Source organism: Lissotriton vulgaris, chromosome 1_1 (genome assembly GCF_964263255.1).
Source record: "Lissotriton vulgaris chromosome 1_1, aLisVul1.2, whole genome shotgun sequence".
Classification (NCBI taxonomy): Eukaryota; Metazoa; Chordata; class Amphibia; order Caudata; family Salamandridae; genus Lissotriton; species Lissotriton vulgaris.
The window spans coordinates 801,956,260-803,109,692 of NC_141685.1; the positions used below are offsets into that span (position 1 = coordinate 801,956,260).

The 1,153,433-nt window shown below is 44.6% G+C and overlaps 1 protein-coding gene across 2 annotated transcripts; it reads left to right on the forward strand.

Annotated features, from left to right (window-relative positions):
- Window positions 1-179,357: 179,357 nt before the first annotated feature.
- Window positions 179,358-940,832, forward strand: TNR (tenascin R). Of its 2 annotated transcripts, none has more exons than XM_086956605.1 (23): window positions 179,358-179,467; window positions 444,288-444,397; window positions 582,390-582,949; window positions 586,249-586,725; window positions 645,355-645,618; window positions 648,416-648,531; window positions 649,517-649,667; window positions 743,682-743,951; window positions 776,640-776,825; window positions 829,120-829,209; window positions 831,783-832,046; window positions 848,540-848,806; window positions 850,368-850,487; window positions 885,559-885,702; window positions 887,314-887,433; window positions 897,245-897,388; window positions 905,845-905,975; window positions 916,178-916,316; window positions 923,041-923,192; window positions 930,043-930,139; window positions 933,589-933,750; window positions 936,071-936,234; window positions 939,807-940,832. In XM_086956605.1, the coding sequence occupies exons 3-23, from the start codon at window positions 582,451-582,453 to the stop codon at window positions 939,924-939,926; spliced, it is 4,077 nt and encodes a 1,358-aa protein (XP_086812731.1). In that variant the 5' UTR covers window positions 179,358-179,467; window positions 444,288-444,397; window positions 582,390-582,450; the 3' UTR covers window positions 939,927-940,832. The 2 variants fall into 2 exon arrangements, with proteins under 2 accessions (XP_086812731.1, XP_086812739.1); XM_086956613.1 differs by having other exon boundaries at window positions 916,184-916,316.
- The last annotated feature ends 212,601 nt before the right edge of the window (window positions 940,833-1,153,433 follow it).

Genomic DNA, 1,153,433 nt, shown 5'->3' on the forward strand with positions numbered 1-1,153,433 from the left:
TGTGGATTTGGACACACCAGATTTGAGTCCACATGTTATTTTCAGGGGCAAATACTTGTAACAGCTGGATTTATATGTGGGGACACTTCCCGCAAAAGTTGTTTCTGGCCACATGTTATCCTTTCACATAAATCTGGCCACCATGAAGTCTGGGGTTAGGAGTTTTGTGCAAATTTTGGGCAGCAGAAAAAGTGTGATTAGGAAAATTATAGATTCATTTCTGTTCATAATGGAAGCTATTGCATTTATGATTTTTAAGAACTGATTAAGGATTGTGTTCTGCCAACAAAAGGAATACGGACAATTGCTAGACAAACTGTAATATAATTACCCTGTTCCTTTAATGACGTTAGTGTCTCATGCTGTTTCCACACCCCTACAGTACTTGCAGATGAGGGAAAAAGGGCACAATAAGACAAAATAATTAGCCCTTGATCCGAGGAATGCAATGTGTGATCGAAACCAAGGCTTAGTGATTTTTCCTTTGACATCAGAGTGAGTTTAGATTCACTGGGGAAGTGTTTACTGCTCCCTCTATGCTGCAATATTTGGGCAAGTCCCAGTCACAACATTTGCCAACAGACCCCACAGCTTATGCAGCTGGGCTGATGAGTCTTCTGGGCCCGATGCCTCTGTGGACAGAACTATCAAATCCAAAATTTGTGGGCCCAATAATTCAGGGCCAGAGACACCGGGAAACTCATAGTTTCGTAGAGTGGTATCTCTCTTGGGCTTGATGGTCCGGCAGAGTCATAATAAAAGCCTCATTGGCTATGGAAACAGATTTTGAAGGAGCTGTAGATCTTAAAATAGGTACCATTATAGGAATTAATCATTTTTGGTGCAACAGATGTTATCGCCCAATAATTTGATGGAGTGGTCTGTATGGTCCTGATTATCGCTTGCTTTTGGATTGTGAATGCATGGCTCGAGAAAAACTAATTTGAGATATTTGTGGTCCGCAAATATGGACCAGTATGATAAGGAAGTAGCGATACTAGACGAAGGAGTTAAAAGAAGGAAAACTATGAGAGTTTGGAAACCAATTAGGGAATGATGAGATGTGGTGGTGGCCATTTTGGGGACGTTGTACTTTATTCAGGTCAAAATACTGTGCTTAAGGAACTCTATATTATTGGACATTTTGTGGTAATTGTTAATGTCTGTGCGATATCTAAGCTGCTTTTTCCAGTCTAAAAGGGAAAAATACATTTGTGTCGAAGACAAAATGGAGTAATGTGGCTTTTTGTGATAGCATTGGTGTTACTTATGACTTCTCAGAATTAAATATTTGGAGATGTATGCGGGCATGCATTTGTCCTACTCATGTTTCCAATGACCCTGTACCTCTGTGTGAAGGCATGGCACTTCTAAGAGTAATACCACAGTCAAGAAACATAGGATTGATTCAAGTTTATATCAATGAGAGCAACCAGTCTTGTATGTATGTACTGCGCAACCCTTAGTGGGGCTTAGGAGCACTGTTCACCAAGCAGGATTGGGAGATGATTTGAGATAATTTGTCTCAAGTCAGAAAGGGGAAAGTGGAGTTTGTTTTATATGGTGTTATTTTACATCTCATTTTCTAGATTATTAGAACATTGGAATGTTGAGTGCTCCATTGAAGACAATGGAGTGCTCCGGGCTTCTAATGGCTGGTAGAATTCCGGAGCATCAACATTCCAATGTTTATTCACAACTGTTGCTGTGAACAAAGGCCTCACAGAGGCCGAAGGATTTTGAACCCTCTTGGGCTCTGTGAGGCCTTTGTTTTACAGATTACAACATTTTGCCCTCCAGGGCGGAATGTTCTAGTAGCCTTAGAGCCCTCCATAGTGGACTCTACAGGTCATTAAAGGCCAGCTTCCTTGTTAAAGGCCCTCGCCTTCGGCTTGAGCATTTACCGCTGGAGCAGGCTTTTAATGACTCATAGAGCCTGCTATGTCGGGCTCTAAGGCTGTAATAAGGTGCAGTGTCCTGTCCACCCAGTTTGGGCACCCCTGGCCCGGTTTAGAACTGAGAGGCCCCTTTACGACATAGGTTGGGGGGGCTGTTTGAAATATCAACTGAAGACATCAGGCTTTCCCACTATTTGGTGGTGGATGTTACCTGTTTTGGGTGTATAGCTGGGGAAACCTGCCTACCTTTACATTTTTGTTGCTTCTCCTGTGTTCGACTCCGGTAAAGTCCTGGCACTTGGTGTTGTGTTCACTTTTAGAGAAGTTTGTGTGCATGCTTGCTCCTTCCAGATTGTAAAAGCGAATATGGTTTGAAATGTACTGCATTTGATGCTTTGGGGCGCCAACGGAACATACTTGATGGTGTCCTAGTGCTGCTACCAGGGAGCATTGGAAGGCTTTAGCCATCCAAGAATATTGATGAGGGTGTAGACCGGCTAATCTAGGCCATATTTTCAGGATATCCATAGACCATCTAAATGAGTTCCTTTAGATGCCTTGGGGCTTATTTACCAGCCCATTGCACCGCTGGTGCGTCACGTTTATTTACGCACTGGCAGCGCAAGGGCCTCCCCATATTTACAAGGCTATGTAAAGTCACCAAGCGTGACTTTTTATGGTCTTGCAAATATGTTTCCTTTTCACGCATAACTCTGCGTGAAAGGGGCGTTCCATGGGTGCCACTTTGGGTGTTCCCGCGCAACATTCATGGAACTCTATGCGTTCCCAGATTTACAATATTTTGTCAACTTGGGAATGCGCAAGAGTCCTTCGCCTCCCCAGGGGAGGCGTAAGGAAGTGCAACGAGGAGAAATACTTATATTTCTCCTAGTTTTTCCTCTTTCTATGCATGATGTATTCTGTTGCACGCATAGAACGAGGAAAATGCTTCTAAATATTGTGTTTGTGCAGGTAGGTGTCCCTTCATGCACATAAAACAATCATCCCCTCAGCGCAGGCACCCTTGCAAAATGAAGCAAGGGTGTCTGCGCTGGAGCACTGGCCGGCTAATGTTTGTGTGCCGGCACAGGGGAGAAGGACAGGAATGCCCTGTATCTTGTAGATGCGGCTCATTCCAAACCATTTTATTTTGACGCAGGGCAGCGCAGCACAGCAGGAAGGCTTGCTGTGCTGCTGTGCGTCAAAATATTGAAAATGAGGTCCCTTGTATTTACATTTTTGTTGAGTGGATATCCTGAAAATGTGGCACGGATCCAGCCCTTCTGGACGTATATTGCTCTGTATAGGACAGGCGTGACTCACACATGTTGCTTAAACACATGCGCTTTCATTCTCCTAGAATAAGTCTTCGGTATTTAGAGAGAGTTTAAATATACTACGGAGCATATTTCATTTTCTGGTCTGTGAGCGGGCTCGGCGGTCCAGCGCTTGGAAACACTGCGTAGCGCCGCCTTACCTTCCCTTTCGTAACTGCGTGCGTGCAGTGCTCGTGCCAGGGCCGGCGGCCACCTGTCTCACACCGGGAGGGCGCGCGCTGCTCTCGGCTGTTCAAATTCCGTGGTCTCGCGGAGGAGATGACAGCTGAATTACTGCCAGTGCATTAAAGGAGCTGGAGCCCCGAGAGGCGCGTGCTTGCCAGAGTGCCAGGACTCAATCTGAGATGAAGCCGGGGGCGGATGAGGTTGTGATGGTGGGGGAGTGCCGGTAAGCGTACCTGGGTATCGCTTCTGCCACCTGAAACCCCACATCCCTTCCAGTGGAGAAGCCCCCATCATCATTCTCAGTAGGGCGAACCTTGGCAACGGAATCCGGAAGAGGCTGCCAGAAAGTAATGTAGACGGCCTCCAACACTCTTACCAATAATTGTATTTATATTGCACTTATTACCCCTGACGAGGCCTTAAAAGTACGCATGCATATCTATCCAACCCAAGCACAAACTGAACTATACACAGAATGCTGGAATCTTTATTACAAGCTGAAATATTCAAAGAAATATGGACGGCTCATACAAGAAATGAAATATAATTTCTGAGGCAGGTGTATATTTACAGGAACTCTAATTATACCCTAAACATACATATTACATTCACAACAACTGAAATTCGCTTACAGGACTTGATGTTTATTCACAGAACTGAAATATACACTTTACATATAATTGCTCTCACGGATCTGGAAATGCACTCACAGGATATGAAAATATAGTAACATAAGTCAAATATACCCTTTTTTATATAAATGACATTTGTAGATCTGAATATGTGCTCACAGGAACTGATATATAGTAACAGAATCTGAAATATACACTTAACATTTAAATTACACTCATAGATCTGGAAATGCACTCATGGACTGGTATATAGTCAAAGAGTATGAAATATATTTAACGAATATATTTACACTCACAGGAAATGAAATATACTCTTAACATATAAATTGCACTCGTACTCATGGATTTAAAAATGAACTCACAGAGACGAGAAGATAGTCAAATAATATGAAAAATACACGTAACGTGCTTATTTACCCTCACAGGAACTGAAATATACTCTTAACATATAAACCACACTCAGAGATACGAAAATACACTCCATGATCTGATTTATATTCACATGCATTGTATAAACATACTTAACATAAGTAACATTCACAAGAGTTGAAATGCACTCACAGGAACCAAACTATAGTCACCACAATTAAAAAACAGAAAGGGAATCTAAAATACATTTTCAGCAATTAATTGAAACATGAACGCACATTCAATACCCGAAATATCCTCAAAGAAAACTCAGGGGCAGATTTACGTTTCCTGGCGCATCCCTGCAAATCAGCAGGGATGCGCCAGGAAACCTGTGACACGCATCTTAGTCCTTGCGCCACCCCAGATGCGCTGCATTTTGCGGCGCATCATGGCGCAAGGAAATGCAGATGCATGTCGCATCTGCTGCCGTAAAGTTGGCGCAGTGCTGGAGTTGTGTCGCGGGCGCAACGTAACTCTAGCACTGTGTCAACCCGGCCTATCTGGAACATGGTGCGTCACACCTTACGCCTACTTCAAGCAGGCGCAAGGTTTTGAGGCAGCGGGGTCGGAAAAGTGACTCAGCAACTTTTCCAAGGCGTTCCTGCACCGGAACACCCCCCCCCCCCCGCACCAGTACGCCCACATGAAACCTGACTCAGGTTTTATGTGGTGCAGGGCTTTACAACGTGAACCATCTCCCTAGATGCGTCACATAAATACACTGCAGCATAGCGCAGGCTTTACGCCACCGCTGCGTCAAAGAAGTGATGCAATGGCGGCGCAAAAGTGGCGTACGGGACTTGTAAATATGCCCCTCAATGTTTCCGCAGAAACACATATTGAAAACTAAAGCACAATAATACAAACACATATTTGTCCACTGAAACAGAAGAACACAGGTAGGAGTTCATAATCACAAAAAGCAGCTGAAAAGCATTCACAGAAGCGCATGCACACACACAGAAACGCAGCATAAATACACCCTGAATTATGTGCCCTGAGCCATTAAATGTAACCTCAGAAACTTAAAGGCACAACAATGAACTAAAATTATTATTGTGTAACCAAAATGACCTTATAAATATTTAAATGCACCCACAAAAAAGCTGAAATTGTACTACATAAACAACACTAAACACAGTTGTAAATATGCTCACATGTGCAGGCAATAGAAGGCTAGCCTCAAAATAAAGGGAAAGATACTGAGCCCTGCCCAGATTGCAGAATAATTTAACCATGATGCATGACCCCCTAGTTACAGCTCTTTCATAAGCTTTTACAGGGCGCAAACACCAAGCGGGGCCCCTCTATACAGGTGAGGGCCCACATCCAGACCAGTCAGGTTTCCAGAACCCCCTACCCTCAATCAAATCGACCCCAGCATTGTACAATCCATCGCTGAAAACAAAACTATGAACACCATGATGTAGTTGTGTTAAAGAAATCATGTTCTCAGGCTATTTATTTTACATCATAAACAAGACATAGAACTGATCAACATAGCATTAAAAAGAGCATGAAGGGAAGATATTTACATGATTTCACACTGCAGCCGTATTGCAAAGAACGAGCATAATGAAGCCTACATCACATTGGCAGAGTCGGGCTTGACTACCCCACATGTCCTGTTCCCTATGGAATCATCCGTATTCCGTTGTACTCAACCAGGGGAAAATATCCCTTTTGGGCTCTTTCCATTCGTTGTCCTTACAAGGCAGATCCCCGTGTCCCCTCAGTATAGAGGAAAGCTGGGCCAGCATCGAACTGGTCCCTAAGCAGCATAATTCACCATGCCAGGGTCACCCATTAAGGTACCCCCCTGGCCACCCTTCAAGGATGGGCTGGGCCATACAGGACCTCCCAATCCTGCAAACACCCATCGGGGCAGCGTAAGGTAAGGCTATAGACACTTGCTGGAGCAGACGACAGTAGCCCTTCTCTAAAGACTGTGTATCCGCGCCCGAGTTGGGACATTGGATTCGCCTGCACTTATAACTGATGCCAAGGTTGTCCACCTGTTTTGTAGCCAAACACGGCTTGGCTGCTGCTGGCAAGGTGGGAGTGTTGGCGTCTGACAGGTGCATCCAGGCTGCAAAGTGACAACAGGCAAAGTTGTCCCCGCATTTACGTTCCTCTACCCACCTGCGCCAGATGTCAGGTGACCCCTCCCCTCAGGCAACCAATGGCAGTGCGGGCTAAGCCCGTGAAAATTCAGAGTTGCAGCCACTGCTGGCCGCTAGTTTGGACCAACCTGTCCCGCGGGCCTGTCAGTCTGCGGCATGAGCCCCCGTTTGCCAACAGCATGAGAACCTTGTTCAAAATAAAAAACTTCCTCAGCATATTTTGAGGTTGCTCTAGCGTGGGGAGAAGCCACACAGTGGTGGCTAATGTTACCTACCACATAATGAATAAGCAACAACACCTGGCCAAGCCTGCTTCTGTGAGGTATAAGTACATTTAGAAGTGGCAGTGTGGCGCCCTGAGAAGAGCAGTGTCTCTTGCAAACAGCCCTGGCGGCTTCCTCTGGTGACTGAATTCGGCTCTAGAGTTTTCTTAAAATAATATGTTTACAGGCATCCCACACAGCGCATATCTCTTTTGATAAAACCTAAACGCCTTTCGTTTGAGCAGTTTGGAGAGTTCATGAGATCTGGAAGGATACTTCCTCTCATTCCAGCAGCCTAGAATTTACTATAATGCACCCCTGGAACACTATGACCGGATTGTTTTATTTTCCCTCATTTATGCAAGACTGCACAGGCTCTACATAGAAACAATAGGTGATTTATGGGATGGGGCAATTATAACGGGAATCAATAAAGAAACCTTTTGTCTACAAAGGAATATTTTATATAAATCACCCCAGATTCTAAGTTATTTATTTCCCTGAAATTGGACATAGCGAGTATTTAGAAATAATGATGTTGTTCACAGACTTTTCACTGGCAGTATAGCCAGGCATTTTATTAGTCATGTTGTTAAGGGGAAGGGTTGTCTAAATGTGTGCTTTTTGAAGTGTTCCCCATTGACAATGATGATCATAGTAGCAAGCATTTGCTGCCATACGTCTCTGGTCTTAATATGTCACACGGTGGCCTGGTGTTTGTGGGCCACATCAATGCTGTAATCAATGCTGTAGGCAGGATGAAAAAACGCAGGGTGTCTCTATGATGGGCATGGCTGAAGAATTGTAACAAGGACTCTTTTCCAAGAGATGTAGATTATGTAATTAGGGAAGTGACTTAAAGCATGTGAACTAAAATCCCCTGTTTTCACAGCATAACCACCGACCAGTATTTGGGTGCATTCGTGTGAGTTTTCTGTTATTCATACAACAATGTACATACACCTAAAACAAGCCAGATCTATTGTCAATGCTTGTTAGCAGTAACAGATAAACGAGTAACAATGATTTTGTAGTGAATAATTAAAATGTAACGTTTCAATTCTGAAACTATGAGGGTGGCAATTAAATATTTCGAAGGTGTGTGGAATAGGGTAGGGTTCTCATGCACTCCTGTTCTCACCTCCGCACCACTTTTCTCTGCAGTCTTTCTCTGTTAGACACCTGCACCCTGTTAGACCTGTCAGACCTTTGGGTGTTCCCTCCTAAATTTTTTCCCTTTTTGCCTCCCAATTTCTTTTTGTCCACTACATTTTTTTTGGTGTTGTCCATAGATCTCTGGGCGCTCCATGATGACTAACTATCCATGAAGCGCAGGAACTCCTCTGAAATGGAGGAAGAGTAGGTGCTCCATCACAAAATGGTGGCCTGCTAACTGTCAGAATTTACCACACAGCTGGGGACCATAGGGATGTTAGGAGGGGTTCCAGAACCTTCTGGTCCACTCTAGACACTCTGGGCCCAGGATATATAAGATAGAATGTTGGGCGGCCATTTTGGTGTGATGTGTGGAGGTGAATGGAGAAGGATCAACTGGGAGTCCAGGCTGTGGAATAAGGAGGCTGGCACATTGTGGAAGGATTGACTGCCTTCAGGGGCTGCTATTCCCTCATCTGATGCTACCACTGGTCCATTGACCTGACCCGTGTGAACATTTCCATTCGAAACGGCGTAACAACTGGAAGGAGGCCCGGTTATGGAAAAGAAAACTTGACTGGTCCGGTGAGGGTGAGTGGGCCCCGCCCCCGTGATAGCCTGAGACTTGGCGTACTAGCCCTTTCCCTGTCACAATATCACCCTGCGCCTGGACTAGCCCGTACCCTAGCTGCCTGATGTATAACGCTAGAGCCTGTTAATTAATGCCCCAGACTGACCTGAGCGGTTTGCGCTCGATTGGTGACACTGCTGTGGCCCAAGCGGAACTTTTGTGGAGGTGACCGGGGTCTCGGTGGATTGGGGGCCAACGGAGCACTGGTCGATAGGCTCAAAAGGTCTGTCAGGAGAGAGAGGCTCGGGCTGACGGGGTGTGAGCGGCATCGGACCAGGCCGTCAGCTGTTAGCTGACGCCGTTCTGAGACCCGTCCTGCCATTATTGCCGAGGAGGTGCGCCTGCTTTCCAGCGAGTCCTGCCATTGCTGCGGAGGAGGGAGCGGGGCGGGGCTAGAGGAGGCGCGCCCGTCTGGAAGGAGGAGTTGGTGAGGGGGCGCGCTTGCTCTCCGGCAAGTCCCCCCATTGCTGCAGAAAAGGGAGCCCTGCGGGCCTGGAAGAGGTGCACCCGCCCTGAGGAAGAGGAGTTATCAAGGAGGCGTGTTAACTCCCGTCACTGCGAGGGTGAAGCCAGGGGGTAACGTGAAGAGAAGGAGGAATCCTAGGGGAGACACACATTGCTCTGGAGAAAGGGGAGTGGGGAATCTCTTACCAGGGGCCTGCCCTGGGGTATTGGGAGAAAAGATCGAGAACAAGAGAGGAATCCCTAACTCCTCCCTACCTCCATACTAAGAACAGCGTCCACAACTTCCACTACAGAAGTAAGCAGGGAATAAAGAAAAGGGGGGAAGGAAGGGAAACGTATGACTCAAATGATAACTGCTGATCTACAGTAAGAACGTGCTTTCCTCATGTGAAACAGGGCATAGTCTGGTACACTATAGGTGGCAGTTCACTGTTTAAGACTCCAGTGTTTTTGCCATGTAAAGACTTAAAGAATTCTGCTCTGTTGAAACTAATGGAAGTTAACTCTGAATAAAACAAAGGTCTTGTGTTATTAACCTTATGCCTGAATAGCTTGATGAACATTCCTACCTTGTCCAAATTTTAAATATTGCACAGTTTGATGAACAATTCAGCTACCTGTGTGAAATAGGTTGTGAGGTGTCCTGTTAAATTGCCTGTAGGCCTGATTAATAGCCCCTGGAGCTGAAATAAGGTTTTGCATCAAATGAAGTATTCTATAACCTACTAATAGTGAGACAAATGAGAAGGGTTCACTAGCATGTTTTGAATTGTTGTGATAACCTGTAATCCAGTAACCAGGATCTCTAATGTGATAAGACAATATTGCTGATGAAACTGAAAACTAATCTTAAAGGAAACATAAAGCTTTTTTACTTTTTCTAAAGAAGGTGTGGTGTCATTTTTGAGTGGAAGTACGCTGTGCTACTGTGTTTAGTGTGACGCAAGTACAACACAATTGCCTTGGAGTTAGGCCTTACCACTTTGTGCCAGGCTACCCTAGGTGGACCGGAGACCCCGGGTCCAACACACCCTATTTCAATCCACTTTTTTGTGGAATTCTCCATCTGCCTATCTGATTTATCATCTTCTTCCTCGTCATCACTGTCTTGTTACTCTGTCCTTCTGTATGCACTTGCTTACGTTGACTCCATGTTATCATTCTCTCTCACATGCACACACAAGCCCACTCTCATTTTCAACTTGTAAACACAGCACTTTCTTTTGGCGATGCCAATATTTGAAACACATGTGTATGCCTCCTTTCCACAATTTCAGATAACATGGTAAGTTCAGTTGGCATAAATGTGATCAGCACTCTTTATTCTTCAGAGGGGCCAAGGTTTGAATGATCATGTAGTCTGAAAACCTTTGTGACCTGATGACACGAACTGCAGGAAACTGACACTGCCTTTGGACTCAACTCCAGGGCTCTCAAACGTGTCCTGCTATGAACACCCACTCACAATCTCCACTCAACCAGACACCTAGAAATGGCTCTGTGAATGAACAAACATGCCACAGCCCCCACCCCCCAAAAGAGACCACCATACACGAGCACTAAACACTTGCCACACCTCCCCCCCCCCAAAGCAACCCCCAGGCCCGGCCCCAGCCCCACTTACCTGTCCGTGTCCGCTTCCCGTTCCGATGCTCCTGTTTCGAGTCCCTGCCCATCACGAACACTAGAGTGCATTTTTCTTAACCACGCATATGAGTGGTTTAGGTAAATGTGTTGTTCAGGCAAGCGTGGTTACGCTTGCGGTCCTCAGGAACGCGTGGCTCAGGCTGCGTAGTTCCGGATTTACAATCATTGTTGAGAAATTGATTGCTGTTTTTACCTGCAAAGTTAAAGGCATGAATACAGGGCCTGCCAGGGACCCATTTCAAATACCCAGCTGGACACATTACACTTAAAGCCCTGGTCCGAATCCAATTTGAGTAATATGCTATTATCTTGCTGAGAGGGGACTCCATAATACCAATTGTTTTTCTAGAAATGAGTTCTGTCATAGGCAAGAATATAAATATTGTGCTTCTGGGAGAATCATGTGGAATGAATTCCCTTTGACTCTCGCACTATGAAGATCATGATGTCTCTATTGCTTTTAAAATTGCACTCTCAGTAGCATAACAAGGACGCCATGGGCCCTGGTGCAAGCAAGGGAAATAGCTTCTTTGACTGCTGCTGGGATAATAAAATACAAAAATCATCAGGGGTCAATGGGCCCCGCAGGGCTCTGGACCCCAGTGCCACTGCACCTGCTGCACCAATGGTAGCTACACCCCTGTGTCCACTCATGATTAGCACAAGTGTGTAAATCAGAACCAGTTCGTGTAATGGAGTGAAACAGATTGGCGGGATGATTCAAATTTGAATGCAGTGATAATCTAAAGCAGTGATCAATTGGATATGAGTACTATTTCAGAAACAGCCTAGTGAGACCAAGAGAGAAGCTCGCAGACAACACGGAGGTGCTGTATTGTAGTAGTATGGCTGGGGGACTATTGACAAAGTATACATTCACTTTTCTTTTTGTGTTGTTCCTCCTTACCGAGGAAGTGCTGCTTAGTAAGAAATTAAACCTACACAGACAGTGACTGAAATTCACCACTGAAAAGAAAAATACGTAGAAACTGAAAAGGAGTTGTGGAAACTGATACACAGCCACTGCCACACTACTGTACACAAACTGAATTATGACTCAAGAAACTGAAAAAGGACTCACTGAAAGTGAAACATGGATACTCTTATAACCCGAACACCACTTGATGCACAAGTGGGAAGTGTGGCACTTTGTTGCGTATCTGTGGGCATCATGAAGAGAGTAATAAGTTTGAAACTAAACAAAACATGTTCCTGAGAAATTTTATGAGGTTTGTTCCTAGCACTCCTGCATCTGCCAATAACATTATTAAAAGTCGCACTCTACTTGAAGGTGCAGCTGAGAAATGGATCAGGAAGACATGAGTGCACCACCTTAAGGCTACAGCTACAATGACCGTGGACAGGACAAGAATAAGGTTTCACCTACAAAGTATTTGGACTTGAAAAGTGCGTCCTCTGTGTTTGCCTTCCTCAGGGGATGGGGTGGGGCCACCATGTCATTGCATAGGGAAAGATGGCTCTGGTGCTTTCAGGAATGGTGTCAGGTGGTGACCACCATTTCATGTTTCGATAAAGCGCAAGACTATCAGAGATATCAGTCTTGAAATGAATACATTAAAATATTATGTGTGTAGTACACCGGCTGCCTCAAACAGCCATCCAAGTGCTTCAGTAAGGAACATAGCATGCAAGCTTTCACAAGCGGACTTTGGTTTTTCCTATTTCTCACAAAAATATTCTTTTAATTTACCTGTCTAAGTTTTGGTTGCCGTCTACTGTATCACACTATTGTTCCACTGTTTCTTATTGAAATCTCTTATGGTTTCAAACTTATCAACTTTTGATCAGATTGTTAGCAGTCCCTTCTGATATAATAAATGGATTAAGAAAAATGGTAAAATCATATTGTGGAAAAACTGGACAGATAAGGGCATTTTCACCATTTCACAATTATTATAGGACATCTCTTTGGTCCTTTTTTGGGTCTATTGAGCACATATAATCTGTTTACACAATATAATGATTACTTTGCAATTAAGTTACTCACCTTCTCTAGCCTTTCGTATCCTCTTGTGCAGAAAAGTTCTATTTCTAATAATTTGATCTCAAACGCTGCTGCCATGTATAAATTGCTCCAACCAGTGCTTATTTTTAGCCAGTGGTTTCAGGTGCTTGGCACCAGCACTTAATAGTCAACATTGGCCCTTATGGCAGTCTGTCTCATGGTGGCGCTGTTTGACTAATTTAGAGACAAGCACAACAACAAGTGCTTATTAATTTAATATACCTTAAAATGGTTAATACTTGTCTACCAAAGCCATTCTTATAGCTTTTGGGGCCTGGAATAATCTTTGTGTGATTCTTAATAGTTGTGTTGGCACTGGCATTGGCGACAGGGGCAATGGATGGTGCATGCTGCAGTGGCCTCCAGATGAGGGTCCAGGCACTCATCTCATTTTTTCACAATTTAAGCACTAGCTTCGACTACCCAGTATGGACAGACCCAAGTTTCCAAAAGGAGTTTAGTGGGAATTGGAGTTACATTGTACTTGGCCGGTTTCCACCTGGGATAAACTCTGTGCCAAATTGCATACTATAGGTCACTCGGAACTTTAAGAAAACCTTTTTTTTTATAATCAATTATTTTACACTCCCGTTTTTTTTAAAGCTAAACTTATTCAACAAGACACTTGTTAGCACTGTGATATGCATGCTGGTTCACACTTGTAAATGTTTTTTCAATGCCCTGTTGTTTCTGAAATTTTTACATGTGTTTAGCAACAGGTCGAAGATATTACCAGTGTTCTCTCATCTTTTTCATTGGATATATTGTTATTGGGAGGGGTACTCTCTTTTTAGTCTCATAATATAATGTTAGGAAAACTTGTAGACCACTTAATAGCAATGGCTTTACTTGTCAGTACTTGTATCTTGAAGCCCAACCTTAGTATTTCTATTAACTTTTGGTGGAATTTAGTTTGTGACAATCACAGATTGGACAGATTTAATCTGAACTAAAATTATCAGATAAACATGACAGATTGTGGTTATCAATTGCCAATTATTTATCTCGTACTACTATTTTTAATGCTACTCTGTCCTCAAAAAACTAATTACCTTGTTTGATGAATTTAGTCTATGCTATGAGTTATTATTCATGGTATATTTCACTCAGATTTTAATACTTTTTTTATCATTCCTCACTATATTATAATTTTGAGTCAACTTGTACTCAGTATCCTGCTTGTTTACTTTCTTCTTTTCACTCTCTTCCTTCCCTTCTCTTTTTTCGCCTTCTAGCTTTCTTCCTTCTTTTCTATTATAATATTATTCTGCATATTACCTTTTTGGTGACCTAGTCATTTTGATGTTTTAAAATTTTTCTTAATTTCGATACATTGCTTACATTCTAATATATTTTTTAATATATGACGCACGGGCTTATGTTCAGGGGTGGGCTGAATTTTTTATTCCGCTGGCGGAACTGGAGGAATTTCGTTATTCCGCGTTACTCTTGTAACTCAGAATTACTAATAAATTCTGCTGCTCCACTCCACTAGCAGAATTAATCAGCACTGATTAAATCAGGGATGGTAAAGTACGTTCTAAGTCTTCTAAGCCGAGCAAAGCAAGGCTCTTTTTCTGTCTTTACCAATTTTAGGGACCGTGGAGCTGTGCGATATATCAACGATTGGTACACCGTGGAAGGCAAGGTTGAAATTGCAACGCGTGACCTAAGCTATTTTTACCCACAATCATTGTTGGATTATTGCCCTAGTTCCCGTACCCCCTGCGGCCCTAGTACTACCCATTTTGGCTTCAGTATCCCCACCCTTAACCTTTTTTCTATGCTGAGCGGGATGGAAGGAGACGATTGACATCCCACACAGACTAGCGGGGTTACTCCTAGTGATAAACAGCCATCTATTCTAGAACACACTACAGTAGTTAGTCCAATTAATCACCTGGGTTTAACGGATTTCCATAGAAATCAAGGCATACGTGGTAAGGGAAGGGTGAGGGTTACATTTTGGAATATATCGGGGCTTCGCTCTAAGTTACACAATCCAATCTGGGTAGATTTCATTAAAAATATAGACATTTTATGGCTGCAAGAGACATGGTCTTTGGAGGAAATTCATATGGATGGTGTTAAAACATATCATGTTCCAGCAGGTTATTCTAGCCATGGGAGGCATAAAGGGGGGCTCTGTGTCTATGTTACAAATCTTATGGGGACAGTAACGACTAAAATGGTGAGAACGTGTAGTCAATATCAAATTATTGTCATGAAAGTATCATCTAAGGTTGAGTTAATAATTATTAATATGTATAACAATTTAGAGAAGGCCCAAGTAAATGATATGGCGCGTGCTCTAAACAAGGACTTTAAGAGCATGATTGATAATTCAGGGAGGGACTCCATTGTTATATGGGGCGGTGACTTTAATCATAACCTCTGCCAACAGTTCCTGAGCAGATGTGGCGACTGTGAGGTAGATGATACCGACCACCAGCCCCATTTCGCTCATCATAATGGGGGAGACTCCTTTAATGAGGTGATGGCTACTCATAACTTGGGTTTTTGTCAACATGTTATGCTCACCTACTGTAGATTTTAGTCCCACTTTTGTGGGGAGAGGTCACAGCACCCTGATTGACTTTATTGCTATCTCTAATAGCCATGCAACCTGGACAGCGGACTTCGAAACTCACACGATAGGAATTAGCAACCATCTTCCACTTAGCTTTTGTATTTTATTCCCCCAGGATGAGGAATGCTCACTGATAGAGAGATTAGCCTGGACCAAAGGATGTGTATTGGGTAGGCAAAATGGTTACACCATTAGATGGGCGCAGAGCGACCCGGAGGTCACCAACATAAAAATAATTAAGGAGGCGATTATACCGATTACTAAGGGCCTGCAGGAGGAGGTTCCACACTCAGACATATTAGACTCCTTTGTGGATATTACCAGGATAATACAAGAAAACTTACAGCGCCCTAATAGAGATTTTAAAATTTGTAAAAATAGCTGGTTTGATTCGACCTGTACAAAGGCTCACTCACAACTGAAAAGGGCCCTGCAAAACACCACGAGAAATCATGAAGAAGTGAAAAAATGCAGGAAGGAATATAATATAGCAAGAAAGATCTGTAAGCGTAAAATTTAAAACAAGGCTTGGACTAATTTATATGAGGCCTCGTTAAAAAGGGACAGTTCCTCTTTTTGGGGAGCAGTCAACGCACCTTTTTTTAGCCCAGTGGGTAATGCGAGAATTGAGGTGGCGATAACAGAAGACTCATGATAGACTTCTTTGCAGAAGTCTATAATCCAGGAGGGGTTAATAAAATCGTAGACATGGGGATGTTAACCCAGGAGGGCCCTAAAAAATGTGTGCAAATTAATATAATTATTAGTAATAAGGAAATTACAGAAGCCATCAAACAAAGCAAGGGAGGTAAAGCTCCGGGTCCTGATGGCATCCCAATTGATTTATTCAAGCACTCGATTGAACTATGGACCCCATTACTTATGCGAGTGCTTGAGGCAAGTTGTAAATCGGGTTTCATTAATACCTGGCCTGACTCAGTAATTATCCCTATATTTAAAAAAGGGGATCGCGAAAACCCCTCCTGCTATCGCCCTATATCCCTCTTAGACTCCTTTATGAAAGTCACGGGTAGGGTTTTATTGAACCGTTTGCAGCAATGGGCGGAAGATGAAAATATACTATCTTCGGTACAATATGGGTTTAGGGAGGGTCGGGGCACATTAGAGCAGGTCATTTTTCCATGCTATTAGGAAAATACACGCTGGCAAAGGACGGCAAATTGTATGCAGCGTTTGTCGATCTCAGCGCTGCTTTTGATTGTGTAATCCATAGCCGATTATGGCAGATTTTAGCAGACATGAAGGTGGATGAGGTGTTAATATCCTTTTTTAAGACAACTTTATGCAGGTGCCAGGGCAAAAGTGAGATACGGTGTCCATGGAGAATGCACTAAGCTGTTTCATGTGAAGCGAGGAGTAAGGCAAGGCTGTGTACTCGCCCCTTTTCTTTTTACCTTATATACTAATGATTTGGAAAAAGAACTGGTGGCTAAGGTCAGAGATTCTCCGCAGGTAAATCATAAACAGATTGTGTCGCTCCTGTATGCAGATGATGCCGTGATAATGGCTAGAACCCAAATAGGCCTACAAACGGCACTAGATACATATATACATTTTATGGATGACAGGGACCTGAAACTCAATGTAACTAAAACTTTTGTTATGACCTGCGGAAGACGAAAGAACAGAGATTGTCCTCTGTTCGCTGGGAAAGAGAAAATTGCATCAACCAAAACTTTCTCTTACCTGGGTATTGTATTAGAAGAAACAGGTTCCTGGGGTCCAGCCATCAGAAGTAGGTCCCTGATGTTTAAAAGAGCAACGGCTGCGCTCATGATATTCGCAAAAAAAAATGGGGAAAAGACCACCTGAAATCCTGTTAAAGATTTATCAGGCTAAGTGCGTAAGCACAGCCATCTATGGGGCAGGCGTCTGGGGAATCCACGACTCTTCACCTATTCAAAAGGTAGAAAATGCTTTCTTAAGATTTTTAGCTATTCCTCAAAGTTCATTTGTTTTTAATTGTCACTCAGAGCTGGGCATGCGGTATGTCAGTGATCTGATTAGTATGCAACCTATATTGCTATGGCATAGAACCTGGACATCGCCCGACCTTGTATTAAACAGAGACATCATTTATGACTCCTTGGGTATGGATAAGGCCACTAGGATACCATGGCTGTCTTACATCTGTAAGTTTACTAATGGCCTGGGGAGACCAGAGTTTTTTCGCCATCCTGAATCCTTGAGTAACATAACGAGGAAGGATTTAAAGCTGCTCTGTTGGAACCACTTAGAAACACTAAGGCTAGGTCTAGAAATAAATAAAAAAAACTGTACTGCAACATCAACTCACCCTAGCCCCGTTTACTATACAACCTTATTTAATTTGGTTTCTAGAGGGCTTTGATAGATATTTATTGACAAGATTTAGATTTGACGTCTTTTTTCGTTTAATTACATTTCCTACTGTGAACGATTGGTCCAGAGCGCTTTGTAAGTGTCCGTGCGATAACACGTCAGATCAATCTACGCTGCATGTGATATGTTTCTGTAAATTTTACGCTGCAGAAAGGTCTAGATGGATCAAACCACTCCTTAAAAAACAAGGTACCTGGAGACAATGCCGCCCGGCATTATTGTTCTTACTATCTTTAAATGATGTATATTATGTTGCTACAATGATAGGTTTTTTAAAAAGCATTTTGAGGAAAAGGAAAAGTTTAATTTGCTTTTAAAACTCATGTATTTGGTGTTTTTAAAGTAGCTTTTTGGATACTTGAATGTTTGAGAAATGAATTTGTCGCTTTTATGAATTTATATTCTGTGAAATCGAATAAAGCTTTTCAACAACTGTCTTTACCACCATGACAACCTAACCCAGCTTATGCGTCTCTTTTATGCTCACCTTTAGCCTACTATCCATCAGCTCCAAATGCTGTTGGCTCCTGTGCAAATCCATGCCCTTTCCACCCCCCTTGTGTAGTCATAAACATCATCTCTAAACACTAGACCGAGAGTAAGAAAATATGGCACCATAGAGATCGGTTAGGTAAATTACCCAATTTCAAAATGGCGCCTCCTTGCTTTTGTGTCCCATGTCCTCTTTCTGTGTTTACGACGGGTTGATCGGCCGTGGACTGACAGTGCAGAAGTGACAGCACAGAGACCAGGCCGTTCCCAGTCTCACAAAGTCTTGCAGGGACAAGTCAGTGAGATGATGAGGATGATGATAACATATGAAGTCACGAAGAGGTGTTCAATCTTCTTGTTGACATTTTTTGTAAAAATTACAATTACCCCATAAACATTCCGGATTCAGTTCACTTCCATCACCCTCGGCTTTGGGTCAATATAATGCATGTATCTTTCAGGGGGCTCCCTCAAGTTTCGTTACGCCACTGTTTGAGCCCCAACATTCTGAAATACATCACTAGTGTAAACGCAAAAACTTTGAGAATGTTCATGCTTTAATCGTTTTCAGATCTTTTGTGGGTATGTTTTCCTTTCAACAATACCACTGATCTGACTGCTGTTGCCCAAGGGGGTCTTGAGCGCAGCTTCCATAGAAGCGAGCCACAGCAGCCACAGTGCATTGCTTGAAAACATTCTGTCAGGTCTATTAAGCATACCTAAAACAAGTTAAGTCCTTGTACAATCACATCACCCTCACAGACACAATTTACGCCCTGCGCCCACAAAACAATAGGGCTTATTTATGAGCCCTTTGTGCCACTGTAGTGTCACTTTTTGGGGCGCTGCAGTGGCATAAAAAATACGCCACATTGCGCTATATTTACAAAGTGACTCACCTGAGCTGATGGTTCACTTTGTAAAGCCATGCGCTACATTATACCTGCGACAGGTATAATGTATGTAGGGTGAGCGTTCCCCCGCACAAAAGGGTCGTATAAGTGGTGCAGTGAAATCTATGAGATTTCACTATGTCACTTCTAGGACGGCCATGCGTCATAATCTTACGCCAGCCTCACAGCAGTCGTAAGACTGACGCAGGGACCTTTAACATGCGACTTGCCCATGTGTAATGAAGCATTGCTGGAGTAGCTTCACGTTTGTGACACTCCCCAGCAAGGCGTCATTACTGCGCCTACAGATACATCAGAAATACTGACGTATCTGTAAATCCTTGTGACATGGAGCGCTGTACAGTAAATATTGCACATCCATGGTGTCACAAGGAGGGCGCACTGAAAAATGGTACATCGCTGTTTTCCCACAGCGATGCTAGCTTTCATAAATCAAGCTCAATGCATTTTGTGTGACCAGTTAAGAGAAGAACTGAGATGCACTTATGGGGCTGTACCATGAACAGCTGCGCAGCTCAGAGCTGAGTGCCTTTTTTTATGCGCTTGCACTGTCTAAAGTACATTAAAGTGGACATTTTCGAGTGGCGGCTCCTTCGCTAAGGCGGAAGAGCGTCGCCTCACTGCTTTTTATCAGTGATAATAAAGGGAAAATAAAATGATAGTAACTCGCGTTATCGTCATTTTATTTTGTCCTGCTTCCAGCAGCTGTGAGGGGTTACTCTGCTCACAGAGCAGGGGTGGGGAAGGGAGGAGTGGTAGCACCCTCCTAAGTGCGCAATAACTGTTTTACCCTCCCTCTTGGGTCGGCTAGTCATGCGCACTTTGCATGTTCTCCATCCTGGCTGCATTACAGCCTTCGTGGAGAACATGCCTAGGCCCCCATTCAGCGTTTGAGTGCTGAACCACAGTGCTTAGAGCAATCACAACACTGCTAAACCAGTGTTGTGATTGGCTGACTGGGAGCCTGGGTGTGCTTCCTGTTCAGGCCCAGCCGCGGCCCATGGAGGAAGTTCCGTGGAGCAGACAGGCGGGCGGGGGAGGGGCAGGGTGGGGGGGGTGGTAAACACCGGAATATGGATGATTGCAGGTAAGTAAACAATGAAATTAATAAAACAAATTTCTTAGCGCGCCCTGCATCGCATTTTGCGATGCAGGGCATGCAACGAAATTAATTTTTTTAAATTAAGTTGTTTACTTACCTGCAATCATCCATATTCCGGTGTTTACCACCCCCCACTCTGCCCCTCCCCCGCCCCGCCTGTCTGCCCCACGGAACTCCCTCCACGGGCCACGGCTGTTCAGGCCGAGCGAGGGACTACAGAGCAGAGAGGCGCGGCAAGGAAGAGGCAAGAGGGTAAGATTTTTCTTTTATTTTTTAATACCCACTTCCCCTGTGTCCTCCTCACTCCTGCCACCCCTGCCTCCGATCCGTGCCGGCCGCCCCTGATATTTTCCTGACTTAGTGCAGAACTTGAAGACAGCATAGTTCGAAAACTGAAAAAAGAAAACCCTGGTTAGTATTTTCAAGTTGTGCTGTTTGCACATCAAACTCAAACTTGGAGAACTAAAGGGTTAATTTGGATGCACTTCAGACAGCGCATGCACATACAACATGTGCTCAGGTACACCGCAGAGACAGCGCAGTTGTTCATGATACAGTCAACTGCATTTTGGTATGCATTGTATTGGACTGATTTTAACTGTTCCGTTTACATTATATGTGTTCAGAGGTCTTTATAGAGGAAGAGGATTGACTGACATTTGTGGGGTTGCAAATAATACCTTTCTTGAGTAAAGTTGCAGTTGCAAATTTAATGCTAAAGCCTTCTTTCGATACTGTAAAATAAGTCTCACGTGCGCATAATCATTCTGTAAATACCTAGATAGCAACGAACTGTTCATCAGTGCTGCCCTAGTATGCATTAGAATTGTTTTTTCTGCCACCGTCTCCTCTACTTATATTATGATTTATTGTTTTTATTCCTCAGTTAAAAAACAAACAAAACAGAAGAAATATAGTATTATAAACAGTTGATAATATAGAAATAAGATGATATTCAAAACTTTTTCAGCAGACTTTAGGACTTTGCAATAAGTAAAGGTTGGCAGAGTGCAGTTGTCTAATAGATTGACACCGAGTGAGCCTATATGTGAGATACTGAGGGCCCTTCTGAGAAAAGGCCCTGTGGGTAATAACTAAGGTCTTAACGTTGATACATCTTTTCCCTAGCAGCCAGCGTAGTCTTCCCAGATATGGAGAGATTGATTGATGACAAGGAATACTGAGAATCAGTCCAGCTGTGGTGTTTTGAACCCAATGCAGTTTATGTATCATGCATGCTGGCAGACCCAAGTACAAAACATTGATGTAGTCCAGCCTGGCCCTCAGTAATGAGTGAGTAATTGTTTTACCAGCAAAGCAAGTGGACATGACCATTTGAATTTATGAGGGAAAAATATATTTTTTCAAATTTAAAGCCTAAGTCTCTTGTCATGGAGGTGGTGCGAGGAGACTCGCTCAATTTTGATGCCCGCCAACTGTGAAACTTTGGGGATGCATTGCCTGCTCACGCATGCCAACAAAGCCCCACACAAAGCCAAACCAGCCATACCTCAACCACCGCCTCTCCTTCTACAAACATCTCCACTCCACCCAACCGGCCCTGGCCACCATCCCACGGATCCGCAAGACCATGGCTGGAGGAAGATCCTTCTCCTACCTCACTGTGAAGACCTGGAACTCCCTGCCTCTACATCTCAGGCAATCCCGATCATTCCCTCAATTCAGGAAATATCTCAAGATTTAGTTCTTCCACTGAACCGTGCTCCCTGTCTCAATGCCTTGAGACCCTAACAGGTAGTAGTCACGCTTTACAAGAAACCTGATTGAATAATTGAGAAAAACAGCATCTCTGATCCATCAGAGCAGTTTTAGAAAAGCCTTTTTCTTCCAATTTGCTACAGCTATAAAACACCCTTTAAATGTTTCTGGAATTTCTCCATTCATCTCATGGAAGCAGAGCATCAATTGAGTATTGGCAGCATACAAAACCATCTTGAGATCCAAGACTCCAATGTATGGGCCAAGGGTGCCATATAGATATTAAATCGTGTAGAGCTCAGGATAAAAGCCCTGAGGGACATCCTGTCTCAATGGCTTAGAGGCTGAAGGGACAGGAGGCAGAGGGAAAGCTTGGGTTTTGTATGATAGACGAGACTGAAGACATTATTGTGCTAGGCCTTGCACTACTATACTCCTTAAACATTCTAGCAAAATAGAATGAGAGATGGTGTCAAAGGCTGCTGAAAAGTCCAATAGATCACTACTACGGAAGATTCATGTTGATTTTAAGAAGGGCAGTTTCAGTGCTGAATCCCAGACAGAAGACTTGTTAAGTCTGACGGAGCAGGTTGTTAGCTTTCAGAAGCTGTAATAGCTGCTTTTTTATCAGATACTCCAATATTTTAGAGGCAGCTGGGAAGAGAGGTAGGCATGACGTTGCTCAACCCAGTTGTGTCTGCATTGTTTTTTTTAGTAATATGAATTGAACTTATTTCCAACTTTGTGGTCTACCACTGATTTAGGATACATGTTGACGTGAGGTCATGGGTAGATAACTTAAAATGCATTTTTTTGTATCTGTAGAAGGCAGGTGGTCCAGACGAGAGCCTGACCTACAATTGAGTATATTTGGGGCCAATTCTTCTAAAGAGATCATATTAAATGCTGTTAAATAGTGTCCTGAAAACGGATCTGTTCACTTGGTATCTATGTCTGCAATTCAGGTGACCTTCCTCTGGCAAATTCAGAAAAAATTATCTCAATTTTGTTATGAAAAAATCAGAGAGATTGTTACATAGCTCTGCAGTGGCAGAACATCTTTCTGACAGGCAACAGGTGAGAGAAAATAATGAACAATTTAAAATATTTATTTCAGAGAATCAGCTGGCAAAGCAATTCAGGATGAATCAAATTCCATTTGTGCATTCACAAATGATTTTTGAATTTCTTTAGAGCTTCCTTATAAAGTTTTTTGCTGAATCATCACAATGATTTCACCAACTTTTCTCCAAATGTTAAGAATGGATATTCTCCTCTTTGAGATTTGAGGTAAAACATGAAGCCGTAGGTCTAGTTATCTTTTTAGTGGGGCAATTTCAGTGATTGCCCTGGAGACATATTCATTAATGGCGTTTGTAGGAAAGTGGAGTATTATGTGGTTTTAGGGTTAGACCTCACAATGTAATACTGTCACGATACTCCAAAGATGGTCCTTGTATTCACACTAATAAGTCCTTAGCTCAGTCCTGGTAAAGTGGCAAAGAGTAGTCAAGCTTTACTAAAGGAAAATGTGTTAAGCATTTCAGAGTACCAACATGGACGATAAGTAATTAACTTGACTCAAGAGAAACCCAACATCAATTTATAAAAGTAGAATGTATTTTAATCTTAATTTAGACACCATAATTAACAGAATATCATACAAATAACCCGAGTTATAGATTTTTTATAGCAATTTAAAATAGAGTGCAAAATAATACAGTGAAAATTGAGCATTGGGTCAATGGGAAAAACCACTAGTGAGAATCGGTCACTTGCAGGCCGAGTTGCGTTGTACCCTTGCATGGTAAAGGTGATGCAGGTCCCAAAACCAAACCAAAACAGTCAATTCAATTTTATCTGGCCTTTGGAGCCCAGGTGCAGTGTGTCCTGCCTGTCCCTGGTGCTGAACGGGAGTCACGGGAAAGCTGCTTTTACCACTTAAACAGTGTTGCAGGGTCAGTGGAGCCACTGGATTTCTCCCCTATATCTACAATAATAATATCGTCTGACAGCACACACTTAGTATCCCAACTGTATCGCCTTTCCCAGACGCTTCATCCGGAAGTGGGCGGGGGAGCGCGGGTGGCTTGGGCGGGAGATTTGGGACACCCTCTGACAGATAAGATGTGGGCATACTGTTGTGAACAAACCCGCTACATCTCCAGCAACTACAAGCACAAACTACTTCACCTTAAATATATACATAGAGCTTATGTTGCCCCCAAACGTATTGCAAAAATTGACCCTGCTTGGCCTGACAATTGCCTGAGGTGTGCGACCATGCACGCTGATTTTATTCATTTGGCATGGAATTTCCCCCGTCCTTGCATTCTGGGAGATGGTCTTTGACCATCTGGCATTGATGGTTGAATCGGGCTTACCCCCTCCCTGCTGGATGCACTGCTGGATATATTCGTCCTCTAGGGGCTGGGATTCGGCGCTTTACTGCTATCGCCCTACTGTTAGCCAAAAGACTGATCTCCTTGCTTTGGGGTGGGCCTGCACCGCCGACAGTGAAAGACTGAACGAGAGATGTTGTATACTGTGACAATACTAGCCATATCTATGCAACGTTGCTGCCCCTGGCTTCCTGGCCAAAGAACCATAGGCAGGCGCTCCGCTCCTACTTGCTACTCCACCCTGAATTTACTGACTGAAAAACTCACAGCAAGGATAGATGTTCAGTTAGCTAGATCTGCTTGTACCTCTCATCGTGCTTACCTGCATTGTTATTTGACTGTTGGTATTATATTTGCCATGGCCGTACTTTATGCCACTCCTTACTCAACATACTATCTACTGTTCTTGTTATGGCAATCATTTTTGATTTTTATAAAAAAAAACTATTAAAAATAAATACAGTGCTGCAGGAAAAAAAGATGCAAAAACACAACATCGGGGTCACTGCTGATATTGGATGAACATTGGATGGAGTTCCCTCTAGATGCAGCATAAAAGGCAGGGGTTAGTTGTTGAATTGGCGACCAACAAGCCTTGGGAACTGTAAGTGGAGGAGAAAGTAACTTTGACGTTGGGTGGTCCTGGGGAATTTGGTATCTGCCTGTAACCTTGTGGAAGGTAGGACTACAGTTCCCACAATGCACTAGACCATCTGGATTTGGGCGATCCCTCATAGGACCCGATGGCCAGCGATTCTTCTTATCTGGAGCATTGTTTTACCTGTAGTTTGCAGGGCACTGGTGTTACTATTGCAGGGGAGTCTCAGGAGGCTTCAGGCTTCCACAGTGGTCCATCCATCTGTCCAAGAGATAGCCTAGGACGAGTATCAGTTAGGCAGTTCCACGAGTGTTGCCATGGGTGCAGGATATGCACTTTTGCTTTGAGAAATTCTTGTTGTCGCAGACACAGGTCTGTTCTTCTGTCTTCTTTGGTGCAGGTTGTTCAGAACCGAGGTTCTGGTGTCAAGGGTGTCCAATGTGCTGATAGTCCCTGCAGCTAATCTGCCCCTGAGGTGACCACATCCGGGTGTGTGGGTCAATGTTTCTTTCCAGAACCCTCTATTCTGCCACTCCGAAGGATGTCAGAAATCTAATTTTAGTGTACAGACCAGACTGCTCACCCTGGAGTTGTGGATAGCCTTCTGGGGGTGTACAGCAACCTGACTAATTTCACGCCTTTCTGGGTGTAAAAGTGCTTGGGGCAGAGAAGGGCTGTTTCTCCCTCTGGGGGTCAGCCCTGGCTTATATCAGAGACCGTGCAGCCTTTAAAGCTCACCGCCTTGATGTGCCACTTCACTAGCCTGCTTGGGAGGAGGGACGAGTCTGCTTAGGAGGAGGGAGGTGTGATCTCCTTCCTGCCCAAGCCTTTGTTCCTGTCTCCCGGGAGTGATCACACTGGCTGGTAGAAGTTGAGTATCCTGTCTTGGCAGCAGTAAACATGGGAAATGAGGGCTTGCCTGCCAGAGCACAGAGAAGCGGGGCAACCAGGTTGGCACCCTCTAAGGTAGCCACCTAGGTACATTCCACATCGCACTTGACACGCGATTCATGTCAAGGTTGAGAAGGCACATTGTTGTTTGATACAAAACATGACATACAAAGGTGGGTCCATAATGGAAGTTGCCAACCTCTGGTTTTCCCGGGGGCCGGCTCATGTTATCCTATTGACCGTCAATCACTTATAGTGCCCTTTAATGGTAAAGGGCACTATAGGGTTATTTAAGCTTACACTTAGGACAACACTATCTGTATGCCTCCTACATTTTAAATGGTGGCTTTGGTAGAATACAAACATAGGAATGCATTCCTACTGCCCACAATTTTTGGAATTAGAATAGCAAATGTGATTCCCTAAATCAATGTATGCACTTTACTCAGAGCTGGAGACTGGAGCTAGAAAAGTACTCCCAATTCCCCATGCCCCTAAAGTATGCACTTTCCCCAATACTATTTGGATTGGCGGTAGAATGGTGAATATAACGCCCCTCTCTCCCCAAGGTATGCTCTTCAGTTAGTGCTTGTTAATCTGGAGATAAAATAGTATATGGTAACCTTTGTTAGAATGCAATTATAATAAAGAATTTGATTTAGTTCCCCAAATGTAAATATTTTCCCCAGTGTTTGTCCAATTGGACTTGTATTGGAATAGTTTCTTATCTTTCATAGTTTTTGTAGTAGGGTTTGGCTACTATTTTTTAATTCTTTAAATATGTTTTCATTAATGTTTTTTGTGTATTGAATTTACAAGTATATATTTTTAAAGTTATGTTTGTTTTTTAAATTGTATTTGGGTTTTTAACATTTTTTGTTTGTATTTTAGTCTTTGACATTTATTAGTTTTAGTAACTTATTTTTAAGAGGTATCATGTGTTTAAGAACTATATAGATTGTTTTAAAATTAATAATAATTATGCATGTTTATGTTATCTTTATTTTATATGAATTATTAATGATATTGTTTATCAAAATATAGTCATATTTCAAAACATGCATTTTATTGTATAATTTAATTGTAACATTTATTTATATAATTTTGAAAATGTACTTTGGAGTTGAAAGTATTTCTATTCATTCAAATATTTTGAATATCTCCACTGGGTAATTATAGTTAAAACTACATTTCCATAGAAAAAAGTTTTTTTGGTTTGATTATAACCTTATCGTCGTTTTACAAATCTTCATGAAACTTTCCAAACAACATGTGTTTCCATGTCAGCTCCTTCCTGGAAAGTTTCAGGGTGATCCATCAAGCAGGGGCTGAGAAAGAGGGGGGTTCCAAAACGTGTTTTCCCCATTCACTTTTTTATGGGAATTTAGACACGTACAGCCAAAACTGCTGAACGGATTTATACTAAACTTGACATAAAGCTAAATCTTGGTCCAGAAACTGCTTTTCGTGATTTGGTGTAAATTCATTCACTAGTTTTTGGAGAGATGAAGGGTCAACATGTATGTATAGATCATGCTGACAGATCTCAAGGTGAGATCTGATTGGATGCCATATTAGGACATCCCGGGACTGAGTACCCTGTCCTTGAAATAAATGGGAAATATAGTTGTAATGGGGCAAGGTAGGCATACCCTGCTGCCTTACCCTGGGCAAAGAAAATTGCAATTTATTTATCTGTCCTGCGGATCAGCGGATCCCTGCAATGATAAAAAAAAATGGCAGTCTCCCAGCTTCTATTAAATACCCATGGATTACCCAGGGCTGGTGGTGGAAACACATTTATATTTTAAGGTTACGGGGTGTGCAGTGCCCCTCCCTGGTCCTTATTGAGGCTCAGGGACTTCATTCACTGACAATGTAAATAATATAATCTCTTATGCACAGCAGGGGTTGGCTTTACATAACGTAATAAAATATTATTTTACGTTTAAAACAATCTAGAAATTCACTGACAAAAAACAATGGGGCATTTTTACAAGTCCCTTATGCTGCCAGTACGTCACTTTTTGTGACGCACGGGCAGCGCATTTCTCTGCCCCATATTTTCAAGGACAGGAAAAGCCACCCTGCAATGGCTTTTCATGTCCTTGTAAATACGGCCCCTTTTCACGCAGCACTTTGTGTGAAAAGGGCGTTCCATGTGACTTGCTGTGGGTGTACCCACGCAACACCCATGGAACCAGACACATTTCCAGATTTACGAGGATTCGTAAACTTGGAAATGCGCCAGTATGCTACGCCACCCTGGGGGTGGCGTAGCGAGGCACAATGAGGAGAAATGTGTTCATTTCTCCTCATTGTTTTCCTCTTTCAATGCATGCTGCATTCTACAGCCCGCATTGAAAGAGGAAAATGCCTGTAGTGATTGTTTTTGTGCAAGAAGATGCCCCTTCCTGCACAAAAACAATCTCCCCATGACGCAGGGATCCTTGCACCATGGTGCAAGGGTGCCTGCGCCGGCTCATGGCAGCTGTTTGTGCACCAGCGCAGGTGAGAGCACAGGAATGCGACATATCATTGTAAATATGTCGCATTCCTGTGCTCTGAAAGTGCTAAAGCGTGGCGAAGCCAAAGTGCTTGAAGTGCCACGCTGCGGCACCTTCTTGTAAATTTGCCCCAAAGGTAATCGTAATGTTATAGTTAGATAAATATGTCAATGACAACTTTAACATTTTGAACTAAAAAAAACAGAAAATCCCCAGTTAAAGTTACCAGAGCTAACTATAACGTGCGCCTTTGCCGTGCACTGCTTCTGACCTCACATATTATATCCCTTATGACATGTTCAATTACATCATTTATGACATCACTGATAACATCTCAAATGACATCATGACATGACTGACCACGAGCATGTATGTTTACTGGTGCTTAAAATGCATGGTTTATATATTTTCGCGAATGGAGTCTCATTTACCTTAGTGTCTTTCTGTCACATTTATTCTCAACAAAGGTTTATTATACAGGGGTCTCATCCAGAGCCCAGTGGTGCAGCAGGGCCCCAACCCTTCAGGGTGCCCTCCTTCAGCCCAAGGCCAATCCATACCTATGAGATATTACATTCTGCAGAGGCATTCCATCATTTTGAGTTATGCCACTGCTACTACCCCCCACGGTTTTGTATGTGCCATATAAATAGGCAAAATACGGTGCCCCGCTGCCTTCACTTAGGGCTATAGAGCTCTCACGGCCAAGAGACTCCCAATGAAGTCTTTCAGGCATCCCTGGCCTGCACCACCCCCACCCCTGGAGCTTGCTCAGCTACTTCACTTTCATTAGGCAAAGAGCAGAGGCAGTGCGGGTGGAGTCCGAGTGCAGCTAATCTCCTAAGTGAGTAACAGCTCTCTCTGGCAGAGGCCTGAGCAGGACATGCTAATGAGCATGGATGACAGGGAGCTGGGGGAATGGAGGAGGAGGGAGTGGAGAGGGTAGAGTGAAGGCTCTGATTAAGCGGAGAGGGTAGGAGGCTGGAGTGTGTGAGGGGTGTACACGGGAGCAGGAGGAATGCAACGGGAGAGAGTGAGAGGACAGAGGTCTGGAGAGAAAGAGAAATGATACATAGAAGTGAAAGAGGGCACAAGAACAGCAAAGATGGCCTGGGGCTGAGAGAGAAGAGGCTCAGAAACAGGGGCGAGTGCATAGGGTCTGGAGTCAGAGAGGGGGGGGGTGAACACAAAGCAGAGAGGACAGATTGCTGGGGGCGGGGAGTGGGAGAGAGAGAGAGCTAGAGAGAGAAAAAGAGAGATATCAGGAGGCTGACAGTGTAAAAAGTGCAGACAGAGCAGTCAGAATAGGTGCATGGGAAAGGTGGGGGGAGCAATAGAACAGTGAATCAGGTGAATATAGGAATTGAGTTCAGCAGATGGTGCATAACCTCTCCAGCGTAAGCCCTTTCTACCCAGCACCCGGAATGCTCTTCATTAGTCAGGAAACGCAGATCTTGGCAGCCTCAAAGCAGCCCATATTTTGGTCCAGGAGAGATAGGCTAGGACGGCTGGTCTGGCGGTGTGATGTCACTCTGGGTTGCTTACTGTAGGCAGGACTGCCTTTTTGAAACACTGGGGCACATTTACAACGGGATATTGCCACCAGAAAGTCACTTTTTCGTGTCATTGTGGTGGCGTTATCCCCTTCTCCTAATTTACAAAGCAGCGTTAACCCACTTAACATGGCTTAATGTTGCAGTGTAAATAAGGCCCCTTTTCACGCTTAACGTAGCGTGAGAGGGGATGCAAGGGTGTTGCAGTGGGCATTCTGCCTCAATACCCATTGCTTTTTAACACTGTCCCATATTTACAAGGCTGTGCCAGTGTCAAAAATTAAGGCCAGGTAAAACCTGGGGCCTCATTTATGAAAAGTGACGCATCGCTGCGTGAAAACAGCAATGCGTCACTTTTCACTGCACACTCCTTGCGACACCAATGATGCGTCATATTTAATGTATGACGCATCATGTCACAAGGACTTACAGATACGTCAGTATTTCTGACGTATCTGTAAGCGCAAAAGTGACGCATTGCTGGAGAGTGTCACAAAAGTGACGCAACTCCAGCAATGCGTCCTTTCACAGGGGGAAAGCCCCATGTGAAAGGGCTTGCGTCAGTCTTACGCCTGATGTGAGGCAGGCGCAAGATTTTGACGCAACAGCATCCTAAAAGTGACGCAGTGAAATCTCATAGATTTCACTGCGTCACTATTACGAGGCTTTTTGCGGGGGAACGCCCCCTCTGCATACATTATACCTGACGCAGGTATAATGTGGCGCAGGGGTTTAAAAAGTGACGCATCTACCTAGATGCGTCACTTTTTAAATATGGCGCAACAAGGCGCTTATTTTACGCCGCTGGTGCGTCACAATAAGTGACGCACCGGCGGCGCAAAACTGACGCAAGGCCTCATAAATAAGGGCCCCAGTATTTTGCTCTTTCATTCTGCAGCACACATTGAAACAGCATATCACATTTAAAGATTGTTTATGTGCAGGATGGTGTCCCTTCCTGCACATAAACAATCACTCCTGCAGCGCAGGCACCCTTGCAACATGGCGCAGGGGTGCCTGCGAATGCGCAAGCCAGCTTTTTTAGCACCAGCACTAGAGGAATACTTTGCATTCCTGCGTTTACAAATGGAGGAGCGCTGCGTTACCAATCTTGGAGGGACACCGCTCTCTGACATTTTATTGTAAACATCCCCCACTGTTTCTTCTGTACACAGAGTCTGAGATGAAAGTTTTCCTGGTCACTTCTTTTAGTGAGTCTAAAGGCTCTGCGGGTAACAGGGTTCCTGGACCCCATAGTAGGAGTACAAAACCCACAGAAAGGCTCTGAGGTTTACAAACCCTGCCTGAGGGTTTGTAAACTGTGTGGCACAAGCGCTTGGACACTAGTTAGACCCTGTGTGAGATTGTCAGACCAGGTATTGGGTTTAAAAACTCCACGGAGGAGCAGCAAGGGCTTATGACTGAAGGCAGAACTCAGCATTGAAGGGAATAAATTCAACAAAGTTGAATGTAGTATACTCTAAGAAGTTGAGTAGTTGGTTGACTGGGGTGTGATCCCTGATGAAGAAGCAATCACAATCCTTGTCAGAGTAAGGCACAAGCCAACCCCAAATTAACCTGACCTCAACCCTCTGGTAGTTTGGTACAGAGCAGTGAGGCTTAATGTATACGCAATGCAACACTTCAAACAATATTAAAGTGGAAACACCGCTAAAAAGGATTCTACACCAAGTTAGTAAATAAATAACTTAGTTTAATAAATAAAACAACACCAAAATGACAAAAATCCAATTAATGGAACAGGAGATATACAATTTTAAAGATGTTGGTGAAAATAGCACCTAAAAGCATAAACCACCAACTCTGGATATCTGGTCGCACCAGACCGGTACAAAGTCACAAGTTTAGGCAGTCTGTGATGGAGCAGCGGCCAGTTGAGTATGCTGAACAAAGTACCTTAAATCCTGGTTAATGGAGCATTGTGACGATTCACTTCGAAGGTGCATTGTGCCTCCAAAGCAATGTATCTGTTCCAAGATGCTGCAAGGCTGCAGTGTGAGGTCCTGTGTTGTCGTTGAGGGTCCCATCAAAGAGGGCTCGCAATCCAAAGCCCGGCATCAAGAATGTGTCACACAGTCAAGGTGATGCGTTAGTTCCGAGGAGCTGTGAAGCTGCAATGCTGATTTCATTGTTGTCGAGGCTGCTGTTGATGAGGGATGCGAGTACCTGTGCCATTGTTGCATTGCTCATCGGAGGTTCCAAAGGGCTGGGATGCAATGTGGATCTTCTTGATGTGTCCAATCAAAGCAGCAAGAATGATGTGGCAGCTCTGCTCATGTTTGCACTGTGGAGCAGAGTAGGTGCGTTGGTTCCGCTGGATTACAGAGGTTGACAGAGCACCTTTAGCCAATTCCAAAGGTCCAACACTCGGCTCCAACTGCAAATGCCAGGTTATTGGAAGCCTGTTGTGGTCCTGAAGCTTCCAATCAGGAGGGCTGCCAACTAGCCCATGCAATCACTCTGGGTTCAAGAGATGGAGGCCCAGTTCTTCTCACCCAGGCAAGAGGGTAGCAGGCAACAGGTCAGCACAGAAGGGCAGCAGCCCTTCATAGCAGAAGTCCTTCATCCTGATAGTATCTATAGGTTACGACGTGTACTGAAAAATTGAGTTCCAGTATTTATACTTAGTTGAACCTTCGAAGTGGGGAGAAACTTACAGGGGCATGCCTTTGAAGTGCAAAGGTTCCCCGCCATCCTGACCCTGGCTTCAACCTAACTACAGAGGGTATGCAGCCCTTTGTGCAGAGACAGGAACCAGCCTACTTAACTGTAAGTTAGGCTGGCTCAGCTAATCACTCCCATACTGCAAGTGATGTCCCATCCAGTCACAACATTAGCTGCACATTGTATGTGGCTGTCTAGGAGGAATACACAAAGCCCAACTGTCTACTACACCCAGTCATGTAACCCAGAGACAGGCTGCAGGTACTAAATGGTTAAGTCAAGAAAATGGCAACTTTCTAAAAGTAGTATTTTCAAAATTGTAATTTAAAATCCAAGTTCCCCATAAATTAGGATTTTCCATTACAATTCCAGGGACGCCAAACATGAAATGGCCACCACTTCCCATTTGAACATTGCACTTGTAAAATGTAATAAGGTAACTCCAGTGTTATCCTATGGGTGAGGTGGGCCTTACAGTGGTAAAAAAAAAAAGTAAAAGTTTTTCCCTACCTGGACATGCAAGCCGTGAAAGCCCATGTCTTGATTTTTAAATACATTGCGCCCTGCCCGATGTGCTGATCAAGACTTACCCTAGGGGTGACATATGCATTAAGAAGAAAGTTTTGGGCCTGGCAAAAGGCTTACTTTGCTAAGTAGAGTTGGCAGTTTAAAACTGCACACACACACAGTCTGCAATGGCAGGCCGGAGACATGTTTAAAGTGCTACTTAATTGGGTGGCGCAATCAGTGCTACAAGCCCACTTGTAGCTTTCATTTTACAGCCCCTGGGCACAGGAAATTCCAGTTTAGTCGGGACTTACAAGTAAACAAGATATGTTAATTGGGTCTAGGCCAATCTAACATGTTTTAAGGAGAGAGCCCATGCACTTTAGCACTCATTAGCAGTGGTCCAGTGTGTATAGTCTTATGGTCAGCAAAAACAAAGAAAAACCGGAGGTCGGAAGGCAAAACGTTTGGGAGAAAATCACACCAAGGATGCCAGGTCTAACATAGATCAATACAAAATCACTAAAAACTATATATTATTATTATATATATATACTAGCAGCCAGTCCCGACGTTGTCCGGGTATGAATTGCTGCCGGCCAGTAGTATATTGTTTTGTAGGATTTCGTTTTGATAGCATTTCTTATCTGTGACAGGCCTGTGAAACGCTCCGATTCACAGTGCACTGCTGATGCACTTAGGAGTGCGCGTTCAGTAGTGTGTGAACTCGAGTTTCCTTACTTTATTTTTCCTTGCAATATTATATAGTGCGAACTCAACATGGCATGAGCACAATTTACGTTACAAAAGAACACATTCATTTGTGGTAGGCACGGGGAGACAAAGCGGTTTGCCTGGAATCACAGGATGTTGAGCTGATGCCGAGATTCGAACGTAGCTCCCCAGCTCTAAAGTTCGCAATTCTAGAACTTGTGGCGGGAGGTGTGTCTAAAAGTGTATGTCGGTGCTGGCAAACAATGAGAAAGACCTGTGCATTTTTCAAATGGGTGGTGAAAAAATATGAGTATGTTGCTGGAGATGTGGGCCGTCGTGCCACCAATGTACTTACTGGGGGAGGGTAAACACCCATTATTCCGCAACTTTCTTTCCGCATACCATCACTCCGCATACTTTCAATACGAAAGTACCATGACTCCGCAATGCCATTATAATGCATGGCATTACATTTTATATGCTTTTACCACGCATACATTTACAACGAAATTCATTGTAAATGCATGAATGGTAAAAGCATGTTTTTTTAATGTTTGGATAATGTAAGTATGGGTATAGGGGTATATGTTTTGGGGTACTGAGGTATATGTTTTGGGGTGTTTGGATATTTTAAGGGTTCAGATATAGTTTTGGGTTGTGGGTTACAGGGGTAGTTTTAGGGTTTAGGGATAGGTATGGGTTTTGGAGTACAGGGGTATTTTATAGGGTTCAGGGCTAGGTTTGTGTTTTGGGGTATAGGGGTATTTTTAGGGTTCAGGGGTAGGTGTGGGTTTTGGGCTACAGGGGTATTTTAAGGGTTCAGGACTAGGTTTGGGTTTTGGGATACAGGGGTATTTTTAGGGTTCAGGGCTAGGTTTGGGTTTTGGGGTACAGGGGTATTTTAGGGTTCTGGGGTAGGTTTTGGTTTTGGGGTACATGGTTATTTTTAGGGTTCACGGCTAGGTTTGGGTTTTGGGGTACAGGGGTATTTTTAGGGTTCAGGGGTAGGTTTGGGATTTGGGGTACAGGGGTATTTTAAGGGTTCAGGGCTAGGTTTGGGTTTTGGGGTACAGGGGTATTTTAGGGTGCAGGGGTAGGTTTGGGTTTTGGAGTACAGGGGTATTTTATAGGGTTCAGGGCTAGGTTTGGGTTTTGGGGTATAGGGGTATTTTTAGGGTTCAGGGGTAGGTGTGGGTTTTGGGCTACAGGGGTATTTTAAGGGTTCAGGGCTAGGTTTGGGTTTTGAGGTACAGGGGTATTTTTAGGGTTCCGGGCTAGGTTTGGGTTTTGGGGTACAGGGGTATTTTAGGGTTCAGGGGTAGGTTTGGGTTTTGGGGTACATGGTTATTTTTAGGGTTCACGGTTAGGTGTGGGTTTTGGGGTACAGGGGTATTTATAGGGTTCAGGGCTAGGTTTGGGTTTTGGGGTACAGGGGTATTTTTAGGGTTTAGAGATAGGTTTGGGTTTTGGGGTACAGGGTATATTTATAGGGTTAAGATGGGTTAGTGTTTAAGGGTGTTGGGGTATTTGAAGGAGTAAGGGTGGGTTATGATTATGGGATGCAGAGGTATTTAAAGGGAGCAGGGTGGGATTAGCACACGATATGAGACATGGCATGAAGGGCGGAACGTACCACACGCCCCCAGCATTTGTCACGCCCCCAGCACACGCCCACAGCACAACGCAGACACACCCACAAGGGACTACTTTGCTGGCACGGGTCTTTTACCTTTTAAATGTATATGGTGGGCATCTGCATAGCCTATGTCCTTCTGCTGCAACTGCCCTTTCCAACGCTGTATTGGGTGTTGTGATTGGTGCTGTGGTTCCTGAGATTACCCACCTCAAAGGTTTGGGCTTTCTCTTTATTATATTAGTACTAGCAGCCCGTCCCGACCTTGTCCGGGAGCAACAGGCTGCCCCGACCCCCACCTGCCCCGACATTGTCCAGCAGCCCGGGACCCCGCCCGGCCCATCCCCCGCCTGCCCCGACCCCCACCTGCCCCGACATGGGTCCCCTTACCTCAGTCGCCGCTCCCCCCGCCTGTCCGCTGCTGATATACTGCTTTAAATATGTCCTGTTCTTCTTTGCAGAGGTGTACAGCTGACCAATCCGTTCTACAGAGTGTTCATTGGCTGGGAAAGCTTACATCATAGCTAATCTTTTTGGCCTAGAGGTGTGTTAATGATTGCTGTTTCACCATAAAAACACTGGATTCATCTCTTTTCTCCTGCAGCCCGGACCCCCGCCCAGCCTGTCCCCCGCCTGCCCCGACATGGCTCCCCTTACCTCAGCCGCCGCTCCTCCCGCCTGTCCGCTGCTCACACCGCCGCTGGCCTGTCTGCTGCTCCTCACGTCACCGCTCCTCCCCCGCACCATGTCCGCCGCTTCCTTACCTCAGCCGCCGTTCCTCCAGCCTGTCCGCTGCTCGCACCGCCGCTGGCCTGTCCGCTGCTCCTCACGTCACCGCTCCTCCCCCGCACAATGTCCCTGCTCCTCGTCGCGCTCCTGGACGCCGCTCCTTCCCCGCGCTCCTGACGTGAGCACGCATGTCGCGGCCGGCTCTACTTCAGAGGGACTACTTTTTTTTTACTGTAAATTTTTTTTAATAACGTTTTTTTTAATTTATATAGCCTATAACCATCTACACACCCTGATGATTCAAACTGTGTATCCGGTGTGTGGATTGGCGCTGTGGTTCCCGAGTTTACCCGCCTCAAAGGCTGAAAGTTCTTCCTTTATTATAGTAGTATATGTATATATGTATATATATATATATATATATATATATATATATATATATATATATATATATATATATATATATATACCACAAAAGCTTGCCCGGAACCTGGAATGAGGAAGCCACAATCAGGAAAATATAATTATGCCGCTTTAATGATGATGCAAACAGCGAAAGAACAGCTTGCTGCCTCACAAGAATAATGTCCAGATCTGACGCGTTTCATGCTATCTGCAGCACTTCTTCAAAGGGGTGAGGACTTACTGCGAATGAAACCAGTCTTTCATCCCTGCACTCCTTTGCACTTCCTAACCCCCGCCTCAGTGGGCGTGGCCATGAACATGGCCCGATGGTTCTTGTAGTGCAGGGGTTTTCCTCCAGTGAGTTGCCTGTTTCATTCTCTGTGCAAATGAAATAAAATCCCGGGTTGTGGGTTCTGCATACTGAGGTGTCTTCATCATTGCTGCTGGTTTTCTGGTCCACACAAGACCTGCTAGTACCGTTCATTTTTATAGGTAACTCCTGAGAATATAGCATGTTACATCGCATGCTATAACATCGCGTTCTATTCCAACACGGTTGTTACAATGACCGCGTTGTTAGATAGAACGCGATACCTTTACATCGCAAGTCATTAGATCAACTTGCTGTAGGGGGCGCGCTGGAATTAGGAATAGTATAATTTACTATTCCAACTCCAGCCTGCACATCAGTAGGGAAGGTGTTGGAATAGTAAATTATACTATTCCTTAGGTTAGAGCGCCCCCTATAGCAAGTCGATCAAATGCCTTGCGATGTAAAGGCGTCGCGTTCCAACAACGCGGTCGTTGTTACGACTGCGTTGTAATAGTTACGCAATGTGATGACAGCATTGTAAATGCTATTTCCCAACTCCTGAGCCTCCGACTCTCACGGTATAATAATGATATCTGGCTTTATCATATCATCCTTCTGTTGATTCCGACCCAATTTCTTGAACCTTTATTCTTAAGACATGTGGTTCACGTAGGCACCCTTGTGGTTACAAATCTCTTGTGTTCAATCACAGTTTCTACATCTGGAATTGTTACCTTCAGGATCAAATGCAATACTGCATATATGACTAGCAGAACATTTCCAGTAGGGGTCTCCAACCTTTTCTGTAAGAAGAGCTACTTATGTTTAATGAAAATGATCCTGAGCCTCGAATGTCACTGGAATAAATCACATTTGAGGCCATCACATACAAGATCCAGCAGTGAATGCCTCAATGCATCAGGCACAGTTGCCAGCAGTAATGTAAAAAAGGCTTTGTCAATGTGCAGCGCTTTTACATTGGTAATGAGTAACAGCTATAGTTGGAATGTCTCAGACATCAAGATAATAATATTAGGAAAAAGCCTCCCCAAAGCTGCATGATTTATAATCGAGATATTAGCTTGAAATATATTTTGGAAATTCAAATTCAATCTTTCTCATGATCACATTTTCATCTCTAATATACAATTTCCAATTTTGGTAGACATATAATAATTCAACCGAGCAGAAGCTTTTAGTTTATTAATGGGCGCTGCACACAGGAAAGCTGCTTATAGGTAGCTGGGGAGCTGCCAGGAGCTCCATGGCTCCTTGTTGGAGAAGCTTTGTTTACACAATATTCTAGCTGTGGTTTCCAAACCTGGACAAGTTACTCCAGATAAGACTTGAAGACCCTTTACACAATTCTCTGAATGAGGCCTTCAGAGGTGAACACAATATTGCATTCAAGACCTGCAGAATTACATGATATTCCAGATGCAGCCTCTAGAACTGGAAAAAAAGCAGCACATGTGAACTGCAGAATTAGACTCACTACTGCATAATCTGTTGTAAATGTGGTGCCTGAAGTTACGTTTCTTATATGGCACCATGAAGCAACTGCATACATACATTATAGAAAATAACATAACATAAGTTTGCAGATGTGATCTCCAGAACTTGCCACAGAACTGCAGATCAGAATTTCAATACCTTTACACATCATTCCGGGGGGTTTATTTACAAGAAACTGATGCATGTGCATGGATGTGTCAGTTTCCATGCGCCGGGGTCCGAAACGCTTGCACCACCAGGGATGCGCCGTATTTACAATACAGCGCACCGTGGCGCAAGGATTGACAGATGTGTCAGAAATATTTATGCATCTGTTGGCGCAAAAGTCACAAAATGCTTTAGTTTTGTCGCAAGCACGATGCAACTCCAGCAATGCATGGGAGGCCTATTCCTAATACACTGCGTCACTCCTTACGTCTGCTCCAAGCAGGCGAAGGGTTTTGACACAGTGGCGTCCTAGAAGTGGTGCAGTGAAATCTTGTAGATTTCACTGCGTCACTTCTACAAGGCTTTCCCACGTGGGAACACACACCCTGCATTAATTATGCCTGACGCAGGTATAATGTGGCGCAGGGCTTTACAAGGTGAGGCATTTCCCTAGATGCGTCATGTTGTAAATGGGCCGCAATGGGCATTTTTCACACCGCCACTGCGTCACAAAAAGTGACTTAATGGTGGCACAAAAGTGTCGCAAGGGGCTTGTAAATCTGTCCCCAGATTAATACTCTAGAACTAGGCACAATACTGCACAGGTGAAGGGCAGAACATTACATAATATTTCAGGCCTGTATATAGTGGTGCTCCTGTGCACAATATTGTACATAGAAGCTGAAGACGCAGATACAAATGTCCTGATGACACCCACAAAAATAGGCACTGGACTCCAGATGCGACCCTCTTGAACCGTACTCAATATTCTATATTGACCTCTACAATAAGGAACCACTCTGGACGTCACCCCCTGAACTGAATATAGTGTTCCAGACATGTCATCCAGTCAGACTCAATACTTTGGCTGTGTCATCAGAACTGGGATCAGAAGGGTTGACAAGGCTCCCTACACTGGGTATAATTCTCCGAACCTGGCTTGAAGAATGCATAAGATGTGTCCACCAGAACTATACACAATTCCTTGGCAGAAGCTTCAACAGTGATGTGTAGACCGGAACACAAGTTCACTTAGTTGGATATTGTCAATGGCTCGATCAGGGCTTTAAGTGGGCCGGGTCTCACCAGATCTGAGCACCGGCAGTTTTTTTACGGATGCCTCGAAACGTGTCTCTATTGGGCTCTGTTTTGTGCCCTGGCACAGGAGGTCCGTTTTTTTCAAGCGTTTCTCTCTGGATTTCTCTTCTCTTTCGGAACTAAGGAGCAGCAACATCGTCGTGGTGTCACCTGGGCTTTATGTAGAAGCTTTTTCAATATTATATACAAGCCACAGTTGCTGCCTATTTATCTTATGCAACTAACAACCATTGACAAAAGCCAATAGTCCTGACTTGTTGTAAGTATGATGTTTCTTGTTGTATCATATATCTGGATGCAATGACAGAAACAACAAAATACCAGTCGGGCGGCACACTATGCTAAGCACAAACTTTTAGCTAACGTTTTTTAAGCCGCGCCCTTAATTACAATGGACATTCCCCCTTGAACGACCCCCCCAGTTTTTTCATCCCACTTAAAGCCCTGGGCTCGATAAAACAAATGTTCTCTTGCGCGTTTTGGGATCGCGGCAACCCGTTTCGGAAGCTGCAATATGGCACACACCAGAAGAAAATGGCCGGAGGGTGTATGGATGTTGCAAAGAGCCACTAAAAAGAGGACAACACCTTGCCGCACAATAATCTTCCAGAATGAATTGTAGAGGTAGGCACAACACTGCTGTGAAAGCATAGCCGAAAGGCAAAGATTTGATGAAAAATGGGACACAGGGAGCAACAAAAACTGCAGCAGGAACTGAAGAAGAGCTGACACAGGAAAAAAGGGCAACGTCGCCAGGAATAAATAAGGAAACCAATATATGCAGAAGTCTCCATTCAATATTTGGATAGCCAGATGATCTACCGATTTGCATATCCTTTGCATGATCATCCAGTTTAAAGTGAAAGGAAAGCCAAAACCACAATAACGGAATGAGTGATCAGAAGCTGCCATCTTGGAATGGGAAAAGCCTGTGGAAAAGCCCTCCCCGCCCCCCCCCCCCCCCATTGAACTGGTTACCTGCTCCCAGAAGCCAGACTGTGAGCAGACACCAACATTCAAAGAACTGCACACCCTGCTACCCAATTAGGGACCATGCAGCTGAGTATCAAGGTACCACCATCAGCAAATGCTGACATCAGGGAAAGCCAGCAAAACTAGGAGCCAACATACACGTGGGCCACGCGGCCAGCTGATGTCAGAGCTGCAAGCAAGCCCACTGTATCAAAGAAGGCCCAACATTGGGAATGATGACACACTCGGTGCCAACAGTTGCTACTGTGTGAAGGCACCACGCTTTGCACCCCTTCCATGCTCATGACAAGGTCAACTCGCCATGGGTTTTACCTGCCCTGTGCTTATGACGAGTTGACCTTGTCATGAATAATGGAGCTTTCAAAAAGTCAGCACCGGAGGGGAAAACCCCCTAGCAGCCAAGGTGTTTTAAAGGATGCTAAGGGGTTTTCCCGTCCCATGCTGCATTTTTCAAATTCCCATTGTTCATGACAAGGTCAACTCGTCATAAGCACAGGGCAGGTAAAACCCATGACGAGTTGACCTTGTCATGAGCATGGAAGTGGGTTAAGTACTTGCAGGTAAAACAGCTATAACTATCACTATGCACTCAAAGTTCCTCTTGTTTTCTCTAGCAACCTTACTCACTTTTGGCTGACTTGGAGGTCAGCAGTTTTGGTGAGCCATGAGATACCTTGCATATTCACATGGTGGAACCAAAGAAAGCTGTGCAGCTGTGGACTTGCCTAGCAGGCATTCTGCCACTGCCCCCTGGGCCAGCTTGGAAGGACCATTGAGTGGGCCAGTATTTTTCCTCTATCACTGTAGCTGGGTGATGAAACTTGGCTTATTAATTTTGGATTAAAGGGAGTCCTGTCTAGAAGAGCTCCCTAGGTCATCACGACACGCTTCCTAGACCATGTTGGATTACCCTGACAGGTAAAGGCGCAAAAGACTTTGCCCTAGGGGGTAGTGGATGAATGACAGCCTTGAAGCTCAGTTTGTGGGACCATCCTCCTCCTCTGACCGGTACGCTTCTTACTCTCAAAAAGCTGCAGTGAGTCCTCCAAGTAGCAGTTATGAGAGGGCACTCACTCCTCCTTGACAAAGGCTTAAAAGATGCCCGTGGGTATGGAACTACACGTGCCAGGACCTTAAGTAAGCTGGTAAAGACCGCTTTTTTCTTGTCACTGGACACATCGTTTCCTTTTTTACCACCAGCCTGGAACACAGCTAATCGGATGGAAACTTATTCTGGATTCTGTGATGACTGGAGATCTATATGGAAGTCCACAGAGGGCTGTGGGAGGGTGGTTCATGTGGATGTGTCTGCATCACGAATGGCTGTGGCATCTGCCACTCCCCTGGCAAGATCTGGGTCTGAAAAAGCACTTCTTACAACAAACAGTCAGTTACCTAGGCTGCTGAGAGAGATTGTCCCTGAAGCAGTGAAAATATTTCAGGTGTCATAAGAAACGGATTCTTCTGTTTACGCCCCCCTCTGTTGGTGTGTGTTGGTGTGGAGAGGTCATCAAACAAATCAAGCAACACTTATCTAGTCAGCTGAGGCACAGCTTGGTGCGCACAAGACAAATGTTTGGGTCTGTTAAAAAGTGAAGTCCTTGCACCGATTTCCTTGCACCAGGGCCACTTTCTTGTTGCATGAGAGAAATTGTCAAGCACCAGTGCCACATTCATAGTTTGCCAATTGACATATTCTCACGCACAGGGCCACAGTCATGGTTTGATAATTGGTAGATTCACACACACCAGGGCCACATTCAAGGTTTGCATATTGACAGATTCTCACTCACCATGGGGAACATTCATGGTTTGTCTATAGTCAGATTCTCACTCACCAGGGCCACATTCATGGTTTGTTTATAGTCAGATTCTCACTCACCAGGGCCACATTCATGGTTTGTTTATAGTCAGATTCTCACTCACCAGGGCCACATTTATGGTTTGTTTATAGTCAGATTCTCACTCACCTGGGGCACATTCATGGTTTGTTTATAGTTGGATTCTCACTCCCCTGGGGCACATTCATGGTTTGTTTATAGCCAGATTCTCACTCACCTGGGGCACATTCATGGTTTGTTTATAGTCAGAATCTCACTCACTTGGGGCACATTCATGGTTTGTTTATAGTCAGATTCTCACTCACCTGGGGCACATTCATGGTTTGTTTATAGTCAGATTCTCACTCACCATGGGGAACATTCATGGTTTGCTTTTTGACAGATTCTCACTCAACAGGGCCACATTCATGGTTTGCATATTGACAGATTCTTACTCACCATGGGGAACATTCATGGTTTGCTTTTTGACAGATTATCACTCACCAGGGCCACATTCATGGTTTGCATAATGACAGAATCTCACTCACCATGGGGAACATTCATGGTTTGCTTTTTGACAGATTCTCACTCACCAGGGGAACTTTCATGGTTTCTTTATAGTTAGATTCTCACTTACCAGGGGCACGTTCCTGGTTTTCTTATTGACAGATTCTCACTCACCAGAGGAACATTCATGTTTGCTTATTGACAAGATTCTCACTCACCAGGGGAACATTCATGGTTTGCTTATTGACAGATTCTCACGCACTAGGGTCACATTCGTGGTTTGTTAAGTGATAGATTCTCACTCACCAGGGGAACATTCATTGGTTGCTTATTGACAGATTCTCACTCACCAGGGAAACATTCATGGTTTGCTTTTTGACAGATTCTCACTCACCAGGGGAACGTTCATGGTTTGTTTATAGTCAGATTTGCACTCACCAGAGGCACGTTCATGGTTTACTTACTGACAGATTCTCACACACTAGGGTCACATTCGTGGTTTGTTAATTGACAGATTCTAATGCACCAGGGGCATCATGGTTTGATGAGTGACAGATTATCATGCACCGGTGACGATTTTGTGGTTCACGAGAAAGTGATATTCATGCAGCAAGGTCACTGTCTTGATTCATGAGAGAGATATTATAATACACCAGGGCCAGTTTGTGGCTTGCAGAGGGAGAGATTGTCATGCAGAAGGGAAACGTTTAAGGTTTTCTGAGTATTCTATTGAACCAAGGTCACCTTCCTGGTTCATGAGAAAGAGATCCCCGATATCCAGGTCCGCTTTCTTGGTTCATGAGGGAAAGAGAGTTTATTATGCACCAGGGCTCATTAGAAAGAGATTCTCGTGCACCAGATCCACTATCCTGGTTTGCAGACAGAGATATTCTCATACAGCAGGGCCACTTTTTGGTTTCATGAGAGAGAAGGAGATTTGCATGCACAGGTGCCACTTTCTTGATTCACAAGAATGAGCTTCTCGTGCACCAGGGCCGCTTTCCTGGTTTGTGGAAGGAGAGATTCTCATGAAGCAGGTCTACTTTCTTGTTTCAAGAGAGTGAGAAAGATGCTCATGCTTCAGGGCCACTCTCTTGTTTCACGAGAAAGAGATTCTGGTGCACCAACGCCACTTTCCAGGGGTGCAGAGGCAGACATTCTCATGCATCAGGGCCACTTTCTTGTATCACGAGAAAGAGATTCTGGTGCACCAGGGATGCTTTCCTGGTTTGCGGAGGGAGAGATTCTCATGAAGCAGGGCCACTTTTGTGTTTCAAGATAGAGAGAGAGATGCTCATGCATCAGGGCCACTTTCTTGTTTCACGAGAAAGAGATTCAGGTGCACTATGCCCACTTTCCAGGTTTATGGAGGGAGTGACTCTCATACTTCAGGGCCATTTTCTTGTTTCACGAGAAAGAGATTCTGGTGCACCAGGGCCACTTTCCAGGTTTGCGGAGGGAGAGATTCTCATACATCAGGGCAACTTTCTTGTTTCACGAAAAAGAGATTCTGGTGCACCAGGTCCACTTCCCAGGTTTGAGGAAAGAGAGATTCTCATGAACCAGGGCCTCTTTTCTGGTTCTGTGTCAGATTTTTCAAGCGCAACAGCCACTTTCCTCTGTTGCTAATGGAGAGATTGACAAACATCAGGGTCACAACCTGGGCTCGTGAATGAGAGAGATTCTCACGAATCAGGACTAAGTTCCTGGTCTGCTGAGAGCCAAGTTCTCATACACCAAGGATCCATTTGGTGGTTTATTGACAGGGATTCCAGGAGGAATAGAGGGAGTCCCAGAGCCAGAGGTCCATGCCCCAGCAGGTACTTCTTCCTGTGTACCCATTGAGGCACCAGCCAAACTCTGCTCAATGGTAATGGAACTGTGTTTGCATTTCTGTATGCTTACAGTGAATCCAGATTGCCCAAAACTAGCAGTGTGGCTTGTAAGCACTCTGGAAAATAACTAAACAGACAAACATTAATGCACACGCACAAGCACACTGTTGTGCATGTAAACATGTGCACCTCTCCCCATGTCTCTACATCTTGAATCCTGGATTCATTAGAGACGGAGTGATGTTTGTTGTCGGAAGGGGGCCCAGTTGGTCTGGAAATAGAGTCCCATTCATCGCTTGAGCTAGTTTTGAGATCAACTGACCAAAAACAAAGCACAGTTCTACAGCAACAGGTGTTCAGCCACCAATACCCCAATGAAGAAAATACACTCAGAAGGAAAGAGCCATGGACCTCGGAGCTATCTAAATTACGTTTGTTTTGTTTCTTTAGTACGCACTAAACAAATCAATCGCATCTAAGCAGTAGTGGCCAGTACTAAGCACGGGTGGTGGGGCGTGGGGGCGGGAGTGAATATGTGAATGAAAAAAATAAATTTAAACTCACTTACCTGAATGCCTCCGGGTGCTGCCGCCTCTGCTCCGTCTCCTACACGCCGCAACAATAAGCTCCGAGCTTTCCAGAAGCCGCTGTCCAATCAGAACGCTGCCTTAAGCAGTGTTGTGATTGGTCTGAGTGCCATGGTTCGGCGCTCAGACAGGGACTTGGAGGCTTTGCATGTTCCTCACCTGGTTGTGTAATGCAGCCGGTGGGGAAGATGCGAAGTGTGCCTGATGGTTTGACCGGCTCTCTTGGGCTGGTCAAACCGTCATGCGCACGTTAGAGTGTGCTTTACACTCGTCCCCTTCCCCCTGCACTGCCCAGCTCGTTCCACCCGCCCTGACCCGCACCCGAGCAGGAAGGAAAATGATAATAACGTTAGTTATTATAGTTTTCATGTTCATTTTTACACTGCTCACAGAGCAGCGTGCCGACGCTCCACCTTAGCCTTAGCGGAGGAGATGCCACTGCATTTAACCTCATGCGCGCTAGCCTAAGTCTCCTCGCACGCTAAAATTCGCGAAAACGCATATTACGTGACGAGCTGGGCTCGTCATCAGCGTGCGAGGAGGCTACGCCATGACAAGCCCAGCTCGTCATCAGCGTGGAAGGGGTTAAGCACTTCTCAAGAAGAGTCAGTGGTGCATGTAATTACAGCAAAATGTATGAATCGAATAAATAATTCTGTTTGTGAAGCATTGTCAAATTCTGATCTGTTTACAAGTTTTCAGCAGTTTCTCCTATTAGAATGCATGTCTGCTCCTAGTGGAGGCTTAGCTCTCAAAACAACATCATCAAAAATCTCTTCGCTTAACACATAACTGGGTTTAATTGACTAAGCCCACTAGAATTCAAATGTAATTAAGCTGTCCATGTTCTTGCCTGAAGTACCCAAATTCTTTGCTAAATATAAGCGAGTCACTAATACTAGACTGCAGTACCACATGGTAGGTATCTGCCTACATGCCCACTAGCATAGCTGCTTGCATGACTAGTCTGTTTGACCGCTTGCATGACCATATTTTTCATCCTTAAGCATCCTTCCTTTCTGTTCCCCTCACATGCATGCATAGGTGTAGCACCACATATAGTATAAGAACAAAATTCGGGTCCTCACACACAAAATCAACACCACTCATAGACATCACATGACAGGCACAACTTTTCATTCATTGAAGTTCTGCTGAGTAGCATGCTTCCTGTCTAAAGAGCAGGGGCAGCTTCTCCGTTTGAGCAGAGGGGCGTAGCCCCACCTGCTAGGAGTGCAGCAGGCACCCATGAATAAGTAAAATGGCATTCATTAAACATTGCAGTGCAAGGGCGGGGGACGGGGCTGAATCCTGCAATTGCAGTATTACAGCTGCCCCTTCAGTGCGCATGTCAGGTTGGCCAACTCTATTGCTATGGCCAGCCCAACATGCGCACTGTAAGCCCAGCAATTCCCTGGCTGTGAAACGCCGTGGGGATTGCTGGCACAGATCCCCAGCCTCAAAATAAGTCCTGGGTTAGCCTGCCCCCACCAATCCGGTAGCTGTTCTCAGCATGAAAGCAGCTCTGGGATTGGTTGTATTGGTGTCCACTAAGCAGGAAGGAAGTCCTTCCCTTTCCTGCTCATGGACACCGATCAGGGAGAGAGGTACACACCCAGGGAGCAGTATATGGTGAGTTTGTTGCCATAGTGCCTCACCATATTTTTATATTTGTAGCCACCACTGCTTCAGAGCACTTCAGCACCTCTCCAGCGGAAAGAAGCAGTGGGTTTACATAAATCACTATACAATACAATGCACTTTGACATAGTGGCTTAAGCATATTGAGCTACACAGTACTTTGTAGTAGAATTTACAGTATTACAAAACCTACGACAAATTACAATTCACAACTTGGTGCTTAATTTTCTGCCTCTACATTACCTATACCTATGTGTGTGGAGTTCTTCGCCCTGACTGTGGAGTCTCTGCATGCCTAATTATAGGTTTTAGTAGTAAATGTGATCGGGATGTAGGATAGTCGCTGAAAGAAGGGCCAGTCTTACCACAAAAGGGGATGGATTAGAGAGGCTTAAAGAGATTCAGGAAGGAGTTTAGGAAAGGACGTCACCCACCAACACGAAAGGAAGTCAATTGCTGTACTCAGGGTGGAGGAATGAACTTTCTCCAAAGTGTAAACTTACTCAAAAGGCCAGAAATGTCCAAAATGTACAACAGCATAAATTCTCACTTCTAAATTCTGGGCCATGAATTGACATTTAAATATTTGCTTGGTGATGGGCATCAGAGGGTGCCTGCGAAATGATCTCAAAGCCACAAAACACCCAGAGGAGGCCAATTCCTATTTATTTACATTCACAGTTCTGTACAATTTAAGCAGGAGCAGTATCATGTTAGCACCACCTATGTGTATGTATCCAGTGGTGCTTGTGTAGTACAAACCTAGCTGGGAAGCAATAGGATGCTGAACAAAGAGTAAACGAAAAGGGTTTACCAGATAATTTACTCTAAATTGGGTTAAAGTACGTTGTATTGTGGAGGCGGTATTGCTCCTAGAGGAAATATATGTTCATTTTTTTTCTCAATTGTAGGTGGATCCGGTCAGCTGGCCAGTTTATTTTTATTTTTTATTGATTTTCAATACAACAAGTATGGCTCTCACAGAACAAGCACAATGTACGTAGAATATCACACTGATACCCACCTCCCCGTTCAAACTAACAGGTGTAAAATGCACAACTTCCTCTAACACCCAGTTCAGCCATGCCCCTTCAAACCATAAAAAGCCCACCATTTGTCCCTGACCTTGCCATACTTGTGGGGACACCCATGTACATTATATATAGCATTTTCCAGTTTCACGCACCAGTCCATGCCTTTCTCCCTGGCCGCAATGGGAGGAGCGCTGGAGGAGTTCCAATGTTTGGCTGTGTCCCTCTTAGTCAGCAGTATACCCAACCCACCAGTGCCCTATCCCCAGCAGCTGGGCAGTTTTGATGTCTATGGGGATGGTGTTTCAGGTCCTGGGACCTTAGATGGAGAAGGCCTTATTTATTTCCTTCTCAAATGCCTTTGTCTCTAAGTCAAGTGATGTCCTGGCTTCTGTGCACCACTCTGCACCTGAGGCAGCCACTGCCCGTGCAGGTAAGAGCGGTGGGGTCGGGTGGGGGGGATTTCGACAGACAATGATGAGGGAAAATTAAATCAATAATTAATTGTTCTCCGTCTGTTGAAATACCCCCCACCAGGCCCCACCGCTCTTAACTGCAGGGGCCGCGGCTGACCTGAGACAGGTAATTGTTTGGTCAGATACATTGAAGAGTTGCTGCTGATGGCCTTGTAGGTGACAAGGGTGATGTAGAAGGTTATACTCACCTGGAGTTTGAACCAATGAAATTCCTTTAGTGATGATTTTCTGAGATGTTCCAGAGCCTGGTCGTGCTCTGCCAGAGGTGGTGCACACTGTGACCAGCAGCCACTGATGACGTAATCAGGTGGTGGACTGGGTGTGCTTCGCTTGAAGAACTGCCCATGGGCTGCAGGCCAGTGAGTAGATTTCTGGACTGGAAGCGTCCAAGGATTCTGTGCCAAGCGATCACTCAAAGAATACCTGAGGGTGCAGTGCATCATTTTCTCTTATATGCAGAAGCACAATTTGATGCTGCTGAGAAGTAAGGCAGTAGCACTGGGATAGTTCACAAGTTCCTCTTCAGAACTGTCTGTAAAATAAATGACATTTTAGCCAATATATTGGGAAAACGGAGCTATAAAAATAATGTGATGCCTATATAGTTCTTGTGTGCACTGTGGGTCAAAGAAAACATTCCTGTGGTTTAGTAATTATTTTGGGAGATCCATTTCTAAACACATATCGAGTGAAAAAACTGCCTGCAGAACCTGGAGAAACTGCCCTCGATGCCTGGTCCCCCAATACTGCTGGTCACCACAGCTCCGAGGATGTTGTAAACCCAGGTTATACGGCTTTAGACTTTGTAACTGTAAGCACCTCAATGGCAGAAGTCTAAAATCTAGATACTTGGCTTCTTCCATCTTTACTCTCTTCATCTTGTCTTTAATTTTCCTGCTATTCAATATTATTTTAAGTGAGTCTAGACTCTGTGGACCTCACATTTGTGTCATGTTGCCAGTCCTAGCACAGAGTTCTTAAATTAGAGAGAAGTAACGAATTTGCGCCGTGTGGTGCAAATCGATATTCAGAGCACCCGCGGTGTGTTTGAAGAGAATCATGCTCAGCGAAGTGCCCACAATTCCCCCTGTTGTGTACTTTTGCGCTCACACCTTCGTAGTAATCACAAATATGAGGTTTATCAAGTCATTTTGTCTATAGCCCTGTTGTCCCCTGGTAGCAGGAATTGTGACCAGTCAAGCATCAGAAGCAGAGACATTTTAAGGCACGGGCAAAGTGGGCTCTGGCCCAGGGACCCAGCCTTTCAGGCCCCTCCCCCCCAGATAGAGCCAGCTTTGTTCTGCAGAGTCTTGCCCTGATGACCTTAAATAATTCTTAAACAGATTATTTCAAATGCCATTTGTCTTTAGTTTTAATCAGCCGCACCCATGCAGGTAAGAGCAGTGTGGCGGTAGGGCCGGTTGGTGGGGATTTCGACAGATGATGAGGAGGGAAAATTAAATAAATAATTAATTTTCCCTCATTGTCGTCCACCCCTCACCCGGCCCTATTGCCCCACTGCTCTTACCTGCATGGACCACAGCTGGTTTTAATGTGGGTGATGTGTGAGAGACTTTTACAGACATTTGGCAGAGAAACGTGTTTATTTTTAATGCAACATCCATAAAAAAGTTTCTTTCAGATCAAAACAGGACCTCACATGTGGGAAATGCGAGTGTGTCACAGGGATTATTTGGAGTAATATTAGTAAGCTGCTGCTGTTATACAATAGTGAAAACACACCTCACTATCCCTCAATATTAGATGTAAACACATTTAGAAATTGGACCTGTGTGCTTGTGCACAGTCAGTGAGTGACCTGGCCAAACAGGGCATGAATGAGCTGAAATTGGTTCATAAATTCAAAGTTGTTCCGAATATTGGCCCCCCAAAATACATTTGGTCCAGGACCCCAAAAATTCTTAAAATGTCCCTGTTCAGAAGTACCTAACATGGACACGGATACGCTTATAGGCCTGAGATAGCTGGAGTGATGTTATCCTACATGCCAACATTTGGAAGAAAGAGGGACATTTTAGAAGACTAGCAGGAGATGTATTTTCCCCTTTAGCGTGTATTGAAATAGGGTCATCTTCAGGTGGTAGAAAGCTAAATTAAAGGCATTTTTGCGTTTATAAATCTGACTGGAGTATCCCTCCTGAATTGCGTCTGCGTTGCATTTATGTGTGATGCAGCCTTTGACTTGGCTTTAGCCCAGCTGTGATATCTACTGCTGCCTGGGGCCCTGGGAAAGTTAGGGCAGTATAAACAACAGAGCTCTGTTTACTTTCTGTAAACAGGACTCTATGGGCCTCATTTATGAAAACTGTTGCATCCCTGCGAAAAAAACAGAGATACAACAGTTTTTACTGCACCATCCTTGCAACACAATGGATGCGCCGTATTTACTGTACAGTGCTTCATGTCGCAAGGAATGACAGATGCGTATTTGTCGGCACAAAAGTCACGCATTAATGGAATTGTGTCGTAAGCGTGATGCAACTTCCTCAATACATGGGTAGGTCTGCGCCTAAGGCACTGCATCACCATTAAGCCTGTCATGAGGCAGGCGTAAGGTTTTGACGCAGTAGCTTCCTAGAAGTGTCGCAGTGAAATCTCATAGATTTCACTGCAACACTTCTGCGACCCTTTTTTACATGGTAATGCCCACCCTGCATACATTATACCTGACACAAGTATAATGTGATGCAGGGCTTTTCAAGGTGACGCATCTGCCTTGATGCGCCACGTTGTAAATATGGCGCAACATTGCGCATTGTTTACCCCACCGCTGCTTCATGACAAGTGACACAACAGCGGTGCAAAAGTGTTGCAAGACTTTAATAAATAAGGCCCTATAGTTTCTCTGTTCATGACCCCTCCGTTCAGGGGTAGCAAGGTCATCAGCCTCTTCCTCTGCCTGCATCGAGTCGGAGAGTGCTGGGCAGGTGTTCATCTGGGCTATTGCAGCCTCCCATGGACTATTATATTAATTGTCAGAAATCCTCCAGTAGTGAAATTTTCACCGAACTTCACCGCTGCTTCCTGTAAAAAAATTATATTTTTGTTTTCATTTTCCAAATCTTGCATTTTAATTCGCCACACACATAAAATAGGGGTTTGCAGGGTTGCAAAGTGTTTTTCTTAAAAATTAACATTTCAATGTAAAAGTCTGCAATTTTGTAAAGTTGATCGGCCTCATTATGCTTTCCCAACTGGCATAGAAGGTATAACTTTTGTGACTATGTATGTCGAACAGGTAGACATCTTACAATGTGCATGGAAAAAACTTGCAAAAGGTGAACTTGATGTGTAAAATGTAACATTCATTTTCCCTTGTGACTGGGTTTGATATGAATGAAATTTATCTTGCAAGGCACAGAAAAACTTTGTATTGTAAAGGGGAGCATAAATCAGCAAACTTTGGGAATAGGGGAGATTAGGAACGTCGCAAAACGTCTGTGGTGTAACAAAGCATTTACACACCTGTAGATTAAAACCACAGATTTTTTTACCTTGTATGTATTTTTACAATGTGTACATTTTTGACCGGCATTGATTTCTAGTGTATAGGCCTTGTGAGTTTAATATAGCGCTTCTTCCTCAGCACTTATAAATCAGAAAAGGCGAGGTAATAACTGACATATGGCTTGATTTAGGTGTTTGGCAGACAGGTTACTCCATTACAAATGTGATGATATCTTGTCTCCCTTAATACAAATTCCTCCTCATCTGTCTTCCTCGTCTTAGTCCTTACTAATGAGCTTATGACTATCACTTGGAGTAATAAAGATTACTGGTAAGTAATCTGAGCATTATCATATCACTCTTGTAATAAGGCGCCAAGGTATCTGTTATGATTGTGATGAAGTACCTATCTGCCAGATTCTAAAGCAGGTCTGTACTCCAGAATTTTATCAAACAGCTTGCCAAGTATTCAGCTAAAGTCAAAAACGCAGAGAACAAATAATTGTTTTTACAACTAGTACTCTGTCCAATAAGCGCACTTTACTAAAGTAACACATTAATTCAATTTGTCTTTTCTGTTTCTTACATCGGGCTTATTGTCTTCGGCACAACCCGTGTAATAGTTTAATTAAAGCTAGAAAGAACAATTTACGAGCAAAAAGCCAGTTCATTTACATTTATGAAATATTAATATCTGAAATAATTGGTCTTGTAACTTGTATCCCACTGGAGGATTGCCTGCTTAAGCTACTTGTCTTTGGACATTGTCTGATGAAATTGAATACCTGAATTTTAGGCAATATCTTGTTTAAAGATGACGTATGGTACACCCCTGCTGCAAATATAGTTGCATTCCACAATGTCATCAATGCGGATCTACAATAATATTATTTTTTGTATATTGGCTACCACTTTATCGCTAACAATATATAAGGAAGGATAGATTTACTATTCTTAACACCATGTCTTGTTACCTTCATGATATAGTGGTAGTTAATAGTGTGGTTTGGAAGTAGCGACAGGACAATATTTCAACAACAATATGGCGCCCCCACCTCCACCCTGACTTGATATGCCATTCCTTTCCTCTACTGATGTGTCCTACATGTCAGGCACTCAGGAAAATTGCTCTGACTCTTTTAGACACTGCCACTCTGACGGATACGACCTCCAAGCCATGTCTATATGGTGGACATGTATCCTTGTGCTGTACAGATTGCTGTCTGAACCTGTGTATTAAAGCATTATGCTGCATGCATATTTAACTGAGTACAAAGCAGCCCTCCTTCACTGGTTTGAAGAGCATTAACCAAAGAGGAATATGCATTAGGTTTTTTTTAACTATATATTTTTATTTTTTTACAAATAACAGGGTAAATGTAGCGCTAATCACATGTACATACTATCCAAACACAAAACCCTGATTTTATTTGAAAAAAGATGGTCAATCAAGTGATACATTGCACACAGAAATCAATAACTCATAGGCTAGAGAAAAATATAATGTAACAACAGTATTTTCAGAATGGACCAAGGGAAAAATTCAGTTCATGAAGAAGACTCAATCCAGGAGGAGAGGGGCCAAAATCCTATTCCCTTCAATCCTACCTTTTCTGCCTCTCCTTTCCTAAAGTGCCTTTTCTAAATTATATATATGTAAAAATTGTCCCTTCCACTGCTGGAAGGTTGGGGGCTGTGAATCAAGCCAGGCTGAGGCGACACAGAGCCTGAGAACTGCCATTGCTATAAAAGTGTGTTCTACCCCTTTTGTTGCTGACTGGATCATTTACCCCTAATAACATCAGCTGAGGTGTCAGAGGAACTTCTTCATTTAGCACCTGTTGTAAAAAGCCTGAAATTTCACTACCTATAGATTCTATGTGAGGACAAATAGAAAAAACATGCACTAAATCTGCACCAAAAGTTGCACATCTAAAACAAAGAGCCCCATCTGTTCCACCCCATTTGACAATTTTTGCAGGTGTAATATAGAGATCAAATAAGGTCTTAAATGTGTGGCTCACAAATTGGCAGAGCACAATACTGTGTCTGAAAGTTCTAATGATCTCATAAAACAGGAATACTCAACCCCCAGCCTATCTTGCCATTTCAACCTATATTTATCTAAGTCATCTGGTACTCCTTCCAGCAGGCATCTATATATTTGTGTAATTAAGGATCCCGAACTACTAATCAACAATTCCATCAAAGGTACTTGTCCAAACCCTGCAACGACACCAGCTTTTTTCGACAGGAAATCTCTCAACTGTTGAAATTTAAAAAAATCCCCGGGGGCCTACACCAAACCTTTCTCTAACTACTTTGAATGAAGTTATGTGATCACCAGTTAACAGGTCCCCTATCCTGTATAAACGACCTTTTCCCCACCTTGCCAGGCACGCATCTAGTAGTGCCCTTGGCAGTTGGTCATTCCCGATCATGGGAGAATATCGGCTGAGCCTACCTACCCTAGGTTGCTTCCTTATGCCTGCCCAATTGCGAAAAGCAGTGATTGGAACCTTGAATCTCGTTTTCTTAAAGTAGCTTGCTTCATAGAATTTCAAGAGACAGCCGTTAGCCCAGGCGCCTATCAGTAACTCATATATTGTCGGCACATGACCGGGATCCTCCCAATCCTTTTCCTTAACTCCAAAGAGAGGGCGGTAATATTGAAGTGAAGCCGCTAAATAATATACCTTAAAATGTGGGAGTCCCCATCCTCCTCTAACCCTGGGAAAAGATAGGAATACATTAGCTCTCCTAGTCCTTTGATAACTCCAGATAAACCTAGCTACCTCCTTCTCTATTTGTTCAAACCAATCATTATGAATTTACAAAGGAATCGCGCAAAAAATTTACAAAAGTTTAGGCAAAATCCTCATTTTAATGAGATTACATCTCCCTACTGTTGTCAATTTCAGATTATCACATTGTTGGAGTTCGTTCTTAATTTTCCCCATTATAGGGGTGAGATTTAACTCCACTATAGCTTCCACGTTTACCATGATGACAATGCCTAGGTAAACAGCTTTTTGTACAATCCTATTATCCATACCTGTAACAAATCTATTTGTCACGATCTGCCTTTTAGCTTTATTGAATAAAAACCCCTATTGCGTCCTTAAATTTTCAGTAATACTTTCAACCACAGACATTGCACGATTAGGGTCCGTTGTAATAATAGCCACGTCATTGGTGTAAGCCAATAGCTTGGTGTCCCTGCCCTGTAAACTGACTGGAATAATTTCTGCGGGGGCCTCCAGATGCCTAAGAAGGGGGTCTAAATATAGGACGAACAGTATGGGAGAGGCAGGACAGCACTGTCTTGTTCTCCTACCAATTGAGAATGGTGCCTTCTCTTCTCCCATAATTCGTAATCTTGCCTTAGGGTTGACATACAAGACCTGTATTGCTTTCACAAATTAATTCTCCTAGGCCATAAGCCTCGAGGGTCTGCCATAAATATCTCCATGACACCCTATTGAAGGCCTTCTCCACTTCTAAAAAAGCCACTCCCATTGGTTTGGTGGAGGTCTCGGTAGAGTCAATAAGGGTAATTAACCTCCTGATGTGTTCTACAGTCCCTCTTCCTTGTATAAACCTGTGCTGCCAAACAGAAACAAGATGATGCATCACCGAGTTCAAGCGTGAAGCAAAAATCTTGGAAAAAAGCTTAGCTTCACTGTTTAGCAGCGTAATAGGCCTATATGAGCCTACATTCATAGGATCTTTGCCCTTTTTAAGAAAGATAATAATATTCAATATTAGGATTTTTATTGGAGTAAAATTGTAATTGTATTTATATAGCGCTTACTACCCCTGATGAGGCAGTAAAGTGCTTTTCGGCGAGCCTGCCACTCCGGTACCCAGAAAGGATTAGTGGTGGATTAGTATAGAGAAATGTAAGTTAATTTGAGCATTGGACATGCAAGTCTGTTAGTTGGATTGAATTGGATAATGAATGGTTAGCAGAGGGAAGAGAGTAGTAGTAAGATGAGGTTTGGGATGAGTGAATGTAGAGATGGAGGAGGAAAGAGATTCTAGACAGTCATTAAGGTGATAGCAATAGTTAAATAAGGTTTGGGATTAGTCAAAGGAGGGATACATGAGGGAAGAGTTTGGAAAGGGTTGTTTTTCGAAATTGTAGTAGTAAAATAAGGTTTGGGTGAGCCAAGGAAGGATAGAGGAGGGAAGAGTCTAGAAAGAACTGTTTTGGAGATCATAGTTTTACAATGAGGTTTGGGGTGAGTCAGAGAGTGGAATTAACCCCTTCCACGCTGATGACGAGCTGGGCTCGTCATGGCGTAGCCTCCTCGCACGCTGATGACGAGCCCAGCTCGTCACGTAACATGCGTTTTAAAAAATCTCAGCGCAGGAGCGGAATTCCGCTAGCGCGCATGAGGTTAAGGATATTTTGAGAGAGATATATGGTGAGACATATAGTAGTGCATTGGAATGAGTCGAAGGTTTTCTTTCTTCTACAGTAGGAGTAAAGTAATAAATATATCGATACATAGCTATCTAGAAAGTTTATACATGTATAAGGAAGATAATATATTGAGATTTAAAGTTGTATGTTAGAAACTCAGGCTTTCAGTGTTGCTGTACATGAAACTAATGTATTTGTGTATTTTTATGACTTTTGTTATTTTATACTATTTTAATTTTATATTTCCCTCAATATTTCAACAGTGAAGCACTTGTAGATAAACTAGTTGTGATAATATTTACATATTGTGATATATAAATAAAACTGAGACCCATAAGAATCTAATCAAATAATTTATATGAAAATTAAGAATTGACCTATATACACGTTAAGCGTATAATTATATAAATGTTTGGGAGTAATACATTTCATAGCTTGGCTGCTTGAACAGAGAAAGATGTACCAGCTATGTTTTTTTCTTGTATAGTTGGGTTTTGAGGCCAAGTGCCAATCTGGAGAGAAGGTTCCTTTGTTGAATGTGTGTTGTGATTTTTCTCTTGAAGTAAAGCGGTCCTGTTCCAAGTATTGCTTTCTGGGTGATACAAAGAAGCTTGAAGGTGGATCTTCAGGCAACTGGTAACCAATGTAGGGCCTTCAAGGTTGGGGAGATGCGGGCTTTTGGTTTTACACATAGGAGTAATCTGGCAGCAGAGTCCTGAATCCATCTTTTCATAGTTGATAAAGATGAACTGTGGTAGAGTCCATTGGCATAATCAAGTTTAGACTGTACAAGAGTGATAATAGCCTGGGCCTTGTTTGGAAATCCCAGGTGGGTGAAGATATGTTGCAGAGACTACATAGTAATGAAGCTTGATCTTGCTAATTTGTCCCCTTGGGCATTCATTGATAACTTGTAGTCCATGATAGTTTCAAGGTTTCTTGCTTCCTTAAATACTTTAGCAGGTAGCCCCAGATTGTTTGGCCATGCTTAGAGTGGGCCATCATTTTTCCAGTCACCACATGTGAGCATTTCAGTTTTGGAAACATTCAATGTGAGGTGGCTCCATGTCATTCATTGATCCACGGCTCTGAGGCAACTGAAGATGTTTGAAATTACTATGTCTTTAGGGCTTTCCAGTTTAAGCAGTTTTTGTGTGCCATCCGCATAGTTATAGCATGTACACTGCAATTCATTGGTCATTGCCGGTAATGCCTTCATGTAGTTACTGAACAGCAAAGTTGAGGTGAAAGAGCTGTTGCGGGACCCCTGCTTTTATGAAGCGCGGTTTGGTTGAAAAAGTAGAGTATGGATGACATTTGTGCTGTTTTGAAGATAGGATGTGATCCAGGATTGGATTCAAATATGAAGGAACATTGATTATTTGAACAACTGCAGTGACTATAATAAATTCACTCATGAGAATTTTGATTATTTAAGCCTGGGATCGTGAAAACCTGGGAAGTATGGAGATGCAATTTCCACAGTGCAATGGCAGACCCAAAAAAATGTTATATGGAAGTCAGGGTACCCACTGCATAGAAATTGATGGAGGTTTGGAGTAGTGTGACTGTAGCAGGTGTTTTCGGAACCCTGTCTCTGAAAATCTGTGTCAGGGGGAATCTCACAAACTGACAAGTGGCTCAGAGCTACAAACATGTTTTAATGCCAGCCCAAGAAAGCAACAAGGGAGGGTTTGTTTTTCAAATCTAACTAAAATATTAATTTACAATCTTCAAATTATATTGGCTAAAAATGGCAGTTTTAAAGAAAAACTAATGACTTACTGTGATACTTCAGGACAGGCAGAGCAACCAGGAACATAATTTATCTGCAACAGCAAATCAAGTATGTACCTATATGAAAATTGTGCTTTGCTCCCACTAGGCACTTTCAGCTCTAGATACCCCTTCAGCCCTGAAATCATGACACTATACTTCACTCTGCGATTTACAAATCATACTTTTGAAATATCTTTTTGCAAATGGCTTCATGAAGTCAAGCAAGACTACTTATTCCAGAATACATTAGATTGTTAAATCAAAGCTGAGGGGAAGGACATGTCTCACTGGTGACATTGATCAAGGGCTAAAGCTTAGTCAAAGCCATTGGAATTGTTTGATGCTGCTGCCATTGTGTTTTTAATATAATTATTATAGATTTTCTGTCTTTGTCAATTAATGCATCACCATCTGTTTAATCTACAGATTTCAAGAAAAAATTTCCCTTTCAAAATGGACGAAAGTTATCATGAGTTCTGCAATGAACTTTAATGTAGCGTCACTTTTTTAATGTGTCAAGAGCTGCATTACTTTGCATAATTCTGCTGTTGAGTTCTGTTTTCAAGCATCAAAGCAGAAAAAATATCACTCATAAGTTGTTAATATCCCTGAATTGGGAAAGCAACTGATATCTCCAACTGGAAACAAAACCCCTATGCACTTAAATACATTTCAAACATGGTGGAAATAATGCTTCCCAATGTCTTAAAATGTTTTGTTTCACAGCCTATTCAAAGCTCCACCAAAGTGCTGTCAAATGACAGCTAGTATAAAAAATTGGGGGCAGATTTACAAGCCCCTTGTGTCAACTTTACGCCGCCGTTGCGTCACTTCTGTGACCAAGCGGCATCGTAAACAATGCACCACGATGCAACATATTTACAACATGACGCATCTAGGGAGATGCGTCACGTTGTAAAGCCCTGCACTACACTAGACCTGCGTCAGATATAATGTATGCCGTCGCAAGGAAGCCTCGTAAAAGTGACTCTATGAAATCTACAAGATTTCACGGAGTGACTTTTACGACCCCACTATATCAAAACCTTGCGCCTGCTTGATGCAGGCGTAAGGAGTGATGCAGCATGGTCGGAATAGGCATTCCTGACCATTGCTTAAGTTATGTCGTGCTTACAACACGACTCCAGCAATGCTTTGCCTCTCCGACAAAAGATGTGTCAAGCATCTGTCTGTCCTTGCGCCACGGTGCACCGCAAGGCTATTTTTCCGTCACGCAAATGAACTGCAAATATGCAGAGATGCGGCAGTTCTTGGATTTTATTTAAGAGTTTGTGTGACAGATTTACCATCTCTATCCACTATAAATAACCATGGCTACTATTATACAAATGAATGGTACACTTTTTACCTTCCTCAGAAGTTGAAAAGCAGCATTGGCCTTGCTGGGAATCAAATTCAAAACCCGTAAGGCAGAGCAGAATCCTGCACAGAGCTGTTAACTCACTGAGCCACCTCGCCTCTTTCATAAACGAAGTCCTGTCGAGTAGCAGTCATTTCAGAAGAGTTCCAAGCGGTTTGCGTCACTGCCTTGGGGCTGGTGTCTTGAATCTTACAGTGCCTCCTACCGAGACACGGTACATAATAAATAAGTAATGTGTAGTACTGTTCCCTGGGCTGTTTCTTGTTCGAGAAACGGGCCTTTTGAAGTCTTACCTTGTAAAAGGAACTGATTTTGAGCCCCGGGCGACAGGTTTCAATACATAGCTGAGATGCACAGAATAAAATGCCTCTTATGGGAATGTTTTCTTATTCCGGAAAGAACAGCAAATAGATGACAAAAATCCTGTTCTTGCTATTTCACGCAGGATAAATCATTAATTGGTGGTGAAATTCTGCGGTATCAGTATCCATTTTTATCTATACCTACGTGTGATAAAATTCTGAAATACACTAATTGTGACCATAATGGTTATATAATGCCGCAGAAAGCACATGTTGCACCTTCAAACACAAAAAGTGACACATAATTTAGTTTTGTTGCCCTATTATTCTGATAACGACCCAATTTGGCTTTGCATTGACATATCATTCCAGTAAACATGGCATTGGTCTTGTAAGGACAGTGTAAAGAAGAAAGGGGTTAGAAATTACCTTGTTTTAGTATCGCCTTCCACTGTGCTGGGTTGACCAGGGTGCAGGGGAGTTTGTTGTAACACCCTAAGTGGCAAGGGTATGCCAAGAACTGAGTCCTGTGCCCACTGCACCAATGGAACCGAGCTACTCCTGACTGAAGAGCCCCAATTATGGCGAAACTGGTCTTTGGTTGCTTGTGTTCTGGTTCAGGGAGGACCTAGCGTTGTAGTTCGGGCTGGACTGTTCCTACTGAAGCAGGGTCTAGACTGATTTGCATATGACTGGGTCCAAATTGAGGTGGCAAGGTGTGCAAAAGGTCAATGGGTTGGAATGCTTAGGGCCTTATTATGAGTTTGGCTGTGCGGGAGGGCACCGCCCGCTCCCGCTCTGCTAAACCCATGTTTTAGCCGCCCACCAGATCAGGAGTTTTCTACTGTCTGGCGGGCTGTTCTTTGGTGTTCTCACGGCGGTGCCTATAAAATAGGCATCGCAATGGGAGCATCAGAGGCAGTACCTGCATGCCATGGACTGCTGCAGTCAATGCTGTGCAGGTACTGGTGTGCATGATGCACCCAGGAGGGTACCGCCATGAAAAGTGTGGGGGTGAGGAAACCGCAGAGAACCCAGTGCATGCTCAGTGCGTAAAGTGCTATTTATAACATGGTTTACGGAGGTGTATTATGATTCACTTGAGGCTACACCTCTTGTTGAGCCGTGGCTGCTTACTATTTTAGGTCTTGCTTAAGGCAGCGCACACGTTACATCCTTTGATTTCTATACAGTGGGCTTTTAAGCTACCTGTTGCTTAGCATTGGTTAGGTTTATTGTCACTCTTATTTCCTTGTGTCTTATTGGTCAGATATCATAGGCTTCCTTCCTCTTTGTGCGTTTGTCTCCCCCCTGTAACAAGGATGTATTACTTGTGTCCTTCCACTTCCTTTGGGCACACCCAACAATGGTACTAAATAGTGTATAAAACTCTGCACATCTGCATATCTATGTTTGTCGAAGTAACTAGATAAAGTAATGAGAGTGGTAAATCTATAATTAGAATTGCAAACTTACCTTGATGATAAAGTGGTAGTCGAGATTCTGTTTATCAGAATCAGTGAAGTTCTCAAATATGATTTACCTACCCACCCACAGTGCCTCCACATGTGAAAATGTGTATTCCCTGCAAGAGGGGCACGTGTGAGATGGTGCCATCTGTAGCACACGCATAAGAATATGAGAGGGTTCTCATTATCTTGGATGCTTCAAGTGAACCAGACTCAAGCTTTTGTAGAACTGACCTGTGTCCTCATGTCATCTGTGAAGAGCTCACCAGAGATTACCCAGTAACTCCGTGGCACCATGGACATACTGCATCTGTCCTGGCCCTTCCCTCGACAATCTAAGGTGTTGATTTCCCTTATTATGAACCAGATGGTCTGCCAAAGCAGATTGCATTTTTTTTTGTCAAATGATAGTGCAGGACTGGAACATTGTGTCCTTGGTACCATGGCAGGGGCAGTCTGGCTTTATGGTGCACATGGAAACAGTACTTTCTCTGCTACTAAGCATCGTTCCTCCTACAAGTTTGACAATTCAGATTATTCCAGGCTACACAAAGATATAAGAATGGCGTGGATGACATGTATTATTCATTTTTATTGCACATTGAATTGTTGATCAATGATGTTGTGCTCATCTCAAAATTAGACAAAGAACACCACCATGTGGTAGACTATCATTAGTGCTGATGTAAAAAAATTTAAGTGCCAGTGCTGAGCACCAGAACACACTGGCTCAAAGTAAGCACTGCAGGGAAAGCTTCTATTAGGCTGAGATGTAGGAAGCTGTTTTTAGGGAAGGATAGAGAAATCATCAGCCCTCTAGCCTTGAAAAGAGCCATAAGGGAATACATTTTCTTGTAGGCACATGCATACGTTTCTCCCAAAATCCTTGCGGAGCTGATAAGTCTTGATCGCTACACTTACTCCCTGCATTAAGGGGCTAATACGAAGCCTTTTCCGTGGCTGTATCTTTAACCCTCAATCCAGCCCAGTGCCATTGGGCCATTTGGTAGCCTTATTATGACAGTATTAATGCATGCAGAGTGAAAGATGAATATGGAGAGCAGGTGGGGCAAAGAGATAACAGTATTTAGTTATATAAAGAGATTGTGAAGTACAATTACCAGATAATTGTATGCAACCTTGGGAGCAATGTTCCACAGCTGGATTTTGTTTTACAAATTGTTTTTCTCAGGTGTGTTAGTTTGATTGAATTAATTGATTGTGATTTTCAATACAATTCCCAGAATGCATTGAGTTGATAAACAAAAGTTAAGGCTGGGGAACTGTGTCTTTGGTAACCATACCTGGAAGGATCTGAAGGTAAGTTTACAAAAGATTGTATTAGCAGTCTCTGGTTGAAAAGACTTTAACCTTCATTGAACTATGTGGGAACTGATGGAGTGGAAAGACAGGGAGAGGATGACCAAATATTTTTGCAATGGGGTGGAGAGCAGACAACGAAGGTTAAACGGAAGCCATAATATGTGTGTGGGGCAAGTGAGTTAGGGAGGAAGATGTGCTGGAAAAATAGACAGTAAGACTGTGCGTGTGATTAAATTTACCACCTCAATCCATGTAATTAGGATTCGACCTGACATAAGGCATTGTTGTGTTTTTTTTTATAAAAGAAAAGTTTGCACGTTCTTCTTACAGGAAACCTAGCAAAGTTTTCTTTTTATAAATAGAAAAAAATCAAAACAAATTGGGACCTATGCTAGAGGGGAAAGCTTTACCTTGGCAATACAGGCCGAGAACAGCTGCTTACTATTTTAGGTCTTGCTGAAGGCAGCGCACACGTTACATCCTTTGATTTCTATACAGTGGGCTTTTAAGCTACCTGTTGCTTAGCAGTGGTTAGGTTTATTGTCACTCTTATTTCATTGTGTCTTATTGGTCAGATATCATAGGCTTCCTTCCTCTTTGTGCGTTTGTCTCCCCCCTGGAACAAGGATGTATTACGTGTGTCCTACCACTGCTCTTTTTTTAGGTGTCACTTTTTGGTTCTGTTTAAGCACTCTAACAAATTGTGTCTATCTCAGCTGACTTCCCTGCATACTTTTCCCGACTTCATTTTCCTCCCACCATCTCTTGAACATGCTGCTTGCCCCCACTGTCCTTTCCTCCCTCCATCCCTAGTGTTGCTGCTTGTCCCCAACCATTTCTCCCTCCCTCCTCTGTATCGCAGCTTGGCGTTCACCCTCACTCCCTCCTCCCTCCCTCCCTCCTCTATGGTGCTGCTTACCTTGCCATCCACCTCCATCCCGCCTCCGTGTTGCTGATTGTCCCCCACCTCCCCTCCATAACAAAAAAATTGCTATGACGCAGACACCACTGGCTGTCTCATAGTGTTGAGTCCTCACGGCATCAGAATAAAACACGCAATGACGTGGCTAGTGCAGGCTGCTACACTACAGCTGCTGTACAACATGGCTAAACATTGACATACCAATAGCTCTCGTTTACTAGGAGGCGCATATTGGCTTTGCCAATGCTTCTTTATGGCACCAGGACTGTACCTATGAAAAGGAAATGTGATCACGGACTAGTGACCAACAACCATTATATTTCCCCGATGCTTCTTAGGTGACAGAGGGAAAACACAAATCTGCTGCCCGGGTTACAGCTGTCCTGTGGGCTGGTGAATGTTGGTGAAACATTTTCACTGAAAACCAAAACGATGAACTTTGCCAACATGTTTTGTTAAGATTCATCTTGCTTCCCCACAGGCTTATTTAATGCTGGGATTGGGCTGCAAAATATTAATTTGCCTGCTATATCAAATATCCACCCACCTGTGAGATCTTTTGGAATTATTAGGAGGATTAGGAAGGGTGTGTTACTTTTCTTAAATTCCAGGCTGGTTGAAGTGTTCAGTCTCACTTTGGCCCGTCCCAGGAACCTCCCTTTTTTTTGGCTGTTGTGACAGTGGAGATATATATATATTACCTACTGGCGACAGTTAGGACCTATTATCCGTAGGAAAATCACAACATTCTATTGGCAATAACTTTGGCGTCGATTGATGAATCTTCATGAAATTGTTCAAACTTTTGGACAGCTCAGTTCCGCTCCTTCCCTCAAAGTTTGGGGGTGATTTGTCAAGTGGGGGCCAAGAAAAAAGGGGGTCCCAAAACGTGTTTTCCCCATGCAATTTACCATAGGACCTTTAGCCATGGCTACAGCCCGAACGGCTGAACGGAATTACTCCAAATTCGAGGTAGTCCTCAGTTCCGACTTGTGCCTTTTGCTTACATGGTGTCAATCTGGTCAGTAGTTACTGAGAAAATTATGGTTAAAGTCATTTATATATCTATGGGCGCGATGAATCCGCGTACCCAAAGCGCAGCCTGCACGCACCCTGCCTTGCACGAGCTGCTGGCTGATTGGCTGTCAACAGTCAAAATCAGAAAGTGTTGGCAGCCATCTTGTGCCTCGGTAGAACCGAGGCACAAAAAACCCAAAACAAACGCCGAAAAACGCAAAAAGGGGGCAGGGTAGACACAACCTGACCCCCTAGGCCTGCTCAGGGGGTCCCACAAGGACTCCCAGGGCCCCCCCAAAACATTTTTTTGAAAAATCACGGGATGCGCGTAGGATCCTCACATCTCAGCAATATGAAAAAGAAAAAGAAACGCGTTCTCCCGCGTTAATATGTTAATTTGCCCCCGGGGTGCCAAATCCCTGGAGCATTGTTGAAAGATTAGTGTGAGGGGTGTCCCAATCCCCACACACTGACCCAGGGACCGCCACACCCGGGGCTATAATTTAATATATGCGGGGGCTCACGGGCCCCTCCACAGCTCCGGGGTCCGCCATCCCCCAGGGCTTCTTCAAAATGGGTGGGGGGGCTCTCAGGCCCCCCACCCCCAGGGACCGCCACCCACAGGGCACAATTATAAGCTAGGCGGGGGCTCACGGGGCCCCCCGCACCCCCCATGGACCACCACACCGGGGCTATTTTGAAATTGGTGGGGGGGCAAGGTTTGGATATTTAACGGCTTTCCAGGTCGTGGAATGAAGCTCACTGCTTTTTCAGCAAGTCCGTCACAGCACCACTGTGAGCTGTGAACAACGAACAGAGACAAGCTGTGACCTCGAGCAGGGGGGTGCCAGTCTGAGGCTCATTGGCGGCTATAAAGCAAGGCAGGTGCCTTTTAGAACCCTGGGCATCATTTGATAGAGTTGATTGAACTCTAAGAAGCGCACCCACTGGGGGAGACAGAATATGGACTACAGCGCCCTGAATGCCGTTAGGCCACGCCCACTGAGGCAGGTGCGAGAACTGTATTTAAAACCTGAGACGTTTCTTCCTGTTTTTCCATATGCCACTGAAGAAAGGATTTGTTTCCTGAAACGCATCTGGCAAGGCTTATTCTGATGCAAGTTGGTTTTAAAAAGTGCTCCCGCTGGCAAGCTGTCAATAAAGGAACGAGCATACTTCATCTCTGTGTGGCCTCATTCCGAATTTGGGGCCCGATGTAGGTAAATGCCATTTACCGATTTTAAAATACCGAATCCTACCGATTCGGTATTTCAAAATCGGTAAATGGTATGTAGGTCACAACATCTGGATTCGTTACCGAATCCTTAACAATTCTTTAATTACCGATTCGGTAAATACCGAATCGGTAATGGCCATTCATTCCTATGGGCTTTGAAGCCCATAGGAATGATTAGGCATTACCGATTCGGTATTTACCGAATCGGTAATTAAAGAATTCACAAGGGTGCAGGGGGTGTCACTTTGACACCCTCTGGCACCCCCAAAACAGGCACAGGTGCCATGTGGCAGGCATACCTGCCCTAAGGGCAGGTCTGCCTGTCACATGACATAGGTGTGCATGCACACATGTGCATGCACACCGGAATCGGTATTTTACCATGGATTTGTATTCCATGGTAAAATACCGATTCTGTAAGCCATGTGCAGAAGGTACATTGCCTACCTACATTGTATTTTCGGAAATTTTTCCGAATCGGTAAATATTACCGAATCGGTAATTATTTTACCGATTCGGTACATATTACCGAATCGGTAAATTTACCGATTCGGTAATGATACCGATTCGGTAAAATTTCCGAAAATGTGCCCCTACATCTCAATAGCCCTTTACCGATCGGAAACGGCCAAAAATCGGTATTTTCGGCCGTTTCCGACCGGTAAAGGGCTACCTACATCTGGCCTTTGGTTCCTGCAAGGTTTGGATACATATATATATTTATATTCCTTTTTGGCAGTTTTATATAGAGCAGACTTGACCCGAAGGTATTGGAATGCTTTACATGAGCACCAGTTACATTGTATTGTATTGTATTGTAATTTCATTTTTTGAAGTGCTTACTACCCCTGACGAGGCGTCAAAGCGCTTCTTCGCCGAGTAGCACGTACTCCAGAACCCACACACAGGCACATTCACTTTTATTAGGAATGGTGAGATTAAATGATTGGCCCAGAATCGCAGGATGGTGAGTGGTTTGCAAACTGTCAACGTTTTGAAGCATCTGTGAGATAGCCCAAGGACTGGGGTGAGAATGGGGCAGAAAATAGACTGGGGGAGAATGTAAAAATAGGCCCCATTAGTGAATCAAGCAGCAGAAAAATAGTACCTCATTCGCAAATCAGGGAAGTTTTGAACTTGCACGGACACGCTGTAAAGGTGTTATCCGAGGTATAGGAGACTGCATGCATTTGTGCTTGCTGTAGGCACTGTTTGTGGTAATATTATGAAAATGAACAGTAAAAACCGTCCCACAAGACAATAAAGCAGGTCCCCCAAACAAACAAAAAGCACAACCCACACACTGACCTGTCAGACCAGCCCTTCTGGGACTGCTTGGGTGCTCTACAGGCCAGTCTGACTTTGGCTAGGACTCCTAAACTCCTTCGAATTAGTCTCACCTTGTCCCTGACCAGAGCCAAGGCTATCATGATTAAGGGCAGAGAGCTACCTTAAGGGACCACCACAAGCAGCAACAGGAAGGTGCAAGGTCGCAAAAAAAGCCCTTAAAACGGATCCTATTACTTCGGGAGGGGAGAGCATAAATGAAAAACGGTCATTTTGCTTGGTCTGGAGCTACAGATGACACAGGGTGGTCAGCAAAATCCAAATGGCATGAGGTGAAGGCATTATAAATAATACAGATGGCAGCAAAGAACCAGGCTGCTCAAAAGTCTGCGACTCATATAGGGCACAATGTTCACTGTGGCTAGCCACATTTCATGAATTTAGTCATTTTCTTTTACATCTCTGGAGACTCGGAGCATCGTAAAACAGCCAAAAGGTGCAATGCTTTCATAAAACACCTAAATAATGAATAAATAAATAATTTATGCGTTTCCCTGAGCCTCGGAAACCGCTGAAAAAAAGTAGATTTAATACACTCTCAACAGGAAAACTGTTATTACTAGAAAGAGCCAGAAGGAAGAGAAGTTTGTAACTGTGCCTTGCAGTATATAGGAATAAAAGGGCGTTATTTATGATTGTACCAAAAGTTAGTGCCAAAACAAAAGGACAAATGTGAACAGTACATTGGCATCTCCACTTAGTTTATGACACTTGCGCTTGAATCTAAGGGGGAAATGCTAATTTTTCCATTAGAATAAGTTAAAAGTATACATTTTATATCGCACCTAAGGACTTTAGGACCAGTCGTGCTTTTGGAGACAACCTGATAAAAGCAATGAGGTCTGATGGGCAGGTTCATTCATTTATTTGGTAGATGTGTAAAGCGCAGGCGTGGCCTTAAGACGTTAGATCACTTTGCGTGTTGAAGTACGAGTTACAAGTGTGAGGTTACATATCCATGCTCAGGAGTGAGCGACAAAAAGTGCCAAAAGAGACTTCTTTGGAGCGAATGACTGCGATTAACCCATAACCAGAATAATTAAATAAATAGATATTTACTATATATTTATAGGGTAGGAATGAAAAGAACAAAAAATAGTATGTATTAATTTTTTGTGATGGAAATCCGGTTTCAAAACATTGATATTTTACAGTAGCGGCTTTCCCCTGCCAAAGTGGGGAGGCGGGCCGGACCGGAGGAGGGAGGTGGGGAGGGTTTGAGTTCAAAGTGAAAATATAAAAAATAAACTTAACCTTGCTTGGATGCTGAAGCCGTCGTCTCCAGTGCATTGGCTCGGCTTGCTTCTAGCCCTGGGCACAGGCTCCCAGCCTGCCCTGCGGCCAATCCTGAAGCTGCTCTTGCACGAGAGCAGATTCAGGATTGGCCTGAGCATCGGTAATTTGCGCTCCCAGGCATACTGGTAGATTGTGCCTGCTCGCTCCAGCCAGTGCAAAGCAGCTGAGGCTGAAGTGAGCTTTACCGCGCATGATGGGTTTGGCCGGCCTGAGACGGCCAGTCAAACACCTAAAATGCAGTGAAGGGAGTGCCCACCACTGTAAAAGTTGCTGCATTTAAAGAAAAATTGTTTTATTTAAAAGCATTCACAGACATAGTGGGCTGCTGACCCTAGCAAGCTACCATACCAGTGACTATAACCAATCATAGACGGTCTCAATTTACGACCGGCCTCTTGCATATCAATGAGGAAGGTCACATTGATGCCCATCATGAATCAGTATTTTGTGAATCAACCTTTTAATACATAGATTGGTTCACAAAATACTGATGCATTTCTTAGAAGTGGGTATGCAAATTGCACCCACTATTACTGAATCCATATTTTGTATATTCCTAATCACACATTGCAAATCATTATTCGATGCTATTTACCATTGTTTCATAGAAATCCATATATGGACCTAGGTGAGGTACACAGGCAAGACATTTGCAGTGTTTCTTTGGAGCAATTTTGCAATTCATACTTAAAGTGATGGCGTTGCAGCTTCTTGGAATAGCTAACGGGAAATGTCCTCAGCTGATGCCATTGTCAGGACCGTAAATTCTCTGGAAAGATAGTGTACACTTTGTCTTTTATGCAGTGGAACTGGAATGTAACATTGATTTTACTTGTCGGCTTTAACTGCCCTTGGCCAACATAATTGATTGGGTCGTCGATTACTAATTTTGTTTGGGTAATCTCATCAGGAATCAATTAGAGCATGCAAAGTAATCAGCAGAAATGAAGACAGCTGAGGGCACCAGGTCCCGCACGGGTTATATGGCAAAGTGACAGGGAAGTCACCCAGCCAGAATCATGGCCGGCATAGAGAGGGGAGAAAAGGGACCAGTAAACGACATGCATCAGCAACAGGCACTGGCAAAGCCAACAGGTCTCGCCCATGCAAGAGCTATTGGCTTAGTCAATGACTTTTAGCCATGTTGCAGAGCAGCACATCCGCAGCACTGCATGGCTAAAAATTATTTTAAAAAGCACTGACATGGCCAGCGCTTTCCTTGTCATAGCACTTTGTTTTCTTATGGTGGGTGGGGGTGAGCAACAGGGACAATGGGATAAGGAATGGGATCATGACACACTGACTACGAGAGGAAGGGTGTCAGGGAAAGCTCAACAGGGCAAAAAAATAGCAATATGATGTGGCCAGTGCTGGCTGCATCCTAACACCTTTTTTTCTATGGTGGGGGGTAAGAAGGACTATGGGACGGTGCGGGTGGGAGTGGAAGAAGCAAAAAGGACAAGAGGGAAGAGGGGGGAAGAAACAACACTGAAAATGGAGGTGCTGTAAGAAGCAACATTAGCAAAAGGGGCGGGAGGGGAATAAGCAAAATGGACAACGGAGCTAGGACGGGCAACAAGCAACATGGACAGTGAGGGTTGGGAGGAAAAAGCACCACGGACAAGGACAGCAGGAAGAGAAAAAAAAAGTACCGCAATCGCAATGTATTCAGCGTAAGTACATCAATCAAGTTGAAGCAATCAGTGGTTGGTCCATGCTCCAGCCAAAAAGAACTTGGCCTGCACTGGCCAATTGGAAGGCATCAAATAAGAGTGACAATGAAGTCAACAAACGATAAGTAATGGGCGGGCTGCAAGCCCCTTGTTGTATACAATATCTCTCACTAGCAAAAGCGAGTGCAGTGCTTGCACTGCCGCAGGTGAGACAGAAAAAAACCCTGCTCACAAAGGACTTGCATGTACAGAGTTCTGCTTGAGAAAACATTGTGGTGTATGTAGCCTTCACAGTGATATAATGTTTCTTTGCCTCACTCCACTAAAATTATGGTCCGTATTTTTTTTTTTTTTTACTCTTTTGTTTAGTTTGCTCCCCACTAAGGTTTTTGTTGTGTCTGTGTGCAGAATTGGCTTACTTTTAACATAATTCATAGAATCTATAGTCAAAATTCAGAGTACATTTGTGGGTCAGAGTTGCAACAGTTTATTTTCAACATCTGTGAACAACTTCTGTCAGTTGAGCAGTGGTTTGGGACTCACCCAGGGAATATGCCACCCATTTCCCAAAATTGGTTTGTCGGTTCAGCTCATTGTAAGTGATCTATCCAAGTTAAATCTGCAGATGTCTAACTCTGCCAATGTCACAGTTCCTCTGCCGCATTTAGAGGTGGAGGAGTCTGGAGAATTTTTCCAGTGGCGAAGCCTCAGATGGCTCTCCCAATGGAAACTCTTTGGCAGTGGTGGTTCATGCCAAACAGGGCTGTTTTTTCATATTTGCAAGTGCCCTGGTTTATAATTGTTAACAGGTAAATAAGGAGTTAGAAGGCTCACCATGCATAGGGTGGACCTTTCAACAGCTGCTTTTCCTGAACGCCCATCAGTGTGGTCTAGTGATAGCACAGTGCCTTGTGATCTGGGCTGCAACCATCGCTTACAACGCATGCGATACAACACATGCCATTACAAAGCAGTCATTGCAACAACCGCTATGTTACATCGCACACCATTACAATGCAAGTCCTAACAACGACTTGCTATTGGGAGCAAAAGGTGTTGGATTTTGAATCCAACACCTTCCCTACAGTTGCACAGACTGGATTTGGAATAGTAAATTATACTATTCCAAACTCCAGCGCACCCCTACAGCAAGTTGTTGCAATGACTTGCGTTGTAATAGTATGCTTAGTAACAACGCGCTCGATGTAATGACCACGTTGTAATGACATGTGTGGTAAACGTGTGCGTTGTAACGTGTCTTATTCGATCTGGACACATATGTCTAGTGGAGCCGCGTGACAGAAGATACAGAGTGCCCCTAAAACACCCACCTGGTTCAGACAATTTAGGAAATTTCCTTGCTGTTTATTATGGGATTATATTTCTAATGGATTTATCCTGCAGGAAACCCTAAACCCTATTTATATTATTCTTCCAGTTGCCAGTCTGAGGAACTGCAGAGGTCTAAGCTACATCATATCACTCCTCAGCTGCAAATATCACTTCTCAGCTGCACCTAAAGTAACAGTAACATGCAGAGAAATATAGGTGGGTAACAGAAAAGTACAGGGGTTCTCAATACTGTTAAATAAACAAGAGCAAAGCTCATTTTTTCTATGATAATCCAGTGAATAATAGCATTTTGAAAAGTCTGTTCGAAATAGACGATGGGCATAGGACCCATATGTAGCACATTTTTCATGGGACTGTATTGTGCTTTCCTTCTCTCCAGACTGATGTAAACACTGGCTCCCTAGTCCAGAATGAGGGTCCTTTTGACATGTAGCTATGTTTCGATTGCTTTTCCAATTCAGGTGGATATGACTGCTCCCAAAGTGTGGAAGGCAGAGGCTTGGAGTTTGGATGGTCAAGGCTGTTGGACTATGAGTGGGCGTAACTCGCAGAGTTTCACTCTGCGGAATTCAATGGAGTTACAGAAAAACTCCACGAGATTCCGCAGAATTATGGCAGCAGGAGGGAAATATGCTTCTCACAAGCAATTTAGCACTGGTATCGCAAGCAGTGCCGAAAATCAGTGCAAACGGCACCATGCATTGTGCAGGAGCGCACAGCCATTCACGCTCATTTGGCTGCCGTCAAGTAGAAAATCTACTCGAGCTGCAGCAAATTTTCTCGAGCTGCAGCAAATCTACTCAAACTGCAGGTCTCTCTGACCACTCGCATCAGCGGTCATTATAAATTTGGCGCCGGAAGGCTCCGTGGCTGCTGGAAATTGCTCCGGGTCCAGCAAATCTCGATTGTGCTTGCAATTGCACAGTGTGGAGCCTCGCATTGTTCCTGCGAGCTGCGAAATGCAGAATAATTCTGCCAAGCCCCGATTTGCAAAATTTGGCAGGAACTCTGCAGTACATGTATAACACAGGGTTACCCAAAATATGCCTATTCCGCAACCGGAATTATAATTCCGCCCGAGCCTAGTATGGACTTGAAGGCATGGAACAAGCCTGCAAGAGCCCAAGATAGATTCAGAAATGAGCAGCTGCCCTTTTTGCCAGGTGCCGACGGAGCTTGAATGTACACCTGAACCTATTATCCAGGAGCAGTCAGCTAAGGAAGCGGCTTTGACATCCAGCGTCATTGGAGTGGATGAGACAAAGATAGCCTTCATCAGTTAGGAAGCATGGTGCCTCCATCAAAGAACTTGAACTTTGTGAATGCCACAGGACTATGAGAGCTGGACTACTTGGGCATGGTTGGTCAGTGCCAAGCCGGGCAAATCTTATGGGATGAGTACGGTCTAGTAACTAAATTGCTGACTTGCCAACCTGAGACCTGGGACTTAATACCCATTTTCACACTTGACCAACTTATGTGTAGTTCTACATGTATATGCAATGCAGGAATGTATAAGTAATTTAGAAATGCAAGTAGCCTGCAAAGTACTGTTACACCTAATATTCTGTCAACGTAGAATCACATTCCTAACCATTCGCCTTCTCCACCTCTCTAAGTATCAATATCTTTTGTCTATGAGCTAATGTACCACTGGTCTCTTGCTTTCAAAATAACACAACCTCAACCCACGATGTCCCACTACTGGATACTTCCAACCCTTAATCAAAGCAACCTATTCGTGTCTGCCACTGACACTAAAGCTTGAAAGAAGATTTTTAACCACCTGAATGGACATCGTCTTTCTGAATTCTCCACACACCCACTCTGGCGAGCAAAATGCACTTTGAGGCAGTTGCAGCCGGCATTCAACCAGGGAATGGGGGCCTGGACATGTTCTCCATGCAGGCTGTAATGCAGACCAGGGAAAGTCCACATGACTGTTTTGGGTGGCCCGAGAGGGCCGACCAAACAGTCATTGTGCACTTAGGAGTGGGCAAACCTCTTGTCCCAAAAGCAGAGCAGCCCCATCCACCCACCCGCCCACAAAGCTGCACGCAGCATAAAATCATAATAACTCAAAGTTATTATCATGTGTCAGTTTACCTGGAACAGAAATATCTTCTCACACAAATATAGCACCCTAAATATGTTTCCAGAAATATTGTTCCATTGAAATATCTTCTTACACAGATATAATCTCTGAAATCTGATTACAGAAATACATTTCCTCGGTTGTATATGTTTTGACATTGACTGTAATAGGATGATATTTTGTTAAATGGACACATTTTATTTCATAGGTTATTCTTAAGACAATATTCTGGTACTAAACCATGTTGGCTGCCTATAGAACATACATGTTGGTCAGGAACTTTCCTCAAAGCCCTGGAAAGTTAACTGCAAAGGAGGATCAAGGGAGTGGAAGTGAAGCAGGAGCCACAGAATAGATTGATTATTCCCAAAATGCACTTACAACTCCTACTGTGGAAGACATAATGTAACCGTAGGCATCCACCCAGTTTGTTGGACAGTAAGAGGGGAATAGACTGAGAAGACAGGGACACAAGAGGCTGAAAAAGAGCCAAAGAACTAAACGGTGGAAGAGAGCAGGAGATAGAAATTAGGGTGGGGACTTTGTTTGGGATTAAAAACCTGGCCTGGCAATATGGGTGTGCAAAGGTATGAGGACAAGAGGACTACAACATAGTGTTTTGTTTTATTGGTGCTGGATTTGAGAAATGCAGAGAATGGGACCCTATACATGCTAGTAGGGGAAACTAGCCCAACTAGGTAGCCAATGTGAGTTGTTCCATACATGAAAACACACTAACCCAGGGAAAATCCTAGGGGAGGGAACTAGAGGCACAGGGTACTAGGAGCAAGCCAGCCTCCCATCTAATATGAATACACAAAAGAGGCTGCTCCTAAGAAAATAACCGATTTGACTGGTTTAAATATTAAGTGAGGATGCTGGCATCTCACAAAAAGTGAAGGACTGTCCTCACACTCCACCTGGTGTCATGCTTCATCTTTGGCAGTCCTCGCCCTCTGGAAACTCGTTTTGATAGAGGGCGGGCCTTCACCTGGAGACAGGGAGGCACTTCTAAACTAAGTGGAGTGGGGGGCCGTGAGAGTGAGTGGAATTAAAAACCAGTATAGCAACCAAGTTACATTTAATAGTGAAAGGTTGCTAAATGGTATTAAAAGGTTGCAAGGGCGGTGAGAATGGGGATATTATTGCCCCCTCACTGAAGTGATTATTGTAGTTGACATGTTTCTGCCTACTTGGCCCAAAGGGTCACAGCATTCAAGAGGACTAAACAAGAAAAGGGCTCTGTTCTTACCAATTTACTGGTAGGAAATTACCACTTGGTGGAATGGCATTTGTCATACTCAACCAGGGGAGGGCTCTCAACAAACCTGTGAAAATGGAAGTGGAGAGAGACACAAAAACATAAAGAAAAACATAAAGAGTAATCGGTCAGCAAGGAAAATTTGTAACCACATGCACTTAAAAATTACAAGGTGGCTATATTGTGTGTAATAAGTGTCCCTGCAACTGTGAACACACAAATGAAAATGTACAATGTGAGTGTTGCCTCTCATTCTTACTCTTAGGGAGTGTCCTACATGCCCCATGGGAGGAGAGTGGAGGAGAGACCCCTGTGGCCAAACTCTGGAGAAGAAAGTCTAGAGCATGTTTAGGGCTCTACTACTAATGAAAAAAACAAAAAAACATAATTACACTTTCAAACACTCATGCATTCCCCTACTACATCGAGGTGCGTTTCTCGTGGTTGCACCTAGTAGTGTTCTGTCATACTGGTCTCTCAGTCGTGTGTTGTGAGTAATATCCGGAGTCCATCCTGCACTGATGGAGAAAGGGCAGGTGGATTGCCTGATCGGTGCGTAAGCTCTGAGGGAGCTTGCGGTGTCAGGCTCAGAGCGAGGCCCACGTGGTGTGAGGTTTTCTAAGCCATCTGTTACATAAAGTTAAATTGACGACGTTTTGCAAGTGTGGTTGCAGCGAACAGTGAAATGGTACCCCTACTGTTGCTCCATACAGACAGAAGTCCCACCCTTCTTGACTGGGGCATCATACTCTGGGTATTGCATCAAGAAATTCCACTCTTCTCCAACTTGACAGGTGAAGTTTAACAGCTTTGGCCGCCCATAGTTCAAAGCTGTAGTAGTTCAAGTCCTGATTACAAGTTGGATAGAGAGGTATCCACAGGTGGAACACCACCCCACCCATTACAAGTGGCCAGTTGGGTCGATATCTGGATTTCCTGGGTGCCATAACAAAGGCCCTAATTTTACTGGCTGCAGGTAAATTGCTGCGGGATTGAGCTTTAACTGCAGTCCAGCCCCATCCCACGGCCTACACACAGCCCCTCCTATGGCACGGAGGGAGTATGCAATGCTACCCACGAGGCCACCTCATCCCCTTACCTCTGACCCGCTCCTTGGCTCCCTTCCACCATCACCATCCATCACCACCCTCTTGCTCACATTTAACACATGCGCCAAGCAGGTGGCAATTGCGAGCACTTGTCCTCATGTAATTGCGAACTCCATGTGGAATTCCACCTGGAAAACCGAGGTCTACACAGTTACTTTACATTCCGTAGGGATTAACTTGTAACATGCTTAGTTTGTTACCAACCGGACTCATTAATTTTAGCCACATTTTATCTCTCCACCTAGCTACACTTAACTTGTAATAAGGGCTGCTGTGGTGAGAGAGACTATGACAAAGAATATGAATAGAAATCATGTGTGTTTCTATGGTTAAGTATGTGAGTTGCGGCATAGCGAGGGTGCCATGTGCCGCAATGCAAGCAATGCAAATGGTCCTCTAACTGTTGGTTAGGTAGTGAAATACAACAGGATGTTGTATAATACAAGAGTATCTGCGATAAGGCCTGAGCTGCCATATTTGGAACTGGGGACCCAGGTTTGAGTCTCAGTGTCAGCTCAACATCCTGTGATTCTGGGCAAATCACTTAAGCTCCAGGGGCCTCATTTATGAGGCCCCTTGCGCCATCGGAACTTCACTTTTCATGAAGTTCCGTGGCGCAGAAGCCTGCGTGGTATTTATCAGGCAGCAGTACGCCAGTTTTTGTGGCGTACTGCTGCCTGATAAATATCAGTCCCTTTAACGCAGTGTACTGCGTTAAAGGGGCGTGCAATGGGTGTTGCTGGGGGCGTTCCCAGCAACATCCATGGCCTTTTGACACTGCCCCAGATTTACGAGAAATCGTAACTCAGAAGCAGTGCCAAAAGCTTACGCCTCTCCAGGGGAGGCGTAAGGGAGGCGCAACAGGGAGAAATGTCTTTATTTCTCCTCGTATTTCCTTTTTCTATGTGTGCTGCATTCTACAGCACACATAGAAAGAGGAAAAGCCTCTTGTGATTATTTTTGTACAGAAAGGTTTCCCTTCCTGTACAAAAATAATCTTCCCCGCAACGCAGGCACCCTTGCACCATTGTGCAAGGGTGCCTGCGCTGGCGCAGGCAGCCCATTGTGCGCAGGGGAAAAGGACAGGAATGCGCCGTATCTTATAGATACGGCGCATTTCTGCCCTTTTCTTTTGCCGTAGGGAGGCGCAGCAGGATGGCCTGCTGCGCTTCCCTACGGCAAAAAGTCATAAATGAGGCCCCCTGTGCCTACCAAAAATGAATGTGTCCTTGTGAAATGGAACTGGTGCTCATGTAAAGCTCTCTGGTACCTTCGGATCGAGTTAATACTATATAAATCTGCAAAAAAAGGAACGTTAATGGGGCCCCCTGGTGTATTTCTGTGGTTCGCCGAAGCTGCACCATTTCAGAGTATAGATTCAATTAGTGCAAGGGTTATGGGGTTCTGCGGTAGTCGCCTTGTCCTCGGTTTCTTATGCAGCTGAAATGCAGATTTTCGTAACCCGCTCCTCCTGTCACCACAAGCGCTGACGGATATGAGAGGAGCACGCGGGCGGATTAACGAGCTCCGGGCACGGAGGGATACGTTACTCGCTCCTGTCCCGCGCGCACAATGCGGGCCGCGCGCCTTTGTTCGAGTATAATGCCTCGGCGCGGTTTACTCGCGCTGTCTGCGCCTGCAACGCGAAAGAAAGGCCTCACGCCTCCAGGGTCTGCCACAAAGTGAGGGAATTGGCTCCGCGCTAGGCCCTCTGCCATTGATTTGTGTGTCAGCAATTTAAACTGGGATGTTATTTATGCCACCGCTGGGCTGATAATACAAATTTAAATTATGGGGAAAGAAAGAAAATATGAGCGAGAGAGAGAAACACGTTCTCTAGAGGTGACGGTACAGGCAGGCGCAGCAAAGAAAATATGTGTTGGAAAATGACACTGAGAGAGATTGAGGTCTTCGCTGGTGGAGCGGGAGGTACAGGGAAAGCGCCGCAGTCCCCTGGCATAGGTATCATTGGTGCAACAGGTGCAGTGGCACTGGGGTCAAGGGCTTTGCAAGGCCTATACCCTTTTCACCCTACTTAGGACTTTTCGTACCTGCCCATTGTTCTTGCTTGCATAGGGGCCCATGGCACTCTTGACAGATCACAGCACAGACAAGCGTCCACACATTTTAAACAGGGGTGGGTATCGCTTTGTGCTCAGCTCCCTAAGCATGAAAGCTCGGCGCACCAAAGTATAGGTGGGGCCTAGTCCCAAGGCATAGTATCACACCAAGCGAGATACGAATTACCCCTGGATTTCCTCCCTCATGCTCCCGACGTTCATAGAAAAGATCTGAATGAATTTCCCAGGCTTCAAACCCCTGATAAACCATAATTGATTAATTTTCTAAAGTGCAAAAACACCTGCACTAGACACACAAGCTACACTTTCTCTCATCTGGAAATAAGGAAGCAAGTTCTAAAAAAGAGATAGGGTGAAATAGAAGAAGTCATTATGTGACTTCATCATCGGAAGGGCTGATAGGATGCAATAGTACAAGTAATTATGTTACTTCATCATTGGAAGGGCTGATACAACCAGAGCTGGTCTGATGCACATTCTTCAGTTTTGACACACCGGCATCGACCTACAAAGGGAAAAAAGGTAAACTGTTAGTGGACATTTTTCAACAGTTGACAAACCGTGGTGAAATGTCTGGTTCCTGGTAGTTCGAGGTTTTAGGTCAGCTTTAGAATATCAGGCCTTTGTGACACATTAAAGCAAGCGTCTAAAGGGACATGAACGCAGCTTTACATGCAGTGATCTCAGAGGTTTGTGAGTGTGTTATTTTTTAATCAGGACTGTGTGAGCACTCTACAGAAACAATAATGTGTCATTATCTCCAATGTCAATGTGAACATAATATTTAGAATACATTATACTTGTAAATTACGTGCACATGTTCCAAATAATAACAAGAGGTATGCAAAATGTGCGTAATTTGCTTTTGGGTAGCTGTGCAATATTTTGGAAATTACACATAATTATGTGAAATGCAAATTGGGCCATTGGCGCAGTCATAGTGTCCATTTTGGAGGCGAGCATTTGTATCCTTGGAATCCAATAATGATTAAGTGGGTGTCCACAGTAGTCAAAATGTTTAGAGCCGCTGATATGAGAGGACTTTAGGGGACAGTACAACCTTTCTGACGCTGCAGCTATCTATTTGCATTTTGTTAGCTCCCTTTTTTGTATAGTGCATCCTTGGATGGCATGTTGCCAAGAGGAAAACCAGTGGTTTGGATTGATTCAAACATTTAAAAATATCTGGTTTTACTAACATTATGTGTATAACATATTTACTTCTAGGGGCTTACAGCAAGCCCCCTTTGTCCAATGATATATTAACTTTGTCTTTCACATTTTTCTTCAACTTACTTCAGCACACTGCATGGCATAGTGAGCCAGTCCACTTTCGGCATTGGCTAACTTCACAGTGAGTGCCAGTGCCAGCATTCTGCCCTTTCACAAAGAGCACATCTACACATAATATAGTTTCTTTCCGGGGGCAGGAACTACTATGACAATGTGTTTCTTTTGAGACCTAATAAATATTTTTTATTTTAGCCACTGTTTTTTAGAATGATGGGGGGGGACCATCAGTTTCCCCAGCAATAAAGGTGCACTGATACAATGAGAAAACAAAACACTGGGTCACTCTCATGGACTTCTTTACTTTTGTCCTGCCCGCCATTTTGCTGCTGTTCTCGGCCTCTTTTCTCTGGACCCTGACCCGCCATCTTGTCCATTCCCTTGTCCTTTACCCTTTTCCCTCTTTCCCCCTTGACGATCCTCTGATTTGCCTTTTTTCCATACCCTTGTATCCCTCCCACCCTCCCTTGGCGCTGTGACTGCGTGCCCCCTCCGACCCCACTTAATGGAACTCTGCTCTCCTAGTTTTTTGGGTCTTGACCTGAGAAAATCTACTATTTATATATATATGTATATAGAGATAACTCTAATCGCTAGTATATGCAGTAGACCTTTGTACTCTCTACCATTTCTATGTAACTCTTAGAGTATATCCATTCGAATCCCTTCCTTGAGTGACTTTACTACTTGTACATTTGCAATTTTTTCAGTTATATCTCTTCATTGTGTGACTTTTTAACTTGTACGTTTTCATTTTTTTTCTGTTTGTATCTTTTATGTAATGCATGTAATCCTAAATCCTTATATATCCCAACTGGTTCTTATATAAAGCGCTCTGACACCTTTGGGCAATGTTCGCGCTATATAAAATCGCATGAAATAAAATAAAAATAAAATAAAAAACACCGGACCTATTGGCTTTCGAACTACTTACTAAGTGAGCCCACCTCTATTAATGTTCTTTTCCTCTTGCTCCTGTCATCCTGCCTCCACCTTTCCTGTTCCAATTTGCCATTTCTAAATCTGTTTTTCTTTTTCCATTCCGCATTTATTCTTTCCATTTTCATAAACTTTCCTTTTCAGACTAAGGTGGAGGGAAATAGCAAAAACGGTGCTTAGCATTTAAATTTCCTTGTAAGAAAATGCTAAAAAATGCCTTAAACACGCCTAGACAGAATGCCAACTTTGACTGAAAGCAAGGTAAATGTTTTCTGTTAGTGTCCGTTACTCTCTTCAGAACTCTCTCCACTCTCCACCCCGCCTCACACACCAACACTACTCACAAGTTAAACAAGTAACTGAAAAGCCAATAGGTTTGGGCTTTTTTCTTTCTTTGCAGGTATACAATATGCAAAAAAAGAGCAAATAAAAATAAAAAGGAGTCAACTAGCAGCCCAGGCACACAGGCCCTGGCACTGAAGTGCACTCCTTTTTAGCAGCTGTGCACATATGATCAGAAAAAATGGCATATTTCACTTATCATACTTGTAGTCTTTGGGAAGGGGGACTGGAAGCAAAGTGTGAACAGCACTTGAATAGAACATTGGATAAAGATGGCTGTATGTATGATTGTCCTTTTATTATTGTTATTATTTTGGAAAACATGAACCTGGAGAGAGACAGCCAAAGCTATCTACAGGCCAGACCCAATAAAAGGAAGCAGGAGTATTGGGCCTGCATGAATTGATGGCAGGAACTAGGTACAGAATACTACAGAAAACCAAAACTCACATGCAGTTTTTCCTGGGAGGTGGGGACATGCAGGAATGGCCATGGCCAGTGAGCACTGGGGCAAAGAGATTCGCTGCAGCTGAAGCTTCTGGAAATATGGGTGTTGGATACAAATGACTCCCAACCTTCTCATCCCACCAAATAAACACTAACAAAAAGCATTCACATGCTCCTTCACAGGCAATGCACCCCAAATCTGGAACTCACTCCCACTAACCCCTCCTTTGTATACTTCAAAAGACAAAATATTTCCTCATCAACTGACACTTCAACCCCTATACTCCAATCCCTAGCCATCCACTGGACAGACTTGTTCTCTTCTGCACTGGACTCACCTCCTTGAACTACTGCCATTCTGTTCCTCAATTGAGCCTGCATTTTACAATCGATTCACTCCAGATTTGTCTTGCCTATTCTTTGTTTTGTCTGTCATGGAAAGCACTCTGATACTCCCAGGCCTTGTCAGTGATATATAAAACTCTTTAAATAAATAAGTATACAACTAAGTAAAGCAAAGCACTGTCTTAGACATGCCTGAGGGCCCGAGGGTTTGAGGGACTAGACACAGAGAATAGCTAAACACCACATCTTTGACCACAGTATGCATGTCTTGGATGGTATGCTCTGTGGGGTCTGGTGGCAGTGGACGCACTCACTGAACTCTGGCACAGGAGGGATGTCTGCTTAACACCGGCAGGTGTAATGGAACCTGGGTAAGAAGTCTATTCACAATTTGTGGCCAAAAGACATGCGCTAAGCCCAGAGCCAAAAATGAAGGCTATTTATTGCGTGTTCTTGGAGCAGGGAGACATGCTGCACATTACAGCCAAAGGCTATATCAAAAAATCAGAACTCAACAGCAATGGCCGAAGGACAGGCCCTGTGAACTATGGGGATTTGAGGAAGGGGGCGACAAGCATGCTTTTAGCACAGTAGATACTTTGGGTTACAGTATATCACAATAAAACCAAGTCAATTCACTGAACATTCTTTATTAAGGGGATAGGAATGTTTACTCAGATCACAAAATATATATGTTGTAAAAAAAAGAACTAAAATCATTATTTGGAAGCATGGAATAGCTATGATTGGAAGTCCCCCAAAAACGGATATTTGTCAGTTATGCTGTGCTGCTCAACCATAACCATCTCTGGTGCAGTTCTTATAACCTCCAGTATGATGCTGCGGAAAACCACCAAAAGCTAAATTGATGAAATCATTGGTACCATCATATATTTTTTTACGAATTAGATTATCGATTACACCCCTGAACCCACATATGATTGTTCTTTTCCACTTTTGTTTTGCTGGCAGTAGAAATGCGCCAGTGTTTCTATATCTATGCATTACTGGCACATGTAAATATTTGATTTGATATATATGAGGATATGTAGTGTATGCAGATATCTAATGCTATTGAGTTGAACTGCAGCAGCCTTTATTTTGTACGTAAATCAATGACATGAGAAATGACCTCTGCGATGACATGAATGAATGAATGAATGATTATAGCCTTGTATAGCGAAACTTTGCCCGAAGGCGTCAAGGCGCTGAAGATGGAAAGAAAAGCTGAGTGTGATAAGAGGAGGAATGCCGGATAAAGGTAGGCTTCCCTGAAGAGTCAGGTCTTCAAGGCCTTCCAGAAATGAGAATGAGAGGATTGATCCCTAAGTTCCGCAGGAAGGGCGTTCCACATCCTAGGGACAAGGGAGAAGAAAGCCCTCCCGCCCCATCTTGCCTTCAGAATTTTGGGAACCGCAAGAAGGTTTTTGTTCGCTGAGCGAAGGACCCTACCGGGGACATAGAGGGACACAAGGGAACTGATGTTTTCTGCCCCAAGCCCATAAAGGGCACGATGAGTGAGGCACAAGGCCTTGAAGTCAATCCTGGCTTGCATGGGGAGCCAGTGCAGATCTTTCCTAATGGCTGAGCCTGATGAACGTCTAGGAGCGTCAACAACGAACCTTTCGGCCGCGTTTTGCACAATTTGGAGACGCTGGACAAGTTGTTTGGTAATTTCCAAATAAAGTACATTACAATAGTCCAGACGGGAGGCTATGAGGGCTACCGTGACCTGTTTACGGGCTTCGATTGACAGTAATGTGCGATTTTCCTCAGGATTCGCAGAACCCCGCAGCAGGTTGAGGCCGTCCTGCTGACCTGCTTGTCGAAGGAAAGCGAGGAGTGAAAGATAACGCCTAGATTCCGAGTGGACTGAGTGGGTGTGGGGCAGGCACCGAGAGCAGAGGGCCACCAGTCCGTAGACCATGTCTCCTGCTTTCCTCCAAAAATGATCACCTCAGTTTTTTTCCCTGTTAAGTTTGAGGTAGTTTTTTACCATCCACTCCGCGACTGCCGTCATACAGGCTTTAAAATTAAGGGCAGTGATGTCAGCGGTATGTGAGATGGAAACCATGATCTGGGTGTCGTCAGCGTAGGATACGACTTCCAGACCAAAGGATCTGACAAGCCTGGCCAAAGGTGTTACATATATATTGAAGACCGTGGGGCTCAGGGACGAGCCCTGAGGAACCCCACACTGCACAGGCTTGACAGGGGAGAGGTGGTCGCCCAACTTGACCCTTTGTTCGCGTTGAGTTAGAAAAGATGTTAAAAGGCAAAGCGCCGGTCCGTCCACTCCTATTTCCCGCAGACTTCCAGCCAGAATGGCAGGGGACAGAGTGTCGAATGCGGCGGTGAGGTCGAGCAGGACCAGCAAGGTAGTCTGGCCACTGTCAACCTTCACACGAATGTTATTAGCGACGACTGTCAGAGCGGACTCGGTGCTATGGGCTTTGCGAAAATCGTGTTGAGACGGGTCAAGAAGGCTGGCGTGATCTAAAAAGGCACTCAGATGGATATTTAGGTGGGTTTCCAGTATTTTCGCGGGGGCAGGGGGCAGGGAGCAGGGGGATGGGGCGAAAGTTCTTAAGAATGCCAGGGTCAAATGTGGGTTTCTTAAGGAGGGGCTTAACGATGGCGAGTTTCCAGGGCTTCGGGTAGACTCCCTCAAGGATTGCCTGATTGATCACCTCTAGAAAAGGGGGAAGTAGGACATCCCTGCATCCCTTAAAATTGTTTAGAGGGCAGGGGTCAAGAGGAGATCCTGACTTCAGGTTGTCCAGAAGCAGATTAATTTGTTCTGAGGAAAGCAAGGGGAAGTTAGTAAAATAACCACCCTGCGGTGTAACGGAGGTTGCAGCTGGTGAAAAAGTCTCCATGTCAGAGGGGGGCCCTAAATCATGATTAAGGGCTTCTAGGCCCGAGTAAATGTTCGAGATTTTCTCATGGAAATAGGTGGAGATTTGATCACAAAGGTCCTGTGAGGTCTCAATAGGGTCAGGAGATTGAAGGGCACACAGAGAATCCACAATTTTAAATAGCTCCCGAGGGGAGCTAAGGGAGGTGGTGATCTTAGTGAAATGGGATTTCTTTCCTGCCAACACCGCAGCTTTGTACTCCTTGAGCAGTCTCTTGTGGATGTCTTTTTCAAGGGGGTCAAGATGGAGTGCCAGAGCCTCTCCTGCTTTCTGCAGCCCTGCCTAAGCACTCTAAGAGCGTCTGAGAACCAGGGTGCTGTGGGGCGTTTCCTTGCAGTATAGTGCTGTTTCAACGGGGCCAGAGTATCAACGGCTTTAGAAATAGCATTGTGGAGGGCAAGGGCCGAGGTGTCAGTTCCCCTGGTAGGAAGGGGCATAGGACTGGACAGAAAAAGGGCCAGAGTTTCATTATTTATCCCCCGAAAGTTTCTCTTTAATTCCCATCTGCTAGAGTCTCCCTGCGCAGCATTGGGAAGGGGGAAGGAGAAGGCAAAAGGGACAGCTAAATGATCTGACCAAGACAGGGGAAGGGGGGTCCCTATCCTTATTCTAGGATCATTGGAAAAAACCCCATCCAACGTGTGTCCAGCGGAGTGAGTAGGCCCTATCACAGTTTGTGTTAGTCCACAGGAAGTCATGGAGTCCAGCAAGTGGATGGTATCTCTGGAGGTGTCCTCTTCCAGATGGAAATTGAAATCCCCTAGGATAGTTAAATTAGGCCTATTCATATAGGGTTCCAGAACTTGCGATAGGTCATGGCTGAAGCTAGACCTGGGGCCTGGTGGCCTGTAGATCAGGATGCCCGCAAACGAGATAGTAGGAATGGGGCTAAGGACAAAGTACATGGCCTGGAAAGACACTACAGGGAGATGTTCGATATGGCATTTTATCGAAGTTCTGTGAAGTATTCCTAGCCACCCCCCCTCTCCGGACCTGCCTATCCATTCTGGCCAGGGAGTATCCCTCGGGAATGGCATTTAACAATTCAGGCCCAGAGCACTCGGAGGCCCAGGTCTCAGTGACAAAAGCCCATGCGGGGTTTCTTTCTGAGATAAAGTCCCTAAAAGCAAAGTTGTTTTTGACTAGGGACCTAGCATTAATGAGGAACCCAGCCTCGGTAATCGGCAGGACGGGCTCAGATTTCTCAGCCCTAAAGCGTTTATGGGGCGGCGTAAGGCGGGGCAAGGTAGAATTTCTCTCAAAGCAGTGGCACGAAGGAGTATTAAGAAGCAATTCAGGGGTGAGCGTGTGGTGGCAGCTCTTAAAGGGGGGTTTGAGTGTAGTTAGCATCTGTGAGTCATAATAGAAGCTAGCCTGGCCGTGGCTGACTGTTCGAGCAGCCGACCCGGCCTCCTGTGCCTCCTTGGCGCTGACAGGCGCAGACGGGCAGGACTCTGGCACGACTCCGGCACAGGTCCGGCACGTCCGCTGCACGGAGACATGTCCGTCCCCTTTTATGCGCAGCTAGAGCGCGTCAGAGCACTTGCACCCACCCAATATGGCCGCTATGATTCTTCGCCTACCTGGGACCAAACTACTCAACGTCAACACTCGGCTGAGAGTGGCCCAGGTAGCGAGGAGATGGGGGGAGGTGGTAGCAGGTTAAAAGCTTTTTAAATCAAGCCGAAATAATAAATGTTAAAAAACAAGCAAGAGAATAGCGAAACAGCAACCTCCCGGCTTCCGCCTCAGGAGGGAAATAATCACACAGCCCAATCGAGCGCAGAGCTCAGAAATGCCCCTTTTATGTGCAGCTAGAGCGCGTCAGAGAGCTTGCACCGACCCAATATGACCTTATTCATCTCACCTCCACTGACTTCAATGACGACAACACTGAACCATAAAGGATTGCTCTTTTCTACCTCTGTTTGCTGACATTGGAAATGCAGGATTTGTCCACACCATTGCTTAATTTGGAACAAAATGAGCGCCAGTGCTCTCGTCAGGAAGCCCCCTCAGCTTTCACCACCCATTACCACTGCCAATGACAGTACCTACACAACTAATAAACATCACATTGCTACCAGTGTGACAATTCAGACTATTTAAGGCCCCAAAGCTAGAAGAATGTTTAGTTAAAAAAAATCTATATTGATTTAATGAACAATTGTTGTTCAGCACATCTCTAAGTTACACAATCAGCGCCCCCATATGGCAGCAGTCATGAGTGCCCATGTTGACAATTGAGTGCTGGTGCTAAACACTGGAAACCACTGGCTCAAATTAAGCACTGGTCCTCACCCAATGCCCTAATCCTGCTGGATTGGTTCAAGGCTGTGTCTCACAGGCTGTTGGAGGGGCTGTACCCAAGCTAGGTCAGTTTTCTCTTTGTTATTATACAAAGATATCTAATTGCTGACAGAAATGCACCACTGTTACAACTGCATTTGAATTAGTGAAATCATCAATGACGTGACGTCACCAGCAGCATCATTGAAGCTGTCATTTCTGATGCCAGGAGCAGTGCATTTGGGATCCTATGGTCAAGTGCGGCTCCTTCGCTGAGAGCAGAAAAAAGAAAACAATAATAACTTTGTTATTATCATTTTATTTTTCTTTGCTACGGGGCAGGGCTGGGTTCGGAGCCTTTGGAGGAGTGGTTAATGCACACTCTCAAACGGGTTATGACTGCTTTGCCGGCCATCTTGGCCTGGCCAAAGCGTCATGTGCACTTAGCATGTTCCCTACCAGGTTGCATTACACAGCTTGGTGGGGAACATGTCTGAGCACTGTGATTCGGCGCTCAGGCCAACCACAACGCTGCATTGCAGCATTGTGATTGGCTTAGAGGAACCAATCCAACACTGCATTGCAGTGTTGTGATTGGCTTAGGGGAGCTGGGTGCTTCCTGGTTCCGGTCTTGAAAGAAGATAAGGAACACAGAGAGACGGCGGCTGCGAAAAGGTAAGTACTTATTTTTCTTTCAAACCCCCTCCAACCTCCACCCCTATCCCCCTGCCCCACCACCCGATCACTGCTAACCGCCACTCCCTGTGGTTCATTCTAGGTTTTGCAGCCCCCTTGTGTCTCCCCTTGCAAGATGCAAGGGAAACACAAAATCATGATAAATATCCTCCTGGGTGTGAAGAGAAACAGGCACAAAACATTAACAAAGTTAAAGCATTGTTCCTAGTAGCCACTCAACACAATTGAAGACTGTGTCAAATAAGTTCTGAGTCCACTGGGACTAAGCACAGTGCATAGCTGATGGTTACACCCTGTAGCTAGTACTGTTGGTCATAGTCAAATATCATTACCCAGTGGGTTCTCAAGGGTGGCTACTGGGCACATTGTCGGGTGGAAAGTAATGTCTTGTGGCAAGTACTTGCTCAGCACAACCAAGGGTACAAAGCCTCTTTGGGTGGGGAAAGAATGGGCACAGAGCATCATTGAAGGCAACATTCTTGTACAGTGATTAGTGGGGGTGGGTCACCAGGCAGAGAGCACTGCAGACATCCGTGCCCTGCTCCAAGTAAGTGTTGGGCATAGTCAAAGACAACAGGGGTACTGATGGTGGGAGCACTAGGCACAGTATGTGACCAAAGGACATGACCAACGCAGTCTCCTCATCATGCTTCTATACGCATCTCCTGCTTTGAAAGACCTTCAGATGGATCCCCACCAAATCCAAAAAGACAGTCATGCATTCATCAGCAGCAGACTTGACTACAGCAATGCACTCTACGCTGGCATCACCCAGAAACTCCTTAGGAAACTACAGAACATTCAAAGCGCCGCAGCCAGACTAGTCCTCAACATCCCCCGCTGCAGCCACATCACCGAACATCTTTGAGAGCTCCACTGGCTTCCAGTCAACAAAAGATTCACTTTCAAGCTCCTCACACACACCTACAAAGCCCTCCACAATGTAGTACCAGCATATCTGAACCACAGCCTCTCATTCCACGTACCCATCAGACACCTCTGCTCCGACCAACTGACCCTGGCCACCATCTCACAGATCTGCAAGACCGGAACCGGAGGAAGATCCTTCTCCTTCCTCGCTGTTAAGACCTGACGAAGGCCTCTTCACCTCAGGCAATCCCCATCACTGACCCAATTCTAGAAGGATCTCAAGACCTGGCTCTTCGACTGACCCCCAGCGCCCAAATGGATCAGCTGCCACCCTCCTCCCAATTCCCCCAGCACCTCGAGACCCTCACAGGTGAGTAGCTGTGCTTTACAAACCATGATTGCTTGATTTATTGATCTGCACCCAATACCAACTGGCCATGGCTGGCCATGGTTTAGGTCCTGAGTAGACAACAAGAGCAAAGACTTCAGCCCTGCTCCCACTACTTGTTGGGCATGCTCAAATGTTGTGTCCAGAGCATATCGGGCAGGTGGGGCTAAACCCCATTCTTTGCAGCCAACTCAATGGGCATTGTCGAAGGCCTTGCCCAGTGCAAACTAAGGTGTTTTGAGTGAGAACAGCACACCTTATTGTCATGGCCCATGTGCTGCAGGGGGGGCTGGTCTTCAGAAAATACATTGTTGCAGAATAAAAATAAATCATTGAGACATCATATGTTAACCTATACACTGCCAAAGTCTCTTTGCATTTCATGGTGTATATATAATTCATAAGGACAGGGGATTTAAATAATGCTCGATAAAAATTATGTGGCATTTGCCAGTTATGCTGAGCTTTGCAACCATATTACTCTATGTACCTTTCATGAGCTCACACTTGAAGTTGCATTTAAAATCACGGATGGGTTAATCAATGACATCGCTGGTGGAATCACATATGACGTGGCATATTTCATCTTTATCAGCAGAGTTACATGAACCTTACTCTCTGCAGGCCAAGATAGGTGTTTTACAGATATCACATATAAGTATGGGCGCAAACTCCGTTCCGCTCGCGGATTTTGCGGATTTTCGGCAAATTCGCAATCCGCGAATTCCCGCAAATTTGCCGAAAATTCACAAATCCGTGAGCGGAACGGATCCGGGGGGCAAAAGTTCAAGCTTCAAGCTTGTAAATATTTTAGAATGGTGCCGGCAAGCTGCCAGCGCCATTCTAAAATAGTTACTAAATTAGCTTCAACAGGAAGCACTAATAGAAGCAGGTGCTCGAGTTTAACTGAATTCGAGCACCTGCTTTATTTTATCTATTAGTGCTTCCTGATGAAGCTAACTTAGTAACTATTTTAGAATGGTGCTGGCAGCTTGCCGGCGCCATTCTAAAATAAAACAGGAGAGGGGCAGAGGGCAGAAGGGCATAACAACGAGTGTGGCAGAGGGCAGAAGGGCACAACAACGAGTGGGGCAGAGGGCAGAAGGGCACAACAACAAGTGGGGCAGAGGGCAGAATGGCACAAAAACGAGTGGGGCAGAGGGCAGACGGGCACAAAAACGAGTGGGGCAGAGGGCAGAAGGGCACAACAACGAGTGGTCTCGCACAAAAAAAAAACAGCGAACACGCAAAGCGCCCCGCGAACACACAAATCGCCCCGCGAACACACAAAAAAAATCGGCAAATTCGTACAAATTCGCGAATTTTACAGATTGCGGATTCGCAAATCCGCAAATTCGTGAATCGCGAATTCGCAAAATTTGCCCATGCTTAATCACATATATTAAAATGCTGGAGTAAAATTGACCATGAATCGTCAGTGTGTGACATAAATGGTATGATACATACCAGAAATTCTGTCTTGTTTGTAAATACAAAAAACAATGCATAGGAACAAATAATCAAATAAAAATTAAATGGACAGGAAAATATCAATTAATCCTCTCACTGAGACACATTCTCAAAATTATTCAATATAAATAAATGTTGCAACACAAAATGCAGTTCTCAAAAAGATTTTCTTATATGTATATATATTCATATCAAACGTTCTTTTAAATGACATATATAGAAACATACACACAAGTTACAGTAAATATATACAAAATACACAAAAGTATAACACACTATACAAAAATAGTGGAGTGGGTAAAAATGATCCTATGCACGTATTTATCCTTTATTACCCTATTCATTAGTACAGATGCTAATCCAATGTATCATATGCATTCTGTTTAATAGAGATCACCCTGCATAATTAAAGGAAAGTACATCATGAGGAAGTATACATATGTCCTCTTTAATTAATAGTACTCTCTCTATTCTTTTTACTGTTTCAATTTATCTAGGGCATCTCCAATTCAAGAAGTTGATGCGTTTCAGCTATGTCCTGTTGTACAAATACTACCTTTTAATAATCTCTCGTATCAGTCATTTTTCACTTTGCTCATATATATCAAGTTGAAGCGAAGACCTCTAATAAAAACCCGTGCTATTGCTGCCTTTCAGTTCCAGGCTATGTCATAAAAGCGTTATCTATGATGGCAGCCATGACATCACCTGCAATTGCTGACATCATATGCAAAGTTACAAGCTGTGCTTTGGTGAGTTATGTTTGTGTAGCTCAGCTTAAGTTGTGAATTTGAGTGTTTTTTCAGTTAAGGTTTTTTTTGGGGGTATATCTATTCATTTCTAACCCTCCGTTTCCCTCTTTCATATCTCTCATACTGCTTGTTTCATTCTCCCTCATGACCTCTCTCTTCTCCTTTTCCTCCATTCCTATCAGTCCCTTCTCAAACCCCTTCCAGGCAGCGAGTTCGCACCCTTCTTCTTGGTGCCCTGTCCTCCTGGCAAACAACCTTTACAACGCAGTCATTAAATCGCACTACCTTTACATAGCAGTCATTACATCGCAACATCCTTTACATCGCATGTCATTACAACACAGCGATTACATTGCATGTCACTACAATGCATGTAATTACAATGCATGTCACTACAACACAGGCATTACATCGCAAGTCATTACAACACTTACCGTTACAATGCATAGTACCCTTACACTATCCGACAATTACCCTACTGTTGCACTCGCTGGAGTTAGAATAGGAATTTTTACACCTACACTATCCCACACTTACCCTACTGTTGCACCCCCTGGAGTTATAATAGTAATTTTCACCCCTACACTATCCAACACTTACCCTACTGTTGCACTCACTGGAGTTAGAATAGTAATTATTATCCCTATACTATCCAAAACTTACCTTAAATGCAATGTAATGGTATACATTGTAATGGTATGCATTGTAAAGGTATAATGCGATGTAATGGAATGCATTGTAAAGGTAGTTTCTGAAAATGTGATGTAATGGCATGCAATGTAAAAGAATGCGTTGTAAAGGATGTTCTATGTAAAAACTGCATTGTAAATGTATGCGTTGTAACATCATACATTCGTCCTCCTGCATTCCTACCCCCCATAAACCATTCCAGGGACAACATATTATGGTGCATAGAAAGGCTGCAGTTTATTTAGAACATGGATTAAAACATCTTGCAACTTACTGGTTGGTCGTTTACCATCATTCATGTTACTGTACATCACACATAGTCCACCCAATGCTTGCGTACCCTGTTCGAGGGGCCCTTTTTTTGCAAATGTTTCAGTGTTTGCAAGTCTAGGCTTCCCTTGCTACCAACTTGGTGGGCGTCCGTTAGGTCTGGCATGGGCTGCAAATGCCATCCTACTTTCCCTGGACCCTTGCAGGCCACTCGCCTGCTTCTCAGTGCCCCTGCCATGTGGCATCCCAAGGATACTGTGCGAGCAGCTCTTCTACTCTACCTGTGGTTGTGTGCTGTCATTTGCTCACCCTGTGTCCCTACCGTGAGTCATCTCAAGGACACTGGGTAAGCAGCTCTTCTACCTATGATACTTTCCGCTTCGGATCTTTCTCTGGGTTGCATCCGCCCTTACCTCCTTCCCATCGACTCTGCGGCTGCGACAACCTCTTCTTTAGGCATGGGTGGGGGGATTCCAATGCGATGGGTCTTCGTATGTCCCAAAGGGGTCCCATGTCCCCTTTTAACCCCCTTGACTGCTTGCCTCCTTCTGCTTTGATTGGGTGGTTAGCGATCTGAATGGGGGCGACCAATCCGATGCGCCCACCTTTTCGCAGGCTTTTTACGGGCTCATATGAGGTCTGACTTCGCCTTCCCGGCCCGTGTTCAGTCTCTTTCAACACTCTCTTCTCACCCTTCGACTTCCCCTTCTCAATTCTTTTTCTCCAAATGATTTCTCTCTTGTTCCTCTCCTTCTCCTTGGTTCACTCTTCCCTTCTCCCTCCCACCTCCATGTGGTTTCCTATTCCCTTTTCCCACTCTTGCTTCTCTCTGTTTTTCTGCTCTCTCGCCTCATCTCCCACTTCCTTCTGGTCCTGTGTCTCTTCTTCATTTATCTCCTCCTTCGCTCCCTCCCCAGCTTCCTTCTCTTCTTGTTTATCTTTCCCATCTCATTCCCTCTTCCCCTTGCCACTTACTTTTGCTCCCGCCTCTTTTCCATTTCTCTCCTTCAGTCTACCCTGTCGCTCCAGCTTCCAATTTTCTTTTCCATGTTTTTCCTTCTTTCCTCTTCTCCCTCACCAGATTCTTCCATTTCCTGTTTCCCTTTCCCATTTCTCTCCTCCTGTCTTCCTTTTCCCCCTCCCCGCTTCCCTTTTCCTGTTTCTCTTTCACATTATTCTTCTTTTTCTCTCCCTCTCCAGCTTTCTTTGGTTCCTGTTTCTCTTTCCCAGTTCTCTCATTTCCTTCCTATCTAGCTTCCTTCTTTTCCCCTTTCTCTTTCACATTTATCTTCTCTCCCTCTCCAGCTTCCTTTGGTTCCTTTTTCTCTTTCCTAATTCTCTCATTCTTTCCCACTCCAGCTTCCTTCTCTTCCCAATTCTCTTTTCCTTTTCTCTCCCTTTCCCTCCGCTCACTCCTCCTTCTTTCTGTCTCTTTTTTCTATTACCCTACTTTTCTCTTCCCCTTTTTAGCCTCCTTCTCTTTCTCATTTCTCTCCTCCTCTCTTCCTTCTCTCCCTCACCACTTCCTTCTGTTACTGTGTCTCTTTCACATTCTTCTCCCCATTCTCTCCCTCTCCAGCTTCCTGATTTCCCGTTTCTCTATCCCATGTTTCTCCTTCGTTCTTTATTCTTTCCTTCTTCAGCTTCCATCTCTTCCCGTTTCTCTTTCCCATTTCTCGCTTTCGTTCTTTCCTTCTTAAGCTTCCGCCTCACCCCGTTTCGCTCATTTTCTCCCTGCTGTTTCCTTCTCCCCATTTCTCTCTTTCTCTTCCACCTCTCCCATTTCACCTCCCGCGTCTCTCTGTATTTCTGTCTGTTTTGCAATTATAGAGATGTCGGCCGCCTGCTCGCAGGGATTTATATTTAACCTCAATCATGAGCCGGCCTCCTGCTATTACAGCTGTAAGTGATTTTAGATGTATAGATGGAGTGCTGGCTTATAGAAGCCAGGACAGCCGCGCTGCTCTGCTGGGCCAGGTGTGAGCAGCCAGCGTCCATGGACACAGCCGCCTCTCCTCTGTCACTATCTCTCTCAACCCTGTTTCTCTCTCTCTCTTTCTCCTTTGTCCTGAGGCTCCCCTTTTGTTGCTCTTTGTACCTCTCCTCTCGTAGCCTACTTCATTTCTGTCCCTCTCTCTCCTACTCCTCTCTTGCCATGGTCCCCTTTATATTTCTCCCTGTACCCTCTCCTCTGTCACTATCTCTAGTTCTCATCTCTGACTGTCTCTTTCCTGCTCCTCGGTCTTAGAGACCCTCTTTCTGTCTCCATAGTCCTTTTCCTTTTCCCTGTCATTTTCTATGCCTCTACATGCACCTCTGCGCTGTCTTTCTTCCTCTCTCTTATTTACCCTTCTCTCTCCCTCTCTCTCTCTCGCCTTAGTCTGCTCGCTGTCTTTCCTTCTACCTCTCCTCTGTCTCTTCTCTGTCGTATTCAATCATTCTCTTTCTGAATAGTTCCCTCTCTGCCTTTTCCTGTCCACTGTCTCTCTCCCTCTCATTTATTTACCCTTCCCTCTCTCTTACTGTGGTCTACTTTCTGACTTTCCATCTCCCCCTCCTCTGTCTCTTCACTGTCGCTTCCTATAATTCTCTCTCTGTGCAAAGTTCCCTCTCTGCTTCTACATGTATCTATCAACTGTCTCTCTACCTTTCACTTCTTTACCCTTCCCTCTCTCTCTCTCACTGTGGTCGGCTCTTGATCTCTCTATCCTCTGTCTCTTCTCTGTCGCTCTCTATCCTTCTCTCTCTCAGACTAGTTCCCTCTCTACCTCTACATTTACCTTTCCACTCTGTCCATCTCGTTTCTTTCCCCTTTCCTTCCTATCACTGCGGTCTGTTCTCTGTCTTTCCTTCGATCTCTCTTCTGTCTATGTCACTTTCTATTATTCCCTCTCGGAATAATTCCCTCTCTGCCTCTACACATAGCTCTCCACTGCCTCTCTCCCTTTCTCTTTTTGACCCTTCTCTCTCGTTCTCACCATGGTCTGCTCTCTGTCTTTTCTTTTACCTCTCTTCTGTCTCTTCTCTATAATTCTCTCTCAGCATAGTTCCCTCTGTGTCTCAACATGTACCTGTCAACTGTCTCTCTCCCTCTGCTTTACCCTTCCCTCCCTCTCACTGTAGTCTCCTTTCTGTCTTTCCTTCTACCTCTCCTCTGTCTCTTCTCTTTCACTTTCTATCATTCTCTCTCTGAATAGTCCCTCTCTGCCTCTACATGAACCTCTCTTCTCGCTCCGACCATGGTCTGCTCTCTGCCTTTCCTTCTACATCTCCTCTGTCTCTTCTCTGTCACTTTCTACCATTCTCTCTCAGAATAGTTCCCTCTCTGCCTCTACATTTACCTTTCCACTGTCTCTCTCCATCTCACTTTTTTACCCGTTCCTCCCTCTCACTGTGGTCTGTTCTCTGTCTTTCCTTCCACCTCTCCTCTGTCTCTTCTCTGTCGCTTTCTATCATTCGCTCCAAGAATAGTGCCCTCTCTGGCTCTACATGTACCTTTCCGCTGTCTCTTTCCCTCTCGTTTCTTTACCCTTTTCTCCCTCTCACTGTGGACTGTTCTCTGTCTTTCCTTCCATTTCTCTACTGCTACTTTCTATTATTCCTTCTCGGAATAGTTACCTCTCTGCCTTTATATGTAGCTACCCACTGTCTCTCTCCCTCTCTCTTAGTGGTTCGCTCTCTGTCTTTCCATCTACCTCTCCTCTCTCTGCATAGTTCCTTCTCTGCCTCTATATGTACTGTCCACTATCTCTCTCCCTCTCTATTCTTTACCATTCTCTCTCTTTCTGTGTTGTGCTTTGTGCTTCCATCTACCTCTCATCTGTCTCTTTCCCCTCTGTTTCTTCATCTCCTCCTCTGTCTCCAGCTCCTTTTTGGCAGTCCTTCCTTCCCTCTTTCTCTCAGGCTTCACTCTGCATTGGCTGTACCCTTTCCATCTCTACTCTCCCAGTCACTTTCTCCCTTCTAACTCTGTCCATGTTCTAACCATGTTTGCCTTTCCATGCTTCCTTTTCTCAACTCTGCCACATTTGTTTAAGAGCTTTATATAGCGCGAACTAGACCCGAGACATCAGATATCAGAGCACTTTACATGAGTACCAGTATTGTTGCAGATTGACACATTCATTTTTGTTAGGCACGGGGAGATTAAGTGATTTGCCCAGAATCGCAGGATGTTGAGCGTCGTTGCCGAGACTGGAACCCGCTTCCCCAGCATTGAGGTCGACAGCTCTAACCGCAAGGCTACATCCTCTCCAATCATGGTCCTCTTTCTAACTCTCTTACTCTTTTCCACTCTTCTCTGCCCCCTTTTCCTTGCCCCTATTTCACCTTAGTTCACATCTCCACTGTCTCTCCTTCTCTCCTACTTGTCTCTTGCCACCGACCATTCAATTTCTGTCTCTTTGTTTGTTCCTTTCTATCCTTTCCTTGTTACATCTCACTCGCTTCTCTTCTCACTGTGCATGAACTATCACTGCATCTATCTTTTAACCCTTTCCCTTTCTGTGGTCAAACTTGCACTATACCTTTCTTCTGCATCTACCTACCTTTCTCCCTCTTTCCTCTACCTTTCTATCTCTTACCCTGTATTCCCCCATATCTCGTCTCTCACTCACGCTCTCTTCTCCCTTCTCCTCTCTACCACAATATCCAACAGAATATCTTGAATTTAATATTGACCCGCTAATTTATGTGTGGTTTCACACACTATATATTTATGTATATATATATATATATATATATATATATATATATATATATATATATATATATATATATATATATATATATATATATATATATATATATATATATATATATATATATATATATATATTGATCCAGTAATAAACGCGCCTTCTTTTATCACGAAGTATGGAATAAGGCAATATATATATATATATATATATATATATAAATATGATACCTAGATGTGTGAATTAAAGAGTAGTAACATGTGTATGCTTACTTTCATGATATGGTAGTAGTCAATATTTTCGGCGCAATGTTTGGCCGGTCCATATTATTTCCCTCTGACATATTCTTGTTCATTTGAAGCCTGGCTTCCTCAGTTGACCAAACAGTGAGATCTTGGAAACGCAGCTCACCTCCTTGTGCCTTTGTTTCCCTTATCAGCAACAACAATGACGTTTTCTACAGTGCACAGACTCGCCCTGCGGGCCCTTCCAAGCGCCTTGGAAGGCAAACAACGCTCCAGGGGTTACTCGGTCGTAAATCAACTGCAGAACATGCACGGATGCTAGTGCTGGCAGGAAGCAGAGCCGATAGCATGCGTTTTAGTTTTTTTTGTGCTTATCGCACACGTTTTTATTGACGTTCCATATTAAAATAGGAGCAGCTTACATGTTGAGATAAAAGTAAACCCCCGCGGAATAATACACTTTCTGAAACTCATCCCTGGTTCTGGTGTAATCGGCTTTGTCCTTGTGACACCCTCTGCCAATGAGTTCCAGCCCTCTCCCAGTGTATTATCTTGTCTCATATGTCTTCTAAGCGCTACATCAGATTGGTTTTATGTTTCCCAGTATAATTATTAGAGGTGAGCGTAACTCGCGAAATTCAGTGTAGCGTAATCATGTGGAATTACCCGAAAAATCTGTAAGATTATGATTAATTGTGCTATGCGAGAGAGTACTCCGGCGTTTATCACTATTTCTTAGTGCAAAAATGCCTCACTGCGTTCAAAATGGGCACAAGATTTCACTATGTGCTAAAAAAAATAGCACTAAAATACCACTAAATGCAAGAGAACACGAATAGCGGATAAAAGCAGCTGCTCCTGCTCGCCAAATGTGTTTTTGGGGTTGGATTTTTCTTCAACTTACTCCTGGCACTTAGCCCTTTTTTCTTAGCGCAAAATGCCACCTCGGATCCAAAATGGGTGTGAGAATGCATTTTACACTAAGAAATAGTTCTAAATGTGCTTATGGGATAGGATTTTCCCCAGGGTTACTCTCTGTACAGTAGAATGAGAATAGCAAGCGAGAGCGCACACTAAATGGGCTACCACAGTAGGATTTCTTCCCCCAAATTACTCATAATTTGGCGAGAATGAATAATTGCGTAATTATCTGTAATTCCGTGTCAAAGAGCAAAGCAAAATTGCTGAAATTACTTCGCCATTATTGAAATTACGCCAAGGCCTAATGATTATCACTCACAGATCTCGTTAACCGCTATCCACGTGGTAGCATAGCTTGGCTACATTGTCTGCACTTTCATGCCTTTCAAATGTCAACGCCTCTTTGGGGAAGTAAGCGCTATATAAATGCAAATGCGGTACAGTGCAATGTATTGGACTGTAATGCATTCATTTAATGTACAAAATTAACTATGATCAAATTATAGGAATGCAGGACTTTGTGGGTAGAAACAGTAAATGAAGGGAATAGTTTAGTGCAATGGCTGGAAATGTGAAAAGTGTCGAAAGCTAGAGGTGGTTGTGATAGGTCAGTGATACTCAGAGTACGGCCTGGGGGGCACTTGTGGTCCTCCTGACCTTTACATGCGGCAACCCTGGTGAACAGCAGCACAAGCTGATGTTTGGTTGCTGAGCACAAATATTCAGAAAAAAATTATAAATAAACGGAGAAGCATTTATTAACCCGCTTTCCTGTTTATATAACCCCTTCCATGCTGATGACGGGCTGGAGCGGAGCCGTCATGGCACACAGTGCTCGTGTGCTGATGACGTCGCCCGGCCGTCATGACCGCACTCGCGATCGGAATGTGCCGCACAGGAGCAGAATCACAGCAGCGCCCAAGAGGTTAAACAAAATTTAGACCTCTTTACATAATCATTGACCCACAGAGACCCCCTGCCGCCAACCTACTGGCATCAGTCCGGCCCTCAGTCACACCTCAGACTGTACTTTGTGGCCCTTGGACAAATGTTTGTGAGTACCCATGTTCTAGGTAGTCAAAAAGCCCAGATGTACTATTAATTGGTACTGCTGCACATGCAAAACGAAGTATTGCCTAGCAGTGCAAATGATACCGTGGATCACAGCAAAAAGTTACACGAGCGCCTCACAAAATAGAATGCTTTGAGGAGTGTTATCCCCAATATAACCTTATCAACGAGGGGACAGAACAGGGTGAGGAAAGCACAAACACACATAGGTTTTCAATTAAAGCCAGAGCTATACAAAAAGCATGACCAGCAATGCATGAAATTCTAGTGCCACATAAAAACAGGCACAAGCATGCTTAAGAGGTGCAATTTCTGAGAAATGTGGCTTACTCTTGGATGGTTGTCCTCGCAGAGTGGTGCGAGAATATTGTGGCCGGAATATGGTGTGATGTAAAAATTGTGACCTAAATATTATTTACTGAAACGTTGCCACTTCGGACTTAAAATTTGAAATTCTACCCCCAAAGGGTGAAATCTTTGAAAAGGATATTTTATGACACTATATTTATGTAAAGTGACATTTCTGACTAGCATATTATCTCATACAGCCTGTCCTCACATTGAAATGTGCACTGAAGTGTGTAATCAATCTTGTTTTCACACCCTAGTGCAAAAATTAGCTTTAACACAAGCATGGCCTATGCAGACCTGCCAACCCATGCGCTGCTGAACGGTATTGGATACCTTCACACAGTCACCTGGTGAGAAGCTGATATCACACTGTGTACACACAGTGAGGTGAAACCCCTTGCAGAGAGCGTGTTTCCAGTTTATTGTCTGGAATCTCTTCACAGCTACCTACTAGTAGGGATTTTACAATCTCACCAGGACATTGGCAGCAGCCTGAGTAGCAGTGCTTGAAAAGCATACATAGAAGTGGAGGTACTCTGTACCAGAGTTCCTGCTTGTTTCTGAGAAGTGCTGGTACTCTCCTATTAAAAGTATTACATTTTCATTAAGAAGTGCAGTTACTCTCCCTCTCAAAATAAAAAAGTGCTGGTACTCTGTACCAGACAGTACCGGCCCATTTAAAGCACTGCTTAGTAGCAATTCATATTTGTTTTTTTGAGGGGTTCGGGGGCCACATTGACAGTGATGGGCTCTAGGCCCCTCCCTCTGATTGTGGTCCCCCCCACCATCTCCAAGATTGGCCTGGGTGACAACTCAAGGTCAAAGCCCTATCCCAAGAACCAGTCCCCTCCCTTTCGAAGCTCCATCCCATTCAACATGGGAAAATGAATGTTAAAGTTGGCAGGTCTGCCTATGGCATTGTTATTGCACAACTCATACTAAATATGTCTTTGCACTATTTTTCTATGTTCACACCGAGCATCACTGCAGATTTCATGCACTGCAAACCTGCGCCTTAGAACATCAAGCAAAGATTTTTAGGGTGTACCAACTGCTTGTAAGAGATGGCTACCATCTTGAAAGTCAATTCTTTCTTTAAAAAGTTTTCTGTATAAATGCAGGGTGACAACACGACTGCCAGTTCAGCACAGGAGGTTGGGCACATGGCCTTCCATGTGTTCAATCTGGAAACTTGGGTCAATGTTTGCATGAATATAGACTGGGCCCCAGCAAACATTCCATGCTGTGTTGCTGGGCTAGCTTACTTATGGAGTCAATCAATCAATAAAATCTTTATTTGCAAGCATGAAAAGCAAAAGTACACTATATATACAATAAAAATGAGCAATTCATGAAAATTCCATAATATTAAAAACATACAGGGGCTTATTTACAAGCCCCTTGCGCCACGGATGCGTCACTTTTTGTGAAGCACCCCTGGCGCAACCTCCTGCCCCATATTTACAAGGACACGTAAAGCCACACAGAGTGGCTTTTCCTGTCCTTGTAAATATGGCCCCTTCTCACTCGGCATTTTGCGTTGAAGGGGCGTGACATGGGTGTTGCTGTGGGTGTTCCCACGCAACACCCCTGTATTTTGTAGCATTTCCAGATTTGCAAGAATTTCTTAAACCTGGAAATGTGTCAGAATGCTACGCCACCCCTAGTGAGGCACAACAAGGAGAAATGCTCATATTTCTCCTAGTTTTTCCTCTTTCTAGTGGTGCTGCATTCTGCAGCACCCATCGGAAGAAGAATTCACCTGTTTTTATTGTTTTTGTGAAGGAAGGTATCGCTTCATTCACAGAAACAATCTCCCTACAACGCAGACACCCTTGCACCATGATGCAAGGGTGACTGCATGGCTCATGGCAGGCTGATTGTGCGCCAGCGCAGGGGAACGTACAGGGATGCTTCATATTTTTGTAAATATGATGTATCCCTGTGTTTTTTCAAGTGCTTCAGCCTGGCACTGCAAAAGGGCTTGCATTGTTGAGCTGCTGCACTTTTTTTGGGTTTCGCCTGCCGAAGGCTGCGCTCTGCGCAGATTTTCGGCGCAGGCGAAATCCTTTGCTTACAATAAGGACTTCAGGAACGTCCCCCGGCTCCCATTGGCTAGCTCCATAAATGGAGGCTAGCCATTGGGTGCCGGATCTGTCCGTCAAGGCCGGACCAGATTCGGGGGCGTTCCCGAGAATTTTTCTCTTTTGCCCACGTTATGCGGCGGTGGGTGGGGCTTTTTTTTGGCTGGTTGAGGTTTGTTTGGGCCATTTGGCGGCCGACCGCCTGCTGAGGAAGTCCAGGCTTGATTGACCCCTATGGCCCCACTGCTCTGCACCAGGATGACACTCCTGACCATTAACACACTGTAAGACACTCTCTACTTCTCCTATGGAGTATACCCATCTTGTGGGGTTATGTGTTCAGTCAGATACCTTCTTTATTAAGGCACATTAGTCCGGCGTTTTTCCTTCACCCGGTATAGAGGCAGGCAGTCAGTCATTCTTTATTTTTTTCATTTGATGGAACGATACTGCGCATGCGCAGCGTCTCCTTCACGACTTGCGTTGCATGCAGACACTAAACACTGCTCACCACTTACTAACGCATGCGCAGACTCTCCAGCGCGATCCCGGAAATGGAGCACACCACACCCGGCGCCACGAGATTTGCGGCATACTTATAGAAGGCCGAACACCGTCAATGTAAGGCAGCCACTGGAAGGGGTAGGTGCAGAAGCAGGAGCATCCTGCTAGAACCATGAGTAAAACTCCCCCATTAGGGGGACGAATGCGTGGTATCACTGACTCTAGTACACACATGGGGCTGCAAATGTATTAGATAATGATTCCTCTTTTTCCCAGTATTCCTGGATGCTTGCACGACCAGCGCCGCATAGCCTCCGGAATCTGGACTTTGACAGAGGGTAAGCGTGTGAGAGCTGGTGAACGGGTTATGGTATGCCAATGACATTCCAGCTAACGTGTAATTGCGCTACCTGCACATGTATCCTCGGCACTAAGCATACCGTGGGTTGCGACGCTCATCCAGACACAACGCCCCATGTGGGCTGGCGACCACCGTGTCTGGAGGGGGTCGCGGTCCCACTGTGCTATGTTGTACCCTTTTGCTCTTGTGCGCACGACACGGCACTCTCGTTATAACTATGTGCCCACCATTGCAATTAGCCGGGGTTGTGAGTGTATACTGAAGAGTGTTAGACAGCATGGGCGTCGTCAAGCGTGGGTGCATGAGGAAATGCTTCACTCGCTGTCGTGGTCCCGTGCTCCCTGCCTTGACCAATGCTACATGCCTGTACTTCTACTCTTTGGACACGACTCGGGACCCCCTATACCCCTTCCCTGAGGTCACGGGAATGTCACTATGTGTCTGTGTGTCTATATGTGAACCCGGCAGAGGGTTAGCGTTCCTGGTCACCGATACTAGGAACCTTTTAAGACTAGACCTTTACCATTTTTCTTCTCTCTTTTCCCCTTTTGTCTCCATATTTACAGGCACATATTTCAGTATCTACCTACAGAGATGCTTGTATGTACCCTTAGAATTGGAGTAGGGCACCCCCCCTTTTTGGCTTTCGCCTGCCGAAGACAAGCGAAGGCGCAAATAAAAATTATTCGGCTCCTCAGACTGGAGACAACCGTTTTTTAACAAGGTTAGACGGAGGCTAATGGGACGTGCTAATTCCTCCTGCTTCTCCAGACCTCTCTGCCGCCTCTCCCCCTCCCTCCCCCAACCCCCCTCTCTCTTCGAGAAGACTGATTGGGAAGTGGTGTAATGGGTCTTAAAGCTAGCTCTACATTTTTTCGCTGCTTTCTGAGAGCTCATTTTCCTAAAGTGTGTTTTTGGGTTTCGCCTGCGTGAACCCTGCCAGCATTATCACCTGCACCATACAAATGACCTGAAATGCGAAGAAAAAAATAATAATAAAATAAATAACACAACAGAGCCATGATGCAGAAACTGAACGCTGTGCGGCAACGAAGGGCATGGGGTGCTTCTCGTCACCGCCACCCGGGCCAATAGCAGGCAAAGCAGCAGGCGGTGTCAACATACTGTATAGCTCTATGGATGTATATATGTGTGTATTCATGACGTAGACGCCGGGGGCGTGGGCGGGAAAGACGAGAGGGCGGGGGTCTGTCATGTATTTACTTTGGCAATACTTGTCTGACTTGTCGTGCCAATAAAGTAGATTGTATCATGTTGTGAAGGATGGGCGGGCAGAGGAGAAAAAAAGGGGAGGAGGCAGGGAGGGTAGAGGAGTAGAGAGGGCAGAAAGGGGGCGGCAGGGCAGTGCAGGGGAGGAAAAGAGGGAAGGAGGAGGGCAGAAAGGAGGGGAGAGGAGAAGGCCACGAGAGGGAGACAGACAGGGGAGGTTGGAATGAATTGCTCGTCTTGCCAGCTGGAAGGCTCGGCTCCCTGAAAGTTTTCTCGGTGTCCTTTCGCTTGTCTTCTATCGGAGGCGGGCCCTCAAGGTGACATCTGGCCCGCCCCACCGGCTCTGCGGCAGTGCACACGCCCCTTAGCCCCGGCACCGGCCTGCCAGTCGGGCTCCCTGGATGTGGCTCGAGCGCTGTGCCCGGCTTCCCACCTGCTCTCCCGGGCCCGAAGGCGCCTCGAAGCCTTGTTCATCTAGGCTGCATCACATTGTTGCCAGGCTTCAAACCTCCGATTGGCACAAGTCTTACTGTGTTTAACCAGCTTGTCTTGCTTTTGCCCAGTTCTTCTCTTGGATACTTTATTCTCTGCGTGGGTTTATTTCGGGTGACGCGCGCTGCTGCGTATCTCCCCTCGTAGCTTGGACCAGCCCGTGGGTTGCAGGTTATATATTTTTTTAATAGAATTTCTGTTCTGACTGCCACCGACCCTCCGTTTTCTTTAAACTGGATTTATTTCAAAGATTTCCGGTGGAATGCACGTTCGCTAATCGCCACCCTCAGCCCCTGGCACGGAGCGTCCCAGGGAGTGCCCGGACCTCCTCGTCGCTTCAGTGGATATCAGTCTGGGGCGGGAAGGCTGGCTGCAGTGCTATGGAGTGCTAGAGAGTGCCTAGGGAGTGCTAGAGAGTGCAGAGTGACTAGGGAGTGCTAGGGAGTGCTAGAGAGTGCAGAGTGACTAGTGAGTGCTAGGGAGTGCTAGAGAGTGCAGAGTGACTAGTGAGTGCTAGAGAGTGCAGAGTGCTAGGGAGTGATAGAGAGTGCAGAGTGACTAGTGAGTGCTAGGGAGTGCTAGAGAGTGCAGAGTGACTAGGGAGTGCTAGAGAGTGCAGAGTGACTAGGGAGTGCTAGGGAGTGCTAGAGAATGCAGAGTGACTAGTGAGTGCTAGGGAGTGCTAGGGACTGCAGAGAGACTGCTAGGGAGTGCTAGGGAGTGCAGAGTGACTGCAGAATGCTAGGGAGTGCAGAGTGGCTGCCGAGATTAACCTAATGGCAATGTAAATGACAATGCCATTTATTTATCTGTTTTCAAAACCAACTCATAAATACAAATTTTGTCATTTACAATGCCAATAGCTCTAACTTTTCCAAAGGCGAAACCATTGCATTGTAAATGCTTGTTTATTAAATGAGGCCCATAGTACGTAAAAATACAGTGCAAAGCAAGCCAACAGCAATGGCAAAAAGTAATATTTTGTTTGTTTATAAAGTTTTATATAGTGTGAACATGACCCATGAGGGTATCAGAGTGCTTTACAAATGATCAAGAAAGGAGAAGTAGGTTGGGAAAACAACAACATATTCGAGAACGGTACAAGATGCATTAATTCTCCAGGTCAGGTTACCACAAGGGCTAGGACGGTCGAATAATGAGCTAGAAAATAAAAAGTCTGTAATAGATGTAGGTGAAGATACTGCATCATATCAAGGCCGAGTGATTAGAGTTAGTGGGTTCTAGGTCAGGAATTTTGTTCATCAGTAAAGCTTTTTTTGACCGATGCAGTTTAGGGATTCAGTCTAATTTCAGGGAGTTCCAAATTCTTGGGGCAATACCAGATAAGCGATGGTACAATATTACCGCAACACTTTTTAAAAAGAGGTGTAAGCACAGTTTTATGTATCGTGCATAAAATTTATTAAAAAAACTTAAATTAGTCATAGATTGATCACAGATTGACTGGATATGGAGTCTAAAAGTTTATCTAACATTTTTCACAGGTGAAGGTTTTTTTTCCTTAGCTACTTACTTTTGATGTACAAACTACAGATTTCAAAGCAATCGCAGTGTTTGCACATCCACTAGTGATCATGGCATACTTCGTGCTATTATGACAGATTTTCTGATCTCTTACAGCATAAAATTTAGGTTTAGTAGAAATCAGAGAAATTATCTCCATTAATGTTAATACAGCAGGATTATGTTTGACAACCTAAAGGGCTTGGCATGCAGGGATGAAGGCCTTTGGGAGACATCTGACCTCCATTCTTGCATTCTAAATCGCAAAATATAAATTTTGTTATAGTCCTGTCCCTTAAATGGACAGTGACTGCAGTTCAAAATGGCATGATGAAGAGAAGGAGGGTAGCATGCATCTGCCTCATGGATCGCAATGTGCTCAGAATATGACAACATGCTATGGAACACAAGTTACTATATTGTCAACATTGAGTGATTGCCTATATGTTTTCAACCTGACATCGTCTCTGATGTTGAAACATAGGGGCATATTATCAACAACTAGCGATATTTATCTCTAAATAAGCTTGGCGAAATTTTTTCTATCGCCGTGCATACCGGATTTTATCGCAGAGATAATGTGCTATTAGTAACGTTTATCTCAAATGCGATAAAATATCCGGCGATAGAGGCGAAATGCGTGAATATTGCTGGAAATCCAGCGATATTCAAGCATTATCGCTAATAGGGTCTTAACCTGAATATCCACCTCCCATTGGATATACAGGTTAAGAAGTGGTCTGAGCAGGCGTTAGGTTTTGGCGAAATTCGAGCTTAGCGTGAATTTTTTTATTGCTAGGCCTGCGTTGATAATAGGCGATAGCGATGTAAGCAACTGCGTTCAGTCGCTAACAAAGCGGGCCCCAAACCTCTCGCTATCACCTAAAAGCTGTCGCTAACTCATGTCAGCGACAGCTTGCTAATAGGGCAATTAAATTATTGCCTCTTTGCAGCCAAAAAAGGCTGCAAAAGCGGCGATAATCTCATATCGCCCGCCTAGATAATATGCCCCCTAGTTATTGGGACCAATTCTGCTACTTTCTGTGTATTATTGTTCCCTGCAAAGATAACAAGCCCAGGGCCACATTCAACTAACATCCCAGTCCTGATGTGAGAAATGAATGGAGGCAGGACAGTTTATTTGATTACTGTCTTCTGCCTTTCATGCTAAATAGCTGCTAAAATTGCAACTGTAGGACCCCATGTCTGTTAAAATATAATCGACAGACGTGAACATCGCCAGCGCCATCTTGCCTAACAAGAGCCATCGTATGCACGTAAGCGGCACACATTTTAGATACCGCGGCCATTTCGTTCATTGCTGATCACCAGCGCGTCACCCTGACCTCGCTATCATTCCCCGCGCTCTGATAACCCCCAAGCACCCATGCTAGAGTCATAAAGCATCCTCAGCGTGACCCAGCCACGGAGCCACTTCCCGTGCCAAACACCCATGCTCTTTCATCCCCCACGCACGAACAGGCCCATCGATAAACTCCTCCCCTGCACCTGGCTTTCAATCCGGTCCCAGGCAATAACCAGCCCCTGCGGATACAGTTTATTGCCCCCGTACAGTAGTAACTTGCTCCCCATCAAAAGGGGTTGGAATTAATCAATGCCACAACCCTCTTAGATCTGACCAATTACGCATATTTCAGACCCTGCCGGAATGCTCAGCTGGGCGATAACACTCACCTGCTGAGATCGGGGTGGGGGACATTTGCTGTTGGGTATGTGTGGGAACTAGCAGGAAGGGGGGATTTCGGGGAGGTAATAAACTACTGTCAGGAATGTGTTACCCTGCAATAAAGAGTTGAGATTGTGAATAAAAGGCTATGCTACAGAGATGCAGTTAGAGCACCTCGAGAAGACATTTCATTTGTCCGAACTGACGTGTTCTCCTCCGGAGAAATAAACCTGTTCATCGTTTTCCAGTTGCCAGCGCCTGCCTCTTTATTTGACTAGCTAATAACAAAGTGAATTAGAGGCGACTAACTCCAAGCAATGTTCGATGATATCCAGAGAAAAACTGCTTTTCTACATGTCCATTTTCTTCTGTCTCTTTAGTAGTGCACTATTTACTTACATTTTTTCCCAAAATGCACACATCAATTTTGCCTCATAAAATACACATTACACAATGTCAAACTTTGCAATGTCTAACACAAGATATGCACTGTAAAACCAATCTTTAGACTGTCCTCCTATATTGCTCAAAATCTTGTAAACATTTATTTTTAATTCTGAACTGCAAAACAGATTTATCATATTGAGTTGCTTGTGCATCCATCTATTATACATTTACTTTTTCTATATATGTTTGGATAAAACCTGATCCTCTTCCATTCATTAATACCCAGGTCCTTATTGTAAAAATGGTACCTTTCTCTTCTACCATGCTCATTAAAGAAGGGTGTCCCTGGTGTTGCACCCAATTTTGTATTGAATTGTTCAGATAATTGGCAGTTTCTTATGCTGTTTAATAGATACACATTCCTGAAGGCGTCATTTCCTTTGGGCATTCAGTGAAGATTATCAATAAGCACTCGTTAGAGGTATCTGACCATAAATTAGAGTTTTGTCGAAAAAATGCTAACTTCTTAGTGGTACTTTATAATAGTGTATCTAGGCCTAGGTTATGCAACCTGGACTGTGGATCCTGGCTTTTTTAGGATAATAGCTAACTATGCAAACTATTTCTTTTTAGAATAATTGGGTGCACATTTCGCTTATGTGGATATCCTGAAAATCTGGCATAGATCAACCCTACTGGATCTACGATGCACACCACCGATCGGCCAATACATTTCAGTTGAGCTTGCACTGAAATAAATGTGTTAGTTCTTGTGACAGTTTGCTGTAGGATTAACAGGCAGAGGGAACACTTTTTAAAGTACGAGGTGTATCCTGGGCATTTCCATCATGCACAATACTTACTGTTGAGTGAGGGGTGGCACTTTGAAATATTCTATACAAACACCATAAATAAAGTTCCACAAATTTTAGAGGGAGAAAAAATAAGATGGGTGAACATGTGGCAGAAAGAAAGTCCCCCTTGGAATTTAGTCACAAAGGTTTGATGGACAGAATGCTCTGTGAGCAAATAGCCTGCACATATCACATATATAATGAAAGGAACAACGCGGAATTAAAGAGTAACCCAGCATAATTTTAATATGCAAAACACGAGTATCAAGAATATATTGAGCACCTTACTTTGAGCACGACAAACATTGGTGCATACAACTGACATGAATCCTGTGTGGTAAGCAGAGATAAAAAAGGCCTGCTGGGGTTTATCCTGGCTTATGAACCTCAAACATTGACTATGACCGGTCAACTGGGTGTGCACAAGAGAGGAAACCCCTTTCCTCTCCAGAAATTTGAAAGATGCCCGTTTCATTAACAGATTTGCACAAATTCGGAAGTTAAGAGGAGTGAACTTATCCATACTCTGTTAAGCCAGGGCAGCAGAAGCATGTACTCCGCTGCCCTGGTGGTCAACAGTCTGCTATATTAAGAACTCTTGGCTGAGATCTTTGTACCTTTGATAGAACCATCACCATGGCTTATTCTCCCAAAACAATGCAAGTGTGCTTAGTGGCTGCCAAGCTTCATGCAACCGCTCATTAAACTTTTTTTCTTGTTAAAAAATGAACTCCCTAAGAGGAAGTTTGTTTTCAAATTTCTTTTTTAATGAATGACCCAGGTACCCAGGGAGTTTTCTCCCACGGCTTGAATTTTGTTTTTGTTTTATATAAAGCGTGAGCTAGACCTGAGACATCGGGTATCAGGGTGCTTTACCTGAGCACCAGTTTGTTACAGAAGGACACAATCGTTTCTGTGATTTGCACAGAATCACAGGATGTTGAGCATGGTTGCTGAGACTCGAACCTGGTTTCCCAGCTTCGAGGTCGACCACTCTAGCCGTAAGGCTACATCCTCTCCCAGGTAATTTTTATTATTTTTTGTTTGGGACTCCTAGGCTTTTCCTTGAAGTATAGAGCAAGGCAAATTTACATTGGATGGTCTGCTCTAAATAGCATAGATGGTCTGAGGTACATAGACTGATGGACCTAAAGCTATTGCTTGTTGGTCTAAGGATTACACCTATGCAGCCAGCATATGGAAACCAGCAAGACTGATGTGTGGGAATAAATCAAAGCGAATTTCTGTAGGAAAAACAATAAATGAATCCCTATTTATGGGTAGCTAGCCCCAAAACGAATTGCTTTTCTATTTGTAAGCACTCACGAACCGAACCCAAATGAATTTTCAAAAAGGATTCTTTAACTTTTCTTAAGGATACATACCAAAAAACAACACATATAACATCAAAAAATCAGGGTTCCTTCCTACGTATACATTCATATATCGGTTGCAGAAAGCATAACAATACGTAAGCAATCTGTATGGGAGGTAGTACAGTACATAAAAGAGAGGATTACTTTCAACCTCGGCAAAGTCCCAAAAGTGTGTATCCAGGTGTCTTGCATATAGCTTTCAATTGGTCGGACTCCTCCAATTCATGAAGTCGACACGTTTCGGCCCACTGAGTGAGGACTCATCAGGACATGGGCAAAAGCGAAGCACAACTGTGCACAGGAGCACTGATAAACAGAAACTTAAGGGATCAAAAAGTCTATCTCAGTGAGGGAACAGCCTCTGAAACTGCGCCGGATTTGACGTTCCCCAAACTGACTTTTTAATGTAAGTAAAATATCTCCCTTCATAGACACACGCTCAACACGGGGGGTTCCAGGAGGTGAATCGAGAGAAGCGCGCTTGACGCTTCGGCTCCAAAGAGTGACGGGATCACGTGGGGAATCCACTGGTGGAGACAAGAAAGTATGTCGGGCTCTAAATAAGCGGGCCGACCAATATTCTTCCACATTTATGGTGAAGTGCCCCGTCCACGAACATCTAAATAAATTCCTTATTCCTAGTCTGTGTCACTGCAGGTGCATAGTCTACACACCACGCACATCAAGATAGTGAGAATTCCAGTGGCGTGGCTAGGGGGGTGGGTTGGTCTACCCCAGTCAGCACTTTTTTGGGGGGCAGTGGGTGAGGTGAGCAATTTCGGCAAGCACAAGGTAAGGGGTTTTCTTTTTATTTTATTTTCCCTTGTTGTCATCTGTCAACCCCTCCCCAAATCCCCTCTCTTACCTGCACCGGCCGTCACTGGGCAGCAAACTCAGAGACCGCCTCGGGCAGCAAAAACTCTAGCTACGCCACTGGGAAATGCTGGATTATGAAAGTGGATTAAACCCAGATCTGTGACTGGGGGGTGAATGTTTTGCCATTGTGCAACATTCTGTCCATCAACTTGTGTGTTTTGTGGTTCACCCTATGTCGGAAGGGTATGCCCAGACGTGGGTCCCGTGCTCACTAAGCCACTGGAGCCAAGCTATCCTGGCTGAAGACAGCTGATAGCCAGAAACCAGTCCTAGGATGCTTGATTCCGGTCCAGGGAAGGCATAGTTTGTCAGTTCAGGCTGTACTGTTCCAATGAGGCACAGGGCCAAGACTGATTTGCACATGGCCTTGTCTGAACTGGGGTGGCTTGGTGAGCAAAATAACGATGGATTGAACCAGATCTGTGACTGGGGGTGAATGCTTTGCCATTGTGCAACATTCCGTCCATGTAAATGTCATTTGTACTTGTAAAGCGCACTAATACCCCAACTGGGGTGTCCTGGCGCTGTAACACATACCACTGTGGAACCCTTCCTGGCTTTTCCCTGTGAAATGTTCACTCCTGGGCACCCCCAAGGTGAAGCCAAGCATCCCAGCACTGTTGGGGCCGTTGTGGAGATTAAGCAAGCTATTGCCCAGAGTTGCAGAGTGGGACCCATGATTAGAATAGGAACCGAGGCGAGAATTATTAGGTCCGAGGAAATTGAGCCCAAGACCCGCCGAGGTGGGAATTGAATCCTGGTCCCAGGCCAGACCTCTGCATCAGGGTCTGCCGCTCTAACCATTGAGCCACACTTCTCCACCATCATCTTGTGTGTTTTGCGGATTATGAAAGTGGACACATAATTTCAACTACAAAACACTAATCTGATTATTATTGGAAAACTGTCTGGCTTAACTTGAGCACATCAAACGTAGGTGTACACAATTGACTCATGAAAAATAAACATCATATAAAGTGTGATAGTAATTATTTACACTCCGCATTATCCAGTAATTTACACACTGATGACAAAAAACGTGACCCCGTCTCATTTCTCCAAGCAAATGAAGGCACTACAGTGTGAGCAAACTGAGGTGCACCTAGAAGTTAAAAACCACCAGCAAGCTAACATTCACCTCAAGCCAGCCCCAATCCCAAAAGTCATTTTAATCGAATTTTAAATTCTTATGCTTATCCATCATCTTTTGTTTTCAGCCTTTCGTGCTTCAGTGCATGTTGGTTACTGGCATGCATGCACTCCCTTACCCTACACTGTAAATGACCATTCGGTTTTAAGGCACCCTATGCATATCCGAGAAAAATATCTATGTTCATACCCGAGAGAAGTATCCAATTTGAGACAAGTGTAGGGTGTTCAAAGCAGCAACCCTGAATATTAATCAGAAGGAGCTATTTCATTTCTTGATTGGACAGTTGAATTTCTTCGGATATGCTGAATTTTCCCACCCGGAGTAACAGACCATGGGAGTATAATACTTGAATGACCAGAAAACTTTTGACCCCCCCCCTCCACCAATGGCATCAGGCTTTGGTGATGACAACTTTCCTACCATTAGGACCTTTAATCTTATGCTGCCCTGTACATTTGGGGTGATCACTGTACTGAACCTTTATTACAGCACCTGCATCAACAACTGTTGATCCCAGGGCAAAGGAGGCGAAAAATGATTTAAGGTGACTCATGAACTTCATCAAAGCCTACTCTATCCTTGACTTCTCCCAATCCGGATTCCGCAGCAACCACAGCACGGAGACCGCCCTCCTCGCCGCCACAGACGACATCCGCACCCTCTTCAACCAGGGCCACACAGCGGCCCTCATCTTACTTGACCTCTCTGCAGCCTTCAACGCTGTCTCCCACTGCAGTCTCACCTCAAGATTCCACGATGACGGCATACAGAGAACTGCGCTTACTCGATCCGCTCTTTCCTCAGTGTCCGAACCCAAAGAATCAGGCTCCTGCCTTTCCTCTCCTAACCCACGGAGATCAACTGCGGAGTACCCCAGGGATCATCGCTCAGCCCCACACGCTTGAACATCTACATGGCCCCTCTCGCCACCATTGTCAGAAAACATGGGACGACACCCAGCTCATCCTCACACTCATGAGGCAACCCGACATCATCAAACTCAGCTTCCATGAAGGAATGAAAGACGTTGCATCCTGGATGAGCAGCAGCTGTGTGACGCTCAACTCAGAGAAGACAGAAGCCCTCGTCCTCAGGCCCACCCCCTTAGCCTGGGAAAACATCTGGTGGCACTCTGCCCTCGGTAGCCTCCCTATTCCCACGGACCACTCCTGCAACCTCGACATCATACTCAACTCCTCCCTCTCTATGACCCGACAGTTCAATGCTGTATCCTCCTCGTGTTACAACACCCTCTGCATCCTTCGCAAGACTTTCAAGCAGATCGCGGCTGAATCCAGAAAGACCATCACTCACTCACTCATAACCAGCAGACTAGACTGCTGAAACACCCTCTACACTGGAATCAACAAATCCCTGCTCGAGAAACTCCAGACCATCCAGAACAACGCTGCCAGGCTCGTCCTCGGCATCCCACAACATGCGCACATCATCCAACACCTACAACACCTCCACTGGCTCCCCGTCAATAAGAGAGTAACCTTCAAACTACTCACTCATGCCTACAAATCACTCCACAACACCGGACCCCAATACCTCAACGAGTCTCCTTCCACGCACCCAAGAGAAAACTCTGCTCCGCCAACCTCGTCCTCTACGTAACTCTGCGCATACGCAGAGCCAGAACAGGTGGTAGAACCTACTCCTACATCGCAGCAAAGACCTGGAACGAAGACCCACTCAACATCAGATGATCCCAACTCTGCAGACTTTCAGGAAGAACCTCAAGGCCTGGCTCTTTGGATGAGACAGCTGCACGAAGCCCCCAGCGCCTTGAGACCCTCACGGGTGAATGGTGCACTTCACAAATCCTGATTGATTGATTGATTGAAGGCGCCTGCACCGACAACTGCTTTTAGGGAATGTCGAAGGCGCCTTTCCTTCTCTCTCTTCCTCTGCGTCTCCTCTCCTGTCTGCCTCCAGCACTGTCAGTGCGTCCTCCCTGTTCCACTCTTCCCCCACGTTTCAGTACCCCTCTGTCTACATTGGCCCCTCTAACCCTCGTTGCTTCTCTCCGCCTCTCTTCTTCCCAAATCTCTCTCCCTCCTGCTTTGTCTTTTTCCCTTTTCCGTTTCTCGTTATCTTTCTGCCAGACACACCCTTTCTATTTGCTCATCTTTTTTGCTTAGCCCCCATCTCCCCTCTCTCTATTTAGACTCGTTATTTCTCTCTTCCCATCCTCCCCTCAGTTTTCTACTCTCTCCTTTCCTCCCCGTCACGCCAGTCATTCTTTCTCCTTGGCCCTCTCTTTTTCCACATCCCTCGTTCCCTCCTATTTTGTTCGTCCCTTCTCCCTCTCTCCGTTTCTTCCTACTCCTCTCTTCTTTGCACGCCCCTTCTTGCTTATCTCTTTCAGCCTTTTCCTTACTACCCATCTCTTCTTTTGCCTATCTCCTCCCCTCCTTTCTTCCCTACCTATCACAAATCTCTTTCCCTCACACCCTCCCATTCATTTCCTGTCTTCTCCTCAGCTCTCCTCCCTGTCACCCTCACAACCGTCTCCCTCTACTATCCCCTCCCCCCACACCTCTCTCCGTACCCGCTCCCCTGCCAGCGCCTTGGCTGTGACTGAGTTCACCGCATGGAGCTTCACACTTCCCACACTGCACGTGACACTCCCGGGCCCCCGTTACAATGAATTATTCATGTCCGCTGCAATACCAGCCTGGACACTAATACCGCGCTCATATCGTCTATTCAACTTTTCTAGAAAACAGATTTCACTTTTCTTGTTAATTTCTCGTGAAGTTTTTGCCGCACGTGCCTGTGAATTAATTGCATCCGGTCTGGCGAGGAGGCCGATGGAGAGAGAGAAACCCATTCTGAATTCCACGACGTCACTCGCCGCTCAGCTATGCTAGAAATGCCGCTAGGCTTTTCAGACAACGTACCTCGCGCCTAAACTGCAACATCTACTGTCTATTGGCCGGGACCTGCACCATGGCAGACTGTCTATTCAAACTGAAGAAGCACAGAGGCAGCTCGCGGCCAACTAATGGGTGAGGGAGCACAGAGAGCAGATTGAAAAAGAGTACAGAGGAAGACCAAACCTGCCGTACAAGAGAACCGAGTGTTATGGAAACTAGAGGTCCTTCCACATATACTAAAACAGAAAGGTCGGGAAACAAAGAATTAGGATCAGTGTCTTGAACAAGCTCGAAGACAGACCCAGATTGCATATCCTGTCATGGAGAACAATAGTATCCAGAAAAAGAAGGAGGGCATTGACCAACATCTGACCCCATCATGGACCCAACATCTCATATTTAGCCATAGATACAGTGCCTTACATTCTTCAAGCTTTGGAACACGCGTAAACCCATGCATCGTGCCAATTATGAACTCCTGAAATGAGCTGACACCTCATAGAGAACATTCAGCCCCAGCAGAGTCTCAAAGGTACAATCCCATAGGAGCTCAAAGGTGCACATTCCCACTTGGTGAACAAGTGAGCATAGTACCAGAACTATGAGAGAGGCACACTCTCACACCCAGAGCGTCATCATCACTGGTACAAACCCACAGGCGCTCAGGCCACATATCGTCCCCTCCAGGATCAGTGTGTCACTGGTGCAAACCCGTAAGAGCCCACAAAGCCATTCTCACCTCTAGAACCGCAGCATCACTGGTGCCAATCTGCAAGAGCTCAGAGAACAACTTATCACCGCCAGTATCAGAATTTAACTTGGGCACATCCATAAGAGCTCACAGAAATATTCTCTCTTCCAGAACATGGGTGCCACTGATGCAAAACTATCAACGGTATAAGAGCTCAGTGAACAGATTCTCACCTCAAGATCCAGAGTGTCACTGGTGCAAACCTAGAAGCACAGAGGGAATATATTCTGACCTGCAGAGTGAGTGTTTAAATGGTGCAAACCCATAGAGGCTCTAAGAAATATTCTCATCCCCAGAACAAATATGCTGCTGATGCAACCCTATAACGCATATAGGAGCTCAGATAACATCTTATAGCCTCCAGATCTACAGTGCCAAACCTTGAATACATTTTCACCTGTAGAACCACAACGTCACTTGTGCAAACCTGTAGGAGCTCATAGAACTTATCCTCACACCCTGAACCAAAGTGTCACTGGTAGAAATCCATAGGCCAGATTCTCATTTCTGAAACTAGATGTCACTCCAGCAAGCCCATAAAAGCTCAGAGGAGAAAATGTATGCTCCCAGACCAGAATGACTGTGGTGCATGCCTACTTGAGCTCAAGATACATATTTTCCCATCCAAACCCAGACTGTCAATGATGCATATTTATAAGTGCCCGCGTAATAACCTCATAATACGTATCACTGGTTCCAAACCATAAAACTTTTGATAAATAAAATAAATAAATAAATAAGAAGATATTCTCAACTCCAGAACCTGAGTCTCACTGATGGAAAATACGTCAGAGCACAGAGACGAGCATTCTAAACTCCTAGTACTAGAATATCACTGGTGCAAACCTGTAAGGGCTCCAGGAGCAATATTTTTCACCTCCAGAATCTCAATGTTATTGATACGGTTAGAGCCGCGCTGGGAAGGGTATTGTTGTGTGGGTGTAGATTCAAAATATCGAGGACGGAATACTGAGTGGTCACAATATCATGACCAGAATATTGAGAACCAAAATATGGACAGGTAAGTTTGTTTTCGCTTAACTCCACTCATTTGTACCATGATGATATATATGGTTAAGGATGGTGAATCCATACTGCCGCTCTGCATTTACTTCCTTGATTTTTTTGTTTCAGATTTTTTGCTTGTAATATTGCGACCACTTGAGGGTATATAGTATATGCAGTCCAGCTGTATAGTTGCTTACATTATGTAGGGATCAAGTGTTCTCACTTTGTGTAGTTGCCTGGTTCACTAGTATTGTAATTATATTTTTGGATTATTTGCTTATTTTGTGGAATTGAAATAACAAGGTCCACTGGCTTCACCTTTCTTTTCATTCCAACAAGGACTGGCAAAGCGAAAATGGCTGGCCTTGGTAACCTAGTTCAAAGATTATTTTTTATTTTAAATTGCAAGCAAATGACACCAAAAAAATGATGCTACCACCTAAATGTACGCAATAAAAAATAGAAATTTAGAAAAACATTCAATGTTGTGGTCGTTTTACCAGTGGTGCTTTTAAATATTATTCCCTTCAGTTGTGTACTCATTGTTATTGTTAATAGTTGTATTATTTGTAAAAGAGACATAAACCAACACCTAATCAAGCATTCAAATCACAGGCAGCTAAACTGTTACACAGTCAATCAAAACTCTTAAGCGTAAACTATAAAAAGGTGAACAGGCAAAATGAATAGCTAGTATTACAAGTTAATATAAAAAAATACACTGTGAACCAGTTTTGCAACTAAAGAGAATGGAATTCTTTTTAGGTGAATGCAAACAATGCGTGCGGACTCCGTGCAGTCACTTTAGGTGAATTGAGCCTATAGATAAAGTGGGCTCACCTGGTACTGTGTGCTGTAGTGGGTGAAAGCAAAATGTGAATGACAGATTAATAGACCAATGAATGAAGCCTACTCAGGTGTATAAAGCAGAATAATGCTCCCCCTGCAAAATTGTGATGAGGGCCCTGTGAACCTCCCATATTTCACAGATATCCATTGGCTTTGGGCTTAACAGACCACCCCCCCCCCTAAACGTCTGGGGACCCTCTGAAATGTTGGTCGCCGCCTGCACCCAAAGGGCTGCAGGAGCCCGCGTTAAGCCTCTGAGCCTACGTACCAAAACTCCCTCAATATATGTAGGTTGCAAATGATTTTGTTCGTATAAACAATAGTCTGGCGACACAGCGAAAGCTCTTTCAAAGGCTAGACCTAAAAATTAAGGCGAAAATTACATACTATCCACATATGCTTTTATCAGACCAATTACCCTTTCCCAAACGTACAGCACTGAATTCACAAAAGCAACATTCTGATAATGGCGAGCATAAGCTGCTCAGCATGCAGTCTCTCTTAATATTTAATCCCCCGGCCTTTCTGCTTCAGTTGGCGGGGCAGGGCTGAACATCCAAAGCAGCTTTAACAGTTTTACAGTGTGTGGTCTCTAGCTGTCAGAGCCAGCTTGATCATGTAGCAAGTTAGGTTGAGACAGAAATACATTACAAGCTACTGACCCACTCCAATTACCTCTCTCACTAGACGTGTAACAGAGCATGTACAAATGTGTTCTTTTGTTTGGAAACCAATCTCACAATAAATTGATAAGTGGACACGTGCCATAATATTAGAACAACATTTAGTGTAGGCCTCTGTGGCTTTATGTGAGAGACTATAGGGCAGGTTTACAGGTGTGCTTGATGTCTAACACAGAATTCGTACTGGAAACTTAACATCCAGTATACAATCGCATGCCTAGACACATTTTAAAACATTGTACTTATTGGATGTGTGCTGTACAGTTTAGCATCCTTGTTAAGTTGTCATGTTAATTTAATTTATAATGCACACAAATGACCCCGCGATAGTGATGGATTAAACCCTGTGGATGCTCTTAGGCAGTCGAAATTTCGGAGCCCCCCTTGCAAATTATAACCTAATACCCAATGCATCTGATTTTTTATTACAAACTGACAGCTGCCAGAATATGAGCTTTTAGAAACAAATCGGACTTTATGGCTTATGTACTTTTAATTGTTAATGGGTACATTACATTAATTCAGTATTTTCTCTATAGTCTTTAATAAAGTTTTGGGTTTTTTAAGTTGATTCATTTTTTTAATCTTTTGGAAACAATATTTAAGCAAGCTTGGTTGTAATGTTCTTTCAAGTTCAAATCAATATTATTTTGATCTGTTATCGCAGGGTTTCTAAATGGAGTGGACCCATAGGCCGGTGCCTACTTTGCCAGTTTGATAATCCGGCACTGCCCTGAGAGGGGTATCTTGGTGCAAAACAGGTTATAGGTAACAGACCTGTAAAGTGATTAAAACAGGGCTGTTTTCAATAGCATGCAATGTGTGGAATGTTCGAGAAAATTCAAACATTTCTCCAAGGTGGCTGCTGCTTCAAGGAGGAGTTGCTTTCTGATACATCATTGCAGATCGGGTCTTTGCATCAAAACTATACATACTCAAGCTAATCTGCCCAAGCTAACACCCCTGTAACGGCCCCATTGACTCAAAGTAACACAGTGCAGTGTGGTAAATACCCTTCCAAGACTTTGCACTGCTTTGCGTCTCACACACAGGGGAATCTTGCAGTCTTACCCATGCAGTATTTGCTGTGTGTGTGTGAAGCCTGAAATGGCACTACAGCAGTGCTTAATTTGAGCTGGTGGTGTCCGGTGCTCTGCACCAGCATTTAATTGTCAACACAGGAGCTTGACAGTCTACCGCATGGTGGCGCTGTCTTGTTAATTTAGAGATTACGACAACAGTTCATTATTAATTCAATAGACATTACAAAATGACTATCACATGCCTCCCAAGCCACTCTTATAGCTTTGGGCGCCTGAAATAGTCCCACCTGTCACACTTGTAAGAGTGTGATAGTTAGCAGTTGTGCTGTTACTATCATTGGCAGCATACCAGGGGCAATGTGTGGTGCAAGCTGCAGTGGCCTTCCTAATGAGACGCCTTGCCCTTATTTCTTTACAAATTAAGCACTGCAGTTCAGATACCGTGCCAGTGTCATGTGTGAGAGTGTCTTGCACCGTACTGCCTCTGCTAGATCACTTCTCTATGTGAGGGAATATTGCATTTCTATGTATTCTACACATATTGTTTTTTGTGCTTAGAGCTTACAGTTCCACTACCTTTGCTAATCCTGCTCCTTAAGAGAAAATATAAATGTTTTGCTACTTTTGCTATGGCTTTCTGTTTTATATGTTAAAGCGAATCCTATGCCTCTCAGCTTTAATCTCAGTACTCTGGCTGGGGATCATTATTAAGCCAAGGGAAGTTACTGACCTGATTGATACAGTGCCAAAGACAGACAAAGAAATAAGAGAGAATCTGAGAATGAAGCCGAGATACAGAGAAGGAGCTGGCACAAAAGAATGGGAAAGGATAAAAGGAGAGTAAAAAAAATAGGAATGAAAAAAAATAAGGACTTAAGGGGAAGGGGCAGAAAATAATAACATAAGAGGGAGGGAATGAAAGGAGTCAGAAAAACTAAAAGGATAGTTAAAGTGGAAGTTTGAAAATAAAGCAGATGTAATGGCAAGAGTAAACAAGCATTGGCAAATAGGTCTCACCTAAACTAGAGTTATTGGCTTTGGAATTGTGTTTTTGCCACGTTGTACACCAGTGTGGCTGCTGTTCAGCATGGTTAAAAGATAGTGGCGTGGACTGTCCAAGAGTGGAGTAGGGGGGGTCAAGTGTTGTAGACTGAGTTTGTTAGAGTAGAGTGGAGTAGGGGGAGTAGAGTGGAGTAGAGTTAAGTAGAGGGGAGTAGAGTTCAGTGGTTTAGTGGCAAAGATTGTCATAGAGCGCAGTGTCGCAGAATGGAGCGGCATAGAGTGGAGTGACGTAGAGTGGATTTGCGTAGGGTGGAGTGGGGTGAAGTGAGTTGGAGTGGATTGAAATATTTAGGTGGATTGGAGTTGATTAGGGTAGAGTGGGTTGGATTGAGTAGAGTGGGTGGGTTGGAGTGGGTGGACTGGATGTGGTGGATTAGATTGAATTAGGGTGGTTGGGGTGCATTAGATTGGTTTGGGGTGGGGTGGATTGGATTGGGTGTGATGGATTGGAATAGAGTAGGGTGAGTTGGAGTGGGGCAAATTAGAGTGAAGTGAAGGAGGTGGATTGGACTGGATTGGAGAGGAGTGAATTGGGGTTGGGTGAATTAGCTTGGAGTAGGGTGGATTGGATTGGAGTGGGGAGGATTGGAGTGTGGTGGGATGGATAGATTGCATTGAGTGGGATGGACTGAACTGGGGTGGGGTGGATTGGATTGGGGTAGAGTGGGGTGGAAGGGAGTAGAGTAGGGTGGATTGGACTAGAGTGGAGTGGATTGGAGTAGGGTGGACTGGATGGGGTGAATTCGATTGGAGTGGGATGGATTATAATGGTGTGGGGTGGATTTTATTAGAGTGAGGTGGACTCTAATGTGTTGGATTAGAGAGTGGTGGAATGGAGTGAGGTGAATTTGAGAGGGTTGGATTGGATTGGTGTGGGTGGATTGGAGTGGGATAGATTGTATTGCAGTGAGGTGGGTTGGATTGAATGGGGTGGATTGGATTGAAGTGGATTGGATTGGGGTGGGGTGAACTGGATTAGGTTGGGGTGGGGAGGAGTGGATTGGAGTGGGGTAGATTGGATTTGGCTGGATTTGATTGGTGTGGGGTAGATTACATAGGGGTGAGATGGACTGGAGTGGGGTGGGGTGGATTATTTTGGATTGGAGTGGGACAGCTTGGTTTGGATTGGAATGGGCCATACTGTTTTGGATTCGAATGGGGCAGAGGCAGATTGGAGTTGGGCAGATTGTTTGGGATTGGAGTGGGACAGATTGATTTGGATTGAATGGAGTAGGTTGTTTTGGAATGAGTGGAGCAGATTGTTTTGGATTGATGTGGGGGCAGATTGGTATGGGGCAGATTGGAGTGGGCAGATTAGAGTGGGGCAGCTCGTTTTGGATTGGAGTGGGGCGGATTGTGGTGGAGTGGATTGGAGTGTGGTGCTTTGGGGGGGAAGTGGGGTAGACTGGGGCAGTTGGGTGGATTGTTTTGGGGGTGAGGTGGATTGGAGTGGGTAGACTGAATTGCAGTGGGTAGATTGGCGTGGAGTGGGATGGATTGTGGTGGATTGGAGTGGGATAGAATCTGTTAATTGGGGTGAGGTGGATTGGATTGGAGTGGGATGAATTGCAGTGGGGCGGATTGAGGTGGGGCAGATTGGAGTGGGGCAGATTGTTTTTGATTGGAGTGGGGCAGATTGTTTTGGATTGGTGTGGGATGGATTGGAGTGGGGCTGATTGGTTTGGATTGGAGAGGGGCAGATTGGAGTGGGCAGACTGGAGTGGGGCAGATTGGAGTGGAGCAGATTGTTGTGGATTGGAGTGGGGAGGATTGAAGGGGGCAGATTGTTTTGGATTGGGGTGGGGCAGATTGGAGCTGGGTGGATTAGACTGGGGCAGATTGGAATGGGGCGGATTGGAGTGGGGTAGATTGGAGTGGGGCAGATTGAAGTGCAACAGTTTGGAGTGGGGCAGATAGGAGTGGGCAGATTGTTTTGGATTGGAATGGGGCAGACTGTTTTAGAGTGAGGCAAATTGATTTAGATTGAAGTGGACCAGAGTACAGTGGGGTAGATTGTTTTGGATTGGAGTGGGACAGAATGGAGTGGGGTGGTTTGGGAGGATTGGAGCATGGTGGATTGTAGTGGATTGGGGTGAGTGGTTTGGATTGGAGTGGGGTGGATTGGATTGGTCGGGTGGATTGGATTGAGTGGGGCGGATTGCTGTGGGTTGAGGTAGAGTGGATTGGCGTGAATTGGAGTGAGACGGATTGGAGTGCGTTGGGGTGTACTGTACAATTATGTGTTAAAGCATCATCTCAGAAATTACACATAAAACGGAAACAATGTTGCTTTGTAATAAAATAATCCTTATCTTTTGAGAACAGCTTTCATGAGTAAAAACAAAAGAAAACATGAGTGGAAAGTGAGAAAAGAAGAATTGGCAAAATTAAACAAAGTTAACTATAGAAATGTAATCTTTGTAATTGTGTTTGTCCTGCTGGGCATGTTTTTGCAGTCACAAGCCTTCTGTTTGCAGGACACTAAAAGCTGAAAAGAACAAAATAGTACCTCAATCACATTGGGGCAGCGGATGAGCACTGATAACGTTGAATCAATCAGTGCTTGGTCTCTGCTCCACAGAGGGGAATGGAAATTATGCTCGGTCTGCCTTGATTAATTAGAGGATAAAAGAATAGTGGCTCACAAGTCAACAAATGGTAAGCAACCAGAGGGCTTCAAGCCATTCTTGCTAACAACAGTGTCTCGCAAGCGAGATAGGCTCGACCCTAAAAAGAAGTAGGAGTAACCTTGAAATGCAAAATGGTAAAGAAACAATTTAAATACAAAGAAAATAACAAAGGGAAAGAAGAAAGAAATTGGAAAAAGCAAATGAGAGATGGAAAGGATTGAGAGAGTAAGAGAAAAAAGTAAAAAAAATGGCTAATGAAGCATCAAATGGAGACCAGGACAGTGAGAGCAAGAGAGAGCAAGAGGAAGACAGACAAAAGAGGAGTGGGTCGCTATCCTGAGTACAGTGGAAAAGCAGGCAAGACAGAACAGACAGGATGAGTGGAGAGATGAGATGACAATGAGAACTGGCAGGTGACTGGTGTGAAACATGGATATATAAGAGGACCTGAGTATACTGAAAGGGAAACTGTTATCGATACAGGTAAAGTAAAATGAGGAGAGATAGACAAACCTGGATGATGCCCAAGAGACAATTAGAGCAATAGAACTAAGCTAAACTAAACTGAAAGAGATCAGAAAATATGAGAAGTAAAGGCTATGAATAACTGAGGGAATACAAAATTGAGAAGTGTACAGAGGTAAAAAATATGGAGGTGCAATGGACACTGTTCAATGATGGTGAAAGTCTAAGAGGAATAAAACAGGAAAGGAGAGCCTAATTGGTGAAAACTTATAAAAATGAAGGAGCATGGGAGAGCTGAACATACAGAGATGACAGTATTTAAGATATGCAGATGAGAGAAAATGAAAGAATGGAGATGGACTGAGTGGTGGAAGTGGAAAGAAAATGTTGAGCGGGGGAAAAAGCCTTAACCACGAAGTCTAAACTATGTGTGGCTAAACAAGGCAGGCAGAACCATGCTCACCTAAACCACGCATATGCCTTTACAACGCATATGTGTGGTTTAGATGTAAGTGGTAGTTAGCACTCTAGACTCAGAGCGAATAGGCAGAGGGTAGGAGGTGACTCCCGCCAGGATGAGGAAGGGCTTGGCGAGTACGATTTTTTTAATTTGGAAGTTTAAGGGTCAGGAAACTTTTTAGGGTTTTAGGGCTCATGGTGGGTGGTCAGGGTGCTTCATAGGGTGAAGAGGCTGGTTTTAGGGCTCAGGTTAGGGGCTGGGTAGTTTTCAGGGCTGTGTTTTAGGGCTCCGGGATGGGGATAGGGTACTTTTAGGGCTGGGGTCTGCTTTTAGGAGTCATGGCAGAGGGCTTGGACGTTTTTAGGACTGGGGTTGTCCTCAGGGTAGGTGGGCGTGTTTTAGGACTCGGGGGGGGGGGATGGGACTAGGGCAGAACCTTAACCACGCATATGTCTTTACCAATTATGCCATTACAGCTACATTTGTAAAAAAGGCATCCAGGGTTAAGATGCAGTCATTGTTAAGACTGCATTGTTCAGGCACAGCATCGTTGGGGATTACATGATTGTGACATACAACCGTGGAGAGGTAGAGATAACCAAGGCATAAGTGGAGATAGTGGTGAGACAAAATGATTGGTAGACCTGGAGGTAAGAGGCGAACGGGTAAGCATAAGGTGAACTAAATAAAGATATGTGGGGTGTAAGAAAACCCAAGAGAAATAAAGACACAGCTAAGACTGAGAAAGAGAGACGTGAGGGAATAAAAGGTGACATTTTGAAGAATGATGCTAAACAAGTGAGAGAGTTGCATACATTTGAGTGTGAATGGATGTCTGGGAAGAGGTGGATTTAGGAGGAGAACATAGGTGAAGTTCAAAGTGAAACTGGAATGGACAGGAGAGAAGGACAGTGTAAGAAGGAAAAGTGGGAAAGAAAGAACGAGAATGCCAGGAAGAGGTGAAGGTGAGAGAAAGACTGGCAAATGAGGTCAGGGAACAACAATGAAGATGAAGATGAGAGGTGTGCCTAAACACAGATTTTGGTAAGAGAGATAGCGATAGTGAATGAGAAACCAGGTGATATGAAAGTGTACAAATGGTGGTGAAATAATGATAGCCATCGCTATAGATGAAAACTAGAAATGGAAGGATGATACTAGAAATAAAAGTGATATAGATGATATGACATAAGATGTATTGCTGCATTGCAAATGAACGTTTGGACATGCCTGTGCCCTGGGATCCCAAAAAGTCACCATTGAGTGATCAGTTTGAGCACTTTTAAGCATGCTCATCAAGTCCTACCATAATGCTGACACTGGTTCTGCCCCTGTAGGGTAAATATAATAAAGACAGTTCAGACTTACTTTTAGAGACAGGAAGATCATTGAATATGGTAAGGTTCCTATATACTGATAAAGTGTACCTCTTTTTACCTGTGTTGTATGTGTAGCTGCATCTGTTCCTGTGCCATTGCTTTGAGGAGCATTGTGCACTTTATGGTAATGCACATGACAACGTTTGCTATATTGGGATGAAGTGCAAAAAAACATAAAGATAATTGGGTATATTATCTAGATGTGCGTTATATAATGCACATCGCACATTTCCATATCGCCGGCTATCGCCAGATTTTTTCGCTGTGTTAGCGCGTAATTATCAATGCGCAACACGTAGGCGAAATTAAATCCGGCGATAGTCGGCGATATGGAACATTAGTGCATGAAAACAAACGTTGTTTTCACGCGCTAATGTGTACCTTGATAATATGGGGGGTGGATTCATCGTTATGATCCACACCCCCATGTTATCAATGCCTTAACACCTGGTCAGAGCAGGCGTTGGGAGACCTGTGATAAAAGAGTTTATCGCAGGTCTTCTTCTCCCAACGCCTGCCTTGGTAATAGAGTGTTCCCACCTCCAACCACATTTTACATGTGGTTGGACGTGGGAACGCCCACTTTGCATGTCATTAGCGATGTTTCTCGCTGACATGCAATGTGGGCTTGAGGCAGGCGTTAGCATGCCCTTGTTAATAGGGCGCTGGAAGTATCGCCGCTTTCTCGGCACAATTCGGCGAAAAAACGGCGATACTTCAGCTTGCTAATATGCCCCAATGTTTGCTATACTGAGGTAACATATATTGAGGTCTTTATCGCATTTGTAACTCAGGTGTTAAATCTTAATCACTACCCTTGGCATTCTGGAAAGCCCGAGTCAAATTAAGCAGAGCAGGCATATTTCTGTAAACCATGGGCCCACTGATGATCACTTTCTTATGCACACAGAACCTCTGAGGGGGTCTATGGCAGACTGGTCTTGAGATGGAATTAGGAGCTCTTCCAAATAGTCAGCCACACCCAGGTATAACTGAACAGCCCACACATATATTGGGTGTGTTTTGGCATATAATGGGAATACCCTTGCATGTACTCCTGTGTATAAGAAAATAAAATAACTTCGGATTTGATGGTATTATACAGTATAACTGGATGGAACAATACATAATGGCCGCATATTCTCAAGCACTGGAAGTACACTGCATATACTGCAAACAATGCACAGACTGTGGCACGACCAGAGTTGGTGAATTCTATCAATTACCCTTCACAGTATTCTGTAAAAAAATTATACATTTCTTGCTAATTTAATTTGGAAATGTCAGTTGAAAAGAGCACTGGACACCAGTTCTAACCCACACCTCCTGAAAATCTGTGTCGGTGGTATTTATGCATCAGTTGTAAACTTAATTTACTCCAGGCACTCCCAGTTATATACAAGAAAATGCATTGAATTGCTCAGGATCACGCACTTTGCTGACCTGGTGAGCTAGGATTTGGACTCAGGTCTTCTACGTATTTTACTTACTATCTAATACCCAACCAGACAGCGTATTTTTTAACTAGTGGTACAGGGGTAGCACGACAGCACGTGGACTGTTCTTTAACATCTAAAAACAAAGATTGAGTAAACTGCACATGGAATTTAAGAAATCCCAGTTTATTAATCCAGGGGTGAAGGTAGTGAGGATGCCAGTTTAATCTCCACTTCCTGTGGAATACATTTCATTTAGATCTGCACATTCCAAACGTTTTTCTGCGCTGATTTGTTAGAAGTTAATTGTATCACTGAAACTCCTGCTTATATCCAAGATGGCGGCGTTCAGGGGTGAGGTGCTTGAACATGGCAGGTGGCAGCGCTTTAACTTGGGGGACATTCACAATACTTTGCAGGGGCCCTCTAAGGTTTCATTACACTACTGAGTTGTAAAGTTTAACGGTCACTAGGTGTGGCCTAAAAACAGCTCTAGATGTAAATGTAAATGTACATGTATTTATATAGCGCAAATCACCGACCCGGTTTCTAAGCGCTTGCTTAGGGAACCCGTCCTGGTATTCCCCTGTGAGATAACCCCGGCAGGGTATCCACAAGGTGAAAGCCAGGCATCCCACCGCGAGGGGCCGTTGTCTCACCACCCATATAATGACAAATAAATCATAAAAAGATAAATATATAAATATACAAATAGGATCTTTTTTTGGCCATCTCTATTCACCCATTGGTCTGTTCACATTTTGCTTCCACCCACTACAGCTTACAGCGTGGGGCAGTGGGTCAGCCCACTTCTTCCATTGGCTGCTTTGCACTTTGATTGCCAGCATTTTGCCTAATCACAAATGTACACCCACTTAAAAAGAAGTGCATTTCAGTGCCTGCTAAGTAGGATGATACTTTATTTTTTCATTGTTTTTTCTTTCCATTATTTATACTTGGTTAGCTTTTAGATACCTCTGTGTGTTTAAACTACGGGCCTCATTTACAATATTTTAATGCACGGCAGCACACCAAGCCTTCTTGCTCCACTACTGTGTGTCAAAAGAAAAGTGCAGGAATGCGCCATATCTACAAGATAAGTAAGGCACATTCCTTTTCTTTTCCCTGCGCTAGAGCACAATGATCTGCCTTGCGCCAACACAGGCACCCTTGCGCCAGTGCAAGGGTCTCTGCATTGTAGGTGTTAATGTGTTTGTGCAGGAAGGGAAAGCTTCCTACAAAAAAATTATCACAAGAGGTGTTTTCCTCTTTCTATGTGTGCTGCAGAAAGGAAAAAAAGAAGAAATAATGGTATGGCTCCTCATTGCACCTCCCTTATGCCACCCATGGGGAGGCATAGGAATCTGACTCATTCCCAGGTTTACAAAACCTTGTAAATCTGGTAATGAATCATGTTCCATGGATGTTGCCTGGGAACACTCACTGCAACACCCATGTAATGCTCCTTTCACAAAGAGTAATGTATGAAAGGGGGCCATATTTACAAGGCCATAAAAAGTCACGAAGGGTGGCTTTACATGGCCTTGTAAATATTGGCAGGCACACTGAGCTGCATCAAAAAAAGTGACGCACTGGCGGTGCTTCCTCAGTAGTTGAAAGCCAATACTACCTTTTCTTTGCATCATTTTGAAATCATATTTTACTGTGATGTGCATTAAAACTAAAAAGGGGTTCTATACACATGCCAAGTTTTCACTTGCCAACTAAGAAGGGCCAATACTATTGTATGAAATGTTTATGCTTTTTTAAATTTAAAGTTGTTATTGCAAGCATATGGTGCACATTTAGGCCCATGTGTTTTTCTTTCTTTTTTGTCCTTGCAGTAATAAAAAATGAAATAGTGCTCATCAGGGAATGGTCTGCCTTCTGTTCTTAACACTGCTTTTGCCACCTCTGAGGCCAGATTGCCCATAGGCAATCTTAGAGGCTGCAAGGGGCAAGCCAGGTGTCACAGCTGGCAAGGCCCAAATGACGGCCATTCTGTTCAGGCCGGTGGCAGTAGTTCCACTGTTCCAAGCAAAGATCTAGGTAGGTGCAGCCTTCGTAAATGCGATGCAGCCCGCGCTACGAAATTCGTTTTATTAATTACATTGTTTACTTACCTCCAATTATCCATACTCCGGTTTTTAGCATCTCCCACCCTGCCCCTCCCCCGCCCCACCTTTCGCCCCATCGCAACTCCCTCCACGGGCCGCGGCTGCATAGGAAGCAAACAAAGACACAATGATAAAAGGATCCTAGACTACAGCCATGCTGGAAAGATAGGTTCTAGGTGACATATTCCATAGAAAATCTCTAATGTTGGTTCACAGCCTTCCATTTCCAACATGCCAGGTGGCTACTCTTTGGAAATGTGCAGAATAATAGCAACTGCTATTTTATGATAAGTGCCAGCGCTTCCCTGTTGATATTCAAGTTCTGTAAAACACACCGTGGTCCCTGAAATGGCAGATGCTCAATAGCTCCCCAAAGAAATTGCCATACCTAAAATAATAACCTCTCTTAGTATAGCGCTTGCTCCAGCAGCCGAGTTTCTATTCTATTATTCATATTTCATCAGTAAATTTTGGTTGTACGACGAAACAAATCATGCAATTATTTTTCATGCCTCAAAATCGCAGTCGCAACCACGACTGAGTCTTTGCCATGCATGCCTTTACCATGCATGCAACAAATTTCATTGTAAAGGCATGATTGATAAAGGCACATGCATTGTAAGGATCTCAACCCCGCCCCTCTGCCCTAAGCTCTAAAATAAGACCCCCATTCCTGCAAACCACCGCACCATCAGCATTAAAAACTACCCGACCCCCCACCCTGAGACATAAAACATGGCCTCCAGTCCTAATAACTACTCAGACCCACAGCCCCCCTGCCCTGAGTCCTAAAACCGTTCTCTAGCCCTAAAAACTGCCCCTCCCCCCTGAGCCCTGAAAACCGGCCTGGCCCTAAAAAATACTCAAATCCAGCCCTCAGTCCTGAGCACTAAAACAGCCCTAAAAACTACCCCGACTCTAACCCTAAAAAAATAAAACGACCCCCCACCCTTTGGTCTAAAACCTGGCCCCCAGCCCTTAAAAACTGACCCCAACACACTAAAACCTAAATCTAAACCTAACCTAATCTAAACCTAAATCTGAAAAACAAACTACTCACCAAGCTGCAGTTCCTTCCAAAGCTGTCCGCTGGAAGTCGCCAACACCTCCCACCCCCTGCCCACTCGCTCCAATGCTAGATCGCTGACTCCTTTAACATGCATATACCTTTACCATGTGCGTGGTAATGGCATATGTGTGGTTACGGCAAGCGCTGTTCCGCTTGCCTTGGAACAGCACGCGTGGTTTAGCCCACAATGTTGTTGCCGTTTCCTGTAAATTTTCACCTAAGAGGGATATTTTTTTGTTTCTTAGTAAGTGTTCTTGTTGGATGAAAATTCAATGTATTTCAATTTACATCTATTCCTTGGTGTATTTTACTTGCTAATGGCTTACCAATGTGTTTTTCTGTCTGATGTACATTTTCTGCCATCTACAGCTTGTTTTATCTAGCATTGTAAGTAGATAACTTCATGATAACCAGAGAAACAGCCATTATTCAGAGAAGTGGAATTCAGCACAGAAAGTCTCTCAAGTCATTTAAGTAAATTGTTGTGTGAATCATTCAAACAGAATGCTGAGGGACTGAATGTTTTTCAAAAAGTAAAAATAGTGCCTTTCATCAAGATAACAGCACATCAAATGGAAATGTCACACTTACTTTGCAGGAGTTTCTGTGAACACATTATCAGACCCCTGTTTTTAGAGTTGTTTTAAACATATTGCAAGCAGTTTATGCCATGTTTCGCAAGGTTGGAGGCCATTGCCACTTTGTTTACCCTGCTCTCACAATTCTCCAAACTTTAAATATTGCTAGGGACTGGGCCACAAGGGTCAATACAAATGGCTGACTATGGGACTGATGACGAGTTTGGTGAAATGGACCCGTCGTCGCTTTTTCATCGTTCTGCCGCAGTCCCACCGCCAAGACTCCTGCTCCTGTGTCGTTGGGAGATAGCCAGAGGCAGGTCTTGGAGGCAGTTCCGCCAAGCTTCCCACTTTTCAGATTACGCTCTACCTTTCCATGGAGCTTTTCCTGGCGGGGACTCTGTCATGCGTGACTCAGCAGAAAGGTAGGAAAGGAGGATCCTTTTCGGGATCCCACTTTGAAATCCATGTCGGACACCATTGTCCAGGTCCTTCCTGTGCTGCTGCCTACAGACCATAAAGCTCACCAACCCTACTGTCACCAGCATCCAAGGCAGGCTTCTCTGTCACTCCTCCTACGTGGTGTATGGTAACAGTGGCTTTCGGCTCCTGCTTTTTTACATGCAACAAAACAGACAGTACATATAACCTACATATACATTATGACACATTCACAACATGCATATGAATTTTCTGATATTATCACATAGTACTTAACTATCTGTACAGCAGCGACACGTCACTCAATCAGGACACCGTCACAATGAGACTGCCAGCTTGCCGGCTGTGGAATATTCCAGCTGCAACCACCTAATATGGCGGGCAGGAATGTCTAGCTCAGCTGAGTACTCAGCTCCGCTGCGAGGGCGAGATGGCGGTAAGAACGCCAAATCCATAATAAGGCCCAATGTCTGCTCCTAAATGTATACTTGACTGTTTATCAGTGATTTTCAATGAACAATCCCTGTTGACTAGATGAGTGTAAATGGTGCTTAATTTGTGCTGGGGCACAAAGGTTTCTACAGAAGCCAGCTGCAGTGTTGTTGAAGGTTGGGTTGTTAAATACCAAGGTTGAGTAGTCTTGATTTCACCTCATGCCTTTTTTATTCCACCACCAGTCACTCCCTGGACCTTTATCCCACTCTTGCAGGTACTTTTCTTCCATGCTTTCTCCCTTTCTCATTGTGTTTCCGTCTTTCTCTTCCTCCTTCCTTCCCCTTGTGTGTTTTTCTCTCTGTTGTTTAGGGTCAAAGTCTGAAGAGGAAAAATACATGCTTGTCATGTCACACAAAATAAGTTCTGGTGATCCCTACCTGCAACCACCGGCTCAAATTAGGCACTGAGTGTAAGGGATGTCCGTAATTACTATGTGCTGGCATAACATTTATTTATTTTGTGTTTAGAAAAAGGTACGGCAGGCAGCCTTCCGTGCCCGTTGTTAAACGTACAATCTTGGGAGGATACACATTGGACTATAAATGTATTATTCCTCTATACTTTTCTGTGTAATGATAACATTCAATAACAATAACTTTCTCCAAACATAATTCCTAACCTTCACGGGTTAACGGAGGATCAGGACAAAAAACTTTAAACAAAATATCAAGTCAGATAACCCAGTGTAATAACCAGCTAAGTAGATTATGATTTTTTTAAACCAGATTTTATTGATTTTCAAAAACAGTCATAATACATATATCATTCCTAGTGCATTTTACATACATCTTTAAGGATTTCTGACAAACCATGCACAACTATTCAACTTGGATCCCATTCCTCCCCCCACCCTCCCTCCCTATTGAGTTGCTTCTGCTTCTACTTATTGTCCTCTTCCTACAAGCATTGACGCTTAGAATCATCCTATGGTAGGATCTCTTTAACGCATATGTCAGAGGGGGAATTATGGGATTAGTCCTGTTCTCTCCCTATTTAGTCTGTTCCTCCTTTACTGTCTGAACACGTGGTGGAGAGCCATCTTATTGTCTACTAGTTGCCCCTATGCCCTGGCTCTATCTAGAGTGCCTATACCTCGTCCTGCCTCCGCAAGAATGGTCCTCCCTTCCGCGCTTACCCGTTTTTCAAGCTTGCGTCTCCAAGTTTCTGCCCTCGGTCCCCCTGTCGATTTCCAGTTTCCAGTGATCTCCTGCTTGGCTAGTACGAACAACAGATCCTGGAATTTTCCAGTTGTTTTGGTCTTAGCTGTATGTGGAAACCAGCCCAATAAGAAGTGTCCTGGAGTGTGCGGGATCTCTTTGTCTATAATAGTTCCTTTGATGCGAAGGACCTCTTCCCAGAATGTGATCAACTTGGCCAGTCCCAAAACATGTGCATCTTGTGTGCCTCTGTGACCCCACACCTAGGACAGGCCACCTCCTCAACATGAAAGTGCCTCCTAATGCTTGACGGTGTAAGGCAAGATCTTTGTGGGACATAGTAGTTAATTAATTTAAACCTTGCTTTTCGGGTTGATTTTAGTATTCTCTCTACTATACCCTCCCAGGCCACCTCCAGGATCGGGATTCCCAGGTCCTCCTCCCACTGCAACCCCAATCCCTCCCTCGCCCCCTGAATGTCTTGGCTCATTGCCCTGTACAGGCGAGAGACCGTTTTTATCCATCCCTCCGACATAGCAACATATCGATAGCCATCCAAGGCCTGGGGCTCCGCAGTTCCCACCCCCCACTGCTTCCTCATGCTCATAGTGATTGGCCTATGCAATAGGAAGTGGCCTAGAGGCAGGTTGTATTCTGCCTGAAAGTCCTCGAAGGAGAGCAGTTCGGAATCACAGAAAACGTCTCCTACCCCCCTACTCCAGCTTCCTCCTTAGTCCTCTAGGCCTGCCCAACTCCCTCTATGCGGAAGGCAACGAAGCAGAACCACCGGCAGTTCAGGTGAGATGGGGATTTTATTATTCCCGAGCTGGAGGTATCTGGACCAGCACTTACTGATCACCTTGGTTTCTGCTGTGTCCTGCACTGTCTGTCTTCGTACCCGCAATAACAGTTTGACCTGTTCTATCTCTGTTGGTGCAAAGGCATATTGAATCCTTTCTGAGTTCCGCCCCGTTGTCAGCCACTGGATCAGCCAACTGAGTTGTGCCACCAGGTAGTATAGATCTAGGTCTCGTACCACCAGTCCGCCTGTTGCCGTTGAGCACTTCAGCACATTTAGCCACTCGCCTGCAACCCGCTCCCCATAAAAGCGACGTAATCATGGAGTCCAGTTCCTTTAAATGTTGCCCTGGTGATCCAGACTAGGAGGGTCCCAAAGAAGTACAGCAATCGAGGCAGGGCCACCATCTTCAGTAGGGTGACTCTGCCAGCCATCGACAGCGGCAGGGATCCCCAAAAGCCCATAATCGATCTCAGAGAGCTTAATGCGCTGCCCACAGTGCCCTATAGTTGGTCCGCTGCCTCATGGTAAATTCTCACCCCAGGTAGGACAGGCACCTGGGTTCCCATTGGAGGTTGTCTGATGCTGGGGGTGGGAGCGTGTTCTGCATCATGGGGAATAGCGTTGACTTCTGCCAATTGACTTTAAGTCCCGACAGGTTGCCAAACACCAGCAGCATGTTGTGCGCTCCCCGCAAGTCCCTCCCCAGATCTCGTAGGATGATCAGGAGATCATCCTCGTACACGGCTATATGATGTTGCACGCCTCTCACCAGCAGGCCTCCAATGCCTGCCCCTGTCTCGCCCGGCTAGCCAAGGGCTCCATTGCCAGGGAGAAACAACAGCCGGGAGAGGGGCAACCCTGCCACGTTCCCCGCTGTACTGCTTGTCCTCTGGATATCACTTTACCTGTGTGCACCCTTGCCGTTGGATTAGTGTATAATAATCTCGCCCATGCTGAGAAACCACCTCACAGTCCCATTGTGGTCAATACCACAAAAAGGAAGGACCACTCAAGGCTATCAAAGGTCTTTTCGATGTCCACTTGTGAACACCGCTGCTTCTGGCTTATTGTAGTTCTGTAAATCCTTGATGGCCAGGAGTCGTTGTATGTTAATCACTGTATTTTGCCCCGGAATGAACCCGGCCTGATCCGGGTGGACCAGTTTTGTCATGTAGGGCAGCAATCGGGTTGCTAGGATCTTACTTAGTATTTTTTAGCCCAGGTTCAACATGGAAAGAGGCCTGTAGGCTGTGCTGGCATGGGCCGATTTCCACGCTTTAGGATTGGCACAGTGAGTGCTTCACTGGAGCTCTCTGGTAGAGATCCGGCCTTGCGAGCAGCAATGTATAGTGCAACCAGCCTAGGTGCCAGTTCCTCTGTATACACCCCGTAAAACTCCCCAGGCAAGCTGTCTGTGTCGGGGGGTCTTGTTGCATGCCATGTGTTTTATGGCCCCTCGTATCTCCTGCTCTGTGATGGGGTCTTCTAGTTCTTTAGTCTCTTCCAACTCTAGGCTAGGCAGCTGTATCCCCTCCAGTTATTCCCGTGCTGTAGACCCATTGCGACCCGCGGGGCTGTGATATAGTTTGGCATAGTATTGCACAAAGATGTCATTGATTTCATCTTGGGAGAAACATCTATTGCCTGATTGATCCTCCAGGTCAACTATTGGGGAGTTCCTGTTAGTGGGGTTAGCTAGCCATGCTAGGAGGGAGCCAGATTTATCTCTCTCCGTGCACTCTGCTCAGGTACTGCTTGTAATTGAAGCTTTTAAGGCACTCCGTCTGCTGCACTACTTCCTTCCTAGCGTCCTGCACCTCTGCCTGTGTCTCTGGTTTATCTGGGTGCTCCTTCTCTAGTTCTCTGAGGGCCTGCTCCGTCCCCTCTGTCACCAATAGCAGGGTACGCCTAATCCCATTGTTCTCCGCTATGCAGTGACCTCATAAAACTGCCTTAAAGGCGTCCCAATCCCTCACTGGGAAGGTAGCTGTCCCTGCATTGTCCTCAAAGTACTGTATGATTTTTGCCATGATCCCTTCTCTAAAAACCTGATCATCCAGTGCCTCCGGGTGGAGCCTCCATGTAGGGATTACAGGCCGGGGATGCGCCCATGTAAGTCCTAGTATAACTGGGTTATGGTCCGATATTCTGTACAAAAAGTTGTCTAGGCGAACATGGAGGTCGGGCATTGGTGAAAAATAAGATTAGTATTGGTTGTAGGGATAGAGCCTACTCTAGGAAACCAGCAGCCCCAAGTGACCCTGCCAGGCAGTGAATGCTCGTGCAGCGCATGCTGTTGCAGAGCTGCTCAATGGAGGATGAGATCTGTCCTGTCCTACATCAGTCACAATATTAAAGTCCCCTACTATTAGCGTAGGGCCAGTCATTTATGGGGCCAGTCGCCGAGATATGTGCTCAAAGAAGGTAGGATGCTCAGTGTTGGGGGCATATATACTTTTTATACTTAGGTCTCGTCCTTCCAGACGCCCCTTTACTACGACATATCGGCCCTCAGGGTCCACTAAGGAGTTCACCACCTGGAAAGAGATCCCTGCTTGTATCTAGCTAAAGGTCCCCCTAGCGTATGATAAAAACATGGTGTAGTATGTCTGGCCTCTCCATCGCCTCTGTAGGGCCCTCCCCTCTTTCTGTGTGAGGTGTGTCTCCTGGAGGGGAGCTATTTGTAATCCCCATCTTCTGTGGTAAGATAACACTTTATATCTTTTTGCCATAGACTGCATTCTCCGGATATTCCCTGACATGCATTTATATGTGTGTGCCCTGGTCGCCATTCCTGTCCGTAAACGAGGTATTCCCCACTTACTCCTCAGTCCCCCCATTATGCTTGTAGGAGATTCCCTGTCATCCTGACTCAGCTATAGGAAGCGGTGCAACTCTCAACCCCCCAAACTATGTAACTGTAATAACCTCCCCACCTCCCACTCCACAGTATAAGTAGGTGTGTGCCTCCCATCCAAACTATGAGAACGAAAATATCAGCAGCTCCTTAGCTGCTCAACAAATCAGGTAGGTATGGCCCATTGCTCGTCCAGGCCTAGATCCACCACCAGGTGTCCCCTGTCTCCTCGGTTCTTAAGGAGGGGCTTTGCCTCGACTGTGCTCCAACCAGTCCCAGGCTTCTTGCGGGGGCTGGAAGAACTCCACTCCACTCTCTATAACCACTTGTAACCTGGCTGGATAGAGCATTGTGTATTTGTGATTCAGTTGGTAGAGATTTTGTTTCACACTGTGATGTGCTCCTCCCTGTTTCTGGACTTCCCTAGAGAAGTCCGGGAAGACGCGCACTACTGCGTTATTCAAAGGCTGGTCTCCATTGCGTTTGGCCCTTGCCAGGATATGGTCTCTGTCACTGTAGTGTAGGAGCCTTGCCACCACTGCTCTCGGGGGGAACTGGGCGCAGGTGGTTGTGCCGGCACTTGGTGTGCTCTTTCAAAGACGTAGAATGCTGATAGTCCCTCCGGCGCCACCTCCTTGTTTATCCAGCATCCACTTTCTCAGGGAGCCCCACAATTCTGATATTATTTCTCTGGGATCTGTTTTCATGGTCCTCAGCTCTGAGTTCTAGTGTGGATACCTATAGGAGGGGACCCCCTCTAATGTAACTTTGAGGTCAGGGAAGAGAGGGCAAAGAGAAGTAAACAATACTAAAGAAGGTCCCTCAAGACCTATGTACTTTTCATTATAAACATAGTTTACATAAATTTACTTTATTCATGCACAACAATAACAAATAGAACTAATGAATTTCATTTGCATTTCAGTATTTTATTTCATCATTCTTTTGTTTGTCATTTGTACTTCTTATAAATTCATAATTTTTTATTTATTCATTTTCATTTCTTAAATATATTTTCATCTTCTTTTTGGTATATATTATTTTGTGAAAAATACATATTACAACAAATACACAAAATTGGAGGAAGAAACAAACCCTGGATTATACAAACACAAAAAATACAATACCAATCATGCACTCACATTCATTCAAACTCTATTACCATCCACACATTTCATATAAAAAATGCAGTATCTGAACAAATTTTGACGTAAACAGGCAGAGTTAGAATTTCTACTGCCTGGATTAATGACCATAAGATGTAAAAAATGGATTCCACGCAAAGTCGACGCGCGTTTCGAAGGGTTCTGTATCACCTTCTTCAGGACCTATGCAGATACAAACATTTCTTAACACAACAAAAGCTAGGGAATTATTCTTTCGCAAGGCGCATGCCTTACAAACCTCTTTAAAATTCAGTTGGCAATAATTATCTTTTCAATGGTCTGAGTATACATCAAGGAATATTGATTCCTCTTATGTTATTGCTTGTTGCCACACAGGGGTATCCTTATTTTATTAATGTCCTTTCGTTGTTTAAAAAAGTATGTCTACTCCTAGTAAAAACTAGTGAAGAGATGTATCACTGTTGTTGTTCCTTATTATTCAGGCGCAAACTTGTAGGCCATTCTAATTTAGTCACAAACTGGAAACTCCTCTTTTTACACATGGATTGTAATTTTCATCGATATCACACCTCCAATCTTATGATGTGGCCATTTACTTCCACGTATTGGTTCTAATCCCGAGTTACTGCATGGCAAGGACTGAGTTCTAGTGTGTGCACTTTGCTTTCTAATGTGGTCAACTATTTTCCTTGGTTGAGATGTCAGGGGACATTTCCGATAGCTGGCGCTCATTTACCGTCACTTGCTCCGCTAAGCGCTTAAGGTCATCCTGTGGGATGCTCAAGTCTGCACCTATTGAGTCTATCTTTGCCTCTAGGCACTCACTGGAGGTTGTTATCCCTTGCAGAAGGTCCTGCAGGGTTGGGGTTTGTGAGCAGTCCGTCTGGGATTGGGGGGTCTTGCCCCCATCTATCACGACCTCTAGCGGGATCCTTCAGTGCCCTTCTTCTTACTGGCTTTCCCCTATTCCTGGGGGGGTGAAGGGGGTGGCCATGCCCAATCCTTCATGGGAGCCCCATGTTGCCTGGGGTCCTGCGTCTTTGTGCCTCACAGGATTACCACCCTCTTTCAGGGGGGGGGGAGGGGGCTACGCTCCCCAGTGCGGTATTCCAGGCATTGGGCTTCTAGTTTGTGGTCCAGGTCACTTACGGGGGCAGTTCGGCTTATCTCTTGTCTTGTTTTGTGTGGTCTGTATTTTGTGTGCAGTCTGCGTTATTTCCAGCATCTGGTGCTCGCTCCACCAGCTCTTGTTTTGCGAGCTGCCGTCCACCTTTGCCCTCCCACCGTTCTTCTATGTACCCCTACGTTGCAGGGGTATTCCCTTCCTTTCTAGCTGTTGCTGCAATAGGACTCCGCGACCCCCCAGGCAAACAATTTCCCTTCAGAGGGGCAAGCAGGAGTTGCACTCTTTCCAGGAGCCGACCTCGCCCCTGCACTCGCTATGGACCGCGTCTGCTAAGTCCCACTCGTCGATTGCGCAGATAGGGCCTGGTTTTCCACCTCATGCGTAGTCTCCTAACGCGCTCTGCCTTGTTCTCAGCAGCAAGCTCCTAGTTGGGGATTTCCCAGCTACCACAGTCCACCTCAGGGGCTTCACTTCTCTTCAGCGGTTAGGTAGCGGTAGCTTAACAGGCCCGGGCCTCGTCATTCGACCCTGGTGCCCGCTGTCGCTGGTCGTCCCCTTCCAATGCACTATAGGGGGGTCGCAAGTGTTCCTTACCAGTGAGGGCTCTCTGTGCTCCCGACAGCTCACAGGGAGTTACGGCATGCCCCTCACCCCTGGGAACAGCTCCGCCGGTCACTCCTCTGTGCTGGGGGTCTGCCATCTTTAGTGAGCTGCTTGCTTCTCTCTGGCCCCTGGCCTCACTGACTTCAGCTCTCCGAGGCCCCTCCAAGGTTGTTCCTCATCCCCCTTGGAAGGGGCTCTTGGTGCAGGGTCCGTGTCTCCTCTTGCTTCTGTTTTGCCTCGCACTCTACAGGGCCCGGGCCGGTGTGCTCTCATCTGCTGCTCCGGTCTCAGCCTGCCGGCTACCACGAGCTCGAGATGCTGCTGGTCGCCTGTCTCCCTTCTCTCCACTTCAGGTTGCAGTGAGACCCTCAGCTCCTCCCACTCTTCAATTCGCCAGGTATAGCCTCCAGTCTTAGGGTCATCCCTCTGTCAGGCGCTCATTGATCAGTTCCGATGGACGCTGCCATTTTGTAAAGGCTGCATTACTTCTTGCAGCCGCTCTCGTTCAACTGCCTGTTGTAAAGTAGCATCATACAGCTGAAGGCTTTCCCCTCACCTCAGGGGTGGATTCAGGGGGATTTTTGGATCTAGTTTGACACTTGAAGGGTTCAAGATGGACTTTGATGGCGATCGGCTGGACGGAGCTCCGGAGTTTCGCTGCTCACTCCATCACTGCAAGGTCACGCCCCCCAGCTAAGTAGACTATAATAATAAGGAATAACATGAAGGAACCATCAGAAATGCTCAAAGCTGCCTGATTACTGAAACCCATAAACTGAGTGTCTCTTTCTCAGACCTTTGCATCCATCACACTCATGTATAACACAATAATTCAATGCTTAATTAAAAAAGAAAATAAGAGCCACTGCTCGCGTCAGGAGGCCCCTGCAGCTTGCACCACACTTTGCCCCTGACATGGTGCCAATGATAGGAACAGTAGAACTACTAACCATTTTAAATGTATTTTGAATGAATACTTACATTTTGTTGTGCTCATTTCTAAATTAGCCTGAGAGGGCCACATTGTGGCAGACTGTCACAAGCCCTGGTGTTGACAATTAAGTGCCAGTGCCGAGCACCGGCTCAAATTAAGCATTGCAGTAACTGCATCGTGTGGTCATCACGCACGACATCGAAGCACTTGCAATAGGATAGAAAAACAGACAACAGACTTCCAACCATACTCCCTACGCGGTGTAGCAAGGCATCCATGGTGGCCAGCACTTCAGCGACCCACATGTAGATAATAAGCACTATATAAATGCTGCAATACCATAGACTTTCCTTCCATCGCTACTCAAGTCTACCTACTCGGCCAGTGTCCTTAGGAGGGAGCGGCAGTATTTCATGGCAGATAGCTTCTGGTGGCGGACGTGTTCACCAGAGGAAATGTTTCATTTTCTCCTCCACCTGCTGGGCCTGACCACGAGCCAACATTGTCTCGCGAGAGGTGCGCGCGCTGCCTTCACACGGTCTGCTCACAAAAGCCAGGAACAGCCCACACTGACAGAGATGATTGGGCATTTAATGAGAGCTTTTCACAATCTCTGGGGACTGGTGTCAGGACTGAGAACTTGAAAATTAAATGCTCTGGACCGCAGAGAGTCTCTCCTGTGTGAGAATGAAACGCGCGTGCTCCCCCTCTCCGGTAAAATGAGATGTTCTTGTTCCCTGTGTTTGCATCTGGGGTGCGATAATTGGACGCAGCGGTTCGCTGTGTGCCTGGATGAAACCCTTTGTGCGTCTGCCCTGCTACCAGGGATTTAAGTGGGCCGGGTCCTGCTGTGCCTGAGGACCGGCAGTTTAAAAAAAATCTGTTTGAAACGTTTCCCTACAGAGTCCACTCCCACGGCTGCCCTTCAGGATAAAAAAACATGAAGGCGGATTAAAAAATACAAAATATGATTCACGTGCTTGAAAGCAGTGTAAAGTGGCCATTAACACAATATGGCTAATGCCGCGCTGGTATGAGTCCCTTGCCCTGCGGGCTTTTGGTGTTCGAATCCCACTTTAACAATACTTTTGATGGTGAACACGTTTTCAATGCTGAGCTTAGCAGCCCATATTCTGTTCTGTAGCTCCTGACTCTGACTCAGTGTCGCTACCCCTACCTCCCCACGCGCTCCTCAACTTCACATTGTGCTGGACTGATAAACGGCTTCCCACCCCGCCACTTATAAAAATAAATTCGTAATCCAATTACCAACTTTAAAATACACTTGCCAGTATAAAACCAAAAGACAATACATAGTTAAGCAAATGGAACTTGTAGGAATAAATTGTTAATTGGAATTATCACACATGTTCAACCAAAAGAATTTGAGAATCTTTTAGCAAGGACTTTACGCTTATTGATTAAAACATTTTTACAACGCGTGCTAAACCCGTGTTTGCAAGGAAGCCCTATGCAATCATGAAACAAAGCACACTCACACAAAGCTTGCTGTTGGCATATACTAAACAAATGTGTTGTGTTTCCAAAATGTTTGGAATAATCCCAGTTCAGTGTTTTTTATGCTGTTGAAATTAAAGCTATTTCATCTAGAGCAGAGTGTGACTAAAGGCATTCTTGTTCAAAATGGTTGTTAATATGTCTTAGCAAGTCTGTTTCACTTTTGTTGCTAGGGGAACCTAGGAAGCTGTCCCTTCCTGCACATAAACAATCATTAAAAAACATGATGTTTGGCAACTTCCATGTGTGCGGCCTTAAGCAGCACACATAGACGGTACAAAACACCATTTCAATATTGTTTATGTGCAGGAAGGGAAACCTTCTGGCACATAAACAATCATCCCCCACAACGCAGACACCCTTGCACAATGCTGCAAGGGTGCTTGCATTGGCGCTAGTCAGCTGAAATCAGCACCAGCGCATGGGGAACCGCAGGGGTGCACAGTTTTGTTGTAAATACGGTACAGCCCTGCATTTCTAAAGTGACGAAGTGTGGCGTTAGCCTTCTTGGCCTAACTCCACACTTCGCCACTTTAGTAGTAAAAATGCCCCATTGTGCGCCAAGCGAGTAGTGAACCAAGTTATATTGCTGACAGTGAAAGGTAGACAACAGTTTGACGTGGATCTACACAAATGAAAGGTCGGCCACTTTCAGAAATGCCCCCTGGTGGTGTCCATTTCTTTTCACAGGTTTCTCTGAGGTGTTCCCTACTCCGAGGTCACAACTGGCTGACTTCAGTTGGGTAGAAGAGGGGGCGGAATGGGGAGAAGAAGAAGAAGCAGGACGAAGTGCTGAAGTGGAGGACAGAGAGGAGATGGGGTACTAGGGGTATACAGCAGCAGACCAGGCAAAGGTGGAGGACCAGAAAGACAAACAGGGGTGTTTAGACAAAAATGCGGTGGGACAAAATATTGTGTCAAGAATATTGACTGCAAAAATATTGTGAAGGTATATATCTATCTTCAAGGTATGTAAATGTGGATTTAAGAATAGTTATTCTATACTTACCTATTTGCACCTACCTTCTCGATATTTTGGAACTTGATTTATTTGACATGATATTCTGTTCACACAGTATTCTTGTTTACGATATTCTGTCAGTGATTCAATATAAGAAGGGGGACCAGGTCAAACAGGATAGCTAAGAACAACAAGACAACTTCACCATTAAAATCACAACCAGGAATAACTGAAGGAGGATCAGGAAGACTACCAAGATTGGGACCAACAAGAGGAACAGGGTGACATGGTTTAAGGCCAGCTCCGCAGTCTGGAGGATTAGACATGATTTAGGCTACATGTGTTAGGACACCCCCGTTTTTAGAGTACACACTGATAGATACTTTCCCGTCCATGCCCATATTAGAGACACCTACGTTCCCTGTCGTTTGTTCTGTTAGAGTGGGCCACTCTGGACCCCTAGCTGTCTCTGTGAGAATAACACTCCCTAATTCCACAATGGTGGTTTTTTTTTCTGTGAGAAGGAGGTGAACAGCATGCTACCATGCACTGTAAAAATGAGACACTCCTGTGTTTCTCAGTTTGTTCTGTTAGAACGAGACGTTCTGATACCATGTGAATTTGTGGTCTGTGAGAATGAGACTTTGCATAATAACATCCTTCTTAGGACCGGCCTTAGTGCTGATGGTGCCAGGTGCAACAATGTTTGTTAGCGCCCCCCAGTAGCCTAATTCTCCATGGTTTCCCTCACAACAGCACTTTAACATTGCCCCTCAAGTCTCCCTAACCACTCTCTCTCGTGCTTTTCTTTTGTTATATAGTGCCACTCTTACTAGTGTCAGGTGTCAAAGCACTTTACTTTGTGTACACACTACAAAGAGACAATGAGCCGTAAGCTTGTACATAGAGTGTATAGAAAATGTTACATCAGACAGAGGACGACAAGGTGTAGGAGTCACAAGTCATCCATACTGGTATACAGTATAGGTTAAGGGTGCTTGGTCTGGAGAAGTACAAACTCAGGGGCTTATTTACAAGCCCATTGCACCGTTTGCCTGCCCATATGTACAAGTCCACATAAAGCCACCCTGCGTGGCTTTTAATGGCCTTGTAAACATGGCCCCCTTTCATGCATTACTCTGCGTGAAAGGGGCGTTCCATGGGTGTTGCCACGTAACATCCATATAACCTGGCACAATCCCAGATTTAAAGGGTTTGGTAAACCTGGGGAAGCGGAAGATTCCTATGCCTCCCCAGGGGGGGTGCAAGGGAGGCGCAACGAGGAGAAATACCTTTATTTATCCTGGAATCTCCCTTTTCTATGCGTGCTGCATTTTGCAGCACACATAGAAAGAGAAAAACACCTTTCATGATTGTTTTTGTGCAGGAAGCTGTCCCTTCCTGCACAAAAACAATTACCCCTACACCTCAGACACACTTGCAAAATGGAGCAAGGGTGTCTGCATTGACCCATGGTAGCACATTGTGTACCAGCGCAGGGGGAAAGGACAGGAATGCACCCCTTTTATAACATTAGGATAATGACAGACTGAGGCAAAATCATAATGCTTTAATCTGTACCTTGCAGTTTGCATGCACCTCTGATGATCGTTAATAGCTCACTGTCCCTAGATTAGGATTGAAACTTATAAACTGCAAATAACAAAAGGCCCTCTCTGATAGAACCAGTAACCTGATAACCTATGTATGTGTGTCCAGGGTTACCCTAGATGAGTCAAAACTTCCATTAGATAAAACACCAATCTATCTGCAGCAGGTCCTTTAATCACCAGAGTTATCTTGATATTTTTATGGTTGTCTGGAAGTTGCTGGAGACAAGGAACGCAGGTGCTTGTAAAACCATATTGTACTTGAAAACATGGTGCCTCCCAAAGTCAGCACCTGGTGCGGTGGCACCAATCGCACCGCCCTTGAGCAGTCCTGATCCTTCTCTTCCCCTCCTTAAAAACGCCATGCTTCTCCTGCTGGCACACCAAGTGACACACCATCAAGCTGGCCAATTAAGTCCACTCCTACGAACTGGCAATCGGTACATCTGCAGTGACTGAAGGCTAGGCCTGTTCGTAGCCTGCATTGCGCGTGTGTAATCCTGAATAGTTCCAGAATTTCGCGGATACGCAAAAAGCATATTCATGCTTGTGTCGGCAGGACATAGTTCAAAGCCACAAATATTTTCTGTTCCAACTGGTATTAGGCTGTATCACGAGTAAATTCTCGAGGAGAAGTATGTTTCCAAGATCAACTAGGTTTTTTTCTATAACAGGTCAAAAGATGCATATAAATTCGAGCAACTGCATGCAGAAGAAACCATTTGTATGTGATTAGCTCCATTGGTTTGTCAGGGGACTGGGATTCGCCTTTCAGCAGGTGCATCATCTATAAGATCCCTGACTGCTTGATCTAATGTGTGATTGTTTCCGTGAGGAAGTTTAGTCTACTGTGCATTCATGTCACGTAGGCTGGCTTCTTTCCTTCCTTTTTTAAGTTTCATAGTAGTATTTAGTCCCAAAAGACTAGTGGCGGTTACTCTGCTAATGCGGAGGAGCTTCGCCCTACTGCTTTGCTGCAGTGAAATACAGGAAAACAAAAATAATAATAATTCAAGCTTATTATCATTTTTTTTTCCTGCTGCGGCATCTTTGTGGGTGAGGCTACTCTGGTGACAGAGGAGCAGGGGGAGGAGTGGTGGCACACACTGCAAGTGACCATGACTGTGTGGCCGGTCGTTGTAAGCCGGCCAAACAGTCATGCGCACTTTGCATGTTCTCCACTCAGGCTGCTTTACAGCCGGGGTGGAGAACATGCCCAGGCTCGCATTCCCCGGCATGAGCGCTGAACCACAGCGCTCAGACCAATCACAACGCTGCATTGCAGCACTGAGATTGATTCAAGGGAGCCTGGGTGATTCCTGTTCTATCTGGCTGGGAGACACGATGGAGGGACGATGGAGGAGAGATGCCACAAAGAGGTACTTTTTTCCCATTTTTACTCCCCCTTGCCTCCCCACCCCTCGATCTGTGCCGGCCACCACTGCAAATGGCAGAAAACGTTTCAGTGTCAGAACGAAACTGGTGTAAAGAACAGGACGTGATAAAAGTGCTTATTACTGTGTTCTACAATGCAAAGTTTGTCCTTTGATGTATATCTTGCCGCAGTGCACACTCCTGTAAAAGAGCACACTGTTCCTGGGTTCACAATATTGTGACTTAAAATGTTGCACAAAAAAAGATAGTGTAAAAATATTGTTTACCAAAATATTCTGCTCCTATACCTATAAAGGTAGGTATCAAAATGTCAGAAAAGCATATAGTTGACACTAATATTAGCTAAAAATATACAAAAGTATACATTTAAAAATATAAATAGAGTTTAAAGTAGTACATGTTAAATATTTTAATATATACATTTAATAGAATGTAAATTAAATAAATGCCACTACTATTTAATATTATATTTGAACAAATCTATACTACTAATATAAAGAGAGAACTGTGTCCTTTGAGCCAGGTAAACTCGAAAACTACACCACCAATCGCAACACCCAATACAGCGTTGGAAAGGAGGGGTCCAGTAGATGGACATAGGCTATAAAAAAAAACTAAAAATAAACGTTATTTAAAAAATAAACAATAAATAAAAAGTAGTCCCTAAGAAGTAGCGCCGGCCGTGTGCGCTAACAACGTGTGTGCTGACATCATCGGAGGATAGGAACGCGAGGAGGAGCGGACAACAGCGCGGGGAGGAGCGGAAAACTTAGCCAGACTGGAGGGAATGAGGTACGTGAACCGCGGGGAAGAGCAATGAAGTAAGGCGGACTGGAGCGGAATGGAGGACTACAGCGCATGGAGGAGCGGAGAACGTAGCAAGACTGCAGCGCCATGAGGTATGTGAAACGCGGGGAGGAGCGGTGAGTACGCGGGGAGGAGCGGTAAGTGAGGCTAAATGGAGTGGGATAGGACTGCAGCGGGGCGTGTAGACTGGTTTGGTGTAGTGGGGGGCGGTGAAGTGAGGCAGACTGGAGCGGGATAGCAAAATAAATGATAGGTTTTAAAACGGCTTTCACATTTAGTGCAGACATTTAAGTGTGAGTAGTGGGGGGCGGTGAAGTGAGGCAGACTGGAGCGGGGGCCTGGGTTTGTGCGACTGGGAGCAAGCGCTGAGGTAAGGTGCACGCAAGCCTGAAATGCTGCCCGCAGCCCCCTTCTGCCCCTGGCAACGCTGGGGCGGGCTGCTAGTGCTTATATAAACATGCATGTGTTTGTGTTTATATAAATTATGATATATTTAATACAAATATTATTTTACATCATATTATTATTGTTAATCTTTTAAATGTGTTACTATGAATGTATATAAATATATATTTTAAAAATAACATAATTTAAAATATATGTTTGTATTAATTATATTATACTATATATATATATATATATACATACATATAGATATATATTTTGGTATGCACAATCAAACAATAAAATATTTAAAAATACAATTCATGCTATAAAATCTATTTAACTAATACTATGAAAACTATTGGAGACTTAGGGGCCTATTAGGATGATGGGCGGACTCTGTCCGCCCGTCATCCTAGCGGGGAATGGGACCGCTCGCCATAAGGGCGGGGGTCCCGGGGGTGGCATTAGGATGTGCCCGCCACTGTGGCGGGCACATCCTGCATTTCTAGCATTGTGGCGGGCGGAGCGTTCAGCACCGCCCGCCACAATGCTAGAAATGCTTGTCAGCATTTGCATATACAAAGCGGCAGGCACCGCGCGGTGCCTGCCGCTTTGTATATGCAAATGAAGGGGGGTACCATAGGTACCTCCCCATGTGCACCCCCCCTGTACTTCTAGGTAGATGCGTCACTTTGTAAACCCCTGCGCCACATTATACCTGCGCCAGGTATAATGTATGCAAGGGGGGCGTATTGACGCAAGGAAGGGTCGTAGAAGTGACGCAGTGAAATCTATGAGATTTCACTGCGTCACTTTTAGGACGCCGTTGCATCAAAATCTTGCGCCTGCCTCACAGCAGGTGTAAGACTGACGCAGGCCCTTTCACATGAGGCTTTCCCCATGTGAAAGGACGCATTGCTGGAGTTCCGTCACTTTTGTGACACACTCCTACAACGTGTCACTTTTTTTTGCGCTTACAGATACGTCAGAAATACTGACGTATCTGTAACTCCTTGCGACATGATGCGTCATACATTAAATATGACGCATCAGGAATGTCGCAAGGAGTGCACACTGAGAAGTGACGCATCGCTGCTTTCACGCAGTGATGCGTCATTTCTCATAAATGAGGCCCCTAGTTCTGAGGAGTTAACTTCACTATTCCTACTGCAGTCTAAGCAAGAATAGTGAACGTACTTCACTCAAACACATTACATATAAGAGTAATCCCATGAATCTAGAAAAACATTAAACTCTTAATACAAAACGTATTAATTACTATGAACACATATATCAATTATTAAATAATTGTTATTAAATTATTACTTAATTAACTTCCTACACTAGAATCCCTACAAACCTAGCAGCCTGCTTCTAAAATATGACACACATTTTCCCCTATAATTTACATATTTAAAATCAATTAAACAATGAACAATGAGTAATAATTAGTTTATTAATTATTACCTAATTAACTTTCCACCCTAGACCCCTACAGTCATAGCAGCCCGCAGCTAAAATATAAGTAAAATAAATAAGTATTCAGTACATTATATAATTAAAAAATCAATGAAATAATGAATTAACAAGTAAGAACTAATTGTTAATTAATTAGTGCTTAATTAACTTTCCCCATACCCCTACATACCTAAGAGCCTGCAAATAACATAACAAAAAGAAATTAGCATTACATTATTTACTTTGAAATATAAATCATATAATTAAATAAAAAGTATCACAAATTCATATTTAATTACATTGTAAATAACTTTCCACCATATACCCCTACACACAGAACAATACGCTGCAACACTATAAATTTCTATTAAAAATTAAATAAAAATTCAAAATCACTTAAAATGTCATGCTACATTAAAAACAATATATAAAATTTATGTAAACAAAAGCAATAAATAAAATTAATATATCATCTAAACACATGAAAATATTTTTCAATGATTTTTGTAACCACTATATTGCTGAAAAAAATATTAAAATCACCAATAATATTTAAAACGATATTACTTATCTCAAAGAATTATATTCTTGTCAGCGATATTCTTGCATCACAATATTTATGTATCATAATATGCAGTTCCGATATATTTCTGTCTCCCAATATTTACAACTCAATATTTTGTCCAAACACCATGCTACTGTTTTATGGAAATCAGTGGTTTACCACGTGGGCACAGGAGACACTTGTTCCCCGAAACAACAATTGCCCCATTGTTGTCTTTTTTTTGGTTCCCTTGACACCAGCTCTTCAGTATCTGAGCCAACCTGTTGATGATTGGATTTGATGTTGGCCAGTAGCAAGGGCAGCTCATGCTGCGCGCCTGGCTCCAGCATCGGACATTACACTGCAAATCTATTTTATTTTCATCAGACTTTCACGACTCTGTAGATCATTAGCCACAGATGAACAGCATGGCACATTTCCAACTAATCAATTATATCGAGGCACACAAGTAGGTCAACAGAACAGAAATTGGAAAGATCCCAGGCACGAAGGTCATTTTAGTCAATTCTGAATTCAAAGTAAATTTGTTTGTTTGGATTCACTAGTGCAGTAAATGAAAATGAAAAGCACAAATTACAACAACTGGCCATGTGGAAATATGAATTCACAAAATCTTTGTTAGCAGCTCAAAAGTCGTTTACACAGAGCCGTGATCGTATTGAAAGAGTATTGCACGTATTCAGTCACTCAGAAATCTACGGCATTGTTTAAAGGTAGTTGGACAGTAATAGGACACCTGCCGAAAATTGGCAGATGTCCTGACTGCCCACCTGTTGCATCCCTCACCTAATTTAGAGCTTGGAAAATAGAGGTTTTCCTGCCAGCGCGACAGTTGTCAGCTCCATTGTTGGGAACATGTCATGGATAACTGAATCCGTCACTGCAGGACTATAAGAAACTCCTGAAGAGTATTCACACCTCACCCACCAATTCTCACTGCCCCCAAAATATGCCCAAATCAGAGAGACCACAGGAAAAAAGAGGAGGGAGGAGATCAAACATCTTTCGGGCAATAGTCAGAGTATGTATTATACAGACCGAGAGAAGCAAAGAACAACTTGATGTCAAGTAGCCAGGCGTCATTTATGCATATTCTTATTTTAGTAAACTTACATAACAATTGTACTGCGAATATTGATCATAGGAATATTGTGGTATGAAAATTATTGTGGACAGAACATTGAGGGACAAAATGTTGAAAGGTAAGTCCACTCAGAGGCAGTAGAGATTTAGTATTCTTAACTCCACACCTAAGTACTTTTTCCTTTTTTACTGAGTTTTATATAGCACGAATTTGACCCAAAGGTATCAGGTATCAGAGCGCTTTACATGAGCACCAGTTACGTTACGTGAGGACATATTCATATCCTTGAGGATATATAACTCATTAAGGTACATGTTTGTATTGTATTTTATTGTAATTGCATTTATACAGTGCTTACTACCCTATATGAGGTGTTGAAGTGCTCTTTTGGCGAGCAGCACGCTACTCCAGAACCCATCATGGATTAGTGGTGAATTAGTATAGTAAAATATGAAAGTAAATTGAGTGGTGGATATGTTACTCAGTTATTTGAATTGAGAAGGATAGTGGAGGCATAGGAGAGGGAAAAAGGTTTGCATTTATATAGTGCTTGCTACTCCTGATGAGGTGTTGAAGCTCTTACTCAATAAGTAGCACACTACTCCAGAACCCATAAAGGATTAGTGGTGAATTAGTATAGTGAAATATGAAAGTAAATTGAGTGGTAGATATGTTAGTCAGTTATTTGGATTGAGAAGGATAGTGGAGGGATAGAAGAGGGAGAAAGGTTTGCATTTATATAGTGCCTGCTACTCCTGATGAGGTGTTGAAGCTCTTACTCAATAAGTAGCACACTACTCCAGAACCCATAAAGGATTAGTGGTGAATTAGTATAGTGAAATATGAAAGTAAATTGAGTGGTAGATATGTTAGTCAGTTATTTGGATTGAGAAGGATAGTGGAGGGATAGAAGAGGGAGAAAGGTTTGCATTTATATAGTGCTTGCTACTCCTGATGAGGTGTTGAAGCTCTTACTCAATAAGTAGCACACTACTCCAGAACCCATAAAGGATTAGTGGTGAATTAGTATAGTGAAATATGAAAGTAATTTGAGTGGTAGATATGTTAGTCAGTTATTTGGATTGAGAAGGATAGTGGAGGGATAGAAGAGGGAGAAAGGTTTTTGAAGGTAGGACTACAACTCTACTTAAATTTTAATATCATGGCCTCGATATTCTGGTTACAATATTTCATGACATTGGGATGCCCATCTCGATATTCCAGGAGCACACTCTACATACCATATATAGATTATATAGGTCTTTACCATGTCCCTCTGTCTTCTGGCTCTCCTTAAAATGGTAACAATATTGATAGTAATTGATCTGTGCAATACACTTGCATATGTTTGCAACTTTTCAATTCTAATAAATACCTAAAATGGGTTATCAGAAATATAAACTATAAAAATGAACTCTTGAAATCAAAAAGTGTGTAAAAGGGAACCTGTTGTTGTCATCCAAATATATGCTTTAGCAAGTTTTCCTGAGTTACTTCACCCAAGAATACTTAAAGCTCCGGATTTCTATTTTTAAATACATGTTCCGTCAGTTCACCTTACAAATCTTTGTTTCAAAATTATCTTGAAGTATGACTTACAAGAACAATTCAACAGAAACATTTTTGAGTCATTTTCCTCTAGAAATGCATTTAAGTATAATACCTCTTTGTCAACACAATATTAGTTCTGAAAGGAAATGTCTATTGCTGTCATACATCGCTGTATCCAAAATGATGAAGTTTAAACAAATATAAAAGACTTGTTGAAGGAAAATTCTCTACTGTAAGCAAGGAATCAAAGACACAGGACCAAACGATGCCGACTGAGAGCTAACAACTGCAGTTGGGAAGTGTTCAAGGTTCCTTATTTGTTTTACCAATTTGCTTTGCAATCACATGACCGCAAACATAATGTGCATCTGTTTTTCCATAATGGCGGATGCCATACAATATTTCCTATCCTTTGATGCTGTTCTCAGATTATTGGCAGCACACTTCTTTCTCTTCCTTCTCCTGAGCATTCTTCTTGCCATGAGTCACAGAAGTATTAGATCTTTGATTCCATAAGTAGTCACATTTTATAGCACCCAATGTTTCCTTCCCTCAATGACCCAGTGAAATTACTTCTCCTGTTCCTGACAGAAAACCCTGTCACTGGAAATGAAGTTGAAGGAGCGGCCCTGTTTAGGGTGGGACAGGGAGGTCTATCCATTGCCTAGCCTGCTGGCTTCTTTTCCTGACCGAGTCAGCCATGCAAACCATGGAAATCCGTCACAGAAAAGCCAGGTGAATGTCCATCATGCGCTAGAAAGAACCCACATGCCAAAGCTATTGATGTGTATTAATTCATTTCTTTTTTTATACATAAATATAAAACATCTTGGTGTCAACATATATAGTTTTATCACAATTTCTTCAATCTCTCTGTTTACATGAACATTACAGACAATCGCTGGAAAATGCTAGTCAAAAATTCCACGTCCAATGCTTAGTTCCAAAGAACAACACCTCTCCCCAAATTTATATTTGAAGACAGGTCCTTCCGTCTTTGAGGTTGAACTTGAGGTGAAAGAAATATAAGCCATAGTATTTTTTAACATGATCCAGGCCTGAACCAGCATGTGTTTCACGGCTCCGCACCGCTTCTTCTGGGCTCTTGAAAATAGACTTGTCTCATATTTCTCTTCAATCTCTCTGATCTGGGAATGTTGGAGCTCTTTTCTCTGGTGTTGGTCTCCAGATATTGTTAGTTTGTTAGGTGGGTAAAGAGGAGTCATTTTGGAGAGTGCATTGTAATTGACACAGCTGATCTTGATGATGATCCGGGCTTGGAGAGGTAGCCAGTGTAGATCCTTTAGTGCAAGGGTGATGTATATGGATTTCTTAAGCCCTATGATGAACGTTGCTGCTGTGTGAAGGATGCCTTTCAATGTATTGAGAGAGGTCTTCGGGTGCCGTTGACCTGGGCATTGCCTCCGGCTAGGTGGAATGCAGGAGGCCCTAATATATACTCTTATTACATCCACCAGCCTTTTTAAATGCTACCAGAGGCCCAGTTATTGAAGTTAAATTAACCCTCTGGTACTGGGACCACTGTATATCTTTTTAACTTTCACTATTCAAGTCACTAAATGTACATTCAGCTACATACCTGCTCCGCTGTATCCAGGCATAGAAGCACACCCGGGACACACTCGGTGTCACTGGGTGGGCCTGATGATGAAGCATGGCACCAACCAGGTTGGTGGGTGAGGGCTTCATGAAAAAACCTAATGGTTTACACCTTGTCATACAGATTTGAGTCCTGCTAAAATACTTCACAAATAGGCTAGTCCTTATTGGTTAAACATGTTTGTTAAATTAACATCACACCCAGAAGCAAATGAAAATACACATGCAAAAGAGTTACTTTTAGGCTAGTAGTAGTGCAACATTTCTTCCCTTTCACAAACAACTTAGATGGAGCATGGGCAAGAAAATGACGCCCTCCTTCAGATAATACACATGTGCAACATCGAAGGCTTCCTGTCCTTCCTCTCTTTCTCCTCCCACCCCACCCCTCCTACCATGCCAGTAGACAGCACTCAATCCTTTTGGGGGATGCTTTTCAGCAGTGGCAGAGGATAGTTTTTGTGCACAAATTGCTTTTGTATGGACAACTCTCATTACCTGCTATCAGCCGACAGCACCTGCTGTGCATCGTTATTCCTTAGATCCCTTTATTGTTCATATGATGTGGTTACTAAGCGTGCATTGGATGTCTATTTGCAGGCAATTAACTAGTGACCCTGCAATGAGTGCATGCAACAGTCACCATATGCGAGTCAATCATACTGTATTTAATGTAAATAGTGAAAATAGTGAAATAAATGTTAAAATTTTTACTGTGGGCTCTTTTAAAAGCTTTGTCACATGTTACCAAAAAGATATATATATATATATATATATATATATATATATATATGTATGTGTATATATATCTCTATGTATGTGTATATATATATATATATATACACACAAACACAACACATATACACACACACACACACACACACACACACACACACACACACACACACACACACACGAGTACGGAACCCCCCCAGGCTGCCTAGTTTTGATTCCAAATCCTGCCTCTTCCTTCCACCACCCAAAAAGTCCTGTCTCTTTAGCCCAGAATTGTATGTTCTTTTTCATCTCTCATTTCTCTCTTTGTCACTGGTTTTCTATATTACTCACCCCCTTCTTAGAGGGGAGGAGCTGAAGGAGGAATAAGAAGGGGTTTAGGATGGGGTGATGAGGTTCAGGAAGGGATATGCACCCATCCAGGGCTATAAGTGGGATGAAAAAAACAGAGAGGGGAGGATCCGTGAAAGGGCGGGGCCTATATAATTAAAGGCGTGGTTTAAACATATACACTAAAATTCGCATAGAGTGCCACCCTTCCCATATATTTGCATAGAATCACAACTGCAACTTGCACATGTGACCATTGCTCTGCATGCACACTACAGAGAGGTCAAGGATTGGATAATAACATATTTTCAACACCCTTTTGCCCCTGACAGGCACTGACAGAAACTCGCACTGCCATCAGCCACAACTCAATTGTGCCCTGTTATAAACACCTGGCTGTGACTCAATTCCAGTTATGCACTGGACAAGAGTAATATGCTGCCTGGAAAAAAAAGTAATACTACATCCTGGAAAAAACAAACACTTATAGTCAATGCAAGATTAAGTAAACCATGTGAAATATAAGCAGGATTGACATGGATTACTTTAATGTTTTTTACACTGACTGTTCAAAAACTGGTCAACGTTTTTGCTTGAAATGTTAAGGACGTGAATGCAAGGCCGGAAAGGGACCTGTTTCATTGTCCGCTTTAAATTCCAACCAGGTCTAAGACCCGGAGGGACACAACCCACTTTAAGCCCTAAAACCCACCTACAAAAGAGTAAACTCATTGCTATTCACAAACTGCCCTTCTATAGCTGCTATAGCCAAAACAAACCCAAAACAGTTCTAAATGTTCGCCAGCTCAGAGGTGAATTAAGTCCAGCACCACACTTGGCAACCATGGGTACTGCAACACTCTTTACTAGAAATTACATAGTAAAATGCTATAGGAATAAATGTTGAAATAAAATATATTATTTAAACTATAATAAAAACATAAACTTTTATTATTTTTGCTAAAAATGTCTATATGTAAAACGTAATTATTATTTTATTTCAACATATTTTATTATTACAACACACTACATAGCACTTACCTTGCATACCTTAGCAATTGCATCTGCTTTAAGAAACCTTCCAGACACACCCGCTTGTACGTACTTCAACTTGCTTGGCATACAAAAAACTAGATCTGGTGGTTGTGCCCTATCTTACATTGCTCCTATAGTGCTGAATGACCCGCTGCTACACATAAGAGCCTCCTACTCACTTCTTGAAATTCACAGGAAGCAAAAGACCTGGCTTTTCGGGTAGTCCCACGAGGCCCTAGGTGTGGCTAGACTCACACCTGCTCAACACCAGCATATTCTCCCAGGTGATAGTGCCTTCTACAAATCTGCGTAACATAACTTAAGAAATGTAATAATTAATGTAAGATTACTATTTATTGAAAAAAAATCAAATCACTTAACTAATTCTGTACATCACAGTTAATCATTTTTACAGCATTGTAAAAATATACTTTTTCTATTTTAGGTGGATTTTTTTTAAATTTTAAATTCAGAAAAAAAAATTAAGTTTATTTAACATATACAGAATAATTAAAATGAATTTAAAATGAAGTTATTAATGATTTAACTTTTAATTTTGTTTTACATTAAAATGAATAGCTAGAATTAATATATTACACTATTTAACTTTGAAATATTTGTTCACATTTATTTAACTAGGATTAACTTTACAGTCATATTAGACTCTTTTGCCAACTCCATCCCCTCTTTCAGTGGGTGGAGACATTTAGATCAACATTTTTGAGACTAGCAAAAGTAGTAAAGGTACTTAACAAGCTAAGAGTAAATGTACTTGTAGTAAATCTACACATGCAGATTTCCCTTTGTAAGTAGGGCCCATTGTGTCTTTATAATGACCAGATGTGATTTCCATTGCTTCCCATGCCTAAGGATTAATACTGAACCTCACTAATGAGATTCATTCTGTACCTCACTTGTGAGGCCCAGCAAGGCTGAACTGGAAGGTCATACAGGACTTTTGCCTTTGTAGCAGTACCAAGTCTGATTATCTCCGTATCTTGAGTGGTTTGATGGGCAAATAGACAATGGACTGTAATGCAGCCCAAAGATTGCCTTTCGCTGAGATTTCTGTAAGCTTTCCACACAACGCATTTGTAAGTATGATGCTCAAAAAACGATGGGCATGCTCAAAAGTGCTTTCCATGCTTTATGTACCAAAAGACTCAAGATCACTGTATTGATTAAGCCTAATAAGGCTAAAAATGGTCTGTTTGCTTGTGTCCCTGTTCGGATATAACCTGTTTTTACAGTTCAAGTAAGACTGTTCCTATTGGAGCAGGATTGTGCGTGATTGACATAAGGCTGGTCAGTGTCTGCAGTGATGTAGGGGTCAAAAATTATGATGGAATGGAATAAATGCATGAAAAATTTCCGTTGTGATACATTCAATTCAAGAATGACATTGTTTATAGACATTTAATATTATTGACCCAGTTATAATGCCTCAATCAAGTAGTTGTAGTGCATTTAATAAATCGAACGACATAATGTTCCTACAGGCTTCTTTGCCAGTAGACTCGATGCTGGTGAATAGGTGAAATGCTGCTGTGGGAAAGGCAAGATTTTTATTGCTGTATGAATTCAAAAATTATCTGGTTACCTGCAGATAGATTCATGTAATGATGTTTGGAGGGTAAGCCTCCCTTGGGGGTGCTTGACATATATTACAAACAGTGTATTGACTTGCCCCATATGGCGAGGGCACAGCCAAGTTCGAGCAGTTTGCACTGCTCCAGCAGTCTGCAATGACAGGCCTCATGTCAGTAGTTTGCTTGAGTCACTCAGGGTGGCACAAAACCATGATGCAGTCCTGGGGACCCCTTTACCATCAATGCCCTAGGTACCCTTGGTACCATATACTAAGGACTTATAAGGGGATGAAGCCTTTGCGAATTTGGAATTACCAAGTTGAACATAACTGTTTTGGGAGAAAGCACAGGCACTGGGGTCTGGGCAACAGGCTCCAGTACATTATCAGAGTCATCACTATCAGTATTTAGTGCAAAAAGTGTGTGGTGGGGGTCACCATACAAAATAGCACTTTCCTACACTTACTGTTAATGATGCCAAAGATCGCAGACTGATTTAACAGGGCTAGGGCGGTGACATAGCAGCCATCAACATACATTTGCTAGCGGGACCACCCCCTCACTCTCTATATGTGAATGAAAACCATATTTTAGAGTTGCAGTTGATCATTACTTCCGATGCAGTCCTGATTCTGAGCAAGTCCATGGGATACAAACAGAAAGCTTTGAGAGAAACTTATCAAAGCTGTTTTCTTTTCTCATTGTTGTATTGCTTTGGTCTAATGGCCTCTAGCTTCTAGAGTGAATTTCCCGCCAATAACGTCTCCTTTTCATTATCTACCTGGGACACAATTCTCAACTGTGTTGGCAATCTTACTCAATTCCCCCGTTTATCCAACCTATAACACTATAGCTGTATATCAACTGTATATCTTCCTTAATGGGATATATTTATTTGTGATGCTTTCAGCAAGTCTCCATAAATGCTTTACTATGAGAAAAGAATCCATCACTTGCCACTTTCTGCCTGCTTTATAAAAAAATACTTTTGTGTGAATATTTTTTATATTCTGGTGGTGCTCCTACAGAGGAGAAAGCGAGCTCTTCATTTCTCTTGGGTTCACGGGCGAGAGATATATAGCTCATGTGGTTGTTGCCAGATTTCCAACAAGGGTTTTCTTTAGGAACTAGGCCAGATTTATCAAAGGTTTTTTGTCACCCCATGCACTACACAACAGGGACGCAGGATGATGAAAAACCTCTGCCCTAGGGAGGTGTTCTATGCATGGAGCGTGGATGTTCCCAACCATCAATCCATGAGTTTTGGTGCATTCTCTGGTTCACCATGAGTGGTAGACCTGTGAATTCATCAAAATGCTATGCCTTACCAGGGGAGGCGTAATGAGGAGAAATATCTTTATTTCTCCACATGTTTTAACTATTTCTTAAGTGCTGAATTCTGCAGCACACACAGAAACAAGAAAAAGCCTCAAAGGATTGTTTTTGTGCAGGAAGATGTCCCTTCCTGCACAAAAACCTCTCCTGCCTGCAATGCAGGCACCCTTGCACCATGATGCATGGGTGCATGCATTGGCACTAGGCAGCCAAAAGTGCGCCAGTGCAAGGAGGGAGCAGAATTGCGTCATATCTTGATTAAGATAGTGGGTTCCTGCCCTCTCACGCAGGGCAGTGCAGCAAAGTGTCTTGCTGCATAGCGTTGTGTGACAAAATTATAAATAAGGCCCAAAGTGTGCCCATACAGATGCATACCTTTTAGACCCACCATCTGAATCGTCTGTTCTTTGCTATATGTAACAAACATACTTGAACATTGTTATGGTTGCTCCCAAACACTATACCTCCAACCTTATGTAGGATGTTGGTTTTATTCATACACTAATAAAATGAGAATCCATACATACAGAATGTCAATCTGATGCTCTTCTGTTTATCCTAACAAGGCAGAGTAACAGGGGTAGTGGTTTATGTGTCTTCCTGTGAGTTTGTGAAAAAGGGAATACATGTATCAGTACATGTATCAGAACAACCTCCTCCTCCTCCCCCTCAACTACCCATACGCTTCATTCCAATAAAAAGACCTGTAAAACAACAAAGTGCCAGGATACCCTCCTGGGTGAGTTACAAATACACATAACATAACATAAAATAACATAACCTACTTTGTCTGTGTAGCTATAGTCCAAATAGAAGGGGCATATCTTGCATAAATGCACAGGGGATCTAATCTCATAGCTCATTGTTCCCAAGAAGTGGACAGCAGATGTCCCCCAAAACTCTTATTTAACCTGATGGTTTCCAAGCACAAGACTCAGGGCCAGATGTAGGACCAATTTAAGCATGAGCAAATGGGTTAGAGACCCGTTTGCGCATGCTAAAATTGTATTCTCCATGTACTAACACAATTTTGTGAGTCACAAATGAATTGCAACTCGCAAAAATGTGTTTAGAGACTCGCTGTTTGGAAGGGGCATTCCCTTCCAAATAGCGACTCTCTAACCCATGTACAAATGTTTTGCGACCGCAATTGCGGTCGCGAAAAGCTTGCAAATGACCACCATCTTCGAGAGGGAGGTAATGCAGTTGCAATTTGGGAGGGGTCCCCAGGGGACCCCTTCCACTTCGTGACTGTCTCCAAAAATATTTTTTAAGGGCAGGCAGTGGTCCCAGGGATCACTATCTGCCCTTAAAAAATGAAACGAACAAATTTAATTTTTTAATAACTAAATGCATCCTATTTTCCATTAAGGAAAACAGGCTACATTAGAAAAAAAAGAACTGCTTTATTTAAAAGCAGTCCTAGGCATGGTGGTCTGCTGATCCCAGCTGGCCACCATGCCTGGGAGGGTCTGTCATTCCCAATGGGCTCGCGAATTGCGAGGCTCATTAATATTAATGAGCCACACAATTTGCGACCTCATTGGGAATCGCAAACAGTGTTAAACACAATGTAATACATGGCAAATTGCGACTCGCAAATTGTGACTCGCAAAAGAGTTGCAATTTGTGAGGTGCAATTTTGTTAACCGTTCATCTGACCCTCAGTATTCTAAATCATGTAAGAAGACTTGTGCAGGATTCCGCCAGAAAGATTCTGCAGTGGGGATTACAGCGCCACCCAGAAGTACTTATGGGACAGACAAGACCCGCACAGCATCATTAACTACGGAGACCAGCTGGGAAGAGTGAGGTCATACAACCGAAATCTGCACCTTGACTTGATATGCAGGAATGCTGTTGGCTGACAGTTCCCACCTAGGAGCTGGGCAATGGCACATCTTTAGGTCGTTAAAAGAGGGAGAGAAAAAGAGAGAGAGAGGAAAGAGAGAGAGAGAGAGAGAGAAGAGAGAATAGAGACTCAAACCAACCTCAAGCAAAGAGAGAATAGGCGTATTGTGTACATTGTAGTCAGCCATGCTAGACCTGTTAGAAGGCTTCATCCAGGATATATTTGTGATTCCCTATCACACTGAACTTTTTCAAAGAAGTCTTTTGCTTTAATTTGTGGTTTTATTTGTCCTTATTCTCCATTCCTAACGTTTCCTCTATCTCCACTTTTTCCAACTCACAAGCCATTCCTCTATTGAATTTTTTCTCTTAAACATTTTTTACTATCCCATAATAAGTGCGGTCCTCATCTTTTCAGAAGCCCCAGTGTGCAGCTGAAGAAGACCTACACTTTCACTTCATTTTCAAGATTTCATTTAAGTTTGCTTTATACCTTGTTGTGTCTGTCAACAGACTGCTTTTGTGTGGTTTCACAGACAGAAGACAAAACACAGAGTTCCGCTCAGTGTGTTTCATGGGGGAAGAGGTCAGGAATCCTCTTGAGTGCAAGGACAGTGCTGCTGGGCAATTCTGTGGAATATGAAACAATTACATTGTTGTTTCAGAACTCTGTTGACTTTGATGGGCGAAGTTATTCTCCAAAAAGAGGCTATAAATACCTCTTCAAGAGGATACTATTATGGAGGTTTGGGGAGGAGGGACAAATAGAAAAAGGGAGCACAAAAGGGAAGGAGGGAGGGATGGAGAGATGATTGGGTGGAGAGATGGGTGGATGAATGAATCGATGGCTAGAAGGATGCAGAATTAGCTGAAAGCAAAGGTGAATGATTGATGGATGGAGACGTAGAAAGAAAGATGGATTAATGAATTATGTATGGAAAGATGGAGAGAAGAGTAGATGAATCGAGAGAAGGGCGGATGAATCGAGAGAAGAATTGCTGGATGGAAGGATGAAAAAAGAAGAATGGACAGATGGATGGAGGTACGAGAAGGATGGGTGGAAAATACAGGAATAAATAAAGAAGGAAAGATGGATGGATAGTGATGAAAGGTGAATGGAGAAACAGAGAAATAGAAGGAGGTAGATATATATTATGATTGAAGCTTTTACTCAATATATATTTATATTCACTGAAAAAACAAAGTTTCCACAGGGATGTTTTAGTTAGGCTCAGTATTCAAACTAACAAAACTAGAGAAAATCAGCAGTTATAGTTACCTGATCTAACTATAATGTAGGACCCGCAATGCACTGCTTATGACCTCACATATTACATTACTTATATCATGGTCAGTGACATCACTGAAGACATCACTGATGACATCTCAAATTACATCACTGAAGACATCCCTGATGACATCATCCAATGATTGTGAGTGTTTTCTAAGCGTCGTTGAGTGTTAAACATTTATACAAAGGTACTACAAAAGTTAAATAAGTGTACTTGCGTACTGCTAATGAGTGATAATGTCTCTAATATATATTATGAGAGTGATTGTGTGACTTAATGTATCTGTGTGGGAGTGGGTGTGTGACTCGCTGTATGGGTGTGTGAGCAGGTGTGTGAGTGATTTTATGGGTGAATATGTGGGTGTGTGGTAGACTGTATGGGTGAATAAGTGGGTGTGTGAGTAGCTGTATGGGTGAATGAATGGCTGCATGAGTAGCTCTATTCGTGAGTGAGTAGGTGTGAGTGGCTATATAGATGAGAGACTGTGCGTGCAAGTGGCTGTATGGGAGACTGAGTGACTGTTTCCTTGAGTGTTTTGTTAACTAAGTGGGTGCATGAGTGGCTGTACTGGAGAATGTGTGTCTGTGTGAGTGGCTGTATTGGTGTGTGAGTTGATGTTTGAGTGCTTTAAAGGGTACGTGAGTGGGTGTGAGTGGTTGTATGGGTGAGTTAGTGGCTCTGCATGGCTGAGTGAGTAGGTGTATGAGTGTATGTATGGGTGAATAAGTGGGAGTACCTGTATGGGTGAGTGAGTGGATGTATAAGTGGCTGTATGGGTGAGTGAGTGGGTGTGTGAGTGGTTCTATGGATGAGTGACTGAAGTGAGAGCAGTTGTATGTGTGTGTGTGTGTGTGAGTGGATGTGTGAGTGGCTCTGTGGATGATGTCATTTGAGATGTCATCAATGATGTAATCAGTGATGTCACTGACCATGTCATGAGTGATCTAATATGTGAGGTCATAAGCAGTGTATTGCGGGGTGTAAGTTATAGTACGTAAGTTATAGTATAATAAATTACTACGTGGATTTTGTAAGCAATGTAGTTTCAGGAAAACTAATCCTGCATTATCACGAGCGCAAATGTGTATTAAAAGTCATTGTGTGAAAGGAAAGGCAACTTAGGAAATGTGTGTATGTTTAAAATGGCAGCGTTTCTCCCCGGGCCTAACTAAGATACATGGCAGTCTTTGGTGTGTTCGAGTCTCAGGTTAGCCGCATTGTCAGCACCTGCTCCTACATTCTGAAGGCTCTCAGAAAGGTGCTCCCGTATATTCCAACAGCACTGCATCGGCCCACAATCATTGCATTAGTCACCTCTCGGCTTGACTTCTGCAATGCATTATATCAGAATATCAGCACGGTCTCCCTGAACAGGCGTCAGGGTGTACAAAATGCAGCTGCCAGGCTGAACCTTAATATCCCCAAATGGCAGTCAGCAAAGGAGGGGCTTTGTACTCTCTGCATTGGCTCTCTATTAGGAAGCGAAACTCTGTCAAATCCCTATGTACGGTTCACAAGGCCTTGCATAACAAAGGCTTGCTGCAGCGGAAGACCATGTTTAAATGGTACATGCCTGGGAGAGTCTTGAGATCTTCCTCCCAGAGAAAACTGATCACCCCTAGAGTATACAAAGCCAGATGGCGCGGCCTCTCCTTCTCTGTGGTGGCCGCAAAACTCTGGAATACCCTACCTTCTTCAATCTCCCATGAAGAATCGCTCCCGGTGTTCAAAAAGCTGCTGGAGACTTGGCTTTTTTCAGTTTAGTCAGCAATTCTGCAATGCCCTCTCTTCTTCTCTACCGCCCAGCACCTTGGCATGTGCGGGTATTAGTGAACTTTATAAATCTTCATCCTAGCATATCTTATCCCAATTAGGTTGTACTCTGTGTGGAGCTGATGAAGGGATATTTTTAAAGGTCTCCTATAAATGTGAGATGTGCTACTGAGGAAAGTAACCACTGCCAGCCTTGCTTAGGACCAAGTGTTTGTACTGCCTGAAGCCCTGTAAGAAAACAGTGATCTGAGGCTGTAATTAAAACCTAGGGAGTAGCAACACATGCAGCAGGGGGTGTCCTCATGGGAGGTTACAAGAAGAGACAAGGAGGTACTAAGGAGGGACTACTAAGCCTATTGACCAATGAAAAGCCACCATTTACAAAGGACAGGGACATGAGGCAATTAAAATGATGGATGGAAAGTGGGCGGAGCTTTAAACCCATATCCTGAATACAGCATGTCTTGAAGAGACAGCGCAAGTGCTGACTAGGTGAGACCTAAAAAGGACTTGTCAGGATTGCAGGGCCATGTGGCAGACCATCGAACCTTGAATACATGTTCACAGTGTTGTTTGATTTGCCAGGGATAGGATTGTTTGTTTTGCTGAGACAGTCTGGAGTTTAATCTCTGCTCAATTTAAAGTTATGTGTCACTTTGTAGCAACCTTCTTGATGTTGAAAATGGGTAAATATGTAGATACATACCTTGCTTTACCTGTGTTTCTACCTACCACCTACCATAGTTGTCTGGTTTGACTTTAGTAGCAATGTTAGTGGGAGTTATGAGCACCCAACTCAATGGTGCTTATTTTATTCACTATAGATGATGATGAAACAAGATTTGAAAAGTGCACAGCTACTACTGGGAGTGTCCCAGCGTTTACCTAGCAGGTAATACTACTTAGTTTTGAAAAATGCGTGTCTTCAAACTCCTTTTGAAAGATAGAGATCGATTTGACTTGGCGAAGATCTTGAGGGAGCCTATTCCAGTCTGGCGGACCCAGATAGGAGGAGCGCCCACTCACTCTGGCTTGCCATATCTTGGGAATCGTCGCAACAGACCTGTTTGAGAAATGCCAAATCCTAGCTGGAAGATAAAACCTTATTCTGGATGCCACATAGCCAGGCCCAGTTTGTGAAAGCGCTTAGTGGGTAAGTACCAGAGCTTTGAACAAAATGTGCTTCCTTATCAGGAGTAGAGACTGTAGGTGAGGAGACCCACACGCTCTCAGTGGGAGATTGAGGAGTAGGCGGGCTGCCTCAGATTGTACCACCTGAAGTCTATTAATCAGATAGTCAGGCAGACCAAGGTACAGGGCCTTTGCATAGTCCAACCTTGATGGAATGAGTGACTGGTTTACTGTTTTTCTAACTGGGAGAGTGTAGAAATGTTTTCAGTATGTGAAGAAGGCCAAAACAGGATCTCACCACAGAATTGACTTGTTGCTGGAAGGACAAGAGGTTGTCAAACTTGTCCTCCAAGTTCTTAACAATACCTGATTGCGGGCCAAGAGGGGGAGGCCCATATGGTCAGAAGGTCTGCCATATTGTAGGTGTATTGTGGCCGAAGAACAAAACTTCAACTTTATCTACCTTACACTTCAATTGGTTAAGGGCCATCCAATGGAAAACAGCAGCTAGGCAAAATCCAATCAGGTTAGCCGCATTAGGAATATTGACCACAGATGTACTTTGCCACCTGTATCAGGTCAGTGTTTTACCACTCAACCTGTAAAATGGAGTCCACTTTTATTTTTGTGCCTTGGCTGAATTTCTACCACAGTCAGATCTTGGCTCTAGAAGGGCCTCGGGTGAGATGCGTGCTTGGGCTCTGATATCACTGGGAGTCAAAGGAAGCCTTTCGTCATTTCTTCTACCCTCGGACCTGTGGTAATTGACGTCCATGTCAGTTCCGTTGAGTAGGGAGTTAGGTTACCTCTGGTTCTGTAGGCTTTGTGGACCCTGCAGTTTAGTGTTTTTTGAGAAGGGCAGATACTTTCTTACTGAATACCCATGATCCATTTAGCACAGGTGCTCTTACTCTGTTTAAATGATAAATCCTGCTTGTGCATTTATTCCACTGCCTTCCCATTTCTTTCGATGCTAAATGCAATTATTTGCTGATTATTGGTCCCTGGGTTTCTCATCGCGTCTAAAACTGTGACAGGTACTTCTTTTAACCAGTAATGAAGCCTGGTGTGGTGCTCCCTCGGCCGCATTCAACAGCACTTGATTGTAAGACACATTGCACTCTATGCACCCAAGAGGCTTAATAAAAATAAAAAACTATTAGCTTTAATTTCTGAGCATGACTATTTGTCAAATAGAAAACAGGGGTAAAATAAATTAATGTAATGTTGATCGACTAAAAGTACTAACACCACTGAGCAATCCATCAAATTCAAGAGCTTATTTTTTTCTATTTTCCAACAGCTCTAGTATGTTTTACTCTTTTACCTAATTTATAAAATATATGGGCTAAACAAAAGCAAACAAAAATTTTCACAATTTTAAGTTTCACTCTGTGTGGCTTTTTATGTGAAGAGATCGGCAAACTTGCTAAACCCAAAATATACTTTCTTCATTAAAATGAGAAAGTTATCCAGATGACAGTGACGTCACCTAAAGTTTTTTCATAGGAAATTACATCACATGAAATTACGTCACGGCCTTACAGATCTATCTTATCCGCCACTTTAAAGGAAATAAACCTATTTTACAGTAAGAAACGAGATTCAATCAGGGATCTCTGATTTATAGAAGATATGACTGCAGATATATATATATATATATATATATATATATATATATATATATATATATATATATATATATATATATATATATATATATATATATATAACGCATAAAATCATATCCAACCCATATATGCATGTTCATCTACCTATTTGTGATTGTAAAGGTGTAAATGAGTATTAATATTACATACAAATATTTAATGAATAATGCCCGCATTTATAATCATTAATTTGCATAATATGGAGTAAGAAGCATATATACACACTTCCCTTCCAATAAAATATTATTCAAGGAATGCAGAGATTGCTTAAGAAGATGTGTACTCTTTGAGGCGTCATTTATATTTGAAATGTAAAAAGTATTATCAGGAGTTAAGAAAAAGGCTTTTATTTGTGATACATTTAAAGTCTGGTTTTGTGAGACAGGATCCCAATGCAAATCAGAGTTCTTTACAGCCTCGTCACGGATATGAAGTGCTACATAAATCTGACAACGAAATATGGTCCCTCTGAAATGTCATTTTGACAATAAGGCAGCTTTAGAAATACTGAAAATGTGAAAGGTGCAATTTAAATTCCATTTGTTTTGTCAATCCCTAATATGTTTTCCACATTTGAAGGTGTGATTGAACTTAAAAATGACTGAAAGTGATAAGTTTAAAGCAACACATTTGCTCTTTGCAGTTACATTTCAAATCTGCATCGTTCACTCGGTAAATAAAGGGTGCCTGGTGTATATTTTTCTTTAAAATAGCTATTTAGTGTTGTCTTCCTTATTACCTGGTGATGTTGTTTAACCAGCATCACATAAACAACATGTTCCCTAATACTCAAGGGATGAAGGGCTCAAAGTTCAGGTCCATGCTGAACTAAAGCTCCAAAGGTGACCCCTTCGTGGCGATTCTCAAGGAGAAGAAGAGAGCCAGAGGAGTGAAAAACAAGACATACAGGGCCTGATTCACAGCGGTAAATTTGGACTTTCGTGTAAGTTTACTATTTTTTTGTTATTCACAAAATACAATTTAATATCAAGTTTACGGCTGTGGATAGTCCGCAGTCAGGGCGGAGAACTCCGCATATAAAAAGTTAGAACAGGCCTATCTTTTTATGAGCGGAGTTCTCCACCCTGACTGTGGACTCCCTGCAGTAGTAAACTTAGTATTAACTAGTAGCTTATGAATGCCCAAAACAAGTGTAAACTTACACTAAAGTGTACGTTTAAGTGTCCCTTTGTGAATCAGGCCTACAATGTTTGCATACAGGAACAGCTGTGGTGGTGGTGGTTGTGGGGCGACAGGAAGGTGAGACCATGAGCATTTGGTTCACAATAAAAAGCACCCCCTAATTCTCACTCAGATTTTGTCTAGGGGGGTAATACGACCCTTTCTAAAACGAGGGCAGGGTCCCCAGAAACCCAAGTCTACAAATTAATTGTGCCATTTCCACTACTAATTGCAAAGCTTAATTTGTAAAACCATACAAAAGTGCATGGGTTCAAAGATTTCCTAATAAGTCCAGTGCAAAAGCTGAGAAGGCAGTGTAGTCCTGATCCCACCGTAATTCTACCGCCCTAGCTTTAACTCACTCTTGCGGTTCCTATTGTATCCCTGCTTACTTTCATGTACAATGTTTTCCTATCTTTATTTTACTCTTTCTTCCTCCCTTTTCTTCCTTTCTTTATTTGCTGTGGTCAAAGTCTGATGATGAAAAATAAGTTTAGTACCCAAAAAATCGGTGCTGATGTCAACAATTTATGTGATAGGATCAATTCTTCAGGTGTTGATGCACAGATGCAGGCATCCAAATACCCCTTCACACACACACCCACACAAGAACAAGTACCACTACCACCAACACACAGACACACACAGACACACACTTTTATGAATGTTCACTAAATATTAGGGTTGCAAATTTCTAAACTTCACTTGATAGAGGGTTCCTCCAAAAAAGAAAAAGAAAAGAAATAAATAACATGCAAGTTTGCACAAAATGTGTGTTTTTCCGGCAGAATTCTACTACTTAAAGAAGGTATTCTGCCTAATTTTTCATGCATCTTCTCACTCACCACAGATAGACCACAAAAGACAAACATTGTGACCACAAATTAACAGAACCCATCTTTGCTTAATAATTAACCAGATCAAATAAGGTGAAATGCGTCACACACTGGAACTTTAACAAGGGAGGTGAAGACTGCTTTTTAAACTCATGTAAATATTAAATTAAAATGTGAAGAAGCACTAGAAGCAAGCCAGCGGGCTTTTAATTTTAAAAGAAAATATTTTTGACGGTTGCCTGGTTCGTGTACACGTTTTTTCGTGACTATTGTAGGCCTCAACACAGCAGTCCTAAATGGGCCACATCTCAATAAATGTGGTCAATATCATCAAAAACAAGCACCATGCTCGGTTCCTGGACATCCCTTTTACAAACCATTGTTTTCATGTGTGTTAGTACAATTTGTTCAGTTGAACTGAACCAAGACTACACATCCCAGAATGCATTAGATTGCGTAAGAAATGCCCAGGGGTAAGGAAAAAGTAGTGTTCCTAAGAACATGTAGTAATCTGGTAACCTTAAGAAACAGAGATGCACGTTTAAATGGTACAATTCACTGTAGCAGCCGGAGGGCTTTAGCACAGAAACTACTGTAAAACAGTAGGTAAATCGTTTTAATAGTCCCTTCCCAGAGGAACAATTCTCATTCTTCTTAAACAAAGCAGCATAATGTCACGTAGGCGTATCAGAAACTGTCTCGGCGGGAAAAAAAAACTATTTACATTAAATATGACACTTAAATGTTTTCCAACTCGCCGTTGCCACATTGCAGCGTTTAGAGACTAGTGCAATGCATACTGTGATAAAAAGAATGAAAACTGATCCTGGCGGCAGATATCACAAGCAGCGCAGCCGAGCACAAAGAGGAAGGCGTGAGCAGAGGAGGCAACGTGCATAGGTTTTCTTTTCTGTTTTAGCAGCAGATTGGGCCTGTAGGCCTGGCCACCCAAAAGCTTCTCCTGCTTGGTGACAGAAATCATCTGGATGTTGCAACACCGCAGGCAGATAAAAAGTAGGCCATGCTTCTGTGTCATTACTTCTGCAATCCTTCCGACCGTCCGGGCCCGCGGTTAAGAAAACTGAAGGGCTGATTTATGAGCCCTTGTGTCACTTTTGCGCCACCGGTGCGTCCCTTTTTGAGACGCACCAGCGGAGTAAAATATGCGCCATGATGCGTCATATTTACAAAGTGACGCATCTAGGTAGATGAGTCACTTTGTAAACCCCTGCGCCGCATTATACCTGCTCCAGGTATAATGTATCCAGGGTGGGCGTTCTGATGCAAGTAAGCTTCGAAGGAGTGAAGCAGTGATATCTATGAGATTGCAGTGCGTCACTTCTAGGACGCAAATGCGTCAATATCTTACACCTGCCTCACAGCAGGCGTAAGACTGATGCAGGTATATTCACATGGGGCTTGTCCCATGTGAAAAGACACATTCCTGGAGTTGCGTCACTTTTGTGACACACTCCAGCAGTGCATCACTTTTGCGCCTACAGATACGTCAGAAATATTGATGTATCTGTAATTTCTTGCGACATGATGCATTATACAATAAATATGACGCATCCAACATGTTGCAAGGATGGCGCACTGAGATGTGATGCATCGCTGCTTTCACGCAGCGATGCCTCACTTCCAATAAATGAGACCCTAAATATGGCTGCCCACAACAAAAATAACGACCTACTGGGCTCAAAGGCACAGAGTCTTTCCTTGGACAGCTACCACTGCCACTGTGGAACTAAAGCGCGCACACATACACACGCAAACAAACACAAACATTTATCTAATATTACTGTGTATCTTATGGTCTCCGTGTTTTTGTACAAAACTGAGACTGTTTAGGAATATGTAAGCTATAATAGTTAACAAAATAGGCCTGATTGGCAAAGGTTTTGAAAGACCAAGGCACTCATTTTGATGTTGGGCAAACCGCCACCAACAGGCCATCAGTGGCGGTCCTCCTGACATCCAGTGCATTGGTCTGACCACCGGAGTACAATACCGGCCATCAGAGGGATTATATCGGGTGGAAGACAGCTGCTGCCAACATGCTCAAGGAGCCCATCGGGGTGATAGTGGGACACTAATACCTACAGTAGAGGCGGTGCTTGCGCAGGCACCACGGTACTGGTTAGGATGTCCCTTTCCGACTGCCTATTCATGGTGGTCCCACCACCAAGAAAAGGCAGCCAGAAAGGAACTTTGGGGGCCCTAAGCAAGACCCCCATCCACCATGGGCCACTGCTAAGTGGCCAGGATGGTACATGTGTTGCCCCCACAAACATTCATGTACCGTGTGCCAGGCACCACATGGTGCATGGCACACAGTGCATGGATGTTTGAAAAATGCCTTTTTCTACTGCGGCTAGTGCTACGGCCACTTTCTGGGCCACAGCACAAGCCACAGTAGGGAAAAGGCTGTTTCCGAAAGAGAAAGAGTGCATTCTAGATACTCACGATATCCTGATCCTAGGTTCTAGGTGAATTTGCTGCATTGCCTATTTTTTTATAACACTATTTTACTGATTTTTGCATACATCTTGATGAATGCAAAAAGTCAAAAACAATAGAGGTAAGACACCATGTCCCTCTTTCCCACTGGCTGTTATAACCTCCATCAATTATCCATGATAAACACAGAATATTACATGGCCATACACAAAGTCGTACACCATAAAATGCATGACCCTCTCTGCTCTTGTACCCAGGTATTTCAGAATCTAGCATTCCAATAGGTGATTGCATTGGGTCAAGAACAATCCCTCAGTAGCGAGCATAGGCGTATCATTATTTTTGTGTTTTAGAGACCAATCTCTGGCAATGTAGATTGGCTTTTCAATATTCATAAAGAATCAACATCAAGCCCTTTTCGCAAGGACAGGGTTTTTGTCTTTCAATCGATGAGCCAGAATTCGCTGCACTGTTGTTCATAAAAAATGGCCTTTACTTTTAGACATGTGTTTGCGAAGAGCTGTCCCTACACCTGTATTCCTAAAAAATGGAAGTGAATCAATTTTTTTGGAGCCTACAAATTTTCATGGAAACTTTTTGGAAGTTAATGACTTTCATTGGCAAAGAATATGGAAGATGATAGGTAGATGTACCTGTTTAAGGTCAGAGAAGACAAGGGAGGCCTTAAACCAATGGTTGTTGTAGATGTACCAGTCTAGGAAAGGGGAGCAGACAAAGTTAAGTTTTGAAGTAAAACAGTCAAGGACATTGCAACCCGGAAGTAATACTTTTAACACCCCGCAATCTATGTAAGCCTTTGTCTTCCTCATTGCAATTTTTGCGTATTTCAGTACTTAAAAGATTCAAAATGGATTTTCTGGAATTCTGACAGGGCTTAAGTAATGATGCCTTATATGGAGATAATTACTCATTGGTGCTTGTCACGATGACTGCTATACCTTCATACATCTCTAACTCAGCGTTGCTCTAATAGGAGACAAGCATGTGATATTCCCTTGCCCCAACTACAGCACAGTCAGAGGGGGAGTTTATCATCTTCACACCTTCCCTTCAGCGCAGTGCTTTTCAGATGGGCCATGAGTTTGTGTTGCAGTCCACTATCTGAGCTGAAGAGGAGCATGTGATCTCACCATTGTTGGGAAAGCCTTAGTGTAACATGATGCTCCTAACAGCAGGTTGCAGTGAGGCTATCCCCAATCAAGAGTACACCCAACATCAGGACAGTGAAGCCGGACATCTCTGCTTTGGGCTCTTATCAGCCTTGCTGAAGCAGTGATCAGGGACAGACAAGAGGGCAAGCATGGCTTGGAAACTTCCTCACCTTCAACGACAGAAACTTCAGCCCTGCCCCTAATCCCCATAATTCTCCAAATGGCAGTGCTCAGGAAGAACTAATTGCAAAACACACAAGGTGATGGACGGAATGTTGCACATTGGCAAAACATTCAACCCCAGTCACAGATCTGGGTTTAATCCATCGTTATTGTGCTCACCAAGCCACCCCAGTTCAGACATGGCCATATGCAAATCAGCCTTGACCCTGTGCCTCATAGGAACAGTCCAGCCCGAACAACCAAGCCATGTCTTCCCTGGACCAGAATCAAGCATCCGACGATCAGTTTCTGGCTATCAGCCGTTATCAGCCAGGATAGCTTGACTCCAGTGGCACAGTGAGCACGGGAACTAATCAACAGCCCTTTGCCCAAATGGAATTTCAAAAGGTAGCCATGTCCCCATCCTTTTCACTTCAGTGTCTAGATTTCCATGTCTCTATCTTCTTCACTTCAGTGTATGCTTCTCCACACTCCAGCCACAAGAACACAGGCAATACACTTCTGTGTATCTGTGGAAGCTGTGGAAGCTGTCTGCTCCCTCCATCTTGTGCCATGCTAAACCAGATGCATCCAAAATGGATCTCACTGGCTTCATTATTCAGACTCACATACTTAAGAGTTTAGCTATCATACACGTGTCACACACTTACTGTACACACACACACTCAAAATGGACACAGTATGTCAGTGAAAAGTTCTGTTTTTTTTACATAATAGCAGAATTTTACATCAGAGTAGTTGGGAGACCATAATCTCACTTAAATAGAGACAAAGGTCTGATCAAACTGTGTGTACATTTCATGATACACAAAGGCTGTGTCTGGAATGCAGCCTCACATGGACATTTGAAAGAGAACTACCTCAACCTGGTTCAATCAATCAATCAATCATTACATTTCTAAAGCGTGCTACATACCCATGAGGGTCTCAAGGCGCTGGGGGGGCGCTACTGATTGAACAGTCAGGTCTTGAGGAGTCTTCTGAAGGCCAGTAGGTCCTGAGTTTGTCGTGGGTTGGTTGGGAGAGTGTTCCAGGTCTTGGCAGCGAGGTAGGAGAAGGATCTTCTGCCGGCTGTGGTTTTCCGGATACGAGGGACTGTGGCTAGGGCGAGTTTGGCTGAGCGGAGGCTTCGGGTGTGGGTGTGGTAGCTGAGTCGGTTGTTGAGATAGGTAGGTCCGGTGTTGTGAAGTGCTTTGTGTGCGTGGATGAGGAGCTTGAAGGTAATCCTCTTGTTGACGGGGAGCCAGTGCAGACCTCTCAGGTGGGTGTGATGTGGCTGCGGCGGGGAACGTCGAGGATCAGTCGAGTCGAGGTGTTCTGGACTCGTTGTAGTCGTCTCAGGAGCTTGTTTGTTGTTCCTGAGTAGAGGGCGAGCCGGCTGGTGACGAGGGCCTGGGTGACAGTCTTTCTCGTGTCGATAGGGATCCATTTGAAGATTCTGCGGAGCATTCGGAGGGTGTTGAAGCAGGACGTGGAGATGGCGTTGGCTTGCCTGGTCATGGAGTGGGAGGAGTCAAAGATGACCCCCAGGTTGTGTGCATGGTCCGTGGGTTCCAGGGCTGTGCCTAGTGATGTGGGCCACCAGGAGTCGTCCTAGGCTGATGTGGCGGGTCCGATAATGAGGACCTCCGTCTTGTCTGAGTTCAGCATCAGTCTGCTGTCCTTCATCCAGTCGGCTACGGCCCTCATTCCTCTGTGGAAGTTGGCTTTGGTGGTGTGGGGGTCTTCGGTGAGGGATATGATCAGCTGGGTGTCGTCGGCATAGGAGATGATGTTGAGGTTATGTTGTCATGCAACGCGGGAGAGGGGAGCCATGTAGATATTGAACAGCGTCGGGCTGAAGGAGGATCCCTGTGGAACACCGCAGATGATCTCAGTGGTTTTTGAGCGAAAGGGTGGGAGGCGGACGCTCTGGGTTCTGCCAGAGAGGAAGGATGTGGTCCAGGCCAGGGACTTCTCTTGAATGCCAGTGTCCTGGAGACGTGTTGATATGGTGCGGTGACAGACCTTGTCAAAGGCTGCTGATAGGTCCAGGAGGATGGTGGCGGCTGTTTCTCTTCTGTCCATCAGGGTCCTGATGTCATCAGTAGCGGCGATGAGGGTGGTCTCGGTGCTGTGGTTGCTGCGAAAAACAGATTGGGAGGGGTCTAGGATATTGTTGTCTTCAAGGTAGCGGGTTAGCTGTTTGTTGACGATCTTCTCTGTTACTTTTGCCGGGAACGGGAGCAGGGAGATTGGCCAGAAGTTCTTGAGGTCCTTGGGGTCCGCCTTGGGCTTCTCCAGAAGGGTGTTGATCTCGGCATGCTTCCAGATTTCCGGGAAGGTGGCTGTCTCGAAGGAGCAGTTGATGGTTTTCTGGAGGGTGGGCGCGATGGCAGTGCTGGTCTTGTTGAAGACGTGGTGAGGGCAGGGGTCCGATGGGGATCCGGAGTGGATGGAGTTCATGGTTTTGATGGTGTCTTCGTCGCTGATGCTGGACCAAGTGGTCAGGCGGCTGGTGCGGGTGGTGGTCGCAGGGGCGGTGGACTCGGTGGTGGGTGCTGGGGGGGTCGGAGTTGAAGCTGTCGTGGATGTCGGTGATCTTGCGGTGAAAGAAGGTGGCCAGGGAATTTTAGACATTGGATCCACATCCCTTGTCTGAAAAACATAGATAAAAGTGGGATCCAAATCACCCCAGTTGCCTCCAGTTCCACATTTGTCTTAATCAAGAAAGGGAGTGCTCTGCAGTGTACAGTTGCTGTGTAACCAGGCCTGGTGCCTGTCTGACAGCCAGTCACCCAGTGGTGAGGGGACATCACCTAAATCTACTCTTTTTGCCAGAAGTCTACCTCCCTGCTGAGAAGGGGAAGGAAGATGCCTGGCCCTGTAGGAGGATACACCAGCCTGGTAAGAAACTCAGACTGTTCTAGCACGAGGAACATCTAGTGAAAGCAGACTGCATTAGAGGACAAAATCAAAAGCAATCTGTAACATGAGTGGGTCTCACGGTCTCTCAGCATTGTTCCTGTTGAGAACTGCCTTTAAAGACTTCATCAAATAAAGTGTGGCCAAGACAACTGGCAGTCTTTGCCAGCTATGAGCTGGTGGTGGTGCTGCCAACACCAGAAGGAAAGAAGATGCATTGCCAATAAATGGAGTCCGTCTGGCTTGGGAGGCCACAACTACACATCACCACAGAGCGGAGCCTGGTCAGCCTGGAGGTTGGAACTGCCCATGATGTCCAGAGTTTTTTGCTGTAATTGTCCGCAGACACTGATGCTGAGGAAAGGCTGCTGGAAGGACAGAAAGCATGGACTGTGCCAGGCACAACATTCGATCAGCAAGGCCATTGTACAGGTACAGCACGACTTCACCTGTAACCGAAATAAAGGACTGAGATGCACTTGAGGGAATTGAGACTTTCTGACAAACTGAACCTTGGGTGAAAACTATTGAGCTGAATAGTGCATGAAAATATGTGGCCGAAACAGTGACATAATCTACACCTGTGCATAATTCATGTCTACTACAGGATACGATAGACTGGAGTTACTAGGGTCACCTGTATAGGATGAGAACTGAAACGGGGCTAGGGGTGTAGCAATAACTGAGATCGCAATCAGGAATGCAACCCTGCATTTGCTACTCCCACTGAATTGTGTAGTATTTAGTTCTGTTATATGAATAAGTACTTGACATTAACCCCTTCGCTGCTTCTGAAGTCCAACGGCCGTCACGCGCTCTACCTCCGTAGTGCTGCGCACGTCTGTTGACTGTCGCGGCCCCGCCCACTGCGCTATACCGCCTCTGAATTACCGCTGTGGTTAAGTGGTTAAAAGCAATGGGCTCGGCATTAAGTTATTGTGACTGTTAGTTCAGTGTTACGTTCAGAACTTTTGCTCCCCTGAGAAGTCTGGGACTGCTCACCCTCTCTACCCTGTGAGTCAAGTGTGGAAAAGGGTTGTACTTGGCCCAGATTGCAGAGTCATAGGATGACTGACCCCAGGACACTAATGGCAAAGGACCTCATCCCCCAAGGTTGTAGCACAATAGCCCCTGTCTGCCATTTGATACCCCCGAATGGAGCCTGACATCGGTCTTCAAATCCCTCCACAGCATGGCTGGAAGATCATCTGAGTGTGCTGTATATCCCAACTCATACTTCATCGTCCCAGGATTTGGTTGTCTCACCCTAATCGTGGTCTGGTTATGATAACCTGATTTGTGGCTATACTCAACACAGCTCTATCACAGGGTTCTGGGGACATTTACACATGATTTTGGCTTCGGACTTGTTGTTTGTCATCATGCAACCACAACTTTTTAATGTTATGTTCTTTGATGTCCCCAGCTTAGTACAGTATGCTTCTACAGTTTGCTTGGTGCTTTTGGAGAATAGACAACTTTCACATTTGGTTTCTGTCATTTTTATTGGTTGATTGTGTGTTGTTAGGGAAGATATTCTTGTCCATTGTATTACCTAATAATGGTTCATCCTGGTTACTGTGAAAAATAAAGCGTGCCTGAGCCTCTCTGGGATGTATGTAGTGTACAATGTGTGTGGATGCTTGTGACCATGAAAGACCCTTGTCACAGAGTGTTTTATCCACCTAACTGACCATCTGCACCAGCCACTTTGCCATCAGCAAAGCTGCTTTACCACAAGATTCAGTTTTAAATATCGTCCTGCCATGATATTGGATCCAGGTTATCGACTACCACAATACCACAAAGCTAAATATGTACATGTCAGTACAGTTGCAAAAATCTTAACACCACATCAACATTCCAATGGTGAAAAAGTCTGCCTCACAGATTGTATGTAACAATTACTTTACACAACTCTAATACAACTCATGAGGTCTGTTTAATGTGTTTGTGCTCATACTGCACAAATGTAACCCAATGCATCCTTGTTTTGGTTCAATAGCTATTATGATAACAATTACACATAAAATAATGCCATGGCATAAACTATGTATGCAGATGCACTGAATGAAATATGCTATCTATTACCATTTGAATAGGAGAGAAGGAGCATCATAACTAGGGATGTGCTAAATTCTAATTATTTGCATTTGCATAATTATGCGAAAGTATGGCAAAATTACGCATAGTTAAACAAAAATACAATTGTGTCAATTTTTGGCATGCAGACGCATTTAAACAAAGCACCATAAACAACAGCCACTCCCGTTTTTCTGCTCCTTTCTGTTCGCTGTCAAATTTTACAGTGAATGGTACCATTTGTGGTAAATGTTTACCACAGTGGCATGTAATTAGGCAAAGTAGCATTATGGATTTATTTCAGGAATTTCACATAACGACCAAAATGCAAATTTCCTAAAATTATGTGAATTATGCTGGCATAATTTGAAATTTTGCTGAGGCCTAATTGTAACTCACTCAAGACTTCTTTTGTGAATCATGGCTCCCACATTCAACAAAAATGCTAATAAGTAACATATTACCCTATGTACAACCGATTACGTAGTTGTAGTCAATATACATACATTACATAGATGTGAAACTTTATTTAACCTCAAGGAATGTAGATATGGAGTTAATAGTAAATCTACACTTACCTACATACCTTTATCTTAACAATATTGTGGATAATTGATATTCTAGACATAATAATATGGCAGTGTTCTGTATAGTCATTCAAAGTTGTGACATATAGCCTTTGTGTAATGAAGCTGTGTCTGCAGCATGCTGCATGTCTCAAAATAATTAAAATGTGGCATTGAAAAAATATATGATCCCAACAGCTAACACTTTGCAGCGCTTCAAAAAACTATCTGGCATAATCTGCATGCTTAATAAAAAATATAAGTAAAATTATTCAATGAAACTTGGAGTATGCCAGTGGGTGTATTTTCCTTCATATGCCTGGCTGTACTAACTTGCTCCCCGCTTGCCACCAACGAAGACATTGCGCGTGATCGCACCCCCGCACCCCCCTTCATTTCTCATCCTGTCGCTGACGCAATGTGAGTGGCTTGGGTTGTGTAATTACAGCTCGGGCAACTGATGAGTTCTTGGGCTAGCAATTAAAGGACTTATCGATTCCCGCCTCTGGAAGCCCCGCTAGGTAGGAAAAATCAGCGAACGGAAAGGCGAGCGCGAAAGAAGGACGGTGAAGATGGAGCGGTGGTGTGGGGGGGAGTGTTAGATGGGTGATGAGGAATGAGGCACCCGAGAAAACTGCGAAGATAGGGAAGACGAATAGAGGCGTGCATTACTGTGAGGAGACTTCACACACTGGGCATGGAAGGGTTAAGTCAGAGTGAGATCTTGGGAGGGAAAAACATCTTACAGTCACACTGGACCTGTTGATGTTAGTTTATTTCTGGAGAGGAATAAAATTCCTGATTCTCGCCTCCAACAGCCTAACCTCAGATCACTAAAGGCAGGGTTATAACGCAAGATGGTGGGCCCCCTGCTAAATTTGAGGAGGGCCCCTTGAATCTCCCATATATACATGAACCTTGGGATGAATGTGGGCCCTCTGAAGAGTTGCGCCCAGCGACGGCTCGTGGAGGGAGTTACGGTGGGGCAGGAGGGTGGGGAGGGGGAGGGGCAGGGTGGAGGTTGCTAAAAACCGGCATATGGATAATTGCAGGTAAGTAAACAATTTAATTAATAAAACGAATTTTGTAGTGCGCCTTGCATCGCAAAATGCAATGCAGTGCGAGCTACGAAATTCGTTTTATTAATTAAATTGTTTACTTACCTGCAATTATCCATATGCCGGTTTTTAGCAACCTCCACCCTGCCCCTCCCCCTCCCCACCCTCCTGCCCCACCGTAACTCCCTCCACGAGCCGTCGCTGGTTGCGCCCCCCCCCCCCCCCCGTGCCTCAGGGTTAGCAGGGGTCTGTGTTACGCCCCTGACCAAAATAGCAAAGTTTGTACAGTTTCTGGACTGAATGATGAAGGGTCAATCTATGTCTATGTAGTCTGGCACATTTGAGATACTTTGTTTCAATTCTCTTAATCAGAGATTTGTGACAGCATTGAACTTCACCAAAGGAGTACCAAAAACAAACAACTCTGTTTTAGCACTTGGGGCATATTATCAAGGACCACTGTTGAAATTATCGCCATTTTATCGACAGGAAACTGATGATAAAACGGCGATAATAGGCTTGATAATACGCCCTTGTTAATTCCCATTGAAGCCCATGTTCTGGTGTTAACCTGGGCTTCTATGGGAATTAACAAGGGCATATTATCAAGTCCATTATCGCCGTTTTATTGGCAGTTTCCTGCTGATAAAACGGCGATAATTTTAACACCGGTCCTTGTTAATATGTCCCCTGATTCCTTGTTACAGGATGTTCCAAGCGTGCAGGATCTCCTATAGGCGGGATTTCCTGTGCAAGGAAGGCTGCCCCTCCAGTTTCCCAGAAGAGTTGGTGAGATGGGGAAGTAGTCAGGTTGGAGACTGGACAATGGGGCCAGATGGGATGGGGAAGATACGCTGCACTCTGCTTGGATGGGTCCAGGAACAAGAGATGGGGGATTCTACTAGGCAATGGCAGTCCACCCATTTTCCATGTGTGGTGCCTTATAGCAGCAGGAATCAGTTTCATGCTGCTGCAGAGGATACAGAAACTGTCAATCTATTTTTTTTTGTTTAAATATCGAGATTTGGGGAATTTGAGATTTTACAAATTCGCACTTGCCGACTTCTTGGTTAGGAGAAGATTTTGTGCAACACGGAGCATTCTGGTCTTCCCCATTGGAGTAACATTCGTTTGTAAATGAGTGGAGACTCTAATTTGTATGCACATAAATATAATTAGAATGAGATAAAACTGAATTGAATTAAGACTGGCGAGAGAGGTGGGTTAAAATTGTGTAGGTGGAGCCTGGGGAAGGCAACAGAAGTGAAAGAGTAGGTTGGATCTAGATCAGGGTTCTCCAAAGTCGGTCCTGGAGGTCCGGATCAATGCCAGATTTTTAGCATATCCCCATTTAGATAAATGCAGTTATCATAAAAATCCGGCATGAATCGGCCCTCCAGGACCGACTTTGGAGAACCCTAATGTAAATTTTTGGGCGGTAGAGAGGCTAGCACTAAAGTGACACACGTTTTAATTAGTACAAGGCTATTGGTTCCGATTCGTTAGATATTGCCTGCTCTAATTAGGGCTTCTTCTGTAGACAGCGTTGTGTGTTTCTGGGCACACTTCTATTGACATCTACATCTGATTCTTTTTGTGACAAAAGTTGTGATGTGAACTAACCTCACTATTTTAATGGAATCTCCTCTCTCTGTTTTACAGGTAACATCTGCCTCACCTGCCCTGGTTGGTTTCAGAGCCCCATTGAAGGAGGGACCGACACGAGGTGGTTGAGACTACTGATTCCCCATCAGACGCATTGCAGTGTATGTAAGTGCAGTGAAATGCCTCTGAATATTTGTCAAAAAATCAATTACGTGATCTGGAACCCATAGAGTTCTACTGTGAAGATGACTCAGCCTCTGCTATATACAGCCGTGATTCTGAGGTTTACATGATACTTGCAGTTAGTGCAGCAGGGAGCAGTTGTCTCAGGAGCGAATGATAAATACTTGGATATCCATCCATCTACCCACCCATCCATCCATCCATCCATCCATCCATCCATCCATCCATCCATCCATCCATCCATCCATCCATCCATCCATCCATCCATCCATCCATCCATCCATCCATCCATCCATCCATCCATCCATCCATCCATCCATCCATCCATCCATCCATCCATCCATCCATCCATCTATCCACCCATCCATCCATCCATCCATCCACCCCTCCATCCATCCACCAATCCATCCATCCATCCACCCATCCACCCATCCACCCATCCATTCATCCATCGTTTCTGACTGTTTGATCTGAGTGCTCACATGAGAGTGTTCTGGTTATTTTCTTGTTACCTCTTCAGAAACTTCTGCTGTCAAGGAAAGTTCAAATAACCATCAGTTAACATTGAAAGCAAAAGTATATGAGCAGGCTGGTGCCACTGAGGCAACGAACAACACCCCACTTCCCACCCAATATCACCGTTGTGAAACAGGAGGCTAGTTTTTTTAATCCATGCTCTCGGATTGACATGGTTGGTCTATGGTCTGAATTTCTCGACAACATATTTTATTATTTTATAATTGATAAACCTTTTTTTTTCTTCTGGAAAAACACTTTCACTTAGTTTATGTTTTCCACAGTCATGCCAGTGTTATGGCTTCGTAGCACTGTTGGAAGGGCAAGGCGAGTTTCTTATGCTTCTTAAGGCGTTCAATGCTGCTATTTGCAGTGGTTAAACGTTTCTCCATTAATTGCTTTTTTGTGACCTGATACTTATTGTCCTTAGAGAGTTTTTCTTGATTGTCCCACCTTGTATTTATTTTTTATGCGTGTTAGTCAATCTTGGTTCTTGTTCCCTGCTTCCTTCGCTTTGGTTTTGATTATGAATTAAAGCGTGGCTGCAGGCATGCTCTTTAAGGTGAATTCCTTAAGGAAGCACACATGCCTGGGGGACATTTTGCTACCATAACATGCATATGTGTCCTCACAGAAATTTACATACACTGAATGTTCTCTCTGAGAGCCTGAAAGTGCCAAATCATTTCATGTCTATCATTATTACTTTTTAATTATCAATGAATGTATGTGATATAGGTGGTCAAACTGGACACCATGGCATCATAGTTGTATGCTGCGCTTAATTTGTAAAAAAAAAAAAAGTGCAGGGTTCCAATTTTTCTAAGAAGCTCACCCACGCTGCTGCTGAATGTTTGGGCTGCCAAATACCAAGGCTGTGTAATCTTTATTTCAGTCTTTATTTCACCTCATGTCACTTTCATCAACAGATATTCTCTCCCTGCCCCTATATCACACTCTTGTAAGTTCAGTTTCAACCCTGCTTTCTCCATTTGCCAATGTTTGTTCTCTTTCTTTTCCTCCTTCTTTCTCATTTTGCTACTTTTCTCTCTCTTGTCCTGAGTCACAGGCTGATGATTAAAAATAATCTCGGGGCTCCAATTCAAAGAGTGCCAGTGTGTCCCACCTGCACCCCCAGGTCAAATGAAGCGCTGAATTTGTTTGACCCAATGAGTGCCATCCACGCATGTAATTAAGTTTACTCCAGGTTTCTATGAGATGAAGAGACAGGCTGGGGGGGTGGGGGGGCACACTTCATGGACAGCCCTCTCTCGCTTCCTCTTTTTCTAAATCTTTCCATCAGCCTTTTGTCTCTCTGCCTCTTTTTCCGCCTCTCCTGCTCTCTTGCTGTTGGCATCACCTTCTATATATTAGATTTGTTATGTTGGATACCTGGTTAGAAAATAGATTGGCTAGAACAATAGGAATCCCTTTGAATCCCAACATCACTCCATGAAACTTGTTCATTAATAGCACAACTCAACAGCAATGCAACAAAACATGCCAACCAGATAGGAATAACCATACTCCAAAAGGTGGTCACTGAGGGTCCAAAGTTGGTGAAATGTAGGAAGGGGGAAACAAGCCATCTGACATCTCAACAAATTATTAAACTATTACAGCCACCTACTTCCCCATGGCATCTGGCCGAATCTTTGAACCATGGCCCATGGCCCACATTCAGCTCTTCTCCACATCCATCATCGATCTCTCAAGATCACAGTCTGATTTAATAGTCTCTCGCTGCCTGGGCATCCATAAAAGCTTAAGGGCCCATTAGGATGTCGGGCGGATTGCCCCCGCCAGGCTGGCGGTAGGCACCGCCGGCCTGGCGTGGGCAATCCGCCCGACATCCGCAACTGAATTCCCCCCGCCATATTAGTATGGCGGGGGGGACCACGGTGGACGGAAAGATGGCCCCGGTCGCCTTGCGGCCAGGGCGGAAAAGGATTAATATGGTGGCGGTGTCTAATAGACACGCCACCCATATTAATATGGGCCAAGAGAGATGCTGGAAAGGCATGCGGTCATCACTCTGTGGGCCCCCTGTGGGCCCCCAGAGTGAAGGAGGGGTGGGGGTGCACACGGGGGCTACCTGTGGTACCCTCCAGCATTTGCATACAGGAAGCAGCAGGCACGGCGCGGTGCCTGCCGCTTCGTGTATGCAAAAGCATGCATACATTTTTAACATTGTGGCGGGCGGTGCAGTGAGCACCACCCGCCACAATGTTAAAAAGGAGGGATGCACCCGCCACTGTGGCGGGGGCATCTTAATGCATACATCGGGACCCCCACCCTTAAGGCGGGCAGTCCCTTTTACCGATGGGATGGCGGGCGGACAAAGTCCGCCTGCCATCCTAATGGGGGCCTTAGTTCCTACCATTATTCTGCGGATCACTGAAAGAATATCGACGGACAGAATACCGACCTACAGAAATATTGACGCTGGAATATCGAAGGCAAGTATATCGACACCCTATCTACAACATTGTAAGTACAAAAATATCGGAAAAAAATATTGATGTTAAAAATATCGTTTTATTTGTAAGAAAAAAAGTAAAATAAAGTAAATAATACTTATAAATAAAATAAACATATTTAAACATATTTAATAATATTTAAAATTAATAAATAATACATATTTAATAATAAAAACGTTAATTGAAAATATACATACAATATATAATATATACTTACTTAATAATAATTTTTAATAATTATTTTAATTACTTATAAATTATTAAAAACTACTATAAATTACAAATACATCTACACACATAAAATAAAACATAAATAAAAATAAATAATTATATTTAATAAATTAAAACCATTAAATATATTTTCAAAATGTTTTAAGTTAATTAAATACATTATCTAAAAAAATACAAAAAATATTAAATACATAAATAAATAAAACTACTATTTAAAGTCCAAAAAAAACTACAGAATGAAAACATTGGATAGCGTAGAGCATAAAATTACTACTAACAGTAGGGAAAGCGTTAAATAGCATAGGGGTAAAAATTACTATTCCCACTCCAAAGAGTGCAACAGTAGGAAAAACTTTGGATAGCGTAGTGGTAAAAATTACTATTCCGACTCCAGAGAGTGCAACAGTAGGGAAAGCGTTGGATAGCGTAAGGGTAAAAAATACTATTCCCACTCCTGAGAGTGCAACAGTAGGTAAAGCGTTGGATAGCGTAGGGGTAAAAATTACTATTTCCACTCCAGAGAGTGCAAGAGTATGGAAAGCGTTGGATAGCGGGTGGGTAAAAAGTACTATTCCCACTCTAGTGAGTGGAACAGTAGAGAAAGCATTGGATAGTGTAGGGGTAAAAGTTACTATTCCCACTCCAGTGAGTGCAACAGTAGGGAAAGCATTGGATAGCGGGTAGGTAAAAATTACTATTCCAACTCCAGAGAGTGAAACAGTAGGGAAAACGTTGGATAGCGTAGGGGTATAAATTACTATTCCCACTCCAGACAGTGCAACAGTAGAGAAAGCGCTGGATAGCGTTGGGGGAAAATTACTATTTCCACTCCAGAGAGTGTAACAGTAGGGAAAGCGTTGGATAGCGTAGGGGTAAAATTACTATTCCCACTCCAGTGAGAGCAACAGTAGGGAAAGCGTTGGATAGCAGGTGGGTAAAAATTACTATTCCCACTCCATTGAGTGCAACAGTAGGGAAAACGTTGGATAGCGTAGGGGTAAAAATTACTTTTCCCACACCAGTGAGTGCAACAGTTGGGATAAGCATTGGGTAGCATAGAAATTAAATATAACATACTTTTAAATAATTTTTGTATTTAAAATAAATATTAATTTAAATTTTAAGCAACTCAACATCATTTACAAATACCCATTAATAATTATAAAAAACATAATCACAATTGAATAATTAATTAACAATAAATTAACAATAAATACCAATACATATTAATTAATAAATATTAGTTACCAAATAATAAATATTAAAAAATAAGATTTTTCTTAAAAAACAACATTGATTAGCAATTAAAAAAAATTAAACAATAAAATTATTTTTTATACCAAATATACTTTTTATAAAACCTTAATTACCAATTAATAAAAAATAATTTCCAAATAAAAAGAATAATTACAAATTAAAAAATTAATCACCAATTACCAATTAAAAAAATTAATTACCAATTACAAACATTAATTACCAGTTACAAACATTAATTACCTATTAACAAAATGAATTACCAATTACAAACATTAATCACCAATTAAAAAAGTTAATTAGCAATTAAAAAATGTAATTGCCAATTATTAATTAATTAATTAATTGAAAATATTGTAATTATGAATAACAAAAAATAAAAACAAATCATTACTTAATTACAATTAAAATACTTCCCACCCAATTCCCCTATAAACCCACTACCCGCTACAGAACTTACATCCAAAAAATAATAAAAATTAATTAATAACTCCTAAAAATTAATAATTAATTTACTATTATTAAATTACTTCCCACCCTATTCCCCTATAAACCCACAACCCGCTTCGGTACTAAAACATAAAATTTACTTAAAAATAACATTATTAATATATAAAAATAGTACACATATAATTTAAAACAAGTAAAATACTTAAAAAACATATAACACATACATATTAAATACATAATAAAATACACAACACAAGTACAAAAATCGATATTAGTAACATCGAGATTAGTAACATCGATATATTTGATATCGATATTACTGACTTCGATATTACTTACATCGATATAAAAAAATCGATATTACTTACCTTAGGGTCGACATTCTGTCCAACGATATTCTTGACCTCGATATTCTGTACCTTCGATATTAAAAACTCAATATTTCAGTAGGTCGATATAAAAAACTCGATATTTAGACTGTGCACCATTATTCTGCATCTGAGGTCTCGCTGGATACCTCAGTGAGCCACCACAGTCCATCACCACCAACTCCTTTACAATTTGGAGTTCTACCTGCATGGTTGTGTGAGACTGCCTAGGCCTGGTAAAATAAGACTAGAGGCCACTCACATGACTTCCTCCCTCTGCAGCTAAAATCCAATGTCCAAACTTTTCCCCTTGGGTCCTCTTGTTGGCAGGCAGAATAACCTGAGAATCTCTGTTGCCACCTTTCCCCACATCTGCCTGAAGGAAGTGTTGGACCACCTCTTTAATATCTTCTCCAGCCAGATGAGCTTCAGACGTCTCAAGCATGAGGCCCACAGAGAGTTGCTCAAAACTTTGACTTTCCTCTACAGTTGCACCAACACAGATATGGCACACTTGTTGAATCTCTCCTGACTCTTAGGGGTCCATTAGGATGACGGGCGGACTTTGCCCGCCCGTCATCCCATCGTAAATTGGGACCACCCGCCATAAGGGCGGGGGTCCCGGGGGTGCCATTAGGATGTGCCTGCCACAGTGGCGGGCACATCCTGTATTTTCAGCATTGTGGCGGGCGGTGCTCTCTGCACCGCCCGCCACAATGCTGAAAATGCACTTTAACATTGTCATTTGCAAAGCGGCAGGCACCGCGCGGTGCCTGCCGCTTTGCAAATGACAATGAAGGGGGGTACCACAGGTACCCCCCACGTGCACCCCCCACCTGTACTTCACTCTGGGGGCCCGCAGGGGGCTCCAGAGGGAAGACCGCATGCCTTTCCGTGGCGGCATCACCGCCGCGGAAAGGCACTGCATACCACACATCATAATATGTCTGGCGGTGTCTATTAGACACCGCCACCATAATATTCCTTTTCCGCCCCGGCCGCAAGGCGACCGGGGCGGAAAAGTGGCTGGCGGTGTTTCCCTCCGTTGCGGTCCCCCCCACCATTGTAATGTGGCGGGAGGAAAAAGGGTGGCGGGCGGGCATTTCTGTCGGGCGGTCTCGCCCACAACAGTCTTCTTCATTAAGCACCGCTCTATCCCCCCAAGTTATACCTCATAGCTTTTGGGCTCGGGTCAGCACTGCCATATGCCAACTGCTCTGCGGAAGGACACAGAAACTCTGGCACACCATTAATACCTCATCACCAGTGCTGTGCCAAGATACAGCTGGAGATTATCTGGTAGACATTCATGGAGCTGCGGTCACTTTGGCTTGATTGTGCCCTTGAGATGTAGAGCATTGCTGTTCTTCCTGAAGGAGTTTGCTAGTTGAGGCCACAGAAGTGACACAACAGCGGCGTAAATGTGGTGCATGGGGCTTGTAAATCTTCCCCAAAGAGAGTAAGTGATTTCATTTGCCCAGACTCACAGAATGTTGAGCCGACGCGGGGGCTCAAACCTGTTTCCACAACTCCAAAGTCAGCAGCTCTGGTTGTTATGCCACATCCTGTCCTGTTCCATGCCATACTCTACAGGGCGGATTACAACAATAATCACACACCTTGGGATGAGTTGCTTAGTTTCTGTTAACTACAAATACATTTCAGTGATACGTGTTTTCTTTAGAAAAACAAAGAGTCCCTGAACGGACCTTAAAGAGCAGTTTAATGTGTGTTTTGTGTCAGGAAAGACATTTCCATAAAATACCTTTACGTTTCCTCCTTAAAACTATTCACTCCTTGGAAAAAACTAGAAAATAGATAAAGAGGTGCCTATGATTTTTTAACAAAAATAAAGCAATTTGGGGCATATTATCAAGGGGGGGCGATAGTCAATTATCGCCGATTTAGAGGCCGTTTTCGGCCGCTAAGCAGCAATAATTCTATCGCCCTATTAGCAAGCTGTCGCTAACTGATGTTAGTGACAGCTTTTAGGCGATAGCGAGCGGTTTGGGGCCCGCTTTGTATGTCAGCGATGTTTATCGCTAATGACATGCAAAGTGGGCGTACCCAACCAGTTAGCGTCTGAAAGCAGTCTCTAACGTCGCTATCGCCTATTAGCAAGGCAGGCGTAGCGTTGGAAATATTCGCGCTAAGCACAAATATCTCCAAATGCTAACACCTGCCAGACCAGTTCTTAGCCATGTTATCCAATGGGAGGTCATGGCTAAGAGCATTTCATCGCTAATGCGTGAATATCGCTGTATTCTCAGCGATATTCCCGCATTTCGCTGCTATTGCTGGATATTTTAGCACAATGGAGAAAAACGTTGCTAATAGCATGTTTTCCCTGCTAACATATCCTGCGATAGGCAGCAATAAAAAAATCGTTGTTAAGCCTATTTAGCGATAAATATCGCTAATTGTTGGTAATATGCCCCTTTATTTCTTTTACACCGAATCTGAAAATACCAAATGGTTCCCTGTCCCTCTCAATGTCTCCGAAGCCATCTCCATCCCTCCTCCTCAGCCTACGGCCAGGCGGTCTCCCCAGGCAGAAGCTGATAGTGAGGACATCCTGACACAAACCATCCAACCCTGACACCGTGCTTATTCTTCTGGGCAGTGGCTGGGCTGCCCGAGGCTCCCCATCATTCTCCAGCCAGACGTGCTGGGAGCGGATTGAACGATTTATGTGCATTGGAGCTGACAGCAAATGGCTGCCCCAGCTTTATTGGAGGCTCCTTCCTTGGCATTCTATTGGCCGCCGCTGCCCACACACTGTGCCTGTCTCCCGTGAGCACGAAAAACATCCTTGTGAACTGTCCTGACACAGCTAACATAACTTCTTTGTTACAGCAAACAAGCTGAGCAAGGAAATATTTCCGAGACTTGACTTTGTTCCATCAGGGTCAGGCCGCTGAAGATTTCTTTTTGGGTCACACATTAATGTTTTATTATATTACATGCATTTCTGCTATTTGTATGGCCTTGAAACTCTTTTTAGGTCTTGCCTACAGACTGCTGGAAGTGCATGTGTTTTCTTGCTCGCACCTATGTGCGTTGCTTACCAGTTCAGATCCCCCGTGCTGTCTGTGTTGCTCACCCCCACTATTCCATTGTTTCCCAGACAAGTTTTTTTTAGGTCGAGTCTGGGCAGCACATTCACTGCTCTGCAGCATGCAGTATTGGAGTATGGAATAGAAGCCCTGCCCACTCTCCGCCTCATATTTGTCATGGGCTTGTGTCATTGTCCTTCGTAAATGCTGGATTCTGTTCCGTTAATAGGCTTGTTAGTCCCTCCTTGTCTTCATTTGTAACCTCCCATGAGGACTAGCCCTTTTACTTCGGTTGTTACACGGTATGTCTTTTTTAGTCTGTAAGCATCATTTTCTTTAACAAGTTTCTCCTAATGCAGGCACGACCTGCTTTCCAGCAACATTCAGCGTGTCATGTGTGCTTTCACTTTCAAGCAGCTGGGACATTGGCGGCAGCTTCGTTGAATAGGTCTCACATTTACAAGAGTTTGAGCTATTGGCATTGTAAATGACAATGCCTTTTATTTATGTGTTAGTTAGCAAAACATATAAATAAAAGGCATTGTCATTTCTAATGTCAATAGCTTAAACTCTTGCAAATTCGAGACCAATTTCATTGCAAATGCTTGTTTACTTTGTAACTGTTACCTGCTCCTCTGCCTCTACTGCTGCTCTGTGATATCGACTTCCTCCTCTTCATCTACATCCAAAACTATGTTGCTCCCCTGTCCCTCCAGATTGCTTTATTCTTAAACCCAACAATTATATTTATCTGGTTTAGAGTGGGCAGAACCTGGAATTTACCTACCAGGCTGTTCCTTTATATTTCATATTTTATTAATTTACTGATTTACGATTAGTGTCCATCATCTTGGTATATAAACTTTTAAAAATTGCTGACGCATGTGCATGTATGCAGTGTCAGGCAGCAGCTTCTGTACCCTCATAACGCATATGCACTTGTCACTGCACCTATTTTTTGTGCTGATGCTGTTCAGTATCAGCGATCACAATTTTTCTCCTCTGGAAAAGCTGAACAATATCGGCAAAAGCATTGACAAAGCCAATAGCTGTACATTGGCAAAGCCAAAGCGGAGCCCAACTGACAAAAATCATTGTAAAAGCCAATAGGTTTGAATTGGCAAAGCCAAGACTGATAGCCTTTGCCAATGCTTATTGAATCTGGGCACTCTTTACAGCTATAGGACCTGTGTGAATACGTCAATGGACATTGTTTTCAGGTGTATGTCACAGTGTTTAGAGTTGAAACGTATAGTAGAACAAGAAGCCCATTAAGATGGAAAAAGTTATTCCTGAAATAATTTTTGCTTTTTGCTATACATTTACAAACTAGACATGAAGCAAGGACCTGCAGCCATACCAGCCTCTGACAAACTTCCCCAATGAAATCCCATCATATTTTGGGCTCAAGCATAATTGAAGTAATCTGTATTGGGCATTTATAAAGTGAGCACCATGAAATGAAGCATATTTAGTCACAGGGACACCTTAAGCTCAAACTTTTAGGCTAAAGTTGAGTTTGTTGAGAAAGTAATTTCTCAGTGCATGACCAAAGATAGATTTTTTCCTCCTGGGATGGGGCTCTTGAGTCCTTCTGTCCTGTGGTGGAGAGATGTCTTTGTCTAGTTCTCGCGTAGTGGGTCATTGGAAGAGGGAGTAGGTGGGAGTTGCTGGAATGGAGGTGGCGTTGTCCATCGTATAGGTGCTATGGTACGCCGTGGTGCGAGATTTAAAGGCTATATTTTTAGGAAGCCAATGGAGGGACTTTTGTATAAACATCCTTTATTCAGATTTAGAGAGGATAAGAAAACAACACATGGCATTACATTGTATTATCAACATTATGAAGGAACATTTGCTACAGCTAATAGCCTGTGTTGTCATTCACAGTCCATTATCTTGTTGTATAACCAGGGCTTTATGTGGGCCGGGTCCTGCAGGTGCTCAGCACCGGCAGTTCTTAAAAGCAGGTTCTGAGGCGATTCCCTATTGGGCTCTCCATTTTTTCCCTCATCTTCGCGGTGAAAAAAAAATCCTAACTCTGCAGCAATACCACTGTTTGAAGCCGTTGATGTAACTTAAAAGAGAATTTTTTGGGTTCTTTCACAGTCTGATCATTTCAGAACTGAAGCATTTTCAATATTATATACAACTAAGCGAAAGGTGTTGCTTATTTAATTAATGGAACAAACCACCATTGACAAAGTCAATAGTCCTGGCTTGTTTTAGGTGTAAAGTTACTTGTTGTATTATATGTCTGGATGGATTGACAGAACCAGCAGAATACCAGTCAGCTGGCACACTGTACTAAGCATAGATTTTTAGCTTACATGTTTTTAAGCCACGCTCTTAATTACATTGGCCACGTCCCTTTGAAAGACCCTCCACTTTTATCATCCCACTTAAAGCCCTGTGTATAATATTGTGTTCCCTTATCACTAGTCCGATTGAGCAAAATTTAAGAAAATTGCAGCAAAAGAAGAAGCAAACAGAAAAGAAAGCAAAATGTGAAGTCGCCATGCTAACTCACCATGTCCACATCGCCTTACCTAAACTTCCCCTAGCCCAGATTTTCAGTGACCTCGAACATACAGGGCCCGATTTACAGAACTAACTTAAGACAAAATCCTAAACATACTACTTTTGGTATTCACAGAAGGCATTTAGTAGTAGTAAAGTTAGGATTTTGTCTTAAGTTTGACTTAAGACAGACTTAAGACAGACTTAAGTTAGGATTTTGTCTTAAGTCTGTCTTAAGTCTGTCTTAAGTTTGTCTTAAGTCTGTCTTAAGCCTGTCTTAAGTCTGTCTTAAGTTTATCTTAAGTTTGTCTTAAGTCAAACTTAAAACAGAATCCTAACTTTACTACTACTAAATGCCTTCTGTGAATACCAAAAGTAGTAAGTTTAGGATTTTGTCTTAAGTTAGTTCCGTGAATCGGCCCCATACTTCGCATAGTATCCAAAAACTTTGCAATATTTTTTTCCTGTGAATAGTTGTTATTTGGATAGAAACCAGTAACAGATATCCTCAAATGTTGGCATCTGGTCATACAATTTATGGATAATTTTCTCAAAAGATGCCATGTTAAGCATGGCTTGCACCCCAATCTCTTATGAAAAAATTCTGATTGTTTTCCATAGTCTCAGTAACCTAGTTTGGCCGCTGTCATTGAAGAAGAGAACCTCTCTTGTACTGGAGCATGATGTCTGTTTTATTTTTTGACACATTGTATAGGATTACCATTTGGCTAGTTAGCCCTCCAAATCTGTGTTATCTTTCAGGGTACCCCGAATCTGCCCAAATATTTTTGAAGTTGGTGGCACTCCCGTAATGAACGTGCAAAGTTGCTGTCAGGGTTTTCCCAATCAACAAGCTGCCGAGGGACACAGCACTGCTGTTCTCAATGTCATGGCAGACCAGTGTCACCAATGTCTTATACTCAAATAACCCAATTCCAATCTTGTGTTGTATATTTATTTTGTTGTGTGCTAGTCAAAGTTCTTCCTCATCCTCCTCCAAGCATTCTGTTTGCAGTCCACTGACTACCAGCTTTTTAATTTATATGTTATAGGGCTTAAAAAGCTATGATTTCTTTTAGTACTATATAATCATGATGATATTCATTTGTATAGCCCCACATTTGCATGGTTATTTTGTGACCACAGCACCAGCTTCAGACAGTGTGATATTTGACAGTGTTTCCAAAAGTTGGAGGGTGTCAGTTCAAATTCTTGCCGTAGTTCTCCGAAGGACTTAAGGTGTCCGTCTACAACTAGTTGGTGTATGAAGAGTATTCCCTTATTTCTCCAATTTCTTCTCAGTATTTTCGACCTATCTATTTGATTGCCTCTGTTACACCAGATTGCCGCTCCAATACGTGTTCTGCTATTTACTTCCAGCTTCTTGTGTACTTTCTGTTATGCATATTTGAAGGAATGTACAATAGAGTTTGAGCTTTCTGATCCTCATGTATTTTTCATATATAGTAATCTCCTACCCCTTGCTTTATGTCGGATAGCTTTTTTCTGTATTATTTTGTGTGCGATCGGGTGATTAGCCATGCTCTATAACTCATGATTGATTGATTGACTATCCAGTTGTCTGTGTTTTACCAGTTTCCATGGTTTGGAGCATTCTTATACGTCTGATATTTTAACCATGTGGGTGTTGGCCATTATGATTGCCTAGTCTAATGTCACGCCAACTGAACCAGAGATTACTTAAAATGTCTGAGGTTTGCATGATTGAGAGGTGTTAGTACAGTCTCATGCTGTGATGAGTGGCACTCAAGAGTTAGTTGATCATGCAATTCAGCCAGCTCTACGCCATCAAGCTTTCTACCATTTCTAATGCATGAAGCTATCAATTTAATTCTTAAAGCTTTATTCGGTACATGTAAAAAATGACCATAAAAGCAAATGAGAAAAACACTGTAAAAGAGATATCGCAGAATCAGACAGAATATACATACATACAGGTTAAAACATCATACTTTTCCTGGCATTAATTGATTGGTATAAAAATGTAGCAGTAAAAAAGCAAACATCGGGAGATTGCATATTAAAAATTAATTTCATAGCATCAATAATAGGACGGAGTACATATTTGATAAACAAAGGTTTTAGATAGGCAATACAAAAACTCATATAAAGTTTACATATCATAAGAAAGTGCAAGGTGCTCTGCTTAGATAGACCATCACATGGGCAAGGTCCGCTGGGATATTTTTTGAGGTTAGGAAATGCCACCAAATGGTGTACCAATCCGAATCTTAGTCTAATGAGTACAAATCTTTGGGATGGACGGGTCACATGTGATAGATATAATGGAAGGCCTTCGTTAACAAGGTAATTGTTATAAAACAAAGTAGAAGACATGAATCCATTCCTAATTACCCGCCTCCTGGTTCTGTACAATAGAAAAATTGACTTCAGCTCACTGTTGGGTATTGCGGCAGCATCACGCGGATCAACAGTTATATTTATGTGAAAAATTTCCATGAAACTGTGAACTATGTATTTTAACCAGGGAATTTTTTTAATAATTGTCTAATGTGATACAGTCCTCTATAACAGATCTATTAAAAGCTGTCTCCTCCTTTAGCCAAATTGATCGCCAGATCATGAGAGGCCTTAGGGATAACAAATCTGTCAAGTAGTCAATCCCCAGTTCTCTGTGTACCAGCTCAGTTGAGGCAGAGGTAGGCAAACATAAAAGCTTTTTGAGGAAAGAATTTTCCTCCGTCTGCAAACTACTATCAAGATGGTAGCCCCATACTCCAGCCCCGTATAGGGCAATAGAAACACATCTTGCTTGATAGATCTGTAACATATCCCTGATACGTCTGTCACCGATCTTAGCCGTAAATCTAAAAACCCCATGGGCACTTTTAGCCATTTTATTACGAACATTAGTAAATTCATTGGACCATGATCTATCTTTGGTAAAAGTTATTCCCAAATAGCAGAATTTATCTACCTGAAGCACTTTTTGGCCGTCTATAAAGAATGTATTTGACAACTTTCTTATTGCCCCACAGGTCATGGTATGTGTTTTTCCTCTATTGACAACCAATTTTCTGTCCTTAAATAAAAACAGAAAATCTATCAATCAGCCGTTGTAGACCAATAGGAATTCTGGATAGTAGCACGGCATCGTCCGCGTATAATAATACCGGCACTTCAACCCCATTAACCTTGGGCGCATCAGCATTAATAGTTTTTAAAACTACATCAATTTCATTAATAAACAAAGTAAAAAGCAAGGGGGCACGGATGCACCCTTGTCTGATTCCCCTTTTTACACTAAATTTAGGGGTACACTCTCCTTTAACGCCGTAGCGCATGCTAGTGTGTAGTTTTTCGTAAAGCCGGGCCAAAAAGAAAATTACACCCTCCGGCGCCCCAAGCTGTAACAGGGTTGACCATAGGATGGAATGGTCCACCAGATCGAAAGCACTACATGAAGCTGTCAACGCTGTCAAAGCTGTCAGTGTGACAGGAAATGAATCTGTTTTCAGCATTGGAGTGCACATCAACACTTTTGTTGTTCCAAAGTGAGTTAATTACACCATACATGGCAAATGAATTTGCATGATGCTCTGAAGAGAATATCCTTTTTGATGGATTTGGTGAATTAGCAGACTTGACATGACACTATGCTGCAAGCCGTTGACCGCTTTGGCTATAAGTTCAATCCTAACCGCTGTCAGTGATGTGTAAGTACATTAATTTAGTTTGGTGGTGTGAGCCCGGCTCTCAGCGAGTGTGCTGCGGCTATTCAATTATTATTAAGACAACCTCTATTCACAAAGTCATCCCAATAACTTTAGCAAATGATCCAGCTTCTGACTCAATTCAGATGATAAGAAATATTGTGGAAAGAAGAAGTGCTGCCTGTGAGATTCCCTTGTGAAGCAACGGAACCAAATATGGCGAGAAAAAGATTGCGATTACCATTGATATGGAGGAAAACAAGTTCCAGGTTTCATTTGTAGAAGGTGCAATTATTTCCAGTACTATCTCGTTCCTCTTCAGTGTGTAGCAACCTGTCAAAAGCATTGTTTGAGGAGATCCATTGCTTGAGTCACATTTCTGTCCCAAAAAATATTTTGATACCTAGACCACTTTCAATATCTTTAGGGTAATAATACCATTGCCTGATATGGATACTGGGTAAAGGATGTTCAAGTCAACTGCACTGCATGAAATGCCCCTTTTATGGTCTGGCTTGACAGTATAGCTGTCGTCACACAATTATGTGAACAACACTAGAGAGGGGCTTTACCTCCGCCCACATGTTTTTTTTCTTTCTTCTGAAGTTTTATATAGCGCAAACTTGACCAAAAATCAGGTATCGGAGCGCTTTACATGAGCACCAGTTGCGTTACATGAGGACATATTCATTTTTGTTCGGCACAGGGAGATTAAGTGATTTGCCCAGAATCACAGGATGTTGAGCGTCATTGCCGAGACTCGAACCCAGTTCCCCAGATTTGAGGTCGACCGCCCTAGCTGTTGGGTTACATCCTCTCCCCAATGCTGGGAGCCAGGAGCATATATTTTGATTGGGCAGAAGTTATGTGCTTCCACAAAAAGTGCTTGCCTTCCTTGCAGCTGTGATCATTTAGTTTATTTATCTAGCTTCCTAATCTTGAACGTTCAGGGGCACACACACATGACATTGGAATGCTATTAGATATCTAGATCATATATGTTGTTTTTCTCTGGCAGCAGCACAGATGGGAGCAGGTCCGTCATTAACATACATGGATTTTTAGGTCTGGCATCTAATCCTTCACATGACTGTACAACATTTCTTTAAAGCCAGACCTATTGGCATTGCCAATGCTTGCAGTTTTCAGTGATGCCCAATGTCCTGTTCCTGCTGTTATAGACTAGGTCTGAACCTCCTGCAGTGGAGGAGGTACAGTTAGTTCTTTGAGATGGCCCATTCAAGGCAGAATTCTCAGAAAGGTTTATTGTATTATGCAGCAACTTTAATGTGCTCATGAACCGAGGGAAGCCAGCACTAATTTGCAAGGCCGGACTGGTAACCTAAAGCAGCCCTGGGAATTTCGGTGGACCTACCCCATCGCGGGAGGGGTGCAAGCAGGAAGTACTGCTGCATGACAGAACCCGCCCCCTAGCACTACTACTTTTGTTACTGGGGGCCTAAATTGCTGCATTGTTGCAAAACCATACTCCAGTCACAAAACCAGCCCCGACCGTTCCAAACCCCCCAGCCTTTCAGCCTCTCGGGCAAACGCCTGATGCCTGCTATGGCCAGACCAGCCCTGCTCATTTGACCTTCAATATGGTGACAAATAGTACTCGTCGGGCAGACAATAATTTTTAATCTGATTGGAGGCCCCACTGTCGAAAGCAAACTGCATTACAGATGCAAATGTCACTGGAATGAGGAATGAGAAATAGGAGTGTGGAGAATGTCTTGCATGAACTGCATGCAGATCTCGTCCTGAGAGTAGAACATTGGTGACATGCTTTTATTTAATAAACACTTCGGGTTCACTGACTTGTTCTTGACTGGTACAGCACCACTAAACGCGACGAGGAACCTGGGATTGTGGGACATTCTTCCTTCTTGTTTTGGGTTGGTGCCAGTTCTGCTTGGTCCGCCAAACTGTTTATATTAGCAATGCTTGTTTCAGTGTATAAAAGGATTCATTCTGAGTGGAAATTGGAGGGAAGAGACCTATTGTGTCAAGTTAGCCTGAGCGGTTTCTTTGCTCAATCCAATCGATTGATTCACTGGGAGTCGCATGGACCTTCACTCCTAAAATGGGCCGGTCTCAGGGATTGGCACGTGAGTGAAGAGCCTCTCACTTCGAGGATCAGTGGCTTAGGTGATTGACTCAAGGATGCAGTGAGTATCCCAGTTAAGACTGAATGATTCAAAGAACTGGTAGAGCGAGCCAGAGCGGAGCCTCTCTAGGCTTCGATGGGCTCAAGGGATTGGAACACGGAAAACCGCCTCATACAAAATTTGAGGACTTAGTTCCTTAATGGTCATTGTGGCAGCGACAGTACCTCCACCATATTAAACAGCAAGCAAATTAAATGTTTCTCTCAAAACACCTCCGACACTCATCGTGGGAGCAATTACAGAGCCAGAAGACTGGGCTCCACGTTGAAATTCTTGCCGCTCAGGTAGATCCTGGTGATAGACTCTCATAACGTGAGATGATATCCTGGGCCCTTATATTAAATGTCTACCACACACTGGGAGCATTCCCCTAGGTTGATTGGGAAATTTTAAAATGTTTTCTGACTTAAATTCAATGGCACTCTCTGATACAAGGGACACTGGTCAGAAATATTTAGGATGGGAAACCTTATAGGGCAGGCCCTCTGGCGCCATTGCTGTTGGAATGAGTCTGCTGGAATGGTGGTCCTGATGGAGCAGTTGGTAGCTGCACCATCAGTGGGTACACAGCAAGCCATCACCCTCTAAATAGAGGCGTTGTTCAATGCGGAGGGCAGCAAGGACGCCTTCCTTGTTTTTGGCAGATGTCCCGTTAGCACCCACCTCAATACGAGGCCCAAAGCCTATCCCCTTGAGGACTGGATGACTGGAGGGATACGTTCACCAGCATCAAGCCTGTGACTTCAAGAACTAGGTGACGCAAGTGACTAGCACAAAGGGAATGCCTAATTGATGCCCCCCCCCAAAAAAAGCAAACTAGTGCAGCAACCCAAACGTTTTTCGTGGGAGCCTGCTGCTGGTGCTACCAAATGCTGGTGTCAAATGCCATATCCACTTAATCTGAAGTCTATATCATGCCTCTTTCTTTCAAAACCTCCCCCTTCTTCCTCGCTTATTTAGCTTTCTCTCATCTAAGTGTGACAATTGACAGTACTCCCTATTCTCCACCAATGAGTACCGGAGGTCACCACCAGTACCCACCTGCACAAATAAAGCACTGCAGAGTCACTGTTTGGCGCCCACGCGCCCCACACTCGGCCCCCTCAAAGCACCAGTCATTTTACAATTGCTCTCTCTCCACAGCAACAACGCGTTTTTTCAGCTCAATTCGCAAGAACTGAGAGCCGGGAGAAGATCCAGCCACCACTTCAGCGTTTTTCTTTTCTTTCCTTTCTTTTTAATCAGAGAAGGAGTGCGCTTTCAAAGCCCACGAGATAAAAGTGAGATTTTCATTTGAAAGTCGCAGACGCAGCGCCGTGAGTGAAAGCTTACAAATGGATTGTTCATCGTTTGAAGCGTCGGCCTAGCTGAGAGCATCTGCGGCCTTTCCCGCCTTTATCCTTTGGATGGATGCCACGGCGCTGAAAGAAGGATGCTGGCGAAGGTTCACACCCAGGCCTCTTGCCTCAGGGGGTGCTCTTTCTACTACTTAATGTTAGTGACATGTCAACTCCCTCACCCTTCGCTTCCTCCTGTAAGGTATCTGTTTCTGCTCCAGTCTGTAATCACATTTCTAAATCGAATGCACTACTCTATGTCTCATCCTACACGTCTCTCAATATATCCTCTACCTCCACTCTCAGACTTATCCCAAACCTCATTCTGCTACTCTCCCTAAGACCCTTTCTTGACTCTTCCCTCCTCTATCCCTCCCTCCTTCACTCACCCAAAACCTCATTCTACTACTGTGCTCTCACATATAACCCTACCTCGACTCTTCCCTCCTCTGTCCCTCCTCGACTCACCCCTAAACCTCATTTTCCACTATGATCTCCAAAACAACACTTCATCAACTCTTACCTCCTGTATCCCTCGTTTCACTCATCCCAAACCTCACCTAAGTAATATGATCTCCTTAATAGCACTATCTAGAATCTTCCCCCCTCTAACCCTCCTTTATTCTATTTTATCTAACAGAATAACATGTCTACCACTCAAGTTAACAACTTACATTTCCATATACTAATTCACCACTAATCCTATAGGTTCCCGAGTAGTGTGCTACTCGCAGAGAAGCACTTCAACGCCTCGTCAGGGGCAGTAAGCGCTTTAGAAATACAATTACAATTGCCATCAAAACAACTTAACTTTGACAAAAATGCAATCTTTATATATTCTCACTCTTAGCAGATTTCCACCTTCCTACATCTGTGCCTGAGCTACTTTGGTGCCATGCTTCAGTGCAAGGTAGCTGGATCCATTCCAGATTTTCAGCATAGCCGCTGGCTATGTAAATCCCTCCCCTTTAGGCTCTGAGGGAGCCATGAAAGTCTGATCCCCATGTAAACTCCTGTTTGCACAGGTACTGGAAGTATGAAATATGCTTCAGTCACAACAACCCCCGCCTTTTTTCCCAGGCAACACTCGGCAGGGCAAGTTTAAATATCGAGATGAGTTTTTTTTAATATGTACGTTTTATTATTGAATCATGCACAGAAAGAGCAAATACAAGGCCACAGTTACCCTTTTATTCAAATTTGAGATGTGGAATTTACTGCATCAAGCACCAGTTCTGCATTTAATTTTTATTTTCCCAAGGAATCAGTGGTACTTACCACACCCGGTATTTACTGCATCCCAGAGTACCAGTGTTCAGGAAGTGCTGCAAACGCCCGCCTTCTATTCCTGCCCACTTGTAAACAGAGCCTTAGAATCATTCAATTCAAATTTAGCACATACGACGTGGATCCTGTCCTGCTGGGCTTATGTTCCATGCCCCTGAGCAGCAGCAATATGTTTCTGACAGTTTCAAGCTGTCCTATGCCAAGCTTGAGAAATTCACACGCTCCATTCCTTGCCTTTGCTATTCGGGATTTGTAGTGATACATTCATGATGGGAAACATAACTCCATCTATCTATAAGGAAAAAATTGAAAACAGAACTGGAGAGGCATAGATCTACAAGAATTGGTACCTGCTATAACATACTGCCGGCTTTTCAAAGTTTTCCATGAAAGTTCCCTTCCATTAGAGTCCTTGGGTATTGTTGGGAGATACGTCAGTATTTCTGACGTATCTGTAAGCGCAAAAGTGACGCATTGCTGGAGTGTGTCACAAAAGTGACGCAACTCCAGCAATGCGTCTTTTCACATGGGGAAACCCCCATGTGAAAGGGCTTGCGTCAGTCTTACGCCTGCTGTGAGGCAGGCGCAAGATTTTGACGCAACCGCATGCTAAAATTGACGCAGTAAAATCTCATAGATTTCACTGCGTCACTATTACGAGGCTTTTTGCGGGGGAACGCCCCCTCTGCATACATTATACCTGACGCAGGTATAATGTGGCGCAGGGGTTTAAAAAGTGACGCATCTAGCTAGATGCGTCACTTTTTAAATATGGCGCAAAAAGGCGCATTTTTTACGCCGCTGGTGCGTCACAAAAAGTGACGCACCGGCGGCGCAAAACTGACGCAAGGCCTCATAAATAAGGGCCACTATTTCCAATGGTTTTCAGCTTATTTTCCCTGCCATGATGTGATATCGGCTCCTCACCGGGAGACCGTGTGATGGGAGCCCATGTCGTATGGAGCAGCCCGTGTAGGTAAGAGTGGTGGGGCAGTGAGGCCGGGTTGGGGGGGAGGGATTCGACAGACGACCACAAGGGAAAATTAAATAATTAATTTATTTTCAGAGTGTGAGTTGGCAGGCATGAGATTTACAGCTGTGCTCCGGATGTAACAGTTGAGCTTAGCAAAGAGCGGCTTCACTGTGATTAGCATGTGGTGCCTTTTAAAGACATTAATGGGGGATGAACTTTCGAAATAATCAGAAACCGTTTGGGAGTTCACGGGCCTCAGAGCAGAATCCGAGGTTATCCATCTGGAAATTGTTTCTATCTACTAATTCTGCAGGCGAATTTTAGAACCGCTAATTACTTTCTATTGTATAGTCTCCGCCAGGAGCCTCTGCGTCACATCCTCCATCCTAAATGGCGGTTCTTATGTTTAATGATTCCTAGGCACATAACTGTACCCAAAGACAAGATTTATCATTATATGCCGTCTTTGATGTCCCTCGGTGAGCCTGTGAATTAAAGCTCGCATGAAAGGAAGTGAATTATAATCGTGTGGTGAGCAAAGAGAGATTCCTTTGCATGTGGAAACCAGACGTCAACAGAAAGACAAATTACTTTAAGCAGTAAACAAGTTATTGTTTAATATCTAAACCTCCCAGCGGGAGGCAAAATGCATAGTATAGAAGGGAAGCAGAAGAGAACAATAGCAATAAAAATATGTGTGATGAATTGGAGGTGCTGAAAGGAAAGCAATATCCTATTTTATCCAAGTTACTGCATGCTATTGAGTGTAAAAAGTATATTTAACCCCTCCCCTGCTGGTGACGGAACCACTCCGTCATCAGCCGCGGCCGCGCTGTGCTGATGACGGAGCCGTTCCGTCGCGGCTCGCTCGGAACGCCTGCGCGGCGCGGATTTCGCGCCTGCGCTGAACGTTCTATTGAGCGGGCGGGGGCGTGTCTGAACCGCTCCGTCATGAGCACAGCGCAACCGCGGCTGGTGACGGAGCGGTTCCGTCACCAGCATGCGCCCGCCGGGCGGCCGCCCCACCCCCTTAGCACTGCGGCGGAATAGCCGCCGCAGTGAAGGGGTTAAAAGGAGTGTCCAATGTTAATCCGGGCTGGACCAACGTTGCCCCAATGATTCTAAGTAGAGAGACAGATAACGAAAGGACATTCCAATTGGATGTTCCCCTTGGGTTCTGATACCTTAGACAGACGGGAGCCATAGAGAACAGAGGGAGAAGACTTTCCAATTGGATGTGCCCCTTGGGCTCTGATACCTTGGACAGAAGAGAGACATAGAACACATAGAGAAGGGACATTCCAGTTGGATGTGCCTCATGGAGTCTGATACCTTAGACAGAAGCGAGCCTCAGAGCACATTGACAGAGGACATTCCAATTAGAGGTGCCCCATAGGTTTTGATACCTTGGACAGAAGCAAGCCATAGAGCACACAGAGAGAGGGCATTCCAATTGGATGTGACCCATGGATCTCATATCTTGGACAGAAGCGAGCCATTGAGCACATAGGAAGAGGACATTCTAATTGGATGTGCCCCTTGTTATCTGATACTGTTGGCAGAATGGAACCATAGAGCACATAGAGAGAGGACATTCCAATTAGATGTGCTCCCTGGGTTCTGATACCTTGGATAGATGAGAGTCATAGAACGCATAGCGGGAGATGACATTCCAATTGGACGTGCCCCTTGGGTTCTGATACCTTGGACAAAAGGGAGCCATAGAGCACATAGCGAAAGGACATTTCAATTGGATGCGCTCCATGGATTTGATACCTTGGACAGAAGGGAGCCATAGAGCACATAGAGAGGAAACATTCCAATTGGATGTGCCCCTTGGGTTCTGATACCTCGGATAGAAGCGAGCCATAGAGCACATAGAGAGAGGGTATTCCAATTGGATGTGCCTCGTGGGTTCTGAAACCTCGGACAGAAGCGAGCCATAGAGCACATAGAGAGGGAACATTCCAATTGGATGTGCCCCTTGGGTTCTGATACCTCGGATAGAAGCGAGCCATAGAGCACATAGAGAGAGAGCGTTCCAATTGGATGTTGCTTGTGGGTTCTGAAACCTCGGACAGAAGCGAGCCATAGAGCACATAGAGAGGGAACATTCCAATTGGATGTGCTCCTTGGGTTCTGATACCTCAGATAGAAGCGAGCCATAGAGCACATAGAGAGAGGGCATTCCAATTGGATGTGCCTCGTGGGTTCTGAAACCTCGGACAGAAGCGAGCCATAAAGCACATAGAGAGAGGGCATTCCAATTGGATGTTCCCCGTGGGTTCTGATACCTCGGACAGAAGCGAGCCATAGAGCACATGGAGAAAGGGCATTCCAATTGGATGTGCCCCGTGGGTTCTGATAGCTTGGACAGAAGTAAGCCATAGAGCATATAGAGAGAGTGAAGTAGTGTGGCTCACTGGTTAGAGGCGGCAGACCCGAGAGCAGAGGACGGCCCGGGACCAGGGTTCGATTCCCGGCGCGGCAGGTTTCTGGACCAGGGTCAGCGGACTCGATAATTCTCTCGCCTCGGTGCCCACTCTGATCAGCGATCACACTCGGCAACTCTGGGCATTAGCTTGCCTCATCTTCACTAACGGCCCCACCAGACCGCCGGGGATGCCTGGTCTCACCCTGGAGATACCCATTAAGGGACCATCTCTCAGGGAAGCCAGGAAGGGTTTCGCAGCGGTCGAAGCGCCTTGGCACCCTCCGGGTAAGTAGTGCGCTATATAAATGCCTATACATTTACATTTACATTTACATTCCAATTGGATGTGCCCCGTGGGTTCTTATACCTCGGAGAGAAGCGAGCCATAGAGCACATAGAGAGAGGACATTCCAATCAGAGGTGCCCCGTGGGATCTGATAGCTAGAACAGAAGCGAGCCATAGAGCACATAGCAGAGGACATTCCAATTAGAGGTTCCCCGTGGGTTCTGATAGCTTGGACAGAAGCGAACCAAAGAGCACATGGAGAAAGGGCATTCCAATTGGATGTGCCCCGTGGGTTCTGATAGCTTGGACAGAAGTAAGCCATAGAGCATATAGAGAGAGGGTATTCCAATTGGATGTGCCCCGTGGGTTCGTATACCTCGGAGAGAAGCGAGCCATAGAGCACATAGAGAGAGGACATTCCAATCAGAGGTGCCCCGTGGGATCTGATAGCTTGGACAGAAGCGAGCCATAGAGCACATAGCAGAGGACATTCCAATTAGAGGTTCCCTGTGGGTTCTGATAGCTTGGACAGAAGCGAGCCATAGAGCACATAGAGAGAGGACATTCCAATCAGAGGTGCCCCGTGGGATCTGATAGCTAGAACAGAAGCGAGCCATAGAGCACATAGCAGAGGACATTCCAATTAGAGGTTCCCCGTGGGTTCTGATAGCTTGGACAGAAGCGAGCCAAAGAGCACATAGAGAGAGGACATTCCAATCAGAGGTGCCCCGTGAGTTCTGATAGCTAGGACAGAAGCGAGCCATAGAGCACATAGCAGAGGACATTCCAATTGGAGGTGCGCCGTGGGTTCTGATATCTCGGACAGAAGCGAGCCATAGATCACATAGAGAGAGGGCATTCCAATTGGATGTGCCCCGTGGGTTCTGATAGCTAGGACAGAAGCGAGCCACAGAGAACAAAGGGAGAGGCCATCCAATTGAATGTGCCCCGTGGATTCTGATGCCCTGGAGAACAGAGACCATCAGTTGCAGAGAGGACTTTCCATTAGGAAGTGCCCCATGGAGGGGGGGGCTGTGGATTCTAATACGTGAGAGTAGAAACGCCATGAAACAGACAGAGCACATCACATTAACACTTTACGTGAGAGTAGAAACGCCATGAAACAGACAGAGCACATCACATTAACACTTAAGGATTCTGCTCCCTTGGAGAGTATGGAACCCCAGCCAGAGAGAACATTTTACTACGAAGTGCTCAACCAGTGAGCCCTATGTATTCTTCTAACTGGGAGAGGAGAAAAAAAGTGAAACACAGGCAGGGTACAAGTCCTAAAAAAAGAAGTGGGGGGGACTCTGATGTCACGAAAGGAAGTGACGTCACAAAAGGTGGCTTGCACCATCAGACTCATTGCCTCCCCTCGCTCACCCCTTAGATGCGATTGCATCAGAGAAGCCAGCACGTGAGCAGCTTTCTAAATGGGCTCCGATCTCGCCCCAGAGAGGCCAAAGAGTGAATGTGTGGCTCCATTTGCTCCAGTTATCGAGCTCCTGTAAAATAAGTGGGGGGACGCCGTCCACTCACGTGGTACCACGACTCGAACCCTGAACACACGGATAGAGGAAAGGCCGCTAGGGGGTGTCTTGTGGACAAACGTGCCAACAGACCCAATTCAGCCGGGAGATTTCCAATTGTTAAAGCTAAAAATGTCTTTCATTTGGCTACCTCCTGCCTGAAATCGTCCCCATTTCATGCAAGTCCCCCGAAACAAGTCACCGGATTGTGTTTTTATTACCAAATGTGGGCTTGTATGCTCATGGATTCTGGAAAAGTGGACATCCAGTGAACCCAGAGGAAAAGACCATGGAACTGAGATGTGCCTTAGGGATGCTGATATGTAGGAGACCAGAGACCCGCAGCCACTGAGAGCACATTCCACTGCACCGGCCCCTTGGGTTTTGGTAACCTGACCACAGAGACGGGAAGGAAATGCGCTAGGGCTTGTCCCATGTCCCATGGTTTGTGATGCCCCATGGAGAGCAGAGACCCTTTGCTGCGAGACAGCTTTCCGCCAGGAATTGCCCTGTGAGTTTTGGCACCACCTGGAGAGCAGAGCTCCCCACCCCTACACACACAAGAGAAGATCTGCCCATGGACTGTGTTACTCTCATAATAAATAATTCCAGATTTGTAAAGCGCGACTTAGCACCGCTAAGGGTATTCAGGCGTTGGGGGCTATTGGGGAGATTAAGTGAGCTATTGCCCAGAGTCACATGATGCTGAGCTGAGCTGCCGCTGGTGCCGGGGATCGATCCACGAGCCCCACGCTCTGGAGTCAGCTGCTCTGGCTGCTGCGCCACACCTCCCCCTATGGCACCACAGATTCCCTCCCACAGTGGAAGGATTGAGAGTTCACAGTGTATTCTTAGAGGGGTGAAAAGTGGGGTGTATTCAAACAAGATCAAACACAGCGACCATTAGGCTGCACTAATATCTCTGCAGCGGGCATTCAACCCACTGAGCTGACCATATTTGATTGCTTTCATACACCACAAATCAGGCTAAATGGTGCATTAGAGCTCTATACTATGACGTCATTGAGCTTAGATAGCTACAATGCAACCAGTAATGCCTTTAATATAGAGACCTACAACATATACTAATCAAAAACTCACATAATCCTACTACAGACCCAATGACCAAAAAATAGAATGATCGACAACCAAACACACAGACCAAGTAATCGGCAACGCCACAGAGCGCAATGCACACAATGCAGAACGACTGATCAGTGACAATGCACAGACCAACTGATCGACCGAGCACAGACCCACCGATCAACCAGAGACGCACAAACCAAACGCATAGACTGACTGATCAATTACAACAGATATATAGACCCGCTGATTAACTAAACACACATAAACCGATCACGCACACAGGCACATTGATCAACCAAAGACATGGACACGCACATCAACGAAGCACGGAGACCCCCGTTGATCGACCACCAAGCACACAGACGCCTCCTCGCCACGCGTCCTCCATTGGAATAACTCAGTGAGTGGACTCTCTCACGGGGCTGAGTGGAAAGGTCACAAGGCACCACGAGCTTTTCGGAGCCCCATTCAAAATACTGACATCGGGTTTGCCAGTGAGAACTGATAGCGCCAAGAGGCCGATGAATGATCGAAAGCATTACACCCAAAGCGCATGTATCTGAACATCACGCGAGGTGCTGGCTCCCCAGACAGGGCGCGGCGCTGCCCTCCCCGTCCCAGCGCGCTGCGCCGAGGCTTGGCTGCTGCTGACTTTGCCTGGCACGGGGAGTCTATTTTCTCTCACAGTATTAATCACCGCTGGAGGCTATCTCCCCCAGGACTCCCCTCAGCTCCTCCTGACGCTCCTCTAGCCTGCCCTGCGCTCCCTGGCTATTTTAGTAACACGGGGGCATATTATCAAGGGGGTTTATCTCCGCTTTTTTGGCTTTCAAAGCCAAGAAAGCGGAGATAAAATTATCTCCCTATTACCAAGCTGTCGCTAACACCAGTTAGTGACAGCTAATAGGAGATAGCGACCATCTTGGGCCTTGCTTTGCATGTCAGTGATATTTATCACTAATGACATGCAAAGTGGGCGTGCCAAGATGTTAGCGACTGGAAACAGTCCCTAACATCGCTATCTCCTATTACCAACTTTTGGAGATATTCGCGCTAAGCGCAAATATCTCCAAAAGCTAACACCTGCCCTGAGCAGTTCTTAGCCATGTTATCCAATGGGAGGTGGATAACATGGCTAAGAGCATTTGCTCGATAATGCATGAATATCGCTGACTTTTCAGCGATATTCATGCATTTCGGCCGTTTTTTATCGCATTTGCGATAAACCTTGTTAATAGCAAGGTTTATCTGCGATAAAAATCGCCGATGTGCGGCGATAATTTTTGTCTCTAAACAAGTTAGAGACAAAAATTATCGCTAGTTGTTGGTAATATGCCCCACGCTTCTTCCACCTTACCTCTCTTGAGTGCTACTTTTTTCGGGCATATCATCAAGGACGGCGTTAAAAATTATCGCCGGTTTAGCGGCAGAAAACTGCCTCTAAAGCGGCGATAATGGGCTTGATAATATGCCCTTGAGAATTCCAATAGAAGCCCATGTTCTGGTGTGAATATGGGCTTCTTTGGAATGCTCCAGGGCATATCATCAAGCCCATTATCTCCGCTTTAGCGGCAGTTTTCTGCCGCTAAACCGGCGATAATTTTAACGCTGTTCTTGATAATATGCCTCTTCTTTCTTTGCGTTGGTGTCCTTTCTTCTTTTCTCTCTGTTTTCGTTTTTTTTCTTTCCTTCTCTGGTTTATCTGTATTGCTTTCTTTTTCGCAGTTCCTCCATAATTTCCTTCGCACTTTACATCCTTTGTTCACCACTTTCCCATTTGTTTCCTTTCTTCCTTTCTCGCTTCCCCTTTTTCTCTTTCTTTTTTCCTCCTTTTCTTCCTTTTTACTTCTATCTTTGTCCCTTCCTCTTTTTTGCTTCCCCGTCTCTGTTCCTCCCTTTCACTTTTCCTTTCTTTCCTTCCACATTCCTTATTCTTTCCCTTCCATCTCCCTTCATCCAATATCCATTCCTTCCTTGCATTCATCATTTTCTCCCTTTTTCTCTTCATTCGTTCTTTCCTTTCTCCCCGTCCTCTCTCCTTCATTTATTTGCGCTTTCTTCTTCTCTGTATTTTAGTCTTCCAAAATCTAACTGTCAATCTTTTCTTTCTTATTGCTTACTTTTTATTTTCATATTTCTTTTCGCTCAACTGGGTATCTTCCATTTCTCAATTCCTTCGTTTGTCACTCCCCCGCCCCACTGCGCTTACCTGCACGGGCCGTGACTTCATATGGCATGGATCCCCTTTGTAGAGATGCATTTAAACATGTCAACCCACGCAGTGCTGCCACACACGATATCCGCTCCCTTCACACTGTCAGCCGGTGAGGAGACAATATCAACATGGTGGTAGCGAAAACAAGCTGAAGACCACTGCATTGGATATCCATCTTGTCTTTGGAGGCTTTGAACGACTGATGTCTGTCAAGGGATTTAAAACACACCAGAACATCGGCGCCAGCCTCTGGAAGTATTTCTTTTTTGGGAGGAGAGGAGTTGGGCGGAGTTAGTGGGCAGAAGTGGCTCTCGGCTAGTTCTCTGCACAAGGCCCCGCCCTTTCAAAGGCCCCGCCACTTCTTCACAGGGTGAAATATTTTTTAATTTAGCAGGTCTGCAGATTGTCTATAACCAGTGTTGCTTTAAACACGACTCTGTCACCCAAAGACATACATATCTCTAGACCTTCATCATTCTGGATTCAGAGAATGAGCAAAAAATTGTTTTGGGAAATCTAGTGGTCCAGAATTGCCAGATGGTCAAGCTTGAAGCTTGTTTGGCCATTTTTTTGGGGCCAAGCCACTGCCCATGGGAGCACAAAATAACGGCCCACACGGTGGCCCTTCAAGCTGGCCCGTCTGGCAGCGCCAGGTAGCCAGACTGCCCGACACACATTGGCCCCATTTTATGTATGACACCATCTGCCGGTCTACGCTCCTTAGGTAAGAGCTTTTTGCGTGCTTAGATTTTTGAGCTAATCTAGTGCTCAAAATGAAACTACAAGCTCCAGAATGCAACCTGCTGCTGATCAATAAGAGAACATACAGCACCCCTTGGCATGGGTGTATTAGGTGCAATGAAGAACATGGGTGATTAACACACTACCTGGAAATTCTGGGACGCGACTAGATGAGCCGACAGCAGCTCGCATTGAGAGCTGCACTGTGGTGCTGAACACCCTGCCCCAAGCTGAGTTAAGAGCATCCTGATGGTTGCCCAGCAACGCCTGTAAATTGACTGTAAGGAAGGCAGGTGAGTCCCAATCTCTATTAGTTTGTCTAGAGGTGTTTGTCTCTCATCTCTCCATGATCTATGTTCAGCATAGACCATATTACTGTGCCAGTATTTTAAGATGAGGTCTGTGACGTGCGCTTCCTTGTCTTGATATGCACGAATGGACGGAGGAACACTATATTCATTCTCGTAGCTGCTTTGTGGAGGGAATATTTGGAACCCTCGCCTCTCTCTTACAGTTATAATGATGAATTTGTTACTGCTTTTCCCACTGGTGCCTTTAAAAGAGTTTATTGAGGTTGCTAGCGGTGTCTAGTTTAAGAAGGAGGAGTTTGTGTCCACTGTTGGAGAGAGGTCATAACACTCGGAAGTATCTCTGATTGGTTCCTAAATATTCACAAGGTCTGAACTTTTTTAAAAAGAAACCCCGCCCTTTACTGGTGAGTGCCATCCAACACTTCACGTAGAGACAGTACAATTCAATTGAAATGAAATGTATTGACATGAGCAGTTAAATCAATGTTGCCACATTTAGCCAATGGACAAAAGCCCACGGCTGCGACATTGTTCTCTTTCCACTGTCATACTAAGGTATAAATATAAAAATAGCAGGTTAGACATGCTGAGAGTATATTTTATTAGAGGGCAGAGGGCGGTTCAGACGTGACAGCTGTTTCTATCTCTTTTTAATATGATGGTGCAGTGATACCAGAACACGTTTACCTGTGCAGCCATGTTCCTTCTTAGGCATCTTCAGGGAATATGGTCTCTGATTTCAGCATACCTTGTACATTGTGTGCGACAAACCTCTTGGGGGCTTATTTACAAGCCCATTCCACTGCCAGTTCATCACTTTTTTGACGTACCGGCGGCGCAATGGGCTTCTCCATATTTACAAGGCCACATAAAGCCACCCTGTTGACGTTTCATGCTTGTAAATATGAGCCCCTTTTGCGCATTATCCTACAGGAAAGGGGCATTCCACGGTTATTGCTGTGGGTGTTCCCATGCAAAATCCATTGAACTAGGCTCTTTTCCGAGTTAACAATTTTTTTTAAAACTGGGAATGCATCCGAATCCTCTGCCTCCCCAGAGGAGGGCTAGGAATGGCGCAATGAAGAGAAACACTTTGATTTCTCCTCGTTTTTTCCTCTTTCTATGCGTGCTGAAACTGCAATTAATAATTGCTTTTGCGCAGGAAGGTATCCCTTCCTGCACAAAAAAAATAGTCCCCGCAGTGCAGGCACCCTAGCAAAATGACGCAAGGGTGCCTGCGCTGGCGCATGGCAGCTAATTGCATGCCAGCGCAGGGGAAAGCACAAGGATACTTCATATTGTTAATATGCTCATCCCTGAGCTTAGAAAATGATGCAGCATGGCGCAGCTAAATGGCTTGCGGCGCCGTGCTGCATCACTTTCTCGTAGATGATGCTCTAGTTTCTATTTCTTTCTTGCAACACTGGGTGTGAAGTCTGTTCTCTCTGTGTTAGCACTTCTATTTGTATCAACCCATTTCTATTGACAGTTTGCTGTCATTAAGATTTACCCTGGTGAGTTTCTCTCTGTGCTCTCTATTATGCGGTTTTCTACTGGGCAGTAGGTCTACTGCAAATATCTGTAGCAGCATACTTCGGTGTTTTCCTGTGATCGCTCTTTCTAGAGAGTATTGTGTTGGCTTTAGGGTTTTTGCTTTAGGTTTTGCTTTAGGTTTTGCACCCGGACTCCCTTTTTTGTGCCTGGCCTCTTCTATGCAAGGGGTACTTGTTTAATGGTGATGGCGATGTTGTCACAAACAACCGGGTAAGGTATGTAGGACTCTATAATGCTTTTGTGGGGTTTTGATTATGATTTTGTACACCCGGTGGGGTACTACATTTGTATCACTGTAATTCAGACGAAGTCACAATATTCTGTTTCTGGATAATTGATAGCATTAGATCCTGTTTTGCAACCGTTGTTTGGTGACTTTATTTTCACTTGGCATATGTTTGGAGAAATACTAAGTTTGCATTGTCTTGATTCCAACTTATGACTCTTTAATACACCACCAGAACCTCCCTGCCTGTTTATTTCACTCCTGCAGGTTCCTGCTTTCTCCCTTTGTCACTGTTTTTTCAACTTCCTCTCCCACCTTCTTTCCCCCTTTTGTGTTTTTCTGTCTCTTGCTCAAAGTCTATTGAGGAAAAATAAGCATTGGTCTCCAAAAATTGGGTGTTATGGGACCAACCTACAACCGCCGACTCAAATTAAGCACTGCTCTAGCTCAATTGGAACAATAATTTTCTATGTAAGTTTCAGTGCTTCATCTAGGAGAAGGTAGAGAGCTGGTTATGCCCCAGCTCCATCTCCAGCCACTTTGTAACTTTTGACCCTTCTCCTTTAGGAGGTGAAAGTAAAATAGCTCCGGGATTCATGTTTGCCATGAAGTTGCTTTAAAGACATAGGGCCCGATTATGAGTGTGGCAGTCCATAGGACGCCAAACTCAAGGTGGAGGTGTGTTGGCGGTCGTTGATTGCCGCACCAGTGGTTCTACTGCCGTAACGAGTATGGCAGTCGGATCGAAATAAGATCGTGGAGGTCTGAGGGCTGCAGTATGCTGGGTGTGCTGCTGCGGCACCACCAAGCATATTAAGAGTTTCCTCTTAGCCACCCTTTTCATGGTGGTAAGGAAACTTAGGGGGCCCTACAGAGTCCCCTGTTCCCTCAGGGCCATGGGATGCATGCAGGGGGCACATGGTGTACCCCCCTCTCAGCTCACACCCCCCTTTCCTGCACAGCATGGACTTTACCATCCAGGCTGTGCCGGAACGGGTTTTGGCACTCCCATTGCAGTGCCTTTTTAATAGGCACAGCAGTTTTCTGCTTTTCTAACTCACTCTGTTAACTCTCATCTACTTTTTCTTGTTCCCTCACTTCCTTCTATGCTTTCCTAACCTGTGTAATCCTCTCTTCATCCTTCCTAAATGGCCATCATAATATAATGAAGAGTAAAATAAAAGTGAGTTAGAGTGGATAGCACTCACTGTGTAAGAAAACACTATTTAAAAGCACTGTGTCATAAGCAAGCCTGATACTACTAAAAAAAAAGAAAGTGCTTCCAGTGAACCTGTTAATGTGTTATACTCTCTGATCAGTCGTGTTGCTTCAAGTAGAGTACATTAGGTCTGGGCGTGAAATTCCTCTCTGCTTGTTGAGTTTTTTCCTCGCTCGCATCCACCATCATTAAGTTGGCGAATGAGGAAAATCTTAATCCAGCCCACCTCCCAGAGAGGTTTCTCAACGGGGGGCGGTCAAGGATGGCCGCTAACGCTCGCTTTGAGAATCCTTCTGTTCGCGTTGAGAAAGCTGTCGCTCGAGTAAAACATCTACATGAGCAGCAGAAAGAAGCAGCGCCCTCTTGCGCTGTATGTGGTGCCGTGTGCGCTTATTTTTCGGTCAAACATCGGCACTAAAAATCAGCGCAAACGGCACGACCTAACGCACTCCGCCGTTTGCGGAACGCCGCATAGTGCGGCAGGATTTTTGGTCTCTTGAACTCCACCCAGTCCTAGAGTCCATCACATCGCATTGACTTATAACGCCATTCCTTCGCATTTCAACCAAAGTGGGAATGAAAGGGTACAGCTTACATTAGGTGGATATAGATTCTGGATCTGCAGCACAGGCTTTGGGAATTTTCAAACGAGTCAATGTGCAAAGTTCCAAACAAACGAAATATATGTATAGGGTGAGTCTCATTTATTGCTTGTTTAAAATGTTTTATTAAATATGTAGATCATACGAGTTGTCCATTTGGAGGCAACTGTTAATATAAATAGGATAAACATTAACTATATTACTTTAGCCATAAAGAGCAATAACTTACGAGTTTAGTGCCAGAAAAGGCTCCGTGTGGTATTATCCCATGGCACAGCGTTTAATTATTACAACTATAAACATTCCAGTTAAACATACAGCTGTCGTTAGGGGGCTGCACTCAGGGCCTTTTAAAGGTAATGGACTTGCGCCCCCTCCCGGATATATCTGGAACACATTCCAATCGCAACATGACCTATGCAAACGCCAATAAAAAGATAGATCAATTTAAAAAAGGGAAAGAAAACATGGATTACTAGGATCGCCTTGGGTGGGATCAAAGTATAACATGGATGCTCTAAGTCTGCCTTTAGCTGAAGTTGCTAAGCCCTTGCTCGTGGCAGAGGGGCCCACTGGAAGGAGGTACCCCTTTCAATTAAAAGTGATGAGATGTACCTGAAGATGGCAATGATTGCGCTTCATGGGCGTCATCCCACCCAGCCCCTGCAGTTTTACCCTTGCTGAGTTTGACTCTGAGCAGGTGCCCACGGCAGGGGCAGAGCTGCCGTTGGTGCTTCAAGTGCAGTGGCACCGGGGCCCATTGAACCCTGATAGTAGCAGTATTTACTTCCCTGGCAGAAGGGAAAGGGGCCATTTGTGTTGCTTCCACCATGGGCCATCGCATTCTCGCTACACTATTGGCCCAGGGATGCGGAAGTTTGTAGCGCGAGTGATATAAAAATTGTAAATAAACGCACATGCACCACTTACGCGCATAATGTAGGTCATACAAGCAAAGGCACTGGCACCGGATGAGGCGTGCCACACACAAGGCCTGCTTTTAAAGAAAGACATTGAGACTGACGCTGACTTTTACATTTCGGAGACTGATAGAGGGAAAGATATTTTGAAATCATATGAAGTTCTGTGACTGAAAGTGGTGCACTGGCAAGAAAAGAAAGGCCACTTTGTAGATTGTACTGCATTGTGGTGCATGCAGCACGTCGTGGGGTACCACATCCTGCAATTCTTGGACATTGTGGGGCTTATTTACAAGCCCCCTGCACCTCCCATACGTCATTCTTTCCCTTATTACCCCCCCCTGCTGGTGACGGAACCGCTTCATCATCAGCCGCGGTCGCGCTGTGCTGATGACGGACCGGTTCCGTCACGACCCGCTCGGCACGCCTGCGCGGCGCGGATTCCGTGCCTGCGCTGGGCGTTCCATTAAGCGGCCGGGGCCGTGACAGAACCGCTCCGTCATGAGCACAGCACGACGACGGCTGGTGACGGAGCGGTTCCGTAAACAGCATGGGCGCGCCGCGCGGCCCCCCCCCCCCTCCCCCTTAGCACTGCGGCGGAATAGCCGCAGCAGCGAAGGGGTTAAATGTGATGTGCTGGCGGCGCTAGGGGCTTGTAAATAAGCCCCTATGTATTTTCACTAGTGTGAGTCATATAGCACAAAGACTTGGTAGCTCTGCAGCTTTTGCTCAGCCAATCAGAGCAGGTGCTTGAAGGGGGGAAGAGAAGATATGAACCACAGGAGCTGCCTGAGGTGGGGGGAGTGGGGGGTGGTTTAGGGGGACTCGACAGACGAGGAGGAGGGAAAATGTATTATTTATTTAATTTTCCCTCGTCATCATCTGTCGAGTCTCCCCCACGCCCCACCACTCTTACCTGCATGGGCCGCTCCTTTATGAACATAGAGGAGTGGAGGAAAGAGGAGGAGATTTGAAAACAAAGGGAAGCGACGAATGAGAGTGGAGGGGTAAACAGGAGAAGGACAGAAGGAGCAAAAATGTGAAGAAGAGGGCGGAGAAGGTTGAGAGGGGAAACATGAGGGAGGGAATAGAAATGGGAAAAAGTTGCAGGAACAACAGTGAGACATGACCAAGAAGGTTGAATGAGGATTGAGGCGGAAGGGATAAAAGGGAGGGGAAGTAGGAGCGTGCATGGAAGAGGCAGATCAAAGAGAATAAAGGGAAAGGGGAGAGGATTTTTCTGGTCTCAAGCTCAGCGCTGCTACCTATTATCGCCAAACTTGGTAATAGGTGGCAGTGTCGACTTCAATGAGTGTTGCGGTGGAACGCCCACCGCAACACCCACTGCACGCCCCTTTCACACTGAGTTTAGCTTGAAAGGAGCCCATTATCAAGGTAGCGTTAAGCCACTTAACGTGGCTTTAAGCCACATTAAGTCGCTTAACGCTGCTTATATAATAGGGCGCAGAGCCTATCGCCACCACGTCACAAAAAGTGATGTTGTGTTGGGGATAGGGGCTTGATTATATGCCCCTAAATGTTATAAGTTTCAGAAAGCAGCGTTGCCATGGGGATATGTGTAGTTAAAGTCGCTGAAGGTTCTTGTCGTTAACAGCTTCCTTCCTGCCAGTGCAACTCTCTGACCTTCTGGACTTATTTAATCAGGGGCTGGCCTTCCGGTCTGCAGTTCTCTTCCCTGTCCTACCTGCCCACTCCTGCGCTGACCCTGTAAAGGTGGGCAGTTGGGAACCGCAGCACTGCTTTTACTTCCGCGTATCAGTATGGGCGCAGGGAATACCAGCAGCTGTCGTGAAATCCAGCAGGAAGCAGCAAACGTGTAAAATGCTGTTTTAGTAACTGCTTAGGACCTGATGCATCAAAGGGTATTGCCCATTTTGTGTCTATGGGAAAATGTGTTCATGCATGTGGCCATTAGTTTTCTGTGAGCCTACGAGCTGAACTGGTCCCTGGGACTGCAACCAGCCTCTGGAGGGGCTTGACCACTTGGCAGAAGGGCCACAAATTAACCACACTGACCTTGCAACCGAGTGAAGGAGATTTTAAGCTGGCGAAAGTTAAAATAACTTTATTTCTAGCTCAAAAAGACACCAATCTCGTGACTAACTTCGGCAGTGTTGACATGAACGTAAGTAAAAGATTTAACATACACACAGAAGACGAACGTGTTAGCTGATCGGGTAAGAGCGCTGAAACCCTGTCCATGGTGCTGGAGAGGAACACGCAAACACATACGAATGTAGGATACCGGGGCCCTTCAGCGAACACTTACAGAGGTATGGGGTAAGGGCGCCTGTGCATGAATGTGTATGTACTTGTGCACATGCATTTGTGTGCGTGAGAGTAGTCTTTAGAAGTGTTTGTGTTCCTGGTAGTTTGTGTATTTGTATTAGTGTGCATCCAAACCATAATGCTGAAAAGGGAACTCAGATGCATGAACACACACAGGTAGTTAGCCAAGTTTTAGGTCTCGTCTATACAACAGATGTTGGGTTAGAGACCGCGCATTGCTTAATATTGTTTGACTGCATTTGCTCGCTTCTTATTGGTCGGTTACCATAGGCTTCCTATTTGTGTGTTTGTCCATCCCGTTGGGCATGAATGCATTTCTTATGATCTTCCACTTGCTCATTTGTTTTTATTTTTTGTAAGTTTTATTAAAGAAAAAGGCATGATAGATACATAGCAAATGTGCGGTCAGGTCGACACATAGTGGACATTACCACTTTCTCATTTTTAAGTGCTACTTTTCGTTGTTGTGTTTAAGCACTCTACCAGAGTGTATCTTTTTCATCTGGCTCCCTTGTGCACCTCTCCCCCATCGCATTCCTCTCCCTCTCTTTCCCTTCACTGTGTTGCTACCCACCACCCGCTCATCTGTGTTGCTTGCCTTCATCCCTCAACTGTTGTTTACCCCTATCACCTGTGTTGCTTGCCCCCTCCCGCCCTTCCTCATTATGTTGTCTGTGTCATTACTTGCCTCAATCTTCCCACCCCGTCTGTTGTCTGTGTTGGAGCTTGCCCCCAAACCCATCCCTCCCTTCGTTGTCTGTGTTGTTGCTTGCATCCACACCCTCATTCCTTACACCCCAGCTCCATCCATTGTCTGGGCTGTTGCTTGCCCCCACCCACCTTTTCACCTTCCATTGTCTGTGTCGTTGCTTGCACCCACACCCTCATTCCTTACACCCTAGCTCCGTCCATTGTCTGGGCTGTTGCTTGCCCCCACCCACCTTTTCACCTTCCATTGTCTGTGTCGTTGCTTGCATCCCCACCCTCATTCCTTACACCCCAGCTCCATCCATTGTCTGGGCTGTTGCTTGCCCCCACCCACCTTTTCACCTTCCATTGTCTGTGTCGTTGCTTGCATCCACACCCTCATTCCTTACACCCTAGCTCCGTCCATTGTCTGGGCTGTTGCTTGCCCCCACCCACCTTTTCACCTTCCATTGTCTGTGTCGTTGCTTGCATCCCCACCCTCATTCCTTACACCCTAGCTCCGTCCATTGTCTGGGCTGTTGCTTGCCCCCACCCACCTTTTCACCTTCCATTGTCTGTGTCGTTGCTTGCATCCACACCCTCATTCCTTACACCCTAGCTCCTTCCATTGTCTGTGTTGTTGCTTGCCCCCACCCACCTTTTCTACTTTCATTGTCTGTGTCGTTGCTTGCATCCACACCCTCATTCCTTACACCCTAGCTCCTTCCATTGTCTGTGTTGTTGCTTGCCCCCACCCACCTTTTCTACTTTCATTGTCTGTGTCGTTGCTTGCATCCACACCCTCATTCCTTACACCCTAGCTCCTTCCATTGTCTGTGTTGTTGCTTGCCCCCACCCACCTTTTCTACTTTCATTGTCTGTGTCGTTGCTTGCATCCACACCCTCATTCCTTACACCCTAGCTCCGTCCATTGTCTGGGCTGTTGCTTGCCCCCACCCACCTTTTCACCTTCCATTGTCTGTGTCGTTGCTTGCATCCCCACCCTCATTCCTTACACCCTAGCTCCTTCCATTGCCTGGGCTGTTGCTTGCCCCCACCCACCTTTTCACCTTCCATTGTCTGTGTCGTTGCTTGCACCCACACCCTCATTCCTTACACCCTAGCTCCGTCCATTGTCTGGGCTGTTGCTTGTCCCCACCCACCTTTTCTACTTCCATTGTCTCTGTCATGGCTTGCCCCCCCCCACCCACCATCGAAAAAAAGTGCACTATGATGCAGACACTGATGACTGGTTCATAGTACCTTTTACACCACAGCCTCCGCTGTCTATGTTCAATTCCCACCTGCCCTCCATGTTACAACTATTCCTCCATGTTGTCTCCCACCCCATCCCCCCTCCCACTAGCAATAGAAAATGTGCTATGACGCAGCCTGTGCTGGTTGCATCATAGCATTTTTTTTAACTTTCAGCAAACATGACTAAAAAACATTGAAAAAGCCAAAAGCTCTCATGGACGACACCTATTGCCTATGCCAATGCTTGTTTAGATCTGAGGTTAGCAAAGACCTTTTAATTTTAGCAACATTATGTGCATAATACACTTATGAGACTTTCATCCAGAACTCTTCATGCATTGGTCTGTTATTGTGTCTTTCACATTTTTCGCCACCCATTACAACAAGAAGGCAATGGGTCAGCCCACCCCAGCCACTGTCTAACTTCACTGTGAGGGCCAGCATTCTCTCCTTCCAGAAGGAGCACATCCTCACACTAACTCGTTCCCTTAAGTCTCTTAAGTCCCAAGGATTACTTTTAGCCAACAATATTTTTTAGATTTATGAAGGCTCGGTAGCTTCTAGAACAATAAACTTTTGCAAAAACCATTATAAAACAAAACAAGCAATGTAAACGCCAAAAGTTTCTGACCAATGGCAGGCCTATGGGCTTTGACCTATTGGCTTTGCCAATGCTTATCATTAAATAGTAATACAGCTTGGATGGCATAAGCGCTGCATGGAGCGGCACACATATTGGAAGAGGCAAGAGCACCGTTTCCCACATTCTAAGGACTCCAAATGTCAGTATTCAGCCTTAAACAAATTACAAAGGTGGGGCTAATACCTCATTGGGAGGAGGTAGGAGGGTTAGTTGGGCCAGAGAGTGTGAGACTTTTCAAGATTGTCCCTGGCCTGACAGTCGTGGGGGTGAAAGCTTGCTTGAAGAGGTAGATTTCTGCATTTACCTTCTTTCACATGCCAAAGAGTTGTTTGTGTTGTGAGTCCACAAGCATAATGCAGTGATGTCACTAGAACTCATTTTCTCATACCTTTTGACGGGCAGAAACACAGCTGTGTCATCCATATGTGAGAAGCAACCTTGGGCATGTCCTCTAAATGGTGAGTAGGGTATCCATGCAAATTCCCAAACAAACCTCCCTAGCATGATCTTATTGGAAGCTATTCTTTCTTGTGGAAATTGAAATTGACCAGTACCAGAGAGTACCTCCCTTGAACTCCCAGGGAAAAAAATCCCACGAGATTCCAGCTGTATTTTGAAATTGACTATTGTTATCTAATAACTTGATTTTTTTTGTTTGTTTGTTTCTTTTGCTTATTTAACTAGTTGACTCCATTTGTGTGTTTTTGTGCTGGGCGTATGTGTTCTGGAGTCTAATCCTTATGGCACAATTGGATCCAACAGAAACCTTTCATAACTTGTGAAATAACATTTTCACTGGGACTGTCTGCATTCTAAGAGATTTTGTAGTTCTGGGCACATGGTTTAGTAGAGTGGTGACCAGCATAGGTGACGGGGGCTGGATCTATGCTGGATTTTCAACATAGCACATAAGAAATGGAACGTGTTCACATAATTAGTGCTATTCTTAATAACCTGGCCTGGACCTGGCTCTGCTCAGCATACATTTGGAAACCCTTGCATAGAAGGTACAAAGAATATGTAAAGTAGGGAACGTTCTAAGCTGTGTCTGATTGTACGTGGTGACACTTCTACAGTGGGCAAACCTAAAAGCAAACTCAGACGACCCTTCTGTTCTTACAACAGTCGCTTTGGGACACTAGTGAGGATTTGTTTGTATGCTGCAATAAACAAGTAGCCCACTCTGGTGGCCAATGAGCAGGGCTACTGGAATCATGTGATGCTGCAGATGTGGCATTTTACAGCTTATTATGGATTTGCTGTATTTACCACCCAAATGATCATCTGCTGCATAATCTTTAGATTAAAAAAAATGATAGCTCAAATGGATCAAAAGTTATGAAGTTTACTAAAATCGCAGTGACGCTTTGCCACACAGTGGAAGTCCAGATGAACAGATTGACTGGTCTCCTATCAGTTTCTTACTACTGTATTTGGTTGTTGAGCAGTACCAAGGAGGAGAAACCTTTGCGTAATGTCAGCATTTGTAAAATGACAAAAAAATGAATAATATCACAATATATCTGCAGCAATATGTTGCATAATATTACTTTTCTTGCAGCATAATTTAGTCAACCCAGCCACATAATTTGGTCCTCCTCTACCACATAATTCCAGTGGTCCCACCAATGAGTAGTTGATTGCCCTAGCCATTAAACTGCAGCGGCTGCCAGGAGAGATGTTCCATGGCTGTCAGCTTACGCGTTTAGATGTCTTAATTTCGCGCCCAAAGTGTTGCGGCACGGTGGGAATAAATGTCAGACAGGGAGCTGACAAAGCAGAAGCTGAGAAGAGCACATCCCCACTGCACAAAAAGCCTCCTTCAGAGCTCTGGAAGTTCGCGCCATAAGACGCACGTCGCGCGGCTGACGCAGTGGTGCGAGGGAGCCAGGTGGCACGCAGCACCTTTAAGAGGTTTCAAATACAGGCCTTGAAATGTCAGGCTGTATTTTTAGAGCTATTTATTTTAGAGTGTTAACCACTTTTATTCGTACTTTTATGCCTCTGTGACTATATAATGTGAGCATAATTCTGTGCCTGTCTTTCATTTTTGTTAGATTTGTGTCACCCCTGCCCCCGGCCCCCCTCTCTATCTCCCATCTTTCTATCTTATTTCTTCCTGTATCTCATCATCTGCCTCACTGTTCTTTGTGTATCCCATAGAGATGGGCGAGCATAGAAATTAACAGGGAGAGCAGAGGAAGAGGTCAATTTAGGGGGTCATTATAATGGCGGACGGTGTTCAGGCCGCCCGCCTCCATCCCGGGATAAAGCAGTGGTCCTGCAAATGTAATTAGGATGTGACTGCCACCTCAGCAGCCGCAAACAGCATGTTTAACATTGCGGCGGGTGCTGCTGGCTAATGTTAAAAAAGAACTGTTTACATTTGCCTGCACTACATGGCAGGCATCATGCGGTGTCTGCCACATGGTGCAGAGAAATGTAGGGGGCAGCATAGGTGCCCCCCAAGTGCACACACCAACTGCCCCTGCACAAGGGGGCCCAAACTGCCCCAAAGTACATCCCCACCAGCCTTTCCATGGCGGTTCAACTACGATGGAAAGGCTAGTGGGGATCCAGCATCCTGATATGGTGGTGGTGGCTGCTAGGCACCGCCACCATTGTGTCGATGCGGTGTGGTGCGACAGGCAATCGTAACGAGTGCCTCAGTCGGACCCGTGGTGGACGGACTTTCTACCCGCCAGGCACACCACCCGTGATCCTAGTCTGGCGTGCAGTAATTGGCCTTGTGATGGCGGTGAACCTATCACCGGCAGCCTGCCGGTGGTGGGGTCACCTGCCATCGTAATCAGCCCCTAAGGGTCTGGCATGGGTCTAAGAGTCTGCACATGAGCCGAGCTCTGAAAATGTTTTCACGTAAATCATGCAACAAGCCGCCTCACATACAAATATGATAAAATCTCTGCAAATTTTTTAAAAAAATATGTATTTACCATGATGTGGAAGCCGTAACATTAATAAGTCACACTGTATCACTACACCGAGAGGTACTTACTAAAAGTGAGCGTTTAAACTTGAACTTTAAATCAGTCTCATCCCGCCCTGGCAACAATGCCATTAGTGAACCAAGGGGCAAGTCAGTTGTCACGTGTACCCTCTATGTATCCCTCATTCTTACAGATGGAGCAACATTATAGCCTAATAAATCAAACAGTATTCTGAACTTACTTATTAGAAGGCACTTTCATTTGCAAAAATGAAGAAAAAGGAGGATTGGGAAAATACAATATTTGCCTAAGGTCACACAATTTTGTTAACCAGGGAAGCCAGGACTATTCCAATGTTTTCAGGTTTCACTTCCTACAAATCAGCCACCATAGTATTTATTAGCCTCTCCTTTTTACCTCTGTTACTGATTTGCTTAGTGAATGAGGGTAAAGCACGGGAGGAAGGCAGAAGCCATATGAAAGCTCGACTCGTTTTGGCCTTGAGGTTCTAGGAGGGCCTCGACCTGAGCCAGAGCCATGCATCTAGGTCTAGCCCGGCTCAAGCTTTCAGTGGCTCATCTGCCCACAGTCTCTCCCAATGCACTGTTATCGACATCCGTACAATCTCTCTCAAGACACTGGTGTTTGCATCTCTCTCTCTCAGCGCTCGTGCTTCATGTGTCCCTCTCTCAGGACACTTGTGCTTGCCTCTCTTCCAAGACACTCATTTTTTGCCTTTGTTTCTTACCTCTCTCCTGCTGTCTCTCTTCTACTGTGGCTCTCATCTCTCGCTCTTCCACTTAGCGGTGACTCCTCAGCTAAGGCGGAGGAGCGTCGTCTCACTGCTCTGCGAGCAGGTCAAAAAGTACAAATAAAATGATCATAATGCATTGTTATTATCATTTTATTTTTTGGTCGTGGCAAGTGGGCTCAGCTGTCACAGAGGAGCAGGGGAGGAGTGGTGGGCACTCTGTGAGTGTGCATGATGGTTTGCACGGCCATTTTGGGCTGGCCAAACAGTAACGCGCACTTAGCGTGTTCTCCATCAGGCTGTATTGCACAGGCTGGGTGGAGAACATGGACAGGATCCTACTCCCTGCCTGGGCGCTGAACCACGGCGCTCAGAGTGACCAATCATAAAGTTGCTGTAGGGCAGCATCAAGATTTGCTGGGGGAGTCTGGGAGCCTGTGTGCTTCCTGCTTCATGTCCCAGGAGTCCTGGCATCGACTGAATAGGACCTCAGCGGGTGGCCTGCAAATAAATAAATTTAAAAAAAAAACATTTCCTCTCCTGTTACCCTGCCCTGCAAGCTGCCCCCGCCACCGTTAAGTAGCACCCACTATTGTTCAATTTCACTTTCTCTATTCGTCTCAATCTGTGTCTCTTTTGCCTTCTCTTTCTCTCTTCTATTTCTATATCTCTCTTAGTTTCTCTCCGTCTTGCTGGTGGTCTCTTTCTTTCTCTCTCACAGTCTATCTCTGTTGATCTGTCTCTGTCATCTCTTTCCTTCACTTTTTGTCTCCCTCTTTCTCTCTCTTTCCTCTCGCTTTCTCTCTCCTTACTCGAAACTCCTAACTGGTGCGGTAGCAGAATATGGTCTTCAGAGTGACCCCTGACTTAAATTAAATTTCAAATCCCAAATATAGTTTACTCACTGAGGCCACTATATTATTGTTAGGTGATATTTCTGACCACAGCAGTCTGACATACAATCCTGTGACCAGCACTGGTCCCACTGCCAGTGCCGCCTGAATGCATGGCACACTGGGCAGTTGCCCGGGGGCTCAAAGAGCATAGGGGCCCCATGCAGACCAGAATTTAACACTCATTTTCCGTTAAACATTTTTACTCCAGTGAGTGGTTATGTAGGCAGGACCCAGTGCACTGCTTTGCCCGGGAGCCTTTAATGCTGTTACAACAGCCCTGTCCACTGCTCAGAACTGAGGCCATGGCCCGGATTAGGAGTTGAGCAGAACTCCATACAGAGCTTCCCAGCAGCTGAAATTACCATTACTGGCCAGTATCTCCACATGGAATTTCACCTATTTTGAGTTAAACCCCTTTGAATGGGGAATAACTGTGCAGACACTGAATTACCTTGCAGTGTCTCCCACAGAATTTTCCATTCTGAGGGGTTAAATTCACACCTGTGTAGAGGATTTTATGTATGGGGTGGAGGTAGAGGGAAGGTAGGAGAACGAAGGGGGCTATTAGTTGTAGTAGTTGTACCAAAGAAAAAAATGAGGGAACAGCAGTCTTTTCATCCTTAGGCATTACCAGCCGGTAAAAACAGGTCCAGTGTTCCCACACCTGGAAAAACTGTGGATGGGAGCCCTGTGCCAGTCGTGATAAGTTGGGTAAGAACTCAATACAGTGATTCTGCTCCCTCTGCCTCAAAATCAATCTTCTCGTGTCTTATTCAAGTGCACATCACTACGAACTGTCTTAAATTAAATCCTTTTATTGTCCATCCTCATCTCTAAAAAACTACAAATGCAGAGTTCACACCTCAACATGCAGCCAGAGTGTCCTTCCTTTAGTCACCCACTGTGGGTTGCAGCAGTGCTTACTTTGTAATAACATTAAGGGCCTCATTTACAAGAAAGTGCTGCAGCGCAGCGCCAGAAGCCCTTTGGCTGCGTCACGTTGCAGGACTTTTAAAGCACAGGGCTGCAACATATTTACAATAATATGTTTTATCGCGATACTTTTCCCTGCGCTGGGGGACCATGGGCTGCTATGCGCGGATGCAGGCCCCCTTGCACCATGGTGAAAAGATGCCTACATCATGGGGATGATTGTTAGTGTGCACAAAGGTGTCCCTTCCTGCACATAAAAAATCTGAAATGGCGTTTTTCAACTTATATGTGTGCTGCATTAGTGCACATGGAACTTGCAAAGCGTAATTTTTTTTTAATGATTGTTTATGTGCAGGAAGGGCCACCTTCCTGCACATGAGCAATCACCAAAGGTGCTTTCCTCATTCTATTTGTGCTGCAGAATGCAGCACACATAGAAAGAGAAAAAAACTTTGAGAAATTAATACATTTCTCCTCCTTGCGCCTCCCTACGCCTCCCCTGGGTAAGCCAAACACTCAGACGTATTTCCGGGTTTACGATTTCTCGTAAATGTGGAAATGTGTCAGGTTACATGGGTGTTGCACTGGAATACCCACAGCAACACCCATGCAGAGTGCTTCGTGTAAACAAGCCATATTTACAAGGACAGGAAAAGCCAAGCAGGATGGCTTTTCCTGGCCTTGAAATTTGGAGCAGCAAAATGTGCCACCGGTGCGTCACAAAAAGTGATGCACAGGTGGCACAAGGGGGTGGTAAATAAACCCCATTAAGTCTTTCTCGGATGGTCCTTGCAGCCTGCACCACCCATACCCTGCCAGCGCTGCCAATGACAGTACCAACATAACACCTATCCATCGCACTCCTACAAGTGTGGACTTGCAGGCCAGACAAAGCTATAATAATGTCGTGAGAGACTGGTGTTATTCTTTTACAATGTATATTGACTTAATAAACACAGTTGTTGTTCTCATCTCAAAATGAAAAGGCCTCCCACCATGTGGTTGACTCTCACTAGAGCTGGTGCTGACAAGTGCAGGCACAAATTAAGCAGATAACACGGCCACCAAGACTGAAAGAATGCCCCCAGCTCTTCTCAAGCTTAAGCCAGGGTGGCCATGTTTTCGGAGGGAATATGAACATACAAACCTGAAATAAAATAAAGGCCATGCAAGCAATAACCGTCGTTATGAAGTCCCCATAGGTAGGTAGATAGGTGTGTGTGTGTGTGTGTGTGTGTGTGTGTGGGTGTGTGTGTGTGTGTGTGTGTGGGTGCGTGCGTGCGTGCTTGTATGCATGCATGTGAGTGGGTGTGTGTGTCGTGGTGGGTGCATTGCAAGAGGAACCTGAGGTTCAGTTGAAAAATGAGGGATTGCTAGGGAAATCAGTATTGCCAGGTCTGACTGCCCTAGTAAAGTCCTGATCCACCTATAGTCTCGCCTGTAGATTTTAGGTTCTGTTAGCAGCCGGCGCTCCTGGGGGCAATAGATCAAATTTGTGGATTTAGCGCAGAACTTGGAATTCCTGATAGGGCCAGTAATTTGGTTACCGATTCTTCTAGGATTCTTGTAACCAGGGCCTGAGCAGCTCTTAGAAGAGAGGGTGCCAATACAAACATTACCGCAATGACCCCTAAGGAAACGAAGCTACACGTTTAAACCGAGTTTTACTGTTTCCCATAAAGACTTTACAAAGGTAACTGATCGATAGGCTAACAATGGTTATGTTCCCGAGTCACTTGAACTTGGTGCTAACACGGGAGAGCACTTAGTCATCCCTGGAACCAGCACTTTGGCATCACCAATACACAAATGGTGGACAGCACTGGCAAAAAGCAGAGGCATTACTGACACCAGGATCTTGACATTAGGGGCAGACGAATGTAGACATTGCCTACTAGACATCAATAAGTTCAAAAATCACTGAATTGAGGCTCTACGACTGCAAGCAAAAGACACCGGCGCTACTTTGGAGCAGCTGAACTAAACGCCAAAGATGTTGCAAAGTACTTTCTTCAAAGCCCTATTACACTGAATGAGGACTGGCCGCACTTTGCAGCCACTTTCATTTGTGTAAAACGTTGCACTCTCATCTTGGCTTGGCTTGGGCTTTTTACTTTAGGTTCTTACTTTATAGCAGCCATCTTGGATTGGTCTGGTACCATTTATGGGTATACATGTAGATCCATTTCACATTTTCAAAATATCCACATACATGTACCCGTGATTAAAATGCATGCAAAACACGTTTATCATATATGATAGTTCTGAACATGTAGACTGGATCTGGCCCTCTTGGACCAATGTTGGACACCCCTGACGTATTATTGCAGCATACACTATTTTGTGTTTGGAAAAGGCACCTAAAGGCTGTAAACAAGCATACAATAGCCATATGTTGTATCTACATGCCCTGTGAATCATAGCACAGTGTCACGATCACCTTTGCAGCTGGCTGAACCCCTGGATGAAATAGAGCTTTATTTTTACAGAGTATCACAAATGATCACAGATTTTATGATTTCCATAGATCTGTTCCATAAATTTGCCATCCGCCTGGAAGCTTGTCAAGAGGCCTCCAGAACAAGCCTTGACAAAAGCGTTGTGTGGCTTTTGTGCAGTGCATGAAGGCAAAGGCACACACATATAGAGCACACATACATATACACGCAGACCAACGCACCTGAACACACCCATTTTCACAAAGGCAGTCATGTACACCAGGCAACAAACACACAGGTATCAAGATACACAGACAAACAGCCAATCATAGACAAGGTGCTGCAGGTGGCAAAGGGTGAAGTACAATGGGGAAAAGGTAGTCCAGTAAACTCTGGGGCACACTTCAATGCACAGTAGAGTGGCAGCGGGGAATGACAGTTGCCAGTTTATCAGAAATATTAGATCTGTGGGAACACTTCTGATGTGTTGTGTTTTACCCAGTGATTCCAGCTGCTGAAAGCCACTGAAGTCTCCAAGCAAAACTTTGGGTAAAAAAAAGGAAATATTGGGGGGAGTTAGATTTAGAATCACATGTCCTGACTGCCCATATTTCCACTGGGCATTTCCTTGGGGGGCTGGAGCATTTAGAAGCAGGAGATTAGGGCAGGGGGCTGCTGATGGCATCTCTGTCACTTTCACCAGGTTGCACAGGTAACTAGAGCAGGCACGGGGGAGGGGCTTCTGGATAAAGAGAGAGAAGAGGGAGATACGAAATCGATGAGTAAGGGTGCAGGGCTGGTTATGGTCTGGCTGCACAGCTGTTGCCAGACAATTATGTGAGCATCACTAGAGAGGGGCTTTGGCTAAGCCCACATGTTGGCAACCAGGAGTTGTTTTGTGCGGCCACAAAAAAAGTGCTTGTCCGCCATACAGTTGTGATTATTATGTTCATTTACCAAGCTGAGCTTGACCTTTCTGGAGCCCACATATGACATTGTAGTGCTGTAAAAGTGTCTTTGATAACTAGATAATTTATGGTGTTTTTCTCAGGCCTCAGGGCAGATGGGAGTAGGGCACTCTTTAACCCACATGGATGTTTAGCTACGGCTTGACAGTGCAAATGTCACCTGATCTTTTTCCTACAGCAATATTATTCTACAGTTCTTATTGTTCACACACATACATATCCAGTCCCATGCTATTTACTTGTAATGTTTCTCATTATCATACACCCTGGCTTAACAGCCAAACCTATTGATATTGCCAATGTTTGTTTAGATATTTTTGCCAGGGCTGCTTCTGGTCCCCAGTCTGGCCCTGATTTCCACATTACAAAAAGGAGACCCCATTCACACTTTAAAACCCATAGAATCTCTGCTACCCCAGTAATAACGGTACACACAAGATGGGTACCTTCAGGAGGGAAGAGTTACTGGAGGAGTTCCTGGGGCACTCAAGAGTGACCAAGAAGGCCATTTTTGCCCTTTCCTTCTAATGCCTGTGAGTGATTTTATTGCTGAGAGCTCTTTGTGGGTATATGCAGTAGTTAACACCATCAGTTCAGAATTGAGACCCAAGAACAAGAACACAGCTAATTAATTCTGACACATATGCATATGGCCTGGCTGATGAGGATTATGAATCCGAAACCGGTCCCAGGATGCTTGTTTCTGGTCCAGGGAAGACAAGGCTTGGCAGTTCGGGCTGGACTGTTCCCATGAGGCACAGGGTCAGACTGATTTGCATATGGCCATGTCTGAACTGGGGTGGCTGAGTGAGCTAAAGAATGGTGATGGATTAATCCCAGATCAGTTGACTGGGGGTGAGTGTTTGATTTGCTCAAACGCTCCGTCCATCACCCCCTTTTGTTTCACATATGCAAACAGACCCAACGCATAAACGGCCAACATGAACCCATGCTTACTTACAAGAGACTTCACATCATGTGAAACAGCTATAGACAGTTCTGTGTTTTGCCCTCAACCATATTTTTGCGATAGACTTAATTCTATCATGGATTATGTTATAATAAACATATTAGGGAGTGGATGCACAGTGCCAGTATTTTGAGTTTTAAATAGAGTGCTGTAATAATATCGTAGCCAGAATGTGACTCCCAAAATATTGTGAAAGATTTACTCCACATCTCTGTACCTTGATGACATATCTATCTTCGAGGCATGTCGATTTGGAGTTCAGATAACTACTTCTGTAATTACCTGTATATATACTTACCTTCCCATTATTTTGATAGATTGATATTATAAATGTGGTATTTTTATAGCAAAATAGGTTTGTAGCACAATATTCTTGCCCTTGATATCCTGAGAAACAGCTGTGAGCGAATTCTGCACTGTTGTCATGTGATATTGTTGCTGCCGCTGAAAGAACTGCTGTGGTTTGCGAGCGACAGGCGGCAAGCTGTGTGTGTTCTGCTCTTAGGGCCACATGTTCAAAAGAATTTGGCAGTCGCAAATGGAGAATTGGGTAGCTTGTGACTGCTAAATAGTCTTTTGACATGTACTAACCCTGTTCTGCAAGTTGGTAACCTATTACTGACTTGCAAAATAGGGTTGCGAGTAGGTAGTAGGTATAAGGATGGGACGTGTCAAGAGCTTCACTTCCCAATAGCGAGTCGCCGGTGGATGTATGAATGTTTTGCGACCAGAATGCAGTCGCAAAATATTTGAAGTTTACCACCTACTTCAAATAGGTGGTAAGTCAGTCTCAAACGATAAGGGATCCCCAGGAGACCCCTTCCTTCTTCCTCTTTGTGAATGGTTGCAAAAACATTTTCCTTTGAGGAAAATGGGCTGCATTTAAAAAAAGTGTTCCTTTATTTAAAAGCAAACAGAGACGTGGTAGTCTGGTGTCCCCCGCAGGCCACTATCCCTGTGATTTTGGCCATTCGTAATGCATTGCAAATTGCGACCTGCCTCATGAATATTGATGAGGCAGGTCCATTTATGACCCACTGGGAGGCACAAACAGTGTCAGCACACTGTTGTACACCACATTTTGCGACTTCTTAATTGCGAGTCGCAAAAAAATCACAATTAGGAACTCTCAAAATGTAGTGGTCGTACATGTGGCCTAAGTCACATTGTTTCTTTGGATACATTACAGGTAGACCTGGGCAAAATGTTAATAATGCAGGAGTAATTTTGGTAATTTTGTGTTACTCTTTTGACATGAAATTACCGAATATTATGCTATGACACCCATTTGTATAATTATGAGCAATCTGGTACACAAAAACAGACCCCAGGAGCACAGGAACAGCAAGCATAGCAAGCGCAAACGGCTGCAGACTGCTGTTGTTCGTGTTCTGTTGCATTTAGACTATTTTCTTAGCACAAAATGCATCCTCTGGACCATTTCAGACACAGGGGAGCATTTGGAGCTATGAAAATATTACTAAATACTGGGTCACACTCTTCGCTTAATTTTGCGTAATCTTGCATAAATTTGCATTATTGCACTGCTGTAAATTACGTTTTTTTACACCCACGCCTAATAAAGAGTTTGCAGAGTGATATTCCCAACGGAGGGATGCTGCCTCACCTGATTCTGAGTTTTACCGGTTACAGGGTCGCACACGGTAATAGCAAAAACGATTCCACCTGCTGGAGGAAGTCAGGGCTAGTACGGAACAATGTCTGTGGAACCGCCCAAGAAGCAAGAACTTAATATGTTAAAGGATTTCCAGTTCCACAATGTTTTTTTTTCTTCTGTTTCATATAGTGCGAACTCTACATTAGCATCAGTTACGTTTCACAAGGACACATTCATTTTTGATAGGGAGTGATTTGTCCAGAATCAGAGGATATCAACGCCGAGACTCGAACATGGGGCCTCATTTAGGAAAAGTGACGCATCGCTGCGTGAAAACAGCGATGCGTCTCTTTTCATTGCGCCCTCCTTGTGACACCAATGATGCGTCATATTTACAGTATGACGCATCATGTCGCAAGGAGTTACAGATACGTCAGTATTTCTGACGTATCTGTAGGCACAAAAGTGACGCATTGCTGGAGTGTGTCACAAAAGTGACGAAACTCCAGCAATGTGTCCTTTCACATGGGGCAAGCCCCATGTGAAAGGGCTTGCGTCAGTCTTACGCCTGCTGTGAGGCAGGTGTAAGATTTTGACGCATTTGAGTCCTAAAAGTGGTGCAGTGAAATCTCATAGATTTCACTGTGTCACTTCCATGACCCTTTCTTGCATCAATACGCCCCCCTTGCATACATTATACCTGGCGCAGGTATAATGTGGCACAGCGGTTTACAAAGTGACGCATCTACGTAGATGCGTCACTTTGTAAATATGGCACAACAAGTCGCATTTTGTACGCCACTGGTGCGTCACAAAAAGTGATGCACCGGCGACGTAAAAGTGACGCACAGCCTCATAAATGAGGCCCTTGGTTTCCCATCTCCAAAGTCGGCAGCTCTGGCCTTTACGCCACACTGTCTCAATCCCCCCCCCCTGCAAAGGTGGAGATGCGGCAGGATCGTTAATGCCGGCCCTAGTATCTCACCCTATAATCACCTGGCATCTCGCAATGAGGGCCTCTGTGTTGCGTTCTAAGCGCATCTATTTTATTTTATTGCACTTGGTGTCCTCTCTCTTTTGTCTTTTATATATTCCTTCCCTCTCCTCATCACTTCTTGCAGCCCTCTCTCTCTCCTGCACACACTCGTTACTTTTCACTCTCTCTCCATCTCTCTCCCACCGGGGCACAGATTAGTCACATCCTTAATTAACTGCGCTGGTGCGAGCTCTATTAGGTATTAAATATTTGTCATAATCCAATTAAAAAATCCATCGCAACAGAGTAGATTTCTCAAGATGGGGCAGATTGATACAATGTGCTACCTGCTTAGACTTCCTAATGGGAAGAGTGGCGGGAGGGTGATCGCCTGGGGTGGAAGGGAAGGAATAATAGAGAAATGGAGAATAAGGAAGGTGGTGGAAAATTAGGGAACAGGAAACAGAAGGGGGAGAAGAGGGAATACAGTGAAAAAGTGGATAAACTAGGGTAGTGGAGAGGGAAGATAAAAAAAGAGTGAGGAGCTGGAGGAAGAAGAGAGAAGGAGAGAGTGGGGTGGAAGAGAGGACAGAAAGGAGTGGGGAGAACTGAAAGAAGGAGAGGAGCAGAGAAAGCTAGAAGAGAAGAAAATGAAGGAAGAGCAGAGTAAGAAAGAGGAGCGATGAGGAAGGAAAGGGGCAGGAAAGGAGTGAAAGAGAGGATAGAACGGGGAGGAGAAAACTAAAAGTAGGAAAATAGGAACAAAAGCAAGAGGAAAGAAAAATAAAGGAAGGGCAGAATAAGGAAGAGGAATGAAGAGGGAGGAAAGTGAAAGAAAATAATTGAAAGAGAGGAAAGGAGGGAAAAATGAACAGAAATGGATAGGAGGGGAGAGAATTTGAGGAAGGAAAGAGCATGGACAGGAAAGGAGAGGAATGATTGGTAAAAGTGCAGAGAAAGTAGGACATAAGAAGAACATGGTGGAATTATATGGAACGAAAATAAGTAATTCCCGTAATAGCGACAAAGAGCGTGACAAAACTACCTTCACAGTGGCTCTCTACTACTTGTCTGTAGGCTTCCTACTGTAATCAAGCTGTGGGTCTCAGCTGGACTTACTGTTGGGACTGAAACCTGATTTTACCACAGTTTTCAGACTGACTACCATGCATGCAGCTGTATGTCTTAACCAGGGCCACTGGAGTTACGCGACAGAAAAGAACAATATTTGTGACAGGGTTGACTAAATTGTGCAGCAAGGAAAGGCAACTTATGAGTCGTAATGGCGCACATTTTGTGGCAGTTTTACTACATTATTTAGTCCTTTTTACACCTTTGGGCAAATATTCCACCCTATTATTAACAGTTTAACACTCAAATGCAGCACTATGACCTTGAAAGTTGACCACTTAATTAAGTTGCGCAGCGTTTTTAGTAACTTTTGATCAATTTGAGCTATAAACAAAAACATTTTGGTAAAATCTACACATTTTGCAGCGGATAATGGATCATGCAGCAAGTCCACAAATATACAGAAATTGCCACGGACGGAGATACACATAATTCAAGTGGCCTTTGTCTTAAATGAACACAAAAGTTCCCTTTTTAAAAGGAATCAATTAGTGTTTTCCCATAATTGGGTGAGGAAGTAGCACAAAGCTGTTGAGACTGGGACAGAAAATACAGATTGGGAGCAAGAGTCACCATGAACGTTACTTTACTCTGCTCCTATTTCCCATTCTTATCAATTGTAGGTTCAACAGCACCAAGGAAATCTTGTGAGGGCGTGGGGGAGTGAAAGCAAAACTGAGTTGCCCTGGTTAGAAAAACAAGTTACATAGAGCTTTCTGGCCATACCAGGGAAGTCTAAAGTGCCTAAGCCTGCAAAGTTTAAGAGGAAGCCCATGTAGCCGCAGCACATATTTCTCTGAGAGGCACATACCTGGATAATACCTCTGAATTTACCCACATACTGAGAATGGGCGAAATCCAGGAACAAGATAAAGTTTTCTTTTTGTTGACTGTGCTACTGCCAATCTATGGGTTTTCTCATTTATTAATGCACCTCGGTAACCCCTCAGGGACCAGTTCAAAGCGAAACACCGAGTGGCTGCTTTTTAAGATGTGATTGGCGAGGGTGTGCACACATATGAAGAAAGGGACAGGTCCAGGTATAAAATCCTCCGGCATACAGGTGTGGATCAGGAATATCGAAGACAGAATAGTGAAGGGTCACAATACTGTGACCACAATATCGAGGGACAAAATATTGAAAGATATGTTTGTATAGATTTTCTATACTCGGCTCCATGTACAAGTACTTTGATGATATACTGTATCTTCAAGTTGCGTAGATGTGGAGTTAGGAATAGTAAACACATACCTCCCTCTGTGCACAGATCTGTTCGATATTCTGTCCCCTTATATTCTGGTCACAATATTAAGATCCTTTGATATTCAGCCTTCGATATTTTCGACCACAATCCGGCATACGTGGGAATATGTGGAAAAGCTCCTTCGAGCAGCAATAGACAGTCTCTGGCCCTGCTAGCTTGGTGTTGGTCAGTGGCAGCTGGCTTACACCAAGGGTGGCGAGGTGGGGGGGCACAAAAAAAAAGAAATTCACTTATCTCTGCAGCGCAATGTCCTCCTCCCTCGGATGTCTTTCAGGAAGTTCCAGATGCAGGAAACTGCACTACACAATCCTCACGCTGCTTTCACAGCATAAAAGCAGCACCAAGATTGGATAGAGCAGGATCTCCCAGCACTCCTGAGAGCACTGGAGGACTGCGCATCCTCTAAACCAGCTGTGTAATACAGCTAGGTTAGAGAACTTTAAAACGTGCATGTCTGGCTAGCTGTTCCAAGACAGCTGGCCAAACAGACATCCGCATTTTAAAGCACACACCTCCTTGTTGCTGCCACTCAGTAGCGCTGGCCCTTCCCAGTCCTGACTCTTATTTCAAGGCGGGTTGCTGAAAAATAAAATGGTAATAAATACACTTTATTACAGTTTAAATTTCAGCTCTGGGGCTTGTGGGATGACGCTCCTCCGCTCAAATGGAGGAGCCGCCCCTGGTGTTGGTGACATCCCACAGGACAGACCCTACAGGGTCACTATAAAAGTAACTTTATTCCTTTTCTTTTAAACATTTGGTCAGACTGAATAATCATACCAATTAATACAATACATGTAGCAAATCAAACCACCTCTCAATAGAATAGACCTGATTCTCAAAAGCAATTGCAAATCTTTCACATAGGTTACCTCCTGGCATCGAAGCAGACTTGACAAAGGTTTCCTGATGTAATCTTGGAATTTTAGACAATCACATGCTTGCAGGAGTACTTTAAGAGTACTTCAGGAAGTGTTTCGTCTATTCCCTGTTCTCCGCATCCTAAGGCAGTTTTTCGTGTATTACCGTACACTGAGGGCCTCATTGAGAAGCCCCCATGCTCCGCCTGACCATCACTTTTATTGACGTTTCGCGGAATGCAGTGCCATATTTACAAGGCCACATAAAGCCCCCCAATGTGGTATTTCATGGCCTTCTAGATTTGGTGGGTTGCCTTACGCTGCGATGGGGTGGCTTGCCACGGGTGTTCCCACATAAGACCCAAGGCATTTGATACACTCCCACATTTACAACGTTCTGTACACATGGGAATGCGTCAAAAGCCTACGCCTCCCCAGGGGAGGCGCCATGAGGAGAAATAACTTAATTTCTCCTTGTTTCTTCGCTTTCTATCTGTGCTGCATTTACACACATAAAAGGAGTAAATTACCTCCATTGATTGTGTGCAGGACGGTGTCCCTTCCTGCACAAAACAATTATTACCACAACGCAGACACCCTCGCACCATAGTGCAACGGTACTTGTGTTGGCTCATGGCAGCCAGTTGTGCCCCTGTGCTGGGGAAGAGGACAGAACTGTGCCGTATCTCATAGATACAGTGCATTCCTGCTCTTTTCTGTTGGTGTAGGGCAGCACCGCAAGAAGTCTTGTGGCACTGCCCTACCCCAAAAGGTTGTAAATGAGGCCCTATATGTGTGTAACATCTCTTGACTGCAATTGCAGTTTTTTAATTCTCTGGAGGAAAAATGATTTTCCCTGAGGAGAAACCCCTTACCCTCTACCACTACCAATTGTAGGGTTGTAATATTCCTATTAACACCATGATAACAAATGTACTCTTGCCCGTGGTGAATTTCTGACTTTTGTTAGGGGGGGAATGAATGTTTGAGAGGTTTGTGTGTATTCCCAATCTTATAAAGGATTTAACTGTTTGGAAAACGTTCTCCACTCCCCAGGGAAATCATCCACTCAATGATAATTTACTCTCTACGGGGGTAATATTATGCATGAGTAAACCATTGAACAAGCACATACAATTGTTTTGTAAATTACAAAAGCGATTTGCACCCATAAATCAAGACACAGCATTGTTAGACCTATGCATTGCAGCAGCAACTATTAGAAAGCGGGCACAATATATAGTTAATTTCTAATTTCCTTAATGGGATATCTAGGGTCTCTACCTGGTGGCTTGATTGGTCTTTCTTATATGTCAAGCATGACAGTCAGGGCCGGCTTTAGGGCAGTGCGACTCATGCGGCTGCAGTGGGTGCTGACCTGTGGAGGGGGTGCTGACATCGAGGGGGAGGGGGGGCACAGTGTTGAGCAATAGCTTATGAGTGGAGAGATGAGGGGCACTTTTGCCCAGTGGCAGTGAGAGAATCCGAGGAGGCGGTCATGGGGTGTGGGGGTACCAAAAGTGATTGTCGCACGGAGCATCACCAGTGCTAAAGCCGGCCCTGGTGACAGTTCAGCTAGTTAAGCTTCACTGTAGATATCTGCGTGACCTACATGTCAGAGTTTCAAATCATGGCAGAGCCAACTCTGTCCATAATTCGGCTATCATATCCTTCGAAAAGTATTAACAATATTTGCAATATGTGCTAATTTCAGCAATAGAAACTCTATTTTACCTGATATTGCAGCATTTTGGTGTATTTTGGATATTTTTGACTGTCATATCATATATGAGCTAAATATGGCACAATTTAAAACTTTTTTGGGGGGGCTATTATCCTTAGTTAGGTACTCCTTAGACTAAGTCAGATATTAAGGTTCTACCAGAAAATACAAGCAAAGCTTTGGTCATCGTTGAGGTTCTAATTGGAACTGAACATCGTGGAGGTTCACAGCCCAATAACATGTTTAAAATGTATTCATGATATTCATTGCCTCTTCAATCTCAACATATAAAACATATAAAACTATCTATTCATGATTCTAAGCTCTTAATAATTTAACAAGTAGGTGTGTTGTCAACTGTTGACACAATAGAGACAACTTTAGCTACGTGAACCCGTCGGAAACGGAGCGGAATTCCGCTGCGGGTTTCCCTCGGTCCATCAGTATCATACTACACCTGTCGGATGGAAACCTATGTTAGGCTGGAAGCCTCCGATGAGCTGGTGGGTGGCTTTCCGCCCGACATCAAAATGAGGCCATAAGATTTGATTGATGTCTAATATTTGGTTTCTACCTAAGGTGGTTAAGGTAGTTAATTGGGTAGATTTCATCTTCTTTTGGTTCTGAATTTCTAGATACCTATTGTTAGGCTTTTTATATCTGATATACCCAGCCAGTGTTTTTATGCAACAGGAGAGGATCGAATTATGCGACCGGGTTTTCTAAATTGTGCTGCAAGAAAAGGCAAAATATGTGGCATAATGCTGCATATTTTGAGATTTAATTGCCTCATTATTGTGTGCCTTTTACACGTTGGCACTTTTAGTGCAAAGCTTTCACCTGAATAGTTGCAGTCTGACACCCAAATACAGCAATAAACAAGAGAAAGATGACCAGTTAACCTTTTCGAAGGATCTTCCACTGCTCAGTAACACACATTGCCATGTTTCGATCAGTTTGAACTAGAAACAATGTGTTTGTTAAAAGCTGTAAATTATGCAGTAGATGATGGATTTTGTGCAACTGAGCCAAATCCATAATTATGTGTGAAATACCGCGTCAGATCATATAATTCCAGTGGTCCTGCTGATATGTACCTTCGCCAACCTGAACAACCTTGCATTATGTACAGAAACAAAGCAATTGTCTCCTTGCTTCATCCAGGGGTTTATAAATCCTATTTAATGAGTCACTTTGTAGTTTATCAAATCGAGTCTTTCATTCAAGGACTGTCTCTCAAGATAAACTATAATAATCCATAGTCAGTGGGAGGATTATTTCCTGTATTGTCTCTTTCCTTATTCTGCAGGATTATGGCTAGTAAGTCAATTCCCATTATCAGGTATCTGCTTCCTGTAGCATCACTACAATAGGAACTGAGTAAATAACAGAAGTTTGCTCACAGCTGTGGCAGTTTAACGCGCAATTGATTTAAATTGTATTCATAATGTTCAGTTATTGGTGAACTGTAAATATACAGGAAAAAGCCCATTGGGCCCGAATAGGATGGCAGTCGGATGAGGGTTTGACCGCCAGCAACATGGGCAGGTGTCCAACTGTGGTCCCACCTGCCCGATTACAATGCAACCTCCATGCAGGCGTTCAAAAAATGCTATTTTCCATCGTTGCATGTGCTGCGGCACTAGAAAAGGTCCGCTGCACAAGCAGCAGTGGATAAAGGCAGTTCACGAACATCCATGTACCATGTGCCAGGCACCATAGCGGAGGTCCACTGCGGACGGGGACCCTGTTAGGGGCCCCCAAAGTCAAAATCCGTCTGCCTTTAAATGGCGGTCAGTGGTGCCATGTAAAGGCAGAGGAAAAAGGGTCATCATAATCTCTACAGCGGTGCCTCCGCAGGCACTGCCCCCATCGTAGCGATTATGCTTCAACCAATGCTCCAATGGGCTTCTTGAGCCTGACGGAGGTGTCGGTCGGTCCCTCCACCCGGTGCACTCTGACCTACCACATCATTTTGCGGCGGTCGGACCGCAGCATCGGTGAACAACCTTTACAACAAAACTTTTACAACGCACTACCATTACAACGCGGTCATTACAACGCAAACCATTACAACGCATTTCGCTGGGGGGCGCTCTAGGATAGGGAATAAGTTTAATTATCTATCCAACACCTTCCCTAGTGTCCACGGGGACTGGAGTTGGAATAGAAAATTTAACTTTTCACAATCCAGCACCTCTAAACACTATGCGTTGTAAAGGTATGCGATGTAAAAACCGCGTTGTAAAGGCAGGCGTTGTAATAGCCTGTGTTGTAACGTCATACATCCGCAGCATCAGATGTCAGATGGACCACCACTGATGGCCTGTCAGTGGCTATCCACCTGACATCATAATAGGGTCCATTGTTTCTGTATAGATCATAGATTTCAGTAAAAGAGAAGTTCTTAGGCATTACGGAGGTTGCAATGTTCTGGAACAAACTCCATAACAGGCATAAAATGGTGCAAACGAAATGACAAATCAGACACAAAAATGTTAACCTACAGTTGCTTACAAAACGGTAAAGAAGAAAGAGACAATTTAAAACCAGGTGAAGAGTTCTCTTTTTCTTTTGGGTTATAGATGTACTCCTCCCCACACTAGTTCAACAAACATTTGTAAAGCCAATAGGTCTCGCCCGCAAGAGATATTGGCTTTGTCAATGCTTTTTGCATCCATGTATACATCGGCACAGTTGATGTACAGCATGGCTGAAAGTAGAACAAAAAAGCGCTATGACTTGACCAGTGCTGTTTTAGGTGAGACATAAAAACAGCCACTTACTTAAGGATAAGTGTTAATTTTATACAGGATGAAGTCACCATCCTTTTCTCAGACATCACCTAAAAGCTGCAACAGAGGGTGGAGGTGCCACAAAACGTTGCTGTGGAGAAAGGACCACATTTATGTAGCCAGGGAGGGCATTCATCAACTGAAAGTGGTGTATCATGCCAAATTCTAGTGCCTCCATGTTTTACATACTGGCTAATTGCAGCGGCGGCACCTCTGCTATGGCGGAGGAGCGTTGCCCCACCTGCCGGCAGCCAAAATAATGAAAAATAAAACAATAATAAAGTTATGTTTATCATCACTTTATTTTTGCTCTCGGAGCCGAGGCGTGGGGGCGGGGCCAGGGGAATGACAGGCTGGTGGAGGAGGGCTTGCACTGCTATTCAGTGCTCATGATGGTCTGGCCCGCTGTCTCAGGATGGCCAAATAGTCATGCGCACTGAAGCTCTCTCAAAACCGAGCTGCATTGCCAGGTTGGAGGCAGCAGGCACAGGTTCCTAGTCTAACTCGGCGCACAAATCATCGGCACTCAGGCCAATCCTGCTGCTGCTTTCAGCAGGATGAAAGCAGCGCCAGGATTGGCTGCAGTGGACTCTGGGAGCCTGTGTCTGCAGTGGAAAGGAGCAATGCAAAAGGTATTTTTTTTAATGTTATTATTTGTCTCATCATCTGTCCATCCCCACCTCCCCTGCCCCATCACTCTATCTACACACCAGCCGCTACTGGCTAAATGGCCGAATTGGATCAATCTCACCCTTGCTCATTACAAACTCAGATCTGCTGGTCAACCTTTACTTTCACCCAACCATTCAGGAACACTAAAGTGGGTGATCAATGCCTGCCCACCTCTGTGCCAAGCATTGATACTCAACCTCCTTCTTCAACAGCCTACTGTCACCATTCCTTTCCCCTTAGATGCCGCACTCTGTTCTTTCGAGTTGATATGTCAAGGGTTATCTATCTGGCAGTGATCTTCTGTATAAAGACGTACCAATGGCCACAGGAACTCTGACATTTTTTGGCCACAGCGGTTTTTGAATAATTATTAATTTGATGCTTTTGCCACATAATCTTTCATCTCCTGCATAATCTGCAAATTAAAAAAAAACCTATATTGTTTCTGGCTCAAATGGATCAACATTTATCAAAAATGCAGCAACATGTGTTGCTGTATAGTGGAAGGCCCTTTATAAAGGTTGACGGGTCACCTTTCTATTGTTTATTGCTGTATTTGGGTGTTAAACTGGCACTAAAAAGGTGAAACTTTTGTCCAGAAAGTGTTAAAATGCGTACAAATTGCATAATAAATAAACAATACTATCACCAAACGTGCAGCATCATGCCGCATAATTTTCCTTTTGTTGCAGCATAATTTAGTCAACCCTGCCACATAATTTGGTCCTCCCCTGTAGTATATTTCCATTGGCCCTATAGCGGACAGCTTCAGTCATTTGTGCTGGAAGCCTGCCTAATATCTTCTCACTCAAGATTCTAAACAAGGTCCCAGTGTTTTCTCCTTCTCAGCTTCAGGCTGCTAGCGTTAACCTTCCCATCATACCCTCTGAGGGGCTTGCAGGCAATAAGGTGCACAGCGGGGGCGAGAGGTGTTTGCAAAGAGAACAGATGGATGAGGCCAGTCAGAGAAAGAAACACATAGAGATCAGAAAAGAGATAAATATAGAGGGGGGTAAAGAGACATCAGGTGAGAATGGGAAAACGAGAGAACAGCTATGTAAAGAGTGATAGAGCCACGGAGGATAGGGGCAGGGAAGAGTGAGAAAATGAAGGGAGGGCAGAAACTGAAATTGTAAGGAAAGGGAGAAACGAAAAGAAAAAGAGAGCGACACGGCGGGGAGGGGTGGGGGGGGGGGGGGATAAATAGCGAAAATCCAGAGAGAAAATAAATGAACGAAAAAAGGGAGGAGGAAGGAGATGAAAGGGCGAGACAAGGGAGGGAGGAACGGGAGAGAGAAAACCACAAAGAAGGATCTGAGAGAGAGGGAGGGAGAGAGAGCGCAGGCTCGGCAGAGAGAGGCTGGGAGCGCTCAGAGCCCCTCTGATGGGCATTGATTGCAAATCTACGGCTGGGATTCGGACTTTAAACAATCGATGACGGTGTGTTTGCCAGCCAATGATGTCTGACCCGACAAGTGTTTTAGCAAAATGTCAACAAACAGATGAGAGAGCCGGAGGAAGAGGGGTTCAGGAACTAGGGGGAGGGGGTGGGGGTGATCCGTGAGGTAAAGCGAGAAGAGGGGGAGTCGTAGGTGGGACAAGCAGAGACGACTAGAGGATGGACAGGGAGGGAGCACAGAAGATGAAACGGGGAAGAGGGCTGGAGAACAGGCATGGAAGGGAATCCACTGACTGACAGGCAGGAAGAGCAGACTAGACAGAAGGGAGAACAGAGGCAAGTGGGGGGTAGCCAGGATCGAGAGGCGTGGAGGAGGAGAACAGAAGGTGGAACGAAGGGAATCAACTGGAGATTGGGCAGAGGAGGGAGAAAGAAGGCGGAGGGTGGATGGGGTGAGAGCAGAACGTAGAACACGGAAAGAGGGCTGGATTATTCCAAGTAGGAGAGGAGAAGCTGGGTCAAGAAGACAGGCTGCAGGATGGACCGGGAAGGAGGACAGAAGGGTGGAAAAGGCCAAAGAAGAACAGGAAGACATGCTATGAAGGAGAAGACGTGACGAGGGATAGGTAAAGAAAATGTATGGTATACAGAATAGTCCCCATCATCTTCATCAATAATTCTTTATTCGGCCAAACAGGCCATAAAAGACAGGGAAATATATAACATTTCGCAATAGACTAAAACAACATCATTAAAGAGGAAAGACCACAGTTCAGGCACTGGTATAGTAAAACATCGGTGGTGCGGCAAAATAATTCTGCAAAAGTCGGCAAAAAGAGACAAATACATAGCGTACTCATGTAAATCAGTAAGGATACAATTTATCAATGTTCAAACCACTAAAAACAATAAGCAGATAAAAAGAATCATCACAAATCAGGAGTACCAAACATGATAAACGAATTCATCACAACCTTGAATAATAAATTAGAGGGTGTGAGAGAGAGAGAGAGAGAGCAGAAAAGTGTGGGTAAACAGGGAGGAGGGGCACAAAGAGAGAGGGCAGGAGATGCCAGGGCTTTGTGATAGAAAGAGAGATGGGGAAGAGGCATGGAGATGGAGAAGGCAGGGTACAGTCAGCGAGCTGGTGCTTACTGCAGTGCCAAGAGGAAACTTCCAGACCCTACTAGGAACTGGCTCATGTTTGGTTTTTCTCAAAACCTGGAGGAAGTGACATACAAGATGTTTCTCGGGAAGAAGTCAGTTACCATTTTCTCTTAGGACAATAAAGGAAGTTCCAACATGTGAGTCCACATGGACTTCCCTCCTCTTGTCCCCAGTCTCCTGTTGCATTTTCATTCAACCCAAGCCCGTCTGACTCAAAGTATGATCAGATTTCTTCAGAGCGTGGATAAATGATAGAGCACATTATGGACCTGCTGAAGCATTTCCCATTGCAGAGCCAGATAAGTTGTGATTACAACATTACAATGTACAGAAGACACCTGTCGCAATCAGGATCTCTGTAACAGAAGTAATGTACGATGCATGATGTTGTGTACGAGGCTATGATCCTTCTTCACACCTACTTTGTACTTTAAAACAGATGCCAGATCTTGATGCTTATTTGACTCGATGCTGAGGTCACTGATATCAAACACAATGCGATGCAGGGTGTGCTACGAAATTCGTTTTATTTATTAAATTGTTTACTTACCTTCAATTAACCATCCTCCAGTTTTTAGCACCCCCCACCCTGCCCCTCCCCCGCCCCGCCTCTCCGACCCACTGAAACTCCCTCAACGGGCCGTGGCTGGTATATGCGTGGTTAAGGCAAGCATGGGTCTGCTTACGGGGAAGCGGCAGGCATGGCTCAGCCCCCATTGTACAGGCCGTTTCCCATCCAGCATGGCTGCCTCTGGAAGAAGTGAGCATCCAGAAGCATCAAGGACCAAAAGGTGTACGGTGGTTTCCTTTGATGGGATAGAAGGGCTAATGTCTTCTTTGGGAGGAGTTGGCAGTGTGTCTTACTGTATTGATGCTTATTGTAGGGTGGTGGTGGTGTGAGAGATAGGTTCTCACTTGCTATTATTGTTGCCCAAGATGTTCTTGTGACCAATTTATCTGAGCGCAGCGCTTTGCTTCCCAGTCTAGAGGACACCCCAGATAAGGTTTAAATCTGTTTAGTTGTCCTGAATTGGGTGGGATGTTATATGTGGAATCAATGTTAAAGAAGCAGAAGCACTGAGTTGGCAGTACAAGTCTCAGGAAACCTTCTCTCAAAGATATCAACCTTTTTCAGGAATAAATGGACCAAGATGTCACAGAGGAATTTGATTGGGTAACGGTAGGATTGGGCTTTTTGATGATGAGAAGAGTTACCTTCCTGAAGCGCTCGGCATGTTCACATGAGACAAAGGATGTTGATTTGTGATGTTTTTTAATTATCCTGTTGCATATTTAGAATTGTTTTCCATTTTACCGAGTCAATTTGAGAAGCAGTTCTGATGAGTGATCTGAAAATCTGTTATTGTGATTGGGTCATCTGAGAAACAAAATCTATGATGAGTCGTCTCAGACCCAGTTATTAATGGGTCTTCTAAGAAGAAGTTTTTGTAAGAAAGAGTTTTTATGATTAGTCATCGGATTGGGTCATTGCAGGCGCAGGCCTTCTGATTGGTTGATCTTCAGACAGATTTTATGATTAGTCATCTGAAGAGTAGTTCTCATTGGGCTACTTGACAAGGAGTGTTTATGACTGGGTCATATAGGAAACTTCCTCTTTGAGACTGGGAATTGCCAATTGAGAAACAGTTCTCATTGGGCCAACAAACAAACCGCTTTTATGATTGGGTCATCTGGGAAATAGTTCTTACTAGATCATCCGAAAAGCAGTAGTCATTGGGTCATTTAAGAAGCAGCTTTTATAATTGGGCCAATGAGAAGTGGTTCTCATGATTTTCTCGTAAGCGTGCTGTTTTTGTTGATTAGAGAAGCTCGTCCAGCTTCAAGCCTTCATCCAGGCTGTGGAGCTTGGACCAGGTACTGCTTCCGGCAGCCAGTGTCCATCCACTGGCCAAAGGCGTGTGTACTTTTTTCGGTAGGCAGTTCCTCTCCTTCACCACCCGCCCTTCTCCCGTAGTTACTGTTCCCTTTCACTTAAGTTCGCTGTCCGTCCCCACCTTCCTTCAACTTGCTTCCCAGCTCCGAAATGATCATATTTACAGGAAAGGCAACGGTGCAAGTGTCAGAAACACATTTGGGCTGACAAAAGTTTTTTTTTTCTTTTCACACTCGATGTAGAAAATAAACAGCACAACATAAATTATAAAACGTGAGACATGGCTTTGCTTTGCACTCCATACTCCTCTTCTTGCCAAACAGTTTTCCAGAGAGTAATGCCGTTCTGCATTGAGAGGAGAGGGTGTGGCGTAACAGGCAGAGCGGCTAACTGTGGCGCAGAGGTACCAGGTTTGAGTCTCGACATCAGCCCAACATCCTGTGATTCTGGGCAATTCATTTATTCTCCTCATGCCTATAAACATAAAAGGAATGTGTCCTTGTATAACTTAATTGTTGCTCATGTGAGTGATCCAGCACTTCGGATCGAGTTGGCACTATATAATCATGCTTCTGTTTTTTTCTTCTGACTATTGACGTTTTGCATCTAGGCTTTAGTTAGACAGCACTTCCTTGAAGTTTCACCTGTAGTAAACCCACAAAAGCATAGAAATGAGTAACTCAGAGTTCAGAAGAGAAGGGTAGCAGTGTAAGATGCACAGCTACAATTAAAAAGTAAGGAAAGCTACTCTCCAACGTGCTCCTATAACTTTTCCATGTATAACCTTCCACTGTTTTGTTCCCCATTTTATCAAGTAAAAGCTTGTGACATTGTCAATCATAATAAAAAGGTAGTGCTTCTAGAAATAAGATCTTACCAGCCTGAGGAAATATATTAACAGAACAATGGTGAGGGTGCTCTAATTTTAACAACGTATGAATATTATGACTATTAAAGTGCACTTCCCTGTGGAAAAACACAATAGGCATGATTATGTAAGAGTTATTGCAACAGAAAAACATCTTCAGATTGGGACTATATAATTTTGAGAAACTGATGTTGGTTAAGATAATATCAGGGCCACTGGGAATATGCGGCGGGAGAGGGCCAAATTATCTGGCAGGGTTGAATAAATTATGTAGCAAGAAAAGGAAAATGCAGCACATTTAGTAAGAGTATTACCTCATTATTTCGTTATTATTAAACTTGGTAACACTGTGTGATCAATGGTTGTACCTCATTAGTACCAGCTTAACACCCAAGAATAGCAATAAGCAACAGAAATGTGACCAGCCCAGCTTTGCAAAGGAGCTTCCACTGCGCTGTAAAAGGCATACATTAGGATGGCGGACGGATTGCCCCCGCCAGGCTGGCGGTAGCCACCGCCAGCCTGGCGGGGGCAATCTGCCCGCCATCCTTCCCTGTATCCCCCCTGCCATATTAGTATGGCGGGGGGACCACGGCGGAAGAAAACACCGCCCGCCACTTTCCGCCCCGGTCCCCTTGCGGCCGGGGCGGAAAATGTTTAATATGGTGGCGGTGTCTATTAGACACCGCCAGCCATATTACGAAGGCAAGAGTGCAATGCCTTTCCGTGGCGGCAATGCGGCCACGGAAAGGCAGGCGATCTTCACTCTGGGGGCCCCCTGTGGGCCCCCAGAGTGAAGGTGAGTGGGGGTGCACACTGGGGGAACCTGTGGTACCCCCCTTCATTTTCATTTCCAAAGCGGCAGGCACCGCGCGGTGCCTGCCGCTTTGCAAATGAAAATGCTGTGATGTATTGTCAGCATTGTGCAGAGAGCACCGCCCGCCACAATGCTGAGAATACAGGATGTGCCCGCCACTGTGGCGGGCACATCCTAATGGCACCCCTGGGACCCCCGCCCTTAAGGTGGGCGGTCCCGTTTTCCGATAGGGTGGCGGGCGGGCAAAGCCCGTCCGCCATCCTAATGAGGCCCATTGTATTTTCAGTAACCTTTAAACCATTTGAGATAGAAACACATTTTCTTTTGGTTAAAATCTGCATATTATGCAGCAGATAATGGATTATGTGACAAATGCGGCAAATCAATAATTATGTGAAAATCGCCACTGCTGCACAATCACATAATTGCAGTGGCCCTGGATAAGATCAATCAGAATTACCAAGCACTTGAGAAACAGGTGACATCTAGAAATGCACAAAAGAAAAAGGCAAAGTGTTCAATCATAAAATCAAAACCACAACCTGAAAAGTACCACCTTGGTAGGGTTTCGAAATGGACTCCTGTCCTGATGTGAAGCATGCCTGCATTGAAACAAAAAGAAGCATTGCCAATGTCAATAGGCTTCGCCTATGCAAGACCTGTGGGCATGGTTAAGGCTTTTTTCCACATTTTGCAGAGCAGTGCGGGCTGCTGTGCCACATGGCCCAAAGTAAACAAAAACAAAGTGCTGTTGGACAACCAGCATTGACTGGTGCTGCTCTGCAACATGTAAAAAAGAAACCTTGACAACGCCAATAGGTCTTGCATAGGCAAACACTATTGGCTATTCCAATGCTTGTTCTAAGGGCTGTCCTTCTGCCTTCATTGAAATGCATGAGGAACTATCTTATTGTCTACAAACAAGCCGCTAGCATTTAGGGGTGGATACATATGACTATCTTCTTTAGCATCAGTTTTTCTGATTTTGTCTGTGCTTGCTCCACTGCACACAAACAATCATTGGCAAAGCCAACAGAATGACGTACAAAGATAAAATCGAATGGTTTTGCCATTGAATTGGTCATTATTAGTTACTGTGGTTTTCTTAAAAACAGAGTCGAACTTCCTCCTGAGACTTGCGCGCGTCAATCTGGAGGACAGCACATTTACAGTTAGAAGAGAGCCCTTTTAGAAAGAACATCGTGGATCAACAGGACCTTGTCATGATCATTTTGGAATTGCTGATGCATGGTAAAACACAGATTCTGTCCTGAAAGACAGTTTGTATGGGGAGATTTAGATACCGGTAGCTGTCTACAAAGAGCCTGCTCACCTGTTGGACTTTATCACAAAAAAACCAAGGCAGGAAATTGCAATAGCCCTTTCCTAACCGATGGCGTGGGTGTCAATTTCCAAGAAGGTGATCAGGAAAGGTCATTCATGAAAACAATACACATCTCTGCATGTTTTCCTGCCTCGAGTTACCTTGGAGATGTCTATATTTTGCCATTCTGGATGCTGGTACTTTAAAATGTGCTTATTAACCTATTAAAATATGTTCCCAAGCAGTACAGTGAACTAATCTACTCCCTAACGTTTAGAAATAGTTTGTATGATTGGTATTTTTTTAATATAAGTAGTGCTATTGAAATATACCAGGTTGATATGTTATTTTAATAAATCTTGTATATCGCTTGGTTACAACATAGGAGCCTCTTGGCAATTAAACACTAGATGTCTTCCAGAAGACAGCCAATCAATCACTGCTGATTAGTCAACAAGGACTTCATCAGCTTGCTAATGTCGAAATTGTCACATGTCAACAGAGAAAAGGAGGGAAGCTTGTTCAAGGAGGGAAGCTTGTGCCAAGAGTGGCTCCTTCGATCGTGAAGACCCCCTACCTCACCCTACCTGTGGAAATGAGACAGCAGCAGGTGCCTGAGAGAAATCCAAAAGACACACAATTGATGGACGTAATGCAGAGCAAATCAAAACATTCACCCCTAGTCAAGAGATCTGGGTGAAATCCATCATTCTTTTGCTCACCACGCCACCCCAGTTTAGACCCAGCCATATGCAAATCAGTCTTGACTCCGAGCCTCATGGAAACAGTCCAGCCTGAACTGCCAAACCAGGTCCTTCCTGGACCAGATACAAGCATCCTAGAACTGGTTTCGGGGTTTCACCCCTCATCAGCCAGGATAGCTTGAATCCAGTGGCACAACGAGCCCTGGACCCATGCCTGGGCATTCCCGGAGCACTTAGGGCGAGAAAGCAAAAGACACAAATTGATGGACGGAATGTAGAGCACATCAAAACATTCACCCCCAGTCAAGAGATGTAGGTTAAATCCATCATTCTGTTGCTCACCATGCCACCCAAGTTTAGACCTGGCCATATACAAATCAGTCTTGACCCTGTGCCTCAAGGGAACAGTCCAGCCAAACTGCCAAGCCAGGTCCTAACTGGACCAGAAACAAGCATCCTAGAACCGATTTCGGGGTTTCACCCCTCATCAGCCAGGATAGCTTGAATCCAGTTGCAAAGTAAGAAACATCCAGCACCAGTTGGGAACCTTCTACTTCCCAACAAATGGAACCAAGACCCCGATTGACCCTTACGCGATCCTAGGCTCAATACTTCAGTTGGCCTGGTGTACCCTACCTTCCTGTCAGAAATAGAGAAGTCACCTCTCCTCCCAGATGTCACACAGAGCTGCGCTGTCACTGCATTTGATGTTGTGAGGAGTTGCATTAATGTGACACTGTCTGGCTGATGACTCTGCATCACCAGTCACACAGTGCTCCAGTCCTGGGTTTGTATTTAACAACCTATTGCATTCTGGGATTTTTGGCCCAGGTTCACATCAGTTAATCCAATTATGCTAACACCTGAGCACAATGACACATGGAAGAAAAACCCTGGACTGGAGTATTGCATCCTTGGTGACATAGAGTCAACTCAGGTACATCTTACCCGTGTTTGGGATAGGGGACCAGGAGCTGTGCGGCCCCTCGGGTGCCATGCCCCTAGCCCCGTGCCTGCAGTGCCTCTGGGGAAATCTGGCAGCAGGACAGCATCTCATGCTTGTGAAATGTAATCTACTCGCCGGTAGTTTCACAGCTCGCAGCCTGGGCCCTGATTTCTGATTCCGAAGCAGGCTTCGCGGCCTGGGTTAATTACCAAGCAATCGATGCCCTGCACGGCGGGAGCGGCTGCTCTGCGATGGATAGGCAGGGCTTAGACTGACAAGGCCCACCGCTTAGCATGATTGGGGAAGGCGGGAGGAGGAGAGGCCACGTGCAGGGGCCAGAGGGTGACAGATGGGCGAGTAAGAATTAGGGGGTCTCAAGGAAGCAAAATTATGGGCCGTCGAGGAAGATGTCTCACTCAACCAGTTCTTGAAATGACAAGCCCACCTTTCCCTGGCCTTGGCAGGCTCTGGGTTAACTCTCTCAGCCATCAAGAGCCAGACGTCTCGGTCTGTGCATCGTTGAACCAATTCCTGGACTATCCAGGACTGCGGGCGACGGGCGCTGTATGCTTTTTAGCAATCTCCCGAGTTTCCCCGTGCTGTAGAAGACAGGAGCTGTGCCAATCCACGGAGACAGACTCAATATCTCTGTGCCAACCCCTGGAGGACATTCCGGGCTAGGAGCTAGAGGAGCTAGATTCGTGTGTCAATCAGGTGGCGAAACCAAAAAGCGTTTTCATTGCCTTTGCCCGTCCCATGAAGCACCCGCCCCTGGAGGCAACACCGTTTATATCCCGATGCCAAGCCCCGGAGGCATGCATTCTTAGAAGTGACAGGTCATGCAGGCATGTACCACTTCCCTGAGCCCTTCAGTCTTAGAGGAGTCAGGCTTTGAATCTCTGTTGTGACAGGTTAGTTAGTAGCTCTGTTCTGAAGTTGTCCCAATCTCTTGAAATACCCAGCTCTACCGGTGGCTGGCTCTGCTTCACTGCACCAATGCTCTGGGCCAGCCAATCATAGAGGTGAAAGGCTCTTTATCCTTGTACCAATCTCCTGTCTCATCCAGCCCTAGAGGTGAGAAGCTCTTTATCTTTGCACCAATCACCTGTCTCATCCAGCCCTAGAGGTGAGAAGCTCTTTATCTTTGCACCAATCACCTGTCTCATCCAGCCCTAGAGGTGAGAAGCTCTTTATCTTTGCACCAATCACCTGTCTCATCCAGCCCTAGAGGTGAGAAGCTCTTTATCCTTGCACCAATCTGCTGTCTCATCCAGACCTATAGGTGACAGGCTCTTTTTGTGTGCACAAATTTGCTTTCTCATCCAGCTCTAGAGGTAATAGGTTCTTTATTCTTGGCCCAATCCTCTGATTCATCCAGCCATCTAGGTAACAGACTCTGTAATCTTGAATCAATATATTGAATCAACAAGTCCTAGATGAATCAGGTTCACCAACCCTCCTGACTCATCCAATCATAGAGGTGAGAGGGTCTGTATCCTTGTACTACTCTCCTCTCATCCAGCCGGAGAGGTGAGAGGCTCTGTATCCTTAACCAATCCCCTCTCTCGTCCAACCCTAGAGGTTAGAGGGTCTGAGGGTCTGTACCCTTCCACCAATCCCCTGTCTCGTCCAGCCCTAGAGGTGAGAGGCTCTGTATCCTTCCACCAATCACCTCTCTCGTCCATCCCTAGAGGGGAGAGGCTCTGTATCCTTCTACCAATCCCCTTTCTCATCCAGCCCTAGAGGTGAGAGGCTCTGTATCCTTCCACCAATCCCCTGTCTCATCTTATACTAGAGGTGAAAGGATCTGTATTCGTCCACCAATCCCCTGTCTCCTCCAGCCCTAGAGATGAGAGGCTCTGTATAATTCCACCTATCCCCTCTCTCGTCCAACTCTAGAGGTGAGAGGTTGTGTATATTTCCACCAATCCCCTGTCTCCTCCAGCCCTAGAGGCGAGAGGCTCTGTATCCTTCCACCAATCCCCTGTCTCCTCCAGCCCCAGAGATGAGAGGCTCTGTATCCTTCCACCAATCACCTCTCTCGTCCAACTCTAGAGGTGAGAGGTTCTGTATCCTTCCACCAATACCCTCTCTCATCCAAACCCTACAGGAGATAGGTTCTGTATCCTTCCACCAATCCCCTGTCTCCTCCAGCCCTAGAGGTGAGAGGCTCTGTATCCTTCCACCAATCCCCTGCTTCCTCCAGCCTTACAGGTGAGAGCCTCCGTGTCCTTGCACGAGCCCCAAGACCCAATCAGGCCTACAGATGACAGGCTCTGCCTCTGCTAAGCCAAGCCCTCCGAGAGATGGCTAGCTCTGCAGTCCTGTGCCGGTCGGCCCGTGCCCACCCAGCCGCAGTCAGTACAATGAAACAGTCGGGCTTCAGCTTTGTGGGCCACCGAGATAGCGCTCCGACCAGCGAGGAGGCTGCAGATTAATATTAGCAGCCCCTTGTCCCTCTCCATCACTGCGGATGCACCGGAAATTGGCCCCTCTCCTTTCCCATGCGCGGCACGTTCCCGCCAAAGCAGTAACAAAAGCTCCAGCATTAACTATGCTGGGCGATAACAGTAATCTGAACAAATGCCTGGTATTAAATATTGGATGGGAAGCGCCTCCCCCACGCCCTGTCAGATGTGACAGAACATGGAGCGCGCCTTCTCTTAAAGGGGAAGACACCGGTTAGGGCAGGACGTGCATTTAACGGAGCCAGCTGCGGAATATCATGGTCAACATATCGGCCATAGGAATATTGTGAACGCAGATATATATATATTGCTAAGTGTATGTTTAGTGCACTCACATTTATGCGCCTTCACAATTTATGTGCATATCTTCAAGGTACTTTGATGTGGAGTTACTAATAGATAATCTATACGTACCTACGCATACTTATCTTGACGACGGCCTTACAATCAATATTTTGGCTATGACATTTTTGCATTTTAATATTTTGCCCACGATATTCCGAAGCAAGACCATTAAGATTTGGTTAATGAAGGGAACTAGTAAGTACTGGTGCATCTGATGCAATATTTGTGACGCAGTTAAATGCTAAATAGTTGTACTAGTATCTGTGCGAAACGAAAAACAGAAACCATTTTTTCTAAATTGATTAACTGCATAAACGCACAACTAACCCGCCTCTATCTTTGTTTTTTTTTTTTCTGTTTATCCTTTTTCTCAGTAGAACTCTTGTAATTAAAACATTAAAACAAGATAACAAATTATCAGCAAACAGCAGTTTGATTTCAATTTGTAAGGCACGCATTTCTCAATGACGTGTTTTTTTTATCTAACTCAGCGCGATCTTGATTATATGCGTGGATTTTGTTTTAATTAAAAGAAGGATATATGTTATGTTATATGTTATATGTATATTTATTGCGCGCACAACTACTCAAGAGTATCCTGGCGCGAAGCATAACCACAAAGAAGTCGAGAGCTGAACAGCCAAACAGAGCAGCTTTAGTAGGCTATATTAAAAAGATGGGTCTTAAGGAGCTTCTTGAAGCAGCCAAGGTCTCTGGTGTCGCTGAGAGTGAATGGGAGGGAATTCCAGAGGGTGGCAGCTTTGACCGAAAAAGATTGCCCGCCCAATCTGGTTCGCTGGAAACGGGGAACTGTCATCCTTCGTTGGAAAGCTGACCTTAGATGGCGATTTGGAACATGGAAAGGCACTCTTTTCCTGAGATAGGTAGGACCTGTATTATGAAGGGCTCGATGGGTAAGTACCAGGGCTTTGAATTGGACTCTTTGGGCCATCGGTAGCCAGTGAAGGGTAGCCAATTGATGTCTTATGCTGTTTCGTCTGGAGATGCCCAGCAGGAGTCTTGCGGCAGCATTCTGGATATAAACAGTCGAATCAATATATACTCTTCTACCTAAATGTAAATGTTATGATAATTGGGCGAAGGAAATTGTATCAGAGAGAAGGAAAGGGGACAATAGGTGGGGGACTTGTCTTACACCTGTAGAATCCTACAGAAAATAGCATATTTCATTTTAGCCATGACATTTTGTGATGATTTAAATGTTTAGTGTTAATCGACTGTATTAGTTGTGTTTCCGTGTCTCTTTTCAGAATAGAATGATTTTTTAAAAATATGTAAGTGTACCATTGTACATTTGGTGATCTATGAATTTAATGAATTAAGATGCCAAATAGAAACTGACTAAAATACATGATAATTATTGCAGTTTAATGAGTGTACAGATTCATCTATATTTATATGGTGCCACTGTTTCACACTTCTATATTTATAAAAACAAAAAGGAAAGAAGATACATTTTTGTATTAACAATTTATGAATTTAAACTTTAATGTTCATTTGGGGTTGTACTGTTTTGTTTAATATATTGTTGGTCCACATGCTGAACTGTCTCCTATAGATTTATTTACATGGAATCCTACAGAAAAAAAATACAAACCCCATCAGCAGAAATGATGAAAGAAAAAATGTATTATAATAAGTGCAGCACGGGTTTCCACTCACCTACCGAACAATGCAAGTTAAAAAAACAACACAATAATGCCATGTGGTATTGTTAAAACATTTCAAAATCCTTCTTCGTATCATATGGCCTTTTAATATATGTCACTTTTCTAGCTTGGTATGCCTAGCACTCTGCTACTCCCATGCTTAAAAACGTTGCTAGAAAAACAGACATTTAAGGAGGCAGATTCCCTTTTTTGTGGGTGTTTTGTGTTCCATTAACTGGATCAGTTCTTCACCTACACTTGAGAACTATCCAGAGCTCCTAGCTTCGATCTGCACCTTTTAGTATATCTCACTGAGTGCTGCACCTTGCTGATGAGGTAGCAGGCTCAAGCTAGTCTAGGATTGCTGCTGTTACTGTCTGGAGAGGATCTGGTCTGGACGTTCAGGTTGAATTGTTTCTTTTGGAGCAGGACAAAGAATTATAGTTGCACATCTGTTTAGTGTGGCAGAGTGGGGAAAACAATGAACTTGAATGCGGCGAACTGATTATGTCTGAATAAGAGAAATTCAAGCATTCATCCCGTCATTTAGATGTTTGATTCTTTTTAGATAGAACTAATTAGACAGAGCATGCACTGTTTGTTGTGAGATATGTTGTGCTTTACGAAGAACATAGAATGACTTGGAGTACACCCATTGCTTACCATTGTTCACTTTCACGTCACTCTTCTTTGCCTACTTCCTATTCATGCCCAAGCTTGTCAATCCTGTGTTTGTCCCACCTATGGAGCTTTGCCTGTTTACCATCTCTTTGATTATCTGGCATCACTGCTTCCAATGTTGCTTTTCAAGCACTACCTTTTTCTTTTGTGTTAAGCATTACATAAGAGTGCATGTGCTTTCGAGCTGATTCTCATTTGTACTTCTCTCGCCCTTTCCTACACATTGCTTTCCACCAACCCAGGTGTTGCTTCTGCCCCTTTTCATCCTCATCCATCTTCTTTTTGTGTCCTGTGTGGTTCAACATCCTTCCAGCCCTCCTGTGGTTTGCTTTGGCATCCCGTGTGAGTTCAGCACCCCATGCCCTTCGCTGTATTAGTTCGGAGTCCCCTTACCCTCTCTTGTGTTGTTTCAGCCCCTCCCAATGCTTCCACTCCCACCACCCACATAAAAAATCAGCATTTGCTCATTTTTTTTAGCTACTGATCCAAATAGGATAGGTAACTAAAACAAAAGAAAAAAAGCACCCAGAGAATTTTATAGGTGTGCACATGCCTGTTGCTAATGAGTACAAAGTAACATGGGTGGTTTCCTCAGGCTTTTTTTTAAAAAACACCTTAGGCATGCTGCACAGCACTGAGGATGCTGTGCAGCGTGGCTAACCATTGGCAAAGCAGACAGGTCCGGGAGGCGATACCCATTGCTTTGCTAATGTATGTATGTTACCACACAACTGATCTTTGTTTGATGAGAGTTAGTGGCTCTTTTCCCCTACGGCCAGGTTTAATTTTTCCTAAATCCAGTCTTCATTCTATAAGACAGTACACTCACAAAGCTAAATTATAATTTTATTGTTCACCATGATTCCCTTTACATCCACAATTGGTTGGTTGTTTCCTTGACCTTTCCACAAAGAGGAGATTTTGAGCTAATGCTTCCCTCACTGGGTACCACCCACAGGGGTGAAAGTGAGTAAATGCATGCGGTTAAATGCGTCAATCACACACTAGTCATTTTATAACACTCTATCATCAGAAGAGCATGTCACACGGCCAGTGAAATCTTTCAGGCTGCTTGGCGTTTTTGGTTGGCATCCAATAACACCTCATCGAAATCCTTTTTGTCAAGGTTTGATGAGTGTGTGGGAGTAATGTGAGTAAGTTTTAACCATTGTAGGTTTCCTGCTTTTTCTCTGGTTTACAGAGCTGGAAGTTGAAGTAGCATTGGTCACTGTTTGTCTTGATATCGAGGGATTGTCTCTCCGTGACTCGTTCGTGAGGCATCTTCTGTCTTGGAGATGCCATGTTCGGCTTTGAGGGTCAACTTCAGGTTGTCCATATAATGATGATTTATCATTTTTGACCCAATGGCCCTGGTCTTCACCAGCCATCACTGCTTCTTGCTATTATATTGTGAGAACTTCTTAAAAGAATGATATATCAGATCCTTCTGCAGAACCTAGTTGTGATATCTTGCCCTCTGCGGTGTCTGTTGGGTGCAGCGGGACTGTATTGTGTTCAGTTTCAGCTATTCTAAGATTTGATTGGTGGAATCTTTCTTTCATCTTCTCTACTTGTCCTTTGGTGTCTTCTTTTTCTACGTAATGTTGCTGCTGAAACACACAAATATGTAGATAGTCTTTATTTCTAAGTTGGAACAGATTTGTGGTACATATCCTGATCGATAGGAATCTCATTAAAAATGTCTGCTGTGCAAAATAATTCCATAACCATGTTTTCTTTAAAGTATTTTTTCAGTATTGCAGAGGGTTATGTGTGCAGGTCCCCATCAGGATTGTCCAGTAAGGGATGTATGATGTTACAATGCGATCATTTCAATCACTGTACATTACATAGCTGTTTTGACAACGCAAGTCGTTACATCGACTTGCGCTGTAGGGCGCTGAACTTAGGAATATTATGATTTACTATTCCAACTCCAGCCTGCGTACAGTAGGGAAGGTGTTGGAATAGTAAATCACACTATTCCTTAGTCTAGAGCTCCCTCCTGTGCAAGTCGTGAAACGAGTTGCGTTGTAAAAGCAGCAATGTAAATGTATTGCAGTGTTTTGACTGCGTTGTTAAGGTCGTTTCCCTCCAGGAAGTCTATGTGTGGTGTGTGTTACAGGGGTTTAGCATGCTCAGCAGGCAGGTGGTGCTGTGAATTACTTATTGGATCACTGGAGCTAATCGTGAAAGGATCCTCTGGGGGTAGTTGCTGCTGCTTGGTGAGTGAAAAAGAACTCGCAAGCCAGTTTGGATGGCAGGGGATACCGTCACCGTGGCGGACAGAGCCATGATAGCAAATCAGGCAGCAGAACAAATTTCCAGCCAGTTGAGGCAGGGCCTGAAAAATGAATGAACACAACCTGCCCAAGCACAATAAATAACAGTCTGCACCGAAATGGAGCATTCAGATTGCCAGCAGAAATACCACTTTCTGTACCAAGTGACCAAGAGCTCCTGAGTGTTATTCTGGTCCCTGGCACACACTGATGCACAATTTTGACAGACTGGGCAGCCTTAACTGAGGGTCACCTCAGCCCTCCTGACTAGTGCATAGGATCTCACGTGGGCTGAGAGGTTGGACATAGGAGGCGTGAGTGTGTGGCAGCCACTCGATCACTAAGGGGGACTAGAGGGTGATGTGCGTTTCCCAGGACTGAAGTAATTGTGCCTCATCGTGTCCACACTGAATGAGGGGTGGTAATTGAGGGCTCACAGACCAGCGAGGAGAGTAACATAGCAAGCTAAAGCTATGATATATTCATATGTGCTAGAGGTTAACTCCAAGGTTCTACCAGTTCCATTTCAACCCTTTTGGACAGGAAAATGGTGAGTGGTAGTGGTGGAAAGTGAGCCTTCCTTCCCAAAGTTATGAATTGGGTACCTTGGATATGGTCTAGAACATCAATACACCCCTGTAAAGATGCCTGTCCAAAAACACATGATCCAGCAGGGTGACTTGTGCGTTCATTTCCAACATGTCCTCATAGATGGTGGCTGTGCGCTAGATGGGGAAATTGTAAATAAAAGGCGTTATCAGGAAACAAGGGCTTGCCTGGTACAGGGTAGATGTACCAGTGTATTGCACGCTGATTTGGATAAGATCGTTTTTTCATTTTTAGTGGCTTGAAAGCAGCAGCCCCCTTTGCAGACACCTTCAGTGGTTCTTTAGTTGCAGATAAAGGGTATAACTCATTGTCGGCTGTGGAAACCAACCTGTTGTCCCCTAATATATCATGTTTTTGTTTCAGGTACTTGGCTTGCATTGTGCCAAAAGTAAGCACGGGCAAAATATCAATTAAGCCTAAATAATTGTAATAATTTTGGTGATTCAGTGTTACTCTTTGATGCAGAATTACTGATTATGCAATTACTCCTGCTCGCGTAATTGAGTAATGTGGGGGGAAAATCACACTGCAAGAGCACATGTAGTGAGCGTGAGCTGTCATTCGCGCTCCCTATTCCTCTGCTTCATTTAGTGCACTCTCTTAGGGTTCATCTTGGACATAAGGTTGCATTTTGTGCTAAGAAAATAGCACTACATTTCAGGAGTAAGTTGTAGGAACATCCTACACCTAGAGCATATTTAGCGAGTGCGAGTGGCTGCTCACGGTTGCTATTCATGTTCTTTTGTATTTGGTGCTATTACTTATTGCAAAATTCATTATTGTGCCGATTTTGGATACAAGGGAGAATTACTCTTCTCGCCTAATTATGTGTAATCTCATGGAATTCTAAAGTAATTCTGTGTGATTATGCTACACTGAATTAAGCAAGTGGTGCCCACCCCTAGCCCAAACAATGTTGGCAAATCTAGCAATACTTAGATAAAATATCACTGGAAGTGGTGCCGTAAGTAGATAAGACATATATCCTTTCCTCCAGTCGAGCATTGATCTAAATGGGCTTAAATTCGCTATGTTTGACATTCATTCACTTGTGTAAGACTGACACCAGTGGACTGCGAAGAACGTCGTGGTGTGTCCAAGGCAAAATAAGATTGTACAATTGTTTAAAGGAATGAGAGGCATATTATCAAGACAGGCGATAAAATTATCGCCGCTTTAGCCGCAGAAAACTGCAGCTGAAACAGCGATTATAGGCTTGATAATATGCTCTATGGAATTCCAATTTAAGATCAGGTTAGATGTCCTCCACATCTAACATGGGCTTGAATTGGAATTCCATAGAGCATATTATCATAATAATAATAAGCCTGATAAGAGCCCTATATCCACTCAACACAGTGAATTTTGCAAGGAAAAGTGCACAAAATTGACAAGTAAGTGATTTCAGTGAACCACAGATACTGTAATCCCTCTTTTTCAGTTGATGGATTCAAACTGAATAGGCCGGATCCATGTCCTGGTGAAGACCTCATTAGAATTATTGTCCCACACAATGAGCTCAAAATGTAACAAGTCAACAATCGGTTGCTGAGTAGTGTTTTGATTTTGAGAAAGTACTCTCTCACAGAAGTATAAAAAAGGGAAAAATGTAAAGGAAGTACTGTAACTTCCGCATCCTCGGCAGGATTGATTAAATTGTATTATCCAAAGTGGAAAATGCCTGAACTGTCTTTTCAATTCAGTGGGTCCTTATTATTCCTTGTGGATTATGGCAAGTTTGTTTTTTCAATTCGTTCGAAATTTGTGTGTAGTTTGCTGTACATATGATTTTTGTTTCGGTGATCACTACTTGATTTTGTGGGATTTTTAGTGGATTAATGCCGTTTTGAAAGTCCTTAAACATGTCTTTAAATAGACAATAGGGTATGTCTGTCTCTCGGTTGTGGGGACACGTGAGTCCAAGGGGCATCGGCCTCCATAGGTTCTGCGACCCTTAAATAATAATTGTGGGAAATATGGTGTCATTTTCCATGATTGAACACAGAGGTCCATAAGGTACAGCTGTGAGTTGACCCTTTGATTCACAAGGTAGCATGGGGACGGAAGGGGGCAGCAGAACCTCTGGCTATCCACTGGTAGTGATCGCATATGTTTGACCCTCACGTCTTCCTGAAGCAGCGTTACCTGGCAATCAACCAGATTAATCTTGAGCCTGGTGACTTTATCAATTACTTTTGGATGTTGAGTACCCATCTTTGCATTGCAGATGGCAATACCTTAATTTTTTGCTCAACGTATATTTTGTTTCAATCATGACTATGTTAGGTTAGAGGCATTTGTCTTCTTGAACTTTGAAGCAATCATGGAGACTGAGGGTTCTAGGCATTTAAAAGGAACCCTGCTTGAGAACGGACATTGGACCCGGCTCCCTTCATTTACATTTTGTATATGAATGCTCTTATAAGTCAAAGCAGGGCTTTTATGGGATAAGTTCCTTGGGTTCTGTGTGCATTCAGTGGAAAACTAACTTGCGAAATTTGTACTGAGAACAGTCTTTGATGAACCCGTTTTGACAAATTTTTCATTTAAAAAAGCGTTCCCCAGGCTATTGAAATCAAACCAGTAAAAGCCATTCTTAGTGGAACATATTTTGTTTCTGGTTGGTTTTTCCCTTGATTACTTCTTTAAAGGGAGACTCCAGCCCTCTTTCCTGTTCCCACCGCTCCTCCCCCAAACATTTTTTAATGTGGTTCTCCCATTAAACCTTTTATTCTCTGCGTCCCCCTTTCCCTGTTACCAGATCTGATCCAAATTCAGCCAGCCCAGATCCTACTCTCCCATAAGATTAGGCCTAAGGGCCTTCTTCTTCGGTAACAACAACACAGAAGCAAAGGTAGGACTATGCGACCTCTGCATGACCTCGCACATTGCATTCACATACAATTTTATTAATACAATCTATTTTCTTTAAAAAACATAGATATATAACTAGATAGCTAGATATCATGTTTCTTGTTTTAAACACTATTTTACGTTTTTCTACATTATTGAATTGAATTTCAATTCTTAAATCTGTGGTTTTCATTAGATTGATATTTCCTTAAAAGGGGTTTCCGGGATAGCTTTGCTTGTTTTTGAAGCTTTCCCCACATTATTTTGTCAGAATGAGGTTAAACTGCGCATTGAAACTCACAGCTTGAACCTCAGAGACAAGAGGCATCGCCATTGGTCAGGTGTTGGCAGGAGATAAGGAGTTGGAACAGTACTTGCCTGACCTAAAGATGTCCTTTTGGCATCATTTTTAGGCGTGATCTTGTAGCTTCTTGTGTTCCTCCCTCGCTGAGTGGAACCTTCTTGAAGCTTCTTGTGTTCCTCACTGAGTACAACTTCTCCCAGTCGTCCAGAACTTTTGTGTTCTGTGGCTGTGTAATTCCACTGTGTGATCCAGGTGGCTCCACTTCGGCCACTCTCCTTAGTGACTGGGCCAGTCGGAGTCACCTCCCCGCGTGGGTTGGATAGGCTTGGCTATGGAGTTGTCTTCTTTGCCTCCTCTTTCTACCCTCTTTCTTGGGTGAAACTCCGGCACGGATACCCAGGACAAGGCCGTAGCCCCTGAGATATGGGAGAGCAGCAGAGTCCATTGCGATGCAATGTGTTGCCAGGGCTAATTGTGAGATGGTGGTACAACAAGCTCTGGGGAACACATCAGGGTGTGCGGCAGTTGCTATTATGGGATGGCTGGTTTACACTCCATCACACAAATAAACTTCTAGGAGAGAGTGCTGAGCAGAGGATCATACTAGTGTAGAAATGGGGAAGGCGGAATTAAAGCTCATTTATCCTGTTTTCACATCTGACAACTTATCCACTCTAAATCACATCTGGGCTTCAAAGATAAATGAAAGACAAGAACCTTCAGTCATGGATTTCCCAGCTAGTTATGTATTCCATTAGCAGCCCTGTGTGATCTAAGGGCGCCTGCCTCTTAGACCTTTACAGAGGCTGAAATTGATTTTGGGTTGCCACTCACAGAATGAAAATTTAGCAGCAGAGCAGTACTATTACCGACTCCTAAAATAGGTTAGCGAATCAGTACCATATCTATCAATGGTTTGTGACCAGAATTACGATCTTAAGCCATGGAAAAGTTACTCAAATTGAGGTGGTAACTCATTCGCAAAAGGGAAGAGGTGCACTTTGAACCCCTTTGTAATTTGGCACAAATATTCTGAGGCAGTGGTCCAGGACACCATTGCTAACTGTCAAAGAAACTTAAAAAAAACGTCTTTTTTGTTTGTTTTTTAAAAGCACCCCATCTATTAAGGTAGCAGGCTGCTTTAAAAACAGTCACAGAAAGGGTGGTCTTCTGACTTCCTTCGATTGCGACCAATTCGGATTGAGTCACAATGTGCAATCTACCTAATGAATATTATTTAGGTAGATCGGGTTGTAGGGGACAGTACCAGCCTATGAAACATCCCCCAGATGTGGCACATCCAAGTTATTTAGCAGCAGAGGGGAGGAGCCTTTCATATACCCTCTCTTGTGTCAGAGCCTGGCTCGTATCGAGCTAGCACCTAATATGAGGGACCCTCCACCACATAGTTAAATGGGTTCCCTAACTTTTTCTAATCTCCTTACCATTGAGGTTCTCAGGACATGCCCTCCACTGGGACACGCTACCCGTCTCCCGCCCACCCCGCCGGCATTACAAATCCCTTCTCCGCTGTCTGGCTACACCGTACATCCTCGAAATCAATACCTTAACACCACTAAATCCAAGGGCTGTAGCAGTATCTTTGTTTAATTTGTTTACCATTGAGAGCGCACACGTCCTGGTCTCCTGGCGCCTTGGGAAATGGAGCTGTGCCTGCGACAGCTAGAGATTCAGAGTGGCACTTCAAGGCGCGGTAATGCTGGCGGCTTAGGGTGGAAATCCCTGCGTCTCAGCCCCTCATTACACTGCCTTTGAGGAGCCCATCTAGACTGGTTTTGCGTTGAGAAAGCCTGCCGTCTCTAGTTTGTTTTTTGTGGCATTTTTACAGCTCTGAATTGTACCTAAGTTTTTTCACCTTTTATTTGACCAACAACATGATTACACTAGCGGTGAAGTACATGAGATTAAGAAGTGTGGCTCAATGATTAGAGTGGTAGACCCTGATGCAGAGGTCTAGCCCGGGACCAGGGTTCAATTCCCCACCTCAGCGGGTCTTGGGCTCAAAATTCCACGGACCTGATAATTCTCGCCTCGGTGCCTATTCCAATCATGGAGTCCCACTCTGCAACTCTGGGCAATAGCTTGCTTAATCTCCACAACGGCCCCCACAACGCTAAGGATGCCTGGCCTCCACCTTGGGGGTGCCCAGGAGTGAACGCCTCACAGGGAATGCCAGGATGGGTTCCAAAGCGGTATTCGTACAAGCGCCTTGAGACCCTTGCGGGTGAGTAGTGCGCTATACAAGTATCAATTTACAATTTACAATTTACCACACCGGTATTGTCTTTTGACATCTTTTCCCCCTGCAATACCGTTTCAATGGTAAAAGCAACTCTTCTGCGGCTCTTGTTCAGCACCAGAAGCAGCCAGGACAACTCTGCACCCCGGCTCCACAGGTTAGGTAAAATTTAACTGACTGTCATGGCATGGTCCTGGGACTCACATTACTGTTACCCTGCAAGGACCATGCACCTTGACCTGCAAGTTACTGATTGTCACCAGTGGTTTTTCCTTTTGACCGTAATGAAAAGGTTTCAATATATCATTCTGCAAAGGTTTTATATTGCTTCAAATCTATAACTGTGGTTAAATGTATGCTATTCAGTTTGTTTTGGTGTCTAAATTAAGATAAAAATACACTCTAGTTGTCTAAATTGGTGTCGGATTTCTCTTGAGTCGTGTCAATTACTTATCGTCCATGTTGGTACTCTGAAATGCTGAACACATTCCTCTTATAAAGCCTCACTGCTCTTTGCCACACTACCAGGACTGAGCTAAGGATTTATTAGTGTGAATCTAAGGATCATCTTTGGGGTATTATGATAGTATTACATTGTGAGGTATAACTCCCACATCAAATAGTGAGATATTTCCGCACTATCGTATCTGAGACAGGCAGTCTCTTCCCCTTTCTAGAGTTGTTTTTGACTTTATGTTTTTCCAGGGCCTCCTGCCTACATTAATATCGGGAACCCTCCATTTTCTTGACTATTCTCAAAGTATATAGGGTACATTTTTATTAGTAAAGTTTTCCACTTTTACGAAGAAGCAAGAAAAAGACGTTGGGGCTTATTTACAAGACACTGACGCATTGCTGTCTTAAAGCAGTGATGTGCTAGTTTCCTTGTGTCTGCGAGAAAAACCCTTCTGCCACCTTGGATGCGCCGTATTTACAATACTACGCACCATGGCGAAAAGATTGACAAATACATCAGAAATTCTGACGTATCTGTCGGCGCAAAACTCACGCATTGCTGGAGTTGTGTCGTAAGCCTGGTGCAACTCCAACAATGCATTTGGGAGGCCTATTCTTATTGCACTGCATCACTCCTTATGCCTGTTCCAAGCAGGCGTACGGGTTTTGAGGCAGTTGCATCCTAGAATTGGTGCAGTGAAATATTGTAGATTTCACTGCATCACTTTTACAAGGCTTTCTAGCGTGGGAACGCCCACCCTGCATACATTATACCTGGTGCAGATATAATGTGGCACAGGGGTTTACGAGTTGACGCATCTACCTAGATGTGTCACTTTGTAAATAGTGCGCAACCTGATGCATTGTTTACGCCGCTATTGCGTCACAAAAAGTGATGCAACTGCAGCGCAAAAGTGTCACAAGGGGCTTGTACATAAGCCCCTTTGATTCTTAGAAAAACATCATATTGGAATAAAACAAAGCTAGTGGCACTTAAAATGTTTAGAACGAACTGAAGCAAAAAGCAGATAAACCGTTCCAGAGTCTTTGAACTACAGTAATACAACAGTTATATCTAACCAAACCAATCAAGTGCACATGTCAAGCACCAATGCAGTTTTCCATCTTACAAGATGATGTTCCAATAGTTTTTCACAGCCGGTTTGATATGGACTCTTCAAAATATTTTAAGCGTGACCAAGAAAGTAATAACTGAGTCAATATGTTTTCAAAATGCTCCCAGTGAAAAAGAGTCCAAGAGGATATTTTGCGGATTCCATGCCATAATCTGCGTTTTTTACTCCAAAAAATCCCTGTTATTTCTCTGGAGGGAAGACTCAGATGAGGCAAAATAGTATTCTTGTAAAGATGACAATAGTACTGGAGAACTGGGTAAATACAAATCCCGCAGAAGCAAAGACATGCTACTCCGAATTTATTTTAATAACAATCAAACATACTGTTGAGTGAATTTCTGATTTCTCTATCCCTATGAACCACTCCTGAAATCTAAATATATCAATTAATAATATCAATTAGCACCCTGAATAGAATTGTGATTGACTTATCCAAACAGATTACATAAATGGCTTGAATTAACAACCGTTTGTCTGCATTCTAATCCAGAGGCATGGACAGGAGTCAGACAGAGACATTATGACTGGTCATTTGCAAGTACTGGATGAAATTAGCAGAAATTGTGTTTTTGCCCACATGCTTTCAAGCGTTAACAGCCTTCTTCCCATGATTGCATGCTGGTCAATGAAAGTATTGTTGCACTGGCTTGGCTAGAGACTATTGCATAGCATACCATACTCTGTTTTAAAAGGCTTGCCTTCTTTAAACAAGAATTGGCAAAGCCACTCTTTCTCGTCTACGCAAGAGTTATTGGCTATGTGAGTGTGTTTTAGCCATGTGGTACATCATGCTGTTTAGCATGGCTAAAAGTTAGTGGTGTAGAAGAGAGTGACGTAGAGTGGGGAAGAGTGTCCTGGAGTGGTGCTGAGTGGAGTGTCGTAAAGTGTTGTGGTGTAGAGTGGAGTGGTGTAGAGTGGAGAGGAGTTTTATGCAGTGCGGAGTGTTGTGGCATAGAAAGAAGTTTCATGGAGGAGAGTGAAGTGTCGTGGAGTAGAGTGGTGCAGACTGGAGTGGAGTGGTGCAGAGTAGAGTGGAGTGGTGCAAAGTAGAGTGGAGTGATCTACTTTAGGGTAGAGTGGAGTGGTGTGGAGTGGTAGTAGAGAGGCATAGATTTGAGGGGCGTAGAGTGGAGAGGCATATTAAGGAGTGGAGCAAACTGTCATAGAGTTGAGGGGCGTAGAGTGGAGTATCGTAGAATGGAGGATCATAGAGTGTTATAGAACAGAGTAACATAGAGTAGACTGTTGTAGAGTGGAGGGGCATAAACTGGAAGGATGCAGAGCAGCGGGTGTGTAGGAGTGTAGAGTGATAGAGCGTAGAGTGGTATAAAGTGTTGTATAGTGTAGTGGCATAACGCAGAGTGAAGTGTCATGGAGTAGAGTGGAGTTGCATAGAGTGGCATGGAGTGGCATGGAGTGGTGTAGATTGTCATTGAGTGTTGTAGAGTGGAGTGTCATAGAATGGAATGTCATAGAGTGGAGTGTCAGAAAGTGGACTAGAGGCATAGAGTGGAGTGGCATTGAGTGGAGTAGAGTGGAGTGGAGTGACAAGAGTGGAGGTGTGTTGTATTGAGGGGCATAGAGTGGCATAATGAAGAGTGGAGTAAAGTGTCTTAGAGTGGAGTAAAGTGTCATAGGGTGGGAACAAGTGGAGTGGTGTAGAGTGGAGTGCCATAGAGTGGAGCAAAGTGTCAGAGTGGAATGGAATAGCATGAAATGTCGTAGAGTGTAGTAAAGTGCATGGAGTGGAGTAGAGTGGAGTGGCATAGAGTGACATAGAGTGTCGTAGAGTGGAATAGAGTGGAGTGTCATAGAGTGGATTAGAGTTCAGTGTCATAGAGTCAAGTATCGTACACAGGTGTAGAATGACCTAGAGTGAAGTGGCATAGAGTTCCATAATAAGAGTGTCTTAGAGAGCAGTGGCATAGAATGCCTTAGAGTGTCGTGGAGTAGAGTGTCATAAAGTGGAGTGGCGTAGAGTGGAGTAGAATGTCGTAGAGTGGAGTGGGATAGAATGGAATATCATGGAGTGGAGTATCATATAGTGGATTAGAGTCGCCTAGAGTGGAGTTGCATAGATTGGAGTAGTGTTGCAAAGTGGCACAAAGTGTAGTAGAGTGGAGTAGATAGAGTGGCATAATATGGAGTGGAGTTGAGTGGAGTAAAGCTGCGTAGAGTGGACTAGAGTTGCATAGAGTGAACAGGGTAGAGTGGAAAAAAGTGAAGTAGAGTGTCATAGATAGGCAGAGCATAAAGTGCCATTGAGTGGAATAGATTGTTATAAAGTGGAGAGGCGCAGAGTGGAGTATGCACTGCCATTACAAATACCACATTTTCTATTGAAATGGCCATTACATTTGCACTGACATAGTTATATTGATAAAACTATACAGCGCCCAAACTATAATGTGTGGCAACGGCATTTCCTAATGTATTGATGTGTTTTGATCATATTCAAATATTTGTTTCTAGCAAATTTCAGAATAACAAAAAATGTGCCTCATTCATGGTTTCCTAATGCTGATATATTCGGAAATAATTGCACAGTACATTTACAGACATTCAAATTTTGTTGGGCTTGTGTGCTGCTAAAAGGCCTTTAGTAAGTTAATAAAATTAATGTTTGTTGTACACAATACCCAAAGGTGTCACAGCACTAGCAAAACAGAGAAGCGGCTACAGAGGCAAGGAGAGCAAATGAAAAAAATAAGTAAACTCTGCACAGAATCAAAGGAAAAAAACACCCCCTTTAATGCACCACCTGATTGTCAGATAAAGTCTCTCACTTTGAAGTCAGAAAAAGAAAAGTAAACACCAAGCTCACTCCAAAGACAACATCTGACTTTTGACCTCTGTCATTTAATGAACAGCAAACATGACAAAATAAGAAAAAAATGTTAAGGGTCTGTTTACAGAAAGCGAGCACTCCTGGAAGAATACAAAGATTGATTGTAAGCAAGTTATACTGTATTGGAGGGATGAAGACATGGTGGACAGCCTAAAACAAATTAAACTAGTGGGCTTCGACCTAAAAACTGTTTCTACCTCAGGTGAAAAAAAATGACAGCATTTTCCTCTAATTTTCACGAGTTGCCAGTATTGCTTTTCATTTTAACCTTTCCGTCCTGAATGTTGCATGAAATCGCTTATGTCCATTCACTGCCTCAAGTTTATGATACATAAAAAAGCTGTGCTGAATATATGATGTTGCTTGTTTCCGGTTCTGAAATACCTGGCTTGCCAGTTTGGGCTGACCTGTTTCCACCAGGAACAGGGTCAACTCAAGACAGATCTGCCTGTAGCTGGGTCTGAACTGGGGTGGCGAAGTGAGCTAAAGAACGATGAAGGATTTAACCCAGATCTGTGACTGGGGGTGAGTGTCTGAAAGGTTTCAGCGCTCCATCTATCATATACAGACCCGTTGCCAGAAGTATTTGTTTTGTGGGCCATGGCCCCAGCAACAGTACTACAAAATTGGGACCTATCTGAAGTGGAAAAGTGTCAACCCCTAGAATCTTTTTAACCCTTTCGCTGTGGCGGCTATTCCGCCGCAGCGCTAACAGGGTGGGGTGGCCGCGCGGCGGCCGCATGCTGGTGACAGAACCGCTCCGTCACCAGCCGTGGTTGAGCTGTGCTTGTGACGGAGCGGTTCCGTCATGGCCCGCCCCGCTCAATAGAACGCGCTGCGCAGGCGCGAAATCAGCGCCGCGCAGGCGCGGCGAGCGGGCCATGACGGAACCGCTCCGTCATCAGCACAGCGCCACCGCAGCTGATGATGGAGCGGTTCCGTCATCAGTAGGGGAGGGGTTAAAACCACAACAACGTGATGCATTTTTGTTTTTTTTAAATTTTCTGATAACTGACAAATATTTGCGAAACTTAGGAAAAGATCAAACTTCACACTCAGTGGGCCAGAACACTTCTCAGCAAAGCTTCAATGTTATACCTGCCACTACTTTGTTAGTACCTTACTAATTCTTCATAGCAAGACTACTCTGCCTTCTATGAGTCTTGTTCAACACTTCTCAGCACAGCTAACATACATGCAGTGGGATGGTACCAGCACTTAAAATACTGGCAATACTTTTAATGAGATAATAGCAACACTTCTCATCAGAGCTAGCGTACTTTTAATATACAGTACCACCATCTCCTAGTTTACTGGCTTGTCTTTTAATGAGATAGTATCAATATGTCTCAGCACAGCTACCAAACGTGTAATGGGATAGTACCAGCACTTTCTAGTTTACTGGCTTCACTTTCAATGAGATTGTATAAACACTTCTCAGAATAGCTAGGATACTTCTAATGGGATAGTACCAGCACTTCTCAGCATACTGGCTATACTTTTAATGAGATAGTATCGACAAAGTGTTGTACTATATTGTCTCATTTCCATAGCACTTCCCTACCATTGATAAGGTTCCAAAACTAACACTCCTTAGGAGAGTGTTCGGTTTTTATGGGACTGTACCAACATTTCTCAGCAGAGCTGATATACATTTCATAGGACAGTACCAACCAACATTTCTCAGCAGAGATTCTAGATAAGGCCTGCTGCCATATTGTTATCCCTATACTAACACTTCTCAGCAAGACATCTATACCTTTTATCAGTCCTGGGTAGCACTTCTTAGGAGGGCTGCTATACTTTTCATTGACATTTTCAAGACTTCTCAGAAAACATCTCATACATTATTTGGACAGAAACACTGCATATTTATTTTTGGTGTTAAGTCGAGCTCAAGAATGTTGTCTCGAAGCAACTTCATAGCAAGAGATCTCTCTGTGGGTAATAAACAGGTGTTTGTTTACAGCATTGGAGAGTTATATTCCTTGAAAGGATGTGGATTGGGTGGAGGTCTAGGTTACATCTAAATTCCTGCGCATGTACCAGCTTGGATCATTAAAAGTGTTGTGAACTGTGAGTACAAAGTGCTACCTGGGAACCAGCCGTTTATTTCTACTTACAGGTAACAGATACAAACCGAATCAGGGCTCTTCCCCCCAAGCTCTAATTCCCTTACTCCTCTGATGACCTTCCATGAGTCTTTGGAGTAGTAAGGGGCCTGCAGAGCTGATCAAAGCTGCCAGCTCACTGAAAACTATAAACTGTGTCTCTTACACGTTGTTATTCATCACACAGCTAAGTGCTACATTTCATAAAAGGATAACCTCACTTCTGAGGTCATCACGCACAACATGAAACCACTTTTCACATAAGATCATAAACAAAGACAACACCACTCTAACCACACACCCTACATGCTACCCATGTAGGCAAATGCTTCACGGCCCCACATAGGGATAGTAAGTGCTATATAAATGCTACAACACAGTACAAGTAATTTTGGTATGACCAGCAGTAGCGTCACTTCGAGTTTACCTCCAGCCTATGGCAACATTCATGGCTGTCTTGCAGGGCCCAGGGTTGGTGGTGTCAGGGGAGGGTGCTACAAGAGCCAACAGTGCAGCAGCAACAAATGATGGACAGAATGCTGAATGAATCAAACATTCACCCCCAGTCAAGAGGTGTGGGTTAAATCATTTGTTCTTTTGCTCACTACAGCACTCCAGTTTAGACCCAGCCATATGCAAATCAGTCTTGACCCTGCTCCTATTTGGAACAGTCCAGCCTGAACTGCCAAGCCAGGTCCTCCCTGGACTGGAAAAAAGCATCCTGGGACCAGTTTTGGGGTATCACGCCTCTTCAGCCATGCTAGCTTGAATCCAGTAGCACAACGAACAAGTAAACGAGGTCTGGGCATATCCAACTCACTTAGGGCAAAAAGTGATGCAGCAAAAAATGATTGATGGAATGTTGAATGAATTAAATATTCACCCCCAGTCAAGAGACCTGGGATAAGTCCATTGTTATTTTGCTCACTACGCCACCCCAGTTTGGACCCAGTCATATGATAATCAGTCTTGACCCTCCTCCTCATGTTAACAGTCCAGACCAAACGGCCAAGCCAGGTCCTCCCTGGACCGGAAACAAGCATCCTGGGACCGATTTCAGGACCCTCATCAGCCGGGCTAACTTGAATCCAGTGCACAGCAAGCAAGGGACCCACATCTTGGCATACCCATCTCAATTCGGGAAAAAAAGTGCTCCAGCAACAAAAGATGGATTAAATGCTGAATGAATTAAACATTCACCCCCAGTCAACGGAGCACAAAAGAAGGGTTCTCAGACCTGTTGCTGCCCATTCCCAAGATGCGATTTCTTCGTCCCACCCACCCTGTCCCTTTATGTATGGTTTGAATTTCTAGAAGTTTCAGGTGAGTGTGTTTTTCTTTGAATATATGTGAAACGTTATATGAGTAAAAGCTTGGTTATGTTCATAGTTAGTTTTGCTTTTTTTGTTTTTCGGGGTTACTGAGATCCGGAAGTAAGCATCGGTTAGCACTTAATCTAAGACTTTTTTTTCATCATGGTAAATTGCTAATATTCATACCTAGAATTATGGACTATGTTTGTCCATGGGATTTTATTCTAAAACCTGGGGATATGGTGCGAATATGCAATATTAGTACTGGTGCCCTTGGCACTGGCAATCAATTTGCAGAGCATGAGAGCACATACAGACTAGAGAGAAGCGCCTTGAGACCCTTCCGGGTGAGCAGCGCGCTATACACATGTCATGATTGATTGATTAATTGAAGGCTATATCGGGTCCCAGAATTGTTGCTCAATTCATGCAGGGGTCTCCTGGGGCTGAAAATTGCTCTTGGAGATGTACCACGCTTGCACAGTTTCCAACAAGGTTGTTTTACAATTTTTGACATTAAAAATGATATACTTTCTTTTGATACAGATGGTATATATTTGTGGCATGCAATGAATGCCCCCTACGTTGCTAAAAAAAAATTACATGCATTCTATTCTTTGAGGTGGACAGAGCAGTTGATGCTTCACACCTCAACAGTAGAGTTGGCAGTTGAATCCATGCCACCAGGGCCTAACTTTTCCAGTTCTATGTTTTAATCTAACATATTAGTGCATTTTGGGAGTTGTAGTCTTCTTTCATTTTAACTGAGAGAATTGTACCCACACACTTGCTAATAATGATATATAAAAACAAAGTCCAGGAATGGAAAAGTGGTCCCAGGTGTCATGGAGCCATCTCCAGCCGCGGTCGGCAGTAGGAGTTCCTGCCTGGCGGTGACGTGGGGAGGGGGAGGAGCAGGGTGGGGGGTAGTAATGTATGGATTACGGAGTTTAACAGGTAAGTAAACATATAAATAAATAAAACGAATTTTGTTGCGCGCACTGCATCACCAAATGCGATGCAGTGCGCGCAACGAAATTCGTTTTATTTATGTATATGTTTACTTACCTGTTAAACTCCGTAATCCATACATTACTACCCCCCACCCTCCCCCTCCCCCTCCCCACGTCACCGCCCTGCAGGAACTCCTACTGTCGACCGCGGCTGGTCATCTCATCACCCTACTCAACAGCTTCCGTTTTCTTTTGTTCACTGCATGGGCACAGCATATTTTCTGCAGCAGAAAGTGCCAGGTGGCCACCAGATATGGTCTTGTGGTCAAAGCTCTTTGAGGGGTGAACAGAGCATTAAAATAGTCCCAGGTCAGATACATTCATTTTCGACAGCTCAGTCTTATTATTGCAGGAGACTTTAGATTCTGGGACTTGTAGTTTCGCTTTTGCTGCCAGTATGCATGAGCTCATAAATTGCAGGATTTTGTTTGAAGATTACAATTAATTTGCTGGAGTTGACCCTCCTGGCACATAAACTGGTGTGTAGCTATAGTAGGATAAGGGTGAATAGAGAGGCTGTTGTGTTTATTTTTTGAGCAGCAAGATTCATGAAATGAATCCAACCCACACAGACCCCATAGCTACAAAGTTTCGCAGGTCGTGGTGTGCGGGTCCAGTTCAGATTTTCCCTTTGAATCCTGGGACCTGTAGTCTTTTTGATAATGGAATATACAAGACCCAGAATTCAAAGTAAAAAATTGTCATGGAGCAGCACATCACGCGTAGACCTGGGAACTTGACAGGACTGCAGACCTGTTCCAGAGTTCTCAATTTCCTCATTAGCTCACATGGTCTAGGTTTTCATATATACATTCTGTGATTGGTAGTCGTGATTTTATAATGGGATACACAAGACTACAGATCCTAGAATGCAAAGCAAAAACCTGGTCTAGCTGAAGTACTCACATATGGACCTGAGGAACCTGAGATCTGAGATCTCTGCTGTCCCACTGGATGTGTACTGTCTGTGCCTAACATAGACCCCTCCCCCCCTGCACTGTACATACAGAGAGTAAAGATGTCCTACCATGCTTGCCCGTTTTCCTCTCGTTTCAGACAGCACGGAAATAAAATGAGGGGAACATGAATACTGTAAAGCTTTTAACATGAATGTATGAATAACTGTATGCATATTTATTGTAGGGTATCTGTTCAGACCCCTAAACACGACAGACATTCAACAATAGTCTTGATAAAGGTGGACCCCATTTTCGCCTAGAACCACCGAAACGCGTCGACGCTCATCTTCTGTACAATTCAAGCCCTTTCCTCCCATGTTTATATAGAAATTGTTTGTGATGAAACATGGGTGTGACTACAAAACAGCTTTGAATGTAACACTTGTATTCAAAAGTTTTAATTTTTTACAACTTCTGTCTGTCTTTTGTATTGTGCAGGTCACAATAGATTGTGTTATAAATTGTATTTTTAGTTTTAACTATTATGTCTAGAGAATTTTGTGATGTATAGGTAAATATGAATTGGTTTTAGTATTTACTTCTTTAATAAACTTTGCTGTATTTTATCTTTGAGATTGCATTAGTTTTGACTCCATATTTTAACTTGAGGCTATGTTTTAGCTTTTTCTGTATACATCTCAAGGGAATGAGTTCATTTTTGAACTTGTCTTTGGACAGACTGTGAAAGTCACTGAAAACTGAACCGAAAACAGTAGGGCATATGCTTACCCACAATCCTTTGTGTAACCAGCCAAAAGGATTTGTGTTTCACGTGCAATATTATTCCCTACTCATGCTCAGAGCCCCATAGCACCCTTATCTGTGATATATTACCGTGCAGGTGCAGTTCTGCTGACCCTTTAGTTGTGCTCAATGAAAGGGAAGTGTCTGTTCCTGAAATGTATGTTTGCCAGCGTGGACGTGTCCTTGCACACTGGCTTCCGGTGAATACTGAGTTTATTCTGAGACACATTTTTATCTCAGGCTGAGCAATTCATTTAAAAGCAAAGTCTTGCCCTGCCAGCTCCGACTGCTGCTACTGTCATTTGAGAGGGGAGGGGGCTCTGCGCCCCTCCCCACGTCCTTCAGACTTGTCTGTGTTTCTCTGTGCCTTGTCACATTGTCCTTGCCCTCATCACATGCTCTCTCCTCACTCTTCCCTTCGTCCCTCCTTTTCTTCTGACAAGCCATTCGTCAGAATCTCTTCTCTAAGCCACTCTGAAAAAGGAGATGTGTGCTATGGCTTTTAAGGTGCTTTATTAAAATCAACTTATAGCATGCCATCATGATAATGCATTTGATGCATTATTTCTAGCAGAAGTTCAGTGCACACAGGCGGGTGACAGCACTCGGTTAATGAAGGTGAGTGAGTGAGTGAGACGCCCCGTAAAGAAGGGCGAGATGGAGACCTGACCTGGCCACTGTCCCATGTATCAGCAAGACTAGAACGAGAGGAAAGTCCTTCTCCTACCTCGGAGCCAAAGCCTGGAACAACCTTCCCCTCCACATCTGGCAGTCTCCTACACTGCTCCAGTTCAGGAAGGAGCTCAAGACCTGGCTTTTCGGATGACCTCAGCACTCAACGGAGCCGCCCCGTTGCCCCAAGTGCCTTGAGACACTCACAGATGAGTAGTTGTGCTTTACAAACCCCTGATTGATTGATTGATTGATTGAGGACCAAAAATCAGGAATGTGAACTGAACCTTTTTCATTTGTAGCCAGCCTACTTGGTGACGAAAGGCAAAGGAGTAGACCGGCTTTGACCCCCAAAATAACCCCTGTTCACCCCCTTGGTAGCTTGGCACGAGCAGTCAGGCTTATCTTAGAGGCAGTGTGTAAAGCATTTGCTCATAACCAACACTAACACAGTGTAAGCACTACAAAAGGACACCAGACCAGTTTAGAAAAATATCCAATATTTTTACATACTTAAGACAAGACCAAAAACGATAAAAATCCACAATACAGTACTTAGAAATCTTCCGTTATCAATATAAACTTGAAAACCAGTTCCTTGAAGTTGATAGCTCTATCTGGGGCTATCACGGCATCGTAAACAACAAAATCCAAACAGTTCTGGCTGACCGAGGCATCGCGGGACAGGTACGGTGTCGGGAAAGACCCGCAAAACAATACCTTTAGAGATGCAGGGCGTCGGCTGCCTCTCGTTGAGCTCCGTAAGCACGACTTCAGCAGGCGTCGGTTCTGGAGGTCAGTGCAGGAGTCGTTGGGCCCTTGAAGTCACATGTGTTGCAGTTTGAACCTCTCACGGTTGAAGTCAGGAGTGCCGCGGCAGCAGGGGTCAGGTGCTGCGGCGTGAAGTGCAGCAGTGTGGTGTGCAGTGCCCTCAGGTTGTGGTGCAGGCAGCAGCTCGGTGACGGCCATCCAGCGGCGTTGGTAAGACTGGTAAGGGCTGCGTTGCGAAATGATGCGGTGCTCGAAGCTCTTTTGGCAGGTCACAGTGCAAGCAGCATAGTTGTCGTTGCTGAAACGCTGTCGTCGGCTGGCGAACTGGAGTCGATCGCACCAGCAGGCCAAGGCTGCGGTGCGGCATGAGGACGGTCATCGTGTAACTTACGAGCGGTGCCCTCGAACTACAGTGCAAGCGGCGGCATTGATGTCAGCATGAAGCGGCGGTGTCAGGGATACCAGGGCGACGATGTGAAGCGAGGGGGTGCGGAATGCAGTACCCACAGGTCACAGTGCACGCAGCGGCTCACTGGTGGCATCAGCCAGCGTTGTCGGACCAGGGTTGTGGTAAGGCGTTGCAGCAGTGCCCTCTGATGTGTCTTCAGGACACGGAGTCGGCAGTGGCGTCGTAGACAGCATCAGGTTGCTTTTCTTCTGTTGCAGCACAAAACACACAGTCCACAGTGATGGGAGCTGCAGAGCTTGAAGTCTTTGCTGTTCCTGAGACTTTTTGAACTGGGGGCAAGCTCTACCTTAACCCCTTGGAGAAACTCAAAAAAAGAAGTTGTTGAAAGTTCAGTTCAGTCCTTTCACTGCCCAAGACAGAAGCAGCCACTGCAGGCCAACACAGCAAAGCACACAGCAAAGTGGTAGTTTCTCCACACAGCTTCTCCAGCTCTTCGTCTTGGCAGTCTTCTTTGTTCAAATAGGGTTCTAAAGTTCTGGGGTCTGGGCCCCAATATTTATACCCCAAAATTCTTTGTCCTCTCAGGCAGAGAGTGTCTGTGGTCAGTCCATACTAGTTCTGTTCTCTTTGGCTCAGCTTCCTGGCAGGGGGTGGAGACAGCATTGTCCAAGGCAGACAGGGCCTATTCAGGTGCAAGGCAAATCTCCTCCCACCACGCTAAATGAAGACTGGGCCTATTCAGGTGCTAGTGACAACTCCTCCCACTACTGTGAATGCAGCCCAGGTCTATTCAGCCCAGCCCTGACTCATTCAGGAAAGGCAGGACACTCATCAACCCCCCGGTGGCCGTCTGAGAGAATGCACCTCCCCAACCCCTGTGACTCCAAAGCCAGTCAATACACATCCTAGCAGAGACACACAGGATGGCTAAGCAAGAAAATACCTACTTTCTAAAAGTGGTATTTTTTTTATTAAGAAATTTTACACATACAATTATCATCGCTTTACCATCGCAGGGTAACATCACAACCTGGCTGTACATGACATTAGTACAGGTAAGTGGTCTACATGTTCGGATGTACCCCTTTCCACTGTCCTACTATAGGGATGAGAGTAAGTGGGAGGGAAGAGAAAGAGCAAGAGAAGAAAAAGAAGAGGAAAATTGCACAAGGAGAGATCATGTTTGTGGTTCTACCTTGGACCGTGGGAGAGTCATTTGTGGGCAACCGCCCTTCTTTGGTTCTGTTCAAGGGGGCTCATAGTGACCAAAGTATTCAGCCAGTGTTGTCCACATACCCCTGGTTGCCGGTCTCCAGGGTGAGTTACGCAGTGCGGTACTGTCTGCGCCTCTGAGGTGTTATCCAGTTGAGCCACCCCTTGAATGTCACCTTATCTGTCTCCTTCCATTTGGAGACCACCATATTAACGGCTGAGGTCAGCAGGAGGTCTAACAGGTCCCTGTCATGTTGTGAATCTAGGCCAGTAGTTATAAACGCTGTGGTAAGGGTGGAGAATTCTGCCCTTAGTGTGAACCTCAGCATTTTTTTTATAAACGTGAATATCTCCTCCCAGATACTTCTAACTTTGGGCAGTGGAAGATGAGGTGTGCTAGGTACCCTTTTCCGTTCTCGCAGTTCCAGCATAAGTTGTTTTCCCTGAGGCCTAGTGCTGCTAGTCGCGCCGGGGTCCAGTATGTAGAAGCCAGAATTTTGTCTGAGCCAAAGCTGGAGTTATCTTGTTCCTTGAGGGGGAGGCCCAGGGGAGTTCCAGTTCATGCTCATTCAATGTGGTGCCATGCTATTTTGTCCAGTACTCTGCTGGTTTGTCATTAATTTTGGTGGATCTAGGGCTCTAGCAGTTTGTAAAGGTGAGATACCTGGTGTCCTACTCTATTGATCCTTGTCATATATGTTATAATTGATGGGTTGTGTTTGGCTAAGTTTGCCTTTGTTAGAGCTGTTCTTATTTTTAGGAAGCTATAGAGCTCGATGTCTGCAAGGTTGTGTTTCTATTTTAGCGTGCTGAATGTGGCAGGGTTGCCCCCCTCTTCTAGTAGGGCTGTGAATGAGATTCCCATCTTATTACAAGTCTCTATGGCTAGGGGCTTCCCTTTGTATTTGATCTTGGTGTTCGCCCACAAGGACTCCCACTTCGAGTCTTTTATACTGTGTTCCATTTTTTTATCTATTTTGAGCAGGGCCACTTTCTTGTTCTTGAATATTGGGTTAGAGGTATGTGTGTGTTTATTGGCTGTTAGTAGTACCATTGGTTCTAGGTTGTCTAGGATGGCTCACTCTATTTGTAGCCATACCGGTGTGTATTCCTGAGGGGATAATAGCCAGTACGCGCCCTGCTTTGCTATGAATGCAGTTTGGAAGGCTCTGTAGTCTGCTATGTTTAGCCCTGCCAGTTTCTTGTCTAGTCTGAGCTTTTTTAGACTTATCCTAGCTCTGTTATCTCTCCATAGGAAATTATTGATCATCTTGTCTAGTTTGCGGTGGAAATCATCCATAAGCATGAGTGGAACCATGCTCAGTAAGTAATTAATCATTGGTGTGATCATCATCTTGATTGTTTCTACTCTGCCCCACCATGTAATGAATTTGGGCGTATTTCAAACACAGAATGTAAAAATCACCTTTATTAAAAGATGCATCTTTAGACTCTGAGTTCAGGCATAGTAAACTTTATTTTCCTCTCTGGTCCCTATGGGAAGTGATATTTATAAGATGTTATAAATTAACTTCCATGCTTTCCTATGGGCCTGATAGCCTTTCAATAGTGAAAAACGAAATTGGCTGTATTTCTCTATCATTACATGCCACACACATCAGGGCGTGTGCTAACCTGTCACATACACCCCCCCCCCACAGGGGTACCTTGGGCCTACCTTAGGGGTGACTTACATGTAAGAAAAGTGAAGGGTAGGGCCTGTCAAGTGGGTGCACTTGCCAAGCCGCAGACTCTGCAGTGGCAGGTCTTAGTTACCTTTTCAGGGCTACTCATGTGGGTAGCACAATCAGTGCTGCAGACCCACTAGTAGCATTTGATTTACAGGCCCTGGACACACACAATGCACTGTACTAGGGACTTACTAGTAAATCAAATATGCCAGTCATGGAAACACCAATCCATAATGCAAATTTCACTGAGAGCATATGCACTTTAGCACCGAATAGCAGTGGTAAAGTGCCCAGAGAAGGCCTGGGCGGTAAATTCCGTTCCGTTCGCAGAATTTGCGGAATTTGGGTAATTTTGCGTTTCACGGAGAACGCGAAATTGCCCAAAATTGTGCGGTCCGTGACTTAGCAAAATTTTTTGCTTGTCTGCGTTCTCAAATGCATGAACAAGCAATTCCACATGTTCGCGGAATTTCTGCGTGTTCATGGAGATTTTTTACCGTTTCGTAGAGATTTGCGGAACGTGATTATGCAAATTTATTTATTTATTTATTTATTAATGCCATTTGTAGAGCGCGTACAATTACCCTTGAGCGTCTCGGCGCTGAAATTGCATTGAAGTCTCACCCTGATCAAGAAGTGCAGAAATGTGAGTTACTGATTGAATAGCCATGTTTTCAGTTTTTTTCTGAACTGAAGAAGTGTAGGGCTAGTTTTTATATGGTTAGGTAGGGTGTTCCAGAGTCTAGGGGCCGCGATTGAGAAGCGGCGATCGCCCCAGGAAGCTGTTCGGCTGCGTTGAACCACTAGTTGGTTAAGAGAGGTAGATCTGAGCGTTCTCGGAGGGTTATAAGGAATCAGTTGCTTTTTAAGGAATCGAGGTCCTTGATCCTGTAATGATTTGAAGACTGTGCACAGAGATTTAAATTTGACCCTGTTGTGGATGGACAGCCAATGGTAGTTTTTGAGCGTGTCCGAGATGGGTGCAAATCTAGGTTTTTTTGACAGTACACGGGCGGCAGCATTCTGCACGGTCTGTAATTTTTTGATGACTCTGTTCTGGGCATTGAGCAGCAGACCGTTGCAGTAGTCTAGAGACGAAAGCACTAGAGAGGTGACTAATGTTTTTGCTGCTGAGTCTGGTAAGTAAGGTGTAATTTTTCTTACCATTCTTAGCTTGAAATGGGCGTTGGCTGCCACCTTGTTTGCATGGGCCATGAAGTTAAGCTGGTCGTCGAAGGTAACACCTAGGTTTCTGACTTTGACCGTGGGGCGGGGAGGTGTGCCCAGGGCTGATGGCCACCAGGTTGCCGACCAGGCTGGGGAGAGATTGCCGAAGATAACCACCTCCGTTTTATCGGAGTTAAGCTTCAGGCAATTCCTTGCCATCCACTCGCCGATAGCAATCATCCCACCTTGGAATCTCTCTGCCATCCTCTGTCCATCGCCCTTTATAGCCAGCACCAACTGAGTGTCGTCGGCGTATGAGGTTAGGCTCATCCCATGGGCTTTGATGACACTAGCGAGGTCCGACACGTATATATTAAATAGTGTCGGACTTAGGGATGAGCCTTGGGGTACCCCACACGGTAACGACAGGTCAGCCGACTGAAAGGGGCCCAGTGTAACCGCCTGGGTTCTGTTGGCCAGGAAGGAGGCAAGTAAATCCCTGGCAGTGAGCTGAATGCCCATCCTCTCGACACGGTCGACCAAGATCTTATGGTCAACCGTGTCGAAAGCAGCTGACAGGTCTAGGAGAACTAATAGAGCAGTTCCTCCTTGATCACGGATGACTCTTATGTCATCAGCTGCTTTGATGAGAGCGGTTTCTGTGCCGTGGTGTTTGCGGAAACCGAACTGCGTATCATCCAGCAGATTGTTGTTTTCTATATAAACTGATAGCTGCTGGTTCATAGCCTTTTCTATAACCTTTGCTAGAAAAGGGAGACTTGCAATAGGACGGTAATTTTTTAGTTCACCTTTATCTAACCCAGGCTTTTTAAGCAGAGGTTTGATCAATGTATTTTTCAATGAGTCAGGGTAGGATCTGGATGCCAGAATAGTATTACAGACAGTGGTGATAATGGGTATGACTATGTCTGGCACAGTAGCAAGTACGGAGGTTGGGCAAGGGTCCAGAGCTGAGCCAGCTTTAATCGTTTTGAATATGCTCTTGACTTGGTCAGTGGAGAGGGGGCTAAAACAGGTCATAGTGCTATTAGGAGTAATCATGGGGGTGATTGCACTGCTGCTAGCCTGGTCAAGATTGAAAGCTTGATAAATATCGTTGACCTTAGCAAAAAAGAAATCCGATAGGGCATCACATAGAGTTTGCGATGGGGGTGGATTAAGATCCGGGGCATTACCAGCAAGAGTTTTGGCAATGTGATATAACTGTTTGCTGGAGTTTTTTGCAGTTTCTATATGGCGTGTGAAATAATCTTTTTTTGCTGTTATTATCATAGCTTTGTAAGTGGCCAGTGCTTTCTTATATTTTTCCTTATTTTCACTGTCATAGGTTCTTCGCCATTGTCGTTCCCTGTTCCTGGTATATTGTTTTGGGGTTTTTAGTTCTGTCGTGTACCACTGAGCTTTAGGCATATTTCTGTTTTTTGAAATTGATTTGGTGGGTGCCAGCTGAGTCGCGGCTTCGCCCAACCACTTTTGGAAGAGCCCAGAGTCCTAAAACCAACAATAGCAGGTCAGGAAAAAATAGGAGGAAGAAGCAAAAAATTTGGGGATAACCCTGCAAAAAGGGCCATCTCCAAAATGATCCCTCCCCCAAGGACCTGAACAGGATCAAACCTTGTTTTGTGCAAAAAATAATTCAGCCAGGGCTGAGCGTTAGCAAACCATACACATAGAGAGGTTGAACCAGGGCTCTCTGTGGCTTTCTCTTTCTGTCCTTTTGCTGACCAAATAGAAGAAAAACTATAGCTTCCACTAACATGATAAATGCTGTGGTATATCATTGGTGTCTTATGGCCTAAGTTACTATTTATACCAACTGAATAGCCAAGTAATTCCTTCTTACTTTTCACTTTCCAAGATGGAGTGTTTTCTAGCTAATAGACCAGGATTCTGGTGCTATATCAACTGTTAAATAAATATTGTGTTGCCTGATGATCTTGGCTCTTCTTTATCCAGAAGAATTCTATTTACGCGTTTCTCAAGGACAGGATTTTATTTTACATTTATTAGACTGTGTCCTTAGTAAAATATGCCACGTCCACTGTGGAGGATTGGTAAATACACATCTTAGACCACGCCCCTTTTAGAGCTCGTTGTGAAGGAACTGACTGTGGAAACTGGTAGAGGTTATCGGTGGTAAAATTAAGCACTTTGTCATTGAGTAAGAAGCGGGTGAGGTGGATGCCCGTATACCGAACACAGTTGTAACCCAATATTATGTGTGACACCTTCCAATAATCCTGTCTTTATAGCCAACTAGCAGCCCGTCCCGACGTTGTCTGGGAGAAAAAGGCTGCTTCCGGGCCCCCGCCCGCCCCGCAGAAGAGTTGTCTGTGCAAGTCCTGGCCCTGTTCAACTGATTTGGCCCACTTGTGTTATTTTTTTAATTCGTCTGTATTGTTATCCACATTTTATGTTGTCCGCAAGATGTGAGGAAAGTGTTGTGTCACCTGTTTAATGTTTTTTTTTCTTTCAAAGGCTCTTTCCGTGTGTTCGTTTTTGTATCCCTTCAAAGAAGTTTCCCTTTTGTTTTGTCAATTGTGTGGTGAAGTCCTGGCAGTGCTCGAGTGATTATGGGCAGTTGTGTTATTTTCGTTTTTCGTATGTCTTATTGAAAGCGTTTTATCTTGTCCGCAAGATGTGAGGAAAGCCTTGTGAATGTGCAGTCTATTGCGTTTCTCCATTAAAAAATGTCTGCTTTTTTTGTTCGTGTTTACCCCCCTGTGACGTCGTTGGTCAATGGCCAATGGTTAAAGACTTTTTTTTTTGGTAAGCCGAAGTCGTGAGTGTATTTTCTTTAGTGCGTTGTGATTGGTGTAGTATGCGATTAATCCTGCCCCCTGTGTGGGGTCATTTGACACTCCTCGTCAATGGAAGGCCCGCCCGGTTTTTAATGCGAAGGCGCCAATGTTGTCTGGGTAACTGCAACGAATGTGTGTATATTTCTTATAGCGCGCACCTCTGCTGTTTTTGTATATTGGTGTTACCGCGCTGTATGTGTGAATTTAAATTCATTGAAAGCGCATTTCCGCTGTATGTGTTGGGATTTGCAAATGTTTGTTAGAAATTCATTGAAAGCGTATTTCCGCTCTATGTCTGCATATTGTGCGTTCTAAATTCAGTGAAAGCGCATTTCCGCTCTATGTGTGCATATGTAAGTGTGTTGTGAAGTCGCTTGGCCTATGTTTGTTATTTGCACTTGGCACGGCCCTGTAAACGCCCACATTTGTTGTTTGAGATGCCCACGGCCACGCCCCCAAGGGACTACTTTATCACTTTTGGCGTTTTTGCTTTTTTAATGTATATGGTGTACATATCTATAGCCTATGTCCTTCTGCCACATCTCCCCTTTCAAATGGTGTATTGGGTGTAGCGATTGGTGCATTACTTTTGTAGTTTACCTGGCTCAAAGGTTTGTGTTCTCTCTTTATAATAGTAGTATAGATGGCACGTTGCCACCCGCGGTTTGTATGCATACCGTTACAGTGCAGAAAGCAAAACTGTACATTCCAGCATGCAACCATGCTTAGGAAAAACCTTCTGTTGGCAGGCTAAATGCCTGCTAATGCTTCACATTCTCAGTGTAGGAGGAACCACATATTGCAACACTCTACACTGCCATCATGTTGTTAGAGGCGGCAAAAGGCACACAAACCGGTCCCAGGTTGCTTGTTTCTGGTCCAGGGGGGGACCTGGCCCGCAGTTTGGGCTGGACTGTTCCCATGGGGACCAGGGTCAAGACTGATTTGCATATGGCTGAGTCTAAACTAGAATGGCGTGGCATGCAAAAAAACTATGGATTTAATACAGATCTGTGACGGGGAGTGAATGTTTAATTTGTTCAGCATTCCATCCATCCTCAGTTCTTTGTGCATGTTGTTAGTGGGGCCAGGCACAGAGACATGCACAGCACTGCATTTTTATTTTATATTAAATACCATAAAATATGTTGCCCTTCTTTTATGTCCCATTCTGATTCCTTTACAAATTGTGCTAAAGTGCATGCCACATATAGAGAGACCTAATAAGCAAAGCCAATAGTTCACAGCTTTGGTGCTTACTAGCACTGCAAATAGTTTTAGTCACACTGCCCGTACAGCTAAAGTTTTAGGTGCATATATCATGCATGCAAGTGCCAACAAAAAAATGCAGATGCCTTTTTTTTTCTTTTTAGTTACCGTTCTGAGTTGGATAATTAGCTAAAAAGAAAATGAAACACGCAAAAGCATTTTTTTAAGTGACTGGGGGAAACAAAAGTAGCGGGGGCGGAAGCAATGAGGAAAGCTGAAGTAACAAAGGACACAGAAGCAACACGAGCAGCCACAGCCGGTAGTAGGTGTAACTGCAGGGCGGTGACGTGGGGAGGGGAGGGGCAGGGTGGGGGGTAGTAATGTATGGATTACGGACTTTAACAGGTAAGTAAACATTTAAATAAATAAAACGAATATCGTTGTGTGCACTGCATCACCAAGTACAATGCAGTGTGTGCAACGAAATCCGTTTTATTTATTTAAATGTTTACTTACCTGTTAAAGTCCGTAATCCATACATTACTACCCCCCACCCTGCCCCTCCCCCTTCCCACGTCACCGCCCTGCAGTTACACCTACTACCGGCCGTGGCTGAACACGAGGGATGGGGAGGGAGTCAAAAAACACAGGATGCAGGAGCAAAGCAACACAGGAGTGAGCGGTGGGATGTGTGCACGTAAGGATGGCACAATGGCAGGCTACAAGCAAGATGGGATTGGGAGAAAGCAACAAGGAAAGCTCACTAGGTGGAAGCAACAACAGGGAGACAGAAAGAAGATCATGGGTGGGGGAAGCAAGAGGGCATGAGGAAGCAAGGGGGAGAAGCTCAGGAAAGAGGGCAATGCAATGGGGGTGGGGAAAAGCACACGGGCGACAGAGAGCAACACAGAGTACAAGGGGGAGAGAATTAAACACGGGAGACTGCCCAAAAACTAGTGCATTCTCATATAGTGCTTAACACAAAAGACAAACAAGCATTTACAATGCAATGGTCTCTGCAGTATTAAAGGTAGAGCTATTGGCATTTCTCATGACATTTTTTTTAAAAATCATAAATAAATGGCATTGTCATTTACATTGCCAATAGCGTAATCGTTAAATAAATGGCATTGTCATTTACAATGCCAATAGCTTAATCGCTCGCAAATGCATGACCTATTGCATTTACACCCACACAGAGCCACACACATAAAGCCACCCACACACACACCCAGAGTCACATACACACCCAGAGCCACATAAACACACAGGAGAGCAAGCACAGCCAGGGGGCAGGGGAGCAAGCATAGCGAGGGGGCAGGGTAGCAATACACACCCAGAACCACATACACACCCAGAGCCACATACACACAGAGCCACACACACACACAGGAGAGCAAGCACAGCGAGGGGGCAGGAGAGCGAGCACAGCGAGGGGGCAGGAGAGCAAGAACAGCCAGGGGGCAGGAGAACAAGCACAGCGAGTGGGCAGGAGAACCAGGGGGGGCAGGGGAGCAAGCACAGCCAGGGGGCAGGGGAGCAAGCACACCCAGAGACACATACACACCCAGAGCCACATACACACCCAGAGCTACATACACACCCAGAGCCACACACACACAGGAGAGCAAGCACAGCAAGGGGGCAGGAGAGCAAGCACAGCCAGGGGGCAGGAGAACAAGCACAGCCAGGGGGCAGGAGAACTAGGGGGCATGGAAGCAAGCACAGCGAGGGGGCAGGGAAGCAAGCACAGCGAGGGGGCAGGGAAGCAAGCACAGCGAGGGGGCAGGGAAGCAAGAACAGCGAGGGGGCAGGGGAGCAAGAACAGCCAGGGGAGCAAGCACAGCCAGGGAAGCAAGCATAGCCAGGGGGCAGGGAAGCAAGCACAGCGAGGGGGCAGGGGAAGCAAGAACAGCCAGGGGCTACTTTATCCTATATATTATGCTATATTTTAGTATGTTATGTCAGGTTATACAGGTTTATATAGGGCACTTTCTTCCTTTGAAGATAGGACGTGGGTGACGTCTTTCACTGTAAAGGAACTTTAACACCAGATCTGTGATGCAGAAAACGGTGCTATGTATGGCGGGGCTAGGCTTTTAGCCTTGTAGATATAGAAACGAATGGCGAAAACAAAGATGACGTCATCAGGCGCGTCACTCTCTTCCACGGGTCCGTGGGCTCGGGGTCCCGTGGGAGGCGGCAGGATGGATTTGCAAGAGGAAGCAGCTATTTTGGAAACTCGAGCAATGAACAAATTGACTTTAATTACCCCCTCCTGTGCTCGTTACATATTTTCACTTTCGGATGATTCAAAATAATTACAAGTTAGCCTCAACGGTCCATCCACGCCTCTCGAGTCAATGTCCATCCACTCAATTGTTTTCAATAATATTCACCTGTGTCTGCAGAGCTATGCTAGCCACAGATTTTAAGCAGAAATCGCTTTCAATTTCTGATCTGAAACCACATAAGAATGTTAGAGACACCTAAAGAATGCATTCCTCACACTTACAGCCTAAGACCTAAACCCTTCCCAATGAAGGGGACTCTAAATGTAAAACATGGAATTAACCAGCATCGAGAGAGTGAGACAGCGAGAGTGAGACAAGAGGGAGCGAGTCAGTCAGTGGCATTTCACCAACTGAAGGGAGTTCAACAGTTCAGGGTTGGCAAATATTTAGACACCCTGTGCTACTGTATTCGGTCACAAGTCAGAGTAAACACTGAAAACAAATCTACTGGAAATCAAAAAAGAGCTCCAGCACGCTGCCTCTGTAAATAAACAGTGTGTAACCAAGACCGGGCCAAAATGAAACACCTAGGTGTTACTTTCTGCTTGTGACGGTCCGCTGCTGTGTTTTAATTGGGCCGATTTCATTCGGTATTTCGCACTGCTATGTGAGGCTGTTTTTCTTTCATTATTTACAAAGTCCATTCTGCACCTGCAGGAGATCTATACATGTAATCTCTGCAAGGATGAAAATGTGTCTTTATGTCTTGCTCGGGGGTTGTTCAGTCAGTTGAATTGCACTCGTTAAATTATGTTAATTCACCTAATAAACCAATATGTGCAAACAAAGTCCCTTCGGCTGACATTATCTGGGGAAAGGAGGTGAATATCCAAGGTGTTGCCTGGTGACAGAGTCACACCACAAGCCCTTAGCACATTTACAAAGGGTTAGCTTCATAAAGAGTTATTTTTTAAATGGAGGCTCTGGGTGTCGTGTCCACTGTAAACGTCTGATTACAACAAACAGCAGAACCTGACAACATTGGATTTTCACAAGTAGAAATATGAAAAGAAATGCGGTCGGAGGATGAATTTGACGCTTAGGTGCCAGGGCTGCAGCTGCCTGTCAGAGACGTGCGGCATGCCACTGGGAAAGAGACGTTTTCAGGATGGTTGGCACACGTCAGCAGACGGATTCCAGGCAGATCTCTTTCCATAGCGCTGCATTTCCTGAGGGCAGTTTCTGGGATGGAGAGATAGGAAATCCCCCGCCTCCCCCACATGACCCCCACACACACCCCTCCTACGGCAAGGGATTCTGCTTCCCAACACGGGAGACAACCCCACGGAGCAATGGGCTCAGGCAGCGATATTCGAGGAAAACCAAAACAAACTTACCTCTCCTTCTCAGAGTCCACAGCGTTGGCTCGGGCGTCCACGTTCCGCGGGCCGGATGCGGTCCCGGCTGCGCCAGGATATTATTGTTTCAAAATCGCAACAACCCCCTTTAGAATGCCACCCCTCTGCCTGGGCGAAAGAAATACTCAAGACATGGTTCTTTTCTCTTCCTATGTCTCCAGGGAGGCGAAACAATAACAAGCGGATGGATGCAAGGGCCGGATGCGGTCGGGTAGAAATGGTTGCCGCAAAGCTCTGACATTTTCGGAATCGGGGGCGTGTTTTTTGTTGAGTGATGGATGACGTCACAGTGAGAAAGAACGCAAAAAACACGCCCCCGAATCCGAAAAAGACGGGGCTTAAAGGGAGCGACGCCTCTCGCCTCCAATGGCTGGCCAGCATTTACGAGGCCAGCCAATGGAGAAGAGGGGCGGGTTCAAGCCCCCTAACTAAGAAACATAAAATCTCAGAGCTCCGCCCAAAATGCTACGCAGTGCGACGCAGTCCTCGACCTAAAAAAGGAGTGCTTATATAGCAAGCAGTGGAAGCAGAAATGCCAGCCAATCAAACGGGATGTAAGGAGGCGATGATGAGCTACTCAATGTCTTGCAACAGACAGTGCATGAACTGTCTAGTAGGCTCGCCCTAAACAAGTTGAGATGCTAAAGGGAAAAAGGAACAAAGTGAACCAAGTGAGACCCCTGCACCCCACATGCATTCACCGGGAAGGAAGGGGCCTCTCTTACCAACCTGAATTCAAGTAAATACAAGCCATTTTCAAAATGACTAAAAAACTGTGCCCTTGACTCACACCACCTAACACTAGAACACCCATAAAGGCAACACTGGGGTAAAAAACACATACAAACTCCTCAGTGGCGGCTGCTCTTGATGTGACTAGATAGGGCGACAACGGGATGCTGGGGGGGACACAGACGCGTTTCGGGTCAGGCCCGTTATCATTGATAAAGGGCCTGACCCGAAACGCGTCTGTGAGGAGCGCACGAATAAAGGAAATAACTGATTAAACACCCCGCGAGTGCTGTTTCTTCTTTCCCGGCTGGGGGAGGAGATTTGGAGTAGTATTGTTACACGGCGTACCAACCGTGTTTGCGGCACCCACCGCCAGTGCCCCGTCATTTTGGTACGAACCGAAGCCTGAATATATATATATATATATATAAAAAAAACATAGGTTATAGACCATATATAGTTAGGAATTCGCATTTACAAAACCTTATTTTACTCACACAAAACCATTGAAATTCCATATATAGTTAGTTGCACTAACTATATATCGCGCACCCGCAATCCACTGCTGATGATGTCACATATTACATCATTCATGACATGGTCAGTGACATCACTGATGACATCACTGATGACATCTCAAATGACATCACTGATGACATCTCAAATGACATCACTGATGACATCACTGATGACATCTCATTTGACATTACTGATCACATCACTGATGATATCATTCATGTGATAATACGATGAACCTCTTCAGACTCTAATATAACCTTAGATACAATCAGTGTAAACAGACACTCACAGACTGTCACTCATCCATGGAGTTACTCACACACCTAGTCAGTCATGCAAAGAATCAATCACACCTCCATTTCCTCAACTATACAGTTATACAAACTTTACTTATTCAAACATATACTAACACATATTTACTCTCTTATACAATCCCTGATACAAGTTCACAATGATCCATACAGCCACTCACACATTCACTGGCTCTTATGCACAGTTATTTATATATGTCAACTCTCACCAATACACTCATGCACACAGTCAACCGCCCATACAGCTGTTTCCACATGCACTTTTGAAGCCATACATCTAGTGAATCAACTGCTCACACATCTATGCACAGAGTCATACACCTCCCAGCCACCCACACACACACTCAGTCTCCCATACAAATACTTGGGCAACCAATCAATAACCCATATAGTTACTCATATAGCTACTTATCAACACATGCAACAGTTTACAGAACAACAGACATAATGATGCACAAATTAAGACAGTTTAGTCACTAACCCATGCACTCAGTGAGACACATTTAATCACTCACTCATACAGTCAGTCATGCACCTACTAAATCCTTCATCCAGACACTTATACATCCACTCATTCTTCAATATGTAAGACATATTTTAACTTTACAGAAACATACAGTCACTGGATGTTGTCATCAGTGATGTCATCAGTGATGTCATTTGAGATGTCATCAGTGATGTCATCAGTGATGTCACTGACCATGTCATGAATGATGTAATATGTGACATCATCAGCAGTGGATTGCGGGTGCGCGATATATAGTTAGTGCAACTAACTATATATGGAATTTCAATGGTTTTGTGTGAGTAAAATAAGGTTTTGTAAATGCGAATTCCTAACTATATATGGTCTATAACCTATGGTTTTTTCAGTGACTTTTCAAGGTTTTGTAAATGCTAATTCCTAACTATATATGGTCTATAACCTATGGTTTTTTCAGTGAATTTTCAAGGTTTTGTAAATGCTAATTCCTAACTATATAAGGTCTATAACCTATGGTTTTTTCAGTGAATATATATATATACATACATATATAAACATATATCATCTGTATATCTATATAAATACAAACATAAATGCATGCATACATATACTTATATGCATACAGATGCATGGTATTTACATGAAAGTTGAAAAAACACTAATAAAAGCAAAGCTAAAAAGCCACCTCATTACAAACAGAATGGCTTTAACTTAAACGAGGGCGAGATCTATTGCATTTTCAATGCTTGTTTACTTTGGTTCCATCAAGAAGGCATTCAGATGTGCCACACATTTGCCATAAATTCTGAATGTTAGCACTCTAGTTGCACATTAGATCACTGTAGTAAAGCTACTGCTCACCAGGGACGTCTGCTGCTGGTATTCAAAGTGCATGTTTCAGTCTGCATGTCAGAATTTTTTTAATGAAATAGAAGAGGATTTGAGAAGTCACTCAAAATGATCCCTAATTTTTCTTTCTGAAGCACTAATCATACTTTCTATGGCAAAATTAACCCCCTCATGTTGTTCCTTTTTAAATTGAGTGTTTTCAGACTTACCACTTCATTCCAATCAAGATGGCTTCTGGTGTGCCATACTTTTGTCATAAGTAAGACTGTTAGCGCTCTAGTTGTTCTTTAGAACACTCTGGGACATTCTGTCATTGGGCTATACTTGGGGTACATCTGGGTGATATTTGGGCTACATTTAGGCTCTTTTGTCTCTGGTGGCCATCTTGGGAGACTGTATGTCAGAATTTTTTAATGAAATTGAAGAGGGTTTGAGAAGTCCCTCAAAATGTGCCCTAATTTTTCTTTCTGCAGCACTAATCATAATTCATATGGCAAAATATACCCCCTCATTTTGTTCCTTTTTTAAATTAAATGTTTTAAGAGTTACCACTTTATTCCAATCAAGATGGCTTCAGGTGTGCCATACCTTTGTAATAAGTAGGACTGTTAGCGCTCTAGTTGTTCTTTAGAACACTCTGGGACATTCTGTCATTGGGCTATACTTGGGCTACATCTGGGTGATATTTGGGCTACATTTGGGCTCTTTTGTCTCTGGTGGCCATTTTGGGAGACTGCATGTCAGAATTTTTTAATGAAATAGAAGAGGATTTGAAAAGTCACTCAAAATGTGCCCTAATTTTTCTTTCTGCAGCACTAATAATACCTTCTATTGCATAATATACTCCCTCATTTTGTTCATTTTTAAATTAAATGTTTTAAGAGTTACCACTTTATTCCCATCACGATGGCTCCAGGTGTGCTATACCTTTGTAATACGTAGGACTGTTAGCGCTCTAGTTGTTCTTTAGAACACTTTAGGAGGCTGCAGTAGAGCACAAAGGAATCAACTGACAGTCTCTGTCCTTGTTGGATGTACAGGTTTTACTGAGAATGTCAGACTTCATTTTCACATGACTGAGAAAGATAATGTGAATTTACAGAAAATATGCTTTCAGTTTAGCTTATAGATCCCCTTCCAAACCACTGTGGGAAAATCATGAGATATTAGTTTTCTTTCAAACAATATTCATGATATCACAGCAGAAGTTTTTTTCACATGGTAAAATCACCTTAGAACCCACCACAATTCCTAAAACGAGTATGGTACCATCAACAAATGATTTATAATGTAACTAAAGTCCTAAAACCCTCTATTATCTACAATGCTTTTTAATGAGGTGCTATCATGTATATTGGTCCCAAGATGGCTGCCAACACTTCTTGGATGAAGTGCTGACAGCCAATCAGATCAGATGTGTGGTTAGGCTCCGTCCAGATATATATCTTTTTTTAACCTAAATTACTCAAAATCCACTGGAGCACATATATTGAGACCTAGCAAAGGCACATCGGGCTAACAGTCCCTACAATTTTGCCAAGTTTCGTGCAAATCCATTCAGCCGTTCGAGCTAAAAGTGAGGCCAACCGCCCTATGGAAATTAACATGGGAAAAACGTGTTTTGGGACCCCCCTTTTTTCTCGGCCCCCCCTTGATGAAACCCCCCCAAATTGTCAGGGGCTGCTCAGAAACAAAATGTTCCATTTTCCTGAAAATTTCAGCCAATTCCGTCCACAAACGCCAAAGTTATTAGACATAGAATTTTCAAAAATCCCATAGAGAAAAAATCCTAACTATATATACCTACTGGCGACCGCCAGTAGGTAATATATATATATATATATATATATATATATATATATATATATATATATATATATATATATAATGCTCACAGACTCCTCTCGTCACTCCAGAAGGAATCACCAGCACTCACGGGGGGTGGTATCAGCAGTACGATTTATTCCGACAGGTAAAACAAACGCGTTTCGGATCTAGTCCTTCCTCAGTGTTAGTTACACATTGAATAGTGAGGCACCATATTATATACACGCAAGCAATCGCATCACAGTTGACACAAAGGAGGGGATGATTGCCGACAGAATCGCGGGCGCCATCTTTGAATGACCAAATTATCATAGTTGTTATACCAAGTTTTAAATAACCACAGTTCTTATGGGGGAAGGCAACTCAATATAAGACACATTATTGCTTATTTCTAATCCTCCCACCCATACTGTTGCAAGGGATCCCTTCATGTACCTTGCTGGGGTCCCAGCAAGTTTTGTTACACCACTGTGAAGCACACGCGGAAGAAAGAGCGGAAAAAAGAGGGGAATCGCTACCAATAGTGCAGGAGGTGCAGTGGCACCGAGGGTCAGTTGCAGAATGACCCTCTGCACCCCTTTTATTGCTGTTTTTAAAAGCCTAACCATGTGGTGGTGGGGAGCTCTCCTTGCTTTCCTCAGGGGCCCATGGTAACGACAAGCAAGACAAACATTAAGCAAAGGTAGGTAAATAAATGTGCATTAAAAATACATACAGCCAATTCTGAATACCACAGAATGGCGGTTTTGGAGGCGAGCGCCTCTGTAAATCAGGCCGCCCGTGGCCTATGAGTGCAGGGGTGCCGCGGCACCGGGTGCTGTTGCTCTGAGTGACCCTCTGCACCCCAATTACTGCGGTGTAAAAGTACATAATAGAAGATGGGGAATCCATTTTGCTTGCTTGTTTGCATTATGGCTCCTGGCATCCCTACACACTGCGTGCTGCGGCGGATTGAGCGCCTGACATCCATTTCAGGAGAGCAGAAGCTGCGGCGGAGGCGCTCCTGAGACAGAGCGGAACGGCCCATTAAAATCTCTGGTACCTAAAATTATTCAATTACTCGTGCTTGCTGTTACGCTGCGTAGCTTTAATCAAGCGGCTGCAACTCGCGGGAGCGGCGGGGAGCGGGCGAGTCTGACATCTCCGCATTTTAAGCGCGAGGGTGTTGCCATATATTTCAGAATTGGAAATGACCTATTTTGCATGGCATTACTCTTTCCGCGCACCTGCCCCCACCTCTGGTAGCATTTGTATAATTAACATTTTAAAGGTTTACGTTTGGAAAGATGAAAGGACAGCGCTGCAGAAAAGTCAACGTGGAAAATCTAAACAGCCGACGCCAGTAGACAAGATTCGCTTGTTACGCCTTCGAATTTAAGCGGCCTGGCATTGCCTTTCACTATATGTATTCTCTTTCCTCAGGTAACATCACTTTCGGCTCAGAAAAAGGCGTAGTTTCATTTGAGCAGCAGGCGCGGGATTGCCCTGGTCCCGGGCCCTCAGTGAGAGGTGGGCGGACGCTGGTTTCCCTGCTCCCGTTAAGGCCCAAGGCGCCCTTGCTACGCATTCGCCATTGCTCGGAGCGCGGCCCCCCGCTGGCATGACGCCTGGGCCCCTCGTGATGTCAGGAGATAAATAAAGACAGAAGGGCAGATTTATGTCGGACTTGCAGCACTTTTGCGCCGCTGTTGCGTCACTTCTGTGACGCAGCGGCGGCGTAAACCCTGCGCCACGTTGCGACATACTTATATCGTGACGCATCTATGGAGATGCATCACGGTGTATGTGCCCTTCGCTACATGAAACCTGCGTCAGGTTTCATGTGGGCGTTTCTATGCAGGGGTGGCGTTCCGTCGCAGGAACGCCCCTGAAAAGTGACTCAGTGAAATCTACAAGATTTCACTGAGTCATTTTCCCAACGCTGATGCGTCAAAACCCTTGACGCACCACGTTAGAGATAGGGCAAGTTGGAATAGTGCTGGAGTTGCGTGCCGCACGCAACACAACTTCAGCACTGCGCCAACTTCACCCCCTAGATGCGACACGCATCTGTTCATTCCTGCGCCATGATGGGTGGCGCAAGGATAAACTTGCGTGCCGTATCTTTCCTGGCGCATCTCTGCCGATTTGCAGAGATGCGCCAGGCAACATAAATCTGCCCCAGAGGACTTATTAGAGTAGAGATACATAATTAAGATGACGTGGAAGGGTGTGGGAGTGTCGGACTGAGTTCCAAGGCCTGGAATCCACATATGATGTTGACACTTTCTTGTTTGATGAAACATTGAGGCAGATTTAAAAGCCCCTTGCGCCACTTTTGCGTCATTTTTAACATGCGAAAAGCGATGCAAAAGTGGCGCAAGGAGCTTGTAAATCCGCCCCATTGTACCCAAGGAAATATCTTGAGGCCCGATTTAAGTGACTTGCAATTGTGGTATTTGCATACCCACAATGCCTTAGGAATTATTACATTTCTAATAAAAACATTGTTTGCTTCATATCATGGCTGAAAATCTAGAGAGATCTACTGTTGACAGATATCCACAATTCCCTTACTAGTAGCAGCATCACCACATATGTTGTTTCACATCATTAAATCATTACAGGCAAGTGAAGAGTGCTTTATGATACAATATCTATTCAGAATAATGAGAAAGTAAACGCTGGATACAACTGGGGAATCCATAAATTGAAAAAACTCTTGTCTATCTTTGGGAGTCTGTGAAGGGTTCCTTGAAATGTAGCTATATGATGTTCTTACTACTGTTGCTATAGGAGCAGCAAGGCCATATTGTAAAAACCTACCTTTTCCTGATACCAGCATTTAAGAAACCCATTAGCAGCTGAGAAAGACACTCAATGGTATATGGAAAGCCCCTATCTCCATCACAATGTCACGAAATGCTTGATTTCTCCTCGTTTTTGCTTTTTCCTTGTGCACTGCCTTGTGGAGCACACATGGAAATAGCAAAACGCCTTGGATTGTTTATGCGTAGGAAGGTGTCCATACCTGCAGATTAGCAATCTTTTAAAAAAAAAACTGACATTTTGTACCTTCCATATATGCTGCATTAAGCAACACATATAGTAGTGACAAAACAGCATTTAATGATTTTTTATACGCAGGAAGGGACACCTTCCTACACATAAACAATCTTCCACTGCACGCAAACACCCTTGCACTACGGTGCAGGGGGGCCTGCGTTGGCGTTAAGCTGCTAAACATAGCGCCAGCACAGGGGGAAATGCAAGGCTGCACTATATTCTTGTAAATATGTTGCAGCCTTGCGTTTCTGAAGTGGCTCAGTGAGGCATTAAGCCGCATTAAGCCATGACGGCTAACGCCTCACTCTGCCACTTCTTTGTACATATGGCCCATGGTTTGAAAATCCCTTACCCTTTCTAGGCAAAATGGAACCCCATGTTTTTGTGAGTTTACTTTGTCACACAAAATAAAAAATAAAGCTACTTCCAAGCCATGTGAGAGATTATTTTAGGGCCAAGAGGCATGGTTGACCTAGAGAATCCTAAAATCACCACACATTTTTGAGGAAGAGACAGTGTGGAGATATTCCCCGTAAGCACAAAGTCCAGAAAGTCAAAGAACCGAAACACGTGTTCAAATGATTAATGAAGTAGAGCTCACTTTAAGCAAAATAAATTGACTCAAATTCAAGATGTGATTTGTTTGCAGATTCTCAACTATTACTACCACCATTCTACATTTTTCTAGCAGTCTGCCACCTGGTGGTCGATTCAGTGAAGAACCTATTAAATTAAAATACTTTAAAATGTTCATAGTTCATTAACCAAACATTATTTCTCTGTGTACAGCAATTTCCAACTAGTTTAGAAAAATGGATTCCAAAAATGTCTGTTGTGATTACACTCCAGAAAACCCCAGAATATTCCCTCAGTATCTACCTTGACTTTGATAGTCCCTCTTCTCTTTCTTCGGGAGTTTGAAAATTAGAGCACTTTTCTATTGGATTATCTCTGAGCCAACTTGTGAGCAAGATGTATTTTTTCCCTGATGACTTGCTGAGTTTTAAAGGTAAGATTAGGTGCGAGGAAAATTTCCATTATGCTGGCGTAATCTCACTTAATTTTGCAAAATTCAGATTACGCTTGTTATACAAAATTCCTAGTATTACATCAGTAGGCTACATTGAAACGGGGAAACACCAGAACAATGTGGGCGATGAGGATGGGAGAGGCTGTTGTTCGTAGCATCTGTAATTTTTTGTGCTATATTTTTAGTGCAAAATGCAGCCTCATGTCTAAAATAGACAAAATCTAGCATTATTTAAATGCTGATTTACACTTTGCAAAATTTTGCTTAATTTTTGCAGAATTTCATGTAAGTACGCAAAAGCGAATGATGTAAATTTCAAACCCCTCTAGGTAGGGTGTGACAGTGCCCAGCTATGCTGACTTCTGTCAGCCACTTCAAGACACCACTTTTACATTTGGGATTGCCCCGAAGTGATGCATGTATAGGGTCTTCACTCTTTTCTTTCCCTCCCTATACATCTGTTCTTCGTTTAAAAGCTTGTCTACAGGCCCCAGGGATTGATGAATCAAGCCAGTTAAAATCGGAACAGGTGCAAACTCTGAGCCCCTGGGACTTGTAGTCTCATGCTTGGAATAGGGAAAGAGAAACGACAAGTCCCTGACAAGCCTAAGTACTGTTGGCAAAAACATGAGACTGTCTAAATGTGCCCCCTTTGTAGGGGGCCACAGGTTGACTATGACCACTGACCTTTGTCCAGGGCTATCTTAACAGCATTAAAGGCCCCCGGTCAAAGCAGTGCACTGGTCCCTGCCCACACAACCATTCAGAGGAATGAAAATGGGGAGATGTTGTGGCCTTAGGGCCAGAGCTGGCGACTTTGCAGCTGGGAAACCAGGTTCGAGACTCACAGTCGGCTCAGCTTCCTGTGATTCTGGGCAAATCATTTAATCTCCCCGTGCCTACCAAAAAATGAATGTGTCCTTGTGTAACGTAACTGGTGCTCATGTAAAACGCTCAAATACCTTCGGGTCGAGTTTGGGCTATATAAATCTGCAAAAAAAAAAATGGTTAATGGGAAATTTGTGTTACATTTTGGTCTGCATGGGGCCCCTGCCCTTGTGGGCAACTTCCCAGCATGTCCAAGCATTAAGACGGCACTGCCTTTGCCTTCAAGCGCACCTCGCTTGGGCCGTCTCACTCTCCATACTAAGGGGCCTATTACAATGGCGGGCGGACTTTATCTGCCTGCCACCGTAACAAGCGCACCTCGCTTGGGCCGTCTCACTCTCCATACTAAGGGGCCTATTACAATGGCGGGCGGACTTTGTCCGCCTGCCACCGAAATGGAACACGGGACCGACTGCCAAAGTTACGGCGGTCCCGTCAAGCCTATTAAGATATGCCTGCCACACTAGCGGGCGCATCCTCGACATTGCGTCGAGCAGTGCTGTAAGCAGCACCCGCCGCAATGTTAAGGCCCATGTTGTGCATTGCCATGCAGAACGTGACAAGCACTGCACTGTGCCTGCCACCTTGTGCATGGCAATGATGGGGGGGTAGCATGGGTACTCTCCTGGTGCAGCCACCCACACCCCCAAAACTCCAGGGAACCCGCAATGGGTCCCCACAGTGATTTCCCGCATGCCTTTCCATGGCAGAGTCTCCGCCATGGAAAGGCAGGCATCCTAATATGGATGGCGGTCCCTCAAGGCACCGCCATCATATCCTATACCTTTTCCGCCCGGCCAGCAATCCAAAGCGGAGGACGGTCTTTCCATCCCCTGAGGCTGCCCTTGCCATACTAATATGGCGGGCGTGAAACTGGGTTATTTGGCGGGCGGATCGCCACTGCCGGTCAGGCGGTGACCACCGCCGGCTTTGAGGTGGTGTTCCGCCCGCCATCATAATAGGGCCCTAAATGAGAAGCCTGAGACACGGGGGCGGGAGAGAGAGATGCCTTGAAGGTGAAGTGACATCTGTTGCTGAGTTCTTGGCATGCGCAGAGGCTGTGGAATATTTAAAGCAAAGGATCTGTTATTTTTCACGGTTGTGGGCTCCTTGGCACGTATACACCGCCGAGCTTGCTTCGGCAGCCCAATCTGCTGCTATGTCTGTCCCCAGAGAGCTCTCATTGCTAAATGCATTCCTTCATGTCTGCGCCAACATATTTACATCTCGTGACACATTTATTTTTACACGCGTTTTGCAAGCTGTTGGTGGTGGCGTTTCTCGTCACAGATGTTGCCTGTGTGTGATGTTTGTTCTCTGCTGAGCCCAGGAGAAGACCCCTGCCCAATTACTTGGCGTTTTGGCGCAGAGCCTGTCTGTGGCTATTGATTTAACTGAATGGGGCGTTTTCCCGGGCAGGTACATGTGTGTGTGTGTGTTTGTTGCAGGGGAGATTTGGGAATTGACCTATCCAGGCTCCAATGAGTAAGCATGGTGCTGAGTGTAGGATGTTCCATGGGGAATGGTTACAAAATCCCCCTTTGCTGAAACATGGAACCGTGATTGAGTTAAGTCCTCTTTCGATGTCTTTTTGGCCAGAAAAAGCAATGCTACAAAATACAACAAGCACTGGCAAATCCAATAGGTCTCACCTGGATGAGAACTATTGGCTTTGTCTGTGTCTTACAGCAGAGTGGCTGCCAACCATAAAGGCTTTTTTTCTATTGCTGAGAGGAGCGAGTGCAGGGAGTCATCACAGAGGGGGAGGAGGTAACACAGAGGGCGGGGCTGTGGGAGAAGGGGGAGAGGCGACACAAACAACAGAGGACGTGGAAAAAAAGCACTGTGACACAGCCAGGGGTGTCTGGGTCATAACTCCTATTTGTTTTGGTGGGTGGGGGCAAACACCAGCATGGACAAGGGAGAGTGGGGGCAAGCAGCAACATGGACAAGGGAGGGTGGGGCACGCAGCAACATGATGTGCAAGTACAACACCAACAGGGAAGGAGATGGGAGTGTGGTGGCATGTAGCAACATGAACGAATGAGGAGTGAGGGTGGGTGGGCAAGCGGCAACACAGATGTGGGAGAGCGGGAGCAGCATGGAGGGGCGAGTGGTCCACAAGGGGCCTGGACGAAAAAGTCTCTGGTAAAGTCCTTAAACACAATGGAAAAAGTAGTGCATAAAAAATGAAGAAATGAACAGTGGAAGGACATAAGTAATGTGTTTATGCTCCAGGGAAATGACAAACACACGAAGAGGAAGGAACTCTACTGCAGCTAACCAATAAGAAGGAAGCAAATGAGAGTGACAGTGAAGCCACCCAATGGTAATCAATGGGCAGACTCTAAGCCCACTGTCAGAAAATAAATGGTCTTGAAATGCACTGTCTAGGTGAGATCTAAATATTAAAAGGCAGGAAGTCAGAAACGTAGACATATTGCATGGTGTTTAGAATGTCACTTCCAAGAGCTGAGACTCCGAATTATCTGGTTGATGGGCAGCTATTTCCTTTGAAAAGCCAGCTGTCTCACTTCATTTTCCAGTTCCTGGGCAAATCAGGGGTAATAACCCAAAGTGGTAATTATGTAATCTGCTTCCAATTTGTGGCAGAACCCCTGGTTTAGGGTTCAAATCTCTTTAATACAGAATTAAAGTACATGAAAATGTTTGTAGCTCATTAATAAAACATTCCTTTACCTCCTTCTGTATTGGACCATCATAGATGACCATACCGGTTGTAAGCCTCTAAATGCTATGAACATGTAATTAAAGTGTTCCCATTTTTCAATATAAACTGCTCAGGTTCTCACCTAAAGGAGCATACATTTTTCAGGTATACAACATTTCCCAAAATGTTTGGAAAGTTGAGTACGAAATGTGTGTTGTGGTCTCACTCCCCAAAGCAGCATTATTCCCTGTGCACCTTGTCTTTAATAGCGGTTCTTCCCTCTCTGGTTTCCCATTGCACTGTGGACCTTGTAGTTGTACATTTCGTAGTCATTCTATTACTTTGCACTTGCATGTTGCAATAGTTCGAATTTTCACAGCCTTATGACCACTAGGCCAGTGGAAACCTTTCTAATACAGTTGCCTAATTTGCCTCATCTGCAAAACTTTGTCAGCGGTGGCCGGTACAGGTAAGCATGATGGGGGCGTGGCAGTGTGGGAGCGGGGGAAGTCCACAGACGATGGGATAGGTATAATTACATAAATAAAGAACACCTATCCCGTCGTCCGTCGGCTTCCCCCCATGCCACGCCCCTGCCCCCGCCTCACCGTGCTTACCTGTGCCAGCCACCACTGAACTTTGTATTGCGCAAATTATGGGAAATGTCAGCCATTATGGCAGCGTGACATTTCACACATTTCTTTGATCAGAGGACTGGCTCGAGCACATAATGTCTTACAAGCGACATTTTCTGTGTGAACCATTCCCTTTGCCGGTATCTCGAGTGACTTTTTAAGGTAAAGTGTTCCTTGCATTCAATTTCCACTTCAGATATCCCAAAGTGTATTACGTATAATTTATGCCTCATTTTGTATAATCTTCCTGCCATTTCATGTAATTTCGGGAAAATAAAAATTATGCTATTTCGCATACCTTTAAGGTCATCACTGTCGTTCCTGTGAGTGCTGTTCCCTCACATTTTGCTTCAGTGCAGCTCCTAATATGTATTTTGCTCTGTTTGGAGCTCATCGGAGGAATCTTGTAGCACTGGTGTGTAAGAAGAGAAATGTTCATACAGTATCTTGTCCAGTAGTAGGCCGAGCAACATGCAAACATCTCCCCTGTTGCCTAGCCACCTGTCCTTTGCAGACAAAATACTAAAATCCCAAAACATATACTGCGAACACATCCCTCACACCTAACATCTTTATCTAGCATGGGTATGTCATAGCAAAGTTGGTTTGTGGAAAAGTTGCACAAGTATGATAAATCCAAGGGCCTTATTTACAAGATTTTGCCTAAGGGCAGCGCCGAAGACATTCCTGCTGCGCTGTGCTATGTCAATAGAAAAGGGCAGGAAGGCGCAGTATTTATCAGATATGCCATATTCTTGTCCTTTTCCCCTGTGCTGGTGCACAATGGACTGCCATGCGCCAACGGAGGCACCTTTGCGCTATGGTGCAAAGGTGCCGGCGTTGCAGGAATGATTATTTTTGTGCAGGAGGGGACACATTCCTTACAAAAACAATCACAAGAGGCTTTTCCTCTTTTTATGTGTGCTGCAGATAGAAGAAGAGAAAACGAGAAGAAATAAAGGTTTTTCCACTTGTTGCACCTCCCTTACGCCTCCCCTGGGGAGGTGTATATTTTTGGCGCTGCCTCAGAGTTACAATCCATCATAAATCTGGGGCAGCGTCAAAAAGCCAAGGGTGTTGCTAGGAACATTCATACAATCACCCATTGCATGCCCCTTTAACGCAGATAACTATGTTAAAGGAAACAATATTTAGAAGGCCACATTATGCCACGGAAAGCAGCTTAGTGCTGCTGGGAAATATGGAGCCGACATCTGCGCCACTGGAACGTCTCAAAAAGTGACGCTCTGGTGGGTCAGCCTCATTGTAAATGAGGCCCAAAGTGTTTAACAGCTTCAAGAACATCATTCAAACATAAACCAAACATTTTGTATCCCATCCGCCCCTATACTTTCCTACACATATGGGTTCAATAAATGCCCTAACTAGGTTTGAAGATAAATAAATCATGTATTGTTATAGCTAGCTTCTAATACGACTGTCACAGAATCCTACCTACTTCCAAAAGCGGCGGGTGCAGGTAAGCGTGGTGGGGCGGGGCGCTGTGGGGAGAGGGTGTCGACAGACGACGGAATAGGAATTAGTCATTTAATTTGCCCTATTCTTTCATCTGTCAACATCCCCCTGCCCCGCTGTGCTTACCTGCACCAGCTGCTGCTACCTACTTCGGGTTCAGTGGGAGAAATATCTGCAGAGAAGAAATATTAGCTAAACAGTTTCTATCTACAGTGAAATTGATATTTAAAATATAATTTGTAAAATTCTGGTGAAAACACCGACCTGCACCTACCAGCTTTCGAGCCCTTTGAACAAAAAGCCTCTTGGGTGCAAAAGTACATTGCCTCCCCTCAAGAAGCTAATGATGCTCGTCTGAGATCTAGACACCCTGTGACTGAAAAATAGCTCACAACTTACGCTATGAATGTTTTTCAAACCACACAATTAAAAATATTGTACCCAATGTCCTGCTTCTAGCACCAAGAAGAGGGTCAATGAGGTTGGAGCAAGGATAGCCAAAGCACAAATGAGGGTTTCACAGCACCTTCACATCTTCGGTCGCCAAATGCAAGCAAGGGTCTTCCAAATAAATTAGTGATCCATCAGCAGCAGAGAACACCCACCCTCTCCAACACAAAGGTTGCCTTTTCTGATGTCACTTCAGCAGAAATTTGATTTAATCTTACACCCAACATATAAAACATATTTCTCAGTATACAATTTGTGTGTGTGTGTGTGTGTGGGGATTTGTGTATTTTGCATTCAAAACTAGCACTTGGTGCTGTATTGTAGTGCAAAATGCATCATCACAACCATTTTTGGACAAAAGGACATGTTGCATGCTAAAGGAACATTCCAAAAAGCCAAACACAGTGTACAACAGCTGCTCACGTTCTGTCGTTTATGTTATTCCAATGCACTCTCCGTAAATGTATACCATAAATGAGGAAGCTGTTCGAGTTAGTCAAAATCCAAACCAAAACTCAACCTCCACAACCTAACATCTCAACAAATGATATTCCAAGCTGTGAGGACTTTTCTACTTTCTTCAAGCAAAAGACCAACAATATAAGATGTGATCTCCTCAAAGATGTAAGTCTATACTCCTGCTCCATCTGCATAACTAACACTCAACCTAAAAACAACGCCTCATGGACGTCCTTCGACACCTATTCAGAAGAATCTATTCACAAATTGCTCGGCACCTTGAAGCCCGCTAATCACCTCACAGACCCACTACCTGCCAATGCTGTTAAAGCCCTCACCCCCCTGCTCCTTCCACTCTGGACTAAAATTATCAACTGTTCCCTTCAACAAGGACTCATGCCAGACTCCCTCAAGATAGGGCAAGTCCCACCTATACTCAAGAAACCCACAGCTGACCCGGCCGACCTAAACAATTACTGCCCCATCACCAATATCCCCACTCTGGCCAAATTGCTAGAAAAATGCGTTCAAATCCAATTGACAAAACACATTGATCAGTTTGACCTTCTCAACCCTCACCGATCAGGATTCAGAGCAAAACATAGCACGGAAACGGCTATGACACACATAATCGATGACGCCCTCCAAATCCTTGATCACAATGAGTCCTGCCTCCTCATCCTTCTTGATCTCTCCTCAGCATTCGATACGGTCAAACACGAGAATCTACTGGAGCTCTTAAAGACCAGAATGGGCATAACCGGGACTGTTCTCAAATGGTTCACGTCCTTTCTACACAACCGGTCTCAGAAGTTCAAGATTAACAACGCTCTGTCCTCACCAGTGCCCGTAACATTTGGCGTCCCTCAAGGTTCCTCCCTATCCCCCACATTGTTCAACCTCGTCATGGAGCCACTCACTACTCTGCTTCATGCATCAATGTACACTTCCATATGTACACCGATGACACTCAACTCTACCTCAAGCTACAATCACCGGAAGACATCAAGCTTTTGAACGCCACACTAAGAAACACCCAAGCATGGCTGGCCGATAATCACCTCAAACTAAACGCGCTGAAAACTGAGTTCCTTCTGATCTCACCTCCGGCGAAAAAGGCCATCACCCAAACCTGGCTCACTCATCTGACCGCACTCAATGTCCAACCCACCATCGTGGACTCTGCGAAATCCCTTGGCATCACACTTGACTCCAATCTCAACATGCAGCAGCATATTAGCAAAGCAACTAAAGGAGCCAACTTCCAAATCAACACTCTGAGAAAACTCAAACCCTTCCTACCACCCAAGGACCTCCAAACTGTTGTACAAGCCCTAGTCATTCCTCGCATAGACTATGGAATTGTGGCTCTCAGTGGGCTGCCCCTAACAACAACGGCACCACTAAGAGCCTCGCTGAACGCAGCCGCGAGACTCATCACTGGCTCAAGAAAACACTCGCATATATCCCCGACTTAAAAGCCCTGAACTGGCTGCCTTTTGAAGCCAGAGTTCAGCTGAAAATTGCCTGTATGACACACTCTGCCGTGCACCACAAGTCACCCAACTACCTCACTAACAAGCTGACTGTATCAGGAGGCTCAAGATCCAACAGAAGCACAAAAAACCTCCTCCTGAAACCTCGTAGATTCCGGAAGGAAAAAACATACAAACGCTCCTTCTCAGGAATGGCACCTAGGATCTGGAATGCACTCCCGCCAGAAACTAGGCTTATCTCCTCCACTGCTCTCTTCAAGAAAGAGGTAAAAGCCATCCTTATGGCTACCTGAACACTATTGTTACTGGAACATTGACATTATACTCTTTTTTGACCGCTACTGGATCAAAGCCATTGCATGGACTCTATATTATTGGTTTCCAGTTTGTTTACTAGGGTTTATGCTTTCCTGATTGATATTAGTGTGTATACTCTTATGCGATTGCTACCCTATCTTGTAACCCTCCCATTACCGAATATTATGTCTCCAAGAATTTGTCTACCCCACCTACTGTTTCTGTAAAGCGCTCTGATATCTGCAAGGATCTTGTTCGCGCTATATAAAACTTTAAAAATAAATAAAATAAATAAAACTATACACTCATTTCAAAATATATCAGCATTAGGGGAGAATAAATGAAGCACATTTTTTTGTCATTCCAAAATGTGAGAAAAACAAAGAGCCAGATGTATGAACACATTTTTCCATAGACACAGAATGGGTAAAACTGTTTGATACATCTGACTCAAAGATTTTATTAGGATCAAAACAAATCAAGACACTTTACTTGGTGAGGTGCAAATGGTAATTGTTTGCTAAAATCTGCTTTCCACTTATCATTTTTGTGCTATATAGATTTACTAGTAAAACGGCATGTCAATGCAAATTTAGTGACAATTTCAATAGAAAATTTGCTGTCTGTGAATGGCACTGCACAGCCCCAACAGTGCTCCAAAATCCGCCACTGACTACATGCCACACCCCTACTTCCTTTCTTCTGAATCGGTGTGATAAGTTTGCTCACTAGTTTTGGGTGTGACAATTGGATTTTTCACAATTGCTATGACTTTATTGATTCAACATTAATAGCAGCATTCCCACTCTGAAAATCGTTCCAGCACCACTGTTGCTACACCACAGTCACAGGATTTTTGCCAAAATCAGGAGACAGTTGAAACTCGGATGTGTCTGCCAAAGTTGGTTTTCCTAGATTCCCTCAAAGACATTTGATAAATTAGTAAATATCACAAATAAGTGTTTAATTATGAGTCTGGTGGTCCACGGACCACCAGACTCGTGGAAGCGCAGCGGTGGCAGTCTTCCAACTGCCATATTACAATAAGGGCGGTTGGACTGTCATTGCCCTGACGCAGCCACCAGGGAACCACCATTCACTGATGGTGTTTCGGCGGACAGGAGACAGTAATCTGCTTGGCAGGACTGCCCGGGTCCAACCAAGCATATTACAAGTTTCCTCTCCGCTATGGTTTTCATGGTAAAGAGGAAACAAAGGGGACCCTACAGGGCCCACTTGTGCCTCTGTGACATGTGCAAACACACAGAGGGGGCACAACATCTGCCCTCCTGTGTACATGCACACCAGTTCCTGCAGTGCATGGACTTTACACTCCATGCCATGCAGGAACTGTTTTTGGCATTCCCATTGTGGTGCCTATTTTCAGGGCACTGCTGTGAGAAAGTCAAAAACAAAGCCTGCCAGACAGGAGGAAACTCCTAATCTGGCTGGGCAGCCTGACCACGGCTTTGGCGGTGCAGCGGCAGGGCGACCTAGCGCTGCACCGCCATAGTCGTAATCAGGCCCTAAACGTTCACTCCGGATAGACTAATAGCGATACATCAAAAGCTGTAATACACAAAACTGTTTGTGAACACTATACGGTTTCAGAAACTGGCAATAGGCAAATTACCACTATCAGAAAACCTACTTCAGCAATATGTGGCAAAGCTAACCATACCTCATCATACTATCAGGCTATATTTTCACTTTTAATTTCAATTATTAACAATACCCACAGTTTGCATGAAAGGAAATAGCAGTAAAGTTTGGTCATTAATCACAATTTCTCAGAGGTAACCTTGGAGTTATGCTGCAGTAATCCTATGTAAAACAGCTATAACACATGCTAACTCGTCTTTTATTACTGAACTTTACCTATTCTATGAAAGACCATACACCAACGAGGTACATGAGTTACTACAGGCTCTCGATTCACCATATTGTCCTATTGCTTCCTACTAAAAGAAAATATTTTGAACACTAAAATGTGTTATGTCTGTCACACAATTTATTTGCAGGACTATGACAATCAGAGCAGGACTCTCTAAAAGAGAGAAAACTCAGGGCCAGATGTACAAACACATTTTTCTATAGACACAGAATGGGTAAAACTGTTTGATACATCTGGCCCTCATTTCCCTAACTATCAACATTGAATGTACACAGATCGAAAGAGAAAGCGAGGATCACTTACGTGATCTTGATTCTCTAGGTTTATTGGACAAGAAGTCCAGGGGCCGGAGAGCCAGACACGTTTGACTGATGCTATTTCATGACCTTGGTGGTAAGTTAAGGTGGTGCTTGATGCAAAAACATTACACCAGTGTATTATTAAAGCAGGGGGGCGTGGCTTACCCGAGGACGATGGCGGATGCATGAGCAGAGAGCTCTGCATCAGCTCATCAATTCTCCTTGTAAAAATTACAGCCGGGACTGCTTTGACCATCCCCAGAGCCCCAGGAAGGCACAGAGTCATGAGGAGAGGGATCGGACTTGCCCTGGCGGCTGCTATGAGTTAAGATTTGCGAGCTGCAACTGGCGGTGGAGCATGGACGGAAGACGCTGCACAAAATGGCGGCGAGGGCGACTTCAGAGATATCTGTGGCCCGACCTGGTCATTGAAGACAATCCTCCGCACCTGCCAGCGATTGCCCTAGAGGACCACTGTGGGTAAAATCAGAGTGAAAGCAGGGAGAGGGGAACACCGCCGCAGCCCTTGATCACAGTGATGAGTCTGAGCTCACACTTGAGGCCCGGTCCACAAGGAGAGCGCTGCTTGGGCCTACACCCCTCTGGAGCGAGTGGTGCCGACGGCGAGCAACGCAGCACATCACAAAGTTACCTGGCAGGACGATGAACTGCTGGCAATTTGGTACATGTGGGACCCCCTGGGTTGGCGGGGGCAGGCTGGTGGTTGCTCCAGGGAGCGAGGCACCCAAGACTGACGCTTGCTGTGGAGTGAGGGACGCAAGGGGGCCCTGCAATGTGCGACGTACTTCCGGAGCGGGCCTCAGTGACTGGGAGGCTCTACTGCAGCCTTTCTGGCCCCTAGCGATTATGGCAGCCTGTTGTGAAAGTGCTGAGGCACACCCCTGGGGGCGACCAAGAAAATAAAAAGCGTGGTGTAGGTGGGTGCCCCCGGGACTGGCAGGGGGCGGTGCCCACTACTGGGGCTTCCAACTGGCAGTGACGGTTCATCCTGGCTGGGATCAAGGCCTTACACACCAAGGGAGATTGGGGCACTGCGAGCGTGCCCAGGCCTGTAGTAACCTTTGTGTGTCCAAACTGGAGTCATGAGGCAATGGACCCACATACTTTAACTAATAGCTTACCAGGGAGAATAATGGTGGTTGTCCCCCCAAAGAGTTGACCAGGAGCACTGAAAACCAATATTAGAAGGGAGGAACTGTGAGAGAGCCTGCCTGTGCTAGAGGACAATGAGGTAGGTGCTGATACTCACTGGACGAAGCGCACTGCGGGATACCACCTACAAAGCATTGTGTGGTGCCTTGAAAGAGGGATAGGGGGCACAGACCTGCACCCGCTTGCCACTACCACATCACAATGGGGAAACCCAGGATCCTCCAGACTGGGGCCTCCCAGGACCCGGACCATAATACCCCTGAAAAAACGCAATATGCCCCGGGGGACCCTGTGCAGCAACAGCTTCGTAAAATACTGGAGGCCATAGCGGACACAAAGGCTACCCTCATCAGGACATTAGTACTGTAGCGGTTGGACTTGGACTGCTGCAAGAAGAACACAAGAAATTCTCGGAGAGGGTAAAGAACAATGAGTACAGCATAGCAGAACTGACTCCGGCACAAAAAGCTGTTGAGCAGCGGATGGGGGCCCTAACGGACAGAGTACGTTTGTTGGAGCGCAGAGCTGAGGATGCAGAAGGGTGCAACCGAAGAAATAATGTCAGAGTTGTGGGCCTGCCAGAAGGGAGAAAGGGGGACAATATGATGTCTTATCTGGAAGCTTGGTTTAAGACTGTGGTAGTCCCGGAGGGTCTATCTGCGTTTTACACTTTAGAGTGCTCCCATAGAGTGTGTATCAACAAAAAGAGAGAGAGGGTTTGAAGGGCACTCTTAGTCCCCAAACAAATTACAGGTAATCAAAGGAAGAGTGTCCATAAAGACAAGATATAGAAAAGTGGTTGTCGCACGTGAAGTCTGAGGCCAGTTGTAAGTGGTCCGGTAGTAAGACCAATTTCATGAAAAAGTACACTGTTTTTTCAGGAAACCCTCACTCACCCTAGTGGTGACATGCTTCATCATCGGGTCCACCGGGAGAGATCGAGTACCTCCCCGGTGTGCTGCGACGCCAGGAGACTGCGGAGCAGGTTTTTGTGTGAAGATGAAGTGTGAAAAATAATGGGGTTAAAAATGTCAATGGTTGTACCAAAAAAACTTTATTCACTGGTCAACCTGACATATTAAAAACTGATTATGTGAAGGGAAACTAGCCAATTACATTATACTGGTGTTTACCCTGTAAAGAAGGTCAACATGTTTCTGCCCGTTCTATGTGTTATTTTACTGGGCTTTCATCAGGACCGGTAAGCGAGTGTGCCAATGACAGGAGGGGCGTGCTAAGGCCCTCCCTGCCAATGGTCGTGAAAGTTAAAAATAGCACTATGTGTAAAATGGTGCAAAAAAGAAGAAAAAACAAACTCATAAGTTGTGGGGTTTTACCTCTTTTGCGAGGAACCTAGGAGTTTGTAGAGAAATAGATCCACGCCCCATAGAACTCAGGAGGGGGGTGGGAGCGACAATGGCACACCGCCCGCAACGCTCAGCACCCGCTCGGCACCTAGCTGCACCCTCGCTGGATCTCGTGGATGATGGGAGTCAATCACCATCTTAACATATTAAGGAAAATCAAGCCATTCTTGTCTCCTGAGGACATGCAGGTAGCAATCCAATACCTAATTATCTCCCGCTTAGACTATGGAATTGTGACCCTGACAGGGTTACCAAAAGCTAGTCTGGCCCCTTTAAAGGGCCACTCTGAACTCTGCTGCCAGACTCATCATGGGATCAAGAAAACTTGATCACATCACACCAGACCTAATTCAACTCAATTGGATATCACCAGAAGCAAGAATTAGTTTCAAGATAGCCTGCTTGATGCACAAAGTTCTCCTCTATGACACCCCATTTACCTGGCAAAAAAAAAAAAACTATCTAGTTTCAATCGCACTCTAAGAATCTCTAACACTCTCCTGCTGAAACCTCACAAATTCAAAAAGAAAAGAACTTACAACCTCGCTTCCTCAGATCTTGCTCCAAGAATATGGAATGCTATTCCCCCTAAATCAGATCTAACCCTTCAACCTCCTCATTCAAAAAACAAGTCAAATGGTTACTCCTATATAACCACTTGCAACAATAGACCTGAAGCCCCCATAACAAACTTTTATTTCTTCTAGACAACATTGGTCTTTCTTTCAATAATGCAATTTTTGTTACTTTACATGTACCATAAGGTTGATTACTCTTTTGTGAGTATTTTTGCATGTTAACTTCCCATATGTTTAGTATTTATGCCTTTACCTGCTTATCGTATCTGCTTCTCTGTACAGATCTCTGATATCCTTACTCGTCATTCCAGTGATAGAGGCACATCATAATTTGTAAAACCTTACAGTTGAAGGGTTCAGTATCAGCACGAGCCTCAGGAATTCAAATTATACAATTCTGAAGGCATTCAACTCCCATGACTGCACAAGGTACCCCAAAACCTATGAGTTAGCTGCCACTAGCCAGGGTCGGTCTAAAGGTGGGCCAACCCTTTCATAGGATATAGAGACCATTAGAGGTCTCTCTTCTCAGGGCACACCCTTTAGTCACCTAGGATCACCTATTATGAAGATTGCGTATCCCTTGGCATTAGGAGCCCTTTATACTGTCACTAAAAACTAATACCACAAGAGAACTTCATGGGGCAAAGGAAAAAAACATAGCAAGGTTGCCTGTTGCACAGCTTGTTGGGTTCTTTCATTCTTTAAACCTTATTTGAATATGCAAAATTCACACCAATAAAGCTTTTTTTCAGTCTTCATATTTATTATCCAATCTACAGAGAGAAGAGTCTAATTGAGTTGAGCCTAGTTTTCCGATTTCTGATCCATCACCATGGCAATGGTCTCAAAAAGACCTCTCATTCTATGCTGAATTTCCAGTTATGAAGGTCTAGTAACTCCTTGCCTGCTAATCAATTGACCAGGATATTGACAAGCCATTATCTGTATATGCTCTTCCTATGTAGTGAAGTTTCAAATATTCCACCCGACCACTAACCCACAGCTGTCATCTCTTAATAACCTAATGGAATTTGACACTAACGATGGAACACTCACTTATGGGAGATCACTCTTCTCAACTGATGAAGATATAAAAACAAGATTATTCCAGGAAGTGATCAATACTAATAAAACTAGTCAGTCGCAAATGCATTTCCAGGGATATGAAGGCAAATACTGTTTGAACATCTTTAAATACCTCTTTATGTCCATTCAATTGTCCTTGCATTAGAAGGTCATACAGACAAATATCCCATGAGTTGTTTATCTGTAGGAAAGAAGGGATAAAATAAGGCTCACAGATTGCTCCTCACATGGCATTTCCTTCCTCTCAATCAAAAAGTTAAGATTAAATTCTCCACCAGCAATAGCATATCATGAGGTACTCTCTTATTAATATATTCAAACAGTACTCCAAGGACACAGACATTCAGATCCAGAATATTTTCAAGGGTCAACTACACCATAACTTGTTGGTAGAATTGACCAGATTCCTTTTTAATTCTATACAAATGACTTACTTAACCATTACTTGAGCAACATATTTTATGAGCTGACTTTTACAAAAGGTTGCCAGCCCCCACCCGATGGACATCACAACCAAACTTTTCTTTTGCCTTTTGCTCCAATAACATGTACATTACATCCTGCTGAATGTAGATCTTACTATCACGTTTGAGTATGCAGCCAGAAAGCCATGGCTGGAGCTGATGGGGGTTGGGGAAATGCCATCAGTGGCAATCCGAGGACATTGAGAAATAACTGTAAACATTAAAAAGAAACAAAACAGTACAGCATGTAGGGAGCTGCGGGTGCACAACCAACACACAGAAGACACCACTGGGAGTCCGCCGTACAAAACACAACTATGAAACAGCATAAATGACCTAAGATGAATCTACAGAAAACCCACCCATAAACACACATTGCAGAACTAGGATGCAGGATAAGAGGAAACAACTACAAAAAAGTGTGGCTTGGGAGAACACAACCACTGAACAGCACACAATGTTGAAACTAGGTTTACACAACACAGGCACACACAAAACTCAACAATAAGAGCCAGGTTTAAAAGACACACACCCACCAAACCATACACAAAGGTAAGACAAAGACCTACAGGACAGAAGCACAACATAGCACACAGGAAAATGCCACAGAACTCACTGCAGGACAAATTCATAAACAACACACAATGCTGGGAGTGAAACCTAGAGAAAAAAACACCAAATAACAGAAATACTGTGATCCAAGTCTATGAGACACAGCTACCACACAGCACACAATGCTATGAACCATAAAACAACCAAGCATCACACAGGGGAGTTGCATAGCAAATTCTACACAACACTGTGAACTACTGGGCAGCAAACAGAATTAACTTTGAGTGCGGTCCACTGTACACAGATATTACCATGGTTGTTGGTTTCGTTGTACACAGATATTACCATGGTTGTTGGTTTCGTTGCTATTTATAATTTGTTCCAAAGCCAAAAAGATCAGCGAGGGCGGTGGCAAATGAGCTAGTGACAAAAATGCCAGCTAGTGACAAAAATGCCAAGGTAAAATTATTTTGCGCACCATAGGCAAGCTGAGATGTGTGTGCTAGACATGAGTAAGCAGTCAATAAGGGTGGGCTCACCAACGAGCAATGAGCTGAACAGGTCCATAAATGAACTACAAGAGCATTTAATTAAATAAGAGTACTTGGTTTAGACAATTAATCAAGCCGCGTTAATTAAAGAAGAGAGAACTTTTTAGCATCTTACTCAAGATGTGAACAGAAGGATTTGCCAAATACTTGAAAAATAACAGAGTGGTGGAAAGAGGTGTCAACAAATCACTGGATTTCCTAATAGGCTGGTGCCTGTGAATGGCCGGTAGGACCACTGGGGTGGAATAAGTGACATGCCACACTCGACTGCTGGCCTTTCAAAGGCTAACGCCTGTTGAGAAATCCCTTGATTTTTACGAAAGAATTGCCCACATTTGGAAGAACAAGAGAGAGATATTTATTGAATAGCACAAAGAACATCTTTGTTGAAAATGGGAACATGACCAAGACCAGGGGTGGCCAGTTGGACACGTGTCGGTGATCAAAGTGCGAGCCAAAGAAGCCACAGAAATGAGGCCAGAACTGAAGCACAAGGATGACTGAATGGAAGGCAACGATGACTCAGTGATCAAGAGCCAGGAATGCCAATGGTGGCAATACAAACCAGACTGGCCAGCGTCCTGATCTGTATGTTGCAGCAGACATTTAAAGGAGCCAAGGGCTCCACGAGTAAGGTTACACAATGACTCCATTGCATCAGGGACACCAAGTTTCAGTCCTATGTTTACCTTTTAGAAATCATTATTTTCACTGCGTCGGTCCAATTAATGATCTAGCACTATAATCCCCAGATTGCATGAGGTGGAGGCATCTAGTAACCTCAGTAGAAGAAGGGTTTTTAAGAAGGAGAGGAGACGCCCAGCTTTACTATGTTCCAGTGTCTCTGGAAGCGTTTCAGTTTCTGGCAGTCCATATTTCTTCTTAGACTGTGGGAAGGGTAAAACAGTTCCTTTCTCATACATAGTCCCAACTTTCATGTAGTCTTATCCCTTCCCAAGTTCACACACTTTAAATCTTTGGGATAAAGAGATCTGACACACAAAGCAACACAATATGCTGAACGAAAAAGCTTTGTAAATCGATGTCATTTGATACCTAAAAAAATTCACAAGTTCTTCCCAGTCCCCAGTCCATTGCGTGGTACTTCTTTTTAATCCCTCCAGGAGAAAAGAAAGCCTTGGCGAAGGTGGTAATGTATACAGCCGTGGCTACTCCCGAGAAGAAATAGTGGGACGGGGAAAAGAGGAAGAGGGGAAGGGGGTTTTAAAAAAATGACTTACCTGCCAGCCTCTCCTCTGTCCTCTTCCTGGCTTCCGTGCAAGCAGGAAGTTCCCGGGCTCCCAAGCTCCCCATAGCCAATCACAACTCTGCAATGCAGCATTGTCATTGGTCTGAGAGCCATGGTTCAGCGCTCAGCCGGGGACTGGGAGCCTGGGCATGTTCTCCACCCAGGTTGTAATGCAGCCGGGGTGGAGAACATGCAAAGTGCGCAAACAGTCAATTGAGCACCTTACAGATTGCCCACCACTCCTCCCTCCAGCTCTGAGATCAGAGCAGCCCGCCCCGCCCACAAAGCTGCCAAGCAGCAGGAACAAATAAAATGATAACGTCAAGTTATTATCATTTTATTTACCCTTCTTTGCACTGCTAAAAGCAGTGGGGTGATGCTCCTTCGCCTTAGCAGAGGCGCCGCCACTGAATGTGTAACCTTTATTACCACAAATGTTCCTGGGGTACTGGAGAAAAACCCTCATTCAGAACATCAGGAATGATAAAACGCCTGAAGGCTTGGTACAGCTCACAGTTCAATGCTGCTAAGTAAAGGCATATTGAAGACGAGGGAACAAGGTGAAAACAGGCTTGAGGGGCTGTGGAGGTTCCTACTCCATGTCTTTTGGAACTGTCCAAAGCTTGGGAGAAATAAGCATTGTGTAATGGGCATAACCGAGAATTGGATTGTTTCTCTGAAGCCAGTATTGTGGTAGAACAGCACCCTATTTACTAAAATAAGGCACTCTCCTCCCATCTCACTAGTACCAGCACTGAAATCAGCTGCCGTGCACCACGGAGACACCTTTGCGCTATGGTGCATTTGTGTCTCCATGAGTCTGGCATAGGTTTTGTACTGGAAGGAATCCGTCCAGTACAAACTACTATGCACAGACTCACCATTTCCCACTTTGTATGTGTTCTGTAAAGCGCAGCACAAATGCAAAGACGGAAAAGGAAGGAGAAATCAAAGCATTTCTCCTTTCTTGCACCTACTTGAAAAGGGAGCAGTTTTCTCACGCTAGACCCCATCTACTTTATTTAGTAAATTGGGTTTAACGTGAGAAACCTTGGGTGGTTGCATGGGATAACCCATGCACCACCCTTGGTACGCCCCCATGGCACAAAGTAATGCAAAGCACCGCTAAGAGCGCTACACACTATTTTGCCCTTATTTCCAGCGGTAAACAAGTTTAAAGTGGGAAAGTAAAGTGGCAAAAACAGACTTTGCGCCAATTTTCTTCACCTTTGTAACGCAAACACAGTGAAAAATCTTAGTAAATCCCCCCGATAATGTCTTATTAGTTGCCAAGGAGTGAATGGTGGTATGTTGGGACACTTTATGGCTTGGAGAAGCTTACATCTACCACAGAACCTCAGGCGAAAGGTTCTTGTTCGTTATGTGAATCGTTGCTAAATAAATGATTTATTTAGGGATTTCAGGGAGGTCGCTCTCTCAAGGTATTCGAAAGCTGTAAAAATTTGAAACATTTGAAATTGTGATCGTGATATTTAGAGATTTTATACCATCAGTAAAAACTTCAATAAATATTTTTTAAGTTTGCTGAAAAAAAGCTTTTGTTGTATGATTTATATGTATTTTTCTCTTCCCAAACCTACTTTTCCCAGGAAATTTCACTTACTGTTGTTATAATAACAACTTCATGACGTTCACAAAGTAGGTCACAATTTTAAAAATAATGTCATGGAGCTGGCAGACCCCTTGCACAGCCCTTATGCCGACCCACCAAGACAGGGGTCTCCAAACCGACCCTGGAGGGCCGGATCCATGCCAGATTTTTAAAATAACCACATGTATCTCAATGGGGATATCCCAAAAATATGGCATGGATCCGGCCCTCCAGAACCGGTTTGGAGACCCCTGCACTAAGAGAACATCTGCATTAGGCCCATATAAATTCTTAACTTGAAGCAAAGGGGCCTAAGGTTTTTCTTAAGAACCCCCTGTCGACATTGCCAACTAACAAATCTGCTTGATTCACTCCATGCCTCCTTCTTCCACCACCTTACACTTTCTGTCTCTTCAGTTGACACTTCAATATTCTTTGTCATCTCTTCTTTCTTCCTTTGCCACTATTTTCCTGTATTCTTCTTTCTCTCTCTCTTGCACTGAGTCAAAGTCTGATAATGAAAAATTAGTTCCTGTCCCCAAAATAAATTCAATACCCACCGCCCACTTGCAACCACGGGCACAAATGAAGCACTGGAGTATGTCAAACATGCTGCATGAAGGGGCTTGCTAGTAATTGAGATTCAATTCACGTTTTTCCACTTGTGGAGGAGGGCAAACCAGCAAGCCGTGATTTTATAAACCACATGGGTGCAATATTGCCTTCACACCGGCTTTATTGCCTTTTGTCAGTAGCATAACTCAATAAAACAACAGAAGATAGATGAAACTCCCCCCCCCATCTTCCTTCTTTTTTTTACTGTAAATTGCAAATCGTACTTCTTGATGTCTCACCTCACTGAACATCTTTAATGCAAATCCCAGTGTGTTATATATTTGACGTTACAAAGTGCTCTTAAAACATAGGAATTAACCTATTTAATCTGCCATGAAATTATCAGCTCCTCCCAGGGTTGGAAAAACAGGACTATATGTGTCAAATATCAACCAGCTTTTCTTCTAAAAGATGGAAATCTGCATTTGTCAGCAAGGCCCGTAGGCCAGGGGCGGCTCTAGGCTCATGGCGGCCCTGGGCAGGGAGTGTAGGTTGGGGGCCCCGGAAGAGGGGATCCGGGCGGGGCGGAGCGCGGAGGCCAGTGAAGAGCAGGGTCAGGGTGTTTGGAAGTGGAACAGAGCCGGAGGCCACCAAATCCCTGCCAGGGGCCGCGACGCAAATATGTATCCATCCTCAGAGGATTATTATATTAAGGATATATATTGGCATGGTGGCCCCTGTAATTTGGTGGCCCTGTGCAGGTGCACAGCTTGCACATGCCTAAGGCCGCCCCTTCGTAGGCTAACATTGTGCAAGTCTAAAGCCTTGCTACTACACATTCAGCTGGACTTGCTACACCACTCCGCAGAGCTCTGGATGCCCTGCACAACTTATTATAAAGAGATAGTGCCATGGCCTCTGTAGCAGATTGAGTCCCACACACAGAGGAGTTAGTCCCTAGCCTCATTCACCGCAGTGTTTCCGTGGATGGACAGATTGGGGAGGGCTCTGGTTGCAACACATCTTGAATTAAACATGTAACCCGGCTCTCTCATGAGGTCTTCAGTCCTGGTCTTGCATTCCTTTGAGTCCCTCACCAGACACAACTTCTCAACTTCTCAGTCTCTGAAAAGGAGGGACAATAAACAGTGGTTGGTAAGGTCTTACATCTTTTTGTTAAAACAAACACACATCTTTTGCTTGAAACGCCCTGTTTGGTATTTCTAGTGTTTTCATATCTAATGATTTACTATAGGACAGTAAACACAGCAATCTGGTCTCTTTCCAAGCTTGTTTCTTCAAGTCTGAGGGAACATTTCTCTCTCCCATTCTCCAATTAATGCAACATCTTATCTAAATGCCATTAAGGGCAGCAACAAAGATGACAAAGGCTTTTCTCCTCTAAAACTCCTGACAAGTCTCCTTAACTCCTTGGACGCTCATGACGAGCTCAGCTCGTCATGGTGTACACCTCCATACACTCATGACGAGCTGAGCTCGTCGTGAACAATGGGAAAACCAAGAGGTCAGCACAGGAAGAAAATAACACTAGCATCGATGTGGTTAAAAACACATTGTGCCCAACAGGACAATTGTATACAGGGTGTTCGACGTGGATGCAAAACTATCCATAGTTAATGGGCTCCATTTCTTCTTTATTATTTGTACCTTGATGTCACTGATCATCCAGTTGTTTGAATCCCTTACAGGCAGGAACGCCTAATCTCTGCCTTGCTTTTAAACTCATGTTTTCAATTGTATAATATTGTTCCTCTGTAAACAGAAATACCAACATGCTTCACCTATGTCCTCCAGCCCAGTTGCCTGTGGATCACATTACTCATCATGTTATGTTAATAACATGCATACTTTATTCTTTTTTTATATAGCACCCTTCCACCATACGGTTAATGGCTCAGATGACTTACCTTAGTGGTAAAGTAGTATCTGTTCTTCACATAATACACATTTCACCTTTTTTTGTGCAATTCTTCAAATGAAGACCCTGGTATAAACGCCACCAAACTGATATTAAAATCTCTGTCAGCTCCTGACTGCTGGCATCCAGTGGTAACTTCTCAGTACTGAGCTACTGAGCCCCATAGATTTGCATCTCTTTCCACCATCAAATCTGGAGCAACTCCAACAGTGGTCTAAAAAAGCCATGCCTCTAGTGGCCTACCGCAATGCATGATGTTGCTTCTGAGCCTTCCATAGACTTAGTGCATTTAGAAGCAGCCATGCTTTGAAATGCGGAGATAAAGGAATTTTGATAGATGAATGAGAACAGTAATTCTGCCACTCGTGTCAGAATCCTCAAAGACATCTGCAGCACCATATGGATCACCAATCTTTACTCCCAATTTCTTCTAAACACAGTATTGAGACTCTACAATGAATCCAAGCAAGTGACCATTCTGCACACATGCTACCTGGGACATTCTCATATTCGGTACAAAAAACAGTAAATGTACATGACCACTACACTTGTGTTCTGAATGATTCTTAATACCCGGCCATAACAAAATTGTCCTCCCAGTAAAGTATTAACCTGACACGCCTAGCATACCACAATAGAAAGCTAGGCTCATGTTGTGGTATAATTCCAAAGGGCTTACCACATACACAACAGAAGTCAATATAACACCCATTTTGTGACTTTTGATAAAAATGTGTTAATCCTGGTGGACTAGAACACACAGATGACCATTTTATAAATTTAAACTCCACATATAGCCCCTCCTTGCATGAAAAAAATCTGTCAGGAGGTGTATCCTCTCTATTTTAAAATGGTCGCACACTACAGAAGCATTATGGTGTTTCTAAATCAATTTATTACATGGTTTCATACGGTTGTCATTTTCTATGTATATGTGGTAACGTTTTTTAATGACGGATTTTGAAGTTCTAAATACTGTGCTGCCAAGGTGTGGTTCTCTCATTCTATGTGTACAATTTAACTGAGGTTGTTCTTCTGAGCACAGTGACATCTTGATATGTAAGCTAATGTCAGAAAAGAGCAAAGGGAGCAAGCCAGGGTCATCTGATCAAAAAACGTTTTCTGAAACACTATAAACAAGCATTTACAATGCAATGGTCTCGGCAATATTATAGGTAGAGCTATTAGAATTGCTCATTATTTTTTTATCTTTTTTGTATCCCTAAATAAATGGCATTGTCATTTGTATTGGCATTAGCTTTGTTTTTTGCATATGTGATACCTATTGCATTAGCAGAGAGAGAGTGAGATAGAGAGAGCGAGTGAGGTATTGAAATAGAGAGAGAGTGAGGTAGTGAGAGAGAGTGAGGTAGTGAGATAGAGAGTGAGGTAGTAAAGAGTGAGGTAGTGAGAGGGATGTTGTGAGGTAGTGAGATATAAGCATAGAGTGATGTTGTGCTGTAGTGAGAAAGAGGTAGTGAAAGAGAGAGTGAAAGTGAGTTAGTGAGATAGAAAGAGTGAGGTAGTGAGAGAGAGTGATTGAGGTAGTGAGTGAGTTTGTGAGGTAGTGAGATAAAGAGGTCGTGAAAGAATGAGGTAGTGAGGGTGAGAGTTGTTGTGCTGTATTGAGATAGAAACAGAGCGATGTTGTGAAGTAGTGAGCTAGAGTGAGGTAGTGTATGAGAGCGTAAAAGTGAGTTAGTGTATTTGAGAGAGAGAGAGAGTGCGGTAGTGAGATAGAGAGAGTGAAGTTGTGGGGTAGTGAGAGAGTGATGTAGTGAACTTTACAGAGAGTGTGTCGTGATATAGTGAGAGAGAGATAGTGAGATAGAAATAGTGAGGTAGTATATAGAGAGAGTGTGAGGTAGTGAGATAGAGAGAGTGAAGCAATGAGTTAGAGAGAGAGAGTGAAGTTGTGAGGTAGTGAGAGAGTTGTGAATTTTTGAGAGAGTGTGTCGTGATATAGTGAGGCAGTGAGAATGAGATAGTGAGATAGTAATAGATAGAGTTAGGTAGTGATGTAGAGAGAGTGAGGTAGTGAGATAGAGAGAGTTACGTTGTGAAGTAGTGTGTTAGAGAGATATAGTTCCTGTGGTAGTGATATTGTGATGCTGTGAGAAAGAGTTGAGTAGTGAGGTAGAGATTGAGGTAGAGAGAGAGTTAATGAGAGATAGTGTAGTAGTGTGAGAGATAGTGAGTTAGTGAAAGAGAGAGTAAGGTAGTGATAGAGAGAGTGAGGTAGTAGGGACGGTATAGTGGAGCTGAGGAGAGAGTGAAGGGATGGTGCAGTGAGAGGCTGAGGAGAGTGCATCAGTGAAGGGACGGTACCATAAGAGGCTGAGGAGAAAGTGCAGCAGTGAGTGATGGTGCAGTGGAGGAGTGAGGGCTGCAGCCTGGATGGGGGCGGGGCTGAGCAGAAAGTGCAGCAATGAAGGGACGATGCAATGGGGGGCTGAGCAGAGTGCATCAGTGAAGGGACGGTGCAAGGAGAGGCTGAGGAGAGTGCAGCAGTGAAGGGACAGTGCAGGGAGAGGCTGAGGAGAGTGCATCAGTGAAGGGACAGTGCAGGGAGAGGCTGAGCAGAGAGTGCAGCAGTGAAGGGACGGTGCAGGGAGAAGCTGAGGAGAGTGCAGCAGTAAAAGGACGGTGCAGTGGGGGCTGAGCATAGAGTGCAGCAGTGAAGGGACGGTGCAGTGGGACTGAGGAGAGAGTGTAGCAGTGAAGGGATAATGCAGTGAGAGGCTGAGGAGAGTACAGCAGTGAAGGGACGGTGCAGTGGGGAGGAGGAGTGAGTGCAGCAGTGAAGTGACCGTGCAGTGAGAGGCTGAGGAGAGTGCAGCAGTGAAGGGACTGTGCAAGGAGAGGCTAAGGAGAGAGTGCATTAGTAAAGGGATGGTGCAGGTAGAGGCTGAAGAGAGTGCAGCAGTGAAGGGATGGTGCAGTGAGAGACTGAGGAGTGCACAAGTGAAGGGACGGTGCAGGGAGAGGCTGAAGAGAGTGCAGCAGTGAAGGGACGATGCAATGGGAGGCTGAGCAGAGAGTGCATCAGTGAATGGACGGTGCAGGGAGAGGCTGAGCAGAGAGTGCAGCAGTGAAGGGACGGTGCAGGGAGGGGCTGTGGAGAGAGTGCATCAGTGAAGGGACGGTGCAGGGAGAGGCTGAGGAGAGAGTGCAGTAGTGAAGGTATGGGGTAGAGAGAGAGTCTGAGGAGAGTGCAGCAGTGAAGGGACAGTACCGTGAGAGGCTGAGAGAGAGTGCAGCAGTGAGTGATGGTGCAGTGGAGGAGTGAGGGCTGCAGCCTGGATGGGGGGGCTGAGCAGAGAGTGAAGCAATGGCGCAGGGAGAGGCTGAGGAGAGAGTGCTGCAGTGAAGCGATGTTGCAGTGAGAGGCTGAGGAAAGTGCAGCAGTGAAGGGACAATGCAGGCTGAGCAGAGTGCATCAGTGAATGGACGGTGCAGGGAGAGGCTGAGCAGAGAGTGCAGCAGTGAAGGGACGGTGCAGGGAGGGGCTGTGGAGAGAGTGCATCAGTGAAGGGACGGTGCAGGGAGAGGCTGAGGAGAGAGTGCAGTAGTGAAGGTATGGGGTAGAGAGAGAGTCTGTGGAGAGTGCAGCAGTGAAGGAACAGTACCGTGAGAGGCTGAGAGAGAGTGCAGCAGTGAGTGATGGTGCAGTGGAGGAGTGAGGGCTGCAGCCTGGATGGGGGGGCTGAGCAGAGAGTGAAGCGATGGCGCAGGGAGAGGCTGAGGAGAGAGTGCTGCAGTGAAGCGATGTTGCAGTGAGAGGCTGAGGAAAGTGCAGCAGTGAAGGGACAATGCAATGGGGGGCTGAACAGAGAGTGCATCAGTGAAGGGACGGTGCAGGAAGAGGCTGAGGAGAGAGTGCTGCAGTGAGAGGTTGAGGAGAGTGCAGCAGGGAAGGGATGGTGCAGTGAGAGGCTGAGGAAAGTGCAGCAGTGAAGGGACGATGCAATGGGGGGCTGAACAGAGTGCATCAGTGAAGGGACGGTGCAGGGAGAGGCTGAGCAGAGTGCATCAGTGAAGGGACGGTGCAGGGAGAGGCTGAGGAGAGTGCATCAGTGAAGGGACAGTGGAGGGAGAGGCTGAGGAGAGTGCATCAGTGAAGGGACAGTGGAGGGAGAGGCTGAGGAGAGAGTGCGTCAGTGAAAGGATGGTGCAGGGAGAGGCTGAGGAGAGAGTGCAGCAGTGAAAGGATGGTGCAGTGAGAGACTGAGGAGAGTACAAAAAAAGACAGAGCCATATAACCTCCACTACGAGAGTAGGAAGAGACACTCTGAGACAGACACAGAAAGAGACAGACTAAAACACCTAAAAAGACAGAGGCCCGCAACACACAGAAAGGGAGCGACAAGAGAAACTCTGAGACGGACACAGATCTCTCTCTCACCCCCACCCACCTCCCCACAGAGAGGCATTGAAAGCAGATCACAGCCTCCAAGAGACACTCTGGGACAGACACAGATCTCTCTCTCTCCCCCCAAACCCCTCCCCACAGAGAGGCCATTGAAAATAGATCACAGCCTGCAAGAGACACTCTGAGACAGTCAGATTTATCTCTCTTTATGTCTCTTCCCTCCCTCCAATCAGCGCGGGAGATTGTGGTTAGACAAATATTTCTGTGAATTACCTAAAACTTCTAACGCAAAGTTCTTCTATTCGTCTTCCCCTCTCTCTGCACCCCAACACTGCTGCACCCCGCTTTACTCATTTTAAGTGAGTTGGGGAGACTCCTTGATAACCCCGCACATATCCAAAGCCCCCGAGCTCAGGCCCGGCCCGAAGGACGCCGGGGCATGCGCACTGCGCTCCTGTCTATCTGGGAGTTAACTCGAAACACATGTGCGCTCACATTTCTGAGCAGGAGAATAACAAAAATGTCAGAGCTCAGGCTCTCCCCTCACAGGGACCAGGACACCGAGCTCCGCCTGACTGAAAGCAGACTCCAGGCTGACGGGAAAGACCTGATCACAGCCCCACGTGGAGGCGAGGCCTGGCCACATCAGCCGTCACTTCATTCTGACAACGGCACATGTGGTACAAACATAACATTCATTTGAATGTTAATCTTGACAGAAGGGAAGGATTGCATTGCCCTGGACACGCACGCGGCCATGCACACAGGCACGTCCACACACAAATGCTTTCACATACATAGGCAAACACACACACACCGATGCGCGCACACACACACCTACACATACACACAGGCAAACACACTCACGCCCAGTCGCACACACACACACACGCACACACACAAATGCGCACACACAACCGGACACGCGCACTCACACAGATGCACAGACACACAGATGCGCACACAAGGCCAGGCACGCACACACACAGACAGATGCACACACATAAACAGGTGTACACGTACACAGGCACACACACACATATGCGCGCACACATACACAAATGCGCAAACATCCAGGCACGCACACACACAGATGCGCATATACACGCACGCACACACACATGCGCACACACGCCCAGAAACGCACACAGATGTGCACACACCCAGGCACACGCACACACAGATTTTCACATACGCCCAGAAACACACACACACAGGCACACACACAGATGCGCACATACACAGGCACACACACCCAGGCACGCACCCCAACACAGATGCGCATATACATAGGCACACACTCACAGATGCACACTCACAGATGCACACACACACGCAGATGTGCACATACGCCCAGGTACGCACACACATGCAGATGCGCACATACGCCCACTCATGCTCACACAGATGCACACACATACACAGGCACACACACATAGGCACGCACACATACACAGATGCGCACACACGCCCAGGCACGCACACACACACATACATGTTTCCGTCTGCGAGGCTGGGAGAAAGAGTTAATTCCAAACTCCCCGAGTAGTCACATCTAAGATAAGAGCAGAATGTTCTACAACAAAACTGCCCAATCAGAGGCTCCGGCAGGAAGTAGTGTCAGAGCTCCAAGGGGCTGAAAACAGCATTTCACAGCAGCAGAAAATACTTAACCAGAACTACACCTTGAAAGAGAGGCCCATCAGGGTTTGTTGTATTCGGACTAGCGCAAAAGGGACACAAAAATAACATTCCTTTTCAGTTAATAATGACAGCAGCCCCTACTATTTTCGATCCCCCCCCCTAACCCCCTTCATGCTCTTGCACGTGACGCTACAGAGCAGCCCGAGTGAGAAGAGCATTGTACTTCAGCGGAAATATCTGAATTAGACGCGCATCTGGAGGCGCCAGCAGGGCTTTACATGGAATGAAACTGGGCAGATGCAAAAAGGGGCGTGGCTTAAAAATATACGCGCATAGTGCCCCCCCCCCTGGTATTTTGCTGCTTCCGTCATTGCCCCCAGATATAGAATACAATACGTAACATTACACCTACAACAAGCCAGGAGTATGGGCTTGGTCATTGGTTCTAAGTTGTGTAAGATAAATATGAAACAACCTTGGCTCCGTTGTATAGAACATTGAAAATGCTTCGGTTTTGAAATGATGAGATAAGAGAACCAGTCTCTCTGAGATTACATCATATACAGTGATGGTCGGCACTGCGGCAGAGTTAACATTTCTTTTTTTCACCCTCAGGGTGAGGGCAAAAACGGAGAGCCCGATAGGAACTCGTCTCTGCAGCTGCTCTTTAGATCTGCCGGTGCTGCGTACCAGTAGGACCCCGCCCACTTAAAACACTGGGTTCATGGTAAAAAAAACAAAAGCTGTAACATGTTTACCCAAGTCTTACCGTCCATATTTGTCAACAGACCTCATTCAGGCGGAAAACTCCAGATTTCTAGAGCAGAAAAGTGGCTAATGGTGGCTGTCTCCTGACTGAAATTGCCACTGCTGTAACAGAAGTCAGTAGGACGGATGCATTTTCCCGATTCTGTTAATTTATTCAAATCTCCCCCTTACCTCTTCTGAAATGTTGGCATGTGTGCCCATCGGTTCCCGATTTTCAGCCATGCTCTTAAATGAAAGCTGCTCCCTGGACCCTCTGACGCAGACGGGTGAATGGACTGCGGGACTCCGCATCTCACCAGGGCGGAGGACTGGTGCAAGGACTGCCGGTCTCCGCATCTCACCAGGGCGGGGGACGGATGCAAGGACTGCCGGTCTCCGCATCTCACCAGGGCGGGGGACGGGTGCAAGGACTGCTGGTCTCCGCATCTCACCAGGGCGGGGGACAGGTGAAAGGACTGCCGGTCTCCGCATCTCACCAGGGCGGACGGGGTTTCAGCAGATGTCCCGTTGCCTTCCCCCTCCGGCATAGCAGTCCTATAGGCCTCCCACTAATGTTACCAGCCACAGCTCCCCCATAAACTCCCACAGCAGCAGCCCTGCGGCCTGGAGTGTCTCTGCTTACCCTGTGCCGGCACAGCTCCAGCAGCACGTAGACGAAGTGCTGGTCCTCGAAGGAGCCGCAGAAGCGCAGCACGTGCGGGTGGTCCAGGCTGGGGTGGATGGCGATCTCCGTGCTCAGCTTCTGCTCCGGGTCCCGCAGCCGGCTCTTGGGCACGATCTTGCAGGCCAGCAGCTCCTCCGTCTCCATGTCCGAGACCTCGAAGCACTTGCAGAAGCTGCCCCTGCACAGGAAGCGGCCGCGCTTGTAGCGCCGTCCGGAGCGGGGGTCCGCCAGGATCTCGGGGATCTCCTTGAGCACCTCCTCGGGCACGGCGGCGGGGGGCTCCTCGGGCACTGCGGCGGGGGCTGCTCCGCCTCGGCCTGCCTCACCTCGGCGGGGGGGCTGCTCATCCTCGGGCACTGCGGCGGGGGGCTGCTCCTCCTCGGGCACCGCGGTGGAAGGGGCAGCTGCCCTCCCGGGGATGACGGGCATGGCAGGCAGGGTCGGATTGGGATCACACTTCGGCCTGGGCACCGGAGGTGCGCTGCAGCTGTGGGAGGGAGCCAACACGCACCTCGCGGAGACACTTTTAAAGAGGAGCCCCGGGCGCACGACGACCCTCGGGTCCCCCCCCCCCCCCAGGAGCAGGAAGCATTTAAACAAAAGCGAGCCCCCAGGCGCCATTAGAGGCTCGGCCAGGGGGCACGCAGGCGGACAAAGTGCAAACCGAGCCCCCAGGCACCCTCAGAGGCAGAGGCTCGGCCAGAGAGCACGACGTGAGGGAAAAACAAAGGAGATAAATAACGCGAGCCCCCAGGCGCACTGTAAAGTGCTCGGCCAAGGGGCACGCAGGAAAACAGAAGCACACGACCCAAACCGACCTCCGGAGGGCTCGAAGCGAGCTTCAAAATGGCTGAAAAAAGCCCCGAGATTTTTTCGGATTCGGGGGCGTGGTTTTGCGCCCTGAGTGACAGACGACGTCACAGGGCTAAAGAATGCAAAAAATCACGCCCCCGAATCCGAAAGAGACGGAGCTTCTTTGGAGGGACGGGTCCCTCCTTCAATGGCTGGCCTCCTTTTAGGAAGCCAGCCAATGGGAGATGAGACGAAAAGGGAGGTGGGATAAAGGAGCCACTCTAAGTAGCAATAATTCTCCTGACTTCCGGTCTTGGCCTTCGGCCAAGCCTACAGTCCCTCGACCTAAAAAGGGACACAGAAGAAGGCATAATTATGATTTTTTGCAAAGGATATGACAAATTGAGGGGCTAGTGGTAGTTTGAAAGTAATAAGCAAATCTAAACAAAAATATAAAATGTAAAGGCCATAACATTCAGATATTGGTATCCAGTGGCTTCCATCAAACTGGAGGCCAAATTCCTTAGCGGACGGAGTGGTGAAAATTTTAGAGTGGGTGCTACTCAGCTGCCTGCAAGCTGGCTTGAGGCAAACTGCATCCTTGCAGATGCCGGAGCTGGATTTAGAAAAGGCTTAAGAGTTTAGGAAAGGTATTAAAAGGATATGCTGTTTGTGCAAAAAATGTTGACATTAAGAAAATCCCCTTAAATTTGACCATCATCAATTTAAAAGCAACCTTTGATCTAGTCAGTAGGCTAAATGCTCTGGAGTAATCGATTTTGTCAGCCTTAACGGTTTCCAGGCATTGTACTTGGTCGTTCAGAACTGGGAACAAGTCCGTCGGAAACAAAGATCAGGTTCGGCAAACCCGAATCCGATCCGGAGCCCTTCCGACCGAGATCGGTATTGACCCCAAAGTTGTGTTTTGGCCTTTTACTCTTTGGATTATTTGTAAATTATGCTGCTGCTTATTTGGGAAATATAATCTTGATGCCCGAAAGTTGCTTGGCACTAGAGTGGCAATTTTATTATATGCAGGTGACTCAGTTTTAATATCTTGTGCTCAGTACCAAACTGACTGATACATTTGCTAGTTTCTGCAGGAAAAGAAGCTGACTATTAATATTTTTAAAACAAAGGCCCCGCAGAATAAACCTGTTCGACTCTTTAGCAGGCATTTCTACAAGGATGGTCTGCTGCTTGATAGAGTGAATTACTTTAACTACCTAGGCATTAGGTGGAATCACAAGCTCAAAGGCACTTGAATATAGAAAAGGTGGCACTTATACTTCAAATCAATATAACACAATCACAATGTTTGCTAACATAGCTGGTTGCCAGTGTAATACTGCATGTTTACAAGCAAAAGGCTGTTCCACAAGCATTATTCAGCGCTGAGATCTGTGGTTATACTAAACCTAGAGAATTACACGTAAAAGAAAACATGGGGGCTGATTAGCATGGCTGGCGGACTTTTCAGTCGCTCGCCACCCTATCGGAAAGAGGACCACCCAACAGGCTGTCAGTGGTCCTGAAAGAGGCATTACGATGCAATCTCCACCACGGCAGTCACAATGCCTATGTTTTACATTGAGGCGGGTGCTGCTGGCTGCAGCAACCACCGCAATGCAAAATGGGGACACATTGTATATCCCTCCAGTACGTGGCAGGCACCATGCTGTGCCTGCCACTTAGTGCAGGGATATGTAGGGGGCTTCATAGGTGCTCCCCAAAACCCACAGCTAGGGCCAGGGTGGAAGGGAGGCCCTCTATGGGTCCCCAAATGCCCCTTCCACCTGCCTGGTCAAGGCAGCTAAACCGCTGCTTACAGACATGAGGAAAGGGACATTGTAATCCCTACGGTAGAGCCTGGCAGTCACCGCCACCATTGTAGGGAATACAACCCCCTCCGCCACACTGGCGGGCTCAAGGATTACATGGTTACGATGGTAGTGGTACCTCCACAGACGGGCTGTCGGTGGCGGTTTCACTGTCATCGCAATCAGGCCCAGTGTTCTGTGTTCCCTGCTAAAGTTGGACCCTGGTACTCCTTCAACTACCTTGTATCTGGAGCTGAGCATGACACCTTTTACAAGCTTAATTGCTGTATATTCAGTATTATCCAATATCTGAATGAATAGGACCCACATTGCCAGTTTATATTTAGAATCTTTGCTGGAAGTGATGACTCTTAAGGGAATTGATGGCATTTATTGGGCAAGATATGTAAGAGATGAGCTTTCCGTCTAGAAGCTATTTATGGACTACCCAGTACTAAGTAGAACTGACACTCTGTTTATGATTGTTAAGAAGACATATTGCCTATAGAAGTCTACAATTACAACAACCAACATAACTAAAATATCCTTCCTAACATCTAAATACCTAGCGATTAGTTCTGCTGGGTGTGAATTTCATCTTGACCATTTGCACCCGAAGCACAACGTTCCATAGACACTTTATTGTACTATATGCTGTTTTGTGCTAAAGCCCAAGGGCCAATGCAAAAATGCATTCTCCCACTATTTAGGAATTACGAATCGCAATCCATGACCTCACAGGAAGTGACATCACATTTTAACACCTCACATATATGTTAAGCAGGTCTATCATGAGTACTTTTCAGCTCATTATAGGATTTAACAAATTACATTTTGCGTCAGGGTTGCACCAAAAAAGTGACGCATCCCCAATGCAAAATGTGAGCCTCAACTTATACATTAATTTTGTAAAAACTCTTCCACAAAGACATTGGAAACAAGGAGAAACGTGGCAGTAAATCTGAACTGTTTAATTGGTTGCAAAGTCCACATTTTTAAATATCTTAAGGCTATAAAAACATAAAATAATGGTATTTAAAATGTTATTTGTGTAGATACCAGGACAGACCAGCACATTTGACATTCTTGCAGGGCATGCATATCCCTTATATACAGGGATTAAAGAGTAAAAAGCACTCCTCTCTTAAGTATTTGTGAAGAGATAACAAGCTGCAAGTCATTGTTTCCCCCCCCCCCCCCCCCCTTGCATCTAGGTGTGTCTGCTGCTCAGATACTTTCCAGCCAGGATAGTGGAACAAAAGGAGACCTGATGACCCCTTAAATTCGGCTTTTGTTATGGGCCCCACTGGAGTCTGAAATACTAAAGCCCACTCACTGCCTGCATGTTGCTGCTTTGAAAGAAAGCGGACAACGTGCAGGCATAGCTGAATGCGTCCCGGTGCCTGGAAATGACACTGGGTCAAGTACATCATATTTCAATGGGGCCCAGCTCCTTGCAGGGTGGACAGTGTCCACTCTGTGAAAATAGTGGATGGACGCCATGGACCCGCGTGGTCCCCCGACTTGTGCCCTGATCACAGACCACAAGATGTAAACATTTAGAAATTAATTGGGGCCAAATGACAGTCATGAAGCTGAATTATGCATGCACTTCGCAGGAGGACTGAACTACAAAGCCCATATGGCATTTCCTGCTTGAAGATGGAGGAACCATGAAGGCTGCCCATATCCTTGCTTGTTTGCAAAGACCGGCCCAAAAGCAGACCTGTCTGCACTGTCGGCACCTGATCGAGGCTGAACTCTCCCCCCCCCCCCCTTTTCACCTGAAAATCTGTCTTGTGTTGCATTGAGAACCTCTACAAATGTGTAAGTGCAAAACTACCACTAATACATGTTCCCCACCTAAAAAATGCTAACAATTGTAGCACAAATTGCAAATTAATTGTGCATGTGGTGGGGTACTGAATATGGAAATTGAGCTTGTTGAGAGATGGCTCTCATGTGAGGGGCTTGTCCTTGTATGGCCAATGGAATTTGCTTTTAACATCCCAAGTCTGAACACATCCGTAAATAGCCCTAGTTTGCACTCACTTTACCCAGTAATCGCAGCCCCAAACAGATTGAGTCGGCAGCTAAAAGGAAGCGTAAAGGATAACAACTGACAACACCCCGTAATATTGATACAAACACAGAAGAAGATGGTTTCTATCTCAGCGTAAGGCAAAAAGTGATTATGGAGAGAATGGCCTTTCCTTGGTAATCTCACGAAGGCGCTAATGGACAGGCTAGTGCATCTAGAATAAATTAGAGGCCTCAATGACTGTGTCAACTGCAGCAGCAAATCAGGTTAAGTGCACTTTACAACTCTGTTGAAGCCTGTGATACATTTGCTGAAATGTACAGGTGCTGTCAGCGGCACCTCAGTTGTAGACGTGGGTCCTTCTTCTATCAAGGCAACAGTAAGTTCAGAAGTAAAGGACTTTTGCACAGTGTTAGATGCAAGGAAAGGAGGCACATCGAAGCCTCCTTTCAAAGTAGGTTTGTGTTTCAGGGATTGCTGACCACTAAACTCCCTCCTGAAGCTTGCCCATATGTGCTCCTTTTAGGCAACGTCCGCCCACTTAAATAAGGAATAATGGAAAACTTTATACAATTAAAGAATATGCTTATGCATTGGCTTACTGAATATTTGAATTACAGGTCAAACGTTTTAGATCAAATAATATTTGTGAGGGGAGTAGCATGGATTGGACCATCTATAAAAAGGAAAACAAATGGGTGGCGATATTATTGTCGTTAACTTTAAAGCTTGCTCACAGCGAAACATTTCCTCTCTCACGTTTGCAACCTACATGGTGCATGTAGTGATATCTTTACACTTCCATTTGGCTACTTTCATTAACATATTCCTTCTTCTTTCAACACCCCGGCATCCTCAAATCACTGATGTAGTGTATGGAAACAATGGGGCATATTATCAAGGGCTTTAAAAGCCAAGAAAGCGGAGATAAAATTATCTCCCTATTACCTAGCTGTCGCTAACACCAGTTACCGACAGCTAGTAGGAGATAGCGACCATCTTGGGCCCCGCTTTGCATGTCAGTGAAATTTATCACTAATGACATGTAAAGTGGGGTGCCAAGATGTTAGCGACTGGAAACAGTCGCTAACATCGCTATCTCCTATTACCAACTTTTGGAGATATTCGCGCTAAGCGCGAATATCTCCAAAAGCTAACACCTGCCCTGAGCAGTTCTTAGCCATGTTATCCAAAGGGAGGTGGATAACTTGGCTAAGAGCATTCGCTAGGTAATGCATGAATATCGCTGACTTTACAGCGATAGTCATGCATTTCGGACGATTTTTATCGTTTCAGAGATAAACCTTGCTAATAGCAAGGTTTATCTGCGATAAAAATCGTCACAGCTCGGCGATAAATTTTTATCGCTAACCAAGCAATAGCGATAATTATCGCTATTGCTTGGTAATATGCCCCAATATTTTATCACAGAATTGCTTCTTACCACTGCAAGACGTCACAGATGTTGATTGACAGGTATGTTCTAGTGCTGTAACCAGCCTAGGATGATCGATCAATTCTCTCTATTCCTGTAGGAAAATGTATGCTTAACACCAGAGTAGTTAAATTGATAAGCTGGAAAATTGCAGGGTATGCCACCCGTGCAAAATGTAGCACTTTTCTTTCCTTTATAGAGAACTTTGACATTGTCCTATTGCAGGAGACCTGGGAAACGACTGAGATTGCTCATGAAGGCTACTGCTGTTATTCTATCGCAGCACAGCCATACAGACTGGGGAGAGCAAGAGGACGACTTTTAAGCATGGGCGAATTTTGCGAATTCGCGATCTGCGAATTTGCGGATTTGTGAATTTGCGATCCGCAAAATTCGCGAATTTGTGCGAATTTGTGGATTTTTCGTTTTTTGCGCGTTCGCTGGGTTTTTTGCGTGTTCGCGGGGTTTTTTGCGTGTTCGCAGGGATTTTTGCATCTTCGCGAGCCGCTTGCATAGCGAAGTTACCCATGAAGTTGTTTATGGGAGCGGGAGAGAGAGATAGATAGATAGATAGATAGATAGATAGATAGATAGATAGATAGATAGATAGATAGATAGATAGATAGAGAGAGAAAGAGAGGGAAAGAGAGAGGGAGAGAGAGAACGAGAGAAAGAAAGAGAGGCCGGATCTCGGAAGGGCCAGATTCCTGAGTTGCCCCTACAGAACATACAGCTTTTTATTTTTAGCAAAATGCATATGAAAATTGTGCTGTAAAGGTCTCTTTTAGTTTAACCCCTCCTGACAACGTAAAATGGGTGTATTTGCCATCCTCTCCCTTCTCCCTGTTTTTTATATCTGTAAGTGCTTCCTGGTGAGGTTTAATTCCTTGGACAGGTGCCTCGTTGCCTACTTGTAACTATTCTCTGACCCTGCTTCAAGGGTCAGAGCAGGGTCAGAGAATAGTTACAAGTAGGCAACGAGGCGCCAGGAAGCAATTAGCAGCAGGTGTCCAAGTTGAAGTTAATTTGTTTGTAACCCTTTTGTAAAAGGTTACAAAGAAATTAGGTTCAACTTTTGCACCTGCTGCTGTAACCCTTGCTTGGATGAAAATTCGTCCCCGCTGATTCGCGGATTTTACCGCGATTTCGCGAGATTCGCGGATCGCGAAATCGCGGAAAATCCGCAAATTCGTCCGCGAAACGGATTTTACGCCCACCCTTAACGACTTTCAATCTGACTGAAGCTCTCACTGAATTGTGAAGTGTCTTATATTTCTATAGACAGCAGTGTGATAGATGCTTTAACGGTTAGAAGTGGGGCCAACTATGAAGTATGTCTAGTCAATGTTTATAGTGACATTTTTTCTGTTTTAATAATGTGAATTTGAACCCTTTCTATGCTTATGACGAGCTGAGCTCGTCATAACTCGTGTGGCCCTCCCACACGCGGCTAATTCCCTGCCTGTGCGGGGTTTCTATTGGAGTGGGCGGAGTAGTGACGAGCCCAGCTCGTCATGAGCACAGCTCCCCTGTGCAGCATGACGAGCTGGGCTCGTCACGAGCTCCACGGCGATGCACGCGGCCCCTCTCCACCCGCACCGCGGGGGAATTAGCCCCACGTGGAAGGGGTTAAAAGTTTGTTTGAAGTAGTAGACATGTTTACTAAGCAAAATAGAGGTGGCTTGAACTGTACAAATGTAAATGAATGTCGGCACTTTAATGCTGTTCTCAATGTGGACACTTTTGATCAACAACCCAGAGTTCATAATACCACACTTAATATTGCTAGATGTTCAAATCGTAGAGTAATAGTGCTTTGGAATTTGATTCTAATGAGAGATTTAGCATGTACCCATAATCTTCACTCTTCTCAAATGTCTGTAGTCCCTATGTGTTTTGGTTGTGGGTGTTATAGTATGATTGATTATATCTTTTAGTCCAGATCACTTAGTAGCTTAGTCTCTAATTGTGAGCCCGTTAATATGGGGATCACAACCCACTCATATTTTCTCTTGCTATGCTTCTATTATTTTCTACTCCTAACCTTAGTGCAAATATAAGTATGCAACCTAAAGATAAACTCTTACACTTAGGGGGTCATTATGATGGCGGACGGACCTGCGTCCGTCCGCCACCCCAGAGGTGGAGGGACCGCCTGCAGGGGCAGCGGCGGTCCCTCCGTGCGAATTAGGATGTGACTGCCACCCTGGCGGTCACATCCTGTATTTGTAACATTACGGCGGGTGCTGCTTAAAGCAGCACCTGCCGCAATGTTAAAACTGTATGCAGTACATTTGCATGCACAAAGCGGCAGGCACCGCGCGGTGCCTGCCGCTATGTGCAAGCAAATGCAGGGGGGTACCATAGGTACCCCCCATGTGCACCCCCACCCTCCCTTCACCCTGGGGGCCAGCAACGGGCCCCCAAAGAAAAGACCGTATGCCTTTTCGTGGCGGCATTGCCGCAGCGGAAAGGCATGTCCCAAGGCTAATCCTAATATTGCTGGCGGTGTCTGACAGGCACCGCCACCATATTAGAGCTTTTCCGCCGCGGGACCGCGGCGGATAAGCTGCGGACGGTCTTCCCGACCCCCCCGGCCATCCAAATCTGGCGGGGGGTCGTTTCTGACACCGCAGCGGTGAATGCGCATCCTCCGGGCCAGCGGTGGCTTCCGCCGGCCCGGAGGATGCGGATTCACCGCAATCCTAATCGGCCCCCATGTCTGGAGATTATATGATCCAGGTACCTTTTAGGAAATTTGATTTAGAATATATATAGCGCTTTTATTACTTGCCATAAATCCCAGGGCAATTAGTGAAAGTTGAATCCTTTATAGAAATTAGTGAGACAATAAGGAAAATGCTAATGAAACATGCCCCATGCACCTCAGCTTTCTTATCAAAATCCTAGGTGGTTCAATTCAGCTTGCACTCAGGCAAATTGAAACCGCTATGTAAAGCGCAGGGGTATGGGGCTACTCAAATGTAGATACCATCCATATAGAGGAAAACCGATTCTTCCATAGACTTTTGTCTCAGCCACCAAGTTGTCCACATTTCGTTTGTCTTGATGAATTATTACTCACTCGTTTGGAAGACCATGTAAAGCTTTCCCCTTTGAGGTTGGGATAGTCAATATCATGCAACCATCAATCAGATTGTAATCGTCAAGTGATTGCAGATTGCCTTAATGTGAATGGGGGATAAGCATTCCCTGACTCGCTTATGTTAAAACTAAATTTTCACTTTTGAGTAGGCCATTTGTTTTTACTAGCCCTGAGAACATACTTAAATTTGATAAGACCTGGCTGAAGTGTGTTTTTATGGAAACTATGCATTCTTAACGAGAGAGTAGGGAACTAAGTAAAGTGGTAAATAAAGAATATCTCCGTACTCAGACCACCTTTGAAATTGAACCCTATTTGCTGAACACTTCTAGTGAATGGGCGAGGTCTATTTTGGTGAGGATTAGAACAGGTTCAATTTGTAGTCTTGTATGCTTCCTGTTTTGGGAGGGACAGTTGTACTGTTTGTCCTAATGATGATGTTTCTAATTAATATATAACCTCATAAGTGCTGCGCCCAGTCCAACGGCCGACGGCACCACTACCTCGGGAGTGCTGCCGTCGGCCGTTGGACGTTCCAACTGCACCTGCGCAATGGAACGTTCAGCACTGCAGCTGGACTTTCCATAGCTGCTAAGGTGTTAATACGTCTTACATTTTTTATCATTTTAAACAATGTAGACTGGCTATCATTTTCCTCCGGACTCTTGCGGGTCCGGCTGTTTGCTTTGCTTTAGTTTACTTTGTAAAAATTATCGTGCAAATCCATGGATCTTTATTTATTGTTTTCAAAGAAAAATGCTTTTAAAATGTATTTTAATCAATCTGAAATGCAATGTTTGTTGCATGTGCCTTTGTGCTTGAGTTTCTTCATCAAATAAAGTAGTGTTGATTATCATGATTATGATTTAGGGACTGATTTCGAATTTTTGGGAAAGGGTACTCTGTCACAAACACAATGGAGTACCCTCTCAAACTAAATCTCCGCCCGCCTCATTCAGAGTCGGCAGAGCTGAAGTATATCAGCAGCAGACACTACTCCATCTCCAATGCTGACAAATACCTCCAACGGCCCAATGGAGTAAGAACCATTAGAGCTTTGGGTGTTTGACCGCCTGCTCAATTTTGAGTGGGTGGTCAAATAGGGAGAGGATGTAGACTACGGCTACAGCGGTCGACCTTGAAGCTGGGGAACTGGGTTTGAGTCTCACAAACGACGCTCTACATCCTTTGATTCTGGACAAATCACTTAATCTCCCTGTGCCTTACAAAAATTAATTTGTCCATCTGTAACAAAACTGGTGCTTGTGTAAAGCGCCCTGGTGCCCGATATCCTCGAGTCTAGTTTGCGCTATATAAAACTCTAAAAATAAATTAAAAATGGCTATATTTCATTGTTCGTCATGGCGGTGAAAGGCAATGAACACTTGTAAATTAACCCCAAGCCATGTGAGAAATCTCCGATGGTGAGGAGGTCATTGTTTTTTTCATTTTCAAAAAGAAAACCCTGCTTCGGGATTTTGTTTTTTAAAATAAATGAATATTGAATATCTGCTGTACTGCTTCATCACGTTGACGGAGCCATTGTCAAACTTTCAATGCATTGATGGAAACAGCCATGACAGCAATTCCTGCCAGAGCAAGAGATGCCTGCTGGGCTGGCGGCCATTTCTATACTCTTGTACTATGCTCCATCGTCCTGACAGAGAGCACCCCATCCTTCAAATTCTAAATCAGGCCCATAGTTATTTATTTGGCTTTCATCGTGGTATGTGGCTCTTAATATGAGGTTTAGTGAGCTCTATAACACCATTCTTTATATCTAGTCTTAAGAACAAATGAGAAAACAGATACAGAGTCTACCTGGAACAATCTTAATAAGACGTTCCCTGATGGAAACTAAGAATTTGTGGACATTTGAGCAGCAATCCAGTTCAACAGAGGCTTTGCTGGTTCCAAAAGATGGACAGTTGATAACTAGATGTATTTCTGATCCAATTAAAAAATAGTAGGCGGAGTAATTATAATGAATAGGACATAGAAGAGCATAGACTGAAGCCTTTTTTCTATTTTTTTGCAGTGAGACAAAACATCCTCCTTCCATTTTAATTTTCTGTTTTTTTGGTTACTATTATATTGAAATGAGAAACAAATCTTTTTCATAGATTCATATCTATTCTGAATTTCATGTTTTGTGGATTCTTAAGGTAAGAAAAGATTTCTACTTCATACTGATCATCTCCTGTAGGATAACTCCGTTCACAGAACACGTCATTGATTGCTGGAACTTTATCTCCTAGTAGAAGACAGTTCCTTTCACAGTCACCAAGTTTTCTACAGTAGGAAACAACAGGGTGCACAGCTTTGATAGCTCAAGCTTTATGTGATCAAATGATTTCAAGTGTCGGATCAGAAGCATCAACCCAGCGGCAAATGAGCGAAGTTCACGAGGCTTTTCAGTGTGTGTTTGGATATAAATTACTTCTTAAAATTCTAATGCCTGCTGAGCATCAGCAACCCAGAGAAATGCTGTATTTTCTTCTAAAGAGACTTTTTTTACTATCAGTCGAAGGCCTTAATTAAATTGTGTTCATGTCAGTTGTTCTCAAATTTCCTTGGTCTATTTCTCCACTTAAATTTTTATATTTTTTGGGGTAACCCATAATAGACCCATAGGCTATTATAAGAAGCTAGTAACTGATCCTAGGTTTTCTCAAAACACTTGTCAGCAGATATACATAGGTCAAATATAAATTGGTGAAAAGTAGGAGTACACATCAAGAACAGGATCTTGAGAGTAGGTATGGGTGAATTTTGCGAATCTCGCGTTCGCGAATTTTGCGGATTTGCGAACTGGCAATCCACAAAATCCGCGAATTCCCGCAAATTTGCGGATTTTTTTTATTTTTTATGTTCGCACGGGTTTCTGCAAGTTTGCGAGGGTTTTGTACAATTTCGCAAATTGCGAAATTGTACAAAACGCGTGCGAACTTGCAGAAACCCGTGCGAACACAATGTGCCCAGTAGGGTATGTGCCTCGTCTTGTGTGAATAAAAGGTCAGAGAAAGATCAGTTCAGCAGATGAAGAGAAAGAAGCTCCTGGTCACAGGAACAGCAGGGGTATTGCCTCATGAAAGTCAAGGATGCAAAGCCTATCCAGCATCACAGCTGATTTTCCACGGTAGATTTGGGAAGAAGGCACACCTGTCCAGCCTCGACGACGCTCACGATTGTTTTTGGGCTAATGAATGAGTCACTGAATTTGAGCATCAACTAGTTCGAGCGTCCATGTGTGTGTTACTATGCAATCGTCCCGAAGGGCGCAGGGGTCCCTTGAGTGAGCTGTGAGCTGTAACTATTTTACAATGGCGCCAGCAAGCTGCCAGCGCCGTTGTAAAATAGTTACAAAGTTAGCTTGCACAGGAAGCACTTAGATAAAATAAAGCAGCACCTGCTTCGTTTTATCTAGTGGTTCCTGTGCAAGCTAACTTTGTAACTATTTTACAACGGCGCTGGCAGCTTGCTGGCGCCATTGTAAAATAGTTGCATGAGTGGGGGTTCAACTTTTGAACCCGTTACGTTCGCGGATTTTTTTTTGCGGATTTTGCGGGAAATCCGCAAAATTCGCGGATTGCGGATTTCCCAAAAATCCGCAAAATCTGCGAGCGTAACGGATTTCCCGCTCACACTTACTTGAGAGCTGTTGCCCACAACAAACCTAATGCAAGTGCACAATATTATGCAATGGCTTTGAAAGTCTTGCATGTTCTAGCCCACTTTATCCTGTGTTAAATGTCAACTTGTAAAGCAGAGATAGAGAAGTGACCTGTCTAGTTTGCAAAGCTGTAGGCATGTGGACTGAAAGATGCATACTCCTCTGTGCAGGATATCTCTTAGGGGAGAGGATTTGGCCAAACAGTTAGAGCAGTCGACGTCGAAAATGGGGAACTGGGTTCGAGTCACGACAGGGACGTTCAACATCTTGTGATTCTAGGCAAGCCACTTAACCCCTTCATTGTGGCGGCTATTCCGCCGCAGTGCTAAGGGGGTGGGGGGCCCGCGGCGGTCCCGTGCTCGTGACGGAACCGCTCCGTCACGGCACACGGGTGAGCTGTGCTTGTGACAGAACGGTTCCGTAACGCCCCGCCCGCGCTAGAGAACGTTAGCGCAGGCGCGGAATTCGCGCCGCGCAGGCTCGGCGAGAGGGCCATGACGGAACCGTTCCATCACCAGCACAGCCCACCCGAGGCTCGTGACGGAACGGTTCCGTCAAGAGCATGGGAGGGGTTAATCACCCCGTGCCTAACGAAATGAATGTCTCCATCTGGAATGCAACTAGTGCTCATGTAAAGTGCTCTGATACCTTCGGGCTGAGTTTGCGCTATTTAAAACGCCAAAAATAAATAAATAAATCTCTCCTGCCTTCTAGAGACCTCGGGATTACACAGTGTGTCAGGTGCAGACAGGAAGTAGTTTTGGGCAGCATCACTCCTTAAAAACAAGAAAAGGAGAGGTTTAGGTTTCACACCCCCTACCAAAAAAAGTGCACAACTACAGAGTGATGGACCACTGAAGGCAATTGATTACAGCTCTTCAGTCAGGGGCCGGCTCCATCCTTTCTTCATTGGATGACCCTTTTCCTTGAAAACAGTAGAGTTTGGAGGAAGATAGGGATGAATAGCGGGAGGTGATACATTAAGAAAAAAAACATTTTAGGTGGAGATTTTTTTGGCGCATAGTGTGCGCTAATGACACTCCTATGGTGAAACAGTGTATCCTTCGTTTTTGTTACGATTCAGAGCATGTGAATTTAGGCTCAACAATGCCAACACAACACTTAAATCAAGAAACAAGTAAAGCTCCCAAACAATTTAGTTAACTAAAAAAAGGATTTTATTATTACAATTAAGAAGAACATAACGAAAAGTGGCTGTCACTTCAAATACGTGGTGTTTCATAGTAACAGTCCCACTGCACACTTCTCAGTTTTGCATAGACAGTGAATGGAAGTTTCTGTTCACCATACACAAGTGCACTGGAGGCATCCCTCGCCATGAGCAGAGTGTGACTCCAAGATAAAGGCTGCCTCTTGGTTCCAGTAAGACCAGAAAGACTAAATGATAGTCATTTGTATTATGCAGGCTAGCACATTTTATAGTTTCATAACTTTACAGAGTTCCATTGGGGGCACCCCTGTGTCTATGACAGGCAGTCTTTGTTCACTCTGAGCCTGCTAAAAACAGAAGATGGTCCTGTGGAAGTTGGCTTTGTCGCTCATTTCCAAATACAAACAAAGACGTATCACAAAGAACAGTGCAAAACTAGTTACAACTGGTCAACTTGTCTGCAGCACAAGAAAAGCTCTTTCTGATACCTTTTTGAGAGGCACCCATATCTCTAGGGCTATGAACTCCCAGTGCCCTCTCTTCCTCACCAGGTATGGGCAATTCCTGTTGCTGTTCTATTCTCATACACCCCTGTGCATTACAAGAGCTAATAAATCTTCCTGTCAGATGAAGATTCTAGTTGAATTACCTTCCAAAAGACACGCACAGGTTTTGACTGGGGTGATGACCGGACCGGCCTGGTTTGTATTGTCGGGCGACCCACTGTTTGTCAGTGTGTCAGGGTGGCTTGACATATTTAGAGATTGTCTCCAGCTCAGCAGTGATCTCTGTACCTTCAGAGCAACCACAATCAGAACAGGTCCACTAAAGGCACTGCATGTTTGCAGCCAGACGCCGTCGTTCAGACAGCCCGCACTAAAACTTTTTGTTTTTCATGACCAAATTCTCAAAGCAGGGGTCTGTTTTTGAAAAAAGAAAAATGAATGACTCCCACACCCTGAGGGTTTTCTCCCAGTGTGGTGGATATTTTCTTTTTTTCCTATCCAGTATGGCCAGGGTTTTCTTGGCGGTGTCGGAAAGAAAAAGAATTATCAGATCATCCACTTTAATTAAGTGGAGGGTCGGATATCCTTACTCTTACAGGCCCTGTTCTATTTGCTCATTAATGTAAGTTTTCCTACAAGGGGGCCCACAAGGGCACTATCAGGGCACTTACACCAGGAAGATGACTGTCCACTTGATTATACATTCAGGAGGCTGGCCGAGGGTTTGCCAGACATGGTACTCTGCAATGTATGTGATAGAGTGCTCTGTCACAACTTTTTCATTGCTAATTACAAAAAAACATGATGCAGTTAACATCTCCATTATGTCTCCCTGGTGATTTTCAGATATGGACATTGAAGCGGTAGTATAATGTATTATTAGAAATGTTTTATCAGGAGTGAGGTTGCTGTCTGAAATTCAAATATGCCGCGCTATTATCCGTCTAATGGACAAATTGTTAAATGGTGAAAAGCAATGTATGTTTTCGGGTTTAGTCTAAGATGTCTGATGATACAGACTTTGGCATACTGCGTTACTCATCTCTCAATTTGTCATGGACACTTTTGTGCATGGAATTAAGTTCAATATATTTTGGTAATTGATCCACTGAGACCAGACCTATTGCATTTAGATAATGAATGCCCTTCATGCCACAAAGCTGTATTTATTAGCATAAGAGTAGGATGCGTTGGGTGAAGAGTGAAATGTGTTTGGTGGAAGAACATGACAGTTTGGTCAAAGAGAGGGCCATGGTTTTATGAGTGGCATGTGTTGCTAAAGAGCATGATGCGCTGATTGAAGAGCAGGATGTATTGGTTAAAGAGTGAAATGTGTGTTGGTAGGAGAACATTATGGTTTGGTCAGGGGCACTGTTGTATGAAGAGCTGGGTGTGTTGGTTGAACAGTGGCATGTGTTGGTGAAGAGCAAGATGTGTTGGTTGAAGAGCAGCATGATTTGAAAGTAGATTCGTTTGTGTTGGTTAAAAAAAATTGATGTGTTTTTCCAAGCAAAGGATGTCTTGGTTGATACATGGAATTTGTTGGTCGTTTTGTGCAATGTATTGGTCTAAGTGAGAGGTAGGTTGGTTACAGAAATGAATGCCCTGAATGAAGAGCATGATGTGTTCAAATGTTTTATGTGTGGGTCAAAGAAAAACATCTTGATCCAAGTGGGTTGTGTTGGTTGAAAAGTGGGATGTACTATTTCAGGAGCAGGGGCTACCAATGCTTCAGCTAGTTGTGTTGGTCCAAGAGAGGTATGTGTAGATCCGCCACAGATGTTTTGTTTGAGGCTAGGTCTGTGTTTTTCCATTGGGAAAGTGTGTTCATCCATCATCCATCATTGAGGATATGATGGTTGGAGCAGGAGGGGTACCTAAGTCTATGTTTGACGGTATCCATTGAGTTGAGATGAAAGAGAATATTTTGGGCCATATTTAGAGTTGGGAACAAAGCCTTAGCCTTAGTATTTGCAAATGGAAATTTAATGAGCAACAGTCATTAGCAAAAAATAAACATGAAGACAAATAAAGAAATAGCATCACAAAAGTTCTTGGTCTCCCCGATGATTACACCAAGAAAACTTAAATGTACAGTTTCATATGTGTATATACAATAAAACAAACGATAATATTATGTATAGTCAGTAACGCTAGATGAAATAAATTATAACAGTTCACAGCTCAATGTCAGTAAATGATTAACAAAGACCAACTGTGACTGTTGAGATGTTGACGTTTCCAACTCTGCATTCAGTTTAAAGAGGTTTCATCAGGACAATGGACATAATGGGACACCTTTTGTAGAACCCACTCACAAAAAGACATCATTCACTTGATTCTGTTTAGGACTGGGGGAGTCCACATTAAGGGGGTCATTAGGATGGAGGATTTTCCGCATCCTCCGGGCCGGCGGAAGCCACCGCCGGCCCGGAGGATGCGGAAAATCCTCTGCGGACCCACCAGGACCCACCGCCACATTAGGATGGCTGGTGGGTCATGGTTTAGGTCCGCAGCTTTTCCGCCGCGGCTGGCTTACAACCGCGGCGGAAAAGCACTAAAATGGTGAAGGTGTCTCTTAGACACCTTCAGCCAGATTAGGATGTGCATGGAAACATGCTTTTCCGCGGCGGCTTTTCCGCCGTGGAAAAGCATGTGTAACTGCACTGCAGGGGCCCATTGCGGGCCCCCTAGGTGTAGTGGGGGGTGGGGGGTGCACATGGGGGGTACCTATGGTACCCCCCTGCATTTGCGTGCACAATGCAGCAGGCACCGCGCGGTGCCTGCCGCTTTGTGCACGCAAATGCTGTGCATGCATTTTTAACATTGCTGCGGGTGCAGCTTGAAGCTCCACCCGCAGCAATGTTAAAAATAGAGGATGTGACCGCCACCCTGGCGGTCACATCCTAATCTGCACAGAGGGAACGCCGCAGCCCATGCGGACGTTCCCTCATGCTCTGGGGTCGCGGACGGACTCAAGTCCGTCCGCGATCCTAATGACCCCCTAAATCAAGTGTTCACCAAATGTATTAGGGCTATCTGGTTGGGGGCCCACATATGTATGCTCTCAAACCTCCAGGAATTTCTCACTAGCAGTCAAGTGAAATTGAAAGCAGTGAGGAGAGAAAGCCTGGAGAGGAATGCAAATGGGAAGTATGTGCAGCAGAGTGACCCCAGGAGATGGCCTATGTGCAGGAACGAAAGATGTGGCAGCAGTATTTATCACTGTCTTGTGGCCCCAAGAGGTAGTGCAAATGTGGAAAGTGAGGTTACAGTGTGTACTAACACTGTCCTGTTGAAAAATAACTCATCAAATGCAATCCTTGTTATGCTTTCTTTTCCTAGCATTTAGCAGCATAGCTTTACCCTGCGTGAGTGCACACATTCATGTCATGCATGGCCTGTGATGGGAAGGTGGCAAACCTCTCATCGGAAAGCCAGCTTGAAGAGAGAGCACACCTCATCAAGTGCCTGAAGAAATAGGACCACATGACCCCCACCCTGATGGAACTCTACTGGCTGCCAGTGCTAGCCTGCACCATCTTCAAAATGAACTTCATAATCTACAATGCCATCACAGTCGACAAACCGTGCACTTCGACAGACAAGCTAATCAACTCAGTTGCCTCTCCGCACTTCTGCAGCGAAGACGTCATCAAACTGGAGACAGCAAAGTGCTAAAATGTGCAGTAGCACACAAAGAAAGAAAGAAACTGCTTGGTAGAAGTGTGCAGCTGTCAGGTCTTCGTAAAAAAAAAATATACTTTAAAAAATAAGAAGGGAGTGTGGCGTGGGGAGCAATAGATAAGCAGAGGTGAGGTGAAGCAGGAACAGAGATTGCAGGGTCTGATGTGATTGGTATTGAATAAACAGAGGAGAGATTAACGAAACGCATGCCTTCCAATGGGGCGCTAAAACACTAACGAAAAACATAGTACCCATATAAAAGCAGTGGGAAGATAGAAGTATTCCAGTCAGAAAAATTGAGACTTCATGGACAAGAGAAGCACAAGAATATGGAGGAAAGCCATCATAGCTGATATAGACAAGAAAGCCATCCAATCATGAGCAAGGGGTTGACCCAAATCTCACTTTATGTATTATTTTGAAGGCAAAAGGTCTTCAACAACTAACAGCTAAAGATGTCTGTAGGCGAAACAAGGCAACAGACATTCTGCACCCATGCACCCAGGATCAGGACAACGTTCCTGAATCCATAAGGTTGGCCCCAATACTACTCCACTTTGGGAAAGACCAGAAGACACACCACTTTAAAAACAGTACATCACAGTGCCTTAACACGAGATTTCTGTTCTCAGAATCCAGCTATTCCCCCATTTGCTAATTGCTTCTATTTTTCCAATTTACCCTGTACACCGTTCCTCTGCCTTTTTTCTGAGTTTGCTCTGCAAACATTTTGCATACATCCTGGCAAGGATACAGAGACATCTTTTAGGGGAGGGTTAAAGCCAGATAGCGGATGGCCCTCATGGTCCAGGATTGGACTGGGACAAAAAATAATGCCGGGCACCAAAATAAAAGTGGCTTACATTAGCGAAGCATATGAATAATAAAAAGGGAATATATGGGAAATAAACTGTAATAAGACCACTCCACAACTGCTTAAAAATCAGCCCACACATTGATCTGTCAGACCAGCCCATAGGGCACTGCTTGATTGCCTGATAGGCCGGTCTGGCCCTACCTCTTAGGTGAGTAGAGAGTTAAAAGTCTGTAGGAAAGAGAAATTTCAAAAGGTGATGAGAATTGAATGGGAAGACAAGAGGTCCAGAGGTGCTGGTGGAAAAAAGAGAGAGGAGACGGGTCTCAGTGGCATTGCTAATTGCTGGCTGATTAGGTAATAGGCAGAGCCACCGGAATTATGCCATTTTGCGGCCTCTTCAGAAAAGGGGGTGGTGATGGACAGAGTATCTGAATTAAACAGAACACTCATACCCAGTCAACAGATCAGGGCTTGATCCATCACCGTTTTTTAGCTCACTGCTCCATCCCAGCTCAGAACCTGGCTACATGCAAATTAGTCTGTCCCTGGCCCAGTGCATCATGGGAACAGGGCAGACCAAACTACCAAGCCAATTCTTATACTGGGAAGGAAACAAGCTTCCGGGGACCGGTTTCTAGCATTTCAGCCGTCTTTGGCCCGGCTTGCTTGAATCCTGATGGTGCAATGAGCAAGGGACTCACATCTGAGTATACCCTTCCACGCTTTTCTGAATCGTTTTTGGCCACTATAGGTGTGGCAGGGTATACTCAGACATGAGTCCCTTGCTCACTGCACCATCAGGATTCAAGCAAGCTGGGCCAACGACGGCTGAAATGCCAGAAACCGGTCCCCGGAAGCTTGTTTCCTTCCCAGTATAAGAATTGGCTTGGTAGTTTGGTTTGCCCTGTTCCCATCATGCACTGGGACAGGAACAGACTAATTTGCATGTAGCCAGGTTCTGAGCTGGGATGGTGCAGTGAGGTAAAAAACGGTGATGGATCAAGCCCTGATCTTTGGACTGGGTAAGAGTGGTCTGCTTAATTCAGACACTCTGTTCATCACCACCCCCTTTTCTGAATCATTTTGCGGCTGCAGCATTTACTGCATAATTATGTATTTGCTACATAATTGATCATCTGCTGCCTAATCTACATATTTTATAAATAAAATGTTTCTGCTCAAAAGGATCAAACGTTGCTAAAAACACAGCAACACGTCTTGCTGCGCAGTAGAAAGACCTTCCCAGAGGTCGAGAGCTCATGTTTCTGTTGCTTATTTCTATATTTGGGTGTCGAAGTGGTACTTATGAGATGAGACCCTTGCCCAAAAAATGTAACGGGGAAAATGGCAAAATAATTAGGAAAAACCAGCATAAAATGTGCCACATAGTTTACCTTCACTTGCCATAATTAAACAACCCTGCTGCATAATTTAGCCCTCTCCCACCACTTAATTTCAGTAGCCTTGGCAATAAATCACGAATCAAGTTGAAGTGGAATAGAAGGGCAAGAGCTGAAGGGAACGGAGAGAGGGAAGGCAGACCTCGCTGAAGATGCCAAGAGCCGAGTAGGAAAGAGAGACAGACATGAGTGAGGCATCACAGGAGATTGTGTGAATAAAAGAGGTAGATGAGACCTCATAGGTGAAGCCAGGAGCTGAATGGGGAGAGCAGAAAAAAGCGAGGCTTCCCAGGAGAGGACAAAAGTTGGAAAGGAAGGAGTCAGGGCCTCACAGTTGCTTCAGGGGCTGAGTGGTATCTAATAGTTGGATACAGAATATGTAAGGTCATTATCTGGCGTTCACTGTGTGAATAACAGCTTGATGCATTTCTTGAGCTGCAGGACGTGTGAAAAGCAAAATGAGAAATGGGGGTGGGGTGGGGGGAATAATAATGCCCGGTTTCACTGTGTGTCAGATCGCCATGGCGAACAAGACAGAAGTCTTGTTGTTATGGGGATCTCCATGGGAACTGTCAGGACCTGGCTGTAAGTGTGCTTTTAAGAAAGTAGATGACCAGGTATCCCGTGGCTCCTCTCTGCCCTCCCACTGCCCTTGACATCCATAGGGTTTCTGCATCGTACCATCTAGCCACCAAGCTGTGGTTCACCTCCGCCCTAATTCTGCTTCAGAGGTTGAGAATATTGACCCCCCCCCCCCCCCCCCAGAATATCATGTTTCCAGAATAACAAGGAAAGAATATCGAAAGTTAAGTGCATATTGAGAAGTATGGATTTACTTTTCCTAACTTCAAACCTACGTACCTTGAAGAACTTTATATATATATATATATATATATATATATATAGATATATACACACACACACACACACACACACACACACATATATATATATATATATATATATATATATATATATATATATATATATTAACAACAAGGACCAAACATACCCGGTTGCACGGCATTTTGAAGCCAAACATGGCAGTGATAACACTCTCCTTCAGTATTTTGCCATAGACTGTATACCATCGTCGCGCAAAGGGGGAAACAGGGACAGTGCCTTAAGAGTGTTGGAGACTAGATACATCTTGGAATTAAATTCTAAAGCTCCAAATGGTCTTAACACTACGGAGGACTTATATACATGTATATAAATCAAGTTTCACTGTCCCTGTATTCATAGATAGAAAGTTTGTTTAGCTTTGCACTGCCTATGTGTTTTTGGAACATTGTTTGAGAAAATATACTGCTATGGTACTGCTAAAACTCTCCATTTATCTATTATAGAATGCCTTTATATGTTTCTCTATACATACATCTGCGCTAACATAATGTAACTAAGCATTGTCTTTTTTTAACTACTCACAGAACACATTGGTGGTTATAAGTTGTATTTTAAGTAGTACTTTTGATTTATTTATTTTTCACTGATTCACTGTTAATTAATCACAAAATTTCTCGCCTAAGAAACTCAGGCAGCTGATAAAATCGATCATCTAATACTAGGATCAGGATGCCAACTTTTGGTTAAGTGCTCGCCCACTTGGGCAGTATTAATGTAAACAGCTAATTACAGACTGCAGATAGACGCACGTAATGTGTGTGACCAGTGGCCTCGCTGTATATTAAAATTATTTGGTTACAGTTCCGAAAATCAATTAAGGAGCCATGTAAAAAAAATGTCTTTATTTATTAAAAAAGATATATATATTTTTATAGAGATGTATATATATTTTTTTACATATGTGAAGGTGTACATTTATGAAATTCTGTATATATTTGTGATTTTAGCTTGTACATTCCACTGGAATCCCTATGTAATCCTTTTGCAGTCTGATTTTTGTATATGGTGCGTTACATAGTCTGTTTTTCAGTTCCATTTTGTAATGTCACAGCTGTTTACAACTTTGTGTTACCTTGCACTTTAAATTTGGCACCGGTCCATGAGTAACGCGTCATGTGATCAAGGTCCAGGTCGGACCGAAACGCGTCATGGCAGCGTACTGATGCAGGGCGGAAAACTTTAAATAAATGAAGAAACGCACGAAGAAATTGGGTCCGCGTTGTCTATCTGAGTCCGTGGTTTGGTCACTGGATTCTGGAAGGATAGAGTACTGCAATATATATATATATATATATATATATATATATATATATATATATATATATATACACACACACACACATATATATATATGATTGATTTTTTCCCCTAAATACTCCAGTAGAACGATCACTCAGGGGGTTATCTCACCAGCAGTTGTTTTATTTTTCTGTTTCATGTTTCGCCTGACAAAGTAAAAATATTGGCAAAATATCAACACAATACGAGGGAGAAATTGCATGAAGGAAACACAACAAAATAATCATAAAAACTATATTTCCTTTAATAAGTATATGAATGTTCATCTTAAAAACAGTTAATACAAAGCATGAATATAAATCAATTATATAAAACAAAAATATAGTTATCGTACACTACATAAAAAATACATGTTAAAAGGCTTCTATAACAGTGGCAAACAATATTAATCGACGCGCGTTTTGGCGTTGTAGAGAACGCCTTCCTCAGGAGCCACAGATATTACCTAATTATTAATGGAGAGGGTGGATGTTGCCAGGATAATGCTCTCTATCTCTGTCCATAGGCTAAAATCAAGGCAACTAATTGCTAATTTCTCTCCTTGAAGAAACACCTTCTGGATCAAACATTAATGTATCCTTTTATCCGAACGACTGGCCTTATTATGGTTTATCTTCAAGGCGGTAAGTAAAATCAGTAATCGATTTGCTGTCTATTAACGTCCACAATGAAAGACGTCTAAGGATCGGAAATATTCAAGCGTCCATTTCTCAGGGTTATTGGGGAATGTCCACGGTTCACGGTTTTTATTCCGTGTAATTCAACCCGCGGGAGCCGCCTAAAGGATAGCTGCTGGCGTCCCGCAGCCGTTGGAAGAAGGATGTGTTATCCCGTCGTTGCGATGCATTCTCCCACGACCCAATCACGACGATAAGCCTTTGCCGCTTTTCTTTCTATACAAATCAGAAACGGCAGCTGTAAACTACTCGTACCTCCGTATTACCGTGGACATTCCCCAATAACCCTGAGAAATGGACGCTTGAATATTTTCTGTAACTAAGGAGATTTCCGAACTGTTACACTGCAAAAATAAAAGGAAGTTAGCAGGACGATGTGTGGCGCTTTCAAGCGTTGGGTGCTCTTTTCATATGGATATATATAGCGGCCTATCCAGGTCGCGAAAGCTCCCCACTGCAAAGAAAGCAGGTCCAGCGCCATGACTTACGAGGTGCAGTTGGAACGTCGTGTTCCGTGTTTGCTTGTGGACACTGAGCAGAGCGGCAACCTCTGGAGCGGACAGCAGCCCAATGTGGGATTTTAATGACTTACGGAGAACATTGCAGCACCTACTGAGGAGGAAAACATTTTGGTATTGCAACTACAAGAACCAGAAAGCACTTTTGCACATGCCCATGTGGGCGGATTATACAAATTAAGCACAGGTGTGCGATGAAACATTGCTGCTTTCACTCCGAGGAAACCAAGCCAGTGAACAAGGGCAACTGAATGCCTGAAACGCGTATGGTGGAACTTGGTGTTATTATGCTGTAACTAAGGAGATTGCCGAGCTGTTACCCTGCAAAAATAAAAGGAAGTTAGCACGACGATGTGTGGCGCTTTCAAACGTTGGGTGCTCTTTTCATATGGATATATATAGCGGCCTATCCAGGTCGCGAAAGCTCCCCACTGCAAAGAAAGCAGGTCCAGCGCCATGACTTACGAGATGCAGTTGGAACGTCGTGTTCCGTGTTTGCTTGTGGACACTGAGCAGAGCGGCAACCTCTGGAGCGGACAGCAGCCCAATGTGGGATTTTAATGACTTACGGAGAACATTGCAGCACCTACTAAGGAGGAAAACATTTTGGTATTGCAACTACAAGAACCAGAAAGCACTTTTGCACATGCCCATGTGGGCGGAACATACAAATTAAGCACAGGTGTGCGATGAAACATTGCTGCTTTCACTCCGAGGAAACCAAGCCAGTGAACAAGGGCAACTGAATGCCTGAAATGCGTATGGTGGAACTTGGTGTTAATATGCTGTAACTAAGGAGATTGCCGAGCTGTTGCCCTGCAAACATTTTTTTTATAAAAAAATAAAATAACATTTGGAACTAAGTCCCCTTGAGTTCTGAGGGTCCCTGGGGGCCAACTAGCCCACCAGCTACCTCCAGTAAGCGCCACAGAGCTGTGTTGCAGAGTGGTGTAAAAAGGGGGCGTGGCCTTGGACCACCTATCTGCAATGCAGCTCCCTGGCGCTTGCTGGAGGTACCTGGTGGGCTAGTTCACCCCCAGGGACCCTCAGGATTGAAGGGAACTTAATCCCCCAATTTACAATGGGCCAGGGGGTGCATTTGCACACTTGCTATGTCAGGCCCCACCACCTCCCTTCACCACTGTGCAAACGCCCCCCCCCGGTGCATTTTCAGTTGGGGGATTAATTCCCCCTGAGTCCTGATGGTCCCTGGGGGCTAACTAGCCCACCAGGTACCTCCAGTAAGCTCCACAGAGCTGCGTTGCAGGGAGGTGTAAAAAGGGGTGTGGCCTCTGAACACCTCTCTGCAATGCAGCTCCCTGGTGCATACTGGAGGTACCTGGTGGGCTAGTTGGCCCCCAGGGACACTCAGGATTCAAGGGGACTTAATCCCCCAACCTAAAACGTGCCACAGGGTGCATTTGCACACTTGTCACATCAGGCCATGCTCCCTCCCTGCAACACTGTGCAAACGCACCCCCTTGTGCGTTGTAAATTGGGGGATTAAGTCTCCTTGAGTCCTGAGGGTCCCTGGGGGCCAACTAGCTCACCAGCTACCTCCAGTAAGAGACACAGAGTTGCGTTGCAGAGAGGTGTAAAAAGGGGCTTGGCCTCTCAACACCTCTCTGCATCGCACCTCCCTGGCGCATACTGGAAGTACCTGGATGGCTAGTTCACTCCCAGAGAACCTCAGGATTGAAGGGAACTTAATCCCCCAATTTACAATGTGCCATGGGGTGCGTTTGCACACTTGCTATTTTAGGCCCGCCCCCTCCCTTCACCACTGTGCAAACGTACCCCCTGGTGCGTTTTAAGTTGGGTTTAATTCCTCTTGAGCCCTGATGGTCCATGGAGGCTAACTAGCCCACCAGGTACCTCCAGTAAGCGCCACAGCACTGCGTTGCTTAGAGGTGTAAAAAGGGGCGTGGCCTCTCAACACCTCTCTGCAAGGCAGCTCCCTGGTGCATACTGGAGGTACCTGGTGGACTAGTTTGCCCCCAGAGACTTTCAGGATTCAAGGGGATCTAATCCTCCAACTTAAAACGTGCCACAGGGTGCGTTTGCACACTTGTCATATCAGGCCACGCCCCCTCCCTGCACCATTGTGCAAACACATCTCCTGGTGCATTGTAAATTGGGGGATTAAGTCCCATTGAGTTCTGAGGGTCCCTGGGGGCCAACTAGCCCACAAGCTACCTCCAGTAAGCACCACGGAGGTGCATTGCAGAGAGGTGTTAAAAGGGGCGTGGCCTCTCAACACCTCTCTGCAATGCAGCTCCCTGGCTCATACTGAAGGTACCTGGTGGGCTAGTTCTCCCCCAAGGACCCTCAGGATTGAAGGGGACTTAATCCCCCAATTTACAATGTGCCTGGGGGTGCGTTTGCACACTTGCTATTTCAGGCCCCGACCCCTCCCTGCACCACTGTGAAAACACGCCGAAAGGGAGCAGGCCTAGTGGGTCAGGGTGTTTCTACCCTGCCCCCTTCTCTTGCTTTATATCTTTGTTGCTCTGTTTTCTGGTGACTCACTTCTACCGAGCCACAAGATGGCTGCCAACACTTCCTGGTTTGGAGTGTTGGCAGTCAATCACAGTGAAGCTCATGCTCGGGACTTAGGTGCCTCCCAGATATTAAAACTTTTATTTTTCTAAATTCTCTGCCTCTACTGAACGGATTCACACCATTTAAAAAAAAGATCGCTTTCTGATCCAAGCACTACATTTTTTTCCAAATTTGGGGTAATTCCATTCAGTAGTTTCGGCTGTATCCGTGCACAAAGTTTCCTATGGGAAAATGATTTTTTCACACTTATTTTTTAATTTCTCAAAAACTACTGAACAGATTTACACCATATAAAAAAATTCGCTTTCTGAACCAAGCTCTACCTTTCTGCCAAATTTGGGGTAATTCTGTTCAGCAGTTCGGGCTGTAGCTCGTCGCAAAGTTTCCTATGGAAATGAACATGGGGAAAATGCGTTTTGGGACCCCACTTTTTTCTCAGCCCCCACTTGACGAATCACCCCCAAACTTTCAGGATAGGACCTGACCTGGATAGACTTTTTTGGGGGATAATTTTGCGAAGATTTGTCAAACGATTTCAAAGTTATTAGCAAGTCACAAAATGCGTTTCCTATGGAAACTAGGTTGTAACTATAACTACCTACTGGTGACCGCCAGCAGGTAATATATATATATATATATATATATATAAATATATATATATAAATATATATATATATATATATATATATATATATATATATATATATATATATATATATTTATATATACAGGCGATGGTACATTTAGGATTATAACTGGCTACAGTTCCCACCACAAGGAGGTGAGGAAAATCATCAATACAAGCTGGCCTATAGTCCTACAAGACCCTATAATTGGGCACAATCTTTCCAAACGGGTTAATATCACGTACAGCAGAGCTCCCAATATGAGGGATAGACTAGTGGATACTGGACCGGAGGTCATTGCCAAAACAGTATGGTTTCAGAACAAGGGAGGATTCCATAAGTGCAAATCTTGCAAAGCTTGCACACATGGTATCAATCGTACAGGTTATCATGACGGTTTTAGTAACAAAGAACACAAAATTACCAAAACCCTTACATGCAAAACAGATTTTGCCGTATATGGCTTGGAATGCTCATGCCCACTGCAATATGTGGGCAGTACCAAGCTCCCTGTGCACAAACGTACACTTCAACATCTACGGGCTATTACAACACAGGATAATACTTATCCAGTTGCACTTCATTTTAAAACCCGCCACAATAGTGACAACAGGGACCTTAGATACTTTGTGGTGGATTCTGTTCTGGCAAGTAGGAGGGGCGGAAACAGAGAGGCAAAATTAAGAAAACTTGAAACTAGGTATATATTACAACTTAACAGCAAATACCCGGGAGGTTTAAATGTGACGGAAGACCTTTATACCTGTTTACATTAAGGAAACCGAGTTCTGAACTATGTAGGGGTATTTAAGAGTATTATGTTCTATGACCTGTGATTGTTGTTTGTATATCAATAGTTTTAATGACAACTTATTGTTGATTTATTCAACAGTGCTCTTTGTGTACCTCAAAGATTTATTGGTTTTGGAAATAACCATAAACCTGTATTAGGAACTAATCCCCGATGTATCAACAGTCAAGCGCCAAAGCTCAGAAATTGAACACTGAAAAAGTATGGGCGGTCAACATTATGCAAACTTGGGCTTTTTTGGATTTGTGTGATTACTACCCATAGGAATATTGAAATGTATGGTCTAATGTATGGTCTGATGTCTTTTCTGGTTGTGTTCCCTCTCTTTTACCTTTAGTCTGGATCCGGTATCTTGCTTAATCCTTATTGATTATGGGGATTTGGAGGCATTCCTATTGGGGATTTTAACATATATTGTATACTAAGATCAAATCCAGGGCATAAATTAGCTCCAATAGGGTAGGACATTTGAGGTAGATTGGTTTATAGATCCTACTGATCTTAATCGGGAAAACAAATACAGTTTATAGTTTATAGTGCTTGGGTGATGATTGTGGGATTACTACTGATAAATCTAACAAATGTATTTTTGGTTGTAAATGAGAATGAGAATTTTAACTGGGCTCAGTTAAATCAGTGTAAGGATCTGTCTGTAATATCATCAGCAGGAATGAACAACAAAAAAAAGAAATAGAAAGAAATGTAATCTTTGCACCAAACACTTGTGTGGGCACACACCAAACAGAATATATTATGAGAAGTCAGTATTCTGTTAGGTTATTAGTGGCAAGGTTGTATAGCACATTTGGATAAATGTAAAAAAAACATCAGGGTGAACAGACTGGGGAAGGACTGTTATTTATATCATGAATTAAAGTATAGGATGTCCTATTTAAATGTGATACAAGGTACAATGTGAAACGGAATGAATTAACAAAGTCATAGAGGTTATTTGACTGTTTCTAATTGTAAATATATGAATTATTTATAATACTGTGTTTTAACAAAGGTATTTAACCATGATAATTTTTGTTTGCAATATATAAATTGTGTAAGGAATGTCTAATCATGTTGAAATGTTGCATAATATCAATTATATATATATATTCAACAATGATCATAAATATAGACATCGCCAATGGGAGTTATTAAATGTTGATCAGTCCACTGACTTATCATGCGAATAATTCCTCCTATTTGTACTTAATAATTTTGCGACATTTTGCACAAAATGTCCAACTATATATTGGATAAGTATAAATTTGTTTCCCGGTAGATTGGCACATTGGTATAGTTTAATGTTGTGTTGTCAGATATGCCCTTGTCTTATACAACCAATGTCCCCCTTACAAGCCTGTTCTCCATGTCTATTTGAATTTTTCCAATCAAAATTGAGCACTTTCACTTTAAATATTTTACCCTCACTCACTATCGCTGTAATGTGAGCAAGGCACAAGGGTGCCGAAACGTTATGAAGCCGACAAGCGATTAAAGAAATTAAACACCGCGAAGTTTGGTCCGTGCTTTGTGTTTCTGCACCAGCTGGGAGTGTGTGGCGACGCGCAGGAAAACTTTGGTTGGTAATATATATACCTGGGACGCGAAAAAACTACAACGAAGGAGGAAGAACTACAATGCAAGGAAGAGGCAGAGGGCAAGGCGGCGGAGGAAATGTGAATCAACCCTCGTGGAAAGGTCGGGGAAAATGGGCCAAAAAGTAACAACCTCGCCAAGCCAAACAATAATCAATCTTACCACAATGGCATTAACGGAAAAAGAGGAAAAAATTCTGCAACTTGGCCTTTCCTTTGCTCCAAAAACAAACCTAAATTATGCCAAATCACGGATTGATATCTATAAAGCAGTAAGAAAGCTTAAATTGAAAAAATATCACAAACAAAAGAAAACTGCCAATGATACCAATCAAGAGGAAGAACATGGCACACTCTCTCAAGAGTTAGCTGAATTGTGGGAAACAGAGGGTGAGGAACCGCGGCCACTTATGCCAAACACATCTGGTTTAAAAAGTAAAACACAAGGTGGTACAGGACTTACAACACTGAAACCACCATCAACATTTTGCCCCATTATGCCACGTGATGGTATTGACATTTTTCACGAAAATGTAACGAACGATTTGAAAGAATTACAAAAGCGCATAAGCAAAGGACACTACAAAAATAACCAACAAACAATGGAATATGAAAACTTGGTAACAAAATTGAACAAGGACAAAAATATCATAGTACGACCAAGCGACAAGGGAGGGAATGTGGTCTTACTCACAAAGGAAATGTATGAAAAAGAAGCATATATGCAACTGAATAATCGTGAACACTACGAAAGAGTCAATGTGGCAACAGTGAAAGGATGGCAATCAGAATATCATACCTGGTTAACCAAGTGGAAAGGAAAAAACTGATATATGAGTCAGAATTCCAATATTTAAAGGTCGACCATCCGATAATGCCCTGCATATATTTTATCCCAAAAGTACACAAAGATCAAAAAAATCCCCCAGGCAGACCCATTATCAATGCAATAGGGGGACTTTTGGAGAACACTTCAGTATACATTGATCAATTTCTACAGACTTTTGTGAGGACCTTGGATTCATATGTCCGTGACTCCAGCGACTTCCTATGCGAAATGCGCAGCATTGAATGGCAACCAGGAGATTGGTTGCTAGCACTAGATGTAAGTGCCCTTTATACAAGTATAAGACACTTGGATTGTATAACTGCGGTCAAACACTATTTATCAAGAAGATCTGATGAATTTAATGAGCACAATGAAATGTTGATAAAAATGTTAACCTACTGTTTGGAACATAATGTTTTCATATTCAATAATCTCATATACCGTCAACGTCAGGGAGTGGCAATGGGGGCCAGTTTTTCACCAAGCGTAGCATGTTTACACATGGGGGCTTGGGAGGAACTGGTCCTCAAAACCAACTTTGAGAAAGAGATGAATAAAAATGTGATAGCATGGTATCATTTCATTGACGATTTGTTTGTGGTGTGGAGAGGTACACAGGGGGAGGCGGAGAATTTAATTGAGAACTTGAACAAAAATAATCTTAACATCAATTTTACGTTCACAATGAGCCAGACACAGGTCCCCTTTTTGGATATTGAGATATATACCCACGAGAACAAGTTAGCGAGCAGACTATTCCGTAAAACCACTGCAGGAAACACAATCCTACATGCCAGTAGCACTCACCCAGCCCATCTGATACGGAGTATTCCGTATGGTGAGATGTTAAGAATCCGAAGGTTATGTAGTGAACCAGATGAACTGAAGAAAGCTCAGGATTCCTGCACTCAGAGATTTTTGGAACGTGGGTACCATGAAGCTACCATTAAACAAGCGGTCCAAAAGTCTATGGTCAAAGACCGTATGGAGATATTGGGTATTAAAGATGTCTCGGCTGAGATATCAGATATTCAGACTAACACAGACACTGCAGGCAACAAATCAGCAGAACCATTCCGAATAATAATGGGTTACTGTAATCAGCATAGAGAAGTGCGTAAAATAATAAACAAAAACTGGCCAATAGTCAGCAATGATCCCATTATAGGCCAGAGCCTCCCCAAGAAGGCATCCTTAACATTCAGCAAGGCCCCTAACATGAGGGATAGAGTGGTCGTGTCATGTCCAGAAATCCTTGACAGCACTTCATGGTACAAAAACTGTCAACAAAAAGGTTTATAAGGACGGATTTAGTGAACGAGAACATCGTATCACTAAGGTATTAACATGCAAGACGGATTACGCCGTATACGTCCTAGAATGCCCATGCAATATGTGGGGAGCACGAAGCTCCCCGTGCACAGAAGGATTCTGCAACATCTAAGGGCCATAACAACACAAGACAATACCTATCCCGTAGCGCGGCATTTCAAAACACACCACCAAAGCAATAACAAGGAGCTAATATACTATGTGGTAGATGCCGTCACAGCTAGTAGGAGGGGAGGCAATAGGGAAAACAAATTACGCAAAATAAGTAAGACTGTTAGCGCTCTAGTTGTTCTTTAGAACACTCTGGGACATTCTGTCATTGGGCTATACTTGGGCTACATCTGGGTGATATTTGGGCTACATTTGGGCTCTTTTGTCTCTGGTGGCCATTTTGGGAGACTGCATGTCAGAATTTTTTAATGAAATAGAAGAGGATTTGAAAAGTCACTCAAAATGTGCCCTCATTTTTCTTTCTGCAGCACTAATAATACCTTCTATTGCATAATATACCCCCTCATTTTGTTCCTTTTTAAATTAAATGTTTTAAGAGTTACCACTTTATTCCCATCACGATGGCTCCAGGTGTGCTATACCTTTGTAATACGTAGGACTGTTAGCGCTCTAGTTGTTCTTTAGAACACTTTTGGAGGCTGCAGTAGAGCACAAAGGAATCAACTGACAGTCTCTGTCCTTGTTGGATGTACATGTTTTACTGAGAATGTCAGACTTCATTTTCACATGACTGAGAAAGATAATGTGAATTTACAGAAAATATGCTTTCAGTTTAGCTTATAGATCCCCTTCCAAACCACTGTGGGAAAATCATGAGATATTAGTTTTCTTTCAAACAATATTCATGATATCACAGCAGAAGGTTTTTTCACATGGTAAAATCACCTTAGAACCCACCACAATTCCTAAAACGAGTATGGTACCATCAACAAATGATTTATAATGTAACTAAAGTCCTAAAACCCTCTATTAACTACAATGCTTTTTAATGAGGTGCTATCATGTATATTGGTCCCAAGATGGCTGCCAACACTTCTTGGATGAAGTGCTGACAGCCAATCAGATCAGATGTGTGGTTAGGCTCCGCCCAGATATATATCTTTTTTTGAACCTAAATTACTCAAAATCCACTGGAGCACATATATTGAGACCTAGCAAAGGCACATCGGGCTAACAGTCCCTACAATTTTGCCAAGTTTCGTGCAAATCCATTCAGCCGTTCGAGCTAAAAGTGAGGCCAACCGCCCTATGGAAATTAACATGGGAAAAACGTGTTTTGGGACCCCCCTTTTTTCTCGGCCCCCCCTTGATGAAACCCCCCCAAATTGTCAGGGGCTGCTCAGAAACAAAATGTTCCATTTTCCTGAAAATTTCAGCCAATTCCGTCCACAAACGCCAAAGTTATTAGACATAGAATTTTCAAAAATCCCATAGAGAAAAAATCCTAACTATATATACCTACTGGCGACCGCCAGTAGGTAATATATATATATATATATATATATATATATATATATATATATATATATATATATATATATATATATATATATATATATATATATATATATATATATATAACCTGTCAATGTGGCAAAGGGTCTCATTTCAAAAGATGAGTTTAAGTTTCTATACAAAGAATATCCCACTTTGCCCACTTTTTATCTTAATCCGAAAGTGCACAAAAGTATTGACCCAATGCCGGGTAGACCTATTATTTCTGCGAGAAACAGCACATTTAAAAGCACCTCCAGGTATGTGGACTATTACCTTCAAGAACATGTGACCACTTTGCCTTCATATCTGCGTGATTTTTATCCAAGTTGAGTACTGTTTAATGGGCCAAAGATTATTTGTTTTTAACTCTTGACATCGCCTCCCTTTATACGAGCATCAAGCATGAAGATGGGCTCCGAGCTGTGGATAATTATCTGAAACACAGAAGTATTGATATGTATCAACATAATCAGATGCTACTTAAGATGATACATTGGTGCCTGTTCAACAATGTTTTCTTGTTTGATGGCAAAGTATACAAGCAGAAACAGGGTGTGGCAATGGGGGCATGCTTCTCCCCAGCTATGCATGTTTACATGTAGGCTGGTGGAAGGAGCATGTCCTCAAAGTAGAGCACAAGACACTTTATGAACAGCATGTGATTAAAATGTGGAGATATATAGATGATGTTTTTATCAAATGGAGGGGGAACCAAGAGGAGGCAAACAAAATTGTTGACCGCATCAATGTTAATGCATACAATCTAAACTTCACATCACCCATTGACCCAATTACCACCAATTTTCTCGACATTACCGTTTCTGTACATAATGAGACAGTTGAAACATGTTTGTATAGGAAGCCGTCGGCGGGCAACACACTTTTACATGCCTCTAGCTTCCATCCCCACTACGCAATTGTCATTTTGCCTAATGGGTAGTTTTTAAGAATCTGCAGAGCATGTAGTTCTGAGTCTGCATTGATGGAGGCCAAAAAAAACCCTAAACTCAGATTTTAGAATGGGGCTATGATTCACACAAATTAGAGTTAGCTATGAACAAAGCCAACAATAAAAATAGATCAGAGCTACTCCGCACAGACCAAAGGGTCACAACCGCAATATCCATATTCCAAGCAGCCACGGCCATTGGGGGGAATCAAGAGGGACCTAGGGTAGAACCATGTAGATTCATCTCTACATATGATAGACAGTCCCACATCATCAAGAAACTTAGGGCCAGATGTAGGTAATTCATATTTACCGACTCTTAAATACTGAATTTTACCGATTCGGTATTTAAGAGTCGGTACGTGTGAAGGTGGGAGATGTAGGTAATTCAAATTGAAGAATTATCGAATCGGTATTGCCCATTGATTCCTATGGGCCTTGAAGCCCATAGGAATCAATGGGAAATAACGATTCGGTATTTACCGAATAAATACCAAATCCTGCAAAGGTGCAGGGTGTGTCACTTTGACACCCTTTAGCACCCCAATTCCGGACTTGTGTGACATGTCTGTGTGTCACATTGCACAGGTGTGCATGCACAGATGTGCATGCACACCTGAATTCGGTATTTTACCACCCAATTGGATTGGGTGGTAAAATACCGATTCTTAAGGGCCTGTGACACTCTTAGGAGTGTCACCTACATGTGGATTTACCGAATCGGTAAAAATACCGATTCGGTATTTTACAGAATTGGTAAATTTACCGAATCGGTAAATTTACAGTTTCTGTAAAATGATGGCCCTTACATGCCAGATCCTAAATACCGGTCGGTAACGGCCGAAATCGGCCGTTACCGACCGGTATTTTCTCTCCTATATCTGGCCCTTATTCATTCCCAATGGCCCATTGTACTCACAGATGTTGTTCTCCAACAAGTACTCCCTAGCAAACCTAATTTCACTTATCGAAAGGCGCATTCAATGCGAAGTGATCTAGTTAAGACCAGTCCTGAAGTGTACAACAAAAGCAATTGGCTTTCCCCCAAAAGAGGATTTGTTAAATGCAGCACATGCCGGACCTGCAAGTTAGGGGTGAACACCAATTTTTATACTACTGCTTTTTCTAATGTCCCAATAAAAATTCGTGGACACTATACCTGCCGCACTGATCACGCTGTTTATGTCCTTAAAGGCATTTGTGGATTACAGTACGTGGGGAGTACAAAACTTCAGGTCTATGCACGCATTTTGCAACATCTTAGGGCCACTGTAAATTCGGATCCAACTTATCCTGTTGCCAGACACATAAAAATGGAACATAACAATAATCTCAATGTCTTGCAATATTTTGTCATTGAAGGTGTCCCACAGAACAAAAGGGGTGGCAACAGGGAAAAGATCATTAGGCAGTTGGAAACCAAATATATCATTGAGCTCGACACTAAGAATCCGAGAGGGCTCAATATATGCGATGATTTGCACCAGTTTCTCTAGATCTTTAGCAAAACAGCTCGGAGAGCACACGGATCATGTCTACAATAGAAATGCACTTTGGTTTTATAGGATTTTATACCCTTGATTTACACTTTTAGACCAAATGCTTTTAATATTGTTTTAGTCTTTGCTATGTACCCGATTTTTATGTGTTTTAACATTCATTTATATGTTTAATATGAATGGGTAGTTTTATACTATTTATTGGCACATTTTTGCACAGATATACTAACATGACATGTTGGCATGATTATTGTTAATTTGATCTGGTTCCATATCATTTTTGCGACGGGTGATATGTGTACTAGGTTCTTGATCCGGTTACTTAGGGAAAATTCCACAATCCAACTGCTAATGGTGCGCTTTTGAATTATGTTGGTTCTGATTGATCAGTACAGCGATGTTCCGGTGTTTCTTGTTTGCTATATTTAATCAATTCATAGGAGCTCTCTCTTGATTAATTTTCCCGTTTTGTAATCAATGTAAAGAAATTATATTTTAGCTCTTTCTCCCTGACCAACATCTATCAGTTGACATCTATTATTCCCGGACGGGATTTGTGAATTATTACTTTTTGTATTTTAGCACTTGCACTTTATTCACCTTCTGGCTGTCTACTAAAGGCAGGGCAATGTCAACATGGTGGCTTCAAAACAGGTTGGCCAATACACCAGCGACTGTCATTTTAGTTGCAGTGGGAAGATTCAGGGGGGTGATTAGGCTTTTTTTTTATGTTTGAAAGTGACTGAATAATAATACTCTAACCTACAATCTTTCACAAAATTATTTATAATAAGTGATTACATGATTGGGTTATTGCAAATCTATTTGTACTGTTACAAAATGTATTTGAACTTTCTATTTATTGGCCTTTTGAAATATGTTAATTTGTTATGTTATACATTGCCAGTGCCCAGTGGTGAACCAGTTTGACATCCAAAGTTTGTTTACTATGTTTATCACTAGTCAGGTGACAGCCTATCACATAATAGTCTGGGTGTGTTTAAATTACTGTTGGTATCAATGCACTAGCGTTTTCTGTGAACAAGGCGACTGAGATCGCCGAAACACGACTTTTCTCCTTGCACAATGCAATTCACTTGAAAAAATTAAATAAATAATTACCTGCAACTCTTCAGCGCATTGAAGTGTCCGTTTCTCCGTTGTTGCCGGTGAAGCAGTTTTGGAGTGTAACATGATATATATATAGATATATATGTGATTTGCACATTCATTCATTAAAGTGAATGAAATGAAAGTAAATAAATTGCGTATTTTGCACAAATCATAAATGCTATGTGATTTTAAAAATAAGCTTGAGGTGTGGCAATATGTTTTTTATAAATGTATACATTATTTATTGTATAATCTTTTGTGAACTATTTATTGCGGATTTTGCACGATTTATAAAGCATTTAAGCTGCTATTGTGAAATCAGTGCTGTCAAACCCCAAAAAGTATTGTGATATCCAAAATTGTAATCATGCAAAAGAATGAGCAAAAAAATTGGGACTCTAAAAATAACGGACGATTTAAAAAAAATTCTTATGTCACATAGAAGTATGTCTTCACTGTTTATGGTCACGTGGTTTTGAAAGTTGAAAAAAAAACACGTATATATAAACTAATCAGTACTGCATGCCCGTCATGTGAACAAGGGTATTCGTTACCCAAAACGCATCATGCCGAGTGGGAGGAGGGATAATAAACCTACCTAAGAAACTCTACATTGCCTGGTTATCCCTTATTTCTGTGTTGCCGTCCAGAAAGTATCTGTATATATATATATATATATATATATATATATATATATATATATATATATATATATATATATATATATATATATACTTTTACTAACCTGTCAATATTTTATTTCTGATAATTTGGTCTCGATATTGAGTTCCATCGAAATCCAAATTATTTCCTAAATATGAGGCTTAGAGTGCAGACAATGGAACAAATAGTCCACCCTGTAGGTAATGAGAAGACATATCCAAAGAGGGTCTGTAATATCCAATAGGGAATATTTTTCATCAAGTCTAGGAAAGTCTGTTATTACATAAAGCTTGTTTAAAGGTTATTACATGTAAAAAATTCTTGCATACACATGTAGATATGTCTGTAGTTATATGTTACCAAGGGCCAGATGTAGGTCACCCTATATCAGTCGGTAACGGCCGAAATTACCGAATTTTGGTCGTTACCGGCCGGTAATAAGCTTTTCAGATGTAGGGGTGTAATGTTAGGATTCTGTAATTTACCAAATCGGTAATTTAAGGAATCGGTAAATTACCGAATTCTTAAATACCGATTTGGTAAATTACTGAATCCTTAATGTAGGGAGAACTCAAATGAGTGCTTTTCCCATTTTAGGATTCGTTATTTACCACCAACTACAAGTTGGTGGTAAATATCGAAAATCCCAAAAGAAGCAATTTTTTGCAAATGATTACAGTGCCATGTGGCAGACATACATGCCCTTAGGGCATGTATGTGTGCCACATATGCACCCATACACTATTGAGGGGTGCAACAGGGTGTCAAAGTGGCACCCTGCCACCCTTCAATGTGTTCCCCTTTTTACCGAATCAGTATTTATCGATTCGGTAATTCACATTCATTGCTATGGGCCTCCAGGCCCATAGGAATGAATGGGAATTACCGAATCAGTAAATACAGATTCGGTATTTACTGAATCTTACCGATTCGGTAATTCTTACTGAATTAATACCTTCATCCCATTTACCGATTCTAAAATACCGAATCAGTAAAATTCGGTTTTTTAGAATCGGTAAATCTGGATTACCAACATCTGGCCCAAATGTTTAAGTTTAAAATAGTTAAGTAGGAATGGTATTCACCTGACATTTAGGGTATGAATAGGTGTCACTCCTCTGTGGTTCCTTGCATAGTTTCCTAGAGGACATTCAATATTAACCATTCAACAGCTGGTATGAGTTTTAATTTGGCAATATAATGAAGTGAAGACATAATTATGGGTTCTATTGAAGTACAGGAATGCACAAAAAAGTTGGCTTCACTATTTGTCAGATATGTGGGGTGTCATAACTGACAAAGGGTAGGCATGATAACCTGCTCTTAAGCTGTTTCATAATGCACTACCAATTGCATTTCTTAAGACTGTAATGTGAATAAGTGGCTCCGTGAGCTGATGTGATGGTTTCTAGGTTGCCAGGGTCATGCAATAAGATAATTGCCTTCTTCTGCACAGCAGGGGTGGGGAGGTTTTATGGAATTCAATGTACCTTTATCCTTTTCTCAAGAAGGAGGGGTAGTGCAGGTTGATCTACAGCATCCGCTATACCATCTATTTCAAAAGTGACGCTTGTAGTTAGATTTCACTGGTGAGTGCCTCCAAAGAGTCTCCGAGGGGACTTTTCAGAACTGACCAACCTGGCAGCAAAGAATTTATGAAAACCATTCACAAAAATCAAAAGATTGGGTGAATAGACCTTGAAATGCTGTTTTGTATTCAAAATTTTACTGGGGGTTTCAAATTACAGCTGGAGTGCACAATACAACAAAAGAAGCTGTCAAGAAAGTGTAAATTGCATATTAATACCAATCAGACTAAAAAAGGTGTATCTCAGTGGTAGAGACATATACTCCAGGGGCCTGATTCGCAAATATAGGACTGTCCTATCTTTCTATGTGCAGAAACTCCGCAATCGTAAAGTTAGTACTCGTAAAATACCTTTGTGAATGGCAAACAATCATAAACTTACAAAAAGTGTACATTTACCATTGAGAATCAGACCTGCTTGTCATATTGGTAGTCTGGGTGGAAGAAATGTAGTTCCTTCACTGCCCTTTTTGCATGTTATAATGATTTTTTTCAACACATTTTATGAAAGCACCTTTGCATATGCAGCATGCCACAGATAATTGACTTCTGCTTTCAAGCTCCTGCTAAGGATGAGTTTTCCGGAATGAAAACTTTGTTAAGCCAAAGCAGTTTTGGGTAGAAGATCACAAAGGTCTCTTCATTGGATGTGTGAGTGGACACCATCATTTGCATGATGTTGGAATTCCTCCTACTTTAGGACAATGATGAGTGGCCATGTCTGAATCTGGTAACTATCCGCACCGGTCACATCCTAGCAGATTAACCATTTTATTCATCCACAGACTCCACCCTTTTACTGAATACTTATTTAAAAACATTTTGTTGTGCTTGTAGTATAGTATGAGAATCCAGAATCCAGCAGAACCTCTAACTGACGACCTCAAATTCTAGTCATATACATTGGTGGTTTTGTTTTAGTTTTCTTCAGGCACACAAATGGTGCTGGGAGGATGCTTGCAAGAAGTCTTATCACTGGCAATCCCTCAGAGTAGCATTCCAGTGTTTTAGTTTTGACATTCACATTACATTCATTCACTCATGTCACACCAAAATGTATTTCCTATTCAACTGCTCAAATATTTCCTTCACGTCACCTTCTACCACTTGTGTCATTCTACACTTGACACTTCTCTTGTTATCACAATATGCTTTCACAAAGCTGGCAAATGCCATCAAATGCAACAATCCTCTCTAATTGCAGAACACCCTTTAAAATAAGTAAAATTAAATCCACTTTCACAATGGAAATGTCAAATTATCCTTGCCTTTCTTTTCAATCACGCTTCTTTGTCAATTTGTTATAAGCAGAGTGCCACACATCCATTTCTCTCACACTTCTTCTCATTGACACGTTTCACTTTTTGAACAGACTGTTCAATTACTTTAGCTTCTGAAACTACTTCCTCCAATGGTAGATCTTCATTGACCACAACATTTGCAATATTTTCCATCAGCTGATTTCTTTACATCTAGTTATCACAAATGGCAAAATTATTATCAGATCCTGATAAGGTTTTAAAAAAAACTTTAAGTTAAAATTTATTTTTGTATGCAAACCAATCATCTCTAAAGCTTCGCTATTGCCAGGCTTAAAATATTTTTTCAAGTAGGCCAGATTTTCATCTAAGTTATTCCAATCCTTGCTAATGCTGAAGGAGCCAATCCTGGAATACCCCCTGACATTTTGAACCTATAGAGTGCAATAAAGATTCACCTATGCCTTTCCACCATTTTGTTTCTAATGGACTGCGGTGGTTGAGCCGTTTCCTTTACATATGAAGCACTCACTTGAGAGGTTCCACCCTCTCTCGTAAAACCAATAGATTCAAATTAATTTGAGTAATGAATAATATTACAAACAGACCTATCTAAACAGACAACTAAATGCCCACACTTCACTTGAAACTCTATAGAAAATTGAAATGGTTCCATTCCTGCTACCTCCACCAGTCTGTTTCAATGCACTTCCTTATTATCTATGGTATTTGTCATTCTCATCCAGCATTAATTCTAGCAGCTGCTGTATATGATTAAAGTAGGGTGCAGAGAAAGGCTAAAGATAAAAAATCAACTGAGAAGAAAAGTGCCTATGAAAGGAGGATAAAAAGTATACAATCCTTCTTTTGATAATGTGTTAGATAAATAAGGACTGCTCCCCTGCAGTGCAGCACCAGTAGTTAACAGTAGTAAATGTTTGGTAGTGTTCTGGCAAATTCCTTTTCCTGTACTCAATGCCTTGTCAGGCACATGTCAGTAACCAATACACACATTTCCTGAAACTTTTCTTGTTTGATATGAAGACTTTTACTCAGGTGTGGACCAGCGGATTGTCACCTGAATTTTGTTAGTCACATATAGATGTATCATTACAGCAAACCCCTTGATAAGGTTGTTGAGCTCCATGGTTGAGTTACAGAAAATGGTTTTAGCCTTGAACAGAATTGTAAGTCTTTCTGTATTTTGATTGAACACCATTGCATCTCTTTGCTAGAGCATCAGGATTGCACTGTAAATAAATTGTCTCTTTTCTTAAAGTGGGGTGTGCAAAAATATGTACATTTCCTTTTGGCTGTCATTCATTTGAGGCCAGATGTATGACCATTTGCTTTTGCGACTCGCAAATTCCCAAAAATTGCGTTGTGCAATTTGCGAGTCGCAAAAGCAAGTGTAAAACAGTGTCAGAGACACTGTTAGCGATTCCTAATGGGTTTGCAAAATGTGAGGCTCATGATTATTAATGAGTTACTCGCAATTTCGCGTCCCCATTGGGAAGGGCTGGCCCTCCCAGGGATGGTGGCCTGTTGATCTCAGAAGACCTCAATGTCTGGGACTGCTTTTCAATAAACCAGGTTTTTTATGTCTTGCCTAGTGTTGCAGCACACATGCGCTGCTCGCTCTGCGAGACATATTGTGGATGAGGAGATTTCAGAAGGGAACTTAAAGCACCGCCCATCATTTTCATTGGGTCACGTCAGCGTTTATGTTAAACGCTGGATTTCCATTGAAACGGATGCTTTTTCGTTACAGCCCATTCTCTTTTTCGTCCAGCCCATCCGGACTGGATTGTCTGCTTTTTGGCTGTTGCAAAGCACTTTCTTATCTATAGGGGCCTGTAGTGGCGGATCATGTTTCCGACAGTTTGTTATTATTCTCTTTCATATTGGCCCATTGTCTTATATTTACAACGGCTGTTCGTTTTACGTTGTATGCATTTCTTTGCCTGGAATATTGTTTACTAGGGAAACACTAACAAAAAGACTGGGTGTGGTTTGTTGCCGTGATTCCCTGTTCAGCCACGGGCATGCGGTTCATTAGCTTTAAAGGTTTCCGGTTTCTCTTTCTACTGCTTGGCAGAAGGCATCTAACAGAGTAAATGAGTAGCAGCAATATGGAGCACTTAATAAAAAACACTACCAAAATGTCAGCCTGTCATGCATGCATGTTCATGCCTCGAAAACGTACAGCTGAATCGATTAAAACGCCCTGGTGCTGCCTAGAAATGTGTTTACACATACACACTTGCACGCATTTCAAACATACACACCCACAGAGACACATACAGACACACACTCAAACACACACATACAGACACACAACACATGCACACATACAGACACAAAACACACATATATAGATACACAGTGCACAGATACAGACACATCACACATTCAGACACACAGAGACATACAGACACACATGTGTGCACATGAATCAGGACTCGAAAGCCGTGCTTCCCTAGCAGTGCCCATGTGTACATTGGCTGGCGCTGCCTATGGAGTGCAGTGCGCCGGCCCCGCCTCCACCACCTGTGAGGCAGGTGCAGATTGAAGGATGCGGTCATATAGGGCTGGTGACATGCACAGGCAGCTCAGTCCAAAAGAAAATGGGGTTTGTTGTAAGTCTAGGGGTGTAATGTTATCATATATCACACCTCCTCGTAAAACCAACACTGGAGCCCACCAAACAACAAATCACAGGTCAAAAATATGAGTTCTTTGTTTTATATGAACGCTCTTTCCAGCAAGTTTTCGGCGGGGGCTTCCGCGCTCTACCAAAATGCTGAGGCCACTTCCTGCGCCTTTGCGCCCAACTCCCAGAAATCTGGCTACGGGCCAGGCGCTAGGGCGTTCCCCTCAGGTGGCCTGTACAATGTGAGCAGCACCCTCTACCAGCACCCCTTCTCCTCCTCTGGATATGGCCCGGGCTCTTATGCCTACAACCTGCACTGCCCCGGCTTTGAGCATAGCGTCCCGGTGCTGTGCATCGAGCAGACCAAGGAGGGCTGCAAGCCCCTGGAGGATGGCGGCCGGCACCTCCAGGCGGAGAGCAACCTGCGGATCTCTCCCTGGATGAGGTCTTCAAGTGAGGGGGCATCCGTGAGTGTGCACGCGTACTGTGTGTCTGTGCAAGCTCCGCCGATGCACACATGTGCATGTCAGAATGTCTCACTTTGCATGTGTGTTTATTATCTCAACCATCTCCCAAGTGAGCTTCATTTTTATTTATTTATTTATTTATTTTTGTGTTTTCTATAGCGCGAACATGACCCTGAAACAGGGTATCAGAGCGCTTTACAGATCCTTATAAAAATCCAAATCATACATATTCCGAGTCATTACTGGTTTGAAACAATTAGAATTGCAAACAGCATAGTCCAATATATAGTATTCACACAGATAGCTTATTTTAGCAATAAACCACATAATACGACACTAAAAAGATTATACAGTTCCTGTAGTTGGCGCCATAAAACACATCATGATTAAACAGGTCTCATGATTGCAAGGAGGGCTTGAGTTCGCCTTCGAGCAGCATGGGAGCATGACACTTACAAAGTTCGGCAGTAGGGTATTAGGGTAGAAATTTCTTAATGCAAAATAGTTTTGCTTCCTTTTTGAATGTTGAGATGTATGGAATTCTTCTTATGTCCGTGGGGAGGGCGTTCCAAATTCTCGGTGCTGCCCCTGAGAATGCTGTGTACTGCACAACAAGGGCAACAGAGACCAGATGCGTAGCTTTGCCAGTGAGAATCGAGGGTGTAAATCATACATTTCCTCGCTAAAAAATGGTATGCTGAAAGGTGGAGGGATGACCAATGTTTGGGATACACTGCTCTCATTTGTAGTAGGTAGAACCCTATCTAAGTTTGTGATAAAAACAAAAATAATAACAAATTAAAACATTTAGGCAAACAAGGACAAACAAAAGCATGGGAGAACCGGCTCAGGGCCCCCAAACCCAAATCTCAAACCTAAGATGAATTTATTTGGGGGAGGTGGAGGTGGGGGGGGGGTGTTTCACCCCAAACAACCCCTCCCCCCGAAGCTACACCCCTTGCAGGGACACTGTTACATTCAGGGGCACCCAAAACTTTCAACAGGGAAATCCGAATTATCCATTTCAAGTTGATACCTCTAAAAAGGCAGGAATGGAAAATAAGGGACAACTGCAACTACCTATTCGGTGTTCACCAGCAACTAAGTGCCTCATAGTGAATGTGCACAAACATCAACTTACTGAAAGACGATTCCCAGGTAAAATCAATACATGTTTATGAAGATCTTTAAGCACTCTGTAGTGGTCTGGGCGGCAGAGGAATAATTGCATTTCTCCTGAGGAGATTTGCCCTGCTAGAGTCAAGAATTTTGCATCTTTATTAGAGTAGGGCTGGTACTGTGCACCACTACAGGTGCTCGGTCCAGTCTGATATGGGTAAAAGCTATTGGCATTGTAAATGGCAATGCCTTTTTTTATGTTTTAAAAACCTAAACATAAATTAAAGGCATTGTCATTTACAATGCCAATAGCTCAAACCCTCGTAAATACGAGACCTATTGCATTGCAAATGTATGTGTGGAGTGAGTGTTTTATTTACACCCCTCATTCTTTTTTCTGTGCTTTTTTTTATTTTAATGAGTGCGGCGCCGTCTTCATGGACACTGCGCTATGCAATGAAATAGTTTTTGCTTTTGGCATTGTAAAAATAATGGCTTTTAAGTTTTTTTAAAGGCATAGCCATTTACAATGCCAATAGCTCAAACATTAGCAGATGAGAGACCTATTGCATAGTAAATGCTTCCTCTTAAATGCAGCCCGTTTTCCTTAAAGAAAAATAGGATGGATTTTTTTTTTTAATGAAATGTTTTTTGTTTCATTTTTGAGGGCAGACAGTGGTCCCTGGTACCACTACATGCCATTACAAAATATTTTCCCATGCATTCCCAAAAGGGAAGGAGTCCCCTGGGATCCCTTCCCGTTTTTGAATGCTTTACCACCTACTTGAAGTAGGTGGTAAATTGCGCCTGTTTTGCGACCGCAATTGGGGTTGCAAAACAGTCATACATAGGGCTCAGACTCGCTATTAGGAAGTGATTCCCTTGAAACACCCCTTCCTAATAGCTAGTCGCAAATCCAAATTAGCGAGTCACAAATCATTTGCGACTCGTTAATTAGGGTTTGTAAATGGTCCTTAGGTATTTTTGCATGCGCAAACGGGTCGCAAATTCGTTTGCACATGCAAAAATATGTTGTACTTCTGGCCCTTAGTCTCAAAGTGACCAACATTGGTCTGTCTGTATGCTGTAGAAGTCTACAGGGCGAAAGATCTGAACTCTCTGCATGTCATTTTGCAATTATCCTCCATTTGGAATTAGGTTTGTCAAGCTTTTTAGAATGTATGCTCCACTGTTCAGCACTTCCTCATCTTCTTGAATCTCGATTAACTTTAGGTTTTACCTTCTTCATCTGTTCTCCAGGTTATGAAATCTTAAGGTATACCTATATAATTGCTCCGTTTTTGTCATTGTTCACTGACACATTCCAGTAGAAGCTTTTCTCCCTCAAACTCCATGTGTCATCCAACTGTTTTATTTTTCTCTTCCTCATTGCATAAATTAGTTCTTTATCAAAGTGTTCACTCTTGGCTCCTGAGCTCAGTTGTGCCATGTCTTTCTTGTTTCTTGACTTGTGTTATAAGAATTTATCCTTACGTTCTACAATTAATGTGATCAATTCTCTTAGTGTGCATTTTAAAGTGGACCGTCCTCAATTGCCTCAATAACTACTAAGACCCTCTTATCAGATGTGGATTGTTCTTGTATTGCCCCATTTACTGATTCTACTCAGTATTTTAGACATAATAGCATTAGTTCAGCATCACTAATAAAAAAAGGCAGTAGCCTACCAAATACCAAGCCAATTATCGACAAAACAAATGCCAAATAATTAAATACAATTAGTACAGTTAGCACAATTTCACATAAAACAACTAAAATACAATGAGAGAATATGTGCAGCTGAACTAAGCATCAGCGCATCCCTTGTCATGCCTATGCATATAAGCCTTGCAGTATTTTTATTTTTTTATTGTTGAACTAAGCAAATGAATCATACTAAAAGAATGTTCTGTACCATTTTACATAGCATATTTCAAAATATAAAATAATGTTTCCTCTAATCCAGAATAGCACAAACACAATTGGCAATCTGTGGGTCATCTCAGCATTGTCCAAGCACTGCAATCGGTTTAAATTGTCCAGAATTGACAGACATGGACTCATAATTCAACTTACCACATTTCTTTTCTTTGGGATTCAACCCTCAAACACTTTTTTATTTTAAGCAACACTGTTTCAATCAGTAATATGCAAATGCCTCATATGTCCAATTTTTGTGTTTAGCCAACCTGCTCTACCTACAGAAACCCTTTAGCTGCACCCAATTTAATATTTGTTGGATGGAGAAATCTCTGCTCGCCTGCCGGAGAAATAAATGTCCACCTGTCCAAGACTACTTCTCCCACCAAATTTAGAAGATCACCGCCAAGCCGGCAGTCATTTCTAATGCATTGGCAGAAAACATTGTCATGGTGGTTTCTGTCAATGCTTTTAAAGTATGGCTTACAGCTCCATTAACATGATGGAGACATCTGTCAAGGTCACTTTTTATTCTCAAAAAGAAAATCCCCAAACTGGATTTCCTTTTTGAAAAAAAAAATGCCCCACTCTTTGACTTGGCAGTTACCTCACATGACGAGGGGTGCATTAGACAGTTTTCACTGCCTCTGACCTGCAGGGTTTTCCTGGCGGTGGCAGGCAATGAAAACTGTCCTCTGTGTCCACCTATTCAAATTAGGTGAGCGGACATAGATGTCAGCCTCTGACAGCCCTTACTCTATAAGGCCACCAGAGGAGTTATAACAATGGCAGGGACAGATTAGTCACTGCCATGGTTACATCTGTTGTGTGCCTGCATATAAATATGGTATTCAACCATAATCTTAGTAATATGGATACTCTGTCACCATTGCAACGGAGTATCTTTACAACCAAGATTTAAATCTACCCATTAGTCATCTGCTGAGGTGTATCAATGAATATTTTTTCAAATGAGCAAAATAAAGTCTTATTACATCAAGTCGTTTTTTTTTAACATAACATATAACAAATATGCTAACTAGTCTAAGCTTAGCTTTCCATGCCTGACAGTTTATCACACCTCTGGCATATTTAGCCAGATACCAGATATCAACATCTTCACCCAGAACTTGCTGTCAACAGATGTGCATTCCTATTAATTATTATTCCTTTACATAGCTCTGCCCCACATATATCAACAGATACAAGTTCTGCTTTATTATGAACTCATTCAATAGAGTGAATACCATTAATGAGTCTCTGCTCATTTAAGATCTTCCATTATTGATTCCAATTTACAGAGTGAATTATTCCTTAAAAAGAAAGAAAGAACAAGAAAATCTCTGACTAAGTGCATTTCTTGGAAAAATAGCTAAGAACAATAACATGTCTTATGGCTACCCAACCATACAGAAATCCAGATTACTCACCGACTATTAGCTTCTCCACTGAAACAGGGCTCTAAGAATTATTCAGTTGGTGTTTTGCAAACTACTACCTGTCGGAGGCAAGCAGACAGAGTTTGCTTCCCTCAATGGATCACTTCCTAAGTGGTGTGTGGTAATTCTACCCTTCCATGATCTGGGTATAGTGCAACGCAGAGCAGGCAGAATTGGGCTAGTAGATACTGATTTTCATGATATTATTATTACATCATAAGTAGGTGATTCTTATCTTTGGTCTTAGATCTAAAAATAAAATAAGATTTAATATATAAGAAGATATGACTCTAAGTTAACTTATCTATAATGCATTACACCCTAAAAAAAAATGTTAAGGGAAATGTTCTCTAACTTTCACAATGGCTCAGGTTATTGATTTTCTACAGCATCCATTACTGCAATATACATATTTTGCTGAGATTCTTTCTTTGTCTTATCAGCCTTTTGTGTAGCACTTTCTTCCTCTTAAAGACTTCAAATAAAAATCTCCCACTCTAAGACGGAGGACCTGACTAAAATGTGGTAGATGGGATGTTCCATTACAAACTTGACAGATATCTTATCCACCTTTTTTTCCAAGTTCCATAGGATATAATGCATTTGAAATACTGTAAAAGGAATATCCATTGTGTTTGTGATAGAGTATTCCATCAGCCAAACTCCAAATAAGGCCCAAAGTTTAATCTCCTAATGATCATCTGTATCTCAACCAATGCTTGGAGAATATTTGACTGATCTACAATTATTTGAAAACGTACAGAAAAAAATGCACCTTATCCAAATTTCATATTTATCTCTTTACAGCTTTGGATGGCTATTAAGAAATATATTCCAATATTTGTTATCCTGATCCAATTTATATTTTAGTGTTCTCCTGCAGGTACAATGGCATTGTAGCAATGAGGGTTATCGGCAGATTGTCACTGAGCAGTCATATGATGACGTGCTTTGAGAATTGCTGGTGTTTCCGAAGATTCCGATGATTGTGTGTTGTCATTTATGAGATTTATGAGATGTAAAGGTGAACACTGAGTTCAGTTGCAGCAAAACATTAAGATCATTTGATCCTTTCAGTCTTTCCTATTGCTCAGTTTTCTGGGATCTGCCAAGGTGGCCCAAGTGTATGTTCAACCCCCAAGAAAATGACGCAATCTGTTGAAAAAAAAGATGTATACTGGAAGTGATATTATCCTCTGCTAAAAAAAGACTCTTATATAGAAGGTAGATACACATTCAGGAGTGCTACAGAGGTAGCCAAAACTGCATTTGATTAAATTCTAAACTTGTTACTGTGTACAATTTGTATGTAATTTCATGTAAAAGTCTGGCTGAAAGAAGGGTATGAATTGGTTTAATTAAGAACAAATTCATAGGAAAAAGCTGTGCCATTTACTCACATTTTAAGACACAAACTCCCACTGACCTCGTTCTACCATCGTCACCAACAGTTCCTAAACACACTCTTGAAACTGCGATCTCTACTACTGACACCAAAGCTACTCCCACTTTCCAGAGTAGAAGCCAGGAATCCCCAGAATTGGTATCCCACCTTCTTACTACCATCAACTCTGGCTCCCCGAATGATCCTTGCCCTCCATCTATACTCAAACTTTCACCTGAGATTATTGGCCAAAACTAATGCTATGTTCAAATCAGGTTAATGTTAATGTTAATGTTATGGGTGTCTTATATAGCGCTCGGATACTCCTAGGAGTGTCCCGGCGCTTTCTGACCCATAGCTGAAACAGAAAGGGGAAAATGGATAGGAAGCAGACCCTATTGACTATAGAGCCAAGTTTTCAAACCTTTTCTAAAGGACAGTAGGTTCGAAGTACAACGGAGTGCCAGGGGGAGGGTGTTCCACAACTTGGGGGCGAGATGTTGGAAAGAGCGTCTGCCTACCCTAGCTTCCCTAATAGTAGGGACCGTTGCCAGACCAAGAGATTCTGATCTGAGGGATCTTGTCGGCTTGTAGAAGGTAAGGCGTTTCTGGATGTACTTGGCACCTACAGCATGAAGTGCCTTGTGCGCCAATGTAAGTGCCTTAAAACAATCCGCTTTCTGACAGGAAGCCAGTGAAGGGAGAGTAACAGATCCGAGGCTCTAGCATGGCGGGGAAGGCCAAAAATGGCCCTTGCTGCCGAGTTTTGGACCACCTGTAGTTTTTGCAATAGGTAGTCCGGAAGACCCAAATATAATATATTTGAGTAATCGAGCCTGGAACAAATTAAGGCCTGAACCGTTGTCTTCCTATGGACCAGAGGGAGCAAAGGGAGAAACTTGCGTAGCATTTTAAGAAGACCAAAACAGGTACCAGTTAAGCCTATGATCTGGGACTTCAATGATAGACTATTATCAATTTTGACCCCAAGGTTCTTAGCAACCGAGGAGGAAGATGAGGGAGGGAACATATTCACAGGCCACCAATCCTGCCATGGCGGGTCAGCCTGACACCCGTGTATTCCCTTCCATCTGGAAAAAAACTGTTATCAAACTCCTAATTAAAAAGAGCACTCTTGACCCCACTAATTTCACCAGCTACAGGCCAGTAGCCTGCCTCCCATTTCCAGCTAAAATTGTGGAAAAAATCATGAACGTGCATATCTCAGACTATATTGATCATAACAACTGTTTAGATTACTCTCAATTCGGATTTAGGAAAGGACATGGCACAGCAACCGTCCTAATTAAAGCTTCAGACGACATCAGGATGATTTTAGATGGTGGGGAGGCTGCAGTACTGATACTGTTTGACTTCTCTACGGCTTTTGGCACGGTCGATCATGTTACTTTGATTGACTGTGTCATGGCAACAGGAATATCACAAAGTGCTATATCCCTTCTTTCCTCCTTCCTTGCTGATCGTGAACAGTCCGTATTGTTTGGCAACTTTTCATCATCACCATTTGTCTTACCTTGTGGTGTTCCCCAGGGATCCTCGCTAAGTCCGACACTTTTTAACATCTATGTGTCTGACTTGGCGAGGATCATTAAAGCACATCATCTGGCTTTAACATCATACGCAGTTGATACTCAACTCGTTCTGGCGGTTAATAACAAACGACAGAAAATGGCCCACAATTTCCAGCTCGGAATGCTTGCAATAAATTAGTGGATGACCGAGAATCGCTTTAAACTACACTCGGAAAACAAAGAGGTGATGGTTTATGGCAATCTCTCTCCGGCCTGGTCTCCCACATGGTGGCCAGCAGATCTTGGACCTCCTCCTACCCCGGTTGCCAAGGTTAGAAACCTGGGGGTCATCATGCAAACGCAGCGGTTTCCTCCTCATTCTTCACTGTAAGAATGATTAGGAAACTTCTCCTCTACCTCCCTATTAACATGATTAAAACTCTAGTCAGCACTCTGGTGATGGCACGCATCGACTATTGTAACAGACTCCTTTTTAATGCCCAAGAAAGAGTACAGAACAGACTGCAGCTGGTGTAGAATGTGGCAGCCAGACTGATTAGAGGGACATCTAAGTTCAAACCAATTTCCAAAGTTATCAGACAGCTCCTTTGGTTACTGTTCAGACTCAGAACAAAATTCAAAGCCTTGTGTATTGCTTTTAAAATAATTCACGCCTCTGGACCTGCTTTTCTGAAACAATCTCTATGTCCCTACAGGCCGGCACTATCTCTACGGTCCTCCACAGCAAGCCTCTTAGCGGTCCCAAAAACAAAGATAGTATCTTGGGGTGATAGATCTTTCATAATCACAACCGCCAAACTCTGGAATACCCTGCCATACCAAATTGATCAGCACATCCATACTAACCTTTCGTAAGCAGCTAAAGACCTGGCTCTTCAATCAATAACTCCAACCACACAGTCAGTCTATCCACAAGCGTCGAGACAACTATGGGTAAGTGCGCGCTCAATAAATCCCATAAAAAAATAAATAAATAAATAGCAAGCTTCCCTTTAGGCTTTCTATATTTCCCAAGAGTGATTAAGCTCCACTCCTGTCTTTTGCAACAGGTGAGAGAATTAATGCTTATATGAGTATTACATGGAAGAAACACAGGACCAAACTCCAGTCTGCCCAAACATCTGGGTACAGTCAAACAAAGAGCAAATGGTTCCTTGGGACTCACTCCAGTCGTCCCACGAGATACATGTACATTCAGTTTGGTTGTCTGGAGCACCATTTGTGCCATACTGATATGTTTGAGTCATGGATACCAATACTGGACATATGTGTCATGTCTTAATTATTGCACTATTGTACTTATGAGCACTGAATTTTGCACTTTTTCATATATTGATTGCTACCATTGATTAGCAACAAATAAATGTTTTTTATTTTTGCACATTATCTATGATATTGACATGTTTGGTGACTGGAGTGAGTCCCATGGAACCATTTGCTCGTTGTATATATGGATATTAGCCATGGTATCTGTATAATCGAAGTTTATTTCAGAACTATACAAGAGTTCCACCTTAAATCAACATCAAATTCATCTTACTTTATACCATTTAACTCCGAAAGCATTGTGTAATTTTTGGACACGGATAAATTTCCATATTCATCATGTTAATGAATGGTATTAAAAACTGGTTTATCCTATAGTGCTCTGAAAAAGATCTCCTGTGCCCCCTCTTTTTGATAGAATAATAACCTCTATGAGAAAGCAACAGAATTACCACCCCAACCAGCTTGTTATAAAACTTGATGGGTTACAGACAAAAAAGAACAGTTTGAGTGTCTTTGGTTTATATTCTGTAAATTGGGGACAGAGCTCCAAATTTTGTAAAATACTCAATTGTTTCAAAAGTTAATCATACTATCCATAATTACAATTTTAGACTGGGAAATAGTGAGGTTTCAACAAGGCGACTCTTACAGGCCTGACTGAACTCTTTTACAGCATTTCACCTAGTCATTACAGCACTGTTTAAATTCTATACGCCTTTTCTGACCAGGTGTTCACTATTTCCAGCACCCTTTATTGAACTCTTCTGCAGATAGGAATATTGGATTTGAAAGATAATTTTAATGTTATACATGACATTCTTCTCATTTTTCCTATTATCGAAGCAACCGACCCTTTATAAGGCTTCAACATTCTTTCACTATGTATTGTAAACAACAATTGAAGTTATTAAAGTAAATTCTGCACCCAGTGGAACAATATTTTTCTAACCAATGTTTAGGATACAATATTGCTGCTAATGCTATTCTGAAATACAACTCTCCAAAGTCATGTCTATCACCCAGCCATTTAGCTAAATGTTTTGCTGCATAACTAAGTAATCCTGTTTGACTAGGAATGTTAGTTAATTTTTAATATGCAACAACTATATTTGAAAGTTGTATATGTATGGACACGGTTGTTTCTTGAAAATGAATATTTTGTAGGTGTTATAAATTGCTTGAGTTTTATTTATTTTAAAAACGATTCTGAGACCATTGTGCGTTAATGCATGGAGAGCAGAGAATAAATATTGAAAAAAGAGAAGCAAAAGGAAAAAATTAAGTGTCAAAAGACCAACTTGTATGGACAGTTCAGCCCTGGATTTCAGCACAAACTATGCATTCCAAAATTCAAATCACTAACAAATATCATCCACCAAATCAAAAAATATCCACTATAGTGCATTACAGAGGAGGGGTCCTAGACTGTAAGCAACTGAGAAGATGGCAAGTCTGAAGAACATCTTGTGCACAGGGGATGCTGACATAAATGGGAAACCCTATGTTTACCCTTTGAAAATTACATTATGCTTTAAATCACTAAAACCTTTCACTTTCTCTTATTTTTTTGAAACAGGAAGTTTCAAATCTGTCAAATACACTGCAGTTTGCCTGCATATTTCCTGCACCCTGCTGCATTGGAAATGTTTCAACTCTTAGTTCTTACTTGAGCAACATGACATTCAGTTGTAGCTCATTTTTGTTTTCTAAGTGGCATGTTAACATTCTAGTTGGTCATTAGAGCTCTACATTGATGCTTCAGTAAAAACCTGTTGAATTAAATGATAGGTTGCTGCTACTGGAAGTACATGCTTCACTTAGCATAATAACACTCTTGTTTGTGAGACTAATGAGGAGAGAATTAGTCAGTTTAATTAGAATGTGTTCTCCTATCAGCTTTCTAGACCATTAACCCTCATTTCATAAAAAATAAAATCATGGAAGGAAAAATGTCTTCTTTCAGACATGTTGGCTCACATTCCAGGAAAGGATCAACATTTTTCATACGGTGGAATTGCCCTGCCTATCCTAAAATGAGAATGGGTCTGCCAATAGATTATTTATATTATGGTTAAAATTTGTTATCAGCCTTTTCATATTCTCCCTTGCTGCAACCTTCAATACATCTTTCACTCCAAAGCATTCCACTTGAAGGTGCTTGTTACTCTCAGGGAAAAAAAATGGCCGAGACAATTTGCCAAAATGCATGCTACAGTTACTCTTCATATAAATATCCACCTATATATTACCAGGAAGAAACCTACCATCTAACAAATCGTTTTGTAAATTGCACCCCCAAATTCGGTGTTCTGATTTACAACACCATTATTACTCAAGTGAGAGGGCACATTGAAGGGAGGCTAACAGGGAGACTGGCGGATTAAACAGAGCTGCGGGGGCCACGATACAGAGGAGAATCACGCTTCCCTACCTTGCTGCTGCATCTTTCCTTTACTTCTCGCGTTTCCCGCTCCGCGGGAAACGCTCGCTGTTGGGGGCTTCGTGGACACAAAGGAAGGCAGAACTACACTGTCCACAACCTACCTGGGCAGGGAGACACCTTCCAGACACGCCCTCCACAGGTGCTCAAAAACGCCATCACCAGCGCGCACCGCGGGAGGCTAACGGGGAGACTGGCGGATTAAACAGAGCTGCGGGGGTCACGATACAGAGGAGAATCACGCTACCCTACCTTGCTGCTGCATCTTTCCGTTACTTCTCGCGTTTCCCGCTCCGCGGGAAACGCTCGCTGTTGGGGGCTTCGTGGACACAAAGGAAGGCAGAACTACACTGCCCACAACCTACCTGGGCAGGGAGACACCTTCCAGACACGCCCTCCACAGGTGCTCAAAAACGCCATCACCAGCACGCACCGCGGGAGGCTAACAGGGAGACTGGCAGATTAAACAGAGCTGCGGGGGCCACGATACAGAGGAGAATCACGCTACCCTACCTTGCTGCTGCATCTTTCCTTTACTTCTCGCGTTTCCCGCTCTGCGGGAAACGCTCACTGTTGGGGGCTTCGTGGACACAAAGGAAGGCAGAACTACACTGCCCACAACCTACCTGGGCAGGGAGACACCTTCCAGACACGCCCTCCACAGGTGCTCAAAAACGCCATCACCAGCGCGCACCACGGGACGAGCCGGGCGAAGCCCGGGCAAAGGGCGGGCCCTCTTAGGCCCTCTAAGGCCGGATAAGGACGGGACGGGCCACCCCTCTTGGCTGCCACATTGTAGGTCATCAAGAAGGTAAAGACCTTTTCTCACCCATCTGTCTCTATATTTATGGTCTTGCTCACATATCGCTGCCCTATATCCCTTTATCATCATGACTTCCAAAGTGGATTATTTAGCCAGCGTAGCAGGCACTGAGCAAAGGTTCTCTTGGCTAGACGAGTTAAACCTCTTATGTCAAACCACCTATGCTACATCAAAAACTCCCCTTCCGCCCAAAAGCGACATCATACAATCAGATAAGGCCACACTCTCAGATTACCCCACATTATTCAACAAAACTTGCAGTCTGAACACTCCAGGTATTGAACCCCCTCAGGTTTCATCTGTGAAAATGATACATAATGGTCCCAATCAAAATCAAGGTGGAAACGATCTTAAAATTCAAACACTGTGCCCAAGCTCACTCACTGTTAATTCTCCAATGATTCCACCGATTGTTGAGCTCCCAGATGCCTTAACCCCTCCTCCACACCTGCATATACTACCGCTCATTGAACAACTGGTTAGTTCTATGATAGCCCCGTTGTTGGAAAAAATTAACATGTTAGGGGATAGGCTCACTGGAATAGAGACAGCCATCAAGTCAAACCTGTTGGCTGACAAATGCAGTGACACATTCAACCGCCCTAAGTCACCTTCTATTCATCAAGACTCTAAACCATCTGTGCGGGACAAAAGCTGCCAAATACAATTAACTGGCCCTAGTACAGTAGGGCAAAAAGTAATTAAACATCCTCCCAAAGTCGCCTTTCCCCAGTTGACGGCACCTAGAGTAGTTCACAATAAGGCTAACTCTATCCATTTACCACCGGAAGCGGCCCCATACGTGTGCATCCTTGCGGGTGTCCCTGCTCTTCCACCTGGAAAAACTGAGAGTCAACATGACTTAGTTAATAAAACCAAATTTTGGCTGTCAAAAAATAGGCCACTGCCTCGTAACTTATATGGAGCAATAAGGAGCGTCAGGAGGGTGGACTGGTTGGGTTCCCTTCCTAAGGATGTTGCTGGGGACCTGGTACTTGTGAGATTTAGAGCCAGAAACATTGTCCCTTACTTGAAAACCTGGCCGCCTCAAGAGAGAGACGGCCCAATATCTATATGGGACTTATATGACTTCTATCCCTCAATTCCTTGTTTTCCCCCTTTTCCGAAATCATAAATGGTCGGACTCATAAAATACATCATGATCTTTTTGGGAAACACTTGGATTCGTAACAACGAACTTTAACCCCTATGATACCATCTCAACCCTGGGGTGGAAAATAACTATTCATGTTTGGGATTCTGCCTTACTGTATTTGGTTATTTGTAATGCTGTATTTGGTTTTATTAGATCGGCCTTTGCTATCAGGGAGTGATATTGAAATAAGCTTTTGGTGGAAAATTCCCATAAATGTTTTTTTCATGATGGCCTGTTGATGTTGATGAAATTAATTTAGCATTTTATGTCCTGTCCATATATATGATTGAGGTCACTTTTAATGTATTGTAAATCCTAAATAGGTTAATATGTATTGTGGATTTTTATGTATCTTATATTAGTGTATACTTTTATGACTCCTTTGTGGATTCGAAATAAAGTTATTTGATGATGATGATGATGAGAATGGGTCTGCCAATAGATAATTTATATTATGGTTAAAATTTGTTATCAGCCTTTTCATATTCTCCCTTGCTGCAACCTTCAATACATCTTTCACTCCAAAGCATTCCACTTGAAGGTGCTTGTTACTCTCAGGGAAAAAAAATGGCCGAGACAATTTGCCAAAATGCATGCTACAGTTACTCTTCATATAAATATCCACCTATATATTACCAGGAAGAAACCTACCATCTAACAAATCGTTTTGTAAATTGCACCCCCAAATTCTGTGGTCTGATTTACAACACCATTATTACTCAAGTGAGAGGGCACATTGAAGGGTGCATTAACTGAGACAGAGTAGGGCTTACCCAGGTCGGCACTCCTTGGGAGTGCTCCTCCCCCACAACCCCACTTTACCCCGCCACCTTGACTTGGTCAGTAATTACATAGGAGTGCCTTTACCCTTGGATTCTATTGTTTATGAGTATCACCCAATTCAATGGCTCTCACGTGCAGATGGATCTAAGAGTGAGATAGCTCTGCCAGGTTTCTGGTATATGTATTACACCCAGATTCCTACACAAAGCACACAGTCCACTAAATCATGTTTTTAAAAGCAGTGGTGGTTGGTGGCCCACAAAAAAGGTGCGTCGGCATAAATAAAATTAAACAAAATACAAATAAACATTTACATTTTTAAATTAAAAAAAGAAGTTTCACTTACCTTTTTAGAGATAGTCACAGTGGAAAATATTTACAATGTATCAACAACCAAAACATGGTCTATGAAATATGAAATTTGACAAAACCAAATAGTTTATACTGTGACTATCTCTTTTGTACCACTATTCACCCGAGTCCAGAGGTCTGTCGGGTCACACCATTGATACATAACTCACTTACCTTTTTAGGCTGCAGCTTGTCCTCTGTGTTCTCCAGCCGGCTCCTGAATCCTCTAGCGCCGGTCTCGCAGCTCCTTATCCAATCCAGACACTGCTCTCATGCTACATGAGAGAAGTGTCTGGGTTGGCTGCAGCAGGCTGCTATAGTACTCAGAAGAGCACTGAGGGTCCCGTGCCTGCTCTCCAACCCAGCTGTCTATGGAGAGGTTGAATTACGGATTTCTGTTTTGCTGTAATAATGTAGCCGGTCAAACTGACATGCGCAATTTACACTGAAAGGCCACTCGTCATTGCTGTCAATCAGCAGCAATGACGCACTGGCCCCGCCCTGCCCTCTCCGATTGGCAGAAAGCCGGAAAACAAAAATGGTAATAATCCTTTATTTAACATTTTATTTTTCCAGCTTTCTGCAGCTGTGTGGGGAGGGGGCGGCGCTCCTCTGCTCCCATGGAGGAACACCCGCTGTTTAAAAGCACGCATCCCCAGGTAGAGCTAGTCCTTTGAAGGGAGTCTAGTTACTGTCCCAACAACAGCCATAAGGTCGTAAAAATGTTAGGGGCCTCATTTACACATTGGTGGCCCAGCTGTCTTTGGCTGTGGTGGCAGGCGCAAGGCTTTCATCACAGCAGTAGCAGCTGTGCATCCAAAGGTAAGCCACATTTTTATAGTTGCAGATTTTCTACTTGGAACAACTTCCACATGCATGACCGGATCCCCTTCAATGATAAAAGATAATAATATGTGGTGATGGCATGGCAACCTCATTATTTATTTATTTATTTTAGTGTTTTATAGAGCACGAACTTGAACCGTGAGGGTATCAGAGCGCTTTACAAGACATACAGAGGTGTATAAATAATGTCTAAGGTGCAGAAATATACAGAACTATACAAAAGGATGGCGAGGGGCAGGGGTGTAGGGAACATATGTGATAATAGGGATACAAATGTAAGATTGCAATCGTAATTAAAGTCGGTAAAAAATAAAGTCCCCATAAATTCTCTGCGGGGAGAGTTGGTGATCTGGGGAAGAAGCGATAGTCTTAGCATCATCGGACTTCTGGTCTGGCATGGCAGGCATTAGACAAGGAATTTACCTATGTGGAAGGTTTTGACCTCCTTCTTGAAACGTGCCAGTGAAGGGATTCTTCTGATGGCGGTGGGAAAGAGTTCCAGATTCTTGGTGCTGTCCCGGTGAATGCCCTGTTGTAGGTTCTTTTTTTCTGAAAAAAGGCCGTTTGGATTAAGAGGTTTCTGGCGGACCGGGAGTTCCTGCTTCCTCCAGAAACCACTAGTGTTTGTGCCAGATAAGCAGGGTAGTTTGAGTAAAGAGCCTTGTGTGTGATGCATGCCAGTTTCAACTGAATTCTGGCCTCTAGAGGGATCCAGTTTAGTGCTTTCATATGTGGAGAGGTGTGGTCGAATTTCCTGGTGCCGGTGAGTAGTCTGGCGGCCGCGTTGAGGCAAGCTTTTAAGGGAGCAAGGGAGATCTTGGGTAGACCAGTGAGAGTGGAGTAACCATATTCCAGTCTGGAGCTGACTAGTGCTTGGACTGCCATTTTTAAGTCAGGAGCATCAATGAAAGGTTTCAGCTTCCAAAGGTAGCTCAGGTGGAATCTAGCTACTTTAGCCATTGAGTTGATGTGGTCCTGCAGGTTCAGGTTACAGTCTAGGATTATGTCCAGGGATTTGGCAGAGTCCACAATGGTCGGTGGGCAGTTTAGGGCTGTGGTGGCCTTGATCCACATCTGAATCTCAGGGTTGACTTTAGAAGGAGAGATTAGGAGAAATTCGGTTTTCTTTGCGTTGAGTTTTAGTTGTTTAGCAGCTAGCCATTGGACAGTCAGTTTCAAGGTCTCATTCAAGGAGAGGATCTCCTTGAGCGAAGAGATATTGATGTATATTTGGGTATCGTCCGCGTACATATGGTAGGAAATGGTGGTATGAAGAACTTCGGTGAGTGGCTCTAGGTAAAGATTAAAGAGGGTGGGGGACAGGGTTCAACCTTGGGGGACTCCAACCGTGACCGGTGTGGGAGCTGATAGGTTGCCATTGATGAGGAATTGTCTGGGATCGATTATGGAGGAAGGACCTGAACCATTCTAGGGCCACACCATCCAGACCCATCCTGAGATTGAGGCATTCGAGAAGTTTATCATGGTTGACCGTGTCAAAGGCGGAGGATAGATCTAAGAGTATTAGAAGACAGGTTTTGCCTTGGTCCAGGGCTTGGAGGGCATTGTCCACGATGTGGAGCATAGTAGTTTCAGTGCTATGCCCCGGTCTGAATCCAGATTGGAAGTCATCAAGTAGGTGGAAGTTATTGATGTGCTGACATAGTTGTTGTTGTACACGTTTTTCGAGTACTTTGGCTAGTAGCGGGATATTGGGGATAGGTCTGAAATTGTCGGGGTAGGTTGGATCCAGTGATGAGTTTTTTAAAATAGGGAGGACTTGGCCGGCTTTCAAGGGGTCCGTAATCGAGCCGCCCTGCTAGAGAGACGCATTTATTGTTGCAGTCCAGCAGGGAACAATAGATTGGGAGGCAGCAGTGAGGCAGTTGGAAGGTAGCGGGTCATTAAAGTGATTGTTAGGGTTTAGGGTAGAGAGGATTTTGGAGATGGAGTCTTCGTCATAACATTCAAAGTCAGTCCAACTGGGGAGACGCATCGACCCTGCCATCAGTTCTTGCTTGGAGAGAGCGGGGGACGCAGCGGGACTACCTGTCCCAGGAGGCTGAGAGCGGACCGGCAGCCCCACCCCCTGGACACCGGGGAATTCTGAAATACTTCTCGCGCCTCCCGCTTCGCGGGAGATGCATCGACCCTGCCATCAGTTCTTGCTTGGGGAGAGCGGGGGATGCAGCAGGACTACCTGTCCCAGGAGGCTGAGAGCGGACCGGCAGCCCCACCCCCTGGACACCGGGGAATTCTGAAATACTTCTCACGCCTCCCGCTTCGCGGGAGACGCATCGACCCTGCCATCAGTTCTTGCTTGGGGAGAGCGGGGGACGCAGCGGGACTACCTGTCCCAGGAGGCTGAGAGCGGACCTGCAGCCCCACCCCCTGGATACCGGGGAGGATATATTCAACGCTTTAATTCCGGCCCGCGGGACGCGCGCGGGCGGTGCCGGGCGAAGCCCGGGCAAAGGGCAGGCCCTCTGTGGCCCTCCGAGGCACGAAGAGGACAGGACGGGGCCACTCCCCCTGACATCATCACACTGCTAAGGTACCAACTTTCTGATCTTCCTGACATTTTGGCAAGGGATTACAAACTGGACCTTAGCTGAAAATTCTTTAATACCCTTTGAATTTCTTGAGGCTTTGTTATAGCCTAACATTTGCACACCCCATGATGACTCATAAGGGGGCAAACAATAAATCAGCCAGAGAGGCCTGTACTCAGGGCCACAAACTCTAGGAAGGCCATCTCCGCCCACCGCCATCATGAATGAATCTGCCAATTCTAGCATATCCATTAATGAACCGCCCGACCCTACGAATGGTATGGCGCAACATCTCTTGCTGCTGGATGAGCTAAATTCCCTCTGTAAAACAAGCTATGCCACTGTGAAAGCCAGAAACGAAATCAAAAGTTCTTCCCCTTGCCTCGCTAAACGACCCAGTATGTTAACCCCAATCGCCAGTCCCCTGGTACAACTTCCCCAATCCAAAAATGCCAATACACCAAACACAGTTTTTCCTCAATCCTCATCTAGTAAAAGGAAGTGGGATGGGGCCAAGCCCATAGGGAACAAATCAAAACAACAAAAACTGTGTTTTAGCTCTCCACTGACTGCAACTAACCCCCTTCTAAAATTGGAAGAAAAAATAGACCAATGGATTACCTCCTTCAATGCGAACTTTCTGGCCCAGATTGAACAAATGGTTGGATCACTCATTTCGCCAGTAATTGCTAAAATTGCCACCCTAGAGGATAGGTTGTTGGGAATAGAGAAATGCATTAAGGCCAACCTAACTCGTACTGAAAATCCTGTAACATCAATCTGTCCCAACCCACCTGGTACTAACAGCAACAACCAATCTCAACCTTTAGTCCCTATCCTTCCACCCCCAATGCACCTAAAGTTACCCACAAACCGGGTCCTTTACAATATACTGCTACAAGAGTAGAACCTAATAATAACACAACTCACATTCAGCTACCGCCGGAGGCTGCACCCTTTGTGTGTGTTCTTGCAGGAGTTCCAGTAATCAAACATGGAAAAACTGAGCGGGAACAAGACTTACTCAACAAAGTCACATACTGGTTAACTAAAAACAGACCCCTGCCCATGGGTTTTGATGGGACCATCATTTCTGTTAGAAGAGTGGGCTGGCTAGGCCCCTTACAAAAAGATATTGACTGTGACCTTGTTCTTATAAAATTTAGAAGCAGTTTAGTCGTTCCCTACCTGCGATCTTTGTACCCCCGTGAAGGTGTTGGCCCTATATCCATCTGGGACTTACGCGACTTTTACCCAAGCAGGGTACTTATCCCTCGACTAAAACCAAGGGCAGAGCCAGCTCACACGAAGCGCAGTAACATCCGTGCACTGTGTGGCAATGGCTTTTCCGCCTTCAACCACCCTGTAACAATGTACATTGGCCATGGGTATGGATAATCACGAATGCTACTATGACACAAGGAATTTATTCACGTAACATGGACAAATGTTTTATCTTTATGTCATTTTGTGCTTTTGTATGTAACTCTTGTCATGAGTGTTTCTAAATGTATGCTTTTATGATTTTAAACAAAAATCGAATAAAGCTAAAGAGCAGTCCAACTGGCTTGGTTTTTAGGAGAGGCCACAGGGGGTGGAGCGGAGAAAGGGGGCAAGTTCGGGAGGGGTTGAGAGTAGGAAGCAGTACTGAGTTTGATTCCTAAAGCTGTGGTTTTATCAGCAAAGAAATAGGAGAATTCCTCTGACAATATTAGAGATTTGGGGGATTCTTTCGGTGTTTTAGCCAGTTTGTTGGATGGGTGTTTGACCAGTTCAAAGAGTTTACGGGGTCTATGCTTGGCGTTCTCCAGGTCAGATCTGAAATATTATTTTTTTGAATTGAGGATGTGCTTGTTGTAGGAGTTTCTCGCCTGTTCCGTTATATATAAGCACCAAAGTTTCAGGCCATTTAGACTGTTAACATAACGAGGGCCACTATAATTATGTGATTCTGCTGCTACTGAATTTTCCACATAACTATATAGATTTGATTCAATTTCCATATAATCCATCATCTCCTGCACAAGCTGCAGATTTTAATAACAACAAATATGTGCTTTTTCTCACATGGATCAAAAGTTACTATAATGAATGAAATTTGATGTGTAGAGCGCATGGCTGCCCGAAAGCGTCCCAGCGCTTGCTTAGGGAACCCGTCCTGGTATTCCGCTGTGAGATAACCCATTACTGGGCATCCCCAAGGTGAAAGCCAGGCATCCCACTGCGAGGGGCCGTTGTGGAGATTAACCCCTTCCACGCTGGGCTCGTCATGGCGTAGCCTCCTCGCACGCTGATGACGAGCCCAGCTCGTCACGTAACATGCGTTTTTAAAAATCTCAGCGCAGGAGCGGAATTCCGCTAGCACGCATGAGGCTAAGCAAGCTATTGCCCAGAGTTACAGAGTGGGACTCCATGATTGGAATAGGCACCGAGGCGAGAATTGTCAGGGCCGCTCCAACCACTTGAGCCACACTTCTCCACTATAAATGCTGTCACACAAGTTGCAGTGCAATGAAAGGTCATTCTCAAAGGTTGACCAGTCTCTTAATGCTGTATTTGGATGTTGAACTAGTACTAAAGATGTGAAATATTTTCCCAGACAGTGGTAATATGTTAAAATGACAAAAGAGTGAAACAGTTATATCACAGAATGTGCCGCAGTATGCCATATAATTTGCCTTTTATTGCCACATAATTTAGGCGACCTAGCTGCATATTTGAGTCCAACCCTGCAACATAATTTGTGTGGACCAATACATAACTAATAATCCACAAGCCACGGTGTTTTCTTCAAGCGCTGAGTAGACATTTCAAGAATTTTTCTTTCTGAGTTAGTCATGTTTACATGACGACCTCAACAGGACGATATTTCCACTAGCGTCAGGTCCGAACTGGGTGTTCCTGATGGCAGGGGATGTGGGGAACACCACCTTCCCCTGCACCTCTAAATTAGTACCTAAAACGTTATGGGGCAGATTTATGTTAACTGGCGCATCCCCAGAGATGCGCCAGTTAACGTGCGCCACAGTGCGCCACAGCTCCGCCACCCATGGTGCGCCGCATTTATAATGCGGCGCACCATGGTGCAAAAACGGCACAGACGCGTGACGCATCTGTGCCGGAAATGTGGCGCATTGCTGGAGTTGCGTTGCAAGCGCGACACAGCTCCAGCAAGGCTCGGGGGTGCCCCATCAACACAATGCTGCATCAAGACCTACGCCTGCTTCAAGCAGGCGCAGGGTTTTGACGCAGCATAGGCCTGAAAGTGACTGAGTGAAATCTCATAGATTTTACTCAGCCACTTTCAGGAGGCGTTCCTGCGCAGGAACGCCCCCCCCTGCGCAGGAACGCCTCCTTATGGCGCAGGGCTTTACAACGTGACGCATCTCCTAGATGCGTCACGTTGTAAATAGGGCGCATTGTTTGCGCTGCAGTTGCGTTAAATAAAGTGAAGCAATTGCGGCGCAAGAGCATCATAAATCTGCCCCTATGTGTTTAATTTTAAGCCGCTCCGCATCAGCGAGCAAGCATCTAACAGTGTGATTTTTATTTCCGTCATTGATCAGGCCGGCAAAAACGTCAGTTTCCAAAAAATCCCCCCTGCGTCTTGCAGTTTGCAGTGATCCATAATATATTCCCTCCTGCTGTCGCGGCATCTGGAGGCAGCGTGTGCCAGGCACAGTTTTCGGGGTTTGTGGATCATTAATTAAAAAGTAAGAAGGCCTTCCTGGCAAAATCAAATAGGCAACGATACCGAAAGGAAAGATTTGTTTTTCGCGTATTATCGCCTTTTTTTTTTATCTCGGCCTCATTAAAAGTAACATTGGGAATGTATATTGTGTGGGAGGTTGTTAGAGTTTTTTAGCCCTGGAAAAGGGGGAGGCTAATCTTTCAAAGAGAAAAAAGGCTGATTAAAAAAAAAAAATTCCGAAGTGGTGGAAGGGTGTGAAGCAGTGGGGGCAGGGAGGGGGGGGGGGGGTAGCATGTGGATGGCGTCACTTTTGGTGCGAACATATCCTGGCAGAATAGGAAGACAGGCCTGCGTGCATTCTATAGCAGAGTGTGTATTCTATTGCTGAGTAAGTAAAGGCACCTACGGTAAGGACGTGGGAATTGTGCGACAGGGAGGACAAAACAATGTGGCACGGTTGACAACTTTTTTTAATCACGTTAACCCTGTCTGGGAACATGCTTGGCCTCTTTAATACCAGTTGACTGCTGCATGGGGTTGCAGGGATTACATGCAAAGTAAATTTATGGCCTTTTTTAGAGATGACAAGTAGTCAGCATCATAGTCTGGGTGTCGTGGGCCTAATACAAGTGAGAAAATGGTCCCCAGCATCAGTATTAAAATACATATATAATTGGGGTGCAGTGGAGCCAGAGACAATTTATGGCAAAGGGGGCTCTGGCTCAGGGCGCCAGCCTTCCAGGGGACTCCCGACAGAGCAGCTCTTTTCCGCAGAGTCTTGCCCTAATGACCTTGAATAATTTTTCAACAGATCATTTTAAATACCGTTTTCCTTTCATTTATTTTTAATGTGTGTGATGCGTAAGAGTCTATTGTAGACATTTTGCAGAGAAATGTGTTTGTGTTTCATGCTACATCCCACATTTTTTTTGTTTTAGATCAAAACAAGACTTGAAATGTGAGGGTGTCACAGTGAATATTTGCAGTAATATTAGTGAGCCGCTGCTGTGTTACAATAGTGAAAACATACATCATTATCTCTGAATATTAGATGTAAGCACATTTAAGGCCTAATTTATGAGGCCCCTTGCAGCACTGTTGCGCCGCAGCAACATCACATTTTTGACTTTCTGGCGGCAGGATGAGCCTCAGCAATCAGCATATTTACAAGGCTGTGTAAAGCCACTTTACATGGCTTTTCATGGCCTTGTAAATATGTGCCACTTTCACACAGCACACTGCTGTCGGTGTTTCCATGAAACCCCCTTTGAATCTGAAGCATTCCCAGTTTATGAGAAATCATAAACCTGGGAGTGCATCAGAATCTAATGCCCCTCCCCCCCAGGGTTGGAGCTAGGGTACGCAACGAGGAGAAATGTTTTCATTTCTCCTTGATTTTTCCTTTCTCTATGTGTGCTGCATTGTGAAGCACACATAGAAAGAGGAAATTGCCTGAATTGATTGATTTTGTGCAGTAAAGTGTCCCTTACTGTACAAAATCAATCACCCCTGCAGCACAGGCACCCTTGCACCATGGTTTGGCCCAGGGTCACAAAAATCCTTAAGATATCCCTGAGTGGAGCGATCACACCTCTGGCCCGGTGTTACTGCACCGACTGCACTGATGCCAGTTGTGCCACTTCTTCAGATCTCCAAGTTCCTCATTCTATCTGTCTTTTCTTCTCTATTCCCTATCACCATCCCTCCATCCTCTCATCTCCTCCCTTTTATGCTCTCCTCCCTAACCCTTCCTCTGTCTCTCTTTCTTTTATCTCTCACTCTAATGTATATCCTCCTCCAATCTCTTCCAACATCCTTATTTCTGCCCCCTTTCATCTTTACTTTTTCCTGTTGTCCATCCTTTTCTTATTTTCTTTTATTCTTAACTGCTTCTCACCTTCTGTCACATCACTAGGCCAAACGCAGGCTCGGTGTTTAGAAAATTGAAACTGGCAACCTTTTAAATAGCTGTAGCTTGTATAGGAAGGATAGGCCATGTCCCACCTCTGTGCCACGGTGCAACTGTACAGGCTGCCCCCCACTGGTGGCTAGGTCCCTGCTGGTTATTGCAATCTCCGTATTCCGAGTAAACAGGATACAGCTTCAAGCAGTAGTGTAGAGGAAGCAGCATCTCTTGCGCTCTAGTTAAACTATGTACAGTCTGCCACCTGCATCGGCTGCTTTCTAGTTAATCTATGTGCATTCTGCCACCTGCATCGCCTGCGTTCTAGTTAATCTATGTGCAATCTGTCACCTGCATCTCCTGCGCTCTACTGAATCCATGTTAAGTCTGCCACCTGCATCTCCTGTGTTCTAGTTAATCTATGTGCATTCTGCCACCTGCATCGCCTGCGTTCTAGTTAATCTATGTGCATTCTGTCACCTGCATCTCCTGCGCTCTACTGAATCCATGTTAAGTCTGCCACCTGCATCTCCTGTGTTCTAGTTGATCTATGTGCAGTCTGTCACCTGCATCTCCTGCACTCTAGTTAATCTATGTGCAGTCTGCCGCCTGCTTCTCCTGAGCTCTAGTTAATCTATGTGCAGTGTGTCACCGGCATCTCCTGCGCTCTACTGAATCCATGTACAGTCTGTCACCTGCAGTGTATAAAACAAGGACCCCCTGAGAAAAGAACTAACTATACTCCTAGGTCAGGGATAAATCATATAGGTAAACAACAACCTAGGCAGACAAAATACTTATCGAGTAAATGTTACATGGGCAAGGGACCATATTCGAAGTGAGGTTAAAAACAACATTTATTGGCGGATACATCAAAAGTTCATGGAGAAGTTCACAATGGTTTCAATAAGAAAAAAATGTAATAAAAATAGTTCAAAGAACTATAAGTAAAAAAAACACAAACAAAAACAATCACTATATAAAAAATACAATTAAAAAACAAGAATACACCGGAGATATTCGTGGCACATAAGTAAATAAATCTCGACGCCCGTTTCGGTGACCAGCGCCTTCTTCAGGACAAGCCACACAGTCACTTAGATCTTTAGAGGTAACGAGTTGTCGAATCGTATTATTTTCAAATAGAATGAATAAGGAGATGTAGAGGAATTCTATTTATAGTGAGGGTATTCCTGAATTCTTTGTTATGCAGTTTCTTAGGTATGGAGGGAGACACCTTAAACAGGATGTTGGTAGTGTTCTCGTCCAAAGACCACAATCTAAAGGAAATTGATGTTCCTTTCAGTAAAAGTACCGCTGAAAATCGTTATGATGACTGTATCGGATTGGTTTAAGGGAAATAATACTCTGATTCAGACGTAAGAATACTGGCGATCTGGAATAGCGGAATCGTTAACGATTCCGCTATTCCGGACCACAAGACGTGAGGTAGCCGCGCTGATGTGACACACATTGGTATTCCAGCACAGTGAGGCTTGGCTTTGAGAAACTGCGCGGTGACACTATCTACTTATCCTTTAAATCAGATCGCCAGTATTCTTACGTCTGAATCAGAGTATTATTTCCCTTAAACCAATCCGATACAGTCATCATAACGATTTTCAGCGGTACTCTTACTGAAAGGAACATCAATTTCCTTTAGATTGTGGTCTTTGGACGAGAACACTACCAACATCCTGTTTAAGGTGTCTCCATCCATACCTAAGAAACTGCATAACAAAGAATTCAGGAATACCCTCACTATAAATAGAATTCCTCTACATCTCCTTATTCCTTCCATTTGAAAATAATACGATTCGACAACTCGTTACCTCTAAAGATCTAAGTGACTGTGTGGCTTGTCCTGAAGAAGGCGCTGGTCGCCGAAACACGCGTCGAGATTTATTTACGTATCTGCCACGAATATCTCCTGTGTATTCTTGTTTTTAATTGTATTTTTTATATAGTGATTGTTTTTGTTTGTGTTTATTTACTTATAGTTCTTGGAACAATTTTTATTACATTTTTGTCTTATTAAAACCATTGTGAACTTCTCCATGAACTTTTGATGTATCCGCCAATACATTTTGTTTTTAACCTCACTTCGAATATGGTCCCTTGCCCATGTAACATTTACTCGATAAGTATTTTGTCTGCCTAGGTTGTTGTTTACCTATACAGTCTGTCACCTGCATCTCCTGCATTCTAGTTAATCTATGTGCAGTCTGTCACCTGCATCTCCTGCACTCTAGTTAATCTATGTGCAGTCTGCCACCTGCATCTCCTGAGCTCTAGTTAATCTATGTGCAGTGTGTCACCTGCATCTCCTGCGCTCTACTGAATCCATGTACAGTCTGTCACCTGCATCTCCTGCGTTCTAGTTAATCTATGTGCAGCCTGCCACCTGCATCTCCTGCATTCTAGTTAATCTATGTGGAGTCTGTCACCTGCCTCTCATGCGCCCTGCACTCTAGTTAATCTTTGTTCAGTCTGTCACGTGCGTCTCCTGTGCTCTAGTTAATCTATGTGCAGTCTGTCACCTGCATCTCCTGCGCTCTAGTTAATCCATGAGTAGTCTGTCACCTGCATCTCCTGCGCTCTAGTTAATCCATTCGCGGTCTGTCCCCTGCATCTCAAGCGCCTTGCGCTCTAGTTAAACTCTGTACAGTCTGTCACCTGCTTCTCTCACATACTCGTTAATTTATGTGCAGTCTGTCACATGCATCTCCTGCACACTAGTAGTTAATCTGTGTGCAGTCTGTCACCTGCATCTTGTGTGCACTAGTTAATTTATGTGCAGACTTGTCACCTGTATCTCCTGAACTCTAATTACCTATTTTCAGTTTAGTAGTTAATCTATGTGCAGTCTGTCACCTGCTTTTCGCACACACTAGTTAATATATGTGCAGTCTGTCACCTGCATCTCCTGCACACTAGTAGTTAATATATGAGCAGTCTGTCACCTGAATCTCCTGAGCTCTAGTTAAACTATGTCCAGTTTGTCACCTGCATCTTCTGTGCACTAGTTAATTTATGTTCAGTATTTCACCTGCATCTCCTGCACTCCAGTAGTTAAACTATGTGCAGTCTGTCACCTGCATCTCATGTGCACTAGTAGTTAATCTATGTGCAATCTGTCACCTGCACCTCCTGTGCTCTAATTAATCTATGTACAGTCTGTCACCTGCATTTCCTGGTCTCTATTTAATCTGTGTGCAGTCTGTCACAGGATCTACTGGTCTCTAGTTAATCTATGTGCAGTCTGTCAACTGTATCTCCTGGTCTCTAGTTAATCTATGTGCAGTCGGTCACTGTATCTCGTGAGCTCCAAATAATCTATGTGCAGTTTGTCACCTGCATCTCGTGCGCGCTAGTTAATCTTTGTGCAGTCTGTCACTGCATCTACCACGCACTAGTTCGTCCTCACAAAACATCTAGAAGTGGGTCCGCCTAATGGAGACACAATGCCAGGGGCCACCAGAAAACTTCTCATTGAAGGCACATTTATTTTGCAATCTTACTAACAGTTTTTCGGACGCTAGCCCAGCTACATATCAAGTCAATAATACACACAACTGAATCTTTTGTAGTCAGACCTGACCTCCCCGTGATTTAATCCTTTCGGTATAACAAGTAAGGTTAATATCCCTTTTTGTAGCCACTCCTTCCAGTTGAAAGGGGTGCATTCAATCTTTGTTTTTTCAAAGATGTATGCCACAGTAATTAAATTGTTCCACCACAGCATTGTTTGATATGTCTAAGACACAATGAAGCTTGTCTGTGCTCTTGAAAGTTCTGAAACATGTTGACAATGTTTTATGCCAATTAGGTATCAAAATGTAAGGCCCCGTGTCTCCCTTTTTATGCATTATATGTACTTCTAAAACAGTGCCTCATTGCTGAGTTTGCCATTTTTTCCTCCTCATTACTAATGTTCCCTCTGCACTGAGTTCTTCACTCTATAGCAGTTCAAACAATTCTATTATTTATACAGTTATGATTAAGTCTGGGTGGGAACTTCGCTCCTCTTGATAAGTTTGCAGAGTTTTCCGCACTCCACGTTATGCGGAGCTTGTGGAGTTCCGAAAAACTATGCTTCGCTTTGCGGAGTGGAGTTTTTTACCTCGCTCACGTTCTCCAACGTCAAGTTGGCAAGCGCGAATGAGGAAAATCCACCTCCCGGTGAGATTTTTCCACGCTCGCGATCATCAGCATCAAGTTAGCGCGCATGAGTGTGCGGCAAGATTTCTCAAAGCGGGCGGTCAGATTTCTCATTGCGATTTCTCATTGCAAGTGGTCGCGTATGCTCGTGACCGCTCACCTTGAGAAACCATCCATTTTCGTTGAGAAAGCTTATGCTCGAGTAAAAATCTACTTGAGTGGCAGGAAGGAAGCAGCGCCTGCTTGCGATGTTCATGGTGCCATTCGTGATGATTGCCCAGTACAGACAAGCACCTGGCACTGAAAATCACTGCAAACAGCATTTATCTAATGCACTCAGCTGCTCGCATACCTCCGTGTAGCGCAGTGGAGTTTTTTTTGCACTCTTTGCGAACCCCGCCCAGGCTTAGTTATCATTAGCTGGCAGTTCTATGAATGTGCTGACTTTTATAAGATACAATAAATCATGATAATCCACTCTAAGATTGTGATGAGACTACACATGATCACACTTAGGACACCCACTTCAACTACTTCAACATAAACTGATTCCGTCTCTAACTCAGAAGAGATTGTTTGCAGCTCATCGCATGTACTGGACCACAGCAAAACTTTTCCACTTAAGGATGAAGGATGCTAATACATGTTGGGCCTGTGACTCGATCCCTGGCGACTAAGAACCTATGTTCTTTTCTTGCCCTCATCTACAGCCTTACTGGCGGTATGAAAGATTTTTGGAATGTCTACCCCACTATCCCTCCAGATCATCATTTTAGGCCCCCGACTGGCAGATCTCCCAATTGACCTCTTTGCCATGGACCTTTCCCTTCTTGATCTTTTGCTCACCATCGCTATTAAGGTTATAATGCATGACTGGAAAACCACCAATAACGTTTCTCATCATACCTGGTGGGCCTAGGTAACCTATCTTCGAAGCATGCACATAACGCAATCTCATACAAGTGGTTGACCATCTCCTTCCCAGAGTATTTGGTGCACACTTAACCTTTTGAGCTGCAACACACCCTCTGAGAGGAAAATCCCTCAATCTCTTCCTGGCCACTAATTCTATTTTTTGCTATCATATCTAAATACTCAATACTTCCCATACAAGGTATCACATGACTCCCCCTATCTTCCCTGTTTCTCCAATCCCCCCCACCACACCAGGACACTCATGAGAGGTGTACACCTTGCAGTTACACTTGCTTCTTCTCAACCAGTTCTACATTCGGCCCATGGCTCAGTGCCAAATTCCTTTGTTACATCCTATTGTTATTTTGTGTTCATAATGTCAACAATTGTATGTATCACATTTATGTACACATCATACAATTGTCAGGTATTTTATTTGTTTTTTCATTCTCCCTCCTTATTTCCTCTCCATTGCTTTTCAATATTACATTTTTTTATAAAGTTTCTTGAACAAAAGAAAAGAAGAAATCTTTAGAGACATTTCCCCACACCTTAAGATAATATTGCTCCATCGTTTGTATTTACCGCATTACTTCATTCTAATTAATGGTATAGAATGGCTGCATCCTATTTTAGATGCTGTCATATATTTTGTCTTTGTAAACTCTTTAAAATATTTCCTCTCTACACATTTGAATTGTATTACACTTTTACCACTTGTTAGAAATGGGGTTTCTGGTTGGCTAGGGCTTGCGCCTAAGCCAGCCAGAAACCACCACTCTAATCAGGGAAAGGAAGTTACATGCTGAAGATAACCCCTGCTCACCCCCTTGGCAGCTTGGCACAAGCAGTCAGGCTTATCCCAGAGGCAATGTGTAAACCGTTTGATCAACACACACACACAGCAGCGACACACTAGGCACACCACAAAAGAAACTCCACACAAGGTTACATAAAAATAGCCTTTGTATTATCAACACATTAGAACATAATCACAAATGTACACTGTGCCACCTGCCACTAGGCAATACTTTACATAGGACTTATATACATGAGACAGAGCCTATTGGGCCACTGTTAGAACCATTAGAAAGCACAAGTAGTAAACATAAAACAACCAGAAATTACTGGTAAAATACTGTACTCAGCATCCTCACTTTAGGAATAAACACATATAAATAAACACTGGTCATAAACACATTATGCATCACATTAGGACCTTGCGCCCTGCCAGCACCTCAGGTGCTCACAGGCCAACTGGCCTTCCTCGGGGCCCATCTGGGACTTCCCTGCCATGCCCTATGTCCAAATAGTCAGGGCTTTAAGCTGCCACCGCTGTGGGGTACAGGCCCAACAGGCCGGTACCAAGAATAGGGGTGTGAGGGTGTACCCCACCCTGGTCTCTCCTGAGACCGAAAATGCTCCCCCAGCGTTGCAGCTGCCGTGAACTGGCGGTACAGCTGTGTGCAAAAATATGCATCAATAGTGCCTCCTCAGCCCCCTTACTGGGGCTTCTATTGTGGCCCAAACAAACAGTGCCTCCTCAGCCCCACTCACCGGGACCTCTCTCGCGTTGGCAGGGAGAACTCCGCCGATCTGCGCTAGGAGCCTGCGAGGTTCCGGTCGAGACCCTCCTCTCTGGGCTCCTATTTTAGGGAACTTGCGCTGGTACCCGTCAGTACATACCAGCGCTCTCCCTTTAGCCCCACTCCCTGGGACTTGTTGTGTGCAATCGGCACCAGCGCCATGCCTCGGGGAGCCCCACTCACTGGAGCTTCACCGTCCTGCAAGGCCACGCATTCGGGGTGGTCCTCCCACCTGGCTTCAGGCTCTTCTCCCCTGGAGCAAAGTCTCTGTCTCTCGTGGTGCAGGCACGTGGGGCTTGTCCTCCTCCACACAGGGAGGCCCCGCCCACCAATGGACCTCAACTCTGCCTGGCTGCCACAGGAGGCAGGAAGAGCCCAAAAGGCTCTGTCTCTCCTGCATCGTGGTTGACTACTTCTGTGCTCATCAGCCCCAGCTACAACCAGGTGCAGGCGCCTGACTTTCGTCTTGCAGTGCGTGGTTCTTGTCGTTCCCACTTCAGGAGCCCCCTTTTTGGGCTCAAAGGAGTGCAAAAGGCAAAGCACTCACAACGCGCTTGGATTGTGAAAGACCCCCACTCTTCAGGGGCTCCAGCATGCAGCAATGCAGCACTCCCCACTCATCTGCTCCGGGGTCCGGCCGGAGTGCCCACCTGCCCTCAACGTCAAAGGCACAATCTGCGAGGGTGCAGCCTGTCTCCCTCCTGAGGACAGCGCTCTTTGCCCTCTAATTACACCAGAGAGAAGGCACCCCACCCCCACTGAATCCAGCGCTCTCTTAGCGTTCATCACCACCCCCTTTTCTGAATCCTCTTAGCGCTAAGCCTGCAGGGCAGGATCCCCCAAATTCCAGAGGGCAGAGCTGGGCACAGGAAGGCCAGCATGTAGGGACCCCCAGGAGACAGCAGCTGGGTCCCATGGTGGTTCCTCCTTGCCCAACAGTCCTTCAGTTCCAAAAAGGTCCTAAGCAGCACCCTTTCATGGGGTCACAGCCCCAGTACTTATACCCCATATTCTTTGTTCTCTCCCCCTGGCACAGGCCTAGACTCAGTCCAAACCAGTTCTGGGGGGCACGCCAACCTTTGTTTACAGGGCACAACCACCCTCATTGTCAGAGTAGGTCCTGGCCCCAGACACACCACAGGGGGGGCAGAGCCAGCATTGTACAAGGTCAAGCACAGACCTATTCAGTGTCAGGGGCTACTCCTCCCACTACTCCAAATGTAGATCTGCCTATTCAGCCTAGTGCTGACTCACCCAGCCCCTCTTGAGCCGCACACCTCACCGGTCCCTGTCACTCCAGAGCCAGACATGCAATACACATCAGGCAGGCACAAAGACACATAGCATACAGAAATGCCAACTTCTCAAAGTGACATTTCTAAAGTAGTGATAATAAATCTCCGTACACCATTACGCAGCATTTAATATTGCTATTACAAACATACCAAACTTGGCCATTCTGCTCCTCGCATATTAGAGATTACCACTGAAACACTTATCAGGGAATCCCCTATACATTCCTATGAGAGGGCAGCCTCACAGCAGTGAAAGACGAAAATGGCTGTTTGTCACTATCTGGACATGTTACACAATTAAGGTACATGTTCCACCTTTTACCTACGATGCACCCTGCCCATTGAGCTAGCTAGGGCCTAACTTCGGGGTGACTGATATGTTGAAAAAGGAGGGTCACAGACGGGGAACCCACTTTAGGTGCCACGTCACAGCAGCAGTAGACTGCTCGCACAGGTCCTCCAATGGCAGAGGCCTGAGACAGGTTTGAAAGGCTACTTTGGTGGGTGGGGCAAGCAGTGCTACAAGCATTTAATTTACTGGCCCTGGGTATCTGAGATACCCCTTTACAAGGGACTGACACATAGAATCAATCCGATCAAAGATGAGCTAAGAGAACTCAGAAAGCCTTTGGCAGGGCTTCCTAAAGGCAACTTTAGCTGTTCCATTATACTACTGTTAATTATTTCTCAAAAGGTACAACAAGAAAACATTCAGCGAGAGAGAGAGAGGGGGCTTTGCATCAGCCCCCTTCAGACTTTGTCTGTCATGTGTTTTTCATGGTTTGCCATTGTTTGAACTGGATGTCCATGAAGGCCATGGCCTTTTGAGGATGGTTACATTATACCATTTGGGTTCTTAGTAGGTTGTGGGGAAAGGAAATCAGAATAGCCCTTTTGTTAGAATGCAGAGTATAACAGTGTGTGTCATTCGATGTATTTAGTTTTCTGTCACAACAACATTTTAATTGTTGATTTATGTTTTTCTGTTTGTTTACGAAGTGCCTTGTGTTTGGATGCCTTAGCCTGTCATAAAGTCAAAGTGATATTCACTATTCACCCTTGCTCATTCATTTGTTTCACTTTGCTTCCATGATTATATGTTGTTGCATTAACACATTTTTTGTTCCCAAAATAAAGACCTGTATTGATACAGACTTTCTTAACAATGGAACCAAAATACTGACACCTTGTCAAAAGTATTCACTGTACTATATTTTGCTGTGAATGGTTTTCACCACAAAACAAACTTTGCCTTCTGAATACTTCTTATAACTTTTTTCTGTTAATACAGTGTGTTCAGCAAAGGGCCTCTCTACTCCCAGGTTCCTTATTGTTCTAGTCCAAGATGTTGCTTCTTTATGATATGGTATAGTAAGCGTAATTACATAATGCGTGCTAGCCCTGACGAGGAGCTGGAGTAATTTGCAGATGGGTAGCAAACTTCTCCATTGGACCATTATGTTAAAGATTTAAAATGCATAGGGGTTACCATTTGTCATTCTGTTTTCATGCCCTGTCATGCATTCTTCCAATCTATTGTGCTATTGCTTCTATGTGGCAGTTAAAATTGTTGGTTGTTTTAATTTATTTGTGGATGCTTCATACAGTTAGAAGGCTTGACATAGCATTCTATTGGCATTCATTTGGAGCTTTCTACCCCTTATGAGGTGCTGAGCTGGTGAAGCACTTAACTGATGGATACCATGCTACTCTGTGAGATACTTACAACATTAGAGATATTTGTCATGAAAATTGAGTACAATTGTACATGCTGTTTACCAAACAGCTCTCACACAGTTTGCAAATAGCTTGCCATTCTGTTTATAACGCAATCTGTTATTTAAGCTGTCATAAACTGTCATGCAATCTGTTATACCATATGTCCTTAAGAAGTTGCCCAGTCTGCCATTCAAGCAGTCATTCAGGTGATTGCATATACAGTGATGTCATAATCATGCAAGTGACCATTCGAGCAGTCCTGCAAGCATATAGATACGTTCTGGCAAAAGGGCTACTTTTTTTGTAATACTATAGATAGTCATCTCAAAAGCAACAGAAACTCAGTCCCTAGAGGTTGTGCTAGGTCACCAGAAGGTGCAAAATGGAGTCAACTCAGGAGTGACACAGTCCTAGTAACCGGCAACTGTGCCCAGACACCATGAAATGCTCCTAGAGTCAACATGTGAGCAACAGAATCCTATATGCTGAGACAGTACCAAACCAACTTGAGATACATTGGACCTCATTTACGAGGCCCCTTGCGCCTCCGGAGCATCACTTTTATTAACACTCCAGTGGTGCAGTGTGCTGGCCATATTTAAAAAGCCAAATAATGTAACCTTGCATGGCTTTCATGGAATTGTAAATATGAGCCTTTTTACACATAACTCTGCGTGAAAGGGGCATACCATAGGTGTTGCTGTGCATGCTCCCACTCAACATCCATGCAGTCTGACGCATTCCCAGATTTACACATTTCTGTAGACCTAGGAGACTGTCAGAAACCCACACCTCCCCAGGGGAGGCGTAAAGGAGGTGCAACAAGGAGAAATCCTTTTATATCTCCTCGCTTCTCCTTTTTCTATCTCTTGTGATTGTTTTAATGCAGAAAGGTGTCCCTTCCTGCACAAAAACAATCACCCCTGCAACACAGACACCCTTGCACCATGGCACAAGTGTGCCTGCATTGGCGCATGGCAGCCGATTGTGTGCCAGTGCAGGGGAAAAGGACAGGAATGTGCTGTAACTTGTAGATGCGGCACATTCCTGCCCTTGTCTTTTGACGCACTGCAACACTGCAGGAAGGCTGGCTGTGCTGCTGTGTGTCAAATATGTTGTAAAAGAGGACCCTTGAGATCTAGTCAAGTGTAACAGAGCAACAAAGTAGATGATCTGTGGTGTAGTCTGAGAAGTATTGAATTATTTGGTACACACAGTAGTCAGTGGAGGTGAACTCTTGTAGTGTCTGCAGCAGGAGTGAGTTAGGTAAAGTAAAAAGACAGTGAAGGAGTAAGGGGTGAAAAGAAAGGAGTCAAGGTAAAAGACAGTTCAACCTTTAGTCTAATTCCCAGTTGGTAATTAGTTTTCACTCCTTTGGCATCAAGAGTTAGCAGTGGTAGGCAAATGTCAAACTTTGAGTGCTAGGGCCCACCCAAGAGCTGCCGAAGAGCAGCACATGGCGTGCACTGGTTACAGGCAGCCAGATAAATGCCCATTGTGTCCACCCAGGAGTCACAGAGGAGCCGCGCATGGTGTGCACTGGTTACAGGCAGCCAGATAAATGCCCATTGTGTCCACCCAGGAGTCACAGAGGAGCCGCGCATGGTGTGCACTGGTTACAGGCAGCCAGATAAATGCCCATTGTGTCCACCCAGGGGTCACAGAGGAGCCGCGCATGGCGTGCACTGGTTACAGGCAGCCAGATAAATGCTCATTGTGTCCAGCCAGGAGTCACAGAGGAGCAGTGCATGGCGTGCACTGGTTACAGGCAGCCAGATAAATGCTCATTGTGTCCAGCCAGGAGTCACAGAGGAGCAGTGCATGGCGTGCACTGGTTACAGGCAGCCAGATAAATGCCGATTGTGTCCACCCAGGAGTCACACAGGAGCCACGCATGGCGTGCACTGGTTACAGGCAGCCAGATAAATGCCGATTGTGTCCACCCAGGAGTCACAGAGGAGCCACACATGGCATGCACTGGTTACAGGCAGCCAGATAAATGTTCATTGTGTCCACCCAGGAGTGTCAGAGAATCAGGTCATGGTGTGCACTGAACGGGTGGCTAGATACATGAGAGAGCAGAACATGATGTGCATTGGTTCCAGTATGCAATATAAATGGCCATTTAGTCCACCCAAGTGAAACATAAGAATTCGTTGTCTATAAATAGATGCAACACAGCCAGTGCCTAATTTGTAAAAAAAAATAAAAAAAAAATCCAGGCCTCTAGTCAGGAGGCCTCTGCACCATTTACCATTCATTGCCACTGCTAGTATTGCCAATGACAATACCTACACAACTACTAAACAGCACACTTCTAAAAGTGTGACAATTCAAACAATTGCAGGCCCTAAAGCTATAAAAATGGCTTTAGCGGCCGGTATTTGTTGTTTTTAATGCATACTGAATTATTAAACGATTGCTACTCTGCTCATATCTAAATTATGCAAACAGCAGCACCGTGTGGCAGCTGTCGTAAGTGCCGGTGTCTACATTTAAGTGCCGGTGCAGAGCACTGGAACCCACCGGCTCAAATTAACTACTACATAGCTATGTTTATTGCTAAAAAGGTTGTACATTATCAGGCTGTTTCTAGGTGGCACGTGGTGAGGATTGTTTCTAGTAGGTCTTGAAGATGGCAAGTTTTATTGTGCTGTTCCTGGACATTTTGTGATTTGCATTGCAGAAGCAGGGCCTTTTGGTCCTAACCACTCCAAACACAGGAGTTACTTCTGGGAATCACACTTTACCTCAGAGACCCTTAACTAAAGGAGGCCCCAGCCAAAAGGAGGCATTGGGATGTCCTTTCTAGGAAACCCTTACCCACACTAAATGTCAGACCTGTTTTCTTTGCCATTGCTTGTTTGCCTCTGCTTATGAGCGAACGCGCTTTTCTGAGACGGATGGAGCTTAGAGAGTATTCAGAGGGAAATATTTAGCTCTTCTTCAAGATGTCGGCCCAGGCACCTCCTCACACAGCATTTTGAAAGAGACATTTGTCACATCAAATGAAGCATGGTTGTGAAAGAGATTATGATCACTGCACTGTATGAAAAATCACTCGTAGTCTGAGAGGAATCGGCAGGAAGATGTGGTGTACAAAAGAGGAATTGTGCAAATTTGTCTTGTAATCAGCAGCAAAATCTGAAGCAAAACAAGCAAGCTCGGGAGGCAAATTCTGAAGGAAAAAAAAGAAATCCACAGAGGGCAGGCTGTCAGTATTGCCCTAATATCTGATCTATAGAGGTGGAAGCAAGCCTAAAGGAGGTCTCTCCTATTTTGTATTCCTCTAGCAGCTTTATAGACAGCTACATGTCCCTTTCTTGTGACGGCAAAAGCTGGATGGAATACCGAATGGGGGAGCTAAACTCCATCAGCGAGGGAAGGTTCATGGTCAGATATCATCCCCTGACTGCCTCAAGGAAATGTGGAATTGCACTCTCCAGCTACTCTGTTTTCAAGTGTTTCCTAGCATGGTTGTAACTCATTGCTTTCTTGTGAGGTCCACAGCCCCAGGTCTGCCTCGGCGGCTTTTTTGCAGAGAAACAAACGGAAAATAAAATAACTTGTTATTATCATTTTATTTTCTCCTACTTCCGCAGTTTTGCGTAAGGCGGAGGGGGCAGGGGAGGAGTGGTAGCACCCTCCTAAGTTTGCAATGACTGCTTGGCCGGCCTGCTCGGGCCACCCAAAACAGTCTTGTGCACTTTCCCTCTTCTCCATGCAGGCTGCAGTTCAGCCTGATCGGAGAACATGCCCAGGCTCCCAATCAGCGCCTGAGCGCCGAAACAAGGCACTCAGACCAATCACAACGCTCAGGCCCGGACTGGCCGTGCGGGCATGGGGCAATCCCCCGGTGCGCCGCAAGGGTGGGGGCCAGTTTTGGGCCCCTGGGAGCCGGTTTTGTTACAGTGCTGTTTATGCAGCATAGCTGCAAAATCGGCCCTGCAACAAAATTGGCCGAAAACTGGCCCCGGCAAAGAGCTCAGACCTCCCCCCGGGGGCCGGCCGAGCACTTTGCCGGGGCCGGTTTTGGTTCCCAGTCCGGCCCTGACAACGCTGCTAAGGCAGTGTTGTAATTGACTGAAAGCGAGCCTGGGAACTTGGGTGTGATTCCTTTTGAGGCCGAGAGAGGAGGACTACAGAGGAGAGACGTGGCGAGGAAACGGTGAGACGGCACAGTTTTGTTTTATTTTTTTGTACCCGCGTCCCCTGTGTCCTCCGCCCCCTCCCACCCCCCTACCTCCGATCCGTCCCGGCCGCCGCTAGTCTGCCTCCATGATTATTCCATCACAAAGCTCTTTGGCAGATATGGTTGTTCATCGCTGACCTCAGATTTCTTTTGAATACACATTGGGATGCCTGTGCTTGCAGGAATTCTGGTCCTGCGCCCCTCTAAATTCTGTTCGCAGTAAAAAAAAACGTTGAATTGTATACTTAGATCTACTGGGAGCCAGTGGATTACTGAGGAAGCCTAGTCCCTTCACCTGAAATAAGAGTTCAAATCCTGGCTTGGGTCCATCAGCTTTTCATTCTTCTGAGGTGGAAGAAATCAATGTCAATGAACATCAATTTCATAGAAACTACTGTGCCTGCCTAAAGGGCATTGGAATACATGGTACAACGTGCTTCCTTCCTTCCTTCCTCGTTCCCACAGGCCAAACTGATGGCTTCTTTGATGCACCTTCTACCAGGCCTTTGAACATCGGGACATGACTGAGAGTAGAGTAACATTGCAGCCAGTCTCCTCCTATTTCTCTAGTCTCACCTTCACCTGTAACTACTGGTTCATTACCTTCAGCAGCATTGGAGTCTGCCTCAGGTTATGAAACTCAACACCAATGGCTTTTCAAATTTCTCAACACCTGAAATGGTTATTGCTTGGCCTGGCCGAAATGTCAGTTACGTTGATGCAATGTGCGCAATTTTAGGAATTTCTCAGTATGCTTTTTACACAAAATTCTCAGAATGACTCCACTTCGCATAATTTTGTGCCATTTACTGTAAAAATGTGCAGTGAAGTGTGCCATTTGTGGCAAAGATTTACAGAAAACTCAGCGGAACAACAGAACGCTAACTTCTGCTGATTGCTGTGCTTTTGTTTAACTGCATCTTTACCAAGAAATTGATGCCACAACTAACCCTGGGTGGAGTTCGAGGAGTTCCTGAAGTGCACAAAAACCTCTGCCATGCTACTTGGATCTCTGCAAGTGGCAGAGTTTCTTTAGATAAATGCAGTTCGCTGTGAATGTTAGTGCCAGGTGCTTGTCTGCACCGTGCAATCATCGTGAACAGCATCATTCACAAGGCAAGTTGGCACTCCTTCTTTTCTGCCGCTCGAGTAGATTTTTACTCGAGCAGCAGCTTTCTCAACACGAGTGTGTAGTTTCTCAACGCGGGCGGTCACGACCATACGCGACCACTCGCAATGAGAAATCTCACCGCCTGCGTTGAGAAATCTCGCAGGGTGGTTGATTTTCCGTGCTCGCCAACTTGATGTTGACAATCGGGAAAGAGGAAAAATCTTGCTAGGAGGTGGATTTTCCTGGCTCATGCATGCCAACTTGACATTGACGAACGCGAGCTCAGAAAAAAACTTGTCTCCTCAACGCAAAGCAGAGTTTTTCGGAACTCCGCGGGTGTGGGAAACTCCGCAAGCAGAGCGGAGTTCACCGCCCACACTTAGCCACAATGCATTGCACACTAAAATATGACACAAAATGATGGATTTGCATGTTGTATAATTATGTGTAATTTCAAATAATTTTCCAGAAATTTCATGTAAATAAGCAAAAGGAAATTTTGTGAATTTCGCACATCCCTAATAATTGGTCTTTGCTTATTTGTTGAGGTGAGTCTCATTGGCACCTTTACTAGAATTAGCTGCCATTCATCAAGCTCTTCTTGCAGTTGCCTCTCTTCTGAAGGAACAGGCAGTCAAAGTGAGGATGGGCAGTCACATCACTTAGGTTTACATGAAGTGTCAGCGAAGAACAAGAGCCCCCAGGTTAGTAGCAAAAACCCAGTTGATTGGCCATTAGGCCAATCTCCTCTTCCTGATTGCAGTTTATTTTATAGGGAAGGGGACAGTGTGTGTGGATCATTTGAGCAGTTATTCCATTATCCGCTTCCCTCTGCCTGTGTCCCCGTCTGTTTAAGTCAGTAACAGAGAGGTTCAGTAAAACCTGCTAGACCTTTTTGCCTCAGCCCAAAACACCCTTCGACCTTTTCTTTGATCTCCCCTGCCACGACAAGGAGTGTTGGCACTGGACATGATGTCAATCAAATGGCCCACCGGTATCCTTTATGTGTTCCACCATTTCCTCTCTTGGCAAGAGTCCTTGGAAAAATAAAGGAGGACCACGAGATGTGAGGTTCTTTTGGTGGCTCATGTTTGCCTAGGAAGACCTGGTTTCCGCTACAACTGCAACTTTCTGTGCAGCCTCGTTTGTTGTTTCAGGCAGCTCTATTCCTTCTTTGATCTTCTCCTAGCCAGCTCTATCTCTCCTACGACTACATTTGGGGGCCTGTTTTTTTTCCAATTCTTTTTTTATAGCGCAAACTTGACCCTAAATCAGGTAGCAGAGTGCTTTACATGAGTACCAGTTGCAATGCATGAGGACACATACATTTTTTGTTAGGCACAATATTAAATGACCTGCCCACAATCAGAGGACGTTGAACGTTATTGCCGAGACTCGAACCTCATTCCCCAGATTTGAGGTCGACTCTCCTAGCTGTTACGCTACATCTTCCCGTTGCTGCTTGAAAGGCTATACCTATAGACTTTTTTGGGGGGTAGAGGGTCAGAAAATGGAACTCATTCTACTCAGCAATTCAAATGTCCAGACACTCCTAAAATACATTCCTGTCATAAGAGACGTTTCAAATAGAAGATTCATGAGGGAGTCCGCAAGGTGGCGGTCTCCAATAGATTTAAACAGATCCAATATAATATGATTCACATGACGTATCTATCACCCAAACGCCTACACACCATTGACAGTTCAAGGGCCTCGAGCTGCCCCAGATGCCACTATGGCCCGGCAGATTTCGCACATATGGTATCGTCATGTCCGACGATCCAGGGATTTTGGGTAACAATCCTAGAGGACCTGCACAGGATCACGGGTTGGAGGGTGGCTCTGGAGGTACGCACCTGTATCTTGGGGTTAATCCCCCGAGACCCTAAACGCAAACCAGTAGAAAGTTCCTAGTATTAGGACTGGTGACGGCCAAGCGACAAATAGCAATCCACTGGTTGACACAGCAGGGGCCACGCCCACTACCAGCACGCTGGAAAGCGGATTTGAAGGAATGGGCACTGGCGGAGGAGGGGCACTTGCGTAGTACTAGGAGGGATGCTAAACTTCCGGAGGTGTTACAGGCATGGGGGTTAATGGTCCAGGAGATAGTGGGGGTCGCCCCTAGCTCTACACAGGCGATGACCACGGGAGATAATCCGGAGGGAACAGAGTCCCCCAGACAACGGGAGAGATGGGAGGATGCCCCAACCTGAATATTTGTTCACTGGACCTTGGGATGGGTGGACCCCGTGGGGGGGGGGAGGGTTTAGGTATGGGGGGAGTTTGTTTACAAGTTATCAAATTACTAACATGACCCATGATGATGATGCTTTCGCTGATTGCTGGTTTGCTGGAGGCTTCAGTGGACACCCAAATTGATTCATTACCCCGGACTGGGGAATGTCTTGCTCACTGTATGGGGTGGTACCAGTGATGTAACTATTTTCAGTTATGAAGTATGCCAAGAAAATTGCAATAAATAATTTTTTTTAAAAAGAGACGTTCCAATATTGGTGTTTATCAGAGAACAATAATGCTTCTTCTTGTAAACTAGATAAGATTTGGGATTTTCTCAGGGATGCTTTTTACCTATGATTTGCAATTTCCATGTTACATAGCATGGGCTGTCATTCATTCCTTTAGAGGTTCTGAACTACGGTCATTTGAGACTTTGCTCTCTCAGCTTCTGGGAAGTTACTTTGATTGACGCTTGGTGGTTTATTTACAGTTTATTTCATTACAGTTTCTTTTAGTGCTTCCAGATCTTCAGGGTTCTCCTTTTGAAGCACTGAAAAATGTGCATATTAAGTTTTAGGTTTTTAGCCATTACTTTTGGACCTCATTTAGGAGACATTTCTGCTTTTCCATGATTGTTTTAGTTGTTTTTTGCCAAACAAAGAGGGTCTTGGCCTCACCCTGGGTTTTTGCTTAAAGTTATCTCCAGTTTTCATTGATCACAAGGTCCAATTCTACCAGTATTTTTTCCTCACTTTCTTCGGATGAGAAAGCCCAACTTCATACATTAAATTACCTTAAGACACTTTTAATCTGTTTAGACAGAACAGCCTCTTTTTGTCTCGACGAGGCATATTTGTCCATTTTGGTCAGGCTGGCAAAGAAGGGCATTCATCCATGTTTTATTGAAACTGTTAAATCCAGTTGACAATGTCTCTGGCAAACCAGCCCATCAGAAAATCTCTACCTGGCAAGGATAAAAAGTTGAAGATTGGTTTCTTAAAGGGATAACTAACCCATGCATGATTAGCATCAGGTTCAATAGTTCTACACATTATATTAAACAGAAGGCGATATAAAGGTATATAGTAATGCCACACCAGACTAGGTGATTTTGTAATCTATTTCCAATCTGGTTTGGGGTATTCAGTAGAATGTGATGGTCAAGAGCACTGAATTCAGCTGATCAGTAAAGTCCAATAGAACTGGCAGAGTGATATATCTATTTCAAAGCGCTCTGATTATGTTATCAGAGACTTGCAGGATGGCTCTCTCCATGCTACCATTGGGGCAAAATGGAGATTAATTTTCATATTTTTTTTTAAGTTGAATAGATGGCTTTTTCTAAGATTTTTCTTATGAAAGGTAACTTAAAAATTGGGATTAGGGTCGAGAAGTCTTATGGGGGTCTGTACTTGTTTCTTTTTTTAGAATCAGAGTGAATACTCTTTCCTTAAGTGAAGCATTAGTATTATTGAGGATTAATTGTGCAATGTCTTTAGCAAAGACTTTTAATAGTTTTGTTAATATGGGATCATGTTCGCATGAGCATGGTTTTATATCCGCTATTATTTGTAATAGGGTTTCAGACCTATTTGCCTAAATTGTTAACCAATTGGGTGTTTTCTTTCCCACAGTAGTTGGTAGGGTTCAGGGGATAGTTGACAATTTTGAAGAGTGTTTTAGGTCAGTTCAAGGCTTTTCTCATCTGGTTCTTCAAGTACTTGGCATTCGTATGAAGGTCTTGTGTGATCTTCTTTAATTTTGTAACATTCAGAAGTTTAGAGCTTTTTCCATGATTTTTCAATTTTTATAGCTGTTCTTTTGTTGTGTTCGTGGCAGTGTTGCAGCAGGGCATCAATTATTTTTCTCTGCTTAGTTCAACATTTGTGGAACAAGATTATTCAATAGGTTTTGAATGATTTGTGGTAGTTTGTGAGACCTTCTTTGGAACAGTAGAATGATTCCTATTTTGCGATTTGCATGAGTTGTGCTGAGTTCTGCTGCGGAGATATCTTTTAAAGATGTCCTGAGGATTTTTGTAGTTTTTGATTGACTTTTGGTGAGTGGTATATTTTGTAGAACGAAGTGCCAATGATTTGACCAATCGATTTTGATATGGTTAGGTGATAATAATATTAGATGAAGTCTGTTACATTTGTTATGTTTTGGTACTTTGATTAGTTTGATAGTTCTTGTAGATCACAGATTTATTTCTTATAGATCACAGATTTCTACAGGTTTCACTGTGAGAGATTTTTGTTGATGGTTCAAAAAATGTTGAAGTCTCATAGTAAGATACTATTGGTGTATTTTATCTGCATAGATGTGACTAGGGTGCTTACAAATTCCAGAAAGATGGGGCTATATCCGTGAGAGTGGGGGTGCTGGGTCTATAAACGACGTGGAAATAATATGTGTTCCTTTGGTTTGGCCTGATCTTTATTGAGAGAAGTAACAGAGAGAGGATACATTGGAGGTACACCTACTAATGGCAGCCTTGTAGATCAATATATTGATGGATAGACGATACATTGATAGCAGGTGATATGCCAAATATATAATTAGACAGACAGACAGATAGATTGATAGATAGATAGATAGATAGATAGATAGATAGATAGATAGATAGATAGATAGATAGATAGATAGATAGATAGATAGATAGATAGATAGATAGATAGATAGATAGATAGATAGATAGATAGATGAGTAGGTGGATGGGTAGATGGATGGAAGATGGATGGATGGATGATACATATACACATATATAGCCAGCTAGATTGATGAATATATCAATTGATATACTGTATAGAAGATGCATAGATAGACTAGTGGATAACTGGAGGGATACCGACACTCAGCTCTACAATGGTTGCTATGTAGATGGGAGCCAGAGGGATAAACAAGGCCACAGCTATCTAGAGATAGATTATAATGGCATTCTTAGCATAGCTCCGCACACCCCCTGGCCCAGCAGCCCTCATTAGGGAGTATTTAACAAGATTATGGCCCCAGGCTCCTGCACTGCTCGGCCCCAGGCGAGCCACAGCTCATGCATATTTCATTCGCGAATTCACGCGCTGGGTCAGGGCCTTGCCGCATGGAGTGCGTGGAGGGCGTGGCCACAGGGAGGGTGGGAGTTGGGGGGAGGAGCAGGGACCTGGGAGCTACATGTCTTCACAGGGCATGGTGGCGCTCCCCCCCTCTCCACCTCCCCCGCACGGACAGATATGCAAGACTGCAATTAAGGCGGGCGGCTCTGGGAGATGTGCATTCATTACCAGCCTCTGAGCAGTGTGGAGGTTTGTCGGACGCTTGTTGGGAAGAGGGGGAGAAATCCGGGGAGGAAGGGTGGGATGCACAATATCTTGCTGTGCTGCTACAGGAATGCTGGAGATTTGGCAAGCTGCAGGGCAGCATGCTTATATTGTTGGAGTTTTGGCCCAATAGAGTGATGTATACCAGGGCACAAGTCCTAAAAAAAAGAAGTGGGATGCTGTCACCAGAAGTGACGTCACAACAGGAAGTGACATCACGAAACGTGGCTTGCACCATCAGGCTCATTGCCTCCCCTCGCTCACCCATTAGATGCAATTGCATCTGAGAAGTCAGCGCGTGAGCAGCGTGCTATGAGCTCCGAGCTCCTCGTCCTAAACAGGCCAAGGAGTAAAGTCCAGCTGTTTGGCAGGTGGGACGGCGTCCACCCGGTAAAATAAGTGGGGGGACGCCGTCCACCCGCGTGGTACCCCCGAATCGAGCCCTGATGTATACCCAGTGCCACTGGATGTATGCAGCAGGGGAGACCAAATTATGTGGCAGGGCAGGGATGACAAAATGATGTGGTAAAAAAGCCAAATTATCTGAAATAATGTGACACATTTTGTGAGTGTTGATATTACTTCATGGTGACACTGTCTGGGAAAATAGTTCACTTCATTAGCGCCAGTTTAACAACCAAGTACAGCAATAAGCAACTGAAAGATTACCAGTGAACTTTTGCGAAGGGCCTTCCACTGCGCAGGAACGTTTTTTGTATTTTTTTAGCTAGAATCCGATTTTTTTTGCTGAAATCTAATCTGCAGATTATGCAACACAAGATGGATTATATGACAAATGCAGCAAATCCATAATTATGCGGAAAATGCTGCAGCCTCAGAATCGCATAATACCTGCGACCATGAGTATACTGAGGGTGAAGTTTGGAATTTGGCACAGTAAACTGCAGTATTCCCATAGTGATGTAGTTTGCTCAATATACTCAAGTATTCTTCTGGTAATGCCAGAGATTTGGCAAGCTTTAGGAGAGTATACCTATTATATTGTGAGGTGTTTCGCAAACTATTTGAAAATACTCATGTGGCAATGCTGCACATTTGGAAATCTGTTGTGCGGTATTTATATGTTGCTACCTAGCATTTAGTACTCTGCTGTGCTCAACGAGTAATGCTGTGGATTTGTCGCAGTATGGTGCAGTATTCCTAAGGTAAAGTTACTGATTTGTCCTCCAAGGGACATGTATTTCTATGGGTTTTGCACAATATGCTATATTTGTTGCCAGTGGCAGCCAGCACAGGTAAATGCAGTGGGGTGGGGTAGGGTGGGAGGGGGAAGCTGACAGACGATGGAATAGGTGTGGTTAAATAAATAAATTAAACCTTTTCCATCGTCTGTCGGCTTGCTCCCTGCCTCACCCTGCCTCACCATGCTTACCTGTGCCAGCTGCCGCTGTTTGTTACCATTTATATGGCACGCAGTCTGCAGCGAGAATGGCCCGGTAGCCCTATCTGCAATTTAGGTTGCCTTTCCATCTGTGTGTGTGGTTGCCATTTCAGGAAGGGGTTTAGTTATAATTACTGCAGCAGATGCAATGGCACAGGGGCCTGGGAGCGTAAGTAGTCCACAGCATCCCAAATATGGCTGCCATTTACTATCCAACAACAAGGCGTGGTGATGGACAGAGTTTCTGAATTAAGCACAATACTCTCACCCAGACAAGAGATCAGGGATAGATCCAACACCGTTTTTTAGCTTACTGCACCATCCCAGTTCAGAACCTGGCTATATGCAAATTAGTCTGTTCCTGTCCCAGTGCATGATGGGAAAAGGGCAAACCAAACTACCAAGCCAATTCTTACACTGGGAAGGAAACAAGCTTCCGGGGACCGGTTTCTGGCATTTCAGCCGTCGTCAGCCCGGCTTGCTTGAATCCTGATGGTGCAATGAGCAAGGGACTCACATCTGAGTATACCCTTCCACGCTTAGGGTGGACAAAATATTTAACAACAAGGGGTGGTGATGGACAGAGTTTCTGAATTAAGCAGAATACTCTCACCCAGTCAAGAGATCAGGGCTATATCCAACACCGTTTTTTAGCTCACTGCACCATCCCAGTTCAGATCCTGGCTATATGCAAATTAGTCTGTTCCTGTCCCAGTGCATGATGGGAACAGGGCAAACCAAACTACCAAGCCAATTCTTACACTGGGAACGAAACAAGCTTCCGGGGACCGGTTTCTGGCATTTCAGCCATCGTCGGCCCGGCTTGCTTGAATCCTGATGGTGCAATGAGCAAGGGACTCACATCTGAGTATACCCTTCCACGCTTAGGGTGGACAAAATATTTAACAAGGGGTGGTGATGGACAGAGTTTCTGAATTAAGCAGAATACTCTCACCCAGTCAAGAGATCAGGGCTAGATCCAACACCGTTTTTTAGCTCACTGCACCATCCCAGTTCAGAACCTGGCTATATGCAAATTAGTCTGTTCCTGTCCCAGTGCATGATGGGAACAGGGCAAACCAAACTACCAAGCCAATTCTTACACTGGGAAGGAAACAAGCTTCCGGGGACCGGTTTCTGGCATTTCAGCCGTCGTCGGCCCGGCTTGCTTGAATCCTGATGGTGCAATGAGCAAGGGACTCACATCTGAGTATACCCTTCCACGCTTAGGGTGGACAAAATATTTAACAACAAGGGGTAGTGATGGACAGAGTTTCTGAATTAAGCAGAATACTCTCACCCAGTCAAGAGATCAGGGCTAGATCCAACACCGTTTTTTAGCTCACTGCCCCATCCCAGTTCAGAACCTGGCTATATGCAAATTAGTCTGTTCCTGTCCCAGTGCATGATGGGAACAGGGCAAACCAAACTACCAAGCCAATTCTTACACTGGGAAGGAAACAAGCTTCCGGGGATCGGTTTCTGGCATTTCAGCCGTCGTCGGCCCGGCTTGCTTGAATCCTGATGGTGCAATGAGCAAGCTTGTCTCCTTTCTGGTGAAGAATTGGCTTGGTAGTTTGGTCTGCCCTGTTCCCATGATGCACTGGGCCAGGGACAGACTAATTTGCATATGGCCAGGTTCTGAGCTGGGATGGTGCAGTGAGCTAAATAACAGTGATGGATCAAGCCCTGATCTTTGGACTGGGTAAGAGTGGTCTGTTTAATTCAGACACTCTCTTCATCACCACCCCCTTTTCTGAATCATTTACTATCCAACAGCAGACAAGGAGCCCATTTTCTTTTCTTGCAGTAAAGCCGGAAGTAGCGTTGCTAGTCCACCAATTACAAACCACTGTCTGTTTTTGGTGTTGTAAGCTGGTCTACCTTTAGGTGGGGTGTCAATTACAGGCGTATGAAATGCGAGTAATTTCCTTTTGCGTAATTATGCAGAATTTCTGAAAAATTATGCAAAATTTGTGAAATGCGTATTTCTATTTTCCTCTGTTGTAGTGGGAAATTAATCCTCATGTAAATTTTCGATATGAGGACTCACGTGCCGCTAAGAATAGCCACTCGCATTTTGTCCATTGTGTCGTTCCTGTGCTCCCATGATTGGATTTGTATCCGAGTGAAACCCAATTATGGCGAATGGCATATTGGAATCATTTTCTGGACTTTCACGTAAAAAGGCATAATACAAAATGCAGGAAATTATGTGAATAGTGGCAACGGTATTCAAATGTTGCGCAGGCCTAGTGACAATGTGTTGTTTATGCTGTGGATGCTTGATCTGATGTCAGAGAGTTGTGTGGCCTGAGAGCTTTAAGGATTTCCTTAAGCATCTCTTAGGATACTGAAAAGATGATTGCCCACTGTTTACAGATAAACTCATGGTATTTTGTCATATTTGAGCGGTGGTGAATGAGGATAATTTTCTTTGGAATCTGTTCATAATTACGCCTGAATGAAATATAAATGATGGCAGCATAATTTGCATAGTTTTGGCAATTTCACGTTCTGCTTGTTACATGACATTCTTCAAGCTGCACCATTTTGCCAGTTTGCATATTTACGTGCTATTTGGGGGTGAAAACCTACTTCAAATACTGCCATTTATCGCAAACGTCTATTTCGAACACACACGACTAACAGAAGATGGCTACGGATTTGCATTTTGTTTAATTACGCATAATTTTGGAAATGTTTGCAGTAATTACGCAAAAGTAAACTACGTACATTTTGCACAATCCTAGAAACAATGGGGCATATTATCAAGGACAGGCGATACATTATCGCCGCTTTTATCGGCAGGAAACTGCCGAAAAAGCAGCGATAATGGCCTTGATAATATGCTCTATGAATTCCAAACACATCTAACATGGGCTTCGATTGGAATTCATAGAGCATATTATCAAGGCCATTATCGCCGCTTTATCGGCAGTTTCCTGCCGATAAAAGCGGCGATAATGTATCGCCTGTCATTGATAATATGCCCCAATGTTTTTGTTTTGTGTACGTGCGATGCAATGCCTAAAGTGTTTTCTGTTTGAAATACAAATGTCTACATTGAGGTTAGGATGAATGAGGCGTGTGGGGAGTTCTGTTTAAAGTTTATTGGTTGTTTTATTTATTTTGTTTCAGACTTTCTCAGTAGGTGCTTTGAGAGAGGTATGATCAACATGGCAGCATGTTACAAAAGTCCAATGAGAGGGCCCTGAGATGTGGCGGGAAGCTGTCTACAGTTTTAGGTTCTGTGCTCAGGGAGCTGACATCAAAGAATTACATCATTTCACACCATATGCATTACATAGCATAGCACATTGCTTAAAGTCCATATTGTTCAGCATTGTGTTGCCTGTTATCTGGGTTGCTTGTCAATTGGTAGTGTAGCAGGAATGCTACAAGGCCTGCTGTGAGTGTGCTGTTTGTGAATTACGTAGGAAGTAGTTATATGTTAGGCTGCTATATGGATTTTCTGTAGTATGTTGGATGCATGAAAAATGTTGTGTCTTATTTTCTCCATTTTATAATAATAAGATTTCAATTTCTTATGTTGGAGAAAACATAGAGAGGCAACAAAAAGGAAAAGGAGGGAAGCACACCTCCAACTATATACACCAGTGATTTTCAAAGTACGGCCGGGGCCGATGGCGGCCTTCTTGGCCTTTACATGTGGCCCCCTGGTGAATTGTGGCATGAGCTGCTGTTTACTTGCTGAGCACTAATATTCTGATTAATTTTTTTAATAAACGGACAAGCATTTATTTGCAAGTTAAATGATGTAACTACTGTGGTGTCCTGCACCACTTAACTTTAATTTACCTGCAAAATAAATGCTTGCCTGTTTATTTTATTTTTTTAAACCTCCTACACAATCCCTGACCCACCCAGGACCCTGTACCGCCCCAGTGCGGCCCTCAGTCAGACCACAGTCTATACTTTGTGGCCCCTGGGCAAAGTTTATGAGTACCCACGATGTACACAGTAAGTTTCAATGGCGTGACGTGTAGGGTGTTGCCTGATGAATGGGCATACATTGCCAATAAGATGCCTAAACGGCTCATAAAAGTGAACCAAAAATTATGTAACCAATAACGTTACTATACATTCACATATCCACAGATGTAACAGGTCTTTTGCAGCACACATAAACAGGAAAAAACTTACAAGGCTAGGTTTTGTGCAGGAAGGTGTCCCTTGCTGCTCAAAAACTATTCTCACCCCAATGCTGGCACCCAACCACGTGTCGTGGTGCAAGCGTGCCTGCTCTGGCACTAAGGAGAGAAAAGAAGTGCGGTATAGCTCAGTAAACATGGTGCATTTCTGCGCTCTGCATTTTTATGCAATGGAGTGCAAGTTCTCTTGCTGCGTTGTGTTGCCTGAAAGTGTAGTTGATATGGTCCCTAATGTCTTCCACTTGACTCTTCTGGCTGCAGAAAGCTAAGGAACTTTCCTGGTGATATAACCAGTTGACCCATTCAGGAATTAATTGTTCCCACAGTAATTTCTAGGGGCCTCTCTTGGTTACCATCTCCATTAAGCCCTTTCCCCAGAGGCACGTGCACCTCCAGTGTCAGTAACTATAGGTCGACACTTAGCAGTTGTTTACAACAGGGATCTTGTAAGGAGGCCCTCAGTGGCAATGCTGTGCAATGTTGGAGGTGTTAGTTCAGGCTTTTATATCTGGTGTGTCTTTCTGCTGTATGTTGTAAGCCGAGGTGGGTATTTCTCTGGCTCATCAATGCTGAGATGGATGTCAGAGAAGTGTTCATTTGAATGGTAAATTAACCTGCCTGTGCAAAACCTAGGCCTCATTTATCAGGCCCCTGCAGCACTTTTGTGCTGCTGGAACTTCTCTTTTATGATGTTCCGGTAGTGCAATGTGCCACTGCATATTTACAAGGCCACTTAAAGCCACTTTATGTGGCTTTTCATGTCCTTGTATATATGTGCTCCTTTCACACAGAACACTGCAGGAAAGGGGCGTTCCATGAGTGTTGCTGTGGGTGTTCCCACGTAACACCCAAAAAATCTGAAGTACTCCCAGGTTTACGAGGAAGCTTAAACCTGGGTATGCATCAGTATCCAACTCCACCCCAGGGGTGGCGTTAGGGAGGCGCAACGAGGGGAAATATTTTAATTTCTCCTCGTTTTTTCCTTTTTCTATGTGTTCTGTATTCTGCATTACTCATAGAAAGAGGAAATCGACTGAATTGATTGATTTTGTGCAGGAAGGTGTCCTGCAAATGAAAGTCACCCCTTGTACCCTCTTCTGAATCTTTGCACACTGTGGTTTTACATTGGGCCCAGGAGGAAAGTAAGGCTTTACACAGGGAAGAGAGTAAAGGCCTTTGCAAACATTCGGTAGCAGACAGTTGGGATGGGATTATGGGTGGCACTCGGGGAGGAACTCAGTGATGATAACTTATCATCTTGAAATGTCAATTGCGTGGCCTCACCAAGTTATCAAAAATGTCCCCCATGTGATAGGGCCAGGACCCATTTAGGCTCCAAGAGATGCCTGCCTTTCACTACAGCACATGCACAAAGGCGACCCCCTCACCCAATTGAGCAATCAGAACAAACCTCCTCTTGGTATTTTCCTTTTTTATTTTTCATGGAGTGGGGCTTTGCACATTGCTCCAGGGCCGGCCTTAGGCATGTGCAAGCTGTGCACCTGCACAGGGCCACCAAACCCCAGGGGCCACCACGCCAATATATATCCTTAAAATAATAATCCTCTGAGGATGGATACATATTTGCATGGCGGCCCCTGGCAGGGATTTGGTGGCCTCCGGCTCTGTTCCACTTCCATACACCCTGACCCCCCCTCTTCACTGGCCTCCGTGCTCCGACCCGCCTGGACCCCCTCTTCCGGGGCCCCCTACCTACACTCCCTGCCCAGGGCCGCCATGAGCCTAGAGCCGCCCCTGATTGCTCTCCCACCTAACGCATTTATTAAACATAGGAGGCTTGTTATTCCCTTCGTCTTCAGCTAACGGTGTCTCGTCCACTGTTGCTCTCTATCAGCCCAGCTACTGTTGTTCTTTAAAGGCCTGTTGTTCTCATGTACAAATATGATTTAGTTTATTAAGTTCTCATATTATTATAATATTTGGAGCATACTAGACAACTTGGTTGTTTCGAGATTCACATCTTGCCAATAACCACTTTCCCTGCCTGCGATTATAATTGCGCACATGTTGCATTTTTAGTTTTATGTAAAGCAAACTTGACTTGAAGGTATCAGAGCAATTTACATGAGCACCAGTTGCGTTATAGATGGACACATTAATTTTGTTAGGCACAGGGAGATTAAGCGATGTCCCCCAAATCAGGGGATGTTGAACATCCCTGCTGAGACTCAAACCTGATTCCCCAGCTTTCAGGTCGACCGCTCTAGCCGTTAGGCCATATCCTCTACTCAAAGAACATTTCAGCAATTATTTAGTTGCTTCTTTATTATTCAGTTCAAAAACAGGTTCTTACAATATGTATCATGTGTATATCCTGTGAAATGCTTGTTAAACCATTAACCCAATAAAACGGAGTGAAAAGAAACAGGGACTTTGAACACATCACCATGCACGGTGTGAATATCACCCATGATTCTTTTGTTGTCTCTCACATCAGTCCTGTTATTACATATATTTACCCATGTCTTTTTCAAGTTTTCTTAATGTATCATTCTCTGTCGCCGAAGTGAGAGCCAATGGTGCCCTGTCTAACCCTGAGCGGTGAACTCCGCTCCGCTCGTGGAGTTTGCAGAGTTTTCCACACTCCGCGTTGCGCGGAGCTCGCTGAGTTTTTTTTCCTTGCTCGCGTTCGCCAATGTCAAGTTGGCGACAGCGAGCGAGGAAAATGAATTCCTGCCGAGATTTTACCTCTTTCGCAATTGTCAACATCGAGTTGGCGAGCGTGGAAAATCAACATCCCGATGAGATTTCTCAACGTGCGGGGGGGGGTCAGGTTTCTCATTGCAAGTAGTCGCATATGCTCGCGACAGCTCGCGTTGATAAACTGCCCTTCGGCGTTGAGAAAGCTGCCACTCGAGTAAAAATCTACTCAAGTGGGAGAAAAGGAAAGCAGGGACCGCTTGCGCTGTGCATGGCGCCGTTCGCAATGATTGCACAGTGCAGAAAGTTCTGTTTTTAATAAATGAATCATTGTTATTCCTCTACATTCCCCCTTTTGGTATATTTTTTCAGGATTTATTTTCTATCTGTTTTTATGTTTACAAACCACGCTATGCCATTACAACGCAAGTCTTTACATTGACTTGCGCTAGATGGCTTGCTAACATTACAAATTGTGTAGTTTACTATCCCAACACCTTCCCTACTGTAACGACTGCGATGTAACGGTACGCGTTGTGCTGACTCGCGTGGTAACGTCATACATCCTACATAAATGTGGAATTAGGTATAAAAAATCTATACATACTTACATGTCGATAATTTGCCTAAATGATATTGAGGACCCACACAGGTGTGCAGACTAACATGCATGCAAATAAAAAAATAGTTGTATTAATGAAGTTTTAAGCAGTTGCAGATATGCATTGTACTAAAATGTTAATGTCATATGACTGTAATACATATAAGTGATGCATTATATATAGGGCTCTCGGTTTTATGGAATTTGTTTTTTTTAACATTTCTGTCTGTATTTATCCATATTTATTTTTTGACCATTCCTGTGGTATTTATCCATATTTATTTTGTGTTTTGAGAATAAATGGAGTCGTAAAATAGTATATTTCCACATTTATTGAATTGATAAACATGCACTCGTACATCAATATCAGTCTCATTTAACAAATAAAGCAGCCAATTATAACAAAACCCTAAACTACAGGTAAATATTAACATTATAAGCAAATATATGTTATCATATGCCTGTATTTAAGGAAAGTTCATCCTGTTTTTAACTCCTCATGCAGTCTATCAGCCCAGCTTCTGGACTGGAATTCATGAAGGACACCATGGAGAGTCACTCAAAAGAAGCACAATTTTCTATATTTTCCCTCGTTTAAAAAGGAATACAGACAGGAAACAGGCTGTTTTCTGTCTGTATTTATCTGTAAAATTCAGTAAAAATGGAAAACTGGGAGTCTTAATTACATATGGTTTCTTATAGCACTAAAACCCACAATACATCAAGTTGCAAATGTACTTTCAATGGTTGAATACATGTGGAAATAGCCAAATTTAACGTACATTTTTTCACAAAATATCAAATACAAATAAAAATGAGCACAAATAAAACTGAACAAAAATAAATATGGATAAGTACAGATGTAAATGTCTAAAAAATGAATACCATAAAACTACAGTGGTCTGGTTTCACAGCAAAGTGTGTCTTTTACCTATAGGATTATACATACTTCAAGATGTTTCTGTACCTTTTTGAAAATATTCCCTGTAGTTTGAATTACCATTTCGACTCTTTCCAAATGAGGCTGAAACCACATAGGGTGACGAATGATTGTATTAGTGGGTTCATGAAATTTGTAAATAAATACACATTTCTTTTATCGTCCAACAAGAGTTTCCTGTTCTGATTTGCTTCCTAGATCATTTAAGTTGTCCTTGGCTCCTCCATGTTTGTCTCTGCACCTTTCGATATCCAGCCACCAAGATAGCGTAACATTTTCAATATTGTTCCAATACCTCCCATATTAGTCACAATTTGATGTATGTTATAAGCGTTTTCAATATCAAATTTGGCTTAAAGTGCATCTTTCCATTCAGTTCCCTTGGGTGTTCATAAACCACCACTGCTTTGGGCGCTATCTAGACAAGGTCAATGAATGTGAGAAACATAGCAGCTGTATTTGCCTCCCTTAGGAGTCCCAGTTTAATTAAGGCTCAGCTATAATTCACAGTTCTAAAGGAGAATGGGGAATTAGGCTTAAAGTAAACCCTGCTATTCTGTTCTGCAGTTCGGGGTGTGCAAAAGCAAGATTTTTTTTCTTCCTCCAAACGTTTTGAAATTGACTTGAAGGTTTTTCACATGAAAATTGAATGCAAAGGCCTACTCGCGGTTTAAAGAGAAGCGCAAAATACCAACAGGAAACTAGCTCGAGGAGGAAATGGCTCCCACTAGTCATTTTCTATGCGAACTAGCCTCCAAAGAGGTAAATTTCACCACAGCAAAATGTACTTATTTTCACATTGTTCAAATATTACACATTGTGCTAGTTTCTCATGCACAGAAAAGGCAAAGTAAGAAATAATGTATGCAAGGTGCGTGATAAGGCTGGCATGTTTTTTTTTAAGTTGGTTAGTAATGATGTTGCTATATATATATGTATATATATATATTTATATATATACACACACATATATATATGTATATATAAATATATATGTATATATACACTCACTGAAAAATACAAAGGTTACAGGGATGTTGTACTTAGGAAATACAATTTAAAAAAACCTTAAAACTTCACTAAAAAACAAAAGGTTACAGAGACCTTATAGTTAGATTTAGATTTTACATCCACAAAACCATAGCAATTCAGCAGTTATAGGTAGACTTATTTCACTTAACTATAACTCTTGCCCTAAGTTAACTATAATAACCGCCCCACCATGCACAGTTTTCTCATCAATAATTTTATAGAAAATATTGCAATGATATTATCAATGATGTTGTGTCGTAGAAGATGTCATGAGTGATGAAATATGTGGGGAATAAGTAGTGTAAGTCGAGGGCGCGCGTTATAGTTACCTTAGGATAGTGGTTGACAGTAGGTAGCTGTAGTTAGGAACTAGTTTCCATAGGAAAATAGTTTTTTTGTTTTGCTAATAACTTTTTATGAACCTTCACTAAATTTTCGAACCTAGTTTGCTACTTACTTCACTTGCTGTTTGGAAAGTTTTAGGGTGATTCGTGAAGAATGGGCTGAGAAAAAGGTGGGTCCCAAAACTTGTGTTCCCCCTGCAATTTCCCATGGGAATTTTGAACTTTGACTAGAGCCCGAACTGCTGAACGAAATTACACCAAACTTTGCAGAAAGCTAGATTGTGGTCGGGAAAGAGTGCTTTTTGTGATTTGGTATAAAACTGTTTAGTACTTTTTGAGTAATTCAAAAAAAGATTTATCTTTATCTAGAGATGCAGATCTACCACGGATCCACTGAGGCATATCTGCAAATCCGCATACCAAAAGCAATGCCATTTTAGGCAGTTTCAACTGCAATCAGGAAGTAGTGGCAGCCATCTTTGGACTTTGGGGCTGGGCCAGAGTCCAAAGAAAACCACAACAAAAACCACAAGGGGACACAGTAGGAATACCCTGACCTGCTAGGCCTGGGAGTGGGGTCCTAGAGGAACTGCGCCTAGGGCCAAAAACGTGTTTTAACATTTTGCTGCAAATTAGTAGGATCCACAGATCAGTGTCAAAATACATTTTAAAAACACAAGCACATTTTCCCACGCTTATTTTTTCATGCCCCCCGGGTGGGTCAGGTCTGGGTTGGGAACAATATATATATTTTGGGGAGGGATCATGTGTTGCCCCCCAACTGGACTGATTTTGGCCCTGGAGACCCCATTCCCTGGGGTCCAGCCATGATCAAAAAGCAATTTCAAAACTCCTGCCAAGCGGGAGCAAACTCTCCCAGCAGGTGGAAGCATGAAAAATGCTCCTGGCCTCTGGGAGCGGACTTTACATCTGTTTGCTTGCCTGCACTGAAGTGACTAGATGCTTGAGGGCATGATGTCTGCCTTATAAGCGGTGACTTTGAAACTTGAGAGGACGCTACTAGTGTACTTCATCTTTCTATTGGGTGACTTCCTTACCAAAAATAATACGGCAGGCCAGAATTTAAGGTAGGCAGTGGACTTTTATGTCAACTATGCAGGGATTCATTTTTTTCGGTGGTTGCCAGAGTCCAACCTTGTACTTATTTCAGAGACAATGTACTCTTTTCCATCTACTGCACTGTTCCAGTGCTGGTCTGAGCTGCAGGAGACAACAAATTAGTCCTTAGTTTATTTCCACCACCCACATAAATAGAAAATGGACAGGCAATACACTTATTCTTCATCAGTTCAATGTATTGGCTTCTATTTCCATGAACCACAATGGAAATGAAAGTAGGACTACTGCTCTCTGTCTCTCTCTCTCTTTCTCTGTCTCCCTCTCTCAGTTGATGTGCATGCTGGTCACCAGTCAGGCAGACAGTACAGCAGAGAGGCTGGCAGCTGGCAGAGGTGGTCAGATAATCTGGGCAGTAATTCTCTACATCTGTAAGTTCTGACTACCTCCCTGCCAGCTCATAAGCCTCTTCGGGAAAGATTTGGGGACCAGCATTTTTTCCTACAAATTACACACTGCAAACAATCATTAAAAAATAAAACATCTGCTATCTGGTCCTGATGTCAGCCTCATTACGGCTACTTGGTCTTTCCTTTTTCACTTTAATTTCCTTTTCACATCAGCATCTACAAGGCTTTGCTTTTTCCCCATTTTGTTTCCTTTTAACGGCCTGATTTACAGTTGAGTGGTAATGCATAATTCACATAAAATTATCATTGTCATGTAAAAGCATGACCTTCGTAATCCCTCTAGCAGAGAATCCTCCGGTAGAAATTACACTACTTCAAGAAATTAGGCTCTTACTGCTTTTCACAGAAATCTACTTAATAATCCTTTTGTAGAAGAACTTTGAATACATCTCCTGTATTTCTTGTTCATTGATTCACTCACATTTGCAAATCAAAGCGTAACCTTGTTTTCTTCTTTTAAATATTTTTTTTTGCTAACTTTGCTAAAGGGTATTGAATGTAAATGCTCAGACCCATGAGGTTCATGAGCTGGTTCCAAATTAGGATTTTATCTTCTGTTTATTCGTTTATAATTAGCATTAAACATATTCTTTTCACTTAATGCTTTTCCATTCTTTTTATATTCAAAATGTAATATTTAAAAAACGGACGTGTCAGGCACAAATATAACGAAGTGGAAAATGTAAATAAAAAGATTTATAAGTTCTTAAAACGTTACAAAAAGGGTGACCAAACAAGGTATGTATCAGTCGTAGACAGTCCGAGGTTGGTTGGAAAACATAATAGCTGTAAAAAACTGCTAGAGCCTGTGACCACATTATTCTTTACATTTTGCAAACTTCTTGAATTTCAGAAATTTTACCAAGTTTTCTTCGAATTTAAAAAAAGCAAAAAGTAGGTTTTACATATGAAAATCCAGCCTAGACCTACCATGGACGTCAAAGAGGGGTGAGCCAAGGGAAGCAGCTGCTACTCTTCGAAACCCTTTTGTTACACATAGCACTGCCCTTGCCACCTGAGGTCTCAAGAGTTGCACACAGTTAGCATGGACTGAGACTGCATGTTTTTCAGAGTGATATGGGGGAGTGTACATGGAGATCTGGTGCGTGGGATGCTCAGCTGAAGGGTGTTCGCAAGGGTGCTGGGTGCTGAGAGTACAGTGGCCCGCAAAGCTCAACCATACGAGCCTCTACCACGCAGCCAAAACCACGAAATAGACTTATCTATGCATTTCCTTACCACGCATGCCTTTACCATGCAATTTTGTGGTAAAAGCAGGAATGGCAAGGGTGTAACAGCTGCTAAGTTCGCCACTTCTGCGACCTCTGCCCTAAGCCCTAAATTACAAACCCCCTACCTGTCCTAGGCCCTAAATTACAAACGACCTACCTGCCCCTGCCCTAAGCCCTAAATTACAAACCCCTACCTGCCCCCTGTCCTGAGCCATAAAACACCTCATTTCTTAAATACTCTCCCAAACCCAGCCCTTAAAGCTGCCCCAAACCCCTTCTCCTTCCCTCGAGCCCTAAAAACGTACCTCCTCCTTAAAAGTACTCTTTGAAAATATTTCAAGGAGGGGCTAATTCTTCCAACCATAGACAGAGTGACTGAAAGAAGGGGTGAAAACACAACAAAATCTTAATTTACAAGTAAATGGTCTTTTAAAGACCAGTTAAGTACTATGGTGCGGCTGCAATTAGATTGTTACCAGCCCGCAAAGCTGTGTCAGCCCCACACACGACCGAGGGGGCTGAAGCCCCGTGTGCCCAATGGGTGTTGTGCCCGACCTGGGCCCTAAAACTTGCCCCCTCCTTAAAAGTACCCTGACCCCCCCTTCCTGAGCCTGAAAAACATGCCACCACCCCGCCCAATAGCGACCTCTTGAGGCAAGACTTAATACCGGCCCCCTCCCTAAAAGTATCCCGATCCCCTCCCCCTCCCTGAGCTCTAAAAAACTTGCCCCCACCCTCCGATTGTGACCCCCCAACCGAGCCCTAAAAACGTTCCACTGACCCCCCCAGCGACCCCCATACCCGCTCCAGCCCCACGTACCTGTCCGTGACGGCGTCTGCTTTCCGTTCAACGCCCCTGTTCCTAGTCCCCGCCAATACTGAACACTAGAGCGCATTTGCCTTAACCATGCATATGCGTGGTGTAAGCAAATGCATTGTTCGGGCAAATGTGGTTACGCTTGTGGGCTTCTGAAATGCATGGCTCTTGCCAGGTGGTTACGTGTGTTAACCCTATCCTGCAGGGGGCTCAGGAATGCAGACCCCCGCTTAGGCTGGAAAAGAGTCAGAAGATCACTGAGGCTGAGGGGAGCTGGGGAGCCCTGAGGCTACAGTGGGCTCTAGAGAGTCTAATAATAATGAATTCATTTTATTGACCATGATACAATTAATTAAAACCTTTACATGATAAAAGAATACAAATAGCAATAAAGGAAACGAAAAAAAACAGGTACACATGCAAAAGCCCCTCATAAAAACATTTTTAAAAAGTATGTTGTTTGTGCCGTCTGATGCCCGGCACCCCCCACAATCAATCCTCTTCAAAATGCACAGAAAGTTAAGGTCTTAAAAATTGCAATAGTAAGTTGGTAATGACTTCTGACCTGAAATGTGGAGTCCAATAGCATTAGAGTCTAAGGAGTCAGGGCATCAGTGTGGTGCTACACTGCAGGGACTACAAGTAGCACTAACCCTCAGGGGCGGAAGTGTGAGTTCTTTACTTCTTTACTTTTTTTTTTTCTTTTGTCCTGGCCGCCATTTTGCTGCTGCTCTTGGCCGCTTTTTTCTCCTGACCCTGGCCCGCCATCTTGTCCGTTCCCTCTGTCTTTACCCTTCTCCCTCGTTTCCCTCTTGACGATCCTCAACTGTTTCTGATTTGCCTTTTCTCCATACCCCTGTATCCCTCCCACCCTCCCAACTCCCACCCAAATCTACTATTTGTATATATATGTAAATAGAGATAACTCTAATCACTAGTATATGCTGTAGACCATTGTACTCTCTAGCATTCCTATGTGACGCTTAGAGTTTATCCATTTGTACCGCTTCCTTAAGTGACTCTCTTTCTTGTGTGACTTTACAACTTGTACATTTACAATTTTTTCTGTTTGTATCTTTTATGTAACGCACGCAATCCTAAGTCCTTATGTATTGAAACTGGTTCTTATGTAAAACACTCTGGCACCTTCGGTTAAAGTTTGCGCTATATAAAATCGCATTAAATAAATACATTTTTAAATTTTGGGGGCGTGGCTAGCAGCCAACGATGGCGGCCGCAGCTTAGAGAGGCTCCCGTGACGAGGCAGCTTCCCACTCAAATCCGTCATATTTATCCTGATTTTAGAGGTGCTTGGAGGGGTCGATCGGACCCAGAGGCCGTGCAGCACCCGGTGATCCAATTTTGGGACGGCGAAGTCCCTGAAACAGCGCGATCGTCGCTTGGCGGACGGCGGCGAGAGGTGGGGCCTGGCGCTCTCCTGGAGGCAGCGGAGTTGCGCAAACTTGGGACCCAGCCGGAAATACTCTTTAATCGGCGAGGGTTGGCCGGAAGTTCCAGTGTCCGGGACCCACTGCCAGAACAATCAGCAATCATCCTCCGGCGGCCCGGTAAGGCACGTAGGGCCCAGAGACGGCCTGTGGCGGTAGAGACTCGCTGACCACGCCCGGAGGCGTTGCAACAAACGACGGGGATCAAGCGGCCGGGCCCGCCATTTTGGGCGTTGGCTGCACGTTGTGCCCCAGGCTGTCCCAGCAACCACCCCCGCGGTACCGCCCGCCGTGGCGGAGCGACAAAGAACTGCGGTCTTGGGGACTTCTCAGGTGCCTACTACTGCAACAGTCAACTACTGTGACCCCCCACGGACAACGGCAAGATACCGAACCACCGGCCCTCCTTGATTTGATCACGGACCTGCTTTGGTCCAAAAGGATCATCAGATTACAGCCATGTCCAACAGAGGCCCCAGGAATACCACTACTCAGGCAAAACTGGACAAATTCGCTTACGAGAGACAGACTCCTCCTCAAGAACAGCGCAAAAATGCGGGGAAAACATCGGAGTCTGAGGGGGCAAAGAAGGCCACACTAGAGGACGTTCTGGCGGCCCTGACTCAGGTGCAAGCAACGGTAGGCGCGACAGCCACGGAAGTCACCATGGCTGTCGCGCCTGGCACAAAACAATACACTTTCCACTCCGCAGTACATGGCAGCCTCTCTCGCATTGACTACTTCCTGACACTGGGAGAGGGCCTCCAACATATAGATGCTATGGTAATTCACCCTCGAGGGATCTCGGATCACTCTCCACTCACGCTAACACTTTCTTCACAGGAACGATCACGCAAATGCATTTACCCCATTCACGCTAACTACTTTAAAGTTCCACAGGTTCGCAAGGCCCTTAAAAGAACAACTAAGCAATATTTCCAAGAAAACGTACACTCAGTGCGCTCCCCAGAGACACTTTGGGAAGCCTATAAAACGGTCCTGCTGGGACAAGCCATTAACTCCATTACGGGTCATAAAAGACAGCTGTCTCGGGAGTTGGTCAATCTCGAGGTGGCTCTACAGGAACGAACCACGGCCCATGAGCAGCACCCCTCTCCGACAACCCTTCACACACTCACCCTTCAACAACAGCTATATAACGACCACCTGCGCATCCAAGTAAAAGGGCACACAACCGACACTCAAAATAGAATCTACGAGGTGGGTGAAAAAGCTGGGAAAATGCTGGCGTGGCTTGATAAACGGGAGGGTAATTCCAGGGGGATCCAACGTCTGAAAGACGAGCATTGGGCGGTACATACAGACCCAAGACGTATCACGGAGCTACTCGCTGCCCATTTCAAGTGGGTGTACACCCCGGAACGTGTGATCACACCCGAGATGGCCAAAGACCTCCTAGCTCTGATTGAGGTCCAAACATTGTCACTGGAGGTGTCAAATGAGTTGGAAGCGGACATCACTGCCGATGAAATCCAACTGGCGATTCGGGCCCTAAACCCGGGAAAAGCAATGGGACCCAACGGTATACCCATTGAATGGTACCAAGCAGTGCCTGAGACCCTCAGTGAACATCTATTGGGAATGTTTCCCGAATGTCTAGAGAGGGGTTCCCTTCCACCGGATCAGCGGGCGGCGACCATTGTAACTATTCCAAAACCGGGCAAACCACCTAATGAGTGTTCCTCTTATCGCCCCATATCCCTACTGAATGCCGAAGTTAAGATTCTGGCCAAACTCCTAGCGACAAGAATCCTGCCCCATCTGTCGTCGATTATACACCCGGACCAATCAGGATTTATGCCGCACAGAAACACAGCGTTGAATCTGCGAAGGCTACACGTGTGCTGGCTAGAGCAGATTCCGTCAACTCACCAGCGGTGATTTTGGCGCTTGACGCTAAAATGGCATTTGATCTGGTGGAGTGGGCATATCTTTTTGAGACACTGAAGCGCTTAGGATTCGGGCCCCGCTTTCTTGCGCGGGTCAACTATTATACGCTGACCCGATGGCGCACGTGGTAGCTAATGGCCATATCTCGCGCACGTTTCCACTGGGGAGGGGTACGCGGCAGGGATGTCCTTTGTCACCCCTGCTGTTCGCTATCTCTTTGGAACCCCTTGCGACCCTTATAAGGACCTCACCTCTCCTCAAGGGCATATCATGGAGTGGGGGATGGGAGGACCGACTGTCCTTATATGCAGACGACATGTTGATTTATCTAACAGACCCCGAATGTGGAGTGCCGGCCTTGTTACACATTTGTGACACCCATGGCAGCATTTCCGGCTATATGCTGAACTGGAATAAGTCGGAACTGTATGTTTTGCAGGGGCAGGTCCCGAATCTTGGCGAGGCGTGCCCACTAACAATAGCGGGCTCGTCGTTTAAATATCTGGGCATCCATGTCACTAGGGACCCAACGGAATTCATGGATAAGAATCTGAAGCCTCACTTGGATAGACTAAAACGTGATGTTACGTTCTGGTCGGGTCTTCCGCTAACACTCTTGGGTAGAGCTGCACTCTATAAAATGATGGCGTTGCCACGTTTTTTACATGTCCTCGAAAATACACCCTATCCTGTAACCCCTAGGTTTTTCCAGAAAGTGGCAGCGCTAGTTTCCAACCTTTTATGGGGGAACCTCCCTGCACGCATTGCACAATCCAAGCTGCACAGAGGCTGGTACGACGGGGGTATTGCCCTACCTAACTTAAAACTGTATTACTGGGCAGCACACCTTAAGCCGATCAACCAATGGATTCATGCACCTCACACCGAGCCAGCGTTCCAGTCAGACAGGGCACAATTGGGCACGAACAGTCTGTTGGGTCCGTTGTATGATCACCGTAAAGCTCGTGCCTTGCTGGGCCCCACTAGATTGACAGTTCAGTTGTGGCATACAGCAACAGCAGCGCTGGGGTGGAAAGGGAAGATTACCAAGATGACCCCGCTGTGGGACTCTCGGGTGCTGGGCAATATGAGGAACAGCAAGGGTTTTACACATTGGGATACCATAGGGATTTCCACGGTGGGTGATCTTTGGGAAAGGAATGGGGTGATGCCTTTTGCCCGGCTAAAAGAATTATATGACCTTGGTGACAGGGAACTTTACAGGTACATCCAAATACAACATGCATTGCTCGCAGCCCTGCCCCCGACACACCTCTGCCTGAGTGAGTCCTCGCCATTGGAGGACCGCCTCCTTACGGATTGTATGATGGAAAGGGCAACATCACTCACTTACCGCAAATTGCTCAATAATTTCCCGGATCCAACACTCCTGTTAAAGGGGAAATGGGAGGGTGACACTAGCGAAATGGACGAACATGAGTGGAATGAGGCACTTGGGTCCCCTAAGGAAGTTGGCATCTCGGCGCGAATGCGGCTAGTACAACTCAAGATACTACACAGGGTTTATTATACTAGGACCATGTTACACCGCATCCATAGGACACCACATCCTTACTGCCTTCGTGGGTGTGGGGAGGAAGGAACATTTTTCCACACCATATGGGAATGCCCCAAGATTCGGGAATATTGGAAACAGATACTCTGCACAATCTCACAAACATTAGATCAGTCACTGTTGCCTGACCCACGGAGGTGCTTACTAAACATATGGGAGCCTACCGACCTTTCCAAGTATGAACAGCTCTGGGTCACGGTAGGATTAATGGTGGCAAAACGAGACATCGCACAGCGCTGGGGGGCGGCAGAAATGCCGACCAAGTCACAATGGTGTCTGAATATGGACAGGGTGATGGTAACCGAAAGAGCAGTTTATTCTAACCGGGCCTGCCCGGGGAAGTGGAATAAGGTTTGGATGAAATGGAATGTGTACAGGGGGGAAATTTGTGATCCTCTGCGGGAAGATGATCAAGATGTCTCCGACGAGGAAGAAGAAGAGGGGTGAAGCTAGGTGAGATGTGTGAGGAGAAGGGAAGCCAAGGATACTGTACGGGATCTCCTATTAGAACTGATACGGGGGAAGCAGGGGGTGGATGTAAGGGTAAAATTGGTGGGGAGCGATTGAATACCGGGATATGAGACCAGAGTAGGCCTCTCCCTAGAGGCCCTTGTAACTCAAACTGTGTTGATTCATGCAAGAACGTATTATTATTCCTAACCTTTTAAGTTGAAGTTTTTTTTTTTTTTTTTTTTTAAAGTAAAATCAAAAACCTTGTCCAGCGTCGACACAGATATCTGAGATGCACTTTTATTTTGCAGCGACCTTATTTGTATATATACAGAGACTGATGGCTCAATGACTATTTTGAAATGCTGCATTTTGAATCACAAACCGTGTTAGCGGCCGGCCCACTGGGTTGTAGGCATTCCGCTGTGTACTATAAAATGTGCAATAAAGGTTTTTAAAAAAAATAATAATAATAAATAAATAAAATTTAAAAAAATGCCTCAGTGGGCGAAGAGTGCCGAGGCCACAGGCAGCTCTGGAGTACTGGGGAAGGGGGTTCAATGGGAAGATTCAAACTGCGGGTCAGAGGGGCAATGTAAGCAGCACTTTTGTACTGAAGCTGCAAAGTCTTCAAAGGTGCATTGAAGTTGCAAGGGGGCAGAGGTGCGTGGAGGCTGCAGGGAGCACTGAGGCTGCAGGGGGCCGAGAGGTACAGAGATTGTATGCTGCTCAGGTCCACTAAGGCATGCGCACTGGGGCCGCAAGCGATACTGGAAACATGTATGAGAGTTTGGTGGAGTAATTCATATATACTGCATCCACTTGTGACTCCATTGTCGCAAGTTGAAATTTTCCTAGGCCACCTCGGCCTTTCAACATCTGGAGGCCGATAAAATAAATTCCACTGAGTTGCTCAACAACATAGTATAGCAGAGGACAGCACGAGGCCTAGAACGGCAGGAGGGATAGAGGAGCACAGAAGAGGCATGGGTTGCACTGCGTGCTCGCTCATCCAGACCAAGGGGCTGATTTGCAAGCCCATTGCGCTGCTGGTGCGTCACTTTTATTGACTCACTGGGAGCGCAATAGACTTCTTAATATTTACAAGGCCATGTAAAATCATGCTGCATGACTTTTCATGACCTTGCGTAAATATGCTTCCCTTTCATTCATAACTCTGCATGAAAGGGCGTTCCATGGGAGTTGCTGTGGTTGTCCCACGCAACAACCCCAAGGAACTTGATGCATTCCCATATTTAGCAAATTTAATAAAACAATACATTTTCTAAGCCTGGGAATGCGTCAGAATCCTAGGCCTGCCCTTGGTAGGCGTAAGGAGGTGCAATGAGGAAAAATACTTTTATGTCTCCTCGTTTTTTTCTCTTTCTATGCAAAAGAAGAAAATGCCTTTAATGATTGTTTTTGAGCAGGAAGGTGTCCCTTCCTGCACAAAAACAATCATCCCCTCAACACAGGCACCCTTAAAAAATGACGCAAGGGTGTCGGCGCTGGCGCACGGCTGCTGTTTGTGTGCTGGTGCAGGGAAGAAGGTCAGGAATTCGCTGTATCTCGTAGACATGGCACAATTCCTGCCCTTTTATTTTGATGCACGGCAGTGCAGCAGCAAGGCTTGCTGTGCTGCTGTGTGTCAAAATATAAAAATGTAAATGAGGCCCCAAGCTTTTTCTTTGCATTCTAGAGCTTGTCATCCTGTGTTTCCCATCACCTCAGAAACTTGCACTCTCTGGGATGTAGAGGGAGCTGCTTCCTTGGCCACCCAGTCTACTCTGTGCACAATAGCCGGGGTCTCCCTGCAGGGTGTGGAGGGGGTGATAAACAGGAGTTTATGACCTAGCCCCTTCCTCAGGAAAAACGGAAGAGCTAGTTAGTTAGGATCTGGCCACTCCTTCATATTAGCTGTATGAACACAAAGTGAAGCTTGACTAATCAGAGGAGAGGCAGACAGCCGCGGTCGGTAGTGGGAGTACCTGCCAGGCGGTGACGTGGGGAGGGTGAGGGGCAGGGTGGGGGTAGTAAGTTAGTAACCTATGGATTACGGAGGTTTACAGGTAAGTACGCAACGAAATTCGTTTTATTTATTAATATGTTTACTTACCTGTAAACCTTTTTAATCCATAGATTACTATCTCCCACCCTGCCCCTCCCCCTCCCCACATCACCGCCCGGCAGGTACTGCCACTACCGACCGCGGCTGGAGGCAGACCTTTACTTCCTGGACTCTTAAGGCTGATGAAGACAGAGATATAGAAGATATACTGCAAACCTATAAAAACCCTATTTTTTTTGTACATCTAGGTAATGTTTTCATTTTGAAAGAAAAGTCTGTACTAATGCAACAAATTCTAATAAAGCTTCTTTAAACGTAAAAAGATGGAGATATGGAGTAGAAAGTGGGAGATCTATAAAAGGAGAGAGAAGAGGGAACAGAAGGAGAAAAGAAGGTCGGTCGAGAAAAGAGAAAGACCTAGATGAAGAACAAGAAGAGAATAAGAGAGCTGAGCAACAGAGAGCTGAAGTAATCTCAATTCAAAGATGTAGAGCAGTATTTCTAGTCCTTAGTTGCTTTTGCGTTGTGGAATATTTCCCTTTCTGTTTTAAATCAGAAACACACAAGTATGAGCAAACTATGAACAGAAATGAATAGGCTAAATTATACCTCAAGTGAAACGACATATTAATGAGGGCTGGAAGGCTGCAGACAGTGTCATTATTCAACCAGGAGCTAAAACACTGCATCCTTGTTCTTAAAAAACCTCTGTTTATTGGCATTTATCAACACAATACACACAGTGCATCAGGATTTTTTTAAAGGACATTTGACCAGACTCTGTCCACTTGCCACCATAACAAAATATACCATTAACTCCCCTCCCCAACTGTCCCACCCCCCCCTTCTTCATACCCCGACAGACGGCAGTATTGCAAATTAAAACGTATCGCACCCAGATTTCCAAGCCACGCCACTGACAATTGCCACCATCAGATAAGGTTTCCCATTTATTCCACTTAGAGATGCAGATTCCCATGATGACTCTGCCCAGCCACCATATCCAACCCATCCAAATCACGGGGACCCCAGGGACTCTCTCTGGAGATCGTTTCCCCTCAATCACATTTCTCTACATTCCGCCAAGGGTTCCAGTTCCTTTCAAACTAGTGGGGACATCCCTAGATCTATATACCTGCTCCTCCGCTCTCATGCACCAACTGAGATTCGATCTGCACTCCCATAGCGTTGGTTGGGCCGGGCTTCCCCAGCGCCTGGATATGTCTCTCCTCGCCACCACCAGGGTCACGTTGCAGAAGAGCAGATCATATCTCTCCACAGTCTGCTCCCCGTGTACCCAACTCCACCAGCTGAGGGTTAAACTAAATACGGATCTCTATCACCTACGTTAGACGCGACTCTACTCGCTTACAATATTTCTGTATAAGCGGGCCTTCCCACAGTGTACCGAGCAGTGTACCTCTCAGACCACACCCTCTCAGGCAGTCACACTTCCCCATTCTATGTATGTGTTCCCTTGTGAAATGCACTCCATGGGAGAGTTTCCGCCACCTATTGTGGGTAGCGACAGGCCTCACCCCAGGCATCGTCCTCCAGTATTCTCAGGTCTCATTACCAGCCGTCCCTAACAGGGGTCAAGTCGGGGAGACTAGGAGACGGCAGAGTGATATACGCTAAAGAGATGGCATGTGTGAGTGGGGGGGACAAAAGTACCTTATATTCAAGCGGGGATTCCTTTGGCAGGTCTTTCAGCAGGCGACCATAGCCTTTAAAAATGTGTTGCATCTGTAAGTATCTAAGGTATTGAACTGCATCCATTCTGACTCTGGTTGCTCCAGTGTGTCTCGATTGCACCATAGTTTGTATCTCAGTAGAATAGGAGAAGTGCAGTTGGTCTTGGAGGTCCTGCCAAACTGTCACATATTGCTACATGCTGTTTTTTCAAATGAGTCCTCATTTTTGGGTTGTTTTCCAAGTTGTATCTATGACCCCCAATTCTATTGTGAATTGAAAGTGATGTTGATACAGCCCCACCCTTTCCCCGTTATTATGGCTCTAAATCTTGGCATATTGGTGATCCATGCATGGCATAATGCTAACACTTGCAAAAAAGTGGATATCCATGACAAATTTTGGGCATCACTGCTATGATGGTTCCGGCCCGACGTGATGCTCATCCTATCACATTGGTGGTAACTCTTGGAAGATATTCGGCATCCATGGCACGATGGTGCCCACCCATTACATAATGGTGCCTTGAAATCTTTGGCAAGTAATAGACATCCCATTCATGTGACGATGATATGTCTACTGGTCAGAATCTGCCCATGTGTGACACACTGATATTTAGGGACCATACTTGCATTTAGCTTGTACTTAAAATACAATATTAGGACAACAGGACACAACAGTATTTTTCCAATGACAAATCGTGTACTTTTTAGGACATAAGAAATTTTTTATCTAACATGAAAAACTTGATTTTATATCAACGTCTATAGTTCCAGAAAACGAATGCAATTCAGGCTAAATGTGTGAGACTTATTGCTGACGTTTTTTTATTTGGTGGCTATTGTTATGACTTTTGCATCATGGCTGTTCTGACTTTGAGGTCTGAGCCTGAAAAGATTCGTAGCACTATCTCTGATACATGAGCTAGTACGCTGGTTTACCTTTGCTATCCAGCGTCTGAGAGATGAGAAACTTTCATTTTCCGCAACATGCCCTCCAAGTACATATAGGAAAAATTCACGAGTATCTCTTCAGATCCTATGACTTAGCAGTCAGTTTATGTTGAAATGACATTATAAAATGCACCATTGAGCCCCATTTTTACTAAATGTTTCCAGTGGCAGAGTGAGTCCCAGTATAGCAATTACATGTCATTCACTCGCTGTACGAAATTTGTGCCTGTTAGTTATTCTCTACCACTCTCAGACATAAATAAATCACCGGGTCACCAGCCACCACTGTCTAAGGTTACTTTTTTTTGGCATATTCTATCCCAACTGGATTTGAAAGTTTCACACCAGCTACTAACCGTGGTACCACTTGAGAAGCCTCTACCACTGGCTAACACCCCAATGTGTTACTCACTGATTCAACAATCAATTTAGAGAATACAACCACCTAGCTCCTTACATCAGCAATCTGCACTGATGGTGCTTCTATGTAAGAATATGACTCGTTAAAGCAAGTCATGACAACGCGTAACATAACAACGCGGTCGTTACAACGACTGCGTTGTTACCACGCAAAGCCATTACTATGCAAGTCACTACATCGACTTGCAGTAGATGGCATGCTGACATTTGAAATTTATCATTTACTATTCCAAGTCCAGCCTACTTAACAATGGGGAAGTGTTGGAATAGTAAACTATACTATTTCTAATGTTAGCACGCCATTTACTGCAAGTCGATGTAATGACCTGCGTAGTATCGGCAGTGCATGGTAACAATACGGGTCGTTGTAACAACTGTGTTGTAAGGGCATCGGGATGTGATGCTCGCATTGTGCTGGCTGTTTCTCTATGGAATATGTCTTGTAACAATGCGAGTCATCACAACGGGTGCCATAACAACACGGTTGTTACAACGACCACGTTGTTACCACGCAAAGCCATTACTACACAAGTCACTACATCGACTTGCAGTAGATGTCGGCGGACGTTAGAAATGTATAATTTACTATTTCAATTCCAGCCCCTGTAACAGTAGGGAAGGTGTTGAAATAGTAAACTATACTATTTCTAATGTTAGCACGCCATCTACTTCAAGTCGATATAATGACTTGCGCAGTAATGGCAGTGCGTGGTAACAACGCAGTTGTTGTAACGACTGGGTTGTAAGGGCATCGCGATGTGATGCCCGTGTTATAGTGGCTATTTCCCCTATGTAAGCATCATCTTCCCAATGCACACCATCAACTACAAAGCAGCGAGAATAAGAACACCAGTATGTTTGGCAGAAAAGTTCATCCCTGATACAGCAAGTGCAACACAAAAGCAAAGCATTGACTAGACCCGAAATGATCACAAAAGTGCAAAAATTCAAAACTATGTGTTGAGTAAGTTCTACATCTATGCACCGAGGATCAAATAGCATCCTTCCACATATCAGCTTCCTCCTTTACTGTCGGGAACAGTGCTTTAAATGAGCCAGTACTCACCAGTTCTGAGTACTGGCACTTCTGACTTTTCTGGCCGTCAGTACCGGCACTTCTCTTTAGCCAGGGAGAGATACCAGTACACTAATAGACGGCACTGCAGGCACCGATTAGGTATTTCTTCTAGCACAGGGTAGATGCCGCTGTGCTTCCAGGAGCTTCTAAGTGCAGTAGCTTTTTGCAGAAACCCTGCTGTAGATTGCAGTAGCGTCCACTTAAATGCCTTGAGACTGCAGGGGTCTGAGAGGACTTGCTTTGCGTCATGCTGTGATTAGCAGTGCAAGGTCTAGACAGACCCTGCACCATTGATCAGGGACACAACAATCATTCACTTTTGCTGAAAGTGATTTAGCCTAACCCCCCCACTGCACTCCATCAGGTGTGTAAATGATGTCCTTGTTCACCATAACACTGTATTTAACAGTGGAGAGCATATTTAGGTCTTATGCTGTTAATCACATTCCCACTATTGTGTGCATTAGGGCAATCGCAGGTATGTAGGCTGCACACTGACAGTGGCAATTTAGAAACCTGTGGGAGGCAATGAGTTTAAAATGGCTTAAATCCCACCTGAGATTTTTTTGTGAGAGTATTTGCTTATGTCTGTGTGCTTACCAACTTGTGTGTGCCGGTTTTTGTGTGTGAGAAAAGTGAGAGAAAGAGGAAGAGAATCAGGACACTCTCAGGAGATATTTTAAAGGGAAAGTGAGGAAGGCTTTTGTGTACATGTCTGCTTGTTTCTATGTGTGTGTATGTGTGTGTGTGCGCGCGCTCGCTTGAGAGTATATAGTATTGTGCCAAACAACAAATAACAGTATGGCATTAAGAAGCAGCAAATATTACAAAACAAGGAGCTGTTAACATATCATCCAGTTTGACTTTCATTTTGTGTAATGAGCTAACCTATTTTGTTTATATAAACTCATTTCTCATGTGTTTTGATGTGTGCTGCAACTAGTACAGATGTCATTATGTATCATCATATCTTGCCCTTATTTCCGCCCCTAGCCCCGCCCACTTGCCACATCTCTTGCTCATATTAATGAGTGCCTGCACTTATTTTTTCCCATTTAAAGCACTGGTAGGGAATCAGAAAGAAGCTAAAGATTCATTGTGTCAATAAGCACCTCTAAGAACATCAATATGAATCCTTCAAGCCCTCTGATCTGGCAACAAAAAAAAAATTCTTACAATTATCCACTGTCTTGAATCCATGATTCACTTTTCCAGGCACAATTCCTATCCTTTGCTATTGCCATGCAAGACACTTAACTCCTTGATTAGGTTTCTGCTAACTAAACACCAGTATAATCCAATACAGCAGTCCTTTTCAGGGAGGTTAATCAAATAAAATTGACTTCACTAGAATACTTGGGCTTACTACTTCTTGCAATGGTTGATGTTGAGTGCACGTCTGTGGACCTTAAATTGATTAATCTCTATGCTTTCTTGTTTTAGCATCCTCTTCCTTTTTCAACAACAAGGGACTGGTTTATTAGCCCTCATCAAAACAAAAAACAAAAAAAATGTTGGCTGATATGGGCTCCCAACTCTGGAAACTTCTTTTCTATTGCATCGTTCCCTTGGCGTTTGGTGGTCTTGCAGAGAGCTTATCTGCACGCTTTGTGCTGTCACCGAGCCCTGGTAGCGTTTTTTTGTTACGAGCCTCATTATGTGTGGTTGTGAGGCGCTCTCTCCACTGTCTAATTTCCATTCAGTGCCTCTTCAGCCTGCTTGGTGCCGGGAGGTGGCACGGAATACAAAGTCGCCCATACCGCGGCGGATGTGTAATTTGCATCTGACAGGAAGCGCACTGTCTGGGTTAAGTGGGAAGGCCCTGAGGTGGTCCGAGGCGCGCCTGACATGATTGCGATGAAACATGACAAAGACGGTCCACGCGCAGAGCCTTGAGCGCAGCTGTCTCGCTCCGCGCCTGATAATGAGCGGGAAGCGCCATCAAAGTCCTGGGCACGTGACGGAACGTGCTGAGGAGAGTGACGTGAGAAACAAAGGGCAGGCTAGAGATACGGAGCAGAAGGATGAGGGCGAGAGGTGTATGGCCCAGCCATTAGCTCCCTAAAGCCAGAGGGTAGTCGGTGCACGATGCACACGAAGGCTCCATCAATGGGGCAAAAAGGCGGGAAGTGGCGGCTTCAGAGGCGCAGCGGAAGACAAAGAAAAGATACAATGAAGGGAGAGGGGAGGTGGAGTTAGGCGACAGCTACAGGAAAGTAAGGCAATGGGGACTGGAGGAAGGGTAGTGAAAGGAACGTGGAGTGGAAAAGATGGAGCAGGGAGGGAAAACATTGAAGTAAGAGGCGGCATATTGGGAGACTGGGCAAAAGATGAATGGGCGTAGATGTAAGGAGAAGGGAAGAAGAATAGAACCGAAGGGAAATAAAGATGATATTAGTGCACATGTGATTTAGTAGAGAGGAAACGAGGGTGAGGTGGAGAGAAACAGAAGAAGAGTGGCAGAAGGAAGTGGATGGAAAAATGGAAGGAAAGGTTGGAAGAAGGGTGATGGGAGAAAAGTAGAAATGAATTTAGGAGGAATGAAGGAGTTAGGGATAGAGAGAACGGAGCATGAAGTGGAGGTTGGGATGGGTACGGGAAATACTCAAAAGGAAGAGAAGGAAGGTTAGGAAGAAGGAAATGGGTACAATAAATTGTAGAGGATAAAGAGGGGAATATCGGACTGATGAGTTCCATGGAGGAAATATGGGACGTGCATTTGTAGGATGGTTGAATGATTGGTGTAGAATGCCCATGTCAATTTTTTTACGCGTTCTTTTTTATAACACTATTTATTTGTCACTAATTTAGCTGTTCTTTTTCTTCTTTATTTTCTTTGTTCTTAATCTTGCATATGGTTCCCCCTTACTGAGCTGACCGTCCCTTAATTTCCCCATTTTATCTACGCTTCTAATGGTTCCATTCCCCTTTTCTTCATGCACACCTCCATGGGAGAGATTTGCCTGCCCTCTGCTTTCATTTTTAATATTTGTGACAGCACTGTGTGTGGGCTGTGCTTGCAAATAAGGACCCTGAGCAGTGCATCACTTGTAAAAAACAAAAAAAGAGTACTGGGGCTGAAGGTTTTTTTGGGGGGTCCAGAGCTGCTGAATACTGAAGTTGCTCAATACCATTGTTGCATAGTCTCGATTCCACCTCACGTCTCTTACTTCCAAGCTCCAGACACATTCTTTATCTCATTCCTGCAGGTTGTTTTTCATCCCTCTTTTCTCAATTTGTCAATGTTATAGTACCTCTAACTTCCTCCTTTCTCTTTTATCTACAATTCTCTGTCATTCTAGGGCAAAGACTGGTGATATCAATCAGGTACCTGTCCCAAAAATGAGTGCCCTGTCCACAGGTTCATAGCTGTCAGTGGTTCAACCGGTGACGTGTTACCGGGGCCAAAAGGTGGGAGGGGCTCAGTCTGCACTGGCCTGGCTGCTGTTATTCTAGCAGCTACATAGTTAGAATTGTTTAATTACAAAGCCTTCCTGGGACCTTTCTCTGTGTTTACACTTTAGGGAGGGTGGGTTGAGTAAGGGATAAGGGTGAAGTTATGAAAAGTGAGGGTAGGGATTAAAGAAAAGGAGAAGGTAAAACACAGAAGAAGAAAAACAAACACAATGAGAGAAGGAGAAAAGGAAGAGAAAGAAAGGAAACGATGAGCTAAAGGGCAAATGGGAGAGAAGAGGGCTCGAAAGAAAGATGTCAGAGAGAAGGGAGGAAGGTGATGAGAATGAGTGAGAGACAGAAGGGGGGAGCGAGAGACAAATGGGAAAGAGGAGAATGAGAGGGAGAAAGTATAAGAGGAGAGAGGGGTGGATATGGGGAGGAGAGAAGGAAAGTCAGGATGAGGAAGAGGAACTTGGAGATCTGTAAGCAGGGGAGCTGCTATCGTTAGTGCAGAAGGTGGAGTGGCACTGGGGTCCAGAGGCGTGAGGGGCCAATTGGACTCTTGTTATGTCTATATTTTTATACTACCCTGGGAGAGGAGGGGATACTGGAAAGGAGGGGGAGTGTAGGTGGCGGAGATTTTTCCTGCTTGCATTAGAGCCCATGACACCCAAGCTACACCACTGCATTATTCCTGAATTGTTTCTCATGCTTGATATCCGACATCTGAATGCATGACTGCATCGTCATCACTGCATATATATTGCTAGTGCTGTTTCTTCGTTAAGATTAGTTACCCGCCTTCCATGCTGTGAGTTTCAGCCATCCTGCCTCAAGTGTGTGTCTGCATAGAGATTTTTTAGAGGCAAGCATAACTGTCATTCCGAGAAGACTATAATAATTAGCAACATTTAAACAAATCTAACTTTGTCTGGGCTGGGCTAACTGTTATGATCCTCGCCTATCTTCAGATGATGATGCTCCTATACCACTACTGGCGTATTTTGGCTGAAGGCCAAGCCTGTCTGCACATTTTGCACTCCTATCTGCACAAATGTGGAGGTAGGACCAGGTCCCACCTCCAGGGACATAGCTTTCAATAGTGCAGTAGGTGCAGTGGCACCTGGGCCCAGGGGAGTGGGAGACCACTTCACCCCAGTTGGTGGCTGTTTTTCTCAATCCAACCCGAGTATGGGAGGCCCAATGTCCTTGCTACCGTTAGAGCCCATGGTACGCTTGCTACACCACTGTGTGCTTACCATCCTTAACCACTGGCATAATTTCATCACTGGCCCATAGGCAGTCCACATAAGCACCCTTTCCTCATACCTTGCCTACAGGCTGCACACCCAGGTGACCTTACATTACACCACAGAGAATGCGTTTAGGCTTCCTTGCCTCATATGTAGTCCCTAAGTAGTGCTCTGAGGCTACCCTCCCTCATTTACAGCCCATAGTGTGGGCTCTCAGACTTCCTTAACTCACATCTCATCCTCTCACTGGGACCCAGACATTTTACAATTAAGTCAGCAAACACCCACAAAGGCTGTAGTTGAAATCCCTGCAAAAAACTCCAGCTCTTTTCTCAAATCTGAAAACTCCTATCTTAATACTTTTAGTATTGCCTGAGATTTTTTTCTTTATCTGATTTCTGATAAATAAACCATTAACCCTGCGATGCTTCTGGATACAGGAAGCTGAGCTTTCTGACACATTTTTCACAAAGGGGTTCTTGCACACACTGATTTAATTATGTGTCTCACTGAGTGCGTCATTGCTGACACCTCAAAGCATTGTTTTCATCAAAGGAGTCAGATCTTGTCTTGGTGCTCCACGGGTTCTTGAAATGTCTATAGAATGAGCAGGTGTTCTGATATTTCTGTAATAACCTGGTTGGCACTCCCAGTTGCATATGCCTGGTGTCCTGGATATCAAGAGGTGGAGGTGCTGGGGGTTGGGAGGGAGGGCGGGTTTAGAAGAGCAATGAAAGATTGAAGGGAAATTAGCATGCCCTTGTTGGACGGAGTATCCAACAGACAGAGGAAGACAGGATCCACGCCACATTTTCAGGATAGTCACATAGGATAGAATTACCTCCAATAAAACTAAGTTGCGCTCATTTACATAGTCAGTGGTTATCCTGAAAATCTGGTTTTGATCCAGCCTCCCTGGATCTACCTTGATTAGAATCAGGTGAACATTAAGATTTCAAAGCTGACAAATGCTGTGTCGAAGAGTCATTCATGTGACAATCTTGCAAAGATGAGTATGGTTGGGAGAAAGTTAGGTTCACATCCAACTCTCAGGGGTTTCAGTCTACGCAATACTCAGTTCGAAATAAGCCCTCCCAACCAATAGGGCGGGGCAAGAGCCTGTAACATGTCAGGCATTCAATGATGGTAGCATTTGCGAAAAGACTACTCAGCAGGCTCTCAAAAACACAGAAGCATGGTGCTTAATTGTTGCTGGTGGGAGGGAGCCAGCACTCAATTTTGCAACCTGGTTTGTCATTACCAGATTGTGGCCCAGAGTAAGAGGAAGAAAGACAGAAAAGAGGAACAGAAGTGGGAATTTAAAGATTATAAAAAACTAACTAAGAAAGGAATGTGAAAGAAGCTTCAAGAGTGAGATTAAGAGTAAAGTAGACGGTAAATGATTTATTTATGTCTCCTGTGGTAAGATGAAAAACATTAATGGATTGAGAGAGTGGTACTCATCCATTTTAACCTAGGGTCAAACCTATCACTGCTCATTCATTTGTGTGATTAGTATCAACCTATGTGTTGTAGTCAGTGTGTTTGAAAATATTAACTGTTTTACTAAACCATACATATCCTTATGTCAGCAGTCAGGGTAGTACCCTTTTATAACTGTAGATAATGCCTCATGGAGGGTGGTGTCTGAAAACCACAGGGCATATTAGTAAGAACCTTGTTAAAATTATCGCTGTTTTAGCAGCAGGAAACTGCCGCTAAAATAGCGATAATAGGCTTTCTAAAATGCGGTATAGATTTTCAATAGAAGCCCAGGTTAGATGTCCTGCACATCTAACCTCGGCTTCAATTGGAATTCTATAACGCATATTAGCAAGCCCATTATCGCCGTTTTAGCTGCAGTTCCTGCCTCTAAAACTGCGATAATTTTAACAAAGTTTTTGCTAATATGCCCCCCCTTCCTTTATGCTTTCAAGCAATAGGATGTATAGGGTACAAATATCTTCTAATGATATAATAACATTGTTAAAATTGCTCACCTTTGCTTCTCTAATTGTCATATTAGTCGTTTCAGCAATTGCTTTTTAGCTTGGCCTGGCTTTGCAATGGGCTGTCTATAAGAGGAGATGGTATGATGCGCTTAATGAAAAGGTGAAATTCCCATTGAGAACTGTGTAGTTATTTTTAGATCAGAGTTTCCATAGGAAGAGCGCTTTTTTCTATGCTAATAAATTTGGCGCAGTTTAATGAATCTTCATGAAACTTTTACAAATAATGCTCATCCACCTTAGCTCTTTCCTAGACAGTTTCAGGTTGAACTGACAAGCAGGAGCCAAGAAAAAAGAGGGTCCCAAAACACATATTTTCCCTTTGCTGTTCCCCATAGGCATTTTAAAAAAACATTTTAGAAAAAATAACTGAATAGCATTAAATCAATTTTGGCAAAAAGCTAGATTTTTATTCAGAAATTGTGCTTTTGTGATTTGATGTAAAGCTGTTGTTGGGAAATTAAGCTTAATTAAATGGAGATATTTAGACAGTTGTTCCTTCCGATGGGAGGCCTACGGAACTCAGGCAGTGCCACTAATTAAAAAAAATTTGATCATTCACTGAGCATACCAAAGGTTAAAGTTACGTTATAGTTTGAAGCAAAACGGTTGGAGCACACACCAAGCCTAGGTATACAGTTGTTTGAATATCAGTAAAAAAATCTCTCTAATACTTGTGATTGAGTAGTAATATTTTTTTTTCCTTTTCAGGAGCTGTCCGTTTTCACCATTGTTGATGTAAAAAGATGAACAGCCAAGAAGAATAGAGCAGAATCCACTTGTTTCCCCCTCTCAGACTTTATCAAGGCTGAAGACGTTCGGTAGGTTTTGATGCCAATAATGGTGGGTCAAAATGTAATTTATTATTCATGTAGTTTCTCGCTTTAATCAATGTTTTTATCACTCAAAGTAAGGTAAGTATTTATCCTGGAGGTGAATAAATGGGGAGAAGGTGGACTGAAAATGCCCTCGTAACAGTCAAAACTGCGAGTGAAGTTACAAAAGGTCCAGAGCAAAAGTCTAAGTGGAAAGTGATGTGAATACCAAGCTAAAGGGTTCTACGACCTTGACCTAGATCAGCCATCCAATATGTGAAAAGCACAGTCATTCAAGTACATGCCATCTTGTATTTGGGATTCTAATTAGGCCTTGTAATAAATATATTAAAATATGGGTTTAATAAAAAAAAACTACTGAAATACACCTGTTATAGTCTGCTGAGCTAACTATAACTTGCTCTTCCTCCATGCACTGCTTACGACCTCACATACTACACCACTGATGAAATGTTCAGTGACATCACTGATGGCATCACTGATGCCATCTCGAGTAACACCATTGAGGATATCGTTGATGACATCAAAACACCCAAGCCCCATGGGTTTTAAATGCTACCCCGAACAACTGCCAGTGGTTAGACTTATGGCAAGAATTCCTCCCATAACCTTATGTGGTTTTGATGAGACCTATGTAAAAGCCTCTCCCATCTACTATGTTTTCATAGTCAGCCTAGGTACTAAGCAACTCCTTTATTCAACATCATTGGCGGACTGATCCTCGGGAAATCTTTGGCCCCTTACACTCATTTCTTTTTTAACTTCAAAAGAGCTGGGGAAAGGTTAATTCCAGTGATCACTGGAATAGGAAAGAGTTAGTCACTTGTTAGAGTTTTACATCTCATTTGAGCTGGAACAGAGACAGCCTTGTGTCAGCCTCTGAAAAGCTAAGTTGGGGATGGGTCAGTCACATGTTTGACTTGCTGGAAAATAGACTGATTCTTATGGTTCATCACTGGCCTATCAGAGACATAGATCAGTAAGGAAACAATCAGATTTCAACTTCCAGCCATTCAGCAATAATGTTATCACCCATATAAAGTGGAGCAAGGCAGTTGATGCGCTATTCAACAAGCTACCATCTTGAACTGTTACATGTGTGTGTGAGCAGGGCTGTGCATAATTTGTATTATGTGAGCGTTATCTTGCGCAGGTCCACATTATTGGTTCACCACTAACAGGTGTGATTTCCTTCTTCCTTCTGCTTATGTCATTGGCATCATTTTCTCTTATGGGAGACTTGGTTCGAGCGAAGATGTGCTGCGAGATCTATGGAACTGAATGTGTGCCACGGTCACCTGCGCTGCATTAGCAATGTTCACTGCATGACTTTAGAAATAGAATGGGCATAATGTGAAACACATGTTCATTTGTGAGGCCATATAGCATATGCAACTTTCATGCGGACATCTGCCCACACACAGCACACATACAACTTGTAGATCTTGATTTTTGCTTGGAGAAAACACCAAGGGCCAGATTTTCAAAGAAGTCACTCAACGCAGTGCAGCAGCTAAAAATGCTGTGCTGCGTTTTGTAACAGGGAGGGAGCAGGAGAGTGCCATATCTACAGAGATATGGTTCTCTTCTCCCCTCTTCCTAACGCCGGAACTGATTTCAGCTGGTGTGCGCCAGGCACACACCTTAGCGCCATAGCACTAAGGTCCATGCCTGAGTCTAGCATAGGTTTTGTACAGGAAGGTTACCCTTCCTGTACAAAATACTATGCCTAGATAAGTTCAAACACTTTTCCCAGTTCGTATGTGTGCTGGACAGTGCAGCACGTATGCAAAGTTGGAAAAGAAAGGAGAAATGAAGCATTTCTCCTCTTAATACCTCCTTTCGGATGGAATTAACTTTTGGTGCTAAACGCTGTCTACAATTGTTTGTAGATAGGGTTTGTGTCAAAAGGCATGGGTGGTTGCATGGGAACGCAAATGTACCATTCAAGTACTGCCCCCTTGGCGATAAGAAACACAAATCAATACTTCGTGCTGCTTTGTGTTACTTGTAGGGTACTTTCCAACGCAAAAAACGTTTTGTGCTGGCAAATAATTAGGTAAACAAATATTTTGTGCTGGGTAGCGTTACTTTGGTGGCCCTAACCCAGCGCAAAATGTTTGAAAATCTACCCCTAAAACTTCAACCACCCAAAAACACACACAAGCTGGATAGCATGCCTTTACATCTCCCTGGTTAAAAAGTAGAAATTGCAATCAGCACTCCAATTTGGTAGGAAGTTCCTTTTGAGATAGCTGAAGGTAGTATACGTTTAAAAATGTAATCAGCTCATACTGTTTAAAAAACATTCATCATTTCCAGGGTTTTGCAATTTTTTCATGAAGTCATCAATGTAGCCCTTTAATTTTCCTGTAATGTTTTGTGGCGTTTCATGCTTTTCCTGTTCTCGAACAGTTTTTCCTTGCACAGTGGCAATTGTTCCTTATGAATGCTAGCTGGCACTCTAAGAGTGATTTACTTGCAACTTTGAAACCGGTTAATGTTGGCTATCTGTTTTTTTATCTTGAAACCACTAAAAAGCGTTGATTCCAATTTTATAGTGAAAAGTTACAGCCAGAATATTTTGCAAACCATGGATAGCAATCATAGAACTCATTAGGGCCGGACTGAGGAACTACTTTCCCTGGAGCTTAAGTTGTAGATATGCACGCCTAGAGCAAACAAGCATTTACAATGCAATGGTTTTGCCTTTGTTAAAGTTAGAGCTATTGGCATTGCTCTTGACATTATTTTGATTTTATTTTTTTTAACATAAATGGCATTGTCATTTACAAAAGCAAATTCAACCACTCATCTAACCCATCTGAACACCCAGCCACTGATCAACCCGCTCATCTATCTACGCATGCGCTTGCCAATCTCTTCATTCACCCACCCAGCTGCCCACTTGTCCATTCCGGTACCCACTCATCTATCAAAGCAGGCGCCCGCCGACCTCATCATACATCCGCTCCCTCGTCCCTCCCTCCAGCTGCCCACCTACTCATCCATCCACTCATCCTTCCACCTATTCATCCATCCGCTCACACATCCATCCGCCCACTCATCAATCTGCTCATCCTTCCACCCGCTCATCCATCCTCTCACTCATCCATCTGCTCATCCTTCCACCCACCCATCTGCCCGCTCATCCTTCCACCTACTCATCCATCCACTCATCCTTCCACCTACTCATCCATCCATCCACCCACTCATCCATCCACTCATCCTTCCACCTACTCATCCGTCCGCTCACTCATCCATCCGCCCACTCATCCACTACAAAACAGTGAGTTGTGGTTCGTGTCTTTACAGCATAGACGTACACTGAGGTTGTATGGGATAAACACACACATATATACATTCACCATTGGCGAAGCTGATATTTGAATTTAATATGTATTATGGGGTGGATTTTTTGTTCTATGATTCTAGTATACGTATGTCCCATCCTACGAGGTATAGATTCCTGCACGTAATAGAAAGGTGCGAATATTCTGCCTGGATCTGCTCAGCGTCTGGCTAGTAATTAACAGTATCATTAACAATGTGCATTACGCGCACTATGCAAACTTGCTTTATAAATGGACGCTGTGTCTGACAGCAAGAGTGCTACACGTACACTATAGATACTTGAACAACGTATTGTCTGTAGTAGACGCACGTGAACATTCTCCAGACATCCGCGCCACGATTTGCTGCGTGTGCGCTGCAGGTCATTTCCCATGTGCATACAGGTACCTTGGTAAGCTGAATAAAGCAGTGCAGTGTGTGCAATTTATAGGACGTGTCTGTGTGCACCCCACAGGCCTTTATAAGTGGCTGACAGCACACCGTGTACACCTTACAGGACTTGGCGGTGCCACGGCTGTGCGCACTCACATCCAATCCCCATTATGCATATGCGGGGCAGTCGAGGTCGCACTAACAGGTGGTTCCCTTACTATGCCGCAAAGAGAGGAAGGTGGCGTGAAGCGCCGGCCCTCGCGCGACGGAACCAGGCGGACATAAACAGCTCGGCCTTGTTAAAACATAAGAAACAAAACATTTTCCAATTCGGATGGGGAGGGGGGGGATTAGGGGAGGAGGGAGGTGGACGACAGAACCACCCTCCCTAACCCTCAGCAGCTGAAACGTCTGCCCGAAGCCACCTGTCAGGACCTACTGAAGCCACCGCACACTGCTGCTGATAGAGGATGTGGGTGCGGCCAGCTCGCCACAGAGGCCCACGGCGACAGGGGCAGCAGGTGAGCATGTCGCCAGGGTTGCAGAACACCCCTGCCCCCCCCCCCCCCCCAACAGCTTACCTTTACCTTACTGCGGCAGCTCAGACGAGCCTGGCTTGCCCCCCTCAAAGTTGGTGACGCACCTACGCAACACAGGGCGGCCAGGGGCTGGAGGACTCCCGCTCCTCCCTCCAGACTGGCCAGAACTCCGGGGCTCCCCCTTCACTTGGGAGCCCAGGGAAGGACACGGCAGGCGGCTTCTTCTCCTTGCGCTGGAGCTCTTCTTCTCCGGCACTTCCGCTTGTCCCGCCCCCGGCCTGCCTGACTTCCGGGTCACGGCCAATCGCAGCGCGGCCCTGGGGTCGGGAGGCCGGACAGCGCCTCCTAATCTCCCACCGGGCCGGCGGTGGTGTAAACACGGGGCAATGCCGGGTGGGCACCGGCTTCAATTAAAATATAAAGCGAGGTGGCACTCGCTCAAAGGCGGCATTGTCCCTGGCAGGGTGGGCACCTGCCAGGGGGCTCAAAAAAATCGGCAAGGGACGGGGCAACTGTATTGAGGGCGGGTGCCGTCAATGCCGGAACAGACTCGGGGGCGTTCCCGAGAACTGGCTTTCGGCTGACGTCGCCAAAAGCCAAAAATTCTCGGGAACGCCCCCGAATCTGGTCCTGCATTGACGGACAAACGTGTCTTCCAATGGCTAGCCTCCATTTATGGAGCTAGCCAATGAAAGACGGGGGCGGATTCCCAGCCCCCATACTATACTCATTAGCTTTTTCCTAGCACATGCGTACTTCGTACGCATTGGCTAGGCAAAACCTAAAAAGTAGGTAAAATGCATTATAAAATTTCGCTTAGCAATATGTCTTTTAGTTCAGCTCTAAACACTCTTTTCATGCAATGATTTATGAAACAAGAAAACAGAACTGCTCTTTATGATAAAGGCAAACCCTCTCTACCCCTCATTGTCTTTTATATAAGGGATTTTACCCTTGAATCAAGTAACAAGCAATGCCAGTAACTCTACATCTTTTCTAGAAAGGGAGCCTACTTTTAGTTTTAGTATTTAGCAGCAAAACCTAAGAGAACTGAACTTAATAACCTATAGTCCAGTTTTTAAGCTGTGGTCTGAGGACCCCTGGGCAGGGCCGGACTGCCTACCGGGTGTTGTGTCATGCTGCCGAGCTGGGGGCTGATTTCGTTGATGGGGACCTGCTTGTGCTGGAAAAAATTTGTTTTGCTTTGTTTATTTCGAAGCACACCAAAACGCCCCTTAGCCAGTCCGGCCCTGCCCCTGGGAGTCTGCGAGGCCAGCTTAGATGGGCTACGACTGTGTTCCAGAATTAAATATTATTAAAATATATGCATTAAAATTAATAAAGTATATGCAAATAACGAAGCAAAATTGAAAATGTGAAAACCTTTTCTATACTTGATTGTAAATAAGCAAAATATTTCATTATCTGATCATTTGTGTGGTGTTTTTTTGCATTTTTGGGTGTTGTTTTAAAGTTACAACAGTAGACATTGCTTAGGCCGCGGGGAGAAGGGGGCTCCAGCTTCCAATATTGACTCAGTGGGGGTCCCTGGATTCCAGTAATGATTCAGTGGTGGTCCACAGACGTCAGCAGGTTAAACACCACTGCTATAGTCAGTTTATATAAAAGTGACTATGTCAAAGACAGGCATTCCTCACAGATCAGATATTAAACAATCGGAGATGCAATTCTCCCCCCTTTATACTTAGTGTGAAGTGCTTGAAGTGGTGTAGCAAGGGGGGTGGAGGGGGTGGGGCGGTTCGCCCTGGGCAGCACGAGTTTTGGGAGTGGCGGCCTCCCCCCTCTTAACTGCTGGAATCGCCAGCACCCCCGATGCTCAGACATGCAGCCGTCAGGCAGCAAACGCAGGGACCACTATGGGCAGCACAACGTCTAGCTACGCTTCTGAGTAGTTGACACGGGTACACAGTCAAAATATCGAGTTGTAAATATCGACCTACCAAAATATCGTGTTTGAAATTTCGAAGGTGTAGAACATCGATGTCAAGAATATCGTTGGACAGAATATCGACCCTAAGGTAAGTAATATCGAAATTCTTTATATCGATGTAAGTAATATCGAAGTTAGTAATATCGATAGCATATATATCGATGTCACTAATTTCGATGACACTAATATCGATATTTGTATATTTTTTTTGCTTTTTATTATGTATGTGTTATATGTTTTATTTAAGTATTTAAAATAAATAATATTATATGTGTATTAATTTAATATATTAAAACATTTATTTATAAGCAAATTATATGTTTTAGTACCGGAGCGGGTTGTGGGTTTATAGGGGAATAGGGTGGGAAGTAATTTAATTATGTTTAATTAATTATTAATTATTAGGGATTATAAATTAATTTTAATTAATTGATAAAGATGTTCTGTAGCGGGTTGTGGGTTTATAGGGGAATAGGGTGGGAAGTAATTTAATTATGAAAAAAATAATTATTAAATTAGTAGTTATTAATAAATAATTTTAAATCATTGGTAAATAAATTTAATTAATTGGTAATTTATTTAAATTATTGATTAATTGATATGTATGTTCTGTAGCGTGTTGTGGGTTTATAGGGAAAGAGGGTGGGAAGTAATTTAATTATGTTTAATTAATTATTAATTAGAAGGAATTATAAATAATTTATAATTAATTGCTAATTAATTTCTATTAATTGATCATTCATTTTAATTAATTGGTAATTAATTTTAATTAATTGGTAAATAATTTTAATTATTTCATAAAAAGATAAATGTGTTCTGTTGCGGGTAGTGGGTTTATAGGGGAATATGGTGGGAAGTAATTTAAATGTAAATAAGTAATAATGTTTTTAAACTAATTTTTTTTTAATAATATAATTGATAATTAATTATTAATTGGTAATGAAATATTATAACATGGTATTTTTAAATATTTCTTTTTGGTTAAATTTATTTTGATAATCATGTCTTTAATAATTATGTATAGGTATTGTGTATGGTGTATATGTATTTAATATTTTTTATTTTTATTACTAAATTTTTTTTTATTTATAAGTATGTTATTTTAACCCCTACGCTATCCAACACTTTCCCTACTGTTGCAGTCTCTAGAGTTGGAATAGTAATTTTTACCCCTACGCTATCCAAAGCTTTCCCTACTGTTGCACTCTCTGGAGTGGGAATAGTAATTTTTACCCCTACGCTATCCAAAGCTTTCCCTACTGTTGCACTCTCTGGAGTGGGAATAGTAATTTTTACCCCTACGCTATCCAACGCTTTCCCTACTGTTGCACTCTCTGGAGTGGGAATAGTAATTTTTACCCCTACGCTATCCAAAGCTTTCCCTACTGTTGCACTCTCTGGAGTGGGAATAGTAATTTTTACCCTTACGCTATCCAACGCTTTCCCTACTGTTGCACTCTGTGGAGTCGGAATAGTAATTTTTACCCCTACGCTATCCAACGCTTTCCCTACTGTTGCACTCTCTGGAGTGGGAATAGTAATTTCTACCCCTACGCTATCCAACGCTTTCCCTACTGTTGCACTCTCTGGAGTGGGAATAGTAATTTTTACTCCTACACTATCCAACGCTTTCCCGAGTGTTGCACTCTCTGGAGTGGGATTAGTAATTTTTACCCCTACGCTATCCAACGCTTCCCCTACTGTTGCACTCTCTGGAGTGGGAATAGTAATTTATACTCCTACGCTATCCAACACTTTCCCTTCTGTTGCACTCTCTGGAGTAGGAATAGTAATGTTTACCCTTATGCTATCCAACGCTTTCCCTACTGTTGCACTCTCTGGAGTGGGAATAGTAATTTTTACCCCTACGCTATCCAAAGCTTTCCCTACTGTTGCACTCTCTGGAGTGGGAATAGTAATTTTTACCTCTACGCTATCCAACGCTTTCCCTACTGTTGCACTCTCTGGAGTGGGAATAGTAATTTTTAGCCCTACGCTATCCAACGCTTTCCCTACTGTTGCACTCTCTGGAGTGGGAATAGTAATTTTTACTCCTACACTATCCAACGCTTTCCCTACTGTTGCACTCTCTGGAGTGGGAATAGTAATTTTTACCCTTACGCTATCCAACGCTTTCCCTACTGTTGCACTCTGTGGAGTCTGAATAGTAATTTTTACCCCTACGCTATCCAACGCTTTCCCTACTGTTGCAGTCTCTGGAGTGGGAATAGTAATTTCTAACCCTACGCTATCCAATGCTTTCCCTACTGTTGCACTCTCTGGAGTGGGAATAGTAATTTGTACTCCTACGCTATCCAACGCTTTCCCGAGTGTTGCACTCTCTGGAGTGGGATTAGTAATTATTTTCCCCTACGCTATCCAACGCTTTCCCTACTGTTGCACTCTCTGGAGTGGGAATAGTAATTTATACTCCTACGCTATGCAACGCTTTCCCTACTGTTGCACTCTCTGGAGTGGGAATAGTAATTATTACCCGTACGCTATCAAACGTTTTAAATAAAATAATGTTAAAAATATTATAAGTATATTTAATTATTTATATTTTTACATTTTATGTTATTGTTTTATGTTTGTAAATGTATTAGTAAATTAGAATATATTTTATTAATTTATAAATTAGTAAAATAATGATTACTACTTATTGTTCAGTACATATATATTATATATTTACTGTATATATTTAATTAATGTATTATTATTATATATGTATTATTTATTAATTTTAAACATTATTAGATACTTTTAACTATGTACATTTTATTTATTAATGTTATTTACTTTATTTTACATTTATATTTTAAAAGAAAAAAAAAATATTTTTTTAACATCGATATTTTTAACATCTATATTATTTTTTCGATATTTTTGTACTTACCATGTTGTAGATAGGATGTCGATATTCTTGCCCTCGATATTTTTGACTCGATATTCCTGTAAGTCGATATTTTGTTGGTCGATATTTTGTCAGTGATCCGTTGACACGCTATGAGAAATGTAAAGCTCAAGATCTGGCTAATGCTGTACTATTCCAATGTTAAGGCATGAAACAGAATGTGTTTGTGTTTGCTAATCGCCTTTGAGAAATGCATTTGACTGACAGTCACATTTGAAGTCACTAGATTTCTATCCTAATCTTCCATTATTCTCAGCTTTGCTTGGAATTATTGAACCTTAAAAGTGGGCCTTGTGTGCTGTCTCCCTTCCATGCAGCTCAGTTTCAAAGTGTACATAATAAAGAAAGGGTATGCCACTGACAACTGCAAGTCATCACATGACATGTATCTAATAGAGAGGCTTGTGAGAACACCTGTCAAGGCCTCATTCTGAATCCACTGTGATGTCACTCTCCTCCAATGTAACTAAGCGCTGGGGTGTCCAACATTGGTCCACAAGGGCCTATCCTTGTCAGATATTCAAGATAACCACCCACAATGTAAATAAGTAGCCTTTACATAAATGATATGCCAATTCATCTTTGTGGCTATCCTGAAAATCTGGAATTACGCCATTATAGATATCCTGAAAATCATGCATGGTCCCGCCTTCTTGCTTCTTGCACCTATGTTGGTTATTCCTATGATGCATCTGACATGGTACAGTGACTGGTAGTTTATAATGCATGCTACAATCTGTATACGGGAACACATAGCCACTTCAGTTTTTTTTAATTTAAAAATATATATATATAACATGTATGTACTTAACAAATGAAGGTTTTTTGTAAAACAAACATTAAGGCCTCTTTTTACAAGTGTCCCAATAGTTTACAACCTCGAATCCAACACGTTTGTACAGGGGTCACAACTACACGTCGGTCAGAGTTTACTGCACCCGGTAATTACCAAGTGTGATCGAGTCCACGCATCTCAGATACATTCAAACCTGAAGGACTTTAACAGGGGAAGATACACTGTGGGCATTGGGGCATTGAGATTTCGGTGCAGAAAGCATCAAAACCCTCATATTAATTACAATTTAAAAGGGGAACACTCGTAGAAATGACATTCATCTTACCCCCGGGGTGTGGGATATTAACCGATGTGATAAATATTGCAGATCCCAGCATGACACTCGTAACCCTGATTGCACTGGGAGCATGGGCTCTGAGCTAGAAATGCCACTGTCAACACTATTAATAAACCAGGGGTCTCCAACCTTTTCTGTAATAAGAGCTACTTATGTTGAATGAAAAGCATCTGAGATACTATTATTATCAGTGCTGTAATAGTTACCAGATCTGACAGGCAGTAGTGGCTGCTACCAGGGAGTGGTGCTGTGGCAGGGAGGTGGGAGTGTTAAAAAAACAGAAAAAAAGAAAAGGGGGATAAAAGAAAGAAAAATGCACTTACCTTCCCTGCAGCCGGCTCTCCTCCGTCCTCTTTGTTCACGACCCAGGAACAGGAAGCACCCATGCTCCCAGACTCCCCTAAGCCAATCACAACGCTGCAATGCAGCCTTGTGATTGGTCTGTGGGCTGTGGTTTGGCGCTTAGATAGGGAGCCTGTGAAAGTTTCTCACCCGGCTGTGTATTACAGCCTGGTGGGTAACATGCAAAGTGCGCATCACTGTTTGGCTGGGCCAATACGGCTGGCCAAACCATCATGCACACTTTACCAAGTGCCCACCACTTCTCCCCCTCTGCTCTGCACCCAGCAAAGCCCAGTCCCAACTGTTTCTTAACAGTGCCAGCCAATAATGAAAAATAAAATGATAATAACATTGTTATTATCATTTTATTTTTCCTGTGGGGCGATGCTCCTCCCCCATAGCGGAGGAGCCGCCACTGCTGACAGGATTACATTAGTGGCCATCCAATGCATGTTTACTTGCAGTGATCGCCTCAGTGCATCAAACAGGGGTGCTAGCAGTAATTTACAAATGGTTTTGTCAATTTGGAATCTCTTTGCATTATGAATACCTAACAGCCTTAGGTGAGATGTTCATGGCACCAAGGTGATCATACTAATAGGAATAAGTCTCACAAATGTCACATAATTTATCACTCAAATATATAATGTGTTGGAAAATAAAAGCGGCACAAAAGGAATTCTTGCTTGGGCATTATTGGACAGAAAAGAAGAACCAACCGAAAAGAAAAAAAGACTGGCATACCTTATGTGAACAAGCTTTAACGATGCTTAATATGCATGATGTCTGGGATACCAACCACGGCTTTACTGCATTAAAAAAAATAGCTAACAATGCTGCAAAACAAAATGTTAGGATAATGGACAAAGCTGCCATAGCAAAGAAAAAAACATGGCTGGATGGTTTTATCTTCATATAAGATCCGATCACCTCAGCCGTATCTTGTCTAACATATAACTCCATCAATCCAGCATTTGCTACTTTTGATCCAGTTGGGAGCCTTTAGCTCAAAAGGTCAGGTCCCAACATGGAAACAATCATGGGCAACTATGGTTTGCTGACTTTGCGGCCAGGCCGAAGAGACTCTCATTCACTTTTTGTGCATTTGCCCAGCTGTGAACAATTTGAGGAGCCGCCCGCTGCAGGTTCAAATTGGGCTGCACCATTTTCAAGGCCCTTGCCGGTCAGGGCCCCCACTTCATTTCTACCCTCCTCCAACCCTATATTCCCCCTCGCACTCTCCGGTCTTCCCAACTGGCCCTGTTATCCACTCCCAGATACAAGAGGAAGAAACACGGTGGGCTTAAGTTTTCCTATCTGGCCCCCACTCTTTGGAATTCTCTCCCCCTGCCCCTCAGACTGTCCACTTTGTATCCCAAATTTCGATCCTCTCTCAAAACCTTTCTTTTCACTGAATCCTACCAATAACGTCCTCTGTTGCTTCTTCATCTGCTCTCTTCTTTCTGGCGCCAAGAAACCTAATGGTGTTAGCTGCGCCCTACAAATTTTTTTAACATAACATAACATAACATAACATTTGTGTATTCCGCTCTTTCCAGGTTAGATCATGTCGACCAGCTGTAATGTTACTACTGAATAGATATTCGCAGCAGCAATTAAATTGTTTATAGTTCATAATGCACTTTTTGCAAATGATTCTGGATAGGAAATCGTGGATCCGTAGCACCTAGTTTACATTTGCCCTTTGCACGTGACTTTAGCAATGCAATTGAGGATGTATGCATATTTGCATTTTTGTACACAACTAATGAAATGAAATCTGATGACCATCTAAAACTAGCGCCATTTTGTATAGTTCATATTGTACTTTCGTCCATGATCTTATCCATGAAACAGAGGATCAGCAATATAGAATACATATTTGTATTTTGCACATGATTTTAGCCTCAAGATTAAGGATTGTCTAAATTGGGGAATGACTTGTACACAGTTGATTTACACACAATTGGTAGCTGATTAATTCTGAACTTGTAAATTTGGAAAGCTTCTTTTCTTTTTTTTGATAATTTGATGATTTTAATATAACATTGTAATTGTTTTAATTAACTATATGCAATAAAATATTTACTTACATGCTCAAATATCAGGCTTAAAAATATTTTGGAAACGAACCTATTTTTCTCCTAACATCAGCAAATGAGTTCTGAAAGAATGTATCCAACTTGTAGCTCTTCAGAAGAGAGCATCCCACCAGTTCTGTTAGTGTGTCCAGGCTATGCCTCCCCACCTCGCACTTGGTTAGCCCCTATATGCAGGCTACTTGGTGTACGTAGCAATTCGGTCACCCTTCGCACCCTCTGGGTTGATTGCTGTCCAGTAATGGGCATTAGCATGATGTATGATTTTTGCACATATGCTCATGTAAACCTTGTTTTTTATATTGTATTTAGTTCTTTTATTTTAGTATTTTTTGTAAAAACGTTTTTATGCATGTTTTTGTCCATTCTATTCTTTTTTAAATTTTCTGTACTTTTATGGCCCTGGTGGTCGAAATAAAGTGATTGGAACTGGAGATCTGAAAGTACGCACATTTTTGTCTTGAATGTACACTTTTTAATTTGGGCATAAATATATTAATTCAGCCAGGCAAAGACGTTTAATTTAGTAGGCTGGGCTGCACACATGAATGATACAGCTAACTGGAGAGCTGCCAGTAGCTCACAAGCTACTCGTTGGAGAAGGCTGCCATGAATTAAATGATGCACTTTGGTTGCTCCCCCATGCAAGACCTCATATCATGTTCCTATAAATGCTTACAGAACAGTATTGTGTGCTATATCATCATGTTCACTGAGCCTTTATACTTAATGATAAACATGCTTGTTTCTTTTACAGACGTAAAACTGCTAGTTTATTAAAGTTATTGTGTGATATACATGTGCTGGCTAAATCATTTTACCCCACAACAAACCACCAAGAATAAGACTGTACTGTTTGACCTGGCTACGAACTGAAAGTCAAAGCCTTGAAGTAAATGTACAGGACTTTATATAGCGCAAATCACCGAGTGGTTTCTAAGCGCTTGCTTAGGGAACCCGTCCTGGTATTCCCCTGTGAGATAGCCCCGGCAGGGTATCCGCAGGGTAAAAGCCAGGCATCCCGCCGCGAGGGGCCGTTGTGGAGATTAAGCAAGCTATTGCCCAGAGTCGCAGAGTGTGAACCCGTGAATCAAGTAGGCACCGGAGCGAGAATTGTCGAGTCCATGGACATTATTAGGACTCAAGACCCCACCGAGCCGGGAATTGAACCCTGGTCCTGGGCTGACCTCTGCTTCCAGGTCTGCCTCCTCTAACCAGTGCGCCACACTTCTCCACTGTAATATATGGGTTCAGTGGCTCCAGGGACAATGGCAGTACGTTTTACAAGGGTTACCTAGTTGCCATACAGTCCCTTTGGCTGTACAGAAAAAATGACTTGAGAGTAACATTTTGAACAAAGGCTGAGACCTGGAGTCTTTTTGAAGTATATAGCCTTCAGGGAGATACTGTTTATCTTGAAAACATGCTACAGAGGACGAATCTTGTATTTTGTTGGCCATAAATTGCTTGGCTTTCTTTGCTCTGGCAGGTGCTGAGCAAGCTGTTGTGATATGAATCCCTTAAGCTTTGAGACTTTGTTCTGTAGGGAGATGAATCTCTCTGTCAGTCAGTCAAAATAATGTTTATTTAGACAAATGACTTTTAAACAACACAGTCACCTTATCTAATGCAGTTAACTTTAAGTAAAAACGATTACAATATTTAAAATGTCAGCATCCCAATTCATATGCCAGCCGATACAATTTAAAACAGATAGAAGGCCATATATTTGGATACCCTTGTGCTCATATAATTAGAAAATGTCTACAAGGTTCTCAGCTGTTCCTATTTTAAAATTGGGTACTCAAACCTGTCCATTCTTAGCTGCCTCACCTATCATTAAATTTAATAAATACATGTTCATTTTATTATGTAGGTTGACACCTCAGGAGTTCCTAATTTAAAACCAGGGTAAAACAGTAACATTTAAACATCCACATTTTATTTATCCCATTTCATTTCTTATAACAACTAGAACTTATTATCTAGACACCTGATTCATTTTATTTATCCGAGTATGACTTTTTGACTGCAGTCATAACCTTCCATTAGCGATTGCAATGTCTAAGTGTTGCATATCAGTGATAAACTCTACAGCCTGCGCTCAGTTTATTATTCCATATTTAAAAAACAGTGGTCCAATAGCAAGTGCAAGATGTTACATTTTGTATGTAGCCCACATGTGCAATTTCCATCAGGTTGGATCATTTCTGTTTTTGTTTAATAAGGATTGACGTTGATTCTAATTGTCATTGTTTCACACCTAAACCAGCGGTTTAGCAAGATATCCAGGTAAGGAAACCAAACTCCCTCCTGTCATGAATTTAGCATAAATTTAACAGATTTTTCCCACCCCGATACTGCCAGTTCTTTTCCCAGGATAAATCTCGTCCCATAGATCTCAGCTCCCCCTTGGAGACGTCAACTTGCAATGTTTCATGACATAGGCTGATCTTCATATCCCTTCAAAACGATGTCAGATTTTTTTCTAGCCCCTTGGCCCATTTTAGTTCTTTGTGCTGGATCTCCTTTTTGCACCAACGGGAGACTCTCTGTTCCTCACCCCAGTTCAGTCTTTTAAAGTCACTTGATCCGATATGTTCCATGAGGTCAAACCTGCCTCTAGTCTAATGGCTAGCACCATGAAGGAACCTGGCAGGGACATTAAGGACTTAATGCATTTCCATTTCACAGTGTCCCACCCACTTTTACCACTGATGCAAAGTAATTCAGCGCCATATTGTAGTTGCAGCGGTACCATGGCCATGAAAGCTTTCAGAATTGATCTACGTGACATATGCCCATAGTCCCGGTTGAATTTTCTCAACCCACCCACTGAGGCAAGGGTCCTCACCTTTAGAGCCTCCAATTGGGAATAACAGTTCAGGGACCTTTCAAACCAAATTCCTAGTTATTTATATGCATTAACTTTTACCGGTTTAGTGGTTCCCAAATGTCAACTGAATTTATCAACTTTTTTGCCAAAAAGCACCACTTTGGTTTTGTCCATATTTACGGATAACTGTTTGTGGCTACAGTAATCCCCAAATGCATCCAACTTTCTCTGCAGACCCATCTCCGCATGATCTAAAAATACAAGGTTGTCTGCTTACAGAAGGCATGATATGTGTTTCTCATCCATTCTAGGGCTAGCGCCTTTTGCTCCCGCCAGTATCTTAGGGAGATGCACAACATATATGGAAAATAGCAGTGGGGCCAACATGCAACCTTGTCTTAATCCATTGTTTATTTCTATTCTCTGCATCAGGGACCCCTCTGTATCTAAAATGACTTGGGCCCGATTGTGTTTCTGTAGCTCCTATATAATGCCCAAAATTCTCTTTGGGATATAATTTGTAATGGTTTCCATAGACTGTTCCGGTCAACCAGATCAAAGGCGGTACAGAAGTTCTACTTAGCATCAAAGCAACCTCCCTCTTTGCTCGACCAACTTCTGTGCTATGGACCAGAGGGCTAAGCAGTGATCGATTGTGGAGTGACCCTCTTTGAAACCACCTTGTTCTGGGGGAGGGACTGTTGATTTCATTTCGACTTTGTCCTTCATTATTTGAAGAAGGAGTTTTGCAAAGACTTTTTCACCCACATCTAAAAGGTTAACCAGCCTATAGTTTTTAGGGAACATTATATATCCTTTCTTATGAATGGGTCTTATTATACCACCTCTCCACCTCTCCAACGATCTGGAAATTGTCTTGTGTCAAGTATGAAGGATAATAACTGAGACAGAAGATCTGCCCACCACCCCAGCCGGGCCTTTATTATTATGGCTGGAAGATTATCAGAGCCAGCTGCGGGACTCAGATTTAAGCTTGCTATAATTCGTTTTATATAATCACTGCAAAAAAGAATGCTCTAATGTCATCCTCCACCCCTACACAGTGGGTTCTACTTCTTTCTACTATCTCTTGCCTTTTAACATAGATTTCCCCCAAGTACTCCTCCTAAGCAGCTTCCTCGACCACACAGTTCATAACCCCCTGTGTTTTGCCTGAGCCCTGCTGTCTTAGCTTCCAAAACTTTCTTACATCTTTTGTTTCTATTGCTTGCAGTAAGTTGCACCAGCATTTCTCTTTAAATTTCCTTTTCTTGTTCCGGAAAAGTGTTATATACATTTTCTTTAGTTTCAACTGATTACTATGACTTTCCAGATTAGACTTTACTTTAAGACATCTCTCCCCCTTTTTTATTAGCTTCTTTACATTCCCCACTAAACCATTCTGTTGGACAGGCCACATGAAGGGCCGCTCCCCCCTCGGCCCGACCAGGCCCGAGCCCGGTCACACAAGTGCCACACACCACCACTGCTCGTCTTCCGTCCCCTCCGGGACCCCGGCCCCTGAACATATCGACCTCGTGGGCCCGACCCACTACTGGCCCGCGCGCCCAGCCTGGGCGCCATCTTGGACACTCCACCACGAGGCCGCCTGGCCCCCGATCGACCTCAACCCTGGGCCTAGCCAGGCCTCAGACATCCCGGCACCACCATCCACCCAGGAGGTGAGCGGGCTACTTGGCAAGTCAATGGGAGAAAGAGGCGTCGATGGCTCTCCCCCGGCAGGTGCCGCTCGCCCATCGCCTCCCCGGGCGCTGGCTCCACCCCCCTGCTGGGTGTCTGGACTCCCTCATCCCGGACCTCCCGACCTCCAAGTGCGAGGGTCCGGACATCAAAGGGCACCAGCCCTATAACTGGGGCAGCTCCAGAGCAGGAAGGCAGTTGTATCCTGGAGTCGAGAGACGCAGAGAAGAACTCATCCTTGACGGACTACTGGCGCTGCCGTAGCTCTGCCTTGCGCATCATCATCCTGCCTGCTGGCGCTGCCGCAACCTTCGTAACCTTCGTAAACCTTCATCGTCGTCGGGACCTGCTGGCGTGGCCGCGGACCGTTTGCAACCACCATCTTCATCGGGACCTGCTGGCTCCGCCGCGGACCGTCGCTTCCTTCGTCCATCTCGGGACCTGCCTGGCTCCGCCGCGGCCCGATCATCTAGAACGCCGAGCTCGAGGATTGAGAGCTATTCCCATCTTTTGGTAACAAGACTGTCCCGCTACCCTTTTCCCAAACCAGAGACCAGAACCGAGGGGACCCCTGAGTCCAGACCTCCTTGTACCATTCATCGTACTTAAAGAATTGCCTATAAAGTATCGTTGAACTTTACCCTTGTGTGGTGTCCGTCTGTGGGGGGGAAGTTACTTGTCTGTACGATCGTCGGAGACGGCTCTCCCCGGAGACCTCTCCCCTTATCCTCGGCCGACCCTCCCGGTCCGTCTAACATTGGTGGCCAGCGGCGCGATCCGAATCACCGCATTATCGTACAGAGAGTAGCTCACCCCACGACGAAATCACGATGTCAAACAAAGAAAGCGGATCCACCGAGAAATTTCAGATGGAGAAATTGGACGAGTACAGCCATCGTGAATTAAAACAATTCTGCATCGAACTAGGTATCGCTACCACCGGTCTAAGTACCAAGGACGATTTCAAGCATGCCCTAGAGTCTTGGGCAGAAACCGGGGCTGCCGGAACCCCCGATCAAAACATCGCAGCAATAGAAAAACAAACCACAGCCCCTGAAGAGCGAAGAACGGGTCTCTCGCAAGACGAGATCCAGGAACGAGAAAAAACCCGACTACACGAGCTGGAAATGGCCCGGCTCAAAATGGATGTTGAACTTAAGTTGGCCGAACAAAAAATAAACTTAGAGCACCTGCGTCTCCGAGAAGAAAGAGAGGAAAAACAGAGACAAAGGGAGCTCGAGGAGAAGAAATTGGCATATGAACACGAGCGAAAATTAGCGGAGATCGACTTACGCAAGCAGAATAAAGAAGTAGGGGTGCCCGAGCAACCCCACACCCCAGGGGCAACAGAGAAAAAGGTACACATCCCCAAGGATGTCGTTCGAGAGTACTTCCGAGAGGACGACATCCAGCAATGGTTTAAGGCCTACGAAATCGCTATGACCGCCCACCGGATCGATAGAAGCGACTGGGGAGCCGGTCTATGGGGGAGATTCCTCAACGAGGGCCGCGACGCCCTGCTACAGCTCCCGGACCACCAGATGACCTCCTATGACCATATGAAAGCTGCACTCCTCACCCGCTATGGCCTCACACCCGAGATGTACCGTCAGAGGTTCCGAGACTGCACCCGCATCCCGGGTACAACTTGGGTGGACTATGTAAACTATTTTAGCCGAGCCTTCGAGGGCTGGATCAAAGGAAGCAAGGTCACAACTTACGAACAACTCTTCAACCTCATGGTATGGGAGCATCTATCGAACAATTGCTTCATTGAGCTCCGCCAGCACCTCCTCGATAGCAAATTGACCGATCCCCGGCAGCTCGCAGCCGAAGCTGACCGGTGGGAAATCACCAGAGTGGGCCGGAATGGGTCCTATGAACAGAGCCGGAACAACAACGGTCAGCACCGTCCCCGAGGAGGAGGAGGAGGCCAAGGACGTGGAAGAGACAACGCTCCGGTCGCCCCCGCTAGCAGCACCACCCCCCCGGCCAACCGGGGCAGCACCCCGGCGCGACCGGGATATCGAGCCAATGTTACGTGCCATCGATGCCAACGAGTCGGCCACTATGCAAACGACCCAAACTGCCCCCAATATCAGAGCCCAAGACCCCGCCAAGTAGCCGCTGCTGCTCTGGGGGAGGAACAGATCTCAGAGGAACAAGAAGAATATGAGCAAGAGCATCAAGAATGGGAGCCAGCCGCCATGGCTCTAGCCTGCTTAGGGGGGAAAGACATGGTCCCGCGGGTCCCCCTACCCGCTAACACCCAGAAGTACAGCCAATGGGTGAGCATCAATGGACGCCGGGCCGAAGCCCTCCGTGACACCGGGGCCAGTGTGACAGCCGTCCGCTGTCACCTGGTGGCCCCAGAACAGTTCCTACCAAACATTCTCTGCCCTGTCCGTTCAGCCGATAACTCAGAGAGTCTGTGTCGGATGGCCTGCGTCCCTTTCGAATGGGGAGGGGTCTCCGGCATGTTGAAAGTAACGGTCCGAGACGATGCCCCCGTAGACTGCCTCCTGGGGAATGACCTTGAAAGCTCTCCGTGGGCAGCCGTAGAACGACGAGAACACCTGGGGATGTTAGGCATCCCGGACTGGGCATGCGTCACCACCCGGTCCATGGCCGCCCGTGCCAAACCCCGACCCGAGGAACCATAATGGCCGGCGCCTCCGCCTCCGGTCGCACCAGCCGAAACCACCGACCGTGACGTCCCCCCAGAACCAGCTCAACCTCCAGACCTCGCTAACCTCGACCAGTGGCCTCAAGAGGGGGGGCCCACGCAAGAACAGTTTCGCCAAGAACAGAAGACCTGTCCCTCCCTCGAGGGACTCCGCCAACAAGCCCTCGCCCAAAGCGCAGGGGATACCTCCGGAAAACATTGGATCTACTGGGACAATGATCTGCTATACAGTGAACAAAGAATCGCGGAGTTGGGGGCCAGCCGAGTGCTAGTGGTGCCCCTCCGTTTTAGAGGCTTTCTGCTAAACCTGGCCCACGATGTCCCCCTGGCTGGACACCTGGGTCAAGATAAAACCTACAGCCGCCTGGTGACCCACTTCTTCTGGCCCAAAATGAGGGACGATGTACACCAGCATTGCCGATCTTGCCCCACGTGCCAAGCCAGTGGAAAGAGCGGCCGCAAACTAAAAGCCCCCCTGCAACCTTTTCCCGTGGTCACCACCCCGTTCGAGAGGGTCGGAATAGACATTGTGGGGCCCCTGGACCCGCGTACAAAACAAGGCCATCGGTTCATCCTGGTGCTAGTGGACCACGCCACCCGCTACCCCGAGGCTGTTCCCCTGCGGACTGTGACAGCCCCGGTAGTTGGCCGGGCTCTGATGGGAATCTTCTCCCGTGTGGGCTTCCCCCGAGAAGTCGTCAGCGACAGAGGCACGAACTTTATTTCCAAATATATGAAGTCCCTCTGGCAACAATGTGGGGTTACCTACCGATTCACGACCCCCTATCACCCTCAAGGAAACGGACTCGTTGAGCGGTTCAACCGCACGCTCAAAGGGATGATTGGGGGGTTGGAAGAGCCCCTCCGTCGCCAGTGGGATGTGCTGCTGCCGTGCCTCCTCTTCGCCTATCGGGAGGTCCCCCAGAAGTCCCTCGGCTTCAGCCCGTTCGAACTGCTGTATGGACATCCAGTACGGGGGCCACTCAGCCTAGTCAAGGAAGGCTGGGAGATGCCCCCTCTAAAGAACCCCCCAGATGTTTTCCGATACCTCCTAACCCTCCGCAACCAGACCCGGCGGTTCCGAGAGCTGGCAAAAGCCAACCTAGAGGCCAGTCAAGAGGACATGAAAAAGTGGTATGACCGGAATGCCTCCTCCATCGAATTTGAACCTGGGCAACAGGTATGGGTGATGTCCCCCACCGAACCCTGCGCCCTGCAAGACAAATGGACGGGGCCCTTCAAAGTAGTCGAGCGCAAGGGCCCTGCCACCTATCTCATCGACATGGAATCTGCCCGGAACCCCCTCCGGGTCCTCCACGCTAATAGACTGAAACCCCACTTTGTGCGTTCAGAACTCAGCCTCCTGATGGCCACAGACAATGGGGCCGAAGAAGACTCCGAGCCCCTCCCTGACCTCCTACAGACTCGGGAGAAAGACGGCTCCGTGGATGGGGTCCGACTCTCGGAGGCCCTCACCCTGGAACAACGCCAAGAATGTCGAGACCTTCTGTTGCAGTTCGCCAGCCTGTTTTCCCTCACCCCAGGTGTCACCTCCTGGTGTGTGCACGACGTGGACACGGGGGACAGCCCCCCTATCCGCCACCGGGCCTACCGCGTAACAGATCGGGTACGGGCCTGCATCCAGGAAGAAGTAACCAAGATGCTCACGCTCGGGGTCATCGAGCCCTCAGACAGCCCCTGGGCCAGCCCTGTAGTCCTGGTCCCCAAAGCAGCCGCTCCCGGCACCACACCAGAACTCCGGTTCTGCGTCGACTACCGGGGCTTGAATGCGGTCACCCGAACAGACGCCCATCCCATCCCCCGGGCAGACGAACTAATCGACCGCATGGGAGCTGCCCGCTACCTCAGTATCTTCGACCTGACGGCAGGCTACTGGCAGATCGGCCTCACACCCCGGGCCCAAGAACGTTCTGCCTTTTCCACCCCTGATGGCCATTACCATTTCAAGGTCATGCCCTTTGGCATGAAGAATGCTCCAGCAACATTTCAGCGGCTCGTCAACCAGGTCCTGGCAGGGCTCGAAGGATTCAGCGCCGCCTACCTAGACGACATCGCTGTATACAGCCACCATTGGCCCGAGCACCTCCACCACCTCCAAGCGGTGCAACAGGCCCTCCAGCGGGCTGGCCTCACGATTAAGGCCAGTAAATGCCAAATTGGTCAGGGGTCCGTAACCTACCTCGGACACCAGGTGGGAAGCGGTCTGGTGGCCCCTCTGCAGCTCAAGATTACCGCCATCCAGTCCTGGCAGCCCCCCATCACCCAGACCGAGGTACGCGCCTTCCTGGGCCTCACGGGCTATTACCGAAGGTTCGTGAAAGACTATGGTACCATAGTGGGGCCCCTCACAGAACTCACGTCCAAAAATCAACCCAAGAAAGTCAACTGGACCCCGGATTGTCAAACAGCCTTCGAACAATTGAAGGCCGCCATGTGCTCCGCCCCTGTGCTCCAGGCCCCCGACTACAGCCGGGAGTTCGTCGTCCAGACGGATGCCTCCGACCATGGCATTGGGGCAGTCCTGTCTCAAGTGAACACCGAAGGCCTTGATCAGCCAGTGGCCTTCATCAGCAGGCGACTCCTACCACGAGAACAACGCTGGAGCACCATAGAGAGGGAAGCCTTCGCTGTGGTATGGGCCCTCAAAAAGCTCCGGCCCTACCTCTTTGGCACGCACTTTCGGGTGCCGACCGACCATCGACCCCTGCAGTGGCTGATGCAGATGCGGGGGGAAAACCCGAAACTACTACGTTGGTCCATCTCCCTACAAGGGATGGACTTCACTGTGGAGCACCGGCCTGGGCCAGATCACGCCAACGCGGATGGCCTGTCCCGGTTTTTCCGCCTCGACGAGGAGAGTCCCCAAGAGGATGGGTGACTCTCCCCGCCTTCAGCTGGGGGGGACGCATGTTGGACAGGCCACATGAAGGGCCGCTCCCCCCTCGGCCCGACCAGGCCCGAGCCCGGTCACACAAGTGCCACACACCACCACTGCTCGTCTTCCGTCCCCTCCGGGACCCCGGCCCCTGAACATATCGACCTCGTGGGCCCGACCCACTACTGGCCCGCGCGCCCAGCCTGGGCGCCATCTTGGACACTCCACCACGAGGCCGCCTGGCCCCCGATCGACCTCAACCCTGGGCCTAGCCAGGCCTCAGACATCCCGGCACCACCATCCACCCAGGAGGTGAGCGGGCTACTTGGCAAGTCAATGGGAGAAAGAGGCGTCGATGGCTCTCCCCCGGCAGGTGCCGCTCGCCCATCGCCTCCCCGGGCGCTGGCTCCACCCCCCTGCTGGGTGTCTGGACTCCCTCATCCCGGACCTCCCGACCTCCAAGTGCGAGGGTCCGGACATCAAAGGGCACCAGCCCTATAACTGGGGCAGCTCCAGAGCAGGAAGGCAGTTGTATCCTGGAGTCGAGAGACGCAGAGAAGAACTCATCCTTGACGGACTACTGGCGCTGCCGTAGCTCTGCCTTGCGCATCATCATCCTGCCTGCTGGCGCTGCCGCAACCTTCGTAACCTTCGTAAACCTTCATCGTCGTCGGGACCTGCTGGCGTGGCCGCGGACCGTTTGCAACCACCATCTTCATCGGGACCTGCTGGCTCCGCCGCGGACCGTCGCTTCCTTCGTCCATCTCGGGACCTGCCTGGCTCCGCCGCGGCCCGATCATCTAGAACGCCGAGCTCGAGGATTGAGAGCTATTCCCATCTTTTGGTAACAAGACTGTCCCGCTACCCTTTTCCCAAACCAGAGACCAGAACCGAGGGGACCCCTGAGTCCAGACCTCCTTGTACCATTCATCGTACTTAAAGAATTGCCTATAAAGTATCGTTGAACTTTACCCTTGTGTGGTGTCCGTCTGTGGGGGGGAAGTTACTTGTCTGTACGATCGTCGGAGACGGCTCTCCCCGGAGACCTCTCCCCTTATCCTCGGCCGACCCTCCCGGTCCGTCTAACACATTCCCTTCTCTTTTCATGGTTATACACATTCCTTTTGGCACTATTTACAGTTTCTCTTACATTCACCCTAAGGCACTGGACCACTTGGTTAATATTAGTTTCGTATCTCTCTACATTTACTACTCTTAACCTTTCTAATATTAAGTTCTGCTGCAAATTACTCAGATTTGCCATGCTTACCTCTTTCATTCTTGTGGCAAGGCACCTTGAGTAATCCAATTGTAGAGGAATTATCTTTTCTCGTAGGGCCCTTTCCTCCTGAGTAATTGTATTCTTAGAGGATCATGGTCACTTCCCTCTCCTTGTATTACTGAGAAACTCTTAATGCTTTCAAAAATCCAGGTATACATAAAAATGTAGTCAATCAGGCAGGGTTGTGAGCCAACTTTAAATATTTGCTTAGCCGGGCGATCAGTCTCCATCCTGCCATTCAGACAGAACCGATTCTTTCTTGCCAAGTACTTTCCTAGTGCAATATCCTGTGCTGACATTTTGGTTTCAGGGAAGCTCGCTACATTTATGTTGTATGTACCCAACATCTCTTTGAAGCGTGGTTAAATCATTTTTGGGTGAATTTTGTGATAAAAGTATCCCATTATTATGAACATGTCTTTATTATATTTGTCACACAGATAATCCAGGTCTTCCTTAAAACACCCCATTCCTAATCTATAGTTTTCCGGGCTAACCCCCTGCATATATACATTTATGATTACCATACTAACAAATTTGTGGTCAGGGTCCATTAGAAGCACTCTGCACCCAACAAGCCATTTTCATTTTACTTCTAGGGGGTTCTACCTTTCTCGCTATCCTGGTGCATACTACGGTCATAATCCCCCTGCGGGGCATCCCTGCCAACTCCTTGTTGCAGGCCTATTTGCTTGAACAAACCTGTAGATTATGGGTGTTTTGTCGCACAGCCAAGTTTCTTGAAAACATATGATCTCATTGGTGTTGGCTAGTTTTTTAAAGCATTCTAATTTTGTTCTTCTCCCAAGCCCATTAATGTTCCAAGTTAATATCCCAAGGCTCTACGGCGACGCTGCATCCTAATAGATTTTGCTTAAATACCCCCTCTTCATCCGGGACAGTTTGAGAAGGGCCTACATACCTATTTTCAAATCTCCCATTTCCCAGTCAGCAGTCCTCCGCAATAACTCAGAAATGGATCACATTGGTGTCCCATTTTGGGTAATTCTGTTTCTGTTACTAACCATATCCCTTCCTTTTGTAATTCTTTCACTGCCTTTATCAGTGCTGTTTTTACTAGCCCTAAATACAACAGGGCTTTTGTTATTTCATTTATCTTGCTATTGAGAATGAACCCGACTTGTCTCATGTCATTGGTTCCTATTTCTCCCAGGCCGATACATTTAGAGAAAGCGAAGAGAACTTGGGATTGATTTAAGGAATAAAGCTTCCTCGTTTTTTACCACCCTTTCCTAGTTGGGCTGGTTCAAAATATAGCCATGTATTATATTTTTTATTCGTTCCTGTGCCTTGTAGACCCACTCTATCCTGCCCTCCCTTCCTACTAGTTAGGACATTGGACTTACTTCTTCTTTCCTTACGAACCTACAATTTTCTTTTTTATGTCATCGCCCCCTCCCCATTGTTGATTACCTATGGTCCTTTCACTTTTCTTTTGTGACTGTTGTGAATCCTTCCTTGTTCCCTTTTCCCCTCTCCTTCCATTTCCCTTCTTCTGCGTCTCTTATGGGACTTTTTATATTTTGCTTACTCTAATGTGTGAAGCCTCCCACAATATTTCCGATTTGCTGTTTTTCATTTTTCCCCTTCCCTGGTATGTTCCTCCATCTTTTTAGCCAGGGTATATACTGTCTGAAAGATGCTGTAAGTTGTCCTGTATATTGTGAATTCATAACGCCTGAGTGACTGGCATTTTATGATGTTTGTCAGAGCACCCAGTTTTCCAGGTCCATGTTTAAGTAGATTATTCAGTCAAGATTATTTTCAAAGTTCACTGAATTTGTTTATTTTATTTTTCTTTTGGAAAAGCATTTTTTCTTTCTATTGCCACACAACAGAATGTATACTTTTAGCCTCAGCCTAATACATTCATTGTGAATGACGTGGGGGGAGGGATATCAGGTATTAGGGTTGCAAAGGTTTAAGAAAAGGAGGGGGCAAAAATGCCGCGGAGTGGGAAGACAAAAATTAGACACTTAATAAATTTCACTCATAAACAAAAATTGACGACAGACAACAAAAATGGTGGTGGAAAAGGGGGAGTGTTTTTTGACAGGGATTTATTTTTGGATTATAGGCCCTGCACGGTATTTATTTGTGTTGGCAGGAAATACCTAATCCACTCAATGGAAGAATACAGAAACTCAGTTCTATTCATAAAATAGACCATCAAAAACTTTTCAATTTTTACAGTACATAATTGTAATTGATTGGTCTATACAAACATAAAAATAAGGTTGACGCGTTTCGAATCCCTAAGAATCAAGGGATTCTCTTCAGGACCGAACAAGAAGATCTGAAAGACATAAATGGGATAACATACTGTCAGTCATCTATATGAGCGACTCTCAACTTACATTCAGCTCAGCATGTACTCAGATCCTATCTTTGCTCCTTTTTGAGAATCTTTACTTCCGTTAATCTGGAAGAGAATATTACAAGTATGTCTAGCAGCGTGTGGAGGTCAAATAGGACTTCTTTTAAAGGAGTCACTTGATACATGTTACTTACTTGATTGTTGGTCAAGCGTTTCTTATTGGGCTACGTGGATTACACAATCGAAATCCGTCATGTCATTGTTTGAAAAGTTTTTTTAATCTGAAACAAGATAGATGATTTCTATGAAATCCCAAGTGCGGGTGTGATTTAATAGAGACATTTTTTTTACACTGGTCGCGAGTTTATTTAATGAAAAAGTTACATCTAAAATGCACTTTTTTGTAATGTTACTGGAAAGCGAGGGGTTAATCACCCAGGGAGTGGCCACTTTAGAATGTTATGATCGCGTAAGGAGTTTGCAAGGCTGCATATAGTTGTCCAATATTCAAAACGCTGGGCTTGAAGGTCTTAGTTGACAGCAATCGCCTATGTCGCAGTCGGTGCAGCCTTGAGGTCTATATTGGTTGTGGAGAGTAAAATGTGCGACAGTCTACGCAGATTTATATGAGTGCCACGGCCCGGCATAAAGCTGCACTGATTAGTATGGACTAAATGTGTGATTACCCTACCCAACTGTATACCGACACAGCCTTAGCTAATATTTTCGTGTCTACTCCCATTGATAATAACCGTTATGATCACAGGATAAGGGGATCCACCCTGGCTTAGCGAGCATAACTATCGGGGCGTCCCTCATTGACGGTGGTAAGATCCCATCTCTTCTGACCTCTTGTAAAGTTTCTAGGAATCGGGGGAGCAAAATGACTGTGTATGGTTGAAAATATTCTACGGGGAGAACATCCAGGCCCCAGGATTTGGAGCAGGCCATTGCAGCAAATGCCTCTTGCAAGGCCTCCAATGTGTCCTCCGTGTTAAGCCTCTTATGTTGGTCATCAGTGACACTAGGGAGTATGAGATAATTTAAAAAGTAAACCTGGGTGTCAGGGGGTGCCTCCGCATCCTCCCTATATACAGATGACAGGCGGGTATGTAGGAGGGAGTGAACCCTATTTTGTGTGGAGGTGTAGCTGGCGTCTGGTTTTCGGAGTGTGAAGCTAATTAGATGAGGTCGCTCGCGCTTAAGTAACCATGCCAATAGATGACTTGACTTTTCTCCCGATGGAGCAACTGACAATATTCGCGGCAGATCAAGCAATCTAGCCAGTCCCATATCTGTCCTACTCTAAAATGGGCGTGTAGTAATTGCTCCACCGCAAGGGGTCCATCAGGCTGTATCCTCTCCAGCTTCTCTAGGGCACTGTCTGCCTGTGCCAGCCCTTTCTCTAGTTGTTGTCTTAGGGTTCCCACCCTCTTTCAGCATTCTCCGCGCATCTCGATTTTCAGGGTTTCCCATCCATTCCCCTTCTACCAGTAGATCCCCAATTTATATCATGGAAGTTGCTCAGTGCTCCTCTGATTTCCCCTTTAAAGTCATTGTCCTTTAACCTTGTGGTTGTAGTCTCCATAACGGAACTCTAGGACGGCAGCACCAGGGCCCCATTCCAAGTGCACCGGTGCGTAATCTGAGAGTTAGCGTCCCTACACCTGTACTCGGAGCGCCAACACCTCAGCCTCACCTGAAAGCAGGAAGCGATCCAGTCTGCCAAAAACTCTACATGAGGGAGTGTAACAGGTGTAACCCTCACTGCCCGGGTGCATCCATGTATCTGTGTAATCCAAGCAGTCCATGACACCCGAAAGAGCGTCCGTCATGTTTGGCTTAGAGGTGATCCTGGGGAGTTTCTATCCAATGTGCTATGTAGTACACAATTAAAATCCCCAGCTCACACCACTGGCGTATCCACGAATGGCATAAGGATGGCCTCCAATTGCAAGAAAAAGTTGCGATCATCTATAGTGGGAGCTTAGATATTCAGTAGGCATATCTCTCTACCATCTAGTTCTGCATGTATCCTGAAATACCTTCCCTCAATGTCTGCTTTGCTGCTAAGGAGTCAGGATGGTACCTGTGGGGCCACCTATGTAATAACCCCTCGAGAATATGTGGAGTATGTCGTAGCAAACATTTTCCCCTCCATTTTTTGTGAAGCTCAGCTACCTCTGTCTCGGACAGATGTGTCTCCTGAAGCATTGCTATGTGTATACCATGGCGGCGGAGGTAGATATGTACTCTATATCGTTTAGCAGAAGAGAGGTAGATATGTACTCTATATCGTTTAGTGAAAGAGAGGTAGATATGTACTCTATATCGTTTAGTGAAAGAGAGGTAGATATGTACTCTATATCGTTTAGTGAAAGAGAGGTAGATATGTACTCTATATCGTCTAGTGAAAGAGAGGTAGATATGTACTCTATATCGTTTAGTGAAAGAGAGGTAGATATGTTCTCTATATCGTTTAGTGAAAGAGAGGTAGATATGTACTCTATATCGTTTAGTGAAAGAGAGGTAGATATGTACTCTATATCATTTAGTGAAAGAGAGGTAGATATGTACTCTATATCGTTTAGTGAAAGAGAGGTAGATATGTACTCTATATCGTTTAGTGAAAGAGAGGTAGATATGTCCTCTATATCGTTTAGTGAAAGAGAGGTAGATATGTCCTCTATATCGTTTAGTGAAAGAGAGGTAGATATGTACTCTATATCGTTTAGTGAAAGAGAGGTAGATATGTACTCTATATCGTTTAGTGAAAGAGAGGTAGATATGTCCTCTATATCGTTTAGTGAAAGAGAGGTAGATATGTACTCTATATCGTTTAGTGAAAGAGAGGTAGATATGTACTCTATATCGTTTAGGGAAAGAGAGGTAGATATGTACTCTATATCGTTTAGGGAAAGACTACGTACATTCCATGTCACAATTCTAAACTGTACCATCTGTCCTTTGATAACTTCATGCCATTTTTTTCGCATGTGCCTTCAGTGCTGCCAACAAGTGTTTCTATAACCATAACAACTCCCCTTTTCCACCCCCTGGGTAAATACTATATGAACAATTCGTGCCTCCTCAATGTGCCTGACGTGCCTGACCCTAGAGATACTACGTAAATAACAGAACACTATTTATAACATATTCAGCAATGTTTCGATTGTACCGCACTTGAACCCAATTACACTTATTCTGTAGTCTTCTCAGCAGTACACCACGCAGACAGTCTCAATGTGGTGCTGGACGAAATAAGGTGCGCTGCGATGTAGCAGATGCCACCCTGCCCGCGCTCCTATCCCCTCCGCCACGCACGCCACCATGCTCTCAACCAGTTACATTCACACCAATGAAGGGAAATAAAGGAAATAAGCTAAAGAAAAGCCGAAGTGTAGACACAGAAGGGAAGTAAAAGAATGAGAACAAAAGAGGGGAGGGGCCGGCCCACTTATGGCAGTAATTATTACCTCTCCCGCCCTACTTTGTGCAGGCCCTAGCACTGCTTGGTCCAGGGGTACAATACGCAACCACATCCAGTCTTTCTCAGATGTTTAGCCCATGGCCCCGCCCACCACATCGTCGTCATTGTCCATTCAGGGCTCTGATGACGGGCTGCAAAGAATCGTCCGTTTGCGGCGTGCCTTCCACCATCTCTTCCGTGCTGGATCCTGAGCTGGTTGCAGTCACAACTTCCACCAGTGCCCTGGCTTCCTCGCGCTCAATTTGCATTGTGCCAGTTCCAAGCGTTGCAGGCGCCCCTCATCCAAGTCCAAGGTGGCCTTCTCCAGGTCGAGCAATCCGTCCTGTCGTATCACTATCCTCTGGGATGAACGGGAGGATTGTTTGGTATTATTGTCAGCGTCTGTTGGTCTTGCAGGATTGCTGCGTGCCTCTGGCTGAGGCGCTTGTATTTATTGAAGGCAAAGGGTGACCGTCTCCCCGCACCTCCAGCCAGCCCCACACAGCCTCAGGGGTAGTAAAGAAGTGTGAGCGGCCCTCCTGCATCACGTTTAGCTTGGCCTGAGAGAGCAAAATGGACTGTAGCTGCATAGCCGCAGTTTCTGTTTTACACCAGCAAAGGATATCTTCTGTTGCTGGACCAGTTTCATATAGTCAGGGAATATGTGTATAGTATGGTTCTCAAAGTGGGGATCCCCCACCTTCCTGACCTCCCGGAGGATGCAGTCACAGTCGCTATAGTTTATTATCTTCGCAAGGCGGAGCACCAGCCAAAGAGGTCAGGATCAACTCAATATGTGCCTTCTCAATTATAAACAGATCAAACAGGGAGGCCTCCGTCAGTGCTTTCTTAATCAAGTTTTCTGGCACTGTTCTGGAGTTCTTCCTTCAGCTCCCTCCGGGAAGCTGACGAATCGCAGATTACATCTTCGAGAGTGTCCGTCCCTCTGCAACTTCGAATCTTTGTTCCAGGATCACGGTCTTTGCTGTGAGGTCAGAGAAAGCTGTTTTTAGAGTCGATAGTTCAGCTTGCATTTCCATAACAGTTTGTTCCGTGGCTCTAGAACGCTCCGCGGTGCCTGTCAATGTGTAGCACAGTTTTATTTACGCTGTGTGTCTGCGGCCTCTGGGCTTCTTGTTCCCTGTGTATATTACCTAGGCAGCCTGGGATCTCCCACTCAATCTCATAGAGGCACTGTCCAAGTGGGGTGGGCGCCGGTCACCGGCCACCGACTTAGTTTCCAGGAGAGCTCTCTCAAGGCCCACACTTGCTAGTGCAGGTTCTAAACAACTAATAGCGGCGTGGATAATCAATTGTGCCAATCAAGGGGGTCTCTCGACTCAACATGGGTCGCGGGGTCGGTGCATCCACAGGCGCCCTGCCGACAGTGCTGAAAATGTTCCTCAAAGCTATCCTCTCCATACTCGGGGCCTTATCAGCAGTTTCTTGTGAAGTTAGGTGACCAGCAACCACATCTTCCCCTATATCCTGCAATAACTGGTTGCTGACAGGTCCCCATATGCCAGCGCCGTAGAACTGTAATCCCACAGTTGTGAGGGGCAAGTGCAGACCCAGCACAATCCCACAGAGTCTCTCCTATTCGAAGCACCCAATGGAGCTGGCTGTCGCTCTGCCCTCTTAGCAATCAGCCGTAGGTGCATAGGGGGATGCTGGTGGCTTAATCTAGGGCTATCATTCTGCAGGCATTGGGTGATGTGGCGAGAAGGTATTTAAGACTCTTCTTACCCGGTCCTCGAGATCCGTTGTCCTGGGTAGGGGCCGCTACCCTTCAGGGCTGGTAGGTGCCGATCTCATTTTTCCCACTGTGGCCACCAACCTCTGCTGGTTACAGTGTTGTCCTGATCATAGGGCCACCCTCTCCGCAGGGTAGGGATCGCGATCGAATGACACAGTGTTGCTCCCCGGGGTGGCAGCCCTGCTCCCCCATACTCTCAGCTCACCAGGGTGGGTCGGTTTCCCAGACGGAGTCCACTCCTCCTCCTCGTTATTGGCCGCAGTCAGAGGGCAAGGCCGTGGGTCCCCCGATTCACGAGGAGTAGAAAAAGAAGAGAAGGAGGAGGTGGAAGTGAGATATCAAATGAATATTTAGGTAAATTGAGAAGTTAGTGAGAACTCTAGGTTGGTAGAGAGAGTTGAGGTAGTGAGGAAGCTAGAGAAATGAGTTAGAGAGATGAGGTACAACATTGTGAGTTAGAGAGGCCTGGGAGAGAGGTAGAGTGGTGAGGTAAAGAGATATGGAGAGAATAAAATACGTGACCTAAAGAGAAATATGAGTTTGAGAAAGGCTAAATAGATGCGTGAGATAAACAGGAAGGAGTGATGGGAAGACGGTGAGGTGAGGTAGAGAATGGTCAAGACAAAAAAAGAGACTGATCAAGACACTGCTAGTGATAGAGAAAGGGAAAATATAGAGAGATGGAGAAAGAAAGATATAGAGGTGAGATAAAGACAGGGATTACAAAGTTAGAGATGAAGAGAGAGACACCTACTGGTAGAGACTAAGGAGAAGACGTGAGAAACAGGTAGGCAGACATGGGGTAGTGATGGGTTGAGAGATAGTTTATATAGATGTGAAGTGGAGAGAGTTTAGCTAAAGAGAAGGGTACCTACATTTAGAAGAAGAGATATGTAGAGAGAGACAGAAAGGTAAAGAGACATGAGTGAGGCAGGAGAGGTGAGGAGAAGCAGGGAGTCAGACAGGAAATTGAAAGACGATATTTCAATTTAATTGCCAACTTCCTCACAGTGAGAGGTTAGGATTGGGAAGGCCATGCTTGCCCACCTCTTAAATGGGAAAATAATCTTTTTTTATTCACACTGTTATTGGGATTTCTGGCCCTTCAAATCACATTACCAGGGGGTCCTTAAAAGTTGGGGCCGTGGCCATTGCCCACTTTGCCCATGCTTTAAAATGGCTCTGTTTTTCCAGGATCGATGACAAAAACGTCTCCCAATTCTCTAGGACTGAAGTAGTAATAGTAATGTATAATGAAATGTTCTAAAATATTTTTATATTTTTTTATATATTAATTAAAACGTGTGAATCGAAAAGCTTCCATCAAAATACAATTCAATGATCTGCTTTCTTTGAAGATGTTCCCAAGGTTATACTTGTCACAGGGTCGTGGGGTAATTGTTAAGAGTCTCTTCTGTGCTTTAGTTAAGGCTGCGAATCCTGCAGATTTCTGTGAAATCTGCATCTGAGGCAAATTGCAATCAGGCATGGTGAGAGCATTTTCAGTCAGTTGAGGCACTTGACGTACACTACGGTCTAGATTTACAAAGACTTTGTGTCAGGCTTGTGTTACTGGTCGAATGCAAACCAGACACAAAGGTCCTGATTAAGACTTTGGCAGTGCAGCGCCGGATCTGCCCCACCGCCGAACCGCCGAAGCCTTGGTCAAACCACCTGCCAGATTAGGAGTTTCTGATGTTTCTGATGTTCCCACGGCGGTGCCCTGAATATGGGCACCGCAATGGGAACACCAAATACAGTTCCTGCACAGCATGGACTATAAAGTCCATGCTGTGCGAGAACTGGTGTGCGTGCACACAGGGGGGACACATGTTGTACCCCCCCTGTGTGCATCTACATGGCGCAGATGCACAAGGCGGCCTTGTAGGGACCACGGCGGTCCCGCCAAGCATAATATTGCTTCTTGACCACAGCAACACTGCCAGGGAACGGCGGTTCTCTGGCAGCAGTGGCGGGGCAATGGTGACTGACTGCCCTTGTTGTAATAGGGCAGTCGGGAGACCTCCACCGCTGTCTCTCAGCGAGTCTGTCGGTCTGTGGTCCGCCAGATTCATAATCAAGGCCTAAGTGTTGTGTTGTTATTTACAATCCAAAAGAAACCGCGATTTGTGTTGGATTGTAACCAAAAGTCGCGCAAAGCCTGACAGCGTGCCGTTTTGTGTTACTTTGCATCAATGAGACATTCCATGGGTGGTGCATGGGGGCTCCCATCCAACCACCCATGGGTTGTGACACAAATTCTTATCTACAAAGAATTGTGAACCTGAATCTGCACCAAAATCCCGAGCCTCCTTGAGGCCGGTGTATCAAGGAGAAATGTTTTTTATTTCTCCTCACCTTAAACCATCATTTTTTTTAGAAGGAACTCCTTCCTATATGAAAACTATTCTTGCCACAATGCAGACACCCTTGCCCTATGGTGCAAAATTGTCTGCATTGGAGCATGGCAGCTTAAAGTGTGCTGGGACAGTGAGAGAGCATTACAGCACCACATCTTAGTACACATGGCACTGTTCTCCTTTCTCCCATACAGGCAATGCTGCACAGAAACTTGCTGCGATACCCTGTGTGATTTCCTAGTAAAACTGGGACCAAATCTTTATTTCAATTTTTTTATCAATTGTGCACCACCACACTGGCGCCCTAAAACCTCTACCTTGCTTTCCCTTTTGGAAACACCAGCCATGACGAGACTGTGTGCGCCAGTGTACTTTTTGCTATTAAAAGTTATTGTATCTTTAAAGTTTATCATCCATTAAACACCCAAGACTGCAGGAAGAAGAACGCATGTCCTTACGAGAACTCCTCATCCAGTGCTGAAGGTAGCGCATACACTTTGCTCCTCGAGAAAAGTGTCTGCCACAGAAACTGAATGGCATATCTTCAACAGAAAATAAACCGAAGAGACAAATAGTTGTCAGTAGATCGGAAAAAACTGAGCGTGTGAATTTCCCAAACTCTAGTGAACGAGCAGCATGGACGATATTGAAAGCGACGACACATATCACATTGTCCCTAGTTAAGCTTTTTATAGCAATTGCGGTCAATATTGTGAGGTAATTGACCAGCCCTTCCTGGGGCAAGGTCGCTGACCCAGATATTGACCCGCTGCCATGATCAATAATGTAATTAGCAAAGGCTCATGAGACTAGCAAAGGAATGAACATCAAAGTTATGAAGGCCATTCCCTCAGCCTCTGGCAAACGATGACCGCTCAAAACGTGTCCTTCAAAATTACATTGCTGTTCCTGAACCGCAATGAGGACATATGGAGACATCAGTAAACGGGTCATCCAGAGAATGATGCTGCAGTCTCAAAACCCAAGCAAACAGCATCAAAGAAAGCACAATTCTGGAATGTTTATTGTTAATGTTTGGTAGAGATGCAGAACTGGGTGAAGGGAAAACTTTACTCTTCAACGGATGGGCCCTTTGAGGTTGGAATCAGTCTAAATATTTTCTTCCAAAGTACACAGGTTAAGTAGCTTACCGGACATACATTGTCCTTGCATTCTGCCATCTGCAAAGGCCCCAACCCCATTGCTCACGGCTTTAAGGGGCATGCTGCAAGGGCAGGATGCAGAGCTGCACCATTCCCTGTGGACACCCTTATCCCGTGTGCACAGCATTCGCCCATGTGGATGGCCTGACCCCACTGTGCATGGTCTTTCCTCCATGTGCAGTGGGCACATTTTCTACAGATGACTGATCCCAAAGACCATGATCAGAGGGAGCGGTGTGTTGGGCCTGATCATGTGCTCCATGCTCCAAAGCACTGAACCCCGCTGGACACTGAAATGGGCATCGCTAACATGGCACCGCAGTCCCATGCAGGTGTCCTTGTACATGGCCATGGTGCCATGGTAGGAGCACTTGCTGCCAAAGGTCTGTGATAGTATTGCAAACATACACTTGACATCTTGCTGGGATCCTGTGGTACCAGGCACTTTCTAAAACTTTTTTAAACACACGGGGGTTCTTTGGGACCTCCCCACATGGGTCAGGATGTGCTCACTCTGCCCCTGCCCCTTTATGTGCCCTTTCAACTTTTTAATTCAGGACTCAGGGCAGAGTCCTTGAGTCATGTAATGACAGCCGCTGCATTCTCTCCCAGTATTGTGGCCAGTCAATCAGAACCTTTTTTGTGCCACAGCTCTACTGTGTTGAAATGGCCAACGGGACAAAAAGCTCTGTCGGCCAATCGAGATTAACCTCTTCATGCCCACCATAGCACCTTTTAAAATGCAGATTTCCCCCAAAATACTGAACAACAAAAGCGCAATCCTTGAGTAAAAGTCTAACTTTGTGCCAAGTTTGTGTTATTGCATTCAGCCTTTTTTTTAGGTACGAGTGAGCAGTCTTTCCAAATTGAATTAACATTCACATATTTGGAACTCTCCTTCTTCTTTGCCCTTTCCATTATCTTTGCCCCTACCTGACCAATTAACTCAAAATGTTCTAAAAAGGATGCAGAGTGGATGATTTTTTGTTTTGGAACGTTTTGTGCAGATTTTTAGAAAAGTTATTAAAAAACCAAAAAATCCTTTCCTATGTGCCAACCAATAAATAAATATATATATATATATATATATTCACTGAAAAAACCATAGGTTATAGACCATATATAGTTAGGAATTAGCATTTACAAAACCTTATTTTACTCACACAAAACCATTGAAATTCCATATATAGTTAGTTGCACTAACTATATATCGCACACCCGCAATCCACAGCTGATGATGTCACATATTACATCATTCATGACATGGTCAGTGACATCACTGATGACATCACTGATGACATCTCAAATGACATCACTGATGACATCTCAAATGACATCACTGATGACATCACTGATGACATCTCATTTGACATTACTGATCACATCACTGATGATATCATTCATGTGATAATACAATGAACCTCTTCAGACTCTAATATAACCTTAGATACAATCAGTGTAAACAGACACTCACAGACTGTCACTCATCCATGGAGTTACTCACACACCTAGTCAGTCATGCAAAGAATCAATCACACCTCCATTTCCTCAACTATACAGTTATACAAACTTTACTTATTCAAACATATACTAACACATATTTACTCTCTTATACAATCCCTGATACAAGTTCACAATGATCCATACAGCCACTCACACATTCACTGGCTCTTATGCACAGTTATTTATATATGTCAACTCTCACATGTACTGTGTTTTACATATGTACTTACTTTGACATGTAGCACTGAGATATCCATTCACTCACCAATACACTCATGCACACAGTCAACCGCCCATACAGCTGTTTCCACATGCACTTTTGAAACCATACATCTAGTGAATCAACTGCTCACACATCTATGCACAGAGTCATACACCTCCCAGCCACCCACACACACACACAGTCTCCCATACAAATACTTGGGCAACCAATCAATAACCCATATAGTTACTCATATAGCTACTTATCAACACATGCAACAGTTTACAGAACAACAGACATAATGATGCACACATTAAGACAGTTTAGTCACTAACCCATGCACTCAGTGAGACACATTTAATCACTCACTCATACAGTCAGTCATGCACCTACTAAATCCTTCATCCAGACACTTATACATCCACTCATTCTTCAATATGTAAGACATATTTTAACTTTACAGAAACATACAGTCACTGGATGTTGTCATCAGTGATGTCATCAGTGATGTCATTTGAGATGTCATCAGTGATGTCATCAGTGATGTCACTGACCATGTCATGAATGATGTAATATGTGACATCATCAGCTGTGGATTGCGGGTGTGCGATATATAGTTAGTGCAACTAACTATATATGGAATTTCAATGGTTTTGTGTGAGTAAAATAAGGTTTTGTAAATGCTAATTCCTAACTATATATGGTCTATAACCTATGGTTTTTTCAGTGAATTTTCAAGGTTTTGTAAATGCTAATTCCTAACTATATATGGTCTATAACCTATGGTTTTTTCAGTGAATATATATATATACATACATATATAAACATATATCATCTGTATATCTATATAAATACAAACATAAATGCATGCATACATATACTTATATGCATACAGATGCATGTTATTTACATGAAAGTTGAAAAAACACTAATAAAAGCAAAGCTAAAAAGCCACCTCATTACAAACAGAATGGCTTTAACTTAAACTAGGGCGAGATCTATTGCATTTTCAATGCTTGTTTACTTTGGTTCCATCAAGAAGGCATTCAGATGTGTCACACATTTGCCATAAATTCTGAATGTTAGCACTCTAGTTGCACATTAGATCACTGTAGTAAAGCTACTGCTCACCAGGGACGTCTGCTGCTGGTATTCAAAGTGCATGTTTCAGTCTGCATGTCAGAATTTTTTTAATGAAATAGAAGAGGATTTGAGAAGTCACTCAAAATGATCCCTAATTTTTCTTTCTGAAGCACTAATCATACTTTCTATGGCAAAATTAACCCCCTCATGTTGTTCCTTTTTAAATTGAGTGTTTTCAGACTTACCACTTCATTCCAATCAAGATGGCTTCTGGTGTGCCATACTTTTGTCATGAGTAAGACTGTTAGCGCTCTAGTTGTTCTTTAGAACACTCTGGGACATTCTGTCATTGGGCTATACTTGGGGTACATCTGGGTGATATTTGGGCTACATTTAGGCTCTTTTGTCTCTGGTGGCCATCTTGGGAGACTGTATGTCAGAATTTTTTAATGAAATTGAAGAGGGTTTGAGAAGTCACTCAAAATGTGCCCTAATTTTTCTTTCTGCAGCACTAATCATAATTCATATGGCAAAATATACCCCCTCATTTTGTTCCTTTTTAAATTAAATGTTTTAAGAGTTACCACTTTATTCCAATCAAGATGGCTTCAGGTGTGCCATACCTTTGTAATAAGTAGGACTGTTAGCGCTCTAGTTGTTCTTTAGAACACTCTGGGACATTCTGTCATTGGGCTATAGTTGGGCTACATCTGGCTGATATTTGGGCTACATTTGGGCTCTTTTGTCTCTGGTGGCCATCTTGGGAGACTGCATGTCAGAATTTTTTAATGAAATAGAAGAGGATTTGAAAAGTCACTCAAAATGTGCCCTAATTTTTCATTCTGCAGCACTAATCATACTTTCTATGGCTAAATATACCCCCTCATGTTTCTTTTTAAATTAAATGTTTTAAGAGTTACCACTTTATTCCAATCAAGATGGCTTCAGGTGTGCCATACCTTTGTAATAAGTAGGACTGTTAGCGCTCTAGTTGTTCTTTAGAACACTCTGGGACATTCTGTCATTGGGCTATACTTGGGCTACATCTGGGTGATATTTGGGCTACATTTGGGCTCTTTTGTCTCTGGTGGCCATTTTGGGAGACTGCATGTCAGAATGTTTTAATGAAATAGAAAAGGATTTGAGAAGTCACTCAAAATGTGCCCTAATTTTTCATTCTGCAGCACTAATCATACTTTCTATGGCAAAATATACCCCCTCATGTTGTTTCTTTTTAAATTAAATGTTTTAAGAGTTACCACTTTATTCCAATCAAGATGGCTTCAGGTGTGCCATACCTTTGTAATAAGTAGGACTGTTAGCGCTCTAGTTGTTCTTTAGAACACTCTAGGAGGCTGCAGTAGAACACAAAGGAATCAACTGACAGTCTCTGTCCTTGTTGGATGTACATGTTTTACTGAGAATGTCAGACTTCATTTTCACATGACTGAGAATATTATTGTGAATTTACAGAAAATATGCTTTCAGTTTAGCTTATAGATCCCCTTCCAAACCACTGTGGGAAAATCATGAGATATTAGTTTTCTTTCAAACAATATTCATGATATCACAGCAGAAGGTTTTTTCACATGGTAAAATCACCTTAGAACCCACCACAATTCCTAAAACGAGTATGGTACCATCAACAAATGATTTATAATGTAACTAAAGTCCTAAAACCCTCTAGTAACTACAGTGCTTTTTAATGAGGTGCTATCATGTATATTGGTCCCAAGATGGCTGCCAACACTTCTTGGATGAAGTGCTGACAGCCAATCAGATCAGATGTGTGGTTAGGCTCCGCCCAGATATATATCTTTTTTTGAACCTAAATTACTCAAAATCCACTGGAGCACATATATTGAGACCTAGCAAAGGCACATCGGGCTAACAGTCCCTACAATTTTGGCAAGTTTCGTGCAAATCCATTCAGCCGTTCGAGCTAAAAGTGAGGCCAACCGCCCTATGGAAATTAACATGGGAAAAACGCGTTTTGGGACCCCCCTTTTTTCTCGGCCCCCCCTTGATGAAACCCCCCCAAATTGTCAGGGGCTGCTCAGAAACAAAATGTTCCATTTTCCTGAAAATTTCAGCCAATTCCGTCCACAAACGCCAAAGTTATTAGACATAGAATTTTCAAAAATCCCATAGAGAAAAAATCCTAACTATATATACCTACTGGCGACCGCCAGTAGGTAATATATATATATATATATATATATATATATATATATATATATATATATATATCATGCCAAGGTGCCTCTGATCTCAGGAACGCCACTCTCACACCGGACAGGTTTCACAACCGTTTTTATTTGGGCATCTGCTTCACAAAGCCGGCAAATTAGTCCCCCTACGCGTTTCGAAGCAAACGTGCTTCTTCCTCATGGGGCGGCGGCAAATGACGGAAGACAAACTGCAGCGTGATTTCACCTCAATTGTATGCTCTCTCCAGTGAGGCATACTGGTCGCTGTGGTTTTAAATCACTCCCCTCCAGTGGGGTTCGTCAAAAATGCCAAAATGTTAATGCTGCCTTTAAGTTATATTTTACACAGCCCTCCAGTGGGCCCCAGATCAATGGTGCAGATGTACTTTTTCTGAGTCCTGTGTACCGCATGTGGCTGAAGGTTAACAACCACGCAGACCCATTTTCAGTAGCTGGGCGGTGCATTCCCCGCGGCTGAGGCCGCCGCGTAACAAATCATGCCAAGGTGCCTCTGATCTCAGGAACGCCACTCTCACACCGGACAGGTTTCACAACCGTTTTTATTTGGGCATCTGCTTCACAAAGCCGGCAAATTAGTCCCCCTACGCGTTTCGAAGCAAACGTGCTTCTTCCTCATGGGGCGGCGGCAAATGACGGAAGACAAACTGCAGCGTGATTTCACCTCAATTGTATGCTCTCTCCAGTGAGGCATACTGGTCGCTGTAGTTTTAAATCACTCCCCTCCAGTGGGGTTCGTCAAAAATGCCAAAATGTTAATGCTGCCTTTAAGTTATATTTTACACAGCCCTCCAGTGGGCCCCAGATCAATGGTGCAGATGTACTTTTTCTGAGTCCTGTGTACCGCATGTGGCTGAAGGTTAACAACCACGCAGACCCATTTTCAGTAGCTGGGCGGTGCATTCCCCACGGCTGAGGCCGCCGCGTAACAAATCATGCCAAGGTGCCTCTGATCTCAGGAACGCCACTCTCACACCGGACAGGTTTCACAACCGTTTTTATTTGGGCATCTGCTTCACAAAGCCGGCAAATTAGTCCCCCTACGCGTTTCGAAGCAAACGTGCTTCTTCCTCATGGGGCGGCGGCAAATGACGGAAGACAAACTGCAGCGTGATTTTGCTAGAGCGCGCAGTTTTCCCCAGGTCACCCGGGATACCAATTCTCTAACACGCACTGGGCCCTTGGCGTGAAGAACACATTAATTTCGTTTGGGTGAAACTGGGTGAGGATTTCTCCTCCTGCACGCTGCTAGGAGTAATCAAGTTTGGATTTACCTCTGCTTACCATGCACCCGACTTACCACAGGCGCAATTCCTTGACGGACCTGGAGCTGTTAAAGAAAAGTAGACAGGCCTAACATCCAATACACCTTAAAATCCTTAAAATACTTTCACAGTTTTGTAAAATGACCACAGACACCTGATTAAGTTCGAGTTTTTATATAAGATTTCAAAGTGAAGAAGCCAAAATAATAAGCGATACACAGAGTAATATATCAAACATCAAAATCAGTACCAAAAGGTAACTTTGCACAAAAAATATGACCATTTAGGATATATGGGAAACTACAGGGAGAAGTTTTAGCACATACTATTCACTGCAACGTTATACTAGAACATAGGAATGGGATGGGACTTAGAACATGTACTTAACCTAAGTGTTCAGAATATTCTTGCTAAGCTCACTGCAAACCACTAAAGGAAAGGGAAAAACGGGAACATGCTATGGTTTATAAAATCAATGAATTTCTAAAGGAGAGGGGGAGAGAAGGAACCAACTAAAATTCAGGCACATATAAGTTCAATGGCAATAAGGCAATAACACAGGTAAAAAATGCTCTAACAGATCAGGCAAGAGAGAGAAAGAGAGAGAGAGAGAAAAAGAGATACGCAAACCCACAATCTATATTTACCTAATTCAGATTGAAGACCAACCCTGGCCACGGGTCAGTTGGGAAGACGGGGACAGGGACCCTCAGAAAAGGAATGCCATACTGTGAGCAGGTACAGCTCACGGAGAATAAGGACAGGATACCCCTCAGGTTCGGATCAAGGACTGGGCCTCCCAGGGTACGACCAACACCCACAGCTTCGGACAGCAACGCCTGCGTTACCCCCTCCTGCAAGTAATCCGCCAGAAACCCTGATTGGATTTTCTAATTTCCCAGCAAAGTGCTTCGCCAGCACTTAGGATTTTCCACCCCTTGGGAGTTTGTGGAAAGTAAGGACAAAGTGCTCCGCAGCACTTTTCAGGTTGAACACCTATTGAGATCGTAGGGTCAGTGACAGGTCTGCTACTCGGACAAGTCGGACAATTTTCCTAAGCTAAACTAGGGTAGTTATACAGTTTGGGGACCCTTAGACCACCCATTAATGTTGCAAGTGACAGTTTCCCACATTGTGATTGGTCAGGAGAGGTGGTGCGGTCTTTACCACCTCCTAGAATTCAGTTTCACATGATTAAATATGCAATTTTGAATACCCGCCCCTCAGGTTCACGTTCCCATGCATAGAATACAGCAGTACAGGACAGTTTTCAATAGGTAGCAACAGTATTGCTTCTTTCAAGGTGAGACTCCGTATTCCCAGCGATGTTCCCAGGCGCATTGTGCTTCAGATGCCAGCTGGCTAGGTTTAGCTTCTGCGCAGTTGGAACTTTCTCTGGTCAGGTGACGGTGCCCAGCAGAGCTTCAAGCATGGCTCCGCTCATGATTTACCCCAGCCCAAAGACGCGGTACATGAAAAGTAAGCGAAGACAAATTAGAATCATACATAAAAATGATCGCACTGTATACCATGATAAAAGATAACCAACCCTTACTTTTATAATAACTATAGCATTAAGGATTAATGCGAAAGAATAGATAGGCTAAAAGCTGCTGCAGTAAGCAGAGAGCGTGGTGAGAGACAAGCGGCCATATTTAGCATCAATGCGCATGAGCACAGAATCCCTCCAGAATGCGAGTGCGTCACATCACATGGGTATGACCGACGCATGCGCAGACTGAATTTGCGGCAAAGCAGCCATTTTCAGTGCAAGCTTCGTTAGTACGTGAAAAGACAAACAAGCAAGCATCCTAGGGACACCCGCGTGTAGGGGAAAACACTTTACAAATGACGAACAATGGTGTTAATATTATTATGCAATTATAGACAAGGGTTTTGCATACGAGCAAGGCGCTATGCGTGCGAATCCTTGCTCCATCAATCCCCTCTTTGATGATATTTACTATCATCACTACATGAAGGAAACAGATGCCAACTTTTCTCATTCATTCATATCGTCCATTTCGATTTCAACAAACTTATTGTTTAGTTTTCTTTCAGCTTCCCTATGAGAGTGGTGATTTTTCGCCTTTTTATAAATTGCACTCTTCAGCTCTTCTAATTCTAACTCATCAATGTTTCTTTTCACCCCCCTCGGATTTACTGTGTATTTCTTTTTACACTTCTGACATTTGCAGCAGATAAAAATGATCAATACAATCACACCTATTATGACTATTGGCATCAGTATTTTCCACAAAATATTTCTACCTAGATTAGTAAACCAACTACCTATAGAGGAGAGACCTCCAGTCAGTCTCGTCCAGGCACTGTCAACCTCCAATGGTTTGAGTTCCTTTTCCAAATTAGTTATGTTCCTCACATATTGTTTTAATTCGATACTCTTATCAGGAATGTAGGTGCAACAATGTTGCGCTCTCAGCATTCTACAGACTCCGCCCTCTTTTGCTAATAGGGTGTCAAGGGCAAGACGGTTTTGTAAAACCATTGATCTGATCGCAACCATTTCAGTATTGACCAGCAGGAAACCAGCAGCAGTGTCCGTTGATAACCGGTCCACTACTGTAGACAATTTGCAGATTCTATGGGTATTCAGAACTACCCCCATTCCAGGTATCAGTGCACTAAAAATATCACCTACAATTTCGCCTACACTTTCGCGTCTACTACGCACTAAGCCATTAGTTTCATCATCGCTTCCAGCTGCATTGCTCACATGGTATATTTTCGGGAAAACAATGCCAAAGTAGCAGCTTCCATACCAGTGATCTGGCAATTTGAAATAAGCCTTGTTCCCACATATATAATATATTCCGGGAAACACAGGTTCTGACCCATTTTTGAAACCCCAACCTCCGATTACCTTATAATTATGTTCACACTCGCTGGAACCGATGAATACATTGTTATAGTACTCTGTCTTTTCCCTATGGATACAAAGTTTCCCTTTTCCTTCAAAATCCAGCAACAAGGCAGGACTGGCTTCGCCTTCTGAGGTGTTATCCATGTGCTCAGCCCACCTAGGAACTCTTTCCTTCTCGTCATTTGCCTTCTTCTGAAACTTTTCTCTCCTTCTATCTGCCATCTTTATAAACATCTTTTCCTGCTCTTGCAGAGAACAGGTCAGATTGTCTTCTTTTGCTTGATCTAAGTCTATGTTACCTATAGTCAGGAAATATTCTCCCATATAGCGGGTCACGTCACTTGTAGTATGTACACGGTTCAAATGTCTTCTAATGGGAAGTTCAGAAAATACTACGTCCTCATTTGAATAATAGTACTGCAAGGAGCTTCTATAGAACAAGCTAGCTAATATACTACAGGATATTCCATAGGTCAAAGGTAGATGGTGGTATGTCACGCCTTCAGCCACTGAAGTTGGCAGCTTCATGCAGACATAACAGTCCTCTATTTCCATAGCTTCTACATAATGCACTAACAAGTTAGCAAAAACATTTAAGTGCGTCCTGTTCTTCATTTTGTGAAAGTGTAGTCCATCCTCATCTGGTGCTTCTAAATCAGGTCGTGTGTGTGTCAGTCCTACTCCTTTGTCGCGTCTTTCTAGTCTTCGTGGTGTTTCTGCAGTCGGTACAACTCCTACATCTACTACTTCGGGTTCAGTAGGGGACAAGTTAGGATTCTTACTTATCATAAAAGGTAGGAAAACTGTTAGTCCTATCCACATTACTATTAGCATAGCTACACTACACAAGCATATCTTACAACAGGTTTTGAGACACCCACAGCGGGATCTCCCAGAGACACTCGGATCAGACATTTTAGCTTACAGGTGGCTTTTGCTACCCCTCTTCGTTTCTTTGCACCAAAGGCTCACTTCAGGGCTCACTTAAGGAGGGTCTTCGTCCGAACTCCGATCAGCAATGGACTCGTTGTCACTGTTGCCACTGTGGTGAGGCTCGTCAAATTCTTCCAACACAAAGTACGTCCACTCAGGGCTCCGATACAGTCGGTTCTGTTTCTTTATTCTGTCGCTCTTTCTCAGCGATTTGCCTTGGGCTGCATTCCTTTCACTTAAAGCCCTTTTTCGGTCTTTATCGTTTTCTTCGACTGTCTTTAGTCTGAGCCTTAGTCTCTTGACGTATCGAGGTGTACTTCTTCCTCCGTGCCTCCCAGTGGTTGAGGAGACTTCTCCTTCCTCGTGCACTCTTTTCACTTTTTGTTGTGGCACTTCTGATTCCCTGCCTGTCTGACTAGTTCCAGGTCTTTCGTCTATCTCTTCTGCCTGGTCGCTAATCTGTCCCTGCTCAGATTCAAATCGCACTTTCTTTTTATTTCTGGTTACTGTTGTTTCCGTTGTCTGAGCACTTTGATCTAGTTCTATCTGTTCCTGTTCATGCTCTTCGATCTCGTCGTTTTCTTCTGCATGAACGTCAGCCCTAATTTCTAACTGTCCCTTTCTCGGCTCCGGAGTTTCAGGAGGAGTCTCGAGATCTTGATCTGACCCTACTTGGCCTATGTCCTGATCAGGTGTGTTATGGCTTTCGTTGACCTGACCTGCTCCTTCTATTTCTGACTCACCTGGACTATCCCACTCACTGTCTAAGTAAGAATATTTTCGGGTTCGTATTGGATCATGAACCGGTTCGTCGGCGGGATACCATTCAACGTCTTGACTTGTGCTCGGCAGTTCGATGTCAGCTAGCTCCGGACTTTCTTCCTCGGAGGTCTCTTCAGCTGTGCTGCCTTCAGCTCCAGTCGCGTTTTCTCCAGATACCCGCTTTGTGTGGCTGGCGTGGATCCACTTCGGTACACCAGCGCACTTCACAGCAGTGGTAGTGACGAGGATCACTTGTCGTCGCTTTCCCCACCTTGGCTTCAAGCAGCTGCTCCGGGTGTGTTTCTTTAACACCACCCAGTCTCCTGGCTGCAGGTTGTGTGCTGGAGTCTTTGGCCACTCGTCTTCAGTCTCTCCAATCTGCTGAGAGAGAGAACGCACTTGGTCACCCAGCTGCTTGCAGTATTCTAGCACCATATCATCAGAAATGCTTAGCAGTTTGTTTCCGGGTACCCATGCCTGGCGCATCACTCTTCCCATCAACACTTCATGGGGACTCAGGCCAGTCTTTCGATTCGGGATACTTCTCAGACTCATCAGCACCAGGGGTAAAGCTTCTATCCAGTTCATTTTTGTGGAATCACACATTTTCCCCAGTCTGGACTTCAGAGTGCCATTTATTTGTTCCACTACCCCAGAAGCCTCTGGGTGGTAGGCACAGTGCAGTCTTTGCTTCATTTTGAATGCTCTACTGAGTTCCAATAGGACATCGTTGGCAAAATGCCCACCTTGGTCCGTTTCGATCGTCTCTGGGATCCCATACCTAGGTATCAACTCCCTGAGCAATAATTTGGCTGTGGTGATAGCGTCATTTTTCTTAGCTGGATATGCTTCCACCCACCTAGAGAATAGACAAACTATGACTAAAACATATCTATATCCGTTGCATCTGGGCATGGTTATGAAGTCTGCCTGTATTCTCACGAAGGGACCTACTGCCTTTCCAATATTACTCTGTTTCACTACAGTCTTCTTTCCTGCATTGAATTGCTGACACACTAGGCACCTCTGGCAAAGCCTTTCCGCCTGGTCCCTGAACTTTGAATTATAGAACACTTGGTCAAACACCCGACACATCGCGTCTCTTCCCATATGTGTAGGCTCGTGTATCATTCTGACCATGGGGTCGATCAAGCTATCAGGCAGTACAGGCACCCCAGCCGGATTTACCACCACACCATCTTCTCGCAACTCGCATTCCTTTGCTGCCCACCTGCCTTTTTCTTGCCTGTCTGTGGCTTGTTGTATCTCTCTTAATTCTTCCCACGTTGACACATTATCAAACAACATAAGTTGGCAGCTGGTTCCATCCCACCGGGCAATTTGTAGGGACATCTGGTGTCGGGCACAAAACTGTGCAATTTGGTCAGCGTACCTATTACCGGCAGTCACATCATCATTTCCAGATCTGTGAGCCGCACACTTGACCACAGCCAATTCTTTGGGTAATTGGATGGCTTCCAGTAAGTTATGCACTACTTTCCCATTTCGGATAGGTGTGCCAGAGGAAGTCATGAATTCTCTTTGCAACCACAATTGGCCGAAGTCATGAACAACCCCGAAACAGTACTGACTGTCTGTGTAAACAGTAATTCTTTTGCTTTTTCCCCTCTTGCATGCTCGGGTTAACGCTATAAGCTCCGCCACTTGTGCAGATTTCACCTCGCGCATGTAAGATGCCTCGACGACTCCTGTCAGAGTAACCACAGCATAGGCAGCACTCAGACTCCCACTCTCATGTCTCAAACACGAGCCATCCACAAACATTGTTTTATCCCCGTCCCGTAGTGCTATTTCACGAATGTCAGGACGGGGCTTGGTGCTATATTCAGTCAGATCGATGCAATTATGTTCCCCACCCTCATCCGATTCTGCATCCAGAGGGACAGGTAACAGTGTCGCAGGATTTAGGACATTGCACCGGGAGATAGTTACATTTTCAGCACCAATCAAAATTCTCTCATACTTAGTCAGCCGACTAGGTGTGAGGTACTGGGTCCTAGTTCTAGTCAGTAGGATGACAACAGAATGAGGAACATAGACAGTGACGGGATGTCCCATGACAATGCCCTCACTCTGTTCCAGGCTGACGCAAGTAGCAGCCACGGCTTTTAAGCAGCCAGGCAATCCAGCGGCCACTGGATCTAGGGTGGCTGAAAAGTAGGCTACTGGTCTCCTGACTGATCCGTGCTCCTGAGTCAGGACTGAAAGAGCACAATTCTCTCTTGTGTCACAGAACAGTTCAAAGGGTTTATTGTACTCAGGCATACCCAATGCAGGTGCGGTACACAGACAGTTTCTCAGTGTTACCCAAGCATTCATGCTCTCACTGTCCCAATGGACGGGATCTTCCACTCCTTTCTTTGTCATATTTATCAGGGGTCGGGCTAGAGCCGCAAATCCTGCAATCCATTGCCTGCAGTAACCCACAACTCCCAAGAACATTCTCACCTCTTTCTGGGTCGTGGGCAGTTCCATTGCTCTAATTATCTTGATCCTTTCGGCAGTGACCTTCCTGATTCCCTTTTCTATCTGGTGCCCCAGATATTTTACTGAGTTTTTACAGAATTGTAATTTGTCAGGCGACACTTTATGTCCTCCTTTTCCTAGGTGATTCAGTAAGGCAATTGTGTCAGTGACACAGTCGGACTGGGTTTTAGATGCCACTAACAGGTCATCTATGTACTGCACCAAAACAGACTCTCTCGGCAGCACTAGGGATTCAAGGCACTTTTTCAGTATCTGGTTGAAAATCGATGGACTTTCAGTGTACCCTTGAGGGACACGATTCCAGACATAGATACGACTGTCGAATTCAAAACTGAAAAGGAACTTGCTTTCTGGATGCAATGGGATGGAAAAGAATGCGTGGCACAAATCGATGACAGTGAACCATTCTGCGTTCCAAGGAATCTGGTAGAGTATCACTGCAGGGTTGGGTACAATAGGACAGCAAGGCACAACAATTTGGTTTACCTTGCGCAAATCCTGCACCACCCGGTACTTCCCACTAGGCTTTTTGATCCCAATGATAGGCGAATTACAGGGGCTGCTCAGCACTTCCTCTATTATTTCTGCTTCTAGCAGCCTCGTGATTTCAGTCGCTACTCCTGCCTTCACTTCTGCACTCATTTTGTACTGCCTGGTTTTGGGGTATACAGCATTTGTTTTTATTGTTACTTTAACCGGGTCCACATTTGCCATCAGGCCTACATCTTTTCCTGTGAAATCCCACACTTCGGGTACTACCCTTAGCTGGAGTTCCTCAGGTAAGTCCTCAATGGTCAAAGGCTTAATGTCAGCATCTTGTCTGACTAACATCAGTTTGTACAGGCCATCTTCATCGGGGGTCTGAATTTCGACGCCATTTGGTGTGCAATAAATGGTACAACGCATCTTGCACAACAAATCACGTCCTAGTAGATTTACAGGACTGGAATCACAGACCACAAATCTGTGCATTTCCTTGAAATTTCCTATAGAAATCTCCATTGGTTCAGTTACAGGGGTACTTATTATCTGATTTGATACGCCCACTACTTGGATCGCTTCTCCCGAGAGGGGTAGGTTAGGAACATCCACTGTTCTTACAGTGGATCTGGTAGCACCAGTGTCCAACAGAAAGGTGACGTCTTTGCCTTCAACCTTTCCTTCAATGTATGGTCCAGTCTGGTCTACCGGTAAGGAGGCGCCAAGTACGCACTCCTCATCCTCCCCTCTCAGGCCCCGTCAATCTTGATCTTCACAAAGGAAGGTATCACTTAGCAGGTACTGTGGAATGACTGCATTTCTTTCACTCTCAACCTCCCATACTTCCGCCCTCTCATTCTGCTGACCCTGATTCTTAAAATTCTGTCTAGGAGCGCGAGGTACTGGAGGTAATTTTACCTGTTGCTGGGTTTTCCTTGTCCCCTCTTTCGGTACCTGTGGATTTAAACCATTTACAGGAGCATTACCGGCCTGTAGGTGTGGACACTCGTCTCTCCAATGCCCCATCTGGCCGCACCCATGGCACGGAAACTTTTTCATGGCCTCCTCACGACTCATTTTAGGTCTGGGCTTTCCTCCCCCCCCAGAATTGGTATTCGGAACATTATTATCAGAAGTCATTTTACTTAACTGTTTTTCTTGCTGTTCGGCTAATTTTACCTGTGCCCACATCACCTTTTCCTTGAGGGCTTTCTTTTTATTTTCAATTTCATCTTCGCAGTATTTTGCATATTTCAGGACATCATCTATGGGCTTTCCCTGCCAACTGATTTTGTTATCTCGAATCCATTGTGATATTTCAGGCCTTAATCCTAGCACAAATCTGTAACTGAAATGGGTCATGTCTTTCATGTCCACATTATCAATACCACTGTAAGTTTTGAATACCTGTAGTAACCTTTCGTAAAATGAATGAACTGTCTCATCACGTTCTTGGGTTGTTCTATCTATTCGGGTCCAATCTGTCTCTTTGGCTGGCACCTTTTTCTTAAGATACTGTATGACCTGGTCATATTTCCTCATAACATCCGCTGAAGGGGCTCCCGTCCTCTCATCTCTGGGATATTCATCATTAGGCCAATCAATCTCTATTTTACATTCCGTCCACAGATCTACAGGGACCACAATATCGAAAAACCCATCCAGGTCTTTCAGCAGGCATTTCTGAACTTTTATGAAACGCTCTACCTGTCGGTACCAGTCAACTGGTTTCTCGCGTAATTTCGGGAAGTCATTGGTAAATGACACAATGTCTTGCCTGGACCAAGGGACATGGACGTACTTCCCTCCCGGGACCTCTCTCATGGGACACAATTTTTCTGTTGGGGTTACTTCCTTTAATACGAATTCTGAAGTTACTGACCCAGCCCTGCTGCCTTCCTTCTTCTTTGCCCACCTTGTTCTCCACTTCCCCACTTCGCCCCATTTCTGCAGGAGTTTCAACAATTCCTTTACTTGGATCTGTTTCCCCATCACATTCAGGCTTTCTAAGTCCTTGTCTGAAAAGTCCACTCTGTAGGGTTTCTGAAGGATTTTGGAGCGACTAACATCAACTCCCATTTCTGTGGCGGCATCCATTATCTTTTCGTGGAGCACCCTAGCACTCCGGGTAAGATTTTTACTGATGAATAGTAACTCTTCTTCATTATACGAGCTCAGGCGCTCAACTCCCACGTTCCCAGCCATCATTTCTTCTATTTCTATTCTTAATTTATATATTTCCAATGTTTTAGGTTGAGAAGTGGTCTCTTTCTCTATCTCCTTTGTCCACCTGTCTAATTCTTCAGGGGAAACTAAAGAGGCGTTCCTGATTCCAGATGCACTTTCAATCACCACTTCCTTTTGCCTAGGCTGACTTCTTGCCCCTACTATACTGGCCCTTGGCTCCCTTATGGGCAAATCCATTAAACTTCCAGATTCACACTCACTTTCCTGATCCTCATCTATGAACACTTCTTTCCTCGGGGTCTGGAAGCTAGTAGTAGGCAGCATTGGGGTGATGACAGGAGGAAGGGGACTAATCAAGTCATTTTTATACATTGGGATAGCAGGACCAATAGTTACCGGAATGGTCAAGGCCTCAGGATGGGGATGCATCTGTGCAATGGTTCTGGCTAAGTCCTCTCGCTGTCTAGTCAGGACTTCTCTCTCCTTTTCCTGCAACCCCCTTTCAGCAGTATTGCCATGTAATACCTGGGGTACTAAGGATGGATAAATACTCGGGGCAGTCGGGGTAACCAATCGAGGGGGACTTTCCCCGAATGGTTGATAATTCGGGACTGTGGTCTTAGGTCTGCAAAACTCATCCCTTCCACTATGCTTACTGCTTGTAGCTGTCCTGTCTGTATCACTTTCCCTCCCACTCCGGGGGTAATTGGTAACAGAACTTTGGGAATGCACCGAATCTGATTCCGCTACATAGGGAGGTGGATCCTTCATTAACAAGTCTTCCAGGTGTTCATCTTCTACATCCCCCATAGGTGCTAGGTGATGGGTTTTTGCTTTACATTTTCCTCTTTTCTCCTCTAATACTCCCATCATGGGGAACAGCCCTTCAGTTAACATAGACTGCCTCCACTGTTTCATTTTCTGCTCTTTGGTTGGCGTTGGAAGTCTGGGATACCACCTACTCACTCCCTTATCCATTCGTGGTTTATCTCGCTCTGTAGCCTCAATCTCCCATTCCTCCAAAGCTTCGTACTGGGTCAACCTAGGTCTAGGGTGTAATTCATTCATGCGGGTCCTTAAGTTAAACAGGATCCGACCATTAAATGTACCTTCAACAGGGAATGCCAGGACTCCGTCATCTACAGTATACTTTGCCCAATTTTCTAGCCAGAGACAAGTGTGATACCCTTTATCAAACATCATAAAAGAGGCAGGGGTATTTGGCGGGGGAATGAGTACGCCTTCTCTCGTTCTAATGGGTTTGTCAGTTTTGAAAAAGTTCTTCACTTTATCCGAAAATGACAATTTTCTCTTTATTCCATACATCATGTGCGGTCTACCTCGTATAAGCTGATCCTTATGAAATCCTAGGTACTTTGGATTCGGTATGAAGTCTGGATACCACATACAACTCTCCAGACTCGCTTCTAACTCGGCTTGATTAATTTTGTTTACTTTCGTGCTTCCAATGCTAGCGCGACTTTTATTTCGCGCCACCCAATCAGGTCAGAGAATACAACTACGGTCAACCAATGGGTGCGCGGCCTTTTCGCAAGACAGAGTCTCCCGTTTCGGCACTCACCCCTCCTTCACAAATTCAGCTCCGCTACCCGCCCGCTGTCCTGACCAATACCAGCGCGGCACGGAGTGACGTCAGAGCAGCTCTCCGACTGACTCCCGCCTTCACAAGGTAACGGAAACTTTTTACTCTCTCTAAAGTGCGAGTGCAGGTCTTAGTTAACAATACACAACGTTTGCCACTATGTCTGAGTGTTCTAAAGAGAGAAAAGACTTTTCTTTCGCTACTAGTAAACCACTTCTGTCTACTTTTCATTCACTCTGGATAGACTTCTTTGCCTGTCCCTACACACTAGTAACATAGAACCCGTTATTCTTCTGACTCATCCACCTTGATCGGGGATATGTACTGAGCCAGGATTTCACCAGCGAACTATTTTACTTACCAGACAAGCCTCGGAGACCCTATTACTCCTCCCGTATGCGACCCTTACTAGGTGATTTCGCAATGAAAGTTTTATAATGGACTCGTAGCTATCATTCACTCCAGAAACAAAGGTCCTAATTAGTGCTTCCAGTTATCCTTAACCCTGCACTAATATCTCAAACCTAGTGACTTCAACAGCTAACCGGATTCTACTCACCGTTAGCTAAAATACTTCCCCGGGGATTCAGACTACACTGAACATTTACAAACACTTCTGGGTTAATTCAACATGCAGTATTTATAACAGCAATGCAAATTCATGAACATTTACATATAAAACACATTTCAAAAATATTGTAAAAATACAGTAACAATCAGCATACAGTAACAATCAGCAGCACGTTTTTGTATTCACGGCTATCCTGCCTACCTAATCCAACTAGTCCAAACCATCCTCTGCTAGCCAGAAATTACTGCTAGAGCGCGCAGTTTTCCCCAGGTCACCCGGGATACCAATTCTCTAACACGCACTGGGCCCTTGGCGTGAAGAACACATTAATTTCGTTTGGGTGAAACTGGGTGAGGATTTCTCCTCCTGCACGCTGCTAGGAGTAATCAAGTTTGGATTTACCTCTGCTTACCATGCACCCGACTTACCACAGGCGCAATTCCTTGACGGACCTGGAGCTGTTAAAGAAAAGTAGACAGGCCTAACATCCAATACACCTTAAAATCCTTAAAATACTTTCACAGTTTTGTAAAATGACCACAGACACCTGATTAAGTTCGAGTTTTTATATAAGATTTCAAAGTGAAGAAGCCAAAATAATAAGCGATACACAGAGTAATATATCAAACATCAAAATCAGTACCAAAAGGTAACTTTGCACAAAAAATATGACCATTTAGGATATATGGGAAACTACAGGGAGAAGTTTTAGCACATACTATTCACTGCAACGTTATACTAGAACATAGGAATGGGATGGGACTTAGAACATGTACTTAACCTAAGTGTTCAGAATATTCTTGCTAAGCTCACTGCAAACCACTAAAGGAAAGGGAAAAACGGGAACATGCTATGGTTTATAAAATCAATGAATTTCTAAAGGAGAGGGGGAGAGAAGGAACCAACTAAAATTCAGGCACATATAAGTTCAATGGCAATAAGGCAATAACACAGGTAAAAAATGCTCTAACAGATCAGGCAAGAGAGAGAAAGAGAGAGAGAGAGAAAAAGAGATACGCAAACCCACAATCTATATTTACCTAATTCAGATTGAAGACCAACCCTGGCCACGGGTCAGTTGGGAAGACGGGGACAGGGACCCTCAGAAAAGGAATGCCATACTGTGAGCAGGTACAGCTCACGGAGAATAAGGACAGGATACCCCTCAGGTTCGGATCAAGGACTGGGCCTCCCAGGGTACGACCAACACCCACAGCTTCGGACAGCAACGCCTGCGTTACCCCCTCCTGCAAGTAATCCGCCAGAAACCCTGATTGGATTTTCTAATTTCCCAGCAAAGTGCTTCGCCAGCACTTAGGATTTTCCACCCCTTGGGAGTTTGTGGAAAGTAAGGACAAAGTGCTCCGCAGCACTTTTCAGGTTGAACACCTATTGAGATCGTAGGGTCAGTGACAGGTCTGCTACTCGGACAAGTCGGACAATTTTCCTAAGCTAAACTAGGGTAGTTATACAGTTTGGGGACCCTTAGACCACCCATTAATGTTGCAAGTGACAGTTTCCCACATTGTGATTGGTCAGGAGAGGTGGTGCGGTCTTTACCACCTCCTAGAATTCAGTTTCACATGATTAAATATGCAATTTTGAATACCCGCCCCTCAGGTTCACGTTCCCATGCATAGAATACAGCAGTACAGGACAGTTTTCAATAGGTAGCAACAGTATTGCTTCTTTCAAGGTGAGACTCCGTATTCCCAGCGATGTTCCCAGGCGCATTGTGCTTCAGATGCCAGCTGGCTAGGTTTAGCTTCTGCGCAGTTGGAACTTTCTCTGGTCAGGTGACGGTGCCCAGCAGAGCTTCAAGCATGGCTCCGCTCATGATTTACCCCAGCCCAAAGACGCGGTACATGAAAAGTAAGCGAAGACAAATTAGAATCATACATAAAAATGATCGCACTGTATACCATGATAAAAGATAACCAACCCTTACTTTTATAATAACTATAGCATTAAGGATTAATGCGAAAGAATAGATAGGCTAAAAGCTGCTGCAGTAAGCAGAGAGCGTGGTGAGAGACAAGCGGCCATATTTAGCATCAATGCGCATGAGCACAGAATCCCTCCAGAATGCGAGTGCGTCACATCACATGGGTATGACCGACGCATGCGCAGACTGAATTTGCGGCAAAGCAGCCATTTTCAGTGCAAGCTTCGTTAGTACGTGAAAAGACAAACAAGCAAGCATCCTAGGGACACCCGCGTGTAGGGGAAAACACTTTACAAATGACGAACAATGGTGTTAATATTATTATGCAATTATAGACAAGGGTTTTGCATACGAGCAAGGCGCTATGCGTGCGAATCCTTGCTCCATCAATTTCACCTCAATTGTATGCTCTCTCCAGTGAGGCATACTGGTCGCTGTAGTTTTAAATCACTCCCCTCCAGTGGGGTTCGTCAAAAATGCCAAAATGTTAATGCTGCCTTTAAGTTATATTTTACACAGCCCTCCAGTGGGCCCCAGATCAATGGTGCAGATGTACTTTTTCTGAGTCCTGTGTACCGCATGTGGCTGAAGGTTAACAACCACGCAGACCCATTTTCAGTAGCTGGGCGGTGCATTCCCCGCGGCTGAGGCCGCCGCGTAACAAATCATGCCAAGGTGCCTCTGATCTCAGGAACGCCACTCTCACACCGGACAGGTTTCACAACCGTTTTTATTTGGGCATCTGCTTCACAAAGCCGGCAAATTAGTCCCCCTACGCGTTTCGAAGCAAACGTGCTTCTTCCTCATGGGGCGGCGGCAAATGACGGAAGACAAACTGCAGCGTGATTTCACCTCAATTGTATGCTCTCTCCAGTGAGGCATACTGGTCGCTGTAGTTTTAAATCACTCCCCTCCAGTGGGGTTCGTCAAAAATGCCAAAATGTTAATGCTGCCTTTAAGTTATATTTTACACAGCCCTCCAGTGGGCCCCAGATCAATGGTGCAGATGTACTTTTTCTGAGTCCTGTGTACCGCATGTGGCTGAAGGTTAACAACCACGCAGACCCATTTTCAGTAGCTGGGCGGTGCATTCCCCGCGGCTGAGGCCGCCGCGTAACAAATCATGCCAAGGTGCCTCTGATCTCAGGAACGCCACTCTCACACCGGACAGGTTTCACAACCGTTTTTATTTGGGCATCTGCTTCACAAAGCCGGCAAATTAGTCCCCCTACGCGTTTCGAAGCAAACGTGCTTCTTCCTCATGGGGCGGCGGCAAATGACGGAAGACAAACTGCAGCGTGATTTCACCTCAATTGTATGCTCTCTCCAGTGAGGCATACTGGTCGCTGTAGTTTTAAATCACTCCCCTCCAGTGGGGTTCGTCAAAAATGCCAAAATGTTAATGCTGCCTTTAAGTTATATTTTACACAGCCCTCCAGTGGGCCCCAGATCAATGGTGCAGATGTACTTTTTCTGAGTCCTGTGTACCGCATGTGGCTGAAGGTTAACAACCACGCAGACCCATTTTCAGTAGCTGGGCGGTGCATTCCCCGCGGCTGAGGCCGCCGCGTAACAAATCATGCCAAGGTGCCTCTGATCTCAGGAACGCCACTCTCACACCGGACAGGTTTCACAACCGTTTTTATTTGGGCATCTGCTTCACAAAGCCGGCAAATTAGTCCCCCTACGCGTTTCGAAGCAAACGTGCTTCTTCCTCATGGGGCGGCGGCAAATGACGGAAGACAAACTGCAGCGTGATTTCACCTCAATTGTATGCTCTCTCCAGTGAGGCATACTGGTCGCTGTAGTTTTAAATCACTCCCCTCCAGTGGGGTTCGTCAAAAATGCCAAAATGTTAATGCTGCCTTTAAGTTATATTTTACACAGCCCTCCAGTGGGCCCCAGATCAATGGTGCAGATGTACTTTTTCTGAGTCCTGTGTACCGCATGTGGCTGAAGGTTAACAACCACGCAGACCCATTTTCAGTAGCTGGGCGGTGCATTCCCCGCGGCTGAGGCCGCCGCGTAACAAATCATGCCAAGGTGCCTCTGATCTCAGGAACGCCACTCTCACACCGGACAGGTTTCACAACCGTTTTTATTTGGGCATCTGCTTCACAAAGCCGGCAAATTAGTCCCCCTACGCGTTTCGAAGCAAACGTGCTTCTTCCTCATGGGGCGGCGGCAAATGACGGAAGACAAACTGCAGCGTGATTTCACCTCAATTGTATGCTCTCTCCAGTGAGGCATACTGGTCGCTGTAGTTTTAAATCACTCCCCTCCAGTGGGGTTCGTCAAAAATGCCAAAATGTTAATGCTGCCTTTAAGTTATATATGGGTCTGCGTGGTTGTTAACCTTCAGCCACATGCGGTACACAGGACTCAGAAAAAGTACATCTGCACCATTGATCTGGGGCCCACTGGAGGGCTGTGTAAAATATAACTTAAAGGCAGCATTAACATTTTGGCATTTTTGAGGAAGAAGCACGTTTGCTTCGAAACGCGTAGGGGGACTAATTTGCCGGCTTTGTGAAGCAGATGCCCAAATAAAAACGGTTGTGAAACCTGTCCGGTGTGAGAGTGGCGTTCCTGAGATCAGAGGCACCTTGGCATGATTTGTTACGCGGCGGCCTCAGCCGCGGGGAATGCACCGCCCAGCTACTGAAAATGGGTCTGCGTGGTTGTTAACCTTCAGCCACATGCGGTACACAGGACTCAGAAAAAGTACATCTGCACCATTGATCTGGGGCCCACTGGAGGGCTGTGTAAAATATAACTTAAAGGCAGCATTAACATTTTGGCATTTTTGACGAACCCCACTGGAGGGGAGTGATTTAAAACTACAGCGACCAGTATGCCTCACTGGAGAGAGCATACAATTGAGGTGAAATCACGCTGCAGTTTGTCTTCCGTCATTTGCCGCCGCCCCATGAGGAAGAAGCACGTTTGCTTCGAAACGCGTAGGGGGACTAATTTGCCGGCTTTGTGAAGCAGATGCCCAAATAAAAACGGTTGTGAAACCTGTCCGGTGTGAGAGTGGCGTTCCTGAGATCAGAGGCACCTTGGCATGATATATATATATCTATATATATATTTATTCACTGAAAAAACCATAGGTTTGAGGCAGGTTATAGTTAGAAATTAGCATTTAAAAAACCTTAGAAATTCACTGTCATTTGAGATGTCATGAGTGATGTCACTGACCATGTCATGAGTGATGTAATATGTGACTTCATCAGCAGTGAATTGCGGGGGCGCGAGTTATAGTTAGCTGAACTAACTATAATGGGGGAATTTCTATAGTTTTTGTACGAGTGAAATGTCCAACTAACTATAACGCCCCTGAAACCTATGGTTTTTTCAGTGAATTTCTAAGGTTTTTTAAATGCTAATTTCTAACTATAACATGCCTGAAACCTATGGTTTTTAAGTGAATTTCAAAGTTTTTTTTAATGCTAGCTTCTAACTATGCCTACAGAAGTAGGACACGTGAGGAAAGAAGAAAAAACGCACAGAAAGAAGCAAAAGAAATGCAAAAAGAAGCAACAGAAGTCCACAAAGACGACGAAAAGTGCAGGAAGAAGCAAGACATGTCCAGAAAGAACTAACAGAGGAGCAGAAAGAGGCCTTATTGCAAAATCATCCTGTGCCTACAACGTTTTCTGATGGGTACTGGTGGTAACTGACTCTTACTAACCAGGCCTAGAGCTAGTGCTATTCTAAAAGATACTTATAATACAGTGAAAACACCTACATACATTAGGGAACACTATTGTTGGGGTACCCCTGTGAACAGCATGACCTCCTCTGTAATGCCCCTAGTACATAATAGAGCAGGGGGATTAAAATGACCTCTAAGTCAGAGGAGCAGAAATATGCCACTTTAATTAGTAGTTGCATTTGCAGAGTGGTGGAGAAAGGGGGACATGGCCTCCGAAGATGTCTTAGCAAACCCATTGTGTGGGACTTACTGTAGGTAACAAGAGGGGTAGTTGGCCCCCAAGGACATCCTTGGAGGCCAACTTCTCAAAATACTACCTCCAGTCAGTCCCATACAGCAGCATTGATAAGTACTCGTATCAGGCCATGCCCACTTTGCCCACCGCTCTATAAACGCACTCCCTGGCACTGTGGGCTTAGTATGTAATGAGATCCTGACCTTAATTTGCACTTTATCTTCCGAATTGGAGATAGCCCAGAAGTTTTGTATAAAGTCCAAAATGAAAAATATAATATAAATAACATTCATAAGGAATGGTTTCTTAGAAATCATTTGCATGTGGCAAAATTAGCCCATTCAGGGCACTATGGAAGACCTAGCGGCCAACCAGTAGCCAGCTGTGACAAGTTCGAGTAGCGGACAGTGTAAATATGTACTTATTGGTATACATGTTTAACGTAGAAAATCGATTCACACGCACGATACACATAACGATGAAAACATTTTTCGTGTAAAACATTTTTTGGGGGGTAGATATCTGTAAATTAAATGTGTTCCTTGTTTAATTTGTTTACAAAATACCAATTGGAATGAATTAGGATGTGAAGTAACATATATACTGGTTTGGAATGATATGATCCACTATAAGATGGCCACCATGGTCAAGTCCATTGTTTATTTTCATTTAGCTGCACAGGACACTTTCCATGTTTATGAATTAGAAGCACTGTTTATTTAAAGACTTATGAGTAAAGTTGTTGTTGACACTGACGAAGGGAAGCGCAAAATAAACCTTGATTCTGCCTTAACCCCCCTGGATGGCTCTTGTGTGCACTCGTTTGGAAGTGGTTCTGCTAACAGAGGACCTGCGTTTTGGAATAAGATTGCGCGCCTCACAGCACGCCGAGAAAGCACCCATAGCATAGAGGAGCAACGGCTGGTGAACAGTGTGTTGGGATATATATATATATATATATATATATATATATATATATATATATATATATATATATATATATATATATATATATTCACTCGGATCTCCTGCACAACACTGCAACGTGAAGGAATCACAAGCCACTCCAGCCGGGTAGGGTTTCAGATATTTTTAATGGGCACAAAGAAGACGCGTTTCGAGCGCACAGGCTCTTGGTCATATATATATATAGATATCGGAGGACAATTAGACGAACACCCTCTTGTGACATTCAGGAAACCACCCTCACTACAAGACAAATTAGTGAGAAGCAACTTCAAGCTGAAAAAGAAAAATGATTGGCTTACATCAAGGCAGAAAGGCTTTAATAAATGCCACCAGTGTAAGGCCTGTACCATAGGGGAATCTTTGAACGACCCCCAAGAAAAACCCTTCAATATAGAAGAAACTATCACATGCAAAACCACGCATGTGATATACATTTTAACATGCGCATGTGGTAAGAACTATATTCGTATGACCACCTGCCCATTACACAAAAGGATTCTGGAACACATCAGAGCCATCCAAAATGGGGACATGTCCTATGCCATAGCAAAACACATGTCACAGCATAAAGGAAAGACATGGAAGGATGTACGCTATAGTGGAATAGCAACCGTGCTTCCGAATGAGAGAGGTGGAAATAGAAAATTGCAATTAAGAAGACTGGAGTCACGCCTAATTATAAGATTTCAAACGAATACGCAGAGAGGATTGAATATGGACGAAGAAATGTACGTCCACCTGTGAACTAATTATGTAAGGGAATTGATATGAACTAAAATTGATTGCTTGAAAACCATGGATGCTAAGACATTGCACAGATCACACTTATAGACCTTATGGACACTTAGCCCTGTAACATAGACAATTACAAACCGGTCAGTTTACTAACGAAGTCATTAAGGCACTGAGCCTATACTTAACAAACAGTTATATCGACAGCATACACGTCTCAACTATAAAATGGTCTGCCTGTTTATTGTTTGTCGGTCTAAACCTATACTAAGGTTCAAAAGGAAGTTCCTATCGATTAAACCGACTCATATGGACTTCAAAGGACACTGTTTAAACCGTTTGTCAGTCTCGAATTGGACTTTTAGTGATCCATATAATTGTAAAATGTTTCAAAATTATTGTTTAACAAACGATTCAGTTTCCAATTGTTATCAAAAACTACCTATCCCAGAATACACCATTATATGCTGATGGGCGGTAAGGGTAAGGTATATCAATTAAAAAGAGAGAATGGATTATTGGCAACACTGTGAACAAGACCTGCGGTCGAAACACGTAGGTGAAGGGGGCTGTATGTGAGTCTCTGGTTTAATAAACCCAAACTAACGTACTGAGCGAGTGCGGACAATAATTTCTTTTGGTGGTCAATTAAATAGTAGGGGGACGTTCATCCCTATTGTCCGGCACAAACCGTGCAAAGTGTGCACCTCCCGGTGAACAAATTGGTGGATAAATATATATATGTATATATATGTACATATATTTATACAAACACATAAAGGTTACAGGGACGTTATAGTTAGGCTCAGATTTCACTAGTGCAAAAGCATTGAAATTCAGCAGCTATAGTTACCTGAGCGAACTATAATTTACGCCCCCGCAATGCACTGCTTATGACCTCACATTTAACATCACTGATAACATCTAAGTGTGTGTAAGTGTTTTCTAAGAGTTTGTGAGTTTTAAACATATATACTAACCTACTACAAAGGTTAGATTAGTATACTGTATGTACTAGTAATGAGTGATACTATTACTAACAGATGTGTTCTGAGTAGCTGTGCGACTGTCTGTATCAGTGTGTGAGTGGGTGTCTGGGTGCCTGTATGGGTGTGTGAGTTGGTGTATGAGTTGTGTGTGGGCGAGTGATTGGGTGTCTGAGTAGCTGTGTGGGTGTGTGAGTGGTTTTGTAAGTGGTGTTGTGTGTGTGTGGTTGTATAGATGTGTGAGTGGTTGTGTGAGATGTTATCAGGGTGTGAGTGGGTGTGTGAGCAGTTTTATGGGTTAGTAAGTTGGTGTGTGAGTGATTGTATGGATGTTTGGGTGTGTGTGTACTTATATAAATGTGTGAGTGGGTGTGTGAGTTGTGTGGGTGGGTGTGTGAGTGGTTGTATTGGTGTGTACTTGCATGTGTGAGTAGTTGTATGGGTTTGTAAGTGGGCATGTGAGTGGTGTTATGGGAGTGTGATTGGGTGTATAAGTGGTTGTATGGGTGTGTGCTTGCATGTGTGAGAAGTTGAATGGGTTTGTAAGTGGGCATGTGAGTGGTGTTATGGGAGTGTGATTGGGTGTGTAAGTGTATGTGAGTGAGTGGGCACCTGAGTACCTGTATGGATGATTGAATGGGTGAGTGAGTGCATCCCTGTGTGAGTGCCTATATGCGTTAGTGACTGCATGTGTAAGTGGTTGCATCATTGTATGAGTGGGTGTGTGAGTGGCTGCATGACTGAGTGTGTCAGTGACCATATGGCTGAGTGAGTGGGTGTGTCAGTGGCTGTATGGATGAGTGAGTGGATGTGTGAGTAGTTGTAGGAGTCTGTGAATTGGTATGTGAGTGCTTATGTAGACATATTAGTGGGTGTATGAGAGACTGCATGGGGGCGTGAGTGGATGTGTGAGACAATGTGTTGATGATGTTATCAGTGATGTCATTTGAGATGTCATCAGTGATGACATCAGTGATGCTACTGACCATGTCATGAGTGATGTAATATGTGAGGTCATTAGCAGTGCATTGCGGGGGCGTAAGTTATAGGAAGTTCAGGTATTAAAAGGGAGAATCATGGACTCTGCTCTCACCAGGAGAGTTGAGAAAGAAATCACTTGTCACAGTCACCCCAGATCAGATTGTGCTCCAATAGATCAACATGCAGTCACCTCCATTAAGGATTTCAGATTGCTTTTCAATGTGGAATATGAGAGGAAACACACTTGCTTTGCCTTCACCAAGCTCAAAAAGTTCATTTTTTTTAAATCAAAGGGAGGGGGCCGATTTCTTCCCTGGGGACAACATCCCCTGGGGCCTGGCCAAAATTTAATAGGGGATGGGGTCATGAGACCCTCCTCCTATGGCCAATTTCATCCCCTGATCCCCCTGGAGAAGTGTGGCTCAATGGTTAGAGCGGCAGACCCTGATGCAGAGGTCTAGCCCGGGACGGCGGGTCTTGGGCTCAAAAATTCCACGGACCTGATAATTCTCGCCTCGGTGCCTATTCCAATCATGAAGTCCCACTCTGCCACTCTGGGCAATAGCTTGCTTAATCTCCACAATGGCCCCCACAACGCTAAGGATGCCTGGCCTCCACCTTGGGGGTGCCCAAGAGTGGACGCCTCAAAGCGAAAGCCAGGATGGGTTCCACAGCGGTATTCGTACAAGCGCCTTGAGACCCTTGCGGGTAAGTAGTGCGCCATACAAGTATCAATTTACATTTTTCAATTTACATCTCACGGGGCTCAGCCACAACTCCCTGGGTGCCCTCGAGCCCACCCAGGGCACCCAATGTGGTTTGATGGGGAGTCTCAAGGCCCCTATGGTCCCAGCCCCCCTCCTGCAGGAGCTGTCCTTGCTCCTGCATGCAGGGAACTGCTATAAAAGCAGCTCCTTGCATGCAAGAGAAATTGTTTCATCATCATTTCCATGCCCGCATGACAACGAGCAGAGCAACAGAGGAAAACTCTACTCCCAGCAAGCAGGAATAGTTTGATACCTCCCACTTGCTGGGAGCAGAGTTATGTTTGCTCTCGCTTGGCAGGAGCTGTCTCAGCGAAAGCAAACTGTTATGTCACAGAGGTGGGCACCCAGGGACATAGCAGGAGCCAGCCCTTGGTGGTGGCAGTCCCCAGGGCCATTGGTGGCTCCAGGAGGGGGCCATGCAGCACCCCTCCTTCTGTTTCCTCTGGCTTGCCCTGAGGAGGCAGTGGTCCCTGTTGCTGTATATGGCCCAGGAGGGGGGCTGTGCAGCCCATTCCCAGTTTTAAATATCATGTAGGCCCTGGTGAGGTGGTGGTCCCCGGGGCCCGGGTATATGCTGCTCCCCTTTAATTGTTTGTTTTTTGGCTTGAGGAGGTCTAACAGCCCCAGAAGGCGGGGGCCACGTGGCCCCCCTCTATTTAATATATAAAGCCTCAGGGAGGTGGTGGTCTACGGGGCTCAAGGTGCCTAATAGAGGGGGGAGCACTCTACCCTTTTCCAATAGGTAGATAAAGACCCAGGAAGGTGGTGGTCCCTGGGGTCAAAAGAGCCATAGGAGGGGGTCACGTTCACCCCCTTTTCTTGTTTATGCCCTCGGTACCTGGTCCACCTGGGGGCTATACAGTAAACAATCACGGGAGCCTGCGCTTGTTCTTTTCGTATTTTTGCTGCATATTCACGACTCCATCGCAAATTTGAGGCACAGATTTTTTTTTTTATTCCCCTTGTGGGGTTCCAGGGTTACTCTAGCACCAGAGCTAGAGGGTCAAGGTACTCGCGCCCTGACCCTTTTCTCTGTTTTTAAACTGAAGCAGAGTCTCAAGATGGCTGCCAACACTTCCTGATTAAAGTTTTGGCATTCAATCAGAATTCAGCTTGGGCTGTTCCTATATATACAAATTTGATTTTCATTTAGTATCTCAAAAACTACTGACATCAAATAACAAAAAACACTCTTTCTGGACCCAGAGTTAGCTTACAGCCAAATTTGGTGTAATTTGTGTAGCGGTTCTGGCTGTAGTTGTATCTAAAATCCCCATGGTAATTACCTTGGGAAACACACTTTTTTCGACTCCCCCCTTTTTTCGCAGCCCCCGCTTGAGGATCGCCCCAGAGTTTTCAATGCACAACTGGAATCACCAGAACACTTTAAAAAAAATTGTGAAGATTCGTTAAATGGCGCCAAAGATTTAGGCAAGTCAAAATCGATATTTCCCATTAAAACTATGACCTAACTATAGCTACCTACTTGCAACCAGCATTAGGTAATATATATACACCCTGGGACATAGCAGGAGCCTGCCCTGTGGGATGGCGGTCCCCAGGGCCAATAATGGCTCCAGGAGGGACGTGGCCCCCTTCCTTCTGTTTTCATTGGCAGTCCATAGGGAGGTGGTGGTCCACAGGGACGTATATGGCCCGGGAGGGATCCCATGTGATCCTTCCCACCTATATTTTAATAGCTGGCCTCGGGGAGGTGGCGGTCCTCAGGGCATGGGGGTCTCCGTGGCCCCAGGCTAATTAATGCAGCAAAGCCCCAGGGAGGTGATGGCCCCCAGGACTCTAAAGAGCCCATTATATATATATATATATAATATATATATATATATATATATATATATTATATATATATATATATATATTATAAGAAAAACTCTGGGCATAGGGAGGTTCCCAGGGCTCATAAGAGCCAATGGAGGGGGTCTTCGCGGCCCCCTCCATTTTGTAAATAAGGTCTCATGGAAATGGCGGTCCCTGGGACTCAAAGAGCCTTAGAAGGGTGGCCTCTACTGCTTAAGATTAAAAGAAGGGAACTGGTGTCCTGACCCTCTCTTAAAAACAGTGACCTGTCTACAGTTTTTGTAGCAAAGTGCCAGGCCAGCCCTTGAAAAACTGGAACTGCCTGGTCAAGGCTAAGCAGGGATGTCTGGTCACTCAAGTTTTAGCTAGTATGGCTGTTTCAACCCATCTCCCCACTGAATCGAGCTCTCAGCATATCTCAACTGCTCCGCCATGTCTCCTGAGCAGTTCTACACTGCCACAATTTTTACATGTTCTATTGGATACAATTTTGTATCGCAAACTAATCTATCATTTAATGATATCTCCAGAGCTGTGAAATAAAAACTGTATGTCCTATCATGAAATGTGTATAACAAGCAGTGAGAAACATGAACCTGTTGGGGGAACCTTTCTCTCTTGCAGAGAAGGCATGAGAGGGAGGGTAAAAGGTTCCTAATTAGAGTGTCTGAGAGTAGCTTTCGTGGATCCCTGGGACAGTTTGAGCGCTGTCCAGGAGCCCAGTGGGAGACATCTTACTACTGAACACATTTGGTCACAGTGGGTTTAATACCTTGGCACTACTGCAGTGGTTAAGGCGCCAATGAAGATTGTCATTCATTTTGTACAACTCTTGCTTCCATGCAGGTCAAATGCATCTTCTGCATTCTTAAGTATTCTCAGTCTATCACTCTGTGTATTTTCCACTTACTTGAATGTCATCTTTGTATATTGCCTACAGACAACTGTTAACCTGTGGTAGACAATACCAATACTTAACAGTGATCTTTGGGCCTTCCTATTTCTTACCATCTCATTTGCTGCCATCAGGCGTCCCATCCTCTTCTTGTATTTGCCCTCCAATGGAGCATAGCTTCTTTACCAGACTTTTAATTGGATGACTTCTGTGCTTCCGCTCGTCACATTCAAAGAGCTACTTTTTTCTTTCTCTTTCAGCACTCCATGGGACTATATGTATTTTCTTGCTCTTCTTCCTCCTCTGAAATACCCACTCCCCTCATGCACAGTGCTGCTCCTTCCTTCCCTCCGCCACCCTGTGTTGTGGTTTGCTTTCCCCTCTCATCTCATCCTTTTCCTTGTGCCTCACCCTCACTCCTTTCTTAGTGATATTTCCTACTTTCTCCTTTTCCATCCAACTGCCACAGTGCTGATCACAGTGCTGACAGATACAATAGAAAACAAGATCACTCATTAACTTTGAACTACTAAAACTCTTTTTCTTACACTGACCTTCACACACATGTGTCCGTGGTCCTCTTTTCTCCTGAGTGTTCCATTCTACTCTTTACATTACATCTAACTGAATCCACTCTCTTAGGCGTCACTGAAATGTTACAGCATCGGCTTGATAAGGGTGAAACTGCAGCACTTATTTTGCTGGACCTCAGCGCCGCTTTTGACACAGTGTCTCATTCTGCTTTGTTGAGAGCCTTACAGTCTCTGGGTTTGGTGGGTACAGCCTTGCAGTGGCTCGGTTCTTTTCTAAGAAACTGAGCTTTCCAGGTCTTCTCTGCGTCGGCTAGCTCCAACTCTTATTCGTCTCCATATGGAGTTCCTCAGGGTTCTGTGTGGAGCCCAGTACTATTTAATGTGTATGTCCATCGTTTAGTGGAGGTTCCTGAAAAGACTGGTCTGTCCCTTTTCCTTTTCTGATGATACCCAGATCATCTTTTCCCTTTCTTCTTCTAAGGGGTCGGAACCTTCCATCCTTCCATCAGAACTGAGTAAAGTTACATCCTGGTTGCAAAACAACCTGCTCAAATTAAACAGGGATAATACTGAAGTCATGATCTTAGGGAAAAAACCTGAACTTTGGGGACCTCAACATTGGCCCGCTGAAATGGGAGATTTACCCTTGCTGGTGCATCATGTTCGCAATTTGGGCTTCATCATAGATGAACATCTATTGATGAAACAACAAGTCACCAAGGTGTCCTCTATCTGCTTCACTGTTCTAAAATGGTTAAAGAAGATTTTATGGGTGATTCCCCTTTCAGCACAGAGAACAGTAGTCCATGCCCTAATCACCTCTAGACTACACTATGGCAATGTTCTTTATTTTGGCTCCAACAAAGCAACGATCCAGAGGCTTCAATTGGTGCAAAATGTTGACTGCTTTGTCGTGTGCCAAAGTTTGCCTCTGTCTCTGGCTTTCTTCGTTACCTACACTGGTTGACTGTGGAGAATCTAGTCAACTGTAAAGCCTTGTGCTATAGGTTTAAAATTAAAAAACGAGTTGCCCGAAATATTTGCAAGACCTAGTCTAGCGCTATCAGCCCTCACACCCTCTGTGCTCTGCCCAGCAGACTAGGTTTACTGTCCCACAGGTGAATCTTATTCGTATGCGGGGTCGGTCCTTTTCATATTTAGGACCGACCCTATGGAATTCTCTACCGGCTTCCCTACGAGAGGAAACCGTGTTTGGTGCCTTTCAAAAGTGTTTAGACTTGGTTTTTTAACCTCTAATACCTTTTTCTCTCATTCATTGCCTCTTCCTCCCTACCGGGGAGAGCGCCGGGAAGCCCTTCGGGTTAGCTGTGTGCTCTACAAATTCCATTTAATAATATTAACTCATAGAAGTATCCACTTTATAAACTCACTTAATACCCCTATGCATTCCATGGCCTAATTTCCACACTCTCCATGACCTCTTTCTCCGTCTTGTATCCAGGCATACCTACAGTTTCATGGTCACTGGCCCCACGCCCGCTCTGGTAGTCTGCCCACCTAAATCTTTGTCCTCCTTAAGATATATATATATCTCTTCTTTCAAAATGTCTCTGCTCTTGTTTTTTTAAGACTACAGTCTTCTTTTTTGTAATTCTGTGGACTCAACTACCCTCCTCATTAAATTCCACTTTATCCCTCCTTTAACTTCTTTACCCTGGAATTCTTTCTTTCTCCCATGTTCTCTTCCCCAACCCTTCATACCACGTGTGCCATTTCTTTGTTCCTACAGCATTTTAATGTGTTTTAATCCTCATTTTAATGTGCCGCATAGTCTTCGACCCTCCCAGTAGATGTCTTTTGCCCTACAGACATGTATTGATATCTCGAGAACCTCTAATTGCAGACGGAGCTGACCGGAGTCTTACTTACTGGATGGGGGTCAGTCTGGGGACTGCTCAGACATTCCAGATTTCCAGGTGGGGCCCCCAAACTGAGTCTGGGAAATCTAGGAATATGACTATACTATGCCTACAAATAATTATTTTTAACTAACCTTGTTATGTTATGTTATGTTATGTTATGTTATGTTATGTTATGTTATGTTATGTTACTAGAGTTTATAGAGCGCCTGGTTACACTGAACCAGTGTATCCCCGCGCTGAGGTAACAGCCAAGCACCAAAGTCACAACAGAAAAAAACAAAAGACACCCTAGATTAACCTACGGGGATTAGAAAGGTCTTCAGACCTTTACGAAAAATGGATTTGGGTTCCTCAAGTCTAAGGTTCTGAGGAAGGGTGTTCCCCGTGGAGTGGTGTGGCTCACTGGTTAGAGGCGGCAGACCCGGAAGCAGAGGTCGGCTCGGGACCAGGGTTCGATTCCCGACGCGGCAGGGTCTTGGGCCATTGTCAACGGACTAGATAATTCTCGCCTCGGTGCCTACTCTAGCCATGGGTCCCACTCAGCAACTCTGGGCAATAGCTTGCTTAATCTCTACTAACGGCCCCATCAGTGCTGGGGATGCTTGTCTACACCTTGGAGATGCTCAGGAGGGACCATCTCACAGGGAAAGCCAGGATGGGTACCCCAGCGGTATACAGAGCCGGGACGCCCCTTTGCTGGGGCAGCTGTGCGCTTTATAAGTATACAACATTTAACATTAATATTTAACAACCAGGCCGCCACATATCGTAACGAGCGGCCACCCATCCTAGCTCTCCTGATCTTAGGGATGTGCACCATCCCTCTCCCACTTGATCTAAGCAGTCGAGTAGGAGCATAGGGAGTAAGAAGGTTGTGTAAATACACAGGACCCTTTTTCTGTAGGATCTGGTGGCTCACACACATAGCCTTGAACTTCACACTCTCCCTAATAGGAAGTCAGTAAAGGGAGGCACGTGCTTTCTCAGCAGACGCTCTCCTAGGTAACATAAGAGCAAGTCTTGCTGCTGCATTCTGGATAACCTGCAATCTCCATATGCATTTGTCAGTTGCGCCCAAATACAGGAGATTGCAGTAGTCCAGGCGCGAGATCACCAAGGCGTGCACCATGATCGTTCTGGATGCCATGGGGAGATTATCTAGGGTCTTCCAAAGACCTCGCAGGATGCCAAAACACGCACCTGTCACCCGCCTGGGGTGTTAGTCGAAGGACAGTTTGTTATCCAGCCATACACAGAGAGTTTTTGCTTGTTTACACAGTGTCAGGGTAGGGCCCAATGTCTGAGGCCACCATGCCGATGATCAGACTGATGGAGCCTTCCCTATTATCAGTACCTCGGTCTTAGTACCGTTGAGCTTCAGACAGTTGATTGCCATGCACTTGGCCAGTTCTTGCAGGCACAACATAAAGTTGACGGCCACATCAGACCGGGCCTGAGTCAGGGAGACCACTAGCTAAATGTCATCGGCATAGGACAGGGCGTTAATCCCAAATTTATCCGCTACTTTTGCCAGGGGGGAGGCATAAAGATTAAACAAAGTAGGACTCAGAGTTGAACCGTGAGGCACCCCCTGCATCAGCTTGATGTTCCTCGAATAGTGGGCCCCTTGCATAACTTGGAAGCTGCCCTCAGTCAGAAAAGATTCCAGCCATTTCAGAGCCCCATCAACAACAACACCCTTCTTCAAAGCTCGCAGCAAAGTATGGTGGGTGACGGTATCAAACGTGGCACTTAGATCTAACAGGAATAGTGCGCTGTTTGTCCGTCGTCCACGTTCTTCCGAATGATCTCGGTAGAATGCATTAATGCCGAGTCAGTGGAATGGAGGGCACGGAAGCCGGACTGCGAGGGGTGAAGTAGGCAGTTCCTGCCAATGTGCTCTGTCAGCTGTGTATTCACAATCTTCTCGGCTACCTTGGCAAAATAGGGAAGTAAAGAGATGGGTCGCAGGTTATCTAGTTGCTCCATATTGACATGGGGCTTTTTTTGCAGAGGAAGCACCACTGCCTCCTTCTATCTATTAGGCACCATTCCTGAACTAAAAGACAGGCTGATGAGATGTCTAATAAAGGGCTCTAGTGTATCCAGACTCCCTTTAAGCACCCTCGGGGTCCCTAGATCCCTGGGTAATTCCGATTTAATAGTACTTGCTATCTGTTTGAGGCTATCCGGTGCAGGCACCAGAAATCCATGGAGCTTTTGTATTATGGGAGCATCCACTTGTTCCCCCTCCCCTTCCACGCTAACGTGAGCAGAGTCGGGTAAAGAGGAGTAAATCTGTTCTACCGTAGCCACAAAATACTCTGCAATCTGATTGAAGGATTTCTTAGATCCCACAGCGGGAGGAGCAAATCGATGCCGGGGAGGACATTTCTTTAAAAACCTTAAAAATCTCCTTAGCGGAATTTTCGGCAGTTTGGATTCTCTCCTTGAAATAAACTGATTTTGCCTTCTTAATAAACGAATGATAGGACTTAAAGCAGTTTTCATACTCTGCTTCCACAAGGGCGGAGAAATCTTTCTTCCATCATCTTTAAAGATGCTTGCACCCTGTTTTGGCTGTCCTAAGTTCTTCCCCAAACCAAGGGGCAGATTTACGTTTTATTGAGGACACCTTATTAGACCATGGTGCCGTACAGTCAAGGACGTAAGTAATCCGCTTCGCTAAGGCTTTGCACGCCTGGTTTACATCTAAATCAGAAGGAGGTGCATCTCTCGTAAAAGCCTCCAGGGAGAAACTAACCCTATTCCTGCTTTTAAAACCCATTTTAGTTTCCTCCTTTGCTTTGGGGGTCGGGAGTTGTATAGTAAAAGGTATCCAAAATTGGTCTGACCACGGCACCGGATAGGGGGATTCAACCACCAAAGCATCCCAGTTGGCAAAAATGGGATCAAGAAGATGTCCCTGCCTGTGTGTGGGGATTCCAACTGTAGTCTTAGTTGAAGTGTTGCTAAATCCTGGCACAGCTCTTGTGCCCCTGAGTTAAGTGCATCATCCAGGTGCAAATTCAGGTCTCCCAACACCAATAGTTTATCATACCTTAGAGCCGGTTGCACCAGATAATCAAGTAGACTACAGGAAAAGCTGCTGTGGAGCCCAATAAGCCTTTAATAACATGGTTAGTGGCCGTTCTAAGTGTAAATAGTCCTGATTCACTGTCCTCAATTACAAGTGGCTCGAAGGAGCCTTGTATAGAGTGTTTGTGTATAATAGCAATGCTCCCACCTCTGCCTGAAAGTCTATCCAATCTCATTGTCCCATATCCTACAGGGAGAGCCTCCCGTATGTTTGGTGCTGAGTCCATGTCAAGCCAAGTTTCAGTGACAAATAGTCTGTTTGCCCTTCCATGAGTTGATCGTTTATCTCAAACTTGTGCTTCCTCATGGACCTACAATTAATCAGAGAGAGGGCGAGCCGAGAGCCTGCTTTCCTGTTTGCCATCAATACCTTCGGCACAAATGGGCAGTGTTCGCACTGCCAACATTTACTATCTAAAATGATGCTGTGCTTACACTGTGTTTTCAAAGTGGGGCAGAGTGAGTGGAGTGTCTGGGTGCTATACTGAATGACGGGCCCAAAAGCAACAGGGGTTCTGGCCACTAGTCCTGGTCGGCTGCGGACGGGCGCAGACGGGCTTGCCTTTGGCCGCAGAGGCATGATCAATTTAAAGGCTACCTCGCCCACCACTAGAGCGCGGCCCCCGCCGGAAGTGCCTGTCTCTGTCTACCCGGCCCTCCACGCAACGGTAAACACCACGTCGGACCAAGGCGTGCAGACCAGGAAATTGAGAACAGGTAGGTGCCCCAAGCCCCTCACAACTTATCAGTTAAAAGACAGTATTGCCCCCAAGTTAAAAGTGTAATGTTTAAATTTTAAAAGAAGTGAGCCTGTCAGCCCAGCCGAAGCTCAAGCGGACTCAGGGAACTCTGCCACCCTCCCTTCCGTCCAGCGCGCGACCGCCGAGGAAAGCTCTATTTGAAGGCTACCTCGCCCACCACTAGAACTCTGCCCCGCCGGAAGTGCCTTTCTCTGTCTGCCTCACCCTTTGCGCAATGGTAAAAACTGCGTCGGACCAAGGCGTGCAGACCAGGGAATCGAGAACAGGTAGGTGCCACAAGCCCCTCACATGGTAAGCACTTATAGCAATGATTATTGGACCATTGGTATTGGCAAATATGAAAAATTAAAATAAAAACACCCATCATCGTATAAAACCAATCTAAATCAATCATATAATGTTGAGAAATTCATCCAGCCTCACATGCCTTTCCTACGCTTTATACTGTGAGCACAGCCCTCACATTTGTTTTAAGTCCAAAGGCTTAGCAATGTGGCGCTCATCCATGAGAGTGTTTCGCAGCAGAGCGATTCTCCTCTCTAGATACCAGGTAAAACATGAACTTTTTATTATGTGTAATCATAAGCAAAGATGTGTGAAAATACAGAGCTTGTTTCGCAAGATGATTGTACGAATGAAATGCGAGAATCAGTGCATGTGTACAGAACAATATTAGCTAGGAGAATTCTATTTCCCACAAGGCACATGCAGGCCATTATAAAAAAAATACAGGTGAAATAAAAGCATGCTAGACTTGTAAGAAAAACGTCATGATCTTGCATGCTTTTATAACATGACACAATATTTACTGTAAAGCCCATATTATGTAACCCTATCAAAGGCAGTTGTTGGGTAATTGGCAAAACTGCCAAACCTAAAATCGCCATTTTGTGGCAATTTCATTTGTGCTGTTAATTGCTACATGCAGTACTTTGGTGTAAGTTCTTCAAAAATAAAATTAATGTTATTAAGTGGAGTAGTGGGCAAGAAAAGCTCTGAACGTTAAAACACTTAGGGGGATATTTACAACAAAATGTTGTAGCGTGGTGTTACAGCAAAATTGCTGCCATCATGCTCTGATATTTTTAAAGCGCAGGGATGCGCCGTATTTACCAAAATATGGCACACCCCTGTGTTTCCCTTTGAGCTGGGGCTAATAAAGCTGCCTAGCGCCAGTGCAGGCACCCTTGTGCTACGTTTATTTATTTATTTATTTATAAAATTTCTAAAGCGCACAAATACCTTCCGGTGTCTCGGCGCTAGAGTTCGTTAAGATTGCAGAGAGCTCCTGCATAGCTTACTGGTTGAAAAGCCATGTTTTGATGTGCTTCCGAAATATAAGTAGGGAGGAGCTTGATCTGATGTTAAGAGGGAGCTCATTCCACAATTTAGAGGCAGCAATTGTGAAGCGCTTATCGCCCCATGTTGCTTTCTTGGTGCGTGGAATGTGGAGTAGCTGGGATGCCTCAGAGCGTAGAGAGCGCTTGGGTTTGTATGGAGTAATGGATTTTTTTAAAAAATCTGGTCCGGTATTGTTCAGTGTTTTATAAATGATGCACAAGGCCTTGAACTTTGTACGGCTTCTCACTGGCAGCCAATGAAGTTGGCGAATGATGGGCGATATAGATGAGAGTTTGGGTGTGCCAGTTAAAATTCTTGCTGCAGCATTTTGCACTAATTGTAATTTGTTCATGACTTGTTCTTGTGCATTCAGCCATAATGCGTTACAGTAATCAATCTTTGAATCGTTGCAAGAGTGACTGCTTTGCAGGGGCAATTGTTTATGTGCAGGAAGGGACACCTTCCTGCACTTAAACATTCTTGAAAGGTGATTTGCTCTATCTATGTGTGCTGCATGCAGCACACATGAAACAAGCACAAAACGAGGAGAAATTAATAAAAAAAATTGTATCACCAGACTAAGAACAGGTATTCCCTGGACTTATTTTTGGCACTGCCCCAGCCTTTTAAATATGGGGCAGCGTCAACAAGCAATGGGTGTGAACGCCCACTGCAACACCAACTTCATGCCCCTTTCAAGCTAAGTGAAGGGTGAAAAAGGGCCCTTAGGGGCCTTATTTACAAGGTGGTGGTAAGCCATATTAAGTTAAATAAGAAGAAGGGGCTATAGCCACCAGAACGTCGCTAAACGTGATGTTCTGGTAGCGATATCCCCTTGTAAATATGCCCCATAGAATCAGATAGGTTAAAGTGGAATTAAAGGAAAATATCTGCGTGTAGGAGTGAAAGTCTTTCATTTGCAGAAGTTTGGGTAGAATAGTTGCTTTAAAATCTCACATTGGTACATTTTAAAGTGAATGGACACATATGGCCCTAGAGGTCCATGCAATTCGTACAGATTTCCATGAAGTTAATGGGAAAACATACCCACCATCGAGTTATTGGGTCTTTTTGCGCTCCGGAGCATTTCTAGCATTTACCTGACTGTGAGACAGCAGCACTGCACATGTCCCATTAATTTCTTGAAGTGTCTCCAGCTGCTCCTTAGCTGCCACTGAGATGTGGAAAAATGACTGGCAGAAATAATTTCCAGAGCCATCCTCAAAATAAGCAAAATAGCTGCAGGTATTGTTAGTACCGCAGCAGTGCTTTCCCCATTATTCCCAGGATGGCTTAAAGCAGGACCACACTGGTAAATTATAATGTTGTGCCATCCGGCGCAGGATGGAAATGGTATGTGCACAAATAGACCACAGACTCAGACAGACCCCCTCCGGGGTGGCACTCTTATAATTAGGCGCATGCCAGATGGGCGTGAGAGTAGAATACAGGACATTCCTCCTAACATGCTTGCGTCTGTATTTATCCATATTTATTTTGTGTTTTGAGTGGTAAAATGGTATATTGCCACATTTATTCAACTGATAAACATGCACTCATATATTGATGTCTGTCGAGTTTTAGCAAATTAAGCAGCCAAATATAACAAAACACTACACCCACATGCAAATATAGCATTATATATATAAATACATGTTAAATAATGCTTGTATTTAAGGAAATCTCACCCTTTTCTTTTAACTTCCCATGCTTTCTATCTGCTCAGCTGTAGGCCTGGAATATATGAAGGACAGCACGGAGAGTCACTCACAAGAAACACATTTTTTTGTATTTTTCCAATTTTAAAAAGTAAATACAGACAGAAAAACATTGTTTTCTGTCTGTATTTATCTTTAAAGTCAGTAAAAATGGAAAACTGGGAGCCTTAATCATAATCTACCATCTTTACCAATGACAAAATGACCCGAACAGGAAGCATCCATGTATGCGGGAGGGAATAGTAGTAGACGAGAAGCCATGGGAGACAATGGACTGTGCTCCTGGTGTACACTTTCATGTGTGAAGGAGAGGTAATGTGTGAGTGCAAAAAGTGGGGCCATACAATGCAGGTGTTCAGTTGATGAGAGTGAGTAGGTTTTTGGTGTATGTGAGCGAGCAGGGGAGAAATGTCACGCTGTGCGGCCAAGTAAGGTTTGCATAAGGGCCTGTGGATTATTTAATTTTTTTGCAGTTTTTTTATGTTCAGAAAGGTTTTATTAAGTTTTAAGACAAAATGAAAAGAACAAGTACAATACAAAAAAGAGGAACCCAAAGGTATTGGAGCACTTTACATGAGCACCTGTTACGTTGCACAAGGACACATTCATGTTTTGGGAGGCACTGGGAAATTAAGTGATTTGCCCAGAATCACAGGATTTGGAGCCGACGCCAAGACTCGAACCTGGTTGGGTGGATTGGGGCTGGGTGTCTGTTGTGCATGGTACTAACCCGCCCTGGCATATTGTTGCCTGTCTTCCCCTTATCGACTGGCCTTTTTGCCTTTTGAGGTGGATGTCATCATTTAAGAAATATTCAGAACCACCTGATGGCTTGTTGAGGGTTTGTGATGCATTTGTGTTCCAGGACATGTGTTCCATATGTGGTGAATGAATTGGTAGGATGTCATGTCCATGGCTGAGCGAGGGCAGCTACAGCAAAACGATTGAACTTACTGCAGTTGCAGCACTATTGGTTTCCTGTAGGACAGGGCTGGGGTTCGGTTACAGTTCCTCTCAGAACAGCTTGACATGCGCCATACTATAACCGGGTCAGGCCTAGTGTGATTGCCGGCAGGTGGCCATAGTGGTTGGGTGTGTTGTAGTAACAAGGTGTTCGCCTGACTGAGGGCTTCAGGTTTCAGAGTCATGCTTTGCTCCATGTTTTGAATGCACTCTTGGAGAGTAATTCCAGTCCATAAAAAGGCGGGAATAATGTCCCTGCTAGTTGGTTTTATTTGTCTATGCTGAGCGAGTCCTGCGAAGTATTCGTAAGCATGCTATTACTGCATCTCAAAGACTTGGTGTATGAGAAGCATATTCTCCTCCTGCTCACCCATATCAGCTTTCGCAGAAAACCTTATATTAACTCACGTAATAAACCTAGCCATTACCATGAAATTGCCTGCCATACCACCTCAACCTTTTAACGTGGTTTTGTTAACCTGCAGTTAGCCTTCCTGTACCATTGACTGGTTCCTTCTTTACAAAAAGCTTAAAGATAAGGAATTTATTGTTGCTTTGTTAAGTGGTATTTGATTTATGTCCAATCTGGATAGTGTCAACAATAGGTGGGAATGTGACATATTGCTCCTTGTATTTCCACCTAGAATGTCCTTAGACAGAGCTTACCACTCTCCACATTGTTTAATGTCATCTCTGTGGCATTCATGACAAGAGATGCGAAAGTAATAGGTTTCCACTTAAAGATGATATGAAACATATTGTCGCCCTGTTTTAAGATGATGATATTGTCATGCTGAACTACTCTTACATGGAGCACAAGCAGCTTTTTCCAAACTGAAGGATAACTCTTTTTAACTCTATAAGGAGTTAATAAAACTAAGGTCATTAAGTTGAGCAATAAAAATTTTAGGGACAAATTGGTGGCTGAGTCGGCAAAATACGTGAAACAGTGTTCGGCTGAAGGAGGAGCCCTGGGGAAATCGGCAGATGAGCTTCTTGTGTTCGGAGGTGAAAGTGGAGAGTCTGACTCGTTGAGTCCTGTTGGAGAGGAAGGAGGCAATCCAACTCAGGGAGGGCCCTTGAATGCTTGGGTCCTAGAGTCTGGCAATGGGGGTGCCATGGGAGACAATATCAAAAGCCGCAGAGAGGTCGAGCACAATGAGCTCAGCAGTATGTCCTCTGTCTGTTATGGAGAGGATGCAGTCTGTTGCTGCCAGGAGGTTGGTTTCTGTGCTGTGGTACATATATTATTGTACGACTGGGAGAAAAACTTCACAGGGAAAACACCACTCCAACCTTCGCTCAAATTATGACACGAATTTAGATTAATAAGCTATTACAGCTGAGTTCAGGCGACACAATGCCTACTGCCAGTGCCAGCAGCCAAAGTGAAAGTCAGATAGACAGCATATTTACAGGTGCAGTTTAAACAAAGCAGCCTAAAGAAAAACTGCCTTGTAATTCTTCTGGTCTGTTTTTCTCAAAGGAACACTGATGAGCAGAAAGTAGATATTTATGCGGACATGTTAATTTTTTTTTGCAAAACAAGGGTCATTACAGGAAAAATAGCATATCTACACATTGTGAGCTTCATCATTATTAATCTGACTTACATTCAATGGATTATATCTTTTTTAATCAAATTACTCACTGCTTTTTGATGTGTTTCATTTCTCACTAGACTTTTATTCTTCATGTCTGCAGGTATCCTATCTATTTCATATGAAAGACCAAGACAATAAGGCCTTCATTATAAGTTAGGCAGAATGGGTGAAGTTTTTGCCACACATGGTAAATACCATTATCCCGGGTGAGGTATTTACCATGTGTGGTATATACCTCCTATTCTGACTTTTTTGCTTGCAAATGAATAATCTGTATTTAACACACCAAATCCACTTGTTTTGCTTTTCTGCCTGACATATTTTGAAAGGTTTGTCCTGCTGGAATTTATTAGGGGAAAACTGCAAGGGTTGATAAATATCACAAAACTCGTAATTCTGATGCCTGAAGAATTTAGGCAGGTTATTAGAAGGGTGATGGTGTGACAACATATTATAAGGAATAAAATACCCTCTACTGTACATTTTAAGGACATTGCAAGTCTCCTCAGCATTCCATGATTTTATAATGGAACTTACTTTCAGCCTTTATCCTGTGTATTTTCACAGAAGTCCTTGGTGACTCCCAATGTCTTTATAACGTGTGGCATGGGCCATTTCATCCTATGTATAACGTTGTGGCATGCACTGTATAAATGGTCAATATGTTTACTGAGATGCTTAATAAATTCGAGACACATTCTAAGCTCCTGCTGCTTGAGTGCTTCTCACATGGGACCTCCTGAAATCCGTCATTCACCTCTGACACATAGACCTAGCACAGGCCGCCTGCACCGCAGAGCGAAGCCTGCACGCACTGGGCGGAGGGACTGCCATTCAGGAACCACCAGGACGTTTAAATGTCACAGCGCAGTGCACACCCGCTGCAAATGGAAATCCGTGCCCTGCCTTCAGGGCCTTGACGCGTTCAACATGCGCGGTTTGAATTTTGAACAGGAACGAGGTCGATGGTGAGCCTGGGCTATTTGGTGTAATGTTTTGTTGCAACCTACGGTGAGAGTATTATGTTTCCTTAATTTTAGGGGCGGTAAGTCATTCTATGGTTAGAGCATTATCAGCTCCTGCTGTGGGCTCTGTACTTGATAATTGGGCAGGTTATGTCCTTCACTGACAGGAGAGCAATAACCTATGGAAGATAGGCCTATGTTGGGAAGCCTAATGCTCAATGGTAATTTGAAGTACCAGTTTTATCTCTGCTCCTAGAATTATAAAGTATCTTTAACATTTTTAAGTTGCAATTTGCATGCTTCCATCAGGCTTCAAGAAGGCTGCACAGTAGGCTTTAGTAATTGTGTGATCTGTCAACATCAATGTGTTTTGAAATATTTTTTAGGATCAGAAAGGTTTCCGGTTTCAGCAGTTGAATAAGCAGCAGATTTCTGACCCTGGAACCAAGGAAGGGTTTTAATTACCGTTGACATCTAGCTATTTTAGGATATTGTCTATATGTTAATTTTGTCAGTCTTTGTTTTTTTTATCACTCCAAGTGCACAGCTGTAAGTTCTGTCAAATCTCAACCCCTCTCCTGTTAAAGAAGCACACGTTCTTCCACCCTGGTATTTGATCAAGGGGAGATACAGGGCAATCCCATGAAGCAAATGGGTAAAAGTGATGTCCTCAGCAAAGAACACGGCAGCTACCTGTTTTCCATTATCCAATGTAAAAAAGGTCTGTACACCATATAAATAACGTTGCTTCGCCTTGCGGTTTTGTATTACGTTAAATAAACAAGAGATATTAAACCATTAAGGCTAACTGGCTTCGGAATCAAAAAGCCTTAAAGGTTCACGGATGTTATGTTGGATCTAAAGACCCATAATAGGTGCATCCATATACCTTGACAGGTAGTTTGTAGTGTAGAGCAGGCAAGATGCGCATTAGCTCATCCAGATGGGAAGCAGGAGAAAATCATTTTTTTCTCTGATTACTTTCACCATCTAAATCTAAAGCTGCCACAGTGGGCGACGAATTCCGCTCCGCCGGAGAGCGTGGAGTTCTGAAGCACTCCATGAAGAAGCGCGGAGGGCAGTTTTTCCTCTCGCTTGGCTCACCAGCATTAAGTTGGCAAGCACGAGCAAGGAAATTCGTACACTAGACCACATCCTGGCGAAATTTCTCAACACCGGCAGTCGCAGCAGGTCGCTACCACTTGCGTTGAGAAACCTGACGCTCGCATTGATGAAGCTGCCGATCAAGTAGAGCATCTACTTGAGCGGCAGAAAGAAGCAGCACCCTCTTGCACTGCAAGTGGTGCCATTTACACTGATTTTACAGCATGGGACAGACTCCTGGCACTAAAAATCAGCGCGAGCTGCATGACTTACCACACTCTGCCACTTGCGCAACTCTGCGGAGTGCGGTGGAGTTTTTTGGGCACTTTGCAGAGTTCCCCGCAGCAGAATTCTGCAAACTCTGCCCAGGCTTAGCTACCACCAAACCTCGCAACCACTACAGCACAGACAGTGTACTCAACCAATACACCCTATTCAGGCTTATATAGGACATCCAACAGCACTCTACACCCAACAATAGCACCACACTCCTTCCTTCCAAAGTCACCTACACATGATTATACTCAGAACACACCATTCCGAACCCTTTGACAATTATGTGCACATCATTGCACCACATAATTGGCAAAGCACTGCTGATTCAACAGCATTGTCATGCCCCACACCAAGGACATACATATACAAATAACACAATATAGCATATTTATTTTTAAATGGATAAAAGTAGCACAAACAAGACACTGCCTTGTGCAGTTCTTAATTTTGGCCAGTGGTTACAAATGTGGGCACCAACTCTCAGTTTTTTCTTTATCACACCTTGACCCAGAGCAAGAGAGAGAAAGCCAGAAAAGGAAGAAGGAGATAGAGACAGGGAGGAGCACAATGCCAAATAGAGAAGGCAGAATGAAAAAGAATTTGTAAGAGTGAGATAAGAAGGTTGGAAGTGTAGGAAAAAGGCTTGCAGTGAGGCCAGGACTAAGTACTTTCTAACGCCCACATTCAGCAGTCATCCTATGGACCTTCAGAAAACTTTGACGCCCTGCATTTCATTTTTACATTTTGTTTTTTTACAAATCAAGCACTGCGCCCATGCACACAATATTGCATCTTAGTTGACCACATTGAGCTGAGTGGCGCTCAGAAAAAAAACACTATACTTTGGCTGGATGGTGAACAATTTATTTCCCACAATTGGGAGACATAGAAAGTTGTTTGTCCATACACCAAAATACAAAAAACAATGCGAATGGATTCATTTAGAGGTTGACGGATGCATGATATTGGCACAAAATTGGGGAATGTCCCATTTCCTATAGGGCTGACAGGACACCCACCAATTATTGACCATTCACCACTTTCACCAAACTCTAAATATCCTCAGAGCTCTTAATAATTTGACCTTATTTTTCTTTCACACTAACTCACATAAACCATTAAAAAAATGAATATTGTACAACCTCTCTACAAACCACAGACAACCAAGCAACAACAAAGCAAAAGACGCTATCAAGATATGTTTCCCCCCGTCTACTAGATGTCCTTCCCAGATCCTCACAAACGGACGCTCAAATGGAAAGTAGTGAGGTTCCGTGAATTCTGAACCAGTTTCATAAAGGTCATGGTATTGTTACGAATTTGGTAGTAGCGAACCGTAAATGGCGAGTGCGGCAAGAACAAGTGTTTTTGTCATGTTCGATCGATGGATTCACTACGTATTTAGGGATTTCGTTCTGAACCCTCGGGTTCCATTTTGTGTACGGCAGCCATTTTCTGGTTGCCCTCACATAGGCCGATGACTACGGCCGAACGAGTCTTTGGTACACGTACACCTTTAGCTGACTTTTAGATGACCTGAGCGAACTGACCCCGTTGCCTTAAGCTAACCTTGCTAAGCCAGTTCCTTGTCCGGTAGCTGATCGAGATAGAGATCAAAGAGCAGGACATTGTTGAGTTTATTGTACACGCACACACCCCTTTATCTTTTTTCACATCTGTTTCTGTTCCTTCTTTTATGGCCTGTTTATTGTTTGGGTTGTGGTCTTTTATTATGGGTTTGTCCGGCCTGTATGAGCAAGAATGTTGGGCTTTCCCGTGTAGTTGATGGTGGGCTGGACAACTGAAAAGTGGGTTTGTCATCATGCGATACCTTTTGCAATGTTACCTATGATTGGACAATTCTTAAATAATGGGTTTTTGTCAGGAATGTAAGCATGGGCGAATTTTGCGAATCTCGCGTTCGCGAATTTTGCGGATTTGCGAACTCGCAATCCGCAAAATCCGCGAATTCCCGCGAATTTGCGGATTTTTTTTTTTTTTGTGTTTGCGCGTGTTTCTGCCAGTTCGCGAGGGTTTTTACAATTTCGCAATTTGCGAACTTACCTGTCGGGTCGCAAGTTTTGCGAACTTGTTGTTTCTACGTGTCCAGCCTGTTTGGGACACTCTTCTTCATCACTGCCACTCTCTGTCACCACTGCCACTCTCTGACTACTCATGCCACCCTCTGGCCCACCCATGCCACCCTCTGTTTCATCACCACACCCTCTGGTTGTCCAGTGTACATTATTTTCGGCAAAGCACACCTTCCCTGCCTCAAGTGACCTGAATTAATTTGGGGCTGATTAATGTGTCACAGAATATTTTTTTAGCTGGCACCTGCTTCCTTAGTGCTTCCTGATTAGTGATCTTTTGCACTTGCTAAGTGCTTTCATTGTTGCAAAATTAGTTACAACACCTGCCCTGCCCCAACTGACAATAATGAATTAGGGGCTGATTAATGGATTTTAACTTCCAGCCTGGCTCCTGCTTGTCTCCCTTAGCTGTAATTCAGGACCTTTGTGGCATATGTGTAACTATTCTGAGGTTCAGAGCAGGGTCACATAATAGTTGCAACTGGCAACTGAACTCTGGAGGGGCCCCTCAGGAAGCACTACAGGAAATGGCTACTAATGATGAGCCTGAACTTTTGAACCTGGTAAGTAGTTTCAGTTTTGCTAAGATCGTATTTCTGCAATTTAGCACTTACTCGCGGGGTGCGAAGTTGTACTGGCAAGCCGCGAACTCATGCGAACAGTGCGAGCAAGCCATAAAATCCGCTGCTCGCGGATTTGCGGATTTTGCGGGAGATTCGCGGATCTCGCGGATTGCGAATTTACCGAAAATCCGCAAAATCCGCGAGCGAAACGGATTTTCCGCCCATGCTTACAGGAATGTGATTTTTAGCATAAAAGACGATGTCTCGCAATACGAAAATTGAGCAGTCTCTAGCGAACCTAATTGTGTCGTACTTCGTAAACTTCTGTTCCTGGTTGCAGCCAATAAATTTGATCTTTGACGTCACCGAGAAGTATCCCGTGTCTCTGTATTCTAAGACAGGAGAACCCGAAGACTTTTGGCGTGCCCTTGGCGCGGGGCGCTGGGTTCTAAAACCCGGTTCTTCAGTTGGCGCCCCTACGTGGGGCGACTTCAGTGGTACCGGTCCAAGCCTGAAGATCGTGAGGAGCTTCGTGAGGAAATTCTGGAGGACGTCCCCCACTTCATCGACCCCGGCATGTCGAACGTGGACTGAAGGTTTTTGCTGCGAGGCTTCCCCGCTTTCCGACGGCTACGAAGGACTGCTGCCCTGACTGTCGCCCTGTCTTGGACCCTTTGAGACGATGTGTAGAGCAAGAAGATAGACGGGTCTTCTGGTGACGTAATCAATATTTCAGTTAAGTATAAGTGGGTCGCTCCTAGTCCTTAGTTTTTGGGTATCCTTCGGGATCTTTGATTTGGAACTTGCAAGTGCCAAAGCCGAGGGACTCGTATATTTGCGAGACTATTGAGTTTGGTAATCCCTTGAAGTTTGAAGCTAGATTAGTGAGCGAAGATGCCTGGTCTTAGCAAACTTGGAAAGATATTTTGTTGTGGTTGTAACAGGGATTCCCGATTGGAGGACTCGTGTCCGATACCTCCGGTTGGAACTCCGACTTATGAGCTCTAAACATGGTGTGGGCCCTATTACGTATAATGAAGTATGGGTCCGATACACAAGAAAAGACGGTGTTCTGAAATGGCCCTAATATGGTAGCTATGACACAGAGATTTTAGATAATCTAGAAGTTAAACTATTTAAGAAGAAAGCCCGGCCGGCGATGTTTGACTCTTTCCGCCTCTGGCGAAAGGAAGCCAAACAGAGAGAAATTAAACTAGCGAAAACCAATAAAAGAGAGAAGTGTATATCGATAATGCAGGCTGCTATACAGTTTAAAGATAATGAAGAAGAACAAGCAAGTGAGCAGTTGCATAGGCAACGTAAAATGGCCTTCGATAAATGTTATCCAGCTTTGTCAACTCTTCAACAGGGTATAACGAAGGACCCTGAAAAGGATCCTCTGATGTCACATTTGTTGAGTTCTCCACCCCCCTATGTGCAGAGTGCTACAGCACCTCCGCAAATTTAGTTCCATAACCTCCAGTTGCTTTGCCTCCTGTTGTTGTTCAACCGCCAGCTCCTCTTCAGTTGGTTCCTACTCCTTTGGTGCAGCCTTCTCAAGGGCCGCCGACTTTGCTATCAGTTCCGTCTCCAATTCCTACAACTTTTTCTCCTGTATTTCCTACTTTTTCTGTTTCTCCTTTTGCTTCTACTTCTACGTATGCTTTGTCTCAACCAGCTTTGCCTCCTGTCCTTATGGCAGCTTCTCCTTCTGTTGGACAGAGAATGACTGATACTGTTACTGGTCTTTTGTCTCCTTTCTTTGGGTCATTGAGTATGACCCCTGCTTCTGAGTGTAAACAGTTGCGTAGCCAGTTGCCTGGTCCCGAAGAGCGGGTAGTGTTGGACCATTTGGCTCGCAAATGGGTTACTAATTCTTCAAGATATAATTTAGAGTCGGTTATGGATGTCTTCTGTCAATGGGAAGCACCTACGCAGAGGTATGTCTTTGACATCATGTGTACTTTCTTCCGTGAGGAATGGGAAGATGGTGAGTTGGGACAGACTCCATCAGAGTTGTTCCGTGTACAGTCCGAGTTTGCGAAAGGAACAATAGTGGGTCTGGAAGTTGAAAAAGCAGTTGCAACGTTGCTTTCGTTTAGGAGTGTGCGTCCTTATCAGTTGCTGTTTGAGCCTGATTCTTCTGTTAGGAGAAAAGCGCGACAGTATCCTATGAGAGAGGTTCCTCCAGTATGGAAAGAAGCAGTTCAGGCCAATGCTAATGCTGGTATTGCAGCTGTAGAAGCTAATTTTCAGCGTGTTTGGGTACATGTTCCGTAGAAGCGAGCTGAAGTTTTGGCCCTTAAGCAGACTCTACCTGATCAAGAGTTGTCACAGACAGCCGATGCATGCATTATGAACCTAGCCAATATAGATATGTTGTTTGGGAATGTGGTTCCTCAACCCTTGTGGGGAACGATTCGTCATGTGGATCATGCGCAAGAGCTAGGTGATACATGGGCTAACATTACTGCTGCAGATGGTCTTCAAGGTGGAGGCGCTAAACCTGAAGCTTTAGTTGCAGAACTCCCTGGTAGGATCATTAATTATATGAAGACTTTGATGCCTGCTATGCGAGTGAATTGGGATAAGTTGTCTGCATGCAAGCAGAAGAAAGATGAAAGTGTGTCTGATTTCTTCACTAGGTTTGAAGAGACGTTTATCGACCATAGTGGTCAAGATATGAGTACGGAAGGTGGCCAACGGTTGTTCGTGGATAAGTTTGTGCATAACTTGCTTCCCGAGTTGTGTACTAAGTTGAAGTATTCTGAGAGTTCATGGGCTGTTTCTTCGTCGGCACAGATATTGGCAACTGCACAATATTACGAGAATAGGGATAAGGACGAGAAAGAGAAAGCCGACAGAAAGACTAAAGATTTAAAGACGAAGGTTCTTTTGCAACAAGCGTATCCACCTCGTAATAATCAACGTGAATATCAGCAACCTCAGCAGTTTCAGAGAGGTTCGCAAAGGTCCGAGCCTTCTCAACAGCGTTTTCTTGTAGGGCCTAATCAGTGTGCGTATTGTAAAGAAGAGGGCCCCTTTAAGAATAGTTGTCCGGTTTTGTTACAGCGTACGAATTGTGCTTCTGGTGTGAGCGGTCGAGGTGTTCAACAAGCTCCTAGAGGTAGAGGACGTGGTGTGTTCCCCCAGAATGCACAATCCTTTCCTCCACAGAATTCTATGAATTGTTTTGATCAACAGAATGTTGCGTCTGGTAGGTCGACTCAGTACTATGCTGACGACTACTATGTTGAGAGTGATAATGCTGACGGTAATGATTGCTAGGACAGCCATTGACAGAGAGGGAGTTGTGTCAGTTCCAGTAGATCAGAGTGGTCCTTATGTTGCAGTGATTACATCAGGTGTGTCAGAGCCTTTTCTGTTGGATACTGGTGCAGCGAAGAGTTCTATCATGCACTCTAAACTCCCTGGCGCACCTTTGTCTGGCTTGACAAATGTTTCGGTAGGTTTTTCTGGTGCCCCAGTTTGTAATCCGGTTTCTAGTCCTTTGTCTCTTTCCGTTGGACCGTGTGAATTTCAAGCACCCCTCATTCTAACGACAGGTTGTGGTGAGAATTTGTTGGGATTGGATTTGTTGAAGAGATTGTATGCAACACTACATTGTTCTCCTTCAGGAGTACAGCTTACGTTGGGTAAGAGAGTGATCTCTCCGATGTATTTGTCTAAAGACCGACTCCCATTGGAATTGTGTTCTCTCCCTGATACTGTTTGGGCTACTGGTCCTAACGATGTGGGTCTTTTGGAGATTCCACCATATGTTGTGACGCTGAAAGCAAATGCTAGATTGCCACGTATTCCCCAATATCGGATTTCTAGTGATGGTGAAAGAGCGCTTTAGCGATCATCTATGATCTAATTGAGAAAGGTGTGATTGAGGAAACGAGAGGTAATGTGTGCAATAGTCCGGTTTTGCCTGTTCTGAAACGTACTGATTCTTCTCAACCGCCTGTGTATAGGTTTGTGATCGATCTTCGCGAAGTGAACAAGATTGCTGTACCGCAATTTCCTGTTGTTCCGGATATTACTGCTTTGCTGACTATGATTCCTGCTTCTGCTTCCTGGTTTTCGGTGATTGATCTGAAAAATGCTTTCTTCAGCATCCCGATTGCCGAGGAGAGTAGAGATATTTTTGGCTTCTCTTTAGGAGGGCGAAGTTTCCGGTTTAAGCGCCCTCCTCAAGGATATTGTGAAAGTCCATCCATCTATAGTCAGGTTTTGAAAACACAGCTTGAAACGATTGTCTTACCTGATGGTTCTGCTCTTATTCAGTATGTCGACGATTTGTTAGTCGCTGCTGATAATGAGGAGATTTGTAAAGAAGCTACTCTTTCTTTGTTGCGACATTTGTCTGATCTTCATCATAAAGTGTCACTTTCGAAATTGCAGTATTGTCGACAAGAAGTGACCTACTTAGGTCATCTCTTATCGAAGGAGGGAAGAAGATTGACCCCAGAACAAATTCAAGCGATTGCGAAAATGAATGTGCCAACTACACAGAGAGAAGTGCGTGCTTTCTTGGGTATTACTTCGCACTGTAGGCAATGGATTCCAAATTTTTCGCTTCTTGCGAAACCTTTGTTAGCACTTACTGTTAAGGATACTCCGAATCCTCTCCTTTGGACTGACGAATACCAGAAGAGTTTTTCTGAAATGCGTGATGCGTTGTGTTCGGCTCCTGTGTTGGGTACTCCCGACTACAGTAAGCCTTTTACACTCTATGTTCATGAGAGAGAGGGATGTGCATTGTCAGTCCTGACACAGCAGTTCCGCGTTAAACAACATCCATGTGCGTATTTCTCCTCGACTTTGGATCTGGTAGCTAGAGCGTTGCCGAGTTGTTTGAGAGCTACAGTGGCAGCAGCTGTTTCTATTCGACAATCTGCTGGTTTGGTGATGGATAATATGTTGATTGTGATGGTTCCACATGCAGAGGATACCTTGTTAAATAGGACCAAGGCACAGCACTTGACTAGTGCTCGATTGTCAGGTTACGAGTTGACACTTTTGGCGAGTCATGTGCATATAAAGCAATGCAACACGCTGAATCCAGCTACGTTGTTGCCAATTTCTGTAGAGACAGATGTTCAGGAACAGCATGATTGCTTTCTTAGGACAAAGGAAGAAACGAAGGGTAGAATCGATCTGAAAGATACTCCTCTTGCAAAGTGTGATGGTACTTTATGGGTAGATGGTTCATGTTTTAAGCTTCCGAATGGTGATACGACTGCAGCATATGCGGTTACGACTTTGCATACGATTGTTGAAGCTGCACGTATCCCACAAAATTCAGCTCAAGCAGCAGAGTTGATTGCACTGACAAGAGCGTGTGTGTTGTCGAAGGGAAAGAGAGTGTCTGTGTATACCGATAGCCAGTATGCGTTTGGTGTGGCCCATAGTTTTGGGCGCTTATTGAAGGAACGTGGGTTCCATACGTTTCATAGTACGAAGATTCAGCATGGTCAGTTGGTGAATGAACTTCTTGAGTCACTTACGTTACCGATGCAAGTTGCGATCGTGAAATGCAGTGCACATAAGAAGGTTACCAATGACGTTGGTCGTGGTAATGCGTTTGCGGATGAAGTTGCAAAAGATGTGGCGAAAGATGTGATGAGCCGAATGTATGTTGAGGGTCCAGCAAGATGGGTTCCGGATAGAGGAATGTGTGAAGATACGATAGAGAGTGTGAAGTCAATTCAGGCTGAAGCTACGGAGAAAGAATTGAATGTATGGAGAGAGAGTACGGGAAAATTGGATTCGACTGGTTGTTGGATTGAGTTGTCAGAGCATCAGCAATGGTTGTTACCTGATGCGTATGTGCTTGCAGTGGTTACAATGGTGCATGGAATGGCCCACATTAGTGTGAAAGGGATTTGTAAGTTGTGAGCTTCAGTGTGGCAGAATGCTGGAATTCCTAATTGTGCGGAGAATCTGGTCAATAATTGTATGGTTTGTCTGATGTATAATCCTGGCAAGGGAACTCCAACTCCAGCTGGTCACTTTGCGCCTCCGACGTATCCGTTTGAGGTATTGCAATTAGATTTTATCCATATGGAGAGATGTAATAACCTGAAATTCGTCCTTGTGGTTGCTTGTGCCTTTTCGAGATGGGTAGAAGCATACCCCCTGAAAGATAATACTGCCTTGTCCACAGCTAAAGGCCTACTTAAGGAATTTTTCCCCAGATTCGGTTTGCCAAGGATGGTGTGGAGTGATAATGGGAGTGAATTTGTGGGTCGAGTTATGAAGAGAGTATGTGAAGGTTTAGGCATCAGGCAGAAATTCCACGCTGCAAATCATCCCCAATCAGCTGGTTTAGTTGAATGCTACAATGGCACCTTAAAGCTGAAACTAGCCAAGATTCAGGCAAGCTCTGGTCTCCAATGGCCCGATGCTTTGCCATTGGCACTTTTGTCGACCAGAATGACAGTACATTCTCGAGTGGGACTTAGTCCTTACAAGATTGTTTTTGGTCGCCCGGCAAACATATGGGGAGTGCCGAGGCCGACAAAGTTTAGCGAGATTGAACATCCTATGCTGATTGATTATTTGTACGATTTGATGGCTAAATTGCGTGTCTTACACCAACAGGTTCACAATACATTGCCACAAGCATTTGAAGATCCAGGACACGCCATCGATCCTGGCTCGTGGATTCTAGTGCAGAACTTTCAGCGGACTAAGAACGATCAGCCCCGCTGGACTGGATCCTTTCAGGTCCTGATGGCGACGCGTACCGCAGTGAGAGTTCACGGCAAAAAGAACTGGATCCACGGCGTACAATGTAAGAGGGTTTCTTTGCCTCTGCCGTACGACCAGTGGGTCCAGGAGGGTGTTGGTGATTCAGAGACTGAGACTGTGCCACGTTTCATTCCGTTCAGCGATGCACGTTTGATTGGGACAAGCTCTGAGCGTGAGAACGACGACATTTTGCAAGAAGCTGTGCCTCCATCTGTCTGATTGAACACTACTGAGCCTGAGTTGTTGTTTCGTGTTCAGACATTGCCTGGTAAAGGCCGCTATAACTTACGACCGAGAGTCGATGGACTAATAAAGTGATTTCTTGCTATTTTTGAAACTACGCTCTCTCATCTGAGAAACTATTTTGATCTATTTTTGTTTTTCGAACCGCCATCCGGGTTCAGCTGTAGGGTCGCGCTATAAAGACTTAGAGTGTACAGCTGGTAGACACAAGGTGGACAGTTCTGGTTTGTTCTAGGGCGTTCCCTGGGACATTCAGAGGTACACCTGAGCAGAAGAGAACCAACTGCCGCGAACAGCACGGTTATAGGATGGAGTTTTTTTCAGGTTGAGAGAGCTGTTGAAGAAATGAACTTTAAGACGAGACTATGTAGACTAATGAGTAGCAAATGTTTTCTGATAACGTGTCTTTTAATGCTATTTATCATGACAATGTTTTTGGTGGGATATGTTATTTTCGGATGTACGTTGTTACAATGCATGCTTTTACCACGCATGCTGTAACAACGCAAGTTTTAAAACGCATTCCATTACAACGCATTACAATGGGGGGTGCTGGATAGTGAATATTTTAATTTACTATTCCAACACCAGTCCCCGTGGACACTAGGGAAGGTGTTGGATAGTAAATTAAAACTATTCCCTATCCTAGAGCGCCCCCCAGTGTAATGCGTTGTAATGGTTTTCGTTTTAAAATCTGCGTTGTAATAGCACTGCGTGCTAAAAGTTGCGTTATAAAGGTTGTTCCCCGTTATTTTCTCTTTTTCAAGTGACGTTTGCACTCACCACACAACCTATGCCTTTTCCTACTTTTTCTTCGCATTCTTTTCATCCTTTGCCTGCACATGAATCCATTAGAAGATTGGAATTCGTTAATAACTCCTTTGTACAACATCTGCATCAGCATCAGTTAGTAGTGAACACCACTAATTGTTGGGTGTGTGGTCTTATGCCTCATACTACTGATAAGGGTATTCCTTACCTGGTCCTGCCATTCAGCTATAATGGTTCTGTGTGGGCATATAGAACGATGTTCATTTATGCCCGTGAAGTTTACCCCCTGCGTTCTGTGAAAGATAATCCGAGGAATAGTGCTCTAGTAAAGGGAATAGTAGACATGATTAGAGGAATTAATTCCTATGAGACTATTCCGAAAGATGAGACAATAGCATATATTGGATGGAACGTGACTGGATATGGTGTTAGTCTGGGTGAAAACCAGCGAGGGAAAAGATCTTCTCGGATTTGAATCGTACCCCATCGTGGTCATTTTTGTCTGCAAGGTAATGGCAAGAATCCGAGAGCTCAGGTAGGGAAGAGTGTTTGCACTGAGACGTATGTTTTTGCGTCCCAGACTTCCCCATCGTTTTTAGCAGCTAAGGGTACATATTTTGTCTGTCACGATAGAGCATACACATGGTTGCCCCCTGATTTTTCGGGAACATGTTATGTCTCGTTTCTGTTGCCCCCTACGTATACTGCTGTGGCAGATTACCACAGAACAAGAGTTGCTAGAGGTGTCTTCAGTAAGGAAGATACTGCAGGACAAGAATTGGGAGATTTTCTGAAGGATTTCCTGCCGTTTGGGGGACCTATGGTCAACAGTAGGAACATACGGCAATTGACAAGAGTGGTTGAGTCCACCATGGTTGAGACTGCGGGTGCCCTTAGTAATTTGACTGCTGAGCTCCAATCGGATTGTCTTATAATGTTGCAGAATCGAGTTGCGTTAGACGTTATACTTGCAGATAGAGGAGGGGTATGTAAATTGATTCAATCGAGCTGCTGCGTTTTCATTCCAGACAATGCTCCGACAGTGTACCAGGCCATTTTCAAGCTACATAAGATCTCCGAGTCTATACATGTGGACGAAGGAGATTGGTCGTTAATGGGATGGTTTTGGGGATTGTTATCCACTTGGGGATGGAAGATTCTGATGATCATTGGGATGGTTTTAGCTATCCTTTTCCTGTTCTGTCTTTGTATACAGTGTGCTCCTGCTATATGTGGCCTTTGTGCTACTTCGTGTGCAAGGAGACCTGTCCAGAGAGAGTTACTAAGTAATAGGATGATGCTCCAGCAACATCTTGATGATCTGATGAATATAGACCTGGATTCAGATTGACGTGAGTTTAGGTTATTGCCCATGTAAGGGCAAAAGGAGGGTCTGAGGTTCCATGAATTCTGAACCCGTTTCATAAAGGTCATGGTATTGTTACGAATTTGGTAGTAGCGAACCATAAATGGCGAGTGCGGCAAGTACGAGTGTTTTCGTTAGGTTCGATCGATGGATTCACTACGTATTTAGGGATTTCGTTCTGAACCATCGGGTTCTGTTTTGTGTACGGCAGCCATTTTGTGGTTGCCCTCACATAGGCCGATGACTACGGCCGAATGAGTCTTTGGTACACTTACATCTTTAGCTGACTTTTAGATGACCTGAGCGAACTGACCCTGTTGCCTTAAGCTAACCTTGCTAAGCCAGTTCCTTGTCCGGTAGCTGATCGAGATAGAGATCAAAGAGCAGGACATTGTTGAGTTTATTGTACACGCACACATCACTTTATCTTGTTTCACATCTGTTTCTGTTCCTTCTTTTATGGCCTGTTTATGGTTTGGGTTGTGGTCTTTTATTATGGGTTTGTCCTGCCTGTCCGAGCAAGAATGTTGGGCTTTCCCGTGTAATTGATGGTGGACTGGACAACTGAAAAGTGGGTTTGTCGTCATGCGATACCTTTTGCAATGTTACCTATGATTGGACAATTCGTAAATAATGGGTGTTTGTCAGGAATGTGATTTTTAGCATAAAAGATGATGTCTCGCAATATGAAAATTGAGCAGTCTCTAGCGAACCTACTTGTGTCGTACTTCGTAGACTTCTGTTCCTGGTTGCAGCCAATAAATTTTATCTTTGGCGTCACCGAGAAGTATCCCGTGTCTCTGTATTCTAGGACAGGAGAACCCAAAGGCTTTGGGCATGCCCCTGGCGCCGCTGGGTTCTAAAACCCGGTTCTTCAGTAGAGCTCCAAAGCCATAATAATGGTGATTACTATACTGACAAGAATAACATACCCTGATAGGTCTGGCCAGGTTACTTCTTAGGGGTGTTCCAGACCTGATTTATGTGGAGTCCGTCCAGTGGTGGCTCCTCCACTATGGCAGAGGAGCATTGCCCCCCTTGCCAGCTTCAAAACTTGTAACATAAAATGATAATAAAACAGGTTTATTATCGTTTTATTTTGCAGATTCTAAGAGCCAGCAGTCTGTAGGGCGGGTCCATCAAGAGGGCAGTGCAGTGACAAGAGGAGTGGTGGGCACTGCACTCGGTGCGCATGTGGGTTTGGCCGGCCAACTCGGGACCGCTAAACCGACATGTGCGCTGAGCTGTCTCCAACCCAGCTGCGTTCCTGGGTTGGAGACAGCAAAGCACATGCTCTCAGTCTCCCTGGGAGCACAAATTCCTAGCGCTTAGGCAAATCTTGATGCTGCTTTCAAACATGAGAACAGTGTCATGATTGACCGCAGGGCACTGGGAGCCTGTGTTGCAGCGAGGACACAGTGCAGAGGAGCATCGGGTGGCAGGTAAGTTCTTTTTCTGCTATTTCTTTTTTTAAATGTTCTATCCGTTGTCCACCTCCCATCCCCGGTCATTTGTCCTCAACCCCCACACCCCCACTCCACCCATAGGCCAGCCTTTACTGAGTCTGTCTACATTTTTTGGGCCCAGATCAGCCTTAAAATGATGGATATGCTACCATGTGTTGTTCTGTGGTTTAGATGTGCTAACAGAAGCATTTCCATACATATTAAATGTCCTTTCTGAGTTAGAGGGTGGCCTGGTGAGTAAAAATGTAACAGACAAAAGGTGAAACCGGTGCTGAAACACTTGCATAAATGAAGTGAGATAATTGCTCAAACAAGGTTGGGGTGGGCGGTGGGGTCAGTGCTTAATTTGTTAACGAATGAGTGCTTGTACATAAAGATCACCTTGATGAACGTCACCAATGCTATAAAATGTCAGTGTGCCAAACTTCAAGGCTGCATAGACCTGAATTCACCTCAGGCCTCTTTAATCCACTACTAGATGCTGCCTGCCTCTTTAAATCACTCTCGCAGGTCCCTGCTTTCTCCCCTTTATGTTGGTTTTTCCATTGTTCTCTGTTTGTGTGTTTTTCTCTATCTTACTCTCGGTCAATAGCTAATCCGGCATAATAAGTGCTGGCCCCTAAAAATGAGTGGCCTCCACTGACAACGACATGCTCTAATTAAGCCCTGGCTGGGGTGAGTCATCAGTTTCAAAGAAAAGGATTTGGAGGAGGAAAAGTAGTGGGTCTATAGCAGGCAAGAATGTAGCCAGAAAATTAAAATATCCCGCTTTGAAATAAAAGCTCTGATGGCACCTAGAAGAGGTCCTTTGTCTCTTCCATCTATCCATTCATCCTTTAACTCTTCCATCCTCCTACTGATATCTACTATTTCACCTTTCCATTCTGTCATCCATTGAGTCTTTCCTCTTTTCATCTACCCATCTACTCTTCCATCCATCTTTCCACCCACCCATTCATCCACTCTGCCATCCTTCCATCCTTTCATCCTTGCCCTCCATCTATCCATGCATCCACTCTGCCATCATCCACCCATCTATCCACCATGTCACCCATCTATCCACTCTGTGATCAATCCACTCTGCCATCCATTCATGCATCCTTTCATCCACTCATCCATCGTTCCCTCGCTTTCCTGTACCATCCTTTGACCTGTCCAACAACCAACCAGTTCATTTAGCTCTACCATCCTTTCACCTGTCCCTCCATGCATCTATCCATCCTTTTACTCTGCCATCCTTACACCTGTCCAGCCACTTATCCGTCTACCCACCCACCCGTCCATCAATTACTGTGCTATTCTTTCACCTGTCCATCCACAATCCATCCACTCATCCATCTATCCATTCATCCATCCATACATTACTTCTTTACTCTGCCATCTCATCTTCATCTTCAAATAACTTTATTCGATTCAATTGAATCATAAAAGTTTGCATACATACATTACAAAAGCAAGACAGAATGTACATAGGAACATTTTGTGCAAAAATTAAATATACAGTACATCTATTTTCTTTTCCTAGGTCATATTATCCCAGCACTGATTCTAGAGGTTTGAAGAAAAGACTCCAGCTGTTCTACAACATATTTATACAAGATGTTAAAAAGCCCTAAAATCACTAAAATGTATATTTATACATTAAAAAACAAGACGTAATATACATAGGAAAAAATATGTGCAAAGATTATATATAAAGTACACCTAATTTATTTTTCTAGGTCATATTATCCCAGCAGAGATTCTAGGAATTTGAAGAAAACCTCCTACCGTTCTACAACATATTTACGCAAGATATTAAAAACCCCTAAAATCATTAAAATGTCAATGCATTTTACAATTCATAGCGTTTCCTGATTAAGAGTGCAGTTCTAATGAAGTTGAGCACAGGGCTGCAGATGGCTGCAGTAGATAATGACCGCAAATAATTAAAACCCTTCTGATGGAAACAGGGACGATTTCCTTTAAAATGGGCTTGATAAAATGTGCCCTTGGGTCTTTCTAAAGTGTGCAAAACATCATAAAGTACACTGTGCTCTGATGGGCTACATTATTACAGGGACAGGTGGTTAGTCTCAAACACCAACCTGCCTGATTGGGGAAAGCCACAAGAAACACAAGAAAGTGCAATGTGCAAAGACGAAATCTGGTCATTAGGAAACGTGATTGTACGTGCATGATAAAAGTAAAATTGCTGTTGACTTGAAAACACACAATCTAGTAATTCATGATCCGGGTTAGACGTATATAATTTAGTACGAAATGTATTTTTTATAAACTGTTCATATTTTGTTGGATTCCCTCTGGATTATCATAGTAATTTTCCAAGCATATTTTATAAAAAAAAGTGTCTTTAATATAACATAGCGAAGGAAGTTACATTGCATTATCAAGGTTCATACAATCTCTAAGGATACTCCTTGAGAACCATAAGACCTCTGAGGTCTAGATTTTCTCCCATAAAATCAATGGGGCAATATTTATCCTACTTTTACGTAATCCAGACCCTCTTCAGATGACAGAAACATGTTGAAGAACTGTTAGGATTCATCAATAACCTTTTTAAGAATTTGTTCTCTAGAATCTGGATCTGGAACTTTTATGGTAGCCCCATACTCCTGCGCCAAAGGTGGCTACTGACAGACATTTTGATTTACATAAAATTAACATTTCTGCTACCGGCTTATGTCCAAGTTTACCAGCAAAGCGAAAAAGCCCCTCTATTATTCTACTGGCATATTGACTCCTAGCCACAGTTAGATTATGCCAATTTAATGTATTATTAAAAACATTCCCCAGGTAAGTAAAATTTGACACCTTGTCAATTATTTTTTCCTGTACGATACATTTTCGTGTTTTTGTCAAATTGGGACCACATACCATAAAAAATGATTTACTAAAAGTTAACTTTAATTCCAATTCCATCATAAATACGGTAAATGCGTTCAAACTTTTATGGAGGCTATTGGCTGTTAAGGACATCAACACTGTATCATCTGCATAAGACAGCAATGGAGCCCGTTTACCTTCTATGCTTGGGAAGTCCAATTGCTGTTCTAACAGGAATGATTCGAATCCATATGTATATATTAAGAATAATAAAGGGGCCAGAATGCTACCCTGGCGTACCCCCTCGGTGGAAGCAACGGGTCTAGTCTTTTCTCTTCCAGGACCAAAGCGAATAGCCACAGTAGTAGACGCATGTATCCTATGCAACAGGGTAATGGGGAGTTCTGCAAAACCCATATTTTCCATCCGTGTCCACAACTTCCCCCGGCTCACTGTGTCGAAAGCACTGGACAAGTCCATGAAAGCCAGGTGGATCAATCCACTCCTGGCCTTCATGTACTTGCCCATGATCATGGACAAGTAGAGACAATTGTCATTTGTTCCCATCCCCCGTCTGAAGCCATATTGAGTATTCAATATAAGTCCCGAGGCCCATGACTCCAAACGTGCAATGATTACCCTCCCCATAACCTTGCACGTAGCGTCAATTAAGGAGATCTGCCTGTAGAATGTGGGGTCATTCCTGTTAGCTTTTTAAAAAATCTGGACTACCACTGCATTTCTCCAAGATAATGGAATACGACCCACTATCACCACTTTAAAAACATTTAGCATCAGAGGGCCCCATAGTTGAGGATTGCTTTTGAATAAATCCAAGGGCACCCCATCTGGTCCGGAGGCTTTCGCAGAAATGGCCTTTACTAAGGCGTCCTCAACCTCATTTAAGGACAGGGATGAACTAAGTTGACATGCTGTTTGTAAATTAATGGCTATTTCATCCCTTTGCTCTTGTGAAGAGACACCTCTTGGGTTAAATATACTCAGAAAGTGAGACTCCCAAACTTGCGCCTTTATAGTAGAATCCATACTCCTTGTCTCGTTGGAGAAAAGGGGACAATTTATGATTTCCAAGAAACTCTTGGAGTCCTTGAGAGCGCTAGCTCCTTCAAGGTCTTCCCAGGTCAGTCTTCTTAGATCGTCCTTTCTACGCTTAATAATGCTTTTATAGGTCTGTCTAACAGTTATGATCAGAACCCTATCGCTGGTGACTGCGTGCAAAGCTGTCTTCAGGTCTTTACACGCTTTTGAACATTCAGCATTGAACCATCTTGTTTCCGGCAAGTCCCGACTCCTCACTGTTTTAGTTAGGTTTTTAGCCACATCTTCACAAATAGATTCAAAACATTGGATTATAGCATCTGGATAGGAGTCATATGCTAAGCATGTCGGTGAATGACCAACATATAGAATGGACAGAATATCGACTCCAAAATATAGATAGGGCATAATATCCAATTACCAACATATGGTAAGTCAGGATATCGAATTTGGGATAGGAAATATCGATTTCCATAATATCGAGTTTAAAATATCGATTTCCATAATATCAATTTTTTGAAGTGTTATGTATGGTAGTATATGTGTTAAAATTATGTATTAATTTTGTAATGTATGTTAAAAAAAATTAAAGTAATGAATGTTATGTAATTTAATTTTTGCGTAATTTAATTCCGTAGCGGGTTGTGGGTTGATAGGGGAATAGGGTCGGAAGTAATTTAATTATAGTAAATTAAATATTATTTTTTATTTATATGTATTGATAATTAATTTATTGATAATTAGTTATTAATTGGTAATTAATTTTTATTAATTGGTAATTCGTTTTTATTAATTGATGATTAATTTTTATCAATTGATTAATTGATAATTATGTTAATTGTATTATTTTTATTTGGAGCGGGTTGTGGGTTTATTGGGTAATTGGGTGGGAAGTAATTTATTTGTAATAAAGTTAATATTTATTTGTATTTATATGTATAGATAATTATTTGATATTTAATTATTAATTGGTAAATAATTTGTATTAATTGGTAATTATTTTTTTTAATTGGTAGTTCATTTTTATTAATTGGTAATTGTTTTAAATTCGTTTTTATTGATATTGATAATTAATGTAATTTTATTTTAATATTAAATCATTACTTTCCCTACTGTTGCACTCTCTGGAGTGGGAATGGTCATTTTTACCCCTACGCTATCCAATGTTTTCCCTACTGTTGCACTCACTTGAGTAAAAATAGTAATTGTTACCCCTATGCTATCAAACGCTTTCCCTACTGTTGCACTCTCTGGAGTGGGAATAGTAATTTTTACCCCCCACTATCCAACGCTTTCCCTACTGTTGCACTCTTTGGAGTGGGAATAGTAATTTTCACCCTCCCGCTATCCCACGCTTTCCCTACTGTTGCACTCTCTGGAGTGGGAATAGTAATTTTTACCCCTACGCTATCCAACGCTTTCCCTACTGTTACACACTTTGGAGTGGGAATAGTAATTTTTACCCCTATGCTTTCCAACGTTTTCCCTACTGTTGCACTCACTGGAGTGGGATAATGCTAATTGTTTTTAATTCGTTTTTATTGATATTGATAATTAATGTAATTTTATTTTAATATTAAATCATTACTTTCCCTACTGTTGCACTCTCTGGAGGGGGAATAGTAATTTTCACCCCACCGCTATCTAACGCTTTCCCTACTGTTGCACACTTTGGAGTGGGAATAGTAATTTTTATCCCTATTCTTTCCAACGTTTTCCCTACTGTTGCACTCACTGGAGTGGATAATAGTAATTGTTACCCCTACGCTATCCAACGCTTTCCCTACTGTTGCACTCTTTGGAGTGGGAATAGTAATTTTCACCCTCCCGCTATCCCACGCTTTCCCTACTGTTGCACTCTCTGGAGTGGGAATAGTAATTTTTACCCCTACGCTATCCAACGCTTTCCCTACTGTTACACACTTTGGAGTGGGAATAGTAATTTTTACCCGTATGCTTTCCAACGTTTTCCCTACTGTTGCACTCACTGGAGTGGGATAATGCTAATTGTTTTTAATTCGTTTTTATTGATATTGATAATTAATGTAGTTTTATTTTAATATTAAATCATTACTTTCCCTACTGTTGCACTCTCTGGAGGTGGAATAGTAATTTTCACCCCACCGCTATCTAACGCTTTCCCTACTGTTGCACACTTTGGAGTGGGAATAGTAATTTTTACCCCTATTCTTTCCAACGTTTTCCCTACTGTTGCACTCACTGGAGTGGATAATAGTAATTGTTACCCCTACGCTATCCAACGCTTTCCCTACTGTTGCACTCACTGGAGTGGGAAAAGTCATTTTTACGCCCTGCTATCCAACGCTTTTCCTACTGTTGCACTCTTTGGAGTGGGAATAGTAATTTTCACCCTGCCGCTATCCAACGCTTTCCCTACTGTTGCACTCTCTGGAGTGAGAATAGTAATTTTACCCAAGTCTCCCCTGCTATTTAACGCTTTCCCTACTGTTGCACTCACTGGAGTGGAAATAGTAATTTTTGCCCCTACTCTACCCAACGCTTTCCCTACTATTGCACTCACTGGAGTGGGAATTGTAATTTTTACCCTCTCACTATCCCCAAAATGATCTACTTTTTTTACATTACATTTATTATTTTTACATTTTAAGCTTTTTTACATTATTTTAAGTATGTTTCATTTAAATGTTTTTAATATTTAATTAATTTTATATTATTTTTAATACTTTTAAAAAATTCGATATTTTAGTTAACTATATATTAACATTCTATATTTTGGATTCAATATTTTAGTAATGACCTGTTTGTAGATAGGGATTCTATATTCTGTACTTTGATATTTTGGAGTCAATATTTTGGGCATTCTGTATTATGTCCCTCGATATTAAGCCACTGAACCAAGCATGTCATGATTTTACTTTGTTTATATAATGGTCTCCTCAAATTTAGCGGAATTTATTGTACTCCACTTTAGCCTAACCCCCTGATTGCGATTGTGTTTTAATTGGTAAACATCACCCCTGCCGTTCTTTGCGATAACATGAATATAACAGTGAGGGGATTATGATTGCTAGCAGGGTTTGGTTCTACCGCAAAGCTATCTACAAGGCATGCATACTTATTAGAAATAAGAATAAAATCAATTGTGCTAGCTCTACCACCGCCCTGATATGTTGGAAGCTGGGCAGAAGGAGTACTGACCAGAGTATCAATTATGCATAAATTATTTACTATAATGATAGTATTTAATGCTTCACCCTGTGAGGTATGCTTAAAGTGTGACAAAGGTTGATCTGTGGCATCTACAATCCCACATATTTAGTGCACACTGTGCTGACATAATGAGCAATTAAAATCACCAACCCAAATTATGCATAATCAGAAGAATCTCCCCACGACTTTATCAATCTCCTCTTTAAGGGTGTTTATAACCTCACAGTTTTGAGGGTCAAAAATATTGTAGTACCAATGAATCAATTTTAGTATGCGGTCAATCAGGTTAGAAATCAATATAAGCTGGTGACAGGGAGAATTGTTATTTTCTCTGTCTTTAGTGACTAATATTGAACAGAAATCAGAGCCACTAAACCTCCCTTTGCCCTCCCTGCAGGAGATGGTATTGCCTGGACATTAAATGAACAATATCCATCCATAGTGACATTATCCCTTATCCAGATTTCCTGGGCACAGATGATATCAAACGTCTTCACGTATTGAACCCAAGCCTCATCTGCTAGCTTTGACGAAATGCCCGCAATGTTCCATGAGATGAGCCTGAGTGAGGGGTATTAGGATTCCTAACCATTGATACTTCCCCAACAGAGTGAATAATGACTAGCTCTACTGGCAAAATAACTGGATCCTACATTATCATTATGCTGGTGCAGAGGTGGCAATAGGCTTTTCTCGCGGTCTAATGTAAGAGAGGCTGCTGTGCTATCTAATTTATTGGAGTCAATCTTTGGGGCATTGCTTAAAATGACCCTTTTCCCTGATTTTCTCAAATCTGATATTAGTCAGTTCATATCTCCAAGTCCGCTTAAAGCTTCAAAATGATTTGGGTGAAACCAAGGGGAAGGCTGGGGGTGCGGGTTCGCCCATGCACAAACTATTGTCTTCCCGTGTGTGTCATCGTGGTCTAGGTGGCTGGTAGAAAAACCCTAAGGGTAGAATGGAGATTCCTCTTTCATTAACAAAGTAATCGTCCATCCTTTCTAATATTGTTCTGATCAAGTGTGGGGAACTAAAAGTTAAGGTAATACAGTCCCCGGAGAATGTCTTATTAGATTACCCCCCCCCCCCGTCCTATGCGCCATCTTAAATTCAGAAAATAAAAATGTATTGTGAATTCCTGTCCTTGCATTTAAAAAGTGTAGAGATTTGTTTCTCAGTGTTAAACAGTGCTCAATGTCACGGACAGCAGTGAGGGAACATTGGCCAACACTACAATATATGGGGTTGCTTCTGGAGGTAAATGCAGGTTAGAATGTGGCCCACTAAGGTGTCTTTGATCCGATGGCCGGCCATCTGTACTGCCTATGTTTCGGGGTCTCTCATCTTGGTTATTACTTGCTTTATGAGCTCTGGTACTTATTGGAGCATGAGCAGTCTGGACGTTCCTATGAGGCAAACCTTCTATCTGATGAGGAGTCTCAGTGCCATTCGAATGAGGGCATGCTACCCCTAAGAGAGGCAGACCCTCCCTACTCATTGGTCTTACAGAGGGTTCAGGGTGCAGCACAAGCCCTCTGCCCAGTCTTCCCCATGAGCTGAAGGGATTAAGGAAGCACTAGGTACTGATTTTTATAATTGTGCTAGCCTAACCTCAATTTCAGTTAGCTTTTGCAGTATCGGGTCCAGATGAGCTGGAATCACAAGTTCCAATTTTTGCAAAAAAGCTTCACTCTCCCGACTAGGTGACACTACCAATGATACCCTATCATCTGCATCTGTTGTTGCTGCTTTAATTGCCCCCTGATTATGCTCTATGTCAGCAGGTTTACTCCTACGTCTGCAAGGTTTGGGCAGAAGATAACTTTGCTTATTTTGTTTATTTGATGCCTGTTCCTTCTTTTTCTTAGACAGCGAGGGCGAATACTTCCATGATTAATCTTAGCTTTTTGTTGACCCTGTGTGACAACTTTTGGACTTACAGAGATATCAGATTTTTCAGTTATCTCAGAATCATTAATAATTTCAAGGCCTGGGGAATGCGACATACTGATTTGTAATGGATTGACTTCCAAACCTATTTGTGGAGCAGGGACATTAAGAGTAGGTCGATTATGAGGGTTTTGTGGCTCCAGGGACAATCTAAGCTCGTGAGTTCAATTTCGTGAATGAGTGCCGATTCGGCCTTCAATAAAAAAGCCCTTGTCCATTTCTTAATTTTAACCTATTCATTTTGACCCCCATCCTTAGTGATGGAAGCAGCAGTAATAATGTCACAGCACTCCTTGAGGTCAACACTGATTGAGTCCAAGGTGACGTCGAAGTGTTAATAACGTGGCCCAGCCCGGCCTCCTTCGGCCTCTGATGGGCACAGATGCTGCGGTAGCCCAGTGAGCCTCTTAAGAGTCACCTGGCGCTGGGTGCCGGTGTGGGCGGCGGGTGCCCCGCTAGGGCTGCTGGGAGTTGTGGTTCGACCTCCCTGGCCTCCTCTCACTAGACCTGGTGTTTCCCCCAAGTGACTCCGATGGCGGTGGCGGCTTAAATTCCAACCTGGAATCAGTAAATCATGAGCCAGGAATCTCCACGGGCAGCCTTAGAGGGGTGGTCCAGCCTCTGACGGGCTCAGAGGGGCTGGGCGCTGGCTTTATGCGACTCCTGGCACGGGATGGTAGCTGCAACGGCCGCAAGGGCAGCTAGGGCTTGTGGTTTGGTTGGTGCCCCCTCCTCCTTTCAGCAATGGGCAGTCCCAAAAATACCCTGTGTTGCAGGCCGCAGGCAGCTAAAGCACTCAGGAGCTAAAGTTAGTGGGTGCCTAGGGAACAAAGCACTATTGCCATCTGTAAATGTAAATGTACAAAAATTTATATAGCGCAAATCACCGAGCGGTTTCTAAGCGCTTGCTTAGGGAACCCGTCCTGGTATTCCCCTGTGAGATAACCCCAGCAGGGTATCCGCAAGGTGAAAGCCAGGCATCCCACCGCGAGGGGCTGTTGTGGAGATTAAGCAAGCTATTGCCCAGAGTTGCAGAGTGTGAACCCGTGAATTGAGTAGGCACCGGAGCGAGAATTGTCGAGTCCAAGGACATTTTAGGACTCAAGACCCCGCCAAGCCGGGAATAGAACCCTGGCCCCAGGCTGACCTCTGTTTCCAGGTCTGCCTCCTCTAACCAGTGAGCCACACTTCTCCATCTGCTGCCTTACCGTGATTTACCGGTCCCCTGCTGCTGTTGTCCTGCTACCGTCAGGCAGTGCCTCTCGCAGTACCTCTCACCAGCAGTAGAACGTGAGCAAAGATCATGCGGGGGAGCGGGGGCAGAGCTTGAGCAAGGCTGGCCAGGCTGGCTGTAATGTGGCATATGGCAAATGCTTGTGGTAGGTGAAACCCTACGCCTCTCCGGCCGAGTCTCAGTCCTTCGCAGTCACGGTCACACCGCAGATCCTGCTAAGACTCGCACCAGCACTCCGCCCCACTCAACTCTAGCTCTATGGTCACTCCTCCTCTCTCTCTTCTCTAGAACGGAAGCGTGCCTGCACCACCACTCCGACCCACTTTCCACTCTGCCATTCTTTCACCTGTCCACCCACCTTCCCATTCACTCATCCTTTCACCCACTCATCCATCTACCCACATTTTCATTCAGCCACTCATTGTGGATGAAAACGTGTGAAAGAGTGCATCAGCCTGGAGTGAACAACCCGGCTGACTTCCTTCAAGGGTGGCCTTGAGTGTATTTATACCTATTTGGACACCTTTAGTGGTGAACTAGCTTTAGACATGTTGCTTGTGATTAGCACTACGCTTACTCTTGTGAGTCTGTGTTTGTATTAGTAAGTTGAGTTCCCTCACTAAACCCCCCTAAAATGTCCCTGGGAGTGATTATCCCCTTTTTTACCAGCCACTTAGGCATGTCTTACTCACGTTTACTATTCAAAATTACCACTATGGCAGAGATCTCCTACACAGAAAATATATTAGAAGTGGAAGCAAAGGTATCTGCCTGCCCACAGATTTGCGAATAGCACTTTACATGGACTTCATCGCAACTGTGACCTTTAGCTTCTCCTTTGCGACCCCTGGTACTGTCCTTGCAACCCCTGTCTCAGATCTCATCAGGAACACAGATTAAAGAGGGGTCTACATGAGCCTGCTTTCTTTCCATTATTCCAGCCTTTTGCCTCTGATCATTTTTCACTTTCGTTTTGCAGGAGTATTTCATTTTTAATTTTGAAAGTGTTGACATGTAAGTTGCTTTCAAATAAATAAAAGAATAATATCTGCAATATAATATGAAAACTGACAGAGGTAAGAAGGTCTTCAGTAATCCTGTTATATATCTCACTAAGGCATTCCAACCTTTTATTTTAAAAAGGTAAAAGCTGACAGCAGAGTCCATACAGCATATTTGAATATTTATGACCCAGCAACAGATCTCCTCTGTAGATTCAAACATTCTTCCGTGCAAAACGAAAAATGGTTTATTCATATTTATTTGGAGGATTTTACAAATCGTATTTCTCTGTGCTTTAATTTAAAGGAGCATACAGTGAAGAGAAAACGTACCACTCAGTCTTACATCACTAATATTAGTCAGCTACAAGCAATTTACAATGTTGCTTTGTTTAATAACATCTGTGGGGGCTTTGAGATCTTTTGTGACACAATTATTTGAAAGCCCCCTTTACTGTTTATAAGAGTCATTGTGCTGATCACTGCACCATCCAAAGTACATTGCAAAAACAAAAGTACACGGGGTGTCATTTTCTGTAATGTCACCAAGGTTAAAGGTCCTATGGTGTCATTTTCTAATATGTCGTTCAGGTCTAGGGTAATGCAAGTTCAATTTTTGTTATGTAATTGGGAGGCCTGTGATGTCACTTCCTCTACTCCTGGCATTTTGGTGAATTGATGTGCTTGCGACTTTGTAGTACATGGGTACTAGTGAAGCATTACTTTACATACTACAATATGCAGTTTGTTGATAGCTTCTTAGTCTTCTTCCTTTGCTGCAATTACGCCATTTACGAAAATCAATGATAAATGAGATGTAATAGTCCAACATTAGAAGGAAGGAGAATGTATAATTTGAATTTACATATAGACATGCAGAAAACTGATTGTTGCAGGCAAATTGTAAGTTTCTTACCTTTAGACTAACAATCCCACCCAACTCCACTTCGTAGCTTAACCTTTTATGTACTAGTCAGCAAACTCAATATAACAAATTATTCTTTGCAGCTTGTCCCCGTCTTTATTTATGCTGGGGCGGCTTCACCGCTAAGGCGGAGGAGCGTCGCCCCACTGCTCTTAGAGCAGGAAAAATAAAAAGATAATAACCTTGTCATTATCATTTCATTTTTTGCTACAGGGTTGGCTTAGGGCGGGACTGGGGTTATAGGGGGAGGGGTGGTGGGCACACTGAGTGCGCATGTCGGTTTAGCCGGCTGTCTTGGGCCGACCAAACAGTCATGCACACTTGTACATTTTTGGGCAGAGGGGCCTACGTTACATTAGTACATGCAGGCTTCACCTCAGATGCGTGAGTGGTGGCCATATTGGCAAGGAGGACACCACCATTCCGTATTGAAAAAACATGGATAGAACCAAAAGGAATGTACGCAGCGGAGAAGTGTGGCTCACTGGTTCGAGCAGGCAGACCCTGAAGCAGAGGTCAGACCCGGGACCAGGGTTCAATTCCCGACGCGGCAGGGTCTGGAGCTCAAAAGTCCATGGACTCGATAATTCTCGCTTCGGTGCCTGACCTAATCATGGGTTCACACTCTGCAACTCTGGGCATTAAGCTTGCTTAATCTCCACAACGGCCCCCCGCGGTGGGATGCCTGGCTTTCACCTTGGGAATGCCCTGTAGGGGCTATCTCACAGGGAAAAGCCAGGATGGGTTCCCAAGGCAAGCGCGGAGATACCCCTTCGGGGGTCGATTCTGGCGCTATATAAGAAACATAATAATAATAATAATAATAATGGAGATGCTGAAGCATCACCCTTATTACTGTATACGCCTCTCCCAGACTACAGAAATACACTATGGACAAGGTGGCAGAAATACTGCTGGAAGCAAACTCATCAATATATGTTATAGGAGGAGACCTTAATGAAATGCTTGACCCTTCCCAAGGTCACTCAGGCCCAGCTGTGGCAACCCCGAGAGAGACACCCCTGGCCTCGTTTGTGGACACCATGGTTCTTGCCGACCTCTGGTACAGTACGCACGCGGGAGAGAGGGGATACTCTTACTTCTCAGGCACCCATAAGGTGTTTTCCCGCTTGGACTACATCCTAGTCCTGGCAGGTGCGACACACAGAGTAAGGAAATCTAAATATCTGGCCAGGAGTCTCTTGGACCACTCGCCCCTCTGGATCACATTCGTTTTGTGGCATCGTGGGAGGGGTGACGGTTGGAGGTTGAATGAATGGGAACTGAAAGACCAGACGGTTGTCCGCAAGATTAGAGTCTATTCTGAACTATACTTTAAGGAAAATGAGGGCACAGTAGATTTGCCCTTTGTAGTATGGGAAGCTTACAAGACAGTGCTACTGGTCAGGCTGCAGAATATTTTAGCACTAAAAAAAAGAGAGAGTCCCTGAACATGGCATCGTTCGACCGCCGCCTCCTAGAATTGGAAACCCAACCCGTGATGGCTGTGGATCCTAACAACTTATGTAAGGTGGCGATACTCCGTAAGGTATACCATGCGCTTGCCAATGACGAGGTCAAAAAACAATTACTAGCCACATAATACCGACTCTATGATGCTGGCAACAAGGTGGGATGATTACTGGCATGGCAGGGCAGGAAGGAACTGGAGGCAAGAAGAGTACACAAACGAGTTGGGCAACAGAGCAAATCCTATCACACCACCACAGAGATACCTCCGAAATTTGCACAACAGTACTCACAATTTTACAAAGCCCGGCCATTAGTGGATACAGCACACATTTGGGCTTAACTGGCTGTAAAATACATCCTGGAGACCTGGATGAGAGCGGGGAAATATACAAGCTGGGACAAAAGAGTAACTCAGGAGATCCAACTCTGGGAGGGGACAGTCTTAAAAGAAATAGGGAAGCTGAGGGGTTACAGCCCATGGGACACACTAGGGATACCCAAGATAGGAGACATCCTGATAGAAGGCTCCCTGATTTTGTTCACTCAACTGCGAAGAGAGTAGCAACTGCATACGACACAATATTTTAAATACCTGCAGCTTAAACATGTGTGGGAGGTGGAAAGACTGAACGTCGCAGATATCCCAGAATATGCCCCACTGGAAGGGAGGTTGCTTCAGGGAGAACTGGAGACCAAGGCTATAAATTGGACCTATAAAACCATTAATAATAATGTTCCAGATACCGTACAGAAATTGAGGGATAGATGGGTGAGACGTTGGTGAGCTAGATAATACGGACTGGAATTCAGCCCTGATGCATCATAGAGAAACAGCAATTAAATCTAGGCTAAGACTGATACAACATAAGATCCTCCATCGAGTGCACTATGATAGGGCTCGTTTACATGGAGATGGATAGGGCAGATTCCCTCACTATCTGCCCTGTGCAACGGAGCAGGATTTGTTCTTCCACACTATCTGGGAATGCACAAGGTTCCTGGAATATTAGAAAGCCATACTAGGGGAACTCAATAAGATACTGAGGGAAAATGTACTAGCTGATCTCATATATATCCTGTTCGGTATACCAACTGAAATAGACCTTCCCTGGGCTAAGCTGCTTTTCTGCAACCTAGGATCGACAGTTGCTAAACAAGAAGTGGCCAGGCATTGGGGGATATCTAAATTGTCGACCCTGAAGGAATGGATAATAGGGATAGACCTTTATATGGCAGCAGAAAGGGTTACATATCCGGTTAGAGGCTGTCCGACGAAATTTCAGTAAAATATGGGAGCCATGGTTGGAAAATTATTACATAGACCTGGGGGAGTGGAAAATGGGTCACGATGTACCCAACTGCCCTAAGCCGTTGCAGGCGGTAGACTCAGGATGAGAAAGGATACTGCTGACTTGATCGCAGATTCTGAACTGTGTTGTACTTGTTTTAATTGGTCAACCATGTTATTACTTCTTCGTAATTTTGGTGCTAGTGATGCTCATTCCATGCTAAATTAAATTAAAAAATATATTTTTCAGTCATGCACACTTTGCATGTTCCCCACCAGGCTGTAACACACAGCCTGTTGAGGAACGTGCAGAGGCTCCGTGTCACCGTCTGAGTGCTGAACCATGGTGCTCAGACAAAATCACAACGCTGCATTATGCACTATGATTGGCTTAGGGGAGCCTGTGTGCTTCCAGGACCAAAGCTGAGGAGAGACGGCGACTGTGAAAAGATAAGTGTTTTTTTTTATTTAATTATTTTTGTATTCCCCGTCATTCCCATTGCCTGCCTGTCAACAGTACATCTATGGTAAGTACCTCAGGTCACACTCAAGGGAGGAGCTATCTATAGTGAAGTCTGTGCAGTGGCACCAAGTCTCATGTCCATAGGGGCCAATTGAACCTCAGTTATAGCCAGTGCTTTAAATGTGCCGGTACTGTTCGGTACAGAGGGCCAGCACTTTTTTTATTTTGAGAAGGACAGTACCGGCGCTTCTCAAGAGTGACGTAATACTTGTAATTGGAGATTACCAGCACTTTTCAGAAACAAACCTGTACTCTGGTACATAGTAGCTACATTTCTATTTTTCCCTTCCAAGCACTGGTTTTAGCTATATTTTACTATTCATTTATGTGATGGAGAGCCAATTTGCTTGCATGCACCCAGACCCAAGCACACTTACTACACTACTTGTCTCAAACATTGGGTATTAGATTGATGGAGTCTCACACCACTCTCACACCAGTGAATCTTTTATTTTTTTAAACAAACTTTATTGATCACCACATAATAGCGTCAGATTGTCATAGCCATTACATTGCGGCATTTTTTTGTTATCGTACTGCTAGCGCATTCTAGTCTATTCGTAATACTGGGTGCACGCAGGCACAATCAGAAAGGACGTAATAATACCATTATTGCTGTTGTAGTACAAAGAGAAACAAACTGAAGAGCATTATTAGAGTAGGTAATCAACATAGTGCTTAACAGTGCCTCTGTAACACCCCCTCCCCCCACCCACCTTCTGGCACGCCGGTTCTATATGCCTATCATGGCTAACTACTAGTGTAGAGAGTGCTCATTGTGTCTTTCTGCTGTTGTGCAGGTACATTTGTTGTAGGTTCGCTTGGCAATTAGTGAACCTAAAACTGTGCAACATGATTTTCACTGTGAGGTAGAGATGGCTTGGCGTGGGTAAAGGTCCAGTGTTTTAAACCCCTCCAGCATGATATCCCATTCCATGGAGATGGGGCATTTGCAGAACCCCGGTGCTTCTTCGCACCTAATTGCAGCGCTTTCCTCACTGCTCCAGTGTACCACCTCATCATGCCATGCAGATAGCGTGGGGCATTTTGCGGATTTCCATTGCATGGTGATAGCGCGTATAGCTAGTATAAGGGCAAGGTCTAGGAAGCAAAGTTTAATTTTTTGGATGCTTTGTGCACCAGCGGAGACCTAGTAGGCATTCAGTTATATTGTCCTCAATCTGTAAGTGTGTAACCTCCCCCAGCGCATTTCAAACCCCCACCCAGTAATCAGGAAGACGTGAGCAAGCCCACAGCATGTGAACGAAACCCGCCTCCTCAGATCTGCAACGGGGACAGCAGTGTTGAGTGTCCGGGAACATGCGGTGTAGTCGCCGCGGGGTTAAGTAGGACCTGTGCAGCACCATACTTTGTATGAATTTAAATTTGGCATTATGGGGCACTCGTTTGGGGTGCTCCAGAATGTTTGCCCATGCCTTATCGGACAGTACACCATCAGTAGTTTCCACCCATTTCGTTCTCAGGTCAGTAAGTGGGACGGACGCCTGGGCCCGGATACCAATGTACAGCCATTTGATAAGGCAACATCCATCCCCCATATAATGTAGTGTGTGGACTAGTTCATGTGGCGGAGGCTCTTGTCGCTGAGGAGCCCAAGTATGTTTTACGTAGCTGGATACCACGGCGTGTGTTAATTAAAGGTGATCTGGCGCACCTGTGGCCTGCACAAAATTGTTGTGATCAAGGAGGGTGCCATCACCGAACAAAGCCCCAACGTGTCCACGCCAGCATCCGACCAGGCTTGTAGTCTGGCACTCGTGAGCCTGCCACCAGGGGTTGGTAGCCACCATAGTGGGATGTTTCCAGTGTAAGGGGTCGCACTTGATGTATAAAGCAGTGACTTTTTCCAACATGGAACGCTGTCTTAAATAGTGGTGGTGCAAGGGGGAGAATTTTCCCTTTCGGTAACAATAGAGTGTGTAGTGACCCTCGCTGTATGTCCCGGGCTGTATATCCTATTTCATGCAGTTTCTGCCTGCCGTCCAATAGGATAACCATTGAAGCTGACAAGCATAATAGTAGGCCCTAAGATCAGGTACCCCTAGTCCTCCCTTATGTGGTTCCAACTGCAGTTTTTTTTGCCTCACCCTGCGACGTCGGTCCCCCAGATAAGATCCAGCAATAAAGTGTCTAGGGTGCGAAATGTGGACTGAGGAACCAGTAGAGGTAAATTTGCAAAGTAATATAATATAATAAGCGCACCAGTTAATCATGATGGGCAAATCAGACCTTAACGTTTGGTACAATTCCCTCCAGTGTGACTCCTGTGATCTGATGGATACAGTTTTCAGTGAAGGCAAATAGCTCAGTGGGCCATGCTCCTGCTTCACAGAAATGAGGGGCATATTAGCAAGGGCAATATCGCCGCTTTAGCAGGACTTTTTCCTGCTAAAGTGGCAATATTTTTATCGCCCTATTAGCAAGTTGTCGCTAACAGCAGTTACCGACAGCTTTTAGGCGATAACTATAGGTTTGGGGCCCGCTTTGCATGTCAGCGATATTTATCGCTAATGACATGCAAAGTGGGCGTACCCAACCTGTTAGCGACTGAAAACAGTCTCTAACACAGCTATCGCCTATTAGAAAAGCATGCGAAGCGCGATTATCGCTAGAATCTAACGCCTGCAAAAAAGTCGATTTACCTGTTTAATCAATGGGAGGTGGATTATCAGTTAAGCCCCCATAGGTTTTAATGCGACAATATTGCTGAATTTCCAGCGATATTCTCGCATTTCGCCGCTAGCGCTGGAGATTTTAGCACAATGGAGAAAAACGTTGCTAAGCATGGTTTCTCCGCTAAAATATCCAGCGATAGGCAGCGATAAAAAAAAAAGTCGCTGAGCGTATTTAGCGATAAATATCGCTATTTCTTGTTAATAGGCCCCTGAGTGTAATTTGAAGGTATTGATTTGAAGCTAGATGAGCTTACTGAAATCTTAAGCCCTGATTCACAAAGGTAAACTGAGACGAAAGTCAAACTTTACGACTTTTGTTATTCACAAAGGGCAATTACGTGTAGTAAATGCCCTTTGTGAACACCGAAATTCGTTTGACTTTCCTCTCAGTTTACCATTGTGAATTGGGGCCATCATTTTTACGAGCTTCATAAAATGTGCACGAGATGGTTGGGAAGTAATACCACGAATCATTAATGCGCTTGCGATGTGTGGTGTATAAATAAATAGCTCCCACCGTAGCATCTAATTTCAACAAATGCTTTAATGTCGCTTTTCCGACTCATTAAAACGCAAAAAATGTTTTCCCATTTCATAAAAATTATATAAGTTTCAGTTTATTTTTATTTTGCACTCTGCTCCATCGTCAGCTTCTACCCTCCTACGACAGATATAAAACGATTTATTATTCGCCCGCCCCCTGTTGCTCTTCTCCGCGCAGAAACAATAGGCTTGAGGAAACTGCAATGTTTTCTTTTAAATCTTAGCATATGTTGCCCCAGCACCTCATTAGCAGAAATAATTACAGTCTGGGTGATTACGCTGCGCTAATTATAAAGTAACGAGATTAACAGCTCTTTGGGCGCATCAGTTCGCAAAAACAAACGTGGCGAAGAAAATTGGTCATTCGTGGAAATGGGTGCCCTGCACCGAAGGCAGTGGATGTTTGGGGGATGGAGGAGTGTGTGGTGGGGGGGGGGGAGTTGTGGAGGATCTGTAGCAAAAGAATAGCAAATTAATTTTAAGAATTTTAAAATCCCCTTCCCTTTCTCTGTTGCTTTTGTCTATTTCATGCGGCAATACTGTATGTAGTTCTGAGCTCATTAACGAAAAGGTTGATCTTTAACTATTTCTGTGCCTTGACAAGTGGAAAACACATTGACAAAGCTAATAGATCTTGTCTTGTGCATACATTAAAAAGTTTCTTTAGCGTCCACCTGTGTAAGCAGAAAGAAATGGGGCGGCTGTCTCTCTGATAAAAAAAATTGGCGCTAAGCGCAAATATCGCCAAAAACGTCTGCTCAGACCACTTCTTAACCTGTATATCCAATGGGAGTTGGATATTCAGGTTAAGACCCTATTGGCGTTAATGCTTGAATATAGCTGGATTTCCAGCGATATTCACGCATTGAGCCGCTATCGCCGGATATTTTATTGCATTTGAGATAAACGTTGCTAATAGCACGTGATCTCTGCAATAAAATCCGGCGATACGCGGCGATAAAACAAATATCGCTAAGCTCATTTAGCGATAAATATCGCTAGTTGTTGGTAACTTGCCCCTATATTTTTACTTTTCTATTCTTTTTTAGAACGCAAAATGTAGCCATGTGGCCACTGTAGAATCCTGTGCTAGTGATTTCATTTATAGTTTAAGTTCAAAGACACAGCTGAGTGTAAAACAGTGTCTATCTATAGTGATACAGCTAGCTGGAAACTGGCAAATTTTAGGACCCTGGTGGTTTTGGATCTGCCATTTACATCTATTTAACTATTTATATGAATTCATGCAAAGTGCGTTAAAAAAATACGTATGGAAACCAGCCGTGGCCCGTGCAGGTAAGAGCGATGGGGTGGTGGGGCCAGGTGGGGGGGGATTTCGACAGACGACGATGAGGGAAAATTAAAGAAATACATTTTTCCTCGTTGTCTGTCAAAATCCCCCTCCAAACCCACCCACTTGTCCCCACTGCTCATTACTGTCCTTTAAAAGCATGCACTCCACACCTCCCAAAAAGAAAATTTTTTGTCATCATGAACCTTCAAGTGACTATACATTAAAGCTATTAAGGGCTCCCAAGCAGCCTTTACATTTGCAAATTAATCAACTGCACACATATACATTTTTTCAGGCAACAGGCACCCTGGCAACAACACTTGTTTCATGTTTAGCTGTCTCTCCCTCCCTTGGCCTCACAGCACGGGAGACTCTTGCTGTTTCACCTCAGTTGAGGCATAGCAAATACTAACCTTCTTGGGATGGTTGCCTTTCACCATAAAGTATGGAAAGTGTTTTGGTCAAATACGAACAATATGGGCACGTCATGCACCTCATGTCCCACCCACTTCAACCTCTTCGAGTTGAATCCATCATCGTTTTTAGCTCACTCCGTCACCCCAGTTCAGACCCAGCTATATGCAAATCACTCTTGACTCTGTGCATCATGGGAACAGTCCAGCCCAAACTGCCAAGGCATGTCTTCCCTGGACCAGAAACAAGTGTCCTGGGACCGGTTTCGGGGTAACATCCCTCATCAGCCAGACTATCTTGAATCCAGTGGCAAAGTGAGCAAGGGTCCCACGTCTGGGCATACTCTGCCAACTTTGGGCGAACAAAGCAAACACAAGGAAAAGATGGACGGAGCGCAAAAACGTTTCAGAGACTCACTCCCAGTCACAGATCTGGATTGAATCCATCATCGTTCTTTAGCTCACTCTGCCACCCCAGTTCAGACCCTGCTTTATGCAAATCAGTCTTGACCCTGTGCCTCTGTAGTCACTTGGACCACGGACCTCCTTGTAATTTCCCATTCATTCTGTTTATAACCCTCCTACGGCTTGACCCTCTAAGCAGCACCTTAAAAACATTCACATATTTGCGTTTCCCGAATTCTTTACCTTTTCAATGTGCTACATAATGCATTTTCCATGCTACATAATGCTTTTTCCATGCTTTTACCATGTCTTCTGCCTCTTTTACCAGTTCCTCTTGCGGCATACCTTCTTGTTCCCCACACCTGGCATTGGCATGGCCCCGCCCATATCAGCTTCTTTTGCCTTTTGCCTCTTATGCTCGACTGACCCTTGCTCTCAAGCTCCATTCATACTCCTTTATCACGTTTTACTTTTTGCGAGAAATTGGGTTATTTGTGGTACCCATCTCAAGTAATAAACACAATCCTTGTCAGGGTGAACCACTAAAGTCACTAAATAAACCTAAGTTCAACCCCTGGTAACTATGGCACTGAGCAGACAGGCTTAAGTTAGAGGTAATGTGTAAAATATTTATACAGTGATAAAACAGTCATAAAATCAAAATTCCAAAACAAACTAGAGACATGGAGTAACATTTAGTAAACAATAATGACATCAACATTTTATAAATCTGATAAGGGGAACTGAAGATATCATTTTTTCAGTTTTAAGTAGAGATGGCGCCAAGAAGCACAAAGTGCCATTGATGGTCAAGGGTCACAGTAGAATGGAATCTAGCCACAATTTGACACTGAGCACAATGGAGCATGGGTCGGATACACTAACCAGGTTCATCCTGGTAACAGATTTTACCTTCTGACTTTAGTCCTTTAAGTCCCAATGCATCACACTACCAAAGTCCCCAGGACTTCAGTGGAGACACTTGGTGTCATTTAGAGTCCATCCCAGGTTAAGTTGCCACTGATCAGATTGGAAGTTGCTGGAAACGCCTCTTGTAGCTTGTTGTATCCCTGTACCTTGAACAGAGGTCAGCCTTATGACTCTAGGAGTTCACTTCCTTATCCTGGGTACAAGAGAGAGAGCATGTCCAGTCTTTTAGGCTCTTCTCAAGTCTCAGACAGGAGGTTCAGCCCTCTTCTGATCTTCCTCAGATACAAGAGTGTTCCGAAGTGGATGCATTAAGATGCCAAATTTATGTCTGGCACAAGCTAGTGGTTGGGAATAACTCCTGGGATGCCCTAACCAATGGGGTAACGGTTCCAGGGCTAACCCTACACCCTTTTGGTATTTGCAAGAAGGCCAAAGTCTTTGTCCAAACTCAACTTGGGCTATGAGGACTAGGGATGTGTGTGGAGAGTGTACTATGGTAATGTAAGTGTCCTCCCACATCGAACACTAAAATCCAGTTTGAGACGGTGCCTGGTCTCACAACAACCTTAGAGACAGAAGTCTGGTAGAACAAACCTGTATTTTTAGCAACCAGACAGTAGATACACATTAAATGTTTCCCTTTTTTGAAGTGCGTCCCAAATGTTATACGTACATCCAACAGACATGTCAAACAGGCTTTGACACTTTAATTTTTAAAATGAGGCCCACTGTGATTGGACTGGACGAAGTGTCAGCTAATATATGCCTGTAGGAGGGAAGGTCACTTTGAAGTGTGCCCCGGGTGTCATATGAAAAGTCCCAGCAAACCTGTCAAGCAGGATGTGACATTCAAGTAGGATTTGACACTTAAATGCCAAAAAAGATTCTCACAGCCCACCCTGCATATTCTACCAGTTTCAGGATGGTCATATCTGCCCATTCAGGTAGGCCTGTTGTTTTCTCCTGGAGCAAGCTCACACCACATTCACTGCTGTTCAAATGCTAATCACTGGCTGCCAGAAGTGGGAATGCAAAATGCTGATTTATTTCCAGGGATTTCGGGCAGGGCAAAGGCAAATTTCTAAGTTATTTCTCCTTAATGTTTAGAAAACATCTGACATCATCATTGAATTGTGTATATACACTTTACAGTTATATGCAATTGTTTACGTTTAACATTCGCAGAAAGGTCAAACAGTCACGGGTCATTGAGTACGCATCGCGACCCAGCCCCTCAGCCTTCAACTACACCAGCCAACGATGCAAGTTGCTCCTGCTGGCACCCTGTTGACTCGACAATCGGAACCAACTAACATGGAAAGAAATGGTTACTTAGTTTAGTCCATCCGGATTTATCCTCCAGACACCCAACTGCACTTGCACAAGTGCGGGATCACAATCACCCCTGTAGACTTTTGTAACAATGCTCTCCACAACAAAGTACCTGTGGCCTGGGTCCAAGGAGAGGACGCCAACGACCTTGGACAGAGGCCACGATGTCAGACAATGTCATACTCCTGATCTGGAGGTCAAAGACAGTCTCAGCATCCAGCACAGGTTCCCCCAACACCCCTTCAACACCACACGCTCTGGAGCGCAACCTAGCCCAGGTCCCCTTGGTTGCAAGCACAGGCCTCTCAGTCTCTGCAAGCACATAGCTTTTTAAATACCAAACCGAGTAACAGTAGCCTGTGCACACTGGCCCCACAAACCTCTAGCACAATCGATGAGCTACCTCTGTGGATGCACAACCAGTACTGCAGGCCCACAGAACAGCATTTGATATACATGCCCTGGGTATATGTCTTACCCCTTGACAAGGGACTTACAGCTAACTCAAATCAGCCAATCATTTATATTACGCGCACAGTGCATTTGCACTGAATGGCATTGTCAAAAGTGCTCAAAGTCCTAAGGCTAGCATCCGGATTAGCAGAAAGTCGAGGGAAAGCACCCTAGAAAGGCAATTTCCAACACCTGCCTTATAGTCAATAAAGCCTACTGGCTGGGGTCTCATTAATATTCAAATGGAAGGTTTGGGCCGGTCAAAAAGGGTTTATTTTAACAGATCAAATTTGCAGATTAAAATTGCACAGCCAAACTGCAAGTGTAGACCTGGAGACATGTTTTACAGCAGCACTGCAGTGGATGATACAATTAGTGCTGCAGTCCACTGGAAGCATTCAATTTACAGACCCTGGGTGCTCTTGGTACCACATATTAAGGACATATAGGCAAATTAAATAAGCCGATCAGGTGTATACCAATTTGACCATGTTGAAAGGAGGAGCTCAAGCACCTTACCACTGGTTAACAGGGGCAAAGTTCTATAGCCACCAAAAATAGGGTTCAGCAAAAAGCTAAAGAAATTTGGGGTGACACTTCAGGAAGAGTGAATTTCTGATACTAACTGTGGCTCTCTCCACCACCTTGGTTCTGGATCCCACACTTTTATAAATCACCCCCACAGCAATTCCACCCTTCATATGTGCTCCAACAATCGCCCCCCTATCTTTTTGAAAGTGTGCCCTAATTCAGTCCTGAAGCTCTGCCCTCCTTCTTGCCATCTACTTGACACCACTGTCTACTATCCTTTCCACCTTCACAAAGCAGCAGTTCCTCAATAGAATCTGTAAGATGCTCACTCTCGCCTTCTGTTACCTCCAAACTCTCTGGCACTGGCTCTAAATTCTCATTAGGCCATCAATCCACCTTGACCCTCACTTCCCTCCAGTCATGCTAGCCTATTTTCTGTCTATCCTATTCCCTCAAATATCCACACACATTCACTTCATCCTCGTAACCTTGTTTCTCCTCAGCCTCATCCACCTTACCTGTGCCTCCAACCTCTAGTTCTTGGTCTATAACTGCCACCAACCCGTCCTCCTCAGGCTGCCGGAACTGAGCTGCCACAGACACTGCCAGTTGATATACACTACCCCGCCTTTGTCTACTTAGCTACTCACAGACCCAGACCACTAGCTTTTGCTGTCCGTGTTTCCCTCCTGCTGACCACTAACTTGCACCTCAAATTGGTCTTTTTACGCATGATTTCCCCTCTTTGCTTAGCCCCACCCTTTCTTAGGTCCTCTTTTTCAGCTCAACCCTTTTTTCCCCTTTCCCCTTACAAATACAGCACCTTTGCCCATTTCCTTATGTTTGTACCTGTGGAGCCCAGCCTGCTGGGCCCTAGACAACACTGCACTTACCTTCTTCTCTGCTCCTTGTCCTGCCAGCCCAGCACCCAGCTCCTCACCTTCTATGCACTCTCACGCTGCCACTGCCTTTCGTAATGCACTGAGGCTGCCCATAGACCATTCCTGCAGCCGACAGAAGCCACTTCAGCCAACATTCACCTACTCCCGACCACCACGCTCACAGCTCTGGGTGCCAACTTGCCTGCTCCTGTGCCAGATGCGAACAAGTGTGCTCTGCTCTTCCCACCTCCTGCTCTCAGTACCACTAGGGCAGACCTCCGCGACAGAGCCACTTTGCCCCTGCGCACCACACTACCCTATCTTCTCCTTCAGCGCTTCTCATCCCTTCTAATCCCATTACCCTTCAGTGGTGAATATACTATCACTGCTGCTGCCACCAGATCCAAAGCCTGTTTTATAAGCCAGCCCCTGTCTACATATCTAACTCCCCCATAGTCCCTGCACTACTAAATCCCCCTAACCAGTCTCCTGGAGCAGCTTAATAGTCTCCACAACCCTCAAGTGTACACTCACCATAATAAAGCTATCCCCAACAACTCAGCACCCCTAGCAGCTGGAACTCTGTTCTCTCCTCACTCCTCCCTACATCCCAACCACTCATGCCCCAGGGTACCTCCTGATGGGGACATGATAAACCCTCTGGATCCCAATGGAAGGCAAGAGAGAGGAACCCTCCCTGCACACTGAACCAAAAATCCCATAAGACTGTCCCTATGGGGTGTTATCCTAATTGTCTCAGTCAGTGTTCCGGGGCAGAACCCATGAACTGTCCACGACTCGACTACCTTCAAGCTATATAGAACCATATTACACGTAACTCATTAAATATGTTTTATATTACATTATTCCGTAATTTCAATGTAGCTTAGAAAGATATAAAGCATTTGAACGTCATCCGTTTAGTGCTCATTGTTTGCCTGAGACTGCTGAGGTGTTTGTCAATGTTTTGAGGAATGTACGTTTTTATTGGGGATAATATGATCAAATTTAAAATGAATTTTATAAATAAATGTTTATTATTATAAGTCAAATTTTAAACTCAAAGCCCTTTGGAAGTCATCTAAAAACATGCATTCTCAAATATGATTTTTTTACACAGTATATTGACAGTATAGAGTTGGTTTAACAAGACACATAGAAATAAAGAAAACAAAGTAGAATGTGTGGCTGTTTAGCTTTTGCTGACAGGTTTCTCCATTTACAATGTTTATTTTGCACATTGGGGGAATTGGTTGGTAGATGATCGCATCAAGGATGGGCCAACAAGGGGGAGCTTATCAGGTGTACTGTTTTAATGTTATGAAAACAGCAGTGTTATTTTTTTTACTAGTACTAAAAGAAAGAAAAAATGATCTGTTATCTATCCATTTAGCTTTTCTATTTGCTTAGGGAAGCTATATATATATTGCACATTACCAGTTAAGACGTCTTTTTCTATTAAATTAAAACTTTCACTTCACTGGCAAACATTGAATAATTTCACCATCGTAGAACCTCAGGCACAGAGGGCACTGGCAACTTTATATTTCATATACCAGTCAAATTACGCTGCAAGTGAGAGGGTTTTAACTATGTTCCTTGCAGCAACTAATGGTTTGAGAAATCCCTACATTTTGTATGAGCTGCCTGCTCCATAACTCACAACTAGAGAACTGTAACTCACTTTGCCATTTGCCATTTAATGCAGAATTGACTATAAATATGCACTGTGGGATTTTTATACAGATTGTATGAGTTGTGTCACAAGCGAAACACCTGATTGTTGTGTTTGCAATGACATTTTCTGCATTTCTAGAAAATAACTAGGCACAAATAGGAATGAAGTCAAATTGTAGAGTTACAATGACAAGAATGCTTGGTGACAAACAGTAAAAACACTCTAGTCATGTTCTATTCTGAAGAAATGTCTAATGAAGGATCACTTGTGGAACAGGGAAACTGTAGGAAAAACTTGAACATGTGCGTCAGTCAGTATTAGGGATTTTGTGAGTGCGGTGTGAGCATAGTAATGTTTAGTAAGGAGTATCTCCCCCACGGCAGTCAGGCAAATTCCACCAAACTTAAGTATCTATAGGCGAAAGGCTCAGAAAACCACACCCTTTTATTGTACCACAGCAGTTCCTAGAAATTATTGCCTCAAGCCGCCCACCCGTAACTAGTGTGATCATTCTGAGATGAAAGCAAGAAAGACCATGTCTTGGACCTATGTCTTCCATTTCTGCCCCTAACCACAAAGAAACCTGGACTTTTTGGCATCATTTCCTTTGTAGATCAACTTAACTGACTTTGTCCTTTGAATTCTTCAAGGACTTGAAGGGATATTGCAGTCCTCCAGAATAAATGACAACTAAACACTTATTGTGCCATCTTCCAAGTCGAGTAGTTTGATTGCAGTAGTAAGAGGTGTGAGTTTTACTCCCATTTCTTGCTTCTTCAAAGAGTGTGATCCAAAACAAATCGCTTAGTGCTGGATTTATTCAATTTTTAAAGAATGCAGTGTGGCAACGAAATTTGGGCACTGTGTTGCATTAAAGGAAAATCTGTTGTGTAGTTCCCACTAATCCTCAGGACCTGCATGTTTGTTGGACAAAATAAAATTTGGGTGAGGTGCCTAGACTCATTTCAGCACCCCCATAGAATTGAATTGAATTGAATATGGGTTTTGAAGAGCGCATAGTAACCCGGAAGCATCCCAGCGCTAAAAACCAAGACAGCGATATCAGAGGGGGGGAGACGGGGAGATTACGAAGGGGCCAAGGAAAGAGGTGGGTTTTCAAGAGTTTCCGAAATCGGAGATGGCAAGATTCGCTCCTGAGTTTAAAAGGAAGGGAATTCCACAGTTTGGCTGTGGTGACCGAGAATCGCCGTCCTCCTGTGCGTGCCTTTTTTACTCTGGGCACAGCGACTAGGCGTTCGTGATCTGAGCGCAGAGGTCTGTTGGCTTTGTAGGGCACGACTAGGTTTTTTAGGATGGGGGGGCCCTTGTCCTGTAGTAGTTTGTGTGCCAGACAGAGGGATTTAAACTTTATTCTTTCTCGTATTGGGAGCCAGTGCAGCAGTTTGAGTGCTGGTTTGGCTGACATTCGGGTGGGGTATCCGTGAGAAGCCGTGCTGCGGCGTTCTGGATCCATTGGAGCTTGTTGAGGGTGGATTGGCGTTGCTATGATCCAGTCTGGGCAATATCAGTCCTTGGATGAGCAGCTTGCGGGAGGTCTGCGGGAGGAGGGGCAGGACTTTCCGAGCCGATCGGAGGAGGCCCTGCTATTTTTTTGGCTTGGGTCTTAAAGGATAGGTCCCTTTCTATCCAGACCCCCAGACTTTTAATCTCCTTTTTTGGAGATGGGGGCTCCCCCAGACTGGTAGGCCAGATGTTCGGAGGGAGGGTGGATACTTTGTGCCCTAGTAGCATGATCTCGGTCTTAGACCCATTTAGTTTTAGGGAGGATTCGGCCATCCAAGTGAATATCCTAGATAGGCAGGTGTGGAGAGTGCCCGGCTCGTGGTCCAATTGAGATAGGGAAACGACGAGTTGGGTGTCGTCGGCGTAGCTCACGATTTTGACTCTGAACGGGGCGACCACCTCCTCCAGTGGGGACATATACACATTGAATGATGTGAGGCTAAGGGAGGAGCCCTGTGGTACCCCGCACTGGAGGGGAATTGCTGCTGATCGGGTGTTATTCTCTCAGACCTGGAATGTGCGATTGCTCAAAAATGATGTGAGCCAGGACAGGGCCGTTCCTACTACCACTATGTCAGCGAGTCGCTGAATGAGGACCTGGTGGTTGACAGTGTCGAAGGCGCACTGAGGTCCAGTAGGATCACTGCCACTGATCCTCCTGAATCCAGAATGCATCTGGCCTCCTCCACTACTGCCAAGAGGGCGGTATCCGTACCCTGTCCAGGACGAAAACCAGTCTGCGAATTCCGGAGCAGGCCGTTGCTTTCCAGGAAGTGGGAGAGTTTTTTATTAACTAGCCTTTCCTTGACCTTGCTGATACCGGGTCGTAGGGATATTGGCCTGTAGTTGGCCAAGTCCGCTGGGTCTAGGAGTGGCTTTTTAAGAAGGGCTTTGACAATGGCTCTCTTCCATCCAGGGGGAACCACTCCCTGAAGCACCATAGGATATGTTAGCCCAGAGACCAGCTAGCTCACAGTGCCACCAAAAGCCCACCTAACCTTACAAGGGTGCTAATGGCTTCTGGCAGCTACTGGACATGACAACCCTGACCCCTCAGGGATCGTGGAAAAAGATCAGAGCCTTTCGCTCAGCCACTAGTGCTTACTATTGTTCAGAGAAATATGCAAAATACACAGTGGGAAGTTTTCAATATATTTATTACACCAACGTTATTCTTGTATAAAATGCATCTGCTACGATAACCAGTAGACAGAAGCAGATGGAAGTGATTACAGGCACCAAAAGCGTAAATAGTAGATATAGCTCTATCATGGTGCTCAAACAGTGTGTATATATGCAGGCATATAAACAAGACAGTAATCAGGCATACTCCTACTATGCAAACCCTACTCTGTGTGTACCTAGAGTGTGTGTAGGTGTAAAGCCAAGAATCCATTCAATGGACCATCCAACCCCATTACCTGCTGGGAAAGAATGTAGGAGCCCATCCTGGTCACGATCTGTACACCCCCTCACAGAGATGTCAGACCGCTGCGTGGTGAAGTCTCAGGATGCAGGGACCCTCAGTGTCAAATGAAGTGCCCCCTCTACTAATCTTTTGGGATGCCCTTTATTTATAATAGTAAGCATCCTTGCAATGTATGTATAGATTAGGGATGTTATGGATATGTGGACATCCCTGTTGCCCAGCAGATGAAGATGGAACGTCATTTGTACATAGTGCATCAAAAGGCCTTGTACATGGTGTGCGAGGCATTGTGATAATGTTATGTGAAGCTAGCTGTGTAAACTAAGCAGTTTCAGAAATATGAATCCAACATTGTCACACGTGAAAATATGTGCAAAAGGTCCCAGTAGAAATGTTATTGTGCAAAAGTCGGACAATGTAAGGAAGATTTGTAGGCAGGCACATAACAAAACGACGCAGAAAGCCATATCTACTAGGATTGGTCTGCTGCTGTTGTCATCCCCTCCACTGGAGCACAAACATGCTGCTTTGTCTAACACACAGCCTTTCACCATGGGGCAGAGTTGTGTGTGCACTGTCTAACATAGGATTTGTACTGGAGGCATTCACTTCCAGTACATATTCCTATGCCAAGATAAACTCATAAGAATCCCATGTATTGGATGTGTGCTGTGCAGTTCACACACATTAAAGCTTGTGTTTTTTGTTGTTGAAATAATCACATTTCCCCTTAACACCAGCTTTAAGGAAGCAATAGCTTTTGATGCAAAGTGCAGCTCAGCTACCTCAGACAATTGGACTTTCAAAACCTTTGGGTATTTGCACTGACCCACTCCAGTAAAACCCTGAATGCTGAAAAAGTGACACCTTTCCAGCTAAAAAAAACATATTTATATTGGATAGAAGGTACCCTTGTTAACTTTGTTTCACTTTGCTTTGATTGATGTAGCTTTGCACTGGTGTAAAACATTAGTAAATATGGTATTCAGTCTTCCTGGCCTCTGTTCCTAATCTTCCACATTTGGGAGTGGTTACATACAGGCTGACCACCACTATTAAGTTCTACACACCCACACGTGCCTTTTATCCTGAAGGCAGCCCTAAAATGTAAGGTATTTAGGGGCATATTTATGAGATGATTGTGTTACGTTTGCACTAAGCAAATTGGTACATGCCTTTAAGTCAGATTTATGAAGCCACATCAAGTGTCTTCATAAATCTGGAGTAAGACAATGCATCACAAATCGCTGCATTGCCTTACTCTGCACAAGTGAGGCGTTTCATGGGAGTTGCAGTTGGTGTTTCCACACATTTCCCTTGGTTTTAAACGCATTCCCAGATTTACCAAACCTGGTAATGCATCAAAAAGATATGCCTCGCCACGTGAGGCTTAACGATGAGTCGTAGCAGCTGGCAGGGAATGAGGTTCTAAGGGCAGGGCAGAGGGGATGTAGCAGGGGACACAAAATAATAAAAAACAAATAAAATACCACTTACCGTGTCTGTGGGCCATGTCTCTTCTCCATTTCTCCGGAACCTGGAAGCACCTAGGCTCCCCATAACCAATCACAACGCCGCAATGCAGATGATGCAGTGCTACTCTGGAAATATTTTCTAAAACCATATCACCTTTCCCTGAAGTACCAAATCATACATCTACTCATCAGTGGGACCCATAACACTGCGAGTTACTCACAAAACACTTCCATCCTACTTCATGGATCGGTGAGATTCAAAGGAGAGCTGCTGTATCATAGCGGAGTGTCTAAATCAAAACTAAATATTTATACTATTTACACCTGCAGTTTAAATGAGTTTTACCATGGTTTTTTATTAACTAGACATTTTATTCAGACACACCACCATTATAGTCGATGAATCTGCTAGTAAAAAATTAGACGTAGGAAAAAACAAGACCAGCTTAATTCTTCATTTATCTAATTTTTATTAAAAGCAAAATTTAGCATGTCTAACAGTTTATTCGCTTTATTTATTTCTTTATTCAAAAATAACTTTAAAGGAGTAAAAGTCTAATCTCAAACAGTTATTTTCATTTATTTCAGAGATTCAGAAATAGACATTATCATTTAGATTTCAGAACACAAATATTAGCAAAAGGCAGATAGTTCCCCAAATTAATTTTCTACTAACTTCCATAACTAATAACCTCATCTAAAGCTCAGTTCTCACTCAAAGAATTCTTACATCTCAGGAAAATCAGCATACCGACAGTATCTCAGGAGGAAATCGAAAGAGACTTTTTTCTTAAGAAAAGTCACGACTTTTTATACCCTTTTTCACTAACCTTATCTATCTAAACAAGCACTGGCGTTGCCAATAGATCTCGCAGTAGGAAAGTTGGAGCTATTACAATTGCAAATAACAATGACTTTTATTTTTGTTTTCATTTTAAAAGCATAAAGGGCTTTGTCATTTACAAAACCAATAGCTCCAACTTTCCTACTGCGAGACCTATTGGCAATATATATAATTGAAAAACCGTATTAAAAAAGATTTTAAATAAAAAATGTCTTCTAGTTTTTTTGTAGTTTCATGTGGTGTGTAATTATGTGGCACTCAGTGGTATTATTTGGAGTGTATGCTGCATTGAGTGTAGTGGTATTGTGTGGAGTGTATGTTGTATTTAGTCGTGTTTAATTATGTGGGTGTAATTATGTGGCATGAGTGGTATTTGGAGTGTGTGTTGCATTGAGTGCAGTGTAATTATGTAGCATTTAATTATGTTGCAGTGTGTGGTTTTATGTGGAGTGTATTAGTGTTGCATTGAGTAAAGTTTAAGTAAGTGGCATGTAATTATATGGCACTTAGTGGTATTATGTGGTTTGTATTTATGTTGCATTGAGTAGAATATAAATATGTGGTGTGTAATTATGTGGCACTGAGTAGTATTATATGGAGTGTACTTATGTTGTATTGAGTGGAGTGTAATTATGTGGCTTGTAATTATGTGGTATTTAGTGCTCTGTGGCGTGTATTTATGTTGTATTGAGTTGAGTGTAATTATGTGGTGTGTAACTATGTCACACTGAGTGGTATTTTGTGGAGTGCATTTATGTTGCATTGAGTATAGTGTAATTATGTGCCATTTATTCATGTGGCATAGTGTTATGTGGAGTGTTTTTATGTTGCCTTTAATATAGTGTTATTATGTGATATGTAATTATGTGGTAGAAAGTGGTATTATGTGTAATGTATTTATGTTGCATGGAGTATAGTGTAATTACATGGTGTGTAAATATGTGACACTAAGCGGTATTATGTGGAGTGTATTTATGTTGCGTTGAGTAGGGTGTAATTATGTGGTGGGTAAATATGTGGTACTGAGTGAGTCTCCAGGTGATGTGCATACTTTCTTTTTAAAGTTGTGACTTGGCTGAAATTACAGGCTAGGATGCTCAGTGTTGTTTTAGGAATGCATGTTTATATATATTGTGTGTTAATTTTTTTTGTTTTATTGGAATGTAGCAATGTGCATTACTGCAGACACCAGCTCAAATTAAGCCCACCTGCAGGGGTGACGCTGATCTACTTTCTGTTAACACGCCCATGTGCCTACTGAAAGACAGCTGTTTAAATAAACCCCCTGCATGGGCCTATATTACATGCCTGGTTTTGAAGGTGAAAAGAAGTGGTTGAGTACAATAGAAGGGAAATAAAGTTTCCTGCACAGCAGTCACAACAACATTCTAATATGAGTGCGTGGTAGCGCCCAAAGGTGAGAAAGGGTCTGGTTGAGAGGAAAGAGGAACAAAGGGAGTTTTATGGCATGGAATTGTGGCAGATACGAGTTAAGTTAAGTTTCCTGCACAGCAGTCACAACAGCATCCTTCCTATGTGTTGTATTGAAAGCAGTTGGAATATAAGGGGGTGGTGGGAATGAGAACAGGAGAGATTTCTTTTTTTTTAAGAAAGGGAGAGGCTAAGGAGAAATAGGGGTTTCCAGAGAGAGAAGAGGCAGAGGGGATGAAGGTGGTAGAGAAAGTGTTTTACGGTGTGTGAGGAGATACAATTAATTTTTATTTTATTTATTTGTCGGATTTATAATGTGCATTGCTGCCCCAGCGACGGGGCATCCCAGCAGACCGCAGACTCCTAGACACGAACCAGAGAGCAGAGGGGTTGAAGCACGAAAAAGCCAGGTCTTTATGGCCTTCCGGAACGCAAGGTTAACAGTTAATTACAGCAGCAGGAGAGGCAAATGTATAGATGAATGTAGGCCCATACTGATATTCAAATTAAAAAGGCCAGCAATGTAATCAGTTGTTATGTTTTAGATGCAGTTTGGGAATTAAACTCTAAACGTGCAGCCCCTTTGTGCCTTCAACGCTAAACGAGCACCGATTTTTCTGCTGTTGAATAAAGATACAGCACGCAGAGGTAGTAGAGATAAAAAAAAGGGGGAAGGGTTGTGTAGATGCCTCGGAGCACGAAGGTTTGAGCTAAAAGAAAGGGAGGGTGAGTACAGAGAGAGGGGATAAAACATACAAGGGGAGCCTGAACTTTCCAGTGGTCTGTTAAATAAAGAGTTTTAAAAAACACAGAATGCATAATCCATTACCAACATTCAGTATACTGCAAAAATAATTCAACCCTGCCTTCCCGCATTTCTGTGCTAACAGTGCCCTACAGTGACAATGTATTGTTACAAAATTGTAACCAAATGCAAAAAAACATATACATATGACGGAACTACCGAAGTGCTCGTACTTAGCTGCCCGCAGTTTTCCTATAAGTATTTTCCTGCAGGCAAGACATGTGCTGCAGGGATTTCAAACGGCTGATGGCTTCTTTCTAAATGCACAAGCCCTGTGAGTGAACAGAAGGGAGGGGTGGGGGAGGGGGATGGAGAGGAGAGAGAAGGGGGTGTGGAGGAGCGGGTTGAAAACACAGGCAAGGGAAAGCAGCTGATCAACAGAGCTCATAAAACAAGTACGGGAAATGCAAGCCGGGGGGGTGGGAGGGAGACAGCAACACAGGAAGAAGTACACGAAGGAGGCAGCAACGAGTGAAGCCTGCAAAAATAATTCAACCCTGCTTTCCCGCATTTCTGTGCTAACAGTGCCCTACAGTGACAATGTATTGTTACAAAATTGTAACCAAATGAAAAAAAACATATACATATGACGGAACTACCGAAGAGCTCGTACTTAGCTGCCCGCAGTTTTCCTAAAAGTATTTTCCTGCAGGCGAGACATGCGCTGCAGGGCTTTCAAACGGCTGATGGATTCTTTCTAAACGCACAAGCCCCGTGAGTGAACAGAAGGGAGGGGAGGGCGTCTTTTTTGGTGTTTAGAGGTGTGTCTGTGTCGTGATGGCAGCCTGTGATGTGTCGTGAGGCCAATGTGTGCTTACCAGGGAGTGCCAGGAGCTGGTGACAGCGTGATGGGCACTGGAGGATTCTCATTAGAGGCAGGGATGTGGCAACTGTCTCTCGTGTACCGTGCTGAGACCACTGTGCAGGGGTACCGACTGTCTCTTTGTGCTGAGGCCCCAGCTGGAGAATGTGCATTTAAAGGTGGTTGTGCTGCGGCGTGCCTCTGCAGACAGGCTTGTGTATTGTGTCATTGTGCAATGGCGTGCCTCTGCAGACAGGCTTGTGTATTGTGTCCTTGTGCAATGTCGTGCCTCTGCAGACAGGCTTGTGTTGTTTGTTGGTGGAGTCGATAGGGCGACGGACCGTGTCTTGTAAACATGGGCAGCAGTGTGGGACGCAGATTGACTATATAAGGGTAATTATGTAGATGTGACGACTGTCTCTTGTATGATGAGTGTATACAGGGACTGGGCGAAGAGACAGCTTCATGTAAACTGTACTGTCTACAGTGATTGTGCGAGATATGACGGCCTAGTGTAGTGTGAGACTGCCTCGTGTGCACTGTTGTGTACAGCGATTGGGTGGGGCGATGGCTGCATGGTGCAGTGTTTAGACTGTCTCTTGTTCACTGTGCTGTGGACGGTGATTGCGAGGAGACAGCCTGTGCGATGGCCGCATAGGGCAGTGTACAGTGATTGGGCTGAGCGATGGCTGCATGTTGCAGTGTGAGACTGCCGGTTGTGCACTGTGCCTTTTGAGGTGGTTGGGCGGAGACAGCCTGTGCGTTTGCTGCATGGTGCAGTGTTGAGACCATCTATTGTGCACTATGCTGTGTACAGTGATTGGGGAGGAGGCAGCATGTGCGATGGCTGCACGGTGCAGTGTAAGACTGCCTGGTGTGCACTCTGCTTTATGAGGTGAGGTAGAGTGTAAACGTGTCGGTGGCACAGCTTTCCAGGCACTGTGGTAGCCGTTTGATCATCATCAGAATGATAACAAATGTCCTTCGAAAAAAGCTTTAACTCCGAGAATCGACAAAAAAATAACTACTGTGAGCTGCACTTTAAAATGGACCTAGGTAATGACGGAGCTGGTACATTTGATCTAAATGCTCAAACGTGCAATGACTGAAGTAAAATCTAAGTAAACAAGGAGTGTGGCAAATGGCCGGAGGGAAGCCGGATGGGGGCGGGAGAGCCTACGAGAGAAGCACACAAGGGAGACATGGGGGAAGCTGGTAATTAGGGGAGGAGAAGCCGCACAGCACCCGCTGGGTGAAGCCCTTTGATATGCTGTGCAGCCGTGAATGCGCGTGCTTGTTTGGTCACGTGATTCACGTGAACTTAAACAAAACCGCACGAACGAAACCCTTGGTTTCTCAAGCGTTTTGAGGACATGAATTCTCGCTACACTCAATGCGCTTGCGCGCATTGATAGGTCGTGAGACCTAAAAAGTAACTGTCAGTACGGACTCAAGTTCTGGTTGGACAATTTGAGGGTGGATGAGCATCACCTCATCATCCTAATATTCAATTTCCTTAGCATCAGCTGAATTTTAAAGAGTCCTTTGTTTGAGAAAGTCTTTGGCCTAGTAACATCCTCAACTAGTTACTAAAGGTTTCTTTCCCACAATCAGTAACTCAAATGTTCATTCTTTTGGCAGTCATCAGGACTTCCAGGGCAAGTCGTCCTTGAACTGCTTTCGTTCAGGCACAGGCAGCTTACATTCAATCTCGGCTTTGGGCTGCGCATGCTACGTTTATCTTCCATTCACAGTTAATAAAGCAGCCATCTTTTACTAGGCCTCACGGGCCAGAACGGGAACTATCATAGAAACAAACACAAATAAATGTTAATTATTGAAATATAGCCCTTCTGTTTACCTTCTCCCCATACTAAGGGTTTCTCTGTTATTTGTTACCTAGCAAATAAGCAACACATATGCATGATATACTCACCTAACTCCATGTTTTTGCCACAAAATACATAAACAGAAAGCACATTTATGCCACTTTGACTAAATTAGTCAGTTATAGTTTTCCATGGAAGCAGATTAGTATTCCCACGTGTATTTGTGTGTGCATTCTATACTACGTTGATTAATTTTTCCAAACCACACAATTAATAAAGGTTACAGTTATGAGGAAATGACTTTACGAGGGGTTACAACATTTTGTTTCTTCACCTCACTCCATCACAGAAGCTGTAATTGACTCCCCTAAAGGAATCACAGTGCTGCAATGCAGCATTGTGATGGGTCTGAGCGCTGTGGAGTGGCACTCAGATGGGGATTGAAGGCATGGGCATATCCTCAACCATGGTATTTATTGCAGCCTGGTGGGGAATATGCAAAGTGCACATGATTGTTTGGCCTGGCCAGGACGGCTGGCCAAGCAGTCATGCCCATTTGGAGTGGGCAAATTACACCATCTCCAAACCCTCCCTGCCCTAAACTAGCCCCGAACCTGCAAAAAATTAAATAATAACTACATTATTATCATATTATTTTTCCTGCTCAAAGAGCAGTAGGGCGACGCTATGGTGTTGCCCCTGATTAGGAGAAATATTTGTATTTCTCCTGATGTTTTCCTCTATGTGTGCTGCAGAAAGAGGAAAACAGCTCTGTGACCCTTCCTGCACAAACACGATCCTGCCTACAACACAGGCACCCTTACAACATGGTGCAAGGGTGCCTGTGCTGGCACTAGACTGCTGAAACTGCTCCAGTGCAGGGTGAAAGGACAGGAATGCACTGTATTGGATCAATACGGTGCCTTCCTGCCTTTTTCCTGTGAAGCAGGGCAGCGCAGAATGGTAACTTGCTATGCTGCCCTGCGCCACTATTCTGGTAAATATGCCCCATAATCTGTAACATTGCTTGGCTCAGAAAGGGAACTTCATCAAATATATATTAACCAAAGAATATCAAATCTTTTCCTGAGGTGAGACTCGTCACCCTGCAAACCTGGAGGGTTCTGGGTGCAGACTGCAGACGCACCTTTTTATCAATAGCTACCATCAACTGGAATGCATTCCTCACTCTAAAATTGCCTCTTAAATTGATAGAACTGGCTTGAAAAGTTGAGTCCCAAAATCTCCTATGTCAGCATGGAGACTACAATGATAAAAAATGCACCCAGCAGAAAAACGAGCCAGCCAGTGACCAAATTCAATCAAACTGACAAGGTGATGATTCAGCTGTTCGCCATTTACAACCCTGTCCAAAACAGCAACAAGCATTGGCAATGGCAATAGGTCTGGCTTTAACGTTGTAGGATAACGTGAAGCCTTACAACTAAATAGCATGGAAAGAGATATGTATTTGATGGGAAGAAAGATTTGTGGAATAATATTGCCATAGAGTAAAAGGTCAGATAAAAGTTGCATTGTCAAGCCAGGTCTAAAAATACATGTAGTTTAATGACAGCCCTCCTTCTTCCTATGTTGCTGCAAGAGAAAAACATCATAAAGTATCTAGTTATCTAAGGCATTTTAATAGCATCACAATGTCATGCGTGTGTCCCTGTTAGTTCAAGATCAGGCAACTGGATAAATAAACAAAATGATCACAGCTGTGTGGAGGGCGAGTACTTTGTACTGAAGCACACAACTTCTGCCCAACCAAAACATATACTCCAGACTCCCAACAAATGGGTGGGGCTAAACGCCCCTCTACTGGAAGTGTCACACATAATTGTCTGGTGACAGTTGCACTATCAAGCCAGGCCATAAAATCCTTACATTATTTCTTCTTATAAAATGTCTATAATGAAAGTAGACACATTGCAAACAGGAGTTGCACACATATCCATAAACCCCCACCCTATAAAGCTTAAGATCTGTTCACTTGGATGTGGGGTACTCATGGGGTGCTGAGAAGTACTACGGTCAGTATCATTAGTTGCCCCTTACTCAAGATGGCCCAAATACTGTGATACTGTACAAAAAAGCTGCGGTGCCTTTTTTAGGTTTGTATCTTGCGGATAGCAAGGTCGAGGCGTACCCACGGAGATGCTGTGGCAGGACATAGGTAGGAATTCAGAGGCTGTGGGTAGCCAATAAATCAAAGATAGCAACATTGAATATGTAACCAGTTTTTGTCTTTATAAAATAATGAATGTGACTTTATTTACAAAGGGGAATAACAGAGCAGTTCAATACAGCATACACATAATAAACCGGAAGTACCTAGAACTATTGGGGGCTAAGCTACACCCAGAATTGTAATAAAAAGTAACCTCCCTTATCCATGCTGAAGTTCCCTGTGTTAAAGAGGGAAAAAGGCTAGATAGTATGGCTCATCATAGAGTCACATTGCTAACACTAAACCACAAAATGCCAGGCGATCACGATCAGAATAGAAATTAATATTGTTTTTTTATAAATCTCAAGTTTTCAAAAGTGATGGCAAATAACGAAAGTTATGAGACAGGAAAACTGCCCAAAGACCAGCGTCTTGCCACCATAGTAGTTATCCATAAACCAGGGAAGCCCAGGGACAATTGCAGCTCATACACACCGATCTCATTAATTAACATAGAAGCTAAGATCTTAGCGAAAGTGATTGCCACCAGACTAGTTGCAGTTATCTCCTCCTTAGTTCGCCCGGACCAATCTGGCTTTATGCCAGGAAGAAACACAGCACTTAATATCCGTCGTCTCCATAACGTGCTCGCACGCAGAGAATACATGGAGGAAGACGCAGTGGTTCTTTCATTGGATGCCTTTATGGCGTTCAATTCTATAGAATGGCTGTACCTATTCGAAGTTCTGACGAGGTTGGGATTCGGTCCGAAGTTTCTGGGCTGGGCGCAATTGCTTTTTACTGATATACTGGGGCAAATAAGAGTTAACAATTACATATCCCATGCATTCACACTGCGAAAAGGTACCCAGCAAGGCTGTCCTCTATCAGCACTGATATCTTCCCTCATGCTAGAACCACTTGCTGCATGGATATGTCGGGATGTAATGGTGAGGGGGCTGAAAGGGAAGAAAGATCAGGGAGATCAAATATCATTATACGCTGATGATATACTGTTATATCTTGCCTCCCTCTATAAATCCATACATGCTGTTTTGAACATCTTCACGAACTTAGCAAAGTATTCTGGTTATGCGATCGATTGGAGCAAGTCGGTACTGTTTGTGCTTCGGGCACAGGATCCTCGTCTTTCGGCGGACTGTATGATAGAAGTGGCTAGAGATGGTTTCTGATATTTGTGAATCTTTGTCAATCAGATCTGGCCCTTTTTCATAACCGCAATTTAGCCCCTCAGCTAGCCCTGTTACGAGCAGATGTAAAACACTGGCGGTCCCTGCCTCTGTCCCTAGTGGGCCGTGCTGCCCTCTTGAAGATGCTGGCTCTCCTGTGGTTTTTATACATTCTCCAGAACTGTCTGAATTTTGCCCCAGATACATATTTTGCAGCGTTGGTGAGTGAAGTCCATACGTTGTTGTGGGACGGCAAGGGCCCTCGTGTGGCACTAAGAAAGTTAACAAAAGGGTGGTATGATTGGAGCATAGCCCTCCCTGATCTTAAACTCTATTATTAGGCTTCGCAACTGGTAGTGGTGAACCGATGGATGTACCATCTCCCTAATGATCCAGCATATGTGCTGGACAGATATCAAACTGACCGTTCCGGCTACTTGGGAGCACTATATTCCAAAGTCAAGAAACGTAGAAATGTTGGGCCCACTTCTCGCACGGTAGGAATCTGGCACCAGGTGAATTCACGCCTGGGCTGGGCTAACATCCTCACAAAAGTGACGCCACTGTGGCAAGCCCAGAGACTAGGCACTCTATGCCACCAACCAGGGTTCAATAAGTGGGACATGATTGGGATTTCAGTGGTGGGAGATTTGATCAAAAAGGGTTCTATTCTTAGTTTTGAAGAACTCCGGGGGCGTTACCAAATGGCACAAGGGGAACTGTTTCAGTACCTACAAATTAGACACGCCCTTACGGTGGTTTTTCTAGACCTCAAAGACATACCAGAATCGTGGCCATTAGAGGATCGATTGCTGGATGGGCCATTACACTCGAAAGCCAAACCCTTAACCTATAAAAAATTATGTAACAAATTGCCCAACACTTTTAATAAACTTAGAGAGGAGTGGAAAAATTACCTGGTGCCTATCGATGATGATGACTGGCAAATGGCCCTGATGTCCCCTAGAGAAGCATCTATCACCCTCCGCTTCCGACAGATTCAACTTAAGATTCTACATCGCTCCTATCTGACAGGGGTCACTCAGGCAAAAATAGGCACCAGGACGGATGCGCTCTGTCTAAGGGGGTGCAAGCAAATAGCCACCTTTTACCATACGATCTGGGAATGCCCTCCTATAAAATATATATGGGAGGGAGCCAAAACTCACATTCAAACTGCATTGGGGAAGGAGTTAGCTCTTACACCGCAACTGGGCCTACTCAACATATGGACAGCCACAGACCTCACAGAAATCGAACAACAGATGGCAACATTAGGATATACATTAGTTAAGCGAGAGATAGCACGAAACTGGGGGGTGGCAGACCCATATATGGGTGAAAGAGCTCGACAGGTGTATGGTGGTGGAAAAGGAACTATTTACAACACGCGGATGTCCTAAAAAGTGGGACAAGAAATGGGAGAAATGGAATGCATACCGGGGAAGTGTATGTATATCCCCAATGGTGGAACTAGAAATGCGAAGAAGTAGAGACACAGTTGTAACAGATTTATAATTGGGACTTATTATCCCCTGATTATTGTATAATGTGTTAGATACTTGCAAAGCACAATGAACGGTGGTATGGTGTATATGATTATTGTTACACTCAATAAACAGATATTCAACAAACAAAAAAAGTGATGGCAAGTGGTTAGCAGAGATATAAACGTTTACAGGTACCCACAATGAATGAGAATGAATAAAAGAGCACCCAGAATCTTCCTCTTTCTTGATCCAGCCCTTGTCCTACATTTATCTCTTGCTGCACTTTGTCACCAAATTCAAGGCAAAACCCCCTACCTAAGAGAAACCCACCCTATCTTTGTCTTTTATGGGAATCCGGGAGAGGGGTCAAGTGATTTCACCAGGGGGGGTTTCATTATTAAAGGGGCAGTATCTGGCCAGACGTAGTCAAGATCTTTAGCTGCTAACCCATCCCAGGGCAGAGACCCTCAGTTTGCCAGAAGGGACTTCTGTCAGATAGAACCCGCTGAGTGTTGCTGTTGTGGTGGTCTTTCTCCAACTTGAAAGAGGCAAATCTCTGGGGCTGAAGGTGACCAGAATGAACACTTCAGTGTGCTCAAGCCTGGCATCCCTTGGCTTCTCAAACTCACCCATCCACCGCCTGCCTACATGAGCGACCTCTTCATGAATGAGAATCCTCTTCTTCATGCCCCTCTTGTGCCTAAGGCATATGGATGATTTATCCACCTTCATTAACACACTCATTCGTTTTTCACTTGTATCTTCAATGTAGACTGAGGGTTGCGAGAGAGCTTTCAGGATAATTTTTTGATGAGACTGTTGTTATATAGAGTAGACCCCCTGTCTGTACTAAACAATTTACCAAGGGTTATCTATATGTGCATGTTTATGTCCTGGTTAACTAGCCTCATGCTGATAATACTTCACAATTGAAGTTAATCACAAAACTGTGAGTTTATAAAAAATATATATGCTATTAAGTTTAGAGATCTTAAATCATAAATACTGAATAATCATGTCTCCATTTGTTACCTTTCTTTCTTTCTACTTCCAATTATGCATTGATAGTCATTAGTTGTCACAAGAATGTGAAGGATCCCAAAGAATATCTAGTCTGCAGTTTTCCCTGTGTACATTACAGTTAGGAAGACCTCACCTGGGCTCCAGCTTTATCTGAGGGGCCACAGAACCCTCTTTGCTGAGCTCGTTGAGGGTAGGCTCCTTATTTAACCATGATCATATATAAATGTGTTGTGAGTTTTTAGGATGTTGTGGCTTTTGCAATTTTGGCATCAAATGGGTGCAAAGGAGAATGAGGCAGTTGATACCATTTGAATTGCATGAGAACACACGTATAGTTTCAATAAAAAGAGTCTCTACAATAACTATAGCCTTTAATAAAGCATTTGAAATAGTTTTTTTTCTGGACTGATTTCACATTGAGCACTGACCTCAGATGTCATAGCTTCCTTCACTTGCAGGGTAATGATTTGTGGCCCCAAATTACTTTGTTTTTCTGGACTTGCTGGAAATTGATTTCTGGTATCAGATGACATTGTTTTCTAGACTTGTATGGCTTTGATCTATGGCCTCAGATAAGATGTTCCCATACCTGGAGGGCATTGATTTTTTTAGCTCTAGATTACATTGTGTTTCTGCACTTGCAGTGCATTGATTTCTGGCCTCAGGTATCATTGTTTTCTCTGGATTTTCTTCCATTGGTTTCTTGCATTAGAGAACAGTGGTTTTCTGGAATTGCAAGAAATTAATGTATGGCCTCAGATGACAGTGATTGTCTTGATGTTTGCCCTCAGAAGAAATTCTTTTTCTGCACTAACATGATAATGATCTCTGGCCTCAGATGACGTTGCTTTTTGAGATTTGCACAACATTGTCTTGTACCATCATTTGCCAATCTGTTCTGATCTATATATATCATGCCTAGTTCCAATTTCATATAGCATTGATTTTTGGCTTCAGGCGCCATTGATTGCTTGATTTCACAACATTGATTTCTGCCATTGGATGACTTTTATTTCACAATGTTAATTTCTGGGTTTTAATGACATTGATTTCATAACTGCATCAAGGTTTTAACACTTAGTTTACTTTTTGGCAGAAGGTATTTGTGTCATTTAGGCCCTGACTACGAGCACTCTACTATACCGCAGTATCAACAACCATTGGCTTTTTCAAAAAAGATGTGTGAGTCTTGGGTTGTCTAATTGTAGTCTTGAAAATGGCTCCAGTGGAAGTTGCTTAGACCACAAGAGCAGCTACCAGCAGATGTTGGCTAGGTTTTCTATTCTTTAGGAATACATCCTTTGTAGCAAACTTGAAATTTTGCTTCTTATAAGTGTTTTAATGCCAGGATATTTTCTTGTGTTTTTTACAGGTGTCCTTTCACTCTGGCCCTGTCAAAGCTGACTTAGAAGTCGCCTTCAGCTCCTAGGAAGATGGTGCCTGATGGGGGGACATTCCTGCTAAAGAACTTATTTATCTGGTCCAACCTTCTTGCATTTGCCTCAATCATTAAGCCCGTTGTCGGCCAAGTAGAAGTAACAACTGAGCGGGCAAAGACTCAGGCAGCTGAGGAGCTGGGTAACTTTGCAAACTACAGCGTACCCGCCAGAAGCCAGCCAGTTGTCTTCAACCACATTTACAACATCAACGTTCCCTTGGAAAACCTCTGTTCGTTGGGTATCGATACTTCGGAAGACCAGGCGGGGAGCACCGAAGAGGCCAGGGTGACGGAGTATACCGAACAGACCTCTGACAGAGAAGGCCAAGTCTCCTTCACCCACAAAATCCAGCTCCCCAAGCCACTCTGCAAGTGCACCACTTCCCCACAGATCATCCAGAACTTGCTGAGCCGAATCGAGATGCTGGAGCGGGAGGTCTCCGCCCTGCGGGGCCAATGTCCTTCAAACTGCTGCCAGGACAATGCGGCCACAGGTAATAGGTGTCCTTCAGTTTACAGATGCCCCAAGGACCTTATGACCTGGTGGCCAAGGATGATGGTGGAGTCACACAGATACACTAGCATCCACAACAGCCCAAAGGGCAAAGGGTTGAATCTTTTATTAGTATTTTCCAACTAGTAGACTGCTATGCCTTTTCTGTACACATTATTGGGAGGCTGGTGTCCCTGGTGATTGCCACTCGTTATCATGTTTGTGTATTTGTCTCCAAAGAGTTATAGATTCTGCTGCTCTTGACTATTGTAGTCAGGTAGAAATAGCATTTGCAGAGTATATCTGAAGTAATACAACTAAGACTAGACCGGGGTAATTTGTACTACCAACATGCCTGGTAATGTAGCAAACATGGCTAAAAACGAAACAGCAATGTTTGAGCCAGGAGGGTGATGTTGTGTTTTGAGCTATCGTACTGGGCTAACTGAAGGCCCCACAGAGCAGGATTGGGGTGCTATTTAAAAGGGCCCAGTGAAAGAATAGCCGGTGGTGCTCCAGGTTGGGACTGAGATGCACTGTCTGTGCTGTCTGTGACACTCAGAAATACGATGGGTGGTAGAGCTGTGTTTTACTCTTGGGTCAGATTAGCAGGGGCTGCTCCATTGTTAAATTGAGCTACTTAAGAAAACATGAAAATTAAGCTGAGGTAAATGAGGAGAAATGTCCTTGATCCTCGATGCCAGAATAGCAGGGCGTGTCACTCTTAAGCATTAGTTTCATTTCTATTTTAGGGGGCTGGTGTGTGTATGGGAGGAGTCCTGTTGAGGCCGATCACAGAGACTAGGATGTGTTCTGGATAGGACATGTGGCATCTATTTTGAACAGAAATGTGTACAGCTGGCATTTACATTAGCAAACCTGCCAACTCACAGGGTGCCACCGTGTGACACATGGTAGCGGCTCCCATCACACGGTCTCCCGGTGAGGAGCTGATATCACATGGTGGCATGGAAAATAAGCTGAAAACCACTGTAAATAGTGGTTTTCCACCTTGTTTTATGGGACTTTGAACTACTGACGTCCATTAAGGGGGTGTGAAAACACCCCAGGACATCAGCACTAGCCTCACTAAGCTTTTGTTTTGGAAGGGGTTCAAAATTGCCTTGTAGGTACTTCTCGGCAAGAGGCGCTGCCCCTTTCATGGCCCTCCCCCCTCCTTACACAGTGAGATTGTTCTTCAAGTTGGCAGGTATGCATTATGGTATTCACAGCTTAAGGCACAAGGAGATAAAAAACATTTACCCAAAAGAGCATATTTTTGAGTCAAGTGCCAGGACTGGGATAGTACAAGAATAAGTGCCAGCACCCATCATTTTGCTCACAAGCCTGCACCCGTCACTGTTGACGAGCAACAAGGCTGAGTTGTCTTGTTTCCTCTTCTGGCCTCTTTCTTCCACTACCAGACACTCACTGCCTCTTTATCTCACTCTACTTTTTCATCTCTCCATTCTCCTTTTGTCACTATTTTCTGTATTTCTCTTATGCCTCCTTTCCTCCTTTCTTGTTTTTCTCGCTTGCTCTAGCACAAAGTCTGATGAGGAAAAATAAGTAAGAGCCTGTCCTCAAAAATGAGTGTCGGTGGGCCCCACCTGGAACCAAAGTCTCAAATTTAGCATTGATTTAGTTAGGTATCTCTATGTTCATGGTGTTCTTTGATCCTCCAAATATTATCAGTTTTTTTGTTGATCACATATTCAGGGGTTTGTAGGCAAACTAAAACCTTGAATTCGAGGCGACCTACGATGATAACCTTTGTCGCAAAAAATCACATCCTTTAAAAGTGCTCAACTATACGAAAGAAAACTGAATTTTATTGCCACGATCCGTTTTAGCCAGCATCCAATACTTGGCTATGGTGACGTAATACTTCGCATTGTTATATTTCATAAATAGAACTAGAAACAACTATTTTGGCTGTAGAGTTTACAAACTTTCCTAATCTTAAACCTGAGGAAATGTGGCAAGTTCAGACAACAGTCTCCCGCACTCACTGGACATCCAAAGCTAACAGCGTTGAGTATAGGCAACTTGTAATGACGTTGATCGATTGCTCAACCAGTCCTGATCTCCATGTTCCATTATGCTTGAGTTATATCCAGACTCACTGGAATTATGCGATGCTGTGGCATTTTCCACATAATGATGGATTGACTCAAAATCATTTGCTGCATAATTTGCAGATGTTGACAAAAAAAAATAGTTTCTAGATCAAACGGGTCAAAAGTTAGTAAAAACCTAGCAGTGTGTGTTGCCGCACACTGGAAGGCCCTTCATACACCTTGACTGGTTACCTTTTAGTTGCCAATTGCGGTATTTGGGTGTTAAAGTAGTAATATTAAGGTGAAGTCTTTGCCCAGGCAATATTAATATGTGTAAAAATGTCAAATTAATGAAGTAATACCATTACAAAATGTGCCGCGTTATGCTGCATAATTTGACTTTTCTTGTTGCATAATTTAGTCAACCTTGCCACATAATTGGGTCTTCCCATGCTGCATAATGCCAGAGGTTCTGCTTACAAGGAACAGTAGAGGTTGCTGGGCGACAGCAAAGACTGAGTGGGGGGCATCTGACTAAAAGTGGTCATGGACACAAACTGTGTACGGTCACTCATAAGAGATATAAACTGCTCATGCACAGATCATTCCTGTTACCCTCGTCCTCTGGGAAAGAGGGTTGAATGACCAGAGGTGTTCACTGTAAATCAAATTTGTACAAATCCATACTAGAGTTTAAGATAACTATAGACTAGCCTAATGGGTATATACATTAGTTTTGAAGATCTGTCACTGGTGTTGGCAGAACACATACCTCATTTAGGACCACCCAATTTAGGGTTAGGGAATTTATTATTGACGGTAGGGTGAATGGTAGAGAACAGGTGTTATGGAGCTGGCTGGACGTGCATGGAGGCCTGGGCATACACTCTACGCCTGACTGGTGTAGCAAAGAGCAAAGGTGGTGTAGGCCATAATGTAAGCAGGCACTTGACCCTTGCCTGAAGTTGGGAAAGTAAAGTCAGGCTAAGTGTTAGTTCGTTCAGTAGGTCTCTCACACCACAGGACAGCAGTGCCAACGTATGTGCTGCACAAATATTAATTGCCCTCTACACAGATTGTACTGCTATGGTGACTTCTATTTGGGTAATGATTTTGAATGTGCTGAAAGTCTTTCTGGACTGCATGGCATCTTGGCCTTTGAACTCTGCAACTTCTGCTTCTTCAAGGTGTCACAACACACAAACATTGATCTGACTCCCCTGTGTTTTTGTGCCTGCAGGTCGCCTGGATTTTGCCCTTCACTGCAGCGGCCATGGGAACTTCAGCCTGGACTCGTGCGGCTGCCTGTGCGACGAGGGATGGGTCGGGAAGAACTGCTCGGAGCCCCACTGCCCCCTGGCCTGCTCCGGCCGGGGGGTCTGCATAGACGGGGAGTGCGTGTGCGACGCGGACTATGGCGGGGAGGACTGCGCGGAGCCGCGCTGCCCCACGGACTGCAGCTCGCACGGGCTGTGCATGGACGGGGAGTGCGTGTGTGAGGAGGCCTACACGGGACCCGACTGCGCCGAGCTGCGCTGCCCCAATGACTGCTCGGGCAAAGGGCGCTGCGCCAACGGGACCTGCCTCTGCCTGGAGGGCTATGTGGGTGAGGACTGTGGCCGGCGACGGTGCCTGAACGCCTGCAGCGGCCGAGGACTCTGCAGCCAGGGGGAGTGCTCCTGCGACGAGGGCTACGTGGGCCCGGACTGCTCAGCAGGTAGGAGTGGGGGCCAGGGGCGAAGAACAGTAAAAAGAGGGGGCTACAGAGGACAAGGGAGAGGTAAATAGAGAGGGCAGGTGGAGGAAGAAGGAAGTGGGGATTAAAAAGAAGTTTAGGTTGGAAGCAGCGAAATGTTAGAGTGGAAGGAAGACAGAGGGAGGGAGGTGGAAAGAGCCTGTCGAAGACAGTGAAGGGAAAGGTAGAAAAAGAAAAATAGAAGAGATGTTCTTAGTTAAGGAAAAGAATGAAAGGACAGAGAAAAAGATATTAATGGGAGGGGAAGATTGGGGAGAAGAGAAGTTGTAAGGGAGCAAAAGAGAAGGTGAATGGTAAGAAGATAGAAGGGAAGAGGTACAGGATGTGGATGGGAAAGTGCGGTGAAGGGTGGAAGGAAGAGGTAGCAAGAAGTAATATTGGATGGTATGAGAAGGTAAGGGGGAGAAGAAAGCCAGGTAGATCGTATAAGGAAGGTAAGAGTGGTCAAGAAAAACAAGAAAAGATGATGGAAGGAATTATAAAAGGCATGAAAATTGAGAGCATTCTGAAAAGAAGAGTAGAGGGATGGAAGAGAGACTGGAGAGGGAAGAAAAGAAGGAGAGAAGCACAGGGGAACAAGCAAAATGAATAAGGATGAGTCGAAGTAAGGACTAAAAACAAAGTAGAGGAGAAGAAAAAACAGGAATGGGATGAAGATGAGATAAAGGTAAAATGGACAGTAGTAGTAAGAGAAGAAAAGAAGGGATAAGAAAGAATGTATAGACAGTATACGGGATGGTAATTTACTGTCTGACATGAAGCATTGACAAGGAATTTTCCTGAACAATACATTTCTAACTTTTTTTTACATGTTTCTATGGATATGTTTATTAAGTTTCCATCCATACAGTGTCTCAATACAGTAGTGACAGCAGTTAAATTTTGCACATTTTCATTAGTACTTGATACACAGACAGAGAGCGTAATTCCCCCTGTTAAGAACCTATTTAATAATACATTTCTAACTGGTGAAGCCAGTGTGACTACACAATATGGACAAGGAATCACTATATATGGTTAGAAGGTTTTATTTTGGATTAGCAATCAATCCAGTATATCTGCAGAGCAGAAAAAGGTTCCGTTAATGCCGGAATACAAAAGGTAAACTAAAGTATCTCAGTAGGTTAAGGCGCAACACAATAATATATCATATTGCAATAATCACAAGCACAGATTAAAGCAAACAGGTATTCCATGAAGAAACTTTGAAATGGAAGTTTCTCTCTCCAAACATAGACTAGATATAAGGTCAGCTAGTAAAATCTCTAAATCAGGAGTTTAGGACAAAAAGGGAAGAAAGGTGTCAGCATGATCAATCTTCAGTATAAATCCAAAAGAAAAGGAAATCAATGTTTAGCATAAAGCTTTACACTTGCAAGGTTAGGGCAAGCAGAGAAGTCTCTACCTCTCCAAGTCTAAAGGGAATCTGTTCTGCGCTCCCTACAATCAATCAATTAGGGGTTTATAGAGTGTGCTACTCATCCGTGAGGCTCTCAAGGCACCGGGGAGTTGGGGGGGGGGGGGGGGGGGTGAGCAGCTCCGGGTCAATCGAAGAGCCAAGTCTTGAGGTACTTCCTGAATGTGTGCAGGGTCGGGGAGCGTCTGATGATCACAGGGAGAAGGCAATCCTGTCTGCTCTGTTTCAGCGGATGCGGGGGACCTCTCCTAGGGCAAGGTCGGGGGGCGGAGCGGAGCTTCCTCGTGGGTACGTGGAAGGATAATTTCTCATTGAGGTATTTGGGTCGCGTTGTTAAGGGATTTGTGGGCATGGCTGAGGAGTTTGAAGGTGATCCTCTTCACGATGGGGAGCCAGTGGTGGTCTTGTAGGTGTTGGGTCATGTGTTTGTAGTGCGTTCCCGAGGACGAGTCCGGCTGCTGCATTCTGGATTTTTTGGAGTCTATGTAGAAGGGTTCTGTTTAATCCAGCGTATAGGGTGTTGCCGTAATCCAGTCTGCTGGTTATGAGTGCGTTGGTGACATCTTTCTGCAGTTGGGGGGGATCCATTTGAAGGTCTTACAGAGAGGCAGTTGAAACTGGTGGAGGCGACAGCGTTGATCTGGCGGCTCATGGGGAGGGAGGAGTCGAGGAGGATACCAAGGTTTTGTGAGTGGTCTGTAGGAGTTGGTGGATTCCTGAGGGCGGTGGGCCACTAGGTGTTTTCCCAGGTGAAGGTGCAGGGTCCAAGGATGAGGACCTTGGTCTTTTCTGAGTTGAGCTTCAAGCAGCGTGTCGGCGGCGGCAGCGAGGAGAGCGGTCTCGGTGCTGTGGTTGCTGCGGAATCCAGACTGGGAGGTGTCTAGGATGGCGTTCTCTTCTATGAAGGCCGTCAGTTGTGCATTAGCGAGTCTCTTGGTGACTTTGGCCGTGTAGGGAAGGAGAGAGATGGGCTGGTAGATTTTCAGGTCTGTAGGGTTGTCCGTGGGCTTCTTGAGGAGAGGTTTTACCTCTGCCCGCTTCCAGACGTCTCGGAAGATGCTGGACCAGAAGGAGGCGTTGCTGGTTCGTTGTAGTTTGGGTGCGATGGCGGCGGCTGCCCTGTGGAATATGTGCAGTGGACAGGGGTCCGTTGGTGCTCCTGAGTGGGTTTTCTTCATGGTAGCGTGGATGTGTTCTGCCGTGGCGGGGTCCCAGGTCATTATGGTAGGCTTATCGGCAACGTAGAGGGAGGTGGTGTCTGGCATCTGGGGTTTGTTCGCTGAAGTTGTTGTAGAGTGCCTTGATCTTCTGATGGAAGAAGGAGCTGAGCTTTTTGCAGAGTTCCTGGGAAGGTGTGACGTCCATGGCTTTGCAGGGGGGTTTTGCGAACTGCTGTATGACGTTGAACAGTTCCTTGACATTGGTTGCGTTAGTCTGGACTTTGTCTCTTATGAAGGTCTGTTTGGTGTCTCTTATGCGCTGGTGGTATTCCTTCAGGGTGTCCCTGTGGTTGTTCCGTGCTTCGGTAGTTTTCTGGTATCGCCAGGTTTTCTCTAGGCATCTGCAGAAGCGTCTGGCTTCTTGTAGTTCTGTGGTGAACCAGGCGTCCTGCAGAGGGCGTTGTTTGGCTGGGCTGTGAAGGGGTGTGAGCTTGTTGGTGCAGCAGGGGATCCAGCGGTGCAATTCTACGCCTGTGGTGTTGGTGTTGGTCGTGGCCCTGGGGGGTTCTTGGAGGAGGGTGGTGTTGAGGTGTTCTTCTGTGACCTTGCTCCAGTTCCTTCGCGGTGGGCGTGGGGGGGGAGCTTGGGTGCGGTGGTGATGTTGAAGGTGAAGTGGACGCAGTGATGGTCTGTACTGAGGGGCTGGGTGGTGTGGCTGAAGCGGATGTTTGTCCCTCCCGCGAAGATGGGATTTAGGGTGTGTCCAGCTCGGTGAGAAGGCGTGTTGACCAGCTGCTTCAGTCCGAGATTAGCAAGGTTGTCGAGGAGGGTGGTGGATTTGGGATCGTGATCGTTGTCGAGGAGGAAGTTCAGGTCCCCGAGTAGAATGTAATCCCTGGAGATGATGGCGTGGGGTGCGGTGAGCTCGGCGATGGCGGTTGCGGACTGGGCACGAGGTCCCGGCGGTCTGTAGATGAAGGTTCCGCATAGCGTGATCCTGGGGATGGACTGTATCTGAAAGTGGAGGTGAATTTGAATTTTTGAATTTTTAAAACATTTGTAAAGCGCAGCGTTCACCCTACGGTTTCTTGGCGCTATGGAGATAGGTCCAGCAACTCAGGGCCGTGGAAGCCTGGCGCAGAGAAATAGCAGGGACAAGTTACAAGGAAAAGGCCTGTTTAAACAAAAAGGTTTTAAGGTCTTTGCGGAAGGAGGAATAATGTGAAGCAAATCGTAAGTGGTCGGGGAGGGAGTTCCAAAAGGTAGGAGCGAGAGTTGAAAAATTGGCCCCTCCCCACTTTTTACGTTTGAAGCGTGGGATTTGCAGAAGGGATTTGGAAGATGAACGAAGCTCTCTGACAGGAACATATTCGTTAATCAGAGAAGAAATGAAAGCGGGGGCAGAACCCTGGCGAGCCTGAAAAACCATACAGCCGGTTTTGAAAAGGGAGCGTTCCTTGATAGGAAGCCAATGAAGCTCCTTAAGGAGGGGTGTTGAATGATGAAAACGCGGGAGACCGTACACCAATCGTGCCGCTTGGTTCTGAACCATCTGGAGCTTCCGCAGGCTGTATGCTGGGATGCCGTTGTACAGGGCATTGGCATAATCCAGCCGCGAAATCACCAGAGCGGACATGATCAGTTTGAGTGCCTGGGGGGAAAAAAACGGGAAACAGTGCGAATGGTACGGAGAGTGAGGAAGCAGGAAGAAACAACAGAACTGATTTGTGAGTTTAAAGTGAGTTGGTTGTTCATTTTGACGCCCAGGGTTTTAACTGTGGAGGAAGGAGTGGGGGAGGGACCAAAAGAAGAGGGCCAGAAGAGAGAGTTCCAGGGACTGGAAGAACCACCTGTGAGAACCAACTTGGTTTTGTCCGGGTTCAGCTTGAGATGGTTGTGGTTCATCCAGTCCCTGATGAAGATCATAGTAGACTGGAAATTGGAGACAGAGAGGGGAGAAGAGGAAAGGCTGAAGATGAGCTGGAGGTCATCCGCATAATTATATACGGTGACCTCCAGCTGCTGAAGTGCAAAGATTAAAGGAAAGATGTAAAGATTGAACAGTAAGGGAGAAAGTGAGGAACCCTGGGGAACACCACAAGTGACTTGAAGTGGGGTAGTCGCGAAATCCCCCAGCCGGACCGCCTGGGTGTGGTCCCTCAGGAAGGACGATAGCCAGACCAGGGCTGAGCCCTCGATTCCCGCCGCCTTGACACGTGAGAGCAAGATGGTATGGTCCACCGTGTCAAAAGCGGCGGAGGGAGGTGTTCTGTGTTGGAGTGGGAGTCTCTTGTGCTGGATGTGGAGAGTCAGAGGGGGGGCCTTGAGTGCGATGACGAGTCCTCCTCCTGGGTGATGGGGCAGTCCTTTCTGTGGATCTTGTAGCCGTCCGGGATGGCAATGGCGATGTCGGGCCGGAGGTGGCATTGGTCCAGGTTTCTGTGAAGAAGGCGACGTTGGGCGCGAGGGTGTCAACCAGGTCCCAGATCGCTACGGCTTGTTGGCGAAGGGAGCGTACGTTGAGGAGAACGCAGGTTAGCGTTTCGGTGGTGCGTGCATCAGGCGGGCCTTCGGTTGTAGTAGTGGTTGTGTCAATGGTGAAGGATCTGCAGCAAAGTCTGCATGAGAATGGTCACTTGGTGGTGTTTGGCGAGGATCTTTCGCAGTCGGTGTGTCTTCCGGGGTTGAGTGCGTGGAGTCGAGTTGTATCTGTGGGGTCCTGGAGATCCAGGGTTCCTGGTGCGGGCCGCGGTCGGGTCATGGACGGGTGCAGACAGGCTTGCCTTAGGCACGCCTTCGGTGTGCCTTCAGCGCACCAGCAGCGCAACCGCACAGCAGTCGCCATTAAATAGGGGAGGGACATGCAGCTGGGAGGCGTGGCGGGTTGCGGCTGGAAATAGCAATGGGAAATACTTCGAAAAACACAAAATTACTACAGTACAATTACAATTATGCAATGAACAGTGGTACAGCAAGGGGGAAGCAGAATGCTAAGGGGGGCACAATCAGCGTGCTGCTGACAACCAAACAGAGGATACAGGTCTAATAAGGGAGAAACAGCATTAATGGGCTACAGTGGGGAGATGCAGGGGGAAATAAAAATATAAAACAAGAATTACAGGCGTGGGACCCAGCAAGGTGAGGTCTTGAACCCTGCCTGGGTGGGACGTAGACCGAAAACTGCAAGGTAGAGCTACTGGGGAAGAGCTGATCTCTGACCAAGGGACTGTGAAAACACTAATTTTAATGTAAAAGAGATTCAAAACATTCTTATCTCTCTCACACCACCAAGGACTAACCAGTTCACTGCTTGGGTTCATCTGCAACATCAGTTCAGGTTCACACCGTACCAAACTGTAGCTTTGGTTCTCAACCTTGAACATCTTGCCACCCTGGTACATGAGGAACAGAAGGCCTCTTTCGACCATTGTTTATCTATGTTTGCTGCCAAGTTTCCTCTCTGGCCTATCAGTTGTCTAACAAAGACTGTAAGCCTTTCTCTAGCTGACGAATATCATGTTAATAAACCTGCAAGGGAAAAAGAAAACCTGCTGGCAAAGCAAAATACATTGTAACTAAGGATTGCAATCAGGTTAACTTTAGTTCATCATTTTAATGTGCACTTCAAATACATGATTATAAATGCACATGTAACTTTAGGAATAAATGCAATACATAAGTAAAGGAGTATTTTTATACATACACAAATATCACTTTCAAATTAAATGCAATATTACTTGAAACGTAAATGTAAATGGAATTACATATCTTCATGTTTAACTGCACATTAGCGTGCATGTATATACATCTCGAATTTCTACAGCTAATACATTCCAGTAATACGTTTAAATGTTTCACACATGTTAATAAAGTTAAGGTACGCAGTGAATATAATGTCAAAGTGCACGTATATAATTTGCATTTATGTGACATATAAGGGTGAAATCTAAATTTCACTGCTTCAGAATCATAAATATATACTTATCTTTACAGTATAGTGGTAGTCGATATAGTGGGTGTGATATTTTTGTAGGTCAATATTTCAACCATATTATATTGGTTGACAACCTAAAACAATCAGCAATGATTGTGTTAAAGGAAAAGTTTAAACAAATTAAACAGGGTCAGAGAAATGAAAAGGCCTGGAGGAGAAGAACAAAGATAAGACCAAAGCCTCTGTCATAAGATAGTATTCCTCAATGTTGGCTACACTCCAATAGTCTCACTTAAACTCATTTACAAATGTCTCAGCTAATCAACTGACTTTGTGTCTAGTGGTTTTGCGAAGCTTTTTCTCCATGTTAGCTCCACTTATCACTGGAAATGGTTTCTCAGTCATTAACGTGGTATAATACATGGGATTCTGTAGTCCATGTATAAATGGCAGTTTCTAATTTCTTTATAATCGGTGACTTGTGACGCACCATCAGAAGTCGACTAATTTCTGCTGCCAGAGCCAGAAGTGGAGGTGAAATGCAGGTCAGGTCATGGAGCATAATCGCAGTAACTGTTTAAAGCAACAAATGGAACATTGCTTTTCTTTCTTCTGCTCTATTTTAATAGCTTACAATGAAAAGCATGGAGAATATGTTTATTTTTTGCCCTCATTTGATTGAGAAAAGCTAGAATCTTTCTGCATGTTTCCACATGATAGGAGCTACAGCATCTTTTGTTTTTTAAACTGACTCGTATGAAATTCTTTCTAATGTCTGTTTGCAATATCTAACACGTTTTTGATTTAGTCAATTTTAAACTAGAGGTTTCATTTTTCATGTTTGCAAACGTACTAACTCTTTCATATGAAAGAGCTAAGCACTAAGGTTTTAAGTGGTTTGTGGGAAAGGTGATGGTGTCACCTTTTATTATATGGGATAAAGTACCCCTTGGCGTACATGTAGGGATATTGCAAGTCACCTCAGAGTTCCATAACTTTACAAAGGAAGTCAGCCTTTGGCCTTGTTTCTCTATATAGCTTTGGAACTCCTCAGTGGCTAGCAGTATGCTTATAATGCACGGCATGGGATGCGTTTATCCCTAATATATCTCTTTTCTAATAACTACCAATTTTCAACATTTCCGATATCCAGGCTTTCCTATCTGTTTATGGATAAGATTTCCACATTTAGGAAAGCATTATTTAGCCACAGTTATAGGCGAGACAAACCATCTCTGGCAATTATCTTCATTTCCAGCATGTGAAATGTTAACACATGGCTAATTTGGGCTTCTTTGTCCCTTTATACTCAATTACATCTTCTAGTACCCATTACTGTAATGCTACGTGAAGAGCAGTGCAACTTATCAAATTGAATATTGGTTTGGTCCCCTCTGGGAGATAAGCTACTGTTTACTAGCTTATTTAAGTTAGTGCAGAATTAGACCAACCGTAGGCAGATCACTTTGTTTCTGTCCTTAAGAGGGGTGAGTGGTTCAAGCTGAGAGTTTGTATCCCCACTGCACAAGATAACAAGGAACCTCTCATATGTTTCTAGTTTTTTAAAGATAAAATTTCATTGAACAATGAGAAACGTAGCATTTTAGAAAAACTATTCAGCTATGGATCATTCTTAGGACACAAACTTAATCTGGTTCTGTCTTTTTGAATTTAAAAAGGGCACAGATTATTAGGAGAAGCTCAGATAAGACAGTGGTGCATAAATATATGGTTGAAGCAATCTGGCTAAAGAATTGACTTCATGAAAGTGACGTCCCTTGAGTCTCTCGTCGGGCGAACGCTCAAACCTTGACCTTACCCGTCTCCTTTGGGAAACTCAACATACATTAAAATGTGATAGAAATGGTTGAGCTAAATCACCCTAATGAATGGAGCTAATTTGTGTGTGCTTCATAGGTAGAAATTCATCATTTTAAGCTTGCTGGTACCACTAAAGATGGACCAGCCTTATGCAAATCAGTTTGCCCTTCTCTAATATGAGTATTCCAGCCAACTTACTAGCTCTAAATTGACATAAACCTCCCCAGAAGGCACAAAGCCATAGTTGGAGACTCCAGTACTTAGGAAGTGCTGATTCTGCTGTGCTTTGAACGAGGAACGTAGAGAACTCCCCCCACCGGCTCTGGCAGCTACAGCTTGAATGGGGCTCTTAATGGGCCTTTTCTGTCTGCAATTCGGCAGGCAAAATCTCATAATTACTACTATGAAGGAATACATCGTCAATAGAAAAGCAAGCGGGAGTAGGGACACACAAAGCGTGGATAAATGGAAAGGGAAGGAAGGAATATTAAATAGAAGGAGGGATGAGCAGGTGGATGAATGAGTTGGTGGGTGAATGTGTGCATAGTTAGAGAATGAGTGAATGGGTAGGTGGACAGACTGGTGAAAGGATGGTCCATTAGATAGATGGATGGGTGAATGACTGCATAGGTGGATGGACATGTGAAAGGAAGGTAAAGGGATGGATAGATGAGTTGGTGAAAGAATGAGCAAATGGGTGGCAGAATGAACTACTGAGTGAAGACATAGATGGCAGAGTGGATGCAAGGATGGTGGATGGGTGCAGTATGGATGAATGGAAGGATGGATGGCAGTGTGAATAAATGGATGGATGCATGTATGACCAGCATAGCGGATGGATGGATTAGTGGATGGCAGAGGGAATTAATTGATGGAATGGGAAAACTGGTGACTGATACATGATAAATTTAATTGATGTAAGAACATAAAGGCGAAATAGTGGATTTCAGCAAGTGGGTAGAAGGGTGAAAGGATTAATAGATAGATGGAAGAGACAGGAAAGCTATTCTAGGGAATGGTTGACTCACTTGCTTTGTGCCATCAGATCTTTCATTTCAAAGTGGGGGCACTTTAATTTTCTCGCTACTCTCGTGCGTTGAACACAATGAAGAGAAAGCAGAGAACCAGGTATTTCAGTACCTCTTTGTGTCATCATTCATACACTTCTGAAGGAGCTTGTTTCACACTATGCTGTCTCTATGCTGCCCTGCACTCAAATGCCCCATTGTTTGTACTCGTGTCTCGTCATCGCTCGGAACAGAAAGTTGTGTCCAGTGTCCTAATACCATAACAGCAAGGATTGTGAGCTTTTGAGGTCTAATCACTTTGTTAATGCATAATAACCCCACCTTTGCTTAGAGAGAAATAACTCTCCTCATGAGTTTGGCTTGATTACGGAGTGGGGGCTCATCCAAGGCGATTACCATGGCTACACCGTTTGCTTGTGAAAGCATGGAGCTCATGCTACCATAGCATTAAGGTGTCGGCTGGTGTATAGTGAAGGTGCCCTTCTTTCATGAGCATGTGTCCTAAAATGTTTGTCCCTGTTTATTCTTCAGTTCTGTTGCATCAATCACCAGACAGCATTCGGGTGTATATCTTTTCCAATATACGTAGCTTCTGAGACTCTATGAGTTGGGTGCCTTAACATGGGTAATGGACCTCTGCGAAGACATTATCAGATCACCCTCTCTCATCTTTTCTAGTAACTTCTATTCTGGAAGTGAGAAGAGTCCTTTGATTAGTGCGCCGTGCTGTTTGAAATTTATGAGTCTTCCTTGTATGTAATAATAGTCTTCTGTTCACAGTGCGTCTTGGGTATCTCTGCAGTTAGACTTCCTATTGACATTTGCTCCTTTTTTTGAATGAAATCCTGGTTTGCTGGTGGCCCACCAAATGGTATGTAAAGTTGTGATGGTCCCATTTTGTTTGCACTTTGCTGGCATTGGCCTGTCTGTAAGAGGAATGTAAGTTTTTCCTGTCTCATGTATGATTGTGATGCAGGATCAATCCACACACTTCAGTGGACTACTTGAGACCAAAGTAAACATGAGTGTATCTGTGGCTTACATGATTGCTGAGATGTTAAACTTTCCTGCATGAATTAGTTCTTTATTGGAAACTATCCATAGGTATCTCCATTGTTTTCAATGAAGCACTTACAGTTGGCCTGCCTCGTGATCTGCAATATGTACTGTGGCCTTTGCCTTTTGTCACTCTTGTATGTCTACAAGATGACCTGTTCTCATTTGTGTTGCTTTGGTTGGGGCTTTGCAGATCACGTCAAAGTGATTTTGTTTCCAGCAATCCAGCATATTTTTTTTTCATTGTAGCATGCACACCATCTTGGTGCTACTTAAGTCCACTCATATATGCTTGTCTCTTCTCGGGCCATTGCGGATCCTCAATTTCAGTCATTTTCTTTCAACTTCTCTGATTTCATGACTTGCGATTAAGCAGCCTACAGGCCTGTTTCATCTTTTAAGCTTGTCATCTTTGATTTTCTTGCCTTCAATTTCTGCTTCACCATTAATCTTGTTTGTCGGGCCATCTAGCAGGAAAGTAATTTGCAGAAGTCTTCCATGGATGACCATCAGCCCTCAATGCACTGACGTCTCTAGTGAGGTTCAGATGGAGCATGTGTCCCAGCTACATTTGTCCTGCCTCCCCCACCCCCGCACAGCACCCTTGGGCCCCACCACCAAAAATGTTGCACATCGCCTGAAAGAAAACACAGAAGAAAACAAATACAGCACCTTGCCAAGCACATTTTAGTGCAATTATCTTTCACTGTATAGCAGCGACTATTTGTGGCAATTCATGAGTCTACATGTCTACTTAAAATGTTAACATACAACTTTCGATGTATGTCTGTGTCCATTTATATGTACATATATGTAGATATATACATCTATATAAAGTAACATTTAAACATTTTAAACAAACATGTTTACATATGCATCTATATACATTTCAGCATCTGCAACACATACATATGCATGCACCCACGCACACTTCACAACTGCCATAGGCAGGTGGCCCACCAGTTTTATCTGTGACTCGTATTGTGTCCCTTAAAAATAATTTCTTCTGACGCCACTGCCTCGGTGATCTGTATCCAGATTCCTTCACATCAGAAACTGTGCCAAATTGATGTTATTGCACTCCATTATGGGTTGATGAAGGGTCGATCACATAGGTGCTAGAAGTAAGGGTGTGAGGGATGCTGCATCAACCCCAGAAACAACCATGCTGGAGTTCAGAAGGTGAATGCTCAATAAAGATGCCTTTAAATTGTGTCTTTATCTTGTCACATTCACTGTATCTTCAAAGAGGGGTAAAAAAAAATTCTGACAAATTCCTGCGAATTTGCTTAACAGGGAGAATGGTGTTTCGTTTTCATTCTCACAACAAAGTGAGAGGATTTTGTAAAGTGAAATATGTGACAATTTAGCTGGAGTCCAGGGAGAGTGAAAGGAAAGGCTGCGGGATATCAGTTTTTTTCCAAACACCACAAAATCTAATTACCTGTAAATGGACTGCACAAGTATTTAAAAATATGTCAGCAGTTAAGAAAGCACAAACAAAAAACTTCTTTGTAAGTCTGAAGTGTGATGGAAACAAATGATTTTAACAGGATCAAAATAAACGAAGACTCTTCACTTACTGATGTGCCAATAATATTGATTAGCTGAAATCCGATTTCCACCACCGTCATTTGTGCTCTAGATGGTTTTGTCAGTAAAACTGGTGGTCTGTTCACATTTCGCTGTCATTTCAATGAAAAATGTGCTGCCTGTAAATGACAGTACACCACCACACCATGCTTTAGTAATACATTTGCAACAGTGTTCCCCACAATTCACATCAGCTGGCTACATACCACACTCTTAGCATTCTCCTTCTGATTTGCAGTGACTAATTTTCAACACTTGTTCTGTGTTACACATGGATGTTTCACAGTCGCTATGAACTAGGTGATGTAACATTAATGGCAGCACCCCATTCTGAATATTCTAGCACCACTGGCCTATCCATGCCATATTTGTGTTATTCCCAATGACTGTAAGATATACACATTCAGATCAAGTATATATAAGGACATATTAAAAATATGACATGGCTACATCGTTGTTTGACCTGAGTTTGAAACCTATTTCTCGTTTCTTAACATTGTCCATTAATTCATCTTCTGCAAGATTATGTTCAAGTTGTATCTGTCTTGGTTCACATTTTTTTCTCTGCAGATACTTTCTTATTGGGAGATTTTCAGAGTCAATTATATATATTTTTGTTTCACACCACTCGCAAAGAACGGAGAGCAACGCCACTAAACCAAGGGGAGAGTCTCTAGAGAAAAAAAACAAAAGTTTCTCTGTGTTGTAAGTAACCTACTATAACGTTGTGCAAACTTTACAAAACAAACAACATAACATAACATAAATGTACAAAAATACATACTTTATTGTCATATTATTAAAACATACATAGACCTACAAATATACTTATACATATACAAATGTCATAATCATATGGAAGATTACATTTAAAAAAACACAACTATTTTGATTTATGACTCATGACCTGCCATACACCATGGGTCATTTCCTTAGAAGCTTTCTTTAATGCCAACTGTGTCTGACATTCATGCGTCTCAGCTGAAGCTTAGAAGACAAGTTTGCCCATCATTTCCATCTACTTGAGCCATATCCTGCTGCTGGTAAAAATGATGAAAGGTTCAAGCACGTCCCATCCCTTCTTCGTCCCAAAGAGAACTATGTATTCCAGCTGCACGGCTGTGTGAGCATCGAAACTAAACTCAGCAGGCGCTCACGTGCTGGTCAGCAAATCACACGTTTCACAAATTAGTAAGATAACTGACTTATCGGGTCTGGGAAATGAATCGCTTTGTGTTTGATCATTTTTGTCAATGTATTATTAAAATGTATCAGAAAGTTAATTATTATGTGGTGCGTGTGTTTGACACTCCATTCCAAAATAGTATGGTCGAGGACTGCCTACCTATTAAAGATGGAGCACCTCGTTGCCGCCAACCACCGCCATCTCTTTCCCCCTTTGACCTCGAACCTTAGCAAGTTAGCCATTGAATAATTCTGATGATCCTTGGTATCTTACGACATTCACTGAAATGGCTGGCAAGTGCTTCGAACTGATTTGCTCATATGTTTTTCATTACAACAACCCACCATCTTCTCGTGGGACTGGAACTTCCCATCTGTCCTTCTAGGTCTGACTTTATTTTAAAACCAGTGTGTATCGGGGGTGATTCTGATGCCTATTCTAAAGCTGAACACCAAGGTCTTATGAGATCTATTGCAGGCACATAGTAGGGCAACAATGACACTGGATGTTTGTTGGGCTTTAGACAAAATAGCAGAAACAGAAATATTGTGGTGGAAAATATTGTGGCAAAAATGTCGAGGACAAAAATATCGTGAAGTTAAGTTTCTATAAGTAAGCAAAGCTTTACTATACTTACCTCCACATATATGTACCCTGACGAAATATATATATTCAAGGTATGTAAACGTGGAGCTAAGAATAGTAAATCTATACCTATCTATTTGCACCTACCTTCTCGATATTTTTTGCCCTCGATATTTTTGATACAATATTATGTTCACACAATATTTCTGTTTCTGATATTCTGTTAGAAGACCAAAGTTCTGTAGACCACATGGAGGTAGTGCGGTCAGGCCCAACCTGCGTCTCACAATGGCTGCCTCACACGGACCCACGGTACAGATTAACTGCATCAGCAGGCTGGCTCTGTGCTTTTGCACCTGTCACCAATACTCACCGTCACTGCCAGGCACTGCTGCTCACTCTAATACAGCTGCACACTGCAGCCAACTGTCCCGTCAATCCTCTGCCCATTCCTCTGTGCCACAGATCTCTGCTCTGTCACTCATGGTGAGGGCAAAACACTGGTTATAGGAAGTGAGTCCTCTAACACCCAGGGAAGTTTCAGTCCTCACCTTGCAGCGTGCTCCATCCAGTGGCCCATAAAGCAGCTGGAGTCTTTCCTAGACAGTCACACAACTGACCCACTTGGACATGCAGGGCCAGTGGTAGATCTTCGGCAGATCTGCAGGTTTATAATTCAAGGACAACAGTTGTTTGTAATAATCTGCATTCACTGAAGAGGCAGCACAAAGCCATCTATTCTGCTCACCTTCTCCATAGTCACAGATGTCCCCCTCTATTGCATCGCCCATGTATGTAAGGGGTGGCAGACGGGGCTTGACTCAATTGACGGGCAATACTTTGGGCGCTCAAACTGTCTTTTCTTCCCATAAACCTAGAATCAGGTTTTCATAGCATCAGCAACTAGACTAGGAAAATGGCTCAGCTGGCACATAAGTGAAGATTTATTGCACAGTTTGCGAGGTGGGCTCTGTGTAGGTTACGCAGTTGTTGAGGAAAGTGGGAGGCAATAGGTAATCAATTAGGACAGGCATATACAGTAGGGAAGGGTGTAACTTGTGGAGTTTCACTCCCTGAAATTCTGCAGTTACCTAAAAACTCCATGAGATTCCAGGAAGTTCCGCAAGCATCAGAATTCTGGTATGTCATGCTGCTCGTACTGATTTTTAGTGCCAGGAGTTTGCTCTGCACTGTAAAGTGAGCAGGAATGGCACCACATGGTATCCCAGAGGGTGCTTCTTCTGCACAATTAGATTTTCTACGTGAGCGACAGCTTTCCCACCGCTAGCAGCAGCTTCCTCAATGTTAATGGTAGCGATCTGCCGCGACCGCCCACATTGAGAAATCTCACTGGGAGGCGTTCTAGAGCTAAAAGAAAACCACTAGGGGACGCACATTCTCACTCGCGCTTGCTAATTTAATGTTGGTGAGTTGCACATGTGGAAAAACTCCGCCATGCAGCAGTTGGGGGAGTTTTGCTTTTATCCACACATCGTAGGCAAACATTACAGGATGTACAGGAAGTGTTAAATGACCCCTAATCATTACAGTTCCATAATAAGGTGAAGTGTATCCCGGCAGGCTCTTTTTGCTTCTCCTAGGAACTGGGAGAATTAGCGTGATGCACTGAAGTCCTGATTCAGAGCCTCACATAGAGATCATTATATGATCCTATGACTGCCACGTGAACAAAGTGGTCGGAAAATGCTATGGGGTCATGAAGACCCTGAACCGCACCCTTGATCTCCTTCCTCTTGAAGCCAGGCGCACTATGACACAAGCTCTAGTGACCTCTAGAATAGATTATGGGAATGTGCTTCTGCTCGGAACAACGCAAAATAACATCAGGAGACTTCAAGTCCTCCAAAATACAGCAGCACGACTAGTCCTCAGACTTCCCAAGAGAGCACCATCCAAACCTGCTCTAGACACCCTTCACTGGCTACCTATAAAAAAAAGAGTTCTCTTTAAAGCACTCTTAATGTGCTATAGGATCATTTCCCAAAAAGCTCCTCCTTACATGAATGACCTAGCTATTCCCTATGAGCCCAACAGAACTCTTCGCTCTGGGGGAACTGGCCTGCTCAAAATACCCCGTATCAGGAAAGCCAGAATGGGTGGTAGTTCCTTCCGGGTTATGGCCGCCAGGGAATGGAACGCTCTCCCTATGGGTATCAGACTAGCGGACTCGGAGACCACCTTCAGGAAAAGCTTAAAAACCCATCTGTTTTCCCTGTAAACCCTACATTGGTCTTTGACTCTTCTCCACAGCGCGGGGACACGCCGTGATGGCGTCACCAGGCGCTTTACAAGCTCCTTTGTTGTTGTTGTTGTTATATGGACCTTGGTACTTGATCCTTTTTCTCTGGATGGTGCTTGCTTGACTATGAGTGCCAACCATAATTATAATTCTGTTGAGTGTGTATTTGGATGAGGATTGCTCGCTTTTGCTTCTTATTCGCTGGGGAGGGTCTTTGATTCCCATGGCTTGCTCACCATTGGTTTTAATTCTCTTGGAACTAGGACTACACCGTATCGGTTCCATACATTGAAAATGTAGCTTGATTGACTGGCTGGTGTAAATTTTGCGGTTTTGTTATTGGACAAAGAATAGAAGATTTATTGTGCTACAGCAGCCCCCAAGTCTATTAGGAATAGTTGGCTGCGAGAGCAGAGGACAAAGGGAAAGGCACATTGTTGCTGAAATGGGGTGGTAGAAAGACAATGCCCTGGTGTGGGATGGTGCCCTACTATTTTTGCCCTCCCTAGCACTTCCCGAATTTGGTCAATGTGGTCTACAAACAACTCGTTTTTACTTCCCTCTCATCCGTTACTGATCTACTGCTAGGAAGGAGACGGATTCACCTAAGAGTATGGTGCAGGAACAGGTCTCATAAAGTTGCTGGCTCAAAGCCTAATATTTGGCTCCAATAATGGAGGCTCGGGTGACCCTCAGTCTCGCCCATGCATGTCATCACCCAGGTAATATTACCAACATGGCCAGTTGCTGGGCACAGGCTGGTCCCAGCAATACCTTGGGGTGGTTGCTTAATACCAGCTTTGGAGGCCCAATCAACTTAAAGACGCAGTGCAATATTTGTTCCAGGATGCGCCCCAGCCTAATCAAGTTTGATCCACTATGATTATAAAATCCTGCACATGGACTCTGTCACTAGTCTGTTCGCAAAGTTTATTCCATGTTATCTCATTGGACAATGCAGATATTTGAATCAAGTTTGATTTTTTAGTATTAACTACCCTGATTTCCCTTCAGGTGTTCTTCGTGTTCTCCATACTACCACCATTTTATTCTGGTTGTGTTGCATTGTTGTAGCAAGCTTCTTGCAGCCCAAGTTACATGCTTCTTTACCCCTGTGTAGGCTGAAGAATGCATACTTTGCCACCGGTTGCCCTCTGCTTTTCTCGATCTGCCCCTAGTTTATGTCCCATTTGAATGTATTGATTATTCCCCTATCTGAATTATTTTCTGAATCATTCAGGGTGTTTGGTATGTCTATTCCCTCCACTGGATCTCCATTGTGACCACTCTGTAATTCCTTCATGGGCCTCATCCTGAACCCAATCACATTGTGTAAAAATGTTGCACAACTTTGTTTTTCTTGTAAGGCTACTGGACCATGTTTTACTAAGATATATAAGAAAGGCCTTACACAAGTTATCACTAGTTAGCACCTATGTAAAAGAGGTCAGTTTGCCAAGTCAGAGGCAAGAGTGAACTTTTAGACAGCTGTTTCCAATATTGACTTTGTCTTTTGTGAATGTTTTCTTTGCCTTTTCACATATCTCTAAGAGTTCTCATTCCCCAAAAAAGAGAACTGGATGAAAGTATTACTATATTCATGAAGCAAAAATAATTAACCTTAGTTGTGCAAGATTTGTACTCCCATAGCCACTGCTTTTTTAGGAATTGCAATGTTGCATATCCTCAGTGTCATTTCGGTCAGTTGATCATGTTGAAACTCCTGGAGAGTGAATGATGCACGTTACAAAGCATTAAGATAAATACATATATAAAGACTTTTTCTGGCAAAGGCTTGATCAAGCCAAATATGACATGGACTTTCCGATAATTCCACTTGAGTTGGACCAGGTTGGATTTTGTACCAGAGGCTTCGGTGCTTCCTGTCCATTTTCTTTCTTTTTAGGTCTTGCCTAAAACATGCGCTGTCTCTTGCAAGACTTTTTGTAACATTACAGGAGACTTAGAGGTTACCCATTGCAGGTGCCCAGACCTGAGCTCCCACTTACTTAGACTTGTCCTCACTCACTCTTGTCTTTTTCATCCAAATGGGTGGAGAAAGCTATCAACAAACAACTTTCCAACCATTTCGAACAACACCACATACTAAACATCTTGCAGTGTGGAGTCCACAAAACTCACAACACAGAAACTACTCTCATAGCAGCAACCAACAGCAGCCAGACCATCATATACAAAGGAGATATCGCTGCACTCATACTACTCAACCTCTCTACAGCGTTCAACACCATCTCCCACAGCACCCTCATCGCAAGCCACCACAACTATGGAATACACCAGCTGCCCTGAACTTGAGGGCCTCCTTCCTATTTGACTAGACCCAGTGTACCAGGCTCCTACCCATCACCTCCAAACCCAAGAACTTCATTTGCGGAGTTCCTCAAGGAATATTGCTGAGCCCCACCCTCTTCAATGTTTACATGGCTCATCCACATCACAAAGGTCCTACAGAATCAACATTGTATTCCATGCATATGATACCCAGCTCATCCTCCCCCTCACAGACAAACCACAGCACCAGGACCTACTTCAACACCTTCATGCCCAACATAGCAAGCTGAATGAAACAGAACGAACTCAACCTCAACACAGAATAAAATTAAGTCATTATCTTCGAGAACAAGAGCTCTCCATGGGAATCCTCCTGGGGGCCAATAGACCTGGGAACCACGCCTACCTCCACCGATGCGCCAAAACCCTCGCAAACATTGTGACTGACAAAGTCACAATGGCCAAACAAGTGAACGCCATCACCTCATCCTGCTTCTTCATACTACGTATGCGCTGCAAAATATTCCATTGGTGCCCCATCGACACCAGATTCAAGGTCACCCAGGACCTCATCAGCAGCAGACTAAACTACTGCAATGCACTCTACATCAGCATCACAAATCAACTCTTACAAAGACTCCTGGCCATCCAGAATGCCCTTGCTAGACTCACCATCAACACCCCCTGCAAATGCATACATCACACCCCATATCAGAGAACTACACTGGCTTCCAATTCAGAAGTAATGCCAATTCAAACTGCTCACCAGTACATACAAATCCCTCCACAACATCGGGCCTGCCTACCTCAACCACCGCCTCAACTTCCACCAACCCATCAGAAAACTGTGCTCAGCCTCATTCCACCTCGTGCAAGTATTCCACATCCACAGGAGCAAGGGAGGAGGCTCCTTTTCCTATTTCACCACTAAATCCTGGAATTACCTTCCATACCACTCCAGGACCTCCCTATCCCTTCCTGAACTCTGCTAGAAACTGAAGACCTGGCTATTTGACTAGGAGTTTAATTGGCCTACTCACTTACTCCAGCCCCTGGATACCCTTGAGTGATAATTGTACAATACAAATCTTCTTAACCTAACAAAACGTAACACATAACATAACATTGCTTACCTTTGGTTGGCTTCCTTGTCACCCTCATTTGTTTGCTTTTTATTTCTCAGCTTCCATAGGCCTCCTTCCTCTTTATGTGTTTGTCCCTCCCCTGGAGCTTATGTGCATTACTTGTGTCCTTCTACAGCTTAATTTTCCAGGTACCATTTTATTCTTTTTGTGCAAGCACATTAAGAGGGAGAGGTCAATCATTTCAGCTATCTCCTTTGTGTACTACTCTTGTGCACTATTCGTATGGTTGCCACGCTTCTCCCACCCTCTCTCTATTGTTCGTGCGGTTGCCACGTCCTTCCACCCATTCTCCTTTGTCCATGTCTTTTCCTTCAGTCTGTCCCACTGACCCTCTTTTGTCCACCTGGGATGACCGCCCCACCCATTCTCTCTTGTCCCCATCCACCCTCTGTTGTCTATCTCCTTATCTATCTGTTTGCGCCCTGCGCAGACTCCATTGTCCGTAGCTCCCCTGCCCACACTCCATTGTCCTTATGCTACCTCGCACACCCCCCATTGTTCATGTGCCCCCCCTATCGCCTCTTGTTTGTCCTTCTCTCCCTCCCTTCATGTTACTTCGTATGAGCACATGGCTAAAACATTTTTTTAAATGTGCCATGTCGTGACTAATGCTTGACTGGCACAGTACTTTTTTTGTACTACTTATAGCTCCCACTCTTTATTGTCTGTGTGCTCCCCCATCCCTTCTTCCCTGTCCTGATCTTCCTCCCTCTGTGTTGTCTTGTGAGAGCACATGGATCAAAACATGTAAAAATCCCTATCATGGACCTACGGCTGACAGTGTCATAGTACTTTTTCTTATTTATTACTTTTAACCATGCTGCACAGCAGCCAGTATATCTCCTAGGTGAGACCTATTGGCTTTACCAATGCTTGTTCTCCATCTCCTGCTAATATTATCTTTGTAACTTTCTCAGAAGCTCACAGAAAGGAGGCAGCCACGTCCACGTGGTTTATTATGTGAGCAACGACTGGAAACAGTCACAATAAATGATGTGCTAACAAAGACACACAACACATGCCTCTTCAGAACAAAGAGAGACAAAAATAACATACCCGAGAATGACACACCTGAACACATATATACATCAAATTGATTTATCTGAACAAAGACACAGAAAAAATGACATATCTGGGAAAAAAATCAGATTTCAACAAAAGCACCGAACAAATGACATATGAGCAAATTGCATACCTTTTTCAGTTGCATTCTTTCATTTGCAGCCCCCTCACTCCCCTCCTCCACTTTATCTGGCCTGCCAGAGTTGTCTTTGAGTTCTTTAGTGAATCTCTCTACTAGAGTGTTCCCAAGCAGTTTCTTGATATGAGTTTCCTCCCTGCTTTGTCCTTCCCTCCCACTTCCTCTCATTGTCGTGCTGTCCCAGACTTCTTGTCCTAAGTGGCCTCTCAAATTATCCATTCCAAAAAGTATTTGTCCCACCTTTCATAGTCCCTCAATTTACATTGTCTCTTTAGCTTCTTCTCCAAGTTCCAACTCCTTCATCACACGCTCTCTCGCCTCCTGAGGGACTCTTACTCACCCCTCTAGTCTGTCTTCCCCGCCCTTTACTTTTCCTCTTATTGCCACTGCTTTTACTCGCCTCTACGCCCTATTCTCTCTCCTCTCTTTTCTGCTCTCTCCTTAAACTGACCTTTATCTAGCAGGTTGCATGTCTGCTTCTAGGCACCAAAGAAGAACATGTTCTGACAGTCCTCTTTCCTGGTGACTAGCCCAGATGTGTGTTACCAATGCTGTCGGTCATGTATGCCGACAATAGCTCCCTACCTGAACCAGAAAGAGCGTTGGAGCTAGATCCGGGGGTAGGAAAGCGCTATAGAAATACCACAGTGCAGGGCTGGACTGGCCATAGTGGGCACCGGGCAATCCCCCGGTGCGCTGCATGAGTGTGGGGCCGGTTTTGGGCCCCTGGGGGCCGTTTTTGTTGAAGGGCCGTTTTTGCAGCATAGCTGCAAAATCGGCCATGTACCAAAATCAGACGAAAACCGGCCCGGCAAAGAGCTCGGCTGCACCTTCAACCCGCCCCCTGAGTGAGGAGGGGGGACGGCCGAGCACTTTGCCAGGGCCGGTTGTGGTTCCCAGTCTGGCCCTGCCACAGTGTAATGCAAGACAACACAATAATTAAATGCCTCCAAGGGGACTCGTAAAAAGGTCTTCAGGACTTTGAACTCAAGGGTCACCGCTGACAAAAGGTGAGGCCTTTAGAGCACCTCCCAGTGAAATTTCTGAACGCAGGCAGTCGTGTATGGTTGCAACCGCTCACGTTGAGAAACGATCCGTTCGCATTGAGGAAGCTGCAGCTCGAGTAGAACATCTACCCAAGCAGCAGAAAGAAGCAGCGCCCTCTTGTGCTGCGCATGGTGCCGTTCGCGCTGATTTTCCAGTACGGAACCAACACCTGGCGCTAAAAGTCAGTGCGAATCTCACAATCGAATGCACTCAACCACTTGCGGAACTCCGCATAGTGCACTGGAGGTTTTTGGTCACTTCGCGGGGTTCCACATCTACGAACTCCGCCCAGGCCTTGGTATGACCACATTTGTTAGTTTCCTGAAGCCATACCACACATGACCCCATTGGGCCCGGTACTAAGCAATAGAGTGGCCTGTCGGAGATCACAAGGGGAGACTCATTGGAGGATAGGTGTGAAATCTATCGAAACAACCATGACGAACCATATTACTATTTCATAGACCAATTCCAAAAATAGTAAAAAAAGAACACCAAACTGCACCCACTATATTAATTCTAAACATTTGGGGATTTCGGGAAGGCATTCTAATTAAGACATGTAGAGTCCCTTGGGCAGAGCTCTTTCCAGCCACAATTAGTGAGGAATGAGTTAAGAGGTTCTCTGTTGACCTAGCATATCCCCCCCTGCCACTGATGCACCTATCAGCAGCCGTTCTGTTTACTGATGCAGTGATTGATGCCCATCTAAGCCTCTTTCCTCAGCTTCCATCTTGCATGTTTGTGTGTCAGCCACTCCCACATGCTTTCTGCATATATTTACAGGGCCCTGAGTGACTTGGGCGTGGTGGATTCCATGAACACTTACAATGCAGGTCGTCACTGCGCAGCTCAGTCTGGAAATCAAGAGTACCTTAGTCAGTTCTTGCCGTGCTGAAACAGGATGTAGAAAGGAGCACCTGTTGCCCTGCCTCCGTGGTTCCGGCCAGCTCTCCTCGCTTTATGATGTTTCGATGGGCCTCATGCATACATCGGGGCTAATTAGCACAGCACAGGTGGTCCACAATGACATCACTCGGAGTGATGTACTTCTGGGTGGCATCCCCGAGGAGTGCCACTGATGGGAATGGGCCTACTTTTCAGTCAAGAATGTGACACAAACTTTCCTATAACTCTTCTCCTTACATATCCTTTCATGCATTCGTTCAGATGTACACGTGACACACTCGAGACTTCCCGTCTGTTCTGGGAATAAAAGTAGTGAATGTTTGATGCAATTCACGAGCTAACACTTAAAAACAATGCATGCATCATTAACATGCAATAACGAACACAGCATAAATAATAAATGATGCACTGTCAGGCAATGCAACATACATTAAGGAATGCAGAGTTGTGTTTTCATTCATGTGCTGTTTTTTTTTTACATTCCCTGAAGTCATCAGCTGGTTTCAGGGATGACACATGATGTCAAAGTCGGTTACTTGTCCTATGTTAAGAAACGTTCAACATGTTTAAGGACAGTACTTTGTCCAGTAGGTGGTGGCTATTTTGACTGGTATTCATGATTAGATGTTCAGTTTGATTGTTGTGTCTTGTGTGCTTGCCACTACAGTATTCTGTACCCTGTGCCACATCCCCATTTTCTCCTCTCTCCACCCCTCGTTGTCTCAGAGGAGGCTTAAAATGAAGGATATTGCAAACGTCTACATATGCGCATACACCTTGTAGATGTGTACGTGGTCATGCGTGAGTGTGTATGTGTATGTAGGCCTGCCACACCTGATTCTAGATGGCAAGGACTACGATAACACAACTGAGGCCCTTGTAAACTGCAGCGAGAATGGGAGTGCCACAGCATGATGACGTCATCAGACAGACACTAGGCAGCTATGAGCCCAAAAGTCCACCAGCTTTACCCCTACAAGTGACACCCTCGCCTTCCCCAAAGATTGATACCTTTACCCGGGACGGTTGCAAAGAAGTTCTCAAGAATTTAGGTGTGACTCCCTTGGTTTAAGGCTCAGCAGTGCCTACAAACAGGAGGCCTGAAATATACTCAATGTAAGAGTTTCCAGCTCACCTACTCTTTCCCATTGCTGACATTGTAACTGGGAGCCAGCCTCAAGTCCTAGCTTTGACTCGACTTCCTCTGATTCTGGGCAAATCCCGGTGTCTAGGAAAGGGAAAGAAATCAATCTGACCCTGTGTCAGGAAATCTGGAGCTCATATTAAGCATCATCAATCAAAAAGAAAGGAGAATGACCCACAACGGTCTCAATACCAGAGTTTAGAGAATATTGTATCGGAGACCCTCAACCACACGATCATAGTATGTGGTGTATATAATCTCCGCTTAGTGTGGTTTGGTGGAAAGTGTCATCATAGGGTCTGTCACTTGAGTGTCCTGTTCTCCAAGTGACATCATAACCTCCACCAGGCGGGAGACTGTCTGGATGTTGACAGTGGAAAGTGGATTAAAATTACCACCTATCATTTAGGTTAAACTTTATTTAAGGGAAAAAATAGGACTGGGATAAGACTAAAAACAAAGTTGGTGTAGAGTGGACGAGTCACTGATCCACGACATCTGGTGCTCATGTAGTGTGGCTCAATGGTTAGAGCGGCAGACCCTGATGCAGAGGTCTGGCCAGGGACCAGGGTTCAATTCCCCGCCTCGGTGGGTCTTGGGCTCAAAATTCCACAGACTTGATAATTCTCACCTCGGTGCCTATTCCAATCATGGAGTCCCACTCTGCAACTCTGGACAATAGCTTGCTTAATAACCACAACGGCCCCCACAACGTTAAGGATGCCTGGCCTCCACCTTGGGGGTGCGCAGGAGTGGACGCCTCACAGGGAAAGCCAGGATGGGTTCCACAGCGGTATTCGTACAAGCGCCTTGAGACCCTTGCGGGTGAGTAGTGCGCTATACAAGTATCAATTTACATGTTGGGTACGCTAATGCATTAGGCTAAGTCCGCATTATATAAAACTGCAAAAAAGAGAAAACATCTTTTTGATGTGAACTGTGTGCCTATAATTAATGTGATCCACAGTTGGGAGCCAGATGTAGACAAGATTGCCAACCTAGCCACCATCTTGCTGTATTTATTACCAATAAGTTTCTTTGATGCCCAATAGTATGAGGCACTACTATAGCAGTGTCCTGCTCTGTCTGGTGAGGGTGTGGCTAACCACATAACATACACACATAAGAGTGTTTTTGAACCATCACATAAATGTGTGAAACTGAAAAAAAAGTGATAAAAAAGGCCAGAAAGCACCTCACGTATGCACACCGAAGGAGCTGCTTTCATGACCAAACAGAAAAAGAAGGTGTGTGCTGAGATTCCTCAAAGGTGAGAAATCAGGAAAAAATAAGAAATGAATCAAAGGACGTGCCAAACAGCACTGAGAATGCTTGTGTCGCTCAGTGCCCACTGGTCCCCAACCGTGAATAGAGAATTATTATTCTGACATTCTTTTTAAATGGAATAGTCGGACCAACAGGTCACTGACAGTTGGCTGGACCTGTGGGGGAAGTCAAAAGTTGCTGAGAAACTCCCCGTGGGTCTTAAAAATATAAGAATATCCGTTTTGCAGAGGTCAGGTTTGATGGTGTTTATTTCCCCCTGCGCTCCTGTTGTGTATCGGAGGGTGGGGCTGAGCCAGTTGTCCGACCTACAGTGACATAAACCTCCAGTATTAGGCGCTGATTAAATACATAGCCAAGGGTTTTCAGCGTCTTGGACAAGCCGAAAATGACATTGCCAAATAAAATGTAATTATAAAACAGACAGCTGTCCAGGGGAACAAAGCAGCATGAGCTCTTTTTATGGGCTTTGAGTGGAAAACGGTTCTGGCCCATCCCTTTCACAATGACTTCCATTAAACCGTGTAACTTAGTGAAGTCATTAACTATGTTGTCCAATATTGGAAACAAATGACTGGATGTCATTGACATTAACATGAAACCCCATCCTGATCTCAGTTAAGAAATCATCGAGGGACTTCAGAAAAATGTTACACAATACCAAAGAAAGTGGGTGCCTTGCAGGGCATCGCAGGTTATTTTCGTTTGTGGAATGGGGCAGCCAAGGTACTGAAGGGAACACGTGTCAATCTATTTCTAAAACAAATGGCCTAAATCAATCTATTGGACTGTCCAGACCTGTCTCCACTGAAGACTGGGAAGCAAAATGCCACTTTCCACGGCGTTGAGCATGTCAGGCAGGTCTAAAAGCACTATCAGCGACAACCAACACTTCACAAATGCTCAGCAAATAAATAAGGAACAAATACTTGATAGGAAATGTGTCTGTCCCTGACTTGAGACCATGAGATTGTATCAAAATCCCTGAGGCCTGGGTAAAAGCCATGCAAGTTTCCACCCGGGTATACTGATTTGTCAAAAACAACCCTGCAGCCAGCTCTCTTTGTCTTCCCTTCTCCTTTATATCGACAACATGACACCCTTACGATCACTTATGAAGTTCGCACTCTCATGTTCTTTCTTTTATTCGCAGAGATGGAGCTTCTAGAAGGTGACCCTTGTCTCAGATGGTTTTAGTGAACTGCTACTGCGTATGTGCATATTTATTTCTGAAGCGCACTGTCCACCACTGGTTTCTTGGTGCCAGGAACCAACTGAAAGGCAGGAAAGACACTTGAGGTGAGCGGGACAAAACAAAGGCAAGGCAAAAAAAATGCCCAGCCAGACCAGCAGACTATACAGTTCTTCAAAGGCCTAGACAACTGTCAGCAGCCTGCCATGAGCCAGAGGCCCCAGGGACGGGATTCCAAATCGACATCCGGAGAACTTGTAAGACTCTGACGCTACAGGGGCCGCTCTGGAAACACAGATTGTTCCTCAGAGCCAGAGAACCAGATCTCAAATGCCTAACCATGAGAAGATAACACAAAAATACCTGCTTTATTTTATGGTAGGCCTGGTGAACACAGCACACGACTTTAAAGAGAACTCACTGTTTCATCCAAAATGTGATCACATTTATGGTGACCACATGCCAGTTTCATGGCCTCGTTTTTAATGTACTGAAGCACAGCAGGAAGGATGACATTTAAGGCATTTCGATTATCCAGACACAAGAAGTCACAGCTTTGGTGAGTAAGTATATGATGACTCGGGCAGGAATGAACGGTGTAATCTTTCATAGCAATTAGAACAGGAGCTGTGAGCGGCAGAAGTTCAAACCTTTTGGGTCTGGCTACACAAGGACAGCACTTTATCTAAGATGATGCCAAGATTTCTTCATGACTGCACAGTTTTCGGTAAAGCACCAGGCACTTGGGTCATGAACTCCTTGACCTAGCATGCCTCATTGCCCCAATGACTAAAAGCTTAGTTTTATCTCGAATCATTTTAAGGAAACTGGAAGCCATTCAGCCTAGAATGGTCACCCACCACTGTCCCACATGGCCAATAGAGTTGGTTGACATCTGATCTAACCTCATCTTAAGGTCATGACATTCACTGACCGGACTACCTTAAGGCCAAATGACTACAAACTCTGCTGGCGATCCACAAAAGATCCGAAGAACAGTGGCAGCGATGACCCCTTTAGTGTGCACTGAAGAATGGAACTGCGAGAGCGAGACCACTTGTTCCAGTCCCTGAGAAAACATCTGAACCACTCACAAGCATGGACTACAATTCCCTACTGCAACCGATCGGCCAACCACGATGGAAGGATCTACCAGATCGAGCAGAAGCTGAGCCTGAAGGTCCTCATCTTTGGTGGCTCCCAGCTCAACCATTGCGGCTGGCAAAACTGACTCAGCGCCACATGGCTGCAAAATCAGCTTAAGACTAGTCAAGATGATTGCACTCCTCAAAGAATCTAGAGAGCCACTTAACTACTCGTTTTTTCATTTGATTACAGATGTACGCTAGAAGGGTGATTATTGTTCTTCTGATGAACAGGGCCCAGGCTCGATGTTTCCAGCAGTAGCAAGATCAGACCCCTCTACAGGACACATGGACAATGGACATGGTCAATGGCTCAGTCAGGCACCGCTGCAGGAGCTAAGATGCGTAAGATGGCGCCGGATAGGGCTCATTCAGTCACTCCAGTTTCGTAAAGGCCAATGACCTGATGACTGAATCATTGGTCAAAGTAGGGAGCACACAAATAGAACAAAGAGACCTGTTATCCCTCTCTACAGTTATCACTCTCTAAGGCCTCTCTTTAGGGTCAGAAGTTGAACTTGCACTTCCTGTGTCATTTACCTTTGATCTCAGATGACCTTTCTGAACCTTGCCTTTTTTCCTTTTCTTTATTTGCACATGTCCACTTCACCAATGCTCCCTACCCTCATCTCTCTCTCACCCAGCAGCACAGACAGTCACTTTTGAACTGTACCCTCCATTAAGCACCATATGCCTGGTTCCTTTTAACCAGGAGCACCTTGGAACCCCCACCTCCCAGGAGGGGACCAACACCCTCCCAGACTACTCCCCCGCGCCCTTTGCTTTGACTTCATCCCCTCCCACTCCCCCAGCATTTGAACACTGAAGGCAGAAGGGCTTCAGTAATTATGATAATGGAGTCTTAATTATGTTCTCTAATTGGCAGAGCTTTTAGTGAGTTTTAGAAGGCATGCATGAACGGCCCGACGCCACCACTAATTAAGCAGCGATTCGTTAGTTTCGGGAACAGAAAGGGGCACTGAGAGAATCTAACAAATTCATGTTCTACTTGTAGGAGTGAAGAGGTCAAATCAATATGCAGTTTTAAAGTTCGAACAAAAGTACAGTACTGCACCGCTCCGCCCCGACAATATGTGTGATTTGTGGCACATAGCACTAAGGGCGATGCGGTCTAGTTGCTAGATTTACACAGCGATAATATTGTATGAGGTTGAAAATGTAAAGCGCAACATTTGTCCCAATGAGGATCTTGGCGCTAAGGCACGCTACATCATACACTGAACCAAAAAATGATCAAAGATTAAAGACTCGGGGGCATATTAGCAAGAACCTCGTTAAAATTGGGCTTGATAATATGCATTATAGAATTCCAATTGAAGCCCAGGTTAGATGTCCCCCACATCTAACCTGGGCTTCTATTGGAATTCTACAACGCATATTAGCAAGCCCATTATCGCAGTTTTAGCTGCAATTTCCTGCCGCTAAAACGGCGATCATTTTAACGAGGTTCTTGCTAATATGCTCCTAGGTTACTTATTTGTGATCTTCATTACCAATCTCATCCATCTTCCTTGTCCCAGTCCTTACGTTAGAGCTGATACCAAAACACTCTATAGAAAATTTAAAAAAATGCAATTGCAAACTAGAACACTCTAGTGTTAAGCAGGGCCCAGTGTACCAACGAAAGAGGAGAAAACTTCCCCCACTTTCAATTTGTAGCATGTTATGAAAATGCGGGGAGTTGCCCAAGTGGGGGTAGCACAAATGTCTTTCAAAGATGAACCCTTGAAGGTCGCATATGAAGAAACCAAACTCCTGGTGGACCTCCTCTGAATAAACTTAGGAAAGGACACCCCTGATTTCAGGTACACTAAAGAAATAGCAGTATGACCCCAACAACTTAAAGTTGCAGTCATGGGGCGAAGGCTCTTGTTTGCAAGGCCAAAAGTTACAAAAAGAAAGTCAACTTTCCTAAAGGAGATTGTTCTATCCAGGTAAATAGACAGGGCCCTGTGGAAGTCCATGGTGAGGAAAAGGATCTGCTCATCTGAGGATAGAGGTGCAAAGAAAGTTGGAAAAACAGTATCCTGAGACAAATGGAAGGAAGAAAGGATCTTTGGAAAAAAGAACACTCTGTCAGGGAAAAAGCAAATAAAATGATGATAACACAGAAATGCCCCAATCTCGAAAAACGCCTGCCCGAAGTCACAGCCACCAGAAAAAAAACACCTTCATGGCCAGCAGCCTAAAAGAAATGGAAGAAAGAGGCTCAAAGAGAAATACCTGTAACATATTTATGACCAGAAGAAAGTTCCAAGAAGGGACAGGTTTGTGAACCATAGGTCTTCTTAAAGAAAAACTTTTGTACAACCAATAAACTAAAGGATTGAACTGAGCACTCGTGGCACCCTCTGATTTTCTTAATGACTTCCCATTGACTGCGGTGGGTGGAAACTGCTAAGCGTAATAAAAAGCCATCCCTCAAGAATTCTAAGATTTTTCTCTCTTCATGTAATAGAGGCCTAAACTTATTCTTTTCACACCAGTTAGACAAATACCTCCAATGCCTCTCACAAAGTTTAAACACTCTCCCTTTCTAGAGTTTTGCATTGAGAGGGCAATATCTGGTGCTATCCCGCAGGCCTTTAACCTTTTCCTCTCAAACTCCAAATCACAGGAATAGATGGAGTAGTAGTTGTTCAGGGAAATATGGGAAACTCAGTGGAGACGGGTTCAGTGGGAAGATCCATGGAACTTGAGTTGATAACTACCTGAGTAAGGGAAACCAAGGGGGTTGATTCCAGGCTGGAACCATCAGCAAAACCACCTACTTGCTCTTACCTAATAGCACTCTTTTATGGACGGGAAGAGAGGAAAAGCATATAAGGGACTCTTGGGCTAATGAAATCATATTGTGTCCACTCTACAGGCCCTCCTCGATGGAAGAAGGGAGAAGAACCTTGGAAATTGAGCATCCCGAGGAGTGGCAAAAAGATCTAGCGATGGTTCCCAGAACCTGTCCTCTATCTCCTTGGTTGAGCGGCATTTTTACTGAGGACACACCCATTCTCCCTCCCTGGAAGATAGATCGCTGTAAGGGAGAGAAAAATGCTCTTTGCCCGAACACTGATCCGCTCTGTCTCCTGAGCAGGTAGATGGACCCTGGTACTCCCAAAGTCATTGGCATAAGCTAGAGCAGCCTAGCTGTCTGGCTGTCTCTGGGGATCAAAGTAGGTTTGCCCACTAAAAGGTGAGCTGTGGATAGTAAGGCTCAGTGGATTGTTACCAATGCATGGAATTCAAGGAATTCAAGGAACTGGGGCATTCCGAATCCGACCACATGCCTGGACTGATCGATCCTCCATTATCTCTCCCTACTCCAGGCTGCTTACATCTGTCATGATAGTCACAGGCAGAGGAGAAGACAATAGAACTCCCTTGTTCACATTGTTGGGGACCAACCATCATTGGAGCTTGAGGGTTACCTCCAGAAGCACTGGTACCAATGTTTTGTAATTTTGTGAATACGATCCCAGTGCTGAATCAGATGGTAAGCAAAATATTAGAGATGGAGGCGGGCCCAGGGGACCAAGTACAAGGCTGCTGACTGTTCCCCTTTACCATCAGCCATTGTCTCGCCGGGGCCTCCTGAGAGTCCAAGAGATTCTTCAGACACCACATCCAATTCTCCTGACATGATGGAGGGAGAAATACCTTTCCTACAAACGTCTTCAAAAGGGGCCCTATTGGTGGTAAGAGTGGTGAGGCAGGGCAGAGCAAGGTGGATAGTGGTGGGAGTCAACAAACGAGGGGATAGTGAAAATTAAATAAAAAATAAATAAAACCACTTACCTTGGCAATACGGTGAGCACAAGGTAAATGGTTTTATTTATTTCTTTATTAAATTTTCACTATCCCGTCGTCCAACTCCTTCCTCCTATACTAAATGAAGAAATCCTCCTCTTCAGTTTGGGGAAGGGGCATCTGCGAACAAAAGATTGTGCTTGAGGTGAGAAAGAACCTCCTTCAACTCAGCCATTTGAACATGTCTTCACCTTGTTTTCATCATGATCATCTGAAAGGTCTGTATCCTTGTCCTAAGTGCCACCTTAGGGACCTTGGCTGGGTTATAGACTTCTCTTGCTGCAAAAGCTGTTTCCACATCATTATTAATCATTACTTGCAGCCTTCCCATATCAATAGAGTATCCCATCCCGACACAAGTTCTAGGATCATCATCGGTGCCTGAAGATTCAGACACATTTCTCCTCTTAACCATGTGCTTGCCCTCCATGATCACTGACACCCTGAACACAGAGGGAAAGACATGCTTAATATTAGGAAGGCACATCTCGCTTTCTCTATTGCCAAGCAACGGGCTGCAATACTTCACAAACTCTTAAGGTGCCACTGCCATTTTGAATTGGGCAAGCTGGCCCGAAAGGGGATTCCAATTGAAACACCAGGATTGGAAATGTAAATCATGAGTGAGAAAGTCTAAGTTCTACAATTAGTGGCTTTGAGCTGAGGCTACTCCCTAGTTGCCCAGCGGAGGAGGTAGCGTGCTCTCTTTGCTTTGAACAACAAGGAATGATGTCCCAAAAATGTAAATACATAAGGTATCGCTCTTAGAACAGGCAAGCGTAAGAGCATAATGAAATAACCAAATATTAAACACAAATTAACCGAAAAGACACCTGTCTATTTCCTGAGAAAATCTTCTTCGGGAGACAGAAAAGCAAGCAGAAAGTCTTCCATCTCAGCCTCTCCTATTTGTAGCACATGATAAGATCTTTCCAGGGCCGGACTGGCCGTAGCGGGCACTGAGGGTATTCCCCGGTGGGCCACTAGGGCGGGGGCCAGTTTTGGGCTCCTGGTGGACCGTTTTTGTAACCGGGGGTCGGCAATATCGGCCCCCTGTAATAAAATCAGACAAAACTGTCCCTCGCAAACTGCTCGGCTGTACCCCCCCTCCCCCTAGGGGGGGCCAGCCAAGCACTTTGCCAGTGCCAGTTTCGGTTCCCAGTTCGGCCCTGGGTCTTTCTGTGGTGGCCATAATGAGAGGGACACAAGTCGGGTCCTTTTTAAACTGGGCGAATACTGTGCAGTGGAAAGACGGTGCACTAGATGTAAGGACTGGGACAAGGAATACAGATGAGGTAGATATAAATATCTGCGAGAAACAGAAGCATGACTTTTACAATCAGCACACAGACTCTCAGTAAAATATAGCCGTAAAACCATGGACATGTGACAAATTGCAGACCAGAAAGAAAACAGACTTTCTTCCAGGATGTGAGGGAAGCCACGTGTGCAATTGCAACATCAACGAATTAGGAACTCCATGTGCCAAATCACATCGGTGGCCTCCAGTGGCGTAACACAGGCCTCCACAGTCCCCACGATGTCGGTGGCTCTCAAGCTCCTGGGTGTCCCCTCAGCCCAGTACTCTGGCCTGAGAACTCCTGATTGAGTCCGGAGGGGGCCCCTCCACGAACCTTGCAAGTGGGCCACCTCAAGTTTTGTTGCACCTGTGGGGACCTCATTTAGAAGAATTGTGTAGGGCAGCAACTCAAGTCTTTTTGCTGCGCTGCCATATGCCAACTCGAAAGGGCAGGAATGCACCACGTTGATAAGATGCTGTGCATTCCCATCCTTTCTGCATGCGCCGGCGCACAATTTGGAGCCTAGCTACAACGCTGGTATCCTTGCACCATGATGTGAGGGTGTCTGCATTGTTGGCAGGATTGTATTTGCTCAGGAAGGGATACATTCCTGAACAAAAGCAGTTCATGTAGGCTTTTTCCTCTTTCTATGTGTGCTGCTGAATGCAGCACACATAGAAAGAGGAAACAAAGAGGAGAAATAACAATACAGAAGGATCTGTACAACTAGGAATGCATCCCAACTATCTTCCTCGCCTCCCCAGGGGAGGCATGCAGTTGTGACGCATTTCCATGTTTATGGATCCTTGTAAATCTGGGCATGTGTCAAAACCTGTGGGTGTTACATGGGAAATCCCACCGCAACACCGATGGGACGCCACCCTGACGTAGTGTAAGGCAACGCGTTGACTTGCACAGCATTGCCTTTCTCCATATCTACGAGGCCATAAGTTGGCCAGGCAAAGTGGCTTTGTGTAACCTCTTAGATATGGGTCTGCACTCTGCACTGCCAGAGCATCATAAAAAGTGATGCACCTGTGGAGCAAGGTCCTTGTAAATAAGCCCCTAAATTTATAGAATCAGCACAATATTGATAGCTCATAGCAGCATGGAACTTTAAAGTCACTGACAGCAGGGAGCAATACAGAATATTAATGGCATAGAGCACACAGAATGTAAAAAGCACTGACAGTACTTGGCAAATCCCTGCTCAGGACCATAACCTTTTAAACAAAATATCAGGTTGGACAACCCATTGCAGCAAGGGAGTAGCCAGAAAACTAAAATACCCCCCACCTTGAACTGTATCAAAAATTTCCTTGAGCAAGTGGGCAAAGTTAGCATACATTGCAGTCATTTCGGCCCATTGCTTCCTCCTGAATGTCTGAAAATGCATTTGTTCCTTTTCCCTCCCCTGTCAGTTTTAGTTCTTTCTTATTTCTCTCCAGCTTTCTTTTTCATGTTATTGTTTATCCATCTTTATTTCCTTCCTTTCATCCTTCCCAAACCTTTATACATCTGTCCATCCTTCTGTCATTTTTATCTACCCTTCCTCCTCTAAATGCTAGCATTTTCCTTCCTTTTTCTAATCCACTATTCCTTCTTACCATGTAGCCATACATTCTTTCTTCTCATCTGCATCATGTATCCTTCCTTACATCATTGTCCTTCCTGCTTTCCATCCATCATTCCAGTCATCCTTCTCTACCCACCATTCTTTTTTGTATATGTTGGAAATGGTCCTTTCTAGGGTGCTTTCCCTCGACTTTTTGCTTTTCTCATTCCCAGTTTTCCGTTGCTCTGGATGCTAGCCTTTGGACTTGGGCACGTTTGGTACTGAAGTGCAATGTCAAAGGGATGTGCTCATCATGAACATACTGCGGAGTGGTGTATATATGTTTGGCTAATTTGAGTTAGCTGTAAGTCCCTTGTCGTGGGAGTAAGACCTCTATCAGGGGCCTGTATCACAAATGTGCCTCTATGGTCCTGCCATACTGGTTGTGCCATCCACAGAGGTAGCTCATCGATTGTACCACAGGTTTGCCCTAGTGGGACCCCTGTGCACAAGTTACTGTTACTCGACTTGGCATTTGCAAAGCTGTGTGCCAAGGTTCCTCATGTTTCCTGCTATATCGGAGTTGTCCCTGGTGATGGGGTACAGTGTTGGGAAACAGTTGGGCAGATGTGTATATGTGTTACCTGTAAGAGTCGGGACTGACACTGGGTGGTGTGTTTGGTATGATGGGTCCGTCTTTTCTCAATGAATTAGCAGGAGGGGATGTAGGGAAAGGCTGTTTAGCATTACTTTCAACTGGCATAATAGGAACAATATGATGTTTAGTATCGATGAATTTGTAATGGCAAATCCTCTCCGGTAGTAGAAGTGGGTTCGTCAATGCGGTGATGGATTTGTCACTTTGGGAAAGTGGGCATTTTGCTTTGCGTGGCTCTATGTGCCTAGTAGCCTGTCTCCTAATTCACAACTGGGTGCTAGGGGGATAGCCGCATCTGTGCATTCCAGATAGGGGGCTTCATAACAGGGTTTCATTGGAAACTGTGGACCTCTAACTCTGAAGGGCCTTTCTGGGATGGTTACGTGGTGGTGGAATTGCCACCTGCATTCCAAAGGGCAGGGTCTTGGCACCACTAAAGATTGTAACCAAACCTTTAGGAGCAGGATGGCAGGCAGGATAACATTTAGAAAGGGTGTGTGCATTTCAAAGGTGGCCTTTTAAACAGATCGTATCTTCAAAGGCAATGGAGGGTATAACTACTAGTGCTTCGGCCTCCAAAAGTAGAGACATTTTTGGGATTTGGGACAATACTATGCTGGCTCGATACTGGGAGATTGACTCGAGGTATCCTATGGGTTGGAAGGACTGGACTGGACTATCCACAGACTTGTGGTGGCTTGTAGCTTGTCATGCTCCAAGAAGGGAACTATCACTTGGTGGGTTTTGGCTGGATGTTGCTAGCCTGCAGCTAGTGCCAACTGTTGTGGCCTGGGTCTTGAAGTACTCTCTGAGGGCCGATGATCTGACCTCCTTTCCACGAGATTCCAGGGGCACAAAGGATCTCACTGTCTCTACAAGACCGTAAGGATGCACTGGGTGGGTGGAGACAGGTAGAAGTGATTGTGGGTGGAACAAGGACCGTCCTGACACACACCATCATCTTGCTGTGCAAGAGGAGTATTGGCATAAAGATCAGCAGCTGACTGAGGTGCCAGGACACGAGGGGGCAGATTTTCAAGCCCTTTGTGACACCTTTGTGCTGCCGTTGCGTCACTTTTTGTGATGCAGCGATGGCATAAACAATGCGCCACGTTGCGGCCAATTTACAATGTGATGCATCTAGGGAGATTTGTCACCTTGTAAAGCTCTGCGTCACATCGTACCTGCATCAGGTATAATGTATGCAGGATGGGCGTTCCCACGCAGGAAAACCTCTTAGAAGTGAATCTGTGAAAATGTACAAGATTTCACTGTGCCACTTCTAGGACGCCATTGCTTCAAAACCCTAAGCCTGCTTGGAGCAGCCGTAAGGAGTGACACAGAGTATTGGGAATGGGCCTCCCCGCGCATTGCTGGAGTTGCATCGTGCTTGCGACACGACTCCAGTAATGCATGACTTTTGTGCCCACAGATGCCTCAGAATTTCTGACGCATCTGTCAATCCTTGCACCTTGATGGGCTGTATTGTGAATAGGGTGCATCCATAGTGGCGCAAGGGTTTCGCATGGAGAGTCAGGGAAACTGACGCATCTGTACTGATGCATCAGTTTCTTGTAAATCTGCCAAAGGAGTTCAAGGAGTGAGGGGTAACTTGCAGAGTCTGAGGGCCCCTGCTTGCAACCAAGGATACCTGTACTCTCTTGTGCTCCAGAGGGTTTAGTGTCCGAGGAGGGTTGGGTGAACCTGTGGCGGGAGCTGAGACTTTGCAAAGTCACAGGAGCTGTGAACATCAATTTAAATGTTTCATGTTAGACAGAACTACCCTTTGGCATCCAGCCCTCTCTCAATTTGCTAAAGTGGGGCATTCTTAGCACCCCTGCAGTGCAGTAACCAGCTAAATGGATTATAATCATATGAAATACCATAAAGGGACTCACAGATCTCCTTAGAGCTGCCAGCTTACCGAAAACACTAAACTGAGCATCTTTCGCTCACACCTCTTTATCAACCACACTGCTAAGTGCTGTACCCCATAACATGATAACTGCACCTCGTCGGTAAAATGCAGGACGTGGAAAGACCTTCCCCACAGGAACAGAAACAAAGACAGTACCCTTTTAACTTTATTCGCTACCTGGTGTAGCATTTCTGCTGAACTGACGGCAGGAGGCATCACAGAATGCTAAAGGCACTGACAGTCAGCATGTGACAGCATAGAATATTAAAGGCACTGAGAGCACGTGGCAACACAAAATGATAAAGGCACTGACAGCATGTGGCAACACAGAGTATTAAAGGCACTGACAGAGCTCAGCAACATAATGTGAATGGCACTGACAGCATTTGGTACACAGAATATTGAAGGCACTGTGAACAGTCGGCAACACAGAAGGTTTAAGGTGCAAAAACCATCCTGCAGCACACAATGATGAAAGCACTGAGAGCAAGCACTAACACTGAATATTAAAAGCAAGTGGCAATACAGAGTGTTAAAAACACCGAACGTGGGTAACATGGAATAATATAAACACAGCACAAGGCTACTCATTCACTCTCAGAAGAAACATATTAAAAAGTGATTACAAAAACATAATATCAATATTGCCGTAAGATAACAACATAAGCAAAATATCAATACACGTGAAAACACGTCGGATAACTTGACAACTGATGAGTATCCACAGTCAAACTCTCTTCTCCATCCTTATTGTTAATTTTATGATTGGCATATTTCCTAAAAACATGTTCCTTTTTATTTTGTTATTTTATTTTATTTGCAAAGTTTTATATAGCGCTGGCTAGACCCGGAGGTATCAGAGCGCTTTACATGAGGATCAGAGAGTTACAGGATACATAGTTATATCAGTTGAATCAGCGAGTTACAGGTTACATAGTTGCATCAATTTGTATCAAAGAATCACAGAGGGAGGGGGGAGGGAAGGAGACACGAACGGGGAGACGAGGAAAAACAATGTCAGAAGATCGGCTGGGTAGGTGACGGCCAAGGGGCCAGACTCCTCCATAGCTGTACAGGACAGCTCCACCGGGGATCGGCCAAGGCCAAATTCACGTAGCACCCTCCAGAGTTAGATGAAAGCAACATTTTCATAAAACTCAGACTGTGACAAATAACACTGACTGGACAAGTGACCAGGGCAAGCTTTAGCACTGGTGGTGCCCAGTGCGACAATCATTTTTTGCGCCCTCACACCATATGATCGTCTCCTCGAATTCTGTCACTACCACCAGGCAAAAGTGCCCCTCTTCTCTTCAATCAAAAGTTGCTGCTCAACACAGCGGCCCCCTGAGGTCAGCGCCCCGTCCACAGGTCAGCGCCCAGTGCGGCCGCACCAGTCGCACTGCCCTAAAGCCGGCCCTGCAAGTCACTTTAACAAACCAGTAAAAACACACGTTTTTACTCCATCAACCACCATCAGCCACATTTATAGAATTGTTTGAACCCTTAACCAAGACAAGCTTCTGAAAACCTTGACAACTATTTCTTTACTAATGTGCTCTCCTCCTGAAATATTTTCCTTAAATCTTGTACAAAGTGTCTCTAGCCATTGCCCACACCAACATGGATTTACTTCCCTGATAGAAACAATTTCCACAAAAGTTTAAAATGAGAACCCTCATAGTATTATGAATACAAGCTTTATGTTAGAGTATCAAGTGCAAAAATATTGGTCTGCCATAATATTGTGACCAAAACATAGACTGACACTATATTGTCAAGGTAAATATATATTTAATATAGATCGATAACTTTTAACTCCATACTCATGAATCAATCTAGAATATTTAGTTTCAAGATACGTATATGTGAAGTTAAGTATAGCAAATCAATACTTATATGCATTCACCATCACAATATTGTGACTCGGGCCATGGACCAGACATGGGTCCTAGGGTCCCAACCATGGTGGTTGACACCGTTTGCCTTGGTGTCTTGGTTCTCATCCTGCTTCGATTCTGCACACTGAGCCAAGTACACCCTTTTCACACTTGACTCTCAGGGTAGTGAAGGAGACCAGTCCAAGGCATCTCAGGAAGGTAGTTTGGGTGGCTGAGAGTCAGGTCTCAAGCAATCACATAACAGGTTTAATTATGAGAAGACCATCCCATTAGCACTTTATTTAGAAACAAATAAGCAGTTTAATCACAATGGAACTTAATAAATAAACACCGACTAAGCAGCTCTACAGGGATGCACTAAATGGTCTACTGGGTACTTTACAGAATGAAAACATGGAAGTGATCATGAATAAAGCACAATTGCAAGCTCTAGTTGAGGTTGAGCAGCTTTCTAGGGTTCTGTGGCCCATTGGTCAGTTCTTAGCAATTGATAATTAAGTTGTTTTTGGGGATAACAGCGTGCAATAAAGCCCCCCAATCAAACTCTTATTAGAAAAGTCCACAGTCAATGTCTCTCAGTTGTGTGGATTTACATGATGTGGGTTGGACTCATGAATATCAAGTGCAGATGTACTAGTGGACAAAGTGAGCCTTCGAACAACCATCCCTTTTCTCTGCAGTCAGTCAGCTGGCATGGTAGCAGTTCCACAAAGACCCCACTAGCATATAATCCAGCGGCTTTGGTGGAGGAAGTTTACTCTTTCAATCTGGGGGTGTTGAAGACATTGCTTACATGCAATGAATGTAGATTCAGCACAGGACATCCGTGTCTTTCTCCTTGGCTGTTTTTGAATCAGGTAGTCATTACTTTGCAGTTGATACTTGCTATTCAGACATGTTCCCCTTAGCCATACTTAACTTGGCACTCTGGCCAGTGGAAGAGGGCCCTGTGAACTTCACAGGGCTTCTCAGCACGCTCCCACATTTCCTCTGCTCCCTTTAGCAGCATCTCCCATTGGACTTGGCAGCAGCATTCTCTCCCACAGGCAGGTGGACTCTGGCAGGGGAAAGCTCGCTATTCTTCCCTCTCTGTAGGCAACTTCCAGGGTCACTGGCAGAGCCACACCTTCTTCCAGCCAGGCTTCTTAAAACCAGGCAATGTCTCCTTTCCTACAGGAGACAGGCATCAGGAGTACACATCATCATGGGACACAACAGCAGATCTCTGGCAGTGAAGCAGCTAAAATTAAAACCAAGTGGGCAAGATTTTCACATAAAGGATTTTGCTCCACTGTCTAGATTAGAAACAGGTTTGGCCTGGTAGCTTTTCACAGTTCATTATTCCTGTGAAGGACACAGACTGGCTGTTTATGCAGGATGCTGGCTCCTAACAGTAGGTAGTGACAATGCTGATTAGAACAGATGGGCAACTCAAAAGAAAACAAAGGAATTAAGGACTCCTCAGAAACTTCTCTTTCACAGCACTGCCTCAGCTGACTTTCTCCCATTCCCAACACCAGGAGCACAGCAAACACCACCACTTGTACCACGTTGACTGAGACCACCACAGACAGTCTCCAGTACATCCTCCTCAATTCTAAGCCTGGGCGGAGTTTGCAAAGTTCTGCTATGCGGAACTCAGCGAAGTGCAAAAAAAGCTCTGCCGTGCTACGTAGAGCTCCGCAAACAGCAGAGTGCATTGAATAAATGCTGTTTGCAGTGATTCTCAATGCCAGGTGCTTGTCTACATTGTGCAATTATCGCGAAAGGCACCATGCACAGCGCAAGATGGCACTGCTTCCTTTCTGCCGCTCGGGTAGATTTTTACTCGAGCGGCAGGTTTCTCAATGCGAGCGGACAGTTTCTCAATGCGCGATTACAATCATATGCGACCACTCGCAATCAGAACTCTAATGCCTGCGCTTAGAAATCTCCCAGGGAAGTTGATTTTCCACGCTTGCGCTCGCCAATTTGATGTTGATGATAGTGAATGAGGAAAAATCTCGCGGGGAGATGTATTTTCCGTGCTCGCAAACTTGACGTTGACAAATGCGAGGGAGGGAAAAAACTCCGCTAGGTGGAGTGGAGTTTTTTGGAACTCTGTGAGCTCCAAGTCCAGAAATCTCCGCAAACTCGGCGAGCAGAGCAGAGTTCACTGCCCAGACTTACTCAACTTACGATCGCTTGGAAAACACACAATGGAGATTTGGAACACAATCTCATCTCTCATTTCAGATGTCATCCCCCCCACTGAAACCTGGCTGAACCCCGCCTCCACACCAGACCCCCCCGTCCCCATCCTCCAAATGATATAAAATAACACACTGATACAGGACCAACAAAAATGGAGGTAGAATCGCCATCATCTACAAGGACACCATCCGATGCACAACCTCCCCTGACGACCCCAGCACCATCAAAGCCACCCTTGCCTACAGACCACCTGGCCCACGCCCCAGCTTCTACAACAACATTCCGGACCTCATTGCCCCGATCACCATTGACTCCAAGCATTACATCCTTCAAGGAGATCTGAACTTCCACCTCAATAACACCAGCAACGCCAACACAACTGACCTCCTAGAGAGCATGAACAACATCGGCCTCAAGCAGCTGGTCACCAACCCCACCCACATCGCAGGACACACTCTCGACTCCATCTTCACTTCCAGTGGCAGTGTCAAATACAGCCACGCCACATAGCTTATCTGGACAGACCGCTCCACATCCACTTCACCATTTAAAAATCCACCAACACAGGCACCATGTGCCCCAGCTCCATATGCAGAGATTGGAAAAAGATATCTGAAGACCAGTGGAACAATGCTCTCGGAGCCCGCTTCCCAAATCCTACAATGACCCAGATCAAGCAGCAAAGAACTTCTCCCAATGGATCATAGAATGTGCCGACATAATCACCCTCACTAAGACAGCATATGCCAAGGGAATAACCAAAAGAGCCAGCTAGTTCACTGAAGAACTGAAAGCCGCATAGTGCAGCAGTCGGCAACTACAAAGGAAGTGGTGCTCCAGCAGAATACCAGAAGATATCGCCTCTTTTAAGACAGACCTCAAACAGTACCACCAGCTCCTAAAAGAAACAAGAAAGAACACCATAGCAGACCACATTGAGGCCAGCTTCAACCGCAGCAAGGAATTCTTTGTCATCGTGAAGGAATTCTCCAACCACACTGCCACCAAGAACAACATCACACCATCGTAGGAACTGTGCGACACGCTGGCAGGCAACTTCTATGACAAAATCGTGACCATCTGCAAGAACTTCTTACCTCAGCCCTCCATCGTTGACAATAGCAACCAGTTGACACCCACAAATACAAACCTGGAACACCTCCACACCCAATAAGACCTCCTCACCATGCAGGACACCATCTCCATCTTAAACTCCCTGCACTCAGGAGCGCCCACAGACCCCAGCCAGCACCACGTCTTCAACCTTGGATAGCAAGACAATCGGAGACAAACTCAGAAAGGTCCTGAACCGCTCCATCACATCGGCCTTCTTCTCCGAAGGCTGAAAACACACAGATGTGAGGCCCCTGCTGAAGAAACCCAGAGAGCCTAAGAACTATCGTCCCATCTCTCTGTTCTCATTTCTAGCAAAGATCCTCAAGAAGGCAAGCAACTCACCCACCACTTGGAGCACCTCAACCTCCTGGACCCCTCCTAATTCGCATTTTGAGCCTACCATAACACGGAGACGACCATATAGCAGCCACCGATGACATCAGGGCCCTCCTTGACCACAGTGAAATGGCAGCCCTCATCCTCCTAGACCCATCATCCATGTTAGACACTGTCTCCCATCACACACTAATCAACAGACACCATCACAGCAGGATCCAAGGGAACACCCTCAAATGGATAGCATCATTCCGATCCGGAAGGACCCAGAGTATCTGTCTCCTACCGTTCACATCAGAACCCAAGAAGATCATCTGTGGAGTTCCCCAAGGGTCATCACTTGGCCCCACTCTCTGCAACGCCTACATGACTCCCCTGGCTCACACCATCAAATAACATAGACTGAACATCATCTCTTACACCGACAAGACCCAGCTCATCATGTCGCTGCCCGAAGACCCTTCCACCACCAGAGCCAACTTCCACTCCAGCCTAATGGACGTCACCGAATGGATGAGAGCTGAGCCGGACTGGGACCCGAAAACAACCCTGGTAAACTGCTTGGCCTTCCCTAGTGGGCAGGGGGCTGGAGGGGGTGGGCCTAGCTGTTTGCTAGGGCCGGTTTCAGCCGATTTAGTTACAGGGGGATGATATTGCTGGCCTCAGGTAACAAAACGGCCCCCCAGGGGCCTAAAACTGGCCCCCACCCTGGCGGCCCACCAAGGAAATGCTCTGTGCCCACTACGGCCATTCTAGCCCTGGATGAAAGTCAACTATCTGAAACTCAACACAGAAAAGATGGAATTCCTCATCTTTGGGAAGAATATCTTGATGTGGAACGATTCATGGTAGCAAGCTCATCTAGGCCCATCACCAGCCTCAACTGAAAAATGCCTGCAACCTCAGCATCATATTGGACAGCAAAGTCTTGATGGAAAGACAAGTCAAAACAGTCTCATCAGCCTGCTTTCACATTCTCCACATGCTTCACAAGATCACCAGGTGACTCCCAGTCAATACCAGCAGGACCGTCACACAGGTCCTTGTCAAACCACAGGTAATCCATGATGGATCACACTGCTAACAGCATGCATACACACACACAGCCAATATGGAATCCTGCTACCATACACACTATATGTGCGCACACTAGGCTTGGGTGGTGAACTCCACTCAGTTCACGGAGATTGCAGAGTTTTCTGCACTCCGTGCTCTACGGAGCTCGCGGAGGGCAGAAAACTCTGTTCCGCATAGAGCAGTGGAGTTTTTTCCCTGCTTCACTCGCGAACGGTAAGTTCACGAGTGCGAGCTGCCGCTTGGGTAGAATTTGTACCCGAGCGGCAGGAAGACCAGCGCAAACGGTAGGTCGGACTGAACTCTGCCACTTGCGGAACTCCACTGAGTTTTTTTGTCACTTCACAGAGTTCCGCGTAGCGAAACTACGCAAACTACGCCCAGGCCTGGATTCGACATTCACAGATGAATGCCAGTGCCGGCTCTGGTCATATGTTAGTAAACGTTTCATTTGACCGATTTGGCCATATGCACACATCCAGGAAAAAGTGTCAGAAATCTAGTTGTAAAGTCTGACATGAACCTCAAAAAGGAGGACTAAGTCAAATCAGTAGTGAATAACTGTTTTCTCCAGCTGTTGACTCTGAAATGTATGTTTCAGTTATTTGCTGTACTGAAGAGAATTCCGCCCATGAATGCTTTTATTTCTGGTAGGTTAGCTTTGTTAGCTCACTGCAACTCTCTATATCTGAGCCAGCCTATGAAAGAGTTAAGAACGCTTCTACTTGTCCAAAACGCAGCAGCCAGATTGATACTGAACCTCAAGAACTTTGATTAAATATCTTCAGATTTAGCTAGATTGCATTGGCTGCCTGTAAATCAAAGAGTAATGTATAAGTCCCTGTGCCTGGTGCACAAATCACTCTATGACTCTAACTCCAACCCTCTGTCTGGAAGAATTTATTTACAAACCGAGGCAAAGCCAGAGATTGAAAACGGCCTTCATACTTAACATTTCTAAATTCCATGGTGCCACGCTAGGTGGCAGAGCGTTCTCATTTGCTGCTGCTAGACTGATATCGATTGCCTCTGAAATTGCAAGCCGACCATGCTTTTCTTAGCCCACTAGTTGTTTCTAGTTTTCAGACAGAATGCTATTTTTCGAAATATTTGTCATGGATTTGAGCGCTAAGGTTCCTCCGGATGAACTTTGCACATAATAGATAATTAAATAAATACAACTACATAAATATGAGTGGATCTTCACCCAGTCCGATCTACTGGCATTACACTCACACCCTTGAACATGTAAAATTAGCTATTCAGCTAGTGATCACTAAACATATTGGCCCTTATTTATGAGGCCTTGCGTCCGTTTTGCGCCGCCGGTGCGTCACTTTTTGTGACGCACCAGCGGCGTACAAAATGCGCCTTGTTGCGCCATATTTAAAAAGTGACGCATCTAGGTAGATGCGTCACTTTTTAAACCCCTGCGCCACATTATACCTGCGTCAGGTATAATGTATGCAGAGGGGGCGTTCCCCCGCAAAAAGCCTCGTAATAGTGACGCAGTGAAATCTATGAGATTTCACTGCGTCACTTTTAGGATGCTGTTGCGTCAAAATCTTGCGCCTGCCTCACAGCAGGCGTAAGACTGACGCAAGCCCTTTCACATGGGGCTTTCCCCATGTGAAAGGACGCATTGCTGGAGTTGCGTCACTTTTGTGACACACTCCAGCAATGCGTCACTTTTGCGCTTACAGATGCGTCAGAAATACTGACGTATCTGTAAGTCCTTGCGACATGATGCGTCATACATTAAATATGACGCATCATTGGTGTCGCAAGGAGTGCGCAGTGAAAAGTGACTCATCGCTGTTTTCACGCAGCGATGCGTCACTTTTCATAAATGAGGCCCATTGTACGCTGTGACCACCACTCATTGTTCATGGCCAGGGACACAGACAGTAATCTGCACTTTTAGTGGCCATCCATGATCTCAGAGCCAGGTTGTGAGTCATAATGTAAATTTCATCCATAAGTCTGCAGCACACATGCAGGATTTTGTGTGTTCTGAGCCCGAAATAAAGTGAAGATTCTAGATTCACTTGCAGTTTGGGTCACTCAGGCCAGAGGTACATGTTCTTTATCATGCAGAAAGAGACATTCCCATCAAAACAGTGGTAGGCCATATTTTGATTGCAACAATTCTCAGCTAGATAGTACAATTTTATATGCTAGTAGAAACAATGTTGTGTTAATAAGAGGAAAGAAGTCAACTCAATCTTTCACAATATTTTCAACCAAATCATCTGTGTTTAGTCACCAATAATCATAGTGATTGGTGCTTCTTTGGCATAGCAAATACTTTACTGCATTGACACAACATTACACACACACTTTACACATTCTTCTTCTGTTTCTTCTCATCCCTGATTTATGTGGTCCGTTACATAGACTCTTCCATTTCTTATCTTGCAGATCTCTCATCAAACCAAATTTTAAATCACCTTTTGGTGCTTGCTGCTTCAATTCCTCCTAAGTACCAATACCAAAATAACCAAACGAGTAAAATCACAATCTTTCTCCTTAATTTTGATGTCCTTTCTTGCATCTAATGGATTATTCAATAAGAAATTAGCACATACATTCATGCCACATTATAGACAAACTCTTAAATTTAACTATTTGTCACCAACTTTGTCAGTGCTTTAGAAGTGCCACCACCATCCAATAACTGATCAAAAGATTTGTGATATATCCACAACAAAAACTCAGATCCACTACAAGAACAACTAAAAATGTTCAACAGCCAAGTAGCGAGCTAAAGCTTTTCTTTTAATCCTTGAATCATGCTTTTTGGATGGAATATTTTTAAGAAAACAAGTAAATGCTCACTCTCAGCACCATCTACCACTTTTGACAGAATTTGTATGCAGATCCATTGAACTTACACCCACTGTTACAATACAGTACATTTTAAAATCAAAAGCCCTTGGAAACCTAAACCATTGTACGTTTAAAAATCAAAGGGACATATTCTCAAGGAACTATTGCCGAGTTATCAGCACTTTATCGCAGCCAAAGTCGCGATAAATTTATCTCCCCATTCACAAGCTGGTGTTTACAGCCCACATCACTAGTTTACCTGCAATAGCAGCCACAAAAAACATTGCCACAGATGACATAGGCAACTATCGCTAATGAGATGCAGAGTAGGCGTTCCCGTGCCAAAAACCATGACAACACCACTCCACAACATTCTCAACGACCAGCCAGATTGGCAATAAGATCACAAAACATGTGATAAGGTGCGTTATCAGCAGAACACTAACACCTGCTCCGACCTGGTGTAAAGTCTGACGACAGCCTGCACCAGAAAAGGGAACCCAGGCCAGAGCCACACCTGAAGGGCAACAGATGCCATGGAGCCACTGATCATGCAGGCCCGACACCCAAGAGGGCCACAACACCCATCGCCACCACCGCAGGACCACCTTGGGCCCAAGATATTGCATATCAATGTCACGAAATCATGAACAAAAGCATTCGCCTGATGTCGCACCTTTACAACAATCAACATATACGTGTGAGTACAGTAAATTGGATTCATTCATTCACCGTTGAAAGTCCAAACAAAATATCACATTCAAATCTGTCTCCAATAACTATTTGGAAGAGTCATGGCGGGGCATCCCTGGACAATCTGTGAGTCACAGCCTGCAAGACAATATCCAAGATAAGAAGGTGTGTCAGACACTCATGAAAGGACAGCGAAAGAGAGAGACTGAACAAGGAGCGCAAGGCCAATCAGGCACTTGGCTTATTCATACATGCCAACTGCTGCATATGTTTCGCAATTAGTGCACCCCAAATCTAAGGCCTGGCATCAAAGGCAGCGCGAAGGCCACGTCACATTTAAGAAATGCGAGCAGTAGTTAGACTAAAATTAGGTATGAAAGCTCCTTTGTTTCAATACACAAGGCGGAAGGACAACCGAACCTCCGACCTTGGTCCTGAATGCGGCTGGCACACCCTGCGTGAGATAACATATCAGCCTCCGACGACTCCCACACCACGAACTGCGCTAATGAAAGACCAACGTGTCCACACCCCACACACACTTGTCCCTGCTATAGCTACACCTGCAAGGGATGCCCTTGACACATTGGTTAAAAACAACCCATACGACCAAACGTTGCACACACATGAGACTCATTGCCCAGAGCTGTGGCATATCGTCCACCGAACTGCCGCAGGTCTGAGGATTGACGGTGCTACAAGACCAACAAACGTAATGGCAGGCAATCCCGGGCGCATGCACAACCCCTGTTACGTGGAACTGTACCATGCATGAATGCTGCATCTGTTGGGATCACTGCCAATGGCAGTGTTGCAAATCAGTTTCCGTCTGAGTTTCCGACTTGCCTTCATCACCTACGTCCAGCCCTGGTTCCACTGTCGATCATGCACATTCGAGTGGCCCATGAAGGTCTACCTATCCAACGCAACGGTAGCAGAATTGGATTATGACAGTGCGCCCCCTGTTGGTCCATGAACAGGAGTGTCACCGGGATACCCCTGCATGGGAGCCTTGATCTTTGGCATATGTGCTGGCAGTTGTACATGAGAGATTGCACAATTTCCTCGTGAGCAGTGGCCATATTAAAAGCGATACCAAAGGGGATGATGGACGGCGTGCTTGAGCAAATCAAACACTCACCTCCAGTCAACTGATCTGGGTTTAATCCATCATCATTATTTAGCTCACTCCACCACCCCAGTTCAGGCATGGCCATATGCAAATCAGTATGACCCTGTGCCTCATGGGAACAGTCTAGTCCGAACTGCCAAGCCATGTCTTCCTTGGACCGGAAACGAGCATTCTAGGAATGGTTTCGGATTCATAATCCTCATCAGTCAGGTTATCTTGAATCCAGTGGTTGAGTGAGCAAGGGACCCACATTTGGCCATACCCTGCCAACTTAGGGCGAACAAAGCGATACCAAAGGGGATGATGGACGGAGTGCTTGAGCAAATCAAACACTCACCCCTAGTCAACTGATCTGGGTTTAATCCATCATCATTCTTTAGCTCACTCAACCACCCCAGTTCAGACATGGCCATATGCAAATATGTATGACCCTGTGCCTCATGGGAACAGTCCAGCAAGAACTGCCAAGCCATGTCTTTCCTGGACCGGAAACAAGCATCCTAGGACCGGTTTCAGATTCATAATCCTCATCAGCCATGAGGCACAGGGTCAAGACTGATTTGCATATGGCCATGTCTGAACTGGGGTGGCTTGATGAGCAAAATAACGATGGATTAAACCCAGATCTGTGACTGGAGTGAATGTTTTGCCATTGTGCAGCATTCCGTCCATCACCTTGTGTTTTTTGCTGTGCACCTTAAGTGGGACGGGTATGCCCAGACGTGGGTCCCGTGCTCACTACGCCACTGTAGTCAAGCTATCCTGGCTGAAGACGGCTGATAGCCAGAAACCGGTCCTAGGATGCTTGATTCTAGTCCAGGGAAGACATGGCTTGGCAGTTCGGGCGGGACTGTTCCCATGAGGCACAGGGTCAAGACTGATTTGCATATGGCCATGTCTGAACTGGGGTTGCTTGGTGAGCAAAATAACGATGGATTAAACCCAGATCTGTGACTGGGGGTGAATGTTTTGCCATTGTGTAACATTCCGTCCATCATCTTGTGTGTTTTGCTGTTCACCCTATGTGGGAAGGGTATGCCCAGATGTAGGTCCCGTGCTCACTACGCCACTGGAGTCAAGCTATCCTGGCTGAAGACGGCTGATAGCCAGAAACCAGTCCTAGGATGCTTGATTCTGGTCCAGGGAAAACATGGCTTGGCAGTCCGGGCTGGACTGTTCCCATGAGGCACAGGATCAAGACTGATTTGTATATGGCCATATCTGAACTGGGGTGGCTTGGTGAGCAACATATCAATGGATTAAACCCAGATCTGTGACTGGGGGTGAATGTTTTGCCATTGTGCAACATTCCGTCCATCATCTTGTGTGATTTGCTGTTCACCCCAAGTGTGAAGGGTATGCCCAGACGTGGGTCCCATGCTCACTACGCCACTGGAGTCAAGTTATCCTGGCTGAAGACGGCTGATAGCCAGAAACCAGTCCTAGGATGCTTGATTCAGGTCCAGGGAAGACATGGCTTGGCAGTTCAGGCTGGACTGTTCCCATAAGGCACAGGGTCAAGACTGATTTGCATATGCCCATATCTGAACTGGGGTGGCTTGGTGAGCCAAATAACGATGGATTAAACCCAGATCTGTGACTAGGGGATAATGTTTTGCCATTGTGCAACATTCCATCCATCATCTTGTGTGTTTTGCTGTTCACCCTAAGTAGGAAGGGTATGCCCAGACGTGGGTCCTGTGCTCACTACGCCACTGGAGTCAAGCTATCCTGGCTGAAGACAGCTGATAGCCAGAAACAAGTCCTAGGATGCTTGATTACGGTCCAGGGAACACATGCATTGGCAGTTCGGGCTGGACTGTTCCAATGAGGCACAGGGTCAAGACTGATTTGCATATGACCATGTCTGAACTGGGGTGAATGTTTTGCCATTGTGGAACATTCTGTCCATCATCTTGTGTGTTTTGCTGTGACAATATTGAGGCGCTTCCCTATTGGTCTGTGTTGCGGATTGGTGAAACAGCGTGGGCTGAGCACATCTGCCCGGACCAATTAATGGAATGGCTCTCCCTGCTGTTCCTTGAACTCGAAAACGACGTACTCTTGGAACAGATTGCACATGAAGCTGTGCTCGCATTCATGGACGAGTAACTACGTTCCTGCAGCCACATCTGATTGTCACCCACAGCACAGGTCCCCACACATTGTTGCATCTTGGGTAATGCTTACATATCCCACCACAACAGTGGATATGTCTGCCTTTGCCTGGTCTCAGAATGCATGTGCGTGGAACTACATGTGTGTACACACACCTGTGCAAGGTGATGCAGTCCCATGGGCAGAGCAGCACAGCGTAGTTTGGCAATGTTCCCAATTCGGACATACTGCTGGGGGGAGAGTACACACATGGCAATGTAGTATGACATGTGACCTTGTAGGACCCTTTCTCCTGCTCACTGTAAGCAGAGCAGACAGTCGTAGCAGGCGTTGGTGGAGCACTATTCCGATCTCATGGGCTGTAAGTCGTGTCCCCTGACATGGGGCAATGAGCAGACGCCAAACATCACATGACTCGTCCAGCAGGGCAAGGTGTGCTGAGCCAGTTGCTATCTGTAATGATTTGTATACATTTATGCTTCCCCATTTCTTGCACCTCAACATGTTCCCATGCTGCGTGTAAGTGTCTTAAGCATTCCCCTGCATGTTGTGGCCCTTGTCTTGCCCGTACTGACACGCACATGCTTACAAAGTCTAGGCAACTTCATTAGTGTCCAACTGTGATGAGTGTTGATTAGAATGACAAATTGTGTGCCTCAATGAGCATTGTCCGTACACAGGGAGGCACTGACTGACGCATTTACAATGGGGATGGGTCCCTTTTGACTGCTCCACCTTTGTGACGTTCTGTTGCCACATGTGATGGAAGACACCACTTCTGGCCTGCTACCGATTTTGTCACTTCTACCTACAGCCCGATGTAATACATGGACGTGTGCCTAAGTTGGGGGGTTGTGACATTGTTATTCAAGTGCAATGAGGCCACAGCTAGGTCACGCCTGCACAGTCATCAAACATGTGCATTGATGTCATTGACCAGGGTGTACCTCCTTGTGCAATCAATGTCCCTACATCCATCCATACTTTCATACTTGAGTGAACATAGACATGACACATCTGTGTGATTTTGAATGTTTTATTTACATTCTGGTGAATGCCAGAGCTGGAGCTGTACAATGCCATGCCAATCCCACATTACATGGTAGCCCAGTGGTGGGTCAACCAGAGTTCTATGGGGAATGAAAAGTGAATTGGAAGAGGGAGAGTGCAGTCCACAGCCGGATTGCTATGGAATTGGTAACCAGTGAAGATATGGCAGTCCATGTCGGGGTCCAGGTGAATGTTGCAGAGTGTTCCAGGGGACAGTGGGAGGTGTTGTCCCAGGGCATGATGCATAGGTCTGACCCAGGCAGGGACAGGCCATACCTCACACAGTCATTACCATCCACATCTTACTCCTCTGATACGTCTTCTGTTTATGGTGTGGCAGGTGTGTGTGGTGGTGTTATGGCTGCATCACTGTGTACCACTGACGCATCAGGTTGCGAAGGTGATAGGGCTGCATCACTGTGTGCTACTGACACATCAGGGGTCAGAGATGTGTGTATTGAAGTTCCCGCTGCAGTTAACTGGGACAGGCGCAGTGGCAGCAATGGCAGGAAGAGGAACTGCAATGCATGGAAGATCCCAGCTACATCTCGCTGATGTTCAACCATGGCAGCCATACTTCCAGCCAGAATCGGCTCCATGGTCTCCATTGTCCTGCGCATCTGTGCCTATTCTGTGTTGTCTTCACTGGTGCCTGTCTGACTAGACAGTTCTTGTATCCGAGTAATGGCCCCAGCGATGACAGCCAAGGATTGTCTGGGAGCATGGTGCGGACTTTGGGTGTCCGTTAGGGACTGTAAGTGGTCCCTGATGGGACTCAGACACCCACGTATGGCATCAAGTTTGGCTGCCACAAGCTCAAAACCCACCCGCAGCTGATCAGCCATCTCCTCCTGGCAACCCAACACACAGCATTGGAATTCCATGTATTGGTCTGGGGTCCTGGGAGACAGCCGTGGTGGTGTGTGTTTCCTGCTGTGTGGTCTGTGCAGGTGGTGGGGTCATCTCGAGGCAGCTGTGCTGCCCTGCTCTTCGGGGTGGGGTGCGGAGGCTGTCCATTAGCCGTTGGAGTGTGTCTGAGCATATGTCCCGGTTGTTCTCTTCATCATCACTAATGAGATTTGTGGTCTGCTCGGCATTAGGTGTTGATTGTTCCTCTGCAATGTAAAGTGGAGATGCAGGTGAACTGAGTGTCCCATGTATGTTGACGCTCTGTAGATGTTTACATACAGACTACATGACAATGTACATTGTGACTGTTTTGGTCGAGCTTGCTATTTGATGACAGACAGTGTCGAGCTTGCTATTTGATGGCAGACAGTGGAAATTTTGACTACATGATGGATGTGTTGTCGTACTCGCACATTTTCATCTCACAGTGTCATGCAATGCCAGATGTAAGGGGCCAGTTACTACGCACAAGCGGAACCTGTTGTGTCCTAAGTCCTGTGGTGTAGATTTTGCACTTTGTACCACATTGCCGACTATCTTGATGTGCTGTGATTGCTCTGTGTATGTGCTGCATTGTGGGAAAGTCACCCCTACAGTTCACATTTCGCGGACCCTTAACCCTTTGAGGCGGTGTACCTTTGATTTGTGTGCTTTTCGGGGGCTGGGATATTTGCGACTTTGGTCATTTGTGCTCTTGGACAGATTTTGTGGTCTTGTGCATTGTGTGTCAGCTGATGTGTTATGGACGTCATGGGTTGTAGGTGCAAGTGTGCCATTGTGTCCATCTCCCCCCGTCCCCAGACCCTGGTCGTTACTCACCCTTTTGCTGTTCGGTCAGGTCATATCGAGCTGTGTCCAGACCCCCAACTCCTTGCACCGTCTCCACACTGATGATTGTGGCCACCATTTCCTCCAGCTCATCCAGCTCCTCCTGTGGCGCAGGACTCCCACCTCCAGTTGCCTTTGCAGCCTTCCTGTTGGTGGTGAGTTTCTGTTTTGTCTGGCTTTGCACATCATGCCAGCGCCTCTTGACCACCTCCATTGACCTCCTCGACACTCCAACCGCATTGACGTTGTTGACGATGGACTGCCATATTTCTGTTTGTGTTGCAATGACGCAGAGTTGTTGGTAGTGTTCTGTCACCTCCGTGACAATGATCCGGTCTTCCTGCGGACTGAACCCTGTCTTCCTCTTCCTCTTCTCCTTGCCCTTCCCCGAACACGGGGCTCTCGCCTGGTGCTCCGTGGGGCTTGTGGGGTTCGGGTTGTTCTCTGCACTCTGTCCGGGTGCATCCATGGTGCTAAGCAGTTTGCTTGGGTTTGGTGTTTTTTTGTTGCTTTTATAGTGCATTTTCCCACATGACGCGTGAGAATTGCAGGCCTGTCACTGGTTGTCGCTGATTTTTGGGGTATCGCATCTTTTTTGGCGTTCGTGTTTTGTGCGTGGCGTTGATTTTTACATGGTGATTTAACGCGTTATCCTGCTGTTATCACATGGTGCCGCTGTGTGGGGAATTGAACGTTAAGACGATGTTATTTTGTCGCGATAGACTGCGATATGCAAAGTTGCGTTAAGTTAAATTTGCGGTGTTTATCAAACGTTCTTGTGAATATCCTACCAAATGTCTTCCCTACTTAAAGCCCTATACACAAGTTGGTCCCTCTCTTTCTGTATATTTTTTAAACCGGGTTCTGAGAAGCCTTAAATAAATTGAGGTAACTCAAATACCCTACAGCTCTAGAAACAAACACGCATATTGTCCCTTTGACACTCATATTTCTTACACATTAGCTGAAAATATGTCTGAGTTTAATATGGCATGCACAAACATGCCATTCATCAACTTCTGAAAAATGGAACAAGAAAAAGCTCGTCAAAATGGTTACCACAGTTATCTGAAGGCACTCTATGGTGGAATGATGTTGGAATACAATCTAGACTCTAGTGTCATTTCAACCTGATTGTAAGCAACCCTTGGAGTTTGTAGTTGAAAAACAAATGGTTGCCTTGCTCAAATTTGCCATCATTTGCTAAATGTATGGAAGCAGATGACAGGCAATCAAAATAGATTTATTAAAAGATCCTAAACACGTCCATAACGTGAAATATCCAAATTTAATTTATAAGCAAGGAAGGCTCATTGTGGTCTATTTTTATATCTACTCTCGCTTGATTCAGCAAAGGTGTTAACATATTTCTAACATCTAAAGAAACATTACAGATTTTATGCTTCACCAGAAAGGCATTTTCCCTAAACGTGGCGGTATAAGAAAACCCTTTAACACAGCCTAAGTGACCTTGAAACATTTCAGCCAAATGTATTTCATAATTTAGTTTATAGTTTCATGTAGCAGAACTTCACAGATTTCAGTTACAAAGATCTCGAGAAACGGAATTTGCTTTATAATGAAGCAGAAAATAAGAAACTCTGGGGCAGATTTACAAGCCCCTTGTGCCTCTTTTGTGCCGTCGTTGCGTCACTTTTGTGACGCAGCGGAGCGCAAAAGATGCGCCATGGTGCGGGGTATTAACAACGTGACGCATCTGGGAGATGCGCCACGTTCTAAAGCTCTGCGCGATAAGATGCATTCCTGCGCGGGGGGGGGGGGCGTTCCGGCGCAGGAACGCCTCCTAAAAGTGGCTGAGGGTAATCTACAAAATTTCACTCAGTCACTTTTAGGCCAATGCTGGGTCAAAACCCTGCGCCTGCTTGAAGCAGGCGTAAGGCTTGACGCAGCATTGGAAGAATAGGCCCCCCCAGAGCATTGATGGAGCTGCGTCGTGCTTGCGACGCAACTCCAGCAATGCGCCGCTTTTGCGGGACAGATACATCACGCATCTGTGCCGTTTTGGCCCCATGGTGCGCTGCATTGTAAATGGGGCGCATCATGGGTGGCGGAGCTGCGACGCACAATTACTGGCGCATCCCTGCTAATTTGCAGGAATGCGCCAGTAATTGTAAATCTGCCCCTATATGTTCAAGAAATGTTGAGTAAAGGAGAAAACATAATAAGAAGCTATTTGCCGAAAAAAGGTAGCAGGGTTTACTAGAAAGTGATAGGAAGAATGTGGATCAGGGGAAATGCTGAGTATAACATTGAAATGAATAAAATAGAGATAAGAGTGACTTGATGTAAGTTGTGCACATATAGGCTGATGTGTGCTGCTGTAGACTGTATCCATGTTGAATTTGTTATTATTAACTCTCAGTAGTGGTTTTGGGCGGCCCAAAGCTTTGGCACCAGGCATCGTCAAAAGTCACTTCCTGCACCCAGGCACGTATCTGCCTAGCCGAAACCATGCATAGTGAGTTCTGACGGTACAGGGGCTATGGGAAATATGGATCCAAATATATGTTGTGTGCTGAAAGCTCACTATGCACATCCAAAGGCTGTGAGGAATAGGATCTCTGGGGACAGGGGCCTGGGTTCAAATATTTGCACTTAACTGAAGACTATCAGCCTTATTCATCATTCTCCCGTTTTGCGAGCCCCTAATAGCGATTTATAGCGAATCGCTATTAAGGACTCGCAAAACGGGATTCATGTAGGAATTGCATAAAGAAATGAGATTCCTACATAATCCTTATTTGCGATTAGCAAATTGCTAATCGCAAATAAGGAATAACTCGCCATTCATTCCTATGGGCCAAAAGGCCCATAGGAATGAATGGGGAGTATTCCTTATTTGCGATTAGCAATTTGCTAATCGCAAATGAGATAGCGATTTGAAGGGTGCCAGGGGTGTCCAAAGGACACCCTGTAGCACCCCTCAAATGAATTTTTACACAGGTGTTGCACACACACATGTCCAAAGGACATGTGTGTGTGTAACATGCAACTCAGAAAAATGCATTTTAAAGCATTTTTCTGAGTTTTCGCAATTTACCACGAGGTCTGACCTCGTGGTAAATTGCGGCCAGAAATTGCGAATTCGCAAAATAAAATTGGATGATGAATTGCATTTAAGGAATCTCAAATACAGATTCCTTAAATGTAATTCCTCGCAAAATTGCGAGCTCGCAATTAGCGATTTTTGCATTTGGGATGATGAATCCCAAATGCAAAAATCGCACTCCCAAAGGGCCAGATTCTCAGAATCTGGCCCTTTGTGAGCCGATTACGGCTTCATGAATAAGGCTGTATGTCAAGAGAGTTCAGGTGGTGCAGTGGCTCAGTGTAAGCAAACCATGCCAGAAGACCATGCTTTGCACCCATTAAAGTTGTGTTTAGATGATGAGTCAAAGTATTTCATTACATACCCTAAAATAATTGCTTTAAAAAATGTTGTTAAAGGTCCTGTGTATGCTTGCCTGTAGCTGTAGGCAACGCCGAGATGCCCTTGGGTGAGTTATGCACTGTGCTAAATGCAATTAAAAAAGGGACATAATGGATTCTTTAATCTGAAAATAAATAACATTTGCTGAAAAATCACTAGAATTCCCCTAGACAAGCTGTTGGCGGTAGGTTATTGTGATAATACAAAACCTAAAAACACTGCAAATCGAATCAACAATTATAATGAGCAATGAAATCAAAAGTGGCCAGCCCCAAACAATAACATAACAGATGACAAAAAATACATCAATGAAGCAGGGATGAAAGTTAGGCATCACAAATAGCAGTAACCATCCTTCAAAATGTCACTTCAGTTATTATTTAAATACATTCTTCAGTTTAACCATTAAAATGTATTGGCATAGAATCTTAGCATAAGCCACTGTGTCAATACACAAGTGCCAGCATGAACAAAAAAGCATACAAATTAGTTACAAATTATGATGTGCTGTATTCATGGATTGTATTGCAATAGATTGTGCTAATGTTCTTGATCCGCGCTTAGTAAGTCCAAGTTGTCCATGTTGTTTCTGTAAAAGAAACAACTGATGGACTGAATGCCGAACAATGCAGACATTCGCCCCAGTCTCAAAGATCTGGGTTTAATCCATTGGTCTTTTGCTCACCACGCCACCCCATTTTGGACTCAGCCATGTTGTGTCTGTAACAAGGGATGGGTCCAGACACACTGTTATGATAGCACATGTAAGAGTCCAGACATTGTGTTGCCGACGCATGTTTCATTCCTCTGGAACTTTTTCAAGCTGTGGGGAGTAAAGAAGCGAGTTGAGATCTAATTGTGGATAAAGGTGAATTATAAGGAGTTTAGTTAACATTGAAAAGTGAACAACGTAGCCATATTCCAAGAATTAACAATTGTAGAAACTGACATAGGAGCTCAGGCACACACGACTGAAGTGTCAGGCCACGCTTTGCATCCAAGCCCACTTGGGATGGTTGGCATCCATGTTTTTACTTCATATGCAAGGTTTTGACCACGGCCTGGCCGTTAGCACTTTGGTTACTGGTGAAATGGGTCCTCACCACCTCAACTATTCCAACAGCGCTAGTGGAAATTGCAGGTAGGTTGTTGCAAAGTATGCCTAGTAGCTAGGGTGACAGTTTTTTTTTTTTAGGCATTGATTTTTTAGGCCAGACTGCAAAAACATCGTAATTTACAATATTCAATCTAAAGTACCAACTGAAACCAATGAGCGCAATCGAAGCTAATAATCAGTTCCTATATGGACCCATAATTAAATTACATAAAAATGTATATACTACATTTCCTTACTGCCGGAGCCTCGCCGCTGTTTGCTGAATGTGTGGGAACCCAATGACCTTAACCACCGGCAACAAGACTGGGTGATATTAGGTATGTTAATAGCGAAGCGCAACATCGCCATGCTGTGGGGTTCGGCAGTATCGCCGACACTTAGTAAATGGCGTAGAGACATGGATGAGGCGATGGTGGCAGAGAAAGCTGTCTAGGTCCACCGTGGCTGCCCAGGGAAGTGGGAGAAAATCTGGGGGCATGGAACAAGTTTCAGGGTAACATTTGTGAGCCACCACGTGCCGTTGGGGTGGAGGAGGACTTAGACTAATCGAATACGGTCATGATGCGGGAATGAGGCACTGTTATGTTAAAGTATTATGTTTAATATTTGTAGCTCAAAATTCACTGCAACTGCGATATGCCTGTTAAAGCAAGATTATGTGATGTAAACAAATACGTGCAAAACTGTCCAATTTGCTCTGTTTATATAAAATAAAAAATATCTTTACAAAAAAAAAAATGTATATACTATCAAATGAATAAAATAGGCCCCATTCCCAACTAGTGAACTGGACTTTCCCTAATGGGGGAACTAAATCGTTCATCACTATTTTGAAAGGACAGGTACTCACAGTTACTGAATACCTACCCTGCTTTAATTTGAAGTGTAGAATAACAGCACTTATCATCAGGGATGCAATATTTATAATGGGAGGATACTGACACTTATCTGTTGCAAGCAAGTACTCTGGGATAATGAGTTCTCATGCTACTATAATTCCATTTCAAGCACGTTCATCCTTCCACTGTTATTCAGGGCCAGTCATGAACAGGAGTCCTAAAAGTCAAAGGTAAGAAACACTGCACAGTATAGGTTGCATTTTCGGTTAGGTATACTACTAGAGGAAAACATTTATAGATATAGATAAACCCTGTTTTCTGCATATTTATCTCTTTTCGCCCAATAAGTGGCCCCGCCGAGGAACCTAAGAGTGGCAGCTGTGAGTGACAGATCGGTGGATTTGGAATGGGGTGGATCCATGGCAGTGACGGAGTATGTCATCTCATACCATCCTGTGGCACCGAGTGGCATACAGCTCCAGCAGCGGGTGCCGGGGGACTGGAGCACGGCCACCATCAAGGAGCTTGAACCTGGCCAGGCCTATAACGTCAGCGTGTGTGCAGTCATCAATGACATCATCAGCACCCCCGTCAGTGCCAAGGTGACCACGCGTAAGTGCAACCTGCTGCCTGTCAATGTGTTCAGTGGGCCTTGGGTGGGGTTGGATAAGAAGGGTTGAAGGAAGTGGGGCCCATATGTAACTGTAATGTGATATCCCCCTGAGGTCCATTTCAGTGATATTGATACCTCTCCACTTCTATTACTCTATGGATCTGATTTAGAGTGTTAGTGCCAAAAATGCCCGACTGCTATAAGCACTATCAGGGCAATCAGCTCATGTACTGAGAGAAGGAAATTTGTCCCATTTACACTTTCTATTACCTCTACGCAGGCTATAATACACGGATGTAGTCTAGTGTCCTCAATACAAGTTTGTCGAAGAAGGTAGAAGGTATTTGTAACACACAGTAAATCTCATTACCCCAGTGTGAGGTATTTACCCTGTGTGGTAAAAACCTCCTATTCCGAGGACAGGAAAATGAGGCATTGTATGTGGAATTCGATGTTAACACTGTAAATTCTGCTTGTTTTTCCTTTTTTTGGACTTTTATTGGCAGGTTTGACCTGCCAGAATGTATATGAGGAAAAGGCGAGGATGAAATAAATATCACAGAGCTTGTAATTCGGATCTCTGTGTAAAAACAAGTTTGCACATGGGCCGGAATTTAGCCCTGAGTCGTAATGTTGCATCAGCCTGAACATTGTCTGCTGACATGAGTCTTACACTTTGGATTTTGGATGCTAGGGAAAGACCATATGATGCCTGAAGTGAGGCCTCCAGCAGCCACTGGTCCAGCGCCATGGTGGCGCAGCACGCTATGCAGGGTTGACCTAATCGACTGTCCAGTCAGGACGAGAGAGGAGAACCGAGGATCCAAAAGCCTCATCTCCCAATGGAGCAAAGAAGCTTCAGCCAGAATGTTTCTGTACAATTTCCATGGTTTTATGGTGCTTTTTCTGTTTACACACTTCTTTAAATCAGGACATCAGTGTTCAAAACTTCGGGCGATAAGTTTCACCTCCATTACCCTCAGAGCTGAGGAGTTCTCAGGTTGAACACTCTGCCAAGCATAAACCCCCTGTGGACCATTAGTAGATATCCTTGTAATCACATTCATATGTAGAAATAACATGTTATCAGGTGAATGCTCTTTTTTGTGGAACCCGCTTCCAAGGCAGGGCTTAATATGTTTCTTCATTCAGTCTTCGTTTATTAGAGGCAGTAGTGCCAGAAAATGTATTTTGTGAACAAAACTTTAAACTTTGCCCCGAAATTAGATGAAGTATGACAACTTTGCACTTCCCTGTTTGCAAAGCTTGCCTAAATATTTTTTAGAAAGAAATATTCTGCTAAAAAACCTGTTTTTTGCAGAAGCTTTCTCACGCGACTATAGTGAATATATATAGCATTATTTTGTTCATTTCATGAATTCACAAAGATTGCTAAATTTGAAAAAATACCTCACACAGTTACGGAGAGAAACACTGCACACCCCCAAGGTCAAGAACTAGACTAGGTCGGTGATGTTTGCATTCCAAACGTTGTGTTCAAGATCCTCTTTGCACTAACCTTTTCAATAATAGGATCCATATTATACAAAGTGTTTTGGGGGCACACTGGACATGTGAGCACATTGTTTGCACCCTTGGGATAGTGGGGTATTACAATAGGGGCTGTAGATGTTTGAGAGGCACTCTCTGCTCTATGGATTGCGGCAGTGCAGGTTGGGTGTCAGCATGATCTCGTAATTTGCATGAGGTGTGGTCTCATGCAAATGAGGGAAACTTTTTCCATTGCTTCCGAGCTGCATTGCAAATATGGGTACAATGGCAAAAAAGCGGTCAGGAGTCACACTTACTGTGCACCACGTGGAAGGTGGAGAACAGTAAATGCACCCCAGAATGCCTTACTCAGGAGGAGTTCACGTGGATCCCAGGGACTTGTCAGGCACCCCTTTGTGGCAGGTCAATTAACACACTACACCTGCCTGTGTATGTGTGTGTGTGTGTGTGTGTGTGGGGAGGGGGGCTCTGGAAATTGCTCCCAGTCCTAATTTTGTGAAAGATTGAGTCGCGGTTTCAAACCACAACCTTGTCTTTCATTATCTTGCTCTTCTCAATTCTGGCAAGAACTGTCCAAGAACATGACTGCTCTCGGGACAAGGTATATTTATTGTAATCAGGGATCTGTCTCAGTCAACACCAGGTGCACTGAGTTATGTATGCCATGGTGCAAACCAAGGCTTTGCGCCAGGTGTATAGTTCAGGCCTAAGAGTCCACGCTTGAAGTATTTCAGTTACTTCAGTTTCTGTTGCCCCTTTCCACTATTATATATCTTTATGCCATCTGTTTTCCATGTAACTTTTGCATTTTGCAGTGACATTCCCTGGTGGGTTTGCATGTGACATAGTATCTGGTTGGTTAGACTGCACTTACCTCCTATACCAACAGTGATAAAATGGGCGAAAAGTAGATCGCTTTTATGGGCCAGATGCAGACTGGCCTGTTTGAGTGGGGTATAAACTTTCATGGACATATGGAAAATTTCCAGATGGGCTGATGATTGACTCAGGAGACCTGAAGCAGAGTGAGTAACATGTCCTGTGTGTGCCCTACTCTGGCCTACCAGGCTTTCACAGGCATTTATATCTTTTGTCCTAAAAGTCTTTTGTGAAAGATGGAAATTAGCGAAAAACAATGCCTCTGAATGTCAAGTGAGCTACATACAGGTTAGTAAAGTCAGTCACAAAAATGTAAATACTCCTACTCAACTGACCAATCCCTGGGATGGGAAGCTCAATGCTGGCAAGAAGAGAATTGTATTGTGTTGTGGCTCTGTTTTCCAGATCTCTCTGTACCAGAAGGGCTGCAGTTCAAAGCAACCACAGAGACCACGGTGGAGGTCCAATGGGAACCATTTGCATTCTCGTTTGACGGCTGGGAGATCAGCTTCATCCCTAAGGTGAGCAACACAGTGGTCCACCCCCTACTTAATGGCACTAGTAGAGGAAGAGGCCTCTAAGTCCCCATTCACTGGGTAAACCTACACAGTCTAGGCTCAGATTCATTAAGGCTTTGCGCCTGCACTGATTCAAAATGATGCAAAGAGCAAGCACCCTAGAGCCCTCCATTATAATCATAGAACAGTTAAACAGCAAGTTCCCCCACCCCACAGCAATAGATATAGAAAAGGTTGCACAGCAAAGCTACTAGTTATCCTCAGCCATAGATAATGGAAAAGCAAGCTCCCACATGGCCCTCTGTCGCAGACATGGAAGCAGTAGAAGAGTAGGCTCACTAGGGACATGGGAAACATCTATTACAATGCAGGCATTACATCATAGTGCCTTTACAACACAGTACCATAACTGTGACATTACCACAAGATCCATTATAATGCAAGTCATTATAACGACTTGCTTTAGGGAATGTGGTGTTGGACTGGTGTTGGATTTTAAGTCCAACACCTTCCCTACTGATACACTGATTGGAGTTGGGATAGTAATTTAAACTATTTCAAAGTCCAGCTCTTCCCTAAAGCAACTCATTGCAATGAATTGCGTTGTAATGGAACTTGTAGTAATGACACAGATGTGGTATTGACTGCGTTGATAAGCCATGTGGAGATTTGGCATGCGAGGTAAGAGATGCTATTCTGTACCATAGCACATCAACTGGCTAATGTCCCCAACTGAAGAAGAATAAATACTATAATGTGTTTCCTAAAAGGCTGCTCTGGTAAATACATATCAACACATGGAAATGGTAGATTCTGAAGGTGACTGCTCGACCCATAGAAATGAGGCGAAATCCTCAGGGGAAACTTTTAGTATGGACATTAGTGGTGGGACCTCAATAAAAAACATCTGAAATGATTAATTGCATTTCCTGTGACTATCAATCAGGGATTGCTGCTTTGATCCAATGTTTTTATTCTCTAATCTCAGAACAATGAAGGTGGAGTGACAGCCCAGCTTCCCAGTGATGTCACGTCCTTCAACCAAACAGGCCTAAAGCCTGGGGAAGAATACACAGTTAATGTGGTAGCCCTTAAAGAGCAAGCAAGGAGCCCGCCGATCACTGCCAGCGTATCTACTGGTGAGTTGATCCTGTGTTTTTATTTTTTGAATTCTAATGCACTTAAAAAGAACAGTGATCTGGCACGTTTTGTTGGTCACAATGGTTGTGAAGTGAAGTTTTTTTTTGTGGACTTTTGACGGTGAAGAGATGAGTATGTGGTGCCCTCAAAAATTGGTAATTTGGGGTACTGGTCTTATCGCATGTTGGAGCTAATTCCATAGTTTGAGTCCAGCAAATAAGAAGCCTCCCCGTCCCCCCCTCCCCCGGGGTTGGATTTATTCAAAGAAAAATGTTTGACACTATTGACAAAGTGGCAATTATGAGTTTTGTTACACAGGAGTAGGCCATAGTCTTGGCTCAGAGGTGTGGCTTTTAGTTGGGGAGTAATTTTACCAAAATCAAAGATGGTCTAAGTTTATGAGAAAGGCATTCACAAAATTAAAGTAAAGGGCTCACAGTTAAATCTTAGGAGGAAATGTCCAATTCTAGTTCCTCCCTGGGACAGAAGAGCCCACCATGCCTGGCTCAGTGCAGCATAAACCAGGCAGACAGCTTAGAACCTGCTGCGTGCTCAGTACAAAGGAGGGCTGGTTTCCCCATGGCACAAAAATGCATTATAACCCTTGGAGTCCAATTCTTGGTCCTGGCAACTAGAGAAAGGGATAATAGTCTTCTAGGCACTTCTGGGGTTTCAAGCAGAAGATTCCATTCTCTTCTCATCTTCCACAGGTCTAGGATGGATCTGAAGTGGGAATCTGGAGATATGGCATTTACGCCTTGCACAAGCTAGTGGGTAAGAATGATCCTGGGTACGCCCTTAAAACTGGGGTTAAGATTCCTGGAACTAACCTAACCCACTGTCAGTATTTTCAAGATGGCAAAAGTCTTTGGCCACGCTGAACTTTGGCTCTGAGGGTGTGTGTGGGGGGTGAACTATGGTAATTCTCATGCCCTCTGACATCTAACACTGAAATCAAGTTTAAAGCAGTCACTCAGGGCCAGCTTTAGCACTTTCGGGCCTGGTGGGCCAGTCTTTTTTGGCACCTCCCCTCCCCATAACCTTCTCTTCAGATTCCCTAGCTACCACCTGGCAAAAGTGCCCATCATCTCTCCATAGCCCTTCTCTCACATACATTTCATATGTTTTAAAGTGCTGGTAAAGACTGGCTTAACTAATCCACTAGGCTATCCACATAAAATACAGATCTGTTCTTTGCAGCAGGCATATATTATTAACTCTATGCGCTACTTTGTGATGAGTCAAAACTGCCACTAGACAGAACTCCGATCTCTTTCTCTAGCCGGAACATTAATCACAAGAGTTAGCTTAACATTTTTATTGCTACCTGAAATCTGGACCCACAAGGAACTCTGCAGCAGGTTCTTTCAAACCTTACGTTACTGCTAAACATAGCACCCCTCAAGGTCAGCTATCACCCGCCAGGTCAGCTGCACCGGTCACACCACTCTAAAGCTAGCCCTGCAACCCCTCTACTCCCATGAACCTAGAGACAGAAGTCTGGTAATTTTAAAAAGAGGTCCACTGTGATTGGATCATGCCGTGTGGCTTTTAGTTGGGGAGTAATTTTACCAAAATCAAAGATGGTCTAAGTTTATGAGAAAGGCATTCACAAAATTAAAGTAAAGGGCTCACAGTTAAATCTTAGGAGGAAATGTCCAATTCTAGTTCCTCCCTGGGGCAGAAGAGCCCACCATGCTTGGCTCAGTGCAGCATAAACCAGGCAGACAGCTTAGAACCTGCTGCGTGCTCAGTACAAAGGAATGCTGGATTCCCCATGGCACAAAAATGCATTTAGCTCCAGGACAGGTGCAGCAAGAAGGCAGATAGATAAATGTGGGGTGGGTTGGTTCTTTCTTTCATGAGGATTTGCATGCATAGGCTGGTTAGCGGGACAGGGCAAGAGATAGCCATGCTAACGTGCTACACAGCCTGTAACTAAATGCTATTCAAATTTGAAAGAAATAGAATACATTTAAAAAACATATTTGAAATACTGTGTTTAAGTGCTCTCTTGTTTAGCAAAAGACACTGCCTGACAGTCAGTGAGCAGAAAGAACTTGACTTTGAGAAGTAATGCTTATTTTCCTTGTAATGTTCACACTGTAAAAAGTCTGTGTTTGACCTCATAGTTACAAGTTCATATTCCGGTAAGGCGACCTTTCATCCTTCAGTGGTAGACAAAACAAGCACAATGAGTACCACTTGGTTACATTAAATCACTGCTATTCAGTAACAAAACATCCTTTTGGCAGAACGTTAATTTCACTAATGCACATGTTATGAGCTCAACCCTCTGGTATCCATGGTACAGAGCAGAAAGGCTTACCTCAGAGGCTTTGCATAAAGTATTTATACAGTACTAAAATAATGATAAAGTGGAAATGCAAACAATAAAAATCCCAAAATGAGTTAGGGAGTTAGAGTAAAGTTTAATAAACACAAAACACCATAATGACAAAAATCCTAATAGGGAAACCAGGCATATGAATGATTAAAGTTGTAAATAGAAATAGCTCCAAGAAGAACAAATTATAGTCAATGGATGCACTAGAAGAGGACATATGCACAGTGTGACGCTGGCCACGATGGAGTGCATGTCAGATACACTAACAAGGTTCGCCTTGCGCAAAAGATTTTATATTCTGACTTAGGGCTTGATTTGAATCTTGGAGGATGGGTTACTTGGTCACAACGGTGATGGATATCTCATCCACTGACATATAAATCCCATAGGATATAATGGGATGTATATTTTGGCGGATAGGAAACATCACCGTTGTGACGGAGTAACCCGTCCGCTAAGATGTAAATCAGGCCCTAAGTCCTTAAAGGCCACTCACCTGATAGGAGTACACTTCTTAAGCCCCCAGGACCTCAGAGGAGTCACATAGAGGCTCACAGGGTGTTAGGCAGAGGGCCTTATAACCCCCGGAGTCCACTTCTTGGTCCTGGCAACTAGAGGAAGGGTTAATAGTCTTCTAGGCACTTCTGGGGTCTCAAGCAGAAGATTCCGTTCTCTTCTCATCTTCCACAGGTCTAGGAGGGTTCTGAAGTGGGTATCTGGAGATATGGCATTTACGCCTTGCACAAGCTAGTGGGTAAGAATGATCCTGGGTACGCCCTTAAAACTGGGGTTAAGATTCCTGGAGCTAACCTAACCCACTGTCGGTATTTTCAAGATGGCAAAAGTCTTTGGCCACGCTGAACTTTGGTTCTGAGGGTGTGTGTGGGGAGTAAACTATGGTAATTCTCATGCCCTCTGACATCTAACACTGAAATCAAGTTTAAAGCAGTCACTCAGGGCCAGCTTTAGCACTTTCGGGCCTGGTGGGCCAGTCTTTTTTGTTACCTCCCCTCCCCATAACCTTCTCTTCAGATTCCCTAGCTACCACTAAGCATGAGCGGATTTTGCGGATTGGCAATCCGCGAATTTGCGGATTTGCAAACTCGCAATCCGCAAAATCCGCGAATTCCCGCGAATTTGCGGATTTTTTTTTTTTTTTGTGTTCGCCCGTGTTTCTGCCAGTTCGCGAGGGGTTTTTACAATTTCGCAATTTGCGAACTTACCTGTCGGGTCGCAAGTTTTGCGAACTTGTTGTTTCTACGTGTCCAACCTGTTTGGGACACTCTTCTTCATCACTGCCACTCTCTGTCACCACTGCCACTCTCTGACTACTCATGCCACCCTCTGGCCCACCCATGCCACCCTCTGTTTCATCACCACACCCTCTGGTTGTCCAGTGTACATTATTTTTGGCAAAGCAAAGCACACCTTCCCTGCCTCAAGTGACCTGAATTAATTTGGGGCTGATTAATGTGTCACAGAATATTTTTTTAGCTGGCACCTGCTTCCTTAGTGCGCCCTGATTAGTGATCTTTTGCACTTGCTAAGTGCTTTCATTGTTGCAAAATTAGTTACAACACCTGCCCTGCCCCAACTGACAATAATGAATTAGGGGCTGATTAATGGATTTTAACTTCCAGCCTGGCTCCTGCTTGTCTCCCTTAGCTGTAATTCAGGACCTTTGTGGCATATGTGTAACTATTCTGAGGTTCAGAGCAGGGTCACATAATAGTTGCAACTGGCAACTGAACTCTGGAGGGGCCCCTCAGGAAGCACTACAGGAAATGGCTACTAATGATGAGCCTGAACTTTTGAACCTGGTAAGTAGTTACTTTCAGTTTTGCTAAAATCGTATTTCTGCAATTTCGCACTTATTCGCGGGGCGCGAACTCACGCGAACAGTGCGAGCAGTGCGAGCAAAATCCGCTGCTCGCGGATTTGCGGATTTTTCAGGAAATTCGCAAATCTCGCGGATTGCGGATTTCCCGAAAATCCGCAAAATCCGCGAGCGGAACGGATTTTCCGCCCATGCCTAGCTACCACCTGGCAAATGTGCCCACCATCTCTCCATAGCCCTTCTCTCACATACATTTCATATGTTTTAAAGTGCTGGTAAAGACTGGCTTAACTAATCCACTAGGCTATCCACATAAAATACAGATCTGTTCTTTGCAGCAGGCATATATTATTAACTCTATGCGCTACTTTGTGATGAGTCAAAACTGCCACTAGATAGAACTCCGATCTCTTTCTCTAGTTGAAACATTAATCACAAGAGTTAGCTTGACATTTTTATTGCTACCTGAAATCTGGACCCACAAGGAACTCTGCAGCAGGTGCTTTTGAATCTTAAGTTACTGCTAAACATAGCACCCCTCAAGGTCAGCTATCACCCGCCAGGTCAGCTGCACCGGTCACACCACTCTAAAGCCAGCCCTGCAACCCCTCTACTCCCATAAACCTAGAGACAGAAGTCTGGTAATTTTAAAAAGAGGTCCACTGTGATTGGAACCAGCCGTGCTGTGGGGGATAAAAAAAGGCCCATACTCATGTGTCAGCTAATATTTCCCTGAGATAGGAGAGGCCTCTTTTTAAAATGTGTCCCACGTGTTATATGAACAATCCCAGCACACCTGACGAGCAGGATTTGACATTCAAGCAGGATTTGACACTTTAATCTCAAAATGAATGCTCACAGCCCTACCCTGCAATTTCTGTGAGATTTAGAGGGGTCATCTCTGCCTAATCAGGGCTGCCTATTGTTTGTTCCTCCGAGGAATTTTACATCATTTAAATGCTAATTACTGGCTGGGAGACTAGGAGAGCAAAATGCTAATTATTTTTCAGGGACTTGAGGCAGGGAAAAGGTAACTTTATAGCAGTTTTTTCCATAATATTTTGTAAAATACAACTTCACCATTGAATTGGATTTTAATAACTATTACAAATAGTAGATTGATTGTTTTTCTAGCTAGTCCCATTTATGAAATACGGTATTAGTAGTTAATATTGCATCCCAGTGTTTACCTATGAAACAGCCATCCTTGTTTGAGTGAAAATTGAGCTTAGTGCCTTTTCATTGTTAAGACGTGTAAAATTAATGTTTTACATGTCCTACTTTTAAATACTGTGCACCCTACCTTTAGGGCAATAAGACTTATTCATGGATGACTTATACATATTGAAAAGAAAGGTTTAGATCTGTCAAAAATGATTATTTTACATGCCAGATTTGCAGTTTAAAACTGCACAGTCAAGCTACAAATGGTAGGCCTGCAGGCAGGTTTATACTGTCACTGCAGTGTAAGGCAAAATGGGTGCTGCAGTCCACTTGTGACCTTTAATTTGCAGGCTTAGGTATACTTTGGTACAATATACCAGGGACTTATAGGTAAGTTAAATGTGCTAATTAGGAGTATGCTGATTTCATCATGTCAAAAGGAGGAGCACAGGGACTTTACCTCTGGTTAGCAGGAGTAAAGTGCACAGATCTACAGCTAGCAAAAACAGTCAAAGCAAAAATCAGAGGATATATAACATAACACAAAAGATGGTAATTACAAACATGTACTGTTTACTGGTCACAAAATACTCATTGCAATCAGTAGGGATTTTTAAGAACTATCCTATACATTAATAGGTCAGTTATTTGAAAACCAAATTGTAGGATCTCAGAGTCTGTCCTACATCATCCATATTAATGTGGCATGTAGCGAATTGCGACCCACTTTGTTGGCATCAGCAGATAACCAATTCTGCAATTGCATTTTAAATAAAGAAATCTATTTTAAGCAGCTAATTTTCCTTAAAGGAAAACAGAATTTGTTCAGGAAAAGTTAAAGTTTTGGAAACGTTTTTAACGGTAGGCAATGGTCAGGGGGCCACTGCCTACTCCTAAAAAAGATATCTTTTTGGCCATTCACAAAAGGGAAAGAGTCTCCAAAGGACCCCACCCTGTTTACAAATAGATTGCCACTACCTTTGAGTAGGCAGTAAAATATTAATGTTCTGTGACTAGATTTAAGTCACAGTACATTAATACATACCACAGGGAATTGGTATTTGGAAGAGATGCCCTAAACACGCCCCTTCCAAATACAGAGCCCATTTAGTGATTCGGTAACATGTTACTAAATCACTGAATGGGTTTAATATATTTGAGAAAACACATTTACTGGTCACAAACCCTGCGATTAACCGAAACACAGGGTTTGTGAGCAGTAAAAGCATTCATTCATCTGGCCCCTAGTTCTCCTAAAGGTTGTAGAGCCCAGTCTCTATTTGTACTGTGCAGCACTGCCAGCATTGCACTAAAAAGGACTGCAGATCTAACATCCAGTACGGATACATTAAAAGGTGATGCAGTCAATGGTTTCATGCTGCAGGAACAGGAGCTCTGGAATTCACATTATTTCCTATGGAGAAGACAGCAGAAAATAAGCAAAATGTGATTTTTGTTAATGCGTATTTAAAACACTTTGGGGCATATTATCAAGAACAGCATTACAAATTATCGCCGGTTTAGCAGCAGAAAACTGCTGATAAAGCGGCAATAATGGGCTTGATAATATGTCCTTGTGAATTCCCATAGAAGCCCAGGTTCTGGTATCAACCTGGGCTTCTATTGTATTTCTCCAGGGCATATTAACAAGACCATTATCGCCGTTTTAGCTGCAGATTTCTGCCCCTAAACTGGCGATAATTGTAATTCCATGTTTGATATTATGCCCCTTTGTTTATAAAATGAGAAGAATGGTGTGATTTAGTAAGCTATGGCTTCCTAAAGGTTTCAGTGGCTCCACTCTGAAGAAATACTTCAGAGTGGAGTTACTTTGAATTACTTTAGGCAACTTTTCAATGCAAATCATAATTTCCATTGAGAAATAAATCCAATCACAACACTTTGCCCTGGGTTTGAGACATTTTTGGAATGAAAGGAATCAAAACCCGATGCAACATCATAGGAAGTCTGGGCCAGGTTCTGATGACAGTAAAGAGACTCAGTGCAAGGGAGACTTTGATTACAGATGCGGTAAAGTTTCAGTCGATATTAAAGTAAGTGAGAGGAAAAGGGAGAAAGATAAAGGTCAGGAGAGTGAAAGTAGCAAGAGTTTTGGCCCAAGACCATTTTGAAGATGAAACAGGGCAAAACATTTAAGACCCCTGAGGAATACGTCCTTAATCTATCTGTCCTTTACATGGATGCCCAGGCAGGATGCCCTAAAGACAGACGTGAAGATGGGTTAGCATAAGTCAGGGCAAGCAGCCATCTCAAGATGTTATGGCCAGTGGGAGCAAGACAGTAGTAAGAGGATGGAAAGTGCAGAGCCAATGCTCTGTAAACGTGATCTGCTGCAATTGGGCCACAATTGGTAAAGTTGATGGGAATAAAGATGCAGCCTTTTTGAGGGCAGACAATATGAAATAAAAACAATGTGTAACCCTACTGAGTTGACATCTAATGCCTGAATCGTCCTAGTGGATTTAACCATGATGGAATTAAAAACCTATGAGGGCAGACAGAACTCCAGCTTCTGATCACTTGTTTTACGGGAAGAATCTCCTGCAATGAATGTGCCCCTGGCAATTATTGCTGCATTTCTGGCATACCAGTTTAGTGCCTGATCAATATATTGTGGCCACAAAATAGACACATGATTTAGTAATGTTTTCATTATTTTGTTAATGATGAACTTATCTTAATTCCACTGATATCACTTCCTGAGAAATCACCAAGAGCAAAAGTCATGTGACATCAGGGAAGGGCAAAGGTCATATCATGACACCTCATGTGATGTCATAGACAGATGTGCCGAAAAGGGTATGTGCTATTACTTCCACTACCTTTTGTCTTTTGGTGAATTCATGTCAATGGTCTGGATGTTGTAAGTAACTTTTCCACTGGGTTCTGGGTGTACTTCTGTCATCAAAGAGGTTTATCGAAACCCCTTAATACTATTGGTGTGGATCTTCTCGTCGGATTGATGGTAAAGGTAGAATTGTTCACTTTTGGTGTGGAGTCTGATTGTAGCAATGTAAATAGAAGAGTCTTAAACTGTCTGGCTACTCAGACAGAAAAAAAAGTTACCACTTTGTACAAAAATACTTAAACTTGATTGCTATGCCAAGAGTGGCTGGAGTAGCTGAAGCCAAGTAGAATTTCCTTCCCCTCCATACAGCACCATATAAGTGCAGTTTGCAGGTCTGTATAACCCTTAGTGGGATTTCCTGTGCTTCTAATATACCATTTAACCACCCAGAGTGCACATTTACCCAAATACCTTGAGAGGAATTAAAAAGTCTGAGCGAGACTTCTATACCCTACAGAAAAGGCAGTGCAGGTCTCAACTTGACATTGAGGCAGAGCACAAACTCATTGCTTCCTTGTGTGGGGAAATGCTTTGAAAGGTGAAGGTGAATCATCTTGCATACCCCTTTACTGATATGTCCCCCGAGCGTCCATTTTTCCACTCTCTTTCTTTCCCATAACTTAGAATGAACAGGACACCAGGATGAAAGGGGCTGGATATAGGCGTCTTTTTATCCAACCTTTCTACCTCTGTTATCTCCATTCCAGTGCATACACACATATCAAATTTTGTTGCACTGATCAGTGTTTGGAAAGATTACAAAGGAAACACTTTCCAGCTATAAACACTCATATTGCTCATACTTCTGGCCACACCACATCTACTATGTTTGTAAAAAGTGGGGCATATGCACTAAAGATTCACGCAATGCAAGGGAGCGAGCAAAGTTACTGCGTCGTGTGAAACAGAGAGAGCAGAAATATGCCAAATCTACAAAGATATGGCAGACTTCTGCTCCCTCATTGCGCTGGCGTACTTGAAGCTGCCTAGCACCAATGCAGGCGTCCTTACCTTGCTGCAAGGGTGCCTGCATTACGGGAAGGATTGTTTTTGTGCAAGAAGCGGTACCTTTCTGCACAAAACAATCTTTAAAGGTATTTCTCTTTTCTACTTGTGATGCTGAATATATCGCACATAGAAAAAAACAAGTAACATGGAGAAATAAAGATATTCCTCCTCGTTACACTTGGGTCTAGTAGGCGTACCATTTTGAAGCAATACCACGTTTACTGACCTTAGTAAATCTGGGATTGCGTCAAAATCCATGGGTGGATGCACGAGAATACCCATGCTCCATCCGCGGAATGCCCCTCTGACGTAAAGATTCGCAAGGCACTGGTATGCGTTGCGTTACTTTTAATCTACTAAACCACACAAAAGGGTTTGCATGGCTTAGTAAATCCCAGATGAGGCCTTGCGTTGCTTTGCGATGACTGCGTCATACACGGACAATGCAAGTCCATATTTAATCTGAGCTAGTAATTTTTGTCAGTGTCTCAAAGCAAAGACGCTGAACATCATGTGCAATTGTCCTCCAAAGACAAAAAACACATCCCATTATCATATTTCAGTTCAAAATTCTTGATCAGAAATGTTAAATGTATGCTATTCATTGGTAAGGTGATGACACCTCCCTGGTAGGCAACCCCATACTTCCCATGCAGAGCTTTATAATGAAGGAGTGATTTATTTAATGTTTTTATCAGGTATAACTTCTTTTTTTCAAATTTGTGAATGGCTATGAATACAATTTTCTTTAAAGTAACAGCCTTCTTTTAATGCACATTTATTTCAGACCAAATGCGTTTTGCAACTGGACCAAAGAAATTGTTTTTTTTCTACAAAGAATGGCAGATAGTGTTGAAGCTATCTATTACATTTTTTTCTGCAGGAAGATAATATCTCGCCACAGTGTTGCTTTGCTACCTGTCCAAGCTGGTTAAAGAATATCTCTTAATCAGAAATCCCATTAAAAAGTCTACGCAATTAAGTTGTAAATTATTGGACAGTTGGCCAACCCTTTAATGTATGCCGATATATCACAGAAACCGCATGATGTCAATTTGCTCATTTAATCCTTTTGGTTCCATCAATTTGAGCATGAAGATCCACATAGCCTGCTTTTGCAGCGATTGCTTCTTTCTGATACGTCTACGCACTGGTTCTGCGGCCTTCTCAATAGCCGTGAATGGCAGATAGATGATACTGATACATTATAATGTTCTGCGATGAGCAGCGGAAGCGCCTAAGGATGCAGAGGTAAATGCCCTGACATTTCCCTAAATACTAATTTTCTGCTATTTTCAAGAGCCGTCACCAGGTGAAATGCTCTAGAAAATGATAATATTTGATGTGGGTCTCCCAGTGCTTGTCTGCAAATATTATAATTTTTAATTAGCCAAATTATTATTTTTCATTTAGATGAATTACAAAAATAGCATTTCTGTCTATGTATTCTTCTGAAGGGCGAATAGATAAACACACATCTCAGAGCTCCAGGCTGCGCAGTGCCGCATTTTACATCTGCTACATCTCTCCTTGCTAATTAAACATTTTCACGGTTCAGTTGCTAATTAACATCATAACAGTCCCATTATGATAGGAGGAAGCATGTCTTCGTTTTAATATTTCTTGATTAAACTGACTTTCAGAGAAGCATAATTCTGAATAGATGTTATCCCAGGAGATGTTGGGGGAACAGTTGGAGGAAGTTTCTAGCTACTCCCCTTTCACAGAGTTCCACTGGACTTTCTGGTTTTACTCCTGTTTTTCACTGAGTAATAGAGACACCCCAATGGAGGAGTGATACAAAATGGCATTAGCTTCGCTATTGTGGATGGCATGTGGAGATTGGCTTTCTCTGCACTGAAACCACGGGATGCCAACCGGGGCTGTCCAACTTTCTGCACCATTCTACCTGTCCACAGATCATACAGTAGACTGTCTGGAAACAATAGTCACATTTCCCCAGTGCTTTATTTGTTAAACAATAAAAGTAAAAAAGAAAGTAGCAGGGCTCATGGTCAATTTTGAAAAGTAATAGTGGCTGGCAGCATCCATTGCCCAAGCCAGCACTGCTTGATTGCCAATGTCATCACTGCCTACTAACCATCGCACTCATACAAGTGGCACATTTTGGAATAATCCAGGTCACCTCGTGCTTTAATATTGGAAAAGTGCTTGCTGGGTTTATTATTTGGTTGAAAATGTGTGTTTATGAAACGCTCTGCTAAATGACTTACAGGTAGATGCATCAAGCATTTTTGCGAGCGCAAACCGTGCGAATCGCAAAAATCGTCCGTTTTCACCCGCAAAAATGGCATTTGAGATGCATCAAGGGTTCATGCACTCGCAATTTAAGAATTCGCAAATAATTGCGAGTTCTCAAATTGTGATTGCATTTAAGGATTCGCAATTTGCGATTCCTTAAATGCAATGCATGAACCATTCCTAGATTGCGAATTCTCAATCTGGGGCTGCTATTTACCGCAAAGTCAAACTATGTGGTAAACAGCAAAAACTTAGAAATATGCACTTTAGTGCATTTTTCTAAGTTGTATGTTGCGCCAACACATGTCCTTGGGACATGTGTGTGCGCAACACCAGTGAACATTACCATTTCGGGGGTGCAACAGGATGTCCTTTGGACACCCTGGCACCCTTAAAATTGCGGCACATTTGCGATTAGCTAATTGCTAATCGCAAATAAGGAATGACTCACCATTCATTCCTATGGGCCTTTAGGCCCATTCATTCCTATGGGCCTTTAGGCCCATAGGAATGAATGGGAAAGCCATTCCTTATTTGCGATTAGCAATTAGCTAATCGCAAAGTAGGAATCAGTAGGAATCACAAATAATATTGTGATTCCTACATGCATCCCGTTTTGCGAGTCTTTAATAGCGAATCCTTAAGATTCGGCATTAAGGACTCGCAAAACACGACTTTGAGGAATCTGGGGGTTATTTGACAAATATTTACCAAAAAATGGGGTTTGACCTAATAATCCACCTGCATCTGGGCAAGGAAAGTCAAACACAAAACAAAAACAATGCAGTGGAATAGAAACAGTAATAATTATTTCTATCAATGATGGAAACGTTCATTAGTCCATAAAACAAAAGTCAATCTCAAACCAACCGATTATTCAAGAGCACACTCACACTAGGTTGTAGATCCGATGTAAATCGTTATACATCCAACAGTTTACATATATATATATGCACATGTTTTTAAACACATAAACAATACACATTTATTTACAAGGACATACACAAAAATATATCTGAAGACAAAATAGAATACCTAGGGCCTGAATATTAGTAGTGCTGCGAAAAAACCTTTGGAGAACAAAAAATATGTGATTCGCAGTTCACAATAATCAATATAACCCTTGTGTCAACACCTCTCAGGGTATATATCATTCCACCCTTTTGCACTATAGACAGATGTGGCAATTATTTCTTTCCACGCACAAGTTCAAATAGTCAAGGGCTTCTTTTTATATCTGGTCGACTTGTTTCAGCCCATTTAATCTGGGCCTCATCAGGACTGTAGGCCAAAGGAAATCTGTAATTATTACTGTATCTATTCTACTGCATTGTTTTTGTTTGTGTTTAATTGACAAATAGACAGATGGCACTACCATGTGGTGGACTGTCATTAATAGGTGCCTGTGTTTAGAAATAAGTGCAGGCCCTGAACACTGGCAAACACTGGCACACATAAAGCACTTTGAGAGCCTGTAAAGTATTCTTTGACCAATACTCAAGAGTAAACTCAGAGTACCTCAGACACATTGTATTGTATTGTAATTGCATTTATATAGAGCTTACTATCCCTGATGAGTCTTTGACACATTTTTTTGGTGAGTAGCCTGCTACTCCAGAACCCATAAAGGATTAGTGCTGAATTAGTAGAGTGAAATATGAAAGTCACTTTAGTGGTGGATATATTAGTCAGTTATGTGAATTGAGAAGGATAGTAGAAGAAAAAAGGTTTGCTTTTATATAGCGCTTGCTACCACTGATGGGATGTTAAAGTGATTTTACGGCATGTAGCACGCTATTCCGGAACTCATAAAGGATTAGTGGTGAATTGGTATAGTGAAATATGAAAGTAATTTGAGTAGTGGATAAGTTAGTCAGTTATTTGGATTGAGAAGGATAGTGGAGGGATAGAAGAGGGAAAAAGGTTTGCATTTATTTTGCGCTTGCTACCCCTGAGGAGGTGTGGAAGCGCTTAGTCGGCGAATAACACTCTACTCTGTAACTCATAAAGGATTAGTGGTGAATTAGTATAGTGAAATGTTAAATTAATTTGAGTGGTGTACATGTTAGTCTGTTATTTGGATTTAAAAAGATAGTGGAGCGATAGAAGAGGGAGAATTTAGAAATCATTTTCTGTTTGTTTTGGAGCTCATAGCAGTAGTAGGAGGCATGGGATGAGTAAAAGGGAGATGGAGGTGAAGAGTCAGAAGGAAGGGTTTAGAAAGGCTTGTTTTGGGGTATCGGAATAGTAAAAGACATGATGATAGAAGGAGGGGTAGAGTAGGGAAGAGTCTAGAAAAGGTTATTTTGGGGATCTTAGTAGTGGTGTAAGGGTGGGGATGAATGAGAGAGTGGAGGGAGGTAGCGAATATATTGATAGAGGTATAGGGTGAGAAATAGGGTAGTGCATTGGAAAGAGTACTAGAATTATGTTTGAGAGGAGTTTGAGTTGAGTTAAAGGATATATTGAGAGTGGTACAGGGTAAAAAATAGGTTAGTGCATTGGATATGCTGAATTTGAAGAAAATTTATAAATAATAGATCCATAAGTACATGGAAGGTGTAAAGATCCATAATGGAACGTAGCATATGTAGATTAAAGATGCATTAAATAAACTCTGGCTCTCAAGTGTTGTTGTACTTTAAATTCCTTTTATTTAGGTATTCATATATTTTTATTTAATAGTGAAGCAATTGTAGATAGCTATAAGAAAAGGTTTACTTATTTATGCAGTCACATATATACATGTTAAAATATAGAATAATGTAACTATCAGTAATATGCACATTTATTAAGCAGAACTAAACTAATGAAGATCTATAATTTTTAAAAACATAATTATTCTACACATTTATACAGAGCAATACACATATATAGGTACATATCTATAGTACAAATAAATGCCTATATACAGAGGGATATGCTGTATATTTCTGTTTGCGTATGGTGGTTATGTGGGGAAGAGACAACTCTTGAGTAGTTCTCTGAAGATAAAGTTGTTATCCGTGGATCTTATGTTGGGGGTAAAGAGTTTCATAGTTTAGCTGCGTGAATGGAGAAGGATGTGCCACCTATGTTTTTTCCTTGTAAATTGGGATTTGGTGCCACTCTAGAGCGGAGGTTCCTTTGTTGAATGTGTTTGGTGATTTTAATCCTGATGAAGAGCGGTCCCGTTCCATGTATCGCTTTAGGTATGATACAAAGCAGCTTGAACTTTGATCTTCTGGCAACTGGTAACCAATGCAGGGTTTTCAAGGCAGAGGAGATGTGGTCTTGCAGTTTTATATGTAAGAATAGTCTGACAGCCGAATTCTGAATCCGTTGTAGTCTTGTCATGGTCATTAAAGATGATCCGTGGTAGAGGCTATTGGCGTAATCGAGTTTGGACAGAACAAGTGAGATGGTAGCCTTGTCATAGCTTAGCTTTGCATATAGCTCTCAATTTATTCTGTATCAACATAGTTATGGTCAGTGTATGGATAGAGGGTCTAATTCAGCATCATTAAGATCATTAAGTATGTTTTTAATGTTTTTATAGTTGGACAAGCATACAGTTTGCATAACACTCTAGCAGCAAATTATGGCCCCCTTCACAGAGCACTTTACCCGTAACCATTTTCTTTTCCACTTAGACTCAATCACATTTGCATAATTAATAGCAAACTATTACATGCATTGCTCAAAAAAGAGCTAGCAGATTCATCTGTAGAATTGGTTGTGACTGGTTAAGAGAGAGGTACACAAGTGTTATTGGCTAACAATGGACTTTTTATTTCTCAGATGCTAATTTATTATCATTTGCTTCCATTGGTTGGTCATTATCATAAACAATGTGCTTATGCACAGAGAGCACTTTGATACAGACCTTTAGTTCCTTATTTGTTTGATCTATATCTATGCAAGGATGGCAGATGGCAAACATGCCATTGCTTTCAAAACAGGACTCTGTGTGTTACACCTCTTCTGAAACTTCAGTTTTTAAAAGCACAGAAACAGCTTGAAAAATAAATAGATTTTGAGAGACATGCACAGTAAAATCATTGAAAACAAGATGTGTAACAGTTGTTCTTCTTGTTGCCTAAACAATAAAAAAATAAACTTTCTGTAAAAGCATGAATGCACAACTGATATCCCATAAACATGAAATGCATGTGAAAGAACTTCAATGGGTATGGCATCTTCTTTTATTTTCATCTTATGAAATACCAAGATGCATTTAATTTGTTTGAAAGTAAAAATATGAAAGTTGGGGTAATTGTTGTTCTCGGCTTCCATTTAACAACCCAGTGAATTCTGGTAGACGCATTTTTTTTTTAAACTTTATTGACAGGCAGGAGTAATAATCAGACAGTATCATACATGCATACGTTTGTGGTTACATTTTGTACATTTACGTTTTGTAAGTGGCAGGAATCATGGCATTCTGAAGTTCTGTGATGTATTAAACCCCGGAAGATTCATAAATGCAGTACATGTGTTCCAATCGTTTGAACTGTAATCTGATATTGTTCCCCCCTGAGTATTCGTTCAATCGTAACATTGCTTACATATTACAGAAATAATCAACATCCCATTCCCCCCAAACATGTGTCATCATCACCAGAGTGCTCCCACTCATTTCCTCAACCAGCAAGATCCTTAGTGTGGTCAACGTTACACAGCCAGATCAGTTCAAGAAACAATGTACTTATGTACCGCTGAGGTGAGTACCTCCTTTCTGTTTCGTTACTCCTCCTCCTCCTCTGAGTCTGGGTCGTCCCCTTCTGGCAAAGGGTCGCAGATCCCTCCTCTGTATTCATTCCATGCCGCCCATACCTTGTTCCATTTGCGGGGCGCCGCACGGAGGACGTACACCGCCCTTTCTGTCACTATCAGGATGTCCATGTTCTTAGCCCACCTACTCGTGGTGGGTAGTTCCGGTGCGCCCCACTTCTGCGCTATATCTCGCTTGGCCACGGTCATGGCCAAAGTTGCTCAAATTAGTTCGTACCTACCCAGGTCATTGGGGTCCCAGATGTTCAAGAGGCATTTGCGCGGTTCAGGCAGTACAGAAATTTTAAGGGCCTGGGAGATCGTGCGCATTATCTGCCTCCAGAATTCCTGTATCTGTGGGCATTCCCATATTGTATGAAATAGTGATCCCTCTTCCCCGCATCCCCTCAAACAAAATGGATGTGGCGCTCTCTGTATTTTATGAAGCAGTGTCCTGGTGTAGTAGATGCGGTGTAAGATTTTAAGTTGCACCAGTCTGAACCTACACGAGATGCCAACCTCTCTTGGGGAGGCCAGTGCCTCATTCCATTCAAATTCATCCGTCTCACCTATATCCCCCTCCCACTTGTCTTTGAGCTTCAGTGTGGGGTCTTTGAGGTTATTGATTAGCTTTTTATACGTGAGTGAGGTCGCGCTTTGGATCATGAATTCTGTTAGTAGTCTATCTTCTAGTGGAGAGGATTCCGGCAAAGGAGTACCTGCAGGAATCGCCCTGAGTAATGCGTGTCTTATTTGCACATATCTGAATGTTTCTGTGGGGCCTAGGCTGTACTGTTGCTGTAGGAGTGGAAATGGTATGACTGTGTCATCATCCCAGAGGTCCCCCACCGTAGTGATTCCTATGGAGTCCCACCGCTCAAATCCCTTACAGCTTCTGAGGCTTCCCAACGCCTTCGTGTCCCACAATGGTGTCATTTTGGTGATCCTACCTGCCCATCCCAATCTGGCCTGCGCCATGTGCCATAGGGCCACTGTGTGTCGTGTCGGACCGATCAGACTCTTGAGTTGCGATTTGTTGTAGAGCACTGACAGCATACAGTCCGTTCCGAGCTGTGACCAGTCTGCCCTAAAGGCCGGGTCTACTCTCGGGGCATGGATCCAAGAATTTATTACTTTAAGCTGGGCCGCCCAGTAATACAGCTGGATGTTAGGTAGTGCTATTCCCCCTTCATACCAGCTTCTGACCAGCTTGTCGTATGCTATACGAGCCGGGCCAGTATCCCAGAGCAAGGTAGAGACCAGCGCTACGATCTGCTTGAAGTATCGCGGCGGTACTAGGTGCGGGGTATTTTCTAGGACATAGAGGAGCCTTAGGAGTGCCATCATTTTGTATAGTGCTGCCCTGCCCAGTAGGGTCAGGGGCAGGGCCGCCCAGTGTTTAACATCGGCTCGTAGGCGTTCGATAGGTGGTTTTAAGTTACAAGTGAAAAAGTCCGCCTCCTCACTCGTGATGACAATACCTAGGTATTTGAATGAGACTGTTGTTGCAATCAGAGGACAGTCATCCTGCAACCTCGGTGCCGGGCCTTTTAACGTATACATGACCGATTTTGACCAGTTTAGGGTGTAGCCCGACGAGTGCCCGTGGGCGTTACAGAGTTCTAGCAGGGCGGGGACCCCGTCGTCAGGTGCAGTCATGTAGATGAGCATGTCGTCGGCGTATAGTGAGACTTTGTCCTCCCATCCTTCCTCCCATTTAATGCCCGCAAATAAGGGTGTGGTCCTAATCTGAATAGCCAGGGGCTCCAGCACTAGCGCAAAGAGTAAGGGGGATAAGGGGCAACCCTGTCTAGTTCCCCTACCTAATTGGAACCTCGGCGATATGTGGCCATTTGCCACCACTTGTGCGACTGGCTTCGTATAGAGCAGTCTTATCCATGCTATATATTTCGGCCCAAATCCCATACGTTCGAGTACCATGAAGAGATATTCCCACTCAACGAGGTCGAACGCCATCTTAGCGTCGAGGGAAAGAATTACAGCCCGCTCTGAGAGTAGGTGCGCACGGGCCATTACACTATGCACTCTCCGTAGATTCAGCGCTGTACTCCGGTGAGGCATAAAGCCTGACTGGTCGGGGTGGATCAATGTACTGAGGTGTGGCATCAAGCGGGTGGCCAGAAGCTTAGCCAATATCTAGGCCTCAATATTGAGCAATGATATCGGGCGATAAGAGGTACATTCAGTCGGGGGTTTCCCTGGTTTGGGTATCGTCACAATCGTGGCCGTGCGTTGATCCAGTGGTAATTCTGCTTTTTCCCTGCTTTCCAAATACATGGCCAGCAGTGGGGTACTGAGTTCCGGAGCCATGGATTTGTACCATTCCACGGGTATCCCATTCGGACCCAGTGCTTTTCCAGACTGTAATGCCTGGATTGCTAGCTGAATTTCCTCTACCGTCGGGTCTACTTCTAGGGCTTCCATATCCTCCTGCGTGATGCAGGGGACGGCTATGTCTGCTAGCGTCGCTGCCGCCATTTGCCGTGTGACAACCCTGTCTGGGGTGTATATTTTCTGATAGTGTTGCGCCAGGGCATGAACTATGTCTTCTGGGTGCGTCAAGGTAGGTATGGGCGGAAAATCCGTTTCGCTCGCGGATTTTGCGGATTTTCGGGAAATTCGCAATCCGCGAGATTCGCGAATCTCCCGCAAAATCCGCAAATCCGCGAGCAGCGGATTTTGCTCGCACTGCTCGCACTTCGCGGCTTCCCAGTACAACTTCGCGCCCCGCGAATAAGTGCTAAATTGCAGAAATACGATCTTAGCAAAACTGAAACTACTTGCCAGGTTCAAAAGTTCAGGCTCATCATTAGTAGCCATTTCCTGTAGTGCTTCCTGAGGGGCCCCTCCAGAGTTCAGTTGCCAGTTGCAACTATTATGTGACCCTGCTCTGAACCTCAGAATAGTTACACATATGCCACAAAGGTCCTGAATTACAGCTAAGGGAGACAAGCAGGAGCCAGGCTGGAAGTTAAAATCCATTAATCAGCCCCTAATTCATTATTGTCAGTTGGGGCAGGGCAGGTGTTGTAACTAATTTTGCAACAATGAAAGCACTTAGCAAGTGCAAAAGATCTCTAATCAGGGCGCACTAAGGAAGCAGGTGCCAGCTAAAAAAATATTCTGTGACACATTAATCAGCCCCAAATTAATTCAGGTCACTTGAGGCAGGGAAGGTGTGCTTTGCTTTGCCGAAAATAATGTACACTGGACAACCAGAGGGTGTGGTGATGAAACAGAGGGTGGCATGGGTGGGCCAGAGGGTGGCATGAGTAGTCAGAGAGTGGCAGTGGTGACAGAGAGTGGCAGTGATGAAGAAGAGTGTCCCAAACAGGCTGGACACGTAGAAACAACAAGTTCGCAAAACTTGCGACCCGACAGGTAAGTTCGCAAATTGCGAAATTGTAAAAACCCTCGCGAACTGGCAGAAACACGGGCGAACACAAAAAAAAAAAAAATCGCAAATTCGCGGGAATTCGCGGATTTTGCGGATTGCGAGTTCGCAAATCCGCAAAATTCGCGAACGCGAGATCCGCAAAATTCGCCCATGCTTACGTCAAGGTCCATCCGTCCTCCGTGCGCAGTCTCTGAATACCTTTCATTCCACTTCCCCTCTTATCCAACCATGCCAGCATTTTACCCGCTTTGTCCCCCACATCGTATATTTTGTGTGCTGTGTTTGCGATGTACCCTTTCTCTGTCGTTGTAAGGTGAGCCTGGTATTGCTGTTGCCGAATCGTGAGGGTGTGTGTCGTGGATGGGGAGGGGTTTGCCATGTGTGCAGTGTTGGCTTTGCTGAGTGCCAGTTCTAATGCTGTGAGTTCCTTCTGGGAGTCCCGCTTGTGCCCCGTTATGGCTGCAATGGCCGCCCCCCGGAGGACTGTTTTGTACGCTTCCCACAAGATTGACGGGGACGCCACCGTCCATGTGTTTTCAGCAAAATACTGTGTCGTGGCCAATGTAAGTTTCTTCCGAATCTTCGGGAGTTTTAAAAAGTTGGGGTAAATTGGGTAGATCCTAGCACCTTTTTTCCCCCCGGTGGTAAGAGATAGTGCAATCAGAGAGTGGTCAGATATGCCCCTGGGCAGGATGTCAACTGCTTCTACCATTCCCAGTCCCAACCCCAGGGCCAGAAAGTAGTCTATACGGGACAGGCTATTATGTACCGCTGAGTAGTAGGTGTACTGGCTATCCTCGGTATGCAGATGCCGCCAGATGTCTACCAGGCCCAGGGCTTCCACAAAATCTGAGAGTGATGCAGTTCCTCGTGGCCGGGTCCTAGAGGGAAAGGTGTCCATAAGTGGATCCATAATGGCATTGAAGTCCCCCCCGATAATCGTGTCCCCTTCAGGGAGGTTGAGGAGAAATTTGCTTAGGGCAGGCAGGGCCACGGATTGTAACGCTGGGGGAATGTATACTGATACTATATTAAGAGATCTGCCCTCCCACTGTCCATGTAATGCAGCAAAGCGGCCTTGGTCATCCGCCTCGCGATGTGTTATGATAAAGGGAGATGTTTTTTTAACCAGTATTCCCGTCCCCCTGGAGCCGGTAGTGAATTCTGCATGGATCGCCATTGTGTAGCCGCGCCTATCAAGTGCCTTGCAGGTGGACCCCGCGAGATGAGTTTCTTGCAGGAGGACCAGATCTGGGCTCTGTCGCTTTATGGCTTGCAGTACCAAGCCTCTTTTTATTTTGTCTCCCAGGCCTCTGAAATTCCAGGTTAGCATGCGTAGTGGGGGAACCCCCATCGTCGTTACAGGGGAGCCCTCAGCGGGCAAGTCAGGAAGCGGCCTGGCCATTGAGTGGATGTGAGAATGTCGCATGTAGTGTGCCCGTAGGGCAGGCACAAGTATTGTTTCGCGCCACACTATGTAGGAAGCTGGCGACATTCGAGGTGGTAGAAAAGTGTGCATGCTGAGTGATGACAACAAACAAGAACATGAAATCTAACAAACATTTAACAGTCCCATCCCCCCTCCCTGCTACCCTGCTCCACGGACAGAGCCCCGCCCGTTTCCCCAACTTTGCAGAGTGCTTCAGTCCTTCCCCAACCATCTTACTTGCTCGTGGGGTCGGTGAGTCTCTTACGGGCACTGCCTGTGCCCACCCTACTCAGCTACGCCAGGTCCAAGGCTCTCCGCGGTACACTCAGTCCCAAATGAGTACAGACCGGTTTCAGACCGGTGCCAATTGTCCAGAGTCCAGCGGGTCTCTCTCAAGATCTGATTCCGTTTCTTCCGCTCCCTCTTGACGGGGCGATTGGGAGGTCTGGTTGTTCATCGATGCACTGGCACGTTGTGACGGCCGGTCCCGCTGTGAGCGGTGTTGCCGTCCTGCTGGCCTCCAGCCCTCCAGCCATTCCTGCGCCACCTCCGGCGTGTCAAAAAACCATGTCTTTCCCTCGGCCACAATCCGTAATTTAGCTGGAAATAGCATGGAGTACGGCAATTCTCTATCTCGTAGTGCCTTTTTCACCTCCGTGAATGATTTACGACGCCTGGCCACCTCCGCTGTGTAGTCCGGGAAGAAAGCTAAAGTTGCATTCTGGATCTTCACCGGTGGTGAGGTTCGCGCCGCCTGCAGGATCGCGTCCCTGTCACGGAAGTTGAAAAGCCTTGCCAGCACCGGCCTCGGTGCCGCGCCTGTCTTGGGCGGACCTCCCGGAACTCTATGCGCCCTCTCTACCGAAAAGAAGTGGGACAAGCCTTTGGGCTGCAGTTTGTTCTTTATAAGATCCTCCACGTAGAGGTCCATGGCCCCTTTTCCCTCCGTTTCTGGAATTCCAAGGATGCGCACGTTGTTGCGCCGCGAGCGCACTTCTTGGTCGTCCAGCTTATCGTGTAGGAGCTTGGTGACTTTCTGCATGCACTCCATGGCCACTTGCAGGTCCGACGTGTCTTCCACAAGAGATTTCGTGACCACCTCCACCTGAGACACCCTTTCTGCCATTTTGTGAAAGTCTGCCCGCAACAACGAGACCTCGGAGGAGATGGCGCCCACTGTTGTTTTAACCTCTGAGAGTGTTCTCATAATGTCTTCCAACGTGATTTTTTTGTTTCCTTCTGCGTCTTGGGCATTACCCGTGGAGTTGCGCCCCGTACTGTGTGGCTGACCTTGCTGTCCATAGGCAAATTTGTCCAGTTTGGCCTGCGTGGACCCGCTTCTAGTTCCTTTTCCCGCCATGGTTCTGGGGCTCGTGGAATCCGTAGCCTTGTCCTACTGAGTCGCGATCAGCGCTCCGACCTGTCTCGCAGTTCCTAGTTACCAACCAGGGAGCAGTAGGCCAGCACGCGTCAGTGGAGTACCACCTTTCCCTCCTCTACTTTATGGGCCTCACCAGCCGTGGTAGCGCTGTCGGACAGAGCCTGCGGTCACTGCGCGTGCTTCTGTGCGCTTCACTGTGGGTCGCGTCTCGTGGTTTGCGTTCATGCCCCTCAATAGACCCCGCTCGAGCAGGGACAGTCTCAGTGGCCCCCAGGTGGGGTCTCTTGGGCAGGACCTCCTTGCGTCTGTACACCGGATGGCAGAGGGTCCGGTTCTCGGCGGCCGCACCCCCGCTTATGGGCCAGGCAGGCTGCAAGCTCTCCCGCCTGGTAGATAGGATCCGTGTCCCTCCCGCACCTGGCTGATGCGTCTGGGATAATACATGGGCCCCGAGCCTCCTCCGTGGGTCCCTGTGCGCTTCACCACATTCACTACGTGTCCTCGTCCCCCGGGGGCACCAATGCTCCTTACCGCTGATCGGGGCTCGCAGCCGCTGACACCTCGATCCTGCGGGCCGATGAGGCGCGAAGGTCGCCGTTGCCGTCTCGCGCTACACGCCAGGCCTCCCGGGGGGGGGGGGAAGGTGAGGATTCGGCGCCGCGTGGCGCGCTCCAGCCTGAGTCTGCTTTTCCACGGTATGTGTGTTGTCGCCAGTCCTGCACAGGTGACGTGCCGACGCCTGTGTGGAATCCGTAGGGCAATGCCACTAGTCGATAGCCCCAGGTGATGTTGCGGTTTGTCGGGCAGGAGCCGGGACGTGTTCACCCCTCCAGGCCGGCTCGGCCTCACTTCCGCCGGGCCAGCGCACCACGCAAGGCCGGTGCTGTCCCCCCGCTGGTAGGCCCAGAATTGGCCGCGCGGAGTGTGGCAGGCTCCGGTCTTCAGATTCACTGGGAAGTCGGACCGGTGACACCGCTTCGTGTCCGGACCCGATCGCCGCCGCTTCAGGCGAGCAAGATAGCGGATAAAGGTGTCGGATTTATGAAAAGGCCACAGTGCCATCAGGAGCTCTCACGCTAGGCTGCCTCCGTGCTTGGCTGCTAGCCACGCCCCCTGGTAGACGCATTTTTGATTTGTTTAAAGTAACCACTATGTTTGATTCTAATGATTTGTAAATGGAAAGTTTATGGCTGCACATAGATGTCTGTAGATATGTTGCCTATTTGCTTTTTGGTGTCATCTCTTTGAATATGTGGTTGTGTGTGTGTGTGTCGGGGGAGGAATTTTGCATATCTGTGTATACGCATGCACTACTGAAGAAAAAAATCAATAATACATTGTTAATGTTTGTTTTTATATTGGAAAACAATCAAGATCTCTGCATCCGTTTACCTCAGTGTCATCTTGCGTCATATTCTCCCTCCCTGACATTCTGGCTGCCCTACCTCTTAACTACTACATCTTGCATGCCAATCGGCCTACAGCTCGTCGTGGCGGGGGGGGTGGCGGCTATCATACGTAAAGATCTGACACTCATTGCGTCTTCTTCGCTATGTCTCCCTGAGGCTGAGAATCTTGTCATCAACCTGGCATCGGAAGCTGGTGCTTTGACCCTTATCGTCTTATATCTTCCCCATACCCCTATGCCCCTGTTTCCCGCTGTCCTTAGTGAACAGCTCGCCGCCCTGATGACCTCTTCTGCCCGCATCGCCATGTTCGGTGATTTCAATTACTGGTTTAATCATGCCGATGCCGGCCCCCATGCTACTGAACTGTTTGAGGCACTCCTCAGTCTAAACCTGACCCAGCATGTCACCACCCCTACTCACATCTGGGGCCACATTCTGGATCATATCTGGATGCAGGGGGTATCTCTCTCCTGTCCGAGTATCTCCCCCTGCGTCTGGTCTGACCACTCGCTGATCGAGTCGTCTATTTCTGTAAAGGGCCTGGTCGAGCCACCCCCTCTGGAGGGTGGGATCGCTCGGAAATGGAACACTCTTGACTCCTCTGCCTTTCTCTCCTTTCTTGTGGAGACTCAGCCCCTACCCAGTAACGCTTCTGGCGTCAATACACTGGACGCTAATATTGCTCATTGGCTTACTACTGCTAGCGACCTATTCGCCCCCGTCCCGTTTCCCTCGCTCACGTCATAGCAAATCCCACAAATGGTTCAACTCAACACTGAAATCACAACACCTCGAGCTGCGCAAATTGGAGCGCAGGTGGAGGCGTAATTATTCTAGTGTAGATAGGGAGGCGTACGTGCTTGCACGTAAAGCATATAAAAAAGCCATTATCACAACTAAGTCTGTTTTTTTCTCTGAGAGAATATCAACAGCCCCCAACAAATCTAAAGAGATCTTCAAGGTCCTCGGTGAATTAACATCGGACACCAGGACACTTCCGAATTTGCCTCCCTCCCCAGAGTCATGCAATGCCCTGAACACCTTTTTTATTGACAAGATCCTGGCAATTAAAAATTCCATCCCTCTTTCCCCTTTCTCAGTTATTGCTGTAGTCCCTCCCATCAACACTTCCACTCTGACTTGTTTTCCCACACTCGATCCCGACTCTTTAGCGAAGTTGGCTACTCGGGTGAAATCTGGTTCCCCCAAGGATTGTTGTCCTCCTTCTGTGTTTCGTGACATTTGTCATACTCTACCGCACTGCATTCTACCCCTACTCAACACTTCCCTTAATTCTGGCACAGTCCCTAGCTCTTTCAAGGAGGCTGTACTGGTGCCCTTGCTGAAAAAACCTGGTGCGGACCCAGCGGTCCTCGCCAACTACCGGCCCATCTCTCTCCTGCCTTACCTGTCTAAAATCTTGGAGGCACATGTGACTACTTGCCTCTCGCAATTCATCGAGGAGTCCAACTTCCTGGAAATGAACCAGGCCGGCTTCAGACCAGCCCATTCTACAGAGGCTGTGATCCTCGCCGTGTTGGACAACCTCAGATGTAATGCTGACAGAGGACGCCCCCAGGCATTGGTCCTATTGGATTTGTCGGCGGCATTCGACACAGTGGATCATCACATCGTACTCCACCGTGTCGAGTCCGCCGGAGTCCGCGGGCTCGCCCTGTCCTGGGTAAAGTCCTTCTTAGAGGGTAGATTCCAAGCAGTTAGCTTGGGTCCCTTCAGCACCACCAGTGCACCATCATCCTGCGGGGTTCCCCAGGGTTCTTCTCTGGCCCCCCTCCTTTTTAATTTGTATCTTCAGCCTCTTATTCACTCCCTGGGTAGTTGGGACGTCACCGTATTCAATTACGCTGACGATCTACAAATTATTTTTCCCCTTTCCTCCCCTGACGCCGTCACCAACTTTAAGGCGGTCATGATACACATCCAGCATTGGATGAATCAAAATCAATTAAAGCTCAACCCTGGGAAAACGGAGCTCCTCCTTCCTGGGAGAAGCGCTTCCCATTGGGGCCCCCAGTACTGGCCATCTGAGCTTGGTCCGTCTCCTTCTCCTGCTGGCTGTGTAAAGAGTCTTGGTGTCATTATTGACCCTGAACTCACTCTCAAGGCCCAGGTGAGCGCCGTAACATCTTCCTGTATGTTCCAGCTACACAGGATACGGAAAGCTGCCCACCTCTTGACCCCTGAAGCCCTGCTACAAGTCCTAATAGCATTGGTGATGTCTCGTCTGGATTTCTCCAATTCCTTGTATTTTGGCCTCTCCAAATCCCTGCTGTCTAGGCTACAGATCATCCAAAACCAGGCTGCCAGACTGGCATTTAAAATCCCCAGATGGCAGTCGGCCAAACCTTTATTACATCAACTACACTGGCTTCCAGTTAGTGAAAGAATAGCCTTTAAGGTTGGCTGCCTGGTCTTTAAAGCCTTGACTGGTCCCTCTCCTGTCTTCTTGAAGTCCTTGGTTATTCCCTACTGCCCTCCCCGTACTCTGAGGTCCACTCACCTTCAGCTCTTAGTCACTCCCCGGTTTAAACTTATCAAGTTAGGTGGCCGCAGCTTCTCCCATCTGGCTCCCAAGTTATGGAACTCTTTTCCACTCTCACTCAAGACTTCACATTCCCTTTTATCATTTAGGAAATCTTCAAAAACTCTGCTTTTCTCACACTCCCAATAAAATCCCTCTTGCACAGTCTCAGTGTCCTATCAGCGCCAGGAAACTCATGGTGACAGTGCGCTCAACAAATGCCCATTAACATTAACATTAACATTCTATAGTGCTGGTCAAATGACATGACATAATGCAACCTTGTGTTAGTTCGCTCAAATGTATAAGGTCCACCATATTTAATACCCTGAATATAAACACTTGACACTTGAACTCAACTTAGGCAACTGTGGACACTAGTTTACTATCTTCGGGATATGCTGTATATCTTCTGTCCTTACTGCACCATTCACTAGACACAGGATTTTTTTTTATTACCCGCCAGGAGGCCATTTCTGTGGTCTATGCAAATAATAGCTCACACAATGATTGGTAAGGATCCTCCGATTAGCTAGCATTTTTCTTTGGAACTTACTGTTTTTTTCCATCAATTTACTTGATCCTCAAGTGATAGACTCTGATTGAAAAGAACTCCGAAAGGCTTCAAGTGTTACTAATTGTCACCTGTTCTTGGTTAGTTCCTGCTTTCAGCAAGCTGGCCTCATAACCTTACAGCATCAGTCTATCTTGTAAACATTCATAGCCAGCCAACTCTGGTCCATTCGTAGGAGCATTGACTATACTAGCTCTATATTCAACATTCAAAGAGATTGGCTTGAATACCAGCAACAGTGATATGGGTGTGAAAATGAATTTCTTGCTCTATCACTAAATCATGCAAAGTCTTGACATCATGTAGATGTTAAAGAACATGGTGGCAGTAGGGTGCCTTGTGGAACAGATGGCAAATATTGGGTAAGGTGGCAAGTATTGCCCCCCCTTAACGTGTGAAGGCCTGCTCTTTATCAAGGATTTATACTAACAAATAACAGTACTCGATCCCGCAGCCACTTCATAAAGCCTTTGTCCCTCTGGTCCAATGCACAGGACAGGTCCATCGTTACCAAGAGGGGCGTTGAACCCATGTCCACCCTCCTCAGAAGTTCCTCTCTCATGTGTAGTCATGAAGTCTATGGGTCCTCTTACAGTTTAAGCCCTCATTACCTATTTTGTTTCTTCCCTGTTGTTTTTTTCTAGTTACCTACTTAACTACGTAGTCACAGTATTTGAGATATTTTTTTTAGTGCCAATCTAGGTTAATTTACACTATAGACTGTATTTGTTTCCACTTTGCTTTCTCCTTACATTTCAATGTTTTCTTTATTTTGCAGTTTCTGTAAAGTGTTGAATTGGTGTATTTTAATATTAAAATGTATTGTGTTGACCCAACGATGTGCCAGAGAAACTAATTGGTTTTTTTTACAATTATTCGGCGAGAATCCCATAGTAAAAGCATGTGGTGATGGTGCAAAAGATTAGACAGGGTACTACTGTAGGGTGGAATTAGGAAGGGGCAGAATATGTCAGCTATCAGATTCTACAACTGCATGTAAGAAATAGGCATTAAAACCTGCCATGTCCCACAAAAAGGGTAGGTGTGCACCCACCAAAACCAGTACATGCAGGGCATCATCCCTAAAAAGAGATTATGGGGCCTGTTACGATGCAGCTCGGAAGGCTCTGACCAATCATAATGGGCAAGTCAGATTCCTTTCCAACCGCTTCATTTTGATGGAGGCGGTCTGAAAGGATTCCGACTGGTCATTCCAGTTGGCTTCTGATGGGCTTGGAGAGCCTGTTTGCCTGTCGGAATGCGGCCAGTAATCTCAAGGATGGGCCTTTCTGCCCTTGAGATTACGATGATGGTTTCCAACATGGTTTCCATGCCGGTTTGTCTGACATGGAAACCATGTTGAAAAGCATCTTTGGGGGCCACCCAGCAGGGCCCACTTGAATGCATGGCTTCCGGCTTGAAGTGCCTGCCACGGGACACAGGGATAAACCGCACCTCCCGTTTTACTATAGGAGCATGCATTATGGCCGGTTTACAGCCGGAATGCATGCTGCATAGTAAAATGTAGGAATGCGACCAAACAGTGTTAGGTTGCATCCTAATGAGGCGGTTGGGACTGCCGACTGGGTGTCGGTCGGGTCCATGACCAATGCGGCGTCAGGCAGTAGTGATTCTACCCAACATTGTAATGAGGGCCTATATGTACTGTCTTTGGAACACCACAGATAACTCCTACCACTTTCTATTTTTGCTTTAATATTGTATTTATATATGGTAAAACTATTTTTAATAGGCAATGAGATTTCCAACCACTGGCTGTTAACTATAGATGGAATTTTATGTTAAGACCATGGTGCAGCTGGTCAGTTTGGGGGGGTACACTAGATTACAATATCCACAGGGATAACGTGTCACACTCCCTTCAGAGAAAACAGGTGTCTCTCACTCATCCAGATTCAGAGTGCAATAAAAAATATACTTATATACTTTTTCAGCAGTTATAGCTACCTTAAACAACTATAATACGTACAGCCTGAATGCAAAGTTTTGTCATTTATAATTTCACTGCAAATGTTGCAGTGATATTATCAATAATGTCATGAAAGATGTCATGGGTGATGTAATATGAGGGGTAATTACCAGTTTTTATTTTTTTATTGCTATTTCCTAAGTATACCATCACTGTTACCTGGGTGCTTGAGTGGGTGTGTCAGTGGTTGTGTGGGTGTATAAGTGAGTGTGTGAGTGTATGGTGGGTGTATCAGTGCATGTGTGACTGGCTACATGGGTCTCTGTGTGAATGTGTGAGAGGCTGTGTGGGACTGTGAGTGGGTGTGTTAGTGGCTATATGGGGGGGATTACATGGGTGTGTGAGTGGGTGTATGAGTGCATCTTTGGCTCTATGAATGGGTATACAAGTGGTTCTCTGGGTCTCTGAGTGGGTTTGGGTGAGTGAGTGGCTGTATAGGTGTGTGAGCCTTACACATACACTCTCTAAAGATTTAATGCCCTTCATGTTGGCATACAATGAGGCCTGGATTGTATGTATCATGTATGCAGTACCAAGAAAACCCTGCCATGCATGACACTACAATATATTTGCTCAAGAGCTCAGTTAATTTGTATCATTCTTTACCTTCAGCAAAGACTGGGTCAATTTAAATCAGTATTGACATTTTGTTATTGGTAGAATCATTTCAATCAATGGTCATACTTTCTTGAAAGCTTGGCTTCATCACAGTGGTGATCAACTTTTTGGGGGAGATAATACATTTCATCACTATCTATATTTGTTATGGAATTTTTGCATTGTGCTGTTGTCATCCATTCCTCTGGAAATGTATACATTTTATCAACATTTTAAATTCTACGGTGGCAGTTACTTTGGATCAATGTTTAGATTTCAACAGTGGCTTGGTAAATATGTATCAATATTCCTATTTGACCTGGAGCTGAGAGACAATCGAAATTTACATTTCCTCATGACCTGGGTTACTTTCCATCAGTGATCACTTCCTGTCATGGCTGAGTAACTATGTGTTTCTCATTTTCCATAGGGCTACATTATTTCTCTCCATTCTTGCATTTCCTGTGTGGCTGAGCTAGTTTTGCTGAATTACTATTCCTCAAGGACTGACTTTTTTTGTTTAGTGTTTAGTTATGCTTTGTAACAGAATTTCTGGGTATGAATTTTTGCATTCCCTTCGGATTTGAGTTAGTTACTCAGTCTATATTATTAATTAAATTTCCAGGCAGGGTGAGTTAGCTTGTACCATTCATCACGTTTCCTCCAAAATTATGTTACTTTTTAGCAATGTTGACATTTTCCCAGGGGGCTGGAGTACCTTTCAAAGACACTTCCATATTATTCATCAGCTACATGTTTTAGTAAAAATGTTTACATTTCCTCAGGTGTGAGTAACTTTGTATTAATGTATACATTTCCTCAAGCGTAGATTTTCTTTTGAAGACTGTTTACATTTATTTAGATGTTGAGATATTTTCAATTAATATTTACATTTTGCCAATGGCTGTACTACTCATTTTAATGTTTACATTGTATTAGGACTACGGGGCATATTACCGAGGTGAGCATTGCAAAACGCACAACGCACATCTCCATATCGGGGGCTATCGCCGGATTTCATCACCTAATTAGCGCGCAATTATCAATGCGCATCAGGCAGGCGATTAGAAATCCGGCGATTATCGGCGATATAGCACATTAGCGCATGAAAACAAACGTTATTTTCATGCGCTAATGTGGGCCTTGATAATATGGGGGGTGGATTCAGCTTTATGATCCACACCCCCATGTTAACAATGCCTAACGCCTGGTCGGAGCAGGCGTTGGGAGACCTGCGATAAATGAGTTTATCCCAGGTTTTTGTCTCCCAACGCCTGCCTTGGTAATAGGGTGTTCCCACCTCCAACCACGCCCACTTTGCATGTCACTAGCGATGTTTATCGCCGACATGAAAAGTGGGCTCGGCCCAGGCTTTGAAGTGCCCTTGGTAATAGGGCTCTAGCTGTATCGCCGCTTACTCGGCTCAATTCGCCGAGAAAGCGACAATACTAGCCCTTGGCAATGTGCCCCTACGTTCTTTGGATGAATATTTAAATGCCTTCAGGGTTTGAGTACATTTATTTTGCTGTATATTTTTGGGTGCCTTTGCGATTGCGGTGTTCACTGAAAGAATGCATTTTCAGTAGACTGCAGCGGATTAATAAACATTTAAAAGTAGGTTTAGATTCACAGAGCTTTTCCATTGCGTAAGGTATGCTTACATTTGTAAAAAACACCAAACTCAGCATCAATCCCAAAGCTAGCCCTTCCTGTACAAAGTCGACTCTGCTTGTGGATTCTCCAGATCCGTGTCACCTAAAACCATAGTTGGAGCTCTTCCTGATGAAGATATGATGATGATGGTTGTCAGGGACATGTCATATAAATTAGGAGAACAACTATGAAGTGGGACTTTTGGGGGTATTCTCTGACATGTATATTTCCTTTCCTGCAATAATCTGCACCTCCATACTTAGGGCTCATTTAATCCCTGTAGGCAGCAGTGTCACCCATCAGTACGTTTTGCCACACTGGAAGAGAAGGCCTGTCCATTTTGGACATCCCTGTCATGGAGGTGGGCAGTGTTTAATTTGTAAAGAAATAATTGCCAGGGCTCTCCGTCAGGAGGCCACTGAAGCTTGCACCTCACATTGCTCCTACCATGCTGCCAATGACAGTAACAACACTACTAACCATCACACTCCTACAAGAATGACAATCCAAACTATTTCAGGCCCCCAAAGCAATAAGAATGCCTTGGGTGGCATGTAATGGTCATTTTATTAAAGATTGAATTAGTAATTAACTGTTGTTGTGGTCATCTCTAAATTGACCAGACAGCGCCACCTTGTGGCAGACTTTCAAGCGCCCGTGTTGACAATTAAGTGTCGGTGCGAAGCACCGGGAACCACTGTCTCAAATTAAGCACTGGAGGTGGATCTTTTCCTATGAACCATCTGCTGGTATATCAGGAGTTGTCTCAGGAGAAATATTTTGTGACAGCAGTTCCACCATGCTTGCACTACATAGTGGAATCGCCACCTCCATATGAAGGTACTTGAGACGTGGGGATGCAGTTCCAAATCCACATAACCAGAGCTGCTGATGTACTGAGAGCATATCATACTTTATGTCGCTGGGGTCCACAGAGGAAGCGCTTCTGAAAACGTAGGTGAATGGCAGGTCTGTCACTATTTTTCAATTGCTTTTTCACCATACAATGATGTTATGATGTCAGAGTTTGTGTAGGATCCACCATAGGAAAAACACCTTCCCTTGTCTTCATAAATGGGCATGGGAATGCAGAGGAAAGTGGACTGCAATTTTTTGTTAGTATTTCCATTAATCCTCTATCAGGCACTCGACATCTTAACGTTCCAGAAATAAAGGTGCAGTTACTGTGGTAATTGACCCAAAATTACCCTTTGTCTCAAGATAGTTAGTGGAAGTGAAGACATTTCACAGAAAATATTTGTCCATGCTAATGGAAAAAAAAATGTGTATATATATATATATATATATATATATATATATATATATATATATATATATATATATATATATATATATATATATATATATATATATATATATATATATATATATATATATATATATATGTATATTCTTTTTCCAAACTCCACACTTACAATTTTGCCTTGCTAAAGCTCTGGTAGGTCACTCGAGTAGCCTGGATGAAGAAATGTATCTTAGCCATAGCCTGAGCTATCATTATAAAATCTGTGGCCTTGCTTCTTGGTCCTTCCAGAAAGGACAAGCCAGGAGAAACGGCCCTAACAATGCCAGCTCAGCCATGCATGCCGTTTCTCTGCAAGCCAAACCACGCATGCCTTAAACTAGTTGCAGAGCAGATGGCTGGGCACAGGAAGACAGGAAGAGGAAGGATCAGGAGAGGATGCAGTTAGGTAAGTAGGGCTGGGGATGGGTCTTGGGAGTCTGGGGGTTAGGTCTTCAGGTGAGACTGTTTTTAGGGCTCAGGAGGGGGCCGGGATTGTTTAAAAGGCAGGGAGCAGTTTTAGGGTCAGGGCGGGTGGGCTGGGTTGGGGTACTTTACAGGTGTAGAGGACAGTTGTTTGGGTTCAGGGTGGGGGGCTGGGTTGGTTAGTTTTTAGGGTGTGGTGTCAGCTTTTAGGGCTCAGGTCGGGGTGGGGGAAAAGGCACTGGCGTAACGAAAAGTGCGGGGGCCTACCTGCACGAATCTTAGGGGGGACCCTCCGGGCTCAAACAGGAGCTCTCCCGGCCAGAGTTCAGTGCTGAGGGGGCCCCTTGGAGCTAGAGGCTCCCCCGCACCACGAAGGGGACAATTTTAAGGGCTAGGGGCAGTTTTATGCCTCATGGCAGGGGTACTTTAGGGGTGTAGGGGACAGTTTTAGGGCTGTGAGTGGGGAGTCTTGGACGGGGGTAGTTTATGGGGCATGGGATACATTTTAGGGCTCAGGTCAATGCAGTGGAAAAGGGACAGTTTACAGGGCTGGGGGCAGGGATATGATCTTTAGCACGCATGTCTCTTTACCCATCATGTCTTTACCATGAAATTGCATGGTAAAGTCATGCATGGTAAGGGCATGCCTGGTACAGACGCTGCTGTAGTTGAGACCGCGTGGTACAGGTATGCATTGTTCAGGCATGCTTTGTACCATCATTCAACCACAAGCCCATCCTTGTTTCTTCAGTAAGGAATGGTAACAGACATCTAAAGAAAGTATGTCCCTATTAGAAGTGCAATCATTCTATCCAGCCCATTATGCATCCAGTCATTTGAAAGATTGCCCACATTGCACCACTTATGAAAAAAATCAAGCCTGATCTCTCTATTATGACAAATTAACACCCTATCGCCCTGCTCCCTCTTCCATCAAAATATTCCGAAAAGTGCATCAATCGCAGCTATCTGTATATTGTGAAAACAATGATTTGTTTGCACCCTCAGAATCAGCTTTTCGACCCCTCCACCACACAGACCCCACCCTCATTGACATAATTGATGATTTTAGAATCCTGCTTGACTCCCCTTATTTTCTTGGACCTGCCATCAGCATTCAATACTGTCTCCCAGTCCCACCCTTTTCTGGTTCAAAGACTCTTTCAGTTAGGAATCTACAAAGAAGCTCTCAAAGGGCTTGGACATGTATATGCCAAGTTAGAAGAGGAAGGTTCCCTTTGGAAGGGATACAGATTCAGCCACTCACACTTCTGTCACGCTTCTCTTCCACACTTACTCTAATAGCTAGTGATTGAGGCTCTCAGGTTTTCTGTACCTGCTTCAGTCTTCTGCATGTGTTTAGGAAAATTCTCATATTACTTCCACTAAATGTCGATCTCCTTATTACACCCTGCTTCGACTATTGCAGCGCCATCCAACTGGGTCATCCTGAGCTCCAAAACTATCACTCACAGTCTGAGTAAAACTCTGCATAGAGGCTGGTGCTTGATTTGTCATTATTCCATGACCCAATCACCTCTCATAAAAAAGCTCTCCATTGGCTTCCTGTGATGAATCACCACCAGTTCAAAGCGCTTTGCTTTGTTCATTTGGCCTTCCATAATTCTGGACTGACATGTCTGAAAGACACATTTAAATGCTACTATCCTCCCCTTGCTCTAAGATCTGACTTCAGGTGGTTTAGCCATGGTTCAACCTATCAAAAAAGCAGGACTGGACCCTGCTTTTTCTTTGATTGGAGCTAAACTTTGGAACAGCCTCTCACCCTTTCCTAAATATATCCATGTCATTTTCCGATAATCAGGGAGAAACTTAAAATGTGGCTGTTTTTGAATTTTGTACCTTCTGTCTGTGGACTAATGCTGGTCCTCTCACCCCCTCAGCTCCAAGACACTCCATCTACAAATCATCTTACACACTCTATCTAAAAATCATCTTACACTGTGAGGTCCCACTATATGATAAAAGGCCTACTATATGATAAAAGACAGAGAGAATCATGCATTCTGTAGCAACTGTGTGCAGAGGAACATTCTAAAACACGGGGTGAATACATTGTAATCACTGATACCACCAGTAACTTAGGAGCCATGTTTGTCTTAGGTTTGGTAGCTCTGTAACATTTTTCTATTTCTCCCCTCTCCTTGCCTTTCTGTAGCGAATTAAGTCCTTCCCTCCTGTTACCTTTAAAACTCCAAAAGTCCCTTTATCCCGTCGCTGAATGAAGACAAAAGATGTCATGGGTCAGTACATGAAAGTATTCTTTATGAATTTATGTTATCTTATTTTCTATAATGCCATTTCAACCCATCTGCCTTACACTGAGATGTACAATACAATAATATATAAAAAAAAGAAACATCAGTGATCAGGAGTGTAGCTAATAGTGCTGTAATTCATTTAGTTTAACATACTCCTTGAAACAGGTTAATCTTCTGAAACCTTTACTGAATAATTATTATATATATTGTGAATTATCCAAGTGTTGCTTAAAATTGGAGAAAAAAAACTAAACATGAAAATGAGAAAGTAGTTGTGATGCGTGGTTCTAGTTAATGGTCTACTAAATAAATTACATTTGAATATGAGCGACCCCCCTAATCCAAGGTAAAAATCAAATGTAATTTCTCACCTCCCAGGGAGAGCCTTTCCCGCATCACCGAACAGTTTCTTTTTTTCAATAAGTTGTGCTTTTCTCAGGAGTCTATGACAGGAAGCAATGTAAGGTTTTACCTGAGATTACTTCCTCTCGGGTTGTAGCAGGAAAGATTACCTGGCTGAAGTCCCAGAAAGGGCATAAACAGGTTAATACCAGCAGAGGACATTGACATAACTCCTCTCAGAGGAGTGGTGTTGGAGTAGGCCTGACATTTTGAGTATGTGTTTCTTACAGCGGCCCTCTGTTCCATTGACCTTTAATATTTGTAGACTCAGTTGTTCGCGTCTTTCCATTTCATCCTGTCTGGCGCTTGTGTGTCTTAGTCTCATTGTTGGTAGGATCTTCGCACTTGCTCAGTTTTTAACAGGGGCGGCTGGTAACCGGTGAAAGCAGTAAGGCGGGTGAAGTGCACCACCGCTTCCTAAAAGACAAAATAAAACAAGCATGCAAAATAAAGACACACTAAGTCACTGGCATGCACTACACTAACATTATAACTAAAATAAATGTTACTTACTCGGACTGCGTCCTCTGTGTCCTTTTTAGTCTGTGGCTCCGAGCATGATTGGGAGAGCTACCTTCCCTAAGCAATCCAGATGCCGCGCTCATGCTGTGAACCAGCATGAGAGCAGCTCCAGGATTGGATGGAGCGGGCTGGCTAAAAGCTCCCTCAAGCCCTGGAGGCCAGCGCTTGTTCTTCACCCATCTGTCTAAGACAACTGGGTTGGAGAGCTGCAAAGTGCGCATGTCAGGCTGGCCGTCGCAAGACAGCCGGCCAAACTGACTTGTGCACTTTTCAGAGTCTGGCCACCCATTGCTCCAGTCCTCCATGCCACCAATTGGCAGCAGAGGACACACCCTTGCATTTCTCGTGGCTTTGGGGTGGGCTGACGGCAGCGGCTTGCCTCGTGAAAAATAAAATGGCAATGAAATCAATTAATTGCCTTTTTATTGTTAGCCTTTAGCGAGGCTTGCAGTGGGTGGAGGGACACTCTCCTGCCCTCATTTAGAAACCGCAGGTGGTTTTTAATGCTGATGGGTAAACTTCTCCATTTTTCAGGAATCTTTTGTTTTGATAATACGCTTCAGCACGTAAACAATCAAATTCCTCTGTTTCAAATACGTTTTCATTTATGCACCATGTCAATAAAATCCTCCCATTCCGATTTTCAAATGTTTCTCCAAAATCAGGAATTCATCTTCCATAGATAGTAAATTCCAGGTGCTAACCTCGTCCTACCACCACACACAGGATATCCATTGCGTCTTTTGCCACTCACCCTTCTCCCTATTTTAGTTTATTGAAGAGTGATTTGCTTGAATTTTTCTTTAATTTTTGATCAGTGTTTTTATGTTAAGATGCCCAATTTGGTCCTATGTTGAGCTATGAGTTAACAGGATACAATCACATTTGGGATGATTCAAGTGTATTATCATCTCTTAGAATGGATAAGGCATTATTTTATTTTATTTTACCCCTGGAGTGGGTTGCAGAGGGTTGATAGACGCCACAGAGGAGATCGCTTCCACAGCTGGTCTGCAGGGTACCGCACCTACAGCCCAGGGAATGAGGGAAGCCAGGCCTGCTCCAGTATCAAGGACTCATCCCTGCTACCCAGGACCGTCTCTCAAATGGGTATTTGAAGTTCTCGTGGGTGGAAGAAAGAGATGGAAACTATGGTACTACTGTACAGGAAGGTTTAAATTAATTAGCACAGTTGTGCTGTGTCAGAAAACAGGCTTTTTGCAGGTGTCCCCCCTGTTTTTGACCCCTTTTGGATTACTAGATGCTGGTTTCGACTCTGAAAGTGCAGTAGAACCTGCTAACCAGGCCCCAGTGCCAGGGCTCACTCCCTAAAAATGATGTCTGTGAATTGGTAACCCCAATTGGCAAGGACTTTAATCCCCTTATAAGTCCCTGGTAATTGGTTTATTGGTACACAAGGCATGAGAGTTAAAGGGGTCACTGGGGCCTGAAGCACTGATTGTGCCACCCTGAGTGACCCAAGCAAACATATGACAGAAGCCCTGCAATCTGCTATGGCAGTGCAAACTGCTCAAACTTGACTTTGCCCTCACCATGTGTAGCAAGGTCAAAGCCCTATTTTTAATATATGTCAGTTACCTCTATGGTAGCCCTCCTGAGCCCAGGAGGTAGGGTGCATTATATTTAAGGTGTGGACATATAAGTGAACGTTTGTAAACCTCTGGAGTAGACTCTTTCCATTAAGGGGTACTATAAGTGTTTAGGGGGGCATAAGCTAACATGCAGTAGCACCTGGGCACCTCCAGTTTGTTAGCTACATTATGGTCCCTCTGAATTATGATATGACATGTTTGGTATCAAACAACTGTCTGATCAAACCTGACCTTATTCTAAAGTCCGATTTAATGTGACATGCACCCAGGAGTGGCTACCTTAGAGGTTGCCTACTTGGCTGCCCCAGCATTTCCGGTGCCCTGGCTGACAGCCTGCAGCTGCTACTTCCAAGACAGGAATGACTCCCTGCCAGGAGGTGTGAAAATTCTCAGGAGTCAGAAACAAAGGCCTGTTTGGGAACGAGGTGACACCTCCCTCCCTGGTAGGATGTCTAGTGAAGTAGTACATCAAGGCTATGAGGTTCAAAGCTTAAATCACTTCTGATTTGCAATCAGGCTGGCTCCCAGAGGAGGAAACAGCCGCCCCTCTGCCCCCAGACCCATTTGCTTCCAGGCAGGCAAAACAATTAGGTAAACAGAAGGTGTACACACCCAAAAGGCTAGTTACACCCCTAGAGTGGGCTTCCTGGTCTGAACAGCCAAGGAAGGCTCTGACATTTTTAAAAGGGGTAGAATAGAGGATTCTGGGTAGAAAAGGTGACACACACCCCTGAATGTTGTAACCTCAGGGATGGATTAGACACTGGGGGTAGTAGCCCATTGATTACTTACACCCGCACCCCTAACGCCCCTAAATCTAAAATTCAAGGGGTACCTCTGCCACCAGAACCTCAGATCTGATTCGACTTGCAGCGAAGGACAAAGAAGAGACCTAAGTCTGCAAATTCATGACCTGCACAAAGCAAAGGCACGATACTCTGTACTAGTGGTAACCACCCTGGAAACTACACAACTGCAACTCATCCCGGGCCAGAGACTGGTTCCCCAAGCATGAGGAACTTTTCTGAGAGCCAAAGGTAACTCCAGAACTCCCTTGGACGGGAGGCACTAGTCAAGCTGCAGCTCGCAGGTCCCAAACGCTCCCAAAACCAAAGAATCACTAGCCATCGGGTCCGTCGAGTGATCGCCCAAAAGTAGACAGTCCGGTGCATTCTGGGAAATGTAGTCCTGACTTCCAGCAAGTTACAGATTGTCAAAGTAACTCAAAACTTTGTTTGCCGATTCCAAGGCTTCTTGGTAGCCAGAGCAGCTACCACTACCTTTGTTCGACGCTGCACCTTGAGGGAACTCTGCAGCATCTTCAGCTTGTCAGCAGGGCCCTCTGTCGAGTTTTTGGATCTGCTTCCTCACCAACACCATCTAAGGGGTTTAACCAGCTCCCCCACTGATCTCACTTCAGCACGAAGAAGTTATAATTAGTTCAGCTCCACTGTGCCTCATGATGAGCTGGGCTCGTCATGAGCATGGAAGGTGATAACTCGCGCCCCCGCAATGCACTGCTGATGACGTCACATATTACATCATTTATGACATGGTCAGTGACATCACTGATGACATCACTGATGACATCTCAAATGACATCACTGATGACATCATCCAGTGACTGTGTGTTTCTATAAAGTTTAAAAATGTTTTATATATATGCCAAGGTGTATTGAAGAATGAGTGGGTGTATAAGTGTCTGGATGGAGGATTTAGTAGGTGCATGACTGACAGTATAATTGAGTGAATAAATATGTCTTACTGAATGCATGGGTTATTGACTAAACTGTGTGAATGTCTGTTGTTGTGTAAGCTGCTGCATGGGTTGGAGAGTATCTATATGGGTTATTGATTGATTGCCTGAGTCTTTGCATGGGTGCCTGAGTGTGTGGAAGGTGTGTGACTCTGTGCATATATGTGTGAGTGGTTGATTCACTGGGTGTATGGGTTCAAGAGAGCATGTGGAAACAGCTGTATGGGTTGGTGAGTGTGTGTATGGGTGTGTTGGTGAGTGAATTGAGGTCTCGGTGGTACATGTCCAAGTAACTACATATGTAAAAGGCAGTGTATGTGAGAGTTGGAGTATATAAATGACTATACATGAGAGTCAGTGATTGTGAGGGTGGCTGTATGTATGAGTGTGTACTTGTATGAGTGATTGTATTAGAGAGTAATTATGCGTTAGTATCTGTATGAATAAGTGAGGTGGTGTATGTATAACTGTATAGGTGAGTAAATTGAAGTGTGATTGATTCTTTGCATGACTGACTAGGTGTGTGAGTAACTCTGGATGAGTGGCGGTGTGTGAATGTTTGTATAGGTGTATTAGTGCATATGATAGTGTTGTATTGATGAGTGACTGCATGTATGAGTGACTGTATGTGTGAATGAGTGGATGTGTGTGTAGACCTAGGAATCAGTGAGTGCATATGTAGTAAATGGTATTGGTTTGTCTATGGTTTCGAAAATGGAAGTCTGTATTTTAGAGTGGGTGTATCAAAGGTTAAATTACGGTCTGAGGAGGTGCATCGGATTTTCATGTGGATGATGTCATCAGTGTTGTCATTTGAGATGTCATCAGTGATATCACTGACTATGTCATGAATTATGTAATATGTGACGTCATCAGCAGTGCATTGCGGGGGCGCGAGATATAGTTAGCTGAACTAACTATAATGGCGGAATTTCTCTGGTTTTGTACGAGTGAAATGTCCAACTAACTATAACGTCCCTGAAACCTAAGGTTTTTTTTGGTGAATTTCTAAGGTTTTATAAATGCTAATTTCTAACTATAACGTGCCTGAAATCTATGGATATTCAGTGAATTTCAAAGGTTTTTTAAATGCTAATTTCTAACTAAAACGTCCCTGAAACCTATGGTTTTTTCAGTGAATTTCAAAGGTTTTTATAAATGCTAATTTTTAACTATAACGTAGCAGTGATGGGGAAAGGTGAGCGTGGCCTTGAAGCACCTTTTAGCAATCTCACTGTGGTGGATTTCCTGGAGGTAACAGGAGGGGTAGTTAGTTCCCAACGTCAACCTTGGGGCCAACTACCCCTTTTATTACCTCCAGTAAGTCCCAAACAGCAGGATTGCTAACTTGTTATACCAGGCCCCATCCCCTCCCTGCACCACTGTACAAACGCGCCCCCTGGTGCGTTATAAGTTGGGGATTAGCTCCCCTTAAATACTGAGGGTCCCTGTGGCCAACTAACCCACCAGGTACCGCCAGTAAGTGCCACAGAGCTGAGTTGCAGAGATGTGGTCCGAGGCCACGCCCCTTTTAACACCACGCTGCAAACTCAGCTTCTGGTGCACTGCTGCTCAGAGTATGAAGCCCACACAAGAGGACTTCATCGCCCCACCAGCAGTAAACCAGAAGCCACGTTTGCAGAGTTGTGTAAAAAGGGGCTTGGCATCAGACCACCTCCCTGCAACGCAGCTCTGTGGCACTTACTGGAGGTACCTGGTGGACAAGTTGGCCCTCAGGGACCCTGAGAATTGAAGTGGACTTAATCCCCCAATTTACAACGTGCCAGGGGGTGCATTTCCATAGTTGTTATGTCAGGCACCACCCCCTCCCTGCACCACTGTGCAAACGCACCCCCTGGTGCTTTGTAAGTTAGGGGATTAAGTCCCCTTGAATCCTGAGGGTCCCTGAGGGCCATGAGCCCACAAGGTACCCCTAGTAAGCGCCACAGAGCTGTGTTGCAGAGAGGTGTAAAAAGGGGCATGGCCTCAAACCACATCTCTGCAACGCAGCTCTGTGGCGCTTACTGGAGGTACCTGGTGGGCAAGTTGGCCCCCAGGGACCCTCAGGATTGAAGGAGACTTAATCCCCCAATTTACAACATGCACACTTTTTACGTCAGGCCCGCACCCTCCCAGCACCACTGTGCAAACACACCCCCAGGGGCATTGTAAGTTGGGGAATTAAGTCCCCTTGAATCCTGAGGGTCGCTGGGGGCCAACTTTTTCTTGGCCCCCACTTGATGAATCACCCCGAAACAATAAACACACAAACTGAGCAGTCCAACCCTATTTTTTGGAAAATTTCATGAAGATTCGTCAAACGGCGCCAAAGATATTGGCTAATCAAAAAACTATTTTCCTATGGAAACTAGGTTCTAACTATAACTACCTACTGGTGACTGCCATTAGGTAAAATATATTTAGATGGTTCTTTTACTTGCCGAGCATTGGAAGGCCCACTACATTAAAGAATAAGATTACTTTACAGTCTTCGTGTGTGTGCTCTTCTGTTAAATACTGAAGTGGAGTATGGATGTTTTGAAGCGCAGACGTGACGCTTTTACACGAAACACCATAGTTTGGGCTGTCATGTTTCAACCGCAAAACCTTAAGGATTTGGTACGTGAGTGCCTCATTGGCGGCCCCCAGACCTTCAATTGACACAAGCATTATGCGGCACGGGCTAAGGTGTTGAGGAGGTTTCAGCGCGAGGAAGTCGGGAGACATTCAGCGCAGGAGCCGGGATCTCTGCGTTAAGCATGGGGAAGCACTCAGTATATCAAAAGGATTTTTGGTTCTGGGCACCGGACATTAAAGCATCACGGTGAGGACTGTGGGCTCTTATTGCTTCCATGGATAGGCCTTCCCCGACCCTGGAGTGATTATCCGCTGAGCCAACCTGGGGATTCAATCACCTCATGTATGCCACAAACGGACTTTCTACTGCAAGGTGACTTTTTTCATATTAGCATCATTACGCTGAAATATGGCATTTAAAAATACAAGGTACGTTTCCGGTCATCCCATTTTTAGGCAACAAATTCCATTTGGACTAAAATGGATGTGTGGCACAGCTGGTTTCGAATATTTTATTTCTGGTGATTTTAGGAATGTTAATGCTGTATATTTTTAGCTTAGACTGTGGCTATAATAGTGAGGCTGCACAAGTGTAAGGCGCATTGGGCCACTTTGCAAGCAAATTAGGGTGCGTGAATAGACATTGCCAAACGGTATTTATTAAAATGTTAAAGATTTACTGATGTTTGGCAACAGCAACCACAATCAATTATTGATGCTATAAAATAGTGTTATAAAATTGCCACCACTCATATGTTTGAAACTGGTTATGGTTGAAACTGGTTATGCAATGTGTTTGTACAACTAATATGACTCTTCAAGCTGCAATGCTATTTTATTTATTTCTTTATTTCGGCCAATTATGGCCATAAAAGACACATATACACATCAAAAAACAGAGGATCATAGCAACATACATACAACAACACTTTAAGACAATAAGTTTAAAATATAGTGCAAGAAATAATTTTTAACTCCTCAATTTAAAACACATTTCATTTTGGCTGCAGATTTTTGTAAACATATACAGAGGTCCTACTCAGAGTATCTGACCATGTTTCCTGCGAGTAATGTAAACAGAGTAGAGGAACCTGCTTATACTAAATACAATGAACTGGGTTGTATTGCTTTTTATGATCCTATATGCTGTAGAACAGGATCTGGTTCCTAAAAGAGTGCACATGGGTTTTAACCATTTCTTTCGAGCCTTCAGGTAAGCACTACATATAAACAGCATGTGAACCTCATTCTCCATACAGGGGTTTAAGCACATGGAACAACACCCGCTTTTGACATTCAGATCTCCCAGTCTTTTCTGTGACCATCGTTCTGTATTATAGTTCAGCATGAGGATCCATATCTAAACTTCAAATAAAGGGACTTTGCAATAGGTGGCTCTATTTCATCCAAAAATGATTCGAAGCGAAATTCATCCTTAAAGGATAGAAAATCTTGAATTACAGACCCAACTCTACTTCCATGTACGAGCTTGTCACTCATGTGAGACCAAAAAGCTCGTTTTACTATTGATTTAGAAAAGGCCGGTAGATTATCAGGATTCTCCCACATTGAGTACAGGCCCAGGAGCGTAAACCATTTTTTAATATGTACAAGCCACTGGAATTAAAAGAATCAAGATTCAGCAATTCTTGTAGACCATTTCTGTACTCTAACAGTTCTGGGGTGGTCCACAGCCTAACCCAAAACATTAATGGTCTTAAAATGGCAAAATAATCTGTTCTTTTGAAGTTCAAATCAAGCTGGAGAGGTATTAAGGGTGTACTATTTGGGACCCTTACAATGGCTCTCATGAATTTATTGTCCAAGCCCTGAAAGCTATCTCTTGCCCAAGGTCCCCATATCTCCGCTCCATACAACACAGCAGATTGGATTTTGAATTTAAAAAGTTCTAAAACAGGGGTTACACTCTTGCTTGTACTAGCGTTCAATCTACATATAATTGGCTTAACGTTGTGGGCATATGATATCTTACTTTTCTCAATTTGGGCTTTCCAACTTAGTTTTGAATCAAATGCTACACCCAAATAAGAAAAGTTTTCCACAGTTCCTAATTTCTGGCCATTCAAAGTCAGGAACCCTCTGTCCGGTTTGCTGGGATTTAATGCCATACATTTCGTTTTATCTGCATTTATTTCCAAGCCCTTTGTCGTGCAATATCGGCTAAAGGAGTTTAGGAGTGCCTGGAGTCCCTTCTTGGTCTGGGATATAAGAATGGTATCGTCCGCGAAGAGCAACGCAGGCACCCTCTCTCCATTGAGCTGCGGGGAATCATTAATACAACCATTCAGATAATCTGGAGCATCATTAACAAACAAAGAAAACAAGGTAGGGGCCAAGACGCACCCTTGGCGAACCCCACGTTCAATAGGGATATTACGCGTCAGTTCACCATTTGGACCCCACCTAATGTTTGCATAGTTTCCAGCATGCAGCTCAACTATTTGTGCCAAAAGACACCCTGGTAGGCCTACTTCACTTAAGGTTTTCCAGAGCAAGCTGCGAGGGACAAGGTCGAATGCAGCTCTCAGATCAACTAAAGCTACATACAAATGACCTTTCCTAATATGCACGTACTTCCAGATCAAACAACAGAATCTAAATATTTGATCTATGGTGCTGGTCTTACTCCTAAACCCAGCTTGGAATTTGGAGATTATTTTAGAATCCTCCAACCAGTCATTAATCCGAAACAATAAGTGTTTGGCATAGAGTTTTTGCAGGGTATCCATTAGACTAATTGGTCTATAATTAGAGGGTATTAGTCTATTCCCCTTTTTGAAGATCAACACAACTTCCGCTGCACGCCAACTATCTGGGAAGCGACAACTTGTAGACAGAACATTAAACAAACGGTTCACATAAGGAGCCCATACCTCAATGTCATGTTTATATAGGTCCCCCGGTATTTTATCAGGGCCTGGTGCTTTAGTGTTTTTTAGTTCATTAATCGCCCTTATTGTTTCCTCCAGTGTAAAGTCAAGGGGTTCAATAGGAGGAGGAGACCATGGAATCTTGTTATCATCGCCATCATATTGTTTGTAAAGGGATGTGAAATGGGTCACCCATGTCATTTCGTCCAAAAACATGTCTTTCACAGCTCTGCCTGCGTGCCCCTCGTTTGCCACCAGCCTCCAAAAGCCAACATTGTCATTAATTTTTGCAGCAGCTAGCATTTCAGCCCAAATCGACTCCTCCCATAGTTGTTTTGATGTTTTTTGGGCACATTTATATTCCTCCCTTGCAAGTTTAACTCCTTCTTTTGATTTGCTTTTAATAGCAAGCAAGAGGTTTCTCTTAGCCATCCTGCATGAGTTGTCGTACCATAGTTTTCCGTGACTTCCCACTCTTATATTTTGTTGTTTTTTCCTTGGCATTTTTGACAAGTAAGTTTTTAGTTCACTAAAGAAAGCATTGTGGTGTTCGATAAAGTGTTCAAAGTGTACAGGTAAAAAGGATTGTCCAGCTATAGGTTCAAACGTTTTCTCAAAGAGAGAGTACACCGATGCTAGAGCCTTGCCATCAGCCAAAATATAGGGCCATTTTACTGCACGTCTATTGTTATTTATGTGTACCTCCTCACACACTTTGCCATTGGTGGTCTCAGTTGGTAAGGTAGCTGAGTTGGCGAAAATATCACTAAACATTTGCACATCAATGTAAAGTTCCAAAGGATAGTGATCACTTTCCTCCCTACTTGCCACTTTTAAGTCAATCAAATAATGCCAAATACTAAGTGAGACAAGTATAAAGTCTAGATTGCTATTGGCTTTCGCAAAGGTTGGTTGTTTTGTCAAGTCCGAAGGGAGGCGGCCGTTACATGCTCTAAGGCCATGATCTGCAATTAGCCTTAGCAGTTGGCCGGCCAAGGTAGAATACTTAACAAGTTTTGAGGTTTCAAGCTGGGGAATTTTGTACACTTGGTCCTCGTCCTCAAAAACATCATTGATGCCAGAAACAGGTTCAAAATTGCAGTTTAAATCGCCTCCCAAAATTACCGGAGTATCTCCAACCACATTTTTCAGAAAGAGATCCAGTGTTTCCAAAGTAGGTGAGACCTTGGAATGGCCAATTGGTCTGTTGTAGACATTGACAATGTAACATTCGTTTCCATTTGAGGGTACAACTTTTAGGGCCAGAATGTCAGGAGTACCTGTATCAATAGTTTCAACCCTCATGACCAAGGTGATTTTAAGCCATATGATCAAACCCCCCGATGGTCTCCCTCTGTCAGACTGGACTGCCTCAGTCCCATAGGTTTTGTATCCAACCCTATGTGGAACATCAATTGCCCAAGTTTCTTGCAGCAAACAAAGGTCACTGGTGTCAACATAATCAGCCCATTCAGGATCCTTTAGATTTTTACCAACACCAGCGATGTTCCATGACAGAATAAGCAAACGTGGTGTTAAGCTACTACTGGAGCAGGTTTGGTCATCAAAGGCCGGCATTGATACCGGCTGATGATGTACACTACCTAAATGTAAATCGGCAGTTTGATTCTCTGCCTCGTTGACCACATCTCTTACTACAGTATTAGTTCCCCCGTCTAAACAACCCATATCCAGGCCGTGACATACTTTATCAACTGGTAAAGACATTTCATTATTCTGGTGGTTCCACATTCTATTACACATCCTATCTACAACACCCTTACTATCTGTGGTCATTCGTTTGTCTGCTCTGGGATAAAAATTATCATTACCAAGTGTATAGTAGGTGTCGTATAACTTGGGAATACAATCTGGCATAGTCCCAAGTCAGTCGACAGCATCTAGACAACTGTACCTATTGAAGGTGGGAATACCAGACCACATATTTCGATCAGCCTGTCTAGCCAAGTTAGGTGCGTAACCGTGATACTGATTAACAGTATTCCAGTTAGGCCCATATTGTATAGGCCTGGGTGGAGGGTAAAAGAACGATAGGGGCCTAGCTTCAATGGGTGGTGTATCTCCATATGATTTCCATTAGCAAATCTGTTCGGCACTATGGGGTTCCTCAAAAGAAATGACTATACAGTCACCCATAATTGATTTGGCCATGGGTCCTACCCACGGCACCCTACGTACCATAAGGATTTTGCTTTTCATGTGGTTCGGAATGGGTTTATTTGAGTTTAACCAATATATCACTTTATTCTTTAGAGATTGAAAGTTCTCTTCATATTGGTTTTCTAATTCAGGCACCCCTGTAAGAACAATTACAAATGGGCTGGCGTCAGGTGGCAAATCTATATACCCTCCTTTAAAGTTGTTGTAAGCATGGCCAGATTGATAATTTGGTTTGCTAGTAGCATTGGCAAAAGATCTATCAGGCAGGGGTTTACTACTGGCGGGGATAATATGAGGGTGGGCAGGAGGATTAGATGAGGGTTTCTGTGGAGCCAGTGTGTTGGGGATAGGAGAGTGGATGATGGCAGCATTTGACAGTTGAGACGTTTTACTTTGAACAGGACCTTTCAGCAGGGTTTTGTTAGCAGTATTTACAGATGACGAGGTCGAAGGTAGTGGATTTGGTTTATCAGTAGTGTTAGTTATTGGTTTTGTGTTTATGTTTTTAACTGTTCCCTCTTTTTGCTGCTGTACGCTAGTTGGGTTTTTGTTCGGAGGTATCACAGGAGCAGTAGCTGGAACTTGCATAGAGACCATAGGTACATCAGTGCAATTAACACTTAAGCTAGATAATGTGATAACACTTTTCTCTACCTCAAGCAGCTGGTTCTCGATGCCAGTTAACCTGACTTCTAATGGCCTAAGTAATCTCTTAAGCGTCTCCCACACCAATTTTAGAAACTCTTCCCTTCCCCCTTCCTGTTCTATCACATTCAAAGAATTTCTCTGGCCCTCATGAACAGAATGGTCAGCCATTATAATCGAGTTTTGCTCATCTATACTATCATTAACACTTTCTACAATTAAAGGCGCTTGGTCAGACGTTTCGTTGACAATAGTTACATTAGGTGTTTGTGGGGCACCCCTATAATGTTTTGGCTAAGGGCTACCTTCGCCTTTTTCCTAGCATATGCAGATATATGTTTGCGTTTTCTCTTGTGTTTTAGTGGTGCCTTAGCAAGCGCCTGGCTTTTGTTCGGCTCTATTACCACCAATGCCTTTTGCTTCTCTCCATTTTTGGTGCCCTCGATATTCCCTAACGGAGGATCCGAAGGTGGAAGACTTTCGGATTCAACACTGACAGAAGGCCCAGTGGGTGCGAGGTCATGATTAGTAAAGGGGGTTGTTTCCTCAGCAACAGAGTGAACCTCGACCAGGGTGATAATTGGTGTGGGGCCAGTAGTGCGCTCGGGAGTTTTTGAGGAGGCAATACTACCTAGGGAGGATTTTCTCTTTAGTGCTAGTTCGGTAGAAAGCCTCCTTTCAGACTCCAGCTCCAGGGATACTCTGTGCTGGAGTTTAGTTATCTCGTTATCAATTGAAAGACTAGTCCTGGTGATAAAATCGTCCAGGGTGCCTGTAGCCTTTTTCGAGGTCTTAGTAGACTTGCTCCTAGTTTCACGGACAGACATTATTTAAGCTGTAAATGGTTTATAGTTAAACAAAGCAGAAGCGCAACTAGATAACTCACATAAGAGAACCAAGAGGGATGGCCCGGTCCGGTCTTAATCGGTCTATAACGGCCTAAACGGCCCTGTCTTTGCCCAGTCTTAGCCCGGGCTGCGTCCCGCGCTGCGGGAGATAGAAGATGTAATATAGGGGCGTGAATGGCGGGGGGCGGGCCAGCAGGGAGAGCGGACCGGAAGCTGTTCGTCGGTCTTGCAGGGACTTCTGGGTATTGAAGTCCCCGCACGCTCGCAGCCCCGCTGTAGCCTCACGCCCGGTGATGTCCTGCCGCCTTACGCTGTGCCCCTTCAATGCTGGCGCCCGTGACCTGCACGACGAAGCGGCACCCGCGGAGCGGGTGCGGCGAGGGGTGGGCTTGAAGCGCTGGTACGCTAGAGAAAGTGCAGTTGTGCCTCAGACAGGAAACTCCGCTAGTTTTCAGCAAGTAAGTGACCCACTCGTCCTTCGTTTGTAGAGCCTTTTTAAGTGTCTTCAATAGGGCGGGGGGCGGGCCAGCAGGGAGAGCGGACCGGAAGCTGTTCGTCGGTCTTGCAGGGACTTCTGGGTATTGAAGTCCCCGCACGCTCGCAGCCCCGCTGTAGCCTCACGCCCGGTGATGTCCTGCCGCCTTACGCTGTGCCCCTTCAATGCTGGCGCCCGTGACCTGCACGACGAAGCGGCACCCGCGGAGCGGGTGCGGCGAGGGGTGGGCTTGAAGCGCTGGTACGCTAGAGAAAGTGCAGTTGTGCCTCAGACAGGAAACTCCGCTAGTTTTCAGCAAGTAAGTGACCCACTCGTCCTTCGTTTGTAGAGCCTTTTTAAGTGTCTTCAATAGGGCGGGGGGCGGGCCAGCAGGGAGAGCGGACCGGAAGCTGTTCGTCGGTCTTGCTGGGACTTCTGGGTATTGAAGTCCCCGCACGCTCGCAGCCCCGCTGTAGCCTCACGCCCGGTGATGTCCTGCCGCCTTACGCTGTGCCCCTTCAATGCTGGCGCCCGTGACCTACACGACGAAGCGGCACCCGCGGAGCGGGTGCGGCGAGGGGTGGGCTTGAAGCGCTGGTACGCTAGAGAAAGTGCAGTTGTGCCTCAGACAGGAAACTCCGCTAGTTTTCAGCAAGTAAGTGACCCACTCGTCCTTCGTTTGTAGAGCCTTTTTAAGTGTCTTCAATAGGGCGGGGGGTGGGCCAGCAGGGAGAGCGGACCGGAAGCTGTTCGTCGGTCTTGCAGGGACTTCTGGGTATTGAAGTCCCCGCACGCTCGCAGCCCCGCTGTAGCCTCACGCCCGGTGATGTCCTGCCGCCTTACGCTGTGCCCCTTCAATGCTGGCGCCCGTGACCTGCACGACGAAGCGGCACCCGCGGAGCGGGTGCGGCGAGGGGTGGGCTTGAAGCGCTGGTACGCTAGAGAAAGTGCAGTTGTGCCTCAGACAGGAAACTCCGCTAGTTTTCAGCAAGTAAGTGACCCACTCGTCCTTCGTTTGTAGAGCCTTTTTAAGTGTCTTCAATAGGGCGGGGGGCGGGCCAGCAGGGAGAGCGGACCGGAAGCTGTTCGTCGGTCTTGCAGGGACTTCTGGGTATTGAAGTCCCCGCACGCTCGCAGCCCCGCTGTAGCCTCACGCCCGGTGATGTCCTGCCGCCTTACGCTGTGCCCCTTCAATGCTGGCGCCCGTGACCTGCACGACGAAGCGGCACCCGCGGAGCGGGTGCGGCGAGGGGTGGGCTTGAAGCGCTGGTACGCTAGAGAAAGTGCAGTTGTGCCTCAGACAGGAAACTCTGCTAGTTTTCAGCAAGTAAGTGACCCACTCGTCCTTCGTTTGTAGAGCCTTTTTAAGTGTCTTCAATAGGGCGGGGGGCGGGCCAGCAGGGAGAGCGGACCGGAAGCTGTTCGTCGGTCTTGCAGGGACTTCTGGGTATTGAAGTCCCCGCACGCTCGCAGCCCCGCTGTAGCCTCACGCCCGGTGATGTCCTGCCGCCTTACGCTGTGCCCCTTCAATGCTGGCGCCCGTGACCTGCACGACGAAGCGGCACCCGCGGAGCGGGTGCGGCGAGGGGTGGGCTTGAAGCGCTGGTACGCTAGAGAAAGTGCAGTTGTGCCTCAGACAGGAAACTCCGCTAGTTTTCAGCAAGTAAGTGACCCACTCGTCCTTCGTTTGTAGAGCCTTTTTAAGTGTCTTCAATAGGGCGGGGGCGGGCCAGCAGGGAGAGCGGACCGGAAGCTGTTCGTCGGTCTTGCAGGGACTTCTGGGTATTGAAGTCCCCGCACGCTCACAGCCCCGCTGTAGCCTCACGCCCGGTGATGTCCTGCCGCCTTACGCTGTGCCCCTTCAATGCTGGCGCCCGTGACCTGCACGACGAAGCGGCACCCGCGGAGCGGGTGTGGCGAGGGGTGGGCTTGAAGCGCTGGTACGCTAGAGAAAGTGCAGTTGTGCCTCAGACAGGAATCTCCGCTAGTTTTCAGCAAGTAAGTGACTATTTTGTATTCTTGTGCATCACCTGAGTCCGAGCCAAAAACATGCAGTGATTCCTTTATGCTCATTAATCAGGGAAGTTTTAAAAGCACCTCCCTATAAGGTGAAGGCAGATTGATAAAGGGTGCGAGACAGCTGAAACGCGTCTCTCTGATGGTTCTTTTACTTGCCGGGTCGGGGAAGGCCCACTGCATTAAAGAATAAGATTTCTTTCCAGTCTTTGTGTGCGTGCTCTTCTGAAGTGGAGTGTGGATATATATGTATGTATGTATGTATGTATATATGAACAAGGCAGCAGTGGCTGCTATAACGCGTAGATGTTTTTTCTCCGTTTAAATAAAGCCCAAGGGTGTCTTTAAATCTTGCCTGGAGTGCCGGATGATTATTTTTTTAACTGTGGATAATGCACGATATATATATACATATATATATATATATATATATATATATATATTCACTGAAAAAACCATAGGTTTCACACCAGTTATAGTTAGCTGGAAATTTTACTGACATAAAACCATTGAAATTCCCACGTTATAGTTAGTTGGACTCACTATAACTTGCGCGCCTGCAATGCACTGCTGATGACGTCACATATTACATCACTCATGACATGGTCAGTGACATCACTCATGACATCACTGATGACACCATCCAGTGAATGTGTGTCTTTCTGAAAAATAAATATGTTTTATATATGTATATGTAAAGGTCGATGGAAAAATAAATGTTTAAATAAGTATCAAAATTGATTGGTTAACTGGCTTATTAAGTGTATCTTAGTGAATCCATATATTAGCGAGTAATGTTTAAATATTTAAATATATGTATCAGTGTTTCACTTTGTGTATAAGTGGCTGCATGGGTTGGTGAGTAGCTACATGTGTGTGTATATGGGTTATTAGATGTTTTTTTTAGTATCAGTGTGAGTGTCTGTATGGTTTGGTGGGGGTATTACTTAGCACATAGATGCATCAATGACTGACTCACTGTTTGTATGTGTTTTGAAGACAGCATATTTGCAGGACTGTATGGGTGGATGAGTGTGTATATGTGTGTGTTAGTGAGTGAATGACTGTCTCACTAGTGTCTTTATCAGTAACTACATATGTTTTAATCTAGTATATGTGAGTATTGATGTATATAAGTGAGTATATGTGAGAGTGAGAGTTTGTAAGAGTTCCTGTTTGAATAAGTATGTGTTTCTATAAGTGATTGTTTAAGAGAGTAAGTATGTGTAAGTTTCCTTAGAAGTAAGGTGGTAGTGTGTGTATAGCTGTATATGCAAATAAATGGATGTTCAATAGTTTATTTGCATGTGTGAGTATGTGTGAGAGTAACTTTTGGATGACTGTCGGTGTCTAACAGGATGTATAGGTGTATCACTACATATGATGAGTGAGTATATGTATGAGTGACTATATAGAACTGTTGGGGAATGAGTGGATGTGTATATAGATGGTGGAATTACTGAATTGGTTGTTGTAACTGGTATGGGTATCTCCATATATTTGAAAATGTTAGTTTCTATTTTTGAATATGCGTTTCAAGGGTTACATTACACTGAAAGGAGGTCTGTCACTCTGTCACAAGGATGGTGTCATGAGTGATGTCACTGACCATGTCATGAGTGATGTAATATGTGACGTCATCAGCAGTGCATTGCAGGCGCGCAAGTTATAGTGAGTCCAACTAACTATAACGTGGGAATTTCAATGGTTTTATGTCAGTAAAATTTCCAGCTAACTATAACTGGTGTCAAACCTATGGTTTTTTCAGTAAATTTAATAGGTTTTTTAAATGCTAATTCCTAACTATAACTGGTGTGAAACCTATGGTTTTTTCAGTGAATTTCATAGGTTTTTTAAATGCTAATTCCTAACTATATATAGGGCCTCAAACCTATGTTTTTTTCAGTGAATTTCAAAGGTTTTTTAATAGCAAATTTCTATAGCTATGAAATGTAATATTTTTTATAATGAATCCTATATTGTATATTTATGTAATACTATTTTTTTATGTATATTGTTCATGTTTTTTTAAATTTTGTAATTTTTTTTGCCCTGGAGCGCTCCCGGTGCGCGTACTGGTGAGCGCACCGGTAAGCGCAGTCTTGCGGTGCGCCCCAGTGCGCGTACCGGTGAGCGTCCCGTTTGCGCTATTACCGCGAAGGAAAACATCGCCGTGACATATCGCCCAGCCGCGTCCGCGTGATACGCAAGGCGTAAGCGCACCTGGAAGCACTCAAGCGCATACGATCGCGCTACGTAAGCGCCCCGGGGCGTGTAGCGTAAGCGCGTCGGGTCATGTGACCTGAAAATAACACTTTTCATTGGTTCAAGACAGTTTTGATTTCCAAATGATGAAAGCCCGGGTCATGTGACCTGAAAATAACACTTTTCATTGGTTCAGGACAGTTTTGTTTTCCAAATGATGAAAGCCCCCACCTTTTTTCCTCATTCTCACTTTTTACTTTGACTGAGGAAGACCTGTTTGCAGATCTATTTGTACCTATTTGTACTGAGAAATGGCTACAGTAGCAGCAGCAGCAGGAGCATCTCAACCACCACCACCACCACAAGGACCACCACAACACCACAGTGGTGGAGAAGAAGAAGAGGAGGAGGAGGAGGAGGAGGAGGAGAGGCGGTACCTGCCTGAAGATACTACCACCTATAAGCCAAAGGAGCACATTGTCTGGGAGTTTTTTTAAATCCCAAGGGGCCTCAAGAAAGTTAAAGCGCCAAAGGTTACTTGTCTGATCTGTGGCACTGTACTTTCCAGTGGGAACCATGCCAAAAAGTATTCTTTTGGCAACAACACCATGATTCGCCACATGCAACGCCGGCACCCAAACAACTATGCTGCGGCAGAGGTCAGAGAACTGACCAGAAACCCTCCCCAATCTTCTCCCAGCACCTCCCAAAGTAAGCAACCCTCTCCATCGTGTCCAGAGACAAGTGAGATGGTCCCAAACATCCAAACCCAGTTTGGAGATTTCAAAATAGTTTGCACATTTTGTGGAAGGACAATTTGCTATGGAGAGCAAAGTATTAAACTTATTAACCGTGCTGGAGACAACCGCAAGTGTAAAAACAAACCTTAATTTTTTCCTGTTTTTTTTGGCTCCAGTTGAGCCGTTTACAATTCCCTGTTTTTTATTTGTCCCCATAAAAATTACAAAAAAATATAAAATTGTTCATAAAAGCCAAAAAAAGTAAAAAATGTTCCAAAAAACAATAAAAAATATAAAACAACAAAAAGAATTAACAAAACAGTTCTTTTTAAAACTACCTCCAATTTATAAAAAAATGCTACATTTTTAAAAAACTCTGTCATTCTTTTTTCCCCATGGTACGCTCCCCGGTACGCTCACCGGTGCGTGTACCGGGCGCTCCCCCGCGCAAATTGTTGCCCCGCGGGTCCCTTTTATGGCCCCCACATCAAACCTAGGGGGTCAGGGGGGGTCTACCCTGCCCCCTTTTGGTCATTTCCCCCTTTGTTTTTGCCACTTCTTGTGTCTCGATCCTACCGAGACACAAGATGGCGGCCGCTCCGGACTGTTTGGAATGTTGACAGACACCCGAGAGCCAATCAGCTTTCCGCTCGCAACTCTCGTAGTGCGCTGGAGCGCGCCCCGGTGCGCGTACCGGAGCGCGCTTATAGATATATATATTTTTTTGAACCTAAATTACTCAAAATCCACTGGAGCACATATCTTGAGACATAGCAAAGGCATATCGGGCGATCAGTCCCTACAATTTTGCCAAGTTTGGTGGAAATCCATTCAGCCGTTTGGGCTAAAAGTGAGTCCAACCGCCCTATGGAAATTAACATGGGGAAAACACGTTTTGGGACCCCCTTTTTATCTCGGCCCCCGCTTGACGAATCCCCCCCAAACTTTCAGGGAAGGAGTGGAGCGTAGCGAGGCACATTTAAGGAAAATTACAGGCAGATTCCTCAACCGGCGCCAAAGTTATTCCCAATAGAATGTTGCGGATTTCCTATGGAAAACAATCCTAACTATAGCTACCTACTGGCGACCGCCAGTAGGTAATATATATATATATATATATATATATATATATATATATATATATATATATATATATATATATATCATAAATTAACTCTTTGCTGATCCTTCTCCTCCAGCGAGAATACACGGCACCACAACAGAGGTAAGATTTTCAAGAATAATTTATTTAGCAAACCCAAGTGCAAAAACAGGTATATATCTTGAAGAAAACTTACTTTGCATGGGAAGAGGATGGTTTGGTGATTTGCGTGCTTACTGCTGATAACCGTGACATCGACGTCACAGGCACAGAGTCTCATTTACTACAAAATGACACGGCGTGGCTACAAGTCTTTTTGTTGCGCCGAGCTGCATCATTTTAAAAGCACAGGGATGTGTCAAATTCAAAACAATTTGATGCATTCTTGTGCTTTCTCCTGTGCTTTAACACAATTGACTGCCATGTGCCGGTGCAGGCACCCTCGCGTCATGTTTCATGAGTGCCTACATTGCAGAGAGGATGGCTTTGTGCATGAAGGAACACCTTCCTGCACAGAAACCATCATAGATGGCATTTCCCTCTTTTTATGCAAGCTGCAGAATGCAGCATACATAGAAAGAGGAAACAATGAGGAGAAATACAAGAATTTCTCCTCATTGTGCCACTCCTATGCCACTCCTGGGTAGGCATAGGATTCTGATGCATTCCCAGCTTTACAAAATGATGTAAATCTGGAAATATGTCAGGTTCCATGGATATATAAATGCAACTACAAGTACAATGTTGCATAGCAACACCCACGAAATGCCTCTTTCATGCAGAGTAATGCGTGAAAGGGACAGATATTTACAAGGTCATGAAAAGTCACGCAGGGAGACTTTACATGGCCTTGTAAATATGAGCATGTCCATTGCGCCGCCAGTGTCTTAAAATAAGTAATGTATCGGCGGCCCAATGGGCTTGTAAATGAGGCCCTCAGTTTCTACCAGGGCTAACTCAACCTTTCATCATTCCGAGACCATAAACCAGCAGGACTTTTTTATTAAAAATGCCAAGCAAAGGGCAAATGTGCTGCAGTAAGCACTATATAATACCCAAGTTATGTGTTTTTATTGCTGTTATTATTCCGCTTCAGGTGCGGCGCTAAGCAAATTTCCTTGCTCAATTGTCCAGGTTGAATGGAGTGGCGCACAGTCATATTACACCATGACAGGCCTCTATGCCTCCACACATACAATTTCCACAACAGAGCATAAGCTTTTAGGAACTCTTTTTGTGATGTGTCTTTGTAAGTGATAACTGCAATTTATGCCTCTCTCTGAGAGCGCTGTTTCAGAAATTGCCAGACACAGCCCGCCTGCTCTGTGTTTCCAAGGACCTTGCTCTTCACATATTACAGTCTTAGTGGAAAGTAGAATTTAAATGTTTCCTTTTATCTGCCAATATTCTGCTGTGCTTGGTCATGATTGTAGCAGCTAAAAAACACTTTGGCATCTTCCTCTCTCTTATCCTCTTTGTTCATTGCTACTTTGTATACTGCTGGACTGGTTGTAATCTAGAATATTGAGTAGGGAGTATTCTGATACCTTAATATCGATGACCAAATATCATGAGTGCCTATAGGGAAGTATAGATCTGCTGTTCTTAACTCCATATCTACATAGCTTAAACAACAACAATATGTATATATATATATTTATATATATATATATATAAATATATATCTATATATATATATCTATATATATATATATATATACATACACATTCACAGGGTTGCCTGCAGAAAGGAGGAGCCCACAAGCAAGGTAAGATTCAGCCTTTTAATACCCTGTTGGAAGCAGCAGTGAAATGGATGCAAATTTCATTTTGCATAGAAGTCCAGCCTGACGCGTTTCGTATCTCTACTTCATCAGAGGCTCGGGCTTGTGTTCAAAGGCAAACGATTTTTCTGGCAGCTACACAGCATTATAACTCCCGCCTCAGTGGGCGTGGCCAGTCAGATGGCATCCTGGTATTTGCAGTTACCTGTCCTCCCCAGTGGGTAGCCTGCCCTTGAGCACAACATCTTTGTCAATAATTAACCACAGTGGGGTGTGCTGCATCACATCGCAAGACGCAGCTGTCTTTATCTGCCAACAAGAGCTCCTTGCTCCCTCTCGGTGGCGCCGTAGGGCGTCTCCACGGTGGGCTAGCACAGCCCCAGGGCTCACTCCGCGGCTCAGGCGTGCCGCTCCAAATACAATCACAAGGTTGCCTGCAGAAAGGAGGAGCCCACAAGCAAATAGGCTCAGATTTCACTCGTACAAAATAATTGAAAATCAGCTGTTGTAGTTACCAGAGAACTATGTCATACATCCAATGACATCACTGATGAGATCATCAAGTGAGTCCAAGTGTTTTTAAGAGTTTATAGATGCTAAATATATATACTAACCTACTACAAAAGTTAGATTACTATACTAGTTGCACTATTAATTAGTGATACTATATCTAACATGTGTGATCTGAGTGGGTGTGTGACTGTCTGTATCAGTCTGTGAGTACGTTTGTTAATGACTGTATGGGTGTGTGAGTGCATGCATAAGTGACTGTACGGGTGAGTGAGTGGATTTCTGGCTAGGTCTGTAGGTGTGTGAGTGGTTGTCTGTGGATGTATGAGTGGGAATCTGAGAGGTTGTATGGGTGTGTGAGCGGGTGTGTGAGTGGTTTTGTGGGTGTGTGAGTAGGTGTATTTGGTGTGTGGGTGTGTGAGTGGCAGAATGGTTGTATAGGTAGGTAAGTAGTGTCTGTGATTGACTATGTTGAGCAAACGTAAGTCTGTTTTGAAGGAGGAATATAGGAGGGGGTTGACCTAGGCCAGTACGCTGAGGAATAGCTCAAGAGTTTTGGGCATCATCAACAGTCCTTTTTAAATCACGATGAAGGCAGTGCAGTAGATGCGCACATCACTGAGGACGAGTCGGTGCTCCATTTTGAAACCATGTTTGAGGGCCCCCTCGAGCTAACCTGCCTGCCAGGTCATGAGGAAGTAACACCTGACCTGGTTTTTAGCCCGGGGGAGATTGAGGAGGGCATTGTTGGGCTGACAAGTAACAAAGCTACGGGACCCGACTGTATCCCCCCGGATCTCTTCAAATCTGACCATACTTTCTGGGCTCTCATCCTTGCTGCGCTAGTGAATGCTGCGGCAAGGACCGTATGCCCTGAGTCCTGGGCAATTTTGACCATAGTCTCAGTTTTTAAAAAGGGGATCGAGATAGCACACACTGATACAGACCGATTTCGTTGCTGAATTCAGTGGTTAAGGTGGTGGGGTGAGTGCTTTTAGACAGGTTGACCAGCTGGGCAGAGGAACATTCTGTGCTATCAGATGTTCAGTATGGGTTCCCCCCAGGCCAATCTACGGTGGCCCAGTGCCTTAACCTAATCATGATCCTTAACAAATACACGGTTGCACGTCCAGATACCATTTATCTAGCCTTCATGGACCTGTCTTCCACGTTTAATCGCGTCAACAGGTCCAAACTCTGGAAGTCTATGCTAGACATTGGGTTAGACAGGAATATTGTTTATTTTTTAGTAGATCTTCACTGTGCTACTAATTCTCATGTTAGATTTTCGCAGGATTTAAGAGTCTCACACAATTTTGACAAAAGGAGAGGTGTACGTCAGGGCTATATTTTAGCACCTTTTTTGTTCAACTTATATATCAATGATTTGGACGAAGCCCTTTTGTTAACAGGGGTAGATTACCCGCATGTAGGCCGACGTAGTCTACCAGTCCTACCATACGCGGATGACGCGGTACTCTTATCTAGGACCACTAGGGTGCTACAAATGCTGCTTGACGCTTTCTCCGCCTTTATGTCAGATAGCGATTTATCCATAAATTACTCTAAATCGCACATCATGCAGGTGGGCAACCGCCCCACAACATCCTTTCAATTTAGAGAAGCCTCAGCCAAGGTACCTCATACCAATGTTTTCTCATACTTGAGGGTCGTAATGGATGAGCGCCTGAATTGGGGTCCCCTTAAACAAAGATAGAGGGGGGATCTGGCGTGGGTGAACTCAGACATCTTTAACTTTGCCTCAAAGATAGGAAAGAGACCTATTGCAGTGCTTCTAAAGATCTGTCAGGCAAGAGTGTTGCGACAGCCTCTTATGGTAGCGTAATATGGGGGCACGTTGCTGCAGATGATTTGCAAGTGGCTGAGAACGCATTCCTGAAGTGTTTATTGGGTGTTCATAGTGGCACGTCCAACTTGGTGGTACATGAAGAGCTGGGAATGCTCTATTTAAGTGACATTCTGGCCCTCCGTCCCCAAACCTTTTGGATGAAAATATGGTTGAGTGAGGGATCTTCGCTGAGTCAACTGATTTTGAAAGAGTGTATGACCCTCGATCATGTCTTCCAGATACCCTGGCTTAGATACATTAAGAGCAGTTTTGAAAGTTTAGGAAGACTCAAATTGTTTACCAATCCAGAATTAATCACTAAAAAGGATGTGGGGCTAATAAGGGAGTCCTTTAGTACTTCTCGGAAACTTGAGAGGGAAGAGCTGGAATTTCAGAAACCTAGGGGCTCATTAGGATGGCGGGCGGACTTTGTCTGCCCGCCTCCCTAATGGAGAACGGGACCGCCCGCCATAAGGGCGGGGGTCCCGTAGGGGTAATTAGGATGTGCCCGCCACTGTGGCGGGCACGTCCTCCATGTTTTGCATTGTGGTGGACAGTGCACTCTGCACAGCCCGCCACAATGCAAAACACTTGTGAACGCATTTGCATGTGCAGAGCGGCAGGCACGACGCGGTGCCTGCCGCTTTGCATATGCAAATGTGGGGGGGTACCATAGGTACCCCCCCGTCCTGCCCCTAAATCGGCATCACCTGGGCGCCCCGCAGGGGGCAGCTACAGCAAACACCACCTGCCTTTCAGTGGCAGCATTGCCATAGCGGAAAGGCTCCTATATGTGGCCATTGTAATATGGCGGGCGGAGTCCATTGGACACCGCCACCATATTATTCCATTACCGCCGAGGTCGCGGCTGTAAAGCGGCGGATGGTCTTTCCGTCCGCCGTGCTCCCCCCCGCCACTCACACACCCATTCATACAATTACACACTCACTCACATACCCACACAACCACTTACATAACCATTCACACATTCATACAAGTACTCACATATCCACTCACTCCCCCAAACAGCCATTCCCACTGACACATATTCTCCAATATAACCACTCACACATCAACTCACCTAACCAAACTCCCACTCAAAGAGCCAGTCGCTCACATATACAGTAACTTGCACACCCACTCACAGACTCATACTGCCACTGACATATCCACTCACTCACCAGTACAGCCACTCACACAGCCACTGACTCACCCAGACAGCTACTCACACACCCACTTATTCACCCATACAGCCACTGACACACCCAGATAGCCACTCAGACACCCACTCACACACAGCCACTCATATATTTTATGTTAAAAGCAGTATCACTCGTTAGGTTCACACCTAATAACTGTTAGACCAGGCAACTTTTGGCATGTTTCCCCTGTCTGTTTGCTTTCTGACTTCCTAGTTTTGCTGGTTTAGTGTTTCTGCGCACTTTCGCACTGCAGTTCAGTGTTAAAGAACAAGTGCTCCTACTGTAAATTATGTTATGGATTGGTGTTTCCAGGATTGGCATGTTTGTTTTACTGGTAAGTCCCTAGTAAGGTATTCTGAGAGTGCCAGGGCTTTGACATCAAATGCTACTAGTGGGCCTGCAACACTGATTGTGCCACCCAAAGAAGTAGCCCTATAAAGGTATCTCAGACTTGCAACTTCAGTGTCTGCATGCAGGTTTTACTGCCATGTCGACTTGGCAAGTGCACCCACTTGCCAAATCCTAACCTTCCCCTTTATTACCTGTAAGTCACCCCTAAGGTAGGCCCAAGGTACCCCTATGGGCAGGATGCAATGTATGTGAAAGGTAGGACATACACTGGTGTGTGTGACATGTCCTGATAGGGAAATTCAATGTATTTCGTTTAACACTTTTGAAAGGCTATCTGTCCCTTAGGATAGAATGGGAGATTCCTTGTAACATCTTACAAGTATAACTTCCCATTGGACAAGTTAGAGAAATGGAGTTTAGTATGCCTGAACTCAGTATGTAAAAATGCATCTTTTATGAAAGATGATTTTTCTGTTGTGTGTTTGAAAATGCCACTTTTAGAAAGTGGGTATTTTCTTGCTTAACCAACCTGCGTACCTCTGCTGGGTTGTGGAATGACTGTCTGGCTTTGCAGTGACAGGGTCTGTGGATGTTCATTCACAATAGACAGCCACTGGGGGGGGGGGGGTTGATGTGTCTCCTGCCTTTTCTAGATGAGTCAGGGCTAGGCTGGATAGACCTGGGCTGCATTTAGAGTAGTGGGAGGAGATTTCCTTGCATCTGAATAGGCCTGGTCTGCCTTACACAATGCTGTCCCCACCTCCTGCCAGGAAGCTGGGCCGGAGAGGACAGAACTGGTGTGGATTAAGCATAGAGACTCTCTGCCACAAGTTAACAGAGGGAAATGTGGTATAAATATTGAGGCCCAGACCGCAGATCTTTAGAACTCTTTTGGACTCAGAAACCTACCAAGAAGAAGAGCTGGAGAAGCTGTGAGGAGGGACTGCCACTTTGCAGTGTGCTTTGTTGTGTTGGCCTTCAGTAGCTGCTTCTGTCTTGGGCAGAGAAATGACTGAACTGAACTTTCTGCAACTTCTTTGTTTAAGTTTCTCCAAGGGCTTGAGATAGAGCTTGCCCCCATTCACAAAGTCTCAGGAACAGCAAAGACTTCACCTTCCTCTGTGTACTGCCTCTGAGACCTTGTGTCTCACTTGCCACAGAGGGAAACCACAACCCAATGCCTTCACCAAAACCACTGGCAGTTCTGTGTCCTGAATGCACCATAGAAGGCATCACTGCAGTTCGCACCGCAGCCCTGGTCTCACTGAAGACGACGATGCCGCCGCCACCGAGCTGCTGCATACACCGCACATCTGGGCACTGTACTCTGTACTGCCTCACCTCACCTTAGTCCGCCTCCCTGGTCTCAACGACAATGCCGTTATCAGTTGACATGCTCTGCCCCGTGGGCTGCCCCGTGATCTGGGAAGACCACTCGTAAGCTGCACGATGCACCGCACAGTCCCACACTACAGCTGTGGCCCTCGGACGCCAGCCCCATCGACCGATGATCTTTAACGGCCGCAACAGCTTGCACCGTGACCGTCAGCACCGCGTCGAGCACCACCCTGCTTCGCACCACAGCCCTGGTCTCACCAATGCCACTGGACGACAACCACTGAGCCGCTGCCTGTACTACGACCTGAGGGCACGGCACGCTGCAACGCTCCAATTCACAGCGCAACCTTGATGACCACAGCTGCCGGTCCACACCGTCCTAGTCAGTTGGAACAAAAGGTACTGTCTACACATCTTCTGACACTGATGCTAGTCGCGCCTACGGGGTCGAGCAAAACTGTATCAGCACCGCGGTAGCACCGGCTGGAGCAACCGACTTCAAGGATTTGCATTTTTTTGTCAAACTGATTTTTGTTAGAAATCCTTTGCAAGGTACAACAATCATAGCACCATCTTATTCATCACACATAAATGACTATGAATGATAGCACAACTTGACAGCATAAAGAGTCATGTACGTCACGGGAAACAAACCTCAGCCCACCGCAAGTGGAGTGCACATTTAGAGGGAACAGCTTCTAATAGAATTGGGCGCAGGGCTCTTCATTTAAAATGGCAAAGAATGCTATGAGTGTCCCATCAAGCTGTGAGGCAGCTGTACTTTAGGGCCGTCTATATCGATGGGGTTATACAGGACGTACCTAAGCAGATGGATATTGGCTCCCAACCGAGGAGCACTGAACCAAAAAAAAGAAACAACCAACCCTTCCCTCCCTCCCCCTCCCCATACAAGGTGGCGGCCTAAATGAAAGAAGAAAAATAGAAAGGTGCAAGCTACAGAGTATTTGGTGGGTCGCACTTTCCAACTGGAAAAGATGGAGTGCCCTAACAGAGGCGGGGCAGACAGCGGACGGGAGACCTCGAGAGAGGAAGGTGACCAGGGGATCCCAAGTGAATTCAAAGTTTTTAAAGCCGTCCCTAAACATTTCCGACATCCGTTCCATACTGAGAAGCCTCCATAATCTGGAGTACCAGAGGGAGAGAGCTGGAGCTTCACTCTTTTTTCACGCCGCCGGTAGCATGATCTTAGCAGCCCCAATACATAGCCACATGATTTTTTTATCTAACGAGGGGTCCCGAAGTCCTAAAAGTACCTCAGCCATGTTAGTTGGTATAGGATAGCCCAGCATGTCTTTGATATGAGCAAGGATCTCTTCCCAGAACGGTCTGATGTGAGGACAGTCCTGCCATATATGCTGGAAATCTCCCTGAAGACCACAGCGCCTCCAGCACCTATCGGAGGACCCAGGAAAGATTCTGCGAAGTTTGGAAGGATACAGGTACCAATCCATCATCGTTTTAAGGTATGCCTCCCCAAGGTCGGCAGAGTGATTAAACTTTGTGATATCGGACCACAAGTGGGACCACTCGTCATCTGCGATATCCCGTTGAAGAATATCCTCCCACATTTACATGTAACGAGGGCATGGATCGGTTGTGGTAGTAAGGAGAAACTTGTATATAAATGAGATCGCGCCTTTCATGGATTTTGTTTTAATGAGAAAGGATTTGAATATCGTCAAGGGTCGTGTAGCCCCCTCCCGTACTTGCAGAGTGCAAGAGCTGGTGGCAATGGTATCTCTCTGAGTCCTGTAGATTGTATTCCCTTTTACAGCTTTCAAAGGTGAGGGGATCATAGTTGTGGAAGAGATGCGTTAAGGCCGGACAACCCCCCTCCTGCCATGCATCGAATGGCCCTGACTGTAGTCCCGGAGGGAATGACGTGTTAAAATGAAAGGGTGTAAAGGGGGAGGGAAAGGAGGTCCATCTCTCATCGCCCGACACCGAGTCCCATACCTTGAGTGTTGTACGTGTAGGAGTGCTTATATAAGTATTTTTAGGCTGAGCACATTTGGGGCGCCATATTAAGTCCCATATAGTGCGGCCGGTCACACTACGGTCCATGTGTAGCCAATGCTTATCGGATTCATATTTCGTCCATTCCACAAGCACTCGCAGTTGAGCGGCGTTATAGTATAAATGAATATCGGGGAGGCCCACCCCACCCCCCTCTCTAGAACGGCGGAGTATCGCAAAAGAGAAGCGAGCCCGTCTCCCTTGCCAGACATAGTTCAAGATCATAGTCTTAACTCCATTTCAATGGGCAAGGCCTGAAAGAGGTAGAGAAGTTTTGGAAGGAGAGTCATTTTTATAGCATGGATGTGACCTGACCATGAGAGGAAAAGGGGTTTCCATTTATTGAGTTCTGATTGGAGCCGCCCCAGTATGGGAGGGAAGTATGGGAGGGAAGTTGGCAGTGTTAAGGCCCCCTACTTTGGGCGTAATCTGGACACCTAGATATTGAATGGAAGAAGTAGTCCACTGGAGGGGGTGTGAGAGGCTGAAGTTCCTGTATTGCCGCTGGCGAGAGCGTAAGGTTAAGGATAAAGGATTTCCCTAGGTTGACTTTAAAGCCAGCCACTGTCTCGAATTTAGCTAGTTCTTCTTGCAAAGGCGGGAGAGATGTAGCTAGATCGGCTAGGGCTAGTAATACATCGTTAGCAAACAGAGAAATTTTGTGTTGTTCTCCCGTGAAGGGAATCCCCCATATTGCAGGGTTTGCTCTGATTGCCGCGGCCAGGGGTTCAATGATAAGGGCAAAAAGGAGGAGGAGAAGGTGCATCCCTGCCTGGTAACTCTAGAGTGGAGAAAGGGGGTTGACTGCGAGCCGTTGGCCACCACAAGAACGAGGATGAAGGATGGAGGTAGTTGTCCCGGACCTTAGTGAGAAACTTGGGAGCGAAGCCAAAAGCCGACAGGGCACACAACAGGAACCCCCAGTCCACCCTGTCGAAAGCCTCCTCCGCATGCAGCCCTACAAGGACCGCGGGGATTCGATATCTATTGGCCTTCTCGACAAGGTGGACAATGTGTTGGGTGTGTTGTTGTGGGTTTGGCGCCCTTTGATGAAGCCGGATTGGTCCGGATGAATACGGTCGGGCATGAGGTCATTTAAGCGCTGGGCTAAGATGGATGAGTACAGCTTCGCGTCAAGGTTAAGGAGAGCTATAGGCCTATAGGAGGCACAAGTTTCGGGATCCTTTCCCGGTTTAGGAATTACAGTGAGAACTGCTTCCGAGAAGAATTTGGGAGTGGCACCCTCCTCAGCCATCCTGTTGAAGAGCCTCGTAAGGTGGGGGATGATGTCTCGAGCAAAGGTCTTATAAAATAGGGCCGTAAACCCATCTGGGCCAGGAGCTTTGTGCGGCTTGAGAGCCTTAATCGCCACAGTGACGTCTTTGCAGGTAATGGGTGCCGTAAGGAGTTCGTTCCATTCTAGGGAGACCGGTGGAAGCTGTAGGGATTGTAAATAGGCACACTGGGCTTCGGGATCTAAGGTGTCGCCTGTGTACAAGGCCTTATAAAAGGCCCTAAAGAGTTCCGCCTTCACCTCATTGCTATGGGAAGGATCACCCCTCGGGCCCCGTATATCCCCAACAAATTCCTGCACCCTTTTATCCTTGAGTTACCGAGTCTGATGCTTGCCAATCTTGTTGCCCTGGGCGTAAGATAATTGGCGTAGTTTTAGTAGGGTAAGTTCCACTTCATTGTTATAGATAGCACGCAGTTTACCCCTCAGTGCCGTGAGATTGCGAAGGGTCTGCCTATTGGGGTTTAATTTGTGGGTCTGTTCCAAAGAGGTCAATTCTGATTCCAGCGCTTCCCTTTCCCTGGCACGTTGCCGACTCAATGCGGAATTGAGGGATATGCACTTCCCCCGGAAGACTGATTTAAAAGCATCCCAGGTGGTAAATTCCGACGTATCGTCAGGATTATTAATATGAAAGAATTTGGCGATGGCCTCCCTTAGTTTAGTACAGGAGTCCTTATCCCGGGCGAGAGCAGACGGGAAGTACCACCTGGGAAGTGTTGACCCTCCAAGACAGAGAGATCGCTAGGAGGCTGTGATCGTAGACAGAGAGGGGGAATATCTTAGCTTCCGGAAGATCGCCTAGAAGTGATTGGCTAATGAAATGTAATCTAAGCGGGAGTATGTTCGATGCACATGGGAATAGAACGTGAAATCACAGGAAGTGGGGCAAAGGGTACGCCAGAAATCTAGAAGGCCCTTGTCATGAATGCGTTGTTGCGTGTCTGGTGAGAAGGAGCCAGTGCCCGTGCGCTGTAAATGGGTGCTGTCGAGATCCTTACACCAAGTTAGAATGAAATCCCTCATGAGGATCAGTTGTTCTTCAGTAAAGTCCAGTGGTTTCCCCAGAAAAGTGTGTAGGTAAGCCGTCTGGCCCGTGTTGGGAGCCTACATCGCTACGAAGGTGCTGAGTTACCCTCGCAGCCGGCCTTTTACCATGACCCAACGCCCGTCCCTATCGTGTTGTACATTCAGGGGCTGAAATTTGGTGGAGGAATGGAACAGCAAGGCAACCCCCCTGTGTTTCGTCAGAGCAGAAGACCGGTAAATCAATGGGTATTGTTTGTGACGCAATCTGGTGTCCTCAGACCTGATGAGCCACCACGTCAAGGTGGTGATCAGTAATATATTTTTAGACCTTCTGGCGTTTCTGAGGGGAGTTAAGACCCTTGACATTCCAGGTACCTATGGTGAGTGTCATTATGGCAGTGATAAGGAAAATAGCGCCCTAGGAGCCTCCCCAGACCCACTAGGCCCTCCAAAGACAGGGAACTCTGAAATTTCGACCCCCCTCTGTCAGAGCAATGAAAAGGAGTAGAGCAACCCCACATTCGCAATTTACAAAACAATAAAAGACCGCTACCTTGACCCACCCGCCCCTCCTCCCAACCCCCAATAGCAAATAAAAACATAATCCAAACCATTGTAGCAACAATGTAATACACGTCATCAGCAGCCCGTCAGGGGTGGTAGAAACCTCTCAGGCTAGTGGGGGCCTGAAGACCGAGGTCTCTGTCCGCGCCCACTCCGGAGCGGCGATCAGGGGATGCTTAGCCAAACATCCTAAAGGCATCAGTGGCAGGTTGCTATGAAGGGCCTCCAAAGGTAGGGAGTTCAGCTGTGGCCCCCAAGGTCCCCCCCAGGCCAGAACCGACTGGCCCGAGCACGAGGGGGCGACCTGAGAACAACCATGGGGTCTAATAAATAGCTGAGCCATCTTGAGGAGCAGGTCCAGCCATATGATCCTGGCACCATTGGGCGCCCAAAGTTGGAGCCGTTGCGCTGAGAAAGCTGAGATGAGGACCAGAGGGCCCGACAGTGTCCAAAAGCTGCAGTCCACTCCCCTACCGTGCACAACCTCTCAGGACCAATAGGGAGGTGGAGATATAGCCCATGCGTCGGGGGTACAGCCGCCGTCCCGCGAGGGGTGGGTAAAGTTCATCTGCGTCCTTCGCGCGCACTCTCCGACCACGTCGATGTGGGGGAAGCAGTCTTGTCGTTGTCGCTAGGTTCTCCCTGACCAGAAGCAGTGTCAACGTTGGAGATACCAAGGAGGGTCAGGCCTTCCTGCAGATCTGTAATGTGGCGCTGCTGATTGCGGTATTCGAAGCTCAAGCCAAAGGGAAAGGTCCACCGGTATTTAATCTTATCATCTCTGAGCTTGGTGGTGATGGGTCTGGAGAGCTGTCTCCTCGCTTATGTGGCTGGTGCCAGGTCCTGGTAGATTGTACAGGAATGATTTTGAAAGGAGATGGAACTTTTTGACCTGGCTGCACCTAGGACCGCTTCTTTCACTTTGAAGGAATGGAACTTCGCCAATATGTCTCTAGGCCTTCTCTTTTCTCCGTGCTGAAGAGCCCCCACTCTGTGTACTCGTTTGAGTTTGATCTTGAGGGTCTGAGGGCTCAGGATTTCTGCGAAAAGGCCCTCCAAGAAAGCCCCCAGGTCCGGCCCCTCCACTCCCTCCTCCAGGTCCTTCACGCAAATGTTGTCTCTTCATGCCCTATTTTCAAGGTCCTCTGTCTTAACCTGAGCCTGGAGCATCTGGTCCCTGAGCGACTGCACTTCATCTTGGAAAGTTTCGTGTTGAGTTTGTCTCGGTCTTGGGAGTGAACCTCTAAGTCCATCCCTCGGGTACCCACCAAATCGACATCTTGCTGGAGAGAGGTGAGCTTTTCATTCAAATCCGCCCGAAGCTGCTCTATAGAAGATTTAAAGTCCTGTCCCAGGTCTTTGCGAAGCTCGGATTTGAAATTCTTGAACATAGCAAGGAGGTCCGCCTTCATAAGGGCATGGTGGTAGCTACGTCATCAGCGCGCAGGGGTGGGCGCTTATCTGGAGCCTGGAAGAAGTCAGACACTTTGATGGATGCTCTAGCCATAGTCTTCTTGGGCGGCATACGGGACAACCCTGGGTGGTCCCCTCTGGCCGCAGTCGCGGTGGGTTCTAGCTGCACGTGGCAAGTGGTGGGACCAGGGCCCCGGCAATGTGGCCAGGAATGGAGACCACTGGGGGGGGGGGCCCTCCCCAGTCGCGGTGGAAGCACGTGAGGAGTGATCCCAGGTAGCGGGAGTCCAGATGCTGGTTCAAGAGGCGACGGGGCGCAAGCAAGTAAGCGCGTCCACGTACCTCCCTGGATGTGGTGGTGAGCCGGTAGAACCTCCTCAACAAGGCCTTCCCCGGACCACCCACAGAAGCAAGTTCTCCACTAAGCGCCAGGTGTAGACGCCATCCGGTACTGGCAGGGAAAGCTCTGCACTGTAGGGGTCACTCGTTGACATAGAGGAACAGCAGAGAGAAAAAGAGCGCCAAAAGAGATGCTGGTAATATTAAACTGCAGTCGCCACCATCTTAAAGCCAGGCCAGCCACATGTCAGCACCACCGGGTGAGGTCCACCAGGGATAAAGCAGGGGTCAGCGTCTCAGCCCAGACCGGTATCCCCAGGCCATCCAGTCGTCTCCAGAACCCAGGGGGAAACCAGCCGATTAGCAGGAGCCGTTGGTGCAGAGTCCCAGGGGTGCCGCCATCTTAAAGTCAGGCACTGGGCCTCATGGCGTCCGCACTGGTTGAGCCCCTCACCAAGGATCAGGAAGCCCGTCCCACTACAGCGCCAGCAGCCGTCTCACCTGGAGTGCAGGGGTCGGCGCGGAGAAATCCAGGACTCAGGAGCGCCGACCTCGCCCAGTAAATTATAGTTAGCTTTGGTAACTATAACTGCTGATTTTCTATTGTTTGTACATTTGAAATCTGAGCGAAACTATAACAATCCTATAACCTTTATTTTTCAGTGAATATATATATATATTGGCATGGTACATATTTTTGAGGTTAGGCTTAGAAAATATGTCCATACTTAACCTGTATAACAACATTCTCTAGTTAAAATGCAAGGCCCACAACATTGTATCTAGGTTGAGATAAAAAAAAGAATGATACCCTTGAACTGTCACAATTTTTTTAGCTCTGATAATTGCATTCATTTCCAAGTCCTCAATGACTAAAATTATTCCGAAGTTGATTTGCATCACAATGTCATATTTTGCATAATCGTTACTGTCCTTTTTGAATTCATCCAAATGCGTCATAAATAATCCCCCTAATCTTAAATTATTACTGAGCATTATTTACTCTACCCAGGGTCATTTGTCTGCTCATTATTTTCCTTGTAAATTGTTAATGATTTCTGGTATGTGGAAATATGTGCTTTGAGATTGGTGCATTTAGAGATGGACGCAAATCTTATGCGTGTCAAGCTGGGCTTAGCTGTTGCACCTTTTTAATTTCATTTTATTTTCATTGGTGGCACTATTAGAAAAGAGGCTCTGTCTTCAAGGAAACTATAAGGAGCTCCATATTTTTTGTAACAGTTGGTATGAATATCATTTCAATTCCTGACTGAAGTAATTCTTCAATTTCAAAGTGGATTGGCAGCCCTAACCTCCCTCGTGCACCATTAAAGCCAATTGCATTGGAGCTCTCATGTCTGAAGGGAAATTTTAACACTTGGTAATGAGCGTTTCAGATTCAATTATAGTCAGAAATTCCCCTCTGGTGTTGGCATGCCTGAACTACTGCAATGTATTTAAAACCGGGCTCCTCAAAAACTTGTTGATAGGCTGAAGAGATGTCAAAATCAGGCAGCCAGAATAAGCCTGCACAATCATATTAAAGAACCTTGAAAACACACCATTGGCTCCTGGTGGAACCAGAAAAAAATGCAAAACAATATTTGTCAGGCACACACATAGTAGGCTGAATGGCCTGGCTAATTTAAAAAAACGTGTTTGCAATTATGTACCAGTCAGGAACTTGAGACTAGCTTCTTCTCAGCTCATTCGACAAAGTTGTTTCAAAAGAGGTAAAACGTCCCAAAAGGCCCTTCAGAACAGATGGCCAAATCTTCAATACAGGAATCTCTGAGCACCGAATTTTTATTTGTGGGGTTTCAACTAGAAACATCTACTTTCTGGGAAATGATTTTAGAATACCAGGTTTATGCTTTCTTTCACATTTGGCTGGACCCTAACTCCGTTAACATAATGTTTTTTTGTTAGTCTGTCTGTTTACTTGCCTGTGTTCTGTAGTGATCAAGTAGGTGTGTCAGTATAATACACGTGGGAAGACTGTGATGGGGGGTGGAGGGGAGTTCTTGTTCAGGAAGGCAGTGTTGGGAACCAATAAACTTTTGTGTAAGGCGATGGGTTCTGCCCATGAGATCCACCCAGATATTTAGCTTTTTTGATCACCTGGTATGTGACCATTTTCCTGTGGGTGAGCCCCCATCACTGGACACTCACCCACAGTAAACTCATGGTAAATGAACTGCACATGTTTACCACCTGTGCCCACCTTTTAAGATAAGGCCGCTGCGACTCAACAAGGGTAATGCAAACTTTCTTGGTTACCAGGGGAGTAGCTTGGTCACTAGGGGGCATATTATCAAGTAAGGGCGTTAAAATTATCGCTGCTTTAGCGGCAGGAAACTGCTGCTAAAGCAGCGATAATGGGCTTGATAATATGCTGTCGAGAATTCCAATAGAAGCCCATGTTAACACCAGAACATGGGCTTCTATGGGAATTCTCGGTGGCATATTATCAAGCCCATTATCGCCGTTTTAGCGGCAGTTTCCTGCCGCTAAAGCGGCGATAATTTTAACGCCCTTCCTTGATAATATGCCCCTAAGTCTGTTGGGTGTAAGTTTCAGATTTTTCAACAATCATGCTGGGATATAATGTTTAATTACATTGTACGACAAGCAGGGTGCACGCTGGAGTGTTGACCACTCAAGGAGTCGGCTGGGGTTATCTGGGGTGGGCTTGGAGGTCTGCCTCCAACCCCCAACACCCTCTCAAAAAAAAGAGAAAGTGCTTGCTGCACGAGGCTGAGCGGCACAGCAGGAACAAGCAACCTGAGCAGCTCATCAAAAATTTGCGAGCTCTTCGAAGGAGCACCCCATAATGCCCGGCGGGCAGCCTTTGTGGCATAAAGAGCGGAATGTGATGGCCCCAGGATGGCAGGACAGCATGGGTGGAGGCTTCATGAGGGCTACAGCTCCCCCAAAGGAAAACCCACGATGTTCTGACCCTAAATCTGAAGAGTCGAAAGAACTGTGACCAACCCTGGATTCTCTCCCATTTTACAACACTCCCCAGGCTGGAGCTGGTGCTCTGCCCCCGGGAATGTTGTGTCTTCTAGGGCCCAAGTCTATGGCTGCAGTTATTGTGGCCTAAAGGTGTCTATGGAAAGAAACATGTGTACAGTGCTTCCTGGTGCTGTGTTTATGGTTACAAATTGTATGATCAAAATGTGACGCTCTCTAGGGGCTGTTTTATAATTGCGTTACCACTGGATGAAAGTATATAAGAAGCACACAGATCCATGGGAGGTTAATTTTGCAAATGCTTTATTGAAATAATGTTGACAGTGAATATTGATCAAAAGTGCATATGCTTTATTAACAGTGATAAGTGCATTCACACATGGTTATTTTTGATTATTGAATTTAATCTTAAAATGAAGGTTTTTAACTTGTAATTTGTTGATCTTGGCCTCTTTAGGGGGTCATAGGGGATTCATCAATGGTATTGTCACCAGCCTTATATATATTTGTAAACTTTGGTATAGTATTAAATAGTGTGTGTGTGTAATATATGTACTTTTCATTTTTCAAAAGCAAAAACTGGACAATTATTGAGTGTTAATATTGCGCGCCCGCACATGGTGATTACTAGCCCACACCACCTCCCTTGAGTAGGCCTTGGATTGCTCTATTCCACAACCCTGAGAGAGTCTAATACTGCAATCTGGTGTTTGGTTCCCAGTAGAAGGCAAATATAGACCCATTACTTTTGCAAGCACCTAATGGCCCGTTTCCTTACAATTTGTCAGCGATTACTCTTGTAAACCATAGATTATAGCTCAAAATTCTTTGGATTCACAATATGTGGAATATATTCTTCATGATGGTATTAATTTGCAGAAAATTCATAATTTCTCAAGTAACAGCAGCATGGAGGGCACACTTCAATTATGTAACATTTGCATGTCAGACATGAAAACATAATACCAAAATAATGCTACTGAATTGTGTATGGAACATCTTTATATTCAACAAAGACGTATATGCATATATGTTCAGATTTTATAAATGATAATCATCAAAATTCCTGACATCTGCAGTAATTCATTGGACTTTCTTAGTCATCTTGATCACTTATAACATCCATATTTATATTATGTTAGTCCCACAATAAATGCAGTCCCAGATGATGGTAGGAGGATGGTGTCTAGAATTAGTGTAGATTTCCAGAAATCCCTAGAATTTATTTAGCACCACGTTGGTCCTCACAAGTTCCTTGCCTATTGGGTCTCCTAGGAATGGGACTTATAGTCATGGAGAGCTTCCTCAGTTAATCATCAGTGATGTGTGGACCAAAAGAGAAGGATTGCTTGGGGACTGATCTCCGCAATCATGTTCATATCGATTCCATCACCTTATGTGGATCGCCCTAGTGATCTCACCTGTGTTCTGATGATATGGTCATTCATCACTTGACTCTGTAAAAAAAAATTCTTGACAAAAAAATAGAAGGCATTTTGAGCAAACCATGTATTCCATTAGTGAACTCGGGAACACTTTTGGGACGAGTTACGGGTCTTTACAATAATGAGGTACTTACTTTGCTTAAGACAAGGATAGACTGGCTTTTATAGCAATCAGGCAGTGCCTAGTGAACTGGTCTGACAGATCAATGTATCTGCATTTTTTAGAGGTTTTGGGGCATATTTTATGGCCAGATGGGCCTGTTTTTTAATGTTGATTTCTCCGCCATCCTCACAAAAATTGCCTGCTGCAAAGACAAATGCATGCATTCGTCCAAACCATGCACAATAACCATACAGCGTGTCTTTAGAAGCTCAAAAGTGGCCTGAGTTGCAAATGTAGGCTGCTTTTTAGCTATCTGGTTCACCTATCAGGGTCACTTTTATTTTGGTTCCTTGGACTATTTTTTGTCCAAGTCCTACAATGGTCATGCTACATACAAAGCAGTTCCCACATTAGTGTTGTCCCACTGTCGGGAGGAGACCAAGCATTGATCGTAGAGATGCTTCTGACCACCGCTTCTCGGTTTTGGAGCTCACAGCGTTACCTTTAACTGTGTTGCTTGTTTTCAAAGCTAAAATGGGTTCCTTAATTGAGGGTTCCTTGTTCCTCACATTATGCCAGTTCTTACAGATGGGATTTGTTGGAGTTGAATGTAGTCACACACCAGCTGGGGGTTGGTATTTTTTTCATGTGGCTGTGGTTGACACTCTTGCAGAGTATACCATGCCCTCTTGACCGATCTTGATAGTAGTCTTTTTGGATAATTACAGTTGCATAATCTTTCCATCAACATCTGAGCGCATGTAAACGTTCTTTTTGCAGAGTTTTCTTATTCAATCTCAGATATTGGTTCTATGGAAGTTGGTTGTTTGGATTTAGAATTCGTGTTGACACTATTAGTACAACTGTACAATAAATCCCTGTCGACTTGTAAATGAGGCCCACTATCTTCTGCACTCAAGTAGCAATCAAATAACTATATGACTTCCGTTAGCACTGAAATAAGCATATACGGAATTGCAGTGTTTGCACCAAAGAGGCCAATGATGAAATGGGCATGCATGGTGCGCTGGATTTACATAAATATGCTAGCTGTATGTGTATATTCTGTGTGCATGTATGTACTTACAGATGTTGGCATACCTATTGGTCTAAAAGCAAGAGTACATCTATGTCTCAATACGTGTTTGAATTGTAGGCAATAGAGTACATATGTCTGTTGACCTCTTTTTATGAATTACAGTACCTTGTTGTTCTCTGTTTAGGGCTAACTTCATGTCTTTTAGTCTGAGTGCATCTGTGTCTGTGTATGCCTTATGGTCAGAGATGGAACCAGCACTTTCTGGTTGACTGAAGGGATGCCCCCAGCCAGGCAGAACATACCACTCCAGTCAAGAGCAGATTATTAAACTCACTGCATAACCTGTGCTCACCCTTGGGTAGCTTGGCACTGAGCAGGCAGTCTTAATTGGCAGACAATGTGCAGAAGAAAGGTACAGCAGTCACTACTGATAAATACACTGAGCCTCACAAAAGAGACTTCACACAGAATGTATGTAGAAAACATTTATTTTCAACACACATATGTAATAATTACAACATGAACATCATATACTTTTGGGCATAAAACACATTTGGAAATAGTACTAGAAACCCTAGACCCACTAGTATTGTCATGATATCAATAGTATACATACTGTGGACAATTCCTAATCTAATCCCCCCCCCCCAATTGAGAGAGAGAGGGTACCTTTATGTGGTGCACAATAGCAAAAATACGTACATACATGAAAATAGAACACTTTTTAGTAGCACTGTGGGCTGGAACAATGGGGGTAAACCCAATGTCAAATGTATTGTGCTTTTGGTATGTAATCAACATATAAAATGGCACAGCCATCTAGTGTCATGAATCACAGGCGGTCCGTACACAATCGCTCCCAGTAACACACACTCACTGCGCACTGGTACATGGTGCGACAGGTATTAGCTAGATAATATGGAATGCTCTTTTAACACATACGCACTCAGCACCCTAATGTGGTGCCACTGGTACTCAGCAGGTCAATGGATCACACCCTGCAGAGTCCATGGCCCAAGCCTTCCTCAACCCTCCAGTTCAGCCCAGTTGTCCCATATCCGCGAATGGAAAATAACCAGTCCCACCTCCCAGACACTAGGCCTCACGCTTCTGAAATCACTCTCAGGACCTCATTACAATGTCATCGGTTGGACAGCTGACAGCCTTTAGGTTTGACCGCTGTATTATGATATTGAAAGTTGGACGCTCAGCTGTCGGAAATAAAACCGCCATCTTCTCCAGGATCATAGATCCCGAAAGTGCAGTGGTCAGAAAAGCATCCCAGTATGGTGGCAGTGCAGAGGCAGGTACTGCCATCGGGATTATAGTATCCCTTTCCCACAAACTTTACATGGCGGGGACCCCGCCAATTAAAGTTTGTCGGAAAGGGATCGAGTAGGCCACAAATAGAGCCCCTGGGCATCGGAGCTTGGAGTAAAATGTGCCGGGGGCAGATGTAGTGCCCTCCTACATTTGCACTGTCTTGTGTGGACCTTATGCCATGCACCACATAGTGCATGGGACACGGTGCACTGATGCATGGCTGTGGCATCTTTCCTGTGGCCACAGCATGCCATCGTCGTAGTACCACTGAGTTCCGACCGCCAGCCCAGTGGTCCTATTGAAATTCGGCAGTCAGACCGCTGCATGCTCGTCGGGTGGTTTCCCTTCTGCCGCAATGGATGTTGGTGGTCCGACCGCACGGCGTTATAAGGAGGCCCTTAGTCTGGTAACTCTGGAAGCAGGTCGGAATATGTAGCAATTTTAATTAGGGTGTAGACATAAACAAGGGGAGTTTAGCAGCCACCCAGCAAGTTCATACACAGGTCTCAAAACACGAAGGAGTCCTGCAGTCTCTTGACCTGCTTCAGAACTATCTTGGAAGTATCCCTTCAACCCAGTCAATCTCTCTTTCTACTACCTAGTGCTAAAATGTCCTCAAGAGGAGCCAGGTGTGGAGAGGGCAGTTGGTCCACTGCGATGAGGGTCAAAAGAGAACAACCGATGAATGGGGAGTAACATAGTGGAACCTCTTGGTACAGGCACCCTGAGTGGTACACTATGATCAGGGTGTGCCCAGGTAATCTGGGCACAGCATCTGGTGTGCGTTTGGATGAGTTGCACGAGACACTTCAGGACTTCAAACACGAGGAGTTGCAAATTCAGTACCTCCCTAGAAATACGGCGCAATGCCTGGTGCACGATGATGCACCAGACCAGTCTGGGCACACACAGGCACAAGTTCAGCAGAACCACATGTGGTAGAATGAGGCACTACTATGGGTACACCCCCACCTCCAAGGGTCACACCTTGTGAATTGGACACCACACGCAATGAGCATGCAGTCAGCACAATCGACTAAACGGGCCCGTGGGGTCCCGCATCTGGTGAATCGACTCGCCACCAACTAGACGCTTATAAGTAACAGGGTCCCTGCAGTACTGGAACCACATGCCTTAGATGCGTGGAAGATTTCTGGGGCTCCGCACTAGACAATCTGGTCTCCAGACACAAGTCTTAGTTCCACGCTTACACTGCGCTACCAGTTGGGATTCAGTAGCTGATGTGGGCACTTGAGAGGGCACCACTCTCTAGATGTCACAGGTAGATGGTGTAGATCGCTCATGGGAGATCTTTGATGTCCCTGAGATCTCCGGTAGAACAGGAGGCCAACAGACCGGCCCTTGGAGAGCACACTTCAGGGTGCCACAATTCAGCAGGTCTTCAGCCCAGACCAGCCACTATTCAAAAAGGGCACACGGTCCCCTTCATGGGCAGTTATCCTTCATTGCACAACAGAGGCCTCTGAGAATGTGCATCATGCAGTCCGTATTCTCCGTCACACGTCCCCGCAAGCATATCTCACCCTTTGCTGAAGGATGGCACCTGTAGTTATACTATTGCGTGTCTTTGAAGTTAGGGGTTGTTTAAGGAGTTTCCCTTTGAACCACAGATGCCTCCCCTAAATTGTATGCCTGTCTGCCATGGTATCATGGAATGCAGATCTTAATCTTTTATAGGGCCATGATCCAGGCCCTAGAGGCTAAGTGTCAAAACCTCTCTCTCCAATCCATCCCATTTGATCCTCAAATGGCAGAGGTCTGCCGTTCTCGTGGGATGCCCATGGTTTATGGCTGCCACTTGGGGATCGCACAGATGTGCTCCCCCAACCTCTGGTGTCCATTAGAGCCAGGCACCATGGTACGTAAGACTCTTAAAGCATAGAAATGTCCATATTCTATAAGTCACAATGTAGTGCTCCCCAACCAACTGTGAGAGCATCCCCTGTTGCACAGCTTATAAATCCTTCTGGCTGTCCCAGAGTTCCTCCAAATATTAAACCAAAAAATATGTTTACTTCTTTCGAATTTATTTCATTCGTAAGCTTTTCAAAAGTTCATTTTTCATTCATGAATTATTGTTTTTCGGATTATAATCACTTTCAATACATTCGTCCAATGCATTTTGGTCATAGTTGACCTTCATCAGGGACAATCAGCTGAAACAAGGTATAAAAATACCAATAGTTAAATTATCGTTTACAAGCATCTAATCAAACAAACATTGTGATCAAAATTGTGTACAAACGTGATTAACCCAGTGCATAGGTGCTGTGTAACGTGCATATCAAAAATAATGCCAACTTGGCACTCACTTGTGCTCATGTTCATCAATTCTTCAATAACGCATCAACTGAAAGGTGCCTAGATCTAGTTGCAACTAAAAAGAGTGAACCATTCACAATGTACTATGTGTTTAAAGGTAACAAGTGAATTCAGTATGATCATTGAGCCCAAATGGCTTCTGGGAGGTCAGAAGATACATCCAGTTGTTTTCCCTTTGGACGAGAAAACGATTGTTGTCCCGTCCTTCTATTTTATTAATTGTTTCCAAAATCAAAAATTTCAATTGGGACACATTGTGTTTCTCTTCTTTGAAATGTGTAGCCACTGTCGATTTCACATTTCCAGTTCTAATGTTCGACTTATGCTCATTAAGTATTATTTTGATTTTGCGCGTGGTCTTCCCCACGTACACTTTCCCACAGGGACATTTTAACATATATATTGCATTTGCTGTATCACAGGTAGCGTTTACATGCAACTTGATGGTGTGCCCTTTCATCGGATGCGTCACTGTGTCCCCCCTGATGATGTTATTGCAGTGCCCACATTGTAGGCAAGGTCTCGTTCCTCGGAAACACGTTTCTTTTGGACTTTTTTGTTTCAATATTTCCCCTAAATTTTTGCCCCTAGTAAAGGCAAAAATCGGTTGTTGTTCAAAGGCCTGTTCAAAATCAGATTCCGCTCGTAGAATGTTCCAATGGTTTTTGATGATCTTTTTGAATTTATAACTCATAGAGTATTTACACAAAATTGTCATCCTTTCTTCTTTCGCCTTAGGTCTTGTTTTCAGTACATCCTTCCTAGGTATGCAACTCACTTTCTCTATAGATTGTTTTATTAAGTGATTTGGATATCCTCTGTTGCGAACTCTTTCTCCCATGGTCTCCAATGCACTCTTTACCTTGTCTTCGTTTGAGATCATTCTTTTTGCTCTCATCATCTGTGATGTGGGTAGATGTGCTTTTAATGGTTCCTGATGAACGCTATGGAAATGGAGAGTATTGTTCTTGTCCGTTTCTTTGCGATACATTTCTGTTTCTATTTTCCCTTGATGTAAGTTGACTCGAACATCCAGAAAAGTGATGGAGGTTTTTGATATCTCCCAGGTCAATTGTATTCTCTAATTTTTAGCATTTAATTCCAACAGTGCCTTCTGTAAAGTTTCTTCTGTATTGTTCCATAAGATGAAAATGTCGTCATTGTAGCGTACTATCATTTTTAAATGTAGCGTACGTACTATCATTAATAAATTGTCAGTCAATGTTGGGTTGCTCAAAATTAGTTGTTCTTCATATGCTTTCATATATATGTTGGCATACACTGGGGCGGCACAGTTGCCCATCGAAGTACCTACCAATTGTTGATACCATGTGTCATCCATTTTGAAATAGCTATGATAAAGTGTGAAGACTATAAGTTCCATAAGGAACACTTGCATGGGTTGATCATAATCCGTAGATAGAATAGCTTCTTCCATAGCTTCGATACCTTCTCCATGAGGTATTACAGTATACAAAGATTTAACATCGGCAGTACACAGTAACAATTGTTCATTGGTTGCTATCTTTAACATATCCAATCTGATCAGGAAATCTGTGGAATCTTTGATGTAGGTAACCATTTTCTGTACTGTGGGTTGCATGTATTTGTCTATCAGTTGACCTGTAGGTTCATGTGTACTGTTTTTTGTCGAGACAATAGGACGTAACAGTGGGTTAAACAGATCCTTATGCACTTTTGGCATCATATAGAATGTTGGGCTTTTAGGGTTAGTTTTGATTAGAAAATTTCGGGTTTTCTCTGTTATTACTCCGTTTTCTTTTGCTCTCCCAACGATTTCTGCCAATTTGTTAGCATATTCTTGGGTAGGATTGTGATTTAAGACAGCATAGGTGTTAGTGTCCGCTAAATGCTCTTTGACTTTATTTTGATACATAGCCGTGTCCATCACCACAAGGCCTCCTCCTTTATCTGCTTTTGTACAAATGATGTCCTCATTATTGGCAAGTCTCTTTAATATGCTCATTTCCTTGTTAGTCAAGTTTCTTTTGATCTTTTTTTCAAATTTGATCTTATTCAAATCTTGTTTGACCATTGTCTCAAACAAGTCTATGTTTTATGACTTGTAGGAGCCACAAAGGTACTCTTGGTTCGCAATCCCTTTAATTGATCAGATGCTGCAGTGGATGGTTTGTCTGCCACGTGGTCAAAAAAGTAGCGTAATCTAAGCTTACGCATGAGTTTGAAAAAACTGATTTCAAGTTCCAATGAATTTGTCTGGGTAGTAGGGACAAAAGAGGTGCCTTTTTGTAGCATCATTAGTTCTTGATCTGTCAATTTATACTTAGAGACATTAATCACTAGGTGTTCTTGCCGACTGTCTTCTTCTTTTCTTTCTCTTTGGTCTTGGTTGTGACACTTCTTGTGTTTGGTGGTTCCTTTTCTCCCCCTGGATCGTCTGGTTGGGCTGTGCCTACCTCTAAAAAAGGCCCCTCTACGGTATCTGAGACTGTAGAAGTGGTCGGTTTCTCTGCTAAATTCCTACCATCCTAGTGTTAGTTGATTCCTTTGCTTGTGTGGATAGTGTCGTTTTTTTAGATGGATAGCTCTTATTGAATGGTGGTTTATTGGATGCATCACTTCCAGGCGAGGAAGTATCAGTATAAGGGGTATATGGGCATTTCCTTCTTCTTTGGGCGTACACATCTGCCCATGTGTACACCTCCCCTAGTTTGTAGTCCAAAGTGTCGCGTTTGAACTTTCTAATCTTGCGTTCATTGACTTCTTGGGTATGTCGCTCAATCTGTTCTTTTGCCTCCTTTAAAGTTGAATCAAGTTCCTCAGCAGTCATCATTTTAGACAGTTCTTCTGTTAGTTCACCCATCTCTTTGGTCAATTCTATTAGGATTACTGAAAGTTCTTCAATGATCAACAAAATAAGGTCCAAAGAACATCTGTTTAAAATAGCATACCACTTGTCTTGGAAGGCTTTAGCATTTTTACAGAGGGAAGGCTTCAGGGCTATGCGAAGCCCTCTTGGTATGCGTTGAGCTTTATGGTAGCGTATCAGCGTGCTAGCGTGAAGTTTCTGGTTCATGTGGCGTTTGGATATATAAATTAGTTGTTTGATGTTTTGAGCCTTGGTCCTACTCGACGACGTCTGAGTCATCTCTTCCTGTATTAAAGAATAAATTCTAGAAGCTTCTCCTTCTTGAAAAGCAAATGTATCTGCCCTTGCTTCGGTGCTTTTGCTGACTTCCTCATACTGCACTGTTACGGAAATGTTTAATCAGTCACTCTTTTTAGAAGTCTAAAGTGCGTGCTGCTCACCTTTGGGACAAGAGAAATACGTAAATGTGCAAAAATGCAAGGTGCGAGCGCACTGTCGTTTAGTTAGAAGTTTATATTTTCAGAAAGTCACTTTCGTCAAATTTGTAGCGTGCTGTAACAGAGTGGCGCCTCTTGTCGTAGGCGTCTTAACTGAAAGTCACAATGTAGTGCTCCCCAACCAACTGTGAGAGCATCCCCTGTTGCACAGCTTATAAATCCTTCTGGCTGTCCCAGAGTTCCTCCAAATATTAAAGCAAAACATATGTTTTACTTCTTTCGAATTTATTTCATTCTTAAGCTTTTCAAAAGTTCATTTTTCATTCATGAATCATTGTTTTTCGGATTATAATCACTTTCAATACATTCGTCCAATGCATGTGGGCACTGCAATAACATCATCAGGGGGAACACAGGGAACACAGTGACGCATCCGATGAAAGGACACACCATCAAGTTGCATGTAAACGCTACCTGTGATACAGCAAATGCAATATATATGTTAAAATGTCCCTGTGGGAAAGTGTACGTGGGGAAGACCACGCGCAAAATCAAAATAAGACGCGAACATTAGAACTGGAAATGTGAAATCGACAGTGGCCACACATTTCAAAGAAGAGAAACACAATGTGTCCCAATTGAAATTTTTGATTTTGGAAACAATTATTAAAATAGAAGGACGGGACAACAATCGTTTTCTCCTCCAAAGGGAAAACAACTGGATGTATCTTCTGAACTCCCATAAGCCATTTGGGCTCAATTATCGTACTGAATTCACTTGTTACCTTTAAACACATAGGACATTGTGAATGGTTCACTCTTTTTAGTTGTAACTAGATCTAGGCACTTCAGTGCTTCAGCCTTGCCTATGCGCTTGGACGTCTGTACATTTACCCAGTAGCTCATGAGACATGTCCTCATTAACGTTATCATTTTTGCTAAATCTTTATTATTATTTTTCAATGACTTGGATACGCGTAAACTTTATTGTCCACAAAGCGTAGTGTCAGATTAAACAGTGGGTATGTCAACCTTCTCATTGGCCGGTTTTCTGATCATGTGATCGGAGTTCGGGCCAATCAGAACTCATCATTCTATTTGAGGCTTCTTTGTTGTTATTAAATGTAAAGCTATAGGCCAGATGCCCCGCTACTGCCGGCATCATTTGGATTAAGCTAAGGAAGACAGCTAAAGGCGTTTCTTCGTCAGAAATGTAAGTTTAGAAACGTTGCGACAACGTGGTTTTTGCAATCAGCAAACTGTTTTAAGAGTTTCAGATAAAGTGAGTTGCTCGATGTCATTTTACTTTACAGTTATGTCGTACCTTTCAGTTGATGCGTTATTGAAGAATTGATGAACATGAGCACAAGTGAGTGCCAAGTTGGCATTATTTTTGATATGCACGTTACACAGCACCTATGTACTGGGTTAATCACGTTTGTACACAATTTTGATCACAATGTTTGTTTGATTAGATGCTTGTAAACGATAATTTAACTATTTATTTATTGGTATTTTTATACCTTGTTTCAGCTGATTGTTCCTGATGTAGGTCAACTATGACCGAAATGCATTGGACGAATGTATTGAAAGTGATTATAATCCGAAAAACAATGATTCATGAATGAAAAATGAACTTTTGAAAAGCTTAAGAATGAAATAAATTCGAAAGAAGTAAAACATATTTTTTGGTTTATTATTTGGAGGAACTCTGGGACAGCCAGAAGGATTTATAAGCTGTGCAACAGGGGATGCTCTCACAGTTGGTTGGGGAGCACTACATTGTGACTTTCAGTTAAGACGCCTATGACAAGAGGCGCCACTCTGTTACAGAACGCTACAAATTTGACAAAAGTGACTTTCTGAAAATATAAACTTCTAACTAAATGACAGTGCGCTCGCATCTTACATTTTTGCACATTTACATATTCTATAAGTGACATGTCTCAGCAAGTTATACCAAAACCCCCTTTAACATTGGAAAGGGTTTGGCATAGCAAATCTATTGATAGGAAACATCATGAAGCTGCTCCACTGCAATCCACTATTGCAGCCCTTAAGTGATGTCAACCACTTCTCCTTGTTAACCTATGGGAAGAGCAAGCCTCATAGGTAATGAAAACACTGACATGTATTCCGTACTACCTGGGTGCACGCGCTCTAGTATGCACATGACTTGCGATGGCAGGTTGGAAACATGGTCCCCGGCATGAGGGGTGCAAGTGCACCCACCTGAGTCTGCAATAACACAGATTTAACTAATATGTTTGTCAGTGCTAACGCACAAGTGTATAATGGAAGGCAGCACATGCAATCATAGGAAACCATAGGTGTGGGTGTGCACATACAGTGGCTTGCCCTGGCTGGCCGCTCATGAATGTAATCACGATAGCTGCCTATGCGCACACACAGGTATGCAATGGCAGACTGGCTCATGTTTCAGAATGTCGAGTTAGCACTACTTCTCAACACAGGTAAGAAGGGCGCACACAATTCTCACTGTATTTACAGTGGGAAAGTGCCCAGAGCCTGGAGGCCACACAAAAGAATCCACAAAACCCAGTTGGAAAAGCAAAAAAGTTTAGGGAAACAATACATGATGGATTTAAGGTCCAACAGTCAGTGTTTACATGCATGTTTTTCTTTGTGGTCGTAGAGTCTACTGTTAGGTTACCTGTCTCTCTAGTCCCCTGTCCAATCTTCCATCCATGTGTACCTGTATGTATGTTTTCTGTGACTCTGTGACTGTGTATGTGTTTGAGTTTCTGGGTGCCTCTATATACATGTGTCGCCGTATATGGTTGTGTATTTTTTGTGTGCATGTATGTCTGTTGCCTTGTGAGAGCTAGTTTGTCTATTGGTCTATGTTGCATGGGTGAATGTCTGTGTGCTGTTCCCAACACATCATTGCTGGTGTGTATGTAGGTCTATGTGCATAGGGGCGTGTGCGTCTGTTGTAAGTGGTTATTGTGCCTGTTGTCACGCTGTTGGTGGTTTGTGTGCATAGAGGCCCATGTATCTGCTGGATTCATGATACTTTTATGTTGGTCTGTGTAGAGGTGCCTTTTCTGAATATTGCCTGTGTGCCTACTTCCTAGATGCATTTTGATCTATATGTGTGGGTATATGTGTGTCTGTGTACAGATGCAATGTCCAAGCCAAGCCTATTAGCTTTATCAATATTTGTTTGAAGATTGCATTTGACGCTTGATTTTCAAAATCACAACAGACCGTTCCAACCTAACTTTAATGTTTCCCTACTGGGTTGCTTGCACACTCCAATTCAAGAGTCATGATAATTATAATTATTATTTTTAAAAAGGTTCCTAATAGGCTGTTTATCAACATGTATCTCCTCTGCCTTGCCATGCACCGCTGCAAACGACATCACTGTTTTCTGTACATTCAAGAATATTTATGAGTGCCACACTCGATCTCAAAATCTCGTTGACTCTGAAGAAAAAATAGAGAACATGAATCTTTGTCTAATTTTTATTTAAGCTGCTCGGTGTTTTTTCTGCACTTCTAAAATATGCAAAGAACGATTCTAAGACCTTCTAAGCATGGAAATGGAAAGCGTTTTCTGAAATCCCTGAGTCTGGCACTAGCTAATAAATGTAGATGTCCATAAGAGTTGAGATCTGCACAGGCAATAATGTAAATAATTGACGCTGAAACCTAAGGTATGATGAACTGTGCATTCACTGATTGATACTGAACCCAAAGTTCCAGTGGAAAAACAAAATACTGCAATTTATCAAGTACAATTTTGGAAATCTATTGGTGGTAGGGCATCTTCGTTCATATTACCTGACCAAAAGTCCTTGAGGAAAAAAAGGGTATTTTCCTATTTTTTTACAAGCATTTATAAAAAAAGTGAACATTTCTCTTTTATATCTCTCTCAGAGAAGAATGTCAGTGCAAAAAGTATCCAAGTTTGTTGGATACTGTTAGGTTTAGCATTAGGGCTAGTGTTGGAGTAAAGTTTAGGATTAGGGAGACCTTGAGTTTAAGTATGTAGTGTTATGGTCAGTATACTGTTTTTTTTAGAATTGGTATCCACAATTATAACAGTTTCATGGGAGTAGCTTCATAGTAGTGCTACATCAATGTGGTTGTATGTTGTGTAGTGACTTGTCATTGTTACTTGGCTTCAGCTTGTCTACGACCTGAAGTAGTAGGGTAGGATTGATAAGATTCCCATGAATAGGTGGTGAAGGTGAGAACTTCCTAGCAGTAGGAAGAGATAGTATTGTGACCAGGGAAGGGGCTGCGTCCATCTGAAGCTAGGCACAATTCACAATTCTTGTGCGAATCAAAGGGTGGAAATCCACGAATTAAGTAACATTCTGTCCTCCTACATCTCACATGCATCAGAATAACGCTGAAGTCAGTTGCTGGATGTTCCCTGCTGCTCTATGATCAACTTCTTAGCAGTCCTACCACGCGCTGCACCGGGCTGTAATGGCCCGCGACCATGCTCCAAATGGCCCACTTGGGCCGTGTTGTGCTTTGAATATTTGCATGTACAGCATATTCAGATTCACAACATCAGTGTTTAAGTTCACGGTCCATTTATGTTGGAAGACATCGTTAAAAAGAAAAAAAAACAAGCCCTACCTCGTTAATGTGCCTCATGTTAGAAACAGCGCTGATACTGGCCATGTAGTTAGGATGCTGTGGGCATCGCCGAGCTAACCCATTAGTTTACTTGAAATAATACTTTTCGATTTAGTAGCAAATAAATGAGCAAGACAAATAAAAAAGGAGAATATATCCAATCCAAAGGAAGAGCCACCTATTCCTTCACCGCTTTGGCCCATTAGGTGCTTTAATGAGTTATGCCATCCTTTCGGATTGCGGCAGGTCGCCAGGCCTAATCCTCCAAGCTTCATTTCTTCAGAAGATTGACTGCTGGGCACTGGAGCAGCTGCCGCTGTTATAATGACCTACCTCACAAGGGCTGGGGGGCGACGGAAGAGCTGGCACTGTCAGCATAACGCATACTACCGCTGTCAGGGTAATGCTCCACAAAGTAGACGGATGAGGGCGGACTGACCGTTAACTCCATCCGGCTAATGCCATATGGGCTTGGATGTATTAAAGGATATGAGTCTGGTCCCTTGATGGTTAAGGGCAGTTTCCCTGCTGGTTCAGGACTGCTTCACTGCAGGTGTTCACATTCCTCCTTATTAGCATCTCTAAATGTAAAAACATATTGATAAAACTGGGGGGAGGCACTGTGTTCCAGCTCTTCCTTCCAATTCACTATGTAAACAAACATTTGCACCTCACGGGCTCCACTGAACATCTCTTGTTCACACACAGTGACCAGAGCTGCAAGAGGGACATTCCACCCGCACTTCTAGGCACCCAGTAGGGATGTTCAAGACATCAGAACATCTAACAGGACTCTCACAGCTTCCCAGACCACCCCTGGGTGGGTAAAAAAACATAGGGGCCTTTTTACAAGCCCCTTGCACCGCCAGTGTGTCACTTTTTGAAACGTACCGGCAGAGCAATCTGCTGCACCATATTTACAAGGACACGTAAAGCTACCCTGCTTGGCTTTTCGTGTCCTTGTAAATATGGCCCCTTTACAGGTAACATTTTGCGTGAAAGGGGCGTACCATGGGTGTTGCTGTGGCTGTTACCACGCAACACCAATGGCTTCTGCCACATTTCCAGATTTATGAGAAATCGTAAACCTGGAAATGCGCCAGAATGCTATGCCTCCCATGGGAAGGGCAACGAGGAGAAATATTTTCATTTCTCCTCGTTTTGTTCCTCTTTCCATGCGTGCTGCATTCTGCAGCACACATAGAACGAGGAAATCTCCTCTTGTGATTGTTTATGTGAAGGAAGGTGTCCCTTCCTCCACATAAACAATCAGTGAAAAAATACAGTTTTTCCACTTCTATGTGTGCTGCATTAAGCAGCACAAATAGAATTTTACAAATGTCATTTCAGATTATTTATGTGCAAGAAGGGACACCTTTCTGCTCATAAACAATCATTCCTCTCAATGCAGGCCCCCTTTTACTATAGTGCAAGAGTGCCTGCGTCAGCGCATTGCAGCAAAGTGTGCGCCCACGCAGGGGAAAACAAAGGGATCGTCATAAAATTTTAGATATGATGCATCCCTGTGCTTTGGAATTTACGCTGCGTGGTGCAGCCAACTGGTTTGCGGCTCTGTGCTGCGTAAATGCCTCGTAAATTCGACCCATAAGGTCCTTTACTTAGAATTTAGCAGATGGGATATTTCATCATAAAACTGCATTATACCCTAAGGTATTCGTAATACAGTGGACGTGATATGTGTCACAATTTGACAGAGTATCCTGTCCACCAGACACTAAATAAATAAGTCCATTAGTCTCCCCTTCTCCTCATGTAGCTTGAGAGGAGCACCCAGGCACTCCTCCTCCTGTCTGAAGACCCCCAACAGCTATGCAGTCTGGTGTGGCTGGGGCAGTAGCTGGACTGCTTTGTATACATTACATTGTTATGTTCTGTATTCACCTCTCTGTAAGCCTAGGACATGAAGGGGGCTGTTTGAGTTCTGTTTACTGTCTGTAGTTTCCACTCCATGACCTTACTCCCCCAGCTGAGGGGCAGCAATAGGAGGCTTTTGAGAGCCTAATAGTGAATTAGAGGCCAAACTTGTGATGTAATTGAAGGTCAAAGGATGGCTGGTGTCACATATTGTACGTCTGTCCTTTGGGCGAATCAGCATCCGTGTATTATGGATCAGATTGTCTGCTGCAGCTGCTACTTCTAATAATAAAACCAATACTTGTCCAAATATTGATAATATTACTAACTGTTATCATAATGACACTTTTTATGTATCGCTTTCTGATGCAGTGTTCGCCGTTATTTACAGATGCAAACAACTGCTACTACTGTCGCCGAACTCAATGGTATCATTCTTTTCAAATTCATTGTAAAATTAAAATAAAGTATTTTTATGATATTGGTAGACTGCATCTTACTATCTCCCAATGTTCTTTTTTGTATTGTTTAATTGGTTAACATTTTCTAAAAACGTGTTTCTTACCGTTGTTACCACCAGAGTAAAGCATGTGAGTGAGTGCAATGTATACTTGGCTGAGAATTTGCACCCATTATTGCCCTAATGCATTGATAGGTCCAAACTCCCTGTGGCTCTCACTAACAAGGTGGGAGTGTTTGATTTCCTGTGCAAAATGTGCCAATTTTTGGTAATGCTGAGATGGAGATAGGAATAGGCATCGACTGCATAGTATGAGCTGGTAAAACACAGGGGATGCTGCTGCGAAAACCAACTGGAGGGGCAGCGCGGGGGACAAATAAGAATAATTTTTCAAAAAACACTTACCTCAGGCTGCCGCTCCTGATGCCAGCCACTTTGGTGAAGAAGTATGAGGAAGTCGATGGGTCACTCCCACAGATGCTGTTCTTAGCATGAGAGCAGCGCCAGGATTGGTCTGAGCAGCCTGGTTAGGTGCTCAGTAAGTGACTTGTAGCCTTTGCCTTTGCCGTATCTCCACCTGGCTGTACAATACCGCTGGGTTGAAGAAATCAAAGTGCGCATGACAGTTTCGCCGGCCTAAGACTGTCGCACAAACCGCGATGCGCACTTCCAGTGCCCAACAACTCTTCCATCCCCTGCTGACTGTCACTCAGGATGGCCGGCCCGCCCCACCCATGACTTGGCAGCATCGGCTGTCAGACTAAAACAAAAGGGTAATAACATTATTTTATTATCGTTTTATGTTTTTTCTGCAACGAGTGGCGCAACGCTCCTCTGCCATTGTGGAGGAGCCACTGCTGGTAAAACACATAGACCTTATGTATCAACACATTTCTCCATAGACACATAATGTGTCAAACCCTTTGATGCATCAGGCCCTCTTCTCAATGTGCAGTGGGACATGAACCCATGTCTTGGGTATCCCCTCACAGGCTGGTTATCCAGGGCATTAATGCAATTTGTCTGCCTGTTTATTCCTGGGTGCTATAATACCTGTTTTGTCACAGAAACATACCAGGCATGCCAGTGGGCCCCTGGTAGTAGGTTCTAGGTCTATGTGGTGCATGCGAGGGCACAGTAGTATCAAACAGGTTCCACGTTATTTTTAATTTATTATCCAATAAGCAGAGTTAGTATCACTAATATTGGAAGGAAGGAGGTCTCAGCACATCCACAGGGAAGCAATATTTAAGAGTCTGATAGAGTGAGAGAGAGAGGTGTGAGGTTGAGAGTAATGGAACGGAGAGAGGTGAATGAAACAAGAGAGCTGAGGTGGAGAGGCAGGAGTGATAGAAGATGAAAAGAGAGGGGCAAAAAGAGAGACACAAGGCAGAGCCTCTCTTGTTGGACTTGACACGGTGCTGTCTATTATAACATTATTTATATTATACACTACAATCTGGCAGCTAGAAACAGTTTTGCTTGTGGAGAGCGCCCTACAAACAAGGAAATAAATAAAGAGAGAGACAGTGTTTAGAGGGTTGATGGTGGGGATAGATATAGAACTGGAGGTTGTGGGAGGGAGGAGCAGTACTTAATTTGTTAAAAGAAAATCAGTGCCAGGGCTCTTGTCAGGAGCTTGCTGCAGCTTGCACCACACATTACCCCTGTTATGCTGCCAATGATAGTAACAACACAACTACTAACCATCGCACTTGTACAAGTGTTCAAATTCAGACTAATCCAGGCCACTAAAGCTATAAGAATGATTTGGACGGCAGGTAATCGGCATTTTAATATATATTGGATTAATAATTAACTGTTGTGTAGGTCATCTCTAAATTATCCAGACAGCGCCACCTTGTGGCAGACTGTTACAAACGCTGGTGTTGACAATTAAGTGCCGGTATCGAACACTGGAAACCACTGGCTCAAATTAAGCACTGGGGAGTGAAAGTGGTGAAAGAGTGAGTGAAAGCACAGGTAGAGCCAGAAGGATGTACAGTAGGTAGATCAAAAAAGTGGAACAGAGCTTAGGGAGAGTAAACAGAGGAGAGTAGACATAGAGATGAGGTTGAGAGATAAAGATAAGGCAGAGAGAGAAGTGGAGAAAACTAGGGGGCACATTATCAAGAACAGCGTTAAAATTATCGCCAGTTTAGCGTCAGGAAACTGTGTCACAGGGGCTGCCAAGGCTGCGTTACACCCATGCCTCTTACCGCCTGATTATCCACTATTCTGTGAACCTTTCTGCTCCCTCTCACAACATGCTCTGAGCTGGAGAGGCCTGGGAGGTCCTATGCAGATTGCAGGGTAGGGGTTGAGCAGGTGAATACCCACAGGGATGTTGTGACCTATTTAGAGGAGCACTAAGCGTGCATATTTACAACTAAAGTGGCGGACGCTGCATTAAGCCAAGAAGGGTAACGCCGCCCTCTATCACTTTGGAAACGCAGGGCTGCACCGTATTTACAATATGGTGCAGCCCTGCGTTTCTCCCTGCGCTGGCGCTAAATTTAGCTGCCTAGCACCAACATAGGCATTCTTGCACCTTAGTGTAAGGGTGCCTGCATCGTGGGAATGATTGTGTATGTGGTGGAAGGTGTCCTTTTCTGCACATAAACAATCATAAATGGAGATTTGTGAATTCTATGCGTGCTGCTTGTGCCGCACACATAGAAGTTGCAACTCATCATTTTTAAAATGATTGTTTATGTGCAGGAAGGGACACCTTCCTGCACATAAACAATCATACATGGCGTTTTGCTGTTTCTATGTGTGCTGCACAATGCAGCACACATAGAAACAGCAAACACGAGGAGAAAGAAAACATTTCTCCTTGTTGCTCCTGTTTAAGACCAGGGTTTCCCTGGCTTTAATTTTGATGCTGCCCCATATTTATGCAACCCTTGTAAATATGGGGCAGCGTCAAAGTCAATGGGAGTTGCAGTAGAATGCCCTCCGCAACACCCATTGCCCACCCCTTTCACATCAAGTATAGCGTGAAAGGGGGCCTTATTCACAAGTGGCTTAACCCTGCCTTATGAATAAGGCAAAGCCCCTATCGCCACAGGAACTTCAGAAAAAAGTGACGTTCCTGTGATGGTAGCGGCTTATAAAATATGCCCCTCAATGCTTTGCTCTTGGTAATGCTGGCGGTTGGTTGGCACGCCCTTATCAGCTCCTGTTCGGAGGCACATGCGATTTTACCAATTGCTTTTATTCCATATTCTGCTAATTTTGGGTGCAGAAGTTTCGAGACGCATGGAATCGAACACAACATATGGGCAGATGCAAAAAAAATAGGTAATGATTCCAGCCACGTCTGGGAAGAAAAAGGACTCTCAACATCAAAGCTAGTAACACTTTAACCTACAGATTTAAATCTGTCAGAAAATTGAAAGTAACTCTGAGAAATCTCAACAAATCCATGCATCTTTTGATTTTGAAATAAAAAAATCATGAGCCTCAAATCTTATTTTTAGAACCCATTTGCTCATGTGCTGTAGGCGTCTAGTGTATAGACCTGCTGGCCCTAGGAAAGGAAAGAAATCAATAAATATATCTGCACTTTCATTTTGATAAGCGACCAGTCTAGTTCTCCACCTTCACTCCCTCCTCCTGTTCCACCCCGCTCCCTCCACATCTGTAAGTAGCCCTCTCACCCCCACCCCCTTTTTGTTTCTCATATTTCCTCTAATGTCTGAAGCAGTTGGTCAAAGTTGGTGTGGCGGTGCATTAAAAAACCCTCGACATTTTGAAATCAATTATTACTTTTACTCTCTTGGTGCATTTTACCAATTAACGCATCTTGACTTCCACGCTCTTTTCGTATTAAGCTTTTTTCATGTTTTTTCAGTCTATCATGGCCCCTTTTCATGTCTTCCCCACCTTTATGTCTACAGTACACTCTGCTTTCAGCTCCCCCTTAATTGACTTTGCTTTGCTGTTTCACTCTCCCTCCAGTTCTCAAACTACTCTGAACAGACCGAAATATGTAATATTAAATCTCTAAATTACAAGATAAAATAGAAATATCGAGATACATTAAATAATAACTATCGTGACTATTCAGCTTGTTGCTATAAAAATAAATCAAAGTAAAAAAGAGAACAGAATTTCTTATGATGTAAAATGTATGTTTGAGCAGGAAAAAAACAAACATAAGATACTGAAACAAAACAATTTTTAAAAGAAGCCCATGGATACCTCTAGTACAATGGTTCTTAACCCTTTGACTTCTGTGGACTTAATCCTTACTGGAAGCTGGGGACACCCACTGAATATTTATGGAATCCGGGAACCTCAGTGAGTCTTTACTGGCAGCGGGGGACCCCAGCTTAAGCAATTTAGATCATTTGAATGAAAAAACATTGCACAAATGATTATATAGTTTATTTAATTCACGTACAAATCTCCAAAATTAAAATTTTAAATTTCATTGGAAGGTTTGAGCTCTTCGAAATCCAATAAAGGCAACCCACCATGCATAGTATATTCTGCTTGATGCACATGCACTTCCCCATGAATTAATCTAAGGATACCAACTTCATTTTTGGCCTCCAATTTCAAATTCAGAAGAATTTACATAAAATGTTCACATTTTCAGTTTTACATTTTGCTTCTTCATTTATATACACTTTATTCATCTGTTAATATTATTTCATTTTCTAAGCAGTTACAGACTCCTTGAGTAGGCTTTGTACACCTTCAGGTGTCCACGGACCACAAGTTAAGAATCACTGTTCTTGTAAATATGTTAGAACCAATGTGCTCAAATAAACAAACGAATTGCATGCAATTGCATTTTCCCACTGACATTGGTCAGAGCCGCCTCTCTGTTGGTGTGCTTTATGATTAGTTAATTGTTAATTAGTTGGTGTGGATATAATGTAATAGAGTGCCAATTAATGGTAATAATGAGGAAGAAATGTATGGCAATTAAGAGCGGGTTTGGCATGATTGTATACATTATGTTGATATTCCTTTTGTCCTTTAGAAGATGATGCTGGATCATTGCGCATTATTCTTTATTTAGTTAAATTGGTTCACTAATTGCGTTTGAGGTTTTAGAGCAATTGGGTGCTGTGTATCCTCACAAAGGCTGCTCTGTCAGGGGCTGCATTTGTTCCAAGGATATGCTTGATGTAAGATAATAGAAATTAATAGTGGGAACACCTGTTATTTATACTGCTGAGGAGCCACAAGGCTGGCATATATATTTTTCTTATTGATATGTTGTTCTTTTATTTTCCTTCTTCTCCTTTCTTTTTCTTATTTTTCTTCTTCTCCTTCTCCTTCTCCTTCTTCTTCTTCTTCTTCTTCTTCTTCATAATAATAATAATAATAATAATAATAATAATAATAATAATAATAATATTAATAATAATAATTTATTGCTACCTCTTCCTTTTCCACTCTTTCTTCCTCCTCTTCCGCTTCGTATTCCTCCTGTTCCACTTCTTCTTCTTCTTCTTCATCATTATTTTCAGCTTTCTGGTGTCATTGTCTTTATGCTGGTGGTGGCTAGTTGGACTATCCTATGAAGAGTCTTTTGAAGCATTTTATTGGTGTACTTGTCTTAAATATTTGCTCATTTTGCTTTGCTTATTCAGTCATCGATGGGCCATCTCAAATCCTGGTGCGCGATGTCTCCGACACAGTGGCCTTCGTCGAGTGGACCCCGCCTCGTGCCAAGATTGACTTCATTCTGCTCAAGTACGGGCTGGCAAGCAGGGAGGGTGGGCAAACTACCTTTCGGCTGCAGCCCCCACTGAGCCAATATTCCATGCAGGCGCTGCGGCCCGGCTCTCACTATGAGGTCTCTGTCAGTGGTGTGCGTGGCAGCACCGAGACCGAACCTGTTTCCACAAGCTTCACAACAGGTATGGAAAAGGTGCCATATGGGACAGTCATTTTGGAAACTCCTTTCTGGGTTGTCTGAAAAAATAGAATTCTTCCCTTGGTTATTAAAACTCATTACTGGGTTATTTGAAGAGTAAAACCTTTTCCTGGATAAATAACATTGCTTCCTGGGTCATCTGGGGGCATTCTTAAGTTTTTCTCTTGCATTAAACATTAATTTATCAATGGGGAGGCAACTGGCAAGAGGCAGTATTTTGTGCAAATGTTTGCCTTTTTGTGAAAAAATGTTCTATGTTGTGCCTTATAACATACTTTACTCTACCTCAAAGTATGGAATGAATGTCAACTATTCGACTAAAGTCAAATGAAAAACCGGGTAAGTTTTTCTTAATAACTTAAAGTTTCGAACCTTGGACTGATAAACAAATATCTTTATAAGAGCCTGAAAAACACTCTATCTTCTATTGCTTTCTTTTCCAGTTGAATAATTTGTATAATCAATATATAAACAGAAAACATCAGCTTATCGCCCAGAAACAGTTTGATTTAAAATTGTAGAACAAAATTTCCAGATTTAAAAATATATATATATTTTAAGTCAACAAAGACAAAACAAAACACATGATGTGTAAGAATTGCAACCCAAGAGCCTTACTTAGGGAGAACAACCTGTTTTCTACAAATACAATTGGTAAGGAAACATATTGCATTATGCTAATAGAAAGATCAGTTGCTGACACACACTCTCATTTTCCTAATACTTCTTATATTCTCAATATGTGGCAAGACTCCAGACTCACCTATGTCTCCCACATCTAGGACGAGTCTCTATATTTCCATGTGCATGTTCCAGACTTTCTCATATTCATTGGGCAGCAGCTACCCTCACACACATACTTCTCAGCAAGCATGCACCAATCCATGCCTGAATAGACTGGCCTATAAGGCACCCCCAGAACCTTGCACTGTCTCAACATGTAAAATCCGCCCCAGGTCATTGAGCATTTTACCACTGGCGGTCATGAGTCATCACTCCATACTCCATACCTATCACTTCCCATTCTGCAACTTCCTGCTCATCTACATCCGCGTCCCAACTAAGCATGGGCGAATTTTGCGGATCTCGCGTTCGCGAATTTTGCGGATTTGCGGATTCGCAATCCGCAAAATCCGCGAATTCCCGCGAATTTGCGGATTTTTTTTTTTTTTTGTGTTCGCCCGTGTTTCTGCCAGTTCGCGAGGGTTTTTACAATTTCGCAATTTGCGAACTTACCTGTCGGGTCGCAAGTTTTGCGAACTTGTTGTTTCTACATGTCCAGCCTGTTTGGGACACTCTTCTTCATCACTGCCACTCTCTGTCACCACTGCCACTCTCTGACTACTCATGCCACCCTCTGGCCCACCCATGCCACCCTCTGTTTCATCACCACACCCTCTGGTTGTCCAGTGTACATTATTTTCGGCAAAGCAAAGCACACCTTCCCTGCCTCAAGTGACCTGAATTAATTTGGGGCTGATTAATGTGTCACAGAATATTTTTTTAGCTGGCACCTGCTTCCTTAGTGCGCCCTGATTAGTGATCTTTTGCACTTGCTAAGTGCTTTCATTGTTGCAAAATTAGTTACAACACCTGCCCTGCCCCAACTGACAATAATGAATTAGGGTATAATTAATGTGTCACTGAAAGAATTTAAAGTTCCAGCCTGGCACCTGCTTGTCTGCTCCTTTAGCTGTAAATCAGGACCTTTGTGGCATACAGTTAAGGTCAGAGCAGGGTCACACAAAATAGTTGCAAGCAGGCAACCGAATTCTGGAGGGCCCCCTCAGGAAGCACTACAAAGAATCGTTACAAATCATGAGGTTGACCTTTTGCACCTGCTCATTGCTTTTGCTTTTGCTGAAATCGTTTTTCGGTTTTTTTCGCGCTATTCGCGGGGCGCGGCGTCGTGCGAAACCGACCGCGGAAGCCGCCAATTCGTGCGAATGAGCATTTTATTTTTTTGCGGCTTGTTGTTTCGCGAGTTTTTTTGCAGTATTCGCGAGCCGCTTGCAGCGCAACACGCGAATTTACCCCAAGGTCAAGTACGGGCGCGGCCATTTTGTTTGCGTGACGTATTTCCGTTTCCGCCCGCTGAGGAAATATAATTTCGGAGTCCTCTGGCGAGAGAGAGGTTACTTAACTTCTCATGGGGCCAACATCCAGCACGGTCCCCTTATTCAAGCCCTGTTAGATGCCATACATCTACCCACTGCAATCTCTATCATGAAATGTAAGGCACATACAAAGGTTACTGATATCATCTCCCAGGGTAACGACCTGGCAGACCGAACAGCAAAGCAAACTGTTCAGAACCGAACTCATGTAATTGATCAGACACAATTAGTGTTACCATCGCACTGTATGACAGTCAGGGATCCCGCACATGATGTAATCGACATACAATCACATGCAACACCAGATGAAATTAAGGAATGGACTAAACTAGGAGGGATCCAAACAGACCAGGGTTGGATGACGAAGGGAAAATCTACATGGTTTCTCCCCGACTCTATGGTACAAGTCATCATTAACACGATACATAGTCCCGCACACCTAGGAGAGAGGGCAATGCTAGACAGTATTCAACACATATGGTCAAATAAAAACTTACGGGCAGCAGCCAAGCAGAAAGTGCGTACTTGCATGATTTGTGGTCAGTTCAATCCAGGTAAAAGCATTCCCGTAGAACAAGGTGGATTTCAACCTCCCGATTACCCTTTTGAAATACTCCAGATGGATTATATCCAGATGGAACGCTGTCGAGGATTCAAGTATGTCCTCGTAGTCGTATGTGCTCTTTCCCGATGGATAGAAGCATACCCAGTTCCTGACTACACTGCTCCGACCACTGCCAAGCAGCTGGTTCGTGAATACTTCCCGCGGTATGGTTTGCCCCGTATCGTGTACTCAGATAATGGTCAGCCATTCTCATCCGAACTTGTGAAACACATTACACTTCTGTTAGGTTATCAGTGGAAGTTCCATTGTGTCCGGCATCCCGAGGCAGCAGGTCTCGTGGAGCGCCATAATCAGACATTAAAGATCCGACTTTCCAAGATCTGTAGAGAGAAGGGTGTGGACTGGATAGTTGCCTTGCCGGTCGCCCTCTTCTATATGAGGATGGTGGTCCATTCCCGATCTGGGCTATCCCCGTACGAAGTGGTTTTTGGTAGACCACCGAATATGTGGGGGACGCCTATTCCACGAAAGATAACTGATGTTGATTGTCTTATGCTGACAGATTACCTTGCCTCCTTGATGTCTGCACTACAATCTTGTCGTTCACAGGTAGCTGCAGCCTTTCCCGACAACACCGAAGTGAAGCCCCACGAGGTGGTCCCGGGTGACTACGTGTTCACCCGCAACTTTGATCGGAGAAGTCCATTGGAGCCCCGCTGGCAAGCCCCGAAATTGGTCCTGCTTACGACGAGGACAGCTGTTAAACTAGAGGGCAGGAAGGGATGGCTGCATTCCAGCCACATCAAAAAATTTCACGGACTTCCTTCGGACTTGGTTTCTAAGCCCTGCCCTCCTACACAAACTGACTCAGACTCAAAACTCCCTTTGATTGAGAAATCTGCTTCTGAAGAATACAGAACAAAGTTGCGATCTAGCAAGTCAGACAGTTTAATTGTTTAAGTCCTCCCCTAGGTGAATCGGTTAAATTAGTTTCTGACATGTATCCCCTAGATCGAGATAGAGAGAGAGATAGACAAAGACAACATAAAAGGAATGCATATTGTAAGTCACTTCGCAGTCGCTGTATAGTGACACTACTTATCATGTTTTTCTTAAGTTTGCTGGTCATTACTGCTAGTGTTTTGTTACACATATATTACCCTATATTCAAGCGTGCACAATCTACTTATAATGTTACTGACGAACATTCTTTTAGTGAATTACCCCCACACGAGTTATCCTATAGGCTTGCGCTGCGCAACAACACTTTCATTAGTATGTTACATCATTCCCATCAGGTTACCAATGCTACAAACTGTTGGATATGTGGTCGACTCCCTCCCTACCAAGAAAACAAGGGAGTTCTTCCCCTTTTTCCGTACCCGTTCACTCACAATGGCACATGTGGTGCATGGTTTAAAATGCTCAATGCCCTAGTTTCTGATGCTGCTATATATGAAGGTAACTGGGTTTGGGGAAACCTGAACTCAGCCTTGCTTAAAGTATGTTACCCTGACAAGGAGGGACTCCCCGTTGGTACTGGAACTGATCTAGAAAATGAAGTATATGGATTAGATAATTACACAGTTACATTCATGATTTTATCTGTCGAATCTGAAGCTGCTCCTGTTCTACCTGCCATGGCAGTATTGCCAGTTACTGGTGAACTATGTGTTCGCAAGAATGGTTCCATACACTTAGGTCATAGTAAATGTACTACTGTGGTCGATTTCAGTGATCATGGTAGATCCACGTTTAGGGCTTTACGTCATTCCTATTTTGTTTGCGGCCATATTGCATATGTCCGTTTGCCTCTAGATTGGGATGGTACCTGTTACATTGCATTCCTTCTGCCACCTGTTTTCCTAGCCCCTCCTGACTATCATAGAAACACTAATCTGGTCAAGCATAGACTCCGAAGAGATCTCCCACTTGTCGATTATACTGAAACCACATGGGAACAATACACAGATTTCAACAAAGGTTTTTTCCCCTACCTAGGTACTGTTTCCAATAGTAAGCTAATCCGTAGATTAACCAGAACCCTCGAAGCAGTGGTGCTTGAGACCACTTCAGCCCTAGGTAACTTAACGGAGGAGCAGTCCGCTATGCGGGTTGTTGTTCTTCAAAATCGTCTCGTTATTGACGTCATCTTGGCAGATAGGGGTGGAGCTTGTAAGGTCATCGGGTCAAGTTGCTGTGTTTTCATCCCAAATAATGCGCCAACCGTGTACAAAGCTATTACACGTCTCCATAAAATTGCAAGTTTGATACATCAGACTCCAGGCACCTGGACTTGGTCCGGTTGGTTCTGGACAACGCTGTCAGCCTGGGGGTGGAAGATCCTATCCCTCCTGGGTATTGGCCTACTCATAGTACTCAGTTGTTGCCTGTGTCTCCAATGTGGACCGGCGATTTGCGGCCTGTGTGCCACTTCATGTATTCCACGTCCAAGTTCCCATTTAAAACACGAGAAGCAAGAAGAGCAATTGATGTTAAGTGAACAGATTGATCAATTGATGAGAATTGACGTATCATGAAGGGTCCGTGGGGAACAAGGAGGGAATGAGGAAATATAATTTTCGATCGAGTAGTGTTCCCCAGCGAGTACCCCACCGTCTCCATGTACTAGCTTGCAGTGCATGTGATTTCCCTCCTGTGTCTGCTACGAAGACGCAAATACATTTGCGTCCATCTTTAACATGTCCTCTTTCAGATCCGCCATAATTGGATTGAATATTCAGTTCCTATGTATACCGTGCCACCGTCTTTTTGTGGTACACTTTACACGTTTTTCAGCTCTGGCGAAAGTAGGCCCTGATTCTGCCATGAAACCTTTTTCCCTGTTTCCCGACTCTAAGGGCCTCAACCCAGGCTGCCTCTGTACCAGTCACCCCTGCCTTACTCCTTGCGCGGCTCCAGCCCAGCCTTCTGCCTGCCAAGACTGTATTCAACCTTCGAATTATCTGCTCCACTCCTCGAAAATACATTCCTGTCTCGTAGTTCAAGTAAACATCCTCCCAGCTGCAGGAGCATGGGCCCGGTCTTTCTGTCTCTGTGCAAGTAACTCATAGACTCCGTTGCCATGGTAGGCCCATGCCCCCTCACCCCGCATGCCGATACGTAGACACTTATACACGCAGACAGTATGGAGTAGTCTCTGCCCGAGAGACCTTCCTTCCAGACACTACAGTTCTTAAAACATACGATATTAGATACGATATTGGGATCAGGTTGATCTGACATCCTAGACTTATGTCTACACTTGTAGTGCTAAGTGTCAAGCCCCCTTCACCCTCCAGCTACACGTCAGATTCACGTCAATCTGCTGCGCGCGCATCTGTGTCATGATTTTCTGCTGACATTGCAAGATTCTCCTATGTATCCACCCATTTTGTGACCTCATGATTAATGACGTCTCTAGTACACGCCTTCATGCACGCCTATTGTAACACCTTTATTATGACGTATTCATGTTTCATCTCCTTTTTCCAGCTGTTACGCCTACTGCCTATTCGCTTAATGTAATGCATTGACTATATATATGTACTTCTGTAAATAATATGTTGTCTGTCTGCCCCTTCCCGAACCCGTGTGGTGACGGAATGGTTATGCCACCTTGGCTCGAGCCAATAACCCAATTCCTTTTACAGGAATAAAACCCTTTTGAGTTAACCTCAATATCCCGGATTTTGCCTCTTATTTTTCTGAGTTATTCTTATTGATTATTGATTATAAATTATGCATAGGTAATCGATTTTACCACACCGCTATGTATAATCTCGCGCAGTAAGCGCATTGCGAGTAGAGGTTCGCACGAGATCGCGCGGGAAATCTAGAGGTTCGCACGAGATCGCGAGGAAAATCTCGCGCGAACTTACTTTCGCGCTCGTGAACGGGCGCCGGCCATCTTGTTTTTCATTCATTTCCTGTGTCTGGGCATGGTGTTTAATCCTCTTGGTATCTTTGCCATCCTTTGCTTGTTTTCAGTTTTTTTTTTACGATTTTGCTTCTTATCTATCCCTCTCTTTTCCTAGCTGTATATTTTTGTCTTTTCTGCTATTTTTCTTTACTTTTAAACTACTTTTTTAAACTCTTTTCTTTTCTTCTTCCCTATCCTATTCTTTCTTAATTTTCTACTTCTTCCTACCTTACCTGCCCAGACCATGGTCAAGCCAGGCGCCGTGAAGCTGCCCAGGCACTTGAGGGCCGCAGCGGCGGCGGGGAGTAGTGCTGGACCCAGTGCCAGGACAGCATGCGGGAGATTGAGGGGGGAGCAGGTGACGCGACGGGAGATATTCAGCCCGGAGGAAGTGGGCGCGCTGGTCTACTTCGTCCAGCGCCGCCTGCCCAGGACCATCGCGGGAGGCGGCAGGATCGCGGCCGGCGGCTACAACATGCGGGAGCGCCGGAAGCGGTGGGAGAAGGTGTGCTGGGCCATATCCCACCTCTATGGGGTCCAGCGCACCTACAGCCAGGTCACCCATCGCTGGACGGACCTCCTGGACCGCGAGCGCGACCTGCTGGACCAGCTCGGCTTGGAGATCCCCGGGCTTGGTGAGTAGTAGTAGCCATTTAATCACTCACTACTATGATGTTTTCTCCTGCTCTGTGTTGTTGTATTGCAAATATTTGTTTTTTACATGGAGCAAGCCAATAATGCCGCTGATGACGATTACATTGTAGTTAAATTATATTTCAAAATCTTCTGTGCATTTCAGGTGCACTGCTCTCCTTCTCAGTGGCGTTGCTACTATGCTTATTTGTTTTCTATTTCGTGGTCTCATTGGCCTGAGTAACTATTATGTATGAGTGTACTTTACAGAACTGCGTAATGCTAGACACTAGGGGGCAGATTACATTTACAAGCCCCTTGCGCCACGTTTACGTTGCCTTGCGTGACGCAACAGCGGCGTAAACGTGCCGCATCCCTGCGAGTCATTTACAGCATGACGCATCTAGGGAGATGCGTCACGTTATAAAGCCATGGGCCTGCACCACAATGGGTGCGTTCCTAGTACGCAGGGTGGGCGGTCCAGCGGCTGTGCGCCTCGCAAAATTGCCTGCGTGAAATGTACAAGATTTAACGCAGGCACTTCTGCGACGCTGCTACGTCAATTCAATTCCTTATGTCTGCTCGAAGCAGGCGAAAGGACTGACACAGCATGTTAAGAATTGGGTGGCCCTGAGCATTACTGGAGTTGCATTGCGTTGGCGACGTGACTCCAGCGATGCGCCGCTCTTACGTGACGAGATGCGTCACGCAAGTGCCTACCCTTGCGCCAGGGCGCGCCGCATTGTAAATGAGGCACATCTGCCGTGTCGCAAGGGTAGTTTTGCGTGACGCATTTGATCTGGCGCATCTCTGGAGATGCGCCAGAACGCGTAAGTAAGTATGCCCCTAAGGGGCAGAATTGCAATTACCGTCGCATCCCTGCAAAGTAGCAGGGATGCGCCATTAATTGTGCGGCCCGCTACCACCACCAAACATGGTGCGCCGTATTTGCAATGCGGCGCACCATGGGCCCAAAACGTCACCGAAGCTTTACTGCTGGAGTTGCGTCGCAACGATGGCGCAGCTCCATCAATGCTCTGGGGTACCCTATCTCCCCAATGCTGGGTCAAGCCGTACGTCTGCTTCAAGCAGGTGCAGGGTTTGTGTGACGCATCATTGTCCTAAAGGTGACTGATTGATATTTTGTAGATTTCCCTCAGCCACTATTAGGATGTGTTCCAGCGCAGGAATGCCCTCCCTTGCGCCGGAACGCCCCCTGATGGCGCAGGGCTTTATAACGGGATGCATCTCCCAAATGCGTCACGTTGTTATAATATTATACGCCGCACCATGGCGCCCTTTTTTGTTTAGCCGCTGCGTCACAAAAGTCACGCAAGAACGGCGCAAAAGAGCCGCAAGGGCTTAAATCTGCCCCTTCCTTTGTAACCCTGACAATAAGAAAAATAGTGGCGGTGGATTGATAGTTTGACTATTTAAATGACTGGTAATGTAGCAGGCAACTGTTAGTGTTGTCACTGATCTGACTGAAATCACAATGGAGTTTGTCTGTCACTTTGCGTCTTGCCTGCGGACTGCGGACTGCCAGTCCTAGGTGAACGTTTCAGTACTTTGTTTAGTGAGTTACGTGACTTTCGAAGTCACAGGTCCGCAAATAAATGAAAAGTAACCATAATCAATATAATTTCGCGGAAATATTTTGTTATTGTTCTTTTGAAATGTTTGATTTGGTTGACATTGACAAGCAACAATCATCCATGTTTTCTGTTCTTTCTTTCATGTTGTACGTCAGCTCCCCCCAGGGGCGAGAGGAGGACACAGGAGCAGCAGGCGGCGGATGCTGTTCAACAGGGCCAGGATCGGGCAGGCGAGGGCTCCTCTGCTGGCCCCAGTAAGTTTTCATTTTAGACTAGTACCTATTTTTCCTAGCGTTCCTCATTTGACTTTTTTCAAAATTGTCTTTGCTCTTCTTGTAGACTGTATCTAAATTCTTATCCTGCCTCTACTATGACTCCCTGTGGTATTACTAGATTATTCTTATTAGTCTGTCTGTGTAGCTAACTAAGATTGCACGGTTGGCGAAACTCCCATGATTCTAGTCAGCAATAGCTCTATCAACTTAGTGCAGTCCTCTGGGATTGTCCATAATGTCTTTTGAAGTGTTCTATCTGGACTCATGCTTGCAAAAATTGCAAAACCTTTCGCTCAGTCACTCTAGTCTGGACCAAAAAACACAGATTGTATTTAAGTTTAAAAGCTTTATTAAAAGTAAACACATTTATTAAAATGAAGTCATAATAAAACTAAACGTTTAACTGATAATGGAAAAGTGGTTAGTGCTGACGATTAATTGAAGACATTTCTTGTGGTCGAGCCGAGCTCTCACCTGGTTTCAACTTGATCTTGTTGTTAGAAGTCCATCTTCTGTCTGTGTGGAGAAAAATGGTGCGTGTTAAAAAAACAGCCTTCATCAGTTGTGCCAAAAAGTGCAGCAAGACAACCTTCCCTGGAAAAAGGGAATTTTTTTTTAACTTTAACGTAGACAGTCACAAATTACATTGTTTTCACATGTCTTCATTCCTAGACCAAATACTAGTGACTAGTGAGTGCTTTATTCTAACATTGTTAAATGTACTTTGTAGGTGGAACATCTGGTGGCGGGGCCAGTGTGGAGGTGGTGGTGGTGCTCGACACGGAGGCGGAGGCTGATTCTTCAGGGGAGGAGGCGGCGGCTGTGAGAGTTGAGACGGTGGTGGTGGCGGCCAGAGGTAAGCTCTTATATATTCCTTACTTATTGAGATTGAAGACTAGCTGGGAAGGCAAGAATATGAGATGCATGGCTGGGTGAATGATGAAGCAATGATGGGTGGAAGGACAACAGCCTGGGTGGGTGACACAGAAACTGTATGTGTCCATATACCTGGATCATGCTACTATCTGACTCTTAGATAGCATATGTGTATCTAGAGCAGGGGTACTCCTAGTACGGCCCGCGGGCCGGTGGTGGCCCGGCAAGCCTTCCTTGGCGGTGCGCAGACCTTGCAGACAATCACTGCTCCCCCGGCCCCCACAGAGCAGAGGCTTTTTTGTATTTCACCTGTTAGCGCCCCTGCATCTCCACTCTGACAATCACTGCTCCCCCGGCCCCCACAGAGCAGAGTGGAGATGCAAGGCCACAAAGAGGTGAAATAGAACAAAGCCTCTGCTCTGTGGGGCCGGGCAAGCAGTGATTGTCAGGGTGGAGAAGCAGGGGCGCTAAAACAAACAAAGCCTCAATAATATGTTAATGGTCTTTTAAAGACCTGTTAAGTACTTTGGTGTTGTTGTCTGTGTGTGCGCGTTGAGGAAGCGGTCTCAACCCGGGCTGAAGGCTGACACAGATAGACACACACACAGTGAGATGACAGAGGGGGAGGGAGAGGGAGGGCAGGAGGGAGAGAGAGATGGAGGGAGGGCAGGAGGGAGAGCAGGAGGGAGAGAGATGTATGTAAATGCTGGGTCTGGTGGCTCAGTGGATGAGGGCATCTGCTGCAGGGACCTGTGTGCAACCTCATGGTCACAAGTTATCGTTTTGCTTTAGCCCCGCCCCCTCTGACTCCGCCCCCACCAGTGCGGCCCTCGGCCCCAAACTACACTGTAAATGTAGCCCCTGAGAGAAAGTTTGTGAGTACCCATGATCTAGAGAGAGTAGACGGTCAGTGGATGAACTAAGTGTAACTTTGAAGAGCATGTAACACTGCACCCGCACGTCCGTTCCAGTGTAGGAAAGGCAAGGAAAAGAACTTTTAATTTTGTCCAAATACTACCATAAATAGTAGCAGTAGTTTGTATTGCAAGCACTGCATAGATCCGGTTATTATGGTGGCCACTCCCTACCTCTCTTAATAAGTTTAGTAGTACTCAGTCATTCATGTGTGGATGTATCACTGGTCACTCAATAAAAAGCAAAGCACCTAAAGTCATCCCATATAAAAGCAAAAACATCCCATGTGAAGTGATAGATAATCAGATTATTTATCTTCTTCAATTTTCCATTTCTAGTACTCATTTCCACTGTAGGGTGAAAGTTAAATTAATTAAGCAGTAGCCCTTGAGTTGTAACAGAGTATTCTCAGTGCCACCCGTAATAGAAAAGTAAGAGCTTCACCACCTGCATGTACTGGACGGGTACAGTAACGCAACGGCAACGCAAGTCTAGGTCACTCCTCATGGCGTGCGTCTCTTTTTCTCAGGTGCAAGTTTACTGCGCTGGCATTATGCCGGCTTGCAGAAAATAACGTACCAATTTTCCAAAACAAGAGATAAGAAGAAGAATAAGACTGGTGTACTTTCATAGTCGACTCCAATGGAAGTCCACAGTGCTTGTAGAATTTGTTCCTTAAACTCCCACTAATGTTAGAGCAAGGATGAAGAAGTGTGAGGTTAGATAGATACTGGCCTCAATAGTTATGTAATGCGCTTGCAAGTTGCTAGTTGTACTGCAACACAAATTTCTGCTGAATGATTGAGTTAATCTTAAAGAGCATTGGTTACAGACTATGTCTTTCTTTCTTCATATAGGTTCTCCTTCCAAACGAACAAGGAGGAAGGAGCTGGCTAGAGCGGCCCGGCAACGGAGGATCGAGGCCACTGTTGCGGAATATCGGCGGCTGGTGGCCCTGGAGGACGTGGAAAGTGTGCAGTCGACAACTACAACAACGTCGTCTGCATCGGCCTCCGTGGCCCCACGGGCTGCCACCCAGCACAGTGGTCCACCCAGACTGAGCCGGGCTGCCAAAGGCAAACGCCACCGCTGAGCAGCAAGGCCAACAGCTGCCTCTCACAGGCATTGCACCTGCAAGGCAGTGAAGGCACGCCTGCGCCGCACTACCCTGATGGTGTCCCGCCTTCAGCAGGAGCTCGCCTTGCTCCGCGAGGAGCATGATGCCCTGGCCCAAAAAGTTAACAGCATCCACCCATAGTGCCCTTGCCCCTTTTTTAGAGACTTTTGGGGGGTGGGAATTGGGAGTTGGGTTTTTGGGGACTTTTGAAGGACAATCGTTGGGGTTAGGGAGGGTCTTGCGGGAGATTATTTTGTTAGGGATATAAATATACTTTTTCAAACTTTATCTGAGCATACCTGTTTTTTACTGCTTGCCTGGTGGGTGGGGGTTTAACGTTGACTGTTTTCCTGAAAGTTTAGTTCCATTTTCTTCCTTTAAGTGTAAATGCCCAAATGTTTTCAACACTAAGTGCCTCTCACAGACTAAGTGAAGTGAATCCAAGAGTCCTAGGACTTTAGTAGTACTACCTTCAGTCTCTCGTCTCTCGTACTAATACTCCATTATACCCCCAAACCACCAAACGCTTATCTTACCTGTAATTTGTGTTTGAAAGTAGGGCTAGACCCAGGGCTGGTTCCACGGGAAACACCGAATAACGTTGGCAATCTTGGTCGGATAAAATTTCCTCATAGCGGTGGTACTAGTGGTGTGACACAGTGGCAGTTGCATGCCTATGAAAAAAAAGAAAATGAAATCTGGTTTGTCCTCCTGAGCAATTCAACGGTACAACTGAGAATATAGCAGGTGACAGAAGTACAGTAGAGCAGTGCCACATTGTAGCCTAACAAATGGTAAAGTATAACTACTAATTCGGTTGAAGTTCTTTCACATTAGCAATGGTTCTTTGTCAAGCAGAGTAAGAATATATCATCGACAACTGTGGAAAGAAAGAATGCGACAGTACAGGGCCTGTGTGGAATTATTGATAACGATATTCAACATAAGGTCTCTGTAGCCAGATACCCGAGAGCCTTGCTGGTCACTATAAATCCATTCACAACAACACTCAATGGGGTTGGTCTGGAAGGTGTCAGGTTTACTCCCCGTGATCCAGTCGATGCAAATATGGTTCCACCTCCAAATGTCACCAACACCCAGAAGTGTAAACACAGGGTGTTCGAGGCATTAGGCGGGGGAGAAAAATAACAAACTAAAATAAAAAATGTGGGATGGGTAAAGGTAGGGTCAGCAGGGAAAGGATACCTGTAACAGAAGACAAGACAGGCATCAGTGAAGTGCTGTCCTAACATACAAGGGTACTCTCATATAGTCTCACTAAATAACCAAGGAAGTAGACAAGTACCTGAGCACCAAGAAAACATGACCTTGGATAGGAAATACTATAGCCCTTCTGCCACAATCTGTGAGGAAGGCCTAAGAAACACATAAACATATAGTTAACGAACACACTCCTGTCGCACCAAACACACTCGCGTTATACTAAGACATCAAACCCACTACTCACAACATACCACAAACTTGGTAGAGGACTCAATGTACAAAGGGGGTTCCAAATAGTCAAAGCAAAGATGTATGGTCCAACAAAAAGGAAGAGGGAAACGGTAGTGTGTAGGAAGCAAGAACTACAACACTGCGCTCTCTAAGTAATGACCCAGTAGAGAATCTTTGGTGAAGGTCAAACAGAAAAACGTAGTTGCGACCACCACTGAATTCTGCCAACAACACACCCCACGGTGCACTACACAAAGAGAACTGGGGTAGCCTGTAGTTACCTCACTACATGCCCAGTTATGGAGGTCCTTTGAAATACACAGTTATACAACGGAGACGCGTAGTTGTCCTTACTACCGCGCTCCGTTTTAATAGTACAAAAACGATCCCCGATGTGAACGCTAACACGTGGTATAGACCGCCACTGTGCTCCGCCACACACAATTCAACCGAACAGGAATTCATCAAAGGTAGAATTCTGTTAGAAAACAGTCACAGAACCTCCCTTAACAATCCGTTCAGGCAGTAATCAGCTGACCGCACGGGCGGCCGAAGAGTTTAGAGCGGCTTTACCTGAAGACGCGTGAAGTCCGTCTACCGCCAAGGACAGAACACGGAAGCGCTCCCCACTGAGCCTCAGGGGGGGGGGGGGGAAGGTGATAGTCCACAGGAGACACGATAGAAAAGCATGCAGAGCGTCCGCTCTCATGCCGGTGCAGAACAGAAACCAGAATAACGCGCAACATGAAGCGCGTCTGTTCCCCAGATAAACTTCCTGCAAGTCTCCCGCCTACTCATGGGAAATGTAGTTTCATAGTACGGTAGGCGCTTAGGGGCTGCGTAACCTGACAGAAGGTATAGTAGATAGAAAAGGAGAAATTGCTTTTTTTCTAGGTGTCCCCTCACTCACCAGGGTTGCCCCTTGGTGACATGCTTCATCATTGGGGCCATCCCAGTCCTCTACGGCCTGGGGCGTGCTGCGACTTGCGAATTACGTAGGAGCACTTACAAATGACTATGTGTGGTGCAGATGTGATAGTGGAGTGGACTAAGTGATGTGTTAAGGGATCAATTTAGAAGCCTAGAGAGAGCCAAGAAATGCAGTCACAGTCAGAGAAAAAGGCAAGGGATACTGTATCTATGTGGTTGTAGTGGTCCTGTTGGAAGTGGTAAGTAAGTTGCCTGCAGAAAAAAAATCCTCCTATTAGCGGCACTCCTCCATTGCAGCCGACGCTTCGTCCATCGATGTTGGTCACCAGAAGACACCCTGTAAAAAAAAGCACAGCATAGACAAACAATTGAACATAAACAATTCTTTGGGTACAAACCTATCCATCAATCTTTGAAAGTGCATGCACTACTGCATGCATGTCAGTGAAAAGTAAGTAGTACATTCGACAACTGTGGAAGAAAGAATGCAACAGTAAAGGGCCTATGTGTAAATTATTGATAACGATATTCAACATAAGGTCTCTGTAGCCAGATACCCGAGAGCCTTGCTGGTCACTATAAATGCATTCACAACAACACTCAGTGGGGTTGGTCTGGAAGGTATAGTAGATAGAAAAGGAGAAATTGCTTTTTTTCTAGGTGTCCCCTCACTCACCAGGGTTGCCCCTTGGTGACATGCTTCATCATTGGGGCCATCCCAGTCCTCTACGGCCTGGGGCGTGCTGCGACTTGCGAATTACGTAGGAGCACTTACAAATGACTATGTGTGGTGCAGATGTGATAGTGGAGTGGACTAAGTGATGTGTTAAGGGATCAATGTAGAAGCCGAGAGAGAGCCAAGAAATGCAGTCACAGTCAGAGAAAAAGGCAAGGGATACTGTATCTATGTGGTTGTAGTGGTCCTGTTGGAAGTGGTAAGTAAGTTGCCTGCAGAAAAAAAATCCTCCTATTAGCGGCACTCCTCCATTGCAGCCGACGCTTCGTCCATCGATGTTGGTCACCAGAAGACACCCTGTCCACTGCCTGCCTGATGCTGAATTGTGGCTCGCTACTGTGAAGCCTGACTCCATCCTTTTTTCCCCATTGCAGAGACTGAAACCCGGCCTGTAATTATTCAACGAAAAACAGGAAGTGATATAATATTACAACACCACTGATAAATAAATATAAGGTATGTAGGCTGTGGAGTGCAAAAAGTCACAATTTGTTTTTCCTAGTAGACAGTACAATGTTTTTGAAAGTGCGTACTCTGAGTCACCTTTTGAAGGATAAATAAGTATGGGCAAATTAATGTAGCGGATCTTGCCCCTCAAGCTAGGTGTACTGTAAACTGTGTTTTAGAACAAAATTAGATCTTCCTAGCAGTGCTCCCACCCAGACCCTTACTAAAGCCAGTCGCAAAAATGTAGAAGACCCCCAATCAAATCTCAAAAAACGAGGCCTAGCAGAAAACTGGTGACAAAACTTACTTTGAAAGTAAAAGTAGGCCGAAGTACCCTAATTACCCATTACCCACCGTGGATTGCATTCAAACCACTTGCAAGCAACCAAGCAAAAGTAGCCATAGCCAGCATCGCTCCAAGACTCGAAATCCCCCCCACTCAAACACATGCAATAGAAATACTGCTAACCCTAACGAACCCTAAGTTAAGAATAGTGGCAAAGGCTTTCTTTAACTATGCCAAATCCCCCCTTTCCCACCATGGATTTTCTTCAAATGACTTGCAACCAAAATTACACATTCTCACGAGTGCTCTAAGACCCCAGAACTCAGTTTGAAAAATCTAGAACACCCCGAAACACATGCAATCCTGCTGCTAAGGCTAACCCTAACGAACCCTAAGTTACAAAAAGTGCCAAAACTAAAGGCTTTTCCGCGCGGATTTTGTCCCAACCACTTCTATCCGGTATTAGACCTTCCCAGGAATGCCCCAAGACCCGGCAACCCACCCGCCAAGAAGCGTAACACCCCCAAACAGGCCAAAAGCAAAATCTCATACTTGCAATATTTCTGGGCCTTCGGTCCAAACGCGCTGCGTAGCTAGGCCATAAGTCGGGGTTGGCACGACGGATTTCCTGAAAAGCAAATGCAATCAAGATTAGAGTGTCCCAGCAGTGCTCCCAGACCACGAAACTCACCCACAAACACCAGGAAGCCCCCCAAACAGGCCCCCGAAAACGCTACATAGAGCAAAATGTCAGAAATAGCCAAAAAAAAATCGGCCTGGATTTTGTCCCAACCACTTCTACCCGGTATTAGACCTTCCCAGGAATGCCCCAAGACCCGTCAACCCACCCGCCAAGAAGCATAACACCCCCAAACAGGCCAAAAGCAAAATCTCATACTTGCAATATTTCTGGGCCTTCGGTCCAAACGCGCTGCGTAGCTAGGCCATAAGTCGGGGTTGGCACGACGGATTTCCTGAAAAGCAAATGCAATCAAGATTAGAGTGTCCCAGCAGTGCTCCCAGACCACGAAACTCACCCACAAACACCAGGAAGCCCCCCAAACAGGCCCCCGAAAACGCTACATAGAGCAAAATGTCAGAAATAGCCAAAAAAAAATCGGCCTGGATTTTGTCCCAACCACTTCTACCCGGTATTAGACCTTCCCAGGAATGCCCCAAGACCCGTCAACCCACCCGCCAAGAAGCATAACACCCCCAAACAGGCCAAAAGCAACATCTCATACTTGCAATATTTCTGGGCCTTCGGTCCAAACGCGCTGCGTAGCTAGGCCATAAGTCGGGGTTGGCACGACGGATTTCCTGAAAAGCAAATGCAATCAAGATTAGAGTGTCCCAGCAGTGCTCCCAGACCACGAAACTCACCCACAAACACCAGGAAGCCCCCCAAACAGGCCCCCGAAAACGCTACATAGAGCAAAATGTCAGAAATAGCCAAAAAAAATCGGCCTGGATTTTGTCCCAACCACTTCTACCCGGTATTAGACCTTCCCAGGAATGCCCCAAGACCCGTCAACCCACCCGCCAAGAAGCATAACACCCCCAAACAGGCCAAAAGCAAAATCTCATACTTGCAATATTTCTGGGCCTTCGGTCCAAACGCGCTGCGTAGCTAGGCCATAAGTCGGGGTTGGCACGACGGATTTCCTGAAAAGCAAATGCAATCAAGATTAGAGTGTCCCAGCAGTGCTCCCAGACCACGAAACTCACCCACAAACACCAGGAAGCCCCCCAAACAGGCCCCCGAAAACGCTACATAGAGCAAAATGTCAGAAATAGCCAAAAAAAATCGGCCTGGATTTTGTCCCAACCACTTCTACCCGGTATTAGACCTTCCCAGGAATGCCCCAAGACCCGTCAACCCACCCGCCAAGAAGCATAACACCCCCAAACAGGCCAAAAGCAAAATCTCATACTTGCAATATTTCTGGGCCTTCGGTCCAAACGCGCTGCGTAGCTAGGCCATAAGTCGGGGTTGGCACGACGGATTTCCTGAAAAGCAAATGCAATCAAGATTAGAGTGTCCCAGCAGTGCTCCCAGACCACGAAACTCACCCACAAACAGACGGAACCCCCCCTAAGAGCACCTCAAAGGCAAGCAAGTCATCAAAAACACAAAAAATTTTCCGCCTCGGATTTGGTCCAAACCACTTTTAGTGCTTCCCAGCAATGGCCCCAGACCCGTCAACTCACCTGCAAAGAGGTAGAACAACACCCCCACAAGTGCTGAGTCTTTCTTCATTGGGCGTAAACCAGCCCTCTGCTTTGATGGAAATAGGAGTCTGGAGGAGGAGGATAGAGGAGCATGTTCTTCTGAACTTGTGAACCTGAGGAATGCAGACTGCGGCACCTTCAAATAAATTAGCAAACAAGTGAAGACAGTTCTGCTGATGGGCTTGTTTTTGTGATTATCTGATTAAAGTTTGAATTATATTAACTGTGCACAACAAAGAAAGACAGACACACAGGAATAAAAGTGAATAAGGATGAAAAAGAAAGTTATTGATTCGTTGTCTCATTTTCAGGGCTGGAAGTCGGTATCACGGTCCAGGAATAAGAATAAGGCTTCGTCATCATACTCTGCAAATTCAGGCAGGGTGAGCTCAGTGTCACCTGACAGAGTAGAAATTCCCTCATCTATGTTGCTGTCCACCTCCTCTTCATCCGGCACGCTCTCTCGTACTCTGAAATCTGGTGGTATGAGGTGCTGATTCATCTTGATCATTGTTAACCTCTCCACATTTTTGGGCGAGAGGCGGCTCCGTTTGGGAGTTACAATCCCACCAGCCGCACTGAAAACCCGTTCAGAAGACACGCTTGCGAGTGGGCAAGACAAGTAGTTTAAAGCCAGGTTGGTGAGCTGTGGCCACAATTCTTTTTTCCCATGCCAATACGCCAATGGGTCAGAATTAACATAGACCTCTGTTGAGTCATTCAGATAGTCCTTCACCATCGACTCAAGGTCCTCATCCAAGGTTCCTCCACTTTGCTTAGCTCTTGCTGTGCCTCTGACCTTTTGAGAACCAAACCCACGCAGAGCTAGCCAATCCTCTTCAGCCTCCAATGTTTCTGTTGTCTTTCGTGCAGATGATCCGGTTGCCGGTGTCTTTAACGGCTGAGAGGTCACTTGTGCCACAGCCACAGGTGCAGAAGTGGATTGTTTTGACTGGGGATGGCCTGCTGATGTACTGCCATTTCCTTCAATTTCCAGCCGTTCTGTTTCAAACTTCTTGGCTGACAAGGCTAGCCAACGTTTGTACTTTAGAACATGTTCATCATCAAAAGGAAAGAATGCTTGGCCTGCCAGCGCCTTTTTGTAGCGTGGATCCAGAATAGTAGCACAAATGTAATGCTGTTCTGAGTGGATCTTTTTAAGACGTTCATCACCTTGTAGGAGCTCTAATAATTGCTCGGCCAGAAGCAAAGAGTCTTGGTTTTTATCTTTTCTAAACACAGAACACACCTCCTTCAGTTGGTCCTCCAGCATGTACAACAATGGGATAGCTTTTCCCAAATTAGAGTCCTCCTTGCTGACTGCACGCGTGAAGAACTCAAAAGGACGAAGCATGCGTGTCAGGCTTTCAACTATGTTCCATTGCGGCCCACCCATCCTCAGCTCCTCTGCACCCTCTTTAAGGAAATATTGATCGAGTTCCGTATACTGCTCATACAGACGCTCAAGCATGTAGAAGGTTGAGTTCCAACGTGTTACCACCTCCTGGATGAGTGCTTTCACTGGCATTTGATGTTGATATAGCAGGCTCCTCAGCTGCTTCCGGGCCTTAAAAGAATGGCTGAAATGCTTGCACATTTTTCGGCAGGTGTCCAATACACCGTACGCTGCACTGCCTTTATTACCCAAGAATTTTTGGACAACCAGGTTTATACAGTGCGCCAAACACGGCACTCTGAAATAGTAACCGTCCCTCATGGCCTTAACTATATTGGAGCCATTGTCCGTGGAAACATAACCAACCTTGCGTTTTAGTGGGGACAGACAGTTAAGGACCTTTGTGTTAAAGACATCCAAAATGTTTTCTGCTGTGTGACGTTTCTCCAAACCAAACATGGCTAGTGTTGCATGTTTCCGAGCACCTTTAAAAACAATGTTAGTGTCAACACCTGAGTTTAGCTTTGCTTTAGCCCCTGAAAAAGAGACCCAGTGTGCAGTGATGCACATGTAATCAGCGCCTGCGCCACTGGTCCACATGTCTGTTGTCAGATGTATAGTGTGAACAGCACTCTTCTGCAAAGCTGCCCCAATCACCTTCAGAACATCTTCATGTAGTGCTGGAACCGCAACTCGTGCAAAATAGAACCGGCTAGGAACCTTCCATTTAGGGCAGAGCGCTGTCACTAATTCTAGAAAACCAACCCCTTCTACAAAAGAAAAAGGGAGAAGGTCCAGAGCTAGCATTTTAGCCAGCTTAGTGTTATACAGACGGGTCATTGGGTGGTTGCGTTCATATTGCGCTTCTGTAAACAACATCTTTTTAATGTTGCCCTGGACCAAGGATTTACGGGATGATGATGATCTCTTCGACCCAGTTACGCTCGCTGATGAACTTTTCCGCATTGATGTCTCACTCTCTCCCACACTCTTAGTGTGGCTCCCATGGGGTGTGCTGCTGACAGGGGCACTGGGTGTAAGTGAAGTGTTTGAATCGTCTTCTACCTCCTCGTCATCACCAGATGAAAAAACAACGTTTTCATTGCGTGCAATTGCGGCTTCCTTGATTGTGTGTAGGTGCGCAAACCATTGGACATCGTGCGTTCTCCTAAGATGACCTCTCTGGCCTCCGGTACCATAGTTGGAACCCAACTTACCACGACTAACTCGAAGCTTACAAATGCTACAAATGGCTATGTTTTCATTTTTTGGGCAAACACTAAAGAAGTCCCAAACTGGAGACTTGAAATGTCTTCGGGGGCCGGAGGAGGCGGCGATACTGGTGGTGGTGGTCCTGCTGCTAATGCCAGATGAAGTGGAGGATGTGGATTGCCGAACTTCAGTACGTTTTGCACTTTCACCACCACGAATTGAGGTCGAGGACGAGGTGGGTACCTTCTTGCGAAGAAATATGGAAGCGGTAGGTTTTGGTGTACTACTTAACTCCAAATCTAATGATTCCATTTCCATTGCCTCCTCGCCGACATCATCATCACGCTCAGCAGCTTCTCGGGATAGGGTCAAAATGTCTCTTTGGTGCATGCCCGGTGGGGCTGCAGTGACCTTTGTGATGACTGGCTCGTCGTCATCGTGAGAGGCTTCATCACCAGCAGTATCTGTCACTTCTTGTTGAGCCTCATCACACTCCATAGGTTTGAGTTTTTGGACGACCTTCCTTTTACGCTTAGGTACCGGTGTCAGATCATGGTGTGCCTCACTCTCAGGCTGCCGTGGTGGTACCCATTCGTCATCCAGATCATCAGAAGGCGGTGGGCTTGAAGAAGATGTAGACACCCCCCTTGATCTTTTCCTTGCTAGGGATGTGGAAGACAATGAATGATCATCAGGAAGAGTGGCTTCCAATGATACCTCGGCTTCATTGTCGATTTCCTGATGTGCCCCTACTTCGGGAGGAACAACTATTGTGGGCACTTGTGAACCTCCATGCACCTTTGCTTGCGCATCTCCTTTTGCTGCCTCTCCTTCCACATGTACTTGGGCGTGTACTTGCACATGGTGTTGTTGTTGCGGCTGTGTTGATTCAGGGACATTGCTGCTACTTTCTTGCGATGAGCCAACATCACTGGTCGATGGTGATTGGAGAAGTACACTGACTGCCTCTGAAGCACTCAAGGGCTTTGACTTAAGTTGGCGTGGTGGTGGAGGCACTGAACCCAATGGAGCAGGGGTGCTGCTCCCAGCTTGGTCCCCAGCAGAACCTGCTGCAGCAGGCGTACTTTTTTTTTTGCTCCCAAAAAACGTGGCGGGTGGCACACCAGCCTCCTTGGTACCTTGCTTCTTCTGCTCCTTACTAGCAACTTTCTTGCTAGAGGAGCTACGGAGAACTTTCTTTGGGGGCGGGGCCATCTTCTTCAGAGCAGGTCAGACAGCAGGCCGCAGTTGCACGAATTGTAGAGTTGTCTGAGGCCAGACGTGACGTCGCGTGACGTTATGCTGCACACACACACCGCTGCAGGACTTCTTCCTGGCACTGGTGGTTCTCTTGAGTCTTGTGCACCTAAAAAAAATGGAAGACAGAGGAACATCAGTTCAGTTATAGAGCACAAAAAAAATCGAAAAACACTGCAAAATCAGCACAATCCCAATCCATCCATGCCCTCCATAATGTTTAAATTCAAGACAACCCACAGAAAGACTAGGCCCATGCAAGACTCACTAGTACCCCTGGGCATAAATAAAGGTTGAAAAGTAGGCAAAATGGTTGGAGGCCTAACAACAAAGCCTGCATTCAAAATGGCCACTTGCCTGCCAGCACATGGCCAGTGCCTGTAGGTGCACTCAAAATGGCCACCAGCCACATGGCATGTCCCTCCCCATGAACACCCCCAAAAATCGAAAAACACTGCAAAATCAGCACAATCCCATTCCATCCATGGCCTCCATGATGTTTAAATTCAAGACAACCCACAGAAAGACTAGGCCCATGCAAGACTCACTACCCCTGGGCATAAATAAAGGTTGAAAAGTAGGCAAAATGGTTGGAGGCCTAACAACAAAGCCTGCATTCAAAATGGCCACTTGCCTGCCAGCACATGGCCAGTGCCTGTAGCTGCACTCAAAATGGCCACCAGCCACATGGCATGTCCCTCCCCATGAACACCCCCAAAAATCGAAAAACACTGCAAAATCAGCACAATCCCATTCCATCCATGCCCTCCATGATGTTTAAATTCAAGACACCCCACAGAAAGACTAGGCCCATGCACCACTCACTACCCCTGGTCAAGGCCCCAACAACAGGTCAAAAATCGAAAAACACAGAAAAAATCAGCACAATCCCATTCAATCCATGCCCTCCATGATGTTTAAGTTGAAGACAGCCCACAGAAAGACTAGGCCCATGCTAGACTCAAATACCCCTGGTGAAAAGGCCACAAGTACGGGCCCAAAAAACGAAAATCACTGAAAAATCTGCACAATCCCATTCAATCCATGCCCTCCATGATGTTTAAGTTGAAGACAGCCCACAGAAAGACTAGGCCCATGCTAGACTCAAATACCCCTGGTGAAAAGGCCACAAGTACAGGCCCAAAAAACGAAAATCACTGAAAAATCTGCACAATCCCATTCCATCCATGGCCTCCATGATGTTTAAATTCAAGACAACCCACAGAAAGACTAGGCCCATGCAAGACTCACTACCCCTGGGCATAAATAAAGGTTGAAAAGTAGGCAAAATGGTTGGAGGCCTAACAACAAAGCCTGCATTCAAAATGGCCACTTGCCTGCCAGCACATGGCCAGTGCCTGTAGCTGCACTCAAAATGGCCACCAGCCACATGGCATGTCCCTCCCCATGAACACCCCCAAAAATCGAAAAACACTGCAAAATCAGCACAATCCCATTCCATCCATGGCCTCCATGATGTTTAAATTCAAGACAACCCACAGAAAGACTAGGCCCATGCAAGACTCACTACCCCTGGGCATAAATGAAGGTTGAAAAGTAGGCAAAATGGTTGGAGGCCTAACAACAAAGCCTGCATTCAAAATGGCCACTTGCCTGCCAGCACATGGCCAGTGCCTGTAGCTGCACTCAAAATGGCCACCAGCCACATGGCATGTCCCTCCCCATGAACACCCCCAAAAATCGAAAAACACTGCAAAATCAGCACAATCCCATTCCATCCATGCCCTCCATGATGTTTAAATTCAAGACACCCCACAGAAAGACTAGGCCCATGCACCACTCACTACCCCTGGTCAAGGCCCCAACAACAGGTCAAAAATCGAAAAACACAGAAAAATCAGCACAATCCCATTCAATCCATGCCCTCCATGATGTTTAAGTTGAAGACAGCCCACAGAAAGACTAGGCCCATGCTAGACTCAAATACCCCTGGTGAAAAGGCCACAAGTACAGGCCCAAAAAACGAAAATCACTGAAAAATCTGCACAATCCCATTCCATCCATGGCCTCCATGATGTTTAAATTCAAGACAACCCACAGAAAGACTAGGCCCATGCAAGACTCACTACCCCTGGGCATAAATAAAGGTTGAAAAGTAGGCAAAATGGTTGGAGGCCTAACAACAAAGCCTGCATTCAAAATGGCCACTTGCCTGCCAGCACATGGCCAGTGCCTGTAGCTGCACTCAAAATGGCCACCAGCCACATGGCATGTCCCTCCCCATGAACACCCCCAAAAATCGAAAAACACTGCAAAATCAGCACAATCCCATTCCATCCATGGCCTACATGATGTTTAAATTCAAGACAGCCCACAGAAAGACTAGGCCCATGCACCACTCACTACCCCTGGTCAAGGCCCCAACAACAGGTCAAAAATCGAAAAACACAGAAAAATCAGCACAATCCCATTCCATCCATGCCCTCCATGATGTTTAAATTCAAGACACCCCACAGAAAGACTAGGCCCATGCAACACTCACTACCCCTGGTGAAAAGGCCACAAGTACAGCCCAAAAAAACGAAAATCACTGAAAAATAAGCACAATCCCAAGCCATCCAGCCCCTCCATGATGTTTAAATTCAAGACACCCCACAGAAAGACTCAGTCCACCCACCACTGAGTACCCCTGGGAAAAAGGCCCCAAAACAGCCCAAAAATCGAAAATTCCAAAATTTTAATTGCAGCAACTGTATTGCCCCAAACAAACTTACTTGTAAAATTTCTAATCCAACAGTGATCCAAAGAAAGTCAAAAAGGCCTCAAATCCAAAGATCCAGCAGCATCCACAAAAAGTAATCCTTCCAGCTGCACATCCAAATGAAAAGTGACCAGGAGATGGACAAAGCACTGGGAGGAGCCTGCTGAACAGGAACAGGAAGTTGAAGACTGTGGGGCACTTCCTTCCTCCCACCCCCCTGCACCCCTCCCCAAAATGGACTCCTCGCTAAAAAAGTGCAGGCAAATGTCAAACTAAGGAGTTATTCACATAAAAATCATCATTTCTAGAAGGTTTATGCTGCTTGCTGGTGGATTTCTTGTGCAGAATTGCAAATTTATATTTTCGCTCGCCGCATCTCAAATCTCGCAATTGCGAAGTACCGCGAGACGTGATCTCGCCGTACTCGCGTTGACAAACTATCGCTGGCAAGCCGCGATGACGTAATCGCGCTCGCCAATTCCCGCGGGATCACACAGCAAGATCCAAAATGGCGCAGCACTCGCAAACTATCGAAAAAAACAACTCGGCAAACGATGATAAACGCCGCGCGCCGCAAAAATTGTATCACCAACGCCGCGCGCCGCCAAAAAAATCCGCTGCGTGCGAATTTGCGGATTTTGCGGGAAATCCGCAAATCTCGCGGATTGCGGATTTCCCGAAAATCCGCAAAATCCGCGAGCGTAACGGATTTTCCGCCCATGCTTAGTCCCAACATAGTTTCAATTTGTTCACGATGGCTGTAGTTTTGTTAATCAATGTTCTAGCAATCTGAGGCACAGCCTTCTATGGTAACAGGGACTTCTGAAGAAATCAAAATCTTCACCCTTGCGGAAATTCCTATTGTGTCCGATTGACTTAAACCCTGTAGGTGCCCCATCTTCTTAGTCCTCTAGCTATCCATAGAGGAGTGTAGCCTCTGAAAGTGTTTTTCCATTCTATTTTCTTGTGGGTACCTCCACGTTCTAATTGCCGTGGCTGTCTGGGGTCAGATCCATAAGCCGAGTAGTGCCAGACAGTGCAGCTAAGTCGTCTTGGATCCTAGTGCCTGTCTGTCCACCTTGGAGCGAAGGGTTTTGCTGGGACAATAAGGTCAATTTAGTCACGGTAGCAATATGCAATGTTCAATAATACTTCTGCAGATTAGAGTGTGTAGTGTCTCTATCATGGACTCCACGTGCAAATATTTTCAAAACAATTCTTGGGGAGCCCGATCCTAGCAGGGTACGGATTACCTTATTTACATTCTAGAAAAGGGTCTCTCGCACCTAGCATGGCATTTTCTGAAGCAAGTGAAAACATCTGGGAATGGCAATCTTTTCTATAAAGTGCTGATTACACAGCATTGAAAGAGGTGAAAGCCTCCCGCGTGTCGCATCTCTCAGAAACATCTCCATGACTCTGTGTAAATTGGATTCATGGGACATAGTTTCATCCATATCACATAACCCTTAAATAGTTTTAAGAGTTCAAGTATTACTCTGAGAGGTGATGAGTAAATGAGGTACCATGAACGTATGCTCGTTAGTGCTAAATCTGGAGGATCTTCCAAACATGTAGATCAAATATATAATTCTGTCAATGGAAGCATTTGGGTATGTCATATGCGGGAGTAGGTCATCTGCATATAGCTATATTCTAACATTGACTGAGTTTCCAATTTAAGGCCTCTAATCAGGGCATCCTTCCTGACTTAGCATGTTAATGGCTCCAGCACTACAGAAAATAACAGGTAAGAAAGTACCCCTAGTACAATGGTTCTTAACCCTTTGACTTTTGTGGACTTAATCCTTACTGGAAGCTGGGGACACCCACTGAATATTTATGGAATCCGGAAACCTCAGTGAGTCTTTACTGGCAACGGGGGACCCCAGCTTAAGCAATTTAGAACATATTAATGAAAAAACATTGCACAAATGATGATATAGTTTATTTAATTCACGTACAAATCTCCAAAACTAAATTTTTACATTTAATTGAAAGGTTGGAGCTCTTCGAAATCCAATAAAGGTGACCCACAATTCATAAAATATTCTGCTTGATGCAAATGCACTTCCCCATGAATTAATATCTAAGGATACCAACTTAATTTTTAGCCTCCAATTTCAAATTCAGAAGAATTTACATAACATTTTAACATTTTCAGTTTTACATTTTGCTTCTTCATTTATATACACTTTATTCATCTGTTAATATTATTTCATTTTCTAAGCAGTTGCAGACTCCTTGAGTAGGCTTTGTACACCTTCAGGTGTCCACGGACCACAAGTTAAGAATCAATGTTCTTGTAAATATGTTAGAACCAATGTGCTCACATAAACAAACGAATTGCATGCAATTGCATTTTCCCACTGACATTGGTCAGAGCCGCCTCTCTGTTGGTGTGCTTTATGATTAGTTAATTGTTAATTAGTTGGTGTGGATATAATGTAATAGAGTGCCAATTAATGGTAATAATAAGGAAGAAACGTATGCCGATTAAGAGCGGGTTTGGCAAGATTGTGTATATTATGTTGATATTCCCTTTGTCCTTTAGAAAATGATGCTGGATCATTGCGCATTATTCTTTATTTAGTTAAATGGGTTCACTAATTGCGTTTAAGGTTTTAGAGCAATCGAGTGCTGTGTATCCTCACAAAGGCTGCTCTGTCAGGTGCTGCATTTGTTCCAAGGATATGCTTGATGTAAGATAATAGAGATTAATAGTGGGAACACCTGTTATTTATACTGCTGAGGAGCCACAAGGCTGGCATATACATTTTTCTTATTGATATGTTGTTCTTTTATTTTTCTTCTTCTCCTTTCTTCTTCTTTTTCTTCTTCTCCTTCTTCTTCTTCTTCTTAATAATAATAATAATAATAATAATAATAATAATAATAATAATGTATTGCTTCCTCTTCCTTTTCCACTCTTTCTTCCTCCTCTTCCGCTTCATATTCCTCCTGTTCCACTTCTTCTTCTTCATCATTATTCTCAGCTTTCTGCTGTCATTGTCTTTATGCTGGTGGTGGCTAGTTGGACTATCTTATGAAGAGTTTTTTGAAACATTTTATTTGTGTACTTGTCTTAAATATTCACTCATTTTGCTTTGCTTATTCAGTCATCGATGGGCCATCTCAAATCCTGATGCGCAATGTCTCCGAGACAGTGGCCTTCGTCGAAAAACTTCTGTTCACCCTCGCTTTGACGATGGGAACAAAGTACAGTATTTGGCCAAGTATAAGAACTGCAGACTAAAAATGTTTTCGAGGCCAACCATTAAATGAGGTCCCTCAACTGAATCGAAAACATTAACCTCATCGAGAGACAATTCTGCTTAAGGTTCTGAAACCATAGTCTGTGCATCCAAAAAGCACCTGAGATTTTTTCTAGTACCCCTGCCTGATATAAATCCAGATGTATCTGAATGATTTAGCCATGTCTTAATGCTGTGCAGGCACTTGGCCAGTATTTTGATGTCAACGTTTAGCAGAATAAAGGGGCATATTAGCAAGGGCTTTATTGCCGCTTTAGCTGCACTTTTTGCTGCTAAAGCGGAAATAGTTTTATCGCCCTATCAGCAAGCTGTCTATAACAGGCGTTAGCGACAGTTTACTGACGATAGCGGACAGGTTTGCCATTGCCTTGCATGCCTGCGATGATTATCGCTAATGACATGTAAGGTAGGCGTTCCCAACTCGGAGCGACTGAAAACAGTCGCTAACACTACTTCCCCCTATTACCAATGCAGGAGAAGCGTTAAAAAAAGTTGCGCTAAGCGAGTTTATCGCTAGTATTTAACACCTGCTGGAAACCTGAATTACTTGTAATCCTCAATGGGAGGTGGATTTTCAGGCTAAGTCCACCATGGTGTTAATGCGTGAATGTAGCTGGATTTCCATTGATATTCAGCATTTTGCTGCTATCGCTGGATATTTTAACACAGTGGAGATAAACGGTGCTAATAGCATGTTTTCTCCGCAAAAATATTCAGCGATAGGCAGCGATAAAAATAAACGCGCTAAGCGCGTTTTGCGATAAATATCGCAAGTTCTTGCTAGTATGCCCCATGCTTATATATGACACCCAGTCTGTCCTGCAATTTCCTTCTTTATATATTAGTACTATATTTGTCAGCCTTAGGTCATAACGTAAACATAGCTCCTACTTAGCCAGTTCAAACATTAGGGGGTCCACTTTCTTGTTGGACAGCTCCTTGAAAACTGGAGGTGGTAGTCATGTAGAGTGAGGGACCTAAGCACTTTCCATTTGCGTAATAGGTTCTGAGACCACCTCAGCTGCCAACACCCTGCTGAGCTCTTTGCAACCAGTCATGGAAAGGTGCATCTCGATCCTGGATAAATTCCTCTTCTGTAGACCTTGTGATTTAGAGTGTCTCAATGTGGTCTGCAAAGGCCTGTACTATCTCAGTACTGTGGCTCAAGGGAGACATCAACCATCTAGCACTGACACAATCCATCTATGGCCTTCATTCTGCCATATCCTTCAATTCTTATGGTTGTTTTTATGTGGCAATGAATTCAACTTGGGCTTTTTCTGGTGGACATGGATTGGAAATGCAATCTCTTGAGCTTTAATGACTCCCTTGTCACTAGATCTCTATACAATGGGAAGAGTTTTCTATCCAATCGCTCCTCTACTGCTTTATTTACTTGGTCTCTCTTCTTTCTTCCGAATCACATAGGCTGTGGCTTCTCCACTACAACAGTATTGTATGCTAACCGGAATGTCACATCTGAGTGTACTGTCCCTTTAATTTCCATGAAGCAAATATGTTTGATGTCCCTCAAATGTTTACGAATCTTTCAATCTCTTAACATTGATAATCAGGTATTTAAGCTTCACTCCAGTAAACAACCTCCTACCCTGCCTTCAGGGATCTGCTATAGCCAACTTCCATGGATCAGTGGGTCAGTGTTTGTGACATGAAAAACTGACCTGTCCTGGAGAGAGTTAGGCATGTGCACCAGACTCCTAATACTGCTGGTGCTTTCCATTTCCTTTTAGTTCACACAGCCCCCAAGTTCAAAGCTTTGGTAAATGTATATACATATACAGCATAAGGAGTCATTTTTTATCTTGTACCAGTTCTGTCCAACTCTTCTGACATCATCTGGGTCACATCCATGCCAATAAATACCATGCCCTTAAAGGATCTCTATATGCAGGGTTCTCCAAAGTCAGTCCTGGAGGGCTGGATCCATGCCAGATTTTTAAGATAACTGCATTTATCTAAATGGGGATATACTCAAAATCTGGCATGGATCCGGCCCTCCAGAACCGACTTTGGAGAACCCTATTCTAGAGCAAGGATGTACCATTCAACAGAAGGGAGTTATATATTATCAGAGTGCTGCCTTCAGCCATGCAGTCACCGAGCACTCATTCACCCACTGCTTCTCATGATACAATGAGCCCCCTCATGGGTATGGGCCCCGGTGCCACTGCGCCTGCTGCCCCAATGGTAGCAGTGGTGTCGCTGCAGACCTAGAACGGGAAAATACAAAGTTGTTTAAAAAAAAAGACATACATTTTTGCAAGAAAGGAATAATGTCCGATGCCCCAGTGGTCCAGAAAAAACAGATTGTGTAGAAGTGTTTATCTGTTTATTGTTCTGACACAAGTACCATGGATATAAACAGCTTTGTGTTATACAGGTCTATTCATAAAAGCTAGAGGGGAAAATAAATGATCTTTTTTGGTATAATGCATAACTGCAAATTGAATTACCTGTAGGCATTCCCATTTTTTAAAGATAAGTTCACCGTAGGTCATGGAATTCTGCAGATTAATTATTGCACTACACATCTCTCAGAAGAAAAACCCCTCACTACATGGCTGCCGGGGTTCTGTCAGCCATGGTTTATAATGGGGGAATGTTTCTTTTCTGCTGCACATTACAGGAGCTGTCTTTTTCCCATTTCTCTCTCTTTTTTTTATCTACAGCCACATAATGGAGGGTATTTAAGTCTTCATCTTGCTCCCTCCCAGAATATAGCCACTATATCACACTGATGATGTGAAAAGAGGATGAAACATGCCTGTGGTTGTTGAGCTATCTGAGGGGTGTTAGTATTTGGCTTAAAGTAACCCCGCCTTCAAATGATATTATTACTAAGCAAATTTGCTTGCAATCCCGTTGAAGCTAAAAAGGGGGGGAGGGGGGGCGTTCCCAGGCCAGTGAGTATCTGCAAACCTGCAGATATCCCAAGATAAGGAGTTACCTCAGGAGTTATTTTAGGACCGTACAGCTGTCCACTGTACGGAATGCTGAGTTTGTCTTGCCAAGTCACATTGGCTAGTGCATCTTATGTGTGTACTCACCATGCAGTTAGAATTGTTTGGTAACAAAGTTACAGCAACATCTTTACAAAATGATATCAAGTACGCCTGTACATGTATGGCTTCCTCAAAGGTACTGATAACAAGGTGCATGTGGGAGGTGAGGGAATGGAACTAGACAGCCTCAACAGGAAGAGCCAGAAACATATTAATAAATTCATTCTAAAATCTAAATATAGTCAGATGTCACTTTGATGCATAAAGTAACAGACACGCCACATATTCTCCCTAAAACCGAAAAACCGGAGTTGTGGCGCTCAAAAATAAAAACATCACAATGTTGTATGTATGCACTTTGTCTTTCGTAGCTCTTTTTCTCTTTCTAGTCTTCCATTTCTCTGTGCAACTTGCAGTTTTATATTTCAGTCCATCTGTTACAGCACAGTCGCATTACAGAGTTTTATGTTTGTACCCTTTCTTTAGTAGCCCTTTTTTTCTCTTTCTGTACCTTCATTTCTTTATGCAACTTTCAGTTTTATATTTTAGTCCATCTGTTTACAGCACAGTTGCCTACACAGTGTTTTATGTATGTACCCTTTCTTTAGCAGCCTTTTTTTCTAATCTTTCATTGCTTTTTATACCTCGTAGTTTTATTTTTTAGTGCATCTGTTACATCATAATTTCATCACAATGTTTTATTCAGGTAGTCTTTAGTATCCCCTTTTCTCTTTTCTCTTTCTGGTCTTCCATTTCTTTGTGCAACCTGCACTTTTACATGTCAGTCCATCTTTTACATCACAATTGCGGGTTTCAATAACCCCAAGATCTCAAGCCCCCCAGCTTTACAGGCATTGCAGTTATTCACGTGGCTTACATTTCCTCACATACAGATTCAGGGTAACTTGTAATATATGTTTTGCTCCATCTCGAGCTCACGAGAGGAATATAAGCTAGTCCTTCGGAAGTTGCAAACAGCATAGTGCTTCAGTAAATGTTCAAATTACATTTGGAGCTAGGAAGGAACTAGCAGGGAAAACGGGTGTGTTGAAACCAGCGCTCGGAATCAGACCCTGAATCCAGAAACCTAATGTAAAGCTTTGCGGGCCCAGTGCTTCATTTGTAAAATAATAAGAGCCGGTGCCCAAACTTTTTAAAGTTCTTCTCAGAAGCCTGCGGTCAGTGCTTTCATAGATCAATGTGCAGAATACCTTGCACCTCACAAGGCTAATAGCCTTGACTACACTCCCTTCCCCTTCATTTCATTTAGGTGGATTCATTTTTCTTCCCTGCTTTCTCCCTTTTACAGTTTTTGTGTCTTTCTCGTCACCTTCATTTTCTCCTTTTGTGTTTTTCTCTCTCGTTATCTGGTTCAAAGTCTGGTGAGTAAAAGCTAACTGCTGGGCCCCAAAAAGGAGTGCTTGTGGCACCACCGGCAACCATTGGTTCAAATCAAGTAATGGCTCAATTGAAAGAAACCAACATCAAAGTTTTTGAGGTGTGCGGCGGTTCATGCAACCACCAGCCTGCTTAAGTGTTCCTAGTCATGAAATAGCGTGTTGGCCAATGTCTGCTCCCACAGTGCTAGGGAGAGTATGGATCTCCTACCATGTTCCCCTGCTCGCTAGGGAGAGTATGGATCTCTTACCATGTTCCTCTGCTCACTTTGTTGTGTTTTCCACCAGAGATCGATGCCCCGAAGAACCTGCGTGTGGGCGCGAGGGGGTCGTCCAGCCTGGAGTTGGAGTGGGACAACAGCGAGACGGAGGTGCGCGGCTACAAGGTGGTCTACAGCACGCTGGCCGGGGAGCAGTACCATGAGCTCAGGGTACCAAAGAACGCTGGGCCCACCACCAAAGCCGCCCTGACTGGTGAGCACGGTAGACTCACTTGTCCAAAATTAAATTGGGTCCAGGAGAACAGCTGAATGAATTATACCCCTTAAAAAGACCATTCGTCTAGCAACCCTTTTATTTATTTCTAGATTGTATGTTTTGTGATTTGTAATGCATGTGCTACAAACCCCTTTTCAAAATTCATGAAGCTGTACAGGTAAATCGAAATGTACTCATGGTTTGTTCGGCCAAACACTACCTCAATCCCTCCTCATGAAAACATCTTCTCCAGGCCTCTCTGTGCGTGTCGTCACTTAGAGGACACAACACTCAGCACTCCCTTGTTGTTGAGACAAACCATTGGAAATAATTTCCTATATCATAGAACATCACCTAAAGAGAGAGTGTGTGTTGTAGTGGGGTTTGTGCAACACTGGAGCAGCTGTGGGTTTCTGGAATGGGGTATTGCTCGGTGGTGCGTTCTTTTCAGTGTTAAGACTTTGGAGAATCCCAAAATATAGCTACCATTAGTGCATCAGGTAGGCATGTACCTTGAATATCAAAACCAAAATATCAATGGCACAGAATACAGAGGACAAAATATTGAAACTGAAATATCGACAGGTAAATAAGTATAGGTTTTCTGTTCCTAGCGCTGCATATGAACCTCAGCGATTATATCTTCAAATGAAATGAAATGAAATGAAATGAAATGAAATGAAAAAGAAATTTCTAAAGCGCACTGCGGCCAAGCGGCTTCCTGGCGCTGAGGAGCACAACAGTATCTACAGAGGGTCCCATGAGAGGTTAGCGGGGAAATGCCTGAAGAAAAAGAAAAGTTTTAAGGGCTTTGCGAAAGTGAGAAAAAATGGGGATAGAGCGGATGGAGAGAGGGAGATTGTTCCAAATCTGGGGGGCCAATACAGAAAATCGGGTGCCCCCGGTTCGGGATTTGCGAAAGCGGGGGACATGAAGGAGAGAAAGAGAAGAAGAGCGGAGAGATCGACTGGGAGCGTGGGAGGAGATTAGAGAGTTAATGAAAAGCGGGGCAGAACGAGCGTGCGCCCGGAAAGCCAGACAGGCTAATTTAAACCGGGACCTGAAGAGAACCGGGAGCCAATGGAGGGATTTGAGGGCCGGGGTGATGTGGGAGGATTTGGGAAGACGAAGGATAAGGCGGGCCGCCTGGTTTTGGATGGCCTGGAGACGGCGAGTTTCGTAGGCGGGGATGCCTACGTACAGGCCGTTGCCATAATCCAGGCGGGATGTAATGAGGGCCGTGATAATGGTTTTAAGGGCATCAACAGAAAAAAAACGGGAGATCTTGCGAATAAGGCGGAGGGAGGAAAAACAAGAAGACACAACGGAACTGATTTGGGCGTGGAAGGAAAGATCATTGCTGATCTTGATGCCCAAAGTCCGGACTGAGGAGACAGGAGAGGGGGGAGGACCAAAAGAAAGGGGCCAGTGAGCAGAGGACCAGGGATTAGACGAGCCGCCGGTAAGGACGAGCTCTGTTTTACGGGGATTGAGCTTCAAATGGTTGAAGCTCATCCACTGAGAGATGAAAACAAGGGTAGAACAGAACTTAGGAAGAGAGTCAGCTGGGGAAGAGAGATCGAAGACGAGCTGGAGGTCGTCTGCGTAATTATACACAGAGACCCCCAGCTCGAGAAGAGAGGAGATGAGGGGGCGGATGTAAAGATTGAAGAGAAGAGGGGAAAGGGAAGAACCTTGAGGGACCCCACAGGTGACCGGGAGTGGGGGAGCAGAAAAATCAGAAAGGTGAACTGCCTGTGATCTGCCTTGGAGGAAGGACGCGATCCAGGAGAAGGCGGTGCCTTGGATGCCCGTTGCGCTGACACGGTCGAGAAGGATGGCATGATCGACCGTGTCAAACGCAGCGGACAGGTCCAAGAGGACCAAGGCCTGGGGGAGGTTGCTATCGGCCTTGCCCTTAAGTTCATCCAGGACCGCGAGGACCACTCCCTCAGTGGAGTGGCCAGGACGAAAACCCGCCTGGTGGGAGGCCAGAAGATGATTCTCCTCAATGTAGGCGGAAAGGCAGCCTAAATGTGGAGTTAGAAATAGTAAGTCTGTACTTCCCTATATGCATTTACCTTTCGATATTTTATAGGGGTGGGCATAACTCAGATAATTCCTTGTAGAGTAATCATGCTGAATTACCTAACAATTATGCGAGATTATGCAAAATTATGCAGGAAGAGTAATTCTGCATTTAGCACTGTTTTCTTAGTGGAAAAATACTCCTTTGCATTCAAAATGAATGTGAGGATACATTTTGTGCTAAGAAATTATGCTAAATGAAACAGAACGTAAATAGCGGGTGTGAGAAGCCACTCACGGTCGCTAAATGTGGACTTGGGGTAAGATTTTACCCCAATTTATTCCCAAAATTGACGTGAGGATGCATTTTGCACTAAGAAATAGCACTAAATCCAACAGAAGAGCAGCACAAGCAATCGCTCACACTGCACTCACACTGCATTTGCTAAGCAGGTTGTAAATGTGTGTAGGGGCTTCTGTGTTGGGTGGAGGCGGGACAGTATGTAGGGAGGGGGCGAGATATGGTAGGGGAGGAAAGGGGAAGATTAGCTCTGCTAGGTATGGTAGGGGAAGAATAGGGAAGATTATTTCTGTGGAGGTCTTTCCTTTTACATAGAAAAATAAATCACTGCGAAGCAACAGACAAGACTTGGCTCGTGTTGCAGCCAAAGTCTCAGCCAAGTTTACCAGTTGCAATTACGGGCCAGTAAAATCAGGACCATTGTTCCGTTACCCATGAAAAACGAGTGGGGGAACACCAGGCCAGTCGTGATCAGGAGTAGTGCTATCCGCCCTGGGATACTGCTCTGCTTGACTCATAATTAGATTGCAGGTGTGAGTAGTGCGCTCAAGAAGATTGCATATTCCAGTTAAAAAGCTGAGGAGTATTTTAGGACAGAATTTGATGAGTACTTTAGGTGGTGAGAAGATGAGAAGCATTTTAGGTGATGTATTCCAGGCAAGTAGGTGATGGACGTTCTAGATGAGAAAAGTGAATAGTATTCTGTACAGGAAAATGATTCTAGGTGAGAAGCTGTGGTGTATTCCAGGTAAGAAAATAAAAAAGTATTATAAGGAAGAAGATTAACCCGGGGCGTAGTTTGCGAAGTAGCGCTACGCTTAGCTACGCGAAGTGCACTTCACACTACGCGAGCTACGCTAACTGCATAGTGCACTGTGCAAAATGCTGTTCGCACTGATTGCACAGTGCCGGATGCTTGTCCCCACTGTGCAATCAGTGCAAACTGCATCTTGCACAGTACAAGTGGTGGTTTTCTGTAGCTCGAGTAGATTTCTACTCGAGCGGCAGCTTTCTCAGCACGGACTGGTAGTTTCTCATTGCGAGCGGTCGAGAGCATACGCGAACACTCGCAGTGAGAAACCTGACCTCCCCGCGTTGAGAAGCTCGCCAGGAGGTTTATTTTCCACGCTCGCGATCGGCAACTTGATGTTGCTGATCGCGTACGAGGAAAAAGTCTCGCCGGGATGTAATTTTGCTTGCTCGCGGTCCCCAACTTGACGTTGAGGACTGCGAGCAAGCAAAAAATGACCTCGGCACTACGCTACGCGTGTTTGCACTGTGCTACATGTAATTCGTGTAGTGCGAAGTAGCACAAACTTCGCAAACTACGCGAGCTTAGGGAAGTGCTTTGCCCAGGCTTAAAGAAGATAAGGAGTATTCTAGCTGAGGATTGTTCTATGTAAGAAGGTGAGGTGTATTCTAGGTGTGAAGAGGCAAAGAGTATTCCATGTGAGAAAGTAAGATTCATTTCAGGTTAGACATGAGGAGTATTCATTGTGAAAAGGGGAGAAGTATTCTGAGTGAGAAGAAAATAAGATGTCTTAATGAGAAGATAAGGAGTATTCTAGGTGCGAAGGTTAAGAATGTTCTGTGTAAGAAGATGAGAAGCATTCCAGGTGAGACAGTGAGGTGAGAGGTGAAGAGTTTTCTATTTGAGAAGTCAAGGAACATGGCAAGCAAGAAGGTGAGGAGTATTCCTAGTGAGATGAGGAGCATCCCTGAAGATAAGATGGGGAGTATTTTATGTATGGAATAGTTTAAGTGAGAAGGTTTTGGATTGTGAGAGGGGAGGTGAGAAGGACATGTGGTCTTAGGAGCTCAAGTGTAGTTCAGTCTTCTGAGGAGATGCCTGTTGGCTGATCAGCAGTGAGTCTTGACCCCTTGTTACTGTTGATACCAAGACTTATGTTCAGTCACCGCTGCAAAGAGTCCAGTTTTTTACAATCAGCTAAAAATATTCACAATCTAATCGTAATTCTTCTGCTCTGGTATATTTTTATGTTTTGCTTCTGCGTGACCACCTCCCACACAGCGTTTGTTTTTGGCCATTTGTTGTATAGCGTGATTCATGTAGTGCTTATATTTGATGTGACTAGGCATCCAGAATATACCAGAATAGTCCCTGTTTTTCATCATTTGTTCTGTCAAATTTCAGTGATTTTAGCACATCCTGGTTTTCAGAGAGGTTCGCCTGAGTACAGAGAGGGGCAAGTTTTCATGAGTTCCAGTACAGAATTTGTTGCCAGCCCCTGGCAAAAAGACATTCAGTTGACACAGATTATACTGTATGTAGAAGTTGAATTTAAATACCCCTAGCATCTCATTGCCTGTGTTGTTGATGAACTTTGACAGTTAAATCATTCTCTGCTCCTTGGTTTGATGCAAAATGTGGCATAACAGCCAGAGCTGCCAACTTTGGAACTGGAGAACCAGGTTTGAATTTGGCATCAGCTCCTCATCCTGTGATAATGGGCAAATCACTTAGGGGCAGATTTATGAGGCCCTTGCGCCACGTTTACACCGCTGTTGCGTCACGCAAGGCGGCGTAAACGTGGCGCATCCCTACGAGGCATTTACAACATGACGCATCTATGGAGATGCGTCACGGTGTAAGGCCCTGCGCCAAATGAAACCTGCGTCAGGTTTCATGTAGGCGATCCGGTGCAGAGGGGGGCGTTCCGTCGCAGGAACACCCCTGGAAAGTGACTCAGTGAAATCTACAAGATTTCACTGAGTCACTTTCTATGACAATTCCTTACGCCTGCTTGAAGCAGGCGTAAGGGTGATGCACCATGCAATGTAGGGGTGGCCGCTGTGCATTGCAGGAGTCATGTCGCACCTGCGACATAACTCCAGCAATGTGCCGCCGTACGCCGAAAGATGCGTCACGCATCTTCCCTGCCTTGCACCATGGTGCGCCGCATTGTAAATGCGGCGCACCATGGCTGGCGGAGCTGTGGCGCACTGTGGCGCACATTAACTGGCGCATCCCTGGGGATGCGCCAGTTAACGTAAATCTGCCCCTTAATCTCCCCGTGCCTTGTAAAAAATAAATTGACCATGTATAAAGTAATCTGGTGCTCATGTAGAGCACCAGTCTGCGCCATATAAAATGCCCAAAAAATAATAAGAATACATGTCCCGGTTTTGATTTTTTAAATTTAGCATGCTCTTAAATTGTGCAGGTTGTTTCCACCAATATTCATTTTGGAACTTTGAGCCAGAACAGGAGTGAAAAAGGGAGAAAATGAAAAACAAGCATTTGCAATGCCAATAAGTCTGGCTTTAAAGGAATGTTGTATGGGAATGTGAAGTATTATACGTAAATAGCATGGGAGTGGATGTGTATATGTGTGGAAGCAAAGAGCTGTAGAATAATAATATTGGTGTAGGTTAAATAATATGGTGAAAGTTGCACTGTCAAGCCAGACCTAAACATCCATGTAGGTTATTGACTGCCCTCTGCCCATCTGTGCTGTTGACAGAGAAAAACAACATGAATTGCCGAGTTATCTAAGATACGTTAATAGCACTACAATGTCATGTGTGTGCCCCTAAAAGTTCAACCTCAGGCAGCTGGATACATAAACAAAATGATCAAAGTTTTGTAGAGGGTAAGTACTTTTTGTGGAAGCACACAACTTCTGGCCAATCAAAACATGTACTCCTAGCTCCCAACATGTGAGTGGAGCCAATCCCCCTTTCCTTTGATGATCAAATAATTGTCTGGTGACAGCTGCGCTGTCAAGCAGGCCATAAAAAGGAGGACTAGAAAAATACAATTTGAAAACTGTGACAAAAGGAGAAAGCTGGGATGAACAAAGCCCGGCAGGAGTGAGATAATGAGACTCAAAGCTTGTTATGCTGAAAAGAGAGGAATGGGGTGGAGTACAGACTAACTGGAGACTCATCAGAGAGATGAGAAGCCCTGGCCCCGGACTCTGTGAAGTTCATCTCTGGACTGAGCCCATCACAAAAATATCTCAGCCTTACACAGAAGAAGATGGAATTTGATGAAAATAAATTTCAGGGGTCCTGATAAAAGGATGTCAGCTCAGTCATGTGAAGATAGAAGCGCCCATGTACAAGGGCTGCGACAGCTGCAGAGCAGCCCCCGGCCCAAGAGAGCAGCTTCAATTATTAATGCCTGCTCATTTCGACTACATGAATGTGAGAGCAGGCCTTGAAATATGTTTCATTTGTACTGTCACTTCAGATGGAATTGGCCTCACTGATCTTCTGCACTTGGCCATCTCTTCCCCTCCTTTCGTAGCCTCTAGCCAGCTTGCAGCCCCCCCTCGTCATTTCTGTACACCTCACATTTTGTATCTCTTTGCACATGTTCACATTTCACTTTTGCAAACACCCTCCCGCGTCTCCGTAGTTCGCTCACTTTCTCTCATTGTTGCTCTCACATACATTCTCATACTCACGCTCCCTTTCTCTCCTCTCTTTCTCTTGCTCTCTTTATCTCACTCTCTTTCTGCTGCCTCTCCATCTCCTGCTCTGTCCTGATCTCTCTCCTAGAGAGCATTCCAGAAGTGCCAGATGGGTTGGTCAGCGCATGGGCCGTTTAATGGTCTAGCGATCTAGGTCCATATTTATGAAGCCTTTGCATTGCCCTTGCATCACGCAAGGTGATGCAAGGAAATACAAATCCTTCAGTAATATTTACAAAGCCACGCATGACCTGATTTGCATGGCTTTGTAAAGATATGTAACACAAGGCATCTGCTTGCCCTGCGCTATGTTACATTTCAACTTCTGAGGTGTTCCATGGGTGAAGCTTGGGCATTGCCATGCATCCACCCATGGATTTTGGCACAATACCAGATTTACATGAGCGTAAACGAGGGAATTCGTCAAAATGCTACGCCTTCACAAGTGAGGTGAAACGAGGAAAAATATCTTTATTTTTTCTCGTAATTCACTCTTTCCACATGTGCTGCTTTCTGCAGCACACATAGAAAGAGGAAAAGGCCTCTAAGGCTTGATTTTGTGCAGGTGGATATCTCTTCTTGCACAAGAACAATGTAGTCTGTAACGGCAGCATTCTTGCACCATGGTGCACCTGCTCAAGGAGAGAGCAGAAATACTCCATATCTTTGTCGATATGGAGCATTTCTGTTCTCTCCCTTTCATGCAACGCAGTGCTGCAACTTTACTTGTGCCATGTGTTTTGTGAAAGATTAGTAAATATGCCTCCTGGTTTTTACTGCTGCTTTCCCTGACATTACCAAAAACATTGCCTGCAGCAAGCACACATGCACGCAGTCTCCCATACATTACAAAACATTTCTATACAGCTGTCTGTACAAGTTCAAAACTGCCATATTTGCAGTAGTGGGCCACTTTTTTAGCTATCCAAGTCATTGATGGGTGGCACTTTTAATTTGGTGAGCAGGCCTATTTTCTATCCGGCCATGCTCTCCTTCTCTCTCCTTGTCTCTCTCTCTCACTCTTTATTATCTCTTTTTAGGTCTCCCTTCCCCTCTCTATCATTTTCAACCTTAACCCGTGTCTCTCTTTCTCACCTTCTCTTCTGTACTTTCTCGCTCTCCTTCACTCTCTTCCTATCTTCTCTGCCTCTCTTCTCTCTCTAAGACTTCTTCCCATTCCTCTGTCTCTCAATTCAATTCAGAAAACCTTTATTTAATTTGAAATAAAATCATAAAAGTACAGTTGCAAAATACATCATACTTAAAACTGCAGAATAGCGTTCCTACAGGGATAATACAGTGCATACAAAATATACATGAAAAACTTCCTGCTAAATAGTTCTGAAAGTGCCTGGTGAGTAAGATGGACTAACAACAAAATATAATAAAGCAGCATATTCCAACAACTGCAAAACAATACTGTTAAACAAAACTCTGTGGGTCCGCTATGTATCTGGACCCTTCCTGCTGGTCAAGAGCCCATCCTATTTCCCTTCCTGTCTTTTCCAAAATCTTGGAAAAGCATGTTAACACTCAACTCTCCACATTTGTTGAGACTCATCAGCTTCTCCATCCTTCGCAGTCCGGTTTCAGGGCTGCGCTCAGCACCAAATCTGCTCTTCTTGGGTTTACTGAATGTCTTAAAACAACATCTTGACTCTGGTGGCATGGCTGCTCTCATTCTGCTTGACCGAAGTGCGGCGTTTGACACAGTGTCTCATTCTATTCTGACAGGCAGGCTTGAGTCATTGGGCATTGAAGGCTTGGCATTGAAGTGGGTGATCTCCTTTCTAAAGGATCACACCTTCCAGGTCTCTTCGGCCAATTTAAGTTCTAAGACATGAGATCTGGCCTCTGGTGTTCCTCAGGAATTCATTTTGAGCCCGATGCTCTTTAACGTTTATGTTCATACGTTAGCATATGTAATTGAGAAGTATGGGATTACCCTCTGTTCATATGCTGATGACACTCAGATCATCTTTTTGTTATCAGCCGCCCAACATCAACATATCTCATTATTCCAATTGGGCCTGAGGAATATCTCCTTTTGGATGAAAGAAAACGTGCTGAAGCTTAACGGTGATAAAACCAAGGTCTCCTTTTTGGCTCTAGGGACCCAGCCACTGGCCGGACTCACTTGGGCTGTTATCCACCCCACCCCAACAACTAAGGTCAAGAATATAAGGTTACTGCTACCTGTTTTTCTGTTCTCAAGTGGCTGAAAAAATCCTTTGGCTAATACCCTTATCACCCAGAGAATGGTTATTTAGGCTCTGGTTGTATCTAGATTGGATTACGGCAATGTGCTGTACCTGGGCGTAGACAAGACCTCAATTCACCATCTATTCATCATTCAGAATGCAGCAGCCGGTTACTCTTTCGGCTACCAAGGCATGCCTCAGTTTCTCCCCTGCTTCACAAACTGCTCTGGCTTAAGATTGCTAAGCGCATCGAATTCAAGGCTCTGTACTATATGATCAGGGCCAGACATGGCCTAGCTCCCTTATATATTCAAGGACTGGTGACTCCCTATGTGCCCATGCGCCTGTTGGGATCGTCCAGCCTCTCGCTGTTTGCTACCCCTAGGTTTTGACTTATCTGCATGAAGGGACGTTCTTTTTCTTACCTTGGTCCTAAGCTGTGGAATTCTCTCCCGGCCTCTCTGAGGAACTGTAACTCCTTACATGCCTTACGTAAAAACTTGAAGACTTGGCTTTTCTAGCTGCCCGCTGTGGTCACGGTTACCTGCTTCCATCCTGCACCTAGAAACCCCTCTGGGTAGCTGCACAAATTATAAGTCTCTTAAATAAATAAATATATAAAATGTAGCAGAGTTTAGTGGTGAGCCTGTGCATGAACATTTTTAAAGGAACTACCATAAGTCGCTATGCTGCAGGAATAACTTATATAAAATGCAAAAATAGAATGTGCTACAGTTGAGTTATCCTTCTAAAGCTTTGCGTGCTCTTACTGCTGCTTTGAGGGAGGAACACACTCTGTAACACACATCCGAAGTATCTATGAACTGCAAGTGAAGTCCCTATACTCTGCAGTGCCTGGATGCTAGATTCTTTAAAAAGTTTTAAATGTAAATTTAAAAAAACTTAAATATTTACAGAAAAATATAAAATGTAATTAAGACCGAGGAGAGACGTCATCTCACAGGCAGGCTACTGCACGCACCAGAAGGAAGCATATTAGGCACCCAACTGAGTCAGCCCTAAAACGGCCAAGGAGGGACCTTTCCTTGCATGTAAAAGGGAGATCTAAATACAACACTATGTTGTTTTTTTCCCCTGATGTAAATGGAGTCCTTAAGGCAGCTCTTAAGCGCTTCCCCACTGAGCCTCACCGACCGGTTGAGCTCCAAAAAACGAAGCTTGACAAGCCGTTTATCTTCCTTGGATAGGGACTCAGGCATGCCAAAAAATTCTGGGAATCTAATCTCACTAAATGAGCCCTTCAGGTAGGCAAGCCAAGCTATCCTCAGCTCAGGGGAACATCCTTTACAACGCGGATGTTACCCTGCAGTGCAGTTACGATGCGTCTTTTACAACGCAAGTCGTAACCACGACTTGCGCTGGAGGGCGCTTTAGGCTAAGGAATAGTAGATTTACTATTCCAACACCTTCCCTACTGTACGTAGGCTGGTGTTGGAATAGTACATTTTACTATTCCTAAATCCAGCACCCCTACAGCGCATGTCGTGGTAACGACTTGCGTTGTAAAAGACGTGTTGTAAAGTACCGCGATGTAATACATCGTGTGGTAACAACGTACATCCTAGCCCATACTCAAGGTACGCAATCCTTAATAATCTCCCTGTTGATGCCGGCTTCCTGAGAAGTCACTAGTGATACCTAGAGCATCAAAGGGGCAAAGTGCACTAGATCCGATAAATACTGATAGATTGTAAGTAATGACAGCATTGCTGTGTGATCTTGAAGCTGCTGCAGATTAAATGGCTCCAATAAATATGGACAATTTAAGGTAAGAGTTTCTAATCTGAGTATGCCAAGTACTTGATGAGTCAAAACAAACTCTTAGGTAAGGAAAGCTGTTGACCTTGGTCAAGATGTTACAACCAATGGGTACGTTTGAGATGTTGGTTTCATCTGGGCCACAGGCCATTGTATGTGACTTGCTAACATTGGTTACGAAGACCAATTGGTTCATAAAAGTTCTGAAGGAACCCACTAGCTTGCGGAGAGTGCTAGGTGTACGGGCCATGATTAGCACATTGTCCGCATATAACAAAGCTGGGATGTAGTTCATCCTCATCACCAGAATATCATCAGAGGTGTTGGCTAGGCAGGGGATAAGATTGTTAATATAGAGAATGAATAATACCGGGGCAAGGAAGTATCATTGGTGGACCACGCGGAAGAGGTCAAAAGGGTCAGTAAGTTTCCCCAAAGGGTCATAGAGGACTCTGGCTGCCAAATTAACATGAAGGGTGTAGAAAACCAAGACCAACAGAACATTTACCCCAAGATCCAATAGAAGCAAGCACAGCTTGGTATGGTTGAAACAATCAAAAGCTGTGTAGAGGTCCATAAAGTAATGTACAGTGGGCAACACCTAGCTATACTATACTTGCCCAGGATGAGATGCAGGTTTAAACACTGCTCCACTGTACCCAGTCCTGACCTGAAACCATACTGATCGAGGTTTAAGATGTCAGTTTGTTTGGACCAAAGTTTAAAGCAAGAGAACACGACCCTGCCTATGGTCTTCACAGGAGTATCAATTAAAAAATGGGCCCATAGCACATTGAGGCATTTTGGTCTCACTTATTAAAAATCGAAATAATCACTGATAATGCCAAAGAACTGGGTAAAGTATTGCTCAGGAAGATGTTGAACAAATTGGTAAGCAAGGGGCATACTATCAGGCCCTTGGACCTTACCCCCGGGCTTTGCTTAATAGCAAAGGTGACTTCAGCTAATGTGAGCGACATATACAAGGCTCCCTCCAACCTTCTCTTCAGTAGATGAGTTAGGCAACCTTCCTCCATAGGGTGATAGATGGGTTTGAAATGGGTTACCACTCCCTATGGTGATACTACAGCTCAGTGTGGGGCAGCGCTCTGTGGAAATCTAAGCTATCTTTAATGCAATTGCTGAGATTCCCAAAATGAACCAGAATGGCTTACCCCAAGTGATGTCTGACATGTGGACCAGGAAAATCTCTAAACATTTGGCAATGACGGAAGCAAGAAATGGCTCCGGTGAATGAAGGTACCAACATATTCTGAGTCCATCATTAGAAGGAGACCAAGGGTGTAACTGCCTTCCGGGGGTACCACTTTTGTTTAGGGACAAGCCCTACTACCACCAGGGCGTTTTGGTCGCCCCAACTGGTTTCAACATATAGCCCTCAGTAAAATTTGAGGACAGACTATATATAGTCTATAGTGGACAGACGACCTCTTCTTCTAAAAGTTGGCACAAGATGGCCCCTTTTGTCAAAGCATTAAACAGTATTAACAAGGTTGCTCGCCCCTTATGATCCCAATTTGCAACCTCTGCAATCTGAGTCATTAACATACTTGAATAGAAGCTACAACCCCAGCTCTCAGTATTGCATCTTAACTTAGCATTAAAATCTCCATAGATAATACCGATTGGTTGAGCCCCCACCAAAACGAGCGACCTTATGTTCCTGTAAAAAAGAAAATAATTTGGTAAAATTGCTGAAAACTGCATTAGAGAAATCATTGTTATAAAAATGGTATCAAATAAAAATAAAAGGAGCTAGTTGTTAACAATCCTGGAAGGCGGGACAACTAGTATCCAATTCAACCACTGAGATATTGAGTGATAAACTAAGCCAACTCGAGAGACCACCCTTAGCTCGCCCATGAACAGAGTGTGTACCCGTGACTGAAAATCACGCAAAGCCCTCGTACAAGAGAGGACATGTGAACCAGGTCTCATTAAAAAATGTATATATTGAAGCGACTTATGATAGACAGCCAGTCTAGATTGGTATTCTTAGAAATGATACTAGCACTGTTTCAACTAATCAATGTAAAAGAGTACACGTAACCACAGAGTTGCCCTTGAGGGCCATGTTGGTTTAGAGCAGGAGATGAGGAATGGGTGACAATCTCAGCTGAGGCCTCATTTGGGGATCTGTGTAGTCAATCAGCATGGGTACAGCTTGATAAAACATCATAATGGTTAAATAGAGGAATACCCATAAATGGATTATCTGTACCCGGTCACTATTTTTTTAAAATAATATTTTTATTGCAGAGTTATAAACCACAGGATACAATTAGTCAGCCAGTTCACTCGTGACATCCCCCCGTTCAGTAGTAAAACACAGATCGTACACAGCCATTCAGCCCGCATCCCGGAGGCCGGGCGGCATAATACTCCACTCAAGAGGAAAACATCACGGTGCACGTCCCATAGGGACCATGGTTGATATGTCGTTTTACGTATCTGCTTTTACCCCCCCACCCTCAACATTGCTCCCGTCAGCCATCCCAGTGGTAATCAGTGGTACCGCCCCCGTCGGGACCCGCCCCAGGTGCTGTATGTCTATCCTGCCTGGCCGCTCCCCCCAGCCATTCCTCACTCCACGCAGTACCCCACCAACCTATTAATTCCAGGGTGCCCTGGCGGGCCACCATCCATGTGGCTTCCGACCCACCCCAAACTCCCATTAACCAACCCCCCCAAAACCCCCCCCCCCCCCTGGCAACTGTTAAGGTGTATGCCTCGTCCCGACAAGTTGGATGGATCCATTACAGTGCGGGTTATGATACTGTTTGTGTTCGCCCCGCAGTGTCCACCGGCTAAAGTCTCACCGTCCTCATCTTCCACCATAGAATCACGCAAGGCCTGCACCACCAACTCCCATGCACGTGCCGCATCCAATGCCTTCTCATTCCCCATCTTGACGGCCTGCTTCATCCGGAGCACACTCTCGCAGTCAGACCACCGCAGCAATTCATTCTTCCATCTACGCAGTGAGGGTCCCCCCCTGGACTTTCAATGCCACGATATTTCCCTTTGCGCCAATATCAGGCCCAGATCAATGAATTTGCTCGTCACCTTGGTGTGTTTGGTGTGCGGGAACCAGAGCAGCAGGCATGCCGCCATATCGAATTCCACCTCCCTATCAGTCACTTCGTCCGCCCAGTAGGCCTCCAAGTGCGAGCACCCCCAGAACAAATGGTCCATGTCCGCTCCCAGAGACGAACACCGTGGGCATCGGGCATCCGGTACCTGAAAGTACCGCTGTAATTTCTCAGGGGTTAAGTAGGCCCTATGAAGCACATAGAAATGTACTTGCTGAAAGCGCGCATTTCTCGTGCCCTTCCACGTACGCCGCAGGATATGGCCCCACGCCGTGTCCGGTATGGGCCGGCCCACACTCTCCTCCCATTTAGACTTGAGCCCCTGGAGCGGTTCCAGTCCCTCGTTCAGCATCCTACTATGGAGGCACGTCACAGCTTTGAACGTACCTGCCGCCATTACCACGTACTGGCACGCCATAGTCGTCGTCGGTTCCATGAGTCCCCCTTTCCAGTGCTTCTGTATGGCAGCCACCACCGCCGCGTGCAGGAGGAACCCCCCGTCGGGCAGCCCAAACTGGTCCCGGAGCGCTTCGAACGGTGCCAAAGCCCCGTCTATGTATAGGTCGCCTATTACCTGTAGTCCCGCCTCTTCCCAATCCAGCAATGGGGACCAATCTCCCCCGTGCGGCAAGGCCGTCAGCATGCCGATCGGGATCTCCGGAGCATAAGGCCGCGAGGCCTTCGCTCTCCGAAGGCTTCTCTGCCAGCACAGCCGGAGTGTCCGTTCCTCCATAGTGAGGCCCCGCAACTCAAGCCTCTGTTGCATGATAATATAGGACAGTACGTGGCGTTGTATCCCCCGATCCCGGTCCTCCTCTGGACCCCAAAACACCCTAGCCACGTTCTGCGTAAGGACCTGCAACTGCGCCGCTAGATAGTACAGCTCGAAATCGGGCACAGCCATGCCCCCTTCTATCTTGGGGCGAAGTAGCGTGCTCAGGGCCACTCTTCGGCGGCCTTGCCCCCATAGGAAGCCAATAATCATTGACCTCAGGTCTCTAAAGACCCCCTGAGGAATCCAGACAGGCAGCGTCCGGAAATAATAGAGGAAGCGGGGGAGCGCCACCATTTTTAGAAGTGCGATCCTACCCAGCACCGTCAGGGGGAGGGTCGACCAGAAGGACAAGCTGCCCCTCAGTGCCCGGACACATCGACCAATATTGCCCTCCAATAGGTCCGCAGTCGCGTGGTAGATGCGGACTCCCAGATAGGTGAAACAAGATGGCTCCCAGACCACGCCTAAACCGCCGCCGGGGTCGGGCGATCCCGCTCTCAGTGGAAACACACAGGTCTTCGCCCAATTGACCTTAAGGCCCGATAGCCGGCCAAACTCCGACAACAGGTCCATCGCCCCGTCCAGTGCCCGCGCCGTGTCAGCAAGGTACAGGAGCAGGTCATCCGCATATAGCGATATATAGTGCCACTGCCCGCCGCTGGCTATCCCCGCGTACCTGTCACCCGACCTCGCATGGACCCCCAAAGGTTCCATCGCCAGAGCAAACAATAGGGGGGATAGGGAACACCCCTGTCGCGTGCCCCTGCCCACCGGGTACGCCGCAGACACCAGACCGCCCAAACGCACCCTCGCCGTCGCCGAGGTATATAAGACCCTCGTCCACCTGCGGAACCCCTCGCCCATGCCAAACCTCTCCAACACTCCATCCAGGAAAGGCCACTCTAAACTATCAAAGGCCTTCTCAATGTCCACGGACAGGGCCGCCGGGGCTCCCTCCCCGTCCAAGATGGCGTCCATTATGCCCACTAGGCGGCGAATATTCAGCGCCGTGCTCCTCGTGGGTATAAACCCGGCCTGGTCCCTGTGTACCAAACCCGTCATGTGTGGGGCCAGCCTGGTGGCTAGAATTCGGCTCAAAATCTTGTAATCCACCGTCAACATGGATAGCGGGCGATAGGACCGTACATCCGTTGCATCCCGGCCAGGCTTTAGGAGCGGTACAATCAAGGCCTCTCGCATGGACCCAGGCAATTCCCCAGCCTCAAAAGCCTCCGTATACACCACCAGAAGCCTGGGAGCCAAGCTGTCCACATACTGTTGGTAAAATTCAATCGGCAGTCCGTCCACCCCAGGCGTTTTGTTACGGGCCATATGTTTGATGGCCACCCGTATTTGCAAGCGTGTCTGCAAGCGTGATCGGGCCGCCCAACTCCCTCGCGTCTTCCTCGTCCAGGACCGGAAGCTGCCTCTCCCCTAGGTATTCCGCAATGTCCTGAACCCCCACCCCCAGCTGACTCTGGTACAATTCCTCATAGTACCCCCTAAAACATTCCAATACCGCTGCCTGGGAGTACACCATCTCCCCCCGCGCATTACTAATGCTGAGGACCGGGCAGCCCCTAAGTTCCGGGTTAGCTAGTCTGGCCAAGAGGGTGCCCACCTTGTCCCTTTCCGCATGTGCTCTGATGATATACTGCCTGTAGTCGTAGCACCTTAAACGTTCTGTCTCGGTGGCAACCACTTCCTTTGCTTCCAATAACTGGGTCTGCAAATCCGGCCTAGCCGGCCTGCGGCACTCCAGGTCCCTCAAAGTCTCTTCCACGTTCATGAGTGCATTCAACACAGACGTTCGAGCATTCGAAAACCTACCCAAACACACCCCTCTCACCACCACTTTCATTGCATCCCATTCAGTGGACCTACTCGTGGCCGTGCCCTCATTCACTCCGAAATAGCTATCAATGCCTTGCTGGACCGCATCGCTGAACACAGAATCCTCAAGCGTCTCCGGCCGAAGCCGCCATGTTGGTATCGCTGAGCGCTCCCGCTGCCACTGAATATGTACCAATAGGGGGTTATGGTCTGAGATGGTCCTAGCCAGGTACTCCGTATGAGAGATCAATGGGGCTAGGGACCCACCGCAGAGCACCGAATCGATCCTGACATGCAAATCATGGAGAGCAGAATAAAAGGAGTAATCCCTGGCGTCCCTGTGCCGCTCCCGCCAGACATCCAGCAGCCCCCATCTATCCTGCCAGTCCTTCCTGTGCGCGGCCAACCTGCGCACCGGGGAGTCCACCAGGGGGGGATGGGACCTATCCAGAGCCACATCCGTGATCGAGTTGAAGTCCCCCCCTAACACTATCGGGCCCGCCAGGAAAGAGGCCAAGGACCCCGAGAGGCCATCAAAATACCGAGCTTGATCAGTGTTCGGTGCATACACACAGCAGAGAACCACATCCCTTCCATATAACCTCCCCTCCACCGCCACAAACCGGCCATCTGGATCCACCATTTGATTCAACACATGAAAGGGTATCCCCGCCCTCACCCAGATCAACACCCCCCTGGCATATGCCGAGTAAGTGGTGCCAAACACCTGGCCCGCCATCTTTTCTGCAAAGCAGTGCACTCTTTTTTGGTGAGATGAGTCTCTTGTAGCATAGCAATCTGAACCCCCCTACGCACTAGGTATGCATGAACTTTGTGGCGTTTTATCATAGTTCGCAGCCCCCGGACATTCCACGTCAGGCATTTCAAATTAGGTAATGTCCCCATTCCAACTTCGAGCAGTCCGATTCAAATAACGTAGGTTCATAGCCCCCCCAATGCAGTTGCCCCCCCCCGAACACACCCAGAACAGAAAAACTCCCCAAACCCCACTCCCCAGGACAGAGCACACAAACCCAATGTCAGCCCCCATCCAAACCTTGATCCAACTTCCCACACTCCTACCCTGTGGTCTCCACCACAGTCGGCCTTAAGGGCCCAAGGGGGGTGAGTCACCGCCGACCCCAGCTAGCGGAGCCCGCGCCCCGCGTCTTCATCCCCTACGAAGCATTCAGCCCCCCCACCCGGCAACCCGCCCTCCACCAACAGGATACCACCCTACCATGAAGTCTCAATCAAGTCCCAAAGCAGTCTCAGCCGCAAAATATGCCATCCGATGTCTGTGGGGTCACTATCGGCCCCTTCGAGCTTTCCGCCTCTGAGAGTTCTCCTCCCGTTCTGCTGCCTTCCCCGCCTGAGTCCGATTCTGCCAGTTCACTGGTCTGTTGCGACCCCGTAATGGCCGCCGTCACTGCGAGTGCATCCCTCTTCTCCGCCGCCATTTGAGCCTCCCGTTTCTCCCGCTGGCGCCTGTTGCGGGACCTGATGCGCTGCGATTGCCTCACCCGGGGCGGCTTAGGTTGATCTCGCCTACTTTTATGCGATCTGTCTGTCCCCGCTCTATACAACTCCAGCCATTGCCAAACTTCATCCGGAGTCTGAAAAAAGTGCGTAGTGCCATCCATTATGATCCGCAGCTTGGCCGGGTAGAGCAAGGAGTACTGGATGCCTTCCTCCCTGAGCTCCTTCTTCACCGCTAGGAACGATGCCCTATTCTTCTGGACCGCTTGGGTGTAGTCCGGGAATATCGTGACCTTACTGTTCTCCACCTCATATGGGCCCGACATCCTGGCCCGCTGGATGAGGAGATCCCGGTCCTTGTAGTGGAGGAGCCGCACCACCATCGGTCGTGGGGGGCGGCCAAGCCCCGGCGGGCGAGCAGGTACCCGGTGAGCTCGCTCCAGAGTGAAAAAAGGAGTAAGCCCCTCCGGCGCTACCACAGTACGGAACCAGTTCTCCATATAGGCCACCGCATCCTCCCCTTCAATCCTTTCCGGCAGACCTACGACCCGCACGTTGTTCCGTCTATTGCGGCCTTCGGCATCCTCCGCCCGTTGCTCCAGCGAGTCCAACCGGGCCAATATATCCGTGATCCTGTGTTCCGCGGTCACCACCGATGGCTTCAGGTCCAGCAACAGTTGGTCATGGTCCTTGACCCTGTCCGCTAGCTTCGCGTGGTCCGCTCGTAGCAGCCCCAGGCCCGTGGCCACTTGGGCGATGTCCTGGTGCAGCGCCTCCTTAGTCGAGGTGATCGCTTCGAGTATGGCATCCAAACGCCGGTTCAGCCGCTGTTCCTGGCCCAGCTCCGGGGAGGGAATCTCGCCCAGCCGGGTTGATGTCGCCGGGTCCCCCTCAGCACGCTCCTCGGCCATCGACCCTCCGATCGCCGCCATTCCAGGGTGCTGCGTCACAGGCCCAGGAGCCCGTTTGGCGTCCGCTCTCTTAGTTCAGTGCCAGCCCCCTGGCACCGGGCAGTGTTCAATGTCGCCACCGATGCCCTCGGGAGCAATGACCCGCTTGACGAACTCCGTTCAGCTGACCCCCTCGGTAGCCTGAGGGGGGAAGGATGGGTCCCGGGACGGCGGCCAGCGAGGGTCCCCAAGATCCGGGCGAGGCAGGTCAGCGTCCCCTGGTCTCTGGACACAGCACCGCTGATCCCAGTGCTTCGAACAGCCGATTGCAGGATCTCTTGCCAATCGGCGACAACTCGGCTCAAAGCGAAAGTACGGGGCCGCCCGGCCTCCTCGCCGCCATTTTCTTCGCACCCTCGGCAACACCTCGGTCGTCTCTTCGGCTCGATCTCCTCGGGGCCAGTAGTCCCCCAGCGACTCTCCGATCGTGCCCGGCTGTCCCCTTACACTTCAGAGGGCAGGAGCGTCATCTCCGGGTCGCCCAGGGTACCGAAAACAGGTAATTAGCGGGATTCCGCGCGGAGCTGCGAGCTCACGCCGCCATCCCGATCGGCGTCCAAGCCACGCCCCCCTGTACCCGGTCACTAGAAGTAGCTGCCAGAAGAGCGAGCTTAAATTTGGAATTATATACCTACCTCGTGGACCTTGCAGCTCCCTTAATAACAATTATAATAGCCAAAAGCGGGCTTATGTTTATATAAATAACCTAATGGCACCTTCACAATCTTACTCTTTTTGTGATACCAGCCAGGTAAATAAGTCAACAAGCTGTGAACCAACTGTGGGTGCCTAACATGTACAATCACATAGTTCCCTTTGCACGTTTTGGGAGACGCACCAATCTAACCCATCCCACATTGCATGATGATCCACGGGGCTGCAGAAAAAGGAAAACCTCTTTTCCTAACCATCCATTTCAGAACCTTATAGGTGAGTTGTTCCCCTGAATCATATTGGCCATGTAGGAGTTCCAGGACACCTATATGAATTGCACATAGGAACAGGCTGCTGGAGGTAAATTGATGGTGACGGCCTTTGAATGAAGGACAAAGCCTCTACCATATCTCAGTGCTCTGTTGAGCTCTGTGGATTGTCTACTACACTCTGACATTTGCTAGCAGTCGGTGGAATTAACAAGGGCCGGGGGACATTGTTACTTGATGCCCTCATATGGGATCCCATGTCACGCTCCGAAATATGAGCGTCAGGGGAGGTCCTGGTCGAGGGGGTCTGCCTGCCATCGGGACAAGGTTCCATAGCAGAGCAGCAGCATCTCTGTCTCCCGAACCAGAACCCTGGACACTGCAGACCTGAGTGGAGTTTTACTAGCATCAACCGTACTATGGGAGATTGGGAGGGCTTCAAGCTGGCTTTCAATGGCTTTCAGCCAATCCATGATCAGGAATAATGTTGCATGTACAATCGTTAAAACAATTCTCACAAGTCATCTAGAAGGAGCTTAGTAATACGGAAGCCGCGGATGAGGGAGGATGCGAGGACTGCTCTTGAAATAATGGAAGTTCCATGTACCCCTCTTCCAGACCGGCTCATGGGGCACTGACTCCAATTTATTCCAGCCCACGACTCAGAAATACTGACAGGGCTATAACTGTTCAATATTGAATGCCATTTTGCAGTTGTATTATAATCTATGTTCTATTCACTTGTATATACACATAGCACACATTGTTGCCAATCTTAGTGAGTGACAGAGGGATCTGACCCTGTCCTGACGAAGACGCAGTCAGCCTCGAAACATGTTGACAACACCAGGAGAACTAGCCCATTGTTAAGGTAGATTATCTCCGCCACACTATTTTTAGCGGTGCCAGCCTATGACTAATAAAGAATTTTTTGCTTTCATAAGGCCAGGTATTCTTTTAAATCTCACTTTTCCATATCACTCCTGACCCTACTCACACTCACTCAATACACTTCACATAGCACTTACAATATCTAAGTGCTCCAGCGTAGTCGCTAGTCGTAGCTCGCCCCGTCCCGCAGCGGTGGGGGGGAAGACCCCGATGATGAAGCATGACACCAAGGGCCCTTTTGGTGTGTGAGAGGAATTTTAACAAATACTGTGTATGCCTGATATACTCTGGCTCACAGAATACCTTCTAGAGTTGGACCTTGTTGTTTATTTATACCATTAACTGGAGGAGGGTGCGCCCACCGAAGTGCTTTCTAGCACTAACTCTTCACTCCCCCTTTTGATTCTTTGTGGAGCTTAGTAAAAGCCTGGATAGAATCAGAGTCAAAAAGAAGCCCCACTTGGCTTGACTCCTCGGGACGAGTAGCCTTGGCTCCCCGCTTTTTCCTCTTGATAGCAGGAGATCTGGGCTAGCGGTGTTAGCTGCCGCCAACAACAAATAACATGGATCTGGCAAAGTAATGGGAAGGAGTGCCAAAGCTAAAAGCTACAGGTCAAGTCGGGGACAGGAGCAGAACCTAGGCCAACATTCGATCAAAGGACATGCCTTAACAGCTGAAGATGCTTCTGAAGGTCTCTCACACTGTTGGGCCACGGTGCCACTCCACCTATTGCACTAATTATAGCTACAACGCTACTGAAAAACGTATTCATATATCCAAAATATTGATTTATAATTTGCTTTATTTCCATAAAAAGTTGCATCAGCTTCACACATGGATCTTGCTCCTCCACTGTCACGCCAGGTTCTTCCAGCTTGAGACTCCATGCACTTTGCCTCTTACGCTCCACTTCTTCCAGTGCCAACACATCCTCCTTCTGTCTCTAACTCACATCTTCTATCTGTCTGTTCTGCACTGATCTTAACCTATCTCTTCTTTTCCTCCCTTCACACAGTTCTTTATCTATCACCTCCATCTCCCAGCTCCCATCTCCACTTTCTCCCACAGCTTCCCCTCCAGCCTTGTCAGCTTACTGCTTCTTACACCTGATTTGACTTTAAGCCTCCCTGCTGACTGTGAACTATAGCCCCTCTTTTCTTCACCTGTTGCTGCCCTCGTCTGCTTCTATACACATTTCTGGTTTTGCTCTTATTGCACTCTACTCTCGCTGTGGTTCTGTAATATCTTCACTTTTAGTCGGTAACTCGTCTCTCTTATCCTTCCTCTTTATAGTACTTTGTTCTCCTTTCTAATCCCAATTTCGGTATCCTTTCTCAGTTGTCTCTTTCTTTCCTACCCTTCACTTTATCTACTCCTTCGCTCCTGCACTTTCCCTCAGTTCTTTTAGTCTCTCGAGCCCTATCAGGTCCTTTCGTGACTCTCACCCTATCAATTTGGTTTTCTTTTTCTCTTGCTTAGGCTCAATCTTCTCACACACCTTGACATTCTCGACTCTTTCACCCTATCATTTTCCTCCTTCTCTGTTCAGTTCTGTATTTGTAAAGTGCTCTATCACCCAGGAGGGTACCTTGATGCTCCCACACCCTGTACCTCAATTCCACCATTCTCTTTCACTCTAATACCCCATTCTGTGCTAGTTTATCCTACCACGTGATTCTCCTTCTTTTCCTTCCCTATCATCTTTTTCCCTCTGAATTCTATATAGCACAAACTTGACCAGAGGGTATCAGAGCGCTTTACATGAGCACCAGTTGCATTACAGACCGACACATTCATTTTGTTAGGCACGGGGAGATTTAGTGATTTGCCCAGAATGACAGGATGTTGAGCGTCCCTGCCGAGACTCAAACACCATTCCCCAGAATCGAGGTAGACTGGTCTAGCAGTTACACTACAACCTATCCCAACTTCAGTCCATCCTATCTCTTCCCTATGTCCTTCCCTTTTCGTGTCATCACTCACCATCTCTAACCCTGTCTCTCCGTCTCATTAATACCTTTATATATTGCTCTAGCATCTGCTCTCCATCCAGTTATTCTCCCTTTCACTTTCTCTATCTTCTCTTTTTTAAACATATACACATATAGCCTGCTTCCTGCATACGCCCCCTTCCCCTTTAAGCTCCTTCTGTTTCTCCCCTGACTCCCCCCCTCACTAGTTTAATTTCTCTACCTTCCCCTGCCACCTTCCTCATCTCACACTGCCTGCAGAGGTGTTTGAGGCTCTGGGCTCCAAGGGAACGGTGCTGCACAGAGCAAATTATTGAAGTGGCAGGAACTCTGAGCGGTGTATAATGAGATGGGCAGCGAGCAGGGAGAACCTGTGGCCTCTCTGCTCGTCTGAGATTTAACTTACCGTGAAGCATAGACGGTGGTGGGTCTGCTGCAAGCAATCTTTCCAGGCCGGAGAATGGCATCAGTTTCAGGCTAGGGTGTGCTGGCAGACATGTTTGCAAAGCCAGGCAGGAGAATGGCGTCAGTGTCAGTCTAGGGTGTACTGTCAGATATGTTTTGCAGAGGCTGCCCCCAAAGGGGGCCTCGAGGGCTGGTGCCATAACCGCCACCAAGCCCCGGAGCAAACTAGTTTTTGGTGTGCTGAGGCGCTGAGAGACGGGAGAGGTACATGCACACACCCCGTGGCGGCCGCCAGATAGGCGCCGGCCCCCCGGCCAATGGGGGCCCGAGCGCGATACAAACCTCCCAATGGGGGGAACCCGCCAGTGGTAAAGACTGGGGGGATGTAAGCACCGCTCCCCCCAGGAAAGCTCCTATCTTCGTGGAGTGGGGGAGCAGGATCGGCGCTACACGTTTTGTCCCACCAACCCACACCTTAGGAACAGCAATGTCACAGTGCTAAGAAGCAGACAGATATTGACAAGGCGTTGGCGAAGAGCTACGGGGACAATGGTTGCTGTGCAGGCACACTGGAGGGTGTGCCGGAATAGGACCACTCACCTTGGGATGCCTCAAGGCTGGGGGAGTTGGCCTAAGGGCAATGCGTAGGACCACTCACTTTGGGATGCCTCACGGCTGGGTGAGTTGGCCTACCAAAAGGGGGTAGCAAACAGAGACGGCACTCGCAGCCCAGCCCCGCTGGATGGCAGGGCACAAAAGAGTCTAACATCGTAGCGAGTTGTGGCCTAACTCCGGGATAGAAGCTACCCCTGCGCAAAGAGAGCTCAAATCCAACCAAACAAAGAAACAACCCAGAAGGGACAAGGAACAAGGCAAGTCTGCATATGAGCTAACCAACGAACTGTCAGTCTAACTTGCTAATTGACGAAGTACATATGATTTATGGCCGATATGATGTATTGCAAAATGCATATGATTTATGACGCCAAAATGACAGTTCACCAATCATAATTTATGACCTTGGCAGATTATGCCAAGTATATACATGTATTCCTAATAAAACTCAGGCCAAGAAATGACCACTACAAGAAACAATTGCATGTTGGCTTATTCATTCTGAGGAATGTAATGGGGGAATGTTGCATGTACTCGGGAGTGGGCACAGTGCTGGGTTATGCAAAACCATGGCGTTCAGGACTCCTTGTGCTCATGCTAACAGAGTTAGCAAGGAACATGCATTTCATTCTAGTGCACGAAGTACTAGTGCAGATAAGTAAAAAGCACGTGCAGCTAGGGGCAGCCCCCCTTCTCCCCATATTTCAGTCAAGCGACTCATTTGTTGTGCTCTTTCATTAGGCATGAAGTGCAGTATGTGTCTGGTGACTGTTCCCCCTACAGCATCGACTGCCCAGGGCAGAGTGTAGGTAGGATCTGCAGTCGTCCAGGCCCTGTGACAGTAACTCCACAAAATGCACCTCAGACAACAAAGACTGGGGTCACGTGCAAGACTAGCAAGACTATTGTGCATGATTGGGCCCATCCTCTCTGACTCTCACCGCCACAGCTTTCGTCCATAATGAAAGAGATGGAGTCCCAGAGTTAGACTCAGCAGTCCTTGGCTGGGGGCAACCATCCTGCTCCGTTCTTCCTGCAGTCCCTTGGTCCAAGTTGTAACCAGGTCTCTGCTTCCCTTGCGGCCTGTTGATTTTCTGGCAATGGGGGTGGGTCTGCCTGCGTTTCCCAGGGGAGGATGAATTGGGCTGCTGCGCTGTTGCCATAGAGAAGGTACAGCCGCCACGGTAAACATTTCTTGAATGGTGTGCGCATGTGTGTGTGTGTCTGTATGTGTGCATGTCAATGTGAGTGAGTGCATTTGAGTGTGCGCATGAGTGAGTGTGCATGTGACTGCATGCATGTGAGTGTGTGTGTGAGTGCATGTGAGTGTGCACATGAGTGAGTGTGCATGTGAGTGAATGCATGTGTGTGTGTGATTGCATGTATGTGTGCACATTAGTGAGAGTGCATGCATGTGAATGTGCATGAGTGCATATGAGTGTGCATACGAGTGAGTGTGCATGTGGGTGCATACATGAGAGTGTGTGTGCACAAGTGCTCATGAGTGTTTACACAAGTGTGTGGGTGCGCAGGAGTGTGTGTGCAGCTTACTTCATGCCGGCACATGAGAGTGTGTTTCTACAAGCATGTGAGAGTGCACAAGTGTGTGTGCATGAGAGTGTATATATGAGCGTGTGCATTTGAGCATCTGTATGTGCATGTGAATATGCATATGAGGATGTGTGTGAACATGTGAATGTGCACAGCAGTGTGTGAGATTGCATGCATAGCAGTGTGTGGGCATGCAATTGTGCACATAAGTGTGCGTGTGTGTGGGGGGGTAATCTGTCCTTGAATACCAGCATGTCTACTCACCTTTCATTCGTCGGACATCAGTCAAAGGTGCCACATTAAGTTGGGTAACAATAAACACCTGTTATTCAGCAGTACAGTACCGAAAGAATGTATGGATGTGAATGTCTGTCATCATCAGTGTACGAGTGTGTGTGTGCGCGTGCTCACACATGTGTGAGCGCCTGTGCGTGTCACAATGGCTGGTACTCATCCAGCAACTCACAATTGAGTGCACTGAAAAAAAATGTGTTTGCCACCTGAATGTTTTTTCAATGAAGTTTTAGCTTGCCTGTAATTGCATATTTTATCACCTGTGTTGTGTTTTAAACTTGTGGTTTTCCCTGTCCATGATTGCCTCCATTTAGCGTGTTGAATTGAGGGATTTGCAGTCCAACCTCTGTAGTTTGTCCCTCTCATTCCTTAGTGACAATTCTGTTTTCCCTCCAAATTTCTCATTTGCTCTGTGCTAAGACCTGTATGTTAAAACAGTGCACTCCCAGCCACCATTTTGTGGGCACAAGCCAGTGAAACCAGCCCCCTTGCCTCCTCCCCAGCAACAGGGATTTTCTACATCAGAGGGTGCTTCTGTGAGCTGTTTAAACTGTGTTTTACTAGGACCTGTGCACTTCGTTTTTTGGCAAGCAGGGGGAGTAAAGTTGTATTCAAACAGTATTGTTGGATTTCAAGTTAGTGAGGCCCTTACCTACTGAAGTTCAAAGTGTGGATTGAGACTGTCTGTCTCCTAGGAGATTCTGAACAGGAGAAGCAGCTTCCAACTCCTTGGCCAGCAAACCTTGTCTGAAGTCGCTGGGACCTTATGTGGTCTGCTAGTGGTTGGTACATGTCTACACTGATTTGTGGTTGTATCTGGTGTTTCTATTGGATTAGGGTCGGTGTCCTCATTGGTTGGGTATTTCAGAGTTCTGATTGGTTTCTGGGTCTGTGATTCAATCATTGTAGGGTTGGGACTAGGGCTAGGGTTGGGATTTCTGTTGGAAGTAAGGACTAGGGCTTCCTATGTTATTGGTTGTTGTGAGTAGGGTGGGACTAGGGCTAGGGTTGGACCTTTGATTGGAAGTAGCGATTAGGGCTTCTGGTGTGATTGGTTGCTGGACTGGGTGTGGGACTTAGAGTAGGGTTGGGCTTTCTATTGGAAGTAGGGACTAGGGCTACCTGTGCCATTGATTGCATGGACTTGTTTTGGGACTACTGATAGGGCTAGGGCCTTTATTGGACGTAGAGATCTGGGTTTTTGAACTTATTGGGTGCTTGGACTAGGGCTAGGATTGACTGTAAGGTCCTGGTCTCCTGTTGGTTCTAGGTTCTAGGGCTAGTATTGTGATTTGATAGTGTTAGGGATGGAGTTCCTATTGGCTGAAGGGGACACCTGATTACTAGGGCTATATAAAAGGGCAGGGTTAGGGCGTCTCAGCCCGGGCGTCGAGGCTAAGGGCAGAGAGGACAAGGGTAGTTGCCTGTTTGAGGCTGTTAGGGGAAGAGCGACAAGGGTAGTTGCCTGTTTGAGCCTGTTAGGGGCAGAGCAACAAGGGCAGTTGCCTGTTTGAGCCTGTTCGAGACTGGTCGGGACTAGGGCCAGAAATGCTGCCCTTTTTCTCATTTAGCAATACCCAACCCACACCATCCACTTCCACATCCACATCCAATACCCACTCACACCAAATGTACACCACGCACAACAGTATACACTGATTAATGTATCAGCCTGCACTACAAACCCAACCAAACCACCATCACCTACAAACAGTACACAACTCTATCCTATACCACTAACCAATACACTCATCACTAACACAACGTCAATCAACACCATACATAACTACATGCCATTCAGACACACTCTCCCTGCTGTAATTACACCTAACAGACCACCTTTTAACACTAACAAACGTATAATCATCTTTCCATCAGTTGTACAACAAACACCCTCCTCTCCCTTCTACCATATTAACACTAACGCACAACAAGTTCAAGTTCAAGTTCAAGAATTTGCATAGCGCACTACTCACCCAGAGGGTCTCAAGGCGCTTGGGGAGGGGGTTTATTATTTATCGAATAGCCAGGTTTTAAGTTCTTTTCTGAAGGAGATGTGGTTCTGTGTAAGGCGGAGGTGAGTGGGGAGTGAGTTCCAGCTCTTGGCCACCAAGTAGGAGAAGGATCTACCTCCCATGGTGGATCTTTGGATACGCGGAACTGCGGTGAGGCCTTGATTGGAGGATCTTAGTTGGCGGGTGGGTGTGTGGAAGGATAGTCGAGTGTTAAGGCATTCAGGTCCTAGTTTGCAGAGGGCCTTGTGTGCGTGGGTGAGGAGACGGAATGTTATTCTCTTGTTGACGGGAAGCCAGTGGAGGTCTTTCAGGTGGTCGGTAATGTGATCTTGACGAGGGATGTCCAAAATGAGTCTCGCCGATGCGTTTTGGATGCGTTGGAGTTTTTTCTGTAATTTGGCTGTAAATCCGGCGTAGAGGGTGTTTCCGTAGTCTAGTCGACTCGTAACCAGTGCGTGGGTGACAGTCTTTCTTGTCTCGGTGGGGATCCAATGGAAGATTTTTTTGAGCATACGAAGAACGTTGAAGCAGGAGGATGAGACGGCGTTGACTTGTCTGGTCATCGAGAGGGAGGAGTCTAGGATGAAGCCTAGGTTACGTGCGTGGTCTGTGGGTATGGGTGCAGAGCCCAGATCCGAAGGCCACCATGAGTCGTCCCAGGCAGAGGGGCATGATCCAAGGATGAGCACTTCCGTTTTGTCTGAGTTAAGTTTTAGGCGGCTGTTTTTCATCCATATGGCTACTTCTTTCATGCCTTCGTGAAGATTGGTTTTAGCGGTGTTGGGGTCTTTGGTGAGGGAAAGGATCAGCTGGGTGTCGTCAGCGTAGGAGATGATGTTGAGGTTGTGTTGGCGCGCGATGGAAGCGAGTGGACTCATGTAAAAGTTGAAGAGGGTGGGGCTGAGTGATGATCCTTGTGGTACACCGCAGATGACTTCGGTGACATTTGATTTGAATGGGGGAAGTTGGACTTTCTGAGTTCTCCCAGCTAGGAACGAGATGATCCAGTCCAAGGCTTTTCCTTTTATGCCGATGTTGCTGAGGCGTTGTATGAGGGTGCTGTGACAGACAGTGTCGAAGGCGGCAGAGAGGTAGAGTAGAATGAGGGCCACTGTTTCTCCGTTGTCCAGTAGTGTTCGGATGTCGTCTGTTGCTGCGATGAGGGCGGTTTCGGTGCTGTGTTTGGCTCGAAAGCCGGACTGTGAGGGATCGAGGGAGTTGTTGGATTCGAGGAAGGCGGCGAGTTGGCTATTGACGGCTTTCTCAATGACTTTGGCCGGGAATGGGAGGAGGGATATGGGGCGGTAGTTTTTAAGTTCAGAGGGGTCTGCTGTGGGTTTCTTCAGGAGGGCGCTGACTTCGGCATATTTCCATCTTTCTGGGAAGGTAGCAGAGTTGAAGGAGCAGTTGATGACATCACGGAGATGGGGTGCGATGATGGAGTCTGCTTTGTTGTAGATGTGGTGGGGAAATGGGTCGGTTGGCGAGCCAGAGTGGATGGAATTCATTAGGCGGATGGTGTCTTCAGTGGTGATTGGGTTCCAGGCGCTGAGGTTGTTAGAGGGCGGTTTAGGTTCTGAGGGGGGTGGAGAGGATTGTTCGTTGGAACTGTTTTCGAAGCTGTTATGTATGTCGGCAATTTTGTTGTAGAAGAAGGAGGATAACGAGTCGCAGAGGTCTTGGGAGGGAGTGATGTCGTTTGAGGCTGCGGTGGGGTTGGTGAATTCTTTGACGATGTTGAATAGTTCCTTGCTGTTATGGGCATTGTTGTCGAGTCGATTTTTGAATGCTGATTTCTTGGTGGATCGAATCAGCTGGTGGTGTTTGCGGTGGCTGACTTGAAGGTGGTCATGTTGTCGGTGGTTGGGTTTTTTCTCCATGTTTTCTCGAGAGTACGGCATAGCTTCTTGGATTTCTTAAGGTCATCGTTGAACCAGGGGGCTTTTTTGTTGTCTTGTTTGGTGTGATGGTTTTTCAGGGGTGCTAATTCGTCAGCGCTGTGAGTGATCCATTGTTTGAATTTGATGGCAGCTTGGTTTGGGTCCGATGAGAGGGCGGGTGGGTTCTGGTTGAGCGATGTGAGGAGTTGGTCGGTGGTGATTTTGTTTCATTTTCTCCGGGGGATAGGTTGTGGGGGGTTGTGGGTCGAGGTGGTTTTGTAGCTGAAGTGAACACAACAGTGGTCCGTCCAATGGAGAGCTGTGGTGTGATCGAAGGAGATGTGTTTGCTGGAGGTGAAGATTGGGTCGAGCGTATGTCCGGCTACATGGGTGGGGGTGTCAACAAGTTGTTTGAGGCCGAGATTGGCCAGGATGTCAAGAAGGGTGCTGGTGTTGCTGTCGCTTTTCTTTTCCTGGTGGAAGTTGAGGTCTCCTAGTAGAATGTAGTTCTCGGAGGTGAGGGCATGTGGACCGATGAAGTCAGTGATATCTTCGCTGAATTGTTTACGTGTTCCTGGAGGCCTGTAGATGAGGGTGCCTCTGAGTGTGGTCCTAGGGTCGGTGCGGATCTGGAAGTGGAGGTGTTTGGCGGTTGTAAGGTTATCGTCGGAGCTGGTCGTGATGCGGATGGTGTTCTTATGGATGATGGCGATGCCTCCTCCTGTTTGGACGGTGCGGTCTTTTCGGATGATCTTGTAATTGTCCGGGATGGCAATGGCGATGTCGGGTGTTGATGATGCGTTCATCCATGTTTCAGTAAGGAAGGCGACGTCTGGTGATGTAGTGTCAAGTAGATCCCAGAGTTCAGTGGCGTGTCTGTGGACCGAGCGGGTGTTCAGCAGGATGCACTTCAGGTGGTTAGAGTCGGAGCTGTGTTTGGGGTTAGTGGATGTGGTGTGGGTCTTAACGCTGGTAAATTTGCAGGAGCGGCAGGTGAAGGGACCGTGGGTACGTCCCGGGGCAGCTTCGTAGCATTGTGGTGTGTGTCCGGGGTTAAGGGCGAGGAGAGTTGCGGCGTCATACCTAAAGCGAGTGGGGTGGGTATGGCGGGGACCAGGGGGTCTGGCGCTGGGCGCGGTCCAGGCGCGGACGGGCGTAGACGGGCTTGCCTTCGGCGCGCAAGGGGCGCGACCGCTGCGCGCAAAAGCATCTGACATATGTGGATAGTGGAGTGGGGCGGAGCGAGGGGCTCTCACATGGGAGGCGGGGGCGGGGTGGAGGGACTGGCTCAACAACAAAATGGAAGCACAAACAAAGAGAAACAGGACGATATTAGGGCACAGTCGGAGTAACGCTGTGGAATGGGCAGTGGAAATCAGGCGAATCAGGCACAAATGCAGCAACAGGCAATGCGAGCAGTACCCAAATGGAAATTAAACCAGTGAGCAGTATAGCGCTACGATAACAGGCAGCAATGAGCAGTATAGCGCTACGATACCAGGCAGCAATGATCAGTATAGCGCTACGATCCCAAGCAGCAGATCCCAGGCAGCAGAGAGCAGAGCAGTAAGTCGGGAGGGTCAGGGAGCGTGAGGAGCGACGACCGTTTCCGAGGAAGGTAGGGTGGTCACACAACACACACACTGCACACCACCACACTTTGTAACACTTGCAACAAACCAGTCTAAGATAAACACTCTCACCTCTACTTCATTCCCTCCTACACACAACATACACTCTACGCATAAACACATCACCACGCCCTCTACCTCACAACCTCCTCTCACAAACAATACTACACAACAAAATCCATTGCATGAAACATATACATCAGCACCCTTTTTCACTACCCCTCAAAAGCAAAACATATCACACACACCAGCACAAGATCTTCAACGCGCAACACCTCATAATACTTACCATCACAAAATACAAACATATACCCACCTTTCAAACCACACAAAGGAACAAACGCCAATGCCAAGCTTTCACTCTTCCACCACACCTAACATAGATACAGCAATACAGTACCTCTCTTCTAACCATCTCTCATGCATTGGACAATTTAGAACATTACTACATGACCCACATGCTACACCACCTCCCCTGACTCATACACCTTCCGCCTTAAACACACACAATAAATATAGGCAACATGCCACACATCACAACTTTGCTTTCCTATGTCTACTTCACATCAATGTTACACCACAAAAGCAACACAGCACTCCAACTCACTCTCAAACACCATCTCCAACACATACACATGCAGACCCATCAAAATTCCTTCTTAGCATGCTGGATGAGGAACACGATACAGAACAGCTACACGATTGCTATCCTAATACAGCTAATACCAGCACTAAAAACACACCTGCTACAAACCCACACAATACTGATCACTCTTCTACCAAACAAAGTCCCACTATCACCAAAGGCCACTCACTAAACTGTCTACTAATAAATGCTCAATCCCTCTCTAAAAACAAGCATCACATCTACAACCTTCTCACCAAATCAAAACCAGACATACTATTCATAACCGAATCATGGTTGGGAGAAGATATGGCTCCAGACCTGCATGAAGCATTTCCTCTAGGCTATCAAATAATCACCTAAAATCGTATAACCAAAAAAGGAGGTGGTCTAGCTGTTGTATTCAGGCAAACAATACATATCACTAAAATTGACAACATCTCCATAAAGAATTGTGAGGCTCTTCTAACAAGATGCAATCCTACACCGTCTTCCTCCTGTAACTTCCTGCTCCTTTACAGACCTCCACCTAGCAAGGCAACATTCCCAGACGCACTTCTAGAAACAGTTTCAAACCTGATAACAATACACTCCAACCTATGTGTTCTGGGTGACCATAACATTTGATTTGATAAACCCAATATGACCCATCCAAAAACTATAATCACCGGCCTAGACACATTGAACCTGCATCAGATTGTCCACAATCCGACACACACCACTGGACATATCCTAGATATCATTTTTGCTAATACTGAACTAGTTACCTTTCAAACTATAACTCCAGTCACGTGGTCAGACCACCACTTGCTTGCCTTCCAACATAAAACAACGCTAAGCGACTCCCCTAAAACTACCTTACATCCATCCACCTATCAGCCGTGGAACAAACTCAATTTGGAACACTTGGAAGCACAACTAACATCCAGTACAAATCTGGAAAGCATAAATTCTGTTCAAAATCTATATGAGTGGCTACAGGAAGCTTTTGACATCCTGATACCACTCAAAACCACACAACAGAACAAAAGAAAAAAAGCGCCTTGGAGAAAAATAGAAATAAAAGACATAAAACAACAAATTAAAAAAGCTGTAACGTACTTGGCTCAAAACAAACGCCAAACAAGACAAACTTCACCAACAGAAAATTAACAGATTATACAAGTCTGCTATCAAAAAAGCTAAGAAAAGGAACTATTCAGACAGAATTAAAAACGCTAAATGTGCAAATAAAGAATTCTATAAAATACTCAATGAACTTCGCAAACCAAATTGCCTAGAAGGAACTCATCCTGTTACTCAGGATTTCACAGACAAACTGGCAAATCATTACACTGACAAAGCAGACACATTGGAATCATACTTAAAACATAAACAAAACACCAGCACCAACCCTTGTACAAAACAACAATCCAAGAATTCTCTAATCAAGCCTCTCCGTTCCTTCCAACACATCTCACACGATGAATTTATGTACCTGGTCAAAGCCAGCAGGATTGCCAGCAGCCCTTCTGACCCCTGTCCGCCACAAACTTTCAAGACAATTCTTTTAACAACCTCTGCTGCCACTCCAGTAAGAAGAATCATCAATGATTCCTTAACTACTGGAATATTTCCAGAAGAACTCAAAAAGTCATACATATACCCTTTACTGAAGAAAACAAACTTGAACTCGCTGAACCCTGACATCTGCAGACCCATTACAAATGGACCGTTCCTGGGCAAACTGATAGAAAGAGCAGCGTTCGCCCAGATGTCACAACTCATTGAAGAGAATGACATACTTTCTGACTTCCAAACAGGATTCCGTCCGGGAAAAGGCACTGAATCTGCCCTCCTTGCCATCTGGGATGACTTAAAGAATACAGTTGACCGCAACGGGGTTGATGCTACTCCTCTTGGACCTCTCAGCTGCCTTTGACACGGTTGACCATGACACTCTGAAACAAAGACTCTATGAAGTCGGCATAGAGGGAACTGCTTTAGACTGGATCGCATCCTACCTTTGAAACAGAACTAATGTCATCCATACCGCACCTTTCTCGTCCAAACCGTACTCCGCAAAAGCAGGGGTCCCTCAAGGTTCTATCATCTCGCCCATGCTTTTCAACATCTACATGAAGTCATTACCAGTACTGATCAATAAATTTCACCTCACGTGCTATAACTATGCAGATGACACACAAATACTCCTTCAACTGGAATGCCCCAAAGACATTGGAAAATCACCAATTTTCAGCTGTCTCAAAGCCGTGGATCAGTGGATGACTTGGAGCCATCTCAAATTGAATGCTTCAAAAACTGAAATACTCACGTGTGGCGATTGGAAACATTACAACCCACTTGCCGCATGGGCTGATGAACTGGGATCACTGCCTAAAGTATCAAAGGAAGTAAGAAACCTCGGAATGACCATGGACTCCAAGCTGTTGACGAATGCCCAAGTGGATAAACTAGCAAGATCAAGCTTTGCTACTATAAAAACGCTGCGACGAATTTTCCCTCATTTGGGATTTCCACACAAGGTCCAAGCTACCATCTCCCTTGTTCTGTCCAAACTCGATCACGTCAATAGCCTCTACCACGGATCACCTTTAACGACCATGAAAGACTACAACGGATTCAGAGCTCGGCTGCCAGACTACTCTTGCATATCAAACCGCGAGACCACATCTCCCCTGCCTTGAAAGCCCTGCATTGGTTACCGGTTGCCAGAAGATCCACGTTCAAGCTGCTTTGTATCACCCACAAAGCAATACATGGAATGAGACCGCTCTTCATGAGGAATAAAATCACCAAACACATTGAACAAAGAAACCTCCGCTCTAAAGGAGCATCTTGCCTCAAAATCCCACCATACAAGAAAAAAAACATGGGTGGCACATCATTCTCTGTTCAAGCAGCCAAACTATGGAACGCTTTACCCCCCAACATAAGGTCCACCGACAACCACCTTATCTTTAGAAAACTACTCAAGATTTGGCTCTTCCCCACATAAGCACCATACGCAAACAGAAATTTACAGCATACCCCTCTGTATACAAGCATTATTTTTTCACTGTAGATATGTACCTATCTTTGTGTATTACTTTGTATAAACATGTAAAATAATTATGTTCTTTTTTTTTTTTTTTTTTTCCAAGACCTTTATTGTGGCAAATTCATAACATTACACAGCCTGTAGCCTACAACCCTGGGGCCGGCTGCGAGAGCGAAAGGCACTGCGAAAGCGTATTGTACATAGATACAAGCAGTCGGGACGGCAGTGTAAAACATACAGTTGGGTCTTGTGACGGTATTTATGTTTTTTGTACAGTAAGGCAACCTAGGTCGCAACTAGCAGACCCAGGTACAACATTAAACTGGAGACCATTACCTCTGAAAGAAAAATAAGATTAGTGCAGTTCACAAAACAACGGCACGCACCCGGACCAGTGCACCCAAGAATAATAACAATCAGTAAAGACACATCACCCTGGCGACAGTTCGGGGACCCTTTGATCCTCCTCATCAGCCTGTCCCGTAACTAGAAAGTCAGTTAGAAAACACCAAAAGTCTTTTGGTCTGGACTTCGCTGGCAGGTCCTCCTCATATGTCCTGAGCCTATCCCTGCAACTGGCCATGTCCCCCAGCCATCTGGCCACAGTCGGTTTCTTGGAGCAATTCCAGCATTGAGCTACTTGTCTCTTGGCCAGCAACAGTGCAATAACACAGAATTTACGTTTAAGGGCCTTAAATTGGGCCGTTATTCCCAGAAGACCCGTTCTTATAGAACACAGCACATCAGAGCCCAGCATGGCGGACAGAGTAGTGAAGACTTCGTGCCAGTAGTTCTGGACTGCTACGCATGACCAGGCCAGGTGTAAGAAGTCCGCCCCCTCCCTCCCGCATCGTTTACACTGGTCGACGTCTGATAAACCATATTTGTGCATGCGAGCCGGGGTATAGTATGCTTGGTGTAGGAATTTGAAGTGTATAATGCGGAGATTGCCATTGGGGGTAAGGATCTGGGTCAGTGCGCATGTCTGCTGCCATTCCTGTTCAGTGAGCGGGTCGTCAAGGACCATGTCCCAACGCCTCTTGGCCTTGGCCGTGGAGTAAGGTAAGTCAGCCTGAGTTGAGGAGTACAGCCGGGACACCATATGGGAGGTGTCAGGGGATGCAATCATGAGTTGTAGGGGAGCTAAAGTGTCTGGTTCCTTTGGGAAGGTGGGGTAGTGTTCCCTTAATGCACGTTTCAGCCTGTAATATGTAAAGATGAAAAGTGGAGTCTTATTCTGTATATACGTCATGTCATCTATTTCGATAAAGTCCCCCTCACGGAATAAATCGCCAACCGTGGATATGCCCACTCGTCGTAGCATAGACATGCCCACCGATTCCCCCGTGACCGATAGAGCCTGGTGATGTGCCAACGGCAGGGAAGGGGCATACAATGGTGTTTTATGCGTCAGTTGACCTAATTTGTTCCATGCTTTAATGGTGGCATCCACCGGATTGATATCTTGGGAGTGAATAGGCGGGCGCTTGTGCGTGAGTATGGACGTGAGGGGTACTGGCGCTGCATCATCTTTCTCTATTGCTGTGTGCGTGAGGTAGGGGACCTCGTGAAACCAGTAAGTGGCAAATTGAGCTTGCGCGCAAAGGTAATACAATAAAAAGTCCGGGACACTAAAGCCCCCCTTGATATAAGGTAATGTTAAAGTCTGAAGCTCTATACGCGCCTGTTTACCCGCCCATATGAGCTGTAGTGTGAGCGTTTTAATGCGACGGAATACCTCGGCAGGGGGGGGGATCGGGATGTCATTAAACAGGTACAGGAATTTGGGCAAGACATTCATTTTAACAATCGCAACGCGATTTGCCAGGGACAGAGGGAGTTGTATCCAGCGCCGGATTTTGTCTTCCAACTTGGAAATGACGGTGCCGTAGTTCTCCCTAATCACCACCTCCGGGTCTCTATGAAACATGACCCCCAAATAGCGCACAGGGTCCGTTTGCCAGACCAGCGGGTAGTCCGTGTGGATAGGTTCAGCCATATCAGTCAATGGGATAACGTAGGATTTTGTCCAGTTAATGGAAAGCCCGGAGTGACCCTCGAACTTCACATATTCCCTTAGTAGTGGATTTAGATTAGTAGCTGGATCTCGCACATACAAGAGCATGTCATCTGCGTACAATGATATGTGTAGAGGTCTATCAGTAAAACGCAGTGCCGAGGACTTGTATCCCTGTCTGATGCGACAAGCAAGTGGTTCGAGGGCGCGGGCAAATACAAGGGGGGACAGGGGGCAGCCCTGTCTCGTACCACGCCCTATAGGGAAACCGTCGGATATGTAGCCATTCACTCGCACTCTAGCACCAGGGTTGGTGTAAAGTAATTTCACCCACTGCACAAACCTTTTGGGAAAGCCCATTCTGTGCAATATGGTGATGAGATAGCTCCATTCAACTGAATCGAACGCCTTTGCGGCGTCCAACATGATAGCCACGGCCTTCGTGGAAGGCTGCAGGTAGTGGGATAACGCGAATAGTGTCCTCGTATTGTGCGTTGTGGAGCGAGTGGGAATAAACCCTGACTGGTCAGGCAGCACCAGGTTAGTCATTAGGGGGGTGAGTCTGACAGCTAGGATTTTGGCAAGGATTTTAGAGTCGGCGTTTATGAGCGACAGGGGTCTGTAGGAATCGCAGAGTTCGGGGTCTTTGTGCGGTTTTAACAATGTGATGATCACAGCTTCCCTGAGAGTAGGTGGCAGTTCTCCCTGATCGAATGCCGCGCCGAACATCGCCACCAGATGTGGGGCCAGAATGTCCACGTAGCGTTTGTAAAACTCATTTGTGTAGCCATCTGGCCCGGGGGATTTGTTATTGGGTAAAGATTTAATTATGTCCGTGACCTCCTCGACTGTAACTGGGGCGGCCAGGTGCTCCATCTGAGAGTTTGACAGCCAGGCTATGGCCACGTCTTTTAGATAGCTGAATATTTCATCAGGGGAGGCTATAACACGGGAAGTGTAGAGTGCGCTATATGCGTCAACGAAACATGACAGTATGTCAGAGGCCTGTGTCCTACAGTCCCTGTCAGCGGACCGAACTCGTAGGACAGTATTGCGCTTTCTGCCCCCGCAGATTTTAGAAGCCAGGATTCCCCCAGGTCTTCCGCCCTCCCCAAAAGCCCTGGCAGAGTAGCGCTTGTCTAAGTATTTGATTTCATCCTCCACATAAGCGCTATGTTCTGTGTGCAACTGACGTAGTTCTCTCAATAAGGAGATGTCTTGCGAGGTTTCGAAAGCCTTTTCCAGTTCCCTCATTCGCTTTTCTCGCTTATTGATCTGGTGTCGTATATCTCTTAGTATACCCACTGTAGTGCTGATACAAACCCCCCGAATCGTGGCCTTAAAAGCTTCCCAGAGTAAGCAAGGGTCATCCGATGACGGTTCATTCAGCTGGAAATAGTCCACGATGGCCGCGTGTATAGTGTGATCATAGTTTGAGTCAGTCAAAGCTCGAGAGTTGAATCTCCATTGGAAGTGGGGTGGAGCATAGGTTGGGATAGTTATGGAAAGCAGGACAGGGTTGTGGTCGGAAAGTGTTCTGGGTAAAACCCGTGTATCCGTGGTCCAAAGTGCGATGTCAGCCGAGGCGAGCCAGTAATCTAGGCGCGACCAACTGCTGTGTACCGGTGATATGTGTGTTGCACCAGCGGTGACTGGGAACTTATGTCTCCAGATGTCCGTGAGAGCCAGATCGCGCATTAAGTGATGCAGCTGCAGCCTAGCTTGTTTGTGCGGTTCGTGTGAGTTTGGCGACCTATCTAGATCATCATCCAAAGCTATATTCCAGTCCCCCCCACAAATGATGTGTGCATCCCGAAAATTTTGAAGTCGGCCCCACAGATCCCGAAAGAATTCTGGTGCGTCCACGTTAGGACCATATACATTTAGTATTGCGACCTTTTGGCTGCGTAGTATGCCGTTTACAATTGTGAATCTACCCTCGGGATCACTAGTCGTCCCCAAATGCTCAAAATTCGTACCTTTCCGTATTAGGGTAATCACTCCTCTGGAATAGGACGAGTAGTGTGATGTGTAAGAAGATTCGGCCCATTGAGCACCTAGGGTCAGTTTTGAGTTAGGAGCGATGTGGGTCTCCTGTATCAATGCGATATCAACCCCCCACATTGTCAAGTAAGAGAATATCTGTCTAATCTTTTTTGGCTGTGAGAACCCCCTGACATTCCAAGTGAGAAGGCACAAGTGTGTTCTGTGTCTACTAGAGTTCACAGTAGCCATAACCCCGTGTTAGCATCGTAAACAGTGTCGAAGACAAACATCGTAACAGTGTGTATTTCAAGAGGCCCTGGCCGCGCCGGTCCATGTAATAGAAGCACACAAGTGACAACATAGGATCATAATTGTGATGCAGAGAAATCGGTCTCAATTCAAAAACAAAACACCCCGTCCACCCACCCCCACCCACTTCAGCACCCCAAACCTGCCGAAGCCATCTTCCCCAGGAACACCCACCCCAAATACAAAGAGGACAAAATAAGTTTCCCATCCCAAGCAACTTTGCGGGGAACACCCTTTTGGAGGACCGCAGGGGGCACAGCTCAACACCCGAATGTACGGGCGTGGACGTCTCTAATGCATCTGGATTGGTGCCAATAACACTGCGTTTACCTATCTACATGTCACCCATTCTCCAGTCACACTGGGCCGCAACCAAGCACAACCTCCCCATCTCCTAACCCCCCCCGCGACCTCGTAATTGATTGCGGCCAGGCCGCTCAGCAAGGGACCTGGCTAGTCAACAGAGTACAGGCGAACTGGGCGTCTACTACTACAGTGCAAGTGTAACATCACTGACCCTATTAATAGAGTCAACTGCAACAGACCAAAAGTAGTGTAAGTGACCCAACGCCAGATAAGTACACCCATATGGGGTCTAAAGTCTCAAGAGCCATGCAGTGGAACACGACCTCCTGAGAGAGGGGGTAGGCACAGACCAGCCCATGGCATAGGTCGGGGGGGGGATCCACCCCGCAAAACTAGGCAGATGAATGGGAGGAGCAGCATAGATAAGGAACAGCCAGCAAAGTAATAACAGCATGTTTGGGACCATGCAACATAGCCTATCAATGAAAGGGCAGCCGGGAGGCAGCGTGATCAGGAATGAAAACATTGGCAAGCATTTAGACGTCTCCCATATGACCGGCGAAAAGCAATACAGTAAGAGCGTGGAAAATTGAACGGCCATCATATGCACTTCTGCAACTTTACACAATTAGAAGACCTGGCAACATAGAATAAGGCACAAGAAGGAGCTGATAAGGCTATAGGGATATCGTCAATAAGAACATCATACAAAGTACCACGGAAGAAGCAGAGCTCGGAGTAAAGTTATTGTCAGGAGCCAGCTTCGCAACAAAGTCTATCGCACGTGGGTGCAATGACGTGGCAAGAGAGTGAAAGTCAATAGGAAAATAACGGCGATGATGGACACCCCCCTACTGAGTGGTAGGTAGGTAGGGAGTGCCCATTAGGGATTAAGCGTTGTGATACATTACCATCTCATTCAGAGTCCGCATTTTGGTCATCTCGGGATGTCTTGGTCGTCTTTTTCCTGGCGTTTTTGATAAACTCCATTGCTGCTTTAGGGTTCGACAAAATGACAGGTTTCCCTTCCCATGTTACCCTGAGTCTGGCCGGATACAACATGGCGTAGACGATGTTCAACTCCCGTAATTTCGCTTTTGCTGAAGCAAATTCCTTCCGAGCCTGCTGAACAGCGACTGTGTGATCTGGGTAAAATTCCAGCTTGTTTCCCTGGTGCGTTATTTGCCCCTTTTCACGCGCCAGACGAAGGATGGTGTCTCTGTCGCGATAGTTTAAAATGCACGCGACAATGGGTCTGGGAGTCGCACCTGGGGGAGGCCGCGGCGCGAGGGATCTGTGAGCTCTTTCAACAATGAAGACCGCAGACAGAGCCTCTGCTCCGAATAGATCCTTACATAGTTGTTCAACGTAGAGTTCCATGCGCCCAGTGTTGGTTGATTCCGGAACTCCCGTGATGCGTACATTATTGCGCCGGGAACGCGCTTCCAACTCTTCTTCCTTGGCACGTATCACTTCGAGGACCCTGTCCATTCCATTGCATTTCGCTGTGGTGGTTCTGGATTCGTCCTCAACCTCTGAAATCCGCGCCTCGGCCGCATCAAGCCGTTCCCCATGTTTATCGAGCTTGTCCGCCATGCCATCCATTCTGCACGTCAGATGGTCGAGCTTGCCATTGATATCTTGCAGGTTCGATTGTATGGCAAGAAGAATCTTCTCCATGTTGTTGCTCGCAGGAGCTTCAGAGTGACCTCCACCCTCCGCCATGGCATCTGCGTTTTTAGTGGGCTTTTTGGATTCAAAGCTCAACTTCGGTTGTTGCCTATCGGGTCTCACCATCATACCTTGCGAGGCGAGCTGGGCTTTGGTGGTCTGCCTCGTGGATCTCGGTAGTGCAGTGGGCGACCCCGTCTTGGCCGTGAATGTTCTCGTTGGTTGTGGCCGAGGGGGGTGACCCCGGATGCCCAGCGTTTGTGGTGGCCCACCTGTTCCCCCCCGGGCGTCGCCGAAGACCGTGGCCAGTGAGTTACTCCCACGGAGTCTCGAGGTGGGGGAAGGATGGCTCAGCGGGGACCCCCGGTCGCGTTGGAAATGCAATGTCTTGCAGTGTTAGGGTTCACGTAACAATAGAGGCACTCTGTTTTGCCAGGCACTGTGGTGATGAGCAGTGTCAGTCTTATGAGTGTGACCCCAGTCAGACCTCCTCAGAGCGTCGCCTCTTGCCTGCCGCCATCAAAGAGCCCCCCACTGGTCGAGGGCATTCCTCATAGTGCACCCTTTTGTTTTCTTTTATTTTCCCCCCTGTTGTCTTTATTTTCGCGCCCATCCGTGGTATGCCGTCTCTGCAGCAGGGGTCCCCGGGCAGTGCGATCTCTGCGAGGCGGGCGCGCCTCTATAAAAGACAGTTTCGCGCCTCTGGCGCCTCAGCAATGGGATCCCTCCTCCGGCCAGCGAGGGACAATCCCGCTGGGTGTAGCGCTCACCCCTAATATCAGCGCCGAAAGGCTAGGGGGGCGAAGGGCGACTCACCGCTCCTCAGCGCCGCAGGGACAGCAGCAACTCTCCGACTCCTATGCTCCCGGACGGAGCTAGCCGATTCTCATCGGTCTGGGCGCCGCCATCTTGTCGTCTTCAGGTCCCGAGGGGCACAGAGTCAGGGATTAATCCTCGCCTCACCTCTACCGCTCGGCGCCGCCGTGGGGGTGCATTCCGCCATATATTTCAGACCCCTCCACTCCGCTTGACTGCAATGTAACTGCGACCTCGGCCAGGGTCTCAGATAGTCAGATTATCGGATGGCCGCCATCCTCATCGTTGCTCGCACCCGCGAGAAAATCAGCCTATCTCACGTTGTCGGCCCGCTGACCGAAAGCAGCTCACCACATCTGAAGCGCTATGTGTTCCGCTCCATAAATCAGTGGTTGTTGGGCATGTTCGGTCGGATCAGCAGTGTGTTTATTCGATGGATGTCGGACGTCCGGCGGAGCTGTGGTTTCACACAGCCATTCCGCTGTGCGCCCCCTAGCGCCTCCAAATAATTATGTTCTTGAGAGAAAAAATAATAATAATAAATAAATAAAAATCATATTTGGTCTACATGTACATACTTCAATTGTGCATCTATGTACCTTCCATGTACTTGTGTCTGTTACTTTTCTCCTGAAAAAGCATATCCAAGGCACTACCCTATTTCTCATCCTGTGCCTCCATCAATATCTTTAATCTACATATACTTACATCCTTTATGTATCTATATACTTTCAATGTAATTATGGATCTATATATTTATCACTTTCTTCTAATTTAGCATTTCCAATGCACTACCCTATTTCTCAGCCTATACTTCGCTGAATAAATCTTCTAGCCCAACCTTCTGACTCATCTCAAACTTCTTCTACTACTCCTTCCAATGCACTACCCTATCTCTCATCCTATAAATCTATCAATATATCCTCTACATCCACTCTCTCATTTATCCCAAACCCCATACCACTACTATGATTGCCAAAATAACCCTTTCTAGACTCATTCCTACTCTACCTCTCCTTGCATCATCTGACACCTCTTTTACTTTGCCGATCACCTGAAACAAACCTTTCTAAACTCTTTCCTCTGAGTCCTCCCCTCCAAAACTCCTTTTTACTCATCCAAAAGCCTCCTCCTATTGCTAAGACATAAAAAAAATCTTTCACTCTTTTATCCCTCCACTATCCTTTTCAATCGAAATTAACAGACTAACATGTTCACTTCTCAAATTCCATATTAAACTGTACTAGTATACTACCCAAATAACTGAATAACATATCCACTACTCAAATTACTTCATTTTTTTTACTATACTAATTTTCAACAGTAATCCTTTATGGGTTCCGGAGTGGCGTGCTACTCGCCAGAAAAGCGCTTCAACACCCATCAGGGGTAACAAATGCTATACCGCCATTGGCCGATTGTAGGGCACGCCCCCTGCCAGTAGCCACGCCCCTCTGCATACAAAGCGCGCGCTGAATACGAGTGCAGCGCCTTGATAGCAGTTTCTCCTGAGGCACAGCCGGGAGTAGGAATCCTCTGCTTAATTTTAAAGTGTGTATATTCTGTGTTTTTACCTCCTCTTAAAAACGAACGAGCATTGCCATCTCTCCTCGCTCAGCGCCCTGTCAGCTGACGTGGGCGGGTGACTCTAGCAACAACAGAAACACCATTGGCCGATTGTAGGGCACGCCCCCTGCCAGTAGCCACGCCCCTCTGCATACAAAGCGCGTGCTGAATACGAGTGCAGCACCTTGATAGCAGTTTCTCCTGAGGCATAGCCGGGAGTAGGAATCCTCTGCTTAATTTTAAAGTGTGTATATTCTGTGTTTTTACCTCCTCTTAAAAACGAACGAGCATTGCCATCTCTCCTCGCTCAGCGCCCTGTCAGCTGACGTGGGCGGGTGACTCTAGCAACAACAGAAACGCCATTGGCCGATTGTAGGGCACGCCCCCTGCCAATAGCCACGCCCCTCCATCCACCCCTCATATAAAAGATGTGTCCTTACAGGAGGCGCAGCGGACGAGCGCAGCGGGCGCGACGAATGCGCGCCGAAGGCTCGCCAAAGGCGAGCCCGTCTGCGCCCGTCCGCGACAGGCCGGGACCAGGGGCCACAACCCCTGTCTCTCCAACTACAGACAGACCAGGCAAATCGGCGATGGTATACACTCGTGGAGAGCTGCTCAATCTCAATACTTCCTCACCATCCTATCATTCCCTTTGTGCCAAAGTTGGACCCTCCAACACCATGGGCCCCTTTAGCTGTCGTAACTGTAGATGGAATTGTAATCACTCGGAGCCACCCACATCGGAAGACACACCTACCCAGGACTACACATGCATTTATGTCAATGCAAGGTCCCTCCCCAAACACTCTATTGAAATATGGGACATATTACAGGATAGCAAACCTGATTTTGCTTTTATTACGGAAACTTGGCTCGGTGAGCACAATACCCCGGATATTACTGCAGCCCTACCTAATGGGTACAAAATCATTAATCTCAATCGACTAATTAAGAGAGGAGGTGGAGTGGTCATGATATTTAAAGATAGCTTCTCATGTCGTCAAGAAACAGTCACACAACTAGGCAAACACGAAGTTTTAATGATCTCCATCTCCATCAATTCTCAGGTGATCCTCGGATGTGCAATCATCTACAATCCCCCAAATAGTACAATTGACTTCAGCACCCAACTCCTAGAACAAATCCTTCCATTCTGTCTCTATTTTAAAAACATTATAGTCATCGGTGACTTCAATGTTCATTTTGATCTATCTGACAATCCCCTAACTAAACGACTTGCCACAGACATGGAAATCATGCAACTATCGCAGAAAATTGCTCGCCCCACACACAGAGCGGGGAACATGTTAGATCTTATATTTACTAACATATCGAAGACTAACATTACAAATATAACCCCTTTGACATGGACAGACCATTATAGGATAGATTTTACATTAAACCTACCTATAAAAACTAAAAGACCGCCAGCTCAGCCGACTAACCCCACTAAATGTTGGAGTAAATTCTCTTTGGAAAAATTTAAGGAAGATTTCTCTCCTATTCACAGCTCTGAAATGACATGTGAAGAAGAAATTTGTCTATTGCGTGGTAACATAGAGAAAGCACTAGACCATTGTTCGCGGACTCGCACAACCAACCGATCTAAACCAAAAACCTCTGAGAAATGGTATGGCCCAGACCTAAAAATTGAAAAAAGAAAATGCACCACACTTGAGCATAAATGGAGAGTTAGTAGAAACCCTTAAGACAGAGCCACTTACAAACATCAACTGAAAATATACCATACCGCCATACGCAAAGCAAAGAAAGACTATTTCTCTCAAAAAATACTAGAGAATAAAAACTCGTCCAAGGAGCTTTTTCAAATCGTAAAAGAACTTTGCAATCCCCCCAGCCTTACATCTGACTTGACGCCATCACAAGAAAATTGCACAGAAATTAGTGACTTTTTTAGTGATAAAATCGACAAAATATATGCCTCTTTTACAAATAACAGCCAGGCCCCTGTGGAGTATCAGATGGACTCTACTTTGCAAACCAACTGCTCTACCTTTGGCCCGTTTTCAGAAGACGAGGTCACTAAAGCCATGTCAGAAATCAAATCAGGCTCGCCATGGGATGTCTGTCCACACTATATTTTCTCTCAACTAACTCCCATAATTGGCCCAGCAGTCACAAAAGTTCTTAACCAGTCCCTGGAGCAAGCTGTATTCCCAGAAGTTTGGAAAAAATCGGCGGTAATCCCATTATTAAAAAAGGCGGGCGCAGACATAAACGACCCAGCCAATTATCGTCCCATTTCACAGCTCCCCTTTTTATCCAAGGTTTTAGAAAGACTGGTAACAAAACAACTGTCAAGTTATCTGGAAACCAACAAACTACTAGATGCCTCCCAAACCGGTTTTAGATCGAACAACAGCACAGAGACAACACTCCTGGCTGTAATGGACGATATTCGAATGCAGGTCGATAAAGGCAAAACGGTCGCCCTGATACTCCTTGATTTATCAGCGGCGTTTGATACCGTGTCCCATAAACTGTTAATTCACATACTTGCCGCAAAAGGTATACAAGGTAAAGCCCTAAATTGGCTGGAGTCCTTTCTATCAAACAGATCCCAGTCCATCTGTCTAGGTAACTTTACCTCTACCCCTCGAAAGATTAAATATGGAGTGCCCCAAGGGGCAACATTGAGCCCAACATTGTTCAATGTATACGTCTCTTCATTGGCGTCGATTGGCAAGAAATGGGGCATTAATATCTGCTCCTACGCTGACGATACTCAGCTGATGGTAACCCTAAATGGGGAAAATGACGCCAAAAGTAAACTGCAAAACTGCCTGTCTGAACTATCCATTTGGATGCATTGCCATTATTTAAAACTAAATGCTGACAAATCAGAAATTCTCCTCTTCGGTGGGGCTAAACAGCTCTGGGATAACACCTGGTGGCCAATTTCTTTAGGTTCTCCACCCAATCCCACATCGTCTGCTAGAAACTTAGGAATTCAGATGGACACCACTCTATCGATGAAATGCCATGTCACCTCAATATGTGGCAAAGGATTTGCCATACTAAAAAGATTAGAACGGGTCTTCCCCTGGATCCCACTGGAATGCAGACAGATCCTAGTCCAGTCACTACTAGTTAGCAGGCTGGACTATGGCAATTCACTATTTGTTGGTATGTCGGACTACCTATTTAGAAAAATACAACTGGTCCAAAACGCTGCAGCTAAAGCTGTTTGCAATAAGAGAAAGTATGATTCAGCTACAAGCTGCTTGAGAGCCTTACATTGGCTGCCCATGAGGCAAAGAGCCACGTTCAAAATGCTATGCATCGCCCATAAAACAATACACAACACTGGCCCTTACATTCTACGGAATCGAATTAAGTTCTATGCTCCAGCACGGAACTTACGTTCACAAGCCTCAGCCAAAGCAGCCATCACACGGATCAAGCTATCCAGGATGGGCGGACGTGCCTTTTCACACATTGCTGCCAAATGTTGGAATGATCTGCCCATCAACCTCCGACTCACGGACTCCTACCCCATCTTTAAGAAAAAATTAAAAACTGCATTATTCCCCACACCAGAATAACCAATAAGTCCCAGGTAATTGCCCTAGGTTTTACTGCTCAATCTCGCAGCGCCGTGATATCCTGGTAGGATGAATGTTGCGCTTTACAAGTATTCATAACAATAACAATAACAATATATGAATGCAAATCTTTCTTCCCCTTTTATCCCTCCGCTATCCTTCTCTCTTCAAGTAACTGACTAATATCCACCACTGAAATTACTTCATATTTCACCATATTAATTCACCACTAATCCTTTGTAGGCTTCCTGAATAGCGTGCCTCAACAAGCGCTAAATAAATACAAACCTTTGTCTTCCTCTATCCTTCTGCTATCATTCCAAATCGAAATAACTGACTATCCTATCCACCACTTAAAATGTACTTGCATGTTTCACTATACTAATTCAACACTAATCCTCTATGGGTCCCGGAGTAGCGTGCTACTCGCGGAAAAAGCGCTTCGACGCCTCGTCAGGGGTAGTAAGCTCTATATGAATGCAATTACAATACAATACAATACAAAGGCATGAAACGTGGTCCTGCCTTTCACTGCTGAAGAGGCGACTGATGTGAGGACAACAGCGTCCCAAACATAAGGTGCCAAGTAAACGAGCCAGAAATGCCCACCCACTGCACACTGGGCAGTGCTGATGTTACCTGAATATGGGGAAGTGATGGTCACAGAGCTGATCCAGATGTCTCCTGCATCAACAAAAGAAACTTTGAGGGTTGGTTCGATTTTGCTGAATGCAAGACAGTCCTAAAAAACTTGGCAGATATCCCTTCCGCCCCAACTATATTTTTTAAAATGTAAAGAATGTATGCATTTGGACACTCTATATAGGGTGGATGGGCCATGTGCTAGCTTTTGGCAATCCTATCCTGTGCCTCCACCATGCTAACATCATGTCTGGGGATTGAGATCTTTCTTAGGGTTGGCTATGAGTGTCTCTGGAGATATCAATGATTTTCTAAAATCTTTAAATGTATGGAAAGTACAATGCAGGGACCTCCTCCGAGTCTTGAACAAGAGAAGTCTGATTCCCTTCTGGTGTGCCCAGATTCTCTTGCCTTGGAAGCCACTGTGTGCCATGAACCCTTCTTGTCCTACAGACCAAATTGTTGTTCAGCCTTGAACACTGGTTTCCAAGACATCAGTGTCTGAATTTTCATCAGCAGGCCTACCAGCAGAAGCAAATACTAGGCTACCAGAACTTCAAAATGGTTTGAATGTGACCATACACAGTGGCGTAACAAACATCCCTGTAGCCTCTGCGGTGTGGAGGGGTTCCCCTAGCCCTGGGGGACCCCTCAGGAACTGGCAGATCCCTGTCCTGAGAGCTCAGGACTGGGTCAGGAGAGTGGGGGGGCCCCCTCAAGTTTCGTTATGCCACTGTACCCTTTCAAATATGAAACTTAAGGTACTCATGAAAAAGGCAACAATTACCGTCCACTTTCAAGCTACTATCTACCATGCACATGGCCACCCAAAGCAAGGCGCTAGGCTGCCTGTAAAGTTTACCCTTATTTAGCACTAGCTGTAGCAGATGCTCTGGCAGATCATTGTGTACAAACTTAGTTTCTTGGTCAGGTAAGAGGTTCACATAGGTCAGCTCTGCAAACACTTACTTTGCAACCCAGTGGTTATCTGCTTCTTCTGGGCCCATCCTTTCCCAGACACAGTGGCTGGGCTTCTCCTCTTCTGGCAGACAGCTCCTGTGGGGTGAGGCACATACTTCTCTCAACAGCATGCTGGCTCCCAGGTCTCAGGCAGGCAAAAGTCTTCTCCAGCAAGATATGCAGATGAGTAGATTTCAGGTGATGTCCCCTTGCCTCTGGGAGAATGGCTCACAGCAGATCTTTGTGTACTCTGCAGAGTACTTATGTCCTTGATCACTAAAGCTGCATGGAACTGATACCAAGTGGGAAGAGTTGGGTCCTACATGTATACACTGTCTACAGTTCAGGAATCAGTTTGGGGAGGTTCTTTTTAATGACTTCATCTTTTTTCTGCAGTGCAGACAATTATTTGTGTTAGGTGATGGCTCTCACAGCTGGTTGTGATGATGCATGCTCAAAGCAGGAGTGGCCATTACATGAGCACAATAAGTGCGAAGCCCTGCGCTTGTCTATCATTAGCCTTTCTGGATGGACCACTCAAGGAAAGACAAAAGGCCCAGGCTTTGCCTAGAAACATCTCTCCCTCTAAAATCACCCAATTGGCAGTGCTTGTGATGGATTAGTCAGCAGACCCCTTCTGAATTGGTCACATGAAAATTCTAAAAGCAGTGCTGTTATCTGCTCTTCATTTCGGTGTCTGGAGCTGCACCCTGCAACTCAGGAATGTAGGCAATATGCTTCCACTGTCTTAAGAGGCTGTCTCAACACCTTCATCATCTTCCATATCAAAACCAGGGTCAATCCAAGATGGATCCCACTGGCTAAAGCATACACACACTCAAAACAATATAGCGGGCATTGTTCACACAAATTGCACCTGTCCAACCACCATGGATTAAATAACGGTATGCCAATACTAGCACTCTCTGCACTTGTCCTAGAGCGTAGAGGGTAGTCTTGTGTCAGTTAAGGGGTGCACTTGTGCCATTCTGAACTTGACTTCAGAGCTAGCTTCTGGGTGTCATGGTCAATTTCAGGCTAGACCACAGCACACGCGCAGGATTTTGTCGCCAAAAGAAAGTCAGGATACCAAATTTACTTGTAGTTACCTCAGGTACCTGAGGTCACTCAGGGCAGTGGTACACATCCGTCCGTCATCATGGGGGCAGTCTCGTCCCCACCAGGCATACTGTCTTAGTTACACATCGTGAACCTTCTCTTCATGGTACCACGACCCAAGCCATGCCAGCTTTTATGTGACATGCTTCGACTATGAAAAGTCATTCAACGGCCAGTGCAGCGTTTTTAGGTGTACCTAAGGGCCCGGTCCAGGCAGGTCTCGCTGCCGACTTTACAAGTATTTTTTTCTTAAGACAAGCATACAACCCTATCACTTGCTTCGGTGTTGGATACCTCAAAGAGGCAGACATCAACTGGTGTAGACTTTTAGAGATAAATCAAAGAACCCCCTCTATCTGCCAGAGCATAAAGAATGACCCTCGAACTCCCTATGCAGCTATGCATCCTAGAGAGAGCTATCATGCTAAACTTACAGCCACCATCATTTGGTACTAATGAGGGCGGAATAGACTGGTGTGTGGCAGTGGTAACGTTGTGGTGATGATGTATGTGCCAGGACACTTTGCTCTGAGTGCCAACCAAGCAATGAGAGGGTCTAGAACACCATGGAAATGCTCTGCTGCGTCGCACCAACATTGCAATACAGCACGCTCCCTAGCTTCATCTATCTCTCTCCATTGCTCTCCCTGTGTGTCTTTCTACCTCAGTCCCAAATGTGTTCAATTTTTCACAGCCTATCGCTCTGCATTTGACTCTCTTCCAGTTTATCACAATCATCATTTCTTCCTCACCTATATATCTCCATCAATCTCAACATTGCTCTCTCCATCTGTCTCTCTCCATCTTTAGCTCTTTCTCTATTAATCTTGCTACTTCTTGATTTACTTCTCTGTGCCATTCAACCCCCTTCTGTGAGTGTCTGTCACTCTTTCTTTTTTCCTTTCTCGCTCACTCACGCTTGCTCTACCTCTCCTTTTCCCCTTTCTCTCATTTCTGTCTCTCTGAATTTTGTTTCTTAAGCTCCTCACTCTTCCTCTGTCACTTTCTTTTTGTTTCACTCTTGGTTGCTTATTCTCTACCACTTTTTACCTCTACTTTGACGTTTCTTTCTAGATTTTTTTCCTTCTGGTAATTTTTCACTTTTTTCAATCTATGCTATATTTTTGACACATAGGATAAGTGAAAGACCAAGAAACAGATTTATCAATGCCAGTCCAAAAATCACAGAAAGTGCCTCAAAGCATTACAGTGTTGATAACATGTTTAAGTTTCAGCACAAAACCTTTGCATTGGAAAGTAGCTCTAAAAGTAATTCGGAAAAAAAACAACTTTGAGTTACTTTGCATCAGTTGGATGTCCAATGGGTGGTACTTGGGCATGCCCAGACTACTGTCCTAGATAGCTGACCAAAAGCCCTAACAACCAATGATGGCAGACAGGGCTTTGCACCAAAAAATAACCCCTCCTTGGGGCAGGCGCTAATAAGGTGAAATGTATGTATTTCCCTGACCCTCTCCCACATTGCAAGCGGGCTGCACAGCGCAGCACACACACAATGTGGAAAGAGTTTTAAAGTATGTCTCAGCCTAGCATTTTGTACTGGAATGGCGCCCTTCAGATGAAACCCTAAGCAAGAAATCATGCACACCTCTTTGCACTAAGTGCATGGTTCTAGGCAGCTTATGTTTGTGCCAGCGCTTGGAAAGAGAGCTTCAGTGCTGTATATCTTAGTATATGGATCTGCAATGGTCTATTCCTGCACAACTCAGCACAGCAACCAAAGTTGCTGTGCTGCATTGTGCTACTTTTTAATAAATATGCCCTGAGGTTTATTGGAGAACTTTCCCAGCGATCTGCACCCTGGCAGAGATTGCCCAAAGGTGAGCAGAGGGACTGGAACTATCTAGAGAATAATTCAAGTATTGACAAAAGGAGAGGGAGAGTCAGAAGGCAATAACTACAAAATGGAGCTTGGGAAGGAAACAAGCATGTGTCACTGAGCGAAGAGACCGTGTAAGGTGGGAAGGCAGCTGGAGAGTGGGGAGAGACATGCTGGGAAGTGCTGGTAGCAGAGTGGATGAGAGCAGAGTAGATTAGAGTTGTTTGGTGGAAAGGGGATCATAACTGGCTAGCAAGATAGAGGACTAGAAACTATCTGAACAAGAGGAGATCAAGAAGTGACTGGAAAAGAGGGAAGCAGGCACTTGGAGAAGGAACAGGACTTGCAAAAAGGTGGCTGCAGGACCTCTTCCCAGCCTTTACAAGCTGCAGGGTCTTTAATGCCTATACTTGAAGGAATTTTGAGAGAGATGATTGACACCTTGTGGTCACGTCAGAGAAGTAGCCCGAAATTGTCACTGAGCAGGTAGGGAGTTGAATTGAAGTGTAAGGTATTTTCTGATTGGCAGGCCGCCGGACCCCAAAGAGGGACTGAATCTTCTTGCATGCATTAATTAGGTTGTTTAATCAAAGAAGAGAGAATTGGGTCCCAGTGACACCATTATGTGATCTTCTTACTTTCAATTTCATCACCCACTCCTATATAACCAGCCTCAACCTCCCAAATCCCTCCCATTTCCCAATAGGCACTGCCACCCACTCACATCACCTTGCCTTTTTGCTCCTGTTTTCAGATCTGGTGCCAGGGACAGAGTATGGCATTGGGATTTCTGGAGTCCTGGATGAGCAGGAGAGCCTGCCGGCCACCATCAATGCCAGGACAGGTGAGTAATATGTCACGCCGTTTAAAGCGAAGCAGGTTGTGGTTAGGAAGAAGTGAGGCTAGCAAGCAATATATCTTCTCATAATGGGGCTGTAACCAGAACATGCCATAGTTCAGGAGTTCGGAAACCCTCCTCTAGGTGGCACTGTCGAAATGAGAGCAAATAAATAAACAAACCAAGTAACTTCATAATCTGGGTCTGTTGGCTAAATCTCCCAAAGGCGCTTTTGTGTTTGCAGAGAAACCCCAAATACAGATTCTGGAGGAGAGGGGGTTTGGGCTTTGTGTGAGGGGTGCATGATTTTTATTCGGGAAACTCGGCCTTCCTTTAAGGCACTTTGCACTGTGGGAGGGGGGGGGGGGGGGCTGTAGTTTTTGGCGACCCAGAAAATTGCCTTTTTATTTGAAGAGAGTTCTCCAATTAAAAAAAATGCCAGGTTGGGCAGCGCTGCAATCCTTGAGGCTGCGCTGCTCTACGTCAGTAGAAATGGGCAGGAATGCGCCGTATCTACACGATATGGCGCATTCCTGTCCTTTCTGCGACGCACAAACTGAAGCCGAGGGCCAACGCAGGCACCATTGCACCACGGTGCAAGAGTGTCTGTGTTGTTAGCATGATTGTTTTTGGACAGGAAGGGACACCTTCCTGAACAAATCAATCAAAGCAGGCCTTTTCCCGGATCCATGTATGCTGCAGAAGGCAGCACATGTGGAAAGAGGAAAATACGAGGAGAAATATACAATTTCTCCTTGCTACGCTTTGACTCTGCCCCAGATTCATGCTAGGTTTTAAATTTGGGGCAATGTCAGAAATCATGGGTATTGTGTGAGAACACAAACAGCAACACCATGGAATGCCTCTTCCACGCAGAGTACGGCATTGCCGTCCTCCATATATTTACAAGGCCATGAAATGCCATGCATTGGCCTTGTGAATATAAGCTGGCACACTACACCTCCTGAGTGTCATAAAAGTGATGCTCTAGCAGCGTAAAAGTGTTGCAGTGGCATTGTAAATATGCCCCAAGTATGCTTTATGCCTCTGCTGCCCTCTTTGGGCTTCCAGCATGCATGCATTTGTAAACCAGGCTCGAGGATCAGGAGATCACCCTAATGTTGCCCAAGAGGTGGAAGAAAACTTAATGGTAACAAGGATAGCGCTCATATATTCTGTGTTGTTACCTTCCAGGGACTGGTGACATTTCTGTTATTCAAACATAATCTTGTGTAATTTCAGTAACTTTGTATTACGCTAGTTACGCGAAATTCCTGCAATTACACTGTTGCACCACGTCATGTAATTAAGCATCGTTAGTGGCAAAACTTTAACATGCGCCCACGTGAACAGCGCAAACAACCAGAAAGCGAGTGGCTGCTATTTGCAGCACTTGTAAATTTGTGCAAAATGCTGGTTTCCCATTTGGCAAATATTGCCTAGTCTTAACTATCAACCTAGCAGTGGCATTCCATGAAGAGTAGAGACTGAAGATTTGATGCGTTAGCAGACAGCGGAATTGTATAATTACATTAGAATTTGATGGTTGGACCCACTTCCATCTGTTGGTACCCCGGTAGGATGAACACAAAGGTAAGGTCAGAGGTCAGAGTGAGCAGATTTAGGCGACCCCCATTTTTGACTCAAGTATTGCTACTAGGTTTTGTGCTGATACTAAGGTGATAGATTGACCCTTATAATGGGATGAGATGCTTGCTACCTGTGGAGGTTTTTGGTGCGTTTGGTGTTAAGGGACAGTAGTTCTGTTTTGAAATAATTAAGCTCCAAGAACCTTTCATCTATCCAGGGGTGTAGCTACTATTGGTGCAGCAGGTGTTGGAGGGCCAGGGCCAAAGCTGAGAGGGGCCCATTGAACCATGATATTTGGTGAATTATATTACCCAGACAACAGTCAAATGGACCAATTTCCTCGCTTGCACCGGAGCCTATTGCATCCTTGCTCTGCTACTGCAGTTATCCATAGCTACACGGCAGGTGCCAGGGGGTTGGCATGGGTTTTGCTTTGTGTTGATATGAGAGTCTAATTATGTCTTATCAACAGAGGGACAGTAGAGCTGTGGCTGTGGATCCTTCTAATCTTCAAAGAGGGGGAGATAGATTTTAAACAGAAGCAAGATACCTGGTAGGACACTCGACACAAGCCCGAAGGGCTGTATGGATTAGCCTGGTGAGATCTTTCGGAAAGCAAGGATGATAAAGAGTAAAAGGCAGGAGTCCTGGAACATCTAAGAGATAATGAAGGAGCATCCTATAGTCAACAGTGTGGAATGCGGCACTGACGTCTCTAAACACTCGTAGGCGTACCTCAACTCATCCTACTGAGCTGCTTTGAGGACGTTGTCTAAGACACTGATGAAGGTATATGCAGGACAAGTCAGCTAGGAGATTATTTTGGGATAGTTTATGATAACTAGACCCTGAAATCTGAGGTAGAGCTAGATTAACTACTAACACATCTACTCTCACTTAGATCCGTACCATCAGATGTGTATGTTCGTAACTGCTACTGTGGACACTGAATTTTCTAACTTGTACATTTTTGCCTTTCCTATCCCCAGAACTAGACAGTCCTCGTGATCTTATGGTGACGGCATCTACAGAGACATCCATCAGCCTCCACTGGGCCAAGGCTCAGGGCCCAATAGATCATTACCGGGTCACCTTTACAGCTGCTTCCGGTATGGCCTCTGAGGTCACGGTGCCCGAGGACACCTCAGTGCTTAACCTGACTGACCTGGAACCAGGCACGGAGTATACCATTTCGGTTCTGGCAGAGAGGGGCCGACAGCAGAGCTCCGAGATTACCGTCGACGCCTTCACAGGTACCGCAGAGAAGGAGTAACAAAAGGATGTGTTATACTGTGGTGTTTCTTGACATGCAGACTTCAGACATAATCTTCTCTAGTGCGGGGCCTTAAGCAGGCACTGACCGCAGATGATTGGAAAGAAACTAATAGGTGACATCTTGCATTTGAAATAAAATTAAATAAATAGATAGCAGTAGGAAAATATAACCAAATCCAAAAGAGATACAATTTTAACCAGAGCAAGAAGGCACCTAATGTTAATACATTTAACAATATATTCCCTACATTTAAAAGGCCAGTTTTCAGTGGTTGCTAAGAAGGCTATTCCTCAAATTCAAAAAGTGACATTACATCCTGCCATGTCCTTCCGCCGGGCACCTTGCAGTCCCTTATATTATATACTGTAGGAGGAGGATTGTGGAGCGTTGAACAGACATAGGGAGTAGTTTTCTATGGAGCAGCAGGTGCAGTGGCACAGGCCCCGCCCAGAATTACGAGGGCCACCTGGACCCCAGTTTTAACTTTTGGCTACAAAAGTGTGTATAGGGAGGCCCATATTCCTCGCGTGCATTGGGGCCCTCTGCACCCTTTCCATGCCAGTGATAGAGAATTGTGACGATTGGACCAGGCTTAGGCAGGAGGGGGACCTCGTGGGGGCCTTGGGGCACATGGATCATTGCAAATTGCATTCGCAAATCATGAGATTCGCCCGTTTGCGAATGCAATTTACATTTTTGGGATGCATGAAGGGTGAAGGCCCTCGCAATTTGAGAATTCGCAAATATTTGCAAATTCTCAAATTTCGATTGCATTTAAGAAATCGCATTTTGCGATTTCTTAAATGCAATGCATGAAATGTTTAAAAATTGCGAATTCGCACTTAGGGGGAGCAAATTACTATGAGGTTGAACCTCATGGTAATTTGCGAAAACTTTAAAAAATGCACTTTTGTGCATTTTTCAAAGTTTCATGTTGTGCACACACATGCCCTTAGGGCATGTGTGTGCACAACATATGTGCACAGATTGATTTCAGGGGTGCAACAGGGTGTCCTTTGGACACCCTTGAACCCTTGAAATTGCATTCTCAATTTGCGATACGCTAATTGCTGATTGCAAATTGAGAATGTCTTCCCATTCATTCCTATGGGCCTCTAGGCCCATAGGAATGAATGGGGAGGTATTCCTTAATTGCGATTCGCAATTTGCGAGTCGCAATTAAGGAATAATAAGAAATCGCAATTTATTTAGCAATTTTTTCATGCATAGCCATTTGCGACTTCTTATTAGCGATTCCTTATTTGTGGCTAATAAGGAATCGCAAATGGCAATGTTGATGCATGTGGGCCAATACAGATTGTACTTGAAGGTCAGATGACGAGAGGGAGGCCGAGGCTGGCTAGAGGCTAGAAAGGGCGGGCACGAGGCGCCAGAGAGCTCGCGATCTCGGAGGACGATTCCGTCTGAAGTGACAGTACAAATGAATCACATTTCAACTCCTGCTCTCACATTCATGTAGTCGAAATGAGCAGGCATTAATAATTGAAGCTGCTCTCTTGGGCCGGGGGCTGCTCTGCAGCTGTCACAGACGCTGTACACGGGCGCTCATATCTTCACATCACTGACACTGACATCCTCTTATCAGGGTCCCGGAAATTTATTTTCATCAAATTCCTACTTCCTCCGTGCCGACCTGGGTCACTTGTGATGAGCTCAGTCTTAACCTCTCGAGCCCAATCAACAGATTCACAGGGCTCTCAAAACACCATAAGCCCGTTTCTGATGTCTGTCAGCCGTTTTACTGAAGTAAAAAGACCTAATGCATGCCTGATCAGCGTTGTGAGGAATCACTCATTAGCAGTTCACAAAGTGCACTAATTTAACTTCTGTGGTACCTTAGTATGTACGTTTAACACACAAAGGGGCATATTTAACAAGCCCCTATTGCCACCAAAACGTCAATTTTTGTGACATTGTGGTGGCGATGGGGGCTTTGCCTTATTCACAAGGCGGCGTGAACCCAGTTAACGTGGCTTAACACTACCTTGTGAATAAGGCCCCTTGCACACTATACTTAGCATGAAAAGGGGTGGGCAATGGACGTTCCATCGAAACACCTATTGATTTTGACGCTGCCCCATATTTAAAAGAGCAGTGTAAATATGAGGCAGCGCCAAAATTAAGACCAGGGAAAACCTGGGGGCATATTATCAAGGGGGTTTATCTCCGCATTTTTGGCTTTAAAAGCCAAGAAAGCGGAGATAAAATTATCTCCCTATTACCTAGCTGCCGCTAACACCAGTTAGCGACAGCTAGTAGGAGATAGCGACCATCTTGGGCCCCACTTTGCATGTCAGTGATATTTATCACTAATGAGATGCAAAGTGGGTGTGCCAAGATGTTAGCGACTGAAAACAGTTGCTAACATCGCTATCTCCTATTACCAACTTTTGAAGATATTCGCGCTAAGCGGGAATATCTCCAAAAGCTAACACCTGCCCTGAGCAGTTCTTAGCCATGTTATCCAATGGGAGGTGGATAACATGGCTAAGAGCATTAGCTCGCTAATGCATGAATATCGCTGACTTTTCAGCGATATTCATGCTTTGCGGCGATTTGTACCGCATTTGCGTTAAACCTTGGTAATACCAAGGTTTATTTGCGGTAAAAATCGCCGCAGCGCTGCGGTAAATTTTTGTCTCTAACTAAGCAATAGCGATAATTATCGCTATTGCTTGGTAATATGCCCCTGGTCTTAAACAGGCGCAACAAGGAGAAATGTTTAATTCCTCAACATTTCTCCACGATCTCGCTGTTCCTCTGTGTAGCACATATCACACATAGAAACAGCAAAAGGCCATTGATTGTTTATGTGCAGGAAGGTGACCCTTCCTGCACATAAACAATCAATAAAAAAATGACTTTTTGCAACTTCTATGTGTGCTACATTAAGCACACACATAGAAATTTCAAAATGCCAATTCAGATTATTTATGTGGAGGAAGGGACGCCTTCCTGCACATAAACAATCTTACCCTACAAAGCAGGCACCCTTGCATTATGGTGCAAGGGTGTCTGTGTGGCGCTAGGCAACTAAAATTAGCGCCAAAGCGGGGGGAAACGCAGGACTTCCTAGTAAATATGCCCCAAAAACTTTTAGAAACACTCACAAACACTGGATGATGTCATCAGTGAAGTCATTTGAGATGTCATCAGTAATGTTACTGAGCATGTGATGAGTGATGTAATATGTGAGGTCATAAGCAGTGCATTGCAGGGGAGTTCATTATATTTAGCTCAGGTAACTGCCGCTGAATTTCACAGTTTTTTTTACGAGTGAAATCTGATCGTAGATGTCCCTGTAACTTTTATTTTTTTCAGTGAATTTCTATGTTTTAAAAAAAATTCTATTTCCTAACTATAATGTCCCTGTAACCTTTGGTTTTCTAAGTGAATTTGTTTTTTTAATTTTATTTCCTAACTAACCACTAACCTTTGACAGTGAGTGTGTGAGTGAGTGCATGAGTGTCTCAGTGGGGTGGGTGCATGAGTGTCTGAGTAAATGTAAATGTAAATGTTTGTGTCTTGTAAAGCGCACTGCTGCCCTGAGGCGTCGTGGCGCTGTAGACCGCTGGGGAAACCGTCCTGGCTATCCCTGTGAGATGGTCCCTAATGGGTATCTCCAAGGTGAAACCAGGCATCCCGGCGAATGTGGGGGGCCGTTGTAGAGATGAGGCAAGCTAATGCCCAGAGTTGCCGAGTCTGATGCCTGGTTAGAGTAGGCACCGAAGCGAGAATTATCGAGTCCGCTGGCCCTGGTCCACGACCCTGCCAAATCGGGAATTGAACCCTGGTCCCGGGCCGTTCTCTGCTTCCGGGTCTGCCGCCTCTAACCAGTGAGCCACACCACTCTACTAGGTTTGTAAGAGGGTGTGAGAGAGTATGAGTGGGGCTGTAAGTGGGTATATGAGTATGTGAGTGGTTCTGTGAATGAGTGTGTGAGTCTCCATTAGGGGTGGGTAGTAAACTGTGTTCCACCAGTTGAGTTCTACCACCTCACGCTACGCTTGGAACGCAGTGTTTGGTAAAAACTTTGCCAAATGCTGATGGAGCAGAATTTACCAGCATGCTCATCCCTAGACTTTGTCCTTCAAGAGTAGTGTGCCAGGAGGCGCGTTTACAGAGTGGCTGAGAAAGGGGCTGAACCTCTGGTGAAGTCTGAGCAATCCCGCTGTGGGGTACTAACTTGTGGCAAAAATAGGAGTTCTTTGTCCACCATAACCCTCAGCAGTTAATGGGACTTCATCCCCCAACCAGTAGTTCACCAGGAGGCATGTTTGCAGAGTGGTTGAGAAAGGGGGAGGGGCCTCTGATGAGGTCTGAGCAGTCCCGTTGTGGGGGACTTACTTGTGGCAGCAATAGGGTTCTTGACCCCTAACTATCTGCAGCAGCCAAGGGTACTCCATCCCCCAACCAGTAGTGCGCCAGGAGGTGCATGTTTAGAGTGGTTGAGAAAGGGGGTGTAGCCTCCGATGAGGTCTGAGCAATCCTGCTTAGGGTACTTGCTTGTGGCAACAATAGGGGTTCTTGGCCCACAATGATCCTCAGCAGCCAAGGGAACTTCATCCCCCTACCAGTAGTGTGCCAGGAGGTGCATTTGCAGAGTGATTGAGAAAGTGGGTGGGGCCTCTAACGAGATCTGAGCAATCCCAGCTATGAGGGACTTATTTGTGGCAACAATAGGGGTTCTGAGTCCCTATTGACCCTCAGCAGCCAAGGGAACTTCATCCCCCAACCAGTCCCGACCTCGACTTGCTCTAGCAAAACTCCGGTGTGTCCTGCAGCCAGCAGACCCCAGAACCCAGAGGACCTGCCCTGCCAGACGTTGTCTACCAGACACTGTCTCCAGTAAGCACCAGCTTTGCTCACCAACAGACTCTGGCTCTGGCCAAATCCGTGAGTCTGCACCACTCTGCACCCAATGCCCACGACCCTAGTTCGACTGGCCCAACACCACAAAGAGGTCTCTCAGTGAACCTGACCAAGGATATGGTGATTCCTGACCTGCCTCGAGTCTACCGAGGACGCCTGCAGCCCATTTCTGGATGATTTCCCCGACCGCGACCGGAGCTGGTAAGAAGAATCCAACGCCAAAAGACACCCCTGCACCCGACGCCCCACGGCCTTGGGTGGCCCAACCGATGGTGTCCCAGCATCCCACGACATCCCAACTTACCTCCCCAACCAGTTGTTGCCTCCAGAAGATCTTTGTGCCCGAGCCTGAGGTTTGTTCAAACCGGTGAATCACAATTCAAAGTATCAGGGCACCCAATTCCAAAACAGCACTCTGCACCCGGCCGCCCTAGTGCTGCTGTGGGTGCACCTTAGGTGCTTACTTGAAACCCCTGTTGCCCTGAGCTTAGGTCCAGGAGCTTTGCTCCCTCAACCTTGTGGCCTGCTCTTGAGCAGCCCCCAAACGGAGGCCGCCTATCCACCATTGGATAACATTGGGTCTCAGCACTCTGCTCCCAGCCGCCCTAGTGCTGCTGAGGGTGCTTTGAGAGTGCATCCTTGACCCTAGGAGAACCATTGTTCAAACCCCAGAAAATCAACTCCCAAAACAAAGTACTTAGCGTTAAACCGATAACTTAATTTCCTCCCATAGGATTGCATTGACTACTTTTCTGTGAAAAATGTTCACAGTGTGGAGTTGGACAATTGCATGAAAACCTATGAAACTGTAAATTTACCAAAATTAATTTACTTACCTTTTATCTAGGAAATATCCCAGTGACATATCTAGGGATATCGCAGTAAAAAAAAGTAACGTAAAAAGTAATCTGAAAAGTAACTTACAAAGTGATCTTAATAGTAGCTGGAAAAGTAATTCCAACTGTTTTATGAACAAGTGACTTACCTGTAACAAATCCAATTCCATTCAACGGCATTCAAACTGTATCTAACTGCATTATTCTTGCAAAGTACTATTACACTTACCTGTGCAAAGCCTGGCTTAGTTCTAGAAATAAAATACAACTAAATTATATTTTTATACAAACACATTGGTCTGAGTTCAGTTTTTGAGGGCGTGACATTTTTTTTAGCCTGAGTGTGTACAATAAATGCTTATTACTTCCCTCTGATAAAGCAGTACTGCTCGCCCACACTACCACAAACAGAGAGCAAGGTATTATCTGCTTTAGCCTTTGCTACCTTTGGGGATCCACTGGACTCTGTGGATACTATACCTTACTTTGGTATAGTATATACAGAGTCAGCTTCCTACATGATCCTCAAGGAATTGCAAGATGTCCTAAAAGGGTTAATAATTTTGATGGTTCTTTTGGCACCCTCAATAGCAACACATTCCTCTTTAATGATTGGGGTAAAGATTAAAGATCTCAATGAAGAAACAGACGACATTTTGTGCCTCAATAGCCCTCATTGTTGAAGGAGACTAACACTTCTAATGTTATTTCAAAGATGATTTTGTAGCTGGAAACCTCTGTGCTTTGAGACTCTTGATTTGGAAGCTCTCTAGATTGACTAGAAGAGATGGCAGAAATAGTGTGGGCTTTCCGAGTGCTATTTGGTGGCATAAAGAGTAAGGCCGAGGTGACACAAGATATGGGCTTTTTTTCTGCGCTAGGACCCTATTACAGTAATAGGAACTCCAATATACTGTTGAGAGAGACCCTCTATGTTTTCTATGCATATAAGGCATGGCATGAACATACTCTCGCTCTTTGTCCATGATCTTTTTAATTGACAAGTTTTCACATATATGACACTTATCTGCGATGCGACTGCCAAGAAGATAACCAATGCATATTCTCAATGTAAAGCAGTCATGTATGTAAAAATGTCAACTTTGTGGCTGTGTGAAGAGCTGAGAAGAAAAACAAGACTTGGCAGAAGTTATCCAAAACAATTCAGCCACCAAAATCCCACAAGGAAATGGCAATCTAAAAGGATGACAAATGATGCTTAGAACACATTGAAATTATATAGAGAGTTCCAAATAAAATGTGCAAATACATGTTTTTTATTACTTTCTAATTATATTCTGGCTGATTTAGTAAAGGCCATGTGCACCAAGCATACAGTATTTTTTATTTTTGTAAAGGAATATTTATCTTTGGAAAATGTATTCAGGGATCCATATGAAAAGATATTTCAGGTTTTCTGGTCGCAATGTTCTTGAAAGTCTTTTCCGAGAACAAGTTAACACTTCCTTCTCCTGTAGCGGAGAGGCGAAATGGGGTGTACTGATGTGCTCAGCAAGAACGACCTATCTACGAGGCCCAGGGCTACCCCAGAAACATGGAAAGATATGGGGCAAATGGTATGACTATCATGGTCTACATGTGGGCAATGTCTAAGATTCAAGTACGATTTACATTGTGCAGTGTTGTGCTTGGGTTGGCGGTGGACTTGGTTGACAGGGTACGCAAAAATCAATAAAAGTTGGTTATAAAAAAGAACACTTCCTTCTCAGCGAGGAACGAAAAGCAAGTAGAATATCTGAGTGGGTAAAGTGTTCATTTTCAGAGTACTCACTTTGTCCAGGTCAGAAGAATGAAAGACATCGCATCATTGCCCAGAGATAAACCTGTGACCTCATGGTTGTACAGAGATTTCTTCCACAGGTGCAGGCACATTTTTTACATTTTGTTTGCATAGGCACTGCTAGACATCCGACCCTCTCCCCATAGCTGGTCCTACCATTAGTTAATATCACTGTCCAACATAGTTGGAGCAGAGTGGATCTCAAGGGGGTACTTTTTTAGGTCAATCTTACCAGAAAGCTTAAGTTGTCTGGATTACTTAAGACATATTGTAGGCCTACCACGAACACAGAGGGTCTTTTACTCTGCCCATTACTTACCATTACTTACCATTGGTTTGTTTTATTGCCATTCTCATTGGCTTGCTTTTCCAACTTGTGTTTGTTCCTCCCCTGAAGAATATCCTCTTTACCTGTGTTCTTCCACTGCTCAGTTTTATGGAACTATTTTTTCTTTTTGCTTAAGAAGTCCATGAGAGTGCATCCTTTCTAGCTCTCCCCTTGTGTTCCCCACACACTCCCAAGTTGCTGTCTCCCTTATGTGCTATGTGCCCGATTGATTTCATGCCTCCTGTCCCCATGTGCTCCAGCCTCCCTACCCTCTCAGTTCCTCTGTATCTCCCCTCACTCTCCTTGACTGTTTTTCCTCCTCCCCACCATCTTCTGTTAACCCTTCATCCCTACTCACCACTGCACACCACCATGGTGCCTTCTCCCCCCACCCAAGCCTCCTTTGCTCCCCTGTGTCATTGTTTACAAAAATAAATGGCGGGCCCTGCAGTAGCAGTTTTCTTTTTGGATGTTCATTCTTCAAAAAGATCTTTTCTGTTTAACATATATTTTATTTTTAGTTTCTGCTCAAATATAATCCTCTGCCATCCTAGAAAGGTAAATGAAAAAATGGAGCCCGTGTAATGCCATATGCATCATCAGATTAGCTGCCGGGCAGGCCTTTTTCCATTGGACATGTCCCCTGTGGCAAGGAGCCCTGGAGGCTGCTACTGATGCCTCTGTCACTTTCCCCAGCTCCCCCAGGTTAAACGGCAACACACACAGGAGGCCTCAAGAGAAAGGGAGGGAGAGATGGGTGTGAGAAGTTGGCCTGGCATATGCTGTCTACTATTCAAGTGGGCACCTTGCACCAGTCCAAAAAACCCTTCTTGATGATAGGTTTAAAGACAATCTTTATTGAAAGCTATCCTAATGGTTGCTATGGAAAGCAGCCTTCAGGCTAAGTCTTGAAGGAGTGTAAAGTAGCTTGGTTTAAAAGATTATACCCTCTTGAATGTCTAAATGAAAGGCAAACCACACAAGGGATATATATAAAATAAATGTATTTATTACTAAACACTCTCTAGTAATCTCTTTATGAGATTACAGAGCAAAGTACACAATTTCAATGCAATAGAACTTCAGTAAATAGCATAATATACGTTGAGCCCTAGGGGGTACCAAACCATATATTAAGAAAGTGGTATAAGAACCCCTACTAGACACAATGCCTAGAGCCAGTAGAATTGCTGGGACCACAAGAAACCACCCAAGGTAGTGGCACAGGAAACCCACGGGTAGCACGCGCAGTGTGAGAACACAGCCGAGAGACGCCGTTAGCTTCTATGGGGAAAGTCGCAGTTGGAAATTTAAAGATATAGGACACAGGAGAAGACTTTGAGCAAACCCCTTTAGACTTAAGGGGTTCTAGGGCCAACACCCACGGGAGCACCGGAGTACTCGATTTCCTCACCCAGGGAAGCCGGGTTCATAGGTGTATTTTGGTGTCGGGAATCGTCGTTGATTTCAATGGCGATCTGCTGCAAAGTGCTGCTGCCGTCGAAGTGGAAAGTGTCCGGTGTGATTCAAGCCTGGATCGAAGATGAGAAGAACCTGAAAGCAGAGGGGACAGGGTCTGGGTCACTTGCCAGTGACCAGGGGCATGATAGACGTATGCCCATCGATGTCGGGTGGTTTCAGGTTGAAGCGGTGAAGGTTGACCCTGCAGCCACGAGGACCAGGAGGTGTCGACGATGACCAGGAGCTGGATTTGAGCTGTCTCACAAAGAATGTCGAGTGGTGCAGTGTCGGTGACTGGATTGGACCCAACAAGCTTTGTCAACGGCAACCCACGTAGAAAGAAAAGAAATGCTTCGGTGTGGACCAGCAAGGTCCGGGGGACTCACCAAGTGGTGGAGAGTCAAGGCACATCTGGAGCAACCTGGGAAGTCCAAGGAAAGTCAAAGTTGCCTTCTCAGGGACCCACAAGTCAACGGACTAGGGATCGCAAGGGTACCTCAAGCGAAAACACAAAGGGCCAGATCACGGAACACTTGTGGAATGTAGGCCAGCAATCTTCAGTGGAAAAGGTGCTCGGGGTCTGGTCTACAAATAACCCAATGCACAGCCCCAAGGAACATCAAGAAGCTGATGCACTTGCAAATGTGCATAGTGTCCAGGGGTTTTAGTTCCACGGTACCCACAAGGGTTGCGGGTCTCGGCTTTGCTGGGGACTCAGGGCGGCCTCGGGGAAGTCTGGAAATCCACCTTCTGTGTTGCAATTACTTCGGAGTCCGGTCGGAGCTTCGGAGATGCAAACCGGTCAGATGCGTCTTTGGTGCCTGCCAAGCATGGGAGTAACTCCTTTACTCCAAGGGAGATTCTTCAGTCATCCAGCATCATGCAGATTGTCAAAGTTCTAGGATTCAGTATCAGATTTTCTTTCAGGTGTAATCTTTAGTCCTGTAGTCAGGGGTTCCTTTCTTATACCCAAGGAAGGGGTTGGACATACTCTGGGGACCCACCTATGGGAGGGTTTGGAAGGAGGGGTGGCTACACCAATTTCCTTTGTCCAGTTTCACCCCAGAGCATGGGCTGGTCGCGCCTGAAACCGGTTTGAACTGGGCTATGCAAAGGGACACCAAATGTGCCCCCAGTGCAGACTTCAAAGCACTCTAGGAGTGCACCCACCCAGCCCCAATACACTAAAGCCTGTCTGGGAGGTGGTGACACCTCCCTGTGACAGGAAACCTATTGTCCAGGCCTCCCCTGCCGGAGTTTCATCCAGCAGCAGGAGGTCGGACTCGTGTCTGTGGCTGCAGCATCCATTTTGTGATGCCAGGGCTCTTTTAAACTAGTACCGGGTATACCGGTGTGTACATGTCTCTCCTTCTAGAAGGGTGGAATTCTACCGCCCCAAGCCAGAACTGGTGGGGTGGGGGTAGGATTCCAAAGTGTTTGACACCAAACACAACATGTTTCCTTGCAGCCATTCCAAAGTTAGCATTTACCGCTAGGTTATAATGCACTGAAGAGTATATGGTCTGGCTGCATCACAGAACAGCCCCAGAGAATAGGTTCCGAAGGCTGCAGAGGGGTCCTGCTCATGCATGGGCACCCTCTCACAGAAAAACCCCGCTCCCTGCCTTCAGGATTGATAAGGCCTGCCATAGGGGTGACAGATCGGTTTATATGTGTAGTGATATAAGGTAGATATAGGGAACCTATATCTAAGTAAGGGGTGCATACACCACCTTACACAGGATACAGTAGCAGACCTGTGGTGTCATTTTGGAAGGATTCCCAGGGGTGGCATAATACATGCTTCAGCCCCTGGTAGGCCTCTGGGGTACCTATGCTCTAGGTACCTAAGGTACCATTTACTAGGGACTCATAAGGGTACCCCAGTAACCGAACTGGAGCGTACCTAAAGTACTTGGAATCAATTTAGAGAGGAAGCAGCTAGGCTGGGGTCCTGGATAGCAGGATCCCAGCCAAAATAATCAAAAACCATCAGAAAAAAGTGGGGGCAACCATGCAGTAAGATTCCACCTTCCTACAATGGGTACAGAGAAAGCGATCAGAGAGGGAGATGAGAGAGATGTGAGAAAGAGGGAGCGGATGGATGGTAAGAGAGTGATAACACTAGAAGACGAAAGGAGTAGCGATGTACTGAGCAATTTCGCCAGGGTTGCTTTTGGTTCCCCAGCGCGGTTCTGAATCAGGGCCAGACTGGTCATAGCAGGCACTGGGCGTTTTCCCGGTGGGCAGGAAGGGTGGGGGCCGGTTTTGGACCGGTGGGGGCCATTTTCGGTATGGTGGCCAGTTTCCTGCAATATTTGCCCCTGTACCAAAAGCAGCAGCAGTGTTTCCCACCAGGGCCAGCCCACCCCGACACCCCCTTACCTCCCCCACGCCTCGCGGCCATTCCGACTCAATTGCCAGGGCTGGTTTGCGCTCCCACTCCAGCCCTGCCCTGAATATTGGTAGTCATAAAACTAGTCCACTATGCAAACTATTCCTAGTTTTAGGCAGCGGTTGCTTGAAAACGAAATGAAAATATGGAAATGTCTCTGCAGAGGAGCACTGGCCGCAGGAGAAGGACGCCATGGAGCACAGTGCTATTGGGAGGCTGGGAGCTCTTCATGGCGGCCATCTGCTGGACAATCTGCTGGCTCTGTGGCCAGATACAGATGCTGCACGCACATTTCATCTTTTTTCTTGGACAGTGTTTACTATATGTTTAATGTAATCCATGTATGGTATCACTCAGTGGGTGAAGTGTGAATGTGCCTTTGAGGCAGAATTACTGTCGGTCTGTGTTTGTATATTGTCAAAGTGGATGACCCTAGGGAATTGTTTACTTTCATTTTGAATTAATAAATCAGCTTAGGAAAATTAAATTCAACCAGCGCAGCAGTATAACAGGGCAGATAGGTGTCGATATTTGAACATCTGGTGACTGTGCATAAACAAATCAATGCAGCATGCCATTGGGCGCTTTCCTGATTTTTAACTTCTGGCTAGAGGCAGCTGACAGAGACATCTGACAAAGTTTGTACAATGTAGAACACCGTGGCTGAGTTACTATGCTATTATTTTACTTAGTTGCTACGGTTTGTATTGCGGACAATATCAGCTGTTTATTTACACAGCTGTTGATTTGCCTCGTTTCCAGAGCAGTGCTTCCCAAGGTTTTTAAATCACGACCCAAATTTTAGAACGACAAACGTGTGCGACCCACCTAGCTTTAATGGACAAGAGGTGGGCGATTTGTTTATGTAACTAAAACACCCTGTGGTCGCGTACTTTTATTTATAGACGGCACATGTTCTACTGAAATAGCCTCTAAATGTGCACAGAGATAGTTTTACTGGTGAAGCTATATTGCGCACATATGTGTGGAAATCGGGTTTCAGTGAAAATTTATAACATGTGCATCACTTAGTAATGTGTCTTGATTGGCTTTAATCCTATTCAAATCTGTGTTCAGAATAACAAAAAAATGCAATTAAATTTTGCATTCTTACCTGCTGAATGTGTACAGTTAATCTACAAAAAATTGACATCTCACAGTTTTCCTTTCACAGTCCCAGTACCCAGCAAGATTGTTCAAACTCAGAAGAGTTTGAAAACACCAATCCCCATGTTAGAAAATTAGCATATATTTCTAAGAAGACATAGCCTGACATTTGACCTTGATCTTTGAAGGGAAGAATTTGTGATAAAATAAACACTGTATTTAAAGGCATCCCTTTTTTTGTTGCTTGGACTTTTACAACCCCCAAACATTGGCCAATTTTTGGGGGTTGTGAAAGTCCAACAGTTTGAGAAACAATGTCCTACAGTAACTTCCAGGCAGTCCTGTGTTTAGGTAGAGCGTGAGCCAGCATACACGCGCTGCTCTGTGAAGAGCTGTAGTAGTTCAGTGCGGAGAGAAGCTTCACCCACTCCCCCACCCTTATTTTTCATTGGCTTGTGTTTGTCCTTTGTAATTGCTGTGTTCTGATTCATTATGAGACTTGTTAGTCCCTCCTTAGTACAGCCATGTCGTCATTTGTATCCTCCTGTGGCTATGTGCCCCTTTACTTAGTTGTTACATGGGCATGTACTATTTCCTTTATTAAGCAGCTGGAGCCCTCCTCATGACACGGACCAGGTAGAGGGGCACACGTAGCGTCACACAGCTTTTCCAACAACATAGGGGGATGTGGGATCTGGAACCTCGCAACACAAAATGTTTTGGTGCCTTCTACCCCCCTCCCGTTGTTGTGCCCTCTTCCCTCCTCCACCCTCCCTCCCGTTGTCTGTGCCTTCTTTTCCCCTTAGTAGTCCATGCCTTCTCCTCTCCTACCCCACCGCCCGCCCGCCCTCCCGTTGTCCATGCTTCTTCCGCACTCCATCTCTACAGATGTCTGTGCCTTCTCCCCCCTGCCCACACTCCTGTTGTCCTTGATGCCAAGTTGCCAACCCTTTGCAATGCAATAGTTCTCCCGTAAATTAGAGACCTATTGCATTGCAAATGCTTGTTAAAATAGAGTGCACTGCAAATGTCCTGTACGCATTGTGAATACAGAACACACGGGCGCGCCACTGCCAGGTCTGCGCCCTATATATATATACAGTACCACAGGAAGTTGCATAATTTGCCTTTCCATGCCCCATATTTAGATATCCCTGCTGCATAATTCAGTCCTCCCTTTTCACACAATGCCAGTGGCCCTGACAAAGAAATATCTCTATATAGTGGCCTGGAGGCAGGCGTTTTTATGATGAAGCACACGTTTCAAGGGGACCTATGACATTTTTTCTATATTTCACAATCCCCTGTGAATTATTAATTTTCGATCACTGCGTTTTGTGCAATGAAACAAATCGAGCATTTAACGTGTGTCGTTTATATATTTTTATAGCCACATGGTTTATAGTTTAGTGTGTTTGTGTTGAATTATTATTTACTACTATAGTTATTGAAATAGAATAATCCAGCTTTCTATCACCCTTGGTGCCCAAGTTATCCAAGAAGTTGTAAAACAACGCAGCCACAGCTTTCCCTTGCGACAACATGTGTCATTAAAAAAAGGGATTCAAACCATTAACATGGTACAAAGTACAGTGCTGGATCACAGATATACCATGTCTCCGGTTTCGGACAATACACAGTATATTTTGCTGTGGGATGAAACAGGTCTCCTGTCATTTGTAGCCCAACTCCACCTGATGGTGCTTTTTAATCTGGTTATGTGAAACACCAAGGCGTGGCTCTGTGAGTAAGTCAGTTTACAACATGCCCTTGTGTATGAAAAGTAAACCTGCTGTGGAAAAATGCAATAAAGAAACTGCATTAAAATGTTAACTATCCATTTACGAGAGACCCGATAGAGTCTGAAGGAAACCAAAAGATATTGTATTGCACCTATATACAACATTGCCAATTGAAAATGTATGTAATAATGTATAGCATATCACCCCATACTTTTACAGTTTGTAAGCAATGTAAATAACAGATTTTACAATTACCAAATTGAGATGCACTGAAATTACCAACCACACATGTGAGGAAATCTGAGTTGACCGTAACAAGATTCGAACTCAACCTCTGATCACTGCATGTGTCATGAAGTCGTCCTCCATATCCAGGCTGGTGCTTTATATGTGTAGAACATTTGCTCAAGAATACAAAACAGGATGGAAGGGTCCGAGGGAAAAAGTTTAAAGACCAGTAAGGATCCCCCAATTTACATATACAAAACAATAAAGTCTGATGTAACCTTACCAAGTGTATGAATGTCAACTGAACACTGCTGACAAACACCGCCAGCGGCTGATATTAGTAAGCCTTATCTGGTTACTCATGAACAGAAAAGCTTTAAGTTAAAAAACCACACTTACTGTCTTTGATCGTAAAATTGTAAGAAATATAGGCTGCTCAAATGTAGGAAGCACTATATCGGTGACATTCCCAATGCCAATAGCTCAAACTCGTGTAAATGCGAGTCCTATTGCATTGCAAATGCTTGTTTTAGTCTGTAGTAGTTTGCATGATGATGATTGTATTTGTCATGGGAATCTCAAACTACATGAACAGTATTCTAGGCACTTCATGTGTAATACCTCTGAGTAAAACTCACCCTCATGACAAAGAGCCTATTAAGAGGTATCCAGTTATTTGCTTTTCTTTCATTTGTGCAGCATCCGCATTATGATAGCACAGAACCAAGATATATATATATTACATTTTATCCTCAACAGCATTTCTGCAAAGTTGCCAATTTAAAATATTTTGTGCCTTGGTTTGGAGTCTAGCATTTTAAGAGTACACACAATACTGCTTTTTATTAAGCATTACTCACAAAGCAGTACTCCTGTTTCAATCATGACCTGCACAGTGTTGCTGCTTAGTGATTATAGCCACATTGTGGGCCTGATTCACAAAGGCAACTTACACTTTTGAGAAATGTACTCTGTTGACTCAGTTTACTAGCTTTGGGTATTCACTAGCAGCTATGAGAGTAAATTAACTACAAAAGTGTAAGTTACATGTCTCCATTCCTTCCATACAATTGCCTTACTCTTGCCTGAGTGGGTGACACCCCTCCCTGAACCAACCCCTTCCTGAACCTTCCTAAACCTCTCTTACTCCTAACTAATCCCATACAGTATTGTAAAAAGACTGATGCTTTTCTTCAGCCAGTCATGCATATCTCTCCAAGATTTGCTACTAAAACGTATACTTACATGTGCGAAGACTCTGCGGGGCCGATTCACAGAACTAATTTACGACAAAATCCTAAATTTACTACTTTTGGTATTCACAGAAGGCATTTAGTAGTCTTAAATTAGGATTTTGTCTTAAATTAGGTTCTGTCTTAAGTTAGGATTTTGTTTTAAGTTAGGATTTTGTCTTAAATTAGGATTCTGTCTTAAGTTAAACATAAGACAAACTTAAGTTTAACTTAAGACAAAATCCTAATTTAAGACAAAATCCTACTTACCCGTTCCCTCCTTTTCATCTGTGTAGCAATTACTGTGTTAGATCTAATTTTTTGCCAGTATAAATCCAGAACCTCAAAGTACCTTTGGAGTGTTGGGGCTCAGACAAGCAGAAGGTTCATGAAGATTGTTATGCAACTGTTACCTTGGTTACAAGAATCACTTCCTTTGTTTTTCAGGGTTCCGGCCAATCACGCTGCTGCACTTCTCTCGTATCACTTCCTCAAGTGTGAATGTGTCCTGGACCGATCCCTCACCTCCTGCAGACCATTTCCTCCTCAGCTACAACCCCAAAGAGCACGGGGAGGCCCTGCAGGTCACAGTGGACGCCTCCCAGAGACACAACATTCTCACAGGCCTACGACCTTCCACGGAGTACATGGTGGCACTGGTGGCCGTGCATGGGGTAGTCACCTCAGAGCCCGTGGTGGGCTCAGTCACAACAGGTAAGCAAAGAATGACCTTGGTCTTTGCGAATCAAGGGTCTGCTATTGGCACAAGAAGTAAATGCCAGGATGGAACATCTATGCGTTGTTTTCCGGTTAACTAGCTTGGCCATCAAACTGCCCAGTCCATATTAAAAGGGAATCTGAACTCTGCATGGATCTATCAGTGCACCTCAATCCTGTGCTACAGGTTCAGCTTCTTCAGTATTGAGTCCAATGCAGCCCTCTGTCAATGCACCTCAGTCATGCAGCGCATGGCCCATGGTTTTCGACTCTTAGCTCTATCTCTGCTATTCCATGCTAGTCACTGGAGCAATCCTACAATTTACCCATATAAACACCACAGCATAACCACGTGGCACTCATGCGTCTACATGCAAAGACCTCTTTGAAGAGATTGCCACAGTGGACCCCACCCAGTGACCCTCATTAGAATAACTTTGGCAGACAGTAATACTGAAAGGCCACTACCTCACCAACCATTAATTTAATCATGATCAAGAAGTAAACATTCCACCCATTCAGTACCAAGCTATATTGCCAGAGTGGAGGGGCGATTATAGAAAGTAAAATGGGATTCGATTATTCATTCTAGTGCTGTAGGGGTTGCAACCTATCAAGCGCTTCACCTCCCACCCTCACATGTGCATGGGGTAGGTCTGTCTACAGTCTGAGTCATGACCTGGATGGTGCTTATCTGCTTTTGTTAGCCGTCGGGGACTTGAGAAGAGCTTGGGGAGTGAATGCCGGCTCAACATTTTGAACTCGTTTGGCCTAGCAGGAGGATATGAAATTGTAGAAGTTTCTGATTAGGCTGCAAAGCTTGATTGGTCTTCTCCTACTTTCCTCGCTTGTGAGGTGTATTTGTACAGCAATAGGCAATATCCCTGTCTTTAAAAAGGTGCATGACTACTTGTTATGTCACCATCTCACATCCCATTCCTGTTCATTTGCCATTATTCTTTTCCTTTGACAGTTTCTTTGCCTAGCACATGTTACAATATGGAGAACTGAGCCTTCTCACATACCCTCCTTCTTTTGGTCTATATGCACCCAGTTCAGTACTGCCCCTTTGGTTGAGATGGGGTTATGCAGCTGCCATTATGTTTTAGTCTTCCTGGCCCCTACAGCAAAATTGGACTACTTAAACCACAGACCACCCAGCTAGCTAACTGCTTCTAACATAATGTAGACCATGAAGGCTGACACAGGATCTGCAGAGTGAATTATAACCACCAGCTTAGTCCAATTATATTGTCTGTGCCTTTCTCCCATTGCACTGATAGGGTTTGCACCACAAGACAAGATAAAAGCACCTCTTTAATCACTCATGTGCAACACTATTAATCCTCCAGCATAAGATCACAGCATATAAAACACCCATGCACTCCCCCATGGTGTATCGTGCTACCCTTCTGAAAATGTGCAGCTGTGTCCCACAAGCAAATGTGAAGCACTGTATAAATGCTACAGTACAATACAATGTCTTCAGCTTCTGCTATCGATATCCTAATGAACTTGATTGATCCTTCTTGGTTTCTTGTGCAACTGGATCCTGCAGGGATGGATCCACCAAGGGACCTTGTCGTGGGCAACGTGACAGAGGAGTCGGCCACTATCACCTGGAGCCCTCCCATAACTTCCTTTGACCACTACCGCTTGTCCTTCCAGTCAGCTCAAGGTAAGCCCACAGTGTATAACTCTTTCTATGTCCAGTATTTCTAAGTGTCAGCAAACATCGTCATCTCTTTCTACTACAAACCTGCGTAGCAGTGGTTCTTAACCAGTAGGCTGCAGAGCCCTAGAGAGCACCAACGCCTTTTCAGGTGGTCTATGATTGTTTATAAAATTAAACAATAGTAAATATTAAAGTATACAATTACAAAAAAAGGAAAATTGAAAGTTATCATTTTTAACATGCTTTTTACTTTGGAAAGAGTTTGAAATTAGAGGCTCCTGCAAAGTGGGGTTTGCCTATTTAATCCCCCTGCATTGTTCACTTATGATACCTGGTTTTTGGTCTTTTACGGAGAGTGAGCCTCACTACCAGAGTCTCCCTCACTGTGAATTTATGGTAAATGAACTGAATGTGCTAAACAACAGTGTCTGTCTTTCGAGATAAGGTTGCTGCTGCCCAACTAGGGCTAGAGGCTCTGGGCTGGTTATATGTGAACATGTGTGCAGACACATGTGCTAGTATGTGGCTGCTTGTGTGACTATCATCTTGCACAGCCTGGTATCTGGGCACAGGTAGTCTATCACAGAAGAGACTTTCCAAGGGGTGTTACTGACCTGGCGTAGGCCTTATGATGTAAGTGGACATTTATAGTGTAAGTCCATAGTGCTTACTAAAGGTCTAGTGTACTTACACTATATTATACAATATAAGAGAAATCTGCACTAAGGTACAGTTTTGCCCCACTTAGGCCTATAGGGTCCAGTGAGGTATCTGTCTAGCAGTAAACATGTACCTGAGTAGATTTCTAGTCCCTGACATCATACCTGCACTCCTTATAGCAATTTAAGGATTATCATACTTACTTGGCTCATCTCATAATCAGATTCCAGGTCTTTGCCTGAGTTGCTTACTCTACTCTCTAGCAGGATGATCAAAGGCCTCTCCACACAATAAAGCCATTAGCAGTGCTAGACCCAGTTCCTGGGACAGGAAAATATGGGGTGGAAATCTGCATCTGTTAATTTGTGTGTCACATTGCACGTAGGCTGGGCGACCGGGACCACGGAAACCAAGGAGGATGGCAGACCTCTGGAGCCAACACAGGAGAGCTCACCTATGAAGTACTAGTGGGGTTGGGGAATTAGGTAGATGTGCCAGCTGGGGGCAGAGCCTAGGGTCTTAGAGAAACTCTTTCCACAGACAAATTGAAGTTGCCATATTGGATTGTCCCAAAATGATGTGCAGGAGGCTTGGGACAGGGGTGGAGGGATAATTTGTAATTCTAGGATTAACCATGGGTTCCTGACTTCCAGAACTTTCCTCCCCACTTAAAAACCCCCTACACAAGTGAGAGATAGAGGAGAAGACGCTGGAACTGGGAATCACTACAGCAAAAGAACTCCCAGCTGGAAGGAGAATCCACCTGATGCCCTGCGAGGATGGACTATGGAACTTTCACTTCAGGTGACCCCCAGGACTAGGATGGGTCTTTACAGGGCTGGTGGCTTTGTCACCCTTATGCCCCTGAGTAACAGGAATTTGCTCTCCTGGAGACCCCAAGGGTTTTCCTGGGCTACTTTGGTCTAACCCTTGACTCCGCTGACACCCAGCTGCCCTTCAAGAATCCAGGAAGCTTTAACACCTGGGAAGTGTTCAGGGAGGGTGTTCTGCTGCTGGATGTGGAGTGGCTGTGGAAGATGCACCCCAAGCAGGAAAGAGCACCTGGAGTCCAGGCAGAAGACAGGCCTGGCAGAGAAAGCAGTAAAAATCCAATCCTCCATGAAAAGAGCCCCTTTTACAGGGCAGGATGCCTAAAGAAAATCGTCCTGGTGGCTAGGACATGCCGCTAGGAGCAAAATGAGCCGAAGATTGTCGAAATCAGCCCTACTGGGCTGGGAAATAGAGACAAAGCCTGGTGCCTTGGGAGACAAGGTGGCAAACAAAACCACAAGGTGCTTCACTGCATCCTCAACAAATTTCTCCATGGAGGGGCAAGCCCCCAGGAACCAGTGCATTCCCAATATTTTCAAAATTAACAGTGAAGGGAAGTGTGTGCAGCCCCGACCATCTTTCGGCCGTAGCGATACCATCCCCAGTGCTGTATGGAATTCAGGAGTTTCAGGGAACCCCATCCCAGTGGTACACAAGAGGACAAAGGAGGCATCAAGGAAAGTTCCCTCACACTCTGGCTTTCCCAGGCTAGCTGCCCCCTGCTGTCCGCCTGTGCTGCCTCCTGCTCTCCGCCAGAAACTGGGGGTAGTGGGGGAAGAGCAGCACCTACAGCGACCCACCCATGAGGACTCGGGCAGGAGAAGCGGATTTTGCTAGCTTCTGCGCCTGCACCAGGAATAGTGTTGACCAGGTGGGGAGCTGGCTGGGAAGGGGGAGAGTGGGCTCCCTACGCTTCCCCAACAAAATGAAGAGTTCTCACCCAGGTGCCCAGTGGGCAAACACACCCAGTGAAAACCCTTTTTTTGAACGCTGCGGGCCGCAAAGAGAAGCAGCTAAATGTGTAAGAAAACTGCTCAACTAATATGCATGCCGCAGGCCAGGGATTGCTCCATAAGCCCTCGCTCAGGCTAGAAATTAGCCTATGGCCATGGGCGGATCACTTAAACAATATCGATGACAAAAATGTAGAACTACCATAATATCGAGTAAAAAATATAGAATGCCAAAATGACAACTTCCTATCTCCAAACAAGTAAGTACAAAAATATCTAATCAAAAATATCGATGTAAAAAAAATATAGTTAGTCGAATTTTTTTAAATGCTTTAAAGTAATTAAAAAATAAAGAAATAATAAATATAATTAACTTAAGCATACTTCAAATACTTAAATAACCTTAAAATTAATATATAATTATTGTACGTTTAAAAAAAAAACATACAAATTGATTTATTAATACATATATATATATGAACGTAATAATAATAAAAAGTATAAGATATTTTTACCGTAGGATAGCGGAAAGGGTCAAATTTACTATTACCACTCCAGTGAGTGTAACAGTAGAGAAAGCGTTGGATAGCGTAGGGGTAAAAATGACTATTCCCTCTCCAGAGAGTGCAACAGTAGGGAAAGCATTGGATAGTCAGGGGTAAAAATTACTATTCCCACTCCAGAGAGTGCAACAGTAGGGAAAAAAATGGATGGCGGGAGGTTAAAAATTACTATTCCCACTTCAGAGAGTGCAACAGTAGGGAAAGCATTGGATAACGTAGGGGTAAAAACTATTATTCCCACTCCGGAAAGTGCAACAGTAGTGAAAGTGTTGGATAGCGTAGAGGTAAAAATTACTATTCCCCCTCAAGAGAGTGCAACAGTAGGGAAAGCGTTGGATAGCGTAGGGGTAAAAATTACTATTCCCACTCCAGAGAGTGCAACAGTAGGGAAAGCGTTGGATAGCGTAGGGGTAAAAATTACTATTCTCACTCCAGAGAGTGCAACAGTAGGGAAAGCGTTGGATAGCGGGAGGGTAAAAATTACTATTCCCACTCCAGAGAGTGAAACAGTACGGAAGGCATTGGATAGCGGGAGGGTAGAAATGACTATTCCCACTCCAGAGAGTGCAACAGTAGAAAAAGCGTTGGATATCGTAGGGGTAAAAATTACTGTTCCCACTCCAGTGAGTGCAACTGTAGGGAAAGCGTTGGATAGCGTAGGCGTAAAAATTACTATTCCCACTCCAGAGAGTACAACAATAGGGAAAGCGATGGATAGCGAAGGGGTAAAAATTACTGTTCTCACTCCAGTGAGTGCAACAGTAGGGAAAGCGTTGGATAGCGGGAGGGTAAAATTACTATTCCCACTCCAGAGAGTGCAACAGTAGGAAAAGTGTTGGATAGCGTAGAGGTAAAAATTACTATTCCCACTCCAGAGAGTGCAGCAGTAGGGAAAGCGTTGGATAGCGGGAGGGTAAAAATTACTATTCCCACTCCAGAGAGTGCAACAGTAGGGAACGCGTTGGATAGCGTAGGGATAAAAATTACTATTCCCACTCCAGAGAGTGCAACAGTAGGGAAAGCGTTGGATAGCGAAGTGGTAAAAATTACTATTCCCACTCCAGAGAGTGTAACAGTAGGGAAAACGTTGAATAGCGTAAGGGTTAAATTTACTATTTCCACTCCAGTGAGTGCAACAGTAGGGAAAGTAAATAATTCATATATTAATTAAAAAAATATTAATACCAATTACAAATTAATTAAAAATAATTACCAATTTAATATAATATAATAATTAATCAATTAAAAATACAAATAAAACATTACCAATTTACAATTAATTAATTAGCATTTGAAAAACAATTAACAATTAATTAAAAATAAATACCAATAAATACATTTTAAAAATGTAATTAATTACAATTAAATTACTTCCCACCCCATTCCCCCATAAACCCACAACCCGCAACAGAAAATAAATTAGAAAAAATTAACATCATTATCAATTAATCTACTATTCTATTCGATATTTTTGTAGTCTATATTCTGTCCATTCAATATTGTGTCCATACTATATTTTTAATTCGATATTAATGCAAATCGATATTTAAAACTCGCTATTTTGAGTGTATACCGCCATGGGCCTATTTGCAGTACCCCATGAAGGAAAAAGGATACCACCAATGTTTTAGTGGATACAAAAAAGAGAATCTCTCTGACCGATAATTACGCGTGTACGCGTAAGCCGCTTGCGGCTTGATGCTGGAACTAATCATGGCTCCGTAATTTCAACACAGGAGGACGACTGTTCACCTCTACTAGTGTGAAACAATACTTTGAACTTTATTGCATAGATCACATGTGAAGGAATTGTGAATGAGAATAGCGTTGGTAGACAGAGTGAGGTACAAATTGTTTTTCGGCCCTGAGAAAGCCCATATGGGGCGAAACGCGCGTCGGCTGTGAAAAACCTTGTTTTAAAAAGAATTAAAAATGTATTTGTGTCTACACTACGTGACTACTTTGGATTAAGAAATCGTATCTTGGCATGCGATTTGCACATGGATGAAAGAAACTATTGATGATGTACACTGATGTGATTCTCTTTTTTGTATATGGATGTGACATTCTATAACACCTTCGGTGGGCGGATTGTCCATGGTTAATGCTTGAGGAGGATAAGCATTTTCATACCATAGTTGCACTAAGAAATTGGTGTATGTTCGTAAATATTGTTCGTGAATTACAAGGAGACAAATGCTGATGTGCAGATCGAATATAGCAAATCCCTCCTTCTTTTTGTAAAAATGTTTTAGTGGATGTTTGGGGGATGCAGAGCATGCAGAAGCCCCTAGAATGGTTCCTCAGGAAACTCACCTTAGGTCTCCCAGGTTACACGATACATAACCTGGAAAGGCTGTTTTGTACATGAACTTGGGGTGGAAGAGACCATCAGTTAGTTAGCTGGTTGGTGCTATTAATTGTGTGAGGCGATGGCTTTGGCCCATCAAATCCCCTCATATTTTTTGCTTTTTAATCACCTGGTTTTGACCTTTTACTGTGGTGAGCCTCACCACTGGTGACTTACCCACGGTAAACTCATGGTAGATGGGCTGCATGTGTTTACCACCAGTGTCCGCCTTGTAAGATGAGGACGATGCGATGCAGCATAAGTAAGGGGCACTTGGCAGGTTACATATGAACACATTTGCACACGTGTGAGGGCTGCGCATGGGAGAACACTGTTGTGTGCAATCCAGTGACTGCGCACAGGTAGCCTGGCACAGAGGGAACTTTGCAGGATTGGAGAATGACCTAGTGTAGGCCTCATAATGTTAGTGTACACTCATAAGGAAAGGCAGTGTGGTTTACTGTCTTGTTTGCAGTGACACTCCATTATACACCTATGGGGAAGACTGCCTTAGAGTGCAGCTTTGCTTGCCTTTGGCCTACGGAGACTAGTGGAATATTGAACTGGGGTGGAATCTGTATGCCAAACCCAAATATCAGAGTTCCAAGAAGATGTCTGTACAGCTTATCTGTCACCCAGGATTGTCATATGTCTCTGCCTCAGCTCAGGATCGGTGCCCAGGTCTTTTTTCACCCTGCTATGCCAAGTTAATTACATTTCTCTCCAGCAGCAGGACCAAAGGCCTCCCCACATTAAGGGGGCAATTAACAGTGCTTCACTCAACTCCTGAGCAGGAAAGGGATGTAGAGGAAGGATTTGCATCAATCAATCAGCTGTCACACTGTACCAGGGATGGGCCAGTCCAGCCCACTGACTAAAAGAGGGAGTTACCTCTGGAGCCAACACAGAATGGGGCTCCCTTTGAATATTTGGTGGGAAAGGCACTGGCAGTGATGTCGGCAAGGAGTAGAGCTGAGGCCCCTAGAACAGATGTGACTAGTGACTGCTGGGTGACAGCATTTTGATATGTTCCATCGGGCTGTGCAGGTATTTTGGAACAAGGACAGAGAGGTGATGTAGCACCTCAGAATAGGCCAGAGGTGCCTCACTTCTGGACCTTTTGCCCCCACTTAAAAGGTCTGGTACAAGAGGCAGAGCTATCTCTTGGTTGTGGTTTTCTGCTGGACACTGAGACTGGAGACGGCAGCCATGGACATTTGGAAGAAGGAAACCCCAATCCTCATCTGGTCTATGGACTCTAACTTCAGTTGGCCCCAGGGCCAGTGGAGTTCTCCCCAGGACCAGGGGAGCTGGTCCCCTTACACCTGAGGACTAGTTGGGGGAAGAGTGGGCTTCTGCACCAAGGAGAAGACGAGCTCCAGAGCAAAGAAAAGACAAAGGCTGGTGAAGGGAGCCAGTGGAAATAGCTTTCTGCAGAGTATGCAATTTTAGAGACCGGGAGACCAGATGACAGGGCTCCAGGTAGCTAGGGCTCGCCGCCAGGAGCAAAATGAGCCCAGGATCACCCAAATCAGTAAAACGGGACCCGAGTTATGACATGTGAAAGGGTGGTGACCTTTGACATTGTACTCAGATGGCGCTTTGCTGGTTCATCACCTTCTTCCCGCATATTTCATCCCGCATACCTTCAGGCCGCATACCATAATCACGAAAGTACTATCAGGCCGCAAAATGTTAAAACGCATGCCATTTTTTCTTATATGCTTTTACCACGCATGCTTTTATAACGAAATTCGTTCTAAAAGCATGAATGGTAAAAGCATATGTTTTTAATATTGAAGTGTAAGGTAAGTATATGGTTTTAGTTTGGGGGTGTAGGGGTATATGTTTTAGGGGTTTAAGAGTATTTTAAGGCTGTGTTTGGGGGTGTTGGCGTATATGTTTTAGGGGTACAGGGGTATTTTTAGGGTTTAGGGATAGGTTTGGGTTTGGGGTATAGGGGTATTTTTAGGGTTCAGGGATAGGTTTGTGTTTTGTGGTACAGGGGTATTTTTAGGGTTCAGGGGTAGGTTTGGTTTTTGGGTACAGGGGTATTTTTAGGGTTCAGGGGTAGGTTTGGTTTTTGGGGTAGAGGGATATTTTTAGGGTTCAGGGATAGGTTTGGGTTTGTGGGTATAGGGGTATTTTTAGGGTTCAGGGATAGGTTTGGGTTTTGGGGTACAGGGGTATATTTAGGGTTCAGGGAAAGGTTTGAGTTTTGGGTTACAGGGGTATTTTAGCAAGCGCTCAGTTGGGTTGTCCCCTGAGGCGAAAAGCCGGGGGTAGACGCTGTTTGTTTCTCTATTGAGCTTTGCTGATTTTTAAAACTGTACCTTGAATCCTGTGAAAGCACTCTTGCACTTTAGGGCATCACGGAGCGGATCTAGCACTCACGTGACCCCTCACACCGGCGTCCTTCGCTGCTGGCCACGCCCACCGCTAGGCCACGCCCCCTTCCCGCCCTTCATAAGCGCAGACTCGCAAGCGCTCGGTTGGGTTGTCCCCTGAGGCGAAAAGCCGGGGGTAGACGCTGTTTGTTTCTCTATTGAGCTTTGCTGATTTTTAAAACTGTACCTTGAATCCTGTGAAAGCACTCTTGCACTTTAGGGCATCACGGAGTGGATCTAGCGCTCACGTGACCCCTCACACCGGCGTCCTTCGCCACTGGCCACGCCCACCGCTAGGCCACGCCCCCTTCCCGCCCTTGAGGCCTCCTATTTCAAATGTGCATCTACAGAACGCGCAGCGGACAAGCGCAGCGGGCGCGCCGTTTGCGCGCCGAAGGCGCGCCTAAGGCAAGCCCGTCTGCGCCCGTCCCCGGCCGGACGGGGCTAGGGGCACGACTCCATGCCAATTTTATCTCATACTCCTCTGAGGAGCTTACCACCCTCCAAGGCCATTGGCCACTCTCAGATTCCGTCCGTAGGCACATTATCTCACTACGGCTTGTCCCTTCTTCCACTCCTACACTGCCGTCCTCTCTGCCCGCCTCTCCCCCACAATGCCCTCCCCCACCCCACCCTCTTCCTCCTACTCCGTCGCTATCTATTCTCTTACTTAACACCAGGTCAGCGGTCAAGCACCATCATGAGCTCTTTGTCCTGCTCGATTCTGAGAAGCCTGACTTACTGCTCTTGACCGAAACCTGGTTCTGTGATTCTTCCCTTCCCGTTCTCTTGGCTACCCTCCCCCCCTCCTACGTGGCCTTATGTGCCGATCGCCCGGCAGGCAGGGTTGGCGGTAGTGTGGCGATAATCGCTCGGTCGGAACTAAATTTTCAAACCATCCCCCCCCCCCCCATTCCTTCCACTGAATTCCTTACAGTCCGCTCCCTCGCCTTCTCCCCCCCATCACCTGTCTCCTAATGTACCGCCCTCCCCAGTCTTCGCCTCTGTTCTTGCCGGCATTCCAAGACCTACTGGCCAACATGGTGGTCAATTATGCATCGGTCTTGGTACTAGGGGATTTCAATTACTGGCCCTCGGACCCTTCTGAGTGCACTGCCTCGAAAGAATTCACTGAGTCTCTCACATCTCTGAATTTTGTGTCGCACATCTCTGTCCCCACTCACTCTCATGGTCATATACTCGACCAGGTCTGGTCCCTCAACCTTCCAGTCTCCCCGGTGACGGTTTCCCCCTGTCCTTGGTCCGATCATGCCCTTATTTCTTTCTCCATCTCTCTCAACCCGGTATCCAAAGTCCCCCACGCCAAAAAACACCTGGGCGCGGAATTGGAACAGAGTTGATTTTCCCACACTGACTTCTCACCTCCAGAACTCTACCCCGACCCTCTCTGGTCTTCCGTCCGACTCTCAAGCCAACACTATCAATACTTGGTTGGCTAGAGGTTGTGACTCAGTGGCTCCCCTGCGTCGCATTTCCATCCGGCGACCCAAGGAGTCTAATAGGTGGTTCAATGACCGCCTAAAAGAACTAAAACTGTCCGTTCGACAGGCAGAAAGGCACTGGAGAAAAAATTACTGTCCCTCACTCAAAACTCTTTATCTTTCATCACTCGCCGATTACAAGACCGCAATCCTCGCCGCCAAAACCTCTTATTTCTCAACAAAAATAATGTCTGCTGAAAATAAACCCAGGGAGATCTTCGGCATAGTGCAGGACCTGGCCTACTCCGATAGAGCTTCACCTCAAATCCCCCCATCCCAGCCTCTATGCAACCAATTAAATACTTACTTTCTCGACAAGATCGCTACCATTAAGGCCAACACCCCCCCCCCCCTCGTCTGCCTTTGTTGACCCTTCTCCTCCTACCATTCAAAACCTTCTTACCTTCATCCCTCCCCTCACTGAAGAGGTATTCCTGGAGATACTCCCCAAAGTAAAGTCAGGTTCTCCAGCAGACATCTGTCCGGCGCGAATCCTGCAACATATCTACTCCTCTTGTCCTGAGCCCCCCATTACCTTCCTTAACAGCTCCCTAGCACAGGGAGTAGTGACCCCTGCGCTCAAATCAGCCACCATAGTGCCCATTCTAAAAAAGCCTGGCGCCGACCCCACCATCTCAGCCAACTACCGCCCCATTTCCCTGCTGCCCTACCTGGGCAAGGTGCTGGAGCGCTATGTCACCACGGTATTCTGCACCCACGTAGAGGCTAATGGGGGACTGGCTTCCCGCCAGGCTGGCTTTCGACCTAGGCACTCGACTGAATCAGTCGTGGTATCAGTCCTGGATAACCTCAGGAAGGGTATGGATCACAACAAACACCAGGCGCTGGTACTCCTCGATCTCTCCGCCGCATTTGACACGGTAGACCACACCATCTTACTGTCCCGTGTCAGGGCGGCTGGAATTGAGGGATCAGCCCTGGTGTGGCTTTCCTCCTTCCTGAGGGACCGCACCCAGGCGGTCCGGCTAGGAGACTTCACAACCACCCCACTCCCCGTCACGTGTGGTGTCCCCCAGGGCTCTTCCTTGTCTCCCCTACAATTCAATCTTTACATCTTTCCCCTCATTTTCGCTCTTCAGCAGCTGGAGGTCACCGTGTACAATTACGCGGATGACCTCCAGCTCATCTTTGACTTATCCTCCTCTCCCCTCTCTGTCTCTAGCTTCCAGCACACCATGACATTCATCAGGGACTGGATGAACCACAACCATCTCAAGTTGAACCCGGATAAAACCGAGTTGGTTCTTACCGGGGGTACTTCCAGTCCCTGGAACTCTCTCTTCTGGCCTCCAACCCTTGGTCCCGCCCCCACTCCTTCCACCATGGTCAAAACACTGGGGGTTAAAATGAATAATCAGTTCACCCTTCACTCTCAAATCAGCTCTGTAGTTTCCTCCTGCTTCCTCACCCTCCGAACTATCCGCACTGTCGCTCGTTTCTTTTCCCCCCAGGCACTCAAAATGATCATGGCCGCTCTAGTGATATCACGGCTGGACTATGCCAACGCCCTCTACAATGGCATACCAGCATACAGTCTAAGGAGGCTTCAGATGGTCCAAAACCAAGCTGCTCGGTTGGTTTTTGGTCTCCCACGCTACCACCACTCCACACCCCTCCTCAGGGAGCTCCATTGGCTCCCTGTCAAGGAACGTTCCCTGTTTAAAACCGCCTGCATGGTTTTCCAGGCCCGTCAAGGCACCGCCCCGCCTTTATTTCCTCATTAATAAAAGAATACGTTCCCCCCAGAGAACTTCGTTCCTCCTCCAAGTCCCTCCTTCAAATCCCACGTTTCAGACGCAAAAAGTGGGGTGGGTCTAACTTTTCTACCTTAGCCCCCACTTTCTGGAACTCCCTCCCAGACCACCTTCGTGCGGCTACCCATTATGTATCCTTCCGTAAGGAACTAAAAATGTTTCTTTTTAAACAGGCCTTCCCTGTGTAACCTCCCTTCCCGGCTCTACCACTGGTTCTTACTTTGTCTCTGTAGCCAATACCCTCCACTAGCGCCAAGAAACCGTTCGGTGCACGCTGCGCTCTATAAATGTTTTAAATTAGAAATTAGAAATTAGGGTTCAGGGATAGGTTTGGGTTTTGGGGTACAAGGGCTTTTTAAGGGTTCTGGGAAAGGTTTGGGTTTTGGGTTACAGGGGTATTTTAGGGTTCAGGGGTAGGTTTGGGTTTTGGGGTACAGGGTTATTTTTAGTGTAAAGGGGTAGGTTTGGGTTTTGGGGTACAGGGGTATTTTTAGGGTCAGGATAGGTTATTGTTTAAGGGTGCAGGTGTATTATAAGGAGTAAGGGTGGGTTATGATTTTGGGGTGCAGGGGTATTTTAAGGGATAAGGTATATTTTTTGGGGGGTCTATAGGGTAATTTTAATTTTAAAATTAATATATATATATATATATATATATATATATATATATATATATATATATATATATATATATAATAAATATTAAATAGTTATTTAGATAAAAATATAATTTTAAATAATTTAATTTTAATGAGGAAAAAGTTTATTTATAAAATTTGATTTTTTATATCTATATATATATATATATATATATATAATATATATATATATATATATATATATATATATATATATATATATATATATATATATATATATATATATATATATATATATATATATATATATATATATATATCCCCAAAATCAATTCCACACGATACAAAACAGGACTGTCCAGGCCAGCTTTGCAGTTATCCAAGAGCTTTTATTTTAGCTCCTACTCAACGCGTTTCGAGGTACAACCTCTTGATCACGAGCATTGCTGTGGGAGTAGAGCGACGAAAGAACTGTCCCTGTGCTGGCCTCTGAAGAGATGCACAAAGGCATCGAAACGCGTCAGGCCGAAGGATACAGCAACTGGAGGGCATACAGTGTGCTTGCAAATAAAGGTTTGTGACCAAACTTTCAGCGGTGTGCGGCTTCAAAGCCCTGAGCTTTGTTTTGGACATATTTACACGGTTGCTGGGACCGTGGAAGCAACGCACCTCTGAGAACCGAAGAAAGGACCAGCAGGGGGGTAATGTCCCGTCTGTATTGGCGCTGGAAGTAGCAGGACTTAAGCACACTGTACACCGTCTGGGGCCCATTGGAGGGCTAATCAAACAATCCTAAATTGAGGCACAGGGACGGGACCCATTGGAGGGTTAACACTGCCTACAAAGACTCCACTTCCCAGCATGCAGTTGTGGTAAAAACGTGAACATCACAGCACACCGGAGGCTAATTAATTCAGCATTGCTGTGGGAGTAGAGCGGCGAAAGAACTTTCCCTGTGCTGGCCTCTGAAGAGATGCACAAAGGCATCGAAACGCGTCAGGCCGAAGGATACAGCAACTGGAGGGCATACAGTGTGCTTGCAAATAAAGGTTTGTGACCAAACTTTCAGCGGTGTGCGGCTTCAAAGCCCTGAGCTTTGTTTTGGACATATTTACACGGTTGCTCGGACCGTGGAAGCAACGCACCTCTGAGAACCGAAGAAAGGACCAGCAGGGGGGTAATGTCCCGTCTGTATTGGCGCTGGAAGTAGCAGGACTTAAGCACACTGTACACCGTCTGGGGCCCATTGGAGGGCTAATCAAACAATCCTAAATTGAGGCACAGGGACGGGACCCATTGGAGGGTTAACACTGCCTACAAAGACTCCACTTCCCAGCATGCAGTTGTGGTAAAAACGTGAACATCACAGCACACCGGAGGCTAATTAATTCAGCATTGCTGTGGGAGTAGAGCGGCGAAAGAACTTTCCCTGTGCTGGCCTCTGAAGAGATGAACAAAGGCATCGAAACGCGTCAGGCCGAAGGATACAGCAACTGGAGGGCATACAGTGTGCTTGCAAATAAAGGTTTGTGACCAAACTTTCAGCGGTGTGCGGCTTCAAAGCCCTGAGCTTTGTTTTGGACATATATATATATATATATATATATATATATATATATATATATATATATATATATATATATATATATATATATATATATATATATATATATATATATATATATATATATATATATATATATATATATATATACTATGTTTACAAAGTATATGCCTTTACCACGCATGCCTTTGCGTTGTGATGGCATGCGTGATAAAGGCATATGTGGAGTTAATGTTTGCGGGATAATGGTATTGCGTTTTTTTGGTTTAGCGGGATAAAAAATGCGGGATAATGGTATGCGGGATTTTATCCCGCTGGATTTCATCATATATTCCGCTTCGCTGCCTGAGTACAAACCCAGGGGTGGGCTAGGACTCTGGAGTTTCCCCAAGGAAGGTGCTAATGTGTTAAACCTCGGGAGGGAGCGTGCATAGAGTTCCCTCCCCAGAGTTAAGAGGGCCCAGGGATCCCAACCCCAGGACCGATTTCATCAATGGGGGCCTGGAATCCCTAACACTGGGTCCTGACAAGGGAAAGGAGGAAGGGGGAGTGCCTCACTCCTCCCACTGTTACACGCTGGCCCCGCTCCGCATGCCTTTGTCTGGGAAGGAGCGGGTGGCTACCAAAAGAGACTGCACCCTGCCGACAGGAGCGGACAAGGAAGAAGAGACTGCTGGCTCCCATGGCCTCACCCAGAGGTGCGGACCAAGTGGGGAACCGCCAGGGGCAGCCTGGGGTGGGCTTCCTGAGGTAGGACCGGGCCCCCCCAAGGAGAGCCAAAAAGGGAAACACTAAAAAGGTTACGCCGTGTGGTGAAAGGCCATACAGAGCAAAAACAAGCAGCGGAGCCACTCATCAGTATGCATGCTTCCACAGGAGTGCTCCATATGCCCTGCAGGGCCCGAATTTCCGAAATACATTTTCTGTTGCCAAGAACATAAAAAAGAGTTCAGGGAGGCTGCAGAGTCATCATAGCCCCCCCGCCCCCTTTATTCCCATCTTCTCCCCCCCCCCCATGGCTGAAGGAGGCATTTTAAAAATACTAACACTAAGTTGGAAGGGTCACAAAAAGGAAGACCATCCCAGGCTTCTTTGGTTGTTTCAAGCACTCTCCAGGCTGGAGCATATGCAATACATCTGGGAGCACAGTGGCCTCTAGGTGCTAAGTCTATGGCTGCAGTTATTGTAGCCTGAAGGTATCCAAAGAAGGGACATGTGGTACAACACCGTCTAGGTGCTAAGTCTATGGTTACCTGTTGTGTGATTAAAATGTGATGCTCTCTGGGTAATGTGGGTATGATTGCCTTTTTTATGACTTGAAAGTGTACCGAAAGCACACAGAGATGTAAAGTTCACTTTTAAATGCTTTGTTGATACTATGACGTTGACAGTGATTACTGATCAAAGTGCATATGCATTATTAACATTAATAAGTTAATTTACATATGGTAATTTTGATTATTGCATTTACTCCTGAAATGATCTTCTGACATGTGGTTTGTTGATCTTGAACCTTTGACCAAGTCAATAGACTTATCTGATGTGTTTATAAGACCCTTTAGGGGGTCAGAGGTGATAACACAATATCATCAAAGGTACTTCCATCAACCTTATATATGTATATATTTGTAAATGACAGCGTAGTATTCAGTAGTCTGTGTGTGATGATTGTACTTTCCCTTTTTCTAAAGAAAAATCACAGACGGAGCAATTGTTTATTGAGTGTTTATATTGTGTGCCAGCGAGCTGTGATTTCTAGCCCACACCACCTCCCTTGAGTAGGCCTTGTTGGATTGCTCTGCTCTGCTACCTTGAGAGAGTCAAGTTCTACAATGGGGTGTTTGGTTCCCAGTGGAGAGCAAAGGTGGACCCATTGCTTGTGTAGGCCACACAACTAATATCCTGTTTCCTTACAGACTGCAGTAGCAATGTAATAAAAGTGAGAGAAAGACTGTGAGACATGTTGTAGAATTCAGTGCTTTATTTACAGTATGCAAACATTGACAATGCAAGGTGTAAAAGTATAAGGAATCCTTTGATTGTTGGCACTACTTCCATTGACTTCAACTGTGAGTCACAAAATATATTGCATAGTGGTACTTTCCCCATTAACTTCAAAGGTACGTTCGTACATTATAACATGTGACTGCTTTTACTGATGTGGTTCCATCCTAACAAAGCCAGTAAGCCTTCTTTATTACTAAAAACACCCTTTTATATTGTGATATTACATCTAGTATAGCTGAAGTGGGGATAGTGTGGTTATAGGGTTCAGGGCCCACTAGGGGTGTTAGATGATAATAGGGCATCATCAAAGGAATTTACATCTACCTGATTATACATATATGTAATTAATGCATAGTATTTAGTAGGGTGTGTGATCAAAAAGTACGTTCCTTTTCAGAATTAAAAGCACTGACTGGACAATGATTTATTGAGTCTTGTTGTTGTGTACCAACCAGCTGGAGTTACTAGTCCACTGCACCTCCCATGAGAAGGCATTGGACTTTTCTGGTTTGCTCCCCTGAGAGAGTCAAGTGGTACAATTGGGGATTTTGTTCCGAGTAAAAAGACAAATGCGGGCTTATTACTTATGAAGGACTCACATCCTTCACAATTAATAGCACAATTTCTTAGAAACGAAGAGCCTGATTTAGATCTTTGCAGAACTACTGTTTTCCCACCGCAGTGTGGTTCCAAATACTCCGTCAAGCTGACGGTGGTCCACCCACTGTATTTAGATGTTGCAGCAAATACTGCTTTCCGCAGTGGCAGCCGTCTTCGCAACTGGATAACAGTACTCCTTCGCCGTCAGGCCGGCGGGATTGCGCCAAGCCAATTTAAATGTTTCCATTGTGCTAGCAGTGCCCTGGTAGTTGAGTGCTGATGAAGTGAAGCTATGGTGGAGTGGAGACAGGTAAGTACTACTTATAAATATCTCACTACACGTATATGTTGTGAATCATCAATATGTATATATAGGGATTGTATAATGCTATTCATTTTACCTTTCGTAAGATGAACACTTACGCATGACACATAAAAAAATTGTATGTAAGGGCAATGTAAACATACATGAGGCAAAAGCTAATGTTAACACACGATTCATAGTGAGACAAGAGTCTCAGAAGCCTACTTTAGATTGCAGCAACAACTGGGTTGCTGAGCATCGTGGCCAAATAGAAACAGCACAGGAAGGACCTGGACAATGGGGTTCAAGACGATAACTGAAGTGGAAACTTGAAAAAAGGTACGTTTTCACCTCTTTTTCATCGTTTCTGCCACCAACCTGAGTTTGGAGATTTCCTCACCACAGTTCCTCAACTGAAAGGCACATTGTAATCGGCTTGGCAGTATTCTTGGTGGGACTCCCTCCAGCAGCCACCTCTGCCTCTGACGCAGTTGATGCAGGAGGAATATTCTGGCAGAGATGGTAAGACTCTGACGGTCTTCCCTCCAAGGACCGCCAACATCTAAATACAGCGGGCGGACTGCCAAGCTGGTGGGTAGGAAAACCGTTGGAAAAGAGACAGCCGGACCAGATTTAGCAACATCTAAATCAGGTCCTAAAACTTAAGTCGTTATTATTATTAATTCATGGGAGCAGCACAATTAGAGCCAGCAAAATCTAATATGGACAATTGGGGAACTCAATTGAAGCACTGAACGCGCTGACATAGAGTATGCTCTAGGAGCGAAAAAGACAAAGTGGTATGCTAGAGCCTAGCATATCGCTTTGCCTTTTAGAAATGAGACAATTGTTTCTGTATTTTTGTAACGTTCAAATCATAAACATTGCCTAGGCTGGGGCCCTGGGTTTCAGTGGTGACTCAAAGACAGTCCAGAGATGTCAAACGGTTAAAATCTGCTGTTGTAGAGGGTTAAACATCAGCCTCTGTCATTAACTCTAATATATAATGTTCTCTTCTTTTCTGCTTTTGCAGGATAGTGTGAGATGGTTTCATTGCAGGAGGAAAGACTTTTGAGTTGAGGCTGGAATGTTGCCTAGGGACACCACGCTTGAGCAGGTGCAGGACGGCACTCTAGAGATGCTCAGAGGGATAATGAAAAATGTGCTGTATAATTAGGTGTCACTGGTAAACTCATGCAGAAAGCCCATTGACCTATCCCACTTCCCAGAGAGATGTGCTGACAAATAGTAGTGGATATTGAAAGAAAGAAGTTCAAGTTTCCAGCAATGATAAATTTGCGCCAGTGTTTGCAGGTGGTCGACACTGGAGGCACTACATTTTGGGGCCCAGTACTTATTTTTCATTATTAGCCTTTGACCCAAAGCAAAATAGAAAATAGGGAGAAGGAAGGAGGAAAAGAAAGATAAGAAAACTGTGCGATGACACAGAACTCACAAGGGTAAAATATGGAGACAAGACGTGTAGGTGGCAAAAAAAGGCACAACGTGGAATAACAAGCATTTGCAATGCAATAAGTATCGCATTTGCGAGAGATTAAGCTATTAGCATTGTAAATGACAATGCCTTTCATTTATGTTTTAAAAACCAACACATAATTAAAAGGCATTGCCATTTACAATGCCAATAGCTCAAACTCTCACAACTGCGAGACCTATTGCATTGCAAATGCTTGTTCACTTTGCAAGTAGACGTGGCCTCATTTTAAATTTCCGGACTTGCTCACTGGACTTGTCTGCTAAATTTGCCATAAAAACAAGCCCTTGTTCATGCCTCAAAGACGTTGTGCAGCTGAATTGATTAAAACGCACTGGTGCAGCCTAGTTATGTGTTTACACAGACATAGTTGCACGCATTTTCAAACACACACACCTACAGAGACACATAGACACACAGCACATGCACACATACAGACACACACATACAGATACACAACGCACAGATACAGACACAGTACACATTCAGACACACAGAGACATAGAGCACACAGACACACAAATGCGCACGTGAATCAGGACCCGAGAGCCGTGCACGCCCGGCAGTACCCCTTTGGGGCCCACCAGTAGGGGGGGGGAGCATTGACCACAGACAAAGAAATGGTGTGATAAAGGCCGCTTTATTGGAATCAGGTGCACCCTACAGATTTCCATCCTTGGCCTGTGCCGCACAAAACTATATCTCATTAAATAAACAACTGCCTGACAACCCCCAACCCCCACCCCTAAAGCGGATCCCCAACATTGCAACATCATACAACAACCCATCTGCAACATCCCCCCTTCCTACCAACTGTAAATGACCTCAGTGTCCCCCAACACCTACCAAAACAGTCCAGGCCTCCTGCAAATACCTCCCTTCCTTAACTAGGAGAAGCACCACCACGAGCCCAGCACCAGCACCTGTTCCAGCGACACCACCAACGTCCCCCTGTGACCAACAAAACCACTGTTGCACCATCTTCCAACAAAACCCCTTCAAACGACCCAAAAAAATCCACAACTATCCCAAGGAATCCCACTAAAACAGGGAGGGAGGGTGGGAAAAAGCTTGTGCCCCCAACTGCCTAACCAGCTGCTGTGTCACTGCACACCAAAATGGTGGGCAGTGACACAAAATGTCCAGTCATATACTCTCCCATCCCAAACAGAGCCCAAAAGCAGCCCAAAAGCCCTCCCCCAGCCCAAGCAGCCCAAAGAACCTTTTGCTGTTCACCAGCACCCCTCCCCCTACTGCCCCAAAACTACCTGGGGGAGGCAATTTCAATTTCTTGGCACTGCTACCCAGACCGGAGGTTGCCTCAGGATGAGGCTGGCATATAGCACGTTATTGAACACCCTATGACTATGCCATAACGCTGACAAGGGGCGGACAACAGATATAGACCGCATTTAAAATCAAGGCGTTTATGAGGGTGTTTCAAGTATAACCAATGGTTATGAAGCTACAAGTGTTCATTCTTCCTATTGATAAATCTGATTAGAAAAGTCTTCATAATTAGTAGTGGGTAGAATTCAGAAGAGTTACATAAAAACTTCTGTGGAATTACACCAAGAGGTGGAAAATATGCAGCTCGTACTGCAATTTAGCACCAGTAGTGCAAGCAGGTCTGAAAAATCAGCGCAAACGACGCCATATGTTGTGCAAGAGTGCACGGCCATTCAAGTTGATTTGAGGCCACTCGAGTAGAAATTTTACTCAAGCGGCAGCAAATCTACTCGATCAGCAGCCCTCTGAATGCTCGCGACCACCCGCGTCCGCCCCCCTTAGAAAATAGGATATGCCAAATCTCGCTCGCAAGCTTGCATTTCCTGCTCACTCGCAGTAGAAAAATAACATCACATGGAGATTGATGGAATTTGATCAGAACTCTCAACCAAGTGGTATATGGTGTTTCCACTGCTTCTGTGAGATTTTAGTTCATTATTGTCAATGTCCCTGCTTTTCTTATGGAAATCGTACATTTACTTCATTGTTGCCCATTTTTTTATCATGATTGGCATTTCTGTACAGCTTGTTACCATAATCTGTTTATGATTCATCAAATATATTTCAGCTCGATCCATCAATCGGTGTTCTTGTAAAGTGCGACTAATCAACCGTAAGAGCCTCAAGGTGCTGATGGGGGGGGTCTGCAGTTCAGTTGAAGGGCCAGGTCTTGAGGTCCTTCCGGAATTGAGGCAGTAGCAGTGATTGCCGGAAATGCAGAGTTAGGGAGTTCTAGGTCTTTTCAGCAAGGTAGGAGAGAGATCTTCCTCTAGCCGAGGTCTTGCGGATCCGTGGGATAGTGGCCAGGGCCAGATGGGTGAGGCAGAGCTCTTTGGTGGGTGTGTAGAAGGAGAGGCGGTGGTTGAGGTTTTCAGGTCCGGTGTTGTGGAGGGTTTTGAGGGCGTGCATGAGGAGCTTGAAGGGGATTCTTTTGTTGACTGTAAGCCAGTGGAGGTCTCTTAGGTGACCGGACATGTGGCATCAGCTGGGAATGTCCAGGATAAGTCTGGCAGAGGCGTTCTGAATGCATTGCCCTTTCTTTTGGTGGTTTTTGGTTATGCTGGGGTACAGTGTGTTGCCATAGTCGAGCTTGCTGCTAAAGAGCGCCTGAGTGACTGTTCTCTGGGACACTGAGGGGATCCATTTGAAGATCTTTTAGAGCAGGCAGCACATGTGGAAGCAGGAGGACGATACAGTGTTGATTTGGCATTTCATAGACAGCCAGGAGTCAAGGATGATGCAGAGGTTGAGTACATGGTCGGTAGGTGTGGGGGGGTCCAAGTGCTGCTGACCACCAGGAGACACCCCAATTGGAGGGAGTGAAACCCAAGATGAGGACTTCGGTTTTGTTGGAGTTAAGTTTGATGCAGCTCTTCTTCATCCAAGCAGCTACGTCCTTCATCCCATTGTGGAAGTTGCTCTTAACGGCTGTAGGTTCATCGTTGAGGGAGAGAATCGTCGGTGTAGGATCAATGTTGAGTCCGTGGTTTCTGACGATAAGCTGACCAGTGTTAAGTGAATTTACCTATTTTTAAACCATTGCCATTATACCATGTCAGCTGCAGACCGGAGAGGATTGTTTCTTTGCCATTGAGCCGAATAGTGAGATAACCCTGACGATTTGTTTGTTCGATAGAAACAGCATCAAATATTTTGCAGGATGCCGTATTGATCCTTTAATCTTCTCTTCCACATGGAGCCTACCATTCACTCCGTATAACCGCGGTGGAAACCTCAGGCAATTTGGCAACCTGCATTTGGCACTACATCCTATTCCATACATTATTGAATATTCTACATACTTCATGTAACTGTGGGGACCACTCACTTTTGGGAGCTGTGACTTGGTTTGCCATATTGGGCGCCAGCTACTGGTTGTCTCTTACATACCCCTTTGTGCTGGTGAAGACCCACAAACGGAGGTTTTAAGTTACCGTCTACACCAGAGGTCTTCAAACTGTGGGGCGCGATCCCCAGGGGGGTCGTGGAGTCCTAGGAAGGGGGTCGCAGATTCCCCAGCTTCACTTGTCCCTGTAAAACGACAGCCATCCTGGGACAGCTAATTGAGATCGTTATCCGCTTCTTGCCTGAATGAAAGGCAAATGCGCCTTATCTGTTAATCTGCAAGAGTAAAGGATGCTTAGGAGCAGTTCTGGCTCATTGTGAAGACAAAGAAGTGTTTTTTTGAGTGGAAATGCAGAGAGTTAACACCTGGGCTGGGTAGTTCTTGCTTTTACTTTTAACTGCATTTAAACAGCCCTTAGTGCCCGTAAAGAGGTGTTGAAGGGACAGTTATGTAAAACTACGCTCTGATATTACTAAAACCTACATTTTGAAAGCACCATTTTATTGTAAAACTATTTACACATTTTGCAGTATTCTATCTTACCCTGTGTGTAATGCAATTATAAAAAACTGACTTACATATTCACAGTGCTTTCCATCACAGGCTCTGACTTCATAACACTAAAGATACACATCACTATTCTCCACTGCACCAATCAAGATTTAATTGTGTGGTTCTCTGGTTACACACAGACCTCTGCAGCGCATTAACTAATATAGGTTTCATAATGTACTACAGTGCATTTCCCACTGAGAAATAACTTTTTAAATTTATTTTTCATTTATACTGCCCATTATTTTATATATAGATACCTGAAGGTGAAAGACAATGAAAATGTATAGAATATTTTGGGCTTATTTATGAGAGGCTTGCATAGCCAGAGGGTCACTTTTTGTTGATGCTCCGGTGGCACAAGCATCTCAACCATATCTGTAAGGCAGAGCAAAGTCACCCTGCATGGCTTTGCATTGCCTCATAGATATGGAGTAAGACATAGCAGCGCAAGTCACTGTGTTGCCTTACTCTGCGTCAAGGTGTTCCATGGGGATCTATGACAGAATTTCGACTACAAAAATATCGACCTACAAGAATATCGAGTCAACAATATCGAGGGCAAAAATATCGACATCCTATCTACAACATGGTAAGTACAAAAATATCGAGAAAAAAAATATCGATGTAAAAAATATCGATGTTAAAAATATCGTTTTTTTTAATATAGAAATGTAAAATTAAGTCTATAAGACTAATAAATAAAAGAAACATATTTAAAAGTATCTAATAATATTTAAAAGTAATAAATAATACATATATTAAGAATACATTAATTAAATATATACAGTAAATATGTAATATATATACACTGAACAATAACTATTAATAATTATTTTACGAATTTATAAATTCATGAAATATATTCTAATTTACTAACACATTTACAAACATAAAAGAGTAACATAAATAAAATGTAAGTAATATAAAAAATAAAATACATATTTGATATTTTAACAATTAATTAAATAAAACGTTGGATAGCGTAAGGCTAAACATTTCTATTCCTACTCCAGAGAGTACAACAGTAGGGAAAACTGACCCTGAATTAAAAAAAAAACCCTTTACCCAAGAACTGAAACTGACCCTGAACCCTAAAAATACCCCTTTACCCAAAAACTGAAAACTGACCCTGAACCCTAATATGGCTGAGATACCCGCCACCCCCTCTCAACACAATCCCCAAAGGAGGGAAACAGGAAACAGTTCTTGAAGTTTTTGGAAGAGGGAGGGAGTAACCCTCCCGGCCGTATTTATTAAAACAAAAAACATTAAATCAACATTTTCATATTATGTACAATTTCATTACCACATTGCGATGTTTGGCTAACCTTAACAGATTCTCTAATACAGGGGTTCTCCTAGCCGAACTAACATCCTACACACATTTACTTGAAATTATGAAATTGTACATCCTAACGTTTAAGGGCCAACGGCAAGGTCGTAACCGGTGTCAAGATCCCGAACCAGAACTACCCCCCCCACTTGTGAGGGGCGACAGCACTGAGGCGTACCTCAAGTGCAACTACCAATTTCCCTTTGACTTGACGGGGGCACCAATAAAACTCGACGCCACTTAAAGGTCGTTCGAGGACTCGTGTGAGGTATCTAGAAGGTAGCGTAGACCCCCCCCCAAACCCCGCACAACTTACCACATCTGCCGTCGCAGACGTCACTGGCCCCGGGAAATTCCCCAGGAGGGGGCTGTAACCCCTCCTACACAGGAAGGGGCCTTGACCGCCTTTCCTTTTCTTTCGGCGACCCATCCTTAGAAGGGACCGCCTCCCCGTTGAGGGGCCAATGGCCACCTCTCCCGAGCGCTCCCATCCGTGTTGGGTGACGCCCACTCATAGGGATCTTCCAATTAGTGCTCACCGATCATGACCTTACCGCCCGACCAGAAATAAATACGACAATGCTAACTAACCTATTAAACTAAACATACATTCCTACTACGACCGTAATAAAAGCATGCTTATAAATGAACACTAAAGCCGAATTTCTTTAATCATAAAACATAAATGACATAGACCATTCTTTATTACACACTCAAAATCAACACGATAATACCACAACCTGTAAACGAAATTAGAGTTATCCATCAACTTTTATTCAAAACAACTGGCTGTCTTCAGGGGCTGGTGGGTGGGTCAAAAATGGCTCTTCGTTCCGTCTCGAGCTCACGTGCAGCGAGGAGGTGCAGCTTCAGAGCACAGGAACAAGAGGATGCCTTCTGGTCTTGCGTCCCCTTTTATCCGTCTTCAGGGCGGGCGTAAACCCGCCCCTGCCTGCCCCGAGGGCGTGGCCAGCCGCGTCAGTGTCTAGGCCAGCCCATTCTAGGGCGGGAAAAAGCGCGCCCCGGCTACGCCGCTTCGGGCATACCAGCCGAGACACGCCTCCCGCCCAAGATGGCTTCCCGGGGGGATCGTGGTACTCTGCCATACGTGCGGGGGGACCGAGTGGTCGCCCCTTTCCATATGGCTGAGATACCCGCCACCCCCTCTCAACACAATCCCCAAAGGAGGGAAACAGGAAACAGTTCTTGAAGTTTTTGGAAGAGGGAGGGAGTAACCCTCCCGGCCGTATTTATTAAAACAAAAAACATTAAATCAACATTTTCATATTATGTACAATTTCATTACCACATTGCGATGTTTGGCTAACCTTAACAGATTCTCTAATACAGGGGTTCTCCTAGCCGAACTAACATCCTACACACATTTACTTGAAATTATGAAATTGTACATCCTAACGTTTAAGGGCCAACGGCAAGGTCGTAACCGGTGTCAAGATCCCGAACCAGAACTACCCCCCCCACTTGTGAGGGGCGACAGCACTGAGGCGTACCTCAAGTGCAACTACCAATTTCCCTTTGACTTGACGGGGGCACCAATAAAACTCGACGCCACTTAAAGGTCGTTCGAGGACTCGTGTGAGGTATCTAGAAGGTAGCGTAGACCCCCCCCCAAACCCCGCACAACTTACCACATCTGCCGTCGCAGACGTCACTGGCCCCGGGAAATTCCCCAGGAGGGGGCTGTAACCCCTCCTACACAGGAAGGGGCCTTGACCGCCTTTCCTTTTCTTTCGGCGACCCATCCTTAGAAGGGACCGCCTCCCCGTTGAGGGGCCAATGGCCACCTCTCCCGAGCGCTCCCATCCGTGTTGGGTGACGCCCACTCATAGGGATCTTCCAATTAGTGCTCACCGTTCATGACCTTACCGCCACAGGCCGGATAGTTGACCGGCTATCCGGACCCCCCACAAAGCTCCTACCTAAAGGTCATGTTTTAACGTTTTTAACCATGCTAAGAAGTCTCCTATGAGTAACTCATTCCCCACCCGAGACAAATGCACACCATCCCCCAAATACATACTGTCATCATTAATACAGCCATGCGAAATAGAATGCAATGTCCTGGAACGGAACAACCTACTCACTTTGTTATTAAGCTTTCTCACAGAGTGATTCAAAGCAGGAACAGAAATAGCCCCTCGCCACACCTTTCGTGGGATCATATGGGACCACGCAATTGTGCACCCCGGAACTCTCCTCGCCAACCAACTTACAGTGGAAAGCATTGCCTCCAGGAGAAGTCGTCTACCGGTGGTGACCAAATCATTGCCCCCTAGATGCACTATGATTATAGACGGCGGTGACCTCGTCCGCCCTAACAAACCCTCGAAAAATGCTTGAAACTGGTCAATACAGAGCCCGCCTCTTCCGTAGAAGGACACCCTGTACCCGTATTCCCCAGCTACGTGAATCATGTCACCTGCTTTGAATACGTCCGCGGCACGCCTCACGTATGAGTGGCCCACGACCCACACCTCCTTCTTCACAGCCGGTGATGTCTGACCGCTGGCCCGGTGTTGGGTCGACTGCATAGTCCGCCCCGCCTCGTAGGCTTGCGCAACTGAAAACCAAACAAAGACAAGAAGCGTGAGTACATCATTACAGCTTCACAACATGTGCAACCGCACATACCTCTTATAACACTTGGAGGACCAACGCCCCACTCGTTTCACTTGTTCAACATTAAGACCCCTAGCTGTAGCTTCCGTAGCAGCCCCTATCCGAAAGGAGTGGGTCCCAAACTCGCCCGGGTTCAAGCCCGCAGCGGCAATTGACATCGCAAGCACCCGCTGAAACTGAAATTTCGTCAGTGGGGTGGCGTCCGCGTGTCTCAACAAGGTCCCCCCCCCATGATGCCACCCTTCGTGCTAGGTAGTTTTCTAAACACTTTACCGGACACATGGAGGACCCGGGAATCCTGCGTATGATTATGCAGTCGCCCATCCCATCTTGATCGGTCTTGGACCTGACAAAGGAGACAGTCATTGTCTCTCCTCTGATCTGAACGTGTTCCCGGCACAAACCCCCTGTCACATCCCGTTTGTTCCTTGCCACCAGTTCGCTTACCCGCATCGCTCCATGAAATGCCAGCGTAAAAGCGGCTCGGAACAACACCGTCTCAAACTGAGATGAACATGTGGCAGGGAGTGTGGCCAACAACTGGGCCAACCTATCCAAACCTATCGGGCGCCTCTCATCTACTCTGCGACCCTCAAGGCGTTGCCACCCACGCAGCGCTTTCTGTACCACGAAAGACGCTGTCGGGTCCTGGATACCATGAGCCCTGGCAACAAAGGAAATGGCAGCACGATGCCTCTGGGCCGTAGCCACCGATTTCCCAGCCCTACGTAAGGACATCAGAAAATTCACTACCCATTCCTCGTGGCCCCAAAGCCCCTCTCCATCAGTCCCCAAAAAGGCTAAATAGGACCGAAACGCCCCTTCATATGCCTTCCTTGTCCTTGGTGCTAGGCTCTCTCCCACGAGGTGACGAAGTTTGGGGCACCGAGAGACCAGAGAGCTTCGGGAAAGGGTGCCGGCTCTGGGTCCGCTGTGGGAAGGAAACCCGAGAAAGCCTGCATATGAAAACGAGACAGTGCATCAGCCGCCTGATTCATTACCCCCGGGACATGTTTTGCTCTGAATAGCACATTCAGTTGCATACACAGTAAAACAATTTCTTTGAGCAGTCTTAAAATCAGTTTACATCGTGCTGCCTGGCTATTGATGCACTCGACCACGGTCATATTGTCAGACCAAAATACCACAGAGTGATCTTTGAACCCTTCGGGCCAGGTTCTTAGGGCCACCAAAATGGGGAAAAGTTCCAAGAAAGCAATATTACTTGTCAGTCCATTGTCATGCCACCATGTCGGCCATCTTTGTGCCGACCATTTTGTACCGAAGATGGCACCAAAACCTATACTACCTGCCGAATCTGTCCATAGCCCCAGCTCTTCAGAGGACACGGCCGGTTTGTTCCAGACGACTCGACCATTAAAATCCGCCAGGAATGCTAACCAAATGCGCATGTCCTGGCGGACTTCAGCCGATAGTCTCGTGCGATGATGACCCTCCTTTAGGCCGACCATAGCTTGGGCAATTGAACGGGAAAAGGGGCGGGCCATCGGTATAACCCTCAGGGCAAAATTCAACTGTCCCACCAACTGCTGTAATTGATGCAGCGTAACTTTAGATCCATTTATACACATTTGCAGGGCTGCCCTGAACTTCCCCACTTTGTCAGCTGGTAAACGAAAACAACCCTCACTGGAGTCTAACTCGATCCCCAGAAACTCGAGGCAAGTCGCAGGACCCACCGTCTTACCCGGTGCCAATGGCACACCAAACTGCTTCATTAATACACAAAATTCGGCCAAGGCCTGGCCACATTCAAGATCCCCGGCTGCCCCAAGGAACAGAAAGTCATCAAGGTAATGCATTACATGTTGGAAACCCGTCCTCTTTGTGAAGACCCATTGTAGAAAACTACTGAATTTCTCGAAATAGGCACAAGATATAGAGCACCCCATCGGCATACACCTATCCATGTAATAATGACCCTGAAACATGAAACCTAGGAGACGCTGGTCGTCTGGGTGTACCGGGAGCAATCGGAACGCTGACTCGATATCCGACTTCGCCATCAGCGCCCCGGGCCCCAGGCGATTCAAAATGGCTACGGCCTCATCGAAAGATGCGTACCGCACCGAACACACTTCTGGGTCTATTGCATCGTTTACAGAAAGACCACGTGGAGCTGATAAATTATGAATCAGTCGGAACTCACCCGGGTCCTTCTTGGGGACCACCCCTAAAGGAGAACAAACAAAACTCTGCACCGGAGGTACACTAAACGGGCCGGCAACCCGACCTCGAGTAACCTCTTTCCGGATCTTATCCTGTACCACGGTCGTATGCTGCAGGACCGAAAGTTGATTTTTACACTTCTCCACACCCTGAAAGTCCCCTACTGGGATGCGGAAACCATACGAAAACCCGTTCCGCAGCACCCCAGCAGAAGTACGATCCGGGTATTCACTGAGCCAGGGAATCATCGCCAAGGTATCAATCGGGGTAGGTAAAGGCGCCCCTCGGACTATGTTAGACCTGTTTGGCGCCTCCTCTACCCCCGTTATCACCCGTTTTGGCTCTGCACGTGGACTCAGGATGGGACGATCCGCACCCACTACATTCATGTCTAAATTTACACGATCCCTGGGGCCTAGTACATTTACCTCTGTTGAAATTCCAGCAGAACCCCCTTTTCCCTGTATTGCTGGCAGGTCTCGAGTAATCGTCGGTACTCGTACCTGATCGAAAGGGCGTCCCCACATATTGGCGGGAGGATTCGCCAACATTACCCCCTACCAATGGCATTTTCAACATACCTGTCTCCTTCATTTTATCCCATGTCAAAGAATCGTAACAATCCCAGGTTAAGCTTTTATTATGCTCTTTAGCCTTTCTGAAAAGATTATCGTAGCAGAACCAATGGTTACCCTGGTGTGACGTCGAGTACCCCATGATTCGCGACTGATAGGTCGGCAACTCGGAAAGTAACTCGGGCCTACGTTCCCCTAAGATCGACGTAAAAATCCCCCATGCTTTGCCCCAATTGCCAATATTCTCATTCACTTTAAAGGCGGCCATTTTTGCGCGCCAAACACTCGGATGCATGAGGTCTTTCTGGCCCTTAACATGCTCCACCTCATAATGATCAACAAGCAACGAGAAGATGTTCACATATTCCCCCGCCCAAATCTTCTCTTTAATTGCCAAAGGCACATGTTGACCCAACCTTTCTCTACGAGAGGGTGCTGACTCATCCCTCGCAATCGGCAATGGCCGCTTACCTGCACCGGACGCTGCCTCTGCGGTCGTAATCGTCCCTTGTGGTTTGTCAACTACTGCAGCCGGCGCGGACACCTTGGCTGCCTCCCGTTTCTCACGCAGTTGCTTCATCAGCGCCTGCGCGTCGACAGCCGTGGCGCCCTCACTACCTTCGCCCAACCACGCTGCAAGTTGTGCTGCCAGCTCGGGCGGCATATCTTCATTGGACACCGGGGTGACCACCACGGGAATCGGATTCCCCTCCACGGGTACTGGGGTTGGCGCTTCGAGCGGGGTACGGGGAACCGGGACGTCCCCCCCAGCCGGTCCCCTCCTTGGCCTCTTGGCTCTCCCTCCTGGGGCTGCTCCAGCCGAAGGACGTTCCGGCCCCCCTTCCCCCTCTCTCTCCGCCACCCGCTTCTTCAGCTCGGTCATCTCCTTCATGAGGACCCGAAGCATCTGTTCAGTCGTCATTCTTTTTCCGCCTTTCTTGGGCATTTCTCCGACAGAGTATCTGTAAGACAAAAGAAGGATTACAACGCTCAAAAATGGCTCTTCGTTCCGTCTCGAGCTCACGTGCAGCGAGGAGGTGCAGCTTCAGAGCACAGGAACAAGAGGATGCCTTCTGGTCTTGCGTCCCCTTTTATCCGTCTTCAGGGCGGGCGTAAACCCGCCCCTGCCTGCCCCGAGGGCGTGGCCAGCCGCGTCAGTGTCTAGGCCAGCCCATTCTAGGGCGGGAAAAAGCGCGCCCCGACTACGCCGCTTCGGGCATACCAGCCGAGACACGCCTCCCGCCCAAGATGGCTTCCCGGGGGGATCGTGGTACTCTGCCATACGTGCGGGGGGACCGAGTGGTCGCCCCTTTCCAAAATACCCCTTTACCCAAGAACTGAAAACTGACCCTGAACCCAAAAAATACCCCCTTACCCAAAAACTGAAAACTGACCCTGAACCCTAAAAATACCCCTTTACCCAAGAACTGAAAACTGACCCTGAACCCAAAAAATACCCCTTTACCCAAGAACTGAAAACTGACCCTGAACTCAAAAAATACCCCCTTACCCAAAAACTGAAAACTGACCCTGAACCCTAAAAATACCCCTTTACCCAAGAACTGAAAACTGACCCAGAACCCTAAAAATACCCCTTTACCCAAGAACTGAAAACTGACCCAGAACCCAAAAAATACCCCTTTACCCAAAAACTGAAAACTGACCCTGAACCCAAAAAATACCCCTTTACCCAAGAACTGAAAACTGACCCTGAACCCAAAAAATACCCCTTTACCCAAAAACTGAAAACTGACCCTGAACACTAAAAATACCCCTTTACCCAAAAACTGAAAACTGACCCTGAACACAAAAAATACCCCTTTACCCAAGAACTGAAAACTGACCCTGAACCAAAAAATACCCCCTTACCCAAAAACTGAAAACTGACCCTGAACCCTAAAAATACCCCTTTACCCATAAACTGAAAACTGACCCTCAAACCAAAAAATACCCCCTTACCCAAAAACTGAAAACTGACCCTGAACCCTAAAAATACCCCTTTACCCATAAACTGAAAACTGACCCTAAACCTTAAAATAAACCCTTTACCCAAAAACTCAAAACTGACCCTAAACACTAAAAATACTCCTTTACCCAAAATTAATTAATATTATTTAATTAGCAATTAATTATTAATGAACAATAACAAAAAAAGAAAATATATTAGCAAATTAGCTGTAATTATTATAATTTAATAATTAATATTATTTTTTCCCAATTAATTAATTAACAGTAATTAAAAATAATATATCAATAAATTACTCTAATTAATGTAACTAATTAATATTATTTAATTACCAATTAATTAATAATGTTAATTATGTACAAAATAATAATAATTAATTAACTAATTAATATTAATTATTTCCCAATAAATTAAATATAAATTTATAAAAACATATATTAATTAATTAATTATTATTAACTTACTCCCCACCCCATTCCCCTATAAACCCACATCCCGCTACAGAAAATATATATCAATTAATCAATTAATTTTTTCCCAATTAATCAATATTAATTAGCAATTAATTATTATTAATTAATTAATCCTACTAATTATTAATCAACTTACCATAATTAAATTACTTCCCACCCTATTCCCCTATAAACCCACAACCCGCTACAGAACATATATATATCAATTAATAAATTAATTAAAATTATTTTCCTATTATTTTCACATAATTACCAATTAATTATAATTAATTAATTAATCCTACTAATTACTAAACAATTTACCATAATTAAATTACTTCCCACCCTATTCCCCTATAAACCCACAACCCGCTCCGGTACAAAAACATAAAATTTACTTATAAAATTATTTATTATTATATAAAATTTATACACATATAATAGTAATTATTTTAAATACTTAAATTAAACATATAACACATACATAATAAAAAACGATACAATAATACAAATATCGATATTAGTGTCATCGAAATTAGTAACATCGATATATATGCTATCGATATTACTTACTTCGATATTACTTACATCGATATTAAGTATTTCGATATTACTTACCTTGGGTCGATATTCTGTCCTACGATATTCTTGCCTTCGATATTATGCACCTTCGATATTTCAGACTCGATATTATGGTAGGTCGATATTTACAACTCAATATTTTGACTGTGTACCGTTCCATGGGCGTTGCGTGGGGTTACCACGCAAAACCCATGGATTTTGATGCTGACCCATATTTACAAAATAACGTTAACCTGGGGCAACTCCAAAAACTGACGCCTCTCCCGTGAAAGTGTAACAAGGAAAATTATTTTCATTTCTCCTAGTTTTTCCTCTTTCCATGCGTGCTGCATTCAGCAGCTCACATAGAAATAGGAAAACACCCCTCAGGAATGTTTTGGTGAAGGAAGGTGCCTCTTCTCGTACAAAAACAATCCTGCCTACGCTGGTGCTAGGCAGCAATTTGTGAAGGGAAAAGAACTGGAATGCATCGTATTTCATAAATACGCTGCATTCCTGCCCTTTAACATTGGCATAGGGCAGTGCAGCAAGAAGACTTGCAGTGCTGCCCTAAGTCAATTCCTCATCAATGAGGCCCTTAGTTTTTAGCTACACCTTTGACTACACCCCTAAGCTCAATGACCTTTGGTTTGCTAAGCACTGTTTAATATCATTTCCCCACTGTAAAAATTATTTGCTGTGGTAATTGGGGCTGATAGAAATAGGGGTCTCTAGTTGGCAATGGTTTGCACCTTTGTCCAAGTAGGGGCCCTTACTTCTAGTCAAGAAAAGAGGGATAGACTACTGAAATAACCCCTGCTAACCCCCTCAGTAGCGTGGCACGAGCAGTCAGGCTTATTTCAGAGGCAGTGTGTAAAGGATTTGCACTTAACCAACAGTAATACAGTGAAAACACTACAAAAGGACAACAAACCAGTTTAGAAACTTACCTTAGGGGAAACTTACCTTAGGGGTCACTTACATGTAAGAAAAGTGAAGATTAAGGCCTGGCAAGTGGGTATACTTGCAAGGTCGACATGGCAGTTACAAACCGCGCAGACACTGCAGTGGCAGGTTTGATAACCCTTTTCGGGCTGCCGGGGCGAGTGGCACAATCAGTACCGCAGGCCCACCAGCAGCATTTGATTTACAGGCCCTGGCACCCTCAGTGCACTTTACTAGGGACTTACTAGTAAGTCAAACATGCCAATCATGGAACCACCAATCCATAATACAATTTACAATAGGAGCACTTGCACTTTAACACTGCACAGCAGTGAGAAGGTGCACAGAGACACTGAACCTGCAAAAACAGAGTCAAAACTAGGAGGTCAGAAAGGAAAAAAACTGGGGACACATGCCAAAAGATGCCAGATCTAACAGGGGCATTTAGAGTTGTCAATAGATGTTGATGATGAGGAGAACCAGTTTCTAGAACATTTTGTCAGAAGGGGTTCTGACACCTACAAATGTATGACAAGGGGGTCTCTACATCAAAAAGTTTGAAGACCACTGCTCTACTTGTATAGTCCGGTCGAAACGTTGACAACCTCCCCAACCTAGGGCCTGTACTACGGTGTATCACCCGTCCCCGAAATTGGATGATGCACTCTAAATATGCTGGCATCATTCTATCAAATGGACACTAAAGAATACAACAAAATTGTTGTGCAGACAAGCCCATACACACAGGTCTACTGTTCTCAGCATCATTCTCAACAGTGTCTACTGTAAATTATGTTATTGTGTTCTTCAATTGCTTTCCTTTTAAATTCCCCTTCTCTCACTCACCTCACCCATGAGCACTTTGTTTTTGCACTCTTTTCTAGAGCGACTGTCTCTTGATATATTGTCCTATGTTGCAATGACTTTGTTATTTGCATAATAAGAAAATATAAATAAGATTTTGTCTTTAAAATACAGCTGTTGTTTCTTTCTCTCTGGTGTGTTTTGAAGAGTATTTGGTTCTCTCTTGTACAACAATTACGTGAAAGGATTTTGAGTGACTTTAGCCAATTAATTACAAGAGTTACTACCTCTTTGGCTTATCCTAAGAGGGACGTTATTACCACTTGTTGTTCTTATTGTATTATATCCAGGTTATTTGACGTTTATGGTGTTACCTCATTAGTTCGTAATGACTGTTAAACCACTAGCAGCAGCCTCTCCAACCCAGAGAAACCTCCCAATAGCCTGCCATTGTGTGCCTTTAATTAATGGGCAAGTAAGATGCACTGTGTGGACCCTTTCCTGTTGCCAAAATTAGGTACTTTTGCACCTACCTCTGAGTAGCCTTACACTCACAAGAAAACTTGGAATTCCACCAATGATTTATTAGGGGACAGCTTGTCCGTGTGCTTCCAAAGACATAGCTGGGAATGCGTTCTCCTGAATGGCAGTAGGTACCAATCTGAAGACATTTTGACTGAATGTCCTCTGAATCAAACAAGATATCACCCTGAGCACTGAATACAACACTCCGCTTAGCACCATCCTTGTTTGGAAAGGGTATTCTTCATCTATTCTTCAACTTAATCCTTATGAGGTGATTCAGAAGAGTGAGTTTCTATATACTAGTGTCAGACTCAAAATTATTATCATCAGAGTCCAGTGGAGAAGGCCTACCTTTCTGCTAGTAAAGAGGGTCCCCTTCTTCCAAGATAGTGTTGGTTATCATCAGACATCTGCTAATAGCGATTCACTTCACATGCCCAAGTAAAATTGAGGATGTGGGTGTTCCCACTAGGTAGCAGGCAAATGAGTTTATTGTTTAGCATTTGATTGGTGGCATCATACTGACATGGAGCTAAAAGGATCTCAGGAGCACCACAAGCAAAAGAATACTGGGGCAGCCCAATGAGACTGCACTACTGATGACTTCAGCATTAACAAACCTCACATTCCTCTAGTCCAAGATTTTATTGAGGTCCACAATATTGATCTCCCACCACTACATCATTAAGGTAGTATATATTTACTATTCTTAACCCCATGTTTACTGACCATGAGATGATGTAGTTAAGTCAACATAGTAGATGTTATAATGTTGTCTTGCCATCTTTTGCATGCGACACAGTGGGCATACATTTTTTGCCATACTTGAAGAAAGGGTGTATATCGAGACCGCTTGCCATTTGTCCTCTAATGTCTTTCCTAGTCACCCTGGGCCTCCTTTATGAAAAGTGACGCATCGCTGCGTTAAAACAGCGATGCGTGACTTTTCATTGCATCCTCCTTGCGACACCAATGATGCGTCATATTTACAGCATGACGCATCATTACGCAAAAAGTTACAGATACGTCAGTATTTCCGATGTTTCTGTATGGTGCAAAAGTGACGCATTGCTGGATTGTGTCTCAAAAGTGACGCAGCTCCAGCAATGTGTCCTTTCACATGGGGCAAGCCCCATGTGAAAGGGCCTGCGTCAGTCTTACGCCTGCTGTGAGGCAGGCGTAAGAAATTGACGCATTTGCGTCCTGGAAGTGGCGCAGTGAAACCTTATAGATTTCACTGCTTCACTTCCATGACCGTTTCTTCCGTCAGAACGCCCCCTGCATACAGTATGCCTGGTTCAGGTATAATGTGGCGCAGGGGTTTACAAAGTGACGCATCTACCTAGATGGATCACTTTGTAAAATATGGCGCAACAAGGCACATTTTTTCCCTGCTGGTGCGTCACAAAAAGTGACGCACTGGCGGCGTAAAAGTGACGCACTGCTCCATAAATGAGGCCCCCTGTTTTTAATTATGCATACTTCCCCTTCTTGTTTGATCATACTTCTCAATTGGTGGCTCACATCTTTATATTCTTGATGGTGACTGAAAAACAATGAAAATACCCTCTCTCAATCTGCAGGACGAGTGGATAGTGCGGTCCTTGGAAACGATGTGACAGAATACACCCTGAGCAGCTTGCAGCCGGCCACTGAATACGATATCAACCTGAACAGCATGCGTGGGCGCGAAGAGAGTGAGCACGTGTCCATTGTCATCCAGACAGGTGAGGAGGTGGGAGGATTACACCGCGAGAGCTGCCCAGAACAGGATGGGATAGTGTGATAGTAATAAGGCATAAAGAACAGCTAGGCCTACACTACTCTTGAGCACCGGTGTGGTGAGGATGCACACAGAATAAACATTTGAAGTCCAGGGTTAGGGATATATCAGTGAGGTCTTTAAGGTAATAGTACCATCTATAAGCATTGGATCATTGCTGTCTCAGAGGTAAGAGTGCTCTCTAACATCATACTAGACTAGAGCTAATGGCATCCTGTAGCATGATTAAGGGGTCCAATTTTCTGGCACAAGACAATGTGTAAACCTGTCTATTTTTGTTTCTAAATGACAAATATAGAAATTAGATCTTTCAGGTTACTCTCCATGCTGTCAGCCAGGCTAGTAGGCCCATGGCTCTGTAGAATGACTGTATGTACAGGAATTTTTTTATGTAGCGCAAATCACCGAGCGGTTTCTAAGCGCTTGCTTAGGGAACCCGTCCTGGTATTCCCCTGTGAGATAACCCCGGCAGGATATCCGCAAGGTGAAAGCCAGGCATCCCGCCACGAGGGGCCGTTGTGGAGATTAAGCAAGCTATTGCCCAGAGTCGCAGAGTGTGAACCCGTGAATCGAGTAGGCACCGGAGCAGGAATTGTCAAGTCCATGGGCATTTTAGGACTCAAGACCCCGCCGAGCCGGGAATTGAACCCTGGTCCCGGGTTGACCTCTGCTTCCAGGTCTGCGTCCTCTAACCGGTGAGCCACACTTCTCCACTCTGTAGAGGGAGGTTTGTTTTAATGACTGTAGATGTGCATGTGTTTGCACTATATTACTAATATTTTGATGATTGATATCAAACATTTGGTGAATGCCTGTCAAACCCAACTGTACACCAAACTATTAATACATTGAAAGGAACCACCATGATGATGGTTCGCTTCAATGTACGGAGACGACCGTTGGCTGGGCTAGCAGTCACCGCTAAATGTGGCAGGCAGGATACCATTGAGATGGTGGAGGTAATGTCCTCAGCCATCCAGTCAGACACTTCTCCATCTGCCAAACTCTAAATCGGGACTAAAATATCTATATAAATGGATACTTTTTGAATCCCCCTATTTTTTAATATGACTATTCGAAACTTAGGTTCTTTAAGTTTAAAGGCTACACCCTACTAATTAAAAAGAAGAATGCCACTACCACTGCTGCAGAAAAAAAAACTCCCTTTAAACCATGATAAGCTTTAAGGCATTGGAAAGTGCTGAAAAATAAGATTGAAGTCAGTCCTGGCTTGGAAGAAAAAGACACATTACATGAAGCTATTTCTTGTTTTAAGTAGAAGTGACTAAGAAGATCACCCTCTCACATCCAATAGAGGTACTGATATGACAAGAATAAACAGTTTAGCACACTATGCCCAGGTTCAGTGATCAAAGTTCAAGTAATTGTATCAATATATTTATTGGCTGACTAGATACCTCGCAACATAAAGACAATATGCAATTCTTTTCTCATTCCATTCTGCCAATTTTGCCATTTTAAATTCTACCAACTTCTGTGATATTCTTTCTTTAAGCAATTCACATGCTCTAATGGTCTATTCATTTTCCTACAGCTCTGGACAATCCAATGGCCTTGATGGCGACCAATATCACCCCAACAGAAGCTGTTCTACGGTGGACCCCACCTCAGTCTGATGTTGAAAACTATGTAATTGTGCTAACACACTACCCAGGTGAGGAGTTTAGAGTGTTTTTTTATGTTTCGTGGCCATGACAACCTTCTTATGAATGAGGGAAGTAAAGTGAAAGAGAAGCTTCCATCAAAATCAATTGTGGGTTTGTTGACTTGGACCATCAAAGGTACATCACCCTTTACCTAAAGTCCATATCCAGTGTAAGAACAACTATTGGGTCAAGACATTTCTAGGTAAGGCTGATCTTTTTGTCTGTTCTGTCTGATTACTTATTCAAAAAGGCTTATGCCAGTTAGGTGTAGAAAATTCACAATATATTGTGCCTATGCTGTGAGTGCTCCTGCTTGGAGGATGTCCCGGTGCTATCTGCTGTGAGAAGCATCACTTTCCACAAAAGCTGTCTGAAGAGCAACTTGAGAAGGACACTTAACAGATAACCAACCCAAATCTGTTCTACAGTTTGAGACAGTCAATATACATCTTGTGTCTGGAAAATTTATATAAAAGTGGGATCTATACCACCCCACTTTGTTCCAGGTCTATGTTCTTCATGACCAAGAAAGGCTGTGCTTTTGCAAAGTAAGTGAAGGACTGCTGTATGACCAATATCAGGGTCTGCATGACATCCTCTACCACAGGTTAGGGGACATCACTTGAAATCTTAAATTTTTGCTGAAGCAGCTGAGGTCGGCATAAGGCCTAGAAGTCTGCCCCTTGCCTGCTGAGAAAGAAAAGAGTCTGCCTGGCTCTGCAGAAAGAGACTGTCCAGGAGAAGAATTCCGGCATGTTCTTTGTGCGAAGGAAACCCAGACTAAATAGAACGTCTAAGGGAATGAAGCCAGAATTGATCAGCTATTTGAGTGGGTCTCCTGTCTCTCTTTGTGCCTGTCATTAAGATCTGTACCCAAAAGACTGTTCAGATTTTACAAACCATGTGTCCCCCTGGCTTATGAAGGCCTTTATTGACCGGAACACACACCTGCTTACCCCATTGGCCTGGTGGAGGTTGCAATCACCAAAAGAAGCGCCCCAACAACCGTAGATACAGTGATTGCTACAACTGCTGAGCTACATTCATCTTGTAACTCTGTTCTGAATGGAGACCCTAGAGGCTGAAAACAAGGACTGTCTCTCCCCTCTTCAACAGTGAAGAACTAATAAGCGAGTGCAGGGGCCATCCACCTGAGGTTCGAACAGAGAACATGCAATGTGCTGACTGGAACACAAGAAGTTGAGACTGTTTCTGCCCACACCAACAATCGGGGTAAAAACGAGCACACTGATTACGCATCTGAAACTTAGGTGGATATAATCTGCACCTGCACCTAATTCATCCTCAGTCAATGACTACTGGGGGCTATAACTAATAGGGTCACCCAAACTGTAGTTAACATTGCAAAGTGGGGCGGGAGGGGAGAGGGTTGTAGTGCTAACAGAGGATCATAATTCGGGGAATGGCCCTGTGTTCACAGATTGAATTGCGTGGTATTTAGGCTTAAGGTATCATTAAAAGTAATTTATTTTACAAAATAAAAAGCACTGGGTTGGACATTAAGTAATTGTGTCTGTTGGTTGAGTTCTGAGCTCTTGCTCCTTCATACTAACTCCTGCAAAAGCCTGTGATACCTCAGGAGTCAAGTGTGGAAGGAATTGTAATTGGCTCAGTTTGCAGAGCTTTAGTAGTCTGGAATACAGAACACCAGTGGTAAAATGATCTCAGCCCCCACAGTTGGGCTAAGTTGCCCCAGTCTGCCCTAAAGCCCCTGACAACAACAAATCCAGGACTTAAAATATGATGCACTAACCTCACTGGACATGGTCAGGAAGCCCCAGGTGGGTGGAGACGTAACTTCTCCCTGCATTCAGTCGCCCAACCTCAGTTAATGGGTGCTTTTGTTGTGCTGATTTCTAGGCTGAACCCGCACATCCGCACCTGTCACTCATGGTGTTTGATGTGTCAGCCAACAGCAGCATTTTACGAGATTGGGCTCTATAATTACTAAAAATCTAAAGTCACTGATGCATTAAGATTCAGGCAAAAAATATCAATTTCGGCCACTAAATGTGTTTTAAGTATTTTGTTAGTCTTTTCAGGTGTTGTGGATTGTCTTCCAATTCAAAGAGATTTTGCATATTGTTGCCTTACATTTGTAAGCAATTCAGGCAACGTACAATCTTCTCCCCATAGGCTTAGTCAGGCAATCAATCATATGCTTTATTTGGCACTTAAAAGGCCATAGAAGATTTACAATTTCAACATTCACCGAAGAATATATACATCCGGATTAGTAGCATGATAAAGCAAGCTAAAGTGCAGTGGGCTATAACGTGTGTGCAATAAAACAGCATAAAAGTAGAACAATCGCTGTACAATCCAATAAACACCATATTCACTTGGTGCCATGTGCACCCCAGATAACTTTAAAAACAAATAGCAACTAAGGGTTCCTCTATCTTTCCAATTCCAACTTCAAAAAGTGCAGGTTGACATAAAAAGGTGTCTGACCAGGGCACGAGTCCTAAAAAGAGGAGTGGAGGGACGCTGTTACCAGAAGTGACGTCACGACAGAAAGTGACGCCACGAAAGGTGTGCTCTAATCTCGTCCCAGGGAGGCGAAAGAGTGAAGTCCAGCTGTTGGCAGGGGGGACGGCCTCCAACCGGTAAAATAGGTGGGGGGACGCCGTCCACCCGCGTGGTACCCCGACTCGAGCCCTGTGTCTGACACATGGCTTCCAAAGACTTCTACTTCTCACTGCAACTTTAAGGAATGAGCAGACTCTGTGACACACATCAGTACTAGCTTACAACTGAAGAAATGGGAGTGATACCCTGCCCTTTCGATACCCTAGAAGCTTCTAAATAGGCTTTAAAAAGGAGGTATAAAAAGTCCGTCGAATTTGCAAAAAAATGAAAGCGCAGGAGTGTTTGCTCACACAGCCCATCACAGGGGCATACTCTTGTGGGGCTCCCCTTGGTGCAATGACACTTCGAACAGCACAGGAGACGCCACACTTTGCCCACCCTAAAACGAATTAAAAGAGATCTCTCCCAGTGTGTAAGACCTAGAGCAAAGCACATAGCAAAATCGCTTAGAGCCATGTGGGTGTAGTAGTAGCTGCCTGAACTTTTAGTGAGTTCTAAACTCAGTCTCTGGTATTGACAATACTTTAGGAAGCCAGCCTTTACTTTCAAATATCAGTCTTAGTCAAAATAGTGGGTATTTTGAACACATCAGGCAAGCTTAATTTCTTCGGAATTTTTTTAACATAACCCAACCAGGGAAGAGATTGACCCTTAATTTAAGACAATCTAAAATGATGTCACTGTTTAACCTAGTCTCCGGGTTCGTCGAGATGCTAACCCAAAGCAAAAGGGGAGCTAGTCTGACTTTATCCAAAATGCACTCAACATTTAAGTCAGAGTGGATAATAAAACGGGAGCTGGTGGGGGAGGGGAAGGAGCTGCCTTCAAATATGATTTTCCTCTACTTGCAAGGCAGTTACAATATAATAACCACACACCCCAGTGCCTTATAAAGCTGTAGAAAGACACTGGGCCCTATAGATGTTGAAATGGGAAGAAATATTCCCCCTTCCTGTTAAATGAGGTAAATTGGATAATTCCCCTGCCACCCGGCTGAGCTTCACACAGGAGCTACTAATCTGCAGCTGCTTTGAGCCAGAAGAGTCAAATACAAATCTTCAGATAGCTAATGTCAGGTACTCTGCCCAGGGATTGTCCACCGACCACCAGTTTGGATATGTATTTCCTACCTGTGCCACACTCCATAATATCTGATTTTCTGAAATTTGTGAGAAGATCCAGTTTAGTCATGAAAATCACAAAGGACTCCACTAACAATCGGAGAGCCGTCAGGGTTCGTGCTATGAGTACCGCGCCTTCTGCGTATAGTAGTGCTGGTACTGATAGATTTGCTACTCTTGGGATGTCCCTAAGAGCATTAATCAACGCAGTACCTCATTGAGTATTCCTTGCTTCTATGCCCTTTTGCATTCTGCCCGAACCGGTTTTCCCCGAGCTGGTTGCCTCTCCTTGGATATACGCCAAGCATTTGATTCCTTAAGTTGGCCGTATATGTTAGCTGCTTTGGTTAAATATGGGATTCCTCCTGCATTCATTAAATGGGTGGAGCTACTCTATGCTAGACCCACAGCGAGGGCAAAAACTGGCATCAATATCTGCCCTGCATATAACATATTTCGGGGTATGAGACATGGTTGCCCCTTATCGCCCACGTTGTTTGTGCTTGCTTTTGGAACCTTATTTTCAAAAGACAACGGTCCTTAGAAAAGGAAGGGAATTGAGACAATAAATATAGACTAGATAGAACTATATTGTTAAGAATGCCCAGCCGGACACTTTAATTTCTTGATGAAAGTAATGTAAAACAAAGGAATGGAGCACAAAGTGCGATGGAAGTGGGACACCAGCCGATGTCCAACCAACACACTTGGGGAACAAACAGATGGGAGGGAATATTCAGGCAAAGATAGGTTATCAAACAATTAAAATTGCAAAATGATAATCCACATTATACACATCCTTCACCGTGAAGGCATCCTCACGCTGTGCAAGGACCCCCATTGTGGACCTGCACCTTCCTGATTTCAGACTCTTGGACCAGGGCAACGTTCCCCCCGATTTCCTTGTAATTGCGTAGACTCTATCCCTAGAAAGTCACCCGAATTAATACTCTCACCAAAGCGATCCTCAGCTTATCCGGATTGGGGTTCAAGCTTAATTATTAATTCTTTAGGCAATAATTTTTTGTCCTGAGGATGAACCAATAATATGTGAGGCTCGAAACGTCGTCGACAATAAGTACACTAAATGCAGAGTTAACATATATTTTGAGCATGCATATGTGTATAATGTGGATTATCATTTTGCAATTTTAATTGTTTAAGTTTCTACCCATGGTCCTTAGCTTACTGCGTCCTGGGTTCCCTTGTATTACTTAAAAGATTGCTTTTGGAACCTTGGCACAGCGAATACGATGCATAATTGCACCATATGGCATTCCGGTTGACCGTATATCTCACTCTGTTTCGGCTTACGCCGATAACATGCTGATCTATTTGCGCATATGCAAGTTGATATGACTCCTGTCGCCTTGCTGTTTGAGCAATTTGGGGAAATTTCTGGTTTGTGCCTCAATGCCTCCACATCTGTAGCCTTTTCTTTTTATGAGACATACACACCTCCCACACTTCAATTTATCCCACTGCAGTTCAAAGTAGAACCTATTACCTTTAAATACCCAGGGATTCAGATTTATAGGACCACGCTGGACACTGTAGAAGGGAATGTAGTCCATACACTTAATAATCTCAAAACCCAGGTGGCGTTTTGGAACACTCTGCCTTTGACAACTGCAGGCCGTATAGCAGTTTCTAAAAGGGCTGTGCTCCCTAGATTGTTGCATCTATTTGCAAATCTCCCCGTGGTCCTTCCTGCTTGGATTTACAGAACACTAGATACATTACTGACCACATTGCTTTGGGGACAGGGCCGTCACAGATTAGCTCTTGCCAAAATGCAATTACGAAGTCTGAAGGGAGTATGGGAGCACCAGATTTTAAGGCCTATTCCATAGTGGCCCAGCTACAGTGGATGGCTTATTCGTTAGCCAGCCATAATTTGTTTGAAATAGGCTATTTGGCCGCACGCCTACGGGCTGGAACACTGCAATCATTATTATGCCCAAGAGCAGCTAGGGTGAAGGATCCCCCATTGCATATTGCACTCCACTTTTGGAAACTAGCGATGAAATATTCCAACACACCTACACCACACGCCCAAATGTTCCTCTGTGAGGCTTAACCATGCTACGGTGAGTATTATCTGCTACTAGAGTATGTAGGTAGACGGGGGCTGGCGCAGGGACTGTGGGGGACATATTCCTAGACGGTAACTGAATGCCTCACCAAGAATTCATACAGACTTATTCGGCCCCTCCCACACTGTTTTAACACATGCTGCGATTACACAATATGTCCGTAGGTATTGGCTGGTGGACCAGACAGAGCCACCGACCTTTGGACTATTGCGGACTGTTAGATCTGGGGGGTCTCTAGTTGGCAGAGGATGGTACCAATGTCCAAATAGGGACCCTTGCTTCTAGTCAGGGTAAGGGGGATACACTCTTTAGATAACCCCTGCTCACCCCCTTGGTAGCTTGGCACGAGCAGACAGGCTTATCAAAGGCAATGTGTAAAGTATTTGTACCAACACTCACAGTAACACAGTGAAAATACCACAAATGGACTCCACACCAGTTTAGAAAAATAAAGTACCTTTATCTAAACTACACAAGACCAAAACGACAAAAACCCAACATACACAGCTCAAGAATATGATTTAAAAAGAGTTCTAGTGTTTGCGTTAAAATAATCCACGGTTGCGCCACGTTTAGCCCAAAGTACCTGTAGATGTGACAAAAGTTCCAAGTGGAAGCTGCAGCGTTGAAAAACAAGCGATGCATCACTCCTGAGACCCTGGGGAGGCGATGCAACAGACCCGCCGGACGCAGCGGGCGTGTTGCGACAAATCCGTTCTATATGGGGAGGGATGCAATACCTTGTATGGATTCCGGTGCTCAGGTTCGGTAGGAAGCATCTCGCACAGGCACAATGCGGCGATCTCCGTGACGGCGACGATCTCAGGTGGCAGCTGGAACACAGCAAGATCACCCGGATGCCCTTCATCAAATGAGGGGGTGTTCTCAACATCACCTCTGAGTGGGAGCTCGAGTTTTCTGAAGGGTGCATTCACCCTACGTTGTTTAACTCATTAATTCACACATTGAGGGCCCCATTTATGAAAAGTGACGCATCGCTGGGCAAAAATAGTGATGCGTCAATTTTCATAGCACTATCCTTACGACACTATGGATGTGCTGTATTTACAATACGGTGCTCCATGGCACAAGGATTTACAGCTACATCAGGAATTCTGACGTATCTGGTGGTGCAAAAATTACGCATTCCTCGAGTGTGTCGAAAAAATTAAGCAACTCCAGCGATGTGTCATAACCCATGGGTGAGTGCAATGTGAAAAGACCTGCATCAATCCTTACGTCTGCTTGAAGCAGGCATAAGGATTTTGACTTAGTCAAGTCGTAGAAGTGGCGTAGTGAAATCTCATACGTTTCACTGCGCCACATCTATAAGGCTTTTTTTACGGGGGAACACTGCATATATTATACCTGATGCAGGTATAAAGTAGCACAGGTCTTTACAAAGTGATGCATCTGCCTAGATACGTCACTTTTTAAATAAGGTGCAGTGTGGTACATTGATTACGCCACTGCAGCGTCACAAAAAGTGATGCAACAGTAGTGCAAGCCCTTCCTAAATAAGGGCCTGAGAGCATTGCAAACCTTCATTGCGTCACAAAGGACCGAATTCATATAAAAAGTTTTAAATCTCTACCAGAAAAGTTAACTCATTTCATGACTGTAGGTTTACTTCTTTTTTGCGAAACAGTTACCGGAAGTTCGATTGGAAAACGGCACCAATTGCAGATATCCAGGTGTACTTTGGAACTTTTGCATCTTGTGTTGGCATTTCCGCTGGGGTAATTGTAATGGTTATGGAACTACATATGCAAATATGCCAACACTTGTGTGCAATAACTAATTTTTGGTTGTTTCTTTTCTCCACCGTGAACATATATTTCCTGAGTGTAATCCATCCTTTCCCAGGAGGGAGGAGGGAGGTGAGGAAATGTAGAACACCCAGGGCTTCCTTTATGAAAGTGTTGCATCGCTGCAGTAAAACAGCAATGCAACACTTTTCAGTGCCCCCCCCCCCCCTTGCAAACCCATGGATGCACCGTTTTTACTGTACGGCATTCCATGTCGCAAGGATTGACAGATACATCAGGAATCCTGACATATCTGTTGGCGCAAAAATGGTGCATTGCTGGAGCATGTCTGGAAACAGACGCAACTCGAGGAATGTGTCATTTCACATGGAGCAAGCCCCATGTGAAAAGGCTTTTGTCACCCCTTATGCCTACTTCAAGCAGGCGTCAGGGTTTGACGTAGTGAGGCCGAAGAAGTATTGCAGTGAAATCACATACATTTCACTGCGACACATCTATGAGGATTTTCTGCGCTGAAACACCCATCCTGCATACATTATACCTGACGCGGGTATAATGTAGTGCATGGGTTTACAAAGTGACCCATCTGCCTAGAAGTGTCACTTTGTAAATATGGCTCAGTGTGGCGCTTTTTTTACGCCACCACAGTGTCACAAAAAGTGATGCAACTGCGGCGTAAGTGCTTAAAAAATAAGGCCCCCAGTGTTTTGCCAGAGTATCGAAGGAAACCCCACCCTAGAATACTGTATCCCCACCAAGTAAGTGTTATTTACTTGCCAGTAATATTACACTTATCATGGGGTAATATTATGCATAAAGTAAAGGATTTACGATTATAGTGTCATCTTCTGTAACTGCCTAACCCTTGTAAAACCAGCCCATTGTGAGTATTAAATGAGATTTAAATATGCAAATCGCTTTTTGAATCAGGCCTAAATGTCTATGGTGATATCTGTGTTGCTGTTAACAAAGGACGGAGGTTAGAGTCTTGGCAGGTTCGACTCAGCTTTTCATGCTTCATAAGGTGAGAAGAGAGTACTATTGAAACACCTATGATCAAGGTCGAAGAAACAATTCATGGTGTGAGCCATATAAATTGTTAATATATGCATGAATGGGTGTTTGTGTGAGTGTGCTGCTTACATAGGTTCTAGGAACTTGAGTCTGTCGAGTTTCAGATTTCAGCTGAAAGCCAAACACAGCTCTTGTCCCTAGAGCTTAGTTCATTTCCATTCAGCAATTTTCATCATCCAAGTTTTCTTACCACTCTGGAGACTCCATCGCATTTGCAAAAAGCTTATCCATAATGCTAATCTCTGCATAAATGTCGAAGCTTGCATATCCACAAAATGTTCTCCACTTCTGTGCGTCCTTATAAATGTGCTAATTTGTCTCTTTCTTGAAGACATCTCAACCCCCTCTAGTGTTGAAGGGAGAAAGCTTGTAACAGCTGTTCACTTTTCCAGAAACTGCTTAGACATCTTTTTATACATTTTGTTGCCTATCACCCAGTGACAAGATGTTAACATTGCTTTAAAAAGCTTTTCGAAAGGGATTGATAAGCAGATTTTCAGGTATCTGTTTAGTGTTGCATCTGTCAGATCCGCCCTTGAATTTTGTAAGTTACATATAGGGTTACGGATGAAGAATGCCAGGGCACATCCAACATATGATTAGTTACTGAGGTGTGGCATAATGGCTAGAGCTGCCGACTTTACAACTGAAAAATTAGGTCCAAGTCCACGTGTCAGCTCAACATCCTGTGATTCTGGGCAAATTACTTAATCTGTCTGTGTCTAAAAAACGAATCTAAATTTATATAGCACAATCTGGTGTTCATGTAAAGCGCTCCAATGCGCTTGGGCTGAGTTCCTAATATATAAAAACTGCAAAAAAATGTATCTGGACCAATTAAATCAGTTTGGGTGCAGTGCTATATACATAAAAAGCGCAAGCGCAGGAGCCCACTGACTGCTCTGCTGAAAGCGGAAGTTGCCGAATCCAAAGGCCGTCTAGTCTTGATTCAGGTCCAAAGTCTGGTGGCAAAACATAAATCCTGATCCCCAAAAATGAGTGCCTAATAAGAGTTTTTTTTATTTCACCAAATATAAATTGTTACTGAAGTTTTCTATCTACAGTGTTCTGGTTCCAGAAGCTGTCTATGCTTAATGGATTCCTCATTGTGTCAAGCCGTAACCACTCTATTACATCTGATTCCAGTTGCCGGAGAGACGATTCTAGTCGACGGTGCTAACCAGGAGTGCCAGCTCACTGGTCTCATTCCCAGAACCAGTTACTCTGCCACCATGTATGCCACCAATGGGCCGCTCACCAGCAGGACCATCATTGCCAACTTTACAACAGGTATGTGTCTTCTGACTCTCTACTTCTACCTAACCAAGAGAAGGTACTTGTATTCTCCAAACTTAAAAAACGAGTGTTCCATTCAAATTATGTTTGCCGCTGCGTTCTGGGGTTGTATCCCTTGGTGGAGGGCTGCTGGGAGCTTTATGCAAGGTAGATTTTTACACTGGATGTATCTTTTCACCTGCTCATTACAGTAAATTTGTTCATTTTTAAAACACTTTATCAGTGAGGTTATAGGGTATCGGGAACACAAAACGATTGGAGGTTTATACCTGAACCAGCACAATTTTGGAAGCAATGTCTATTTGCATAAACGTTCTTCCATCTCTTTAATTATCCTAATCACAGTTAGCTAATTGTGCTCTGACAAGGATTGAATACTGCCAGTAAAACCCATTAATTAGGAAGGTTTATCAAAATCATTATACTACATCATTTCCAAGGAGGGGTGAACCTGCAAAATTTGTATTTCACGTGACATACAATTTTCTGGAAAATGTATTTTCTGCATGAAATGCATGTCACTAGAGACTCCAGTGGTATTTGACCGCAAGGTCTATTTAAAAGTCGCTTATGATATCAGCAAGAGACTGGTGTGAGCAGAAAAGGGACACTTTCGGCTGGAAGCTTGTCCACCAGCTGAAAACTAGGTGGATCAGTATAAATGTTTCGCAAACAAAATATATGTAATACACATTACTCGTATTTCGGACACTAACAAATTGCATAATTACAATTTCATCCAGTCCCAAATAATACACTCCTTCCTCTGAGTTTCTTATTATCCCTGCAGTATAGTCACATAATCTAGGCTGGGCTCTCTCCACGGCATGTATCATCTGTTACTTTCTTCTACTTCCATTGCAGCTGCTAGTAGGCCCCAGGTGCGGTAACAAAAGGCTGGTTACTTTTGCAATGGGAAGGCCTTGTCAACCCAGCACATCATGCCTATGCCACCTTGGTATCTATAGTGTAATGTAGTGTTTTCACACCCCTTTGCCCATGACCTCTCAGCTTGGTGCAACACTCAATGGAGTCGAGCTGGGCACCCCTGATTCAGAAGGCATGTCGAAGCTTTGCTGTCATATATTCATGCTTTCTGTTGGTAAAGCCCCAACCTCACCCTGTGGTAGACTTAGATTGGCCGTCACACAGATTACTTCACCACCTTCACCCAAATGTAACCACCCACATTTCCAAAAAGATTGATTTTCCTATTTGAGCCCAGTATATGGATTTCGTGCAAAAAAAAATCAGATTCTGGAAAAACAAAAATAGCGAGTGGGCAGCCCCATATACCTTTGAACTATAGTATTTAAATAATGTCAAAGAATAGTTGGGTCCTTCGCATTCATTGTGAGTAATGATTTCAGGGATCCAAGTCACAAGCTAGAGCAGACCCCTCAGTTGAGTAAATTTACAGAAAGACATAACCTTGAGCAGGATATGATATCTGGGAACATATGAATTGTACTTGTGATCCCAGCATTCTGTATCTGTCCACTCATAAATTTGTCACTCTTTTTCTTTGATTGTGTTTACATCAGGAGCACCATTTAGCAATGTGTGTCTTCCTGAAAATTTGCATTGTCCTTAAATATATGTCCTTATGATAAGATATCATTTGTTTTTCGTTTTACTCAACTGAGGAGTTTGCTGTGAATTGTGACAAGGCTCCCTGAAACCATTGTGGTAGGCAATATAAAGGAAAACATATCAAATGGTCACAATATAGTGACCAGAATATCGAAGAACAAAATATTGAACAGGTAAATGTACAGAGAGAGGTAAGTATTCCTAATGCCACATCAATGTATCTTGAAGCTATATAAATCACCATGGTACGTATATTTGGATTCAGGTGTAGAAAATGTGTACAAACTTACTTTTCAGTATTTTGTCCCTCTATATCCTGGTCACTATATTGTGACCGTACAATATTTGGGATGGCATGGCTTGGCAGTTCGGGCTGGACTGTTCCCATGAGGCACAGGGTCAGACTGATTTGCATATGGCCATGTCTGAACTGGGGTGGCAGAGTGGGCTAAAGAACGGTGATAGATTAAACCCAGATCAGTTGACTTGGGGTGAGTGCTTGTATTGTCAACGCTCCATCCATCATTTCCTTTGGTTTTTCTTTGTTCGCCATAAGTTGGCAGGGTATGCTCAGACGTGAGTCCCTTGCTCACTTTGCCACTGGATGCAAGCCGGGCTGAAGACGGCTGAAATGCCAGAAACCGGTCCTCAGTAGCTTGTTTCCGGTCCAGGGAAGGCATGGCTTGGCAGTTCGGACTCAACTGTTATCATGAGGCACAGGGTCAGACTGATTTGCATATGGCCATGTCTGCACTGGGGTGGCAGAGTGGGCTAAAGAACGGTGATGGATTAAACCCAGATCAGTTGACTGGGGGTGAGTGCTTGTATTGTCAACGCTCCGACCATCATTTCCTTTGGTTTTTCTTTGTTCGACATAAGTTGGCAGGGTATGCTCAGACGTGAGTCCCTTGCTCACTTTGCCACTGGATTCAAGCAAGCCGGGCTGAAGACGGCTGAAATGCCAGAAACCTGTCCTCAGTAGCTTGTTTCCGGTCCAGGAAAGGCATGGCTTGGCAGTTCGGGCTGGATTTTTCCCATGAGGCACTGGGTAAGACTGATTTGCATATGGCCATGTCTGAACTGGGGTGGCAGAGTGGGCTAAAGAACGGTGATGGATTAAACCCAGATCAGTTGACTGGGGGTGAGTGCTTGTATTGTCAACGCTCCGTCCATCATTTCCTTTGGTTTTTCTTTGTTCGCCATAAGTTGGCAGGGTATGCTCAGACGTGAGTCCCTTGCTCACTTTGCCACTGGATTCAAGCAAGCCGGGCTGAAGACGGTTGAAATGCCAGAAACCGGTCCTCGGTAGCTTGTTTCCGGTCCAGGGAAGGCATGGCTTGGCAGTTCGGGCTGGACTGTTCCCATGAGGCACAGGGTCAGACTGATTTGCATATGGCCATGTCTGAACTGGGGTGACAGAGTGGGCTAAAGAACGGTGATGGATTAAACCCAGATCAGTTGACTGGGGGTGAGTGCTTGTATTGTCAACGCTCCGTCCATCATTTCCTTTGGTTTTTCATACAATATTTTGTCCTTGATGTTCCCGACCTACACCCCAGAAACAATGTTTAGTCATAAATGAATCAGAAGTAGGCCTAGACATATTTCATGGAGTTCTGCTATGCAGAACTCTGCGTAGTGCTGAAACAATTCCGTTGTGCTCCGCGGAGTTCCACAAGAGGCGGAGTGTGATAAGTTGCACTGCTCGCTGTGATTTTTAGTGCCCCGACTTTGTTAAGCACTGTAAAATCAGTGTGAACCACACAACGCACAGTGCAAGAGGGTGCTGCTTCTTTCTGCCACTCGTGTAGATGTTCTACTCAAGCAGCAGCTTCCTAAACACGAGCAGCAGGTTTCTCAACGTGAGCAGTAGCGACCTACCGCGACTTCCCTCGTTGAGAAATCTCACCGGTAGTTGGTCTAGCATATCATTTTCCTCACTAGCCAACTCAACATTGGCGAGCCGAATGAGAGGAAAAACTCTGCTCCGTGCTGGAGTTTTTCAGAACTTCGTGCTCTACGCGGAGTGGGCAAAACTCTGCAAACTCCACCCGCAGAGCGGAGTTCACCACCCATCCCTAATCCGAAGGAACCAATTATACTTTGACACGTCATGAAGTTTGCCAACGAAGACTGAACATGGTGCTGTAGATTATGACAAAGTATGTCAGTGCGAAGGCCCCTACAGATAAAAGGCCGTAAATGTATCATAAGTGCTCATATTCCCTGCATGAGAAAAAACAGCAGTCACCAGCACCCAGTCGTAATTTCCAGTTCAACAATTTAACAAAACTGCCAACACCAAAAAAATCTACTGCCATCACCTGTACTTACACTTATTATCTACAAATATCTACTACCACCACCTGTACTTGCATTTATTATCTGTATATCAAAATTTCAGCGGGAGAGAAATTGTCCAATCACACCATATGGTACTTGCCCCCAAATGTACAACACCTGTAGCAACAGTCGATAGTCATCCCAATTTTAGAATAAGTGAGAATCGCTCTTTTTAGATTTGTTTCACTTACAAATATGACGATATTATGGTATGTTAATATGAAGAGACTGCTGATATCATTTTACCGGAAAAATGTTGGTGTCTCAGGTAGAAGGTTGCACCCACTCCCCTTTGTAGAGCCACTTTCGGCCACGGAGTGCTGAGCTTTACTACCTTTGACACAATAACGCCATCAAATGATTTGTTGGTGGTAATATAGCTAACATTCCAAACTGTTTCAGAAATGAGCAAGGAACTGAACATTTGTTAATTATTTGTACAGGTATTGGGAGACAGACAGAAATTAATCTATGGATTTACTTATGTATGGATTTATAGATGCCTAACAGGATCTTTTGACAGATAGGTTTATAAATAGATTATATTCAGGAAATAATTATATACATTTTTAGAGATGGGTGAATGTACAGATATATTTATAAACTGACTGATTGATAGATAGATAGATAGATAGATAGATAGATAGATAGATAGATAGATAGATAGATAGATAGATAGATAGATAGATAGATAGATAGATATTGCAATGTAATGTAATTGCATTTATAGCACGTAATACCTTTGAAGGATCAAACGATGTGTGGATGTTGGGAAAGATTTAGTGAGCAGTATTTGTTGATTAGAAACCTAATGTCTGTTCAGATCATCCAAGTAGTGACAGCCCCTGTGCTGACATCTGATTGGCTGCCAATATTTCAACCAGGTAATCTTAGCAGCCATTTTTGGACTCGCCTCAGCCGAATTTTTTTTTTAAAAGAATAGGGGGAAAGTAGGAGTACCCTGACCCCTAGCCTTGGTGCTGGGGTCCCTCTGGCACCTGACCAGGGCATAAAAGCATAAAAAAAACACTTTTGCAGTGAAGTCACATCAGAGTCACTAATCCGCAGGACATTGTAAAAAAAAATAAGCATAGTCTCCCACGCTTGTTTCTTTTTCAGCCCCTGGGTGGGCCAAGTCCCAGGGGCATCCACATTATTAACAAATGGAAGTGGGGTGCATGCAGCACCTCCTCCTCAAAGCCAGATGGAACCCTGGACACGCCACCTCCCCATGGCTTTATTTATTAATTTGTTGTTGCCCCCCTCCTCAGGCCTTTAAAGGCCCCGGGGCTGCCATCTCCCCCGGGCATAAAAGAACTGCACAAAAGGGAGAGGGCCCTGGGTCCCCTTCCTCTGTCATATTTGGCCCCCGGGAACACCACTTTCCCAGGGTATGGCCAGATTGAAAGTGGTGCTGCGTGGTCTCCCTCCTGGGCCATATACGGCCCCTGGGACCACCACCTCCCCGGAGCCTGGCGTGCATACTAAAGAAGGGAGGCCGTGCAGCCCCCTCCTAGAGCCAATATTGACATTTAAGATGTCATCAGTAATGTCATCAGTGATGTCACTGACCATGTCGTCAGTGATGTAATATGTGCGGTCATGGTAACATAACAAAATATAATGATGGACGGAGTGTTGACACTTTTTGAAGACTTACCTCCAGTCACAGATCTGAGTTTAATCTATTGTTATTTTGCTTTGCCAGGTCACCCCAGTCTGGTCCTGAGTCCTAAGATAGCTGCCATCACTTGCTAGTTGATATGATGGCAGCCAATCAGATCCCAGCTTGAGATCTGTCAGATCAACAGAGGCTCCGTGTCCCTAGATATCCACATTTTTTTTTAGCATTAAGGCCTCAAAAACCACTGAATGGATTTACACCAAATCACAAAAAGTACTCTTTTTGGACCAAGATCCACCTTGACTGATTGAATGAAAAATTTGGACCCCCCCTTTTTTTCTCAGCCCCTACTTAACAAATCCCCTGAACCTTGTGGGTTAGAAGATGAGGTGCACAATCAGTTTCTTGGGAAAGTTTTATGAAGATTTGTCAAATGGCTCCAAAGTTATTAGGAAAACCAAAAATGCTTTTCCTGTGGAAACGTGGTCCTAACTATAACTACCCCATGTTCAGTGGTGACCACCAGGGAGTGAGAGGGTTATGGGGGGGAACGGACTGGGAGCCGAAACCGGCCCTGATAATTTGCTCAGTGGTGCCCTGTAAGGGAAGGGGGGGGGGGGGTGCGGTCGAGCTGTTAGCTAGGGCCAATTTTGGCTGATTTTGTTACAGGGGCCAATATGGCCACCCCCTGTAACAAAAATGCCCCGTGGGGCCAAAAACTGGCCCCCACCCTGGCGGCCCACCAGAGAAACGCCTCGGTGCCCACTACGGCCAGTCCAGCCCTGGTTGGGGGGGGGAGGGGATAGAGATATTGCATTGTACTGTAATTGTATTTATATCGCGCTTACTACCTCTGAAGAAATAAATGATGTATGGATGTTGGAAATGTTTTAATGAACAGTGTTGTGTTTAATTAACAACCTAATGTCTATTCAGATCACCCAAGTAGTGCGCTCTGCTCATTTATTTGTCGCATTCGTGTTCAGGCTCCCCACTTCTAAAATCCAGCCTAGCAAGGTTCATAAAATGGACAGGAACTAGCAAATTATCTCTCTTGGCTCTTTTCAAAATGTGGGTTCTCACAACTACTTCTCTAATGATTCAGAGCCGCAATATTCTATCCTTAGTACCTGGATTTCAAACACACTAGATAATAGAGCGGCCACATCCTCAAAATCATTATCAGCTAAATCCCCACAACCTTCCACATGCCCCTAGAGCCGCAGAGCGTGCACAATTGCACACCTACAAAGCCACTCTCTAAGCTAAGTGTAAGCCTCAGTAAAATACCTATCAAGCACATATCAATCAAAGAAGTTGCTCTTTCTATTCCGAATGTTATCTGTTAATAGCAAGCAGAAAGAAATATTTAAAACCCTAAAAGAACCAAGGAATACTTCAGCATGTTCTGTGGTGAGCAGTCCCTCCCAAGATTTTTGTGACTCCTTCTTTGTTGAGAAAAAATTGTCAACTAAAATATATGCGACAAAAATATATTATTGTTTGTATTTTAATATTTTTAGTAAATGTTTTGTTGATATTTTTGAATATGTAATGTTTGTAACTATGATTTTTAATATGTTATGTTTAATCAATGTATGTATTTGAATAATATGTTTAATCCTTTTTGCATTTCTTTTAAAGTATATATTTCTATTTTATGTGTGTAAAATATACATTTAAAAATATATTTTCTAGATTATATTAATAATGTTATATTTTTCATGAATCACTCCTAACATAACAAAGCATGGGAAGCTATGGCTGTAAATTATGGTAGTTATCGATGTCACAGCTAGAAAAATGGTTGATCTATTGGTGACACTGTAGTTGTAGGAAAAATCTTGCCATGATTCCTGAACCTGATTGAATTGGACCCAAATCCCAAGCTAACAGGAAATATCAATATCCTTAGTGACATGTAGGGTTACACAACAATCTTGTCTCCACTTTTTCAAAACTTACCTACAATAATTACATACATGACTTTTGTAAATGGGAATATTTTCACCATTATGAAGTGTGCTGTCATATGATCTTCAATACCATGGTAGGCGAAAACGGTCGGTTTTGGGCAGATTATTGAATGCATGAATGCAAACTAGCACAACCCCAAGGAGTCAAAAATGAAGTTTAATCTTATGGCCACACACAATAATATCCAAAGAATCATACACTGCTAGAGACCTTTTGCATATGTGGGGAATGTATTAGCTCCCATGGAAATTGGCACGGATCCAAGGTTTTATCTTCGACTCACTGATGTCTTTGAAACGTCAAGGGCAGTTGTTCTTCCACTAACTTTCCCATTTTCACAAGCATGGTGTTTGGGCATCTGCTGAGGTCTAGGGTGAAGGTTAAGATTTTGAGCAGCTCAAATAAGGCTTCAAGTCTATAGCATAGGAGAGGAGCAAACACCAATAGCTTGAGAGAAACAAATAGGGCAGGATTCATCTGTTAATTTAAACCATATCACTCACAGAGAGTCGGGTGGCCCATTTACCATCTCAAAAATGGCACAACATTTTTCTTTGAGTCTTAGCTTCACAGTGCACCAGGCTCTCAAAAGGCCTGACCTGGGACACTTTCTTCAAAATGATGAGAACTACTGACCAGTCACCCAAAATGTAATCACTATTTATGTACTATATACCTAGAATTCAGTAATCCCTTTGGGAATAGGTAGTTGGTGTCCTTATTACCCATATCAAGAGTGATCCTATATTCTCATCGAGAGGTTTCAAGGTTGTTGTCTACGCTAGAATTTAAATCAGTGACTTCCGTGTTACTCGCAGATCTCGCATCAGGCATTCAAAGCGTCCTGCTGTCTCACGGTCATTCATGATGTTAATATAAATCTACCATCATTTGTGTCCATCTACTCTTGCAGGCTTAGATGCCCCAACAAATTTGACGGCCTCTGAAGTGACTCGCAGAAGTGCTCTTATTTCCTGGCAGCCTCCGGTGGGAGACACTGAAAATTATATCCTGACCTACAGACCTACTAACGGCAGCAAGAAGGTAGGAGTCCACCATGGCCAGAAAAGAGACGAGGGGAGAAAGGGTAAAGATGAGAAAGACACACTGGTTAAGAAAGCGAAAATAAAAGGAGAGGATAGAAGAGGGATGTAAAGAGTAGAGAGACTTGGAAAGAGGAAGATGCTTTGGTGAGGGAAAATAGGAAAAGGATAGAAGGACATCATAAGCAGGGTGTGGCTTCTTTGGGAATGTTTAGGTGAGGACAAGCATAAGAGAGTGGTTGGGAGAGGAGAGAGGAACAAACAAAAGAGGAGAGTAGTAGAAGTCATGGGAGTGAGTAGGGAAGGCAACAGTTGCAGTAGGACACACACGCAAATACACACACATACAACCACTGTGTGGTTCTGGGGACATTATTGAGGCAGCCTTCCCATAGGAATAGAGAAAATTCTGAAACGAAGATTGTGGACTGCTCTTTCTAATATGATTAGGAAAGCCTACCCTCAAGGGTATCCTAAACCTCACTAGTGCAGCACCTCTTTGATGAGTATTCAGGATTCTTAAAAAGAGATTGCAATATTCTTGAGTGCAGATTTCCCTATAAAACTGATATTAAGGCTGCCTCCTGGTTACAGCAATAGGGCAACCTTTCTTTAAAAGTAGGGAAGGTTCTGACATGCAGATTGGGAGCAGAACCTGATAACATCACTGGGTCTGCGTGATACTTATTTTACAAGTTTCTTTGCAATCACAACCCAATAGATCCGTATTGGCCCTCAGGCAAGCACAGATATGGTCCGACGTACCATCTTGAGCAGAAGGAGTCCTGGTGATTATGCATAACGAACAGCAATCAGAGCCTGCCAGGGATTGTCTGGAATACATTTATATTTCAAGTGGATAGCTGGTACTCTTTTCCCCAAAATATATAAACCCACAAGAAATCCACGCTGCCTTTATTAAAGGAATTTATTAAACACAACAGCCCTATTTTAGTGCAAAATGTATGCAAACGTGTAATTACAGATATAAAACTTATGGTGATTGATATAAAGACACAACATGAATACAGCATAAACATTCACAGCATAATATGTGATAATCCTTGATGGAATCCCATTTGTAATTTTCCTATCTAATGTCTATATTAGCACCAAAATATCGCCAAAAATAAGAGCTTTCCAGATGGTGCACACAAACACATGTTCACTTCTTGTACTTTTCTAATCTTCTGTCAGTCCTTGGGTAGGCTTGGTCTCACCTCTGTGATGTCCATGTCCTGATAAAAAGAGATAGTAAGCGAGAAAGCATGACCTTGGCATAGACTATTTGTCAAAGATGCTCTCTCCGGAGTGTATAAAGCAACACTTTCCTCAAAAGATCAGCAAACACACTTTAAATACCGTATTTGAACTTTATTTTGGGGGGAAAGCTGCAATTTGTTCTGTAGTGTGGGAATAGAAGTATGTGAATTTCCCTGCAAGGTTATCCAAAGCCACTGTGCTTTTCTCTCAATGTCATATGACTATATAACATACGAACTAGAAATACACTGGCAAAGAATAATAAAGAATTGTTATACTGTAAGTGCACATAAATATAACTGCACAGAGCAGTTATACATTACAATCTATATGTGAGACCTTAGCACTGATGATCCTAACAAGCAAATATACATTATAAGGCCTACTCAGAAGCAGGAATAAGGAAGATCATACAACAAATCCTCTAAGAGTATTGACGCTTGTTAAATGAGGATGGTGGACGACTAGTGGGGACATCTTTAGTGAAGCCTTCCTTGAAAAGTATTTAAGGCTAACAATTGGGAGATTGAGGCAGGTCCCTGGTAATAGGCTTAGGACCAGACCCCTTTTCTGATGATTGAAGGTTCTGACAAGGAGATTTTGGGCAACACCTGATGACAGCGTATGATTATAAGTAAACCAATCAGATAAGGGGGTTCCGCTGTCATTTCTTTAATGGAGATGTAGCCCCCTGGACTAAACATATCTTTGAAGGCTTACCTCATCATAATCATCTTCAGATTCAAAGGCGAAGCAGGTCATTGCTTGTGTGCCTTCTGAAGAGTTATCCAGGTCCACTCTGTGTTTTGTCTTCCCTCACTGGAATGTGTATGAGCTTTCCTTATAAGTAAAGTAATGTGTTCTCTCTTCCCCACTACTAGAGCTGATAGCAAGCTATACTAATGCACATTTTGCTTTATATAGTTTTTTTTAATATCAACTTGGGGTTACCAATAATCTCATACCATCTTTTGGCATTGTGCGTATGTGAATCGTGGAGCGGTTTCCAAACCCAGGAATGAAGCCAGATTCTATATTGTTCACAATAAAGATGTGTTAATGTCTGCTGGAGCCTTTTCATCCCAGCTACGCAACGCTGGGTTTTAGAATAGGTGACTAAGACCAAGAAGCCAGGTGGACTAGGAAAGTTTTTTCTGGCACAATGAGGTAGGAAATCGACGAGCATAAAGAAGGCAGGGGTGTGAAGAAATTGAGTTAGATGTGAGATGAAAGTAGATTATAGAGCTGAGAGGAGACAACTGGAAACTAGATGTAGGAGAGAAAAGGAGTGGAGTAGGGAGTGAAGGAGATTACAGAACCGGAGAATGGTGGTTGGAGGGAAAGAGATTGGAGGTGAGAGGAGTGCGCATAAAAAGAATTGATATTATCAGGGAGGTAGGGAAATTAGTGGTAGAAGAAACCAAGGGGGTTGGTGAGAAGGAAGGATATTAGAGAAGAATAAGAGCAAATATGGGCGGTGAAGTGAAAGGAGTGTTGCTTTGAAGTAAGAAGGAAAGTTGTAATGAAAATGGATAGTTTGCAGGAGACAGGATTGGGGGCTGTAAGAGGGAAGGAAGTTTAAAATGATGAGACATGTAGAGTAATGATGAAATGAAAGGGGAGTGGAGCTGAAGTGAGGTGGAGAGTTGAGATGAGAAGGAAGTAGATCAGGGCGTGAAGGGGATGTATGATGTTACAACGCAGGCTATTACAACGCCTGCCTTTACAACGCAGTTTTTACATCGCATACCTTTACAACGCATAGCGCTTAGAGGTGCTGGATAGTGAAAAGTTTAATTTTCTATTCCAACTCCAGTCCCCGTGGACACTAGGGAAGGTGTTGGATAGAAAATTAAACATATTCCCTATCCTAGAGCGCCCCCAATGCAATGTGTTGTAATGGTTTGCGTTGTAATGACCACGTTGTAATGGTAGTGCGTAGTAAAAGTTTTGTTGTAAAGGCTGTTTACCCGTGGAGGAGTGCAGAGTGGCAGTGAGATGAAAAAGAATGAGTGGAAGTGAGGAAAAGAGCATAGATGAGAAGGCAGGAGTTCAGAAATACAGAGGGTCGTAGAGTGGCAGTGCCATTGTGAGGGTTTTTGGGACTCCAGGCATATTTTGGGGCCCTCTGTTCAGAACATGTTTGAATTTATTACCTTTTTTAGGTCGTTCAAGGTGTTGTGATGCCAAGCAACATTGTATCATACATTAAACTTTCAGAAACAGGGCATTCAAAAACAGCTGAAGGAACAAGCTACCCAGGGTCCACCAGCAAAATCCACAGAAAGCCTAAACAAGCACTGATAAAAAACATTTCGTTTTCCACATGAATCTGCATGTTTCATGTCGGCAACTACATTATTATATGTGGAATTCAGTTTTTAGCCAGTCTGCTCCTCTCACTGTAGGTAAAATGATGTATTAAGGGGGACTTGGTGGATGTTTACTGGACTAGTGCATCTATTAAATTAAGACATATGCACATAGATCTTTTAATTGTAGCTTAAATTGCTAAATATACTTATTCAGAAATAAATTGGCATTCATAAATGGCTTTCATGTTGCAACAGAGAAAAGCAAAACATTGCTCCAATGATTTTCACCACTCCATCCTACACAATTTTACACTTTTCTCTTCTGATCTCTTCCACTGCCTTGTTCTTATGAGTAGTCTTCTTTAGCTCGATAGATAGTGACCTTTGATTCATCTGAGTAACAGAAATGGGAGGGGGTTGGAGGCAGGATTATGAGAGAAAAGCAAACAAGAATGGCAGAGTGGAAGCGGCGAAGTAGAAGGATGATGGGAGATACATCTAGAGATGAGGTAGAGGTAAAGGCAGATGTAATGTATATATAAAAAGATGAGGTAACATGAAAGAAAGAGACAAGTAGAAAGATGGAGAGTTAAGCAGAGAAAGAGATGGGGAGCAATACTTATTGGTTGAGTGTATGAGGTAGAGAAAGTTAGAGGGTGGGTGAGGGTCAGTAAAGAGGGTGAGAGAGGGGTAGGCCACACAGAGAGGCTAGCGAGAGAGGTTGAGGTTGAAAGTGAGTTTCGTTAGAGAGAGGCAGTGCACAGAGAGGTAAGGGTGCACAGGTCAGGTAGTAGGAAAAGCACAGAGAGCTGTGAGGAAAAGAAAGGGACAAATGAGAAGAGGTATAGAAAGAGAAGTCAGATAAATCCGGTAAAGAGAGTATAAAGGCGAAGACACAGGGAGAGAGAGAAGGGTGAAGTGTAGAAAGAGAGATGAGGTGTTGAGAGAAACATGGTGAAATAGAAAGTGAAGAGTCAGGCACAGGAAGAGAAATTAGGCTGATAGGAAGAGAAAGAGCGGTGAGGGAAAGAGCTGTGAGGTAGGGAGAACAGAGGTAGAGAGGTCAACAAAGAAGGAGCATTAAAGAGGTGAGGTAGATATGAGAGAGAAGATATAATGATAGAGGAATATGAGTCTAGGATAGATTATGAGCTAGAGAGAAAGGACTAAGGGGCATATTATCAACGGACAGCGATAATTATCGATGGCCGTGCTTAGCGATAATTTTATTATCGAAGGCTATCTCGGGAATTTATCACCCTGGTAGCACGTTATTAACAACACGTTTCTCCAGGGCGATAAAAATTCCTGAGATAGTGAGGTTATCACCGTTTTGCAGGGAACATCAATGGTTTTCCAGCGATGTTCCCTGCAAAACGGCAATAACCTTGCTGTTACGACCCACACAGCCGTATCAGCGTAATCCACCCCAATGTAAGGGATATGTAAGTCTGCATTTTAGCAGACATATGTTTTTGGATAAAACAGAGGTTTTCTCCAAAAACTAACGTGTGCTAAAATCCTGGGGCAGCCTTGTATATATCGCAATGTGAACATCGGCGATATTTGCAAGGCAGTCCATCCGGGGTACTCCCAGAGACACCCACTTTGCATCTCATTAGAGATGCAAAGGGAGGCGTTGGGTAAAAGGGTGCTAACATGTGATTACGCATGTTAGCACCCTCTTGTAAATAGGGTGATAGTTTTATCTCCGCTTTTTTGGCTTTTTAAGCCAAAAAAGCAGAGATAAAGCCCTTGTAAATATGCCCCTAAGGTAGTGAGGGAGCTGAGAAAGAAGGAACATGCAAACAAAGTGGGAGAGAAGGTGGAGAGGGCATGTAACAAATGAATGGCGTGGTAAATTTAGTTGTTATGTAGTCAGAGAGGCTGGTACAGAGTCATAGCGAGACCACTGGCCACCCGTGGCGAAAAGAAGGGGGGACAGGCCACCGCCCCCAAAACTCGTGTCGTCCAGGGCAGTCCGCCCACCCACTCCCCACCTTGCTATGCCACTGAGTCGGTAAGCCATATGAAGCAGTGAGAGAGGTAAAGTACATGAAAGAGAGGTACAGGCACGCACGACACATACAAAGCAGTTATGTGGAGAGGAGGAGAGGTGGAGAGTAATTTGATGAAGTGATGACAGAGAGAGATGGCTATGCAAATGTAGGCACAGAAAGTTGCAAAGAGAGAGAGGGAAGGTCCGAGGAAAGAGTAGAGAGAGATGCGATCGACATAGGTCAGGAAGAGTTGAGCTAGAGGTAGGGGGAGTAGGTACATAGAGACAGGTAGGGAAGGAGAGATAAGAAAAGTTGATGCGAATTTATCGGGAGATATATGGGACAAAAAGATCATTTGTTTTAATTAATTGCCACCAGCTTCATGAGAGCAAGAGTGCTATGGTTCGACAGGCCAGTCATGCACACTAAACTACTGTGAAGTGGTCCTGCCAAGGTGTCACATTAAAAATGAATTTACAGCACCGACACTTCTGACTGTCCTGATCACCTTACTAGGGGGTCCACTGGAAGGTGGAAGCCATTGCCAATTCCCAACTTTGCCCATGGCTTAAAATGCCTCTCTAGAATCCTAGTAAGAAAGTGGAAGAGAGATGGAAAAAGATAAGATAACAGGACACAAGGAGAAGAGATTAGGGTAAAAGGGGTAAGAGGTTTATGGAAATGCATGCAGATTGCTGGTGACGTAACATGGAGAGTCCAGGTGAGAAGGGGGTTAGAGGTGAAGATGACTGAAGAGTGATGAAAAGTGAAGCGTTGTAGTAAACCTGGGAATAGAGGTGAGAGAGAAGGGGTTCGAAATTAAGAGGAATTTACAAGGGGTGTGAGATGTAAATAAAATAGAATTGAAGTGAATTAGGAAATGGAGGTGAGCGGGATGAGATAACAGACCAAAGACATGGGGAGTGAAGGTGAGAAGGAGCTGGAGAGAAGGCAGGGAGGTAGAGTGCTTGTGAAATGAAAAAGGGAATTTAGTTGAAGTGAGATGAGGAGATTAGGTGAAGAGGAGTAGATTAGAGGTGCAGGAGCTGTAGTGTGCTGGAGACATGAGACGGAGAGAGGCAGAGATAAGAAGGGATTCGATCACAGGCTACAGTAAAGGGGAGTGGAGGTGAGAAGGAAGAAGGTTAGATGCTGAAGTGGGCTTTAGAGTGGTGGTAAAATGAGATGGAGAGAGACAAGAAGGAATGAGATGCAGGGGACCATGGGCGTAGCTTGGCCAAAAAGATTAGAGGGGAGGGGGCTCAATTTCAGATTTTCCAACAACCATGCAGGCATATCATGTCAAAATACATAATAGGACAAGCAGGGCACATAAGAGAGGATAAAGAGGCAGTGGAAAGAGAGACAAATGCGGATTAATAGGGGCAGTAAGTGAGAGAAAACAGAATATTTAGCAAAAAATAACCTGCATTTCTGAAGACTTTCGAAGCAAATAGGGAGATAGTGTGTGTGCTATTCTTTTCAGCGTTTATGTAAAAATTCCTTGTGGAATCCGAAAGACACCAACTATTTACTTGACAGCACATTTATTAGTGGGGTTGTAACACCCCCTCACACCAACGGAACCCCCGCCCCCAAAGCTACCATCTGCGGGAGACAGGAGTTGGGAGTGGAGATGAGAAGGCAAGAGGTCACAGACTACCTGAGCACTGTGGTGAGAGGGAGGAAGGAGAGAGGTGTGGCATGTACAGCGCTAGTGAAATGAATGGGGATGGCTAAAGTGAAATGGAGAGATGAGGCAAAAAGGGGCACATTAGAGAAAGAGAACCTGATAATGATGTTGTCAGTGTATTGTGACCTGCGCATAAACCCCTGTTTACGCACGGTTTGGAATGATACATTAAAAGGCATTTAATGTATCCAATAATTATCGAATGGGTTAAATACCTCAAGGCATGTTTCAATTTCGGCAGCTTTTGAAATTTAACAGGGGAAAATCATACAGTATTTTCCGTAGCATGCGGATTTTGGTGCGTTGAACACCGAAATCCACATTATTCCCAAAAAACTCTTAATAGGTGCTATTTATCTCACCCGATAAATAACAACCATGTGGTATTGTTATTTATCAGGTGCGCTAAATAGCACCTACACTCATAAGCAGAACCGTAGTCTCTGATTCTGAGTTTGTGGGAATGAAGGTGCTATTCATCGCACCTGATAAATACCAATACCCTGGCCTACGTCATTTTATTGGGTACGATAAATAGCCTCAATATGAGTTTTTGGGGCATAATGTGGTTTTTAGAGCTTATACCACTTTTCCACTGTTAAACTCCAGGGTTTACTGGGCAAAATTTAATTAAGAGTGAGATATGTTACAGACGTGGTAATTACAAGGGGGCATATTACCAAGGGCCTTCAGCCGCTTTAGCGGGAATTTTTCCTGCTAAAGCGGCGATAATTTTATCGCCCTATTACCTAGCTGTCGCTAACACCAGTTAGCAACAGCTTTAAGGAGATAGCGATCATCTTGGGGCCCACTTTGCATGTCAGCGATAATTATCGCTAATGACATGCAAAGTGGGCGTGCCAAGATTTTAGCGACTGGAAACAGTCGCTAACATCGCTATCTCCTATTATCTACTTTTGTAAATATTCTCGCTAAGCGCGAATATCTCCAAAAGCTAACGCCTGCCAAAAGCAGGGGCATATTATCAAGCCTGTGCGCTAAAATTATCGCCGCTTTATCGGCCGAAAACGGCCGATAAAGCGGCGATAATGGGCTTGATAATATGCTCTGTGGAATTCCAATCGAAGCCCATGTTAGATGTCTTCACATCGCCGCTTTATCGGCCGTTTTCAGCCGATAAAGCGGCGTTAATTTTAGCGCACAGGCTTGATAATATGCCCCGCAGTTCTTAGCCATGTTATCCAATGGAAGGTGGATAACATGGCTAAGAGCATTGTCACGATAATGCATGAATATCGCTGATATTTCAGCGATATTCATGCATTTCGCAGGATTTTTACCGCTTTTGAGATAAACCTTGATAATATCAAAGTATCTCAGCGGTAAAAATCCTCGGTGCTCGGCGATATAATTTTACCCGCTAACCATGCATAGCGATAATTATCGCTATTGCTTGGTAATATGCCCCAAGATGCTGTAAATACCACTCAGCTCGGAATTCCGACCCCTGTGCAAAGAGGGGTCCACTCCACACAGGCTTCTGAAAATGCAGAGCAGCTTGTAATTAGAGCCACAGAGGTAGGCAGAGTGGCAGGCAGACAAGATGGAGGGAGATGAAAGTGGTAGTGCAGGGGAGCGGGGAGGTGAGAGACAAAGGGGGGAGCTACAGTGAGATGGAAGAGGGGTAGGGAAGGCGGAGACTGGAGAGGCAGAGGGCCTAGAGTGGTGGCGCGATGAGAGGGAGAGAGGAAAGGAAGACAAGATATCACAGGCTACGGCTGCGGGGAGCTGAGAGGGAGAGGTTACAGGTGAAGAGGCCTGGAGAAGCAGGGAGGCGCCTACCCTCCGTGCTGCACTCAGAAGATTAGCGCTGTAATCTGAAGATTGCAGAGGGCACGGTATCTGCAGATTGCACTGCAGTGATAATTACGCACTCATCCGAGGCGCCCTCTTGTTCGACTGTGAGATGGTAATGAGCCTCGGCCTGCCCGCGTGGGCCCCCCATGGCCAGTGTTTGTTTTCCGAGTGCCGCGCGGCTCTTGCATCTTTATTCCTCACCTGTGCCCAGACCCCCTCCCCGTCCTCTCGCTGTAGCTGTCTCTGGTGACCTTCCGGGATCTGAGTCTGGGATAAGCCCCAGGTCTGAGCACACCGTGCAGGCTCAGAAGGGCCGTCAGTATGAAAGGCTGTTTTTTAGAGGAACTGTCATGAAAAGAAGTGTCTGGGAGTCACGCCGATAAAGGCATCAGAGCAGGAGTCTGCTCTCATCTGCAGATAACATACGGGCTAGAGGTGGCACGTTCTGAATGCACCTTTGTTCTTTGTAATTTGCATTCTCTTACCAACTGTCTTTTATTTCTTTTTTCTTCCTTCCTTTTTTTCTTCATTCATTTTTATGTTCTATTCATCCTACCACTTCCGTTCTTCCATTCCTCACTCCCTCACCGTGATTTGTCCTTCCATTATTCTTCCATGCCTCCCCTCCGTTTCCATTCCTTCTCCTTCTCCTCCCCTTTTCTCATCTTCTCCCTTTTCCTCCCTTTTTGCATTCACTCCCTACTTTTTCTCCCTCTCTCACTTCATATTTTTCCTGTTCTTCTTTCCCTTCCCTGTCTGTCTCTCTCCTTGTACGTGTCCTTCTTTCTTTCTTTACCCCCCTCACCCAATATTCCTGTTCCTTAATTCATTACCCCCTGCGTCTTTGCTTACTTTTTTCCTCTGTGCCCCCTTCGTTCCTTTGTTTTCCATACTTACTTCTTGTCTCCTTACACTTCCGTTTCCCTCGTTCTATTATCCATACCTCACATCCGTCTGTTACACGATTCAACCTTCACACCTTTACATTTTCTTACCGTTCCTCGTTCGCTTTGTTCTCATTCGTTTGTTTTCCTCCATTGAATCCTGACTCAATTCCTTCTGCCCCTCATTACTCTCTCCTTCCGAATCTCCATTGATCCCCACACTTGGCCAGACACAGGAATTGATAGTAGATGCTGAGGACACCTGGATCCGCCTTGAGGGCCTCTCGGAGAGCAGTGAATACACCGTGAGGCTGCTGGCAGTGGACGGGGCAACGAAGAGTGGCATCATCTCCACTGTGTTCACCACAAGTGAGAACTCCAGGGTTTGAGGTCCTTATAAATACATGCTTTCAGAGAAGTTACAAAGGCTCGAAGGCGAGAGCCTCCTACACAAGTGCCTTCACAGAAGTCTTCTCTGGGGTACCACCCTGTCTCGGAGTTGGAATTTTCTTAGACATACGCCTTCATACATTTCTAGTTTGTGGGTACCGAGGATTGGGGGAGCAATCCTCCTAGATGTGCCTTCAGTTCAGGGAAGATATGTCTGGGGTATCAATGCTTAATGGGGGTTCCCTCCTAAACATGCACATTAACATAAATAATGTTTGGAGGTACCAAGGCTCGATGGATGGACTCTCCTGGACACGTGCAACCACAGAAATCTTGTCTCGGGGTATCCATTTTCAGTGGAGGGATACTCCTAGACATATAAAAGTCTGTTGTCATTAGGGCTCTAGAGACACTGTTAGAATGGGAATGTCCCCTTGCAGGGTAAGTGGGCATGTACCCCTGCCCTGAGTGACCTGCCTGCAAGTGAATCTGATACCCTGACTTTAATTGGTCCAGCTGACATGTTAATCCAGCACGTGGAATATGGCCTGGACCTGTCCATGGGGATTCCAAGGTCTGTTCTGAGACCGGGAGCAGCACACCAGTTATGACTGCTTTACTGGCAAGAGACTACCATCCATTTCATGGGCTGCTGACATAACGTGGTGGTGGCAGCTTTCTGATGTTTTGTGGAATGATTATACTGAGCTGGCCTTTTTCTGTTTCAGGAGTGCAGCCTAAATGCCCCACTCATGTAAAGTTCCATTTAGATGTAACATCAAGACCTTTGCACTGACATCCTATGTGTGTGTGCAGCATGTGTGTATATGTAGCATGGAGTGTAGCAATATTCTGTGTTGTGGTGAGTGATTGCTGGGACCAGTGGGATCCATTTTTCAATAGCCACTGATTTGACATGGCACAAGATTTAGGATGGGATACAGCTACCCCAGACAGTAGAAGTGTAGTGCCTGCATTCCTGGAGCTAAAGGAAGGAACTCATATTGAAGTGAGGGAGACAGGTGACAGGGCTACCCTTAGAAAACCAATGAGGATCTTTTTAACACTGATTTGCTGATTAGTCTTTCTGAAACACTGCTATTTGATGGATGGTAGGGGAGATGGAATATGTTGCCAGATACTGGTGTTAAATGTGAAGAGGTTTCTAAACAGGGCCTATCCTATTTCCCTTATTGCAACTTACTTCAGGAAGGCTGAAGAAAGCCAGGTATAGAGCCTTCAAATGTCATTGTGCCCATGTTTTTGGAATACTCCTGCTTTGAACCAGCATCACCATGCTATGAAAGCTATCACCTTGCACTGAGGCTAGTTCAGCACTGCAGCCACAAAATGATATTTGAAAGGGAACCGCCCCAAACTAGTTTCAGGACTTTCAGACTGTCCTTTGTGTGTGTGCTGAACAGCCCTATTAAAATGTAAGTGTGGTAAGTGGCAGCTCCACCCCCTCATCCTTCCAGAGATGGCCCATCCTACCAACACCCAGACCCTCTATTGTGTGGCTGTCCCAGAGGAATACACTAAGGCCTACTGCCAACTACAACTAGTCACGTGATCCAGGAACAGGCACCAAATGGCTAGGACAAGAAAATGTCAACTTTCTTAATGTGGCAATTTCTGAATTGTGACTTAAAATCTGACTTTTCCATTAAAGAGAGTTTTAAATTACATTTCCTAAGATACCAAACATGACTTTCCTACCGGCTCCCAATCAAAAATGATCACTTATTAAATGTAATAATGTAGCCCAATGTTATCCTATGGGAAAAAAATCATTGCCATAGTAAAAAAAAAAGAAATGTGAACGTTTTTAACTACCAGGGCGAGTAAAACTTAAAAGTACTTGTCCAGCGTTTTAAATACAACATGCCCTGCCATATGGCTGGTTTGTAGTCTACCTTAGGAGTGACTTATGTGTATTAAAAAGGAAGGTTTAGCCCTGGTAAAAGATTTATTTTGCTATGTCATAATGGCAGTTGAAAACTGTGCACAAAGTCTGCAATGGCAGGCTTAAGACATGTTTAAGAATGCTACTTAAGTGTGTGGTACAGTCAGTGTTGCAGGCCCACTAGTAGCATTTCATTTACAGGCCCTGGGTATCTGTAGTACAACTTTACTAGGGACATGTAAGTAAATTAAATATGCACATTGGATGTAAGCCAATTCTATCATGTTTAAAGGAGAGAGCACACACACTTTAGCACTGGTTAGCAGTGGTAAAATGCAGAGATTCCTAAAAACGAACAAAAATGGGTTCAGAAAACAGGAGAGTTAACAAAAAAAATGTGGGGTAAGACAACCCTGAGGTTGACAGGTCGAACAACTGAAATGTGGTCTAGCATGAATACTAGTGGCTGAGATTAATTCATGCATTCCACCCATCACTGCTGTTGATTAAAAAGCCAAGATGAGCGAAGCACTCCATAGTTATAACAGGTGGCTGCCCTGGACACCACCAAAAAGCCAGCACCACTTTGCCCGCAAAAGCATCAAAGGTGTTCCCACTTCAAGGGGAAGGTGTGAGAAAAAGTAATTTAATCTAGGAGCAATAACACATTTCACTTGTCCTGGGGAGTGTGTGTATATCCTTTGGTATTATATGGCTGTATAAATGAAGTAGTGGTAGAGTGGTATTCATGCTTGGATTTTAGAAGAATGACTATTGAGAGCAGTAAAATTAAAATCGTGAGAAAGCCAGGCAGACTGAACATAAAAGAACAAAAGAAACCCTAAATATGCTCTTTGCAATAGGATTATTAGTGTACAAGCTTGCCTGAGCCATTTGATAACCCACATGCAACTAGATCAGACCATCTAGTTCTTAGAGTGAATTAGAGCAGAAAACATTTCTTTAAGAGAACGATAACATCAGCTTTTTTCATACAAAGCAATATATGTATATGTATGTTTATATATGTATATGTGTGCATATTCAAAATTGGAAAAGTGTTTTTTGTTGCAGTTGTCCCCCCACTTTTTGCCCCTTTGTAGCTGCTAGATGCTTATTTTTGACTCTGGCAGAGCACTGAGGCTTGCTAACCAGAACTCTGTGCCAGTGCTCCCTCCTTAAAACAAAGTGATGTCTGATTGTTTCACAACTGGCTAAGGACTTTAGCACCCCTGTAAGTCCTTAGTTGATCCCACCACCTTTCATATGCAAGCCTGGATTACCCCAGACCTGGGAGATGCCACCCTCTGCCCTGAGGCCCACTTGGCACCAGGACAAGCTGGCAATTAACTATGCAAGGGGGTGTGTTGCACCTCCCGGCAAGTCACACCCCTAAGGTGGTCAGACTGAAGTGAACACGAAAGAGAGAATTCCACCATCTTGTGTGTGGTGGAATTAGGACTTCTGGGATAGAGTGATGCCCACGCCCCCCAGGAAGTGGTTATCTAGGGGGTGTAGTGACCCCAGGGGTAAGTAGCCTATTGGATACTACCCTTCACTCCCCTAAACGCACCTAAAGTGAGTATGTAGGTGGCCCACTGACATCAGGAAATCAGATTCGAGTACTGAGAACCAAGGAAGAAAAAAGAAGGATCACAAAGTTTGAGAACTGAAGACCTATACCAAAGATTGGTGCAAAACCTTGTCAGGCTGCTTGCACTTCGACCATTGCTGGAAGCAACTTCTCTAAACACTGGACACTGTCCCCAAAACTCTAGTAGTACTGCCCAGCACCTCAACAACTGGAAAAGACCTCCCTTAGAGTAGAGAAGCTGCTCCCCTGTATCTGCAGGCACTGCACAGCATCTGCCGGTCCACCGTGTTGTTAGCCACCTGGCTCACCGAAGGAGCAGCACTAGAGGAGAAAGGTCTTCATGCTGCAGGAGGTCAGATCAATCTCCTTGGCAAGCTTGGTGAAACAAGGACCCCCAGGAGCCGCCCAGTCCCAAAACCCTGGATACCAGAGAAGTTGCAGTCCAACAGCACTCCAACAGCACAAAGCAAAACCTTCCATCAAGGAATGTCAGGATTCACCAGGCCAGCACCAAGAGTGACCCTGATGCCCGGTTTCCCCTTTCCACAGTTCCCCAAGACCCATAGTAAGCCTCTGACCGACCGTGACCCTACTCTTCAAAGCACCCCTGCACCTGTGCTCCACATCACAAGTCCGAGGGAGGCGATGGTGCCAACGTGCTCCTGAGACTCTCAAGAGCGGAACGCACCCTTGGGTTTAGCCAGACTGGTCCTCCAGCTGCCGCTTGCAGACTCTTTCTGCAGGGACGGAGATCCACGCGAGTCTTCAACACTGAGACACTACCGGGCAAAGCCCCACTGCACACGAGCCCCCCAGCCTGAATTCAAGTGGACCGATGGTGTCCCTGAGTGCCCAAGACCCTCGACCTGAGAACCCCTGTGGGTTCAATCGGACTGGCCATTAGTCCCTGCTTGAAGCCTCTTTTCAACAGGACCATCTCCTATTGACTTTAAAAGGGCATCGACACAAAAAAGCACATCTGCACCCAGATGCCCCAGAGCTGACCAAGGTGACCTGTTGGTACTGCCTTGGCCCTTGCCCATACTTACCTTAATTCCAGAAGAACAGTCCTATTAGTTGTTGCCAAGTGACTGAATGCAGTAGATATTACTCCCCCCACCCCCATAGGATAACGTTACTGCTTTAAAGATACAACACAATGCATTTTCCAAGTTTGAAAAATCACTATCTCAAAAAGTACATACTTGATTAGGATGATCTTGGGGTCTAAATTCATATAAAATCTGTATTATTTTTATAAATTTGTGTCGAATTCCTTTATTGAGTCTGTGTCTCACTTACTGACTGTGTGCAATAAATGCTTAATACTATCCTCTGATAAGCCTAAAGTGCTCACCCACACTGCCACAAAAGAGAGCGTTTAGGATTACTATTTTAACCCCTGTAAACCAGTAAGGGTTGCCTGGACTTTCTATACACTGTACCTCATTTTGGTGCACTATATAGAAAGCCATCCCCTACATTCACCACTAGACCACTTAATGGTACTTCATCCTCTCTAAACACTCTTTCCAATATCATCAATTGTAAATATTGGAGCAACTGATGTTGGTACCAGTACAATCTGTAAACTGCCCTGTGACTGATTTTGTTTCTTATGGGTACCCAAGCCATTGATGGTAGCATGACCTCACACTGTGCACTTTCTGCATAGTTTTTAGGTCTGGGGTTAGCCAAGAACTACAGAGTTAACTAGAATGATAAATATAAAAAGACTTACTCACAGGAGCTTAAAGCTAACACTCGTCTTTCATTGGTCTATCGAAGTGTCATTTACATTTTAAATCATCCCACTACATGATACAGCATGGGATAGAGGGTCAGCCATTGGCTAACTTCACTCTGATTGATGGCATTCTTCTCTTTTACAAGATACATATCCATACACAAAGAAGTTCAAACAGTACCAGGACTACTTTAGCAATGTGTGCTTTATGAGACATAAAAAATATTTTTGCTGTTATCCAATATTTTTTAAATATTGGCTAGGGTCTATCAGCTCCCCTAACAATAATATTTTACAAAAACCATGAGAAAAACAAAATTAGTATCGACAAAGTCAAAGGTTGGCAGGCAATACCAGACCTATTGGCGTTGCCAATGCTTCATTTATATGCTTTGGGCCATCAAAGTAGTACAGCATTGCTGTAAATAGCTGTATTAAAAAGATTTACTATGTTTCCAAACCTGCAGCCCTTTTCTCCATGTTTCAGAGTTTTGTGGGGGCATTAGAAACTTGCCTTACAAAGATACCTGTACATCAATATATATGAATTGGAGAATTGGATGGTACACAGGAGCCTGTGTCCTGTTACCTATTTTATGAGATATACATCCAAGATATGTAAATTTTTTCATATACATTAATCGTGTACCAACTCTATCTATATGAAATAACAATGATCAGATGCATATTTTTATTTCCGGCATGTATGAAAGGAATTTGCAGTCCACTATTCTACATAATTCAAAACCATCTATTACAATTCAACCTAACTTTGAAATGTTTATGTGCATTAGAACTTTGTGTGATAATCTACCTCCCCCACAATTGGCTGACATACTTTTTGGATAAATATTTATCAAAACCATCCACGATAACGTAACCTTATTCTCCACTGTCAGGATTATGTTTCTATATGTAAAATTCCTTCTTGGCCACAAATACACATTCAGTGCAGTGACGAATACATTATTCTGCATGTATGAGAGCCCTCTCTGACAATACAGCCTAAATATGGACATTTTGTGTCCACTGTTACATATTATAGCTCTCTAAAATATTAGCCTGTCTAACAGTTGTCACCTATGCATTTTCCTATATGAATTATAGCCACCCATCATAAAAAATCCTCACTTTAATCAGTTGCCCTTTCTTTTATTTATAATTATAAAACCCTGGAAGATAAAAAACATTAATTACAGTTACATATAGAATATTCTATGTTATTGTTTCCCTCAAAGATACATCAGCACTCGCCATAGTCATACTTTATTTCATACCTAAGTTTCCTATATAACACATTCTTTATTTCATACCTAAGTTTCCTCTATAACACAACCATACTTTGCACAGTTGTCTACACATTAGCATGTGTGGATCAGTCATCTCGCCTCGCTCAGCACTGTTGTCCACCTGATGCTCTGTGCCTTGATGTCTATTATTTATTCTCATTGTGTAGGAGGTCGGGTCTTTGCACTGCCCCAAGACTGTGCTCAGCACCTGATGAACGGCGACACTATGAGTGGAGTGTACAGCATCACTATCAATGGTGACATAAGCCAGAGGGTGCAGGTGTACTGCGACATGACGACGGACGGTGGCGGATGGATTGTGAGTATCTATTACACACGCAGGTTCCACAGTTGCACCACCGAAGGGAATACAGGGCCAAAGCCCGAGGATGGGTGAGAGCTGGAACCTTCATCCCACCTCTGTGGCTGTTGCTCGGCACTCCCAAGAGTCTCTGCAGCAGTCAAGGACAGCAACTTGAGTCAACCCACACAATCACATTGCTGTCAGGCTAGGGACACTGTGTGCAGCATCGGCTAACATCACTGAGATCCAAACAGTACATCAGCGAGAGGAGCTATGCCTGCCCAGAGATCCACAGGTTCAGGGTTACTCTGAGATAGAAAATAGTAAAGACAAGCTGCATGGGTAATTTGCAAGATATGGGATATTGCATGCATTTGTCATCAGATAAATCAACAGTCAAATCGTCCTACCAGACCATAAAGCAGGCCCACAAACAGTCCAAAACAGTCCTATTCACTGACCTGTCAAAGCAGCCCTTCGGCACTGCCAGATTGCCCTAGAGTGCAGTCCAACTCTACCCAGGTTAAGTTAATGATTAGTGTGCCCCTGGCCTCTTTCCAAGAGCCCACACAGTGACATCCATGAATAGTGCCCTTAAGCCAGAAAACCAGCCCACTCACTGACCTGTCAGACCAGCCCTTCAGGCTTTGCCAGAATGCCCCATAGGCCAGTCTGACTCTGCCCAGGTTGAGTTAATGGTTAGTGTGCTCTTGACCTCTGAGGCGCTATAGTTAGACTCAGATTTTACTCGTACAAAACCAGTGAAATTCAAGAGTAATAGTTATCTGAGCTAACTATAAATTACACCCCCGCAATGCACTGCTTATGACCTCACATATTACATCACTCATGACATGGTTTTGTACGAGTGAAATCTGAGCCTAACTGTAACGTCCCTGTAACCTTCGTTGTTTTCATTGAATTTCCAAGGTTTTTTAAATTCTATTTCCTAAGTATAACGTCCCAGTAACCTTTGATTTTTTTCAGTGAATTTCTAAGGTTTTTAAAATTCTATTTCCTAACTATATAGTATAATGTCCCTGTAACATTTGATTTTTTGTGTGAATTTCTATGGTTTTTAACTAGCAGTCACGTTTGCCGAATGGTGGAGAAAGTAGGCTGGGTCTCCAATCAGCTCTCAGCAATAGCGTTGTGTGTGACTTATTGGAGGTGCCAGGAGGGGTTCTTGGGCCGCTAGGACCCTCAGCATCCAAGGGGACTTCATCCTCCCAACAGCAGTGCACAAAGGAGGCACGTTTGCAGAGTGGTGGAGAAAGGGTGCGTGGCCACCAAAGACCTGTCAGCAATCCTGCTGTGTGGGACTTTTTGGAGGTAACAGAAGGGCATGTTGGCCCGTAAGGACGCTCAGGAGTCAAAGGGAATTCATCCCCCTACTAGTAGTGCACCAGGAGGCACGTTTGTAAAGTGGCGGTTCAAGGGAGCAGGGCCTCCGGGACTTGCCAGGGCTTTTAAAAAAAGTTATTCCATTTTATTAGGGGAGGACCCCCCCTTCACAGGGCTGATTTCGGCCCGGGGACCCCAACAGGCCAGGGGACTTCATCCCTGAACCAGTAGCGCAACAGAGGTGCATTTGCAGAGTAGTCGAGAAAAGTTGGTCAGCAATCCCATTGTTTGGGATGTACTGGCGGTAACGAGAGGGCTTGTTGGCCCCAAGACCCTCAGCGTCCAAGGGTACTTCATCCTCCAACCAATAGTGTGCGAGGAGGTGCATTTGCAGAGTGGTGGAGAAAGGGTGAGGGGCCTCTGATGACCTCTCAGCAATCCCACTGTTTGGGACATACTGGAGGTAACAGAAGGGGTAGTTGGTCGCTAAGGACCCTCAGAAGCCAAGGGGGCTTCATCCCCCTACTGGAAGTGTACCAGGAGGAGCGTTTGTCGAGTAGTGGTGCAAGGAAACTGGGCCTCCGTGACTTGCCAGGGCTTTTTTAAAAACATTTTTTTTGATTTATCAGGGGACGGGGCTCCTGCTTCCTTGGGATGATTTCTGCCCCAGGGACCCCATTCAGCCAGGCAAGGCCTTTTTGGAATGGGAAGAGGGGCCTCGCCGCCTCCCTCTCAGGCCGATTTTGGCCCTGGGTGCCGAAACCGCCTATGCCGGGCCTGTTCACTTTTTTTAATTTAGGGGAGGAGGGTCGCATGGCTCCACCATCTCCTGGCCAATTTCGCCCCCGGGGGCAAATACAAGAGGGATGCACACTCCGATGTTACAGTAAGGCAAAAATATCTTCTCTATTTTACATTAAAGGCACTGTGCAGAAAAACTAAAACATATATACACACACACAAATATATAAATACCAAATTGCAGGTCCACAAGAGGATACTCCAGCACATTAGAGCCATTAGTGGTAGTGATGCATCCTATCCAGTGGCGCACCATTTCAAGGACCATCATGACAATAAAATCGAGCTTCTTAAGTATTTTGTAATTGATACCGTGTTGCCCCTCAGGCAAGGAGGCAACCGGGAAGCTTTGCTGCAAGCACTGGAAACCAAATATATCTTAGAATTGGACACAAACACCCCGCTAGGTTTAAACGCTAGTGAAGACTTTTATACTTGCTTGAAAATAGATCCATAAGGTTTTTTATTATTATGCATCTGCATTAAGACATTTTCTTGGCTTAGCCTTCTGTAACCATGAAATTATAATTTTAAACATGAATATTTTTCATTGCGTGATTATATGCACTTTTAGCACTTTATTGCACAGAGCACTTTCTTATATATGGACAAATCATATATGGCCCCCTTGGGCACATATTTGTTACCTAGCACTTTTTAAGTTATAGCAGATATCAAATATATTCATGTTCGCATGAATTCTGCTTAAAACAGTACTCGTGTTACATGGATGTGCTTTATTTTGATAAGAAACTTTTTATTACAGTTTTTTTTAATAGTTTTTAGGCTAGTTCCCTTGGGTGCTGCATTCATTAAGGACTGTAATTGATGGAACATTATCATTGTATACCTAGCTTCGAGTAGCATCTTGTGGGCAAGTGTATTTATAATTTAGCCCATCAATACGTTTGAAACCCACATGGGGTCTATTCCAACTGCATACACTTGCACATTTTGCAATCCATGGCTCTTAAGACTTGATTTTTTATGGAAATTTTAAAGAATCATTGTACAGTACTGTTTATGTTTTTAATACTTTTTATAGACATGATACAATGTTTATTTATGGTATTAGACGATCATTTTAAAGTGCAGGCATTTGGGTTATTTAAGACATTCATGTTTTAGAAGCAAGACTTTTTCTATGTCCATATACCGGTATTATCAACCAATCACGCCACTTCTTATTTGCACTGAGCACTTTAAAAGTTTCTACACTCCTCCCAAGGCGCCATGTGATCAAGGCCTCAGGAAGGCTGAAATGCGTAATGGCGGACATGCTGAGCAACTAATAAACTCACTGTACACTTCTAACTGGGTCTGTGCTCGTCTGATTCTGGATTCCTGCCAGTTGGGACTATTGGGTTTTTGTATGGCGAAGTTGTTCAGTATATATATATATATATATATATATATATATATATATATATATTTATATATACTACCTACTGGCGGTCGCCAGTAGGTAGTTATAGTTAGGATTTTTTTCAATGTTAAATCTCAAAATTCTATTTGGAATAACTTTGGCACCGGTTGACGAATCTGCCTGAAAATTTCCTGAAAATGGCCTCGTCAAGCTCCGGTTCTTCCTTGAAAGTTTGGGGGGGATACGTCAAGCGGGGGCCGAGATAAAAGGGGTGTCCCAAAACGCGTTTTCCCCATGTTAATTTCCATAGGGCGGTCGATTTCACTTTTAGCTCGAACGGCTGAATGGATATACAGCAAACTTGGCAAAATTGTAGGGACTGGTAGCCCGATGTGCCTTTGCTATGTCTCAAGATATGTGCTCCAGTGGATTTTGAGTAATTTAGGTTCAAAAAAATATATATATCTATAGGCGCTCTCCGGTGCGCGCACCGGAGAGCGCTCCAGGCGCGACACGCGACTTGCGCACAGAAAGCTGATTGGCTCTTGGGTGTCTGTAAACATTCTAAACAGTCTGGAGCGGCCGCCATCTTGTGTCTCGGTAAAATCGAGACACAAGGGGTTTGAAAAAAAAAGGGGCAAATGACCATAAGGGGGAAGAGTAGACCCCCTCTGACCCCCTAGTTTTGATGTGGGGGCCATAAAAGGGTCCCGCGAGTAAAAAAAAAAAAAAAAAAAAAATCGATTTCCGCGGGGGGCGCACCCGGTACGCGTACCAGAGAGCTTACTGGGGAGCGTACCATGGAGATAAAAAATGACAGATTTTTTTTCACTAAAAAATTTGCATTTTTTTATAAATTAGAGGTAGTTCTGAAAAGAACTTTTTTTTTGATTTTGTTGTTTTATATTTTTTTTTGGACTTTTTAAAACAATTTTATAATTTTTTTGGATTTTTGTCAAGGGAAAAACAAAAAACAGGGATTCCAAAACGGCTCAACAGGAGCAAAAAAATGTGAAAATTTAGGGACTGTCAGGGCAGCGGTGTTGCTGTTTCTTTAGGGCAATGAGTTCAACACTCTGCTCCCCATAGCAGAGCAGTTCGTCACAGTCCGTGCACAGAAATTTGATGCCTGCAAACTCTGGCTGTATGTTAGGGACCATTCTTCGACGGGATGGTCCCGAAGGTGTTGCTCCATCAGTGGAGGTGCTGCCGCCATCTGTGGGTAATTTCCGTGCCAGCTCTCTGACACTCTCCCTCGCAAAGTTGTTTGGGTGTCTTCTTTTGACATGCCTGATTAAATTGGCATTTCCAAAACTATATTTTTTCAGAGGATTGGCTCTGGATAAAGTACTACCACATATTTTGCAGGTTACTTTTGGAGAGTTGACTTTTTTTTGTCCTTCAGGGATGTTATAAAATTTCCAGATGAAATGGATTTTTTTCTTCTGCCTAGGAGGGTCCTCCTCTAAAAATGCCTCGGAATCACTGCTGGATGACTCTCTTGCAGCATTTGCTGTAGATCAGGAAAGTAGGAGATGAAGATAGTACACAGAACAGCTCTTGCTCTCTCCAAGTACAAAGCTATAGTGAAGGAAATGGGTGGGGATTTCATTCTTTGTAAAAAAAATGATAGCAACCAATGAAAAGTGTTATTTTAGGCTCACATAACCCGACGCGTTTACGCTGCGCGCTCCGGAGCACTTTCGGGTGCGTTTACGTGGCGCGATCGTAGGCGCTTCCGGGGCGCAAACGTGGCGCGATCGTAGGCGCTTCTGCGTGCGTTTACACGGCGCGAACGTAGGCGCTTCCGAGGGCACTTACGTTGCGCGCCGAAGTGGCGTCATCAAAGTTTTACGGAAATGCATAATCATTTTCCTTATAAAAATAAACTTATTTTATTTGTATGGTACGAAATGTTTTGCATTATTATTAACTTTTCATTCATATTTTTTTTCACGAACGACAGTAGCGCTCTGGGTGCGCTTTCAGGTGAGCTCACCGTAAAGCTTACCGGAGAGCTTAGCTGAAAGCTTCCCGGTGCGCGCACCCAGAGCGCAAAAGAAAAAAATTATATGAAAAAAAAATGAATACTTACAAAAAAACAGCAAATTGTAAAAAAAAAAAAAGATTAGAAACTCGATATAGAAAGGAATTAGCATTTAAAAAACCTATGAAATTCACTGAAAAAACCATAGGCTTCACACCAGTTTTAGTTAGGAATTAGCATTTAAAAAACCTATCAAATTCACTGAAAAAACCATAGGTTTAACACCAGTTATAGTTAGCTGGAAATTTTACTGACATAAAACCATTGAAATTCCCACGTTATAGTTTGTTGGACTCACTATAACTTGCACGTGTAATGCACTGCTGATGACATCACATATTACATCACTCATGACATGGTCAGTGACATCACTCATGACATCACTGATGACAGAGAGACTGACCTACTTTCACTCGCTAATATATGTATTCACTAAGATACACTTAATAAGGCAGATATCCAATCATTTTTTTAAAAAAAAACATCCATTAAGACAATAATTTAAACAAATATTCTTCCATCGACCTTAACATACATATATAAAACATATTTATTTATCTGAAAGACACACATTCACTGGATGGTGTCATCAGTGCATTACACGTGCAAGTTATAGTGAGTCCAACTAACTATAACGTGGGAATTTCAATGGTTTTATGTCAGTTACATTTCCAGCTAACTATAACTGGTGTTAAACCTATGTTTTTTTCAGTGAATATATATATATATATATATATATATGCTGAACAACTTCGCCATATATGTATATATATATATATACGTATATATATATATATATATATATATATATATATATATATATATATATATATATATATATCTTAAATAAGATTTTTTTTAAATTGCAACATACTATAACAAACCATTTTAGGATACAACCATTTGCAATCAAAGTTTACAATTTCATTTCATTAAAAAAGCTTAGTTTTTTCATGCAAGAAGTGTAATTTTCATTAAGTAATAAAATATTTAGCAGTTTGATGTATGACAGTTTTACTATTTTACTTCAACAAATGTGCCTTCTGATAGAAATACTAGAGTTTATGCCAGTATAGAGACAGTAGAAAGAAAAAAGTTATATTCTTGCATTTCCACACAGGGGTGCATGATAATAGTTGTTCACTGGCAGAACAGAGACAATGATGTAATTGCACGTGTACATGCGAAGATCAATTTTCTTGTTAGTGCATGTTGCGCAGGGCCTCTCAGCGCTGGCTGTAGTTACCTTCCTCCTGGCTGCAAGCAGACATCTCAAACATTTCTCGTGCCCACTGAATACTTTTCAGGTCTTCCAGAGGAGGCAGAATGGTCTGACGGATTTCTTTCGAAAGTGGGCAGATTACAACATTGGATTTGGTAATCTCGAAGATGAGTTTTGGCTAGGTAAGCCACCACTATTCACAGAATGCACAATGCAAAGCTAAGGTATTTTTGGCAATTAAATAAAACCTTTTTCTTTCTCAAGACATTTTATTTACATAGTCAGATAAAACCTCCTATCACAGACAATGGTTCTACATACTATTCTTAAATCCTCCCATATAAGTGAAATTAAAAATAGTAGTTATATACTTACCTTACAAAATAGGGATTAGATCAATGTACCAGATACAATATTATTGTCATATGATGTATTGATGTATAGAGTGACCCGCTAATGTTTAGGTATATTCAAGCTAGCCTTTCCTTCATATTCTGTTGGCCACTACTGTAACTTTATGCTACAGAATAATCATTGTAATTAACTGAAGCTTTAAGATAAGTCAATTTATTTTCATTTTCATGTATCATATCTATTTTCAGAAGATGAATAGCAGATTGATGTATCTTGAAAAGCTATTACGAATATGAATATTTCTTGAAATGTCTCTATATTCAATGTATTGTTAATGAAATTTTCTCTATTTCATATAGTACATCAGTACATGAGTACATGAGTGACTCTTTCTATGGTGACCGGGTTGTGAATTTCAGAAAACCCTCTGCTCAATTTATATCTTCGTTCATCTGTTTCAATGTATGCAAAATAACAGGACTCCATAAAGACTTAAAACAATTATTTTGCTGCATAAACCAGTGCTGCATCTTCAAGCTGAGTTTGGGGATATCTACTCATATTTCAAACCAATTACTTTATGAAATGTATATTTTTATTTAATTTACCATGTTTTTATATTTCTCAAACAGTACAAGTTATTTTCCCAAACTGTGTATCAATTAATGAAGCTTTCAATTTTACCCACTTCACCTGATTTAAAAGATAGGTGCTCATTTTACCTAACTAGGAACACTCTTATTGTAGACTTCACAAGAAGGAAAGTCTGAGTTGGTCCATAAAAATGTCAACCTATGATATGCCAGTAATCAATGGATTTCTACTGCCATTGAACTGCCTTAGTAGAATTCTGATGTTTCAGAAAAAGTGATATGGGGCAACCCCAAACTTCTGCCTACCAAACTGGTGTGAAACACTTGTCTTTATGATTATTCCTTCACAAATGAGCGGATTTCTCTGAAAAAATCTGAAATGTTGGAAAGCATGGCTACAAAATCAAAGGACTATATGTGGTTGTGCCAGAAGAGAGTGTGACTGTTTCCTGCCGACCTCTAGATCTAGGATTACATGATTGGAATGGACATTACCATTCAAGTAACTCCTTTTATAAGCAACATTATTTTACTGTGGGAGACGACACAATTTCAAGTTCTACCTGGAGACAGCTCCACACTCTTCAAGAGAGTTATGCATCTGACATGTGCATATTGGATTGGTTTCTGCACATTCATCCAAAGATTAGACCATGTGATTACCCTAGAGACTGTAGAGAGCACAAAATCTACATCCAGATATCCACAGGCCTTTGTCAATACAGTAAACATTAGAGTTTATGATTCTACTATTGGGAAAATGCATAACAAGAATTTCTTACATGGAAGTGTAGCCAAAAGAAATCCCCATGTCTCCAAAAATAACATTTCTGATTGGCTTAGGTTTGTAATTTAGCCCCTGGGTGATCCTTAAGACTCCTGGAACAATGCCCTCTGTGCCAATGAGATCAACGTGGAACTGTATAGCTGTAATGTGCAATGACATGTATGGTGAAAATTCAACACTGCATATCACCACTAAACCCTCATGCCAACAGTCAAGCATGGTGGCAGAGAGGTGATGAACTGGGCTTGCTCAGCAGCTGCAGGACTAGGACTTGGACACCTCACAATCAAGTTTACCATGAATCCCTCTCTATTCCAGCACTTTCTAGATGAAAATGCAAGACCACGCCTCCAACAGATACGGACCAGCCGAAAGAGAATCATGCAACCGGACAATGCTCCAAAATACCCAAATATAACTATGACTGGATCGCTGAAAAGGAATCCAATCAGGGTTTAGAGATGGCCAAGTCAAAGTCAAGTAGGCCAGAATTCAACGTGAAGTCAAATGGGCCAGAATTCCTCCTAGTTGATGTGAGAGACTGATGACCTCTTACAGGACAATTTACATAAAGTTATAGTTGCTAACAGGGGTTTCACATATTACAAAATAGCAGGGTGCACTTACTTGTTCACACAAGGCTTCTGGAAGTTGGCTGAATTGATGTTTACTAAATTGAGACAATATGTACTATTAGGCTATGTAATTCGTCATATGAGTTGCGCTTTATCTATTGTTAGGACTTTGTTAAGGCTAGATGAAGATCAGATCATTCCCAATATTCAAAACCATTCTAAACAGGTGTATTTTCTTCTTTACATCACTGTAAGTTTCAAAAATTCTTTGTGCATCCTGCCACCTCACCTGCTTGCTTGCTTGCTTTGGTGAATCTAGTGCCCCCCCTATAAGGACATTCTATCCAGTTTCTCAGCAAAGAAAATACTCACCCTCAAAATGTTGACTTGATTTCATGCACCTTTCCAACACGGGATTTGTGTGGCATGTTTCAGTAGGACATTTTAATCAGCCCTTTTTTTCCTTAATGTACTCAGTTTTTATAAATTAAATAATATAGCTATGAAGATTCAGTTAACTTGTCAACTCTGAGAAGGCCACACATGTATTTGTGATTGTCAATCACATGCATTATTTGTCTGAAGAGCCTTCTAAAAATGTTATTTCAGATATGAAATAGGTAGACATGAAACTTTCATTGCATTTGTGATTCTACAGTAAATTTACAATTCTTATCGTTATCTAAAGTGCATTCAGAGTTTGAGAAACTTTCCAACAGATTTATAAATAAGTTAGTTTTGGGTCAAGCAGTATTCAACCACCAAAAAGACAGTCTACTGAAAACACATGCATTACTTACGTAATGTCTATGAGCCTCCTCTTGCTCATAAACATGTGTATCCTTCGCTGGTGAAGCTGTTCGGAAGTGGTCAAATTGAATTTGGCAACAGGATTATATAGATATAATACTTACTGAAATGGCTTTTCTCTAAAAATAAATTCAATTGCCCCACATCTGTTTAAACATATAGATATTTCGATTTGAATGCATGTCAGAAAACCATCGTCATAAATATTGTGTCCTAAATATCGTTTACAAAAATCGTTGTGTAGGGTGTAGATGTTTTATTATTAACTCCATTGGGGTAATATTTTTGTCAATTATATTTAGGACTTGATACGTAAGTCGTATGTCAGGGGATAGTCTTAACAATTATACTCTGAACCATATCTTTTCAGATATACTGTACATTTGACATTTATGAAATTATAATACGTTTAGCTCCTTTTGTACCATTCCCATATGCCAATGTATATAAATGAGCTCCGCTTACTATTCCCAGTCTTTGACATTTTGTATGCCCATTTTTCTCCCATGCAGGGCTGGAAAACTTGCACAAGATCACGTCCCAGGGCCGGTACGAGCTCCGCATAGACATGCGTGATGGACAGGAGGCAGTGTATGCCTACTATGACAAATTCTCCATCGGAGATGCCAGTAGCATGTATAAGCTGCGCTTGGGGGACTTTAATGGCACTTCTGGTAGGTAATAGCCAGTAATAAAGAGCACAGTTAAGATTTTGGGTTAACTTTGAGGGGGGTGATTGCATGGCTCTGTGTGACTAGCACACCGTCCAACTCGTCCAGGGTGATGCTGTGTCCAAAAGGAAAATTGACTACAACATGCAGAATGCATTAGTTTCTGAACTGAAAGTGAAAGGCTGGAGACTTGTTGCCTGATTTAGAGTTTGATGGAAAGGGTACTCCATCGCAAACATGACTGAGTATGCTATCTGCCAAACCTATGCTTTCCTGCCCTATTTAGGGCCAGGAGAACTGCCAGCTTTTAGTTGACGAATACCCCATAGGCTCTGTCAACAGAAAGATTCCTCTAATGGCTAGAGTGAGTAGGGGCTATCGGAGGAATTTCATTACACTGCCCACCCTGTTCAGGGTGGGCATGTGATGCTCTTTTTTTGAAGGTAAAATGGGAGGCAAAGGACAGCAAAAAAGCAAATGACCCCGTCATCCAGGGAAAAATCTCTCCAAGTGTGAGGGCCAGTAGTCATTTGTTTTTCAATAACAAACTCCCACTTTAGGAGTTTGTTTTTGAAAAATAGACACTTTTATAAAGTTTGGTGAACTTGCATTGAAACCAATGGCGACCATCCACCAAACGTTTTATACCTTGACAGGAATTGCCATGATCCGTGTTATGTGAAGGTACAGACATCATCTTTGGGCCAGCAGTTAGCTCTAAATTTGGTGGAAGATTCTCCGCCAAAGTTACCAGCCGTAATGTTCTTCACCACCCTGACGGACTGTACTCGGTCTTAAAACCATAGAGTAGGCTCGTGGTATCCTATAAACATGCAGCCAAAGACCAACCTCAGGGGATCGAGGGGTGTGGGTGCCCAAATTTTTCTGTTCTAGAGGCAGTGTGGAGTGTATCAGAAGGCAGACATACAATTGTAGACTGTAAGTTGCCAGTGTAAAGGAGAGGCTTTCAGAAAATGAGAGTGTTTGTTAGAAGGACAGGAAACATATGGACAAGCTAAGATAGAAGGGCACTACTGAAGAACATGGACCTGCAGGAAGAAGCAACGAGACCAGGGGAAAAAGAAGACCAGAAGAGGCTAAGGAGAGACTTGACAAATACAGGGAGTGCAATTAGATCAAGAACTGCAGAGGCAAGGCAGGTAAGATGGGGAAGGCATGGAATGCAGGAAATGCTCAAGAGATAAGAAGTGGAAACAGGAAGAAGCTTGAGGAGAAAGCACAGGAAGCAGGAAATGCTGATTAGACTCAGTGAATGGGGAGAAGAAGAGAGCAGGAAATAGAGATGGTTACAGGAGTGAATGGAGGGGCAGGTGGGAAGGTCTAGAATTGCTATTAGGGAGCAGGAGGAATTGGAGGGGACAAAGAAGCTGAAAAGAAAAGCAAGCATGAGATAACATAGTATTAAGTAACGTCAGCAATGTTATATAGCTAACCTCTGATAGGGATACAAGGTGCCGAAATGTTGAGATACAATGCAGCACTTTTTCACATGGCTATATGTCGGGGAGCAGAGATCTATAGATACAGAAACATTTTAATGTCACCATGGATTGAGAACATATGTCTGTTGAGTATTATACCTGGTCCCTAGGGAAACTTGATTAAGAAATAATGTATGTAATTTTCATTGCTGCTAGTCAAGCACTGAAAAGCTACAATGACTATCAGTGAGTTCCCCAGAGGTGAAGAATTAGTAAGACTTGACAGAATGGGCAGTTGCTGACGAAGTACGAATGTGTAAATATATGGTAGATAATGAATTGCATGACTGCCTTACACACTGGAAAGTACTATCTAGAGATCTGATCTACCCCAGAAACCAGACCACCGTGAATTCTGTATTGGTTATGCTATGTATGTAGTCATTGGCTTTATATGTTGCTGGAAACATACAAATGACTACATATAAACTGTATGGTCATTATGTGTGCAACTCTAGCATGTTGAATGCCACTGATGACATAACAAGCGTGTGATTGTTACAAATAATTTGCTGATGCTTGGTGTCCTCTTCCTGTGTATTTGTTTATCTTGTTTACAAAGAATAAAAAGAAGTTAAAAAGAACAAAAGCACGAGAAAAAGTAGCCATATTGAAATGACTGTAGTTAACCAAGATATATGAATTCATGTTCTTGAAATGCCCTGTGAGCTGGATTGCTAAATTCTGTTGGAGCCTTTAACTTTCACACAGACGAAGATAGAAGCTGTTAAAAGGCAACTTTAAAGGTGTTTGGCCCGGCTCTTCATTCTTTTAATAAATGACCATCACTTCTGCAATAACAAATTCTTCTTTCCCGGCAGGGGATTCCCTCTCATACCACCAGGGGCGCCCATTCTCCACCAAGGACAGAGACAATGATGTTGCTGTTACCAACTGCGCAATGTCCTATAAAGGAGCCTGGTGGTTCAAGAACTGCCACCGCACCAACCTGAATGGAAAATATGGAGAATCTCGACATAGTCAGGTGAGATCATTTAATCATGTTGTCTGTTTTTAACAGCAAGACTAGCCTGCATGTGCTGAACATTTTATTGCCTCTTTGAACGACCAGCAACCTATGTAAGACTTAGCACCTACTACATGTAATCACACTGCTGGCAGCATTTTCTATACTGTCACCAGTGTATGCTATACTTGTGTAACTGTGTCAACTAGGCCTGGGCAGGAAATTCTACTCTGCTCACTGAGTTTGCCGAGTTTTTTCCACTCCGCACTCCACGTAGCACGCGGAGTTCCGAAAAACTCTGCTTTGCATAGCAGAGTTTTTTCATCGCTCGCCAATGTTAATTTGCAGACCGAGGAAAATCTTACTCCAGACCACCTGCTGCTGAAATTCCTCAACACGTGAGGTTGCAGATGGGCACTACGTCTCGTGCTGAGAAACCTTCAGTTCACGTTGAGAAAGCTGCCACTCGAGTATGAGGCTGTTCGCGCTGATTTTCCAGTGTGGGGCAAACTCCTGGTGCTTAAAATATGCATGAGTAGCACAACCTAACACACTTTGCCGTTTGTGGGTGGAGTTTTTGGGTCACAACACAGAACTAGGCCCAGGACTAGTGCCAACTCATGTGGTATTTCACCCACAATCTAATATTCTACACTTTATAGAAATTCAAGACCACTGCACATTTAAATACAACATAAGCTGAAAACAGCCCCTTCCTCCGATCCCCCATAAAAGACTTTGGTTTGATTCGTGTACTTTCACAGTCATTGTGAGGTTTTATGGGGCATCTACCAAATTGACTCCTGTAAAGGTTTTCTGAAGAAAGAATGTGCAGGGGAGTAACCCATATAATTGCAGCCTCCATAGTGCAGGGGAGCCCCCAAACCCTCAAGGGCCCCCTACAATATTAGGGGCCCCCATTCAGCCCTCGGCCAAGGCCTATCTGCGAGATATGGAACACTAGGGAGCCCCTCATTACATTCTGTAGGGAGGGCAACTTTGTGCATTCTGCCACTGAGAATGTGCCAATAGGATAAGACCCTGGCATCATGGCAATAGGAATGTTTTGATCAGAAATACACAGCACATCCCAGAGAGTGCTAACAAAATGAAACCCTTGATGTGATGTTTTGGTCTTGATGGACTGCATAGTATAAGCAGAGCAGAGAGTCTAGCAAGGCTGAGAAATTTCTTGAAGGGGTTGCGTATGTTGCCATTCTGTTATGATTTTCTGTTCTGGTTGAAATGTTGCCATTTAGGATTAGATCAGTAATAGCTAATGTGGGGTCCTTACCCAAATGCACAACACAGAGGACTGTTTCCGGGGCAGTGTCCCACGCACTATGTGCTCATCCCAAGATATTTCATAAATCCCTGACACATTCAGAAATTCTGTAATTCCAGACTGGAGAGCTAGGTGCATAATGCCCATCTAAGGCTTACAAGAGATCTTTTCTAATCCACGAGCTTGCAGAGTTTGCACCACCAGGTCTGGTGGATCACCCTATAGCAAACCGAAGCCATGCATTGACTGGGCCCTTTCGATAAAAAAATTAAAATCGCCCATACGTGCAATTTTACTCCATTCTCCATTTTGCCAATTTCTCGACAACAAGAAATATAATGTACTCCATTCGATTATGTTTATTTGCCAATTCTTTAAAAAGTAAGTAGCAAAACTGCAACATTAATATACCTTGATCTTCTGAGTGGAATATACACGTGCAGCTGTGGGACAAAAGACACTCCAGGATAATGCATATTCATCCCATTTTTCAAAGAACACATCTCATGTTACTAAGAAACAGTGACACATCCACTGACACATCCAGGATGAAAACAGAGAGAAGTGTAAATTAAATAATGTCATAGAAAGCAGCAGCGCTGAAGACTGTTTCAAAAGTTTACTGTCTTTAAATGCTGTCCCATAAAAAATATCCCAGCCAGAATATCGACTATAATGTGAAGGTAAGTATACATAGGTAAGCATAGATTTACTATTCTTACCTCCACATCTGTGCATCTTAATTATATTCAGATACATAGCTGTGGAGTTAGTAAACCTGTGCCTACCTAAATATACTTACTTTCACAACAGTGCTTAATTTGAGCTTGTGGTTGCAGGCGGAGCCCAATGGAACTCGTGTAGGGAACAGCACTTATTTTAGCTCAACATCCAGCAAGAGAGAGAACCATTAACGGGGAAATGGAGGAGGAAGAGAAAAATGGGAAAATAAAGGGAGAAGGCATGGCTGAAAATTAACCTGCAAGAGGGAGATAAAGAGGCGGGGAGTGTCTGGTAGTGGATTAAAGAGGCACGAGGTGGAATCAAACTATACAGCCGTGGAAGTCAGCACTCCAACCTTTGACAGCACCAGCCATAGGCTTCTGATCTAAACGCTGGTGTCTGGCACTTATTATTTCACAAATTAAGCCTCCTTTCACAATATTGTTGCAGTCAGTATTCCTGGCTGCATTACCTTTGTCAGCCTATTTCGTGTTTATTCACTGAAAGAATTGGCATGTAAATTAAAAAATACTTATCGTTCATTTTATTTTTTTAAGTATGTTACATAGCGTAGTTCCAGCAACCAGGTGTTATTGTGTTCTACGTACAATAAAACGCAGGCACTGTAGTGAATACCAATGGATAACAAGTGCAGAAATGATTGGATACATTCATCAGGAACTTACAACTAAGGGGCATGTTTCTTAGAAAGTGGCGAAGCGTGTCGTTAAGCCAAGAAGGCTAATGACACGCTCCGTCACTTCAGAAACGCAGGGCTGAACCATATTTACTAGAATATGGTGCATCCCTGCCTTTCACCCTGTGATAGCGCTAAATTAGAATTCCTAACGCTAATGCAGGCACCCTTGCACCATTGTGAACGGAGCCTCTGTTGAGGGGAAGATTGTTTATGTGCAGGAAGGTCCCCCTTCTTGCACACATAGAAACAGCAAAATATAATTGATTGTTTATGTGTAGGAAGGTGTCTCTTCCTGCACATAAACAATCATTAAGCTATGACATTTTGCAACTTCTATGTGGGCTGCATTAAGCAGCCCACATAGAAGTTTCAAAAACACCATTTCAAATTGTTTATGTGCAGGAAGGGACAGCTTCCTGCACATAAACAATCACTCTCTACAACCCAGGCACCCTTGCACTATGGTGCAAGGTTGGCTGCGTTTGCGCTAGGCAGCTAAATTAGCACCAGCGCAGGGGGAAACGCAAGGCTGCACCGTATTCTTGTAAATGCGGGCAGCCCTGCATTTCAGAAGTGTCGGAGCGCAGTGTTCAGCCAAGGAGGCTTCGCCGCACTCAGCCATTTCCTTGTAAATATGTCCCGTTGTCTAGATTCCCACTGTATGCACCACATGTGAAGGTTTTACATTGACTGCGCAAGCTTAAATATACGACATAGCATTTGATGGTTTCATTTAAAGAGCTGTGCCCCCACCTCTTGTAAAAGCATAGTTCAACAACCATTATATAGAATCTAATATTTAGTACATCTCATGATTTGTGATTCTGAAACTGCGGTTCACAAGTGCCTCCATTACTCCTCTCTCATTGTTTTTTCTTTTAGGGTATAAACTGGTATCACTGGAAAGGCCATGAATTCTCCATACCCTTTGTGGAGATGAAGACCCGTCCCTACAACCACCGCAGTCTTGTTGGAAAAACACGGAGGTCCACAGAGATGTGAGACTGGAGACGCCATGACCCACCGAGGCCCCACCTCCTTTTACCTGTGATTAGTTTGTATTTGATCATTTGGAATTCAAGACATTCACTGTCACAACTTGCTGTCTGCACATGGGGGAGAATGTTGAACCAAAAGAGGAGGTGATTCAGGCAGTGCTCTCCTTTTAACTGTTCAATTGCCAGATTTTTCTCCCGCTCCCCCAAAAGAATGTTTATGGTTGTGTCTTTCAGGTTGCACATGTTCAGTGATAAGGCCTTCTGCATTGTTCCCTCTCCTTTATCATCTCAAAGAGGAATCTCATGTACATCTCCTTACATTAACTGACAAGCCCATACAGAGCCATGTTAAACAAGGTTTGAATCTATTGGGGGGAGGGGCACAGGATGACCTAGGCACCTATGTAAAAGTTATGGCTGGATCTTAAAGGATGATATAAAGATGAATTCGGAGAGAGCAAAAAAAGGGGAACTGTGAAGGTCAAAGGCCTTCTTCACTCATTCTGAGATCAGGAAATCTGGTCTCTTTCTTGACCAACTCTACTCCCAAAAGACTGCCCGTCACCTGTTCAAGAAGGGTTGCATCCTCCTCTTACTACCACATCAGAGAGAATTAATCCACTTCCAACTTAAGGAGAGTTAGCACCCTCTGCTAACTGCTATCCAAATGATTCCTAGAATCTTTTTCTGCTGCCACTGGAACAGTAGCATTGTTTTCTGCCCTCACTAATGCAATGAGATCTAACATTATTCACAGTCTATTGTCAACCAAAAAGGAGAAGAATTCTTTCTCTGCTACAACTAAACAAAGTAGAAATTGTGTTCTTCTCCACCATAACTAACCCAGATACAGTAGAATCCTTATTTGACCATGAACAGTTCATAAAAACATGGTTTTGTTCTATGACAATTACTAGTTTTCCTCTAGACTAGCACTAACCTAATGAGATCTAGGACCCCTCTCTGCCCATTACTAGCCCATGGAGATATTAGATATTCACAGCCACTATCTACCATAAGAGGTCAAGCATTCTTCTCTACCACCTCTAATCCATAAAGAGCTAATGCCCCTCTTTACTACCAGTAGACCAAGGAGACTTAAGGTTCCTCTCTACCTCTGCTGACATAGAGATATTCTCTCTGTCTTAAGCAAGGAGAGATAAGCATCTTCTTTTCAACCAGTAACCCAAGGAGAGGTTAAAGCTATTTCTACCACCAATACGCCAAGGCGACCTAGTGTTCTCATCTACCATTACTAACCAAGTAGTACAGCTCTGCCTACCATTAACATGCCTTCTACTTATCCAAAGAGAGATAGCATCCTTCTTGATCACTATGAACTCAAGGAGAATTAGCATCCTTCTCAATCCCCTGTAACTCAAGGTGAACTAGAATACCTCTCTATCACCACTCATACATATGAATTATAAGTAATTTCTTCCACCCCGACCCAAGGAAAACAACTGTCTAGAATCACTAATTCAGGGAGAGCAAGCATTTCTTTCTACCACCAATACCCTAAGTAGAGATAGATGCCTTGTCGTCCACTACTAACCCAAGGTGATGTAGAGTCCTTCTCTTCCCCTACAACTTGATGGTGAGCTAGCTGCTCCATATGCCACCCCTAGTTCAAGGACAGCCAGCATCCTTCTCCACCACCATGTCTGTAGGACTTTTTCAGCAAACTCTAACCCAAGAACACTAAGCATTCTTGTCTGCTACCAATAATTATGCAAGACGTTTCCACTCTGACCATGCTACTTACTTATGCTAGCAGTTGTAGAGAATAAAGCCTCTATTAACCAGGACAACAAGGAGATCCATGCCCACTTTTTCAATAACTGCCAAGTAGATATCTTTTTCTAACCCCACTAAAATTAGAATTGTATCTACTGATTGCTAGAAACCACTGGATAAAGCCGTAGGGTGCTGAGATGCACTCTGATGTGGAGTGTGAGATCCCAGGTGGAGGACATTGCTCATTGCTCTTCCTCTTTGCCTTCGACCCTAGCTGCTGAGAGAAGCAGGTGCTGATTTGTAGTAGGCTCCTCAGCGGTTAGTTATGACTTACAAATGTTTTGTGCCAATATGCCTGGTGTGAGCTAATGTCAATGTTAATATACATTCCACATAAAGGCATGTCTTTCCACCCACCTCATAGCATGGATGAACAAAATGTGAGTATCTGTTTGCCAAAGAAACTCAGAGTTACTTTTCTTGTGATCCAGAGTTTCACTCTCCCTCAGCCTAAAGACCAGCTCTCCACATCAGTCCATCTAAGAATCATGATTGTGAGGTTCTTAATTAAGGATAATCCTTCACCTTACTGCATTACCATAACAAGTCACCACTCAAAACGTCTACTCATTGCCAAATAGGCCCATCTCCCTTCTCAGCAATATGATTAGTGCAGTTACATTAGTATTGACTGCAAGTAATAAAATATGAGCCAATCCAATCTGGTCATGACTCACTGTCCTGGAGGCTTGCAAACCCTACATGCTGTCTGCCTTATAGGTCACAAACCTCTTCATAAGGCACCACTGTTTCACTCCTAAGCACACTTTGTATCATGAATCTTAATTTTTTCTTCACATAATGTTCACTGTCAATGCTCTTGACCATATTTCTGAAAAAGCAATACTTCTTTACATTTTTCATACACTCCTCAAAACCCGGTTCTATGTCAAATAAATAATGCTTGTTCAAGAATCTTCTTTTTGTTCGGTAATGCATACCACTTTACAGTAAATATTACTTTGGGTTTTAGCATCCTTTTAACCCTTTGATCAAAAAGAAAAACGAATTGCTTCATCACTTTTTTGTGCCAAATGATACTTCCCTGCAACCCCTACGGGGTGTTCCACCCTGATTTTAACTTGTGTATCCCACTTTTATTCCTTAGAGCTCCTATGGTCCCTCTAGTTTTTTCTGCCCCCATCATTATCTTCTCCCTGAGCACATTTTCTTTCATTCATGAGTGATCACCAAAGAGCAGAGACCTGGAACTCAGTAAGACAGGAGGATTCTTCTATTTTTGCAACTACATTCACAGATATTCTGGCTGTATTTGCCCAATTCATGGCTTCCAAAATATCAGTTTAGCTTAGAGCGAACATTCAACCTAGCAAAGGGTTGTTCCTGTTACTATTCTTCCAAAATGCTACCTACTTTCCTGCCTCTCAGGTCCAGACTTCCCGCTAGGTACTGGGAGAAGCCAGAATTCAATTCCACCTTGGGAAGACATCCTAGCCTTCCAAAATACAATGATCTAACAACATAACAAAAACACCCTAATATTGATGGAAAAGAATCAGCCCACCCAGCAGTCAGAGTGGAGTCTACTTTTGTTAACCATTTGGCAATGGGAAGCTCATACATTAGGCTGCTAATTTCTTTTCCCCTCGTTTACCGGGAATTGAGCAAACCTTGCATGAGCACCACATCTAAAAGAGCTAAGGGGCATATTATCAAGCACAGCGTTAAAATTATCGCCGCTTTGGCGGCACAAAACTGTCGCTAAATCGGCGATAATGGGCTTGATAATATGCCCTTGAGAATTCCAATAAATAAATAAATAAAATAAATTTATTATATATATTAATTAATATATTTATTATTTATATGCCCTTGAGAATTCCAATAGAAACCCATGTTGGCACCAGAACATGGGCTTCTACTCGAAAAGGGCATATTATCAAGCCATTATTGCTGCTTTAGCGGCGGTTTTCTGCCGCTAAAGTGGCGATCATTTTAACGCCGGTTTGTTGATAATATGCCCCTATATTTTTTCAATAGATTCCTTTGGGTGCATCCCTATTGCAATGGTATTGCATTGAGGACACACCTTACCTGTCTGACATCTCTTGCTACCTGCCATTGAGCCTCATGGAATAAGGAGTAGTTCTTCAGCAATTCTGCTTCTGTTCTTTACAAGTGGCTGCAGTCAGAAGTGCATTTGATGACTAGTGGCTATAATTAGTGATTGGTGGAAAAATTACCCCCAAACACAGCACCTAGGCATCAAACATCGAGTAAGATCCTTAGACCTGTCTCGCACTGATGACCACAGTGACCATGCCTCCCTTCCCAGTAATGAACATGGTAATTCCACTGCGTGACCAGCAGATAGCTAGAGGGATCCTAAACATCATTTCTGTCTTAACTCATTCCTCTCTTCACCCTCTACTCAACTCCCTCGCTCTACCTTGTCAGTTCCTCAAGGTTTGTGTGTATTTCCTGGAATGTCTGCCTTCTTCAACTGTCCAGTACCATTATCTGTTCCCACCCTGTCCCGGCCCTCCATGATGGCCTCTTTGTAAATCTATTCGAGAAGTCCTCTCTTACTGCCTTTGTACATACATTATTCTGGGATTGTGCTTGTTATTTAAGAATACGGAGGATTCAGAATCCTTCGTAAAGATTTTAATGAACTAAAACCAACAAGAACCCTTGAAATGACGTAGCTTTGAGAATTTGGATCTACGATTGTTAACCATAGCTGTTAACCAGCATTTCTAATCCTGATTACTCTTAGCCTATGTATAGTTCCTTTTTTTAATGCATTTTCTATTCGTTAATAAACTTTTCCAGTGGGATGGATTGGGACTGTGTTGGTGTCTTTTTTGTCAGTGGAATCATAGTATGAAAGACTGAATGGGAGAGAGGAAGACATGAAAGGGCAGACGGAAAGGGTGGCCTCTGATACAGGGTGCAAGCCAGTGGCGACTGGCACAGATCGGTGGTGGCAGGCCAGAGGGAAGATGGAGTAAAGAAAAAAACAATAAACATACCTCCTTGCCGCATCTTGCCACATCTCTCTACCGTCGTCTCTCCCAGCACAGGAACAGAACACAGAGGAAGCACCCAGGCTCCCCTAAGCCAATCCCAATGCTGCAATACAGCATTGTGATTGTTCTGAGCCCTGTGGTTCGGTGCTCAAACGGGGACTGGGAGCATGGGCATGTTCTCCACACAGGCTGTACTGCAACATGGGTGAAGAACATTCAAAGGGCGCATGACTGTTTGGCTGGCCCAAAACGGCTGCCAAAGATTCATGCGCACTTACAGAGTGCCCACCATTCCTCCCCTTGCTCTGAGAGCGGAGAAACCAGCCCCGCAAAGCTGCTGCAGCAGTAAAAATGTTAATGATTATGACAACGAGTTATAATCATTTTATTTTTCCTTTTTTCACACTGCAGAAAAGTAGTAAGTCGGTTCTCCTACGCCTTAGTGGAGGAGCCGCCACTAGTGTAAGCTCCTCTCTTGCTCAGCATATAGGCTGTGTCATGTACTGTATACAAGATAAGATCGGAAGTAAGTTGGTTCATCATCTTATTCTGATTCTTAAAGGGCTCAACTGACTCTCATTGAAAGCCCAGCTTCAGTTCAATAAGTTCTCACTGACCTACATGCCTGTCTCATTTAAAACATGTTGTTCATTTGGCAAAAAATAAATAACATTTCTGGAGGCATACAAACATTTAGGAGAAAAATTACTCTTTTGTCTGAGATTCCAATTTTTTTTTAAAAAACTACAACCAAAAATATTTTTCTGGCTTTCTCACTGTCTGCAATAATTACCCCTGCAAATAGCGAATCGACCTTTCTTTCACAGGCTTTTCAAAATACTAAAACCCCACTCTTCTGGTATTGCCTATTGTACAGTAGCTTGATTCATGATGTTTTTAATGTTATCATGTGGTGAGGTATATCTAGAGGTTCACACGCAGGCCCAGGTAAAAACCAGAGGTTATAACCCAGAAAGGGAAGAGAGAGTTTGCCTGTGACATAGGATACTGTCTCCCTAGCTTCAAGCACATTCACCAAAGGTGTCCTACCCCTTCACTATCAGACACCATTCCACAGTGTAATGGGTCCCAATAAGAGAAGCCATAAAACCCTTCTAGGTTGTTTTTTCAGAACCTCATCCACTCTATTAGTGGCATGCTTTATCATCGGCTCTCACCCTGGTCTCTACACACTAGGGTGAGCTCAACCATATTCTAGGGAGCACTTTAGATATTTTGCCTGTTTACTGATTGGTGTCTTTCTAGATAAAAATACCTACAGGTCACCTGTACATATACCTTTTACTGATGAGTGCCCAAGGTATAATACATTCACAAAGGGGGTGTCAAAGAGATGTAGGGCCAGATGTACGACCCTGGAAATAGGTCCTTGCAAATTACGAGCCTATTGCGACTCGCAATTTGCGAGATGCTATTACCAATGTACAACAGTGTATTTCACACTGTTAGTGATTCCCAATGGGGTCGCTTACGAATATTAATGAGCCTCGCACAATTTGCGACCCCATTGGGAATGGTAGGCCCTCCCAGGTATGGTGGTCTGGTGGGCCCAGCATACCACCATGTCTGGGACTGCTTTGAAATAAAGCAGTTTCTTTTAATGCAGCCCGAAAGCAAGATGCATTTTTAAAAAAAACAATGAAACGTTTTCATTTCATTTTTCAAGGGCAGACAGTGGTCCCTGGGAACACTGTCGGGCACTTAAAAAATATTTTCCCCTGCCTTTGCAAACCCCATTACCACCCTCTTGAAGAGGGTGGTAATTTACGAGTGTTTTGCTCCCGCAATTGCGGACACAAAACATTCTTACATAGGGTTGCGCTTGCTATTAGTAAGGGAACGCCCTTTCCTAATAGGGCGTCGCAAAAGCCTCTTTTGTGAGACACAAATAATTGCGAGTTGCAAAATAGGGTTTCTACATTCCCTATGCTATTTTTGCATACGCAAACGGGTTTGCACATGCAAAAATGGGCGTACATCTGGCCCGAGTGTCTATACATCTTTTATGAAGTCAATATTTTTCAGTATTCTAAATGTGACCTCTAAGGTTCCAAGGATTTCTTAGGACTTATTCTAATGAACCAGATCTGTCATTTTTATGTATTGCCAACAGTCCTACCCCTAATGGTCAGGACACGCAACATGCAATATTATAACATACAAAGAGGATTACTTGCCCTCTTTTTAGTTAGTTTGTTCCTTATTGCGGGGTATATTTAAACATCATAAGAGGAGGGAAGTCATGCCCTTGAAGTCACAGGCTTAGTTCCCTTAATGATAGTGTGCCCTGTCCATTAGGGGTAGGATTGTTGACGATATATATAAAAAAAGACAGATCTAGAGAATTAGCTGTAACAATTTTTCTAGTTCATCAATCAATCAATCAATCATTTGTAGAGCGCACTACTCACCTGTGAGGGTCTCAAGGTGCTGGGGGAGGTGGGGGGTGAGTGAAAGCAGCTACTAGTCGAACAGCCAGGTCTTGAGAAGTCTCCTGAAGGTCAGCAGGTCCTGGGTCGGATGCAGTTGGGTGAGGAGGGTGTTCCATGTCTTGGTGGTGAGGTGGGTGAATGATCTGCCACCGGTGGTCATTCGGTGGATGTGTGGGATGGTCGCGAGGGCAAGGTCGGCGGAGCAAAGCTGGCAGTTCGGGGTGTAGAAGGACAGTCGTTCGTTGAGGTATGCTGGTCCGGTGTTGTGGCGTGCTTTGTGAGCGTGGGTGAGGAGCTTGAAGGTGATCCTCTTGTTGACTGGGAGCCAATGCAGTTCTCTCAGGTGGGTGGTGATGTAGCTGTGGCAAAGCAGAGGATGAGGTGTGCAGAGGTGTTTTTTATGCGTTGGAGTCTCTTCTGGTGCGTAGCCATGGTTCCTGCATAGAGGGTGTTGCCGTAGTCCAGCCTGCTGCTGACGAGGGCTTGGGTGACCGTCCTTCTGGTTTCGGTGGGGATCCATCTGTAGATCTTGCAGAGCATGACGAGGGTGTTGAAGCAGAAGGAGGAAACAGCGTTAACTTGCTGGGTCATAGAGAGCATTGAGTCCAGAATGAACCCCAGGTTGCATGCGTGGTTGGTGGGTGTCTGAGCAGTAAGCATGAGTGAATTTTGCGGATCTCGCGTTCGCGAATTTTGCGGATTTGCGGATTCGCAATCCGCAAAATCCGCGAATTCCCGCGAATTTGCGGATTTTTTTTTTTTGTGTTCGCCCGTGTTTCTGCCAGTTCGCGAGGGTTTTGTACACTTTCGCAAATTGCGAACTTACCTGTCGGGTCGCAAGTTTCGCGAACTTGTTGTTTCTACGTGTCCAGCCTGTTTGGGACACTCTTCTTCATCACTGCCACTCTCTGTCACCACTGCCACTCTCTGACTACTCATGCCACCCTCTGGCCCACCCATGCCACCCTCTGTTTCATCACCACACCCTCTGGTTGTCCAGTGTACATTATTTTCGGCAAAGCAAAGCACACCTTCCCTGCCTCAAGTGACCTGAATTAATTTGGGGCTGATTCATGTGTCACAGAATATTTTTTTAGCTGGCACCTGCTTCCTTAGTGCGCCCTGATTAGTGATCTTTTGCACTTGCTAAGTGCTTTCATTGTTGCAAAATTAGTTACAACACCTGCCCTGCCCCAACTGACAATAATGAATTAGGGGCTGATTAATGGATTTTAACTTCCAGCCTGGCTCCTGCTTGTCTCCCTTAGCTGTAATTCAGGACCTTTGTGGCATATGTGTAACTATTCTGAGGTTCAGAGCAGGGTCACATAATAGTTTCAACTGGCAACTGAACTCTGGAGGGGCCCCTCAGGAAGCACTCCAGGAAATGGCTACTAATGATGAGCCTGAACTTTTGAACCTGGTAAGTAGTTACTTTCAGTTTTGCTAAGATCGTATTTCTGCAATTTTGCACTTATTCGCGGGGCGCGAACTCACGCGAACAGTGCGAGCAGTGCGAGCAAAATCCTCTGCTCGCGGATTAGCGGATTTTGCGGGAAATTCGCAAATCTCGCGGATTGCGGATTTCCCGAAAATCCGCAAAATCCGCGAGCGGAACAGATTTTCCGCCCACGCCTACTGAGCAGCTCCCAGCATGGCGGTCCACCAGGAGTCGTCCCATGCAGAGGGGGTGGTTCCGAGGATGAGGACCTCCGTCTTGTCCGAGTTCAGTTTCAGCTGTCTGGTCTTCATCCAATCTGCAACGGCCGTCATTCCCTCGTGGAGGTTGGATTTGGTGGTGGCCAGGTCCATGGCCGGGTCCTTGGTGAGGGATAGGATCAGCTGGGTGTTGTCAGCGTAGGAGACGATGTTGAGGTGTAGCAGAGATTCCGTTCTCTTACAGAACTGTGCATAGAGATCCGGAACCTCAGTGAATTAGGGTGACCCAAAACTCACCTCAGTATCCAAAATCCCCTTACCTAGCTAGCTACAGTGTCTCATTGGTCATAACAAACTCCCAATGACTTAGACAAACCAGAACATGAACTTAGGTTACCTCGGGTATCGTGGAACACATGAACCCTCTTTCGCTCTATAATCATTTCAAACCAGAACGTGGAGTAAAAGAGGACACGTGCACATTTGAAATATTTATTATTCAATGCAAGGTTCTCAAACGCAGTATCTTATATAATACAGGAAGACATATTATAAGAATCAGAGTTATCAGCATAGTTACTAGTCCATAGTAAGCAAACGGTGATAGCATATTATAGTGCTAAAATAAATAGAAATTAATAACACCTATTTCTCGCACTCCCTATTTAGCATACTATATTATATCTAAGAAGGTCTCATTTGGGTTTTAGCAGGGCAGGCCCATACCTCTGAATCTCAGGAGGAGAAGATCACATCATCTGCCACCAGCTCTCTGCATGCGCAGCATCATCAAGTGTGTTTTTGCATTCTCAGTAACTCTATCTTAAACCCGCTTAGAGCCCAATGTTGGCAGCAACTGTATTTGTGTTATGTCTAGTGGTGCGAGGATCAGGCCTCCCAACAACCTTGTGTTAAGTTATTCTTAGAGGGTTCAGCACTCACTGTTCAGACAGTGTACCAAGCGCTACTGATATCAGAGTAATAACATATTATTCTCAAATAAATCACATCTTTCGTCTAGGTTGAAAGCTACAATAACAATTATGCGTCGTGTGCAAACTAAAGCCGAATGAAAATATGTCGTTTAAACACTTAATAAACTCATACTAACTTAACACAGTATATAGAAAAGCAGCATCTATATGACACCCCCCAATGATCCGAGGTCGGTCAAAAAAAACAAGCCAATACTAGAATAGAGGCATAACATGAAAGCAGAGTTCAACAATATTGAGCCAAGCTAAATGTATATATAAATAATATGTATGAATGCCTATAGTGGCCAAACAAAATTTAATCAAAAGTCTCCAACTCGAGGCCAAGTATAAAGTTATAGGCCTAGATCATATAAAGTCAAATGTTCGTAAGAAAAAGGTACCTTTCCAAAATACTAAAAAGTCATGTGCCATAATAATGAAAGTCTCCAAGGCATCTCATGATTGGACAGAATATGCAAAATAGGCAGCAGCAGCTTCCAACATGAAATCACTGTCATCATCCGAAAACAGTTCAGCAATCCAATTAAGCAATGGGAAAGAACATACGTGCTCCTCCAGCACCGGATCCTCTAGCAACATCAGAGGACAACTCGGTGGGTTCTCAAGAACGCTATGTGCCAGAAACTCATGCGCCGCTGCAGGTATGTCCCACTGACCCATTAGTCCATGCATTGCTGCCAAGACCATAATCCTTTCGCCAGAACAAACCAACTCGTGAGCAACTACGGGGCCCATCAGATGATTAAAATCGACGTCAGGAGATATCGGCAAGCAGAGACACAAATCAATTGCCCAGTCGGAATCGCAGCTTAGGCAATGAAACACAGGCTGGACATGTGAAATAGGAAAATCGAAACGATAATCCAAATGCTGTGCTTAAAGTCGCAAGCGGCAGGGTGCCATAGTAATCAAGCATCCGTTTACGAAACAGTGTCAGAAGGAGCTGAGCGGCTTCTTGCGCAGGACGGGCATCCATGTTTTAGGAAGCAAAATAATATCAAAATGCCTGCAGCCAAAGCCAGCAAAACAGGGAATCCGCCAAACAAACTTGAAAATATAGAATGGAAGAACGCGGGGATGACGCCAAAATTTTTTTCAAAGGTAGTCACGAGACCACTGCTAACTAATTAAAAAAAATTAGCTAAGCAAGACGTGGAGGAGGCATTAAAGATTTGATGAACTAATTCGCAGAAATGAAACGGCAAGTCAGTATTTAAAAGTGCCTGCACCTCTGTGCGTGTGTTAGCTATGTGAAGGACATAAGTTTCACGGGCCGAGCTCAGGGCCACTTCCTTTTGAGACAAAAGGGCTCTTATTCTACTCATACCATTGAACTCCGCTTTCAAGGTTGGCATGCACGGCCAGATGGATACATCTGAATTCCCATGTGTGGGAGGATATAGTACATTCTTGCAACACACCACACGTTCTGATACAGTAACCACATAAGTGATACCGACCATTAAACCACAACACTCTTCGTTATTCAAAAGTAAATAACTACCATTTGTCAATAATGTAAGTGTGGGAACAATCGCTGGTACTGGTGCGCCTTTCAAAACACAGGCTAAATTAGGCCGGTCCTGATTACAAGAACCGTCTAACTGGATGTGTCTGCATATTAATGAACGGTCAGGCGACTGCGTGCATTCTTCACCATTAAGATTCACTTCCTTTCCATCTTTTAGACATCTGTATGTGTATGGTAGAGACCATGCCTCATGGAGGAATGCGCTGCCCAGTGATTCATATCGCCCTATTGCAATATACCGCATACAATTAGTGAATTTGTACAAAGCAAATGGTAATGTAATTAATCCATGGATTAGCCATGTTGCAGCAGCCGCTTCAGCTACAGAAAAGGGTAAAGATTCTAACTTTTCAATATGTAACATAGAAATTGATGCATCCCGCATTGAAAACACGCGCTGCTTGTCAGTCAAATTAAATGGGGCAAAGAGGGAGGACACGTTCATGTAACTCCAGGGGACACGGCCCGCCTTAAGAGTCTGTAGTGTCCATGCAAACTGCATTACAGAACGCAATTGATTTTGACCATGGTATAATACAGACACCTCATCATTCACAATGTCAACTACAGAAGAAACAATATTATTCAACGTGCAAATTCTGGAAGAAAGCATGTTAACACTGTTATCGACAACTGCAAGCACTTTTTCCAAATTTGCTTGGTCAATAGCCCTTACGCGCTTAGCAGCCTCAATTTGCGAACATTTTCAAATTTCATTGTAAACCGCATAAATCCACCGTTTAGATCTACCATTAGCCGGGCCTTTTATAAAATCATTTAAATCCACATTATGATTCAACTGGGATAGATGTAGTTTAACTGCAGCTAACGTGGAATGTTGTAACCAATTCTGACATAGTTTGCCCACAGAGTAAGTTGTGACAGTATGATCAGTTTCAAAACGGGGATCAGGCCTGACTTGTGTAAACCCTTCAGTCAAACCCAGAAAACGACATTGGCAAGAATCAGCACTTCTATGCCACATCAGCCAACCCTTCGGATCCAAACTGGATACATTAAAGGATGAATTATGCAATAGAGTTTGTAACTCACGAATTGACAATTCAGTATAATTATCCCAACCTGAATATTCTTCCAATTCGGGGATAGTTGGTGTATTTAATTTTTTAGAAGTAGCCAGTACAAAGCATGTTGTTTGGGAAATAGTAGAATTTAGAAACAACATGTGATTTGGGATGAGACATGCACGGTGCAAAGCCTCAGTGCCTTGTACCTGCCAATCCTTGGTACCCCAAACCGATTTAAGGTCAATTATTTCCTTCCATAGCTCGTAGCCATCCACTGCTAACTTGTCTGGAAAGGACTTCGAATACAGCAATTTTGTATCGGTAAGTCTAACTTTGGACATTGACTTTTGTGTCATTTTAAAATAAAATGACTCAGGATTTGATTGATTAAAGTCTGTAAAATAAGTGTATTTTTTCAGAAATGTACTGGAGCTGCCTCTTAATGGAGCTGGGTAGGTGTGAGCGGGAAATCCGTTACGCTCGCGGATTTTGCGGATTTTTGGAAAATCCGCAATCCGCGAATTTTGCAGATTTCCCGCAAAATCCGCAAAAAAAAATCAGCGAACGTAACGGGTTCAAAAGTTGAACCCCCACTCATGCAACTATTTTACAATGGCGCCAGCAAGCTGCCAGCGCCGTTGTAAAATAGTTACAAAGTTAGCTTGCACAAGAACCACTAGATAAAACGAAGCAGGCGCTGCTTTATTTTATCTAAGTGCTTCCTGTGCAAGCTAACTTTGTAACTATTTTACAACGGCGCTGGCAGCTTGCTGGCGCCATTGTAAAATAGTTGCATGGCTGGGCACAGGTCTGCAGCTCACTCAAGGGACCCCTGCGCCCTTCGGGGCGATTGCATAGTAACACACACATGGTCGCTTGAACTAGTTGATGCTCAAATTCAGTGACTCATTCATTAGCCCAAAAACAATCGTGAGCGTCGTCGAGGCTGGACAGGTGTGCCTTCTTCCCAAATCTACCGTGGAAATCAGCTGTGATGCTGGATAGGCTTTGCATCCTTGACTTTCACGAGCGCAATACCCGTGCTGTTCCTGTGACCAGGAGCTTCTTTCTCTTCATCTGCTGAACTGATCTTTCTCTGACCTTTTATTCACACAAGAGGCACATACCCTACTGGGCACATTGTGTTCGCACGGGTTTCTGCAAGTTCGCACGCGTTTTGTACAATTTCGCAATTTGCGAAATTGTACAAAACCCTTGCGAACTTGCAGAAACCCGTGCGAACATAAAAAAAAAATTCGCAAACTCGCGGGAATTCGTGGATTTTGCGGATTGCGAGTTCGCAAATCCGCAAAATTCGCGAACGCGAGATTTGCAAAATTCGCCCATACTTAGAGCTGGGCAATGTTCCCACTGTGTGTAATTTACAGTACCCCTTCTGGAACTTGTTTTATGCAGAAAATGATTACCATAATGTTGAAAGCAAAACAAATCACCATAATTAACAGAATCTAAGTATAAATCCTCAGCATCAAAGGCAGCATAATATTTTAAATCAGAGAATAATGCTTCCCCGGCCTGAATATCCCAATCATCAGAACGTATATTTTGTTTTACCACATCCCCTATGTTTACTCTAAGCACATTCGGAACATTAATCACTTCAGTGGGGCCATGTATTTGAAACCTAACTGCATCCCACACAAATCTCTTTTTCAGTCTGTGCGCTGAATGGGAAGAGGAAAGAGGTGTCAATGTTCCATTAAGGTACCGAAATCCTGTTCTTTCTTTGACATAGTGGCCATCGATTAGACGGAAAAAATAAAACACAAAACCAATTGACATAAAAAGATAAACTGAAAAGAGAATCATCCAAATGTATGTCCAAGGGGGAACCAAAAAATGTTTTTTAAATAAAGTGGCACAAATTGCAATATTTGAGGGTTTCTTCGAATGTACTGAAACAGAGTCAAAAGAGAATCTGGATTGTGTGGCCAAACGAGTCTGTAAATCCAGCATTGATAAATCAGTTGGATAGGTGTAGTTCAGCTCATCAGTGTCAATAACAGGAAAAGTATTTAATAAAGGACTGGAAATAACAGGCATCTCGAGGGACACCTCCGGCTCAGCACCAGAAGTAATGGCCAACACAGAATGCCTCACCATGGAAGGACAGGATACCGCCGGTGTCATGCTATGAAGAATCGGCCACCCTGTGTATCTTGACATTGTCAAATCTGTTTTCCTTATGACCTGGAAGCAGTGGTAATATGACTGTTCTCGTGCCCTTCACTCCAAGGACTCGAACTGGTGCACGATATGAAGGACCAAATTCTTTCTTGTTATCGATCTTCTCTCGAACCAGTTCTCCAACTTGGGGTAGCCAGCCAACTACCGGGATCTGCAACGCATCATACGATGTGGAGGGCAAATGTTCCTTAGCTAGACTGTCTCTGGTCTTTTGTAGATCCTGTAAAACATTGCAATGTTCATCTACGTCAAAGGCCGCGGCCTGTGCCTTGCAGTCTAGACCGTCGAGGTCTATACATACATCTTGATACTAAAGAGCATTTCGTATGGGGTCCGCCCACCCAGACACCTTCTAGGGAGATTATTAAGTGCACGCTGCACGCCATTGAGATGGGCTAACCAGTTTCTGCCAGTGCCTATAACTCGTGCTGTCAAAGATTGCTTTAAGTCACGGTTCATTCGTTCCACTACACTGTTACCCTCAGGTCTGTACGGAGACGAAAACTTGACTTGGACCCCGAACGAAACCATAGCATCCTTATATGCCTTAGAGGAGAAAGCCGGACCCTGATCCGAATGGAAGGTACCACAGGCAAATATCCCTACAAAGACACGCAAATCCTTTATGACAGTCTGTGAATCAGCGCTGCGATGGGGCCATACCCACACAAAGCGTGTGCATGAATCAACTGCTACTAAGATGTATTTATACGCAATATCAGAAGAAAAAGGACCGCAGTGACTAAATAAACACAACCTAGCGGTTTATTAGATATGTACAACTGTGTCTGAGGCGGACGCGCAGCAGTTGAAGGCTTGATCTGCTGGCAAATGTCACATTGAAGGACATAATCGCGCGTCTGTTTGTACAGTCCCCGCCACCAAAACCTCTGTTGTAGCTGAGTTACAGTGGGCGAGACGCCCGCATGCGCAGATGCCACACCTTCATGCGCCTCTGTAATCAAAGTAGCTCTGCGATCCAAGTTGGGAATTAAACGTTCGCCAACTTCAGGAATTTTCACATAAGGAACCTTATCGGGACTTAAGTGGTATGTGTACTTTGAAGGGAACCCCGCAGGATATTTACCTCCCTTCTCAGTGGCAGCAACAGCCGCCAAGATGTCATCATCTATTTTACTTTTGGACCGTGTAACTGCTGCAACTAAGTATTTTGATACTGCTGACTTCGCCGCTTCATCAGCAAGCGAATTACCGACAGCGTGGACTCCCACACGCTGGTGGCCAAGAGTATGAATCACAAACACGAGTGGTAACTTTTCTTTAAGTTCCGCCACTCGGACCCAGATCATTTTATGTTTTATTGTGCTACCTTTGGAATCACTAAATTCATTCTGAATCCAAAAGAACAAGTTCTCATTGTAAGACTGGATACAGTAGTAAGAGTCACTTACGATTAAAGTCGTCACACAAGGATCAGCGTACTCTAATGCTAGCATCAGAACAGGAAGTTCTGCTAATTGTGCGGTGCAGTCACCAAGTGTCTGCGTGTGCACGACACTGGACTTGAACTCATCGTTCACCATAGCACCGACCACAATGGCGCATGCGGAAACGTAGGCATGTTTAGAGCCATGCGCAGCCTGCGCTGAACCATCAGTGTAAATGATGCAATGGAAATCCTCCAACGGCCGCATTGCTAATGGAGCCGGATGAACGAATTCATACTGTAAGTACTCCTGCGACCGTAAAGTGGCGTCAAAAATAAACGTGACATCCTGGGATGTCAAGGATGCAGCCCATTGAATCCACCGAGGGTGCAAAGCTTTGGAATTTGGTACACTGGCTTTCGTAACTGCCTCCAAGGCAGGACACAGGGTTACAACCAACATGCGTTTTCCCTGTGACAGGGCACGTTCCTTGAGAATCGCCATCTGCACAGCCGTTAAAACTTTCTCCACAGTGGAAAATCACATTTCAGCCGAAGTGTACAAGTGTGACTTGTAAGCAATAGGTACTGTATCTTCTTCATTAAAAGTTAGGTACGTGAAACCTACCCTCCCAGGGACAATTCTTATCACCAGGTTGGTCTGGTTATCACAAGTCTGTAAATATTCAGAGGTGAGCAAATCAGCTTGCAAAGACTGCAGATTAGCTGAATGCTCAGGCAGCCAGCATGATTTGGAAAAAGATGGTTGTATCAAAGCATACAAAGGCTTGATACGCTGGGCATATTCCGGAACGTATGTTCTCCCGAAATTTAAAAAGCCCAGTAAAGACTGTAATTTTTTCAGTGTTGTCGGAGAACGCAACTGTGCGCATTTCTCCAGGAAATGAGGAGCCAAACCTTTTCCTTCATTGTTGAGTTCATAGCCTAGAAACAACACTGTGTACTCTGCAATGTGCAATTTTGCAAAGTTAAACTTGTAACCCATGTCTGCAAAGTTACAAATAATACTGTTCACTCGACACAGATGTTCCCAAAGTTCGTCATCTGTGAGATATATGTCATCCACATACGAACAAGCATCTGGGTCAATTCTCTCTAACAGAGAGACTATGCGAGCAGAAAAAACTCCAGGGCTATTCTTATAGCCCATTGGGAGACGCCGAAACATTTTTTGCACACCGCTGCAGGTGAAGGAGGTCCATTGGAACTTAGTCCAATCTATGGGCATAAAAACCATTGGAAATGTCAAGCGTGGTTTTGAACCGCTTACACACAAGACTATTCACAAGGGCAGAGCCGTGAGTATTCTGTACTGCACAGTTACGGCAATGCAAGTTTAAATGCCGGTAATCCAAAACCAAAAACGATATGAGCCGTCCGGCTTGTTTACAGTTAAAAGGGGGTTATTCATTGGTGACACACATGTCTCAATTACACCTTGATATTCCAATTGTTCAAGGATAGCCGCGACTGAAGCTTTGGCTTCACGTCTTATATGATATTGAGGTTGAGGCTGCGGCTGAGACCGTAAAGGAATCTCGCGGCTTGGGGACAATTTATCCCAGCCACATTGATTACGGTACACAGCCGGTGCAAGCGCCAGAGCCCACTCTTCTGCAAAGTGCAGCACTTCCACTCTCGAAACAGTGTTCGCGAAACTGGGGAGGATCACCTCCTCCCCTCGCGCAGCTGCAAGAACAAAAGGTGGGGGCCAGTCAGCCTCCGAAAGCAAAATGTCATACGTAGACGAAAGATTTTCCCAAAATACCCCTTTCATGGTACGCTGTATGTCACCTTCAATTAACAGGACAATTTCAAAAAGTCTATCAGGGGGAGCAACTCTTGCATCAGCTGTTTCAATCACAACATAAGTGTCAGTCGCTGTCACCTTCAGTAGTGGACGGAGGGCCTCTCTCACTATGGTAATCTCCGCCACGCTGTCCAGCAAGGTCAGAGCCCACATCAGATTCCGAAGCCGCGTTCTCACAATCTGGGGCATTTGGATGCGCCGTTAAGGCGGCAACTTTCTTCTTGGCAAACTGCGGTCTCTTAGGCGTAGAGCCCTCCTGCTTGTCTGCACCGTTGCGCGGGCGGGGCTGGACACGTCCTTGCTGGCCACCCCGGCCCCTGCCGCCCCCTCCACCACTGGTTGACAGAGCCGATGAGTCCTGAAAGGAACGAGGAGAGCGTTGGTCAGAAGCCTGAAACCGATCAGGAGATGTAATCATCGCGCGGTCGCGCAAATCATAAACACGTTCTGACTGCGCAGGCAATGGAGACGCAGGGCTAGAAGTCTGAGCCTGTTGTTGTTGTTGCTTACCCTGTTTCTGTTTTTTAGGCCAATTTTGTTTTTTATTGGAATTGGGCTGAACCGCCGTTACCGAAGACTGTCCCTGGGGCTGCTTTTTCTCTTTATCAAAAAAAGGCTTAAGACCCTTGGCATTGCGGCCAACCGTTTTATAAGCCGCCACAATTATCTTCGCTAACTGTCGGGGTTTCTCGGCATCGGGAATCACCTTTGACGCGTTAGCTACCTGAAAGTTCACTGCATCCCCCTTAACATTTGCAAGGATCAGATCGCAAACTACATCAAAGGTGCCACACAGGCGCATGCCCAACTCAACCCCAGACTCCGGTCCGTGATCATCCTGAACACGTTTAAGGACCGTAGACAGATTGGACATAGACGGGGTGCCAAAGCATCTCGAATAGATCGCTGCAAAAGTCTTCCCCATGACTCACAGTCAACGAGCTCAGGGGCCAAATCTTTCGGCAAACTAAGCGTAAGAATCCGGTGTTTCTCACCCGGAGTCGTATTCGGAAATACTGCTTCCAGCTGGTCAAATTTCTCGGCACGCCAGAAAGGAAAATCATCCTTATCCTGGGGCTTCTTGCCCATTACAGAATTGACCATCACAGGGCTGATTTTTAAACCAGTCTGCCCTGCCGGAAGCGCCGCACCTCCCGGGGCTCCACCCTGAAGATTACGGCTTATGTAGTGCACTAGCGCTCTAATCACGGCAATAGCGAAAACATGAAGTCGCCGAAGTTCACCTAAGTTACAATTGCCGTGCAGAGGGTGAGGAGTCAATCCAGCCAAAACAGGCCAATTTGCGCCTGGAATGGACAAAGGACCTAACCACGGAGTGGTTAAAGAATGGGGTAGGGCCCCACCAAACCAAACTCCATGCTGCCAAACATCAATAGGTACTTCCTGCGCTCTGTACGGAGTATACACATCAGGTACAGCAGTGGCAGTGTATGTGTAGAACACACCTGAATTTGCGTCCACTGGCGGAAACGTCACCCATGAATAAAACAATTCGTATGGATAAGCATGTTCCGCACTAACCACCATTATCACAGCCAAGCCTTCCAAAGGAACTTTATAAGCCCGCATATGATCACGCACCGCAATGTGACTATGTTGCGACTATGTTGCGGAATGAGTGATTTTAAAATCACATCTCAAATTAACTACTAAGAAGCTCACTAATCTAGGACTTATTGAAGCTATGTACTTTACAATCCTGGACTCAGCTGCTATTATATTAGCTGGTATCCTGGTATATAATCCCCCTACGGCTTCCTCTTCCTCTCTCACTAGCTTGCTACAAACAATAGCTGATCTCTCCTTAAAACATGCTTATTTTACGTTGTTAGGAGATTTTAACTTACATGTTGACAACCCTTCCTGCTCTCAGGCGTCGCTCCTAATTGATACCTTGCAAGGTTTAACCCTGTACCAATTGGTTAAAGGCCCAACACATACGGCGGGTCATACCCTTGATCTCATATTCACGAATCATCCTGGTATTATTTCGCTTCCTGCACTGCCCCTTACCTGGTCTGATCACTTTCTCCTCCCTTTTGAAATCACCATTCCCTCCCTGCCTTTCCCCTCCTCCTTGAACAGAGAGAATGGACGTAAATGGCCTAATGTAACCTGTGCCACCTTAGATCCCCATCTCTCCTACCAGTTTAATCCCTCCTTAGATTTTAATGAGGAAGTTGCTAGATATAACTCAGCGCTTACTACTGCACTTGATGTCATTTCCCCCTTGGCCCCTATTTCTTCTGCCGGATCCCGCCCCTCTGCTCCGTGGTTTTCTCCCACGTTGCGGGAGGAAAAAAGTCGTTGCAAACGACTTGAACGCATATGGCGGCAGTCCTACGATCCTGAGGCCAAATCACTATATAAGTCAGCTTTGAACAAATTTCAAAAGCTAAAGCGGTCTACGATGAGAAGTTACTTCTCACAGTTAATTAAAAAAGCTGAGAATTCCACCAAAACCCTCTTCAAGATAGTGAAGGATTTTGTTAATCCTCCTGCTCTGAAGGCCCAGAGCTCTCCTAGTCAGACCCTTTGCAATGGACTCTCTGATTTTTTTCATGATAAAATCATTAAGCTATCCTCTTCATTTCAATCAATCTCATCCTCCCCTATGACCACTGAGCTTGGCACTCTGAAATGTTCATTGAATTTCTTTGATGAAATTATGCCTGATATAGCTGTCAAATTACTCCATCAGGTAACCTCGGGGTCACCATTGGATCTAGGGATCCAGTCCCCGCTAAAGTGATGGGAAATCTTGCTCCGATCCTAACCAACCCTCTCCTCTCTATATGGAACGCCTCTTTAACCAGAGGTCAGTTCCCCACATTGTGGAAACAGGCCATGCTGGTTCCATTTCTAAAAAAGACGGACGCGGATCCCTCACAATTTTCCAACTACCGCCCGATATCTCTCCTTCCCAAACCTGCAAAGATTCTGGAAAAGGTAGTTCAGAGGCAATTGTCTCACTACCTAGAAATAAATCAGCTGCTGCATGACTCACAGTCCGGCTTTAGAACCGGCTTTAGCACAGAAACTGCTCTGCTAGAGGTATCGGAGACGATTCGAGAGTGTGTGGACAGGGGAGAGGAGGCAATGCTGGTCCTCCTCGACCTGTCCGCCGCTTTCGATACGGTGTCTCATGATATATTACTGGATCGTCTGCAACAGCTGGGTATCGGAGGCACTGTATTGACCTGGATCAGTTCGTTCCTTACTGGGAGGACGCAGAGAGTTCTTCTTCGGCCCTTTGTATCAGAAGATAAACCTCTTCTGTGCGGTGTGCCTCAAGGCTCGGCCTTGAGCCCTCTGTTGTTTAATGTTTATTTAGGCCCTCTTGCCAGAGTGGTTGAGTCGTGGGGGGTCAGGGTGGTCTCTTACGCTGATGATACGCAGCTTATTTTTTCTTTTAGAGACCACTCTGATCACCACTTCTCTAACTTCCGCAACTGCCTGGGCAATATTTGCTCTTGGATGGCTGCAAACCATCTGGTTCTAAACGCTGACAAAACGGAGGTCCTATTTTTTAACCAAAAATCTGCCCCTCCCACCACCCTTTGGTGGCCTGCCGTTTTGAATCCGCCTCCTATTCCAGTTCAGTCTGCCCGCAATTTGGGTTTCCTTTTTGATAACACTTTGTCCTGTAAAGCCCAGATCAACAAAGTGACATCCGCCTGCTTTGGCAAACTGCGCATGATCAGGAAGATTTTTCCTTTCCTCCCTTTGGACTCTCGTAAGACTGTTGTCCATGCCCTGATCACGTCGCATTTAGACTATGCCAATAGTCTCTATGCAGGCGCCCCTCTATACCTTGTTGAAAGGTTACAAGTGGTTCAAAATGCAGCCGCCAGATTAATTGGAAATATTCCCTTCCGCCACTCTGTTGCTGCTTATCGGAAAGAACTGCACTGGCTTCCCATCTCCAGACGTATTCAGTTTGAAGTCCTGATCCTGGCCTTTCGTGCCATCAATGGCTCTGGTCCTGCCTACCTGAGTACAAGACTTAAACTATCCCGTTCTGTCAGAACATTAAGATCTAACAGCCTACGTCTCCTGGTGGTACCCAGATTTCGCCGCGCCAGGAGCGGTGGCAGAACGTTTGGAGTGGCTGCCGCCAAATATTGGAACAGCCTCCCATTGGACCTTAGGTTTATCGACTCAGAGCAAGTGTTCCGTCGTAAACTTAAGACCTGGCTGTTCACTCTCCCTTAAATTTCTTTCTCCCTCTATCCTACCTGCTCCGCTCATCCCCCCTCTGACTGACAAGTATTCTGTAGCGCCGGGACACCCCCTTCGGGGGTAGCTGTGCGCTCTATAAGCTTCCTAATAAATAAATAAATAAATAAATAAATAAATAAATGTCCACGGCTTGTGCCATGACTGCACAGGAACGTGAAAACACAAAGATTACTTTGTAGCACAACTGGGTAGTAATGCAAGAAAACCGTTTTAGATAGATTCAAGCTTGAAAAGACCTATTTCAAAAATAGGTAGGTTTTTCCGACACCACCGTTTACCGGAAACGGGAATGAAGGGGTTAAGGATTGAATGATATACTACTCGAGTGTCATGATATAAGACCACCAACGTACAGGCGCCATGTAGCAGGGATTCCGTTCTCTTACAGAACTGTGCATAGAGATCTGGAAGCTCAGTGAATTAGGGTGACCCAAAACTCACCTCAGTATCCAAAATCCCCTTACCTAGCTAGCTACAGTGTCTCATTGGTCATAACAAACTCCCAATGACTTAGACAAACCAGAACATGAACTTAGGTTACCTCAGGTATCGTGGAACACATGAACACTCTTTCGCTCTATAATCATTTCAAACCAGAACGTGGAGTAAATATTTATTATTCAATGCAAGGTTCTCAAACACAGTATCTTATATAATACAAGAAGACATATTATAAGAATCAGAGTTATTAGTAGCCCTGGGCGTAGTGGGCGTAGTGGGGATTCGCGGAGCTACGCGAAGTGGGCGAGAAACTACGCCCACCTCCGCACTCCGCGTAGCTCCACTATGCAAACACCACTGGCCCCCAGCCCCGCCACCCGCCTCCCTCCCGCCCTCCCTAAATACTTTCAATTAAACGAGTAAAATAATTAAAACGCACTTACCTTGCCCGCCACTGCCCGCCGCGTCCCCGGGGCTCGCTATCTGCAGTCTTCCGTCTTGTTTACTAATGCGCATGCGCGGGCGGCCGCGCATGCGCATTTCTCACGAGAAAATGCGCATGCGCGGCCGCCCGCGCATGCGCATTAGTAAACAAGACGGAAGACTGCAGATAGCGAGCCCCGGGGACGCGGCGGGCAGCGGCGGGCAAGGTAAGTGCGTTTTAATTCTTTTACTCGTTTAATTGAAAGTATTTAGGGAGGGCGGGAGGGCCCGCCCTCCCTAAATACTTTCAATTAAACGAGTAAAATTATAACCAGTGACGGCGTCCGCATTGAATGGGAAGCTCGGATTCAGACGGCTCCTGCTAATAATTGAACGGCATCTACAACACGAGCAGCATTTTCACCCTAATTTGGCCAGGATATCCGATGGCACTGTGAGGCTCGGCCGTTTAGGATAAACAACGGCTCCTCCCTAAATTGAATGAGAGCATTTTTTGCCCATGGCTTACCTGAATATTGTACATATTTGATTCAGCGGTCATTGATGTGAAAGTGCGCAAAATTACCGACTGGGGTACATTGATTGATTCATCTACAAATAAGGTTCCTCACCCCATGTCATGCTTGAAGTAATGTCCTTTTGACATGGACAAGGATCATGAACTCAAGGTTTCCTGTTGAGTTGTGGTAAAATTGGATCTCTCCACATCACTTGTTCTATTATCAAGGGGTCATTCATTTGCCCTGGTTGCCTCATTCTATCTCTAGTCCTGATGAAGACTCGCAATCCCCAGGTCCAACTCGCCGCTTGGGAATAAGTCGAGTCGAAACGTCGACATCTCCAATATATATGCACCTTGGACCAATTATTTGTCAACACTGTACACAGTGCAAAATTGATGATATGTAGGCTTATGTACGACAACGTTGTTGATTAGAATGTAAAAAACTATGTTGTTGGCCAGGTGCTCAATACTATGATAAATGTTCTGTTTAGTATTGACTGTAAAATAATGTGAACTTCTTCTTAATCACCATTTCTTTACTTATCTCTCCTTTCACTTATTTCATTTTCTGGATCACATTCTTCCTTTGCACGCTCCTGTTTTGGGGCAACCTTTTGTGTGGTTTTTATTGATATAAAAAGTATTGCAAAGTATGAATATATAAAAAATTAAATAGGAATATATTTTCTCTAACCGTGGTGTAAGGTTTCCTTTATAGACAATACAGTCTTTACAATTAGCAGACAGATCATTGTTGCTTTTGTACTCAAATATTGATTCACTCTTGATTTGTTCAAAAAACTGTAATTTATAGATTCAGGACCATTGTCTGTTTATAATTATATTCACCCAGGTCCATACCTTATGGGCTACCCCATTTTCATAATGGCCACCCCTAGTTATTAGCATGGTTACTAGTCCATAGTAAGCAAACGGTGATCGCATATTATAGTGCTAAAATCAATAGAAATTAATTACACCTATTTTTTCGCACTCCCTATTTAGCATACTATATTATATCTAATAAGGTCTCATTTGGGTTTTAGCAAGAGGGGCCCATACCTCTGAATCTCAGGAGGAGAAGATCACATCATCTGCCACCAGCTCTCTGCATGCGAAGCATCATCAAGTGTGTTTTTGCATTCTCAGTAACTCTATCTTAAACCTGCTTAGAGCCCAATGTTGGCAGCAACTGTATTTGTGTTAAGTCTAGTGGTGCGAGGATCAGGCCTCCCAACAACCTTGTGTTAAGTTATTCTTAGAGGGTTCAGCACTCACTGTTCAGACAGTGTACCAAGCGCTACTGATATCAGAGTAATAACATATTATTCTCAAATAAATCACATCTTTCGTCTAGGTTGAAAGCTACAATAACAATTATGCGTCCTGTGCAAACTAAAGCCGAAGGAAAATATGTTGTTTAAACACTTAATAAACTCATGCCAACTTAACACAGTATATAGAAAAGCAGCATCTATATGACAGAGGTGGTGTGCTCAGACGATGATGGCGAGCGGTGCCATGTAGATGTGGAAAAGGGTCAGGCTGAGGGATGCTCCTTGGGGCACTCCGCAGGTGATTGTGGTGGCTTCAGCTCGGAAGGGGGGAGGCGGACTCTCTGGGCTCTGCCGGTGAAGAAGGAGGTGATCCAGTCCAGGGTTTTGTCTTGGACCTCTGCGTCGTGGAGACGTGTGCGCAGGGTGTGGTGACAGACAGTGTTTAAGGTGGCTGAGATGTCCAGGAGAATGAGGGCTGCGGTTTTGCTGTTGTCCAAAAAGGTCCTGATGTCAGTGGTGGCGATGAGACCAGTTTCGGTGCTGTGATTGCAGTGGAAGCCGGATTGGGAGGAGTCCAGGACGTTGTTCTCCTCCAGGAAGTGGGTCAGTTGTCTGTTTGAGGTCTTCTCATTGACTTTCGCCGAGAATGGGAGCAGTGAGATGGGTCGAAAGTTCTTGAGATCCTTTGGGTCCGCCTTTGGTTTCTTGAGTAGGGTGTTGATCTCAGCCTGTTCCCAGCTCTCCGGGAAGGTGGTGGTCACGAAGGAGCTGTTGATGATCTTTCGGAGTTGGGGTGCGATGATGGAGTTTGCATTGTTGAAGCTGTGATGGAGGCAGGGGTCGGAAGGTGAGCCGGAGTGGATGGTTGTTGGAAGGCGGTGACCCCAGGGGTCAAGATTGCTCTCTTAACCACCCGAGACCCTCCTCTCCCACAATTCCTGCCGAGTCTTATCGAGGGGGAGTCCTCGCCGGGGAGGACTGATCGTACACACTGTCGACACACCACACTTACGAACGGACACCACACTGTGAATCTTTATCAAGTATGAACTTTATCAAAATAAAAGTAAGAAGCAATACACAGCGATCGAGGGATCGCGGAAGTCTCGTAACAAGGGGACGGGGAAGCGGGACAGTCTTAGAGGGCCAGTAGGCACGCCACGTACCCTGCGCACAGTTCTCAATCCTCGAACTGGGGGTACGGGGGCTGGCGATGGTACTTGCTGTCCGACTCACTTCTGTTCAAGATTGTCAGGAGGGTAGCGTCGATGGTCCAGCCGGACCAGAGGGTTCTTTAAGCCACGACGAGGTCAGCAGGGCTTGATCAGGAGTACTCCGTAGTACTCGTAGGCAGGTGGAGCCGCGACAGCGTCCGCAGGGCTCAGGATGGTAACAAGAGTCTCTCGTTCTCAAGAGTGGGCCGCGACGAGGTCAGCAGGGCTCCGATGGTTCAGGTCTTACTCTTCGAGAGGGAGCCGCGACAGCGTCAGCAGGGCTCGGTGGTTCAGTTCCGTAGCTTCGAGGTTGAGCCTCGACGACGTCAGCAGGGCTCGGTGGGTCAGAGTCTGTTCTCCTCAAGGTCAGCCGCGATCAGATCAGCAGGTCTTTCTTGTCCAAGATACAACTGCAGGCTAGATAGGAGGCAGGCTGTCTTATAGTCCAGGAACCCTTTGATGTCCGGACTCTCAGAGGCAGGAGGCCGGAGGTCTGAGGGCCCGCCGTCCGATTGTCTGGGCGGCTGGGTCTTTGATGCTTTTGGACCATGTGTCCAGGGGATCCCAGACGCTCATCAAGGTCTGGAGCCAGCTCGCTACGAGGCAAAGGGTGCGATCGAAACCAGCCCCTCAGGGATGGTCCAGAGGTGTGAGGGAGGCCAGTTCCTCAGGAGGGGGCCGGAGGTGTGATGGAAGCCTTGGTTTCGGGTACTTGGTGAGTCGTTCACCCCCCGGGCGGGTCTGGGCGCGCCGGACACGCAGGCTTCGCTGCAGCCAGGAGCGGCCAGAGGCTGCCGAAAGGGAAGAAGGCGGCCGGCTGGCCGGGGTGGCCAAACATAGAGTCTGATGGTCACGTGCACGGGTGCAGGCACGCGGTCTGGAGGTTGTCTCAGGTCTGGGGTAGGAGTCTCATGTATAGTTCTGGGGCGACGGGAATCAGTTCCGTCCGTCGTTCTGGGGTTTTGGGGATCAGCGAGGGCCACGCCACGAGGCCAGGTCCAACAATGGTGTTCATGATTTTGATGGTGTCTTAGTCGCTGATGTTGTGCCAGGAGAGTAGAAGGGCTGTGTGTTTGATTGGGGCTGAGTCGGGGGAGTCGGCGTCTGTCGTTGGTGTCTGGGTGTCGAAGCTGTTGTGGATGTCTGCGATCTTGTGATGGAAGAAGGTAGCCAGGGAGTCGCAGAGTTCTTGTGATGGCGGGACGTCATTGGTGCTGGAGCTGGGGGTGGGGAGTTCTTTCACGATGTTGAAGAACTCTTTGCTGTTGTGTGCGTTGTTGTCGATGCGTTTCTTGAAGGAGGTTCTTTTAGCTGATTGGATGAGTGTGGTGATGAGCTGGTCTTCAGTGACTTTTTTCCAGCTGCGGTGGGGGGTGCATTGCTGTTGGTTGTGCGCAGTGTGTTTCTCGAAGGAGAAGTGGATGCAGTGGTGGTTGGCCCAGTGGAGTTTGGTGGTGTGGCTGAAGGTGACGTGGTTGCTGGCAGAGAAGATGGAGTCGAGCGTGTGTCCGTCGGAGTGGGTGGATGTTGTGACAAGCTGTTTGAGTCCAAGGTTGGAGAGGTTGTCAATCAGTGTTGTGGAGTTGCTGTTGTTGGCGTTCTTGAGGTGGAAGTTCAGGTCTCCGAGGAGGATGTAGTCTATAGAGGCGAGGGCGTGCATGCTGATGAGGTCAGTGATGGATTCCCTGACCTGTGGTCAGGTCCCAGGGGTCTGTAGACGAGGGTTCCTCTAAGGGCGGTGTTGTGTTCGCCGTGTATCTGGAAGTGTAGGTGTTTGGCCAAGCTGATAGAGTCTTTGGTGTTGGTTGAGATTCTGATGGTGTTCCTGTGGATGATGGTGATTCCTCCTCCTGGTTAGTTATTTCGGTCCCTGCGGGTGATCTTATAGCCGCCCGGGATGGCTATGGCTATGTCTGGCGCTGAGGAGGTGTTCATCCAGGTCTCCGCCAGGAAGGCGACGCTGGGCAGAGGAGTCAAGCAGGTCCCAGAGTTTGACGGCGTGCTTGTGGACTGAGCAGGTGTTAAGTAGTATGCAGCTGAGATAGTTGTGGCCTGCAGTGTTGGGATGGGCAGGACGTGCAGGTGTGTGCTGGCTGGGGATGTATGTCATTACAACGCATGCTTTTACAACGCATACCTATACAACGCATTTTTTACACCGCAACATCCATTATAACTCATTCCATTACAACTCATGCCATTACAACGAATTCTTTGAAACTATCTTTACAACGCATTCCACTACAACGCATACTACATTTACAACGCATACCATTACAATGCATACCATTACATTGCATGTTTGGTAAGTATTGGATAGTGTAGGGGTAAAAATTACTATTCTAACTCCAGGGGGTGCAACAGTAGGGTAAGTGTTGGATAGTGTAAGGGTAAAAATTACTATTCTAACTTCAGGGGGTGCAACAGTAGGGTAAGTGTTGGATAGAGTAGGGGTAAAAATTACTATTCTAACTCCAGGGGGTGCAACAGTAGGGTAAGTGTTGGATAGTGGAGGTATGCGTTGTAATGGCATGCGTTGTAATGACTGCGTTGTAATGACATGCGTTGTAGTTGTATGCGTTGTAGTGACATTCGTTGTAATGGTTGCGTTGTAATGGCATGCGTTGTAGCGGATGTTGGTTGTAAAAGTTTCGTTGTAAAGATAGTGCGTTGTAAAAGTTGCATTGTAAGTGTTGTTTCCCGCTGGCTGGTGTAGCTGCAGTTGCGGTAGGTGAAGGGTCCGTGAAATACACATGAAAAAGGATTACAAGGAAAACAGTGAAAATGATGGGTAAACAACAGGAGCACAATTCAAGGCACACGAGGGGCAGCAAGAGGGACAGGGGGGAGCACCTGAATGGATGAATGCAGGGGGTTGAGCAGCAGCGCAGGGAAGACCTGCTAGCTCGAACCCTGGTACAGAGCTGGTGGCTGGAGACTGGCTGAAATGTGGGCTGCCGGGGTGAGTGCTGGCCTTGAGCTAGGTCAAAAATTTCCACTGGGTAATGTGGGACTCCATCATTTAAATTTAAATTTTCACTCATTTAACATAAAAGGCAGACTTTTGCTCAGTGCAACCAGGTCATGAAGATAGTGGGGTGTGCATCTATCGATAACAGGAGACAGACATGCTATACGGAAACTTGATAGGTTTTAGTTGCATGGTTTTTCTCTCATGGATTTACTCATCTTGATTTAAAGTCATGGCTTTGAGAAATATTTGGGGGGTATGATTGACGGTTGCCACTGGTCGGTCTTGTGTCTGAGTAGTATTGTTCTGGTATTTAAGGGTCTGTTAGGGACTCTACAACTTACATTTTGTCAATCATAGGTTTGTTTAGCGCAGCTTCTCACCTGAGAGGGTCTCAAAGTGCTGGGGGGGGTGAAGGTCCAGGATGTTCAAAGAGATCAATCGAAGAGCCAGGTCTTGAGGTCTTTTGTGAACTTGGCAGCGACGGCTCGTGGAGGGAGTTACGGTGGGGCAGGAGGGTGGGGAGGGGGAGGGGGAGGGGCAGGGTGGAGGTTGCTAAAAACCGGCATATGGATAATTGCAGGTAAGTAAACAATTTAATTAATAAAACGAATTTCGTAGTGCGCCTTGCATCGCAAAATGCAATGCAGTGCGAGCTACGAAATTCGTTTTATTAATTAAATTGTTTACTTACCTGCAATTATCCATATGCCGGTTTTTAGCAACCTCCACCCTGCCCCTCCCCCTCCCCACCCTCCTGCCCCACCGTAACTCCCTCCACGAGCCGTCGCTGGAACTTGGAGAGGTGGAGCAGTAGGGTATAACATGTCTTGGCCGCGAAGCGGGAGAAGGAATGACCTCCTGTTTGGTCTTCTAAATGCGAGGCACAGTAGCAAGCGAGAGCTGGGCTGAGTGGAGGGATCTTTGGGGTGCTTGGAATGTGAGGCTATGGATCAAGTCGGGGAGAGGATGTAGACTTACGGCTAAAGCGGTCGACCTCGAAGCTGGGGAACCGGGTTCGAGTCTCAGCAACAATGCTTAACATCCTGTGATTCTGGGCAAATCACTTAATCTCCCTGTGCCTAACAAAAATGAATGTGTCCTTCTATAACAAAACTGGTGCTCTGATATCCGATTTGGGTCTAGTTTGCGCTGTGTAAAACTCTATAAAAAAAAGTATGCTGGTCCGGCGTTGTGGAGGGATTTGTGGGTGTGGGTGAGAAGCTTGAAGGTGGTTCTCTTCTCAATGGGGAGCCAATGTAGTGTATACAGGTTTTGGGTGACATGGCAGTGACCTGGTAGGTTGAGGACAAGTCTGGCGGAGACGTTTTGGACATTCTGGAGTTTACGGGTGAGGTTCTTGTTGATTCCGGCGATGCCGTGGTAGAGTCTGCTGCTGATGAGGCTGTGGGTGATGGTTTTTCTGTGTTCGAGGGGGATCCATTTGAAGGTCTTTCTTAGGAGTCGGGGTGTGGAACAGGAGGATGACAGCATTGATTTGGCGGTCCATTTTGAAATCGGAATCCAGGATGACTCGGAGGTTGTGGGTGTGGTCTGTGGTGGTGGATGGGTTTCTGAGGGTGGGGGGCCACCAGGTGTAGTTCCAGGTGTCGGGGTGTGTGCCTATGACGAGTACTTCTGTTTTGTCAGTGTTAAGTTATAGGCATCTGCTTCTCACCCACTTGGCGACTGCTTCCATTCCTTCTTGATAGTTATGTTTGGATACGTTAGGTTCTTTTAAAAGGGAGAGTATGAGTTGGGTGTCTTTGTGTATGATACAATGTAGAGTCTGTGGGATCTGATGATGGGGGCGAGTGGGGCCATGTAGATGTTGAATAGGGTGGGGCTGATAGAGGATCCTTGGGGAACTCTGCAGGTGATTGGTGTGGGATCCGAGAGGAAGAGAGGGAGTATGACCCACTGCGTTCTCCCAGAGAGGAATGAGCAATCCACTCGAGGGCCTTGTCCCGGGTCCCTGCTTCGTGGAGTCTGCATGCTAGGGTGCGGTGAGAGACTGTATCGAAGGGTGCGGACGAGGTCTAAGAGGATGAGAGCCACAGTCTCCCCTCTGTTGAGGAGGGAGCGGATGTCATCTGTTGTGGCGAGGAGGATGGTTATGGTGCTGTGGTTTTTACTGAACCTGGATTGGGAGGTGTTGAGGATGTTTTTCTTCAGTGAAGGAGGTGAGCTGACTGTTGACGGCTTTTTTGATGACTGTTGCCAGAAACTGGAGTAAAGAGATCGGTCTGAAGTTTTTGAGGTTGGTGAGGTCCGTCGAGGGTTTCTTGAGGAGAGAGTTTATCTCGGTTCGTTTCCAGTTTTCGGGAAAGGAGGCGGTCTCGAGAGGGCTGTTGATGGCTCAGTGAAGCTCGGGTTGATGGTGTTGGTAGCTCTGTGGTAGATGTGATGGGAGCAGGGCTCCATGGGGGCCCCGGAATGGATTGACTTCATTGTCTTTAGGGTTTCTTTGGTGGTAAGAGTGGTCCAGTGGTCAAGTGTTGGCTGTGTGGTGTCAGGAGTGTGAGGTGTAGGTTCCGCATGTTGATCTTTGTCATCGAAGTTGTCGTATATGGTGTTGATTTTGTGGTGGAAAAAGGAGCAGAGTTTGTTGCAGAAGTCCTGGGAGGGAGGATGTCTGTAGTGTCACTGTTGGGTTGGAAGGACTCTTTGATGATGCTAAAAAGTTCCTTGCTGTTGTGTGCATGGGAGAAGATTCTGTCCTGGAGTGCTTTCTTCCTTGTGTTTCTGATGAGCTGGTGGTGGGCGGTGGTGGCTGCTTTGAAGTTGTCATAGGCTACTGTTGTTTTGGAGTTTCTCCAGATCTTTTTGAGGCATCTGCAGGTTCGTCTGGATTTTTGGGGTTCGGTGGAGACCTGCTAGCTCTCTTGGCATGTGTGTTGGTATTTTTTTGTGGGGGGCAAATGTTTTGGCGCAGTCGGGGATCTATTTGTGCAGGGTTTAGGCCGCGGTGTTTGGGTCGTCGTCCGTGGTGGTTGAAGTGGAGCTGCTGAAGGCAGCAGTGGGCTGGCCTTCGGAGGCCTTGTTCCAGTTTCTGCGCGGGTGCTGTTGTGGAGGTTTGTGGGTGATGGTTGTTTTGAGGATGATACAATAGTCTGTCCATGAGAGTTTGGAGGTGTGGCTGAAGATGATGGATTTCCCTTCTGCAAAGATGGGGTCAAGGATGTGTCCTGCTGAGTGCCTCGGTTCTGGTACAATCTGTTTGAGTCCGATGTTGTGGTGGTTGTCCAGGAGGAAGGTGGAGTTGGGGACTTGGAGGTTGTCGAGGTGGAAGTTGAGGTCACCCAGCAAGGTGCAGTCGGTGAAGATGATGGCTTGTGGTGTGATGATGTCAGTGATGGAGTCGGTGAAAGGTGCACGGGGGCCGCGGGGTCTGTAGATGAGGTGAAGATGATGGCTTGTGGTGTGATGATGTCAGTGATGGAGTCGGTGAAAGGTGCACGGGGGCCGCGGGGTCTGTAGATGAGGGTGCCCCGGAGGATGGTGGTTGGGTTGGTCTGTATCTTGAAATGTAGGTGTTCCATTATGTGTGTGGCCTCTTTGGTGTGGGTGCTCAGTCAGAGGTTGGATTTGTCGATGATGGCAATGCCTCCTCCGGGGTGATGGAGGCAGTCCTTCCTGATGATCTTGTATCCTGCAGGGATGGCGATCGCGATGTCTGTTCCCATGGTGACATTTGTCCAAGTTTCTGTGAGGAAGCCGACGCCAGGGGTGGTGCAGTCGAGGAGGTCCCAGATTTCTGTTGCATGACTGTGGAGTGAGAGGACATTGAGGAGGATGCATTGCAGGGTTTTGGGTGCGGTGGAGTTGTGATGGGAGGGTTGTGGTGAGTCCTGGGTCTTGGCGATAGGGAAGGAGAAGCAGCAGTGAAGGGTCCATGGGTGTTGATTGGTGAAGAATGCTTGCATTTGTTGTTCTGGCCTGTGGTGAGTGCGTGGAGGGTTGATGAGCTGTACCGCTAATAGGTAGGAGGTCAAGGCTTTCCTGGCATTGGTCACAGTCGGGTCGCAGACAGGCATAAACAGGCTTGCATTTGGAGTACATTTGGTGCACCAGCGGGGCGCCTGCCACACAGCGGCCGCCATTAAGTAGGTGTCGGGGAGGGAGAGCAGCTGGGAGGTGGGGAGGGAAACTTGTGGGGGGAGGGGCCGCAGCATCAGGAAGGAGGGAAAGGAAATACAGCAGAAAGGGAAAAAGTGAATAAGACAAAAGTTACAAAAAGGCAGATCAAGGGGGCAGTGTCAAAAGGCAGAGCCAGAAACACAAAGCATTAAAAGAACAGTACAGAAAGAGAACAGCACAGAAAAAAGACAGAACAGCACAGAGAAAGACAGAAAACGACTGGTAGAGTGACCCAGCAGAAGAGCAGGCTCTTCCAATGGACCACCAGGGACAAGGCGCAGGCAGGAGATTGCGGGTGGAGGAGAGCCTTGAACACCTACCAGCAGGCTGGGCAGTGTTGGGGGTGATCACTCTTGTACGGAGCTGCGTGAGGGTAGAGCAGTATCCTGGCCAAGAGGTCAGGATTATTAATCATTTTCAAACATTTTACTACAATCAGGGATGCTGTAGTCAATATTTTTTTAAACAAGCTTGGCTAAGGTAACAGTTGTACACCTATATAATCAGATAATGGCAAATTATCCTACCACATCTGTACATATGACACTGTCTGGAGGCCCACTCTTCCCCATTTTAACCCCAGAATCCATCAAATTGTTTTTTGCAGGCCTCCATCTGGATCCACGCAGGGGCCTCAATATCTCTCTTGGTTACTTGCATATTGAAATCTAAATTGCAAGCAATCATTAAGCCGTACCTAGCCAAGAATAGCAGATTGCCACACATCCCAGTTGAGTAAGGCAATTGCCCTAAGCCTTGCGGATAACTCACCTGCCTATGTTCTTTGGCCATATAGTCCAACATTTGTAACCTTACAGGGAGCAATGGAGGAATTTGGCTACATTTTTGCAAAAGCAATGGAGCTCTTGGAGTGGGTTGTATGTCAAAATAACCTGCTTTTTTCATCGACCTACAAAAGTACTGAATGAAGAATCTCCACACCCTAGCAAGTTATACAACACATCTGCTAGTGGCAGCATACCTCTTCACCTTTGATATACCTAGGTCAATAATCAACAATTTATTTCTTGAAAAACATTTTTACAAAACTGCATTAAATCAGTATCCAAAACTTAAAGCTTGAAACTTAGCTGGTCTTTTTTGGGGTGGATATACCCCTGTGTGTACAGTTACAACTTCGCCTCTCGTTTCTGAGTGATTCCGCATGATTTTCCTCCTTCCAACATCACTGCACAGTGCATTCTTGGGGCCAGAACTAGGCCTTCTACTTCTGGCACTGCTCGCTTCCTTTGCAGACTTTCGCTTCGTATTGTATTGCGATTTATATAGCGCACTTTCTCTTTGTATTATTGCGATTTATATAGCGCACGTATCACCCTAAGGCAGATGTCTTCAAACTTTTGGATGCCGAGACCCCCCTGTCAACATTTTCAAGCATAAGGACCCCCTCCTGACAAAAATTTCTAAACCTCTAGGGTATGAGGAAGGTGAGGACCAAATTATGCGACAGGCTTGACTAAATTGTGTGAGTAGAAAATGTAAATAATGTTCTGTGATGCTGCGTATTTTGGGGTAGCATTGCTTTATTAATTAGAATTTTTTTAACACAGTAATACTGAGGAAAGATTTCCCCCCATCAGTACCAGTTTATAACCAAAATACAGCAATTAACAACAGAAAGATGTCTAGTCAACCTCTGTGAAGGGCCTCCCAATCAGCAGGAATACGCGCTGCCACATTAGAAGCTCTCCTGGCCATGGCCGGGAGCAGCAAGGGTGAGTGCATGGTGATCAGTGTGCGTGCCTTGTGATCGGTGTGCGTGCCTGGTGATCAGTGTGCGTGCCTGGTGATCAATGTGCGTGCCTGGTGATCAATGTGCGTGCCTGGTGATCAGTGTGCGTGCATGGTGATCAGTGTGCGTGCCTGGTGATCAGTGTGAGTGCATGGTGATCAGTGTGAGTGCATGGTGATCAGTGTGAGTGCATGGTGATCAGTGTGAGTGCATTGTGATCGCTGGGAGTGCAGGGTGAACGTGAAAGTGAAGGAGAGAATGAGAAGTGAGTAGTCTGAAAGCAGGGTGCATTCCCAAAAAGTTGAAGCGCAGGGTTTCCGATGTAAGTTAAATTATTGCTATAATGGCATTAATTAGGGTTCGAGGGTGGAGGAAATAAATAATGTGCTGATCCTGCAACAAACTTCCAGTCTAATGATTAGGGTTACCAGCTCATTATTTTGATGGCCCAGAAATAAGAGGTCACCTACAGCTGTATTTTTTGCACTTATCTGTGAATATTTAGAACAGCTAATATAAATAGAAAGCACTTTTAATTGTGTGCTAGGTGTGCCTCAATGATCCATGACTAATAATTAAATAGAATAAAGACAGAAAAGTCACATAACTAATTAATACATACTTTATTTATAAATCAATTTAGTGTCAAGAGCATGTCTCTGCAGGATCTTTAAACAACGCATAGCAGGCATGTTTCTTTTAGCAACCCAACTTTATATTTATTTTCATTAAATGCATTCTTACACTGCAGCAATAAGTGTAAAAATAAAAATTTAAGAAATAGGCAGAGTGGGGGCCCAGGGGGTACTGGAACCAGAAAAAAACGAATCTTTGGTAATCAGTTAACAAAGGCATGTAAATATGCTAATGGCCTTTAACGACCTATGAAAACTCGGGCCGGAGATAAGACTCCAGACACTGCCCAGCCGAGGCCCCAGGAGCAGCTTGAGCTGCACGGCAGCAGCCCGGGCTGAGAGAAAGGATGGGGGAGGAGGGGGGCTGAAGCCCTGAAGGCAGAAGTGACACTGTGAAGGCGCGACCCCCTTTGCATCGGTCCACGGCCCCCCTGGGGGTCGCACCCCACAGTTTGAAGACCCCTGCCCTAAGGCATCAAGGCGCTTGCTTAGGGACCGTCCTGGTATTCCCTTGTGAGATACCCCGGCAGGGTATCCACAAGGTGAAAGCCAGGCATCCCGCCACGAGGGGCCGTTGTGGAGATTAAGCAAGCTATTGCCAAGAGTCGCTGAGTGTGAACCCGTGAATCGAGTAGGCACCGGAGCGAGTATTGTCGAGTCCATGGACATTTTAGGACTCAAGACCCGGCCGAGCCGGGAATTGAACCCTGGTCCCAGGCTGACCTCTGCTTCCAGGTCTGCCTCCTCTAACCAGTGAGCCACACTTCTCCACACTCCATTAGGTTGTTCCTCAATCCCTTGAAGTTATGTTGGGCTCCAGGCTACTACCTTCCCACTCACTACCTCTTTCCAGTCATGACAGCTGAAGTGAGTTCACCTCTCCACTTTAGGCATGACACCCGGCCTGTCCTACATTTCGGAGAAGAGGCCAGTAACAATACAAATAAAAGCAGAGAAAGCCGGTATTATTATTTTCTTTTTCTTTTCCTTCTGAAACATAAATCTAAAACAGCACCACATAGCGAAATCTATTACAAATAATTTAAGAGCTCACGTTTCTAAATTATCATTAGAGCAAACAGAGGGCTCATTTCTATGTTACGAAACATTCCTGGTAATTTTGCAGGAATTATTTTTCTACTACCTGCTTTTGATTGGTCTAGAGTAGTGTGAAAAAAAGGCCAGTATTTTTTTCTAAGATGGAGGCAACCTACTCTCCACTGAGGCACTCCGGTGCGTTAACTTATTCCATAACAAAATATCCTAGCCCTTTTTTAATAGGCATATAACACATGGGCACGTGCAATCTCTATATAAATCCTGAATCTAATGTTCTTATTTCAGTGGAGTTGCAATAAAGATAAGTCATAGCTGCTCAACTGTAATAATTATAGTTGTTCTGAGATCACAATGCCTGCTGCCAGAACCAGCAGCCAGGGTGTAAGGCTGGTCATGGGGTATAATTAGGGTTGCAGTTTACTGAAGGAAAACAAGAACTGGCTTGCCCTTCTTCTAATATATTTTGCTAAAAAGTGATCAGCAGAAAAGAGATATTTATGTCAAAATGTTTATTTCGTTCAAAGTTGAAGGCCATAGCAGTAAAGATAGAATCTCTGCATGTTTCTACACTATCTGAACGACAACATTTTATAACCCAGTCTTGTTCCTGTATATGGTGATGGCGATTTACAATATCCTTATGATATACAGTAGGAGATACATTTTTCTCCTCGCTGGACACAGGATCTCCTGCAGGGATTATTTTTGGTCAAATTGTTTCCATCAATATGGCTAGGGAACTTTGTCAAAATGATAATTCTAGGCTGCTATGCCTTGGCAGCACAGTCTGCATTGTTTTGGTTTCTTAGAAACAACCTCAGAAATTAGCTACTAAAGCGAGGGGTTATCTCTGTGACAGACACATTATTCCTGCCCCAAACTCAAAGGCCAGTGGTGAATGAATGACCAGTTATAGGATTACAATAGAACCAAGGAGAAGATGGCCTTCGGAAACCATTGGTTCACAAAAATATAAATAGGGTGAGGGATCCTCAGATTTTATGGAAACCCTCCTAAATTTTGATAGGGGTACCACTCTGCTAAACTCAAAATGACCATATAATTATTATCTAGAGGGGATGCTTAAGCGGAAAGTGTCAAACCTATCAGACTTTAAAACTTAGAAAGAAACAAATACTAGGATGTGTCCTACGCCTCTAACTAAATGATTTCTATAGCTTTAGAGGCCGACGTCGTGGGCTCTACCGGCCATTAAAGGCCTGCTCCACTGTTAAAGGTGAGAAGGCTATTAGAACATTCCACCCCTAGAGGGCAGAATATTCCAATTTTTAAAAACAAAGGCCTCTCGGGCCCAAGAGGGTTTAAATCCCCTCGGGCTCCGAGAGGCCTTTGTTCACAGCAACAGCTGTGAAATTAAAATAACATTGGAATGTTGCTCTTCGGGATTCTACCAGCCATTAGAAGCCCGGAGCACTCATTGTCCTCAACATTCCAATGTTCTTATAATGCTTAGATTTGGAGTAATATGCTATTTATTACCGTTGCTGAGGAAGGGGCATCATGACCAATGCAAGACTTTGTCTCTCTTGAGTCATGGCCACTCCCTATTTATCTTCAAGTTAACATAGATGTGAAGTTAAGAAATGTCTATCCTTAATATACCTGCCTTCCTAATATTTTGGCAGTCAAAATTTTGGATACCAATAATTGTGTGTTCAATGTTTTGACATACAGCTGCTCTGTGAATGTGGGCAATTGTATTTTTTTTTACATATAATACAGTATTATAGTAATTAAATAGTATACAAGTGGGGTTTTCGGAGAGAAGGTAACTTCAACTTAATTACTTCATGGTACTTTTGACAATCAAGGGAATAAAAATTGTAAAGTAATAGATTTTTCTGGGATCACATAATTTGATCAAATGTGGAAGCTGGGATTTTTGTCCAGGTTTCATGGTTACACGTTGTGCAATCCAGCCATGAAATGGATATTTCCTCTCTCTAGAATAACGCTGAAGCACATTGCTTGGTGCGTCATTGTCTTTCATGAGCTAAATGTGTTTTAGTATCCCATTTAGTATAAAAAGTAGGGGTATATGACTTTTTAATTTTGCTGGCATAGTCTGCCAAAATCAGACAATTTAATTCTTCTGAAGATGGGTGAAGATGTCTACATTTACCCAAAGCAAAGATTTCACATTACTGGTTTGTATTTCCTGCAGATGGAAATCCTGCTGGCAATCCGGCTGTAGGGAAACAGTATATCTTCTGTCACTCACAGCTGATGTCCCTAAGAGATAGCAGGAAATCAGAATGGACACCACCCAAACGGATACAAGATCCCTTTTTTCCCCACTGCTCGATATCTTGCTTTGGACTAGCGACATAGAGGGAGGGCTCAACTTGATGGAACAGGGACTGCAGAGTCACGCCCTAGCAGCCCTGAGTGGCAGCAGGAATATTCCCACAGCAGATTTTCCTTTTTTTTTTAAATGTGCAATGTTCTTTTTTGTAAAGCTAGTAAATATAAAATAAAATAACAATGTTTCTGAACAACCAAGAATCCCATCTTCACAAAGACCTAATAAAAAAAAGGGCAACAATGAGAGAAAGGAATGAGTATTTAGCAAATAATATAAAATAAAGAAAACTATGTGGATTACACATGTATCTGAGCCATTACCTATGGTAATACAAATTTCCGTATAAGGGAGACTGTGCGCTGAATCTTTATGTTATTGTAGGAAAATGCGTCTTTCTGCATGATCACCTTCATCTTTTGAGAACCGATGCTGGTATTTTTTGGCTTCATGTACTTGGACTCAGTGCATGTGCTCTGACCCCAAAACATGCTGAAATTGGTTATACTCCTAATGAGCATATTTAACTTATCTATGCATCTCTAGTATATGGTACAAAGTTTGCCCATGGCCTGTAAGTTAAATGTGACCAGTGAATGGCAGCACCTATTCTAAAACCACTACAGTGACATTGTGATACATGGCTCCTGGCCTACCGCTAATGCCTGTTTGTTGCAGTTTGAAAACTGTACTTCAAACTGTCAAAATAAATCCATCTGAAAGGTCAAGACCTTCTCTTTAAATGTTAATAGGTTACCCCTATATGCACCTTATAATGCATAGTATTTAAAACTAAGACATGTAGAAACTCAATGTTCCACATGTATTTACAGTGATAAAAGTCCCAAACGTTATGTTCACGGATTGCAAAGGTACCTGTTCTATAGGAAAGCACTGGATTGCGTTATTACATTCAATAATGCTAATTTTGGTTAGGAAACAACTCAAAATATATTTCAAAGACTTGTAACAGTTATTTCAAACCCAATTTAATGGTCAAATCGATTTTGTAATAACTATTAAGGAAAAGGTACTTTTAGGAAGTTATCTTTTCCATGCCTAAAGACCGTAGAGGCCCATTTGCATGAGCTCCAACTATCACCTCTAAGTTGAATAGCACCCTTGAGAAGTGTGAAAACTGCTCCTAGAGCAAGACGAGGAGGAGCTTCTGGAAAGATAAACATATGAGCTTAGCCCAGAAACTTGATTAAATTCAAAGAGGCCCAACTTGTAACAGGGAAATGTTAGCTTGCACCTGGTCAAGGTCTTTCTTTGTTTCCCCAGTCAGGCACCAATCACAGTGGGGAGGATCTGACCCTAGAACTGGTTTTAAGTGTCTACGGAGGAAGAGTTGCTCAGTTCTCTTGCCACACCTGTGGGATGTGCTCAGTGACACTACACAAAGGGAGAAGGGATTCACCCTCTTGGATTTGAGCAGAGAGGGGCATTGTGGAATTGTTTATGGTAGGGCACACAGTAACTGCTATAAAAGTGTTACCCCTGGGAACATCTCCCCTATTGGCTAGGAGTCTCCCCAACCCATAAGCTAGTTCCAGGAAAAAATGTTGAAACCCTGGATACCTTCTCAGAACACGACTGGACCTGGGGAACAAGAAAAAGGACCGCACTTGCTGTTGAGACCCGTGAGGAGACCTAATAGGCTGGACAAGGATGAGGAAGTGGACTCAACAAGGTTAGTTGGCTGACCTCCCATTAAGTTATAGGGTCACAACAAGCTGCATAAAGTTTCTTTTCCAGTACAACCCAGCTGACCATTTCAAAATTGACCTGTCCTAGACCTTGCTGAAGCGAGTCTTGACCACCAAATGCTGTTCCTGAAGAACTGGGATCACTATCTGCTCCTCCTAACATCTTGAAAAACCTGTGACTTAGATTCTACTTGGGCTTCAAAGACCTCTGGAGGACCGATACAAACCTGTGAAGTCAATCTGCTGAGGTTGCATTGCTGCTGAGTAAAAGATTCTGGTTGTTCAACTTCCAACTTTGTCAAATGGATTTTCTGTATACAACCCATGCTCCATCACAGTCTGCTTTAAATCTTAGGCACCGGCCAAGTACAAACACATGACTGCAGTTAGTGCTGAATACTTGTTGGGGCTATTTTGATTTAAAGCTTTGCAAAATTAATAATTCTGGATCGTTCTATTGGATTATTGTTGTGTTATTGTTATTTTGATCATTCATTTATTTTCTTAAACCGAAGTGGGATACTTATGGTATTGTGTTTTCAACTAAATGGTTTAAACATTTTCTTAAGCTAATCCTGTCTGCTTTGTGCCATAAATACACGGGGTTGAACTCAGGTTTAATGTATTGAAATCTTTACTGGAGAATAGTAACAATATTACTTGTGGTGGACTGCTATCCACCCTAACAAATAGCCTACCTGTTCACACTGGTTTTCAGTGATGGAATCCAGAACTTGTGTTTAGCAGTACTATTCAGCTATCAATGTAGAAATTAAAAATATCTCAAATGAAATGAAAGCAAAAAAATATTTTCAACTTTTAATTGGCTTCACATCTTTGATTGGGGCATTTTTGACTTTTCGATTAATTTTTGTTCAAATATTTGAACTTTTTAAATATCTTACAGAATGTGGAGGTGAATCACGCTGACAACTCTCACAGTGGTGGGGATGAAAGCCCTAGGCAGACAAAGGTAGTTGAAGTTGGCCAGAAAACTAGGAAGGCAGAATATGAAAGGGCTTTCAAACTCTGGTATGATGTCCGAACTGAACACAGATCCCCTCTGAGAATTAAGCAATAGAAGCAAACCCAGGGGATGAAGGAGTAGGGACTACTGGTCCGAAGATGAATTTTCTTGTGTACCACCCAGGGCTGTGAGCAAAGGAGGGTCTGTCAGCAGTGGCGGCTGGTGACATTTGAAAGTGATGATGCGTACAATTCTTCCTATATAGCACCGCAGCGAGCGAGAGTAGTAAGCAAGCTCAAACAACCTAAGGCGGGTTTGGGGGGATTTTCACCCCGAGAAAATTTTGAAAAAAGATGGACAAATGGTGCATTTTCAAACAAATTTGAGAAAGCAAGAAGGATACAAATATACTTCTACAACATGCGGGCAAAATAATCTTCAGATATTAACCTTTGTGACTCTGGAAATCAACCGCCGTCATTGCTACCTTAATTTTTCTGACATTTAACTATGATCAAGCTGGCCAAAATCTACTTACTTGTTTCCAAAATGTATATTAAGATAAAAAATTGTTTATAAAGCGCCTTGTTGGTTCTGTAAATAAAAACAGGTTTTGTTTCTGAGCCTTAGAAGGAACCTTACTCGGTGTCAGTGGAAAAGTGACTTTCTACCCTTATATTTTCATCACATATGTCGTTGGTGCTTCCAGAACTAGCTCCAGTCCATTGATTGGCACAGCAATGCCCGCTGAGCGCTAGAACCCTCTGCATAGGCCCCCCTATAGCTTACATACAGGGTAACACATGCAACCCTGTTTATTCCCAAGCACGAATGGCAGCAAATAGAGCTGAATGTGCAACAGGATGTAACAGCATTTGCAATCATTCAGGGAGAAGACACTTATGAATGTGCATTGTTTGTCCCCATGTATATGTATATGCCTGGTCTGCGTGCCTAGCTGCATTGTTGGCAGTGTGCTGTTTAACTGGTTTGTGCACTTTTATGGAGGGTATAGATGTGTCTATTGTGTGTTTTTCCCTTGTGTGCCATGCGTGTACTTGTTACCTGCGAGTTGTCTTTTGTGTTATCACAGCTAGACGTTTGTTGCCCACCCCAAGCGTGTCTGTAGTGTTTCCTGTGAAGTTCTGCATGTCTGTTGCCAGGTTGGTGTGCGTAAACTTGGACAGTACCAGAGCTCCAGGCAGGTCTGAGTCTGAAAATATAAATATAACTCACTGAAAAGGAAGAAACGAAACCAGCACATCACAGGAGGGAGGGGAATGTGCACATCTATCCGTGCAGACACAGGTGTGCCAGAACCACCAATAACCAGAGACATCACACCCTGCTCTGCAACAGCACCCCAGATCTTATGTGCAGTGCCGGTACGATTCCAGACCAGTGGTGAGACTCGCAAAGAAAGGCCTGCCAGTGCACCTCAACCCTTCCAGGATGCGCCCTTCTGATCAAATAGAGGGACGGGTCTGCACACAGGTCGGCCAGTACACCCCAGTAACCAACTGCTACTCCAGTACTGAGGCCTGCATGCAGCTCTATCAGTGTACCTCGATCCTCCCCTGCAGGACCCCTTAAATTCCGCTACTGGGACCAAGGCACAGCCCTCCTAATGAACACAAGTCAGCCCAGCAGCACTCCTGCTATGGGACCCAATCACAGCTCCGTCCGTGCACCTGAATCCTGACGTCATAAGTACCAACTGTTTGAGAAGAGAGGCCGGACTATATGCATTCTCTGGTTTTCCACTGCTGTTACCAACATAGTCAAACCAGCTCAATCTAGAAATCCAGCGCCTCGCCCTTTTTCTGTATCTGACCCCCCATACGGCTGACAATGCACCTCAGTTCTGTGTAACAGCGTTCCTTTGATTCATTCATCCACTGGTGATCGGTAGTGCTCCCACTATTTCACTGTAACTATCTGGGGCCTCATTTATGAAAAGTGACGCATCGCTGCGTGAGAACAGCGATGCGTCACTTTTCATTGCGCCCTCCTTGCGACACCAATGATGCGTCATATTTACAGTATGACGCATCATTGCGCAAGGAGTTACAGATACGTCAGTATTTCTGACGTATCTGTATGGCCCAAAAGTGACGCATTGCTGGAGTGTGTCACAAAAGTGACGCAACTCCAGCAATGTGTCCTTTCACATGGGGTAAGCCCCATGTGAAAGGGCCTGCGTCAGTCTTACGCCTGCTGTGAGGCAGGCGTTAGAAATTTGACGCATTTGTGTCCTAGAAGTGGCGCAGTGAAATCTTATAGATTCAAACTCCAGAAGAAACTACAACGAATCCAAAACGCCTCAGCCAGGCTCATATTAGACATCCCACGCAACGAACACATCTCTGGTCACCTTAAAGATCTCCACTGGCTACCCGTCAATAAGAGGATTACTTTCCGACTGCTCACCCACGCACACAAATCACTCTACGACATCGGACCAGATTGCCTCAACTCTCGACTGTCCTTCTACTCCCCCCCCGCCAACTTCGCTCCTCCAGCCAAGCCTTCGCCACTGTACCTCACATCAACAAGACCACCATGGGAGGCAGATCCTTCTCTTACCTGGCCGCCAAAACATGGAACTCACTCCCCGCTTACCTTCGCCTCACCCAGAATCACCTAGCGTTCAGAAAGCAGCTTAAAACGTGGATATTTGACAAATAATCCTCCTCCCCTTCCTAAGCGCCTTGAAACCCTCTGGGTATGTAGTGCGCTATATAAATTGTATGACTTGACTTGACTTGACTTCTATGATCTTTTCTTGCATCAGAACGGCCCCCTTGCATACATTATACCTGGTGCAGGTATAATGTGGCGCAGGGGTTTACAAAGTGACGCATCTACCTAGATGCGTCACTTTGTAAATATGGTGCAACAAGGCACAATTTTTACGCTGCTGGTGCGTCACAAAAAGTGACGCACCGGCTGAGTAAAAATGAGGCCCCTGGAATTTATTAAATCCACTATTGCTATGCGGCGCTATATCAAAAATGGAAAGTAAACAAGTACAGTTACAACACAGAGCTGTGCCAGCACATCACCCATAACCTTTGGCACTCCATTATTCCATAAGCATACCATTCTGTCTTTGGGGCCCACCCATCCTGTCCTGCACCGACCTCACTCTGCTGTTCAAGTCACGCCACGGACACACAGGTGCGCCAATGCACCTTGTTGGCATTTCTAAATGTAGATGTGTTTATACATATGTTGCTTCGGACACCTTTGCGCTGCAGGTCCATCATTCCAGCCTGGCTGGATTAGCTGCTCCAAGTGCCACTGCCAAGAGGCTATGAAAAAGCTTGTTTTAAATATTCAAACAAACACTATCATCTTATTTTTGCCTAGGTGTACAACTAACTGCGCGGCTGCTTCAGCATGACTGCAAATAATTATTTTAAAAGTGCTATGACGCAGCGGGCACTAATGCGCTTAATGGGTTGGGTGGTAAGGCAACAGAGAAATGGAAAGAACCATCTGCACAACTAGAACCTGCACTCTGGGGCTCTCATGCTGTGCGTGCCACCCACGTGCCCAGAGCACAGATTGTAGGCAGAGAAACCCGTCTGTAGCAAAACACCACAACCTTGAATATTTGTACCGAGAAGAAGTACGGAGCTGTCTCTGGAAACCTACTGCTCCCCACTCAGTGATACTCATTTTAACAGTCATGGAAGGATGAAAAGCGGAGTTGACATGCATCCCGACCGCGTATCCAGCTCAATTCAAATAACTTATGACCTGAGGCCTGGTTCTTAAAAATAGACTTTTCTGTAGAATGTTGTATTTGTGTGCAAACATTTAGCGCGTGCAATATTAATCACATAGGGGCATATTAGCAAGAACCTCGTTAAAATTATCGCAGTTTTAGCGGCAGGAAATTGCCGCTAAAAGGGCAATAATGAGCTTGCTATTATACATGATAGAATTCCAATAGAAGCCCAGGTTAGATGTGCAGGACATCTAACCTGGGCTACTATTGGAATTCTATAACGCATAATAGCAGCTCCATTATCACCATTTTAGCGGCAGTTTCTGCCGCTAAAACTGTGATAATTTTAACAAGGTTCTTGCTAATATGCCCCATAAAAACTAAGAAGCATCCACATTTGATAATGAAAGAGTCCGGGGGTTGGCTTTGAAGTGCAGCAGGGATCACCATTTAAAACAAGCATTTACAATGCAATGGTTTTGCCTTTGTTAAAGTTAGAGCTATTGGCATTGCTCTTGACATTATTTTTATTTATGTTTTTTTTAACATAAATAAATGGCATTGTCATTTACAATGCCACTAGCTTTATCTCTCGCAAATGACACACACAAACACACAGAGCCCCCCCCCACACACACAGAGCCCCCCACACACACAGCCACACAGATCCCCCCACACACACAGCCACACAAAGCCCCCCCACACACAGCCACACAAAGCTTCCTACACACACAGCCACACAAAGCTTCCCACACACACAGCCACACAAAGCTTCCCACACACACAGCCACACAGAGCCCTCCACAAACACCCACACAGCACAAGCAGGCAACAGGGGCACAAGGAGGCACAAGCAGGCAACAGGGGCACACGGAGGCACAAGCAGGCAACAGGGGCACACAGAGGCACAAGCAGGCAACGGGGCACACGGAGGCACAAGCAGGCAACAGGGGCACACGGAGGCACAAGCAGGCAACAGGGGCACACGGAGGCACAAGCAGGCAACAGGGGCACAAAAACGGAGGCACAAGCAGGCAACAGGGGCACACGGAGGCACAAGCAGGCAACAGGGGCACACAGAGGCACAAGCAGGCAACAGGGGCACACAGAGGCACAAGCAGGCAACAGGGGCACACGGAGGCACAAGCAGGCAACAGGGGCACACGGAGGCACAAGCAGGCAACAGGGGCACGACAACGGAGGCACAAGCAGGCAACAGGGGCACACGGAGGCACAAGCAGGCAACAGGGGCACACAGAGGCACAAGCAGGCAACAGGGGCACACAGAGGCACAAGCAGGCAACAGGGGCACACGGAGGTACAAGCAGGCAACAGGGGCACACGGAGGTACAAGCAGGCAACAGGGGCACACGGAGGTACAAGCAGGCAACAGGGGCACACGGAGGCACACGCAGGCAACAGGGGCACACGGAGGTACAAGCAGGCAACAGGGGCACACGGAGGCACAAGCAGGCAACGGGGGCACACGGAGGCACAAGCAGGCAACAGGGGCACACGGAGGCACAAGCAGGCAACAGGGGCACACGGAGGCACAAGCAGGCAACAGGGGCACACGGAGGCACAAGCAGGCAACATTGGCACACGGAGGCACAAGCAGGCAACAGGGGCACGAAAACGGAGGCACAGGCAGGCAACAGGGGCACACGGAGGCACAAGCAGGCAACAGGGGCACGCAGAGGCACAAGCAAGCAACAGGGGCACACAGAGGCACAAGCAGGCAACAGGGGCACACAGAGGTACAAGCAGGCAACAGGGGCACACGGAGGTACAAGCAGGCAACAGGGGCACACGGAGGCACACGCAGGCAACAGGGGCACGCGATTACTCGTGGCTGACATTATTTCATGAAGTCGACCCATCACTTGTTTTGCTTTCCTTAAACAGAACAGGGTAGGAATCGAGTTCCTGCAGGAAACACATTAAAATGCACATGGAGTATTCCAAGCTAGCAGAGAAATGGGGTGGACAGTGATATTATTCTGTGTCTTCTACCGTCAACAGAGGGGTGGCTATCTATTTGTTCTAGAAGTGATAAACATGGACCAGGAAGATTACTTCTGATAGATGTTTCATAAGCAAGAGCCCTATGAAACGGACAAGCAATAGTAACTGTGTAATGACGGGTAAAATGGATATCCTCAATGAACAGGGGACAGAGCACATATTTTCGAATGTAGTTGGCTGACTTGATGGATAGCGTAGATATGATGGATGACTGGAGAGAACTGCATTGCACTGAAAGGGCTTATTCCTTTACCCTCTCCACCCACCCCCTACCCCTCCCCATGCCTCAATAAAAGAAAAGACACGAGAAAAAAAAAGCTAAACCTTGCATCTTCTTTCAGCCAGTGGGGCTCTCCTGCAACTCCGGCAGCCGAGGCAGCGGTAGGGGGGCGGGAACGGGAGCCGAGGCAGCGGTAGGGGGGCGGGAACGGGGCCGGGGAGACACAGAGAGCGAGGCAGCGGTAGGGGGGCGGGAACGGGAGCCGAGGCAGCGGTAGGGGGCGGGAACGGGGCCGGGGAGACACAGAGAGCGAGGCAGCGGTAGGGGGGCGGGAACGGGAGCCGAGGCAGCGGTAGGGGGGCGGGAACGAAGCCGGGGAGACACGGAGAGCAAGGCAGCGGTAGGGGGGCGGGAACAGGAGCCGAGGCAGCGGTAGGGGGGCAGGAACGGGGCCGGGGAGACACAGCTCTCACAGCCCACACAGCTCTCACAGCCCACACATCTCTCACAGCCCACACAGCCCACACAGCTCTCACAGCCCACACAGCTCTCACAGCTCTCACAGCCCACACAGCTCTCACAGCTCTCACAGCACACACAGCTCTCACAGCCCACACAGCTCTCACAGCCCACACAGCTCTCACAGCCCACACAGCTCTCACAGCCCACACAGCTCTCACAGTTCACACTATGCTGCTGTCTCTAAGAGAAGCACTTCCCAAATTCAAAACAGATCTCAGTTTCAGAGATTCATTCCCCAAATGCAACTACAGACATGTGCTTTCCGAAGGAAATATACTGCAAAAACAAAACAAGCATTTACAAGTGGGGCCGGAGACACGGACAGCGGGAGGGGGGGCGGGAACGGGCACAGGGACAGCGGGAGGGGGGGGGAACGGGCACAGGCACAATCAAAAGGCAGAAGGCAAGAAAAAGCAAAAAAAGGTTGTATCTGGTATTTTGGTGCAGGCTTGCCATTCTTCATGAAATCTCGAAGCTCTGAAAGCAAGAAGCAGACTTTGAGACTGGGCTCCTGAACAAAACCATTCTCAGGTCTAAATCTCAGAGAATGGTTTCCTAAACACATCCAGAGACACCGCTGCACCCCAAAAAGATATGCTCACCCTTATCGAATCAGAAAGAGATCCACAGCCAAGGAAAATGTTCTTAATATCCAATATGAATCAAGTCATTGAAGTGCCTCCCTTGACCAACCCACACCATGCTGCTGTCTCTAAGAGAAGCACTTCCCAAATTCAAAACAGATCTCAGTTTCAGAGATTAATTCCCCAAATGCAACTACAGACATATGCTTCCCCAAGGAAATATACTGCAAAAATAAAACAAGCATTTACAAGTGGGGCCGGAGACACGGACAGCGGGAGGGAGGGCAGGAACGGGCACACGGACAGCGGGAGGGGGGCGGGAACGGGCACACGGACAACGAGAGGGGGGGGCGGGAATGGGCAGAGGCACAATCAAAAGGCAGAAGGCACGAAAAAACAAAACAAAGTTGTATCCGATATTTTGGTGCAGGCTTGCCATTCTTCATGATATCTGATAAAGCCCAGATCAAAAGTGAAACAACATGGGATCAAACATATAAGTGAATAGGTCACTGTCGTGGAGTGAGTGTAGCGGGCCGGAAAAGCAGGCGAGGAGGCCGTATGTAGTGGGCAATATTCGGTCTTTATTGTAGATTTACAGTACAGATAGTCCCAACAGGTCGAGGGTGTGGCACCAGGCGATGAACCGAGAGGCGCTGCTTCTTCCTCTTCTTGATGTCCGCAGATGGTCCGGGTAGGTTCCGATGACGGGGAGACTCCCAGGAGGACCGGAAGAGAGGAAACAAACAAAGGACCGTTAGTCTGATCGAGTCGACAGCGAGACTCAACTGTACTCCTTCACCCAGGTAGTGCAAGAGCGGGGTCGGAAACGGACAGTGGGGGAAGGAAGGTACCGGGAATAAGGAACACAGGTTTGGGTAATAGAGAGGGTGCAGGGGTGGGGTGTGCGAGTAACGAAAGGGCTTTATACAGTGAGGTGCTATATACTTATAATACAGTGCAAGGGTAGTGAGACTATGTAGAGAGGGTATATATACAGGGACTTTAACACAAACTCCTAGTGAGTAGGGATAAAGGAGGCAAAAGGCACTCACGCGGTCCGCCGTAACTCTCCAGTGAGTTACGGCCGCTCTCCAGCCACCTCCAAGGGACTCCACCACTCCTCTGTCCACACTTCTTCCTCGCACGTCTGGTCACCTTCTCCGTCTCCAGCCAGAGGGTCCTGCCACGAAACTCCGACGCCTTGTTGTGCTGAATCCGGGCTTTTATCCTGTGCTGACTCTGCCAGGGGGGCGGGACTTCCGGGGTCAGCTGGATATGGTTCCTCCCTTCCTGTCGCTCGGGTTGGCTCCTGTGGGAGAGAGAAGGGCGGGGTTTCGTTGGTGATGGAGTTTGCTCGGCGTCCTGTTTCGGTGCTGGCGTTTCGGCGAGGTAAACTCAGTCCCGGGGGTGTCGGACAAGGCATGATAGGGGGGATTGGGTCCTTAGATAGGGTTTTACGGGCCGTTCCATCACATCCCCTTCCCCTAGCTGTCCTTCTTGTAATGGGAGGAGAATGCGGATACCGGGACAGAAAATCCGCATTACCTTGGTCGGAACCCTTTCTATGTTTGGTTTGAAAATGAAAGGGTTGGAGAGACAAAAACCACCGCAGGACCCGGTCATTCTGCCCTTTGTTTCTAGCCATCCACTCCAAAGGGGCGTGATCTGTATAAAGTATGAAGTCTCTGCCCTCAAGGTAATACCGAAGGCTTTCCACCGCCCACTTGATGGCTAAAGCTTCTTTTTCAACCACCGCATATTGTTTTTCCCGGGGGGAAGAGTTTGCGGCTCACAAACAGAATGGGTCGTTCGTTTCCCAGGGCATCCTTCTGGGACAATACGGCTCCTAAGCCGTAGTCCGATGCATCTGTCTGTAGGATGAAAGGGACTGAGTAATTGGGGGGAACCAACACAGGACCCGAGGTCAAGGCTTCTTTGAGGTCTGTAAAGGCATGCCAGGCTTCCGAGGAGGGATTCCTGAGTTGCTCATCTGAGCGGTTTGTTTTTTTCAACAGGTCCGTGAGGGCTGCCGCTCTTTGAGAAAAGTTGGGCACAAAGCGCCGATAATACCCCAGGAGTCCTAGGAAGGCTCGGAGGTCTTTTTTTGTATGTGGAAACGGGAGGGATCGGATGGCTGCCGTTTTGCTCTCTTGGGGTCTAATCAGGCCGTCCCCTAGAAGAAACCCCAAATATTTAACTGTTTTCGCGGCCAACGTGGTTTTGGCCGGGTTGATGGCAAATCCGTATGAGCCTAAGGAGCTGATAACACTGGAAAGGTGCTGCAGGTGTTGGGGCCAGCTGTCGCTAAAGATGACGATGTCATCTAGATACGCGCCTGCGTAAGCTGTGTGGGGTCTCAGGACCTGGTTCATAGCCCGTTGAAAGGTGGCGGGGGCGCCATGAAGTCCAAAGGGCATGACCAGGAATTGATATAACCCATCCGGGGTTGAAAAGGCCGTCTTTCTTCTATCTTGTTCCCGGAGGGGTATCTGCCAGTACCCCTTGCAGAGATCGAGCGTGGAAATGAATTTTGCTTGCCCTATTCTTTCGATCATTTCGTCCACCCTGGGTAAGGGGTAGGTGTCGAACTTGGAGACCTTGTTGACCTCCCGGAAGTCGATGCAAAAACGGACCGAGCCGTCAGGTTTCGGTACCAATACGATAGGGGAGTTCCACTCGCTGACTGAGGGTTCAATTATCCCCATTTGTTGCATGACTTCCACTTCCTGACGGATGACATCTCTACGGGCCTCTGGTACTCTATACGGCCTCAGGCGAACCACTTTCCCTGGTTCGGTTTCAATCCGGTGTTCGGTGACCGTGGTTCGACCAGGGGAGGTCGAGAAGACGCTTTTCAGGGGTTCCAAGGTGTGGCGTAGTTCCTGGATTTGTACTGTAAATTGTTGTGTCTTGTAAAGCGCACTGCTACCCGGAGGCCTCGTAGCGCTATAGACCGCTGGGGAACCCGTCCTGGCTTTCCCTGTGAGATAGTCCCTCCTGGGGGTCTCCAAGGTGAAACCAGGCATCCCCGGCGTTTGTGTGGGGCCGTTGTGGAGATGAGGCAAGCTAATGCCCAGAGTTGCCGAGTGTGCTCCCTGGTCGGAGTAGGCACCGATGCGAGAATTATCAGTCCGCTGATCCTGGTCCAAGACCCTGCCGCGTCGGGAATCGAACCCTGGTCCCGGGCCGTTCTCTGCACTCGGGTCTGCCGCCTCTAACCAGTGAGCCACACCTCTCCACTACTGGGTTGAGGTCGGAATCTAGACAAGGGTCGAAAGAGAAGATGAGGTTCTTCTTGGTTCCCGACAGCACCGGACGGGGTCCTTCCCACTTTTTTAGCAGGTTAACATGAAAGATTTGAGTGGTGCCTCGGGTAGGGTCCAGTTCTATCTCGTACGTAACTGGTGTTACCTGCCGAAGGATGGGGTAGGGTCCTTGCCATTGTCCCAATAATTTTTGGTCGGACGAGGGCATCATAAGGAGTACTAGGTCGTTGACAGCAAAGACCCGACTGCGCGTGCCCTTGTCATATTGTCTCTTTTGATTGTCCTGAGCGGTCTCCAAGTTTTGTCGGACAATATCGTGAATCATAGACAGATGTGTCTTGAGGTTTTGCATATATTCTGGGAGTGGACGAGTCCGGTCCGGTTCAGCTTCCCATGCTTCCTGGGCCATATCTAGGAGGGTACGGGGGGCTCGTCCGTACAGTAATTCATATGGGGAGTACCCCGTGCTGCTCTGAGGTTTACAACGGATCGCAAACAAGGCCAAAGGAAGCATGTCTTCCCATCTCTTCGCTTCGAGGCCTAAGAGTTTTTTTAACGTTTGCTTCAACGTGGCGTTGTATCGTTCTACGAGCCCGTCTGTTTGCGGGTGATACGCAGAGGTCCGGATTTGTTTGATTCCTAACTCCGCACATACCCGTTTCATCAGGGCTGAAACGAAGGGGGTGCCCTGGTCGGTGAGGATTTCCCGCGGGAAGCCAACCCGCGAAAACAAGGAGATCAGAGCTTTCGCTATTGCCTGTGTGGTAGGTTGGCAGAGGGGTATGGCCTCCGGGAAGCGGGTGGCATAGTCTACTATGACCAGGGCATAGCGACACCCGCTACGGGAGGGCAAGAGGGGACCGATTATGTCCATCCCAATGCGACTGAAGGGAACATCTATGACAGGGAGAGGTTGCAACGGGACCCGGGGTGGTCTGTGTCGACTGTTCTTTTGGCATATTATGCATTCGCGGCAGTACGTCTTGATCCTTTGATACACCCCCGGCCAATAGAACTTCTCCAAGATGGCTTGGCTGGTTTTCTCGTCCCCGAAATGACCCCCCAAAAGGTGACTATGTGCCAGAAAAAGGACTTTGTCTTGAAAGGGGCCGGGGACAAGCAACTGAGCATTCTGTTGGGGCCCCCCTTTTCGATATAACAAGCCGTTTTTCTTAATGAAGTAAGGACCTACTTGTAAGGGGTCTTCGTGATCAAGTGCTTTTCCCCACGCCTCCTGTAGCAGAGGATCTTCTCGTTGGGCGGCCCTGAACTCCTGGTCAGTCTGCCAGGGGTGTTCGTCAATAATGGCAGGATAAGCGCTGAGGTGTTCTTTCTTTTCTCTTCTCTTCTGACTCCTCGGTTTGTGGGGTTTGGGATCGGGTACTTGTTCGGGACACTCGGGATAGGGCGCCTCTTTCCACCACTGAGTTAGGGAGTCGGAAGTCTTTTGTAAGAGCATTGGAAGTCCCGGATAATCACTCCCTAAAATGGCTTGTTCCGGCAATGCGGGCACAAGGCCCACGGTGAGAGAGGTCCCGGGGTCTTGGGAATGTTGGACTCGTACCTGAGTGGTGGGATATTGTTTAGTGTCTCCATGCACACATTGTATGGCTACGACCCCAGTAGGTTTGCTGAGAGGCTGGGCAAGGTCTTGGGGTCGTAGAACACTCTGTCGACATCCAGTATCAGCGAGAGCCCTCAGTGGCTGACCATTTATGGACACTGGACAATAGAACGGCGGTGGCGTGTAACCGGGAGGGTTACACAGGTAGTTCCTGACGAAACCGACCTCCATCGGTTCCTCCTTCTGTGGACACATCCGTGCAATGTGTCCGAACCCACCACAGGAATAACACTGGGGTCCGGGAGTCGGGGTTCGGAACACTACGGGGGAGGGAAATAGCGGTGTTGGTTCAGGTCGACGGCCTTGGGGAGGCCGGGTTGGGCGAGTGGACGTAACAGGCAGGGGCCTGTGGGGGTGGTCGTCCTTACCCCGCTGAAGTTCTTGTGCCCTGCTATAGGCAGACGCTATCTCTATAGCAGTCTCAAGGGTGAGGCGGGAGTGCTGCCTCACCCAGCGTTGGGTAGCCGGGTGTAAGGAGTTAAGGAACTGTTCCAGATAGATCTTCTCCAGAATATTCTCCTTGGTAGAGGTTTCGGGTCGCAACCATCGGTTGGCGAGATCGCGGATCCGAAAGGAGAGTGCTCTCGGGTTCTCTTGGGGCTTTTCCCTGGCCTGGCGAAGTTTCACCCTGTAAGTATCATCGTCAATGCCAAGGCGTTCTAGGATGCACCTTTTAATGTCAGCATAGGGAGTGTTTCCCTGGATATTGGCCTGTTGGTAGGCCGCTTGGAGGTCACCGGTGAGGAGTGGACCCAAATACTGTCCCCACCGATCAGCAGGCCAGTTGGCGGCTTGAGCAATCCTCTCAAAGTTTGTAAAAAAAATAGTCCGGGTCTTCTCCAGGGACATATTTCTGAAGAAAGACAGAGGGAAGAGAGGTCGTCGGTCTTTGTTGGCCCAGGGCGTCTGCTAGCTTTGTCATGGTATCTTCATGGGTCGCCCCCTGGCCTTTCAGAACATCTTGGAGCTGACCTCTGTCGTCTTCGGCAGTCTTCATGAACTGCTCCATAAGTTTCCCGAATTGTTCTTGGGACTCTGCCATTTTCTTTATTACGGCCTCCATACCTCCAGCAGATCCCACTTCTGACACCAAATGTCGTGGAGTGAGTGTAGCGGGCCGGAAAAGCAGGCGAGGAGGCCGTATGTAGTGGGCAATATTCGGTCTTTATTGTAGATTTACAGTACAGATAGTCCCAACAGGTCGAGGGTGTGGCACCAGGCGATGAACCGAGAGGCGCTGCTTCTTCCTCTTCTTGATGTCCGCAGATGGTCCGGGTAGGTTCCGATGACGGGGAGACTCCCAGGAGGACCGGAAGAGAGGAAACAAACAAAGGACCGTTAGTCTGATCGAGTCGACAGCGAGACTCAACTGTACACCTTCACCCAGGTAGTGCAAGAGCGGGGTCGGAAACGGACAGTGGGGGAAGGAAGGTACCGGGAATAAGGAACACAGGTTTGGGTAATAGAGAGGGTGCATGGGTGGGGTGTGCGAGTAACGAAAGGGCTTTATACAGTGAGGTGCTATATACTTATAATACAGTGCAAGGGTAGTGAGACTATGTAGAGAGGGTATATATACAGGGACTTTAACACAAACTCCTAGTGAGTAGGGATAAAGGAGGCAAAAGGCACTCACGCGGTCCGCCGTAACTCTCCAGTGAGTTACGGCCGCTCTCCAGCCACCTCCAAGGGACTCCACCACTCCTCTGTCCACACTTCTTCCTCGCACGTCTGGTCACCTTCTCCGTCTCCAGCCAGAGGGTCCTGCCACGAAACTCCGACGCTTTGTTGTGCTGAATCCGGGCTTTTATCCTGTGCTGACTCTGCCAGGGGGGCGGGACTTCCGGGGTCAGCTGGATATGGTTCCTCCCTTCCTGTCGCTCGGGTTGGCTCCTGTGGGAGAGAGAAGGGCGGGGTTTCGTTGGTGATGGAGTTTGCTCGGCATCCTGTTTCGGTGCTGGCGTTTCGGCGAGGTAAACTCAGTCCCGGGGGTGTCGGACAAGGCATGATAGGGGGGATTGGGTCCTCAGATAGGGTTTTACGGGCCGTTCCATCACAGTCACCTAGCTAAAATAGGTAAACAACAGAACTGCAGGGCCACAAGTAGAAATGTGGAGGCAACTGAATGGACAGTTGCAAGACATTCTTAGGAACAAGACACTTATGAGTAATGACGGGTTGTAAGTTTCAGACTGTCTGTGAGACATTACAGCTGAGTTTGAAAACTACGCCTTGTTGGCAAAGCTGCGTGTCTAGCCTGGGGCTCCTGTCACTCTGGGGACAGAGGGCACTGGTGCCATGCGGGCCGCACGGGCAGGAGGAGGGGCCGGGCTCACCTGGAGGGCGCCGCCGCCTCCTGGGGAAGAAGCCATGTTGGTTTACTGGCTGAAAGCACCACCTGAAGGCACGTGCTCGCTCCCTGACACCACCTGAAGCCACGTGCGGGCGCTCGCGCCCTGACACCACGGCGCTGTCGCCCCTCTCCCAGCTGCAGGGCCACGCTGCGCCGGAGGGGCGCGTGGGCAGCGCTGATCCAACACCAGCTCTGCTCGTGCTGTTCTTTACATGTTTGGCTGGAGAGCCGCGACTTAATAATAAATCATTCTAATGAAATAATTTGTGTGCAAGCTGTGTTCTAGTTTTCTGTTAATATTTCCCATTGTTAAAACCGTATTGAGGGTGCGCCGTTCTCTCCCAGCGAGGACGGAACACGATTTGAACAGATTTTTTTTACATGCCCCCTCCCTCCCATACTGACATGGAGTAAGGACCTTCAGAGGGTTCGTGCATATGCTGCATTACTGTACGCTTCTAGTACAGGCCTCGGGCTCAACCTTTCCCACTCCACCGTCCAAAATGATTTGTGTTAATAGCCGCATCTGCTGCTACCACAGCGCTTAAAAGAAGCAAGGCCGTGTAAGCAAGCGGTGTATATGCCCTTTTTTTGGGGGGGGGGGGTTGCCTTAGCGTGAAATCGACCCGAATGTATCGGAGCGCTTTACACAAGTACCAGTTGCTTACACAAGGACACATTCATTTTTGTTAGGCTCTGAGAGATTAAGTGATTTGCCCAGAATCACAGGATGAAATTGGGCGTATGTCACACTTGAACCTGGTTTCCCCAACACCAAAGTCAGCTAGTCAGCAACTCTGGCCCTTACGCCACATCCTCCATTAATAATGAAGGCACTATATTTGCTTCAGGCCGAGTTATTAGCACGAGTTTATCCAAATACGCGCCAATGTTTCAGCGAGTCAGTTTGCTGATATGAAACATACACATGACGTATTAAGATCCTGTGCAGAATTCATTAAAAAAAACACAACTTGCATTTTCTTATTTCTCGCCTTCTGTGTGTTATACTCCCGTCCTACTTAAATGCAGATAAATTAAATGCGAACCACTGAGCTCTGTTGCTCTTACAAGGAATTGTCTTACTCAAAGAGAGTCGCAGAGACATTTTATTACAATAGCAAATAACTGCTACCACGGTTTGCCAAGTGTCACACAGTTTGGTCAAGAGAGGTAGCCGGGATCACAGTTCGCTTGTTTTGGAACCCAAAACTAACTATATATCCAGTACCGGTACATTAGGTTTGGAGATAGTTATGCATTTGTCGGTGTATAAGAGATTCTTCTTAGACACACACACACACACACACACGCATATGTACATACGTACTCACACTTTTATTTCCTCAGGTGAAGAATTCTGAACTTGCAATATACACTTTTACCCAGTTCGACCGGAAACTGCCTGACTACATTTAAAACAACAGGTGCGTCAGTATCATCCTCCTCAAATGCCACTAACTCATTTGCATCGACTCCATGAGGATGAAAGTCGGAGTAAGCGCGCAGGGCCTGATTCCACATAGATTTCCAAGCCGTGCACATCACCCGGCCTGATGTGCAATCAGATGTTCAAAACCTCTGAGGCTATAACAACCAAGCACGTCTGCGAGATGGTAAATAGACCACCTCTGACCCCCCCACTCACCCCTGTCATACACCCTCCCGAAGTCTGACAGAACCAAGTGCCCGAGGTCGAGGGACCCCTGAACCCATGTTGTGACCCTCCCCCACCCCCGTCTTACGTGATACATTCAGTTCACTTTAACTTATTATAAACACGTGCAATTTACACGAAGCAGGTCCGATGCAAGTTTTAACGAAGCATAAAAAAATACGATCATAATAGTATCAGCGCTCTCAGTACGGGGGTGCGGATCATTTTTTATGATTTAAAGTAATATATTGTATTTAATGCCTACTGTCGAGATCATACCCCCCCCCCCCCCAAAAAAAAACGCTGTTTGCAACAAAATACACATTTTAACGAATAATGTATACGGCCTGTTTTTATTATTGTCCATCGAGTGCGGGTTGCGACGAACATCATATTGTCCCGTTTTACCACATACGTCACACACAACCGTTCACAACCGCGATAACCCCCCCCCCCCCAAAAAAACCAAGGTGGTTTACTGGGGATCCCGACCGGTGCGATCCCTGTACCATGCAGGCGCCAGCTCTCCCAACCAAGAAGACGTTGTGGGCTCTCTGGTCCAATAGGCAGTCAAAGCACAATGCAGAATGTTAAGAATGTTAAGACATGCAGTTGACGACGGAGCTGAAGAGTGGTATTGAGCGATCACAGCAGACGTCGCAAGTCCCATCTGAGAGGCACAAACCCTTTGTAATGGGTCTGTGCTCGGCACTGAGGGCTCCCTCTGTCTTCAGGCAGTGCACGGCTGGGACTTGCAGGATTACTCAGGGTGATTGGGGACTGCCTGCAGTCACGCTGGTCGTCTTCCTGTGGCAGCAGCATGACTGACATAGCCGCGTCGTAAAGGGAAAGCCTGTTTCTACAGCAATGCAAAACATAGCTTAGCGGGAGGGGGGGCGAGAACACGGACAGCGGGACGGGGGGGCGGGAACACGGGGGAGTGTTCACTTCGTATTAATAGGTAGAGGTGGCATCTCCGTTCCACTCGGTCACCGGTCTGTTCACGTAGGGTCGGCTCTAAACACCAACAGGATCCCAGAAATGACGGCGGCTGCAATGAGGGCGGGTGCCGTCAATGCCGGACCAGATTCGGGGGCGTTCCCGAGAACAGGCTTTCGGCTGACGTTGCCAAAAGCCAAAAATTCTCGGGAACGCCCCCGAATCTGGTCAGGCATTGACGGACAGGCCAGTCTTCCAATGGCTAGCCTCCATTTATGGAGCTAGCCAATGGAAGACGGGGCGGATTCCAAGCCCCATATACTATATCTCATTAGGTTTCGTACGCATTGGCTAGGGCAAAACCTAAAAACAGCAGGGGTATTCTGCCGTGCACTGCACCCACAACAAAACACAGTAAGGCAGAGGTCTTCAAACTTTTGTCGGCTGAGCCCCCCCATCTAAGACTTTTTACACGTCGAGCCCCCACCATCTCCACCACCTGACAAAAAGTTCTGGAAGCTGGTACTCTGCATCATTGATGGCCCTTCCCTCCTGCAGAGGCCAGGTCGTATAGGGCAAATAATATTAAATAAATTAAGAGTGCTTAGTAAACTGAAGTTTTTTTAGTGCTTGTGCTTATTCTAAAGTTCAAATGAAAAGTCTCCAAGAAAAACTTAGCACAAAAATTTACATTGGTGCTTTATTTTTCACATAAAACAAAAAATTTAGGATAGATTAGCAAAAACACTCCCAAAACACAGGTGAGGGGTGTGGCTGTTTTTCTCCACAGAGACAGTCAATGTGTGGATGGAATCTTGCTTCTACCATCCTTTGGTTGTGCTCCACTTCCAGTCTTGAGCAGTATCTGGAAATGGAAGTGATCACAAAATGTTGTAATATATTTATTTAAGTTGTATATAGGGCGAACATGACCCAAAGGTATTAGAGTGCTTACAGGAGCATCTTTTACATTACACAAGCAAACATTCATTTTTTGTAAGCACAGGGAGATTAAGTGATTTGCCCAGAATCACAGGATTTTGAGCAGACACCAAGAATTGAACTTGGTTCCCCAGCTCTACCGTAATCCACACTGGCTGTTGCGCCACATCCTTACCCCTAAACAAGATATCAGAAAAAGGGGTGCAACAAAACATGCTTTCTGACACGATTGAAAACTCCATGATTATGTGGAGTATGGCCAGGTGTTGCCATGTCAGTAGGAGGCCAGCCACAGTTTTCCAAGAAGGCCAAGGCGACACTTACATCATGCACATGTGATATAAGTGATTCAAGAGGATATATACATCTTTATTCTCTAGCAGCATCAAGAGTCAATTTGTTGGCATAGTTGGCTTATAAAGAATATTAAGATTTCAATAGCTAAGAGGAGCACACCTAAATCTTTAAGGATTTTTCAGAACAACTAGTCAGGTTCTGTACTCTTTAACATAAGCGTGCAACTGAGGTAGCACGTTTGTCCTAGCCGTGCCTACTTAAATATCCTATCTTAAGTGTGGGACACACTTAACCTCGATGCACTGTTACTATATGTGGTTCACAATGAACAACACTTAGTTTAAACAATATTTACATAAAATAAACATCAATCTTCAGTCTATTTAAACTCAACGGATTTACTTCACAAAATTACAATGAAGACTCTCATATGGCATTCCAACATTAACATAAAGTTTTTTTTCAAAAATATTAACATTTGACGATTGTTAGACATCCAAAAACGGTGAATCTTCCCTGTGCCCAATGCATTTCGTGCTCTAAGAGCTCTTCATCAGGGGACTGAAAACTAAAATGAACAGTATATCAACTTTCTCAGTTACAAAAATGTCAAATATTCTCAAGGTACATGGCAAGATATTACGAAAGTAGAGCTCAAATGAGTACATTATTAGAAGGTGAATTCCAAAGAAAGAATAGAACCTCAACCCCCACCACTGTGTGTGAAAATACCTCCAATACTCACTAGTCCAAAACAACAGCAATCAGGGTCTGACAGACACAGTTAAAATTACTCTGCATGTTATTGAGGCTTGCCATAAGGGTTGAGATATAAGTTAAACTATTGCTTTTATGGCATTATTCAGGCTCCAGAGATCGAGGGTGGAGGAAATAAATATTGTGCTTATCCAGCACCAAACTTCCAGTCTTGCGAATAACATTGCCAGCTCTTTATATTGATGCCCCAGATGGTACAAAAATAAGCAGTCACCTAAAGCCTATTTTCAGTACTTATCTGTGCATACTTGGAAAAGCAAAAATAAATAGAAAGCACTTTTAATTGTGTTCTAAGACTGCCTTAATGATCCATGACTGAAAATTAAAGGGAACAAAGATTGAAAAGTCACATTACAAATGAATACATACTATTTTATTTATAATCCTATTTAGTGTCGAGACAAAGCCTTTGCAGGCTCTTTAAACACATGGCTGGCATTTTTCTTCTGGGAACCCTACTTTATATTCCTATTGATAAAAAAGTATTCTCACACTAAGGCAGTAAAATCCAAATGCAAGGAATAGGCAGAGTAGGGTCCCAGGGGGTACTGGAACCAGAAAACAAACCTGTGTAATCAGTTTACAAAGGTATGTAAATATACACATGGTCTTTAAGAGGCGTGCAACGTCCATAGGGCTCAGAGGGTTTCAGCCACCACTCCCACCCCCCCATCAGATAGCCCTTCCTCAAGTTTCTATGACTTGTGAGATATGTTATGGACAGGGATTTTATCATAATGTTAGAGCTGACAGTATCTGAATCGGTGGTGGCAGCCATGTCAAATGCCTTAAAAAAATACAGGACCTCCTGTCTGACTGGTTTGGACTAGCAAAGTGTCTCAGTACGGACACACTCTCTGGGTGCAGGAGGGTCCCTAAAGTGTGGATCAGAGTTAAGAGATAATTGGAGCAAAGGCATACTCTTGACAAGTTACAGTTGCGAAAACACCCTCCAAATACTCCCACTTGTATTTCCATTTTTGTTTGATATAGGCCACCATCACTAATATGGGGTCAGTCCGCCGCTTCATGTGTACAGTTGCATGTTTGCCAATTGCTGCACCCTCCTGTTTGTTCCAGCCTTCCGCAAGGTAATAAAATAGAATTGAGCCTTTATGTATGTTAGTTCTGTGGAAGTAAATTTTGCACAGGCCGGCTAACGAGGTCTGCAGTCACGGTCTCAGCTCACCGCCACTGCAGGAGCACATTGCCTGCTTCACCCCTCTGAAGAGCCTGGGTCACAGTGCTGTGCCTGCTTCCAATTCGAGGGACACCGGCACAGTGAGTCTGACTACTTCACTACATGCAGCATGGAACAGTCAGGAGAACATCATTAATATGATCTGCTTTTATTATTTACTGTTGAACTCTGCCCAAAGGTATTGGCGTTTTACATGAGCACCAGTAACACACAATATTTTCTTGGTAGGCACAGGAAAATTGTGATTTGCATATGAGCCGAAGTCCATTCTCAAACCCCAACTCCAAAGTCAGCACAGATGTAAGAGCAGTAACGTAGTGTGAGACATAAATCTACATTGCTGTGCTTTTGTTGCTGGTATGCCACAGAAACACGGCAATGTAGTTTTCATTTTTCTTTTCTTGCAGAGATGTAAGCACAGTGACGTAGTGCAAGAAATTAAATCATCATCGCTGTGTTTTTGATGTTGGTATGCCACAAAAACACGGCATTGTAGTTTTAATTTCTTGCAGACTTTTTTTTAACAGTAGGCAGGATTTTGTCCATGGAATGCAGATGTACTACACATAGAGAAGGGAAGCCATTGAGAGAGAGGGGAAATTGAATGTGTTTCCTCGATTACTAAAGAACAAGCTACTTACTCTTTCTGGTGGATTCAAATTTAACTGCTGATTCCTCGCCTTTAGATGGCACTGCTTGGCTTTCATCGCACCCCCCTAAACCCCCCTCATCGTGTGTCAACTTCCAGCCACACACACAGACAGTTTTTGAGCTGCTGGCCGCCAAGTACTTCACAGGTCTTTAAAAGGCCTTTCACGTGTTAACTAGGCTTTGTTGTTTTTTCACCTCTTAGTGCCCCTGCATCTCCACTCTGACTATGGCCAGGCTGAGACACACAAGGCTGAGACGCCTGAAGGCAACAGTGGACGATGAAGTGGTGGTGTGGAGTGCGCGCCCCCCAGTTTGAAGACCTATGCAGTAAGGACAGCAGCCATTAGGTTCTAATTAACACCTTCCATGCTCATGACGAGCTCAGCTCGCCATGAGACACAGTGCTCCGGTGCTCATGACGAGCTCAGCTCGTCATGAGCCGTGGAACGCTTGCACATGGGGATAATTCCCCTGCTGTGCTGAGCGTTTCATGGGAACGGGTGCAGCTGTGACGAGCTCAGCTCGTCATGAGCACCGGAGCGCCGTGCCTCATGATGAGCTGAGCTTGTCATGAGCATGGGAGCGCTGTGCGCGCCCCCTGCCCCCTAGCACAGCGGGGAATTACCCCCCGCAGCGAAGGGGTTAAGGGAGATGAAGAGACAGTGTTATGAAAGCAACATGGGGGGCGGGGTTCAGGGGATGGAGACCACCAGAGTTTCAGAAGTCAGATCTTTCAACGTAGCTTAAAGGGGATGGAAAAAGGTTTAAGTTAGTCAGCAGCGCTTGAAATGCAAAAATACAAGAGCATGTGTTTACAATAATTGGATACTGAATTCCAATGGAAAAAGGCCAATACTCTAATGCTGATAATCAAATGAAGTTCGGACAGTAGCGGCCGGCATGACTCGGGGTACGTGCGGGAGGGAGGGAAGCTTTAATGAAATGAATAATAAATAAAAACAAACTTACCAGGCATCTCCTCCGCCCGTCCCATGTCGCATCACGTCTCCTCTGGCAAGTGGCAAGTCAGAAGACTGGATATGACTTGAGGCGGCTACTCAGCTGTATCTCTGGCATTTGACAGGGCATAGGGCAACTGTATTTCACCGCCCGAGCAGGATCCCATCTCCAGACTCCTGCACTACACTAGGCATGCGCAGCATACCTAATGTAATGTCAATGGAGTGGGGGTGCTGAAATAAAAAGCGCTCTTCTTGCAGATGCGTAGTTGGAGTCTGGACTCCTGCTGCTCTTGCCTGCGCGCGCTGTGCGTTTGTTACTCTGTCATGCGCACTTGAGGCTGTGAAGCAGCTGCCAGCACAGGCCGGAAATGTAAACAAACGAATTGTCAAAGCGGTCAATTCGTCTGCTTACATTTCTTGCCGCCCACTTAGTGAGCATTTTTTTTTGTAGGGCACTGCCCCGGCGCCCCTATGGACCGGCCGCCACTGTCTGTCAGTATAAGCCCTTCTGAACTGCCCATCCACCAGTTTGAGCTCAAGGACAATCAATCAGCAAGGGAGTTGCTGCCAAAATGGCAGCCATAGCACTAGAGGAGAAGAAACTTACACTGGAATAAAAATGACTGGCCTTTGAGGAGGAGAAGGACAGCTTAGAACTCCTGAAGTCCGAAGATAGTGGCAGTAATGATGAGGTTTCTACAGGGGATCCACACACCCCTCACTTGCACAAAAATTTTGCGCCTATCTTTGTTGTGGGAGACGTCATTGACAAATGGTTTGCCTACTATGAAATAGCATTGAGAATGCTCAGAGTAGATCCACAGTATTAGGGCGTCTTGTGTGGGAGTTGGTACCAACACTGGGGACAGATACACTTCTGACTCTAGAAGAGGGGGTAGCTGTTTCCTATACTCACATGAAGGATGCCCTTTTGCTGAATTTGGTCTTACATCTAAGGAGTACTGGAGGAAATTCCAGAACACACACAAAGACACTCACAAATCCTGGATTGAATTTGCAGAGGTATCAGTAAAGGCACAGGATGGTTGGGTAAAAGACAATACAGTCACTAAAGTAATCATGCAGGAGCACATTTTAGTCAATTTCATTCAGAGTTGCATCTGCATCTTGTGGATTCCTTGTTTTCTGACCCCAGGCAGCTTGGTAAGGCAGTTTACAGGTGGTGAGCACAAGGATGTCTAAGAAATCCCAGGGGGGTGATTCAAAGAATGAGCGATTGGCCTCCCATCAGAAAAATGGGAGAAACAAGGATAAAAATGAGCACTCATAAGGGCCCCAGAAGCCTGCTCAGGAGGGGTGTCCTGTGCCTTTTTCAACCCCAAGTTGGGAGAGTACAAGGGGAAGAAACCTTTGACCCAGTGAAGGTTTGGGTATGCCTAGACTGTTACAACACAGGACATAAAAAGGAAGATTCAGTCTGTCCCAGGAAGTCCCATACAGGTGGACAGTCCAAAGGATTACAAGTGTAGGAACTGAGGTGGACATTTGCCCAGAGGAGACCAGAGTTTGGACTCTATCCACCTTATTCTCCGTGGGTGGGGTGGGTGTTGAAGCCCTGGCGATCCTACCTTCCAGCATGGTAAGCACAGGCAATGGCCAATGATCAACAGCACCAAGCTAGAGGCTCTGAGAGATACAGGAGCTAGTATGACAACAGTGGTGGACTGGCTGGTTTCCCTAGAATAGTTTATCTCTGATTTTCTCCATAGTCCACGCTTACAATGAGGTGAAATTTCATCTCATAGTAATGGTCATCCTTGAGAAGGGAGGGGTTAATGATCCTAAGTATGTAGTTATGAGTCCTTCCATTCCAGTGGAGTGTCTATTGGTAAATGACATAGAAATCTTCATGAGCAAAAATGGAATGGGGGACCACGTTGAAACATTAGGTCTGCCTGAATGAGTGTGTCTGCCTGGTCACAAGGGCCCAGGCAGCCCATCAGGGAGGTAAAGGGGGCCTGGAGTCTAGAACAATGTCCCAGGTTCTCACCACCAAGCGGAAGGGCAAGAGGCAAGCAAAACTAGCCTCAAAACTTCCCACGGCCAAGAAGGAATCTGACCCCAACTGGAAGAGCTGGAGCCTAAAGGAAATGAAGGACCTACCCTGAGAGACCTGCCAGTAATGTCTGAGTTGCATGGGGATAGGCTATCCAGGTAATAATTCTGCCAAGCTTAGAAAGAGTGCCCGACCCTTGAAGGCCTTCCCCACTAGCTTGAAGTCCAGGATCAGGGGGATACCAGTTGATCCGCAGAATCTACTTGAAAAGTGTGTCTTGTACAGCAAGGCTAGGGACCCAAAACCTAGAGCAACCATTAGATTGGTGGCCCCCCAGCAGGACATGCCATTCCTCTTGAACATTGCCCACGATATCCCCTTGACTGGGCATTTGGGGCAGAACAAAACCTGGGACAGGTTGGTCAACCAAACTACTTTAACAGGCTCCAGATGTCTCAGAGGGTGTAAGAGTTCTATTGCTCTTGCACCATCTGTTATGTCAGTGGCAAGATAGGAGGGCAACCCGAAGCTGTCCTGGTCTCACTAGCTGTGAGAGGGTGGATATTGATATTGGTAGGCCCTAGACCCTGAAAAAGCTTCAGGGAACAGGTTAATCTTGGTGGTGGATAACCATGCTATTAGGTACCCTGAAGCCATAGCTCCGAGGGTGGTAACTGCACCCATGGTGGCAAGAGCTCTGCTTAATGTCTTCATCAGAGTGGGGTTCTCCAAAGAGGTTACCTCAGATAGTGGAACACATTTCATGTCTGTATACTTGAGGACTCTATGGGTCGAGTTTGGGGTGACTTCCAAGTTCACCACACTTTATCACCCCCAGACCAATGGGCTTGTGGAGAAATTTAAAAAGATCCTTGTGGTATGATTATGGGCAGGTCTGAGAAACTCCGTAAAAACCGGGATGCTCTATTTCCATTCCTTCTATTGCCTAAAGGGATGTGCCACTTTGAATCTTTGTATGGGCATTCTGTCAGAGGTCCCTTAAGTCTTTTCCAAGAAGGGTTGGAGAAACCTCTCAAAGAATAAAAACAGGGCACTGTAGACTATGTGCTAGGCTGCGCTCTGGCATTGCTGAGTACAGGAACATGGTTAACAAAAATTGGTAGACTAGCCTTGAGCTTATTAAGCACCGGGATGACCAAAAAGCACCCTTGATGGAATACCAACCAGGACAAAAGTGCGGGTTGTGGATCCTATGGCCCTCCAGTACAAATGGACTGACCCTACATGGTACTGGAGAAGTTCTGTGAGGTTGCCTAGCTGGTGAACCTTGGTACCCCACTGAGACACCCACAGGGAAATCCATGTCAACCGCCTGAAGACTCACTTTCACAGAGCAAGCATGACCACGCTCATCATTCCAAATGGAGGAGAGGAAAAGGAGAGTGTACCTCTCCTAAATCTATTGTCTCACACTGCGTAGGATAGTTCATTGGAGGGAATAGTGCTCTTCCGTACACTGACAGAGGAGCAGCAGAGAGATTGTCACCAGGTTCTGTAGCACTTTGCTGGACTGTTTCATTGACACCTGGGCTGACCCATTGATATTAGTGACAACTTAACTATCAAAATAAAATCTACAGGTTGTCAGATAAAGTAAGAGCCAGTATACAGGAGGAAGATGACAAGCTGTTGTTGGAGATGGTGACTCAGCCCTTGAGTAGTCTGTGAGTTAGCCCAGCGGTGCTGGTGCACAAGGTTTTGACTATAGAGGACTGAATGCCATCAACAAGACTGACACAAACACCTTTCCCAGAGCTGATGAGCTTATCGGACAGATGGAAGCTGCCAAGTATATGAGCAAATCTGATCTTACTTTCAGACACTGGCAGATTGCCCTAACCATGGGAGAAAAGGAGAGATCAGCATTCTCAACTCCTGACACATCCAAATTAAAGTAATTCCCTTGGGATGGAAGAATGCCCCAGCCACCTACCAGAGGGTGGTGAACAGGGTACTACCTGGTTTTGGAGACTTTTAGTGGAACATATCTTGATGATATTCCTGTATTTAGCTCTACCTGGCAGGAACATCTGTCTGACCTCAGGTAAGTTATTCAGGCCCTAGAGCATGCAAAACTGACTGTCAAGGCCAGCAAGTGCAAGTTAGGGCAAGTGTCTGCACGTGTGCAACTTAGTTGGCAGGAGACATGTGCAGCCTCTCCAGTCCACAATCCAGTCAATCATGGCTTAGGAGCCTACCAACACCCAGACTCATGTCATAGAGCTTATCTCTGGATGAGAGGTTATTATAGAAGGTCTGTCAAAGGGTTTGCGACCATTGTCGCTCCCCAACAGTGCTGACTTCCAAGAAGCAGCTAAATAAGGTTATATGGACCGAGGAGGTCAGAGGAGTGTCAGAAGGTCTGATAACCTGAGGAAGGTGCTGTGTAGAACACCTGCACTCATGGAGTTTGTGGTCCAAATTGATGCTTCAGAAAATGGCATTGAGGCAGTGTTATCACAGCTTAATGCTGGGGGTCAGAATCAACAAGTTGACTTTCTCAGCAGGTAACTACACCCCAGAGCAGCATTGGAGTGCCGCAGGGATGGAAGACTTTGCTGTGGTTTGGTCTCAAAAGAAGCTGAGACCCTACTTGTTTGGGACTCACTTCTGAGTTCAAACTCACCACAGGCCTGTCACATGCTTCATGCAGATGAGAGGAGAAAATCTCAAACTGTTGAGGTCGGTCCATCGCCCTAGGATTTGGACTCACAGTGGAACTCAGACCGCGGACTGAACATGCTAATGCAGATGGACTTTCCAGGTTCTTCCGTTTAGATGACGAGAACTGCCAAGGGAATATCTGAGTTGCCCCTCATCTTTTATCTGGAAGGGGGGGGTGTAGGAAAATGTTCTTTTTATTTGATGACCCCCATATTTGTGGCCTGATACCTCTGTGTTTTTTGGGTTTTTGCACTAGGACTCTGCTAACTAGGTGCAAGTGCACGTGCTCTGACCTCTAAAACAAGGCAAAATTTGCTATACTCCCAATTGGCATATTTAACTTACCTATAAGTCTCTAATATATTGTGCAAAGTGTACCCAAAGGATGTACATTGTGTCACTAGTGGATGCCACCACTATAGTAATAAGTGCAATTCGACCTGTCAAAATGAACACATTTGAAAGCTCAAAAGCGTCCTTTTAAATTTCAATAAGTCACTTCAATGATGTTCTTGTAAGCCCAGAGGTAGGGTGCATGGTATTTAAAGAAGGACATATAGAACATGAATGTTACATATGTCCTTACAATGAGAAAGCCCCGAAACATTTTTCATTGTATCAAGGCTGGCTGTTCCATAGGAAAGCACCAGATTGCATTATTACATTTAATAATGCTAACTTCTGTGGTAAATATTTGATTTACCGTCCTAATTTCTATGCAGGTAAGTACTTAAACAAAAATAACTCAATCGGAAAGAAAGACGCAGAGTCCGTGGTGTTAGAGTTCTTAGGGGTTTTATTCCTTAAAAAGGAATGGTTCTGGTATCGGATATCGGGTTCCTGACACCACTGGGGTGCAGGAAGGGATAGAGCATACTTTATTGATAAGACATAACTTTTATACTTAAACCATATAATGAATACCAATACAGTAGGCGTAACAGCTGAGAGAAACATGATAAGAACACACACGTGTTAGCAATACGTAATCAAAAAGGCGTGAACCAGGCGTGAACATAGAGGTGTGTGCTAGAAACGTCACATGTAAGTGTCACAAGTAGGTGGGTACTTAGCAGAATCTTGCAGTGTCAGCAGAAATCTGAGGTCTGGATGCGCGCGCAGCTGCATGACGTGTGATTGACGTGGAGCTGGAGGGTGCAGGGGACTTGACATTTTCACTAACGGAAAGAGACAGAAGTCTGGCATGTCAGATCAACTCGTACCTATATCATATCTGATATCTGATGTTTGGGAACCATATTATCTAGAGGGAAAGGTCTCTTGGGCAGAGGCTATTCTCTACTGACTGTGAGTGCGTGCATACGCGCCTACGTGTCTGCATGAGATGCGAGGGGGCATGGGCCTACCATGGTAACAGAGACTATGAATTACTTGCATGGAGACAGTGAGGCCGGGCCCTTTGCTCTGCAGCTGGAAGGATGTTTACTTGAACTAGTAGGCAGGAATGTATGTTTGAGGAGCGGAGCAGATAATTCGAAGGTTGAATACAGTCTTGGCAGGCAGCAGGCTGAGCTAAGCGCTGTTAGCCGCACAGGGAGTAAGGCAGAGGTCACGGGTACAGAGGCAGCCCAGGCTGAGGCGTTCAGAGTCAGAAGGCAGGAAAAGGCTCGATGGCAGAATTCAGGGGCCTACTTCGCCAGAGCTGAAAAACGTGTAAAGTACACCACAAAAAGACGTTGGCATGGCATACTTAGGAACGGAATATTCAACCCATTCAGGGTGGGTCTGAAAGAGGACATGTTAACGTTGGACGCAAATGTATTTGCGTCTTCATAGCTGGCACAGGAGGGAAGTTACATGCACTTTAAGCTTGTACATGGAGACGGTGGGGTACACGTTAGGGAACATTTCTTGACCATAAAATTTATATTTCCTCATTCCCTCCTTGTTCCCTACGGACCCTTCATGATATATCGATCCTCATGAACCGATCAGTCTGTTCTTGTAACATCATTTGCTCTTCTTTCTTCTTTTCGCGTTTTGAATGAAAACTGGAATGTGGAATACAAGATGTGGCGCACAGACCACAAATCGCTGGCCCACACTGTAGGCACAGGCAGCAACTGAATACTATAACAAGGGCAATGCCTAGGAAGGATAGGATCTTCCATCCCCAAGCGGTCAACGTTGTCCAGAACCAACCGGACCAAGTCCAGGTGCCTGGATTCTGATGTATCAAACTTGCAATTTTATGAAGACGTGTAATAACTTTATATACTGTTGGCACGTTTTCTGGAATGAAAACACAGCAACTTGACCCGATGACCTTACAAGCTCCGCCCCTATCTGCTAGGATGACGTCAATAACAAGACGATTTTGGAGAACAACAACCCGCATGGCAGATTGCTCCTCTGTTAAGTTGCCTAGAGCGGAGGTAGTTTCATTCACTACTGCTTCGAGGGTTCTAGTTAATCTTCGTATCAGTTTACTATTAAAGACAGTACCTAAGTAGGGGAAGAAACCTTTATTGAAATCTGTGTATTGCTCCCATGCAGTTTCAGTATAGTCGACAATCGGGAGATCTCTTCGGAGTCTATTCTTTACTAGATTTGTATTTCTGTGATAATCAGGAGGGGCTAGAAAAACAGGTGGCAGAAGGAATGCAATGTAACAGGTACCATCCCAATCTGGAGGTAAGCGTATGTATGCGGTATGGCCACAAACAAAGTAGGAATGACGAGTTGCTCTAAATGAAGACTTGCCTTGATCACTGAATTCAACCACAGTAGTACATTTACTATGACCTAAGTGTACTGAACCCTTCTTTCTGACACATAAGTCACCTGTGACTGGTAATACTGACATAGCAGGGAGAACTGGTGCAGCTTCGGATTCAACAGTAAGAATCATAAGGTTAATTGTATAATTACCTAATCCATATACTTCATTTTCTAGATCAGTTCCTATTCTAGTGGGAAGTCCCTTCTTGTCAGGATAACAGGCGTTAAGCAGAACTAAGTTCAAGTTTCCCCAAACCCAATTCCCTTCGAAAACAGCAATATCAGGATCTAAGGAATTAATTATTCTAAACCATGCTCCACATGAGCCATTGTGAGTGAACGGGCACGGAAAGAGGGGCAGAACTCCCTTGTATTTCTGATAGGGAGGGAGTCGGCCACATATCCAACAGTTCGTAGCATTATTAGTCTGATGGGAGTGATGTAACATACTAATGAATGTGTTGTTGCGCAGCGCAAGTCTGTAAGATAATTCATGAGGGGGTAATTCGCTAAAAGAATGCTCGGCAGTGACATTGTAAGCAGATTGTTCACGCTTGAAGATAGGGTAGTATATAGGCAGCAATATACTGGCAACAATAATCAGAAGACTTAGAAAAAACATAACCAATAATGTCACTATACAGTGACTACGGAGTGATTTACAATATGCATGTTTCTTGAATCGTCTCTCTCTCTCTCTATCTCGGTCTAGGGGATACATGTCAGAAACTATTTAACCGATTCACCTAGGGGAGGACTTAAACAATTAAACTGTCTGACTTGCTAGACCGTAGTTTCGCTTTGTACTCCTCTTGGGGAGTTTTCTCTCTCTTTGGAATTTTAAAGTCTCTAGTATCGAGGCAGTCCTTTGAGGGGGTGGAAGAGTCAGTCTCTGGCAACAGTTCATTACATTTTTTAATATGACTCGTGTGGATCCACCCCTTTCTTCCTTCAACTTTAATCGCCGTCCTCGTGGTCAGAAGGACGATCTTCGGCTCCTTCCAGCGGGGCTCCAGCGGGCTTTTTCTGTCGAAGTTGCGAATCAACACAGTATCCCCGGGACGGACGTCGTGTGGCTTTACATCAGTGTTGTCGGGGAAGGCTGCGGCAACCTGTGAACGACATGATTGGAGTGCAGACATCAAGGAGGCAAGGTAATCTGTCAGCATATTACAATCAACATCGGTTATTTTCTTAGGCATGGGCGTCCCCCACATATTTGGTGGTCTGCCAAAGACCACCTCATATGGCGATAGTCCTGATCTCGAATGGGGGACCATTCTCATATAGAACAGTGCAACTGGCAGGGCGACTATCCAGTCGACCCCTTTCTCTTTACAGATTTTAGCAAGGCGTGTTTTCAGTGTCTGGTTATGTCTCTCCACAAGGCCAGCTGCCTCGGGATGTCGGACACAATGGAATTTCCACTGATATCCCAGCAGAAGGGAAACCTGTTTCATGAGCTCGGATGAGAATGGCTGTCCGTTATCTGAGTACACGATACGAGGCAAGCCGTACCGTGGGAAGAATTCTCGAACCAGCTGCCTGGCAGTGGTCGGGGCAGTGTAATCTGGGACTGGATATGCTTCGGTCCGACGGGAAAGTGCACAAACAACTACGAGGACATACTTGAATCCTCGACAACGGTCCATCTGGATATAATCCATCTGGAGGACTTCAAAAGGGTGATCGGGAGGATGAAATCCACCTTGCTCCACAGGGACGCTTTTACCTGGATTGAACTGACAACAGATCATGCAAGTACGCACTTTCTGTTTTGCTGCTGCTCGTAAATGTTTGTTGTACCAGAGATTCTGTAAACTGTCTAACATAGCTTTTTCTCCTAGGTGTGCTAGACTATGTGCTGTATTTATTATGACTTGAACCATAGAGTCGGGGAGAAACCATGTAGATTTTCCCTTCGTCATCCAACCTTGATCTGTCTGGATCCCTCCTAGTTCAGTCCATTTCTTGATCTCATCTGGAGTAGCATGTGTCTGAATATCGATTACATCTAGTGTGGGATCCCTAACTGTCATACAATGTGTCGGCACTATTGTCTTTGTCACATCAGTTGTCTGGGTGTGAGTCAATGCTGTATGTTTTGCTGTTTGGTCTGCCAGGTCGTTACCCTGGGAAATGGAATCTGTAACTTTAGTATGTGCTTTACACTTCATGATGGATATGCCTGAAGGCAGATGTATTGCTTCTAATAGTGCTTGAATGAGGGGACCATGTTGGATCTTGGCACCGTGAGAGGTCAAAAAACCTCGTTCTTGCCATAACACTCCGAAGTCGTGTACGACTCCGAAAGCATAACGTGAATCTGTGTATATGTTAACATTTCTGTTCTTGGCTAGTATACAGGCTCGGGTCAGAGCGATGAGCTCTGCTGCTTGAGCGGACAGTGTATCAATACGATGTGTTTCTTTAACTTCAGTTTCAGTGGTCACTGCATACGCGGCCACTAATTCTCCTGTGCTTGTTCTCATACATGAACCATCCACGTAAAGTGTCAGGTCTGGGTTTGTCAGTGGAACATCTGTTAAGTCTCGTCGGGGCTTTGTTACTGCATTAATGATCTCTATACAATCATGCGGGGCTGCATTTGTCATAATCGAAGGTAACAATGTTGCAGGATTCAGAATGTTACAGCGTCTGATTTCTATGTGTGGCTGGAATAGCGTCAATTCATAACTTGTCAGTCGTGCTATAGTCAAGTGTTGAGTCTGGGTTCGGTTTAGAAGAACCTCTACAGAATGTGGAACTTGTACTGTTAATGGATGTCCTAATACGATTGAGTCGCTCTGTCTGATTGCTAGAGCTGTCGCTGCAACTGACTTTAAGCACGCAGGGAGCGCCTGGGCTACTGAATCCAATGTACTTGAAAAATAAGCGCAAGGCTTATGTGAACCTGCTTGATCTTGAGTGAGGACAGACAACGCTGTACCATCACGTTCTGTAACAAAAAGTGTAAAAGGTTTGCTGTAACATGGTGTCGCTAAAACTGGTGCTTGACATAAAGCTTTCTTTAATTCCTCAAAGGCCTGTGTATGTTCCTGAGTCCAAGGAAGGGCAGTCGAAGTTGCTGCCTCCTGTGTTGTCAACTGAATGAGTGGTTTAGCTAGAAATGCATACTGAGGAATCCATTGTCTGCAGTACGAGGTGAGGCCTATAAAGGCCCGCACTTCCTTTTGTGTCTGGGGTTGTGGCATATTTACAATTAACTGGATACGGTCAGGTGTGAGCTGTCTCCCCACTTTGGACAGCAAGTGACCCAAGTACACAACTTGCTGAACACAGAATTGTAGCTTCGAAGGAGACACCTTGTGTCCCTTGTCAGCCAGAAAATGTAAAACTGTCAGTGATGCTTGTTCACATTCGGGTTCACTTCGTGCGGTGATCAGCAGATCATCGACGTATTGTAGTAAGGCGGTATTAACTGGCATTTGGATACAATCAAGTTGTCTTTTCAGTGCTTGACTATAGATGCTGGGGCTTTCTGTGAATTCTTGAGGTGCGCGTGAAAATTTGAAACTTCGTCCATTTAAACTGAATCCGAAGAGGTATTGGCTCTCTGGATCAATGGGCACACTGAAGAAGGCGTTCTTGAGGTCAATTACAGTAAAGAACGTTGCTTCTGAATCAATAGCAGTCAATAGGGATGAGATGTCGGGAACCACAGGGTACTGTGGAACAATGCATTTATTCAGTTCTCGTAAATCAATCACCAGCCGATATACTGGCGGTGCATTGGGATCAGTACGTTTAAGAATCGAAATGATAGGGGAATTACAGATATTGGAGTCGGTTTCTACGACCACTCCTTGTGCAATGAGCTCTTCAATGATTTCCAGTAAAGCCACTACAGCATCGGGTGGTAACTTGTATTGTCTGATTCGCGGTAAAACGGCTCCAGGTTTGAGTGTAACACGGTATGGTGTAATGTGCATGCAACCTACATCAGTTGGGCCTTGTGCCCACAGGTGCTTCGGTACATTTTTCAATCTGACATCAAACTCTCGTAATACATAGTGACCCTTAAAGTCACGCAGAAAAAGTCTAACTCCTTCCGGAGAACAACATATCACAGCTCCTAGAGCCTTCAATGTTTTGATACCTAACAGGTTTTCTGGGCATGATTTCGTGAGTAACAAGTCTGTAACGCGTGATAATGGACCCACAGCCAGGGGGACTGGCTTCGATACTTCATTTACTATAGGCTGTCCTGAAAAACCAAGGGAAACATTCTGTGAGCCTGAGAGGGGTGCCCCTGGGACTTCATTATGGCTGATTGTTGTGCGGCTTGCCCCTGTGTCAATTAAAAACTTTCTGTCTTTTCCCAATACTTGACTGTGTACATAAGGACCCTCTTGATCTACAGGAATCTCAATAAGAGGCAAGCCAACCTCCCTCTCTAGGCTGTTTCATGTGTATCGCTGATAATCGGGATAATCAGATTGGGCATACTGGTTCATCTGTCGTGAAACTTGCTGTGTCGCGGCAATGGGCTATGGCTGTGGCTGTGATGCAGCTGCGGTCTGTGCTGTATGTGGTGAAGCATGCATAGGTTGTGAATTCTGTGAAGTCTGTTGCTGGACCTGGTCTTGTCTAGGCGGATGCGGTCTTTCTTTAGTTTTACCTGTTGCTATATTGTGTTTCAGGACTGGACATTCATGTACGTAGTGACCTGGCTGCTTGCAATAGTTGCATGTCCCTTTAACGGGAGCTGCTGCATTACCTGTCTGGGTCGTACCCTTTCTCTGGCCGTCGGCTGGAACTGACTGGGCCACTAACATTTTCATTTTCGTGTCTTTCATACGTCTCTGTTCGTGGTCCTGTTCTTTTCTAATTCTGTTCTGGTGGTATTGTAACATTTGTAACATCTGGGATGGCGTATTTGCTTGCCATGTACTTTCAACTTTATATACACGGTTCTTAACTGATGTCAGGGAATTCTCGACTAACTTTGTCACAAAAAGGTGCGGGTACGACTCGCTACCTGGTTTTAGGCCACTATTAATAATGAAACATTTCTCGAATCTTGAATAGAAGTCACTGGTATCTTCATCGTGTTTCTGTTTACATGCTGAGATTGCGTCCCAGTCTTCCTTTTTAGTTGTCAATAATCTTGGCAAGACCTGTACTATTAGACCTGGTAAGGCTTTTGCTTTGTCCCCAAGGCCTACCCCTGGGGTACGACCTTTTTCCTCGTCTTCTATTTCAGTCCATATAATCTTTTTATCTCCCACCTCCCATTTCTTTTCCTTGAGTTTCTCGTAGATGCCGGTGGGCAGCAGTACCTTTAACAATTTCATAATATCTGTATACGTGTAATCTCCCATGAGTAACATGTCTTTAAGTTCTCGGTGAAAACCTGCAGGGTCTTTATCATGACAGGGTACTAGTTTCTTCATTTCTAACAATTCTAGCTTTGTTAAAGGTGTGTACACAAACACACGTTCCAAGACGTTATTAGTACCCATAACTGGGTGTACTTCTCGTAAGGGATTCTGTCTGTCAAAATGCTCAAAATGACACATTTTTCGTTCTGGTGGCTGAGCTGAAACATATTGTGGGCCTAAGAAGGCGTTATATTTACGTCGTTGTTCTAGAATTATTTGAATTAATCTGGTACTTAGGCCTCTCCATCTATTCATAAGTAGGGCTTCTAATGTATCAGGTAAGGGACCTGGATCAGAATGTTGTTGTCTGTATAACGTGATGAGATGCTGAATTATGTATACACCAGCTAATTTCTGCTCGTCTGGGGAAAGGTTCAGAAATGTCTGTGCTACTGTATCATCATTGTATGTGTTAGAATTGTCAGCCCATAGTACTGCTGACCGGGCTAGTTCTTGTTCATCCATAGAATTGAGTACATGGTACCCCATTTGTTCTTGGAGCATTTTATCGGTAACTTGAAACAGATGTTCAGGAGAACTCGGTTTCGTTATGCCAGAGAGAAAAACTCTCTTGCTTTCTGGACGAATGCCTTTCCTAAGGTAACTTCCCTTACCTACATACGCTATCCTGTCTGTAGTCGTTTCTGGTTCTTCAGGTCCTTCCTCCTCGGAGGAGTCATTCCTGTCACTTTCTTTTTCTTTTTCGTGTATTTCTATTACTGCCTTTCTGATTTTCTTGTACATGCTTGATATACAGTTCAGTTTATCATGCTTTCCGTCGGCGATATTTTGACCCCACTTGTTTAGTGCTTCCATTTCTTCCTGGTCTACCCCATGCCTGTCTCGGTCTCTTATTAAGCAATTTATGAAAAAACGTAATACATATGCTTGAGTGTCAACTTTCTGGTGTGCCAGGGCCTCCTTAATGCTTTCGGGATTTTCTCCAGTCTGGACAAAATGATATATTCTATCGAGGTGATCAGCCATCCCTGGGAATAACACTAGGTAATCTGTAGCTTGTCGCAAACGTAGTGATGCTATCAACATTCTATCCTCTTTACCGGGTACTGGATCATATCTGCAAATTGGAAGGGGTTCTTTAAGTATGTCGAGACGGGGTGATTGGGGTGTATGTTGCTTCAGCAGGTCCCTAAGGTGTAATCTGTGTGTTGCTGGCGGGGTCTGGAGACCTCCTGACGCACCTCCTGAGGCAGAGGCTTGAGCATTATTTCTCTGTGGAGTCTGTATGTGTACCTGAACTTGTCTTTTACTGGGATCAGGCGCAGTCGGATTCGGTATATTAATCTTAGGTGGGGGAAGTGGTGGAGGAGGAGGAACAAGTGGAGCAGGCTGTCGAACGGGAGAACCTTGTTGCGGTAATGGCGGGATATGGTCTGGAGGCGGGTTGCCACCTCCGTCCCCGTCACCGTCAGTAGGCGGGACGCGGGCACGTGGATTGGTGTAAGCGGGTGCTACATCGTCTAGATAGGAAGCAAGGAATATATCTTTGGTGGTCCTGTGATTTACTTTAGTCGGAACCAATGGCGACGGCTGATTTTTAGGTATTTCTGAAGTGGCTTCAGGCGAACCCTCGGCCACAAGGTACATGCCATTTACAAGATTGTTTCGCATACGGTCTACTTGTTCTGCTTTTACTCGGATCCCTTCATTAACTAATTCGTTTTCTCGGACTCTATCCGATTCCTCTCTATGTCTGTCTTCTCTACGGAGCGCTCTTTCAGCACGTTTATGTGATTCTTTACGCCAAAATTCTATGGCGTCTTTCTGAGATTGTCTGGCTTTCTTTTTCCATAGCGCTTCTTCTACCTTCACGATGCACTCGGCATCCCATGTTCCTGTAACGGGCCATCTGTGTCTCTCGTCTAGGTGCTTAGTATAATCGGCCCATAAATCTAGATACAATATGGCATCTAAGCCATGCTTATGGTACATAAAATTTCCAGGAGTGTCCCTAGGAGGGATAGGAATTTCTTCCTCTAGCATCCCTTTCCTAGTTCCTATCTGTCTTAGTTTATTGAAGAACGGCATCTTGTTACTTAGTACTGGATACTCGATACTGGTTACTTACTCTGAACACAGCTAGTTACACAAAAACACAATAATGTACATCAAACAGTCACTCATACCACGACATTAATCACATGAAAACATTTTGAACATATATCACTACCCTTGATACTAGATGTACTGCTAAACAGCACAGATACACTGTCGAGAACAGTGCAAGAACTTGAATGCTAGATATACTGCTAAACAGTACAGATACACTGTCTAAAACAGTGCAGACCGCGTTTGTGTACCCAAACACGTCTTTACCGGATACATAATAATGCACCCGTCTAGATACGTCCCAGCAATGGTACTCACCGGGAAGCACGGAACAGAAGGCCTCGGAAAACTCGACTGGACTGGACCGGACTGGACTCGACTCGACTCGACACGTGGATACTTCGGAAACTGGTGGGCCTCTTGACACCTCGGACCTTGCTTCTTTCGGCTAGGCTCTGGTCGGGATCCTCCGCACTCCTCACCGCCTCGTCTGGGTGCTGATCGCAGTCTCCGTCACCTCCGTGGGCCAGAGGGAGATACAGGAAATCCTGCGGGTACGCGTAGTTGTCCGTCTTGACTTATGGCAGGGGGCAAAGGTTGCAACGCACCATCCGGCGCGTAAGGTGGGGGAGGGGTCCCTGTTCGGGCGCCAAAATAATGTGGTAAATATTTGATTTACCGTCCTAATTTCTATGCAGGTAAGTACTTAAACAAAAATAACTCAATCGGAAAGAAAGACGCAGAGTCCGTGGTGTTAGAGTTCTTAGGGGTTTTATTCCTTAAAAAGGAATGGTTCTGGTACCGGATATCGGGTTCCTGACACCACTGGGGTGCAGGAAGGGATAGAGCATACTTTATTGATAAGACATAACTTTTATACTTAAACCATATAATGAATACCAATACAGTAGGCGTAACAGCTGAGAGAAACATGATAAGAACACACACGTGTTAGCAATACGTAATCAAAAAGGCGTGAACCAGGCGTGAACATAGAGGTGTGTGCTAGAAACGTCACATGTAAGTGTCACAAGTAGGTGGGTACTTAGCAGAATCTTGCAGTGTCAGCAGAAATCTGAGGTCTGGATGCGCGCGCAGCTGCATGACGTGTGATTGACGTGGAGCTGGAGGGTGCAGGGGACTTGACATTTTCACTAACGGAAAGAGACAGAAGTCTGGCATGTCAGATCAACTCGTACCTATATCATATCTGATATCTGATGTTTGGGAACCATATTATCTAGAGGGAAAGGTCTCTTGGGCAGAGGCTATTCTATACTGACTGTGAGTGCGTGCATACGCGCCTACGTGTCTGCATGAGATGCGAGGGGGCATGGGCCTACCATGGTAACAGAGGCTATGAATTACTTGCACGGAGACAGTGAGGCCGGGCCCTTTGCTCTGCAGCTGGAAGGATGTTTACTTGAACTAGTAGGCAGGAATGTATGTTTGAGGAGCGGAGCAGATAATTCGAAGGTTGAATACAGTCTTGGCAGGCAGCAGGCTGAGCTAAGCGCCGTTAGCCGCACAGGGAGTAAGGCAGAGGTCACGGGTACAGAGGCAGCCCAGGCTGAGGCGTTCAGAGTCAGAAGGCAGGAAAAGGCTCGATGGCAGAATTCAGGGGCCTACTTCGCCAGAGCTGAAAAACGTGTAAAGTACACCACAAAAAGACGTTGGCATGGCATACTTAGGAAAGGAATATTCAACCCATTCAGGGTGGGTCTGAAAGAGGACATGTTAACGTTGGACGCAAATGTATTTGCGTCTTCATAGCTGGCACAGGAGGGAAGTTACATGCACTTTAAGCTTGTACATGGAGACGGTGGGGTACACGTTAGGGAACATTTCTTGACCATAAAATTTATATTTCCTCACTTCAGTTAGGAAACAGCTAGAAATATAATTCAAATACACAATTTATTGGTAAAAATGAATGTGAACTTTACTAATAAGAAAGTTACTTTTTCCCTGCGTAAACCCGCTGGAGGCCCATTTGTGTGAGCTCCAACTGTCATGGTCACCCAGTTTACAGTCAGGTGTTTAACAGGACATCCCAGTGGACTTGTCTTTTTGGGTACGTTTGTGGAGATGCAAGAAGATAGTTCCCAAAGCTTTGAAGGCAGAGGGAAGTCACAAGTGTTAAAATGTAATAGAACTGTAATGATCATACATCATTTTAGACTGTTGGTAAAAGGAAACAAGGTTGTCAACTAATCGCTTGAAAATAGACTTTGAAATAACATTGCAATCTATATGGAACAATCCAAAGGTTCCGGAACAAGCCAGAAGGTTAAAAAACACAGAAGGTTTTGGAACAAGCCAGTAAGTATACACTGAGAGCACATGGCAATCCATCTGGAACAAGCCAGCATGTTCTGGAACAAGCCAGATGGTTCTAAAAACAGCCATGTGATGGTGGCATGGATCTTTGATTTCAGAAAGGCATAAATGCCACTCCCTTGGACCACACCCTTTGCTAGGCAATTGGAGTTCCAGTGAAGACAACACCCATGTTTCTCCTGCCAGCCCAACTTACCTGCGCATACATGAAAGCTACTCCCTCTCAGCACTTCCTGGAGAGAGTACTCAAGATCTGCAAGAGATAAAAAAGACAAGAAAAAGCTAAATAAAAATATTGATTTACCTCCTTCATGCACGTATGCAAGTCAGGGATTTGAGACACAGGAATCATGATTGGGCACCAGTAAAAGAACTTGGTGGGCAAAAATGAATAATACTTGATTTTTTACCAGGGGCCTCATTTATGAGCCCTTGCATCACTTTTACGCCGCTGGTGCGTCACTTTTTGTGACGCACCAGTGGTGTAAAAAATGCGCCTTGTTGGGTCATATTTACAAAGTGACGCATCTAGGTAGATGCGTCACTTTGTAAACCCCTGCTCCACATTATACCTGCGCCTGGTATAATGTGTGCAAGGGGGGCGTTTTGACGCAAGGAAGGGTCGTAGAAGTGACGCAGTGAAATCTATGAGATTTCACTGCGTCACTTTTAGGACACCGTTGTGTCAAAATCCTGCGCCTGCCTTACAGCAGGCGTAAGACTGACGCAGGCCCTTTCACATGGGGCTTTCCCCATGTGAAAGGACGCATTGCTGGAGTTGCGTCACTTTTGTGACACACTCCAGAAATGTGTCACTTTCGCGCTTACAGATACGTCAGAAATACTGACGTATCTGTAACTCCTTGCGACATGATGCGTCATACATTAAATATGACGCATCAGGAATGTCGCAGGGAGTGCGCACTGAGAAGTGACGCATCGCTGCTTTCACTCAGCGATGCGTCATTTCTCATAAATGAGGCCCCAGGTACTTAACTCTTGATCGGTGAATCGGCAATCTTAGCTAACCAGAGAGAGACAATGTGGAAACCACACAGCCTGTGCCATACACAAGTGAAGGCAATTAATTCCCCCATTTACGCCTTATTGCTAATATTAGAAATGCGTGACTTCAAGGTGAGCACAGCTTAGCATACTTACTGAACCGACCTCAGCAACTAAGTGAACCAAATGCTGAAACGAATCCAATCAGTTCAACGCTAACAAGGCACTGCTAGAATTTAAAACGGGGCACGTGCCCAACAAACTCCTACCGCTTTTCTAAATACACCTGTGGCAGAATATGGTCCCAATCTTTTATTTTTATTTTTTTAAAGACCTTTATTATACATTTTCAGTATGACACAATTTAGGGCCTACAACCTCCTGGGGCAACCGCGATAGCAATTCAGTCCTGGTAATATTATCAGGATAACACAGCCGTTTAGCCGAGAACCCGGGGGTCCGGCGGCAAATGGGAGTATGCTGTACCATAATGCAGACTATACAAATATACGATATGGCTTAGGTCTATGATTTTTGCTTTAACCCTGTAACAAAACTATACGTTAAATTAAAAACAAATCAATAACGTTCTATTCTTCACTAGCGACAAAACAATGTTCAAGTAAACAACGTAGCGTACAATGGCAGTGCAACCTCTGACCCACCCCCCACATTCTGATGGCAAATAATCAGTAGGTCGGAGTTCATCACAGCAGGAGAGTTACCCTTCGTCACACATTACTCAGACCCAGTTCCTAATCTAAAAGACACTCATCTGGGTCAACTCGTGGAGGCTCGCATATGTCCTCTCTAAATTTGTTCCAGGCCCCCCAGATTTGTCCCCACTTTGCAGGGCACCCCCGATGGATAAAGACTGCTTTCTCGGCCACCATTGCTTCATCCATGTCCTTGCACCAGTCTCGCAATGTGGGCAGCACGTGAGAACCCCACAGTCTCGCAACGTTACGTTTTGCCACCAACATTCCCAGCATGGCCCAGTCCTGCTGTCGGTGGGTCAGGTCCTCTGCGTCCCAGATGTTCAACAGGCAGCGACGTGGGTTGGGCATCAGGAAAAACAGCTATGGTCTGGGAAATGGTTTGCATTACCGCTGCCCAGTACATGGTCACAATCTTGGTTTAGACAACATGTACTTTCACTTTCTCTTCTACGCATAAACTACGAAAAAGACATTCGTCCTATTATGGAAGCCACAACATCCACAGCTCGTAAACTTAATTCTAAAAAACAGTTCCCAATTTTCGTACAATGAGCATATTAGAAATTATATAAATGAAAAAAACCCATTCCTGCACCATGTCTTCAACAGAGCAAGCAGCACCATTGCACCCCACCTGCGCAACGTCATCAATCTCTCTGTCGAGATCGCCACCTTCCCAGAGATCTGGAAACACGCCGAGATCAACGCCCTACCCAAAAATCCTAAGGCAGACCCAAGAGACCTCAAGAACTTTCGCCCCATCTCTCTGCTCCCCTTCCTAGCCAAGGTCATCGAGAAAAACATCAACAGACAGCTAACCCGATACCTCCAAGAAAACAGAATCCTGGACCCTTCCCAGTCAGGGTTCCACAGCAACCACAGCACCGAGACTGCCCTCATCGCCACCACTGACGACATCAGGACCCTGCTGGACAATGACGAGACCGCACCACTCATCCTCCTAGACCTCTCTGCCGACTTTGACACCGTCTGCCACCGCACACTATGCACACGCCTCCACGCTGTTCCGATGCTGACCGGCCCAACACCGCAGGAGTGAAGAACGTCCCAATCCTCTGCCCTCACCGTGACCCCCAACACCCGCAATCAAAATGGATGGTGGAGAACACGACGCCGGGAGAAGGTGGGTAACAAAACAAGGGAACCCAAGGTCTTGGGGAACACAACTCGTCTCCTCTGGCTTCTTGGCAGCTGACAGCTTGACACAGACGAGACCGCTAAAATGAAAGATGGGGACAAGATTAAACACACCTCCATTACTATGAATAGTGCCAAGTACACACGCAAACCACCGACCTCCTTGCTTACCCCGGATAACAAAAGGGTGTAGCTTGATACGAAACAGGAATTCTTCCACTGCAATCGTATTGGTTGTTTCTTTGCATAACCCCAGACCAACCACGCCCCCTCGGGAAACACCGAGAATGACTAAGGGGGTGGAATTCACAATTCTTTGGACAAAAAAGGGACAGGGGAAAAATGGTATCAAGGGAATATGAAAGACACCCAAAAAACCCCTGCAATCTAAAAAAGAACACAAAGGTAGCGCAAAACAGCCGTTATTCAGCTCCTTCGTAAAACCACCCAAACAATGCGCATAACAAGATGGTTTGGATACAAAAAAGGGATAATTACGGGACGATACAACTCAAGGAAATGCAGCCGCGAATCCTAGAACGTCACCAATGATCAAAAACAGGTCCCCAATAAAAGGGTTCAGTAATGCCCAAGGGAATAGGAAAACAGGGGAGCAGGGAAAAAAGGGGGTCAAAACCCAGCACTAGAAAAGACCGCTGGAATGGAGCTCGAAGGAAGGGAAACAAGGTAGAACCACAGGAATCACACGGCAAGGGACCAATAAAGAAACCAAGCACCTGTTTCCTGTTGGCAGCCCCCTTTTAAAGCGAGCCCTAGGGAGCGTCTATAAATTCACATATGCACTTGGCCCTTTTAAGGATAAATCACTAACGGGGAACTTGAACCCCAACACACGCCGCAGGGATCCGAGACCATGCTGTGGATTGGACCACCTCCTTCCTCTCCGGCAGAACCCAGAGTGTCCACCTCCCCCATTCCATTCCAAAGCCTCTGAGATCATCTGCGGCGTACCCCAGGGATCCTCCCTCAGCCCGATGCTGTTCAACATTTACATGGCCCCGCTCGCACACGTAGCCCGACAGCACGACCTCAACATAATTTCCTTCGCCGATGACACTCAGCTGATCCTCTCCCTCACCAAGGACCCCATCACAGCCAAAGCCAACCTCCACGAAGGAATGAAGGCTGTCGTCGACTGGATGAAGACCAGCCGTCTGAAGCTGAACTCAGACAAGCCGGAGGTCCTCATCCTCAGCTCCAACCCTTCAGCCTGGGATGACTTCTGGTGGCTGACGGCACTGGGGGCCGCCCCGACACCCACCAACCATGCACGAAACCTGGGAATCATCCTCGAGTCAACGCTCTCAATGACCAAGCAAGTCAAAGCTGTCTCCTCCTTCTGCTACAACACCCTTAGCATGCTCCGCAAGATCTACAGATGGATCCCGACAGATGCAAGAAAGACAGTCACCCAGGCTCTCGTCAGCAGCAGACTCAACTACGGAAACTCCCTCTACGCGGGAGCCCCCACCAAGCTCATCAAACGACTACAACGCATCCAAAACGCCTCGGCACGACTGATCCTTGATGTACCACGCCACAGTCACATCATCCCCCACCTGAGAGACCTGCACTGGCTCCCCATTAACAAGTGGATATCCTTCAAGCTTCTCACCCACACACACAAGGCACTCCACAAGACTGGCCCAGCCAACTTCAACATACGGCTCTCCTTCTACATCCCCAACCGCCAGCTATGCTCCGCCGACCTCTCACTCGCCACCATCCCGCGCATCTGAAGAACAACCACTGGTGGGAGATCCTCTCCCACCTCGCCGCCAAGACATGGAACACCTTCCCACTGAGCCTACGACAGACCCAAGACCTGCTGACCTTCAGGAGGATACTCAAGACCTGGCTGGTTGATCAATAGCGGCCCCCCCAGCGCCTTGAGACCCTTGCGGGTATGTAGTGCGCTTCACAAATAATTGATTGACTGATTGCTTAGTATGTTCTGGTTTCCGGTTCCTCTCTCCTTTACTTTTTTATTTTTCTCTCCTGATTTTGTGCCGGAAGATGATTCTCATGTTTCATTGTCAGCTGGGCTTATCGATAAATAGGTAGGTTCATTTGTCCCGTATTAACAGTGCTGCTTTTAATTGTTTCTGTAATTTGAGATGATACTGGTACTGGAGGCTTTCTGGTGTTTATTGATACTTTATTTTCAAACACTGAACTTTCATCTGAGGTAATTAAAGTGGGTTTATTTAAAGAATGGTCTGTGCATAAACTTCAGCGCATGTGTATTCATCATTAAGTTTATAATCAATGGTGTCCACTCTAATTTTTTTTATTTTTCTTTCATTGATTTCTTTGGTGTAATATGACAATTTTTTGTTAACACTGCACAAGGGGAGAAGGGCTTCTCCATCTTGGATTTGGGCAGAGAGGGGCACTGTGGGATTGTTTGCAGTAGGGCACAAATGACCTGCTGCAAAATGGGGTAGGGTAATCATTGGGAAATTTTGTTTCCTATTTGTTAGGGAGGGACCAGGAGTCTCCCTCACCCACAAGGGAGTGCCAGGCATAAATGTGGCATCTCTGGGCGCAATCTTAAGAACATTACTTGACCTGCAGAAGGCAGAAGAACTTCACCTGTTGTTGAGTCCTGTGAGGAGACTTGAAAGGATGGACCTACTCCCACTTGTATCCAGGGCACAAAAGTGGATTCCATGGGTTAATGGGCTGACCTCCTTTTAAGCTACAAAGACACACCAAGCTAAAAGAAGTCCCATTTCCAGGAGAGCATAGTTGAGCAGTTCCATCTGGATCAGACCTGAAACCTACTAGGGCTTCGGTCAGAGTGAGTCTTGACCCCAAAGTGATGTTGCTGAGGTCTTTGGATACTTGGCTATGCCAAAGTTTACTACTCATAACATCCTGAAAAGCCTCGGACTTCAAGACTTTTTTGTCTTCAAACACCTAAAGAGGACCGAGACAAACCTGGAAAGTGAATCCAACAAAGTTGCATTGCAGCTGGGTCAAAGATTCGGATTCCTCCTGCTTGGAGTTTTTCCACAGCAGCAGATCTGCTTCAGCATTGCACAGAGGGTATCTGATCTTTTGGAACCCGATTTGGCTACAGCTAGCTTTGCAGGGACCTCATTCATCGGCTATAATGGCTATCCAGCATCGTGGAGCCCTTCTCAGCCACAGCCTGCTGCCTTGCCCCACTGACTATTTTTGACATTCCACTTCAGAGACAAGCCAAAAGGTAAAACTTCTGACCGAGCAGAAATTGTTTTCGCAATTGGTCTTAAAATGCTCCTAGCAACAGGCGCTTAATGGTTTTGGGCACTATTTTTATATAAAAATTCATATCTCCAGTTCCCCTTATTGAATTATTGTAGTTTTGGTGTCATTTTGATAATTACATTATTATTTATTTTTTATAAATTGGAGTGGGATTTATTGTGCTGCATATTTGACATTTTTAAATGTTTTGGTATATTTACACTCTTTACACACTCCTGCCTGCTCTGTGCCATAGCTACCAGGGGTTGAGCTCAGGTCTAAATTATTGAAACCTTTAATGGACTAAACAAGAATAGTGCCATTATTACTTGTGGTGGACTTCCATCCACACAATTAATATTCCACTTTCTCATAGATATTATCATTGGCTTCCCTCCTCACTTCACAAGTACATTATTTACAAATGCCGGGCACCCAACAACAGTATTTAAAAAGGTCAGCAGAACAAAAACAAAGAGGGGATTATGCCTTAAGCGGAACACATGCGAAGTTCAGCTCAGCTGCAGACTCGTAACCTGCCAACTCACATGGTGCCACCGCGTGACACACAATATCGGCTCCCATCACGCAGTCACCCAGTGAGGAGCGCACATCACATGGTGGCTGGGAATACAAGCTGAAAACCACTGTAAATAGTGGTTTTCCAGCTCATTTTACGAGGCTTTGAATGGCCGACATCCATTAGGGGGTGTGAAAACTCCCCAGGACATCGGCATCGGCCTCAGCAAGCTTTATTGTTTTTGGGAGGGGGGGTTTGCGGGCAGGGTGAGGTTGAAAAATGCCTCTTAGGTACTTAATGACAGAAGGCCCTGTTCAAACATGAGGGTTGTTTTTAAGTTGAAAGGTATGGAGACAGCAGATGTATTTCCATTTGTGTGATTTGCATTTAATATTTAATTTCAAGTTTCTAACAGAAAAAACGCACTTTCAGATTTTACTTATGCCCTTGTATCGCAGAAATGTTAGTTATGCTTTGTTATTCTTGACCTCTTTATGGCTTGACAATCACATAGGACAAGAAACATGGGACATTCAACCCTACTCACACTAGAATCTTGTTTGGCTCATAATCCGCCTTATACTGTATAATCATAAAGAAAACTCCCACAAAACCGACTGTAATATTTTAGCTTCTTTCCAGTTTTTAACATTTACTGGAAACATATCCACTTCGTGATTCCACCGCATTTGCAGAGAATAGATCTGTCTGGAGAGCCAACAGCATTTGAAAGGGCATATCTTATAAGCCCAAACACCACACATGTGGATAAACCTATCATGTCCGCGAAGGTTGAAAACCCAAAAAGGATTCAGTAAGAACCAAGGACCTCATTTGCGAGGTGTTGGCGCAGGGGAGAGCCACAAGGAATCTTGCTGTGCTGCCCTACGTCAAAAGAAAAGGATAGAAATGCACAGTATCGGGGGCGTGGCTTAGCGCCTGGCGGAGACGGAGGCTTCCATGTGAGCGCTCCGCAACCACGGGGCGAACTAGCGACCAACGGTTTCCTCTCTTTCCAAAAATATCGGCATCTATCATCGGAAAGACCCAGGAATGCCTTGGGGAATCGTTTCCTTGCTTGGGTAGCCGTTTCCTAGGTTTTTGCAGCATTTCTTTTCACTCTCGGCATTACCACAGCCGCGGCCGCCATTTTGAATGACTTGAAACGCATTTACCGAACGGTGCTTATCTCCTCCTCATAACGAACAGATGGACATGCTCTCTTCTCGCTTCTGCAAGGTTGGCCACATGTTTCTTTTATAATGCCTGCAATGACTGTACTATTGTGACTTTTTCCTTATTTTGTTTTTTTTCTTCAATGGATATATTTCCCTCTGCTGTTTGTTAATCTAATATTCCTCATATCAGCTGCCATTTTGTGCTCTATCCCTACATGAGGGCTTTTTGGCTCGATCAGTTTGGCATTTCCCTGCCCCTTTATACGGCTTCTAGATATTCCTATGCCATTTTAAGGTGTCTTTCCTCTGAATACTTTGGCATTATTCCCGTGTGCTCCTGTAGAATCCGTTGTTTTCTCACCTATCTGTTGGTGTTCACACGGACGGAGTGTACCAGGTGCTAGCCTCTTTTCTTGGAAAGTGTTACTCATCCTATGGATAGGAGTGCAGCTGGTCGTCTTCCTAAGACCCCAAGACGCATCTTCATTAAAAACTCCAAAGTGTTTTCTGCGTTGGCTCATTTGGAAGCTTCTCAGGCATCTGCTGACCAAATGTCGCAGTCCAGTGCGGAACATCCTGTACAACCCTCAGGGAAGGCCACAACGAAAAGACTCAAAAAGGATCCTCCATCACCTTCGGGCTCCTCTTCATCTGTATCCATGGAGTTGTTGCTGGAGGAGATACGAGCCCTTCGTCCCTTTATGGAAGAAACTAATACTAAGTTATTGTCCTTTTCTCTCTAATCTGTTTTATTCTCTCTTGCTTTTTTTCTCTTCTGGGCTTTTTTTTTACTTTCATTTATTCGCTAATCTTAATCTATCTTTTATATTATGTCATTAAAAATAGTTACATGGAATGTTAAGGGTATTAATTCTCCTATCAAAAGACAGAGAATGTTATCTCACCTAGCTTGTTTAAATGTTGATGTTGCATTTTTACAAGAAACTCACTTGTCTGACATAGAATCTGCTAAACTCAAAAGAGGTTGGATGGGCGAAGTTTATTATTCCCAAGGAGGTGGTAAGCGTAATGGAGTTGCTATTTTATGTCATAAAGCTCTATCCCTTTCTTTGCTTGCCCAGGAGTCAGATACTGAAGGTCGTTGGACATATGTTAAACTGTCTCTTAAGGGTGTTCCAATTTCCTTTCTTAATGTTTACTCTCCCACTGGTGGAGATCCCATTTTTTGGCATGCGCTCACCCATCATATCACCAGACTTATTGATGATAACTTCATCTTAGCGGGGGACTGTAATCAGCCCTTTGATCCCTTCCTCAATAGGAATTCTAAAGCCCACTATGTTCCAAACAAATCCCATAAACTTTTTTCCCAAGCCATTTCCCAACATAGGCTCATCAATGCCTGGCGCTTATGTAATCCGAAGGCACCGGAATTTACTTTTTATTCTCCATGCCATCACTCCCAATCCCGGATTGATTATATTTTTGTTACCCATAACATTGCCCAGACTCTTACTCATGCAGAAATTGGTCCAATTTTACTCTCGGATCACGCCCTTACTTTAGCTCAGCTTGACATCCTTCCCAAACCAGTTGGACCCAAGCGTTGAATTCTCAAATGAGTATTTTTTGCTCAACGGCACTCCTTCCATTCCCCAGCATACTATCTGGGATGCTTTCAAATCAGCGTCAAGAGATTTTATAATTGGTTTTGTGGCAAAGAAACGTAAAAATGCTCGCAAATTTACGGACGACCTTCTCCTTGATATTAAGAAATTGGAGCACTCTTATTTCACTTCTCACTCGCAAGACAGTTTAACAGCCCTGGTCAATGCTAAAATGAAATTTAGCAAAAACTCTACAGAAGATGCTTCCCTGTACTTATTGAAATCAAGTGCAAAATGTTACGGGGGCAAAAATAAGGCTGGGAAAGTTTTAGCTAATTATCTGAAAGTCAAAAATAACAAATTGAATATTGAATCCATCTATACTTAAACATAAAGATACGGACATTCTCACTGAGTACTCTACTTTCTATACAACTTTGTATTCTTCCGAAACTCAACCCTCTTCTCAGTCTCTGGATCACTTTTTCTCCAATATACATAAACCTGCCCACTTTCCTCTTGACCTTTCTCACTTAGAGCTCGATATCTCTCAACAGGAATTATTCACAGCACTCCAAAATCTCCAAAAAGATAAAGCCCCTGGACCGGATGGCTTTTCCGTTGAATTCTTTCTTCATTTTTCGAAGCTTCTCATCCCCAAATTACATTCCCTCTTAGATACATTCCTGGTTTTAGGTGCTTCCTCAGGTTTTTTCTCTGACTCACACATCTGTCTGATACCTAAGGAAGGGAAAGATGCTAAATATTGTAAAAATTACAGACCAATCTGTTTGGTCAATATTAACTATAAAATATTTGCTAAATCTCTTGCAGCTCGTCTTGACCTTCTTCTCCCAGATCTTCTGGGTGAGGAACAGTCAGGTTTCGTCACGGGTCGATTTATCACTGACAACACCAGACTTTTATTTAATGTTTTATCCAAATCTCATCGCTTACCCCACTCTCTCGCAGCGATAGCCCTAGATGCTGAGAAAGCATTTGATAGAGTAGAATGGATTTATCTTTTTCATACCTTTAAATGGTTTGGTTTTGGTTCCAAATTTATTTCTTTGATTTCCTTACTATATTCTAATCCCCGTGCAGCAGTTTGTGTTAATGGCCAAGTTTCCTCCTTTTTTAACTTGGGGAGAGGTGTTCGTCAAGGTTGTCCCCTATCTCCCTTTCTCTTTAATTTGGCCCTAGAACCCTTTTTATCTAAACTCCGTCAAATTTCTGACATCCACGGATTTCAAATATCAGACTCCCAAGTTAAGTTGGCCGCTTAGGCGGACGATATTTTACTTTTCATTTCTAATCCCACTGAATCTATCCCTGCCTTTCTTGCTGAAGTGAGAGATTACTCCCAAATATCTGGTTACAAACTCAATAATTACAAATGTAAGATCCTACCCTTGACGAAATTCACTTTCAAACCCGATTTTAGTGCCTCCAATTTTACCTGGAGTCCTCACATATTAAATATCTTGGCTTGCATATCACACCTTCTATCTTAGACACGGTCTCCCTTTGTTTAACTAAATGTACTCAAAAACTGTTGGACTTAACATCCAAATGGCACCCTCTTTACCTATCTTGGTGGGGCCGTCTCAATACTATTAAAATGATGTTATCTCCTATAGTCCTCTATACTATCTCTAATATTCCAGTGTCCATTCCCTCTAAATTTTTCAAAAAGATTAACTCAATTTTCTTGTCTTTTCTTTGGAACAATAAAAAAACCTAGAATGTCCCTTGCTCGACTGATTTGCCCCAAATCAGAAGGCGGGGTCAATTTTCCAGATTTCCCAGCTTACCATAAAGCGTCTTTGCTAAGGCAAGCTTCCTTTTGGTTACAGGATCCCACTTCTCCCTGCTATTTATGGGCTAAATTTGAACGCCTCCTTCTTTCTTCCTTTTTTTTTGCGTAGTATCTCTCTTTCTCACGTAAACCCTGTTCCACTCCTAACCCCATTCATAAATTTACTACTAAATTGCTCTTATCTTCCACTCCCGCCTCTCCTTCGAATATTGCTGACTTCCTGCCCTCTACTATCTGGCACAATACCTCCCTCCTCATCCGTAACAAACCCTTCTACTGGAAGGCATGGCGCCGAAGAGGGTTGATATGGATCTCCCAACTATTTTCGCACTCTTCTTTCATATCCTTTACTACTCTTCGCTGCCTCTATGGCTTACCAGCTTCTTTTTCCTGTAATTATCTCTTGCTTAAGGAAGCAGTAATGACAACTTACACTCGCCTCTCTCAGACACACTCCTCTCCTGCTTCCCCCACCCCCACTTCATTACTCCATTCCTTTTTACGCACCACTGAGGTTCCGTGATTCCGAACCCGTTCAATAAAGGTCGTCGGATATAGGCGATTTTGGTGTCAGCGGACCCCAAATGACGAGTACGGTATGTACGAGTGTTTTTCGTCATAATCGATCAATGAGAACACTACGTATTCAGGGATTTAGTTTGAACTCTCAGGTTCCATTTTGTAGACGGCAGCCATTTTGTGTGGTTGCCCTCACATAGGCCGATAACTATGGCCGAACGAGTCTTTGGGACACGTACAGAACTGACTCCCTTGCCCGAGGCTGACCTTGTTGAGCTAGTTCTTTATTAGGCATCTGGTCAGATAGATATCAAAGAGCAGGACATTGCTGAGTTTATGGTACATGCACACACCCTTCTATCTTGCTTCTCATCTGCTTCTGTTCTTTCCTTTATGGCTTAATTATTGATTTGGGTTGAGGTCTTTATGATGGGTCCGTCCGGCCTGTTCGAACAGGAATGTTGGATTTTGCTTGGTCATTTCTGGTGGGCTGGACAACAGAAAGTGGGATTGTCGTCATGCGATATGTTTGAAATGTCACCCTCCTATTGGTCAGTTTGTATGTAATCGATGCTAGCCAGGAATGTGATTTTTAGCATAAAAGACGATGCTCCGCTCTATGAATTTGTGCAGTCTCTATCGAACCACCCGTGTTGTGCTTTGTAGACCTCTGTTCCTGGTTGCAGCCAATAAATTTGGTCTTTGACGTCATCAAGAAGTGTCCTGTGTCTCTGTTTGCCGAGGCAGGGGAATCCGAAGACATCGGGCGTTTTCCCTGGCGCCGCTGGGTTCTAAAACCCGGTTCTTCAGTTGGCGCCCAACGTAGGGCGACTTCAGCAGGACCGGACCGGTCCAAGCCTGAAGATCGTGAGGAGCTTTGTGTGTGAATTCTGGAGGAAGGCCTGCCACTTCATCGACCCCTGTATGTCGTCGTGGTCCGAAAGTCTTTGCTGCGAGGTTCCCCGCTTTCCGACGGCTACGAAGGACTGCTGCCCTGACTGTCGCCCTGTCTTGGAGTCATTAGACGATTTGTAGAGCGAGACAATAGACGGGTCTTCTGGTGACGCCATTGAAATTTCAGTTAAGTATGAGTGGAGCGTCTCCCAGTCCTTAGTTTTGTTATGGTATCCCTTCGGGATCGCTTTGATTTGGTACCTGCAGGCCCCAAAGCCGAGGGACTCGTGTATTCACGAGACTATCGTTTTAAGATTTCCCTTGACGTTTGAAGCTAGACTAGTGAGTGAAGATGCCTGGTCTTAGCAGACTTGGAAAGATATTTGGTTGTGGTTGTAATAGGGATTCCCGATTGGAGGATTTGTGTCCGGCTCCTCCGATTGGAACTCCGACCTATGAGCTCTACGTAAAACATGGAGTGGGCCCCATCGCGTATAATGAAATATGGATTAAATATACCAGGAAAGCCGGTGTCCTACAGTGGCCCCGTTATGGTAGTTTTGAAACAGGGATTTTAGACAATCTCGAAGTTAAACTGTTCAAGAAGAAAGCCCGGCCGGCGATGTTTGACTCTTTCCGCTTATGGCGAAAGGAAGCCAAACAGAAAGAAACGAGAACGAGGTATGTCAATGGTGCAAGCTGCTATACAGTTTAGGGATAATGAAGAAGAACAAGAAAGCAAACAGATGCCTAGGCAATGTAAGTTAGTGGTAGACAAATGCTATCTAGCTTTTCCACTTCAACAGCAAGAAGAGAAGAAAGATCTTGTGAAAGATCATTTAATGTCGCACCTATTGAGTTCACCACCCCCTTATGTGCAGAGTGCTACAGCACCTCCGCCACCTGTAGTTGTGCAACCTCCGGTTGTTTTGCCTCCAGTGGTTCCTCAACAGCTAGCTCCTCTTTCACTGGCTCCTATTGCTTTGGCGCAGCCATCTCAAGGGCCGCCGACTTTGCTACCTCCTTTGTCAGCTACTCCTATGCCTGTATTGCCTGTTCCTTCTGTTACTGTTCCGACTTTGGTTTCTTCTCATTCTGCTTTGTCTCCTGTTCTTTTGTCAACTTCTCCTTCTGCTCTACAGAGAATGACTGATGCTGTTCTCCTCTACTTTGTTCATTGGGTATGTCTCCTGTTGTAGAGCATAAGCAATTGCGTAGCCAATTGCCTGGTCCTGATGAACGGACAGTGCTAAATCACTTAGCGCGTAAATGGGTTGCGTATCCTTCGCACTATGATCTTGAGTGTGTTATGGATGTTTTCCGTCAATGGGAAGCACCGAAACAAAGATATGATGTGTTCTTTCCTTTGTGAACAATGGGAAGATGGTGGTTTAGGACAAACTCCGCCTGAGTTGTATCGTATACGTTCTGAGTTTGCGAAAGGGACTTTAGTGGGTCTTGAGGTTGAAAAAGCAGTTGCGACGTTGTTGTCGTTTAGGAGTGAATCTCCTTCTCAGCGACTGTTTGAGCCTGATTCTTCAGTTAGGAGAAAGGCTCGACAATATCCGATGCGAGAGGTTCCCCCAGTTTGGAGACCTGGTGATGCGCAAGCTAATTCAGTTATTCCGCCTCACTTTCAGCGTGTATGGGTACATGTTCCATGGAAGAGTGCTGAAGTCTTAGCTCTTAAGCAGACTTTGCCTGATCCACGTAAAAATCCAGGAGGGTTCTATAAGGAACTATCTCAAACTGCGGATTCATGCATTATGAATCTAGCTGATATAGACATGTTGTTTGGGAATGTTGTTCCACAGCCTATATGGGGATTGATTCGCCATACGGATCATGCACAGGAATTAGGTGATACATGGAATAATCTTAGAGCTGCAGATTATAGACAAGTAGGTGGTGCTAAACCAGAGGATGTGATTGCTGATCTCCCTGGTAGGATTATTAATTAAATGAAGACTTTGATGCCTGCTATGCGTGTTAATTGGGACAAATTGTCTGTGTGTAAGCAGAAGAAAGACGAAAATGTGTCTGACTTTTTCACTAGATTACAAGAGACGTTTATCGACCATAGTTGTCAGGATATGAGTATGGAAGGTGGTCAATGGCTGTTCGTTGACAAGTTTGTGCATAATTTGCTTCCCAATTGTGCAATAAGTTGAAGGATTCTGAGAGTGCTTTGGCTGTTTCTACCTCGGCGCAGATTGTGGCTACTGCCCAGTACTATGAGAATAGAAATAAGGATGAGAAAGAGAAAGCGGATAGGAAGACTAAGGAATTGAAGACTAAAGTTCTTCTACAGCAAGCTTATCCGCCTCGTAATAATCTGCGCGATTATCAGCAACCTCAGCAATATCAGAGACACTCGCAAAGGTTCAAGTCTTCTCAACCGCGTTTTCCCGTAGGCCCTAATCAGTGTGCGTATTGCAAAGAAGAGGGTCATTTCAAGAGTAGTTGTCCGGTTCTGTTACAGCGCACGAATGGTGCTTCTGGTGTGAGAGGTCGAGGTGTTCAGCAAGTTCCTAGAGGTAGAGATCGTGGTCAGAATGTGCATCCTTTGCCTCCACAGAACTCTATAAATAGCTTTGATCAGCAGAATGGTGCGTCTGATAGGACGGCTCAGTGCTATGCGGACGATTACTATGTCGAAGGTGAGAATGTGGATGGTAATGATTGCTAGGACAGCCATGGGCAAAGAGAGGGAGTTGTTTCAGTTCCAGTAGATCAGAGTGGACCGTATGTTGAAGTGATTGCATCAGATGTGTCAGAGCCTTTTCTGTTGGATACTGGTGCTGCAAAGAGTTCTATTATTCACTCTAAACTCCCTGGCGCACCTTTGTCTGGCTTAACGAATGTTTCAGAAGGTTTTTCTGGCGCCCCGGTTACGAATCCGATTTTTAGTCCGTTGTCTATTTCTGTTGGACCTTGTGAATTCGAAGCACCCTTCATTCTGACGACAGGTTGTGGGGAGAACTTGTTGGGATTGGACTTGTTGAAGAGATTGTATGCGACACTATATTGTTCTCCATCAGGAGTACATCTTACATTGGGTAAGAGAGTAAGAGAGTGATCTCTCCGATGTACTTGTCTAAAGATCGACTTCCACCTGAATTGTCTTCTCTCCCGGATTCTCTTTGGGCTACTGGTCCTAATGATGTAGGCCTTTTAGAGATTCCGCCATATGTTGTAACGTTGAAAGCGATTGCTAGAATTCCCCGTATTCTGCAATATCGAATTTCCAGTGATGGTGAAAGAGCACTTTTGGCGATCATCTATGATCTGATTGAGAAAGGTGTGATTGAGGAAACGAGAGGTAATGTGTGCAATAGTCCGGTTTTGCCTGTTCTGAAAAGAACAGATTCTTCACAACCTCCTGTATATAGGTTTGTGATCGATCTCCGCGAGGTGAATAAGATCGTTGTTCTGCAATTTCCTGTTGTGCCTGATATTACCGCATTACTGACTTTGATCCCGGCTACAGCCACGTGGTTTTCGGTGATTGACTTGAAGAATGCTTTCTTCAGCATCCCCATTGCCGTGGAAAGTAGGGATATTTTTGGCTTCTCTTTAGGATGACGAAGTTTCCGGTTTAAGCGCGCTCCTCAAGGCAGATTGTGAGAGTCCATCGATCTATAGTCAGGCATTGAAAACACAACTTGATTTGCTTGTTTTACCTGATGGTGCTGCTCCTATTCAGTATGTTGACGATATGTTAGTTGCTGCCGACAATGAAGAGATCTGTAGAGAGGCTACTTTGTCGTTGTTACGTCATCTGTCCGATTTCCATCATAAGGTTTCTCTTTCGAAGTTGCAATATTGTCGACAAGAAGTTACCTATTTAGGTCACCTCTTATCGAAGGAGGGAAGGAAACTGACCCCAGAAAGAATTCAAGCGATTGCGAAAATGAGTGTGCCTACGACACAGAGAGAAGTACGTGCTTTTCTAGGTATTTCGTCGTACTGTAGACAGTGGATCCCTAATTTTTTGTTGCTTGCGAAACCTTTGATAGCTCTTACTGTTAAGGATACTCCTAATCCTATTCCTTGGACTGACGAATGTCAGAAGAGCTTTTCAGAATTGCGTGATGCGTTGTGTTCGGCTCCTGTGTTGGGTACCCCCGACTACAGTAAGCCGTTTACATTGTATGTCCACGAGAGAGAGGGATGTGCATTGTCAGTTTTGACTCAACAATTTGGCGATAAGCAACGTCCATGTGCTTATTTTTCGTAGACTTTGGATCCGGTAGCTAGAGCGTTGCCGAGTTGCTTGAGAGCTACAGCGGCAGCGGCTGTTTCAATTCGACAGTCTGCTGGTTTGGTTATGGACAATACACTGATTGTGATGGTTCCACATGCAGTGGATACCTTGTTGAATCGTACCAAGACACAGCACTTAACTAGTGCTCGGTTGTCGGGTTACGAATTGACACTGTTAGCGAGTCATGTGCATATAAAGAGATGCAACACATTGAATCCAGCTACGTTGTTGCCGATTTCAGCTGAGACAGATGTTACTGAACAGCATGATTGTTTCCTTAGGACAGAGGAAGAAACGAAAGGGAGGATAGACCTTAGGGACACTCCTCTTCCAGAGAGTGATGGTACGTTATGGGTTGATGGTTCGTGCTTTAAGCTTCCGAACGGTGATACGACTGCGACATATGCTGTTACGACTTTGCATTTGATTGTTGAAGCTGCACGTATCCCACATAATTCAGCACAAGCAGCAGAGTTGATTGCATTGACAGGAGCATGTGTGTTGGCGAAAGGAAAACGAGTGACTGTGTATACCGATAGCCAGTATGCGTTTTGTGTGGCTCATAGTTTTGGACTTTTGTGGAAAGAGCGTGGGTTCCTGCCTTCGCATGGAACCAAGATTCAGCATGGTCAGTTGGTGAATGAACTTCTTGAATCTCTTACTTTGCCGTTGCAAGTTGCGATTGTGAAATGCAGTGCGCATAAGAACGTTACTGATGATGTTGGTCGTGGTAATGCGTTTGCAGATGAAGTTGCGAAAGAAACTGCGAGAAATGTGATGAGTCGAATGTATGTTACGGGTCCGGCGAGATGCGTTCCGGATAGAAGTATGTGTGAAGATACGATTGAGAGTGTGAAATCCATCCAAGCTGAGGCCACAGAGAAAGAGTTGAATGAATGGAGAGAGACCAAGGGTAAATTGGATTCAAATGGGTGTTGGATTGAGTTGTCAGAGCATCAGAGATGGTTGTTACCCGATGCGTATGTGCTTCCAGTGGTTACAATAGCTCATGGATTGGCACATATCAGCGTGAAAGGGATTTGCAAGTTGTTAGCTCCAGTATGGCAGAATGCTGGTCTTCCTAAATGTGCAGAGAATCTGGTTAAGAACTGTATGGTGTGTTTGATGTACAATCCTGGTAAGGGAACTCCAACTCCAGCTGGTCATTTTGCTCCTCCAACGTATCCGTTTGAGGCTTTGCAGCTAGATTTCATCCACATGGAGAGGTGCAACAACCTGAAGTATGTGTTAGTGGTTGTTGGCTCTTTTTCTAGATGGGTGTAAGCTTACCCTTTGAAAGATAACACTGCCTTGTCCACAGCGAAAGCCCTTATTAAGGAATTTTTCCCTAGGTATGGTTTGCCGAGAATGATCTGGAGTGACAATGGGAGTGAATTTGTGGGTCAAGTGATGAAGAGAGTGTGTGATGGATTAGGAATTAAGCAGAAGGTCCACGCTGCAAATCACCCCCAATCAGCTGGTTTAGTTGAGTGCTATAATGGCACTCTTAAGTTGAAATTGGCCAAGATTCAAGCGAGCTCTGGTTTACAATGGCCAGATGCCTTGCCACTAGCTCTTTTGTCAACTAGAATGACTGTGCATTCACGAATGGGTTTGAGTCTGTATGAGGTAGTGTTTGGTCGCCCGGCAAATGTTTGGGGAGTGCCGCGGCCGACAAAGTTTAGCGAAATAGAACATCCTATGTTGCTTGACTACCTGTACGTATTGACGACTAAATTGAGTCTTTTGCATCAACAGGTTCACAATACATTGCCACAAGCTTCTGAAGATCCAGGACACGCCATTGAACCTGGAACGCGGGTCCTCGTCAAAAACTTTCAGCGGACCAAGAACAAGCAGCCCCGCTGGAACGGACCACATTTGGTGTTATTATCCACCCTTTCTGCACTACGAGTGCACGGTAAAAAGAACTGGATCCACGGCGTACAGTGTAAGAGAGCCCCTTTGCCTCTGTCGTACGACTGGTGGGTCCAGAAAGGACTTCCTGATTCTGAAACTGAGACAGTGCCTCGTTTTCTGCCTTTCAGTGATGCCCGTTTGATTGGAACGAACACTGAGCAAGAAAGTGATGATCTTCTCCAAGAAGCTGTGCCTCCTTTAAACCGTTTGAATACTGTTGAACCTGACTTACTATTCCGTGAACAGACATTGCCTGGCAAAGAGCGTTATAATTTGCGACCGAGAGTCACTGGACTAATAAAGCACTGAGATTCTTTCTTTTACTGATTTTTGAAGGTTAGCTCTCCTCCAAGGAACTACTTTGATTTTTGTTTTTCGAACCGCCATCCGGGTTCAGCTGTAGGGTCACGGTGTCAAGTCTTTGGAGTGCAAGCCGAAGACGTTAGGTCAGCGGTTCTTGTTGGTCTAAGGGAGTTGCCCTGGACTGACAGACGCGTTCCCTAGCACAAAACACCCTACCACCACGAGCAGCAATTAGAGAGGATGGAGTTTTTCGAGATGGAGAGACCTGTTGAAAGAATAAGCTTTAAGAGCAAAATCTGTAAATTAATGAGCAGAAAATGTTTTTTAATATTGTGTTTGTTTATGTTGTTTAGCTTAGTGATGTTTTTAATTGGATATGCGAAATTCTCTTTTCAAGTGAAGTTCATGCCCACTACGCAGCCTATGCCTCCTCCTACTGTTTCTTCACATTCTTTTCACCCTCTGCCCGAACATGAAACTGTTAGAAGATTGGAATTTGCTAACAATTCCTTTGTTCAGCTCCTGCATCAACACCAGCTAGTAATGAACACGAATAATTGTTGGGTGTGTGGCTTATGCCCCATACTACAGATAAATGTATTCCTTACCTGGTTTTGCCTTTCAGCTACAATGGTTCTATTTGGGCATACAGAACGATGTTCATTTATGCTCATGGAGTCTATCCCCAACGTTCTGTGAAAGATAGTCCAAAGACTAGAGCTCTGGTCAAGGGTATAGTCGACATGATTAGGGGAATTAGTTCCTATGAGACTATCCCGAGAGATGAGACACAAGCATACATTGGATGGAACGTTACTGGATACGGAGTTAGTCTGAGTGTTAACCAGCGAGCGAAAAGTTCCCCTCCGATTTGGATAGTGTCCCATCAGGGTCATTATTGGCTGCAAGGTAATGGCAAGAATCCGAGAGCTCAATTAGGGAAGAATGTTTGCCCTAAGACTTATGTATTTGCGTCTCAGACTTCCCCAGCTTTCTTAGCAGCTAAGGGTACCTATTTCATCTGTTACGATAAAGCGTACAGATGGTTGCCCCCTGACTTTTCGGGCACATGTTTTGTTTCGTTCCGGTTGCCACCCACATTTACAGCTGCAGCAGATTACCACAAGACAAGAGTTGCTAGAGGTGTCTTCAGAAGGGAAGATACCGCAGGACAAGAATTGGGAGATTTCTTTAAGGGTTTTCTTCCGTTATGGGGACCTATGGCTAATAGCAGGAACATTCGACAGTTGACGAGAGTGGTTGAGTCCACCATAGTTGAAACTGCCGGTGCCCTTAGTAACTTGACTGCTGAACTCCAGTCGGATCGCCTTATGACTCTTCAGAACAGAGTTGCGCTAGATGTCATACTTGCAGATAGAGGTGGAGTGTGTAAATTGATTCAATCGAGCTGCTGTGTTTTCATTCCAGACAATGCTCCGACAGTCTTCCAGGCCATTTCCAGGCTACATAAGATCTCCGAGTCTGTATATATAGGCGAGGGAGATTGGTCTTTGATGGGATGGTTTTGGGGATTGTTATACACGTGGGGATGGAAGATTTTGATGGTCATTGGGATGATCTTAGCTATCCTTTTCCTGTTCTGTCTCTGTGTACAGTGTGCTCCTGCTATATGTGGCCTTTGTGCTACTTCGTGTGCAAGAAGACCTGTCCAGGGAGAGTTGCTAAGTACTAGGATGATGCTACAGCAACATCTTGATGATCCGATGAATATAGACCTGGATTCAGACTGACATTGGTTTGGGTTTGTTGCCTATGTAAGGGCAAAAGGAGGGTCTGAGGTTCCGTGATTCCGAACCCGTTCAATAAAGGTTGTCAGATATAGACGATTTTGGTGTCAGCGGACCGCAAATGACGAGTACGGTATGTACAAGTGTTTTCCGTCATAATCAATCGATGAGAACACTACGTATTCAGGGATTTCGTTTGAACCCTCGGGTTCCATTTTGTGTATGGCAGCCATTTTGTGTGGTTTCCCTCACATAGGCCGATAACTATGGCCGAACGAGTCTTTGGGACACGTACACCTTTAGCTGACTTCTGAGTGACCTGGACGAACTGACTCCCTTGCCCGAGGCTGACCTCGTTGAGCCAGTTCTTTATTAGGCATCTGGTCAGATAGAGATCAAAGAGCAGACATTGCTGAGCTAATGGTACATGCACACACCCTTCTATCTCTCTTCTCATCTGCTTCTGTTCTTTCCTTTATGGCTTAATTATTGATTTGGGTTGAGGTGTTTATGATGGGTCCGTCCGGCCTGTTCGAACAGGAATGTTAAATTTTGCCTGGTCATTTCTGGTGGGCTGGACAACAGAAAGTGGGATTGTCGTCATGCGATATGTTTGAAATGTCACCCTCCTATTGGTCAGTTTGTATGTAATCGATGCTAGCCAGGAATGCGATTTTTAGCATAAAAGACGATGCTCCGCTGTATGAATTTGTGCAGTCTCTAGCGAACCACCCGTGTTGTGCTTCGTAGACCTCTGTTCCTGGTTGCAGCCAATAAATTTGGTCTTTGACGTCATCAAGAAGTGTCCCGTGTCTCTGTTTGCCGAGGCAGGGGAATCCGAAGACATCGGGCGTTTTCCCTGGCGCCGCTGGGTTCTAAAACCCGGTTCTTCACCCCCCCAAAGCTTCCTCCATTTACAAACATCTCCATACCAGTAACTCTATTAGGCCCAAATGCAAAGTGGAGGAGTGTTAGGAACACGATCTCACCATATCCTGGTCAGTTTCTTTATGGGATAAGATATGGATTAAGATTCGTAAATCCTCGAGAGCGGCGACTCTGACACAGACCATGTTCTTCATTTACAATAGGCTTCTTTTTACCCCCTCTGAACTTCACAAGCTCTTTCCAGACACTCCCCACATATGTTGGTCTTGCTCATCCCCACAAGCGACTCTGTTTCATATGCTGTTTCTTTGTAAATCTGTCCATGACTTTTGGTTGCAGGTATGGGCTCAAATCAATGTAATTTTTCACACTTGTATTCCCTTTTCTCACACTAACATTTTTCTAGGAAGTCTTTCCTCTTGTTGGGATGATGTTGGATTGAACCTTCAGATTATTGATTTATTGTTAGCTGTTGCATTTCAACAAATTACAGCCAATTGGAAGAACTTTTCCAATATTTCCTTCCAGGCGTGGTGGTACAACGTTTGACACAACCATAGACTGGATACTGCTTTTGTTTTTCCAGCCCACATGGCTGCAAAGCGCATGGCCTTATGGCTTCCTGTCACGCTTTATCTTGATATTTGTGCTAAATGCTTGTTTCACCCGTTACCCTCGCAACAAGAAGTCTCCAAACCCCCTTAAATAGCTCCCTACATTCCTCCTTTTCTTTTGTTTTACTATTTTTATGTTACTTCATTGTACATTCATTTTGGATGAACACTGTTTTTTTTTCCTTTCTTTAGCTTTATTGCCCAGAATTTTTCTTCTTAATATTGCTTATAACTATATTGTTCTCATTACTTACCAATGTTTTCAGCATTTTATACTCTTCTTATATTTTGTATTGACACCTTGTTTTCCTTCTTATATCAAATAAAGTTTTTCTTGAACTTAAAAAGAAATGCACAGTATCTATGAGTTATGGGGCATTCCTGTCCTTTTCCCCTGCGCTGGCGCACAATAGACTGCCATGTGTCAATACAGGCACCCTTGTGCCATGGTGCAAGGGTGTCTGCGTTGTAGGTGTGATTGTTTTGTGCAGGAAGGGACACCTTTGTGCACAAAGACAATCACAAAGGGTGTTTTATTCTTTCTATGTGTGCTGCACAATGCAGCACATATAGAAAAGAAAAAACAAGAAGAAATAAAGGTATTTCTCCTTCTTGAGCTGTCCCTATGCCTCTGAGGCATAGGAATCTGGCACATTCCCAGGTTTACAAAACCTTGCAAATCTGGGACTGCATCTGATTCCATGGTGGTTGCATGGGAACACCCACAACAACACCCATGGAATGCCCCTTTCACGCAGTGTAATGTGTGAAAGGGGGCCATATTTACGAGGCCATAAAAAGCCACGCAGGGTGGATTTATGTGGCCTTGTAAACATGGGCAGGCACACTGCGGAACCTGTGCATCTAGAACTGTGACACACTCGTGACGCAATGGCCTTGTAAATAAGCACCCAAGCCTCTCACAGGAGCTTTGAAATATACTCTGTTGAAAGTTGTCAAGCTCTGTTAAAGGGTTTCCAGCTTCCTTAGTGCACCCTGTATCATTGTAACTTTACTCCAGAGGTCTTCAAACAGGGGTTGGATCCCCTTTGGTGGGTTTCAATTAGTGTTAGGGGGTGCGCAATAGCCAAAAGGAGCATTTACTATGATCTTAGGGGGACAACATCATGCTTAAAAGAGTGCTGTGTTTAAGTGAACAAAACCAGAGTAACAATCAGCCATCTTGTAATGAGACATCATTAATGTCTTTTTCCAGCATGTGCTGGTTCTAACTATGTATTTAAATATGGATGAGGGGTGGAGGACAACAAATAATCTCCAAAGTCCTTCCCCCTATTTTTGGTAAAGAATTACATTGTGGATTCTTTTAAGTTTTAAGGTGGCCCAGGTTTCCACTAGCATGTTGGCAATAATGTATTTAACTGCACTTATAAAATGATTACTGAACATAACTGAGATGTCTAATTTGCTATATGTATTCAGGGTGGCCAATTTTATACAGAAAATAAGAGTCCTCCTGGGGATCACGGAGGATTTTTAAAACGAGGGAGGCACGAAATTAGAAAGTTTGAAGACTATTGCCTTTTGTGTCCCTGTGTGAAGAATGCTAAGTACGTGTGACACAAGGTTGCATTTTGTGAAGTGGTAGCTCTGCCTTCTCCATAATAATTATCATGATAAAAGGTTATGCCATTTTGGGAAGCTCCAAATACATTATTTCACAAAAGAGTGGGCTCAGCATGGGAAAGTTTAAAGGCCAGATATGTATACAGACTGCTGTGGAAGAGAGGGACTACAAAACTGTAGTTTGATGCACAAGTCAGATGTAGCAATAACTTCATTATTCGTCTAATAAAAGCTAAGGGAATTTTCTCTGAGTGAAGCCTAGTTTGGTAGGGAGAAGAGGAGTGGCAGTTATCACGTTAGGCCTAAATTAGCAGATGAGCAGTCTGGAGGTCTTGATGTAGTTGGTCGACTGGACATTTGCCAGATGTGGCAACTAGATAGTTTAGATGGGTGAGCTCAGCAAGACTGAAGCCTGACTTAGGTCATATGTTTGGCTCTCCTCCATCAATGGGGATTTGCTTATCAAAATAGAGCCAGGCTGGCATCCCAGTGTCAGAGTTGCCCAGACAGTGGTACTGGGATGAGGAGGTCTGCGACTGTCACTGAAAGGCATCTCATGTAGCTCTTGCTGTTTGTAAATACCTGAGCAGCCTGTGAACAAGGAAAGATGTCTTATGTAGCTCCTGAAAGCTTGCTTCAACCCATTCCAATCCCACCAATGCACACAGTTTCCCTTGACTTCATAGTCGAATTACCTTGTACTCCTTAACGATATAATACGATCCTGGTAATAGTGGACCACTCAACCAAGATGGCACATTTCACCCAGGATTTTCTTTTGCTAAGAGACTAGCTGGAGTATTCATTCAGCGGTAGCCCAATTCCATGGAGCCCCTACAATCCTTATCTCAGATGGGGGATCACAATTTAACTCCCATTTTGTAAGTCTCTTTGTAGCTTCATAGGAATGGAAGTTAGATTATCTTCTACCCATCACCCCCAAACAGATGAACAGGCTGAAAGAATGTATCAGGTTCTTGCGCAATATTTAATTGACAGACTATACAGGATGGTTCTAATTGTGGACACTTTCTGGATTCTATTACTGAAACTCTGGGGTATTCTCCATTTTATTGTACACATGGTCTATACCTTACAATGATAAATGCAGAATTTCAAATACCCAAAGTAGCGTCTGTAGCAAAATAATTCCAATACAAGAACGGAGGCTCCATTATGCATTATCTTTTAATACAGTCTCCAAGCAGCCGCATTCATCACAATATTAAAGGTCCCAGAATAGAACATTGAAAATACATCAAGGGCATGAGCCATCAACAATCTGCCTCTTTTAAATGCGGCTCTGAGCAGATAAGTGGTCTTTATTTATACTCTCTTTAACCTTCCTTGCTCTACTGTTTATGGGTTACCTCCCTTACTCCCCTTTTCTGCCTCCACACCGATTTCCAATTTATGGAAATCCCCCATTTCCCTCCTTGCCTCACCATGTTGAATCCACACCCCTCATACGATTACAGCTCTCTAACCCCTTTCCTTCTTAGCGCTTGTAAGTATCCCTACTCACAACCCCTTAATCGCCTTTCTACTACATTTCGCTCTATTTCCATTTCGCTCTATTTCCGTAACAAAGACGCACTTTTGAAAGTGTTTATTTCCTCCTGTTAGGAGCCTCACCTAGTCCGTCCTTCCAGCGCGAGCCTCATTTGGCAATTAACGATAACTCCTTGTTTTTTCCCCGTTCATTTTCAGAGCTTTCCTCGATGCAGGCTGCTAGCTCGAGTGCGGGTCTGCATCACGCCTAGATTAAAGAAATTAACCTTGCCAATCGCGATGTTGCACCATCGCGTTGCCAAGGTTATTTCTTCTCCCCCATTGAAGCTGGCCTCAAGCTGATCCCTAAGACGATCAGGTGTGAGGCAACGGTTTCTATAGCAACGAGCAGCAGCAGCTGATCGCGAGCATATGCGAGTGTCAGTTACTCGTCGTACTCTGTGATCAGCTGCTGCCTCCTATCGTACCGCCAGTCTTTTGCCAATTTAGCCATAAAATCATAAACATTTTTTTTTAAAGGGGGGGCTTTATCATTACCTAAACCTTCCTTTCCTTAGCTCTGGGCTTAAACCCCCTTTGACCATCCAAATTATATTTTAAATAATAAATAAGCAAATTCACTCTGCAATGTCCCTGCACGAGTAAATTCTAGTAAATTCTACCTTACATTTACTGTGCATCCTTACTAAATTACTTAGAACTCTTTACACTTTTGACTCTCTGACCTGTGCCATATCTGATTCAGAGGCAGATGACGCTACTGCCCCTATAGCTAACGTAGACAACAAAGCCTTTAAAAAGCTTTTTCACAACAAAATGAGAAGCTGTATGCTTGAAACCTTGAGCAAGTTCATGTCTTCTAAAAGGTCATTCCCCTCTGAGGAGGACGAGGTCACAGAGATCCTCAAGAATGACATTACTGAACTGAGGGGTAAAAGATCAAAGAAAACAAAAAACCCAGAGCATTTAACTACTAAGAGCACCACAGGAGGTCCCAGAACCTCATCAAATTTGGTAGGTCTTAGCACCTCAACTACCAATGGAGGTCACCGCACCTCAAATTCCCTGGATGTCCCCCGCAGTGTAGCAGGGTTTCCGTTCTCTCACAGAACTGTGCATAGAGATCTAGAACCTCAGTGAGTTAGGATGATCCAAAACTCATCTCAGTGTCAGAAATCCCCTTACCTAGCTAGCTACAGTGTCTCATGGATCATTATGAAATGATCCATGTCTTAGACAAACCAGAACATGATCTTTAGAATACCTCAGGAATCGTGGAACACATGAACACTCTTTCATTATATAATCATTTCAAACCAAAACTGAGAGTCAAAGAACACACGTGCAAGTTTGAAATATTTATTATTCAATGCAAGGTTCTCAACCGCAGTATCTTGTATAATACCAAAATGCAGATTATAAAAATCAGAGTTAGCAGCATAGTAACTAATCCATAGTAAGCAAAAGGTGATAGCATGTTACAATGCAAAATCTATAGAAATCTATATCACCTATATTTCGCGCACCCTATTTAGCATATTATTTTATATCTAAGAAGGTCTTATTCGGGCTTTAGCAGGGCGGACCCATACCTCTAAATGTCAGTAGGAGTAGATCACATCAACAGCTACCAGCTCTCTTCATGCGCAGCACCAAGTGTCTACGTTCATTCCCTGTAACTCTATCTTAAACCCGCGTAGAGCCCAAAATGTTGGCATCAACATTATTTGTGTTATGTCTAATGTGGTGCGAGGATCAGGCCTCCCAGCAACCTTGTGTTAGGTTATTCTTAGAGTGTGCAGCTCTCAGTGTGCAGACAGTTGTACCAAGTGTACCAGGCAAAGCTGATAGCATAATAATAACATATTATTCTCAAATAAATCACATCACCGCTTCTAGGGTGAAAGCGACAACAACAAGTAGGTGTCGTGTGCAAAACTGAAGCCGAAGGAAAACTGGCTGTTTAAACATGTAATACACTCATGCTAACTTAACGCAATATATGTAACGAAGTATCCATATGACACCCCCCCATTGATCCGAGCACCGTCAAACATAAGGGAAAAGGCAATACTAAATCAGATACATAAAATGAAAGCAAAGTTCAATAATCTTGAGCTAAAATAAGCTAAAAAAAAATATGTATGAATGAATATGTATGAATGCCTACAGTGGCCTCAAATCTAAAAATAAAAACAAAACTTTCGAACCAAAAGTTATCCGCCAGGTCTCAAAAATATGAAATGTAGGACCAGGTTGCATTAATTCAAATGTCTGTAAGAGAAAAAACAAGGCACTTATCCGATATCCAAAGTCATGTGCCACATTGACGTTATTCTCAGCGACATCACATGATTGAACTCTCCATCATCTGAACACAGTCCATCCCTCCAATTCAGCAAGGGGAAAGTCATATTTCATAACAAAGCAATCCTCCCAGGCATCTCACGATTGGACAGTATATGCAAAGAAAGTTGCAACAGCCTCCAGTATGAAATCACTGCCATCATCCGAAAATAGTTCAGCAATCCAATTCAGCAATGGGAAAGAACATACGTGCTCCTCCAGCATCGGATCCTCCTGTAACGTCAGAGGACAACTCGGTGGGTTCACCAGAATGCTGTGTGTCAGAAAGGCATGCGCCGCTGCAGAGATCTCCCATTGGCCCAGTACTCCATTTATCGCTGCCAAGGCCATAACTCTTTCGCCAGAACAAATCAGCTCGTGAGCCACTACGGGACGCATTAGCTGATCAAAATCGACGTCAGGAGCAGTCCTCAAGCATAGACACAAATCAATGGCCCAATCGAACTCGCAGCTCAGGCAGTGAAACACAGGTTGGACACACGCGAAGTCGGTGAACCGAAATGACAATCTATAAGCCGTGCTTAATGCTGCAAGCGGCAATGTTCCATAGTAATTGAGCATCCGATTACGGCACAGTGTCAGGAGGCGTTGAACGGCTTCTTGCGCAGGATGGGCATCCATGTTTTATAAAGAAAAACAACAACAAAATGCCCGCAGCCACAGCCAGTAAAACAGGTAGTCCACCAAACAAACTCGAAAAAATAGAATGGAAAAACGTGGGAATGATACCAAAAACTTTTTGAAATGTAGTCACGAGGCCACTGCTAACCAATTTAAAAAAATGTGCGAGCCCAGTCATGGAAGATGCATTAAAGATCTGGTGCACCAGCTCACAGAAATGAAACGGCAAGTCAGTATTTAAAAGTGCCTGCACCTCTGTGCGTGTGTTAGCTATGTGAAGGACATAATTTTCCCGGGCCGAACTCAGGGTCACTTGTTTTTGAGACAAAAGGGCCCTTATTCTGCTTAAACCATTGAACTTCGCTTCCAAGGTTGGAATCCGTGGCCAAATGGAGACATCTGAAGACCCATGCGTGGGTGGGTATAGAACATTTTTGCAACACACCACACGCTCTGATACAGTTACCACATAAGCCACACCAATTAATAACCCACAACATACTTCGCTGTTTAAAAGCAAATAACTACCATTAGTCAATAATGTAAATGTGGGAACTACTGCTGGAACTGGCGTGCCTTTTAAAACACATGCTAAATTTGGCCGGTCCTGATTACAAGAACCGTGTAACTGAATGTGTCTGCATATTAATGAATGGTCAGGTGACTGTGTGCATTCCTCACCATTAAGATTCACTTCTTTTCCATCCTTCAGACATCTGTATGTGTATGGTAATGACCATGCCTCATGGAGGAATGCATTGCCTAGTGGTTCATATCGTCCTATAGCAATATACCGCATACAATTAGTAAATTTGTATAAGGGAAATGGTAATGTAATTAATCCATGAATAAGCCACGTGGCAGTAGTGGTTTCAGCAACAGAGAAAGGTAAGGATTCTAGCTTTTCAATATGTAACATAGAAAATGACGCATCACGCATTGAAAGCATGCGTTGCTTTTCAGTCAGATTAAAAGGGGCGAAAAGGGACGAAACGTTCAATGAGTTCCAGGGAACTCGACCAGCCTTAAGTGTCTGTAGGGTCCATGCAAACTGCATTACAGAACGTAATTGATTTTGACCATGGTATAACGTGGACACTTCATCATGTACAATATCAACAACAGAAGAAACAATATTATCCAACGTGTAAATCCTGGAAGAAAGCATGTTAATACTGTTATCGACCACTGCAAGCACTTTTTCCAAATTTGCTTGATCAATAGCTCTCAGGCGTTTAGCTGCCTCAATCTGTGAAAATTTCCAAATTTCATTGTACACAGCATAAAGCCAGCGTTTAGATCTACCCCTAGCCGGGCCTTTTATAAAATCATTTAGCTCTATATTCTCATTCAACTGGGACAGATGCAGTTTAACTGCAGCCAAAGTTGAATGCTGTAACCAGTTCTGACACAATTTGCCTACTGAATAAGTAGTAACAGTGTGACTTGTTTCAAAACGGGGATCCGGCCTGATGTGTGTAAAACCCTCAGACAAACCCAAAAAACGACGTTGGCAAGAATCAGAGCTTCTTTGCCACAAAAGCCACCCCTCCGAATCAAAACTGGAAATATTAAAGGAGGAATTGTGCAAAAGTGCTTGTATCCCACTGATGGACAATGTAGTGAAATTACTCCAACCTGAATATTCTTCCAAATCAGGGATAGTAGGTGTATTTAATTTTTTAGATGTAGCCAATCCAAAGCATGTTGTTTGGGAAATAGTAGAATTTAAAAACAACATGTGATTCGGGATGAGACATGCACGATGCAAAGCCTCAGTGCCTTGTACCTGCCAATCTTTGGTACCCCAAACCGATTTAAGGTCAATAGCCTCCTTCCATAACTCATAGCCATCTATAGCTAACCTGTCTAGAAAGGACTTCGAATACAGCAATTTTGTATCGGTAAGTCTAACTTTGGACATGAATTTCTGTTTCGCTTTAAAATAAAACGACTCAGGATTTGATTGATTAAAATCTGTAAAATAAGAGTATTTTCCCAGAAATGTACTTGAGCTCCCCTGTAAAGGAGCAGGACAATGTTCCCACTGTGTGTAGTTCACAGGAACCCTCCTGGAACTTGTTTTGTGTAAGAAATGATTTCCATAATGTTGATAACAAAACAAATCACCATAATTGACAGAATCTAAGTACAAATCCTCAGCATCAAAGGCCGCATAATATTTCAAATCAGAGCACAATGCTTCTACGGCCTGAAGATCCCAATCATCAGAACGAATATCTTGCTTAATCACATCTCCCATGTTCACTCTAAGCACATTAGGAACATTAATAACTTCTGTGGGGCCATGTATCTGAAACCTAACCGCTTCCCACACAATCCCATCAAGGACAGGCCAAGCAGTAATCTCTACTGTATTTAAGTCTCTTTTTAGTCTGTGTGCTGAATGTGAGGAGGAAAGAGGGGCCAATGTTCCATTAAGGTACCGAATTCCTGTTCTTTCTTTCACATAATGGCCATCGATCAGGCGGAAAAAATAAAACACAAAACCAATTGACATAAAAAGATAAAATGAAAATAGTATCAGCCAAACGTATGTCCAAGGTGGAATTAGAAAATGTTTTTTAAACAACGTGGCATATTTTGCAATAGTCGATGGTTTCTTTGAAAGTTCCGAATCAGAGTCAAAAGAGAATCTGGACTGGTTAGCCAAACGAGCTTGTAAATCGGACATAGATAAATCAGTAGGATCTGCATAGGTCAATTCATCAATGTTAGTAACAGGAATAGTATTTAATAAAGGTCCGGATATAGCAGGCATCTCGAGGGACACCTCCTGATCTGCACCAGATGTATTAGCCAGCACAGAGTGCCTCACCATGGAAGGACAGGATACAGCCGGTGTCATGCTATGAAGAATCGGCCACCCTGTGTGTCTTGACATTGTCAATAGAAATAAATCTGTTTTCTTTACGACCTGGAAGTGGTGGTAAAATGACTGTTCTTGTGCCCTTCACTCCAAGAACTCGAACCGGTGCTCGATATGAGGGACCAAATTCTTTCTTGTTATCGATCTTCTCTCGAACCAGTTCTCCAACTTGGGGTAGCCAGCCAACTACCGGGATCTGCAACGCATCATCCGACGTGGAGGGCAAGTGTTCCTTAGCAAGACTGTCTCTGGTCTTTTGTAGATCCTGTAAAACATTGCAATGTTCATCTACGTCAAAGGCCGCGGCCTGGGCCTGGCAGTCTGCACCATCGAGGTCAGGGACGTACATCTTGATACCAAAGAGCATTTCGTATGGGGTCCGCCCACCCAGAGACCTTCTAGGGAGATTATTAAGCGCACGCTGCACGCCATAGAGGTGGGTCAGCCAGTTTCTACCAGTGCCTATAACTCGGGCTGTCAAAGATTGCTTTAAGTCGCGGTTCATTCGTTCTACTACACTATTGCCCTCAGGCCTGTAGGGACTTGAAAACTTGACTTGGACTCCCAACGAAACCATAGCATCCTTATACGCCTTAGAGGCGAAAGCCGGACCCTGGTCCGAATGGAAAGTACCACAGGCAAAGATTCCCACAAAGACACGCAAATCCTTAATGACAGTCCGCGAATCAGCGCTTCGATGCGGCCATACCCACACAAAGCGTGTGCATGAGTCAACTGCTACTAAGATGTATTTATACGCAGTATCAGAGGAAAAAGGACCGCAGTGATCCAAATAAACGCAACCAAGCGGTTTATTAGAGATGTACAACTGTGTCTGAGGCGGACGCGCAGCAGTAGATGGCTTAATCTGCTGACAAATGTCACACATAAGGACATAATCGCGCGTCTGTTTGTACAGTCCCCGCCACCAGAACCTTTGTTGTAGCTGAGTTACAGTGGCTGAGACGCCCGCATGCGCAGACGCCACACCTTCATGAGCCGCTGTAATCAGAGAAGCTCTGCGATCCGAGTTGGGAACTAGACGTTCGCCAACTTCAGGAATTTTCACATAAGGAACCTTATCGGGACTTAAGTGGTATTTGTACTTCGAAGGGAACCCCGCAGGATATTTACCTCCCCTCTCCGTGGCAGCAACAGCCGCCAAGATGTCATCATCTATTTTGCTTTTGGACCTCGTGACTGCTGCAACTAAGTATTTTTAAACCGCAGACTTCGCTGCCTCATCAGCAAGCGAATTACCAACAGCGTGGACCCCCACGCGCTGATGGCCGAGAGTATGAATCACAAACACGAGCGGCAGCTTCTCTTTAAGTTCCGCCACTCGGACCCAGATCATTTTATGTTTTATTGTGCTACCTTTGGAATCACGAAAATCATTCTGAATCCAAAAGAACAAGTTCTCATTGTAAGACTGGACACAGTAATAAGAATCACTTACGATTAAAGTCGTCACACAAGGACCAGCGTACTCCAATGCGAGCATAAGAGCACGAAGCTCTGCTAATTGTGCGGTGCAGTCCCCTAGTGTTTGCGTGTGCACGACACTGGACTTGAACTCATCGTTCACCATGGCACCGACCACAATGGCGCAAGCGGAAACGTAGGCATGTTTAGAGCCATGCGCAACCTGCGCCGAACCATCAGTGTAAATGATACAATGGAAATCCTCCAACGGCCGCATCGCTAAAGGAGCAGGATGAACAAATTCATACTGTAAATACTCCTGCGACCGTAAAGCGGCGTCAAAAATAAACGTGACATCCTGGGACGTCAAGGAAGTAGCCCACTGAATCCACCGAGGGTGCAAAGCTTTAGAATTCGGTACACTGGCTTTCGTGACCGCCTCCAAGGCAGGACACGGGGTAACCACCAACATGCGTTTTCCCTGTGACAGGGCACGTTCCTTAAGAATTGCCATCTGTACCGCCGTTAAAACTTTCTCCACAGTGGAAAAACGCAGTTCAGCCGAAGTGTATAAGTGTGACTTGTAAGCAATAGGTACTGTATCCCCTTCATTAAAAGTCAGGTACGTGAAACCCACCACCCCAGGGATAATTCTTATCACCAGGTTGGTCTGGTTATCACGAGTCTGTAAGTAGTCAGAAGCGAGCAAATCAGCCTGCAAAGACTGCAGAATGGCTGAATGCTCAGGCAGCCAGCATGATTTGGAAAAAGATGGTTGTATCAAGGCATACAAAGGCTTGATACGCTGGGCATATTCCGGAATGTATGTCCTCCCGAAATTTAAAAAACCCAGCAAAGACTGTAATTTTTTCAGCGTTGTCGGAGAGCGCAACTGCGCGCACTTCTCCAGGAAGTGAGGAGCCAACCCCTTTCCTTCGTGGTTAAGTTCATAACCCAGAAACAACACTGTGTACTCCGCAATGTGTGATTTTGCAAAGTTAAACTTGTAACCCATGTCTGCAAAGTTACAAATTATGCTGTTTACTCGACACAGATGCTCCCAAAGTTCGTCGTCTGTGAGATAAATGTCATCCACATAAGAACAAGCAACTGGATCGAAGCTCTCCAAAAGAGAGACTATGCGGGCAGAAAACACTCCAGGACTATTCTTATAGCCCATTGGGAGTCGTTTAAACATTTTTTGTACGCCGCCGCACGTAAAACTGGTCCATTGGGAACTTAGACCATCTAATCTGTGTGCATAAAAACCATTGGAAATGTCAAGCGTGGTTTTGAACCGTTTACGCTCAAGACTATTCACTAGTGCAGAGCCGTGAGTATTCTGTACTGCACAGTTACGGCAATGCGAGTTCAAATGCCGGTAATCCAAAACCAGACGATATGAGCCGTCCGGCTTGTTCACAGTAAAAAGGGGATTATTCATTGGTGACACACACGTTTCAATTACACCTTGATATTCCAATTGTTCAAGGATAGCCGCGACAGAAGCTTTAGCTTCAGGCCATATGGGATACTGAGGTTGTGGCTGCGGCTGTGACCGTAAAGGAATCTCATGGCTAGGGGACAATTTATCCCAGCCACACTGATTTCGATACACAGCCGGCGCAAGCGCCAGAGCCCACTCTTCTGCAAAATGCAGCGCTTCCACTCTCGATACAGTGTGCGCGAAACTGGGGAGGATCACCTCCTCCCCTCGCGGAGCTGCGAGAACAAAAGGTGGGGGCCAGTCAGCCTCCGAAAGCAAAATGTCATACGTAGACGAAAGATTTTCCCAAAATACCCCTTTTACAGTTCGCTGCATGTCACCTTCAATTAACAGGACAATTTCAAAAAGTCGTTCAGGGGGAGCAACATGTGTATCAGCCGTTTCAATCACAACATAAGTGTCAGTCGCTGTCACCTTCAACAGTGTACGGAGGGCCTCTCTCACTATGGTAATCTCCGCCGCGCTGTCCAGCAAGGTCAGAGCCCACGTCAGATTCCGAAGCCGCGTTCTCACTATCTGGGGCATATCGATGCGCCGTTAAGGCTGCGACATTCTTCTTGGCAAACTGCGGTCTCTTGGGCGTAGAGTCGTCCCCCTGATCCCCTTCACTTCGCGTGCGGGGCTGACCACGTCCTTGCTGGCCACCCCGGCCCCTGCCGCCCCCTCCACCACCGGTTGACGGAGCCGATGAGTCCTGAAAGGAACGAGGAGAGCGTTGGTCAGAAGCCTGAAATCTTTCAGGCGATTTAATCGTTGCGCGATCGCGCAAATCATAAACTCGATCTGACTGCGCAGGTTGTGAAGGCGCCGGACTAGAAACCTGTGTCTGCTGTTGTTGTTGCTTACCCTGATTCTGCTTTTTTGGCCAATTTTGTTTTTTGGACTTGGGTTGTCCGCCCGATTCCGAAGACTGTCCCTGGGGCTGTTTCTTCTCCTTTTCAGAAAAAGCCTTTACACCCTTAGAAGTGCGGCCAACCATTTTATAAGCCGCCACAATAATCCTTGCTAACTGACGGGGTTTATCGGCATCGGGAATTAACGCCAGAGCATTGGCCACCTGAAAGTTCACTGCATCCCCCTTGACATTTGCAAGGATAAGACCGCAAACAGTCTCAAATGAGCCACTCAGGCACATACCTAATTCAACCGCCGACTCTGGTCCGTGATCATCCTGAACACGTTTAAGGACCGCAGAAAGGTTTGACACAGACGGGGTGCCATAGCACCTCGAGTAAACCGCTGCAAAAGTCTTACCCCATGTTTCACAGTCAGCAAGTTCAGGGGCTAAATCTTTCGGTAAACTGAGCGTAAGAATCCGGTGTTTTTCACCCGGAGTCGTATTAGGAAACACAGCCTCCAGCTGGTCGAATTTCTCGGCAAGCCAGTAAGGAAAATCATCCTTATCCTGGGGCTTCTTGCCCATAACGGAATTCACCATGACAGGACTGATTTTCAAACCAGCCTGTTCTGCTCGAAGCTGCGCACCTGCGGGGGCTGCGCCATGAACATTACGACCAATGTAATGAACAAGCGCCCTAATCACTCCAACCGCGACTTCATGAAGACGCCGCAGGTCAGCCACATTACAAGTAGCGCGATTAGGGTGAGGAGTAAATCCACCCAAAGCGGGCCAATTTGTGCCCGGAATGGACAAAGGACCTAACCTCGGAGCCGTCAAGGAATGGGGTAGGGTGCCACCAAACCAAACTCGGTGCTGCCAAGCATCGATAGGTACTTCCAGTGCCCTGTACGGAGCATAAGCCGCCGGTACAGCCGAGGCAGTGTATGAATGGAAGACACCCGAATTAGCGTCCACTTCCGGAAATGTCACCCAGGAATAAAACAATTCGTACGGGTACGCATGTTCCGCACTCACCACTAGAACCACAGCCAAGCCTTCCACAGGGACATTATATGCCCGCAAGTGGTCGCAAACCGCGATGCGGCTATGCTGCGGTATGTCCACGGCCATGGTAGCACAGGAAGAGAAAAAAGACAAAGAACACTTTGTAGCACAACTGGGTAGTAATTCAAAGAAACCGTTTTTAGAAGAATTCAAGCTTGAAAAGACCTATTCAAAAAATAGGTAGGTTTTTCCGACACCACCGTTTACCGGAAACGGGAATGAAGGTGTCAAGGTTTGAATGATATACTACTCGAGTGTCATGATATAAGGCCAACAACGTACGGGCGCCATGTAGCAGGGTTTCCGTTCTCCCACAGAACTGTGCATAGAGATCTAGAACCTCAGTGAGTTAGGATGATCCAAAACTCATCTGAGTGTCAGAAATCCCCTTACCTAGCTAGCTACAGTGTCTCATGGATCATTATGAAATGATCCATGTCTTAGACAAACCAGAACATGATCTTTAGAATACCTCAGGAATCGTGGAACACATGAACACTCTTTCATTATATAATCATTTCAAACCAAAACTGAGAGTCAAAGAACACACGTGCAAGTTTGAAATATTTATTATTCAATGCAAGGTTCTCAACCGCAGTATCTTGTATAATACCAAAATGCAGATTATAAAAATCAGAGTTAGCAGCATAGTAACTAATCCATAGTAAGCAAAAGGTGATAGCATGTTACAATGCAAAATCTATAGAAATCTATATCACCTATATTTCGCGCACCCTATTTAGCATATTATTTTATATCTAAGAAGGTCTTATTCGGGCTTTAGCAGGGCGGACCCATACCTCTAAATGTCAGTAGGAGTAGATCACATCAACAGCTACCAGCTCTCTTCATGCGCAGCACCAAGTGTCTACGTTCATTTCCTGTAACTCTATCTTAAACCTGCGTAGAGCCCAAAATGTTGGCATCAACATTATTTGTGTTATGTCTAATGTGGTGCGAGGATCAGGCCTCCCAGCAACCTTGTGTTAGGTTATTCTTAGAGTGTGCAGCTCTCAGTGTGCAGACAGTTGTACCAAGTGTACCAGGCAAAGCTGATAGCATAGTAATAACATATTATTCTCAAATAAATCACATCACCGCTTCTAGGGGGAAAGCGACAACAACAAGTAGGTGTCGTGTGCAAAACTGAAGCCAAAGGAAAAATGGCTGTTTAAACATGTAATACACTCATGCTAACTTAACGCAATATATGTAACGAAGTATCCATATGACAGCAGCACGACATATTCAGGTGTCCTTGATGGCACAAAATATCTGGGTGACCCTAGCGGCACAAAATATCCGAGTGCTCATGACTTTACGGGAGACAATGAATTCAATGATGACAATTCATCCGACACCTCTGATGAATACATCCTTGATTTAAATGAGTGTGATGACCAAGAAATTTACAATCCTGAGGAACTCCCATCATCCTCAAAGGATAATATTCTCGACCCTCTGGGAGAAGAAATGTTCCCTCCCCTAAACCTTAAGCACCCTAGAAGCTCAGAGTGGTGGCCTCAAGACCACATAGCAAAATTCATTAAAAAGTGGTTGAGGAACCCCTTAGAGCACGATACCCACAATATCCTTAGAGCCAGGTGCTCTAGACCCTCAATCGAAGACAAAACCTGCCACACCTCAAACTTGGACCCGGAACTGATAAAGTTCCTTTTCAAACTTGGACGGGATCCAAGAAAAGTCATAGAAAGATCCCTTAAGGGGTGCCAAGACCGTCTCCTCTACGTCCTGGGCCCCCTAGCCAGGATTATTGACGCAGCGAAGGAAAGCCACATCAATGGCACTCCTCTTACTACAAACTTAATTACGGGTTGGATTCAGAGAGCATTAATACTACATGGCAACACTAACGCTAGCCTAAACGCCAAGAGACGAAAAGTTGTTTTGACAAAGTTCAACCCTAAACTCTCTGACATGGCCGATAAGGAAATTTCACAAAACCCAAAAGGTTTACTCTTCGGAGAAGACCTTATTAAATCTTTAGGGAAATACTTTGCTACATTTACGGCTTTGGACAAGGCACAACAAAATATGCGCAAAGTCTTTACCCTAACCTTTTTGGCCGGGCCGGAAGAAGGGGCCTCTCTTCCGGCCGATTTAACCAAAGGCTCTTCCCAAGATCACAGAGTTTCTGAAGAGGTTATCAGCTGTTCAACAACTCCCAATTCTACCCCCAGAGAGGGAGGGGAACGTGCGCCAGAGGTTTCCGATCATGCGGAACCTCCATCAACAGCAACCTACCAAGTGAGTACTCTTCCCTTCCCTACCTCTCCTTCTTTCCCCCAAATGGTGGGAGGCAGACTCAGATTATTTTTTCTGAATTGGAGACTAATCACACAAGAGCCTTGGGTATTAAATACTGTCAGGGGATTCATGATAGACTTTACAGAAACATCTACACAAATCTCTCTCCCCAGAGACATTCCACTGCCTCTAGACCAGAGGTCTTCAAACTTTTTGATGCCTTGTAAAACCTTTTTAGGCGTAACGACCCCCTTCCGACAAATGTCTCTAGAAACTGGTACTTCTCATCATCAACAACTATCAACAACCATAAATGCGCCTGTTAGACCTCATCACATCCATCCATCCATCCATCCATCATTCATCCACCCACACTTTCACACATCCATCCATCCATCCTTCATCCATCCATCCTTCATCCATCCACCCTTTCATCCGTCCGTCCGTCCATCCATACATCCATCCTTCATCCATCCACCCTTTCATCCTTCCATCCATATATCCATCCTTTACCCATCCACCCTTCCATCTATCCATCCACCCATTATTCATCCACCCACCTTTTCACACATCCATCCATCATTCATCCATGTAACTTTGTATCTATCCATACATCCATCCTTCATCCATACATCCATCCTCCTTCCATCCACCCTTTCATCCATCCATCCATCCACTCATCATTCATCCACCCACCTTTTCACACATCCATCCATCCTTCATCCATCCACCCTCTTATCCTTACATCCATCCATCCATCCTTCATCCGTCCACCCTTTCAACCTTTCATCCATACATACATCCACCCTTTCATCCTTCCATCCATACATTCATCCTTCACCCATCCACTCTTTCATCCATCTATCCACCCGCCTTTTCTGTGCCTCTCTCATGGGGGGGGGGGTCAGTATCTCTCTGCGTCTTCTTCCTTCTTCTTTCTCTCTCATGGGAGGGCATTTCTGTGCCTCCCTGCTGGGGGCGGGGGGGGGGGGCAGACAGGCAGTAACAACATCTCACCGTGAAGATTGGACTCTCAGGCACATTTCTCCTGCACAGGCGCCAGGTATGAGGGCTCGAGGGACCTGAACCAATGATTCATGAGATGTGTGGGAGGGGGGGAAGAGGACCGGACCTTTCACATGCTTTACTGGCAGGACCCACAGCTCCAGGCGCGCAACGTCCATTGAACTCAAAGGGCTACAGCCTCCTCCCCCAGTCACCCCACCCCGCCCCCCCTTGTGTATGTGAGCCCGGCTGAAACAGCTCACGGACACACACAAAGCCACACCCGAGTACTTTACAGGTCTTTAAAAGACCTTTTACTTGTTAATGAGGCTTTGATGTTTTTCACCCCTCTGTGTGAATTAGGCCTCCGCCGTGAGCACCCTCAATCAGTCCGACGCCACTAAGGCAAACCACGCGTTTCCAGGAACTGCACGCTCTGACAGAATCTGAAACCCCTTTCCCGGGACCCCACAACCCCCCTGGGGGTCGCTCCCCACAGATTGAAGACCTCTGCTCTAGGCCAACAAAAAATAATAGAAGAAGAGATCTCCTCCATGCTCCAGAAAGGAGCAATTATAGAAGTTCCCCTGGAAGAACTCAGGTTCATAAGCACTCTTCCTCGTAGAAAAAAAGGACAAGGGTTGTAGACGCATGATACATTTAAGTCAACTAAACAAATATTTGGTTAACAGGCACTTCAAGATGGAGGGGATCCATCTTCTGAGAGATTTTCTATTGGAGGGAGACTGATTAGCCAAACTGGACCTAAAGGATGCTTATTTCACCATTCCTATGGCCCAAATCCACCAAACCTTTCTTCAATTCCTCTGGAAAAACCATTTATATCAATTCCAAGCTCTTCCGTTTGGCCTTTCCTCTGCCCCCTGGTGTTTCAACAAGATTATGATAACAATTGCCTCGTACCTAAGAGAAAGAGGCATCCGTCTGATCATTTAACCAAGATGACATTCTCATATTGTCGAAAGAAATTGCTCAAATAACTCAAGATCTCAAGACGGGAATGGATCTATTATCTCTGGAGTTTCTAGGTTTCACCATATATACCTCCAGATGTCTTCTCTTACTACATTTGAGGGAGATCACCAAAATCAGGAAGGAAATACGTAATGTCTTGAAACAACAAGACCTTCCCCTGAGAGAGTTAGCCAGAATACTCGGTCTCCTCTCTTCCTCCATTCAAGCGATCTTTCCGGATCCCCTAAACTATCGGGCCCTCCAAGGTAAAAGCGACAGCCCTAAGATCTGGTCTCTGGTACGAAGATGGGATTACCCTAGATCAAGAAGCCCAATTGGAACTGGCTTGGTTGCTCGAGAACCCAGACGTGTGGAACGGCAACGCGATTTTTTGGTTAAAAAACAAAATTTGTTTTAGAGTCAGACACGAGCCTCCATGGCTGGGGAGCTTGCATTCTCGATCAGAACACAGGTTGTATCTGGTTGCAGAGGAATCCTCTCACCACATAAACTACTTGGGACTAACAGCTGGTCTTTTACGCCTCGATGAGCTTCAAAGACTCTCTACAGGGCAGGTCAGTCATCTTAAAGATGGACAACATGTCCGCAGTAGCCTACATAAACCGTCTGGGGGGTACCAAATCGGCAGACCTCTTGAATTTAACCAAGAAACTTTGGATGTTCTGTCTGGTACACAAAATCGCTCTCAAGGCGAAATACCTCCCAGTGAAATCGTACATCTCTGCGGATTGGAACTCCAGATTCCTGCTAGATCACAGCGATTGGAAACTCAACGTTTCCATGTTCAGGACCCTGGACAGGATTTGCGTTCCCCTGGAAATAGAACTATTCTCGAGCAGACTAACGTTTCAATTGGAAAATTATTTCAGTTGGATGTCCCACCCGAGTGCTCTAGCAGTGAACACCTTTTTCCAGTCTTGGAAAGGAGTCAAATCCTACGCATTTGCCATGATCCAAAGGGTTTTACAGAAAGTGAGACAGGACCAGTGCTCCCCTGGCCTAATAACTCCCTTCTGGCCATCTCAAGCCTGGTTCCCCACCACTCTGGAACTAGCATGCAACCCCCCCTTCTTAATCCTTATCCAAGAATATTTCCTAACAGACGTAGATGTCAGAAGTCACCCCCTAATTCAGACAGGGAGTTTGAACCATCTTGCTTGGAGATTGTCAGGAGACCCAAGAAATCTCAGGACTTTCGTCAACAGCTGCAACTCTCCTCAGAGAGTCCTGGGCCCCAGGCACTCACTACAGATACAACAACATTTGGAGAAGCTGGGTTCGTTGGTTGCTATAGAGGAACCTGGATTCCTTGGAGGCACCTATTGTTGACATAGTAAACTTTCTTGTTGAACAATTTGATAGCGGTGTCAGCTATAGAACTATCAATTGCTATAGATCAGCTATCTCCGCTGGCCGCGTCCTCGTCAATGGTAAAATGGTAGGTACAAATGTAATTATTTGCAGAGCAATGAAAAGCATTCATCTAAGAAGGCCTCCAAAGTTCAAATACGAGTCTCTCTGGGATGTTAAATTAATTCTAGATTTTTTCACCAACTGACTGGATAATACTCTTCTGAATAGAAAAAACCTTTCAATCAAGCTTGCAACTTTGTAATGCCTAATTTCTTGTTGAAGAATCTCCGATGTCAAAGCGTTAGAGGTTTCAAATAGATCCTATAACATCTTTGGTGTTAAATGTGAGATTTACAGAAGACCTAAAACTATGTCCGATTCAATATTCTATCCAAGCTTTGATTCTTGCCCTAAACTTTGTGTGGTTGATTGTATGAGAGAGTATGATCAGAGAATGTCTGGTCTTCGTTCCCCTAACGTGAATCAATTACTCATATCCTCTGTTAAGCCCCATAAAGGTATAACCTCAACCTCCATTGCTAGATGGGTTAAAACCATCATGAACTTAGCAGGTATTGACTTAAGAAAAGTTCAAGCTCATTCTGAGGTGCTATGGCCAGTAAATCCCTCTGTTCTGGAGGTAAGTTAGATGACATCCTCAAAGCGGCTGGCTGGTCGAATGATAGCACCTTTGCTCGACACTACTGCAAGCCTATCGAGCATATGTCTGATGTAGTCTTAAAAAGCAACCAACATGCATAATGTAGCCTCCGTTCTTGTAATGAAATTGCGATTCTCCTATTATCATGACTAGAGAATCTGGATTTAATTAAAGACACGGAGGCTGACATTATCCCACCCATCTCACCCTGGAATGACTACTCTTACAGTATTTATATGCCTCTTTATTAACATTGCTAGTATAACTTGTGATATACAGTGCTAGTATATTTTCTAATGTTTTTCAAACTATGTATTTCTTCCTGGAAGTATTTAATTCTCTCTCTTTTTAGGTAACCCTTCCTAACTACGAGGCGTTTGGATCCATCTTCTCATTTTCTTCTCTCTTCGCTATTTGCACCTGAGGATCCTGTGGAAGTTTTAAAGTCTATAATCGTGGACACTTAGAAGTTTAGTTTTAATTCATGGTCTTATTTTTTCTTTTCTCCACGTTTAAAAGAGGCAGATTGTTGCTGGCTCATGCCCTTTATGTATTTTCAATGTTCTATTCTGGAACCTTTAATATTGTGATGTATGTGGCTCCTTGCAGACTGCATTAAAAGATAATGCATGATGTCAACCTCCGTGTCTTTAATGAATTCCAGATTCTTTAGTCATGGCAATAGGAGAATCGCAATTTCATGAATATCTAATGTACATTTGTTAGACCTGTCATCTTTGGTGTGGGTTCCCTCTGTCTTTTTGCCTCTACCTCCTGTACTTTTGATGCTGTGCTGGATTTCGTTCTTGCTGGTTTAGACGCTTTGGGCACTTTGCCACTGCTGTTCAGTGTCAAAGTGCAAGTGCTCCCTGTGTAAATTGGTATTATGATTGACTATCCATGATTGACATATTTGTGTCACCAAGAAGTCCCTAGTAAAGTGCACTGAGTGTGCCAGGGCTGGTGATAACAAATGCTACTAGTGGGCCTGCATCACTGATTGTGCCATCCCCCCCCCCTCAGTAGCCCTAAAAATGGTGTCTCAGGCCTGCCACCGCAGTGCCTGTGTGCAGTCTGTGAACTGCCATGTCCTCCTGGTCAGTGTCCCCACTGGCCAGGCCTAACCCTTCCCTTTCTGTACACATTAGTCACCCCTATGGAAGGCCCAAGGATCCCCTTGGGCAGGGTACAGTGTATGTGAAAGGTAGAGCATGTACTTGTGCAGGTGACATGCATTGGTAGTAAATTACAGCCATTTTCGTTGTTCACTACTGTAAGGCTATCTTGCCCCATAGGCTGTCATGGGGGATGCTGGCTACAGTGGCTACCAGCATATCTTCCCAAAGGAGCAAGATAGGACATAAAGGTTTGGTATCCCTGAACTCAGAATTTATTAACACATCTTTTAGGAAAGGTTGTTTTTAATTCCTGTGTTTGAGAACAGCACTTTTGGAAAGTTGACGTTATCTTGTCTGACCTTTCTGTGTGACTTGGCCTGTTTGTGAATTGACTGTCTGGCTTGTGAGTGACAGGGGCCGGGTGGCTCCCAGAGTCTGAGTGGGCCATCCCTGGGCTGAATAACTCCATCTGCATCTAGAGTAGTGGGAGGGGGAAGCACCTGGGCCTGAATAGGGCTGTGCCTGCCTTCCACAATGCTGGCTCCACCTCCTGCTGAGCGGCTGACAAGCCTGCCCCTCTCTCTGAAAGGAAAGGAGAGGTCAGGAAAACAAAGTGCTCAAGGAACACCCAGAACTGGTTCAGACCGGGCTCAGAGCCCACCTGCACAAAGGGAACAAAGACTTTTAGGGGTATACGTACAGGACCCCTGTCTACAGAAATAAGATCATCCTGGAAACAAGAAGGAACCTCTGCCAAGGAGAAAGCTGGAATACTGAAGAAGAAGGGCTGCCCTGCTGTGTGATGCTGGGCTGACCTTCTTAGAGTGCTCTGGCCAGTTTTGATGCCTCTGGAAGTTGCACCTGTGCTGGGAAGCTGGAAACTAACATTTGAGAGACTTTGCTACAGAAAAGTTATCGCATCCCTCGCTTGCGGAGCGCATCCCCGACAGTGCAAGGAAATTCCTGCTGCTATGAAGGCCGAGATTGTCACAGTGCCTGTTGCCGCTGCCGCAGACGTCGCATCCTTCATTTGCCGGAAGATTATCATCGCTGCGAGCATCGTCGCAGAACCTGGCATCACTGGGTGAGATCTCAGCACCGCTTGCTTACGGACTGCATCACGTCGCTGCGAACATCGTCGCAGAGCCATCGCATCGAGGAGCTGCCAGAGGAAGATCGCCGCTGGATCACGCATCGTCGCCCCGGAGATCGTCACAGCTTCTACAGATCATTGCATCGTGCCTTTGCGAGAACAAATTTCCTACGGAATCTACGCACCTGAATCCATACAAGTCATCGCCTTCCTACCCATACAGACCGGATTCGTCCCAACACGCCCGTTGCTGCAGCGGGGCTGATGCCAACGCCTCCCCATGATCTCAGGAGCAACGCATCGCTTGTTTTCCACTGCACCAGCTTCTGCTTTGGAACTTTGTCACATTTAAAGGTACTGTTGGCTAAACGTGACGCAACTGTGAGCTTTTCACGCAACTGTGGATTATTTTTATCGCAACTTTAAGAACTCTTTCGCAACCATATTCTTGAACTGTGTATGTTGGATTTTTGTCATTTTGGTCTTGTGTAGTTTAGATTAAATACCTTTATTTTCTAAACTGTTGTGGAGTCAGTTTGTGGTGTTTTCATTGTGTTACTGTGAGTGTTGGTACAAATACTTCACATATTGCCTTTGGATAAGCCTGACTGCTTGTGCCAAGCTACCAAGGGGGTGAGCAGAGGTTATCTAAAGAGTGTTTCCTCCTTACCCTGACTAGAAGCAAGGGTCCCTATTTGGACAGTGGTACCTACCTCTGACAACTAGAGACCCCCAGTTCTAACAACACTCCAAAAATAGCTCAAAATAATTTTGCACAGGCTAAACAAAGATATAATGCTTTCCCAAGAAAGACATATCACATAGGGGAACAAGTGTCATTATTCACAAAAAAGGTAGAAATATTGACCTGAAAAAAAATCTTAATGGTTGCAACAAATTTCAACTTACATTTTTTGGAGCTTTCACTATTTTCAAGATTGTCAGCCCACTAGCCATCAAGTTAGAATTACCCCACTTTTTTACCAAGACCTGATTCACAGAGGTAAACTTACACATTTGTGTAAGTTTATGATTTTGTGCAATTCACAAAGGAATTTTCCGAGTAGTATCTTTCTGACTGCCTATCTTTAGTCATAAAGACACTACTTGTAAAATTCCTTTGTGAATTGCAAAACATCATAAACTTACACAAGGGTATACATTTACATTTGGGAATGAGGCCCCCAGTATTTCACATTTCATTGTTTTAACCAGAAACTGAAGTAATACATTTTACACCTATACGACTACCTGTTCAGATGAGAGGCCAAGCTGATTATGAAGTGAAAGCTATCCAAGATTCAAAGAGAATAAGAGGTGGTCTTTACTATATCATTGACTACAAGGGGTATGGACGTGAGAGTAAGCCTGGGGAGCCTGGAGATCATGTACCTGCCTCAAGATTACAGAACCAGTTTCATCAGCAATGCTTAACCAAATCCAAGCCCATGGGGAGAGTCGTGAAAGGGATGTTCTATCCCGGTGATCTGGACAGTGGTACTTGGATAAGTGAGTCCGTGGCTGAATTTCTAAGTTGCATCAGTCGCATACCGATGTCAAACTCAGGATCACGTTCTTGCGAGGGTTTACACAACTCTAAGCACCGTATTTATGAACACATTTTCCCATAGACACAGAATGAGTAAAAACCTTTGATACATCTGGCCCTAAATCCCTACAGTTTTCTTTTGCTTATCATAAACTCAGGTGTAAGAAATGTCTAATTGGTTCCTGCCCACGCTGGAGTCTCCTGCACCAGCTGGTGTCGGCCAGGTTATAAAAGTAAGGCAAACTTGAGCTGCACTTTGAAGTGATTGGAACCCAAAGGAGATAGGTCTATGAAAACGTGGTAAAGGCTAGACCCTTTTTAAGTATAAAGCACACAAATTGCCTAAACCACACTTACTTAAACGAAAAAAACGTTTTTAGGTTAGAAAAATATGTATTATATTCCAACCAGGCATGCATATTCAATGCCAGTTATTTTAACTTTTAAAGTATCTTTTTTAACATTGATAGGCAGAAATGAAATGGACTGTACATTCAATATTTACATCACTGTACAATTGGTTGGATACACATAGAAACAAACAATGTCAAAATAATATATAAAACATCAAACATCCTACAAAGTAATCAATACATAAAAAAACACCAATATCATATACATATAGAATCAATGAATGAAACAAATCGAAAGAATGGGGAATATGGTCAACTGAATGCCTCGAAATTGATAATGTCTTGACTAGCTAATCCTAGTATTGTTTGTTAATAATGCTCTATTCCACCAAAGCTGCCGACGCGTTTCGAGACCAGGACAAGCGTCCCTGGGCTCTCATCAGGGCTTTTATTCTTTGTGTCAGGCTCTTTTTATGGGGTGGAGAAGGCTTGTGGGACTTGTTGTCAGAGTGCGGGGAACCAAGGGGATCAATCGTTTTCTGTAGGAAGGCGATTTTATCTTGTGTCTGTCGCCAACCGGCGGGGTGGCTTATTAAATATGACCATCCTCGTTATTTCCTTGTAAATACTTTGTTATTCTTGAATTCAATGTGTTCCCAGCACTCGCGGTCCTTCTCCAAAAGCTCTTTCTCAGCAACTGTGTTCCTCAATGTCTCAATCAAAAATTTGATTGAGACCTCGAGTAAGTAAGTGTGGTTTAGGCAATTTGTGTGCTTTATGCACTTTGAAGTGATTACATTACTGATCGTTCTGGGCTTTCTTAATGCTTTTTGCGTATGGACATTGTTGTTCCGTGAAAAAGATACAAAAGATAAATTATCAAGCAAAGAAGTTTGTTTTCATAAATTTTAGGATCCAGCTGATTTGTTTCTCAAGATTTTTTCAAAGAAATTTTAATTTATTATGCTTGGGCCACTGACTTTTTAAAAGGGAAGCATGCCCTTTGAACTGTAAAAGGAAACCTAGGGCTGCTGAGTTTTGTGAAGAATGATTATTAATTTGTGGATAAAATAACTGATGCTGTGATGGTGTGCCATAAATGAGGTAATCTAAATGGTGTAGTTTGAGAAGTATTCTTGCAGGAGTAGAACGCTGGTGTCTCAAGTTCTCTAGAACTAATTAGCTGACCCTTTTTCTTTTATGTAGAGTAAAGGTTGTCTACAAGGGATTTTATTGGTTGATCAATTTTATAGTTATTTTTGGTCTGAATCGAGGTGTTTGTCATATGATCAAACAGCAGAGTACCCACGGGGCTACAGCAATAAATGTAAATAACGAGTCAAAGTAATAAAGGGAATAAGCACACGGAAAATCATATTTATATGAAAAAATATATTCTGTATTTGGTTTATCAAACATTAATTCAAAGGGATACTTGGAATCAAAACATTGGCAACAGCTGTCATGAAAAGATGTATAAATTGATTCAACAAATCAAATCACAACAAAACATCAGCTCCAAAATATATGCGAGAGCGACTCAGTTTCAAAGGTTGAGAGATGTCACTCTTGAGGACATAAATTCATTGGGAGATGATTTGGAGGTCGACGTTTTGGTCTTTGAGGCAATAGTCTATAAGACCATCATCAGGACAAGTGGAAATTGCAGAGGAAGCCCCCTGTGTAGATACAATATAACTGAATTAACAATTTATTCAGTCAGGATGCAACATAAGATGACATTAACAACTTTAAGACAGAAATTTATACAGAGAATAACATTATAAAATGAAAACCGTGTGTGAAACACTGACCCTGTGTTTCCTAACATTTGTTAAATCGTGATATCTACAATAATTACATGTAGGAATCAATTGCATGTCAAGCAAGTGAATCTATCACCACCATCGTTCATCACACCATGAAGGACGGCTCAAACTTGCTTAGGTAACTCAATAGAGGCAGTGCAGCTGTGTTGTAAATAATGTTAAAGGCAAGTCAAGTGACCACAGCGTCTGTCAAAGGAATATTGACAGACGCTGTGGTCACATGACTGGCCTTTAACGTTATTTACAACACAGCAGCATGCCTCTATTGAGTTACCTAAGTAAGTTTGAGCCGTCCTTCATGGTGTGATGAACGATGGTGGTGATAGATTCACTTGCTTGACATGCAATTGGTTCCTACATGTAATTATTGTAGATACCACAATTTAACAAATGTTAAGAAACAAAGGGTTAGTGTTTCACACACAGTTTTCCATTTTATAATGTTATTCTCTGTATTAATTTCTGTATTAAAGTTGTTAATGTCATCTTATGTAGTATCCTGACTGAATAAATTGTTATTTGGTTATATTGTATCTACACAGGGGGCTTCCTCTACAATTTCCACTTGTCCTGATGATGGTCTTATAGACTATTGCCTCAAAGACCAAAACGCAGACCTCCACATCATCTCCCAAGGAATTTATGTCCTCAAGAGTGACATCTCTCAACCTTTGATACTGAGTCGCTCTCGCATATATTTTGGAGCTGATGTTTTGTTGTGATTTGATTTGTTGAATTAATTTATACAACTTTTCATGACAGCTGCTGCTTATGTTTTGATTCTATGTATCCCCTTGAATTAATTTTTGACAAACCAAATACAGAATATATTTTTTCATATAAATAGGATTTTCCGTGTGCTTATTCCCTTTATTACTTTGACTCGTTACTTACATTTATTGCTGTAGCCCTGTGGGTACTCTGCTGTTTGATCATATGACAAACACCTCGATTCAGACCAAAAATAACTATAAAATTGATCAACCAACAAAATCCCTTGTAGACAACCTTTACTCTACATTATTGATTGCCCAAGCCTACAAGGGTTTATTGAGTCACCCAGATCTCTTAATCCTTTTTCAATTAGGCATACTTTTAAAAAGTGTTCTGCAGTGGTCTGAGCAGAATCGTGTAAGTAAACCTGCGGTGCCAGTACCTTGACATATGTTTGTCTACAGGACAGCACCTGGCGTGACACATGCATGACCCTTAATAACCCAACAATAGGGTATCCTCGGCTGATTAAACACAGTCTCAGTTGAGAGCCTTACGCCACACATATATGCCTGGAATACATGCCTAGGTAGGCAGGGATACGCACTAAGCCCTGATAAAGGTCCAAGACTCGGGCGGGCTCTGTGTCTGGGCCAAAACATGTTGGCAATGAAAAATCAGGGTCAGTTGAGAAACTAAAGCTCAAATAAAACCCTGAATTCGTTTTTATGCAAAAACGAGTATTCCTTCTGGGTATACTTTAAGGTTTTTTTTAATTCTCTTTCTCATGCCTGGATCCTTGCATTATCCAACGAATCATTATATAAGAACTCTCATCCGCTTGGTTGAGTTCGCCCTGGTGGGATCACCCTACCAGGGTATGGATAGGCGCAGATGAGGAAGCATGTCACAATTCAGTGAGTGAGGTGTCTACTCCAATATCTTTGGATACCTTTGTAGAATCGTAAAGAGGTGTCCTCATTGGACTCTGCCACTTCTCCTTTTGCCTAGTTGCCATTTTGTGAGTAAATACTATTAAAAAGAAACATAATCGTGCCGCCAAAAATAATGCATTCCTGGTGGGGAAGAGGGAACAGTAGTTAAGGTCTGGGGGAGGTTATGCTACAACTACAGCATTAGGGATTTGATAATGTAGCTTAGTCTTAAGAACTTGTAACATATTACATATATATGACTCTACTTCCTTTAGTAAATAATACACACAAACATTCCCGCCACTATTGAACATATCAAACAGAAGACATAGAAGGGACCCCTATGTGGAGAGTGGCCAGGCAGACCGGAGGATGTCTCACTTTTTCTCAAAATCCCATTCCTCTTTACCCTAGCAACTGGTCTGGTTTGGAGTGCAAAACTTTGTTTATGCTGTGGGGTTATGGGAAACTATCTCCTTTGATCCGATCTTGCCCCTACAGGATCACGCAACCTATCATGTTAGTGCTCAGTTGTCACAGAATAGCAGGCCCAGGTATACTATCCTTTCGGAGCGAGATGAAGTATCAGAATCCGTCCTCACCTGAGATAGTTAATTTACCAGTAGAATTTCAAAAGGACAGGAGGGATTTACATCAAACCTTACAGCGGTCACAAGATGAGACACACTTGTCACAAAGATTAGATGACTTACAGAGTCAATCTAGTCCTAACTTGGCCTATCAAAGTGGAAAGTAAACTATGGCTGGAGGTGCCAAACCTAAATTTCCTCTAAAACCTCCTTTGGTCACACTGATTCTAATGCCAAACCTGAAGAAAAAGTGCTGGTTCCAGAGGAGACATAGGCTCAGGGACAGTAGTTCCTGTAATTAGTCCTCATCCAGTCCCTTTACCACCCCACAGAGCACTTCTTTAGAGAGTCAACCAAGTTTGCTACTTTCTTAAACCAGTATCTTTACACTTTATGTGCAGAACTGAATATTTTACAGATGATCACTCCTGGATGGCTTTCATAGTGTCATGTCTCATTGGGCACATCCACTTCTTGGTCCATTCCACCAGTGGAAAAGACAGCCCCCTTTTGTATAGTTATAACAATTTTAGGGCAGAGATGAAGAAACTATTGACAAGCACAAGTTTATGCAATCAGTGGAGACAGTATTTCTGAATTTAAAACAAGATAGTAAAGATCTTATTAAGAATGTTACTATTTTTAATCGACTGGTTGCTGAATTGGGATGGCCTGTAGAAAAAAGAAGCTCACTCTTCTATCAGGGGTTAAGTGATGACTTATAAGATTGTTTCTGCCGAGTTATCAACCCTCCTAAAGTTTGTGAGTACTTATAGATTTTGCGGGTTATGTTGGATCTCCATTTGTCTGAACGGAGATTAGATCATGGCACAAGTGACCAAAAGGTAATGCTAATTAGGGAAAAAAAATCCTGAAGCCATGGAGCTAAGTGAAAGTGAGCCTATGCAAATTAAAGAGAGTTAGAGAACCACTTAATACAGAGGAAAGGCAGAGACGACGGGATAACGAACTCTGTCCCCATTGTGGGAAGGCTAGTCATTTCCTAAAAGACTGCACAAACATACCTAATGGGAAACCTAAAGCAGTCCCTTAAACAACCGAGGGAGAGAGAAACGTTGGAGTCAGGTAGTTGTTGAGATCCAACTTATTGGTGAGCAGGGTCTTCAAAGAATTTTCTAATACTAATCTTGAGATTTCAATGCACCATTACACTAGGAGTGGGAACAATTGGTGGAGTTTCATTCAGCTGAACACATTATAATTCTGCAAGAGTGCGGAGTGGGCACTGCAATATACATGCCTACCCCTCATTCTGTAAAAGCACTAAGGAGTGCATTGCAGTGGTACTACCGCACCGGCTGCACAGCACCTCTCCCCTACGGTCCTTCCCTTGAGATGCACAAAGTCCCACATGAAGGATGTGCACTGCCTCCTCACATAAGGGTGATACTACTCCGCAAGCCGACTGCTAGCTGCCCCTTCCCTCACCAGGCAACAGGTTGCCTCTATTCCGACATACATTGCAAACCGCTACCTTGTCTGACAAGGAGTAATAACTACTCCCAAAGGTTCACACACTGTCAAAAGCTGTAAACTGTCCGGTAAAACCGCACACCGCTCTGACTCTTGACAGACTGGAAACTGCCCAATCCACCACAGACTGCAAACTGGTGCCACCATGACCATGGACGGCTGCGGTAGACTTCCTTACCACTGCCACAAACTGGACTGCCCCAGGCTTCAACATGCTGCCCACCCACAGCTGCACCTGCCATACATCTGAACTGGGTTCTGTTTTCCAGAGGACATCATGCCCCCACCATGGCAGGTTGCCTGCTACTCTCCTGGGGCAGCTCCCCTTGTTAATTCAAGAGTACAAATCGGCAGTACTGTCCTCTTTACATATCAGAAGGCGAAAGCCCTCTCCAAAGGTGGCACTTGCTTGGGCCCTCCCCAGGGAAGGGGCTAACCGAGGATAAAGTGCATTGGACTGGCTCCTGGGAGGGAACACACATGACCTGGGGAGGCTCACCAAGCAAGAGGAACCGATTTAAACCTGTTTGTCGAGGGGGACTAACTGGATGCAAGGAAGCCTGGGAGGCTGGCCTTAGGGTTCCTGGACGCTCAATCTGGAGCATGGCTGCAAGAAACTGTGGATGCAGTGCTTCAAAACACATCTGCACACACTGTCCGTCAGACCTTTTTAAAGACCATCACAGACTGTGCTGATTTAATTTTGTCGACGGAATGGCAGAGTTAACTAGTAATTCCGTGTTACATGAGTAAACATTTTTTACAGCTCCTCTCCTATGGCACCTAAAACTTACCTGTCCTTGTGTTGTTAAAGCTTACACATCACAAGACAAAATTGGAGGGGTTCTATCAGAGCGCAACCCAATTATCGAGCAATTGCACCCAGCTGCTTATTTTTCTCGCAAGTGAAACCCAGCAAAGGTAAATTATGCCGTTGTCGACAGACAATTACTTGCCATTAAAGTTAATTTTGCAGAGTGGCATCATTACCTTCTGAGTGCCCAACATATGGTAACTATCATGACGGATGACCATACCCTATGGTTTTTAAAGTCTGCCCCTGCCCTTTCTGCCAGACAATCACGTTGGGTAAAATTCTTCAGCGATTATGTCTTTGTGATCACTTTTCCGCCTAAATAGAAGAATGGTAAGGCAATTGTATTGTACTGTTATGGCTACGCACCAACAGAACATCCCTCTGACCTTTATATCATACCTGTTGATCAATTAGTGGGAGCTATGTCTATTACAGAAGACCTGACGCCGCTCCAAAACGGAGCAAGAATATGAAAAAAGTGTAAGGGTTATAAATCAATATGCAGGAGTTACAACAAATGAAGTGTACTATGTAAATAATGCACTGTATCTTCTTACATGCACTTTACAGGAACAAACATTACAATGGAGTCTTTCAAGTTCATTAGCAGCACCTCATGGGAAAAAAAACATTAGACCAGTTAAGACACAACTATTGGTGGTCTACTCTGGCCAAAGATGCCAAACAGTGTGTCAATACCTGTGCAGTGTGGACACAAGGACAGGCATCTCATATAGCTCCGGCAGGCATGCTTCAACCCAGTCCAGTCCTACCACAACCATGGAACACTGTTTCCCTTGACTTCATAGTAGAGGAACCTTGTACTCCTGAATGATACAGCACAATCTTGGTAAAAGAGGACCACTCAACCAAGATGGTACAATTCACCCCGTTAAAAGGATTATTTTCTGGTAAGAGACTAGCTGAGGTGTTCATTCATGGAGTAGCCCGATTACATTGAATCCCTACAATCCTTATCTTAGATGGGGACTAACAGTTTATATCCCATTTTTTAAATCTCTTTGCAATCCTATGGAAATGAAAGTTAGATGATCTTCTAGCTATCACCCCCAAACTGATGGACAGGCTGAGAGAATAAATGAATGTCTTGAGCAACATCTGCGTTGTCAGACTACACAGGATGATTCTATTTGGGGACGCTTTATGAAAGGCTGAATTTGCCTGCAATTCAACTAATGAGTTTCTAGGGTATTCTTCATTTTACTGTCCACATGGTTGACACCACAGAATGATAAACACACAAGTTCATACACCAGAATTAGTACCAGCATGATATGAATTTCATGAACATCTTATGCAATTTCCAGAAACAGCTCAAAATGATTTAGCAAAGGCTAAAAAACAGTACAAAGCTTACATGATAGGTTTAGAAGATCAGGAAATACCTATAACATGGGTGAATAAGTGTGATCATCCACTAAATAAGGTACAAGCATAGGCTTGAAAAGGGTCGTAAAAAGTTCAACCCAAGTTTGTTGGAACTTTTAAGATTCTCAGGATTGTTAGCACAGTAGCTATCAAGTTAGAAGTACCCTGCTTTTTACCCATACACTATTTCATATTTCATTGATTAAACCAGTAACTGAAGGAACGTGTTCTACACCTGGACTACTCCCTGTCCAAGTGGGAGACCAAGTTAATATGAAGTAAAAGCTACCCTAGATTCAAAGAGATGACGTGGTTTCTTTTTTATCTCACTGACTGGAAGGGGTATGGACTGGGAAGAAGGTTCTGGGAGCTTGTAAGTCATGTATATACGCCCTGAGATTACAGAACCAGTCTAATCAGCAACACTCAACCAAACCCAAGCCCGTAGAGGGTCCTGGGAGGGGTGTCCTATCATAGTTGTCCAGACAATGATACTGGAACAAACTGGTTGGCAGCTGATGCACGCATTCTGCCCGTTGCATCCCAATGTCATATTTAGGACCGCGTTCTCGCTAGTGTCTTAGCTCTCGTAAGAATGGAACCCACATTGGGCACACAGATAAAGTAAAAGCTGTGTATGAACAACTCTAAATGCTTGCTATTTTTAATCCCTACCTGAACCTCAGATGCAAGGAGTTTCCGCCCGGATCTTGCCCATTCCAGAGTCTGCTGCTTCTTGTTTTGCCTTAATGCCTAGATGGACTCTTCCATACTTGTTAGCTGTAGGCAGTGAATTACGAATGATATTTAAATACCTTTCTGCATACAGTCATTGTTGTTCCTTGAAAAAGAGACAAAAGATAAATTGTCAAACAAGGAAATTTGTTTTCACAACTTTAAAGAACTATGGGGCATATTATCAACGGCCAGCAATAATTAAATCTGGCCGTGCTTAGCGATAATTTTGTTATCACAGACTATCTCTGGAATGTATCGCCCTGGTAGCGCGTTATTAACAACGCGTTTCTCCAGGGCGAAAAAAATTCCAGCGATAGCAAGGTTATCGCCAATTTGCAGGGAACATCGCTGGTTTTCCAGCAATGTTCCCTGCAAAACGGCGATGACCTTGCTGATACGACCCACAGGGTCGTATCAGCATAATCCACCCCAATGTTAGGGATTGGTAAATCTGCATTTTAGTAGATGTTAGTTTTTGGAGAAAAAGGCGGTTTTCTCCAAAAACTAACGTGTGCTAAAATGCTGGGGCAGCCTTGTAAATATCGCGATGTGAACATCAGCGATATTTGCAAGGCAGTCCATCCGGGGAATGCCCAGTGATGCCCACTTTGCATCTCATTAGAGATGCAAAGGGAGACGTTGGAAAAAAGGGTGCTAACCTGCGATTATTGTGCAGCACACATAGAAACAGCAAAATGCCCTGAGTGATTGTTTATGTCCAGGAAGGTGTCCTTTCCCGCACATAAACAATCATTACAAAAATGAAGATTTGCAACTTCTATGTGTGCTGCACAATGCAGCACACATAGAAGTTTCCAATCGCTATTTGTGATTGTTTATGTGCGGGAAGGCACACCTTCCTGCACATAAACAATGATTCCTTTAACTCAGGCACCCTTGCTCTATGGGACAAGGGTGCCTGTGTTGGTGCTAGACAGCTCAATTTACAGCCAGCGCAGGGGGAATACGCAGGGATGTGCTGTATCCTTGTAAATACGGCTCACCCCTGCATTTTCGGAATGACGGAGCGTGGCTTTAGCATTTTGTGCTCAATGCCATGCTCCACCATTCACTTGTAAATTTGCCCCTTGGTTCGCTAACAGCATTGGCAGAAGGGAACAAGCATTAGCAACGCTACTAGGTCTGGATTTAATGTTCTAGCACTTAAAATGCTTGTTCATAATAAATGTTTAATAGTTTTATGCACATTAACATATAAACGTCAAATATTATTACCTGTGCATTGTTCATGTTTAGATTGACCATAGCTAATGTAGGCCAATTCTTACTGGCTAACGACGTTGGATGACATCTTGCTTCGTGACACATGACCTTTTATTTCTAGGCAAAGCTTTGAGTCTGAATTTACAAACTTAATGGTCCTATGTGCTTTATCATATGAAATGTTTTTTTACTGATAATCGAAGAGTGCTATAATTGGTTGCAGTAGGGCACCTGCACAGCACAGGCTTGTCCAATGCATCCTTTTGTTGCAGATAATTGTACGTTTGAATGGTGTTTAGAAAAGCTGTATTCTGTAGGATCCTGGAAACTAATGAGCACAAGACTGTTCCTTTTCACTCTCACCTAATTGGATCGTTTTATGGGAACTACATGCAGGAATAGCAAATGCTGGAATTGTGTGATTTTAGCTAGTGCAGAGTAGGAGATGTCGGGTACTCTCTTTATGGGAGAACTGGTTTACTGAACTGTGCCTTCCAAGTCAGCTTTATGATAGGCCGTCCTCTTACTTATATGACTGATTGATTTGAACTGCATTTAACTAATGAATACATGTATTGATTATTGATTGATTAGAACTTGATGACTTGCTTTCTGTAACTTTTAACCTGTAGGGTTTGATACGTAACTATTCTGCTTCCTTGTGATGCATAATGTGCTTCGTGTTATCTAAATGTATTAATTTGATTTGTTGACCAGACTCAGTTTCGTACACCAGTTCTTCAGATAGCACTTTATCGGCCCCAAATGTGCACAAAGAAAAGCACTAAGACACTTGGGTGAGCACATAAAAGAATAAAATGAAAGGAAGGCTACTGAAGGCTCCCTTGGCTCTGACACAGCCCTATTGTATTTGTGTTTTCAAACAAACAGGACTTTTGATTGGAAAGCAATCCCTCATGATGTTCAGTCCCAGCAGTATAATAGAGGCGGAGAATATAGGCAAACGGCCAGGTCACAGATGAATGCTCCATTGGGAGGAGCCAAGACGTCATTGACAAAGTTCAATCCATTGGCTGAGAGAGTCTGGCGTGAAGCTAGTGCTATGCAGCGGGGGATTTACAACGTGACGCTTCTAGGGAGATGTGCCACGTTGTAAAGCCCTGCGCCACATGAAACCTGCTTCAGGTTTCATGTGGGCGTTCCGGTGCAGGGGGGGGGGGGGGGGGGCATTCCGGTGCAAGAACGCCTCCGAAAAGAGCCTGAGTGAAATCTACAAGATTTCACCTAGTCACTTTTCCGGCCCCGCTGCGTCAAAACCTTGTGCCTGCTTGAAGCAGGTGTAAGGTGTGACGCACCATGTGCAAGATAGGCCGGGTTGGCTCAGTGCTGGAGTTGCGTTGCGCCCGCGTCACAACTCCAGCACTGCAACAACGTTACGGCTGCAGATGCGACACGCATCTGCATTTCCTTGCGCCATAATGTGCTGCATTGTAAATGCGGCGCATCCGTGGTGGCGCAAGGATTGTAATGCGTGTCGCAAGTTTCCTGACGCATCCCTGCTAATTTGCAGGGATGCGTCAGGAATTGTAAATCTGCCTCTAGGTCTGTTTGAGAACTGATCTGTGAACCTAGACCGTTTTATACCCTCATATCTAGAAATTCATATTCAGAAACTAACACGTTTAAGAAATGCTACTCAATCCATAGGTAAATAAATTATTTTAAATTGAACCTCGTTAACATTAAAGAAATGTAGTTTCATGAATTTGAAAGAGTTTTATCACATTTTTACACGAGGTTTGTTGAACGATTTATGCGACAAATATTTTAATGGCTTGGCTCCTACACTGGCCTTTAGGACCAAGCCAGACTCTTGACCCGTCCGATTAGCCACTGCATCCTTGTATTCATGCAATTACCGAGTACCACTACTAGACCAGCTTAGGAGTGCCAGGCCTTTTTCTAACCACTCAGGGCTTGTCAGCCATTTGCTAGACGTGGTTCTACGCTCCTTTAGAAAATGTTCGAAATCAGCAGCGGAACACGCGCCCCCCTCCAGGGAAAAAGTAATAGATTTATGACAAGCAAAAAAACAACCTTGTTACTCAACGAAGCTTGTGCACTCACCCTAATTCCTGAGCCGGTCACGCGGCAGCCAATTAGCACAGAAGGATGGCTCATTTATCCCGCTCTGGAGTTAAGGTAATTAAAGTGTCATAGATACGCTCATTACCATAATTAACAGGGATTTCTCTGCTTTTCATTTTTTTTCTTCTCCCATCCTCAAATTTAAACGCAGTGCCTAGTCGCGAAAGCGCAAACGTGCGATCGGCAGGGCACGGCTGTTTCCCAGCAGTGGTTTCAACAATTTGCATAATAATGAGGCGACGCTAACTGAGGAAGAGCCGCAGACGATCATTAAAAAGAAAAAAATTGTCGGATTGTCTGTTGCACGTTCGGGGGAGAGGGGGAGGAATTCTTGGGGGAAACAGAGTAATTGTGGTGCCTGAGATGCCGAAGAAACGATTAAGCAATCAGCACATCATGGGAACAAACTGTTTTATTTCTGTAAATTGGATTATTTTCGTGCTCTGCTGTGGCCTGCAGGCAGTGCTCGTAGCGGCGGTAGCTGGTGATTGGCATTCCTCACAGTGCTGATGTTTAAATAACACCAATGCATATGTTTGTGTAAGTGTTTAGTGCGCGCTGCACTGAGGCACACTTCAACAATAGGCTGCCATTTAGACGCTATTTACAAGGCCCGTACGCCACAATAAGGCTGCCTTTTGGGGGCTTATTTACAAGCCTCTTACGCCTCAATAAGGCTGCCTTTTAGGGACTTATTTACAAGCCTCTTACGCCACAATAAGGCTGCCTTTTAGGGGCTTATTTACAAGCCTCTTACGCCACAATAAGGCTGCCTTTTAGGGGCTTATTTACAAGGCCCGTACGCCACAATAAGGCTGCCTTTTGGGGGCTTATTTACAAGCCTCTTACGCCTCAATAAGGCTGCCTTTTAGGGACTTATTTACAAGCCTCTTACGCCACAATAAGGCTGCCTTTTAGGGGCTTATTTACAAGGCCCGTACGCCACAATAAGGCTGCCTTTTAGGGGCTTATTTACAAGCCTCTTACGCCACAATAAGGCTGCCTTTTACGGGCTTATTTACAAGTCCCTTGTGCCACCGATGCGTCACTTTTAATGTTGGAAAACATAGAGGTGCTAAGGGGCAGTGGAAAGTGAGAGGGCTGCAGATTGGCAGTAGCACTTAGAGAAACAGCACAATATTTTGTGAAATAGCAAATATTTTTGAGGACTTTCAAAACAGAGAGTGGGCCTGCATTTTTGTGTGTGTGTGTGTGTAAAACATCCTGGTGAAATCCGACAGACATCTCACCATAACCAGCTGAAAGAACCTACATCAAACTATTTGTCGGAAAATATATTTATTTTGGGGGGATTATAACAATCCAAACTCCCCCTGAAGCTACACCCCTGGAAGTCAGCACTCATGGCGCTCCTACATCTCACCTGGTAGCGGGAACACCGACCTCCTGCCCTAGGAGGGGGTGTCATGAATGAACAAAGACCCCTCCCGTGTGATTTTTGTTGCGACCCAAGGGGCTACTGCAAAAGGAGTTCAACAGACCATAGGGCACTGGAGCACCTGTGCAGCTATTGCCCACACCTGGCTAGCGCTGTGTCCGGCACAATGGCAGGGAAAGAGGGCATCCATGGGGGGGTGCAAGGGTCATATCTAGCCACCGGTGCCCCAGTGTCTGAAAGGTCTGTCTGAATGCCTGTCCTGAATGGATCATGAATGTCGAGAAGGAACCCCCCGTTGACGATGTCTGCATGAATGTGTGTCTTCTACAGACACCCCCCTTGCATGCGCGTGACTTAGCAACAGGCCTGGGGAGACTGTGTTTTCTTTTCACAATGTTTCCTCTAATGCTTGTACTATTTTGAAGGGATTGGGTAATCTGCAGGAGCCAGAGTCCTCACGTGCTCCTTCCCTTTCACTACTCAATCAATAAATCAGAGCATTTATAAAGCGCACTACTCACCCGTGAGGGTCTCAAGGCTGCATTCCATGATGTTCTACAAGACCACAGTCTCTTTGATTCTTAAATGAAATTTAACATAAGGCTGTGACTCCTGGCCAACTAAGCACAGTTGATAAATATACCCGACCAGATGACGCAGTGTCATAGCTCCAATAGGTCATCAATACACCAATAGAGTGACAGAGGAGTAAACCTTGCATCACATCTCCATTTACCTCATATATATACACCACCATAAATGCTAGTAATATGGAAAAAGTCCATTAGTCTTCGGCCCCTTCCTTTGATTTACAGGTATCCGGAGATATTTGGACAGGCCACCTCACCCACTTGTGTCGTGGCATGCTTCATCATTGGTGACCTACCACACAGTGGAAGGAGTAATTTCGTCATGGTGGACTGAACCGGATTCGGGGAGTTCATAGCTTCACTACTACAGAGTGTCCAGTGAGCCCTTCTACCGCCTTCCCTCCTTCCTATCCTGCCGTCTTTCCTTTCTCTCTGTGACTCAGTGTACCATCGCACCTTGTTCACCTTGGCTTCTTCACTGCATCCGTGCCCTTTCAAGTGTGGTGCCTGAAACCTCCAAAGCCCATATATCTGTTATGTTAGGTTATTGGCATTTGTATTGTTCATGGTTTGTCTCTGGAATAGGGCTGCATTGCATTCTAAAGTATGCAAGGGAACTTTCTAAACTCTCTAAGGTTTCATTACAGATTGGAGTCTGGTTCGAATTTGAAAGATTTCATATCAGTGGTGTCAAGTTTGATGCATTTAAAGAGTTTTGTCTTAATGTGTTGTCTTGTAGGGTACTGTGTGATTTGTCTGGGTACTGGGAGATCTCTTGAACACAGTGATGCCCAGTGTACGGCATAACTGTGCTCTGTTAAAAGTGTGCTCAATGTTCTCATCATGTCCTGTTGAATACAACATTCTGTTAACAAGATGAAATCCAGCTACATGGCACAACTGTGCTGTATTAATTGTCTACACTGTGTCCTGCCTAACATCTACTGATTGCTGTTGTGCTCCGTTTTGCAATTGGAGATGTGTGCTGTTGTGAGCGCAGCAGGAATGCTCTATGGTATTACATAACTGTGCTGTAACACATAGTTATACAGGGTGCCTTTTAATCTCTGATTTTGAGGGCTTTGTTTATTTGGCGTTGAGTGTTAAAGGAAGTTCTGAGCTACTCACTTTAGGTTGCTGGTTGTATAGGGTGCATATGGTACGTTTCTAATAAGATGCTCTGCTAGATATTTGGAAGTCCATGGACAGCAATACAGAGAGTACTAACACGTTAGTGGCCACATGTACACAACTTTTTGCTGGGTCACAAACCGTTTGCGAATGCAAAAGGGTTTATGGCATGTACAAAGCCCAAACAGCAATTCGGTAACTTGTTATTGATTTGCAATTTAGGTTTTGAGATTTTGTATTGAGAAGGGGCATGTTAGGAGCATCCCTTTATAGTAGCGACTCGCTGTGCCATGTAAAAATGTTTTGCGAGCGAAATGTGATTACAAAACATTTGCTTTTTACCACCAAATTCAACTTTGATGGTAACCCATTCGCAACATTTTTTTTAAGAGCAGGCAGTGGTCCCACTCTTAAAAAATGAAAGTGAAAAGTTTCATTTTCTTTTTGAAACTCATCTAGTTTTCCTTTTAAGGAAAACAGGCTGCATTAAAAAACAAGCATTTGCAATGCAATAGGTCTCGCAGTTGCGATACTTTGAGCTATTGGTATTGTAAATGACAATGCCTTTTATTTATGTGTTTTAAAAACCTGCAAGCGGTGCGTAAATACGCAGTTTGTACTTCTAGTCCTTGCTCACCAGAAGCAAGGCTGGCAGTAACTGCACCTCTTACTGCCAGCCTTGCTTCGGGTGAGCAAGGACTAGAAGTACAAACTGCGTGTTTACGCACCGCTTGCAGGTTTTTAAAACCAGAGAAAATCCAACTAGGAGTCTCTTTTTGTACAATGCAAAGACTATCTGCCAACGAAAGATGAAAACATTACCCACAATTAATCCCACATAACACCAATATAAGCTACCACATTCAATAATACATATAACACCATTCAATCTTGGTGCCAAATACTGTATGTCAATGGGGCTAACCAGTGCAATGACAGAAGCAGCATTCTATCAGATGAGCGGAAGATATGTTAAGCACAGATTTTTAGCTTATTTAATTAAACCACACCCTTCATTATATCGACCACGTCCCTTGTAGAGACCCTCCTCCCGCCCCTCAAGTTTTTTCATCAAGACCATCAAGAAGTGCAATTGGGTGCGGTGACACCAGGGCTCTTCCCATGGGCCTGAAATCCACTTCCTGTGGCTGCAACAAATGAGTAAAAAAGACAACATTCCTCTATCCATACTGAGGAAAAAAGTTACTAAAAATCAATTGGAGGAAACGTCTTGAAATGTTTTGAAATAACTTCTGACACTGCATAGAATAGAGCGATCCAGGTAAATCACCCAAACTGAATACTTAGTTTAGTACAGAGGATTGAATACATAAAGGCAACATTAGGCACAAATGCTTCGACTGACCGCTACACTTCAAAATGAGCGATTAAACGATGAACTATCTGGAGACAGCCACAAACCTTCTTTGATGATGAAATGATCGAGAGACGTTCCTGGCAATGCAAATATTTATGCACAGGAGACATCATCCCTCCAGCCCCTCACTGACGGTCTGATCTGGTGATGTCTCCATCCCGACCCTGTCAGTCCATGTGACTAGCTATCTCTATTTCTCCTCATCCTGCTCCCTCAGGGTCATTCACCACCTACCCACTTCTTTCCAATAGCTTCCCCTGTAAGTGTCTGTGTGACCTGTACATCTCTTAGTCACTTGCTGTTTCCTGATGTCTCCTCCTGCACTCCTGCTGCCTAAGTCTTTGTCACTGGCTGTCGTTGACAGCATTTGTGTCCCCTTCTTTACCATCTTGTCCTTTAACTTCCCATGATCCATTAATTCTGATTTCTGGTGATCTCCTGCCGATCTTTCTGCCTTGCGCTCCAAATCCATGCCACTTGCAGTCTCTTCCTGCCTTCTGTATCTGCCTGCCATTTCACACTATAACCCCTGTCAATAGGTGTCCCTTCCTTACCTCCCCTCTCGCTAGCTGTCTCTGTTTACTTCATGCACCACAACCCCTACTACTATTGGGTGCGTTAGCTACACTGTACCTGTCTTTCCGACACGCTGAATCCTTTCCATTGCTGTTTACTAACATCATTTGTTTGCCTTCCCATTTACACAATCCTTTCCTCCGACTGGTGGTCTGTTTACATCCTGACCAAGGCCACTAGGATTATTCGGGAGGAGAGAACCGGAAGGGTGGAGCATGATTGACTAAATTATGTATCAATAAGAGGCAAATTATATTGCTGCTTGTGCTCTGATGCAAGCGCTGGTCCGCAGACAAGCTCTACAAAGTATGTTGAAATAATACGAAAGCCCGTCAAGCTATGTTTGAATGTACTCCACACCAACAGCAACGGACCAGCTTTACTGCGTGTGCTCTGATGCAAGCGCTGGTCCGCAGACAAACTGTACAAAGTATGTTGAAATAATATGTCACAAATATGCCTACCTTACGGCTCGTTTTAGCGTAAAGTCCTACAGAACTACCCAGGCAGCAGTGGCTTTTAATTTCTCATTAAAGGCCCGTCCTTGCATTGTTTTAGCCTTGGAACAATATCGTAGAGAATTACACAAAATCTCATTGAAACAAGTTCCCGCCGGGCCGCCGCGCTGCCTGCGACAACCCGGAAGCGGTTGGGCAGCCGGCCAATCGCAGCGCGGCCCCAACCGGAAGTCCTGCCCCCATCGCGGCGCGAGAGAGAAGAGACTGTCCGAGGAGCCCCGAGGGCTCCTGATCGAGTCCCGGTCCCGAGATGGGGGACCGGGTGAAGAGCGGCTGGGCGCATGAAGAAGGCGGGGCTCTCATGTGGTGAGAGTGCCCCGCAAAGCGCAACCGCCGCCCGAGAGGCACGCCGAGCACCGCCAGAACAGGTGAGTGTGTTGCGGAGGAGGAGGGGTGAGTGGGGGTGGGGTGTGCGCGTGTGTCTGTTGTAGTGTGTCTGTGCGTGCGTGTGTCTGTCTGCGCGTGTGTCTGTTAAAGGGGGGTGCGTGTGTGTATGCAGTGTGTGTATGTGCGCATGCGTGCGGGAGCCTTTGTGTGAATGCGAATATCAGGCAGGGCGACGCGACGTGCGCGCTCACGAGCTGCAATCTCCAGGAGGACAGGCTCGTCACAGTCTGCTGTCCACATTCCCTGGAAAGCGGCGACATTAGTTGTCTCCCTAGACAGCAAAGCTTCGCTTTGCTTACGTCTAGGTGAGACCTAAAAAACTTTGCTTTATTTATAAGTGTTAGAACCGGGGGTCTCTAGTTGGCAGAGGTAGGTACCACTGTCCAAATAGGGACCCTTGCTTCTATTCAGGGTAAGGAGGATACACTCTTTAGATAACCCCTGCTCACCCCCTTGGTAGCTTGGCACAAGCAGTCAGGCTTATCAAAGGCAATGTGCGAAGTATTTGTACCAACACTCACAGTAACACAGTAAAAACACCACAAACTGACTCCACAACAGTTTAGAAAAATAAAGGTATTTAATCTAAACTACACAAGACCAAAACAACAAAAATCCAACATACACAGTTCAAGAATATGGTTTCAAATGAGTTCTTAAGGTTGCGTTAAAATAATCCACAGTTGCGTCACGTTTTAGCCAACAGTAGCTTTAGATGTGACAAAAGTTCCAACTGAAAGCTGTAGCGTTAAAAAGCAAGCGATGCGTCACTCCTGAGACCCTGGGAAGGGGATGCCACAACCCCGCTGGACGTAGCGGGCCTGTTGCAGTGACTCCGGTCTGTATGGGGAGGGATGCGATACCTTGCGTGGATTCCGGTGCACAGGTTTCGGTGGAAGCGGCTTGCAAAAGGTACGATGCAACGATCTTCGGGGCGGCGACAATCTCTGGTGCGCAGCTCAGCGGCGATCTTCTCCTCTCGCGGCCCCTCGATGTGATGGCTCTGCGACAACTCTTGTTGTCCAATGGAAGAGTTCTGTATGCATCTGAGAGTTTGGGTGTCTAGTAAGGATTTAGTAGCAATATGCAACAAATATCTAATATACACTTAATACATAGAAAATCAGAAAATACTTCAGATATAGGGTGACATTGATATAAACGAATACAAATACAAATAAATTCTGGTAAAAGAGTGCGAGTTTACTCTTTTGATACAAATTGAAACATTTTGTAATATTAAAAACAGACATAGATATCAATAAACATAATTTTATACAGGTAAATTCAAAATAAAAAGAATCACGGATTTAAGTCGACGCGGCGTTTCGGTTTTCCTTATAAGACACCTTCTTCAGGACCGATTCTAAAAAAGTTTTTTAAAAAACATGAGATTACCCACTGTTTGCTGTTTTATGCATTTTACACATTTCAAAAAAACTTTTTAACAAATATTAAAAGAACTTTTCCACTCTTCATAACAAATCGCTCTATGTCAGCCTAACCTTACGCATTTATACAATTTAAATAGACAACATGATATGGTGTTGGTCTAAGACAGACTTTACTAAGTACATGGTTCGTGGTTCATTCCTTTACTAGTTCTATGCATCTCAAAGCTATGGAAAATCAATAGTTATTGCTATAATTCCAAACCAAAACCCCTCAGAGTTGTACAGATCCAAAGGTCAGTATGTACTTGTTGTGGTACATATTCAGATACATGGACTCATATGGGAGTTGTCCCTGCCAGTCACTTGTATATTTTGCAACTGGGAGTCTGAAAGTAATAATAATGTTTTGGCGGGCCCGGACAGGTCACCTTACCTTTTAATACTAGTCTTTATGTTAGAGTCCACTTTAATTTTTTGTGGAATGTTGTGCCTCAGTTTTGTACGATCTGTTGGCATTGGTTGAATTTTGTTCTGAGGCTGTCTATCTGTTTGAAAGAAGCAGGGTATTTTATTCTTTCTTGTCTCTTATGGATTTCATACATGCTAGTTGTATTTTAGGGTACTAGGTATACTTTATTTAATCAGATGTCAGGCCTTCCACACTGTGCGAGGGAGCCACCATTGTATTTCTGCATGCAGAGTTTCCTTTAAAAACAAATTGTTGGGGAAATTACTCTAGTGTTAGGGAAGTCCATGTGAGAAGTAATGGCTGTGCATTCTGTTGTATTATAATGCGACGAAGGCAAACTCACCTATTCTCTTGGCGTCAAACCGCTGCAGTCAGTTGCACCTATGTCAGGATTTGCACAGAAGGTCTTCAGGGGTTGTCCTCCCGTTCTGATTCTTTTATCCCACTGCACTCTATAAATAAATTTTAGGAGGCATGTGTTGATTACATGGTTAGTTTGTTTGTTTTTCTTCTACACTGGGCTATTTATTCCGCGCTCATTATGATTATTTTGAATTTAAATCTTCGATGGTTAGAAGTTTAACAAAAATATTTTATTTTTGTATGTATTAGACCCGTGACGTGCACATGAGAATGTGGGAGTCTACGATCTCAAGATTAAAACTAGGAGACCCTATTTGTATTCTAGTAGGCTTACATCTGTGTGTATATGGGAATTTGGGAGTGTCTGTTGGTTGTCAAGCTATGCCTACAATCTCAAGATTAAAAGTAGGAGACCCTGTTTATATTCTAATAGGTTTACATCTGTGTACAGGGATCCCCGTTTTTCCCTGTCCAGTTTGTTTTACTATGGTCCGTGATGGTATCTACTTTAAAGAGTCGTCAATCAAATGGGCACTTTCATTATTTGCACATACCGTTTTCAATAGTTACGGCCTCCCTGCTCCTCGTCACAGCGTCGCCGGTTCTCTTCTTCGTTTCAAATGCGATCGTGATAGTTTGCCGTTCATTTGGGCCTCGTTTATATTATGGGAACGCTGATTGGTTTCCTTCATTCATGATCGCTCATTGGTCGTAATTTGGCCAATCCCGATTCAGTCGTCAAGGAGATATAACGCGGTTTATCTTCCTGTTTCGCCTTCATGCCCGCGTTTCTATTTATGTTCCCTGTATTGTGATTGGTTTAAAACCGGCCAATGAAATTGCTGTTGCTGTGGCAACCGGACGCGATGTTACTTACTTCCCGGCTGACTAATGCTTTTTTGACGAGTGTAGCGTCGCGTTTTCAATATTTATTTTATATTATAATCAGGCCGAATTGCCTCTGATGTCTGAGCTGGCTTAAATATACACATATCTCGTCACGGTTGCTAATTCTATGATGGAATTTTTTGGGCGCGTTATTATATGTGTTCACTGTGTTGTGGTAGGATAAAAATTCCGCCCGCCAGAGGTGTCGTTGCTATGTCAACTGAACGCATTTATTATTTTCGTTCCTTTTGTCTGATGCGTTTTTAAAGAGTGTAACAACTTATTAAGATGTTTCTTGATGAACCAGGCCTCATTGTCTCGGAATATCGGGGGCCGGCCTTAATTTCTACATAGCTCAATGTAGGTGATTTTTATAAGCTGGAATTCTTTACCACGTGTTAGGTTGCAATGATAGAGCCTGTACACGGCCGGTCTCTATATTTTGTGTGTTCGCCTAGTTGTGCTTGGTAAAAACTCGGCCAGTCAAGTCAATGTTGCTTATATTTTTACTGTTAAATGTGCTTTTCAAGGGATTTATATGTGGCCTGTGCTGATGAATTTTTGGATTAAGGATGATAGTGCCTGCTTGTAGTTAAACCCAATGTGGTTATCTTACAGATGAAACCGCGATTACTTTTATGAAATGTGAGAATATCTATGATGGGTGGAATTAGCTAATCTTGTGTTGGAATATGATTATTGCGTGCTATCTGTCATGTCCCTGTTTCTCTCTCTATGATGGATGTCAATTATTTGGGTTACATACTTTAATATAAACCTATTTTTAGTCTACGGTGGCCGTGTGTTCCCCCCTTAGTTGGAACACCTATGTTTGATTTAATTAAACCTGTTCTTCGTCACTGATGGTATTATATTGTCACACGAGGTGTATCACGTATGTGATGGGAAGGATTAGTACAGGGAATTGCCATTAAAGTTTCCTAATAAACTGACCCATGCTACTCAGACCGGGTCAGATTTTGATTAGTGCACAATTTGTTCCCAGTCCTCTCTACTATTTAAGCCACATCTCACGCTATTGAATCTAGACATATAGAACTGTTCTCTTTTTTTCCATCTTTGCATTTGAGTTCCCTCCTCTAGTGTTCAGGGTCACAATTTCAAGGCCACACCATCTCAGATCCTCTACTTTATGGCCTGTCGACCGCCAGTGATCAGTCAGTGGGGCGCCCTTTTTATTATTTCTGATGTCTGATTTGTGTTCATTGAGGCGCACACGTACCTCTCTGGATGTTTCACCCACATAGTATAACTGGCAGGGACATTGTATAAGATATATCAAATTCTTGGTACGGCAGTTTATAAAGTTTTTGATTTGTACTGTTGTTTTCTTTGTAATGATAGGACTGCCTTTGATGATATTACCGCAATTAACACAACCCTGACATGGGAAAGTTCCCATGGGCAAAGGTGCATTGTTTATACAGGGTTGAGGTTGCTGTCTATTCTCTCTATAAGTATGTACCAGCCTGTTGAGGATCGTCATATTTCTTCGAAAAGAAAACATGGGTTTAGTTAGTTTTTCTTGAGCTTTGTTAGTGATTAGGTGCCAATTTCTATTCACTATGTTTTTGATTTTGTTGCTAACTTGGCTGAAATTAGTTACAAAGATTAGTGGTTGTGTTTGGGCAGAGGAAACTGTTTTTTCTTCGAATAGAGTCTCCCGGTTGAAGTATTTCGCTCTTTTGTAAGCTTGACGTACCAAACGTCTAGGGTATCCTCTTTCTAAAAACTTTTGCTTTAGGACTTCAGCATGTTTCTCATAATCTCTCATTGCTGTACAGTTTCTTTTTAACCTTAAAATCTGTCCGAACGGGATGTTGTTTTTTTGACAGGGTGGGTGATTGCTGTTGAAATGGAGCATTGTGTTTCTGTCGGTTGTTTTGGTAAAGAGTTCCACGTTAAGTCTGCCCTCCGTATGTTTGATAATTATATCTAGAAATTCGCATTGTTCATGGCTTTTATGTGAGGTGAATTTAAGGTTAGTGTCGCCTAAGTTAAGCCATTCTAGAAATTCTGTTAGCATGTCCATTTCACCTGTCCAGATAAAGAAAATGTTGTCTATATATCTAGACCACTCAGTGATGTTATCAAAGAAGGGCGCCCCTGGATTGAATATATGCTTATCTTTGAATCGGGAAACATACAGACAGGCCAGGCTCGGAGCAAAGGTGGCTCCCATGCTCGTGCCCTTGACCTGTCTGTAGAGATCCCTCTCGAAGAGGAAGATGTTGTTTTTCAAGACCATTGAAATACAGTCCACTATGAATGTTTGGTGTGCTGTTAGGTCTTGCCCTTCGTTGGTCAGCATGTCTGTTATCATCATGATCGTGCTATCTTGTGGAATATTGGTATAGAGTGCCTCTATATCTAAAGTTACTAAGATTTGGGTGTCGGGGTTAAAATTGAGGCACTCTACTTTTTTGATCATTGATGTGGTATCTTTGATGTAGGCTTTTTGTTTGACAACCAAAGGTTGTAAGAACACATCGGCATATTTGCTGAGTGGTTCGGTTAATGAACCTATACTAGATTCCACCCATCATAGATATTCTCACATATCATAAAAGTAATCGCGGTTTCATCTGTAAGATAACCACATTGGGTTTAACTACAAGCAGGCACTATCATCCTTAATCCAAAAATTCATCAGCACAGGCCACATATAAATCCCTTGAAAAGCACATTTAACAGTAAAAATATAAGCAACATTGACTTGACTGGCCGAGTTTTTTCCAAGCACAACTAGGCGAACACACAAAATATAGAGACCGGCCGTGTACAGGCTCTATCAATTCAATTCAAGAAGTCTTTATTCGATTATTTCATCATAAAAGACATAAAATACAGTTTATACATATAAAACATCTAAAACAAGTATTAAATCATCATTAGCAGGCTAATCAGCTTCTTGTTGCATATTTACAAAATTTACAATAGTGCTCAAATAGATGCAAGTTTCGTCAGATAACAGGGCCTAATTGATAAACAATCACTACTTTTAATTGTCTGACATTAAGGCGGACATATAATGTTCTGGGGTAAAAATCACTTAAAGTCCAAACTGATATAGGACCATCCCCTATTTGTGGCTGCCAGGATCGCAGGTATGGTACGACATATTTATTTCTAAACTTTACGAGTACCAAGTCGCCCACAGTGTTTTTCGCGAGAGGTCCTAACCAGCCTACCCTTCGAACTCCTAATATGGTCCCGTCTAAATTGGAGGGCAGGGGTCTATTTTTAGTGAGCCAGTACACTACCTTATTCCTTAGGTCCTGCTGTCTCTCGAGTTTTCCCTTTGGGAGTACAGGTATTCCTGAGAGAACACATACAACAGGGGCTGCCTCTGGTGGCAGGTGTAGATGATTAGTTTTGTGGGATAAAGTGTCTTGACTAGGCACTATTCTTTTATAAGAAGAGTTGTCTTTATTCTGCCCAGCCCTAGCCCTAGGGTAAGAAGAATGTAATGGCATGGCGGCTTTTTGGATATTTACAGATATCATGTGTGGAGCAACTGGTTGTATACTGGAGATCTTGCTTTGTGTGATGGAAATTGGCATATCTATAGGGGCTGGGAGCTGTGATTGTATGGGTTCTCCCATGGTTTTAGTGGCTATTGCTTTGACTTTCATAGCTTCCTCGACACCCCTAAGCCTATCCTCTAGGCTAGTTATTTTGTCAATCAGCGGAGTTATGATTGACTTCATCATGGTTTCGAGCTCCAACAATAAAGAGGCCTGTGTGGGTGCTTTCAAAGTCGCCGTACTAGGAGTATTGCATAAAGGTGGATTATAATGTACTTTTGGTGTTTTGGCATGACTGCCCGCATGTTTAGCCTCAACTCTCTTCCTTTTGGCAGAGGGCACCTGGTTGGGGGTTACCGGTAGAGAGTTTGCTGTTGGTTGTATTATGCGGGACGTTACCTGTGGAGTGTGAGTTAATTTGGAAGAGCAACTAGGCCCATAATTAGGCCTAGATATTTCTGGAGACAAAGGGTCGTAAGAGGATTTACACAATTGATTAAGTTCATCCAGTAATGATAAAGCCGGGGCTATATTAGCAGACTGAGGCGGGGAACCCAGAGTGAGAGAGCTGTCTAGAACTGGGGATCGTTCTATACTATCTAAAGCACTTGCAGTGGGCAGTATGACACGCTTAAAATATGAATCCATAGTTCCCCTATGCAAGTCACCCTGGGAGGAAATGTTTCTAGGGTCCGCTTTGCAAGACATCGTGTAACGGGTATCAACAAAGAAAAATTAATTGTACTAAGACAGTATCAAGAGCCTTGGAAGGGGCCTAATAAAAGGACCGGAAATAGTCAATAGGTAACAGTACCTTTAGTCAATGATCCTGTAGGATTGGTACAAAGACCAAGGGGGGTGCCCCGACCCGACCTCCTCTGGCCTTTGATGGCCGCAGATGGCCCCGCCCTTGTCCCGGGCTTCTCCCGGGACGGTCCTGCGCGCTCCCGCTTAGCGGGTGATGGCCTTGCCTTAAATAGGTAGACCGTGAGATTGCAGGCGGGTCGTGGTGGACAGGGAGAGCGGCCAGGTGTCGAGAGGCGCGGTGTGCAGAGGCTTCTGGTCTTGGAAGTCCTGCCCCGCACGCTCGCAGCCCTGGTCCAACACACGCAGCACAATCAGGCTTCCCAGTGACTCAGGTGCACAGCGGGACCCGCGAAGCGTGTTCCGCAAGTTGTGAAGCAAGAAAGGGGTCCAGGAGAGCCCTTAGTCCTCAGCAGCAGTCAGTAAAATTACAAAGGTGTCCCACGTTGATTTCTCCACTCGAGCCTTTGAGGGATTGCAGGCGGGGCGTGGTGGACAGGTAGAGCGGCCAGGTGTCGAGAGGCGCGGTGTGCAGAGGCTTCTGGTCTTGGAAGTCCTGCCCCGCACGCTCGCAGCCCTGGTCCAACACACGCAGCACAATCAGGCTTCCCAGTGACTCAGGTGCGCAGAGGGACCCGCGAAGCGGGTTCCGCAAGTTGTGAAGCAAGAAAAGGGTCCAGGAGAGCCCTCGGTCCTCAGCAGCAGTCAGTAAAATTACAAAGGTGTCCCCTCTATCATTGCAACCTAACACGTGCTAAAGAATTCCAGCTTATAAAAATCACCTACATTGAGCTATATAGAAATTAAGGCCGGCCCCCGATATTCCGAGACAATGAGGCCTGGTTCATCAAAACACATCTTAATAAGTTGTTACACTCTTTAAAAATGCAGCAGACAAAAGGAACGAAAATAATAAACACGTTCAGTTGACATAGCAACGACACCTCGGTCGGGCGGAATATTTATCCTACCACAACACAGTGAACACATATAATAACGCGCGAAAAAATTCCATCATAGAATTAGCAACCGTGACGAGATATTCAATTTCAATTCAAAAACCTTTATTTCGGTAAGAATATTACCATAAAAGACAGTTGCATTACACATATGTTAAAATAAGTTTGTACAATGAATATAAAATGCATAAAAAATGTATAAAAACATTACTGGAAGACACCTGGATGTAGGCAACAGAACCATATTCAGTCCACAGTTCAGAGATATTTCCTTCTGATGAACCAAAGGGCGCCCAGGTATTTGGCCATTGCAAATACAATTTGGTGGGACATGTCAGTTTTTAAAACTCTGTAAGCCTGCATGCACTTGTAGAATCCCAAGTTCCTGCATAAGGGGACAATCCAGTGCCTACGAATCCCCTGGTAAACGGGACAAAAGAAGAGAATGTGGAGCTCACTTTCATCGGTTGTTCTGCAAGCAGGGCAGGTACTGCTGGGATCTTGGTTCCACTTGGCCGAAAAAGATTTAATTGGAAGAGAGCCATGCCTCCACTGGAGATATAATTTCCTCAGTATGTTCGGATAGATTTTATCTAGAGTCAGTTCCATATTGTACTCCGCTTTATGGGAGAAAAAGGACTCTGTTAAAGACCCAGGATCTTGATGGTTTAGAGTCTGTGAGAGTTTAAGTTCTCGATAGGATCTGGCTAGATCTTTTTTGGGGAGGGTTTGGCACTCATTCTGAGGGTCGGACCACAGGCCTGAGAAACCTACAGCCACAAGTTCGTGCTTAATGTGGGCAAGCCATTTGATTTTTCCGGCGCCTGGTGTGGCTAGGATCTCTCGTAGACCTTCTCTGTAGCTATCCAGTTCTGGGGTTGACCATAGTCTACGCCAAAAAGCCAGTGGACGTAGAGCTAGCTCCTCGTTAAGTGGTCGTAGGCCAAGGTCCATCCTCAGCGGGACGAGAGGGGTGCTCAATGGTAACCCTACCAGGTTACGAATGAATCTGTTTTCCACCATCAGTAGTTTGGATGTATTTACGTGGCCCCGTGACGAGATATGTGTATATTTAAGCCAGCTCAGACATCAGAGGCAATTCGGCCTGATTATAATATAAAATAAATATTGAAAACACAACGCTACACTCGTCAAAAAAGCATTAGTCAGCCGGGACGTAAGTAAAATCGCGTCCGGTTGCCATCGCAACGGCAATTTCATTGGCCGGTTTTAAAACAATCACAATACAGGGAACATAAATAGAAACGCGGGCATGAAGGCGAAACAGGAAGATAAACCGCGTTATATCTCCTTGACGACCGAATCGGGATTGGCCAAATTACGACCAATGAGCGATCATGAATGAAGGAAACCAATCAGCGTTCCCATAATATAAACGAGGCCCAAATGAACGGCAAACTATCACGATCGCATTTGAAACAAAGAAGAGAACCGGCGACGCTGTGACGAGGAGCAGGGAGGCCGTAACTATTGAAAACGGTATGTGCAAATAATGAAAGAGCCCATTTGTTTGACGACTCTTTAAAGTAGATACCATCACGGACCATAGTAAAACAAACTGGACAGGGAAAAACGGGGATCCCTATACACAGATGTAAACCTACTAGAATATAAACAGGGTCTCCTACTTTTAATCTTGAGATCGTAGGCATAGCTTGACAACCAACAGTCACTCCCAAATTCCCATATACACACAGATGTAAGCCTACTAGAATACAAATAGGGTCTCCTAGTTTTAAGCTTGAGATCTTAGACTCCCACATTCTCATGTGCACATCACGGGTCTAATACATACAAAAATAAAATATTTTTGGTAAACTTCTAACCATCGAAGATTTAAATTCGAAATAATCATAATGAGCGCGAAACAAGTAGCCCAGTGTAGAAGAAAAACAAGCAAACTAACCATGTAATCAACACATGCCTCCTAAAATTTATTTATAGAGTGCAGTGGGATAAAAGAATCAGAACGGGAGGACAACCCCCCGAAAACCTTCTGTGCAAATCCTGACATAGGTGCAACTGACTGCAGAGGTTTGACGCCAAGAGAATAGGTGAGTTTGCCTTCGTCGCATTATAATACAACAGAATGCACAGCCATTACTTCTCACATGGACTTCCCTAACACTAGAGTAATTTCCCCAACAATTTGTTTTTAAAGGAAACTCTGCATGCAGAAATACAACAGTGGCTCCCTCGCACAGTGTGGAAGGCCTGACATCTGATTAAATAAAGTATGCCTAGTACCCTAAAATACAACTAGCATGTATGAAATCAATAAGAGACAAGAAAGAATAAAATACCCTGCTTCTTTCAAACAGATAGGCAGCTTCAGAACAAAATTCAACCAATGCCAACAGATCGTACAAGACTGAGGCACAACATTCCACAAAAAATTAAAGTGGACTCTAACATAAAGACTAGTATTAAAAGGTAAGGTGACCTGTCCGGGCCCGCCAAAACATTATTATTACTTTCAGACTCCCAGTTGCAAAATATACAAGTGACTGGCAGGGACAACTCCCATATGAGTCCATGTATCTGAATATGCACCACAACAAGTACATACTGACCTTTGGATCTGTACAACTCTGAGGGGTTTTGGTATGGAATTATAGCAATAACTATTGATTTTACATAGCTTTGAGATGCATAGAACTAGTAAAGGAATGTACCACGAACCATGTACATAGTAAAGTCTGTCTTAGACCAACACCATATCATGTTGTCTATTTAAATTGTATAAATGCGTAAGGTTAGGGTGACATAGAGCGATTTGTTATGAAGAGTGGAAAAGTTCTTTTAATATTTGTTAAAAAGTTTTTTTAAAATGTGTAAAATGCATAAAACAGCAAACAGTGGGTAATCTCATGTTTTTTAAAAATCTTTTTTAGAATCGGTCCTGAAGAAGGTGTCTTATAAGGAAAACCGAAACGCCGCGTTGACTTAAATCCGTGATTCTTTTTATTTTGACTTTACCTGTATAAAATTATGTTTATTGATATCTATGTCTGTTTTTACTGCTGTTTTTAATATTACAAAATGTTTCAATTTGTATCAAAAGAGTAAACTCGCACTCTTTTACCAGAATTTATTTGTATTTGTATTAGTTTATATCAATGTCACCCTATATCTGAAGTATTTTCTGATTTTCTATGTATTAAGTGTATATTAGATATTTGTTGCATATTGCTACTAAATCCTTACTAGATACCCAAACTCTCAGATGCATACAGAATTCTTCCATTGGACAACAGGTCTTGTGGACCTGTGAGAGTGGGACATCCCATAATTCCTACACATATTCCCCCGAGTCCCAGACAACTACTAAGAGGGGGCCTCCTTATAACTTTTTTTCTGCGACAACTCTTGCAGCGATGTGATGCGGTATGCAAGCAAGCGGTGCGACGATCTCACTTAGTGACGACAGGCTCTGCGATGATACTCTCAGCAATGGTAATCTTCCTGCATCGGACAGGTGCGTCCAGCAAGTGAAGGATGCGACGACTCTGGCGACGATCTCGACCTTCGTGGCGGCGGGAATATCCTCGCACTGACGGGGATGCGCTCCGCAAGCGAGCGATGCAGTAAAACTTGTAGAAAGTCTTTAAAATCTTAGTTTCTAGCTTCCCAACACAGGTACAACTTCCCGAGGCACCACAACTGGCCCAAGCACTCTAGGAAGGACAAAACTCTCGCAGCAGAGTTCAGGGAAGCTGGGGGGTGAAGTCCTTTTGTTCCTGGGACTTCTTAACAGGGAAACAGCTCTTCTTCAGGCCCTTGGAGATTCCTTCAAGCAAGGGGACACAGCACAAAGCAAAGCCCTTCCCCTCTCCTTGGCAGCAAAGCAACTGCAGGTCAGTCCAGCAAAGCAACAGCAGGACAGTCTTCCTTCTTCAGCCTTCCAGCTTTCTCCTTGGCAGAGGTTCCTTCTTGATTTCAGGATAATCTCATTTTCTGTAGTCAGGGGTCCTGTACTTATACCCCTAAAAGTCTTTGTTCCCTTTGTGCAGGAGGGCTCTGAGCCCTGTCAAACCAGTTCTGGGTGTTCCGTGAGCACTTTGTTTTCCTGGCCTCTCCTTTCCTTTCAGAAAGAGGGGCAGGGTTGTCAGCCACCCAGCAGGAGGTGGAGCCAGCATTGTGGAAAGCAGGCACAGCCCTATTCAGACCCAGGTGCAATCCGTTTCCACCACTCTAGATGCAGATGAAGCTATTCAGCCCAGGGATGGCCCACTCAGCCTCTGGGAGCCACCCAGCCCCTGTCACTCACAAACCAGACAGTCAATTCACAAACAGGCCAAGGCACACAGAAAGGTCAGACAAGAGAACAGCCACCTTCTAAAAGTGCTGTTCTCAAACACAGGATTTAAAAAACACATTTCCTAACAGATGTGTTATTAAATTCTGAGTTCAGGGATACCAGCCTTTTATGACCTATCTTGCTCCTATGGGAAGATATGCAGGTAACCACTGTAGCCAGCATTTCCCATGATAGCCTATGGGCAAGATATCCTTACAATAATGAAAAATGAAAATGGCTGTAATTCACTACCAGAGCATGTCACCTGCACTAGTACATGCTCTACCTTTCACACACACTGCACCCTGCCCAAGTGGGTACCTTGTGCTTTCCATAGGGGTGACCAATGTGTACAGAAAGGGAAGTGTTAGACCTGGTCAGTGAAGACACTGACTAGGTTGACATGGCAGTTCACAGACTGCACACAGGCACTGCGGTGGCAGGCCTGAGACACCATTTTAGGCCTATTCATGTGGGTGGCACAATCAGTGCTGATGGCCCACTAGTAGCATTTGATTCCCCAGCCCTGGCACACTCAGTGCACTTTACTAGGGTCTTCTTAGTGATACAAATATGCCAATCATGGACAACCAATTACAATAACAATTTACACAGAGAGCATATGCACTTTAGCACTGGTCAGCAGTGGTAAAGGGCCCAACGTCCTATTGCCAACAACCACGGGTCAGGAAAAACATGAGAGGAAGAAGCAAAAAGTTTGGGGATAACCCTGCAAAAAGGGCCATTTCCAACAATAAGCGAACACAGACATGGTGGTCTGCTGTCCCCAGAAGGCCACCATCCCTGTGGTTTTAACCATTCCTAATGGGTCACAAATTGTGACCTACATCATGAATATAATTAGGTAGCTCTATTTGCGTCCCACTGGAAATTGCAAATGAAACTCAATAGAGTTTTGTACAATTGAAATTGTGATTTCCCTAATTGCGATTTGCATGGAGTCGCAATTAGGAACTCCCAATTTCTAATGCACATACATGTGGCCCTATGTAATTTACTTCAGATAACAATCATTATTAGGGCTGTGTGAAATTTGAATAATTTACTTTCACCTAATTATGCGAAAATACGTGTAATGTGAAATGCAAATCTCATTTGGTGCTCTATTTTAGGGCATGCTCGTGTCAACTTTTGGCACTAGGATGTATTTAAGGAAAGCACTGTACGCATCAGCCGTTAGTGTTCTATTTCCTTTGCATTTGCTATAAATTCTTACTGTGAATAACACGTAATTATGTGAAGCGGAATGAAGGCACGATTTCGTGAATTTTGCATAACATGAGTAACACGTAATTCCCACAATTAAGCAAATTATGCGGCGCAATTTAAATTTCACCCATGCCTAAATAGGTTTTTGCTTTTTATATCACTTTACAATCTCCTCGTGATCCCCAAGGACACTTGCTAAACCAGGGGAACAGATCGTTCTCAGAATCAGGCTCTTGTCTCTGGAATGCTCATCCGAAAGGCACCTAATTATATGAGCTTTAGGGCAAAATGCAAAACCCACCTATTTCAGCTACATCTCTAATTAAATTATATGTGTGCTTTATGCATCCATATTAAACGACACGAGAGCTCCATCTCTTGTCTCATCTAGTAATGCAACCAACAAACACTGCTTCTCTGAAATATGGTAATTTTCAATGAACTCTAAAAGCTTTTTGTAACCTTACCACTTGTATTGATGAAATGTTATGTATTGCTGCTCCCTCTTGCAAAGCACCTAGAATCGATTAAGTGGTGCACCGTGTGCTAAGCACTCAGAGTCAGCTAAAACCTAATTGGCTGGCTTTTTGTAGGACTAAATAAGTCACTTGGTGCAGGTATTTAAGTAAAACTTGAATATCTGCTTACACTCATGATGAAAAGTTTTCAACAATTCTCTGCACACCATGAATTTTATAGCTAATGGTTCAAGAACCATCCTTCTATGACATGTTGCCTACTGGTAAGCTTGTACTGTCTGCTTGCCATGACTAGGGCGACTTTAATTCTGCAACTTGAATGAAGCACCAAATTATGCAGCAGGGTTAACTAAATTATGCCGCAAGACAAGGAAAATCATGCTGCATACTGCCACACTTTTTATGATAATATTACTTATTTATTTTGAAATTTTTATACATGGCAATACTGTCTCAGCAAAGATTTTACCTCATTAGTACCAGTTAAACAAATACAGAAATTAGGAACCAAAAGATGACCAGTCAAACTTTGGAAACACGTCACCTCATTTGTTTTTACAAGTTTTTGATCCCTTTGGGCGAGAACATTTTTGTTTGTCAAAATCTGCAGATTATGCAGCAGATGATGGATTATGTTGCAAATGTAGCAAATCTGTCATTATGCGAAAGAAGCTGCAGCACCAGGCTGACTTTATTCCAGTGGCCCTGGTCATGACCCCTCCAGCCCCGTGCACCTACCTTACCTTTGAAACTGGTATTTATGCAGGTAAAACTGTGGTTCTGAATGCAACCTTTACTGAACTCGAAATAAAAAATTAGGTGCAACCGCGGTTTGTGATCGATTTCAGTTAGGTTCAGCACAGGACTCAGAAATCGGCTGTAGGTGACATACTGTATCTTAGTCCAAAACCCTTGACTATTCAACCACTTTGCGCTCGGAAAGTGAAAACAGGGCAACGGTCCAAGCAGCCGCTTACATCACAATATTAAAAGGTTCCAGAATAGGACAATAGCAACACATGAAAGGCATGAGCCATCAACAATCTGCGTCTTTTAAATGCGGCTCCAAGCAGATAAGTTCATTTTCCTTCATTAACATTATTCATTTGTATCTCTATTTTGAAGTGCCTTTGTGTGTGGCTTAACCCCACCCCCACTTCCTACTGCCTCTATACCGAACTCCAATTTTACGGAGATCTCCCTGCACCCCCTTCCCTAGTCCCATCCTTGCGTGACTGACCAGATTAACCTGGCTTTTCTTTCAGCTTATGTACTATTTCTAATGTTTGAATATATTTAAAGATTTTTAGATTTAAAGATGTTTAGATGTTTAATCAAACCTTAATATTTTATTTTTTGTGTACACGATTATTCGTCTATAACAAAATTAATTATAAGAGAGGAATTATTCTCTTGACATTCCTTCATCTATAAACCTTGTCACTATTATTAAGGGAAATCCTCCCTAATTATCTTTCATTAAAGGGCTTCACCACTTTTTACAAGTGAAAATTTCCTATATACCATTTCTGCCCCTACTCCTAACATAGACAACACAGCCCTAAAAAAATCCTTCATAAGGAATTGAGGTCCTGCATGTTTGAGACCTTAAGTCAGATCATGTCCTCTTAAAGGTCACTCCCTTATGAGGACGAAATCTCAGAAATTCCAAACCCCTACTATGATAAAGGGGTAAAAGACTCAAGAAAAGTAAAAACATTGATAAGAGCAATATAAGAGGTACAAGCACCTCATCAATTCAGGGAGGTCTTAACACCTCAACTTCTAACGGAGGTCCTCGCACCTCGAACCTGAAGTCTTGTATGATGGAGGGTCTCTCTCACATCATGACTTCAAAACGCCCCCCTCAAGAAGAAGAAACAGTCAGGGGTAAGAGGCTGAAGAAGAGCAAACATGACGATGTGGGCATGGGAGGTCTTGGCACCTCATTGAATAAAGGGGGTCCTAGCACCTCGAGGAGTGAGGGAGGTCTTCGCACCTCTAATCGTATGGGTGTCCTTACCGGCACAAAGAGTTTATGTGCCCTAAGCGACGCACACATAAGGAATGCTCATTATGACTACGATTACGTTGGATCAGATAACTCTGAGTTTATAGATGAATATGTCCTCGACCTTAATGAGGAGGACCAGGATTTTGGCGATGCCTTTGAGGAGGCACCATCCTCCTCGAAGGACGTGATTCATAACCCTCTGGGTGAAGAGATGCTCCCGCCTCAAAATTTGAAACACCACCGGTGCTCTGAATTGTGTCCTCAGGAACACGTTGCGAAATTTGTTAAGAAATGGATTAGATATCCCTTGGAGAGGGAGACACGCAACATTTTGAGGGCGGAATGTTCTAGGCCCTCTGTGGGTGATAAGACCTGTTACACCCCTAATCTTGACCGTGACTTAATTAAATTCCTGTTTAAGTTGGGGCGTGATCCCAGAAAGGGTATGGAGAAGTCGTTTAAGAGTTGCCAGGATCGTCTACTCGACGTCCTCGGACCTCTCACAAGGATCCTCGACTCAGCCGAAGAGAGCCATATAGAGGGAACTCACCTTGATACAGAAATGATAAGAGGCTGGAGCCAAAGGGCCATTATCTTTTTGGGGAATGCCAATGCAAGTATCAATGCCGAGAGGCGTAGAGTAGTCCTTACTCGCATCAACTCCAAACTCAGCGATCTCGCTTATAAGGAACCCTCAAGGAATCAAAAAGGTCTTCTCTTTGGCGAAGATCTAATAAAGTCACTAGGGAAATATGTTTTGACGTTTACCGGCCTCTAAAGAGCGCAACAAAACATGCGCAAGGTGTTCAATACCGGTAACAACCTTTTAAGAAGGGCCGGAAGACGAGGCCAACCTTCCTGCCGTTACTCCCAGAGGCCCAATTATAGAGGACGCGGAAGTGGCAGAGGCTACCAGCAATACCAACAATATCCAAACCCGCAGTTTTACCTTCAAAAGGGGTAGAGGACAGCGTGGCAGGGGATTCAGATTGCGTGGATCAAACATTCAGAGTAATCCCTCAGGTGAGTGTTCCCCCTCTACCTTTCTATTCTTCCCCCTTAAAGGTGGGCGGCAGACTAAAATATTTCCTAAAAAATTGGGAATCCATTACTCAAGACAGTTGGGTACTGAACACTGTAAAAGGGTTTACAATAGACTTCGATCACAAACCTGTCCAGGATTCTCTCCCAAAGGGTATTCCCCTGTCCCCGGAGCAACAGGGAATAATAGAAGAGGCAATCTCTTTGATGATTGAAAAGGTGGCAATTTTAGAGGTGCTTATGGAACTCATGGGATTCGTGAGCAACCTTTTTCTGGTCCAAAAGAAAGACAAGGGTTGGAGGCTGGTTATAAACCTTCGGCAGCTCAACAGATTCATTATTTACAGACACTTCAAAATGGAAGGAATTCACCTACTCAGGGACCTGCTCCTAGAAGGAGACTGGCTGGTCAAACTAGACCTCAAGGACGGGTATTTTACCATTTCCATGGTGAAGGTTCATCAACGCTTCCTCAAATTTTTCTGGAAGGGTCGCTTGTACCAGTTTCAAGCACTTCCATTTGGTCTCTCTTCCGCACCCTGGTGCTTTACCAAGGTCATGAGAGCCATTGTCTCTTACCTAAGGTCAAGGGGCGTTCGTCTAATCATCTATCTGGACGATATTCTCATTATGGCACAAGACAAATCTCATTTAATCCGAGACCTGGATTTCACGATGAAACTCATAGGGGGCCTGGGTTTCATCATAAACAAGGAAAAATCATGCCTTGTCCCCTCAAAATCCATAGGATTTCTAGCCTTCACGGTCGACACAACCTGTTGTCTCCTCCTTCTTCCTTCGAAGAAAATCTCAAAAATAAAGAAGCAAATAAAACATGCTCTAAGCCGGCAGAGCCTCTCCCTCAGGGACTTGGCCAGGCTCCTAGGTCTACTTTCGTCTTCAATACAGGCCATATTTCCAGGGCCTCTCAACTATCAAGCTCTTCAGAGGAACAAAGCGAGAGCTTTGAGAACCATACTCTGGTACGGGGATCATATTTCTCTGGACTCAGACTCACGTTCAGAGTTGGTTTGGTGGCTGAACAACCTGGAAGCATGGAATGGGAAAGCCTTTTTTGGCTCCTCCCCGGAATTCGCCCTGGAACCGGATGCCAGCCTACACAGCTGGGGTGCCTGTCTTCTTGATCAGAACACTGGAGGACTTTGGTCTCCGGAGGAATCTCTCCACCACATAAACTACCTCGAGCTGACCGCCGGGCTATATGCGCTCATGAGCTTCAGGCATTCCCTTCAAGGTAGATCTGTCCTTTTAAAGATGGACAACATGTCGGCGGTGGCTTACATCAACCGCCTTGGAGGCACCAGATCTGCGGACCTCCGGATCTGGCAAGGAAGTTCTGGATGTTTTGCTTGAAGCACAAGATTGTTCTCAAAGCGGAATATCTTCCGGGGGCAGCAAATTCCTCCGCGGACTTGAACTCGAGGTTCCTTGTGGATTTCAGCGATTGGAAGCTGAATCCTCCTGTGTTCAGAACCCTGAACCAAATCTGGGGTCCTCTGAAGGTGGATCTCTTTACGAGCAGACTCACCTCTCAACTCTGGAATTATTTCAGCTGGATGCCCGACCCGGGTGCTCTGGCGTTCAACTCCTTCTTTCAGCCCTGGAAGGATATTCAAGGATCCGCCTTCCCTCCTTTCGCCATGATTCAGTGAGTGCTTCAGAAGGTGAGACGAGATCAGTGTCTCCTCCTTTTGATATCCCCCTTCTGCCCCTCTGAAGCGTGGTTCTCCACAGTTCTGGAATTGACTTGCAGTGTTCCCTTCTTGATTCCTTCACTAGAAGATCTTCTCACAGATTCTGACAACCGGATACATCCTCTAATTCTCAACCGGAATTTATCCCTTCTTGCTTGGAGGGTGTCAGGAGATCTAACGAAATCTCAGGACTATCGGAAACGGCTTCTATCCTCCTCTGGGAGTCTTGGGCACCTGGCACCCATTACATATACAACAGAATCTGGAAGCTTTGGGTACGTTGGTGCCTGGAAAGGGACCTGGATCCCTTGGAGGCCCCTATTGTTGACGTAACCAATTTCCTTGTTGATCAATTCTGTAGGGGACTTAGTTACAGGTCCGTCAACTGCTTTAGGTCTGCGATTTCTGCAGGTCATGCTCTTGTTAATGGGAATTCTCTCCTCAACAGGAAGAATCTTTCTATTCAGCTGGCTACTCTCTTATGCCTAGTTTCTTGCAGAAGGTCTTCGGATATCCAAGCTCTGGATATTACCTATTGTTCTTACAATACATTTGGTGTTAAATTCGATATTCATAGGAGGACTAAGACCATGTCTGACTTCATATTTTATCCACGCTATGACCTTTATCCAAAACTCTGCGCTGTTGAGTGGATGAAGGAATATGATCTTAGGATGTCTGGACTCCGTCCTGTTGGTATTAATCAGTTGCTTATCTCTTTCGTAAAACCACATAAGGGAATAAGGGCCCGATGTAGGTAGGGCTTTACTGATCGGTATTGGCCGAAAATACCGATTTTTGGCCCTTACCGATCGGTAAACAGCCATCGAGATGTAGGGAACCAAAAACAGAACGAATCGGATAGAAAACCGATTCGGAATGAGTACCGAATGGGAAAGAATCCGATACGTACATACCGAAAATCGGATATGTAACGAATCGGAAAAACACCGATTCGGATGCAAAGACCGAATCGGTCCAATTACCGAATCGTTAGTGACACCGAATCGGAAAATCACCGATTCGGTCCAATTACCGATTCGTTAGAGACACCGAATCGGAAAATCACCGAATCGGTCCAATTACCGATTCGTTAGTGACACCGATTCGGAAAATCACCGAATCGGTCCAATTACCGATTCGTAAGTGACACCGAATCGGAAATCACCGATTCGGTACAATTACCGATTCGGTACAAATACCGAATCGGACATGATCCGAATCGGAAAACATGCCGATTCGTATGATTCTCCGATCGGGAAATTCCCCGATTCCGACAGTTGGGGAGATGTAGGGAGGCACAGAAACACCGAAATCGGCTCAAAATCGGTAGAATTCACTCGGTATTTACCATGGATTGCAATCAGGTGGTAACCAACTCCAACCCATATAAACAGTCCCAAAATGCATTGCAACTTGCAGGATGGCAGCTTTCTATGTCATTGCGAGGCGGCTACGGCTACAGCAGGAAGGACAGAGGGAATGGCTAAGAAATGAACAGGTCTACAGACAGAGGGTAACCCTGTTCATGCTCACTGAGGCTGAGATCCTACAGAGATACAGGCTGGACTCTGACACCATACTCGAGCTCATCAGGGACCTTAAGCCATTCTTGGACCACCACACCCCAAGGGCACACGCCATCCCAGCGCACGTCCAGGTGCTATGCAGCCTACACCTGCTTGCGTCTGGCAGCTATCAAAGTGGAGTAGCAGCAGCAGGAGGGGTGAGCCAGAGCAGCCTGTCAAGGTTCTTCCACATATTCCTTGACGCCATGATAGACAGGATGGACCAATACATCTCTTTCCCTGCAACCCACACGGAACTGCTACAAACTAAAGCTGACTTCTACCAGATGGCACAATTTCCCCAAATCATCGGTTGCATAGATGGCACACACATTCCGATTTGCCCACCAGCGGACACCGAATACATATACCGCAATCGGAAATCTACACACACCATCAACGTGCAGGTGATCTGCAATGCCAAGTGCACCATCACAGACCTGGTAGCAAAATTTCCAGGGAGTACCCATGACTCCTATATATTCCAACAGAGCGGCATATATGCACGGCTGATGGCTGGCGAATTCGGAGAAGGATACCTCCTAGGTGAGACACATCATCAGACCCCCATAACACATAGTAGGTAGGTGGAATACATGTATGCATGTGTCTAATGTGACCCCTTTCTCTTCCAGGCGACAGTGCATATGCCCTCCGCTCATTCATACTCACCCCCTACCTCAACCCCTCCACACCCAGCCAAAGGAGGTATAACCGGGCCCACATACGCACAAGGAATGTTGTCGAACGGACCTTTGGCATCTTGAAAAGTAGATTCAGATGCCTGCACAAGAGTGGAGGTGCAAGGCAGTATACCCCCATCACCTGCTGCAAGATCATAGCTGTATGTGCAATGTTACACAACCTTGCGGTCAAGAAGGGCACTGAGGTGGAGTTGTCTGACTACGAGGACTATGACGACGACGAAGCTGTGCCACTGACAGAGCCAGCTGGGGTGTGTACGCCAAGTGATGGCAGATACAGACGTGAGGAGATCACTGAGAACTATTTCTGACTGAGTACAGATGCAAAGACTGCTAAATGTTGCTTGCAAAAAATCAAATTTTAATAGTGATGCACCACAGTTACAGCACTGATGTGCATCAAAAAATGGAGTTTGTAAAATCAAATAAAGTCCAGGGTACTGGTTTGCTCATCCCCCCTTGTCAGGCTATTTTTTGGCCCGCTTGCCAGACCCACTGGGGTGTCCCTCGGCCCCCTCCGAATGCCCAGCAGCATCAGCGGATCGCCTGGTGCTCCTCCGTGGTTCAGATGCAGCGCTGGCCGGGCTGCTGCGGCTGCTGCTGTCTCCAGCATCACCCAGGTCCAGGGCAGGATTGGAGGCGGCGTTTGATATTAACATGGCCTCCATGGCCGTGGTGATCCTGGCCATCCCCCTGGTGAGCTCAGCCGTATGCTGACTTAGCACAGACTCTTGGTTGGAGCTGCGATGGCACAGTTGTGCGGTCGCCGCTGCAAGGCGGGCCATGGCCCGGTTCAGCACCCGGGCATCCCTCCTGCATGCAACCTCATGCTCCTCCTGTCTGGCAGATGAGTGGGTGATGGCAGTGGTCAGCCTGCCTAACCCTGCTGCCACCTCCTTGTTGCTGTCCACAACAGCCTGGAAACCCTTCACCAACTCCCCCATCTGCATGTTGTGCTGCAGGAGCTGGCGTTGGCAGGCCATGGTGGATCTGGCCTGTTGGCGCTGGATTTTAACCATCTGGCCCTCCAGGCCCAGGAACACACTGCCCTCCCGTGCTGGTGCAGCAGTGGTGGTGGTGGTGGCACGGCGTCGGGCACTGCTGCCTCCGGCCTGCTGAGTGGGCTGGGGTGCCACTGGTGGGGGTGTGGTGCTGGCCGGTCCCGGAGCCCCTGCTCCCAGGACAGGTTGGACGGGTGGCAAGGCCACGGTTGTGGCAGGAGCTGGTGTCGGCGGAATGGTCTGCCTTGTAGGGGAGTTTTGTGGAGAGAATTGCAAGGGGTGTGTGCTGGACAGTACTGGTGAGTGCACTGCTTGGAAGTCAATGACCAGGACTCCCTCCATTCCTAGCCCTGGGGTGTCTCCTTCCTCATCCTCCTCCTCCTCCTCCTCCTCCTGGCCAGCCTGGCTGGTGCTCGGCCCTGCGACTGCAGTGTTGGACGTTGCTGCTCCCTCTGCTGTCACAGTTGTGCCGCCTGATGGTGCCCCTAGGTACAAAGAAGCATTTGTAAACTGAGTGCCGATGTATTACAGTCAGTACAATTATGGCATTCCACATGTCCTTGCATCTCCTTACACCGTGTCACACTGTTTCCTGTCTTGTGATTCTGCACTGACATATTTGGCTAACTTCTGCTGACTACATGTACCATGATGCTTGTCTCTTGTATGTTGGTGACAGTACAGTGCTGGTGTTTGCCTATGCATTGTGTCTAATGGGGAGGTGTCTGGTAGGGTGTGTCATGATGCGCATGCTTCTTACCTGTAGCTGTGGCTCTGGCAGAGCTGTCCAGGGTCCCGATTCCTACGATGCTCTCCCTCTCGATGGTGCTGGAGACAATCTCCTCCAGCTCGGTGAGGGGTGGCGCCGGGTTGTTGCCTCCTCCAGTGAGTCCAGCCTGCCTTTGAATGTCAGCCAGCTTCCTCTTCGTGAGGCTGCGGAGGTCGTAAAACCTTTTCTTCAGTTCCTCAATGGACCTGGGGGTGACACCAGCAGCGTTGACCTTCTGGGCGATGTCGGCCCACATTCTCCTCTTGGTGCTGTCTGGCACGTTGAGGGACAGCTTGCCAAACAGCTGGCGGTGCACCCTCACCACCTCCTCAACCAGCACCTGAAGTTCGGTGGTGGTGAACTTGGGCTTCCTCTTTTGGGAGGACTTCTGGCTTCCTGCCTGATCTGCCATTTTCTCCTGTTCAGTTTGCAACCTCCTTCTCCAACTGCTGCTAACTGTGTGTGTTGGGCTCAGGCAGGCTTTCCAGATATTTCCAGAAACTTCTTAATTAGCTGCACCTGCCAGGGTTGCCACTCCCTGTTTGGGTGGGGGAGGGGGAGCCACCTCATTGGCTGAATCGCCTATTGCCGATTCGGCTTTTACCGATTCGGTAATATCCGAATCGGTAAAATCCGATTCGGTATTATCCGATTCGGTAAAAGCCGAATCGGTTCTTTCAATGCATTCCTATGGGCTTTTTCGCCATGGGTCTATGATTGCCGATTCGGATTTTACCGATTCGGCTTTTACCGAATCGGTATTCGCCGAATAGGGAATATCCGATTCGGTGGTAGCCGATTCGGTGATTTCCGATTCGTTGTTGGCCGATTCGGTACTTTCCGATTCGGACCGAGCAGAATCGGAACGTACCGAATCTCATTACCGATGCCGACCGAATCGGTATTCATTCGGTTTTTTTCCCCTACATCTCGTTTTCCGATTTCAGAATACCGATTCAGCCCGCCTCGGTATTTTGAAATCGGAAAATCGCGTTTACCTACATCGGGCCCTTAGTTCCTCTTCTATTGCTAGAAGGATTAAGTCTGCTATGAGCTTAGCTGGGGTTGACTTGAGTAAATTTCAAGCTCACTCCCTTAGGGCTAGCAAGTCACTGTGGTCCGGAGGTAAGTTGGATGACATCTTGAAAGCTGCTGACTGGTCCAATGCCAGTACCTTCGCTCGTCATTATTGTAAACCTATCCAACACATGTCTGATGCTGTTTTAGGGAGCTACCAACATACATAATGTAGCCACAGGTCTTGTAATGAAATTGCGATTCTCATATTAACATGACTAGAGAATCTGGATTTCACTAAAGACTCGGAGGCTCACATTATCCCTCCCTCCCACCTCTGGTGGCATTCCAATTGGTATTATTATCTTATACAATTTATTGTAATGCTTTACAGTCTTTGTGGTATCTTTGCAATCCTTAGTGTACTTTTGGATTCGTTTTTTATGACATGTTTGGATTTGTAGTTTTTTGGTTTATGGACTAATTTCTTTATCTCTTTCAGATAATCCTTAAATTGGGCAATGGTTTTGACTTCTCTTTCACCAGAACATCCTGCGTGAATATCTTCTTTTCCTGCCTTCTCCACCTAATTTGCGAAGTTTGGTTCTTTGGACGTCTCAAGCCTTCAAGCTTTTCATTAACTTTATCTTCTTCTATGTCCTCATTTAAAAGAGGCTGTCTGCTGTTGGCTCATGGCATTTAGCTGTTGCCTTTGTTCTAATTGGAACCTTTGTATTGTGATGCAGCTGCTGGGATCTGCATTAAAGGTGTATGCATAATGTCAGCCTCCAAGTCTTTAATGAAATCCAGATTCTCTAGTCATGTTAATATGAGAATCGCAATTGGCATACATGAATGTAGTGGTAGTGAAAACAGGGCAAATTGGCATACATAAATGTAGTGGTATAAAACCCCTTTATTGCACTGGAACGTGTGAAATTTAGAAAATATATACCTGTCACATGTGGGTTTCATAATCATAATGAAAGTCCCCAAACTACTCTACAGATCTTTACCACTGTCAATGCCACTAGGACTATGGAGTAAAATGGAACCCAATTAAGAGGCAATGTTATCAAAGTTATATGGCAAGAAAGGCAAATTGTATAGCAGTATGAGACACACTCTACATTCTCTTGCTGTATCTGTCTTCATGGCTTATTACAAAACCAGAAACTATCAAAGGCAATATTGCAATCTTGGATCATATTACAAGGTTACCTGTTATGTATTCTCCCTCTCGCTGTATATGTGTGCGTGTGTGTGTGTATCTATGTATATATATATATTATCAGCCCGTCCCAACGTTGTCTGGGTATGAATTGCTGCCGGCCATTAGTATATTGTTTTGTAGGATTTCGTTTTGATAGCATTTCTTATCTGTGACAGGCCTGTGAAACGCTACGATTCAAAGTGCACTGCTGATGCACTTAAGAGTGCGCGTTCAGTAGAGTGTGAACTCGAATTTCCCTACTTTATTTTTCCTTGCAATATTATATAGCGCAAACTTGACAACATGGCATGAGCACAATTTACATTACAGAAGAACACATTCTTTTGTGGTGGGCACGGGGAGACAAAGCGATTTGCTTGAAATCACAGGATGTTGGGCTGATGCCGAGATGTGAACGTAGCTCCCCAGCTCTAAAGTTTGCAATTCTAGAACTTTTGGCGGTAGGTGTGTCTAAAAGTGTATGTCGGTGCTGGCCATCAATGAGAGAGACCTGTGCATTTTTCAAATGGGTGGTGACAAAATATGAGTATGTTGCTGGAGATGTGGCCCGCCGTCCCACCAATGTACTTACCGGGGGAGGATAAACACCCATTATTCCGCAACTTTCTTTCCGCATACCATCACTCCGCATACTTTCATTACGAAAACTCCATGACTCCGCAATGCCATTATAACGCATGAATGAATTCGTTGTAAATGCATGAATGGTAAAGCCATGATTTTTTTATTTTTGGATAAAGTAAGTATGGGTATAGGGGTATATGTTTTGGGGTACTGGGGTATATGTTTTGGGGTGTTTGGGTATTTTAAGGGTTCAGATATAGTTTTGGATTATGGGGTACAGGGGTAGTTTTAGGGTTTAGGGATAGGTATGGGTTTTGGGGTACAGGGGTATTTTTAGGGTTCAGGGGTAGGTTTGGGTTTTGGGGTACAGGGGTATTTTTAGGGTTCAGGGGTACGTTTGGGTTTTGGGGTACAGGGGTATTTTAAGGGTTCATGGTTAGGTTTGGGTTTATGGAGTGCAGGGGCAATTATAGGGTTCAGGGGTAGGTTTGGGTTTTGGGGTACAGGGGTATTTTTAGGGTTCAGGGGTACGTTTGGGTTTTGGGGTACAGGGGTATTTTAAGGGTTCATGGTTAGGTTTGGGTTTATGGAGTGCAGGGGCAATTATAGGGTTCAGGGGTAGGTTTGGGTTTTGGGGTACAGGGGTATTTTTCGGGTTTAGGGATAGGTTTGGGTTTTGGGGTACAGAGTATATGTATAGGGTTAAGATGGGTTAGTGTTTAAGGGTGTGGGGGTATTTTAAGGAGTAAGGGTGGGTTGTGATTATGGGGTGCAGGGGTATTTAAATGGAGCAAGGTGGGATTAGCACACGATATGAGACATGGCATGAAGGGTGGAACGTACCACACGCCCCACCGTTTGTCACGCCCCCAGCACACGCCCACAGCACAACGCAGACAAGCCCACTACTACTTTGCTGGCACGCTTCTTTTACCTTTTAAATGTATATGCTGAGCGTCTGCATAGTCTATGTCCTTCTGCTGCAACTGCCCTTTCCGATGCTGTATTGGGTGTTGTGAGTGGTGCTGTGGTTCCTGAGATTACCCGCCTCAAATGTTTGGGCTCTCTCTTTATTATATTAGTATGGATATATATATACAGAAAGTTTCAGGATGATCCGTCAAGCAGGGGCCAAGACAAAAGGGGGATCCAAAAACATAAAATCCTGAGGCCTTTTCCAGAAGACTTCTTTAGACGCAGCTAAAGCAAAAATGGCTGAATAAAATAGCACAACATTTAGCAGGAAGCTAGATCTTGGGTCGCAGATTCTGCTTTTTGTGATTTGGTTTAAATCCATTCAGTAGCTTTTAAGATATTAAAGGTAAAAAATAATTGTATATTTTGAAAGTTGGGCTCACAAGAGTCACTGAGACTCTTGCGAGAGCACCAATATAAACAAGCAGTTGCAATGCAATAGGTCTCACATTAGGAAAGTTTGAGCTATTGGTATTGTAAATGACACATTTTTTATTTATGTGTTGGTTTTGAAAATAGCAAAATTAATAGCTTTGTCATTTACAATGCCAATAGTTTTAACTTTCGCAAATGGGACACCTATAGCATTTGTAATGCAATATGTGTTGTATTTACGTGACTTAGATGTATTGATATTACAAATAACAATGGCTTTTAATTTTTGTAATAATTAATACTTAAATAAAAGTTATTGTAATTTATAATGGCAATAGCTTAAACTTTTGTAAATAAGTTTTGTGAAGATTATGTTCAGTGTATTCTATTGTGACGAAAATCCAAGAACAGAAGTTAAATATTAACATCTTCTTGTGACATTTGTAATAAAGCTTGAAACATTGAGATAACACATTTGAACCAGTTGTTGTCGAATGGTTGCACAGAATGATGCTGTGGTGGCGCTGAGTGATGTTGTGGTTGCGACGAGTGATGATGTGGCATTCAGTGATGCTGTGGTAGTGCATAGTGATGTTGTGGTGCCACTGAGTGATGCTGTGGTGGTGCTGAGTGATGCGATAGATAGATAGAGTGTAATTTTGTGGCATGTAAATATGTGGCACTGAGTGGTATTTGAAGTGTATGTTGCATTGAGTGCAGTGTAATTATGTGGCGTGCAATTATGTGGCACTGAGTGGTATTTGGAGTGTATGTTGCGTTCAGCGCAGTGTATATATGTAGCATATACTTATGTGGCACTGATTGGTATTTGGAGTGTGTGTTGCATTGAGTGCAGTGTAATTATGTGGTGTGTAATTATGTGACACTGAGTGGTATTTGGAGTATATGTTGTGTTAAGCGCAGTGTAATTATGTAGCATATACTTATGTGGCACTGAGTGATTTTTGAAGTGTATGTTGCATTGAGTGCAGTGTAATTATGTGGCATTAACTATGTGGCACTGAGTGGTATTTGGAGTGTCTGTTGAAGTGAGGGCAGTGCAATTATGTGGCATGTAACTATGAGGCACTGAGTGGCATTTGGAGTGTATGTTGCATTGAGTGAAGTGTTATTATGTGGCGTGTAATTATGTAGCACTAAGTGGTATTTGGAGTGTATGTTGCATTGAGTGCAGTGTAATAATGTGGCGTGTAAGTACGTGGCACTGAGTGGTATTTGGAGTGTATGTTGCGTTGAGCACAGTGTAAATATGTAGCATATAATTATGTGGCACCGAATGGTATTATGAGGAGTGCATGTTGTATTCAGTAGAGTGTAATTGTGTGGCTTGTAATTATGTGACACTGACTGGTATTGTTTGGAATGTATGTTGCATTGTAATTATGTAGCATATAATTATGTGGCACTGAGTGGTATTGTGTGGAGTGTGTGTTGCATTCAGTAGAGTGTAACTATGTGGTGTGTAATTATGTGGCACTGAGTGGTATTTGGAGTGTATGTTGCGTTGAGCGCAGTGTAATTATGTAGCATATAATTATGTGGCACTGAGTGGTATTGTGTTGTGTGTATGTTGTATTCAGTAGAGTGTAATTGTGTGACGTCTAATTATGTGGCACTAAGTGGTATTGTTTGGAGTGTATGTTGCATTGAGTGCAGTGTAATTATGTAGCATATAATTATGTGGCACTGAGTGGAATTTGGAGTGTATGTTGCATTGAGTGCAGTGTAATTATGTGGCATGTAATTATGTGGCACTGAGTGGTATTTGAAGTGTATGTTGCATTGAGTGCAGTGTAATTATGTGGCACTGAGTGGTATTTGGAGTGTATGTTGCATTGAGTGCAATGTAATTATGTGGCTTGTAATTATGTGGCACTGAGTGGTATTTGGAGTGTATGTCGCATTGAGTGCAGTGTAAGTATGTGGCATGTATCTATGTGGCACAGAGTGGTATTTGGAGTGTATGTCACATTGAGTGCAGTGTAAGTATGTGGCATGTATCTATGTGACACTGAGTGGTATTTGGAGTGTATGTTGCTTTGAGCGCAGTGTGAATATGTAGTATATAATTATATGGAACTGAGTGGTACTTCTGGATGCATGTTGCATTGAGCGCAGTGTAAATATGTAGCATATAATTATGTTTAACTGAGTGGTAATGTCTGGAGTGTATGTTGTATTCAGTAGAGTGTAATTATGTGGCGTGTAATTAAGTGGCACTGAGTGGTATTGTTTGGAGTGTATGTTGCATTGAGTGCAGTGTAATTATGTGGCGTGTATCTATGTGGCACTGAGTGGTATTTGGGGTGTATGTTGCATTGTGTGCCGTGTAATTATGTGGCGTGTAATTATGTGGCACTGAGTGGTATTTGCAGTGTATGTTGCATTGAGTGCAGTGTAATTATGTGGCGTGAAATTATGTGGCACTGAGTGGTATTTGGAGTGTATGTCGCATTGAGTGCAGTGTAATTATGTGGCATGTATCTATATGGCACAGAGTGGTATTTGGAGTGTATGTTGCATTGGGTGCAGTGTAATTATGTGGCACTGAGTGGTATTTGGAGTGTATGTTACGTTGAGCGCAGTGTAAATATGTAGTATATAATTATGTGGAACTGAGTGGTATCTTCTGGAGTGCATGTTGCGTTGAGCGCAGTGTAAATATGTAGCATTTAATTATGTGGAACTGAGTAGTATTGTCTGGAGTGTATGTTGTAATCAGTAGAGTGTAATTATGTGGCATGTAATTATGTGGCACTGAGTGGTATTGTTTGGAGTGTATGTTGCATTGAGTGCAGTGTAATTATAATTACATTGTAATTTGCAATGCAATAGGTCTTGCATTAGGAAAGTTTGATCTATTGGTATTGTAAATGACAAATATTTTATTTATGTGTTTGTTTCGAAAATAGCGAAATTATTAGCTTTGTCATTTACAATGCCAATAGTTTTAACTTTCGCAAATGTGACACCTATCGCATTTGTAATGCAATATGTGTTGTTTTTACGTGACTTAGATGTATTGATATTACAAATAACAATGGCTTTTAATTTTTTACAATAATTAATACTTAAATAAAAGGTATTGTAATTTATAATGGCAATAGCTTTAACTTTTGTAAATAACTTTTGTGAAGATTATTCAGTGTATTTTATTGTGACGAAAATCCAAGAACAGAAGTGAAATAGTAACATCTTTTTGTGACATTTGTAATAAAGCTTGAAACATTGAGAGAACATATTTGAACCAGTTGTTGTTGAATGGTTGCACAGATTGATGCTCAGGTGGCGCTGAGTGATGTTGTGGTGGCGACGACTGATTCTGTGGTGTTCAGTGGTGTTCAGTGATGCTGTGGTAGGGCACGGTGATGTTGTGGTGCCCCTGAGTGATGTTGTGGTGCCCCAGAGTGATGTTGTGGTGCCCCTGAGTGATTCTGCGGTGGTGCTGAGTGATGCTGTGGTGATGTGATAGATAGATAGAGTGAGTGAGTGAGTGCGATAGTTAGATAGACCGATGGATAGAATGAAGGCGATCGATTGATAGATAGATACAGTGGTGGTGATAGATAAGAGTGAGTGCGATAGATAGACAGATAGAGTGAGTGCGATAGATAGACAGAGTGAGGGTGATAGAGTGAGGGCGATAGATAGACAGATAGAGTGACGATGGTAGATGATAGATAGAGTGAGGGTGATTGATAGATAGATAGATAGATAGATAGATAGATAGATAGATAAATAGATAGATAGATAGATAGATAGATAGATAGATAGATAGATAGATAGATAGATAGATAGATAGATAGATAGATAGATAGATAGATAGATAGATAGATAGATAGATAGATAGATAGATAGATAGATAGATAGATAGATAGATAGATAGATAGATAGATAGATAGATAGAGTGAGGGCGATAGAGGACGGTAGATAGATAGATAGATAGATAGATAGATAGATAGATAGATAGATAGATAGATAGATAGATAGATAGATAGATAGATAGATAGATAGATAGATAGATAGATAGATAGATAGATAGATAGATAGATAGATAGATAGATAGATAGATAGATAGATAGATAGATAGATAGATAGATAGATAGATAGATAGATAGATAGATTGACGGTGGCAAAGTCCCCCGATCCGCTTGCTTTACTGAGGTTGCCTAATTGCTCTCTACGCTGTGTTGTGAAAATATTATAATATCCGTGTTATCGGACTCTTAAGGCGTGTATTCCCATTCCTGCCCGACAGCCACAGAAAGACACTTGTCCAGACTCTTGTAGTCAGTAGGTTGGACTACTGTAATGGCCTTTTCATCTCGGCCAATAAGGAACAACTTAATAGACTACAAGTGGCCCAGAACACTGCGGCAAGATTGGTCCCTAATGCTCTGCCCAGGTCCCCCTCCCGTCCTCTGCTGGCTAAACTGCACTGGTTGCCTGTTCGGCAACGGGTTAAGTTTAAGGTTTGCTGTATAATACACAAGTGCCTCTTTGGTTCAGGCCCGAAATACCTGGTTGAAAAATTCAACCTCTATAGTCCTGGTTGTTCCCTGCGTTCGAGCAACCAATTGCCGCTCCAGGTCCCCAGGATTAAGAGGGCTAGGCAGGGAGGTCGAGCCCTGTCCTATAAGGGCCCAACACTCTGGAACTCACTCCCTCTCTCACTGAGACAAAATATCAATTTCCAGACCTTTAGGAAATCCCTTAAAACATACTTATTCTCAATTCCCTAAGCACATCACAGTCTATAATCCTGATTGGGCACCCTTAAGCAGTAGTGCTAGCACAGAGATACCCCTTCGGGGGGCGAGCCCTGCGCTATATAAGAATATAAATATATAAATAAATAGATAGATAGATAGATAGATAGATAGATAGATAGATAGATAGATAGATAGATAGATAGATAGATAGATAGATAGATAGATAGATAGATAGATAGATAGATAGATAGATAGATAGATAGATTGAGGGCGATAGATAGAGTGAGGACGATAGATAGATAGACTAAGGGTGATAGAGTGAGGGTGATAGATAGAGTGAGGGCGATAGATAGAGTGAGGGCGACCGATCGATAGATAGACTGAGGGCGACAGATAGATAGATAGATAGAGTGAGGGCAATAGATAGATAGAGTGAGGGCGATAGATAGATAGAGTGAGGGCGATAGATAGATAGAGTGAGGGCGGAAGATAGATAGAGTGAGGGCGATAGATAGAGTGAGGGCGATAGATAGAGTGAGGGCGATAGATAGAGTGAGGGTGAAAGATAGATAGATAGATAGATAGATAGATAGATAGATAGATAGATAGATAGATAGATAGATAGATAGATAGATAGATAGATAGATAAATAGATAGAGTGAGGGGGATAGATAGAGTGAGGCAATAGATAGACTGGGGTGATAGATAGATAGACTGTGGGTGATAGATGGATAGAGTGAGGGCGATAGATAGATAGAGTGAGGGCGATAGATAAATAGAGTGAGGGTGATAGATAGACAGATAGAGTGAGGGCGATAGATAGATAGAGTGAGGGCGATAGATAGAGTGAAGGCGGTAGATAGATAGAGTGAGGGCGATAGATAGAGTGAGGGCGATAGATAGAGTGAGGGCGATATATAGAGTGAGGGCGATAGATAGATAGAGTGAGGCCGATAGATAGAGTGTGGGTGAAAGATAGATAGATAGATAGATAGATAGATAGATAGATAGATAGATAGATAGATAGATAGATAGATAGATAGATAGATAGATAGATAGATAGATAGATAGATAGATAGATAGATAGATAGATAGATAGATAGATAGAGTGAGGGCAATAGATAGAGTGAGGGCAATAGATAGAGTGAGGGCAATAGATAGACTGAGGGCAATAGATAGATAGACTTTGGGCGATAGATGGATAGAGTGAGGGTGATAGATAGAGTGAGGGCGATAGATAGATAGAGTGAGGGCGATAGATAGATAGACAGATAGAGTAAGGGCGAAAGATAGATAGAGTGAGGGCCATAGATAGATAGAGTGAGGGCCATAGATAGATAGATAGATGGTTGTGTGTGTGTGGTGGGTTGTGTGTGTGTGGGTGTGTGGGGGGGGGGGGTTGGGTGTGTGTGTGGGGTTGTGTGTGTGGTTGTGTGTGTGCTTGTGTGTGTGCTTGTGGTTGTGTGTGTGTGGTTGTGTGTGGTTGTTTGTGTGGTTGTGTCTGTGGTTGTGTGTGTGTGTTTGTGTGTGTGTGGGGGGTTGTATATGTGTGGGGTTGTGTGTGGGGGGGGGTTTGTGAATGTATGGGGTTGTGTTTGTGTGGGGTTGTGTGTATGTGTGGGGTTGTGTGTGTGTGGGGTTGTGTGTGTGGAGTTGTGTGTGTGTGGGGTTGTGTGTGTGGGGTTGTAAGATTGTGTCTGTAACATGGATCCGTACATGCATCTGCAATACTGAAATGCCTGATGGGTTTGAGTACTTTTTGAATTGGATTCAAGGCTATCTGCAGATCCTTGTTCGTCCAAATATAGATAAAACTTTTCAAAATGTATCCTCTTAATGCCCAACTCAAGTACGTATGGACCCTCCCAAGTTTTTTGCCACTGCTTAACAGTTCAGCACGAAACTTGTCAAGAATATCCCAAAGTGAGGAACTTAAAAAAAATACCAAAACAACGTTTTGGTGCAGTTTTGTTGAATGTCGCCAAACTTATTAAGAAAACTATAAATGACTTTACTATGGAAACTCTGACCTAGCCAGAGGTACATCTGTGCTATAGTAATTTAGAAACACACAATGTCATTGCTTTAGCGAGCGCAAGTGTGTCTTTGATGAAGCAATTCCATTGAAGGTGTCGGCAGCCTGCGTGCTAGTCGAGACCTAGAAAGATGATGGAAAGAGAGTAGATTTTCATGGGGTCATGGGAGAGGTAAACAAGTGTGGTAGGAAGGGATGTATATGGGAATAGATTGGAACCACTTTGGGAGGTTATTGCAAAATAAAGAGAAACATGAAAAAGCACAGCAAGAAAAAAGGTCTACAGTACTGTGAGGATAGCAAAGGATTAGTTGGAACACAGAGTACCAGTGAAGAGTGATAACACCTATGTGCTTTTGTTGGCTTTCATTAAGTGACTGAGAAAACTATCTTGCAGATGAGTGGGGAGGGGAGAGAAGTCATAGGGACTGAGGTAAGTATATGAAAACCAGAAGGATACAAAAGCTGAAGAGAAGCATTTGTAGCAGGTTGTGCCAGTGCAAGGCAACAGAGTCTGGAACAATCCGGAGTGAAAAGCAGCTATGGAAATCAAGAAAGCCAATGCTGCGGCTGTGGATTAGGAGATTCGTGGCATGAACGGCGAGGAGAGGGCGGATATCCATGGATGTTGTATAATTAAATGGCAGGGATAAATGAGATAGGTCTGTCCAGCTTGAGCAGGATACGTAGTTAAACACAGATGTAGTGTCGCGGGCAGAAGCAACTGTCCTGCATGGGAGGGTTCTCTGGGGCCAGATTAAAACCTGCTAAATGATTCCCATTGCTAAATCCTGGCATTTGCGGGTACTTTTGCCAGCATTGCAGTGCTGCTCGCAGTATAAGTGCAATAAAGCAACAAGCTCTCGACATTGCTGTGGCGGGGCGGGGGAGCGCATTCTTTTGAAGTCTGAAGCGGGGCGGGGGAGCGTATTCCTTTGAAGTCTGATGCTGAGGCCGATGGTGTGCGATGTGCGATGTGGCTAAGGCCTCCACCCTCAACTTAATTCTGGGGATGGCTGAGTGCTGCCACTAACTCCAAGAGTAAAAGGTAAAAAAATACACAGACTAGAAGCACATTAATGCAGAGACTTTACAGAAGAAAGACAGCATACTACCAAATAACAGTAAAAAAAAACAAGAAAGAATCACGTCAATAGCAAGAACCAAAACAAATTATGTGCACTTTATTCGACACATCTACAAGCAAGACAAAATACAGCAAAAACAAATGGTCAGAGCATTAAGCAGGCTAGTATGTACAGCACCCAACCAATATGCACATAAACAGGGCTGCACACAGCCCAAGTAGAGTTTTTACAACTCAAAGAGTAAACACAACGGGCAGGCAATACAGTGCTGAAACAAAATTCAATTAAAAGAAATATGCTTCTACAGAACTGGTCTGTATGATACCCCAGCCACTAGGGAGCGCTGGGACGGGTGGATATGGTTAGGCTAACACAGCGAGGCAAGCAGGCTGCACATTAAGTTGAAAAGGCGAATGATCACCAAACCACCACACGCACGCAGAAACACGCCTCTACATGATCCACAAGAAAACTAATGTAACTAGTTAACACAAATTCTCATTAAGTACAGTATCGCTGCACAAAGAAATGACAAGACCAGTGCATCCAGGTTCAGCCAGGGCAAGTTGTAAAGCATGGGTTGATACAGTCCCATTGTAGTACATGCACAGTTTTGCTGAAAATAATAGCCCAACAACAAACTATTTTAAAATAGAATTATACTGAATTGGGGATTTCTGAAAAAGCTCATCTTCATATGTAAATGTGTCTCAAAGCAAAGAACAACGCTGTCGAGCACAAAATCATGGTACTAGTGTGTTGTGAACTCTGTAGTGTAGTTCCTATTTTCCCAATAGGCTCTGCGCATTGGAATAACATAAACAGCAGTGTAGACGTAGGACTGAGGTCATCTAAGTCTCTACTGACTATGTTAGACTTAACTTAGGTTCGATGGATACAACTCGGTTCTCCTTTTTACCAGCAAGGGGCGGTAGTACAACTGATCTTGTTCCGTTGACAGCTAAGACAGGTACTGCTTTTCTGTAAGAAGGCCCAAATTCCTTCTTCACCGCGATCTTCTCTCTGACCAGATCCCCAATCTTTGGAATCCAGACAGGTCTTGCTGGGACAGGTGGTGTATCTTCAGTGGTTGTTGGCTGTAGTTTTAACTTTATGTTTCTCAGGGCTTTTCTTGTTTCATTTAAGTCCTGTAAAACAGCCAAACGATCTTTGATATCAAAGCATTTTTTCTTATCTTCTACCACTGTATTTGTATTTTATTTATTTGTTTGATTAATTAAAATCTTACAAAAAAGCAGATAAAACTTTACCAAATTTAAAATTATAAAACAATTGGATTTTCAATCAGTTTTCAAAAGTTAGATATATATTATACACATAAAAAGGAAAAAAAGCTGCATTGTATAAAGTCCATATTGACGTAGATTATTGTTTGGTCAATCAAAAGCATCCAATTTCTTCTGTACCGCACGAAGGAATTTAACAAGCGCAGAACTCATCGGCAAATCTTCTGGGTTAAGACTTGCGATCAGTGCCTGTCTACATGTCCTTACAATACGCATGTTAAACATTCTTTTCTGTTTCTCAGGGCTTTTCTTGTTTCATTTAAGTCCTGTAAAACAGCCAAACGATCTTTGATGTCAAAGCATTTTTTCTTATCTTCTACCACTGAAGTTTGACTATCTAAATCCTGAATAAACATTCTAGTTCCGAGCAATAGTTCGTACGGGCTGAAACCTTATAGAGAATTTCTTGGCAGATTGTTAAGACTACGTTGGACACTTGTTAAATGTTGGACCCACCCATCACTCGAACCTAATACCTTTGCCGTTATAGATTGCTTTATGTCTCTGTTTTTTCTTTCCACAATCCCATTTCCCTCAGGATGGAAGGGACAAGATTACCGCAACGCAATGCCCATGCTGGTCATGGCCTCCTTATAAGCTCGAGAGCTAAAAGCAGGACCCTGATCAGAATGTAGCATGCCAATTGCGTATGTGCCGATAAAGACCTGCAAATCTTTTATAACAGTTCTGGCGTCAGCCGAGCACTGGGGCCACATTTTTAAGTGGATCTAGTCTTAAAAGGAATTAATGGGACGCTGGATTTTACGTATAGATAGCCTTATGCTAACTACAGAAATGGCCATGGCAATACTCCGGTTGGCTCATTACTGCGATCTCTGTTGCAGTCTGGACAGCTCTTTGAAAATGTATAATGTTGCAGGCTCATCCCCGGCCACCAGTATTCTGATTGTAATTCTGTCAGAGATTCCTTGATCTGTTTGTGCCTCGGACCTTCACCCATGTGTGCGTCTGCTATTAATAAGACTCTCCTGTTCGTGTTTGGAATAACTCTATCCCCCACTCCAGGGATTCGAGCAAAAGGAACGGAGTTTGCATCAATTACGTATGTATAATTGAGTGGATAGTTCACTGGTAGTGCTGAACAGTTGCCTTTTGAAGACGTTTTTACCGCCAGCATGGTTTCCCCGTCTATGTATTTTTCTGAACGCTTTTTTGTGGCTACGGAAGCCGGTTGAGTTGCTTCCACTGTGGCTGTATTAGCCAATGAATTCCCTGCAACGTGAACGCCATCACGTTGATGACTCAGTGTATGTATCACGTGAGCTTTTCGTGCTTCTTTTTGCAAAATAACTACCTGTTCCCAAAGCTTCTTATGCTTTATTGTGGCACCTGTGTCATCTTTGTAATCGTTTTGAACCCAGTTCTGCAAGTCATTATTGTAAGATTTGATGCAGAAATGCGAATCGCACACTTTTAGTGTCGGGAATTCATGATCGGCATTTTCAAGCACCATCTTTAAAGATCTGATTTCAGCTCGCTGAGCCGAACAGTTTCTCAGTGAATCAGTTTTTGTTATTTTTGGTCTGAATTTACCACAGTGCCAGCGACCTTTAATAATCGCACAAGCTGCATTGTAGGATTTATTATCCACATCGTAATGTTGTGTAAATCTGTCCGTATAGATTATACAAGAGTACTGTTGGAGAGGCAGAATTTCGATTGGCAGAGGATATTCTTCTTCATATTTCAAATCATTCCGTTTTTTCGTGTTCGAGACAAAATAGTATGTCACGTCTTCTGCAGCAAGAGAATTTTCCCACTGTATCCATTTTGGATCTAGTGCCACCGTTTTTAGATTAACTGGGCTGCATAACGCCTCAAAGACAGTAAAAACTGTAAAAACAGTTATTCTTTTGCCTTGGGCTTGGGCTCTTTCTTTTGCTACAGCAGTCTGAACCGCTTTTACAGTATTTTCTGTAAGACTGAATGTTTTTTCTGCTTGTGTGTACAAATGTGATTTGTAAGCTATTGGTACCGTTTCTCCCTCATTAGAGGTCAGGTACGTGAATCCGCATCTTCCTGGGATGACTCGGATTACAAGGTTGCGTGTATTGTTGCGAGTTTCTAATTTTGTTTTAGCTAACATGTCTGTTTGCAATGATCTCAAAATTTCTGTGTGTTTCTGAGTCCAATTGATCGGTTTAAAATAATAAAATAATAATAATAAGACCATTTCTTAAGCGCCTGGTTACACCTATGACGGTGTGTCCCCGCGCTGAAAAACTACTGCTCCCAGATGAAGCTAAAACCAAGTTACACTAAAATCCTAGATTGTATCAGGAAGCTATTTACTTGGGAAAGAGATAAGTTTTTAGATTTTGTCTGAATCTTGTTTCGGAGGGCTCCATCCGAAGATTCAAGGGGAGGCTATTCCAGTGTTTGCTAGCCAAGAAACGGAAGGAGCTACCTCCCATTCTGGACCTGTGAACTCGGGGGAGTTTGAATAACATCACTCTAGCAGATCTAAGATTTCGGATAGGGCGATGGGTGATAAGAAGTTTTTGCAGGTAGTATGGACCATTTCCCTGGGCAATACGATGAGCCTTAAATTTGATACGCTCCACAATGGGGAGCCAGTGAAGTTTACGCAATGCCGTGGAACCGGATGCCCTACGTGGAAGGTTCAGTACCAAGCGGGCGGCGGCATTTTGGACACACTGAAGTTGTTGAATGCCTTTTTTGCTCAGGCCAAGGAGAAGGGCGTTGCCATAGTCCAGGTGCGGCGTGACTAGGGCGTGGATAAGTTTCTTCCTGGCACCAAAGGGGAGCAGGTCGAGAATTTTGCGGAGGGTTTTTAATATTCCAAAGCATTTTCCAGTGATTTTACTAATTTGTTGCTTGAAGGAAAGCTCTGCGTCAATCATTATTCCCAGGTTTCTGACAACCTCTGCTGAGCGGGGGATTGGCCCTAATTCCGTCGGCCACCAGTCCTGCGACCAGGTAGAGAGAGACTTACCGACCACTAGCAGTTCGGTTTTTTCGCCATTTAGGTGAAGGCAGTTGTTGTTCATCCACCCAGCCACTGCTCGCATACAATTGGAAAAATTAATGGCTTCCTCAGGCTGGTTATTAGCAAGTTGAATTATCAATTGGGTATCGTCAGCGTATGTGACGATATCCACACCATAGGATTCCACAATATGTGCCAAAGGCTCCATATAAATATTGAACAGCGTGGGGCTCAGACTTGAGCCTTGTGGAACCCCATGCCTCAGCTTGCGGGGGGATGACTTATAGGGAGGGCAATGAACCTGAAAACTCCTATTTTCCAAGAAGGATCTTATCCATTCCAGGGCTAGGCCCTCTATTCCCATGTCTGAGAGGCGTGACAGCAGCGTTGAGTGCAGCACGGTATTGAATGCTGCACTGAGGTCTAATAACACCAACGCTGCTGTCTGCCCTCCGTCAACAAGTTGTCTCAGGCGTTCAGTGCAAAAGAGGACCGCACATTCAGTTGAATAACCTGCTCTAAAACCTGACTGGGTTGGGTGGAGGCAAGAGTTCTCTTCGATGAATTGCATAAGTTGCTTATTCACCACCTTCTCCACAACTTTCCCACAGAAGGGGAGGAGGGATATCGGACGGAGGTTTTGCAGTTGAGAAATATGAATGTTCGCTTTCTTTTTCAGGGGTATAACCTGTGCGGTTTTCCAAGCCTCCAGCACATGGCACTCCTGGAAAGAGAGAGCGATAAGCTGTTCAATCTGCTCAATCATGCCATCAAGGACTCCTGTGCATCGATTAGGGGAGATTACATCCAGAGGGGATCCAGAATGTATTCCTCTCATAGTCAGAAGCAGGTCAGATCTCTTAGAGACTGAGAAGCTTGTCAACAGGGGCTTGGTGTTGGGAACCTTTCTCACTATTGAGTGATGGTCATGTGGGCTGTCTGTAAAAGTAGCGTGTATTAAGTCTACTTTTTTCACAAAAAAATCTGCAATCTCATCACATAGCTCATTAGAGTATGTGTCTAGAGCCTCAAGTCTGGTAGGCACCGTGAGCTCTTTGTATATTGAAAAAAGTTCCTTAGTAGGATTTTTAGCATTTTCAATACGTTCTTTAAAATGCACACCTTTAGCTGCTCTAATAAGTTTATGATAGATTTTTAATTCATTTTTATATTTTAATTTGTCCTCTGGATCATAGTTTTTTCTCCATCCTCGTTCAATATTTTTACATTTGGCCTTAGCTTCCTTAAGTTCTTTGGAGAACCAGGGAGCCGTTTGAGTCTTTCTGACAGGGGGTTTAAATGTCCACGGTGCTACTGTGTCCAGAGCCCTGGACATCCATTTTTCATAGTCTTCCCATGCCTTAACCAGGGTATCGTTGGAGGGGGGAGGTTCTCTCCCAAGGGCAGATTTAAACTTTTCTTCTGTAAAGTTCTTCCAATCTCTGCGTTTCACGGGTTTAGAGTTTTTATTAATTCGTAGAGAGGTTTAACCCTCTCTGCATAATTTAGAATGTAAGTTCTTCCAAAATTCAGGAAGCCTAGTATCGATTGTAAGTTCTTCAGCGTTTTTGGTGCTTGGAGTACAGCGCACTTCTCTAAGAAGTTGTCTGCTAGGCTTTTGCCTTCACTTGATAATTCATATCCAAAAAATAGGACTGTTAAATGGGGAATTTGTGACTTTTTAAAGTTGAATTTGTAACCCTCTGCTGCGAACCCAAGTATTATGGTGTTCACTCTTTTCAAGTTAGTATCCAGGTCGTCATCTGTGAGATAGATATCATCTACATAAGATAATGCCTCATCATCATACATTTGTAGTAACTCTGTTACTCTTGCTGAGAATAATCCTGGGCTGTTCTTGAATCCCTGTGGGAGTCGACAGAAATTTTTCTGTGACCCCATTATTGAGAAAGCGGTTAAATACCTGCTTTCGGGTTCAATGTTTTGACAAAAGAACCCATTAGAAATGTCTAATGTTGTTTTGTATTTTTTGCGAACTATGTTATTCATTAGTGCCGCACTGTGCGAATTTTGTACCGCAAATGTTTTGCAACATGAGTTAAGGTGTCTGTAGTCCAAGACTAGACAATATGAGTCGTCTGGTTTGGAGACAGGAAACAAAGGATCGTTCATTTGAGAGGTGCATGTTTCAATCACCCCTTGGTATTCAAGTTGATCTAAGATCTCCCTGACCTGTTTTTTAGCTTCTTGCTTAATTGGGTACTGTCTTTGTGCAGTTGGTTGACATTTTAACTGGATTTTGTGAGGAGGAGAGTCCTCATCCTATCCTACATGATTCTTATATAATGCAGGTGCTTGAGCAACTGCCCATTTTCTTGCATATATGTATTTTCTATGAATTGGAATATGATTTGAGAAGGCAGGCATAATAATTTCTTCGCCATGAGGGCACTCCCTGACAAACTCTGGAGGCCAGTCTTTCTCAGCTAATAGGATGTCATAGCCTTTTGAGAGTTTATGCCAAAACAGACCCCTTACCTTCCTAGTCTTATCTCCCTCTATACGCAATGTTATTTCGTATATTTTATGAGGTTCGCTAACTCTGGTATCTGCAGTTTCCACCTGAATGTATTCATTCGTGTCCACTGTCTCCAGATGATTCATCAGGATCTTGCGAGCTATTGTCACTTCTGCTGCGCTGTCTAGCATTGTCTGTGCCCACTCTCCGTTTTTCAGCTGTGTCCTCAGTATCCTCTGCATGTTTGATTATTTTAACACTGGCTACCTTCTTTCTTGGTAATTGTAATTTTTTACTTTCAGCAGGTTCCTTGTCTTTGGACTTGACGTGCTCTTCCCTGTGTTCTGACCGTCCTCTTCTTTCCGATTTCTGCGAAGAATTCTGAAAAGATCGAGAGGGACGTGTATCAATATCTTGATATCTATCAGGCTTTTTCAAATTATCCTTTTTTCTAAGGTTGTATCTTTTCTCAGAGGGCTCCCTTTGGGGAGACTTGTGTTCTCGGTTCGGAGTTCTTTCCCTCCGCCGAGGAGACCTTCCTCTGGACTGGAATCTTTTTTCTTTGGGAGTGGATTGTTTATTTCCATCCCAGCTCTTTTTGGGAGTGTTAAGATTATTTTTAATAAATATCTTTTCAGGATGTTCAGTTAGTTGGGGTTTTACCGGTTTCCCACCCAAACTATCTCTTCCTAGTTCTTCATAGGATTTTTCTATGATTCCGGCAAGTTCAATTGGTTGGTCTGCTATATCTGTTTCTTTCAATTTTTGGCAGATCGCCACGGATGCTGCTTCTCCTTTTATGTTGGCTAATAATATAGCCAAGACCTGCTTGAAGTCTTTCAGTAATTTCATACCAAGAGTTAAAGCAGGTTCTGGACCTTATTCATTTTGAATCTGTCTTAGTACATCTGGTATCCCCGCCAGAGACGGAACACCATGTGTTTTTGTGTAAATGGAAGCAAAGACTGTGCCCCAAGTGTCACAATCCTCCACATGTGGTGCGACCCCCATTGGAAGGCAGATAGTCAGAATTCTTTGTTTCTCACTTTGGGTAGTATTCGGGAATACTGCCTCTATTTGAGTTATTTTTTGTGCTAGCCAGAATGGAATTTGTTCCCGTTTTTCGGGTGTTTTACCAAGACATGATTGTATGTTCTGTGGTGTAATTTTGTTTGTGTTTCCCTGATGAGGGGTCAGCTGTGGAATGTTAATAGCTGGTTGGACTGTTGCAGTTACATATTGGACTACTTGTCTATGAATTTTAATTAGTACTTTTAGCTGGGCTAAAAGTTCCTTGTCTGACATTTTTTCGATGTCTGGATGTGGTGTGTAGCTGGCTAGAACCGGCCACGTTGCTCCTGGTCTACCTAGTGGACCGAGCCTGGTGATGTGATCATTATGTTTGAGGGCGCCTTTAAACCAGAGCAGATGCTCTTGGTAATTTAGTGGGATTTCCACATCCTCGAAAGGAGTGTATTCATCCGGAGGTTCCTCTATTTTGTAATAGTAGAAATCGTGTGTTGTAGCGTTTGCAGCTGGAAAGTTTTTCCATGAATAGAATACCTCTGTCTGCCGATATTCGTGTGCCTCTATCACGAAAATGACTGTACCACCTCGTGATGTCAGTCCGTTATCTATAGGTTTTAGAGTTATAGCTCTTCTTATGTTGACCGGAATGAGTATAGCATTCGGGTCATTCTGTAGGAGACTCGTGTCATCCTCTAGGAGTTGAGTTGCTAATCTAGCTGCCTCCCTATCGTCATCACTATCCACCATTTTTACTGGCAGAAAGTTTTTTTTTTCTGTTGCAGAATTACTTTCAAGGAGACAAAAGATTAGGTGCACAATATTTTGGAACACTGTATCCTTCAACGTTGACTAAACCGAAACTCTACATAGGAATCTCTTCCTACTAAATTCCGGCGGATTTTAACCTTTCACCAACTCCAGACGTCTATTGGAGTATTTACGGGGAAAAAGGGTCTGTGTGAAAAAGCACGACTGAGTTACTCTGACGTCTTGCGTTAGTTTTATCGCCTTACCAAACGTTGGGCGCCATGTAGTGTAGTTCCTATTTTCCCAATAGGCTCTGCGCATTGGAATAACATAAACAGCAGTGTAGATGTAGTACTGAGGTCATCTAGGTCTCTACTGGCTATGTTAGACTTAATTTAGGTTTGCGCCAGCTAGCTCAGAGGTCACTGGAAACTTTCTTGAATGAATAGGGAGAGATCAGCTACACTGGCTCAGACAAGAAGGGATTCAGCTTCCGACAACCATATAACATGACAACTTTGCTCCCCCAGAATAAGAGTAAATCTCTAGAGTCGTGTGAAAACAATAGACAGCTATTTCACTCTGTTACCTGTGCGTTCTTAGTTTCACCAGAGTGCAGAGAATAGAGAGATGGACGTTTTCAATAAAAGGTATTATTTATTGAGCAGTCTTCCTTCTCATGCAAGAGAAATGAATTGCCACAATTGCAATACTTAATATAAAGTAAAGTACGTACAGTAAAAGGAGTATTACGAAATAATACTGTAAAAGCATTGATATGGTTTCTTAGCCATAAGACACTTTAAAATGGATAAAATATATACATACATATATACATTGGCTAACGCCCTCAACTGGTGCTTCTAAAATACGCCTACCCCGGTGTACCTCATCTAAGCCTAAAACGTGGGAAGGAGTAAGTAAGTAGCAGTTTAAGTTAAGTTGGTTTTGCCAAGAATCTGATTCAAGAATTCTCTCTAAGGGTTTAGTCAGCACTGTACCTTGGGAATAGAATGTAGGAGGTCTGGTATCTCTCTTTCAGGACTCGATATCCCAGTCACCCGCAAGGGTAGGCTGGAAACGCCGGAGCTGGATTTTCTCGCCAGGAAAAAAGACAGCGTCTTTCTCAGCGCGTCAAAGAGGAGGGGCAGCTTCCGTGGGCTTCTCGCATCAGCTGGGCTATCGGCAAGTAGATAGCTGCTCTGCTCCAAAACCACCCTGTGTGTTTGCTTAAGGCAACGTTGGTATATTTATACCTGAAAGGTGCCGAGTTTGACGTAAGGTTTGGACATAAGACGTCAATAAAGATGTCACTAAGAACTGGCCGTTCTTACAGTGCTCGCTGGAGTTCTATCACAAATCAAAACAAAGCCAGTGGGGATTTCCCAGGTTGCTGGAGGTTTGGTGTGTCGAAAGAACTCGTTGTGCTTTCTAGGAATCTAAGGAAGTAGCTTTTGCCGTGCCTTGGACTGCAAGGGCGATTTACTGAAATATGGATCTGATTCTTATGCCATTATAGGGATATTATTGATTGTAGCCGTACAAGGGCATAAAATAGCAATATTGATTCAGGTTCCTAGATAAAAACCCAATAACTCCATACCCTAACACAGAAAATCTCAAAAAATCCAGTGGGAATGTCGTTGTTACACGAGGCAGCGCTTTAACACCTAGACAATAAAAAGCAGTTATCGAAGACTACAATGAAAGACATGCATATTAAAATCAAAGACTGCTTACACACAGAATAAGTACCAGCCCGAAAAATATGCAAAGCCACTACCAAGCAAATCACAGAATAGAACATAAAAACAATATACAAAATGAGCTCTCAGCATTGCGTGGTGGGGGCTTAGACACTTTAGTGAGGCAGCGCTGCTCAGAAGTGAGGCACTTATCAGAAGTGCTCAATGTCAATAATATTTAAAAGAACATTGCATGTACCACAACAGACTGGCATTCACTCCAACTGAATAATGATTTTCCGGACTGGGAGGAAGTGAAATCACGGCAGAAGAGAGGCCAGGGAGGGGTCGGAAAAACAGAGCAGGCGTGAAAGCACGGCAGGAGAGAAGCCAGGGAGGGGGTGGAACAAACTCAGTGGGAGGTGTATGGGCGAGCGCAGACAGTGCAACACGGATTCCTTTGAAATCTGATGGGGGCGGGGGAGCGGATTTCTTTGAAGTCTGATGCAGAGGCTGGCTGGCGATGTGCACGAGCCAAGCTCACATGAACTGTACCGAATCCGCAGTTTGGGGATACTTTTCTAAATCCTTACTATAATCTCTCCCACCATCCCTATGGGATGGATTAGACGAGACCTAAAAACAGAGTTCTTCTGACTAGCCTAGGGGGCTTTATTTTCCCTTGGGCCATCTCGTGTCTGTGGGCGTCTCATTGCCGCGAGAGCTCTGACTGGCTGCCAGCAACATGAGAAAAATGTTGTTGGCAGTCATTACAGGACTCGGGAACTTGGTTCCCTGTTCTAAAGCTGTGAAATAAAAAAGATATATGGAGGCACGTCGGGGATGCCCAGGCCCCATAGGCTCCAAGGTTCCATGGGGGGAACCAGAGGGACCACCCCGGCCAAAAAAAAGAAAAACAAAATTGTAAGAAATCTGTACTCCCGTGAGAGTATCGCAGGTTAAAAATAAAAATGGTGGCCAGGCTGCATTTTTACATTATACGTCCCAGGTAGCCTACTACCACAGTAAAAAACTATTTATTATGGTGGGAGGAGATGCGCGGTACCCGGGGTTGTGAGAGCCAGCCGGGGAGGCAGGGGCCTTGGGGCTCCCCCCGCTGCATGGAACCAGGATATGGTGGGAGCTCTGGGTGTGCACCCACCCTTTGTTGGGTTGGCCCCAGTGGATGGGGTCCCAGGGGCCACAATCAGCCAGGGGAGGGGGGCTGTGTGCCCTCTCTCCGTTTAAATGGCAGCCGTGCCCTGAGGATGGGACACTTCAATGCTGCCAGAGAAAAAGTAATGCGTGATGTCATATGAGAGTTCATAATCAGTGCATGGAGGGGGCACAAGTAATAGTTAGTGCTCCTAACTATAACTGGTGAATTTCTGTGTTTTTTTTAAGTTCAAAACATTAACGTTGCAACTGAGGAATTCACCTAACTATAACACTACGTTAACCTTTGTTTTTTTCAGTGAACATATATATATTTATGAATGTGTATGTATTGGTTTGCTAATAACTTTGCTGCTGTGTGACATATCTTAACAAAACATTTCTAAAAGCAATTTTGGGCTAGTTTATTCATGGAAAGTTTCAGGGTGATCCGTCAAGCAGGAGCTGAGAAAAAGGGGGTTCTAAAAATGCATTTGGCCATTCATTTTTTCTCTGGAAAATTGAACAGGAGTACCACATTTGGTGTAAATCCATTAATAATTTTTTTTTTAATTAAGGTTCAAGAACGTTGTATGTTTTACGCTGTGGCAGATGTGTGGTGCAGATAGATATTAATGTAAGATCTGATTGGCTGCCACTGCATCAACAAAGATGTGGCAGCAGCCATTTTAGGATTGAAAGCATCTCACTAGCATCTGAATAGCAGCTCCGGGTGGTGGGTTCCCTGGTGCCTCAATGAACCTCAGGGAAGGGGGCGGCATGCGACTTCCCGCTAAAAAATTGACTGTGCCACCCCCTCCATCCCAGACTCACCACAGATGGGGAATATTAAAAGTCTAGGACCTCTACAAGGCCTAGGGATATCAGGGAGGATATCCGTATCCTGACCTCTTACATCTTTTTTCTAGCTTTTTTCAGGATTGTGGACGCAATCCTAAAATGGCTGCTGACACATCTTTGTTGATGCGGTGGCAGCCAATCAGATCTTACCTTAAGATCTATCTGCACCATGCATTTGCCACAGCGTAAAACATACGCCATTTTTTAACCTTAATTTCTAAAAACAAAATGATTAATGGATTTACACCAAATAACAAACAGCACACTTTGTGGACCAATATTTTGCTTTGTGTCTAATTTGTGTAATTCTGTACACCAGTTTTTGTGGCATCCCTGTTTAATTTTCCTGACGAAAAAATGAATGGGCAAAATGCATTTTTGGAACCTCCGGCTTGACGGATCACCCTGAAACTTTCCATTAATAAACTAGCCCAAAATTACTTTTTGAAAAGTTTTGCGAAGATATGTCAAACAACGGCAAAGTTATTAGCAAACCGATACATGCACATTAATTAATATATACATGTTCACTGAAAAAAACAAAGGTTAAAGTAGCGTTATAATTAGGTGAATTTCAAAGTATCAACGTTAATGTTTTGAACATAAAAAAACACCGACATTCACCAGTTATAGTTAGCAGCACTAACTATTACTTGTACCCCCGCCATGCACTGCTTATGACCTCTCATATGACATCATTCATGACTTGTTCTCTGACCGCATTGATGTGTCACTGACCCCATCCTCATGGCCCGGCAGCCATTTAAATGGGGACGGAGCACACAGCCCCCCTCCCCTGGCTGATTTTAGCCGCTGGGACCCCATCCACTGGAGCCCAGCCAACAAAAGGTGGGTTGGGTGGGTGCCCACCCAGAGCATTCAAGGTGGGTGCCCAACCAGAGCTCCCTCCATATCCTGATTGGGGGCAGTGGGGGGAGCCGTAAGGCCCCCACCACCCCGGCTGGCTCTCACATCCAGCAGGAGCTGGCATTGCTTCCGCCCACAGGGAGCAGCTAAAAATACTGCTCCCTGCAGTCAGGAGCAATATTCTGATCTGTTTCCTTGCCAGCATACCTGCGAGCAGAAAAACAGATCTGAAGTCCGTTTTAAGGTGGCAGAAGAATTTTTAAAGCTCCTTCGAGCTGGGAGCAGACTTTGGGTTTGTTCACGCTTGGCAGGAGATTTGAAATTGTTCCCACCAAGCGAGAGCGAGCGCAGGTTTCCCTGCCCGCACCAATGCAGGCAGGAAAACCGCTATGTCCTGTGGGTGGGCACCTCTAACTATTGCCTGTGAGCAGGCCGTGGGGGTGGGCTTCCTGGGCATTTGATGACTCAAAGAGGGGGGCCACGCTGCTTCCCTCCATAAAACGAATTGGATCCAGGTGTGGGCTCCCTGTGGCTTTTTTGGCTCTGGGATGGAGGCTGCATATATATATATATATATATATATACATATACATATATATATATATATATATATATATATATATATATATATATATATATATATATATATATATATATATATATATATATATATATATATATATTCACCTTTGCATATATGGCGAATGCTTTCAATTGATTTTGTTTTAACAACTGCATTTAACAACACCAGGATAAAAGGAATTAAATAAAGCAAACAACTTAAAGTCACATTCTAGAGATATTGTGACTTTTACCAGAGTTGTTTCCTTGTGTAAAGCTATTAATGCATGCAATCTGTGAAGTAGTAAATATTATTTTTCTCAAGCCACTTTTGCTGTACTATGATAAGAAATCAAACATGACATTTGCACTATAGTTCTAAATGTGTAAACACATATTTATTAGTAAAATTGGTCTAAATGATGAGTTTTTAGGGGCACATTCTTTCCACTGTCATACTGCCTGTATGGAGGAGCCATCACGTCAAAATGAATCAGGAGCCTGCTATGATGTATGAAGTGGTTTATTTAATACATCATGGTAGGTATATGGCAGCCAAACAAGCAGACCTTTTTCAGGACTATAAATAAAATAACCTTAATGTTGATTCTACTTCCCACAAGCATTAGGTAAACAACTGTGAACATAAATGGAGGAGTAATACAACCTATCTGTGTGATATAAGCCAAAGACAGACTCTGGACACTACCAAGATCATTTAAAAGCATCTCTATGTACAAGGTCAACAAACTATACCTTAATCACAGGAGACAATATTTTCCTTATATTAAAGATTTCAAAGAATTTGTATATTAGTAAAATATCCACAACAGTCATTTCCCCGTGGGTTCCGATAACAGCTTATACAAGCATTTCATGTATATGAAAATTAGCCTTATGTGAGAACAACTATGTATGTCATATAGAAACTGAATGAGGCACAAGTGGGTTAGAGCACTCCATGTACCGCTGAAGGATCACCGCTTATCAACATGTCCTTTTCCGAACACTACTAATATTCCCGCTAATAAACAGGAAAGGTTAAAACTACATTAAAAATGGAACAAATCATAAAATAAAAAAACTGATTAGATTGCTATTACAGAATCATGACTGTACATCTTTAATGGTAGTCAATGTTAGATTTTTATGTGCATCTCTTCAATTAGATCCAAACATTCAGCATGACATGTATCTAATAAAATTATGTAATATGACTCTATTTATGCAGTCCTGCTACATATTCCTATCTTTTTCTTTCTTTTCAACCATATCAATTCCAAAAGCAGTTAACTATTTACTATTGACGATATGTTGCTTCTGAAACTGGTGTGTCACAGGTATATTTGATCATGGGTGTTAATAGCCCTGCAATGATACAATATACAATTAATAAAAGAGAAAATGGCCTTCCTAAAGTATCTTATAGATGGATAGACGAACAGATAGATAGATGGATGGATGGATGAAAAGATAGATAGATAAATAGATAAGATAGACAGAAAGACAGACAGACAGACAGATACTAGATCTAGACACACAAGTGGGGTAGTGTTCGTATTGGGACAAATAGGGAAATTCTGGGAGGTAAGAATTTTGTGGATCCCTGCATATTTCAGAAGTTTATCCAGGAGAGCCACACTACCCTGCACTCCTCTCAGTGTGTAGTTTTCAGAAATGTATGGGTTTGGTAGGTTTCCCTATGTGGCACCAGACACTAGCCATAAAAGTGCAGCCTTTCAACATGAGAAGTGGAACAATATTAAGAGCTGGTCCCACTCGGCAGGCCCATATCTAAAAGCAAAACCCCATAGTATTGAAATGTTCCCTCTTTTGCCATAAGGGTTGGGGATACTTTAAAATGTAACATGTAAATTGATACTTGCATAGCGCACTACTCACCCGCAAGGGTCTCAAGGCGCTTGTACGAATACCGCTGTGGAACCCATCCTGGCTTACCCTGTGAGGCGTCCACTCCTGGGCACCCCCAAGGTGGAGGCCAGTCATCCTTAGCATTGTGGGGGCCGTTGTGGAGAATAAGCAAGCTATTGCCCAGAGTTGCAGAGTGGGACTCCATGATTGGAATAGGCACCGAGGCGAGAATTATCAGATCCGTGGAATTTTGAGCCCAAGACCGCCGAGGCGGGGAATTGAACCCTGGTCCCCGGCTAGACCTCTGCATCAGGGCCTGCCGTTCTAATCATTGAGCCACACTTCTCCTACTTTAGGCCTCAGGAGAGCAGAAAGACTGTTAAGGCTTTAAGGGTGGAGCCTGATGTCAGGATATGCCAGACAGCACCTAATTATGTTTTTTTTAAAAATAATACTACTGGTATCCAGCAAGCTTTCTGACCAGTTTCTGGATAAATACCCACAATCTGCCCTTGGGGGGAGGAAAGACTGCTGCATCCATTCTGGTGTAGGAGCACAATGTGATGTGTGGGTAAGCCTGTTCCACCCACAGTGCTTAATTTGAGCTGGTACTTAATTGACAGCACTGTCACTTAATTGTCGACACAGGCATTAATGACAGCTGCCACATGGTAGCACTGTTTGTATAATTTAGAGATGAGCAGAACAGCAATTGTTGATTAATTCAGTATGCATTAAAAACAACTATTTGCCGCCCAAGCAATTTTCATAGCTTTGGGGGCCTGGAATAGGCAGGATTGTCACACTTGTAGCAGTATGCTGGTTAGTAGTTGTGTAGGTACTGTCATTGGCATCACTGGCAATGGCAATGGGTGGTTTAAGCTGCCAAGGCCTCCTGACTAAAGCCCTGGCACTTATTTCTTAACAAATTAGGCACTGCCCATTGTCCTCTTTTTTTGGGCCTATTCTTCTCCTGGGGTCTAGTGGGCTTCTGCCTAGGGGAATAATGGGGGTGAAGATGTCCTGTATGCACCCCAAGGGGGAAAGAAAATCTGTTATGTTTTAGAGGACTGGGAGCACTACCTCATTGCTATGAGAGCTGAACCCTTTTTTTGGCACATAGATTTTCCAGGTGTCTATTAGTTTTCTGCCCTCCAGGGGGCAGATTGTTGGGTGCATCCCTCCGAATTCACCCCCATGGGATGGAAAGACTAGTATAGCCTTTTTTAGGGGTGGAGCTCAACCTAAGTGTATGATGACCTCCACCACCTCATCACCTTCGCCAAAAAATAGATTCCCTGTGGTTTAGTGGGCTTTCTGCCATCGCCCCCCCCCCCCACCCACTCCCCTTAGGGATTTACCCCCAAATTCACCCCAGGGGGCTGAAAGACCGCTTTGGCAATTTTGGGTTACAGGGTGTAGCCTCATGTGCAGGAGGACCCCCCTCAACTTTTGACAAAAAATGGATTCCTTGTGGCCTAGTGGGCTTTCTGCCACCGCCACCCCAGGGGACAGATTGGTGTTCATGACCTCCTACCTCCCCCCTGGGGTGCAGAAAGCCTGTTGTGCCTTGGAGGGCCCATTGCCATGAGGGCCATTCCCTCGCTGAAAGTTTTCCCTGGTGACTCCTGGGTTAAAAATAGCATGGGTAGCACCCTCCTTTGGTGAAGCCCAAGCAGGGATCCACTAAGGAGAGATATGATTGGAAAGGAGAGATTCCCCCTTTCCCACAATAAGACCTCCCCCATGAAATCGGTGCTCGGGGAGATGAGACATGCCATCGAGCACCTATGTGGTGAAAGTGAAATGTGTGAAACCGTCTAATTTCACTTTCAATGTAAGGACGTCAGCATTGTCATTACATTAAAAAACAGGTATGAAAAGGAAGTCCCTCTGGTGAGAGCACCAGAGGTTCCTTCACAACCCAGCGTCGGCCAAAGGTCAACTAACCCACTTGGGAAAGGAGTGCAAGCATTGGCTGATGGCCGACAGCAGCACCTAAGTGGATAACAGTCACCTGAACTTAAAAGGATAATGGTCAAGGTCAGTGCAACTCTGCCGCATAGTTATGGTTTTACTATCCAGGTCACATAATTTTCGGATCTAAAATCGATCAAAATAATACAGTGAGAGAATGTGCCACCCAATTTGCCCTTTCTTAACACATAATTTAGAAAACACTGAAGCATAATTTTATCCTGCATTGCCAAATATTTCTAGTGGCTCTGATAGAGTTAAATCTCTGCGGAGTCGTGTGAGGACTGCCATTAAGATGATGGAACCCACATTTCGTAACGACCCATTACATTTTTTTCTACCACAACATTTTGTGCAATGAAAGTGCCCAAAAAGCCCACATTACCGAGCAGCCTTTTCTAACTTAAGCAGCAAGAAAAGGCACATAATCTTGTACTACAGGAAGAAGGCTGAAGACAAAACATTGTATTGGAATTAAATTGTTATTCTTGCTTGAGTCCATCTGTTTGGTTCACTTGTTTCCCGATTATATATATAGGCACACAAAGCATTTTAGACCGTTGCATGTATAGCTCTACCACAGTATTTCAATAATTCTTTCACTTTCATCATTTTGAAAAGAGCGTTCTGGATGCAAGAAAGGTTTCCATCTTCCTTTTGTTTGCTTTTAATTGTGGGATGAAAATGAGTGCGTGGGCCTTCTGCAAATTGTAAATAATAAAATGTGTTTGAAGCTCCTTGTTAAGAACCTTTTTGCATGAAAGAAAACATGGCAGACTTCAACATGCAGTGAAATTTACATTTCAATGATGTTTTGCTGAAACCAGAATAATGATGGAACCAATTTTAATTAAAAATGTTGTACAAAGAGCACGAAATCGCACTGGCCTTTGTCGGCTTTTGGTTTGCGGGAGCCGAAAAGTCATTTCTTTTCAGAGGAATAGGATATCTGCGCCAGTGGTGTAGTACAAAATTATGTCCCTCCCTAGAATGCAAGGAGGGCTCCAAGCACTGGTCCAAGTGAGGAAAAAACAGCAGGGGAGCTGTAGGCGGAGAATCAGAGGGCGGGAATAACCCGAGGGTTGGACCAGTGGGCAGTCAGAGGCAGGGCTGGTCCTAGAACTTCTGGGGCCCCGGGCAAAAGGGAAGATGTGAGGCCCCTCTAATTTGCCTGTAACATCAAGTTGCGCCCAGCATGACCCGCGGGTGGAGGGGGTCTTGCGGGTGTTCGCGGGTGGGGGGTAATTTAAAAATAAACGTACTTTCCCAGGTCTTGTGTCGTCACTGCTCCTGACCTGCTTTCCTACCTCTGGCAGGAACAGGAAGCAGGCAGCCTCCGTCCCATAAGCCAATCACAACGCTGCAATGGCAACATTGTGATTGGTCAGGACGTCGACCAGCCAGGCGCTTATGGGAAGGCAATTTTCTCCATGTATATATTTTAATCTGGTGCTATTTTACACCTCCGCCCCCCCCACCCCACCTCAACGCGAGATTAATTCGCTGAGGCATTTGCACACTTGCTCCCACAGCGCCGCTGCTCTGAGGCGCTGGGAAGCTTCGTCGATCACTTTGGCCGCCATCTTGGTTTGGGAAGGCTGGCCGGTTTGCTCTGAACCCTCCCCACCCTCCCCTTGTTCCCGCCCAAACCATGCATAAAAACAACAGATTTGCACGGCCGCGCCGGCGGCGCGCCAAAGGCAAGCCCGTCTGCGCCCGTCCGCGCCTGGCCCGGGCCTAGGGCCACCCCCCCTGGTTCATCCCCCCTGTCCCCTCGTATATATTACTCGGCCGCCCAGCTCCAGCATCTCCGTCCCAAGATCTGCCAAAACTGCACTATTTTCCACCCCAACTCTCTGATTTCTAACTCTGTCACCTTCTGCTCGGGTTGTCACACTAGTATACTTCCCACCAGCAAACCCCAGAGTCACAAGAATCACCCCATGAAATCCCATACCATAGCTCTTACTAACGTCCGTTCGCTTGGCAAACATAGCCAAGACATTCATGATTTGATCCTTGACCACAAAATAGATCTTCTGTTCATGACAGAAACATGGATGGGCCAAACCTCCGACCCGGACCTAGTCATAGCTGTCCCGCCTGGGTTTACCACCCATAGATTAGATAGGCAAATTAAGAAAAAGGGAGGTGGGATTGCCATCATCGCCCGCGACACCTACACTGTAAGGTTCACCATTATCCCACAGACTTCTTGCGAAGCCATAGAATTTGCTATTAAATTGTCCCCTTCATATACCTTTAAAGGGATCCTTCTTTATCGCCCCCCAGGGCCTAGACACGACTTTATTAGTTCCTTTAGGTCCTTGCTGGAAACGTCTGCACTTAACAATTCTTTCACCATTTTGGGAGATTTTAACTTCCACTTTGATGCCCCTGACAACCCTGATACAGCTACGCTATCAGCTGACTTGGCTACCTTCGGCCTTACTCCCTTGGTCCACTCTCCCACGCATGAAGGAGGTCACACCCTAGATGGCATTTTCTCCAATGCCACAGACTTTCAAGTCAAACAAATACTTCCCCTAACTTGGTCTGACCACCACCTCATTCTGACAACTTTACTAATACGCGATTCCCTGATCACCAAATCAAACCCCAACCCTCGCCAGCCTTATTTGGCATGGGATGATATAGATGAAAGCAAGCTAAAAACCACGCTCAACGATACTTTCCCCACCTTATCTCCTAACCCAAACACTGCCACCACCCAATATCATAACTGGATCAGCTCCGCAGCCAAAGACCTGGTTCAAGTTAAACAACGGTCACGCAACAGATCGACCCCATCGGCCCCGTGGTACACAGATGAAATACGCACACAAAAGCAACTGTGCCGAAACAGAGAGAGACACTGGCGAAAAGACTACAATCAGGAAGCTAAATCCCTGTATAAAGAGTCGGTAGCTATATACAAAAATCTTATCTTTGACGCCAAGAAAAAGTATTACAGTAGCAAAATTGAAGCCGCTCAAAATTCACATAAATGCCTTTATGAGACTACTAAACAACTAGCTGGCTCTTCTATGGATCTTACACCTCCCCCGTCCCAAGCTCTCTGTGATGCTCTGTCTAAGTTCTTTTTCAGCAAAGTTGACGATATTTATCGGATCTTTGCCAATTCCTCAACTCGCTCCCACAGGCCCCCCACTCACTGTGATGGACCTACGCTTCATCAGTTCAGAGAAGTGTCTTGCTCTCAGGTATTAAACATCACCTCTACCATCAAATCGGGGTCAGCCCTGGACCCCTGTCCCATGAAGGTTTTACGGCCAATCATGGAAGCAGTTCTTCCTGCTATTAACGAAATTTGCAATTCCATGTTTTCGACAGGCACCTATCCGGACACCCTCAAGAAAACTCTCATAAAACCGCTCCTCAAAAAGCCCACCCTGGATAAAGAAGAACCCAAAAGTTACCGACCCATTGCGAGTCTGCCACTACTAGCCAAAATAGTCGAGAAAATCATGAACGCACAACTCTCCCTCTTTATAGAAGAAAACAAATGTCTGGCCGAATCTCAGTTCGGTTTCCGTCGATTTCACGGAACCGAAACCGCCTTGGTCAAAGCGGCGGATGACATTAGATCCATTCGAGATGCGGGAGGCACTGCTGTCTTGATCCTACTGGATCTATCGGCGGCCTTCGACACAGTCGACCACAACACCTTGGTCGACCGTGTCGAGAGTATAGGTATGTGAGGCAACGCTAAAAATCTTCTTGCCTCCTTCCTGGCTAACAGGACCCAGGTTGACACTGTAGGACCATTTGAATCACCTCCCTTGTCACTGCCATGTGGTGTTCCTCAAGGCTCATCCCTTAGTCCGACACTGTTTAACATTTATGTGTCGGACCTTGCCAATGTCATCAGAGCACACGGGATGAGCCTAACATCCTACGCAGATGACACCCAATTGGTCCTCTCCGTCAAGAATGACGGGCCTCAAAAAGCTGATACATTCAATCAGGGTATGCAGGCAATTGGGAGCTGGATGGCCCATAATTGCCTGAAATTAAACTCTGATAAATCAGAGGTTGTCATTTTTGGCAACCTTTCCCCGGAGTGGTCCCCCTTGTGGTGGCCCTCATCCATGGGTCAGCCCCCAGAACCGGTCAACAAGGTGAGGAACCTGGGCGTTCTGTTCGACGACCGGCTGAACTTCCTCCCCCACGCCAACCAGATCTCCTCCTCAGCCTTTTACAAGCTATGGCTTATTAAGAAAATCCTGCCCTTCCTGCCCGAAAATGCCGCCAAAACATTGGTTAGTGCCCTGGTTCTCTCCACCCTAGATTATTGCAATGCTCTGTTCCTAGGTGCCCAGGAGAGAGTGTTAATGAAAATGCAGGCCATCCAGAACGCGGCAGCCAGGCTGCTAGGGCGAACCACAAAATACCAATCAGTGTCCCCCATCATACGGCAACTCCATTGGCTCCCAGTGAAGAAAAGGATCAAGTTCAAGTCATTGTGTTTGATCTACAAGGCCTTACATAACGCTGGACCAGTGTTCTTCACTCAGAATTTGACCCCCTACTGTCCTTCCAGAACACTGCGTTCCTCCGGCTCCTTTGACCTGGTGGTCACCCGAACTAAAACGGTCCATTGGGGTGACAGACGATTTCTCGTAGCGGCACCGAAGCTGTGGAACACTCTTCCTCTTTCTATCAAGGCCAGCACTTCCCTCTGGTCTTTTCGAAAAAATCTGAAAACCTGGCTTTTTAACCTATGATCCTGACTCTCACCTAGGCACCCCTTGTGGGTTTAACATTTCAGTTATCAGCGCCGAGATGCCCTAGGGCCTTCGTTCGCGCTCTACAAATGTTATAATAAATAAATATAAATAAATAAATGTAGGGCGCATTGCAGCATACATGGAGAAAGGCCAGAGTTTGCATGACTGGTTTGGTCAGCCCCGGAGGGCCGACCAAACAGTCAGCGCCGTTAGCAGTGGGCAAGGCACTCCTCCCCTGTCCTAAAGCAGACCCGCCCGCCCCCAACCAAACACTTCGGCGTTCTCGCAGTACGAGAAGCAGAAAGATAAAATGGTAGTTTTAGCATTTTGTGTTTCTACTTCTCGCACTGTGAGAAAGCAGTGGGGCGACGCTCCTCCGCCCTAGTGGAGTAGCCGCCCTTGGTAACATCACAAGAATTGACATCACAGAAAGTGACATCGCAGGACTATTGATCTTATTACGCATTCCTGAAGAGACCTAACGTGGATATCAGTAACATGGACAAAAAGAGAAACATGCAAATGAAATAAGTCTATATATTTTAAAACTCTATTACATGAATTACATTTGTCACATTGGATGGAAAAGCTGCGTGCAGGTCTCACAAAGATGTATATTATTTTTTTTTGTTTACTGATTGTTTCCAGATGACTGCATGATACAATTTCCAGTTCTGCTTCATAAAGGGGGGAGATCATGTTGAGGTAATGAGGGGCAGGATCATTCAAAGTATTAAATGACACAAGAGAAAACCTCTCACACCATGGATATAATTGCAAATTTCAAAAGGCACCCTTAACTTTCTGTGGCATTATTGTGCTACCTTAGGATGACATTAATACTTCGTAATTTGTTTTAACGTAAATCCTCTCACCAGTATCCTACACACACATGCTAAGAGAAGTAGGACAATCTTTTTTGTTTGTGGGCTCTTTAGTCGCCAGAATTATGTTCAGTGCAAAAACACCACACATATAGTACAAAATTAAAAGACACCATTGCAAACAAATAAAAATTGTACATATATATAAAAAAGACTTAGAACAACCTATACCACTGCTAAATCATACATTGACTTGAAGGTATGCTTCAGATTCAAGGGGTTTTCAAATCAACGTTTTTGATTTGGTGTTAAAACTGTAGGAAGTAGAAGTGGCTGCCATTAGAGCTAGTGGAGCCTTGGGCGACAATGTTAGTACCCCCCAATGACTTCTTTTGCCATGGATTCCCTCACTACCACCCTTTAACAGTGTCCCTCAAGTCTCCATAACCACATTCTCTCATTTAATTTGATTTACAGCGCCACTAATACCAATGTAGGGTGTCAGAAAACTTTATATCACATATTACACAGAGACAATCAATGATACGTGTGTAAATCTCAATAGGCAATGTTACATAAGACAAAGGACTAGGAGTCACATGACAATCATACTAGTAGGCAGTATAGTTTAATAGTGATTGATCTGGAGAAACACAAACTCTGAATTTAGAAAGTAATACCATGGTTGGGGGTTCTCTTTAATAAAAAACAATAATCAGGAGATGTAAGGTCAGAAGAGATGTGTGCTGTTCTGAAACTAAGAACAAAAAGGGATCATGAGACACCAAGAAATTACACAAGGCTGAAAACTCCCATCAGCCCACCATTGTGGCAGAATATCATCACGTGGGATACGGAGGGTAGATCCAAATCTCGCCCAACCCATCAAATGATGGTGCAGAGATGGATTTCCGAGGTAGACCTCTAGCCACAGTGTATTTCAAGTAGGTGCTGATGGTGTGCAGTGCTGTGAGAAAAGTGAGTGATAAAGATAAAAATAACTACTAGAACAGAAAATGTGTTTAATAGGCACTGTTCTAGTGTCAAGACTAAAATGACGCCTGATAATCTGAAAGTATGACTATATAATGGCGCAGTTCAGAGTGGTCGACATGTTTCAGCTGTGTGGATTAATTTTATCCAGCTTTCTTCAGGACCGTGGTCTAATAGCAACTTCAAGATAAGTGAAAGTGTGAAAGTGAAGCCATGCAATATCGAATCAAAATATTTCTACCAGGAACTTGGGTCCCCAATGTAGACTGGTAGAAAAAGGAATTAATCGTCCTTTCCTATAAGAAAGAGAAATAGTGCACAGAATATGTGGTATCAAAAAAATGTGTCTACAATGATCCCTGAGTGACGAAGACAACAGTAGTGACAACACAAAATTAGACAAGAGCAGAAAGTCTCTTTGCTTAACAGGAGGCAACTGTCCTCCTGGTTTGTGTGACAATAGTCGCAATAATATCCTAAAATTGCTATACTCACCCAGGGTTATGTGGGAAGTCACCTCACCTCACCCGGCACCCGCTCGGGAAAAATGAGGCCCGCTCTGTTAAAAATGAAAGAGATGGTAAAATGTGAATCACCGCAGAAACAAATTTATTGTGGTGTGTAGCTAGGCTATTTCATCACTTCCAAAGAAATTTTTAACTAGGCCCAGTTGCTTTCAGAATCGACACCTCCCTACCAGACTACATGTCCAGACCAGTGCTAGTCCAGAAAAGGTGATTTAGGCAAGATCCCCGTTAGCAAAAGAGTCATAATAGAGAGTGCGGGGGCCCACCGTAAGTTGGTACCAAAGTATGAAGAGCACAGAAGGAACATGGTTCGCAAGTGTTCCCACTAGGCGGCAGGTATGTGAAGAGTCTGCAGGAGCCTACCTGTCCGTCGGTACCTCTCGCTGGCTTCCGAGTGGGAGTGGAGGAACCGACCGGACAGCCAGCACGCCTTTTTATACTAAGGTTAATTGGATAATTATTCTCACCGGTTCATTGTTATGGTGTTCCAGTGTCTCAGCCGATCACGGAAGCGATCAGCCATTGGTTTAGCCACTCCTCCCCTTGATGCATGCGCCAGTAATGCTAGCACTCGCGCATGCGTGGTGAAACTGATTGCTCATGCATGCACGCTAGGTTCTCTTTAATACCCAGAATTGATTTCTGTCCAAATGAACACCATTTGTAACATTAGGATAATCAAAGACAGGGGAAAAACCCATAACGCTGTAATTTATACCTTGCAGTTTGCATGCAGCTCTTAAATGACAGTTAATAGCTCATTGTTCTATGTTAGGATTTTGACTTATAAACTGCAAGTAACAATAGGATCTCTCTGACAAAAGCAGTAACCCACTAGCCTATTTGCATTATGTGGACTTAGTGATCTGCATGGTACATGTTCTTTAGAAAGTGGGTAAGATGATAGCAGATATCATAGGTCTGGAGGTAAAGCTTAGTATTCCTTCTATAATCTTTGAGATGTTACCAGAGGGTCTTGATTATCAAACGTTAACTAAAAATCAAAAAGCTCTTCTTTTTGTACAGGTTCTCCTTGCACGACGGGAATTATGCATTAAATGGATCCTCCCCTGTTTTCCAACGGAGGAGGAATGGATTTATTGTATTTAAAGGGCATCCTTGATAGATCGTTCGGGTAAACAGGTCAAGAAAACAAAATATTGAGCAATGTGGTATGACTGGATTGAGAAAAACTCACTTCAAATGGGCACTAAGAAGCTTTATATACTTAACATAGCAATTTGTTTGTCAAAACACATTAGTGCCACTTTACAGAGTTTGGCAAACTCTGTAAAGTGGCACTAATGTGTTTTGAGTGTGAATAAAATCAACCTGGCCCCTTTGCGACCCACTCTGTCTTGCTGTAGTTATTTTTTAAATTGTTAACCTTTTATTTTTCGCCATCCCAAGGCTGTACTTTGGAAGTAAAAAATGTCAGAAAAAAGACGACCTTTCCAGCAATTTATTTTTCTTTTTTGGATTCATTTCACAGGGGAACAAATAAAGGAAAAGAAAGGGAGTACTGGCTACAAGGCCCAGGGAAGGGGGCCCCCATGCCTGGACCTTTCAGCTTGCTATAGTGCTTAGAGGCCGAGGGAAAGGGGACCCCTTCCCCTGGGCCTTCGAAGCAGTAACAAGGCATTTCGTAAAACACTGCCCTAGCACCAGCAGTTCTACATAGATTGTAAATACACATTCCCATGAAAAAAAAATGGGTGATGCAAAAGTTAACAAAAGCCAGTTGATCTGGCGACTCCCTCCTCCCCTCACCCACCTTGCCTTACCTGTGTCCGGCTTGTCCGGGAAACAAAGGGGCCTTTTGTCACCTAGCAACAAAATGCAGAAAGGGCATGGCTGGTACCGAACCCCTGACACTGTGAGCCATAATTGCTGGCATGGCTGCTGTGCTTTCCCCACTCTGTTTGTCCCTTCCCCCCCACCCCTGCACCCCCAGGAATGCCAACATACCCTGACCAGCAAGGTGACTCGAGACATCTCGCATGTGTATTGTTGTGGGGAGGGGGCCCTGAAGGAGCAGGTTGGAAATCTGTGAAAATGTTGCATTTCACAGTGAAGTGGGCCCCCTGTCTTTCAGCTGAGCACGAGGCCCTGGGCAGCTGCGCACACTGCCCATGCCTAGCGCCGTACCTGGTCAGAGGTGTAGCTAGTAGGGTGACCAACCGCCTGTTATTTTCACAGACCATCCGTAATGTGGACCTCACGTCCGTTGTCCGCGAGGATGCCTTTTGTCCATAATTTCAGGTCTTGCAGGAGCAGAGCTGTTCCCCTGATTGGGCCGCCTCTCACTCTTCCTCGGAGCACAAGAGCAGCCCCACCCTGCCCATTGTCGTTCTGTATGCAGGCTGATTGGCACATACAGAATGACAGTGGGCCAGTCGGGCACTGACGATGAGACTATCAGATGCATTCAGAGTTACACCAAATGCTAAAAAAGAAGCTCCGTCGTGAAGCTGATGTCTCTCAGTGGGTTTAGTGCACAATGCAAGGGCTTGAACAAGTCTCAGATTCGAAACTTGCAGGACCAATTCAATAATTGGGACAAACTGCCTTTAGTTCTTACATATATTGTTGTTACATGTGCAGATAATACACATCCTCTAAAAGAGGAATATTTGGTAATATAGGTTCGCAGTTTCACTTATGCTTCTCCAAAAAATGGTGGAAAATCTTACTGCCCATCTGTACTTATTTTTTCAATGGAAAGAAAATTAAAGTAGGTCTGCTTTTGACTGATTCTCACTGCTTTTCACCTGTCTGGCTAACAGTTGTACAGATACAGAACAGGAAGAGTTGAAAAATGTTTAAGATTAACTTACAATGCTTAAAATAGCTTCAGACAAGAGCATGTTTTATACTTCAGTATTAGTGTTTTCATATTGTATGTGACTGCTTTTATCAGTAAACCTAGAAAGCATCGAAGTAAATTCCTATGTTCTGAAAAGAGAGACAAGGCTAATTGAAGAGTACGACCAGTGGTGGCGCCTGCTGTGTGTCACGTGTTATAATTTCCGTAATTTATCTGCGAAGGTGCCCCAGAAAGGAGGAATAGCCTGAGACCCCCAAGTTGGACCTAGGTCCTAAATACAACAAAACATGGGATCTGTGCACACGTCAATTATTATACTGCACAATATGGACAGTTGAGTCACACACAAAACAATTCAGAGACAAAGAATGTTGATTTAGTCTTGATTGCTGTGGTCTTCAATTTTAATTTGCAACGCCCAGCCAACACTTGTTTCGTCAGGGTGGTATACCCTCGACTTCGTCAGGGCTCTAAAATGTACAATGGCTACATGTTACATACATGTACCAACACTACATAAGTTATAAATTCATTTATCTCAGTAAAACGTGTGATGATTTTTGTCAAACAATAGTGCAGAATGAAGAGGGGTGTTTGCAACAGGTTCTTTAGACCTGGCCTATAGAAAAGCCATTTTATTCCACCCAAAGTGAACTACATCAACTGTATATTAATGTAGCTAACATGCACGATGGTGGTTGCAGTAATCAAGTTAATTGATGTGCATTTAACACAGTTACCTGAGTACGTCCGTGACCCAGTGGACACCCAAATAGAAAATCTACACTTAGAGGTGAGCATCCGAGAGAATGAATAAAAGCCCAATGCTAATAAGTTCAGCACGATCGTGCTCTTACCGAAATGGGCAGCGATATTCCAATGTCTGTTGCAATAAGTTTGTTTGCTGTAGGGGGTATCAACAATATGATGTCCACATAAGTATACCGTTTACACAATACATATATGCAAAATAACATGAAGATTTTCCTCATTATCTAAAAAGAGAGTCTCACCTCTCCGCCGGTTGTACTTCCGTCCCGGCTGCCAGTTTAAAACGAATAAAAGATTAACACCGCTTATATCCAGCAGCTTAAAATCAGTATCGTTGTTTTAATGTTGTAAGGCACTAGAAGGGGAGAAGGATGTCGCTACTGTTATTAATCTTATTCCATAAAGGTTAGTGTATTCACTTCAGAATATATCTAGGTATACTGCATTAATGAGAATCATTTAAATACAAGAAGATTAAATTTATATAACTCGATAGAATTCTCATGGCAACTTAAGCCTATGAGCAGGAATATGATTAGAGTTGGTACATTAGTTAAACCTTATTTGATATCTCAGTACATTTCTCATGGCAAAATAAGCCTATGAGCAAAAATATGTATCCTTCGCTAATGCCATATCAAAGTATCACGAATTGGAGCATTATTTAGACTATCCGTTAGCAGTCAATTATTCCAACCCTCGATTGCTTGATGGGTCTTGTTTCTAACACGCTTATAGCATGTTGTCGCTGTGCCCGAATTTTATAAAATGTATCCCCGATATATAAAATACCTAATTTAAAACAACGTTATGAACCCACGCCGACCATAAGCTATTCTGCTTAACGGTCCTTTCAATCCCAGCGTTAGGAATCCTCCTTACCTTTCGTTTGTGCAAGGTCCAGTTCAAAATAGACGCCGCAGCTCCAGTACCGCTTCCGGTAGCGTCCTCGCTTGTGAGTGCGGAAGTGCACTCCACGCTTCCTTTATCAACAATAGAAGCTCAAACGCTCACCCCACACCGGAAATGGCATACTTGGCCAACCGGAAGGGGATAAACGCTGTTACATTCCGTGTGTAAAGATACCCCCGCGGTTGTACACAGTCAAGATTTAAACTGTATACAATATAAATCGTTCTTAGTTAATTAATTAGAAATGCGCAAATATTCTAGATTACCGGGTATTCGTAATTCCAAGCTAATGCGTTTGACAGTATCCACTTCAAACCTCACGTGGAAAAATAATTAATAAACATCAAGAGCCAAAGGGCTCATTATGAGGAGAGGAAAAGAAAAATTATTATTTGTTATGACCTCACTGATGAGATTATGTGCAAAAGTGGGTTTATCAGAAAATGGTAGAATAGGGAAATGAAGGAATAGTAGGAATAAGGAAAGTGTTAGACGGAGACCCAGAGGGTCGGCCGAGTACAGGGGGAGAGGCCTCCGGTGAGGACCCTCTCCGGTAATCGTACAGACAGGTAACTTCCCCCCCACAGATGGACACCACACAGAGATGAGTTCTGCACACTTTTATATATATCTTGAGGCAAGGTGATAAGCGATACAGCTGGACCAGGATACGAGGATCCCGTCAATTCTAGTCTCTTTGGGGAAAAGGGGTAGCGGGGCAGTCTGAGTACCGGTCCGGTACAGAAGCGGCAAAAGATGGAGCTCACAATCCTCGAGCGGGTGGGTTTGCAAGGATGGGCCGCGGCAGCGCCAGCATGCTTCGACGATGGTTTCACGATGAGGAGGGCCGCGGCAGCGCCAGGAGGCTTCGAAGATGGTTTCACGATGAGGAGGGCCGCGGCAGCGCCAGCAGGCTTCGAAGATGGTTCACGAGAAGGAGCCGCGGCAGCGCCAGCAGGCTTCGAAGATGGTTCACGAGAAGGAGCCGCGGCAGCGCCAGCAGGCTTCAAAGATGGTTCAAGAGAAGGAGCCGCGGCAGCGCCAGCAGGCTTCGAAGATAGTTCACGATGAGGAGGGCCTCGGCAGCGCCAGCAGGCTTCGACGATGGTTCACGAGAAGGAGCCGCGGCAGCGCCAGCAGGCCTCCAAGGATGAGTTCGTCTCGGTGTCTCTCGACTCCAGGATACAACTGCCTTCCTGCTCTGGAGCTGCCCCAGTTATAGGTCTGGCGCCCTTTGATGTCCGGACCCTCGCACTTGGAGGTCGGGAGTTCCGGGATGAGGGAGTCCAGACACCCAGCAGGGGGGTGGAGCCAGCGCCCGGAGAGGCTGGGGCGATCGACACCTGGCGGAGGGGAGCCATTGACACTCCTTCTCCCATTGACCTGCCAAGTGGTCTCTTCACCCCCTGGGCGGATGGTGGTGCCTCGATGTCGGGGCCTGGCCAGGCCCGGGGTTGAGGTCGATCCGAGGCCACGCGGCCTGGTCGTGTGGTGTCCAAAATGGCGGCTGGGCCGGGGACGGTGGTTCTGGAAGGGGGCCCGGGCCAGCCGATCCTGGGGTGTTCAGGAGCTGGGGTTCCGTCGGGGACGGCCCGTGGGTTGCCTGGGTGGGTTGCCGGGATAGTTCTTGTCGAGGAAACAGGAGGAGCAGGGGTCCGTGCCCCGCCAGGCGGGGGGGGTCGGGCCTTCCACGAGGCCTGTCCAACAGAAAGAATAAAGAAGGGGAAAGTTTAAATATTAAATTTGTGGTGAGCTAAAAGAAGAAGGAGAATGCGTGGTTGAAACATTCTATCCATGTAATGCTAAAGTGCCCACGTGCTTTAACCATGTGACTTCATCATGTTGTTATATAGTCTCTGTAATGCTACTGCATATACTAGGTTTCATTTCATAGTATATACATACGGATCAGAATACATTGTCATAGTAAGTGGATGTTACAATTTCCACTTTGTGGCTGAGTATCATCATATAAATATAACTTGGAGATGGCACAGTATATGACATTAATTAGTCGCCCAAGAAAAATTGCAGCTCACGATCAGAATTCAAGCCCTGCTGCACCGCATCTAAGCGCATTATCCAAGTTGCTTCTGCTCTGCGCAAGGCTAACTCTCTGTTGCCACCTCTTTTATCTGGCGTAACCACTTGTATCCCAAAGAAGTTGAATTGTTTGTAAGCACCCTGCTTTGCACAAGACATTGCATGTATAGCCATGGGGTATCGTGCATCCCCTTGTTTTATTGCCCTAGCGTGTTCACTTATGTGGTCCTTCAAACACCGTATAGTGCTCCTGACATATTGCTTCATGCATTTGCACGTCACAATATATACCATGAATTTAGTAAGGCAATTTATGTTTTGTTTAATGCAGTATCTTCTCTTGTTCGGGCCATCAAATTCCATAGTTTTGTCAAGCGCCCATTTGCATACTCCACAGGTGCCACACTTGTGAAAACCCATAGAGTGTCTGGATAACCAGTTAGTGCTTTTCGCAGCTGCTGGCACAGTTGGGCTCAAAATATTCCTCAATGTATTTCCCCTTCTGTATGTAATCATGGGCCTTTTCGGTGTAAATTCCTTTAGCGTCTTGTCTGCCTTTAAGACATGCCAGTGTTTATGCATCAACTTACTAACTAGGGTCGCTTGCTGGTTAAAATTTGTGACTAGCCTAACTGGTTGGTTCATGGTAGGGCTTGCTGGCTTTTCCTTTAATGTATCTTCACGTGCTACTCGTCTTATGCGTGCAGCGGCCTTAGAGGCGGCCGCTGCACGCATAAGACGAGTAGCACGTGAAGATACATTAAAGGAATAGCCAGCAAGCCCTACCATGAACCAACCAGTTAGACTAGTCACAAATTTTAACCAGCAAGCGACCCTAGTTAGTAAGTTGATGCATAAACGCTGGCATGTCTTAAAGGCAGACAAGACGCTAGAGGAATTTACACCGATTACATACAGAAGGGGAAATACATTGAGGAATATTTTGAGCCCAACTGTGCCAGCAGCTGCGAAAAGCACTAACTGGTTATCCAGACACTCTATGGGTTTTCACAAGTGTGGCACCTGTGGAGTATGCAAATGGGAGCTGGATAAAACTATGGAATTTGATGGCCCGAACAAGAGAAGATACTGCATTAAACAAAACATAAATTGCCTTACTAGATTCGTGGTATATATTGTGACGTGCAAATGCATGAAGCAATATGTCGGGAGCACTATACGGTGTTTGAAGGACCGCATAAGTGAACACGCTAGGGCAATAAAACAAGGGGATGCACGATACCCCATGGCTATACATGCTACATGTCTTGTGCAAAGCAGGGTGCTTACAAACAATTCAACTTCTTTGGGATACAAGTGGTTACGCCAGAAAAAGAGGTGGCAACAGAGAGTTAGCCTTGCGCAGAGCAGAAGCAACTTGGATAATGCGCTTAGATGCGGTGCAGCGCAGGGCTTGAATTCTGATCGTGAGCTGCAATTTTTCTTAAGCCACTAATTAATGTCATATACTGTGTAATCTCCAAGTTATATTTATATGATGATACTCAGCCACAAAGTGGAAATTGTAACATCCACTTACTATGACAATGTATTCTGATCCGTATGTATATACTATGAAATGAAACCTAGAATATGCAGTAGCATTACAGAGACTATATAACAACATGATGAAGTCACATGGTTAAAGCACGTGGGCACTTTAGCATCACATGGATAGAATGTTTCAACCACGCATTCTCCTTCTTCTTTTAGCTCACCACAAATTTAATATTTCAACTTTCCCCTTCTTTATTCTTTCCTTATTCCTACTTTTCCTTCATTTCCCTATGCTACCATTTTCTGATAAACCCACTTTTGCACATAATCTCATCAGTGAGGTCATAACAAATAATAATTTTTCTTTTCCTCTCCTCATAATGAGCCCTTTGGCTCTTGATGTTTATTAATTATTTTTCCACGTGATCTTTGAAGTGGATACTGTCAAACGCATTAGCTTGGAATTACGAATACCCGGTAATCTAGAATATTTGCGCATTTCTAATTAATAAACTAAGAACGATTTATATTGTATACAGTTTAAATCTTGACTGTGTAC

Coding starts and splice junctions, on each gene's coding strand:
- TNR (XM_086956605.1), top strand. CDS start 582,451: ATGGTGCCTGATGGGGGGACATTCCTGCTAAAGAACTTATTTATCTGG. Junction 885,703..887,313: donor GTCCATTGTCATCCAGACAG/GTGAGGAGGTGG, acceptor ATTTTCCTACAG/CTCTGGACAATCCAATGGCC. Junction 933,751..936,070: donor GGACTTTAATGGCACTTCTG/GTAGGTAATAGC, acceptor CTTTCCCGGCAG/GGGATTCCCTCTCATACCAC.